The sequence below is a fragment of the Gopherus flavomarginatus genome, chromosome 3 (genome assembly GCF_025201925.1).
Source record: "Gopherus flavomarginatus isolate rGopFla2 chromosome 3, rGopFla2.mat.asm, whole genome shotgun sequence".
Lineage (NCBI taxonomy): Eukaryota > Metazoa > Chordata > Testudines > Testudinidae > Gopherus > Gopherus flavomarginatus.
Window position 1 is genome coordinate 99,948,398 of NC_066619.1, and position 962,590 is coordinate 100,910,987.

Below are 962,590 nucleotides of genomic sequence, written 5' to 3' on the forward strand. Positions count from 1 at the left end.
CTCATCACAATGAAGTTAGTCGATAGTGCTCTTCGCAGACCTACAGTTATAATTAATTCCTAAAAGTTTACATCTGATTTTAATGGGTTTTTCCTGTTCAACAGAAGTTAAAGCATCTAGTTCCACATGTTAGTAATTTAGCCTGGACTTGACAAGATTTTAATTTTATCATCTTGTATTATTTCTGAGCATAGATAAAAGGTATGGCACATCTCACAATCTGAAATTCATAGTAGTAGTTTTCTTCCTTCTCGGTCTACCAATTTTTAGACCTCTATGAAAGTTAATTGATTTTTGCTATAAAGGTATTTCAGTATTTTTATTTATTTACACTATTATTTTGCTAGGAAATCTTCCAGAGATCTGACATCCTTTTGTCAACAGGCTCCAGGGAAAACAAGAACAGTATCAAAGAAACAAAAATAAATTTCAGGATTACCCAGATCCTGAGAGGTCCTTAGGAGCCTAACTCACATTACTTTCAACAGCAGTCAGGCACCTAAATACCTTTCAGGATCTGGCCTTGTGTTACTACATGCACCAAGGGACAGTCTGGTAAAGATTTTGATAATGGAAGAGAAATTTCTTAAAGGATGTTGCAGAAGCTCACGCCTTGTCTATATAAGAAAGTTCCACTAGTTTAACTAAAAGTGTTGTTTTAAACCAATTTAATTAGACTGGTGCAAACCTAGCCATGAGCATTTATTTTGGTTTTATGGCTTGTCTACACATGGAAAGTGACTGGCATAACTATTCCACTATAGCTATGCTAGTATAAAACTCACTCCTGTGGACACAATATTCCAGAATAAAAATGACTATAGTTTAGATTACTCGATCTTCCAAATTTCCCTGTGTAGATGAACCCTCAGTGTCACAGCAATGAGATAAAGTGACACTCTTATTTGCAATAGAAGGGCTTTTAAAGTTTTTCAAACACAAGAGGACCAGATGTGAACCATTATCAGTCACATCAGTTGTTAGATTGTTTAACTGCTACTGTAAATGTGACAAGATTATTTTCAAACAGTTGCAGGAAAGTCATCTAGAGTAGTTAAATCATTTCCTTCCACTTCAATTGAGGAAGGTTGAGTGAAATACATTGATGATACCCACTGTTAGCAAAGAATCATTTTCCTTGTGGTGACTGACCCTAAGGCCTGGTCTACATGGTTGGGGGTGGGGGGAAATCGATCTAAGTTACACAGCTTCAGCTACATGAACAACACAGCTGAAGTCAACATACTTAGACCTACTTTACCATGGTGTCTTCACTGTGGTAAGTCAATTGCTGACACTCCCCTGTTGACACCACCTGCGCCTCTCACTCCAGTGGAATACCGAAGTCGACAGGAGAGCGCTCAGTGGTCGATTTAGCGCATCTTCATTAGATGTGATAATTTGACCCCTGCTGAATTGATCGCTCCGGAGGCAAGTGTAGCCATGCCCTAAGGGTGGAATCTTCAAAGGGATATAAGTGTTGCAATGCTGAACATCACGGTGCCCTGGAATCACAGGAACACCCCCCTCAAGATAGCCAATATGTGATGCTGATGCGCTAAACCCTGGTTCTTCCTCTGAGATAGATGCCTTAGTCCAGGCTGCAGGGAGGTGCCTAGCTCTCCTAGAGATCCACAAACAGCAGCCCCTTTCCTGGCTTAGCCACCTATGTTGTTTCTTGCAGGAACGAGTTAGGCATTTGCCTCACTCCACACAAGATAGGGGGGAGGAGATGGTGGTCATGTCCACCATATAACCTTTAGCCCAGCAGTTTGATTATTCACCTGAGAAGTGGGAGACCCCAGTTTAAAATCCTCTCACACGCTGCCAGTGAAGGAGGAAATTGAACCTGGATCTCCCACACACCCCTGAAGAGCACTGTTATTGGGCTAAAAGTTATAGTGGACACCACCCTCCTCCAGTTTGCCTTTGAATGGGGCTTGATCCATTGTAGGCACACTGAGCACACCTACCAGATCAGGATCCGCATGCAAGTTAGGCAGATGAATGCCTGTTTTCTTCTGGTTTGTGGATCGCTCTGGGGCTAGGTGGGAGACAGGCATCCAGATGCCTACTAGGAGGGAGCAGTTCACCTGCCCAGAGGCAGAAACATAGGTGCAGAAGAAGCTTTTACTCTGAAAATTTAGGTGTTCAGTGAGTTTAGAAGCCTACAGGGTTTGGTGGGAGTTGTGGAGCCAAAATAGGAAGTTAGGGATGGGATCCAAAGAAGTGCTTAGGTGCTTAACACTCATTTCAGTGCCTTATCCACTAGATCATGTTCAGCATTGGTAAAGCCCCAGCTCATAGAGTCATGTGACTACATGAGAATTTGAGCTTTCATTTTTTTACGTGAGTGTATATTTCTATCCCTCATGGTTGCAGAAGAGCTTGAAAATATGATTCAAGTTTATCCTAAAAGGTAAATAAATAACCCAAACTGCATTTAAAAAAACAACAAAAAAAAAAAGACAAAACAGTTTATTTAAACTGGTGTGATGATTTTTGAACACTCAGGGTTGGCAATAGTGATTGCTGCTTCTTTCAGGCACACAGATCAAAGGCAAAACTGGCTGCAGTGCAACATCTCTTCACACATATTCTAGAAGGGGTAGGTACTTAGCTCCAGCACAGCATCCATAATTTCATGTTAATCCCAGAAAATCTACTTTCAACTAATGTTACAGTTACAAAGAGCATGGAGTATCAAACATCTGGATGGAAATTTGCAGGGGACAAAAAAGTCTGACCGTCTCCCAGCTCCGCAGCAAGTTTTGATTGCAGGATACAGTAATGAGAGCTCATTTAAAAAACAAAAAGCCCTTCCCACTTTAAATGAATGTGTTTATATTAGAGAGACAAGATGGGTGAGGTAACAACTTTACAACTGAGTGTATTGATATACACTGCAGAAGTTAGAATTACAGAATTAGTATATTGTGAAGCATTGTTTTGTAAGCTACACTTCTGAAAAGTGAAGTACACTCTATGAATCTGTTTTATTGTGTTTGTTCATTTACAGAATAATTTTGCTCTCATTTGACGGGACTGCCAGGAGTGCCCCCTTTGAAGTCAGTTACATCAGTTTCAAAATAGCATAAGATCAGAATCTGGCCGTAACACACATACTAAAAAAAACCAGTAAATCACTGAGTTCATTGAGATTCTATTACAGTTAATTTATCCCCTATTGAAGTTCAAATATTGTTAAGTTTTGTGTAACTCAATGATACCAGCAGAGCAGATTTTGTAAGAATCATTGTTGCTCAACAGAGCTCTAAAACAAAGTTTAAGTGATTAAATCAGTTATTTAAAATGTGGTTCTACTCTGAAAATTGAATGTAAAAATGTCATTGTGAGGCTCCATGTTTGTCTCGTTGATTTCTATATCAAGTATGCTCTGCTTAAGTGTTTTATTTTCAACTGTCATCCTTGAAAAAATAACTTGGGCTTTGAAAGCTAAGCCATATTCTTCCCATCTCAGGCATCTGCAGCAAACAGAAGGTTCTGCAGGCCAAGGTGGGGTTTTATAGGTGTCAGAGGGCTATTACCTTTCATGTGTTTGCACAGGTGTAACTGACTGAAACCAAGTAAACAAACCTGTTGATGCACAATAGAATCCAGTGCATTTTTGACCATGCAGTTGCACATGTACAGGTAAGAAAACTGAAACCACAGAGTATGGCCAATGTCTGTCAATTTCTAGCTAGTTAACTGCACAGTACTGTCTAATGAAGTTGTTCACATTAGTGAATATTTACTTGATTGCACAACTCCCTTCAAAGTCAGTTGAAAGTTATACATATCTATCATGGAGCAAACTTTGGCACTTAGTAGAGAATGCTAAGTGTTTTGCAAAGATTGACTGAAACAAACAAGTTGGATTGCTAAAACAGGACAGAAGTTATCTAAACTAAGAAAAGCACATTGTTTAATGATTTAGAGTAGTCAATCTCATTGATGACTTTCCACTTGTCTCCAAAAAGCGCAAAAGCAGCACTCCCCTGCCCCGCACACACAAAAAATCCTTCGTCAGTTGATTGTTTCATTAGAAAAAACTAAACACATATTGGTTTTGTTGAGCTGTGCAGTAATTCTACAATGATCTGAATTAAACCTGCATTGTACTTGATGCAAAGTCGTCTGTTGATTAAGAAATTTAATTATCTGAGCATTGACAAGACTTCCATGTTCAAAATGGAAGCATGGGTACTGGCATGAAGTTAGGCTTGCATTTCCATCACCTTTATGAAAAGGAACTTTTTAGCCATTTTCCAATAAATATAATCTTGATGTCCAGTCGTGGAATTATGCCAGGACTGAGCCCCAAGTTGTTCAGGAAGCTCCTCTTGTGAAAGGAGAGGACTAGTTTGAATGAAGAGTGGCCTCGTTAGATCTGGAGATTAAATGCCAGATTTTGACAGAAAGGACAAATTCTGCTCCTGGGATGTGTGTATGTAGTTCCTACAGCCTTCAGTGTGGTTTCAATGCTCAAACATCTGACAGCAGAATTCACCCCTTAATATAGTATGTCTACACTGCAGTAAGATAGCCTGATCCTGAATATCTACACTGCAACTTTATAGTTCCACAGCCCAAGCCCCGTGAGTCCAAGTCAGCTGACGCAGGCCAGCCACGGGTGTTTTACTGCAGTGTAGACATATCCAGAGTGTTCATCACTGCTGAATATTTGCATCGGCTTTGAGCGGATAGACTGACTTAGTTTCATCTAGGATTTTTCCTCCCTTTAAATTGTGTTTAGGCTGAAGGGGACAAAAAAATCCAAGAATTGTTGCTTTATTTTTGCACTGTTCTATAGTGACTGGTTACCAGTTGCCCCCACCTTTCCCAATAAGGTTAGTAAATAGAATCTGCTTCTTTATTCTGTTTTCTCAACCTCTTTCTTGTAATTCCAGTAGCATTCCATCAACTGGAAGAGGATTTAACTTTCACTTTTATATTAAATAATGACTATGTAGGCAATACAATTCACTTTATCCTCGATAACCTTGTCTACATTACATGTATTTGTTGTTGCAAGCAGTCAGCCACATGAGCAGCTACCAAGAGAGGGTCTTTAACCATCCGAAGAAGATGACAAGCAATTGTCACCAAAGACTTCATACTAAGAAGAGTGGGCAGGGAATTCAGTAAGAAGACACATGGACAACAAGGTGGCGTGCTATCTCCCTGGAATAAATATACTTCCCAACTTATTAAAAATGGAAGTTAACAGCAAGCAGTAAGGTCTAGTGGAAAAAGGAGCAGCCCAAGAATGGCTGCTCTATGGTTTTCCCAGTGCAGCTAAACATGCCCCTAGATCCCACTGAGCCACAACAATGCTGTGTTTTCTAAGAGGAACTTCTGCCACCCCCTTCTTGCTCACCACAGAAGTACACTGCCTTACTTCTGGTCTCCACCCCCACCCCGCCCATCTCCCATTTTAATGGCTTTTCTAAATGTCATGATATAGGCAATCTCAGCCTCTCAAACAGGAGACATTATACAAAACGGGTGTTAGCTAGAGACACAAATAGGCCCACACAGCTCAAGTTCCAGCTTGATCTGCCTTTGTTTACTAGAGACCATATGATGTCTGGAACTCTATACAGCATAAAGAAGTGTCTAGTGGTAAGGGAGGATTTGATCTGAAGTGAGGGGATAGCAGTACAAAACTTGTACTGAAAAAGAGACAGAGCAGATGTACCAATATAAAAAGGTAGATGTGGGATAAAGCACAAACAGTGAGTTTTCCCATGAAGTATTGATTCTTTTTTTCCCCAAAAAAGCTTTCAGACCTACAGACATTCCACTCTCCTTAGTAGTATCAACTATTCATAAGAAGAAACTTAGTTATCCTAATTACACATCTAGAGAGAAATCCTCGCCCCATTTAAGTAAAAAAATCAGTGGTAGTTTTGATGTTAACAGGACCAGAATTTCACCGCTGAAAGATGTTATGTATTTTCTGAGGCTGTAGCAGAGCTAACCAAGCCCATCTAAGACCTCAGCAATATATTTTCTTTATCTTGCAAGTTCCCATTCAATGAATATAGCAAACTGATGTACATATTTACAAGTTATATTTCAAAACAAAAGTTAATGATAAAATATACTGGGGGAGAAAAGAAGTTACCTTCTCAAACCCAGTTTGTTCTGAAGCATAAGGGGAAGTAGGTAACATTGATGTTTCATCCTATAATAGCTAATGGAACTGCAGTTAGAATTCTTGGTTCTTTGAATGCTCTCTGTGATGGAGGAAAGAACTGAGGCAGTTGGGATTGTACTGCCTTATATACACTTGGACATCCAACACCAGGAGAGGGTGCATGTGCTCAGCCCCAGCTTTGCAACAAGGCACTGGTGGCGCCTTTCCCACAAATGGGAATCAACTATTCTTAGTCACCCCTATGCAAATTAGGTCTTGTGCTGGCTAAATGTACAGGGGTAAATTTCACCTAAGTTCTAAATGTCTTTTGAATCTAACGTCAAGAATTCTCAGAGGAAAACAAACCATTTATTCCCAATCTCACATCAAGCAGACACTTGGAGGAATGGCCTCCTTTCAGAAGATTGGCATAAAGTACATTTTATATAAAAGTATGGCCCTAATGTCAAACAAATGTTGATTTGTTCCAATACAAAGGGGCATGTAGGCAAGTAGATAGCATACCCCTATTAATGTCTCAGATGGGAGGTTATTACACGTGCAGGAGCTAACATATGCCATCACTTTCAGCACAATGTGTTTCAACAGGAAAAGTCCTAAGGCACTTAGAAGGAACACAGCAGGATTTGATGAAGCCATAAGCCTTATTTTGTCACTTCCCAATTAAAGCAAGCAGTTTTTATTAGCTGCAGCTGTGGGGTGTAAAAAATCTAACTTCCTTTGTGTTAAATGTAGACATCTTATGATTTACATAGTGTAATGTATTTAAATGCATAGTACTGCATCTGAACAACAAACATTGTCCCTGTAGCTTAAGATGGAACAGTAATTTTAGGGCTTATTCAACTGTATTTTGAAAATATCAGGCAAAATAGTTTAACCTTCTATTAGAGTTCTAAGGGTGAAATAACGTTAGTAAAAATAAATGTTTGGGGCTCTATTCACAGAAACACATGACTATGTCTTTGGAGGGAACCAACATATCATCAGCTGCAGCTTCAGTGCATGTTCCATCATGCTGCATGGATCAAGTGTCTGGACACGGAGATGGAATATTGTATTCCATATCTACAGTGTTTCTGTTTATCAAGAAGCTATAGGAGACCCTGGACCAAGGAAATGGTCTTTATCGCCTTCCAGAAATGTGGAATATTATAACTCAGAATTTAGGTAAAAACCAGCTTTCCCCCAACTAGTGTCCGAGTTCGCAATCCTTACACAAGCAGAGCCATTTAACTTGAACCCGTGTATGGTCCTTATACTTTTGGCAATGTGACATACAGCCATTTAGAGCTGGACAGAAAATAAAGACTGAGGTATAATTTTACACAGCCTGTGACATGTGCAGACAGCAAGATGGAGCTGCTTTTTGATTTGCTAGGTTTCCCCAATTAAGAATATTTGCTTAGAACTAGAGCAAGTGTTTTTAGGTTTGACCTTTTAATTGATTGGCAGCATGTTTGATGCTGTACAAACACCTGCTCCTGGTTGCAATCTAAGTTAGAACCAGTTTTGAAAAGCCACAAATGCTTAGAGGCTACCTGTCACCACATTGTACAAGAATTACACATGAAATACATCCTTAGCCAAGCACAATCCTTCATGTTCCTTGCTTTGCATTATGCATGCCTAAGCCTCGCATTTCTGCTGGTATGGAAGCAGTTTTTCTTAAAATAGATAAAAGACTCTGCACACCGACAATTTTATTTTCCCACACTACCTCCCATAGTCACCTATCCATCCCTAAAGTCATGAACTAACAGCGTCCCTCTCCTCCACAAAGCTGACTCACATGCCTGCACCAAAGGAATACATTGATTTGGAAAAATTAAACTAGCTTAATCTGAAGCCAAGGAATCTTTTGAGTTTATACTGTACATCTTCCTGTGGCTTCTGTCCCCTTCGCAATCTGTGGTCATCTCTCCACAGGTCACATCACAATTTGCAGCTACAACACTTAGAAAGATTCTTGGCCCAGAGACCTTGTCTTTAATTTGTCTGTAAAGCATAATGCACACGTGGGACTAGTCAAAAATAACACACTAAAGCAGGTTACTGATCTCTAAGGCCTTGTCTACACTAAAGAAATTTTTCAAAAGTTTCCACCTGTTACTTGTTCTAGTTCAGCTGAGGTAATGCACCCCAGAAGGATTCTCTTGAAGTGCTCTGAGATATTGCTAGGGTCTAAAGTAAACTGTGACTGCTCAGGAAAAAAGACCTCAGAGAGGGCACCTTCAAAAAAAGATTTAATAGAATTAGAGGAGGTCCAGACACAGCTAATTATTGCAATTAGAGACATGGAAAAGTAAAGGAGATTGAAGAGACTGGGACTATTTAGAGAAGGAATGAATCAGAGGGGAGATGTGATTGAGTGTCTTACCTCTCCACTATCCAGATGCATCACTCTCACCTGCTAGTCAGCAGGCCTTTTTGCTTTAGTCACAGGATTATCTACTCAGCCCCTCAAGGTAGCACCACTGAAATGTAGGGTATCCCAACACCTTCTTCTGCTTCAGGCTTCAACCTAACAACCTTTACCCAGGAAGCAGCTGTCCTCTTCGCTCAAAAGCCCACCCTGCTTCATTTTTTTTCCTGGGCTTCTTCTATACTGCCTGTTGCCTTCTTCCAGGCTCTTTAACTGAACATATGATGGGTTCTGTTCCCAGTCTGGAGGGAGCAACTCAGATCCTTCACAAGCTTCTTCAGCTTGCCTCTGTGTTAAGACAGGACACTCTCCAGCTCCTTCCTAATGAGAAACCACATTGGTACTGTTCTTCTCACTAGAGGAGCAGCAACAACACCTCCTACTCCTACAGTTTTACTCTATTACTGAGATAGATGGCCCGCCTTTTATCCCACTTCCTTCTTCCCAGTGGACATTGCTCCTGGTGCACAGTCATGTGAGTGGGCAGGAAGGAGGCAGAATCCAGGCATGTGTCATAAATGGGACTTGAACCTCTTAAAGGTTCAGCTCATCCAGGTATACATTGTAGGTATTTATACAATGGGTGCTCTCTAGAGAAGGTAAACCAAGCACTCTTATTTCCTTCTTTCTCATAATTCAAGAAGGAGATATACAATGAAGTTGAAAGGTAACCCATTTAAAATTGACAAAAGTAAACGTTTTCAGAGAACCCGTTGTGTTTAATTATATGGAGAAAGTTTACTGCCATATAATAATCACTGAGGCCAAAGGCTTCTTAGAAGGCCTTACAAAAGGATTAGCCCTTTATATTGATAATGATACAGGGAGCGTTCTGGGGAAGGCTGAAGGCATGCTGCATTTCAATGGTCCTGGAAAGGCAGAATGGTTCTAGCCCTCATTATTTATGTGATGGGCCCGTTTAGCTCACCTTAGGGTTGTCAGTTTTGATTGGATGTATTCCTGGAGATTTCATCACATGACACAATCTTTCATTAAAGATTAATCTTTAATTCCTAGAGACTCCAGGTCACTCCTGGAGGGTTGGCAACCCTAGCTCACTGCTGGCCCCAAGAGCAGGGAGGTGGTAAACTGTCTTGTTACCTTTGTTTCTCTATCTCAGCTGTATCAAGCTTGGTACAGCTGAGGATCAAAGCCCTAAACTCCTAAGCGAGAGCGTGTTGTGCTACTGCTAGAAAGTTAGGCTGACCTTCTGAACCTTTTTCTGCACCTATGATTTTCACTGCTGCACATTCCTTTTCTGTATATACATAACTGATTTAAAGTTGTTTGTTTTGCTCATGTGAGTAGATCAACAGAAATAATTACTGATGTTGCTAGGATTTGGTCCATTGTATCCTATTTACACCTAAGTAAGGAATCTGCTTCTCCACTGCCTCACCCATTGTGTATCATTTGCACCGGGGAAAGAAAGTGCAAAGTGTCACCACTCTGAAAGGAGGATTCTGATTTAGTAAGATTTTGTTACTAAATGATTTGTACTCCCTTTGCATAGATATAAATAACTAAGGGGCAAGGCAGTGCAGGATTAGGTCTCCTGGCTAAAGCCATCAAGAGAGCCGAGATATAAACCCCAGATAGATTTATAATGGAAATGCTGTCAGGACCTTAACAGTAACTATTTTTCATATTTGATATGAAGTATAGTTGTGCATATGACAAATCTTGCATTGAATTACACCTCATGCAACTCCAGTGACTTCGGTGTGGTTCCATAGACTGTAAATCAGTGCAGAATTTGTCCTTATGATTCTAGTTTGAGAAAAATGTTCTGATAGCAAGTGAAGGTGCCTGAAGTAATATTTCTTTTTGGACCAACTTCTACTGGTTAAAGACACTAACTTTCAAGCTTTCAGAAAAAGAGCTCCTTGTAGCTCGAATGTGTGTCTCTTGCACCAACAGAAGTTGGTCCAATAAAAGATATTACTTCACACACCTTGTCTCTCTTATGTCCTGGGGCCAACATGGCTACAATACGGCAAACTGATAGCAAGTGTTAATTATTTCAACCACTAGAGGTCACTCATAGCAACAGTAAAAGCTCACTTTTCCAAGCTGCAGTTTATTAGATCTATTGCTCCCCCTTTCTTGTGTGTTATCTGACTGATACTGTATTCTTAAAGTTTGTTCAAATACCATCTACAAAATAGTTTCATACAGAACATACAGAATCATAAACAGTAACAACTCATGCATAAATCTGCAAGGATACAGCCAAAAAGTAGACTAACAAATACTCACTCAAATTGAGGAAGGCACAGTGCTGCGTGTTAACACAATACAGTTAACCCAATGCCAAGGGCTAAATTCCTTTTGGTCTCAGTACATGTATTAAGTAATTCTATTGGCTTTGGTGGAGATATTTTGGATTGATACTAGATCAGACCAGAGGATGACAATTCAGTTTGGCTGTAACTTTAGAGGTTTTGACATTTGTTTTCGTTCCACACTGGAATGAAAACAAAACCTTTCAGACAATTTCACACAAATGGAATTGTGTTGACATGTCCATTTTCAGACTGAAATGTGCATGTGACTTGGGAATTGGGAGATCCAAATTCGAGCAGGGACCTGAACCTCCTTCAGTTCAGTCCCGTGTCATTACCACCAGACTAGGGAGTGTGAGAGTCTCTTTTTATTTCTCCCGTCTCTCTCTCCCCCATGAAAACTTTGTCACAATCAATACATTTCTGTAAAACATTTTGGCCTTGACAAAACTGCACAATTCAGCAAAATTTAATTTTGTCAAAAAAAATTCAACCAGCTCTAAATTACACTAAGATATTGGGATTTGACCCAATATATCTAAAGTAAGGTGGTAGGATGACTGGTTTGTTAGAAAGGCTTGTAACCTAGTACAGTTCAGTTACTTATGATAACTGGGTACAAGCTCTCTAACAAAGGTGCACAAACCTGGGTAATAACTTATTGTGAGATGACTTTGCTCACTGGGGTTGAAATATAAGTATCTGTTTGGTACCTCTGCTCTTAAGGACAATTGTAGACATTTGAGAGAGGACATTTTATTTTGAAGAGCAGTGAGTGATGACTTTGTTCATTAGGTCGTGTGGGAAAGGGTTTTTTGTTTTGAACACACTATGTTAGAAGCAGCGAAGGAGACAGGGAGCAGAGTTTCTGGGGAAAAGTTAAGTGAGTTGAGAAAGAAAAGAAATGAAATTTCCCAAAATAATTGTGCCTGGACCTCCCATTGAGATCCATGAGAGTGGATGGCGCTCAGCACAAAACAGGTAGCTCTCAGGAAGTTGCAGAAATGAGCCTTACATAGGGGAATGGAGGAGATTGCTGTATTGCACCAAATAGCAGCTCAAGGCTTCTGTGAAGATTTCAGTGTTTGGAAGCCAAGTTTAAGAGAAAAATAAAGAAGCTTTCTTGATGTTTAAGGTACAGTATTTCAAGCCATGTTACTTTTCAGTTATATTGACAGTCACCACTTATTTTGACAGGACTTAAAATGCTTGGCAGCTGTGTTGAACAAGGTATCATGTTTTTTCTGAGGAACTGAACATCTTAGGCTGTACTCAGAAGTACCCTTGGGCTGATTACATTTCTTGATGCCCCTAATACACTTCCCAAATAAAGTCTAAGATCTGCCCCAGCTCAGTTTTGCAAGATCTTTATTTAGCAGAACTGCTAGAAGATTTACTTAAACCAAGATGTTGATCTATTTTTCCCTCAGGTGTAATAAACGTGACCCCAATTCCCATCCAGTTTTGTTCCCAGTGTAAGAATTACTTTCTAGAAACACAAACCCCCAAATTCAGGTAACTCAGTTATCATTAGAAAAGGAACTAACAAGATGTTTAGATAACACAAGCATATCTCACAATCTTTCAGTTCTACCACTCCTCATAACTCCACCATCTTTGCTATGTCTGAATTAGATTGCAGGTGTCTTGAGTCAGAGACCCTTCTTTTATGCCACAGAGCAAGTCCATGGGCAGCCTAATAACTGCAGCTGTCCTGGAGTAGGCTGCATGATTGGCTACACCATCCAATTGGTGGGAAGAGTCAGCAGACCAGCTCTTAAGCCCAGTAGTAGCAGCAGTTTAGTGACTGCTCAAAGCCATTGTTGTCTATGGCTGTGAGTGCTCCAGTGCCTTCTTGCTCTCAGCTGTACTCCTATCTTGCCTCACTCTAGGTAACCTGGCTCAGTTCTGATTCCTGACTTCTGGCCCTGGGCTCCTAGTCCTGGCTACTGACTTCTGCTCCAACCATTGGGCATGACCCCCCCCATGTGTTTGACAGGTGTTAGCAAATAATGATTAAACGTATATTGCACTTATCTCAAACTCTAAATTCCTTAGAATTTTAGAAGTATAAAATAAAACAAACATCTGAAGAATGCGTCCTATTCCTAAAGATGCCAGAAGCAGGAGAATTTATGGCCAACTATAACTAATAAAACGGTACTGTGCATCTAATGTGGAGACTAAACTGTAGTACATGAACTTATTCATTGAATATCTGCGCTCTTAACCTAGTTGGCTATGCCCAACATCCCTTGGGTAACATCTAATCTACATACTTTTATAAAAAAAAAAACTATTCAAAATATAAAAGAAAAAACAAGAGCAATAGTACCTGAAGCTGATCCAACTGTATAACAAGAAATAAAAGCTTTTTGGATTTACTGCTTACCTAGGTTGCATCCAGGCTTCTCTTCTCAAGGAAATCAGCTCACCTCTCAGAGACAGAGAATGGAAAATCAATTCACTTTATGAGCGTTGGACTGTGCTGACAGAATTTATAGTAACACTACTGCATCCTTCTTGCACAAGATGGATACATTGTGTTAATATGCAGTATTTTCACTTGATCTGATGGAAAGAGGAACCCACAGGGAAAGCGGTGGAGGGAGGGGACTGCTAGATATCAGACAGATTGGCAGTCACTGCAGAAAGCTGAGTTTTGAACACCGCAGTCCATTTAGATAGAACCTTATTTTTTGTGAGGAAAATATCATTTCCCTGCTGGTAATTTTGTATATGAATGCCATTGTCTGAGTCCAGAAAGCACACCAAGCCAGATTCTGCTAAATTATATCAGTATAAATTCAGATTAACACCTTTGACCTTCAATGACTTTATATCTTCAATGTCAGTTTAAACCAATGTAAGTGACAGCAGATTCTAGCTCACTGTATTTATTCAGGTAACAAATGCCACGCTATCAGTTTTCAAATACAGAGTTGAAACTGTATAACTTTTAGCCAATTATTGATGGCTGCCAAGTCCATCTCTATTTTTGGGTTCTAGTGGTTGCCAGGATAACTTTACTTTCGGATTCACTTGTTTTGTATCACTTAACTTTCTGGCTCACCATGTTTTCCCATTGTTAATTGGTCCTTGCTGGACAATAAAGGTTGAGAGAAAGGTTCCCAGACCCCTACTTCTTTATGTGCAGTACTTCTATCAATTTTACACATAGTTACACATATGAAGAATGGGGGGCTATAAAGCTTTTACTGGCTAGAGGCACCAAGTCTATCAGAAGACTGGGGTTTCAGACCTGAGTTGTTAGGAAAAAGCATATTGATGAAGCGCCACCTTGTATCTTTACTCTGGTAGAGTATCTTTGGCTGCAATCCTCTGGCAGCAACATCTGTTAATAACCTATCCATCAAGCCCCTTGGGAGGGAGCTTTTCTATTCTTGCTCTTCAGTTCAAGTGTGTGTGCATGTCTGCACACACTCATTTTTCTAAGTGAGAGCTGTCTTCTGGTACACTGCAGTTATTAGCCCACTTGTAGAACGGTGTGATCTTGAGGCAGTCCATAGCCATGTTCATAGAAAATAGGTGATGTAAGATGCAATAAAGCTTTTGCTGGAGTTTTCATTTGTCAATATTGAATTTGATCTGTTTTGGTGCTGCCTACTCACTTAGCTTTGTTAGATTTCTTGAGTTTCTCAGAGACATCCTTAGTCCTGGCTATCCTAAATAACTGTTTCACCTGCAAAAATTTTGCCACCTCATTCTTCACCCCATTTTCCAGATCATTATTGAACACCCTAAACATTGGTCTTAATACAGGTCCTTGGGCACACTACTGTTTGCCTTTTGCTTTGTAAACAATTGGCCTTTTATTTCTTTGCTTTGATTTCTCTCCTAGCCAGTTTCTAAACTATGACACAGATTCACCTCTAATCCCAAGACATTTTTTCTTAGTAACCTCTATGGAAGGTCTTTGTCAAACAGTTTTTAAAAGTCCAAACACAAATTCAAGCTTCTAATTTTATAAGAAATAATTAAGTTCTTAGACTAGTAGCTAGTTAAGCTTTTTGTATCTGCCCTTAAGAACCAATATCTTTTCTACCAAATAATTTGCTATTTCAGGACCTAACCCATTACAAAGTTACTGCCAAATCAATCTAAATATGCTAAAACCTATGATCAGTTAATACCAAGATGGCTGGACAGAAATGCAGGTCTTCTAAAATTTGACAATTCTGAATTGAGCTGTTCTATCTTCCATGATTTCACTTCTACAGTTTTCCATGATTTTGATACAGTGAACTATGGCACAACCCTCTTTGCAAACAGATGTTAGGTACAAATCTAGATCTTCAAAATTAATGCTAGAAAAGAAGGAATGTATTTAGGATTATATTCCATCAATCATACTTCACTTTCTTCTTCCTCTCCAAGTAGGATAAGTAGTGGAAAAACTCCATAATTACTCTGAATGATTTTTGGATTTTGTCCATGGATGTTGTCAGTTCTTTGTTTATTAGATCAAGCTAGATTTTCCCCTGAGACTGTAACAATAGTGTCATTGCTCTGTAATCCATCCAGTCCCTCTGAAACCTCCTCTGATGGCTTTTGGAAGTTTTAGGCCTCTTTATCAGAGTGCCTCATTATGTAAAATGCAGGTAATGTTTTGATCAAAGTCCTCCTTTGTGATAGTTGGATGCTAACAGAGAAACACGATCTCCTTGAGAGCTTTACCAAGTGTAATTGGGAAGCTGAGGTACCAATCAACTGTGAAGCAGGTAGTGGTTGCTAAAGAACTTTGGAATTTCCAGTGTGCTTGAGGACTGTTCTAGGTATTTCAACAAGAGTTCAAATAATGTTCTCAACACAACACTCATATATCAGAATGAATTCTAACTTTGCATTTATAACAAAGATATTCATTGTCTACTCTGGGTACCTTTGATATTGTTGAACAAAACCCAAATTAGCAGTAATCCCCACCCCTACCCCCAGAAGAATTCCAGCAGAGCTCCACCCCCAAAGTGAGGATTTACCTCTTCCAACCCACTGTCCCTCACAAATAACTACCCCAACTGGTTCCCACCCTCTTCAAATGATCACAAAAGTGAGACATTTTCAATGCCGCTTTCATCATGTGCGATTAGGATCACTGTTTCAATAAATTGTCACTTTTTCTTTCCATTTCATTTTGATCAAAGATCCTTGCCATATTTTTATCTGCATGCTAGGATGCTATCGTCAGCATCTTGGACACAGTATTCTGTGGTTTTCTTTTAAGATGTAGAAAGAATAACATTATTTCCCCCCATATGGATGCTTGTAGCTATTTCAGTCAAATGATCAAACATGAATAATAAATCATTGGTATTAATGTCAATGCTAATTCTTTTAGTTGTTCTCTTATTTCTTCACTTGCATAATCTAGCAGTGAACATGTAAATGTAAGTCTGTCTGCAGGCCTATATTTAAAATAAAGTCAACTGATTTTAAATTGCACATTTTGTGCTACGTTTAAGGGGATGTTTGCCTGAGTGAATCCTGCAACTGTCTTATCAAATTTAAGTCTTTGCCTTTCAGTTGTTCTTATGACACAGTCACCATTTGAGTTTGCCATTTTTATGGGGTGGCAAATATGATCAGAGAGTGTTTCTGAATGAAGAGGACATTGAAGACCTGGAATAGGGACCTAAATCTACATCACTGCTGTATTTTGATGACAATGACACTAAAAATGTCTCATCTGTAAAATCATGCAACTCAAGCTCTTCGACTTGGAGATAAAATTCCATTTAATGTTAACTTGAATTACAGTAGCTCCTAGAGGCTCCAACTAAAATCAGAGTTCCAGTGTGCTAAATGCTATACATACATATAGTGAAGAACAGTCCCTGCCCCGAGTAGTTTACAATCCTTGGCTCAAATCCTGCAACTGGATCAAGATGGGCAGATCCCTACACCTGTGTAGAGTTCAAGGATTTCAAAGCAGAGCTAGCTACATGATGAGAGTCCAAATGGACAAAATGGGAGAAAGGAGTTGGTATTATCCCCATTTTACAGAGGAGGAAATTGAGACAGAAAGATTAGGTGATTTGCACAAGGTCACACAAGAAGTTTGGTGCAGAGCTAGGAATTTATCTCTGTTGTTCCAAGTCTCAGTCCAGTGCCTTAATCATAAGGCAGTCATTCTTCTCAAGGGAACAGTTCATCTGGAAAAATCTGAAGAAACCGATTCTCTGCACTTTTTGAGATTAGCACAAATCCTCACTATCTTGCTACCTAACTTTTGATAATGTTTCTTTGCTTTCTTTACTTCATGTCCATTCAGTTGCTTATTTCCTATTACTTCATTCAGCTCTAGGAATGTTTAGTGAGGTCAGTTCATACTCTGATGTGATCACTAAACCACCCATTTGCAGTACTGATCACCAACTTTCACATTTACTACAGTTAGAATGTGAAGATAATATCTAGTGAATTATACACCGTGAAGGCTGAAAAAAGTAATGAGTGTTTTTAATTAAAAATACCTGAAATCTTTCAAGATGAACAGGTTGGGAAACCAGGCAGGTTTTCTTATCAGAATTAAGAAACAGAATCAATTAACTTCCTATATGACCAAAGGACAAAAGTGCACAGAGTTTTCATCATTTTAAAATGTGTTTTGAGTTATTTTTGAGCAGCCTACAGCAAACAAAAGAAACTGTTTGCAGGACAGTGATTTTTTCATGATTCTACTTATACATTGTATATATTCCTCTTAAAATTGAACTAAATAAAATACATTCAGTTTTAATGTGGCACATACTGTACATTTGAGCTTATCATCTCCAATCTGCCTCATTTGAATGCATTTCATTAAAAAAGGAGAAAAGAGAATTTTTTGTAATTAGCTGGGTATTTCTTCCCTACTTCGTTGCTATTTTACTATCGTATTATTTATATTATTTTTAAATACAACACCATCTTGTAAACATTTGACCTGTTGCATGGCCCTATTTCTGCCCCTGCTAGTTCTTTGAGAGAGCTGGAATGCTGACCCAATCTTGATAGCCACTGAAGGGCTGTATAGGGCAGGCTTCATAGTTTTGTAGTGAGATGCACTTGGGGCCTGATCCAAATGGGAGACTCATCATTGACTTCAATGGGTTTTGGATTAAGCTGTTGCTCTACAACAAGACAGAGAAACCCTATAATCAGAGGACTTCATACCCTTAGGATGTAAATTGGATTGCTAATCTAGCATTCATCCCATCATTTTCTTGTTCATTAGGGAAAGATTCTGCACTGCTGCTTCAGAGGACTGTAGTCTTCCTCAGCCTCTATTAAGTAGAAGGCAAGATGTACCCCTGTCTGAACTATGCTTCCATTTCTCCTGAAATTCACCTAAATGCTTGTTCAATAAGCTAGAGGAGAATTAATAAAATTGTTAGTGGTTGATCCTGCAGCCTTACACAAGCACAACTCCACTTGACTTCAGTGGAAGTTACAGGGTACATAATGGTTGAAGACCAGCTTCTGACTTTCAACTCATCTCTCCCATATCTTCTATTTAGTCTGCTCCTTTCCTATGGATGAGGTCATTGAGCTCCTAGCTCTGCCCAATCGAGATTTCCATTTTTAATTGTACTGCTACTTTTGTAGTCTGTATTCATTGAAGCTGATGCCTGGGGGACAGCCTGCAGTGAAGGGGGAAAAAATTCAGAAAATTCTGATTGTTTTTAAGTACACAAATAAACAGTATGTTTATTCTCACTTATAACTAATTTATCTAAGTATTAGGCATAGCTATTAACAATTACTAATTAATATTTTGACTTTCTATTCACTTCTAAATTATCCTTTCAAGGATCTCAGAACACTTCACAGAAATGAACTCATTTAGGATATGTCTACGCTACACAGCTTTTAGCGACATGGCTGTGTTGCTACACCTGTGCCGCGAAAAGCTGAGCAGCATAGTCACTGTTTGTTGGCTCCTGCTGACAAAAATCTTCCACCCGCAACAAGCGGGTTTGCATTGTTGGTAGGAGAGCCCTCCTGCCGACAAAGTGCTGTTCACACTGACACTTGGCAGCGGCAAAACTTTTGACTTTCAGGTTTGTTTTTTTAAAAACACCTCTGAAAGACCAAAGTTTTGTCATTCAATTGTCAGTGTAGACATAGCCTTAGGCTCACAACATCCTTGTAACATAGAGAAGTGTTATCTTCCCCACTCAAAGATGAAGAAACTGATGCAGAGGGAAGTTAAGCGGTTTGCCTAGTGTCAGAGAATGAGTCAGTGTTAGGGCCAGAAACAAACCTAGGTCTTGGAGTGGAACTACAGCATACCTTAGGCATGCAGCTGTCTCAGAGTAACCATACTGCACTTTATCCTTGCATTCACAATTATATCATGCTGATGCTTTTTATTATGCGTATCTGGGGTAAGGCCCAATCTTGCCATCCTTAATCACATTCATAATCTTTCTTCATGCAAGTAGCCCTATTGAAGTCAATACAATCACTTGTATGAGTAAGCTTTGCGGGGTCAGACTTGTAAATTGTAAACTTAAGTGGGGTACTGAAACTTGCCTTCACTGCACATGAGCTTACTGACTAAAGACCCTTTTGAAAGTGTTTTGCTGTGACGGGAACTGTGCAGCAACTGTGAATGCTGTGGAGAATTTGGATGAAAGTAGATTTGTTTTACTTTCATTTCTCCTCCCAGAAGCCCTTCACTTTTCAGTATCACCAGCTGTCCCAACAGCAGAACTGCAATGAACTGCAAGTTCATTGGGGGGCGGGGAGGGCAGGATTTTGTCCTCTTACATGTTTTGTAAAATGTACATTTATTGTGACATTAACTACAACAATAATGCTCAATTAGCCAGTTTGAAAGGTCAGATACTTACAGAGATGAAGTGTAACTGTTGATTGTGTGTGTGGTGGGGGACACAACTGAAAGGTTCTAGTAGTATGCAGCAGGGTTCTGGGTAGAGCATATAAACCCTGGCAGAAATCTGGGGCTGGGGGGGGGATATGTGACCCCGCATGCCCCTCCACACGTTGCCTCTGAATATTTATGCAGGAGGAATTCAGTCTAGATTAAAATAATGATATGTTATTTTAAAATAGGTGGATACAATCATTAGTATAGGTTTTATATGCATTTTTTTCACCAATGGACAATTAAACAAATTGTTTCATATAGGCTTCTTCTTAGTAGTATGAAATAAAGGCACGTTTGTGCTAATGTGATGAATTTAAGCCTGTAAACATTACGGATAATCTCTTCTGTGCTAGCTGCTTTCCAGGCCCAATGACACATGAAAATGTGAATAATACAGCATAAAGTGTATAGTAATATTACAACATAAAGTTGTGTCAGCTGCAAATTCAAGCAACATATTTACTTGTCAGGAAGTTTTTTTTTCTGTTGAAAATAGTTTTGTTAGTCGGAAGCAAAAAACATTAAAATAATATTAATAATAATAGCCCCAATCCTTCAATGATGTCCTCACAGGCTCTGGGATCTGCCCCTGCTGATGTCATTATGGGACTGAGGCCGAGGTTTCTACATCTGCAATTAAAAAGAAATATTTGAATATAAATATTTTTGGATCTAGCAAGATTAATATCATAAACTCAAACACACTGATGTATCTCCAAGAACTTACTCAAATGTCAAAAAATCCCTAGAACATCCAGCCGGATCTAATTAAACAGAAGGATTGGGCAACACAACAGCAGATGAGTTTAAATCAAATGAAAAACAAGCTACTTTGGGGGATATAATCTGAACTCACATGCACTGATGAGATCTGAGCTAGCAGCATCTTTCCAAGAAAGAGTCCTAGGTAAGACTATGGATAAATGATTGTATAGCAAGTGTGAGGATCTGGGGATATGTCTGTACTAGGGCTGTCAATTAATTGCAGTTAACTCATGTGATTAACTCCAAAAATTAATCACAATTTAAAACAATAATTGCAGTTTTAATTGCACTGCTAAACAACAGAATACCAATTGAAATGTATTAAATATTTTGGATGTTTTTCTACATTTTCAAATATATTGATACCAATTGCAACACGGAATACAAAGTGTACAGTGCTCACTTTATATTATTATTTTTAATTCCAAATATTTGCATTGTAAAAGTGAAAAAAGAAATAGTATTTTTCAATTCACTTCATACAAGTACTGTAGTGCAGTCTCTTTATCATGTAAGTGCAACTTACTAATGTAGATTTTTTTTGTTACATAACTGCACTCAAAATGAAACAGTGTAACACTTTAGAGCCTACAAGTCCACTCAGTCCTACTTCTTGTTCAGCCAATTGCTAAGACAAACAAGTTTGTTTAAATTTACAGGAGATAATGCTGCTGCTTATTTACAATGTCACCTGAAAGTAAGAACAGGCTTTCGCATGGGACTTTTGTAGCAGGCATTGCAAGGTATTTATGTGCCAGATACACTAAACATTCATATGTCCCTTCATACGTCAGGCACCATTCCAGAGGACATGCTTCCATGCTGATAATACTTGTTAAAAAAACTCATGGGTCAATTAAATTTGTGACTGAACTCCCTCGTGGAGAATTGTATGTCTCGTGCTCTGTGTTACCAGCATTCTGCCACATATTTCATGTTATAGCAGTCTCAGATGATGAACCAGTACATGTTGTTTGTTTAAAGAACACTTTAAGTGCAGATTTGACAAAACGCAAAGAAGGCACCAATGTGAGATTTCTAAAGATAATTACAGGACTCAACCAACGTTTAAGAATCTGCATTGCCTTCCAAAATCTGAGAGGGACAAGGTGTGGAGCATGTTTTCAGAAGTCTTAAAAGAGCAACACTCTGATGCAGAAACTACAGAACTCAAACAACAACAACAAAAAATCAACCTTCTGTTGGTGGCATTTGACTCAGATGATGAAAATGAACATGTGTTGGTCCGCACTGCTTTGGATCATTGTCGAGCAGAACCCATCATCAGCATGCACGCATGTCCTCTGGAATTGTGGTTGACACATGTGTTGGACCATGGGTAGTGTGCTATATAATTGGTTATGTTTTGGCTATATACAGTGTATGATTTATAGTAAGAATTAAGGTATTAGAATAAATAAATAGGATAGTGGGTACAATTAGTACAAAAGTATTAATCATTTTTTTGAAATTTATACCTTGCAAGTAATAGACAGGATCCTGTCTGGGTCTATGTTAATTAAATTAGAGAAATTTAAAAGGCCTAGGCCCCAATGTAGGAAAAGATAGTTGCAAAATTTAGTAATTTACGATGCCTTTTTTGTTTAACATAAAACATGCTACTTGTTACCTTTTGAAGGTCTTTGTAAAAAGCTGTTTGTGTAAATAAGGAATGCACGCATTAAAAAAAAAAAGTGTAAAGGCCATTGTTGAAGCCACCTGGCCAAGGAAGTAGGAGTGAAAAGACTTAAAGCCACCAGAGAACCATCAACGCACATCCATGGTTGAGGAGGGGCAAACTGATGACCCAGAGGTAAAGGCTGGCACCCTTAAAACACAAAATAATTGATTAAATCAAAACCAGACACAATGACCCTCCCAGAGGTGTTTTGGGCCATCAAAAGATAACACCCACTGAAAAATAACCGATCATAAACTGACACAGAAAAATCCATAAACTTCAATGAAATAAAAGGACTATAAGAACAGGGTGCTTTGTCATGGAGCTTTGGGTTCATCTTGCTAACAACTCCAGGAGCATCAGATCACGACTGGCAGAGCCCGGCTCCCCTTTGTGATCAATCTGGCTGGCCACTAAATTGATCCAGACTCTGGACTGGCAACTATACACATTGACTGGCAGGACTGCGTGCAGTGTGTCTGTGTCTGTGTCTGTGTCTTTGTCTGTGAGAGAGAGAGAGAGAGAAAGGCATATGCTAAATTGCTTTATTCTCAATAAATGTGACATGTTGCCTTTTCTCCTATTAAATATCTCATGTGCTTTTTATATAAGCATAACACATGAAGGGACAAATAAATCTTTAGTACATCTGATATGTAAATATCTTGTGATGCCAGTTACAACAATGCTAAGTGAACACTTGTTTTCACTTTCAGGTGACATTGTAAACAAGAAGTAGGCAGCATTATCTCCCATAAATGTAAACAAACTTGTTTTTCTGAGCAATTGGATGAACAAGAAGTAGGACTGAGTGGACTTGTAGGCTCTAAAGTTTTATATTGTTTTATTTTTAGTGCAGTTATTTTTTGTACATAATTCTACATTTGTAAGTTCATCGTTCATGACAAGAGTTTGCACTACAGTACTCGTATTAGGTGAATTGAAAAATACAATTTCTTTTGTTTTTTAAAGTGCAAATATTTGTAATAAAAAATAAAGTGAGTACCCTTTACTTTGTATTCTGTGTTGTAACTGAAATTAATGTATTTGAAAATGTAGAAAACGTCAAAAATATTTAAATAAACGGTGTTCTAGTATTAACAGTGCGATTAATTGTGATTAATTTTTTTAATCATGGAATTAATCATGATTAATTTTTTAAAATCGCTAGCACAGCCCTAATCTGTACCCCTTATGAATTCTGACTGCATCCTCTACACCTATACCTATGGGGATCTACCATTGCTGACAGTCCCTGTAGCAGATATGCACCCTGACAGATACAAAGAAAGTGCTTAAGACTCTGTGATCCTATTCAGGTGCAAACATATATGAACAATGGGTAAACTCAGAGGTGAAAGTAAGCCAATACGGGAAGGTACGGAGGACCAGTAAGAAAAGGAGACTGGTTGAGGGGGGGGAGAAGCCTGCCTCCTGCATAAGAATTATTTAAACTCGGCTGTTCCCTGAGTGGTTCAGCCCTTGGGGTTAGAAGTGGTTTCTGGCATCCTTGTTAATTTCAATCACAGTAGCAGGGGAGAGTGGGGAGGTGTGTTTGACCATGGCAGGGGCAGTCCTTGTCTGCCCCTGGGGATGAGGGGATCTCTCTCCAATGCTAATATACCCAACAAATACAAGCATTGGGCTGCACAGCTTAAATCTGGAGCTAATAAAAGAAGGTGGAAGGGGAAAACTCACTGTCACATTGGTTTCTTGTCTCCTCTCTCCCCCTCCTCCAGCCAGGCTGCAGACAAGGCTCTGCATTCCTCCCCTACCCCAGCAGGGGTTCTCCTCTAGGCTCTAGCTTGCAGTAGGGACACTGGCTGAGATGCCTGCTGCTGCTGCCTGCATAAGAACAGTTTAAACTCAGCTGTTTCCTGCGCAGTTCAGCCCCCAGGGTTAGAACCCGTTTCTGGCATCCTTGTTAATTTCACTCCCAGTTGTTGTTGGTGGGGGGCGGGGTGGCCATGGCAGGGGCAGTTCTTTTCTGGCCCTGGGATGAGGGGATCTCCTATACACAAAAAACACAATCAAAATCAGGAACCATTTCCAAGTTCAAATCTATCCCATTCCCTCCCCAGCAGAGGATCATGGCTGTGATGTCCAAACTGCTTGCAGATCCTCTTTGAAATGTTACTGAACCGCACAGGGAACAGCTGAGTTTAAACTGTTCTTATGCAGGAGGCAGGCTTCTCCCTCCCTCAGCCAGTCTCCCTGCTCCCTGCTGCAAGCTAGAGGGAAGCCCTTGCAGCTGCTGCTTAGTGCCAGGCAGGGAGAAAGCATGGAGCCTGGCTGGAGGAGGAGGGAAGATACGGAGAAAAATGTGACAGTGAGTTTTCACTTTTTCAATCTTATTCCAATAGTAAAGTTTTATTATAGACGGTACTGTTAGTAGTAATAGCAGCTTTATTTCTCTATCTATGTCATGCAATGGGAGGGATCCATGAAGTACGTAGGAGAGGTGGGTTGCTTGAGATTGGACCATATGGGTAAGAAATGTAAATTACTTTCGCCCCTACCCAAACCCCAGGGCTCCCAGCCGCCTCTGCAGCTGGTAGCTCTGGGGATGATTTAAAGGGCCTAGTCCCTAGCTTCAGCTGAATCCCCGAGCTCTTTAAATCCTGATTTAAAAGCCCTGGGATTTAAAGGCCCCACCTCTTCCAATAGAGGCCACACCTCTTCCGGTTGAGGCCACTCCCCCTCCGCAGGACTCTGGAGTACTGGCAAGTCCTTTAAGTTACTTTCACTCCTGGGTAAACTGCATCCTTAGAAAACCAGTTTACCTGGCTCCACTGAAGAGAGGGGAGAAGGAAGGAGCAGTGGAAACTTACCAGGAGTAGAAAAGAGAGAAGGTGACCAGAAAGGGTTTAAATAAATAATCACATAGGACATGAGTGGGAACCAGACAGGAAAAGGAAACATGAGGCAGGGGAGAAAGCAAGGTCACAGAAGCTGTGTAAGGTGCTGCAGAAGGGACAGGAAATCAGCATGTAGCAGCCTTATGGGGTGGTGATGAGGGCTCTGCCTGCTTCCCTGAGCCCAGAAGGCTCCAAGGCCTCTGGAGAACCCAAACGAGTTTGACCACAAATCAAAGAATGCCCTGGAGTGGTGAGGAAACTGAGGCAGAGACATAAATTTAGGCCATGTCTACACTACCACTTATATCAGCAAAACTTATGTCACTCAGGGGTGTGAAAAAAAAAACACTACCAATGGCATGATACTGGGTTTAAGAGACCAAATTGTCTGATCTGGTATTTCAGTTCTCAAGTTCCCATGTTACGCACAACCCAGTGTTCTTCAGCATCCTTATGTGAAATTCAACCTCTCTGAAAAATAATTTGCAGAGCAGTAATCACTGATCTTTAGGATGTAAATAATCACATCCTTTATCTCTAACTTTACAAGCTAGAACAGCATACACAAATTGATATAATAAAAAGCAGATTGGATTTACATCCCCGCATACGTATAAAACACAAACTTACTGGGGAAAAAAGTCTGGGGAAAATAACCAGAGCAATGAGCATATTCATTTTCCAAAATACAATATTAAAGATATAAATCTAAATAAATGAGAAATGTACTTGATTTTTTGAAAGTAAAACTGACTTTCAAATATAGTCAATCTAGTATTATTCATAGGAAAACAAGCTTTGTTTATGTTCAATTAAGGTAGAACTAATCAAATTTAAAAAAAAATTATAATCTGAGAAATATGCTCCTAAGGAACCTTCAGGTAATTTCTCCTACGTAAACAAATATTTCAATCAATTTCAGGAATTATCCCCTTTGTTTTTTATATAATTACACTTCATTTAATGATACTAATGATTTACAATATATTTCCAACCAGAATTCTGGCTTACTGTTGTTTTTCTATTGCTTTTGATATTTAGTAAAATTTACATTTCTGTGTACTATCTACACAGATTAAAATACACTGTAGTTTAATTACAGTACTTACATTTCTCCAAAGACTTTAGATCGTTGGAAATTAAGTTCTTCATGTGTACCAGTGTTTTCTTAATGTATAGGCAGAGTTTTCTAAGAATTAAAATTCATTTTTTGTTTTACTAAAACTCACTCAAAGACACAGACATTCACCATTCTTTCCACGGTCAAACTGAAAGTGTTCAATACAACCTTAACCACAGTGCAGCTACTGCTGCCCCATAATATTTAGGTATGGTTTAGTTTTGGGTACATCTCCAAAGTGACCTGCCAGCCACACTGAATGTAACTAGGAAGGTAGTGAACAAGATCTTACAGAGACAGTCTCAGGCTCAGAAAGATTCTACCCACTCCTGACAGCTAACCAGATGCTGTTGGAAGGTGTAATGAATTTATATAGTAAATTTATAGTTTACTGGTTAAAATGAATGCAAAGTTTTTGATGTGGCTCCCAATCACCTGTTGCTTCATATACAGTGATAGCTCCTTCATCTCTATCACTCAAGCTGAATTTGACAGTACCCTTGATCTGGGTTTGGTTTATAGTTAGGTACAGTACTCTGTACAATCCAATTTAATTTCACAGTATTTAGTCACAGAACTCTTCCACAGTTCAAAACACAGAACATTTTCATTTAATCAAAGCAACATTTTTCAACATTTTTGTTCCCTGCTCAAAAATAATTTCAACTAGCTTTAATATTTGAAAGTCTTTTTGGACAGCAACCATGGCAGTTTTAAATTGCTGGCCTTCTGTGAGCAAACATTTAGTCAATAGAAAGATGGCACTTCATTCCCAAATTGTGATGCAGGCAGATCCCTGATTTCCCTCCAGGCTGAACAACCAGTTTCTTATCTTTGGAAACCAGCCAGTTGCTGTACAGTGTCTTGAGGTAGGTGCACTGAGGAATTTCAGCAACTTTGGCTATGTGGCTTCACATTACTCTTTTAATTATTCTGGGAGAGAGTCAATTTACACTTTTTTTCCAGATCTGATTTTTATTTGTCTGGGCAGAAATGAAGGATGGTAAGACATGGGGACACTGTTCATTTAAGTCTTTGTCCCAGTTGATTCTTCTTAAGCTAGGTTCAGATAAATCTCTGTCCTTATATTTCCAGGGTAGAAGTTCCAGTGTTTGAGGAAGTTCTACCTGAATATAATTAATCCAAAGTGACTTTTGAGACTTTTCTCTTTTATTTCCAAAACCAAATTCAGATCAATGGATACATTATCATTGGAATGTGATTTATGTTTAACTGTAAAATATACTTAAAAACAACACAGTACAAACACAAGAATACAGAATAACTATGTTTATACATATGCCATCAGCAGCAGCAAAAATTATAGAGTAGAGCAGCGGTTCTCAAACTTTTGTACTGGTGACTCGTTTCACATAGCAAGCCTCTGAGTGTGACCCCCCCTTATAAATTAAAGACACTTTTTAATATATTAACACCATTCTAAATGCTGGTGGCGAATCGGGGTTTGGGGTAGCAGCTGACAGCTCATGACCCCCCATGTAATAACCTCGTGACCCCCTGAGGGGTCCCGACCCCCAGTTTGAGAACCCCTGGAGTAGAGTTTGGAGAGGTAAGTAGTATGCAAAGCAAACTCCAAATAGTCAGTTAAAGCAGTTAACATCTAATCAGTCCATTATGCTCAATAAATAAGTGACCATGCAGCTTGACCTGGGTCAGAAAGCCAGAACAAAGTATTGAGCACCCATAAAATATTTAAGTGTCGAGGTCCTGTAGAGAGGCATAAGGATGGGACTGGGTCGGGCTGAAGTGCAGATGTGGAGATCTCACCGGAGCTGTGGAAAAATCAAAAAGCACAATCTGGGAGCTGTCTTGATGTCCTAGCCAGGCGATAAAGGACGGGGAGGGCTTTTCTCCTTCCCAGGAGGTATCAAGACTGCTGGGGTCTTTGTTAGCATGTGGAGAGTGTGGTGGCCAATGGTTGCCCACATCTGCCGTAATAGATACTGCAAAACTTCTTGTCCCAGTGCCATCCACTCTCTGGTAGTTCACTGCCTATTCTCTGTTTCGATTACTGAGCCACCGCTGGTATTTCAAATAAAATAGATGAATATTTGAGATCTCAGAAACTAGAAGAGAGAGCATAGGAATTGCTAAAGGCTGGCAGCTACAGCAGGTGTAAATTGTCATTTGACTTTAATTGAACTATGACAATTTGCATCAGCTGAGAATCTTGGCCCATGGGTCCAAAGTTACTATAACTGAACTCAAAAGATTTCAACAGGTGAAGGATTCAGCTCAACTGGTATGCCATCAAAATGGGGTTATATGTCTTGATGCAGCAAAGCACTAAAGTATGTGCATAGCTTTAAGCATGTAAGTAGTCTCACTGAACTCAGAAGGATTATGTACATGCTTTGTTGCAAAAAGTCCATCATGTCCATCTCTAGTAAAATATTGCGTATCAGTAGATAAAATAAGAATATTAGTCTTTGAAGAAGTGAAATTTGCATTATGGAAAAATTGTTTCTGTGGATAAGATTTTTATTGTGAAAACAACTCAGTGTGCTAACATCTTTCTAACACATATTTTTAAAAGATACGTCAGGGTGTTGTCTTTACAGACAAAATTAAACCAAATAATCTGCTCTCTCAGTATAATATGTTTCTAGGCATGACAGTATAGATGTGTAATATCAATGTAATATTAAACGTAATACAATTACATTTTTGGTAGTTGATAAGATTTTTACCTGATAACGATCAGGGTCAGGAGTTTAAAAGCTGCAGCAGAATATGCTTTGCACATAAAAACACCCTAAAGTTGTACACTGGAAGCCAGAGTTAGAAGATTTAAAGGATAATACAGTGTTGCCAGTTCTCACAATTTTATTGCAAGTCTCATGATATTTGGTGTTTTTCTTAAAGCCCCAGCTTCTGGAATCAAAACATTAAAGACATGAGAATCTCAGTTGTCTTAAAAACACACAGGTATCTAGCCCATATGGTTGTGGAGAAGAGCCTGAAAATGTAAAGGAAGTGCACCCAAGATACTCAGAAACCAAACAGTAAATAAATCAGTCCATAATTAATTACTGAACATCCCTCATGATTTTAAAGCCAATCTCATGGTTTTGGGGGGCTGATCTCTGAGTTTGGCTGGCTTGAGGTTGGCAGCACTGTGTTTATGAATTGTCTGAGTGGTTTGTGGTCTGTCACAATATTTAAAAGTCTATCTTATAGAGTAAGTGATAACTAATCCTATTACATGCATTTAAGGCAAAAATAAGGGCATACTTCCCAGCTTGAAAACTGGATTTCAGTAGGGAAATGTCAACATTTGGCTGCATGCTAACATTAGCATGCACAGATCCAAAACACTTGTCAAAATGTAAGTTTCTAGATTCCTGGCATCACATACATCAGTGATTTTCAAACTTTTTTTTCTGGCAACCCAGTTGAAGACAATGTTGATGCCCAATGGAACTGGGGATGAGGGGTTTGGAGTGTGGGAGAGGCTCAGGGCTGGAGCAGAGAGTTGAGGTGTGGGGGTGAGGGCTGCAGGGTGGGGCTGCTAATGAGAGGTTCAGGGTGCGGGAGGGGGTCAGGGATCTGGGTGCAGGCTCTGGGGTGGGGCTAGGGGGCTTGGGGTGCAGGAAGGGACTCTGGATTTGGGGGAGCTCAGGGCTGGGGCAGAGGATTAGGTTGTGGGTTTGGAGTATGTGCCTACCTTGGAGGCTCCCAGTCAGTGGCACAGCAGGGGTACTAAGGCAGGCTTCCTGCCTATCCTGGCACCGTGGACCGCACTGCACCCTGGACGTAACCAGCAGCAAATCCGACTCCTAGGCAGAGGCATGCAAGCAACTCCATGTAGCTCTCGCCCATAGGCACCATCCTCCCCAGCTCCCATTGGCCAGGAATTGGGCAACAGGAGTCTGGAGCCAGTGCTCAGGGTGGGGTCATTGTGTGGAGCCCCATGGCCCTCCTGCCTAGGAGCTGGACCTGCTGCTGGCTGCTTCTGGGGCGCAGAGCAGTATCAGAACAAGTAGGGACTAGCCTGCCTTAGCCGGGCAGCACCACCAACAGGACTTTTAACGGCCTTGTTGGCAGTGCTGACTAGAGCCACCACGATCCAGTGCCTTACATTCTGTGACCCAGTGCTGGGTCATGACCCACAGTTTGAAAACCACTGACATACATAATAGTACCTGCATGTTCATGCTATGGACATTTTCCCTTGTTCGTATATATTTCTGAATACATGATTGCAGTAACAATTGGAGCAAGAGTACCATCAGATTAGTGGGGTAATGAACAATTGAAAACCAAATTCCTGTCCTCCTTTTCCAGATGGAAGCTAGGAAATGACTAGGCACCTGGATACAATATGCACTTGTATAACTTCCCATTGCATTGCTTTAAAAAGCTGCTGTGTCCAATACTGAAAGAGCACAGACCACACTTATAGGATGTAGAAGGTAGAACTTTGCTTTGGCCTCCTCAGCCACCCAGAAGGTAGATCCAAATGGAAGTGACGATTCCTTAGTCTTTTAAAATTGAGGCATTTGAAGTTTGTGAACACTTTCACTGCTCCATTGTTCCTCCTCCAGCTTACTAAGAAACCTAAGCTATACAGCAACATGCATGTCCAAATTCAGCCCTAATATGAGTTCACCCATCTAAGGGTACATCCACACTACCTGCCAGATCGATGGGTAGCAATTGAGCTATCGGGGATCAATTTATCGTGTCTCGTCTAGACACGATAAATCAATCCCCGAATGCACTCCTGTCATAAACAGATAGTTAAGGGTTAATGTCTCTTTTACCTGTAAAGGGTTAACAAACAGGGAACCAAACACATGACCAGGGGACCAATCAGGAGACAAGATACTTTCAACCAGTGGATTCTGGGAAACTTTCACGAGAGAGTGCATCAGCTACTTTGTTAGAAGCTCCTGAAATGTGTTGAATTTTAAAATCAAAATCTTGGAGAGCTAAACTCCATTGAAGCAGTTTTTTGTTGTTCCCCTTGGCAGTATGAAGCCACTTTAGCGCAGCATGGTTGGTTTGTAGCTGGAACCGCCGTCCCCAAACGTATGGGCGTAGCTTTTCCAGGGCGTACACAATGGCATAGCATTCCTTTTCACTGACTGACCAGTGACTTTCCCTCTCAGACAGTTTTTTGCTGAGAAACACGACAGGATGGAAGTTGTGATCCGGTCCTTCCTGCATGAGAACTGCTCCTATACCATGCTCAGATGCATCTGTGGTTACTAGGAATGGTTTGTCAAAGTCCGGGGCCCTTAGCACAGGGTCAGACATGAGCGCCACCTTAAGTTGGGTAAAGGCCTTTTGACACTCATCAGTTTCCCACCTACAAGGCAGGTGATGACACTGAGGCCTTCTTGGAAAATTTTGAATGAGCCTGCATTGGGTACAACATCTCTGAAGACCAGTACATGATAGAACTGAGGCCACAGCTTAGTGGACCTTTAGCAGAGGTGGCGGCTGAAATGCCTAAGGAGAACATGAACGATCATAAACTTTTTCAAACCAAGGCCAGATACAGAATGGGAATAACACCTGAGCATGCCCGTCGGCGGTTCAGAGCCCTAAAATGGAAACCAGATGTGTCATTCCCCCAACATGCCTATCACATTGCAAAGAATTATGAGGCCTGGATATCAGGAACAAAGGTTAACAATATGGACAAGCTGCACCTCCTGATACAAATGGAGCAGTTCTTAGATGGTGTTCCTGAGGAAATAGAGAGGTATATCCTAGATGGGAAACCCAAAATGGTAACCGAGGCGGGGGAGATTGGAGCCAAATGGATAGAAGTGGCAGAAAAGGAAAAAGCTACTGTCAAGGGAAGCGAATACCCCAGGGGGCACACCGACAATAAACCCTAGAACCGAGGGCAGCCCAAGACCCCACCTACAACCCAAGGGAAGCCACAGACGCCCTATTCTCCCACCTCACCAGTCTCCAGTAACCAACCTCGGACCAGTGACCAGTCAGCTGGGCGATGCTTTAAATGTAATGAACTGGGACATATAAAGGCCAACTGCCCAAAGAACCCCAACCGAGTGCAGTTCATTACACCACCATCACACCAAAGATCTCCAGGGCCAGATGTCTCTCAAATATCCTTGGAGCGAAGGGAAATTTTGAGAGTGGGCGGAAAGAAGGTTACCGCATGGAGAGACATGGGGGCACAAGTGTCAGCTATCCACCAATCCTTCGTCGACCCCAAATTCATCAACCCAGAGGCCCAAGTGACAATTTACCCCTTCATGTCACAAGCTGTAGACTTGCCTACAGCTGAACTGCCTGTCCAGAACAAAGACTGGTCAGGAATGTGGACTTTTGCAGTCTATGACAATTATCCCATCCCCATGCTGCTGGGGGAAGACTTGGCCAACCAGGTGAAGAGGGCCAAGAGAGTGGGAATGGTTACACACAGCCAAACCAGGCAAGCTTCCAGACCCATTCCTGTTCCTGAGCCGTCCACAGAGGCCCCGTCTGTGTTACCAGAGACCCAGACCGAGGTAGTGGACCCGAATTCCCTGCCAACGACTGAAACAGCCACAGTGACTCCAGTCCCAGACCAGGAACTGGAAAAGCAACCAGCACCAGAACCGTTGCCAGCACTGACACCAGCGCTTGCAAACCCATCTTCAAACCCAATGCCAGAGGGCGCCAGCGAGCTTAAACCGGCTGAAGTAGCAGACAACCACACCCAAGAGGCTCAGCCAGAGACTGAAATACCACCTGGTGCACCAACGGAGAGCGGTTCACCAGCAACGAAAACAACCCCATCACCTACATCGCTTCCAGAGGGACCAAGCCCAAGTCCACAGTCTAGGGGGAACTGGTGTCTCCAGCTTCAAGGGAACAGTTCCAGACGGAGCAGGAAGCAGACGACAGCCTTCAGAAAGCTTGGGCGGCGGCATGGAGCACCCCACCGCCTCTCAGCTCTTCTAATCGATCCCGGTTTGTTGTAGAACAAGGACTTTTACACAAGGAGACTCTTTCTGGTGGACACCAGGAAGACTGGCATCCGCAAAAACAGTTGGTGGTTCCAGCTAAGTACCGGGAAAAGCTCTTAAACTTAGCCCATGATCATCCTAGTGGCCATGCTGGGGTGAACAGAACCAAAGACCGGTTGGGGAAGTCCTTCCACTGGGAGGGGATGGGCAAGGACGTTGCCAAATACGTCTGGTCTTGTGAGGTGTGCCAAAAAGTGGGAAAACCCCAAGACCAGGTCAAGGCCCCTCTCCAGCCACTCCCCATAATTTAGGTCCCATTTCAGCGAGTAGCTGTGTATATTCTGGGTCCTTTCCCAAAAAAGACACCCAGAGGAAAGCAGTACATACTGACTTTCATGGACTTTGCTATCCAATGGCCGGAAGCAGTAGCTCTAGGCAACACCAGGGCTAAAGCTGTGTACCTGGCCCTAACAGACATTTTTGCCAGGGTAGGTTGGCCCTCTGACATCCTTACAGATTCAGGATCTAATTTCCTGGCAGGAACCATGAAAGAACTGTGGGAAACTCATGGGGTGAATCACTTGATTGCCACCCCGTACCACCATCAAACCAATGGCCTGGTCGAAAGGTTTAATGGAACTTTGGGGGCCATGATACGTAAATTCGTCAATGAACACTCCAATGACTGGGACCTAGTGTTGCAGCAGTTACTTTTTGCCTATAGGGCTGTACCACATCCCAGTTTAGGGTTTTCACCGTTTGAACTTGTGTATGGTCACGAGGTTAAGGGGCCATTACAGTTGGTGAAGCAGCAATGGGAGGGGTTTACGCCTTCTCCAGGGACTAACATTCTGGACATACAAAACACCCTCTGACACTCTTTAGCCCTTGCTAAAGAAAACCTAAAGGATGCTCAAAAAGAACAAAAGGCCTGGTATGATAAACATATCAGAGAGCATTCCTTCAAGGTAGGAGACCAGGTTATGGTCTTGAAGGCGCAACAGGCCCATAAGATGGAAGCATCATGGGAAGGGCCATTCACGGTCCAAGAGCGCCTGGGAGCTGTTAACTACCTCATAGCCATTCCCAGTTCCTCCCTAAAGCCCAGAGAGTATCATGTTAATTCTCTCAAGCCCTTTTATTCCAGAGACTTACAGGTTTGTCAGTTTACAGTCCAGGGAGGAGATGACGCTGAGTGGCCTGAAGGTGTCTACTACAAAGGAAAAACTGACTGTGGGGTGGAAGAGGTGAACCTCTCCACCACCCTGGACCGTCTGCAGCGGCAACAAATCAAGAAGCTGTGCACTAGCTTCGCCCCATTGTTCTCAGCCACCCCAGGACGGACTGAACGGGCATACCACTCCATTGACACAGGTAATGCTCACCCAATTAGAACCCCACCCTACCGGGTGTCTCCTCATGCCCAAGCTGCATTAGAATGGGAGGTCCAAAACATGCTACAGATGGGTATAATCCGCTCATCTACCAGTGCATGGGCATCTCCAGTGGTTCTGGTACCCAAACCAGATGGGGAAATACTCTTTTGCGTGGACTACCGTAAGCTAAATGCGGTAACTCGTCCGGACAACTATCCAATGCCAAGCACCGATGAGCTATTGGAAAAGTTGGGACGTGCCCAATTCATATCTACAATAGACTTAACCAAGGGGTACTGACAAGTACCGCTAGATGAACCTGCCAAGGAAAGGTCAGCATTCATCACCCATGCGGGGGTGTATGAATTTAATGTACTTCCTTTCGGGCTGCGAAATGCACCCGCCACCTTCCAGAGGCTGGTAGATGGTCTACTAGCAGGACTGGGCGAATATGCAGTTGCCTACCTCGATGATGTGGCCATTTTTTCTGACTCCTGGCCTGAACACATAGAACATCTGAAAAAAGTCTTTGAGCGCATCAGGCAGGCAGGACTAACTGTTAAGGTCAAAAAGTGTCAAATAGGCCAAAACAGAGTGACTTACCTGGGACACCAGGTGGGTCGAGGAACCATAAACCGCCTACAGGCCAAGGTGGAGGCTATCCAAAAGTGGCCTGTCCCAAAGTAAAAAAAACAGGTCCAATCCTTCTTAGGCTTGGCCGGGTGTTAAGGCGATTTGTACCACACTACAGCCAAATCGCTGCCTCACTGACCGACCTGACCAAAAAGACCCAGCCAAATGCAGTTAAGTGGACTGATGAGTGTCAAAAGGCCTTTACCCAACTTAAGGTGGCGCTCATGTCTGACCCTATGCTAAGGGCCCCAGACTTTGACAAACCATTCCTAGTAACCACAGATGCATCTGAGCATGGTATAGGAGCAGTTCTCATGCAGGAAGGACCGGATCACAACTTCCATCCTGTCGTGTTTCTCAGCAAAAAACTGTCTGAGAGGGAAAGTCACTGGTCAGTCAGTAAAAAGGAATGCTACGCCATTGTGTACGCCCTGGAAAAGCTAAGCCCATACGTTTGGAGACGGCGGTTCCAGCTACAAACTGACCATGCTGGGCTAAAATGACTTCATACTGCCAAGGGGAACAACAAAAAACTGCTTCAATGGAGTTTAGCTCTCCAAGATTTTGATTTTAAAATTCAACACATTTCAGGAGCTTCTAACAAAGTAGCTGATGCACTCTCTCGTGAAAGTTTCCCAGAATCCACTGGTTGAAAGTATCTTGTCTCCTGATTGGTCCCCTGGTCATGTGTTTGGTTCCCTGTTTGTTAACCCTTTACAGGTAAAAAAGAGACATTAACCCTTAACTATCTGTTTATGACAACTCCTTGTCGACTCCAAAGCTCCACTAGGGCGAGAGGCGGAAGCGGAGTCAACGGGGGAGCCACGGAGGCGCGAGAGGTTAGTCGATCTAACACACGTCGACTTCAGTTACGCTATTCTTGTAGCTGAAGTTGCATATCTTAGATCGATCCCCGAAGTTATTTGGGATAGCACACAGACCTTTGAGATCAAGATTTGGCCAATATTATATAATCAGTTGCCACTGTTATCTCAAAGGCTATTGGTATGTTTTAATATATTTAGAAGTGTTTGTACTCTAGTACAAACATGACATTTGCTGGTATAAAAATTCAAATATATTTAATATATATATGTCTACTGACTTTTTGGTACATATGTATAATACTCAGGCCTGATCAAAACCAAACAATTTTCCCAGTCATTGCAGTGGGAAAATTGTGGGTTTCTGTTTCCATTTTAGAGCAGTATGCCACTTTTCACTGGATGATACTTTAACCCATATTTCACTCTGTATTCTCACCTCTATCTAGCTAACGATTCTAAACATTATTATTTCTATTTTCTGCCTGGCATTTACATTCTGCTTAACTGGGTGATTTCACCTTTCTTTTTGATAACTCTCGCACTCACGCAGAGTTTGAAAGAGACAATTTCCCTCTCTCCCTCTTATTAATTACATACATCTTGATGGCTAAAATCTTGTGCTAATTTATGCTACCTTTTTTCAGGCTTCAACTTTGCTATGTGTTAAACTACCTCCCATGATATATCAAAGATGACCCATCTGTGGGAGAATTATTCTTAAGCAAGAATCATGGAAAAAATTTTAATTTGGTTTCTATGGATTCTCAGTCCAGGAAGAGAGAAGAGACAATGATGCATCACACTGTGCTGTTGGAATTGAATCAGAAAGAAAATCTTCAAGATAATTTTCTTTATATATTGTATATTATTATGGTAATGTTGTAATAAAGTTACAGTGGCATGAGTCATGAATAGTACTGAGAGAGAACCTCTTAAATGCTGGAACAAAGTTATTTCCCACCACATCTGTTTAGCTCTGGGTTTTAATACCATATCCACCTCTGTAGTATCTGAACATGTCATTTATTTCTTGGCTGTCTGTAATGATATTGGGGATGTTCCAGTATAATCACATTATTCAAGAGCAAAGGAAGTGCCCTCAGGATAGCCGATGGTATATTCATTGGAAAACTTATGTAATCTTGACAAGAATAACTTTCTCTCCTAGGTTGGTTCTGTACCTTTTAACATCCTCTTTCAAGGTTGTCCACACAATTGGTCAAGCCTCAAGCTTCCATGAGGTATGGAAAAATCTAAACACTTTGAGGCAGGAACAATGGGTGAAATCTTGGCTCATTTAAGTCAACTGCAGGACTCCCAATGATTTCAATGGGGTCAGAATTCCGCCCCATGTCCTCATATTTGTTTGTACAGCACTTCCATGCAGGGTCAGTGCCTTAGTGTGCTAACTTCTGAGCACTGTCTAAGGCTAGGTCTACACTGAGGGAGGAGTTGACCTAAGATATGTAACTTCAGCTACGCAAATAGCAAAGCTGAAGTTGGCGTATCTTAGGTCGATTTACCTGGCCATGAGGACGGCGGCGAGTCGACCACTGCTGCTCCCCCATCAACTCCGGTTCCGCCTCTCATGTGATAAATCAATCTCCAATAGATCGATCACTACCCGCCAATCTGACGGGTAGTGTAGACATACCCTTAATATAAATATTGAGATGACAATGACAATGGCTAAGATCTTTTTTTCAATGGGTCAGTGCCGAACATTTGAAAAAAGGACTGAGAAGCCTACTTAGGAGTCCTACCTAGGCAGCCATTTTGGAAAAGTCTTTGCTATTATATATTTTATTTTGATTAACATGAATTTGCCTCCCTGTGTATGCACTCCCAGAAGACATTGGATTTACCATGTGTCATGGACTGAGTACAGAACCAAAGGGATCACAAAAAGTTGTGCCTGGTGCAGGTCTTGTTCTCCATCCTCAGATGAACACTCACACACCCATTGAATTTCTACAGATGCACATGTAATTCCAAGAGATTGTCTATTCAAGAAAATTTACCTGCATAACTATACTGGTATAACTCTCCATGTGGACACACTTATTTTGGTATGAGTGTCTGCACAAGAAGTTATACCAGTAAATTTCCTTACAGAGATAAGCTCTAAGAAGCAAGCTGATGATGAACCATTTAAATGCACTTTTAAAAATGAATTAGATCTTCCATAAATCTTATCTGTTCCAGGCCATATTATCCCTTTGCAGAGAATGGAGACTTTAGAACAGAGATGGACAAACTATGACCCATGAGCCGTTTTAAGCTGGCCCATGAGTTCCTACTGGGGAGCCGGGCCTGGGGCTTGCCCTGCTTCTGCACTCCAGCTGGGGCACTAAGTCAGGGGCCACACCATGTGGGTTTGCCCCACTCCAGTGCTCCAGCCTCTCCCCACACCCCAACCCCCTGCCCCAGCCCTGATTCTCCCCACCCTCCAAACCCCTCAGTCCCACCCCGGAGCACCCTCCTACACCCCAAACTCCTCATCCCCAGCCCCACCCGAGAGCCCGCACCCCCAACCCGAGCCCTCACCCCCTCCCACATCCTAACCCCAATTTTGTGAGCATTCATGGCCTACCATACAATTTCTATTCCCCAACATGGTTCTCAGGTAGGGTGACCAGATAGCAATTGTAAAAAACTGGGGCAGAGGGTGGGGAGTAATAGAAGCCCATATTAAAAAAGAGCCTCAAATATTGGGACTGTTCCTATGAAATCGGGACATCTGGTCACCCTATCCTCACGCCAAAAAGTTTGCCCATTCCTGCTTTAGAAGAGATGGTGAGTTAACCAAGCATTGAAATTTATGCTTCATTTCTTCCAGATGCCCTTTACAGTGATGCAATTTTCTATCGGTAGATGGTCATATCATCTTACAGCTTATTTCCCCCTTCTGGTTCCTTGAATCAAACTTTAAAAGGGCAAAAGCTCTGAACTCTGTGGTGTGCTCGTTTTAGGAGCAATTTATGAGAGGCAAGGGAGTTCTTCCATTGTAGAACATGAATACCACAGAGCTGGTCAAAGCCTTGTCAAATAAGCTTCATACTAAAATAGATGAAAAAAGTTCAAACTTCAGCCACTCCCCCCCCACACAAACACACAGAGGCTCCCACCTCTCTAACAACAGACCACCAGATGCAATTCTGGTTGTTTAAGCACAATCCTGCTGTATCAAAGTGTAAAACAAAAGACAGCGGAATCCTTATTAGTCATGAGGGTCTGTGCATTTGTCATAGTACTTCTGTAACAAGGTCATCCTGCTCTTAAATGCTTGTCAGATGAATTTATACACACCTTCAATATATATTCTATACAAAAAGCTACTTACTAGAGCATTAAGGTTGCAGTTAAGAACTCAAAAGGCAGATAATAGCAAAGCTCTAGTGCAATCAGGTCCTGATCCCTGACTGGGGCTCTTATGTACTGCCGTAATCCAAATAATTAATAAAATACATGTGTATATTTATGCATCCCCAATTCTGTGCTCCCATGTGTATGCATTACACTACCATCTTTAATTACATAATCAGGTGTTATGTCTCAAGTTACACAATATCAGGCAATTTCTTCAACAAGCAATACACATGGATAGTACTTTGTATTATTTCATCGTCAGTGGTTTAAAATTTTTCTTTGTTGACGTAGGGCCTGCTGCTCCACTCTATTATATTGGTGTCTTTCTATTGCAGTCAATGGAGCTACGCAAACTTAACACTGATGTAATGAAGTGGAGATTTAATACGGTAAGTTCTTCTCTAAGCTATATAATGTTATGATACTGTTGATGTCCATGCGGTACACATTTTCTGGGCAACCAACACCAAAGCCTTCAATAAGATGCAATTCAGGGACTAAAAATTCTTTTAAATCCCACTTTAGCTGCAAAATGTTGTAACCTATCACTACATTTTCAGTATTGCCATATAAGCTACGTAATATGTAGTGTGTTGTATAACTACAGTTTACTGTATCTATATCAGGGACTTTTCATTTCACTTCTTCACATATACAATATAACAAATAGTTCTACAGAATGCTACACATGCTGTAGCAAAAGGCTGCATGATATTCTAAAGTATTATTAGAGAAACAGTATGTGTTTATGTAATTAAAGACTATCACACTGCACATGCATAATGGAGCAGAGTTAAGATTGCACATGCAACCTTAACTTTGCCATTTCCAAATTTTGGAGAGCTTCACTGTGCAATTTTAAACACTCACTTAAAGTAGATTTTAAAAAAAGAAAACAGGAAAGGAGGAAAAAGTTCCATTTCCTTCAGTAGGATCTCTGAACTCTGCTACCTTGCAATAATTTGGCAATAGCATGTGTAATTTCCATCATATGGATCCATTTTGCTAGACACCACACACCTTGAGAAATCTCTGAGACACCATTCCTTGGGGATTTACGGAACTCTAAAGGTCCATCAGAACTCCCTCCTGCACATGTTACAAAGTGCACAGCTGCCCTCCCTACTTTACAAGATTTGCTGGGATTAAGGGATCCTTTGGAGGGGGACCGGGGGGTTGGGGGGGGCACAGGAAAGTCTAAGTTATAGCACATGAATACCATTGTGTGGTGAATTACAGGGTCCTTTACAGACAAATCTAAGATTAACTTAATTTTGTAATTACCACCTAGATCCTACATTGAGACTTGCATTAGAAACAGATACATGCAGGACACAGGAATGTCCTCTAAAAATGTCTGAAAAAATGTGCTGAAACTTTTTCAGAAAAATCGAAGCTGCAGATGAAAAGAAGATGTGAAGGGTGTCTTCAGGTCATGAAGCCCTCATTCACCCCCTTAAGAGGTGCAAGTTGTCAATATCTAGATACAATGGAATTAGCTTACCTACATTGAGGACTACATCCAGTTTGCAGCCACCAGCTATCTTAAAAAAACCTGATTGGATTCACCATTGTTATAAATTACACCTCCTAGCGCAGCCTGCACTTTAGGGGAGTTCACTTGAGGGAGGTCAGGCAATAGAACATCTGCCTCTTTCCACTGCCTGGAGCTTTAAATTTCCACTGGGGGCTCCACAGCTGGCAGTAGCAATATGCTAAGCAAGCAGTTTTCACCAGCACCACACACTTCTCAAGATGCACTGGTCTCCTATAGAGTCTCCAGCTGCTCTGTACGACCCCAGCCAATCCCTGCCGGACCAGCACCAAAGGTGTGGGTGAAACTCTTCAACCCAACTCTCGTTGCTAGATGACTTTTGATGGTGGTTGTTTAAAGCAGGTGTAATAATAGGGGCCCATATGAGGCTCCTCAATACTTTCTGAAAAAGCACCTCTTCCTGCCCCAGTTGTATTGTCAGTGCAGGAGATGCAGAAGAACTACCATAAATGTCAAAAATGCATGAATGAGGGATCAGGGCCAAGAAGTGGAAAAGTCATGAACAGATTCATTTCTGCTCTCTCAGTGACATACTACAGAGCTGTTAAATACAAAAGATTCATCAGTTATTTGAATGTCACCCTGCATTTAACATCTCAAGATAATCAGACTCATTTTGATGGTTGTTATTATAATCCATTTGGTACTAATGGACTGTCATTCAGTCCCATCTATGACAGGTGTGGTTGGCCACCACTGAGAATCGATGTGCTCACACTCACAGCAAGAGTTATGTACACAACAGGCGTCAGGATTTTAATTATGAGATGGTAACTGAGTCCACTGAAGTTTCCTCTGCTCAACTTCTGTAAAGGATGATTTGGAGAGTATTGTTCAATCTGGGCTCCTGAATGCCCAGAGAAGTGTGCAGATTCTTTTTATCCAAGACAGACATAAAAGCCCTTACAACTTATGCCCAAAGGGAAAGAAATATGGTTATAACTGCACCAGGCACCTGTACACACATGGCTTTGTCTCACCAAACACAGCTTCTCACATTATCAGGAAATTAGCAGAATGGTCACTGGGAAATAGTTTGACCTCTCTCCTCTCTGAAGACCACCCACAATCCTTCATTAACAAGTCACTCCTTCCAGCTCAGTGCCCCTTACAAAATACTGCTTATCTTCCTCTGGCTGAACACACCAATCAAGTATAAGTTCCACATGGCACTCTGTTACATTTTGTATTACACATACTATGGATTGCATTGTAGCTTCAGACTGTAAACTCAGAGTCCCTTGAACGACTTTCAAAAGTGCCTAAATTACATTTTCAAAAGTGATTTAGGAGTACTTAGGAGGCTAGGTCCATTTAACTTTCAATGAGACTTAGGCTCCTAAATCATATACATTTTAACAACAGTGTTGAGAATGGATTAGCTCTCAGGCTTTTATTTGCACCATATACATTAGTGTGTACCATATAGAGATAGGCAGGAGAGCTAGAAAATCCCAAATTCTAATTCTGACTCTACGTCACCCCGGGAAACTCTCCCAAACTTCCATGCTTCACGTTTCTTGTGTGTAACCTGGAGATACTTAAATACCACTGAGTGAGGACTGATTAATGTTTGTAAAGAGCTTTGAAGGTACTTAGTACTATAAGAACATAAGAACGGCTGTACTGGGTCAGACCAAAGGTCCATCTAGTCCAGTATCTGTCTACCGACAGTGGCCAATGCCAGGTGCCCCAGAGGGAGTAAACCTAACAGGCAATGATCAAGTGATCTCTCTCCTGCCATCCATCTCCACCCTCTGACAAACAGAGGCTAGGGACGCCAATCCTTATCCATCCTGGCTAATAGCCATTTATGGACTTCACCACCATGAATTTATCCAGTTCTCTTTTAAACATTGTTATAGTCCTAGCCTTCACAACCTCCTCAGGCAAGGAGTTCCAGAAGCTGACTGTGTGCTGCATGAAGAAGAACTTCCTTTTCTTTGTTTTAAACCTGCTACCTATTAATTTCATTTGGTGACCCCTAGTTTTTGTATTATGGGAATAAGTAAATAACTTTTCCTTATACACTTTCTCAACATCACTCATGATTTTATATACCTCTATCATATCCCTCCTTAGTCTCCTCTTTTCCAAGTTGAAAAGTCCTAGCCTCTTCAATCTTTCCTCATATGGAACCCTCTCCAACCCCCTAATCATTTTAGTTGCCCTTTTCTGAACCTTTTCTAGAGCCAGTATATCTTTTTTGAGGTGAGGAGACCACACCTGTACACAGTATTCGAGAGGTGGGCATATCATGGATTTATATAAGGGCAATAATGTATTCTCAGTGTTATTCTCTATCCCCTTTTCAATGATTCCTAACATTCTGTTTGCTTTTTTAACAGCCTCTGCTCACTGCGTGGACATCTTCAGAGAACTGTCCACGAGGACTCCAAGATCTTTTTCCTGACTTGTTGTAGCTAAATTAGCCCCCATCATATTGTATGTATAATTGGGGTTATTTTTTCCAATGTGCATTATTTTACATTTATCCACATTAAATTTAATTGCCATTTTGTTGCCCAATCACTTAGTTTTGTGAGATCTTTTTGAAGTTCTTCACAGTCTGCTTTGGTCTTAACTATCTATATATTATGTACTTGCCCATTTCGGTATTATACTGGGTAACAAACACCCACTTCCCTAAAAGGCAAAACAGCCTCTAGCATCTTAGGTCAAGAAACTACTGATTTACAAAATCTACTATAAATAATAATTTAAGCAACATCATGCAAAGCTATCATGCTATTTTCTGCTTTCTTTTTCCTTATTTTCTCGATGCTGTTTTTGGCACATCTGACAGACTTGTAATTTCTGGAATGTACATTTTGTTTTACAGTTGTGGCACTTCGTGAAGAAAGCAAGGCTGATGACCCACCAGCTCTGGGGCTGATTATTTCAACCAGTAAAACTCCAACATCTGTTTCTGTAATAAAAATCCAGGAAGAGCAATGTAAATCATTTTTTCACCTCCATTTCTCCAGCATTTTAAAAAGCTGATCACTTACAGTCCTGGTCCTGGTTGCAAATGAGGTTGCAGTGTCTGAAATGATGGCATTCAATAAGATCAATATCTAAAACAGTAAAAAGTCAATGAGGCATACATTTGAAGTGGAATCTGTTGGAGCTCTAGCCTCCAGAAGTCACATTAGTTGGTTTGGTTTATACGGCGGTGTTGCATGCAATTCCCTGAAAAAGGAAAACATCTTTCAACTTAAAGATAACAGTGTTGTTTGAAAGAATTATTTTATCTGCAGTCCTGTGTTATATTACTGTCCTGTACTGAAAATTCTCTGCCAGACTATTTTGGGGCACTAAATATTTTGTAAAAGCAGCAAAGAACCCTGTGGCAGCTTATAGACTAACAGACGTTTTGGAGCATGAGCTTTCGTGGGTGAATACCCACTTTGTCAGATGCAGACTAACATGGCTACCCCTCTGATACTAAATATTTTGTATCTTAAAACTAATAATGTCTGAGAGTCAAAGGCAATAGCACAATTAATTAAGAGGCCAATGGACATAAAGGCTGTTACACCAAATATTTGTATAAACAAAATGATTTATGAGAGGTTGAGAAACATGGATTTATATTCACTACTCAATCATTAGGAATGTTTAGAAGACCATTAATTTACTTTTCTAAAACTGCAGGCAAGTTTACAGTTATTTTGTGCAGTCTGTCTATTAAAGATAGTTCAGATGGGCAAATAATTTCAATATGAACCTTTCATCATTTGTGCTCTCTGTTAAATATACCACTAGTAGTTGTTGTTTTAAAGAAAGAACAACAAGGCACTCAGAGGAAAATGGTTACTACGATCTTCAGTGAGAGAGAAGCTTGTGTATTAAAAAGTGTAGACCTAGAAGTCTCATGACACTGTCTCATGTTTTAAAGTATAGATATTACACATGTATATAATCCAGAATATCCAAGGAATAAATACAGACAAAAAAAGCTAAGGAATAAAATAATCAGGAAATTCTGGACTTCTTAATCACTTAGGTGCCTATTTGCTCCCATTGGAGCCAATAGAAAAATTCTCATTAATTGGGGATAAGATCTGGCGCTAAGAATATAAATGGTGCATTTACAGGAGGAGGTAAATAATTCAGAGACAAAGGAGATGCATAAAGCCCAGGCCCAGAAGCACTGGAATGCTGTTCTGTGACTGATCTTTAAAATGTTCCAGTTACACTTACTTATCTCTTTTCCTTTGAATTGTCTCCTCCAACTCCATATACTTGTTCTTTGAGCTAGCCAATAGCATTATTCATTAATTTTAAACTATAACCTCATTATTATGATTCTACAACACATGAATGTGTTGACATACTTATAAAGTACTATTTCAATAAAGCAGTTGTTTTTACATTGTTTAAATGCTTTGTTAGTTATCTATTTAACCCCAATCACAATCCAATCTGAAACCAGTTTTTAACACAGCTCCCAAAACTACTCTAATCCTAACCTCCATAACCACAAATTTTAGATTCTTTTCATCCACTGTGCCGTTACTCAGTTCTGACCTCTTGCACCATTGGCCAGAACCTACTGGGCCTCAGTCCAGCTTATCTGTTCTGTTAAACTGCTGCAGGATTCCAACATATACGCATCTGGGGGAAAAGCTGAATATGGCACCACATCAGCAAATCAACTTAAGCACATGCTTAAATTCACCCTGTTCAGGAAAGCACTTACAGGTGTGCTTAAATGCTTTGCTGAACTGATGCCTGTCTCCCTACCATGTAGAAGTCTGGAGTGATTGTAGCTCACAGGAGACTACTGAACATGGGGCCAATACAGCGAAATAGCAAGTTATCTAATAGCCCAGCTTTTAAAAAAATATTTTACACTTCAAAAAGATGTCAGATTAACATCCCTAGAGACCGAACTCTTTGGAGGCAGTGTTGTCCAGTGGATAGTGCACTGGACTGGGACTCAGGAGCCCAGGCTTCTGCTCCTGAGTGAATTGCTGCATTACCTCAGGTAAGTTTCTTCATTTCTCTCTGCATTCATTTTTCGCTCCCACATTTTGTCTTGTCTAGTTATGTTGTAAAGCTCTTGGGGCCAGGATTGTCTCTTACCATGTACAATGCCTAGCATACTAGGGCCCCAATCTCACTCTAGGCACTACTATAATACAAATAATATATAATAATCTATTTATGCACAGACCAGTGCAAAATGAGCAGCAGCTCCTTAAGTTCCCTTATTTAATGGAATGCTAAACCAGATTATATTGTTCCATCAGTAGGTGGCACTGAAGCTAATCCATACCTAGTACAGAACCATGACACCCTGCACTGAGCCTACATTTTGATATGGAGAAACCATCTCTAGGGCATCATATTTGCAAGCACGGTAATTCTGAAGCACACAGAGAATGTTTGTGTACAATATTTATAAAACCTCAAATCTGAAAGTGATGTTTCCTTATACAAGGGATCTCTCCTCCACGTAAAAGGCTAAAATCTTGTTTAACATACCCAGGACAATCCTACTGATGTCAGTGGACTGCACAGCATGCAACTAAGAGCAGAATGTCTCCCTGAAGCTATTTGTACATGTATTTCTAGCGTGGCAGACAAGAATGGCATGTAGGATGGCTTGGCTGTTTTATTTTCATCTCTCCTTTTTAATTTTAATTTTTTTTAAAAGGAGGAACAACTTCTAGATCCTTGTGCACAGTGTGTATACATCAACAAAATGGTCTTTTAATCCTATCATAAATCAATCAGAAAACATACGTTATTCTGTAATTGCAAAATTGGCACTAAGAACATGAACAATTCCTCTTTCATCACTAACAATGTGTCAGTTCCAAGGAGGCCAGTCGTTTGAGAGAGACAAATCTGAGATGGTAAAGTTTAGCATTTGACAGTCACTGTATGAACAGTCTGCTAAGAGAAGATCTAGACATAGTATGTGCAATATCAGGGAGGGGACCTGGCTGTACCTCAGTCACAGAGATGCAGTAACATGTATCGGTTTCCTTTGTCCTTGTGAACAAATTAATTAATAAAGAGAAAACTTTGCATTGTAAGACCTCTAAGTGAGCAGATTTCAAGTGTCAAAAATCAAGAGAATCATGTAAGCTTCCTTTCTGTTCTTTGTAAGACTTGCAAGGTTGTCAATATTTTTCCTGTGGTAAAGTATAATACCTTGCTGAGATATATGCTTTAAGTACAGGAAATTCCTCAGAAGAGTGAAAATATTGGAGTGTAATAAATATTGACTTTTCCAGTTTATCCACCATACTGCGGGACAGAACAAGGGTCTACAGACTACTACTAAGGCTTGATATATTGTGCCACGTGTGCTACAGGACATAGGCAGCGAGTGGGTAAGGGAAGAGCGCCAGCATTTGCAATGAATCTTCACTGCTGCTTTAAGTAAGGCTCTTGGGGGTAAAATCTTAAAAGTGGTGCCAGGGATTTTGGCACATGACTTCATTGAGGTTAATGTGGTTCACACAGCCAAATCCCTTCACAGTGCTCTAAACATTTACTCCTTATGCTGGTTTCATATATTATTTTTGCAGTTATATTTTGTTATTAACAGTTTTACCTAGGGCCAGTTGCTTAGTCTTGCCGTGTCTCTATTCTCCATCTGAAAAAATAGGAACAACTTACCAGCTTCTAAAACACTTTGAAATCCTCCAGTAAAAAGCACTATATAATGAGTACAAAGTAGCATTAATATTTAGTGCATTAGTAATCCATAGGCAGTAAGAAGCCATTCAGTTGTCACTGAAGGAGGAAAGAAACTTCTAAACTAGCTAACATGAACATTATGAATGTTGCCAACTCTCACAATATTTGGAGTTTATCTTAAAGCCCAACTCTGGGAGTCCTATGAGAATCTCAGCTTTCAAATTTTTTATAAGTAAGCTTGAAAATGTGAACCAAGTATATCGTCAAGACTCAAAAAACAGAAGGCAAATAAAAAGAACCCCAAATTCACTATTTTAAAAAAGGAATCTCATGATTTTTAGCCCCTCTCATGATTTTTGAATCCTGGAGTTTGCAGTACAGCATTAGAGCCATGTAGAGTTATTCACCACAGTGTGACTGAAAGATGACTGCATAACAAAAACAAAAAAAATCCCAACGCATTAAAAAGCAACAAGCTAACAAGGTAATTTGAAAGAGAAATTTTTAAAATCTTTTCCATCAACATCTAAATAGTATGATCAAGTCCAATAGCAGTTATACTAAAATGATATGAGTGTATTAGGTCTAGAAAAACCATATCACAGCAGTAGTTAGGTCAGGGCAGATATTCATGAGAGTGGTAATAATGACTGAGCTCCGCCTCCACTAGGGGCTTACTCCACGGCTACCACCAATGCAGATACACTGTTGCTGGCAGTTGCTGTTAAGGAGACTTGTTTTTCTAACACAGATGATCTCTGTGCGGGTGTCACGTCGGGAAAGTGCCCACTGCGTACAGCTGGACCAAAAAAACCATGCATCCAGCTGGTGTTGGAAAATAAAAATCTTTACTTAAAAAGAAAGCAAGTTAATCAGAAATGTAACCCTGGCCCAAGCTGGGTGGGGGTTAGTATCAGGACCAGGGGTAAAGAACCATCTAGTGCCTTCCCTTCTCTCAGGGAGACTTGGGCACACTCTTCCACCCACCAAGTGGTTGAACAGTCTGTTGACTGAGTCTTCCCTTTTCCTTGGAAGTATCTTGTCTCATTGTCTGACTGTAGTCTCCAGGCCTGTGAACCAGCTCCATATAAGGAGATGTATCCCTGTGGTCAGGGCAGTCACTTTCGTATCTTTTCCCCACTTGTTATTAATTCAGTTGCAGGTGCTTCCTCCACACCTTGCACTTTTGGCAGATGTTGTGAGGCAGGACTACTTTAAATCTGTATTACCAAGATAAACCACTTACCCTTCCTGTCCTGACCTAGTGTGGGGTTTGCATACCCCATCACAAGGCTATATTGGCAGGGTCAACCTTTGGTCAAATAATTCCCTTGGCTAACCAGAAGTTGCCGCCTCCTAAAAGGCAGTCAACTAGGGAAGAAAACTCCGCTGTGAACAAGCTGAATCCCAACTTCACTCTCAACAGAGCAAACACAAACACTGAGATAGTCTCAAAACTCCACTCTCCTTCCTGGGATTCTCCGTTGGGATACACTTTAAATAGATAAAACAACAGAAAAAAAGCACGTTTGGCTTCCTGAAGAGCAGGGTGTTTCTCACATTATTCAAGGAAAGTTTCCTGTCTGACCTAGTACTTTTTGCCTCAGAGAAAACACACAAATCCTTTCATACTCACAGATTGGAGCTACCTTGTCTGACTGCCAGTCAAGTAACCTTGCCGCTCTGTGCAGAGCCCAGGAAACTGATATTCAGTCACATGCCCTCTATATTTTAGCTCCTTGGGTAGTCATGCCTGTCAGTCACTTCTAAAACAAGTCCATTTTCATACCAAATGCCATGTGAATTACCACTGACACATACATTTTCTGTATTTGTCCATCTTCAGAACTGTCACAATGGCAACAGGGCAAGTGCATAGTTTGAGGTTAACTTCTTGATTCTGTTATACATTTTAGTTGAGTATTTTTTTTTACTATATTCATTTTAAAATTAATTTTAAAGAAAAAATAGAAGATTGGTACAAGCGTCTATTACATTTTACAGTTTGACTTCAGGTCTCCTGTGCACTATATATGGAACAACATGCAATGTTTTCATGTCTGTCTAGCCTTTCAAACTGTGCCCTGTCCTGGCTGGAATGTTATTGGCAGTCCGGCTGAACGAGGCGTGTATGGGATTATTTGTTATCCTCTAATGGTTGCAACCTACAAAGGATAAAGTCCTAAGGAAAGGGGAGGAGAAGCTGAGAAAAGAGGCTACTTTTGCTGTTATAATTCCACCAAATCTCAATTCCACTTCTCTCCCACACTCCACCCCCATGAGTGCAAGTTAGTCTATATAACAACTTTTCCCTCTGTTTTCTCTTTCAAGGATTAGATTTTTTTCTCATGAAAGACACCCCTATAAAACAGCCTCATTTGTGGGAAAGTATACAAAACTTGGAGGCTAGTAGAGGTGGTCAGGAAACTTCAATGAATAGAAAAATGAGAAAAAGAGCTACTGGTGAAATTGTGTAGAGAAAATGAAAGCTATGTTTTTGATTTGATGGGGTTAGTGCTCTGTCGTGTAGTCTCATGGAAATTCAATTAAAAATACATTTCAGATTATTCCCAGCACCAGATTAAGCCATACTTGACAAAAATATCCCAGATTGATGTTGGCATGATCATGGAGGGAGGAGAAGCCTGGAACATGTCCCAAAACTGTTAAATATCTAGTCTCCGACCCAGAGATAATTAGAAATATAACGAATAAGCTATTTCACTGGAATAATATCTCAGCTACTTAAGGCTGATCTCCTCTCTAGTCATTGTCTGCTCTATTTATTACTGTTACTTATACAGTGTTATGGCACATTTAAAATATTCAAGAAACTTCTGTTCATTATTCATCAAACTATGTGATAGAAATTAATTTTAAAACTGAATAACTAAATAACACTGTTACAACCAAGCTATATTCCTAGTTTAAAACCATTGTTTTAGAAAACAAAAGACTTGGCCCAACACCTATTGAAGTCAATGGCAAAACTCTCAGTGACTTCTAAGACCCTGACCTTCCAATGGATTCAGTGCAGACATGTTTGTGATATGGGCAATTGCGTCTTTAACAGATGAGCATTTTGGATAGAGAACCTGGCCTGTGTTTTTGTTACGCACAGCCAATTGTCAGACACAAAATAAAGCAGAGCTGTTGTAAGCACTTCTAGCACTGAGGCCCCTATCACCAGGCGTATTAGATGACTAACTCCCATAGAAATCAGTTATTTCCAATGGAAGTTAGGCACCTAAGTCTCTTTTTGGATCTAGACTTGAGCTATCAGTGAGCACCACAATTTCCAAGTACCCATGAAGTATCCCTGAAGTCAACAGAACTCTGCACTGGTCCAGGTGTCTGCCTGTGTTGAATATGTTGCAGGGTCAGTGTCTTAGAACAGGATCAATACAAAATTTGCAGTTAGTTGGACAACGTGCAATTTAGATTTCAATCTTATGCAACTTCAAAATAGCTGCATAAAGCCCTTGCACTCCAAGTCCCTCTCTGTATGGGGTCCACAGTGTGAATGGCAATTCGAGGTCAGATTCAGGAAGAGTGGGCTCTTAATTCAGCAATTTTGGGGCCTGTAAACATCACAACATCACATACAATATTTGATGGGCCACACTTGTTCAACATTATGACATGTGAGGACTCCTGCAATTATAAAGAGGATGGTGAGCCTCCATGTCCGCAGAAGGTAGGAGAAGAAGTAATTGACTTCATCTGCACTAAGAGAGATTTTAGGTTACATATTGGGAAAAACTCTCTAACCATAAGGGTAGTTAAGTACTGGACAAGGTTACCAAAGGAGATTGTGGAGTCCCCACCATTGAAGGTTTTTAAGAATACGTTAGATATACAGCGGTCAGGAATGGTCTATGTGTACTTGGCACAGAGGGATGGATTAGATGACCTCCTGAGGTCCCTTCTAGCCCTACAGCTTTATGATTCTATGCAGCTCCATGCTATGGCCTGCATCAGCCTAGTCAGTAATCCAGCCCTGTACCAAGTGATCTCCAGCCTCAGCATGGACACAGTAATGCAGTGAAACGGTGGGCCAAATTCTATTCCCTGTATGAATCCAGTCAGACATCAAGCAAGAGTTTTGCCTCCCTTTCACCGGTTTTACATTGGTGCAACTTCTTCGACTTCAACAGAGTTATTGATTATTTACACCAATGTGAGTAAGGCAATAGGTGGATCAGGGCTGGTTAAGAGAGAGGAATTGTGTGTCCATTATGTGGGTGTAACTGACTTCATTTGAGTTACTCCAGATTTACCTCAGTGTCAATGACAGGAAAATCTGGCCCACTATCTAAAGATTATAAATGGAAACAGCGCATTTTAAACTGCTGAAGAAATGCCAGCAGTACAGTTTTTCCCTACCGCACTCATCTGTTTTGATTCACTCCCTGTATGCTGGATTTTCCATCACTATGCTCTTAAAAAACCTTTGTCTCCTTTATCTCTACATGTAATCTTTCTCGCCACATGATTTCCTACAAATGCTAACAGTAATAATAATAATAATTTTCAATATGAACTGAAAATCAAGCAGTAAAATGAAGTCCCAGGGTTCTTTCTTGCAATTTAATTTATAAAGCCTCTTGAGTTGTAGTCTCACAGCTGATGGTATTAACAAGAGGCACGTCTGGGATGAATTACAGTTTCTCATGTTCAGTCAAAGGCTATGTATTATCACAGTAATGCTTTTCATGTTACTATATATAAAGACTGTGACAAATTTGGGCTTTAGATCATATAGATACGTGTTTAAGATAGTGTTGTCCAAACTTTGCAACACTGGCCATCTCATTAGCAATTTACCAAGTCCCTGAGAGCCACACCCTGTTTGTGAATACATTGATAAATGTTCCTACTGTGTTGTATTGAAAAAGGGGTAAAAAGTATAAGTTATCAATTTAGGTTTGTAAGGGTTTCAGGGTCCTGCTTTCAGGTGAGGGGGCTCTGCTGGGATGTGTGCAATCTAGCAGCAGTCAGTCTGCATGGTCGGATGGGTTGTGCCCTTCTGCCTTAGAGAACAACCTGTTTTTTCTCTCTGTTTTTGGTTCTTGTGTGTAAAGGTTCTAGATTTTACAAAATAACAGTGTTATGTTGCAACCTTTCAGCAAGGGTACTGTATGTTTGTTTAATCTAGGGTGACCAGATGTCCCGATTTTATAGGGACAGTCCTGATTTTTGGGTCTTTTTCTTATAGGTTCCTATTACCCCCCCGCCTCCGTCCTGATTTTTCACACTTGCCCTCTGGTCACCCTAGTTTAAGCAAATTTCTCTGTATGCCATGAACATAACACATCACCTTTGTATATTAGAAACAAATACATGCAGTCACGGTGTCTATATGTACCTATGTCTTCCTTGATAGATACAGATAAATTGCTTATTTGAGCTCACTGGTGGCAACAAAACAACAACAAAATAAAACAAAAACAAAACAAACCACCCTGCAGCTGCACATCTTTGCCTCAGGCCTCATTTGGTCCTTGGAATGCCTTTTGTGCATTTAAAAACTACTATTAAATAAGCAAAATAAAGGAAATAAATGCACATGCATTCCCCCCACCCTGCAAAGCATCATATGACTTCTTAAGAAGTTGTGCAGCACCACTTTTGCTTTCTGACCATTACAATCTCCTTAATAGCATGCATGAGACAGACGCTGGAGATGTCAAAGTGAGCAAAATGCAAGACCCATTTCATTCCAAGTGAAGAGCTACCATCTAGCACCATTTTTAGCTCATTTGAGCTAGTTGAAATGCTTTTCTACAAACATTGTTTTTAATATTGAAAAGTGGATTTTGATAACAGCAACAATTGTGCAAAAATTGAATTTCTGTCAATTTTTTTTAAGGAAAATTTCTTCAAACTTTTTGAATTTTGCAAAATACCTTGTTCTGTAATTGTGGGGAGCTTCCCCTCCCTTTTTTCCACTGGAAAGAGATAGGAGGAAAAAGTACAAATGTTAAAGAAATTGAGGGAAAACTCCAGTGGAAAACAGAGGAGACTTCCATATCCAAATTTCAAAAATGAAATGAAATTTTTTGACAAAATCAAAAATTTTTCATCTCCCCCCCCAAAAAAAATCTTTAGTTTTCTTGTTTTTTGACCAGCTCTAGACATAAAATGCCAGCATAGAGATCAAATGAAGATATGTGATTATAGCTACAATCAAGCTATTTTAGAAAGCACAGATGTAACAGTTTCTAACAAACCAGTTTCAGAGTAGCAGCTGTGTTAGTCTGTATCCTCAAAAAGAACAGAAGTACTTGTGGCACCTTAGAGACTAACAAATTTATTTCAGCATGAGCTTTCGTGATGCATCCGAAGAAGTGAGCTGTAGCTCACAAAAGCTCATGCTGAAATAAATTTGTTAGTCTCTAAGGTGCCACAAGTACTCCTGTTCTTCTAACAGACCAGAAGTTTTAGTCAGAGGTGATGTGCAAAGGGCTATAGGAGGAAATCAGATAACTGACTCTTCTTTGTCCTTCTGCTTCTATACCAATCCCTTCCTTTTCCCAAATTCCCTCTTTGGTTCCCAGGCCCTGCAGCTCACTTTCACTGTGGCTCGCAACAGATCTTACAATTTCCCACCCACAATGCCTAATGTCCCCAAAAAGATTCTCAGCAATCACCAAAGCAATCTACATTTGGGGAGCCTGCTGTGAAGGGGGCCTAATATGCTGTTCCACCGAAACACCATCATCAAAGCAATCCCTGCATATAGTGTAGGCCTCTGACAATACAGCTCACAGGGTGTCCAGGGTTTGAACAATTGGCAGTTTCTAGCAGACAGCTTGCTAGACTTGATGAAGTCAACTAAATTTGGAAGTTTGTGAGGCAAGAAGGTCACACAGAGAAGGATGTACCCAGTTTTTGTCAGGAAAAGAATAAAAAAAGGCTCTACATGGCCCCAGCTAGGGTTTAAATTAATGAAAGGGGAGAGCAAGGGACCAATCAGCTCCTTTCCTTCCCTGGCTGGCCAATGAATAGATACAGCCGCCAGTTCCATCAACTTTTCCACATCTTAAGGTGGTTAGTTGGCGGGAGAGACGACTTGACTGAATCAATGTAAACATATTTCAAAACATTTGGCTTTGAGTTGAGAAGGGTCTGAAGAACAGCTTGAAATTTTTGGGAAAAGTTATGGAATGCTCCAAAAATGCCAAAATTTTAATTTAGCCTCTGTTCTCTTCATTCAACACTCTCTCCTCCATCTTTACTTTTCAAGCAGCAGTGAGAAGTTTAATATCTTAACAATACCTATACCTGGCCATTTTGAGCACTGGGGATGACAAAAATCTCAGAATTTAGGGTTTTTCCTGGAACTTTCATATTCAAGGTATCTTGGGTGTATTTTAAAAATAAAAGGTGATGAAAATACCAAATATTCTTGGAGGGATAGCTCAGTGGTTTGAGCATTGGCCTGCTAATCCCAGGGTTGTGAGTTCAATCCTTAAGGGGGCCACTTAGGGATCTGGGGCAAAAATCAGTACTTGGTCTTGCTAGTGAAGGCAGGGGGCTGGACTTGGTGACCTTTTCCTTCCAGTTCTAGGAGATAGGATATCTCCAGGTTTTTGTTTTTTTTTTAACACGTTGAGGACAGAAGGAGGTAATACAACTAGGTATTGTGGAGGCCAGTACTCTATAAATACAGAGACCAGCTAGATTAGACAGAGAGGGAATCAGAAGGCAATAATGGCATTCCAGAAAAGTATGACATTAGCAGACAAACTTATCATTCAAGTACTTATCAATCACATCCAATAGATAAAGTTACATATGCACAGATGTAACAGAATACAAGTTCCATGATGGTACTAAGATGCTTATGGTCTATTTACAAGCCACAAACCCACATAATGGTCAGCTAGCGCCTTTACTTAATCAAATGATTATATTATAAACAAACTCAAAACATTGACGAGTCAACTACAGATATTCTCTAACAAATGAACACTGTTTATATTAGCATAAGGTTTCACCTTGGTTAGCTAAAATAACTCTTAGCTGGTACCTGGTATACTCAGATGGCCTTCAGACTGCTTCATTCTAGCAATCAAGAATTAATTCCCTGGACTTGAACCCTAGATGACCAATTTTGCCCACAAACAGATGTGTGCTTAGCAGGGCTGATAGAGAAATGATGTTTCAGGAAATAGATAAAACACATTTAGATCATTTCCTCTGACCCACACAGTAGTGGCAAGTAGCAGATTATTGCCAAATATTGTGATAATTTGCTAATGGAAGGAGTGTTGAACTAACTGTCTTGTCCCTCAATTTACTCATTTTGCCAGTGTTTTAAGTGGCAGCATCTCACAGAAATTTTAGTCTGTTGACAGATATTCAGGAATATATTAGAGAGAGCTGGATTTTTTTTTTGTTTAACATAAGTCAGAATGATATATTTCAATCATTTCAAAACTTAGTTTTTTGAATCAAGCAATTTGTCAAAACCAAGCCTTTCCAATGAAAAGTGACAGTTTTGACAAACTGGTATTTTCCGGTGACAAAAAGTTGTGGCAAAAAAATTGCTGACCAGCTCTAACAGTAGGTAACTATTTTCTTCTAACATGTATTTTCACTCTATTTCCTTTCCATCTCAGAGTATCCCTCTTTGGTTTCTTAAAAGTGATGCCATTGGGAGACACTCAGGCTATAAAACAATTCCATTTCTCATCATATAATTGCCTGAGTACGAGCACAGTGGTTATCAACCTGGTGCATCAGGAGAACCACTCTCCTGAGTGACTGAAAAGACGTGGTCAATCATTAAAATAACAGTCTCACTGAGAATGTTATATTCATAGTGAGAACTGGGATTCACTGCACTCGTCTATCCAGTATCCATGTCAAAAGGTAAGAGCAAAGAGTATGTTGACTAGAAGTGAAAGAATCTCAAAAGATTCAGAGTTCAGGATCAGCTTGCATAAGCATGGTCTGAACCTCCAGAGGTTGCAGAATTGGTTGGAAGTCTTGCGAGAACAAGCCATCTCAGCAGAAACATCACAGTCAGTCTCTCACAGTATAATACTAGTTCTGCTCCAAAATAAAGCAGTGAAGAGGTGGGGAAATGATAAATAATAGGGAAAACAAAACAAAAACAAAAAACCCAACAACGTAGCATTCTTGAACTTAACCTGCCTTCTGTGATGAGAGTCTCTTTGGAACAGATTGTCTCCTGTTTAGCAGATGAGTCACTGACCTTTTATGTTCAAAGCCAGCAAAACTTGTTAAGTTTCATCAACTAGCTAGGAAAGAGGAAGCAAGAGAGCTTTTCATTACTCAAGTGAACTGACATGTACTTCCCTACAAAGTAAAGCACTAGAGTATTAATATACCGGAATGTCCCTACGCAAATGCAGAGTCATGAGAAAAATGCACAAAAAGTTGTTAGTGATGTTAAAATTTCATAAACTCATAAACATGAAGTTTTCCATGTTTCATACAAAGACTCAGTGCTGGTGTGTGGGGAAACACTGCCTATTAAGTTTGTTCAGATAAGTACTATTTAATGATCCCAGAAACTCTGGGTGGGATCTTGAGTTGGTAGTATTTGTTAGAGGGATCTCTAGCTATTTGAACCCAGTTTTTGTTGCTACTAACAGCATCTGACAGAGGGGTTACATAAAAAGAGAAAAAGAAGAGGTAGAGTGCTGTTGCTGTATGTTAAAATGAATTACATTGGCAATCTGTAGTAATTCAGGAAACGAGAGCACAGTGGTGAAAATCTTTATAAAAGGAGAAATGACAGGAGTACTGGAAGAGAAGAAGGATAAATGGGACAGTTTTTGAGGTGATCAAACCACAACACACCATAAGGGATTTTAACTACTCATGTGTCAATTGCCAAACATGACTCAGCAATTTCTAAGTCAGGAAGGCAGCAAGAACTAATGCAAAAATACCTGACAAGGTTAGAAAAACAAACAAACTATCAAGATTGCCCCTAACCAGAACTGAAGTATCTGCACTTAGAAGTTGGTCCAATAAAAGATATTATCTCATCTACCTTGTCCCTGTCAAAAAACTTGGATTCAGTTTGTAATAATAGGAGCTAATGCATTTGGGGGGAAGGAATGGTCTGAAACACACAAATACATAATGTGAGAAGTTAATTGGGAAGCAGTACATTGAGAAAGATCCCAGCATAATATGGATTGTGAGTGGTTTATGGTGCTTTACACCCATTCTAGGCCACTAAAGGGGCCCGAGTTCCAGGTGTGGAAGGGTAATTCTGGTTCAACGTGTTCAAAACTCTTCTATTTTTCCATTTCTTGATTTCAGACAATAGTTTTGAACAAACAGTGCCCTACATCTGTATTTTAAAAGGGGAAATCTTTGTTTTTTCTTTCTCTCTCTCTCAGCAATATGGTGGAATTAAAGGCTCATACTTTCTGAGATAATAACAAGAGAGCTGTGATTCATCCTTTTGCTTTCCTGTTGAATATTGTATGTACTGACATTTGTGAAACCATATTTCTCACCCTTACAATATATGAAACTATGGAATACATTTTTTGAGTGAGCTTCGGTTACGGTAGGCTGCTTATAAAAAAAAAAACAAAACAAAACAGAATTTGTGCCTTAAGACTTAACAACCGTCTCTTTGAAACAAGCAAGTAAATAAAATATATAATATTACTGCTCCAAAATTAGAGATAGAGTTCAGGTACACGCTCAGATGGATTAAAGAAGAATTATCAGTATATACGTTATGTAGGCAGCGTGAGGGAAAGAAGAATGTTCTTCTAGGTGCTGGTTTGGGACTCGGGAGATAAAAATTCTGTTCCTGGCTCTGCACAGACTTCTCATGTGACCTTGACCAAGACACTTGATCTCTCTCTGTCAGGGGCAGCTCTAGGCACCAGCAGGCCAAGCGCGCGCCTGGGACGGCAAGCCACAGGGGGCACTCTGCTCGTCGCCATGAGGGCAGCAGGCAGGCTGCCTTCGGCAGCATGCCTGCAGAGAGTCCGCTGGTCCACCGGCTTCAGCGGACCTCCCACAGGTGTGCCGCCAAATCCGCGGGACCAGGGACCTCCCGCAGGCAAGCCACTGAAGGCAGCCTGCCTGCCGTGCTTGGGGCAGCAAAATACTTAGAGCCACCCCTGCTGTCTGTGCCTCAGTTTTCAATATGTAAAATGGAGATAGTACTTCCTTTCCTCACGGGGGTATTGTGAAGATAAATTAGTGGGGCGCACAAATATTATAGTGGTGAAGGCCATGGAAATAGATAATATTACTGTATATTCCTGGGAATGCAATCCATTCTAAAAAAGGACACAGTATTTGACAAGAGCCAATATAACATCTAGTTTGTGGAACATTTCTATGGAATACTGCACTTTCAGTTTAAAGATTTTAAATTTCCAAGACAAACAATTGCATTACTGCCCTTATAAAAAAGTATTAACATAGTATTCTACAGTAGTGGTCCAAACCTCTGAAACTTTCAATAATGTTTTCAGCTCTTACTGTACTATTTTTAATAAGGGAGTATTTTTCTGGTTTTTATTTAGCTGTATTTAAGGGACCAAACTTTTCCAGCAGTCACTAAATATGTGAAATGCCATAGATATGAATTGAATTCCATTTGGTAGATGTAACTTAATTGGTTACATGGATGTAGCTAAGAAAAAAAATCTTATCTCACTTTGTTCAGTGTTACTATGGGCCCTATCCTGGATTACTTGCATGTCTAAAACTTCCACTGAAGTTAATGGAACATTGGAATATACATCGATAAGGCCTTAATTATTCAACTGTAACAAGTCTCAGCTCATGAGTTTTCTAACCTACCAGCCAGAAGAAGAATAGGCTATCGCTATTTGACAAGTGCTAACATAGTATCATATCTTGTTGCACTTGAAAAGTTTAATAAAAAGAGAATTATAAAAAAATCCATTAAAATGACACACACAGGATATTTAATAAAGCAGATTTAAAGCTGGTATTTGATATTCCAGTTCTACACAACCACCATTCATTTTTATTGTTATTAAAAATGATCGAGACGCAAACATTTCACATTTTTCCTCCACTTGAGATTCTTGTAAATGCCCTCCTCTTGAAAAGAGATAGCACAGAATGAAGCTGACTGGTAAGTAGAGACATCTAGTAACAAGAATGGCTTGTGACCATGACTGCAAAGTCAAGGCACCGATGAGGATTTACTATCCCAGCAATATATAGATGAACATAATCATTCATGCTATGCTTTCCTCATAGGAAGTTTCTCTTTCAGAGAAGGATGCTGCAGCAGTTTATGCTGCCATTGCTCTACAACAGGTCCAGCCACAGGAAAAAGCAATATGCAGATTGTTAGAGACAGGCCTGAGCCTTTAAATTCAGATCCATGTATGAACTTTCAAAGTATAAGGAAGTGTTTGGATCTGGGATTTTGATTAATTTCTTCAGAGAGAAGGGGACAGCTGCAAATCAAGCTTGCTCAAAGACCAGGGATGGTGAGGAAAGCTCGATCCAGAATGTGCCCATATTTATGTATTATCTAGATTTTGCCCAGTCCTGCATAGGTACAAAAAGAAAGAAAGAGGATGCAAGGAGCCTCCATCTCTTTTGCCCTGCACAGTCGCTGAGCACAGCAGCAGTCCTCGTGCTCTGATAATGCTGGAAGGAGTGAACTGGGAGGCTGAGTTCTGGGCCAGACCCCTTGCACTAGACAGCACCTCCTGCCACATGCAAAGGGAGCACACCCTTCAGCCAATCAAAGGTGTTGCAATGGCTGTGCTCCTGTTGTGCTCCAGGAAGCATGGAGCTTACCAGAGATACTGTGTCTCCAGGCATCTCACCATAGTGGTGAGCCTCCATAATGCCCCTGAGCATGGTCTGGGGCTTAAGAACCACTCTGCAGTTCCTTATGTTTCAGGTTTGAGGCTGTCCTTGTTTTCACTATAAGAAAAGTAATAATTTAACCCAGCAACAAACCTCCCCCCAAAAAACCACTCCAACCAACCACAGCCAAACCAGACCCTCTTATCACAACCTAATCCAGAGGGTTTAGAGCTGACCCAAATACACGTGCAGAGGTGAGCTTGTGGCTGTCTTTAGTTTAAAATAAATAAATGAAACCAAAACGTTCCCACTTCCAGCAGCTGAAGAATTTTAAAAGGAGGGTGGTGACTTGAGCAAAGAGTAGAGCCAAGCTTTGCATCTGGCCACACACAGTGCTCAAGTCTAGACTGATTGGCCCAGACATCGCTACAGCCACATGTTTTCAAATTAAATTAAACCTCCTGATCAAAGAACTAGGATCACTCAAAGCTTGCCATAACTTCTTAATTATATATCTTATTATTTGATCGGAGAAAGAAGTAAAGCAGTGATATTTAATAACTTCATCCCTAGGCTGAAAAGAGCTGCTTATGCTGGAGGAGCAATACAGAAAAGCAACATCCCATTAAGCACACATTTTATACAAACTTCTGAACAAAAAGGTGAGTAACAGCTGAGTGTGCTGCACTAGGCAAAGAAGTAGAGGCACACACATGAGCCAGCGTCCTGTTTAAAAAACACTCTGGTGGCCCACAAAGGGGAAAAATCCATTGTTGGATACAAATAAACACACACAGTAGTTGACCCACCATATGAAAAGTTTTGTTGTGACTCTGAGTAGTAACGTAGCCTTTCCCACCCAGTGTGTTAATACCAGTTGTTTCTGCTTTAATCAGGTCAGCAATGAACATTTCATTGTGAAAATATTTACGGTGTAGAAACTCTCATGTGAAGACTCATAGACTAAGTCAGAAGGGACCATCAAGATCATCTAGTCTGACCTCCTGCACATCACATGCCACAGAACCTCACCCACCCGCTCCTGCAATAGGCCCGTAACCTCTGGCTGGGTTACTGAAGTCCGCAAATCATGATTTATAGACTTCACATTACAGAGAATCCGCTGTTTACTCTAACCAGTCAGTAAGTGACCTGCGCCCGATGCTGCAAAGGAAGGTGAAAATACCCTGAGACATTAAAGTGTCGTAGTGTGTGTGTGGGGGGGAACAGCGAGAAGGAAAGTTGTCTTCATCCACACAAATCAAATCACCTCTTTGAGAATGGGTGCCCTGTCCCTGCCTATATAAAATCAGCACCGCTGATATGACCTGTGCAATTTGCTGAGGTCCAGAATTTAGCACAAAACAACCTCTACCCTTTTTAAACCTCACTCATAGGTCTAATTAGACCCAGTGATAGTGGGGTTCCTGATAATAGGCTTTTCTCCACCTACCTGGTCCAATCCAGAGAAGTCCCCACAGCCAAGTCCTGCTCTGATGTGTGCTTACTTGGTTCAGGTCTGCGACATCAGCTCTTCCACCACTGGTCTGGTCAGTCCTCACTAGCTTGGGAAGTGCTGTGAAGCCAGCACTGTCTTGCTACCAGTCTGATCAGTCCTCACTGCAAAGCCAGCTCTGTAAAAGCCGGTTCAGCTTAGTCCAGTCCTGTAGGATCATTCCACCCATGGTTCAAATCTCTAGATAGGGAACCCAGAGAAAATTGGACCCTTAGTGTCCCTGCTCTCTAAAATAGGGCTCCTAACCTCAAAAGCAAGTCCGTGTTGAACCTGAATCCTGTTCTCTCATCAGAGTCCACTGCCTGGGAAGGCATGGTGATCATTTACTCCAGACATTTCTGCACAATACCTATGTCCTTTCATCAATACAGGTACAGTAACAATCATTATATAATTCCCACTACAGTAAAACAGATTGTGGAACCATGGGTAAGCAATATTATATTTCATGTAAATGAGGCTGTCCAGAGCTTGCTTTTCCCCTGTAGAGGCAGCAGAAAGTTCCCTTCTTTTAAGCCTTCTAGCTCTAAGGCTAACACAAATGGAAAGCAATAAGGAAAATTATTTCCCCTTTCATCTCTGTACTCCTTTTTTGCTCTGTGCATGTATCTGCACAGGGGGTAAAGAGACATTAGACAAAGTCAGATCTTTATTAACCATATAGATGTACTTTGTAAATGTTTTACTGTTATAATGAAACCACAGAACTCAAAACACAATAAAAGTCAGTGCTAGCCTTTATTTAAACAATTCTCTGGGTGTGCCAGAATTTGGTGACCTGTCCCTCCCTACAAAACAATTGGGAACAAATATTCTCCTCCAACCCCAATGTCACCTCTAATTTTGTGGTCCCCTGGCCCTACAAAACAATTGGGAACAAATATTCTCCTTCAACCCCAATGTCACCTCTAATTTTGTGGTCCCCTGGGCAGCTATGCACTTCATCCACTCTGCCATCCAGCCTTAACAACTTCTAAAACAAGTGAACTTTTTAGTGTTTCATAAAATTACACATCAGGTCTTCATTTATGATGTGCGGCAGCTAAATTTTAAGGGATTGGCAAATTGACCATATATGGGTTAATCATTACATTCACTCTGAGGTTAAAATCTGTTCAGCCATGTCAGAACAACATGACTTGAAAATTAAGAGCCTGTGATAGGAAACACCATTGTGACAGACAGATGGAGCTAATCACAAAACAGTAGTTTAATGAGGTGATACCACATGACCATCATGTTCAGCTTTTGTCCCAAACATTTTACCCCAGCTATGCTTATAACACAATTAAGTTATGGCTCAGGGACAGTTCTGAGCTTTGTGTAAATGACAAACTGCACGGATATTATTTATCAGTAGGCTAGCAACTAATACAGTGAGGCCTGGCTTCATACCTCTGTACATCTGGATATGCCAAAGGCCTAAAAACAGTATTGTAGCATGTACTGGGTGTACTTTTGACTTGCTTACTGAAAACCTAAACATCTTCTCGAGTTTAATCAGGATTTAGCACTGCAGAAATAAAAGCCCACTCTGAGTTGGGAAAAGACTTGGATGCAGTTTCTGGTTCTGTTGCCTCTGCAATAAAACTGGATCATTCTGCCTCAGGCATCAGAGTAGGAATCAGGAGACTCGGGTTTTATCATCAGGTTTGCCACTGACGTGCTGGATGAATTACAGCTGGGTGAATTTTTTTTTTGCATTAATGCTTTATTTCCAAAATATGCAGGTTTTTGGTTTTTTTACTTTTTGATTTGCCAAACACTTTAGAAAAGTGTCATTTTTGGTTCAACCCAAAACATTTCTCCCCTGTCGATTTTTTGAAATTACCAGAAAACCAAAATACCCAGTATTTGCCCAGTGCTACTTGCAGTGTGACCTTGGGCAAGCCACTTATCCTCTCTGTGCTTCGTTTTCTCCATCTGTATAATCAGGATCGAAGTACCCACATTTATAAAGCACCAAACAGGTGTTAAATACTGTTGCCTCTCCTTCTGACACCTGTGTTCTATTTCTGACACTGCCATCACACTTCTGCTGAGCACTAGCAGATGTTTGGGGCTTTGCAGGTCAGCTTCCTAGTGGAGGAGAAATCTGTGACATTGGGCCTGGATATAGTCTATGTGCAAGTTGCTTTATTTCCACATATACATCAATCCTGGAAGAAAAGCAGTCACAAACAGCATGTAGGCAATCTCCTCTTTTGGAACTCTCAGCTCACACACCAGGAAGCTACACTGTCCCAAGTATTGCTTCCAAGTATGAATAAAGCAGAGAGCAAAGTATTTGCTCAAAAGGACACCTGCATAACAAAAACTAACAATACTGTTTCTTCAAAGCCTAAAAACTTGATCACATACTAAGAAAAAAAAAACCCAACTCAGTAAAGCTATGTGTGACAGCACCATCTGATGACTCCTGCCATAACAGTGCTTTGTTCATTCAGATAAGATTTTTGGAGTGTCTTAATTATACACCTGTGACCCAATTCACCACTCGTGTAGATGTGAGCCACTCCATTTGACTTCTTTGGGAAATATTTGTATCCCGTGAAGGGAGAACAGGATCCCAGAGTTTTAATATGGATATTAATATAGAAGGGACATTTTAAAGCAGATTGAACATACTCCTACAAAGTTTATGGCTATAAGGTATTTCTTTAATTTTACGGTGTGGATCTGACTGAACAGGAAAACGAGACTGTCCTGGAGTTCCTTTTTCCAGCTTGATTGAGACGTAATCAAACACATCTTTGGCATAAGAAATTAGTGGGAATTATGACCACTTATGCCAGAAGTGAATTTAGGCCATTGGATCTACTTTCATTTTGTTGATAAATCCCCAAACTATCCAATCTCCAAAGCCTTTCAAATAAACAGAATTCAGCGATCAGTAAAGCAAGCAATTCTCTGCAACAGGATATTTGATATAGCTCAATTCCTCCACCACCAGGGTAAAACACATCTACTAATTTACTATAAGGTTCAGGCAGAATTGTGAAAGAAGAGCTACACCATTTGAAAAATCTGAGCTTCCTAACTGGAAGTTTTGAGCTGTCACTATTTAATGACATCACAGTATAGCAAAAGGAGGAGGTGATGCAGAGATCCTCCCTTTTTCAGCTTCAGGCAACGGATTTTAAAATAAGATGATCTGAGTCTGGATATTACATTTTGGATGTTGGTCAAGTCTGTGTACTGCAACCTTTGCAGAGTATATAATCTTTGCAACCCTTGCTCAGATAATTGTCTGTTTGCGTCACTTGGAGCTCTAAGTTCAAAAACACAAGCCAGTGTTCTGGTTTTGCTTTACAGCATGTTCTTCGCATCACGTCAAATGATGTTTGTTTCCTTTCCACTGTGATCCCAATTTCTATAAAGTCATGTAATACACTGCAAAGAGGGGCAAATAAAACATTTTAAATATGCATTCCACTCTGAAATGCAACATGTCAAGTCTTTGGAAGGCTGAAACCAGTTTTTTTTTAAAATAAAAATAAAAATAAACAAACAGGCATTGCAGTTTAGTTTGAGTGAAGTGGTTCTGTTAAATTAAGAAGTCAAGTACTCCTGAACCTAAGCCCATCTTTTAGGCTGAACTGAGGTTCCAGGAATTTGTGATATGGACTCCATCTTCCTCCCAGTACAGCCCCTATATCTTCCAGTCCCACCTCTCCCCTTACTTGCTCAAAGAATATGATCCAGTAAGAAAGAGAGAGAGAGAGTGGAGGAGAGGGAAGCCCAGGTCTTACTAACCACTCTCTTACATTGGAGTTTCTTGTTTTGAGGCAGCTAGACAGACTGCTCTCCCATTATGACATTTGCTCTTAAGGGGAGAGTTTGGAGGTTTGCTTCCTTGGTCCATTCTAGTTTCATCCTGTTTGGATAACCAGGTTCCTAGCTTGTAGCCCAGAGCCAGGAAGCTTTCTGCTGGATCTCATTAATCTGAGTAGTGGTACTAGTCCCAGCGTCCAGACCAGATTTCAGTTTGGGTAACAAACTGTAGAGAGAATTTTGTCTGTGCAGAACATAGTTACATACAACACTGTTAACTCTTCTACCCGAGCAGCTAGTCAAAGTTCAGGGTTTACACATTGTTTCTGTTAGAACGAGGAATTAATGATAGCATCGGGTCTCTTTGTAAGTCTTTACAGAATTACATCAAAGTCTCATTTCCCTGAACACAGCAGGAATCAAGCTACAGGAAATAGTTGTTTTGCTCACAACTTCATGCCCCTTTCAGCCATCATTCAGCCAAAAAAGCTCTCTCTGAAGGCTGAGCTCTTGTTCAAGATGTGTCTGGAGCATCTCCCTCTCTCTCGCTTTCTTATACACACCCACGCCCCTCCCCACACTCACACCCAGGGCTGGCTCCAGGCACCAGCACAGTAAGCAAGTACTTGGGGCGGCCTATGGAAGGGGGTGGCCCATGGAAGGAGGCGGCACATTTGGCTCTTCTGCAGCAGGTCCCTCAGTGCCTCTCAGAGGGAAGGACTTGCTGCTGAAGAATGAAGCCCCAAGCAGCTTTTTTTTTTCCCCCCGCTTGGGGCAGCAAAAATGCTGGAGCCGGCCCTGCACACACCTTTCCACCAAACAATACCCAGAGAACCCTCCCTCCCACCACCACACAGTTCAAATTCCTGAGCAGACTCACATGTGCCTTTGTTTTGGGCAGCGACATTTGCCTTGATTTGGTTTGAGGTTCCTATTGTTTCTTACATTTATTCCAAGTGAAGAGCAGTTTCTACACTCACCAGTTTTAATGAGGTTTAACCCAGCCTATAACAATATTCTTCTTTGCTTATTGGCCTATAGTGTAGTGTTGTTACATGCTGTTAAATAGCTGTTGCACCTCATAACAGAGGTATTTCAGTGATGGCAGAGTAGCTTGCTGTTCACAATTTATAAAGGGCTTTGGGATCTTTTCAGCCACATAATACTACATAATTTAAGACTTAATTACATTTTAATATCAGGAATTATTTATTACAAATCAGAGCTGTGGTTAGAGAGTTAGGAGAAGCTCCTTTACTCTCCTGCAGTAATTGGGAAGAATAGATAATAGAATAATAATAATAATAATAATAATAATAATAAATAAAAGAGAAGAGAATAATAGAATCATAGGACTGGAAGGGACCTCCAGAGGTCATCTAGTCCAGTCCCCTGCACGCATGGCAGAATTAAGTATTACCTAGACCAGGGATTCTCAACCTTTTTGTTTCTGAGGCACCCACAACATGCTATAAAAACTGCATGGCCCACTTGTCACAACTGTTCTTCTGCATATAAAAACCAGGGCCAGCATTAGGGGACAGCAAGCACGGCAGTTGCCTAGGGCCCCGTCCCACAGGGATCCCTGCGAAGCTACATTGCTCAGGCGTCAGCTTCAGCCCTGGGTGTCGGGGCTAAGGGCTCTGGGCCTCTGCCCCATGCAGTTGGCTTTGGCTTTCTGCCCTGGGCCCCAGCTAGTCTAATGCTGGTCCTGCTTGGTGGACCCCCTGAAACCTGTTCACGGCCCCGGGTCTCTGGTTGAGGACCACTCATCTAGACTAGCTGTTCTAGATATTAGTTCCTTTTTGCTGTTAGAAGGAACTAGGTCACAACTTTAGAGAAGCACATTACAGTGGCACCGTCTTACTTTAGAGATATAGTATAAACAAAAATAAGCACACAGAAGCCTGCCTCAGTTTCCCCTCTTGCAGGCAGGGCAGTTCAGCCCGCTGTCGATCTGAAAACATTCCTCCCCTTTCAATGTAAAGGAGATTCCAACAGAAGTCCCCCAGATTTCCGTCTGTTGGTATAGGGGCTCACAAGCAGTCTTTTCCAAGTAGACTTCTTTGGAGGAGAAGCACAAATAGTCGGTGTTCCTGCTGTCTCTTTATTCCCCCAGTCCCTCTTTCAGTCTTTAGTTTTCTTATCTAAAACACCACTCCTTCCTCCAGGTGCCTTCCCTAGCTGTCCTTCTAGGTCTGTTCCTGAGCTCTTTGTCTGGAGAGACCCAACAGCAATTCCCATTCCCTTCTAGTAGAGAGACTCACAACTAATTTTCTCTCTTCCCTGGTTTCTGTTTTACTAAGGGAGCTCTTATATATCACATCCTTTTTCCCTGGTTGTATTACTTATTGACCAACCTATATTCTCCCTGCTCCGTAGGAGTTCAAGTGCCCAAACACCTTGGTTCTGAGTGGACTCTGAACAGGCTCAGAACTGGACCCAAAACTCCTTAAAGGGACAGCATGTTTATAACTGATATGTTTTGAGACCCTATTGTTACATTGCAGTATTAGAATTTTGTTAGTGTAAGCAAACCTAGAATTGTGGTATCCTAGAATCTAGAGATGGAGTGAATTATTAGGTCCTCTGATCTACGTCTCTGACAGTGCAGCATTGCTATCTACTGAATCCTCAAATGACCTGGAAGATTTTAGCACTCTGAATTAATGCTCACACTGGCTTTTTGCCAAATAATAAAACCATTTATGGGCAAGACTTATTACTTCCTCGCCATCCCCTTGGCCTCCTCCCTCCCATGCACTATGTTAATCAGTTAAATTCTGCTTACCCATCATTTTTAAACTGTATGATTCAAAAAACTGACAGTCTGGCCTGATCAAAACCAATATCAGCCATAATCTAGAAAGAAGAAAGGCAACACTGATAGTGACTGAATATGACATAACATTAATTATTATAACAAGGCATGGGGATAATGCGAGCAGGTTATTAAGTAGACTGTAATGTAATATGCAGTGCTGTATATCAAGGCAAAGATAAGTACAAATAAAACAAATAAAAGTTACCAGAAAACTGCTTGGATCATAGAAATAATGGGATTGGGGTATGTCAAAGCAAACTATAAAGTCCACACAGCTTTAGAGAACCGAGTTTTGCCATTGGCTGTGCTTTTTGAAATAGCCCCACCAGACTCAGCACTCTTCAATCAAAAGAAAGAGAGGGGAAAGTATTAAAATCCATATTCAGACCTGGAGCAGGAGGGTGCAGCTCCCATTAACAGCGTTTTGCCACCTGCTTAGTCCAAGGCTGAACTTGGGCCTTTATTTCCTGAGGAATTTTTTCATATGCAAGCAGAATCCTCAGTCAATGTAGCTTGAATAAAGATAGGGTTAAAATTGTGTGAAAACCTCTAGAGCTAACCGCTAATGATTTCTTTTCCCTGTATCTACATTCCATATAGATATCATAGCATGTTTTCTGGTGCATTAGATACATTCCCTGAGCACTTAACATAAGAATGGCCATACTTGGTCAGACCAAAGGTCCATCTAGCCCAGTATCCTGTCTTCTGACAGTGGCCAGGCCAGGTGCCCCAGAGAGAATGAACAGAACAGGTAATCATCAAGTGATCCATCCCCTGTCACCCATTCCCAGCTTCTGGCAAACAGAGGCTACAGATACCATCCCTGCCCATCCTGTCTAATAACCATTGATGGGCCAATCCTCCATGAATTTTCGTTCAATTTTTGTTCAAAATTTTCAATGTTATTTTAATGCATGAATTATTTCCTATTACTTATCTTTTTGTATTAATGTATCCTCTTTCATTAGATATTTATTTAAGATTTTATTCCTTTTCTGATTCTTATTTTAATTTTTTTTTCATTCTTATTAATAGTTCTTTTTGATAGCTTAGCTTTTTAAGCCTTCCACTTGCTACATGCACAATACAGGGAGACTGCTTTTAAAAAGCTTTAGTATATAATACATGGAGCTGGTTGAAATTTTTTCATTGAAAGATTTTTTGATGAAAGATGGTTTTTGATCAAAATTAAAACTGCCATGGAAAAATTTCGTTTGGATCGAAAATTTTCTCCTCCCTTCTTCTTGCTCCTCCCCCCAAAAGAGAAAACCCTAAACCAAAAACTATTTTTTTAAAATAAATATTTTGAGGTTTTTGTAAAATCTGAGGGGCTTTGGGTTTTGAAACCAAACTTTTTACCAAAAACTAAAAAAGTTTACTCAAAACAATTTTTGAAAACCAAAAAAGATTTTTGCTTGTTTTTTCATGGAAAAGCCAAAACATTCACAGGATTCCTTTTTTAAAAGATTTTTTAAAATTTCTGCCAAAGAATAATTGCCATTTTAAACTGGCTCTAATAATACATGCTAGGTGAGAAGGAACACAGTGTTCAAGCAAATAGATGGAAGATAAAATAAGCACCGTTTCTTTATGGGTGAGGTGAGGAAGTAGGGAAGGATGAGATTTAATATCCCACATAAAGAAATTATATGTATTATCCCCATAATGCAGCATATTGGCACTATAATAAATCTGAAATAAAACTGCGGAAAAAAGAAAAGACTGTATACAGCAACATTATTATACACTGACTGCCAGTCATGACTGAAATAACATTACTACTATGGGGAAAATCACAGAAAACCTCTCTCACACCCATATCACATCATCTGAAAAGAAAATTCCCACCTTCTTGTCATGTCCCCCTCTCACCCCCACCCATCCGATTTTGGATTTCCCACCAGCTGAAATGTTTGTTTCCTACCACAGTCTCACTTACATTCATTCCAACTTCTGTGAGCCTCATTCAAATGTGAATCAAAATCAAAACACCTCAGAATTTCAAATGCTCATGATTTCCCCATCATTTATCCTACTGTGGCGATTTTAAGTCATTCTTTTCGACTCAGTGAGCTCAGAATCTGTTATGAATGGAGAGTATTGGAGCATCAATAACATTTTAATACCATTTTATTAGCCTATGTATGGGTTTAGACTCAAGACTTAATGGAGTGCAGGAGTTGTGTACAGACCTCTTCATGCAATGTACTGAAAAATCAGTCCCAGGTATGGTTTACTGAATGGCTAACAATTCTGAAGATTCCTCCAAGGAGTCATGTTTTTCTCTTCCCTAAGTGGATATTGTATATAAAAAAGCTCCTTGCCAAGTATCTTTTCTCAGCCCAATTAGGTGTGAAAAGCTAAATATATCATATCAAAATGATTCCTTTTGGATCATGAATTCTACCAAGTGCTCATGAGCTCTTTCATTCTCAGAATATTGGTCAGTAAAACAACAAGAGCCAAGGATGCATATTAGTCACAGTGGGTACACTTGATAATGTCTGGATTTGCAATTCACAAGCTAAATATAATGCATTATAGCGTGTATATAGACTATAGATGGCATTTATGTGATTAATATGATTAAATGGAGAGGTATGTGATAAACTGCACTATCTGAGTCTATAAATCAACTTGCAGAGAAATTTCTGTTTTCCCCAAATATGGAATTTCCCTCAAAAACTATAATGACTCAAGATCCAAAAGTGGTAACGAAGGTGCAAACCATGGCCACTGATAATTTTTCTACAGGTAAAGATGTCATTGATTTAAAATCTGATACCTCACAGCTCTTCAGGGATCAAAATATGAGCTTTGATACCACTGAGACATACACCACTCACTTCTAGCCCTGGAATTTAAATCAGTGACATTCTTATGTATTCAAAATTATTTTTTGATGGGGTTTACATGTGTGTGTTTTCATTTTTCTTTCCCTCTGAAAGCTGCATAACTGGACACATGGTAACTAAGGCACTTGGATCTATAGGCCAAGGGATACAAGACATAGGCTGAATAAACATTTTTAAACTCTCTCAAAACTCCTGAAATAGTTGTTCATGTGACCTATCTGAAAAACATGGTGAATACAAAGGTTTGTATTATGCCTAATGAAAATATTTAGTAACTATTTTTTCCATTGGCTCAATTAGTTCATCATTTTTTTCATGTAACTGAGCATATTATTCACAAATGGCAAACCCACAAATAATGTATGCAGCACTTGTCTGCGCTGACTTGCATAAGTTGCGTGTGTGTTTGCCATTTGTGGGTAATGCACTCTCTCAAACATTTGTATATGTAAATATATACTTAATGTGCAGCTTTGAGTTAATATTTTTATTTACATGGTAAAAATATAATGTCACATGGGAACATAAGATTTGCCATTTGGTTCTGTGACAAGATAAGTTCACTGTGGTCTGTAAAGGTTAACAGGTTCCGCCACCTGCAGGTCATTCTGGCAGAGTACAAAAGGAAGAGTCTTCTCCTTTGGAAATTATTGCCCAGTGTTTTTTGATTGATTTACTTATTCAAGTTCTTATTCAATTGTGCAATGCTGTGAATGGAATAACTGACAACTGTGGCAAAGTCACAAAACATGAGATTTGATTACCCTCATGTAAGTGGACTAATGTGTATGCGTAATAAATGTTGGCTTGCCAACTCAGAACTCCTGTGGACTTCTGGGGGAATTCTGTGTGCACAAAAATACAGGCTGGACCCTAAACATGTATGTATTACTTTCAAAAAGTTTTATTTTCCAGTTATGCCCCAGTTATTTCATCTCACTATTACCGTGTGCTTCCTCCCTATCTGCGTTTTGTATGCACCTGTCACCTCTCATCTGCTACTAAGATTGCAGCATCTTCAGAGGCCATCACTATTATGTTTGTACAGAGCGTAGCACAGTGGGGAAGAGCATCCAGATACTACTGCAGTACAAATAATTAAAAATAATAATATAGAACACAATCTGTGTAAAAGATGGCGACACTTTGAATCAAAACCCTATGAATAATTTTAGCATATTGATCCTGGGATGGGTAGAACAATCATCCTTAGAAGTGATGAGAACGTTCCAAGCACCCCTCTGGATCATGTCTAAATTCTGCAATCTGAGGAATGCAAATCCAAATGACATAGTTAACATACTCTATTTTTGCCATGTGAATCTAGTGTAATTGAAATTACATTTTTCACTCTATCTCCTGTAAATACAGAAGAGAAGATTGCAACAAAATATTTGTAGGTTTTACCTAAATTGTCTGACTGATGAAAAAAATAGTTACTAAAGTTTTTAATTAGGTACCAGGGAAAAAAAACCCAATTATTAGAACAATTCACATAGGCATTAATATCTATATACAAAGAAGTAGGCCAAAGGAAGAAGGGGGAAAGAAGGTTTACTTGAATGCATTTAGAGCCTGATTTTCCACTCTGTTACACCACTTTTATTCCACTGAAACTCTACTGAAGTCATTGGGGTTACACGTGTGTAAAACTGGAGAATGAGATTCAAAATGCCTGAAAGAGGGCTCACCTCTGCAAGGGGCCATGGGCCACCTGTGCAGTTCTGAGCACCTTCAACTCCCACAGATTTCAGTGGGAGTTATGTGTGCTCAGCATGTCACAATAGACTTTCAGCAGCTTGCAGCATTGAGTTCAGAGACTGAAAAATGCTTTTCTTAAAGGTGTTCATTTAGGCAACTAATTTGCTAAAAATCTACACAGTTTGAGAATCTAGTGCTCAATAATCACTAATAGAAAAAAGAGGAGTTAGTAAAAAGTGGACCTGTTAGTCCAAAATAAGAGCATCCACCCATTGACTTGCACTGAAATAACTGAAGGCGTGAATTACAACTCATTTAGCTGTTGTGGCTCCAGTTACTGTGTTTACAAGCTCTGAACTACTCCGTTTCCCCTACAAGCTGTCTGCCTACACCAGGGTTGAGGCACTCGAATGATACATTGTGGGGAAGCTTGAATTGCTGCTGCTCATCTATACTAAGAAGAATTAGAGGATGTTGGTCTCCAGTGCTGTGAGTCCAGCAGTTTATCAAACCATTAGAACTTGCTTTTTAAAGGAAAAAGGATAAGGACCTCTGAATCAATTAGATAAAATACTAGGGCCAGCGCCTTCAGTCTGGCTGAGCTGTTCTCAGTGCGGGGCTTGTGAGAAGATTGGGGTAAACCATCTTTTGTACTCTCCTTATCCTGAGATTACAGGAGGTCACTTTGGCCTTCAGGGTTATTAGGTGCACCAGCACTAACAGTTCCCAGAAGCCATTCTGCTCAAGGCACTCTAGACTTGCTGCTTCTGACATGCCTCTTATGCTGAAAGATGGGAGGAGTAGGTTGCACAGAGCTGCCCATATCGGCTTTATTATACCCAGGGCTGCCAGGCGTATCCTCACTGCAGTGCAAAGCAGTCAGGAAGGCAGGGGAGGCTGTAAAAGGCCCTGAATACACTTAAACAAGCCTTCTCTTCTCCCTCATCTTATTTTTTTCCTCTCTCACTCTTCTTTTGCCCTACTTCTTTGCACACAAATACCAATACCTGTGTGAAGTGGTTTTGTCTGTTGTTGACTTCAGAAGAGTTGCATTTGCTTATGCCAGGGCTGAATTTGTCATGCTTTATGTAAACATTAGTGAGGATTAGTTATATAAAACAGAACTGGACCCTATAGGTAACTAATATTATCAGTCCCACCAGAAGGAATAGGATGAGGATTTTTTTTTAAAATGGAAAGGTGGCACTTGGGATTCACTATTGACCCTTGGGATTCACAAAGGGGAGGTCATCATACTGACAAGTAGAGGAAGTTAGTGGGGTGTTCTACTTTGGGACTGGCTGGCTTGCTGCTTTTCAGTGCACATACCGTGCCAGGTATGTGGGGCTAAGTGCCAAACATCTGTGAGAAATGCCAGCCAGAAAAATAAGAGACTTCTGGCTGTGGTTGCCTTCCACAGAAACCCAACATTTCAACAACTTAAAAACAGAAGACAAAACTTGCTGCTATGGCTCTGTAGCTCCTTCATAAGTAATCAAAATCTTGACACTTAAAAAAAAAAAAAGGAGCTAGAGAAAAAGAAGCAACAAAGAGTCCTGTGGCCCCTTATAGACTAACAGGCATATTGGAGCATGAGCTTTTGTGGGTGAATACTCACTTCATCAGATGCACGTACTTTTGATTTCACTACATTCATCTGACGAAGTGGATATTCACCCATGAAAGCTCATGGTCCAATACATCTGTTAGTCTATAAGGTGCCACAGGACTCTGTCACTTTTTACAGATACAAACTAACATGGATACCTCTCTGATACAGAGAGAGAGAAGTAATTAAATAGGTGGTCCCAGCACAGAGCAGTTTTAAATACTGTCTGTGTTTTAAATACTGTCTGTTTTAAATACATTTAAAAAATGCCTGTGAATACTGGCATGACCATATTAATCTCCCTTTTTTCACTGTTTGCACATAACAGCTTTGACACGGAGACAAAAAAATAATATTCTAACATCTGCTGCTGTGAGAAAACCTCAGGAAACAAAGGGCTGATCTTGCAAGGTGCTGAACATCTCATGTATTTCAGTGGGAGCTTAGGGTTCTTAGCACCTAACAGGGTCTGATCCCACTACCACTGAAGTCAGAGTCTCCTTGATTTCAGTGGTGTGGATCAGGTTCTAAGTACATGATAGTCATACAAAGCACCCTTCCGTGAAGAAGCCTATTTCAAACAGAAGACAGTTTCTTTGCAAGATTTCATATTACAGGACCTTGAAATGAAGGCAGACTGGACAGTGATTGGAATGCAGCACTATCTTGGAGATTAGGATCTTCCTTGTAATAAAACTGCTTTGTGCCTAGGTATTATCTGTTTTCTCTTCCGTCTTTATAAAATATACTTTTGATTTTCTGTATGAATGGCCACGTAGAGAACTATCCTCATACCCCTATCGTTGGTCAACAGCACTCTCTACATAAAAGTACTATCTTTTTTTGGACCAACTTCTGTCTCATCAAGTTAGTCCAATAAAATATATTACCTCACCCAAAATATTCTGAGACCAACAGAGCTACAACTCATGGATACATACACTATTATGTCCACTCTGAGTCATAATACCTTCTGTTAGGTCACCAAGTAACAATAGAATATAATTACTGTATTGTCAGTAGCACTTTTGTCTCTGGACCAGAAGGCAATGGATTCAAATGCTGTACTGGGATTTAAGGTCTTATCCAATGCTGACATCGCAGAACACTACAGCGGGCTAGAACCCAGGCCTCAGAGACAGGTCTTGGGTTCTATTCTGGACTCTGCCATGGCAAAGTGATGCCCCTGCTTTGTAAAATGCATTGAGAAGGATAGAAAAAAAGTGCTAGAAGATCTAAGTATTATTTTCAAGGCCCCTGGGAATGGTAAAGGAGTTCACAGCCATATTGCCTGGAAATGTTCAATTCAGAGTGCTTAACTTCTTAAATTTACTTAGGAAGGGATTCACAAGGGGGACTTAAGCCCCTAAAATAGCAGGAAGGTGCCCTAAGTCCAAAATGTAGCTTCCCAAAACCCCTGCTCAGCTGTGGCTTAACAAACAGGCACCTAAATTGCTGCTGGTGGAGTGTGCATGGCTGCTCTTGTCCTGACACCACCAAGCAGCTCAGTGGCTGATACAGTGGGATTCACAAATTAGGCACTCCCTCTAGCTTGCCTGTGGGACCTTGGAGCACATCTACCGGATTGGCCCTGCACAGAATATGACTGGAGTAGATTTCCTACTTCCCCACAATTAAGCACTGGATGTGAGAGACCCAGGTTTAAATTTCTTCTTTTCCTGAATATAAACCCAAGCTTCTCTCCTCCCAAGTGAGTGCCCTAACAGCTACTCTAAGTTATATCCAGCTCCAATAGCTCCTTTGGGCCATGCCAAATTGCATCCAGCTTCAACTCTGCTAAGTGGCCATTCCAGAGTACAGAAGCTTTTTGCTTAAGCCGCCTTTCCTGCAACTACCCTACCCCACCACCACCACCCCAATGATGGGCATGGAGAAAGGGCAGGTACAGAGCTGGCTGTATAACACCCTATGGCGGGACTCCCTGTGTAGCTGATTCAGCTGGCTTGAAGGCTGTTTTGTGTTGCTGGCACAGTGCAAAACATTGCTATCCGGTTTGAGGATGAGGCCTTCTGTCTCATTTTACCAATTCCACTAACGTGGCTGTGAAGCTTAGTGTTTGGACAGTGGTTTGAAATCCTTGGAAGAAAATACTTTGCATTGCCTTAGTTCCTATTTATTAAAACAAAGAGTCCTGTGGCACGTTATAGACTAACAGACGTATTGGAGCATAAGCTTCGTCAGATGAAGTGGGTATTCACCCACGAAAGCTCAAGCTCCAATACGTCTGTTAGTCTATAACAGGTCTCTTTGCTGCTTTTTACAGATCCAGACTAACATGGCTACCCCTCTGATACTTGGTTCCTATTTATTATTATTTTTAATCATACAGCTCTAAGTAACTCAAACTGGGCTTGAATAAGGAAATACACTTTCAAATACTCAGTCGTCACTGCCCTAGGCACGAAGCCCTTTTGCAAAATGCCATGTCACTCTGATGAACGACACAAATGGGTAGAAGACCAAAGAATGCCCACAAAGCACCAGAACAGTAGTGATTGTGGTAAATGGGGAATGAGCAGTTACAGAACGGGGGAACAAGTGCAGAGAGAGGAATGGTGCAGTCTGGGCTGACTAGGTCTAGGATTATGCCTATCCAATGGTCTCAAACACTCAGATAGCAAATGTACAGGGGTCATAGCTGCTATTCCCACCAGAGACTGCCAGAAATTCCCTGACTCTAGGCACAATGGAGCTTTCTACAATAAAGGGTAAACCTTGTTTGCACAGGAGACAGGGCTTTCTTGGGAGCTAGCCCAAGACTGTGGAATGAACAAGAGTCAAGGACTATCACAACCTCACTACAAGAGCAAAGCACATTTCTTTGATCTTACCTTCTCTAACGTAAGAGTGTAGCAAAATGTATGTGTGGACTACTGGATAGTATGCTAGACTGGGACAGGAGACCTAGGTTCTAGTCTGTGACCTTAGGGACTACACCTCAGTTTAGCCATCTGTTAATGATAATGACCTCCTTTATAAAGCACTTTGTGATCTATGGATGAAAAGTTCTGTCTAAGAGTTAGGTATTATTTATTTAAATATTTCAAATCAAAACATTCCACTGCACATAATTCTCTCCCCAGGGGGAGAATAAACACAACAGATGTTAGTCACATTAGTTAATGCAGTACTGCAAATCACTCAGATAATTTCATGATGCTGGTATAAGAACCTATATAGAATAGACGGGGGGTGGCGAGTGGATTCTAATTCACAGCCCTGGTTAGTTCCTCATACAATGCTCCTTTAATTATCTCTTCCCTATTTTCTCTGTAACCCATTTACTAAACAAAGTTAACTCTCTCTAGAGTGCTGTGCAAAACAAGCGGACTACAGCATAATCTCTGAACCTGGCAATTAGGTTTTCATCCTTTTGTTTAATATATTTCCAGTAGTTATCTGAGCCAAGGAGACTGAGTATTAATAAAGCAAGACGTGGTGGTGAAGTATGAAAAGACCAATCCTGCAGTGTATCATCTGTCTCCTGAGGTGTGATCAGAATTTTTACCTACTATTGAAATGAATGGGAGTTGAGTACTCAGTACACGCTTAGCAGAACGAACCTCTTGCAAGACTGGTCACTTGAACTGCTGTGGTGTGAAGTGTCAATAAGTTCTCAAGAGTGATTTTGGGGAATACATTTAGAGCTTGCCTGGAACCCAAACTCTTTGCTCCAATCCATATCTAAAATTGCATTAGGAGGAGTTTAACAGTCTGAGGCAGTATCGAGTACTCTGTCCAATTTTGCATTAATATAAATCAGGCTTGCATATTAATATGATCCTGGCAGGAATTCTGTACCTATTTCGGTATGGTACATTTTTAATAATGTCACTTTTTTTAGCTTTCAGTTTTGCCTTTCTTGCTTTATTTTTGATTTTTTTATACTATTATGTGAGTACATAACCTTCAGTTAACAGAACAAAAGAGAACCTGTGAGGGTATGTTATACACTATAAAAGATCTCCTGGCACTTTTCAAACAGTAGAGAAGACTATTCATGCCAGAGTCCCAGCCAACAAACCCTGTCTCACTAAAAGCAGATTCTTATTTGGCAAAAGGTTGTGTGTGAGCTTGTCACGAAGTGGGGTTTTATTCATCTTGTTATGTTGCATGTGAATCTTACTGTCTTATTTCCCTATGTACTGTACCAATATTGTGGGAATTGGGAAATCGTTGCTGAGGCCCTTGGGGCAGGTGAGGCTGCCCAGCTGTCTGCACATATGTAACCTGAGACTCAGAAAGGGGATGAGACCAAGTGACAACTTTTGCCAGGGAAGCGGGATAAAGAGGAGGAGCAATGGGGGTGTCAGAGGTTGGGGTCACTGGAAGCTGGGCAGTCTGCTTGGGATACTTGAAGAGGGGGAGTCCAGGACATCTGGCCCAGGACTCCCTAAGATGGACTTGGCTGAAAGTCACTGATTTCTGTGATAGCAAGCTCTGCTCTACACTGTGTTCCTGTCAGCTAATAGACCATTCTGTTCTACATGCTGGCTGAGAGTCACTGCTGACTGCAGGAGTTGCAGTGCAGGGCCCTCTGGCTTCCCCATGAGACTGGCCTGGGCAGACTCACTGCGGGAAGCACATGGGGAGGAAGGGGATGCTGAATACTCTGAGGTTAGATCCAGAAAGGTCAAAGCTGGGTAAGCTTCTTGTCCTGGTGACAATATGCTCATAGAGAGGAGGCATGCTACAACCAGAGTCCTGGCTGGCTTTGTACTGAGTAGTTCCAGAGCATTGCCTGGTGACTCCATGACAGAGCTACAGCCAAAAGCACAATGATTTAGATCTATTTGCCTACAGTCCCTGCATACCCTCACCAATATCTAATTATTACGTGGAACGATATAGGTTATCGTCAGTGTAAAGGCATTGTATAAAAACACATTCTATTCTATTCCAATAACAAAACAGTTCTCAACCTAAGGAGATCTCATTTGTATTGCACTTGCTAATATGTGTTTTATTTGCCTATCTATACTGAACACGAATAACCTTGTATTTGCCTTTCTCCTCTCATCTCTCTTTAATCTGTACCAAACAGCTGTAAGGCAAGTACAGTGCTGTGGACCTCTGTCTTCCTCCATAACTCCAATATGAAGCATGGCTCATTTTTTAAATGCTAGATCTACCCCAGTTTATAAATACTGTTTAAAGTAAATGTTAAAGGTACTGTCTATTTAGCTGTTTTCAGCATTGCTGGGGCACTTCCTAAGTTTTGGAACCACTAAGAAAAACATGTAGGAATGAGACTTTAAATTACTACAGACAACTGTATCTCAGAGGTGCAGCCTAAAAGGGATCTAGTAATAATAATCTGCTTTTTTTCAGTCCCTACATTTTCATTATTTGTTTAACATTTATTATTGTTGAAATATTGGAAAATACTCTCGATGCCTCACCAAATACACAAGACCCTCCATTGTGCTAGTTGCTGTGGAAACACACAAGAGCCAATCCCTGCCTTGAAATGCTTGCAGTCTAAGTAGACAAGACAGGCAAAGGGTGGCAGGGTAAATCACAAGCAGAAAGAAGTAAGTTACCCAAGGTCACAACGCAAGCCAATGGCTGAGTCTGGAATAGAAGCCTGGGCTCCCAACTCTCAGACCAGTTCCCAATCCACTTCCCCCAACCTGAATGGGTGCTATCTACATTCAATACTACACAAGCGAGTGTCAAACAGACCAAATTAAAATGGGAAGGAGGAAGAGGATGGACAAACATGTGGTTGCTCCGTGCAGTCTCAAGTCTTACAAACACTTCTGCATGGGCTTTATTTTAAAAAGCAAGCAGTCCTAGTGAAACCAACAGTATTATTCATGTGCTTAAATCTAAGCACATTCATAAGTGTCTGCAGTATTGAGGCCATTATTATGTACATCTCTTGATCTTTCTATTAAATATTTCCCCTTCCCCTAACTTCTTGTAGGGAAGCAACAGAAGTGAGTTATTAGGCTGGATTCTAATACAAGAAGAGGGAGCTGGCTTAGAAAAAGGCTCTAGTCAGGGCATTCCATGCACTGGGGGTAAGGCCTAGAAGGCAACCCCCAGACATGAGAGTGGGAGAAGAGAACAAAAGGAGCATCAAGGCAGGCACCATTGGTGGAATGGCATGGGTAGGGGGAGGGACACTGAAGGACACAAGGTCAAGGGTATAGTTTGGGGCATTGATCCCTTTTAGTTAGGAATAAAATCGATACATGATTAAGTAATAGTAGATTACTTGATTATAGTATTTGTTGCCCCAGAGAACAAAGCTGAAAAAGGACTAAAATGCTTTCTATGGGATTTGTAGACAATTTCAACTTTTATTAGACCCATAGGATTTACCATGCTGGTTCAGCTCACTGATCCACTTAATCTGGTATTTTACCTTTGGCAGTGGCCACTGCACAATGCCTCAGAAAGTCAAATTCCCACTGTAGAATGTACCTCGTTGGTTTTGCAATGCTGTCGGAAGGGAGGGAAATTCCATTCTTGCTCTGCCAGGTGTTCAGCTTACATCCTGAAAAGAAAATAATTACCTGTTATAGTGGTCTCTGAAGAGAGGAGTCAAAAAGCCTTTGTCTTCCTCAGTCTCCCTGGGGCGGGACGGGAACACACAAACACAGCCTTAGAGGAGCCTTTCAGCTCAGCTGTGTCCAGAAAAGACTCCTGAGAGTTTTCCTCTCACCAGTCCCTTTGATCCCAAATAGACTCACTGCATCAGTGTGAGAGGCAGCTGTGCTGATACAGGTGTTGAAATTGTCTACATTGAGATTACTGATGGCATTGACCATATTGGCAGGTTGGACACCTGCTGAAGAGCACAAAGAAATTAGGCTGAAGAAATGAGCTTCAATGCAGTGAATTTAGTGCAAACCTGAGCTTTGAGGAAACTCAAGCTTTGGTTGGCAGTTGGCAAATGCCTCATCAATACAGGTCAAGGTAGAACAAAAACAGGAAAGCTGCAGCAAGGGTTTTGTTGTGTCCTGCAGTCAGGGGCGGCTTTAGACATTTTGCCGCCCCAAGCACGGAGGCATGCTGCGGGGGGCGCTCTGCTGGTCGCCGGGAGGGCGGCAGGCGGCTCCAGTGGACCTCCCACAGGCGTGCCTGCGAGAGGTCTACCAGAGTAGCCTGCATCCCTCCCGGTGCCAGCAGAGCGCCCCCCGCGGCATGCCGCCCCAAGCATGCGCTTGGCGTGCTGGGGCCTGGAGCCGCCCCTGACTGCAGTCACAAGTGCTCAAAATCCCACAAGTGACCAAATCTGTGTCTGTCTAAGTTACTACTGGTGCTCATCACTATAGTAAGGACTGTAAAGATGTTGCTGTCTTCCTTCCCTGCTGGCATGAGGCAGGCTTCTTAGTGGCATCCTTTTTTTTTTTTTTTTTTTTTTTTAAAGAGCATATATTTAAAGTGTGATAGTTTTTCAGTGCTAGGAGAAGAGATGGATGTTGCATTTCTCTCCAAGTGTAGCAGGATTGCCAGTCACTCATTATTTTGTGTGGCATGCAATTGTTTAAAGAGTTGTGAATGGAATTATCTATGTATCTGTAAGGCATCCATCATGACTGCATGTTGGAATCAGAAGCAGAGGCAGTAAAAGGAACAGCGAGAGATATTCCCAAGAGACAAGGAGGATGTTGAAAAGAATCTGCACTGACCCAGCAATAGCTGGACTGCAGCAAGGAGCTGCTCTACTGTCATCCGGCAAGTAAAGAACTGATGGTTGGAGGATTTAGAGGTCACTATGGTTCAAGAACAGGGCCACCGTGCTACACTGCTTGTTGGGGCCCAGCTTTGGGATCTGAGTGAGAAGCCAATGTAAGTACATATCTGGCCTTCGTTTCCACAGTATCTGAGTGAATAAGGAGCTGATTGGGCCCTCAGTTACACTGCTGTGAGTCTTAAGTAATTCCATTGAAATTAAGAGTTGTACTGGTGTAAAACCTGCATAAGTGAGGCTAGAATCAGGCCATAAGAGTGGCAATCTATTGTGACTGCTTTTGGAAGAGCATGAGATTTGAGTATCCTTATCATATTACCTTGCATCATGTTTGACTCAATGACCTCCATGGTCCATTAGTTTAATTACAAATGGACAGTAGATTCCCTGGGTATTTGTCCTATATAAAGACGGCCGTTGGGATTAAATACCATCAGTTTGTCAAGTCTGGTACATAACTCTACTGGCTAGTATTTAAAACGTTTCACCAGGCTAACCACACCTGAAGGCATGGAGGATTTTCAATAATTCTTTCTGTTCTGTTCTCTTTTATTTCATCCTCCCTCCCCTTGTTTCTTGCTGTCTTTCTCCTACCACTTCCCTTCTCTCTCTGTAACTCCTCCCAACCTGTCGCAGATGGTTATTATATTATACACTGTCAGACTCTAAACTCTACTACAAACAAAAAAACAATGTAAAAAAGATATTAATGTTGCAAAGTCAAGTGCTCCTTTACGTGCATTATTATTTTCATGATATTGTGACAAAAAGGCCAATGTTGGTATGGTGGGTGTGTATGATGGGTGTACCCCATGAGGCTTTATGGAAATATACTTATGAATGTATATATGACATAACTGGAATATGTTTTATGCTACATATGCCATGTAACATCTCTGTAAAGGTTATGATCTACTGAATACATTCCTCCTATTTGTATGCATGTATCATTTTTGTACTTGACGTTATGAATATTGGCTGTATATTTGCTTGATTTCTAAGTAGCCTTAGTAAAACATTTGGTTAACTTCTTGAGAAAGGAATGTGCAAATTAAGCGCCCAGTCAAGAAACACTTAAAGGACAATGAATCTCACAAGGCTCCAATCCACATACATCTACCTGAGGATGTTCAAGGTAGCATAGAATCATAGAATATCAGGGTTGGAAGGGACCTCAGGAGGTCATCTAGTCCAACCTCCATGTAAGCAATGGCTGCTAGCTGTAAAAACTGAGTCATGCGTGGACATGTGACTTGCCCATGTGACTCCAAAACTCCATCTTGAAGCTGGACTTTGCATAGGAGAGAGGAGGGGGGGTCTCCACCCACAAGAGAAAGTCTATTTAAGCCCATGGAGACCTCTCCATTTTGTCTTCAGCTACCCGAAAGAAATGAGAACAAAGGACAGTAACTACAGGGGGTGTGAGTAATTGCTGCACCCAGACTAAAAGGAGACTAGTCTGTAAAAGGAAGCTTACTGAAATTCCTCTGAGGGTGAAATTTTTTATCTGCATTCAGTTTTCTTACTGTATTACACATAGACTTGCATGTTCTATTTTATTTTGCTTGGTAATTCACTTTGTTCTGCCTGCTATTACTTGGAACCACTTAAATCCTACTTTCTGTTCTTAATAAAATCACTTTGTATTCATTTACCCGGAGTATATATTAATACCTGGTGGGGGAGAGAACAGCTGTGCATATCTCTATCAGTGTTATGGAGGGTGAGCCATTTATGAGTTTACCCTGTATAAGCTTTCCACAGGGTTACAGATTTATTTGGGGTTTGGACCCCATTGGGAGTTGTGCATCTGAGGGTTAAAGCAGGAACACTTCTTAAGCTGCTTTCAGTTTAAGCCTACAGCTGTTAGGGGATGTGGTTCACAACTGGTCTGGGTTTGCAGCAGGCTAGCAGTTCTGGCTCAAACCAGGCAGGGCACTGAAGTCCCAAGCTGCAAGGGCAAGAAAGCAGGGACAGAAGTAGTCTTGGCACATCAGTTGACAGTCACAAAGGGGTTTCTGTGATCCACCCTATCAGAGTGGATCCAACACTTTTCTTGGCAGGGGGCTAAGACACCACACCTTGCCCCTGCTCTTGAGGCATGAAGGGCCCAGCTAGTGCCCAGGAACATGGTAGAGGAGGGAAACAGAGGAGAGGTCTGGGTTTGTTCCTCACTCTGAGCCTCAGCCTCTCTCAACCACCTGTGGGTTTCTTATCCTCTTCCCCTTTCTTATCCTCTTCAGTCCTTGGCACTGGGGCAGGGTCTCCCTTCCTTCAGTTCTCTGGTCTTTCAAGTCCTAGCAACACACCTCCAAACTCCAGTCCTCTCTCCTTCCTCACACACACCCTGACTGCCTGAAGCAGGGGGGTTCATTAGGTTCCTAACGGGGCCTTAATTGACTTAATTAACCTGTAGCAACCCTCCCTAGTCTACAGGGAACCACACCTTAATTAGCCTAGGGCTTATATATTTCCCTTCTCCCACTGCTCCCTGGCCCTCCTGTATCATAATATATATTACCACAGTGCCTAGGAACCCTAGTCATGGGTCAGGCTCCCATTGTGCTAGGCACTGAACATACCCAGAAGAAAAAACAATCTTTGCCCCATGGAGAGTGTATATTATGATATACTTCTAAATTACATGACCACATAATATTTTTTCCGCAGGATCCTGCCTCATTCAGTGTACTGGATAACCATGATTCATCCCCCAAAGATGGTCTAGGTAGGGAATGATGCTGTTTGTCTGTAGGATCATGCTTCATTCATTGCAGAAAATGGAAGGTGTGTAGTGAATGAGGCAGGGGATTGCAGGAAGAGAAGAGAGGGGCTCCTGGCTAAGACAGTTGAATGTTGCCCTGGATAACTGGATTTTATCCTTGCCTCTGCCACAGAGCTCTTGTGTAAGTCTGAGCAAATTACGTAAATCAGACTTTTCAGAGGTGGTTGAGAGAAACACCATTAAGTTTCTGGGTGCCCAGCTTGAGACCTGTGGCCTGATTTGCAGAAGTGCTGAATGCCAGGGCCGCCCAGAGGGGGGGCAAGTGGGGCAATTTTCCCCAGGCCCCGGGCTCCGTAATGGCTTCCAAGAGAACAGGCGAGGCTCCCGCCCTAGCCCGACCCCGCCTCTGCCCCTCACCCAGAGCCTCAACGGATCCAGCAGCGTCCCTGAACAGCAGTGCACTGTGGCTCCGGCGGGGCTCCTGCGCTCCCAGCCCTGCCCCCTTACCATGTGGTTCTGAGCGGGGCGGAGCTCAGGAGTCCTGCCAGAGCCATGCCACACCGCTGTTCAGGGACACTGCTGGATACGACACACTAAGGCTCTGGGTGAGCAGGGCGCCAGGGGTAAGAGGCCGGAGCCGGGGGGGGGGGTTGGCTAAGGGGCAGGAAGTCCTGGGGACAGTCAGGACACAGGGAGGGGGCAGAGGTGGGGGGGGGGCAGTCAGGGGACAGGGAATGGGGGGGTTGGATTGTGGGCATTCTGGGGGTTTGTCAGGACTTAGTGGGGGGGTGGATAGGGGTCAGGGCAGTCAGGGAACAGGGAGCAGGGGTGTGGTCCCAGGGTGATGGTGGTGAGTCTCTGGGGATGGTGAGGGGGCAAGGAACACGATAGGTCAGGGATTCTGAGGGGGGCGGGCAGTTGGGGGGCAGGAAGTAGGGGGGGTCAGAAAGGGGGCAGGTCCAGGCTGTTTGGGAGGCACACCCTTCCCTACCCTAAATCTCATTCAGCAGTTTGAGGCTTGCAGAAGAGCCAAGCTGTTAGCTTTTCCATTACTGCTACCATCTGTTTTACTTCTCAAATGCCAAATTATAGTCTATATTTAATTTCAGTGCTATAGGGATATTCATGTCAGGGGAGAGTAGCTTCATTTAAAATTAGCCACTGGGGGAGGGATCACATGAGAAGAGCAATATCCTGCACCACCTATCTCCTTCCCAACCCTACCAAGGGAGACACTTCCCTCTCCACCCCCCAGCATTCCCTGAGGCTTCAGAGGATTTAATTCAGTGGTTCTCAAACTTTTTTGTCCTGGTGACCCCATTCACATAGCAAACCTCTGAGTGCAACCCCCCCTCCATACATTGAAAACACTTTTTTATATATTTAACACTATTATAAATGCTGGAGGCAAAACGGGGTTTGAGGTGGAGGTTGACAGCTTGCGACCCCCAGTAATAACCTTGTGACCCCCTGAGGGGTCCTGACCCCCAGTTTGAGAACCCCTGGGTTAATTTAATTTTAGCACCCTGTGTCCATTCACATGCATGTGCTATTTTGAGCATGTCAGTTTTCACAACATAGGCTCATCCCAGATTCTGGAACAAGCTCAAATGCTCAAATGTTCGTGGAGTTTGTACATAAGCTATACTAAAGACCAACCCACAGTTACCATCTCTAGTTTGTGAGGGACCCCATGGAGCCAGTCTCTAGGAAACAGATAAATTCATGGAGGTTAAGTCCATTAATGGCTATTAGCCAGGATGAGTAACGAATGGTGTCCCTAGCCTCTGTTTGTCAGAGGGTGGAGATGGATGGCAGGGGAGAGATCACTTGATCATTACCTGTAGGTTCACTCTCTCTGGGGCACTTGGCATTGGCTATTGTCAGTGGACAGGATACTGGGCTGGATGGACCTTTGGTTTGACCCAGTATGGCTGTTCTTATGTTCTAAGCTAAAAGAACCCAAAGTTATGGAGACAGATATGAGTCCAGGAAGCCAGCAGAGTATCAGAAACCTGGAACAATCTCTGATCGGATGGGCTCAGGCGTTTGGTCACAAGCTGAGGTGGTTCAAAAGTTTTGGATTTTTCTAAGCAGATTTTTTTTTATTGTTTCTTTAAACAATCAAACACAGCAAGCAGCATATATTTGGCCACACATTTCTGAAACCCCAAACCATATTCAGGTTTTGGCAGACTAATTTCAGCTTTTTAATTAAAAAAAACCGCAACAAATTTTGAAGGAAAGCAGACATCGTCCGTGATTTTTTTCTGCTTTTTAAAAACCCCTAGTTTTCGAACCAAAAAAAAGTTTTGATGGAAAATATTTGTCCAGCCCTTTTAATGAGCTTTAGTGCCTTTTAGCACTAGTTGATGCTGAGAACCAGCGATACCTTGTAAAGAAGTTTTCTCAAAGCTGGATTTGTGCTGAGATGAGGAAGGTTTATTTTTCCCAGGGCTGCCCCTGGCAGGAAGCAAGTAGGGCAATTTGCCTGGGCCCTGCAGGGGCCCCCACGAGAATATAGTATTGCAATTTTTTTTATGGAAGGTGCCCCCAAAATTGTTTTGCCCAGGCCCCCTGAATCCTCTGGGCGGCCCTGCTGAATGCTCACTGCTGCAACTGAAGTCAATGGGAGTTCAGCTTTGAACAAATAAAGTGCTATCCAATGCACATAATCTGAAAAATCAGGTCCTAGGCATCTCAGATTGGACATTCTAAACTAGTGGATACTTTTGACCTTCTCTTGCTCTGTCTCAGTTCCCCATCTGTAAAATGGGGATAATCCTCTCTTATCTTAATGGGGCATTGGTAAAATTAATTCATGCATGTTTATAAGGCACTCAGTTATGATACTGATGAGTGCCACAGAAAAGCCCTTTAGGAAAGTAATAATTCAGTCTTCAAAGCAGGGTTTGAATAATGTGCAGTAATTAAAGTCTGGGGTCACACACTGAACAATGAAGAGACAACAAACTACTGAACAGCTGCTCATTTAGTGAGCACTGTCATTCTGTGTACTGAATGAAGCAGGGAGTCGTATGAAAAAAATAGTATGTGACCATGTAATTAAAGACCATATCATAATGCATACGCAAAAGGGGGGCACATTGGAGTTGCACAGGAAACCTTAATTTTGGTATTTCCTAACACTTGAATTCTTGACTTGCAACCTTAATGTTCTTTTAATGTTGATTTTGTGTAATTTCCTGGTTTTTAAAAAAACCCTGAACAAACAAATTACATCATGTGTCCTCATATTGACGCCAACATGGGACAGTAGCAGGACTGGAACTTTTGGATCCACCACAGAGTCAGTTGCCACTTGAACTAATGGAACAATTGGTAGCAGTAGTGGGTTGTCATCCTGTATATGAACCAGCACTAGAGGGGATAGGACACTTTGACAATGGGTTTCCCAGATACTTGCTGACATATGCAGTGGGATTTTCAGTGGTAGCAAGAAGCACATCCCTGATACAACTGTGCCAAAGCATGGAAGTGCCAAAGTTTTTCAAAGAAAAGTTTACTAGAATATTTTAACAAAGGCAAAACAACATTGTTTCTCTACACTTGACGTCAGAAACAGCTGAACTGTTTTAGCTGAAATATTAATACTACTACTAATAAAAATCAGCCTGTGGCAAATACCTGACATGGAAAATATTAGTATGAATGGTTAAAGTTTGGCAAAGTTATAAGCAACTGAAAACAAAGTCTTCTAATGGGAACTGTTGAGTAACTTTAATGATAGGTGATGCTACCAGCCGTACCTGTAATAACTCAGGAAACATACTGGTTTGAAAATCACTTTCTAAAATAATCATGTCATGTATAATGTTTACTGTCATTTTGTGTCACTGCTGGTTTGTTTGATGTTCAGATATAATTGTTTTTTTTAAACTGTTCTCTTCCTTTCTTTAAACAGCAAATTATTTCCTGGATTATGCAATAGGCAGTTACAAGATGGTAAACATTACATGCTTTTATTGTCACTATATGCTTGTCTTTCACAAATATAGATTGTAGAGTCTGAGACCATTCCCCTGTGTGTTTACTGAGTAAGTATGTTGTGCTGCTTTTATCATATCTAATAGCTATTCAATGTAACAGTACTATTGGAGGTTGTATTTTTGTGCAGAGCCATCTTTGAATTTATTTATAGTGTAATTATGTGCAGGATGGTACTGGGATAAAATAAGTGGTACACAAATAAATGATTATATATTATGAGTAATCATTAGGCTATAAAATCTGCTGGCAGCAAACACAGTTAAAGATGCCCATAAATAGATAAAATAGTCAACTGGCATAGTTGGAAATGAATGTGTTTTCTGCAAGTAAGCAAGGGGACTGATTCTGCTCCTACAGAGGATAATGACAAATGATCCTTTAACTTCAGTGGGAGCATAAAGGGTCTGTGATTCATATTTCTAGAATTGAATCCTCATGCAGTATAAAATGCCTCTGACGTCAGTGAGAGTATGGTCTGAGTAAGGCCTGAGCAAGTACTGGTGGGTTGAGCCTGTATGAGCAAATCTTTGCTATAATAAGAGGTGTAGTATCATGATTTTACCTAAGTCTCATATCACACAGGTCTACCCTGGGAAAGATATATTGTACATTTAAAGCCTAACTCAACACCCATTGAAAGTATGGAAAAACATCCAGTGGATCAAGTCCTTAAAAATAACGCTATAATTGTACTATGGAGCTTTGTAGAACTCAGTTTTAAAGCATCTGAAGTTTAAATGTTCAGAAGAAGCAGATATTTCCTTACTGCCAGTAGTTCAGGAGCATGACTTCTTTTGGGGAAACATGTAAGATTGTCCACAACTCTGTGTCAAAAAACCTTTCCTTGTGGACCTTATGGGCCAAATTCTACCTTGGGATACACCTGTGTGACTCCATTTGGAGTAGATTGCACATTCACATCCAAAAGGCAGAGTTTGGCCTCTCCTGTAGCTTTTTAACTGACATTAAGAGCCAAATTCTCAAAAACAGGGGCTTGAGGGTTCTCACAGCCAGTGAAAAAGTTGTTTCTGTACATGCAGAAAGATGACAGAAAAGATCTCACCAGCTTTCACCCCAAGGTGCATTTTTTTTACTTTGCCTTCTCCAAAATAAACACATAGAATATCAAGTTTGGAAGGGACCTCAGGAGGTCATCTAGTCCAACCCCTTACTCAAAGCAGGACCAACCCCCAGACAGATTTTTGTGCTAGATCCCTAAATGGCCCCCTCAAGGATTGAGTTCACCCTGGGTTTAGCAGGCCAATGCTCAAACCACTGAGTTATCCCTCCCCCCATTGCAATACATAGCAATATGTGTACTATGAAAACCCCTAAACCCAACCACAACAAGACCCTCCACTGCACAAGATTTTCCCCTGAGAAGAGAATGAGAGCAAACATGTGACAGATGTGTAGTCACAATGCTTAATGCACTACTGGAAGGCACTTGGATACTATGAGGATGAGCATAGTATAAGAATCCATCTAGAATAGAAAAAACCTGCTGTTTTGTCTCAAATTGTGGTAATTCTTGAATTACTCAATTGAAATACACTATTGAAGTACTGAAGAGTGATCTAATTGAGTAAACACTGAACTGGGTCTCAGGAAACATAGATTATATTCCTGGCTTGGCCACTAACCTGCTGTGTGATCTTGGGCAAGTCTCTTCATTTCCCTGTATCATCATCGATGAAATCTTGACCCTACTGAAGTCAGTTATAGCTTTGCCATTGACTTCAATGGGCCTGGGATTTTACCTGTTTCTCTAAGGCCTAGAACCATGGGACCCTGATGGTGCTACTATAATACTCCTAAAGACAAGTCCCGTTCCTGCATATGACAAGTCTTGTGTAAACTCTGTGGTGGATACTTTTAGGGTTGTGTCTCTTGATCATGAGCACAGATGAAATCTTCCCTGGACGTTGCATCTGCCATGTGCGTATATATTTAATTCAAGGTGAAGAATAGGAAATAAAAATCAAGTACTGAAGAACTATTCATGTCAATGAAAAAATGGAAGTCAAAACACTGGTGGTACCACCACCATTTATTTCTCAGTCAAAATAGCGAATATACATTTGCAGCTTCAAAGTGTCTGTTGAACTTTTTTGTTTTAACTTTCAATTTGTCCAGCTATGTTACTTACTGTACAGTGGTATTTTTATAATATACTTTATCAAAAACCTTTTCTACAGTTTGAAAAATACTACTGTACATACCGAACGATGACATTTCTCTAAACTATATTTGTCACTAAATCAGCTAATTGCACTGTGATCACTCATACAGTATTATGAGTTATTTAAGTGGCAATTTTAAAAGTCTGTTAAGAACAACAACAAATATTTTGATTTTTTCTCCTTTAAAGACAAAGTCACTGCCAGCATCACTGGGCAGCCATACAGCAACATCTGACCTTTATATGTGTGACAGAAGGGGAAAACTTCAACAAGGAATAAGGTTTCATTTACATGATCCCAAGGAGATATTAAGATAAAGAAAATGTGAGATACAAAGATTTTCAAAATGATGAAAAAAAATACCTTGACAGTGGCAGCGCCCTTTTAACATCTTACTTTTAATGAATAGCTGCAAGGAAGCATTTTTTTGTCCTGCATTAGCTAGTCTTCGAAGTCAAATTGGAGGGGGGGAGGTTCATCCCTCCCTCCCCCCATGCACAATATGAAGGCAATCTTGGAATGATCTGGAAAGTTTTATGAGATGAAAACAAAAACCCCACAGCTGAACTGATTACTTTCAGAAGAATGAGAGCTAAGAAGAGCCTGAAGTTAGTTTTTCTCCTTGTTAAATTCCTGCAAGGGAAGAATTGCAGCTTTTTTCCCAGCCAAGTGTAAACCACAGGGAGGGAAAGTGTGAAGAAAAGTCCCAATATGGAATCCATTAATAAAATCCTTTCATCTTGTTCCTGAGGAAACTGGAACTGAGAATTTTATTATTTTTGTTGTATTTATTTGTCTGGGCTGAACTGAAGAGGAATGGACATTGAAATGACCGATGAGTTTCAGAAAGGAACAGAGTTGCCAAAACTTTCATTCAACCTGTGAGGTGTGCAAGTTATTTTAAAAGGACCTTTCATGAAATTGCAATTTCCCCATTTTCTGGATACCCCAGAACTAACTTTTGGTCTTGTATATTGTCTACAAACTCTGATATTCCAGTGACAACATATGACATCATGCAATCTTATTGCATTAGCTAAATAAATGATTCTAGTAAAATGATATCAATTCCAGAAATATATTATTTCTTTTACTACATGGGAAAGATGTCACAGAAAATAGGAAACCCTCTCATTTGATGGGTCTTCCCCATGGGACATTATTCTCCAGTATAAACAGATCTCACTCTTAAGATGATTTTTCCTAAATTTTCTAGTATAAAATTTTCTTTTCTTAATTTGGTATTATAGCTCATATTTATAACATGGGGCTCACACAGTGGGAAACAGTTGGGGAAGGATGCATGGAAAGAGATTCAGCAGCCATGAAGGGAGAAAAGATGGAGGGGTTACTGAAGGGAGCAAATGACAAGCAAGGCATGAGTTTAATTCCACCTTTTTTTCCCACCAGTTCTAAACCTTTACCTACCTTCCCCTGATATAATGTACTGCACTACAGCGCCTTAAACTACTGAAGTCTGCTATAAACTATGCATAGGACTTATCTTCACTAGGAAATGTAAATGTGCCTGAACACAATTTTGAGCAAATAGGTGACAAGTTGCTCACTATGATCAGACAAAGAGAAATTGCGAAGTAGGGTTTGCTGACACCTATCTGACATGATGTGTAACATGACTTAACCTATCTACACTGACCAGTCAGCATCAAGTAACTCAACTGTTAAAAACAGAGATTAAACATGATCACATTTCCTAGAGAAGATGAGGCCTTACAGGATGCACCTTTAAGGCATATGTAGATTCCTTGGTTATGGGAAAAAAAAAAAAAAAAAAAAAAAAAAAGAGGAGGGGGAGAGAATGAGAGAGAGACAGACCTTGCTAATTTTCAACTTTCATCTTACTGTACATAGTATGCTATGAAATTACAACACTACTCTGCTGTACTTCCAAAGGCATTTATATGAGGTGATAGAACATTCTCATCTATTTTAAATGAGCTGCATAAGATTAGAATACCCTAGGGCTTTAAACTAGCAAACACAATCAACGAGGGGCAAAAAACACCTTGATTCAATAATGCACGAAGATAACAAGAAGAATTGAAATACATCATCATGATTACTTTGAAAGACCAACAGGTTAATCAGAAAGTGAATAGGAAAATCAAATGGTCGATCATACTGACTTCACTGATTGTCTTTTATTAAATTGCAAATTGGAGGCTTTCCTATTAACAGAGGCCCCAGGTTTTCTCTCAGGTCTCAGGTGAATAGATGATGGACTTCTCGAGCAGAAGAGGACTGCTTTTGTTTTCATAGATTCCAAGGCCAGAAGGGACCACCTAATCTGACCTCCTGTATAATATGTGATATAGAACTTCCCCAAAATAATTCCTAGAGTATAGCTTTTAGAAAAAACATCCAGTCTTGATTTTAAAATTATCAGTGATGGGGACTCCACTACAGCTCTTGGGGAATTGTTCCAATGGTTAATTACTTTCACTATTAAAAATGTACACATTATTTCCAGTCTGAATTTGTGTAGCTTCAGCTTCCAGGCATTACACTGTGTTATACCTTCTCAGTTTAATTGAAGATCCCATTATTAAATATTTGTTCCCCAGGTAGATATTTATAGACTGTGGTCAAGTCATCCCTTAACTGTCTCTTTGTTAAGTTAAATAGATGGAGCTCTTTAAGTCTATCACTGTAAGGCATGTTTTCTAATCCTTTAATCATTCTCATGGCTCTTCTCTGAACCCTCTACAATTGAACAACATCCTACTTGAATTGTGGGAATCAGGCCTGGACATAGTATGCCAGCAGCCATCACACAAGTGACAAATACAGAGGTAAAATAACCTCTCTACTCCAGATTCCTCTATTTATGTACCCTGGGATCACATTAGCTTTTTTAGCCACAGGGTCAGACTGGGAACTCATGTTCAGCTGATTAACCACAACGACCCCCACATCTTTTTCAGAGTCACTGCTTCCAAAGACAGAGTCCTCCGTCCTTTAAGTATGGCCTATGTTCTTTGTTCCTAGATGTACATATTTATATTTAGCAGTGTTAAAGCACATAGTTGGCTTGCATCCAGTTTACCAGGTGTTCCAGCTCACTATGAATCAGTGACCTGTCCTCTTCATTATTTACCAGTTCCCCAGTTTGTGTGTCATCGGCAAACTTTATCGGTGATGATTTTATGTCTTCTTAATAGTGATGAGATTTCCTCTTCTCTCATCCTCTAGTTGAATGTCATATTTCTCTGCTGCTTCAGGGGCTATTCTCATGACTATAGCATTGTTCTTTGTTATAACTAAACTTAAATATATATTCTACCACCATCTATTCACTCTTCACAATTTTTACTATGCTTTCTGTTTGAATTGCAGTAAGGTTGCAGACAACTCCATTTTCAGTTAGTGTGCAACACAGGTCATCAAAAAGCAGAGAAGTGAATGGGCCATGACTACTGGGCCATGACTACTGATATAACAGGAAAAGAATACATACTAGTCCAAATGTTAGATGAAAGATGCCTATGAATGGGCATCAAAAAGTATTCTCAAAAACCTGCTGCTTGTGAAAAAAATCAGAGTGTGCATGGTGCAGCTCTCATCAGCTGACAGGACCTGCAGGAATCTTTCACAGAGAGAGGGGGACTCAGACATTGCTATTAAACTTTCAATATCCAGGCATGTGTAAGCCCAAAATATTACATTAGTGGTTTTTCATTTATAGATAATTATATCCCTTCTCCCAACTTTAAACATGCGTAAGTCTGAAATGTTATTTCGGATGAAGTTCACAAGAGCCTCTACTTTTGCAGGAAATATTCCATACTGATAATGAACTTAGCTGTTGGTGCCTTAGGTGAATTTCAGCAATAGTCTGACTATCTCCTCAATAACATTGAAGACAATAAACAAGTGCACCAATTTATGTAGACTGGCCAGCACAGGAACAAAGATGATGTCACAATCTTTGCTTAATCAAAATTGGACTTCAGTCCAGCCTTTGTATGGGATTTGAGTTCCAATGGCAGCTTTAAGATAAAGGCCATCTTCTATTTCCAGTAACTTGACAAGCTTTCTAAAGCATGTTCTTGGGAGATTGCCTTTTACCTATTGACCTGAGACTTTGCGCAAATGTATTCCAGTAAGATTTTACTTTACTGACAAAAGAACACATCAGATACCTCTTTCCAACTAAGCTAGCTACTCTGACTTGCTGCTTTGGGGTTAGATGTAAATATGGGCCACTCCTGTTAAATTAGATGCAGTGCTCTCAGCTCTGTCTGTGCTTTCTTGTGATTTTCCTGCATGATATTGAGATTGACTTTGGAACTCTGAAGTTCTACCAGTTACTCCTGGTCTCATAGGGGGGCATCCTCCGCCTTTACCCTTCTGGCCAGTTTCCTGAGTGATCCTCTTTACATGGCATCCTGATTGGTAATGTTCTTTGCTCCCACTTCTGAAATAGTGGTCACAATTACTGCCATTGCCAGACTTTCCGAAGCTAACACACCCACTTCTCTGGGCTTGCATGTTTCCACTTATCACAACTGGGCTAAGTCTACATGACATACTACTTCTGGCAGCGTGGGTGGTATGTATGGCTACATACTGCAGTGAAAATCAGGCTGTACCCACTCTATGGCCAGTAGCTACACATCTCAGTGAAAGGCTCTAGTAGCTGGGAAGCAGCTGGGAAAGGCTTCAGCAGCTCCCTGCTGACAGGACCATTCCATGCAGCAAGGAAAGGTTCTGGAAGGAGGAAAGCAGCATGGAAAACTTGCTGCCTCCCCCTGCCACAGCCTTTCGCTCTAGTCCCAGTCTTTATCTGTGGCGGAGAAGGGTTTTTCTCCACCATCTCACCACTGCCAGAGCCCTTACCTGCAATCTTTCCCTGAGGTGGGGAAAGCGTCTAGCAGCAGAGAGTTGGCAGAGCCTTCCACTGCTTCAACAGCATTTCCCCACTGTCGGAGTTTTGTCCTGTGGAGCTGTGAAAAGCTCCAGCAGCTGGGAGGCAGTGGGACACAACACAGTTAAAAAAGCAGTGTAGACTGGAAGGCCTGGTTTGGACGAGTAGAGAGCTGTATTGGGTATATACTCAAGCGTGTCTATAATCCACTTGCCTAAGCCATGCCGCCTGCTCTACACTGCTACTTACATCTGTGCTAGACGGGCTACCCAAGTATGTATTTTACACACAGCCAGAAAAAGCAGGCAGCATAGATGTAGCTTTAGAGCTTTCATCACGTGTCTAGACGACTTGCTTTACTGAACCATCCTTCTCTTCTTAGTAATTCTCCATTCAGCTACATGATGAGCAACTACAAAGAAAACAGGTGATTATTTTTCTGTTTGAAACCTGTCAGTAGGTTACCTGACATCTGTGCTACTTGTGTTCTGTTTATACCTGCTACTAGTGTATTTATTAGCAAAGGCTCCACAGAAACATGTAATTACTGATTAATTATCTCTGTGCTTACATGCCACAAACAGTACCAACTGATATTTTGTAGTGTGCTTTTGTGGCTTGTAACTTAAAGCATCAGAGTATCCTGGCTGTCTAGGAATAATTCTACAGCTTCTGATACTATAACAGAGATGTGGTATTGTCTCTGAGGAACAGAATATTCTAGAACAGCGGTTCTCAAACTTTAGCAACCTGAGGACCTCCATTTTTATTTAAAATTTTTTGAGACCTCCAAGCTCTTGTGCTCAGCCCTTGCCCCATCCCCTTCCCTGAGGCCACGCTCCTACCCTGCCCCTCCCCACTCACTCTCCACTCTCCCTCCGTTGCTCACTCTCCCCCCACCCTCACTCAGTTTCATCAGACTGGGGCAGAGGGTTGGGGTGCAGGAGAGGGTGCCAGCTCTGGGAAGGAGTTTGGGTGTGTGAGGAGGTGGGGGCTCCAGCTGGGCAGCGCTTACCTTGGGCAGCTCCTGAAAGTGATCTGCACATCTCTCTGGCAGCAGTTCCTAGGCAGGGAGGCCCACAGACACCACCCTCACAGCTCCCATTGGCTGCAGCTCCCACCAATAGGAGCTGCGGAGTTGGCACTCGGGGCAGAACAGTGCGCAGAGACCACCTGCCCCTTCCTTGGGCCTCAAGGATGTGCCAGCCACTTCCAGGAGCAGTGCAGAGCTGGGGCAGGTAGAAAGCCTGCTTTCGCCCCACTGTACTGCCGGACTTTAAGCAGCAAAGAATCCTGTGGCACCTTATAGACTAACAGACGTTTTGGAGCATGAGCTTTCTTGGTGAATACCCACTTCGTTGGATGCATCAGCATGCAGGAAGAGCTGGAAGGAAGGGGGAGGAGTTGATTAGTGGGGCCTGCAGACACCTGGGGGTACTCTCAAGGATCCCCGGGGTCCACAGACCCCAGTTTGAGAAACGCTGTTCTAGAAGGACACAGGAGACCAAGAGGCAGGGAGAAAGCTCAAGAAAGGTTCAGACTGTGTAAATATTTCTTGCTCATTCATTAAAATAAATAACTTTTTTTGTTCTAGTTTAAATGTGTTCTGCCTCCCTACACAACATTACCAGTTCCTCCTCCTTGCTACAAAGCCTCTGGGAACAAACACACACAACTTCTGAGGCCAAAATGTGGAGCCCTTGGGAGTAAAGCATATGATGTCTCAATATCAGGTTGCTGGCTGAGCAATGAGGAATTTGTTTGTTTTGTAATGGTAAAGCCTAGCTATAAAACAGTGCGGTGAGGACTTGTTGTCATTAGAGCACCTGTTATGTTTAACATTCAATTTCTTCAAACACAGTTCTGGGAAAATCACATTGTTCAACATTTATTTTTCTGAACCTGTCAGACTTAGATGCCACACAAGACTGTCAGTCACACTTCTCTACAGAGACTTACAAGGAGTTACTGATCAAATAAAATTGTGTTGGGAAGGATGTGCATTCATGTAAGAGAGAGAGGGAGAAACAGGAAATAGAAGTTCAATACTATGGCCTGATCTACATTAGAAAATTAGGTCAGTTTAACTATGTCAGCCAGGTGTGTGAAAAATCCACACCCCTGAACTGTGTAGCTAAGCTGACCTAAGTTCTGTGTAGACAGCGCTAGGTTGAGGGAAGAATTCTTCTGTCTCTTCACCCACCTTTCATCCCTAAAATTTCCCTCCAGTGCTAATGTTGATTGAGCAAAGATAAGAGTGCTAGTTCATACAAGGTTACAGGTAGCCTGTGTTTTAAGCACTCTCTCACTTGACCCCGTTTATAGAGTTGCAAATATCTGAACATGGTAGGTATGATGATGAATTTCCACCTACTTTGCTGCTACATTATACTGAGGAGCTGCTCACTGAAGATTATAATTTGTGCTTTGGAAAAAAAATTGAGTTTTGAAGAGGGATTTGCATGAGATGTTGGTCATTTGGCACACAACAGAAAGTGCTGTTCCGGGCATAAAGGGGCTCCATGTAAGGTGTGAAGATGGGAGTGGGAGGAGATAAAGGGCTTGGTTCAACTCCTGTTACATCAATTGGAGCCTCTACATTGCCCAAAGGGAGCAGACTAGGTTGGACCACAATGAGCGAGACAGAGAATAGGAAGAAATGAGCCCAGGGATGATGAGCAGTGTGTTGATTAATAAATGAAAGAAACTCCCCCCAAAAGTATGGAACTTAGGCCAAAGGGTACACTAGTGTTGTTTTTCCTCCATAAGAAATATATGGTTCTGAGTTATTCTGTGCTCTCACATATGGGGATATGCAGTTGTTTTAAGATGTCCTGTTACTTTGGGGAGGCACTGAAGTTTCATAGCAACACTTGGTCTGCAAATCTATACATATAGGGGAAATAAATATTTAGAATGTCTGGTTGAAAACATCAAGTTCTCTTCAGAGTGCCTACCCCATACATAGCTGGCAATGCATGATAATAACTTCATGAATGCACTGTTATACAGGGAGATAAAATAAACAAAACATGAGGTAGAGAAAAGTAAAACATAAAAAGTTTAAGACCATGGAATCTAGTGAGCCAGTTGTTTCATTGTAATTGTAACTTTGGCTTTCATTTTTAGATATTTTGATTTGTTTTTAAAACATTTGTCATTGGCTCACATGATGATTATGTAATCTATAGTACATATTTAAAATATTGCTAATAACTTATAATGATACCAGTAACCTAAACTAATCCTATCTCGAAATGGCCACGCTGTAAGGTGCTGGCATATTGCCAGCCCACAAAGGATTAGTTCTAACACCCAGAATCCCTTTTCCAGGCAGTTCTATTTCTCAGACATAGACAAACCCCACTCATAACACAATTCCTCAGTTCATTCTGGGCTACAACTCCCAAGTGATTTTTCCCCTTTGCCTCTCTCTATTCCTTCTGCAGGATTCTCCCATGCTCTGTTAACTGAGCAATGTCTCCCAGGGCACTCTCCCTGGAGCTCCTTTTCTACTGCCTCTCTGCCCAGCGGACTTTGGCAGCCACTCCCACATAAGTCCCTGCTGCTGTTCCTGCTCCCACTACCCAGACCTCCTGGCTTCTGGCAGGCAACAAGAGCTCCATGTCTGCTTTCTCTACCCCTTTCCTAACTGACTAAGGTATGACTTATTCAGGCACCCCATGAAGTCTTCTCTTATAGAACAATCACAGGTGCACTGGCCTCTTCACTGTTAAAGGGCCTATGCTACCCTGTGACATAATCCTAGAACTGATGGATTGAATCCAATTTAGTGGCGGCAGCCAATTCACTCCCCAAATACTTTCTCTATATCCATGACTTACAGTGAGAAGTCAGGCCTTAAAGTATTCTTTCAAGAAAGCAGTACCTGTAGGAATGACTTGACCAGAGCTGGAACCAGTGTACTAAAAAAACAGGGAAGCTTGCTACCCACATAGCTCTTATGTTATGTGTCAGCACGTTACACATGGGGTCCCACAGGTGTCTGTCCTGGATGTGGTACAATTCAATATTTTCATTAATGACATAGATAATGGAGTGGAGTGTGAACTTATAAAATTTGCAGATGACTCCAAGCTCAGAGGGGTTTGAAGCTCTTTGAAGGACAGGTTTAGAATTCAAAATGGCCTTGACAAAATTGGAAGACTGGGCTGAAATCAACAAGATGAAATTCAATAAGGACAAAATGTACTACTCTTGTCTCTTAGAAAGGAAAAATCAAATGCACAGCTACAAAATGGGAATAACTGGCTAGGCAGTGGTACTACAGAAAAGGATGTGAGGGTTGCAATGAATCACTAACTGAATACAAGTTAACAATGTGAAGCAGTTGCAAAAAAAGCTAATATCATATAGGGGTGTATTAACAAAAGTATAGTATGAGAGGCATGGGAGGGAATTGTCCCACTCTACTTGGCACTGGTGGAGTACTGTGTCCAGTTCTGGGTGCCACATTTAGGAAAGATGTAGACAAATTGGAGAGAGCCCAGAGGAGAGCAACAAAAATGATAAAAATTTAGACAACCTGACTTATGAGGAAAGGTTTATAAAAACAGGCATGGTTAGTCTTGAGAAAAAAACACTGTGTGGGAGCCTGATAGTCTTCATATATGTTAAGAGCTATTATAAAGATGATGGTGATCAATTGTTTTCCAGGTCCACCAAGATATGACAAGAAGTAATTGGCTTAATCTGCAACAAGAGAGATTTAGGTTAGATATTAGGAAAAGCTTTCTAACTATATGGATAGTTAAGCCCTGGAATAGGCTGCCAAGGGAGGTTGTGGAATACCCATCACTGAAAGTTTTAAAGAATAGTTTAGACAAATGCCTGTCAGGGATTGTCTAGGTATAATTGGTCCTGCCTCAGTGCAGGGAGCTGGACTAGATAACCTCTCATAGTCTCTTCTAGGCCTTCATTTCTATGATACTTTGATACTATGTGATAAATTTATGAGTTCTTCTCATATGGATCATCCTTATAAATTAACAGCTAATTTACAAATAATTGTAATTTTGTTTGGTTTATAGTGCCCGCATGGAGTCAGAGATATTTTGAGACATTGAGATCATGGGTCAAATCAGAGAGTTTACTGCAAATCTAGGGGAAAGTACCTTTTGATTGACGTATGTCACAATCTTCAATTCTTAATAGTCTAGGAAGAATTCAAGGCTGAAAGTTCATACATTTAGAACAACCAGTTGTGTACACGATATATGATTGCAGGGATACTGTTCAATGAGTTCACATTAAAATCAATATTTCAAAAACAGAGACCTGGTTTTCCAGTTATATTTTATGGAACTCCAACTGTACTGATAAATCATCACCATGGCTTCTGTCAGAATAAATAATGGATTTCAAATGTCCTATGTGATGCAGAAAGGCTCAGTGCAATCAAGCCATTCCTGCACCTGGCTTTACTCAGTACCTAGGCAGTTCATTGCCTAACACAAAGCACGTTTACATATTGCCTGTCTGAGACAAAATAAATGCACTGCATGGATTCTGAAGTGGCTTAGTTCTAAAGTTGGCTTCTCACAGTACATCTGTCTGGCAAAAGAACAATAACTTGGATCAAAGAAAGCAGAGGCCTTTAGGCAGCTTATAAGTCTATTGTGTGATATTGCATGTGCTTATCCAGTGAACACGTGCTTTAAATTAAAAGCTAGGGAAACAGGATAAGTATGTGTACTGTGTACAATTCACTTTCTCTTCACTCCCATCAAACAGCTTTGCCTTAAACCTCCATGCCTAGATATTATATCAGCATCTTCATAAAATAATGCTTTTGTTACCAGTACATCAAGAATAAAATCTGCTCTTGTTGCGTCAGCAAACAAGAATGGAATGTCATGCTGGTAAGATACAATAGGAAGCATACAATGGGGAAAGCGTTAACAATAAGATGAGCCAAGGTATATGTTACTAACATATATGCTAACAGCTATACTAACAGACAGACACATCTCAGGGTCACTAGGCTGGTCCCTACTTTTAAAGACCAGGAACCTATGTAGAGTTATAATAATAATATACAGTAATAAACCACTGAAATACATTACAATGATTATAAATTTGGCAACACACACACACCCTATGATCCCTTTTACTGCGTTATAACCAAATTTCTGTTATATTGGGTGGTGTTATATTGAGGTAGCAGTGTATATGAGACATCTGATGCAATGGGAAACACAAAGAAACCATAGAAGTTGAGGGCACTTAGCACCTTGGTGAAGACACTTAGCACCTCACTAAATGAGTCTCTGTTGACATAACCTGTACTTTTAATTACTTTTAAGAAATATACCATGTTGGGGCCTGATCCTGCAAGCTACTGGGCACCATCAACTCTCATTACCTCATTAAGCGATAAGGAAAAGTACCTGAATGGATTGTACTCTTTTAGAATTCACAAATCTTTTGTAGTTCTGAATATGAACTCACCCAAGTTGGAAAAAACAGCCTAGTCCTCAATCCATTGGAGTTCTGAATGTAGAGTGCCAGTAAAGCTAATATAGTCCATAAATGCATTTACACTGTAGCCTTTACTCTCCACTGAGGGATTAATGGAAATGCTCCCCCTGGCTCTGGAGTCCGTCATCTGTGTTCTCTTTTCTTTGCTGTTGAAAACAAAAACACAACGCCCTGCTGTGAAGAGAATCCTCTGGCCATTCAAAGACAAATGGGACCACATCAGCTGCCCCAGGATTACAGCAATTTTAGGCTCTGCCCATTTCAGTGTGTCACATAGAAACACTTGAGGAACTCAAGAATGTGCATTTTATATGTGCTGAAGCCCCATTAAAATGCAGCCCCGCTCAATGTGGGTATTTTTTAAAATCATAATTCTGAAGAACTAAAGAAAACTGGTCTGTGACATTTCTGAGAGTCAGAAACAAGTAACTAATTTAAGGGAACTGTAGTGTATTTTGAAAACAATGCAGTCGTGAAAAATAAATGGCGAGGCAGAAGGTTTGCATATATTTGCCAGCTGTTAGGACCTACTGACTCATATTTACTATTGTTATCCAGATGGTCTTTTCAGAGCCTTAGAGGTTGCTAATTCACTATACCTAATGCTTTGGAAAATAAATCTGAAACCAAAACATGAGTGATAATAAAGAAAAGAAGAAAATACAGAAAGAAATGTAAACAGCCTAAAGTAAATGGGTTCCATTTTCCCCTTAAATGCAGTAAGAGAAGGAAAAACAGCTTGTCCAAAGCTTCCAACAGACTCCAGCTGTGTCTCTTTAGTTGTTTCTTTCATTTTCAGACACAGCAAACCATCTAGTTTTCTAGAGTAGTTTCATCAGTTTGGACAATGTGACCTTAAAGCTCAAATAAAGTTGAACTGATTACTAGAATGTTTTGTATGTGTTGCACCATTACATATTATTGAGCTGGTCAACAGTATAATTTATAACATACCTCTTACCAGTCTGCTATAAAAATCAGGGACACCATTTAAAAAAAATATATTCAGGGACAAAGAATCAAATTCAGGAATGGTCTTTGTAAAAAGAGTGATTAATGACTCCAAAACCTATTAATTCAAATAACATCAAAATAGAAAAGATCGTTTGAAAAGGAACAAAACCTTGACAGTACTTTTTTTTAAATTACATTCTTTCTGGTTCTCTAATAAAATAGCTAGGAAGAGAGACAGTCTATAGAAGGGCTATTATTATGTTTGCTAAAACATCATTAATGAAAGTAAGGAAGACGAGAGGTATGTTAATCATAAAGTTAAATGAATAATTCGCGATGAATTATTGGATAGATTTAACCTATATTTCTGTTCACAGATATTCCCACAAATCACAATTACCTTGGATTAATTCATTTTTGTAATATATTTTAATAACTCCATGTATTGATCACTAACAGTCATTTTCTGCTACCCTTCCTTATATTGAATAATACCATACACTTTAAGTAGTATCACTTGAGGACTATTTTAGGAGTGAGGATGTGTGTGAGGGTAGCAGAGCCTGGCCCTAACATTTCTTTGGAAGTATTTTATAGTCAATATTTGCTATTTGAGTTGAGCTGGTTAATTGTGATTAGTCAAGTAAACCACATGGTATTGTTTTGATAAGTATATTGACACTCTTCTATAGAAGAGATATGCAAAGAACAACAAACAACTCATCTATATGAAAAGATACATGCCTATGGACTCAGTAATGATGTCAAATCTCATATTTCTGGAGTAATTTGATCGGGGAAACCTGAAGGCACTGATTCAAATCACACTTATTCAAAATGGTGGAATTGTACAACGTGAGCAATTCTACCATGGATATGAAACGCTTTTTTCTTTTCTCCTCATAGCTCAATGTTCCTTGGCTTTTTGATGGCTAATGGACTGTGGGAAACTGGAGATATAGCAACAGATGTCATCATATCATCATGGTTCAAATTCCATTTGAATTGTCAGATTCCATTGCTAGTTTTGCAGTGGGTCAAGATTAATATTCCATTAACTGGTGGGTTAAAATAGGCCAAAATGAACAGCAGTGCTTGGAGAAAATAAAATCCCAAAATTAGACACCAGCACCTCACAAACAGAACTGCTAACTGAAGATCCTTCACGTTGGTAGTGGTGTGTTTCTATTAGAATGCCTGTCTATTACGGAGTGTTGTGCCAATGTTTCATAGTTAAGATTTATTTCTTATACTCTGGTAAGATACTAAGAAAAAATTGGGACATTCCAGTACATCACCCTTCTTTCCCTAACAAACATACTATTTTCTCTTTGGCCACCTCAACTCCTATTTATACATTTGAAAGGAACCATTAGCATGATCTGTGTAAACAATACTGATCAGCAATTGCTGTTCAGGAAGATCAAACTGGATACATTGATGTGCCTCCCCTCTTTTCAGCTGAATCCCGTCACAAATAAGACAGCTAACAAAATATTAGGTGATGTCCATAAAAGCGTTTTCTTGTAGTTCGCCCAGGTCACAAAACCTAAATTATCTCCCAGACCAAAAGAATGACACAAGGTTCTTCTGGCATCCCAAAGTGTACAGGGATAAGGTTGTGTGGCAGTTTTGTGTGAGAAGTGCCATCTTTAAATCCCAGTGTGCTAAGGTTTGCTTTTGTTTTTTTTACTGTTTTGCTAAAGTTCTTGTAAGGAATACATTGCTGAAACTTAACGCTGTGCTTCATGATTTATCATTGTTTTAGCCTGGGCATTTAAACTCAGATTTAGGAAGGAATCAACAACTAACTTTAACTTTAGCTCCACCGTTTTCTGTCTGATGAATATCTTCTGTGATTGGTGTCTCATTATCTGATATTGTCACTTCCCTGGGGGGAAAAAATGTATTTGCTGCTTAATTTTTGCTCTCCCATCCAACTAAATGGATAGCTTTAAAGGCAGATAAGATTGAAAAATCTGTGGGAGAAACTGAAAACAAGCAAACCAAGAAGTAAAAGAACATAAAACTAGATACTGACGCCCCCAGAGATAAAACACAATGAGATATTTAATGAACCAAACAATTTCAATAGGAAATTACTGGAAAACAAATTTTTCAACGAACACCTAAGGGTTTTTTATAGCCAGTAAATATACTACTGGGAAGGCTGCAGGCCACACGTGTACTACCCTAGCAAAGTAGAATAAGGAAGAGAAGGGTTGTGAAAAATGGGGCTGTCAGTGTCTCTAAATCTCACACCTTAGAGTGAAACTGGATCAATGCCCCTTGGGTCCCATGTACTTATATCCAATAATAATCTCACAGGTAATTAAATAACCTGTGTTAAAACTTCTCTCTTGCACCAATACAGAAGTGAGAAGGTTAGGTCCAGGAAAATGTACCACTGGCTCCAGAGAGGCAATCATAGTCACCACAGAAACAGAAATCTCATAAGAGACTGGGAAAAATTCCCCTACCTGGCACCCTTTCCTCACTGGAGACATGCTACATTATGAGTAGGGTCCAGGAACAAGTGAACACTGAAAAATAATTTCCATGATAATTCATTTGTATTTTGACAACAATTGGTTTCAGCTGTATTTGCTTTCTGTTGTGTTTGCTTCCTGCTAATACTCTATGAGTTTCCTGGGCAGGACTGTTTGTGGAAATAGAAAATTTCAAATGAATTTTTAATTCACAAAGGAAAGTTTTCAAACTGGAAATCTGATCCCAAGTCTATTGTCTACATTGGACTTTTTTCCCCTAAAAGTTCCTATGGTTGCTGTCACTGGTGCAATTCCTCCCATGGTAACAACAGAAAGAGCTCTAGTGTACACAAGGCTTGGTGGCTAGCAGCATTTAACAACTGTGGGTATGTCTGTACTGCAATCAGAGGTCTGACTGCTGCACAAGCCCACCGAAGACCTTGGATAGCTACTTAGCAGCCAACCCATGCTGATACCAGGACTGCCATGGCTTCTGTGCTATTGTTGTTTGAACTAGCTAGATCAAAGTAAGCCTGGGTATGTTTACATGTGCTGCAGTCACATTCTGATTGTCGTGTAGACAGACACTAGGCATCTAACCCATTTAGCAGGGTTAGATCACATGGTGGTTAAAAAAGTCTAATGTAGACAAAATGTAAGAGTTATAATGTGTCCAGTCAAGGAACTGAAACATACTATGGGCTTCTGAAATTACCACAGTATTCCAAGATTGATTAAAAGCTAACATCAGCAGGCCAGAGCGCTTTTAGGACTCTTGGGTGCAAGTTATCCTGGCCTGCTGATTTGAAAATGTTTTACCCTCTAGATGTTGTTTAGCATCCTCCTTAGTTAGTACTTGACTGGAAAGTATTTCATCATCCTTGTATGATACTAGGTACATCATCCTACTTTTTTCTGAATACAGAGAAAATATTTATTGAACACTTCTGCCTTTTCAGCATCAGTAATAATTTTAACGTTTCTGTCTCATAATGGGCCTATACAACTACTAGGATTTACTTGGTAACTCATATTTTAAATCCTCCTCCCCATTTTCTGTAGTCCTGCCAGGCATGGATTTTCACTGATGTCTTTAGCTTCCCTTAGCTACTTTCTATACTTCATAACACCTAATTTAAAATTATTGCTCATCATTTCCATTTGTTATATATTGCTTTTACATTTCTAATTGCTGCCTTTACTTTACCATGGAATCAGGGCAGGCTTTTAGCCAAAGTTATCCTCTTTCTTGATTGTGGCTTTTTGGCCACCTAATAAACTCTTCCTAAAGAACTCCCAATTTTTAGTCACATTTTTCTATCTATATTTTTTCTCCCAATCAATTTCACTCATAATTTTCCTCAGCTTTGGGAAACTAGCCCTTTTGAACCACCAAGTACTTATATTACTGGTTGGAACTGTCCTCTGTTTGCCTGTATTGAATGCAGTTCTTAGGAGATTCCCTGAAAGGGCAGAGGACCCTGGAACTAGTGAAGGAAGATATCCTAGGCAAGGAGGCATAGAGAGATTAGGACAGGCTAAAAAAATTGCCCACTCCTGAAGGCCACATCTGGGAATAAAAATTATATGGCTGGCTATGAATGCTCACATTGGGGTTGAGGTGCAGAAGGGAGTGAGGGCTCTGGTTGGGGTGCAGACTCCAGGGTGGGGCCAGAAATGAGTTCAGGGTGCAGGAAGGGACTCTGGGCTTGAGTGTGGGGGGGGGCTTCATCTTGGTGGGGCTGAGGTGGGGCTGGAGATGAGGAGTTTGGGGTGTAGGAGGGTGCTGCGGGCTGGGACCAAAGGGTTCAGAATGGGATCAGGGTTGGGACAGGGGGTTGGGGCACAGAGAGAGGCTCAGGGGTGCAGGCTCCGGGTGGTGCTTACCTCAAGCGGCTCCCAGAAGCAGCGGCATGTCATTCTCTGGCTCATATGTGGAGCTGCAGCCAGGCGGCTCTGCACACTGCCCCATCCGCAGGCATCACCTCTGCAGCTTCCACTGGCTATGGTTCCCAGCCAATGGGAGCTGCACTGGCAGTGCTTGGGGTGGTGCTTGATGGGGGCAGTGTGCGGAGCAGAGCCCTCTGGCTGCCCCTGCATGTAGGAGCTGGAGGAGGCCATGCTGCTGCTTCCGGGAGCTGCGTGGAGCAGCCCCCCACCCTGCTCCCTGGCTGGAGCACCGGAGCAGAGCAAGCCCCAGACCCCACTCACCAGCAGGAGCTGGAGGGCTGGATTAAAACAGCTGGTGGGCCATATCCAACCCACGGGATGTAGTTTGCCCACTACTGGCTTAGAAAGTGACCATGTAATTGCCTCTGTCTTCTTTTCAGAGTTTAACATTGCAGCTGCTGGTTGATGGTTGGAGGAGCTCCCCTGCGATCTTCTCTTTGAAAAGAGGGAAAGAGGAACTGTCCTACCCCAAAGAAAAGAGGAAACTGATAGATCTTTGGATAAGGCTGTGCCCCAGGGAAGGACACTGAATGAATGTTCTTAGATGAGGTGAAGTTTTATTTTATCTAGAGGGCTAATGCATCCAAACAGTGAGAAGGAAAGTGAGGGAGGGCTGCATTGCCACATGAAACAATGTGCATCACTGCTACAATAACGCAGATTTGTCAGTAGCATTTCCACTGATGGCTGTCTAATCGCCTATCTGAAACATGGTGGTGTTCTCTGTCCAGTTCTTAATGGTTTGGGACCAAACCTCAAACAAACCTCTCTAACATTCGGTTCTAGTTGACCTCTCTTGCCGGCAGCCTCTGTAGAGGCCAAGAACTGAATGTGCATGTAGACTGGACTACTCTCTCCCCCTCAGACCTAACACCTCTGGTTTAACATTAAAACAAAGTGGTGAAAGGAAGTTTGTGTTGCTGCCATCCATGCTGTATACACTGTCAATCTGGCTCCTCTCACAAGCACTGAATTAAACTTAACCTAAAAATAAAAATGAATGTGTCAAGTGGAAGAAACAGTTAAAGGGTTCTGTGTATTCTTCCTCCCCCACAGGCAGTCCCAAAGATTTAGCTGTGCACTGCTAATCGGCTCTAAAATTTATGTATCTCACCCAGCAGTGGGACTACAGAACAGCCACACAATTGGGTTTGACAAAAGCAATTGTTAAAATCTGCACAAACTAAAGCAATGTTTTTAGAGAAGCGTTTGGCCTCCACCCCTTCTTCAATGATTTTGTAAATCTTCTGGGTTAGCTTAGTGATGCATCCACAGGCTCCCATTGCTTTCATTAACTCTGACAAAGAGAGAGCAATTCCTTACAGAGATAAGAAAGTATTAAAATACAGGAAAACCACAGTATCTACTGAAACAGAAAAGAGAGTGTTCTTACAGAGATGGAAATTAACTTCCTCAGGGTTTTATTATCCTAGTGTTTGTTGCTGTTATTTTGACCTGCACTGGTGGATGGACAGAGCTTACACTGACCTCTTCCAAGTTTAAAAACACGCAAAATTCCCTCAGAAAGAGCACAACCCTTATGCCTTCATTTTCTTTTCTTTTCTTTTCTTAAATAATTTCAAATTATTTCAGCCAACTTTTGCTCTGTTAAATCAGCCCAAGCAAATGGGGGTCCTGCTTCTCTCTCGCTCCCTATCCAACCTTTAAATAAGCAACTATTTCAAGACCAAATACGCTCTTATATTTTCTTCTGTTAATTTGCAGTCTGTCCAGCATAGAATCCAAAGCTATTGAGAATGGGAGTTGTGCAACTATGTGCTGTTGACTGGTCAATCTGAGAATCTCTAGCAGTTCTATCATAATCCTCCCGAAGTTTCTTGGTTTTCATTGTAAATCAGCTTTTCTTTTAAATCCATAAAAATCCGATTTACAGATAGTTGGTTTTCTTTCATTATCTGTGTTGGAGAAATCACCATTTCGCAGGAGTAGAATGAATATATAAGATTTATCTATTGAGTTTGCTCTTAAATAGCAGCCCATGGCAAGAATTTGCATTGAAGATAAAGTGATATGAGGTTGCTCTTCGACTTACAGGCATTTTTGATAGAAATGAAAGTATCATACATCTCACTAAAATGGATTGAATGGTTCAGTGCACAGAGTGTTCTTTTCATCAGTAAACAGTTTGAAAAATCCAGCGTGTGAAAAATGAAACACTGATTTAGTCTAAAACTGAAACCTCTCATATAAATTTAATACTTGCTGCAACCACATCCAAGACACTCATGCTTAGAAATATATAGCCTTGGGCTAAAGTCAAAGGCATTAGCCATTTTCCCCCCTTAGAAATACAGTATATCATCATCAACATTAAGACCACATGTCCAACAACAATGACCAAAACAAAAACCACACAAACAAAACAAAAACAAATAACCAAAAATACACAGGAAAACTCAGGAAACCTACTAGTAAATAAACACAAAACACCAACCAGTCCTTTTAGACTTGTGGCACTCAAATTTTGCTCAGCTGGGGCCTGTGGCTGCAATTTACTGGGAACCAAAAGGCTACACATAAAATGAAATACACTGTGGCTATCCTTCATCTTTAAATTTGGAGATGTAACCCACAGAGGCTACATGTTCCAGAATGCCGGAGTCCATCTTTGTCCTAGCAGCAGCCATTCACAACAAGATTGAGCCTTACCTCCTGCTTCCTGTACTCTTTGTGAGTAGATGCAAGTATCATGAGCCGAGGGCAGCTGTTGACCCCATGGTAGAACTGTAAGTCCTTACATTGTTTTTTTCCCTTTTAAAATATTTTCTGCTTTTGCTATATATGTCTATGAAGAAGGAAATGCAATGAAAAACTGTTATGTGAGGCAGATCTTGCTCTCATTAAAGGCCCTGGCAAAGTTCTCATTGACCTCAATAGGAACAAGATCAATCTCTTTGTTAATAAAATGTTAAAGTTGCAACAGATACACATTCTAGTCAAGAAAATCAGAAAGAAAGCTTTAATGACAACTTAAACCCATCCTATTTTTAAAACACATTGTAACCCTTCTGCCAGGTGGCTAATAGCAGCAAAAAGAGCTGGGTTCTTCTATATATCTAGTGTCCCTCATGAAAAATAATTAAACTAACTTGAGTCCCCAGCCAGAAACCCGGGAAAACTAAATGCACCTTCCTTGGAAGCCTTTAATAAGCAAGCACTGTGAGACTGCGGAAAAACAAGGCAATCTTTATTAGGGAACGTAGCAACTTGAAAAATCATAGCAATAGAATATATATACATTCAGATAAACAGCCCTTTCTGTTAACTATGACAGTCTAAGTCCCTACCCACCCTCTGTGGAGACAGTCCCACAGATAATAGTCCTTTGGCCACATCACCTCATCCCTCCACCAAACCCCACTCACAGCTGAGATCAGCTAGTAGCAGTAGTCAAAGCATCTATGTGCAGGCCTGCCACCAGTTCCAAGGGAGCTGCTTGCCTAAGCCTGTTTGGAGGAACCACCACGTAAGTGACTCAGTTTTATTAAGGTGCTGGGTGGACACGAGTCCACTCAGCAATTCTGCTGTCCTCTACAAAAGTCCCCAAGGGACGGGAGCTAAGTGCTCTTAGGAACCTTGAGCTGATTCTGGCTTCTTGTAAAAGAGCTCTGTCCTGTCTTGAGCTTTCATGGGCGCCTACTGCTCTCCAAAATTCAAGTTCACACACACCTACGACAACTCCCCCAAGTTTCATTAGAGGAATTGTGCATAGGTAGCCAGCGCAATTGTAACTATGGCAACACTTTCCCCTTGCCACAGATAAAGGGAGTAGAGAGCTCTGTGTGTGTGTGTGTGTGTGTGTGTGTAGCTTTATCTACTCATCCATCAACTAATTGTGTTGGGCCAGCTTCTCAACTGTAATTTACACCAGGGGAAAATCTGTGTAGAAAGCTCTGGACATGCATATACTTCTACACAAAATGCAAGGTAGTGGAGAATCATGCCTATCATCTTTCTCTATGTGGAAGTATCATTTGGATCATAGCACTTTACAAAAGTCTGTTTGGACTTATTGTCAGGACTACTATTATCCTAAAAAATAAAAAAGTGTTGCTTCACAAGACTGCAAACTCTTTTGTTAGAAAATACATTTCTAATTATTATAGTATGTTACTTATGTATTTGGCACAGATACAACAACAGAAAAAGAAATGCAACACATGAACCTACAATATCCATAAAGATGCATCTAATGAAACAGGACTATTTATATTCCTTTTCCAAATGAAAAGCGCGTGCGGGGCAGAGAAACAACAAATGGTATTACAGTTATCAAAGTTAAATAAAGGGTTATAAACTTATAGTGAACTGACTTGCATCTTATGTTCTTTGTTCAGGAAATAATTTGATTGTCTAATCATAGACTCTGTCACTTCTTATAGCATTATTCATGCCATCGAACAAAGGCAGTCACAGTTTCCCAAAAATCACCAAGCACTGTTTTATAGCCTATATGTTGGCTTTTCTCTCTGGAGATTTATCGAGTTTATCCATTCCATTTTTAAGAGGAGATCCTTATCTTTCCTATGTTGAGAAATTATGCATTTAAAAGCAATCATTAATAGTATTTTGCCATTGTTTGACATTACTTGTTTTTCTACCCAATAAAGAGCAATTACTTAACTAATAAAATGCAAGATGGCTGGGCTCCCCAAAGAGATGCTGAAAGCAACAGCTGTCCAGAAAGAAAGTGACATAATGGTTAATACTTTAGGACAGGGGATGCATCTTATTATATGCTTGAAAAGCACCTAGCACATTGGGGGCACTGTCAACAATCGAAAATCAAATCAAAATCAATCAATCAATAATACTGCCTGCAAAATCCTTGGGCAGATCTGATGTGAGCAGGAGAACAGAAACGGATCCAGATCCTGCTCTACCTACAGCTTAAATCTCAAAGTGCAGTTCTGCTTGAAGACAGAAGTACAAGTTCTGCACTTCAGAAATATATGGCCATTATTCCACCAATCAATTTTATATTATGGTTAATCCTGGTATTACTTTAAGGGGTCTTGCTCCAGCTCCCAAACAGAATAAATTATGTATTTAGTCTCTAAACCGAGTGTCATCCTAAATGGGACAAATATCTGAAGTTTATTGATGACTGTGCTCAGGGATTGGAGTGTGCAGGTGTTGCTAATGTAATATAGAACCTCTCATTGCTAGAATTCACTGCTGTAAATCCAGCTCAGGCTGGTAATTATCATCATCAAGGGCTGTTCAAAGAATACTTTTTGCGGATACAGACTAACACGGCTTCTACTTTGAAGGGCTGTTCAGTGCTCTCTGTGTGAATCAGTGATCTCAATCCAGTTCTTAGTACAAGTGACCACATGAGAAACACCACCACCCAGCTAGCATTTATCAGTTTGGCGACTGGCAGATTTAGTAGAAAACTCCAGGATTATGTGGGCACTGAATGAGAAAGGTATGAAAGTGACCCCTGAAGATGTTTGAGGCTCATTGGTGGGGTGTTCTATTTTATTTTATTTTATTTTATTGTGTATAGGTTCTTATCCCACACTCACAGAGAAACTTTGGCTGCTGTTTTCTATGCCATACTTGATCTATGGTCTAGGACAGTGGTTCTCAATCGGGAGTCCAGGGGTTGCAAGTAGGTTTCAGGGGACCCACCAAGAAGGGCCAGTGTTAGACTCACAGGGGCCCAGGGAAGAAAGCCAAAGCCCCACCATATGGAGCTGAACTCCAGGGCCCTGATTCCCACCACCCAGGGCTGAAGCCGAACTTAGCTTTGTGGAGGTCCCTGTAGCATGAGGGCCCAGGAAATTGCCCTGCTTGCTACCCCCTAACACAGGCCTGGCTTTTATATGCAGAAAACTAGCTTTCGTGGCACAGGTGGACCGCAGAGCTTTTATAGCATGTTGTGGGGCCTTAGAAGAAAAAGGGTGAAAACCCCTGGTCTAGGACATCAGATTCTTGGGTTCCAGTCTGGCATCTTTCTCAAGTAGTACAGCCACCAAAAAAAGAGAGAAATTTCTACTGAAAGACCGGGGTCACAGAGAATCTGAACAATTCTTCCTCAATAGATTATCCCAGGCAATGATCTCCAAAAAAGTGTCGCATGTCTCAAAATGAACCAAGAACATATAGTGTGCTGTCAGACCTCTATCAAGACAAACTTCCTGTCTGAGACTTTAGACTCCAAAAACAATAGGGGATGCAAAATTCTGTGGCATGTTTCATGCATGATTCTATTTCTAGTGACTGGGTAAGTGATTTTCATCTCTATCATGTCACTGATGGCAAGAGAGTAGGAGTTATCCGGTGCTTAACACACTTAACTGGGACTTGGCCAAAATTTTCAGCAATATCTACTGGGTGCATCAATTTTGGATGCCCAGGTGGAGACGTCTTAACACAACGTGCTTTTGAGACTTTACTGAATACCCACTCTCTGAAAATTAGACCTGATTGCAACATGCCACATATTGCTGCAAACCCCTCTCACATATCAAATTGACAGTTTCCAGTTCTGTTTTATTCTGACATCAAGGCTATCACAAAACAACAAAAATAAAACTGTACAGTTGTTGTTAAGTAATTATTGTGGATCTATAAACAGTGACAATAACAACAAGTATCCAAAATATTAACGTGTCATGTAAACAGTACTTCAGAAAAAGAATAGCAAGATCACATACAATGATACTAAGGGCCTGATCTGCCACTTTGTGAAATCATTTCCACTCATGCACAGTGAGTGCAAAGCACTATCGGTTTGATCTGGTAGCATTTTTCACCTTCTTTGCTCTCATTCGTACAGGTGTAAATGACTACACAAGAGGCAAGGCAATTGAGAATCAGGCCCAAGATACTAAATGGTAGTGGTGGGCTAGTTTAAAGTATTTGAGCCTTGTGCTTTGAGATTGTCCCAATCATATAACAAAGCTCCATTTGGGTAGCACTGCTTGATGTGTGTACAGGCACAGTATCTGTGCACTTTGCTCTGCCCTTCCCTGGGAAACACTTAAGCTTGCAGTCCCAGAACTTGCTTTTCTGTTTCCAACTACTAGGGCTCCATTTACTTTTTCTTCCACTCTGATTTCCCTGGTGATTATCCACTAGAGTTAGCACACTTCTGAATCCTCTGAGTCTGAGAGATTGGCTCTAGAGTTTCAGGAGTATAATGCTTTCCAGAGCATAAATAGTGGGGGATGAGTAGGGGAAAGAAAATGGATTCCCAGCACAGGGCAATTAGGAGTACCTCTTCTCATAGTCCTGTTGGCACCATTGCTTAACTATTTACAGATAAGAGGCTCTGCTAGAAGGAGAGAGGAGAGGGAGTGTTGGGCCATCATCACATCACATTCACTACCAAGAGAAGATGCCAGAAAGGGGAGAAGGCTGAAGAGGCTTTGTCCACAAGTGACAGATTTTCAAAGAAAGGGAGGGAGGAGTATTGGGTAGAGAGTCTATGGGTACATCTACCCTGCAAAAAAAGACCTACAGCAGTTAATCACAGAGCTCAAATCAGCTGACTCGGGACCACAGGGCTCATGCCATAGGGCAAAAAATAACAATGTAGACATTCCTGCTTGGGCTGGAAACTGGAGTCTGAGACCCTCCCCCCAGGCTCCAGCCTGTGCAGGAATATCTATACAATACTGCTATTTTTATCCCCATAGAATAAGCCCAAATCAGTTGACTCAGGCTCTGAAACTTGCTGCTAAGGTTTTTTGTTTGTTTGTTTTCCAGCATAGACATCCCATATGTGGCCAGAGAGAGAACTGAGGCCTGGAACTGGAATGTGATTCAAAAGATTTGGATACATGGGAAAAAACATCAAAATGTCTGGATGCCTAGCAGAACCAAACTTCCCTCCCCTCACAAAAATGTGAGCTACTCCCTACAGCTCTCTCATAACAACTTAGGCCACTACACAGACACTGGGAATTCACAACCTACTCTCCCGGTACTCAGACTGTGGGGACTTGTGAGCATACATGTATGGGGAATGTACTTTTTTGTTGGACTGTTCTACATTTAGCTTTGATTCATCCTTGCTGCAAGCTTGGGAGATATCTAATGCTGTTTAGTAGGGATTTCCCCCCTCTCTCATACTTCAGAGAGGTTTACTAATCTCTCACTATCTATGCATCCATACATCTGATTATTAAATAAAACAAGATGAAAATATCTTTTAGAAAGCGCTCCGTTGTCAACTGTTGAGAAAATAAACAAATAGGGTACTTAACTCTTCCACTTTTGCTGTCTGTTTTGAGGACAACTATGCCCATTATCAATAGTTCTAAGAGTACTGCCATTTATTTTAAATGAGGAGGTTAATTTGTATTAAAAAGTTTTTTCTGTGTTACGTGAGAGGGAGCAAGACGGAAGAAATACCTGAAGGCAGATTGAATCTGAAACATTTTTAAATGCTTTGGTTCAGATTTATCCCCTTGAAAATGATCAAAATAATTTTAATCTATTGCAAACTTATAAATGCTTACATGTAAAACTGTTTTATACTCTAATCCTGGAATGATAAATAGCTAAGGGCTTGTCTACATAAGGACTCTCAGGAAAAAGAATCTGAATTAACTAAAGTATTTAAACTGCATTAAACCTCTGTGTGGACATTCTCATTCAGAAATAAAGTGGCTTTAATTTGGTTAAATTTAATTCTGAACACATTCTTTTAAACAATGTGAACACAGCCTTTCAGCCCAATGCCTGATATTTCAAATTCCAAAGTCATCTGCATGGCCAGGAAATTTCTCCTCAGGGAAAGTGGTTTAACCATCTTGAAGCTGCTAGTATGGGTAATACTTGCTGTCTTCGACAGGAAATGCTTATTTAATAATGGTGCTAATTCCAGAAACACACAGGCAAAACAGAAAGCCCAAGATCAACTTCATTATCCTTGACCCAAAATAAAGCAGGCAAACAAGACCACTGGTTAGTCTGAATTTAAAGCAGAAGTGTCTGTATTCAGCAGCAATAATCTAATCTACCCCCTCTGCTTCTCACCATTGCTATAGCCTCACACTGAGTACAATCACAAGTTTATTGTAATGTTTAAAAGTGTGATCATTTCATCAAAAAGTAAGAATCACTCTGAAACAGTTCCAGTTTACAGAGATGCTGATGACAGATACATCCAAGCTTGGAATGGACACAGTAATTCAGATAAAAATCAAAACTGATGTGAATCTTTGTCCAGGGTCAAACTAAGGCAGAATCCTTGTATTCTTAGGATTGAGATCCCATGTTTAGAAAGGGTACAACAGTAAGGAAGAGTGGCGCAAAGCTCATAGCAAACCCACCGGCTTCAAGGTTGGGATGCTTCATGTTGGGGAAAGCATAAAGACTCTAAAGTAGGAGTAAGTCAATAGAGCACCTTAGAAGGCATAGATGGCAAGGCCATAATTATCTTGTGGAACTCACTGCCACCATATATGACTGAATCCAAGAGTTCAGCAGGATTCAAAAAGGGATTAGACATTTACAGGAAAAACAGAAGCATATCCAGTTACATTAATCAGTATAAATATATATATGAGGAACATAAACCCTCATGTTTCAAAGCTTAATCCAGCCCCTTGCCTAGAATAAGGAAGAAACTTCCCTAATGGGCAGATTCTTACATAATTATCTATTACAGAGAGGCCTGGCCTTCATCTCTAGCATTTGATAGGAGCCACCATCAGAGATAGGATTTGGCTAGCACTGGTTGGGAATTTTCTGAGCAATCTGCATTTCTCAATGGAAAAAATGTTCCACTGAAATCAAAATATTTTGTGGAAATATATAGATTTTGATGAAATTTAATTCTGAAAAAAATGACAAATCATTTAGTTTTGATGTTTTCAGAGTGGAATACTTTGATTTTTTTTTTAAAAAAGGCTTTTTGTTATAAAAATTTCAAAATTATTACTTTTTAAATAGGAACAAAACTTTTTTTATTTCATTAAATTGGAACACTTCAACTGACCCAAAATGATTTTAGAGGGTAGGGAGAAGGCTGGGGAGGATTTTGTTTCCTGGAAAATTTCAGATTTTTTGTTTTCTTTCCATTCTGGAATAGGAACAAAATTTCAAATTTAAGGAATATCCCAAGAATGGGAAATCTGGTTCAGACCCAGCCCTAATCCTAGCATAGGCAGACTAAGATTTTAATCTGCTCTTCTAGTACTGCTGGCTTTAGGGGATTAGACTTTCCTATTCCCACATCCTTCTCCTTTCCTCATCCCCATCTACCCTATTCCAGAATGTGTGGACTCAGGAGAGAAAAGAGATGGGAAGTGGTAGAGTTGGCTCCCATTGCTTTTAACCATCAGCTCAATGCTTGTTCTGCACACAGTAAAAAAAATCCAATGAGAGAAGAGACAGATTCTAACCTTGGAGCCTCCAGAAAGATGGCTACTGTGGCAAACTCTAGATATTTATCCATTTTTAATTAATATATTTTTCAGTATTTTCCAGTCTCTTAATCCATCCGTGTAAATTTTTTTCCTATATCAAAGAGTCAGTTTGCAGTTTCATCCTCTTTGTGTCATAAAAAACATAATCTTTTTAAATTCTTTTTCTGTGTCCCTAGGCCAGATACTGTACAGAGGAGTGAATCAAACAGAACTTCTGATCCATCTTTAATAACTACTAACTAATTACTATAAAGGAACTTTTTCAGATTGGTCAGTCATTTAGGCTTGCTAAAATCTCTTAAATCTTTATCTAACAACTGCTTAGAAGTTATCGATCATATTTCTCCAGTAGCAGATAAGCTGAGTCTTGAAAAATGCCTGAGGTCTCACATTTATCATAGGGCTCTGCGGAGAAACTTTTGTCCCTGGACAAGCAAGGAAACATGTTTAGGCCTTTAAGAAACATTATGACCAGACCAACAAGAAAAATGAAAAAAACCCACTTAAGATGTGCATAATTACCAGCAGCAAATAAAACAAATCAAGGAGAAATGGAGTGATTATCTAAAATGGCTAATTCATCCAATTGTCAGCGTTTTCTAAAATCAGCCATGTGTGGGTGGATCCTTATGCCTATGGACATAGCTCCACTGACTTCAGTGGGGCTCCTCGTAGGCCCACCCACATGCATCAAGTTGGGTTCCAGATTTGGTGTAGTACCATGTAACTTACTGAGGCCTTGGCTACACTTGCCAGTTACAGTGCAATAAAGCCTCCCAGAGCACTGTACCTCACTCCCTGTCCACACTGGCAAGGCAAGTACAGCACTGTGTCTTCGCAGCTACAGCGCTGCTGGTACTCCACCTCCCCAAGAGGAATAACAGATGTTGCATATTGGCTGAGACGCTGCTGCTCCAGTGTAAATGGGGAGCAATGTTATTGCGCACTGATTGACCTCTGGAAACTCCCCGTAATCCTTTTAACTGAAGCGTCCTCTCTTGTTTTGTTGTGAACTCCAGAGGAGGAAGTGCCCTTTCAAAGCTCCGTTTTGGGGGCTGATTATCAAAAAAAAAACAACACAGCTACTGTTTGCTTTGAATGAGTGAGAGGCAGGCAGGGGGGCTCCGTCTGGAGTACCCACAGCTAATGTTTCCTTGAAGAGAGAGGCTGCGGGGGGTTGGGGTCCATTTTGGCGAGCAGCTGCAGCGCTTCCCCTACTCAGCTGTACAAAGACGGGTTTAACTCACAGTGCTGTACAACTGCAAGTGTAGCCATACCCTGAGACACACAATGAATTAAGGATCTATGCAACTAGGGATCCAGGGCCAGATTTTATAAAGGTATTTAAATGCCCCCAGTCACTAGTCCATAAATATCACCACAGAAAACAAACTGCATTCTACATATAGGTTAGAGACCGGACACTGCCATTCTTCTTTGGATTCAGTGGGAGTTTTCCCTGACTAAGAGCAGGATGATGCTCTTTATTACTCTTCAAAACAGAAAAAATAAAAGCTGCAAGGAAGGAAAAGTGATTGAGGTTTAAATGCTTTGTCACCCACCAATACACAAGTGTCCTTAATTTTTCCAGATGTTAAACAAAAGGTAAAATGTAGTCACCAACAATCATTTCTTTTCTATGAACACCAAGCTAAGATTTAATTTTCAATGACTGACTGCTGCTATATCAAACTCCAGACCTTTTGTAATCTCCTGCAACAAGGAAAAATTGTTCTCACCAGACATTGCTGGAAATGAATGTTTTCTCAAAGATTCTTATGTTGAGTAAAGAATAAACAATGGCAGCACAGGTCTCTGAGTTCAAATTTATTATTTCCTAAGTGTGGTAAAATAGCAAACTAGACAGGAGTGTACCAATTAGCATTATAATCTGCCAGAAGATGGATATGTGTCGAAATATAAAGAAAGCACAAGAAGTATTTGAGTGTGATGCCTGCCAAAGAGAGGACAAAGAAACCTGTGTATACATTTGGAGAACATACCTAATCCATTTACAGATTATCTGTATTACATGTAGTGCTTCCTTACTGGCATATGGCTCATAGACTCATAGACTCATAGACTCATAGGTCAGAAGGGACCAATATGATCATCTAGTCTGACCTCCTGCACAAGGCAGGTCACAGAACCCCACCCATCCAATTTTATAACAACCCCTAACCCAGGACCGAGTTATTGAAATCCTCAAAATTGGGTTGAAGACCTCAAGCTGCAGAGAATCCACCAGCAAGCGACCCGTGCCCCACGCTGCAGGGGAAGGCGAAAAACCTCCAGGGCCCCTGCCAATCCGCCCTGGAGGAAAATTCCTTCCCGACCCCAAATATGGCGATCAGCTAAACCCTGAGCATGTGGGCAAGACTCACCAGCCAGCACCCAAGAAGGAATTCTCTGCAGTAACTCAGTTCCCATCCCATCCAACATCTCCCCGCAGACCATTGAGCAGACCTATCTGGTGGTAATCCAAGATCAATTGCCCAAATTAACGATCCTATCATAACATCCCCTCCATATACTTATCAAGCTTTGTCTTAAAGCCAGAAAAGTCTTTTGCCCCTACACTTCCCTCGGAAGGCTGTTCCAGAACTTCACTCCCCTAATGGTTAGAAACCTTCGTCTAATTTCAAGTCTAAACTTCCTAATATCCAGTTTATATCCATTCGTCCTCGTGCCTACATTAGTACTAAACTTAAATAATTCCTCTCCCTCCCTAACGTTAACCCCCCTGATATATTTATATAGAGCAAGCATATCCCCCCGCAGCCTTCTTTTGGCCAGGCTAAACAAGCCAAGCTCTTTGAGTCTCCTTTCATAAGGCAGGTTTTCCATTCCTCGGATCATCCTTGTAGCCCGTCTCTGAACCTGTTCCAGTTTGAATTCATCCTTCTTGAACATGGGACACCAGAACTGCACACAGTATTCCAGATGGGGTCTCACCAACGCCTTATATAACGGTACTAACACCTCCTTATCCTTGCAAGAAATACCCCGCCTGATGCATCCCAAAATCGCATTTGCTTTTTTAACAGCTGTATCACATTGGCGACTCATAGTCATCCTGCTATCAACCAATACCCCAAGGTCCTTCTCCTCCTCCGTCGCTTCCAACTGATGCGCCCCCAACGTATATCCAAAATTCTTATTATTAATTCCTAAGTGCATGACCTTGCACTTTTCACTATTGTATTTCATCCTATTTCTATTACTCCAGTTTACAAGGTGGTTCAGATCTTCCTGAATAGTATCCCTGTCCTTCTCCGTGTTAGCAATACCCCCCAGCTTTGTGTCATCCGCAAACTTTATTAGCACATTCCCGCTCTTTGTGCCAAGGTCAGTAATAAAAAGGTTAAATAAGATCTGTCCCAAAACCGATCCTTGAGGGACTCCACTAGTGACCTCCATCCAGCCTGACAGTTCTCCTTTCAATACGACCCGCTGGAGTCTCCCCTTTAAGCAGTTCCTTATCCACCTTACAACTTTCATATTCATCCCCATCTTTTCCAATTTAACTAACAGTTCCCCATGCGGAACCGTGTCGAACGCCTTACTGAAATCTAGGTAAATTATATCTACCGCATTTCCTTTATCTAAGTAATCCGTCACCTTCTCAAAGAAGGAGATCAGATTGGTTTGACACGATCTACCTTTAGTAAATCCGTGTTGCAATTCGTCCCAATTACCATTGACCTCTATGTCCTTAACTACTTTCTCCCTTAAAATTTTTTCCAAGACCTTACATACTACAGACGTCAAGCTAACAGGCCTATAATTACCCGGATCACTTTTATTCCCTTTCTTAAAAATAGGAACTACATTAGCAATCCTCCAGTCATACGGCACAACCCCCGAGTTTATCGATTGCTTAAAAATTCTCGCTAACGGGCTCGCAATTTCACTCGCCAGTTCCTTTAATATCCTCGGATGGAGATTGTCCGGGCCCTCCGACTTCGTCCCATCGAGCTGTTCAAGTACGGCCTCTACCTCAGTTGCGGTAATATCCACTTCCATATCCTCATTCCCGTTTATCATCCCTCCATCATCACTAGATTCCTCACTAGTCTTATTAAAAACTGAGGCAAAGTACTTGTTTAGATGTTGGGCCATGCCTAGGTTATCCTTAACCTCCATTCCATCCTCAGTGTATAGCAGCCCCACTTCTTCTTTCTTTGTTTTCTTCTTATTTATGTGGCTGTAGAACCTTTTACTATTGGTTTTGATTCCCTTTGCAAGGTCCAGTTCAATGCGGCTTTTAGCCTTCCTCACTTTATCCCTACATGTTCTGACCTCACCAAGGTAGCTTTCCTTACTGATCCTGCCTTTCTTCCACTCCCTGTAAGCTTTCTGCTTTTGTCTAATCCCCTCTCTGAGTTGCTTGCTCATCCAGCTTGGCCTACAACTCCTGCCCATGGTTTTTTTCCCCTTTGTTGGGATGCAGGCTTCCGACAGTCTCCGCTCACAGAATATAGACAAAAAAACCTACCATAAAAAGATGGGCAGAGGATTCAGAAAGGGTTGTCCAGTCAAAGCTGGATTTAGTTCACTTTTATTGAAGCATTAAAGGCTTCCCCACCCCCAGACAGGCCTAAAAATCTCAAGCAATAATTATTTGTATGCAATTGCAGTTCAGTGTTTGCATGTTCATTTTACAGTGACTGCATGGATGTTTGTATTGAATATAGTAGAAGAGAGGAACAAAATTTGGAATTGAAATTCCATGAGAAATTGCAACACTTCAATGTTTATTTTCATCCCAAATCACAATGAAAAGTTTAATTCTTTCCACAGAACAGAAATTCTGATTCAGAAATATCAAGTCATATAACTCCCATGGGGCACCGCACTGTCAGAGGGAAATCTTTATTGCATTCTGAGATACTTTGTCTTCCAGGAAGCCCAGGTCATAGGAAAGAACGGGGGGCCCAAACTACAATTCCCATAAAGCAATGCTGATAGGAAACTGCAGTTTAATATTTTGTTGAACTGATTTGAAAAGAAACACATTGGGTCAGTTAAAGAAATGAAATATTCTGATTTGGGCAGAAGCAATCCCAAGTGAAATATTAAATTTTTACTTTCCTGACTGAAAATCAAAAACTACTGGCAAAATTAAAATATACCCAGGGAGAATTTTGATTTTGTGGAATCTTCATTTTCTATTGGAAAATAGTGTAGATGGAAAATCCACTTCTAGTGGGCATCTAAGTAGCTATTTCAACATGCAAACCCAAACACCTGTGTGCAATTGTGCACAAATCATGTGCCTCCTTTTTAAGAAAATATCCCTGAATTGAGTAAGGGTTGCAAGATCTTCATTCAAAGGTTAATTGTTTGCTATGGGGAAATTATAGAAGTACATTAATGGTGACCAGATGTCCAGATTTTATAGGGACAGTCCAGATATTCGGGGCTTTGTCTTATGTAGGCACCTATTACCACCTCCACCTTCCTAATTTTTTCACACTTGTTATCTAGTCACCGTAAGTACATTGCACATTTTTATGCACTTGTTATTGAAAAAATATTATTCACAATGGAACAAAATTGATAACTGACATTAAAAGCTATAAAATGAATTGTCCATGCTACAAATGTATAACAACATAAGCAATTGATAGTTTCTAGTAGTAAAATAGTAATTCATTCATTAAGGACCAAATCTTCAACCCAGCACACATCCCAACTACACTCAGGAGAGATTCACTGAGGTCTAAGGAGAAGGAATTTTCCACCCCATATTGCTCTGCAGCCATTAACTGAAGACTCTGGCCTGCAATAGTTTCCATAGCGATGCATATTCTCTGGAGGGTGAAGGGAGAGGGAAGAATAACCACCAGGTAAATGGCAAATTACCATAAGTAATAAGTGATTCAGATGAGAAACTAATTTTCTTTAATATTGAGATATCTTTTCTAGCCTTCATATAACTGAACAGTCATTATACTGAGAAGAAGGATCACCAGCAGCAGCGCAGTCTACACTTTGTGTGACTCTATTAAATATTCTCTGCCATACCCAACTCAACCTCAGGTTGTCAGGATGTTTAGCATACTTACTGCCAAAGAGCAGATTACTTCAATGGCTTGAGACATGCATCTAAGGAAAGTTTGGCCAACTAGATAGAAGATAACTGCCTCAGGAGCTAAGGAAAGCAATTTACTGTTCTGTACCATCCTGTGATCTGTGAACAAGGCAGCCTGAGATAGGGAAGAGACAACGGCAGTGGGCAAAAGTGAGGCAGAGACTTTATGCAGAGCTGATAGCACAGCATTTTTATTCAGCCCCTCATCTACAAAGGCCTTAGGAAAACATTAGGCTAAAAGGTTTCAGAGTGGTAGCAGTGTTAGTCTGTATCAACAAAAACTATGAGGCGTCCTTGTGGTACCTTAGAGACCAGGGGATAGGCCACCTATGGCACGTGTGCCAAAGGCGGCACGTGAGCTGATTTTCAGTGGCACTCATGCTGCCCTGGTCCTGGCCACCAGTCCGGGGGACTCTGCATTTTAGTTTAATTTTAAATGAAGCTTCTTAAATATTTTTAAAACCTTATTTATTTTACATACAACAATAGTTTAGTAATAGACTTATAGAAAGAGACCTTCTAAAAATGTTAACATGTATTACTGGCAGGTGAAACCTTAAATTAGAGTGAATAAATGAAGACTCGGCACACCACTTCTGAAAGGTTGCTGACCCCTGTTAGAGACTAATAAATTTATTTGAGCATAAGATGAAGTGAGTTCTAACCCATGAAAGCTTATGCCCAAATAAATTTGTTTGTCTCTAAGGTGCCACAAAGACTCCTCGTTGTTTTTGATTAGGCTAAAAGAAACAATGGAGCTGTGATAGCTGGACAGCTGAAATTAGTGACTATCATCTTTTATCTTCTCTTGTTCCAGATAAGCATTACAAAGGACAGACAGGTTCTTACAGAACTCTGCAAGCAGTAAGCAAGAGGTTCAACAACTAAGGAAGTCCCCTAGAAAAACTATCTGCAGACTGCCAGTTTATAAAGTTTTCATATAACAAAGTAACTGGAAGTATGCCTTAAGGGTGAAATTCTACCCTGTGCAGAGCACCCCACAGAAGGCCATGCGCATCATGTAAGTCCCACTGAGCCCTTAATGAAGATTTTAAGTAGGTCTTAAATGATAAGGCTTTATGCAGGCTTCCTGCACAAGGTTGACATTTACCCTAAATATCACACCCTCGGTATGAGATCTGCCACCAGCTGACCCCAGGTCTGGGAAAGCTTTAAAGACAACTTTCCCTATTCCTGCAGGGATCCTGCACTGAGCAAAGCTCAGTTGGAACAAGAAAATTGAAGCAAAAGAATTTTAAAATGAACTAGAGAAGCAAAAATTTAAAAATGCTGTATTTTGCATTAACTACAGCTAACAACAACACATATTAGTCAGGCATCAGAAAATTCAGGCAGAGATTTCACTAGTGGAATGTTTAAGTGCCTCGCTTATATCACCATGATCAATCGATCCTTCAACCCTCATATAGATTGTGCCAATCACAACACTTTTTCTATTAATACTGGACCCTTGGGGTAAGTGGCTGTCTGTAGTGTGTGTTCGTGTTTGGGGGTTACTTGCTGTGTGCCGAGCTTGTGTTTTCCTGTCTGTTTGTTTGTTTGAAGGACCATGTGCTGTGGCCAGCAGTTAGAAGCTATGAGCGTCTAACCAAGGTTTGAAATCTAGAAGCCTCTGTTCATTGGCTGAGCCTTAGTCAGAGGGCAGGGCTATCAGGGAGGCCAGGGCTTTATAAAGCAGCGAGTCAACGACTAGGGAGCTTTGCTAACAGGGGTCGCTAACAGGGAGTTTCGAGAGGGAAGGGGGCAAGGTACACTAAAAACCTTTAAACTAAACTATAATCAAAACTTCTTGATTTAAATAAAAACCCTTTCATTAGCCTAGGTAGCTGTAGGAGAGAACACAGGCAGAAGCCCAGCAGCAGAGGGGGGACTATCCTGTTTATTGTGCTCAGTGTAGCAAGTATGATTACCTGCTCTGTGGGTGAGTGGCGTATGTGTGCATTTGGTACAAGGAACTCCTGGCCTTCAGAGACTGCATATGGGCTTTGGAGGCCAGGGTGGTGGAACTGGAGGAGCTAAGAGAGGCAGAGAGGCTTGATGAGGCTTTCCAGGACACTGTAGATTTGTCCCACGTCCGGTCAGACAGCCCCTGCACTATTAAGGAGGATGAAAGGCTCAGGGAAGGAGAGAGGTCAACAGGAGCAGAGCGAAACCTTCCCATAGTTGGGACCCTCCTTCCAGATGGTGTTGGGTATCCTCTCACACTGAGGTTACCTCTCCTGGGGAGGGAACTTGTCATTAGCAAAAGGCAGGTGTTAGTAATGGAAGATTCGATCATTAGAAACATAGATAGCTGGGTTTGTGATGACTGGGAGAACCATATGGTGACTTGCCTGCCAGGTGCGAAGGTTGCGGATCTCTTGAGGCATCTGCATAGACTTATGTGTAGTGCTGGGGTGGAGCATGTAGGTACCAATGACATAGGGAAGGGTAGGAGAGATGTCCTGGAGGCCAAATTTAGGCTGCTAGGAAAGAGACTGAAACCCAGGACCTCTATGGTGGGATTCTCAGATATGCTTCTAGTTCCATGCACAGGGCCAGGTAGGCAGGCAGAGCATCAGAGTCTCAATGTGTGGATAAGACGATAGTATAGAGAGGAGGGGTTTAGATTTATTAGGAACTAGGGAAACTTTTGGGATGGAGGAGCCTATATAGGGAGGGTGGGCTCCACCTAAACCAAAGTGGAACCAGACTGCTGGCGCTTAACATTAAAAAGGTTGCAGAGCAGTTTTTAAACTAACAGATGGGGGAAAGCCAATTGCTGCAGAGGAGTAAGTGGATCAGACAGAGAGACTTCTCTTGGAGGAGAATCTATTGATAGAGATTTTCTAGGTTCTAGTCAGGAGGAAAGGATGGACAAGGATAAAGTATGGCCCAGATCAGATGAGAAACATTCACATAAAAAAGAATCTAACACATGAGAAAAGGGCAGACAACTGAACAGTGACAAGTTTTTAAAGTCTTGTACACAAATGCCAGAAGTCTAAATAATAAGATGGGTGAACTAGAGTGCCTCTTGTTAAAGGAGACTATTGATATAATAGGCATCACAGAAACCTGGTGAAGTAGGGACAAATCAATGGGACACAATCATTCCGGGGTACAAAATATATCAGAAGATCATACGGGGGCGGGAAAGGCAGCACTATATGTGAAAGAAAACATTGAATCAAATTAAGTAAAAATCTTAAATAAATCCACATGTTCTATAGAATCTCTGTGGATAGTAATTCCATGCTCTAATAAGAATATAACAGTAGGGATCTATTATCCACCACCTGACCAGGACAGAGATAGTGACAATGAAATGCTAAGGGAGATTAGGGAGGCTATCAAAATAAAAAACTTGATAATAGTGGGGGATTTCAATTATCCCCATATTGACGGGGTACATGTCACCTCAGGATGAAATTCAGAGACAAAATTTCTCAATACTTTAAATGACTGATTCTTGGAGCAGCTGGTACAGGAACCCACAAGGGGAGAGGCAATTCTTGATTTAGTCCTGAGTGGAGTGCAGGAGCTGGTCCAAGAGGTAACTATTTCCAAGCGATCCTGTTATAGTGACCATAATATAAATGGCATTTAACATTCCTGTGGTGGGAAGAACACCTCAGCAGCCCAACACTTTGACATTTAATTTCAGGAAAGGGAACTATGCAAAAATGAAGAGGTTAGTTAAACAGAAATTTAAAAATACAGTGACTAAGTGAAATCCCTGCAAGCTGCATGGACACTTTTCAAAGACACCATAATAGAGGCCCAACTTAAATGTATACCCCAAATTAAAAAAAGCACAGTTAAATAACTAAAAAAGAGCCACCATGGCTTACCAACCATGTAAAAGAACCAAGTATCAGAGGGGTAGCCGTGTTAGTCTGGATCTGTAAAAGCAGCAAAGAATCTTGTAGCACCTTACAGACTAACAGATGTTTTGGAGCATGAGCTTTCGTGGATGAATACCCACTTCGTCAGATGCATCTGAAGAAGTGGGTATTCATCCACGAAAGTTCATGCTCCAAAAAAGTCTGTTAGTCTATAAGGTGCCACAGGATTCTTTGCAGCTGTAAAAGAACCAGTGAGAGATAAAAAGGCATCTTTTAAAAAGTGGAGGTCAAATCCTAGTGAGGTAAATAGAAAGGAGCATAAACACTGACAAATTAAGTGTAAAAATATAATAAGAAATGCCAAAAAGGAGTCTGAAGAACAGCTAGCTAAAAACTCAAAAGGTAATAACAAAATGTTTTTTAAGTACATCAGAAGCAGGAAGCCTGCTAAACAACCAGTGGGGCCCCTGGACGACTGAGATACAAAAGGAGCACTTAAAGACGATAAAGTCATTGCGGAGAAACTAAATGAATTCTTTGCTTCAGTCTTCATGGCTGAGGATGTTAGGGAGATTCTCAAACCTGAGCTAGCTTTTGTAGGTGAAAAATCTGAGGAACTGTCACAGATTGAAGTGTCACCAGAGGACGTTTTGGAATTAATTGATAAACTTAACAGTAACAAGTCACCGGGACCAGATGGCATTCATCCAAGAGTTCTGAAAGAACTCAATAGTTCCACAATTTCACATTTAACTATGGTGTGTAACCTGTCCTTTAAATCAGCTTCTGTACCCAATGACTGGAAGATAGCTAATGTAACACCAGTATTTAAAAAGGACTCTAGAGGTGATCCCAGCAATTACAGATTGATAAGTCTAAAGTCAGTACCAGGCAAATTACTTGAAACAATAGTAAAGAATAAAATTGTCAGACACCTAGAAGAACATAACTAGTTGGGCAAAAGTCAACATGGTTTCTGTAAAGGGAAATTATGTCTTACTAGAGTTCTTTGAAGGGGTTAACAAACATGTGGACAAGGGGGATCCAATGGACATAGTGTACTTAGATTTCCAAAAAGCCTTTGACAAGGTCCTTCACCAAAGGCTCTTATGTAAATTAAGTTGTCATAGGATAAGAGGGAAGATCCTTTCTTGGTTAAAAGACAGGGAACAAAGGGTAGGAATAAATATTAAATTTTCAGAATGGAGGGGGTAACTAGTGGTGTTCCCCAAGGGTCGGTCCTAGGACCAATCCTATTAAACTCATTCATAAATGATCTGGAGAACAGGGAGGTGGCAAAGTTTGCAGATGAAACTTAACTGCTCAAGACAGTTAAGACCAAAGCAGACTGTGAAGAACTTCAAAAAGATCTCACAAAACTAAGTGATTGGGCAACAAAATGGCAAATGAAATTTAATGTGAAATTAAATGTAAAGTAATGCACATTGGAAAAAATAACCCCAACTATACATGCAATATGATGGGGGCTAATTTAGCTACAACTAAACAGGAAAGAGATCTTGGAGTCATCCTGGATAGTTCTCTGAAGACATCCATGCAGTGTGCAGCGGCAGTCAAAAAAGCAAAGAGGATGTTAGGAATTATTAAAAAAGAGATAGAGAATAAGACAGAGAATATCTTATTACCCTTATATAAATCCATGGTATGCCCACATCCTGAATACTGCGTACAGATGTGGTCTCCTCATCTCAAAAAAGATATACTGGCATTAGAAAAAGTTCAGAAAAGGGCAACTAAAATGATTAGGGGTTTGGAACGGGTCCCATATGAGGTGAGATTAAAGAGGCTAGGACTTTTCATCTTGGAAAAGAGGAGACTAAGGGGGGTGAGGGATATGATAGAGGTATATAAAATCATGAGTGGTGTGGAGAAAGTGAATAAGGAAAAAGTTATTTACTTGTCCCCATAATATAAGAACTAGGTGTCATCAAATGAAATTAATAGGCAGCAGGTTTAAAACAAATAAAAGGAAATTCTTCTTCACATAGCACACAGTCAACTTGTGGAACTACTTGCCTGGGGAGGTTGTGAAGATTAGGACTATTACAGGGTTTAAAAGAGAACTAGATACATTCATGGTGGTTAAGTCCATAAATGGCTATTAGCCAGGATGGGTAAGGAATGGTGTCCCTAGCCTCTGTTTGTCAGAGGCTGGAGATGGATGGCAGGAGAGAGATCACTGGACCATTGCCTGTTAGGTTCACTCCCTCTGGGGCACCTGACATTCTCCACTGTCGGTAGACAGGATACTGGGCTGGATGGACCTTTGGTCTGATCCAGTATGGCTGTTCTTATTTTTCTCTTATCCTGGCCTTCCTTCTCTCTGTGTGGCCATGCCTTTTCACAATAAATCTTCCCATCTCTTTGGAGATCAGCCAAGTGGTCGTTTCAGTTCCCATGGGTATCCTTGATGACAGCTGTAGTCCATCATTTGTCAGTGAGCCTAGCTATATGCCTGACCCATCGCATTTTTCTGTACCTGCTTTCAACAATGACATACTGCACTCCACTCTGTTGTCTCCATGATGGACAGTTGTTGCTCCTCTATCTTTGTTAGAGCCCATGTTTCACTGCCGTATAACATTGCCGGCAGTACTGCTGAGCTGAAGAGGTTGACGCATGCTGCCTTGTTGATTTTTCCTTTATGCATTGCCCTCATTGACTATGTAAAAACGTTTGACAGTGTAGAGATCAATGCAGTGTTGAAAGCTTTTGCAGAGCAGGGCATCGACACAAACTACATCAAACTACTAAAGGAAGCAAACTCTGACTGCACTATGGATATAACTGTTTGATACTCCCCTTCGCATCCCAGTTAAAAAAAAAAAGGTGTGAAGCAAGGAGACATAGTTTCACCAAAACTCTTCACAACCTGCCTCGAAATGATAATGAGGTGGATGAACTAGAAGGGTGGAATCAGTGTCAACGGAGAGCAGTTAAACCTTCTGAGATTCACAGACACTATTGTGTTGATTGCCGAAAACACTATCAAACTACAGAAAATGCTGTGAGAACTCAACACAAAAAGCAGTCAAGGTGGACTGAAAATGAACCATTCTAAAATGAAATTTATGCACTCTGATGCCTTACCAAAAGCTCAAGGGAGAACAAATAGAAGAAGTTGAACAATACATCTATTTGGGCCAAGAAATTAACATGCGCCATGATCCGGAAGGCGAACTCTCACAAAAAAAAGAAAGCTGGTTGGTGCGCATTCAATTCTGTGAAGGATGTCCTCCAAGGGAAAAAAAAAATTAAAAAAAAATCAACAAGACAATACACATTAGTTTATATATTCCAGTGAAATCCTCGCCCTATTAAAGTCAATGGGAGTTTTGTCATTGACTTCAGTGAAGCCAGCATTTCACCTGAGAAACGAGATCGCCCTATTTTATGACCTTGTAGAAGTTACAGATGATGATCTGTAAGTTAAACAATTTCAAAAGACTAAAAACTTAGAAAATTGTCCCAATATAACAAGGGTATTGAAAACCACCATGTTGCCCTGTTAAGCCAAACTCAATGTTATATTCTGCATAATTAAGCTGCTGAATACATTTCCCCTGGCCTCCCAAAAAAACCACTAAGGGTGACCTGTAGGTACAAAAGATCAGTACATATAAACTAACTACTTCAGAAATAGACTAGACAGCTGAGGGAATTTTTGTGGGGGGAATTCAGCTATTTCAGATTCAATCATACTATTTATTGATGAGTTCCTGAGAAATCTCCAGGTTTTTTCCCCTAAAACCACCACCATCTATTTTATTTTTCACTCGTACAATCCATAACCAAACTGGGGACTTTCAAATAAAATTAAGTTCTCCATTCATTTTCTAGGTATCATGTTCAATGTCAGTCTCTTATTGCTTATAATATGATGCAATATGACCTAATATTCATGTGTAATCTATAAATAAAATGTTTTTTAAAGTATATTGACATTTTTACTGTTAATCCTGAGATGCTAATTTGTGAAACAGCAGAGATAGTAAAAAGGAGAAATGTCAACAGGAAGGAGAGAAGCCTAAGGTATTAAGAGGGTTAGAAGTTAGATTTCTGCCCTGTGTATTTTAGTCACTGGTAAAAATGACTCAGAAAAGAGGTATAATTCAAATAGTTTCTAATATTTCATTTGCAGGCTGCTTACAGGTGAAAGTACAAGTCCTAAATAAGATTTACACTTCATACAGCAGGAGAGAAGGGATTCATTTTTTCTGTGATCTCTATGTAACCACACTTTGGTTCTGTGTCTGGCTTGCCAGCCAGTTAATTTGAGTAGAATCGATGTGATTATTTGAATGCCAAGGAGAAACTCACATGTTGCTGCAATGAACAAGCCAGTCAGTATGCCAGGAGTCAAAGCAACAACCAGTTGAAGTAAAGTTCAGGCAACAGGTTTCTCGAGTTGGCAATGCCAGACTACCTATATAAACTAGCTACACAGGAAACTAGTCAGTCAGACGCAAAATTCAATTGCTTCTATTGCCTGCCGGTTCCCCCACACATATCCCAAGCCCTCTATTGTGGTAGAAATAAATCACTTTTTTATAACAAATATATATTGTGATGGGGCACGGCCAGATGGCTACAGTAAAGTATTGAGAAACAGGTATGTTAGCCCCAGGCTAAACAAATCCCTAGTACCCTGGTAACCAAATGGCAGTTGCTCCAGGTTAATCAAGGCACCTGGGGCCAATTAAGATCTTTCTAGAAGGCAGTAGAGATAGCTACTTTAATTAGAACACCTGCAGCCAAACAAGGCAGGCTAATCAGGGCACCTGGGTTTAAAAAGGAGCTCACTCCAGTCAGGCAGGGAGGAGCTGGGAGCAAGAGGTCAAGGAGCTGAGAGTGAACTGCTGGAGGATTGAGGAGGACAAGCATTATCAGACACCAGGAAGAAGGTCCTGTGGTGACGATAAAGAAGGTGTTTGGAGGAGGCCATGGGGAAGTAGCCCAGGGAGTTGTAGCTGTCATGCAGCTGTTACAGGAGATACTATAGACAGCTGCAATCCACAGGGCCCTGGGCTGGAACCCCATGGCCTCCTCCAAACACCTTCTTTATCTTCACCACAGGACCTTCCTCCTGGTGTCTGATAATGCTTGTCCTCCTCAATCTTCCAGCAGTACACTCTCTCACTCTCAGCTCCTTGCCCTCTTGCTCCCAGCTCCTCACACATGCTCTTTCTCCTCTGGCTCCTCCCTGCCTTACTGGAGTGAGCTCCTTTTTAAACCCAGGTGCCCTGATTAGCCTGCCTTGATTGGCTGCAGGTGTTCTAATTAAAGTAGCTATCTCCACTGCCTTCTAGAAAGATCTTAATTGGCCCCAGGTGCCTTGATTAACCTGGAGCAACTGCCATTTGGTTACCAGAGTACTAGGGATTTGTTTAGCCTGGGGCTAACATACCTGTTTCTCAGTACTTTACTGTAGCCATCTGGCCTTGCCCCATCACAATATATTCTGTTGCCAGAGGCAAAATACTGTCCATTTGCTGTCCTCATCCATGCTATGTTTTCTTTCTTCCATGCCATTCATCCTGGATTGTGCAGTCTCAGGCTAGGGTGACCAGATGTCCTGATTTTATAGGGACAGTCCCGATTTTTGAGTCTTTCTTATATAGGCTCCTATTACCTGCTACTCCCGTCCCAATTTTTCACACTTGCTGTTTGGTCACCCTAGTCTCAGACAGACTAAGGAGTCAATACAGCCTATGTGGGGTCACATGCAGTCAGGAAGCCTTTGGGGAAAAGAGGTTACTCATGCTTAAAAGGATTTTAGACAGGGATCCAGAGAAAGACTCAAACAGCTTTCTTTGCCCTGAGGACTGCAGAACTGAGGGCCAGCTCTGTATCTGAATGGTCAAAGGACAGAGGTTCATATCCTGGGTATGAATCACTAAACATTACTACAAACTGCAGGATATGCAAGCTGGATAAATTCTCTGATCATTTTAAAGCAATTTAGGCCTATTTTTTTTTTGAAAATGTCCATTATTCTAAGTGCCTCCTTTTCTAGGTGCCCTGCCTGAGACTCTTAGAGTCTGCTTTAGAGAGGTGCTGGTGCAAATTCCATTGAAACGAAATGGAATTTGGGGCGCTCAACCTCAGGCCAGAGATGTCTCAGATTGGATATCCAAAAAAGCGAGGCTCCCAACTTGGTGGGCGCTTTTGAAAACGTAGGCTGAATTACTCACTTGAAGGCACGTATTTATATTGGTGTGAATATATTTGTATTTCCGTATAATTTGCTGGTGGTATGTGTTTGAACAGCAGACAGCCAATGAGCATGCAAACAAAATCAACAACGCATACTAAGACATTCATCTACTGAGGTGATAGACACACACACACAGACATGAATAGCCTTTTTGTGGTCATGCTTAGATTTATCATTTAAACTGCCACTGTGTTTCTGTTTTTCTTTGTCTCTATGTTTCCATCCCTTCGGATGAGGGCCTCAACTCCATTCAGGCAAACTGCAGAACAGTAAACCTGTTAAATCTGGCAAAGGAAGTTCTACTAAAAGAGAAATGGGGTTTGCTATTTTTTCTTAATAAAAGGAGGTCAACTAATTCGTGAAGCAGCATGGGTAGGGTGATTCTGCCAAGTACCAGCTATCCAGGCACGTAGGACAAAATCACTTGGATAATGTCAAATTTATGGACCTGATCTTGAGAGGCGACTTCAGTAGGAAATATAGTTGCTCAGATCCTCACAGGTTCAAGTCCTTTAACTCCATTCAAATGATGTTTTGAATCTGTCACTGGGTAGTTTAAATTGGCTTTGGTTCAGTGCATTAGAATTTCCAGGTAAATATAAAGGAATCCCGTTAAGAAAGTTAACTGTATAGCTTTATCTATCAGAGAGACCTGTCTTATGCATTGGTGGGATGTTCGTTACAGCTCCTTTGGCTGGAATATTTTTCCTGGATGGAAAGCTGTACTCACATCTTTCATGCCTACCCATCAGTTTGGTAGGATATTATTCCTGGCTGGAGACAGAGTTCAATGCTTCTGTCTCATAAAATGCTGGATTATGTGATGCTCTCTGGCTAAACTGGTATATATTATTCCCCAGGCAGAAAAGCTAGTGCTTATGCATGGCATGAAGTGGAACATCTGGTACCCTTCTTGCAGAATGGGATGTTATTCTTGGATCAAGAGGTGTGCCAGTTGGTGAAGTCAACATTATTATAAGCATGTATTCTGCATACTTGCTGCTAGTTATTCCAGAAAGTAGTTATGGAAATATTGGAAGTCTGGTTAAGAGAAAGGCTGTAGGACCTCACAAGCCTTAAAAGCCTGTCCTCAAATGCTTTAGAGAGAGAGAGGGGAAAAACAAAACATCATTAGTATTAAAACACTACTGCTTCTTTCTGGGAGCTGTTGTTCAGGCAGATAGAAAAGGATTTGGGAGAATGCTAATGTAAAGAGTCCAGTTTGAGTAGCAGCCAATACAAAAGTGAAGCCTGGAAATGGTATAAACACAGAAATCAACTCCACTACCCTCAGAAGTAAGTGTAGAAATACAATAATTTTAGTAATCTGTACTTTTCTAATCAGCACAAAAGGCTGTCTGTCTCTCCCCACTTCTCAGCAAAGGCTTAACAGCAATGGCTGCAAGGAGGTGTCACTAAGATTTATTTTTAAAAAAAAAACCACACACAAAATATACTCCAGAATGTTTACTAGTACATTATGAAGTATCATAACAAATTATTTAAACAGGACTAAAATGTGAAAAAAAAATGAACAAAGTACATTTTGTGATGCATTATCCCATTTCTTATCTCTTGCATTCACTTACTAGATAATTTGTAAAATTCACTCCTTTGCAAAGGGTGTCCCCTGTCATTAATGCACATGCAAGGTTCTACTAGGGTAACTAGATAGCAAGTGTGAAAAATTAGGACACTTTTTCAGGGGTGGGAGGGTGTATAATTGTGTAGATAAAACAAAGCCCCTAATATCAGGATGTCTGGTCACTTTACGGTCTGCTGTACTGTATTCGTATGGTATTCTTATAGGTTTGAGCTTTATTTGGTACTCTATAGAAAGTTTTGATATTGACGGATATAAAGAACCCCAGAGGCAACAAAAAGTATAAAGTACAAATGGAAATATTGACCTCTTCAGGTAAATGATGCCATAATGTAAGCAACATACAACTCCCATTAACTTAAATGGGAACTGTGCTTGCTTACATCATGGCTGAATTTGTTACATTGTCCTTTCTCCTTTTACAGAGATTGCTCAGTAGTAATGCATTATAAACCCCCTATGTCATTTCATTCACTTCACTTTAATTATACCAGCAATGAATTTTGTCCAGATGCTTAATAACTATGGTTTTGAGAGAAATAGTTTATCAGTAACCAACAAATTCATTTCACTTTTGGGCCTCCGCAGTCACTCTATCAGAATGATTTTCAGCAAGGAAGGAATTTAAATTGAGTCTCTCTCTCTTTCATGGATCAAACAGCAAGTAAGAAATCTATTGTGCCACTAGACCACCAATACTATAAATTGATTTGAAAGTAGATGTATTCTTCTCACGCACGTCTGGGCAGATGTCCAGAGACAGCAATAAAATAAGCAATTATCATTTTTGTAGCAGTTCTCTTACAGTAGAGGTTTGTTTTTCCAGTTCATATTTTAACTTTTTCCTTTTTTGGAGTATGCAGCTTGTACTTGGAAGCTTACTAGTCCTCAGATGCAAGAAATATATTGTCCTGGAAAAGTTTGCTCCAGTATATTCTTAGTAAAAGCATTATGCAACAGAAAAAAATTATCAAACACAGACACCTCCAAGGTACAGTTTCAATAAGGAGATGTTTTAGGACCATATTCTGCTCTCAGATTACACTAGCATAAATCCAGAGTAACTGTTCATGTATTTTCACTGGTGGAGCTAAGCACAGAATTTGCCTTTGGACTACATGCCTATAGCTGATGGTTCAAGTAGAGACATTAATGGTCAAGATTTTTTTTTAAAATTACTATTGATTTTGGATGCCTTGATTGCTGGGCTTAAAAGGAGTCTGATTTTCAGAGCTGAACATCCACCCTATGACAACCAGACCCAGTTATAGTGTCATGGAGGATAGGTCTATCAATGGTTATTAGCCAAGATGGTGAGAGACACAGCTCTGGATGTCCCTAAACGTCTAACTGCTAAAAGCTGGGACTAGATGAAGATGACAGTAAATTTCTCTGTCTTATCACTCCCTCTGAAGCATATGGCACCAGTCACTGTCAGAAGACAGGATAGTGGGCTAGATGAACCATTGGTTTGACACAGTCTGGCCATTTTTACGTCTCAAGTTGGGCACCTAAAAACTGCAGCACCTAAAATCACGAGGTACTTCTGAGAATCTTGGCACAAATAATAGTCTTTGAAGAAGAAGCATATATTTTCTAAAAGCCATTATGGGAATGATGTTTATTTGGAGGAAGGTGAAGGGTCTATCCAGAAGGAAAGAACAATAATTAACCCCACAGAAACCAGCCTAATGTCCAGTAATAAGCCAGGGAAAGAGTAGTTTGGTTTACACTTCTCGAACCTAGTTATCCCCTTCTGCATTTTATTTCACAAGGATCAAAATAGGGCAAAACATCCCAAGAGTTATCAGGGAGTAAGGAGCTGAACCTCACCTCAGCAGAATCATCCCTTTCTTCCTTCAACCCTGCAAAAGGCCTTCTGCAGGAACTCCATGAGTTTAGCGCTCAAAAGGAGAGGAGAGGAGTCACCAGGAGGTGAGAGAGCTGGGGGACAGGGCTATGGGATCATCCCCCAACAAATCTATGTGGAAGATACCTGTGGGGAATAAGTGCTCACAGTGTCAGCATTCATTCATATAGGTTGTCTCATCAACCTATATCAACCTATCAACTGGCTGGATAACCGTACTCAGAGAGTAGTTATTAATGGCTCCCAATCCTGCTGGAAAGGTATAACAAGTGGGGTTCCGCAGGGGTCTGTTTTGGGACCGGCTCTGTTCAATATCTTCATCAAAGACTTAGATGTTGGCATAGAAAGTACGCTTATTAAGTTTGCGGACGATACCAAACTGGGAGGGATTGCAACTGCTTTGGAGGACAGGGTCAAAATTCAAAATGATCTGGACAAATTGGAGAAATGGTCTGAGGTAAACCGGATGAAGTTCAATCAAGATAAATGCAAAGTGCTCCACTTAGGAAGGAACAATCAGTTTCACACATACAGAATGGGAAGAGACTGTCTAGGAAGGAGTATGGCAGAAAGAGATCTAGGGGTCACAGTGGACCACAAGCTTAATATGAGTCAACAGTGTGATACTGTTGCAAAAAAAGCAAACGTGATTCTGGGATGCATTAACAGGTGTGTTGTAAACAAGAAACGAGAAGTCATTCTTCCGCTTTACTCTGCGCTGGTTAGGCCTCAACTGGAGTATTGTGTCCAGTTCTGGGCACAGCATTTCAAGAAAGATGTGGAGAAATTGGAGAGGGTCCAGAGAAGAGCAACAAGAATGATGAAAGGTCTTGAGAACATGACCTATGAAGGAAGGCTGAAAGAATTGGGTTTATTTAGTTTGGAAAAGAGAAGACTGAGAGGGGACATGATAGCAGTTTTCAGGTATCTAAAAGGGTGTCATCAGGAGGAGGGAGAAAACTTGTTCACCTTAGCATCCAATGATAGAACAAGAAGCAATGGGCTTAAACTGCAGCAAGGGAGATTTAGGTTGGACATTAGGAAAAAGTTCCTAACTGTCAGGGTAGTTAAACACTGGAATAGATTGCCTAGGGAAGTTGTGGAATCTCCATCTCTGGAGATATTTAAGAGTAGGTTAGATAAATGTCTATTAGGGATGGTCTAGACAGTATTTGGTCCTGCCATGAGGGTAGGGGACTGGACTCGATGACCTCTCGAGGTCCCTTCCAGTCCTAGAGTCTATGAGTCTATCATCTGCCAGTGAAATGAGGTTTCATAGGTTAGATCAGTGGTCGGCAACTTTTCAAAAGTGGTGTGCTGAGTCTTCATTTATTCACTCTAATTTAAGGTTTTGCGTGCCGGTAATACATTTAAACATTTTTAGAAGGTCTCTTTCTGTAAGTCTATAATATATAACTAAACTATTGTTGTATGTAAAGTAAATAAGGTTTTTTAAATGTTTAAGAAGCTTCATTTAAAATTAAATTAAAATGCAGTGGCCCTCAGACCGGTGGCCAGGACGCCCGCAGTACAAGTGCCACTGAAAATCAGCTTGTGTGCCGCCTTCAGCACAAGTGCCATAGGTTGCCTACCCCTGGGTTAGATATTTTAAAAGTTTTTAATACTGTTTGGAAAAAGCTCAGCCTTATTTGTAAATTTTCCTTTTTTTTTCTTCCTTGTGGAGAAATCCAAATTTCAATTCAGAGGCTTTCCAAGTGGATTCTGGTTTCTATCTAGGCCTTTTTATGATCAGGTTGGAGTCTCAATTCCAGATAGATTGAGGGCATTCTATGAGACCTGTGGCTGCACTGGCTGCCTCTATTAGAAATATATCTATTCTTGAAATATGTTAGGCTGCCATGTGGAGTTCACACCTGCATGAAGTATTATTCTCTTGACTCTGAATATAGATCAGTTGCTCTGTTCAGTAGGGCAGCGCTTCAGTCTGTTTCTAAGTAAGCATTCCCTGGCCTCCTGTGATTGTGATTCTGCTGATTAGTCTCCTACACTGATCTGCTGAGATAATTCTTTAAAGCAAAATGAAGGTTGCCTAGCAATACTTGGAATTCTCAGAATATATAGGGCCAAATTCTATTCTCTTACCCCAGCGTAAATCAAGAATGACTCAGTTGAAGTCAGCAAAGCTGAATAGATGGATAATCAGTGTGAGATTGGGTGGAGGCCCATTGGCTCTGCTGAGACACATTCATCATCTTTTCTCCACTCCTCTTTGCAGTCCCTTAATGGATGCTTTGATGAGGAAAGAAATTCAGAACAATTATGGGATCTTGAACATTTGGATCCTAGATTGTCACAAGTGCTCCCAGCAGCTTTAACTACTAACAGTTCAGTGGCTTATATGCATGATGCAAGACTGCTACAGTGGAGATTTGCAGAGGCAACATCATTTGGAGAACTCCAGTTCTTGGTATATTATATTATTTTTCTCCCTCATCACACAGTTTTTGCCTCGTCTTTAAGGCCTCATGTTGCTGTTATTTTTCATTGACTGAGAATGGTTTAATGGCACTCCATTAGATAGAGTAAAGGGATCCACCTCCCTCAATCCTCCACTAAGATTAAACACACTGCTTTGTCAACTGTCCCTGACCAGGAAGCAAGAATCCAAACCAAATACTCTGGGTTCTTTTAAGCATTTATAATTCAGCTGCATGTGTACCTCATCCCTCTTCAAATTACCTGGATATTGGGACATTTGTGGGTTACTCCCCTGGCTACGCCACCATTTCCAGAAATTCCCTCCACCTCCACTCTGTTGCCTGATGTGAGGCAGCAGAGTTTTCCCCTCTAACTGTGGCCATAACCTAGGTCAGCAGTTCTCAAACTTTAGCAACCTGAGGACTCCCATTTTGATTTAAAATTTTTGGGGGACCCCCAAGCAATCCGCTCAGCCCCAGGCCCTGCCACCACTATACCCCTTCCCCCAAGGCCTCACCCTTGTTCCGCTCCCCCTCCCCTGAGCATGCCCAGTCCCCACTCCTCCCCCTCCCTCCCAGCTCCTCCTGCACACCACTGAACAGCTGTTCCCTGGCATGCAGGAGGCACTGGGAGGGAGGGAGATGAGCTGAACACTGGGGCACGCAGACCCCCTAGAGTGCCTTTGTGAACCCCCAGAAGTCCACAGACCTCAGTCTGAGAAACACTGTCCTAGTTTTTTCTGTCAGAAGGGAATGATGTGGCCTTAGTCAGGCTGATGCACTTGGCCTGTCCTACAAATTAAATGGATTCATGTAGGGAAAGTGAAGTGATGTGTTATGATTTTGAAGTTTGTGGGGCTTGCTTGTCTCTAGGTGAACTATGAAACTGTACTAAAAATAAAAAAGTTGGGTCTATTGGTGGGTCTCTTCACCATATGAATGTGAGAAGGAGAAAGGGTATTTTTATTTTCATTACAATTCAGGAAGCATCAAAGTTGCAAAATAGAACATCTTTCTTCATGGCTGCAAGCAAACAGAAACAGATGGTTTTTTTAGCATCCTGCAGTGTGTAGCAAAAAGCTAGTTATGGTAACACATTTTCCTAACAGACACAAGCACAAGTATATATAAAGATAGCTAATGTGATTGTAAGTAGGATCACTTGTGAAACAGCATCACTTAAAGGAAGACAATCAACATTTAAATGCAAATTTACAGGGAAGGAGACATTTTCAATGTCTCATGCAGTGAGTTCTGGACATAGTTTGGTTATGAGATTTGTGTCTGAATCTCTAGTTTGGAATATCTATCCCAGTTACAGATCTCATAACCAAATGTTTCTAAATAAATACAAAGGTGATTATTAAAAATGCTTTGGGTAGAGGAACAAATCCTGCTTGGATTAATTGGCTGAATTTTGCTCTCATTTGCCCTTGTGCAAACTGGAGTAATTCCATCTATGTCACCTGGGTCCATTAAGGTACTTATTGAACATCTGACTTTTATTCTAAGATGAAATATTTAGAGATCCCTTACTTTGTCATTAAGACCATTTTTCCTTGAAGGGCCAAATCCTGTGACCATGTTGTGTGAGTAATGTGAGCAAGGTTTGGCCCCAGTCTCTTATTCTGACACTGACAATTGCTAATAGTTTTGTGGATACAGACTAACATGGCTACCACTTTGATACTTGCTAATAGTTGATGCCAATATCCAGTTGCACAATGCAGTACATGGAGGAAACATTCCATCCTGACTCTATGTCTTATTAATTATATCATTTGGGGCAGAGGGTCTCCTTCAGATCTCACTAATATTGGTTTTACATCATTGTAAGTGCATTGACTTCAGGGATCCTACACCTTATTTACATCAGTGTGAGATAAGAATCAAGCACAGAAGGATGGATTCTGCTTACAGTTACACTGGTATAAATCCTGAGTAACTACACTGCACTAAATGCCATGACTCTGTATTTATACTGGTGTAAATGAGAACTGAAGTTAGCCCACGGGTCCTGATTCCTCTCTCACTTACATCAGTGCAATTCATAAGTAACTCAATGGAGTCGCACTAGTGTGCATCTAATGTAAGTGAGAGGAGAATTGAGCCCATTATCTGTATAGAAATGGACCAGTTGAGAAGTGGAGAAAGGAAGGCCCTAAGATAACATCTCACTTACATGCGTGCTTTCCTTAATATAATATTTTAAAGATCTCGACTTAAACACTAGCTACTGCCCTTTTTCTGCACTTCAGTGTATTTTACTGATACCTGTGAATTTGGATTCTAACTTAAACTGAGATTAGGCACTGGCCAGAACCTTATCAGAAGCACCAGTCTTCATGATTGTATTCTGTGAAGAAGATGTGCTCCCCTAAAATATCAAGGTCCTCCACTCTGTGCCTTCAGAAGAGTATTGACTTTTTCTCTTACTAGTGGATGAGGAAAATGAATGTGTTTTTCAGGATGCCATAGCCATTTGCAGATAAGCAATGTTTGATTAGAGCAAACTGTAGGAATGCAATGATAAAAACAGATAATTGAAAGGGAGGTATTTACATTTTTTTTTGAAAAAATATCTGGGGTTAAAAGGGCTGGTTATTATTTAGTGTCTGCACAGCAATGGTTTGCGGTACCTGCACAGATTTTGTCTTTTCTCAAAACCTTTACTGAAACAACCAACATACATGTATTTCTTGAATATAACAAAACTCCTCTCTAGTAAATAATGCTCTTGTTTTGTTTTTATAGATTACATCTAATTTTAAGGGATCAGTAAATATTTTCTTATGTAAGGGACAAGCTGTCTCACAGTATGCAAATAATATACTTGCTTGCTTTAAAAATGTGGGATTGACTTTGAACTGACCCTGTGCTTTATCCCTCTGTGGAGATCTATGAAGGGATATTTATAATACCTATGGACATCTCACATTATACCAGTGGGAATTTTCTTCATCAGTAGATGAATAGCAGAAACATGGCAGACTAAAACACGGCAGACATATGCAAAAAAAATGATTGGATATGATTTATTTAGCAGCGTATTACTTAGTGTAGCTCTCTGGTCTCTCCTGGGTACCTGAAATGGCATTGTTTCCTGTAACAGTAAAATATAAAACTGGAAAAAAAGAACACACAATAAAATACCACTTGAATAAAAGGAGTTTAAATCACAAATGTTATTTCCTGGTTCCTAATACAGTATATATTTCCAGGAAACCTTCAACGATTTCTGCTGCTGTCAATTCCCATATGAAGGAAAGTAACAAGATTATTCTTCTTATTTGTTGTTATTAATTTAGAGAACCCACAAGTGTGTTTGGCACGTCACAAAAACAGAAGGAAAGAGCAGGACTCTGTCTCAGAGAGGTTACAGGCCACATGACAGACAATTAACATCATCATCACACACACACACACACACACACACACACACACACACACACACGCGAAACAAAAAGAGGGACCTGGGTTGGTATCAGTTAGGCAGGGTTGTCCTTGGCAGTATGTGAAAGTCTGTGAAAAATTCCCCTCTCCTCACTCTGGCAAAAAATTAAATACTGACTCCTGGCCCCCGGAAGAGCCGGTGCCAGATCCTCCACTGGTGTAAAGCTTCATAGCTACACAGAAGTAAATGATAAAGGGATTAGAAAACATGCCTTATGGTGCTAAACACAAGGAGCTCAATCCATTTAGCTTAACAAAGCAAAGGATAAGTGGGGACTTGATTACCGTCTGTAAGTACTTCCATAGGGAACAAATAATTGGCTTGTCAATCTAGCAGAGAAAGGTATAATACGATCCAATGGCTAGAAGTTGAATCTAGATAAATTCAGATGGGAAATACAGGTGTAATTTTTTACTCTAAGAGTAATTAATCATTGGAACAATTTACCAAGGATTGTGGTGGATTCTCCATCACTAATTTTTAAATCAAGAATGGAGGTTTTTCTAAAAGCTCTGCTCTAGGAATCATTGTGGGGAAATCCTGTGGCCTGTGTTATTCAGGAGGTCAGAGGAGATGATCACAGGGGGCCCTTCTGGCCTTGGAATCTATACATTTGCAGCAGCTATGGTCTGGGCTCCCTGACCTTTGTTTGCCAGGACCACAATCCACTGTGCATTAATGTGAATGAACTGCACAATCCCCATTTTTATAATTAAATAGGGAACTGCATTTTCCCTGAAGAATGGGCATGTCCCTGTTCTCAGAGCCTGCCTCTCGGTTTACTGAAAATAGCTTTTTCTAACAAAACACAGAAGAGTGACCACCTGAAGGAGCTGCCAGCCAGCTGAGCTGGTGAGGTAGGAAAGTATTCTTTAGAGCTGGTCAAAATTTTTCATACAGACAATTTTCTGTTGGAAAATGCTGCTTTGACAAACATTGGTGTTTTTCATGAAATTGTATGAATTTTTACAAAATTTTATTTAGAAAAAAATTATAGTGAAGTTTTCAAAATGTTGAAATGTCCCATTTTGACATTTTCAGAGTGGAAATTTTTGGTTTTTTTTTGTTTCTAAACAACTTTACATTTAGATATTTGCTTTATTTTATATTAAAGAAATAAAAATGATTGAAGTCAAAATGAAACACTTTAAATTTGTTGAAACAAAACATTTCAAATGATCTGAAACAATTTTATGTCATGAAAATTTTGAAGATTTAGCTTTTAATCTCATTTTGAATGGAAAAAATTCCAAATTGCAAAATTTTTCACAAGTTGAAAAATCCATTTCCTGACCAGCTCTAGTATTATCTCCTTGCTACTTGTGGGAATACAAGTACGAAGCTATTAAGGACAACACTTTTAACATCGATTAAGTACTATGTCTGTACGTTTGCATTTAGGTTACTAATTTTAGGCACCCAAGTCTGAAAACGTTGTCCTCTGTGACTTGACAAAGCACAAAAAATTGACTAGTGGTAGAACTAGACTAGTTCCTTGCTTGACAATAATGTGGTATACAAAAGCACATTTGTATACACCGAGGAAAGAGCTAAAGAAGGGAAAAGGCTTAAGCAGAGTGAAAGGATGACAGCAGAGACAAGGGACATTAATAGTCAGGCGGGAATAGGGCCAAGGTAGCAGATGGAAAAGACAGAAGTGACAGTAGGCCAAAAATTTCACTCATGCTGGTCTGAATCCAGAGCAACTAAAGTAACCTCAATGAACTGTAACTGAGACCAGAGTCTGGTCTTCTAACACTAATATGCAATCGTATGGCTTCATGTGGTTATAATTATCTATCTTTTTTAAGGCATTGTCTAATTATTATCCAGTGTTTATCAGCTCATAAATGCTAGGGAACCCTGGAAATTAAAATACTTGTCATTCCATTTTTTCCCTTCTCCCATTGTCATACAGGTTACACCATTTCTTTTAGTTTTTAATGCCAAAGTCAAATCAGTGATTTTGAACCTTAAATATTCTGTTTATCCAGAGACAAAATACAATACGGGCAGTGGCAATGCAAGCTTCCCTACGCACAGCCTTGCCCATGTGTCTCCACTTTCTCCTGTACTTCGGCTCTTATATTCATCAGACCTTGGTCTGTTGAGGCTGCCAACAATAGTGCCATTCGTGATTATGCTTTTTGCTGTGTGTACATTATACATCAATCCACCAGAACTGGACTGAAAAAGCTAACTCATTTCTCGTACAATGTCTGGTCACTACCCACTTGTTTAGGATTTGAATAAGTGACCTTGCAGATGAAAGGGTTCATATGCTCTTTTACCAACACAATCCCTGGAAAGCTTAGTAAAGTTATCCTCATCTGTTGTACTCTTTATACAAACTTAATATAAGGGAACCATATAGGCAAAATGGGGGCCAAATAACCATGTTTACTGAATATACACAACATGCAAGGCCTAGCTACGTACAAACACTGCTGTGTTGGCTGGGTTCTGTCACTTTCCAGACATGAAACATGGCAGGCACCACTAAAGGGCCCAAAAATTATTTAAAGAGACATTATCCTATTCCTGTACATAGGCTTGGCAGAATTTGATTTTTAATTTCTTTATAATTGACAGATATCAATGCTTATTTAAACATTTTTATCAAATTTCCAGTTGCACAAAATTATTTTTAAGTATTTTTTTCAATTTTTATGGATGTAAATTTTCACAGTTGTAGGAAATTATGGGTTATCAGATAATTATTCAATGACAACAGACATTGAGATTCAAGAAGTTAAAGCGCAAACTTTTTATAAACAAAAATTATCAACATCACTTGTCAAATTATACAAAGTAAATATCCTTAAATCAAACTCTAATAGGTTCTTAGGTAGCATTTTTCTTTCTTACTTTGCCTATCTGCCAATATCGATCACCACCTATGGAAGTATTTTTTCCATCAGTTTGTGTATGTGTCTGGTTAAATCAACTGAATCCTTCCAAGCCTACTTATACACTACATCATTCATCAAGGCCTTGTCTCTGTTAGAAATTTTTCCTTTATTTAAACGTGACTTAACAATTGAGTTAGACAACATGATGTTCAATACAGCTTTGCAGTCATACAGACAAAAGCAAGCCATGTTCACCATCATGTCACGATTAAACCATAACTAGCTCACACTGTGCTGAGCACACCTTGTGTTTGTCCACATCAATCGCAAAGTCCTTGTCAGCATGGTTAAAAATCATATTTAAACACACAATACAATGTCCTAATATAGGAATGGCCTAAGGGATTCTTACACATTGTTAACTTACTCACAGCCTTGGTGATTTTTTTTTTTTTGGTCAAAGTAATTGAAATGGTAAAAAGAAGCAAGAAGAGATTTTATTTTCTAAAAGAGAAGGATGATATGACCTGCCTGTTGATTATTTTAAAAGGTGTCATTTGGAATTCAGTTTTAGATATCCAGGTATGTTTTTAAATAGTAGTTTTCCCAAATTTAACCAAATCATAAGAGAGGTAAAATGACTGAAACCAACCCTGAAGCTATAATATAATACTGGAAGGAATACTGCTGATTTCAACACCCTAAAATGCATGCTGCACTAAATGCAGTTTCCAAAACTAAAAAGGATTATGTGAAATGCTGAAGTTCTTCGAGACATGTAGCACTATGAACATAGCCTGTTTTCAGTAGTAAGTAAAAGATCCAAATGTAATGAATTACATTTGTTTCAATGCTCTTCTGTGGGTTTGATTTTTTTATTCTAGATTTTTCAAGGTCTCAGGCCCATTCATGCTTGGACAAGTTTCCTTTTAAAGTTTGTAAGCCATTCTGAAATATTGATAGTGAACCAGAGTTTGATGAGTCTAATTCTTCCACCTGATGATTAAACAAAAACAAAAAACCACAACATTTTATTGTGACATGGTACTGGCCTGAATAGAAGGAAGTTACCATATCAGCCATGCAGTCCTTATGCACCCTGAAAATGGAGAGGGCAGTTGCTGGGGCTGCCTCAGTAGGAGAAAAGCTTAAAGAGTGTGTAGTCTTTACAGTTTTGCAGTGGGCATGAGGTCCCTGTTTTGAGATTTGCAGAGGATATGTATGACCTCGGGTTGGCCCTACATCATCATCATGAAATCATGGACTGTAAGACTCTGGAGGAGAATCAGGAATTGAAGCCAACTGCTCTTGAGCTGCTGGCAAGGGATAATATGTAGAGAAAAACAGCAATATTTTGTTTTTATGTTGGTTGTAAAATCTTAACTTCTATGTAAACTGTTGTCTTCAAAGATCATAGTTTTCACACCAAAAAGAGTACATTTGGAAAAAACTGGGCAAGGAATAGATGACACGTAAGAAAACATATCCCTTGTTAGTGGATTTGGCTAAACATCTCTCTTGGGCAACATTTAGAAAATGATCCCCTTAGCATTTATTACCGATAACAAATACTGTGGAACTGTTGTGGGTTTGATAAACTTATCTTACTGTAATCCTTCTAATAAACCCCCATGTGCCTCTTGGATTCATTGCACTGTAGGAGACATTCCACTGAAATGCACAGCAAAAGCAGTATGGGATTATTACTTCACTGATAATTGCCATGCAGCATGATCACGCTACAAAGAACCATTTTCTCTGATGTTAAAAGTCTGCCTTCAGCCCATAAAAGCCAGGAAAAGTAGGGCTTTGGAGCAAAAATTTGTCTTTAAATTTACCATCAAAATCTGGGGTTTCCAAACAGTGCAGTAGGACAGATATATCATCCACCGTCTAGATGCAAGATGAATTAAATTTATTTTCTTCGGCATTTTTTTAAAAAGAAAATTAAAACAAAATCAAGAGAATGTACAAAAGCTAAGATGGAACAAACCAGTCCAGTATACAGTAGCACACATGCAAATTTAGGGTACCTTTACAGCACAAGTGAAGGTGTAATTGTAGCACAGCTAGGCAAAGTTGTGCTAACTTTAATCTAGTTGGCAAAGGTAACAGCAGTAGTAAAGACACAGGTTGCATCTACACTGAACTCTTCTTTTGGCAGTATATAGTGTACATACATGCATGGGTAAAAATAGCAGTGTAGATGACGAGGCACAGCTTAGGCAAGTAAAGGCACACATGAAGGGTTTGGGTACATACCCTACACGGCTTTCTAGTTGTCCAAGCTCTGCCTCTCTGTCTACACTAATATTTTTAGCATCCTCCTGTCTCTTAGCTGTTGGAGCCTTTCTGCACCCCAGGAAAAGACTCCAGCACTTAGAGGCAGTGGGGAAACACTCTGACAGCAGCCCCAGTATGGCTGTGCTACAATCACACCTTCAATTGCAGCATAAACATACCTACAGACACTTTCTCAAAATAGTTCGTTTGCCTGGAAGATGTAATTTCTTTTACAGAACCCCAAAGTGTGTGATTTGTTTCAGGTACAGAATTAGTTAATAGATTTCTGCCCTAAAAATCTTGCAATGTAAGTAGGAAAGAAATAGATGAGGGATAGAGAAAGGGATGCAAATATTTGACACAGATCATGTTGGGTCCGTTACATTGTGTTGCCTTCTTTTTCTCTCTTTTTATTCTCTCTCTCTTACCCTACCCCACTCCTTACCCTCGCATTTATCCCATTGCATGGTTTCCCACCAGCTGTCACGTGACCTCACTGCCTAGTTTCAACCCTCCATCCCTTGCAACTGATCTAATACAGCAAATAAGTATATGCTATATTCAGTCCCTGTCCCCTAGTTAATTCTCACCCACTTTCCTCTGACTCATCTCAGACAAGTCAGTTTTCCCATAAAACAGCACAGAAAATTACATAGAATCCAAAGCTACTGATTCCTGAGCCCCCATTACTCTTGGTTGCTGCAGCTTTTGTTACTAGAAGGAAGCACAGGTCTTGTTAAAGGGCCACTTCCCTAGGAAACATTGTGAGCTTCAGTCCTCATGGTGGTTTATGTACTGGCTAGGAGGACCAGGTGTTCTCCAAAATCCTGATTGCACAGGGGGGTAAAAACTCAAAAAATGGCCTTTTTTTTTTTTTTATTAAAGGAAAACTTGACCACACTATGGAAATTAGAAAACAATGGGCTCATTTCCTAGTGCAAATGGGCAGATTTTTTGAGCTAAACCAGGTTTTGTTTGAAAGTGAAAGCAGCATTTGCAATGACAACATCAAAAATACATGTTCTCAATGTGAAAATAACCATTTTGTCAAAGTGGGAGTAAAGCACAATTACACAAATGGAAATGATATCCACTTTTGGAGGTGTTTTTTAAAGTAATATGGACCCTATCATGCTGGTATGCAAGTGATATTTTTCATGCAAGACTCATCAAAAACAAAAATATATGAATTTCACATATTTCTAAGGGTATTTCTAAGACTTAAAACATACAGATTATAAGCAAAAACCAAAGGTACTTGCATTAATTCAATTTAAAAAAAAAAACAAAGAGTTTCTGCTCTCTCAGATATGGTTTGCCAGGTTCTAACACAGAGCCAATTTTTACTGACACTTCCCTCAAAGTCTGAATTTATAATTTAACTTATTAGTTGTATACTGAACAGGCTGATAGAGCTTTAGCCATAATAGTTATAATTTATGCTCAGATACTGATTCTAATTAAGTAATAGTAGAGATTCCCTTTGAATTTATGAGGCTCTAATCAGCTCCCTTGTGTTCAATAAGTGCCACAACTACAGCCTGTGGTGCTAATTTCACACTACAGTGGGAGCTCGTGATTGTTGCCAAGTATAATCATAAGTCACAGGCAGTTTGGATTATTACTGTAGTATACAGTGCACTGAGAAATGAGTTAGTTCATAATCACTTTTTAAAGTCATTACCGTACGTCTGAAAATGGTAACTCTGTGTCTGATAAAGCATAGCGTATCTGCTATTCTTTTCCTGTAAATGATCTACAGGTGTTGTAAATACCTGTATCTCTTACAAATAATACACAAGCTTCCCTGTCACATATTTTTGTTTGTCTCTAGGATCATTAGGTAGTTGAAGCCCAGTGTTCTCTTTGATCAACGCCAAATGGGAAGTTCCTGTTCCCAGGCAGAAAGTCTAAAGCTGAGTCAGTTCAGTCTGAGATTTCGCAATATGGAGAGGCTATTCGGAATTGAGAAAGATGTTTGTACTCTGCTGACTTTGGATTCCAAGCAGAATATTTTCTGTGCAGTTAAATGCTGAAGTCATATTAATAAAAGTGTCACAGAGAGAAAGATGATAATTGGATGAAGCAGCTCAAACGAGCATGGAAACTTTTATCCTATCTTGGAAGGCTTAATCTTGCTATTGGAGAAAAAAATGAAAACACTTCACCAGATTCTCTTCTGAGTCATATTAGAACAACCTCATTGACTTCAGTGGGGGTGCATCAGCAGAACTAAAAGGAGAATTTGGTCAGTACAAGCTATATTTTTCCTTGCATTGTATGTTAGAAGGTTTCCCCGGCCCGTCTACTTTGTCTTTTTTCATATAATTAGGTGAGAGAGAAGCTGAGATCTGGCAGGCAACCAGGTAATATTGTTGACTATTATTTTGAGGTCACCTCTGTTACTTCAGTGCAGTTTCTGACTGTTCTTTAACCTCCAAATTTTATCCAGCACATATGTGGCTTTTGGAAAGGACCTGTCATTTACCGGATATTTCGTTAATTTGACCAGTTATCCTGCACAGTCAGTGGTGTTCTTAGATAATATCAACCAACATGACTCCCCACAGCTGACTGACAGCAGTTATCCATCAATCTAACCCAATACAATGGGGAACTGCTCCAAACAGTGATTTCCCTTTCCCCATTTAGAATTAACAAATGCTATGTTGAACAAAACATGATCCCATATGGAAAAGGAGTTTAATTCAATCAGTGGGTTTGTATGTCATAATCCACAAGACAGTACTAGAGTAGTTGAAATTCAGCACTGATGAATGTATATTGCTTCTAATATTATTAGCAACGTTTCAAAGCCAATCTTGTGTTTAACATCTCTGAATACAGAGTATTTTATTACAATATAGAATATAAAGATTTCTAAACGCATTAAATATTTCAGTGCAAAACCATAGGATTTATTTTAAAGAAAGCACCAAAAGCCACCTAGCCAGAGTAGTCCAGGATTTTCCAATTAATAGTTTCCTTAATTACAAAAATGAACCCAAGATGGAAGAGGATATGTAGCCAACCAGGCAGTGGATGATCAGACCAAGTGGTTGAAATCAGAATTTGGCCCACCTGTTAGAGGCGGGTTCAGGGGGGACATAGTCCAGGAATGAGCAGAGGGTCAGTCCTGGAGGGACAGAAGCCAATGCCAGAGAGTAAACCAGCATTTGTAAGACAGGCAGAGCAGAGGACTGAAGCCAGAACTCAGAAGCTGGAGGAGAACAAGGGTTGGAGCCAGAGCAGATGGTAGGTGGAGGAGAAGCAGACTCAGAAACAAGGTCAGAGCAGGACAGGACAGGGCAGGGCAGGAGCAGGGACTAGAAGGAGCAGAGAAAGAGCAGGTTGGGACATAGTACATGCTGAGTAGCTGTTGATCTGCTTTGGGTTCCAGGCTTACTAAAGGGCTGCTAAACCGGCAGCCAGTCAGGGTCTGTGGCTACTCTGTCAGTTCCAAGGCAGTGCAGCTGGGCTCACTGGTGGCCTAGCAGTGAAATTAGTCACGGAGCAGGCCAGCAGCTGGTCCTAGCTGGACTGGCCATGACAAGATCCTACTTGGTGAAACTATATCTATTGCTCTTTATACTTTGTAATTTGCATATCAATTTAACTTTGGTCAGCATGGCAATATGTCCCTTTAGTGCTATATGGAACAGCTCTAGATAGCATTTTAAATGCAGTATGACTCAAAAGAAATCCACTAGATAGTAGATAATGGTGCCTAAATACAAGAGTCGTCTTTCTGACTGAAAGTGATTCACACGAAATATAAAACAAAAGAAGTGTACTGACACCAAAAAGGACCCTTTGGTGAGAGGGAGATGGGGCAGGGGGGAAAGACACCACACAAACACACACATGCAGCCTCCAAAATCCACACACTGGACCAAATTAACCTGTGATGTAGCTCCACTGACATCCATGGAGTGACAAGGACTCTATATTACTTTGTTTATATACAGACATGACGTCACTGAAATAGACTGACTGACCCCAGCATAACTTGTGTGCAACAGAATAAAAAGACAGGCCTTGAGGTTGAATCTGACCTTACTCTTATAGCCGTTTTGGGTTACATTCAGCAATTATGTACACTGGAGTGTAAGTTTTTCAGCTGTAAACCTGTTAGAAAATAGGTGTAACTGGTAAAATAGTGTAACTAGCACCAATATGACAATCAGTGAGCGTTTAAAAAGATACATGAGGAACACGTTATGAGGAAAAAGAGGAGTGTGTCCAGAAAAGCAACTAAGAGGTTTGTAATATTAAGCTGTCCACATAACCATAATAGACGTATGTGCAACGTTTGTTATTGATTGCAATAGACAGGTTTATCCTAGAGCAAAGATGAACTCCACAAAGCAAGCAAGCGATTTATTTGTGTATTCACTTAATAATGTCATATTGGACTTCTGCTTTGTGTCTAACCCAGGTAGTGTGAATTTAATTAATATGTATTTCTCTTATTTAGTCCAAAGGGTGAAATCTATCAACAACTTACTTGGGGGAGTTAAAAAAAAAAAAGTGACATATAGCAATACGAACAGAGCCAGTTTTCAGTAGCTAGTAAAAGATCAGAATGTATAGGGTTTAAAGCAGAATAAGGCCCACCTTGCTTATGCTGATACAAAGGAAAAGAGGGACACAAAGAACTCCTTAGTGATTCTGATGAGAAAAGGTGGGTGAGGTAATGTCTCACCAACAAAAGTTGTCTGATAAAAGATAAGCTTTTGAGCTTACACAAAGCTCTTCTTCAGGTGATTCTAATGTTATTTAGAAAGGCCACTGACTGCCCACACATACAGAGCAGCTTTTCTTTGCATTGCTGTGGGACATGATTATTATGGGTCTTCCCACTGAAGGAACAGAGTCACAATACTGGAAAGTATACAAGGAAGAGAGGCTATAGTGGTATTTCCCTTCCACTGAAGTCCCACAAGCATCTAGTGCAGCCCCAAAATGAGTGGAACTAGCTAAATAGAGGTGTGTACTTTGGGCAGCCGTGGAAGCATTGAATCAGTGCATCCCGGCTGCAGCCTCTGCCAGCAGGACACTTACTGGAGGTCCTAGCAGAACTTAAAATTAGCTTCCTCTACCTAATCCCTTCAAGCTGCAAAAACACAACTTTTCTTCCACCAATTGTGAATCACCCTGGACCACATCATCCTTTGATGGTGCAGAGAGGTGCCATTTTCACTTTCTGGCACCAGTGGGGTATATCTGGCCTGACTTTGCTATTGGATAAAACAGGGGCAAAGGTTTCTTTCAGTACCAGACCTATATTGTATCCTGCTCTAGGTCCCCTCAGAGGTCTAGAGATGCCCGGACCACTTCCAGCTTGTAAGGCCCCTAGCCATAATAAAAATAAAATGACAACACACGGTCTAATCTTGTGCCATCAGGACCGATATTTTTATTAATATTTATGAACATTTTTAACTCTTTAATATGACAAAAATCTATATCAGTTACCAAATCATGTCTCTTATTTGCTTAAATCTGCAGCTCTAAGCTGAGGAAGTGTGTCACATTTTGGTCTGATAGGGATGCGCATAAAAACAAGTTGCAAAACTTATCAAATGCCAAAAAAATTAACAAGTGTCTAAATCTGAGGCCCCTGTTGAGCTTGAGGCCCAGGCCAAACCTCTCCCCCACCCCACCTCACCCCCGATTGGCCCTGCGCTGCTCCAGTCAGATACCACAGAAATCCTCTGATGTCCATAGAGTGTTAGGGCAGAATCTGTCCCTAAATGTATATAAATCATAATAATTAGTTTATACCACAGGAGAGATAAAATGCCCAAGTTTTTTGAATTAAGCTTTGCCACAAACAAACATGCCTTTTACAGTACTACAGTAGCATTGGGAAGATGAATATAATTGTACCTCTGGCCTGGGGTAAATAGCAGACATGCATCATGTTGGCCTTGCTTTGCACTGCAAGTAAGATGAGCTTTACAATAGATCTTTCATTGTTACACTATTTATATAGGCGCTTTGCTTGAGGAGGTCTGCTCCTATAGCACAGAAATGAAGCATTAGCCAGCTTTTTTTGAGCCACTGATTCATCACAAGAGCTTTATTAAAAATGTATTCTCCATTCTTCAGAGAATAAATATGAAAATCTGGTCTCTGAAGACACCAGAATAATGTATTGTTAAGGTTAGCAGCACTGGCTATGAGCAGTGCTCCTAGAGGAGGAGGGAAAGATTTGCATATTTTTCAAAACAAGTATGTCTTTATGCACTGGAAATATTGAAATATTAAGCACGGTATAAAAAAATTAAAATGTTTTGAAGGAAAGAGAAAGCAAAGCATATTATCTGACTTGACTTCATCACAGGGCACCTCTCTGATACCAGTACAGAGGCATCAGAATATTCTTGAGACAGGGCCCTCTGGATTTGTACAACCTGAGGCTAGTTCTACCACCCAGCTCAAATGCTAAAGAATTTAGTGTTTCTAGGTAAGCAGCTTCTATGCCCTATGGGCATACTTCATGATACACTTCCAGGAGAGCATCCCCAAATGGTTATATGAGCAGTGGAAATTATATGTTCAGCAAAGCTTTGCCACCTAGGCAGTTATATGGAAACACATCACACCCCTCTTGAATAGATAATACATCTCAGCTCTAAGTGAACTCCACAAAATTTTGAGACATCTTTTCTCTTCAATATGCTTTTCCATAGAAGGGATCATCACCTCATTTAAATGGGCTTAGCATTTATTCCTACTCCCATTCAAGTCAGTGGAAAAATTCCCATTGACTTGAATGGTGGAGGATCAAGCCCTTAGTTTGTTGGTGGCCATTGTCATCTCTGTGCAGTGCATCCTTATGTCCTATGGGCAGTGCCAGAAACTCCCAAGGAGAAAATCCTTAGGAAGCCTGATATGTCTCATTTAAAACTTGTGATTTACTTGCTTCTGTAAGTTTTAAAGCCAAGATAAAGACTAGGCAACATTAGACAAAATGTTTAGCTGTTGTTCAGCCAGCTAGAAATATTACATTTCATTACAGCCAAGATTATAAACACTACACTAGCACAGACACCTCAGAGTGAAAAGTGAGATGCGAAGGGCGTGGAACACTCTGATTTTTGTCAATGAATCACAGTTACAGGAACAACTTGTTCAGATCCAGTGTAAAAGTCTACTGCATAATAGCCCTTGAAAGGTTTTATTTCTTATCAGCAGAGGTGTGGCGGGGGGAGGACTAGGTTCTAAGCACTAGGCTAAAATCTCTTACATATAAATATAGCAAAACTGATTTAAAACCCTATTAAAAATACTTAACTTACCTTGACACAAAAGTACCTGCAGCCTATATTTTTAAACAAGTACATGTATTCATTCCTAGATTTTTATTTAATAGGTCAGATTCTGATCTAATTAGCATAACTAAAGTCAGTGGCTTCAGTTGAGCTATTCTGGGTATACAGCAGCAGATAGAGATCACAGTGTGACCAATATGATAATGAAAACACATAGGACTAAATCCACAACATTATTTAGACATTGCAACACCTAATCCCTAGGTGTCCTGCCACTAGGAGAATCCTCAGCCGCAAGTTAGGCAGCTAGGCTCACTATGTAATATATGGAGAGAGTAAAGTGCCAAAGGAAGGGATCCTCAGAAGCCAGCAAGCTGAGCAAGGAGCTACCTAGGCTAGCCAAGAAAGAAATGCAGAGGAAAGGAGCGGAGCTTAGGCTTCACCCTTCAAAGATATTTAGGTGCCTAATGGATGGGCTGCAGGAGGCAACTAACTGCTCAGGGTTCTCAGCTGTGAATGCTCTCCTGGAGTTAGGAGCCTAAGGCAGGTCAGCACATACACTGTGCTAGGGGTGTTTCTCCATTACCAGGCCGTGGACCAGCGCCAGTCCCTGAGATCTCCCTGACACAGTTTAGGAAGGCAGCAAGCCTGTCCCTGGTATTAAAAAGGTTGAGAAACACACTGCTCTAGCAGATGAAACCTAGACCTTTCTTGTGAAAAACAAGAGCGAGAGTACCCTACCCATTCCTTTTTAGCTAATGGGCTAGTGGTTAAGGCAGTCACTGGGGATCTGAGGAACCCCTTTTCAAATCTCCACTCTGCTTAATTTGCAGCAAGGACCTGTACCCAGGTTCCCAAATCACAGGTGAGTGCCCTAACCACTAGTGAGATATTCCCGGGTAATGCTGGCCAGTGACCCACATCCACGTGCTTCAGAGGAAGGCAACCCCCCATGCCCAAGGTCACTGCCAAACCGATCCCACATATAGTGATCAGCTAGAGTCAGACCATGAGCAAGAACCAGCCAGCCAAGCACCAGACACACACAATTTTTGATGCCACCTCAGTGCACTGGTCTACCCTGTCCAATGTCCCATTTCCAGCTGTAGCCATCCCTGATTCTTTTGAGGAAGGAGATTGTAAATGGATCCACTCAATGCATGTGTGCTTCCTTGTGGCTAGGTTTAGGAATTAGCTTTTGCCCCTTTGGTGGCTTGCACTGTGATCCCGCTCCCTCTTTGTGACAAAATGCTCTGGCTAAGTCACTATATATTCCCCCTCAAAGCCCCAACCATCAAGCTGTCTGGATGCTGCCTCCATATCTGTTCCAGTTTATATTCAGCTTTTTTTAAAACACAGGGACCAAAACTATACACAGTATTCCAGATGAGGTCTTTCTAGTACCTTTACAATGGCATTCATATCTCTTGCTTTCTACAGGAAATGCCTTGCCTGATGCAGCCTGAGATCACATTTGCCTTTGTCACAGCCATCATGTTCTGTATTGAAAACCAAGGCAAAATATTGATTTCATTTTTGTGCCATATCTAGCTTATCTTTACTCTCCTTCCCTTCTACAATGCCTAGTGTCCCAAACTCATCCTTCCTTATCCTCTTTTTTTAGCTACATAAATAAAGAGTCTCTTATTTTCTTTGTCAAGAGCTAATTCAGCTTGACTTTTAGGCATTCTCATTTTATTCCTACTTTTTCTAACATCCACAGAATAGCTTTCTTTGCTGATGAACCCCTTTTCCCATTCCCTATAGGTTCTCTGCTTACTTCTAATAAACTTTTTGAGGTGGTTATTCATCCAGGTTGGTCTGGAACCTTTCCCTACATGTTTTTTCCCCATTGCTTGGGAGGAAAAGATCAAATAGTTTTTTGTATAGTTGATTGGACAAAATTCCAAGCCTCTCCTAAATTTAAATCATGGAGCTCTTCAGTCCAGTAGACTTTAATAAATTCCCTTAACTTCCCCAAATCTGCCCTTTTGAAACCAAAAACTATAGCTGATGGCCTGGTTTTGATTCTCCCTCCATTCAACTGGAACTGAACAGTCTTTATGATCACTCAATTATTTCCAATGATCTGATCTTCTATGAGGTCCTCACTGCTTAACAAAACTAATTAAGGAGTGGCTATGATTAGGGTTTCTGGATGGGGCCAGAAATGAGGGATTCAGGGTGTGGGACAGGGATCCAGGTTGGGGCAGGAGGTTGAGGTGCAGGGATGGGAGGTGTTGGCTCTGGGGTGAGGCCGGGATGAGAAGTTTGGGGTGCAGGAGGGGGCTCAGGGCTGGGCATTGGGGAGTGCAGTCTCTGGGAGGGAGTTTGGGTGTGTGGGGGGGTGAGGGCTCCAGCTAAGGGTGTGGGCTCTGGGGTGAGGCCAGGAATGAGGGGTTTGGGGTATAGGAGAAAGCTTAGGGCTAGGCATTGGGGAGTGCAGTCTATGGGAGGGAGTTTGGGTGTGGGAGGGGGTGAGGGCTCCAGCTAGGGGTATGGGCTCTGAGGTGGGGCCAGGGACGAGGGGTTTGGGGTATAGGAGGGAGCTCAGGGCTGGGGCAGGTGTTGGAAGGAGAGGGCTCCAAGAGGGAGTTCAGGGTGCAGTAGGGGGCTCAGGATCCCGGCGGTGCTTATCATGGCTCCCAGGAACTGGCTGCCAGGTTCCTACAACCCCTAGGCTCATGGGCAGCCAGGGAGACTTTGTGTGCTGCGCTCGTGACCATAGGTGCCACCCCCATGACTCCCCTTGGTCATGGTTCCCAGCTAATGGGAGCTGCAGAGCCAGCACTGAGGTGGGGGCAGCACACAGAGCTTCCCTGGCTGCCTGTGCACCTAGGGGCTGCAAGGACCTGGCAGCCACTTTCGTGAGCCACGCAGAGTTAGGGCAGGCAGGGAGCCTGCTTTACCCTGGGCCCCCGCTGTGCTGCCAACTGGATTGTTAACAGTTCTGCTGGCAGTGCTGACCAGAGCTACCAGTGTCCCTTTTTGACCAGCATTCTGGTAGAAAACCGAATGCCTGGCAACCCTAGTTATGATTCATGTGGCACCAAGTTACTATGATGAAAAGCTCAATAAAATATCTAGCAAGTAGGGGAGATACATGCATTGTTTGAACATAATGATGTCTGTCACTTTATTTGTAAAAATGTTTTCAAATCCTGAAAGTTTCACTAATTTTAGAACAAATGAGGATTCATCCAAGCACCCATGCTGGAACTGCATGATGCAATATTTGCTATTTCATTTTTCAGCATTCACTATTTGTTACTCATTCACCCATTATATCCTGTTTAACAAGAGAGACATGCATCAAGGCAGCCAAAAAAATACCATACAATAGATGACAACACATACATCACAGACAAACAGTGACAAAATCATAAATGAAGTGAATAGATTACAAAACCACCTATAGATGGAAATTTGTTCACATAAGTTCTTGTAAATTATGAATACGATTGTAGAAATCAGGATCAGTTTGCAAACAAATTCACAAAAAGGTTAAATTAGTTGGATAATTTATTCACAACAAAACGGACCTGTTCCACTAATTATATTAAGTTGTACAGTTTACCTGCATTTCCAGAGTACCAGTTATGAAAACAGACATGTTATGACAGCTATAACTTTAGGAACAAATACTGTATAGTTGTCATTCCAGAGTGTCCAGTACTGCAGTAATTGAAATGAATGGGAGAATTCCCACCAGACTTCAGATGACTCATGACTGAGCCCTTACTATGACTCAGAAATGAGCAGCCTCTAATTTATACTTAACCTCAGTCTGATGCCCATTTTCTTTTGGTGTATGAACAATAGTAGCTGTCAAAAATTTACAGGCTTATCTTATAGCAAGCCCATTCTGAAACTGGCATTGCTGTTACCTTACTGTCACATTTTAAATGGTATGGAGATGCATCTGAAATTGCAATTGAGCTGTAAAAGTGCAATACATAATCAGCACAGTGATGAGAAAAGCTTTTTTCACTCAGGGGTGAACTTGCATAGTCCTCAATGCTTTTATTTGCTTTTCTGTTTCTCGGTTGAGCTAATCTTTAACTTTTAAAATATTCCTATCAAACACCCCATCATTATGTATTCTATAGATGTGTACATATTTTCTGCCTCATTTTTCTCTCTTCTTTATTCCCAATCTACTTTATGTGGTTGTCTTATCTTATATATTTTTATAGAGTTTGTTCCATTGCATAAAGTATATAAAAACAAGTCACAAAAGTACAGCTTGTTATGATGTTACAAGAGGCAACTGTGAAGATATGAAGTCTTAAAAATGTGATAAAAAAGAAGGAACAAGAAAGGATATAGCATGACTATGATTGTGCATGACATATTTGCAGGTAAACTATAGTAAAAGTATCAGTTTATATTCCATTATCCTACAGGTCACGAACATATAGAAAAGCTGGCAATATCTCTTAAAAAGAAACAATTCTTTCTGATGGAAGTTTGGAAAGTGTTTTATCTAGCTTAAGCTGGTTAAGAGTAGTTCAGTAGATTATGTTTAGAGACATTGACAATTTCACTGAGACTACTCACAATAGTAAAGTTAAACATATACACAGTTGCTTGCAGGACTAGGGGTCTTAGTTATTGGTACAAATTACATGAAAAATGTAGCCTTTTCACTCCTTTGCAAATTATCAGCAACAGACTTTGATTTTTACTTTATTTTCTGACTTCATGATTAATACATTTCAGCCAATGGTTCATTCACAAACAATTGGTTTTAACGATGACTTTTCATTTTGACTGTGCTGTTTTGCATGAAATGACAGCCTGGTCATATAAAATTCTTCACCTGAAGCTATCGATCAATCAGTCCAAACTTGCTAAGATGGCATAAGTGAGGGTTTATAAACAAACAAAACAAATGAAACTGATGAAGTCTTCAGAATCCAAATGTATTATTGTAAAAGCCTTAACTTCTTAGCTCTCCATCCCCCCTATTTCTAGAGCATCTCTATTTCTATAGAAGTCAATATTCTTCACCATACATGTATCAGAGGGGTAGCCGTGTTAGTCTGGATCTGTAAAAGCAGCAAAGAATCCTGTGCATCTTATAAACTAACAGATGTTTTGGAGCATGAGCTTTCGTGGGTGAATACCCACTTCGTCGGATGCACCCACAAAAGCTCATGCTCCAAAATGTCTGTTAGTCTATAAGGTGCCACAAGATTCTTTGCTGCTTTCACCATACATTTCCACTTAATCTTCTTCACAGAAGTGGTATTACAGTAGGTGGCACTCTTTCCTTTGAGTCAGTATTGAGCCAGTACCCCAGCATGGTGTTAGAAACACGGTGAGCTGGAGATGTAGAGTCTTTTAGGATTTTAAATTCCCTCCGGAGATTCTGCGACATTTTTATAGGGGTGTTAACTCAAGTATCCTGATCAAATTCCCACTCTGGTAATTATAACCTCCCTATCTTAATTCACCCTGCAGTTTCAGGTGCATATGATATTCTTCTTCATCTGTGTACCCCTAACTGTACATTGTGACATGGTTGCTGTGTTCCCCTCAACTTGCTACATCCACCCAGTGACTGAAATTCAGTGGTTAGTGCAGGGGTCAGTAACCTTTCAGAAGTGGTGTGCCAAGTCTTCATTTATTCGCTCTAATTTAAGGTTTTGTGTGCCAGTCAGACATCTTAACATTTTTAGAAGGTCTCTTGCTATAAGTCTATAATACATAACTAAACTATTGTTGTATGTAAAGTAAATAAGGTTTTTAAAATGTTTAAGAAGCTTCAATTAAAATTAAATTAAAATGCAGAGCCCCCTGGACCAGTGGCCAGGACCCAGGCAGTGAGAGTACCACTGAAAAAATCAGCTTATGTGCCGCTTATGGCCCGCATGTCATAGGTTGCCTACCCCTGGGTTAGTGGCTCTCTCTATAGCCATTATTCATCTTATGGGGTAATAAGAGTTGAGGCTTAGCAAGCATGTTTGTAATTTTTAAAGCATTATCAGAGTGCTATAGAAATATGAAACATGTTATGTATTAGTAAATGTGTATAGGGAAACAATGAAGCTGATCCATAAGGGAAAAAGTTACATTCCAGGGGGTACAATCATCAACCTCAGTGACGATGTGGAAACCAAATTGTATTCATTTGGCTTTCCACAAAATACACCACAGGGGTAGTGATGACAGTAACGGCTGGGGATCAAGGCAAAGAATCCTAAGAAATGTAAATTAAGGGACAGGGCAATTTGATCAATAGTGAGAGAGAACATAACAGTTTGTCTGCCGAGGGCAGTAAGGAAGGATCATTAACTTCTCCTTGAAGTGACTTTTTTCCTGTGCTCAGGAAACCTGGTCAGGACATGTTGTTATTGGTGCCACCCACTATGTTTTCTTTCACTATTTATCTGTGAAACTCATTTTTACTGGCTGGAATTGCAGGCAGGCAGTCTCAGCTCAAGGAGACTCAGGACTAGCTTATTGTTTTGCATTAATTTTTCAGCTACAGTCAATGATCCTGTTGAAAATATATTGATGAAAGGGCTCTGCCGACATGCCCAACAAGAAAACTAGGCAGAATCTGCACAACAAATATCAGATTAAAACTGTGGCTAGAAAATAAAAGTGATCATTTTAAATAGTAAAATTACATTTTAGAGACAATACAATGCAAAGGAAAGAATTTAGTACAGTCCAAAAACTAATGCTTTTCATGTTCTTAAAGTCACCTAATTTTAATCTTGGCAAATATCTCCTGAAATGATTTGTTTAAGTGAGACAATGTTTAAAATTGCAATAGTGTGGTATAGTGATTGCAACAAAAACAGGAAAGGCAAAAAGATCATATTTATGTGATAACACTTTTCCACTTGTTATATGAGATTCTCATAAGAACTTTACAAACAGGCCCCACTAATGCCTGCACTAGAATAACCTACTGAGGAGAACAAAAAAGTTTTAGTTTATGGAGTTTTCTTGGAAATAATGCAACAAAAAGAGTGGGGTTTTCCCATCCCCATCCCCCCTTGCAAGAAGGCAGGAATTCCATTCCCCATATACATTCTTCCCTTGCAGAAGCCTCTTACCCTGCTGCTCAGCCTCTTGGCCACCACAGTGCCCTGGTTATTCTTGCTATTACAGAAAAAAGATAAAATAAATATATGGAGATATATCTATTTCATAGAACTGGAAAGGACCTTAAAAGGTCATTGAGTCCAGCCCGCTGCCTTAACTAGCAGGACCAAGTACTGATTTTGCCCCAGATCCCTAGGTGGCCCCCTCAAGGATTGAACTCACATCCCTAGATTTAGCAGGCCAATGCTCAAACTACTGAACTATCCCTCCTTACTTCCCTGAATTATTTTGGTCCTATAATAACTAACTCATAAAGGCGGTCTTTCCTGTGGGACACAAGCTGGGTGAGGTAATGTCTTTTACAGGACCAACCTAGTTTTTTCTTCTAAAATAGGAATAAAAGGGGTGTTTTGAGATTTACTCCACTGAGGTTTGTAAAATGATTTGAGATCTTTGGATGGAGAGTGCTACCCAAGTGCATAGTGCAGTGGTTCCCAGCGTGGTGCCCACGGGCACCATGGTGCCTGCCCGGGCATTTATGTGCTCCCTCCTAGTGCCCAGCAGGGGAGAGAAGCCACAGCCCTGCGCCTGCCAGGGACAGAGAACTCAGGCTGCAAGTGTGGTTTTCTCTGTTCCCAGCAGGCGCGGGGCCTGCCTAGTGCCCAGCAGGGGAGACAAGCCGCGGCCCCGTGCCTGACGGGGACAGAACTCCAGGGCTGCAGGCTGTGGGCGCCGGTGTTCTCAATCCCTGGCAGGTGTGGGGCTGCGGCTTAAGCCAGGGAGAAGCCACGGCCCCGCGCCTGCCGGGGACAGAGAACTCCGGGCTGCAAGCATCAGTATTATCTGTGCTCGCGGCTTCTCTCCGGCTTCTCTCTGGATTCATATATTATGTTATATTAAATATGATGTTTTTCATATTATTTAATGTACAAATACAAAATAAGCCTTGAAAAACTGTTGGCGCCTGCCACACTCTTCTGAAAATATGAACGTGCTACTGGGCACAAAAAGGTTGGGGACCACTGGCATAGTGTATATTACAGTAGGCATTCCAAGGATTCTGAATATACACATTCAGAATATACCTTCTAACATGTGCCCATTCATTAGATGGTTTTGTGTGGATTAGCAATGTATAGCTAGGGTTGCCTGGTATACATTGTACACTCCTAGCAACCTCATTCAGGGGCAGCTCTAGGCATTTTGCTGCCCCAAGCACGGCAGGCAGGCTGCCTTTGGCAGCGTGCCTGCGGAGGGTCCGCTGGTCCCGCAGCTTCGGCGGACTTTCCGCAGGCCCTCCGAAGCCGCGGGACCAGCAGACCCTCCACAGGCAAGCCTGTGGGAGGTCCTCCGAAGCCGCGGGACCAGCAGACCCTCTGCAGGCAAGCCGCCGAAGGCAGCCTGCCTGCCGCTCTTGCGGCAACCGGCAGAGCACCCCCCATGGCTTGCCGCCCCAAGCATGCTCTTGGCGTGCTGGGGCCTGGAGCCACCCCTGATCACAGTGTTCCAATAGGCTGTGACTGTTTGCATCTGTGCAGTCTTGGTGGGCAGATATCTTTAAGCTTTTTGAGAGGTGATCAAATTTGCAATATCTACATGTATCTTCTTGTCTTTAGAATAGCCTTAAGTTAATTTGAAAAACTATTCTATGTCCCAAGTCTCTTAGTTGGTACAGACATCTTATTACAGATATAAACTGACTCCTCTTGTAGGACACACAAGGGAGGACCATTTGGTGCAGAAATAGCCATCAGATTCCTAATTAGAAGACCAACTGTCCAAACAAAAGAATTTCTTGCATGCCTGGCTTTGTTGTGGTAGAGTGAAAGGGAGCATCAAATTGCATGATTCACAAAGAAAATGACACTTTCACAAGAGCCCTTAGAGTGGTAGCATGTAATTAGGGCTTGGTGAGGTCACTTTTTTTGCATAGTAATGAAAATTTAGACATGATGAGTCACCCTTTTTTGCCCTTGCAAAGATAAGTCATAGGCTAAATATCTGTGATTTCACATACATCTTGCTTTTTCAGTCTCCCAGAGCAGAGAAGAAAATTGCTTCATCTTACATACCCTTAGCACCAGCTTCTTCCTTTCTCCCTCAATTACAGTCAGACAATTGTTTCCACTTTTCCCCAGACTTCTTTAAATTAAAAAGTGAAAACATCTACACAAAAAGATTGGAGCCTACTCTAGTTAGGCGCCTTCAGTAAAGACTGAGAAACCTCATCACCTCTCAAGGAATGATTTGTCTGTCATGGGAACAGGTTCTTAATGTAATAAAAATAGTCATAAACCTTTTATTTTAATCACACATCTTAATCCGAAATGAAGATTTTTAACCAAAAGCTTAATATAAGTGCAGTCTTTTGATGCTAATCAAATATTTTTCTGTATTTCAATTAAAAAAGTAGCATGCAACTAAGAGCAATAACCTTTTTTTGTGGGGGACACATGCACACCTTGTGCACAATGTGTGTTACACATGCACAATGTGTGTTGCATTATTTTAAACAGAAAATTCCATATGATTTCATATGTACAGAGGCACCATTCTGTTTTTAGTGATTTTTGTGTGTCCAGAGGTGAATAAATCAAAAAATCTGTCAGCACAAAATGTTGCTGCTCCAGGCTACAATAAACAATACGTAAATTTCAAAATTTTGTATTTTTCCCCCCTAGAGAAAAGAGTGTGATTTGGTCTTAGTGCAGTGTTGGTCTAATCTCTCTGGGCTCAGTTCTGAATTCCTTGCTCAGGCAAAAATTCCATTAATTTCAATGGGAGTTTTGCCTGGGTACAGACTATGAGTCAGGATCTCGATCTTGCAAGATGCCAAGTACTCTGGACTTGATCCAGCAATGTATTTAAATTTAAGCACTTTTCTAGGGTAGGACTGGCATGCTCAGGCATCTTTATGATTGACCCCTATATCTTGTGCCCATGTAAACAGATACATTACAACCAAAAGCAGCCTGCAATCTGCAGGTTAGCCTTCCATGGGGGACAGCGAGAGCAAAGCTGTGGAGACCCCATGGGAGTTACAAAAATACAGTATGTACCATGGAGAAAAGTTACCAGTTTGGCCATAGACAGAGGAAAAGGAACGGAGGAGGTCTATATACCCAAAGCAGATCCACAAAACCACTTAAAGGGGAGTAAAGAGTAGAGGTGAGCAAATAAACTGATTTTTTGGTTTGTCATCTGAAATGAAAAATAGCTGAAGAGTTGGATTGAATTGTTTTAGTTCAACATGGAAATACTTTAATGGGGGTGTGTGGCAGGAAACAAACAAACAAACATCATTTTGAGTGAAATGAAATGATTTGTTTCATTTTTTTAATGAACTAAATTTTTATTTTGAAACAGTTCATTTTCAAAATTTCAAACCACAAATGTGACTTTTATGCCGTCAAACTATTTGCCAAATTCAACTGATATAAACTGTGTCAGAAAATGTTTGCATAACCCTACTAAACAGTTGTATCTGCCACTCCTCTGCACAGGCTGTAGGAGGAGCTGCAGCCTGCTTGTGCAAAAGCCTGCGATGAAAATTCCATTTTCTCTGTCCCTATTTGCAAAAATCTTTTACTCAAACTTTGCTCTTGAGTTCAGGATTAGAGCTACCTGCAAATCCTAATCTCCTGTGCAAACAGGCACCCATCCCCCACTACTTCACATCACTCACTTTCGTCTCAATACCCTGCTGCAATGCAAAACTGAGAAGTAATCAAGTTACATAGGGAAGGCAAGAAGCAGAATGACTACAACTAATTTTGAATTATTCAGAAAGAGAACACTCAGTTTTGCTTTTAAATTGGAGAAGGTTATGTATAATTCCAAGGAAATTCAGTTGCCTACACCCTGAATAATTATTAGTGCTTAACAGAAAGTTTAATAATTTATCTCTTGATACTACTTAATACATTCCTACTTATGAGTAACAAGAATATAAGTAACATGTAGTGACACATATTTTTAACTGATTTGGTTGAAAAAAAAATGCTTTTAAAAATTAGAAAGGGGTGTTTTCCCTTCTCAGGCAAGCTTTTTGGAGCTGGATGTGAGCAATACAGATTCTGAAAGCCTCATCTTGACTTTAATCTTACAAATTCAGGAAGAACTATCCAATTTGTGTTTCTATGAAAAGACTCCGCAGTTATCAAGAAGAAAAATAAACACATCATACAATCTTGTGCTTTCTGCATGTTCATAAATAAAGTCTACAAAGAGCAGGTTGCCATTGCCTATTGAATTCAGCTGTCCTTATGAAACTGAGCTAACAGGAATTGGTTAAAAGAATATAATTCTGCATTACAGTTTAGGTTCTAAAACAAATAATGGTTCTGGTATTATTGCATAACCTTTCATTCTAAAGACAAGGGGCCAGATCCTCAAATGTCATAAATCAGCATAATTCCATTGGCTTCAGTAGAGTGATGTCAACACACATACCAGCTAAGGATCTAGCCCGAGATCACTAAAAAGTTCTTAGCTGTTGTACTTGTGGCACCTTAGAGACTAACAAATTTATTTCAGCATAAGCTTTCGTGAAATAAATGTGTTAGTCTGTAGGGTGCCACAAGTACTCCTGTTCTTTTTGCGGATATAGACTAACACGGCTGCTACTCCGAAACTTAGCTGTTGTGTTTTCGTTTTTAAATTGAAGAACGTCTATTCCATTTTATCTGTCTGGTATGGCAAGTGACAGCCTTCCAAAAAGAATAAAGTCTGCTCATGGTGACTATCCCCAGTCTGCTTTAAAGGTTTTATTATATACCTTGAGGTGTGATTTTTCAGAAATGCCACTTTTTGTTGTTGTTGCAAAGCATCCACGAATAAGGCAACTTTAAAGTGTAAGAAAAAACATTCAGATGTTTTTACAAAAGATTATCAGAATCTGGATTTAAATTGCTAAGACTAATTTAACAGAAACAGCCCACCACTAAATGGCAAGGGAGAGAAAAGTCAGTTACAGAATTTTGGACTCATTCTTAATGGGCAGCTAATTACAGTATTCAAACAGCCTTGTCGTTTCAAGAAGGATAAATCAGTGACAATAAAAGTTATATTAGAACATGATCTCCTTTGTGAAATACACACGGCAGCCCCTTCTCACTTACTAGTAGGTAGCTATTATTTTCTTTAAAACACAGGGAAATTAAAATCCTAAAATGTACTTACATTGAAACATTAAGGATCAAGATAGCATATTAAAAATTCTAAGGACAGGAAATGGAAGAGTTAATGTTCTTGGAGTAATGAGAACTCACTTTGCACATATTCAATGCTTACTTTTGAAGAATCCGATTCCAGCCTGACTTACACCCTACTGGAACTTCCCCGTATTTCAAATCCAGGAAGGATTCTGGTTCTGCAGGGAATGTCCTTTCCTGTGTATTTATGGAGTGCCTAGCATGATGGGACCTGATCAGCTTGCAGCCTTTAGATACAACGACAATGTAAATGTTCAATAACTTCTAAAAAAAATCAGAGAAGCCATTCTCTTTTTTGATGTTGGAGGGGAACAGTGTTAACAAACATGGTATCCTTTAATATAGCTTATTCCTCAGTCAAAGGTTTGTTGTGGGATATCTATGGCCACGTCCAGACTAGGAATTAAAATCGATTTTAGATACGCAACTTCAGCTACGGGAATAACGTAGCTGAAGTCGAATTTCTAAAATCGAGGTACTCACCAGTCTGGACGGCGCGGCATCGATGTCTGCGGCTCTCCGCGTCGATTCCGGAACTCCGTTCGGATTGATGGAGTTCCGGAATCGATGTAAGCGCGCTCGGGGATCGATACACCGCGTCCAGACTAGACGCGATATATCGATCCCCGAGCAATTGATTTTAACCCGCCGATGCCGCGGGTTAGTCTGGACGAGGGCTATGTAGTATATTGAATGCTGTAACTAGCTGAAGGCAAAAAACAAATTCTGTAGACTTCCTGCTTATCAGTCCTGTGAAGTCCAACTCCAGTAACAACGTGTGTTGTTGAAAATACTGAGCACAAATATTTCTTCTAGTATTCCTTAGTTCCTGCTGCTGAATCCTGTTTGTTAGAATAAAGGTTACTCCACTATGAGCTGGAGAGGGTGATAGGAAACAAGTATAAAAGCCATCTGAGGATGAAAAAAAGAGAAATAGGATAAACTGACCAGGTTCTGGATTATGGGGAGAATTTAAATGTTGGGGAAAGAGAGAATCCTGGAACTCTCGAAATGTCGCCAACACTACTTTTAGACTAACAATGCAAGACATTCTCACAGCAACTTTAAACCCCAAACCTTTGTCCAAATATCCACATTTCAAATACTGTTATTGTAAATATTTAAATGAGAATATTTTACATTTCTATTGAGCTTTACAAATATAGCCAACCCCAAATGTACAAACTCATGATTGAGCCCTCCCTCGAAAAAATGAAACTTAAAAAAATATAGATAGATAAATAGATATTAAAACTTTTATTTACCTTGGGTTTCATGTTTCCAATTGTAAGAGCTAGAGACTTCTTTTTTTAAAAAAAAAAAATGTAAGCTGAGATTCTCATATAATCTTACTTGAGTTGAAGAGCTGAGGCTTTAGGAAAAACAGCAAATATTACAAGGCATGATAGCTCAGTGGTTTGAGCATTGGCCTGCTAAACCCAAGGTTGTGAATTCAATCATTGACGGGGCCATTTGGGGATTGGTCCTGCTTTGAGCAGGGGATTGGACTAGATCAGGCCTGCACAACTTGCAAAGCGGTGAGGGCCACATTACTCCAAAGAAAACAGCTGAGGGCTGAAACCCCCTGGCCCCAAGGAAACACACACCTCCAGCACCTCCAGGCCCCATGAAAACGCCCCAGCACTGCTCAACCCTGCAGAAACAAACAAACCCTCCTTCCCCAGTGCCACCCCACCAAAACAGCTGTGGGCCAAAAAGGAAGGTTGGGGGGTGGGGAGGTGATACTTGATTTTAAATAAACCAGGGACTCCCAGCTGAAGAAGTGGCTGGGAGCCCTCAGGGTCAAGTTAAAGGGCCCGGGGCTCCGGTAGCTGAGGGAACTTGGAACTTTGTGGGGCTGGGGCAGGGATTTAAAGGGTCCAGAGCTCCTGCTGCTGAGGGGAGCCCGAGCCCTTGAAATCCTAGCCCCAGCCCGTCCGCTGGAGCCACAGCCGGGATTCAAAGGGCTCTGGGCTGCCTGTAGCCGCAGGGAGCCCTGAGCCCTTTAAATCTCAGCCGCCCCCGGGATTCAAAGGGTTTTGGGCTGCCCTCAGCGGTGGGGAGCCCAGAGTCCTTTTAATCCCAGCCACGGCCGGGAATCTCTGCGGGCAGCCCAGAGCCCTTTGAATCTGGGACATGGCTGCGATTTAAAGGGCTCTGGGCTCCCTGCCGCTGCCAGCAGCCCAGATTCCTATGAATCCTGGCCGTGGCTGAGATTTAAAGAGCTCTGAGCTCCCTGCCACTACGGGCAGCCCAGAGGCTCTTGAACCCCAGCCGCGGCTAGGATTTAAAGAGCTCTGGGCTCCCCACGGCTGCGGGCAGCGCAGAGCCTTTGGAATCCCGGCCGCGGCTGGGATTTAAAGGGCTCTGGGCTCCCTGTGGCTGCTGGCAGCCCAGAGCCCTATGAATCCCGGCCGCGGTTGAGTTTTAAAGAGCTTTGAGCTCCCCGCCACTGCCGGCAGCCCAGAGCCCTATGAATTCCGGCTGCAGCTGAGATTTAAACAGCTCTGGGCTCCCCGCAGCTGTGGGCAGCTCAGAGCCTTTTGAATCCTGGCCTCGGGCCGCACAGTGAGCCTTCGCGGGCCGCATGTGGCCCGCGGGCTGTATGTTGTGCAGGCCTGGATTAGATGATCTCCTGAGGTCCCTTCCAACCCTGATAGTCTATGAAAATTGCAAAAGTTGACCATACTGAGAACTAATGTTCCTGTAAAGTAGGTGAATGTTAGCCCCGTGGTATACAGTAAGTTAAGGACCAGGTTTTCAGAGACATGCATGCTAAATTGCACTTTCTTCTGCACAGGCCCCACATGCTATTGCATACACTCTACTATGTAAAAACCCTTATTTCCATTCAAAAATATTTACTTTCATATGTGATGAGTGTTCCGATGAGTTATTTGAGGTAACTGCAAGTCTTACCTGTGGATTGGCTAGCCAGGCCAGGGCTAACCAGTTGACCACATAGTACATAAACTTCTAATGAAAGCAGCCATTCCAGTGTGCTCAACTTCGCTACATGGTTGGGGACAGTCTCAGCTGCCTGATAGATCTGAGAGGCTGAACCTGCTCTTGTTCCAGCCCTGGCCCCAGCGAGTCGCCTGATCGTCCTCACATCATGTGCAAATCAAAGTTTGCACGACCACACTAGCATTCATATGCCCACAGTTTAGGCATACTCAGAAGTTGTCATAAACAGATAGCTAAGGGCTAATGTCTCTTTCACCTATAAAGGGTTAACAAACAGTGACCTGCAAAGACCTGACCAGAGGACCAATCAGGAGACAAGATACTTTCAAATCTCGTGGAGGGAAGCCTTTGTTTGTGGGTTTTGGGTTTGGCTTTGTTCTCTCTGGGTCCTGGATGGGGCTAGAGGTGCAACCAGGTTTCTGCCAATCTCCCTGCTACAGTCTCTTATCTATTCAGAATTGTAAGTAAGAAAAGGCGGTCATAGTCTTTTAATTTGTTTTTTCCATTTGCATATGTGTACTTCTGGAAGTAGCTTAAATTGTGTTTCTGCTGGAGAAAGTTTCTTTCTATTGTTTATAAGTTGAAAGGCCCTGTAACTGTTTACCATCTAAAGTGCAGAGATAAACCTTTTACTTTTTTTTCTCTCTTTTTTATTAAAAGTTTTGCTTGTAAGACCTGTTGATTTTTCTCTCTTAATTAAGGCTCAAAGAAATTGAGTCTGTATATACCAGGGAATTGGTGGGAAGCAAGGAGGGAAAGGTAAATTTCCTCTTTGTGTTAGATTCAGGCAGCTTGAATCTGTATTGCCTCTGGGTGAGGGGGAGAGATAAACTTGATCTCTCTGTGTTGTGTTTCAAGGAACTGATTCACGGTATCTCCTAGTGTACCCAGGCAGGAAAGATCTGGGAGGAGGTAAAGAGGTGGGAGGGAATGGTTTATTTCCCTTTGTTGTGAGACTCAAGGAATCTGGGTCTTGGGGTCTCCTGGGAAGGTTTTGGGGGGAACCAGAGGGTATCAGGCCCTAAAAATTCCTGATTGGTGGCAGCGCTACAGAATCTAAGCTGATAATTAAGCTTAGAGGACTTTATGCTAGTACCCATATCCTGGACGCTAAGGTCCAGATTTGGGAATTATACTATGACATGGTGGCAGAGGTGGGATAGATAAGAATCCAAAAGCGAGTAAGATTATTAATTTGCTTCTCTGCTAGCTGGTTATAAGCAGAGGGAAGGGGTTTGTTTTTTTAAACTGCAACCAGAGAATTTTTTTTCCTTGCTTTGGTCTGTCTGTGCATAGATATGGCCTCAGGCAAGGGCCATTAAGTTTAACCGGGGTCTTTTGTTAGATAATACCCATATACTGGACGCTAAGGTCCAGATTTGGGAATTATACTATGACAGAAGTACACTCTTAAAAATATTTGGCCCAATGTGACTTGCCCAACGTCATACAGGAAGATGGGCAAATGCAGGAATTGAACTGAGCTCTTTAGACTTGTTCATAAAATCAAGCAATACACTGGGATGTCAGTGGAAAAAACAAACTGTTTCTGATCATGAGGACTCATTAATATTAAATATATTTTTTAAGTAATGAATATTTAAAGAAAAAATTGTGCCTCCTTTCATGTATTATCTCCTTTCTTTTTTGTAATGTGTTCAGGATAAGTCCTAAGAAATGCAATCTTTCATTTTCATTATTTCATGTCTGGTTAATAATAGCTCTAATATTACAAATTATAATACTGGTGATCATGAGAAACTGACATATTAAAGAGAACTGTAGTGGTAGTTTAAAAACATTCCTTAGTTTTTCTTACCAAAAAAAACACACTTGAAAGAAGAGTTTTGCCACAATTCTCAGTTAAGTTTTGAAATAGCTAAAGATCTTTATTCACTTCATTCCAGAGAGGGCAGGAATCAGACCCGTCCTGTTACACAGCAGACTGGGCAATAATTTTCCACATTAAAACTGCACTATGCTTCCACAAGCTCTGAGGTGCAGTGCTCAAATGGGACAAGCAGGACACTGTTACCAAAAGTGGAGTGGGAATTGTGGCCACTGAACACCCTTGGACTATCTGGAGCTAGGGTCAGGCTCATCTGTACAAGAGCCAGAGCTTTCTCAGGATTAGCCTAAGACTATAGAATGAATTCCCTAGGAACTAAGGATCCTCACAAACCTCACCACTTTCCACTCGAAGTGCAATGTGCATTTCTTTGACCTTGTCTTCTCTAACAAACACCAAGGAACTTGTGTGTCTGCGTATAAATTAAAAAAAAAAATCCATAACCAAACATTCCACTGCCCACACTTCTCCCAGTAGAGAGAAGATAAGAGAACACATGACAGAGAGCAGTCACCGCACTTAATGCACTCCAGGAAGGCACTTGTATATTACAGTGAGAGCACAGTGGAAGAACGTATATGGACAAGAATAGTTGAAATGTGCCCTATTATCCTCTGACTGGGGGAAGCCATGGCTGTGTTTTTGCCCCACCAATACCTGCTTTCTCTGAGGATTTCTCTACATGTCAAGCTAGAGGTGTAAATTCCAATTCGAGGAGACATACCTCTGATCTAGCTAGCTGCTAAAAATAGAGCATAGCTGTGGCAGTGCAAGCAGCGGAAGGGACTAGCAGCCCAAGTACGTAACTAAGGTCCCAGGTGGGCAGCTAGTCCCTTCTGACACTTGGGCTGCTGTGTTCTATTTCTAGCACACGATCGCTGATCAAGAAAGTCTCTTCGAGCTGAAATTTACACCTCCAGTGTAGATAGTGGAGTTCCTAAAGGATCAGTTTTGGGACCAATCTTATTTAACCTTTTTATTACTGACCTTGGCACAAAAAAGTGGGAATGTACTAATAAAGTTTGCGGATGACACAAAGCTGGGCGGTATTGCTAATACAGAGAAGGACGGGGATATCATATAGGAAGATCTGGATGACCTTGTAAACTGGAGTAATAGTAATAGGATGAAATTTAATAGTGAAAAGTGCAAGGTCATGCACTTAGGGATTAATAATAAGAATTTTAGATATACATTGGGGACACATCAGTTGGAAGCAACAGAGGAGGAGAAGGACTTTGGAGTATTGGTTGATCACAGGATGACTATGAGCCGCCAATGTGATTTGGCCGTTAAAAAAGCTAATGCGGTTTTAGGATGCATCAGGCAAGGTATTTCCAGCAAAGATAAGGAGGTGTTAGTACCGTTATATAAGGCACTGGTGAGACCTCATCTGGAATACTGTGTGCAGTTCTGGTCTCCCATGTTTAAGAAGGATGAATTCAAACTGGAACAGGTTCAGAGACGGGCTACTAGGATGATCCGAGGAATGGAAAACCTGCCTTATGAAAGGACACTCAAAGAGCTTGGTTTGTTTAGCCTGGCCAAAAGAAGGCTGAGGGGGGATATGCTTGCTCTTTATAAATATATCAGAGGGATTAATATTAGGGAGGGAGAGGAATTATTTAAGCTTAGTACCAATGTAGACACAAGAGCAAATGGGTATAAACTGGATACTAGGAAGTTTAGACTTGAAATTAGACTTAGGTTTCTAACCATTAAAGGAGTGAAGTTCTGGAACAGCCTTCCAAGGGGAGTAGTGGGGGCAAAAGACATATCTGGCTTTAAGACTAAGCTTGATAAGTTTATGGAAGGGATGCTATGATGGGATAGCTTAATTTTGGCAACTGAACTTTGATTACCAGCAGATAAGTATGCCCAGTGGTCTGTGATGGGATGTGGGATGGGATGGGATCTGAGTTACTGCAGAGAATTCTTTCCTGAGTGCTGGCTGGTGAGTCTTGCCCACATGCTCAGGGTTTAGCTGATCGCCATATTTGGGGTCGGGAAGGAATTTTCCTCCGAGGCAGATTGGCAGAAGCCCTGGAGGTTTTTTCGCCTTCCTCTGCAGCATGGGGCATGGGTCACTTGCTGGTGGATTCTCTGCAGCTTGAGGTCTTCAAACCACAATTTGAAGACTTCAATAACTCAGACGTAGGTTAGGGGTTTGTTATAGAAGTGGATGGGTAGGGTTCTGTGGCCCGCTTTGTGCAGGAGGTCAGACTAGATGATCATATTGGTCCCTTCTGACCCTAAAGTCTATGAGATATACCCTGAGGATGCTACTGACAGTAACGATAGCCTGAAAAAGTCTTTGAGCTTAGGAGATAAGGACTGACATTTTGCTTGGTCCTGCACAGGTGCAGATAGAAGGAAGGAAGGCTCCTTTCGCCCGTCTTCTTTTATGATTTTGCATACCAAAACGAAACAATTAAGTTGCTCTGCAGGCGCTGAAGAAAGCCAAGCAACCATCTCTTCCTCATGAGTTCCAAAGCCACAATTACACTCAAATCCAGTCATCTATTATACAAAACATCCTGTTCTTTAAGAAACAATTAATTGGTATTCCAGCACTTCAGAATAATGCCACTATAATAGGAGCCCCATTAGAATACAGATTAGGCCTTGGAGGCTCAGCACTGACAGTGGTCATTTGTAAAAGATGAAAGCAGCATGGAAAGACAGTGACCTAGCTTTTTGGGTCTCTCTCCAGGGTTATTCTAAAAGGTTCCAGCATCATCTGTCTCTCTCTGTACCCTCTGTGACAGAATGTAGTCTTATCCACACCCTATGGTAATACTTTTTGTACAAGGCATGTCTTGTAAGGTATCATTTGAAAACTCAGTTCTCTCATCAATATTGTTCTGATATGATATGTGTGGCAACATTGTATGTGAAGTTATAAGATTTTCCTCTATGATGTTATTAACACATGTTCCAAACCACAGCCCTCCCCAAGTTGGCAAGCAGGTCTGTCCTAAACAAAGGAATATGTGCTCTGCTTAATATGCATTTAAGTAGTAACCAGAGTAGTTAAGTAGCAAGGGAAACAAAGGAAGCTCAAACAGGTGAGAGGGGGAGAAAAAAGCAGCAGGGAACATCCTTCCCCATGGTCTCCTGGTATCCACCTGGAAATAGTTCCAATCCCCCTCTTGAAAACCATAGAAAGGAAGGACAAATACCCCAAGGCAATCCTTTCATTCTCCCTGCCCATCACATTCACAACACCTGAAGCGACAAAGGAAGTTTTGCTGGACTCAGATCAGGACTCCTTCTCCCAAAGAAGTTTGGTCAGTAAGATTGCTGAAAGCATGTGGTGAGAAAACTGCTTTGAATTTAAGAAGTTAACTTGGGACCAGTTGCATTTTATTTTATTTAAAATTTTATTTATTTATTGGTAACCATTTCTGACTTTTATGCCTCAATGTATATTGTCCAGGAGAGGGCTGGGCAGCACAGGACATACATTTTTGAGGGAAAAATCTAAGACTGGGGTGTGTGTCGGGGTCACCCTGCAGTATAACCAAGGCTAGTGAGAGCCAGAGTGTAATCCAAGTGTGGATGGCAGACTGCCGCTACACACAAATACTCACGGTGTGACTTACATGCTGGAAGGCTGTTTTTGAGCAGCCCAGGTGGGAACTCCTTCATTAAAACATCATAAGGCATCCAGGGCAAGGGTTGCACAGCTGCTCATTGGTCTAGATTGTACCCAAGTAGGTCACGCTCTCCTAAATCCCTCCTATCTCGGATTTATCTGCACAGACAATAGCATCCCTCACAGTCTCTCATGTTAAATGGACAATGGCAACTTGATGTTTTTTTTATTGGATCAGTTGTTCCAGTATCCAACAGAGCATCTTTCCAATATGATGGATGACTTGGATTCTGGGTTTTATAAGTATCTCCCCCCACACCCCCCCAAGAAAAGTTTTTTTTCTGCTCCCTAGTTGATCTTTATCAGGTTTTTCTTAGCAAAGGAAAAACTGAATTCACTGATTATAAAAGGCAAACAGTGAAACTCACTACAAACAAAGGACTGTCAAACAAAGAAAAAAAGAAAAGAAAAGAAAAGAAAATGAGGAAAGGGTTTTTTGCTAACTTCCTTCAGTTATAGTGATCTTTGGTGTTAGTTGTAATTATAAAAGGTACAACATTTTCAGACAAAATTCCACATTGACAGTATCCCTTCAAACTTGCAATGTTTCCACAAGAGAGACCAGGAGAACTATTTTGGACACTTCTTTGGTATGGAAGGGTAAAGATAGTGAATACAGACAAACTTTTGCTTCTGCTGAAAGCAGTGTGGAAAGTATCCCTTTCTTTCATCTCTTTCCTAAGTGATCTATCAGACCCTTCCTCTGGATGGAATGACTGTGTAGGTCATTGTTTAAGGGCAAGTGCATTCCCAAAGAAGCTGTCAGGTAGAGGGGCACCCCAGAGAATTAATGGCATATGTAATGTGATATTGCTACAATTGCTTCAAATAAAGCAAGGTTCTCAACATGAACAAAACAGCAACCAGCTGTCTATCAACAGTATCTCCACAGTCAGTGACTGGCAGGATAAAATGCTCTAAATTATTATGCTCTAAACACATTCTACATCCAGATGCTGCAACATTGCTGGATTAACGCTCTACTCTATTCCAGAGTTTGCCAATACACTTATGGGATAAGGCCTTTCCTTGCAGGCGCCATGCAGATCCAGGGGAAGAAGGGAATGCTGAAACACAGTGCAAGATATTTGGATGGATTTGTCTTTAGACATGACACCACTTGAAGTCTTCTGTAGTAGTGTGCAGTTCCTTTGATTTAACGGAGGACGGGAGAGGAAGAGAGAGGGAAGGCGGGGAGGGGGAAGAGAAAAGGTAAATGAACCTTTTAAATATTTATAGAAGACTAAAATCTTCAGTGCAAAGCATACTACAAGAGGAGAACCCTATTATTTTCAGGAGGGCCTCACAATAAAAAGTGGTTATGGAATTCATCTGGTACTGATATTAGCTAAAGTTATCAGGACCCTCCAATTTTCCCCTTTGTTGCTATAATCCTGCTTGAAGAGAGGGCATACCAGTTTAAGGATTTACAGAGAAATATGCTTGCATTTATCTCAGACTAATATCCAGTGTAATTTTGTGTGTATTTTAAATGCAAATTAGATGCGACTCTCAACCCCTTTCAAGTAGCCAGTGTGATCCTTGGTCCTGCAAAAACTGTATCTCACTGTGATAAACCAATGTTAAAGAAGACATTAATTTGCTTCTGTCTTTTCTATTTGCTGATATACAAATAAAGCCTGAAAGATTTTTTTTTGGCAGAGGGTGGGAGGGAGAGAATCATGCTTTTTTTAAATCTATCCTGGAAGGTTTTATATAGTATTTGTATTGCAATAGTGACCTAGAAGCCAGTAGACCCAGTCATGGACCAGAACCCCACTGTGCTAAGTGTTGTACGTAATGAACACTTCAAAATGGAGGCACTAGGAATATCAGGTTTGTTCCTCCTGTTTTTTCTGGTAGACTTCTGGGACGGGTCTGGGTGATTTATTGTGAGCTCTAACACTAGTTGAATGGGCACCGCTGTTGATTAATAAAGCTTTCTTGATCCAAATTGTTAGCCAGCCACTGAAGTTAAATAGGAATTAAGAAAACAAAAGTCCCCAAAAGTTTTAAGCAGTCTGATTAAAAATCTCTTCCCTTTTCAACATTCAGTATCTTGGGTGTTGTGAGGTCACCATTTCACTTGTTCTCCAGTCATCACAGAATCATCCAACTTAGACAAAAACAACCCTCCCTAAATTTCTACTCAAAACAAACAGAGCCACTTCTTTCTTTAAAAGCAAAAAACCCCACAAACCACACACTCAAAAGCCACCACCATAGCTTTCAGTCCTTCTCTGTGCATCATAAAGAAGTATAAAAGGGCACTAGCTCATTTTTCTCCTTTGCAGATTACCTTAAAGTCACAGCTAAAACAGATTGGTTTAAACAGAAGGTATAAGTATCAGGGCCAGTGTTACCATTAAGGCAAACTAGGTGGTTGCCTAAGGTGCCAAGATTTGGGGGAGCCAAAAAGCGGTGCGCCCACTGTTTTTTTTTTTTTACAGCAGTTCCTCCCCAAGCACGCGGTCGCTGCTCCACTTCTCCTGCCTCCCAGGCTTGCAGCACCAATCAGCTGTTTGGCACTGCAAGCTTGGGAGGAGAATTAGAGCAGGGCTGCGTGCTTGGGGAGGACGCGGAGCAGAGGTGAGCTGGGGTGGGGAGGTGCAGCACGGCCCCTGGGGGGTGGGGGGGGAGCCTCAGGGCAGGGGGGGAGCTGCTGTGGGGGTGGGGGTGCCTCAGGGTGAAGGGGGCGCTGGGAGCTGCTGAAGGGCTGGAGGGGGGGGGGGGCACAAGGTGGAAGTTTCGCCTAGGGTGCAAAACTTCCTTGCACCGACCCTGATCAGTATCAGCATATTTCCTGACACGGCTTTATTTGATACTTCAGGCAAGTTATTGAAAAGAAGAAAAAAGAGATATATTAGACTAAGACTCAACCTCTGCAGCATTTTGCACGTCACAGACAGACACCATGCAAACAATTACCCTACTGAGGCTCGCCATAGGTCAGATCAATGGTCCATTTAGCCCAGCATTCTCTCCTGATAGTGGCCAATGGGAAACCAACAGACAGCTGCTTAAGAAAGCTGCAAACTAGAAAGCTTCTGCAGTCACAAATCAGGATTAGTTAGATCAAAACCTTTCACAGAAAGAAAGTTCAGCGTTGGGTAAAAGCCCTGCAATGAATTTACTCGTTACTGGCATCCAAACAAAAAGCGGTGATTATTACATTATAAGGCAATTTTGTCAGGGTTATTCAACATGTTTAATCTGATGCTAATGTTTAGAGAGGAACAACTGGCCCAAACAAGCAGACCAGAGGCAGAATAAGAAAATAATAATAATAAAAAAAAGTGTTGGAAGAGGCAGGGCACTTACAGACATAAATGCAATGAGTCAGATTCTTATATTTCAAAAGGGGTGGGGGGGGAACCAGTGTCAGGAACTGTGCTGTAGATCTCTGTGAAGCCCTGTTTAGATTAGAGTACACACATTTCTGCCATGAAGAACAGGAACAGTATGTAATGTTTTGGCACAATGTAATGTCTGTTTGCTTGCGTGGATATAGCCAGTAGGCAGTAGCTACACTGAGACAAAAATGAGGCAGAATAGACTTTTACTGGTGATATGTTCAGAATCTAAAAGAAAACTGCACCACAGATGACAATAAGGGTTGCTTCAAGAGTTAAGTGCTTATACATTCACTTGAACAGAGCAAGCAAGACCATCTGCAATAATGATATCTGGCGATGCTCAATAACATTACGTTATGAGGAGTGTTTAGCTAAAATCATAATTGTAAAAAGAAGAAATTAAATGACAAATCTTATGAAGCACTGACATCCTGTTCTTGATCTCACAAAAATGATGCTGAGGTCCTGAAATCCTGCTCAGTAAGAGAGAGAGAGCACACTCAGCATCTCCTTGTAAGTGCTCAGCAGCTCTCATGTTCAGGTCTATTGGAGGTTAAGAGTGCTTAGCGGCTTAAAGGAGGAACTCCCCTCTCTGTGGGCCCATAGTTCCTCTGTGGACAGACTCAGTAAAGATAAGATAACATTTATCCTAATGGCCTTAAGTAGGATGACAGCACAAATGAAAACATATTCCCAGTTCATGGAACTGTAGCTGAAAGGGCCTGGGCCTATGAATCTTATTCACCAACTGCTGTAATGCTTTGAAACTGGTAAAACATGTCTTACATGGAACATGTTGAATACATCAACTATCTTGCTTTTAGTGCTATATATTTCTATATTAGGGTTACCAGATGTCCCAATTTTATAGGGACAGTCCCGATATTTGAAACTTTTTCTTATATAGGCTCCTATTACCAGGGCCGTCCTTAGGATTTATGGGGCCCTACGCAGTATTATTAAACTGGTGCCCCTATGCCGGATGGCAGCCCAAGCTCACAGCCTGGTGGGGAGGGGGAGGAGGGACTTGACAGCAAAGGATAATGAGATGCCCAGCCTGCCTCATGGTGGCGGAGAGTCACAGTTCCCCACAGAGACTTCCATGCACTCTCCCTCATGCAGAATGGACATGAAGAAAGTACCTAATTAAAAGCACTAAAATTTGGGAATAAAAAATGTCAGTCACAGGTTTTTTGATATGCCCTGAAGTTTGTCAGAGATTTATTTGCAAAAAACTTCATAGTAAGGGTGAGTCCAGCTGTCCTGCTGAATACAACATTACATATAATGGAATACATGATGCAGCTCTCTCTGTTTTACATTTTCTTCATCAGTATTTCTAAACTGAATTTATATTTTAAATGTACTCAAATCTTAAACCAGCATTCCAGATTACTACATATTTAACTCACTGAAACAAAGACATTCTTTTAAATTAATCAGAGAGGTTTAGTGTGCTCATAACAATGTTCATTGCTTTTAGAAAAAGGGAACAGTAATTTACTTTGTGTGATCTCCATAACAAGAGACATGGTTATGAAATTTCACCAATTTTAAAAAAAATATGTTTCCAAAGATTTAGGTATAACAAGGATTTTGTCTTACTAAGGTACTGATTTTTGCTGGAGGGTTCTTTTAAAACTAGTTTGTCGGATAGTCAGAAGTAAGAAAGGGAACTCTTTGTCCAGCTATCTGGAGGGAGGACTGTTGTCCCTTTAAGGGCTCTCTTCAAGTGGGAGTGGGGGGAGAGGTGATGAAGGGATGGACAGAAAGGACAGGAAGACTTGGAAGCACTTTTTTTTAACTATAGTAATTAAAATGTGTATTTTAGATAAGGGAGGTCTTTTGAAGGATTTATTTAAAAAAACTATGTGTGAAGATCCACACATTTAAGGCTAAAGATGATTGTGCATCTAAAACTCTATGCAAGCATTTTTTAGAAATGTGATTTTATAATCTTCACCAGCTCACTAATGAAATATTTTTAAAGCAAATTTTAAACTAAGGTCCCTGTAGACTGACATGTTCTGTGTAAATATTACATTAATGCACAACTGTTTTTGTCAGTAAAAGTCAGAAACTGACAGTATAAAAATGTATTTGGGCATAAGCTTTCGTGGACATTTGATGAAATGGGTTCTAGTCCACAAAAGCTTATGCCCAAATAATTTGTTAGTCTTTGAGGTGACACAAGGACTCGTCCTTGTTTTTGCTGATACAGACTAACAGGACTACCACTCTGAAACCTGTCAATATATACCTTGGGGTTGGCAAATGCCTGTTAAATGGCTTTATTACCCCTTGAATGTCTCTTTAACAGTTTCAATGTTGTGCTAATAGGTCTGGCAGGCGGGAGGTTTTTTCACTTTTAACTACTAGATTCCCTCCCAAGGAAGACTCACCAGGCTAGAGCAGCCATCTGTGGGAGCCTGCAGGAAGGGTCAGAAGAGGGATAGGAAAACAAGAGGGTGGACACTAAGACCCAGTGATGCCCCAAATTTTCAGGTGCCCTACGCAGCTGCCTATGTTGCCTATGCATAAGGACGGCCCTGCCTATTACCCACCACTCCTGTCCCAATTTTTCACACTTGCTGTCTGGTCAGCCTATTCTATATATAAACAGCAGAACATGTACTTTGGGTCCAAGTGACTTAATTTAGATAAATGACAACAAACTAGAAAGAGCAAAAGGAAAATCTGCAGGAGGAAGTGCATAGTGTGCATTTCTTCTGGTAGTCTGCACAGAATTGAACACAAAATGGCTCATCTTTCTCTCTAGACAGCATACAATCAAAGATTTAAAGGTGCAGGAGGCAGAAGACAAAAGTCCAACAGTTGCATAGCTAAATACTCACACCTAAGTAAAGTATCAAAAGGGTAGCCGTGTTAGTCTGGGTCTGTAAAAAGCGACAAAGGACAAAGAGTCCTGTGGCACCTTAGACTAACAGATGTATTGGAACATAAACTTTCGTGGGTGAATACCCACTTAATCAGATGCATGAAAGCTTATGCTCCAATATGTCTGTTAGTCTATAAGGTGCCACAGGACCTTCTGACACCTAAGTAAGTGGCACTATGTAGAAGTTCAGTGGTACAAAGTGGGTTATTGGCCAGTGGTGGCTCTATATTTTTTGCTGCCCCAAGCATGGCAGTCAGGCAGCCTTCGGCAGCGTTTCTGCAGGAGGTCCACTGGTCACATGGATTTGGCAGCGTTTCTGCAGGAGGTCCGCTGGTCATGTGGATTCGACAGCATTTCTGTGGGTGATCTGCCGGTCCCGCACCTTCGGCATACCCGCTGCCAATTTGCCACTGAAGCCGTGGGACCGGCGGAACTCCTGCAGGCATGCTGCCAAAGGCTGCCTGACTCCCGCCCTCACAGCAACCGGCAGGCCACCCTCGATGGCTTTCTGTCTCAGTCATGCACTTGCTGTGCCGGTGCCTGGAGGCGTCCCTGTTATTGGCTAGAGTTGGGATGAGGCAATTATGTTTATGTATTCAACTAAAAAGATGGGAAATTTTATGTAATATTGCCAAATTTAACAAAACAAAATAGTGAAAACAGCCCACAGAGATATACCTGTTCCAGTCTTCACATAGTCATATAAATTAACAAATGCTACATTGGCACAAAGTAACATTGAAGGGAAACTTGAACTATATTACAGGCTACATTTTCCAAGGCTCAAGTAATGGGTGACCCATATAAAATGCATGGATGTCTCTTGTATCTGCAAACCCTGCATTTATACATGCAGACATGTGTCTGTGCCCAGCATTAGTTTAATCCTCTTCCATTTGATTTTAATGGAAGCAGAAACAGGCCCAGTTTAAGTAATTCACATGTAGAGATATAGCTGCTCATACTATTTCCTGATATGCCCATATCAACATGGGCTTTCGTGTGTTAAGGTGGGCTCTATAAGTTAAACAGTAATTTAAAAGTACATACAAAGGAGTCAAATGGGCTACAGGTTTTTTTTATTAAATGAGTCATCATCCAGTTAGAAGATTGACTATTTTCTAATTATGCTTAACTTTCTAAATTTTCCTGAGTTTACAAAACATGTTTTTACACATTAGTGTTCAGACAATTACTCTAAGTTTCAGGATTTGTTTCAAAAATAGTAGTGGAAAAATATTATTTGTTTTTCGCATGTAATGTACTAGGCCTGCTTTATGCTGGTTCCATGGTGCTGGTGGGAGTGGGTGGGGAGGGGGAAGATGAACATAAATTAGTAACTAATATTTAGATACAATCATGTATTTAGATGCAATAAAGTATCCCCCCCCCTTATTTTTACTTTTGTAGATTTACTTTAAGTTCTAAACAAAAGTTATAGCAATAGCTTACAGACAACAGTTAAACCACAGAAAAACAGATAATTGATGTTTTCCTTAGTTAGCATTGGTACATCCTGACTGTGAACCATTCAGCCATGGTCAGTACTCAGGAAAACCTCCTTTCTATAAAGTTATGAAATCAAGTTTGTGAAATCTGGGGTAAACTAAGGGGCATTCTCCATCTGGGTTTAGTTAGGGCCGATGAGGACATGTAGGTGGAAGGAGGGGCTCCCTTGAGTCCCCATCGCTGACCCTGCTTTCAGTGGCTTGTAGTGACCTTCCCAACCCACAGTTAGTAGCATATGAGGAGTTCTCTGAATAAAACAGACAAAAGAAAGATCCTTTCTCCCTGCTTTCCCTGATGGGATAGGGGAATCCAATTGAAAAACAAAGAATGGAAAAGGTGGCCCATCTCCCAGGCAACCTTTCTGAATCCAGCTTTTGGACCTTGGTCTATCAGTTGTTCTATTGTCTTTCAAGGGTCTACCTCCAGCCCCTCACCTCTTGGGACATACTGCTTTGCAGTTACTCCATACAGCTTTGGGAGCAGTGAGGCCTGCAACTATCTCCCTCTCAGCCAACCTGTGTCTATCAGTAGCTCTGAGGGCGGGCAGCCCTCCTCCTGTTCACCATCCCTTCTCTTCAGGGAAACAAGCCTTGCAGGTGCACCTCGTTAGTGCAGAACTGACCCAGAAGAGCTTGTTAGTCTCCTCCCTGCCAGAGTAAAGTCACGTCCTTTCACAGTATGTCTATATTGCAGCTGGGAGCAAGTCTCCCAGCCAGGTAGGCAGATTTGTGTTAGCAGGGATTGAATTTGCATATTAAAAACAGTAATGTGGACACTCCAGCTTGGGCAGAAGCTCAAACCCTCAAATCTACCCAACCCCTTAGGCTTGAGAACCTGAGCTCCAGCCCAAGCAATAACATCCATATTGCTATTTTTAGTGCACTAGTTTGAGTCCCACTAGCATGAGTCTAGTTGGAAGGCTCACTCCCATGTAGTTCAACTCCCATGCAGCGTAGATCTACCCTGAGGCACAAGTCAATGTTACAGATAGTACTGAGCCACAATGTCCCAGATAGAACCGTGGTCTAGAGCTCTCCAGTGCTCAGGAGGAAAGCATGTGCTGTTCCTTCTCTTAGGATGTTGCATGCTCCCATTTTGCAGCCCATCCACTTTGCTGGACGTTAAAAAGGGGGCGTTAGACCAAGTCCCTGCCTTTAACCTGCCCCCTCTGGAATGGCCTTCACACCCAGGCTTGTTCTCAGAGACTACTCTGTATGCACCTCATAAAGCACAGGAGCTGCAGTTGTGCTTTGCTTTTGCCTGGGAGGTGCAAGGTGGTAAAAGTTTCTTGCACCTTTTCGCATCCTACACCCACATGCATGGGCCAAGCACAATCCAGCCCATGAGGAGTATCGAACAACGTGTTTTGTTTTCCATGTAAAATTGTTAGAAATATGCATAGTCACAGGCTACTAGACACAAGGATATAAATGTGGGAGGTCATTTAAATTAATGAGAGCTTTATGTGGATGAGGGCAAGGTTGACAGGATCTGACTTAGAGGCCAACTGGAAAAACAAAACAAGACAAGGAACCCATTTCAGAATTACTATTTGCACATGGCAATCATGGGTTGCTGAATTCCCATATTTATTGATTATATTGACTTTCTTGTGTGCAAAAACACCCACTCACCCTACAGCCTTTCATAGTATTAGCAGATCTGTCTGTCTGTCACACAACACATGAATGTCAGATGTGCATTGTTAATAGCTGCATTATTATGCAGTGAGATGTATTCATTCAATTTATGTAGTGACTCTGTAAGCTCTGCCTCTCTCACAATAGCACTCAGCTTTTCACCTTGATGTCAGACTCAAAATAGAAATAGACTATTTTCAAAATGCCAGGACCCAAAGAAACATCCCCAGTCTATCAGTGGAAACCAAAATGTGATTTTCTTTCCCCCTCAGCAATGCAAACAAACTAGCTTTATCTGTGTCATGTCTCTTCTGTTCTCATTTTTGTTATAATGACATTAAACTTGAAAAGCAAAGTCAAATGCAATGTAAACATGCTGTAGTACCTTGGAGGGTTGGATGGTACAATGGATTGATTGACCTGGGTTCAAGTCTAGATTTGGAGGCAGATGAAATGAGTTTTCTGGATTCACAGAAGGAGGGACATAAATTTTTACTATCTTATCTTGAAGTAATGGGGCAGTAAAAGCGGTTATCAAGAGCTACCGTGCATTAATCATTGTTTCCATTTTCAGCCGTTGTTGCAAAAAGATCAAGTCCTTTTTTCTGGTCTGAGTTTTGCAAAGATATTCATTATTCAAATCTATTTCTTCTTCTTCAGCAACAACGTGGCCCCTACACAGAACGGCAGATAACAGGCTTCTATGTGAGTCAGCTGACTTCTGTCAATCAGGGAGCAGTGTCATCCTTCCTGACCCTTCCCCAAAATAACAACTGCCCAGCATCAACAGGAGTTCTTCACAAGCAAGGAGAGCAAAATAGATCTGAGAACACTACTTTCCCCATAGTATTTCAGGCAATATAAGAATTGCTTTTACAGTCAGGAAATCCATCTCCTATTATTAACAGGAAGTTAGTATTATTAGATTGTGGTGGGTGCTTTCAAAACACAGAAATAGACAGTATCTGTATCTGAGAGCTTGTCATCTGAAAAAAAAATATTGTACTGTACCTACTTCTCATAATAACAACATTTCTCAGTATACAGGTTGACTCTCAATGAATCATGTACTATACCCCCTGCCACTCTGCAATAGAAAAAAATTAATTTGACATTTAAGAGTCATGGTCCTGGACACAGGACCTGATCCAAAGCCCTTTGCAGTTTATGGAAAGTGTCCTACTGTCCTCAATGGGCTTTGGATCAGCACCAATGAGAGATGAGGCAGAAATATTTTAATGTATTATCAGATTTAATATTTCACTTTCCCCACATTTGTGAAACTTTAAGACCTACTATGCAGATCTGAAAACTGAATCTTTCCTTTAATACATGGCAGCTTTAATTTTATAAAAACAGTTCCACAGCTGTGCAATACACTATTTTTCTTTTTGCTTCACCAGTGGAGTTTACACTTTTGGGCCCCAATCCTTCAGGGACTTATTTATATGTTTAATTTTAACTACATGTCCCACTGAAAACAAGGGCATTTTTCATACGCTTAAAGTTAACCACCAATGTAACTCTTTGTGGAATCAGGGATTCAGTCTGCGTAGCACTTAAAATGCTATAGGCAAAAATAAAAATTTACTATTAGTTGTTGTGCATCATTATTGTTCTTAGTTGTGGTCATTTTATAGCCTGATACACTGAGCATCATAGTAAAGGAACAGAAGCTATTATAAAAGAAACATATGATATATTTATGTTGAAAGAAAGGATTTAGTTCATTTGGAAAAATTTAATATTCTCAGGACAAAGAAAATTGTTTTGCAAAACCACACATCTAATATTGCCATTGCATAAATTGTCAAAATATATGACTCTTCCCCTCCCCCAACTTACTGAATGCTGTTCCAAAAAGAGAGTGTTTTAAAAGTGCAATGGAACAATAAAAGGGCTGGCTGGCATGTCACTATGAAAAAGCAAGTTAACTTGTCATGCAACAGGGACTTAGCCTACCTGAAAGTGAGTGGAGAAAACGTACAAAATTCAGAAATATAGGCCACCAAAAAAGCCATAAAAAGGAAAATTTTTACATATAGTAACTATTTTTGCCAATTCCATTAATAATAGGTAAAAAAGAAAGACTGTAATTTACCTTTAGTTTTGTTTGCCTCAAGGATGGAGTTATGAAGCAGAAATGAACAGCAAGCTGACAAAAGGCCAAATGCTACAAGATGCTGAGCAGATGTTTTGCATCTCTTGGGTACCGGAGGTAGGGAGCAGATCCTCAGCTGCTGTAAAGTGTCCTAGCTCCATTGGAGCTCCGACAATGTACACTAGATAAAGATCTGCCTCCAGTTGCTTTGCATCTTTTAGGATTTACAGGTGCTGTTCCTATTCTCTCAGGATTTGACTACAAAAGTATAGCCTATTTCTCTCTCCAAAAGAGTCAGTTAAAAGCAAGGAGTGAGAATAGCACCTGTGTGAAAGCAAGAAGTTCAAATGAATATATTAGCCAAATTGTTTCCTCTTTTAACCCAGTGAAAGCACCATTTCCTCAGGGTTCCTAATTAATTGTGACATGCTGGTATTAATACTTTAAAAATCAGCACAGAAAGGTATATTTTAAAGATCTCCTCTTGATACATAATACATAACAAATTACAGAGAAATGAATAGCAACTTCTGTTTTTCCTAAAAAGAGAAATGAAGATTAAAGATAATTGGAAAATTGCATACAGTGGGAAAGAATGGAGTCCTCACATTGTGGATAGAGAATCTTTATAGCCCAGAAACATGATCAGTGGGACAGCAGAATGCAGTTTCTGGAGATTAAGATTCTCTCTTGAGTAGTGTAAATATGCCTTTGAGGATTAAAATCTCCCTTCTCAAAATTGTTGCAAGGCAATTTACTAATTTAATTGTTGTGCATATTTATATTGTGATAGTGCTCAGAAGCCCTAATCAAAATCAGGGTCCCATTGTGTAAGGTGCAGTACAAACACCCCAGAGACCTTATCCTTTCAGCTTGTCCACCTTTTAAAACTGCATCATGCGTCTCCATGTTTTGATGGGATAACCAGCAATATATCAGAGTTTTTAAGCCATTTTAGGCCTATATTAAAAGAAGAGTGTGTGACCTTATTGATATGAACTGTGACCGTATAGATCATTGTTGCAACCAAGGTCCTATAGTTACACCAAATCTTATACAAAGGAGGTCAAGTAAGGTGTCTATGAAAAGGTTATGATTTGCTGGTTATGATTATGTTATCTGTATGCATGTATCATTTTTGTATTTAAAGTAATAAGCATTGGATCTATACCTGTTTCAACTGTTGGGTAACACCCTCGAAGTAACCAGCCAGCTATGCCATGTTAGCATGTTATAATTTGCCAGATGTGATAATCTTGTTTATATGTTTGTATCACCTTGGTGTTATGAGTTATAGATATGTATGTATGTCTGTATTTCAAACTTGTGCTATGCTTCTGGTAACACCCCAGACAGTTTGGCATCAGCACTGCCTAGCCTGCTAGATGGCCCATTAAGGACCATCAGCTATACAACTGACCCACTGAGAGAAACAGATACACCTTATGACTCAGCCAGGCATGCAGGGACATGCCTATGGAGAGACTTCCAAGCCATGTGCTGGGCAGCTTTGTGTTTGAAACAAAGCAAGCACAGGCTGCATGGCAAGAGACTGTAAAAGACAGCTGCAACTTCTCCATTTGATCTTCAGTCCTGCTTCTTACTTCTGGAGGAACTTTGCTACAAACTGAAACTCTGAACAATGGACTGAATGACCCATCCAAGCTGTGGATGTACTTTATTTGAGCCTGCAGTTTATTCCATCACTGCTACAAGCCTGAACCAAGAACTTTGCCAATATTGTATGTAATTAATTCAGTTTAACCAATTTTAACTCTCATCTATATTTCTTTCCTAGATTTTAAAGGATTGGCAACAGTGTGATTTGTGGGTAAGGTCTAACTGGTATATTGGTCTGGGGTTTGGCCCTTTGGGATCTAGAGAACCTTTTTTCTTTTACTGGGGTATTAGTTTTCATAACCATTCATTCCCATAATGAGTGGTGCTGTTGGTGATACTGAGAAACTGGAGTAACTGAGGGAATTGCTTGTATAACTTCTGGTTAGCCAATGGGGTGAAACCGAAGTCCTCTCTGTTTGGCTGGTTTGGTGTGCTTTAGTAAAGGACCTCTAGCCTTGGGCTGTGACTGCCCTGCTCTAAGCAATTTATCCAGAATTGATACTCTCCGTAGTGTCCCTTTAAACTAGGTTCGATGGGGACAGGTGAGCAAAGCCCGCAGGTAAGTGGGGAACATGAATACCTGGGAGATGGGTCGGAAACAAGAGGGAGCGTGGGCTATAATGGCAGAGAGAAAGGAGGGTCAGGGCAAAACTAGGAGGCAAGATCAAACCAGTATCTTAGATGCCTATATACAAATGCGAGAAGTATGGGTAATAAGCAGGAAGAACTGGAAGTGCTAATAAATAAATACAACTATGACGTTGGCACCACTGAAACTTGGTGGGATAATACACATGATTGGAATGTTGGTGTGGATTGATATAGTTTGCTCAGGAAGGATAGATGGGGAAAAAGGGAGGAGGTGTTGCCTTATGTATTAAAAATGTACACACTTGGACTGAGGTGGAGATGGACATAGGAGACGGAAGTGTTGAGAGTCTATGGGTTAGGATAAAAAGGGTAAAAAACAAGGGTGATGTCATACTAGGAGTCTACTACAGGCCACCTAACCAGGTGGAAGAGGTGGATGAGGCTTTTTTTAAATAACTAACAAAATCATCCAAAGCCCAAAGTTTGGTGGTGATGGGGGACTTCAACTATCCAGATACATGTTGGGAAAATAAAACCGCGGGGCACAGACTATCCAATAAGTTCCTGGACTGCATTGCAGACAACTTTTTATTTCAGAAGACTGAAAAAGCTACTAAGGGGGGAAGCTGTTCTAGACTTGATTTTAACAAATAGGGAGGAACTCGTTGAGAATTTGAAAGTAGAAGGAAGCTTGGGTGAAAGTGATCATGAAATCATAAAGTTTGCAATTCTAAGGAAGGGTAGAAGGGAGTACAGCAAAATAGAGACAATGGATTTCAGGAAGGCGGATTTGGTAAGCTCAGAGAGCTGATAGGTAAGGTCCCATGGGAATCAAGACTGAGGGGAAAAACAACTGAGGAGAGTTGGCAGTTTTTCAAAGGGACACTATTAAGGGCCCAAAAGCAAGCTATTCCGATGGGTAGGAAAGATAGAAAATGTGGCAAAAGACCACCTTGGCTTAACCACGAGATCTTGTATGACCTACAAAATAAAAAGGAGTCATATAAAAAATGGAAACTAGGTCAGATTACAAAGGATGAATATAGGCAAATAACACAGGAATGCAGGGGCAAGAGTAGAAAGGCAAAGGCATAAAATGAGCTCAAACTAGCTATGGGAATAAAGGGGAACAAGAAGACTTTTTATCAATACATTAGAAGCAAGAGGAAGACCAAGGACAGGGTAGGCCCACTGCTCAGTGAGGAGGGAGAAACAGTAACAGGAAACTTGGAAATGGAAGAGATGCTTAATGATTTCCTTGTTTCGGTCTTCACTGAGAAGTCTGAAGGAATGTCTAACATAGTGAATGCTTATGGGAAGGGGGTAGGTTTAGAAGATAAAATAAAAAAAAGAGCAAGTTAAAAATCACTTAGAAAGTTAGATGCCTGCAAGTCACCAGGGCCTGATGAAATGCATCCTAGAATACTCAAGGAGTTAATAGAGGAGGTATCTGAGCCTCTAGCTATTATCTTTGGAAAGTCATGGGAGACGGGAGAGATTCCAGAAGACTGGAAAAGGGCAAATATAGTGCCCAGCTATAAAAAGGGAAATAAAAACAACCCAGGAAACTACAGACCAGTTAGTTTAACTTCTGTGCCAGGGAAGATAATGGAGCAAGTAATTAAAGAAATCATCTGCAAACACTTGGAAGGTGGTAAGGTGATAGGGAATAGCCAGCATAGATTTGTAAAGAACAAATCATGTCAAACCAATCTGATAGCTTTCTTTGATAGGATAACGAGTCTTGTGGATAAGGGAGAAGCAGTGGATGTGGTATACCTAGACTTTAGTAAGACATTTGATATGGTCTCACATGATATCCTTATCGATAAACTAGGCAAATACAATTTAGATGGGGCTACTATAAGGTGGGTGCATAACTGGCTGGATAACCATACTCAGAGAGTAGTTATTTATGGCTCCCAATCCTGCTGGAAAGGCATAACAAGTGGGGTTCTGCAGGGGTCTGTTTTGGGACTCGCTCTGTTCAATATCTTCATCAAAGACTTAGATGTTGGCATAGAAAGTACGCTTATTAAGTTTGCGGATGATACCAAACTGGGAGGGATTGCAACTGCTTTGGAGGACAGGGTCAAAATTCAAAATGATCTGGACAAATTGGAGAAATGGTCTGAGGTAAACCGGACGAAGTTCAATCAAGACAAATGCAAAGTGCTCCACTTAGGAAGGAACAATCAGTTTCACACATACAGAATGGAAGAGACTGTCTAGGAAGGAGTATGGCAGAAAGAGATCTAGGGGTCATAGTGGACCACAAGCTAAATATGAGTCAACAGTGTGATACTGTTGCAGAAAAAGCAAACGTGATTCTGGGATGCATTAACAGGTGTGTTGTAAACAAGACACAAGAAGTCATTCTTCCGCTCTACTCTGCGCTGGTTAGGCCTTAACTGGAGTATTGTGTCCAGTTCTGGGAACCGCATTTCAAGAAAGATGTGGAGAAATTGGAGAGGGTCCAGAGAAGAGCAACAAGAATGATTAAAGGTCTTGAGAACATGACCTATGAAGGAAGGCTGAAAGAATTGGGTTTATTTAGTTTGGAAAAGAGAAGACTGAGAGGGGACATGATAGCAGTTTTCAGGTATCTAATAGGGTGTCATCAGGAGAAGGGAGAAAACTTGTTCACCTTAGCCTCTAATGATAGAACAAGAAGCAATGGGCTTAAACTGCAGCAAGGGAGATTTAGGTTGGATATTAGAAAAAAGTTCCTAACTGTCAGGGTAGTTAAACACTGGAATAAATTGCCGAGGGAGGTTGTGGAATCTTAATCTCTGGAGATATTGAAGAGTAGGTTAGATAAATGTCTATCAGGGATGGTCTAGACAGTATTTGGTCCTGCCATGAGGGCAGGGGACTGGACTCGATGACCTCTCGAGGTTCCTTCCAGTCCTAGAGTCTATGAGTCCCGCCAAAGGCCACATTGTTACAGAGTGACATGTAAATAAATGTAACTCCACCAGTTTCAATGGAGTTTTACTGATTTACATCCGCTGAGGTTATGATGGCCCACTTTTTTTTTCCCCCTCATATTACAAGCCATGAAATAGTCCATTATGTTTGGTGGGATGTCTTTAAGTTCATTTTTCCTTATAATAAATGTATGTTAAATCTTAACATGCATTTTTCTATATGGCCATTATCACATCCACCCAAATGAAGTGCAACTCTTATAGATAATTATGTGTTTGATATTCATTTCAGAGTTAGTAATTTTCCTTGTTAATAGAATATATCTTTTGTACCCAGGCTAGAACTGAATCAGGGACACAAGAAACAACCTGCATGTGTTAAAATACCTTATTTAGGGCTGCTAGTGTGTCTCTGCAAAATTTAAAGGGCCAGCCCTGCAAAGGCAGGCTGGGAAAAAGTTCTCATAAGAAGGTATCCTCACAATAAGGAAGCTACTCCCGCATAAATGAGTTCCCAACTCTCTGTCAGTAGTCACTACATCAAAGGTTCTCAAACGTTTGTACTGGTGATCCCTTTTACACAGCAAGCCTCTGAGTGTGACCCCCCTTATAAATTAAAAACACTGTTTTTATATTTAACATTATTATAAATGCTGGAGGTGAAGTGTGGTTTGGGGGCAGAGTCTGACTTCTCAGGACCCCCCATGCAATAACCTTGCAACCCCCTGAGGGCTCACAACCCCCAGTTTGAGAACCCCTGCCCTACATCCTTCAAGCCTTCATACCATTTATGTGCCATGGTAGAAATATTTTACTAACATCATTTTCTATGACAAATGCCATTTTATTTTGTAAAAAAGAGCCACCACAGAACATCTAACTAGGTAAATAGGCTGGGTGTGGTGACTGGAGCAAGGGATGAGATTGGTATTGGTTTACAAATATCCCACATGCTGTAGTTACAGCCAGTTTTAGTCATCCCTAGTTTAAATGAGCAATGACATCAGTAAAAGAACCTTGAGTTGCTAAATATCTCTAGAGCTACAAAATGCTTTAAGCTGTATTTTTTTGGTTATATCTCTACTGCACTACATGGTGTACTAGCAGAGGAATTTGTTAAGCAAAGAAATACAGTGTGCTGGCTCAGGATAGGTAATGTCAATTAACAACTCAATTAAATTTCTAATTTCATAAAGGAACACTGGCAAGTATAGCTTAGTGGTTTGATTATTGGCCTGTTAAACCCAGGGCTGTGAGTTCAGTCCTTTAGGGAGCCATTTAGAGATCTGGGGCAAAAATGTGTCTGGGGATTGGTCCTACTTTGACATGGGGGTTGGACTAGATGACCTCCTGAGGTCCCTTCCAACCCTCTCTTAAGGACTCTCTCCATGTTGTCAACATCTTTCTTAAAGTGTTGCACCCCAAACTGGACACAGTACTCAAGCTGAAGTCTCACCGGTGCTGAGTAGACTGGGACAATTACCTTCCATGTTCTATTGAGACACTGTGTTAATATACCCCAGAATTATATTAGCCTTTTTGGCAACTGCATCATATTGTTGACTCGTACTGAATTTGTGATCCACTATAATGTCTTAGATCCTTTTCTGCAGTATTGCTGCCTAGCCAGTTATTCCCAATTTTGTAGCTGTGTATTTGATTTTTCCTTCCAAAGTATAGTATTTTGCATTTGTCTTTATTGATTTTCATCTAGTTGATTTCATGCCAATTCTCCAATTTGTTTAGGTCATGTTGAATTCTAATTCTGTCCTCCACAGTGCTTGCAACCTCTTCTAGCTTGGTGTCATCCACAAATTTTACAGGCGTACTCTCTACTCCATTACCCAAATTATTAATGAAAATATTGACTAGTCCCAGACCCAGGACAGACCCCTGCAGGACCACTAGATATGTCCTCCCATTTTGACAGACCACCATTGATACTATTCTTTGAGTACAGTTTTTCAACCAGCAGTCCACTCACTTTGTAGTAATTTCATCTAAACCACAATTTTCCTAGTTTGCTCATTAGAGTGTCATCTGTGTCAAAAGCTTTGCTAAAATCCAGATAAATCATGTCTAGAGCTTGCCCCCTACCCACTAGGCCAGTAACCCTGTCGAGGGAGGAAATCAGGCTGGTTTGGCATAATTTGTTCTTGACAAAGGAGAAACCAGATAATTAAGTGAACTTACTGGAAACATTCAGCAAAATTTAAACAGCAAATGGCAGGTGGGCTGACTTTTTTTCTTTCTATTTTGAAATCATGTTCAACTCACCCACTTGAGTAGTCCCACTGAATTACATCCACCCATCTTATAACTCCACAGAAGTCAATGGATTTACATCCAATGATGACTTTAGCCTACTTGGGCTACTTGTGTAAGATGAGTAGAACTTGGCTCCTGAGCCTATACAATGGGTTTTCTTTTCTTTTTTCTGGTTTGGTTTTGTTTCTATTTGTTCCTTATTGTCTTATTTTTCTTCATACTGTCATATCTTGCCTGAGGAAGAAACATTTTCCCAAGGCTATTCATCCAGAATTGAAAGCTGAGTGATATCTGTGAGTTAGACAGCTTAATGGAGGAAACATTGCCCTTTCACCTCTGACAGTTGTAGAAATGGAAGGCCTTTGTTTATTCATATTACAGATACAGCAGAGGTAGCTGTGAAAGAGTCCTCCATAAAACTTCTCTACTAATGGCTTCAGTAGGTGACCTGGAAAGCCACATCTCTCATAGTTTGTGTATATTTGAGAGAGAGAGAGAGGCTTCTCCAGATTTGCTCATTCTTCAGCTTTTCTAAACAGATTGAGAAGTGTGCCAAAAGTGACTGAATTATTGCAGATATTTGTGTAGTTTTTAATAGATTCCCTTGTGGAACTCAAGATTTTTTCACTTAATTAACAGTAAGTAAAAAGAGAGGAAAAATCATGGGGTGAAATAGCTGAGAAAGTTAGATTGAGAAGTTGGAGAGAACAGTGTGTTATTACAAACTGATTTTAGTTCATGCTAAAAGGATCTTTATAGAGAAATACAGTGATTTAATATGCTAAAATACAGAAAAAGAGGGCTGCAACTTTTATTTTAATAAGTCATATTTCCCCTTTATGAAATCTATGATGCACCAGAAAAAGCCTTGAATTATTCAGCAGTGCTGAAGAATGCATAAAAATCCTCACCAAGAAACTATTGCAACCTTTTTTTAAATATCACTCACTATAAATGAATTCTCCCTGACAACTAGCTAGGGAGATAATTTAATCTATATAGACAAGATCATACTCTTCTATTTAGCCATTTTGACTCCTGTATTCCATTAATAAGAAAGATTTCATTAAGGTTGAGGAGTGATTTGCAAATTAATGATGCTTTGAATCCTTCTAATACAGAACATTGTTTTTTGGTTTATCTGTTGAATTAGTCCCCCTTGATGCACATTAAGTTGGAAGCAATCATGAGAAATGGCCAGGAAACTGAATCTAGGTTCAAGTTTTGATTACTTTTATCAATGTTATTATTAATTTCAGTTGAAAAACTTAAAAAAAATAACTCAATAATATTACATTGGGAAATGGCAGAGCACAACAAGAAGTATTATTTGGCTTTCCTGATATGTTATATGTAGTCGGAAGTAAAAGCAAATATTTCAAAGGAATTAAAGACAATGTAGTAAAGAGAAAAATATTTCTTGTTGTCAGAAGTCCATAGATTAGGCAAGTTAAAACAGAATAATACATATTTCAATCTAAGGGATGTTGCAAGAGGAATTATATTGAAAGAACATGGGGCATAAAACAGCAGCAAATGAGTTGTTTATTGTTGCTGAACACTTCATTTTCCACAAGCATTCTTGTGGTGTTGAATGACTGCTGGGCAGAGTGATGAAGGTGGTGAATGTCTATTTTGAATTAGTTCCTGTTGTGGTGCACTAGCTAATCTGGATTTGTTTCTTCATGACAAGCCTCATTTACCGCTCATCTTTTCTAAGGATCTATGCAAAATTGCTTGACATGCTGACACTCACAAGAATGATGTTCTCAAATAGTAAATAGCTAATGCAAGTTAGCGGAGTTAAGGCCACCCTTGCATGTTTGTTCTAACTCAGATACAAATTTGCCGTGGCCGTATAACCTCCTCACCCAAAAGTGGATTTTTTTGCATACAAAATTAAAAACCAGGTCAGTTTGGCCTGAATCAGTTTGATCCTATTCTCTGCAGCTCAAAATGATCTTTGCCACAAAGGGCTTTGTTTTTGTGGCCCCCTTTTTTTTTTTAAACTTCTGGGGAAAAAAGTAGCTATGACCACCAAGGTACTTCAGTAAAATGTAGCACAGGAACTTTTTCCAACTAATTGTTTCCTAGTGATTTTTAGTAGGTGACATAGGGTGTATGAGAGACAGCCATGACAGTGTCGATATATTTTAGTTCATGTATGCATAGATATGTCTATGGCTAAAAACAGCCATGGACCAAGTTTATTCTGCTACATGAAAAAATAGAGGGAGCAGGGTGGAGATTCTTTCCCTTTGTGGAGCTTTCTCAGCGCTGCTCTCTTGGGAGAAGAGAGGTTTCTCCTCCAAAAATTACTGAGCTCTTGTATTCTATGCAGTTTCTGAGCAACTGCAAGGTCTCCTAGCCCCTTGTGGGTTCCCAACATCTTTCTGCCAAAATGGCTCCAATGGAGCTGTTTTCCAGGGCCTTCCCTGCTATGTTGCCCCAGAGTCTCCCTGAAGATTTGATCGTGCTACAATTGACGTTAATAGCAAAGCTTCCACTTGGAGAAGAATCAGACACTTAAAGGGGAAGGGGAAAGAGGAACAGGGGCTCCACAGTATGCACAGGAGATTTTCTCAATCAGCCTGAGACTGCATTGATTCTTAAATGTATGCCTCAGTGGAAATAATGTGTGACATATGCCAAACTTCCCAGTCCTGGCCAGGGCCCCTATTCTCATCTACTCTCCATGTGCTGATAGTCCAGAGAGTTTTTTTGCTGGGAAGGTGCTGTGGGGGTATCTAACCACCTTCTTCACGAACAAGGAAAGGTGCAGTGATCTGGCCCAAAGTGACTGAGATGTCTCAGCATTCGAGTCAATAACCCATTTGCACAACTACACTGTCTTTAAGGAGGTTTTTACATCATAAGTATCTTTAATTACAGTCTGTCAAGCCGATGATTCACTTTTCAAAAGTACATAAACACAAAGGGCCAAAATCACATTCTATTGACCTAAGTAAAAGTTATTTGACATTTACCTCAGTGTAACTAGAAGTAGAACTTGGCCCTTGGAATATGTTACACTTGTTCTGCACACCCTCTAAATGTCAATGGCTAAATTCTCTGCTGCTTTAATGCTACAGATATCAATGGAATTTTGCCAGCAGCTAATTTAGCTCCAAATCAGTGCAAGTAACTATTTTACCAACCTGCATGTGCTTTCTTACCAAACATCCAACCTGTAGTTTACACTGCTGGTTACTTCAGTGCTGAATCTGCCCCATATACTGTATTTTCATGGGTCGCGCAACTACCCCCAGTGCTCAAAGTGAGAAGAAAAAAGGGTTGGTGCCACATACTGCTGTTGCTCAACTGGCAAATAGTGAGTACATTAGCAGAGGGAGTGACCATTGTAGAACAGGTTTGCTTAGACTCTTGCATTAATTTTCTATTGCTTTGTTTCTTCTTTCTCATTTCTCTTCTCCTGTTTCCTTTACTTTCTGCAACCTTCTAAGCTGTTATTGTCAACACCTATTCTTCTTGCTCAAGTGAAACATAAGGACTTTTCTGTTTCTTCTTTTGGGAGAGGAGGGAATGGTTATCACTCCACTCCAATATAAGCACAGAGCTAGTCTAATTCTGAAACAGATGCTATGTAGAGTGACCAAGGCAGTCACAGGTTTTCATATGGTCCCTCAGGAATTTGTAGGAGGACAATTGAAATGTCCTCATTTTTCATTTCATCAAGCACAATGTATTTGTAACTTAAAGATGTTTGTGAAAGGCATATTTCTATGCGAAGAATAATTTGCTCTGTGTTTACCAGGAAAACATTGTGATAAACAGTGTTTGTAGTGAAGGGAAAAATCACAGGAGCTTAGACACTATCAAAGCTGTTATTTTGTTCAAACTGAATGTTAATGATAGATGTTCACTATTTTATGATAAACTCATTCAAAACATTACAGTACTAGAAAGAAATTCTCCACTCTGAGAAATAAGCATTTATGTTGAATCAGAAGTTGACAGTAATGACATCACCACAAATGTTTTCAAAAGTGAACTTTTGTCTTTTTCTAGACCTAAAGAAGGTCACCACAAAATTGCTTCCATTTTTTATTTTGAAAATATGGTTGCATTAATGCTGTGATCTGTCAACTCTTGTTTTTCTTTTTTAAACCATCCTTAGGGAAATGTTTACAAGACTGGATACACTATTAGGCTCAGTCAGGCCAATAATCCACATTTTACAAGCTTCCTACAGATATATTTAGAAATTCAATGCACATGGCTTTGGACCTGCCTATTTAGGAGACTGCCTCTTTCCCAGTAGCATCCTGCTGTAGCTGTGGTCAAGAGAGGTGCTCAATCTGAATGTCCCTTGGTATAAAAAAGAGCTTCCAGCAGGGTATTTTACAGTGAGGGTCCCTTATCCTTAAAAAAATAAATTTAAAATACATGGAGACATACCTGTCTCATAGAACTGGAAGGGACCCTGAAAGGTCATCACATCTATCCCCCTGCCTTCATTAGCAGGACTAAGTACTGATTTTGCCCCAGATCCCTAACTGGCCCCCTCAAGGATTGAATTCACAACCCTGGTTTAGCACTCCGATGCTCAACCCACTGAGCTATTCCCATCTCCTTGGACAGTGCTCTCCTCTTTTTGGTCCAAAATAACTCAAGTCTGGTGCATTCAGGGCATGCTGCAAAGCCCATCTATTTACAAGTCTTTGGAGAAAGGAGGAATCTGGTAGGAGTTAATATTTGTTGGTTTGGTGGATGAGTTGGGTTTTCCATTCTGTTTTGAAAGGGGAGAGAGAAGCTGGATTGTTTTTATTCATGCGACTGCATTTTAATGTACATTACACACAGAAAACTACATTAAAACAACATTATTAAGGTTACAAAGTGAAGCAATGAAGGGTTAGAAAGTTCCAGAATTAAGGTTAGGGTGACCAGACAGCAAGTGTGAAAAATTGAGACAGGAGGAGGGGGGTAATATAAGAAGAAGACCCAAAAATCGGGACTGTCCCTATAAAACCAGGACATCTGGTCACCCTAATTAAGGTTATCCCCCTATGATGCAGCCTTTAATTACATGGTGTCAAGGGCCAGGACATTGGCAGATGGACTAGTGGTTAGCGTATGAGGGACAGGTCCACAAGCAAGCCCAGGTTGAAAACTAGACGGTTAGGAGCCATAGTCAGGAATTGAGTCAGATATCAGAAATCAGGTCAGGATCGGGAGACAAGAGCAGGTAGCACTGGGTGGGCAGTCCAGTGCAGGGTGGAGCTCAGTAGTATGGATGACTTCCTGTTCTTCCTTCCAGCTTTATTAGGGGGAACAGGCCAATCAGGTGCTCTGGTGTTCTATCAGTTGGGGCGTAGGGGTGGAGCACACTATCTAAGCGGGGCTTCAAGGAGTCCTGGTTCTAGCTGTTGATAAGGAAACATCAGGTGGAGGATTGGAGCAAGGTGCCTCTCCACTCCCAGGAATCCTGTGGACCCTAGTGTGAGACCTGTAGGTCATAACACATGGTCACCTACTATTTTTCCCCATAGACCACATGCCTCATTCTAGGCACAAAATGGACTGTGCTCACTGAATGCACAGTTACTTAATATTTTTTTTGGTTTTTTTTCTTCATTGTTCAATGTGTGACTCCAAGACTTAGTTACATCACACTAGTCAAACTCTGCTCTTCAGACAGAAAAATGTATTTCCCCATGGGATTTTCTGTGGCAGTCACCACTGTAGTATCTGACTTTCACAGCTGTTTACTGCCAGCAGTGGAATGATAAGTCAGGAATCTTGGGTTCAGTTCCAGCTTCCGGAAGGTAGCGGGCATATACCTATATTTCTGCTTCTGTTCCCCCCACTTCTGCCCTCATCCCCTCTGACCTGTCTCTTCTCCATTCCTGAGCTCAGTTCCAATCTCTTTGCCTAACTAATCCCAGCCTCCTACTTTAGGCCCCACACCCAGGTTCCATCTTTCCTTTACATAGCCCAGTGCCCAGTAGCAGCACTTTCAGGGAAAGTCTCTCAACCCCTGCAGCCCTGGTCTGGTGCATGATCAGTGCAGATGGAATCTTTGGAGTATATTTAACTGTCAAACTCTAATAGTCTCTATTGCGAATTTCTGAACTGAATTTTTCAAAGGCTCATAACTTGGCCAGATTTGGGCAGTTTTTCACATGACAGCAAAAGACACATTCTTGACACTAAGGCAACCTCCCTGCCTTAAGCTCAAGTTCCTCTTCCAACGCATGGCAGTGCTAGAGTTTCTCAATGAAAAGTTAGCAAGATTTTTTTAACCTGAGCAAAACAATGCATTTCTTTCTAATCTTGCTCTGAGGGAAGACAACCATTTTTACAACCAAAAAACCCTCAGCCTGAAGCAGATCCCCAGCTTGGAACATTTCAGCCCAAACGGTTAGTGTTTGGCAAAGTAATAAGCAACTGAAAATAGGACCTTTATTACTGGAAGTGTCAGGCAATCTTAATTACAGGCAGCACTATCAACTCTGCCTATAATCAAAAGGAACCTACAGCTTCAGATAGGCACTTTTTATTTTTGGATAGATAATAAGACCCATCTTTGAAGTAATTTAGTTGAGAGACTATAACTACTTCAATCATAACATTTTATTTAACTGCTGTTGAAAGAACACAGGCAATCACATAATAAATGATCCTAAAATCCTGGCATAGTTAAGAAAAAAGCACTAGAGGAGAAACAAAATGTAAAAGTAAGACTGATTTTCCATCTCCTATTCATGTCTAGGTACTGTTGGGTTAATTATTATATTTGTATTGCAGTAACATCTAGAGGTACCAGTCAAGGGTCAGAACCCCATTACGGTAAGTGCTATACAACACATGCCTTAAAAAAAAATCCCTGTTCCATAAAGCTCATAAACTAGGTTTCAACAAGATGTATTAGGTAAATGAGACAAACACAGAGGCAGAGGAGGAAGCAGCAGTAAAACAAGACAATAAGCAAAAGTCTCTGCTTGTTACTTGTCTAGACAGATCAGTGTGCATGTTTATGTCTAGTCCCAGAACAAAACTCTATCACTTTATATTGGTAAGGTGTCAAGATGGATTAAGAATAGATTCTTGTAATTTAGTCATCATGCTGGAACCTTTGGCCAGGTTTTTCATTACCTGGCACTATTTACTAATGTAAAATATGTGCAAATCATTACCAATCTGATTTGACAGTTTTGCACTCCCTTTGTTCTAGTACAGCTGCCTGTTAATGGGGAATCAAGCCCCTTAACAAAGTTTCCTGTTACTAGGAATTAGGAGTCTATGATGGATTCTAGTAATGCAGTATTGCCACCATCCACTAATGTGTATATGTGGGTACACTTCTGAAATATCAAAGCAGCCTAGTATTGCAAAAGTTGGAGGGAAATTTCCTGGTGGCGTCAAAAAAGATCCACTCCCACAGAAAAGATGGCATAGCCTGTCCCCTTCTCACGGGAAATATTATGCTGCTGCCTATCTCTCCCATGCAGGGACATGAACATTCTTTCACTGAAGGCCCACTCAAGGGTGTGTGTGTGGATATTCTGCAGATTGAAAAAGCCTACAGTAGTATCCATCCACACTCCTGTTATTTCTAGGGTGGCCCCTGGGAGAGACAAGGTGTGGTGTTTTAGACCAAGAATCAGGAAAGGAGAGGAGAGCAACTACTTCTTCCACAAACATAACTCTATGCAGCTTAGCACACAGGAGTGCCCACAGGAGGTATTATTCCATCCTGCCTTGCTCATGGAGACTTCAACTCCTTAAGTTTACAACAATAGGAAGCAGAGCAGATGTTGTCCCAGGATCGAGGTGGGGCATGTCACACCAGTCTTTCCAGCAGTACTCCTTAAGGGAGCTACAGAACTCCAGGGTAGAAGTCCAAGGACAAAGCCCAGGGGTGAAAAAATTGTCATCAGCTGCCACCCCGTAGTAGTGCTAAGGTGAAGATTCTGGCAGACAAGAACAAGTACTCAAAATCCTCTCAACATGATCATGAATTTAAAGTTAAATTTTATTTATTCCTCTGTATTACTTACTTGTCCATAGCTCTACATGCCATAGGTACTTTAATAAAAATACGTACGGAGTATCATACACTAACATCATCAAGACTTCCCTTTCCTGACAAAAAGTTACCCTCCATTTATAAGGAAAAATCTCCATGACAAACTCACAAATTTAGGGGCTGATTCCAAAGCCTACTGAAGTCACTAGAATGACTTTCATTGAGTTTGGTGGGCAGTAGATCAGGCCCCTAGTGAGCCTGTTATACTTTGAAAAATCATCTTTGCAATTAAAAGAAATTTCTTCTTTATAAATGGAAGTTTATAGTAGGGTGAAGCTGAACTTTCAGAATTCACCAATATCTTCACAGAAGTCCTATAACACCTATGTAGAGCATTCTGACGAGAAAAAAAGTGCATTACAACTTGGTAAATATAGCCTTGAAATATGCATTAGTTCTCACTGAGTGAATTTACAGGTTTACATAGGTCAGGAGTTGACAAAAATGCTAGAATTTTTTTTTTTAAAGTAAAAGGCTACTGCTTTTTCAGAGTCTCATGACAAAAAAAAATGGCTTGTCCAATTAACCCAAACTCACCCCCACCAAAAATCATCATAAATTGGGCAGGGACTATACGTGCAGTATGTTAAGTGGAAAGAAACTAGCTTCAGAAACCTGCATGCAGATAGAAGGTCAAAATATGGCTTACCGTCAGGGGAAGCTCTAGGGATTTTGCCGCCCCAGTGGTTTGCCTGTGGAGGGTTCGCTGGTCCCGCGGCTTCGGTGGATCTCCCACAGGCACGCCAGTGGGAAGTCCACCAAAGCCGCAGGACCAGTGGACCCTCCACAGGCAAACCGCCGGAGGCAGCCTGCCTGCCACCCTCTAGGCGTCAGCAGACCGCCCCCCGCGGCTTGCCACCCCACGCATGCTTTTGGGGTGCTGGGGCCTGGAGCCATTCCTGCTTACCATGCAAAAATGTCTTACCCTTAACTATGCAATCACTAAGCTATTACAGGGAGACAAGAGACAACTGGACAAGGAGGATGTGCCATATTGTGCCTTTCCGTTGTGGAGGTGAATAAGGTGGGGGATATTTCCCCCTCCCACTTGCACACATTCCAGCCACAATTACAGTCCCTGTACTTTCCTCAGTTCAGATACAGCTTTATTCCAGACACTCCAAATGAGGCAGGGAGCATGCTGAACTATAGTTCCACCTTTCTTCGTATCAGACATCAAAGCTGATGAGGGCAGAGGGAGTGTACCTTGTGCCTTCCAGCATGCTGGCTTGCTCTAGAAAACAATGCAGCTCCCTAAAGCATATTACCTCCAGGAGCTTCTTTTGGGACAGCACAGCACCAGCCCAATGTAGACTTGTGCCTTAACGGTACAATCTGGCCCCCTTGTTTTTGTTTGCAATGCAGACAATGTTACTCTCACATCTACGTGGGACAATGTATAAATAAATCAGTTAAAAACTAAATTGCAGTCTCTCAGTGTCCTTCTTTTTCCTTTTGGACTTTAAGAAAATATCTGTAAACACATGGTTTTGCTGGATTTGTTTTGTGGCATCCTCATTGTCAGCACAGAATGGTCGCAATTTCCCAGCCTGCATCCCTAGACTCTTGTTCCTAAGGCAGATATTTTCAAGCCACCAAAGGTATGTCTTTTCCTTGACATTTCAAATTATTCAGCTAGGGTAACAAACTAAAGTTCAAACTGGAAAACTAATAAAGCATTGCCTGTAATTTTTAAAGGCAAACATCCTGCCAGGGACATTTTGGACATTCCACTAGGACATATAGTGTAGGTAGCAATGCTGCATCGGTAGAGGAATGGACTGGATAACTTAACAGGTATTTTTCCTCTTTAGTTTCTGTGATCCCGCAACTCTATTCTCTCCCTCCTCCACTGTGATTTGGGTAGTTAGAACTATAATTAACATAAACTATGGGTCCCAACTGGCTTTTTTAAATACACAATTTTAATGGAATCACGAGTGGTGTGTTTTTCTGTCTCTGTGTGGTTACTAAAATTAGGTCTCTGGAAAGCCAAAGATGGGCATCAAGCAGCATTTTAGTTATAAATTAAAAAGCCTTCAAAATGATCCCTATTTTTGTTTATTTATGAATTCAACAACAAAAATCAGAATTCAGATGAAAATTGCTGACCACAAAGAGTTATTTCCAATTGGAACAGCTATTTAGGAAAGGTGAATATGTGACATGAGATTCTTCTCTGTTGCTGGAATTAAAAAAAAAAAAAAATCTTTAGAATGAACTCTGTCTTGTCCCAAAAGCCGAACTATGAATTCCCAGATAAACAAATACAATTTCCTTACTAAAGCAGAGCTTTAACTTTTTATTTTCATTGAATTTGACCCAGTGGAGGCTATATATGGGTTGTAATGTTAATTAGTAAAGTGAAATAAGAGTTTATTTTGGTGCCAAAAATTCTGCCCTTGGATATGCGGGCACAATTCCTGCAACAGGAGCTACAACCACCTACTGGAGATGAGAATTTGGTTATTCAGACTCTGTTTAGAATAAATTGTGATTCATGTCTGTCAAGCCATTTAAGCTACATAGATAAAAAAAATCAAAGCAGTTATGGAGTTTGGTTCTGATCCAGAGCCACTTGTGGTCTGCCTCCAGAAGTCCATTATGTTAGTTTCATCTTGTGCAATGCAAAAATCTCATCTCCTGTCTCTTGATGTGTATTTGTTTCCTGGAAGCAATATACACATTCTGAACAGTCAAAGATAAAAAATTCTTTACTTAGAGAGGAAACTGTCTTTTAAAGTTATTTCAACTTTGTGTAGGACAAGATTAAAGGAAAGGTGAATGTGATGAGGCAGATAGGCCCTGCACTGGCAATGAGAGGGTTAAGGAAAGCCGGTGGCATCAGTTAACCCTGCCTCACTACACCTGCAGCCAATGTCAACCATGGAGAGATAGTTAAAAGGAGACCTACCCCAGGTTAGGGCTGTTCAGGAAAGAAAGCAGAGTTCTGCTACTTCCTCAGGGCTGGCCTTACCATGAGGCGACCTGAGGAGCTGCCTCAGGTGCCAGACAGTGGGGCAGGTGGGTTCCAGTAGGACCCAGAATGTAGAAAATTGTGTCTGCTGCTGGTATATATGTATCCTATCTGTTCTAGATGCACAGAGATGGTGGAGTGCTGTGCTGGAGGAAGGAGGGCATAAGAGACATAGGCAGGCAGGAGAAAAGGTGAGAGGGAATAACAGAAAGCAGCAGGAGCTGCAGGGAGAGAGGAGGCAGAGCCTCTTATGTACCTCTCTAGCACCCCTAGGAGCCTGGACTGATTAACACCAGCTTCTCAGAGAGCTTCCTGTTTCCTGCTGCTTCCCTGAACCCACTTGAGGAGAACAGGCAGTTGACTGAAGTAGTAGGAGCCAGTGAGGATGTGAATGGTGAGGAGATGCCTGATCTTTCAGTTAGTCAGAGTGCAAGTGACCTGGCAGTTACTGCAGCATCCATATCTCCATCTCAAATGGATGTAACTGTGCACATTTCTGAAGAAAAGTGTAGATCAGAGAAGTGTGGTGGAGGCACAAGAAATAACTTCTGCTGAGTTTAATTCCTTAAGTCTAGATAATCCAGGACTGTGGACCCATTTGAGCAGTAGCCTGAGGGACTTCCTTGTACTGCATGGGCCACAGCAAGTGAAAAACTTCATGTTCCCCAAAGACAATGAAAATAGAAGTTTCCATTCAACACATTACTGGCATGAAATCCCCAGTGGTGACAAAGTGGATAGACCATGACTTATGTACTCGAACACCCAGAATGCTGCATACTGTTTTTGTTGCAAACTCTTCCAGTCTAATGTTCCAGCCACATTGGGTTCTACAAGAACAAAGGATTGGAAAAATCTGGCTAGAAATCTGGCATGCCATGAAAAGGCAGCAAATCACAAGAGAGCATTCCATAGGTGGAAAGAGCTTGAGATGAGACTACGGTTAAAGGCTACCATTGATGATCAACATCAAGAGAAGATTGCATCAGAATCTCTTTACTGGCAAAATGTTCTGAAAAGGCTCATTGCCATTGTGAGAATGCTTGCTACCCAAAACCTAGCACTGCATGGCACTTCAAATCAGCTGTGACAAACAATGGAAACTTCTTTAAAATTGTGGAGCTGATGGCTGAGTTTGATGCTGTACTCCAGGAGCATCTAAGAAGAGTCACCACCCAAGAAATGTACATACACCACTACCTTGGGAAAACAATTCAAAATGAGATTGTACAGTTACTGGCAACAAAAGTTAAACAGAAGATTGTGGCAGATGTGAAATCAGCAAGATATTACTCTGTTATTCTGGACTGACATCAGCCATAAGGAACAAATGACTTTAATGGTGTCTTTTGTAACAACAACAGAACCTAGTGAAAATGTTCCTGCAATGGTGACTGTCAGAAAGCATTTTCTAGAATTTATTGACATTGATGACACTACAGGAGCTGGTATGACAAATATGCTTCTTAAAAAGCTGGAAGATACGGAAATTGCGATAGCTGACATGAGAGGTCAGGGCTACAATAATGGTGCCAAAATCAGAGGAAAGAACAGAGAAGTGCAGACACGGATCTGAGAGTTAAACCCTCCAGCTTTTTTTGTCCCATGCAGTTCTCATTCATTGAACTTGGTGGTCAGTGATGCAGTATCAGCTTCTAGTGAGGCTGCTGAATTTTTTAATGTAATTCAAAGCATCTATCTATCTTTCTCTGCATGAACTCATTGATGGCAAATTTTGAAGCAACATCTGGAAACATCCTCTCTGACACTGAAACCACTGAGTGCGACACGATGGGAAAGTCGAGTGGAGGCGATAAAGCCTATCAAACACCAAATGGGGAAGATAGATGATGCCATAGTTGCCGCTATGGAGGATAATGCTATGACAGGAACTGTTCATGGGAGAACAGTGGCAGAGGGAAATGGAATCACCAGAAACATACATAACGTCAAATTTCTGTGTGACTTAATGTTGTGGCATGATATACTGTTTGAAATGTTGTAAGCAAGAGACTCCAAGATGTTGACCTTGATATATCTGGAGAAATGGAACAACTGGACAAAGCAAAGTCAGACCTACAGTCTTCCCAGTCAGATGAAGGATTTCAAAACGTTCTGAAGAGTGCAGAGGAACTTCACACTGAAGCTATTTTCCCACCCATTCAAGAATACAAGAGTCACCAAAGAAGACAACATTTTGATTATGAGGCACGGGAAAATCGCATAACAGACCCCAAACAACAATTCAAAGTTGAATTCTGTAACCAGGTGCTAGATTGTGCAATAGTCAGCTGAAGAACGTTTCAGGCAGCTCAAGGAACAGAGCAGTATATTTGGGATGTTGTATGATATTCCAAAACTCCTCACTATAGATTCATAGACTCTAGGACTGGAAGGGACCTCGAGAGGTCATCGAGTCCAGTCGCCTGCCCTCATGGCAGGACCAAATACTGTCTAGACCATCCCTGATAGACATTTATCTAACCTACTTTTCAATATCTCCAGAGATCGAGATTCCACAACCTCCCTAGGCAATTTATTCCAGTGTTTAACTACCCTGACAGTTAGGAACTTTTTCCTAGTGTCCAACCTAAACCTCCCTTGCTGCAGTTCAAGCCCATTGCTTCTTGTTCTATCATTAGAGGCTAAGGTGAACAAGTTTTCTCCCTCCTCCTCCTTTTAGATACCTGAAAACTGCTATCACGTCCCCTCTCAGTCTTCTCTTTTCCAAACTAAATAAACCCAATTCTTTCAGCCTTCCTTCATAGGTCATGTTTTCAAGACCTTTAATCATTCTTGTTGCTCTTCTCTGGACCCTCTCCAATTTCTCCACATCTTTCTTGAAATGCGGTGCCCAGAACTGGACACAATACTCCAGTTAAGGCCTAACCAGCGCAGAGTAAAGTGGAAGAATGACTTCTTGTGTCTTGTTTACAACACACCTGTTAATGCATCCCAGAATCACGTTTGCTTTTTTTGCAACAGTATCACACTGTTAACTCATATTTAGCTTGTGGTCCACTATGACCCCTAGATCTCTTTCTGCCATACTCCTTCCTAGACAGTCTCTTCCCATTCTGTATGTGTGAAACTGATTGTTTCTTCCTAAGTGGAGCACTTTGCATTTGTCTTGATTGAACTTCATCCGGTTTACCTCAGACCATTTCTCCAATATGTCCAGATCATTTTGAATTTTGACCCTGTCCTCCAAAGCAGTTGCAATCCCTCTCAGTTTGGTATCATCCGCAAACTTAATAAGCGTACTTTCTATGCCAACATCTAAGTCTTTGATGAAGATATTGAACAGAGCCGGTCCCAAAACAGACCCCTGCAGAACCCCACTTGTTATGCCTTTCCAGCAGGATTGGGAGCCATAAATAACTACTCTCTGAGTACGGTTATCCAGCCAGTTATGCACCCACCTTATAGTAGCCCCATCTAAATTGTATTTGCCTAGTTTATCGATAAGGATATCATGCAAGACCATATCAAATGCCTTACTAAAGTCTAGGTATACCACATCCACCTCTTCTCCCTTATCCACAAGATTCGTTATCCTATCAAAGAATGCCATCAGATTAGTTTGACACGATTTGTTCTTTACAAATCCATGCTGGCTATTCCCTATCACCTTACCACCTTCCAAGTGTTTGCAGATGTTTTCTTTAATTACTTGCTCCATTATCTTCCCTGGCACAGAAGTTAAACTAACTAGTCTGTAGTTTCCTGGGTTGTTTTTATTTCCCTTTTTATAGCTGGGCACTATATTTGCCCTTTTCCAGTCTTCTGGAATCTCTCCCATCTCCCATGACTTTCCAAAGATAATAGTTGAAGAAGACCTACACCAGCAATGCAGGGCACTAGAGACAGTGTTGACACGTGATGACATGCATGATATTGACGCGAATGATTTAGGTGATGAACTGAAAGCCCTTCAAGACACATTTCAGCAGGATCAACTCCAAAGTCTGTTCTGGAATATATGAATAAGAGGACCACTCTTTTTCCAAATGCTTTTGTTGCTCTGCGCATCCTTCTAACACTTCCTATAACAGCTGTCAGTGGAGAAGGTAGCTTCTCCAAGCTGAAGTTAATAAAAACACATCTACGCTGCACAATGACAGAGGAGAGGCCGATCGGCCTTGCAACCATCTCAACAGAGCATGAGCTGTCCCAGACTGTGGACCTTCAGGAAGCAGTTCAAATCTTTGCAACCAAGAAGGCACAGAAAGCACCACTTTGATTATTCAAACAGATAAAAATGCAGACAAGAAAAGTTCTTCTTCGAGTGATTGCTCACATCCATTCCAGTTAGGTGTGCGCGCCGCGCGTGCACGTTCGTCGGAAACTTTTTACCCTAGCAACTCCAGTGGGCCGGCAGGTCGCCCCCTGGAGTGGCGCCGCCATGGCGCCCAATATATATCCCTGCCGGCCCACCCGCTCCTCAGTTCCTTCTTACCGCCGTGTCGGTCGTTGGAACTGTGGAGCGCGGCATAGCTGTCCTCCACGTCCCTAGCTCTCCTTGTTCTCTATCGTTATCTCTAGCACTATTGTAGTTGTTAATTAGATTGTTAAGTGTAGATAGTAGTAGTTAAGTAGTTTGTAAATAGTTCTTCGCCGGGGGCTTAGCCCTTCCCGGCACCCGGCACCAGGCTCATGCCTGGTTCGCCGGGCTTCAACCAGTGTGCGGCCTGCAAGAAGCCCATGCCTACCAGCGATCCCCACGACGCGTGCCTGAAGTGCCTGGGGGAATCGCACAGATCCGACAAGTGCCGCATCTGCAAGGCTTTTAAGCCAAGGACAAAGAAGGAGAGGGATCAAAGGCTCCGGACTCTCCTTATGGAGGCGGCACTTGACCCGGCGGCTTCGCAGGCCGTGATCTCGGCGCCGGCACCGGATCGCACCGGCACCGAGAAGACTACCCGGCACCGACCTTCTCCGGCACCGGGGACAGAGCCTAGGCCGTCGAAGTCTATTACTCCGGCCAGGCAGACCCGACTGGAGCGCCCGGCCACAACATCGGCCGCGGCGCCGCCGGCACCGTCAACTCCGGGCCCGGCGGGTCCGTCGAGTCCGGTGCCGCCAAGCTCCCCCATGACATCTGGGGTTGAGATAGTGGTGCCATCCACACCAGAGACCTTCGCCTCGGCACGGGACCTCATAGCCATGACTGAGCCCACTCAGCTGCCACCCCCGGTACCTCCGGTGCGGGTCGTGTCCAGAGGCAAGCCTATGATGTCGGCACCGTCTCGGGACTCACGTTCTCGATCCAGGTCCCGACGCCACGGTCGCTCCAGATCCCGCCGCCGCTCGCAGTCCCGGCACTGCTCCCCTCAGCGGTACCGGTCGCACTCGCGGCGCCGGTCGACATCAAGACAATCGCGGTCGGTCTCCAGCCGCCGATACCGGCACCGTGATTCCAGGAGCCGATCCAGACATCATTCGCCGCACCGGTCGACCTCCCGGCACCGAGCTGGTGGCAGGTCCCGGTCCCGGTCGACCTCCCGGCACCGAGCTGGTGGCAGGTCCCGATCCCGGCACCGAAGCGGCGCCCGGTACCGGTCCAGATCCCGGCACCGTGACAGAACCCGGTCCCGGTCCCGGCACCGATATGACTCCCGGCACCGGTCCCCGGCACCGAGAAGATCGTCCGTGCCGGCCCGCGCAGACCCTTACCATCCAGGGTCCGCCCCGCCATGGCCCTCTAGACAGCCGTCCGTATCTTCGCTAACGGACAGTGGGTATGCGCTGGGCACCGACCGGCAGGCGGCGCTGTTCAGCGATCCGCCACAGCAGGACCAAGGCCCGCAACAATGGGGATTCTGGACACCTTGGGCATATCATCAGGCCCAGGGCCCCCAACAGCTCCCTGCTAGGCCGGCGACTGCGGAGCGCAGGGCACCTGAAGCCTCGTTGTCTCGCCCCCCTCCCTCCCCGGATGGGGAGGAAGGGTCCAAGCATCAAGACTCCGCTTTGGCTCCTGAGGTAGAGGCGAGGGCCGAAGGAGACCCGCCGTTAGACACTCTCTTGCCGGGGGTCTCCTCATCCTCCTCCCCCGGAATGAAGCGGTGGCTGGGACCTCCTCCAACAGCCCCCCCCCGCTGGACCTCAGGGCGCACCAGGACCTCCTCAGGCGAGTAGCTCAAAATCTGAGTCTGCAAGCCGAGGAGGTCTCGGAGATAGAGGATCCAATTGTGACCATCCTCTCGGCAGACGCTCCCACCAGAGTCGCCCTGCTGTTCGTACGAACCATCCAGGCCAACGCCAACACCATCTGGCAGTCTCCGGCCTCCATTCCTCCCACTGCGAAGGGCGTCGAGAGGAAGTACATGGCTCCTTCTAAGGGCTACGAGTACCTCCACGTGCACCCGACTCCGTGTTCCCTGGTGGTCCAATCAGTAAACGATAAAGAGCGTCACGGCCAGGAGGCTCCAGCCCCCAAATCGGGGAGGCCAGGCGGATGGACCTCCTCGGCCGTAAGGTGTACTCGGCTGGGGCGCTGCAGCTCAGGGTCTCCAACCAGCAGGCCCTGCTGAGCAGATACGCCTTCAACTCCTGGGTGGCAGCAGATAAATTCAAGGAGCTGCTGCCACAAGATGCTCGCCAAGAGTTTACGGCCATCTTGGAGGAAGGCAAGAAGGTCGCACGCACGTCCTTGCAAGCCTCTTTGGATGCTGCGGACTCGGCTGCCCGTACCCTCGCGTCGGGGGTAACAATGCGTCGCCTCTCCTGGCTGCAGGTTTCTGGCCTTCCGCCGGAGCTCCAGCACACTATACAGGACCTTCCTTTCGAAGGCCAAGGCTTATTCTCGGACAAGACAGACCCCAGACTCAAGAGTCTGAAAGACAACCGAGTTATCATGCGGTCACTCGGGATGCACACACCAGTGACGCAACGCAGACCCTTCCGGCCGCAGCAACAACAACAACAGCGCAGGCCGTATTCCCAGTTCCGCCAGCGGCAGGACCTTAACAGGCGCCGCGGCAGGAATGGAAGGCGCAGGCACTCGGGGAACCAAGGGGGGCAGAACCAAGGCTCCTCTAAGCCCCCGCCTGGACCTAAGCCTTCATTTTGAAGGTGCGCCCGAGGGCGCAGTAACAGTTTCCCCAATGGATCCTTCCCCCCCGTTTTCCAACCGCCTTTCGTTTTTCCTCCCAGCGTGGTCCCTAATAACATCAGACCGCTGGGTCTTACGCACGGTGCAGTCGGGATACCGCCTGCAGTTTGTTTCATTTCCTCCTCCCCGCCCCCCTTCCTCGTCCCTCTTCAGGGACCCCTCTCACGAGCAATTCCTTCGGCAGGAGGTGCAGACGCTCCTCGGCAAAGGAGCTATAGAGGCGGTGCCGGAGAACGAGAAAGGCAAGGGGTTTTATTCCCGCTACTTCCTGATCCCCAAGGCCAAGGGGGGCCTCAGGCCTATCCTCGACCTGCGAGAGCTCAACAAGTACCTGGTGAAGTTGAAGTTCCGCATGGTATCCTTGGGGACCATTATCCCATCCCTGGATCCGGGAGACTGGTACGCCGCCCTCGACATGCAGGACGCGTATTTTCACATTGCCATCTGGCCACGTCACAGACGTTTCCTTCGCTTCGTTGTGGGGTCTCTTCATTATCAATTTGCAGTCCTCCCATTTGGCTTGTCCACGGCCCCGAGGGTGTTTACGAAATGCATGGCAGTTGTGGTGGCGCAGCTTCGGCGCAGTCGTATCCACGTGTTTCCGTATCTGGACGATTGGTTGATTCGGGGCACGTCGGAACAACAAGTCTGCAGCCATGTCCGCGTGATCACCGACATGTTCACCACTCTGGGCCTCTTGGTAAACACAGACAAGTCCACCCTGGTTCCCACACAAAGGGTGGAATTCATCGGGGCCGTCCTGGACGCCACTGTGGGCAGGGCCTTGCTGCCATTGCAGCGGTTCCAGGCCTTGTCGGCGATCGGGCAACGGCTGCGGACAGCCCCCTTAACGTCAGTGAGGACATGTCTAACCCTGTTAGGCCACATGGCGGCTTGTACTTTTGTGACCGATTACGCTCGGCTCCGCATGAGGCCTCTCCAGTTGTGGCTCATCAGTCATTACAGGCCGACAAGACAGCCGCTAGATATGTTAATCACAATCCCCCAGAGGGTCTTAGATTCTCTCGGCTGGTGGCTAGACCAGGCAGTGTTATGTGCGGGTCTCCCCTTCCACCCATCTCAGCCCTCGGTGTCCCTAACAACGGATGCCTCAGATCTCGGCTGGGGGGCCCACCTAGTGACCCTGAGGACGCAGGGCCTGTGGTCCCAGGAGGAGGTGGGGCTACACATCAACATGCGGGAGTTGAGAGCGGTCCGTCTTGCTTGTCAAACGTTCTGTCATCAGCTTCAGGGTCGCTGTGTCGCGGTGTTCACCGACAACACGACGACCATGTATTATATCAACAAGCAGGGCGGCACCAGATCCTCCTCCCTGTGCCACGAGGCGATACGACTCTGGGACTTTTGTGTAGCCCACTCCATTCACCTCATGGCTTCCTTCCTCCCCGGAGTACGGAACACGCTGGCGGATCGATTGAGCAGATCCTTCCTGTCACACGAGTGGTCCCTTCGCCCAGACGTCGCCCTCTCCATCTTCCGGAGGTGGGGTTATCCCCGTGTGGACCTCTTCGCGTCCAAGGGAAACAGGAAGTGCCAAGCGTTCTGCTCCTTTCAGGGCAGGGAGCCCGGGTCGATAGCGGATGCCTTCCTCATCCAGTGGTCGACCCACCTGTACTATGCGTTTCCCCCATTCCCTTTGGTCCACAGGGTCCTTCTGAAGGTGCGCAGGGACAGGGCTCACGTGATCATGGTAGCCCCGGCATGGCCCAGACAGCACTGGTACTCCATGCTGCTGGACCTGACCATAGCCGACCCAGTTCCCCTGCCCCTTCATCCGGACCTGATTACCCAGGAGCACGGGACCCTCTGTCACCCGGACCTGCAGTCGCTGCACCTAGCGGCGTGGCTCCTGCGTGGCTGACTGGCTCTGAGCTGCGCTGTTCCACGCCGGTGAGGGAGGTGCTCTTGGGCAGCAGGAAGCCGTCCACAAGAGCGACATATTTGGCCAAATGGAAGCGCTTCTCCTGTTGGTGCGTGGAGAGAAATCTCCGCCCTATTGGAGTTTCGGTAGCCGACATCTTAGACTACATTTGGTCCCTCAAAGGGCAAGGTCTGGCCATATCGTCGTTGCGAGTCCACCTAGCAGCTATCTCCACCTTTCACCCGGGTGCGGATGGTCGCTCTGTTTTTTCTCACCCGACGGTGTCTAGATTCCTTAAGGGGCTGGAACGTTTATACCCTAACGTCCGTCCCCCTGCTCCAACCTGGGATCTTAACCTGGTGTTGTCCCGGCTCATGGGGCCCCCCTTTGAGCCGTTAGCTACTTGCTCCCTGCTTTACCTCTCTTGGAAGACGGCCTTTCTAGTAGCTATCACCTCAGCTAGACGGGTGTCGGAACTCCGGGCTCTTGTGGTAGACCCCCCATATACGGTCTTCCACAAGGACAAGGTGCAGCTGAGACCACACCCTGCTTTTCTCCCCAAGGTGGTCTCAGCCTTCCACGTCAACCAAGAGATATTCCTCCCGGTTTTTTTCCCGAAACCTCACTCCTCAGGCAGGGAGCAGCAGCTCCACTCGCTTGATGTCCGTAGGGCTCTCGCGTTCTACGTGGAGAGGACCAAGCCCTTCCGCAAATCCCCCCAGCTTTTCGTGGCAGTAGCGGACCGCATGAAAGGGCTTCCTATCTCCTCCCAGAGGTTGTCCTCTTGGGTAACGTCCTGCATCAGGACCTGCTATGACTTGGCCCATGTCCCTACGGGCCGTGTGACTGCGCATTCTACCAGGGCGCAGGTGTCGTCGCTGGCTTTCCTCGCCCGTGTGCCCATCCAGGAAATCTGTCGGGCAGCGACCTGGTCATCGGTCCACACCTTTGCTTCCCACTACGCCCTGGTCCAGCAGTCAAGAGAGGATGCGGCCTTCGGATCTGCAGTGCTCCATGCCGCGACTTCTCGCTCCGACCCCACCGCCTAGGTATGGCTTGGGATTCACCTAACTGGAATGGATGTGAGCAATCACTCGAAGAAGAAAAGACGGTTACTCACCTTTGTAACTGTTGTTCTTCGAGATGTGTTGCTCACATCCATTCCACACCCGCCCTCCTTCCCCACTGTCGGAGTAGCCGGCAAGAAGGAACCGAGGAGCGGGTGGGCCGGCAGGGATATATATTGGGCGCCATGGCGGCGCCACTCCAGGGGGCGACCTGCCGGCCCACTGGAGTTGCTAGGGTAAAAAGTTTCCGACGAACGTGCACGCACGGCGCGCACACCTAACTGGAATGGATGTGAGCAACACATCTCGAAGAACAACAGTTACAAAGGTGAGTAACCGTCTTTTACATTTGCTGTTCAGGCGTTTGAAAGTTGTTACTTAAAAGTTTTGAACAAAGGCATTTTAAGTTGTTAGTTCTCCTTTATTAGGGTAGATAGCAGAGTCTACCATGAGAAGAGTAGAACAGGAAGAAGGCAGAATTGAGACCTTTCAAAGTTTTGGCCCAAGTGAGGGGGCATGGGGGGCGTCATCTGAGCTCCCTGCCTCAGATGTCAAAATGTTGTGGACCGGCCCTGTACTTCCTTGATGAGGGAAGCCTAGGTCCAGCCAAGACACTGAGACGAGTAGCTCAGGAACACTCACAGAAAGACTAGCCACGCCCAGCCTGGCTTCCAAGTAATTGTGCCTGCAGTGCCCATGAAAACCCTAATATCCTTACTTGCCAGGCACTTGGGTAGTTAAGCTTCTAAAACAGTGCAGCTGCATCCAGAATTTTGCCCTCAAATTTTATAAGCATAAAACATTTTCAATAGTAGAGGCAAAGCACAAAATACATCTTCAAAGCACTTTTCAAATATATTAACTAACCCTCCAAATACAATTACCTCTATCTGAGCTAATCCTCACAATACAATACTATCTCTGTGATACAGATGGGTAAAAAAGGCACAGAGTACAATAACTTGCTGTGGGTCTCATAGAAAGGTAGTGGAAGAACCAAGGATAGAACCCACAAATCCTGGCTCCCAGTCCCCTATTCTAGCTGTTAATATTTCATGCTAAAAAGGAAGAAGAATTCACTTGAGCTATGTGCCCAATAGAAATGCTGCGACAAGACAACAGTGACTTATATCTATTTCTGGGTATTTTTCTTCCTTGTCATTCATTTCTCTCGGCAGTGAGGTGAACTCGTCATCCTTCAGACACCTTGCTAGATGGATTACACTCTTGGGAATAGTTCCTTCTGCCTGACCTAATGTGAGTCCCTGATTGCTATTTGTCATTAACATGTTTCCTAGACAGATGTTGGTATGTCATTAGTTATATAATCCCTCCCTGAAATGTCACCTTCTTGCAAGAGGATTATTTTGATCTATATAGGAAACACCATCACTATTTTCTATTTAAGGTATCCCACAAAATTACCTGCCACTACAGAAGAAGTGGCATGCTCATGTTTACAATTCTGCCTGTATATGTGTGTATTACTTTACATCAACCACCACATTGACTTCAATGGTTATTATAAAGTTAAAACAGGCAAGTTTCTGCACACAGAGTTGAGATATTAGTGTTTCCCTCCACTCTTAGAATAGGAAATAACCACATTAGCTAAGATATCACTGAAAGAAAGTCAGCGTTTGCCAACAGTTATCAAAGAGGCAAGTACTGTGCACTAAATTGTAAATTCATTTTTGCAGGCCTCAGTGAGATTATCCAAAATTGGAATTCTGCATCCTGGAAGCAGAACAAATGTGCAACAGATGACAGTGACAGAGAGAAGAGAGAAACACTGACAAAGGCAAATACTCAGTTTATTTTGTGTGCCTGCTTAAGTATCCAACTTTCATGATGGACCTAGGCTGTCCCTGGGATAAGTCACATAATAAAACATGAGCCTTTTACCTTGTATAGAAGATGCAGGCTGGTGCATATTCTTATATATAAAAAAGACAGAAAAAAGAGTGCCCACTTCTAATGAGAAAAGCTCTGTGTTTTTTCTTTCTCAAGCCTTTCTTTGGATTGAAAGGACCAGATCCTACTCTTGGTAATAGTGTAAACCCATTGACTTATATGGAATTGCAATGTTATAAACTGATAAACAGTAGACTATGGGCAAATTGTTCTATTTTTGGTCATTATTTCCTTTTATAAGGAGAACAAAGGGTTTGTCTTCACTGAAAAGTTAACTGAAATTATAATTAGAGCATTGGCCTTAACCTGACTCCCATCCACACACAAAATCCCTACCTTCAACATGATACATTAAAGTCAAGCTAGCTGGCCTGCTAGGGGGTATAGGTAGAAGCTTGATGATGGTTGCTGGTTAAGCTACTGCACACTATGTGGATGCAGCTAGAGTCCATTCTATTCCCCTAGTATCTTTCCAAAATTACCCCTGGGAGTTAATCTCCCTACTCGTTGGTTCCAGGCCAGAAGTTACTTCCAGTCAGCATAGTCTGCTTGGATGTTCAGCCCCCAACTTAACATGTGGCTTATTATACCTGTAACACTTATATAGCACTCTCATTACACTTGTTCAGATCAGATGGTGTCCAGGAGAGCATCCTCTCAGCATGAGGTTGACACCAAAGTTCTTGCAGACGTATAGTGTAAGGCCATCAACACATGTTTTATTTGGGACCAGAACCAACAATCAAAAGTCTTATGAAGTTACCATACTGGAGATAGCAGAGCAGTGGGAGTGGAATCTGCTGAACTAGACCTCAGTGCCAGCAGAAGAAAATTCTTGAAGAACCTGTTCTGTCAGGCAAAGGACCACAACTCCTGGTCCCATAACTCCTCTAAAATGTTAGAAGCAAGACTAGGTGCTCAGCAGCACCCCCAAGCTTGGAGCCTGTGTACACTTTAACACTTCAAGGGCTCAAGACAACGAAACACTGAGAATTTGGAGGAAGAGAAGGATCCAGGTCTGTGCTGACACTGGCCACAGCAGTCTCAGCTGAGGTGAAGCAGATGTTCCCCATTCTGGGCAAAGCCAATCTGAATGTGCTGAAGACTCCCATGTCCTGTTTAGGTGAAGATGGAGGAGCAGACTGGGGAAAAACAGACCAGGGAGAATGTGGTAGAAGAACCAGCATCATCTCAGCTGGGTAATAGAGTGATTTGCCATTGTTGACATGGTTAGTGGAGATATGACAACATAAAAGTGCCATCACTGCTGGTTTAGGACCAATCTACTACTGTCGTGCAGGATGCTGTGTGCTGGGAGGTGGGCTTTTTTTTGGTAATACTACATGTACCTTCACTTGAGGGCCGTAGCACTGCCATTTCCAACCCAACTCTTCTCCCTCCCTCTGTGGTCAACCAAGGTCTTTAGAATAAAGAAATAATCCCCTTTCTAATTTGCATAAAAATGTGCACCTGGAAGGGGCCAGAAATAGGCACAAGCATCATTGATGGCACTAGCCCAGTTCAGGAAGCCCATTTACTCAAAGCTGCTATTACTGTAGGGACACTACCAATCTTAACCATCCATGAGTCAAACAAAGCTATAACTTCAGTTGCTAACTTCATCACCACAGCACCATCGACTTCTGACACCAAACTGATTAGCCACCCACCTACAGCAGTTTGGGGTAGTCAGCTTTCAGATGGCAAGAGTAACCCATTTCTGGACTGTCTCTACTGCATAGCTTGGCACTGCAGGTCTGGGGCAAACTCTTAGCACAGCTCTAGGAAGGTAGAAGTTCTGGGTCCACTGATTGTCATGCCAGATCTGCCCGCTAATGTAGTTCCACCACTCTGTGCCTGTGATCCTGCTCCAGAACCACCAGTCAACACAGGAGGATTCCTCAGCTCAGAAAATCAGGATGAGTTTCTCCACTCTTCCATCATGGCTACAGGCAGCCTGAATGATCTCCTTAGCAAATCATATTGCTACCTTCTGAGAGCAACCAGCCATTGTGAAAAGCCCTTCCCTCCCTCTCATTCTCTGCATATGCCTCCCATTACTTAAGTCAGAACTCCATTAATTCACGGAAAGTATTCTATGCCTTCACATTGGAACACAGGCCATGAATACAAAATCAGAAGTGGTGTGCTGTAATGAGTTGCCAGCCTAGCCCACTTCTGCCCACGTGCCCAGAAAAGAGACAACTTCTACTGCAATTAGGGAGACCAGATAGCAAGTGTGAAAAATTGGGATGGAGTGGAGGGTAATAGATGTCTATATGAGAAAAAGCCCCAAAGATCGGGGCTGTCTCCATAAAATCAGGACATCTGGTCACCCTAACTGTAATATTGTACAAAAGATTTCAAAGAGTGGTTCACTAGTGCAGTGCTAAGAACCAGGGGCAGCTTCCAGGCACCAGCACAGCAAGCGCGTGCTGGGGCGGCCTGCCAGTCACTGTGAGGGCGGCAGTCAAGTAGCTTTGGCGGTGTTTCTGTGGGAGATCCGCTGGTCCCACAGATTCGTCGGTAATTCAGCAGCCGGTACATCAAAGGCGTGGGACCAGCAGAGCACCCGCAGAAACGCCACCGAATCCACGTGACAGGTGGACCTCCCACAGAAACACCACCAAAGGCTGCCTGACTGCCATGCTTAGGGCAGCAAAAAACAGAGCCACTCCTGCTAAGAACCCAAGGATAACACTTCATGGGGTTCAGTACAGTGTGCACACACTACCTTGAATATGACTTGAGTTACCCTCTGTGGTGTGGACACTCACTTTAGCTAAGTTAACCTGAGTGGAGAAACTCAGGTTAACTGCAGTGAAGACATTCTCTAGGAGACAAAACTACATGTGAGAATGTAAGGCTTTAAGAGAAAAGAACTCCCTATAGAGTCCAATATACACAAAGTATAGGAATGTGGAATTGAAGCTGAAAATCCCACTTTCCTAACTAGCTTCATGTCATCATAAAGTTAAACACTGAAAAACAAGAGGACCACCAGATGTGTACAATAAAGAAATGCAGATCAGTGATTTGTCTAAGAACTGTAAGGCAGTCACTCTTGTCTAGCTGTCTGCTGAAATCCTTTGCCCTGTTCACTGCCCTCAGTGCCTGGACTCGTCAAAAACAGGGAGCCTTCTGTGCCAGAGCTTTGAAAAAGATCATATGGCCTTGAACCTCCTACAAGAGCTAAAGATATTCGTAGCTGAAAGGCCATAGGAGAGTGAGTCATTCTCCATGATCTGTCCTGTCAAACAATGGAGCCAAGGTTGTGCATGCATTCAAGATGAGGACACTTGTACCTATACCATATTTTCCCCAGACTCTTGACCTGGTTTGACATGATATCCCCTTGTGAGGATAAGACTGTATACAATGTTGTGGTCTGCCACACAGAAATACAGCAAGTGGTGGGCTCCTCAGGCATGCATAAGAGGGATTTGTTGTTGCATTACATAAAGCAAGAAGTTGTCTCTCCAATCTCCATTCTTGTGCTATGAGCCAAAACTATGAGGTGCTATGTGACTCCTGTGGGCTGCTGAAGAAGAGCCATTGGCTCCCCAAAATGCTAGGGGAATTGAGAGCACATAGCCCCCCAGATATTTATTAAATCCAGCAGTGCCACAATCCAGTACATTTGGCATGGCAAAGCTGTGGCCACTATTCCACTGACTAGGCTGCACTGGTCGGGAGTCCTGGCTGTCAGGTTGACTTTTACCTCTGTCCCTTTGTATTCCATCCACTATATGGGTGGAGAGGATTTACCCACAGAAAATATTTGCAGAGATCTGATAAACAGATCTAAAAAAGTATCAGAAATATCAAATAGTTTACAATTCTCAAGAACGTATTTGTTGCAGTCTGTTGGAACAGTGTGTGCTGGAAAAGAGAGGCTACATTTGTCAGATGAATTAAGTATTGCAAGTAACGCTGGTCCAATAATATTTATCAAATCCTTTATTCAATAATGTTTGCTATATTTTGAATACTTGATTCAAAATAGATTTTCATTATTCAACAAGCTTTAAGAGCGGGGAAATTCATTAATGTTAATGATTTGAAAGCATTCAGATAGAGATAGAGAGAGAGAGAGAGAGAGAGAGAGGACCACCTAGCTCTAGCTGCAAATTACTGGAGAGGAACAGATTGTTTCAGTGGTAAGGTTTTGGATTGGGAGATGTGAGTTCAGGTTCCAGCTTTAGCACATTTCCTGCAGTTCCCCAGCTGTAAAATGGAGACATTTCTTTTCTTTCACCTGTCTGTCTGTCTTTTTTATTTATTGTGGGAAGTCTTTTGGGGGCAAGGACTGTCTCTCCTGTTTGTATAATGTCTAATGGATGTGTGGTGTGGATTGGGGCCAGTAGGTGCTACTGCAATACAAATAAATATTTGTTCAGTTCTAGTACAGCCACTTGAGGATACGTCTATTTCTCTATCTTCTCTAATTTTTTACTTTTTTTTTTTGATTAGCATATCCTGAGAATTATAGCTCTCTCCTCCCGAAAAGGTGCTAAAGAAGCACTCAATGAAATATTTAATGAAAAAGTTTGTGAACCTCTGCTGAACTAAGCCCACCGACTGCAAAAAAGTACTTCTATTACTTGCATACCTGGGGAAGCAAGTGCTAATGGGAGCAGAATCTGGCCCCATATCACTAGAAAGAAGCTGGAGGATTTCAGAACATTAGGCCTAGATTAGGAGTGGAGTTTGCAGACCCCAGGTCCTGAAACTCACAGAGGACCAGCCTGAACTGAGAGACCTGTGATGGTTATGCTAGCTGCCTTGACTAATAGGAGCAAAAATACACTCCAGCCATGCCCCCATATAGAGCTCAGGACGTGTAAAGCTATACTATTATAACAGCTGTACTGTATATTACTCAGCGATTACCCTCACATAAGGGAAATTCTCAGGTAGCTGGTTAAGGCAACTTTCTGGCTTCTTCATCCTGCTTCAGAATGCCTGGAGTAGGAACCGAATCTAACTTTCAAATTCTAGTTGCAATATTGAAGCTACATTTAAAATTAGAGTCTAGGGATTCTCACACTTCACTGCACTGCTACCCCCGTCTGACAACAAAAATTACTACATAACCCCAGGAGCCCACCTGAGCCCTGCTACCCCAGTGGGGTGGCGAAGCCCAAGCACCAGCTCCCTGGGCCAAAACCCTTTGGCTTTGGCCCCAGGTGGTGAGGCTTGACCTTCAGCTTCAGCCCTGAGGCTCCAGCAGGTCTAACACCAGCTCTGGAGACCCCATTGAAACACGGTCATGACCCACTTTGGGGTCCTGACCCACAGTTTGAAAACCGCTGGACTACACTAACAGCCTTTGTGTAGCTAGCACTCAGATTTTAATATTAACTTTAGAAAGCCATTAAGAAAAGGTATTGACTCATACTGTTTAAAAGGTATGGTAATCAGAAACAGGATAGTAGCACCATCCTGAAACAGAGTTTTACTGAGGAACACATGGACTTACAGTTTCTATTGCATTACTCATTTGTCTTTTTTAAATTAAAGTTCCTCACACTATTTTGTTACTCACAGTTATATATTTACTGTGTATATATATTATTGCTTCCTTTCCCTACATCTACTTAATCTTTCAAAGAAGTCATGATACTGAAATTGCAACAGTTATCTTTCCCATAATGGCAATTTGGTGCCATAAACATAGGATTGTGTGGTTTATTCTCTCACATTTGCATTATTTTACTTAAGTGAACAACCCAGCCATAACAAGCTTCCAAGTTTTGCCCTGTAAATTTTCCTTGTAATCAGTTGCAAGAGTAAGTTATCTGTGATTATAAAAATTCATTAGGTTTCTAGCTTCTAGTATTGGTACCCACAGACTGTGACGTCTACAAAACCTGATGGGCTAATTTAGAGCCCATTTGTGAAAAATCATGTATTCAATATTAAGCCAAAATATTTCTTTGAATATTTGAACAAAAAAATCCCATTAATCCTGGGTTGGTAGATATTTATGAACTTTGACCTTACTGGGGACTTATTTATCAGCAATAGGGCTACATAAGGGAAAATATGGCCCTCTCATTTGCAACTGTCTCCCTCCCGCAAGGAGAATCTATAGATCCTGAAACCACTACAGGCCAAGATGAGATAGCTAAATTCTATTGGCAATTTCCCGCTCTCCCCCTCCACCACCAGACACTCATACTACGGTATAAACTGTATGTTTTCACAGAACCAATTGGCCCTGCTATAACACGTCTTGTGATTAAGCATCTGGCTACAGTTCCAGATGTTTACATCACAAGAATAGTCTGATGAAGAAATCATGCCGGAAAACTAAAATTTAGAAGGAAAAATAATGTTTAAAAAAATATTCTGATGCAGACATAGAGATCAGATACAGAAGGAAACTAAATTTAAAGGGAAAGACTCTATATAGACTTACATAGACTTCAGTCTTACTAAGATGGCACACTAGAGGGCACTACTATTTAAAACAGATCAAGAGAAATGCTCATCAGCTCAGGATTGAACAAAGACTGTGAATGCCTTGCCAATTACAGAACCAGTTTCTCCTCTCTTGGTTTTCACACCTCAACTGCTAGAACAGGGCCTTATCCTCCCTGATTGAACTGACCTTGTTATCTCTAGCTTGCTTGCTAGCATATATATACCTGCCCCTGGAAATTTCCATTACATGCATCTGAGGAAGTGGGTATTCACTCACGAAAGCTCATGCTCCAAAACATCTGTTAGTCTATAAGGTGCCACAGGATTCTTTTCTTCTTTTCTGGAATCTGAAGAGCTCTGCATAGGCTTGAAAGCGAGTCTCTTTAACCAACAGAAGTCGGTCCAATAAAATATATTACCTCACCCACCTTGAATTCCTGGAATCTGCAAGAACAAGTTGTGAAACGTGTACCTATTAAATGCAATATGTATCCTCCAAGCTAGTTATGATCCTGTTTATACTGATGTTGGTATCAGACTCTACTAACCTGTTCCTTGCTTACAGTCAATTGCTAAGATTCATGTGTAAAACTGGTCAAAACATTGGACGCAAAGTGACTTTTCAACCAGAAAACTTCATGGAAAACTTTCATTCCAGTCAAAGAACAGGAATTACAAAAAGGATTCTTAAAGATATTTGATTTTTGGAAGCCACATTTTTATTTAGTAGAACCTGAAAATTTTTTACCAAGAACAGTTTTCAAAAACTGAAAATATTTCATATTTGGATTCAGTTTTTCCATTTAAAAAGTGAAATATTTTTCTCAGAAGCTTTTAAAAAGACAATTTCTGTTCAATTTCTCCTTGGTAATAATTGGCATTTTTGACAAGCTCTATCCACCGGTAAGATTTTCAGAAGCGCCTAAGTGGTTTAAGGAGCACAACGTAGTAGGACTTGTGCTCCTAAACCACTAAAAAAATTTTACCTCACATGAGATCAAGCACTTACAATAATAATTCTACCACTCAGCAGGAACGTGTAGAACCTGACACAATGGCAGAGGATTACTTAAGAGATCACAAATAGGGAAACTGTAGGAAGGTAGTGATCAACTCTTCGGTTCAAATACGCTGCAGCCACAGTAGGTTTGGTCTATAGCACTAAGCTCTTTATGCTAGTTTTTGGCATGTTAGGCATATACATCAGAGTATAGGAGAGGTGAGTCATTACTGAGGCATACCAGCAGAATGACATGCATAGTGCCTGGCTGGATTATGCCTGTTTTCAACCCAGCACTATTACTCTTTTGCTTTCACGAATAATCCAACAAAAGATCTGAAAATGACGTGGGGGGCGGGGAAATAAATGGAAGATCACAAGTTAAATGAGCAGAAAGATTTACGCCTTTCAAATATAGGCCTGAAATAAGAAATCTCTCATTGACATTCTACAAAGTGACTACTTGATAATCTTGAGAAATTATTTAGCACTCAGGATAACATTGCCACTGAATGACGGAGTTTGCTGGCAGAAATGTTGAAAGACTGACATCAATCAAAGTTAACTGTGGTGTCTTTGCTGATGCTGTGTACCCTGGCATGCTGCCAAAGCATATCTCAGATGCAACTGATGATGAGGCTGTGGGTGACTCTGATGATGACTGATGTGATAGCCCTGCCAACGCTCAGCATCTGATGGAAGGCTTGGTGTCTTTTTGATATAGAACAATTCATTCTTTTATTTACTTCATTATTTGGCTTTATGAAAGGTGCCAACAATACTGGACTCAAGTAAAAGAAAGAGGGGCTTCAGAGGAGGAGGAAGGCCAGAGTACTGGAGAGGCATCAGAGCCAACATTACAGAAATGTAGATAAGGAACATTTGACTTGAATAAAGCATAAATGTGTGTACAATGTTGTATGCACACATTTATGTGAAATGCTGCATGCCTCAGCTAGATTGACCTAAAATTCTACGGCATTCTACCCATACATTCTGTGATGGTCCACTCCAGCAGACTGGAGGTTCTGTGGTGATTGTCTATGATGATTTTCTAAATTAAATGTGAAAAATACAATCACTGAGGTGTGCTCTCTGCTAGTTAATAGGACAATACATTCATTTTATTTTACTGTCCCTATCATTTTGATTTCCAGTGTTGCAGAATTGTGTGTTGAAATTGCATAACTGCATTATAGAATTTGTCGGGGACAAGTTGAATTTTCTTGATCAGCACAAGTGCCAGCAAGGAAATTGTGATTTTCAAAAGTTTCTCAGCAAAACTTGAATGGGATTTCATGGGACATAAAAAGAAATTTTCTAGCCATAGGTCTTTCCCTCCTGCCCATTTTAGAGGCCTGCTACGAACAATGGAGGTATTATATACACACACCTCTACTTCAATATAACGCTGTTGTCGGGAGCCAAAAAATCTTACCATGTTATAGGTGAAACCGCGTTATATTGAACTTGCTTTGATCTGCCGGAGTGCGCAGCCCCACTCCCCTGGAGCACTGCTTTACCCTGTTATATCAGAATTCGTGTTATATTGGGTCACGTTATATCGGGGTAGAGGTGTATATTTTTTTTTAAAGTCACAAGAATCTTTTATAATGGTGACTTGAATATAGGTATCACTACCAGCTCCCCCTATAATAAAAATTATCTGAAAGTTAAAATAACCAGAAGGAAAATAATGTTGACATAGAAATTGGCATGATTCATTTTCAAAGTTGCTCCCTTATTGAAGATGCAGTTCCCAGCTTTCAGAGATTTTGTTCCAGGCTACCTGAAGGCTCAGTAATGATAATACTGAACTCTTACATTTCATTAGTAGATCTCAAAGATCTTTACAAAGGCGATAATGTCATCAGCCCCATGTTTTAGATAGAGAAACTGAGGCACACAGCAACTGAACCCAAGTCTCCTGAGTCCTAGCCTCGTTCTCTATCCAATAGGCGATACTGCCCCTCATATTACTCAGATGGACAGGACAGCATCAGTTTACACTTAGCTGACATTTTCTTTGCAAGACTAGAACTTAAGAGGTTTTTTAAATGAAAGTTTAAATCCTGCTGCACAGCTCTGTAGCAAGAGGTGGAATCTGCAGCAAATGAGTATATAGGGCCTGCTTATGTTTGTTGCCTGGTGCAATTTAGCTTCTTCCATGGCTGAATATATCAAATGGATGACAAGGAAATCTTTTCTGTTTTTCACATTGTATCAAACAACGTCACTCTACTTACTTGGAAAGATTTTTCTTTTCTTTTTTTTACTAAAGTAGTGAATTTAATGCTTGCAAAAGGTACTGAATTGTCAGCATTGAAAAATGCCTGAAGCTGGTTTATCATCAGAATAAATGAAGCATTACTGCAGACTAACCCCACCCTGCCTTGTTTGTGTGTTCCACCACTATATTGATAGGATCACCTCAGAACACCCAGGAGAGAATCTTTTTTTGCTCCACACCTGTCCCTGTGGATTTATAAAGAGCAACAGTTAAGAGCTCCAAAGACAGTTCCTCGTAGTCACAACCAGAATGACAGTGCCTGAGACATAAGGCCTAAATCAGGGGTTCTCAAACTGGGGATCGGGACTCCTCAGGGGGTCATGAGGTTATCACATGGGAGTCGTGAGCTGTCAGCCTCCACCCCAAACCCTGCTTTGCCTCCAGCATTTATAATGATGTTAAATATATAAAAAAGTGTTTTTAATTTATAAGGGAGGGGTTCGCACTCAGAGGCCTGCTATATGAAAAGGGTCACCAGAACAAAAGTTTGAGAACCACTGGCCTAAATGGTGATGTGCAGGGGTTAAGCTGGATAATGGGAGGATCATTTCCTTAGGGCTCCATTATGGATGAAAGAATCCTCGTGGGGGGGCAGGGGCAGGTTGTCTAAGATGACAGAAATGAATATGTAAAACCATTAGAGGCAGGATTTGAAAGAAGTGACAAATTGTTCCATTTTAGCACTACACCAGGTGATGGCTGCATGGAGCGGCCCTGTCCTATAGGGAGGGATTATGCCATAGGGAGATACAATCTGTCCCAAGTGGTATGGTGTGCAGGAACCTGCACTGGCAGGACTGTCCCTTAGCATGGTTATTTGTATTATCTATTTGTGTTCTGGTAGTACCAATCAGGGTAGCAGCTCTGTGTTCTGTTATGTGTTGGTGCAGTGGAGAAGTCAGGCCCTACATCAAAGAGATTTTTCAGTCTAAATAAGGAAGTCAGATTAAGGGTGGAGGGGAAAGGATGTAACATGCAAGCTGGCTAGTCAGGGTGATGGAGGGACAAATGTCATGATAAAGGGGCAGGGGGGGATTCCACTTTAAACATTTGTTTTGTTTTCCTTTTCCAAAATAGAAGTTCAAAAAATATGGGCAGGGGATAAGTGAGTAAGAAAGAGGAGGAAGAGCCGTGGAAATATTGTAAATGGAGAGACGGAAGAAGAAATAGGAGGAAAGGATAAATATGGATGGAGGGAAGTTGCTGTGGAAGATCTGTAAGAGTGAGAAGGGTTTGGAGTCAGGAAGGACAAAAAGTGCCCAAAATCAAAACAGTCACAAAAGGAGTCTGATGCCATCACCAATGCCTGACACTTCCAAAGGTTCTGAATGTTCTTGTGCACCAGCATGTTCTAGAGAGCAGAGTGGAGAAAGGTAGCTGGTCACTACTCCATTTCTCCCTCCTTTGGAGTGCTGTGCAACTCTGGGGGCTCATCAAGGGAGCTGGCTGTGGGTTCCCCAAAGAGCAGGCCCTGACATTGCATGGCTCACATAGGGGTCAGCTACATCGATCAGAGGGTTCCTTTCACCCTTCCACAGTGCATCTGCGTAAGGAGCAGCTACTATTTGGCCTTGTATTTGACTGACAAGGATCTGAGCTGAGCTCAGGCATAATAACACCAGATTTATGCTCCATGCTTACATTGGGATGTAACTGATCGGTTTTCTGCTGACATCTATCCATTCAATTATATAGAAATTCTATATTCTAGTAGGCGTAACTGGTCTGTAAGCCATATGCAGTTCTTCCAGTATTACATAACATTATTAAATTAGTTCATCTGACTTTAATGGTTTCTAGGAACTGTACAGACAAGCCTGAAAAATGAAAATGGACTGATACAAATCAGTACTCATGGAACATTTTTCATGTCACCATTGCTTTTTCATAACTCATACATGTAAGACCATGCTGTATTCCAAATATATGATTCTCACTTCATATCCAAACACCATAGCACATCCAGCTAGAGAAAAGCTCAAGCCACGATCCACCTGTAACAGATCTGAAGCACCTCAAAGTAGAGGGGGTTTTGGATCTGAAGTTCTTCTTCAGCCCTGTAGCTAGCAGCCTACTAAAAGAATGTACATTTCCAGCACCCCAGAATTCCTGAGCGTAGAGATCTGGGGTTTTTGTTCAGGTCCACCTGCATCTGATGGATAACAGAGTATGCTCTCCCCATGCTGACTACATTTACTTTCATAAAATGGCAGAACTGTAATAGGTCTTTTGGCTGGAAATAATATCAGACATACACCTATCTGTTCCTGGAATTATAAAAGTTGTTTTTCCTAGAAGAGCTTGATAAGAAACATTTTATAACTGACTCGGAGGCAAATGGTTACAGTTGACCTCCTTATTGCTCCAAAGCACAACAGCAAAGTAAACTTATAACCTGAATTAAATGTTAGAATACCCTGCAAACGCAATAGAAAATAAACCAAACAGAAAGCCGAAGTTCTTTTGTTACACAACCACTCTCCCACATTAAAGATCAGACAAGAAGCAGAATCCTTTCCTTCTTTGCTCCCGTTACTGAAACAATTCAAACTGCACTCAGGCTGGTCTACACTGTGATTTTAGGTCGAATTTAGCAGCGTTACCTCAATTTAATCCTGCACCTGTGCACACGATGAAGCCATTTTTGTCTACTTAAAGGGCTCTTAAAATAGATTTCTTTACTCCACCTCTGACGAGGAGATTAGTGCCAAAATTGGCCTTGCTGGGTCAAATTTGGGGTAGTGTGGATGCAATTCGATGGAATTAGCCTCCGGGAGCTATCCCAGAGTGCTTCACTGTGACCGTTCTGAACAGCAATCTCAACTCAGATGCACTGGCCAGGTAGACAGGAAAAATCCCGTGAACTTTTGAATTTCATTTCCTGTTTGGCCAGTGTTGCGAGCTGATCAGCACAGGTGACCATGCAGAGCTCATGAGCAGAGGTGACCATGGAGTCCCAGAATCACAAAAGAGCTCCAGTACGGACGCAACAGGAGGTACGGGATCTGGTCGCTGTATGGGGAGATGAATTCATGCTATCAGAACTCCATTCCAAAAGACGAAAGGCCAAAACATTTGAAAAAGTCTCCAAGGGCATGAAGAATAGAGGCTATAACAGGGATTTGTGGAAGTGCCATGTGAAAATTAAGGAGCTCAGGCAAGCCTACCAAAAAACTAGAGAGGCAAACGGCCGATCCGGGTCACAGCCCCAAACACGCCGCTTCTATGATGAGCTGCATGCCATTCTAGGGGGTGCAGCCACCATTACCCCAACCCTGTGCTTTGACTCCATCAATGGAGTAGGATGCAACACAGAAGTGGGTTTGGGGGACGAGGAAGATGATAAGGAGGAGGTTGAAGATAGCTCACAGCAAGGAAGTGGAGAAACCGGTTTCCCCAACAGGCAGGATCTGTTTCTTACCCTGGACCTGGAGCCAGTAACCCCCAAACCCACTCAAGGTGGGCTCCTGGACCCTGTAGGCGGAGAAGGGACCTCTAGTGAGTGTACCTTTGTAAATATTATACATGGTTTAAAAGCAAGCATGTTTAATGATTAATTTGCCCTGGCATTCGTGGCCAGTACAGTACAGCTACTGGAAAAGTCTGTTAACGTGTCTAGGGATGGAGCGAAAATCCTCCAGGGAATCTCCATAAAGCTGTCCTGGATGTACTCCCAAAGCTTTTGCAAAATGTTTCTGGGGAGGGCAGCCTGATTCCGTCCTCCATGGTAGGACACTTTACCACGCCAGGCCAGTAGCACATAGTCAAGAATCATTGCAGAACAAAGCATTGCAGCATATGGTCCTGGTGTTTGCTGGCATTCAAACCACAACCATTCTTTATTTCTCTGTGTTATCCTCAGGAGAGTGGTATCATTCATGGTCACCTGGTTGAAATAGGGTGGTTTTATTAAGCGGACATTCAGAGGTGCCCGTTCTTGCTGGGCTGTTTGCCTGTCGCTGAACAGAAATGTTCCCCACTGTTAGCCATGCGGTGGGGGGAGGGGTGAATCCATCTAAATGCAACCTTGTAACGAAAGCACATGTGCTATGTAATGTTAACAGCAAGGTTTACCGTGAAAAAGTGTACCCATTGTTCTATAAAATGTGTCTTTTTAACTACCAGTCTCCCTTTTGTTCCCTCCACCAGCTGCACATGTTTCTCCTTCCCAGAGGCTAGTGAAGATTAGAAGGCAAAAAAAATGCACTCGAGATGAAGTGTTCTCTGAACTCATGATGTCCTCCCACAGTGACAGAGCACAGCGGAATGCATGGAGGCAGACAATGTCAGAGTGCAGGAAAGCACAATATGAACACAAGGAAGGGTGGTGGGCTGAAGAAAGTAAGTGGCGGGCTGAAGATGATAGGTGGCATCAGCTTGCTGACAGAAGGCAAGAGTCAATGCTCAGGCTGCTGGAGCATCAAACTTCAGGAAAAGCAGCAGGAGCACAGACCACCGCTACAGCCCGTGTAACCAACCGCCCTTCTCCCCAAGTTCCAAAGCCTTCTCACTCAGACGCACAAGAACGCAGTGGGGGGGCCTCCGGCCACCCAGCCACTCCACCACAGAGGATTGCCCAAGCAACAGAAGGCTGGCATTCAATAAGTTTTAAAGTTCCCTCCTCTCCCACCCCTCCCAGGCTACCTTGGAAGTTATCCCTCTATTTGTGTGATGAATTGATAAGAATGCATGAATGTGAAGCAACAATGACTTTATTGCCTCTGCAAGTGGTGATCGAAGGGGGGAGGAGAGGGTGGTTAGCTTACAGGGAAGTAGAGTGAATCAAGGTGTGTGAAGGGGTTCTTTAAGGAGAAACAACAGAACTTCCACACCGTAGTCCGGCCAGTCATGAAACTGGTTTTCAAAGCTTCTCTGATGCGCACCGCACCCTCCTGTACTCTAACCATCCCAGTGTCTTGCGGTCAGGCGATTTGCCTCAACCTTCTACCCTGCCATAAACGTCTCCCCCTTACTCTCACAGATATTGTGGAGCACACAGCAAGCAGTAATAACAATGGGAATATTGGTTTCACTGAGGTCTATACGAGTCAGTAAATTGCACCAGCGGGCTTTTAGACATCCAAATGCATATTCTACCACCATTCTGCACTTGCTCAGCCTGTAGTTGAAAGGTTCCTGATTACTGTCCAGGCTACCTGTGTATGGCTTCATGAGCCATGGCATTAAGGGGTAGGCTGGGTCCCCAAGGATAATTATAGGCGTTTCAACATCCCCAACAGTTATTTTCTGGTCTGGGAAGAAAGTCCCTTCCTGCAGCTTTTGAAACATACCAGAGTTCCTGAAGATGCAAGCGTTATGTACCTTTCCCAGCCATTCCACATTGATGTTGGTGAAACGTCCCTTGCAACACCATTGAAAAATACCCCTTTTGGTTTATGTAGTTGCTGCCTTGATGTTCCAGTGCCAAGATAGACGGAACCCATATCCCTATCGCCCCACCACAGTTAGGGAATCCCATTGCAGCAATGCCATTCACTATGGCCTGCACGTTTCCCAGAGTCACTACCCTTGATATCAGCAGTTCTTTGATTGTGTTGGCTACTTGGATCACAGCAGCCCCCACAGTAGATTTGCCCACTCCAAATTGATGCACGACTGACTGGTAGCTGTCTGGAGTTGCAAGCTTCCACAGGGCTATTGCCACTCACTTCTCAACTGTGAGGGCTGCTCTCATCTCGGTATTCTGGTGCTTCAGGGCAGGGGAAAGCAAGTCAAAGTTCCATGAAAGTGCCCTTACACATGCAAAAGTTTCGCAACCACTGGGAATCATCCCAGACCTGCAACACTATGCGGTCCCATCAGTCTGTGCTTGTTTCCCAGGCCCAGAATTGGCATTCCACAGCATGAGCCTGCCCTATTAACACCATGACGTGCACATTGCCAGGGCCTATACTTTGTGAGAAGTCTACGTCCATGTCTATGTCCTCATCATTCTCGTCACCACACTACTGCTGCCTTCTTGCCTGGTTTTGCTTTTGCAGGTTCTGGTTCTGAATATACTGCAAGATAATGCATGTGGTGTTTACAGTGCTCATAATTGCCACGTTGATCTGAGAGGGCTCCCTGTTCCCAGTGTTATGGCGTCTGCACTGAGAAAAGGAGCGAAACGATTGTCTGCTGTTGCTCTGATGGAGGGAGGGGTGATTGATGTCATGGTTTACAGGGAATTAAAATCAACAAAGGGGATGGCTTTACATCAAGGAGAAACACAAACAACTGTTACACAGAATGGCCTCCCTCAAGGATTCAACTCAAAACCCTGGGTTTAGCAGACTGTTGATTTCACGGAGGGAGCAGGGAGCAAATGAATACAAAACAAATCTGGTCTATTTCTTGTTTTGATCCGCTCTATCTGTCTTATACATCTTAGACTGGCAGCAGATGGTGCAGTACGACTGCTAGCCATCGTCATCCCCTGGGTGCTCAGCAGAAGATGGTGCAGTACGACTGGGGAATTACCTGGCTGAGTGACTCCCATGTCTGCCCAGGCGCCCTGACCAACCTCACCAAGGTCGTCTAAAAGAGCACCCAGGAGTATGATGATGATAGCTATCAGTCGTAATGCACTGTCTGCTGCCAAAAGGCAATGAGCTGCTGCTGTGTAGCAATGCAGTCCCATGTCTGCCAGCACCCAGGAGACATACAGTGATGGTGAGATGGGCAGGATCTATGCTTGCCATGGTATGGTGTCTGCACAGGTAACCCAGGAAAAAAGGTGTGAAACGATTGTCTGCCATTGCTTTCACAGAGGGATGGAGGCAGGAAGAGGGGCAGGGGGCCTGACAACATGGACCCAGAACCACCTGCAACACTGTTTTTGCCCCATCAGGCACTGGGATCTTAACCCAGAATTCCAACAGGCGGCAGAGACTGCGGGAACTGTGAGATAGCTACCCACAGTGCAATGCTTCGGAAGTGGACGTTAGCCTCGGTACTGTGGACACAGTCCGACGACTTAATGCACTTAGAGCATTTTGTGTGGAGACACACACAATCGACTGTATAAAAACGATTTCTAAAAAACAACTTCTATAAATTCTACCTGATTTTGTAGTGTAGACATACCCTCTGATTCAGATTGCAAAGCCTGTTATCACTAGAGTGACCAGATGTCCCGATTTTATAGGGACAGTCCCGATATTTGGGGCTTTGTCTTATATAGGCTCCCATTACCCCCCACTCTCTGTCCCGATTTTTCACACTTGCTGTCTGGTCATCCTAGTTATCATGCACTCAGAAGGCCTTTCACATGCCCAGGAAAGAGCATCTATTTAAAAAAAAAAAAAAAAGTTTCCTCCCAGCTCTTTTGCCATCCAAAGAGCCATTTTATCACCACATGGAGTTTCATACCTTTAGACTATGACAATGCATACTTAGACTGCACAAGTTTATATTATGCGGTAAATGATATATATCTTTCTGTTAAATACAGGTTGCAATTTCAATAGTTTTAATACCTAGTAACAAAAACAAGCTATTTTGCACTTCTATAGCATCCTCTATCTGCTGATGTCAAATTGCTTTACATATATCAACAAACTAAGCTTTGCAACTTCCCCTTGAAGGAGGGTGTATTATCTAAGAAAACAGGGCTGGCCTTAAACCTATGCCACTTTTCTGGTCATATAGGACCCCATAGTTCAGGTGTGCCATACACCCACCCACTGCAGATCAGAACATTGCTCCAGAACAGTTTAACATGTGAGGTGGGAAGGCCAAGGAAGAAGGAGGATCACTGCTCCTCAAACTCAGGGTGAGTAAAGGGAGCTGTCCCTTTGTTCTTGGAAGAGGAGAGAATGTCTTCCTTAGATCAGTTCCTTCAGTTCAGCTCCACTCTGTGCAGGACACCAATGAGTCACTCCTGGTTTATACTTGATCAAGTGGAGAATCAGGCCCATTGTGCTCTGCATTCAACTGAATGCACAAAACTAAGATGAGTTTGCTGCTTCCCCCGCCCCCCACTTCAATCCTCTCTATGCTACCTGGGCAGGGAAAGAGACCAGCATCAGCTCAGTAAGAAAGTGTTGCACATGGACTGGACTTTGCATTGAATTCCTCTGTTCAAGAAAGATACTTGTTGGCCCTTGCAGTGATGTGTCACACTAGATGGGAGGCCTGCAAAGACTGCATTGTTACTGGCTTATAACATCATGCCAGAGACCTAGTTTTCTGGGATTCCAGGAAAGAATCCACAGGAGATACATGGTCCTCAAGCCCTGCTGGAACTGGCTGCAGCCAAACTAGAGATTGAAGGATATGCTCTTGGAAGCTACCATCCCTGATCACCGACGCCATGTACTCAAACACCTCAGACAGGGAACAAGAACCAGAGATAACTAAAAACAAATCTCATAAGGGACACTTCTAGCTCCACCAAGAGCCACAGAAGAATAAGCTCAAATCAGCATGGTAAAAGAAACTGGACTCAGAGGTCCAATGTAAAGAATCCCACCAGGATGCAGACACTTGCACTCAGGAAGATGAACTGGGTGTGGGATCTCTAGTCTCTTATTGTAACCAGAAAAGCCATCAGGCAGCAAGATCTCTTTAGAAAGGAGAACTCAAAAGCCAACTTTAGAATATATACCATGAAAAACTGATTTCTGCTGGGGAGAGGGAGGTTGTAGGGTGCAGAAGGGGGTGTCTCTGGGGCATTAGAGATTAAGTAATTAGGTGGCCCTCTGGTGACCTTCCTTGATTGACTGAAGGAAATTGTTTCTGACCTCCACGGAGACCATTAAACTATGGATGAAGAATAATGTCTGGCAACTAGACACTGGATAACTGGAAGTATTAGCTTCTCAGGCAAGTGTACCTCCTGGATTCAATTCCTTGGGTTCTGCAGTAACTAGCTGTGATGAAGGAACAGAATGACAGGCTCATTCACTTGTCCTACAGATTTATCCTCCCACCGCCACCAGCCCCCCACCCCTCACACCTCAACCAAGTACTACAAGGATGTAATAGTGGACCATCAGTTCCTACCCAAACAGAGGTCTAGCTACTTAGGAGGGAAGACAATTAGTATCACACGGATTGGGAGCCAGAGGACTTGAAAAGCCACCTGTTCTTGCAAACTCAAATGAGTTGTTTTTCCTCTTGACTTCTTTCCTTCCAACCTATCTTTCCTAGATGGTATAGAGCTGTACAGAAGGTGCATACCTTGTTTCAGTATTTTCCATCTCTTCACTTCTATCTATTTTTCTCCCCATTCCTTTTCTTTCTCTTGGTTAATTAAATGCACCTCTTTCTGGCTGCTCTGCTGCATTAGCAGCTGTGCTTATGTGGCTTCAGGCATTGAGAATGGAGGGCAGTGTATTTATAGACTCCCTCCCACATGAATGGTTATGCCACTTACGAGTTGGAGCTGCTCCCTGTTGCAGATAGTCCTGGTCCTGATGATAGGGAGCCTTGGTTAGGGCTGGAGGATAGAAAAGTTGGAAAGATTCAGGCTGCTTGTCAGTTTTTTTGGCTGTTCAAAGCTATTTATTACTTCATTGCCTATTCGTTGTTTTATTTTATATCACTTGCAGTATTTGCATTCAGTAACCACACTTTTGCAGTACAACCCACACAAGCATTTTGTGATGGAACCACAAATTTGTGTATATTAACCTCTCATTTTTTCACCACACTGAGCAGTATGACAGACTGTGTGGGGGTCTGTCTAGAAATGGGTGTATTTATAATCCTTTTCTAGAGATTGATTGCAAATTGCTTCCTACCCATTAGTTAGGCATATCGCAAATCTATATGTTAACAATCACAATTTGAAATGAAAGCAATTTCAAAAATCAAATAGTATACACTTACTCTTTTATGCTAAAAAGCCCACAAGGAATAAAATAAGCCACATTTACAGAACTGCATACATGCGTGCATTTGCACACATAGGAATGCAAACAATTTTAGTTTACATGTATACCACTGTAATTCCATGTGTAATCACAGGAAATTAATACAAAATAGAGGCAAACATAAATTTTAATTTTTTGCCTAAATAGTTCTAATAATCTGACCCTTTCACTTCCTTAGTTTGAACAGAAATATATCATGATACATTGATTATGTATATAGTTTTTTCTCAAATTGCTAACAGTGGGAATTCCAGAAAGGAATGCAAATAGAAAGTAAAATCTGGAAAAAAATAGAAGAGCTAACTAACAACTAAAAGGAACGGACAAGTGAGTGAGGAAACTTGCTTTGCTCTGGCTCTGATGTAACCTCACTAGTCATGCAGTGCTGTCTCCCTTCTATGGAGATTCACTTTCTCAGTTTAAAGAAAAAAAATCAGTTTGCTTTTGTTCCTATTTACCCCCTGGATGCTCACCACATTGTGTATTCATTTTTCATCTTCCATTTCTCTATTTTGAAAAATCTTATTTAAGGGAGACCTTGATGTAATTCTTTGGATATTTGAGGGTAATTCTGATTTCCTGTTATAATAACCCACAAACCTAGAGTGATTTTTGTTGTAATTATTTGTGTCTCTCATATATTCCTTTCCTCTATAGAGTCTACAATCCATTCCAGGTATGTAAAGTATAAATGGAACTAGTCACCCAAGTAAGGACTGTTCACGTGAAATTCAAACTAGAGGGTTAACTTCAGCAAACTCTTACTCATGTGATTAGTCTTTAGTCAAAGATTTCCATTATAGTTAATGCTGCTACTCACATGAGCAAAGGTTTACTACAGGTTCAGGTCTCTAGTTTGAACTTAATGTTTTTGCATACAAATAATTTGATTTGCATCCCTCTGTCTTGCTGACACTCTTGGCCCCATTTTTTATATAAAGGACAGAATTATTCTGAAAAAGATAGTCACTTCCCATGAAAGGTATCTGTCAATGCCCCATGGAGATTTATTTTAATTTACCAGATTTGAAGTTTCACTGAAACACTTATTTCCATGAAACTAGGGTATAACTCAATATGAACCTATTGGGGTGTCGTTCCAAATTTATATCTTCTGCAGTCACCATGGAGGAAAAGCGGTTGAATCAATGTCATCTATCCAACCAAACTGACAGAATTTAAGTTCTCATTTCTATGGAAAGGGAATACATGCATTTATTTTAAACATCAGTAAAAGCAAAGACAAGTTCAATGCTGGAATGGTGACAGCATTGGTATGTCATATACAATGCAATGTAACCTAGCAGGGGAAAATCCCAATGATCAGTTAATAGCTGATATTGCCAACTAAATATTTACTAAATTAAAATATATAGAAATATGCTGGTGATACCATTGTGATAAATTGTGAAATTATGTGTCAATTTACATGAATCAGTCACCTTAGACTGCTTCACCTGCATTCTGCCAGCTAATCCAACTTTGTCAGGACTATTTATAATATACAAAGCCTCTAAGCAGCTTTCAAAAAAGTCTTTCTTTTATAGACCTGAAAGATTCTAAGATACCAGACTTGAAATGGTGACTTTGATTTATAGGAAGCTATTTTCAATAATTTGTAGAGGCTGCTAAAATTTATGAGGACTCATTTGTCTTTCTACGCAAGGTACAGTTGGACTCCTGCTATTAAGACAATATTGCTTCATAGGTATATGGATATGAAAAATAGGATCAATAAAATTTGTAAAACTAATGAAATTACAAAATAGTTTCTGTAAAATGTTGCTTCTACAGAGGAGCGGGGAGAGACAGATGAACTCCTGAACAAAATGCTAATAGAGAAGCCAGTAAAGTAAAAAGAGAGCAGGAAAATATACAGCCCATGAAAGTACAGGGTCAAGAGATCACAGAGCAGGAAGGAGTGCTCAGCCATGTCAAAGGCAGCAGAATGTGAATACAGAAATGTCAGACTTGGCCAGGAGTTGGTAATTACTGAATTTGGTGAGAGCTATGTCAGCGGAGCATAGACAGTGAAATTCAAACTGCATGGGGTCAAAGAAAGAAGGTGGGAAGAAGCTAAAGGGAGCAGGAGCTAACCATTACCTCTGGAAGCTTAGAAATAAAGGACAGAGAGTGACAGGGCAGTAGAGAGGCAAGAAGGGATGAGGAAGTAGTTGTGCTATTTTTTGCTTCTCTGCTGGAAATTTTACAGAGGGAAAAGAAACTGAGGAGAAAGGTTGAAGATAAGGACATGCATGAGAAAGGAAGAGAAGGATCAGATAGAGAGGGCATATCTTAAGATGGGAGGATAGGAAAAAGAAGGGTGTGAAGGAGGAAACAGTTCAAGATGAAGGAGAGTTCCTGATAGTTACAATTGATTTTCCTTTGAGAAATATGACATCCTTTGGCAGAGAAAGTAGAGATGGGGGATAAGCAGAAAATAGTAGGATTAAGAGGCGAGACCAAGGAAGTGAAGAATTGCCATGGATAAAGGGCATGTGAGCTACTGAGAGAAGAAAAGTAGACCTGTCAAGCAAGGGAAGGAGCAGAATTGTGAAAGGAGAAAGTCCCTTAAGAACATTTCAATCCTCTGGAGACTCTCAGAAGAGCAAGGGGATGATCTGATCAACAAGACACAGCTATGATTAGTGGGGCAAAGAGAGTGGTGAGAGCGAGAGGAGCAGAGATTTTAAGTGATGAGGAGAGTGATGATGGGTTATAAATAGACAGGAAAGGGATTAGACAGAGTTGGAGTGTAAAGAGCAGCTGACAACTCAGAGTGGTCAGTAGACAGGAGTTCACAAAGTGTAAGAACAGGGAAAGAGCAAGAGCGGAAGGGGTGATTAAAGAGAACTCAGGCAGAAGAGTAAGAGAACTCGCATTTTAAGGTGAAGACCAAGGTGAGTGGCCAATAGTGTGACTACGAGTCAATACGCTGATTGAGATCAAAACAGGTGGTAAGGGAGAGCAGGTAAGAGACTCTTGAGTAACAAGTATCATTGGTGTGGAAGCTGAGGTTCCCCAAGACCATAATGGAGGGCTGAGGAGAGAGGAATGGAAGGAATCAAGAGTAGATGTCAAGGAAGGAACAGGAAGGAGAAATGGGAGAATGGCAGAGGATGGCCATACCTTGGAGAGAGAGGCAGGAAGTGTCAGATCGAGTGGATTTCATGTTACCCTGGAATTTTCCTGTTATCGTTTGGGCAATTACTATCATACTGTAAAATGTTGAAAGATACAAGTTAATGTTAGTATTCTACATTCCTCCTAAACTATTTCGAAAACATTGCAAAAACCTTCTAATAATCAAGGACTACTCTGTCTGTAAACCAGACTCAAATTACAGAATGTTATCTGGGATTATGTTCTGTTTATAAACTTGAAAATTTATGGATTACATAAAGCAGCTGTTTAAATATATAATGATTTGTTTCCTTTGCAATACTGCTGCTAGAAAAACATGAAACTATTTGATGAAGCTTGCAAGGTATTTATCATCATTGTTTGTTAACTTCATGCACACCCAGAAAATGAATTGTACAATAATTGAAAGTGATGGTCATTGCAAAGGCTTTGATACCACACACTTCTTAGCACTGAAGAAATTTAAAAACCAGGATTTTCAGAGCAAAGCTAAAAGCCAGACACTGCTGCACAGAAGGATATCACAAGTTTGCTTTCTATGTATACTAAACTATAAATTTAATTAAAATGTATAATTACATAGTTTTAGAATATCAAATACTATTGTTTAGAATATGTAATGAGCTGTGACAAATAAAGGGTGGTGTGTGTGTTATTACTCAATTGTTGAATCTTATTCTCATTAATTATGTTCCTACAGAGCAACTGTTATATAATTAATGCACAGCTAGTTAAATGTAGAGATCCATTTAGTTGAAGTCGTTAGTGAATGTTAGTTACAGACTAAGGACTGAATTGTGGCTTTGCCATAAGCCCTGTATATGGGTTTGCACATAGCACCTTCTGAGATGTACAGTTCATTTCTCTACTGTGCTCTTGGGAGATGAGGGCGCAAGATGCACCAACAACTAATTTGCTGTTGTCTGACACCTGCACCAAATTATAAAAACCTTATGTTAATCTCCATTGCCTGAAGCCTTGCTGCCCCATCTCACTCAAAGGTGAGGACTAGTATGTGACTATTCCTGAATGGTGAAAAATCAGGCTCTACAGGCTTTATTGGCTCTAGTGCTTGTTCTTTTCAGAATTTCCTAAAGACTAAGAGGAGGAAGAAAGCTAACTGGGCCTTCTGCATAGCTGCTGCTCAGTGCAATCACTACCTCCAAACCATCTGAGGATCCATTACAGAAACAGTATTTAAATGCTACTTTGAGATTCATTCTGTAACATACTCTGATGAAGGGGGAACACTGGCATGTGCAGTTTGACACAGCCAGGCAAGCACAGAACTCTGAAATGATGATTCACATGGAGTATACATGTTAAGTGAAGCTGGAGTGGACTTCTGTTTCCTTTCTCAGGGCTACTGAGAGCTTGGACTGAATTTAATAGAGGCAATCAGGGAAAGCATCACAGGATGCTACTTTATTGGCCTACATTTTAAATACCCCAATTTATCAAAATGAACATGACTGAAATAAAGACCAAACTCCAACTGCTGCTCTAAATAAACAGAATATTTTCAAAATTGTATTCTGCTGTTTCAGACTGTTCTTGACTTGCTCTCAATATACAGGAGTCTGTTTTCATCTCTACATCAATTGTGAAGGTAACTTCATGCCAATGGGGGCACCCCATGTGTAGAAAGCAGAACAGATTCATTATTCCATGTAATCATACATAACCTCCTTCCCACCAACCATTCCCTCCCCCCAATTTTATGTCCTGAGTTGCAGATTCAGTGCATGATTTGCATTAATCCCTCTCTAACGTGTTACTACCCCAGTTTCAGGTTCACTTTGTCTACCTGAATGCCCTACCTACCACCAAAAATGAGACCTTGAACTAGTGGTCTCACTATGACTGTTTTTTCTTAATATTTCTTCAAACAAATTCAGAAAGATGCTAGCCCGACAACCCCACAGTTCAGCATAGGCAATGACAGGCCAAACTATTTAAAACTGCCCCTCCAACATTCATCAGTGATGATCTTCAAAGACGATCTCTAGGAAGCACTGACATGATGAGCTAATGACGCCTCTCTGTCCAGGCCCCAGCAACCACCGCAACTCTTGGTCTTGGGAAGTTCTCTGAAGCCTCCAGATCTCTTAGAGTTCATAGACAAAGGGGGCAGAAAGAGAATAGCTTCACTTTCCCTCCCTCATTTCAGCCCACTAGCACCTCATTTCTCTCCAGTGCCTCCCCAAAAAACAAACCAAACATTACATAATTATAGATTTCTAAAGGACATTTGTAGTTTTATACATAACAAGTTAATACCAATCTGCAAGATGGAGATGCAGCAAAGTTTCAAAATGGCCACTTTAGGGCTGCAGCTGCTTGGCTCTGCCTTTTTTTTTTTTTCTAAATCGCCAAACCCAGAAAGACATACTGGAGAAAAAAAATTCCTATAAGAAGTTAAATTCAATGGGAAAGAATAGGGACCAGGCAAAAGAAGTGGTTGGTTGTTGTGACACTACTATTGGCCATATTTCAGTAAGTCTCTACTATTTGTTTGCTCACTTTCATGATCGTTGCCTTCATGTTAGACCATAAGCTCTCCAGGCAAAGACTATGTATTGTGTGTGCCTGGATGGCACTTAGCCCATTTTAAAACATTAAGACCAGAGACGCTGGATCAATAAGACTGGAGAAAGCCTGTGGAGAATTCTCCAGAGTTCTTTGCCAGTAAAAAGCTAGCAGAAGCAGTTCTACCATCCCCAACCACAAGAGGAAAGATGGGGCATGAATGGGACAAGGAGAAGAGGAAGTGTAGTAAAACAGCACTGCCCTGGCTTGATCCTGCACTGGTATAGAGTATGCTGGGACCAGACAGACCTGAGTCAGGGAGCTTCAGCTGGTTCCTTGCAGCCTCCCTCTTCACTGCATCTGAGAAGACCTCAAATATAGTGGAGAATCAAGGCCTTCTTCACTCCTAAATGATCTTTGGCCTCTATGTTCAGACTGCCAGTGGTGTTCAGGAAGTAGACCAGTGGTTCTCAAACTTTTGTACTGGTGAACCCTTTCAAATAGCAAGCCTCTGAGTGCGACCCCCCTTATAAATTAAAAACACTTTAATATATTTAACATTATATTATAAATTCTGGATTCAAAGCAGGGCTTGGAGTGGAGGCTAACAGCTCACAACTCCCCATGTAATAACCTAGTGACCCCCTGAGGGGTCCCGACCCCGAGTTTGAGAACCCCTGAAGTAGACAGACTTCTAGCATTTCACACATTACATGATACAAAACTATGCATTACTACCAGCTTGGTCTGTTTGAACCAATGACCTAGAGGAGAAAGGATCTTTGCCACTTCTATATACCAAAACCCAAAGCCATCATATACATTAAATTGTGTCCTTTCAGTTCCATTGAGAATTAGGGTATGGCTACACTTGAAATTTCAAAGCGCTACCGCGGCAGCGCTTTGAAGTGTGAGTGTGGTCGGAGCACCAGCGCTACACATAAACCACATCCCTCAAGGGTGTAGCTTGCAGCGCTGGGAGCCACGCTCCCAGCGCTGCAGCACTGATTACACTGAGGCTTTACAGCGCTGTATCTTGCAGCTCTCAGGGGGGTGTTTTTTCACACCCCTGAGCTGCGAAAGTTGCAGAGCTGTAAAGTGCCAGTGTAGCCAAGCCCTTACATTGCATGCATCTGTGGGAGAAGGAGACAGGGCATTATGATGGTCATTATGGCAGAACTGAGGTAGTGGATAATGGACATAATTAAGGGACAAAATCAGAGATGTAGGCTTGAGAAGAATAATGAGAGGCCATGAACATGCTGACAAGTTGACACTGTAGTCAGCAAAAATGGTCAGGAAATCTCATGAGAACAGCCTTTCCTTTGACATTTCTGTTACTTCCTGCTTCCAGTCAAGCCAGAAATAGCATGAGGACAGGCTCTCTCTCAGTATTTCAGCTGCTTGGCTTCCAATCGAATCATGGTCACAAGGAAGAGTAAAAATTCAAAAAACAGCATAATGTTTTAGAAATTAAAAAGGATTCAGAACCCCTAATATTTTGGGCCAAAATTTTGAGTTTATTTTATCCAGACTAGTTTATCCAGCCCTAATATGAGAGATAGGACCAAGTCAAAGTTTTAATCTGGAATTAAACTCTTCTAAATTTTGGACATGCTTGAATAAAGGGTTTTGGTTTGACCAATAGAGAAACAGCCACAAAGTCTGACTCTGTGACTTCCACAAAGCTTGGGGTGACTGGAACTGGATTTTGGGTTTGGACCCATCTCAATCCAATAAATACACAAAGTGAGTAAAAACATGACTGTGTTGTAGATTTGGCCAAAATTCAGGAGGGCAACACTTACGATTATGCAAACGTAAGACTTTCTGGGGCTTGCTTCAGCCCTGGGTAGTGGGCTCAGGCTTTGGCTTCAGCCCTGGGCGGTGGGGCTCAAGTTACAGCCCACCTGCCTAGAGCAGAAGCCCTTGAACTTTGGCTTCACCCCCTTCCCCAGGGCAGTGGGACTTAGGCTTGGGCTTTGGCCCTCCCACCTAGGGCATTGGGGCTCAGGCTTTGCTCCCCCTTCCTGGGGTCATGTAGTAATTTTTATTGTCTGAAGGGGGTCACAGTGCAATGAAGTTTGAGAAACGCTGCTCTAGTCATGGGCTTAGAGAAGCTACCCTGAAAAAACCCACAAAAACCCACTCATTAAACTAGAAATACGTGTGATCTGCATAATTGCTTTAATTGCAGCCAGTTCTGCAACGAATAGTCCTGCTGTCAAATTTAACAATGACTTGGGGGCAAAAATATCTCTGTCTTTTAATATAACATGAAAGAGATGAGGAAACTCTTCCGATCATTGCCTTTCAGTGTAAAGAACTGATGTTTAAGGGAGAGAAAAACCATGTCATTGCTGAATTCAGAAAAATTATGATTAAATTGGCAAGGATAAATAAATAAAATTAAACCGTATACTTTCCTGGCCTTCTGAGGCATGAAAACTGTAGTGATATTTATGGAAGAAGGAGTATAGTAATTCAGCACAGAACAGGGATTTTTTAATAATTTTAGTTAGTACAGTTTCAAAAATAGACTCTTCTAAATGTCCTGCTGTGTCAAGAATGCCAAAGAAATAAGAAAGTAAAACTGCTAAGACATTTATAGAGGCAGAGGCAATATGGTCTACAGAAATGAGTGCATGGATAAGAGGCTGGAGGACCTGAATGTTAACCCTGATTGTACCACTGACTCCTTCTTTGGCCTCAAGCAAATCATCTCCTCACTGTTCCTTGACTTCCCTATTTTTAAAATGGAATAATAAAACATACTTACTTCACTGTGGTTTGGTGAAGAATAGTTGACGTTTGCATGGCGATTTTACTATAGCAGGCACTATAGAAGGGCTAAGGATTATTTACAGGCATCTTTCAGTCCGACAGAGCTTACTCATACAAAATTTCCATTAACTTCAATTGGAGTTTTGTCTGAGCAAGGTCATCTGGATGAGTCACCTAATCCAGACATCTTGGAAGAAAAAATTAATGCTGGGTGCCAGATTCTGCTTTCAGTTACACTGGTATAACGCTTGGGTATATCTATTGACACTGGTGATAAGGTACTGTGGCTTAACAGTGTAAATAAAATCAGAAAATGACCTAGGATTAGAGCTGAACTAATAATTTACAAGCAATTTACTCAAATTCAGGCTCCAGCCTTACAACTTGCTCAATGGGGCTCCACAGCGGCATAGGAATCTGCCCACTGGAAAGGGAACTTGTTGCAAGATTGGGGATTTATCCTCTTTTCCGCTTGTGAAAAGTCCGTGAGCAGATTGTAATCTCTGCTAATACATGTGTGCATTGTTTGAATGTTCTCAATTATTATTTTTGCTTTGCTTTTGCTTACTCTGTGGATTGATCATGCATACTTCAACTATTCCACACTAGATATACAAAATTCAAGCTGTTTTAGCTAGTTATTACTGATCGTGTAAATCATATGGTTCTCTCTTCAGAAGAGCTAACATGAATTAGGACACTAACATTTTCCTTTCTGGGCCAAACAGGCCTCGCCTCAGGCATCATTCTTAGAAAAAAAAAAACAAGATTGATTGGATAGAATTGAAAATCTAATATTTTAATGTCACATTCACACTTTGTTGAGCACTCATGGTCCTAGCTGCCTTGGGACGAAGACTCTGCTGAGAAGCTCTTCGCTGGTGTGTCATACAGTATCCTGGCTATCCAGCAGATCCCAAAAGGACAAGATGAAAATGACAAAAGGAAATCCATTTTGAATTTGAGCAAAAATACTTGCAGAAATCTTTGGTGGTATTTTCCCAGTTTTACTCAGGATCTTAAAGGCCTCTTCGTACAGGTCAGGTTCCATGTTAATATATTTTTACCCAAGAAATAATTTTTCAAAATACCAAAAGGTTATAGTTTCCCAACGTATTAACTATACCGGCTATAATGTGGCTCTCCACAGATGTTCATTTTTTAAATAATGTCTTTGGCAGAAAGGAGAATTTTTATTTTTATTTTTTGGATCTACAGCCATCAGAAATATTGCACTGTGTATCTTAAACAGGTGCTCACACAATGCTTACCACAGGAAAGAATCCACAGCTTATTAACTTAAAGAGCAACATATAATAGTTAACTCCGGAGACCCACGAAGAAGTGAAATTGTTAATAGACACACAATATCATGTGATTTGTTACTACAAGTGTTCAGCCACTAATCACTAATTTTAAAAAAATGAAGTGTCTGTACTTCTATTATTTAACTCAGTGGTGGAATGAAGGAAAAACAGAGAGGGAGGGGAAAAAGAGGGCGTGAGGGGAAGAGTGTTAAAAATTCATAAATTTCATGATTTCAGCTATTTAAATCTGAAATTTCGTGGTGTTGTAATTATAGGGGTCCTGACCCAAAAACGAGTTGTGGAGGAGTCCCAAGGTTATTGTAGTTGCAGTACTGCTCCCCTTACTTCTACACTACTGCTGGCAGCACACTGCCTTCAGAACTGGACAGCTGGAGAGTGGCAGCTGCAGATCGGGAGTCCAGCAGTGAATGCAGAACAGTCACCAGCAGCAGCGCAGAAGTAAGGGTGGCATGGTATGGTATTGCCACCCTTACTTCTGTGCTGCAGCCTGCAGAGCCGCCACTCTCAGCCTCAGTCAGCAGCAGCCACTCTCTAGCCACCCAGCTCTGAAAGCAGCAGTGCAGAAGTAAGGGTGGCAACACCATTCCATGCCATCCTTACTTCTGCACTGCTGCTGCTGGTGGCTCTGCCTTCAGAGCTGGGCTCCTGGCCTGCAGCTGCCACTCTCTGGCCGCCCAGCTCTAAAGGCAGTGCAGAAGTAAGGGTAGCAATACCACAACCCCCCTAAAATAACCTTGTGACTCCCCCAGCAACTCCCTTTTGGGTTAAGATCCCCTAGTTGAGAAATGCTGGTCTCCCTTGTGAAATCTGTGCAGTATAGGGCAAAAGCACACAAAAGACCAGATTTCATGGTCCATGATGCGTTTTTCATGGCTGCAAATTTGGTAGGGCCCTACTCATTGCTTAGTTTCAGCCTCTAGAGCAGGGGTGGCCAAACTGTGGCTCGCGAGCCATATGCGGCTCTTTTACCATTAAAATGTGGCTCATAGAGCCCCTCATATCCCCCCCATTCTTCACCTATCAGGGGGAGCTCAGGACCTCAGCCCTGCAGCAGGGTGGTGGGGTAGGGCCTTCTGCCCAGTGGGGAGGGGGATCTCAGGGCTTCTGCCAACCTGCTGGGGCTTGGGGCTTCAGAATGAGCAGAGCTGAAGCCCCGAGCCCCATCAGGTGCCTCCCACAGGACTGAAGCCCCAAGCCCTGGCAGGTGTGCCTCAGCTCTCGAACTTCTGAAGATTGTCATATGCGGCTTGGCGGGTCAATACATTTGGTCACCCCTTCGCTAAAGGAATACTTTTTCAGACTCTCCATGCTCCTGAATGCCTTTCTGAGGGATAGGAGGCCAGAATCACCCTCCCAGCAAAAGGAGTGTGTGTTTCATTTCAGAATGTCCTTTGTTTTTAAGATAGCCCATTTTTTCATGAATCATAGAACTGGAAGGGACCTTGAGAGGTCATCTAGTCCAGTCCAGTACCCTGCACTCGTGGCAAGACCAATTATTTAGACCATGCCTGACAGGTGTTTGTCTAACCTGCTCTTAAAAATCTCCAATGATAGAGATTCCACAGCCTCCCTAGGCAATTTATTCCTTGACAGTTAGGAGGATTTTCCTAATGTCCAACCTAAACCTCCCTTGCTGCAATTAAGCCCATTGCTTCTTGTCCGAGCCTCAGAGGTTAAAAGGACAATTTTTCCTCTCCTCCTCCTTGTAACAACCTTTTATGTACTTGAAAACTGTGATGTCCTCTCTCAGTCTTCTCTTTTCCAGACTAAACAAACCCAATTTTTACAATCTTCCCTCATAGGTCATGTTTTCTAGACCTTTAATCATTTTTGTTGCTCTTCTCTGGACTTTCTCCAATTTGTTCACATTCTTCCTGAAATGTGTCACCCAGAACTGGACACAATGCTCCGGTTGAAGCCTGATTAGAGCGAAGTAGAGCTGAAAAATTACTTCTCGCTTCTTGCTTACAACACTCCTGTTAATACAATCCAGAATGATGTTCTCTTTTTTTTTACAACAAGGTTACACTGTTGACTCATTTAGCTTGTGGTCCATGACCCCCAGATCCCTTTCCTAGGCAGTCATTTCCCATTTTATGTGTGCAACTGATTGTTTCTTCCTAAGTGGAGTACTTTGCATTTGTCCTTATCACATTTCATTCTATTTACTTCAATTCATTTCTCCAGATCATTTTGAATTTTAATCCTATCCTCCAGAGCACTTGCAACCCCTCCCAGCTTGGTATCATCCACAAACTTTATAAATGTACTCTACATGCCATTATCCAAATCACTGATGAAGATATTGGACAGAACCAGACCCAGAACTGATCCCTGTGGGACCCCACCCTTTATGTCCTTCTAGAATGACGTGAACCACTGATAACTCTCTGGGAATGGTTTTCCAACCAGTTTTGCAGTCGCATTTTAGTAGCTCCATTTTGGTTGCTTTTCCCTAGTTTGTTTATGAGACTGTCCTACAAGAAGGTATCAAAAGCCTTACTAAAGTCAAGATATACCATGTCTACCACCTTCCTCCTCCCATCGCCCCTGCCCCATCCACAAGGATTGTTACCCTGTCAAAGAAAGCCATCAGGTTGGTTTAGCACGATTTGTTTTTGACAAATCCATGCTGACTGCTACTTATCACCTTATTGTTTTCTAGATGTTTGCAAACTGATTGCTTAATTATTTGCTCCATTATCTTGAAGTCTTTGTCTCTATTCTCATTGTGCTGTACTGTGCTCTGTTCTCATTGGCGGCAGCTGCTTTATTGTTGTTGCTCACTGCCACCATATTGACTTTCCTTTTGGAAAACCCCTTGAGTTTCTCATTTTCCAGGGTGAGAATGTTGGTGGATGGCATCTTAAGAGAAAGAAAGCTTCCTTACTTCTTATTCTGCTTCCCTGTAATAAAATCACTCATTCAATCATCTCCCCTCAGAGTGCAGAGATTATATCCTTTTAAGTACTTGTTTCTATTTTTCTTTGACGAGAGCATTTGGAGGACAATATTTATTCCTGCAGTGGATAGCATCCAGTGGTCAATAAGGGGATGCAGTGGGTGTGCGCATGCATGTATACCTGCTCTCTATATGTACACCCAAGTATACACAGAGAGAGCATACTTATACATAGCAGATGCCCCTCAAGTCCAAAATACACCCTAGAAGGAGGAATATCTTTGAGGGATCTGTTTTTCATTTTTGCATTTTATCATTGGATAATCTGTATTTATCTGTGCTTATTGTCAAGTCAGGCCTTTTAACATATAATCCATGCAGAGGCCACAGCAATCAGTGACAAACGATGATGATGAACACAGTATAGAGAGTGAGAGTACATAAGTATAAAATGATTCAGAACCCATGTCAGCCACTCAAACTCATGCTGCATAGTGTCATTATGCATGTAGTGCCACTGAAGAAGAAACAAGGTAAAGGATTATAATATGATTATGTGGTTACTTATTTATCAGGGCACTAATCAATGTGAGTATGCCTGGCTGAATTGTGCCCTAAATAAATAGAAAAGTATAGACATCAGCCAGATAGCATAGCTCTGTTTAATCACATTCCCCACACCAACAAAAGTCTACTATAGAGATACAGTAAGAGGAAAATGCACCAGTGGTTAGGGCACTTGCTTGGAACTTGACACCCAGATCTGTTCTGCCACAGATGTCCTATGTGACCGTGGTTAAGTCACTTAGGCTAGATTCACAAGAGTACTTAGGTATTGCTCTGTTCAGTGATGCTGTGCTAATCACTAGATGGCCTGCTGACCAATAGAAACCTCAGCCACAAGTTAGGTGCTCAGGGTCCCCATAGAATACACAGCAAGAGTTACAAGTCTAAGAAAGGGATCCTCATAAGTCATAGAGCTGAGTGGAGAATCACCTAAGATAGACAGGAATGAAATGCCCCGGAGACAGGTAGGGAGGGGAGAGGGCCTTAGGTGCCTATGCAACTGACTTGGGGCAAATTGGCTGATGGGTCAAAGACAGGCACCTCTCTCCCTCTGCCATGAACCCTCCTCTGGATGAAGACACCAAAGCCAGGTCAATTGCTTAGGTAGCACATGCCCTAGCAGCAGAAAAGGTGTCTTCTGATTAATACCTCTTTTATGCTCTCCCTGGGCCCCGTAACTGCCTTGGTAATGGGTGGCTTTCTGACCCCACTCCCAACAGTGACCTACATCTGTCTCTCCTGCTGTGGTATCTGAAAGGTATCAGGTCTTAGGCATGCTCAGAGTATGCCTAGAGAATTGGGCCTACTGATGAGGTAGGCACTCCCCTGCCTAGTTTGAGTATCTCACTTTGGGGCCTCTAGGTCTTCAGCTTGAGCTAGGGCTCCAAGCTGCTCATCCACGTGGGGTGGAATCAGGGCTTAAGTGATTTTGCAAATGCAGACTAGTAGAAATGTAGGTGCCTGAGGAACTTAGGTGACTATGGGGTTAGACAGCAGCTGAGTAGTGGCTCTGAAAGTATCAGTAGTGCCTAAAGAGGCAGCCAGGCCTTAAATACCTTTAAGAATCTGCACCCTAATCTCTCTATGCCTGAGTTCCTCATCTGTAAAATGGGGGTAATAGCACTGTCCTACCTCACAGGGACATGGTGAAGAAACATACATTAAATTGTAAAGCAGATACTGTAGTGATGAGAGCCATAAGTACCCATGAGATAGGATACAGAGGAGTCTGTCTTCTAGAAAGAATCATAGATGCCAGCAGTGACCCCTTCATTTACTAGAGAAAGACAGTGGATAGTCATAGTTAGCTCTGATTAACTTTAATTATACCTACAAATTAGGTGTACATTACGCTTACAGATATATTTTTCTGAACCTAGTTTTACAAGTGTCCATGATTCAGTAAGGAATTAAAAAGAGAAAACATCTTTACTACTTCAAAAAGCTGAACAATTTCCTGTCACCCAAATGAGGCCTAAGAGATTTCCACATTTGTATGAAAACAATGTTCAGGGGGCTAATACTAAGAGATTTAGAAGAAATATTGCAAAGATACTGAGACAACTGAGGAATAAAATTGTTATGTGTATTACAGTAATGTTTAGAGGACCCAGACAAATTTGGGGCCCCATTTGCTGGGGACTGCACATACACAGACAGTCCCAGTTCTCAATTGAGATGACAGACAAGAGGGAGGGGAAACAGAAGCACAGAGATTAAATGCATTGCTCAGAGTAACCCAGCAGGTCAATGGCAGTCACTGGAAAAGAATCAAGGTCTCATTGCTCCCAATCCAGTGCCCTATCCATTAGATTATGCCATCTCACTGTTATCAACTACATCTTTGCAATTTTCCATTATTATAGTTAGCAATTTTCACCCATCATCATGGACTCAAAGTGCTCTTCATCAACAATTAGAACCCCACTTTTCAGACAGGTTAAGTGAAGCACAGTGAGGTTAAAGTCAGTTGTAGTAACTACACCTTCCCTTAAGTCCTCTGGTTTTTATGATTTTACAATTACACTTCAAATAGACTGTTTTCCTCCTCTGTTGTGGAATTGGGGGTTTTCACCTTTCTCCATAGCATGATGTGAGACCTATCCTAGCCAGTGACTGGCACCCACATCTCACTTAATCATTTCCCTATTATTCCAGAGGCCTCAGACATTGGTGCACCTTGGTACCTTCTATTTTTTTCGCTGTGGCACACAATAGTTAGTCTCCTATGGGGTGTATTACTTTGGTCAAAGGTCAGTTGTTGGGTTTCATGTGGGGGTACTGATCTGTGATATATAGGAGATCAGAGCAGATGATCTAGTGGTCCCTTTGGCTTTGAACTCTATGACAGTAAGTTCTGAGGTCATGCTAAATCTTACCTAAACCTCTGAGCTAACACCCATGCTTTCAGAGTAACCACATTCTTTTCCTGGGTGGCTACTGTTTCACTCAGCATGCCCCAGGCCACCTATTCCAAAACTTGACTAACAAGTACTCCAAGTGACTTATGAAAGCCTTCCCTTCTTTGAAAGACTGTCAGGGCCCAACATATCTGGTTGCTACTTTGCAGGAATTGCACTTGCTGCTCACTTCAGGTGTAATGACACTCTGAGATTTCCTTCTTAATTACACCCTAGAGTGCAAAGCACATTTCTACAACTCCAGAACATGCAAAATTTGAATGGAGGAATCTTAAAGTGAACTACAGCCAGAGACCTACGAGAGGTGCTACCAGACATATTGAGTCCCAAGAATTCACAACTGAAGAAGGGAAATTAGAGCCTTAGGAAAGAATTTGGAGCAGGGAGTAGCAAGACTACAGAAGAGATTTAGATCAAATAGGAATAGCCATGGATGCATAGACAAAGGTCAGATAGTGGATTACTGTCCTGGGGTTCACACACCACTAGTGGCACCTCCTGCTAGCCATCTTGGAAATTATCTCCAGCATCCCCTGGCAGGGTCTCTTCCATTAGTCTCTTGCCCTGCAAGCTCCAAGAACTACAGCCTCTTCTTTCTGACTCAGTCCTCTGGCCAGGTCACCATACAGGTCTTCCCCACTCACTTCCTGAGCTCATTTGTCAAGAGGGACTGTGTTACCTCAGGAAGTCTTCCTATTCACTGCCCCACTAGTACCACTTAATCAGCAACTAGCAGGGGGCCCCAGGTCAGGGGCCATCTCATCAGCAGAGAAAGTTTGTCCTACTTCAAACCTTGCTGTTATTCCCCCAACCCTTACCCACCTCTCTGAGTTTACCAAGACACAGTCCTTCCTCCCACAGAGTAACTATAGGCTACTTTCCTCAAGCCATACCCACCCAGGAAGCAGTTAAAGACACCTTCTCTCCCACCCCTGTTGTTGCCAGCTTCCTGATATAGTCCCCATCTGTGTCTGCCCAGTTGAGCTTTGTGTCTAGATTAATCAATTTCTGCTCCGTCTCCTCCTCCAGGTGCTGCCTAGAGGTTAATTGGGTCTAATTTAACCTCTCAGGGCCAGTGTAGGTAGTACACCCTCATAATTATGATCAATGGAGAGTAACAATGCAAAGGGCTTTAGGTATTAATAACAATAAGGACAGAGCTAGATTCAGGTGGAAGTTTGCATTTAATATGGAGAAATGATCAGAATTGGTTGGATGGTAGAAGTAGTAGGAACAGGGAAGAGAACTGAGTAGAAAAGGCAAGTTGTGGTGGAATGGGTGATAGAGACTTACATGATCCTGAACCTTTAAACAGCCTTAGAATTTGTTTTCACTGCACAGTCAACTTGGACTCTTAGGTGCTGCCCTTAACCCAGCTTCTGTCCACACAAAAACACCTCTCCCCTGAGTGCCAGGGTGCTTTACACCTGGGCTACTTGCCCCATCCTGGAGTATCAAATAAAGCCCAAGTGCTGCTTACCCAGGGGATAGTAATCTGCCCATTTTGCAATGAGATTAGATGCTAAACAACCTGAGTACTGACAGTTCTTCAGTGCCTTCACACAGGTGTCCAGAAAGGCAGAAGAGTTCTCTCACAATAGAGTGGCTCAGCTTACTGAAGGTCTAAGAAACTTGGGATATGACCCTGGAAGTCCTAGCACTCCACAAGTGAAGATGCGCTAGAGTGGATCCACTCAAGTACGGCTTTGCAGTAAGGCTGTTCATATCCCAGCGAGGCTATCCTGGATGATCACTTCAGCCTGATCACCTGAGTTAACTCCGCAGTGAAGACATACCCTTAGATTTGTCTCTAGGGGCTGGTAATGATGTGTCATTTACCAAGAACTGGTTTTTAGAATATAGCCTTATATTCCTAACCCCTTTATGGTACTGTTGTCTATCTGTGGAAGAATGTTCTATTGCATCACCAACTTTTTTTTATTGATATAAGTACTAAACATTTTTGACCTGTTCCCCATTAATTTATAAATTCTCTTTTATGGTCAATACCTTGCATGTTATGTTTGTCAAAAAACAAACAAACAAAAAAAGAAACGTACATCTGGAAACAAATTAGTGAAGAAAAAAGTGAGTCCATTGAGAAATGATCAGTGAACAATTTCCCCATTCCTCCTAATTAAAAAAAACACATCAACAGCAAGAGAGCTAGGTTTTGCAAGTGCAGGACATTGATTGCTATACACTTCAGTAGGGAGATCATTTACGATGAAATATACTTTAAACATTCCAGATGTAGAATGCTGTGAAAGAGAGCTGACTTGTGTAACTTTCACTGAAGTAATCAATAAGGAGGGCTAATTGCTGGAGAAGATTTAATGTCATATTCAATTAATGTGGATTTATGAATATCAGCAACATGACAGCCCCTTCTTGGCCCAGTCCTGCTTCTTTTGAAGTCAGTGAGAGTTCTGCTATTGATTTCACTGGAACCAGGACTGGGCCCATGTTTGCCAAAGAGTGAATCATTATTTGTGACATTTCTAGAGGAGGTAAACCCATGGCAGTCTTGGAACTGAGGACAGAGGTAAACAGTGTGTTGTAATATGATTAGCAAATGATAATGTGAACTACAGAAAAACATACAGGGAAGAGAAATATTTCCTGGCAAGTGAAATTTTAGAGACAAGAAACATATAATTCATGGGGGAGTAGAGAGTGGATTTTCCCAATTTTCCCCCTTGAACTTAATGACATTATATGGTGGCAGGTTGGCCAGTAATAGAATATAACAAGATTATAGAAAAAATAAGTGAATTGGGTGCATAGACTATTTTAATAAAGATTGTATAATTTTTTGTTGTTGCTAATTTACTTTTAATTAGGGAAAAGGCATATTTAGTGTTTAGAGCAGAGAACTGGGATCAAGATACTGCCCACTTGCTATGTGACCCTTTGAAAAGCATTTAATTTTTCATGTCTGATTCCTGTAGGAATGGGAATATTAATGCCTGTTTCTGTAATGTTCTTTAGGGTCTCTGATAAAAAATAATACTTTGAATTTATATATAGTTTTTAATTTTCAATAGCTTTTCAAACACTAATGAATCCTCCCAACTCCCCTGGAGGTAGATACATTGATTTATGTATCCCCATTTTACAGATAAACCAAGGCTAAGTTAAGGGACTTGTTCAAGGTCACAACAAGGGAGCTATCATTGGCTGGTAGCAAATATGAGGATTTGCTTCAGGGAAAACACTTTAGCATATGCTTAATTTAAAGCATGTGAGTAATCCCATTGAAGACAACATTACTATTCATATACTTATTAAGAGCTACCATTAGAAGTCATTGGGTCCTCATACACAGTTCTAGGCTCAGACCACTACCCTATCTTTCTCTAAGACTAAGCCTCTTTGTATAATTGGTGATGATATAATGCAATATTAGATATTCTTAGATATTCTTCAAAGACATTACATATTTATTATATACATTTCAAAAGCATCTGTTGCCACAGTATCCAGTGCTCCTACATAAAATATCTAATATTTATACTATCATGTTTTAAAATATAGTTTATGTGTGTGGATTTTTATTTGTCAGTGTTATTATGCAATAATATTTTCAAGTTAATTAATATGTCAAAGACTACAAAGACAATCCTGCAACTCATCCCTAATGGGGTATTATGAGGTGTGGCATAATTAGAGCTATTTTTTTAGTTATGTCTAACATTTTATATTGCAATAACATCTCCATTTCAGTCAGGTTGGGTCCTCATTGTGCTAGGCATTGTACAAACATATATCTAGTGACAACTCCTGACCCAAAGAACTTATAATTGAAAAGAATTATGTTTATACGTAACTGACAGGTATTTGAAATGTTTTATCCTGGATGATAAAGAAATGAGAGGGTGGATTTTATTCAGGTGACAGGTTTTTTATGTGCAATTCTAGGTGTCTGTTTTTCTGTGCTGGTGTTGAGCTGACTTTCTTTTATTATTATTGCAATGTATAAAAATGTACACTATAAACTTCTGATGCATGGTTCTGGAGCTGGGTTTAGCATGTCTGTGCACGTCTACTGGATCGGTAGGATGTGGTTGCATGCCTGGTGATGATACCATGTACGTTACGAGGTTCTGTGCACTGAAATAAATAATGAATTGAATCAAATCCCCATCGTTGTTGGCTGTTTGTTTTCAGTTGTGGGATCACCTCGCGCGGTTTGTTTAAGGTTTTTGTATTTGTAATGGGTAAAGGAAGGCGCTAGGACCGGGCTGGCTCCTGGTATCAGCCGGGAGGGAACTGGAGGAGAGAAGGGGGGTGCACAGTGACTTATGCAGGGAAGGCGCTGCTGCCATTTCCACTCACACTCCGCACTCACTACTCCGAGGGAGGGAGGGAGGTTACACAGGCTGACTGAACTGAGAAGCTCAGCTGCCAACACTCAACACTGCCTGCTGCTGCTGCTGCTGCTGTACTCTGGGCAAGGGGAGGGAGGGAGAAAGAGAAGGAGAAGAAGAAAATAAAGAAAGAGAGAGCAGATAAGTAGAGGGGGGAAATCTGAGAAAGAAGGAAAAGCAAAGGACACCTCCCTCCCTACAGAGAGAAGACTTTCCATGTAGCAGGGGAAAGAGGGAGAAGCCTGAAGCTCAGAAACTGTGAGAGGAGCTTTCCTAGCAAGTTACTTAATCCCTGGAGGGCGATTAATAATAACAACAGTTGCTGATGATAATTATACATAATCTCTAATAATTTAAACCCAAAGAAAGTTCAATGCAATATTCTAAGCTATTTCTAGTTGCCTCTTCGGGGTAACTTTGGAAGACTTGCTGCTGCTGGTGGTGTCGCCTGGAGGTGAGAGAGGAGCCGGGGAAGAAGGAAGGAGAAGTTTCGTGGGGCTTGTTTGCACAGGAGGAGAAGATGGGCTGGAAGAGTCGCTGCTGCTGGAGAGGCGGAGGAGGAGGGGACCGTCTCTGCCTGCTCACCCTCTTGCTGGGGTTCCTGCTACCCGCCTGCAGGACTCGAATGTACACCAACCACTGGGCTGTGAGGATAACTGGGGGGCATCAGGAAGCCAGCAGGATAGCTAGCAAATACGGATACGTCAATATAGGACAGGTAACCCTCCTTCAAACTACATCCACTACTTTCTAACAGATGGTAACGTTGCAGATGCCGCAGGCAGGACCTTCTCCCAGATCTGCTGCTGTTGCTGTTCAGTCTGGGCAGGCACAAAAAGTTAAGCAAGGGAGCGCAGGGCAATGGAAGGGGCAGACAGAAGTTTGCCCTTCACGCCAGATTCCTCGGAGCCGTTCCCCGAGTGCAGAGTATATGGGGAGTCCTATTCAAGTCAGCAGGGATCTGTTTGTGGCTGAATCCTGCCGGTGGATTGTGGTGGCAGGGGGCTGTTTCTCCCCTTGTGTTTGTTTTGTGTGGCTGCGTGCATAGGCCAGGTGTAACACGCATGTTTTAATTGTATGTGTGTGTCCCGGGTGCCAGTGCTCTGGGGGATGACGCGAGTGTGCAATGCACAACAACTGCGGGAGACAGAAGTTTCTCTCTGCAGACACTTTCGGGGAAGGATTGTGCGAGTGAGGCGGGGGATGTTCTCTGTGCAGCTCCGTGGGCATTTCTCAGACAGCTGCTCACGAGGTGGGAGCGTGCAAAACACCCAGCCAGGAGACGTTTGAAACTTCCTGCGGTCAGACAGTGGCTCTAGCAGCAGGCTTGAGAGGGGAGGGGAAAACAAACACCCAGCTCCCCACTCCCCGATTCCTCGTCTTTGTCCTAGGGCTTAGGAGGGTTGGGAGAGATTACTGTCTAGGAGTGATCCAGCCAGGTAAAGGAACGGGGGCTGGAGTTTTAAAATGCAGTGGAAATCGGTGCTTAGAAAAGTTGCCCCGGTTATTTGTGATTGTTATGAATGCAGAATAAAGACCAGTTCATGGGGGTGAACTGATGGTAACATGGACACAGCGATAAAGCCAAAATCCGCGCTCGTCCAGCCAGGTAAATTTCCGGCTAAGTTTAGAATCCTGCCCGCCCCCGCAAGCTGTACTGGTGGTGGTGGTGGGGGGGCAGTTCAGGGGAACACGTTTGTCACGGAAATTAAATGCATCTAAGGAATTACCCTTGTCCTGCTGACGCTGGGTGGAAGTGGCTCTGCTGCGGACCGGAGCCTGCTGCCGCTAGGGACGTGTTTGTGAAGAAGGTGGGGGAGGAGATCGCTTGGAGGCAAGGAGTATCCGCTCTGTCTAAGATATCAGAGCATCTAGCCCTCCCACAGCTTTCCCCACCTCCAAGCTCCTCAGTCCATTTGTGCCGTTTCAGATTATGAACTTTGAGCTCAGTCCCTGAAAATCAGATCACTCTGAACAAGCAGATTGTGTGTCCCACGGGGCTAGGAGGACACAGCTGCTGTTATTGCCAAGGTGGGAGTGAGGGGAATTTCTAGCCCCCATTTTGGACACCTTCCGGAGGGACAGGTTACGAGGAAGGAGGAGGAGGTGGCAAAAGGGTCGCCCTTTGTGCCCCTAGATGCCTGCATGTCGTCTTGCTGCCGCTACGATTTGTAGCAGGCATCTTGGAGAGAGAAAAATAAACCAGACTAGTCCTGTTAAAAACCAGGTTGTGCATGGACAGGGGGAAATACTGAGGGCATTCGAGGGCTGATGTACGGAATCCGGCGGGACTTACTTGTGCTCAGAGATCTAGATTTTACATATCGCTGTAAAGAGAAGCAACCCTGTCAATGAACGGCCTATATTGGGGGGAAACACTGATTTCCTAAACTGAGTGTGTGTGTATCTATATATACACAATAAAATTACTTCCTCCTTTCTCCAGTGCATAATAAAATTAAAATTGGAAAAGGAGAGAAGTAAAATCTTGAATCCAAGCAAATTTAACACAAAATCGTACAAATCTTCCTTGATCTATGCCCAGTCAGTTAGAAAACATGGGGACTCTGTTGAATCCACAGATGTTTAGTTAGAAAACACCTGGAACTGTCTGGATCCAAAAACAGACCATGAGAAAATTATTGGATCCAGACACTTGGAGTGAGGAAACATCTGGTTCTTGCTGGATCCAGTCACATTTAGAAAATACTCTGCTGCTGCACAGATACTACAGTGAGAAAAAAGAGTTAAGATACTCTTTTTCTGATGTACCCCCAGCCATAGTATATCACACATTTCTTGGTATTTAGCTTTATAAAGTGTGAGTTGTTATCCAATGCATCACAAACTGAGTGCTTAAAAATAAACAATATTGTTTTGTAAGCAGTTTTTCTGGGTGCACTTTTAATGACACCAATTAAAAGTTTAGAACACAAGATTTAATGTATACTGAAGACCTCTTCATCTCATGCAAGAAATTCACAAAAATAGAGCTGCACTTCAGATCTTTTTCACCCCATCAGATCAAAGGACAGTAACACTCACCCAATTGTTAGTATAATAAAATCAGTTCACACATACTGTATCATTGTACTGAGAGTTTCAAACATACCTCTCAGTTGTTCCTTGTTAAGAGAGACAACCTTCATTTTATAACTTAATCTGGAACAGTGCACATTTATTATTAATTATTTACATCAAAAAATCTGGAACACAACACTGAAATTATATAAAATGTGAAATACAAATAATTAAATTTTCAAAAGGGCTGAGTCCCAGCTTCCCTTTTTGTTTCCACAGTCAGGTAATTAGAGGCACAAATAATCCTATTTAGGGGCACAAAATTACGGGGGCAAATAGATATGTGCAAATTGCACCTACTCTTTGGAAAATTTGGCTCCAAATTGCCATTTATATAAAATAAGTGAATCCAAAATTATGGCTTCCTGCTCTATTGTTTTTGTGTCCCTTATTCTGGATCTTTTCTTCTTTTTTGTATCTTCACATTTGGGCCTTAGTAATTTGAGCATTACCATATTGTTCAAGTACAGAAACAGGCAATATAGTAAGATGTCTGGAGAAGGATTCTCTTCTGCCCTTTGTCTTATTTGCCATGCCAGTAAATTAGGGCCGGATCCTGTATTACTTGCACACCCAAAACTTCCATTGAATAAATAAGGAAAGCTTTTGTAGCTTTTGTCTTCTTATATGTCTGTAAAGTGTCATGTGTACACCTATAGCCTTATGTTAATAATACATACATTGCTGATCAGGTGTGCAGATAGGGAAGGGACAAAATACAGAGCATATAAATAATGGACAATTGGAAAATGCATGAATAGATCTACAAATCAAAGGAGTGCATAATGCCAATTCCCTTCATTTAAGTATTATTTAGGTATGCAGATATGAAGTATGCAAATAAAAGGAAGAATATAGGAATATATTAACTGGGGAAAGTGTATTTGAGGGAACAAGTGAGCATTAGTGATAGCATGAACACAGGTCTGGTAGTTGATTCCTAGTCTCATTCTGCTTGCTACCAAGCTAAAACATTCATGTTTTGGCTACTAGATGTCATTTTGCTCTATCAAATAGAGATCCCAGAGCATGATTTATTACATATTTATGTGTTCTGAAGAGTGGTGTGCAAGAAGAGTTTCATGGCTGTGTGAAGTTCTCTTTAGGTCTGGCCCTTTTGAGTTTCTGGTTACTCCTAGCAAAATGTTCTCCAAATGGTTTTTTTGCATCAGAATGTTCATTAGAGTGTCCCCGGGCATTCATGTGAGTAATCTGTTCTGTTCTATTCCATACCCCACTCCTGCTCTGAAAATTTAGTACCATTTTCATCAGGTTCCCAGATCCCTGAGTCTACAGGTGTATGACTTTGATTCTACATCTCTTGTTACCTTCTGGATAGCACAGAACTATGCGATTCAGAGTGTACCTAATACAATTCAAAAGAATTATGGCACCATTCTTGAAAAGTATAACAGAATGTATGTAATCTCTACATGTGAAACAAAGCATACAGGTTATCTTGTAGGTAGCATATGTCGATTTTATAGAGCACGGGTGAAGAGAGATTTGAGGGTTAAGTTTTAAGGATAATGATTAAGGAAAGAAAAATTGGGAAGTCCAAGGAATAGGATTTGGCTGTCTTTTTATTAGGAAGATTTAGAAGTCACAGGCAAGGGAGAAGTGAGGGTTGTTAACGTGGATTTGAAGAATGAAGGAATCAATCCAACCAAAAAAAAGCATGGAAAGGGAGGGAGAAACATCTATGGCAAGGCCAGCAAGGGATGAGAATCTACTATTTATTGGGGAGAGCCAATGGGAAGTGGCTGAAAGAAATCTGATAGTATAGGATACAGGGAATAGACAGAAGAACGGGACAAGATAAATACAAAAGGATTGTGAGAAGTATTGTGGTCTGATATCTGGTTACACTATTAAGATACTTAAAGTAACCAGTTAGCAGATTCCTTTTCCAGTGGCAGAACTTGCTGCGTGTGCAACCTGTATATTATGGCAGCCAAGATAGTTAGGAGTTTGGTTTTGTAGACAGTGTTACTATAAAGTGAGCTGAAAGAGAGTCTTCTTCTGATTGGGTCAGTAGGAGCGGTGCTATGTTTATTTTGGCTCGAAGTTGCTCATTGCAAATCTTATGAAAGAACAGATCCATAAACAATCTGAAATGGACAAGAAACCATTAAAGGGTTCTGAATATGGGATATTACCACCTCCAGACAGAAGTAAAGGGACAAGGAGCTGCATTTTGGGGTAATTGAAGATTTGAGAGTTGGGCTTTAGAAAGAATGTACAGAAGGCTAAATCTTGGCTCTTTAAAATCAATGTTAGTCTTGCAATTTACTTCAACAGGCATTTTACCCAAAGGAACAGAAGAATTACAAGAGTCTAGATAAGACACAATAAGGTCATATGTAAGAACTGATGTCTAATATGGACTGTGTTTCAGAGGTTTTTGTGGGCAGATTTGCAAACCAGGAAAATCCTGACAATATTGTCAATTTACTGAGTTGAACTGAGGGGAGCAGTAGAGATGTGGGGATTTGCTTCAGGGTGCTTTTGTTACCGGTTGATCTATCCATTTTGAAAGTGTGGAGATGAAATAAGTTATGAGAAAAGGCAAACCAGAGGATGAGATTTAGGCAGGCTGCAAGTTAATTTAGAGATAAAAGAGGAAAGGTGGTATAAGTTTTGGATTTTATCTGCAGAGAAGTGATACTCAATGTTGACTTGAGAAAAGAGATGATCAGTGGAGATGAACCCTGGGGCAGGGGGTTGTGAAATGAAGTTCAGACAATACACTGGAAAGGGCTGTAGGACATATGTTTTATGGGTTGTTGATTTTTTGTGATTTAATGCTTCCTTGGGGGTGCATTGAAGTTAGCCATTGTGTCTTTTGCTTTGTTTGGGTGATTGGTAGTAGAATATAACAAGTGGTCCTTGAAATATCTGCTTATTTTCATTGTCCAACTGGTGTCTTAATCCTGGCCATGGCTAGAAAAACTAATCATACACCAGATGACCAGATCAATTAGTCAGGGGTAGATGTGATAGATGGATGAGGGAGGGGCCACTGAGGTTCAGAGGCAAAATATTGGAGGGAAGCCCAGCTCCCTGCTACTCCCAGTTCCTGGTCAGATGGAGGATGGAGAGATTTCGACCAGTGTGCTGTCTGTGAACCTTGCTTAGGGGTTTCATCTTTTATTTCAGACTCTGAGTAGTAGGTAGTTGATTAACTTGAAGCTCCAGTCTTCTTTACTTCACCGAAGGAAGAAGGAGTTTTCTGTCACTTATCTCACTGCAAGGCCTCCTGGCAGACATAAGGTGGGAGAGGAAGAGGTTTTTCCTAAGCAACCTCTTTCCTAGGCTCCATTTTTTCGTCCTTCTTTCCTGTTAATAACTCCAGTTTACTGCCTGTGCTGTTAGTGATATTTTTTTCTTACCTTTACAAGCATGAAATTGACATGAGTTTTGACAATTGTACTGTCACCCATAGTTATTTGCATAGCTACAGTGAAACTAACCAGAATGTTACTAATTTCATTCTTCTCTGGCTTGGGAAAGCAGTGAGCAGCAGCTGAGGTGTCAGTAAGGTGACACTACAGAACATTTGATTTGTATTTGGAAGACTGTCTTCCTAAACATAGCAAAGAGTCCTGTGGCACCTTATAGACTCACAGAGGTTTTGGAGCATGAGCTTTCATGGGTGAATACCCACTTTGTCAGATGCATGTATTCACCCATGAAAGCTCATGCTCCAAAACCTCTGTGAGTCTATAAGGTGCCACAGGACTCTTTGCTGCTTTTACAGATCCAGACTAACACGGCTACCTCTCTGGTTCCTAAACATAAGGGGTAGAAATTTTTGTTTTTAAAAGGAATGCCAAAATTCTGCAGAAATTGATGATGTAGGTCCCCTTATTGGTTCTGACAAGTGGGTAAATGGATTTTTCAAGCCTTGCTTATGGTTAGCCACAAAAAAAATTGTTCACTAAGTTTTTTGTTTTGGTAAGAACGTCTTACCGATGAAGGCTCATTTTGATAACTGTAGGTAGTGCTGTAGATTTTGAGCATATTAATTCACACTGTTGGACCTGATCTTGCCTATGCTTAAATCAGTGGGAGTGTTTCCATCTACTTTAATTGGAGCTGGATCAGGGCCATAGTGCTTGATTATTGACAGTAGGCCTAGTGTAAATCAATAATAACTCCATTAAAGCCAACAGAGTTACCTTAGTGTAAAGCCAGTGTAAGTGACAGTCCCAAAGCTTAGTTTGTTAGTTTGGGCTTTTGTATGACAGAAGTATCTTAAGTGATGACATCATATCCTGAATTTTGATTTGTAGTGATGACATTTTTGTTTGTGGTCTTAAGAATGGGGGATTCTGGCCCACTCTAAATGGGCAGTTGGTGATTCCTTTGTTGTGTGGGAATCTCTGGCTGGCATAAAGCTGTCTCTACACCATTCCCTCTCAACTGTGCCAAGAATGGGGATGGAATGCACTGGGGAGGCTGTTACAAGTTGGTATAATGTAGAGCATTCTAGGGGTTGCTTTAGGTTACACTGTGATTGAACCAGACCCTCAAATAGTTGCAGGGTTACAGAGCTCTAGCACTGAGCTGAGTATCTATTGCTAACTCTTGGAATAATTCCACCTTACATTGGCTGTCTACAGATAGAAGCTGTTGAACGATTTATTAAAATCATGTAGTGTGTTTTGCACTTTGTCCAATTGTCTGCAGTGTTGATATAGCCATGTTGGTCACAGGATAAGAGATGGACAAGGTAGGTGAGGTAATGTCTCTTTTGGACCTTCGACCAATAGAGATCGGTCCAATCAAAGATTCTACCTCACCTACTTTGACTTTGTCCAAGTGACAGATATGTTGTAACTCCATTGATGTAAAACAGCTTATCACTATTCAGTGAGAGAAAAGGAAGCTTGTTTTTGATACAGCCTTGAAAATTATAGTATACTGATATGTCATCTTAGTTCCCATAGTTTTCCTTGTTTCCTGAAGTACAGCTTCTCACTGGAAGTACATTTGTGGTTTAGTGCTCACATGTTCTCAATACTTTGCAGAAAGGGATGCTAGTTTAGTGAGACATGACCTGAGAAAAGGTTTAAAAGCCAGCCTCTCTAATTCTGGCTCTGACGCTAATGCCTTCCATGGTCTTGGGAAAATAAGTTAACCCAGTCTTCCTCCACTTCTCATTGTATAAAAAGGGAGCTGATAATTAGGGATGTGTGCATGAGTTTCCTCTAATTTCAAATATTGTGGCTTCAAAGTAAGGAATGGGCAGTGAACCTTTTGTTTCATATTGTTTGTGTTCATATTGTTTTGCCAGTTCCTGTCCGCTGCTGCCAGCAGCAGCCCTGAGCCTGGAGCACTGCTCCTAGCTCAGGCAGGACACTCTACCTCTTCCTAATTGTGCAAGAAGAGTGGGAGAGAGAAGAGGGAAGGGGTGAAGAGCTCCTTTCTGTGGAGAAGAGAAATGGAATAAAAAATAACCTGTTGCCTCCATCCTAAAGTGGAGTGGAGGTGAAGACTCTTTGCTCCTTTCCTTGATTCAAGGGAAGGGATGAGTATATGGGTACCCTCCCCATCCCCACAACTCCTCCCTTCACACCTTGATTGTCCCAACAGGTCATCCATTCCCGTCCACTGATTTTATCTGGGGAAAGGCGCCTAGTGACCTACCCTCACCTTCCCGTCATCCTCTGGAGGCAACAGGCTACCTCTTCCCCAGTATTCTGCCTTGAGCAAGGCAATAAGGACACTCAGTGTTACAAGGATAGTGTACTAAGCTCTAATATGAGAAGCCAACCTGTGGCCATTGCAGATTACAGTATTATGTTATGACTGTGCTTCGTAAAGATTTTATTTGAAAAGTCTCAGTTGAACCACAGGGTCGGGAGTGTTATGTGGGATTTTAGTGCTTTTAGACCAGTAAATCACATAAATAGTGAATAAATATTAATCAAATTCAAACCTGAAGATCTAGCAAAGGCACAGAGAAGCTGTTGTTGAAAGAAGAAGGACTGATTGTTCAGAAAGATTGAGTAGAATGGCTGTTAGCAACTTGCTGGTCCTATTGCCTATGGGTAAAAGGGAGATTGCTGTTAACTTGATAGTTTTCTTAAGTTAGAAGATTACAAAAAAATTGCAGCTGAACTAGAAAAGAAGGACCTTGAAATAAGGATAGCTTCTTTTCAGTGAGTGAGAGAAAAAGACTGCTGCCTGAGTTCCCAGCGTCTCACACTGACTGATGCAGAAAAGCAGGATGATAGCCCCCTGAAGTTCTGTAGAAGCATTTTCAGCCACTCAGGACTGTTATATTTAAAGATTTAATACAGAAGACAGGACACTTAGATTTCAGTTCAATAGGTCACGAAACTGAGACAGGGCACAGCCACAAGAGAATTTGGGACTTTGCATAAATAAGCTTCTATAGCCTGGGCGTCACAGATACAGGTACCAGAGCTAAGATGTTAAAAGATCTTAAACTAGATATGTTATGAGCTATGTACAGAATAGTGAAATTGCACAGATGCAGCCGACAGAATTAAATACAGGCGATACTGAGGTAAACTTTATAGGGAAAAAACTCAACTGAACAAGGAAGAAAGGCCGAGAATTATAAACAACTGCAACAATACAGAGTGAGCACAACATGCAGACTGTCTGCTGCTGCTATTGTGCTAGCAGGCATTCTGGGGCCAGCAAGAAGTGTCCATCTTCTGAAGACATCTGTAGAAAATAAAAGACAAAACATATTTTTGAAAAGCTTGCAGGCAGCAAAAGCAGCAAAATAAGACACATATGGCAGAATACAAAGAGGAGAGCATATCTGATGAATCCATATTCAGCATTAGATATCGTGTAGGGGCAGTTAAGGCTAAAGTAAAACAGCAATGTGAATGTGAGCACTGGGAAGGAGGTGGGTAACAAAATCATGTGCCAAATGTGCTGTGGGTCCACGTGCAAATTATTAATCTACATAGATTGTTGTAAATAAGACGAGAGGAATCTGGCTTTACGGTATAGTGGAGTCAAGATACCATTATATGATGATTCTAATATGAAGCCCTTAGATAAGGGTGGGAAAACTTTTTGGCCTGAGGGCCATACCGGGGAATAGAAATTGTATTGCGGGCCATGAATGCTCACAAAATTGGGGTTGGGGTGTTGGAGGGGGTGAGAGCTCTGGGGTGGAGCTGGGGATGAGAGGTTTGGGGTGCAAGAGAGTGCTCCATGCTGGAATTGAGGGGTTCGGAGGGCGGGAGGGGGATCAGGGCTGGGGCAGGGGGTTGGGACTTGGGGAGAGGCTCAGGGGTGCAGGCTCAAGTGGCTCCTGGAAGCAGTGGCATGTCCCCTCTCTGGCTCCTACGCGTGGAGCACCCCCAACCCTGCTAGAGCGCTGGAGTGGGGCCATGCAGCTGCTTCCAGGAGCTGTGTGGTGTGGCTCCCAACCCTGCGCCCCGGACCTGGACCATGCTGCCGCACCCTGGCAGGAGCGCCAGAGTGGGGCCAAGCCATGTGATGCTGTCCCCCACCTGGCTCTCCAGAGCGGGGCAAGTCCCAGACTACGCTCCTCAGCGGGAACTCGCAAGCCAGCTTAAAACAGCTTGGTCCACGAGCTGTAGTTTGCGGACCCCTGACTTAGGTAAATGTACCCTGAGCTACATTTATAAGAATTAATTATGATTTAAACTTTCAAGAAGTGAAAGGGGCGAAGGAGCCATTCCTCTTAGTGACCGTGGCAGAAGGCTCAGCATGAATCAATAAAAATGGACACTGTATCCAAAGATGATAGCTCCCACATACAAAAAAATAATGTCTGAAAATGGGGATCTGTTTCATGTACTTGGTTGCCTGCTAGGAAAGTACTATTTGAGGTGGACCCAAAGTCAATGGAGCAAAATTACCAGCACTGTTAAAAGCACAGCTCAGAGTGAAAAAAAAGTCTCAAACTGAAAATGAAATTAGGACTTTGGCTGTTCTCTAGATAGGGCATCTGCTCATAACTGAAGCTGTACCTCTAACTCCTGAGAAATTCTAGGAATACCCAAGAGAAAAAATGTCAAGCAATACAACACTTTATGGAATTTGTGAATACCTTTCTACCCCACCCCTCTGATGTGTATAAGTAACAGACAAGGGTCCTGTCTGGGAATGACAAAGCAATTAAACATGTAAAAGAAGTTGTCAGCGAGTACCCAATACTTAACTGCAAAGATGTGAATGGGAGTGCTCCAATTCAGTGCAATGCAAATGAAAAGGAACTAGGTGCAGCCTTACTAAGTAGCTTTTGCTCACAAAGCAACAGTATGCAGAGAGTGAAAAGAAGTGTCTTATTACAATATTTTCATGGGAGAAATTCATTCAGTACCTGCATGGTGGAGATGTGATCAGTGATGATGATGCAGACCATAAGCCTCCAGAAAACAGCTTTCATAAACCTTTTCTATTACCCCAAATGCCTTCAATGTAGATTGATAGAAGGAATATAATTTGAAGTTACACTGTAGAAAAGGATCAGAAATATACAAAGCAGATTTCCTATCTAGAGCAGCACTACCTCAAACTTACGTTATATTTGAAACTCTTGATCATAAGACTTTAAAAAAAGATAGCTTTTGCTATTGAACTCGAGGAAATTAACTATTGTGAATTGCTTTGTAACTGGATCAGCATGTATCTCAGATAGAACAGCCTGGACAGCAAGGTTAACTACTGTAGCCACTGAAAAAAACAGGTCTGTGTGGAAAATGTGGAACCTGAGCAATAGTGCATAGTGTACAAAACAGAATCATATACATATGAACCAGAGTTTCTATACCCAATGCTGTAAGACCTGAGACACACAGAAACATGTCTTCACAAAGCCAGAATTACTGTTAATTAGACATACGTTGTTATAATTATTTATATTACTGTAGCGCCCAGAGACCTGATTCAGGATTGGATTTCCATTGTGCTTCAATCCTCACTAGTGTGAGGATTAATTGGTTGACATTACTAACATGATGTGAAGATGAAAAGTGTTATAGAAATGCTCAACAAAATTAATAGTAGTTGTAACAGCAAGCTCTGATATCTTTCATGAACATACCACTGACCCAAATTTAACCTATGCTACTACATGAAAACGTATTTCCTAAATAGTTGTATGCATGATATTATATTTTGCATTTGAAAAGGACATCTAGAAAAAACTGCAGCCATTGACTATGGCTCTGATCCTGCAAACATCTGCCTGTAAAAGAAGTTATGCTCATGAGTAGGACTACTCATGAGTGTAAAGTTACTCATGTGTCCACATCTTTGAAGAACTGGATCTTAGAATCATTAGGTTATAGAAAGAGAAGGCTCATCATTCAACGGCAGGTGCACACTTTTGAACAGCTCATGAGCCTTTTCATGTTGCCTGCATCTTTTCATATATTTTTCCACTATGTAAGTTAATGGAATGTTTCTTATTTGTTTGGAGACTTTCAGATAACAAGTATCCTACATTTTAGGGCAAAATCCTTCTGTGACATGCCACACTGAATCATGTGTCATGTCAGTAATGTTGAATGTCAAGCTGAGATAACTATCAACCTGAGAAATTGGGAAAGTTCAGTTTTCTAACAGGAGATCTGAAAACATTGAGGTTCAAATTCTGGCCTCGTGTGCATAGATAACTCCACATGAAGACATTAGGACTTGTTTCCGTGCATAACTGGGGCAGAATTTGTCTCTTAAAACAGGAACCAGAGTGTTACCCCTCCCAGGATTGTACCACATTCACTATATGTTTCATCTGTGGTAAACAATTAGGAAAATTTGGTTTCCTATCAGCAGTCTAGCGTACTGTCAAATGTTACTAGACAAAAAAAGCATCTGTTATGGAGTCATTAGGTTTGTCTCATTTTTGGTTAAGTAAAAGCAACCTTGAACTTTGCTCTTTTTTGCCAAAAGCAAATAGGCCTTGCTCATGTTTGTTCTCCAGAGCCAAAATACAAATCTTAGATACATTGCTAGAACTCATGATTAAATCGGTTGCTACATTTGTACATGCATTCTTATTCAAATTGTGAAAAAAAAAAAAAGGCGCTGCATTTGTGGAGGTATGAGTGTTCATTGGGAAGTGAGGGCATTGTTGATATCTGTATGCTGTGTGCTAGAAATTTGAGACTAGACTCTGACGGTGGCCTACATTTTTGGCTGTTTAACTTAATTAAAAGTAGCAGATAGCCTTCACTTCTGGATAACAAGAAGCAAAGAACATTCTATTTATTAACATTGCTGGAATTTCTTGTGCCTATTGATATGACAACCAGCTTTAAGTACAAACAATACACGAACAAAACAAAACTAAAAACCCGCAGAAATTATATCTGCTACCCATAGCACATGGCTGCACTACCTGTCACCTGATCCTGCAAATCCTTACATGAAAAATTTTTACTCACAAAGGTAGTAGGTATGCCCCAAATATTAAACTTAGAGTAGCCTAAATTAATAGGCAAAATAAACTAAGCCAAAACCAAAAAGTCAACCAAATGCTGCCCTAAAAAAATTATCTGAAGTTCCTCAAAGCAAGTTGGTCTCTAGTGGGCCAACCAGGAAGAATGAATTCTAAAGGCAGGGCCTTAAACTGAGAATGGCCTGCCACCAACAACACAGGGTGAAAGGTTATAGAGTGAGCTGTGGTCCCTCGAATAGCGAGGTCCCAATCCATTCAGGGCTTTAAAGATTGCTACCAGATGGAAGTGAAAAGGGGCGTGAGTGCAGAGATCTGAGCATCAGCCTTACAAGCTCACAGTAGCTTTCCCCATTTAAGTAACAAGCAGGCAGCTACACTCTTTTGTCACTGAAATGTATGGATAGTATTCAAATGTAGCCTAACAGAATTTTCTAATTGTGTATTCCCGAGGAGACAAAGTGCCTAGATATGCATCATGTGAGCATTAAAGAGATGTGGTTGCAGCTATCTGGCGCACCACTGATTTTACCCAAGAATCCAGGAGCAACAATGCCTTCCTTCAGAGCCCCAGTGTAACAGGGTCTGACCCGTACTGGCATCAAGCCCTGACACTGTCTCAGATTTGTTTTCTTGAGCTTTTTAGCAACTGCCCCCAGACCCTTATGAGTCAAATACACTTCTGAGGATCTGGTTTATTGAAGCATAGAATGCATATCAGTTTATATGACAGGACATCTTTCCCCAACTCATCCTTAATTCAGTCCTTTGCTGAGCTCAACAGTTCTTTCCCAAAACACAGATCTTGCTCCCTGGAGTTTCCTCAAGCTTTTTAAGGCTTCTGCCCCTCATTGCACAACTCCACTCAAGTCATTCTGTCTGGCTACTGTAGAGAACCCTTTCCCCCAGTTCTCTCTGACCCTACAGCTCCTGAAAGGGCATTCCTACTCCCTGCAAGTCTCTTTCCTCTTTCCACTCATGGAACAGGCTTCTTCTTATAGGAAGTTCTGCCTCCAGCCTACTGTCAAGTAACCTGGTCACTTGAATCAGCCACCAGCCTCCATCATCTGGGGCTTGATAGCTTGACACAGGTGAGGTTGCTGAGCTCCCAAAATGGGCCAGCACACACTGGGGCACCTAGACTGTGGACAATTTTGGCGAAGTCAATCACATGTCATCAATGATTGGTGCTGACACCACAACTACCTACTCTTCTAGATGCTTCCCCTGCCAATGAGCCACATTTCCATCTTGTTAGAGTTGAGTCATTTCCCTTTCTTGGTCATGTGCTGGGAACATAGTGAAACTGTTGTATTTGGATAAGGAGACATAGAGTCAACTGTAGCCTGCTAATGACATTAAAGCCCCAAACACATAATAATCCCACTACTGTACATATATGCACAGTGAGCAGGGAGCGTGGTTTGTAGGATCTCTGATTTATCTCTTTACATTTCTGACACATTTAAGGTGATGCATTATTTTGAAGCTGTGTTTTCAAAATAATATGTGTCCGAAGATATTTTAAATATTAATCAATTAACCAGACCTTGTAATGCAGGAATTATATGGCATGAAAGTAAATGTTTTACATTTGAAATGCGGTCTGTGTATTTAAAATGCATCTTCTTTTATGCCTTTCATTATTTATTTCAAAGCTTCCTGTATTTAAATGTATGGAACCATGTATTAAATAAATGTACACTAGAGATCATAAAAACAACCTGCCATCTGTGAAGGCAAAATGTTTTTCTTTCCTTTGCACAAATAATTTTGGAGACACAGCTGTGTATGTGTTCATTGATCAGTAAAGTTCTAAACTTTAAGGATTTCTTTCCCAAAGAGGATGTCCCAAAAGAGTATTCTTTATAAACATGCTGTGGACATACCCCATGTATTATCCTGAATACTTTCAAAGGCTCTGGTAAATCTAGATACCTGATCACCAACTGTAGCTGGACCTCACAGCATTCACTTTTCTTCACATGCCGGAGTAATTTTAATGCTGTTGCCAAGTACTTTGAGAGGTGTCACTACTATAAAATGTAGATCCAGAACTTTTTTCCTGATTGAGCCTGGATTCATCAAGATATATGCTAGGTGTTGTCTCAGTAAGAGATCAATGCAGTTTCCATTAAAGACTGTGAAAAGATTCCCATTGATTTAAGTAAAAGTTGGATTGAGCTCTAGTTGTCCATCTGACACTACCGATGAGTGAGAGCAGGAGGGGGACCTTACTGTCTGAATTTGGAGGATGTAATTTTTTCCTGTTATTTCTAACTTGACATAACTAGATTAAATAGATAGTAGATTCCTACCTGACTATACCTAGAACCAGCAGATTTTGTTTTGCCAAACATCATTTAAACTGGTAGCATGTTCCTGACATTTCCTTTCTGATTAGGTGTGCATGCTACAGGATCTGATATTTTTCTTGAAGCTTGTCTCTAGGTCCTGCAAATACAAGTGTTTTCTTACTAACAAGTACTGAATTTCAGTATCTATCTCTAGGACTCTGTGCTGGAACGTGAGTAGTCCTTGCATAAGTAGTTCCATCAAAGTCAATGGGACTACTTGTATGAGTAAGGATTGCTCATGTGAATAAGGGTTGTGGGATTAGGCCTCAATTTTTCAACAGGATATAGTAGTGCCTTTGTAAGGATCTTGCATTGATCAAATTAGCTATGTGCATATTATCACTGAAATATCTGGCTCTGGGATGGTTTGACCTTTATTCATGCTCTGTTAAGCTTGTTGTGCAGAGTGGTAGATTTTTAGACTTTGATACAGGACAAAGTCAAAGAAATATGTTACAGTTTCACTGTTGTGGCAGTTTACACTGATAAAATGATTGATTGAACTAGAGTGATGGGTATTTAATACTGCCCCACATCATGTAGATGAACTAAACTCATTCTCAGTAATTATCACGAGTCACAGCTTTATTATTCTTCAAAAAATGTAGTGAGGATGGAGGGGGAAATTACTTAATAAATTCTGATGTGAAAGTCAATAAAATGAAAACGTAATTACTATAGCCAATAAGAACTGAGTTCTGATTTGTAAGACAAAGTGCAGTCTGAAAAGGTGTATTGCTGCAATTTTAGGTGTTTTGTGGAAATAGCATGACTACTGTGTGTTGATGTGTCAGTCATTTTGAATGTTATAAGATCTTCTGATATTAATGCAGTAGTGAGTTTTATGCTGAAATTAAAAAAATGAACAGAAACATAGCATCATGTCTGAGTTGGTGCCCAATCCTGCAAACTCTTACTCACAGATTCTTCTCTCACTTAAACTAGTTTAACCCAATTGACTTCAACAGAGTTACTTCTGATTTACTTTGGTGCAAATGAGAAGAGATTTGCGCCTGGTGGGACTGCTGAAGTGGGTGAGTGATGGTTTTCAGGATTGTCTGATATTAAACATTTTGTGATCAATTTTCAAAGGAAATTAATGCCCATTTTTGCCATGAATCTGTTTTATTAAAACATAAAACCTATTTAATAACTTATCTTTATACTATTGGCATGATTGAAATAACAGTGACTAAACCTTGTAAAGCCTCATTATTTTCCAGAATTATTTTAATATATTGATGAGAGTCCAAATTAATTCCTCCCATCAGTAATGCTTAGGATTTGGAATAGTCATAAAATATGGAATATGTCAGTGACGTAAAGTACTTAAATGAACATTCAAGGTACAGTATATATACTCATTTTCTTTTCTTTCATTCTCCTTTTGCATTTCTCCACTGACATAGAAGTCAATAAAAACAGCAATGAAGATTATTCTAAGTAAGACATATATCAGCTTTTAAATTACCAATTGGCGAGTTAGTAAAGAAAGAAAAGAGAAGAAGGTTAGAACAAAAGCTGCAGTTGTATGAACCTCTTGAAATGTTAAAGAGATTTGTTTCCTGCCCAACAGCTTTTTTTTAGAGAAACAAACATTATCATTTCCCCCCACAGCTTCTTTATAGGTACAAACAGCATTCATTATCACTTGAACTTGCATGGATAATGATTACAAAACTGTCTTTAAATCACTGCAGTCTATTTATTTTGTGGAAAAGGATTAAAGTATTTGCTGCACTTATTTTGTAGTTCCTATGGAAATACCATGAGGTAAATAGTCGGGTTCAGCAAAGAGAGGCATGAATAATCAGTTTAACATTACATTGTTTTATTTGACAGAGACATTAACTTACCTAAAGGTCAATCCCTCCCTTCATAAAACTCTCCATTAATGGGTCCATAATTGTGTTTCATTTTGTGGGATGATTAGGCTGGCTATGCTGCATGATAACATTAACTAGCTTTACATGAGAAATCTGAAAATTATCTTGTTTAATACTAAGACATCTGTTGAAGAACTGAAAGAAAAATCTTGTATCTGTTTCTTAATTTTTTAGTCACTTATTTTAACATATTAGTAAAAATCATAACCTCTCTTTCAATCCTTGAAAGGAAATGGATAGAGGAGGGGTGTTCTTTATGGACTTCAAAAGGCAGAATTCAACTTTCTTTTAATTTAGAGTATTTGAATGATCAACATGATGGCCAAATATCACTGTTAAATTCATTAGGAATTCTGTTGGCTTGGTTCTTTAAAATGCCAACAACTTGACATTTTTACTCACAGTTCATTAGATCCTTGACTCCAGTTAGGGCCAATTTTGAGGTCCTTACTCAGTTTTTACTTGGGCCTGTAATGTACAGCCCTGCACTGAAGTGGTGTGGTGTCACATTGCTTCTAGGGAAACATTATCAGGCATTCTTCCTTAGAAGTTCAGAAAGAGTCCCTTGGCTCTTCCTCCCCGTTCTTGAAGTGCAGCGCACCCCCATTTCCCATGGTGTGATAGAGGGAGGTGAGGCCATAAGCCCATCCTGTCCTATGCTTCATCTTCTTTTGGGGTGCTGAAGGGACTGCAGTTTTCCCTAGCTCTTATGTGAGTCACACTGGGAAGGCTCCTTGGTCCATTCTTTTCATTGCACATTCATGTAAAGGACAAATATATAAAGCTAACCCTCAGCTTTCATTTAGTTTTTAATCAGGCAATCTCCTATTACCGTTATTGGTAGTTTCCCTGTCTAAGGTATTCAAGATTTGGCTTAGTATGAATATTATTTTCTTCAAAGCAATCCAAGAGAAGTATCACTGGATACAGTTAACTGTAGTCAATTAAAATCTCTAAGTAGTTTTATTTAAAACCACCAGCTAACCGCACCCTCCTCTCCAACCTTATTTATAAGGAGAGAACAACTTCAGATTGAAATCCACAGGATTTAAATGAATATATAATCCAAAAAAGCTGCCACAATCCTCTTTTGAAGAATTGTTCATCCTGTTTAGAAGGGTGCTTTTAATGAATAATTCTTTGTGATTAAACACATATGAATATGAAACTATTGATACATTTCTGATCTTTTCAAAGGTCATCCTTCTTTTAAAAGATTACAGTGTTCCCTGAAAATTCTAACCTCTTTTATCATTGAATCTTTTCTCATTTTTGCAAAGAATGTTCACTTAAGACTAAGTTGTACTAGTGGGTAGTAAGACCTCACTCTTAAGTATCAAAACATTTTATTTCTTTTGATGATACAACAGCATTACATGTTGCTAAATGTTTCTCAGCACTTCTCCTTTCATCATGTAATTTCAGATGTTGAATATGGTTTCCATGGTAGCAGTGATGTACGAGAAACCCACTAGACAGAAGTTCATTTGCAATATTTCTTTCGGTGCATAACTGTACATTCTTTTTGTATTTGCATCATCTATTGATCCATAAAGTTTTGTCCTGTGTACCTTGAGCTTTTTCAAGGTAGTTAATCAATTATTAGTGTGCTGCATAGCCTAGAGGAAAGCTGACATATCTTTATATTGGTAAATATATTTTGGAATATGACCTGTACAGGGAACAGATTAGAGAAACTTTGATTATATAGGTGGTATACAAAATGCAGTATGTAATCTCATGTAAATAATTTCCATTATAAATTAATTTTTTTATTTTAGAAGTTCTTTAAAACTGTATATTCTCTAACGTCTCTATCCACACTCTAATTACATTTTTGGTCTGAAATTTTTAAAGCTTCTTAATGGATTTAAATGCTCAATTCCTATTAACCATAAAACAATGACTTTGAAAATCTCAGCCTTGATATTGAAATAGAACAGATGCAAAGAACTCAAATTGCAGTTGGGGTTATTGTTGCTCATTTTGTCCTGTTAATAAAGGCACATATAACAAGTTAAAAGTCTAGAGAGTTTATTTTGGATTTTCTATTGAAGCACTTAACATGCTAAGGTTTTTGTGGGATTTTTAAAGCAAAATGCAGCAGTATGTAAACCATAGTAATAACATTCCTCCGTGAAAGAACATAATGCAGAGCTATTTTATGTTAATAGCTCAGTTTTTCATTTTAGACATCCACTGATTGAAAAACAAAATTGTACCCTTCCAGTTCAATGTAAATGCCCAGGCAAAATTTCTACATGCAAATAGCTGAAATACAGTGGAAAATTGCCCAAGGCTGCAAAGGAAGTCAGCAGTGGCATACATTACTTCAGTAAGGTGTTATATTTTTCTCCGTTTGGAAAAAAAAAAAGGCGACAGGGAATATCAAGGATAAAGGACTTGTTATGTTTTGGGGATAAAGCTGATTTATTTAAAATAGAAATAGTGATCTTCCTATTGTAACAGCAGGATGCAGTAATTAATCTTCCTAGTGTTATTCATGCACAAGTAATTCAGAAGAGAATCACCAACCTGTCTGTGTTACTAGTTGGCTGAACTTCTTTGTCTTGAGGACCAGGTTCTTTTCAGAATCTGATCAAGAAAACTCATTCACAGCAAAGCTTTTTCTATCTGAGGGGAAGGCAATTAGCTTTTATTTTTGTCTGGAATTAGAGTTATGACCATCCCTAATTTCAACCTATGAGATCGAGAAAAAGTGTTTTAAGGGAACCCAAACCATTATAAATATCTAAATCACTGGTTCCCAACCTGCAGTACAAGCCCCCGTGGGGGAATTCAAGACTGCTCTGGGGGTTAAGGATGGGGAAAGTAACCACTATGCTGCTCAGCCTTGCCTTCGCTGAAAAAAAGTGTATTTGTTGCCTCTCATTAACTGATGTCTTGAGGTAAAAACACAGTGAAGACAAGACACTTTCATTTCACCATGAGGTAGACGAAGCAATGTCAACCCCAGGCAATGGTATAGCCCTACCCTTAATGCATTTCTCTCAGGATAAAACTAAAATGCCTTGTTTTCAACTGTGTTTTCACTTTGGGGTAGCTCACACTGAATAGTCACGCTAAGGTAAAAAAGCACACCTCTTTTAGCAGTGAAGACTACCTCAGACTACAGCACAAATGATGAAAAAACAGAGGCAGACTCTGCACTCGAAGAACTGCCACTCTCTCCACTCCTCTCTATGACAGGCCACCGCTAGATTTGGGGGGATGGGTTGAACAGCAGGAGAGGGTCAGATAGTGCTAAGCACCCATGCCTTGAAAATCAGATATCTTTAAGGTGTCTCAAATTGGGCACCTAAAAACTGAGGAACCCAAAATTACTAGCCACTTTTTAAAATCTTGGCCTTTATTTTTCTATATATTTTATTTTATTTTATATTGGCATTTTGTGAGGATGGAGGAAGGGCTCATTACCATAGTATCTGCATACTTCAGTAATGAGGTTTCCAGCAATGCCATTGATACTGAGCTATGCTAGGCCTTGGCTACACAGGCGCTTTACAGCGCTGCAACTTTCTCGCTCCGGTGTGAAAAATACACCCCCCTGAGCGCTGCAAGATACAGCGCTGTAAAGCGCCAGTGTAAACAGTGCCGCAGCGCTGGGAGCGCGGCTCCCAGCGCTGCAAGCTAATCCCCATGAGGAGGTGGAGTACGTAGCTCTCCCAGTGCTGGCGCCGTGACCACACTCGCACTTCAAAGCGCTGCCGCGACAGTGCTCCCGCAGCAGCGCTTTGAAGTTTCGAGTGTAGCCAAGCCCTTATTCTGAGGAATGTCATCATTCAGAGGCACAAATTTTGGCAATGTTGTGTAAACATATTTGTTCCCTACCAGACTGGAGTGCTAGCCTGAAGGGAAAAAAGGAATAGGGAAGATATATGCATTGGCACATGAGAATACTAGCTGAGCCCAACTATCAGGCCTGGGACTATACTACAAAGTTAGATAGACATAAGCCGTCATGTGTCGACCTAGTTGCACACGTTTATACTTAAATTTGTCTCCAGCTGATGTAAGTGCCCTGTTTCAGTAAGGCAGTAACACCACCTGTCCAAGCAGTGTGTAGCCATGGCCAATATACTGAGGGCAACATAGTAAGAGTGTAGACATTGCAGAGTGTAGACTGTGTAGAAGAGTGTAATTACTCAGATTGATCCTAACAGTCCTCAAACAGCTGTCCCACAATGCCCAACACTGACAATTGTGAACTTCACTTCCCTGGGGGTCCTGGAGACTGAAAGGCTCCCCTCCCCTTTAAAGCCCTGTGAATTTTTGAAATGCCTTTTCCCGATTGTCTAGCTTGGTGAGCACACCTCGCAGCTAGCTCTCTATTGTTGTGTGTTACTGCTCAGCTGACCATGCCAGCTACTCACTCCAGATATGTGCCGGCTTGGAATAAAGAGGAGATATTGGATCTCCTGGGCCTGAGGAGAGAAGAGGCTATGCAAGCATAGCTACAGACCAGTCAAAGAAACATGGACATCTATGAGCAGAGTGCATGGGGGATGCAGAAGAAGGGGTGTGACAGGGATCAGCAGCCATACCGCATGAAAACAAAGGAACTGTGTTAGGCATATCAGAAGGCGAAGGAGGCAAACAGTCAATCTGGTGCTGAGCAACAGACCTGCCATTTTTACAAAAAAAAGCTGCATGCCATACTTGGCAGAGACCACACTGCCACCCTGCAGACCACCATGGATACCTCTGAGGAGCTGGAGTCACAGGCCAATGCTGTGAACAGCGAGGAGGAGAATGAGGAAATACATGATCGGGGAATCCAGCTATGGCACAAGCCAGGACCTCTTTGGGGCTCCACTGCAAACCAGTCCCGGCAGTAGAGCATGGGCGAGCCTGATGCAGGGGAAGCATCCTCGGGTAAGCATATAAACTTATTTCCCATTATAGTGAGGGTGCCCCCAAGTTAACAGGACACAACTATCAACTTTTCATTAATTTACTCATACTAGAAGAAGTACAACAAAGAGAGGCAGCGTTGTTATCTACTTTTCATTCCCCTGTGGAGTTAGGCAAGGGGGAGCCATGCAGAGCAGTTCGTTTATGTACACAGCACTGTCTCTTGAATCCTCCTGAGAGATCTCAATGAAACTTTCATGGAGGTACTCAGCAATCCTTTCCTGAAGATTTCTAGGGATGGCAGCCTTATTTTTCCCTCCATTGTAGGACACTTTCCCATGCCAGTCAGCAATAACTTCAGCGTGCACCATTGCAGTAGACAAGCTAGCAGCATATGGGCCCTGGCAGCTTTGGGATGCCAGTAGCAGCTGTGCTCTCTCTGCCTTTGTTACCTTCCTGTGGAAAATGGTGCCAGTATTCAGTGTCTTTGCCCCATACTCATAGTTTTATGCAACTGAACAATTCCCTCCTCATTTCCCTCATCCCTGGTGGGCCACACTCACCATGGCTGGTGCCATGAGTGGCACAATGCACAAGCACGCTGAAGCAGAAGTGTCAATAGTCATGTTTTGTGTAAAACCTCAGGGGAGCAAGGGAAGGGAGTTCTGAATCTTCACTTTTGCTTTCCATTGTGACTATACTGGCAACAGTACCTCTCTGTGTTTTGTCTGCAGCTGCTGCCTTTGAAGCCTTGAAGGGTCCCCCGTCCACAGCCACGGAATGCCCGAGTCAGATAAGAAGGAGAAAGAAGAGGACTTGGGATGACATGTTCAATGAGATCTTGCAAGCCACTGCTGCATCAGACCGTGAACAAAGGGCCTGGAGGGTGAATACTGCAGACAGCCTGGAGAAGGAAAGAGTAGACAGGAGAAAGGCCCAGGAATCCTGGCAGGAAGAGAGAGAGATGGCAGCAAACACAGATGCTTCAGACTCTTGTGGACCTATGAGTGGACTCTTGTGGGCTCACCTCTCTTTGCAATCCATGGAGAACTTCATTACAGAAACCTCCCAACTTCCCCCCACCCAAACATTCCGTGCAGCATCCGAGGCTGCGTCCCTACCCCACCATTCCCCCTCGGGGGACATTAAGGACAATCACAGCTTCACATACACTGATCTGATAGAGCAACAGTTGCTGTATATGTAGGTGAAAGTAGACATGAATGTTCTTTCCCCTTGTTAAGGTCTGTTCCATTAATGTATTAAGTATTTACTGTATTTGCATTTAAATTTCACAGATTTTTCTTTGCATTGATTTTGTTACTGAATAAAATTCTGTTATTGGGGAAATAGTTTTTATTCACTCATAACATATGCTACAGAGGGCCTAGAAGTTTCTGAAAGCAACCAATTACTTGTTACTGTACAGTGTGGCACAACTCATAGGATCAGTGACAAACACCATGTGATAATCATAACTGTGCAGCAAAATTCCTAAAGGGCCCCAAAACAGCAGGTCCAGTTAAAGAACAGTACTCCACAATGCATTACTGTGGCTCATTGTTAATGTGCTCTTTCACAGCCTCCCTGAGCCGTATAGCTCCTCACTGAGTTCTTATAATAGCCTCTGTGACTAGCTGTTCAAACTCAGCAGGCAGCCCCCCTCTGCTCTCCACCCTCGCAACTACCGTTCACCCTCTGCCACACAGATTTTATGCAGGACAGAGCAGGGAGCTACAACCCTTGGGATGTTTTTTTCACTGAGATCCACTGTCATGAGTAAACAATGCCAGTGTTCCTTCAATCTACTAAAAGTGCATTCTACTGTCATTCTGCACCAGCTGAGCTGGTAGTTAAATCTTTCCTTGCTGCTCTCAAGGTGGCTGGTGTATGGCTTCATGAGCCACAGGAGCAAGGAATATGCTTGGCCCCTCAGGATCACTACTGGCATTTCAACATTGCCAATGGTAATCCACTAGTCAGGAAAAAATGTCCCTTCTTACAGTGTTCCGAACAGTTCTGTGTTCTTAAAGATGCAAGTGTTATGCATCTTCCCGGACCAGCCAACACTGTCAGTGAAGTGTCCCCAGTGATCCACCAGTGTTTGCATAACTGTAGAAAAATAGCTCTTTCTCTTGATGGACTCTGTTGCAAGATGGTCTGGATATACATACCATCTATCACTTCATCACAGTTTGGGAACCCCATTGCTGCAAATCCATCTACTGCATCCTGCACGTTGCCAAAAGTCACAGTCCTGTGCATGAGGAGATGATTAATGACCTTGCATATTTGCATGACAATGGTCCCCACATTGGGTTTTCCAGCTCCAAAATGATTTCCCCTGACCAGCAGCAATCCGGCATTGCAAGTTTCCACGGTGTGATCACCAATTGCTTCTCCATTGAGAGTGCAGCTCTTATTTTGGTGCCCCTGCACTGGAGGACTGGATGAGCTTGGCACACAGACCCAGGAATGTGACCTTGTGCATCCGTAAGTTCTGAAGCCACTGCTCATCATCGCAAGCCTGTATTACAATGCGATCCCACCAGTCGGTGCTTGTTTCTCAGGCCCAGAAGCAGTGCTTCATCATCTGCAGCTGCTCCTTGAATGCCACCAACAACTTTGAATTGGTTCTTGCTGTGTCCCACAGCAATCTGTCCTCCAAGAAATCATCATGTTCCCCACTCGTTCAGTTCTTCTTACAGCTCTGCAAATGCCGGAGGATCTTGCTTCCTGTGCTTGCAACACCTATGACAAGAGTGCAGAGCTGTTCAGGCTCCATGCTTTTGTCAGAGATGATGGACAGTGAGGAGGGCTGTGCAGGTTTGTGGGATTTTTTTAAAAAAGGCATGAAAATTATGGGATATAGATGACATTATGAGATGGAAACTGTTGCAAGCTATGAAGTTGACCTCTTGTTCTCAGTTACCCCTGCATGACTCGTTTTAGTTCCAACATGCATTGCCAAAACTTCCCAAAAGAATGTGCAGGATGGTGGCGGGTTGCACATGTACAAGCAATATGCTAACTGCAGTGGCTTTATGCCGATGTAACTTGTCGACCAAAGCTTGTAGTGTAGCCATAGCCTTAAGTATAAAGACAAAATAGCAGCCTGACTGCCACAATGGTTTTAATTTGCTGCTTCAGTGCAGAACAAGACCAGAGTACCCAGCAATGTCAGTAACAGGGTATTTTTTTTGTTGTTTTAATCATGGCTGATTGAAATAATCCAAAAAACTCATTTACTCCTCAGGAGCAGGAGATTGGGCTGCAAAACCAGTGGGAGTGGCAGGGAACTGACATATTTGGAAAAAGGCCTGCTTGTCATTGTTGGAATTTCAGCTTGATTAGTTTCCTGCAGCTGTGATCTTCTCTGTCTTTTCTATTTAAGTTCTTTACTAATTGGCCACCTTTTTAGTGGCTGAAACTGTATAAAACTGAAAGCAAGTCACTCTTTAAACTTACCGTGCTGAAGCATCTATGGGAAAATGACATGGGGCCTAATACCTTGCAGAATGTTTACTAAATAACACATCATGAGTGAGATTCCCCTTCTTCAACACAAAACTGGAGTAAATAGGCTTTGTTTGAAGAAGTAGGTGGCAGCTTTGGGTAATTAATACATATCTTATTCTACAGTCAGATTTCCTGGCATCTCCACAGCCCATCCAGGGCTGCTATTCCTGCCCTGGTCTAGTGGATCCACCACTGTGCAGAACTATCAGTAACATCCCACCAAGGTGATAGAAGGCAAGAAGCACAGAGCATACTTTTGGCACTGGAGAAGCAGCTACAGTGTGAGTCACTATTGAAGAGTGGTTTGTAGGAAAGAAACTCCCACTGCATGGTCTGCCTGCTTGGAATGTGAGCTGGAGACAGGATTTACGCCTTGGGCAGTTCATACCTCTCCATTGCTATGTGGCTGGATTGTGAAAATTGTACATGCTACTGAGTAAGTAGCACTGCAGAGCTTCACTTCCCGCTAGGAGAGCTAAGGACAAAGTCAGGACCTGCATGATATGCAACGCCTTCCCAGATTCCCCAGTGCACAGGGAGAGGGCAAAGATTGCACTGTTGTTTAGCATTGTGAAGCCTGTTTTCTCTTGGTGAGCTCAGCCTGTGGACGGGCCAGTGTGGGAGGGAACTCTTCCATGCTTCCTTATGTATAATTTATATAATATACAATTCTAATTAAAAATTACTACAAAATCTTTAAAAAGTTGAAATCCAAAGAATATGTTGTGAATGACCTGAAATCTTTTATCCAGAATGTTTCCTTCAAAGAATTTTTAAATTTTAAATTTTCGCTCCTATTTGGAACAAAGCCAAATTTCAAAATCCCCAAATCCATTGTAAAAGAGAACTTCCATCCTCTGCACAGCCCTAGTGATTTGTGTGACCAAGGCTGCACAGAGGGACAAGTTTCTGCACTCCCCTGGTTGCAGGGACTGGTTGCAGGGACTTCCAGTTGTCTCTGTTACTGAGGCAGAATTTGTACAGTGGAGAATCCTCTCTTCCCTCCCAATTCCCCTGCAACGGCCAGGGAAACTCTGGCCTAAGGATGTCTCTCTACAGATTCAGGCAGTCTACAGTGCGGCTCACGAGCAGAAGGTTATGTTTGCAACCAGAAGGAGTAGAAACTTCTAGTCTAAAACTTTAAATTCTATGGAAACTGATGGATAAGTCCCTTCCCACCAGGAAACGTTTCCTATTTCCCATTATCAAATGGGCAACTAACTTTGTCAGCCCTGCTGAGGTGCTGCTATACAGGATCAATGGAAATGTTCAGTTGTTGGTGAACCTAGTCATATAGAAGTCTGGTGAATGTATGTAATGCACTCAATACAGCGTTTGTCATTCATCACAAGCTTTCTGAGGACACTCCACGGTTCAATTAGGTAGAGGAACTGAGTGACTGTATCCTGAGTTATCCTTATGCTACTTTCAAAGTTAAAGATGCCTTAGGGAAAATATATTTCAAGAACTAAAGCAAAGGTTTTGTTGTTACACAGTAATGACAGTGTGTTGGTTAACTTCTTCAAAGTTCACTCATATTCTTATCTGTAATAAAGCAGGCAAGACATCCTAACCATAGCAGGGATGTATGTATTTGTTTACATGTACACGTGGTTCTCTATGGTCCAAGGATTTGGAGGGTCTAAGGAAATTCCCATTAAGGTAAAGGAGGATAATAAAATGTATAATACACTACTGCGTTACTATGAGAAGGCACTGGCTTTCACTGAATAGGAATAAAATTCCATTTTCAAGATTTGGGCTTTTTTGATCCCGCTAGTATTTATGAACCTAATCCAGTGTTTCTCAGATGCGACCACCATGGCCGCATGTGGCCACCAGGGGCTTTTCTTGCGGCCATAGCCTCCTGGGTGATGGGGGTGGGGGAAGGGAAGGAAGCAGTGGCCTCTCCTTCAAGGCCTCTAGCAGGAGTTGAGCCTTGCCCCCTCTGGAGACACACACACTGAGGAGCAAGCATCCAGTTACCCACCTTCCCAGGAGTGGTGGAGTCAGACTTCAGCCCTGGCGTGGCAGACAGCAGGCTCCAGCTGCAGGGCTTCGGGCTCTATCTCCAGGCTCTGGGGTCTGTCTCTGGGCTCAGGGCTTTGGCTCTGTCCCCCAGCCACACAGCAGTGGGCTCCAGCCCCAGGCCATGTAGCAGTGGGCTCTGGCCCCGGGCTAACCCTCTTCTCCCATCACCCCAGGCTCCCATCCATTCCCTCTATCACTCCGCTGCCTCCCTACCCACCTCACCATTCAGGACTTAATTTGTATCGTGGCATGCCCGGGTTGAGTAAGTCTGCTGTGAAAAGTGATATTTGTATTTCACAGCAGATTAAGGTTATATCTACATTAGCTCTTTTGTCAGGCAGGGTGTGAACAAAATACTCCCCGACCAACAAAAGTTTCACAGAAGTGCTAGTGTGAACAGCAGTATGTCAGCGGGAGACACTCTCCCGCCAGCATAGCCACTGCCACTCGTTAGGGATGGGTTAATTATGCTGATAAGAGAGCTCTCTCCTGTTGACATGGAGTGGCTACATGGGAGACCTTACAGCAGTGCAGCTATGCTGCTGTAAGGTCTGTAGTGTAGACATAGCCTTAGTAGCTAGCCGGGAGGCTGTGAAAAGTGGTATTAACATACAAATATCACTTTTCACAGCAGCAGACTTACTAGCCAGCAAGTCTTTAAAAACACAACCAAAAGAGCAAAAGAAAAAAAAAACAACAAAAAAGACCAGAATGTGCAAAGCACCTTATTTGTGTTTCTAGTCTGTTTAGATCCAGTAAAGAATAGAAACAGCTGTCCATTATTTTTATTATTGAGTCTGCAAAAATAAAACCCTACATAAATAAATTCCTATGATTTGGATATGTCTATGTGCATATTTATTTATTTTTAAAGTTAATTAAGTATTTTAGGAAAAATAGTGCGGGCACCAGCAAGAGTTGGTGGCCGCACTCTGAGGCTGCCAAAAATTTAGTTTTGAGAACCCCTGATCTAAGCTATGGATTTCTGACAACTGTAGTTATCATTATTTGAAAAGTGATGGTGCTTGGAGGACATGGGCCCAGCCTCACAGCACTTACTTCTAAGTTGGGGGTGGCCAACCTGTGGCTCTGGAGCCCCATGCGGCTCTTCAGAAGTTAATATGTGGCTCCTACGTAAGGCACTGACTCCGGGGTTAGAGCTACAGCCGCCAGCTTTCCACTGTGCCAGGGGGTGCTCACTGCTCAACACCTGGCTCTGCCACAGACCCTGCCCCCACTCCACCCCTTCCCGCCTGCTCCCCTGAGCCTGCCGTGCCCTCGCTCCTTCCTCCCCACTCCCCTGCAGAGCCTCCTGTACACCACAGAACAGCTGATGGGGAGGTACGGGACTGCTGGTGGGCGGGAGGCGCTGGGAGCAGGGAGATGATGTGGGGGCTACTGACGTATTACTGTGGCTTTTTGGCAATGTACATTGGTAAATTCTGACTCCTTCTCACCTGGCCGCCCCTGCTCTAAGGGCTCAGTTGTGCCTCATTAGCGCAAGCCTATCCTGGGAAGGATTCAGAGGCAGTATACACAATGCCTGGGGAGCACCCCAGCACACAAGGGGAGCAGCCCCACTGCTTCACCATTTCCAGTGGATGGAGCACGTGCTTCCCTGCTGGTTGGTGTGTATGTGTTGGGGACGATGTCCTCATCTCCACCTCGCCCCTTTGTGAGTGGCTAGTACTGCTAGCTCAGAAATTCAAGGAGTACAGTTGTGGCCAGCCTTCTGCTCTCTTGACCCACACAGTGGTCAGCCACAGCCTACCACTAAGCAGACAAATGCAATGCAGACACGTAGAGCACTGGGTAATCTGAAAATGTATGTATGTGGCATAAAACAGTCCAGATTTTCTCCCTGTCCCTTCCCCTCTCCTCCTCCCCCAAATAAATGACAGATTTTGTGTGTGCATTTCTGTGCAATGGGGAAATACAGACCTACTTGCTTTGTGACTGCATTTTGTGTGTGTGTGTGTAAACAAGGAGTTACAATAGAGGCTCATTAATCCACACGAATGAGAGGGAGGCCGTGGAAGATTAAAGTTGTGTTTAATGTTGTGGTTTAATGAATATGCAAAAAATGCAATTAAAGCAACAAACAAACAAGAAATCCCCAGGCTACTGCATCAAACAAACATACAGCGGAACCTCATAAATCTTCATAAATGGGCCGAGACCTTGCACAAACTGGTAAAGTTTGAATGCTGCCAATACTGGGGTCAGGATTAGATCTGGCACCACTGATTAGTTTAAAGCACCCTAGCCTTGTTTCTGGCATTGCGCGCATCAGGACAGAGGCTAGGAGATGATGAAGTGTTCTGCATTGTCTTGTAGGCAGCACACAGCCAGAGACTTTAGTCTTCATGAATCCTAAAAACAGATCCTTGGAGCGCTGTTGTGTTTTCCTGCCAGTTCTCCTAGAACCTTAGAGGTTGAACACTTGAGTTATTTCCTGTATACTTGTCTTTATTAAGGGCTATTAATTCAAAACACAGAATCCATGAGGTTAAATAACTATTCTTCCACCATCTTTTATGATTTCATTCAGACTTGTTTTCAAAACTACGCCAAATTTGCTTTCTAAGGTCACTTGAATGTTTACAATTTTAATAAATATTGTTAAAAATAAGCAAAATAAAGAAAAAAAGAGAGTGAGAGAGAGATCGATCTGAACACTGTTAATTCAAATAAAGGATCTTTCTATAAGATTTACAACTATTATGGCATTTTTTTGAAGGTCAAATTTTAAAATGCTTAGGGAAGGCATTTTCCCTAGGGTCAAAGATGTTGGGTGTGTGTGGATGTTTGTAAGTAATGTCTTAAAAGTCTGGCTATCCATTATAAAACAAGTGTTAATGATTTAAAATTTATTACAAAGATTGGTGCTGGGTAAAACTAACATCATTACCAGACTGTACTGAAGTGATGGATACAAAGTAATTTGAATTCTGTTATTTAGAAGTTGCCCATTTTGACTTCTCATAACTTGAATAAGCACTTCTAGTAACTGATTAAGAGTTCTGACGTTACTCCTCCCTTCCCCCCCAAAGTCATATATTTATATTCCTTCTGAATGGTATGATGCTTAGGATTTTTTGGGGGTAAGTTAATGACATAAATAACCTATTCTGCATTTTATAGTACATTTCCTTGAGCAAACTAGATGGAATGGTTTTTAATAACCATATAGCTATTTGATGATTTTTATACTTGCCATGTGAAGACAGTTTGGATATAGATTGGTCTAGAATTACTTAAAATGCTGCATATAAATTAAACATTTAAAAAGGTAGATACAGACAGGCTAAGCAGCTCAATTATAATAGTTGGGTTTGCAGTTGCTGCCTCAAGGACACTCCATGCATTTCATATCATATGTCCTTCTTTTGAAAGATGATCACTGGGGTTCAAGTAACATTTCAGCACAGCAGGAAATTGCATAATTTATAGTCCTTTAAAAAATGAAAAACAGAAAATTGCTTTTCATAAATTAAATCTCTCTCTTTCTCTTTCTCCTCTGTCTCTTCCTCCCAACAGATTGGAGCACTGAAGGATTATTACCACTTCTATCATAGTAAAACAATTAAAAGGTCAGTTCTCTCAAGTAGAGGTACCCACAGCTTCATTTCAATGGAACCAAAGGTAAGAAAATCCAGCTAGGCAAGCATCTGAGACAAAAGCTTCTGCATTTTTTATTTGAAATGTCGTACCAGGAAACATTTGCCTGGATGGCAGCTAACATTACAAGAGCTGATATACTATCTGTTCACCAAGGTACCTTAAGATGAAACAAAGACAAATACCATATTATTAACTGATGTGCTATCCTCAGAACATAATGTCCATTGTTGTTCTTGGGGGAGATGTACTGTAAGAATTTTGTTAATGTACTAATCTTTATGCTGTGCCTCGCTAGTTAAAACTCCCAAGAATAAACTTAATTGGCTGCTGTTTTCTTGTCAGCTGCCTTTGTGAATGAAAATGTGCAAAGTAGGATGATATCTCCATGGTTTGGTGGTATTTTTTGGCTTTTTATGATCATTTAATGCAGTAGGGGAATTAAGATTTGCACACTCTTTTCCATGGTCCTTTTAATTAACCCTTATGCCTTATTTTATATTAAAGGACCATTTTTTATTTGAAATGTGGCATCTCACCCTACATCATATATTCAGTCTTAGTAAATTTTAGATATTGGGTAACTGAGGGCATTGGGTAATACTGGACAGTCTGTTCTAGCATTGCATAATATTTTATCTTATAATTGTGGCTGAGAAAGCATTTTTATTGCAAGCCCCTAATTTCAGTTGTTTTGTAACTTCTCCCCAGACAACCTTAGAGATGGAATTTCTTTTGTGTTTCCTCAACCAAAAAATGAATATTTTTGAAAAAAGTGTGAGAAAAAATCATTAAGCTTTTTTATTTTATTCAAGTGTGAAAAAAACCTTAGTGTTTTTCAAGAGTTAAGAAATTTTCAGCTACTTTTTTAGCACTTGGATTATATAAACATGGCATGTTGATCCCCCTTATTGAGAAATTTGTGCTTTAGAAAGAAACTCAAGTATAAAAATGATCAACAAATAAAAGCAGAATGCTACGCATGAAAGATAAATGTCACCCAATGACAGTGAGTAGTGAATCCTGCCTTCCTAGTGGTGTGAAAGGCTATCTAGGAAGCATAAGTTGGGTAGTTTAGCGGTGCATTGAGGCAAGAACAGGATGTGGGACATCTACAAAGGAGGTCTCACACAGTGTATGGCTAAACTGTCTTCTCTAAGGGCTCCATCAATCTTACTGTTCAGATTGTTTCAGTGATAAACATGGAGAGGGTCAAGGGCAAGGCTGGAGGGTCCAGGAATACTCAGATTCACTGAACAAATACCAAGTGCTCTTCCCTTGCATAGGCAGTAGCGCAAATGGAGTGGAAACCATTTGCATCTTCTTAGCAACTCCCCGAGCACATGTGAGTCTTCTGTGGGCACAGAGCTAGCGTAGCTGACTTTGTTGCACATGGACACCACCTAGCACTCTGGCTATACCCACGGTCCCTTGTGGATCACTAGCAACATTCCTAGGTTAGAGCAGCCTTGAGTGAAGTATGGGGAAGGGCTAAGGCAGAGCTGAGCAGAGAATCAGGGAGACATAACCAGTTCCCTGATGGCCCCTTGCTGTGCCAAGTAGATTTTGGCCACATGAGAGAATCTACCCTATCAAAAACTACGAATGTACAGTTCATTGGTAATCATAACTATGAATTTCTTGATTTTATTTTTTAAATTATATTACTATAACACCCGAAAGCTCCAATCAGGGTTGAGGTCCCATTATGCAATGCACCGTACAAACAATGAAGACACATACTCTGTGATGGTGTTTTAGATTCTAACAGAAGTTTACAATCTAAATAGGTGAACACTAGCGTTTGTGGACTTTCCAAACTGTTTAAAAGTAGATTCCTTATAACTTAAAATCCTCTTCCAAGTGACAAAATAACACACATACTTAATTATACATTTGATTTGAAAACGATGACATTGTTTTAGTACACTAAGGGTACGGCCACACTACCCATCGGATCGGTGGGTAGCGATCAATCTATTGGGTATCGATTTATCGCGTCTCGTCTAGACGCAATACATCGATCCCCAAACGCACTCCCGTCGACTCTGGAACTCCACTAGGGCAAGAGCTGGAAGCAGAGTCGATGGGGGAGCCGCGGCCGTCGATCTTGCGCTGTGAGAACAGGAGGTAAGTCGAAATAAGATACGTCGACTTCAGCTACACTATCCCATAGCTGAAGTTGTGTATTTTACATCGACACCCGCCCCCAGTGTAAACCAGCCCAAAATGGATGTAGAACTGCATATGTGCCACTTACGATAGGCCCAGCCCTGAAAGCTTTCATTCTTCCTCTTTCTATGGGTATTTTGACTTCAGGATTAGACTTCAAAATTTTAAAAAATAAAAGAAAGATAAAATACAGGGCCCAATTTTAAAGGGGCATTTACTCAATCCCCAGCTTGGTGCTCAGAATTAATTTCAAATAAATTCCACATGTTAGTTGGCTAAATACCTGATTTGTGCTAATTCTGTAGCATGATCTCCACTTAGTGGGAATTCAGGAAGTTAATAGTAGTATTTTTGTAGTCTGGTATTTCTAAACTGTCTGTGTACATAGTGTTGTCATTGACTGTGTGAACACAAAGGGCCAGATTCCTCACTGGCATGACTTGGTGCAGCTTTATTGATTTCAATGGAACTATTACACTTTATGCCAGCTGATGTGTGAGTGTCTCTTTCTAGAAATTTGTGAATGTGATTATTAATGTCTTAGAAACATATTTTCTGATTTGGATTAGGAAGAAAGTTCCCTTATGGTCAATTAGAAGTGTATAGAGTACACATTTTGAAAATTTGGCCCAATGTTTACATGAATCCTACTCTATCTTTAAATGATTGAATAAACCATATTCAGCATAGTAGAATGTTGTCTGTATATTGAGAAATATATTCATTAGCATCTGCAGTGATCCCTTTGCTTCCCAGCTTAAGAACGTACATTGGCACCACCAAGAGAGAATATCAACTATATACTTTTAGAGGAGGAATGGTCAAAGTGAGCACCTGTGGTCATATGTAGACCTCCAGCACTCTCAGGGCTTGTCTACATCACAAAGTTGCAGCGCTGGTGAGGGGGTTACAGCGCTGCAACTTAGGAGGTGTACACATCTGCAGGGCATCACCAGTGCTGCAACTCCCTGTTTGCAGCGCTGGCCGTACTCCCGTTTTGTCTCGGGTGTAGAGGATCCAGCGCTGGTGATCCAGTGCTGGTAATCAAGTGTAGACACTTACCAGCGCTTTTCTTGACCTCCGTGGAATAAGCAGGTATCCCAGCATACCTGAGGAAGCCTCTGGTAATCAAGCAGGTCTCCTTCCCCGGTTTGCTCTCGCGTTCCCCGAACCCCCGAGCAAGCAGGTCTCCTTCCCTGCGGTTTGCTCTCGCGTTCCCCGAACACCGAGCAAGCAGGTCTCCTTCCCCGCGGTTTGCAGGGGGGTTCGGGGAACGCGAGAGCAAACCGCGGCGAAGCTGGTCTCCTTCCCCGGTTTGCTCTCGCGTTCCCCGAACCCCCGAGCAAGCAGGTCTCCTTCCCTGCGGTTTGCAGGGTGGTTCGGGGAACGCGAGAGCAAACCGCGGCGAAGCTGGTCTCCTTCCCCGGTTTGCTCTCGCGTTCCCCGAACCCCCGAGCAAGCAGGTCTCCTTCCCTGCGGTTTGCAAGGGGGTTCGGGGAACACGAGAGCAAACCGCGGCGAAGCTGGTCTCCTTCCCCGGTTTGCTCTCGCGTTCCCCGAACCCCCCCTTGAAGCCGCCCAACAGCGCTGCAGTGTGGCCACATCTAACACCACTTGCAGCGCTGGTTGCTGTAAGTGTGGCCACTCTGCAGCGCTGGCCCTATACAGCTGTACTAATACAGCTGTAACAACCAGCGCTGCAAAATTGTAGATGTAGACATACCCTCAATGTAGCCTAGCACACTACTCTGCAGGGTGGAGAGATTCACACATAGCTTTCTTCAAAACAGCACTGCTAGAGTGCGGTTTACTGAGCATGTCGTCACCTGTTGCAGCTTGCTGTAAAAATTGATAGAAAGATAAGCAGGAGAGAGGCCTAGACCCAAAGCAGGGATTAATATCATGCACCAAATTAAAGTATTGCCCCAAGTCTGTAGTGGACAGGCAAATGACGAGACAGAACAAAACTCCCTGGCCTTTCTAACAAGCTCCGCCTCCACCAACTAATTCTTTCAGGGTTCACTGTAACCCCCTCCTCAGCAGTTGTGGTCTCATCTGTCATTCCTACACAGACTGCTTTGAAAAGTCCTTTTGGGAGTGTTAGTGCTTATGTATGGGGGTGAAGAGTGATCAGAGTCAATCCATGACTAATGAAGGGTATGGGGAGCTGCCGAGGGTGTTGGGGAGCCTCTCTGTGCTCCCTTCTGTGCCTACATGACTTTCCTTTAGAATCAGGTTGGTGCAGAATTCCCCTTTTGAGGAATGAAGCAGGTAAGGCATCCCTCAGTATTTGCCCCAGGACTATTCATTATTTATAGCGTGCTAACAGAAAGGGATGCTAATGGGAAGGAGAACTAAAAAACAAGTGCGATCTCAGGCCATGTCTACACTACCATGCTACAGCCACGCTGCTGAAACCCTGTAGAGGTGATGCAGACTACGTCAATGGACGGAGTTTGTCCACTCCACTTCCCTGAGTGGTGATAGCTAGATCCACGAAAACATTCTTCTGTTGACTGAGCTGTGTCTATACTGGGGGTTAGGTTGACCTAACTATAATGCTAGGGTGTGTGGATTTCTCGCATCCCTGAGCACTGACGCTAGGTCAACCTAAGTTTTACATGTATACCCGGCCTCAGTTACACTAGTATCAAACAGGTGTAAGTAAGATTAGAATTGAGCTCTTCTTGCACCAATGAGATTACAGTTTAAAATAGATGTCAGTAATGAAGCCCACACAGGAAATTAACCACACATCACAATAACACATATGAAATACACAAGTCTGTCTGCAATGAGTGAATTCATTTTTGGTTATTTAAAAAAAAAAATAAACAAAAGGCCAGCATTGAAAGGCACAGGAAATCAGGATCATGGTCTATAATGTGTAACATGCCCTTAACATATCTGAAAAATCAAGATGGCTTACATGACTGCTGTGTAAGGCTCTGTAGTACAATACTTAACAAAAGAGCTACACAAAAATCATGTTTGCTTAATAATCTTCCATTAAGAATCTCATATCTGTGCTTTAATTTCAAATGATGTAAATACAAGCTAAAGAGCGTCCAATTTTGCCCATCAAGTCCCCAATGCCCTGCATGACAAGAGAAATGGAGATCTGAAAAATGAAATGTTGCTCAGAGCAATGCTCTTAAATATGAAATTAATAATTCAAGTACCATGCTGTAACTCCATCTGTGAAATCTTCAGTTTACAAATGACAAAGGCATTTACAGTACTAGTGTTTTGGGGCATTGTTTTTAGTCTAGAATCATCTCACCTTTTGATTTTGTTAAACTCCTTTTATATAGTAGTAGTTTGGTTTAATCCATATTCAAATTTTTTCATACTCTGGAAGATGACAGTGTTTGAGGCCCAGCCTTTTTTCTATTGAAATCAATAGCAAAGCTTGGATTGACTTCAGTGAAGATAGGATTTGTCTCATGTTGCTGACATTTCACACCGTCATGACCACCTGTTCAGTTCCTTTGGTGGCAGCAACATTGGGAGAGCTATTGTATGACATCTAACTCTATTAAGAGGATCTATGTGACCTGGTGCTTGAAATGCCACTTTTTGTCAGCACCACGTCTGCACTGGTTCTGCTACCAGAGCAGAACTGGTGGTAACAACAGTGACAACTCTTAGCCAAAATGTCTTAGTGTAGACAAGACCTATATGTGCAGAGCTATCCTCTAGGACAGGGTTCTCAAACTGGGGATTGGGACCCCTCAGGGGGTTGCGAGGTTATTACATGGGGTGGTCACGAGCTGTTAGTCTCCACCCCAAACCCTGCTTTGCCTCCAGCATTTATAATAGTGTTAAATATATTAAAAAGTGTTAAATATATTAAAAACTTTAATATATATTAAATATATTAAAAAGCCCCTCACTCAGAGGTCTCACTCACCAGTGCAAAAGTTTGAGAACTACTGCTCTAGGAGAGTCACACAGTGTGACAAAGGCTGGACCAGGGCCACCCAGAGGATTCAGGGGGCCTGGGGCAAAGCAATTTCGGGGGCCCCTTCCATAAAAAGAAGTTGCAATATTATAGAATACTATATTCTCGTGGGGGCCCCTGCGGGGTCTGGGGCCTAGGGCAAATTGCCTCACTTGCCCCCCCCCCTTTGGGCAGCCCTAGGCAGGACAGCTGTAAAAGAGTGATGGAAGGCAGATATACTAGCCATAGAATGATAAAGACCATTTCCCTTATAAGCTGAAAATGGGTTACCTCTGGTCAATTAGGGACACCCAAGTCCAATTAAGGCTGCTTGAGACCTTGAAAAACTTTTCCTCCCATGAGAGATGGGGAGGAGAGACAAGGTGCTGCAGGGCTAGTGGCAGCAGGGAGAAAGGCTTCTCCAGGGTGGATGGCTGCTCTCCTCTGTATGGGGGAAGCTATATAACAGACTGCCTGTTTAGGAAAAGGACTGGTACCCAAGGAACAATAACACGGCCACCACCGTCAGGGTGAGACTAGGGAAAGGTATTCCCCTTTGTTTTGTGTTGGAACTGGTTTCTTTTGTTTATTTGTTTGTTTGTTTGTTTTGTTTGTTTGTTTTTTTTGTCAGAGGGGCACTCTTGAGGCTTGCCTGGAAAATATTGGGAAATAACCACCCAAATGGGAGAATAAACACCAACCAGTGTGGGGCTGAATTACTCCAGCCCCTCACCATCAGAGATGGAAGCACTGAGCCTGTTAAGATGGAGGAGATGGGAGATGCCTTGCCACAACCCTATTCTTAACTCTGGCAAGACAGCAGGGTGGAAGTTTGTGAGAGGGTAAAGGAAGGAGAAACAGTAGTAGCCACAAATAAATCATCATGTTGCTATGTAGCAGTGTTTGTACCAGTTCAAACTGCTAAACAATAAATTAGGCTAACATGGGGTTTAGCTAGCTGAAAGGCTGGGAAAAAGGATGGATTTCACCACAGATTATGGTATTGCTTTGGCAAGGATTCCGGAGCAGAAGTTGAGAAACTACTCCTTGGGAATCTTGCCAGTAGGAAGAGAGAATGTACTCATCTCTTCTTGATCAGCATGCTTGTTATAGATAAAACGTGGGCTGGTCAGGAAGATGTTCAATTATTTTTGGATTTAATATGCCAGGAGCGAAGTCTTAGGTTGAGTTAAAGGGGAGGAGGAGGAGGAGAACATCCAACCCTGCCAATAAGTAAATTAGTATTTCACACAGTGACGGGTCAGCATGAGAATTTTATTATGGGGCTAAAGCCCCAGTCTTTTTAAAAGTAGTGGGTTGGACTTTCAGCTTAGAGCAATTCTGGAGAGGAGTTATTATGGGAAAGTTTGTGTTTAGCATTGACAATGCTAAGTGTAAGTTGTTAAATGTCATTAGTGAACAAAAAGATTTTATTAGCCAAACAGAATGACAAAGCTGTTCAACCATGAGGCCAGGTGAGTTACTGATGTCTGTGTGTGTAGCCATAAGCATATGAGCACTCAGAAGACAAAGAATCAATACCAGTGGGTAAATAATGGCTACTGTCCTGTTATTTTCCAAATTTAAAGCTTGATCAGTGAGTTGAAAAGGCACTATATATCAATGGAATATTATCCTCATGGATGCTGCATGTCATTGTGTCTCAAACTTGTTGTACCAGTCATGCTTCCCCCTTAACCTTAGTCAGGATCAAGAGGCAGTCTTGCTATTGCTACCCTGGCTAAAGGTCCTGCTGCTGGGTGAAATTAGATCATGAATTGGTTACTGACTTACAGTGTACAAGAGAGCATAGAAAGATTTCATGTTCATACCTGCCTCCTGAGTATTCAACAGTTTGATATGAACATGGACAAACTAATACATAATACTCGTTGCAAGTTAGATTCTGTTATAATTACTGTTGTTATAAACAAGGTGTTAGGATGTTATAAAGTGTGTAAGAAAAGTTTTTTCCCCTTTGTTTTAGTTTGTGAGTGAAATTGGTGCTTATGAAAAGTGATTGATCTTAGCACTAGTTTAAACCAGGTTCTGCATTCACCCAGCTTTGCCTTTGCAGCTTAATCCTGATCTTCAAACCTCCCTATGAGTCCCGGGCCCCTCAAGCAGAAACTAGCAATGATGGTGTGATTTTGTGTTGTGAATGAACGGAGTCTGTATGAGACCACCATGTGCACTTTTACTTGTGACACAATATGGGCTAGACTGTAATCTTCCAATCTGCCCAGAGTGAGGCAAAGCATAGTTGCACTGTCCAGAGCAGGAACTAAATTGTGAGTCATGACCCTTGTCCTGGAACAGCTTTCTTAAGGCTCTGCACCAGCTTAGTTGTGCCTGTCAATGTGTTGGAGAGGGTAAAGTGAACACACTATGTCTCTGCCTGCACATTCTCTTTCCACTTGATAGGACGGGGACCAGTGGCCCAGAGGCAGCTGCTCTTCCCCCCACAGAAACCCATGGATCGCCTGTGCAAAGGAGTCGAAAACCTTTCTGTTCACAGCAAAGAGGAGCGGACAGAGAGCTGTAGACAGGAATTTGAGACTTTGACAGAGGGAGGCTTAAAATGGTGAGGAGGACCCGTAACACCTGTGCCAGCACTGCTTCTGTCTCCTCCACCTGCGCCTGTAGCCAGACAGAGCACCAAAGCATGGATGCTTTTACCCAGATTCTGGTGTGGGCTTGCAAAGACTGTAATTTGCAATTTCCACTTACTGATATCCAGGCTGGGGGTGGCATCCAATGTGAAAGGTGCCTACTGGTGGAATCTCTCAGGCAGCAGGTGGGAGAGCTACAGGAGGAGGTGGCCTGGCTGAGGAACATCTATGTCCATGAGCAATTCCTGGACAGTATCCATGTGGAGACAGCTGATGGTGCTGTCCCAGTTGACGGGACTACTGACACTGCAGTGGAAGAGGAGATGCCTCAGGGTGTACCTGACACACCAATGGAGGAGGAGGCTCAGGGTGGACACGGCCAGCTGGTTACTTCTAGCAGCGGGCAGTGCTCCACCACTGCTGCGAACCCTCCTGTTGTGGTAAAAGATACAGCAGAGAAGAAATCACCCCCAACAGTTAAGGGGGTGAAGTCTCGTACCCCTAAGGCTGGGAGGTCTGCTGCCACCACTGATAAGAAACGTAGGGTAGTGGTGGTTGGAGACTCTCTGCTGAGGGGGACGGAGACACCCATCTGTCGCCCTGACCGTTCATCCCGGGAGGTATGCTGCCTGCCAGGGGCCCGTATCCGAGACGTTACAGAGGCTTTGTCGAGGATTATCCGGCCTTCTGACTACTATCCCATGCTACTCATCCATGTGGGCACAAATGATACTGCGAGGTGTGATGCTGAGCAGATCAAGAGTGACTACAGGGCTCTGGGAGTACGGGTTAAGGAGTTTGGAGCGCAGGTGGTATTCTCTTCGATTCTTCCTGTTGAAGGTAGGGGTCCGGGCAGAGACAGATGCATTGTGGAGGTGAATGCCTGGCTGCGAAGATGGTGTCGCCAGGAGGGCTTTGGCTTCCTTGACCACGGGATGCTACTTGAGGAAGGACTGCTAGGAACAGATGGCGTTCACCTTTCGAAGAGAGGAAAGGCCTTATTCGCGCACAGACTGGCTAACCTGGTAAGGAGGGCTTTAAACTAGGTTCGACGGGGACAGGTGAGCAAAGCCCACAGGAAAGTGGGGAACAAGACCTGGGAGATGGGTTGGAAGCAGGAGGGAGCACGGGCTATAATGGCAGAGAGGAAGGAGGGTCAGGGCAAAGCTGGGAGGCAAAATCAAACCAGTATCTTAGATGCCTTTATACAAATGCAAGAAGTATGGGTAATAAGCAGGAAGAACTGGAAGTGCTAATAAACAAATACAACTATGACATTATTGGCATTACTGAAACTTGGTGGGATAATACACACGACTGGAATGTTGGTGTGGATGGGTATAGTTTGCTCAGGAAGGATAGACAGGGGAAAAAGGGAGGAGGTGTTGCCTTATATATTAAAAATGTACACACTTGGACTGAGGTGGAGATGGACATAGGAGACGGAAGGGTGGAGAGTCTCTGGGTTAGGCTAAAAGGGGTAAAAAACACAGGTGATGTCGTGCTGGGAGTCTACTACAGGCCACCTAATCAGGCGGAAGAGGTGGATGAGGCTTTTTTCAAACAACTAACAAAATCATCCAAAGCCCAAGATTTGGTGGTGATGGGGGACTTCAACTATCCAGATATATGTTGGGACAATAACACCGCGGGGCACAGACTATCCAATAAGTTCCTGGACTGCATTGCAGAAAACTTTTTATTTCAGAAAGTTGAAAAAGCTACTAGGGGGGAAGCTGTTCTAGACTTGATTTTAACAAATAGGGAGGAACTTGTTGAGAATTTGAAAGTAGAAGGAAGCTTGGGTGAAAGTGATCATGAAATCATAGAATTTGCAATTCTAAGTAAGGGTAGAAGGGAGTACAGCAGAATAGAGACAATGGATTTTCAGGAAGGCGGATTTTGGTAAGCTCAGAGAGCTGATAGGCAAGGTCCCATGGGAATTAAGACTGAGGGGAAAAACAACTGAGGAAAGTTGGCAGTTTTTCAAAGGGACGCTATTAAGGGCCCAAAAGCAAGTTATTCCAATGGTTAGGAAAGATAGAAAATGTGGCAAAAGACCACCTTGGCTTACCCTTGAGATCTTGCGTGACCTACAAAATAAAAAGGCGTCATATAAAAAATGGAAACTAGGGCAGATCACGAAGGATGAATATAGGCAAATAACACAGGAATGCAGAGGCAAGATTAGAAAAGCAAAAGCACAAAATGAACTCAAACTAGCTATGGGAATAAAGGGAAACAAGAAGACTTTTTATCAATACATTCGAAGCAAGAGGAAGACTAAGGACAGGGTAGGCCCACTGCTCAATGAGGAGGGGGTAACAGTAACGGGAGACTTGGAAATGGCAGAGATGCTTAATGACTTCTTTGTTTCGGTCTTCACTGAGAAGTCTGAAGGAATGTCTAGTATAGTGAATGCTTACGGGAAGAGGGTTGATTTAGAAGAGAAAATAAGCAAAGAGCAAGTAAAAATTCACTTAGAAAAGTTAGATGCCTGCAAGTCACCAGGGCCTGATGAAATGCATCCTAGAATACTGAAGGAGTTAATAGAAGAGGTATCTGAGCCTCTAGCTATTATCTTTGGGAAATCATGGGAGACGGGGGAGATTCCAGAAGACTGGAAGGGGGCAAATATAGTGCCCATCTATAAAAAGGGAAATAAAAACAACCCAGGAAACTACAGACCAGTTAGTTTAACTTCTGTGCCAGGGAAGATAATGGAGCAGGTAATCAAAGAAATCATCTGCAAACACTTGGAAGGTGGTAAGGTGATAGGGAATAGCCAGCATGGATTTGTAAAGAACAAATCATGTCAAACTAATCTGATAACATTCTTTGATAGGATAACGAGCCTTGTGGATAAGGGAGAAGCGGTGGATGTGATATATCTAGACTTCAGTAAGGCATTTGATACAGTCTCGCATGATATTCTTATAGATAAGCTAGGAAAGTACAATTTAGATGGGGCTACTATAAGGTGGGTGCATAACTGGCTGGATAACCGTACTCAGAGAGTAGTTGTTAATGGCTCCCAATCCTGCTGGAAAGGTATAACAAGTGGGGTTCCGCAGGGTTCTGTTTTGGGACCGGTTCTGTTCAATATCTTCATCAACGATTTAGATGTTGGCATAGAAAGTACGCTTATTAAGTTTGCAGATGATACCAAACTGGGAGGGATTGCAACTGCTTTGGAGGACAGGGTCAAAATTCAAAATGATCTGGACAAGTTGGAGAAATGGTCTGAGGTAAACAGGATGAAGTTCAATAAAGATAAATGCAAAGTGCTCCACTTAGGAAGGAACAATCAGTTTCACACATACAGAATGGGAGGAGACTGTCTAGGAAGGAGTATGGCAGAAAGAGATCTAGGGGTCATAGTGGACCACAAGCTTAATATGAGTCAACAGTGTGATACTGTTGCAAAAAAAGCAAACGTGATTCTGGGATGCATTAACAGGTGTGTTGTAAACAAGACACGAGAAGTCATTCTTCCGCTTTACTCTGCGCTGGTTAGGCCCCAACTGGAGTATTGTGTCCAGTTCTGGGCACCGCATTTCAAGAAAGATGTGGAGAAATTGGAGAGGGTCCAGAGAAGAGCAACAAGAATGATTAAAGGTCTTGAGAACATGACCTATGAAGGAAGGCTGAAGGAATTGGGTTTGTTTAGTTTGGAAAAGAGAAGACTGAGAGGGGACATGATAGCAGTTTTCAGGTATCTAAAAGGGTGTCATCAGGAGGAGGGAGAAAACTTGTTCACCTTAGCCTCCAATGATAGAACAAGAAGCAATGGGCTTAAACTGCAGCAAGGGAGATTTAGGTTGGACATTAGGAAAAAGTTCCTAACTGTCAGGGTAGTTAAACACTGGAATAGATTGCCTAGGGACGTTGTGGAATCTCCATCTCTGGAGATATTTAAGAGTAGGTTAGATAAATGTCTATCAGGGATGGTCTAGACAGTATTTGGTCCTGCCATGAGGGCAGGGGACTGGACTCGATGACCTCTCGAGGTCCCTTCCAGTCCTAGAGTCTATGAGTCTATGAGTCTATGAGTCTATGAGTAGGGCAGCTCACAATTGAATCCTCTGGGATTGGAGCCTGAAGCACTCCAAAGGTGACAGGCTAGTGCTACTGCATCATCTAACCCTTGAATGCAAATATATTTTGAATTATCAGTGATACATCCTTTGTTCCAATAGTATGGGCCAAATTATAATATCAGTGGGGTAATGTAGCTATTTTTCATCAATAAAATTTTAATGCATAAATGGCAATTCCAATTTGTTTATCTATATTGCATAGACATCTTTAACAAATTTAATCATAATGTTAATTGGACTGTGGTTTACTAATAAAAATAAATACTTTGTTAATATCTAATTCCACTACTTGCAGAAAAATCCTCATTTTTTTCTGTTAATGCAAACAAGCAAAGAAACACAACCTCAGAAATAATCACTAGAGCTACTTGATGAAATTTTTTTTTGATGTTTCCTGCTAAAAAGTGGAGCTCAGTCAGCCCACCCTGCCATACCTGTAAGAGTTGTTAGACTTGGGTAGGAGCTTAAAAAGAGAAAACAAAACACATCACAGTTGGTGGCAGTTCAGAGAGGACAAAACTCCAATCCTCAGCTTCTGGGGAAAGGGAGGGCTAAAGGCAGGAACACCTCACACAGCCATTGCCAAAGAGCCTTTCCCTGAAGGAAGGGAGGGCCTGATCAGGGATTCTGATCACTTTCGATGGGACCATGTTAGCGTGTAAGCCTTGTTGGGACCACAGCTTAACAGAAGCATTCTGAAGGATGAGAGCCTTACTGCACTCGTGGGACAGTTCATTTGTGTTACTTTATTTTCATGTTCATTGAGAACCCCAGAAGGAGCAGACTGTCCCGGGCTCAGCTGGATGGTGGAGCCTCTTACAACTGGTCTGGCATGGTAGAAAACCTGGACATAGGAGTGCAGAGTGCTATGGCTGCAGGGGCCAGACTCAGGTCTGGTGGGCAAGGAACCCAGAGACACTGACACAGAGTTTATTTGCCCTCCCCTCCTTAATTACCTGGACCTTAAAAAGCAACATTGTATTTCAGAAAATTCCAATTATCTATTTGCCATATAATTTTTAGATCTCCTTTGCAAAGACAATCTCATTGATAATTGTTAGGGGGAAAAATGGAGATTAGTCTGAAGGTTTTAACTGGCTCACTTTGTAGTTAGTGTAACAAATGGCTTAGGAAATGGAGACACGTATTCAGTAGGATTGCCTTCCCTTGCTATTTCTTCACAGCAGTTTTTCTTTATTTTTAAGCTTGCTATGATACTGGCTGCAAGGATGGAGGATCACTTGGTGACAAGGTTGCCTAGAGACACTGTCCTGCACTATGGGGTGGAAAAAGTAATTATAGCCCGTTGTCCATTTTATCCAGTTATCACAGCATCTTGGAAACCCAAGGTCTGAACAACTGGCAGGTATCGCATTCCAGGAAGTAGCAGAGTTGCTGAAGCAGCTGAAGGCTGATTAAGTTCTTTGGGCTTTATGATGAATGAGAATTATGACAGCTTTTGGGGGGATCTTCAGGAGGCTGGTGATATGATCGACTGTGACTGTTGAGATCAGAACATTTAAAAACATCTAGATCATATACGGGTCTCTGTAGCATTATGGCGGGAGTTTGACATAAGTAGGTGTTCTTGAAAGTCATCGTTAGGCACCTCATTACTTTTGAAAATCTGGCTCTCTCTGACCTTGGGGGAGAATTCTCCCAGTGACTCTGCATCAAATGTGCCAGTGTACAGGAAAACTGATGCTGTTTCTAACTGCAAGCCAGTAGTCAAACCCACCTGGAATCTAGAAATAAAGCTGTTTTCTGTCTAGTTCCTGGATTACTGTCATCAGTGAGAAGGATCTCCAGCTGGGATTTTTTTTTAATTTGTTGAAAAGAATCCGGCTCATCTCCCAACAGGCGTGAAAATTCTTAGTTCTGTCACTAAAGTAAGACAATACTCCTAAGGCTGTGTTTGCACTGTATTGCCCTACAGAGGTGTGAATTGCAAAGTGCACCAAGATGTTCCACTTTAACTGCCCTGTGTGGATGCTCCTGGCGCAAAAAAAAAAAAGGTACCTAGATTGAGTTAGCACAGTCCTGTTTGACAGAGGACTACGTTAATGTGTGTTAGCAGGTACCTTCTAGTTTACACCAGCAACTTCCACGTGGGGCAGTTAGAGTGCAGCTCTCGTAGTCCGCACAGTGGTGCAGTGTAGATAAGCCCTGCGTATGCTCAATTTGCTCACGTCGTGAGTGAGGAGGCTCACATGTTACAGTCACCTTTTTTTTTTTTAACATACCTGCAATTTAAGGCTGGCTGGTACCAATAAGTGCACGTTGAAAATTATGTACTAAGGCCCTGTCTACATTAAGGCAATTTGCACCTGTGTAACTACATCAGTGGCACAAACCACTATGGTAGATGCACTGCACTACCACTGAAGTGGGGTTTACAATTAATGGTGCATGCTTAATAAGTGTACACTTAAAAAATCCTGCAGCCTTGCCCAGCTCAGCTCTCTAGATGTGAACACTCAGAGTTGACAGAATTGTATAGTGTGCATTGGCAGCAGCCCAAAAGGGGAAAGTGTTCTTTTCATTCTCACAGAACTTAATAAACTGCTGAAGGCTTTTGAGCAAACTTTTAACAACAATTAAAAGTCACTCTTAGGTAGAAATCATGTACGGAAAATTTCAAACCAAAAGATAAATATTTCACAAAGCTAACAATAAATGTGTAAAAGGAAAATGTTATAAAGGAAACTGTTTGGTGACCTTAGTTTTGTGGATGCTCCCAGGTATTAATAACATTTGAATTACTTTACAGTTCAGATAACACACTACAAGCTCTTGCAGGGAAGCACAATAAGTAACGTGAATTGTAACAAAGAGGGCAGCTGAATGATGTAAGAAGTTAGGGAGAACCAATGTTTTTCAATGTCCTCAGAGTGACCCTGAATAATCATTCTTTGCTCTAATAGCTCAACAAGAAACACAACAGCTTTGGCTTCTGCAGTAGTCTCCATGTGATGCTATGGGTCTTTACTCCATTTACATTGCCAGCAATGGAAGTATAGAAAATTGCTGTTTCAGCTGCTGGGGTGGGTATCATTTCAGAAAGATCCAGAAATGGAGGAGGTGGAGTGATCCTGGTTTTGAACTGGGGAAAGGGATGACAATCTGGAAAAAGCTGATCCTTCAGCGTCAAGTGCCAGAATATCAGCCAGCACTAGGGTTGCCACCTTTCCAATTGATGGCAACCAGCCTTTGAGGCACTGTCCCCTTCTCCACCTCTTCCCCCCAAAGCCCTGTTAATGTCACTCACTCCTCCTATCATTTACTTGATCATCTCCACCTCTCTCCCCCTGCCCAGCTGGGCTCCTTTTGCTCTGATGTTGGGACCAGAGCTGCTGCAGCCTGACAAGGAGCCTGACTGCAGGGCAGAGGGAGGTGCTGGGTCATTAACACTTTTGGTGTCCGGTCAGTACATCTGACCAGGTCCCATTTTTCGACCGGACTTTCCGGTTGAAAATCAGACACCTGGCAACCCTAGCCCAGCACATAGAGAGAGAAAAAACATTTAGGAAAGGAGCATCTCAGAGCAGACTATCTAGGAATGTGACAGAACGCCTCTTACACACCAGGGAAATATTTCCTAAGAGGAATCAGCTCCATCTAACATTGATTATATTGGTTACAATACAGGATACTCATAGAAAAATTGGCTGAAGGTTTTTGTTACATTTTGTTTTGGTCTTGCCTTTAGAAATCTTTCTAGTAGCAGTGTGCAGCCCTGATATAACGTGTTGCTTTGCGGTGCAACTCATTGCCAGGTGCTGATGGCAACTTTCTTACTCAGAGATTGTGGATCAGAGCAAAGAGCAGGTGTTCACAGTGTGCATAGATAATTTGGCACATCTCTGTTAATTAGCAAAGATAATGGAAGAGAGATGGAGCTGGCTAAAAAATTGCATCATGTCAGCCCCTGTTTTATTTTAGGATCATTTCCAGAAAACATGAGCATCACTCAAAATTGGAAAACCTCTCTCATTCCTTTTGACTCTTTAGTATATCAGATCCTCCCTTTACTATAATCAGCATGGTTCAGTGGCCAACCTTGGGTTCTGCTCTCACCTGGGCTATTCACTTTCTGTATGATCTTGTTCAAATCACTTCACCTCTTTGTGCTTCAAATTCCCAACCTGAAAAATGGGAACAATGATGTTTACTGAACGAGTTAAAAACTTTTGAGAGCTACAGATGAAAAATGCTTATTAAGTATTATTATTAAAGGCCTGGAAACCACACTTCACTGAGTGGATTTCATATATTTGTATTCCAGAGCATTTTATGAATTAACACAATTTTTAATGAAATAAAACATTCTGTCATTCTAAATCCTCTCATATAATCAACTTAGAACCAGTAGTCTAAACCATATTTAACCTTGATTCAAGATTTTACATTGTTTGAATTTTTTTCCTGTTCAAGTGACAATGCACTCCATCACTCAGACTGACACAGGGATGCCAAATACAATAACAGGGAAATATGTTGATTTGCCTTCATTTTTGCAAAGGATCCAAATCAAATACATCTTTGTAGGTACATTAAGCATACTTAAAAACAATCTGCTCTTTAACTGATCACCACTGTAATGAGTTCACAACTCACATAATAATCCAAACTCTATGTATGCAAAAGACCTCTTTCTCTTTTACAAGGATGAGGCTGGCATACTGTCTTGCTCCACTTGCCCACTTAGTAGGTAGATCAAGCAGTCCTGAGAAAGGCAGCTGTATAATCCTGTGTTCTCACAATCTTTGTGGGAAACATGGTTTTCTAGCTCTAACTCTGTGGGCTTTCAATTTGTGCTGGTAGAAAATAGAACCATCTAGGAATCTCTAGTATTTAGAGACAGTGTTCAGTACAATATTCTAAAAACCCTCTTTCCCGTTTCCTATATCCAGTTTAGAGTCCTAGCCACTCCAGTCACTAGGTCAGGCACTTCAGTGCACAAGCTACAAGAAGAGGGGAACTGGGTATAACAGTCACCAGAAGGAAAGGTGTGTGAAAGCCCTCATGTTTGCCTAAGGTCCTGAAGTCCTTGGCTTGGGGGGATGAGACGTCTTGTGTAATAAGTCCCAGATGGCATCAAACAAGCTCAGGACTGCATGCTTGAGAAGGCAAGCTCATGTTTGTATGCTTGGGGCCTGTCATAGCTGGAAAAAAACAAGTCTTTTATTGGAGCAGAGAATATTCAGAACCTCTTGTCAAATAAAGAATCATGTTTATAGTAGCCCACTTTCAAAACCTTTCATCACTACAGAATATGCAACAAACTTTCACACAAACATTACAATCTGAGCGACATAAATGTAGATAATAGTCATTTCAGGAAGCACCAATCAGAACACACTGTAACCTCACTTATGCAGTCTAATTGGAAATCTAAAACTCTGATGTTTTCCAATGAAAATTGTTCAATGAAATATCAGTGATGAAAATGGGTTCTTTATTTTCTTTTTTCTGTATTATTTATATTATGGAGGGCATCATGAATTATGAGGTCAGGGAAACTGAGCCATAGCAAAGTAACTGTTGTTGGCACTCTTCTTTTGTCAAAATGCACAGGATTGCCAGCAAGTTGCAAGCCATGGTACTGCCCTGATTTCACACATGCATTTAAAATGCACTAGCCAGCACATTCATTAATCAAGCATTGCTCCAGCTTTCATGTGGTCTGACCTGCAGAATCTGACAGATACCACATAACTGGAAGCACTGTCAGTGGTTTTCCAGGTGTGGGAATAATACTAGTTGAGAAAACATTTGGTTTGCATCTGGCCACTGGATCTAGGAAGGTAAACTCCAATCTTTTCCCATTTGCACTGGGAATTGGACTAAATTTTTCCCTGAGGCTGGATACATGCTTCTTTCATGGGTAGCAAAATGTTTCAGAAGGTGATGATGGTGTTTAAGAGCAGTAGCAATCTCAGCGTTTTAGTAGCAACAAACTGCACTGCCAGTTGGGAGACTAGAGTGCAGCAGCCCAGGTCAGAGGCCAAGAAAAAGGAGATGAAGTCATCAGTGTTTGTGATTTAAAGGAGATTGAACATTCCTCTTACTTTTCCTTCCTGCACCCTTGGCTTGAGGTAGCAATCAGGTTGGATCCACTCTCTTGATTGGTAGTCAGAGAACAGGGGCAAAAATATCAGTTGTCAATGAGATAGGGGTCATCATTAAGGTTGATGTCCTGGCTACAATGAGGTACATTCCCCAGAATCAATGAGGGGGTGTAATAGTAAAAGATGTTCCCGGCTTTTGCCTAAGTTGCAAAAGAAATAAAAAATGGCCACAGCACCAAGATTAAACCAGAAGATGCAGATTTTTGACCCAATTCTGGTCTCTAATAAACAGCCTGCTTATCTGATACAAGAATTCAGCCTTTTTTTTTTTTTTAAATAATCAGTGTTACACAGCAGCAATGGCACAAAGTGGAAAAATGTCACAAGGCAATGCAATCAACTTCCGTTTTTAGTTGCCAAAACCAAGTATTACAATAGAAAAACACTTGATTTGAGTAGAAAAGTTATATGTTTTGGTGAAGCTGTTGTAACTGAATTTTTCCATTATGTAGTTGTGGCAGGAATTCCACAGTGGCAAAGTACCATTAAACAAAAGTGCTGTCTACTAAAAAGTATGTTGAGTAGAGGGGGCATGATTTCTTTTAAAACAGAAACAATAAGATATGAGAACTACTTTCAGCTGAATCCAGGTCAGCAGAGAGCCTACTCAGGAATGGTTATATCAGTCTACCATTCTAGGTGCCTATGAATCATTAGGTTGTGGCTGCTCTGTATTGCCACCACAGCCCGCGGTGCATTTTCTACCACTACTGGCACTAGGATCTATGCAGGCAGAAGCCAATGAGTGAAGCGGCCATTATCTTTGAAAACTCATGGAGATCGGGGGAGATCCCAGATGACTGGAAAAAGGCAAATATAGTGCCCATCTTTTAAAAAGGAAAGAAGAATCATCTGGGGAACTATAGACCAGGTCAGTCTTACCTCAGTCCCTGGAAAAATCATGGAGCAGGTCTTCAAGGAATCCATTTTGAAGCAGTTGGAGAAGAAGAAGGTGATCAGCAGGGCCGACTCCAGGGGTTTTGCCGCCTCAAGGAGCAAAAAAAAAAAGTCACGATCGCGATCTACGGCATTTCAGCAGGAGGTCCTTCACTGTGACCAGGAGTGAGGGATCTGCCGCCGAATTGCCGCCGAATAGCTGGACCTGCCACCCCTCTCCGGAGTGGCCTCCCCAAGCACCTGCTTGCTAAGCTGGTGCCTGGAGCCAGCCCGGGTGATCAGGAACAGTCAACATGGATTTACCAAGGGCAAGCCATGCCTGACCAACCTAACTGCCTTCTATGATAAGATAACTGGCTCTGTGGATATGGGAAAAGTGGTGGACGTGATATATATTGACTTTAGCAAAGCTTTTAATACCGTCTTCCACAGTATTCTTGCCAGTAAGCTAGAAAAATATGGATTGGATGAATGGACGATAAGGCGAACAGAAAGCTGACTAGATCATCGAGCTCAACGGGTAGTGATCAACAGCTCGATATCTAGTTGGCAGCCAGTATCAAGTGTATTGCCTCAGGGGTCTGTTCTGGAGCCAGTTTTGTTCAACATCTTCAATAATGATCTGGACAGTGAGATAGATTGCACCCTCAGCAAGTTTGTGGATGACACTAAGCTGGGGGGAGAAGTAGGTACACTGGAGGGTAGGGATAGAGTCCAGAGTGACCTAGACAAATTGGAATATTGGGCCAAAAGAAATCTGATGAGGTTCAAGAAGGATAAGTGCAGAGTCCTGCACTTAGGATGGAAGAATCCCATGCACCACTACAGGCTAAGCAGCAGTTCCGCAGAAAAGGACCTGGGGATTAGAGTGGACGAGAAGCTGGAGATGAGTCAGCAGTGTGCCCTTGTTGCCAAGAAGGCTAATGGCATATTGGGCTGCATTAGTAGGAGCATTGTCAGCAGATCGAGGGATGTGATTATTCCCCTCTATTCGGCACTAGTGAGGCCACATCTGGAGTATTGTCTCCTGTTTTGGGTCCCCCACTACAGAAAGGATGTGGACAAATTGGAGAGAGTCCAGCGGAGGGCAACAAAAATTATTAGGGGCTGGGGCACATGACTTACAAGGAGAGGATGAGGAACTAGGCTTATTTAGTCTGCAGAAGAGAAGAGGGAGGGGGATTTGACAATACCCTTCAACTACCTGAAAGGAAGTTCCAAAGAGTCTGGAGCTAAGCTGTTCTCAGTGGTGGCAGATGACAGAACAAGAAGCAATGGTCTCAAGTTGCAGTGGGGAAGATCTAAGTTGGGTATTAAGAAAAACTATTTCACTTCAAGGGTGGTAAAGCACTGGAATGGGTTACCTAGAGAGGTGGTGGAGTCTCCATCCTTAGAGGTTTTTAAAGCCCATCTTGACAAAGCCCTGGCTGAGATGATTTGGTTGGTGTTGGTCCTGCTTTGAGCAGGGGATTGGACTAGATGACCTCCTGAGGTCTCTTCCAACCCTAATCTTCTATGATTCTATGAATCTAGACCATTGGAAATGCTCTGGATTTACACTGGTGTTATTGAGAGCAAAATTTGGCCCAGTGAGAGATCTGAATGCCTAGGAACTCATTTAGTAAATGATTTAAGGTTATCTGAAAATAGCAACTGCAAATTTCTCAAGGACTTAAATGATTCATGGCCAGAGTTAAAGGACTAGCCCAAGGAGAGCAAAAATCCATTAGACAGTTCAACAGAGCTTTTTTTAATATGATCATCACTCCAGTAATATAAACACAAAACCCCAAGACATTTCAAATATAACATGTTAGACTCCAAAGCTAATTAAAATACCGTGGTAAAGAGTTTTTAAAATTACAATCCCCTGCTGGATACTTGGTTCTGCATCTGATTTAAGAATTCCTAAGAAGGCACATTTAGACATATGTTAGCTAAAGACATGTCATATTATTTTGTGTTCAATGCAATATTAATACTAACCCTCATGGTACAATAAAACTGAACAGAATATATTATGGTATCCCCAAATCAGTCACATTAATATTATTTTTAATTAAATGGTGTGAACTTAGCCGTGAGTATCATGCAAAACAAAATAACTGGTTGTAGGTATTTCAGAGTTCTTTTTCCCTGTTATTTGTGAGCAATTACAAACTTGTGTGGCCAGGGAACTAGAATGGTTTATATTAACATAACAGTTGTCTAAGACAGGAGTGAAGATCATTTTGGACTTTGCAAAGGGTGAATTATCCCTGAAACTGATTCTGAAGCCTGTGAACTTGTTACTATAACCCCAAATTTTAAAGGTAAAAAGTCAAGAAGAAACATGACATTCTAAAACATTCTAAAAAGACTGGTATAATAATTGAGGATGGTATTGTGTTAAAACCACAAGACTGAGAACCAGAAGACCTTTGTCTAAGTCTCAGCTTTGCCCCAGACTTCCTGTGTGACTTTCAGCTGGTCACTTTGAGCCAGATTGTGACTTGTCCCTACTGCAATACACAGTGTAGGAGGCTCCCCCACCTCACACATGCACACACATAATTTCAGCCCGAAATGTAAGGGCTGTTGAGGGACTTTTCAAATGGGTGGAGATGAGTGGGGAGATTGGGACTACAGCTCACCATAGCCCACATACAGTCATATAGGTCACCCATCCTGCCCACCTGTGGAGGGGAAATCATGCTGCAATTCCCTGCAGCTGAAGTTCCCAAACTATTTTTGCTGAGCCTCTCTTCAGAAAGTGCATGCCTCTTCACAGGAACTGGGGAAGAGTGGCCTGTACTCATAGGTTGGCATGGAGGGTTGTCCAGTACTCATGGAGGGCCAGGGGTTGGGGAGAGAGGAGTTCCCAGTATCCACAGGGGCTGAGGTGAGGAAGGACTGCCCAGTGTCAATGAGGAGGCGGGTGGGTGGAGGGGTACCCCGAACCCGAGGGTTACTCATCATGTAGTAGCTGAGGAAGCCTTCTGCTCCCTACAGTGGTTAGTTGGTTTCAGCTGCTGGGACCCAGTTCCCTTCCCATCTCACTCCCCCACCTACAAGGAAGTGAAAGGGGGCTGCATTGAAGGCTTAAGGTCAGGAGGAAAGTGGAAGGCTGCACCTTGTGAGAACTGACCCCCACACACACACTAGACAGAGCCCCTTGCTGACCCTGGTCCTTCCGTATGGCCTTGACTGCTTCCCATCCTCAGGGTCTGTCCTGCAGGAGAAGTAGATGGCACTCTGGGGCTGTGCTGAGCAGAGGGCCCTGTCCGAGTAGTACTCCCAGGGTGTAGCCTTCTGCTCCCTGCTTGTGGAGTCCCCAGCAAAGGAAGGTAACTGCTGGTTGGTGTCTGCTGCAGCTGTGGCAGTGGAGGCATGTGATGGGCAGGGAGTCTGGCAGCTGAGACTGCCCACATGCAGCCTCATCCACTTACCCTGTGACACAGATCCCCTTGGTACAAAAGAACCTAGGCTTGGTCTACATTTAAAAGTTATCTTAACATAGCTACATCAGTCAGGTGTTTGAAAAATCCATACCCCTGACCAATATAGCTATGCTGACCTGATCCCCACTGTAGATGCAGTTACATCAACAGAAGAATGTTTCTGTAAGCATAGCTCTTAGGGATGCAAAATGCTATTAGGGATGTAACAAACCTTAACCGTTAACCCTGGCGGCCCTGCGCCAGCTGGAGGGACCCCATCCCTGGCTGTGCCAGGCCAGCGGGCCCCTGCCTTGGCCGCACCAGCCGACGGGACCTCAGCCCCTGTCAGACCCCCCCAGAGCTACTTTGGTTAATGATTAAATTATATAATTTTAACCATTTAACCAGTTAACTTTTTAAACCAATATTTACATCCCTAAAAGCTATCATCATTCATGGAAGTGGTTTTCCTGCACTGATGGAAAACCCCCTTTCGTCAGCACAGGTTGTGTCTACATTGTGGGGTTATGCTACGATTTACAGAGTTCTTTGTGAACACGTATATGTTAAGCTCTGATATCTGTATCACTATGATGGAAAGACAGATTACTTGCATATAGCAAAGTGGATAGATACATTCACAATAAATCTGATTGTCTTTTCTATGTCAGTGAGACTTGAAATAATATGAATTGAATTTCTGACAAGCCTTTCAGCTGCTTTGCTCCACAGGTCAAACTATTAAAGTTTGAGCTGCTGTTACATAGGATGTATTTATAGAGACACAGGTAGTAATTTCAAACATTTTCTGCCTCTTCCTTTTTTCCCTCTGCCCTCCACATTGGCTTGACCTGGTGTTTCTTTCTTGCTTTTATCATGCTTTTTCAGAATGCGTGTAGCATTATTATGTCAACTGTTTTGATTACGGATAGACATTGACCCTTATTGAAGACGCACTTTGTCAATCAATGAGAATGTATCACTTAGTGTTGTTGGATTCATTAACTTTTATCCAGCTTTAGACCCCGGCAGTTTATGGAGATATCAGAAATGGTAACTGCAAATCATTTCCCATGCTCTTGACTTGGGTCAACAGCTACTTTGTCTTACAGTCTTCAACTATTTTTACGTGCAGACTAGTTACTGTTACTGAGAGGCTTGAAGTGCTGGTACAGAGGTGGAGAAATTAAGCCTGTTGTTTGTTTATTTGTTAAAAAGATCAACTCTTTAAAGCATTTGTTTTTAAAATAACATGAAAAGCTCACCAATAATGGTTGGGTTTTTTTTCAAATTTTCAAACTCAAAATGGGTAAATGCTTTCCATACATCAAATGCCTAAAGTTACATGTGGCTTTTAGGGTATTGGAGTGTCATCCTAATGCAGATAGACATTTTAGTTCTAGATCTTCAACGTCATAAGTTTTGTACTGTTGAAATGTGAAATACAAATTGAGAATGCTGTTGTGCACTGGTGTACTTAGATATACTTTGTGATGTGGAAAGTATAGGGATATGAGAATACACTCTCTCTGTTTCCCTTTCTATATATCTTCTTCCATCTTTAGTCAGTATGAGACAATACCAACCTCACCTTCATCTTTAACTCAATGTAAGAGACAAGTCCTATAGTCATTACCCAAGACTTACTCAGGCAAAATTCCCATTGAAGTCAGAAGCAATTACAGAGTATGGGCTGAAAGTATTGACTGTAAGATAATATCAAAAACAAACACTATAAATTGTATCTTTAAAATTTCTAAATGTTTCCCACATTTTGTCCTGTTTCCACTGCTAAAAATCTTGTAATTCCATTGAACATGAAATCCCAAAATGTTTCTATTGAGAAAGGGAAGAAAAGTATTGTAGTGTCTTTACACTCCTTGCATATGTGTTAAGTACAGTCTTTTTTATATAAAAAGAGCTTGGTGACATTATAATCGGTTAGTGTACTAATTTTTATATCTGGAAACCTCATTTCAAATCATGTTAATGGTTTTGGTGGTCATATCCTACTCTATGGTGGGCATTTGCCAGAATCATCATACAGCTTGGCATGAGGAAGAACTCAGAAGAAGCCCCTAAGGAAATTGGGATGGTAGACTTTTTTTTTTCCAGATTATGAATGAGGTAGAGTGGTGTGAGGAAGATCACAAGGGCACCAATCCAGTTGGCAACACTGGAAGTGATTGGGGAAGGGGAACTCCCACAGTTCAGTGACTTGACATTCATGTATGCTACAGGCACCTATCTATGCATAGTTCTTACCAGCAGGGGTCTGGCTGTTCATCTGTTTTAGGGGGGTCAATAAGGTGTAATCCTTGAAGAGACAGAGATAACATTACATATATCTGTCCATGTGGTTTGTGGTTTTCATCATGCTGATCACATAAAATAGTCAATCACTAAATCTATTGAATTGTTAAGTTCATTGACTTCAAAAAGACAATGTCTATTATCAAAAGGTGATTCCTGGGCTACCCACACCAGTTAGTGAAAGTGTTGCCTGTTGGCCAGTTCCACCTTTCCCCACGACATCTCCCACTCACTCATCCAATACAGCAATCCAAGTTCATTGGTTATTTTGTGACATTTCCCAAGACTCTTGTCCAAGGTGGTTCTCTCTCTCTCTTTCTCTGTTTAATATGTTGTGTTTCTAAAGTCCCTGTTTCCTTGGTAGCTGAGCAGCTATTTCTATTTCCAATTTACAGACATAGTCTAGGCTTAGGTGAATCGTTGCCTGACTGTTGGACCTATGAGTGCATTGGGAGTGACATGCACATGCAGCTTGTCGTCCTAGACTCAGGGCCCACATATGCATGTTTCCAACGCTGCAAAGCTAAAAGGATAGATTCTAGTGTAAAATCCACTCGCTGTTCATAGTTGGCATCCACTGTTTTTTTCTTCCTGTGTACTCCTCCCTTCTCCCTACATAGGGCAGGATTTTGCCTTAAGTTTGTCTGTAGCTGTTGCTATTTACCTGTCACATTCACATGCACTGTATTTGCTCAGAGAAATAGAAAATGTACATGACACATCTCCAATGCCATTTGAAAACTAGAAAATATTTACTACAGCAAACCCACCAAAGTGATATTAAAAATAATTACAAAACTTTCAGTCCCCAAAAGATGTTGAATACAAATATAATAGTGCTGTTAAGATGCATGGCCCGTATTACAATTTCCAGTGTTTTGATAAACTTCTTAGAAAGCTACACTTGTGAAAAATTGGTGTGGTTAATTTTTTTCTGATTAAACATATTCAGTATTCTGTTAATTAACAATTCGTTTTTTCCTCTCTTGACAACTTCTTTTGTTCAATCACTTTCATTTTCACTGTTCCTACAAGTTTCACTGATTACACTGAATGAGTGAGAGAGCAAAGAGAGAGAAAAGTGTTTCGCCGTATGAAAGATAACATCTGATCATTTTGTTTGGCACCTCTTTTTTAAAAGGGCCATTTGCGTTAGCTCAGAGCAACTTGTATTCAGCAGCACTGTTTGCATGTCAGTAAAGAAGAGCAACACTGTGCACAGAACAACGCTGTAAATGCTGAGATGAGGAGACTGGAAATGATGATTTTTATTTGAAGTAGTTTAGTCTCCAATCTGGCTTGGCTTTGATTTCTAGACATTCAGGAAATGGAACTTTCGGAGCTGAAGTCTATCGGAAAATGTGCACTGTTCCCCCTCAGCTAAGTGTGACTTTATGGAAATGTTAGAATGCACCTCATTATTTGCATAGAATCTCCTTTTGGCAAGAAGTAGGAATCTGTATAATCACTTACTCCAGAGATTTTCCTTCAAGGACTAGGGGATAGGAAGTGTGGACTGGACACTTTTTAAAAGGAAACATTTTTAAACAAATAATTTTTCTTTCATACAGATCAGTCTAATCCATACTATACCAGCCATTGGGCAGTGAAGTGTGTGCATATATATGCATAAAATGCTAAATGGAAATATATGCCAGGACATTTAAATAACTGCTGAGTTTTGATCTATTCATCAGTATTTGAACCCAGGAATCAGACAGTTTAGACAAGGCCAACTGGCAAGCTTTCTGTTCACTAAGGAAAAAACTCTATTGCTCCATGGAGTGAGTACTATAGAAGTGATAGTTTCTGTAAATTAATGGCATGCCTATAATGCACCTGAACTCCTCTTCTGGGAAAATGAGTCTCCCGTGATGCTTGTAATTACACTCCAAATGAGTGTGTTGGTACATCCTCAATGCAATTATAAAAACAGCTATTAAAAACAGATCCCAACAGAGGGTGTTGATTAAAAAGATGCACAAACACCAATGGGAGGAGGACTGTGATTAGGCACGGTGTACTGGGTCGGATTTTCCTCCTCTTGGGCTCCTTGTGTTGTCATTTGTGTCTGTTCAAAGTGCACCAAATCAGAGTGGTAGCATTTTACATCCACTTTGGGATGTTATAAATGCCTACCCACGGAGCAAGAGAGGGACAAGATGGTGAGGTAATACTTTTCATTGAACCAGCCTCTGTTAGTGGAAAGTACAAGCTTTCAAGTGACACGAACTCTTCTTCAGGTCTGGGGAAGGAAAAAAGAGTTTCTGAGTTAAATACAAGTTGGAACAGATTGTTAAGAGTAAGGGGTAACACATTGTAGGAGACCACTATAGGATTACATTGTTATGTTAAAGAGGTTTGAAATGGGCCATTAATGATTAGCAGGTAGATATGTTACAAATTATTGTAATGAGCTATAAAGCCAGTGTTCCTGTTAAGTTCATAGTTTTTGGTGTCTAACAGCGTTATGGTGTCTAACAGCTGGGCCCAAAAGCAAGCTATTCCGATGGGTAGGAAAGACAGAAAATGTGGCAAAAGACCACCTTGGCTTAAGCACGAGATCTTGCATAACCTACAAAATAAAAAGGAGTCATATAAAAAATGGAAACTAGGTCAGATTACAAAGGATGAATATAGGCAAATAATACAAGAATGCAGGGGCAAGTTTAGAATGGCAAAGGCACAAAATGAGCTCAAACTAGCTATGAGAATAAAGGGAAACAAGAAGACTTTTTATCAATACATTAGAAGCAAGAGGAAGACCAAGGACAGGGTAGGCCCACTGCTCAGTGAGGAGGGAGAAACAGTAACAGGAAACTTGGAAATGGCAGAGATGCTTAATGACTTCTTTGTTTCGGTCTTCACTGAGAAGTCTGAAGGAATGTCTAACATAGTGAATGCTTATGGGAAGGGGGTAGGTTTAGAAGATAAAATAAAAAAAGAGCAAGTTAAAAATCACTTAGAAAAGTTAGATGCCTGCAAGTCACCAGGGCCTGATGAAATGCATCCTAGAATACTCAAGGAGTTAATAGAGGAAGTATCTGAGCCTCTAGCTATTATCTTTGGAAAGTCATGGGGGATGGGAGAGATTCCAGAAGACTGGAAAAGGGCAAATATAGTGCCCATCTATAAAAAGGGAAATAAAAGCAACCCAGGAAACTACAGACCAGTTAGTTTAACTTCTGTGCCAGGGAAGATAATGGAGCAAGTAATTAAAGAAATCATCTACAAACACTTGGAAGGTGGTAAGGTGATAGGGAATAGCCAGCATGGATTTGTAAAAACAAATCATGTCAAACCAATCTGATAGCTTTCTTTGATAGGATAACAAGTCTTGTGGATAAGGGAGAAGCAGTGGATGTGGTATACCTAGACTTTAGTAAAGCATTTGATACGGTCTCGCATGATATCCTTATCGATAAACTAGGCAAATACAATTTAGATGGGGCTACTATAAGGTGGGTGCATAACTGGCTGGATAACCGTACTCAGAGAGTAGTTATTAATGGCTTCCAATCCTGCTGGAAAGGTATAACAAGTGGGGTTCCGCAGGGGTCTGTTTTGGGACCGGCTCTGTTCGATATCTTCATCAACGACTTAGATGTTGGCATGGAAAGTACGCTTATTAAGTTTGCGGATGATACCAAACTGGGAGGGATTGCAACTGCTTTGGAGGACAGGGTCAAAATTCAAAATGATCTGGACAAATTGGAGAAATGGTCTGAGGTAAACCGGATGAAGTTCAATCAAGACAAATGCAAAGTGCTCCACTTAGGAAGGAACAATCAGTTTCACACATACAGAATGGGAAGAGACTGTCTAGGAAGGAGTATGTCAGAAAGAGGTCTAGGGGTCATAGGGGACCACAAGCTAAATATGAGTCAACAGTGTGATACTGTTGCAGAAAAAGCAACCGTGATTCTGGGATGCATTAACAGGTGTTTTGTAAACAAGACACGAGAAGTCATTCTTCCACTCTACTCTGTGCTGGTTAGGCCTCAACTGGAGTATTGTGTCCAGTTCTGGGCACCGCATTTCAAGAAAGATGTGGAGAAATTGGAGAGGGTCCAGAGAAGAGCAACAAGAATGATGAAAGGTCTTGAGAACATGACCTATGAAGGAAGGCTGAAAGAATTGGGTTTATTTAGTTTGGAAAAGAGAAGACTGAGAGGGGACATGATAGCAGTTTTCAGGTATCTAAAAGGGTGTCGTCAGGAAGAGGGAGAAAACTTGTTCACCTTAGCCTCTAATGATAGAACAAGAAACAGTGGGCTTAAACTGCATCAAGGGAGGTTTAGGTTGGACATTAGGAAAAAGTTCCTAACTGTCAGAGTAGTTAAACACTGGAATAAATTGCCTAGGGAGGTTGTGGAATCTTCATCTCTGGAGATATTTAAAAGTAGGTTAGATAAATGTCTATCAGGGATGGTCTAGACAGTATTTGGTCCTGCCATGAGAGCAGGGGATTGGACTCGATGACCTCTAGAGGTCCCTTTCAGTCCTAGAGTCTATTAGTCTATGAATCTATGAATTTAAGTACCCAGACTCACCCGTTGAAGGCCCTATGCAGGTTTCCTTTGTGAACAATTACTGAAAGATCAGATATGAAGTGATCACTTCATAAAAAGGGTTCACAAATGGGTGATAGAGTGTTTTTGTCTTTTATCATGTTTCTGTGTGAGTTCATTTGAGAGTGTAGTGATTGTCTGGTTTCACCCCCACATAATTTTCATTGGAGCATTTAGTGCACTGGGTTTGGTACACCACATGTTGTGATAGGCATGTGTAGGACCCATGGATCTTAAAAGGTGTGTTGTGGGATGATGATGTTGATCATCGTAGCATTGGAGATATGTCTGCAGGTTTTGCATCTGTTTTTTTTTAGTAGGATCTGGTACTGCTTTGAGTTGGTGTCCTGGTCTCTGGAGGGCTTTCTTCTTTTGATGAGCTTGGTGAGTTTGAGGGGTTATTTGAAGACCAGAAGATGGGGTTTGAGAAAGGTTTATTTCAGGATGTGGTTCTCATCAAATATGAGTTATAGTTTTTTGATGATACCCCAGATGGGTTCTATTGTGGGACGGTAGGTGACAGCTAGGGGGGGTTCAGGCTGTGGTTTTTCCCCCTATATTGAAGCTGGTTCTCTTGGAGTATTTGGGTGGCCCTTGACATGATGTGATCTTTTTCTCTGGTGGAGTGTTCTTGATTGATGAAGGTGGTTTTCAGTGTGTTTAGGTGTTTATCTTGGACTTTCTCTTCAGAGCAAATTCTACAACATCTGGATGCCTGGCTGTAGATAACAAATTTTGTGGTGCATCTGGAGTGGTTGCTGGATCTATGGAGGTAAGTGTGGTGATGTGTAGGTCTCTTGTATGTAGTCATTTGGATGGTTCTATTTTTGACGCTGATCACAGTGTCCAACAAGTTGATGCTGGTGTGAGAGTGTTCTAGCCAGTTTGGTGGATAGCTAGTGGTTGCTGATGATGTGGTGGAAATCCATTAGGGAGTTTAGGTCTTCTGTGCAGAGGATGAAAATATCATTAATATATTTAATGCATAGTATTGGTTCCATGGAGCATTTTTCCAGAAATTCTTCCTCAAGTTGGCGTATGAAGAGGTTGGCATGTTGGGGAGCCACTCTAGTTCCGATGGCTGTTCTCATGGTTTGGACAAAATGTTTGTAGTTAAAGATAAAGTCACTATGGGTGAGAATGAAAGCATTGTACATTATCTTGTAGGTAGCTGAGACAGGCAAAGATGCTGTCATGGTGAAGATATTGGGGTTTAAGGAGGTGACATCTATGGTGGCAAGGTTGGTGTTCTGGGGAAGTTGTTTATGTTACATAGTTTCTGGAGGAAGTTGATAGTGACTTGAAGAAATCTGGTCTTTTGTGTGGTGAGTGGTTTCAGGCTGAATTCTATGAGTCCTGGTATTTCTTTACTAAGAGTACCCTGGTCAGATATGGTTGGTCTGCCTGGTTCCCTTGTTTGTGTTGCTTGGGAAGCTTTTAGAAGGTCTCTGGAGTGGTTTAATGGAGGTGAAATTGTAGATTGTTTCTTTCAGTTGCTTGGGGAAGGATTTGATGGTATCTTTACATTTCTTTGTGAATTAGTAGTGTGGGGTCTTCTTTTAGTTCTTTATAGTAGGTGGTGTCAGAGAGTTGTCTGTTGGTCTCGTTCACATAGTCATCACGATTAAGGACTTCTTTAGCATCTCTTTTTTCTATTGGTTTGATCTCTGTCTGGTGGTTGGATTTTAGGGACTGCATAGCTATCCTTTTGGTGGTAGAGAGATTAGGGACTGCATAGCTATCCTTTTGGTGGTAGAGAGATTATAGTTGATGTAATGTTTATTGAGGATTTCACTGTCAGTTTTTTTCCTGGCACAATTATTGTAATGATCAGTGTGTGGTTTCATCCACTGGGGGGGATGTCCAGTCAGATGACTGTTTATTTGTGTGACTGTTGGTGAGGATGTAGTTGTTGTGGGTTGTGTCATCTTTACTGTGAAAGAATTCCTTGAGGTGGAACCAGTGGAAGAATTCTTTTAGTTTTTCACGTTAGTAGAGTGGCAGGTTCTGTCGTGCGGCAGAAGCTCAGTCCTTTGGAGAGTCCTTCAATTTTGTTTATGAGTAGTCTTGATAGGTAATGATATTGGGGTGCCTTGTAGTGTCCGTATGGTGGGTCACGGTGTCTTGGTTTCTCCCGGAGGTGGTGTTCTATTGGTTGTGGAGTTGTTGTAGTTGATTCCACTTTTTGTTTTTGTGTTGAATTGCTGTCATCAGGTTTTTGAGATTGATGTTTTTGGTTTCCTGCATGATATCCAGGTAGGTTTCCTGATTTTTTTTCCTTCCAGTGTGTGGGAGCATGTGATCATTTGATGTTTGCAGTGGTCCCTTTTGGAGTGTGTAAAGTGCAGGAGATGGCTCCTCAATTTTTCTGAGGTCCTTCTGTAGAGCTGGTCAGCATATTTGAAATACAAGGAGCAAGTCAGTGGAGAATCAGGCTCAATGTATCAGAATGCACTATTATGTTGCAATGATGGTGTATATATATATATATATCTGCTGTATATATGTATTTACAGTTTGGGTTTATGGTAGGACAGTGAGCTATGTCATTTGTCATTCCAGTATTTGGACCTGATCTTGCAAGCTTCAGAGCACCTTCTGCAAAGTGCTCACATCATCAGCTCCGACCTACTTCATTAGGAGTGAAGGGTGCTCATCTTGCAGGAGACATTTATATCTCTCAGGTCTGATCTTAGTGATAGACAAATAGGTTCTTTAAAACACAATTGCTAGCCTCTTTTGCCAAACACAGTGAATTGTTTTCTGAAACAAGCTCCGTCTTATAGTATATTGAAATGCAAAACCCTCTTGCTCCTAAATGTTGAGAACACTGCTTTACAAATGGGTTCAATTTTATACATAAAAATCTCTCTGTGTGCTAAGTAATTGCTCTGGGTCCCCGATGGATGGGAATGGTGCAGTGAGGGAGGGTTTATGATTGCTGCCACTAAGGAATTGTATGATAAGTGTTCTCAGTTATTTGATCTGAGACAAAATAAACTAATTGTACCTTTTGAGAGATCTACATGCAGATTAGTGTTGAGAGCACATTGCCGTATTTGTTAATAAAGCTTTCAGCCTTCACAAGCACTGTTATTTTGCATTCACTTTCAACGTTTTTATGGTCAGCAGCAGAGTGTAAACGTTTATGTAGTCTAGACATCAGAGATCCCTTGTTATACTGAAAATGTGACTGACTAGTCATAAGCAATAATGGCTAAATCAAAACAAGATTTGGAGGGTGGGGTTGCATAAGCCTTGAAAACCGTGATTGCTAATCTGGCGATATTGAAGTTTCACTTCTCCCTGACCTGAACAAGTCAGGGACAGATTAAGACAGGTTCATGGTCCAAGGGGACCTAGTTTGCCAGTGAGTCAGCTAAGGTGCAGCACATGCAGCCTTGTATGTGCTAGGGAGCGTTGGGTTGTTTTACACGGCAGGAAGAGTTGGAAAAAAACAAGGATCCATTATCAGGGTCTGGAAGAGAGAGTTCATGCCACCAATAGGGGGCTGAGAGGGAGCATCTGTTGAAGATCTATAGGACACCAACTTTTTTGATGAGACAGAGTTAAAAATAATGTGGCTCTGGGTCCCATTTAACCTTATTCTGTTTCTCTTCTGTGTTCAGTAATTGCCATCAGTAGAGACTCAGGTCTTTGGCCCTCTCTCTTGGCATCTGGCCAGCTACACTCTTTATGTCTTGGATGCTCCAGGAATTTTCTGCTTCAGAGGTGCCCAAGAATGATTGCCTGGCTTCCCTTTCTGAATGAAGCTCCTCAGTGTGTAATATTTGAAGGCAGCAGACAACCCAGTAAATATTCCCAGGCTTGCTGAGAAGTCCATGAGATGGATTTTAGCTGAGCTAGGCATCCTGTGGGAAGAGGAAAGAGGTGGCCAGAAGAGAAAGGGGACTTATTTATCAAAACTTCCTCAATTCCCTACCACCCAGAGATATCGGAGGGGTAGATTTTGGAGGATTTGACAGAGAAAAGGGACTTCAACCTGCTTACACAGCATCAACCAGTTCCCTCCTGTTCTGTGTCCGTTGACATCACAGCTCTTCCTGTAGAAATCATGCTACTGCCGCTGACCCTGAAGCAATTCTCGGTAGCAATGTTGCTTGGTGCAGAGGGAAAAACCATGATGTTATCACAGTCCCCACACTGTCCTCTACCACCCTATGGAAGTGGTACCCCATAGAACTGCCTCACAGAAGGGATTCCGCAGGTTCAGAGATGCCTCTTTCTCCTCTCACCATAATCAGAATCTGGAGGTTCTGCATTCCCTGTTTTCAGAAGCCAGGGAAACATGGGGACATCAATTCTCACTCATGAATAACTCTCCTTATTATCAGTTGGAGATTTGCCTGGCTTAAGATCTCAGGATGTGAACTAGAATTAAGAATGCATGGTTGGAGACATTTTTCTGTTATGGGAATACATTAATATTATCCCTAGCCAGTGACTCTGAGCTGGAACAAGAAAATAAAGATGTGTGAAAGTAAAGTTTATTTTTGTGCGTGTATAACTGTGCATGCCTGGGAATCAGGAGTGCAAGGTGCAGAGCAGGCTGTTGGCAGGTGACGGCTGCCTTTCTTTCTTTGGAAGATGTGAATTGAATTTTTATAATTTTATTCTGTACCAGCACTTCAGCAGCAATATGAGCTATCGGTAAGCCACAAGCATGCAAGTAAAACCTGGGTTTGACTGTGGACAGTTTACAATATTTACATTAATAGCAGTAAGTTCCCATTTAGAAAAGTTAATGGTGTTGGAGAGGAGGGAAAAGCATTACAAATTAATATCTGCTATGGACTGGATGTCACCTTTAGTATCACTTTACTGAATGTGTTCAGAATCTTTAATGAGGTGTCTGACAGGAAAGAAACTTAAATTTGGAATCCTGATTTTGACCTTGATCTCTTCTTTCATTTATATTTTGAGCTTCTTGTTGTAATTTAACCTATTACCCCTTACTCTGCTGCTTTTTCCTGGGAAGTACTTTAATTTTACAGAAAATACAGTTCCTGAAAACTGAGTGAATTGTGACAAATAATCTCATTGCAATGAATTATAACTTATTTTTTTGGTCTTTTCATGATGTTGATTCAAATACTGGTTAAATAGAGCTTTTGAATATATTTTAGTATTAACAGTTGACAACTTAAATAAAGGAAAAACAAAAACCCTTGGAAATCCCATTAATTTTTCTTTTGAGTAACTGTTAATCTTTGTGTCTATAAATACAAAATGGGGTCAGTTTATGAATTTTTTAAATTATTATTATTAATAATAAAGAATAATAAAATATGCAATGGCATTGTTCAATAGCTAATGAAGTCCTGTTAGCAGGGGGTTTAAATAGTTGTGCATGGCAACCTGTAGTACTAACTAAATCGATATATTTTCCTGCGAACTAAATGACAAGGTGAGTTTTGCATTACCTTTGCCAAAATGAACACTTTAACATGAAATAGACTTGGACTTCAGTAATGGGAAACTTCCCAAGATTGCTCACATTTCTTGATAATCTCCATGGAACTCTAACACTTACCAAATATTTTTCTTGTTGGCAGGTGGAATGGATACAACAACAGGTAGTTAAAAGAAGGATAAAGAGGGATTATAAACCTGGTGGTACCCAATCCACTTATTTCAATGATCCCAAATGGCCAAGCATGTGGTACATGGTAAGTATTAAGGCAGCCATTGGCTCTGATTCATGCTAATCATTTAGTTGCTCTGCTATGTTCTTCAGAAAAAGGCAAACTTTCTTTTCAGTTTTATAATTGAACTAAGGAAGGGTCTGTAAACTCCTTACAAGTATAATGAGAGCTTTCTGTTGCGGTGCTCTTGGGGAATGTTTTATTATAGAATAAAGTTTCATCAGTGGGGAGGCGAAGGGACATAACCATGGCCCATTTGAGGAAGGGAAAAAAAAATCCTCTGGTCTGGGTGCCCTCCTCCAAGACCCCATGTGATACAGATGATTCCCATTGACTCCAATGTCAGGTGTATCATGAAGCAAAGAGAATGGAGACCATAATTATGTCTTTCTGACAGTAGTAGGCACGCAGATATGTTAGATAATGAACTATTCCATCTGATCCTGTGTTGCTTTTTGTCCGACATAAGAAACACAAGCAAACTTTTTTTTTTTTAAACATGTAACAGTCACAGTTAAAGTTTGGACTGAAGATCTTGGCTACCCAAACAGATTTTAACTATGTCTTTAATTTGTGTTGCATGACCTAAATGAAGTATTTTAGTCATAGTATATCCAGGCTTTGGAAGAAGGGAGAGTCAAATTAGGTAAATGACTGCAATTTAATAATAGGATCGTCATATTTTCCAGTTCACTGAAAACTTTGCCTATGGTAAACCATCCTGTCTTCAAAAGCCACTTGTTTCTTAGGACATAAATCGCACATCCAAAGGCTTTAAAGAGGGATTTAACTAGTGTAGGACCAAATCTGACCCTGGTCAGCAAGTGAGAGGGAGCCAGGCCACTGCCTAGTCCTATTCTGCAGTAGGATGTTTGTGAGACAGAGTGGAGAAGGACTAGGGCAGTTTGGAGGGGACATTTACTGGGGACCATGCTTCTGCTCCTTTGAATAAGAACAGCATGGTCTTCAGGTGATCCTGTATGCTACCCTGTGTTGGCCATTTCCACAATCGTGAGACCAGCCTTTTGGGTTAGTGTTGTGCCAGCCACTACCGTCTTGATCTCCTTTGCTAGTGCTCTGTTGAACACTTGGTAGGACTTCTGGCCCTGCAACCCTCTTTCCACACAAGGTCACCCATATAGCTCAGATGAGAGCAGGGCCCTAAACTGAAGTAAGCGTTTTGAGACTTGATGCCTTGATTGTCATCAGACTTGAGGGGAAAATGTACATTTTTGAAACTCTTATGTTAGAAGATGTTTAATTTTAGGATAGATACGTTTTCAGTGGAATATCATCTCTCTGCTTTTAAAAATTGCAGTTGAAAAACAAAAAGGACACAGACCAAAGGTAATTTGCAAATAACAGTATATTCCAAGATTTTGAGATGCCTTGTCTTCAAACACAGATGAGAGTATGTGATGTATGGGTAGGTCGCCAATCAGGATAGGAAGTGACTTGGGTATTGGCCCATGGTTCCAGGGTTGTTGGGCTTTGATCAGAGACTATGCAATAACCAGACTTCCCAGAATTTTTGTGTATTTATCACTGAGCCTTATCACTGAACCTTTGAAAGGCACATTGTTGTCCCTGCCTCAAGCATGACTCCACTTACTGAATTTCTGGCATAATTTTAACATCTCCTCAATAAGTCTTGACATACAGTAGGGACATATTTATGTGTATATAATAGAGTATTTTCAGTTAAGGGCTCTTGACTTTGGAACTTTCTTCCCTTTTTGGTCCAGCAGACCTGAATCCTTTGATATTATGGGCATGATGCAAGGTCCCTGTTTTCCCAGGTTCTTGATGAGGAGGTGGGTTAAGGAATGCATAAGTGGGTTCAAAGGGGTGATATTTGTGACTCCTGATAGGCCATTAAGATCCTTTTTTATGTGTACACTCAGAGCACTCAAATCGGTGTAGTGTAAAACTACCAGTACATTAACTAAGTATTGAAAAAGAATGGTCAAGTCTCTCGGGCAAGGTGTATAGTATGTTTTGGTGGTGGCTGTCCCTGGGAATCTCCAGTTTAGTTGCAGGGAATCTTTCCTCCCTGGTTATATATAATTTCCTTTCTAAAGCCTCCTATTGTGTCAAACAGTACTTATCCTGGGAAGGCTGGATGTGATGATTGCCAGGCCCTGTCAATTCTGCGGCTTGGCACTGGAAAGGAAAAGGGTACTTATTAAATGATGGCTATTATACCAAACAGATTTTGATAGTAACCACTCACATTGCTCAATGATTGCGCTATACTTACTAATGAAAGCATTTTATTGTATATTTAGTAGTTCACAAAATCATATTCATTGAGTATAGGTGTAAGTATAACTGCAGGAACACGATTTCTGCTATTGGATATGGCATATTGCATAATTCTTCAGCTGCACCATAGCACTGCTGTCCATATGCCACATATGAGGGTTGTGTAATGGAAGTAAGGCAGCTTGGTCTTGCTGCCATGTGGTACATGTTTGTGGTTACCATGATACTGGCAGTGAAGGAATTCCCGACTCTCCTGGCCTCTGCATAGCAGTGCAAAGTAGTAGTACTATTTTATTTATTATGTTAACTCAGGTGGAGAGGAAGACCTCAGAAAAACCTCAAAGGCATTATTAGGGGTCCAAGACCCTGATCCTACAAAGACTTACTTATGAGCTTAACTTTAAGTAGGTGAGTTGTCCCATTGAGTTTCGTGGGACTACTCACCTGCTTAAAGTGAAGTATATGTATAATGTTTTGCAGGATTAGACCCAAGTTCAGAACCCACATTTTATGTACGGGCAGGGAAGAGGGGGGCTTGATCCACAATTTCAGGAAAAGATTTTAATTAAAATAAAAAGTTTAACAAACGGAATCTCTTCTCTGACATGGTGGGAAGGATCAAAGGTAGATATTCCGTACTCATGAAAGTCAAGATAGTGGGGCTAGGAGAACTTGGTTTTGGGAGACCCAAATTCAATTTCCTGCTCTACCACATGAAAGAGAATTCAGGGGAAAAAATATTTCAGATCAATCAAAACATTTTTTTTGGACAAAATCAAAATGTTTTATTTTTATTTGAACTTTTAAAAGTTGATATTATAATCCAAAGTATAATGCAATAACAATTGTATATGATATTATAAAATAAAATATTTCTAAAAAATGTGAAACATTTCATTGCTAAAATGTTAAAACAGGATGTTTCAACAGTGTCTGAACATCCCCCACTGTTTTTTCTATGAAATGAAATTTCAGCAAAATCAAGGTGATTTCGTGAAACATTTTAATTTTGATGGAACTGCATTTTCAGAACAGAAAATGGTTCTATCAAAGTTTTTCTGACTAGCTTTAGTTAAAACCCACTTGAGATCACATTTTCACTCCTTGAGGCTATAATTTTCTCTGTGCTTTCTAAATTTTATTGCAAGTACTGTACAGAAATGACATAGTTTATTTTAATGGTTCATTGTGCATTTTGAAAAAAGCATTTTTATCTGAAATGTAATACATTTTCAGTAACTCTTTGTTCATGCTGTTCTCTTTGGATCAGAGTCATGACAGGACCTTGTCCCAGCCTTTTAGAACATGTGTATTTGTCTTTATTTGATCTATCTAATTTGTATGTTGATTTAGTCCCTGTCCTATCAGGACACTCACAGTGATGTAGATAGATAGAGTTGAATAAATGGCAGTAATTTGTGATATTACTGGAGTGGTAACAAAATACCAATAGGCAGGAAATTTTGATTGCCATAAAGGTTCAGTTAAACCATTAACAAGTATTGAATAAATGAATAAATTCAGAGCTGTTTCAGGTCATTTCTAAAACATCCCCATAAGACTGCATTTGTGATTGTAACGTCATCTCTATATATTAAACTCACTTATCTTTTCTGGTTGTCAGAAACAAACCAAAAAGAAAGGGGAAGAAAACTCTGCATAGAGCTATCAGTCATTGCTACACCAGAGAGAAAGGATTCTAGGTTGCTAGCTACAAACTCCTTGTTATGAAAGCAATTAAGTACTATCATTTGCTGGTACAGATTTTGATTAATGAGTAACTTTCGTTACAGGTTGAGATTGATACCTTTGGCCCTTGAACTGGTCTAATCTCTAGCAGGGCTGTAAATTTCATTGAGATTTGTTGACACAAGATCTTTTATCTATATACTATGTCAAACAAACTGTTTGATTAATGTCTTTCTCTTCTCTCTCTCTCTCTTCCCCCTCCCTCCCCCCCAGTTTGCTTCACAACCACAAACATGGTCATTTTAATGAGTAGGAACTAAGAAAATGGTATGGGCTTATTTGAGTGACATCTATGCCCAGAAGTGATGGGGTGATGATGTGGTGGTGTGGGGCGCATGCCTGCTGTCCCCTTTGATTCATCACAACCTAAGATGTGTATCCCATGAGATATATTCCATCTCTGTATTCTTCAATGTTGATTCTAAAGATGTTCCTAGAAAGTGAAACTTAGAAACTGTTGTAATTCCTTTCACTCAGGGCCTGAGCCTCTAAAGCTGTGGTCCCCAAACTGTGAGGGAGGAATGTGGGGGGCATGGCAGGCCTGGGCCAGCCTCCACTGGGGGTGGGGAAGGGGCACCACTGTGCCTCCAGCTCTGCTCTGGCTCCAGCTCTGGCCCCAGCCCCAGCCCCAGCCCCAGCCGAGGCCCCAGCTTTGGCTTCCGGCCCCAGCTTTGGCTTCTAGCCCCAGCCACAGCTCCCCCCTTCTGGCCCTGGCTCTTGCACCAGCCTCAACCCCCAGTCCCTCTCCCAGCCCCAGGTCTCAGGGTGATGTGAACAGTTTACATTACAGGTAAGGTGGGGTGACAAGAGTTTGGGGACCACTAATCTAAAGTGCCAAGTATCCTAAACTTCCAGTGAGAGCAAGGAGAGCAGAAAGTGCATAGCACCTCACAGAAGGCACTCATTACCTGCAAGATCAAGTCCATTGTGTTTCATTATTTGAGAGCCCAGTTATCTGTGCATGCTCTTGTGTTATGCTTTCTAACAGTGAGGAAAAGAAAACATTAGATGCTACTTTTCTCCACCTCGAGATAATACTAGTTTAAACAATGCAATATGTTTTCCTTACCTGAACCTGTCAGTTCCGATGAATCTATAACTAACATGATGGAATATAATCTTTCTTGGATAAATGACACATAATATCTGATCTGATGGTCACAGCTCAAACATTGCTCAAGATTGACTTACACAGCTGGAAGTTGGTTTTGTCTCAATTTATACCAAGTACAGATCAGCGGGTAGTGTTCGATGTATTGGGGATCGATTTGCGTCTCGTCTAAACGCGATAAATTGATCCCCAAATTGACGCCCATACTCCACCTCGGCAGGAGGAGTAAGTGTAGTCGACAGGGGAGCCGCGGCAGTCGACTTGCTGCCATGAGGACGGCCAGGTAAGTCGAACTAAGATACTTTGACTTTAGCTATGCGAATAGTGTAGCTGAAGTTGCGTATCTTAGTTCAAACTCTACCCCCCACCCCCTCGCTAGTGTAGCCCAGGGCTCAATCTCTATATTCGTAACATGATCTTTAGGGTGTAGGCAATTGAAAGGTAATTCACACTGGAATTTGAGCTACACTGTACACATTGATGAGCTCTGAGATGCTTGTAACTAGGGCTGGCTGCACAAAACTCTTATAGTGAAACCCAAACTAGGTGAAACTCAGTTGGGTTTGGGTTCCAATGAGACCTCAAACTCAGAGTTTTGTGTGAAGGTTGGAGAAGAGTCTGAGTTGGGGGACTCTGTCCTCCCTCCAGAGAACTCCCCCACTAAAATAGACCCTGGAGCCACCAATAGTGGATTGGGTGGTGACTGGTTACATATACTCTCCTGATATCTTCAGGGATGTCCAAGTGAACCCTACCAAAATCCCCTTTAAGGGCTATCCTGTTACCATGCAATGCATTCTAAGGTGCATAAGAGCCTAGAATAAGATTAATTGGCCTTCAGTAACAGCAGTGGGTCAAAAGAAATGCCTTCAGGTAATGTAGCTATTCAGTGTGTGTTCAGGAGAAATGTTAGACAAAGAGTCTGCTTCCCTAAAGATGCCGATAAGAAGACTTGTGGGAATTGGGCTTAACTTGCTGGACCCCCCAAAAATGCAAGACAGAAAACTGAAAAAAGGAGTGTTACAGACTTCTGGGCTTCCTTAGATGATGGCACCAGCTAAGGGGAGAGTTGTCTCAGGCCATGGCTACACTGGTGCTTTACAGCGCTGCAACTTTCTTGTCAGGGGTGTGAAAAATACATCCCCCTGAGCTCTGCAAGATACAGTGCTGTAAAGCATCAGTGTAAACAGTGCCGCAGCGCTGGGAGCGCGGCTCCCAGCGCTGCAAGCTAAACCCCATGAGGATGTGGAGTACATGCAGCACTGGGAGAGCGCGCGACTGCACTCACACTTCAAAGCGCTGCCGTGGCAGCGCTCCCGCGGAAGCGCTTTGAAGTTTCGAGTGTAGCCATACCCTCAGGGTCTAGCAGGGTTGCGTGGGGGCAGAAGTGGAGAAACCAGTGAGCAGTGCCTCATGGAATAGGCTGGGAGGGAGAGAGAAGAGTCACTGTGGGGTCAGGAACAGTTGAGCAGACGATCAAGACAACCTAAAACAATGTGTGTCAGGGTACAGCACAGGTGAGTGACAGTTGACAGCTAAGTGTGAGCCTCACAATGTTCTTTTATTATCATCTACCTGTATTGAGGTACTCATCCTTTGGCCCAGAGTCTTCACTAGTCATCTCTAGACCTGTACAGTGGTTCTTCTTTCTACCATGAAGATACTGACATGCCAAGAAAGCAACATACTTTAAAACCGGTAGGGTATTTGTATATTACACTATCATGTATTTCCCTAACATTTGCCAAAAGGGATGCAATGCTGCTATGTCTCTGTACAGGATCCAGGAAGGGGAAGCCAAAACCAACTAACCAAAAGACACACGTCCACTTTAAGAAGGCCTCCAAACTGACCAGGGTCACAAGAGATCCTAGTTCTCTACTTGTTCTTGGAGACAGTCAGGCAGACAGGCTGGCTCTCTCCTTTCCCTTAGATGTCAAATCAGGGGAAGAACCGCTTAGTCCACTTCCATAGGAGGAGAGATTAAAAAGACTGGGACTGTTCATCTTAGAATAGAGTCAGCTAAGGGGGGATATGATAGAGGTCTATAAAATCATGAATTGTATGATGAAAGTGAGTAGGGAAATATTATTTACTCCTTCACATAACATAAGAACTAGGGATCACCTGATGAAATTAATAGGAAGCAGGCTTTAAAAAAACATAAGGAAGTACTTCTTCACACAACTCAAAGTCAACTTGTGGAACTCATTGCCAAGGGATGTTCTGAAGGCCAAAAGTATAACTGGGTTCAAAAAAGAATTATAAAAGTTCATGGAGGATAGGTCTAGCAATAACTATTAGCCAGGATGGGCAGGCATGCAACCCATGGATGGATCATTTGATTATTGCCCTGGTCTGGTCAGTCTCTCTGAAGCATATGGCACCAGCCACTGTCAGAAGACAGAAATCTGAACTAGATGAACCACTGGTTAGCCAATGTTATGTTTTTATCAGGAAATCAGGGAAGATTTCTTATAGCTCCTTGTCTGTTTACTGGTGGAAGCATACATCTTGTTCTCAGTGAGATATTATGATAACATAATCTATCATTAGTTAACACTAGATCATGCTGTCACTACCTGGCTCAATACTCACTTCCTGATGAGAAACAACAACAACTATTTGGTATTCCAGCAAATCAGGAGGAAAAGTGGATTAATCACATCTGTGCTGACCATAGATTATTGAAGTAACTAGTGTAGTGAGATTAACAAGTAGTTTAGTAAGATTAACGGAAAGACTAGACACAGACTGCTTGTCTGTTCCATGGTAGCTATTCTTATTTCCCTGAGCAGCTACTGTGTGTTTCCTACTGGGTCACATCTGGAAGTGCCCTGTGAATGCAAAGTGGATATCAAGCAGTACTCTGGCAATTATTTTCACTGAACCAAGAAGAGGTGATATTAAAGTCATCTGTGTAGTAGCTATCTGGATAGATTTTCCTGCTTGTCAAAAATGAGATGGTTTCATTTCTGCTGTAAACAGATTTTTTTCTTAATGATAAATGATGTAGTAATAACACACATTCTGCACTCTACCTACTGCTGCTGATCTTATCTTCGAAGAGAGAGAATCCACTTCTCTTTTATCTCTTAAAATTTATTTAAAATGCGATATTATGTGTTCTAAATGGCAGCAGTCTGGTCAAGAACTTCATTTTTCTCTCTGTATATATTGTATTTTCTGAGCTATCCGTATGTCTTTTTTGGTAGTAGTTTCTGTAATTAACAAGGAAAAGGCAGTTTCTTATAATGTATGTTGTACTTCTGTTAAGAGGGAATAAAAGTTTGACTGTTTAATTTTAGTCCAGAATAAAATGCTAGTAATAAGTGCTATGGAATATAAATAGATAGTACAGCAATTGCTAAATTTGATAATAATACATAGTATTCCAATGGAAAAAATGTTTGCATATTTAGACATATAGTTATTGAATGGCATAGTTTCCTTTTTAAGTAGAAGCAATTGCCAATTATTACTTTTCGAGAAACCTATTCAATAAGAATCCATCTTAATCTCTTTCCAGGTTGTTGACAATCACAGAGTAGAGATCTGTAGAATTATTTTCTTTTGTGGAACAATACTGCATGCTCTCCTATGATGATTGAAAAAGGAAAAGATCATTCCTAAAGTTCTGAGAAATAAAAATTTTTTGTTTAGAAACCTCATCTGCTATTCAGTTTAAACGCTTCCCCTGTGGCTTGCCTAGTAAAGGTGAGGTTAATGTAGAGCAGTGGCTGCTAATCAAGAGTGTCTACTAAATAAAGATATAATATAGCACTTTTCAGATTGACAATGCTTTACAAACTTTAAAGGTCAGATCGTGGCCAGGGTGCCAGAATGTTTACCCTGTCTCCACTTGAGCTAGCGTGCTAAAAATAGCAGTGTGGCCATGGTAGCGTGGGCAGTAGCACAGACAAGTACATGAGGGGTTAAGCTACCTGCACCACACTGCTATTTGTAGCACCCTAGATCGATCAAAGCTAGCATGTGTTTGTCTGTTCGAGCTGAGAATTACACCTCCAACAGCAGTATAGACATATACTCAGGCACAGCTACACAGGGTAAGTAAGAAGAGTAGAGCCACTGTGTAGCTTGCCTTACTGTGAGTCTGGATGCCTAAGGGTAAGCAGGTGCTGTGCAGGTGGGCAGGGAGTGGGGTGGGAATGAGCGGAGTCTTGGCTTTGCTCCTCAGTGTACTAACTAATAAAGATGAGCTGGTGCAGGGCAGCGGGAGAAAGTGATTAGAGCTGGGTGAATAACTGATTTTCAGTTTGCTGGAAGTTATGAAAAATCAGGAAAAAAATTGTGTTGTGTCAAACTAAATTTAGAATTTTCAGCAAATCAAAAAAATTCTTTCCAGTCAAATTAAACGTATACTTCAACCCGAAACATTTTGTTTCCAGGCTTTTTTAAAGGATTAGATTCACCAAATGGGGGACATGGGGAGAAGGAGACACAATTCCTTAACTGTTCTGCTCCTGGATCAGCAAAGCTATATGCTGCTCTTTACACTGGGCAGGATGGAGAAGCCCAGTCTAGCCATAACTAATTAAGCATTGTAATATTCCTTTAAGTTTTCACCAATTTTTCACCACAGCTGAGGGGTTAAGTGACTTGCCCGGAGCCTGGGGCACTCAGTTTGAGTGCTGGGATCAGAACTCCAGAAGTCCTGACTCCCTGCCCTTTCCTCTAACTGCTAAACTCCGCTTCCCTCTCATTTATCACGAATTATTGCCAAATACTGCAATTATCTGGCTGTGCTGGTGTAACTAAACCTAAATATGGGCATTTATTCTTGCAATCCCTATGGACCAATTTTTCACTGTGTAAAACTGGACAAATTTACAATAAACAGGCAGCCTTGCGTTGTAGTTTACTCCGCATCAATGAACTGGCTGGATTCTTCAAGCAAGAAGGGGCAAATTTGCTTCAGCATAATTTGCTCCTACTTTTAATGTCACAAAAGCTGTATTGCAACTACTACTACCTCCCAAGTGCTAAGGGAAATGGGTCGCATTCTGCATCTTCCTCTGCCCAGTTGAGAAAAAAGTTCTGCAAAGAAGTAATTATAGGTGAAAAGGTTACAAATAGAATCTACAGTTTTGCAATGGTGCTTTGGATGGAAATTCTCCAGAGGGGGAAAAAAAACAGATCCATGTAATCTCCAGTGACTCTTAGACACAGATTCAATAGAAATAACACAAAAACAGCCAAATCAGATCAGTATGCACAGAGAGAGAGCGCAAAATCAGAATGGAATTTTCTGCCCCTTCAGTTTAAGACCACAAAGTCTCTTCAGACAAGTATGCCAGGTAAGAAGAAATGTGTGTCAGTCCAGAGGAGAGAAGCAAGGAGTAAAGTTACTTTCTTTGGCATTATCAAAAAAAAAAAAAATCAGTGCTTTCCATTTGAAATTCCATCAAGAATGAATGTTGACAGTTTCAGCATTAAGTCCCACTCAGCACCCTGGTAGGCTGTAGGGTGCAAATGTCGGGGGAGGTCAACGGCAGCCTGGGCCCTGAGGCAAGGATGCTCTGAGACCCAAGGGATAACCCTGCAGATCTTGGTACAGATGCAGATGCCACACCTCCTGCCCTCTCTACTGTCCTGCAAACCCCTCCTACTGGAGGGAGAGATGGGTGACTTCAAAGGCAAGGATATTTCCCCCCCCTTTTACATGTGATTTTCTGCAGGAAAGGGTGAGACAGGTTTCCGGATGGTAAAAATCAAAACTGCATAAAATCCAAGGAGTGTAAGCCTGGGAACACAAGGAAGCTCAAACGTCAATGTACTGTGGGATTTTACAGCTGGCACTCTGTGCACAATAAATACAGACAAGATAATTGAATAATAATAAGAAATTACTTTACTACGTGAGGGAAGCGTGTATTGAACTGTTCAGCCTTTTATGAATATAAACACCTAATGGAGACAAGGTTTCTGAAGTTCAGAAGCAATCAGTTAGCTCTTCTTTTATTCAACTTCCATGTGTCTCTGCACCTCAGGTTTGGAGAGGGACAGAAAGAGGCTTTATTTTCCTCACAGAACTTGTGGTTTTGGCTCCAGCCAGGATGTACTGGAAATTTCACAAGGGATCCTGATGTGACCTTCTAAGGCTTTCACACTCAGTGTTTGAGCAAGCAACTCAACTTTTAGGCATCTGTCCAACCCAAATTGCTGGACCTATGGAAAGGAAAAATTGAATGAACAACTACAAAATAGGCTAGGTGTAATAATGCTGAAAAGAGTCTTGGGGTTATAGTAGATCACAAATTGAATGTGAGTCAACAAAGTGATGCAGTTGCAAAAATGGCTAATGTGATTGTGAGGTGTATTAACAGGAGTGTTGTATGGAAGACACAGGAGGTAATTATTTTGTTGTATGTGAGGTCTCAGCTGAAGTACTGGATGCAATTCTGGGTGCCACACTTCAAAAGTGATGTGGACAAATTAGAGAGAGAATCCAGAGGAAAGTGACAAAAATGATTAAACTGACCTATGAGGAAAGATTAAAAAACTTGGGGTTGTTTAATCTTCAGAAAAGAAGACTGAGAGGAGAACACACAATAGTCTTCAAATATGTTGAGTGGTGTAATAAAGTGAACAGTGATCAATTGTTCTTCATGTCCCCTGAAGGTGGGACAAGTAGCAATGAGCTTAATCTGTAGCAAGGGAGATTTAGGTTAGATATTAGGAAAAGCTTTCTAACACTAAGGGCAGTTAAGCTCCAGAATAGGCTTCCAAGAAAAGTTTTGGAAACCTCATCATTGGAGATTTTTAAAAACAGGTTGGAGAAACACCTGGCAGGGATAGTCTAGGTTTGCTTGGTCCTGCCTTAGCACTGGTGGCTGGACTTGATTTCTGAAGGTCCCTTCCAGCCCTACATTTCTATGATGCTATCATCATTCACATTTTTATATTTACATTTTTCCACCTACTCAGTTTTGCTCTATGATTGATTTCAGCTTTGGGAAGATGGTGCAGGGAGGTACATTTTAAATCTCCCTGTTCTACAGAATGCACTTGGCCCATTGTATTTAATGATTGCCAAGGTACTCAGATTTAAAACTTGAAACTGTGCATAATCAGGAACGTTTTCTTAACATTATGAATTTTACTTTCTGTGAGATCATCATGATAGCTTCAAAGTACAAACTGACATGGTGAACCCTCCATTAGCCTTGTTGTGAGTGGTTGCAGTATTGAGTAAATAATGTGCAATTTCCAAATTGTCTGCTTACAAATTTACAAGATGTCCTTAATAGCTCCAAAAATCTCATTACATTATATCAAGTAAATTGAAAATATCTTTAAAACACATGTCGCTTACTTACATGATACAATATAATAGCTTAAAAAAAAAGCTGAAATTCTCTCTATGGCACAGACTTGTTACATTTCCATGAGACTTTTCTCTTCCTTTTATTATGCTGCCACTTTACCTTGTACGGTATTTTTCATACAAATTCTATCCTACAACAATTTACACAGTTAAATAATATAGCCATAAAGCTGAAAATAACAACAAAGTGAAGGAGAAATGAAGAGGCATGAATAAGGGAGAAAAGATATGTTTTCAGCCAAGATTTGACAGGAGATAAGGCAAAGAGTTACAAGAAGTCAGTTCTATTTGACAGAAGCTGTGGAGGTGAAGGTTCTCCTCCCAACAGGGGCGAGACTGTGTGAATGAACACAGTGAATGATGACAAGTAAAGGGAACAAGGAGCCTCCAAGAGACAAGGTCATAACAGTAACACAAAGCAAAATACTATAGGAACGAGACAAGAATCAATGATTATGACATTAGTAATTTGTACTGTAGATTAATTTCTGGATGTGTATTGTGTTTCCCTGCTTCATTATGCTCTGATCTCTTTAACGCTGTTCAGGGCCTTCCTGTCACTCACCACCTCTCTTTTCTTTCCCTGGCATTGGTGATCTCTGAAAAGCGTAAAGACTCTTATTGATAAATAAAGCTGTTTGTATCTCCTTTCTTTCAAACAATAAGGCCTGGTCTACACATAGATTTTGTACCAGTATAACTATGTCAGTTAGGGATGTGAGCTTTTACCAAAATTATTATATTGGTATACTGTGAACGCAATTATACTGGTAAAGGTGCTTTATATTGGTATAGCTTTTCCCCCTTCCCTAGAGGAATAAGCTATCCTGGAATAAAGCACTGCTATAGTGGTATAGTTACAGCAATACAATTTTTGAGGACAAGGAAGTCCTAAGGAAATAAAATCAACTAAAACCCTCCATACTCTACTCCCCACTACTCTCTCAAAACAACTTGATGTAGCACTAAGGCTATGACTACAGTGAGGTTGGTATGTAGCTTGCAGACACTGCACACCCCTCAGCACAGGTATACATAGGAGTGAGACACTGTTTAGGTGAGTAAAGACATGTCCAGAACTTTACGGTATATACCCTACACATCTCTCTACATTCCAAGCACTGCCTCACACACCTACACTACACCGCTGCCTCCTCATTGCTTGAGATGTTTCCCACCACAGTGGAAGGCTTTGGCTGCTCTGAAAGCTGCTGGATCCTTTCCCTGCTGCCAAAGCCTTCACTGCTGCATGTAGCTACACATTGCATTGTGGATGAGGCCTGCTTTTCTCTGTGGCATGTAGCGACACATATTCTGCATGCCACCACAAGTGTAGATAAGGCTTAAGAGGGTATGTCTACACTGCAATTAGACATCCGCAGCTGGCCCATGCCAGCTGACTTGGGCTTGCGGGGCTCAGGCTAAGGGGCTGTTTAAGTGTGGTGCAGACATTCAGGCACAGGCTACAGCCCGAGCTCTGGGACACTCCCACCTAACAGGGTCCACTTCTGATTTCAGTAGTTTTCTGGTCATCATAGAGTCATTCAGGGCAAACAAGGCATGAATTTTAAAATGTGAAATATGAGTTTTGTGTAATCACATGACATGGCACTTTAAGAAAAGGACCATATGTCATGAGACTCTCGATAAAATCCTCTGATACTTCTTTCTTTTGTGGGAATTAATGGAGGTCACATAAAAGCACAATGCACAGGCCATAATGGAAAGAAGGATGTATTTGCGGAATAATTCCCACTTCTTGAATAACACCACTCTGGGTGAGGCTGCACAACTCAGGGCAGGGAGCAGTCACTCTGTGCATATGCTCTTTCCAACAGGATTTCCACAGTTTTTCTTAGACTGGAGTTAAAGCAGGTGAAAACAGCATTAACTTCTGATCCACTCTGATGTCCCCCCAGGCTAAAGGGAGTAGGGTATATGTATAATGGAAGCATCCTCAGGGCACGTGGCTACCAAGTAAAGGATGGTGCCACAGAGCCCCAAAGAAGGCTCTGAATCCATGGGTCTGGATGGATTCTTTCTTCATGAATTCCTAGGATCCACGGGATTAGTAAATTACATCTTCAACCCTCTCTGTGATCTCAAAACTCATCCCAGATGCAGGGAGCACTAGTAAATATTTTTTGCTAGGTTTACCTCCTGCATGTTTTACTGCAGAACAGTATCATATGATGCACCGTTTCCCTTTTTTCAAAAGGAATTTAGTGAACGTTGTTTCAGACCAAAGATTTTGCCTTAATAGTGACTTTTTTGTTTTGTTTTTGTTTTTATATTAGAACCATAATTAAATTAATTTAGTGGTATCTTGGAGCTGATGATACCATAAGTCAACATGCAGCAAATCCGTGTGTGTATAGTCACAAGGTTAGTTATCACCAAATAAATATGAATACTTGATAAACTAGTACATAAGTTTAGCGCCCAATAAAAGCTTTGAACCTAAAGTCCTTGGTAGAATAGATTCATAAATTATATGTCCAGAAGGAACCATTACAATTATTTAGTCTGACTTCCTGTATAACTGGCCAGAGGACTTCCTTCCCTAAATTAATTTCTGTTTGAACCAGAGCAGGTGTTTCAGAAAAATATCCAATCTTTATTTTAAAATTTCCAGTTATGAGAAATGATAAAATAGTCTCAGTGTATATGTGAGCTAACTATATTCTGAATTGTTCTCTTCTTGGGAAGACTAGAAGTTTAGTGGCAAGTCACAGAGTAACCTGAGTCATGAACTCATTTTTTTCATAGAGATAAATTAGGTTCTGTTGTCTTCTTCTTGTTTCCCTATAGCCAACAGATAGTTCTATAAATATAAGGAATCCATTTACATAGATTCCCTGTTCTGCTTCTCTGTTTAAACAAACGTATCAAATAACATATGTTTATGATTTGTTTCCTCCCACTGGCCTCTAAATATATTTTACTTGTTTACTTGAAAAATCAATAAAGGTCAAGAGCCAAATTCTTCTCTGGTGTAACTCAGTCAAATACATTGAAGTTATACCAGGGAGGAATTTGATGCTAAATATTTAATACTGTATATTTTTCAAATATTTCATTGGAAAGAGATCCAGATGGGAAAGAGTAGCAGTTCAGTAAAATGTGTTCTTTCAGACGTCAAATACTAGTTAATCCAAAGCATCTCAAGCATGAGATGAAACAGTCCCTATAATATCTCCAACATCTATAGGCCTTTAAAATGCGGTGATCCAAAACTGTTCAGGGGTGAAACTCAGAGGAAAAGAAGTTTCTATGCAGACAGTGTTTCCTATTTAACATGCAATAAATATTAGATTACATTTACGAAAACTAAAATATTTATTTCCTGCAAGAACTCCTCCTAATAATTAATATCCCCCTTTCATTTATTGCTAGCTCTGATGGAAGAGTTTCTACTCAACATTAAAAATGTGATAAACACTCTTTAAAAAAAGAATTATTTTAAAAAATATTATCTCTCAGTAAACACAATTTACTAACTGCCTAATTTGAGAAGATGAAGAAAAATGAATTCATTCGTTCCTGAGTTATACTGTTCCTGAAAACATGCTTTCTTTGTTTATATTGAATCATATAGGCCATTTTAACAGTGGATCTTGCTATCTATTTAGACTTTTAGAAGCTCATCCTTCACTGTGGTAACAGATGTTTCCTCCCCTTCATTCAACATGAAGCTTGTTTCATATCAAAAGTATCAAATGGACTTGAACCTGGCACCAGTAAGCCAACTCCACTAAAGCTAAGAGCAACTAAACTCTGCTGCTTGCATATATGTTGTACTGACCATCCTGGCAGCTAGTGGTTAACCAGATGTCCAACACTGAATTTCCTCTCACAGAAGAGGCAGAAAGTCTCTTCCCTTGACAACCCCTTGGTTAACCACCTTTTGGCTCCATGCAGACCCACCTCTTGGCTCCATGTAGTTCTGTTCCCTCTATGCATGGATTTTAGGGGTTGTTCAAGGCCAAATAATTTGCCCTTGACCAGTCTTACTGTTCTACCTGTTTGACCCTGTGCAACTTTACCACATCATATATTCTACCATGCTGTATAGTACAGTGGATGAAGCTCCTAGACTTAAAGAATGTGTACCATAAACTGCAAGGTCTACTGCCTGTGGCAAGACTCTTTTTACTATTGTTCTGTGTGAAAATCAGGAAGAGCCTGTCTTTTTACAAGGTTCTTTTTTCCCTGTTAATTTCTAGTTGGGGGGGTGGGGCTAATGGGTGGAAGATTTACTGGGCTTTAAAGTACTTGTACTGTTCTACCAAATTAGTTCTAAATCTGCCAGATCTTTGACATGATCTTTAACCACTGTTAACTCAAGAACTGCTGGAAACCAGTGTTTTGTACCGTGTGATAGCTTTCAGAGGGCATAGCATCAATAATTCATGAGAGATGGGCTGTTTAAAACTTGTCAAAGACAGAATAAAATGCCTTATATAGCTTTCCTCGAAATTCATTTTTGGCTCTGGAATGTCACAAGATATTGACTTTAAGATGATTACTGGTTCCTCAGTCTATCAATTCCATTTTGGTATTGATCCATAACTGGATATAGCCAGTATCAGACCTCTGAAATTAGCACACCAGGCAGAAAACGTTAAAATAATGATAATGACAATGAGCTACATTTGTAAACATCTACTCAATGTGCAGTGGCAATAAAAAAAGCTAACAGAATGTTGGGAAAATTAAGAAAGGGATACATAATAAGACAGAAAATATCGTATTGCCTCTATATAAATCTATGATCACCCACATCTTGAATATTGCATACAGATATGGTCGCCTCATCTCAAAGAAGATATATTGGAATTGGGAAAAGTTCAGAAAAGGGCAACAAAAATGATTAGGGGAATGGAACAGCTTCTGTATGAGGAGAGATTAATAAGACTGGGACTTTTCAACTTGGAAAAGAGACAGCTAAGGGTGGATATGATAGAGGTCTATAAAATCATGATGGGTGTAGAGAAAGTAATTAAGAAAATATTATTTACTCCTTATAACACAAGAACTAGGGGTCACCAATTAAATTAATAGCAGGTTTAAAACAAATCAAAAGGAAGTATTTCTTCATACAACACAGTCAACCTGTGGAACTCCTTGCCAGAGGATGTTGTGAAGGCCAAGACTATAACAGGGTTCAAAAAAGTACTAGATAAATTCATGGAGGATAGGTCCATCAGTGGCGAGGGATGGTATCCCTAGCCTCTTTGCCAGAAACTGGGAATGGGCGACAGGGGATGGATCACTTGACGATTACCTGTTCTGTTCATTCCCACTGAAGCACCTGGAATTGGTCACTGTCAGAAGACAGGATGCTGGGCTAAATGGACCTTTGATCTGACCCAGTATGGCCATTCTTATGAGAGAGGATGTAACACAATAACTACGAAACTCCAGGCAAGTCTGGCATTGAAAAAATGCAGCAGATAACAGAAAACCCCTTTAATAGCTGAACACTGTGTCTGTTTCTTAATTGCAGAAATAGCTTCCAAACTGTCCACATCCAAGTGATTCTTTTGGCATCTCACCTCTGTGAGACTTGAACTGCAAGTCTGAGGGCTTGGCTACACTGGAGAGTTGCAGCGCTGGTGATGGGGTTACAGCGCTGCAACTCACTCTGTGTCCACACTTGCAAAGCACAGCCAGTGCTGCAACTCCCTGGCTGCAGCGCTGGCTGTACACCTGGTCTGCTTGGGGTGTAGCGATTCCAGCGCTGGTGATGCTGCGCTGCTCATCAAGTGCGGCCCCCAAAAGCGCTGTTATTGGCCTCCACGGTATTAAGAGGTATCCCAGCATACCTTTTCAGCCACTCTGCTCATCATTTCGCACTCCACTGCCCTGGGCTCAGTGACCCACCCTTTAAATGCCCCAGGAATTTTAAAAATCCCCTTCCTGTTTGCTCAACCAGGTGTGGAGTGCAATCAATCAATCAATCAATCACTGACCATGCCTCCACGCCCCAAACAAGCCCCAGCGTGGAGCACTTGCGAGCTGCAGGACCTCATCAGTGTTTGGGGTGAGGAAGCTGTGCAGTCAGAGCTGCACTCCAGCCGTAGAAATTATGATGCCTATGGCCAGATATCAAAGTCCATGCTGCAAAGGGGCCATGAACGGGACGCATTGCAGCGCAGGGTTAAAGTAAAGGAGCTGCGGAGTGCCTGTTGCAAAGCCGTGAGGGAAACCGCCGCTCAGGAGCTGCCCCCACGACCTGCCGTTTTTACAAGGAGCTGGATGCTATACTTGGGTGTGACCCCACTGCCAATCCGAGGAGCACGATGGAGAGTTCAGAGCAGGGAGAGAAGGGGAAGGGTGTAGAGGAAACTGAGAGTGAGGCTACTGAGGTGGAGGGAGACACCCCGGAGTCCCAGTACACATGCAGCCAGGAGCTCTTCTCAAGCCAGGAGGAAGCTAGCCAGTCGCAGCAGCTGGAACTTGTTGATGAAGAAGAAGCAGAGGAGCGGGTTCCTGGTATGCAGCTTTTATTTTAAAGATGGAAATGTTTTGGGAGAGGAGGGGGGGGAGAGTTATGGCTGCATGCATGCATGCCTAGATGTGGAATAGCCCATTGATTTGGTCTATCACGTCGCGGTAATTGGCCTCGGTAATCTCTTCAAAAGTTTCTGCCAGAGTGTGGGCAATGCGCTTGTGCAAGTTTATAGGGAGAGCCACCGTGGTCCTTGTCCCAGTCAGGCTAAGGCGTCCACGCCACTGTGCCATGAGGGGTGGGGGGACCATTGCTGCACACAGGCAAGCTGCATAGGGACCAGGGCGGAATCCACATTGCTGTAGAAGACCCTCCCGCTCTTCCCAGGTAACCCGCAGCAGCAAGATGTCTTCCAGGATAAAATCCTGTGGAAAATGTAGGGATTGTGTTCAGTGCAGGTTCCCCAGCTGCTCTCTGCTTTCCCCAATGCACAGAAACCCCAGTGAGCCCTGACTCAAGCAGCTCCCCTTCCCAGGTGAGTCGCGGCAGAAACATTGATTCATTAATTACTCATTCCCCATTACTCACCATGTCTTCGCTGCTGTGGCCTCTCTGTGCTATGTTTGCTATGTGTAAATGATGCTACAAATAGTCTACAAACTCCTTCACTGTGATTATAAGCAATGCAGCCTCTGTATTAAATGTTTCTATTTCTGTTTTTTTTTGAGTGTCCTTGAATCCTCTGGCCCTATCACAGCCTGCTGAATGACTACAGAACTTGAGGAGGAAACCAAGGAAAAGCAAAGAAGATTTGGTGAAAGCAGTTGTGAATCAGTATGCCAGAGAGAATAAGAGGCTGCAGGACTGGAGAGAGAAAATGCATCAGTGGAGGGAAACACAAAGCAGGAGAAAGGAATTGGCTACCAAGAAAAGCACAAAGCAGCTGATAAGCCTCCTGGCGCACCAAACGGACTGTATGCAGTCACTCATAGCCATGCAGGCAGATCACTAACTCCCCCCCTTCCCCCCCGTTCACATAGCTCTCTCCCTTGTGCCCCAGTGTTTGCTCAAAACCCCCTTCTCCATCATCCTGGTTCTTACCACCACCAGCTGCCCCCAACACCTGTACGTTCACCTACCAGCCCTGAGAACTACGACCCTTACCCTATGTGCTCAACCCCCATCACCATGCAGCATATTAATCCTGAAGTGCAGCAGGCATTGCACAGCAATCCGGGCAGGACATATTCAAACCTCTGAATGTACAGTTCAGCACCCTACCCCCTGCCCTTTTATGTACTGTATTTTGAATAAATGATTTCTTGGCTTTTAAAACAGTTTTTATTATTGCAGAAAGTGAAACATACTGTACCCCAAGGGAAAAACAGGCACTGCAAATCGTTGTAACCACTGCACTTCACTCCTATGCAAGGCACCAAACATTACTGTTGGATTTCAGCCTCAAATTCCTCCCTCAAGGCATCCCTAATCCTTGTAGCCCTGTGCTGGGCCTCTCTAGTAGCCCTGCTCTCTGGCTGTGCAAATTCAGCCTCCAGGTGTTGAACCTCGGAGGTCCATTCCTCAGTGAATGTTTCACCCTTCCCTTAACAAATATTATGGAGGGTACAGCATGCAGATATAACCGCAGGGATGCTGCTTTCCCCCAAGTCTAGTTTCCCGTAAAGACATCTCCAGCGCCCTTTTAAACGGCCAAAAGCTCACTCCACAGTCATTCGGCCCCGGCTCAGCCTGTAGTTGAACCGGTCCTTGCTCCTGTCAAGCTTCCCTGTGTACGGTTTCATGAGCCATGGCATTAACGGGTAAGCGGGGTCTCCAAGGATCACAATGGGCATTTCGACGTCCCCTACTGTGATCTTGCGGTCTGGGAAAAAAGTCCCGGCCTGCAGCTTCCTGAACAGGCCACTGTTCCAAAAGATGCGTGCATCATGCACCTTTCCAGGCCATCCTGTGTAAATGTCAATGAAACGCCCATGGTGATCCACAAGTGCTTGGAGAACCACAGAGAAATACCCCTTCCGATTAATGTACTCGGATGCCAGGTGGGGTGGTGCCAGAATAGGAATATGCGTCCCATCTATCGCCCCTCCACAGTTAGGGAAACCCATTTGTGCAAAGCCATCCAGAATGTCCTGCACGTTCCCCAGAGTCATGGTTCTTCTTAGCAGGATGCGCTTAATGGCCCTGCAAACTTGCATCAACACTATTCCAACAGTCGACTTTCCCACTCCAAACTGGTTCACGACCGATCGGTAGCTGTCTGGAGTTGCCATCTTCCAGATTGCAATAGCCACCCGCTTCTCCACTGGCAGGGCAGCTCTCAATCTCGTGTCCTTGCGCCGCAGGGTTGGGGCGAGCTCCTCACACAGTCCCATGAAAGTGGCTTTTCTCATCCGAAAGTTCTGCAGCCACTGCTCATCATCCCAGACTTGCAGGACGATGTGATCCCACCACTCAGTGCTTGTTTCCCGAGCCCAAAGGCGGCGTTCCACGCTGCTGAGCACATCCGTTACTGCCACAAGCAATTGATTGTCACGCGCGTCAGGTGAATCGATATCATCGTCGGACTCCTCACTGTCACTTTGGAGCTGAAGGAATAGCTCAACTGCCGAACGTGATGTCCTGGCGACATTCATCAGCAAAGTCCTCAGCAGCTCGGGCTCCATTTCTAACAGAAATCGTGCTGCAGACTCACAATGGCGCCATACTGCTGGGATGTGTAGCGATGCACCATGGAGCGTTGGGACAGGAAGCGGAATGACCCGCACCCTTCCGTCCCCTTCCCACAACCCACAGCGCCAAAATGGGACGAGGTGCTCTGTGGGATAGCTGCCCACAATGCACCACTCCCAACAGCGTTGCAAATACTGCAAATGTGACCACACTGCAGCGCTTTCCCTACACAGCTGTACAAAGACAGCTATAACTGCCAGTGCTGTACAAATGTAAGTGTAGCCATACCCTGAGGGAAGCTCTAGATCAGTAATTTTCCTCAAAACAATCTTCTCACTTCCTAAGCATTTTTGGAACACAAGAATCTCTCTACCCCTGCAGAGGTTTCTGATTAACGTTAACTGTAGTGTCATAACGTTTTGCAGTTAAACAGTACAAAGAGAAACATCATCCTTTAACTGCTTTTTAAAAAACTCAGTCAAATTATATTGGTTGAGGGGTTGTTACTCCTTTCGATGATATTCTTCAGGCAGTGGGCAAAAGCTAAAACGATGCTCTTTTACTGTGACTAAACTAACTTGTCTGTGGGAAGGTAGGATTCCACATACTTACCTGTTCTCTGTGGCAGAGGTGGAGAAATCAATCAGCAATACTTACATGGATGAATCTGGTAAAAACCTGCTGCTCCCAAGGTTTTGTATGTTAACAAAGTTGGTTGCTGTGTTTTTTGTTTGTTTGTTTGTTTTTTGTCTGGTTACTGCTGGGATAGATTTGACCACTAATCAATATTTTAAAATAGCCAGCCAAAAATAAAAATGGTCCTTAGAATTTCACATCAATAGAGATTAAGATAAATTAAGCCTCAGTCCTGCAAATTTAACTTAGTGTATCTGACTATTCCCATTGATTGAAGTAAGATAACTCATGTGCTTATGTAAAGTTAAGCAGGACTAGGGGCAAAAACTACAACTGCATACACAAAAAAAATCATATTCCAAAAAGAGGGAACAGAGAAAATACACTGACATTATTGCGAATTAATAAGATGCTTCAGTACTTGCCCATTGACAGAAAGTCCAATTAATTTTAGGCACTTGCTTTCTTATTTTAATGACTATTCATTATTTAGGTAGCTCTGTAAATCTACACAATGCTTTCAAACATTTAAAACACAAAGTCTCTGTCCCAAGGATCTGACAATGTAATTGAGAGATGAATATGAAACACAAAATAAAGATTAGACACAATACAGTTAGGAAGAATGATAGAATGGAAGTCTGTACAGGAGATTTCTTGCTAGAAGTGATTTTGAAGAAGAGATTTAAAGAGGTGGCAGACAGAACTTGTAGTAGACAAGAAGTTGGAGGCTGTTTCTCATATTGCACTATGGGATGGTGCTTTACTGCACTGTAGTTGAGGTTGAAAGAGCATTTATGTTAAAAGCAAAATTTTCAAACTGCTTTAAAATCTACAGACCTAATCAGATTGGCCTGAAAAATGGTACACCAGTTCAAAGTGTGGGGTACAGTTTGTGGTGCAAATTTAGGGCGAGAAGAACTGATTGTGGGGCAGAGGATTTGTGGTGGAGAAAAGGTTGAATTTAATGTGGAAAAAAGAAATGGAGCCAGAGACGAGAGAGGAAGAAGGAGATGGGAGCATGGAGGCAGAGAACTGGTCAGAGCAGCAGGAGAGGAAGATGATTCTAATAGCAGCATTTTGCCTAGACTAGGAGGGAGAGGTGAGAAGAGGACGAAGAGGTTCCATAGGCATGGTGAGAGATGACAAAGATGTTGTACGTAGTCGGAGTTGAAAGAAAAGGATGGCACTTAACAAAGATGAACTGCATCTTCAGCTGTGGTTGATATGTGCTTGGCAGAGATGGGGATGGGAACGATGGTGGCTTTATACCACCTTTACATCCCTTATATGCCACCTATGGTATGGCTGAAGGATGGGCTGGGTGTAGAGATATGCCAGCTCTATATTGGCTGGAGATTCTCCTTTGCCGGGGGATTCTCCAACCACTCATTTAGTTTGGCTGTCTTCCCGGTGTTGGAGCATAAAGTGGGGGCCAGGATCTGTCCCAGTATATTAGAAGAATCAGTGAATCATTCACTAATGGGGTAGGGGTATCTTGTCTTGCTTTTTTGTACATATGTGCAGGAAAGAGACCAATGAGAACCTCTGCTGCTTCCCCAGAAGCAGATATTCAGGCATGGGCAGCCTGCTGACATCACTGAGAGAGAAAGGAGTCATCTTTTGGTAGAGGTCCAAGGGTCTTTCAGGGGAATAGGAATCAAAACCCCAAACACTTGCCCAGGGCAAGTGGTGAGACTAGACTAGTGGTTCTCAACCTATTTACCATTGTGGGCCGCATCCGATACTACCCGTATGGCCCTGAGGATGTCACATTGGCCACTGAGCTGTGCTGATTGGGCCGCAGGTTGAGAACCACTGGACTAGACCAAGAAGCAGAGCAGCCAGAACTGCTAGTTCTTCCCCAGAGGGAAAGGGTCAAGCCTAGGAACAATGAAAGGAACGAGAAGAGGAAAGATCTAGTGGTGGGTTGCATGTTGGTTATTGGGAGTCATTTTTCCCTTTCCTCATTCCCAGCAACCAGGAAGAAAGGAAGGGTGAAGTTTCTGCATTTTGTCAAACTGGAGGGATTATGTGCTGTGTTTCCTGTCAGGCGTTGCCACCCTCTTCCCCCCCACCTGCTAGAGACTACTTCACTTTTAGTATTGGCTTCTGGCTAATAAGTCTACTCCTCTAGCTAACAGGTGTCTGGTATGATCATCTTGGAATGGAGAGTCAGCAAGGTTCAGTAAATTGACCCTGGGGCAGGAAGGCTGGAACTCCCATCCCACTTCTGCCTCTGACTTGCTCTGTGACCTTGGGCAAATCACTTCACCCTTCATGTCTCCGTTTTCCCAGCTGTAAAATGGCAGTAGTCATATTTATCTACCTCACAGCTTTTTGTGAAGATTAATTTGTTGAAGTCTGTAGTGCACTTTGAAAAATACAAGGGAACTCTATGTGTGAAGCACCGTTATAATCTTTAGTATTGCAGTGATAACACCATCCCGGATGATGTCATTGAGAGAACCCACCAGACTTGATGTAGAATTATGTGAGTCTTTGCAGTAGTTCAGAATGCTGTTTTATTATTGTTGGTATATCACAAAGAGTCTTGAGCAGTCACTGCACAAAGTGTGCACAAAAGGAAGTATGGAGTGTTGCTAACCTTATAAAACAAGCTGTCTGCACATTTTTGAATGATATACATAACTCTACTTTAAAACCTCATCTAGACATTCTTTGGAGTTGATCCCTAAAGTTGTACAAATGCCTTGTTTATACAATGCTTAAGAGCAAACTTGCTCTAGTAGCCTCTAATAAACATGTGAAAGCCACTGGTTTGTAAATTATATCAAGGTGCATGGGGGGTGAATGGAAGGAGGCAGTGGTAAGAGCGGTCTCAGAAGTAATCTTGCATTCATTTACACCACATTCTGTGCTAACAAATTGTCTTCAATGGGGTTAACCCATTCCCCTCCCCCTGTGTGTAAGTCAGGGCAGAAGCTGTCCCTTTTTATTTACTTGAACTGTTTACAGTTTCCAAAATGCTAAAACATTACATTGAGATGCATGTGCAAGGAAATGGGGATGGGGGAATGAACGCTCAGAGCTTTCATGTGGCTACTGTTGCTATGATACTAGGTTCAAGCATTTCTTCCTTTCTTTCTTTCCCTCCTTGCTCTCACTGAGTTGGAGAAAAGCAACACTGATGAGGGTCTGAATGGTTCGGGCTTCATAGGGGACCACTTTGTGTATGGGTCAGAGAGTTGCTAGTGGGGGTGTATGAATACCCAAGTGTCATTTCTCATTTCCATAACAAGCCAGATTTTTTCACGTAAACGGGGGATGTATTCATGTCAGAGGAGAGTCATTCACTTTTTATGTACCCTAATTTCTCTCCACACCTATTCCTCAGCAAGCTGTACCCCAACACGTTGACTTGTAGCCATCTACAATTCATCAGGCACCTTAAGCTGCAAGTTTTTCAGAGGGTTGTTTTGGTTACAGGTTCTTAAGTGCTGCTCATCTCCTGCTGATATTGCACAAAACCTGCCAAAAGCATTCTTTTGTAGATAGAAATGAATCTGGATTAGTTTCCAGACACCCAGTAAAGAAATTATACAGCAAGTAAGCTCCAAAAAGCAGGTTTTGTTTCCAGGGCTGTTTCTCTACAGACATTTGTCTGCTTTTATCCAAATATGATTTGTTTTGCTGAAAAATTCAAATGCACATTTCCAATGAGCACATCGAATGGTCAGAAAAAAAATGTGTTTCATTTAATACAGGGCTTCTAATTGAGCATCATAACTAATAGCTGCCCTTTCCTACTGTTCAGTATTTAAAAAGAAATAAGCAGTTCTAGTGATTTCCATTTCATTTAGCGTTTCTTTTAAATTTTCCTGGTATTTGTTGATGAAGACACTGATCTTCCGTATCTGCTATTCAAATCAATACAGTCATCTGCTGATAATTTAATTGGTTATGATAATGAATAAGCTAATAATCCCAACCCTCCCTCCCCCCACTGTTCAATTATCTCCAACATCCAATGCATTTATCGCCTCTTCTCTCTTTAGCACTGCAGTGATAACACCCATCACTGTCAGTCAGATATGAACATAGTAGGTGCTTGGAAGAGAGGCTACACCGGAAAGAATGTCGTGATCACTATCCTGGATGATGGCATTGAGAGAACCCACCCAGACTTGATGCAGAATTATGTGAGTCTTTGTAGTAGTTCAGAATGCTGTTTTATTATTCAGAATTAAGATTGCTGCTTGTAGAAAGTTGACTGTGTTGTTCTGGTTGATGGAGCAAGAGAGAAATAACGAAAGAAAGATTTTCTATAACAGCAAGGAAGGAAATTACAAAAAGTTATATTTTTTCATATGGAAATAATCTGTAAGATAATATCTTGTATAATGTCAGTTTAATATCTGATATGTCTTCCATAAGGAATCTGTATCCTTATGGAATATAAGGAGGGGGTTGAATTCAATGAGCTCATCATTTTTCACCTCATATCTAAACACTTTGACCTGTGGTCCTCCCACCACCATCACTCTCAGAGCTTTTGAATATGCTACACATCTGTTAATTTCAAGAGTATATAGCTAAAGGGAGAGTATAAACATTGGTAGGCCAAAAATATTTATCTAGAGAGATAATAGCCCATTTTTGAAGGCCTTAACTTAATTATATCCTCCTGAGTATTTATTGAAGTTCAAGCTAACCATCCTATGGCTAGAAAAAATGTAAGGAAAAAAAGATATGTGACTTGCACTCATCTGCAACACTTTGAGGTCTCGCCAGTATAGCTCTGTTGATTCCAATGACATTAGCCCCAATTTACACTACTCTAAATGAGAGGGGAACTATGCCCTTTGGTTATTGTAAGTTTCCTATGGCCTTATAGGTTTTCTGTCTGCTTGTGTTTGTCACATTTAAACAATTGATTTAAAATAAATAGGAATATTTGCTTAATGTACATAGAGGCTTCTCTCTTGGTAGGTAAACCTTTTATCTTATCAAAGCTGACATTGTCCTTTCAAGCTATTTAGAATCTCAGGGCAGTGCATTGCTAGGGTGATTATTCTAGGCGACAAGCATAGTCATGATGCAGAAGTGCACGACCTTGGGTGTCTTGTTGTTTTTATGAAATGGAATGTGCATCCTGTACATGAATGCAGTGAAGAAAACAAATGAGTGCATTTGGGATGAAATTCTCATGTGTTCTAGCTGTAGAGGTGAATTTCGTCCTGACAGAGCATTCAAGACATAGGGCATGGTTACACTTGCAGATGTAGAGCGCTGTGAGTTAAACCCGCCTTTGTAGAGTGCAATAGGGAAAGTGCTGCCATCTGTCCACACTGGCATGGCCACATTTGTGGCATTTGCAGCGCCTCTGGGAGCAGTGCATTATGGGCAGCTATCCCAGCATGCAAGTGACTGCAACGTGCTTTTCAAATGGGGTGGAATGTGACAGGGAGTATGTTGTGTGTATGTGGGGGGAGAGAGGGTGGGTTTTTGAGGTGCTGAGAGTGTGCCAGCATCCTGTCTTGTAAGTTCAGCCCCCCCACCCCCACCCCTCTCTCACTCAGTCAAAGCAAACAGTAAATATTTGCTTTTTCTCCAAGCTGATAAGCAGCCAGCTTCTTGTAGCAGAGCTTTGAAAGGGCATTTCTGCATTCCTGCAGCTGATTTCACAACAATGACAAGAGCGGTCACTTGACTTAAGGGGATTATGGGACGTTTCTGGATGCTGATCATAGCACAGTAACGCAACAAACTCGTTCACACTGGTGCCGCGGTGCTCCAGCGGGGGCGCAGCAAACGTTATTCCACTCACCAAGGTGGAGTACAGCAGCACTCTAGCTGTGGAGTCAGCGCGTTCTACATGCCTTGCCAGTGTGGACGGGGAGCGAGCTAGGGTGCCCGGGGCTGCTTTATTGCGCTGTAACTCACAAGTGTAGCCAAGGCCATAGACATGACGCTGTCATTAACATCCAGTCCAAAAAGTTAGAGATGAGTCCGCAGTTCTAAAGCCATTGATTTTGAATTAGCCACACTTAGGGCCAAATCCTGCCATCCATCCTGTATATGAACTCTCTTTTGAAAACAGGAAGTTCTGCCTAAAAATCAATGACAGGATATAGCTTTGTCAATTTAAGATTCATCTGATCTTCACGTGCACTAAATCTTTCATGTTAATTCCCACATCATAGGTTATTTAAACAAGTTAGGTACAACTTTCCTCCCTCATAGAACAGCTGAGATTGTATCAGATGTCATTAAGTTTATCCCAGTCCTATACTTCCAGTGAATGTAAATGCAGCTATTTACTACCTCCCCTACTTTCTCCCCTGCCAGTGAGGAATTTCTCCAGGGCAATTCACTGGTTTGATGACAAATGCCTTCTATGTGGCAACAAAAAGGAAAATTTGAGGTGGATGTGGTAACTGGTTTTGAACAAAGAAGAGATTAAAAGGAACCACTTGCCATGTCAACACACCACGTGCTACCACATCAGTTAACAGAAGCCACAAAAACAAGCAATTGTTTGCACTATAAACTATTTTCAACAGGAAGAATCGTGGTAAATGCGGAAAATATGGCAAAAACACACATTTCACATACTTTACAAATAGTTATGCTCCCTGAAAAAAGAAGGTATATTCTTTTCCAGAGTGTATAGTTTGTGTTATGTATGTCAACACTATGTAGGAATATTTTCTTAAAGGAATATAAAGGATTTCTGCTTCCTAACATTTTGGGAATTTTTCTTTTCTTAAACTATATCCAATTGTTATTGAACCTAGATACATTTAATGCAAACCTAGTCTCTTTTTCAGGCGTTATATACAGAGGTCTCAGAGGAGGAGTATAGGGTTTTATGTAATAAATTTACATATGTGACAAACAGCTCTTCCTATTTTATAATGATTGTTCAAAAATACTTGTGTCTAATGTATTTGTTATCCTCCAGCCTTTCCAAAACAAAATTTTAAAAATGTAAATCCTGTAATTATTGACCATATGATCCTTTCCTAAAACATCACAAAACCTCAGGAATGTTAGTTAACCCAATTACTCTCTTGTAGAAACCTGCTGAAGAATGTATGTGGGCCACATGAGTCAATGGCTAATTAATGAGAAACTGGTTCTCTCTCTATTTTTTCTGTTGGTTACAGGATTCGAACGCCAGCTATGATGTCAATAGCAACGATATTGACCCCATGCCTCGGTATGATGCCAGCAATGAAAACAAGTAAGGCCTGTTCACTATGGCATGTTTGACATTTTAAATGCAATGCCTCAAGCAGAACATACCAAATCTGCCAGTGTAGTAGGGATGCACCCGAATGTCTCCATAAAGCATTGAGATTTGCATTTAACTCTGTGTTATGTATATATAATATAGGGTGTCTCCTCACACACTGTACAGCACTCACTCTGTGAATAGATGGGTGCACTTATCTGAGAATTTATAAGTAAATCCATTAATTAGAGTTCTAAGCATTTAAAAATGAACACATTTTGAGTTTGTTTTTTGGCAAGTCTAACCTTTTTTCAGAATTTTCTAAGCAAATTGTTGGAGTCTGGTACTTTGTTTTGTGTGGACTTTGCCTTAGCTTATGATTTCCTTGCACTTAGTTTTTGTGGTGTTGTGAGAAAATACACTTGAGCAACTTTAATTCAAAGTTAATGGAGTTTTGTATGTGTGTGATTTTACTAGAGGCAATTTAAAACTAACTAACAAATACATGAATGGTAATTCATTCTGATTGTAATTGTACGTCCTTTGCTGCTGATGGTTAGATATTTCTGTTTGAAAGATAGTTTTTTCCTTTGGAGATCAACTTCTTTTTCAATGTTATTCAGCAGTTATTTTTAATGATCCAAGAATCTCTCTGGGAGGCTCTTGGTCCCATTCCTGGGGCACCTGGAAGGGCCCAGCACTATCATTGGGGCCCCTGGCAGAGTTACTCATCTGTTAAATATCAGAGTGGTAGCCATGTTAGTCTGGATCTGTAAAAGCAGCAAAGAATCCTGTGGCACCTTATAGACTAACACATGTTTTGGAGCATGAGCTTTCGTGGGTGAATATCCACTTCGTCAGATGCAAGTCTGACCTCTTGCATCTGACGAAGTGGGTATTCACCCACGAAAGCTCATGCTCCAAAACGTGTGTTAGTCTATAAGGTGCCACAGGATTCTATGCTGCTCATCTGTTAAACATGGAGCTTCACACAGGGAAGTATAATCCTTTTTATAGAATCATAGACATTAGAAGCAATTATCTAGTCTCCCTGCCACTGCAGGATTGTTCCTACATTATATATACATGGAAAGTATTGTAATGTTACTTGTCTGAAAGATAGATTTGCATTAGAGAAGCTATGAGGGGTAAAGCCTTTTCCTTCGCACCACTCCAGTGTTTTAGGCTATTCTTCTCCCCTCTCAGCCCTACAGGGCTTGTGTTACAGAAGCCATCCATGATTAGTTTTTGTCTGAAACCAGTCAGTGCTGCAACCATTATGATCAGAGGGTTCTCTCCAGAAGGACATTGAGGATCCGTTCTTGATTAGAGTCAGTGGTGAAACATCCAGTAACTTACATGGACAAATCCTGCTCCTGCAGCAAAATGGTGGTGGGCTGTGCAGGGTTTGTGCATACCCTGTGCAGCAGAGAGCTCTGCCTTCAGGGACTCCTTGTGTAGTATGGCTGAGATACTGGTGGCAAGGGAAGTGGTGCAGCTAGGCCACTTGGATCTTCCTAGCGTCTAGAGGGGAATGACACAAGGAGCTGCAGTGTCTCTTCCAGTCTTTAGGTGGCAATAACTTACATGGCAAGGGTGGGCGGATTCTGCCAAGTGCCCAGTTTGGCTAATCAAGCTGAGTGCTGTGCTTTGGGATTTGCCCACTTGTCTGTTGTCTCCTCAATGACCCCAGCCCCTCTGGGTTTGGGAAGAAATGCTTCTTCAAACAAATATTTTGCAAAAATTTCAAGAAAATGTATGGAAAAACAATTGAAAGTGAATGCATACAAGATCATCTGCTACAATAATATTTTCTCTAGCATGAATGTACCGCTTAAAGCAGGGGTAGGCAACTTATGGCATGTGTGCCGAAGGTGGCACGCGAGCTAATTTTCAGTGGCACTCACACTGCCCACCTCTTGGCCACCGGTCCAGGGGGCTCTGCATTTTAATTTATTTTTAAATGAAGCATCTTAAACATTTTAAAAACCTTATTTACTTTACATACAACAATAGTTTAGTTATATATTATAGACTTATAGAAAGACTGGCACGCGAAACCTTACGTCAGAGTGAATAAATGAAGACTCGGCACACCACTTCTTAAAGGTTGCCAACCCCTGGCTTAAAGCTTACTAGCTGTGTTATTTAAGATATATATATATATATATATAAAGATATTATAGTAAGATCTGGATGAGAACTAATCAGGGATTTGGCTATTAAAACAGTGATATAGGAGGTTGTAAATAACTGGAAAATTCATTTCACACAGAAATCTATTATACTGAAATTGATTAGAATAGCATATCTAATAAATTATAATTAACTATTTTTTGTGGGATTGTAATTTTAGCATATGTTCTAATTCAGGTTCTCTCATTGGCTGTTGTTTACATACTCCAAACATTATTTTCTAGACACAAGTAGATGCATGAACTATTTTCTTCTCCCTATACCATCCTATATCATCTGCACATTTGTTATCCTTTTTTCATACTGTTGCTCACTACACTGAATGTCTGTCTTTTCTTTACTAGAAAAGTCCTCTAAAACAGAAGTGCAATTAGATAGTAATTGCCAATAAAACCATGTTGCTTTGAAATCTGTAAATATCCTGCAGATGTGGTTTACTGTAATGTTAAACAAAAAGACTCATCAGGAACAAGCTATGTAAAAATTGCTGCTATGCTAACTTGGCGAAGCAAGCAGCAAACCCAAGATCACAGACCACGTGTCAACAAGAAAAATGCTAATGATCAAATTGAATCTGTTAGGAGATGCTTCTAGGACATTTGTTAAATAAAACAGAGAAAAAAAGAAGCAGCAAAATAGACTGCAAAGAGTCTTGCTCTTTTGAAATGTACTACAGCACTTTTCAGCTGAGGTTCTTAAAGTGCTGTACACAGAGGCCTATTATCATCCTCATTTTAGAGATGAAAAATTCAGGTACCAAAAGGTCAAGGCCTAAATTGTAAGAAGTGTCTGTAAAGTTTAGGTTCCCAACATCAGGAATCTCTGGCTTAATTTTCAGAGGTGCTGAGTACCCTTAGTAATCAGGGCCAGATTTTTAAAGCTATTTAGGTGCCTAAAAATGCAGAGAGACACCTAGTGGGATTTTCAAAAGTGTGTCGGTGCCATTCCCAGTGGGTGTTAGGCACCTATGCATTTTTGAAAATCCCACTAGGTGCCTATCTTTAGGTGCCTAAATACCTTTAAAAACCTGGCCCCACTGATTTTCAGTTGGGATTCTGGTTGCTCAATATATCTGATAATCGGGTGCCAGGTGTCTCAGATTGGTCACGCAAAAATGAAGGCACCCAAAATCAGTTTTCACTTTTGAAAATGTAGGTCTTACTGACTTGCCCACGACCATAAATAGAAGTAGATATAGAACCCAAATCTCCTGACTCTCAGTTCCTGCTCGAACACTGCTCCAACACTCAATAGTGCATTATAATGTTCCAATTAAAAAGGATAGTGGGACATACAAGTACACATCAGCAGGCTAAGCAAATTTATTTTATAAAGCAATATAATTATGGGGGTGGAGTGATAAGAAGGAATAAAAAGAAATGTTGCAAAACTAAGCAGGTGTCTTATTGGCGCTTTGCTAGGACACAGCTGGGAAACTTCAGGGTACTGGTACTGTTTGCTAACTTTTCTCTTTTAATCAGTAATAAGGCTTATTAGGAATATAAAATTATGAGCAAGCATAAATTGGGGTTTGTGAAAAGACAGTAGATAAACTTGAATGACGTATTTTGAAATGATGTTTAAAAATAAAGTTCTCAAGTAAGTGTAGAGAACGTGAGGGGAAGGAAAAAAAAACTTAAATCAATCTCTTGAACTTTTCAGTCAAAACCACAGTGGGACGAAAGTGTCTTTAACTACTATGGTATGTAGGAGTCCTGCCAGAAGTTTACTTTGGTCTCTACAACTTGGCAGAGAATTGTGAAGCTTGTAAATGTATAGGTCTATGCTAGAACTTCTCTTTGCACAGCTAAAGACAGCAGTCAGCTGTGAATGAAGTCATTCTTGCTATGCAAGTCATCTTGTTTTGATTTAATGCTGAGTGCTGCTGCTTCATTCTATGTCTGTTATTTAGCTGTCACCTGTAAACATCATTTTAAAACAACTGTGTCACTTAGCCATCAGAACTCACTGGATAAAATGCAAACAGACTTACTGGGTTACAGCCCCATACCATTGGGTAAACTCAGAAATTAAAGAAATGAAAACAAACTTTAGCAACATTAAGACAAGTTTTCATTTTGGACCACACACAAAAAAAGGCATTTCTCTGTTTCAGGCTGAGATTTTCCTTTGATATTTCAGATCTTAGTAACCCATCTTTTTAAAAGGCAGGACTTCTGATCTGCTCCATATAAGAAAGAAGAAAATAAGGCCCGTAATTTCTGATTAGGAGATACATAGTTGCTCTGTTGGAATACAGTTCACAGTTTTGCAGCTTTATATTTAATTAAATTAACACATTTTATTTTAATAACCCTGTATATATACTTTCTTAAATGAACAAATTTCTATTTTTTACAAGAATGTGTTTGCATATTGACTGTAAAAGTCATGATATAAAAATGCTTGAGGTCTGGAATCTTTGCTGGTCTAAAATCATAAAAGGTAAAAAAATTGCTTTGGCTTTCTAATGCTAGAGTTCATAGTATCTACAAAGTTTTAGTTGCAAAGGTGGAGAGAGACTTAATAAGTCACAGTGAGTTTTTTGCTTCTACTTGGTCCAAAATAATGAGAATATTTTTTCCAGCAGAAGACCAATATACCCATTCCAAATCATTGCCATTTTTCTTCCTTTGTCAAATTAACACATTTTCCAAATAAAATGCCAAAAGGCAATTCGTTTTCTGACGGTTTATGGATGCTGTTTTGTAGTGGACAACAGAATCTATGTGTTAAGTCATTTAATCAGAATGGATATTAGATATCTGACAGGCAGAATAGGTTCTAATGCATCCTGGATGGCCAGAAAGTGATTTCAGTGAAATAAAAGGGTCTATTGACTTTATCCTATCATTATTCAGATATGGAACCCTGAAGAACTTAATGCAATCTAACACAGAGAATTTGAATTTGTTTGATTGCTCGCTCCAAAAATCAGTCCTAAGAAAATTCCCTTCTCGGTGCAAGACAAAATGGAGCTTTGGTAACACCAAACATGTTCCCTTTAAGAGAACATAACAGTTTAGAAAGGAAAACTAATTGATGGTATGTGTACTGGTAGACACTTGCAGACCAAACCTACAGTGGGACAGAGTTTCATCAGTTCCAGCTGAAGTCAATGTGAGTTTAGGTACTCAGCATCTCGTGCAGTTTCTCTGCAAGTTTAGTTGATGGCTGTGAGGTACTATTAGGAAACTGCAGATTTTGTTGTTGTTGTCGTCATGTAAATTTATGTCTGGATTTTTTGTTTATGAAAGTGAGGACCCAAAAAATATTGGCAAACCTGTTAACAAGCAGCCAAGTGCTATGAAAGCTTTTCCACTGGAGCCCAATCCTGATTTACAACACTGCTACTATCTAGTCTTGGGCCTCTCTTATGGGCCCATAGCTGGTATACTGATTTTGTGCTGTGATTTTTAGCAGAGGTTAGTAACTAAGCAGTTTCAGGCAGTATATGGCTAGATCTCCATAGAACAAGTATATTTTACAAGGAGCAGTATTGGTAATTTAGCAGCTAGCCTCAGAGTTAATGCTGATCTAGTTCCCCATCAGAGTGGTAAGAGACACCATTACTCTGGAGATAATGTTATCTTTCAGATTAGATATTAAATCAAAGATCTGACCATTTGTTGTAATTAAGGATCCATTGTACTGTTTGCAAGAGTAAAGGAGCTAAACCTTGTCTAAAGTCCAGCTTGGATAATCATGTTATGTTTAACTAGATTCCCCTTGCAATTTCATTTCAAGAGTATGCTTCCTAACTACCTGCCCTAAACAATTATGTGGAGTTGCTGTGCACCATTACCCAGCTGTTGTGTCTATTCATTAGATGGCTGCATTTCAGTAGTAATCTTTACATAATCTCTGTATGCCTTACAGGAGAGTTGAGGGGCTTAATTAACATTTGTAGAGTGTTTTGAGATCCTTGGAAGGAACATCCTATAGAAACCCAAAGCATGACTATTAATAATCACATCAGACTATGTAGTGTATTTGCTAGTATATGGCCATTAGAGAAATTTGACTTCTGTTCTAAAACAGGGTTGAACCTATGTCTAAAGGGTCTGTTTTCTACATTACATAATCCTCTCCAAAGTTCAGAGTTGGCTTGAATGCTTCTGTTTCTAAAATCAAAAAGTCATTGAAGTTAACAAATTTCTGGGGGGGAAGAGGGGAGAGAATGAAAAGAAAACAAATTTCCATTTGTTTACAGTAGTGCGGGGAAGAGTGGGGGAGAGAAATCCCTTTCAATACCTTGGTGTTGGTTACTGAGCAGTATAACTCACTTGAATAATAGATGCGCCGTGAGGAGCAGCAGCCTTTCCTTTCAGACTTTGTTAAAACATATCCTCATGCTTCACTTCCTGTATTTACCCAAGAAAATTTAATAAAAGCTGTCTCCAGAGTTCTAATTATTTAAGTTACCCAAAAAGTGGACTCACAGATAAAATACTATTCTGAAGTTCTGTGCCACTACTTCTCTTTTTTATATATGAATTATTGATGATGATGATGATGAGTCAGATCATCCCTTTAGATTCTAAGTCCCAGCTGGTCCATGGTGCTACAATATATTAGAGGGAAGATGAACCCTTGTATTGACCTGGGTTTGTGAGGGTTGTGGTAAAGACCTCTTATTTAAGGAAGACAGATTTTTTTTTTCTGGAAGGAATGGGTTTTCCATCCCAAAACTTATCTGTATTTTATAACTATTCATTTAAGTTGGGAAGACCACATCTGCAATAAGACTATTTTTGTTTTATGTAACAGGACAACTGGGTAGGAACTTGAGTAAGAAAATGCATTTCTTTGGGATTTCTCCTTATAGCAGACCTTATCTTAGAGGAAGCTAAAGAGAGTGATTATGATTCTTCATTCTATTGCACCTGTTTTGTGCCTGTGTAATTCCACAGCCTCAGGAATAACTCTTACATCATAATAAAAAAGGCTGACAAAGGAGGTGCTGTTGTCATCATAAATAGGTCAGAATATGAATGAGAGGCTGCTAGGCAGCTCTCTAACACCACATTCTACAAGCCATTACCCGCTGATCCCACTGAGGGTTACCAAAAGCAACTACGCCATCCACTCAAGAAACTCCCTGAAAAAGCACAAGAACAAATCTGCAAAGACACACCCCTAGAACCTCAACCACGGGTATTCTGTCTGCTATCCAAGATCCATAAACCTGGAAATCCTGGATGCCCCATCATCTCAGGCATTGGCACCCTGACAGCAGGATTGTCTGGTTATGTAGACTCTCTCCTCAGGCCCTATGCCACCAGCACCCCTAGCTATCTTTGAGACACCACTGACTTCCTGAGGAAACTACAATCCATTGGTGATCTTCCAGAAAACACCATGCTGGCCACTATGGATGTAAAAGCTCTCTACACCAACATTCCACACAAAGATGGACTGCAAGCCATCAGGAACAGCATCCCCAATAATGTCACAGCAAACCTGGTGGCTGAACTTTGTGACTTTGTCCTCACTCACAACTATTTCACATTTGGGGACAATGTATACCTTCAAGTCAGCGGCACTGCTATGGGTACCCGCATGGCCCCACAGTAGGCCAACATTTTTATGGCTGACTTAGAACAACGTTTCCTCAGCTCTCGTCCCCTAATGCCCCTACTCTACTTGCACTACATTGATGACATCTTCATCATCTGGATCCATGGAAAAGAAGCCCTTGAGGAATTCCACCATGATGTCAACAATTTCCATCCCACCATCAACCTCAGCCTGGACCAGTCCACACAAGACACTACAGTGCTAATAAGCGATGATCACATAAACAGCACCCTATACCAGAAACCTACTGACCACTACACTTACCTACATGCCTCCAGCTTTCATTCAGACCACACCACACGATCTGTTGTCTACAGCCAAGCTCTAAGATACCACCACATTTGCTCCAACCCCTCAGACAGACAAACACCTACAAGATCTCTGTTAAGTGTTCTTACAGCTAGAATACCCATCTGCTGAAGTGAAGAAACAGATTGACAGAGCCAGAAGAGTACCCAGAAGTCACCTACTACAGGACAGGCCCAACAAAGAAAGTAACAGAACGCGACTAGCCGTCACCTTTCGCCCTCAACTAAAACCTGTCCAGTACATCATCAAGGATCTACAACCTCTCCTGAAGAATGATCCTTCACCCTCACAGACCTTGGGAGACAGGCCAGTCCTCGCTTACAGACAACCCCCCAACCTAAGCAAATATTCACCAGCAACCACTCAACAAACTACAAAAACAGTAACTCAGGAACCTACCCTTGCAACAAAGCCCATCGCCAACTCTGTCCACATATCTATTCAGGGAACACCATCATAGGACCTAATCACATCAGCCACGCTATCAGAGGCTCATTCATTTGCACATCTACCAATGAGATATATGCCGTCATGTGCCAGCAACACCCCTCTGCCATATATATTGGCCAAACCAGACAGTCTCTATGCAAAAGAATAAATGGACACAAATCAGACGTTAAGAATTATAACATTCAAAAACCAGTCGGAGAACACTTCAGTCTCCCTGGTCACTCAATTACAGACCTAAAAGTAGCAATACTACAACAAAAAACCTTCAAAAACAGACTCCAATGAGAAACTGCTGAATTGGAATTAATTAGCAAACTAGACACCATTAAATTAGGCTTGAATAAAGACTGGGAGTGGATGAGTCATTACACAAAGTAGATCTATTCCCCCACTGTTACTCACACCTTCTTGTCAGTTGTTGGAAATGAGCCATCCTGATTATCACTACAAAAGTTTTTTTTTTCTTCTGCTGACAATAGTCCACCTTAACTGATTATTTTCTTATAGTTAGTATGGCAACACCCATTTTTTCATGTTCTTTGTATATACATATATATCTTCTTACTGTATTTTCCACTGCATGTATCTGATGAAGTGGGCTTTAGCCCACAAAAGCTTATGCTTAAATAAATTTGTTAGTCTCTAAGATGCCACAGGTACTCCGTGTTCTTTTTGCTGATACAGACTAACACAGCTACCACTCTGAAACCTGTCTAATAGGGTGGAAAATCTGGCCCACTGAATCTTCTATTTGTGTTGTGCAACTAAAGCACACATATCCGGATACACTATTGATTTCCTCTTGCTATACCATTAAAAATAACCTTTAACTACAAGTTGGATAGCGCACCCGCATAGTAACAGTCAAAAGCTGATGACTGAGGGTATGGCTACACTTACAGTTTTGCAGCGCTGGTAGTTACAGCTGTGTTCGTACAGCTGTGTAGGGCCAGCGCTGCAGTGTGACCACACTGACAGCTACCAGCGCTGCAGTGTGGCCACATTTACAGCACTTGCAGCGCTGTTGGGAGTGGTGCATTGTGGGAAGCTATCCCACAGAGCACCTCGTCCCATTTTGGCGCTGTGGCTTGTGGGAAGGGGAAGGAAGTGTGCGGGTCTTTCCGCTTCCTGTTCCAACGCCCCGTGGTGCTTTGCTACACATTCCGAGCAGTTTGGCGGCATTGTGATTCTGCAGCGCGATTTCTGAGATTTTTGTTATAAATGGAGCCTGGGCTGCTGAGGACCTTGCTGATGAATGTTGCCAGCACATCACGCATGGCAGTGGAGCTATTCCTTCAGCTGCAAAGTGACAGTCAGGAGTCAGACGATGATATTGAAACGCCTGACGCTGAAGACACTCAATTGCTTGTGGCAGTAACAGACGTGCTCAGCACCGTGGAACAGCGCCTTTGGGCTCGGGAAACCAGCACTCAGTGGTGGGATCACATCGTCCTGCAAGCCTGGGATGACGAGCAGTGGCTGCAGAACTTTAGGATGAGAAAAGCCACTTTCATGTCACTGTGTGCTGAGCTCGCCCCTACCCTGCGGCGCAGGGACACCAGATTGAGAGCTGCCCTGCCAGTGGAGAAGCGGGTGGCTATTGCAATCTGGAAGCTGGCAACTCCAGACAGCTACCGATCGGTGGCGAACCAGTTTGGAGTGGGAAAGTCCACCGTTGGAATGGTGCTGATGCAAGTTTGCACAGCCATTAATTGCACCCTGCTAAGAAGAACTGTGACTCTTGGGAATGTGCAGGACATTGTGGATGGCTTTGCAGAAATGGGGTTCCCTAACTGTGGAGGGGCAATAGATGGGACGCATATTCCTATTCTGTCACCACCCCACCTGGCATCAGAGTACGTTAATCGCAAGGGGTATTTCTCCGTGGTTCTGCAAGCGCTTGTGGATCACCGTGGGCGTTTCACTGACATTTACACAGGATGGCCTGGAAAGGTGCACGATGCACGCATCTTTCGGAACAGTGCCCTGTTCAGGAGGCTGAGGGCCAGGACTTTTTTCCCAGACCGCAAGATCACAGTAGGGGACGTGGAAATGCCCACTGTGACCCCGCTTGGAGACCCCGCTTACCCCTTAATGCCATGGCTCATGAAACCGTATACAGGGAAGCTTGACAGGAGCAATGACCGGTTCAACTACAGGCTGAGCCGGTGCAGAATAACTGTGGAGTGTGCTTTTGGCCGTTTGAAAGCCCGCTGGCGTTGTCTTTTTGGGAAGCTAGATTTGGGGGAAAGCAGCATCTCCGCTGTTATATCCACGTGCTGTACCCTCCATAATATTTGTGAAGGGAAGGGTGAAAGATTCAGTGAGGAATGGACCTCCGAGGTTCGACGCCTAGAGGATGAATTTGCACAGCCAGAGAGCAGGGCTACTAGGGAGGCCCAGGAAAGGGCTTCAAGGATTAGGGATGCTTTAAGGGAGCAATTTGATGCTGAGAGCCAACAGTAATGTTTGGTGCCTTTGCTGTGCTTTGTTCTACCTTGGGGTACAATATTTACCACTTCCTGCAATAATAAAACGTATTGTAAAAGCCATAAAATCTTTTATTCAAAATACAGTACATAAAAGGCCAGGGGGGTTAGGGTGGTGGACTGTACATTCAGAGGTTTGAATATGTCCTGTTTGGATTACTGTTCAATGTCTGCTGCACTTCAGGATTACTATGCTGCAGGGTAATGGGGGTGGAGTGCACAGGGTAAGAATTATAGTTATCAGGGCTGGTAGGTGATCGTACAGGTGTTGGGGGCAGCTGGGGGTAATAAGAAACTGGCTGCTGGAGAAAGGTGTTTTGTGCAAATACTGGGGAACAAGAAAGAGGGCTGTGGGTTACCACGGTACATATCTGCCTGCATGGCTACGAGAGACTCGAAAGACTCAGTTTGGCGAGCCAGGAGGCTTATCATCTGCTTTGAGGTTTTTTTGATAGCCAATTCCTTTCTCCTGCTTTCTGTTTGCCTCCAGTCATACATTTTCTCTCTCCATTCATACATTTTCTCTCTCCATTCCTGTGTCTTCCTACTTTCTCTGTTGTAGTGATTCATAACTGCTTTGATCAATTCTTCTTTTGATTTTCTGGGATTTCTTCTCAAGTTCTGCAAGCGACGTGAGGCCGGTGATCCGGCTGCATTAGTCAAGGTCATTAGAAAAAACAAAGATAGAACCATGTAATACACAGAAGCTACATTGTTTATTATCACACAGTGAAGGAGTTTTTAGACTTTTTGTAGCATCCTTCCCACATACCTCACATAACACAGAGAGGCCAGGGAAGCTAAGTCATGGCGAGCAATGGGGTGAGTGTTTCTGCCCCGAGTGCACCTGGGAGGGGGAATTGACCGATGGGTCACTGGGGTTTATCTGCACTGGGTACAGGAGGTAGCTGGTGTCCTGCACAGGGGACAGTAGTGAACAGGAAGGTGGCGAGCTGCTGGCGGGGGGTGGGGTCCGCGTTAATGCCGGCCTGCTGGTGAGGGGGGGGAAAACGCACAGCTGTGCTGGCTGCCTGCTGGGAAGGGTGGGGGGGGGGAAGACCGGAGCGCACCGCGGGGCTGGCTGCCTGCTGGGAAGGGGGTGGGGAGACCGGAGCGCACCGTGGGGCTGGATGCCTGCTGGGAAGGGTGGGGGAACACCGGAGCGCACCGCGGGGCTAGCTACGTGCTGAGAAGGGTGGGGGGGGGAAGACCAGAGCGCACCGCGGGGCTGGATGGCTGCTGGGAGGGGGGTGGGGGAACATCGGAGCGCACCGCGGGGCTGGATGCCTGCTGGGACTGGGGAGGGGAGACCGGAGCACACCGCGGGGCTGGCTACGTGCTGGGAACAGGGCGGAGGGGAGACTGGAGTGCACCGCGGGACTGGATGCCTGCTGGGAAGGGGGAGGGGAGACCGGAGGGCACCGCGGGGCTGGCTGCCTGCTGGGAAGCGGGTGGGGAGACCGGAACGCACCACGGGGCTGGGGGGGGGACCGCGAACCTGGCGCCCTGCACTCAAGTATCCCTAAATTCTCAACTGGGTTTCCTACTGCCAGATATATCACTGCTGCGTGTTACTTGGGAAGAGAGGGAGGGTCTTCTACAGCAATGTGGATTCTGCCCTGGCCCCTATGCAGCTTGCCTGTGTGCAGCCATGGTCCCCCCACCCCTCGCTGCACAGTGGATCGGACGAGTTAGCCTGACCGGGGCAAGGACCACGGTGGCTCTCCCTATAAACTTGAGAAAGCAAATTGCCCACGCTCTGGCTGAAACTTTTCAAGAGATTACCGAGGCAGATTACAGAGACGTGATAGAGCAAATCAATGGGCTATTCCACGTTTAGGCATGCATGCAGGCAGCCATAACCCAAACCCTCCTCTCCCAAAACATAAAAATCTGCTTACCCCGAGCACTCTCCTCAGTTTCTTCCTCACCAGCAACTTCCTGCTGCTGCGACTGACTAGCCTCCTCTTGGCTTGAGAAGAGCTCCTGGCTGCATGCCTCCTGGGTCTCCGGGGTGTCTCCCTCCACGCCAGTAGCCTCACTGTCGGCTTCCTCTACACCCTCCCCCACTTCTCCCTGCTCTGAACTCTCCATCGTGGTCCTCGGATTGGCAGTGGGGTCACACCCAAGTGTGGCATCCAGCTCCTTGTAAAAACGGCAGGTTGTGGGGGCAGCTCCTAAGCGGCGATTTCCCTCACGGGCTTTGCAGTAAGCACTCCTCAGCTCTTTTATTTTGACCCTGCACTGCAACGCATCCCATTCATGGCCCCTTCTCAGCAAGGACTGCGATATCTGCCCATAGGTATCATAATTTCTCCTTCTGGAGCGCTGCTGTGCTTGCACAGCCTCCTCACCCCGAACACTGATGAGGTCCTGCAGCTCTGAATTGTTCCATGCTGGGGCTTGTTTAGGGCGTGGAGGCATGGTCACTGATTGATTGAATGATTGATTTCACTCCACACCTGGCTGAGCAAACAGGAAGGGGATTTTTAAAATTCCCGGGGCATTTAAAGGAGGGGTCAGCTGAGCCCAGGGCAGTGGAGTGTGCATGATTACCAGAGAGGCATCTAAGGTATGCTGGGATACCTCCTTATACCACGGAGGTCAATAAAAGCGCTGGTGGGTGTCCACACTTGCTGATCAGCGCTGGATCACCAGCGCTGGATCCCCTACACCCGAGGCTCGACCGGGTGTACAGCCAGCGCTGCAACCAGGGAGTTGCAGCGCTGGCCGTGCTTTGCAAGTGTGGCCACATCCTAAGTTGCAGCGCTGTAACCCCCTCACCAGCGCTGCAACTCTGTAGTGTAGCCAAGCCCCGAAACTTGCAGCTAAACTATAAGCTGCTAACCAAAAGTAGAGCTGCATAACTCTAAACTAATGACTTAGGGTTTCATTAGCCATGGAATGTTTTTGTAAGATACTTTAAGGGCAGATCTTTAGGGGATCCCTTTCTCTCCCAAATGATAAAATGTGGTTGAACAAACTTAAACTTAAATACAAGCCAAGAGTTATGTACTCCCCCAGCTCCTTGGAATTGTGGCAGGCTAGGAAAGTTGCTAGCAGCAGGTCTGATATTAGAAAGTCCAAGGGTATGGCTACATTTGGAATTTCAAAGCGCTGCCCCGGCAGCGCTGCGGGAGCGCTGCCACGGCAGCGCTTTGAAGTGTGAGTGTAGTCACACTGGGTGTAGCGTGCAGCGCTGGGAGCCGCGCTCCCAGCGCTGCTGCCCTGATTACACTGACGCTTTACAGCGCTGTATCTTGCAGCGCTCAGGGGGGTGTTTTTTCACACCCCAGTTGCAGTGCTGTAAAGTGTGAGTGTAGCCAAGGCCCAAGATAGGTTGTCAAGGGAAACAAATTGTGGGGTATACCTCATTGCTTCTTCAACTTAAGTTTACTACCCCACTTACCCATGCACTGCACATAACAGCATAAGCATAGGATGCCTGGCCATGCACAATCCAGCACATCGTGCCTCATTCAGGCCATGTGGGATACCCAGTTTAGAGATCTTTTGAGAGTTATCCGCCATACTAGTTCAGTCTGGGGAAGACGCTCCCCAAACCCTTTTTTCTAGCAGAGGTGTAATCCAGCACCCTCTGAAGTCCATGCTAAAACTCCCTTAGAAAATGTAGTTGTGCAGGATTGATGCCTTATTGCATCAACACAAAGGAGGTTAGGGTTTGGCTGTATTTTGAGAGGCATTCACCTAACTTGAAATGCAGCCAGCTCGAGAGAAAAAACTGTCTGTTTAATAGCGCACAGCAGCATCACATAGAATTTAGGACAGAACACAATACCAGAGCCAGTTGAAATTGCAGTGGGAATTAAAGTAGGCAGAATGTAATTGCCTAAACTGGAATTTGGCCAGGACACCACGTTTTCAAAATAGCCTATTCCTTTCTTAACTGTTGTTCTGGGATTGAAATAATCACCACATATCCAAATGAGGTCTGCAACATGGATAAAATAGCAGGCTGTTAGCCAAGTGACCCACCAACACATCACTTTGCTGTTCCTCTGCTTTTCCTCACCTCTCCCTGCTTCCTCAGAGTAGTGTTCTTGTATATTTCAGTCATTTGCCTCACAGAAGACCAGAGAGAAAAGAGAGAGGAGGTGCCCCTTTCAAGGGAAAATCTCCCCTTTCCAAAAGCTTTTTCCCAACCTTTTCTTTAGCAACGAATGGGTGTCCTTTGCTGCCTGAGGATGATTGGGAATGAGTATTCCAGCTTGCCTTCTTATAATTTTTAGGAGCTTTTTCTGTCATACTTGATTTTATATTTTTATCTTTGTGTTTTTAGTACAACCAGCTCTACCCATTTGATGAGTTATTTTTATGTGTTTTGTTTTTACCCTGCTATACAGAAATGATAAGGCTCTAGTGTGGAGGTTTTGGAAGAAGGGGAATTGCTTGCATAATTTCTCTGTCAGTCTGGATTAGAAGTCTGAATCACAATCAATAGCGATTGATGATATATTGTAAAGCACCAGAGGAGGAAGTGGGTGGGGAGGAGAGGAAGTTAGAATTTCACTGGAAATTTATTCACAATGGGGAGGAGCCAGCACCATAAAATTAAGATGACAAGGGACAATAAAATTCGAAGTGAGGCTTGGGGATCATAGAAAGTATTACACAGCAAGATTTGGGCTGTCTGTGAAGCATGCGAATTCCATCCTGGCTCTTTCTGCACGCTCAGATTATAGTCTCTTTTCCTCCCACATTCATTTATTTTATTAAAGAGACACTGTGAACTTTTTAGTAAGTTACTAATCTTAAAAAATCTAGCATCTGAGAGAGATCATCTTTAAATAGTATTTCAGAGTGGTAGCCATGTTAGTCTGTATCAGCAAAAAGAATGAGTACTTGTGGCACCTTAGAGAATAACAAATTTATTTCAGCATAAGCTTTCGTGGGCTAAAACCCACTTCATCAGATGCATGGAGTGGAAAATACAGTAGATAATAGCCCACTTTAATTGATTTGTCTCGTTAGAGTTGGTATGGCAACGCCTTTTCATGTTCTCTGTATATAGATATATATATAGAGAGAGATACACACTAATATATATATATATATATATATATATATATATATATATATCTTCCTACTGTATTTTCCACTCCATGCATCTGATGAAGTGGGTTTTAGCCCACGAAAGCTTATGCCCAAATAAATTTGTTTGTCTCTAAGGTGCCACAAGTACTCCTCGTTCTTTTTAAATAGTGTGCCCTTGTTTGTTTAATCTCTTTAATATATTTCGTAAGGATTTTTCTGTTGTGCTGTTGATGTTCATAATGGTCTCTTCAAGACTTTAGCAAAAGGAGAAATGGACTATAGGCATAATCATGTAAACACGTACTGACACGTGAACAGTCCCATTAACTTCATTGAGATACTTTATGTGCATTGATGTTTGAAGGACTGGGGCCTTAGAGCTTATCTTTATGGGGAAATTAACCAGAATAGCTACTGTGGAATAAACTATTCTGCAATAGTTATTCCTCCCCAAGTGGACACTATTCCAGAGTGGAGAGTCCACTGGGGAGCTATTCTGGAATAGCTGTTCTGATCAATTTACCCATGCAGACAAGCCCTAATGGAAGGAAGAGTGAAACTCTCTAGACAGAGTGCAGTCAAATGCATGAAGGAAACAAATTGAAGAAAAAAAAACAGATACATTTTATTTGCTAACTTCTTAAAATCATCACAATAAATGTAACAACTGTAGGCACACAAGCTTCAGAGAAATGTGTTATTTTTGAAAGTAGAGTCCTTATCACCACGGCAGCTCAGTGACCTCCAGAAACATCACTATTCATGCTGCTAGCCATAAAGATAAACATGACAAAAAGAAAGAAATCCATCATATGGAACTCTGTTGGGTCCATTGTGGGTCATCAGCAACGTTGGAATGCAGGTCCTTTACATCCACAGCACAGACCTCTTCGCGCCTCCTTACTGGAAATAAAGGAGTAACTGATAGCAGTCTCTGTTCTCATCTATGTGGGCTGGCCACCGGAAGGGGACACAACACATACTTGGTCAGTGATTTACATGCTATTTTCTAAGCTTCAGAGGAAGGTTGGGAAGTGGGAATCAGCAGTTCTATTCTTGGCTCTGGAGAGGAAATTGGACTAGTGTTTATAGGCAGCAGAGACAAGCACATAAAATTGACACATTATTTCTGAATGTCAGTGTTGCTAACTAGATGAGCCTTTGATTGTCATCTTGAAGAAATGAGTTTTATTCTCAGCTTTGCTAGAAGTAACTTATGTAACCTCTCAATTAATACTTTTCTACCTGTTACCCTAATGATATAAATTTTAAGTAATAAGGGCTGTGAAATGAGCAGAATTATTAATACATGTCAGTGGAAAAGCAGACTCCTGGCACTTAACCAAACACTCCTTTTCCTACGCTAGAAGGGAAGCTGCTGCTGCTACTGATGCTTTGTCCCCGCTATCCAAAGTGTATCCTGTACCCACTATGTAGGTGGTTCTAATAAGCTTTGCTGGGCTGGAGCATGTTCATTGCAGATAGAAGGTTTGGAAATTTCAGCAACAGTTCTCTAAGAAGTTCTACAGGGCATGTGCAAATTACACTTTTCAGAGACATACAGTATAATTGAGCCAAATCTGGGCAGATTTTCATGGTGACAGCAAAAGGCACCTACGGCCCAAGGACTTTTACCCTGCCAAATTTCCAATTTCCTGCTCGAAAGCATTGAAGCATGTAAGCTTGTCAAAAAATGATTGGAAAAATTATTTTGTATTGGAAAAACTTCCATTTCCCCCTAATCTTGTTCTCAGAAACACTGAACCATTTTCATGCTGAAACTTTAAAAATAAAATTCTGCCTGAGGCAGAGAACAAATATGGACATTTTAGTGTGAGTGGTTAAGTTTGGCAAATTTAAAAACAACTGAAAACAGGAACTTACAATAGAAAGTACCAGGCAATCTCAACTTTAGGTATTGGTATAATGTCTGCCTATAATTCATCTTCTACAGTATTTTGTAATTTCCTGTGTTTCTTCATAGCATTATATTCTCCCTTCACAATGGTGCAACTCCATTGTTTAAATGTAATGGTCTTGATTCTCCAATGTATTGCATTGTATGTAAGCAGCTGCATCTGTATATCATCTAAAGTTTCCATAAAACGTACCTTAATAGTTAATTGCACCCACTTGTGTAAAGCAGATGTAGTTGCAGTGACAGTGACTTCTTTTGCGAGCTGAGGGTCTAAAATAGGTACCAAGCTAAGCTCAGTTGTCATCTCCAGAAGGAACAGGAGTACTTGTGGCACCTTAGAGACTAACAAATTTATTTCAGCATGAGCTTTCGTGAGCTACAACTCACTTCTTTGGATGCATAGAATGGAACACACAGACAGGAAATATTTATACATACAGAGAACATGAAAAGGTGGAAGTATGCATACTAACAGGAAGAGTAGTTGCTCTGTTTACCAAAGGGCGTGATGGTAAACCTTTTAAATTAATCCAGTGCAACTTTGTGTGTGGACACACTTAAAATCGTTTTTAAAAGGTTATACAGTACTGGTAAATTTACAGGGGCAAACTAAACTGGTACAAGCTACATTTAAAATGATATGAATGTCCACACACAAAGTTGTGCTGGTTAAACTAATACGTAGGTTTAACTTCACACCTTTAGTTAATTTAAACCAGTGGAACGTTGTGAGTAGACCAGGCTTAAGAGACTGATATCAATTAGGTAGCACATTTAAAAACACATCAAAACACCACATTTCGTATCTGTCCTTCTGCTGATGTTTCCTGTTGAGATAGATGTATATCTTTCGATCTCCCCTTCCCAGAATATATAACACCTTTTCTTTTTTTTTAATGGAATGCTGTCTGGCACATTGACGATGGAAATTACAATCTGATAGCCTCTGTGTAATACGGAACATGTTTGCATGGACGCTGAGCATGAAAGGCACTTGGGGGTAGACAGGAAATGTGGAAAAGAGAAGAAGTGGGAAAGCTGCTGAGAAGATTATCATCTGGTAAATTGTGGCCTGTCAACAACCAGCCAGCTCTTGTCAGGAGTGAGGAAGGGTCATTTCACAGGTTAATGGTTGAGTACTGCATTAATGCAGACTTTGAGGAAGAGAACAGTGGCTGCTGAAGGGGAGTGAGCTTTTTCAGAGCCAGTTTTCCTCTGCAGATGTATTCAGTATTTGTCTTGTGTGCATTTGCACATACAGACAACAGAGCCTTTCAAATTTACCTGGTAGCAGCAGAAGGACCAGCAGCTCAGATGTTACAGGATTCTTGTGAAGTGCTGCTGTATAGACAAAGGAATGAATAGCAGGGCTGTGGACACTGAACCCGTTATTCAAAGTTGCTCCAAAAGTTGATCACTTTACATGTGTAGCCCAGAGTCAAATGCAGCTCACTTGAATACACTGAGTTGCTTTGGTGTGAGAGTGTAACTTTTCCTTTCGTGCATCATGTCAAACCTGTTTTATTAATTCCCAAAGGGCATGTCTCCTCTTTAAGACTGTAAGTAACAGCAATTGAAACTGGAGGGAAGCAGCCAACCCTGACTTCCCACAAGCAATACTACTGTAAAGTGATGCTGCTATAGCATGTTCCAAGAGACAACCTTGAGCTCTGAGAATTTATACCCAAATAGGCATTATTTGGTGGCAGATTAATTCATTTTTAATGTGCTGTGCTCAGTCTGTAAATGGCTGATCCTGAAACAGGACTCTAAAGATTCTTACCAACATCTAGAACTTGCTCCTGGACGTGGCCTATTAACAGCTCTCTTCTTCTCTTTCCTTGGAGGAATGAACTTGGGTTAATACACTTGTCATAGTTTTGCATTGATACTGAATTGTATATTGACATGCACATGGGATGAATTTTACTGTGGTGCAGAGCAACATGTAAAAAGTGCACCAGCTTTCCATAGCCCAACACAGAATGCCACAGTGGGGACTAAGCCTGGGACAGGACCACAGATCTATGGTTATGTGGACACATTGGCCCCAGCACCCAATATAATTATGCAGAGAGGCAGTGGATATTATTTTTACAATAGCAGCAACCATGCATCTTGCCCCTGGTTTGGGGGTGGATTTTACCACCCTGACTGTTTCACCTTCACAGAGCTAGATTTCTTGGGCTTTATGTATGCAGAGTGGATTTCAACTGGAGGTATCTGAAGGAATAAATGAATAAATATATATATTATTCCAGAAGTTATTGTTCCTCCTATATTTTTCCCTTAAAAGAAAATATGGGAAAACATTTACATTTGTATGTATTGTATATATTTATACATTGATCGTTGCTTCTGTGTGTTGCTCACAGAATCTATATCTTTGTGTCAAAAAAATGGTGCTTCTGTGAATCAAACCTATACTACATGGAGCTTCTTCATGATTTGTTCAGGTGGAACTCGTAGCTTTCTTTATCTACCCAGCTCCAGTAGAGGTGTTATTGCATAACCATTAAATGCCACAACATCAAAATGTAGCAGGAACTATTTTCAAGGGTTATATTAATGATCTGTGCTTTTTATTACAAACTGGAGAGAACTAATTCCATTCTTCTCTTGAGCAATACAGATTCAAGAATGAGAAATTACTTAGATTGGCTGCTTTTAAACTATCATCACAATGATCTTTGTTGTGTAAATTTTTCACTAATCTTGGTCTGTCTCCCTCCCTCATTAAGTTGTTTAACAGAGTAGCTAATGTCAGCATTTTCCAATTTAAACCCTATTCAGAGAGTTAGAATTTGGGCCTCTGCTATGTGTTATGGAGTGAAGCAAAACTCTCTTGTCCCTGTAGATTTAGACGGGGGAAGGGGAAAATGTAGCAACACAAGGATTTCCCTTCCAGTGTCGATCTGCCATGACTTCACTGGGCTACACACAAAAAGGGTGGTTAAGAAGCAATATTTATAAGAATCCATAAGCAAAAACGATTGAATTACTTAATGCTGTTTAAAGCTCATCCTCAATATCCTATGACCCTCATTCTATCCAGAATCTCTCTGCTTGCGGTTAGCCTCTGCTTATGTGGCTGAGGAGCCAAGAATTGAGACCACAGGTTCTCATGGAGTCCCAGCCTCCAGTTGTTCAAGCCACACTCCCTGCTTCTACTATTTCTCTGGAACAGGGGAATGTCAGAGAAGAATTACTATTATCAAATATTTGTACGCAGCATTCTAGATGTGCATGGCATTGTGAATTGGGTTTGAGTCTGATCTGACTGAGACACTAGTTTATCTCCATTGAGTTTGTTGTAGTTACTCCTGTTTTGCACTAGCGTGAGCTAAGAATCAATAATGCATTTCCTCCCCTAAGGAGCTTGCAATCTAATTCATATAAAAAGTAATAAAAAAGAGAGACTTAGCAGCTTTTTTTAATTAATTTGTTCCCTCTCTTCTACCATCATTTTTTTCCCCAGAAAAGGCATGTACACACAGCCTTTTGATTTAAAAACTCACACTGGGATAAAATGTGGTATATATATACATACACACACATATAATTGGGACTAAAATTATGTGCTACATTTTTAGTTAACTTATTTCATATTCTTGGTAGTGTGTGTGAACATATATTACTCCATAAGTACTTGTTCATCTTATATTTTTCCCTTAGAATAAAACATGGGAAAACACTTACATTTGTATGTGTTTTATATATGTTTAGAGTTCACCATGTTTTTAAATTATAACTGCTGAGTTAATTGCACTGAGGATGAGACAACAAGAGTCAGATTTTTAAAGGCATTTAGTCATCTAAAAATGCAGATGGGCATTGCAGATAGTCAGATTTTCAAAAGCAAACATCTAACTCTGATAAAATTCCCAGTGACTTCGATTGGAGCAGGATTGGCCCCTACTAAGAAAAAAATGTTTTTGCTATAATTTCCCTTAAACAGAAATAATCAGGCTTCTATTTTGCAAACCCATTGTTGTAAACAATAGACAAAAAATATGATAGCTACTAAATACACAGGATGGTTTTGCAGTTTCCTTGGAAGCATGAATTCTCTCTTTGGACTCACAGAATGGATATTATTCAGTGGAAAGCTGATGGATGTGGACTTCATTACTATGGTACTATGTTGCCTTATTCAGCTCGACTGCTTGGAAAATCAGGGCCAGATTCTCCACTGCCTTGCTTCTTACATTATCATCTATGCCTGGGAAAAGTGAGTGCAAAACCCCTACCATTCTGATTTGAGAGACTGATCTTTAGGTGAATTACTTGAAAGAAAAGCATATACTGTCTTTCCCACTCAGAGAGTGTCATAGTCTCTAGTCACAAAGTGATGCTTCTTCTTTCCCCTTTGTGTATAGGACACTATTATGTCACTGCCCTGTATTATCAGAACATATTGTTCCCATGAGTGTCAATAGAGTACTAACAGTGATCAAGTGCTCAGCTCCAGAAAATGGATGCCCATCAATTTTTGGCTCTTGACCATTTCCCTGAAATGCATCCTCTCCCTATCTTTGGAGTCTTGCATGTATATAATAGCTCTTGGTGGGCCATACAGCAATGATGCTTGTACTGTGTTGCTGGTTCCTACTGAACATGGTAGTGACTATAACCTGTTTCTTTTGATTTGCTTTCCTCTGCTGATTTCCACTTTGTCAATAAAAGTTGACTCACACACAGTATTATTCATAATATAACTAATATATGAAGCTGTTAAGTCCTGCAGACTGAGAAGCATAGGTATGGGTATAATTCTCCTTCTCTGATCTCCTGGATTGTTATTATCTGGGACGTGGGGGGAATCTATTCAAGATGCCTAGTAATACTCCTTGATATCATACTCTGAGCAGATAGAGGTTGTTCTTTCTGCACTATAGCACAACATTTAGCAATTTATATGTAGGCTGACTTGTCCTTCCGATATTTGTAAAATTTAATGTATTGTCTATTAACTCCCTTTGCTACTTCCTGCAATTTCAACTCCAGTACAGCATGTCCAATCAGATACTGTATCATTAGATATGTAACACTGCATGGAAGCGGTTAAGCTGCTTCATTTATTCCTGTTACACTTCCATTGCAACTCCCAGGACTGGAATGGTTGGAATAGCTATTTATTTTGTTTTACATAACTGGCAATATTTACCAGATAAGTTTCTAACCTCCTCTTGCTCTGTTTTTCTGAATTCAGAGAGTTGTCTTTACTTTTTTATTCTCATTATCTAGAAATAATCAAGGGGAAACAGTGTGTCTTGAATCAAGCGCCAATGTCTGAATCCAGCAGCTCATCTTCCTAAAGGAACAAGGAGTCAGAAAAGGAATAAAATGAAATCTGATTTTCTGGATTTTTGTTTTTTACTTTGAGGTTTTTCCCCCTTGTATTTTTAAAGCATTCTCTGCCACTCTTTTTTCTTTTCCTCTTTTATTGAAATCCGAAGAGCAAATAGATCCTATGTAATTTTTCCAATATCTTCATTTATTTATTTGACATGGAGCTAACATTATAGAACAACAGACAAGCTCTTAAAAGATGTTTTCTTTATCTGAAGAAGTAGATTCCTGCAGGTTCTAAATCCATCCCAGATATAACTTGGGCAAAATGAATAGCAAGAATTATCCTTTATTCCTTTTCAAGTACTGTTACAACTTATCCGGCACATAACTTTAGGTGCCACATTGCTGATGCTTGCTTTAGAAACCAAAAATCTTTAAATGTTGGATGTAGGTTCAGCTACTCACCAGGTAATTCTTACCAGAATTCAGTTGTCACTATAGAAGCTTTGAACCATCATGCGAGGTTCTTAGGTGCGCTCCCTGAGAAGCCTCATCAGAGTCTGACAGATCATTGGGTTCTTCTTCGAGTGCTTGTTCACGTCCATTCCACATTAGGTGTGCGTGCACTGCATGCACAAGCATCAGAAATTTTTCCCTTAGTGGCTCCCATCGGGCCAGCGGGGCTTCCCCTGAGTGGCGCCACTGCGCTGTGCATATATAACCCCCTCCAGTTCCTTCTTACCGTCCTTGGCGGCATTGGAACAACCTCTTGCTCTCATAGGAGAAGCAATCTCTTAGCCTTAGAGTCACTGTTATCAGTTAGTTAGCATTCCCTTGTTGTGGACACTTAGTAGATTGGGTACTTGGAGGCTTCCAGCACCTGCTCCAGGCCACGGGGCATGCCACAGGCCCACGGGTTTAAGGCTTGCGCCACGTGCCGCAAGCCCATGCCGATTAGTGACCCGCACAACTCCTGTCTATGTTACCTGGGGAAGCACACCAAATGGAGCGGTATAAGATTTGCAAGGGACTTAAGCCAAGAACAAAGAAAAAGAGAGACTTTCGTTTGAAGCAGTTGTTGATGGAAACCGCACTGCAGCCACCGGGCTCGGAATGCCCAATGTCGGCTCCAGCTTCCTTGGTTCAGAGCACCCCAGAGTCGTCAAGAGACCCGGTACCAGCCAAGCACCGCAAGCCATTGGCCTCAGAGCGCCAAAGTAGGCCCCGGCACCATTCATCCTCCTCGGTGCGGCCCAAGGCAAAGCCTAAAGAAGGGCACGGACGTTCCCCGCAAAGAAGACCAGCACCTTCTAAGGCCCTAGACATCAGGAAGAGCAGGATGGGCACTGTACCGGTGCTGTCACCGGTGGCACCGATGCCACAAGTCCCACCAAGTCCAGCTCTAAGTGAACTCAGTGCAGACAACGGGCTTGAGGGAGTAGATCAACCCTTCATGCCTGATACCTTTGAGGTGGCGAAGGACCTCATCGAGTTTTCGGCAGCGAGCCCCCTCCCAACCAGGGAGAAGCCTCTGGCTCCCGAGCCCAGGGTACCGTCGAGGAGAAAGCTGGCAATGGTGTGCCATTCAAGGACACTGTCCCAACATCGCTTCTGGCAGTGGTCCCGGTTGAGCTCTGAGTCTGTGGACTCCGAGTTACCCCGACTCAAAGGGAAGTCTCAGTATCGGAGATGAATCAGCGCACAGGATTAGCGGAAGGGACACGATGCTCTCCAGCACCCCCCCCAGAGGCCAGCACCAGGAGGAGAGAAGCCGGTCATCGCTGAAGGCTCCCAGAAGACACTGGTCCCGTTCCCGGTCTCAAGAGCCAGATCCCAGTCCCAGTCCCAAGAGCAGCGGGACCCAAGAAGCCGCTCATTAACCTCCCACCAGCACAGATTGACAGTACTGCTGTGGCTGTCGTGTTTGGTGTTGCCAGAGTCTGGCGCCGACTTGGGCCAATACAGTTACCCACATCGGGCACTGGACAGCAGGGAACACCAGGCAACCCCAATGGGCACCACTAGGACACTGGCCCTTCTGGACCCCTTGTGCCTACCACCAGTGGCAGGGGGCTCCCTCCAGGGCCAGTTATTCAATGCAGCGGTCCCAGTCCTCACACCGATGCTCTTCCATGCGAGAAGTTACAGTGTCCAGACCACCTGCATCTTCGCCGGGCAAGAGACCAGAGAGACCGGCACTGATTCCGGTGCCGCCCCAAGGTCATCTGCTCCAGCCCGAGTCAGAAGCCCCTCCCTTGGAGGAGGGGGACCAGGGAGACCAGCAGGAGGAAGCTGAGCAGCGGCGGACCTCCTCATCATCCCCGAATGAAGCAGTGGCAGGCACAGCAGTATCAGGGCCTCCGCCGATAGACCACAGAGCCCACCATGAGCTGCTGCATAAAGTTGTCCATAATTTGGGGTTACAGGCTGAGGAGACAGTTGAGCAGGAGAACCCTATAGTGTACATCCTGAGCCCATTCAGTCGAACTATAAGACTATATAGCAGACTCCGGCCTTGAGCACACCGACAGCCAAAGGTGTGAAGTGCACACCCCAGCAACTCAGAGGAATTCCTTCAAGCCACAGCCTCCTTCTCAGTGTCAATACAAGCCTCATCCTAGGCACGAACCTTACCGCAGGCGAGGCGGAGATAACAGGAGGCAGCACAATAATAACTCCAATAGGCCGGGCCAGAGCTAAGGCCAGCACAAGTCCAAGCCAGGTCCCAAGCAAGGCTTTTGAAGGTGTACTCAAGGACAGCGTACCAGATCATTCACCGGATCCATCCCCTTGTTTCCTGAACCGCCTGTCCCGTTTCTCCCGTGCGTGGTCCAGCATTACGTCGGACCATTGGATGTTATGCACAGTGTGAAGTGGGTACATGCTACAGTGACAGCCCCATGAGACGTGCTGGAATCCTTGCTGTGGTTGCAGTCCCAGATCATGGTTTGTGAAGGCATCCCCTTTGTCACACAACAGCCGGACCTGACGCTTGTGACAGATGCATCAGACCTCAGATGGGGTGCTCACCTGGGGGGGACCTCAGGACTCAGGGCTTGTGGTTGGAAGCAGAATGGTCGCTCCATATCAACACGAAGGAGTTCGAGGCGGTTCGGTTAGCCTGCCAGACCTTTCACGCCATTCTGAGTGGTCACAGCATGACAGTTCTGATAAACAACACGACCGCCATGTTTTATATAAACAAGCAGGGTTCCCGTTCCTCGCTGTTCTGCCACGAGGCTCTCCTCCTCAGGAACTTTTGCGTAGCCCACGCCATTCACCTTGAGGTGTCATATCTCCCAGGAGAGTGGAACGAACTGGTGGACTACTTCAGCAGGTCGTACTGCATGCACAAGTGGACGCTCAGATCAGACGTTGTGGTTTTGCTGTTCCGCAAGTGGGAGTTTCCCCAACTAGACCTGTTCACCACCAGGGGCAACACCCAGTGCCCGCAGTTTTGCTCATTCCAGAGTCACAGCCCGGGCTCAATAGCCAATGGGTTCACAATCCCCTGGGGATGGGGATTGAAATACGCCTTTCCACAGCTCCCTCTGGTACACAAGGTCCTGCTCAAGGTGTGCAGGGACAGGGCAATTGTCATCCTCATCACCCCAGCCTGGCCCCGCCAGCACTGGTTCACTACGCTCCTGGAGCTGTCAGTGGAAGCCCCGGTAACTCTGCCCCTACACTGGGACCTCATCACGCAGGACGGAGGGTGGCTCCCCCACTCCAATCTGCAATCACTACATCTCACAGCATGGGAGCTCTGTGGCTAAATGCTTTGGAGAGCCAGTGCTTCCTTCCTGTGCAGCAGGTTCTACTTGGTAATAGGAAGCCCTCCACCAGGGCAACTTGCCTGGCCAAGTGGAAGAGGTTCTCGTGCTGGTGTGGGGCTCAACAGGTGCAGCCACACCAGGCCCCAGTGCCGGCCTTTCTAGAGTACTTACTGCATCTCAGGCAGCAAGGGCTGGCCCCGTCCTCAATCAGAGTGCACTTGGTGGCCATCTCCGCCTTCCACCCAGGATTTTCAGGGGGCTCAGTGTTGTCCCACCCAATGGTGGGGCGGTTCCTTAGAGGACTGGAAAGGGTGTTCCCTTACTCACACCCCCCAGTCCCTCCATGGAACCTCTCTAAGCTTATGGGGCCCCCATTCGAGCCCCTCACTACCTGCTCCCTCCTCCACCTTTCCTGGAAGGTGGCATTCCTGGTGGCCATCACCTCTGACAGAAGGATATCTGAGCTGAGGGCACTCACCTCAGAGCCACCATATACAGTGTTTCATAAAGACAAGGTGCAGCTCCACCCGCACCCCAAGTTCCTCCCTAAGGTGGTCTCACAATTCCATCTCAGCCAGGACATTTGTCTGCCGGTGTTTATTCCCAAACCCCATGCGGACCCGAGTCACTAGAGACAACGTCAGATCTGATATCTCAGGTGGTGTAAGTCAGATTCCTTAACACTCAGTTACACTGACACTCCCTTATGGCTGTTTACACTCACATGCCAATTTGTAAGAGCCCATGACTTTGTCCACACTGAGGTTCTGACCAGTGGTCTAGCTATAGGAATGTACCAGCATGGCGACAATCTATTCATGAAGCCAAGATAACTGTCATGGACCTTTCTGAGGGACCTATGATGAAGATACAGATTGGAGATGATGGTGCTCTTGTAACAGGCACCCAGCTGCTGCGTGCGTGGCCCATTGGCCTTATTTAGATAGTTCCAGCCTTAAACCACCAATAGATACATGATGAGGAAAGCTTTTAGGAATATGCTGCTTCAAGACAAGAGAGGGCTTTATTGTCTTGTAAACAGAAGGACTTCTGGAACTAGTGCCTGAGTTCTGAAAGTGCTGCTTCTGGCCTACCTTCTTCACTTTAGTCTTGTAATTTGGGCTAGTTAGCTATATAATTATCAGATTTGGATGATTACTAGGTCATCATAATAGATACACACTGTGGCCCTAAACTCTCTACTGTTGAAATCTGCCACTGACTTCAGTGAAAGCAGGATCAAGCTTTGTAAGAATAGTAAAGCTGTGTGTGACTAAGAAGAGGATGGCAAAAGAAAGAGCACTGTTATCCTCTCTTTCATATGTATTGTGTTCCTCATGGCACAGCCAGGCTTTCTGTATTTGCCATGCCTTCAATTCAGTATAGACCTGGAGAAGTTCCCTATCCCAGTGCCCAATTCCTGTTCACAAGGAGAAATGTAGCATGTGTAGGAGTGATGAATGCCCCTTCCCTTTTCTTATGAAGAAGCTTTATTGCAGTTCTCTCTGTTAGGTGGGAAGACTCCAGAAGGCAGTAAGTCCAGAAGCAGTAAGGTCTTCCCAAGTAGGTTTTGACAAATTTCTGGCTTGCCATTAATGACAGACAGACAGACTTTCTCCTCATAGAAAAGCAACAGAAAGAATGAGGAGAGGAGCAAATTGATTCTTGCTAGTAGGTTTTCTTTAAAAATCTGGGTTCTATCCATTTTAGACACAATATAGAGAGATAATTTTCAAAAAGAACTCAGCGAGGCACAGATACCTGGCATGGAAAATTTCAACCCAAGAACTTAAAAGTTGGCAGAGCATAAGCAATTCAAAACTGGGACTTATAATGGACTTTTACTTTAGGCATAGATGCCACCTCTGTCCAGAGCTGTCCCTGGGGTAGGGCAAATCGGGGCAACTACTTTGGGGGCAGGAGGGCCGCTGCCTGGTGCGAATGGCCAGTGAGGTCGGTTCCAGAGGAGAGGAATCCATCAATTCTGCCCCAGGCTCCACACCCCGTAGGGACGGCCCTGGCTCTGTAATAAATTGAAAGGGGTTTGGTTTAAAATATGACAGCTTCCTTCCTTTATCTGAAAGCTGTTGAGCTTGCACTATCTTTGAATGGGTTTTTCCACACACCTGTTTCTAAAATAACAACAACAAATAAAGCTCATTTTCTTATTTCTAGTTAGCATACCCGTCTTGTAGATTGGCAAGATATCATAACCAAGATTTCCTTCATTCTTTCATTCTACAGCACTACATCTTCTTGACATTAACACAAAGGACAAGTGCAAAGCCTTTTTTGCCAAGCATCTCTTTAAAGTGCCATTTAAAAGGCTGGGAACTTGTTTCTGTACATTATAAATATAAAAGAAGCCAAGGAAATGAAGCACAAACCCTTGAAAGTTTCTCAAGGCATGTCTCTGTAGGTTGTCAAGCATAAGTTTTTCTGGGACTGCACCAACATTCTAGTGGGATGGTGGCTAAATGTTTTGTGTCATGCAAACATTCAATAAAGGGGCCGTTTGTTGTCATGTAAGGTATATGCATTAATGTAGGCTTTGAGCTAGATGTCATTGTCTTCATTCAGTATGTGTAGTTTGAACTTGAGTTCCTATACAGTAGAAATTTGTGTAAACTTTCAAAACAATCTTAATCAAATTTTAGGTACCTGTTTCACTATTTTAAGTTTGTGTAAATAGTGCAGGCATTCGTTGAGGCAAAAAAATTGTTTCTAGGATACTCAAAAATACTGCTAGGGAAGTCTGAAAATTGAAAACAGGGAACTTTTAAAAAACTCCATACCTCTGCAAATCCTTGTCTGATTTTCTCCAGGCTTGGCGGGTGTGGGGGGGAAATCTACCCTGGGATGAGATGTGATATGAAATTTGAAGTAGTTTGGTTTTAGTGAAGTTGAAAACCAGGCTTCAAAAGAGAAAAAGAGCTTCAAAGTTGCAGGGGGAGGGATACTATGATCTAATTTGGTGAGTTATAAACAAGTTAATAAAGAAGTGACTTCATCAGAAGAATCTAATTCTAATATCTTGATCCATCATTAGAGTTACTCAGCATTTAGCTTATTACTGTGGTCTCCTGAGTAAAGATGATACTCATCTCATACAAATATAGTTTATCAGTTGCTTGAGAAATTAAAGATGCCCTTTGACATTTCTTAGAGGTTATTATTGTAATTTTATGCATCATTTTTTGTCGTTGACCACCACTGTTTTTGTTTCCTAGTCTCATCTCTTTGTTTATTAATCCTTTTCTATTTACGAAATATAATTTTGTATCTAACATATGCACTACAGGCTGGGGTCATATAGTAACATCTCACACAGACATCCGGATACGTTTTTCGCATCTGAGGATGAACAAAATCAAAACCTTTAAACATTGACAATCTGCATTTTAGTGAGTAATGTTACTTGCTTTAAAAAAATCTCTGTTCTGCCTGCAGGCATGGAACTCGTTGTGCTGGAGAAGTGGCAGCAATTGCAAACAACTCTCACTGCACAGTAGGAATTGCCTTTAATGCCAAGATCGGAGGTATGTAAAACAGACTCACCATTAACCCAAGTACAATTTGTGCAAAGTGGCACACAGGAACCTTTTTGAACAAGAGGAAATTTGTTTATTTAACAGTGTTAGCTGTGTTGACAGGTAAATGCTTCTGAAATGTATATAGTTACTGAAGGGAAGCCTTTTGTTGTGATACTTCAGAGCTGCTCTCTAGAACTCTTTAAATATGCATAGAAAGTTAAAAAGCAAGACTTGTGATTAAAATACAGAATGAGGACTCAGGAGATCTGTATTCTATTCCCAGTGCTCCCACAAACTTACTGCAAGTCACCTACTCTCTGTATGACTCAATTTCACAACCTGTGTTATTGGGATAATAGTTATTCACCTCACAGGCCTGTTGTGAAGATTGGGTTTTTAGTGTTTGTAAAGCACTTTAAGGGCTTGGCTACACTCGAAACTTCAAGCGCCAAAGTGTGAGTGTGGTCGCAGCGCCAGCGCTGCACATACTCCCAGCCCTGCACGTACTCCACCTCCCCATGGGGATTAGCTTGCAGCACTGGAAGCCCCTCTCCCAGTGCTGCAGCACTGTTTACACTGGCGTTTTACAGCACTGTATCTTGCAGCGCTCAGGGGGGTGTTTTTTCACACTCCTGAGTGAGAAAGTTGCAGCGCTGTAAAGCGCCAGTGTAGCCAAGGCCTGAGATTCTCCAATGAAAGGACTATATTAAAATGTTTAAATCCTTCATCAAGAAATCAGGTTTGAGACCGCATAAAAACTTAAATTTGTGACTTTGGTGCACCATATCACTTATATTCAAAAAGAGGCAGTGTGGTCTAATGGCTAAAGCACTGGACAAGGGCTTTGGAGATTTGATATCTATTCTCAGCTTTGCCATTGACCTGATGTGGGACAAATCACGTCACATCCCTAAGCCTCAGTTTCCCTGTCTGTAAAATGGGGATAATGACATTGCTCTCCTTTGTAAGGTGCTTTGAGATCTACTAATGAAAAATGCTATATAAGAGATGGGTATTATGATTATTATTAAAAATGCATGAATCTATCTATATCAAGAAATAACTTGCCACTCTTACATGTTAAAAATGTGCCATCTTCTCGTCTGTTTATTCCTCATAGAGGTCCAATATTAATAATTATTCATATTTTAGAGGGACACTGAAAAAATAATCACCAGTGTTATTAATATGGATGTGTAAAAATGTTTTTTTAGGTATTACGGAAGGGCAAGGACAACCTTGTTGGCATTTACTGTGACCTAAGAAATGCATCTCTTCATGTATAGCAGGAAACGGAAAGTCCCCAGTGTTTTTAGTGAAAGATGTTGAGTGAGTTTCCAGCCAGCTCACCAGGCTACTCTTCCAAACAAAAGAGTTTGTCAACTCACCTCTCCCTAATGACTTTTCTGGATGGGCTAGAATATGGTTATCCCCTACTGCTCAGCTTTTGTTCCACTGTAGGGAAGGTGCAGGTCAGACTCTTAGGGTATGGCTACACTTGAAATTTCAAAGCGCTGCCGCTGCAGCACTGCGGGAGCGCTGCCGCAGCAGCGCTTTGAAGTGTGAGCGTAGTCGGAGCGCCAGCGCTGGGAGAGAGCTCTCCCAGCACTGCACGTAAACCACATCCCTTGTGGGTGTAGCGTGCAGCGCTGGGAGCCGCGCTCCCAGCGCTGCAGCACTGATTACACTGAGGCTTTACAGCGCTGTATCTTGCAGCGCTCAGGGGGTGTTTTTTCATACCCCTGAGCACGAAAGTTGCAGCGCTGTAAAGTGCCAGTGTAGCCCTGGCCTTAGTTCCTCACTGATCAGGAGTGGGTTTGTTCTTCCAATTTCCAGAAGATTTATCTGAGGGTATGGCTACACTTGCACTTCAAAGCCCTGCCATGGCAGCGCTTTGAAGTTTCGAGTGTGGTCGCAGCGCCAGCACTGGGAGAGAGCTCTCCCAGCGCTGCACGTACTCCACATTCTCTGCAGGTGTAGCTTGCAGCGCTGGGAGCTGTGCTCCCAGCGCTGTGGCACTGATTACACTGAGGGTATGGCTACATTTGGAATTTCAAAGCGCTGCCGCGGCAGCGCTGCGGGAGCGCTGCCACGGCAGCGCTTTGAAGTGTGAGTGTAGTCAGAGCGGCAGAGCTGGGAGAGAGCTCTCCCAGCGCTGCATGTAAACCACATCCCTTACGGGTGTAGCGTGCAGTGCTGGGAGCCGCGCTCCCAGCGCTGTTGCCCTGATTACACTGACGCTTTACAGCGCTGTATCTTGCAGCGCTCAGGGGGGTGTTTTTTCACACCCCAGTTGCAGCGCTGTAAAGTGTGAGTGTAGCCAAGCCCTCAGGCTTTACAGCGCTATATCTTGCAGCGCTCAGGGAGATGTTTTTTCACACCCCTGAGCTGCGAAAGTTGCAGCACTGTAAAGCGCCAGTGTAGCCATGGCCTTATTTTAGCTTAGGGACAGAGGAAGAATCATGATACCTCCATCTAGAGAGAGAAAGAAATGAATTTGTTTGGGTCTGGCTGGTTTGATTGATGAAATGTGAGAAATGGGTAAGGGCAAGGGAAAAAGAGACTTGTCCCAAGGATATATTGGAGTTATGGTGAGTGAAGTGTGGGGAGAAATTGTATAAGTGACACACAGGATTAACTACGTGTGAGGGAGAAGGGACAGTGGGAACTGATGGTAGAAGTTACACCAGAATAATGTGATTATTTTTTAAAATGTATTATTATGGTTGATGAACTGAGCTTGAGCCCAGCTGTTTGTTTGGGTGGTTGGTTGGTTTGGGAGATAGCCATTTCTGAGGTTGGCCTGGGGGCAGGTGGGTGGGTGGATGGAATTTAGTATATGTAAATACAAAGAATAACAAAATTAGGAAACCTGTGGACTTCTAAAATCTTCCCCAGTAATATATAATACCTTAAATGATGTTACCGAAATTTTGTATCTGAAGACATAACAGAAATAAATTGTATCAAATATTGTTCCTTGAGTAAAGGGGAAAAAATGCCCTCACTGGATGTATTCCCCCTCTATGGGTTGAAAGAAAGGGACTGAGTTAATATTCTCACCCTGATTAGAGGAAAGACTACAGCTGCATACTCCTAAATGCACAAATTGTCAGGGTAACTGGACTTGACCAGCTGTGGTGAATGAAGTAACTCCTCAGCATACTGGCACAAATTTTCAAAGACACGCATTTCAGCGTGTGCACAATGCTGAACTTCTCTGACATCGGTGTGCAAATCAAGAATGCACATGTGCATATGGACTCCAATCCAGCAAAACCCTTAAGTACTTACTTAACTTTAAGCATGTGTATTAGTGCTTTGTTTGTTTGTCAATAGTTACTGAGAAAGCTCTTTCTTCCTTCCTAACCATGGCATGTGATCAGAGTATGCCCTGTAGTATAAGATTTTATTGCACTTCTTTATTCCATTCACTTGATCGTCCTGTAAGTAATTTCTATAGATTTTTAAACAGTGTCTGGTTAATTAAAATATGTTTCAGTTCTTGTAACATAGTATGGAGACACGATCTATGAAACGGTTAGTGAACAGACCTGTGGGCAGGAATACTGCTTAAATACAATTCAGCACTTTGCATTTGATGAAACCGCAGGGTCATCCCATCCCCTTTCTTTGTACATCCCCTTCTTTCTCAGGAAAACACTGTAATTCAGACTCATTAACTGATGATTCTCTGTCCTACAATAGAAGCCATCTGGGAACGCAGAAGTGTGAAATGGTAATAGTTAAGCCAACATGGAGATGGGCTCATCTCCATGAAAGACAGTAGGGAATACTAGAGGGGGAACTGAGAAAAGGTATTGCTGAAAGAAATAAAAGAAAATAAGAGCTTTGTTCTGAATAGCTGTGAGGAAGGAGAAAAAAGACATTACTCACTATCTTATGAAAGGACCAAGACAGTGTAAGGCTGCAGACACCTCCTGCAGACACTGTAAGGTTTTCCTCTGCATAGCAATGCTGGATTTTAAATGCATTATTATTTATTATGCATCATGAATGTGTTTAGTGCTGCAGGACAGCCCCAGTGGATTCAGCCATATTTGCTGAACCACAGCCAAAACTGATTCAGGCTAATGTTAGTTAAACATGGTTTACCTGGCCAGTGGGCAGGGAGTGTAACCACATCAAAATTAAATGTAATCACTTTGCTCTGGACTAGAAACCAAACTCATCCTTTGAGCAACTCCACTGGCAACTGGAGGAAGAACTTCATCCACATATTTACAATGTGTTGGGGGCTGTCACGAGTATGTTTCTTAAACACTGTTTGAAAAATGGTTATGTCCCATCCGCCCTAGTCAGACAAACTGTTATATTTGAAACCATATTAAACCAAACCAGTGTTCAGTTAACAGCTTAATTCCCAATGTAGGCGTGGATTTAAAAAGCCTCTTTAGGCCTGCTGATGGAGAGCACTTTACACCTTGCTCAGAGATGCACCTGCTTGCAGTGGTATGAATTTGGCCAGAGAGCAGTATTCCTCATCTCAGCCAGAATGTGCTCTCAGGGCCCAGGAGGGAAATAAAGGGAAGTGGAAGAAAATCCTTTCCATCAATATTTCATCAAATTCTATCATCAGAACCACCACAATTAATGATATTTGTGATGGAAAGTCATTTGCAATATATCCACCAGTAATGCTGACCTTTTTCTAAGTGCTTTAGCCTCTTCTTTGCTTTTCCATTCACGCCAGAAACACTGACCATAGAACAGATCAGGGAACAATTTCCTGAAAAGTCTGCTTCTCCTCTCACAGCAATGCGAATCAGGAGTAAATCTCCTGAGATCAGTGGACCTGTGCTGACAGGAGACAGTGAGAGTGAGATTAGAATGCACCCTCGATAACCTGTATGTTATTCCCTGATAACCAGAAACTTCTATGCTTAAACTCTGTACCGTTCACTTTTTCTTAACATCATCTTAATAATTTTTTTAAATCTGGACCTTAATTCTGTTGCTGTTTGGGAGATAACTCTTGTGAAGAAATCATACAATGTGCCCCCCAGCTCTTAACTCCTCTCTGCTATGGTTGAGCCTCCCTCAGCTGAGCCAAAGGAATGTGATTATTTGAATGTTTGCCAGTGGCTTTTTACAGCACTCATACATAGCAAGTTACCACCTACAGGGTTTTGGGCTTTCTTTGTTTGCTGTAAGAAGGGATGTCTAGCTTGTTGTTGTTGTTGTTATTTCTGCCTTTTTGTGGAAGTTGCAGAGAATCTGTGGGGATTTGATGCTTAGTTATTTGGCTGGGCTTGAGTCCTGATGGGAAAATGGTTATATTAAATTATGACAGAACAGATGTAGATTGTCTTTAACTGACAAGGAATTTGTTCAGCTGTTTCTTTAAGCTTAAATGAGGCGCCGATTAAAAACAAATATTTGAAAGGAAAACGTGCTTTCACTTAATTTTCACATGCTTCTTCATGATTTGTTAGAAGTTTGTGCTGACTAAAATTCCACTTAAGTTTTGACATTTATGGCAAATATTTGGAAAAGTTTAAAGAATTCTGAAGATTTAGTGGACAGTCTGGAAACTAAGTCTGCTAATTGCCTTCTGGATGGTTATAATTGTGCTATCGCCACATGGGAAAAACACTTTGTATGTTCTGTGAGGGGGCAAAATTAACAACTCATGCAATTGTTAAAAAAAGAAAGTAACTATTTAAAATAGCCAAGGATATGTCCTTTGATAAAAGTTGCACTTGAAGTCTGCTAACTGTTGGCAAAAAGAAAAAGTGGACAGGCTGCTTTTGGATTTTTTTTCCACTGTCACATTTGTTAACATTAAATTATTTCAGATGCCAGGGATAGAACTTGGTTTAATTATTCACTGTAGTGAATGTTACCTTCATAAAGCGTGTTACATTACATTACATTACATTAGTAACACAAATGAAATTCTCTCCCTCTGTTTTTTATCTTATTTGTTTAAATGTTTGTTTAAACGTTTGTCAAATACTACTGTTTACCGAGGGTTGGATCTTGAGATCCCTTATTTATGCATAACTGCCATTGACACTAATGGGAGTTCTGCATACACGACTGAATTTCAGAATCAGGTCTTACGCACTCTCTTACCTAGAGAGGGATGTTCACAGTTTTGCAACTGAGGTACAATAATGCTTTGCAAATAAAGCTATAGTTTGTCAGTAACGTTCTGTAACATCTTTGCTAGCACCCAAGAACTTTCTCCCTAGATTCTCCTTTTGCAGAATCCTGTATTGAAGACATAATCCTGTGTTTATCAGCATACATTCTGTGTTTTATGTCTATCAAATTAAGATTGCCATGTCTCAAATTGCACTGCGTCGCAGAGAAGGAAAGGAAATTATAATTATTTTTAAAAGAGAAATATAAATGTACTGAGGTAGAAATAATTTTTTAAATTTTCCCCAGAATCAAAATTTTTCTTTAACATTCAAGTGTTGTGCATTGGATGAAGGAATTTGAGCACAGATGTTTCCCAAAGCTTGAGAGAAACCAACTTTACAATTTGAGCGCCATAATCAATAAGAACATAAGAAATGTAATACGCAAAGACTAGATCTCTGTATTTTTCATATAGTTTTCCAAACATGCTTCATTAGTCTAGTTCTCACATTTACTGCCCTTTCTCTTTTTTGAAGGAGTGAGGATGCTGGATGGTGATGTTACAGACATGGTGGAAGCAAAGTCTCTCAGTCTGAATCCACAACATATCCATATCTACAGTGCCAGCTGGGGTCCTGATGATGATGGGAAGACTGTGGACGGACCTGCTTCACTAGCACGTCAGGCCTTTGAGAATGGCATCAGAACGGTAGGTTTCTTAAACACCATGTCATATCGTGGGCGCATGTGCACAAGCAGGGAAAACTAAAGCTCTGAAGACACATTGCTGATAAGGAGGAGGTTGGTTTTGTTTAAAGGGAAAATAGAACTCACGCCTCTTTCCCCTGTTTAGAGTTAGATAAGTGGCTTTCAGGGTACGTCTACACTACAGGATAAATTCGAATTAGCTTAAACTGATTTTATAAAACAGATATTATAAAGTCGATTTTGCGCGTCCACACTAGGCACATTAATTCGGTGGTGTGCATCTGTGGTCTGAGGCTAGCATCGATTTCTGGAGCAGTGCACTGTGGGTAGCTACTGTAAAAGAATGAGGCCAATAAGTCGATTTGCATCCATACTGTAAAAGAATGAGGCCAATAAGTCGATTTGCGTCCACACTAACCCTAAATTGATATAGTAATATCGATTTTAGCGTTAGTCCTCTCGTTTTGTAGAAGTACAGAAATCGATTTAAAGAGCCCTTTAAATCGATATAAAGAGCTGTGTAGTGTGGACAGGTGCAACGTTAAATCGATTTAATGCTGTTAAAATCGGTTTAACAGCGTAGTGTGGACCAGGCCTCAGTCTTTCCAGATTACTGGCCCCCTTTCAGGAGTGTAATTTGTCTTGCATACCCCTCACTTAACACCTACTTGCTTACAAAATCAGACATAAAAATACAAAAGTGTCACAGCTCATTATTACTGAACAATTTCTTACGTTCTCATTTTTACCGTATAATTATAAAATAAATCAATTAGAATATAAATATTGTACTTACATTTCAGTGTATAGTATAAAGAGCAATATAAACCAGTCATTTCTGTATGAAATTTTAGTTTGTTCTGACTTTGCCAGTGTTTTTTATGTAGCACTTTTGTAAAACTAGGCAAATATCTAGATGAGTTGATCTACACCCTGGAAGACCTCCACATACCCCTGGTTGAGAACCACTAGGTGAAAACCATTTTAAAATTGCACATTTGAAGGTTTGAGCACTGTTTTGAATGTCGTGAGAGACTTTCTAGCAAAAAGACGACGGCTCTAGGATTGTAAGAAGTGAGATCAGCACAAAATATTTCTTCAAAGTGATAAAAAGACCATTTCACTGTTCATTCCAATGTTGAAATTTAACAATTCTGGGGACCAAATTCAGGAGGTGCAACTACTATTTAAGTCAATGAGAGCTGTAACCACTTATACTAGGACTGAATTTTGCAAAATATAATTAGCAGTAGCTTTGGAGCATATGCAACAATAAAGACAGTCTTTGCTTTGAAGAGCTCACGTTAATTTATAATATGCCACAGCAGCTGATCATAGCAAAAACCAGGTGGAGTGGGTGAGAGAGGCTAATAGTAACAGTTATAAGAACATGTAAGTGCCCAGATTATCTGTATGCACTACTGGACAATTTCAAGTCATTCAAAGTTTGTTTAATTCTAAGATGTAAAACACAACATAAAATTGATATCAATAATCCCTCCTGGTCATTTTCCTAGTACTGAGCACAAGATGAGGAGCCAGGAATTCTTCAGTTCTAATCCCAGCTATGCCTCGGGCAAGTCACTTAAATTTTCTGTTTTGGCTTACCTTTGTGACAAATGGGGATATTTGCTTACTGCCTGACAGGACTGTTGTGATGATTTATTAGTTACTTACTAAGCTCTTTGTGGATGGAAAGCGCTATAGGCATACTGAGTATTAATAAAGTAAATGCCACTAACAAAACTCGTTTTAATTATCCCTGGGACCTGCTGCATGATTGATTTCTTTCCTCAACTGATACTTCCATTCAGTTCAGATCTGACAGGCACATGTGGCAGCATATCATGCTTTTGCTTAATACAGTATGTGCTGTATAAGGTCCCGCTACGACAAAGCTCTTAAGTACATACTTAACTTTAAGCATGGAAGTAGCTCCAGCGACTTCAGTGGCTTAATGTTAAGCACATGTTTAAATGTTTTGCTGGACCAGGGCCTTATCAAAGCACTTATGAAAGCTCCATCACATTCTACTACTATTTGACAATGATGGCAATGGACAACAGCAACAAAGCCTTTAAGGGAAGCTAGTGGAACTGCAGGAAGGGAAAGAAATAGCTGAATGAAATAAGAAATTGTGTGTGTGTGTACGTGTGTGTGAGCATCATTTCACTGAGATAATGCAATCACAAAATAGTTATTCCCACTCACATATTAGAAGAACACAGATATTCATTTGCTTTCTATAATTTCAAGGGCCTGATCTTCATCTGGTATAAATCGGAAGTGAAGTCAACAGACCACAGACTACTTTCATTATAGTACCAAATCATTTGATTTGTTTTACATAGATAACAGCACAAAAGATAAATTAAATTCTTCATTATATAGTTATAAATGGATTATTTTTTTCCATAAACAGTCTAGGGGGGATGTTTGTTCTTATTTCTTAGAACAATAAAAACAGTAATATTTGGAACAAGTTATATACCCTTTAATTTTTAATTTCTTTTATCTTTTTTTCCTTTTGAAGTGTTTTACAAAGGATTGCCATAGGTCTCACTATTCTGAACAGTTGTCTGGGTCCCACTGTGAGACCACATACATTTATGCTAAAGAAGTATTTTTTTTTATTTTAGAATTAATAATTAAAAGTTTAAAATATTTTTAAAGTACCTTATCACCAGACTAAAATCAGCAGATATGTCTGAATGGAAGAAACAGATGTGTTGAGTCAGAAGTTGCTGAAAGGGTGGGTGTATTGTCTCTTTAAAACTGTAGCAAGTCAGGATAGCATTATGGAATGCTCTCAGGCAGAAGCACTATAGTGAAACAGTGAAAGAGAGATGGTGTTTTCCTTATTCATTCTAATATAGTTACTTCTTTGGTCTTAAAATAAAGCTACTCTTTCTGCTTTTTGCACTGAAATATGACAAGTGCTGTTTTTATATGGGGATTTTTCAGATCACAGGTTTACACAAATTGCTGGTTACGAACTATGCCAAATCCTCTGATTTATAAAAGCTGTTATAAGAGTTGTGCAAACGAAGGTAGGCAGGCAACTCCATGCACAATTTTGCACACAGATCTTGGCCTTTCTTTTTAAAAATACTGGTCCTAAACAGTAACTACAGCAATAAATTTAGCTTCTTTGATCCCAGTTAAAGTAATAGATTGACAATTGGAAAGTTGGCAGGTTCATCTTTCAGATCGATGTAGTAGATCTGGACTTGATATTCTACTTTTGTCCTACAAGACACATTTCCCATTGATGCTAATGCAAGCAGGAATGTAGAGGCAAGATCCTTTAAGTGGATCTGAGAGGAAAAATTGTGCACAGTATGTTTAATTAAGAAAATTACAGGTGCTGCTGAATAATGACTTTGATTAAAATGTAATTAAACTGAACTAACAAAATAAAAGTGAAATGGATATATCTTTCACCACCTCTTCTTCAGGCCACTGAGAGACTGATTTTTGAAAACATATCCAAATTATCTTTAGGTTGTATCATTCCAATTAAAAGATTCATGCAGGGTGTCTGAGAATTTTTTGAAAAATCTACTGGGCTAAGATGCTTACCAGTCCTAAATCCTATACCAAATAGCAAAGATAAGTAAGTGTACATTTTCAGAGCTCCATAGAGACAGAATAACATGCCATAAATTGAAAAAAACAAATGTGTTTTTGTTTTAAATGACATGAAGTAATAGCAAAAGTTTAAAAAATGAAAAATCTCATGCAGAAATTAAATGTGCTATACAGCTGTTGTGCAAGATCAGGATAAAGAATGGAGAAGAGAAAATGTTGTAAACTAGTTTCAAGCACCATAATTTTACATCATCTTTAGCTTAGTTTGAGTAATTCTATTATATTTAATTAAGTTCTTGAATCTAATGAGTGCTTTTGCCCTTGGAGAGTTTATTTTCAAATAGTATTAATTTCAAATGGCAAAGTTGTCTTGGCATCATACTTTCAAATGGCAAGGGATTTTTTTTCTTGGAAATGTTATAGGTACAAGCATTGTATTAGCCAGTATGGAAAATGCATCCATTCAAAAGGTCTGTGTTTTAAACGCCAATGTATAACAAGTAGTAGATTTAATAACCTGGAAAATGAGTGTATTATAATTGCACAATTCAGTTTTAGATGAAAAATCAAGTTTAGAGCAATATGTCCAAGAGTAACATTTTTGAAGAAAAGAGTATATGAGTATATAAATAAAAAATAAAATATACAGGGTTATTTATTGTAGTCAAACAAGGTTCTGGACAAACCACGTAATAAGGTTTTCCTCTTCCTTGTATGGGAGGAAAAATCCAAATGTTTTAAAGACTCATAGATTTTAGGGACAGAAGGAGCCATTAGATCATTTAGTCTGACCTCCTGTATACCACAGGCCATTTGTTAAACCAGGTTGAAGATAGTTCTCTGATACAGGTTTGAACATGATGTTTTGTCCACACAAGCAAGCATATTTGTAATGTAGATATAAGAAAGCGTAAATCCGTTGATATGATCAGATAGTCATGACTTTAAATTGTTCTGCTTTTGTTTTTACATGTTCCTTTGCAAAGATACCATAACTATGTTTCTGGAGAGTTGTGGCTACTGTTGGCATTTTGTGTAGCAAGGTTTCAAAGGGCTGTGACAATGAGCAGCCAGCTTCACTTGTTTTCCATTATTGATTGTGCATCATCTGTTCTGCATACACATGAGCTGCACTAAAGCTGTGGCAGAGCAGGTCATCCTTAATGAAGGGGAGAAGGACAGGCAGGGAAATCTAAATCAGGATCTTTGGCTTTTTGCCTGCATGTCAGAACAGTGGCCTTCATTTCATTCCCACTACACTGTTCTGTTAGTAAGCTGGACATAAGCCAAAATGTTTGATGGACATTAATGATCTGATGTCGTGCTGCTGGACCTCTTGTGAGAACTTGGCTTGGTGCCTCCCCTTCCATCATCACTGCCCCTTTTCATCTCTCTCGCTTCACCAACTTTGGCTGCAGAGTGTGTGTTCAAGTGTATTTTAGAAGCAGAAGGCTCTCTTGCAGTCACTGAACAGCCCTCAAAACTCAAGTGCGAGCATTTGGGAGAGGGAATTACAGGTGGATTTATTTCTTTACAAAAATAATGCCAGGAGATTCCAGCAGTTGGACTATGATAAAAAGATGCCGATAAAGTTAAAAGGTAGAGTGTATAAAACTGTTATTCGACCCATCCTAATATATGGAGCAGAGACTCGGACAGCCACAAGAAGAGAAATCAGCACACTCTCCACCACCAAAATGAAGATGGTGAAGTGATTGGACACTCTGTGATAAGAAACAGAAGGAGGTTGTGAGGAGCCTAATGCAGGTTGCCCCAACTGAAAACAAGTTCAGGGAGGCTAGGCTACATTGGTATGGACATGACCAGTGGAGACCTCAGAGTTATATTGGTATGATGGTCCTTGCAATGATTGTGGAAGGAAAAGGACCAGGGAGGAAGACAAAGACTAGATATCCATGTGCCTTAGAGAGACCAATTTACCTGGCAGCCAGGCGTACAATCATGAGTTTTGGAAGAAGGCTATAAAAGTCGCCAACCCCAAATAGGGAAGTGGCCAGAAAGAATAAGATGATTCCAGTGGTGAAGGGCAAGGTGTATAATGCATAACTGTTTAGGCAGAGGGGTTGCTGCTTGTGTTGAGGCAAACAACAGACTGTTCTGAGATATATTTAAAAATGTTATTAATTTCCTCTGCCAGCATAATTTGCATGGGTTTAAGAGGAACACGTAACTGTTGTCTACACAAAATATTCACTTTGTTGCAGATTTGCACTGGGGCTATTATCTCATTGTACAGATGAAGAAACTGAGGCACATACAATTTGCAAATGCAAATCCCAAATTGTATGTCCATGTATGATTACTAAGCAGGCAAGATGGACATGTGCAGAAGTGTACACATACTTATAAAAAGTTGACCAAAAATGATTTTCCCAAGGTCACTCATCTAAGCACAGAAATGTTCTGTTGCAGGTACTGTGTAGCCCCCATGGCTGTGACTTGTGAGCAAATAACTATTTTTTTACTTCATGATTTTGAGTGAAAAATGTGGAGCTTCTGCTTTACAGTGAATTGTGTTGGTTATTAACACAACAGAGATGATATCTCTGATAGCTTATTCTGAAGGACAGAGTAATTGCACACAACGTAGTGATGTTTGTGTTTTAATATCACAACTATACTTCCTGATAATATAAGACAATATCATTGGCCTACATCATTTGTATATGTTCATAGATTTTAAGGCAAGGTGGCATTATTGCACAGCATAGCATGGGGCCTATAGATGATGGTATGGGTAGTGCTAGACTGACCACCACTTCACAGCATTACACGGATCTGTCATTGACCACCACACCACACCACTCTTCTAGGGTAAACAGAATAGATAGAGCTTCTTTACCCTTTCATAGTTGGGCAAGATTTTACAGACCTCGACTCATTCTTGTAGCTCTTTTCTGAAACCTTTCCAATTTGTCAATATCCTTTTTTAAAAGTTTAGACAACAGAACAGGACACAGTATTTCAGTAATGGTCTCATTAATGCTGAAATCTAACATAATATCACTTCCCTACTCCTACTAGGTATTTCCCAGTTTACACATCCAGAAATCAGATTTGCTCTCAGCCATTGAATTGCATGGGAGATCATGTTCAATTAGTTATTCAGTATGACCCCCTAAGTTCCTTTCAATGTCACTGATTTCCAGGATGCAGTTCTTGAAACAAATCTTTGTTTCTAAATGTATGTGGCTGTGTTAAAGCACATATTTTAGGACACTGAATGGTTTTGCAAGACTATCTGGTGCTGGGTGTGCTCTAGTCCATTCCAAATTAACGCTGCCCACCAAAACTCAGATTGGGTGAAAACCTCCATACATGTCATGGAACTAGCAGTTCTTTTTCAGTCTATGCTTTGCATGAAGCTGGCAACTCCCAGTGCTCTGCTCAAACACCCTAGATTACAAATACTGTCTTTCAATCATTAAAGTAGCAGAGTTTAGTTTTCATAATGCCTAGATGTACTGTCATACAATGCATTCTATTTTCTTTTGGAAATAACTAGAAGATTCCTTTACAGCAGTACTATTTGTTATATGCAGTTTTCCCATAGATGATCAGTATGTAGTGCAAAAAGAAAGTGTACAGAAAATAAAATATTGTAACAAATGTTCCTACATTAGATTCAATGTGATGTACACATACGAAAGGCAGAAAAACTGGGAAAGAAAGTTACAGGAAAGTATAGCTCAATATGTCCACAGTTTCCATACAATGTCACAAAGGGTATTGGAAACAGACTATATTAATTACAAATCCTCACACATTTGTGGAAACTGTTCTAACAAGCCAGAAGAGCAGTATGGCCTAAGGGCCAGCTTTTCAAAAGCGGCCTCTTATTTTGGATGCCCAACTTGAAATAGATTAACATGAAATACGTCAGGTCTCTGACTTAGGAAAAGACTTAAGTTGGGAAGCCAAAATTAACAGACCACTTTGGGAAAAAATTAGGCCTTTCCATATGTTTAAAATGTACTCATTTCAGTGAGGATGCATTTACACAATAAAGGAATCTGGTTAATTAATAGGGGTAAGAATTGTAGGGACCCGGACACAGCAGAGCTAATTAATAGGGTAAGTCTCTCATCCTCCTTCTCCACAGAACTGTAGGGACCTGGCACAGCCGAGTCTGTGTTTCTACTGCCTGTGGAGAGAGCTGGATTTCATGAAGCCGGTTCAAGGAGTGCCAGTTTGTACTCAAGGTTTGCTGCATTACAGAGTGAGGTTAGGGCAAGGAAGGTGAGGCCAATAATGTGACACTAAATCAGATCACATCCTTTCTCCCCAACCACGCCCATGTGGTGGGGACAGTCTGTACATGGGACTACTGCAGCCCTAAGTCTATAAAGGCAGCCATGGAGCAGCATCTCTGTTGCTGTGTCTGGGAAGAGGATTCCTTCCCCCAATTCCTGTGGAAATCCCTGTACCTATCTTTTGTACTTTTCTTAGACGTGTGGATTTATTTTTCATTCACTCATGGCACAGGGGCTACAGAAGTCACCTCTGAACGGTGTCGCTGCTGAGCAGGTTGGCAGCTGCAGAATCTGCACCCTAATGTGCCATGGAGCTGAGCTCTCCACTACTTGTGAATACCTGGTGGGAATAGGAGTTTAGTGATTACCACTAGGTCTATAATTACATGGATCTGTTGGTCACAGATCCGGGTCTAGGGGGATTCAACAGGTAACTGCACAAGGACAGTAAGACCTGACTGAATCCTCACTGTAAGTTAGGGAGGTGAATTCCATCCCTCACTCAAACCCTGCATGGCTCTCGCACAATGCCTCTTTACTTGGGCTTTGTGTGATGAGGGAACTTTACCTATTATTAACCAGAAAGTGTCTCATCCTAAATCTATTCTTGGTTTAACATGTATTTTGGAAAACCTGGATTTTTTTGTTCGTTTGTTTTTGTTGGACAATAATTCAGTATGCAACATGCTATTTCTTCATAGTAATAATGAATCATAATGAATAGATAACATGAACAGATAGGCAGAATCTGTGATGCATGCGGCAGCCCTGTAGCTGGCTTTATTTTATTTTGTTTAGGAAAATTGGAAATTCATTCCAGCATTCCACAGGTTCAGATTTCAGGTTTCAGCCAACACTTTTTTGGGGGGTGGGTGGGAAGGGGGTTGCACTTTAAGCGCTAATTATAGCGCTCTGCAGAATAGCTTGAAGCTATTGAACCTGTTGTTCTACTAAAGAAACAAATAAAAAATATACCAGATGCATGTTGAAATATTCTTCACATATTCTATCACCATCATTACCATGTTAATGCATAATCTGTTTTAATTCTTCAATACAGTATATATTACCTGTACATAGAATAGTTCCACAATGACTTATTAAAGACACTGTAAATATTAAGAAGGTATATAATCCTATGAAAAGGTGAAATGCGTTTGTACTTTTTTTCTTTTCTTGTTTAGATTTCTGTTTTGTTTTAAGATAAGAAATTGGTGCAATTCAGAACTAAATTAAGGAGACGAGGAAAATAAACTTTGAAATCATGCATATAGCTATGGTTCTTTTTCCTTGCTCTCTATTTTCTATCTGCATGACTTATTTCCTCTACCTGGTGTAGGATTTCAAATGTATTAGGACAAAATTGCCTCTCATTGCCTGTAGCTCCCACTGCTCTAATCTCTCCAGGTCACTGGTTCTGTCTTCCTGTGTGTTTCCTACTCCTTCACATGCGGCCCCTGTCTACTCCGCCCCAGAGACTGGTCCAGATTAGAAGGCGGAAAAAAGGAACTCTGGACGACATGTTACTGAGCTCATGCAGTCCTCCCACACTGATTGCCTCCACGCATTCAGCTGGGCCCTAACAATTGTGGAGTCCCGTAAAGCATTATAGGAACTTGAAGAGAGCAGGCAGGATGCTATGGCCCAGCTTATGGGGAGCAAACTGACATGCTCTGCTGTATGGTGGATCTAATGCGGCAAAAGCAGTAAGACCACAGACTGCCACTGCAACCCTTGTATAACTGTCCTCCCTCATCCCCAGGTTCCATAGCCTCCTCACTCAGACACCCAAGAACACGGGGGGGGGGAGGCTACGGGGACCCACACACTCAACCCCAGAGGATCGCCCAAGCAGCAGAAAGCTGGCATATATGAACTTTTGATTTGGTTTCTGGATCTGTCCTTCCATCCTCCTCCACCCCCCAACCCAATATCCGCCCCCACTCCACTCCTCGGTCTACCTTCTGATTTCTCTTAGTGTATTGTGCAACAAATAATAAAGAACAGTTTTTAAACAATTTTGACTTTATTTCCTTTCATATATATAGGGGGCAGGTAACTTCAAGTGAAACGAACACAACTGTCACAGTGTACCCTGCCCAGTCATGAAACTGGCTTTCAAAGCTTCTCTGATGCGCAGCGCATCCTGCTACATTCTTCTAATCATCCTATTGTCTAACTGTGCAAAATTGGCCACCAGGCAAGTTACCTCAACCTCCCACCCCGCCATAAACGTCTCACCTTTGCTCTCACAGATATTGTGGAGCACACAACAAGCAGCAATTACAGTTGGAATATTGGTTGTGCTGAGATCTAACCAGCGCACTTTCAAACATCCAAAAGCACACTCTACCACCATTCTGCACTTGCTCAGCCTATAGTTGAACTGCTCCTTACTGCTGTCCAGGGTGCCTGTGTACAGCTTCATGAGCCATGGCATTAAGGGGTAGGCTAGGTCCCCGAGGATAACATAAGCATTTCAACATCCCCAACAGTAATTTTCTGGCCTGGGAAGTAAGTCCCTTCCTGCAGCTGTTCAAACAGACCAGAGTTGCTGAAGATGCGAGCATCATGCACCTTTCCCAGCTATCCCACATTGATGTTGGTGAAACATCCCTTGTGATCCACCAGTGCTTGCAGCACCATGGAAAAGTACCCCTTGCGGTTTATGTACTGGTTGCCACGGTGTGCCAGGCCCAAGATGGGGATATGCATTCCGTCTATCGCCCCACTGCAGTTAGGGAACCCCAGCGCATTAAAGCCATCCACAGTGGTCTGCACATTTCCCAAAGTCACTACCCTTGATAGCAGCTGGTCAATGATTGTGCTGCCTACTTGCAGCGCAGCAGCCCCTACAGTAAATTTGCCCACTCCAAACTGATTCCCAACTGACCGTTAGCTGTCAGGCATTGCAAGCTTCCACAGTGCTATGGCCACTGGCTTCTTAACTGTGAGGGCTGCTCTCATTTTGGTGTCTTTGCACTTCAGGGCAGGGGACAGCAAGTCACAAAGTTCCATGAAAGTGGCCCTATGCATACGAAAGTTTTGCAGCCACTGGGAATCATCCCAGACCTGCAACACTATGCGGTCCCACCAGTCTATTCTTGTTTCCCAAGCCCAGAATTGGCATTCCACAGCATGAACCTGGCCCAATGCCACCATGATCTCCCAATCACCACATGCCGTGCTTCTAGGAATGTCTGTGTCCATGTCCTCATCAGTATACTAATTGCACTGTTGTCGCTTCCTCGCCCGGTTTTGCAGGTACTTGCACATACTGCTGGATAATGCACGAGGTATTTACAAAGGTCAAAACTGCAGTGGAGATCTGAGTGGGCTCCATGATTGCCACGCTATGGCGCCTGCATGGGTAATCCTGGAAAAAGGGCACGAAAAGTAGGAGAGCTGTTCGGTTCGAGATGGCCAATAAAAGGCAGTAAATGGTTGTCTTCTGTAGCTTTCACTGGGTCAAGGAGCTCGCTAGAGCTGCAAGAGTGGGAGAGCAGAGTTTGCGGCAGAAGCTGTGTGGCTCAGTTCACGATGGCCGAAAAATGGCGGGGAATTGTTGCCATCTGTAGCTTCCCTGGGAGCCCAGGACCGACAACATGGAAAAATTAGCTAGTGATGCAAGAGCAGGAAAGCAGTTTGTGGCGGAAGCTGTGCTGCTCTGTTCATGGTAGCCGAAAAAAAGGTGGGAAATGGTTAGATAAAAGAGTAGATAGAAAGATGAGACGACATGCGAGGTGGATTCATAGTACCAGGAGACAGGCGGTGCACCATCTGCTGGCAGTATAGTGTCTGCTGTAGTTTTCACGGAGGGAGGAGCAAGTAACGGCACACACACAGAAACACCCGCAAGAATATTTTTGTGCCATCATGTACTGGGAGCTTAACCCACAATTCCAGTGGGCAGTGGGGACTGTGGGAACTATGGGATAGCTTCCCACAGTGCACCGCTCTGACATTCAATACTAGCCTTAGTACTTTGGATGCACTCTGCCGAATTCACGCGCTTTAGTGGGGACACACAACACCGAATTTATAAAATCTCTTCCAAAAATTCGAATAGAATAAGTTCAAATTAATTTCATACTGTAGACGTACCAGTAGGCAAAAGAACACAAAGATGCACAAGCAAGAGTAAGGAAGCCTTGTTTGTAGAATAGTGAATGAATACATGATTTTAACTTTCGAGAATGGTGGGACTACCTCTTGCCTCACCTGCTCATGTTTCACATATTCAATGGAAGTTGTTTCAGAAACTACTTAGAAATGCCTTGTGGACCACTAGTGATCCATGGACCACAGTGTGTAGATAACCACTCTACAGTAAGGTATCAACTAATAAAGCTATAGCAATGTATAAACTTGGAGCAATGGAGGCTCCTTTAATATTGTTGAGGAAGTTTTCCATGTGTCTTTACAAAAATGTTCACATTGGCTCTGATTCCTGGCAGAATCTGGCCCTAAAACTGGATTAAGTGGCCCAGAAAGGATCACACCAGTGTAAGAGTGATCCTCGTGTGGTGTTGAGCTGCAGGAAAGCCTTTTACACCACTTGCCTTCCCTGCTGCTAGCAGTACAAGGAAAAGAGAATGGTCAGAAGAAAGTGGGCATGTTGTGAGCTCTTGTGCCACCACTGTTTTCCAGCCGTTTGTGGCCTTTTGCAGCTGGTATCAGTTAGAGCAGCTCTCATGCACAGTCTGTGCACATCAGTTATACCCAGAAAATATCTTAGTAAAATTCTTCACGTACCTAGACTGATGATACACTAAATGTCAGTGAAGCGTTTTTTCTTTTCTTGTCAGAATTGAAGGCTGAGGGTTTTTGTTGTGTGGTTTGATTTTTGTTTGTTTGGTTTTTTTTAATATTCAGACATTTTCTGAAAGCTAGTGACAAAAATAAAAATAGTAGGAGAACATCTCAAAAAGTACACTGACAACCACAAGTAGGGTTGTGGAATGCTTTACAGTAGTTGGAAGAGAGTCAGTAATACTATATTGCAAAGGCAAGACATGAGAAGACAGAGCTCTGTACCCAGAGGGGATGACTGTTGCATTTTTATCTGACATCGTTGGCATGAGCACTCTGAATGTTCTGCTGCACTCACATTCTAGCCCATGCCATTCCTCTACTATAATTCACATCACTGACTAGTGTTTTGCTTCTGTCTAAAAACGTGTGTCTATATGGTCTGTAAATAGAACTTTTGCTTTCAAGTAATAAAAGATACAAAGCCTCTTGGCAGCCCTGGAATAGACTTTTTGTCCTGACACCCTTGGGCATCTGGAGCATGACAGATGGCAGATTTAGCCAAATTGTAAAAACTACAGTATGTTACATGTGTGTTTATCTTAACTTTGTAACAGTCCAAATGTCTTTTGTTTAACTTCATATGTTGAAGAGAGACCAATTTTAAACTGGGTTCACATACAGTAGGACCACTAGTGCTGTTGTTTTGAGTAGGTTGTTTGGTACCTAGAGTTACTAGCAAGTTTATAATTTCCTGAGCACGAGTGGGTCCAATGAATTGAAGTGGGGTGTGAGGGTAGAGGAGAAAGGAGACAACCAAATAGTAATCAAACAATAGATAGTAAATGAAAACCAGAGCATGCTTACTTGACATGTTATTTTGGGCAGGTTGAATTCGGTTTTTTGTTTGGTTTTTTTTGTTTGGTTTTTAAAGACTGTCATTTGCTTTGCCAAATAGCTTTTAGGAACAAGATCTTAGCATATTGTCTAGACTGAAGGCTAAATTCCATTGTTTTCTGTGAAATGCTGAGTTGTTAAATATACCATATTGCAGTAAGTTAGAGGAACTGGAATTCTTTGCTTCATGTGGATTAGAGGGAGGATTTTTTTTCCCCATTAGTCTATGGTCCTGGTATTTATTTTTTATGGAAACAACATTAATTATGAACCTTTATTTTTTAAAGGCAACACTGATTTTGAAAAAAGAACCGGAGTACTTGTGGCACCTTAGAGACTAACAACTTTATTTCAGCATGAGCTTTCGTGAGCTACAGCTCACTTCTTCGGATGCTCATGCTGAAATAAAGTTGTTAGTCTCTAAGGTGCCACAAGTACTCCTGTTCTTTTTGCGGATACAGACTAACACGGCTGCTACTCTGAAAACTGATTTTGAAGAAATATATTTTTTATACATGTAATAAGTGTTTACCAAAAAAGTCACAACAGAAAGGTCACCTGGGATGTAAATAGTCATTATTCCTGTTCTTCAAAGCTTTATATGAATTAATAAAACTTAAGTTGGTTTTTATTATTTTTAAGTATTGCACTGCAGAATTTCTAACAGTCAGGGCCTCCTTTTTGGCAGCCCTCTATCTTGTTCAGGAGCAAAATTTGCTCATATATCTATTTCTACCTGCAAAAATCTCATTTCACATTGTTAGTATTATTTATTTATTTTATTATAGCACTATCAACGTACTAGTGCTTTACAGAAATAAGACACCTTTCCCTGGACAGAGGAACTAATAATTTGAGGCCTGTTCCTGCAACACTTTCCTCATGAGAGCAATCTTTGGTTTGCTGAGAAATTCCACTGGAGTAATTGTAGTAACAGGGTGAATCACATGCATAGGGGTTATGGGATCTGTGCCCAAATTAGCCAGATGCAGCCATTTGAGCTGACCAGAAAAATATTTTTTCCTGTGGATAATTTCTACAAAAATGGAAACAAAGTCATGTTTAACTTTTTGATGAAAAACAGAAAATGGAAATAGTTATATTCCAAAATGCACTTGTGGCACCTGATGGGAGTTGTAGTGTGTGTACCTCACGTTCTCATTCTCCTTTATAGCATGGCCTCTCTTATTGGACAACATCTCCCAGGACAGACCATGGCCTCACCTCTTGGTGAGCAGAGGCGGTGTATCATGGTGGTCCCTGCAGTGCTACATGGGAGATGAAGTCCAGCTGGAGAGTATGACTTGCAGGGAAGAAAGGGGATATGAGGCATGTGAACAATAACTCTCATGAGGCACTGCAACGATATATCCAAATTGATATATTTCATTTCTTGACCAAAATGCAGAAACTTTTGTTTTGGGGGGATTGGAGAGGTAGGGTTTAATATAAAATGAAAAAAATTCTGCAAAAGCCATCAGTTTTTGTTGAAAACCCAATTTTGTATTGCATACACGGCTTGTTCTGAAATATACAGTAGAGTGTGTGTGTGGTGGGGGTTGGGGGGGATACAGGAGTTATTTTCTCTTGCTTTTTGTTCATTTGATAAGTGTGGCAAATTGCCGGCACTATTATGATGGGTCTCATGCTTTCTCTTCTTTGAGGGGGGTTCAGGGCACCATTTCTTGCCCCTAAATTGGAATATTAATTGCCCCCCTAGTGTCCTAGAGGAGGGGAGTGGAGAGGGAGGGACCTGGACTCGCCCTCTACTCCAGGTCCCAGACCAGGGGCCCTGAGGATAGTGGGGAACCACTTGAACTGACGGTTCCTTCCCCTGGGCTACTTCCCTCTCCTGCCCTTCAGCTTGTGGGGGCTTCCTGCACAAGCTAGGTGCCCCTTCCCTAGGGTCTAGGACTTCTTAGCCCACCGCAGCACTTCTCCAACTGTCCTCTGCTTCCCTTCAAACTGTTCTCTGCTCCAAGACTTATCCTTTCTGCTCCAACTCTTCCAAACTGTTCTCTGCTCCAGCTCACACGCTGTCTGATTGAAGCATGGGTTTTGATCATGTGACTGACTACAGGTGCTCTAATTGGCTTCAGGTGCTCTAGTTAATCTGTAGCAAACTTTCTTCCCCTTACAGGGAATAAGGCTCCCTTCTAACCCTCTTCTGTTGCCCTCTGGCCATGCTGTATCACATAAGAATATTGTAGGGCCAGACAGAAGTGTGGACATCACTAGAGTGAAAATTAGCAGTGACAAAGTAGTCTAAAGTGAACTTTGAGGAAGGATTTAAAGGAGGAGAGTGAGGTAGCTTAGCACTGGAATAAAGAGGGTACCACTGGTTAGAGGCTAATGTAATCAGCAGACGTCAGCCAGGATCATAGTAAAAAGGAATGAACAGCAGCTCTTTGACATGATCTTCCAGTCCCCTCTCAATCCTAAAGAAGCTCCTGAACCTCAAATCCATGGGGATGATGGAGTGAGTTGAGGCAGTAGATGGATGCTCTCTGTGTCATCAACCTGCCTCAAACTTGCAGGTATTCTCAAGCATAAACTACTTTTCCCTCAGTCACTATTTCAGGAAGGGGGAGAGGGAGCAAGAACAAAATTAGGGAGAGAGGTGACTAGAGGACAGATGGACAGAATGAATGAGACAAGCAATAGTTCATAGGTCTGATATAAAGCCCATGGAATTCAGTGGAAAGACTGCCATTGACTTCTCTCAGCCTTGGGTCATGCCCTAAAAGATAAAAGGGTTGTGAAAAAGCAGAACACAAAACAGCAAGGTGATGTTGCTCTTTCTTGGGTTCACGCAGAGAGGGATGAGACCTGGAAGAGATGAACGGACGGAACCAGAGTCTACTGCTCTGATCCAGATGTAAAGACAGAGTGATGATGGAGCAGGGAACACAATGAACTGAACTTTCCTTGTTTAGGAGCGGCACTGTTATATGAATGGTCTGCTGGGGCATGGGTGCACTTGATAAGAGCAACCACAAAGTTTGCCCAGCATCATGTTGCTAGTACTGCCATTTGTGTATGTGTAAAAATAATATCAAAATCAGATGCTGTGGTGTTCGTTGCTTGAATTGAAGCCCTGCAAAAAGTCCAGTACTGCTCCAGCCTTTTAAACAACTATATTGTAATGTACCTTTTTATCACTGAAGCAGCTCAGATCAGCCAAAGAAAGAAAAAGAAATTGAAATAGTTATACTTCCTGGCTGGCTGGACTGGTCTTGTCAGGAGCATGTGGATTTCATAGTACATTTAACTTGGCACCTTGGGATATTTTTTCCTCTGTTTGAAATGTTTTTTAATGAAAAATTGCATTTTAAAGGCATAACCTTATGTAAACACTAGCAAGGAGAATTTGATATTTAAGTTATTGTGTTGAGAAGAATCTCTACAGGTACTGAACTTTTATTAAACTCACAAACTGAAACTCATCAATGTTTGTGAATTCAAGCACATATATCTGCCAGAATCATGAACCGTGTTTTTTTTTTCTTACATTGATTTAGGCTCTATTACGCTCAGCAAAAAATGCACTAATGAAAACCCCCTGTGCATCTGGATTAGATGAATCTTTGAATTGCTAATTGTTTAAGATTCTCTTGGTAGATATCCAACAGCTGTCTTTGTGTCATTTGCAGCACACAAATCCACTCTGTTTAAAAAAAACCAAAACATATGTACTAGTAATTTATTCATGATCACAGAAACCGAAGTGGCATGTGGCATAACATTAGTTCATCATACATAGGAATGACTCTATCACTTATACAAACCAGATATTGCATGATGTGCTGCAAACAAATAAGATATAAATTAGGCTATTAACTTAATTGTAACCCTTGGGCTTGTTCCTTTGCCCTCAAAAGAATTAATAAATAATAAAATGATGTCATTTTTCAGAACTAGAATTAAAGACATGTTTACTCCTTTGATTAAAATCTCTATCCTAATTAATATCATAGTGTTTGCTAACAGTCAGTGAATGTATTTAGATTATGTAAATTATGGGAACCTTATATGTTAACCTGTTTATCTGTCTGCATGAAGTGCCTGGAATATGGAAAACCACAGTTCCCTGCTAGACAGCAGGCATGCAGCATGTTGATCATCTTCACCCTTTACATCAACACCAAATCGAGAACACCAAAATAATTATGTATTCATTTTCACTCCCACTACATTTATTTAGACTCACCTATTAAATTTTCTTAATATGTATATCTGTTTTAGGTCCTCATTCAGCAGTTTACTTAAGCGTGTGCCTAACTTCAGTTAGACTACTGACGCGGGGCCATAGTGCTTAATGCTAATCTATTAACAAAGCGATCCTTGCCTGTCCATTTTTGTTTTACATTTACCATTTATAACATTTGTGCAACTGCTCCAGTGTAGTTCCTGGTACTTGATATTACTCAAACAGTACATGGCATCACTTGGTAATTCCAGAATGAGACATTTAGGAGAACCCTTATAAACAATTGGTTCTGTTTGTAGCTACAACATGCTTTTCTTTTGTTTGTTTGTTTGTTTACTGTTTAAATCTAGTATGATACATTTAATCCATGTTGTGTGTCTTCTGCATTTCTCTTTCTAAGGCTGGACAGAATAGACCCAGACCTACAAATAGAATCTGAATTTAATTTTTGTTTTTAAGGTCATGTTTATTCATCTCACTCATGGTTTGAATTTGTGAGGGTTAGCTCTTACCTCAGCTAAACTCTGTTTTTTTTTTTCACAATCTTCCACAGTGAGCTCTTTTGTCTTTTTAAGGGGGGCAGGATTTGGAGTAAGGGCCCACATGCTTACCAAGAAAAAAAACATTAATCAAATCTTTCCTATTGTTTGTAAACAGGGACGAAATAAGTTAGGTTCCATTTTTGTTTGGGCGTCTGGAAATGGTGGAAGAAGTAAGGACCATTGCTCCTGCGATGGCTACACCAATAGCATCTACACTATTTCCATAAGCAGCACAGCTGAAAGCGGAAAAAAACCTTGGTATCTGGAAGAATGTGCATCCACCCTAGCTACGACTTACAGCAGTGGGGAATCCTACGACAAGAAAATAGTATGTGTTTGCCTTTTTGTAATGCTATTTTAATTGTATGTGGTTTTGTATTTTCTATAATGATTTTTAGGGGAGGGCAAAATGACTACTAGGCTTTTGTGTCTACGTGTGGGCTTGTTTGAAAAATGTTAATACTTGGTCAATATGGTATATATTTGTATACAAGTTTTGGACCAAGAATTTGAATGTAAATTTCTGCCACTGTTTGTAGCTCCTTCAGCCTCCTTGTATTCTGACATCCATAATGCTACACAATACATCAGGTATGGTCTAACTAACCCTTGTGACAGAAACTGATTTCTCCTCTCACTTCCACTATGTGTCCTACATTCTTTCTGCTTTCCTAACTGCTTCCAAACTCTGAGCAGAGTCTCTCTGCTGTCAACCATAAAGATTATTTTCCTGACCAACACTTTGTAGCATATCACCAGACTTCAGAACAAATCTCCTTTTGGTATATTTTATCCAGTCCTTGTTATTTTTCATTTTTAAATGTGCAGTTATAGAAGCCATTTTCCAGTCCACTTCTCCGTTTATTTCAGATTTATTGGGACCCTTCATCCTTCATCTTTTGTATTCATTCTCCCTCAGTTGTCATTCGTATTGTGCCTAGTCCTGGTAGCTGATACACAGTAAGTAAAATTAGGTTCAATGCTTATCTCTCCTGCGCTATTTGCCATCTCATTCGTTCCCAAGCTATGGCTCTTTTCAATTAATTTCTGACCATGGCTGGTTTTTTATTCCGCAGAAGAATTCCACTATTCTTGCCATCATTACTGGTCTTTATTTTTTAGTTGGAGAGCTCTCCTGAAGTTCAGATAGTCTGTCAACTTCTGTTTTGCCCCTTACTCTTCTCAAACCATTATTGTCACTCCCTCAAAAATATTATCAGATTCATTAAGCACGACCTTTCTGCTGGCTTATCGTCGACCAATCTATACCTGTTCACTGTGCTCTTCATAATAAAAAATCACAAGGTGCTTTTCTAATACTGAATATAACTTATACTGGCTAGAATCCTTCCTTGCTCCCTCCTTAAGCATTGGTTTCATGATACCTTATTTCCAGTTCTTTTCTTATTGCTAATGAGGAGTTAAAAATTCCTGCTCTAGCTTTTTTAAAAAATTTAAATACGATCTGCTGTGTCTTTCAAGATTCTGGGATGCTGGCCATCTCTTACTGGAATCTTCCCTATTTTCAGATGATCTAATTTAAAAAAAAAAAAACTTGTTCTGAGGTAACTTTCGTTCCAGTAATTTTTCTGTTCTCTCTTTGCTTCTCTCCACAAAATCTTTATCTCCGTTTCTGGCATCTCTCCTTGTTCTCCCCGAGAGATAATAAAGCAAAGAAGTCATTCCATTTTCTAGCAATACTCACTTCTGTGATCAAATTTCCCATACGATCCTTTCAAAGACCTGTGCTAACCTTTTTTTCAGAGTTCAATAAAATTAATAGATTCATGAATTTTAAGTTCAGAAGGGATCATTGTGATCATCTAGTCAGTGCTCTTGCATGACTCGTACAACCGGACTTCCCTGAAATAATTCCTGCTTCAAGTCCAAGTTGTTAATAGTTCATTACCCTCCCTGTTAAAAATTGGTGCCTTATTTCTAGTCTGGATTTGTCTAGCATCAGTTTCCAGCGGTTGGATCTTGTTATACCTTTGTCTGTCAGACTGAAGAGCTCTCTATTATCCAATTTCCGTTCTTGGTGTAGGTGCTTATGGACTATGATCAAGTCATGCCTTAACTCTCTTTGATAAGCTGAATAGATTGAGCTCCTCTCTCAACCCTCTCCAGTCTTTCTACATGACGTGTGGACACCAGAACTGGACACAGTAGTCCAAAGCAGTCACCATTCACAGTACCAGATATGCAGATTCATATAACCTCCCTGTTCCCACTTGATATTCTCCTATTTATATTGCCACGCTCTCTGGGATGGCTCACAACTGTGAGTGCCTACCCCAGGGCAGACTGTCAGAAAACAGGGAAGACACCCAAAGCTGGTGATGTGTTCTATAATTCAGTGTCACCAAGCCAGTACCAACTGTGAGCTCCTGGATCACTATACCAGTCCTACCATGGAGTCACAGACAGTCCCTTAGATGCTCCACTCTGTCTTGCCGCCCAGACAAACCAGACTTAGTCATAAATGGTCACTTACACCAAAGATCACTTCACATTTAGGCTGCTCCCAGTCTCAGGTGACCAGTCACTTACCCCAGATCAACTGGTACTGTGGATCTTACACCCAAGACAATGCTGGCAGCCAATTCTATAGTAAACTCACTAAAGATTTATTAGCTACAAAAAGGAAATGAGAATTATTGAGAAGTTAAAATGGGTAAAATATATGTACAGGTGAGTCACCATCTATAATTCCAAATGGTAGCAGAAAGGTAGTAATCTGCCAATTTCCCCAAAGTCTGTAAGGGCTACCCAGAATAACTCTGGATCTCCATCTTCTCATTCAGTCATTCTGCCTTGTTAGAATCCAAACAGTCCAGAGGGGAATGATCTTTCATTAAATCCATTCTTATAGCTTCTTCTCACAGAAAACTGAGCTGAATGGGTCACTCCCCATGTGGGTTTTTCCTTTGATTGCAGAAAGTGAGGAAAGCAGTTAGAGTCTTTGACCTCCAATCATTACGCACAATGACGATTTGTTTTGAAATTAGCACTTTTCTGTTAGAGTTCTTCATTTGCATTCCACAAGGTCTCTTCTTGTTTGATGGGTTATTTAGTTACAGGGGTACACACAATGTAAATGTTTGCTATTACATTATAATAGGATATAGATAAGTGAAAACAATGCAACTAACATTCCATTAGTTTTCATAAAGTTTAAACATCATATACACTCTTATACATTTAACAGTTACTTTGATCTAAACTAATACACAAGTGAGTTGGCCTGGGACTCTGGCATGAGCTGGCATCTGGTCTGCTAGCGGCACAGATACGTCCAAGAATCTCATTAGCCTTTTTAGCCACAGCTCATGCAAGCTCATATTCATCTGATTATCCAGCATGAATGTCAAGTCTTTTTCAGAATCACATTTTGCATGATAATGTTCCCCGTTTTGTAAGTATGGCCTAAGTTACTGGTTGCTAGAGGCATGGCCTTACCGTTGGCTGTATAAAAACAGATTGTTTGCTTGCACCCGGTTTACCCAGCAATGCAGATCACTCTGTGTCAGTGTCCTGTCCTCTTCATTATTTCCACTTCCCCAATTTAGTGTCATCTGCAAACTTTATCAAGTAATGATTTTATGTTTTCTTCCAGATTATTGATAAATATTTAATAGTATGGGTCCAAAAATTGATCCTTGTGGGACCCCATTAGAAACATACCTGCCTAGTGATGATTTCCCATTTACTATTAAATTTTGAGATATCAGTTAGCAAGTCTTAATCTATTTAAGATAGTAATCCAGTTTATCCTTTTAAAATATTGATGCAACATTAGCTTTCTTCTGGTCCTCTGGAACTTCCTCAGTGTTTCAAGATTATTGAAAACCAATTTTCACAGCCCACTTAACAGTCCAGGAAGCTCCTTGGCCAGGGTAGCTGCTGTAGAACGTCCTCTTTAGTTACTGTTGGAATGGAAAGTATTTTATCATCACATGAGATGAATGCATCTTCTGTCTTTTTCCCAACTATAGAGATATTTATTGGATGCTTCTGCCTTTTCTGTGATATTATTTGTAATTCTGCCATTTCCATCAAGTAATGGATCAACATCATTTTTAGGGTTGCTTTTGTTCCAGATACACTTAAAATACTCCTTCTTCTTCTCCTTGCTATAGAATCTATAGCCTGACAATAGCTTTCCACTTGTGTCCTTTTACTTCCCTTGTCAAATTTCTAACTTCTAATTTATATTCATTGCTATTAACTTCCCTTTTTTACATTTGTTTTATATTATATATCAATGCTTTCATTTCCCCTCTTAGCCAGGCTGGTTTTTTAGCCAGTGTAACCTTCTTTCTTGATTGTGGAATTGTGACTTTGGGATCATCTAGCAAAACATTCTTAAACTCTTGGCAATATCATTCATGTTTTTCTGCTTAAATTCTTTCTCCAGCCTGACTTGTGTTACATCTTGTGCAATCCTCCCATTCTTCTTCAATCATAGTTTTCTCAAACATTTTCTTCCATTCTTTTAGATAAGACTTACTCCCTGTGTTTACACTTAAACAATCTCATTACATCAGGGCATTTATATTGCTTACTTCTGAGATGTCTCTCACTTCTGAACCAAAATTACCTCCACACATTTTTGTTATTATCACACTTCTATTATTGTAAATTTACTTGTAAGTTGAATCATGAGAATAAGGTTAAATAAAATGTTGTCTACAGATATTTAATCCTACATAGCTTTTAAAATTTATTGCATTATATTTCTAATAGTGATAATGCTTTGCACTCATATATTGCCCTACTTCCAAAAATCCCAAAGTGTTTTGCAAATGTAAATTTAGCCTGGTGAATTAGGGAAGTCTGATGCCCATTTTATATAAAGGCTTATATGGCAAAGATATTAAGGTCTACATTTTCAAAAGTGCCATTTTACTTAATTTAGAATGCCAATTTGAGACATCCAGAGCCTGCTTTTCAGTGGAGATGAAGAAATGCCACTTTTAGTTGAAGTCAATGAATTCTGTGAGCGCTCATTAGTTCTGAGAACTGGGTCTGGCAGCTGGTATCTCCAGTGATCCAATAACCGTGGGCTGATCCAGCTGCATACATGTTAATCATTTAAGGCATGTGCAGTGCCAGCTGCCATAGGAGATTACAGTACCCGCTCGATTCTTTGCTTATTATGGCCCAGTTCAGATCCTGGCTACTCTTGTTCAAACCACCATCTGTTTGCTTAATGGCCACACTGTAGGGGCCTGATTCTCCACAGAGTTATATCAGTTTTATACCAGTGTAACTCCACTGATTTCACACAGTGAAGAATCAGGCCCTAAATATTCCATCAAAGGCCTTTTCCTCTTCTTCTATGTTGCACTTTATTACCAGTTGACTCGTGAGGTCCATAACCTCTCCTCAGGATGTTTTACTGCTGGTAGCTGGCACCTCAAGCAAGCGTAATCCCCTCTGACACTTCCAATAACAAAGAAAAACATTGTTCACTGAGTGCAGGAAATAGCTTTCTCCCACAGTATTGTATACAAACCAGTCACTTTCCTTTGGACAACATTTGTGTTAGTTCTTATATTACTCTAAGGTCATCTCTAAAGAGAGATGAGGTGAATTTGCAGAACCAACCCTTTAACTGAAAGAATTTAAGAGTTACAAGTAACAGCTGTAACCTATCAATCAGTGTCCTCTGAGCGCACACATAGAATGATGACCCTCTCCCCCATCTTTCTCTCTCTTTCACATCTGTAGTAAACCATCATTATAGGGTTAAGGATAAGGATAATCTTAATATCACCTCTCTCTTCTCTGCTTGCTCGCTATAACACACCTTTTCCAAAAGACCTATTAACCTTAATGCCCCCGGTAGACATTTTGACTAATACACGCAAGTGAAAATCACCACCAGAAAACGTAGAAAATTTCTATACAAAGCCAAAAAATCATGGCGCTAAGATGATGCAAATTCAATTTCATTATGAAATCATACAGCTTTTTGCTGCCTCATGTCTCCCATCCTTAGTTTTTATATTGTCTGCTTAGATGGTCAGTCCTTTGAGGCAGAGACCTCATCTTCATTTTTTTCCACAAACTGACCAGGACTTGTTTGTGCTGTGTATAGATATAAAGAGCAAATAACAATGGAAAAAAATAAAGATTGAAATTTGTATATAATTCAATTTAATCTTGTCCTGAAGCCTGTACTTCATACCTACCCGCAAAAGGAAATTAGATAGAAAGGGCTTGATGGCTTCCTCGTGTGCAATAGCAGCAGCAGCTTTCTTAAGATTAGTGACTTTCCTATAGGTCTGTCTAATTAGATGTGATAGTTCAGCTTGCTATACTGTGTGTATGAGATTCTTGCTTTTAAGAAAGGAGAAGATATGTTATAAAACACAATCCACCATAAAAATCCACCCTAAATATCCTAGTGCCTGATTCTGATCTCACAGAAGATTTACATTAGGGTAACTGATTTAAATGACGATACTCCTCATTTATTTCATTGTAACTGAGTGTAGAGTTGAGCCCTCAGTATATTATGAGTTTTTAACAATATAGTAATACAGAAATATCGCTAAGTGACAGCACATTGTTCTTCTGTCTCATCTGCTTTATAGTGTCAGATTGTACAAATACAAAGCAGAATTAAGCAGGGACAGGAGTTTGAAAAATCTCAGTGAAATCAGCATATTAGTTTGTGCTGATTATGCTGTATTCCTATCCAGTTTGTATTATTGGCACCTTCTGAGTTGGACAAGTAAACAGTTCCCAATCAAGCAAAAATGCTAGTGGTATTGGGTGTTCTAAAAAGGCACTCGGTAGTACGGCGAGTAGGGAGAGGAGGTATGTAAAAGCTGATACAGATATCTCCTGGTTTCATCTTATCCTAAGAAAATATTCTTTGTGGATAACCGCACATTTTTTTCCCCTTTACATGTTTTTTTCATCCTCACAAACATGCCATGTGCTAGAATTGTTCTTTTTCAATCTGGTATAATCAGAGTTGCTTTAGTAACATAGGCAAGTCTCTGATCTCATTTACTATGATGAAGATATGGAATTTACATTTACATTAAAGTAAGTGACACAAGAATCTGCCTTGTACAGTTCTAGCCAGCAATTCTTACACAGTCAAAACTCTCACTTACATTAGTGTCCTGCACTAAGACTGCATTAAGGATGAGGCCAAGAATACATATTAGTTATTACTATATTGTACTGCACCTGTCAAAAATCTCTGTTGCATATTTTAGACTGGATTTTCAACTCTTGACTCCCACTGTGCATGCACAAAGTACACCTGCCTTTTCAGATGCAAAGACTGTGCATGTATTCCTTTTAAATAGTTCAGTGCTACAACTGTTATCAGATGTTTGCAGGAGCAGCTGCAAAGTGAAGGCATAAGTGTATAAAGCCACAATTTGGGACACAGATAAGTGGAAGCCAAGTACAGGCCTGTTGAAAAATGTACTCCTTTAAAACAATTATCATTTGAAACACATACTGAGCGTGAGACTCTAAGGATCTCAGCAGAAGTAGATCTCAGTAGAAATGTGCCTAGGACACTTAACTGTAGCAAATTCCTCCCCTTCTAACCTCAGTGTTACTGAAGAGCTCCAGAAGGCATCGTGCCCCCTTCCCCCCAGGCAGAAACACTTCTACGTATTGCCCCTAGAGCCCTGCATCTCTGCACCACCTCTTGGAATAGGCTGTATTTAAGGGCACAGTCTAGCTCTATATGTTAATATGGCCTTTATCTTAGAAAAGGTACTACACAAATTAATAATAACAATACTATCAGTGTACTGTGGATTTACTCAAATATTTTCTGTTAACAATACTGGTGAGTTATGCATGAAAATCCTCCACTCATTGATGAAATTTACAATCTATGGTATACACAGTTGCTTCTTTCAAAAATTAATTCAGTGCTCATCAATACCATCTCTTGTCAGTTATTAAAAAATACTCCCTGTGTTCAACTGCTCTTGTAAAGCAGATATAATACAACGTGGCACCTTCAATAGAAAGTGGTTTGGGCTCACATGACACTGGGGTGGGGGAGAATTGGCAACTACAGATTTTCATTAAACGCTTCTCATTTTAGAAGACAGGTCTGTTCAAGCTGACGTACCCGTAGGAATTACCTCAGCAGGTAAAAAGTGTTTCAACCACAGCTAAGGGCTCAAGACATGAATTATGAAATATCTGGAAATAAGAGGCTTAGGATGGGAGAAGTGATAATGTTCTCTGCAAAGGAAAATCCTATTTTTGACCTGAATAACTAGCTTTCCCTACAGCTATAACTAAGGGAAGATTGATAACATAACCTGAATAATAACTGTACAAAAATGACACTTCTTTAAATCTTCAGAGTAAGTCGATTGTACCAAGCCGTTACAGTAGGTATCTGGGTCTTCTTTTATAAAACTGCACTTAGTCTGAAAACCACCTGACTCTCATATACAGTAAAGGAGAAAATATACTGTGCTGATAATGATACCTTTAAACTGACCTTTGTCATGGTGCTCTAAGTTGTTAATTTCATTTTGATTAAACTGTATCTTTACCAGCCAGTATATAATTGTTTTAAGTCAAATCCAGTTGTTTTCTTCTGTTGTTGGAGGAAAGATGGGATGATTGTAGCACAGGCATTATAAAATATTACATAGCCTGAATTTAGACTTATCACTGTTTCCTTAGATCAGCAGTTGTTACAATGATATCTAAAACCTGTGAGTGCATTGTAGTTTAGGTAAAAGATCCAAAACTGGTGCCCACGTCCACTCACGCTGTTGAATAGAATGACAGCTTTCATACACTAATGTCAACTTCATGTCCCTGGCAGGCCTCATCTCCTTGTATTATGATTAATGATATTGCCCTCGTGTGGTCCTGGAATCTCGAACATTTTTTTCTTCTTGAAGCTTGACTGCTTGTTCGTGGTCCTGCCTCTTTGTTTCTAAAGATAGACACAAGGCTTCTCTGACAGTGCACCTTTAATGCTGAAAAACGTGCCTTAGATTTCTCCTGTAATTTACATCTAAACATCTCGGCTGCTATCAGTAACTTCCCTTTGAAATGGCTCAGGTAGGATTTCCACTTAGGGAGCTTTTGTTACACATTTTCTGCTGCAATATTTGCTGAGTGAAAGAGAGAGATAAGGGATTGTACAATGTCTGCTAGGAGATGGGACAAACAATGCAGCATAAGAGTGCAATGGTTTTATTGCACTTGTTATTCATGGGCACTGCACACGTAAAACTAAGGCTACATCTACACTATGAGCTAGTGGTGTGATGGACAGCTCGCATAGATGTACTCATGAGCTAACACTCTAAAAATAGTAGTGTAGCCCTGCTAACATGGGCAGTGACAGTGGGCGCACGTGCTCGCAGCCCCAAGTATGTACCTATAGGATGCAGGTGGGTTTGTACTCGGGGCGGCTAGCACAGTGCCATTCTGTCCATTCCACCACAGCTACACTACTATTTTTAGCTTGCTAGATCAATGAGCATGAGTATGTCTACACAAACTGGGAATTGCACTCCGAGCTTGTAGTGTAGATGTAGCCTCAGAAACACTCTCCTCTCTTTCTCCTGATAGATAGATATGTAGATAACATCAGACAATATGCTTTCCATGAGAGGGCTAAATAGTGTCTTTCAAGGCAAAACCATTGTCAAGGGAGATGAGAATGAGACTTTCCCCTGCATGAGCTCCTGAAGGTATCACTGTGCTGCAAGCAAACCCAGTGCTTCTTGGAGTGCAGGAAGAGTTCAGTGGCTGCACTGCTCTTTCGCAGGGTGCAGTAGTTCTGCTGGCCACTGTGTGTGAGAGAGTGAGCATGTACTATTCATTCCACTTTATTTTTTCCACTCTTTTGGGGCCGAATTTTCAGGAAAAGGTGCCTGAAGAAGCCCACAGAACTTTATTTCTGTACGTAGTTGTGTATGCCTTGGCCATTTAGATTTCACCTGCAAATGCTCTACCTGATTTGCATTTGCACAGTAGACACAGGGCTTCCGGAACCCTCTTGCTGTAAATTTGGCCCTTTAAGTTTCCCTTTGCCTACCCCCTTCTGAAGAATATAAAGGAAAGCATGTCATTGTGTTAGAAATTAGTTGCAGTACAAAATCAATTTACACCAGGGTGTGGAAATACAGGATTGTTTTCGGCACCCCTTTTACAATATAAACTAGTACACACACTTAGTGCTTCATTGATACTCTAAATATCCATTGACTAAATTGATGAACAATTGTTAAATGAGAGAGAGTCTGAAAATTTTATTTAAAGATTTTTACAGGTCATGGACAGAATAAAATGATTTATTAAGAATTCAAAAATAGACCAAAATGGTTCTTTCCAGACTTTTGAGAGTTTGGAAGTTGAGAGGTAAACTGGTTGGCAACTCAAGTAGTTTAGAAACATGATTTTCTAAATGCCTTAGTCAATTTTTTCCCCATCTTTCAGCATTATCTCTGAGTGAGTTCACCTGATGCCTACACCATGTCACCTCATTGACTCTGTGTTAACTTCTGCTCTTCTGAACAAATATATATATATCTACACACACACACACACATATATACACATACACATTAGTAACACCAAACTACCATCCACTTTTAATAAATGCTTTCTCATCTGCTCATGTGATATGTGACTTTTTGACAATGCATAATTCAGCTGGCTACTAGGTTAAAGCTAGCCAGGTATCTTTGTATTCTTTTGTAAGCGTTATTTGTGTTTATTTCCATGCTTTTCTCCTAGTCTTTTCTAGTGGTCTTATATGTAAAATATAATGCTAGTGAAAGTTGCTGAGTGGCGAGCCTGGGAGACCAAGAAATTTGTATAGTCAGGGAAGAGGTGCACTACCTGCAGCAAAACTGCAAGCTTCTCTCCACTACCCACATGCTTCCCCATTAATGACTTAACCTAAAGACACCTAAGGTGTTAGGAAAGCCAGTCCAGGTTTTAACCTATCTAGTGTTTTTTGTGATATAGGCCCTTGTTCACAAGGAGCTACTGTGACACCACCAACTCATTGCACATATCCTCTTGAAGAATTGTAGATAATAAAAACTTTCTGTTTCTAATGACATGAGCTAGATTTGAATTAGTGACCTAGAAGCATGTTTGTAGCACTGTGCTAATCTCCTGAACTGTGCTAACTAGTTTGAATACATGTTTACCTGTGATTTCAAACTTTGTAGAAATACATTTATCTTCCTATAATCACACTTCTTTCTGAGATACTTGTGTTCTAATGTTAAATGCAAGATTATTTTGTTAAATGCAATTGTGTTTTGTCTATTTAACTGGAAATGCCCATTATAGCTTTTGGAGCTGTATCTACGTAGGCCACATTTTAAAATGAGTTTTCTGTAAGCAATATATTACAATATAAGACTGTAAACAACTTATGAAGTTGATTGATCTGACAGATAAAAACTTCTTCAACATGACTGAGGCAGTTTCTTCGAACCTGCCAGGATATTCAGAGACACAGTGGGCGAGGTAATATCATTTATTGGACCAGCTTCTGTTGGTTAGAGAGAGAAGCTTTCAAGCTATACAGAGCTCTTCCCCAGGTCTGAGAAAGGTATTCTGAGTGTCACAGCTAAATACAGTAACTCCTCACTTAAAATTGTAGTTATGTTCCTGAAAAATGTGACTAAGTGAAACAATGTTAAGCTAATCCAATTTCCCCATAAAAATTAATGTAAATGAGGGGGTTAGGTTCTAGGGAAATTTTTTTCACCAGACAAAAGACTATATTATATATGTATAGACACATACACAGTATAAGTTTTAAACAAACAATACTGGTACACAGTGATGATGATTGTGAAGCTTGGTTGAGGTGGAGTAGTCAGAAGGTGGGATATTTCCCTTACTGCTAAATGATGAACTAGCAATTGGCTGAGCCCTCAAGGGTTAACTCTCTCACTCTACAAGGAGCAGAAATGGAGGGAGATATGCACATTTCCCATTTAAGTACACTGCCTTGTTAATTAGATCAGCTTGCTGAGATCGAAGCTGCTGCAAGCTCATTCCATCCTGAGACCTGGTGTGTCCCCCCTGCTCTATGGAAGATGGGGTAAGCAGGGTGCTGGACTAAGGGGAGGGGACAACACCCTGATATTAGCCGCTCTCTTCCTTCCCTCCTCCCGCACAGCAAGCAGGAGTCTCGGGGAGCAGCTCCAAGGCAGAGGGCAGGAGTAGCACATAGCAGTGGGAGGGAGGGACAGCTGCAATTGCGAGCCTGCTGGGCAGCTGCTGCACAAGGAACTTAGGGGAGCAGGGAGCTGATAGTAGGAGCTGGTGGGGGGCTGCCAGTCCACCCTGGTTCCAAGCCCCGACCAGCTAGCTGCAAGGGCTGCTCTTCCTGCAAGCAGTAGACAAAGTAGGCGGCTGCCAAATGGCGTTAGAAGGGAGCATTACACAACTTTAAACGAGCATGTTCCCTAATTGATCAGCAATGTAACAACAAAACAATGTTAACTGGGACAACTTTAAGTGAGGAGTTACTGTGCAAGGTTGAACAGAGAGTTTACCACATATTCTAAGGGACCATTCAAGGTGAAGTGGCCCATTAACACCCCTGTAGGGGTTAGTGATTGTTGTAATAACTCCTAAAAACAGTGTTTTTATTAAGAGCATGATTATGTCTAGCAAAACTATGAATTTAAGCTCCCAGGCTCATCTTTTGAAAGAGCTGTGCTGGTTTCCTTTGAGGATGAGAACTGATAGGTCAGATACGGAGTGATCGCTTTGTGAAAAGTGTTCACACATGAGTGATATGGTGTTTTTGTGTTTTATCGTGTTTCTGTGTGAGTTCATTGGAGAGTGTAGTGATTGTCTGATTCCACCCATGTAGTTGTTATTGGGGCATTTAGTGCACCGGATGAGGTACATCACATGTTGTGATAGGCATGTGTCGTGACAGGTGTGTAGGGGAAGATGATCATTGTAGCACTGGAGATATGTCTACAGATTTTGCATGTGTTGTGACAGGGTCTGGTGCCGCCTTGAGTCGGTGTGTCCTGGTCTGTGGAGAGCTTGCTTTTGATGATGAGCTTGGTGAGGTTGGGAAGTTGTTTGAAGTCCAGAAGAGGAGGTTCTGGAAAGCTTTCTTTCAGGGTGGCCTCTCCATACATTTAAGTTGTTTGATGATACTCCCTATGGGTTCCAATGTGGGATGTTAAGTAACAACTAGGAGTTATTTTCAGATGAATTATTGCTTAAAGGAGAAAGCATGGTGTTGTGGTTAAAACACAGCAGTTGGAGTCAGCAGATATGTATTCTGTTCCTAGCTCTGCCATACGTTCCCTATGTGACTTCAGGCAAATTAGTTAATCCCTTCACACCTGTTTTCTCATCTGTAAAACTGGGATAATGATACTTACCTGAATCACAAGAGCACTGAGAGATTTAATTACATTAATGTTTGTAAAGCATTTTGTGGTTCTTGGATAAAAAGTGCTGTATAAATGTGAAGTAATATGAGGGCGGACTTTTAACCCATTTTTGGTATGTGTGTTTTTCTGATGTCCAAATCTTTAGGTGATTTTGCCATGACAAACTGAGACTAACATACCTGTTCAGTACTATAGAATAGAGTGAACATTTCTCCAAGCTCACAAATACCTTCAACCTGTGAGTAGAATAGGAAAGTTTCAAATCAATGTATTCAAAAGCCTTTTTTATCCCTATTAAAGAAGAAAATTCTGTTTACCTGCATTTGACTCACGTAGGCAATAGAAACCTGTTCTGATTTCTGCAGTTGTGTTCTAAATTTCACACGTTCAATTTCTTCCAGATCACCACCGATCTGAGGCAGCGTTGTACAGACAGTCATACTGGAACCTCAGCCTCTGCACCTATGGCTGCAGGAATCATTGCATTGGCACTAGAAGCAAAGTAAGATTTGGTCTATACTTTGGTGAAAATAATAATAATGCATAAATAAATGCATATATTTTGTTAACATGACATCTTTCATCCAGCGACTTCAACATGCTATAGAAACATTAACTTGTGAAAATTCACAATAAACCTGTGAGTGAAGGAAATATTATCTCCCTCTCACACACACACACACACACACACACACACACACACACACACACACACACACACACACCACTCAATTTTTTTACACGTGGGAAAACTGAAACAGATAGAGACAAGGGAAAAAATGTTCTAACTTGGGTGCCTAAAGCTGTGATATACTTTGCAAAGGTGATGACCACATGCAGCTCCCATTGAATGGCTTGGGGGACCATCACAATGCAGCTCGAGCTTGAGTCTAGTATTTAGGCCATTGTATGTGGCATTGTGCATGGACCCAAGTCCCTTTCACTACCTCGGTTCCTAGGGATAGTGGAACTGAGGACAGTTTGCCAGCATGAGCAGATGTTAGCATTGTATAAAAAATAAAAATTCTCACCAGTATCATGTGTGATGAAACAATAAATCCAAGATTTCTATCATGTATATATCTATGCACTGGTTTTTAAAATATAGATTATATGGCAATGGACCAAATCATTTAACCCTTACTATAGCAAAATTCCCATTAGCTTTTATAAGAGTTTTCCTCAACTGCAGAATTTTGCACGTTGTAACCAGAATATATATTTTAACAGGCATTCTTGATCAGAAAAATCCATTGAGAGTTTATCATGTAAATTCATATTTCAAAACTTTTTCATTTTTGTGTATTTTGTCAGTATGAACTGGTCTGGTGTGCGCAATGTATATAGATTAATGATCTGCAAGATCTTGTTTAAAATCAGATTTTTAAAGTTAAAAGATTGATCCTATGAGCTTCAAATGACACAATTCAGCTCCCACTGAGATTGATAAAAGCTAGGGGCACTCAGAACCTCAAAAGGACCAGGTACGAAGGCGAGAGGAAGGAGAGGGAATGTGTATCATAATCAATTCAAATTGTATTATACTTTCGTAGTATATAATTTGTAATTGCAAACAGATTTTGGGTTGCCATTTTGTAAAAATGTAGCTTTTAGTGTAGAATCCCTGACCTAAAATTCAATCCAAAACACGCTTTTACTTCTGAGTTACATAGCCATGAAAATAAGAGATTGTAATTGAAAAGCTGATACAATCTTAAGCAGAGCAGAACTTGTGTCATTATAATTGGGTTTTCTCAATGCAATAGTTAGTGACAAAAATGGCTTTGAAAAGTTAATGTAATACTTTTATTTCAAAAGCCATTCTTTCAATCACTTTTTAATCTCAGTTGTAAAATACTTTCATTAGTTTTTAAACAGCCCACAGACACAGATAAAATTACATCTGTATGCACCAAAATGGTATACTGCTGGAGGTTTTCATAATTACTTTTTAATGAATTGCTGTTGCCTATAATTCTAATTGTATCTCTTTTCATGGTATTTTATATATATTTTCAAACACATCATTGTTATAACTGGAATTTTCAAATTATAGTAGCAGACACATAATATCTGCAGCCCTACCAGTCTGATCAGCCAAGGTACTGGATGCTGATGGTAATTCAGTAGGTAATACTCTTCTTCCAGATAAATAGCTGCCATTGTGGCTGACACTACAGACATAAGCAAAATATTGTACTACTATCTCAGGTGTGGTGATGGAACAATGTGCTGCTGCTGTACCGTAGATAAGATGAAAAAACCAAGAAACTGACTAATTTTTAAATATTCCGTGGTAATCCCTGAATATTGGCCAAATTCCCAGTGAGATAGTTATATTTTGCATTCCTAAATTCCCTGGGAGTTTTGGTAGATAAAGAATTCATCACCTCCTTTCCAGAAATGGATATGGGCTAAGTGTGTCTGTAGCTATATAGATATAAAATAATTTGTATTGCTATTAATATGCTAAAATGCAGAGCTACTTAATACAATATGCTTAACATGCATTTTTACCACCTCACCTGCATTATGCCCACTAATATTTCTCCAGTGGAAGTATGCATAACCGAACCTCAGATAGGCTTCACGCTACTGGCATTAAAAGAAAACAAACAAACAGCTGGCAAGAGAAATGTTTCCTGTTTTCCCCCAAAATTAAAATTTCCCTCCCAGAATTAGCCTGGCTTGAGACCCAAGACATTCAGTCCTGCAACAGTGGCATATTTATTATCTAATCCTTTTTTTATGAGAGCTAGAAATAGGAACTTTACACCATTAAAAGCCAGGAATGCCCCTTTATAGAGGGATACAGCTTTTTTAATAGCTCAAGAAGATCATAATATATTCAACTTTAATATCTTGACATTATTTTGTATGGATCAGCTATTTAAAATATTTGTAAGATGTTTCCAAATATTAAGAGGTATTTGTTATAATTTTCCTCTGCCTCTGATTCCTGTTGGGTTAGATGACACTAAAGCATCTACCTTTATAGGTGATCTGATAGGAAAAACATTACTAATAACACTATTTAAAACTCTCTTAACCATTTCTAAAATACTTTTATTTTGTAAAATACAGTATGTGGCATACAGAGAATACATGATAGTGTCGTGTAACACAAAGATTTTATTGGTGCCGGCAAATGGAGGTTGGGGGTTGCAGATTTAGCCTTAAATTTCATATTAATGCCTGTGCTAACAACCATCATATTTATATTAGATTTTTCAAAAGATTAGTGGGAAAGGAGTTTTCAAGGTTAATTATGTTCTTCACACCATGAACTGCCCACTAATCAGAGCCCTTTTTGAATATGTTTGAAAGAATGTGTGTTGTTCAATGATAAGGCACTGCCTAGTAGGAAAAATGTGGATCTACCATGTGTATTGAAGCTCTGGAAATGTTTAGATCCTAGGTGCGCAATTCTCTACAGCAGCCAAGCTATGTTCACTGCCTGGGAGGCATACTACTCCCTAATTAAGCATCAGCTTTACCTTGACATTTTTTAGAGCACCCAAGAGGCTGCTCTAACTCATACCACTAGTGTAAGGATCCTAAGAGACCTTGAACCAGTGGAGATTTGAAGTATTGGAGCTCTGTGTTCCACCTTGCCCTCCTCCTGACCTGTCCCAGTCTGCCATCTCCCTGCCTTGGCACCCCTCCCCCCAGCACAAATGGGTGGGACGGCTGGTATAGGACTCAGCTCTGGCATTTTGACCAGCATTACTCCAGTGGAGAGTTCCCCTCCATAAGGGGAATTCTCGGCTGATCTTTGGCCTGGGATTTTTTTGAAGAGCTGATAAATTCAATACTGCATTATAGTCTGTGATATTTACAAAACTTTCTTGTGAATGACAACTTCCATACAGTGTTTTTGTATCAAATAGCATATCCACATCATGTGACCAAAGGAACCTAATTTAGCTTCTAATATTCAGGTTTTTCAAATGCTCATTTGGTGAAATGTGAGCATAACTTAGAAGTGTAAATATGAGTCTGTTGCATTGAAACAACAAAGGAATAGTTAGCATACACACATGCACAAAACCAGTCTCCATGAGGGATTTCTGCATCTAGGGCTCAGCCTATAAAGACCCAATAGTATTTGGGCTTTCATGTCCTGTTTTTCAATTGCTTTCTTTTACATGATCAGGGCCCAGTGGAGTTAGTGTCCTGCTCCAGCTCTGTAATTGGGTGCTTAATTGTTTTCCATTCTTTTATGTTCATTATGCAATGCCAAATTTTCCTAACAGTAAACCATCTGTTAGAGGGTAAATTGTTATATTCTACTAATTCAGCATTGATGGCATCTTAACTCTAAATATAAAATGTTAAAGTTGCTTTTTGGCTGATGAAGAATTTGAATGCAGGATTTGCATGAATCAATGTGAAGAGAGAGAGAGAGTTTGTTTAAACAGCAGATTCTTTCCTTTAGGCATTGTGTCATGTTCTTAGGGAAAATTTAAATAAAGAGAATGTCTTTTACTTTGCTTGAGAGGAGGTACGTGAACTTGAGAAAAAATAATATGTATACTTCCAAGGTGAAACCTGCATGTTTCTCTATTAACAAGGCAATGCCTATGTTTTTCCATCCATAATTTGAGAAGCTATAGCTACATTACCAAGAAAAAGCCCATGAAATCAGGCAGAGTTAACCTGCTATTTTTTCTCAACTGCTGCAAAATACCTGTTGCATTGCCTGTCTTTCCTTCTTTCATACGAGTTATATACTTCCTTTGTCTTTGCTAATATAATGTCAGGGATAAAACAAATTACTGTTGGAAACAAACGAATAACTTTGGTGAATAGTAACATGCTGATATCCACCCAGAAAAGTGACAATAAAAGTACATCAAAAAGATCCTCCATTTTTTTTAAACAACATAACTGAATGTAAATCACTGAGAAGAGAGGAAGTCTGTGCATCCAAGCACTTACCCCCTAGCATATATACATTTGAAATCTCTCTCGTTTTCTTCGTCTGCAAATTGGTGCAGTTAAGGAAGGGACTCAGATTTCTGAAAACTAACCCAATAGCAGCAGTACTTCTCATACTGATTCATTTCCTGACAGAGCCTCTGTCAGTAATGCAGTAAAACAGACAACTGTCTGGTTGCTTACAAGTTTTTGGTTCAAGGAATCTATCTCATATCCCTTCAGTGTTAAGAGAGGCTTTCATCCCAGCTACTAGGAGCTTGATTACCAATGAATACAATAAAGGCCAAAGGTGATAAGAAAACTGAACTGTGGAAATGCTTTTGGAGTGTCATTATTTTACATATGATTCCAATGTGAGATGAGAATGACAGGTCTTCAGTTTAATCCTATGACACTCAGTTAACTCAAAGTTGTTCTGCTTACCTGACTGGCAGCATGTTATTAAAAGGAAATGTAAGAAGACTTTACATAAAACAGAAATATTAACATTTGGTTTAAATAGATTATGGTTATACCTTATGAATTGTATTTTCAGAAGAGATTTAGAAATAGAATTTTTAACAAGTTATGTATCTGAAATCATGGACTTATAGGGCTAGAAGGACCTTGAGTGGTCATCAAGTTCAGCCCCCTGCACTGAGGCAGGACCAAGTAAACCTAGATCATCCCTGACAGATCTTTATTCAAGCTGCTCTTAAAAACCTCCAGTGATGGGGATTCCACAACCTCCTTTGGAAGCCTATTCTGGAACTTAACTGTCCTTATAGTTAGAAAGTTTTTCCTAATGTAAATTTTCCTTGCTGCAGATTAAGCACATTACTTCTTGTCCTACTTTCAGTGGACATGGAGAGCAATTCATCACCATCCTCTTTATTACAGCCCTTAGTATCTTTGAGACTGTTATGAGTTCCCCTCTCAGTCTTCTTTTCTCAAGACTAAACATGCCCAGGTTTTTTAACCTTTCCTCTTAAGTCAAGTTTTCCTCTAAACTCTCTCCAGTTTATCCACATCCTCCCTCAGTATGGCACCCAGAATTGACCATAGTGTTTCACCTGAGTTCTCAACAGTGCCATGCGAGAGGGACAATTACCTCCTGTGTCTTACATATGACTCTTCTGTTAATACACCCCAGAATTACATTAGCCCTTTTCACAACTGCATCACATTGTTGGATCATTCCTAAAACCTTATAGGTAAAAATAAGTTGTTTGGCCCATGTTAAGAAAATGTGTACAGCCGTTTTGTTGAAACGCTCTAGTACCTCCATGCTTTTGAGGACGGACTTGAAATTTGGTGGATGAGTGAGGTATCACCTTGTCTTTTGCTGTTTCCATGAAAACACATCCTCATTTGGCCAAGTTATAAACCTTTAAAAAAATCTTAGTTCACACGTGCACAGTAGGTTTCTCATTGCTAAGCATTCTTTAGCTCACTGGTGCAGGAACTAAGAAGGACTTTCCCTGCAGTTGCTCCTCTTGGCTGCTGCTGCTGGCCTCTGGTGTCTCATGCATCAGCAGTGAGAGAACATGGAGATTTTCCCTTCTGTTCTGTGAGTACTCCTGCTACTGGCGCTCTGGCAGCCTGTAGGAGGAGCAGCCTAACTGAACTACGGAGGAGACAAGAACCAGATCCCAGCAGAAGGCCTTGTTTTTAGAGTACTTTAGAGTCTATATTTGAAGGCTTGATTTTGCAACCTTAGCATTTTTAAGGTAGTTTCTTGGATGTGATAACATAAATAGAACTGAATTCTAAGCACTGACAGATCTAGATCAAAATGATAGTAGCTGCCTGCAGGTTTGTTAATTGAGGGTTACGCAAGACTTCCACAAAGGTACCTCAGATGCTGAATTAAAGAGTATAATAAGCCTGAATTGATAATGGGGCATTGGTGCCGTAGCTCCTTGTCTGAGTGGACTATATATCTCTTGAGTAGTTCTGTTTCATTCTTTCCTGCTGAGAAGACACAGACAATAGTGTGAAGCCATAGCCTTGAGATCTCTCTGCAAGGTTCTCTTTTGTCCCCCTTCTTTTCTACATGTATGCGAAGCCACTGGAGGCTACAGCAAAATATAGGCAGCAGTGTCATCAACATGAAAATGGTCCTTTGTTTATTTCATTTTCATCAGAACTGATCTATATCTATGCATGGTGATATTCTGCCTGGCTGTGGATCTTGCCACTGTATCTATATTTTTGTGGTTCTATTGCAGTGTGGTCTATGTGGATCTACATTTAGGACTACTGAAGCTTGTGCAAAATGTGGCTGATTGTTCATCTGGTGATGTTGGCTGTAAGGAACATACACAACAAAACTTGCTCCCTATTTGCTTCCGGGTGAACTTAAGATCTTGGCTTTTGATCTATAAAGCCCTTAAAGAGCTAAAGGGCAAACTGTTTTTCTGAGCGCACGTCCAGACTAACCCGCGGCATCGGCGGGTTAAAATTGATTGCTCGGGGATCGATATATCGCGTCTAGTCTGGACGCGATGTATCGATCCCCGAGCGCGCTTACATCGATTCCGGAACTCCATCAATCCGAACGGAGTTCCGGAATCGACACGGAGAGCCGCGGACATCGATGCCGCGCCGTCCAGACAGGTGAGTACCTCGATTTTAGAAATTCGACTTCAGCTACGTTATTCCCGTAGCTGAAGTTGCGTATCTAAAATCGATTTTAATACCTAGTCTGGACGTGGCCTGAGAGTGACCATAGCAGCTGCCATAAAATAGAGTGCTCCAGATAGTACTCCCTGGATTTAATGATCAAGCAGAAATCCTAGGTGGTGAGAGACAAGATGGGTGAGGTAACATCTTTTATTGAACCAACTTATTTTGGTGAGAGAAACAAGCTTTTGAGCCACAAACAGCTTTTCTTCAGGTTTGGGAAGAAGAGCTCTGTATGTCTCAAAAGCCTGTCTCTCTCACCAACAGAAGTTGGTCCATTAAATGATTTTACCTCACCCATCTTGTGTCTCTAGTACCCTGGGACCGACTCGGCTACAAGTACGTTGCATTTCTAAGTGGTGGTCTGTCGATTACATATATGTGAATGATTAGTAATAAATAATTTATTTTGCACATTTACTTTGGGATGACTGTTTTTTCTTCCTTTAAAAGAAAATGTGCCATCTTTAATAATACACATGCAGCTTAAGGCAGGTGATTGAGCCCAATTTATAAAGCTAAAAACAAGAATGAATACATAAATGTTCATTTAATAATATTTCAAAATATACTCTTAGAAATATTTAGGTAGGGGCAGAAGGGAGTTAATTATCCAGTTTGGAATTTAGCCAAGATACTGGGGCAGAAACTGTTACCCTTGGAAAAGGTACATACGTAGTTTAAATAATCACACAGCTTTACTTCTCGCCCCCAGTTGGCTGGTCCAGATATGACTAGCTGCATAAGCATTACCTAAGCATAAAACAATGACAAACTCCTCATGTACCTGCCAGAGCAGTTAGAGTGCATCAAGCATCTGCCCAAATTAGGCACGGTTAAATAGAGCTTTACCCATGCCTGTGTTTCATTGTTATTGCCCATTTCTAATTAAATTCAGTTCCTTCCCCTTCCCCAGGAAAATGCTGGTAGTCTCACCCCAACATGGCGGGTGTCAACAAGAAAGGACCAGCTTTGCTAAGCCTGGAAGTAGTGTCCTGCTGCTACAGCACATGCACTGGAAAAGAGACAATAGTGAGGAAGAGTTAGGGGACAGTGCCTTCCAATACCAGCGCTATCAGTATCCTGGCAAAAAGGGTAAAACTGTTTGAAAGATCTGTGAGAGTTAGAAGTTAAAAGTTTGTTCATTTTCTTTGCAATGAACGACAGTGTGACCTAGTGTACTGGGATTTCACTGAGCCTGCCTGCCCCACTAGCCTGCGTTCCCTCTCCCTGTTTTGCTAGATTAGGTTCTCCGGCCTCTGGCAGCACATACACACAGGTAGGGACGCACCAGCTGTAGAATCACACAGACTGCAAACAGATCTCTATGAGACGACTTATCTAGGAAATCACCTAGCACTCAAGTGCAGCTCCCCTCTGGAAAGTACACCCAAAATAATATTGTCTTGCGTTGTACAGAAATCTATACAACATAAGCTCATAAATTTGCCCTATCCCTCAATGTGAAGGAAGATATGTACAACTTCTTGCCCCCACTCCATTATAAATTGCATAAACTGGGTTTAATAATAAACAAAAACAAGTTTATTAACTATAAACAGCAGATTTTAAATGATTGTAAGGGATAGCAAACAGAACAAAGCAGATTACAAAGCAGAAAAAACAAAACATGCATACTAAGCTTAAGATCTTAAAGAAACTGGGTACAAAATGTCACTCTAAATGTTGACTTAGGCTGGATGCAGAGTTTCTGTAGCTTAGTGTTCTAGTTATTTCTCTTTAGACTAGTGTCCTCTGTCTCAGTCTGAACTCAGCCCTTGCCTTTCCCTCAGCTTAGTTCCTTTGTTTCTTTAGGTACTTTTAGCAGTCTTTCTTCTTGGGTGGGAAGGCAGTGAAGGGAGAGTCCTGTTTGCCTTACTCCCCAGCCTTAAATAAGATTTACATAAGACAAGAATCTTTTGTTTCCCTGTCTTGACCTCCCGCTTCTTTTAGTGGAAAATTACTAGAAATCCAAGATGATGTTTAGTTCCAGGTGACAGGCCCACCTGACCTAGTAGTGTCACAGCTCCATCCTAGGAGGCCTCTCAGGAAGGAGAGAGATTAGTATCTGATGGCCTGTTGTCTGGCGGGTGTCTCCCAAAGACACATACAATTGTAATTGTTACACAGTCAATATTCCTAACTTTAGATATAGAAATGATTCATGCATACAAATTGGATAATTGCATTCAGTAAATTATAACCTTTCTGATGATACCTTACAAGACTCGTCTTGGGTAAAACATATCTCAGTTATGCTATTTCCATATCATAAGTATATTTCCATAAATAATAAATGGGTGTAACGTCACAGTCATAAAGAGACATTCATCATTCAGTAAATATGAATATGGATTTTGGATGAATCATTGGAACTGGATTTGTCTTATGTGGCTAGGCCAAGCAGCTGTGTTTTCTGCTTTGTTTATAAAGTTGTTGAATGGCCTCATGGGGCAGAGTCATGTGGACATCAGAATGCTGAAAATGCTGTTGTTGGAATAGGAATTGTATTTTAAAATGGATTAAACTTTATGTGTGATCTACTAGTAAATACTGTGTAACAGAATTCCAGGGAAGGATGCGGTGTCGGAAAATACCACTTGTTTTGATGAGATATAGCAGTAACAATCAAAGCCCGTCTCGTCATAGCCAGGATTTGCAAAGATGGCCCATTGACCCCTTCAGATTGCATGGCAATGTTTCTTCTTTTGTAAATCCTATGGTATTATGTTTTACTTCTGCTTGTATGGAGATCAGTTTTCTTCAACTAGACTTACAGATGCCTCTAACATTTTAGCAAAACATTTCAGATAGCTTGATCTGCATCAAACCACTGGTCATTATAACAATAATCATCCTTGTTGATGTTGACTGCTTTATCAGTTTGCTATGAAGGAAAACTTAATTTGCACTCTGATCCCTCTCTGTTTGATCCTGGTTGTATCATACAACTTCACACCGACTGAATTTTCCTCTAATTTTCTTTCACTGATGGCATTTTAGTTTCTTTTGAATCATTATTTTTGTTCTTTATTTTTACATACCAGGCCAGATTTTGATCCCTGTACTCATGTTTAAGGATATGATTCTGTCACGGATTCAGTGACTTTAACAGACCTAAGTGACTTCTTCAGCTTCAGCCCACTGCAGTGACGGAGTTGGAGTAGCTGTCAATGCCCACCCACAAGCAGTGGCAAAACTGCATTCAGTGCCCAGGGCTGGGTCAGCCCACAGCACAGAAGCGGTGGCCAGCAGTCAGCCCTCAGTGGGACTCCCGCTGTTAGTCCCTCCCGCCCTGTTTAGGAAAAGTCACAGACAGATCACAGTCTTCCATGAATTTTTGTTTATTGCCCACAGCATGTTTGTGACTTTACTTAAAATGACAAAATCTTAACCTTACTCATGTTGAATAGCACCTGCTTCAGGATTAGCTACATTGTCTTCAAAAGGACTACTTGTGGAGTAAAGTGCTACTCAGTGTAAGTAAAGGGATCAAAATTTGACCTGAAATTAAAGCTGCTCATTTCTAAGCAATTTGGATAATGCTATTCATTCTTGGTTAAGGATCCAGTTAAAAACCCAAACTAATATTGTTTTTGTGCACCATTATTGTACAGTTGTTCCATTTCCATATTTTCTCATTTTGCTTGCTTTATAAACATTTTGAAAAGGTTGAAAGAAGAGGGCCAGACCTTGGAGTATTGCTAGAGAGCTGGGGACTTAAAATTCATTATTTATTGGCTGCTGGTCATGCAATTTTTATTTAATTATTCTTATTTCTGCTCATTCTGGTGTGATTTTGAGTATTGACTGGTATGTATAATCCCCAGGCAATTTCAAATGAGACATTCAAGTTTTGTTTTTTTTCTTGGAAGGAAATGGTCCTGTTTTTGAAATTGATCCCATTATATAGCAGTGTTACTATTGCTCTTCTTAGTACATTTTTTCATTTCAAGATGTTTACCCATTAACTCTTTTGAGATTCATTAAGTGGTAAGTCAGTTAACATCAGTGACAGCCTATGTGGATCTGTGACTTACATGGCTAGTGAACAACTGTTTATTCACTTAGGTTCTAATTTTGACATATTTTACAAATACTTGACTGCTTCTGTGATTGTTTTAGATGCTTTAAAATTGGCTCCTATGACTCCCTAGTTAAAAAAAACCAAAAAACCCTAATTTTTCTCCAAATGAACTGCTAGTTTGATTCCTTTTCAATTTCTTATTTTTTGTCAAAGTTTCTCACAAAAGTTGGGGGTGAACAATTGCAGTCCTATTTGGTTTCCAATGAGGTGTCTACTTTAGAGAGGAAATTTCAATTTGGCAATAGTTCACTTCATAATACAGCAAAGGTTCTATCAGAGGCTGTAGAAATCAGCTGAAATGCTGTTATATCTCTTTGCTGCCTTTGATATAATACACCAAAAGCTTGTCTCTGTTTGAGACAACATAAATAAAAGAAAAATGTTATACTTCAATGGCTCTTGCAGTAAGCAAACTGGCATGCAGGCACTATGAGAGAGAGGTTGAGCTTACACACATCTGTTTACTGGTACCAGACATTTAGCTTTAGGTTTTCAGTTTGAGAAATTGTTGTCTCAGTTTGGTTTTGATATTAGGATGTAGCAGGCTGTAAGCGGGCGCAGACTCACCCGGCGTCACCTCCTGCTGGTTGTCTGTAGGAATTAGCTCACCAGCCCTCTGAAGCGCCCTCTGTTGGCCAGTGATCTGCTACCACAGGGCCCCCATGTCCCTCCTGGACCCCAGTGCCCCTTTCTCTGGGTTGCTGCACCCCCTGGCAGTACCTTTACACTCTCAGGTTCTGGGTCTCCCAACCCAGGGGAACCCCCACCCACTAACCTCACCAGTCTGGGCTACTGCCAGTCACCATCTAGCCCCTCTCCCTGGGGCACACTGCAGTATTAGTAACTCATCACAGGCAAGGGGGTTCAGACCTACTGCCTTCCTCTACCACCCAGTACCCTTTCTGGCCATAAACCGCGCCTTGCAGCCAGGGGAGTTGCCAGCCAGGAGCTCCCCTGCTCCTCTGGCTTTCCCCAGCCCTGCTTCACTCCTAGTACCCTTTCTGCTAGACAGCCAGGTGCTGCTCCCTCTCAGACCAGAGAGAGCCTTCTGAATGCCTGGCTGCCCTGACCTTTATAGGGCCAGCTGGGTCTGTTTGGGGCATGTCCTCCAGCTGAGGCTGCCTCCCAATCAGCCCAGCTTTTCTCTCAGCCCTCTCCCAGGGGCAGCTTTAAGCCCCTTAGAGCAGGAGCGGGGGTCTACCCCACTACACAGGCAAATACAACAGTGGCCTCTTACGCAGAACTTTAAAACTGAACCACTATCAGTGTAGCTCGCTTTTCAAGGTTCCCCAATCTGGAAGTTTTTCGGGGGTCTTCATTAAACCTTAACTGTGGGTTGTATTTTCATCTTGACACACTGTATAATTCCCAGTAATGAGAGCTCAGTGCTCATTGCAAGGGGAATGGACTCCCCGGTTTGTTTTTAATAATTAGCTGAATGTAGCTATTCTTGAATATTGCCTTTTAAAACTGATGTGAATATTTTAGTGCCTTTTCTTCCCAGTAGTTTTGACCACTATAACGCCTTGCTTTGTGGAATCACAGATTGTTCAGACTTCACCTAATAAAGAATGCAGCTCGTGGGATTCTCAGAGGTACTCTTGAAGGCTTGAGCCAGTGCTACATGTTTTCCTAAGACATTACATGGGCTCCTAGTGAAATTCCTGATCTGGTATAAAATTTTATTGATTTCTTTCTAAAGCATGTTACGTTCCTGCCCAAGCATACCATATCTTACAAGCCCTTAATGCCCATTACATTCCAAGACATTAACTTTTTGCAGTTCTGTTTTTTTACCAGCTCTCAGCTGGATAAATACTTACTATCTTACCAGTCCAATTGTCTAACTTGAAAAGAGACCCCTTCTCGGAAAACAAGCTATATTTATATTAATATTTTTAAATGTCCATCCACCACCAAAAGGCACTAGTGCACCTTAAAAATAATGCAGTAATTTTACCACAAGCTGCTCCAGTACCTCAGATGCACACAAGAAAAATGAAATGGTCGTGATTAAACTGATCCATCTAGGAAGGAATGCAACAAGTTCTGAAAACCAAAAGAGATTTCAGCACAGATGATCTTGCTTCTTCCGAGTGAGTGTTCCAGCTGATCTGCATACACCAGCATCTTCAGGGCTCCAGTGCAAGCAGGACTCTGTGCTGGCTTCACTAAAATACACAATACCTCCTTTGATGCTCCATTGGTAGCTAAAAAGGGGGATTTGATGCTAGGTCACATCAGAGTCTAGTTGACATTGGCCTCACACAACCTAGTAGGAAACTTGCTGCAAAGGAACAAGAGTCCATCCAAAAGTAAAATAGCAGTGTCAGCCACCAAAAAACAAAAACAAACAAACAAAAGAACAAATAGAGGGGAAGGGTATATAGTTAAATGATTCCACACCTGATTTTGAGATACCATTCATAATTCAGTTACAGCATATAAGACTTATTTTAAGCAATTCCTACTTGGTCAGTATATATAAAAATTCTGTTGACTATGGTCTCATTTCAACTATTTAGACTCTGTGGCCATTGGAGGAGCCCTCCGCTCCTACACACACTTCTGTTACTTTTGAGTGTATTTTCTACACTTCCCAGGTTTATTGCCATTATATGGTATTGTGACTTATGAAGCTCAAATGTAATTGGTTTTCATTTCCTTCCTTTAATCTCATTCAGACATATAAAATCTCTTTGATCACAAACCTGTTAATTTCCATCAGTCTATTTCTGTCGTTGCCCTGTGTGAAATAGAGGCATGTTTTACATAGAAGACTTGGATGTTTGCAGTAATTTCTGCATATCTGCTGCTTCCCTATGGAGTTCCAATTTACTGAAGCTAAAGTTTGTCATCTTAATTGTGTACAGCTCAGAAACTCGGCTCATGCAGCTCAGCAAGAAAATAAAACACTAATTTCTTCAGTCCAAGTCATATGTAGGAAATTTCATAGACCTGATTGATTTCAGCTGCTTACTTCAAAAGATAAACAAGATATTATTTCTATGTTTAAGTACGGTATAGCATCCACAAAACAAGCATTTCAAAAGTTTAAATTTACAAGAAAATAAATTCTGGGAGATGTGAGGACAGTATAAAAATAAAAAACACTGCACTGAGTTCTGCACACCAAACTCTCAGACTCTTGAGTTTCTCTTGTGACTTCCTGTATCAGGAAGAGGTCATAGTAAAATCAACCTGCTTGGATGATTTCTGTTATCCTGAAGATGTTCCACATAGAAATCTCTCACTGAATTTAGTAGGCATTCCATGCATGAAAAAACTGCAGGATCAATCCATCTATGGCCCTTGTTACCATGGTATTGGAGTACCTCACAATCTTTAATGTATTTATCTTCACAATACCCCTGTGAGGTAGGGAAGCATTATCCCCAACTTCCAGATGGGGAATTGAGGCAGGAAGACACTAAGTGACTTGCCCAAGGTCACCCAGGAACTTTATGATTGGAGCAGGGAATTGAACCTGCATCTTCCTGAGTCCCAGTTTAGTGCCCTAGCTACTAGACCAGAGATTTTTAAATTGCGGTTTGGGACCCCTTAGGGGGTTGTGAGGTTCTTAAATGGGGGATCACAAGCTGTTACCCTCCACCCCAAACCCTGCTTTGCCTCCAGCATTTATAATGGTGTTAAATATATTAAAAAATGTTTTTAATTTTAATTTATAAGGGAATGGGGGTTGCACTCAGAGGCTTGCTATGTGAAAGGTTTGAGTACAAAAGTTTGAGAACCACTGTACTAGACAGTATAGTTAACTAGCATTGGGCCTGATCCAGCACTGTCCAAGACAATGACAGTGTGTGGGAACAGGAGCAGGACTATTCAGAGGTTCGTGTTTGGTGAGTAATGGTATGAGCACAAATGCACATTTCCTATTTTTTATTTAATTTTTGTGAAGCCATACCATAGCTGCTCATTCTGTTGTTCATTTATCATTCTCACTATTAACAGCATTGTTGGAAGAACAGTCATATTCCCCATCTCATTGCTAACAGAACAAATGAGAAATTGCCAGTGAACACCACCATAATCCAAGACCTTTTAAGCAATGGTTTTAGAAAGGAAGTCCTCCTGAGAATATGTATCTGTGAAACAAAGGGCATCTGGAAGACTTCATTCTCTAAAGATTTCTTCTGTTCCTGAGAGAAAAAAATGGTAGTTCATTCCACAGTGGGAACCCAGATGGGATCCTCTTTTGTCATCCTTGAGGACAGAATCATTATTTACATATTGTAGAAACTCACTTATGTGTTGTCAGTCGCTTGCCCATTGTCACAGATCCACAGGATCATTGCTACTTTCCAGATTCTAAACAGTCCCCTGGAGGTACCTGTTCAGAATGCCACTCCCCAAGGGTTCTACTCTTCTTTAAGGGTAGGTCATGTTGCCTCTGTGCCTCCAAAACTGATTCTCTGGGCTCTTGCACTCCCGTTTCACACTGTGAGTTCTGTCCAGCAAGTCCAACTGAGATAGACCCCTCCTCAGAGACTTTTATACTCTTCAGGGACCAGTGCACCACAGCAATTATTTGCAGTGACACCAGGCAGCCTTTTCAAAATAAAACAGAATTTATTAGTCAACTGGAACACTACATCAGAAGCCCTTAGTTTAGCATAGAGAAGCAAAGGTTAAGATATAGTCCGTACTGACGAAGCCAGTGCAATCAGCCGTGCTGCTATGGAATCCATGTCTGGCTCTGACTGGCTGTCAGTCTCAGGTGAGAGCTGCTGAGTCTCTCCAACAGCCACCCCAAACCACCTGTCAAACCTGTGGAGTTCACATGTTCTGCCTGCTGGGTAAGCATCAGTTGCTCAATCCTTAAGGCTCCCAATGTCTTTGTGGATCAATCCTCCATTGATATGGCTCGGTTTCAACCAGTTCTTTAATGACCTAGTCATTCCCCCTCCCAACAGTTACTGTTACATGACAACACCTCATGTCTCCTGCTCTGCCCCAAGAGCAGCTTTTTTATTTTTAACTCCTTGGCACCCACAGGGTAGCAATGCAAAGTACAGGGGGAAACTGAGGCACACATAGGACTAATAAAATAGTACAGAAAATTCCCACTTCATCACAGCCATTAACTACCCAGATTCATTGCTGGGAGATTTGGGTACATAAATAATACAGGATTGATCTCTGCCTGCATCCCAAGAAAGGGGAAAAAAACCACAGGCAGGAGTTGTAGACCAAGCTGGATGAGCAAGCATCTCAGAGAGGTGATTAAGAAAAAGCAGAAAACCTACAAGGAGTGGAAGAAGGGTGGGATTAGCAAGGAAAGCTGCCTTAGTGAGGTCAGAACATGTAGGGATAAAGTGAGAAAGGCTAAAAGCCAAGTAGAGTTGGACCTTGCAAAAGGAATTAAAACCAATAGTAAAAGGTTCTATAGCCATATAAATAAGAAGAAAACGAAGAAAGAAGAAGTGGGACCGCTAAACACTGAGGATGGAAAGGAGGTTAAGGATAACCTAGGCATGGCCCAATATCTAAATAAGTACTTTGCCTCAGTCTTTAATAAGGCTAATGAGGAGCTTAGGGATAATGGAAGGATGACAAACAGGAATGAGGATATGGAGGTGGATATTACCACATCTGAGGTAGAAGCCAAACTTGAACAGCTTAATGGGACAAAATCGGAGGGCCCGGACAATCTTCATCCGAGAATATTAAAGGAACTGGCGCATGAAATTGCAAGCCCATTAGCGAGAATTTTTAATGAATCGGTAAACTCAGGGGTTGTACCATACGACTGGAGAATTGCTAACATAGTTCCTATCTTTAAGAAAGGGAGAAAGAGTGATCCGAGTAACCATAGGCCTGTTAGTTTGACATCTGTAGTATGTAAGGTCTTGGAAAAAATTTTGAAGGAGAAAGTAGTTAAGGACATTGAGGTCAATGGTAATTGGGACAAATTACAACATGGTTTTACTAAAGGTAGATCGTGCCAAACCAACCTGATCTCCTTCTTTGAGAAGGTGACAGATTATTTAGACAAAGGAAATGCAGTAGACCTAATTTACCTCGATTTCAGTAAGGCATTTGACATGGTTCCACATGGGGAATTATTAGTCAAATTGGAAAAGATGGGGATCAGTACGAAAATTGAAAGGTGGATAAGGAACTGGTTAAAGGGGAGACTACAACGGGTCGTACTGAAGGGTGAACTGTCAGGCTGGAAGGAGGTTACTAGTGGAGTTCCTCAAGGATCGGTTTTGGGACCAATCTTATTTAACCTTTTTATTACTGACCTTGGCACAAAAAGCAGGAATGCGCTAATAAAGTTTGCGGATGACACAAAGCTGGGGGGTATTGCTAACATGGAGAAGGACCGGGATATCTTACAGGAAGATCTGGATGACCTTGTAAACTGGAGTAATAGTAATAGGATGAAATTTAATAGTGAAAAGTGCAAGGTCATGCACTTAGGGATTAATAATAAGAATTTTAGATATACATTGGGGACACATCAGTTGGAAGCAACAGAGGAGGAAAAGGACCTTGGGGTATTGGTTGATCACAGGATGACTATGAGCCGCCAATGTGATATGGCCGTTAAAAAAGCTAATGCGGTTTCAGGATGCATCAGGCGAGGTATTTCCAGCAAAGATAAGGAGGTGTTAGTACCATTATATAAGGGGCTGGTGAGACCTCACCTGGAATACTGTGTACAGTTCTGGTCTCCCATGTTTAAGAAGCATTAATTCAAACTGGAACAGGTTCAGAGACGGGCTACTAGGATGATCCGAGGAATGGAAAACTTGTCATATGAAAGAAGACTCAAAGAGCTTGGCTTGTTTAGTCTAGCCAAAAGAAGGCTGAGGGGGGATATGCTTGTTCTTTATAAATATATCAGAGGGATTAATATTAGGGAGGGAGAGGAATTATTTAAGCTTAGTACCAATGTAGACACAAGAACGAATGGGTATAAACTGGACACTAGGAAGTTTAGACTTGAAATTAGACTTAGGTTTCTAACCATTAGAGGAGTGAAGTTCTGGAACAGCCTTCCAAGGGGAGTAGTGGGGGCAAAAGACATATCTGGCTTTAAGACTAAGCTTGATAAGTTTATGGAAGGGATGGTATGATGGGATAGCTTAATTTTGGCAATTGATCTTTGATTACCAGCAGATAAGTATGCCCAGTGGTTGGTGATGGGATGTGGGATGGGATGGGATCTGAGTTACTGCAGAGAATTCTTTCCTGAGTGCTGGCTGGTGAGTCTCGCCCACATGCTCAGGGTTTAGCTGATCGCCATATTTGGGGTCGGAAAGGAATTTTCCTCCAGGGCACATTGGCAGAGGCCCTGGAGGTTTTTCGCCTTCCTCTGCAGCGTGGGGCATGGGTCACTTGCTGGTGGATTCTCTGCAGCTTGAGGTCTTCAAACCACAATTTGAAGACTTCAATAACTCGGACATAGGTTAGGGGTTTGTTATAGAAGTGGAGGGTAGGGTTCTGTGGCCTGCTTTGTGCAGGAGGTCAGACTAGATGATCATATTGGTCCCTTCTGACCCTAAAGTCTATGAGTCTGTGATTACCAGTAGTGAATCTGGCTATAATGAGCAAGTCAATGACAACATAGACTCAGGCTTCCATAATGACCACAATGGAAGTTTAGAGTGTGAAAGAAATGGGGCCCTAATGAATATGAAATAGCTTGTGATCTGTTATGCTTTTCTTCTCTTCTGCATGTCTGAGGTAGGCAACCATGTACAGAGGCAACGTGAAGCACTTGGTGGTCATATTAGTTCTCTCTAGGTCAAATATACTTTTTTGTCCTTCCTTGTAAATTTCATGTGTGGAATACTGAGTGTGTGTATTTTAAAGGCTGCCTATTAATTAATGCATCTCTCATAATTGAAAAAGAACAGTAGAGGTAAAAATAATTTGATACATCAATCGTGTAAAGCTGGGTCATGTTACTTTGATCACCAGTCTTGTTCGTGGTTTTGATTTTTAACTCGTGACTTTTTTTTTTCTTTTTGGTAAGAAAATTCTGATTTTCACTTTGTCTTTGCCCTTTTCTTTAGTCCATCTCTGACCTGGAGAGACGTACAGCATATTATTGTAAGGACTTCTCGTGCAGGACATCTGAATTCTAATGACTGGAAAACCAATGCTGCTGGTTATAAGGGTGAGAGCTTCCTTTCTTATTCACCACGACAGGCAAAAAAAAATCGGACATTTAAAGGCAAAGCTGAGGGAAATAATCTCATATGGCTTGTCTGTCACTTGCAGTATGTGCAGCTTTTGGTCTTTTTCATTAACAAAAGAGACGTGTTCTTTCTCCTTCTCTAAAGACTGAGATTTGAAATTACTAGAAAAGTAAAAATTATGGACTGGATTTTGGTCAACCCTTTCTGCCTACTTTCTGGTAGCACAAAGCAGGCAGTAAAGTATCTTAACCAAGTGTTTGTGTCTTCCAGGCACAGGTGTACAGATGGTCTAGCTTGATGTTAAGATCACAGAATTTAATGTCAAGCAAACCTGAAATAAAACATTTCAATTCGGGAATATAAGGGATTCTGATTGAAAATGGAGAAATGGAACATTTTGACATTACTGAACAGAAATTTTTCAGAACTTTTCATTGTACACAAAGAAGGCTTTGATATTTCAGCTGTTTGCTCTGATTTGGGATGAAAACAAGTGCCAAATATCAGACTGTCTCAAGGAACATAAATCCCAGTTTTCAATCAGACATTTTTCAAAATTTAAAAAAACTCTAGACATATTTTAAAGTTCTCACTAAATGTTTTACTGGTTTTCACCAGCTGTTACAGATATATATACATACCATCATAGTCAATGACTAGCAATACCATATAATTCTGCTTATATTTTAGAGATGGGCTAAAAGTGGACCTTGAATCTAAACACCTCTGAATTTCAAGATGGTTTAAATTCTAGTTCCCATTTCTAAACCTTTTATTGGCTTTATTTCTGGGTTGGATGGAAAACTCAGAAGGTCTATTTCTGATTTCATTCTCATGAGAATTCCACCCAACTTTTAAGATAAGCCTATCTTGTAGGATTTATGCCATTTTGTGTGAAAAACTGAGAACAGTTCACAAAGTATCAGAGCCATCAAATTTTCACACAATTTCGCACTAAAATTTGGCCTTGAATCTAAGCCCTAGCTTTAACCTATTCCAGATCACAGAACATCCACCACAGAACATATTTAATATGTAATTCTGCCCCATGACATTTCTGCTGCATCTGAATTAGAAACAGAAAAAAGGCCCCTTTCATTTTTGGATCCAATCCAGAACCTAAACGATAGAGGATAGTTTTGGAAATGGGGATTCAACTCCAGACCACCTCAAAATTAAAATGTTTTCACATTCAAGGTGTGATCCATAGCCTGGCATTAAAAATGTATTGGAAGGAAATGTGTATTGATATCTTATTATTATGCTTGAAACTCTCTAGTCTATGGTCTTCAAGTGGTGTAAACTGTAGCATTTTGGTTACTATCTAATTTTCAGAATTCTCTCCCTTTGTATTTTTTCACCTGTTCCCGAGAAAGGCAATAACGTCATAATGCTCAGTATCATACTCTGATGTATCTTAGAGCAGTTGTCTCTCATTAGCAAACTGAAGAGTTGTATTAACACATGGTATATTAGCAGTAGCAGGAGCAACAAAGCCTTTATAGTTACAACAATTCTTTCTCTGGCTTAACCCCCCAACAACTGGAAGACACATATGTGCTGTGTTTGAATTGTGGTGGCAGATATTTATGAGGTAAAGGAGTTAAGGAGGCTTTCTCCCCCACTTGTCTAAAACTCATGAAAGTAGACGTGGATGAATGTGGAGAGGCAGGAAATACAACTTCACCTGGCAAAACTCGGCAGTAGACTTCATGGTGGAATTCAAAAGGAGCAAGACAAACTAAGTGCCTCGACCTCTGTGGAGCTAAGGATCAACTTTAACCCAAATAAAGCACCAGTTTTAACTAAATTATTTTGGCAACTTAGGCTAAGCAAATGGTTCCAATAAAAATCCAGCTCTCTTTAAACCTCTGTTGGTTTTGGATGGAAGAGAAGCAAAAGAGTTAGATTAAATCACAACATCCAAACCTGAGCTCGAAGGGGGAGTTGCACACCGCTGCTGGCAAGAATGAGACTGTATTTTACTAGTGCACGTGGCAATATTTAGTATAATATTTCACTATTATCCTTCACTGCTGCCAAGAGTAACAGTTAAAGTATGGGTTTTTCATAGATGAATTACTCTGATCCTTGTGGAATTGTAGCATAATTTTGTTGATGTCAAGACCCATATTTCTTCCAAAGCATGTTCATAACAAGGCCGAAAAGAGAATTTTTCTGAAATTGACTAAGGCAAAGTAAGGCACAAAAAACAAGCTGCCTTTCTTCCATGAATGCTAGAAGATAAAGGAGAAGGGGGCAGGGAGATTGGTTCTTTAGAAATGAGAAATCAAAGGGTGAAAACAACAAAAACTTGGAAGAACGTCTCACTCAAAGGGTCAGCAAAAGCTGGTACTTGAAAGTGGGTCAGCCTGCCTGTTCAGTGGGCTGGCTCACTGGGCTGCATGGCAACACCGTCCCTCAGCACAGTCACTCTCACTGTTTGTCATTGGGGAACAGAAAGGAGGAGCTCACAAATGTAGCTATTGGCTACAAGGTCTCCAGTTTTCTTTTTTTCTTTCTTTCTTTCTTTCTTACACTAATCAAAAAGATTAACAGATGAATAATACTTGAGCTGCCTTATCCTTTGCACTGCAGCGATACCATTTTTCCTCTCCCCCCTCCTCCTATTTCCAGTATACTTTTTCTGGAGAGTAAACAGCACTTATTAAATACCAGTCAACTGAATGAATCTCATGGTTAGAAATAGGTTTTCTTTCTAATTACTATTTCACTCAGAGTCAACAGGTGTCTTTACACAGTAGCTTAGGACAAGGCACTCAAAAAATAGTTTTGAACATTTATTTTACAAGCACTCTCAGTCACAGACCTTGGTCATATGGTTTGCAGTGCATCCTTGATCACTACAAAAAATTAGGCAAACTATAGAATGCTCAGCGTGGCTAGATTCTACCTGTTATGCCACCTCAAATAATTTTTTTTTATAACTAATGCAAACCTCTGGTCTAGCAAGAAGTTAAAGAGCATCCTTTTTACTTCCAGTCTTAGGGGTGTCAAAGTGGTTAATCTTTATCTACTACAGACATTGCTTTGGAAAGGTTACTTGCTTGTTCAAGTGTTCAATCAGCAGTGTAGGTTAATATTGAAATCATAAAAGAAGAATGCAGCATCAGTGCTCACTTGTCTATAGGTTGAAAGAAACAGAATGCAACAAAGTAATTTTAAGAAGCATAAGCATCTCTTCTGAATGGCATCACTGAGCAGGTAGTCACAGTTAGGATCTTAATTTAAAGAGCTTCCCGTTTCATACTTTTTTACTTGGTACTAAAGTTCCATGAGCAGTCCAGGACTGTGCATTCTACCAGCAAGTACACCATTAGGGGGTCAGGAATGAAAGAATTCTAATCCTGACTCTGCCAGTAACATACTGTGTGGTCTTGGGCAACTCACTTTCCCTCATCTGTAAAATGGAGATAATATTACTTATGAGTGAAAAATACAATTTTAGTGAAAAATATCAAAACTTTAACAGGTTGTTTCCATTTTCTGACCACCTCTATAGGCTTTTGCCCCACTGGAGACATTCCAGTAGCCTGCAAGAACTGCAAGTGATATGTACCTTTTTGCATCCCACCTCACCAGCAGCATAGCTCTGATTTGTAAAGCAATGACAGGGAATTTAAGACCTAATCCTGCACCATTGATGGCAACTGAATGTCACTGGAACTTCACTGGGAGCAGGAGAGAGCCCTTAATGTTTGAATAGGCCTTTGAAGGTGTAAACTGCTATATAACTGCTGAGTATTCTTATGATGTTCAGAGCTTGTATTGGATGGGGGCAACACTGGAGAAACACAGAAAGAGGAAAAGGAGACAACACCATTTTTATTCTGATAATAGATCAGGTTGAAACTGATGTCAGAGTTAAGTATTCAAACAAAATTCAGAGAACAACTGCAGTGTCTGCACAACATTGTGGGTTATTTCAAAAGAGCTGAATGAGCTCCTGTGCACATTCCGTCACACATTTTAAATCATGATTTAAGAATTAGATTCATTGCTAACAAATATAAGAATTCTGAATGTGACAGACTTACATTCTAATCTCTCTTGACTTATAGCAGCCACCTATGAGATCTTTTGTCAGCCAGAAATACTCAGAGTGCAGTTCTCTCTGGCCATACCCTGTTCCTCCCCCCTTAGGGGCTGCAGGTCAGTGTAGTAGTATAGAACCATTCCCATAGCTCTGCGCCACTTAAACCAACACCGTAAAAAAAGGTGCAGTAGCACACAGAGTCTAGACCATTGAATGTAGGGTAACTCAATAGAAGATTCTAGCATCCTTCATCAGGGCCCTAGCATCTGCCACTCTGCTATGGCATTCTAATACTTCATGCGTTATATTTATCAAGAAGCAGGAAAGATTATTACACCATTCACTTTCCAACAAAAGCCAGACCCTTCAGCAATCACCTTTAATTAACATATTAAGGGCAGGGGAGGGGAATGAAAAAAACACCTTCATTAATGAAATGTCATTGAAAACTGTCAAGTCGGTATGACCCCAGGAGTTAGTTTAGCAGGCCCTCAGCTTCCCAGTCCATATGGATTTAAAGTTTGAGAGATATCCCCAAGCTATTTCCTTGATCACAGTTGAACATATAGGTGCTATTATTAATTTATGGCCGTACCTGATTAATTTCATTTTAATTCTCATTTTGCTGCCCTTTGCTTACATCATGGGCTTTTGGTGGTGTTCTGAACACATGAGGGCAGCACTCGCCATAGCACCAAGGAAGCGGATGGAAGAAGTCCCTAAAATTAACTGGGATTCTGTCAGAAATGCAGTCCCCTACTTCTCCCAGTAAGGAACCACATTGGCAGAATACACACTATATGCGAGCAGCATGGGTCAGGGGTAGGAGGAGGAGTGCCCAGTGATAGTGGTGACCATTTAGAATTGTCAAACACATTTAAATATCACAGAAATCATAGGATTGATGCCAGCACCTTTATTATTTCATTTTTATAAAGTATCATTAAAGTTATTACTGTGGAAACTGAGGGGTAGGGGAGATAGAATGGATATGGTAGCGAAATAGGGCCATAAATCTTTAATTTTTCAATACAGGGTTTTAGATGATTAGGGGACCTAGAAATTATAGGGTTTTATTTGGCAGACGTTGCATCCCATTCTAGGTGGCTCTTGTTTCCTAGATCATTTCCTCCGTTCCATCAGCAAATGCTCAGATGGCAATTATCAGTAATGTTAAAATTACTTTGGGAGCTATTCGAAGCTCCAAATTTAAAACTAGGTTAAACAAATTGCCTGGTTTCTGAATTTTATCTGCCTTTGCAAGAATCACCAAATCTTTTTGGGACATAGGATTCTGCAACCTGAAAGCTTGTAGGATTCTTCTCAGGAATTTTTATTTTTGCATAATAGAAATTCATATACCTCCCAATTTTGCTTTTTAAATTAAAAGAGATATCTGAGAGCAGGAACAACAGCAACAGGGTCAGGTAGTTCCAGAGATGAGGAGTTCCAGAGAAAGGAAAAAGGATGCCTGGAGAGAGCCCAAAAAATCCTCATTTCGCCTCCCAACTTTAAACACATCAAAAGCTCCTCATTATGACAACTGTAATTCTAGCTGAGGCTGCTGTGTCTGCAGTGCTCTGTTCCCTGCTGGCTCTAGGAACCAAGGGATTGGTTGTAAAATCAAACTGGGAAGGTCTGAGCGGACACACCTCTTAAAGATCATTAAAAAAAAATAGACTGACCATAACATATTGTAATACACCCTAATTTGCTTTTCTGCATTTATAGTATTCATATATTGTGGGCCTGATTTACCACTACGTTGGTTCAGTTTGACAGTGGTGTGACTCCATGGTTTTCAGTGGACTTAATCTACCCTAAAACTGAAGTAACACAGTGATAAATCAAGCCATAGACATTTATATTACAGTAGCACCTACAAACTGTATTCAAGGATGAGATGGATTGTGGCTGGCACCTTACAAACAAGCAATAAAGAAGACAGTCCTTGCCCCAGAGAGCTTCCAGGCTTGGTATCCATTGCATAATCCAGGCTATGAACAAACAATTTTCAAGAAATGTATATTATAAAAATTACAGACTGAACTGACAGCACCAACACCAGCCAGCCCACAGATACAATACCATTTGACTTTTCCCCTTTAACACACCTTAATCCAACCCTTTCTCAAAGCCTGGGGGGAGAAAAATTAGCCTTGTAGCATGCGTGCCCTACAGGTCAACAGACTCAGGCTCTGCATGAAAAACGAAAATGATACCTTTCCGGTTTGCAGTAATAACTATTCCTAGTAAGACTAGAGTTACTGAATTAAACTCGAGTAAGAAATGGTTATGCTGGAAAGACAGAACATTTTGACTTTAGTCCTTAAAAATAAAAAGCCCAAGGAATATGTGCAATCACATAATTATGTTGATGTCACTGTTATAACAACCGTCCTTGGAAATTGGGAGATTTTGCAATCTAGCTGCCTAGTTTTACACATACATCCATGGGAATTCAATGCACAGATGTTAGGTGCAGAGTTTTGTGGGTGGAGCTCTCTCTTTTATTTTTTTTTAAATAAAATGCGTCCCTAAGGGTTCTCTCTCTCTTTTATTTTTTTTAAATAAAATGCGTCCCTAAGGGCCAATGGAGTTTGATTTTCATTGTGTTTTATTGGGTATTTTCACTAATTATATTCACAAATATTCTGCCACTGGGATGACTATATTGTTTAGTGGACAGAGCTTGGGACTGGGATTCAGGTTTCTTAAGGTGAAATCATGGTCCCATTGAAGTAAATGGGAATGTTGCCATTAACTTGTATGGGTCCAGGATGTCACCCTTAGTCTATTTTTTACATTGCCAATTACGCTGTGAGACTTTGGCCAATTATTTAACTTCTCTTTGTCTTAGTTCACATAACCGTACCTATTATAATACTTACTCACCTTACAGGGTTATTGAGATGGATATTTAATTATAAATACTTGTATTATTATTTATTAAACATGTATACCATAACCACAATGTATTTTTTGTTCATCCATCTGTTGCTGAAATCTGATACTGTCCCTGTGCTCAGTCGGGTGTTCTTTTAACTGTTGATAATTTACTGGAACATAAGCACTTCCAAAAAGATACAGAAATGACATAAGCTAACACAAGAGAGATGTTCTTCACTATGCACTTGATACTCTAAGCAGCACAGAAATGGTATTCGTGTGTCTATAGCTAAAAATCTCTCAGCGTTTCCACTTCTAGTTCACTCAACTAATCTGTCATAATTTACTCTGAGTTATTTGCTTATAAATTCTCAGTGAAAGGTTGTTTGTTTGTTTGTTTTCTGTAATCCAAATATGGTTAGATCCATCTGCTTTTAATATCTAGGGGAAACCTCAGATGCACATTCAAGGAGAAATTTGGCCTGAAGAGTCTTAAAAAGGGAAGTGAGTGGGTTTTTTAAATACATTTTGTGCTCCAGTCACAAATGGCTTGTTTTGTTTAAAGAAAATTTACAGACAGTTGGTTTTGCAATGGAGTTGTCTCTTTTGGAGAAATATACTGTAAAATGACCATCACTGAGTTTAAAAATTATATCTTACATTACCACACATGCATTATAGCCAACTTTCTTTCAACAAACCTTTTATAAAGCTAGTGCACCAGCATATAACCCTTAGATGTATTCCCTTCAAATAGAATGAGTCATTTTATAAAAGAGAGAAATGAATGGCCTCAGAGCGATCTTTATGGCCAAAATCCTATTATACAGTATGATACCCATACCAGAGGGTGGGGGGCAATCATAGAAAATGTAGGGGTACGGCAGGTTTTCTCATTCTATCACGACACTTTTCACAAGGTAACTTTTCTAGGGACAAAGGGAAGAGCAGGTTTCTTGATCACTCTGATAAGATTCTCAACAAATATGATAAATGCAATGGTGTTTTTCTGTGATGTGGATGACAATGCATCCATGGGTAGCGGACTTAACTAGTGACCTATTTCTCATAAGCTACCAAATGATCATTGAAGAGTAATGACTTTCATTACTGCCCAGGGCCTGATTTGCATTAGTGACCCAGAAGTGAAGAGCTCTGTCTCCTATTGCAAGTCCTTTTAGTCAACCAGTCTTCATCTAGTGAATAAGCTAATATGTAGGTGTATTTTAAATTTCTGAAATAGGCAGTTACTGTGAGAATATAATTATAAATGCAATCTACACGTTGATTTTCTGCATGCTAAGGTGGTCTTTGTTGTTTTTTAAGGTGGATTTAGGCCTCATAAAGGATGCAGGACAAAAGTGCAAACGGAATTTTTTTATCCACCAGACTGAACTGACAGTGGAAGTATAAACTTTCACATCCTGCTCTGCCAGAGTGCCACAGACCTCTTTATTTTATTTCTTATAGATCACAGAATAGTCAATAGTGACTTTCAGATAGTTCGATCTACCAATAAAATCTCTATGGTAGTCTTGAGTGTGGTGTTGGATAATATAGTGTTGGTATTGTCTGAAGAAATCAAGCTGTACTGATACAGTAATCAGTCACTGGGTTGATATCCAGTAACTCCTTGCTTAAAGTGGTCCCATTTAACCTTGTTTCATTGTTACATTGCTGATCAATTAGGGAACATGCTTGTTTAAAGTTGTGTAATGCTCCCTTCTAAGGTCATTTGGCAGCTGCCTGCTTTGTCCACTGCTTGCAGGAAGAGCAGCCCGGTGGAACTAGCTGGTGGGTGGTTGGAACCAGGGTGGACCAACAGCCACCCTATCAGCTCCCCACTCCCCTAAGTTCTCTGTGCAGCAGCTGCCCAGCAGGCTCGCAATTGCAGCTGTCCATCCCCCCACTGCCATGTGCTGCTCCTGCCCTGTGCCTTACAGCTGCTCCCCGAGACTCCTGCTTGCTGTGTGGAGGGGAAGAAGAGGGGGACTAATGTCCCCCTTCCCCCTGTGTCTGCACCCCGCTTACTCCATCTTCCATAGAGCAGGGGGGTCACACAACAAGGGAGGCATAGCTCAGTGGTTTGACTGGTTGTGAATGCAATCCTTGAAGGGGCCACTTAGGGATCTGGGGCAAAATCAGTACTTGGTCCTGCTAGTGAAGGCAGGGGGCTGGACTCAATGACCTTTCAGGGTCCTTCCAGTTCTATGAGATAGGTATATCTCCATATATAAACATATATATGAGGGAACTTCGAGGCAGCTGTGGTCTGGTCTCAGCTGGCTGATCTAATTAACAAGGCAGTGTACTTCTGACTCCACTTTTCATACTTAAAGGGGAAATGCGCATCTCTCTCACTCACACACACAGGATGTGTGTCTCTGTCTGCCCACCCTCCTTTCCTGGTGCCTTGTACAGTAGAGTGTGAGAGTTAACCCTTAAGGGCTCAGCCAATTGCTAGTTCATCATTTAGCAGTAAGGCATTCCCAGGAAATATCCCACCCACTGTAGAACCTAACCCCCTCATTTTCATTAATCCTTATGGGGGAATTGGATTCGCTTAACATCGTTTCACTCAAAGGTGCATTTTTCAAGAACATAACTACAACGTTAAGTAAAGAGTTAGTGTAATTACATGTAGAAGTTAAGCACAAGTTTTATTGAACAAATATACATTGTATCCTTTTTCTGATTATTTGCTATCACTTTTCTATCTACGGATCTGGCCCCCAAATTTTCAGTATATCCCATTATAATGTAATATAATAAAGAGGGTAGTACACAGTGCACTTTTCTGTCCTACAAACAGACCATTATGTTGTGTGATCCTTGGAACAGAAACTGAAAATTCCTTCTAATCCTGCCGAGTCCTTAGACTTATCTGTATTTTGCGGAAATATGTGGTTTTCTGTTGTCTTGGTTATAAGCAGAAACATTTATATTTTGGTTATAAGCAGAAACATAAAAATGCAAGGAATACAATTGCATTCTTTCCATGCCCTCCTTTGAGTTTCAAATACATTATGTGAATTTGAAAAGCTTGAGTGTTGGTTTTATCCACAAGAGTAAAAAGAACAGTATCAGATAATTTGTTGTTGGCTGTGCAGTACAGTTATGAGTTTCAAAGGTCAAATCTTATTATTTTAAATTACTGGTAGCTTTTGGCATAACACAAGTGAATTGAGATTTAAGGATGTGACTGCAAAACACAAGTTCTAATTCAAAATCTCAAAAATTCTTTTAGTTGAAATTTGACACAGGCAAAATAGGACAAAGTTTAAGCAGTGCTGCTTAAAAACAAATACATTTTCCTTGTAGCGTCCTTTACCATCACTGCATTTTTCCTTTAAATACATCTGCTTTATACTTGACATACCAAAATACTTCTAACATTTGCAGTAAAACTAATCAAATGACAGAAATTAATTAAAGCAATGTGGAATTAGAACTATATCTATTTAGTAAGTTATCCATCTTTAATAACCTGTCAAAAGTAGAAGTTTGGGAAGAAGATCTATTCTAAGATCATCTTGCAGAAAGATGAGGGATGGAAAAAGTTGTAGGATGAGTAAGAAGGGGAGAGTAGCTAATTTCAGGAGTCTTAAGAATCTCCTCATGTTTAAGATATTGTGAAATCCTTTTTATTAAAAAAAAAACAAATATTGACCAAATTCCTGTTAAATACAGACATCCTTGTAGATGAGAAGGACAATCTACAGGCAGGCAGGAGAATTGAAAAGGGGAAGCTTTTCACTGCCAATTAAACACAGATGTTTTGGAATCTCTGTTGTCAAGTACAGGGTTGCCAGCCCAATATCGGGCATCAGCATATCCAAAACAAAAAAAAAAACAAGATCTAAAACACAGTGTAACAGAGCAATCTTGTGTAAAGAGGAGTACTGCAAAATTTCCTAATCAGGTGTAATAATGTTCCTGTTTACTTTCACCACAGTGCTAGTTACACTTGCATCTCTGTCTGGTAAATATGCACAAAACCAATACAGCTGTGGAAACAAATTCAGATTCAGTTAAATATTTAACACAGTCTTGTATTTTAAAGCATTTCAGTGCAGATGATTCTGTCCTCATTTGATTTTCAGTGAGATTGATATAGATGTCTGGGTCTAGAATAACACAAAACAAATCCAGAGAAATTCTGTAATTTTATTTCGTCCAATCTAGCTGAGCAATATCTAAAAGCGCAGATACATGCCATATATAGTGGCATTTCAGGCAAGTAATTTTGCAGATTCCAGGTGGCTAGATGCATACCAGTAGCTTTAGATGAGATCAGGGGCCAGATCCCCAACCAGTGTAAATTCACTTCACTGGCAATTTACTTCAGTTGAGACTGTTCCCTCAGATGTATTTCTAAACTCTCATACTGCCAGCAGTGTCTTTTATTGATTCAATATTGGTAGTATAAAGCATGCACCACCATGAACATTAGACAATACTTTTACACTCTCAAAGCCGTTTTCAGGGATTGGAAAATTAGAGGGAATAGTGATAATTGCTGGATAAGATCAAATGAGGAGAAGACATTCTGCCTCCCATGTAGTTGTTTCATTTGTTTCTGTCAATCCAGTATCTGAAGAGGGATATAATAATCAGGCACTTTTATAGTGGCTAAACGGTCTGTGAGAAGAGGTGATCAGAAGAACTGAAGATCATTTCATTAAAATGGACAAGGACAAAATGTGGCAGCATAACTTACATTCTGTTTAGCTCTATTGACATTATAAGTACTATATTTTCAATGTGGCCCAATTCACCTAGAGACTGTGCGAGATTTTAAATTATGACTGAATTTATGAATAACAACCACTAATAGTTCTGCATATGACCAAATCTTGGGAATGGATTCTGTCCTTTAAAGGCTGCACTTCAGAGGGGGCAGCACATAATATATAGTTTACATCACCTTTATGTATAAACAAGAACAGTCTTTTCCTAAACATCCTACATCTTTTCCTATACATGAAAGTGTTGGCCCAAAATTAAGGGATTACGTACCTTTCCTAGAAAAACTGAGGAAGATCTGATAAACTTGCACAGTTAATCATTGCTAGATGGTCTCTGATTTTATAGTGGGGGTTGGAGGAGCTGCTCTGTGGATAAATAAATGGACATTAACCTCTAGAAATGTTAGTTATTCTTCTTTAATGATAAGAAGAGTAAAGAGATCAGCTACAATTCAATTTTTGCTTTGTGAGACTAGTTTTCCCTTAAATCTCTCCTGTTACATATATGTAAAGCTCTATGCACAACTGTGAAACTGTATAAACAATAGTGGGCCAAGTTATGTGTGCGTGCACGAGGAGAGACATGGCTCAAGGAACACCTTTGCCCTTTGCACCCCTGAGCAACCCATGGAGCACAGTTGCAGTCCCTCCTCTCAGAGAGTGCAGACGAACACACCCAACAGCTTTATTATGTCAAAGAGTGGAGAAGAGGCAGAACCATGGGCTTCCTATGCATTGACCAGCCAGCAGAGTTAAATGGGCCCTGAGGGGGAGTACACTGCTACTGAAATGGTACAGCAGCAGGCTTGCTCCCATTCCATATTCTTCTTCTCTGTTAATGAGGCAGAAATCCCCCTGAAGCCATCTCCACACCACCCCTAACATAGGCAGAGCCATAAAGTCACAGATGAACCCGATAATAATTCCTAGTGATTATGATGTGCAGCACATAATGTGTAGTGTGCCTGTGTCTTACACTGCACCTGTATCAGCCTTCACTAGACAGCAAACACAACATATCATGATTACCTTGCTAATGGTGTTTTCCTACCTGTGTCAGCAGAAGTGAGTCCGCATTCTTTTCCAATGGCAATCACATCTCTAGATGTTACCCCAATGGCACGCCTAGCCCCATATGTGCTGTCAAAGTAATTTTTTACCATTCCTGGAGGCATCAGAATTGGTTACTGTCAGACACAGTAGAAGCAGAGTTCATAAGCATCAACAGTTTGTGTACAAATGAAGGGGTGTGATTTGAAGACAGTGGGGAAGGAGATTAAACCCTCTATTCCCCTACGATGGGAGTGATCAGCAACTTTTGTTAACTCTGTAATGTTTTCCTAAATTATTTTTTATTGTCTGAAAATGATGGTCCTGTCTCAGTCCCGTCAGTCTCAGTCCCTGCAGCTGCCATCCAAACCCACTTGATCAAGGGCTTTGAAGTGTAGGCACTGCAGACAGCCAAATAGCAGCTGTCTGGAAGGTTACCACGTGGAGGTATTTAGTAGCACCACTGACTTGATTTGGACGGGAATATTTTTCAAGGAAGTGTGTACTTACGTTCAAAGTGTAAGTGTATGTGTGTGTATATATAAACAGGTGCCAAGCCTCTTTGTCCTACTTCTCCTCTTCCATACAAAAGAGTTTAAACATTAACTGTAATGATGGTGATGGACAATTAGCATAAGTACCATCACTCTTACTGTTAATCTCTTCTCATGAATGAAAAATGAGCACAACTTCATTTTAAAAAGAGGTGTTAAAGGTAGGAAAGATTGGGGGCGGGGGTTGTGTAAATATTTCAAACCAGCTATTTTTTAAAGTGTGAATATTCAGGCTCTGGTTCCACAGGAAACTCAGTGTGTAAGTAGGGTAGAGGAAACCACTTTGGGCTCAACCAGAGGCCTGCTTGACCAGGGGTGTCCTTGAACAGACTTCTGCCATCACCAAAGCCTGCTACTCACCCTCCCACTCAGCTGGCTCAGGAGTGGGAGGGTGGGGTGGGGAATGAGCAAAAGTTTGGCTCTTCCCTGTCCCCTGTCTCCCAACATATCAGCTGTGCCAACTGCTTCCCCTGGGAGCAAAAAACTGTATTTCCATGAGTTATCCCAAAGATTTCTCTATTGGGTAATATGGTGGCACTAATACCATTCCCTCCTGTTGAAATTAGTTGCTATACCAATGATGTCTGCACAGTTGATAGGCATGTTGGGAGCCACTTCCACCCATATAGCTGGTCCTAGTGTGGGTGAACGGTGTGACTTTCCTCAGTAAGATCTTGCATACCACAGTGATGGGCACAGTATAAAAACAGACAGATAAGTAGATAACTGTATGTTAATTAAAAGTCCCTCTTTTCCCAAGAAGACATCTCCACCCAAGAGCTTTTTCACTTAACCTCATTGACTCCAGTGGTCACATTTATGAAATGAGGAATTGCTCAGCCCCTGCTTTATTTGCCCTCATACAGTATTGATGAACCTTCTTCTTTGTCCATTTATTTTTGCAGTAGACATCTGCGGTATTTTTCAGTACAAAGAATTCAAAAGGCTGGGGGAAGGGCTTTGAGGTCTTAGGCTGCCAATACTGAAATATCCTTGGAATTTCATCACAGATGACATTTTCCTAGCTCAAGAAGTGTGCAACCAACATGAGGGAATTCTGTGTTAGACCTCATCTTCACAGATAAATAGGAACTGATTACAAAAATAAAAATTAATGGTCGCTTTGGTACAAGTATCGTGACTTGATCACATTTATAATATGCAACAGAATAAAGTCTAAATCAGTAATATATATACTTGGTGCTTTAAAAGGGCCAGTTTCACAAAGCTGAAAACAATTATGAGCCAAAATCAGCTGTGAGGAAAAATTTAATCAGAAAAATGTGAATTATAATTAGGAATTGTTTAAGAATACTTCACTAGATGCCCAGAATGCCACAATTGAGGAAGAAGGCTGAATTGTTTAAAATACTGATCTGGTTTAGAGGGGAAGTGAAGGCAGCTATAAAAAAAATGTATAACAAATAGAAGAAAGGGAAAGTATAGTAGTGAATATAGTTAGGAAGCTCGGAATTGTAGAAAATGTATAAGGGAAGCAAAGGGACACAAGGAGGAATCTATAGTCAGCAGATTTAAAGGACAATAAGAATGCAGTATATGAGGAACAAAGGAATCCTGACAATAATATTGCTCCATTATTAGATGTAAATGGTAGAATTATTATTAAATGTTTCTGTTCTATATTTGGGAAAAAACTGATGAGATTATAAATTTGGTTGATAAAGGTAATAGTGTTGATATAATATACTTAGATTTCTCTAAGGCATTTGACTTGGTACCACACAACATTTTGATTAAAAAACTAAAATGATATAAAATTAACATTGCACACATTAAATAGATTAAAAGCTGGCTAACTGATAAGTTCTCAAAATGTAATTGTAAAAGGGGAATCATTGTCAAGCGTGAGTGTTTCTAGTGGAGTCCCACGGGGATCTGTTTTTGGACCTGTGCTATTTAAAACTTTTATCAGTTGACCTGGAAAAAATCATAATATCATCACTGACACAAAACTTGGAGAAGTGATTAATAATGAAGTGGACAGGTCACTGAACAGAGTGACCTGGATCATTTGGTGAACTGGGCATAAGCAAACAATATGCGTTTTAATATGCCTAAATGTCAATGTGTATATCTGGAGCAAAGACTGTAGGCCATACTTCCACAATGGAGGCCTCTGTCCTGGGAACCAGTGACTCTGAAAAAGATTTGAGGGTGATGGTGGATAATCAGCTGAATATGTGCTCCCAGTGCAACAGCCCAAAGGTCTAATGCAATCCTTGGATGCATAAATGGGAGTCTCAAGTAGGAGTAAAGAGGTTATTTTACCTGTATTTGGCACTGCTAGAACCTGTGTCCAGTTCTCGTGCCCACAATTCAAGAAGGATATTGATAGATTAAAGATGGCTCAGAGAAGAGCCACTAGTATGATTAAAGGATTAGAAAACATGCCTTTTAGTCATAGACTCAAGGAGCTCAATCTGTTTAGTTTAACAAAGAGAAGGACTTGATTACAGTGTATAAGTAACTACATGGGGAGCAAATATTTAATAATGGTCTAGCAGAGGAAAGTATAACACAATCCGCTGGCTAGAAGTTGAAGCTAGATAAATTCAGACTGGAAATAATGTAAAAAAAATTTTATCAATGAGGGTAATTAGCCATTGGAACAGTGAACCAAGGGTTGTAGTGGATTCTCCATCACTGACAATCTTTGACTCAAGATTTGATGTTTTTCTAAAAGATCTGCTCTAGGAATTATTGTATGGAAGTTCTATGGCCTGTGTTACACAGGAAGTGTAACATCATAATGACAAGATCATAACAATGGTCCCTTCTGGCCTTGGAATACATGAATCTGTTATACACTGTGAAGTCTTTTTTGGTATGTTTTATTCTGAAAATGTTAGATGCCCAATCACTTAGAAGAGCCATGTTTTAGCTCTCTTAGAATGCACGTTTCTATTCTATGAGCACTTGCATTTGGGGCTAAAGGGAAAGGAAATTGTAAGAATAAGAGTTCATTGTACTTGCAGGATTTTCCTTTAAAGAATCTTCTTCAGTTGGCCGTTTCAGCCAGCCTTAGATTTGCCATATTTGGAATTTGTGATCTTTAAGTATAGGCCAGTTTTATACTTTGAACTGTCATTTGTTTAACAAGGGTTTGTGGGGGGTGGGGAATGTTAGATACAATCCTTTGAGTTCTAGTTTGGCATTGATTGGAGGCTGGTTTCATAAACTTCCAGCAAAGTGTAGCTAGAAAGACTTATACCATGTCTTGTCACATTAGAGATTAAAACAACATATATGTTTTTTTCTGAGGTTTTGTCTGTAGTACTGTCTGTGGTAGCAGTCTGATTTATCAATACAATGTTGTGATTTAAAAGTGCTCACTCCCATACTCTTCTCCTTCCACTGCCTCTACCCAAGAAATCTACCAAAGATATAGATTTGTAGCAGCTGTAACAGATGGTCACTGATGTTTGCAGTCCCTTCTAATTAATCAACATCCACTTGCAAGCTCCTGTTTTGATTAGAACTAAAAAAAATTCGCAAGTGATTAACAGGTCAGTGAGTGAAACTTTCAGTACAAGCCATGAAGCTGCTTATTACTAAGCCCTTTTAAGTACTAAACATTTTATGTTCTTTATTTTAAAAAAAGTAACTTTCTACCCTTCAAGAGCAGGTATGTGACATAATTGACATGCCTTAGACAACGGGATCAAGTTCATATTCACAGGACTATCACTTTAAAATGTCAAAAGTGAAAGCTTGCAGGGCAGGGGAGAAAATCTGTCACACATTTCATGGCCTCCATATCTTTTATGCATCTGGGTTCAATTACTGATTCACCTAAAATTAGGAAAGATAGCATTTTTAAGCTGCCTTCTGAGATGTTGAACTTAATTATTAGATATGACAGGAAATTGAATTTCTCCCAGAAAGGGAATTGTTTACTGTGAACAGTCTGCTGCATGATGGTTTTTCCACTTTAAAACTGCTAGTGTTAGAGATATGAGGCGTCCACAGTCATAACTGCTCTATTGACTTCATTGTCTCTGGTTCTGTGCGGGTGTGCAGAGGGAATGGAGCAAGGAGCTATCCCCCTCTTCTGCTTTGCACCCTGTTCAAGGGCCAGGGATGACTTTAGCCCCTGGGGTTGGAGAAGTATAGGGATTTCTCCCTCCTTGCACAAACTACCCCAAGAATGGAGGGAAGAGTTGGCCAGCTGCACAGGAGGAACATACTGCACCAACTGAGAGAGAATGAGACAACATCCACACTCCCACTGTGCACAAGGAAACAAGGAAGGGATTGTACCAGCATCTAAATGCCACAGTCTGGCCCTGTGTAAATTGCAAAAGCCCAGTGAGTCAGCCACCTTCAGAATGTGTCTGTAGTTGCGGTTGTGAGATATTTGAATAATCAGAGATATCACATTTCTGCCTCCTTCCACCTTCTAACATTTGTTTGCAGGTTCATGGTAAAGGACTGGGTTGAATTAAAGCAGGTGACCAAAAGGCAGTCTGTAAGGCAGTTGCATTCCATGGAGTTTTAGAGTGTCTGGGGTACAGTCCTTGATGAAGCAATGCATGCTGGGATCTGTAGTCTCCATTGGCCATGTCTGCAATGAAGATCTGAACAGCTGCTATATGTTCTATTTTGTGCAAAGTAGGTATAGCCCTTATTGCCAGAATAGCTCTTGGCTCCTGAGCAAAAGGAATGAAGCAGAGGAAATGAAGCAATAGCCTTTAGCTGATGACTGCAGTGACTAATGATGCCATTCTGTTAGCCAAACAGCAATGTGCTATGTTGTGATTGTAACCATTCTGTTTACATCTGACAGTGAGCCACTTATATGGATTTGGACTGATGGATGCTGAAGCTATGGTGATGGAAGCAGAAAAATGGACAACAGTCCCTCAACAGCATGTGTGTGTGGAAAGCACGGATCACCAAGCCAAGTAATACACATTAGAATCACTGGTTCCTATATTTACATGTAGAGGAATTGATACAATATACTTTTCCTTGTGCTCTCTTTGATTTGCCCATATGAAAGTTATCCTGCCCTTGATACATCATAGAACTGTAGGGCTGGAAGGGACATCGAGAGCTCATCTAGTCAAGCCCCGCAGCCTGGGGGAAGTTTGTTTTCTCACTGTATGTGCCCAGCCTGTTCTATGGCTACACAGAAAATATCAGTCTTCAGGTCTACTTCAAAAATGATAGATGTATTTCATGGGCTAGATCCTCAGCTGCCGAAAATTGGCACACTTCCGGGAAGCTATGCTAGTTTATACCAGATGAGGATCTGATCTACTGCTTGTTAATGATATTCACTATCTAATACATAGTAGCCAAAATTATTTAAGCAACAACCATGGAGCCAGGCATTTCTGTGAATTAACAAACTGTAATCCTGTGACATTCTCTGATGCCATCAGCAAATCTCAGCTGGCCACTAAGATTATGCTAACTGAGATGCCTGGTAAGTAACTAAGATAATGCTAAAGTTTTATTTTTTAAACTAAAAAATAGTAGTCTGACTGACCAATAAATGTCATACAAGGATGATTTGGTTCCATTCTCCAGAGAGCTAGCCTGAAACAACTTTGTTGTTGGTATATGTTTATGTTACAGAACAATACGGCCCGACAGCCAGGTCCACTCAGTATACAAAGCCACTGGCTGTTCAGATAATTCTAACCACCATGTGATCTACTTGGAGCATGTGGTTGTGCGCATCACTATCACCCATCCTCGGCGTGGAGACTTGGCAATTTTCCTAACCTCTCCTTCTGGAACAAAGTCACAGCTCTTGGCTAACAGGTACAGTAACCCTATGCAACTTTGCACTCCAGTCAGAGCTCAGAGCTGGGGTGAGATTGTAGCTTACATAGAGAGGAATCAAATAATTTTTGTCAGTGTGTTAACAGTCATAGGCACCTAATTACTTTGAGGAGGGAAGTTGGAGGGATGAGGGAAATGAAGTAGTAATTAACTGTGAGGACTGTAGTCATTACTGCATCAGTATAGGACTAGACTAGAGCAAAGCTGTTATAGAGTGACATCTTTACTGCAGGAAGCAGAGTTTTTTGACAGAACCCCTCCCAGCTGTGAGCTCAGCACAGAAGCAAAGGAAATGTTGATCGTCTGAGTGTTATAGGAGGGTAGCTGAATGGGGGAAAGTCTTCTATAGACAATTAATACATAATTGTTCATCCCTCCTTCCTTAACACTTCCTCCCAAATAATAAACATAGAACAAAATGGCCTAATTCCTCTGTAATTATTTTTCTCATCAATTCCCCTTCCATTTTTCCTTCTGCCAGAGTATATAGAAGTGGTCTCCTCCAGCCACAAAAGGCTCTTGACAGAATAAGAAAGAAAACATGGTTATTGTTATGAGTGGGCATGGCACTGTTGATCATAAAAAATTGTTGACACTCATATGAGATTTTTTAATGGGCATCTCTCAAGTGGACCCACATTCCTATCTCACTGTTTCCATAGAGTTGTGATGGACACCTGATTACTAGGCCTTTATCATGCAGCGATCCACAAGGCTCAGTCTCTCTCCCTTCCTCTTTCAGCTCTGCATGAAACTGCTTAGAGAAACTGGGAGACATCTTATCCAGATCCGACAGAGTGTCTCATTCTCTGAGGCAGCTCCTCCACCACCAGGATGCCCCAATGCCTAGAAGTGATGTGTATCACTATCACTTACCCTCAGCATCCATCAACAGATGGAAGAAGAGCAGTTGTCTTAAACCCAGCTCATGAATAATGTCAGTAGGAAGGAGACACTCTTTAGAGACCCTGCTAGTACCTTATCCTCACCAAAACTTTAACTACCAATCAATGGTCCAGGGAATCTCATCAGATCACAGATTTTCAAAATGGAGTAGCACCTCAGGGGCCTCCTCAAACTCCTTGCTAGTCCCAGCCATGAAAATAGCCACAGTGGCAAGGAATGCTTTCTTGCATCTCCAGCTGGCCAGAAAAATGTGCCCTTTCTTCTCATGCAAGGATAATCAACACTTTTGCCTGGTGACTCACCACATTAGTCTGCTGTAGTTCTTCATAGCGTTGAATGCAGCTATCGCACAAAGGCTGAATTTAGTGCAGCATGTTGCCTTAGCAACAACAACCAAAACTAGCACATCACACCTGTGCTTTGTGAACTCCATCAGGTCCTCATTCATTTCAGAAAAAAATGTGAAGTCCCAATCATTATCTGCAAAGCCTTTAACAAATTGGAACCTGGCTACTTCAGAGACGGCCTCAGAAGTCCTGGTCTTCCAAGACAGCTGAGGGACAACACAGCTATAAAGAACCAGGGGTCAACTCTTTGACCTGGGCAACAGAGCATTCGTAGTGGCAGAACAGATGCTGTGGAGTTCCTTGATAGAAGAGATAGATTAACTCCAAACATGGTTTTGTTCAGCTTGACGTGTAAGACCCATCTTCTCACTAAAATCTTTCCCCAGGAGTGATGCCCATAAATACTTTTTTAAAAATCCTTCAAGCATATAAGTTCACACATGGAATAGAGAAGGAAATCACCATTGGTTCTGAATTTTTAGCTTCTTCACAGTATTTCCAGTGTTGCGATACCATCATTATCAATGCCTTAGAAATAACATTGACAGGTACATGTGCCATACAGAACCTTCTTCTTTGTTGACCTGTACAGAGACAGATTCTATCCATCTAGACAATTGGTTTGATTTTCTGCTTGGAGGAGGCTCTCTTTACTCTTCTATCCTGTTTTTCTGCAGTGGTTCTTCCATGAAAGCTTCAAGATGAAAATTTTTAAAACAGTCCAAATAAATATATCCAAATAAAATAAGTTGATATAAATCCCTGGGTTTTACTAGAGCTCACTTTAGGATCCAGCCTTTCATGTGTTGCAGCTGACTCATTACCGGTGGGAGATAAAGACATTCCAGTGTTCACAGCTCACCTCTTGTGATGATTGGTATGTGGAAAAGGTACAGAATTTAATGCAATCATCCTATTTGTAGCCCTTGCTCCTTAAAAGGCAGTCATTTTCTGAGCTTGCAAGTGAAACAGAAATGATGCAAAAGATATATATATATATAAAGCATGGAAATGTGAGGCTGCTTCTCATCCTGCACTGTTATCTGAATGCTACCCTCAAAACAAAGATTGAAAGGCCTTTTATGTTCAGCCCTTTTCCAGAAACAAATTATTCATGAAAGAGCAAATATTATCACACACAGACACACCAAAAATCCCTTTCTCTGGCAGGCTTCTGAAATATATTAGCTTGCCAGTCAGATTCAGTTAACATCAGTTCACAGCTCTAGGATTCTAATAACAAATAATATGTGTATTTTGGGGAAGCCAGGACTGGCAAATGAACTACAGCCCCTAACAATCCTTTCCTTACAGTAGAGTTCAAAAGTGGGTGGATACAGTGTTTTCAGATTATGGGAAGGCTTGTTTATTTTCTTTTAATCGGCAAAGAATAAACCGTACAATTTAGGGACAGTGCATATTAGTGATTCAAATGTGTATTTTTAAATGTCATTTTGTCATACAGGAAAGAGTTGTTTTTGTTATTATTTAACAGCTTTAGTTAGGACAAAGAGAAGCAATGCTTGTTTTTCCCTAAGATAGTCATAGGTGTGCCAGAATAAATCCATGCAAGTTCACAGGTAATACAAGGATGCCTCAGCAGCAAATCATTTGGGGGGTTTTCTAGAGACAGAGGCTGCCATACATTGCTGCTACCTGACTGAGACACTTTTCTCAGACTTACAAGACCTTTACATGCACACAGACATGATTAATAGCAGCAATACCAGCTGTTTTACTGAACCCAGGAAAAATCTCATTGCTTCACCATTACTCATCTGGTTTTAATTTGAAACAGTTTACTGGTGAAATATCTTAGAAGTGCAGATGTACATTTTACATGTGTGCCACTCTTATCCACCAGATCTAGAAGAAGAGTCACTGCATAGTTTCTGTTGCACTAATGAGTAGATTCCCCAGACAATATCTGTTGTTTTTTTTCCCCTGAATATTTTGTTCTTAATGTTGGCATCCCCTAAAATGATGTCAGGAAAAAAACTTGTTAGTCAGAGGCGCTATGGATTCCTTCATAGGCATTTGGTGGATTACACTGTCACTGGCTTCAGCTTCTTGTGCATTCTTCAAAAACTGCATTACAGGGAACATCTGCTTTGCTGTTTGGAAAGTGCTAAACATGATTAAATTGGATGTACTGCAAAAGAAGAAAATATAGGCTCAGAGAGTGCAGGCTGGGGTGAGGCTGATGCTCAGCTAGTCATAATAACTACATTTGGACCAAAGCAGAACAGAATCCCCTTTTCAAAACAATTGTCCAGTGGATTTGGCAACTCACACAGAATAGTTTTGAGAGACCAAGGCTTGTCCCAATACACACTCAAATCAAGAGGCCACAGAGGACCATCTAGATGGAAAGAACACAGAGAGGGGCTAGTATGCCATGGGCTCACTTATCTCCCACCAAAGTCACCGCTTTGTTTACATTGCATCCTTTACATTTAAAACAGCTGCTGCCTGTTAGAACTACGTAGCTGAATGCCTTTTAACCATACGGTGGCAAAATTCCAGACCCTTATCTTCATCTGCTTACATCTCAATGACATTCATAGTACCACTTCCCAACAACAAGAGGATGTGCTTTCCATTGCTATCTTTTCCTCTAATGAAATCTTTGACGTCAGTAAATTTTGTTAATAAAATCCTCTGCCAAAAACTCCTCTCTGACTAAATATGAGATCCTGTAATCTGGTGTCAGGGCCAGCTCCAGGCCCCAGCACACCAAGTGCATGCTTGGGGCGGCATGCCACGGGGGGCGCTCTGCCAGTTGCCGGGAGGGTGGCAGGCGGCTCCGGTGGACCTCCCACAGGCGTCCCTGCGGAGGGTCCGCCGGTCCAGCGGCTCCGGTGGAGCATCCACAGGCACGCCTGCGGGAGGTCCACCGGAGCCGCGGGACCAGCGGACCCTCCGCAGGGATGCCTGCGGGAGATCCACCGGAGCCACGGGACCCTCGAGCAGCAGAGCACCCCCCGCGGCGTGCCACCATGCTTGGGGCGGCGAAATGGCTAGAGCCAGCCCTGTCTGGTGTCACTTGCAATATCACTTAATAAAAATTGTCGGTGATTAGAAATGGAAGAGGAAGCCCTCTCTTTATATAGGACTGTTTAGATTTCTGGACTGTCCCATCTGTCATTAACATATTAAAATCTATTCTGGAAATACTTCATAAAGTGTTACATTTTCGAGGTAAATTAAAAAGAAGTGGAGAGGACAACCCCACTTTTGATGTTGAGCCACAGCACCCAGAACCCCTATCCACTAACAACTAGGGATAGGCAATGCAGGGATAGGCAACCTATGGCACACGTGCCGAAGGCAACATGTGAGCTGATTTTCAGTGGCACTCACACTGCCTAGGTCCTGGCCACCGGTCCGGGGGCCTCTGCATTTTAATTTAATTTTAAATGAAGCGTCTTAAACATTTTTAAAACCTTATTTACTTTACATACAACAATAGTTCAGTTATATATTAAAGACTTATAGAAAGAGACCTTCTGAAAATGTTGAAATGTATTACTGGCATGTGGAACCTTAAATTAGAGTGAATAAATGAAGACTCGGCACACCACTTCTGAAAGGTTGCTCACCCCTGAACTAGAGTGACCCTACAGTACTGCCATCAAATACACGAGAAACAAAAGAATACAATCACCCAGCCCATGAGGATGAACCAGCATCTGGAATAATTATCTCCCATCCCCAGGCTGCTATTTTGCACTGCCTCCTTTAGCTTTGTCCCTGCCCTTCTCTCTTGCTGAATGGACATTGTGCCATTCCTTCTTCTCCATACAGTTGCCTCCCACCCCCAATTTCTTCGAAGTCCTGCACTTGCTGCTTTGCTGTGTCTGTCAGCACTGGCCTTGCTGCCCCCTCTCCACCCCTCCCCCTCCCCCCCAAAAAAAGACTTTGTGTGCTTCTCTTGCTGTAACTGACAGGAGAAAAAATCTTGTGCAATGCATTAGAATTGTTTCCAGCAGGCAGACAACAGATGGAAAATAAATAAGTTCAGGAGCACTGGGAATGTTAGTAATGCTAGAGACAGAAAAATAGCATCAGAAATAAATACATTTAAAATAGTGGGGGAAAGATTTTCTTTTGATCTTTCCACCGGACACTGGAGGGCCAAATTCAGTTCTTTGTGAGGAAGCAAGTGGCACCATCCTCCCTGTTATTCTAAACCCAGTCTTCGGAGATGCCAAAGATGAGCTTGTAAGAAGGATGAAATTCAATATATCCTACCTCTATAAAAATGCAGGCTTTTTAGATCAGGCCTGAGATTACTGCTGGATTAGTACAGGGAAATTTTGTGTTCCTCGCAGTACTAGTCTACCTGTAGCAATCTATCTCCTTTTAACACTCAATACTTCATTTAATTTTTGTTTCAAATTAATTTTAGTTGAAGCTGGATTCATCCTGAAAAGTGGAACAGGTGGGAATGGGGTCAAATTTATGATCTATCTGAATGCCCCAGTAAATGGTGTTTTCAATAAATTAGGAAGAAAGAAAGGAGCTGAATTAAACTTTGTGATATCAGGGGATAGTTCTGAAAGATTTTGCCCCCTCCACACAGACTTGTCTCATCTGCTTAAGATGAATGTAGCCTTGGGATCACTGGGCCCAGTTCGTTCCTGGTATAATAGCATTGACTTCAATGGAGATTCACCAGGGATGAATTTGACCTACTTGATGTACTGCCTTGTGCCTGTCTCCCCCACCAGCTTTCCTGTGCCTGAAACATGTCTGTATTATGGTGCTGTGTTCATTCATGGACCTGCACCAGGGGCTTCTGAAGATTTTCAGCAAATTAGATAAAAAAAGTGTGTTTTTTAAACAAACAACCTTTAGCACAAATAATACCTGGTGCAGCTAGTGGAACCTCAAGTCCTCACACGTCTGGTCCAATGAAGATGGACCACTGCATGCTGGTACCTCTAGAATCTGTGGGCAAGTTCTCTATATCAAGATGAGGGTGGCTGTAGTCAGGCCTTTTTCCTTCAATGTCGTTATATCTTTTCTGTTGTACATGCAACCATCCTATGAGCCGAGATGGCATGCTCACATTTCAGATCAAACTGTGCTTGAGTTCCATTTTGCCTCATAAATTAGCTTTAATGAATAAATGTAAGAGATGAACTTCTGGGGGTAAGAACTATAGAAAGCAATGCCTTTACAGAGGGAAGATATAATCACCTACTTTCTTATGGAAAATCCCTTTAACTTAACAGATATAGGCGAGAAGGCTTTCAGAGTGCCTATCTGCTGCCAGACCACTTCTTAGGAGGATTTGTTTTCTTCATACTGTAATGCAAATAGGTGGTAGGAACTGGTTGACTGCTTTGATTAAGTTGGTTTCGGCTGTCTGGAGTTCCTCAACAGTTACTTCTCCCAGCTGACAGGCAGTTGCGGGAGCCCCTGTGGAGAACTGCTGTTCAAAGGACTTTACCCAATCATCTGCAGGTGCAAAGCTCAAGAAGGCACTCTGCAATGTTAAAAATACTAGTTCAGCTTAAGTCTTGTGCCCCATTAGCCCAGCATGCAGGGATCACTTATTTGTCAAGTTGCTAATTTAGAAGGGCTGGAGTACATCATAAACAAAGAGCTCTGCAGTAGAGGACAAATTGTCCCCCATCTCCAACTGCCCTCAGCCCCACTCATCAATCGTTTGGGCGTGTGTACATTTCCTGACTCTTGAAACAGTGAATTCAGTATATAGTGTATTGTCGTCTATCACATGCACTGGAATTTCAAGGATAAAAAAGGACCAGAGTAATACAAACCTATATTTATAAATTTACCTTTTTTATTTGTCTTGTCTTGATGTCTGATTGTGATGGTACTCACCAAAGTCTAGCCCCCAGATCCGTCTTCTGTTATAGACAGGAGGGGGTTTCAGTTTGTAAACTCAAGTTAACTACGGCTTGCTGTTTTTCTCTTTGGGTTCTTGGGTTTTGTTGTTCTTATTGTTGCTTTTGGTTTTTGCATTTATCAGTTGTGAGCCGTTTACTAAAAATCTAAACTATTTTCATCTATGAAGATCTTGTAGATGTAACTGTGAGGGGCTAACCCTATGTTCCCAGTTGTGGAATGTGACTGAAAGTGGATACCCACCTGCCTCTATTTCTAAAATTTAAATTAGAGATGAATATTTCGGTTTCTCATTATGCTGTTAAATGGAGAGGAGATACAATTGTTAGTGGTGAGGGTTGTAGAAGGAGTGACCTGCACATTTCAACAAGATGATCTTGTTTTAAGGAAATAATTATTTGAGTGTACTTTCTACGTATGTACGTGTGTGTGTGTGAATATATATTCATGTACAGTACACACCTACACATATGTATATTATATAATTTCTCAAAGAGACCCATTATTTTTCAGTTTAAAAATAATTTAGTACTGGACATGTTCCTTTTCAGCACATAGATGCTCCATCTCTTAGTACAGAAAGTCAGGACTGCCGTATCCAACCTATCTTGGCCATATTGGTATCACCAAGGTTCACATGGGTACTTAGGCAACTGATCCCACTTTATATTACATTAGCAAATAGTTTATAGGTTCATGAGTGATTAGTTAATGTTAGATGTATGTTACAGGCATGAGTAGAGGTGTTATAGTGGTTATAAGCACATCTATTGTTGTTGTATGTGGCTATAAGCCACCCATTGAACTATTGGACTCTGCAATAATCCATAACAGTTGATTAGCCATTCATTAAAACACTTATTAATCATTTACTAATTCTTTGTAAACTATTCATAAATATACCCTTAGTATGAAGTATTGACCTAGTAACTGAATCCACCTGACACATGAAAAAGTATGAGCTGGGTTTTAATGACTCAATGCCCATAAAAAAAAATTCCACTCAGTTTTATGATTTCTTTTTGTGTGAGAGAAAAGTTCATCCTAACTTTCTGGTAAATGTTTCTGTCAATTTAGATATATGCTTCAGTGCTTACCACCCTTTTATGAGAAAGAAATGGACATCTTGGTATATCACCTACACTCTCCTTTATGTAAAATACCCTAGTAAATATGCAGATTAGCATAAAAATGCTCATACAGGAGAGCACATATAGCACATGCATCGCTGGGTCTATGAATGAATTCAGCCTTTTACAAACTCAAACTCACCATTTTACTCCTTGCAAACACTTTTTCTTCACTGGCCCACTTTTTCTTCAACATCTTGCGATGTTTTCCTGTGGCTCATTGACAGTGTGTTCATTTTTAAGAACAGGTAAGGATGAAATAGAAAAATACCATTTAAACCCCTATTTGATAAGTACTGTACTTTTCCAATAGGAGATTGGTAATCTGTTCATTCCAAAAACTAGCCCATGCCATAGAAACAGTACTAAACTATTCCCCAATAATGATCCAAAACTTGACTGCTTACAGCATTAATGCAGAATTCTGTAGTAAATTTTAATTAGAGATATTATTGCACATCTGGGACAAAGTGCCATTTTTGCACCCAAAAGTGACTGTAGTTTTAGATAAGAGTAAAAATCTAATGGCATTTTTAAATACCACATTTTGGATAGAATTTAAATAAGCAAACAATATGAAGACCAAACATCTGAGGTGACTGAAAACGTATCTCAGGACAAGGTTGAATCGTAGATTATAACCTTCTCTAAAACACAAATGCTATGGGAAATCTTGTACTAGTCCTTGTTAAAAATAGGCAGTAAATATCTGTGACATGTCTCTGTGAAATGTATGTGACTTAAATCCCAATAAATATAGAATTTTAAAAATAATTACATGGTATTTATATAATGCTATGTAATTTAGCTGCCATAACAGTAGAGAAGACTATTGCTGCCTTGACTGACTTACACACTGTTTAAAAATAATATACTGTGATAGTATGAGTTGTTTACTGAGTTACTGTAAAAATCAGCACAATATTGCTTGGCAACTATATTAAGTCTGTTGAAAACAACTTTTGCAATCATTTAAATTGAACCTATCCAGTATGTGTGTATGGAATGATGTCGGGATAGGTAATCTAGATCACTGCAGTACATGGTGTATGCTATACTAGCAAACATTTGTTTGCAAAATCTGCTGTACTCAGAAAACTAAACTGATAATCACACAGAATGGGCCAAATTCTCTGCTAGTACAAATTCTATGCATCAGTGGAATTGCACTAAAAAAAATCTGACCCAGTCAAGAATGAGAATGTAGTTTTATTTTAAAGTATATATTCTTCATTGAATGTTATCAGATATTCAGATACAAATAAGTATGACAGAAGGATGAAATTTACACAAACTGGAGAAGGAAAAGTTTTGGCCAAATCCTGCATGCTCCCTGCACACATTGTTTCTTTTAAACTCCAGGAAAGTTAGGGGAATGGAGGCCTTACAGGTTTAGGACCTATCTCTGTGAAATGAGTGAGGTTCTCAAGAGGAAAGAAAGCCTTCTTTTGTGTGCCTGGAACATCTTTTAACAGTACTTTGCACAAAGTAACAGTGCTAGAATTCACAGTTTTTGCACATTGTATTCACAACTTTTTAAAAAAAAAGAGGCTGAAAATACACTTAGAAACTACAAGAGTCAAGTGATTTAAAGGTTTGCTTGGTTTGTTTGGGTTTTTTTAGACATTTGTATGAATAGGTTTTTCTCTAAGAGAAAATTGTGGTAAATCCATTGAATCAACAATGGTGCTATGCCAGTAGTCAGCTAGTGTACAAATCTAATTTTATGAAATATACTTAAGCACAGATGTGAGCCATGGAATCTCCATACATAAAGAGTGTGAACAAAAATATATAGCTAAACACAGCATTTGTGAATCTGGCTGTATGTATGTGTTTCCGGGAAAGGGAGGGAGAGATCTGAAATTGTATATATTCTTCCAAAGCTGAACTGTACCATTTATAAGGCAGCAGTCTCTACTCCAATGAATCTCTCATCAACAGCTTTGGGGCACCAGGCAACATGCTGTTAACACTGAACAAAAAGGCATGCTCTCTTGTGTCTTTTCAAAATCTCATTAATAAATTCCAGTTTTAGGCAATAAAATCTTGGGCCAGACCTCCCCGCTGCTCAGCATCAGATTGCAGACTCTAAACTGGGTCCTCCCTACTAAAACACACTGTATTTCAGACCCAAGCTCTAACCTCTTCATCCAAGTCCTAAGTAATAAGATTACTGTAAAACTGTTAGTAAGACGAAATCATCATATGCCAATCAGTCTCTGCATTCAAGCAAAACTAGACTCTGTCAAACCTTTGAAAATAGCAATACTTAAATCATTTGAAGTTTGATATACCAATGTCTCAGTTACTTTTGTTTCATTCACAAGCATCATGAGTACTGAATCTCTCCTGGCCCCAGCTACTCATATTGTATTGCTCACCTAGTATTTCTTATTTTCTTAACCCCCTGTTCAGTATTTCAACCCAAAACTGGAAAAAAGAAAACTTTCCACTTAAAAAATGATGTTTGTATCTGGGTCACACTTTTAGAACAAAGGAAAGGTAGTTGTGTTCAGTGTGTACTTTTTCAGGATGTGAATTTTATTAAATTGCACTGGCAATTTTAATTTGCAGTAAATAAACTCTCATTCTCTCTTGCATTATATGAAGCAACAGCATATAGAAAAATTGTCCTCCCTCTCCCATTGACTTGTTATATACAGAATGGTCACATCAGATATGTTTGAAATAGGTGCAGCAAAACCATGGTGATAAATTCAGTATAAATGCTTAGATTACATACACTAATTAGTTTAAATATACTTCGTTTGTGAGTGGGCACACATGAGAACTGAGGATCACTGATGAAGGCAAGGGTTTATTTTCTAGTTCTTCTGTATATGTAGTAATACTTTATTGCTTTATCTTAGGTTATTTGATCATTCCACAGAAGGTTTTAAAAACTGGGAGTTCATGACTACTCATTGCTGGGGTGAAAAAGCAGCAGGTGACTGGAAGTTGGAGATTCATGACACCCCATCTCAGCTGAGGAGTTTCAAGTCTCCAGGTATGAATCCATTCTTTAGTTAGGCTCAGTAGTTCAGAAGAATATGGTGAATTGCATGCCGTACTTGGGCTAATTCCTGCCCTCATTTACACTAGAGCAGACACTCTGATTTCAGTGGGATTGCAGAGAATTGAGGGCAGAATTTGACTCCCATCTATTTGTTCTGCTTCACTTCCACACTTTTATTACCTATCTTCTGAGACCTGTAGCTCCTTCTTACCATGAACCTACTTCTGATTTGTGTGGAAAAGAATGGCAACAATGCAGTGTTCTTGGGGGCAAACTACCACCTCCTTTATCCCCACCATGTGAAAACTTGTCATCTCAAAGTATAAGTTGCACTCCACAGCTAGACCGCACCAGTCTTGTGAGTTTTGGGAGCCAAGAGTCAGTGTTTGAAAATACAAAGGGATTTAGAGACAATTTTTCAGAAGGAGAAGCCCAAGATTGGTATGTGCAGTTGCATGCCTGCATTTTTAAGGCAGTTAACACAATGGCATGTACAAACTGGTAAAGGCTCCCTTTTGAGCTCCCCAGATTCTGGCCCACCTTTGCATCAGGCTGATGAAGGTCACTCCCCTCATTGTAGCTGATAAAACTGCTAGCAATCTCTGTCCACACACTTTCTCCAATCCGTGATCACTGCGCCAGCTACAAGGAGGGAAGTGGCCTTGATCAGTTCTCCACCACCGGAGAATCTACACACACACACAGAGTACTGGGGTGAGCCTCCCATAGCCTCTACAACTGCTTTGAGGTTTCTTTGTGCTGTTATACACAAGACAAAGTGTCCCCGACCTTTTACTCTCCCTCTTTTGAATCCTATTCTTGTTTACATATGTTTTTAGCCTCAGAAGATCTCCTGCTTGTAATTCCTGTTGCACACATAGGTCCCAATATGTGGTACACTAGTATATGCAAATATCCAAAAATTTCAATACAGATAGGTCAAATAAATTAAGATTTAGGTTAGAATTTTCAGAGGGACCCAAGAGAGTTAGGTGCCAATCCCCATTGACTGCAATGTGAGATGAGTATCTTAAGTATTCTGAAAAAATCTCAGTCTTAAGCCTCATTTTCAAAAAGATATACTGCAAACAAAAAATACCACCACTATTAATGAATATAGAGTAGAATGCTTCCCTTGATATCTCACATCAAAATAAATGAGATACCCTCAGATCAGTTGCCTGAGGGCATTTAAGTTCTGTCAAGATTTATTTCAATAAAAATATTGAGGAAGAAGAATTACATCAGCAAGAAATCTATACTAAAAATGGTCACAAGAGTTGGAGTACAAAGAATGTATTGACAATTATGTAACAGTAAAGCTAAATTAACACTTATAGTACAATTGAAAACACTGAGAATCAACTCAGTAAACAACATTGCAATAAAGGTGGAAAAATCTGAGTGATGACTAGCCTGTGACATTTAAAAAATGTGTAAAAATTCAGGATTAACTATCTAAAATCTGATCAGAGTCACCAAAAAATTACCACTAGGCATGTTGGTTTAGAATTCTATAAAGACAACAAAATATATTACCCTTCAGAAAACTAAGTAAACTCACAAACCATTTAAGATTTTTTTAATTGATTTACCTAAAATCAACCCTAAATTTCTATATGACATGTCTGATACTCAAGATAAAATATATGAAGCCATACAAATTTATTCTTGATAGTTTAACATTAGAATTTTGTTTTTAAACAGTTAAAAATACACTTGTTTCTGAATTAGAAAATATATAATGACACTCAAAAATCTAAACTGCTTTCACCAAATATGATGACCACCTTCATATCACCAGTACACAGGAAAAGAATAAAGAATTTTTGGCTAAGTACTAGCTACCAGGCTTGAAAATTATATGTTTAAAGTTGATTTTGTAAAAAGTTTGTGGCTGATAACATAAGAAGCATATTAAATATCTCCAAATTCTGCCTGGTCAGAAAGTCCCATTAGTAGTTTTGTTGTCAGATGTAGAGATGGCCTTTTGTCCTGTGGACTGGAACAGTGTTTTTTTCTCTCTTCGCTGAAATTGGATTTGGCTTAAGATACTTAAATTGGAATAATACACCTTCTTCTTCGAGTGCTTGCTCATGTCAGTTCTAATTAGGTATGCGCGAACTGCGTGCACAGCAGCTGGAAGGTTTTTCCCATAGCAGCATCTGTTGGGTGGGCCTGGGTGCCCCCTAGGGTCCCACCTTCATGGCACTCAATTTAGGGCCCTGCCGACCCGCCACCCCCTCAGTTCCTTCTTGCCGGCTGGATTTATGGATTTAGAAGACTAACTTTAGGCTCCCAGTTTTGAAGGGCTTGTCTACAGCATTCTAGAGGTCTGAAGCGAAATACAGTCTGCTTCAGTTTTTCAGTCATCACTCAGCTATCACTGGTTCGATTATCTTCTCACGCCAGTTTTCACTGGCGTTGTTCCATTGGCTTCAATGGAGTTCCTCCTTTCATCAGGTTATTAAAACGGAAGCCCATAAAGTCAATGGTTGGCAACTTCATCAATATTTTAATGTTACCAAATTTAATCTTGGGTTAGCCAGAGGCCTGCCTGGCACCAAGGAATTGGTTAGAGCAGCTTGCAGTAGCACCCTAAGAGTCATCCCCGAGCCAAGTACAGCAAAGAGCAATGCATTCCAGCCACCTCCCTCCCTCTCTGCCATGGCACGCTCCCTATGCTAAAGCCTGAGCAAGGGCTGGCATAGAGCCACTTCGGTAGTTCTCCACCAACTCCTTATAGAGGGGCTATTCTCCAGAGTCCATTTATAGCCCCTTTATGCTACCAGGACAGTGAAAAGGGGAAAAGCTAAAGAGAGGATTGAGTTCCACCAAATTTTATATAGGACTAACATTAGTTCAAATACTCTTTAAGGACCTGTTCCTGCACACTCTTGCTTGAAAGAGTATTCCTGTTGATTTTAATACTTTACACTGCATGAACTGCAGCACAATTAGTGGCTTATCATATGGAGCTAGATCTTCAAGTGGTGTAAATTGGCAGAGCTCTACTGATTTCAATTAAGCAATGAGGATTTACAGCTGGTAAAGATCTAGCTCATGTTATGCAAAGAAGTGGTAAATGCAGTAGATCTGCCCAGCTGAGGATTTCTCTGGCAGCTGGCACAGAGCTGTCATAGCCATCTCCTCCAATACCCAGCTGTAGAAGTCCACAGTTGGTATATGAGCCCCTGGGGCCATAGTTAGCCAGCATAGTTTAAAGACGTCCTGAGGCTGCTCTAAACTGTCAGGAATCACGCCAATGGGAAATCATGTCCCATATCTTCAGATGCACCCAGTGGTTAGTGGGCATAGCTGAGAATCTGGACCTGGAGAAGGGATTCTTCACTGCCTTGAACCTTGTGTAGTCATTTACACTTCTGCAAGATGGGTGTAAAACACCACCAGACCCAAATATCAATGTTAGACACTCAATCTGCATTCGCACGCACACATGTAAGTGACAATACAGGATCCAGGACAGTGGAGAATTCAGGCCCTGGTTCTTTTTGTCCTCTTTAGCATCATTTATTCTCAGCATCCAGAGTAGTACTTGCCTCATAATGGAAACCGTCCAACAGCATTCCTGTTCAGAAGAGATGTGTTAATGCTTGGCATATGTTATCCAAGGAAAAACTCAGATGTTTGAATTTGTCCTGACAGTGATAGATCAGTGGGCAGAGTGTGAAGTAAGCAAAAGTGCATCAGTACAATCTATGGTAGTTACCCAGTTTATCACCAGAGTCTGCAATTGATCACACTGCTATCCCCACCATACGTGTTTTGTATTTCTGCATGTCTGTAAATACTTGTTTAGCTATCAAAAAGTTTTATAACTAATAACTACAGTTTTCCTGTCTCAAAATGTGAACAAATGACCAACCCATGTAATGTTTCTGATGTCATCAGACCCTAGCATTGGGCAAGGTATTGTCACATGTTAGCCATAAAGAAAAGCAGCATCTAGTTTATAAAAAACAATGCATGTTATTTCTGCATTTAATTCAGCAGAATTTATGGGGCAAAATGCAGACATATGCTGTCTATGAAACTCTGTGATATACTGTTTCTCCTACACATATAACTGGGGATCTCTTTGTTATGTACTAACTATAAGGAGGGGAAGGGACTGTGCTAGCCAGACTAAATGGTGAAATCAGCCAAAAAAAAATATTTTGGCTCAGATGTGTATGGTTTGTATCTTTGTTATAAAAGTGTGTGTCTGTGTGTGTGTGTATTTTCATTGTGCAAATTAAAACTGCCTTGAGACAGACTTCATTTATGTGCTGGCAAATTCCATGGATTTTCTCAATTTTATCGACTGAACTAGTCTTTAAAAGGAAACTACTCCCATGGTAACACCTGCATTACTCTCCCCTCCACTTGTTTAATTAAAAAGCACGTTCAAGGCCCAGATCCTGTAAATAGATGTGCTCGTGTAGACTACTGCATGCATGCAAAGTCCAAGAATTATAGCTTCAGTAGGACTCAAACTCAGACTTTAAGGCCAGAAGGGACCATCATGACCATCTAGTCTTACCTTCTGAAGATTACAGGCCACAGAGTCTGACCACCTACTCCTGTAACAGGCCCATAACCTCTGGCTGAGTTACTGAAGTCCTCAAATCTTGATTTAAAACTTCGAGTTACAGAGAAGTCACCATTTACTGTAGCTCAAACCAACAACTGATCTGTGCCTCATGTTGCAGATGAAGGTGAAAAAAACATAGGGTCTCTGCCAACCTGATCTCAGAGAAAAATCCTTCCAGATTCCATGCATGGGCAGCAAAAATAAGTGGAGTATTTCTAGTGGGGTCCTGCAGAAATTGGTTCTTGGACCAATATTTTTGTCAATGATCTGGAAAAATATATAAAATCATTGCTTATAAAGTTTGCAGGTGACATAAAGATTGGTGAAGAATTAAATGATGAGGGCAGGGCAGTCTAGATCTGTTAGTAAAACACATTATTTGACTGCATCCAGTTTATTACAGCCAAATGCAAGGTCATACATCTTAAAACATAGGCCATAATTGCAGGGTAGGGGACTGGAAACCTGTGGCTCTGACAAGGATTTAGGGATAAGCACCTAGAGACATGCTAGGGCTAAAAGGGGCAATGTGATCCGGGGGTGTATAACCAAAGATTAAAGGTGTTTGATCTAAAGAAGTTTCAGGGGCCACTTCAGCACAATCGTGTACAGGGAGATGTTGTCTGATACTACAGGGATCTTTAATCTAGCAGACAAAGACAAGTGGCTGGGAGGTGAAGCTAGAAAAATAAGGTGCACATTTTATCACTGGTAGGGTAATTAACCATCAGAACACCCTATCAAGAGATGTGGTAAGTTCTCCATCACTTGAAGTCTTTAAATCAAGGTTGAATGTCTTTCTAAAAGATATGCTCTACCTCAACCACAAGTTATTGGACTCAATGCAAGAATTAAGCTACTCTTGTGTGATGCAATAGGTTAGACTATAGGACCATGGCCTTTTCCAGCCTTATAATCTATCAAGAGAGGACAAATAACGTCAGATAAAGGGTAGGATTTCTATCAAATCAGGCTGAAAATTCGAACAATAGGCAATACTGGGTTGACTGAGACAGGTACTGTTTCACAACAGTCTTTAGTGTGGAAATATAACAGTTGACACGAAAATGGGTGATCACCTCCCATCAGCCAGTCACCTTAGGAAAACCTCTGTTCTTGTTGCATACATTTTAGGTGTTGAATGTAAAATCAGAGAGGTAATAGGGCATATAATTTGGGTACCTCACTAGAGGACAGCAACAAAATTGGGAGAATACAGAAAGATAACTAGGATTTGGTAAAAGTTAATGGAACTTAACTTCTATAGTTTAAAATTACACAGGCAAAGGAGAATATTAAAGCCCAAAACAAATTGTAGAGAGCAATTAATAGAAAGGAGGAAGTAAACTTATTTGAATTTTACCATAGGTGTAGTATGAGTGATCTCTTTAAAGAAAGGTTAATTTGGTTTAAACTTCTGAAAAAAGTTGCTCTGAGGGAAGAGCAATTAGACCAAAGAATAGGCCACCATGAAACGTAGCTGCAGGACTTTTTCAAATAATCACCGCTGACCTATTTCAGTCCCAAGCCTTTCATAATGAGAGACTGACAATTATGCTGACTTGGGCTAAATTGTATAGTGATTTTTAATGTGGGCAAATACAATCAAGGGAGCAGTGTGGCCAAATTTATTTTCCATATTTTAATCTTATAGTATGGGTTTTCACTGATGGTGGTGTTTTCAGAGGATGACATGGAAGTTTTACTACAGAGATTTTGATCAGTTAGAAGAGTATTTCTTCCCTCAGTGTGCATTAGTAGACCTCTATTAAAGCCAGTAGGAGTTACTCATTGGGTATTATAAGAAAATCAACCCCTTTAATAAACTGGAATCCCATCAACTGTGCAACTAATTAGTTGACAGATTATGAATAATAAAAAAGAAAAATTGGTTTAGTAGTGTTCTGAAGGAAAGTGAAATCTGGGATGAAAACTTGCCTCATTGAAGTCCATATGATTTCATCATCAGGATTTCACTCCTTATATGAAAACTATTTATGTTTTTTTATTGAAGCAAGCATGAATGTTTAAGTAAGGTTTTATTAGAATTGGAAGAGGTTGATGTGGTGGAAGATCTGATGTATGAAAAACTGATTTAGAAAGGTGAGCTGGTTTGGATTTATACTGAAGCTAAAACTGCATTATCTCTGTCTCACTATGTCCTGCACGAGGACACAGAGATAAAGCAAGGGCTCAAACTCACTTATAATCATTCACAATTTCACATGATCAATATCAAAATCCATGAGAGAGAGAAAGAGAGGATGTAAGTAATTTCTAAGATTATGCTTTAAATATTTGACTGCTAGGCAAATTGAAAGAATGGTCCTTAGTTCTTTATGGGACATCCATCCAGCCTTACTCACCAAGAAACGATTTTCCCAAAGTGGAACGAGTTCGCTCCAGTCCAGTCGAAGACCCTACAGAAGACTATGGGACAGATGACTATGCAGGTGAGTTGAACTCTACATCTCAAGGAATCATTCATTTACTGTACCTCATGTATAATAGGATTGAGGACTAATTTGGCACACTGTATGTGCCATTGTACTGTCAGAACGTCACTGCCTAGCCACCTTAATTGTCTGATGTTCATCATTTCCCTATACTCTACTCTTCCTTCTTCTGTCTACTTGCATTCCCTAATTAGAGGCTAAGATCATGGAATCAGGAACTGTGCCTTGTTTGTTTGTTTGTTTGTTAGCCACTTCGCACCATGTGAATGTTTCTGGAAACAAATAATAAACAACAAAAATAACCAAAGCAGTTGAATACAAAATAACTTGCACAGTTACTTTGATCTGCCTTTCCCTTTCTCTGGATTGAAGAGGAAGTTTGTATGTGTGTTTATAAAACTTCTTTTCATAAGGTAGAATTGTAACAAATATAAGCATGCAAGCTTTATAATAATTACATGCAGGAAAATGAACTTTCTAAGATCAAAAGCATGATGCCAACCAAAGCTCTAGTAAAAAGGCTTTGCACTGAGGCTTTTCCCATGAGAGGAATGGGAGAGGTGAGACTTCAGTTAACAGTTTTGATTAAGCCCCGAGTCATGTGACTTGTTATTTAAAGTTGCACATAAATCTTTATAATTCTGATTTTTTTTAAGCATGGCAAGTACATATGGTATATTCATGATGAATATGCACGGTGAAGAATTCCCCAGCAGTACATATGAACAGCTGTTTGGGATGGTATCATCTACATTGCATCAGGAGAGACAATCTCCTTCAACTGAGCTCTATGAGAAATTGTCCATTGTCTTCATTGAATCTTTTATTATAACTAGTCTTTCTGGCATCAGTCAGATAGCATCAGAGCAAAAAGCCAACAAGTCAGTGGGGCTGTCCTGTTTGGGTATGACATTATCTAGAGCGTTCTGAAAGCACTTGGGCCCATTATGTGTGAAAAGGAACTTTGAGGGCCATTAGCTGGGCAATATTTGATTGGCTGATTCTGTGATCAATATCTCCCTGTCTAAAGGTAGAGTGCCAGCCCCAAGATGACAGCATTATACTGAGAACTTTTCCATTCTCCACTCACTCTTGAACCTCTCTTTATTTTGGAAGGTGATTGAGCTACTCTGGAATCACCTGGACAGACTGAGATTTTACTTTTCATTTTATTTTTATTTTTGTATTCTTGCTTCAGACATCAACATGGCATAGAGATGGGATTGGCATATGATGGTTATTGAGCAGCTTTCCATAATGATAATGTTTAATCTGCAAAACACTTTTGATGGTATTAGTTATAAACACCAAACAACTGTATAACATTCACATTGCCACTGTGGACCACAAACCCTGCCTTCCCAAAATGTAAATACAGACCTACAAAATAAACACTATGTATGGGCAAAAGACTCAAAGAGACCCACTTCTGCTGCTAATTTAGAGAGAAAATACACTGAAATCTAGTTCACTATCTTGCCTACACATTCCAAAAATTACATCCAAAATTCCACCATAAGCCATACAGCCCAAGTGACCTCATCAGCTCTCTAACCTATGAAGCCTCTGGAAGAGCCCATTATTCATAAATATATCTCCTTTTTTCAACTCCCCCTGGTTCTAAGATACCACACCATTATATAGTCATCATCTACCCACATCCTCTCCTGGAATTATGAAGAAACTGCACCACAAGATAGTGGTCATTACTAGCATCTAGTTGCTATCCAGTAAGAGGCTGTTAGCAGGAAGATGAGGTCTGAGTTAAGGTTACTTGGATAATCTTAACTATCAATTCCCCAACTTTCAGAGTTAAAGTTCATATTAAAAATATTGTAATGATATTGTGAACAACAGGGCCCCAGTACACTTATTTAATTATTAACAACAATCTGCTAGTGATAGCCTACCAGATACTGTTTGCTCTCAATCTTAGATTTATGTGGGCACACAGAACTATTTATGATAAATGATGTTGTTAGTCTTTGTTAAGGGACTCAGGGACCTTGGGCATCAGTGACGAAAAATTTAAATGATTTATTTATAATAAAAGCATCTATTTGACTCCACAGACAATATCTGATAAGTCTGTGTTAGATGCTGTGCTAGCTTCACTGTAGCTAGTCAGAGTCCATATAGGGATCTGCGGTAATTATACTCTGCATTATAGTAATATTTTGTAAGAACCACAGAGTAGCAAATGCAGATGTGTCATTTCTCCCCTCCTTTGATTTTTGGATTTATTAAAGGTCCATGCAATGCAGAATGCAGTAAAGTAGGGTGTGATGGGCCAGGACCAGACCACTGTACTGATTGTCTACACTATTACTACAAATCTAAAAACAACACACGGTAAGAAAGAAAAAAACATCTTTATATATCATCCCTTGTTCTATTTTTATCTTCACATCTCCCTCCTTTTCCCCTTTCTACAGGATATGGAATAATTTCTCTTACCTTTAGTTTATTTTACAAATTTGCATAGGAGTTAGAGGAAAGTCCTACTAATTTGAATGTAATGTAGATCCTTCAAACACCATTTCCTGATTATTCAGCCATCATCTGACTATTTTTTAACAAAATGAACATAAAAACAGAATTAGAACCAGCATAACTAGTATTTAGCGTCAGTCACTGGGGTTGGGCAAGCTTGGGGCAGATGTAAATTATCCGCGTCCCTTGCCTCTGCCAGGGCTGGTGTGGATGGGAATGGGGTAAGGGGGCTGAGGCTGAGCGTTGGTCTGGGGCAGGGGCAGGGCTGGGAGATGGAGATGTGGCTGCACGCAGAACCAGAGCAGAGCTGGGGGTCGGGAGGGGCTGGGTGGTGCTCCCTCCCTGCCTTCTGTAGGGGCTGTCCCCCCCTCAAAAGGTTCCTCTGTGCCCCTTAGGTGGGGTGCGCCTCACAATATGGGGACCTCTGCTATAGGGTGGTGGGTTTACATCAGTGATGACTCTGCCTTTTCTTCACTGCACAATGCAGGATCTGTGTTCCAAACTGCCCACCTGGTCACTACAATGCAGACAAGAAACGCTGTAAAAAATGCTCCCCCAATTGTGAAACCTGTGTTGGAAGCCACAGTGACCAATGCCTGAGCTGTAAATCTGGTTACTATCTAAATGAAGAATCCAATAGCTGTATTACCAGCTGCCTAGATGGATTTTACCTTGACAAGAGTCAGTATTTTCTCCTGCTTATTTCTTTGGGTTTCCAGTATTTGGGCTGGGTTGTTTGGGGAGGTCAGAGGATAGTTTTTAAGATAAAAGTGTATTTTGATACATTTGTTTCTTTTCTAAATCTTATTTCTTTTATGAAATTGTTGAGAACCAATCCTGATCAAGAGTGTCTTCCAAAACTACACCTGGATTCTGCTTTGATTGTTAGTGCTTGAAAATCATGCTTAGCGGTACATGACAAAATCCTTCCCTTCCTCTTTCTGACTATGAAGTGGAGGTAGCAGAGCAATGCTTGTCCCACTACAATAGTAGATCCACTATGTGGTGGGGGAACATGTGGAAGAAAGCATCTTCTTGATGCATGTGCTCATCTCCAGCACATATTAAACATTACTTCCTACACTGGGATACTATGCTTCCCTGGTAAACCAATGGGCATGTGAGAGCCAGAAGGACGTGCTGCTCCACTGCTACATTGGTGTGCTAAGGAAGGTAGAGGCTCTGTCCTCAACTCTTAACACAGCTGCACAACGGTAGGCAAAATTTGGCAGATGTTTAATATCTGCAGTGATGCAATAGCAGTAACATACACTGCCATGTGGGAAACCTGGCTTTAATTCCCACCTATGGATGACCATGCAGTGTCCCCAGTCTTAATTCCCAGCCTAGGACCTGATCCTATAAAATATTTAATCCCAGAGATTTAGACATATCCTTAAAGATAATTACCGTATGTGCTTAAGAGCTTTGCTGAACTGGGGCCGGTGTCTCTTGCTTGCAGTACTGTGAAGCAATATACTCATAACCAGGGATAGCAGGGGCAGATATTAGCTTCATTTCTTTCTACCACAATGACTCCTCTGCCTGATCAAGGCACAGGATAAAAGAGAATGTGGAGCTGGATGGGATTCTCACACAGCCCTTTTCAGGTGGAAAGTTGGAGTCCATGATACAGAACCCCCAGAGTAAGAAGTGTAAATGTGTGGAGGAACATGGGCTCTTTAGGTCTTATGGCTGGGGTAAAGAGAACAGTAATATGTTGCTTAGGTTTGATATGATCAGAAAAGTGCAATCAGGCATATCCTTGAACCCCCAAAAAAATGAAATTAGGAAAGTCTGTTTGCTTAAATGAGCTAAAAGACAATTACACAAAGGTTACTAGGTCGCTTTGCATGAGCAATTTATGTAGAAACTCTTATTTGCATGAATTTAGTATTTTTCCTATTATTTGAAAAGACTGCATGAGTCAATAATAAAAACACAATCAATTTAAACAAGTGTTTTCATGTAAATGTTTTTACAATCTCAAAGCATATTATTTTTCAAAGGAATAGGATGTTATTTTAAATATTTAGAAATAACTGAAAGCATGTGATGTTCGATGGAGAAGGTCAATATATAAGTAGCATGTTAGCTATTTAACTTTATTCTTGCTTTCTACTTCCATTTCTTGTGCTCAGGTAAAAAAGCAATGAACAATCCATATAATTTTATTAAACATGATTGACCAGGGTTTTCTGGGCTGTTTTTCTTTTTTCCTTTTCAGATAAGATTGTTTGCCGGAAATGCAGTGAGAACTGTAAGACATGTGCTGAATCCCAAAGTTGCACAGAATGCAGACATGGCCTAAGGTAAGGATATGATGGATTTCACTGCACACAATAGCCAAAGAGACTTCCTGAGTCTATGGACATACATCAAAGAGACTTACATAATATTACTATTTAACCTTGCCTGGGCCTCCATTTATGTGTTCTATTGCTGTTTGTGCTGTAATTTAATACTTTCTTGTCCCATCATAAGCCATCTTGGCTAACAATGAATTTTAAAAAATGTTTAACTGCAGGCAAAATGAAAGTTGTAGCCATGTAAAAGCTACGTTCTTCACTTTGCTGACCTACAGTGTGGCAGTCAAGGATTATTTTAGAAGTGAAACTGGTGAATTGTATTAATCCATCTGATTCATTCCTGTGATAGTTAGAAACTGTTTCCTTATCTTTATTGTGTCTCTTCATACATCCAATCATTCACTTTTCTTAAGTACCTCAGGCTCAATTCCATTACGATATCGTGTGCCCATATATTAAACAACAGTGGTTATTTTTTCTTGGTAGAGGGACTTAATCATTTCTGAAACGGACAGGTAAAATCCATAAAGCAGCAGCAGCACACATTTTTACTTCCATGCGAATTAGTGACCTTTTGATCCAAGTGGAGAGGGTCAAAAATCCCTATAAAGTTTGTAAGGGATTGTATGCTGGATTTATGCCACAAAAAATTGAAGTCAAAATCTGTATCAGAGACTTGTTTAGAATAAGATGATCTTTAATTGTTTTAGTACTGGACCTGTACCTTGTATCAAAATAGATTACAGTCTTTTAGTTAGTGCAAGCTGACCGCTATAATTAGTTTCCTTGAATGTCTTTGCCTAATTTATTTTTCACATGGTAAAGCCACTTCTCACTCTCTATGTACCCATGGTGCATTTAGATTTTTCAGCCACCTGCATTGTTCTGTCTCCAGTGATGTGGTTTTATCACTCACTAAAAAATGACACTGCTTAGAGAGAAGGCTTGATCTGAGGGAAGGAAGGCATCAGATCAAGCCAAGGCCCCAGCACATTTAAACCCTGTGCAAAATGGAGGTGATATTTATTTTCCTCACAGGAGTGCTGTGAGGCTATTGGTAAATTCATGGCTGTAGTGTTGAGATCTTCTTATGAAAATGTATAATATTATTAATTCATGCAACTACACCCTCTTATTCCAGGCCTGTGAACAGTTGTGGGGGGAAATGTGGAAATCTTGAGGACAATTTCAGGAAATTTTCCCAAGTTTTGCCTTTTATGTTTTTGACTAATTTTAATAGCCACACTTATACCTCCTCAAGTTGCTCTGGTGCAAGTCTCTTTAAAATGAAAGACTGGTGAACTCAGGCAGACATCAGCTTAGCAAAGCAACAGTGTGGAGACTTTTCATAGCTATATCAGGCAGCCCAGTGGAAGAGCCAAGATTACAGGTTTCTAGGAGAGAGTATCCAAGAGGTTTCCTGGAGCATAAAAGGTAGGCTTATTGAACTCACAACACATACCCTGCCAGGAAATATGGACAGCAGCTTGTAACACCATGAAAGAAAGGAACCAAGTGGTCAAACTCAAAGAATGAAAGAGCCAAAAGAATGCCGGCCTCACTTAGCTTAGGCAATGTGACAGGAAAGACCCTCTCTTCAAAGGACCAAATAAAGCCCATCCTGAAATAAAGGAGGAAGAAATCTCAAGAGAAAATTTTTATAGAGTACCTGGACTACAGTTGTCTATTTGTTCTGCGGATAGCCATTCCAAAGACTAAAATTCAAATTAAACATAGAACACAAGCTGCAAATTCTGGATTCAAATCAAGATTTCAGGCCCTCCCAAAGTTAATTTGGATCCAGGGTTTTTGTTCAGCTGATTATAGGTTTAATCCTGCAAGGAACCAAAGTTCCCATTGATTTCAGTGGGATTTCAAAGCTCTTAGCACTCAAGGTATTGATCCTTTTAGTGGTAGGGAAGTTAAACTCAATAATTCCAACTACACTTTGAAATGAAGATTTAATTGATGTGAATGGAATAATGCAAAGTAGTGATTGCAAATGCTATTTGACTGGAGACAGCTTTCTGCAAGCCTAGGGGCATGTCGCATTGTCCAGCAGTTTGGACTAAGGGGGAGTGAATAGCAGTGCATACCATAGTACTAGGCTGTAATTCCCCTGTGTGGATGCAGCGGGGATGAACTGAAGGGTCCCAGTTCACATGCAAACTCAGGACCTTTACAAAGGAAAATCTTTGTGCTGCAGTAAGTGGCACGCTATACACCGAGTTGGTGCTTGTTAGTACTTTAACATGGTATTAGGGGACACCACTGGTCTTAATGCCTTTCAGGCAAAGGATAAATTCTTGGGAACAAATCCCTTTGCATGTTTTTAAGTGTAGTGGTACTGACCCCAGACCAAGTTCAATTTGGGTAATTACATTCTGCATACTTGAATTTTCTTTGCACTTTTCCTTAAATATGGTATTCTTCTTCACTTCCCGTCCTACAGTACTGTGAACTGTTTGCTACAGGTTGTGAAACTCCACCATAGATGTAGCTGCATGTGTGAAATGATTGCTATATTTAAGTTTGTAAAGAACTTGCAGTGAAAGAAGCTGTATAATTGTACAGTAGGAGACTATGATTTCAGTTCAACTTTTATTAACAGACCTTCATTGTAGAATACTTTAGAGGTTTGAGTGTGATCATTGTCCTTCCTCCTTACCTTGCTGTTAGCTGGTCAGTATTAAATAGTCTAATTTGTACTTTTGCACTAGTTTATATGGATCCAGATGTGCAGTCCGCTGTGAAGAAGGAAAATATCACAATGGCAAGGAATGTGAACCGTGTCACCGTTCCTGTGCAACATGTGCAGGTACCTCAGTGACATTTGACTTCACGTAACCATTTTGTCCTTTGGTCAATATTACATCATGTTTCCAAATACAGTATGATGATTGGCTTGTAAATGAAAAGCCTTGGAGGTTCTTTAATAGATCTCTGAGTAAAGTAGGTTTCTTCCTGTTACATAAAAATATAAACGTTCTAGCTGAAAAGTACACATATGCTCCCTAGCTATCTTTGCTTGTAATTCCTAGCTGTAGAAATAACAATTTTTTTCTCAGAAAAAAATATGTCAGGATTACCGCTATATTTATCTTTTGTTGCTAGCTGATATAGTTTGCAGTACATGCAGGCAAAGGTGTAAAGCAACGAGAATATATATGTCCAATAACCTATGATGAGCAGATGTTTTGTTACAGTTAGAGATGCTGTCTGTTATCCAGGCTGTACTGAGAATGTGTCAATGTGTTACAGTGTATTTCTCTTGGCTTTAAGGCTCAGGAGCAGATGCTTGCATAAACTGCACAGAAGGTTATTTTCTGGAGGATGGGAGATGTGTGCAGTCCTGTAGTGGTGGTTATTACCTTGATCACTCTCTTGAAAACGGATACAAAACCTGCAAAAGGTAAGATATAGTCTTCAAAGGCTACATTATATTTTAGGGTTTTTTTTATAGCAAGTGTCTAATATTTGATATCATGCGTCTATTACTGTGTAAGTCAGAGTAAATAATAGAATGTTGTGACATTGTAGAACATATTACTGACTGTTGAGAATAAGAGAATACACAATATGCTAAGCAAACTATGGGAAGAAAGCAAGAAATTTTAACATGATTGTAATTTCCATATAAGAGCTTTTAAAATGGATTTCAGTGCATGTCTGTGTGCGTTCTGCTCATTTAAATCAAGATTTTATTAAGCAATTTGAAATTATGGGCATAAAAATATGGTAAAAAATTAACGGATCTAGCAGAGGGGCTGTTCTTTTCCATTAAAAAAGCAATAGTAGCCATTTGCCGAGAGGTAAATTGCCGTTCATATGGACCATTCAGTTGCTCAGCTATACAAAACCAGCTACGGAGCAGAAATACTTGATGGACAAGGCTTGGTAACCTTTTGCTGAGTTTTATTTGACAGGGACAGAGTTTTTTGCAGATCTTTGTAAAGTACAATTCAGGCCCTTCTGAAGCTCTTATTTTTTGCCTTTGGACAAACTCTCTTTGACGGGGGCAGCACTGGGAATCACCTTTTGTTACAGCTTTCCACAGAAAACTAATAATACTCCTTTAATCTTCTATGGCATGCTTTACTTTTTGATGCTTGTCTCCCTGTGTAGTTTTGTCCAATCTATGGCTGCCTAATGTCTTTTATAAATGTGACTGGTTACTTCTACCTGCTGTACTTCGTTTCAAAATTTCAGAATCAAGTAGTTATCATTAAATAAAAGAATATGAATGATCTCAGTGACATGAACTTAACTGAGACAGTGTGATGGAAATTCTTGTTGTTGCTTAGTGGCGATTGTGATAACTTCTGGCTTTTTGTTTTTTGTTTTGTTTTGTTTAAAGATGTGATGCCAGCTGCTTGGAATGCAGTGGTCAAGGAGACAAAAACTGTACAACTTGTCCAAATGGCTATATCTTAGATACTGGCATCTGTGTAATTGGAACAGTCTGTAAGGATGGTGAGTATTATTATTTGTCTCAAAAATATTCCTTTTGTTGGCATCAAAGTTAACTTAATATTTCCACATTTTGTGTTGGCTTGGCTTCTTGAAGTATTTTGGATCTCCTAAATGATTCTTTTGTTATATTTTCAGATTTATAATTGGGGAAAATATATAATATGGATTATCTTTGTTTCATAGACCCCATTCTTTATCTGAGGTTTAGCCCATGACTTCCTCCTCATTTTTTTTGTAATGGGCATTTCCGTAGAAAGATTTTTCATGTGAATATTTTAATGCACTCTTAACTGAAAGATTCATCTGTGTCTGATTTGCCTTTCTAAACTATAAAGATGTTGACAACTAATGTGATGTTAACTGTGATTAACCTTAATTGAATTATGTGAATGAATAGCAAGAGGAAAATAGAGGCCATTTTGAAAATATTGTACCATCTTCATAATGGAAATTTTGGCATTCTCTAAGCTCTTTCTTGTATTTGATACAGGATTGCTCGGACTCCATATTATTGGCTTCATTATTATATTATTTAAAGCATGAAATTGTGTGTACAGTTAAAGAGATAACAGGGTCCTTTTCCTGAAGGTGTTACTACCTAAGGTCATTGCAGATACGATCCAATTCAACAAGTGAGAGCATTTCAGAACAGAAGCTTAGTGTTACACACAGTGGGACAAATATCTGGCAAAGCAAATATAGTAAGAACTAATGATGATTCTGGGGTCATTTATCTCCCATTTAAGTCAAATGAGCATTTTACCATTGATTCAATAGAAGCAGGATTGGGCCCATAGTGCTTCTTTGGACACTTATAGATCATGTTAGTCAGTTTACACTTTCAAGTCAGATGAAGCTAGTAGTAAAAGGAAAATTAAAGTCTCATACTCACAGTATCCTCTTGCATATCAGCAATATATTGCAATACCTGTTAGGTCTGAAACTCCTTCAGCTAAAATATGTTCTCATTTATACCTGTGCAACCTCAATGACTTCAATGAGTTTGCACAGATAGGCATAATTGAGGGCAGCATTTTGTTTCTTGTACTTTACATGGATTACAAACAAGGAGGAGTCCTTGTGGAACCTTAGAGACTAACAAATGTATTTGGGCATAAGCTTTCATGGGCTATAACCCACTTCATCAGATGCAACTTCATTAGATGCAGCTGATGAAGTGGGTTCTAGCCCACGATAGCTTATGCCTAAATACATTTGTTAGTCTCTAAGGTGCCACAAGGACTCCTCGTTGTTTTTACTGATACAGACTAACATGGCTACCCCTCTGAAATCTGTTTACATGGATTGTTATTGATGTTGAGTTGGAAAAAAAAGAGCTCAGGCAAAGTAAATTTGCATTAGAAATACTCTTCTGCATGAACATTATTATACCAGCTTCTCACTTTCCATGATTTTCACACCATCCTTTTTGTGAAAAATAATATGTATACACCCACAAGTTGCTTTCCTCTGCCCACTTGTACAAATTAGAGTAGCATCTGTGGATACAAAATCAAAATTGTACAAGGAGCAACATGCACAGAAATAACTAACTTATCATTTTATTGGCATATGGCTCAATCCTGCCAGAAGCTGAGAAGTCCGAGGAAGTACTGAGCACCCTCCACTCCTATTGAAGTCAGCAGGTGTTAAGAAGGTGCTCATGCAAATGGTGTTATTTTTATTACAGTAGCCTGGGAGGACAAACAACAGAAGTAATAATGTTGCTTATAATTTCCAAAGAAGGAGGATCTTATATTACTGGCTGGGGATCAAGAAGCATTGTTTACTTGTCAGACTTATGAAGTTTCAATTTCTGTTTAGAATGTTTTATTCTCTTTCTCTGATATGACTGTTATACCCTTTTGATTCATAATAACTCAGAAAAAATCCTTCACTGTATTTATCACTGTTTTCTAATTATTCTTTTTCTAATCTTTTTTTTTTCCTTTTCACAAATGGATACCAATCACTCCCTGTCGGACAACACAATATTTCTTCTTGAAAAAAAAAATGTTGTTGACTGAAATTCCTTTTGATGGACCAAATTTCCTACTTGCTACCTGCTCCTGAATGGTCTCTTCCATCAAATCTGCCTGTCTGACCAATTAAACCTTCCTCCGTTGTACACCATACTCTTCAAATCTTCAACTTGCCCCCTCCCTCTATCGCTGACCTCCGGAAGCAACGGAAGAATCTTGGGCCGAGGGAGGATTCTGTATGCTAGTGAAAAAGAACAATCTGTGTCAAAGGAAAGTACTTCAGCAACTTTGTTGCAGAACATGTACGCAAAAAGGGTGAACTGGTACCTTCCAGAATCCTCTTGCTCCTGTAGACTTATAGATTAATCCATATTATTAAAAAAAAGAAAAAAAGAAAAAAAAAAGGCAAGCCACCTCTTTCTCTCTCTCCCTCCTCTTTGTCAGGGGAGATGGTGAACTGTTTGTTGGAACTTTAATGGAAAAACTACAACAAGCCTACCTTTCATAACTGGGTGTTTAGAGCTAAGCATCCAGGATCACAGTCAGTATTGTGTGACCAAAGCATTGATGCCAAAATTAACATTAAAGTAATTATTTGATTTCCTGTCAACCTTAGGATTGTCCCCGTTTTTGATGGTCCTTTTTCTTCCTTTCCTTTTTTTTTTTTTCCTGCTTGTTTCCCCTTCAAGGTGTTTAAAGAGTGTTTCAAGAATTCGACACAAGTTTACATGGATTAAAACAAACAAAAACAAAAAAAAATACTTGCATCAGTCTTTTTTTGTGCTTATATAGTAATAATCAGGGGGAACTTAACAAAACCAGTCCCTGAGGGAATTAGAAACATCTTTATATGTGGGACTATGTTCTGCATCCTTTGTATCAGTATTAAAAATAAATTGAGAAGTGATCAATTCCACACATATTTCTTACATTGTTTTCTATGCTGTGTGCTTGTTTTTGCATCACGCAGTATTTACATACATTTTGCTTCTCACCCTCCACCCCAGTTATATAGATCTGGTCATTAGACAGTTAGCTTGTTAACCACTATTCTGGGATTTTAATTTCTTTCTTTAAATTGACAAAGCTATTTGGAATAAAATGTAAGCAGTTCATAACACCTAAGTTTTGACAAGGGCATTCTTCCTACCATGAACAGATTCTGAAAGGGCCTGTTCCTCTTATTTTTCATGAACAAAAGTATTTTGTAAACTCATGTCTGGAGCACACAGGTAACACTTAAGTAGTAGTTGTATAATCTTATCTTGTATTTTAGCAAACGGGGGCTGATCCTGCAAACATGTACTACTAGTCACAGTGCTAATACATAGATTTCAATGAGACTACATCCAGAAGTAAGTGTTTACAGGACTCGCCCCTACAACTGGGATTGATACACTGGGTCAAATTCAACCCTTGGAGTAACTACATTTAGATCAATAAATTTACATCAAGGGATGAAGTCTATCCAGTTTGGATTTTGTATAGTAATATCCCTCTTGTCAGTCTGGGCCTTATGCTGCTCTTAATCAACAATGGTATAAATTGGGAGTAACCCTAGTGAAGCCAGTTTAAGTGAGAGAAGAATAAGGCTCCCATGTTTCCTTTTCTAGTTACACGTCAGTCCCAGTCAGCATATTTTTATATGTTCCTATTAGCATATTGCTTGACACCCATTAATTAGGTACAACGTAGTAAATTAAATTTCAAAGATATTGTTTAACTAAGGGCTTGTCTTCACTACAGAGCTAAATTGGCATAACGGCATTGATTTAGCAGGTCTAGTGAAGATGCTCAATCGATGGGAGAGCGCTCTTCCATCAATTTCTGTACTCCACCTCAATGAGAAGTGAAAGCAATATCGGCGGGAGAGCGTCTCCTGTCGACATAGAGAAGTGTGGACCCTGCAGTAAGTAGCTATAAGCTACATCGACTTGAGCTACACTACTAACATAATTCAAATTGCATAGCTTAGGTTGACCGGCAGTGGTAGTGTAGACCTGGCCTTAAACAAGTCTTCCTTCTGTACAAACAATAATCTGGGTGCGACGATCACTGACACAGAAATGGAAAACATTTCTGTACAAATATAAATGGTAGAAATAGAACTTCTAGACTTCCCTTTTTTCAATATGAAATCAGTCCCTGAATTTTACAAATGAAAGCACCAGTGCCAGTAGAAACAATATGATCCTTTTCCCAGAGAACAGGTGAATTCTTACAGATGTCCCATTCTTTATGATAGTAAAAGAACTGTGACATTCCTTTGGTGCTCATTAAATTTTCTGCTTAACATTCAAAGTTATGAAAACTTTATTTGTGATAGTTTTACTACTAGTCTGTTACGTCCTCATTACTCTAATAACATTATTAACTAGAACATAATGCTTTCAAAGTTTAAGTTAATATTATATATTATATATAAATATATATATTCATAATTGAGATATAATTATGTAATGGATTGTAAAGAATTTGTTTGGATACTTACAAATGTCTCTAACACTATTATAGAGGAGAAATTAATATCTTTGTTTTCTTTTTAAAATACTGACACATTGTTAAATCCAAATTCATTTTTACTGAAAAATACTGTACATGTGTAAAATGTTCAGTTGTTATTTGTAAAATAGAGTAGTACTGTTGTAATTGATATTGGCCAAAATCACTGTTATTCCATATTTTATTTTTTCTATTAAATTAACCTAAGTTCCTGTTGCTTTGGTCTGGAAAAACATGTTGATAATTGATATGTAAAGTATCTTGCTTTAGGAGAGGAAGGTAATTTTTATGTTAAAAAGCAGTTTGATGTCACGTATAAGTCATTGTGACAAAGTGGGCGGGAGGGTGTTTGTGTTTTGTTTTTAATGAATGTATTGGCTTTTTGAAAAGCAGTGGTACTTGTCATGGCAGAACCTGTTTTTGATGCAGGTTACTTTTTGTGCTGTAGAAGCACAACTGAAGCTGAATCCTGATGCAGGATAGCTTCGACTTCTTCTAATCAATAACAGTAATTATCAGCCCAGTTTCTTTCCTATTTAGGATTAAAACCCGGATCCATACCTACCTAATGGCTGAGATGGTTAGGAATAGATTAGGGAGGCATTCACGTTTCCATTTAGGCAGCCAGAGGTGTCCATTGTGCAATAGATTGCTGATCTCCATTATTTCTGAATACACAGATGTCATTAAAGCACTGTTTTAGGCCCTGTTCTTATACATGACTGTTAACAGCCAGATTGCTGTGCCCATGAAGTCAACAGGCCCCCACATGGGCGCAGCCTTCCAACCATGCAGGTTTGGGGCCTTTATTGGTACTAATTGATATCTCTGTCTACCAGCTCAGCTGAGAGATGAAGAACTGAATGGGCTTGGAGGCTGAATTACCTTTCATCCATAGAGATAGTGTCATCAGATTAAGTGAGGGCAGTCTGAGGAAGCCTGCACTTCAGCTGCCCAATCAAAGTATGTTCTGTAGTAGTTTTCAATCCAGTACCTTTTGCTAGCTCTAAAATCACTTAAAAATAAAGGGCTAGATCATCGATCAGCGTCCCTCCCACTCGCCCCGCTCCTCCTGGGAGAGCGTGAATTTCAGCCTGCTGAAGCATACGCCCCCCAACATGCTGGTATAATCACTCTATAAACACACTGGGGAGACAGTCACAGGGACACCCACTGCCTGCCTTCTCCTGCTGCTTCCTGCCCACCTGTGCCAGGGTGGGACATAGTCACACTGCACAGGAAGTGGCAAAATGGCACAAGGAAGAATGTGTGTGCAGTATGCCCCACCACTCCCTTGCATGAGCATGCAAGACAGGCCACAATCTGGCCCAAAGAAAATCAATTGATACATTAGTTGCTTGTTGCATGAAGGACTTTTGCTCTATTGTTGATACTGTTGCTGGGCATTTCACCAATTTGGGTGTGTTGCATTCTCAACAGATTTTTACCCAGTTCCCCAAAAGGCCCCCCTCAAGGATTGAACTCCCAACCCTGGATTTAGCAGGCCAATGCTCAAACCACTGAGCTATCCCCGTCTCCCCCCCCCCCCCCGTTAATATTGGCCAAATAGTTTTTTTCCAGAATGCGTCTCTTTAAACACTGAGCTGTAGAGCCTCTCAGACAGGCAACTGCTGAACTGAGTCTTACTCCTGAATACAATACTTCGTAGCATGAAGTTGGAGCATTAGCCAGCCATCTTTCATTGATGCGTCTAGTAATGGAGTCCAGTGGTTTATAATCAAAAAAGGCAACTAAAATGATTAGGGATTTGGAGAGGGTCCCATACGAGGAAAGATTAAAGAGGCTAGGCCTCTTCAGCTTGGAAAAGAGGAGACTAAGGGGGGATATGATAGAGGTATATAAAATCCTGACTGATGTAGAGAACGTGGATAAGGAAAAGTTATTTACTTATTCCCATAATACAAGAACTAGGGGTCACCAAATGAAATTAATAGGTAGCAGGTTTAAAAACAAATAAAAGGAAGTTCTTCTTCACACAACACACAGTCAACTTGTGGAACTCCTTATCTGAGGAAGTTGTGAAGGCTAGGACTGTAACCATGTTTAAAAGGGAACTGGATAAATTCATGGTGGCCAAGTCCATAAATGGCTATTAGCCAGGAAGGGTAAAGAATGGTGTCCCTAGGCTCTGTTCATCAGAGGATGGAGATGGATGGCAGGAGAGAGATCACTTGATCATTGCCTGTTAGCTTCACTCCCTCTGGGGCACCTGGCATTGGTCACTGTCGGTAGACAGATACTGGGCTAGATGGACCTTTGGTCTGACCCAGTATGGCCGTTCTTATGTGCTTATGTTAAGCATTGCTGTTACAGAGCTTTAGAGGAGGCTGGCCAGCATTCTAGCCCAGCCCTAGTCACATGATAATCCATATACATTTAGTCCCGTTGTAGCCAATGAGATAACCACGAGCGAGTTCTTCAGAAATGGACCCTAAATTTGCCAACACGTATCTTCCTTTGCTATGTAATTTTTTCTCATTACAGGATCAATCTTCCTTCAGCTTCATTTGTGAGGAGTTTCTCTTCAATATTTGTGCTCCAGTACTAATAATGAATATATGATAGATACACACAAAACGCTTCATTGAAGTTCAGACACTTTGTTACATGGAGCAGTTTACCCATGTTCTCTATCCTGCCCACTAAAGAACATATCTGCCTTTATTTATATCACAGTTCAAAAAGTGGCAAGAAAGATTTTTTTAACAATAATACTTTACTACGATAAAACATATGTTTGTTTCCCTCCCTGTTCAAAAAGGCACATGTTGACTTCCCAATGGGGATTAAGTATGTGCTTAAGTGCCTCTCTAAACTGGAGCCTGGGAGATAATGAGGCCTATCTAACTGTGATCCAGAAAGATTCTCACAGCATAGCCAACATGTCTCAGGAGAATAGGAAGAATTTCAACTAGCTATTAAACTAGTAAGTACAACTGCCCATTAAGGAAAGGCACCTTTTTTTTAAATGAAAGATTTATTTTTTGTAACGGGCTTACAAGCTTGACCCATTTTCTTGCTCTACACCACCAACTCAAAAAATACACCCTTATTATTTATCTGAGCAACAAAGACTGCCTCCTGGTAAGTGGGAAACCCATTTGTAACAGGTATGTGGAGATAAGTCTGCATCCACAGTGCATTCATCCTCAGCAGCGCCAATGCACCTTGGTTTTGATCCAGCCTACTTACTCAGAGCTGACACTGGAGAGGTCTCCTTTTTTTTCTATGCAGTTTTGCAAGTTCCCTCTCTTTGCAGAACAATGTATTGTAACAAAAAACTATTTTGATGAACATGTTAATAAAAAAATCATGGAAAAATACCAGAAAATGTATCCATTCTGAACCCTGCAAAAGAGAAATAACTTGGAAGTTTCATCATTTTTCACAAAATTATTTTCCTGGGTTTTGACCAGTTTAGTTTACCACCCACAAAGAATACTGGTGTGGGAAGGGCTTTCTTTCATCCTCTACAGATGAAAGCATCATTCCATAGCAAATTGTTGTATGCTAGCAACTGATCCTTGTTAATCTGCCAACAGTCTGCTTACTAGGTCATATCCATCTATTTGGTGCATATGCTGCCATCACCAACAAATGTTATATGACAAATGTAACCACATCTCTATTCTCCATCTCTGCACTGGCCAACAGAGCAGGACTTGGACTACCGATGTCCTGGAATATTTTGGTTAAGTCCAGGGCACCTAGAGCACAGCAATACTGGGCCTCTCACATAGGTTTGAGTCAGGCCTATTATTTTTATAGGACCAATTTCTGAAACCCTCATACTGAGTATCTCAGCAAAGTCAATGGGATTGCTCATGAATGTGTTACTCTGTGTGAGTAAAGGTAGCAGAATCAGTTCCATACTCAGCTATACATGTACTGTAATTAGCAGATACTAGAAGGAGTTTGTCTCTGGATCACCAAAATGATTAAAAAAAAAAATCTATTCCCTAATAAGGAAGTGAAGTTTCACTTCTGCTATGTGAAATGCAGACAAGGGAGTGAATGCTGTAGAAAGAACTCCCAAGTAGTTAAAAGGAGGGCTCTTCAGTCAGCAGCAAATGCTGCACCTTCATGTAGTGCCAGGCGTTGTCTTTTTGTTTCATTTCTTCTTTGAGTAACTCTTGGACTCACTGCCAAATCTGGCAGTGGTTGGGTATGGATCAATGCCACATTCACTATTATTAATTAATTGCCATCTTTCCAGGATGTAAGGTGGATTTTGTGAAGGTTTTTTTTATGGAAAATCATCATCACATTTCAAGGCTGGCCTTTTCCCACCATGCACCATGGAACATTGCTTTTCTTTCATTTTGCAGATGTACAACACTGTTGTTGTAAAAGCAGTGTACATACTGAAAAGATCACACCAATTATGGATAACAATCCCTGTGTGCTGGGAACTCCTCGTGCAGCTAGATTACCCCCAGTTCCTATCCACTTGTTTGGAGAACCTTATTCACCCATTGGCCAAAATCACTCACAGTTCCTTTCCTTTTGGGAGGCAGTAATGTAACAGGGGCAATAACCAGGCCTGCCAACAGGGGGAGCAAAGGGAGCAATTGCCATGGGGCCTGGACAATTTAAAAGGACCAGCATGGGCCCCGCCCTCCCTATGGACATCCCTGGCCCTGGGGCCTGGAATTTCTGTCAGTGGGCGTGGCAATAACCAACACACGGATCCATTCCAAACCCTTTAGGCTTTGTCAACTACCCACTGGGCAGGGACAGGTCCACCTTAGCATTATAAGGAACAGCTAGTTGGAGCTGACAACGAAGGGATGTCCCAATACAATCTGTTAACCGAAACAATTATCGTCATCCATCACTATACTATCTGAGCAGCAAAAGATCTCAATACCTGACTGTGCTAACTCACATAATGAAGAGAAAGTCAGAACAATTCTTCCCCTCTTAGTTCCACAGGAGGAACCTCCTTCATTTGGTGGCAGTGGCGGGGGCCAATGCATTTGTGCTGTGTGAACTTATAACGTGAGTCTTGGTCTCCAGCACATCATAAGGGGTCTGTCCTCAGTGGAGAGTAACATGACTCCAACCCACTTCTCACTGGCTTTAGCAGTAGCTCAGAACTCCTCTCAAGCGACAGCTGGATGTGCTGACCCAATGGAGGAAAACACATTCTGGGTCGTTATTACCAATGGTAATTTAAAAACTGATTTTTTTGTTAAAGTATGGCAAATATCTGAGCTCTTTGGTGGAAGGACTCTTTTCACCTGTTAGCACTGTGCCTTACAGAATAGGGCACCAATCCCTGACTGAGGACTGTGGGCACTTAAACAGACAAATAATAAATAGCAGTGAGAATAAAAGGGACAGACACAGCAGGTATAGATGTTTTTATTCAGAGGAGATAAGAATTGAGGGTTATGCAGTTGATAAAGCCTTTCTCCTCTATGTCCTGCTTCAAGTCTAACCTGAAGCATTATGTGATCTCTGCTAATCCTGCAACAGAAAACCCTTACATCCTCTAATCACCATACCAAACTGCACAGAACATCTCTGCTGAGGGAATGGAATCCCTGGTCTGTTCTGACCCCCAAGCATGATTGGGTCAAATATTCAAAAGCGTCTTAGTGAATTAGGAGCTGAGGGTTTTTTCAGTCTTACTGAAAGTCAGTGGGACTTGGTGCCTAAATCGCTTTTGAGAACAAGACTGCCACGTAGGCACATTTGAAAATTTACCCCAAAGCTTAAACACTTAAGGATCCCTCACTCAGATTTGTGCACCCTCCTCCGTACACCCAGAGCGTTTTCCCAAATCCCAGTGCAACAGGTGCCATGCTTAGTTTCAGAGGCAACTTGACTACAGTGTACAAGTACCAGCCCAGGGAGAAAAATACTGGGTCTAACGGGCTCTGTTATCAAGCAAATAATAGCATAACAAGAACCAATGGCTGGAAGCTGAACTCAGCCAAATTCAGTTTAGAAATTAGGCACCCATTTTTAATAGTGAGGGCAATTAACCATTGGAACAGACGGCTAGGGGAAGTGCTGAATTCTCAGCTCTTGCTGTCTTAAGATCAAAATTGGATGCTTTAGCCAGACACAAGTTATTGATCTCACTACAGAGTAACTAGGTGAAAATTAATGGTATGTGATATACAAGAGGCCAAACCAGCTGATCTAATGGTCTTTTCTGGCCTGAAACTCTATGCTTCTTTCAAATTCATTCTCTGCCCCAAAACCCACAAATGCTGAACCCTGCCTCTAGCAATGAAGCTGCTGTCATCAAGCCCTCAGTAACTTTTTTTTTTAGTTTTTTAATAAAATTGCTCTAAGGACCCAATCCTTTAAAATGCCAGTCACCTCCTGGTGCTGCATTCTCTCAACTCCTAGTGATGGTAGGGGAAGATGGTTTGGTGGATATAACACTCAAGAGACACCAAAAGGGGTTGGTTCCGAGGTTAGCCACAGACTTCTTATATGACCATGGGCCATTCACTTAATCAATCCCGTTCCCCCATCTGTAATAGTGATCACAATATCTCCAAACCCCAAAAGGGGGTTGTGAGAATAAAAGTAATTAAAGAGTATCAGGTGCTGCAATACTTTGGTAAGGACGGAGGGCTGGGTAAGTGCTTAGCCAAGATGACTTTGGGGGCAGTATTCACCATCTTGCAGAATCAGACACTAAATTAGCATCAGACTTTGAGCCTCCCAGTGCATTTTGTGTTGTCTATCTGGGCAGGCCTATGGCCTACTGTGTACTTTACAACACCCCTGCACTGGTGGTAAATATTACTAAAAGAACAGCAATCAAAATAATTTATGCAACACAAACTAGAAAAAAGTAGTTTTTACATGCTGGCTAGTGCAGTGACCTGGGACTCGGGCGACCTGGGTTCTAATACCGAAATCTGCCACAGACCTGCTGGGTGACATTGAGCAAGATACTTCACTTCTCTGAGCCTCAGGTTTCCCATCTGTAGAAAGGGAATAATGGTGCTTATTCTCTTTTTTAAAGCACTTTAGATCTGCTGATGAAAGATGCTATATAAGAGCAAAATATTATTAATTATTTATTGTATATATTATTATAGTTCTTGTTATTAATAACAATAGTATGAACAATTAAAGCCATACTTTGCAACCTGCCAAAATCCAAATGTCAAATGCAGTATACGCCAAAGATCCCAAATGAAGGATACAAAGCATTATTCACAGCGGAAACTTAACTTGCAGTTAAGCTTATAACTAGTAAATTTTAAAATAATCTAGTGTTATTTCTCAGTTACATGTATGACATGGATACCTTGAAGAATAAAGTAAAAGAGTGCACCTTTGCAAGGGTCAGTTAGTTACCAATGTCTGAAGGGGGAGGATGTGTAGTTAAAAACTTCTTAGCCTTAAGCAAATATGTCAAGTTAACAAATAGTTCTGTACTATAGCTTAAAAATCTTCTTTCAAGTGGCGTTTCAGCATTAACTATTTTAATTTCCACAGGAAAAAATGCATTGTATTAATGTTTAATGACAGCTCTACAATCATAGCTGTGACTTGTGAAATCAGAGGCCCAGAACATAGGCAATTTCTGGTCTTCACTCTTATAATAGTGTGTTTTAAGAGGCTGCAAATTAAAGATTAAGCTAGCAAAGAACCAGCCGTCAACTGGCACTAATCCAGAGCAGCTGAAATGAATTACAGCATTTCAGCTGGAGGAAGTAACAAAAAAAAACAAAGGCCTTTTAAAACTCACCACATATGCCAAGTGGGGAGGGTTTGGAAGTGGGTATTCTGAGGTATATGAATTAGTGGCTCCAGACTCAGTGATCCTGTACAGGACACATAATCTAGCACTGTTGCCAAATAAAGTGAATTTAACAGAGATGAAGAAACAACAGAAAGCTTTCAGAATATAAATTACAACCAAAACAACAATAGCAGATAAAGAATGATTTAATACCAAGATAACAGTCTACTGAGGGATGCTACAACCATGAGAAATCATGAGCACACTCCCCAAGCAATGAGCCATCAGAGTCTTCAATGTGGAATTTGCATGTATTCTAGTGTTGCCTAGTTATTTTATAGCTTCAAACATTGTGCTTCCAAATGTCACATAAAATAGACAGAAGACAGAACCTGGCCCTGAGGAACATGGTTATTTTTTATATCAAGTTTCTATTGGGAAAAGTATTTGTTTATATGCCATATTCTGAAAAAGTCATTTGTACTGATGTGCTTCCATATCATAACACCTATACATGGAATAGTTCTATAGTAATCTAAAAATGGGGTTGTTAATTGTGGGAATACAGTGTTTATGGAGAGGAATGTAATCTAGTGAATACAGCACTATCCTGAAAGTCAGGAGATAAAGGTTTTCATTCCGGCTCTGTCATTATTTGACCTAGGGCAAATCATATAACCTATCTATGCCTCATTTTCCCTCTTTAAAAGCATAATAATACTTACAGGGTGCAGTGAGGACTAAGTAATGCAGGCCAAATTTTATCTCAGTTACACAAGTGTGACTGCACAAAGCTGTACTCAATTCAATATCAAATGGTTAGTTTATCACATCTTTATCATCACCCCATTATATGATATATATATTTACGGGCCAGATCCTCAACTGGTGTAAAGCAGCAGACCTCAGCTTACTTCAGTGGAGCTATGCCAATTTACATTAGCTGAAAATCTCATTTACACAGTCTAGAGAGATTATATAAACAGATTAGGGTGACCAGATGTCCTGATTTTATAGGGCCAGTCCCGATTTTTGGGTCTTTTTCTTATATAGGCTTCTATTACCCCTCACCCCCACCCCACTTGCTGTCTGGTCACCCTAAAACAGGTGGATACCCATACTCATACCCATACAAATAGGCACATATAAATGTGCTAAACGCCCTTTGAGATCTATGGCTGAAAAGCACTAAAGCAGTGTTAATATATAAATTCTATGTATGTATATATGTACGTACTCATACACACAGACACCTACATATATTGGTTACCTCTGAGATTTGCAAAGAAAAGGTGCTTAAAAGCAAAGGTGGGGGGGCTGTTGTTTTGCTGCTTTTTTTTTAATAACACACACACACACACACACACACAATAGAAAGCCTCAATATTTTCTTTCACTGCCAGAAAAAGGAAGAAAAATAGCCAAAAATATGCTAACAATTCCTGTAAATCCCAGATTATTTGCAAAAAGAATGTATTTTTAACAGAGAATTCAAAAGGATCCCGCAGACTTTGTAAAACCTGTCTGCAGAATTTCTCATGGCTAGAGATCTCACTATCTGGGCGATTTTATATATGTCTGCCACTCTTACTCATGATGAGAAGGAAGTTAGTTCATAAATCATCCCAGTTATTTCTCCTATATATAAAATTGAGTGGGTAAGGGTAAGTGAGAGGGAATAGATAGTTTTATATTAACATTATTTTATGGCTTGTCTACATGGTAATGCCCTACATTAACTGATCCGTGTAGACCCTGCTGGTGTGCACTAAAGGTTCCCTAGTGTGCCTTAACAGAATAGCTTTTCTGCCTCCCTTCCATTCACCCGACATTGCTCCTTCATACACACACACACGCCACTCTTCTGTGTCCTAAGTCCCACAATGCACATGCACAGCCCAAGTTTCAAGGCAGCAATGCAAATGGGAAGAATTCTCCACCTAGGGGTATCCACAGAATTTGCAGGCTTCATTTACCTCCCAGGGCTCACTGCCCAGATCATATCCTCAACTAAATCTATTGCTAAAGAATGAAGCAGCAGATAGTAAATTCAGTCAAATATCTACACTTGACTAGCATAGATTACCTGCTAACCAAATAACATAAGGCACACTTATTTAATCTAGGGCCTTATAAAACTGTTCAATGGATAGATTTACTGCCCCCATACGCTGCTTAATACACACACGGCTGGCAAGCCACTTGCCAAATGACTCTATCTACATTACAAGTTATGGGGAGCATAGATATGCAGCAGAGTAACCGTGGTTTAATGGGTACCCAATAAATAAAAGGACATGTCATGTATTACAACACCACAGCAGCAGCAGCAGCTATAGTCTCGCTGCCCATATAGGATGAGATTTTCAAAGTCACTGAGAGGACTGGGACACCTAGTTCTCTTTCATTTTAAAGATAATTGGTTGTCTACCTCCCTGCACAAGTGGCACAGCACCAAAGGAACAGTCCAAGAGGAGAGATAAGGGGGACAGAGAGGACCATTGTGCCCTCCTGATTTTGGGCTGGTCCAGGCTTTCTTATATAGAAACCCATCCCTGGCTGCCTATGAGTTGCAATGCAGTCTTCTAGAATCTCTGTGGTGGCACATGCTACAAATACGACCTCAGCTCATGCCTTACAGTGGGGCAGCGTAAGAATGCTGTATCGGCACCAGAGGGATTCATCCTGAGTTTGCTGCAGCCCATTAATAGCTCTTATATAGGTGACATCTTTCTGCAACCACTTTGAATGTGTTTCTGCTGAGAGATAAAATAGCACCAAATACACAACATGCCACATTTCTGAATGATCATAGTAAACATGGGAGACTGAAGAGGACTCAGTCTGATCTCACGCTGGTGAGAATCAGGAATGACTCCACTGAAATCTCCTGATGAAAAGCACTATAAGAGCTAGGTATTAAATCTATGGATTTACGCAGGGGCAAAATGACCTAAGTGAAATCAAAATCAAACCCCAACATTTTCAGAAGAAGTTACTTTATTTGTGGTTATGTCATCCACAGGAATGATAAGACATTCCCAATCAATTCTGGATGCATTTAGTTGCTTGAGGTTTGCCTTTTAGATTTGTCATCAAAATGTTTATGGAGATACTACAGTGGTTACATGTTAGAAATAGCAAAGGCAGACAGGCAGCTGAATGGTTGTGATGTATCTTGTATCTACCAGATAGTTGCCAAACAGTGCAGTGTACTGCACCTGAACTACTGTATTTCAAAATCCCATCTGATGTCTGGACTCACTCCTCATGAATCCCACACACAACTCAAACCGTTACCCTTCATGCAGTGTCCTTTATCTAGCTCTCCAAGGTGCACCAGAATAGAGCCCTCCTTGACGGCCCAGCTGAGCCAATAGGAGCTGGGCTAATTCAGCCACTTACAGGCACTATTTGTAAGACTCATGCAGACTCAAAGAAAACAAGTCATTGAGCTCATCATTCCGAAAGACACCGTGCTCCTGCACCCAGGGCACAAGCAGTTGGTTCCCTGTTAATACAACTGAGAACTGCCAGTTTCAGAAATTCAAAACAACTTTGGTGTCTACTTCTTTTCAATTAGCAACATATTGAGCAAAGTTTTTTATTTGATCTGTGGGTCTTAAGTAAACAATTGGGTTTTGTTTGCCAGGGGAATATGCCGAGCGTGTGGATCGGTGTCTGTTCTGTGAAGCATCCTGTTCTAAGTGCACAGGACCAACTCAGAATGATTGTATCGGCTGTGCAGCCACAAGGTAAATGATTGTTGTTGTTGTTTAGTTACATTGTGGTAGCAGGTAGAAGCCCCAGTCAGGATCAGGGCCCCACTGTACTAGGTAATATACAAACACACAAAAAGAGACTGTCATTAACCCGATGAGGCAAATGGAGTATGACAAACAAAATTAGATCAAGAAAGGAGAACAAAAGGGGCACAAATGAGACCAATTGCTTTTATAGGTAACTAGTGCATGCCCAGATGGATCCTGAGGGCAGAAAATCCTTTTTCCTTAAATAAATGAAATCAGCTAACCCTGACTGACATACAGGCAAACCATAACTGTTGGTCATAGGTAATGGCCTCTACATGCCACAAAGGACACAGGCTGACACTGATCAGTGACAGTCAGGGTATGTCTACACTGCAATTTAAAACCCGTGGCTGGCCAGTGCCAGCTGATGCAGGCTCATGAGGCTTGGGCTAAAAGCCTGTTTAATTGTGATGTAGATGTTTGGGCTTGGGATGGAGTCCAGGCTCTAGGATCCTAAACGGGGAGGAGAAGACTCCCATAGCCGAGCTCTAGCCAGAGCCCGAACATCCACACCACAATTAAACAGACCCTTAGCCTGATCCCCATGAGCCCATGTCAGCCGCAGGTGTCCAACTGCAATGTAGACATATCTTCAGACATTAGTAATCCAATTTTTGACTTGCCACATCTGCATTGATTTTTACTACACATATTTGATTTATATGGTAACCATGACATCAGTTACCATACAGGTCCTGAAAGGATTATTGTCTAACTAAGACATAATTATTTATTTAAAATATATCTAAATATTTCCTTACTAGGGCAGGTCCTGAACTAAATCCCAACCTGAACCACTGCTCAAACTTTGGGAAAGTTTGAAACTAATACGAATTCTGCAGCTCAGGGTCACCTCTGCTATTTATTCAAGGGAGCTATTATAGCCTCTTGTTTTAAATCCCATGTTCTTCTAACAGAGAAGGTGTAGTCTTGATTCTGTACTCACTTTAGTTTTGCTCTGGTGTAACTGCACTGATTTCAGTGCAGTTACTCCATTTTTACACTGGTGTGAGATCAGAATCAGCTCCTATAAGCTTTTTCCATGGCATAAGAACACACCAAAAAACAAGTAAACATACAATTTATAACACCAGTGTCTATGACAAGACTTCTGAAATAACAAGAAACACCTAGTGGTGTCAATTCATCCTTAAAGTAGGGTCAATTCATCCTTAAAGCAACTCTATTGCCTTTAGGTAGGTTATGCCATGGATTAATTTAGCCAAACGTGTCCGGCCAGAGTGTCAGGCTCAGAGCTGAAGTTCTATGCTTCTGGGTGGTAAATTGGAACCCCTGTGTTACTGTAACACAGATTTTTGTGTGAGAGGGGAGGTTTGTTTGTTTATTGTCCCATAACAAAAGGTACAAGGTGATCTAATTATAACAAATTACACAAAACTCCTCAGATGTTCCAGTCTGTAATGATCAAGCTCCTCCCTTTCTTGAGTACCCATGGCCTTTGGGAGGTTATGATCATAACCAGAGTTTTAGCTTCCTCCTATTTGGCTTCAAGCAGAATTTATCAGTCTTGTGTGGAGCTAGAAGGCTCGACATTGATAACACTTCTGTCACCAGTTTTGGGATTCTAGAATATACACATAGGTCATTTGCAGAGGTACTTTTCCTTACACAGGTTACGCTACATAATACAACTGGAAAAGAAGGGAGTTAAACTCCAAAGCTCTTATTTCACCGTAACAAGTCCCTCACCGGTTTTTGCTTTTTCTTTCTACATCTAGGGCTTCAAAAGAGAGTCGAGTTTTTATCCTTCTATCTGTTGTAAAAGATCTACTAAGAAAATACAAAAATGAAAAACAACAAACATAAAAATAGATAAGAGAAAAATCCAAATGGAAACTATAGGAGGAAAAATATCTACAGTGGATACTATTTGTAATATATTGGAAATAGACCTATTTAAGTCTCAGTCTCCAGGGTCCTATGGTTCTAAATGCTTCACACTGAAGAGAGTAATGAATGGTACTCTAATATAGACTAAAATTCAGGAGAGGGGATCTCCTACAGCGGGATTCTTTTTCTTTTCTACGAAGGATGAAAAGATTGGTTTTTTCCTTCTGAAATCCCATGAAAATGAGGATACTGAACATGCCCATTCTCTGTGGGAAATCTGTTCTAGGCACTATTCCCTTGTTCAGAAACCCAAGATTCTATTATCTGTTTTTAATGCAGCAGGGTAATTTGGTTTTTGCCAGCCAAACAATTTAGTTCTCAATTAAAAAAACCAACTTCTCCTTCATTTGTAAATCTATATCCCATGATCTATAGAGCTCAGGATCAGGATCTGAGCTGTCAGCTTCTATCAGGAGGACACATTTTGACCAGGGCAAAAGAGGGTCTCTCTTTACTGTACTAGCTTTGTTGAAAAAAATCAGTCTTAGCCTCCTGAACAGAGATGAAGTCTACTGAATGCCGTGTGTAGGTATGCGAAGTCTCTTTCTCTCCAACCATGTAGAGTTCTTAACTTTTCCCCGTCGATCCTGTATGTTTGTTCCTAAACTTTTTCAAAGGAAGCATCCTGGGAACTGCTTATTTATGGAGCACTCCTGGAGAACCATTTGCTACTGAGTGAGCAACACAGAGGCATAGCTAGGAGTGGAAATTTCGGTGAGCCCTGACTTTTGGGTGGATGGACAATGACAAACTGTGCTAGCTCAGTTTCACCTCCGATGCCACACCCTCTTCCTAACTATGGTAGCCCCAGACACAGGGCTTCACCTGCTGAGTGGGGCACACATGTAGGGTGGCTCAGAAAATGGCAAGGCAGAGCTGACGGAGAGTAGCTTTCTGAAGTGCAGGCGCATAGCTCCATCCTGGATTTCAGGTGCCAGAGTGATGCTCCAGGCTGCTGTGGACTACACCCCTGCGCAGATTTGGGTGGGCTTGGAGGCTAAGTGGGTGGGCCTCAGTGGAGCAATCTTGCTTCAGCAGAAGGCAAGAGGAAGGAAATGGGAGCAAACTTGCACTCTACCCTAAAATTCACTGTTCCTCCCCCAGGCATCAATGAGCCACAGAATGAGAACCTCTCATTAAGCAAAGACAGTTACATAGTCACTAGGGGCAGCACAGCTGTACAAAATGTTCACTAACTATATTCCAAGCCATGAAAAATTCCCTTGATTTCATCATCAATGCAATGCTTAGGTCATGTTCTTCAAAGTTTTGCTAAAGGCCTCTTCACATTTCACATTACTGAGATGTTGGAACAGGGGTGAAAGTAGAAAGTCCAACCCCACAATTATCAACATTGCAAATCAGGGTAATTTTGAGATGATTTGTAACTAAAAGACCATTTGACAAATTGTCCTCAAATTCTGCAGAAACAATCTCCCTTCAGAACAAATCTGGATGATTGTCACACCAAACCAAAATCACAGGGGCACAAAATAGGGCTCTCTAATGAAATGTGGTTGTTACCAGAATATGGAGAAACTACTGTCCTGAAATCAATGCTAAGAGAGTAAGGAGTCAAACCTTAACTGTCATGTTAAACATATTTGAAGATCGGGTTCCACATATATAAATGCCAGTCCAGCCAAAGACTTAAGCACAGAAGTGCATGAGGCAATACAGAGTCCTCTCCATTATTTTCCTTAGCTGTATTTAAGACATCTTGAGGTTCTAGCCCACTGCTTCAACTTTTTCTTTCATATATCTTTCTCCATAATTACTCAAAGGCCACATCATTATAATATGTATCTTTTCCTCCATTAAGATTAAAACCATTAAAAAAAAATAATGGCGAACCTGGGCCAGTTATGTTGCTACCACATTCACTCAGTTCCTTCAGACTCATCAAAAAACGTTTTGGAGAAGATGAGTCATTAGCCAGCATTAAAAAGTATTCAACAATAACCCTCATAGGATTCAACAATAATCCTCATATTGGGACAGCGTCTAACACCCCAATCCTGTGAAGATTTATACATTTATGTTTAACTTTATGCACTATGAATAGTCCCATGCGCAGTTCAAAGCAAATCTTTAAAGAAAACAAATAGAAAGTTTTGACAGAGGCCTAGATTTTTTCACAGATAACGTCTGTGGCAGAAACATGTTCTTGCTTTTTTTTAAACAGACATAAGGAACGTTTCAGAGTTTGTGGTACAGAGACATCAAGATAAGTGATTTTCTGCGGGGAAAAAAAGTCAAACTCAGATCTGAAGTATAAGATTGAAGTTAAAGGCTTAGCTGGCTTCCCACTTTATCTTTCCAAATGTTGTAAAGAAAATCAGTGGGAAATTAAAAGTTAGGTGCAAAAAATATAAGTAATAAATATAACTGGGTGAGAAGGGACGTTTTCTTTGTTTGTTTTAAAGATGAAAGAGACAGCTATAGACTCTAATTGTGGTATTTTGCCTACCACAGATTTTTTGATGATGGACGGTGTGTGTTGCAATGCCCCAAAGGGAAATTTGAATTTAACAACCAATGCCATTTGTGTCATCATACCTGCATGGATTGCAGTGGAAGTGAACCAAACAAATGTACTGCTTGTGGTACAGGTAAGTCAGATTTCTTCTTACAACTTTTTCCTTTGCCTCTTAATTACTCTTTGCCTCTGCTCTCAGGACTAATCCTGGCCATGTTGATGTCAGTGGAACTTCTGTCACTGTTTCGGGCTACCCTCATGATTTAATTTGGTATAATGTCCTGGAATTCAGTTTGTATGAAAAACACTCTTGAAAATACAGATGTATTCTGTTCTTGTTGGGTCAGTTCATTATTTATCCAACAAAGAGAGCCTAATGTATCTGGAATTATGCCTGCCTTTAGAGAGGCAAAAATAAAAAAAATTAAAGGAAATGTTTTTGGTTAAATAAAACAGAAAACCTAAGTTCGGAAATAGAAAAGCTGCACTAGGCGATCTAGTCAACCCTGGAAGCCTTTTAGTGCTAACCCAGACCAGAAAAAAGTCTGCTCTTTCATCACAATTCACTTAAATGAAACATGTATAATAGCCACAATAGCTTCATCTTCCATCTGCTTCTAACTGCCCCCCTGCTTGGAAGAAATATATTAAATTATATTCAAAGGTGAGCCATGTGTTAGAGTCATAAAGCTCAGATCCAGATTCTGACGCAAGTCTGAACTTTTCCATAGCTGGTGCGGGCTGTGTGTTCTAATTCAGTGTTCTAGCTTAGGCACATTACAGAGGTAGAGTCAAGCCTGACTCCAAAATCCAAACTTCAACCAACTTTGGTAGGAATACAAGTATGTTTCAGCTCCAGTACTCCTGTTTAGCAGTGAAAAATGTATGTTTCAAATAGTTATTATAGTAAGAATGTGTATGTCTCAGAAAATGCTGCTCTTTGGGAGCTAAGGACATAACAGTAACAGTCATTGCAGAACAAGGTAGATAATAGGAGATATGGGATCACCAGGATCCTGTCTAAAGCAGATTTAGGTCAGATGCAGATGTATAGTGAACCCACTTCCATATTCCTAAAGAGAATGCTACCATCCACACAAAAGAAATCTAATCTAATCTCTTAACAGATTATATTTAAACAGATAATACAGGGAATTCCATGATAGAAGGAATTCTTTTTTACTTTGCAATTACAGTAGAGCAGGGTAGATTTCCCCAAAGTACTGTACATGAACATGTGTTAGATTTGTGGGGGTATAAACTAAAAAGTTAATAAAAGTAAAGAGTATTCAGCTGCTGAAAAGACAGGAATGGATTATGTGGCTTTGTCACAATATTTTCTTGAATAATGTTTTCCTGACAATATTTATGTTACTTAAACCACAATTTTATGTTATCAGAGGTACTTAAACTCTATGTACCAATGGGCAAACAAGCAACTACAAGATTTATACATACAATTCTGTACACCTGTTGGTATTTCTAATTGTCACTTATGACTAAATGAGCAAGCAAAACTTATAACATCATAAATTCAGCAAGAGCTTGACTGTGCAATTAATACAGGCCATTGCCCTACCAAGTGGTAGCAACACAGCACAAGCTTGTTGTATGGACAAAGGCATCTGAATCACTTGCCTTGACAGGCTTAACATCTCTCAAATGTAGATCATCTTCCAAAGAACCTCTCTTTTCATTAGGTATTATTTTCCATTAAGATTCCCAAATACTAATCGAATAACATTTTTTATAAAATAATCGAGTTAAAGTTTGTTATTGATGAACTGACTCAGAGTATTGATAAGGGAATATGGAGCCTTTCACTTCTAAGAAGCCAGTTCAAATTCAGACCAGGTTGGTAGTGACCCAAAATCTTTCGCATCTGACTGACACTGACAACTCAAATGTGAAATACATGAATTGATGGTCTCAGTCCAGTTCTCAATTCATAGAAGTCTACATCACAGAAAACACTATTACAATATGTACTAATTGGTACCCACCTTGGCAATCTCATTCCAGAGGCTGAGACCAAATGGACACAGAGGCTAAGCCACACTTTTACCCCTATAAGCAGTATCTTCTTGTCAGGATTTCAACAGCGTGGGGAAAAGCTTGCACTGCTGCTGCCCATTCTGCCCCTATTCTGGCAGCAATACAGAACTTCCACCTCTATGGGCACCCAGAGAGGCAGATACCATGGTAACAGTCACAGTATCAGAACCTGAGTAGACTAGAATCCATTCTGCAACTTTCATGAATAACCAAAATTCACACTCAAAAAGTAAAAATAAAAGAGTATGAATAGCTCTTTTGATAGCAGAGCAACTACTCATTAATAATATTTAGGTTCTAACTGCAGCTTCAAAAATTGTCATGGGGAAAATATTGATGCAACGTAATACAGTTAGCACAGTAATAATAGTATTGTAAGGTGACTTGTAAAGAGCTCCCTACGCTGCAACGCAAGCGCCCTGAGTTATACCTGCTACATTGTTTCAGGCAGAAGGTGGGGTAGCCTGAGGGAAGAGGTTTCACTACTGAAATGACTCTGTGGAGTAGACATGGGAGGGGAATTTCATCTAGTGGACCTGCCAGTTTTTACCTTGAAACACTAGAGATCACTGGTGCTTCAGTATAAAATAGACAAGCTTACACTTCTAAATTCAATCCAAAATCCAAACTTTCAAGATTCAGAGTAATCAGGATGAAGATTCCAGTGAAGACTCAAGCTTCCCCAAAGTCTAAGTGAAAGATATCCAAGTTCAGGGAGAGGCCTCTTCTGTCACACCCAAATGTGTTAAGGAGAATTCAGGGTGAGAGTCCCAATCATGGAAGCATCTCTGTCCATATTTGAGGATTGTGGGTGTGTTTAAAGTTTTGTACACTTGAAATAACTGTTATGAAATTTTTAGTGCCATAATTTCCCAACACTATGGAAAGTGTTGGGTACAGATCCTCAGTTGGTGTAAACTGGTGAAATAATTTCTTTGACTTCAACTGAGCCTCACTAACTGACCATCAGCTGAAGCTCTGGTGTTCAATGTTAACACTACTTTTTCTGCCTTAGCTAAATGATATCTCTTTTACTGCTGATCTATTTCCCCCACTGTGTTTTTGCTGCACAGACAAGAGAGGGAAAAAACGTTTCCTGTACATGGGAGAGTGCAGAGAGAGCTGTCCACAAGGCTACTACCATTCAGAGGAGAACAGCGCCTGTCAGTCTTGCTTAGAGCAGTGTGAAATATGCCTCGATTCCACCCAGTGCAATAGATGTTTCAAGGGATATTACCTCGCTCATAACAGGTGTCTGAAACACGAGTGTAGAGAAGGTAAGCACCCGCCAGTAGGAATAATACCCCGGGCCAGATTCTCAGTTGAAAATCTGGCCCTTGTTTTCTGATACACAAAAAGACCAAATCCTAAGGGCCTTAATTCAAGTTCTGGTTCCCCTCTCACATGTATCCATGTAAATTGGGAGTCAGTCCCTTCAGGTGAATCGAGTTACACAAGTGTAAGTGGGAGAAGAATCACACTGAGTTAAAATGAATAATACCCTTAGGGTTTGGCCAGATTGATACATTTATTTTCAGTATCCCTGCTGAATGCTTTAAATATTGACCCTTCATTTTGCTAGAATTAACTCTAAACTTGGAATCTTCAATGCGCAGGTGAAGTGGAGGACCCTAACTCTGAAGATTGCGTGCCATGTGCAGATGGATGCCGGAGGTGTCAGCTGGGTATGTGTTGTTTTTATGTGCCATTTCCCTGGCAGTTTCAGTTGGGGATATATTATTCCTTTTCATCTCTGATCCTAAATCCTTGTGTGGGGTTAATGAGCACTGCTCATTCTGTCCCAGAGCAAGCTGCATTTCAGATGGTGTGATTCTTGAACACAGAGCTATATTTTAGCTACAGCATGCATTATACATTGAGAATGATGTTTACCTTATTCATCTTCATGACACTCTTCTGAGATATTTAAGTATTTGTACCCCCACTAAGAGGTTTTTTGAATTTTCCAAAGCTACAGAAAGAGTTTATGTCAGAACCAGAAATAGACCTCAGACATTCTAGGCCTGAGCACAGACCACTAGACTATTTCTCTTCTTTGAAGAAACTCTGTAAAGTCAGACTCCATTACAGGGCAATTTACTTCTGCTGAGCTTCAGTGTCTCAAAAATTGATTAATACTAGTATTTTTTCATGAGGATAAAGAAATGCGTCTCCTATTCACAATGTGGTTCTGTCAGAATGTTTGACATCCTCAAATAAATACCATCTACTCAGTCCAGAACAATTAATTCTAATCTGCCTTATATTAATTCAAATGGAGACAGACAACTCACCACTATTTTTGGCCCTTGGGCATTTCTTTTGGAGACTTAAATGTTGAAAAGATGTTGCAGTTAGTTTAATTTAGCTGGCTTTAATACATTTGTGTTAAGAAACATGACTTCATCATGGCTATGTTGACAGGAGTACAACAGACGAATCTATAACCCGGGGACTAAAGGAGAACGGGGTGACCCAACAGGAAGACAAAATAGTGTCCAAGTGGGGATTAATTATACATGATGAGGAAATTCACATCACAGAAAGGAACTTTTTGCTGTCAACCGATTTCCAAAAAGTTAAAGGAAAGGAAAGTACATGAGTCCAAATTTTACTCTAATTATCTTGTTATAAATTGCAGTAACTCTACTGCAATCAACAGAGTTATTCTGAATTTATAGTGGTATAAATAAGAGAGGAATTTGCCCTAGTGTCTTTCAACAGTCTGTATCCAAATGTGTTAAAATTAGAGATGGGCCTGAATCACAAACTCTAGATCCAGATGTCAACAAGTTTCCACAGTTCGGGGTTGTTCATATCTGGCACTTTGGTTTGGCCAAACCCCTAGTTAAAATTCTTGCTTTGTAACACTAGCTACAGCAGTAAATTGAATGGAGCCATCTAAAGCAAAGTGAATACTGAAAGAGGTATCTGCAAACATTTATTAAAAGAAAATTCATGAATGCACTCTCACCCGCAGTATTCACAGTCGCTTTGATTTACTGTTTTCAAGCATGCATGCATGTGATCATGATATTTTTACTTTTTTGTGAACAAATAAATACCCATACAAATTTGTATTCATACAGATGTTTTCACCACAAGTGACTTATTCAAGCCCTGCAGTTCTTAATTGTTCATTCAATAAATGAGCAAACATAATAGCATTTGACTTAGGTGACCAGTTACTCAGTATAAATACTATCAAGTTCAACACCTTCTTTCATGACTGTGGATGTTCCTTTGGCAATGGAATGTGGTTCTCAAACTTCATTGCACCGTGACCCCCTTGTGCCAACAAAAATTACTACATAACCCTCGGTGGACATGGGCTGGAGTTTGAGCCCTGCCCCGGGCTGAGGCCCTTGGACTTCGGCATCAGCCCAGGCTGGCAGGGCTCGGGCTTCATCTTCAGTCCCAGACCACAGTGAGACTAATGCTAGCCGCGACCCCATTAAAACGGAGTCTTGACCCACTTTGGGGTCTCAACCCACAGTTTGAGAACCACTGTAAAAATGGAGGCAGGAGGGAAGGATTCAATATGACTGTGTGGACCTTTCGTAAGCTTGCAGTCCTACCCCTCCCCAAACTCCCTACTTGCTGTAAGGTTGGCTAGAAGAGGAGAGAGGGTGGAGAATCTGCTGCTATGCAAATCTTCCTGTTCATGGACAACTGGGAAACAGGAAAAGGGGCTAAAGTAGTTGGCAAATGGGACATCCTATTCTAATGTCATTTATCTCCTAAATATAAACTCATCATGAGGTTTGCTTCTCAATTCCCTTCTGACCCTTATCTTTGAAGTTCTGATTTAAACTGGGTTTCCAAAAGCTCCACTCAAAGCTTGAGACAGTTGGCAAGAGTCAGGCAAAATAAGGATCAATTTTTAGCACAAACAAAAGGTCAGAAGTTTTCAGGGTGCAGAAAATTTGGTTGAAACTCTAGAAAATCTTTGTGATTTTTGGCTAAGACAGATGCACTGATAGAACAGCGGATATGGTTATTTTAAAATGCTGCCACTGGATTTTAAACTGAAGCACAAAAGCAGGCAGAAAGCAAGATCCTGAACAGATTTCAAAAGTCATCATGCGTCCCTACAGTAGAACATTATTGTTAAGTTCTAGATTTAATATGAACTGGAGAGAGCTTCTGGGAGGGCTGTTTGTATATTTTTTATTTTTTTTATTTTTTTGCTGTTATTAATTGGTTAGATTTTGACTGCATCATTAGCTTAGTTTGCAGCTAAGACAAACGAAGGAAGAGCGTTCTCATAGCTGATCAGAAATGGATAGATTACATATCTCTGAGAGCAAACAGCTGGGCTATGCTTCTCTGCCCAGGCAAAAGTGGTTTCTGATGACAAAGGCTGTAAAAACATCCTAGTGCCACAAAAGACACAAAATAGTGAAATGTTATGTCTGCTGGGAAAATACTGAATTTGATGCATTTGTATTCATCCAAAAATGCCAGATGTAACGTTTTCTTTCTGAAGCCTGATCCTGCAGTCTTTGCTTGTCTCAGACATATCTCCCCTCTGACAACACTAAGGAATTTTGTCTCGGATCAGGGCATAATGGTAATTGGGACACTCTCAATCAGCAGTGCACTAGGAGTTTCTGGGGATAAACAAATCTTTCTAGAAAATAGTGTAATAGCCCAACTAGAATTAAAGTTATGTCATTTTCTTCCCTAAAAAGATATGATTCTTAATATGTAGATAGATACATTTTATTTAGATATACAAAAAGATTCAGACTCTTCTGTGAAATGAGTAATGATACGCACCCTTTGTTTAGTGTTTTGAGATCTATGGATGACCAGCACTATCTAAGAACTAACTATTATTATCCTGCTGTCACCCTGGGTTGTGAGTGAACCACAGCTTTCACTGACTGCAGGATGACTTATAGGATGAATGAAATAAGAAAGCGAGATACATCACAAACACACTGCAATAAGCTTGTTGATTGATGGATTTATTACCTGCAGCAAATCACAAAGGTTTAACTGATTTTTTTCTTTTTATAAACTGTGATTCTTTGGTAATGCATGTAACTTCAAATATACTCTGTAGGGTCAGATTAATTAAGATAATTGAACTGAGTGTGTTGCTAGTAGTCTGCGGGCAGAAGAATTCTTGCTTGCCACAGCTTGGGTCTGCTGTAGCTAATTATTTATGTCTTGACTGACCTATATCAGCAATCTCTTAGTAAAAGTTGATGACAAGTGATCAACAAAGATAAATGTAATATTTCAGGATCAAACTTTACGCTCAGTTTCTGTTAGCTATTGTACTTCAGTAGTTTAGTTTTAGGACCCAGTGAAGGTAACACGGCAGGAGAGGGTAGGAAAGATCTTGAGGAAAGCCAAGGAAGCGATGAATGGATTAGCCAAAAAAAGGTGGTAAGCAGATGGAACTTGATGCCTCCTCAGACAGATGAAGATGGCAGATGCTTGCACATGACCCAATCCCCAGTGTTGGGATAAGGAGAAGAAGCAGTCTAGTTTTAGGAATAGATAAGTCACTTAACCTCTCTCTGCCTTAGTCTCCACATGTCGAAGGATGTATTGACACTTATTTCTCTCACAAAGGTATTCTGAAACATAATTAATGATAATAAGCCATTTTGAGATGAAAAGTATTGATGTTATTAAAACAAATACAGCAGTGATAAGGCAAAATACATTGTTACAGACCAGTCAGACCATTTATAGGAAAATGCTCAAAAAATAGACATTACTAATTATGTATTTAGGGTGCACTGGTGTGAGTCAGAGCTACAAATACTAGGTATCATGCAATGTATTGTGAAATCCATATTTTTAAATAGCCATTTTTACTGACACCTAGAAAGCAGACCCTAATTCTTATCCTAGTGCACAACACTAGTAACTAACCAAGCTGGGTGCTAGAGAATTCTGCAGGTGCAGTGGAGAAGGGCTCTTTCACCAGACCATGTCTTATGGTAACTACTGCAGCCTCACTGCTGTAGGAAGCCTACATTCATACTGAATCCTGATCTTCCCACCAAGGGGGGTTGGTCCTGTAACCAACACTGGAATAAGATGAGGGAGTTAAAGACTCCTCTTTTTTGCCATCATCATCTCTGCTGATTCCTGGCTGGCAAACATGAATCCTCTTGTTCTCTGCTTCACTACACTGAATGGTGGCAGCTCACACAACAATGCTTATTATTATGGCACCAAACACATAAATGAATTTTAGGACTGGTGAAAATGTGTATTGTGGCATTTCCAATTTCTGTGATTCAATCTTTGTTACTGCAAGTGGGTCTTACATGAGAACAGTTGCTGCTGCATGATGGCAGTGGTATAACAGACATGTTTGCTGATTTTAATGCTAAGAATATTATCTAGCTAATAAGCCTGCCTCTGTGGATGCTAGCTAAGAAGGCCCTAAAACACAGAACCTGAGGCACCTAATTGTGTGTCTCAAGTTCCCTGGCCCTAGCAATGTGGATCTTACAATTCATCCTAAATCTCTCCTGAAGCCAGAAATGAAGGAAACAAGATGTCAGATGTAGACAATAGCGTCAAATATGACATTAGAGAAATCGCTTGAGCATGATCCATGAGCTGCTGACAAGAATATACGTGTTATTACATTAGAAATGCAGCTGTGTCACAGAGGCAGATTTTAGAAGAGAGGAGAAGGTATTAAAAGATCTCTCTGCTTTGGCAAACAGGCACAGATAGCAAGCCACTCTTTCAGGCTGTGATTCAGGCTGGAGTTGGGCTATTCATAAAACATTTCACCTGTAGCTATGGAGCCTGCAATTTTTGCCTTTCAAAAGATCAAGTGGAGGGTTGTTTGGGAGAGAGAAGGGCAGAAAGGCAGAAGGGTGAAGTGAAAGAGGCCACAAGACAGGGTGGAGGGAGCCTCAGTCTGCAAAGATTTCAAGCTCCTCCCCCCACATGAGCACAAGGTCCAACTGTGCAATCCGAGGTGTCATTTACCTCAGGGAGCTGTCCCGTTTAGCCTTCACCTGCACTGGACACCAGTCACTGAGAACACCAACAAGTAGCATCACACACCTCGTGTGCCTAATACTCATCTCCTGCATGACTCTGTCCCTAAGATCAAAGAGTCAAATGTTGCTCCTCCCCTCAGCATCTGACAGATGCACTCTGTCCTCCCTAAAGAACTCAGGCCCATTTTATCAGCTATCACCATGCCCCACCCTTCAATTCCCAAAATTATCCTGGCTACCTCATTGTTCACATTTTTTTCATGTTCTGTCAATGTGGGCTGGCTCAATGCCCCTCTGCACCACACTCATCTTGCAAGCACCTCTGACCAAACCAATCAAGTGTGAGGCAATAACTGGATAAATCAGCTCTGCATCTCTGTGTGTCATAATCCTTAAATCTGATCCAGTGCAATTCCCCAAATCATTTTCACCAAGGTGAATATCTCCAAGGTGAATAATAAGGACATCAGGTGACAATAGCTGAGACATCAATTAGTGCAACTGAGGCGTGTGCTGGACCTTGCACCTGCCCTGTCTACCAAACTATCAAAGGTAACTGACTTTAGTCTTGAAGCTCAGTTGTGATCCATCTGCTGACCTGGCCACCCACATGTGGGTCCAATGCACAATACAATACAGATCCAGACCTCAAGCTTCCTCTTGATATCTCTTGCAATTGTAAATAAGGTTAATGCAAATCCTGGCACACTTAGAGATGAACAAATCTAGAAATGCACACTAGCCTGCAACAAGAAATTAAATCTGAGAGGCACCCCAAAATCACAGAGGAAATCAATCCCAGTGCATCAGGTATATTGCATATCCCATTGCTTGAAGGTCAGTGATGGACAGTATGCACTGAAGTCCTTGATCTCTGAATTCTGTTACTTTGACTAAACTAGCCATTAAACCAGAAAGTCAGTGGAGCAATAAACATTGGGAGAGTGTTTTGGTTTGTTTGTAATAATCCTAAAACTGTCACAAACCAAGGCTTCACAACTGTTCCTTGTATTCCTTTTGTTATTCTTGTAACTTGATCACATTTGATTCTTTGATGAGAGAGCATGTACCATCTACTCCCAGACTCAGAGCTTGCTTCGGTGTCTCAGTTTCTCCAGGTTCTTTTAAAAGCAATGAATTTTAAACTTTCTTCAGAGATCTACCATAGCTCTTTAGAAAGTGACTGTGCTACATCTCCTTTAAGGTCAACAGACCTACTCTGGTGGAACTGCAGAATCTGGCTCATTTTATTTCACTGTTTATAGAGTTTCTGAAATTGGTTAAAGTAAAGATGCTTCCAGAGCTGGAAGATATTTGTAGTTTTAGTTATATGCTATGTATGAAAATATAGCACATATGATACATACTTTTTTTTCAACCAGCCAGTGCACTCCATGGGAGAATGGCCAGTGGAGCCACATATTCACCAATCCAGCAGCCCCTCTGCTAAGTTACTTCCCTTCACTTCCATAAACCTCTTCCACAGCTATCGTATGAAGGATAAGTAGCAGTATTTACTAATTGGAGTGATTATCAAGCCAAAGAAAAAGAGTCAGATGAGCAACTACATTGTTCTCGTTCAAGCATTCTTTATAAGAATAAATACTGAAACATTCTGAGTGGCAGTATTCCTGGAAGAACGAATTCAGGAATAAGCATTTTGGACCAAATATGCCTCATTTACACCAGTATAAATCTGAGTAGCTGTCAAAGGTCATCCAAATCAATCTTGACTGCAAGGGAGCTAACAAACAGAGAAGGAAGACTGAATAACTTTCAAAATACTCTGCAAAGCCATTACACAGAATGAGTTGGAGAAAATGGAATATAATGGAGCTAGAGTGAGAGAGAATGTTTTTGGAGAAGATTTAAAGAACCCACGAGATGTCTAAAGGGTGACACTGTGAACAAAGATTCAAGCGTACAGGTACAAATTGGGACTCTGGCTGTTGCGTCCTTGATTAATGAATAGAAAGTGATCTAGTTCCCATAGCAACCTGAGAAACACAAAGGAAAACGTCATTTCTTAAAGATATCTCTGATGATGAATAGGCATAGACTTCCAAAATACAGAGAACTTTACTATAAAGATCCTCTTTTATCTTAGAGTAAATCTTCCTCCAGAGGTTAATCTCACAGGATGGGTTTTAGCTTTGCAGATAATAGGTCTTGTTTGCACTGGCTTCTTAAGTGGGAATTGCAATCTGTCTAAAAATAATACCCAGTAAATTTGGAACCGTTTTTTTTTATTATTATTTTTATTTTCAGCGGTGACATTTTGGTTTAGGCAGAACATGAGATTAAAGGACATTGTCTTTCCAACAGTATCTTCACATGAAGACTTTCCTTGGGTGCTTATAATATTAAACATATCTAATAAGAATCAGTAAATGAAAGGCTCTTTTTTTGTAGCATTTTCTTTCTTTGTGAAATAACGTTACTGGGTCAATTCATGCTTGAGAAAAGCCCATTAAGTCAATGGATTTATTCAAGGGATGAATATGACCTAGAATTTCAGCAGTTTTAGAACTTCAGCACCGCTCCTTTACTATTTCCAGCTTGGCATCTGCAGAGCTGAAATCATTTGTTACTATTCACAAAGCAGTTCAACTTTGACTCCTGGGAGTATTGGGTTTTGGCAAAATCTGACCCAAATTCTGCTTTCATTTCCATGGGTAAGATTCCATCAATTTCATTGAGCTAATCCAGATTCACAGTGTGACTGAGAGCAGAATTTTGCCTTCTCATTATTGGAGGTTTGAAGCCTGATCTTTAGGATCTCGTTAAACCATTTAACCATAGAATTAGTCTGGGAGTGGAATGGCAGTCATTATGTTATATGTTAGAAATCTGCTTGGCTTTGCAAGGTACAAATGCTCCACTTTAACAGTCTAAAATTATGATGTCAGCAGCCACTTCAAGTCAGAATTCTCTGTAGAAATAAACAATAAATAAGAGTTTGTGGCTGATCTGTTGCTGGTGTGTTCTGCTATTTATTTGATGTTTATCAAAGAACTAAAATGTATGTAAAATTTAACAATGAACCTCTCAGCAACTTCACCTCAACTATTAATCACAAGCATCTACTTTTTTAAACAGTTACAAACAGGTGTAAGCTTTGGGTTTGTGCCTTTACATAAGGAAGAGCATTTATAGAACCTCTTACTGACTGAAGCAAATGCAAATCTTCTGGGACTATCTGCATATGAAAGGGAAGTTAAATGTTTATTATATAAGCCTTGCCCTGGCTACACATTTTTGATAGCAGGGGACAGACTGATTCAGCTGCCATTCAAGTCAATGGCAAAACTCCGATGGACTTCTGAGGTACAAGATTAGGACTGTAGTGTTGCTCTCTGATACCCATACTCACACTAAGTAGTGCCTTACTCCACCACTAGTCCTATTGACTTCTGTGGAATCACTTGTGGAGTAATGTACTATTCAACATTAGTAAAAGTATCAGGTGTTAGCCCAGTGAGATATGTATTTCTGTACAATACAGTTTTTTCTCAAACATGAATGATAGCCCTAACGTCTCAATAAATGTGAAACTTACTTTAAAAATAATGCACCTATCAAACTGCTCAGATTCATCTCATTATGTTTCTGAAATACCAAAAACACACTATAGTTTATACTCTCACCCAAGTTAGACATTTTCCTTTTTATTCTATTTTTATGACTGATAACCTCCAGACAAACCCTTCATGCTGAATGATCTGATTTTCAGCTGGTTTATTTCAATGACCCCTGACTAAATACTGCTACCACAATTGTATTGATGGTGTACACTCTCTGCTTAACCTCTCACTTAGGGGCCTGCTCCTCCTCCTATTGATGGATTCTTGCCATTAACATCAACAGGAGTAAGACTGAGCCATTAATTCCTCTCTGTAAACCAGAGATCAGAAAGTTCTTATGTGTGGGATTCATCCCCTGACTGCTAGCAGAAGCACTTGACTGCAGACGACTAGATATACAGCTATCCCATTGCAGTTTTGGTGTATAACAGTTATATGCAGTTTTGGTTTATGAAACTGTGAAACTACTAACTGTGATATGTAAGACAACACTTAGGAAGACAAGATTCTGGGCTAGATGGACCATTGGTCTGACATAGTAGGGCCATTCTTATCTTCATGTATAACCTATCACATCAGGGGTTGGCACATTTTGGACCAGATTGTTATTTTACAAGCTAGTATAAATTAAATCCATTACATCAACTGACCTGTTCCACTTGATAGTACTTCCTCCCACTCAACCTCTTCTCATTTTAAATGCCTCCTAAAAATCCAGATCTCCCCTGGTGTTGAAGAAAATGAATTTATTATCACTCACTCCTGAGACCCACTGCTCTCTCAAGCTATGGAACCATTACATGGAACACACTGAGTAATCACATAATCTTTGACTTCTTATACCCTATCTCCTCTTTTGTTCATTACAACCTTTCCTTACATCATGAGTCAAATTAGACTGTATAATCTTTGGGGAAAAGACCATGTCTTTTTCTTTTTCTTTTTCTTTTGTAAATAAAGCCACAGTAATCAAAATTTAAGTTATTCCTGTGTTACAGCACCGTAATTGAGAGCAGAATCTGGCCTTCTCTCTTGCTGTTATACAGTGATGTACTTTCTCACCTGGCTGGCTCTCAGACGTTCAGGCCGCCCAAAGAAAGGTGTAATGGTGTCAAGAGAAAAAGGAAGAGAAAGGTGAAAAATGAAAACTGGGACAAAAATGGAAGGAAAAGAAAAACACATCTTTCACACAACCGGAGAAGACCCAAGCAACAGAGCTTGGGTCTGATATTTCCCAAAGTTTGGGGACTGCCTTGGTGCTGGGGTTTTGGTTTGAGCCAATCTCTAGTCAACATTCCCATTATGATAGCAGTGTATGTTTCAGTTGCTTTAACTGAGAGCCAATAAAGTGCAAGTAAAAAAAGTTGTAGTGATAAAATATAATTATACTCATCGGTGACACATTAAAACATAAAATACTTTTTTATATTATTTCATGTTATTGTTCAGAGAAACGTAAAAGGCAATACAATTAGCAATAACTTGAAATTAAGCAATTACAAAATCTTGATCCTTAAAGGAAGACCGTAGTGTAATATCAAATCATTTCTAGTCATTACCTTTAATTAAATTTAAAAAGGAGAGCAAGGGCTTGATAATGCCAGGCGCAGAATACCTCCATCTCCTCCTGACTGCAAGAGGAGCTGGGTGTACTTAGCACATTGCAGGCTCAAGGCTAAGTCAATTAATTTTTCCTCCAAGCAATTTAATTAGAAAGGTGATAGTTAATAAACAAACGGAAAGCTAAAACAAAGAGTACATGAAATTATACTCACAGTATATAAAGTTAAGTGTATGCTTGAGTCATTTCAGGATCTGGTTCTAATTTGATGGAACTACTTGTGTGAGTAAATTATACTCAATGGGAGAAATTCAGTACAGAAGGCCAGTAATGTAAGTAATGTTTCCAGAATCAGACCCTGGCTAAATACTGTGAACAGACATAATGAAACATCACCAGGATTTCCAAAACACCTTTGGAATTTATTTTTAATATGCATGAACTTATATAGTAAACATCTATTTAAGCCTCTATGGTAATATTACAAATCTCTTTCAGTTTTACTTTATCTGTTCAACCATAAATACTCCTGCAGCATAACGCCATTATGCTTGTAACATGAATGTCAATACTTCCCTTCGGGAATAGAAAACGCAGCAAACAATTTCCCAAACTAGAGAATTCCAACTGAAATTAGTCTTTGACTTTTGACCAACAGTCTTTGAATGTAATCTTTGAATGTACCTTTAATCTTTGAATGTACCTTTCTTATATCAAAACATGAACTATTTTTACACCACATATTATCTCCACTCCAGCTTTATTGTCCTGGAGAAAGTGTGGGGAGGTGTCAATTTGTTACAAAGTGGAAGAGAAACCAAATGACTTTCTCCATGAACTCCAGGTGATATATATTAGCTCATATCTCTGTAACAAGATCACAAAGCAAATGAAGTCAATTGGAGTTGTGCACACGTAACTGAGGGCACAATTTGGCCATAGATTTTTAAGGAGTAAAATCCTATGCCCACTGTAATCAACGGGTGCTTTGCATTTGGCTTCAAAAGAAGCAGAGGGAGGACCAGTAGAGTTGGAAATAACACTGATAATACCAGGATAATATGCAGATCAATCATGAGTAGTCACATGCCAAAAAGGATTCCTGACACCAGAGACCTCTACTGGTGTGCTTGCCCAGTCCTTTTATAGCTACCCACATGGAGACTGAGCTCTTACTGAATATGATGCGAACACATGGACAGCCATTCCAGCATCCTTTCATGTTTGTTTTAGCCAGGAATTGAGCTTGGTATTAGTCTGGCAAGTTTTCAGGGAGCCACGTTTGAGAAGAATTTAATTCAATACGTTCTTCCAGAATAGAGTCTCTCTCAAAGATGGTTTCAAACAACTTGGAAAATATAAGGTAGGATCTGTATTGAATGGCAAATTCAATATTATAGGATTATGTGTGAGCCATGTTTTATTTTTGCCTGCCATCAGACAAAATTATAATCTTTGGATTTTTTTCTTATCCAAGGTCAATTGGATATTAACAATTTTAACTCAGACACTTTAGCTGCCAAGTATAGGACAGTAAAGTATCCATTTTAATTGACATACTTTTCAGGGAACAAATAATGTTGTAGCAAGTTCTGACAAATGATTTAATGGAGTGACCAAATCAATAGACAACTGTACTCAGGTCACGCTGGTTTAACAAAGGCTGCAAATCTGAATATTCGATTGGGTTCTCCAATGGTTTTAACTAGAAAAAAGTGAAAGAACTGAGATGAGTATGACTTTACCCTTTACAGTATAACCCTATAATTTCCTCCAAATGACAAAAGAAATTAACAATTCAATGATTAGTGTGTTTTCAGAGGGGTCGTCATCACTAGCTAAAGTTCCAGACGTGCATTCCCTGTAATCATTTTCTTTTTTACAGCTGATAGATAATAGCTCAAGAGCCTGCTGTAGGAGTCCCTCTGACAGCTTGTTGTTCCCTGCTATACAGTTGCACAAGTAGGGGACACATAAGTGTTACATATGTATCTACTGACAGATGTGAACGGAAACGAAGTTCTCTGAACCTTCCATAGCAATAAGGATCAACATTGCCCCTTTCTATATCCATTTTTTTGTCATGTATAAAATTATTGGGCCTATTCCTCTGAGTTGCTGAGTAACTTTCCCTCCCACTGGAGTAAACAAGCATTGAGGGTGTGTAGCAAATTATGGTATCAGAGAGAAATGGCAAAAATACATAACTCTGTTTGCCAATCATTTCAAAGGAGAGACAAAACATTTGTAAGTTTTGCTTTGACCTCCATGAATATGATACATTCTTCTTCTGGCTTTAGCAATTTGAAAAGCTGTCAGCAGAACTTACTCTGGAGGCCTCCATATAGGAGTCAAACCCAATCACCTCCCAAATGAAACAATCTAAACTTAGCTTTTCCCAAAGATGGGTATAGCCTCTTGACAAGGTATTTGCTATCAGCACATCCACCTTCACAGGGATGTAAGCATCTGGAAACTAGCAGTGTACAAAGATTGCTTTTTAAAATGTTATACTGAGAATTTCCCTATATAGTAACTAGAATTAGGCCGAAACCACATTTTGAACAGTGACTAGTGATTATGAGTCTCTAAATTTTTTGGTGCCCAATTTAAGACCCCTTGAATGGTCCTGATTTTCAGAAGATGGGTGCTCAGCGCTTTATGAAAAGCTAACCCCTTTAAGGTGTTTTAATTTGGGCGCCCAGAATCACTGGTCACTTCAAAATTTAGGCCAGAATCTGGTTTTGGGAAGAAATTACTTCAAAACTGAAGGGGATTCAGATCTGAGATTCCAGTTCAGGCCCATCTCTAATAACTGCAATATCAGAAAATAGTTTATTTCTAAATTTTGCCATGTATAGCATTTTATGTTTCAAACTGGAGTATCATTTATATAATTTTGTTCTTTAATTCCAGATGATCCGAGAATATGCACAGCATGCATTCACAATTACTATATGTAAGTTCAACTCTTTTAGTGTCACTACATTTTCTGAACCAAAAACAATGCTCCCAAAGGTACTGGTGGTTATGCCATTTCAGTTAGCTTCATAGTTGCTGCTTGAACAAAGAGGGGTTGTGGAGGAACTTTAAAAAAGGGGGGGAGATAGGTGTGGCGGAGACCCCCTCAAACACTAAAGCAAAACATTATTCACTTGAAGATACTTAACACCATGGCCTTAACTCTCACTGACCATAATAAGCATTGAGAAAATTTATATCCAAGCAGAAACAGGTTGTTTTCATCTTTTCATGCTCCTACCTAAGTCAATGGCAAAATCCCCAAAGGGAGCAGGTTCATGCCTGACATCTGATATTCAGTGATGGCAATAAACATATCCAGCACTCTAACACTGTGAAGCTATTGAGATGAGCAGCCAGTGGCATAACAAACAATAGCCCACCTATTTACCTGCTTGAGGGAAAGCCTTACTTTACTGAAAATGGCAAGTATCCAGCCTCATATCAGTGTTCAGGAAGCTTTTGTCTTTCGGTACCTGATCCTGGAAATTTATCTGTTGGCAAATTCCAAGATTAGTCCCCATATATTCTACAGCTGATATCCACTATCTACAGGGCCTAGTGGTAAGTATTTGCAGTTGTAATTAATTTAATGATTGCAGTTAGAAAACACATATTACAATCTTCAACATTCATGCTGTAGATTAAGTAACATCTAAGATTAAAAACTGGCTGATAGATCTCAAAATGTAATTGTAAACAAGGAATCATCGAGTATGTATTTCTAGAGAGACTTCAGAAAAGATTAGTTCTTGAACCTACATTATTTAATATTTTTATCAATAACCTGGAAGAAAACAAAATCATCACTGATAAAGTTTGAAAGTGACACAAAAATTGGGATAAATGATGAAGAGGACAAGTCACTGATACATAGTGATCTGGATCACTTGTTAAACTGGGCGCAAACAATATGTGTTTCAATATGGCCAAATGTAAGGTCGTACATCTCGGAATAAAATATGTGTGCCATACCTACAGGAAGGGAGACTCTATCTGGGGAAGAAGTGACTCTGAAAAAAACTTGGGGGGCCATGGTGGATAAGGAGCTGAATATTAGCTCTCAGTGCAACACTGACATTAAAAGGGCTAATGTGATCTTTACATGTATTAATTGAGGAATATTGAGTAGGATTAAGGAGGTTATATTACCTATGTGTTTGGCACTGCTGAAATACTGTGTCCAGTTCTCGTGATCAAAATTCAAGAAGGAGGTTGAAAAATTGGAGAGGGTTAAGAGAAGACTCACAAAAATGATTAAAAGATTAAAATACATGTCTTATAGTGATAGACTCAAGGAGCTCAATTGACTTATTCTACCAAAGAGACGGTTAAGAATTTATTTGACCTCTGACTATATGTACCTACATAAGAAACAGAAATTTAATAATAGAAGGCTCTTCAATCTAGCAAAGGTATAACAAGATCCAATGGCTGGAAGTTGAAGCTAGACTTACTCAGATTAGAAATAAGGCGCCACTTTTTAACAATAAGGTTAATTAACCATTGAAACAACTTACCAAGGGTACTAGATCACTGGACATTTTAAAATCAAGATTGGACATTTTTCTAAAAGACACGCTCTAGTTCATTGGACTTAAAACAGGAATTAATTCAAGAAAGTCTTATGGCCTCTATTATGCAGGAATTCAGATTAGATGATCACAACTGTCTCTTCTGGCTTTCAAATTTGTGGATCTATGAGTCTATGTATACACATACATGACTGTGTGTACAAATATGGTGTTACACATGTTCAGATGGCCAGTTATTATCAAGCAATTGCAATAAATGTACAAATTAGACACACAATTGTGTGCATTAATTTTTTTAAATCAAACTTTACAAGTATATTTGAGAACCATAATATTAACAAACCTGGCTTGTAGAGTAGTGTTGAACTAGGTAGCTATTTAGTTTGTGAGTAATTGTATTACATCTGCTTAGGAATTATGTATGTTCACCACACTTACAAAAAATGAACTCCATGACCTCACACAGTTTTATTAAAATTACTAAGAATGTTCTGTCACTAGGTATAAGCAGCATTGTTATAAGAACTGCCCTGAGAACACCTACAATGATGAGAGTACTCTCCAGTGTACAGAATGTAGTGAAAACTGCAACAGCTGTGACAAGTACGAGTGCTACTGGTGTAAAAAAGGCTTTTATCTCTTAGGTAAGCAAAGTAACAGGTAATATACATATGCAGTCTCAAAAATTATTTGGAAGCCTTGCACTGAAAGCCAAAATTCGGACCTAATTCTCTGAGGTTCCTATAGAGCATCCTTTATAGACATCATTGTGAATCAAGGGCACCTTGTATAAGCAGGTCCTTTGTGTAAATACAAGGGATCTTTTGGTTCAAAAGTCCCAAAATATTTGACTATGAATTCCAACTGGGATTTTTATTTTTAACAAGTGTTTGGCTTCAATCCCCTCTCTTTGAGCACGTACAGGAAAAGATTTCTATTTGATAGAGCTATGTGAAACAAGGTGATTTTAGTTCGACAGAGAGTCAAGCAAACCTTTTCTTTGCTTTTAATTTGTGTGGCTTTGCACATTCTATTTTAACTTTGACTTTCAGGTCTGAACAAATAAACCTCAAATGTTCTGAGCAAAACCCAGTTAAAACCACTAAATTTCATATCAAACTCACACAAAACTAAGAATTCCTCATAAAACTATTAAGGAACCTCAGATTTGCTCAAACTAGCCCTGAATCTATTTTATCTATTTTAGTGTTTACATTGCCGAACATCACCATGATATCAGAGCATCTTCGCTGTGGTAGCTGAAGTTCTGAATCAACCCAGGTTCACTCAATATTGGCCCCACATTTGCTGGAATCTTAAAATTAATCAAACCTTGGGTCTAGATTTGGATCTTAGATTTTTGTTGTCCCATTTTAGAGGTAGGGTTCAATCATGAAATTCAGATCTAGATCTGAACTTTGATAAGATGGTGTCGCAGTGCTCTATAGGATGTTGATCAGGTGCCTTTGATAAGATGGTGAGTGTCAATATTTTGAGACAGACTTAGCTCTACTTAAACCTTGGTAGAGAATGGCTTGAAAGGTTTGTGAAGTTTTCTATAAGGACATGGGCTGAGTTTAAAAAGTTTGCAATAAAATTTAAAACCACGGGCCAGGATGACGGGGGGAGGCACAACAAAATATTCACACTGTTCTGTTTGTTTCTCTTAAATTATCTCAGAGAGAGATCAGGGATATATGCCTCCCCCAATCTCAAGTAGCCAGGATTATTCAAAATACACAGATCTAATCTTGGATGCTGAAACCTAAAGAATACAGTTTTGGAGCTGTGATGGGTCTCAGCTGCAGGATTCCCAATTTGACTTTAATTTGTTCATTTCCAACTGGCTTTAATAGGAATCATAATACTGAAACCACACACAATCTTTCAAAATGTGTCCTTGAATTTCCAACAGGGGTTGAAAGCGGTATAAAGAAGACTAGAGATTAAATTTCACTAATAATCCTCAAGTACACAGTATTGCTAGTGTTGCTGTTCCCCACAACACCCAGAATGGATAGGTCTATAAAGCATTTCTTCTTCTTGTGGTTCTCAACCTGTGTGAGTGATACTATGACTTAAAGGCTCTATCTATGTTGCAGATGAGAAATGTGTCAGTGACTGCGGGGCTGGTTTCTACAGTGATGAGGACTTTGCAGAATGTGAAGAATGCCATAGGACCTGTGCAACATGTGAAGGGCTCAACTTTGATGACTGCACCAGCTGCAAAGAGAATTTACAGCTACTGCACGGAAAGTGTGTGAATCCAAAAACTATGGTAGTGGAGGGGAAATTCTGGAATGGTATGTTGCTAGATCCTTTGATCCCTTTCATTTCACCCCCATAGACTATGATTAGAAATGTTTAGAAAGGCATCCAAACCCATGTTTCCAAGGTCCTATAGATTGGATAAAAATATCTTATATCTAAGTAGACTGAGAAGTAAAGGAATCCTGCTGACTATGAGTATAAATCTGGTTACAGGGGGTAGAATTCTCCCTCTGGCAGAGAACCTAAAGCTTATGCACAATTTAAATCCAGTTTAGGCCCTATTTTCGAGGCCTTGTGTTGACTCCTTGAACAGGGTTGAATTTCACTTTGAATGAAGTATAGAGCATATTCTAAGTAATTTAATGGATCCTCAAATTTAAGAATAACCATAATGAACTAATGGACTGAACACTGGATTTGGAGCAGGAGTTCTTGAAGTCTAGCCCTGGTTCTGCCAGAAGCTTAATCTGTGGCTGCGTAAGGTCACTTCAACTCTCTCTATCTCGGATTCCCCATCTATACAATGGAGATAATATTTTTACTTCCACAAGAGCATGGCAAGGTATTAATTAATGTCAGTGAAACATTCTGAAATGCAAAATGCTATTGCTGAGTATTATCATCATTACTGGAACAGAGCAAATGATTTGACGCAAATCTTCTTTGTTTTCATGAACTACCTGCAAACAGATCACAGTACTTTCACATATGTTCACTGTAAAAATTACTTACGTATTTCTTCAGCAAATAATTCTTAGCCGGTAAATGATTAAAGAACAACTCCTTGTGATTATTGGTAATTTGCACTATGTACTGTGTTGGGATTTTTTAATTCCCAGTTTGCATGATTTATGCATCAAATCAAAGCAGCGCTACGTGTGAATTTTATGAATTCACTTTTTGTGAATATTTGTATACAAACTTTAAAGTAAGCTTTTTAAAATGAAATTCACTGCCGTGCAGAGGCCCAGCAGAAGTCCTCTGCATGGCTTAAGTCCCACACTAGGGTCTAAATAGGACTTCAATGAAGCATAGGCCTGCTACTGGCCCTCTGAATGGGCGTGAATTTCACCCTGTGTGAACATTCAAATTAGTAAAGCTCAAGTGCTCAGACGACTCATTGAAAGTGAACATGAGAAATGTGGTCAAATCAAAATTTGCTTTTGATTCAAATGCATTTATATGGATTTAAAAGAGCAAATACAAGAACGGCTGTCCTGAGATCTAGATGGCTTTGCCATTAACTAACATCTATATAATCCTTCTGCCAGGTGGTGTTGGCAGCAACAAGAAAATGTTCGCACTAGTAGCTCATCTCTAATTATTGTCTAATGTTTCCAAACTAATGTACTTCCTATCCATTAAAAGGTGTTGTGCCCAACAGAAGCATATTTCTTATCTGCAAAAACAATATATGTAGAGGCCTTGAATTTGCTTTTATTTGGCATCTAGATGCTTTCTTCTAGTTACAATTATCTATAACTATGAATACATAATGATACATAGGAATTTTGTCTCATCTGAGAATCTCATTTTGTTCCACCAAGGCAAGTAAGTATTATTATTCCCATTTGATTCCCATTTATTCAGGACTGAGCCACAGGTAAAATGACATGTCCCAGGTCACACATTGAGTCAGTGGCAGAATAAAAACCTCAAGTCACTTCACTCCCACTCCCTGCTATAACCAAACAAAATACGCAGCTAGCTGTGTCATGTTCATTAAGGTGGCAATCTAGCCAAAATCCCCAAACCCGCATAGCTTAACTCAATAACTATCACAAGTGCCTTTGAATAAGCTTCTTAATCTTTTTCTATTAAAAAGTATGCTAAAGTGAACGCAGGCAGGTTTGTGGCTGAGGTGTGTTGGACCTTGATCTCAACTCACAAATAACAATGCCATTACCTTCATCTCTGCTGTACTATGTCTGAGCACTTGGATCCAGACAATGTAGCTGAAAATGTTACAATGGATTTAGTAACTGAACTGACCATTCATATTGGACAAGTTGGTTGTAACCAACCTATTGAGTCTCCATGAGACAAAAAACTGTTGTCTCAGTTTGGCTCCTAGACAAACAAGTTAAAGGGAAGCATACCAGAGCATGCTAAGAGATAAGTCAATGTGAAGGCAGAATTAATTCACATTCTGAGAGGTTAATGTAGCTAAGACAGGATTAAAATCACTTTCTGGGTGTACAGTATACATTTTTTGTATGTCTAACTTTCACTTCCATTTCTTGTGTGAGGATAAATAGAAGTCCAGAATCATGAATTTTCATGAGCACATAGACCAGAGACTAAGACAATGTGTATATAAAAGCTTCCTAAATTATACTTATTTTGTGGGTACTTTGGTGGGCTAACAACTCAATTCCAAACTGGGAATTTGTTAATAAATCATATCAAGGCCTGAAATAAGGAAACAGAGCTTGTCTGGCATCCAGACATTTAAAAGGAAAGGCAAGCCAAGAAAAAAAAATGGTTGAGCTCTGTGTTTGTAGCTCAAAACATCTGTATTTTATCTGGTGTACCAGATGATGAAATGACTTTGGGAGCCAGGAGACATACTAGTGTAGGCTTGATTCACCAAGTGATTACACACACCCTATCAACTGGACTAGACATTTTGCAAGCTGAAATCAGGTCTTAATTGTGCCAGTTCACTGGAAATACCACACCCTGAGCTTGTATGCGCCTCAGTCATACAGTGTAGCCTAGCGTGTTCTTTTGAGAGGTGCAAAGGACATGTTTCTGTTACAGATTCAACATGGGGTACGTGCCTCTTCACAGGCAAATCATTTCAAAATAAAATTTGTCATTAATTATGTACAGTAAGTATACAGCTAGTACAGCTCATATCACACATTGTAACACAGAATGGAAGTAGCATCCAAAAAGAAGCTATTGGGAAGTGTACTAGAAGCCTTACACCAAAAGCATGTGTCTGTGCACATTTTTCTTTCCCTAAATACCAAATTAGACAAGAATTAACAAATATAATAATATGTTAATAGAGGATTGGTGGGGAGAAGACAAAATATTCAGAAATCAGAGGATTACAGAAATTACAGGCCAGCTGATACAATTCTTTATAGGTCCACTAACTTCAATGTAGCTATGTTGATTTACACCAACTAAGGATCTGGCTGTAGGTGTGCATTTTGTAGTGTATCTGGAAAGAGATGTGAGACTTGTGATAGGGACTAATGGATAAGGCAGAGAGATGGGGAATATGGAATAAGGGGGAGAGGAGGAGAAAGAAATCTAGATGGAAAATTTTATGACATCTACAGAGGAGGATTTAGCACCATAGAAGGAGGTAAGGGACTTTTTAAATAGCATCCATATGTGAAATGTAACTCTGTCAGAGGCAGGCAACACTTATTCACTAACCTATACATTTTTTTCATCATCCTCATTGGAGTTGCATGCAGATTTTTTATTCGAGGCATTCATTCATTAAATTAATCTTGTGGCTGTTATGTGATAACCAGCTTGGGAATTAATGGTTACTGGGGGTTGTGACTTACTTCTCACCTAACCTACCAGTACCCTTGAATTTATAATTCTCATAAGTCGTTGAGATGGGATAGCTTCTAGTATTTTATTACCTCTGTATATTGTTTTCATTATGTTTTATCATGGCTATTTAATTGTAATTAGCTTTTTGAGATATGTGGTCTATTTTATGTATTTTTATTCAGGGCTGTATCATTTTTGCAAGGCCAGTGCCATAAGCAGAATAAAATCTAACAAACTAAACAGCATCCCCACTGGAAACAACTGGCTTTCATTCAAATCACATCCTTACTACACAGTATATAGACCAAACAGGTCACCTTCTAAAAGTAATGTACACATGGTTACAACCCTGGCAGTGCAGCTCCTTCTATGTTCCTCACTACAGCGATGTATTGCATGATTTTGACTTCGAGTTTACAAAAAAAAATTTCACAAAAAAAATAATCAGGTTTTCTTTAGTAGAAGCTGCTGTAATTTTCAATTAGGAAGCAAAGGAGAGTAATTACAAATGGGAGTGGGGGAGCCAGTTTGATATCATGAACTGAAACAAATTAACTTTTTAAATCCCTTCTCCCTTATATCTGAGCACAAATAAATGTGGTTTCTAAACAGAGAAAACAAATGTACTGAGTCCATAGGTGGTTTTTGTAAATGTGAATAAAATGGTTTGATCCTACACTGCACAGGTGTGAAGGATTGTTGTGTGCATAAGCACAAGGTAAAAACTAACACAGGCTGGCCAGCCAGGGATCACAGGGAAACTGACTGTGCATTAATGAGAACTCTGCTGTGGCTGCCTAGCAGCATGAGAAAGACCAAAGAATGGACTGCAGAGACCTGCATGGGACTATTGTAGAGCCCTGGAGAAGGACTGGGATCCCACAGGTCCCACTGCCATAATAGCAGGAGCAGAACTAAATATAGATCTCTACTGCACGGCTAAGTAGCTAATTTGAATGCTGAGGACTGCATGTAAACCAATGTCTCTTCAGACACACCCATTCATCCTGCATTCTTGAAAGCAAGTGAGTAGGCATTCAAGAAGCCTCAAATTTACTTTCACTCAATGTGAAAGATTACATTGGATATCTTTAAGGATGAGTGTACTGTTTCTTTAGATCTGTAACAGATGATTCTAAGGGAAATCTTAAGTAGAAGCACAAGAAAGATAAAAAGTAACTTTAGGGACCCTTGACTTCAGTATTCCAACATGGTCAGGATATTACCCACTGTTATCTTCCTTAGAACAAAGTTCCTTGTTCCATGTTAAAAGAAATCAATGCTTACTGTGATTGTTTATCACTGTCCCATGTCCTGTTGTTGGAGGTAGACTGACATTTTGAACTAGCATAAATAAGAAAGGAAGAAAACCAAAGTTCAGCCTTTCCTAAAACTTTCAGTTTGATAAGATCATGGAACGGCCTGAATGGATGGAATGCTACCACATATCCCAAACTGCCATAAAGCTTAACTCAGAAAGTGGCAAAAGTACAAGTCAGCTCCTTAGTTTCTGCAATGGGGGAGTGAAGCTGAAAATATTTATAAAATTGCTTGCCTTTACTGATGAAGGAAACAAGAATTAACATGGTATTGAGGCAAATTTTGGCCCCACTGGAAGCTTACGTGTGACATTTTAGTTTCTGCAAAATCATCCAAGCTCTGAAGGTCTGAAAAAGGTTTTTTTGCATTTTTTTAAACCAGCAGTGAAGCAGTAAACATTATCATCAATGAGCTTCAGAGTAAACATTCCATATATATGAATCAGGGCAGTCCACACTTCTCTCTGACTGATGTATTATTTCAGGCTGTCTGCTAAATTAGCAAATGTCATTGCAATAGTGGACATCAGGCTCACATATTTAGTCTTCTTCACAACCATAAAGATTAGAGATTTCAATTTTAAATGAAAGCTTAGATTTCAGAGCCCAAGAAGGAATCCTCCAGATACATGTAATGGCTGGCCAAACAGCCGTGATCTGGTCTCATTTAATGCTTGGTATAATATAACTATTAAGGGGTACAGTAGGTCAGAATGCAAGGCTAACTGCCAGAGCTGGCAATTCTTTTTTGTAGTCTCATCAATCTTTTTACTTCAGAGATACAATTCCTCCACTAAATATCTAACTAATTCTACCACTTCCTTACAGAAAAATTCTACTTGTCCACATGTCCAGAGTAAGTAATGGGTCAGTGACAAGTAAAATATTGTGTGGCAGAAACTGACCATCTGGTTTCTCATTATCATCAGAGCAAAGGCCAATAAATACATTTTGTCCCCAGGCTGGCAAATTTTTTTGACAACTTTTCAAGACTGTTCTATGTATAAAAACATTGGTCCCATCATGGCAGGTGCAGTGCACAGGGATCTATCACAAGATTTTTTGCAGTATATTACTCATTTAGAAGGATATTTAGGGCATCACCCTGACTACTTTGTTTTTTCAAAATGAGGGTCCAACTGCTACTATTAAAATAAATGACAGTTTTGAAGGAGGGAGAACTCAACAATTCAGAATTCAAAATAGGCCCAATTAATTGCAAGCTTTTCATATTGGTGCTAGGAAGAGAATCCTCAAGTTGAGGGTAAGTATTTATTTCTGACTGAAAAGTTATAAACTAGAGTAACTGGATTATAGAAGTGGGTATTCATCCACGAAAGCTTATGCTCCAATATATCTGTTAGTCTACAAGGGGCCACAGGACTTCGTTGCTTTTTACAGAAATTTTCTTGTGTTTCCCAGGTAAAATATCACAAAAGCTTAACTGCTTGTGCATATTCCCCTCTGGTGGAGACTGTAATGTATTGCAAAGACTGACTATCACAAATGTTGCCAAGAGAAACAAACATTAAACTATAATCTTGATCGCTGAATATGTCAATGTAAATGAAAGTTGATATTTCTTAATTGTAAACAGTTAGATGTTTTCAAGACAATTTCTCTATAAACATTTCTCAGCAGTTGTTAAGTGTCTCTGTCTTAGCCTTATCAAATTGCTATTTATTATTTATGTTGCCTTAAGTCTCAGTCAGGATCAGAGCCCCATAATCTTGGTAGGGCAACTACAGCTATATTTCTGTTTCCCTTTTTTATCTTCATAACTGGTATTAAATGACAACATTTAGAACAGTTTTCCCTGTCTACAGAGAGGATTTTAAGGGAAATAAAATATTCAAGGTATCAGTGTGACTGCTGAGAAATTACATAAAATAATTTTGTATTCCATCTTAATACAAGAAAATCTCAATTTTTGTGGGAATCACTGTATCCTTGAGAAATTTTGAAAGTGCTAAGAAAGGATAGAGTGACCTTAGAAATGCAAATGCAATAGATTCTAGGAACAAATGGTATTCAGTTCATGCGAGGTTTCAGAGGTAAATAAATAAAGTGAGAAACATTCTTAGTTAACAACATGACTATGGAATATATCAACAATTCTTCAAGAGAATCATAGTGTGGGGCTTACTTCAAAAAGAAGGAACGAAGACAGATGACTGGATTTGCAGACCAGTGGGTCTCACCTCAATATAAGAGAAAACGATACAATATATTTAAGGATAGAAGAATAAAAAACCTGAAAAAATATAACCCAATAGGATCAATTCATGTAAGAAAATGATACCTAACATTTTCAGAGTATTTTTTTAAAAAAATACTAAATAAACATGGCCCAATAAATACATTTTACTTGGTATTCTGCAAAGGGTTTGTTGAAGTCCACAATAAAACATTAAGTGAATAACTATGAACTGAATAGGCAAAGTCTTATCAAAAACCAGCTGTAGTGAATTCCTCAGAATGAAGAGAGATCAGCAGTGAGGTTCTTAGAGGTCTGTCAAGACTCCTGTAGTCTTAATGATTAGGGAAACTAGAGTGAAGTTTGCTGATTGCTCTAAGTTGTTTTGATTAGTAACATCCAGACAGTTGAGAGGGACTCCAGATGGCTTCTAAGTGCATTGGCAATCTGACAGTGGATGCAATCTAGCCTGAATAAGTGTACAGTAATATATACTGTTAAAAGTTAGAATTTCATAGACCATAATGGGTATTGAAATTGCAGGCCCCTCAGAGGAAAGGAATTATCATAAATAGCCTGGTGGAATATCATCTGCCCAGCGCATAGCACAAAACAAACACAGAAGCTGCTTGGGTGTGAGACAGGACCAAGGTAACCCTGTATAACTGCAAGATCAATAACCAAGGATCTTGAAGTCCTACTGACTGCTAAATCCAGCTTTTTAGAGCCTAGCTCAAAGAAACAAACATTGCCCTTCAAGGTTACATAGTAAGGCTTCCTGAATCCTAGACTCTATGAACTTAACTAAAATGAATAACTCTATAAAGCTAAAGTTTCAATCAAAAAGCTTTCTCCTATTCCCACCCTGCAAAAGTTTTACCTACCCCCTTACTGGCCAGTTTCAGTGTCCTACAGTCCAGTTCTCTTATAGTGTGTTGGGAGAGTGGCTTAATTAATCCCAGCTGGCCCAGCCCTACTACTCTGATAGTGCATACACTAAAGGCATGCAACTGTGGGCTTTCCTCTGCTCAGAGAGACATAATTACACTCTCCCTGCTAACCTGGAAGGAGAGCTAGGGATTGGGATAGAAAACAAATCAGTGTTTGCTGATGGTACATAGTGTAGGCCTGAGCTCTGTTTTGGGCACCATACCTTTGCTGTTGCTAAGAAGGAATAAATCTGGATAAGTACAATGAGGCTAATGAGAGGTATGATAAAAAAAACTAGGACTGTTAAAACTGGAAAGAAGAAGAGTTAGAAGGGGCTTAATCTAGTGTTTAAGATTGTAAAGGATATAAGAATTAATTGATCCATCTCTCCTTGTTTCCTTGTCTCATAATTAAGGTTAAGATTTTGTCACAATTATTCTTAGTAAAACTCAGAGAAATCATGGGCAATTTAAAAAAAAAAAATCACAGGAGCCCATGACCTGTTTCTAACTTCATTAAAAATAACCGGGGTGGGTAGGGCTGTGGGGGAGGGGGAACGATAGCTGAAGTCCCAGGGATGGGGACTGACTGGCCGAGCCCATCCACCATGGATGGGGAACAGACACAGCCCCAGCTCCAGTGACCACAGTCACAGGGAGGGTGTACAGCACCAGCTCCAGAGCTGGCTACAGCTTTAGGACAAGGGCACATAGTCCCAGATCTAACCACAGCCATGGGCTCACAGCCTCTACCACAGCCATGAGGGCATGTGCACAGCCCTGGGAAGCTGTGAGGGGGGTACCTGGGCCCAGCTGCATGGCAGGGGTGCACGGTCCCAGATCCAGCTGCTAACAGCTGAAGCCAAAGAAGTCACAGAGGTCTGGTAAGTATATGTGGGAGGCCTTGGGTTCAATCACCCTCTCTGCTTGATTTAAAGAAGGGAATTGCACTTGGATCTCCTACATTGCAAAAAGGTGCCCTAGTCACTCAGCTATAGGATACTCTGGGGTAGGACTTTCTCAATCTCTCCTCTTGAAAGTAAGTGTCTAAATAATGAATTAGTCCTCAGTAGAGGGAATTGAACTTGGGGGGCATCTACAGTAGTTAGAAGCTCACTAACCCCTGTGCTATATGAGAACCTGAAGTAAAGATTTCTCATTCTCTCCTGTTGAAGCTCTTCCACGTTGTATAAGCTATTTGACTAGTCATTGAGCCAGAAAGAGCCTGTGAGCACAACTGACTCTACAGCCTTCTGGTTACAGTACTCCAATAGGCAGTGGGAGAGCCAAGGTTGAGCCCTGGTGCCAATGACTACATCATTATTTATACCCATTTCTCTGTAAGTAAACTATGGGTCTGAAAAGCTTTGCCCAGAACTAGTCATGGATTAAAGAGAGTGATACCTATCAATGGTAAAATGCTGCTGGGATATATGTTAATAACTGGTAAATATATCCATCACAGAAGAGAGTACTATGTACATTCACAAAGGTCAAATGCATATTGATCCAAAACATGGGTAGCCAAAATACAGGTTGGTCAAACACAGCAGTGTCCACCCTCATCTTTAATAAGAAAGACTAACCTGAAGGGGTTTCAGAATCCAACGCTACATCTTCATTTGAGCAGCTTTTTGCCTGGATCAAAATGAAGAATTGCATGCTGGGACCTATGGCATTCACAGGCTACCCCTGTGCACATCATGAATGTACCTCAGGCTCCTGGAAATGTGGACATCAGCTGAGCAAAGTCTATGCAAACATTACCCCAAATTTCCTACTGAGAGTGTGAAGTGTAAATTTGCAGATAAAAAGATTCCATAAGAGGAACATGAAGGATTTTTCCTGATGGGGAGAACTGGGAGATGATTGATACATGGTGAATACATCTCTTTCCAGGCACTCCCTTCTTCCCCTTCATATTCTTAATTCACTTCCAAGGAACTCCTAAAATGTGTTAGGGAAATAATGTAATCAACTAGCATGAAAGCATAATACAAATTCTTCGTTCAGCAGCAGTCCCCTAACCATATATTCCTCCCCTCTGCCCTCTCCCCAGATAAAATGTGTCTGTGTTTACCTATTTGTGGTCTAAATTCTATGACCATCCATACCACTAACCTGAAATTACCAAGAATAAGCTAAAATATCCTCTGCACTTGCAATAAACACTCTAGAACAATGCCAAACTGGATTTGAGGGTGCCCTTTGTATCTTATTTTTCTACACTAACCCTTTACTGATCAGCCAAGAATATGTGATTGAATTAAACTGTAAATTGTCTAATTTCAAGGAATATAATATGAGACTTTTATGGCTGTAAATAGTTAGTTAGGTTTTTTAAAATAGCTCTGAGTGAATCTATGTAGAAAAAGCAAATAGGAAATTTCCCAGACTGAATGAAGGTGCCCTGCCTACTTGTCCTCCTAAAAGTGCCATTGGTGATCCAGTGTCCACCCTCATCTAGATTCTGATCTCAGTTATATCTTTCATGTCATTATTCCAGATTCACGCTGGTGTATCTGAGCTCAGAATCTGTCCCTTTGATGATCTGATTTATTTAATACAGTTAGCAGGTGTGCAAATGGTGGTAGGAAAATACAGCTAATAAACGGAGTAAACAGTAGTATTTTTCCCTCTTCCCTCCCAGACTCAAAAAAACAGTTCCAACAATGTGATTCTTCATGTTGGACCTGTGATAGAGCTGCTGAGGTGTGCACTTCATGTCCAGAAGGTAAGTGACATTCAGCTTCTTTGGGAAGAGTTTGTAGTTGGCTAGATGCTTAGGTACATTATATATTCCTAGGGAATATTTTGGTTAATGGATAGTAGAAGGTTGTTTAATCTAGCAGATAAAGGCATAGCAAGATCCAATGACTGGAAGCTGAAACTTGATACGTTCAGACTAGGAATAAACCATTTATTTTTAGCAGCAAAGGTAATTAGCCATTGGACAAACTTATCAAGGGATCTGATTCCCCACTGACTCAATCAGAAGTTATGGGCTTAATCCAGGAATTATTGGGTAAAATTCTATGTTATTCAAGATGTTAGCCTGGATAATCATCATGCTCCCTTCTGGCCTTAAAATCTCTGAGTGAGTTGGCTATAAGACTGGCCTTTTTGGCAAATGGTTTAAAAGAATGTTGCAGTTTTTAAAAAGATAGGAAAAAACCCTAAATTCTGGATTTCCAGGAAATGCAAAATTAAGGTTCCCTTTTTAAAAGAAGAAACCCACCAATATGCTACTGCAGGTTTGGCCACCACAAACAAGATCCTGGAGTTATTTTGGAGTTAAGCCTTCTCAACTGTGCCATTTCATTGGGGTGGGTGTATTGCTAGGGAGATTTCTTCTCGCTGAGACCTGTGTACATACATGCCCTCGAGGGACTTTTGGCGACTTGAAAAGTAGGAAGTGTGAGAATTGCACAGATGACTGTGAAAACTGCTCTGGCCCCAGGCACTGCCTAAAGTGCCAGTCTCAGCCACACCGGCCGCTCTATCTACATGAAGGCAGATGCTTTCAAGAGTGCCCCACGTAAGTTATTTTGTGTTTCTTCCTGCGTTTTGTTGATTTACACCAACTTTCAAGTTTGCTCACTAATTTTCAACTGTGCCACTTGTCTCCATAATTTAGGCCCTTCTAGATACATCATAAACTCCTGTTATGGAAATGTTAATGTACCATTTTGGCCATCAGAAATTATGATGTGCTGAAACAATGTATATTCATACAGTTGGATGAAGTAATTTACTTTGCTCTTGTTAGCAGAGGCTACATGTGAATGTAAGTAAGTTAAGTTAAGCACTAGGCGTGAAATCCTGAAGTCAATGGCAAAACTCTCATTGATTTCAATGGAGCCAGGATTTCACCCTCAGCATAGATCTCATTGACTGAAAGTAACCCTCAACAACCTTCTCTGCCCTCTCCCTTGCACCCAAGAATACAGGATAAAAAAGAGGTAGAGTATGGGCACAGAATGGGGTGTCTGAAGAGTTATGAACTGAAGCACAATCCTGAACATGCAGATGGGGAGCTTAATCATATACTTTCTTCTTTGGTTTTTCTCCTACTATGCATCAGTAACCTGGCAGTCATGCAGCACAAAGGTTCCCATTGACTCCAAAAAGCATTGATCAGACCCTAAAGCAGATCAGGTTCCACTGCACTCTATATCCTGCTTATCGCTAGTTACCAAGTGCATGTATACATAATGCTCTATGCTGTGTAGGATCCAGTCCTTAGTGGCCACCAGTCAGTTTCTTTCTTTTGGGAAAACACATCCAATCTTCTTTCTCTGTGATTTACACTAATTTATTAGCTGTATTTTCCTACCACCATTTGCACACCTGCTAACTGTATTAAATAAATCAGATCATCAAAGGGACAGATTCTGAGCTCAGATACACCAGCGTGAATCTGGAATAATGACATGAAAGATATAACTGAGATCAGAATCTAGGCCAGTGTGGGTTCTTTCAGCTTACCCATCCAAAAAATGAACTATAACCCACTGATCACAAAATAATGTTGTAGCATTATTACACTAACTTGTGTGTATTTCCAGAAGCCATTTCCCACATTTTTTCCATGGAATCATGCAATTTAATTCACCTTGTTCATCTATACCTCCTGCATTCCCCCCCCCCCCCCGCCCACACACACACACACACTTTTTACTGCCTTCCAGAGTATCTTGCAAGACCCATTCATAACAGGGTTTCAGATACTGGCCTTACTACAACAAAGTCAGCCAGAGTTAAGTCTCAAGTTTCAGCCCCTAGAATATTTTACATTACATTTATCACCTACTCCCATTTGCAGGATATCACAGAGAAACATAGGTGCTCTCATGCAGTTCTAAATCTCTTATTTTAGAACCAAAGAAAGTACTATAGTGTGCGGGGGAGGTGTTCTACATATCTTACTGATTCACTGCTCTCTTGTGACAGAGGCATTTAGAAAGAGTGAATCAGCAAAGCAAGGTGAGCTGTTGAGCTTGACAGGATAAGCTCCCATGATAGAAGAAGAAGGAGGAAGACAGGATTGGAAGGATTTGAGAGATGATAAGAGAAAAGAAAGGAAGAAGATAGAAACAGGAAAGATGGAGGTGGACTCTCTTCTCTTCTGTTTCCTTCTTTCCAGCTTTCCTCTTAATTGACCTCCTTGGCTTTCTTCGGAAAATACTGCCCCTTGCTCTTCTAAAGCATTCCGTGAAATGCCAGTAAAGCACTGGAATGCACTCCTCTTTGTGAAGGCTGCCGGGTGTATGTGTTAGTGCAAAGTAGATATCCTGCTGGCACTGCTTTCTATGCTTGTTCCTTCCTCAGTTTTAGAAGATGACTGCATAGTTTTGAATTAGTAATTCTCTCAAACAGCTTATTGGCCTCACTCCATATATTTCTTTTCAAGATCTTACACAGAATGAAATGTGCCTCCAGCCTGCACTTCCATCTCCTTTCATCTATGAGATATAGGCCAAGCCTAGCAAATATTTTATTATGATTAATCCTTCCAAACCTAGAATGACTCTGGTTGCCCACAGCTGCTCTATATCAGTCTGCTCAAAGTTGCTCTGCTTTCATAGTCCAGGGCACAATCTTTGTAGGATCAGATTATGTTGAAGTTCAGCCACAAATTGCATCACACACATCCATGCTGTCATCTGGTTATTAGAGGAGAGTTAGAGCTGCTTCTCAGAAAGGCTCCTCACCACTTACCCACAGGCTGTATAACACAGGTATCAGTGCGACACACTCCTGACAGCAGAATACACTCACGAAAATGTTTATAGCTTCTTGAGGGACACTTCTTTTGGATGTGATCATGTTTTTATAGCTCCTTCCTCTTCTCCCCCTTGCACCTCTGCAGAGTTGTTGACCTTCCATTGTAGTACCTTCTGCTAGTGCAGGAACAGCTTGTCCCTCCTGGTGCTGGGGGTGAGATCTTTCTCTTCCCTACTCCCCATCCCTCCCACTACTCAGGGGTGTATCTTCTTTCTCCTTGGCCTACCACCATTGGAATGATATCTTTCTTCCTTCTCCTGAACCACTGATATCACTGCTGCAGGCAATGGCTTCTTCCTTCCATATTCTGTGCCTCTCCCACCTGGGAATCAAAAGGAGGACAGGAAGAGTGGGCATCACAGTAACACCCTGGTAGGCACAAGGAAAGAAGTCATGGGAAACTTTGCTAATACCATGCAGCCTTCTGGATGCTGGCGATTTTGGTGCTGCTAAGGGATGATGCGGTGCAGTGAGCAAAATATATTGTATGAGATGTATGGCACATAACAGCTCTTTGTGAAATTTGCCCATTATGAAGCTCCTGAGCCACCCAATACATTTTTATTCCTCTATATTTGCAATAAACTGTGCCATCAAACTGTTCCAGAAATGTGCTCTGTCCTACCATTTGTTCTGTTTGTCCTGACTCTCTAGGGGGTATTTTGCTGAAACTGGTACGTGCATCAAGTGTAGCAGATCCTGCAAGACGTGTGAAGGAAATGCCACAAAATGTCAGTCCTGCGAAAATCCTTTGCTTCTGGAGCAATGGGAATGTAAAAGCTCCTGTTCTGAGAAGCACTTTGCCATCAATGGAATCTGTAAACACTGCCCTGAGATGTGTCAGGAATGCATTCATGAAAGTGCATGCAAAGGTACTGCAGGGAATCAGCAGTGGCATGTATCCACTTGGCTAAGATTAGACCTCACTGGAAATATATAGGCTGGCAAACATTTGTTGAAAGAGATAGTTCTGTAGTTAACAAAAATGAGAAAAGTAATTTTAATTTAATTGTTAAGCTACTCAGAATGGTGCTAATGAGCACTGTATTACGTGGTAGGATTTTTGACCAAATAGATCTAGGAATGACACATGTTCAGTATTCCTTTTTCTGCTCTTTTTTTGTGTTTCAAGATATTCCTGCTGGCTTAACTTCATCCCTGATTTAGCAGGTCCTGGCTTTCCACTGCCTGGCAACTCAGGTAGTCATTTACATTTGTACAAGGTGGATGCAGAATGCTACCATTCTAAACTAGTGGCATTTTACACTGACATTACACAGCTGCAAATGGCTGCACAAGATACAGATCAGTTGGGAATCAAGCCCACTGAGTGTTCATGCAATTAATGATGAGTGAACCACAAAAATTTTGGGGATTCTATTTAGTTGGGCTGCTCATCCCAAAGTTTGAATGGGTGTGTGAATTTCAAGGGCTGGTAAAACTGAACAACTATCTGTCAACCTGGAAGTGTAAAAGTGGGTGACAGTGAAATGTAATGAACAAAAAGGTTAAACTACAAAGTTAAAATAAACCCAAAAGTAGAGATCAGCTCAGCCCATAACTCCCTATCCTAACACATCCAGCCTTTGGGGAAATTCAGATCTGGATGCAAATATTCCAGACAGACCCTATTTCAGTAATGAGCTGAATAAAAGTTTAGATCCAAATATCCCTGAACTTTTGAGAAGTTTGGAATTAAATTCAGAGGTAACTCTGCATCATAAGCCCATCTCCATGCAGAGGTTCAATCTAGGTATAGCCTGAATTTTAGTAAAGGCTCTAGGACAATTTTTGTTTTTTATTATTTTTCTGAACTAGTTTGTTCATCCCTAGATGTAATGCAGCAGGTACTATATTCAGTTTTTGTTGGTTTTATCAGTAAAAGAAAATAAGCTGTTCTTTTGCTTAGACAGATGCTTTTCTTTTTCCTTAGTATGCATGGATCAGTTTTTCTTGCACAATGGGAAGTGCCTGCCGGATTGCCCTTCTGGCTTTTATGCCGATTCCAGGAGTTGCTCTCCTTGCCATGAGGACTGCAAAGAATGTGATGGGCCTGACTCGGATGACTGTAATGAGTGTGCCAGCAGGTCCTTTGTTTTGTACAATGGCGAGTGTTTTGAAGAATGCCCAGAAGGGACTTACTATGAAACAGAGACTGAAGATTGTCAAGGTATTACTTTTTTCCAAAAAATATGGAAACAGTCTTAAGTAGAACTGGTTGAATAGTATTAAAAGTGATCTGGAAGTGTCGTTTAATACATTTACCATTGATCCCGAAAAAGAGGAGAACAGCAAGGTGGCAAAATGTGCCAATGACACAACATTACTTAGTCTAGTCAAACAAGAGAAGACTGTGAGAAAGCCCAGAGGGACTCAACAAAGTTCGGTGAATGGGCAACATGGTTGGAAATGAAATTTATTGACAAGTGCAAGGAAATGCACATGGGAAGTAATAATTAGAACTACTCATACATATTACTGGTTTCTAAATTATATGTCACCATCCAGGAAAAAGACCAAGCATCACTGGAGATGGTTCAGGGAAAACCACTGCTCAGTATGTAGTGGCTGTCAATAAAGAATGCAAACTGTTAGGCTATAGAGAGAATGGGATAGGAAATAATATTTAAACAAACACACAAACCTTTCTCCAGTTCCCCAAATGAAAATATGCCCCTGGGTTTATGTTAGCTACTTGACAAATTAAAACTACTTAAAAAGAATCTGAAATGAAAAAAAAGTGGTGAAATACTTGCTGTTTGTACATTTCAGAGTGTGACAGGACATGTCAGATTTGCTCCTCTTCCAGTGCCTGCCTTACCTGTAAAGAGGGCATGGTGCTGAATAGCCAGGGTCACTGTGTGACATCCAAGCATTGTTCTCTCACTGAGTATCATGATGAGCAGACTCAGACCTGTAAGCCTTGTCACAAGAGGTGCTCTCGCTGTACGGGGCCTGCTGAACATCAGTGTCTTAGCTGTCCAAAAAATTGGCATCTTCTCAGTAAGTATCTTGCTCCTGCAGCCAGGTTTTATTTTGTCTTCTCCTTTGAAGATATGTGACATATGCAGATCCCCATTATTCTTGGTGCTTCAAGTTGCACTTCCATTGCTCCTTTTCATGAAATGTCAAGATGGTTGGTTATGGGATCCATATTTCAACAGGCTGAAGCCAGTCTGAACATTGCAAGTCCGGTATAGCAAATAGCTTTCAGGTGTTTGTGCCACAATGCAACCATGCCAGTTGATTCTTTGGAGCTAGTCAAGAAAATCTCTTGGCCATATGAGAGCAGCCCTGGAGTTTGGGCAGATATTTAGGTTTGGGCCTGACAAACTTTGAGGCCCAAAGCAGAACTTCTAACCATCATGACACTTTATGGCTAACAAAGAACTAAAACTTTTCTGTTACCTACTCTCTGCTTGCTTTCAACTGTCTGTTCCTACAGCTTTGATTACAAGTGGGTGACTTGAAAATCTCATTAAGAACCATCTGGGTTCTTTAGCCCTATTTGCATATTTTGCAAATGCATCTATTTTGTGCACATAAAACTCATGTATATATGCAAATGTGGATTTGTTCAAATGCCTTGGCAGGTTCTGAGTGTGAAATAGAGATATACTCACAAATATAGAGACATAGTTAAGGAGACTTGCTGAAAAATTGTCCCCAGATCAATGGCTCATTCTCTGTTGGACTGCATTTCAAGCAAACTAATGTTTGAAGTAAAGAACAGAAAACTGGTTTGCCTGAGTAAGGACTGGGTGAATACTGAAAGTCCATCAGGATTTAGTATTTAGTGAATAGCTGCACATAAAAAACGAACAAAAATGAACATTTACAAAGTTCATCAAAGGCCAGATTTCCTCCAGAGAAGTAAGCTCACTGTATCAAAACTAGAGAAACATTATTGTAAGATCAAATCCTGATATTTGTTTATTTATTTAGTGAATTTGTCTCAAGGCAAAAATAAATAATTTTGCAGAGAAATACCATTTTAATCACACATTTTTCTTGCTTGTAGTCAGCATAGTGTGAGAATATGATTGAGATGTAATAGAGTTGGGCATTAGCTAAAGCCTGTGATCCCAATCCTAGATCCAGACTTGAAGCCAAGTTCCCAGCCCTGGACCAAATTCAAACACTGAATCACAATTCTTTGAGCTTTGGAAAGTTCAGATGTTAATCCAGATTTTGAACCCGCAAGTTTGTGAGGGTACAGATTTGAGGGTTTGGTGCAGGCCCCTTTCCACTACTAATGAACAATATAATTTTGCTCATTACTGTTTCTCCCTTAGATTGAGATAGCTAGACAGACAACCTGTAGTCCAGAAAGTGGCAAACAAAATATCAAAGAAATAATATTAGTAAGGAAAAGATCTTCTCTTGCCTATCTGTAACCTGAGTATTGAAACACACAACACAAGAAAGATTATTTCACTTTGTGACTAGTCGTTCTCCTTCACCCTAATTAACACTGGGTAGGTTGAAGCCCATATGATTAACTGACTCAGTGCTAGCATTACATTCCAGAATTAGGTTCTGCAGATTTCCCTCTGAAATCTCAATGAAACATTGTGATATTCCTGGTACATTTGGCAGGACTGCAAGCGTGTTCTCCCATCACACAAAGCAGCAGCCAAGCTGCTCAATTATTCACTGGGATTAAAGCCTTTGAGTTATAAAGGCTCAAAATTCTAATAAATCCTATAGATGTGACCAAATATGCATCAAAACCGTGAGCTAGGTATTTAAAATCAAAAGCAGGGAAATCAAGAGATAAATGGCACTGCAGATGGAGGGATAAAATTTCCTGAAGATTATTGTTTCCTTTGTATATTCTGATATAAATTGCAGATGCTGTTGGTTATTAATTATTATTATATATGATAATCTCTTGATATCTTTCAGGAATTAAAAAAAGATGCAGTCCTTGCCCTGAAGAGTTTACAGTCTATATTAGGCAGAGAAAATGGAGACAGACAAATGAAGGGATAAGAGCTAAAAGGCATAAAAATAATTACTATATCAGGGCACTCCCTTTCTGGCTCTGCTATAGAATCTGAGATGGGATATGTCATCTAGTCTCAAAGGGGAAAAGAGGATATTGTATATAATCCTTGAGTCTGCATTTTTCCCTCTGCAGATACAACCTGTGTAAAAGTGTGTCCTGATGGATATTATGTTGACAGTGATGAGGGACGATGTTTCACATGCCACAGCACCTGTGAGACTTGCTATGGAAAACACAACACGCAGTGCCATACCTGCAGATCGGGCTGGTACAAACAAGAAAAGGGATGTGTACAAGTATGCACAGTTGGGTAAGGCTCCAGGATGGATAGCTAAAACCTACATTGGACAGAGAGCTTTACTAAACATGTAGCCTTCAATTCTGCTTTTTTTTAGATGAAAGTTTTTCATGTTATTTCTCTACATTAAGGTTGCTCTCTAGGGACAATTTAGGATTTCCCCAGTAAGGAAAGATGCTGGAGGAAGATATCCTGAGTCCTAGTCCACAGGCGCATCTGCTTACTTCATGACTGAATTTGCCCCACTGTTTTAGAAAGTGCTGCTCTTTAGCTAAACTCAGAGGCCAAATGGCACATGTGCATTAAAGGGAACACCGTACATCCATTAAGAGTGCAGTTTTGCAAAGAAAAGAGTAATCAAGAATCAAATCTTTGCAATAGCTAAGAAGAATGGATCTTTTCTGACCACGTAAACATTTTCATACCTTCACCTCTTCTAAAACGTCTTTCAGATATTATGCAAACCATTCCACTGGATTGTGCGAGAGATGCCACAAGAGCTGTAAAGAGTGTTTGGGATCTCAGCCCACAGACTGTCTGTCCTGTGATACATATGACTTCCTGCTTCGCTCCAAGAATGAATGTCTCCCCTCTTGCCCTGAATATTATTACGAGGATCGTGATACAAACATCTGTGAAAGATGCCACCCTACCTGCAGCTCCTGTGAAGGTAAGATCCTACATTATGTGCTTCTCTGCCACAAGAGCTTTAAAACATGATCTACATCTTCTCTCTCCAACTCTCTCTGCTCAGGTTTTTAGTAACGCTGTGCAGTAGGTAACTTACATGTTATGCAAACATATTCATTTATGAGAGTTGAACAGTTTTCTAATGATTCTGTACTTGCTTCGCCAAAAGTATCACTAGACAGATTTTAGAAGTCTGTTGGCTACTAATAATTGTGCTGTAAAACAAGCTCATTGCTGGACTCAGCACTTACTCCACTGTAGTCCCATTTAAATCAATGGAGCTACTCACAAAATGAGATACTACTCAAGCTCAGTAAGGGGATAAGAAACCCAGGGGCTAAATTCTGGTTCCCTTATTCACACTGAGTACTGCCTTACTTTGCGACTAGCGATAGTCCCATTGAATGCGCTACCCTGTGTGAGTCCGGGTTTCAGAATCTGGGTTCCAGGTTCTCAGAGATGAATGATTCTCAAAGGAAGGGGCAGAAAATCGACAGCGAATGAAATAAATCAAACTAAGAGCACAGAGTTTAGGGTTCAAGGGTAGTAGGACAAAATGTGTTTTGAAATACAGTCAAATATTTTTTGAAGTTCAACTTGAGGCACCATCTGTTTTGTACTAATGCCATTCTATTCCAACCCGGTGCTTGCTTATTTATTTTCAAAAAAAGTTATCCCGTAAGCAATTTTGAGCTGGGCAGCGTTATTCTCCTTGGACTTAGATGGTTTCCTTGTTTCTCTGAATGACATCAAATAATGGTTACCAGGTGCTATACTGTAGCTCAGAATGTACTATATAAAGGTTTGCACTGAAGAAAGCAGATGGTCAATTGCAACATAATAATAAGTGAAAGCAACCCTAGAATGAAACATCCCATTTGATATCTATTAAAATATAGTTGTACAGGCAAATTATTGCAATCAACAGAAATATGTTTTGCTTGGATTTGGAATCAGAAATGTTGTTATAATTTACAATCTGCCTCCTACACATTATTTTGTGTTTGTTTTGCCATTAATACTACTGGGCACATTTTCCACCGTAGTTACAAAACCGGAGAGATTGAATATGAGCGAGCCCACTGGTTAATAATAATCCTCCTAAACAAAAAGTATATGGCCTGTGAGTAACTGTTGTCACATTGCGGTGCTGCCCCAGCAGCACTGGGGAGGAACTATGGTTGGAGAATCATGGTTCTTCTCCTGCTCCCCACTTGCTAGAGGGGGGAAATAATTTATTCCAGCCTGGAAAACTGTGAAGCTCTGTTGATTGGCACTTTGAGGGGGAAGAGCCATGGCTCTACCCAGATCCCTCCCTACTTTCCCCTCCATTCACACACTTACTGAGCTGGAGCAACAGCATAGCCCCTTTCTTGCACATGGAACCCTAATCCAGCAGCACTGGGAGAGGGGGCTGTATGGCCATGTTAGGCCAAGTGACAATTTAGCCCTTACTAGTTGAGATAATGCTACTAATTTCACTCCTTTATCCACTTCTTCCATTTCTATTTTCTTCTTTTCTCACACGGCCATGGAAATGGGGGTGAGGGGAATGGTTTGAAGTCTGATTGGACAGCCCCATTTTCACGTTAATCTTGTCAAACCATCCACTTCAATATGCCACACAAGATGTACATGTAACGTTTGTATTTGCCTATGAAACTGTCTGTGGTACAAACCAAGCACACAAAGTGTTCTGTTACTGCTTGTCGAAGGAAGCAAAACATAACATCCATCAAATCATCTCAATCACTAATAGAAAAATGGCTCATGCTCTTTTTGCCATATCCGGTAATATTTTTTTGAGGTGTTGTTATAGCCATGTCAGTCCCAGGATATGAGAGAGACAAGATAAGTGAGGTAGTATCTGTTACTGGACCAACTTCTCTGTTGGTGAAAGAGACAAGCTTTCGAGTAACACAGAGCTCTTCGTCAATAAAAAATAGACCTTCACACACACACACCGCTTGTTTCTCTCAGGAATCTTTTAGCATTTAATGAACTTTAAAATATACATTGGAAATATTTTTGAGCACCCAAAATTCTAATAGCACAAGGATTTTTTTTCTCTTAATTTATGGCTCAGGCACTTTTCAAGCAGACTTCTTAATGCTAGGCATGTTCAGTACTGATACTTGATGACAACAAGTGCCCTGTGCCATTGGTGGGAGCAGATTAGCATAGTTTCCAAAGGAAGGTGATAACTTTTCATATTCCAATATTAAACTGTTGCTTTATTTTCCTTTAAAGGGAAGGGAGCTCTCAGCTGTACGTCTTGTGTGTGGAGTTACCATCTAGCAGGTGGAATCTGCTACTCTGAATGCTTTGCTGGAGAATACAAAGTCTCAGAGGTACTATCTATATACAAGCATCTTCTCTAGGAAATATTTACATAATAATGGACTCGAAAACCCAAAGGAGAAAAGCAGAGCAAACAGTCTTTGATGTTGCAGAATTCAGAAGTCACTTTTATTCCCCTCTTGGTAGAGAAGACATGGCTCCAAATGCTTCTCTGAAATGAATGGAATTCCATCCTTGTAAAACAGGATTAAGTCAGACTACAATCAGGGCCTGAGTATGTGCAAAACAGAGGGTATCAAATGAGAGATGACCCCTATAATGGCGGATAGTTGAGATGTGTGGGAATGGGTGCTGGGCATTAGAACAGGCATTTCCTTACCTTACTTCCAAAGGATTCCAGAGGTGACAGATTTAATTCACATTTTCTTTTTTGTTTTATCTTTTTCCAGTTGTTCTATCCACCTCAATTATCCTAGCAGTATTACTGAGCAGTTTCCTTCAAGGCTGTGTCATTATTAATAATAATAATTATTAACTATTTGCATTGTGGTAGAGACTAGGAGCCCCATAGACCCAGGTCCCATTGTGCTAGGCACTGTACAAGTACAGAACAAAGATGGTCCCTACCCCATTAAACTTACATTCTAAGTAAGTTTCAGAGCTATGCTGTGACTGAGTCTGATCTGTGTGTAACTGAGTGCCTCCGATGAGGTGCTGGCTAATGCCTTAGCTGCCAATGGCATTCAGCACTTCACAGGATCTGTCCCCCATGAGCTAGCAGATGGTAAGGAAGAGGGATAAAAGGGAAAATACTCATTTTCTCCAGTCATTGTAACACCAGCCATAGGGACCCAGCTCTGAATCATTTGCCATGTCAATGAAATGAGCTAGGCCATGTGGTTATTTGCTGATTGTCGCATTTAATGTAACTATTAAGGGAATTGAGCTGCATTAGGCTTCAAGAATGGAGGCTTACATTTTAAAAATACTCCAGAGTTTTACATTACTTTGAGGCCTCGTTTTCAGTGTCGTTTTTGTTACTGCTGATGACAGAAGAAATTACAGAGATGTGTGCCACTCTCCAAGAAACTATATGGAAGCCACTGTAGCTTCCATGTGTTACAGCTCCTGCTCTGTGTCAATTCACAGAGGATATGAGTTGTTACAGCTCCCACTTACAGTGCCTTGGCTCTTTAGCTCAAGATGCAGTAGCTCATGCTTTTAGTTCTGGAGGTTCCCCATTCATTCCTTGGTGTATCAGCCAAGATGGTGGCCATCACCTAAACCAGAGGTGGGCAAACTAAGGCCGGGGACGGCATCCAATCCTTCAGACATTTTAATCTGGCCCTCAAGGTCCCGCCAGGGAGCAGGGTCTGGTGCTTGCGCCACTCCAGCACTCCAGTTGGGGAGCAGGGTCGGGGATTTGCCCTGCTCCTTGCATGCTGTGGCTTCATGCGGCTCCCGGAAGCAGTGGGAACCACAGCCAATGGGAGCTTCAGGGGTGGCGTCTGTGGACAGGGCAGCCTGCAGGTGCCTGGTTGCACCTCAGTGTAGGAGGCGAAGGGGGGACATGCCGCTGCTTCTGGGAGCTGCTTGAGGTAAGCACTGCCTGGAGCCTGCACCTGTGACCCCCTCCCACACCCCAATACCCTGCCCCAGACCATATCCCCCACCTGCCCTCCAAACCCCTTGATCCCAGCCCAGAGCACCCTCCTGCACCCCAAACTCTCATCCCCAGCCCCACCCCCGAGCCTACACCCCCAGCCAGAGCCCTCACCACTCCACACACACCCCAACTGCCTGCTCCAGCCTGGAGCCCTCTCCCACCACTGAAATCCTCATTTCTGGACCCATCACAAAGCCTTCACTCCATCCTGAACCCAACCCCCAATTTCGTGAGCATTCATGGCCCACCCTACAATTTCCATACCCAGATGTGGCCCTCAGGCCAAAAAGTTTGCCCACCCAACCTAAACACTATGACTAAATCCTTGTCCCAACAAATTTTGCTGTTGATATCCAAGGGACCAGAGTCTGTCCCCTTAGAGTACAACAGCATAGGATTGTCATCTCCATGCTGAAATAGAAAAGGAAAGCAAATGTGGTTTGATTGTGTTCTGTGTCCCCAGAGAGACCAATCAGAATGTGAAAAATGCCATGATACCTGCGTAGAGTGTAAAGGGCCTGGACCTCTCAACTGCACTGTGTGTCCAGCTAACATGAAACTCTACCTAGATGAGGGACGCTGTGTGCAGTGCTGTGATGGCTCTAATCTCACAGAAACCCAGGAGTGCTGTGACTGCAGTGAAACACAAGGTAGGACTGAGATGAAGAGAAATGTTGGTATTTAATGACCTTGTGGTCTGTTGGGTGTTTGTTTTGTTTTTTAAACTGATTTTCTTCTGAGCTGCAGAATTATCATTGCAGGACTTTGCTGCATACAAATGCATTTCCAATACACCATAGCTAGATACTCTCACTCACTGCTGCTATTTTAAAGGGTCAGATCCCAGCAGACAGCTTCCAAGTCTTCTCATAGTGTTTCATGATCTGGTTGAATGGGAAATGCTTGTGCAAATAGGTAGCAAATTGAGGCATGCATTTTAAATTCAAGTCAAACTCACCCCTGGTGTAACTCCATTGTAGCTACTTTGAGTAGCTACAATGCTTTACCCCAGAGGTAAATTTGGTCCAACACATTTAAATTGTTAGTGGGTTTAAATGTTCTATTAGACAGAATACATAAACTTTCACTTAAAACAAAGTCTCCACTTTAAGTATGTCATGTTATTCACATTTTTTTTGGTTATCTTTAACTTGCAGATGAATGTGTATTACAGACCATTCTGAACCTACCAACTCAAAGCAAAGGGAAAACTGCTTTCTTTGTTGCTACCTCCATTTTGCTGATCCTCTGCATTGGAGCCATTGTATTCATCTGGAGAAGATCACAAGCCAAAGCCCAGACAGTACACAAAGGTGGGTACCAGAAGCTGACAGATCATTCAAAACCTTTCTCTTCTTACAAGAGCAACCACCATGAGAGCACCAGCTATCAAGATGATCAAGTGATTGAGTACAAAGACTGGGATAAAGAAGATGACGATGACGATGATGATATTGTATATATGAGCCAGGATGGCACAGTCTATCGTAAATTTAAATATGGACTTCTGGAGGATGAGGAGGAAGATGAACTGGAATATGATGATGAAAGTTATTCATTTAGATAATTTTTTATTAATTTGTGTATTTTTCCTCTTTGCTGCCTTTCTCATTACATTAAATCAATTTAGTTAGGTTATAGGGGATATAAAATATTTTTTTCTCTGCATGACTGGGCTCAAGCAGAAATTTATGTTCACGGTAATTCTGAGAAAAAGGGATTTTTAGCTATACATATTGTGAAAGCAGAGTTGTTTCTAAACTTTTGTTTCCAAAACATTTTATAAATCTTTGATGGGTCTTTCAAGAAGCAGCACTCAAGAAATGGGTTGGCTAAAAGATTCTTTTTCTGTATACTCATGTGTGGAAATAAAATATTTTCTAGTATTATCTGTAAGTGCATAGGTATATAAAACAGACACAGGTATCAAACTAGCACTTGCCAATCACTTTTAAAAATATACTGATATAAACAAGACAGACATATTTATCTACATGATAGATGTCCCTGGGATAGGATGTCACTTAATTGTTTATTTCTGTGTGATTAAAGTTTGTACTGTAGTTCACATTATAATGTGATTTTGCATATTTTACTCTTTTTTCCTTTCATGGTATTATCCAAAGCACTGGTATGCCCCAAAATATGACACATTTCTATAACCTTTAAGTGCATTTCCTCAAAGATTTAATATTTCTGACATTCAGTTTTAGATAAAATTTGAGGTCACTCTGACCCTATTCCAAGTAGAATGTATTATTGTAGCCACGGCTTGAACGAAAAAAAAAGATAAAATATATCTGAAATTAACTCCTGATTCATTTTTATCTTAGTGAGTACGCATTTTAAGCAATGTTTCATTTTGTACAGACTTATTTGGATTTAGTACAAAGGAGTGCTTAGTCTAGAAATACGTACGTGGAAAAATCTCGAGATTACAGAGAAGTGTCACAGAACAGACATGAAACAAAAGATTTATTAATCCCACTTTTCATATCTATCAAAAATGGCTTTGGATGTTCAGATAATACGAAAGGGAGTAATCAACACTGCACTGTAAAATGAAACAATGGACGATTTTTTTCATCATTTTAGATTGTATAATTTATTGCATTATCTGAGAAGATGCTAAACCTGGTTCCTTTGTTGTGAAAGAATAAACTGAATCTTTGTACAAAAGCATGCCGAGAAGGCTGTTATTCACTAGTAACATGGACTTTTGGCTAGAACTGTGGACATTAGACCTTAAGAGACCTGTGCTCAATGCTGCACTTTGCTACAAAGTTCCTATGTGATTGTGGGCAAATCACTTACTTTCTCAGGCTCAGGTCCCCATCTGTAAATCAGGGCTAATACTTCTGTATCACTTGGGATTGTTAATTCATTAATGTTTGTGAGGAACTCAGATACTATGGTAAGGGATGCCATATAAAAACCTAGGTAATGCATTTAAGAGTCCTTGTCTTCTTACAATACACAATTGGTGTTTACACTTAAGAGTATTTTTGGTTAACACTGAGCAGAGAGTTTTAGAAATACTTGTGATGACCTGAAGGAAGCTGACTTTCAGTATATTTCCAATATTCTTATTACTGTCATTTATTGGCTGGTTAAAGAAATGCCTCTACAGAGCCCATTTCGCTCCCTCAGGGTGCACTCATGTATTTTAAATTTTCTCTGGGCCACTAGGTGTGTAGTCCCAATGGATGACAATTACCATAGATCTTCCCTACAGGAGGAATTTAGATCCAAGTGAAATGTACCCACCTAACTCAGAATAGGGAACACCTGCCTTTCCCCTATTTATGCATGTCTGATGCTACATAAATGCTATATAAAATATGCCATGGAACACTTTACATAAGTACTATCACCTACATGTTATGCCTAGTAACCACAGTTAAACATTTGATTTAGGTAGTATATTAAATTCTGGCTGAAGTTATGATTGTCAAATCAACAGCCCATTCACTTTATTAAAGGGAAAAAATCATTAGTTCAGGTATCTTTCCTACTTCCACCATTTCCCACTCCCACAAAACCCAGTCCAATGCCTACTGAAGTCAACGGCAATCTTGTACTGGGTTCTAATTATTTAAATCCTCATTGTCAAAGTGGGGTGTTGGAGATGCACATGCTGATTAATTACACATCTGAATTTGTAACACAAAAGTGGGCTGTTGTCTATGTATTTATTGTCCCCTGCTTTGAAAATTTGGCCTTCAGCCCTTTTCATTACAAACCCTTACTTGCAGACAAGGGGAAGGGTTAAAACCATTTAACATATTGCCCAACATAAATCAGTGATCTATAATTATAGGAAAAGATGTAACAATAAGGTACTTTGAAGATAAAGATTTGACAAATCACTAACTAAAAGCTCATTGTTGGTAAAAGTTCTCAAAACAAAAAAGGCTAGAATAAGAAAAAACAGTGAAAACATAATATTTGAAAGGCCATACTGAGAAAAACAACTATTCAAACAGTTTCCTGTTCACACCCTCTCATTTAACAATACTCTTATTTTAGTAGTGGTTTGTATAAAATTGGCTGTAAGAATATGCTTTAACCTGAAACTGCCCTTATCAAATTTCAAAGGCTTATTTTAAGCAGTCCCTAGTACACTTAAAATTACTGTAAAAAAATGTATGAACTGAGCAGCCTATAGGCTTTCAGTTCCAGCATGAAGAAAGGCTGGTGTGTTCAAAACTACCCAAATGACCAACGAATGGAAACATCTTGCACAATATTCCTTTTTGAACTCCTGTAACTGAAAAAGGGCTTTGTTTTAAACTAAAAATGTGCAACGCACTGGTCCATTAGGTATGACCATATTTTTGAATAGATATCAAAATCACAGTAGTTTTAATACACCTCTGAGAACCAGAAACCTTTGAGTTCTACTTTTGGTTCTAGTCTGCACTGTTTCTGTGGCTTTGGGCATGTCACTTATCCCCAGAACCTCAAAGATATTTAAATGCCTAACTCCAATGGGATATATTTAGGCACCTAATTCTAAAGAGAGTCTGCACTGTAAACACAATGTAGAGGTTGAGGGCCAGATCTTCAAAGGTATTTAGGCACCTAACTCCCATTGGAGGTATAGATCTGCCTAATCTTTAGGTGCCTAAATATACCCCATTGGAATTAGGCACCTAAATACCTTTGAAAAATCTAGGCCTTAACCTCTACATCGTGCTTAGGGTACAGACCTGCCTAGTGTTTGGCTTTTGCCCTTCTGCATCCAGCTTGACTTGCCATCTATGGCTCTCTGGCTATTAAAGTTTTTAATCTGTATCTCTTGACTGCCATGGAGATCTATTCTTCCAGTTGCTGCAAGGCAGGAAAGAAGGCATAAAAAGCAGCATGAAGAGCTGCTTACAGTTACTATGAGACTGGAGCTGCAGAAGCAGAGCTGGGCCAGGCCTGGCCAGCAGAGAAGCAGCAAGAGGTGCCTTCCCCATTTCCACAAGAGCAGTGCTTTTGGTTGAGGTGGGACAGGCTGCTGTGAGGAGAAGGCTGAGTTCTAAGAGCTCGTGGAAGAAGATACTGATTTTGTGTTGAGTGAGTGAGATGGAAGAAATGAATTACGTTTTACAAGGTGGGAGAGAATTGATTTTGTGGAGGGGGACTGGTTTTGTTGAGGAGGGAACTGATTGTAGGGGTGAATACTTGATAAATGGTGTCAACAGGAGCTTGAGGGGAGGAAGTTTTGTAGTGGGGTGAGGGGGATGTTTTGCAACGGGGTGAGGGGGGTGTTTTGCAACAGGATGCTGATCACCACAGCCATGTTTTGTTTTATTAGTTCTAAATTTCAGATAGACGTCTTTGAACATTATTTAAAAAAAAAAATCAGAACTAGATGGTAAATGTGGCGGACACTAGAAAGCATCACTGAAAGTCAAGGATAGCCTCTGGTTTTAAAAGGGCTCTCTATCAATAGAATGTACAGTCCCCAGTCAGGGCACTATTGTAGTAGGCAATGATTTAAAAAAATAAAGGAAGGATTAACTATTGATATTATCTAGCAATCTGGAGAAAAAAATGTTGTAATTAAGTTTTCACTAGTGAAAGAGCCAGTGTTGTCATCCATTTAAAAAAGAAACAGCAAAAATCAATGTTGATTTACATCAATGTTGATTAACATCAATATGAAAAAGAGTAAGATTCGACCAAGTGAATTTTTACTAGGTTTTCATTAAAAATCTATCTTGTGGAAATACTATCCAGGAAGTAATAATAGCTTCAGGTGAGTAGTGTTAGGTATACAACTTGGCAATAAGTGCTCAACAGTAGAAATTCTGTGAATAAATAAAACCTAGTCCTAAGAATTTATGATGATAGGGATGGGTAGAAGGTGAAGATATATAATTTGCCAAATAGTAGGAAGACTTGCTAATAAAAGGTGACTTCACATGTTGTTGTGGAGTCTGCAGGGACTCTTGAAGAACAGCATGGAATTCTAATAAAACTTCTGGTACAAGATTCCAAAGCTCAGACACATGGGTCTACAGTTAGCAAGGTAGCTGTACCAATCTCCATATGTACAACTTCACTTTTAATCAGTGTGAATAGGATTTCTCTTCTTTTTGTACAATCTCATTGCCCTCAACACAAAAAGCAGGTAGGGCACTTTCATGACAAGAGTGAAGTCTGCTGTCCGCAAAGGAGTCAACTGAAGTAATACAAAACCCAACTTTAACTAGCTGATTTTATATATATCCATACTAGAAGTTACCAGTAACCAGTGGTTCTCAATGTCGAACATTCACTACATAAACAATTGTTAGTTATTAACTTAAGTCAGGCAGAAAGAATCAAGTAAAGTTATTGCACTTTATTCAACGTTTTCAACATCTGCCAAAAGTGTACACATTTTGCACTGAACTAACCATACCAATTTTATCCTACCTAAAAGCTACTGTTCAGTTTTTTTCCTTTTGAAAAAAATTTATATTGACTGGTCCCTAGACTAGACATACGTTTATTCAAAGATAGCAGTAGATTTCAAAAAGACCCTAACTTGTATTTGGCTCAAAATGTAAACTGTGAGAAAAAAGTATTTTGATGGTTCTTTTAAAATTCTAAAAAACAACATTTTTAAAAAGCCATTTCCCTTGCAATGTTTGTAACCCAACTATTTCAGCACTGGGAAATTGAAAGTGAAAACCAAACAAAGTTTTCATTGAAGAAGCTGAAAGGCAGGCAAGTAAACAAGCAGCATAAATAGTGAACAGTTGACAATGTTTTCAGAACATGCCGAACAATATTGTAAAAATTTATACCAAGCAAGACTTTTCATCCTAAAACATGAGACAAACAGGAATATCTGTTATCCAGCTACAGTTTTGTTTTTTTTTCCCCTCAAGTTAGCTCAGATGTAACAGCAGAATAAGCAAATACAAGATTTTACTTTTACATTAGTATATAGTACAAAAATATAACTGTTCATAAAGCTTCTGTTGTACTAAGTTGTAACAAACTTAAGTAACTGATATCCAGCAAGTACATAAGGGCAGAGAGAGATTCTGAGACACGTTTTTGCTCTCATACACCAACCTCAACACTACTCTGTATGAACCAGTTCACTATAACTATACTTCTGTCTCACTTCCAGTTGTCTTAAATTATTAGCAGTTCAAGTTCTCTCTGCTCAGTGCAATGGTTATACATTGTGAAATGACTCTTGGACATTAGTGTTCATTACTGATTATGAACAATTGTACTCAAATATCTTAAGGCACCTTTACTTCCTAAAATGGTATACAATTCCTCAACTGACACATGAAATCATTGGCAAAAAGTTTATAAATGTCACAATAGTTTTAAAACTCTAAATTAACAAATTTACTTTTCAATACGGCCCCTTTTTCTTAACAGTATATATAACTGCTACTTTGTTCCTCCAATAAAAGGGGGAATGTGAAGTATCAGAATTCACTGGACATCTTCATGTAAGAAAATCCTCCCTTCACTCCTTCATTTGAATTAAAATTTATCCCTAGCAGTTACCCTTCCTTCCAACTTACAACTCTGAATTGTTGTGCAGAGTATAAAAAGACATCTTACACCGAGTCATATAGCAAAATGCCACTCACATTAACGATTCTTTTTAAACAGTATTTTCTACCGCATATGACTGAGTTTTCTCCCAACTTTGAACAGAAGACAAACGAGAAATTCTGAAACTTCTTTCGAAAATCCCAGACAGCAGTTATGTCAAGAATTTTCAGTGTACACTCTGAAAAGATAACTAGGACCAGATCAAGTACTATTGCTCTTCTTCCTCAGCTGATTTAGATTCTTTTCTCTCTTTCATATCAACAACAGGACAGTTAAGTTCCAGTTGCAATCTCTCTAATCGGTGATATGCAAATCAAAGAATTCAACTTCATTCTCATGGCAAGATTCTCACAACTGCTCTGGTCTCTTTACACTGCATGAGAGAGCCAGAGTACGACAAAGGGAACCTAGAAGCCCGTATTCAGAGAAGTAAGGATTTTCATCACAGGAACTGAAGAAGACAGCTCTAAGTGACATCTGAGGACCGCATAAGCCCTGAAATGAAAGGCATGCTGGGGGTGGGGTGTGTCAAAGTAGGGTTGCAGCACACAGCATTGCAGAGATTCTGGACAACGTTGCGGTGCACAGGGCAGTGCTGGGTGACAGTTGTCTATTACAGGTCCTCAGCACACTAACGTGTGAAGCATCATTCTAGGCCCAAAGAGCAGCCCAGGATCAGGAACGCAAAACCGCCAGGTTGAGACTCCAGAATGAATTTGCGTGGCTAGTAGCTAGACGGGACAAAATCACATACTTGTAAGAGAAGCAGATTTGATCTGGAATGAGACCAGAAATACAGAATCCCATTTTTATAGAATCTGCTTGGAGTACAACCACAGTTTAGATAATATGGCATTTGTCTGCATGTTTATGTCTTGTATGGCAAGAGAAACCATAATTAAGTATTTACTTTTTACTGAAATGTTTATACTTTGAATTTATCCTTTTCACATAGTGTCCCAAAACTGGCTTTGGTTTCTTTTTCCATAGTGATTGATAGCGTGCTTCACCATCAGCGCCACGCAAGCTGCATTTGGTGCAGGACCCAAGGAAGGGGTAGGACATAAAAGTGGCTTAACTTCCCAGTCCTCAAGTCAACTGGGGTGGGTTTTGTCCACAGAGATAGCAGCCTCAGTGTTGCTCTCAGTTATGTCCAGCTGCAACAGCCCCTAAAGCACCATTGCAGCAGCTGTCAATAGCCAACACTCAGTTGCTCCGGTCCCCTCTCTCATCCTAGAGGCTACAAGGCCACAGGTCTTGCTATAGTGGCTCCACATCATTTGAGGATCTCTTGCACTAAGGACTGCTTTGAATTGGCTTTGCAATATCAGAGTTACACAAATTTAATTTAGTAACATAAAATCTAGTGTCTTTAAATTACTTTAGATCTAGTGAGCTGTTATTCCAAAATGAAATCAGTCAACCCGTAATTTGGCATAATGGGATTTGTGTGTACTGTTTTAAATAAACCGAAGCATCCATTTTTGGATTCAGGCAACCCTTAAAATAGGGAGCATGTCACTAAAATGGAAGACAGTGCAATTATTTTACTCTAGTGATAATCTCTTCAAATAAAATTATAATAAATAATTTCAGTTAATGCCAGTTTCAAGTGTAATATATGCCTAATAAAATATATCAAAAATATAATCTCTACAGTATGCTAATTCTTGCTACCGATGTTTTCCACATCACAGACAAACTTGTAGCATGATCACTATTGGTATTTTTTAAATTAGCAGCTGAAGTCCAGACAAGGAAAATACAAAAACTGAAAGCAGAAATGACTGTCCACTCTAATCTCATCACAAACAAATGTTTCCACATGGTCTTTTGTCTGTAACCAATATGTACACACCATTAACAGACAAAAAAAGACACTAGTAACTTTGGTTTTGTGTTTCATATGATCAGACCTGTGAACAATTTAACATACTGATTTTTAAGAAAAAAACATTAATTTCTACCTCCCTTGCACGACAGATTTAATAATACAGTAGTTAAAACAAAGAAGCCTAACACAGCTGTACTGTTTCACCGTGTTTTGTTCATCCACACATTTCACTTAACTAACCAGATAAAACAGCTAAATACTAATGAGAGCAGACCAAAGACAAGAGTATAATACAAATAACTGTACAAATGACCTTGTTTAATGGCCATTTACTAGTTTGCTTTCTAGCATGTGGAAGAAGTTGTCTTCTTTGAGTTTCAGGTGTTCTGGCAAGTCTAGTTTTCTATTAGCCTCTTCAATGTCATCTTGAATTGCTGAAATAAGTGCATCTGCAAAAGGAAAGTTGACAATTTATATTTAAAAAAAAATTCAGACTAAATACTAAACCATACAATATTGAGAGAGTGCACGTGACCCACAAAAACCACACTGCTACCAGTGAACAGCTCTGGTTCAGAGACAATGTTCTTTTTAGAGCTGCGCAGAGGATGGAAAGCCCATATCACAAAGGATTTTGAGATTTGGCCTTGTTACTATTCAGAAAACCCAACGTTTTCATAATTTCCCATGAAAGAGTTCCCAAAAGGGTCATTTCAGATCAAAACATTTTGATTTTGACTATTTTCTTCTAATAGAAAAAAAATGGGAAAGTTCTGAAACAAAAAATATTGAAAAGGAATGTTATCAGCATGGTTGGAACTCTTGCTTCTCCCACTTTTTCCTCAAATAAAATTTCCACAAAATGAACAGAGTTTTGTAAAATGTTTCATTTTCAGTGGAAATGCATTCTCAGATGAAAAATGATCCCACCTAAGTTTTTCCAACCACTGGTAAATATTCATTTCTTAGTTAGAATTTTAAACCTACTCTTTTTAAACTGAAAGAAAAGTATAGACTTACTGCATATTTCATTAGAAGTGTGTTACTGTAGATGTAAGATTCAGGGCCAATCCGGGGTGGGGGTGGGGTGCGCTATTTGGCCTGGGCCTCAAGCTCAATGGTTTTGGCATTTGATAAGTTTTGCACATTATTTTTATGCGCATCCCTATTGGACCAATACGTGATACACTCGCTCAGCTTAGAACTGCAACTTAAAGCAAATAAGAGATGTGATTTGGTAAAAAAAAAAATTTTTTTGTTAACTGATCTAGATTTTGTCATACAAGACTTATAAAATGTTCATAATATTAAATAAAAATATATCAATTCTGATGGCACAAGGTTAGACCGTGATGAACGTGTCCCCTCGGATCAGCTGATTATATAAACAAACCACTACTAGCGGCTGCTGCTAGATCAAGTGTTGAAAAGTAGAGAACTGTTACATTTAGTGTCTTTATAGTTTTACGTCTAGTTGACTAAGGAATTATTTGTGTGTGAGAATTCCTCTTTATCATCTTCTTATGGTAGCTAAAAGAGGTGACTGATTGGTTTAGCCCTAGTTTGGTAGCTTGGCCATCATCATAGGCTTTTGTAGTCTATAGGCCCAGATTCAGGGTGAAAATTTGTGAGGACAATCTTGTACAGCGAGTTTCATGAGGACACATGTTTGAAATTTTTTGACATTATCCCTGTCTGTATCCATGTGTGTTTGTGTGTGGTGTGTGTGTGTGTGTGTGAGAGAGAGAGAGATCTCTATCTTCAGCTCAGCCTGTTATATTATACCTTGCGTGCTTGAGATTTGATTCAGTGATAAGGATAATAACCTGTCTGTTTCATTTTATGTTCTTAATTAGTATTCCTCCATTTTAAGTCTTTTCACAGAATCATAGAGTATCAGGGTTGGAAGGGACCACAGGGGGTCATCTAGTCCAACCGCCTGCTCAAAGCAGGACCAAGCCCCAACTAAACCATCCCAGCAAGGACTTTGTCAAGCCTGACCTTAAAAACCTCTAGGGAAGGAGATTCCACCACCTCCCTAGGTAACTCAATCCAGCTCCTAGCGAAAGTTTTTCCTAATATCCAACCTGAACCTCCCCCACTGTAACTTGAGACCATTACTCCTTGTTCTGTCATCTGGTACCACTGAGAACAGTCTAGATCCACCCTCTTTGGAACCTCCTTTGAGCTAGTTGAAAGCAGCTATCAAATCCCCCCTTTCTTCTCTTCTGTATACTAAACAATCCCAGTTCCCTCAGCCTCTTCTCATAAGTCATGTGCTCCAGCCCCCTAATTTTTGTTGCCCTACGCTGAACTCTTACCAATTTTTCCTCATCCTCCTTGTAGTCTGGGGCCCAAAACTGGACACAGTACTCCAGATGAGGCTTCACCAATGCCGAATAGCGAGGAATGATCATGTCCCACGAGCTGCTGGCAATGCCCCTACTTATATAGCTCAACATGCCATTAGCCTTCTTGGCAACAAGGGCAACTGCTGATTCATATCCAGCTTCTTGTCCACCGTAACCCCTAGGTCCTTTTCTTTAGAACTGCTGTCTAGCCATTCGGTCCCTCGTCTGTAGCAGTGCATGGGATTCTTCTGTCCTAAGTGCAGGACTCTGCACTTGTCCTTGTTGAATCTCATCAGATTTCTTTTAGCCCAATCCTCTAATTTGTCTAGGTCCCTCTGTATCCTATCTCTACCCTCCAATGTATCTACCACTCCTCCTAGTTTAGTGTCATCTGCAAACTTGCTGAGGGTGCAGTCTACACCATCCTCCAGATAATTGATTTCAGCATTTGTGTACATGTTTACAGTAGAAGTTTTCAAGTGCAGATAAGCTACTTATTTACAGCAGAATATTTCAAGGTGTGGATAGGCTACATGTTGTCCAGATCACTATGAAGAGGAGATCTGAAAGTGGTGCAAGCAAGAGATGGCAAAAACAACTGAGTAAAGCGGCAGCTAAGAGCTTAAAGCCAATAACTTCGTTTCTCAAACCTCTGGAAAACACACCTTACCCAACAAACAGTACTACACATAATGAAAATTCTGCAACTGCAACAGGTGATATTTTCAATGCCAATACCTGATCATGAGGACAATAGTCAAGGACGAGATGTGCCAACAGTAACAGACGCAACAGAAGATCCTGCGTACGATTAAGAAACTCAACAAATGTAGATCTTACACAGCAAGAGCCATTCATGAGTACTACAGGTTTGATACTGACTGACACTGGAATTATTGACAAGAGCAATGCTGCCCAAATGCAATCTTTTCTTCAAATTAGTTGTTTTGAAATCACAAGTAATGTTCCATGAGATACTAATAAATCGTGCTTTCCCTACTCGTCTGCTGACAAAAACTCTTCCAAATGGTGAGACCTGCACAAGAGACTGGTTATGCTAGAGTATGGAAAAACAATCTTTATACTGTGCACCCTGCTTCATTTTGACCAAAAGTGCTGCAAATGCATCAGTTCTCTCTGATCAATCAGGACGGAGCATCAACAGAGGTTGGAGGACGTTGAAAGACTGAATACCATCACATGAGAATTCAACGTCACACGAAGAAATGTCGCATGGAAATCAGCCACTAGGGCAGCAACAGCTGAAAGTTCAGTTGAGAATTTACTCTTGACTGAACTCTCTACAGAAACTAATAACTGGAAAAAAACTTCTGAGTGCATCCTGAATGTCATCTTTTTTCTTTCTGAGAGGGGATAGGCTTTCTTTGGTTCCAGTCAATGTATTGGTGATCGCGCAAATAGAAACTTTCTAGGCATAGATGAGCTCCTCAGCAAATACAACCCACTTTTATCAGAGCATGTTAAACGTGTTCGAGAATCACAAGAAAGTCAAAAGAGCGCGCAAGTACATTAGCTCTACAAATGTATACAAACCAAGTTTATTGAGTTATGTGGGTCATTCATACAAACAACAATTCTTGATGAGATTCGAAATGCCAAGTATTTTTAAATCATTGTTGATGCCATTCCAAATCGTTCTCACAAGGAACTGACTACTATGGTTATTTGATATGTTAAGATTGTAGACAGCTCAAAATTTTCAACTGAAGAAAGGTTTATTTTGTTTGATAATTTCATGAGAAAATCTGGAAAAGAAATTGCAAGGAAGCAATTACTCACTTTGGAACTGTTCAGCAAATCTATAATCTCAATAGCAGTCCACAAAGGTGGGAAATTCTGAAGCAATATCTTCCTGTTTCACTTCATGGAATGTCCAAAACTAAGTGATAGTCTGCATGGATTGATGGTGTTCAGTCAGTTGTACAGCATTTGAATTCAGTGATAAAGGCTTTAAATGAGCTTGAATCTCTCAATTTCACTGCACAGGCTCGAACTGAACTTCAGTCTATTCAGAAGCACATGTCCAAATTTTAATGCATTCTGATGTCATCTTTGTTGATGAAGCTACTTATGATGATCCACCAAACTAATCTGGTAACTAAAGCAAACAATGCTACACTTGATGTTGAGAGGGATAACACTGAAAGTCTCAATGAACAATGGGATCCCGAATGAGTCCAAATCAGTAGCACAGAATATTGGCATTTCATCTGAGTTTTCCACCAATCACAACTTACCTACTGAATCCAGTGCCAAGCAGCATTATAGGGTCAAATGTCTTCCTTGTCATCATTGACTCTATTCAGTCAGGTCTTGTACATCCATTTGAGTCACTGCGACTAATCTGTACCCTTTTGGGGTTTCTTTGGCAGCTCAACAGGTTGAGTAATGAAGATCTACTTTCTACAGCTGAACAATTTCAGCAACAGTAAAACAAAGAAATCTCAAAAGATCTCAGTGATAAGGTCATCTTCCTCAACCAAATATATCCCATGAACTTTAAATTGGATCGCAAGCTAAAGGAATTGCTTCAAGCAATACTCTAACTTGGACTCTCTGAAGTGTTTCCTAATATCACAACTGCACTGCACATTTTTGTCAGTTTGCCTGCATCAGTGGCTTCAGGTCAATGCACCTTCAACATGTTGAAGCAGGTAAAGAAATATCACCGTTCAACTACGGAACAAGAACGTTTGAATGGGCTCACCATGCTTACTATCAACTGTTACACTGCACAAAAGCTAGATTTTTTCCTCAATAATTAGTGCATTTGCACAGAAAAACACTAGAAGAACATTTGTTAAATAAAAAAAAATATTCAAATTATGTCTCACTTTTTTTGGTGCCTTATTTTGTTTTCATATGATATTTTTTAATTTTATTATCGCTAAGGACCTCAAAAGCTGGAAGTGGCCCAGGCCTCTCTGGACCTCTGAGAGGGCCTGTTAAGATTAGTAGCATTCATCAAAGGAAATAATATTAATATTAACAAGCACTGATAGTTATTTTAAAAAGCTACTAAGTCTGAAAGGACAAAGTTGAAATTTAGTCAATTTCAGATGAGTAAAAGGTACTTTCAGACCCTCCATCTGTCCACAAATGACCTACCAGTTTCAGCTTTAAAGCCACTTTAACAAAAGCTTCTTCCTCCCCTTCAGCATGCATCCTTCACACCTTTTGGTGTGACTATAAAGGAAGACATTGAGACATACAGTGCTTATAAGTGCATAAAGTATAGTGAGAGAAGTATTTTCCCTCAACTCTCATAGTTATACTAATATAAGGTATTACTAAATAGGAAATTTAAATTAACTATTTAAATTTCAGAACGATTTAAATTAACTATGTTGCTAATGAGATGTTCACTTTCTAACCTAAGTTTACCAAAACAGGATGTACTTTTTGCTTCCATTAACAGAATACTTGGTTTTCTATGATGTAGTTTTATATAGCCTCATCCCACTTCTAAACAATCTGACGGAATATACAGAGTCTACTAAGTGAGCATCCAGTATTGCTACTGCATTTACCAGTAAGCTAATGGAAAGTACCATCTGATTTGTTTAACAATGAAAAAGTGTACATAATTACAAAAACATTTAAAGTTGCACATCAATAAAATATTGATGCAAAAAACATTTTTTAAAAGAAGGGGATTTACTGGCATAAAACTTATAAAGACTAGGAAAAATGTTTCAAGTAGCAGTTCTGTAAGAAAACTTGATGTTTTACTGTACCATTCATAGGCAAGTAAAGTTTCTTTCCTCCAAATGTCAGAGATTCCCACTGTTTGAGATTTAAAAAGGGTAGGTTGCTCTCTACAGAAGCTAAGATACAGACTGTAGTGAGAAACAGCCAGGTAGAAGTCACAAGAGGCAGATGTTGAGTGAGCATTAACAGTTACATTGTCAGAAGAAAGTGAATGCCAAAGACTAGCCAGCCAGGCATCCAGTCTCCCTTAACGTACATTGGAGCAGAGAGATTACAACTTTCCCTAACGAGAACATTAATTAAAACTTCAAGTATCTGGATGTAAATTAAAGATACCACTTTCCCCTTCTTACAGGGTGTGCCCTTTTCTTGTTTCATTATAATGAAAAAGGACTACATGAAGGTGCTCCCCCCCCCTTTTTGTTTTTCTTGTTTTTCCAGGGTTTTTCCTAGAAGTTTCTTTGGAGGCTCCAATGAAGTTGGGTGAGACCAGTCTCAGCTCTTAACTGAGCAGATGGTAGTACGAATCTTTAACAAAGATCTTGACTTCTCTTTGCAGAGCATTGGAGTCAAATGTGTGTTAAAAGAAACCGAATAAAAAAATCCTTTCCTCTGTCATTTTTAAAAATTTCATTTTGTTGGTACATGTAAAGGCTTAATCTGAAAACAACTGCATCTGGAAACGGTGCTGCATTATTGTCCTTAATGTAATTACCAAAACTAGGATCCTCTAAAGATTTCTGCACTAAAAGGAACATAGTTTTCCAGACCAGAAGGGACTAAAAAACAACAGTATAACATCCCATCACTCTGATTCATAAAGACAAACCCTACTATGTGCATAATCTGGACAGGTTTACACAATCTGGCACAAGACACATCTAATGAGTGTTGAGAATAATTACTTCCAAGGCTTTTCCTTTGGATACTGTGCAGCATCGATCACAGGAGGAACAATTAGTAAAAAGCCCCTGCTGAAAAGACACCAAAGTGAGAGATCACCATTACTTCCACTGCACTCTGAAGAGGAGTAAAACTGAAATGTGAAGCCTCTCCATTTGTTACAAGAAGCAATCACACAAAGGGTTGGAATCTACCACCTGATGATATATCAGATTTGTAACTCCCACAACATAGGAGGTTCCACGGCAAGTTCTATATTGAAGAGTCAGACCAAAGAATGAGGATTCTGTTTGGATTATCACTTTTGAATAATCAATTTAGATTGTGTGAAGGAGCTGTTCTTCAACAGCTCAGATCCAGAGAGAATTCAAGGTTCTGGGAGTGATATCACCATGGTAACCCAAAAAAGAATAATTCAGCCAGGAAACAGATGTGCAAGGTGATGCAGCTTGTAAGTATATCTGTTTTCTGTATTTCTTGATATTCTTTAATTTTTTTTTTTTTTTTAATAATCAGAATACTAAAGCCCTTTTTGTTGCATTCAACCTACCATGGCAAGCAAAGACCATATTTATGGTTTAAATGATCCACTTCCAAAAGCACATTTACTTAATTATCAAAAGTGAAAAGGAACACAGGAGGAAGGCAAATCTCTGGTGGCAGTAAACTGCACAAACCACCGTCAGGCTCAAAAATCTTCATAAACAAAAACTTTTAGGGAAACCTTGATACTTACCTAAGGAATCAAAATTTTTTTCTGGTCTGATGTACCCAATAATGACTATACTGAGAATTTCACCATAGAAGTCTTCTTTGAACGTGTGGATGATGTGCGTTTCCTAAAGAAAAAGAAAAATAACTATTATAACTGTTTTGTTTCTGTTTCTCAAGAAGTTTAGCCCAAGTTACTGTTACCAACTACAAAGAAGAAAAAAACCTGTTTTATCCCTGCCCCACATCTTAAAGTTCAGTAACTTAATTTAATATTTATTATGCACGTTTAAGAAACCTGACAGAAAACTGTTAAATACAGTAAACTGAGCATCTTTGAAACTTCAGTAAGCATGACAAGAGTCTCAACCATTAATTTCTTGGTACTATCTCCAAAGAACTACAGTATAGTCTACATGCTCATGTACACTTGAGCAATGCCCAGTTGTTTTTTTTTTTTAATATGAGAGTTTTGTACTCACTGTATCTGAGGGCGGAAAATGGCTGAAAATCACTTAAGATGTGAATATATAATTTAAAAAAAAAAATAATAAAAAACCCTCCTGTGGGTATAGTTTCTGAATCAATGGCTCCTAAATCAAATTTAGTCCCACAATCCTTCACCTTTATCCTAACATAGAATATCTTTAATACATATTAAATTTGAATTTGTTTCCATTTAGATGGTTTAACACAAACGAGAGGAAACAAAACATTTTTCTAGTCCTCTTAAATGTATAAGCAAAAACAACAAGGAGTCCTTGTGGCACCTTAGAGACTAACAATTTTATCTGGGCATAAGCTTTCATGGGCTAAAACCCACCTCATCAAATGCATGGAGTGGAAAATACTGTAGGCGGGTATAAATACACAGCACATGAAATGATGAGAGTCGCCTTACCAAGTTAGGGGACGGGAGGAATGCTAACGAGCCAATTTAATTAAGGTGAAAGTGGTCTATTCTCAACAGTTGACAAGAAGGAGTAAATATCAAGGGAGGGAAAAATCACTTTTGTAGTGCTAATGAGGCCAATGCAACCAAGGTGCCCAATTTCAAACAGTTGACAAGAATGTGTGAGTATCAGCAGAGGGAAATTATTTTTTGTAGTAACCCTTCCACTCTCAGTCTTTATTCAGGCCTAGTTTGATGGTGTCCAGTTTGCAAATTAATTCTAGTTCTGCAGTTTCTTGTTGGAGTCTGTTTTTGAAGATTTTTTGTTGAAGAATTGCCACTTTTAAGTCTGTTATTGAGTGTCCAGGGAAACTGAAATGTTCTCCTACTGGTTTTTGAATGTTATAGTTTTTGATCTGATTTGTGTCCATTTATTCTTTTGCTTAAGTACTGTCCAGTTGGGCCAATGTACATGGCAGAGGAGGGGGTTCTAGCCCACGAAAGCTTATGCCCAAATAAATTTGTTAAGTCTCTAAGGTGCCACAAGGACTCCTCACTGTTTTTGCTCATACAGACTAAGAGCCAACACTCTGAAATCTTAAATGCATGGAGTACCTCATGATACTGTTAGTATGTATGACTGAATTTAACGTTTCTTGACTCAAAGAAGCACATACAGTTAAATGAGGAGCTAGCTGAACTAGCTAACAAGCATGACAATTTGAACAAAGCACTTCATTTTTCAAGCAAAATCCTCATTTAGTTATGTCACTAATCAGCATTTAATCTACACACACTAAATCCATTGTCCAAATCTAATTAAAGGAAATGTATAGCTAAACGTCATCATAAGACGTCAGACACAAATGATCCATAAGCTCCTCGAGTACCTTCATGTACATGCTAATCAGAAGAGACAAAACTGAAATTACTGGGTCACAGACATTCTGCACAAATTCCATTCCTATTGAAGTTAATTTAGAAAAATATTATGGGTAAGAGCTTGAAATTTCACAAATTGCAGCAGCTACAGTGTTTTAGCGTGTGAAGCTATATGTACTAGCAACAGATGGATTCAACAATATTTGTCTTTGCTTACCAAATATGGTTTTATTTCAAGTTTTCCTATGCGCCTCATACTCCCGCAAGTGTACTATAGAGCTCTACTGTTTTATCTGCAAAAGCTTTTAAAATACCACTGTTCATACTGCTGCTTGAAGATTTTTATTTATTTATTTATTTTTTAATGGGTTAGTGTGAGAAATTTCTTAAGGTGTTTTGCTCTTCAAGAGCAGGAATCCTATGTTTATGAAATTTTTAAGAATAGGAAAACTACTTATGATTTTAATTTTTTACCATCGTCAGGATTCCTACTACTCACCCATTTCATATCAGGTTTCAGGATTCTAATGTAGTAAACTGCCATCTAGCTCTAGATTATTTCCATCTTTGAAATGGTTTCCTGAATTCTGAAGAAATCGTGTATTATTTGAGAAGCAGATTTTAGGGATGCTTTTGCTTCTTGCACATTTGGGAACTGAATGAAGACTCTAAAGAGAGATGAAAGCGTAGAAGCTGGAATAAAACTTGGGGCAGGGGCTCATGCCTAAATGTCTGTTATTTCAGAACGCCAAAAATCTAACTACTTTTGCTGGTTCAGGCTAAAGAGCCAGGACTCAAGAGAAAAAAATCCTACACAGATGATGGTATAATTAGAGGGCATGGGACTTTGTTCTTGATAATATTTGAATTCATTTTTAGTTTATTATACTGATTCTGCATAAGAGGCCATAATATAACATACACCTCTACCCCGTGGAGAGCAAAAAATCCCTACCGCGTTATAGGTGAAATGCCGTAACATGTGGTAGCAGTGGCAGGGCTGCCACAGTGATTTAAAGAGCCCAGGGCTCCGGCCATGGGGAGCCCCAGGCCCTTTAAATCGCTGACAGACCCCCGCTGCTGCAGTCCCGGGATAGCGGCAGCAGGGCTCCAGCAGTGATTTAAAGGGCCCTGGGCTCCCCGCAGCAGCCGGAGCCCAGCTGCTACCGCACTAAATGCGAACCCGTGTTATATCGGGTTGTGTTATAGTGGGGTGGAAGTGTATATGGATTCCATTACTGGTCAGAGAATATAATGGAAGAACACCATAAATTATGTAAAGAAATCTATTAAGCCATACTAATTTTTATTTTATTTTGAAGTGCAGTTATACTCTGAAAAATAACAGATGTCATTAGGTTCTTACTCATTTATCCTATTCCCGTGTCTTTTATAATCTAATGTGCTTAATTTACTATTTAAGCTTACGTTTGTTCTAACTGGCAGCATGACAAGGGGCATGTAATCAACATCAGAATTTAGCTAATTTAACTGATGATGCAAGAGGTAAATGGGAACATGTCTTATTCTTCTATGGCTGCATGGACTGTCTACTAAGAGACTCTCCTCTCAGTATGTAAATATAAGACAAGTGCCACTGTTATGACTGGAAATGTAGTATCTAAATCCCATTGATTCAGTTAATGGAGCAACTTCTGCTCCTCTTACTCAAGCCAGTATTCTAGTTAGTTTATTACTATGACTTTCAAATTTTTTTTTTTACTGGTGATCCCTTTCACATGGCAAGCCTCTGAGTGTGACACCCCCCCTTATAAATTAAAAACACTTTTTTATACATTTAACACCATTATAAATGCTGGAGGCAAAGAGGGGTTTGGGATAGAGGCTGACAGCTCACGACCCCCTCATATAATCACCTTGTGACCCTGAGAGGTCTTGACCCCCAGTTTGAGAACCCCTGGTTTGTTATAACCAAAATACCACATAAAGCAGAATTCTTACCACTGATTTCTTTACATTCTTGTAGTATGGGTTCCAACCTATGCTCAAAACCATTTTATGCACATCTCCATTTCCAACACTGGCCCACCCATAGTATATACCAGTGGAGATATCAGATGGAAAGCTTTCAACGACTTGCTCAGAGAAGTTAGCTGCAAATAAAAGTGTACAGTATATAAATTAAGTGCTCCATAGTACAGTAAATGCTTAAAATGTATTTTAAAAACTCTACTTATATCATTTGATATTAATGACACAATGCTCCACTTAATACAAGTATAAGCAAAGGGAAAAAACAACTTCATAGCAGATTAACACACTGGCTGCGTAAGATATCCAAGATACCACAGAGTTAGCAGATCTATGAAAAACATGGTTCCAAGTTATTGTGTAGAAATGACCTTGTATACATTAACCAACCAGGCTGATTTCAATGCTTTAGCACAATCAGGGAACATGGCTGTAGTCCTATTTGCACTATAAAGGGAAGCCAAACTGTAATGAGGTCAGGGTACTGCTGTGTTGAAAGTTACACACACAAAATAATCATTAAAGTGAAATTAAGACCACAGGTACCTATCAGTGGTTTGAGTGTATACTGCCTTTCAAAATGGTTAGTTTAAAAAAACAAACAAAAAAAAAAAAACCTCAGATGCTAGAAGACCAAGAAACAGCATTAAGACTGCACTTATAAAACAAATCACCCAAGCTACTTTAAAGGAATGCTCTCTGACCTCTACAAACAATCCTATTCTCTCCATCTTTTCCATCTCTGAAGAGCTCTTAATAAAGAGGTGTCAACACTCATTTAGGCTGAGCGTATTACAGTGTGCAGTGGTGCATTACTTAAGCCTGCCTCAGAGTCCACATCACACAGTTCACATAAGCCAGTATACACCACTTCCACACTGGTAAAGCAGTGACCTCTGTTTGGTGCTACGCTTTCTGGGGGCATATCCCAGGATTCTTAGCACCTCACCAAATGGAACGGCTTTAGGAATTGGTTTGTGGTATACGGCGGGAGAACTCATCTAGCCTTCCTAGACTCTTGTGCAGAAGTAGTTTAGCCTGCCACGTTTAGTTGAGGCACTTCCTCCTCTACACACACCTCACCTCTGTCCACTATAACCAGTGGAGAAGCCATGGATTCATTAGATGAGCTGCTCCTGTTTGCAGGAGAGTTATTTATGCAGTGGAGTGGTGAGTTACTGGATGGCCTTTTGGAAGCACTTTCTGAGATGCAGAATGTGGCAGGACTATGAAGCCAATTCATCCATCACAGAGTGGACAGACATGATGAATGCTGCAATTACTGAAGACTCCCCATGTGTAGACCAGCATTTCTGGTGCAAGAGAACTAGCACAGTGTGATGGGAAGGTTGTCCCAACCCTCCAGCACCAGACCACTCAGCTGAGGGAGTCCTTACCAATGGAAGCAAGTTGCAATAGTCCTTGGGAAGCTTTCTACCCCACATTGCTAAAGGTCATTGCAAAGCAGTTCAGTGTTGGCTGAAACCTGTTGGGTTTGTAGTCGTAGACATTTGAGCTTTAATTAACATTGTAATTTACCAATGAGCAGTGGACATTAAAAGTGTGTCTGAAATAAATATTGTGCTATCAAAGAATGTTGTTCCCAAACTGCACTGCAGCCATTGATGGCAAATCTGTGCCCATACTTTGTTTGCCAGAATAGAAAAAAAATGTCATCTGCAAAGAGTACCTCTCCCTAGTTTTGCAGGCCTTCATTAATCACAGACACAGGTCCATGAAAACCAACATGGGAAGTATGGGAAAAATGCATAGCACCAGGGTGCTTAGGAGACCTGGCATTTACATCTGTTGGGAGACGCAGGGCCCTGACTCTCTCCTAATTACATTGTCATCAACGGAGTGTCAATGCCCATTGTTATTTTGGAGGACCCCACCAACCTATTCCTGCCAATGCTTATGACACCACACCCTGACTTAAGAGAGCATGGTAAGAGAATTAAATTACACTCTTAGTGGTTGCAGGGTAGTGGAGTGCACATCTGGCAGACAGAAGGCAAGAGGTGCTGCCTACAAAATCACTGGATGCCAATGCCATCCATATGATTGTGATCCATACATCTGCAAAGCTAAAAAAGTATTTTTGAATGGAGTGGTATCAAGACTCTGCAGACCTGGTACAGGCAACCAGAAAGTGCACCTACCACTGGGGCTGGATCAAGGTGGACAAAAAATATAAGCATCCCATTTAGGAGTGAAGAAAAATTACCAGGACCCTGGGCTGGTATGATGAGGCTTGCGAGCAGCACAGTGGAATCCCCCGGCTCCCCTGCCCCAACTGTTCTATCTATTATTAGGATACAATCGGAAGCAATGAGGTCCAGTAGTGACTTATGAACATGCTTCCTGGAACAGTACTTTGCTAGTCAAGGTATAAGTCTATATCATATCAGTGTAACTGAGTTACTACAGAGCAGTGTTTGCTAAGGATACAGGCCTACCAAGCATGAGAATAAACTTTTAAATATTTTGCATGGAATATTTGCAAAGGTAGTTTGAAAGAGTCACTAGCAATGTGTTTTAATTTGTTCCCCTCCCCTTGACATCCATCTTGGATCACATATGGGTGGGGAGTAAGGAGTGGAGGAAGAAGTAACTGTCTAGAAGATCTCTTGGTTTCAGCCCTCAGTCAAAGCTGAGCACACCCCATTACATACACCATCCTCCACAGTGATAGTTTTATTGGTCATAACCCAGAAATCCTTCCCTCTTAGAACAAACATTCTCCCTTGCGACAACAAATATGGCAGGCAGCACTTACAATATTGCAGATTCAAACCTGGCCCTGCACATCTCCTTCAGGCTGTTCCCCAGGTCCAACCCCAAATAAGTCCTTGGACTATGGACCCAGGATATTCACCAGCCAAGTGAGCTGAACTAGAGTTTTCCATTTTGTGGTCTGTTCCTGGTATCCATCATGGCCCCATTCGCTGACGACCCTGCCTCCCTTCCCCCTGTCTAATAAGATGACCATCTGGATTCGGAAGGATGTCATAGGAAAAAATGGGCTCTTCAGTGGCAAATGCCTAGTCCAACTCCTCACAGAAGGAGTATTTAGATGCAGAGAGCGCATGCCTACCTACCGTTTCCATCTTTGCCCTCACAAATACAGCTGCTTCAGGTGCCTGATATGCTCCCTACACTGCACACCAGTGTGGCAGATACTCACTTCTGCCAGACTCTTCCACATAATCTTAATGGTGGATATTTCTGGAGCTCTTGTTAAAATGATGGTCCTGAGTGTACTCCCACCAGACATTAACTAGAACCTCAGTGTGCAACTCAGGCCAGCTAGTGGCATGCTGGAGGTAGGCCATCTTCTATGCTGTTTGGCAGAGCAGACCATGTGTAAAATGAGGATTAATACCATAGTGCAGCGATGTGAACTGCCAGTAGCTTCTCATGCATAGAGGGAAAGCAGTAGGAAGTAAGTAAGTAGAAGGGTCAGAATATACCGCTATAGAGAATTGTGAGAATGGCAGGGGAGGACTACCTAGACTCCAAGTCAGATACCTGTGCCTTTGCTACCTTCACAAGGCAAAGTGGGTAAATCACAGGTCAATGTGCAGCCTGACTCATACCCCAGTGGAGTAAGCCAACACCAGACAAGTCTAAAGGCTTTACGTGTGGATGAGAGAGGATTTGGGCCAATACAACACAGGACAAGATGCAGAAAAACTGCAGTGTAGATGTGCCATTAAAAAAGTTCAAATTATGTTTTATTACCTGGTCTGGGATATGAATTCAGGACTTCATAGACTTCTTTCACTACACTCCCTGATATCAGTGGGAGATTTGGATAGAAATCAAGATCAACTGTATTTATTCCTTACTTCATTGTCACAATCAATATCACTGAGGGCTCGTCCACATAAAGGAGTCGATTGGTTTAAATTAAATCAGTCCAGTTAAACCAGTGCAACATGAAACTGACATGAAAGTCAGTGCAAAAACTGGTAGCAGTTACTTTAGATTACATCTAATTTTTATAGACCCAAACTAAACTGATAAGCCAAGTTTCAACTGACATAAGAGTGGCCATATACTTGCACCAGTTTAGCTAAATTGGTTTAAAATCATTCTTATATTTATAGCAACACAACTTTGTTTAAAGACCAGGCCTTGGCAAAAAATATATACTCCCCTTTAGGCCAACCCTACTTCTGTCCTTTGTTTCTCTTCCTTCCTTTGTTATTTGCCCTCTTCCAGGTTCCTCCCTTTATGTTTCCTTTTCTGCAGCAACTCCCAATTCCTACTCCCTGTTCTAGACTAAGGGCTTGTCTATACTTATCGGGGGATCGACAAGTGGCAATTGATGCATAGGCGGTGGATTTAGACCCAGATTATTCTCCCGTTGACTCCTGTACTCCACTGGATCGAGAAGAGTAGGGGGGAGTCGACGAGAGAGCATCCTGTCGACATTGCATAATGTGGATTCTGCAGTAAGTAGATCTAAGCTACGTCAATTTGAGTTACACTATTCACGTAACTCAAGTTGCATAGCTTAGATAGAATTTCCCCTAAGATATGAAAGCTTTGTAAGGAAGCTTGAAAAAAGCCTATCCTCACTGCACGTAACCGAAATGCAAATGGCTACTCAAATTTCAGTATCTTGCTAATCTGATGACCAGAATATAAAAAGAGTTATTTTTGTTCCTAGTGAATTTCTATTTGCATTGTGTATTTCACTCCATTTGTTCAAAGTAAACAGCACAAATTAATGAACTGAATGATTTTAACCTGACAGGATAGTCAGTGTACAGCTTAATATTTTAAAGAGACAGGCTGAAACATTTACCAGAATGCTTCTGTGAAACTGCTTTTGGTATTTTTAGCATTACATCCTGAAGTCTGTGCTTTAGAAGTGACATGGATATACAGTAAAGCACAGTTGTTATTCTTGGCTAAATGAACTTGACTGATTTCTGTGATGCAAATTTTTTAGTTACTGATTGAGACTAAAACATCAATGTAATGTTTTCAAAACATGCAAGTATTGGTTTGTACAGGAGCAGCAGCTGAACACCGTGATAGCCTTTTAGTAAGTTTAGGAATTTGTTGGTGTCACTCTGGCATAATCCTAGGTAACTCGGAAAGGGGGTAGACCACAAGTGTCAATGAAGCCCTCCTGTGGTAGGCCTCAGTGAACTAATGTTCCTCCATGTTAAACACTTTGTGTAACCTAGTGTAACCTAATATGTTAAGAGCTGTAAAATGTAGTGTTAGCAGTTAGTTTTCGGTTGTAACAGCCAGTTCTCTGCTGTAATACATTGAAGCTAGGCTAAAGCCCGCTCAAGGCCATTTTAAGATACTGTACACATGTCTCAGCAGCGGAGAGGGGGAGGAAGAGGGGAGACAAAAGATTGAATGAGAAAAGATACTGCAGCTGGATGGGAAAGGAGGGGGGAGTTAGAAATCAGCTAGTCAGCATGAAAAAGTTTTGTAGTAAACAACTGGGATATAAAAGGAAGAAACTGCTTGTTTTAGGGGGACAGGATTTGAGATTCTTATTTCTCCCTTGCACCTTATTTGAGCTCAAATAAACTTGGTTTGATTCTCCACCCTGGTGTGTTTATTGGTGCGGCACACCAGGCGACGGACCCCCCCCCGCTGTTGCTTGGCCTCAGGCAGTTATCTGCCGGCAACAGTTCTTGGCGCCCAATGTGGGCATTGAGGCTAAAATTAGCCTTGCCTGGATCCCTTCTGGTGGTCGACGGATTGCGGCGACGACTGACGCCCAGCGCGCACCGGTGACTTCACCGGGGGCCTCGGCAGAGACGCGGTGTGAGCGAACCCAGAGGGCATAACGGTGCAAAGCGCTCGAGTAGTGGAGAAGCAGTTGTGGGCGACGGTGAGGAACCAGTCCCTTGGATAAGGTAGGAACAGTCCAGTAGTGTGGACTTAGGCCCAAGGCTGGGGACGCCCAGTCGTAATTCCCATTAGACGATAGAGTGTCATATAATGGGTCAAGGGCATGGTATGGGGCGCCAGGTAAGGTGTACATCCTTAGAATGCATTCTAGCGAATTGGAAGGTGTTTGGCTCGGATCCGATGACTAAGAATAAACTGAAAAAGTTCTGTACAGTAGACTGGCCTCAGTATCAACTAGAGGACCAGAAAAGGTAGCCACCGAAAGGATCACTTAATTATAACACGATCCGCCAATTACTCCTGTTTTGTCAGGGAAAGGGTAGCTTCTGAAGCTGTTTGTATGGAGAGCTCTTGTAAAAATCCCCCACCGTAGCTCCTGTTCTTCCTCTGTCTGGCAGAGTGCAAGGATTCAAAAGCAGGTTAGGGATAGTGCAGGGACAAAGGAGGGACCTGTCTAGAAAGGGGAGACCCTATGTCCTAGTGCACTCTCTCCCTGTTGTAGCTAAAAAGCAAGATCAGATGCAGAATGGTACTGGGGGCCACTGTGAGTGACTGTTACCGGAAGACGCCCAGAGTACCCTGTGAAGCAAAGCTCGTGACCAGGACTACTCTAACACAAGCCCGGTAACTAGTGGATCTTTAGGAGGTCCGACCCATGGTGGGCTGACTTGGCCTGGCATCGTCCGCTGAGGAAGCTGCCTGGGTCTAGGAGTGTGTGTACCCATCTTCCCGTCCCCTTTCCTTTCCGTGTGGGCTACTGACAGTCTGATCATCTCACTGGATGCAATCAGAGTAAGTGGCGCCGTCTCCCAGAGACTAGCTGACGCTCTTTGCTGAAAGGAGGTGTAGGAGGGTCGTGGTCATCCTCGTTAGCCTCTCCTGTGTGAGTACCCTGTAGGGAAAAATCCTTAGTTTATGAGCCGCTAGCGCGGACAGGGCACCCTCCCTGTGTGTGTAAGTGGAAAATGGGTAGGGGGACAGTCTAAACATTCCACCTCACCCCTAGGGTACCCCAGCATATTACATGTACCTACATTATGGTTCATCAACCTGCAGGTATTTAGAGAATTGGAATATTTACATGCGTGAAAATCCATCTAAACAATGCCCACTAGAAGGTACTTCAATCTAGATAAGATCATACATCTAAGAGGAGCGTTTAATCACCAAAAAGCCCTGACACAGGGTGAGCAAATTTGTCTATTGAGGAAAGGAACGGGTTAATTTAAAAATCATCTTGGCCCAGGGATGGAAGGGGGGGGGGCGTTGCTCTGCGTTCAGGGTCAGGAATCGGCGCGGACTGTGCTTGGTGCAGGGAGTGGCTGCTTTCAGCCCCAGCTGGCTGTGAAAAAATATAGACAGAGGCAAACCAAAGGCAATAAAAGTTACAGAACTAAGATTACACTTGCAAAGCTTAACTGTCCAGTAAGATCCAACAGTGTGCCTTTGTGACCCCGGAGCCGGTGTGGCTTGGTGACACCGAAGAAGCCACAGGCAGCTGACCTGGACTGGAATCTCTGAAAGAGACGCTGCAGAAGATTCCAGGGTGTAAGAGAAAAGCCCTCCCAAGAGCGGAAGCATGTTAGAAATTCTGGACAAGCTGTATACAGGATAATCTCCAGTCCACCTCTCCCCCCTTCTCTGAACGTTATACACAGAAGTGGCCAGTCTGGACGTACGTGTGGGGGTATGAAAGGGGCTTGGGGCATTAATGTTTTCCTGAGCAATGAGGGAGCGTTCCCAACACTCTCTGTTGTTGTTTTAATATTTTATTAATGAAGCTTTAAAATACAGTTATATGGTGTGTTTTCTTTATCTTCCCCCAACGATCCTGTAGTGTCAGCCTGATCACCTGACACGAGGGATAGATTGGTAACAGAAATTTGTCACAGTCTGGTGAGCAATTAAGAAGGGGGGAGTCCTGCAGAATTTACACCATCTATTTGTTTTACCCTTGTTATTTTATGTTAGCTCTGCTTGGTACTGTTGGTGTTATATGTTGAGAATTGCATGAGTAAAAGTGAGCCCTAATAGGATAAGGAAATGCTATCTGATTCTGGTTCTGTTCTGTTTAACCAGTTACTGTTGTTTTTCTGCTCTGTTCATTTGGACGTTAGGAGTGTGGGCGGAACTGAACCTCTCGTTCGTAATTCCTCGGAGTGGAAGCCATGCGTGCGAGGAAGCTCTGAGGTCGAATTGAGATCCTTCTGTCCCATCCCCTGTAGCGGTCAGTGTATAGAAGTGGGAAAACCTGGCTTAAACTGTAATTTCCTCTGCTCTCTGTGTAATTCTCTCTTCTGTTTAAGTGTCAGCAGACAGATGCATGGGTCTCTGGGTAAACTCTCTAAAGGGGTTTGGATTATATGTTAAGTAAATGGCCTTTGCCCAATGGGCCACACGTTTTTATCCAGGTGGCAAGCCTCATGAAGGAGGACTCGGGTAGTCTTGTAAGAATGTTTAAGGGAAGAGACCAGGAGGGGTGGGGGCTAGTTGAGAAGCCCATCCTCCTAGCTAAACTGGTAGTGGAACAAGTTGGTGCCCATGGAAGGGACGGTTCAGCAAGAAAAGCAGGATCGGGCCCAGGAGGGCAGGCAACAGACAGAGAGATTGGAAAATGGGTTGGAAAACTTTAAGGGTGTAGTGGAAGGAAGGAGTCAGCAAGTGTAAGCATGGCGATTTCAAATACCCAGGACTTACTTGGAATGGTGATTTAAGTTGATAAAAGTGGCTGTTGGGAGACAAGCGATTTAAGGGAGAGTGAGAAGTTAACTCTGTAGTTGCTGGAGGGAACAGCAGTTGAACTTTGTAAAAATGCTAAAGAAAAAAGTTCTTGATGTCTGTAAAATGTTGGTAAATAAATTCAGGCAAAGAAATTATTGGACTGCAATCATTTGGTTTGGCTATGAACAATTTAGTTAAATTAGCTAAAGAATGTATACAGTGTTATGTAATTGAAAACCTGGGCTGCCTATGAAACAAATACAAAAAACTATGGGGTAATTCCTCTGTTTTGCCTGAAGTCAACATGGATATTTGTATATTTTAGGCGATGATTGTCTGCCCAGATAGGGTAGACCTCTGTTTTTTTGTCTTTCAGATAATCAGAGAAAACTGATGCCAGCTGAACAGCATTCAACGTGCATTTACTGGCACAACAGGAATTATGTTTTGTGTTCTATGTTCTGTCTTGTGGTGTTTGTCCTGTGGCCGGAATTTTTGTGTTTAATATTTTTATAAAATAGTCTAGTTTAAAATCAAACAAAAAGGTTAAATTAAAATGCAGATACTTGTTTTGTTCAACTTGGAATACAAAGTGTTTGGAAAAATCAGGAGAATGTGATATACTAAAGTCTAATGCATTTCCTCAAGAAAAAGAAATTTCATTGGCCAAACTGTTAACTGCAAAAATTGTTGTTAAAATTTGCATACCAACAGTCTTTAAAATCAAGGACATAAAAGTTAACCCACTTCCCATATTGTATACGGGATCCTTCTGGCTACTTCAGATTTCTAGCCAGAGGGCTGGGGATGGTGGGAAGCTATTGGACTAGAGGCTGAATTGAATAAACTCCTCAAAGTGGGTGTGCTTGTCCTGGCTTGTTGCTCCAAAGTTCTATAATAAGGTTATTTTAGTAAAAGGGTGTGTGTAGCATATATTAAATAATAAGACTAATGTACTGTATAATGACAATGTTTATGTCTTCATTGTTGGAAAAAAGGTGTATAAGTAAAAAGTGGAAGTTTCCTTTGCAGGTTAAAAGAAGCCAAGAAAGGAAGGAGGACAAAGAACAGAATGAGTTAACTGGAAAAAAAGAATTAGCTAGCAAGCTCAGGCTATAGATAAGACACTGACTCCACTCAAGGACACTGCTCACAGTTAAGACTTGGCTAACAACTAGGAAAAGGAGGGCTTGAATTTGCCCACGCAGCTATGAGATCTGAAAAACACTGCCAGGCACTAATGATATGTGTTAAGTTTCTTTTCTCACAGGTAAAGAAGCGCTACCCAAAGACCCTAGCAGCCCTGCCACTCTTTGGAACTAGGAGACAGGATTGATGTAAAGGTCCACCGACGAAAGTCTCCTCTGGCTCCACCCTGGAAAGGCCCTTAAGTCCTGGTGACGACCAACATCGCTGTAAAATGTCAAAGACTGACTGCTTGGACCCAAGATTCTCACTGCAAAAAGACCCCTCCACATCGGGAGAATTCTCCTACTGATGATTAGCCTATTTCACCTTCTAGCTCCACTGTGACTTCTGGACAGAAGGGAAAAAGTACAGGGCGATGTGCTAGTAACCTCTCCCCTATAGGATGCTGCACCACGACTGTTTTAGGAAAAAAGAAGGAACACTCCCTCCACTGAAATTGCCAAAGTCCAGGAATTCCTGACTAGAAAGGACATTAAGAACTGACCCTGGTGAAGAAACAAAGAATTATACACTGGTGGGAGGACATTTGTGGGACCCATGTTTGGGAATGTGGTATTAATTGAATTTTGGGGTTTATTCTACAGGCTGCGCCCTGTGTTTTGGATACATCCTTCAGCATATATAGCTCTCTCTAATTGGATTTTAAATAACAACAAGTACCCAAAGAGTGTTCTGCTACTAGAAATTTTACCTGTATTGAAACCATTCCAGTGACTAATAATGTATGCTATTAATGGGAATGCCTTTTGACAGTACCTGAGAATAGTTAAATAACAGGTGTATTATAGTACTACACCAAGAAAAGATGGTATTGAATATAACTGAGGCTGGGAAGGCATTGCAGTGGGATCTAGTATGTTTAGGAATTCGGGATTTCCTGAATGACCAGCTGATGGCCATTCGGAGTGATCTTGAGTACCAGACTTGGCCCACTGCCCTTACAGATGCATCAGGAATACCATCTGATCTGTGATCATGGAGACATATGTGGACACTTCCTGGGTGGAAGTGTGGCTTCCCAGGGCGGGGTGTGCGCCCTTATAGGGGATGAATACTGTACTTATGTCCCAGAAAGCGCACAGGATATTAACAAGCACATCCTGTCAGCCAAACAGGCTTTTCAACAGTGGAAGGCCCAGGAAAGGAAACCTACTATTTCTGATTCCCTCTGGGGCTGGTTACTCAACCTGGGAGAACTAGGGGAAGGTATTGTTCACCTCCTGCTCACTGGTGTGGTGTTGTGTATTGTTATTCTTCTCTTGCTTGCTTGCTGTAAAGCACTCCAGCTCCCTAGAGCTTAATCACGTTATCCTTTAAATGTGAGAACACTCAGCCAAAAGTTTGTTGAGTATTCTCAAAGGAGGGAGTTGTTGGTGTCACTCTGGCATAATCCTAGGTACTCGGAAAGGGGGTAGACGACAAGTGTCAATGAAGCCCTCTTGTTGTAGGCCTCAATGAACCAATGTTCCTCCACGTTAAACACTTTGTGTAACCTAGTGTAACCTAATATGTTAAGAGCTGTAAAATGTAGTGTTAGCAGTTAGTTTTCGGTTGTAACAGCCAGTTCTCTGCTGTAATACATTGAAGCTAGGCTAAAGCCCGCTCAAGGCCATTTTAAGATACTGTACACATGTCTCAGCAGCGGAGAGGGGGGAGGAAGGGGGGAGACAAAAGACTGAATGAGAAAAGATACTGCAGCTGGATGGGAAAGGAGGGGGGAGTTAGAAATCAGCTAGTCAGCATGAAAAAGTTTTGTAGTAAACAACTGGGATATAAAAGGAAGAAACTGCTTGTTTTAGGGGGACAGGATTTGAGATTCTTATTTCTCCCTTGCACCTTATTTGAGCTCAAATAAACTTGGTTTGATTCTCCACCCTGGTGTGTTTATTGGCGCGGCACACCAGGCGACGGACCCCGCCCCCGCTGTTGCTTGGCCTCAGGCAGTTATCTGCCGGCAACAAATTCATAAAGCATTCTTTCAAGACCAATAAAAGTCACCAAATAAAATAAAAATGTTTACGGTGTTTAGCTTAAAGGACTTCCTAGTTTTATGTTACAAAACAAAATGACCTTTCCCCCCCACCGCCCCCAGTACAGGAAGATCTTACCAGCCCTAAAGCTCAGCAGTGGTACAGAGACCCAGAAACTAAGGGCATGTCTACACTATGGGCACAACACCAGCACAGCTGCAGCTATGTGAGTATACTGTAGATGTTTCCTAGATCAATGGAAAGTTTTTCCACTGAGGTAGGTAATCCATCATCCCAAGCAGCTGTAGCGAGGTCAATGGAAGAATTCTATGCCTGGGGCTAGGTCAACTTAACTGCAGCACTCAGGGTGTGAATTTTTCACACCGCTGAGCAACATAGCTAGGTTGATCTAAATTTTAAGTGCAGACCATGGCTAAATCAAACAAGCTATCACTGATTAACTGTAAAACTCCAACTCAAAGTGTTACAAATGAAGAGGCACTGTCCAGCGCTCTGCTTTATGTTTTCACATGAAAGAGATTAATCAGCTTCCTTTTACCTGTTTACAGTGATACACATAGTAGTGTTGCATTTCTCCAATTCTAGTTTTGCTTTCACAACACTATACATTTTTCTTCTTGACAAGCTAATTCTATTAGCTTGTTACTGGGAAGTTAACTTTTCTTTATCACAAAAAAAGGGAGGTAACCACAAAAGAAAAGAATCTCCCAAGTTGAAGAAATAGAACAGGGCCCCACAGAAGATGTCTATTTTTAATCCCTCACTATACATCTGAGTGTATGTGGGTTTTTTTGGTCTGAGGGTTTTTTTGGGGGGGAGGGGGGGTTAGAACACACCAGGAACCTTTGTTTAGGTAAGAAACTTTCCCTGCCCCCAGGAATCCTCTGTAACACAGTCCAAGTGATGGGTAGCTGGGGTGAATTCCAAGTTCCATTTAAATCAAATAGTGCCATGATTTCATCCCAGCTTTCTGAGCAAGCTATTTTGCAACTCCTCCTTATCTATACACATGCACTCATCTCAATCGCTAAAGAAAACTCCTTCCCTCCATCCCACAAATCCTGCAACTAGGACAACACTTCTTAAAAAGCAAGCTATCATACCCAGTAATTGCTACTAATTTGACATTTTAAAAGGGGGCATTTCGGATGCAAACCTGTCACCAATTTGTGCTGGTACCTAATCATTGCATTAAGCTAGCATGGTAGCAGGGATCACGGAAAGTAATCAGACTGTGCTCCTGAGCGAAGCACAGATCTTATACGGCAAACCCTAATCACAGGGCAAGTAGCAAGCGCGACCGGCGACCCGGTGCTGCAATATCAGTGACGTCAGAATGGGCGGGTCACTGACGTCAGGGTTACTGCCCCTCCGCAGCCGTCGCACACGGGTCCCCTCACCCCCAAGCGGGGTCTCAGCGCTCCCATGCCCCGCGGGGCGGAGGGGTCACCGCTCGGCGCGAGTCCCTAACGCCCGACTCACCGGTGGGGATGCCCAGTTCCTTGGAGCCTCTGCCGAAGCCCCTCACCACCTCCCCCCGGCAGAAATAGGGCAGGTGCCTCATGGCCGCGGCAGGAGCAGCCCAGCCGCCGGCGCAGGGTCGATGGGGGCGAGGGCGGCTAGCTCGCGAACCGACCCCAACAGCCACGAGCAGCGACGGTTCCCGCGCGGGCCCCTCCGGAGCGCTGCTGCTCTTTCCTCGCGCGAGGAGCGCTGCTGCCGAGCCGACCAGCCGGCTTTGAACTCCCAGACGCCGGTGCGGAAGGGATGGGCAGGGGGCGGGCGCGAGCCGCGACCTACTGGAAGGTTCTAGTTTCTCCGCCATCGAACCTTCCGGATTCCCCTGTGAATGGACTTGCCCAGCCGCGCGTGGGAGGGACGCCGCGCAGACTCGTGACGCCGCACGTAACCCTCCCGCCCCCGCCCCCGCCCCCGGTCGCTTCTGCCTCACTGTCAGCAAGGAGGGAAAGGGCCTCGCGCCAGCCTGGGGGAGGGGCCCCGCGCCAGCCCCGGAGCCTTTGTCCGCCTCCTGCTCTTCTCCCGCCGCCGGTCCCCTGAGCGGGCTGTGCAGCGCGCCTCTTCCCTTCTCCCCGGGAGCAGGCAGCGACCGCCCCGCGGGCTTCAGCCGGCTCCCGGGACAGCGGCGCCGAAGGGAAGGGGGAGCGGATAATTGCACCTCCCCGTAGGCGTGCGCACGGGGCGTGCCCAGGCACTCCCTGATCATGCCTCAGCTCCGTCCGGGAAGGCGGCTAAGGCTGCTTCCCACCCGGCTCGGAGCGGAGCGGGGAGGAGATGGCTACTCCTTAGTGCCCCCGGCCCGGCCCGGGGAGATCAGCTGTTGGCAAGTGCCCGTCAGCTGTTTAGCGTGCTGCAGCAACCCTCAGCAGCAGCGGGGGGCTCGCTGGTTTGAGCACTGGCCTAAACCCAGGGCTGCGAGGGGACCATTTAGGAAACTGCGGTGTTTAAAAAAACAAAACAACTGGGGATTTGTCCTGCTTTGAGCAGGGGGTTGGACTGGATGACCTCCTGAGGCCCCTTCCAACCCTGGTATTCTATGATCAGCTTTTTGGCTGGCTGCAGCCAATCAGCTGTTTGGCAGGAAGTCTCCGCCTATCAGCTGTTTCCCCTGCCGCTGCTGAAGCTCCCAGACTGCAGGCAGGGGTGAGTCATTCTGATTTTTCAGGGTAGAGGGAGCTTGACTAGAGGAGGACCAGCAGCCAAGGCATAGTAGCTTCTGGGCTAGCTGCAGAGGGGTTGGGCAGATGGGGTGGGCAGCCTCTCAGCTGGGGGGAGATGGGCAGGCAGCTTCTCAGCTGGCTGCTGGGGGGAGTATGGGGTGGGAGCTTTCTCAAAGTCTGAGCCAGCCAGTCTCAACCCATCCTGGTGTTTCCCCCAGGACCTGTGCTCCCCCTTCAGCCAGGAGAAACCAGCTGCAGACCCCCTTAGTGCTGGGCAGGGGAACAAACCAAAGGACATGGTTCCTTTAAGAAAAGTTCTCCCTTGTGTCTGATGAGTGAAATTGGGCTCTGGCCCGCAGCTTGCCCACTCCCCCTTCTTTACCCATACAGAGGGGCTTCACTCCAGCCCCAGCTGCAAATGAGCAGCCTCCCCAACTCTGGATGCTGCTCAGACCCCTCCCATGCAGGCTCTGGGAGCTTCCCGACCCCTACAGTTCTCTCATGCCTAAGAAAGTAATTGTTGCCCAGCTCAGAGCTCTCTCCCTCTCCCCCACACCCAGATCAAGCCTACCTGAAGGACTTTTTCTCTGAGAGGAAATTTATCCCCTCCCCCACCAATCAGCATCCCCTCCTCCCAGTGTAAGGAAGGATTGATTCCCTTCCCCAGGTCCCCCTTACCCCCTAGCTCCTGGAGAATTTCTTCCTTTGCATCCATCCCCCTGTATCTGCTTCAAGTCAGGAGATGCTGTCCTGCTTTACCTTGGGACACCTGAGCTCCTCTTGCTTCAGGGTGCTGGTCTGCTGCAGCCTGGTGGAGGAAGCAGCTGGTCTCCACTCCCCCACCTTTGGCCATGGTCCCACCAGGGGCTCCCCTCCCACAAAAGTTGTACAGTGTGTGAAGGAGTCAAAGCAGGGGTGGGCTGCAGTCCTGGGATTGGGAAGAGCTGGAGCGACACAGCACAATGAATGAATCGGCCATTTCTATACTGGGCTGTTGAATTAAATTTCTCTCTGTGTCAGGGCATGTGGTTTCTAGGCTGGCTGCAGGAGATGGTGTTCGCGGGAGACAGAGCGTAGGGGGAGCAGGCGCTAAACAAAGCCACCAGGAAGTGGGGAGCAAAGAGAAATGGGAAAAGGGACACAAGTAGAGAGCAAGAGCTGGAAAACATCAAGAAGGGGAGATACCAATGATAGATACACTTTCAGTAACTAGAATGTTGAAAATAGCCTCCCCTCAAAACTGACAGAGTACCCTCCAGCACCCACACATCGCCCTTAAGGCAGGAGGGGGCAGAAAGGAGTGAGCAGCTGGTGAGAGGCATTTAGGGGAGGGAGTTGGCAAGAAGGTGGTGTTGAGGGGGGTTTAGGGGATGAGGAAGGGGGATGTGGTGGTGGAGCCTTGGATAAGGGGGTGGAGCCAAGATGGGGCACCCACCACCAAAACCAAAAGTCAGCACCTATGAGTCGGGGTGACAGGATCCCCCCTGCCCACCTGCACGGGGTGTATTTGTTGCCTGTACAAACTTCCCCAGCAGCTGCACAAAGTTGTTGTAAATTGTGTCACAGTGAACCCCACGCTGCTTCAGTTACCCCCACTGCCGCCCTCCAGTTCAGGCTTGCCCAGCCAATCACTGCCTCCCAGCGCTACACATGACCTTTGACTTACATCAGTCATAGCGCTCTTCCACCCTAGCACACCAGCTTGGTTGGCGCTCTCTGTCATGACGTCATTGGTCATGGGGATGGCCAGGGGATGCGATTTGGTGGGGACTCTGTTCTGAGGGGCGGCAAGGTAAGGAGCCGGGCCAGGGGGCTTAGATGCGGGCCAGAGGGTCTCAGGGGCAGTCAGGGGATGGGGGATGTGGGCATTGGATAGGATGTGGAAGTCTCAGGGGGCCGGTGGGGGTGTGGCTAGGGGTTGGGGCAGTCGGGACGGGGGTTGGATAGTTGGTGGGGTCCTGAGGGGTTATTAGGGGGCAGGGGGGTCTCTGGAGGGGGCAGTCAGGGGACAAGGAGTGGAGGGGTTGGATGGTTCAGGAGTTCTGGGGATCCTGTCAGGGGACAGGGAGTGGTTGGATAGGTGTGGGAGTCCTGGGGGTCTGTCTGGAGGTGGCGGTGTGGCTAGAGGTCAGTGCAGTCAAGGGACAGGTAGTGAGTAAGGTCCTAGGGAGGCAGTTATTGGGTGGCGGGTGCCCTCAGGAGGGGGTAGTCAGGAGACAAGGAGCACAGAGGCTTGGATGGGGATGGGGTCCTGGGGGGCATTAGGGGGCAGGGTCCTAGGAGGGGGTAGTCAGGGGACAAGAAGCAGGGGGGGTTGAGAGTTCTGAGGGGAGCAGTCAGGGGATGGGAAGTGGGAGGGAGTGGATGAAGGCGGCGCTCCCTGGTTTCACACTCTGATGAAATGTGCCTCACATGCCTATGCACTTCACTCTGCATTTTCAACCAGCTGTTCCAGCCAGAATCCAAATTCTCCAGCTCCAAAATCCCAGTCCAGTAGTGCCTTAGTGCACTAGCAGGTACACATGCCCAGAGGCCAGTTTGCTATGGTACTTCGCACTTTCCAAGCCTCATCTAATGGTCTCCAGGCTAGATGCATTCACACCACCTCAGTGACACAAGGCTATATCACTAACACAGAGTGGGTATATCTAAGGCTAACATCATACAGCAAGACAGTGGCAAAACTGGGAAGAAAACTCAGATCTCCTGCCTCTGAGACCCATCCTTTAACCCAAAACTATTTTTATTATTAAATTGGGTGTTTGTTATTAGGATGGGTAGGATTATTCACAGAGGGGAAAACCAGGTATATCAAGATTGTGATTTGCCTATGGTCACCTGTATTACAATCTGTGATCAAGTCTTGTGCTTTATCTACAGGAGCATTTTTGTTGCCTAATAATTACTTTTAGAATCGTAGAGCTAGATCAGGGGTCTCAAACACGCGGCCCGTGGGGCTCTTCTGTGCAGCCCGTCAAGTGCCCCACGTCCTCCCACCCTTCTGCCCACCTCCAGGCCAGGAGTGGGCAAACTACAGTGACCCGTGAGATTGCCCCCCGTGGCGCTGCGAGCCCTGTGCCGCTCCCTTAAGCAGCTGGCAGTACGTCCCTACGGGCCAGAAAGGGAGGGGGAGGCATTGCCACCTTTCAAGGTACTGCCCCTCCTCCCGCAGCTCCCATTGGCCGGGAACAGGGAACCGCAGCCAATGGGAGCTTCGTGGGAGGTACCTGGAGAAGCAGCAGTTGAGCCCTGTGCCTACCCTCACTCCCCCAGGGGCTGTGGTTCCAGCTGCTTCCTGGAGGGGAACGGGGTCAGGAGCCTACATGGCCCCCATGTGTGCCGCTGCCACTCCGAAGCTGCTCTAGGTAAGCAGTGCCAAGCCAGAGCTTGCATGCCGCACCCCATCTCCCTGCCCTGAGCCCCCTGCCACACCCACACCCCTCCTGTACCCCAACTCCCTTCCCTGAGCCTCCTGCCGCATCCCACACCCCTCCTACACTCCCTGCCCTGAGCCCGCTGCCGCATCCCACACCTCTCCTGCACTCCCTGCCCTGAGCCCCCTGCCGCATCCCACACCTCTCCTGCACTCCCTGCCCTGAGCCACCTGCTGCACCCTCCACCCCGACCCCCTGCCACACCCCTCACCCCCTTGCACCCCACACACCAACTCCCTGCCCTGAGCCTGCTGCCGCACCCTGCACACCTCCTGCACCTCAGCTCCCTGCCCTGAGCCCGCTGCCGCACCCTGCACACCTCCTGCACCTCAGCTCCCTACCCTGAGCCCTTGCCACACCCTGCACACCTCCTGCACCTCAGCTCCCTGCCCTGAGCCCGCTGCCGCACCCTGCACACCTCCTGCACCTCAGCTCCCTGCCCTGAGCCCGCTGCCGCACCCTGCACACCTCCTGCACCTCAGCTCCCTGCCCTGAGCCCGGTGTCGCACCCTGCACACCTCCTGCACCTCAGCTTCCTGCCCTGAGCCCGCTGCCGCACCCTGCACACCTCCTGCACCCCCTGGTGACAGGGAAGGGGCAGCGTTGGGGTGGGGACTTTGGGGAAGGGGTTGGAAAGGGGCAGGGAAGGGGTGGAGTGGGAGCAGGGCCGGGGGCAGTGAGGGTGGGGGTGTCAGTGATGCGGCCCTCGGGCCAACGCACTAGACCTCATGTGGCCCTTGTGGTCATTCGAGTTTGAGACCCCTGAGCTATATCATATCTTCATGACATTCTCAGCTTGTATAGATCTTTGTTCATTTCTATGCAAGGGTCTCTAAATGATCGCGTATGTAGATGTGGGGAACTGTATTAAAATGAATTTGTTTCAGATGTCAGTAAAACACTAGGAAGGAGAGTCACTTATTAAAAGAAAACCATTCAAGCTCTCATTATAGTGATACAGCAGCACCACTGTAGTAAAGGGTTAGGTCATGACATTTGTTTAAAGATCAACCTTCCTGAGTAGTCAAAATGGCAAGCATAGTTGGATTTCTTTAATAGTCGGTGTGCCCCAGCACAGTAGGGTTAGTGACCCAAATTTGGAGTCATTTTTGCCTGGTGTAACCCCCACCCCCATAGCCATTTGTTAAAAAAGTTTCTAGTTGGGAACATTGAGAAGAGGTGGCCCGTGGGACCATCCTGGGACCATGAGCTTCTGGCCGGGGAGGCTAGCCCCCGGCTCCTCTCCCACAGCCACGCCGGCACATGGGCAGCGCTCTGGGCAGCGAGGTTGCGCACTCCTGCAGAGCAGCGCAGCATTGTGTCTTGCTCTGGCCAGGCAGTATGTCTGCCAGACATGCTGCTCTGAGCGGTATGGTAAGGGGGATGGGGGGTTGGATATGGGGCAGAGGTTCGGGGTGGGGCAGTCAAGGGGTGGGGGTGTTGGATAGGGGGAGGGATCCTGGGGGATGGTTAAGGGTGGGGAATCCTGGGAGGAGGCGGTTAGGGGATAAGGAGATGGGGGGGTTGGATGGATTGGAGGTTCTGATGGGGGCAGTCGGGGCAGGAGTCAGGTTGTTTGAGGAGGCACAGCCTTCCCTACCCAGCTCCCCATACAGTTTTGCAAACCCAATGTGGCCCCCAGGCCAAAAAGTTTGCCCACCCCTAGCATAGAGCTAGAGATCAAACTATTGATGAGCTATGGGTCAAAGTGGTTTCATTCTGACAAGTTTTGCCTAAGGTAGTGCATGGTCCCTACTAAATTTTTAGGGGACCCAACTGAGCATAGTATTCAAGAAAAATGTACACTTTTTACACTACACATTCTCCAGTACAGAAAAGTGAGTAGGGGTTTCCCTCACTACCATTTTCTATTCTTTAAAGCTTAACTCTTATATCTGAACAGTTAGATTATTTTCAGGGGGTAGCTGTGTTAGTCTGTATCAGTAAAAACAACAAGGAGTATGCCCAAACAAATTTGTCAGTCTCTTAAGTGCCACAAGGACTCCTTGTTGTTTTTAGATTATTTTGGAATTTGGTGTGCCTCATGAGGGCGCTGTGAGCTCACCTGTCAATTAACTTACAGCTAACTATACATTAATCACAAGCCCCACAAAGGAGTCATGGCTGGCAGTTTTATTTTTTCGGGGGCTGGAAAGGAAATGTAATCAAACTATTAAAGAAGGAAAAAATTGACATGCTTCCTGTAATATACTTGCCAAGTAGCTTTTAGGATCTCATTGCAGGACACTAGTTTTTATACTCCTACAATGTCATTTGCTGAAAATCTTAGGGTTCAAGTTCCATTGCATACAGTGTTCCAGATCCAACAATTGCAATTTTACCCAAAAAATTGCAATACAAAGTCCTAAAATGGTAGCAGTACAAATTAAAGTTAAGTTGCCTGGCTTTTCTGAAGACCACTATGAACACATTACCTGTGCTCAGATATGAGTGTAAACCAAGGTGCTGGTAATCAGTCTTTAAAACTCAATGATTAGGGACTTGTCTACTAGAGAGAGTGTATCACATCCACTCCTACCAACTGCTGAACGTGATAAGCTCATGGAAGCTGAGGACATCAGTACCCTTCCAGGGTCAGGTACAAAAATAAAATTTAACCTACCTTTATTACTTCCTCTTTCTTGCTTTCCACTTGTTTTTCCTCTGTCTCCATATTTTCCTTTCATTCTCCTTTTTCTTGGTGACTAACATTACTTGCATTCTTTCCTTCAGCCTGGGTAAACTAGGCTGATTTACTGAAACAAAGTACAGCATTGTGGTGCTGGGTGTTAGCTGAGCGGGGGGGGAAGGGCAGAGAAAGCAGTTAATCAGCCTAGACATAGCAGCATGAGTGCAGCATATTGACAGCATATCAGATGCATCACAGAAAGCCAAGGAGAGATGTTTTCTAATGGTATTAGTTTGGAAATGCTGACAAAAATCCCAGTGCCCATACTCCGTCTTTAATAAGGCAAAACGCCCACACTGATTCCAAAGGGAGTTTTGCCTGACAAGTGACAGAGCAGAGGACTGTCGGATTTGACCTATTAAACTAAGGGTTCCAGTATTCCATTTAGTTCAATAAAGTTGATTTTTAATGGGAATATATAGGACAATGGTTAGTTTCTATAGCCTAAAATGTTTCTCCAGCTCCCTTATAATAAATAACCCATCTTGTTAAAGTGTGTAAGGGAATTGCATACCTAGATGTTCCTGTTTTAAAGAAACTGTCTTCAAATTTTTTGTGAACAAATAAATTCTTTCAGAATAAAATTGTTGTATTCCTCTAGTATCCACAAGGTGGTGAGTAATCTCTTCTTTTCTGACATCTGGCTTTGGGCACAAGGATTCTGTGTAGCACTTGAAAGTTACTTTAGCGTAGAAGGAAAGATTTTGTTTTTAAGAACTGCAGATTTTATAATTACAGAAAGGATTCAGAAGTATCTAATGTCTCATTTTGTGCTTCTACAGAGTAGGTGTTACAGCTAATAAAAAGGAACCATGGTCAAGGATATCCCTAGAGGCCTTCTGCAAAATTTGAGTCTCCATTTAGCTCCTTCCCCACCTTACACCAAGCCCTCAAACTTTGCACATACCATTTTCTGATTTAATACCTGAAAGTTATGTTCATCTTTGTACAAATGAAAAATACACAACCAGAAAAACAATGCCCCCTCATTAGAGATCTCTATTACAAGTCAGTTACTCCTCAAATAAGACTACTAGAGTTGGGTGAAGAATTCACAGCAAATATTTTCAAATGAACAGGTTGATTCTGCCTTACTTATTTGCTCTTCAGAATTATTAACCAAATTTTAGTGCATACTTTTTGCTCTATAGGTTGTGGGAAAGTCTGTCTCAGACTATCAGAATACCAAAACAGGAACTCCATCTTTCTGCATGTAACCGGCATCAGCGGCAGACTGTTAGCACCCCAAAAATAGATCTAATTTAGAGTTGTATAGTGATCATCATCACAGTACTGTGGGAAGCATCTAGACATAGGTTGTGTGGGCATAGACAACTAAGTCTGGAAGGCTCCAGCACCTACTTAGGGATTGCATTAATAAATAAAAGAAATGCTGTATTTTGAACTGAAGCTCATCTCAGGGTATGGCTACACTTGAAATTTCAAAGCGCTGCCGCGGCAGCGCTTTGAAGTGCGAGTGCGGTCGGAGCACCAGCGCTGGGAGAGAGCTCTCCCAGTGCTGCACGTAAACCACATCCTCTACAGGTGTAGCTTGCAGCGCTGGGAGCCGCACTCCCAGCGCTGCGGCACTGATTACACTGAGGCTTTACAGCGCTGTATCTTGCAGCACTCGGGGGTGTTTTTTCACACCCGAGCGCGAAAGTTGCAGCGCTGTAAAGTGCCAGTGTAGCCAAGGCCTCACTTTATTAGAAGTGGATACATTTAGTTATGGTACAAAATTTCTCCTTAAAACTGATATTCAGTGGCTTTTTTAAAACTCTAGTGCCCCCCCCCACAGCCCCAATAAACAAAGTTGTGCCTGGATTAGCAGAATGAAGGTGGACTTCATGGAATCTTCTGTTCTCCCTTTCCTTGGGGGGTTTAATTTGAGGTAGGAGCACTGTTGTCTCATTTGGTTATGGTCAGAAAGGTATTGGCAAACAGGAAGATCATGCTGCATTTCCTAAAGGTGGCCAGACTGAATTAGTTGCACTGGATATTTGTTCTATAGCTAGATCCCCATGATCAAGAATGCTTGATCGCTGACTCTGTTTTGCTTTTACCTGAGCTTTGTGAAGTGCAACTGTCTTGGTAGCGTAGATACAGAGATACAGCAAGGACCAGAGCCATTAATGACTTTTAATATCAGGACCAATGCCTTGAAAATATTTCTTGTGAAACTGTATCCCAGTATCTGGAAAAATAGGAAGAGGTCTTTTATTTTTAATTTCCTTGAGAGAAATGATACTCCAGCTTGGCTTACTTAATACAGCCCCATGCAGAGCTCTTCTGACTCAGATAGTACAGGACTGTTGTTATACCTGTTATACCTGTCTCACTGTGGAGAAGTATATTAAATGTAATCAACTGTTTCAGAGGAGACAGATGGGGCTAAATTAAAGTAAACATACACCTGAGCAATTGTGGCATTTAGGTTATAGAATATTCTTTGTTGCAAAACGTTTCTGATTAATTTTGTCTGCTCAGTCACTTCAGGACACTAGCGTTTTTTATCAGTATTTCACTAATAGATTTCAGAGAGCTTGTAAAGTGATGTCCTCTGAAAAAGTCAGAAGCCTGATTCAGCATGGTGTGACTCCTGTTTTATACCAGTACAGCTCCATGGATTTCAGTGTTCAAGTGAACAGTTCTCCATTTTTTGTGGAAGTTTAGATAATGCCAAATCCACTTGTAAGATACAGGAACATAGAGCTTGCCATAATGAGTCACCCCATCCTTCATTCATGTCTCATGTGGTCTGTTTGGCTATTGCCAATCTCTAACACTTCATAGAGGAAACTCCTAACTATAATGCACTTACCCAATTCTGGAATGACAAACTGTGCATCTATGTGCTTTTTTGACTTCTGCTTGTGTTTTGCCATGCTATGTTGTACAAGCATACAGTAGACACTGCTAGTCTATATGCATTTGGCATGAGAGCACTATACTCCACCAAAGTGCAAACTAATTAATTTTGAGACAGCTCCCCGCAGCAGAAAGCTAAGTGTCACACTTCCATGAACTACCGTAGTTAAGCCATTTTGTTAGTCTAAAGTATTTTCAACAGAAAAACCTTGACATGTACATAGTACATGTACACAACTTACAGATTTACACTCTGGTAAGACAGTAACTATGTAACACTTTATATAAGAATTCTGGGCGGTCCTTATTCTAGTTCAGATATGATTGTTGTAATAGTAATCAGTCATGTCAGTAGAAACAGACCCCTCCTTTGCCAGGAACTCTGATACATAGATAATTGGGACTAGGAAATAAAGTTCTTTTGTCTTGTACCAGTTCTCTTGTAAGTCACTGTTATTAAACTCATCAGTTAAAAAAAAAAAGTGAGATGTGCAAGATCATTTGTTTCTGTATTTTGTCCCCCATCACTTTCACTCACTCCACAAGAACATGGTGTTTCTTTTTGTTTAATTATTACAGTTGTGTTACTACATAACTAAGTAAGCTATGGACAAAGTTAGTTTGTAACACTCAGTAAAATATCAACTAAATGTTGTTGTCATATAACTATATAAGTGTAGTGAGGCGGTGTGAGTCTGTGGTGCCCCAGAGAAAGATGAACCTCGCTGGACAGCAGAGGGTTAGGCATGGCACAGGAAGTCTAAAGGCCCAATCCCAGAGCTCACTGAGAGGGCAGCCGCTGGGGAGGCCAGATGTCTCTAGCTTACCTCCCAGTTGGGAAACCCCACCAATCTGCAGCGGACCCAAGGGCTGGCCGGGCCTGACCCGGGCTAGCTACCCGGAGGAGCTGCCAAGCCTGCTCTGCATCAGCTATATCAAGGAATCCATGGTGGTGGACACCCACCCCTCCCCCCAAGGACACCACCCTGACCCAGATACCTCAGGTCTGGCTGTGCCACTGCCAGAACCCATGTCAGTGTGTTGCAACCAGGATCACTGACACAGCAGCAGGTGCTCTGCCACTGCTAGGGCCCCAAGTTGGGAGGCAGTATAATGAGAGTGTCTGCGTCCTCCCTGCCACCCAACTCACAGGTGGCAGTCTCCCCCTCTCCCAGGCCTTCGGACCTAGGGCTTGGGCTCACTGTTCATATACTATTATTGCTCAGTCTCTGCCTGAGGGTGTGAGCACCTGACTAACAGTTGCCCTGCGCTGACCTAGGGCCTGGCCTCACTATTCATATACTATTGCTCAGCCCCTGCCTGAGGCCTGAGCACCTGACTCAACATTGCCCTGCCCTGACTTAGGGCCTGGGCCCACTATGTATATACTGTTATTGCTCAACCCCTGACTCACCATTGCCCCACTGTGACCTAGGACCTGGGCTTACGCCTGGGTTTATTTCTGCCCTCACAAGGGCCGTGGAGAAAGACTCCTGCGGCCAGACTAATTCCCTGTTAGGCCTCCTCCCAAACTTAGTGAGCCGGTTGGGGTCCCCGCCACCACAGAGAGAGACGAACCCCGGCTAACCTCTCTACAATAAGATTTATATAGTGCCTTTCCTCCTGAAGAATCCTAAAGTGTTCTAGAAAACTTATAAACAAACATTCTAAACATAAAGGGTTCACTTTGCTGCATTTCAGAGAGGAGTTCTGTTAAGCAGCTCACAGTAACCCAGCACAACTATTTTGAACAACAAATACTGTATTCAGTTGAAGTTGCAAAAGGGTTTAGGTAGGCAAAATATAAGTATCTGTAATTGAATTTGTCATAGGTATCAAAGTTAGCCACCTAGTCTTTTATGGAAGTACCATGGAAATTTTAGCCACCAACAACTTTGTCTCAACCAAAAGTACAGTGCTTCCTAAATTTAAGAAGGTGGATTTACAACAGGAAAGCTTATATACATTTCTTCCTCCACCAGTGCAGCTCCATCAGTGTTGGAAGCTGTAATGAGCATGGTGCAAAGATTTTTACCACTGGGTTGTCTGATGCCATGGAAAGAACACCTGCATCTTGTTTACACTACCCTTCAGCTACAGCAAAATGCTTGAGTTTTTCTAGCATACATGAGGCAGTGGTGGGGTTTTGGTAGCAGCTAGTGACTCAAAGGAAAGAAGAGTGCCACCTGTTGAATCACTGAGACCATCCCAGCTACATCTCCTATCCAAAGGGGAAATCTTGGCCTCATTAAAGTCAATGATGAAAGTCCCATTGACTTCAGGGGGGTCAGGATTTCATTCCAAGAGCTTACTTGACACTGCTTAATAGCTGCTTAAAAGTCAGATTATAAATGTGTACAACAAACACTCACAGGGTGTACATACACACACTGCTTGCATAGGCTAGACAGGGATGTAAACTATCACAAACACTGCTGCTTTTTCAAAGGTTTTATTTCATTTAAAAGTTTTTCGTTCAGCTAATGAAGTGACTACCAGGACCTTAAATTGAAAACCTTATTGTGACACTGTCCTGTTAGTCAATATTTGCTGTAGTTCTTCTAATGTTTAATTTCCCCACCTCCCTCAGAGGATGTGAGACTAATTCCAGGACTTTTCAGTTCCTGGCTGGTGGAGAGGGTCATAGGTTGTACCTCTTGAGCACCCCCTTGGGGTGAGGGTAAGTACCCTTCATCCCAGACATGCAGATGTCGCTGTAGAGGCAGTTTGGAGTGCGTGGTGCTGTCCTCTGCCTGTAAATCTTAGGGACACAGCTTCCCCCTTCTGGGTATAATATCAGCCCAAAACAAAGAGGCAAACAAAGTAATCCTGCAGCCTACAACCAATCAAGCTCATCCTACTATTCCTGGCAAGGAAAATGGTAAATGGCATCTGAGGAGGTCTGGATTCCCAGCCCTTTGAAAGGCCCGCATGAGTACCCTGTGTTGTCAAAGAGAGGAGCAAAGTAGATAATCCCTCTTCCAAGGGTACAGACAGCACAGACACTTCAGCAGCTTTCCTATTCAATAGCCCTCTCCCTCTACCCCTCAGTGAGGCTAGGGAAGCTCTGTGTTCCAACTCTGCTTCCTTCAAAGAGCACCCTCCATGACGTTTGGATCCTCCCTTTCAAGGAGCTGGCCCTCTCCAGGTTTGACAGGCCTTATGTGCACTGGGTGGGGGATGATAGTGCTCAAAGGAGCTCTTTAACCCCTTCCTGATTGGGATGGAAACTTATCCTGTCCCCACTCACTGACATGGAGAAAAACCCAGGTTGTTTGGGGGGTTTTAGGTTACAAGTTCTCTTACAGTGACTCCTGCAGAATGATGGGGGAGGGATGCACACAAATCTCATTGGCTATTTGTTAGCTTGATAGACGAACAGTCAGGAATTCCAACTTTACCCCACAAGTGAAGTGACTCTCACTGGCAGGCCACATGGCAACTCTTGCCCCCGGCTGCAGGCATTAGCTAAGAACTGACAATTTTGTAGCTGGAGACCAGACCAGGTCATGTGTATTAATTTTGTTCAAAATAGGTATTAGTTTTATAAGGATGTATTTACTGTTTAGACTCTATGAAAGGCTTGTAAGTTGCTGTGTGCATTAATCTCACATCTATAGCTTATGTTATAAGGTAATATTTAAGTGTTTGCTCTGTAACTAAACCCCTACATTACCAAATGTAAAATACTACTTTGCTACAGGCAATGTTCTCTCCTGTCTAACAAAAGAAGGTCCCTAGACATCAGGCAAACTATTGTGAAGCATCAGATAAAAGATTGTTGATTACTTCACTACATGTGAACTCATCCCATTATTTTGAACTTCAGAATAAGTGAATAAAAATCCCTGACAAGAATAAACTGCATTTGTTTTGCTGTTTAAATTCTGAAGGGCCAAAGACTCTAAACAAGCCAGAAATCCCCACCGGTTGCCTCCTGGGTCTGCCCTGAAAGACACTTTGAACTGACAGATCATTACAACAGTCACTGTTAGGATATTGATGATAACTCATTTGTGTGTATATGTCTGTTTAGGGCTGTCAAGCACTCAAAAAAATTAATCATGATTAATCATGCTGTAAAACAATAATAGAATATTTATGTAAATATTTTTGAATGTTTTGTACATTTTCACATATTGATTTCAATTACAACACAATACAAAGTGCTGTGCTCACTTTATATCCACTTTTTATTACAAATAGCACTCTAAAAACAATATTTTTCAATTCACTTTATACAAGTACTGTAGTGCAGTCTCTTTATTATGAAAATTGAACTTACAAATGTAGAATTATGTACAAAAAAAACTTGCATTAAAAAATGAAACGTAACACTTTAGAGCCTACAAGTCCACTTAGTCCTACTTCTTGTTCAGCCAAATGCTCAGATAAACAAGTTTGTTTACATTTGCAGACGATAATGCAAACTGGTGTGCGTGTATCCCTTTATAACCTTTACCTCAGTGGTTAAAGCTCTTACCTGGTTTGTGGGAGAGTCAGGCCTGAATCAGTCAGAAAGACGGTTTGAATCCATATCTCCAACCTCCCAAGTTCATCCCTTTATCAGGCTATAAAGGGATTGTCAAGCTCTCTCTAGGGCCCAATGAATACTTAAGTAATTATACCAGGCAGCTTCAACAGGAGGGATTGAAAGCAAAGCTTACAGCCTGGGGGTTAGGGAACTTGTGGGCTAGGGGGTAGGTCTATGTTCAAGTCCCTGCTCCACAGGCAGGATTCAAACATGGGTATTTTATCCCAGGCAATATTATAAAGCAGGGGTCTCAAACGTGCAGCCCGCAGAGTTATTTGCTGCGCTCGCCAAGCTCCCAACCCCCCTGGAGTTATTTCCTCTGGCCGCCAAGCTCCCCTCACCTGCTTCCCCTCCCCTCCCCGCCCCCAGCATGCCACGTCCCTGCTCCTCTGCCTATCTTCAGGTGCTTCCTGATGCCAGAAAGCCGTTTGTGGACCATGAAATGAACTTTTCCAATTTGCTGATTAATTCCAAACATGTTTGGAAAACTGAATATTTCCTGATTTTTTTATTTATTTGTTTGTTTGTTTTGTTTGCTGGTCAGCCTGAAAAAAAAAATTATTCACCCAGCTCTAGCCAGGGCCACCTGAATTCTGATTTCTGCAGTTGCGGAATTTGTTGCAGAATCCAGTCCTTCTCCCAGAATTGTGTCCCAGAATTTGAGTGTTTAAATTTAAAAAAAATATTTCCAGCCCTTATAGTTGCAAAGAATGTCTTCCAAGTCATTTAAGTCCATTCTACAGATTGCCTGAAATAATAACTGACTAGTGTCAATAGTTCTCATTGGGTATAAAATCTGAATCAATGATAATTTAAATATCAAAGTTAACTATTTCTCTGCCAGATATTCTAGAAGAAAAATCTAGCAAATACACAGCACACAATCCTAAATTGCCTGAGTTGCCTTTAGAGATCCCAAAAGCCCAAATATCTCCTGCCCAAGTGTGAAAACCTCCAGTTTCTGCAAGGTAGCTTTGTGTTTAAGAAGACAATCTCCAAAAAATTGAAGATTTATGAACAGAATAAAATTAAATTGAATTTAGTATCATAATCAAATTAACTAATGCAAGGAAAATGGCTCCGATGGCATTGTATATCTTCATATCAGCCATTAAAAAAACTCAATTTAAAAATTTATTTGAAGCTTTTGAGTCTTTAGATGGCTGATTTGCTACAAAAAGCAGAAAATACTGCAGCGGAATTTAGGGTGAGCTTACCATGGAATATATGGAGTCTTATCAATAGCTCAGTGAGAAAAGCTAAGCAGCTCTCTCCTCCACTCTGGTTGGATCAGTCTCTGGAGGCTTGGGCAGCAAGAAGAGACAGCCAGTCTGGCAAGGTCAGGAATCTCTGGTAACCTCCTACCAAGGCCCACTGAATTAAACTTCCACGTATTTTGGAGCTCTGTACCAGAATACACAAGATTTCAATCATCTATCAGGAGCCAACAAGTGTTGCTACCAGTGGTAATTAACCCCACAAAGAGATCTACAAGAGTGACAGGGAGCTTACTGGAGGGACCTGCTAGAGATAGACTGGGCTGAGGGGAGTGTTTCTTAGTTGCATAGTGTCTTGGAGAGGTGCCAAGGAAAGTGGTGGTGGGTGAAGGCTAGGAAACTTAAAGAAGATGAGATAGAATTTATTCCACACTGTTATGTGAAATAAGCACAGGTAGATCAGAAGTTCTTGCAGAAATGGCAGGTTAGCCTGAGTAAGGAGAATTTATGGTGGTGGGAGATAAACTGGAAAGTGGCTAGAAAAATTGCAGAGGCATGTGAAGAAGACATTGAGAGTAGAGGGGAGTCAAGGCAGAGATTCTTCTTTGTATAAAGGAAGTAGAATACAGTAATTCCTCACTTAAAGTTGTCCCGGTTAACGTTGTTTCATTGTTATGTTGCTGATCAATTAGGGAACATGCTCATTTAAAGTTGTGCAATGCTTCCTTACAACATTGTTTGGCAGCTGCCTGCTTTGTCCACTGCTTGCAGAAAGAGTAGCCTGTTGGAGCTAGCTGGTGGGGGCTTGGACCCAGTGTGGACTGGCAGCCCCCCATCAGCTCCCTGCTCCCCTAAGTTCCCTGTGTGGCAGCCACCCAGCAGACTATCAATTGCCAGCAGTTCAGCTGTCCCTCCCACCATTACCATGTGCTGCTCCTGCCCTCTGCTCCCTGGAGTCTCTTGCTTGCTGGGAGGAGGGAGAAGGGGGGGATAATATCAGGGTGTCCCCCTCCCCTGTGCTCCTGCCCCCTGCTTACTCTATCTGCATAGAGCATGGGAGGCGGGGGGTGGGGAACACACAACAGGGCTCAGGACAGAGGAAGTTTGCTGGCAGCAGCTGCTGTCTCAACTTCCTGGTCTACTTAAAAAGGCAATCTACTTAGAGTGTTTCAGCATACTTAAAGGGGCAATGCGCATCTCACACACACACAGGGTGTGTGTCTCTGTCTCTTGTCTACCATGCTGTCTCCCCTCCCTCCATTCGTGCTGCCTTGTAGAGTGTGAGGCTACATTAATAACAACGTGTTAACCCTTGACGGCTCAGCCCAGTTCTAGTTCATCATTTAGCAGCAAGGCATCCCTGAGAAATATTCCACCCTCTGACTCCACCACCTCAACCAATCATCATTGCTGTGTACAGTATTAAATTGTTTGTTTAAAACTTCTACTGTGTATACATATATACAATATAGTCTTTTGTCTGGTGAAAAACATTTCCCTGGAACCTAGCCCCCCCACCCCCGCACCCCTCTTTACATTAATTCTTATGGGGAAATTGGATTTGCTTAACATCGTTTTGCTTAAAGTCACATTTTTCAGAAACATAACTACAACATTAAGCGAGGAGTTACTGTAATAGGGGGCCTGGAATCATTCATGGAGTGGTTATTTGTGGGGTGTGGAAAGTAAATGTAGGTAAATGTAGGAGTTATTGATGAGGTAACCCAGAGCAAGGTTGTAGGAAGGGCTTGAATTCTGAGATTTTTTCAGTGGGGTAAGTCAGAATGAGGTCTTGATAACTTGCGAGGCTAACTGCTGCTGATTAGCCTAAGGAAGTGAACAGGGTAGCATATCTAGAAGTGTGACACCATTGGTGGCAGTGGCATTTTAAGCGTCATGTCAGTCGTATTCTGATCAGTGTTGAATGACATGCTTAAAATGCCAGCAGCAGCCTGCAGCCCATCTATGCTAGCAATATTGGGAGCCCTAACACTTTTGGAGCCAAACCACTGCTAGCAACAGTGAGAAATTTCCCTATTGTAGAGAAGAGATGCAGGGCTTTACATAGCAGTTGCCATACTAGATCCATGGTCCATCTTGTCCATTGTCCTGTCTCCAACAATAGCCAGCACTAGATACTGCAGAAGATGAATGAAGAAAAATGAAGGTTTCATCCTAATCCCTAATAGTTAAAGATTGATGTAAAACCTGAGGCATGAGGTTTTATATCCCTTCCAATATTGTGTTGGCATTAACTATAACAATTCTGGATATTCTTGTTATCAATGTAAGTATCCAGTCAGTCTTTGGATATTGGCTACAATGACATCTCGTGGTAATGAGCTCCATGATTTGATTACTTGTGTATGGGGACTGTTGTCCCCTTACTAGAACTCAGTGGGTTATTTTGGTTGTCTAGCTCCCAGTACCAAAAGAAAGGGGAGGGGTCGATAGGAAATCAGGACCCTGAGACTGACAGTATCCCGGAACAATGGGGATAGGCCAATGCTCCAGGTCAACTAGATTGACAGGGTGGGCAGGCTAATCAGGGAGTCGGGGTCCCATCCTCCGTGTGAACTGGAATTGACTGGGTCAAACAGAGTGGGGCCAAGCTAAGGAGAGAAAGGGGCCCAAGCTGAGCTGGATAGCACAGCCGTGCCAGCCAGAGGGGCCAGAAAAGCAGCCCAGGAAGCAGGTCAGTGCTGGAAGCAGAGTCACAGAAGCAGCCCAGGGAGGAGAGCTGCAGCAACCAGAGCCAGAGAAGCAGGCCAGGGAGCTGGAGGCAGAGCAGCAGCAGCACTGAGGCAGAGTGGAGCTGGAGCTGAGGCAGAATGGAGCTGGAGCAGTCCATAGCCGGGTACAGTGAGCAGCTGGGGAGAGCAAGGGGGGATCCTGGGCAGCAGGGCCAGCACAGGGAGATGCCCCCAGCCAAGAAACCTTGCAGGATAGACTTGGAGGGAGATCATAACCCCGATGGGGTGGGGGTGACGTTGGGAAGAAGGGTCCTGCCACCTAAAGGCTGAGCGCATGTGACCACCAAGTGTTTGACCCACAGCATCCCTGCAGCACAGCCAGGGCCTGAAGAAGAGGCCTGGGACTTGTGAGGAACAGACTTAACTTCACTTACATTCCAGAGACACTGCTTGTGGTTTCCCCATGCCACAGAGTGGGGTTATGAGTTTTCCTTTAACCTCTGTCATTTTTTCCTTATTTTTTAAAACTGATTGCTGTTTAATATATTTTATTTGCTTTGAACTGTATGTAATGATCAGTGGGTCAGGGAAGCATCCAGTGCAGAGGGAGCACCCCAGAGTGGGGACACCTTAGCCCCTGCCCTAAGTGACCACAACAAGATTGGGGGTCAAGCTCCCTAGGAATCCTGGGCCCAGCCTTGTTGGGGTTACGAGGACTCTGCCACACAGGAGAGTAGAAAGGGAGCCCTTGAGGTCAGGCAGGACTCTGGGTAAAGGAAGTGGGAGCGAGGACTCAGATCCTTTCACTAGCCCATTTCACTGGGGTAGTGTATAAGCCAGGAAAGTTCCCCACAATAGCGGGACAACTCCCATGCTTACACTTGTTTAGTTAAAAGTTTTGAATATCTCCTTCTCCATAGACACAGCCATCACCACCAGAAGGATACCACAGTGTCTAGAGGTGGTCAGCAACTGGAATAAAAACATTTGGTTCAGACTCAACCTGGGCAAAAATAAAGTGGTGGTTGAAAGAGGGAAAACTCTTTGAAGAACCAGTTGAGTCATTGTCCTCCCATTCCACTGAAAGCCTCTCCCCCAGTAGTGTTGTAGCTGGGTCCTCATTCACTGCATCATCTACAATGTACCAAGAAAGCTATGCTTCTCTGGGTCAATACAATTCAGAATGAAGCTCTGAGAGACCTGGAAACAAAGCATCATTGGTCCAAGGGGTTGGACTGTCAAACAAGTTTGCAGAGGAAATCAGGCTAATCCAGAATCTCAGTTTCAGGGCACATTCTAAAACCCTCTTTGATAATGCTTCTCCAATAAAACCAAATTAATGGGGTGCAATGGAGTAGGGAGAAAAAAGGATGGAGGAGAGGGAGAGTAACAAAGAAATAGAAAGTGTATATATCAAGCAGAGGAGCCTCCATCCTTTATATGGAAATGGAGAAGAACAAAATTGTATGACATCAACTTGGGTACCTTCCCCTGCAAATCAAATCTTAATGGGGAAGCAGTTAGCAGTTTTCTGCAGCAGTATCCATCACAATAATAACTAATAGGTAGGATGAACAGAAAGACAGGGGAATCGACACAGAAACTGACAGAAGAATCGAGATCTTAAAAATGTGTCAGAAGTTTATTAAGTGTTAAATGTCCCAGTGGATTTTGATTAACAGGAATGTACTTAAAATGTCAGGGGTAGATGAAGTTTGATGGGGGCCCCCCTTTTTGCATATTCTGTTCCTTCCCTTTATTGTTTTGCCACCATCCATGCCTGGTACCAAACACTCCACTGCTAAATTACCTTTATTTCAGTTCTGTTTTTTTAAAAAGTGATATACCAATTGTAAAGCTGAATTAAAGTTCAACAGACATTTTAATTTTGGCGCATAACTGATAGTAAAACATAATGGTGCTATGTCTTTAATTAGCTGAGTAAGTGATATATATGTTTGGGGGAGTGGGGGGCATCAAAATCAAAGGCCCTGGGCTGCAGCCCTTGTGTCCATCTAGTCCTGATTAACCAGATATATGTGCATATACATATACAGAAACTCCCAACCTCACACACTGTAAGGCTGATAAGAATTGACAAACAACTAAGTCAAGCAGCCAAAATATAGTTACAGAGCCAATGAATATATTTGTTTAGCTTCTTCTCTTGAAGGGTTATAGTTCACATTTCATTTTTGAAAGGACACTGCTAAATTGAAGACGATGCATTAAAGGTGACTTGTATACTTGGAAGTGCTAACTCACATGGAGGCTGAGTTGAATATCATGCAACTCTGATTTCCGTGAAGTTTTAGGCAAACAAGTGGGATGCAATTCCAGAAACTTCATTATCTTCAATATTGTGGGTTTTAGGGCCAAATCCCAAAGTTCTTATTCAAGCTGGTTTAATAATGCCAACAGTTGCAAAGCACAATCAGGTGTACAAGTTATTGTACCAGCTTTTGTTCTTATTCAATTGTAAATTATTTCTTCTTAGAATTAGAGCAAGAACCTAGTTGTTGAATTCAGGTCCATATTCAACTAATTGAGGACTAAGGTTATTTGGGACCAGGGTCTTAAGTAGGGCTGATCTCTATCATGAGCAGATCCAAACACTCCTATATTTAGCCATAGCATGGCTCTGCATCCAAGTTTGTGTGCAAAGGCTCATCTCTACGAACAATTTCTTCTATTTTAATGTATATAATAGGTAGGCAACCTATGGCACGCGTGCCACAGGTGGCATGTGAGCTGATTTTCATGTCCTGGCCACCCATCTGGGGGGGCTCTGCATTTTAATTTAATTTTAAATGAAGCTTCTTAAACATTTTAAAAACCGTATTTACTTTACATACAACAATAGTTTAGTTATATATTATAGACTTATAGAAAGAGACCTTCTAAAAATGTTAAAGTGCATTACCGGCACGCAAAACCTTAAATTAGAATGAACAAATGAAGATTCGGCACACCATTTCTGAAAGGTTGCTGATCCCTGGTATATAAGATTATGGGTCTGATCCTGCAAACACATTTAACTTATTAAAACCACAGAGAAAATGTCCTATATCGCCTTTGAACACAGGCTTTTGTCATAATATACCATCATATATTGACAAGCTCATGAGTAGCTGCATTGAAGTCAATGGAACTACTCTCATTTATGAAACTACTTGCATGTGTGGTTGCAGGATGAGTGAATGCTAATCAGCCAAGTAACTTTATCAGGAATGTTCTGAAGGACTTTCCCTGGTAGTGACCTATGTGTAACCCACACGCCTTCTGGGTGTGGTGTTCTGTCCCGTCTAGTGGCGAGATATATATATATCTGCTTGACAGCCAGTTGACTTTTAGCTTATGCGGTAGAGGCTCGTGCACTAAGCTCTAGAGGCCCCAGGTTCAATCCCGCGTACTGACAACCAGGGTGTGTCAGTGTTACATATGCACCCTATGTTCTCTATTTAAAAATATGACTGGTTACTCATACAGATATGGCATGCACTCAGCATGAACAGGCTGATATTAACTTGGCAATCGTTCAGAATGTTCAGGAAATCCATTCATTGTAATTTGCTCTAATTTAAAATATTTCATTTTGCTAATCTTCTGGCAGATGTTTATATGAAAGCTAAAGTGAAAAGGGTGAAGAATTGCTGTTTAAGTAGCCATGTGGAAGAAGAACTCAGAACTCACATATGTCTACATTTAAAACACGACAGCAACACAGCTGCAGAACTACATCTGTGCTGGGGTAGTGCTGCAGCATAGACCAATACTGGATTTACAATGGTGCCACTGGCTCTGGGCCCACGGTCAAAAGGGGCCCCAACCCGCTCTCCTCCGCCCCTGCCCCCCTGCTCTCTCCTGAGGAGTCAGAGAAGCTTGACTTTGTGGGCTGCTGGGGCTCTGTGGCAGCCTCTGCCAGCAGCAGCCTGGCTCCTCCCCCACCTCTTTCCCCTGCAGTGCTATGTTCCCTCCCCCACTCCCTGCTACCAATCACTTGGATCAGCTGTTTTCTGGCAGGATTGGGGAGGAAGAAAGAGCTGCAGCACACTCACAGCTCTGGGGAGGAGGAGAAGAGGCAGGGTTGAGGCCTTGGGGAAGGGGCTGGAATTGGGGCATACCCCCTGCAGTCCCCTGCATGAGCACCCCCACGACTTCAGCCCACACCCCCAGCCCCCTGCCCACCCTGACCGCTGCACTCCCTCACACACTCCCAGCCCCCTGCACTCGCCTCACATACCCTGAGCCCCCTGTCCTGACTCCTGCACCCTCCCCACACACACACAGCCCCCTGTCCCGACCCCTGAACTCCCCTCACACCTCCCCAGCCCTGACCCCTGCACCCCCCTCACACCTCCCCAGCCCTGACTCCTGCATCCCCTCTCATGCCCCCTCCTCCCCTTCCCTGAAACCTGCACCCCCTCACACACACCCAGCCTCCTGCCCTGACTCCTGCACCCCCCACATCCCCACCCCCATTCTGAGAACCAAACAGGAGCTGCCCCACGTAAGCGCTCCACACCCTAACAACCTGCCCCAACCCTGAGCCCCCTCCCTCGCCCTAGCTCCTGGCCAGACCCCTCACCCAAACATTTTTTTACAATATTTGGAAAGATCATTAAGTAATCTGTCGAGACCCTCCGTGATTTTCAAGTGGTCTGTGGAAAAATAAGACAACAAGAACAACCAAGGTACCTCACTTTATTTTTATTTACTTGCTATTACTTATAGGAGGATGAAGAAAAAAGGAATGAAAAACGGGGGCGGGGGAGATAAGAAAGAATGTTCTTTTTCTTGGCTGGGACCCAAGGAGGTGGCCCAAAAATTAAGCTGAGCACAGGGCTGGGGGGCTCCACTAACTCTAAATCCACCACTGGTTGTCATGTCACCTGGGCTAGGGATACTCTCTTGGCCAATGTAACCACTAGGCAAACTAGGCAACCTCCTAGGGCGCCAAGATTTGGGGGTGCCAAAAAGCGGTGCCCCCAAATTTTTTTTTACACTACAGTGGAGTCACATCTTACACGGGGGTTAGGTTCTAAAGTCACCATGTAAGAGGAAAATTGCATATAGTGAAAATTACCATAAAGTACAATATACACAGTATACACTAGAACAGGGGTCCTCAACCTACGGCATGCATGCCAAAGGTGGCACACAAGCCGATTTTTTTTTAATGGCAGGCTACAGGCCCTGGCTGCTGCTGAGCCTGCTGCTGACCTGGGGTTCTGTTTACTGAGCCGGCAGTGGGCTGAGCAGGGCCAGCAGTGGGCCGGCTCCTGCCAGTGGAGTCCCAGCCGCCAGCCCTGCTCAGCCCACTGACAATCTGGGGTTCCAGCTGCCAGCCCCTTGCCAGTCAAGGTCTCAGCCACCAGCCCCACTCAGCCTCCTGGCCTGGGTGAATGGCAGGAGGCTGAGCGGAGTCGCCAGCTGGCAGCTGGGTGAATGGAACCCCAGGCCAACAGCAGTAAGATGTGACTCCACTGTATTCATTTTTTAAAATTTATAATAAACAATGTCCTGGCGGGGGAAGGTGGAAGTTTCACCTAGGATGCAAAATATCCTTGCACCGGCCCTGGATACTGTGTCAGCTGATCCCCACAGTCTCTAACCTACCTGGGCAGTACAGCAGACATGGCCCTGCCCACTAGCTCCTCTCCACACCCTAGCCCACCCACCACTTGCCCCTCCCCTTAAGGCTTAGCCTTCTTACTTTAAAAAATGATTGCTTGCCCCTCTCCTTGCCTCAGGCTTTTCTGGCAGCCCTATTGCCAGGTATCCAGTTTTAGACGGGAAACTCCAGTAGAAAACCGGACCTGAGTGTCTGGTTAGCAGTGCTGACTGGAAATTAAATGTCCGGTTATAGGAGTAACCACATTAGCCTTCGCTCCTCCCACTCCCAACACCCACCCCAGAGAGGTGAAAGAGAACCTGTCCTGCTGCTGTGGGAGGAGGGGCAGCTCAGTGCAGAGAGAGACAAAGAGAATGGGCTAGAACCAGGTAGGTACCTGTTCTATGTGGGTGGGGAGGGATCCTGTTTACCCCCTCCCCAGCCCTACTGCCCTTGTAGTTTACCCCTGACCCCTCCCTTGCTCCAGAGACCAACCCTAGCTCCTGTCCCACTGTGATTTTACCCCCAGCCCCTTTTACAATCATTCCCCGGGAGGCCCACAAATATGTTTGATGCCGGGCCCACAAAAAGTCAATCCAGCCCTGGTGTAGACACCCACTACAGCAGCTGGAGGGAGTTCTCCAGTTGCTGTAGTTAATCCATCTCCCTTAGAGATGGTAGCTAGGTCAACAGAATTCTATCAACCTAGCACTGTCTATACAGGCCAGATTTTTCATACCCCTGAGTGATATAGTTGGGTTGACTTAACTTTTCAGCATAGACCTGCCCTAAGTAGCAGTTATTCTTGTGATGAGTCTCACTGAATTCAATGAGGCTACTCATAAGTAAATCTCACTGTAAGATTGCAGAACTGGGCCTTAAGTATGAAGTGACTCAGAAAGATCATATGATTATGCATTAAAGAAGTGAAACCAGACACTTGCAGTTTTACTGATAAGAAAGATCACAATAGCCCATAGGATGATCTTCTCTGTGAACTGGGCCTAGAAATGACTTTTAGTTTAATCTTATGAAGGATTCTAAGGCTAAACTGTATACCAATGATGGACAGGGACAGCAAACCACTAGAAAAATAGGAAAGCAATGAAGACTATAATAAGGTATTTGTATTTGTTGTTCATGGTTCTACTTGAATGACCCCTGCAGTGTACCGAACTGTTGAACCATACTGGAAATGAGTTCCTGTCAGAATCTAAACATTCAGCAAAAACGGAACAGCCTTCAGAAGCTTAAATTCTAATTAGCAAGGTCCGTAATGCAATTAGGACTTGAGAAGCCAGAATGAACATCTAGCTAACATAAAAACAGGAATATATTCAACAATAGTACAAGTATCGATTTTTTGTACAGTTCTGTAATGAAATAGGATATTAGTTTCTAGAGGTGTCATTTGAATCCCTTCATCGGGGAGAATAAACTGATTTTTTCAGTTCTTTACTTAATAATCTTTTAATGCCAGGCAAGGTAGCTCCAAGAGTCTTATGCTGTCTTCTTAAATTACTTACTCTTTATTCCAAGAGGCAGCATGAATGCTGGAGCTGCTTGTCTGATGTAACAAACTATCAATTAAAGAACTAAACAGACTGTTTTTTTCCTCTATGGGTGGAGGAAGTGAAAGCTTGCTGAAACTACATCGAAGAACCTATGCCTTATTTCACTTACGAACAAAGGCTTCTGCTATATATGAGGGCATCCTGTTTGTGGTAACTGGGTGTTCACTAATACCACCAGCCTGTTAGCCACTCAAACACTCTTCTGGGTTATGCAGCCCTGACTTTACGTTGGTGGTTAACAATAGGTGTACATCCATCCTCGAGTCCCCTAGAAGCAGTCGCCTGTGATATCCAGCCCTGACGCTGGCTTCTCACAGAAATCCCAGATCCTTTGCCCCCAAAGAAGCAGTGTATCCCACTTAACCAGTGTTACCTTAAATCACTGCTCTTGTATAAAACAACACTTATGAGCACTTATACTAAATCAAAAGAAACTTTATTTAAGAAAGATTCCACTAGAAGCAAGAGAGTTATAGAAACGGATGTTCGTGATTTATATTGTAACCAAGGGCCTACACTTATAGTTACCTTTATCATCTATGAAAGTATGTTTTCTCTCAAAGTTCAGTCTGCTGGAGAGCTAACTGACTTCACAGAAAGCAGAATCTAATCTTTCATGAAAAACACCCCCACTCAGAGGTGCTAGAACTGGAGGGGTGGCTACCACACCTCCTGGCTTAAAGTGGTTTCCATCACATACAAGGTTTACAGTTTGATTGAATGGCTCTCAGCACCCCAACCATACACATTGTTCCAGCACCCCTGCCCTGCTCAACAAAACATCTCAGTGAATGGATACAGAGTGCCTCTCCCCACTCTGTGCTATAATAAAACACAGCCTTTTGTCTTTATTCATATATAGGGCAATCCCCCATCTTATTATGATCCTTTTTTAAAAACAAAACAAAAAAACCTCTACATGGCTTGATTGTTTGCAGTTGTCTTGAATGGTTTTCCATTGGCTGTTCTGACCAAAAAGGTATGACAACTCCCTCCTACGTGAATAGGTTGTCACAGAGTAATATTATTCCTGGTGACTTCTTTTAACCTTATGGCCATAAAAACATAAAACTTCAATAGTTATATTATTCCTTAAATATTATCTGTACACACATCATGCTGTGATTATGATCAGTAAGTCACAAGTTTTCAATAGAGATCTTACGTTACCCTTTATAGATAAATTCCCTATAAGCAATGTCTGATGTGGTGAATTTGTCAGGTCTGAGACTAAAGAGCAGGGGACCTTTTGCCAAGAGGCCATTGTGTCAAGGGAGGATAAACCACAATTATTACAGCTTTGTTTGTTATGCCCCCCAAGTAGTCTCTTTTCTAAGCTAAAAATTCCCAGTCTTATTCATTGCTCCTATATGGAAGCCATTCCATACCCTTAGTCATTTTGTTGCCCTTTTCTGAATCTTTTCCAATTCCAATATATTTTTTTGAGATGGGGCATCCACATCTGCATACAGTATTCGAGGTGTGGGCATACCATGGAATTATATAGAGGCAATATGATATTTTCTGTCTCCTGGTATCTTCCCTGCCTATGGACTGTGTCTTCTTTCCTTTATGTAAGACAGAGGTGCTCCCACACACCATGAGAAGTTTTTACTGGTGGATTCAAACAGCATCTCTAGCCCCTGTACTTTCAGGTTGAGTTCATATTTGATCAATACAATATCCTGCAGCCCTGTTCAGTTCTGGATTTGTGATTCCCAAGGGCTTCTCACAGATGATTATTAAAAATAACTGGTCAAATAGCTTTAAGACTATTCAGAAAAAAAAATCAGATGTACTTTCCCTTCTTGGTTTAACATTGTTCACCAAGGAAGTTTGTTTGCAGCACTGTTATTTTTAGTTTAGCACTTCAGTCAAGTCTTTTAAGGTCATGTCACACTAAAGAAAAACAAGTCTTTCAGGACTGCAAATGTCTCACTTCCCATCAGAGTTAGGAAAGCTGATCACTTTGTGACTCGTTTCTATGCTGACATAAAAGCATGGCAGCAGCCTTTGTACATAAACCTCAAAATCCCAACCTTTTTAATTACAGTGGAAAACATTATTTTTGCTGCTGCTGCTGAACTGTTCACTATGCTCTTTCAAAAGTGTCATTCATTACTAGTGAATTTGTTAACCCTAGATACGCTTGTCTCCCAAAATGCAATCAGTAACTCATGGTTTTTAATGTAACAAAACAATCTAGTTGGCACAGTGAAAGTTCCTAGTTTACAACTGCATCTGTCCATTGTCAATTCTAGATGCAACAAAATCCACTCCATTTCTAGATCCAGCCTTTAACTTCAATTCTAGATGCACCTAATTGCCAGTCAGTCTTTCCGAACTCATTCCAAAAATTCTGGACCTGACTGCATGGTTAATACAGCATGTTTCCTATGTACTAAACTTGCTTTGAACATGAGGCAAGTTTGCCTTTTTATCAAATGTAATAATCAATCTGAATTACTTGGATTTTTTAATTTTGCTCATTGTATATTGTAGATTTTGTAAAAACTAGTTAAAGCCTAGCCACCATTAACATTAATTAAGATTCCCTCTGATTACATCCCTTAACTACATCATTTTAGGCCTTGGCTACACTTGAGAGTTACAGTGCAATAAAGCTGCCCACAGTGCTGTAACTCACTCCCCGTCCACACTGGCAAGGCACATACAGCGCTGTATCTCTGTGGCTACATCGCTGCAGGTACTCCACCTCCCCTAGAGGATTAACAGGTGCTGTGGAGTGGCTGAGACGCTGGTGCTCCAGTGTAAACAGGAAGTAACCTTATTATGCAGTGATTGACCTCAGGAAACTCCCCATAATCCTTTTAAGTGAAGGTTCCTCTCCTTGTTTTGTTGTGATGCCTCTCTTTGTTTTGTTGTGAACTCCGGGCTCCGGGAGCTGCTTATTGAAAAAACAAACACAGCTACTGTTTGCTGTGAATGAGTAGAGGCAGGTGGGGGGCTCCCTTTGGAATGCCCACATCTAATGTTTGCTGCACGTGAGTGGGAGAGTGGGGTCCGTTTCAGTGATCGACTGTTTATTTGGTCTGTGAAGAAAAACAAACAGCTGCTGTTTGCTTTCAGTGAGTGAGAGAGGGGTGGGAGACGGGCTCAGAACTTGCAAGGCAGGGTGCTGACACAGTGTCCGCTCCAAAAACACACTCTCTCTCCCTCCACGCTCCCTGTCACATTCCACCGCCCTTTTGAAAAGCACATTGCAACCACTTGACCGTTGGGATAGCTGCCTATAATGCACCGCTCCCAATGCTGCTGCAAATGTGGCCACGACAGTGTGCTGGTAGCTGTCAGTGTGGACAGAGTGCAGCGCTTTCCCTACTCAGCTGTACAAAGACAGTTTAACTCCCAACGCTGTACAGCTGCAAATGTAGCCATACCCTTAGGCCATGGCTACACTTACAGTTCTGCAGTGCTGGTAGTTACAGCTGTGTCCCAGCGCTGTTGGGAGTGGTGCATTGTGGGCAGCTATCCCAGCATTCAAGTGGCTGCAACGTGCTTTTCAAAAGAGGAGGGTGGGGTGGAGTGTGACAGGGAGCGTGGGGGAGACAGAGAGAGTGGATTTTTGGAGCTGACACTGTTCTCAGCTCCCTGCCTTGCAAGTTCTAAGGACTGGAAGATACACAGTGCCTACCTTCAATCATTTTAAAAGTTTTGACCTTTCCCCCACCTGTCTCTTATTCACTAAATGCGAATTATGCACTCCTAAATAGCCGTCAGACCACATAAACAGTTGCTCAACATTACCCCTCCCCCTCTCTCCTCAAGCAAACAGCTTTGAACATTCCAAAGCAATTCTCCTGCCTTCGCTGGCTCGCTCGCTGGAGCAAAGAGCAGCTGTGTTTGTTTTTTAGCAAGTAGCTATGGGGAGATCGGAGTTCAGCCATTCTTCTGGTTTGTTGTGGACAGGAATTCTGGGATACCTCCTTATACCCCGGAAGTCAATAAAAGCGCTGGTGGTGTCCACACTTGCTGACCAGCGCTGCATCACCAGCGCTGGAATCGCTACACCTGAGGCTCGACCGGGTGTACAGCCAGCGCTGCAACCAGGGAGTTGCAGCGCTGGCCGTGCTTTGCAAGTGTGGCCACATCCTGAGTTGCAGCGCTGTAACCCCCTCACCAGCGCTGCAACTCTCCAGTGTAGCCAAGCCCTTAGACTCTCACAGAGATTTTTAAGGGAGTATACCAGTATGCTGACTCAGGAGCCAACTCAGTACCCTGTCACTAAACCTCATTTACTCTGATTGAAAGACAGGCAGGAAAACAATTAACTGAATGGAGATTCATCTGAAGAGCTAATTTAGGGTGACCAAATAGCAAGTGGGAAAACCCCGGGGTGGGGGGAGAGAGAATAGTTGCCTGTATAAGACAAAGCCCCTAATCTCAGGCTGTCTGGTCACCTGGGCTCAAGGGATGAAAGTATCCTCAGCAGCCAAACACAGACAGGAAGGAAGTATAGGAAGGAGAGGTGGGAGCCTGAAGGAAAGCAGAAGTAGGCAGGACTGTAACCTTCCCCAGAAGCAAATGGGGAACTGGCAACTTACTGTAAATGTAAAGTACAATAAGACAGTGGTTATCGAGGAGCCCTGGAATGGTTGTGATCCGCAGTTAAGGCCTGAGGGAACTCAGAAGACCACTCTGAGATAGGGAGACTAAGCCGATCTAACATATGCCAAGGAACAGAATGGTAGTGGCGTACTTTAACTCACATCTTATTAAAGCCATGGTTAATTGCTTTTCATGCAAGTGTTACCGAAATGTCAGGTCCGCCTAGCTGAGAGCCAATGACAGCCAGACAGGGATAAGGAAAAGTTGCTTTATTCTGCAGAAGAAAGGAGAGTACTGTACCAAGGTACAAAAAACTCTACTCCATACAAAAACCAAGAATCTTTTATACACACTCACACACAGACTTTGGTCGTGTTAGCATTTGATTGGTGGTTAGCAAACCCTGCACTTCTGCAATCTGTTCAGCAAAAACCGGCTTAGGACAAGCTTCAACTGCCTCAAGACCTATAAGGAAAGACAGTTCAAAAGTTCAGGCTACTGTGTCCATGAGAGATCCAATTTCTCCTTATGGTTGCCAGCTATTATAAGGCTACTAGCTGTTAGGGGGTCGCTGCTGACTGTCACAGTCCCCCCTTCAGGCCTGATAATCCAAATTGTCAGGCCCGTTACGCAATTTGCGATCAAGCTGGAGGGTGAAATATTGTGTTCTCTATGGACAGTAGAGCCCTTAGTAACAGCACTACACAAACATTTTGCACGTTGCAACATTACCCAAACAACACATAGAAAGAAAAGAAAGAAAATAATCAATTTGATAATTTTACGGAAAAGGCCAGTAAACCATGACCAAAGGTCTGAGAGGAGGTCCTCAAAATTAAGGGTATGATCAAGAGATACAGTGTGGAAAACAACAGCTGCATCCTTGATGGCCTGCAAATCCTCCTCAATCAAACCAGAGCGATTAATATAAAAACAGCATTTTCCCCCAAAGCGAGCACAGGCCCCCCCTACTTCAGCATTCATGGCATCTAGCACACGCCTGTTTTGCAGTATTATTTCTGCTATGTCATCAATTTCTCATTGTAACTTTTGGAAAGCATCCAAGGAGGCATTATCTGCTTTTTCAAGTTCTGCAGAAACGTTTACCACTGCCCTTTCCAGCTCCATCAACGCCAGTCCAGGAATAAGTCCACGTATAAAGGAATGAAATCCCGTTTGCCTGATTACTAGGGGTTGTCGGCACATTTAACCCAAGCCCCTTTCAAGGGTGTGAAGAGCTTGTGAGAATAAGTCCCCAGATTGAGGATTTGGCATGAGTCCAGTGTGGTGTTTACTTGAACGTCTGATAATATTCTGGCCACACCACACCATGCCAACCCAACGGGAGAGCTTTATAAGCATTATAGCCACAAATAAAAAACAGACCGGGGCTCTGTAGATAAAGGGTGAGGGAGCTTCCTGCTACTCGGTGGCACCAATCTACCATAACATCTCGATGTTTGGAGTTGCCAAATACCCTGCCCTGGCACTGCCAATGGGATGCATTCAAATGTCCCATGGCGTGGGTGTTGTTTAAGATACCCCCACAGTGTGTAACCGCAAACAAGTGTGATGTAAAGCTTACTAGCACCCCCTGGCATTCAGAAATTTTTACAAGGGATGAGTGAGGTGATAAAATGCCAGAGGAGACATCCATATAATATGCATGGGTCTCATTTATTGGACCCAAGGGAAGAAATGAAGGAAACCACTCCCCTTGATAACGTTCACATGTCAATTTCACAATATAGGCCTTTTGAAACTGGCAGGGAGGTCTCTGGGTGTCTACACCAATTTTTAAGGGGTAAAAGGTTCCATTTCTAACACTAAACCTAAGGGTTTGATTGCAGGCTTCTAAGGGGATGTAACCCAGGTCCATCCCGATCCCATCAACAGCCTCAAAACATAGGGCCAACTTATACCCAAACCTGAGGATATCGAAGAGAGGGACCCCTTGGGCCTCCCAACTATGATGCCAAACCTCAGACGTTTTCCCATACTTATCAGACTGGTATTCTCCTTTCCACCACCATTCAGCTTTCCGCACCACTTGTAGGGAGAGAGTTTCAGAGAGGTTTAAAGGTATAGCCCACAGTCCTATTCCTTCCTCAGAACGAGTTCGGTGACACAACCAACAGTCAGACAAGTGTCCCAACGTGGCCAGTCGCTGAAGAGGTTTAGCCGCTGGGTGCGGGTTAGCTTGTACAACGAGCAGGCTCAGAAATAATAGCCACCGCAGCACCATCTGAGAACCCATAGTCACAAAGTCTCAGGACTTTGTTGGAACAAAAGCTTTAGTTCCTCAAGAGGTTCAGTTTTCCAGGTATCGTCTGCTTCTGACTCTTCCGGGTCGCAGTAGGAAGAGCTGGCAGTGCTCCCTCGAAGTCCGATGTCGTCTGCTTCTGGCCCCGGCCTAGGGGCTAGCTTGATTCGGGTGTGGTGGATCCAGGTATCCCGTTCCCTTACTCGAATTGCAGTGTGGGAGGTAAGAAGGACTTGAAAAGGGCCAGCCCACCGGGGTTGGAGAGGCTCGATTTTCCACTCTTTTACATAGACTCAGTCCCCTTGCTGGATCCGGTGAGCAGGTACATCAATGGGTAAGGACTGAAATTGGGCTGCATACCTGTGAAGAGACATGAGAGTATTTTGGAGGGAAACAAGTATCTGGTCAACTCCTCGTTCCCCCAAGTGGCTAAATCAGTCACAGGTCCTGGGTCAGCAAAGCTGGTGTATGGCCTGCCAAATAAAAGTTCAAAAGATGAGAGACCAAGCCAACCCTTAGGGGCAGTTCGAACTGCCAAGAGGGCCAAAGGCAGAGCCTGAAGCCATTTTAACCCAGTCTGTGCACATATTTTGGAGAGATTAAGCTTTAAAGTTTGGTTCATTCTTTCCACTTGCCCAGAAGATGGTGGTCTCCAAGGACTATGTAGAAGCCAGGTGATACCTAGGGCCTTTGCAATGTATTGAATAACCTGGGCAGTGAAATGAGTCCCTTGATCAGAGTCAATAGACCTAGGAGGAACAAACCTAGGAATAACATGGTTCAATAAGGTTTTCCCCACTTCCAAGGCAGTTGCTCGTCTAGTTGGGAATGCTTCAGTCCAGTCAGTCAGTTGGCATACAATTACAAGAAGATACCTGTAGCCTTGGCGCTTGGGCATCTCTGAGTAGTCGATCTGGAGCCGTTCAAAGGGCGTATATGCCCATAACCTTGCTTCAGGGGGGCCTTTTGGTTCCCCCCTTGGATTGAATTTTACACAAATGTCACAGGTGGAAAGGACTCTTTTGGCTTCCTGGAATACCCAGGGGCATACCAAAGTCTGTTCACAATAGCTGCCATGGCCTCTGCTCCGCCGTGTGTTTCTTGGTGTATTTTAAATAGGGCAGGCCGCAGAGCAGCCCGGGGCAAGGCTCTTCTCCCATCAGGTAGCTGCCACTCCCCACTTGGTGTCTTAGTGGCCCCTATGTCCTCCCAGTGACTAACCTCTGATGGTTCAGGGACAAATGGGACTGGTGTTGATGGGGGAGAGGGTGTGAGCACCATTTGATTGGTAATATAAGATTGTAGGGAGGCCGCTTTAGATGCTGCATCAGCCAATTGGTTCCCACGGACAGTGGGATCATCTCCCTTCTGGTGGGCATGAACATGAATAATTACAATCTCGGATGGCAGGTGCACGGCCTTTAATAGTTCCAGAATCAAGGGCCCATGTGCTACTTTAGTGCCACCGGAGGTAATAAAACGCCGCTCTGCCCAGAGTTGGCCCGGGGCATGGCAAATGCCAAAAGCATATTTTGAATCAGTATAGATGTTTACAGACTGACCTGCTGCCAGCTCACATGCTCGGGTGAGGGCTACCAATTCTGCCACCTGGGCTGAGGTAAAGGGTCCCAAGGGTGAGGACTGTAATACCTCAAACTGGGTAGATAATGCAAATCCAGATATTCGTTGGCCCTCCACGACTCATGCCGAGCCATCTGTATACAGTTCCAGGTCAGCATTTGGAATGGGCACATCTGAAAGATCTGGTCGAGGTTTTTCCTGATAATGCACTACTTGAAGACTATCATGTGAAGGCTTATGATCGTTGTCCAGAAAAGGTAAAAGGGTCGCAGGGTTCAAGGTATGGCATTGCTCAATCTTCAAATCGATTCTGGACAATAAAGAAACTTCCAAATGGGTCAGTCTCTGAGAGGTTAAATGCTGAGTGCCCTTTTGGACTAGCAATAGTTGGACCGCATGTGGGGTCCGTAGGACCATCAGATGGCCTAAAGTAACCTTCTCTGCTTGGGGTACCAGAAGGCCAGCAGCAACCACCACCTGAAGGCAACCAGGAAAGCCTTGTGCCACCGGATCCAATTTTTGGGAATAGTAGGCCACAGGTCTTTCCTTGGGCCCAAAAGTCTGGGTCAGGACACCCGAGGCCACCCCTAGTCGCTCATGCACATAGAAAACGAAGGGCTTCCAATAATCGGGGAGCCCAAGGGCTGGGGCTGAGGTCAAGGCTGTTCTAACCTCCTGAAAGGCTTTGATAGCCCCAGAATTCCAGTGCAGGGGCTCCTCGGCATCATGGGTTATCTACTCATAAAGGAGCTTTGCCATTTCTCCAAAACCTGGAATCCAAGAACAGCAAAATCCTGCAAGGCTTAAAAATCCCCACATTTCACGTTTAGTCTCTGGCTGTGGGATGTTAAGGATTGACTGGATACGGGCACTAGATAGAGCTCGATGTCCCGGGTTCAGTACATGACCGAGGTAGGTTACCTGGTCCTTTGCAAACTGAAGCTTAGAAGGGGACACTTTATGTCCCTTATCTGCCAAGCAATTTAGCAAGTAAATAGTGTCTGTTTCGCGTGTTACCTGATCAGGAGAACAAACCAGGACGTCATCCACATACAAGAGATAAGTGAACCCACCAGGTAGCTTAATATCAGCTAAATCGCATGTCAGGATAGAGGAGAAAATGGTTGATGATTCTACATATCCTTATGGTAGCCGAGTCCAGGTCAGCTGTTCTGCCCTCCCGGTCTCTGGATCCGTCCATGTAAATGCAAAGATATCCCAGCTGTCTTGATCTAGGGGAATACTGAAAAAGGCATTACACAAGTCTATTACCAAATAGCAAGCAGTACCTGCTGGAATGGCAGTCAGGATAGTGTGAGGATTAGGTATCACGTTGTGTCTAGCCTGAACAACTTTATTCACTGCACGCAAGTCCTGGACAAATCAGTATACTGGTTTTCCCTCTGGATCCATGTCAGGTTTTCTGACTGGCAGAATGAGGGTATTGAAAGGAGACTTGGTGCGAACTAGCACTCCCAACCACAGGAATGTGTTGATAAGGTTCCAGAGGCCTAGCAGAGCTTCTTAGGGGATGGGGTACTGACAAATTCGAGGAATTACAATGCCTGGCTTCAAGGTTATACACACTGGTTCTGTCCAGAGAGTGCCCAAATCTGTTTTTAAAGTGCCCCATAGAGAGGCTTTTACTTCCTGTCTGAGTCGCTCGGGTAGGATTGTGTCCGCAGGCAGGATCGAGTCCTCTGAAGCCTGAGCCAGAACAGCGCACAGCTGGGGAAGTTGGTTTTGAGGTAATGGGAGATCGATCCTGTCATCTGAAAAAGAGATCTGAGCATGCAATTTACACAACAGGTCTCTGCCTAAGAGGTTAACTGGGGAATCCGGAGCTAGCAAAAAGGCATGGGAGGCGGAGACTCCAGAGATTTCCACAGTAGCCTCTTGCAACACAGAACAGTCAAATGGCTTTCCGCCTATACCCATTACCAGAATACTTTTATTCATGAGGCTTCCCTTCTTCAGCTTGACAGTAACAGTGGAGAGGGCAGCCCCAGAGTCCAGAAGACAAGAATAAACGGTTCCTCCCAAAGTTAGACGGACCTGGGGATCATGGGAGGAACAAACATAAGTGGTAAAATCATTCGAATAGGTGACAGAAGAACCCCCTGGTCGCCATCATTCCTCACTGTCATTAACATCTATTCTCCCCACAGTCATCTGGTGTTGCGGTGGGTCTGGGCGGCGGGGCTGCTGCCCAGTGGGTTGGTGTAGGCACTCCATCTTCCAATGACCAAGCTGCTTACAATAGTTACACATATCTTTGGCATGTCCTGGGGCACCCCCCCCCCGTCCATTTTAGGTTGCCTCTTGGGGGGTCCCTTCCACCCACCTTGTTTTTCATTCCCAGCTTTTACAAGAGCCCCCAGCATTCTCACCTGCTTCATCTCTTGTACCTTCTCTCCTGTGTTATATACACGGGTGGCAATGCTTATCAGCTCCTCCAGGGATTTCCCTTCAGCGCCCTCAAGTCGCTGTAACCGCTTTTTGATGTCCGGGGCTGACTGAGCAATAAAGATAAGCTGGACCGTGGACTGTGCGTCCGCAGTCTTGGGGTCTAGGTTAGTATAGGTACAAAATGCTTTACAAAGTCTCTCATAAAAATTGGAAAAGTGATCCTCTTTCCCTTGCACAGTATTATGAACTTTTGACTAATCCAGAGTTCTCTCACCTGCCTGTTTGATACCTATTAAAATGCAGTCCTCTTTAGATTCGCCTGGTGGGCCGGATCATTCAGGTTCCATTGGACCGGATTAGCAAGGGATATAAGGTCACGGGAATGGCCGCCGGCTTTCACGGCAGCCCGCGCACCCCGAAGGACCCGCTCCTTCTCCTCTGTGCTTAACAAACAATCCAAAAGTTGGCTCACATCTTGCCAATCGGGATTATGAGACTGGAAAAAGGTACAGAATCGCCTATAGACCACATCCGGGTCATTCCTGAGGCGAGGCATAGTGGTTTGCCAATTCATAAGGTCCACTGTGGTAAGCGGAACATGAACGTGATGGTCCACGACATTCCCTTCTGTCGTTGGAACCGGGATTATCCGGAGGGGAGCTTGAATTAAATTGCCCATGGGTTTCTTTCCATAAACTGACCCCAATCTAGCGTGGGATGGACTACCCAAGAGGCTAAAAGACTCTGACCCACTATTCATCATTCCATCAGTGGCCGGTTCGTCTACTCGAGCTGTAGTGTCCTCAGTTTTCCCAGGCAGGGGTTTCTGTGGTAGGACTGCTATCTCTGAACCCACGGCTGCAGAGGAAGGTATTGAGCTCGTCCCACTTGGTAGTGCTGCTGCTACCAGTGGCCAAGGTCGAGGACAGTATATAGGAGGATTTTCTTCCCAAAAATCAGCCTCTTTAGGGGCAGAAGGTTTTGGGTATTGAGGGGCTGGAATCTGTATTTTCTTTAAGCGACAATGAGCTTCATCGTCCCAAAAGAACCAATAATCCATTTTTCCCGGTGCATGGTTTTCCAGCACAAGACGCAGAGGAGTTAAGTGAGTTGGAATGTCAAAAGACCCGAACTCAGGCCAATCGGTACCCAGCGCTGGCCAGTCCTGGGTACAAAGCTGCAATAAACGCCTCTTTGACATTCCTTTCTGAACACCGGGTAAAGGCCATTTATTTAACATGTATACAAAAACCAAGAATCTTTTATACACACTCACACACAGGCTTTGGTCGTGTTAGCATTTGATTGGTGGTTAGCAAATCCTGCACTTCTGCAATCTGTTCAGCAAAAACCAGCTTAGGACAAGCTTCAACTGCCTCAAGACTGATAAGGAAAGACAGTTCAAAAGTTCAGGCTACTGTGTCCATGAGATATCCACTGACTGTCACACAGGGATTCTCAAACTGGGGGTCTGGACTCCTCAGGGGGTTATGAGGTTATTACATGGGGGTGGGGTTGTGAGCTGTCAGCCTCCACCCCAATCCCTGCTTTGCCTCCAGCATTTATAATAGTGTTAAATATAAAAAAGTATTTTTAATGTATAAGGGAGGTCACACTCAGAGGCTTGCTATGTGAAAGGGGTCACCAGTACAAAAGTTTGAGAACCGTTGTGCTAAAGTCCTCTTCTGACTCCTTGTTGAGGGACAAGTTGCTTCACCAATGTAAGGAATTAAGGTCTGAAAGTCTCTCAGTACAGCAGAAAGGTGCTTTCTGTTCTGTCAGTGCCTCAATATATGTGAGAACAGCCTACAGGCCAAACACTTGCTGGAGATAGAGCAGGTGTGCTCCAGTTATTTTTCTTTCCCATGCAATACAGGTATATGCCAGGGCTATGTATGTGTGCAGGACTCTGTGCATTGGTTCTGTGCTACCTGAGAGCTCATTAAGACCAGGGGAAGTTCTTTTTTTAATAAGAAACATGATATATTTTAGGTACAAATAAAAGCCCTTAGGTGTTTCTGTGAAAGGGGAAGTGAGAAAAAAAAAAGCATCTGTTTAGTTTTTTAGCTATTCATCCTCATAGAGTTTAACTGGACCAGTTTATATATAAATTTAAAAATCTTTTAGCCAGAGCAGTATCACACTCTACTTAACCTTTAACACTAACATCTGATTTTAGGATTTGTCTACATGGGGTTTATTTTGCACTAATAGCGGATTTTTTAAATTAAAATGGCTTCTATCCACATGGCAATTTTTCTTCTGCGTTAATTGGCCATTTAGTGTGAATTAGATAATCACATTGAAACAATTGAAAATGGTTAAGTTCATTTCCAAAGAGTGGAGGGAGGGGGATGAGGGAGCTTGTGTGGCTGCATCTGTATTGATTAATTTTTCAATCCTCTTACTGCTATCCCACACTGTAATACTATACATTGGGACTGACCTGTCTGTTTACCTGTACACTCTCTATTGTTCTGGGGTTACACTGACCAGATGTCACTTCCCTGGTGTGCAGCCAGGAACACGCATTTGTAATTACTCACTATTGGAGCATTATAGCAGTGTTACAACAGCCATTTTTCATATATCTGCCACATGGCCACAATGAACAGTGCAGAGGTCTTGGATTTCTTTGCTGTGTGGGGATGGGAAACTGCTCAGTCTTGCCTTAACAGCAACCACTGCCGTGCATAAATATGAATATATAGCGAAGCAAATTACTAAAACAGAGTCACTCCCAGGACACCCCATAACAAAAAGACAGAGTTCTAGCAGGATTGTAAAATAAAAGGACAAATAGGACCACTGGCAATGCTCAAAGTACCTGGCCTTAGAGGAGATGCACTGAACTTTTGCTAGGGAGGATACCACTGAATCTCAAAATGCTGTGGACAATGCTGAAGGTATTAGGAGACCATAGTCCATGACCAGGACTTTGAGGAAGAGATTTGACCTGAAAGCCAAGATCTTTCCCACACAAATGCCTGAGACAACCCAGCAGGAACACAGGCAGACAGCCAGGACCGGCGCTAGGGTTTTGAGTGCCCTAGGCAGATGGCAATTTCACCGCCCCGCGCGCTGGTCCCGCGGCTCCGGTGGAGCTGCCGCAGTCATGTCTGCGGGAGGTCCACCGGAGCCGCGCGAGCAGCCGACCGTCCGCAGGTACGACTGCGACAGCTCCACGGGAGCTGCCTGCCGCCCCCTCCGGACACCCTGGACTGCTGGCTGCCGCAGCAGCGCCCTGACCCAGGGTCAGTGCACCTCCGTGGCAGCCGGTAGCCCGGGGTTTCCCTGGGCCAGGGGACCCCCGCTCCTGGGCTGCCGGCGCCCTGCCCCAGGGGACACCCTGGGCTGCCGGCTGCCGCGAAGGCGCCCTGACCTGGGGGACACCCTGGGCTGCGGGCTACCGCGGCGGCGCCCTGACCCGGGGGACACCCTGGGCTGCCGGCTGCCGCGGAGGCGCCCTGACCCAGGAGACCCCCTGGACTGCGGGCTGCCACGGAGGCGCCCTGACCCACGGGACACCCTGGACTGCGGGCTGCCGCGGCGGCGCCCTGACCCGGGGGACACCCTGTGCTGCCGGCTACCGCCGGCAGCTCAGACTCCCTCTCTGTCCCAGCAGCAGCGGCTGCTCAACCATTTAAAAAAAATTGGGGGGCACTTTTTGGTGCCCCTCAAATCTCGGCACCCTAGGCAACCGCCTAGTCCGCCTAAATGGTTGCACCGGCCCTGCAGACAGCCAATATTATAGCTCTGCCTGTGTTATGTCCTATGTTACAATAAGACTGATCATAGAGTAATTTCAACAAACTTTTTTTTTCTGGTGTCAAATGCTGCCATTTTAGGGGGTGGTAAGCTAGAAGCCATTCTGATCTTGCATAGCTTCTAGCCCCTCCCCTTTTCTCCAGGCTCAGAATGGCATCTACACCAGAACATTTTTGCTTTATGGGGATTATTACCTACAGCCATCTATCACAGTGGAACCCACCCCCAACTTCCTTTGTTCCATGCTCCTGACATGCCATCTCCCTCCCAGCTGACTGTCATCTGCATGCGCTCACATCAAGCTAGTGGCACTGCTGTGGTTTTAAATAAAGAAACCTTGAAGTGCAGACGTGTTTACTAAAATGTCAGTTAAAGGAAAAATAATGCAGTATAAAAAATACTTTGCTTCACGGTTTAACACTTTCACGCAGCTTAGCACTTTATTAAGTGCAGTTCCCAAAGTAAGACACTGAAAATGCATAGAGATTGTAAGGCCCTTGGCAAGCTGTAATTAGACTCGAAACATTGTTAACCCCCTAGGTTCAGAACAATTACAATAGAACTCTATGCACTTTGTGCATGCTTACAGGTGATAAGCAAGAATTTAAGGCAAAGATAATGCTCTATTTTGGCACATTGCATGGCAAAAGTCTACTTGGGGCTGTCTAAAATAGATAGGGTTGCCCTTCCAGTCCTGCAGCACTTCTTGGGGGGAGGGAAGGGGGAAGAGAGGCATTCTGGTGAATATCACTGCACAACTTTCTGGACTGCCCATAGCCTTTTTAACAAACCCCTTCTGTGCCTCTCGGGGACTTTTATCAGGGCAACATCCTCCAACATAAGAGAAACTTGAAGAGGTGCAGCAATTATTAATCTGCCCCATGGAAACACCCACTCCTAATGCCCAAACCTGTTGCCTACCCACCCAGCCATCTGACCATCACATCAACAGCCTAGGATTAGAACAGTGTTACTACACAAAGGGGAAAATGGAGGTGGGAGGTGTCCTACCATTTTCAAATTTTCCCAGACTGGCAAGAGGCTATGGATGCATATTCCAAAATTGAGGGGAAAGTAATATTTTATTTTTGTGGTCACGGAGACTTGAATTACTTCAATAAATATTGGTTCTTTTTCTCAGTTCCTATACCTGATGCCACAGAGTCTCCAAGGACTATTATTAGTTGCAGAATGCAGAGCAGGAAAGGAAGACCAAGGATGAAATGTATATGGAACTCTTGTTGGCATCCCAGAAGAAGGATTAAAAAAACAAACAAACCACACAGAGTGATGGAAGTTCTCCTTGCTGAAAGAGAGAAGGACAGAGACTTAGTCATGCAAAAACAGGATTGATGGAGAACATGTTGCCATAGTGTTCTGGCCAAGCAATCCAACCCAGCTAGGTCATGCAGCTCATAGAATCATAGAATATCAGGGTTGGAAGGGACTTCAGGAGGTCATCTAGTCCAACAACCTCCTCAAAGCAGGACCAATCCCCAACTAAATGGAGAACAATGTGTATGGGGAGCAGCATTATTCTTCCCTTCTCCTTTCCACAGAATACTCAAAACAGTTAATACTGAGACTCTCCTTCACTCCTACAACCACAAATGATGGCTTCTTCCCACACCATTCAACACTCTGCAGGCAGAAATCTCACATCTAGATGTGTGAGTGCCCAGTGCAGCACAAATGTGTGCACTCAGCACTTGTAAGCAAGTGTTTCACATCCTTATGGTACCATCTTGTGGTTTAGGATGCAATGGATAACGAGACTTGGCAGTTTTGTTATATTTATTATTTGCACTGCTTGATGTTCATTAAGGATTTTTGACAAAAGTTCACTGAAGTTTCACAATTTGCCATATATCCCACAAACCTAATAAAATGCCCTTCCCAAACACTGTTGTATAAATCACTTAAAAGCAAAATAAAACTTCTATTTCATTGAAGTCATGAACACAGAATAATGAAGCCATACAACAATACATAATAAAACTACATTTCAGCTCCTAACCTCAAATTAGAAGCACAGGGCATCACTGAGGATATGCTACAGTTTGCAGAGACAGCCTCTCTGGCTGTTCATAACACTGTGAAAGTCCCTTCCATCCCTTAGTGAGGCTTTTTCCTTTGTTCTCACAGCTGCTGGGCAGAATACAAGCAGTCATCACATGAGGCAGGTTGCTCAGCAGCTCTGTTAGTTAAAAATTGTTGGTGTTGTTTAATATGTTCAAGTAGATATTTTAATGATGTATTTTTGAAGTAATGTTAAGTAAATCACTGGCTTCAATAGAATTTAATATGGAGTATATGAACTATGACCGTTGGACTCTATCTTTGTAAGCAAACTTGTTTACAACTTAGACACTGGAGTCCACTGGCTCAAACCGAACTGAACCAGCTTTTCCCACCAGAGCCAACCCCCGACATTCTATTCCCTTCAAACTTTTCCCACCTGAGAGATTATATAAGATCTTGTTCCACCCCTGCTTAGGGCTGCCGATTCCAGCAGCAGCGAGTGCATGGTCAGGTCTGCCCAACTCTCCAGAGCTGGAGAGAAGAGTATTATCTATCCCACAGCAAGGTTGAGGAAGGAGAAGCCTGCCATCGCTATCCCCGCGACAGCGAACCGAATCCTTTTTACCTGTGGAGGTTCCTGCTTTCTTGGTGTCCATCATTCCAGAGAGTCTCCTCGCCTGCAACGAAATCCAGCAGTCATCGGGACTCCCCAGCGGTCCTCCTCAAAGGCTTCAAATTAGCCAGAAAGTAGAAGATCCTGGGCTTCGCATCCGTGCATAGTGTCCATTACGCCTAACTTGTAGGAAAGGTTTCTGTATTGGGGTTTCATTTATTTTATTTTTTTGAGTGCAAACGGAGGTTTTGTGGGTCTGAGCTTCAAGCTTCTAGAGCCAGTCACTGAATCACTGTACAATTAAGTTTATGTTTCTCCCTGCTGCATTTTCCCCAGTTTTCTGTACCTTTATCCTGAATACACCTACCTTTGTTTGCACCATATTACCTTGTCTTTTCTTCATTTTTATTACATCGCAGAGTGTGCGAGGATCACCCTTATTGTAAGCTAAATCCACTGGTGACAGACACAGAAGGGATCCGCGTCTGCCCTTCTGAGAAAAGGGACTTTCCTTTTCTATCTTTCCCCCTACCATTTCTCAAGTATTTTCTCTCCAAAGTGTTGCCTTACTCCCCTTGGGGTAACAGACCCCAGTCTTATCATGACAGTGCCGTCTCCTTCTCGCCCTTTCAAACAAACTCCAGTCATTCTGCAGTTGCTCAGGGTACAGTTGGACAGGTCCTTTCTCCTAACCAAGTACCCAGTAAATGGCTTCATAAGCCAGAAAAGCAGAGGGTCAGACAGGTCCCCACAATGAGAGTAGGTATCACAATATCATTAGTGTCCATAGTGGTGCTGGAAGCAAAAATTCCATTTTTCATTAATTACACAGGCACAGGTGTCAAATGATTCTAGCATTATGGACGTTTCCTGGACACCCCTCATTAATGTTGCTAAACCTGAGTGATCAGCCAGGTGATCAGCTTAGAAGCACAATGGCTGATGTTCAAAGCTCTTGGATGTGCACTTGCAAATAATACACAGACTCTGATGTGGATGCAAGTGCCAGGACAATGGTGCAAAGCAGTGTTTCCTCTATGCTGGCAGCAGTTTGAAAATGGCACTGGCTTGCAGGAAACAATCATGGGGATGCCAGAAGAACCACCATGAAAATATTAGTTTGACCCCAGTTCCCAGAATGCCAGTGGCTTCTGGTAGGTATTTCCACCAGTGGAAAAACCCTTAATACAGAGATACCAGCAGTAGGACAAAGCATTGAGGATACTTGCCCAGAATGTGGAGTGCTTTTTTTTTTTCCAGTAAGTGAGTACTATGTGTACACACTGATTCAGAGGGATTTAGGTAAAAAGCCAGCCATGTGATCAGTTATTTCCCCGTAATTATTCTACAACACTGTGTGCAAAAACCTTTGTTCATGAAAAAACCTGTGCAGAACAAAGCATGTGTAGGCAAGCCTATATGTAAGTAGATCATGATATTACATTTGTCAGTTACACAGAAAACAATGTTAGGGTTCAATCTGGGTCTCAGTCTTCTCATAGGAAGTCACTGACAAAACTTCCAGTGCTTTCAGGATAAAGCGCCTTGTCCCTCCCATTCCTTCTGCTGTCAAACTTACAGATAGTCTTGTTTTGATTAACAGATGGACTCTTTTAAGTTTTGTTTCTATAGAAACAGGTTTGAATAGAAGAAGTATCTTGGAATTACATAGGATACTGGTTTAGGTTTACAGAGAGCAGGCAAACTGGATATATGCCAAGCACCCACAAGTCTTCTGGCCCTCATCATTATTTTTGGAGGGAGGCCCAAATTCAGGCAATCCAGTACTCTAAGCACACCATAATATGAAATACCTGTAGTCCCATCCCACAGCTTTGCACACATGCTTGGGGGCTAGTTCTGACTTGGAGTGTCAGGATCCTCTCCACCTCTCCCAGAGATGCAAGGTCAGCAGCTTGGTACCTCCATCTCCCCCTCCCCACCCAGGAGCAGAGGGCAACTCTACCTCTTAGAGCAGAGGTGGGCAAACTATGGCCCATGGGACTCTTCTGCCCGGCTCTTGAGCTCCTTTCTGGGGAGGCTAGCCCCTGGCCCCTCCCCTGCTGTCCCCCCTCCCCTGCAGCCACTCTGGCAGCATGACTGGACTTTTAGCCAGAGCCACCCAGAGGATTCCGGGGGCCTGGGGCCATCGGCGGCAGGCGGCTCCGGTGGACCTCCTGCAGGCGTGCCTATGGAGGGTCCGCTGGTCCCGCGGCTCCGGTGGAGCATCCGCAGGCACGCCTGCGGGAGGTCCACCGGAGCCGCGGGACCAGCAGACCCTCCGCAGCCATGCCTGCAAGAGGCCCACCGGAGCCATGGGAGCGGCAAGCGGCAGGGGGCCCCCCGCGCGGCGAAATGTCTAGAACTGGCCCTGTTCGGCTGCGGGGGGCCCTTCCGTTCTGGGACCCGCCGCTGAAGTGCCCCAAAGACCCGCAGCGGGGCCCCCCGCCGGCGAATTACAGCCGAAGCAGGACCAGCCGCCGAAGTGCAGCCTGCTCTTCGGCGGTAATTCGGTGGCGGGGGGCCCTCGCTGCGTGTCTTCAGGGCACTTCGGCGGTGGGTCCCTGAACGGAAGGGCCCCCTGCCGCCGAATTAACGCCGAAGACTGGGTTGCTCTTCGGCGGCAGGTCCCACTTCGGCGGTAATGCAATGGCGGGAGGTCCTTCCGCCCTGGAGCGGAAGGATTCCCCTGCCAGCAAAGACGGGGAGCGGAAGAAGCTCCGGGGCCCGGCCCCGCAAGAGTTTTCTGGGGCCCCCGAGCGAGTGAAGGACCCTGCTCCATGGGCCCCGAAAAACTCTCGTGGGGGCCCCTGCGGAGCCCGGGGCCTGGGGCAAATTGCCCCTCTGGCCCCCCCTCTGGGCGGCCCTGCTTTTAGCAGCCTGGGCAGCAGTGCTGACTGGAGCCACCAGGGTCCCTTTTTGACCAGGCATTCTAGTAAAAAAAACCAGACACCTGGCAACCCTACTAGTAGTGCAGTGACCATGGAGACAAAGATAACAGTTTGGGCTAGATCCAAAGGCCAGTAAGTGAAGGCCATTTTTCCATTGACTTTCATAGACTCTAGGACTGGAAGGGACCTTGAGAGGTCATCGAGTCAAGTTCCCTGCCCTCATGGCAGGACCAAATACTATCTAGACCAGGGGTTGGCAACCTTTCAGAAGTGGTATGCCGAGTCTTCATTTATTCACTCTAATTTAAGGTTTCGCATGCCAGTAATACATTTTAACGTTTTTAGAAGGTCTCTTTCTATAAGTCTATAATATATAACTAAACTATTGTTGTATGTAAAGTAAATACGATTTTTTAAATGTTTAAGAAGCTTCATTTAAAATTAAATTAAAATGCAGATCTCCCCGGACTGGTGGCCAGGACCTGCTCAGTGTGAGTGCCACTGAAAATCAGGTTGCATGCCGCCTTCGGCACCCATGCCATAGGTTGCCTCCCCTGGTCTAGACCATTCCTGATAGACATTTATCTAACCTACTCTTAAATATCTCCAGAGATGGAGATTCTACAACCTCTTTAGGCAATTTATTCCAGTGTTTAACCACCCTGACAGTTAGGAACTTTTTCCTAATGTCCAACCTAAACCTCCCTTGCTGCAGTTTAAGCCCATTGCTTCTTGTTCTATTCTTAGAGGCTAAGATGAATAAGTTTTCTCCCTCCTTCTTATGACACCCTTTTAAATACCTGAAAACTGCTATCATGTCCCCTTTCAGTCTTCACCTTCCAAACTAAACAAACCCAATTCTTTCAGCCTTCCTTCATACATCTTGTTCTGTAGACCTTTAATCATTCTTATTGCTCTTCTCTGGACCTTCTCCAATTTCTCCATATCTTTCTTGAAATGCGGTGCCCAGAATTGGACACAATACTTCAGTTGAGGCCTAACCAGCGCAGAGTAGAGCAGAAGAATGACTTCTCGTGTCTTGCTCACAACACATCTGTTAATGCATCCCAGAATCATGCTTTCTTTTTTTGCAACAGCATCACACTGTTGACTCATATTTAGCTTGTGGTCCACTATAACCCCTAGATCCCTTTCTGCCATTCTTCTTCCTAGACAGTCTCTTCCCATTCTGTATGTGTGAAACAGATTGTTCCTTCCTAAGTGGAGCACTTTGCATTTGGCTTTATTAAACGTCATCCTGTTTACCTCAGGCCATTTCTCCAATTTGTCCAGATCATTTTGAATTATGACCCTATCCTCCAAAGCAGTTGTAATCCCTCCCAGTTTGGTATCATCTGCAAACTTAATAAGCGTACTTTCTATGCCAATATCTAAGTCGTTGATGAAGATATTGAACAGAGCTGGTCCCAAAACAGACCCCTGCAGAACCCCACTTGTTATACCTTTCCAGCAGGATTGGGAACCATTAATAACTGCTCTCTGAGTATGATTATCCAGCCAGTTATGCACCCACCTTATAGTAGCCCCATCTAAGTTGTATTTGCCTAGCTTATTGATAAGAATATCATACGAGACCATACCAAATACCTTACTAAAGCCTAGGTGTACCACATCCACCGCTTCTCCCTTATCCACAAGACTCATTATCCTATCAAAGAAAGCTATCAGATTGGTTTGACATGATTTGTTCTTTAATGGGCTTTGGATAAGGCCCAATGTTCGGGCAAGAGTTCGTATGGTGTTGTACATGTTTTTCATGGATAAGTCCATTATTACTGAAAGCAAATGTTGGCTAGGGGCACTAAATTACTCCATTATAAAAAAAGTAGATTTTCCCCTTCTCCTTATTTCTTTGATTAAAAAGTACTTTCATTTAACAACTCTGAAGAAGAGGCCCTTTAACAATTCTATAGGTTGTACTGCTTATCTCCCAATACTTCACAGCAGCATCAGGTTCTGATTTTTTACTTAAATCCACCACTTCTAGTCAACTTCCTAGCCTGTATATGTACCGCACAAGGTAAGGAACATTCAAAGCTACCACAAGAAACCATTGAGAGAGAGAGAGAGAGAAAATTATAGTCAAATTTAAAATCCTAAAATGAAAGATTACTGTTTTACAAATGGACCTCATGAACTTGGAAGGATTCATGGGGAACATGCATTCACCAAAATGGCAACATAACTAAATATACCTAAACTAGAATTAGATTGATTAGACAAAAATTGGTGAAAATAGTGATTTTAAAGGAGTGGTTCTCAAACTTTTGTACTGGTGACCCTTTTACACAGCACACCTCTGAGTGCAACCCCTCCCCCCTTATATATTAAAAATACTTTATATTTAACACTATTATAAATACTGGAGGTGAAGAAGGATTTGTGGTGGAGGCTGACAGCTCACGACACCCCCGCACACACACACACACACACACATGTAAAAACCTCACAACCCCCTGTTTGAAAACCCCTGTTTTAAAGGCTAAGCAGAAAGGCTCTTAACATTATGTTAAGAGGAAGATTATTGGCCTAGCTGCTTATCTCTTTCTTTGTTCTTGGTTACAGAGAGATCAATTCACCACCTCCAGGAGGCCTAGGTACTCTGTGTGCCCTAACTCTTCTACCAGTCTTGGAGCTAGAGCATGAAGCATTATAGCAGCTGTGCACAGCAGCCTCACATGTTTCACTGGACACTGAAGGATCAGTTTACCAAAATGGCGTAAAAGAAAAATACTTAACACCTTCATTGAAATTGCACAACATAGTAATAAATAAACAATTATGTTATGTCAGCATTGCCATTCAGGTGTCATGTCACACATTGTAACTGCACCTGTCCCAGAGCAACTGTGGAGATCTATTCTCAGCTCCCTTCAGCATTGCACCTGCAAGAATAAGGTGGTGTGGGGTCTTTGGACTTAAGCTGAAACAATTATTGGAATAAACCATTGGCTTTCAATAGTGATATTAGTGGAACTTGGACCCTGGAAACTCTGAGAATACCATTACAGTGCTGTGACTGAATCTATCCCTATGTTAACACCCTACACATTGTAATAATCTTTTACAAAATATGCCTTGTGAGATATCATTTGAAAACTAATAACTCACTGGTCAATAATATCATGGTGAAATGTGTGTAGCAACATTATATGTAAAATTATGAATTTCCCCCAAATGATGTTGGTAGCCCATGTTCAAACCCACATAGTCCAGCATAGGCAGGAATGGTTAAGTAGGTCTATCTTAAACAAAGGAATGTGTGTTTACCTCAATTTACATATAATTAGTAAACAAGGTTCTAGATATGGCAAAAGGGAGAAAAGGCAAATCTGCATGTTAGCATACACAGGGAATAAGAAAGAGCCTGGGGGCACTTTTAGCCCTAGATTCCCATTGTTTTCTTTACTGTTTGAATAAACTTTGCTTTGAGGGGTAATCCTTTAAAATCCACTTCAAAGGGTAACTGGTGTATAAAAATGAGGGGCCAAAAAAAAACCCAAAACCAAAAACAAGCAAACAAAAAACTCCACCAAGGTCTTTCTCTCTCACCTTCACCTAAAAGACAAAGGAATCAACCCTTTCACTTTGACAGGAGAGCCTGACCTAAGAATTTGGTCAGCCATGTTGCTGTGAACCTGTGGTAAGTATTTTACTTTGAACCAAGTCCAGTGTGTTACATTTTGGTTACTAGATAGTGTTTTATCTCCATTTCTCTTGTAACCATTTCTGACTTTAATGCCTTATACATGTATTCACTTAAGACATCTCTCTTTGTAGTTAAATAAATAATCTTGCTTTTTTTTGTAAAATCTGACCCAGTCCAGTGCTGAGTTTAAACTCAGCTGTTTGGTAACTCCAGTTAAAGTAGCTAACTGTTGAATATTGACCCCGTAAAGGGGCAATAGACCTTTAATATCTAAATTTGTCGGTGAGAGGGCTGTACAATGCAGAACACATTGACACTCAGGGTGTGACCTGCCCGTTAATAGGCTGTGAACAGCCCTTGTTGGGAGCAAACAGCATTGTGAAGTACCCAAGGATGAGGGACAGGCAGTGACAACCCCTCACTGGTCTGGATTGCACCTGGAAAGTGACAGGCAGTTGACAAGTAAATTTCCTTAAGGTTACAATGTGAAGACATTTTTTCAGCATGCTCCTTGTGTGTGTATTCTATCAGATATCCACTGTGCATTCCTTCAGCTCTTTGTATGTCACCAACACTTCGCTTTATCCAATCTGCCATTTTCAAGGGATTAACATCTCATATTTCATATCTTCTGTCGCTGATTTGATCGTTATAAAACGTTTACTTTTACCCTGTTTTTCACGTCTGCATTCCTTCTTCAGATCGTGATGTAGCTAGTCTTTTTTCCCCCCAACTGAGATGACTCCTCATCCCCTGCCTACTCTCCTTCATAGTCCAAGGCAACTTTCTGCCCTCCCCCTGCTGTCAGTGTCAATGTTCAGCCTCGTTTCAGCTGGGGTCATCCACAGTCTTCTACCTAGCCTGCTTCTACAGCACAACCTCACCAACTTCAGCCAGACACTAGCACTCAGCAGCCCCCAGCCTCACATCCTTTGCTCAGACCATCATACTCCAACCCAGACCAGCCATTAACTCGAGCCCCCTTCTTTCTTTCCAGTCATTTTATGGTGTAGCAGCTGCAGTATGAGAGTCTATGACTGCCACCTACCTCAGTTTTTTCATAAGCAAAAACCTACATTCTCTTTCCCAGTCCTGTATCCTTAAAAAGCAAAGTAATGTTTTTTTTTTAATGCTACCCTACTCTCACCAATCCTTTCAGCCTATTTTCTTTCACCTTGAGGAGTTTCTGTTCTTCATAAAGAATCTTTCTTTGTGTAATTCTCCTTGCATTGCCACAACAGATTCTCAACTGTTTCTTGGACTTTGCATGATCGCACAACCTGTCTTTGTGATTATTTAGTAAATATCAATTACTTCCGGTCACAGTGACCTGTTAGCACTCTAAATATAGGTAACTTTACATCTGTCATAGTGAGACTATACCATTATCCTCAGGTTTGACATATTTCGTAGAACCTTCATTCTTTTTTCTTTTTGATACAAAAATCAACTTTTTAAGTCCTGTTTACTCAGAAGGATCTCATTTTTAAGGGATTTTTCACTGCTTTATCTGCCATTTCATTGCCTGCTATCCCAACATGTGCTGGGATCCATACTATTACTGTATAATTAGGTATATAGTTAAGAACAATATTTCATTGATTAAGTCATTCCTGCTTTCTGAGGCTCCTTTTCTAATCACTATTATACCCAACAATCAGGTAAGATAACAGTCATAGTTTGGCATACATCCCTTATTCAGGTCAGTATGCCCATCAATTTAACTTTCAAAGGCCACAGACTTGGCTAATGTCACAAATCTCGTATTTCCAGATTCAGGGATAAAAAGGCCATTCCCACTCTATCTGTGTGGTCAGCTTTAGAGCAGTCAGTATAGATTTGGCAATGCTGATCCCATTTGCCATGTATAAATTTAGTAATCATATTTTGCAATCTTGCTCTTCCCTTTGTTTTATTGTATAACTCCAAATCCACAACTGGAGAGACAATCATCCAACAATTAGTTATGGGGAATCAAGCTAAGATTTTAATTTCTTCCAGGCCTTCCCTTTCAGTCAAGTCTTTTACCCACTCAGACAGCTGTGGATGGTTTGTTTTCTCCCTCCTCCTGCTAATCAGTCACATCGCAAACAGCACTTGGCCCTCACCTACACCCCATTTAATTTAATCTTCAGTCATGCCTGTTGGAACCTCGTCTTGCTTCTGTCATAAATTTAGGTAGCTGACAAATTACTTTTATTTTCCCTAAAAATGTGGTTTTAAGAAGTTACTTGCCCTGTCCCTTATAAATTTACTACTAAATCTCCATCCCACATTCTTTTGGCACTTAACATATCTCTGATAGTTTGCTGTGACATTAAGAACAGCCCAAGGGCAGAGGGCCAGGGCCATGCTCATATCTAGCTGGGCATTTCAGCAGGCCTGACCAGCCCAGTGTACCCCAAGTGATTATTGTTATAACCTGTATCTAAAAGGTGTAATGTACTGTGTTATTGGAAAGCTCATAACTCAGTAGTTAATATCATTGTGTAATGTAGGTGCTAGCAAAGCTATGGACCTACAGTGAAATTGTAATTTTTAAACTGTCTTTGCCAGTTAAACAGAAGTTACCCCACCTTAAACAAAGGAATGTGATTTCTCCACTAGGCACTTACTTCCAAAGTTCTTTGAAAGACAATGAGAATGGATACACATATTAGATAAAGCTAGTAAGCTAACAAGTGTATGCGGGGAAAAGTATACAGCATGACTAGACCCAAGCAGAGAAAATAAACTTTATCTAAGCTATAAAGAAATGAGGGAGGGTGTCTAATAACAAGCAATTGAATCAACTGGTTGAATATGATATTAGTGTGTCAAGTCCAGTCTTTTATGAGTGCCCATACCACGCTTGTGATTAATATTGTGAAATGTGTATGTTAACACTATATAGGAATTATGAATACTCATTGATATTATGTTTTAAAGTGTGAACAAAGGAATGAACAGTCCCACCCAGACAGTAAGTTGGGCAGCTATTTACCTGTCTCCTATGTAAATTATGCATGGTAGCATCAAAACAATTGAAGTCTTATTTACATTGAAATCATAAAGGAAATGGGAAACACATGAAGGGAAAACAGCATGAGGTCATCCTGCCTCTTGAAAAAAGGAATTGAACTTTGTTTGATATAAACAAGTACAGAAACCATCTTTAGCATGCAACACTGGACAGAAACAAGAGAACAGAACTCTAGCAAGCTGAGAAGGGGGTAGGCATTGAAGTCTCTGGAACTGAGTATTGGTGAGAAACCTTCTTTAGGCAAACATCTTTCACCTAAGGCAGCAGTTCTCAAACTTCATTGCACCGCGACCCCCTTCTGACAACAAAAATTACTATGTAACCCCAGGAGCGGGTACTGAAACCTGAGACCACCTAAGCTGGGTGTGGGGGGGGGGACCCAAGCCCCACCACCTTGGGCTTCAGCTTTGGCCCTGGGCGGTGAGGCTTGGGTTTTGGCCCCAGGCCCCAGCAAGTCTAATGCCAGCCTTGGGGACCCCATTAAAACAGGATCGTGACCCACTTTGGGGTACCAACCCCCGGTTTGAGAACCAGCACCACTGACCTAAAGAAAAAAGGGAAGCCCACGGCTGATATTTTCGTGGAAGGCACTGACTGAGGGAAAGTCAGCCAGGACTGGGATAAAGAATGACTGGTGAGAGAAACCATCTTAAACAAAACCTTGCTAAGTTAAGCTTTAGACCTTTAGAAACATATTTTGTTTTGTTTACTTATAACTTTGTCTTCATTCCTTATATTTGAATTCACTTAATCCTATACCTGTTTTGCTAATAAATTTATTTCATTTTTACCACAAACCATCTAAGTGTTGTGTTTAAAGAGTATATTTACCCCATTTAGGTTAATAAGGTGTGATGTGGTTTTGTCTCTTTACAGGAACAATGAACCTTGTTTCTCTGAGGCCTTGTCTACACCACAAAGTTGCAGCGCTGGTGAGGGGGTTACAGCGCTGCAACTTAGGAGGTGTACACATCTGCAGGGCATTACCAGCGCTGCAACTCCCTGTTTGCAGCGCTGGCCATACACCCGGTCGAACCTCAGGTGTAGAGGATCCAGCGCTGGTGATCCAGCGCTGGTCATCAGGTGTAGACACTCACCAGCGTTTTTCTTGACCTCCGTGGAATAAGCAGGTATCCCAGCATACCTGAGGAAGCCTCTCTGGTAATCAAGCAGGTCTCCTTCCCCGCGGTGTGCTCTCGCGTTCCCCGAACCTCCCCGCAAGCAGGTCTCCTTCCCCGCGGTTTGCTCTCGCGTTCCCCAAACCCCCCTGCAAGCAGGTCTCCTTCCCCCCCGGTGTGCTCTCGCGTTCCCCGAACCCCCCCCCCCCCCCCGCAAGCAGGTCTCCTTCCCCGCGGTTTGCTCTCGCGTTCCCCGAACCCCCCTGCAAACCGCGGGGAAAGAGACCTGCTTGCGGGGGGTTCGGGGAACACCGGAGCAAACCGCGGGGAAGGAGACCTGCTTGCGGGGGGGTTCGGGGAACACCAGAGCAAACCGCAGGGAAGGAGACCTGCTTGCAGGGGGGTTCGGGGAACGCGAGAGCAAACCGCGGGGAAGGAGACCTGCTTGCGGGGGGGGGGGGTTGGGGAACACCGGAGCAAACCGCGGAGAAGGAGACCTGCTTGCAGGGGGGTTCGGGGAACGCGAGAGCACACAGCGGGGAAGGAGACCTGCTTCCCCGCGGTTTGCTCTCACGTTCCCCGAACCCCCCCCGCAAGCAGGTCTCCTTCCCCGCGGTTTGCTCTCGCGTTCCCCGAACCCTCCTGCAAGCCGCCCAACAACGCTGCAGTGTGGCCACATCTAACACCACTTGCAGCGCTGGTTGCTGTAAGTGTGGCCACTCTGCCGCGCTGGCCCTATACAGCTGTACTAATACAGCTGTAACAACCAGCGCTGCAAAATTGTAGATGTAGACATACCCTGAGATGTCTAGGAGAGGGCTGGACACTTCAGGGCACATGGTTTTCATAGGATCATAGAACTGGAAGGGAACTTGAGGGATCATCTAGTCCAGTCCCCTGCACTCAAGGCAGGACTAAATATTATCTAGACCATCCCTGAGAGCTGTTTGTCCAACCTACTCTTAGAAATCCCCGATGATGGAGATTCCACAACCTCCCTAGGCAATTTATTCCAGTGCTTAACCACTTTGACAGTTAGGAAGTTTTTCCTAATGTCCAACCTAAACCGCCCTTGCTGCAATTTAAGCCCATTTCTTCTTGTCCTGTCCTCAGAGGTTAAGAACAACATTTTTTCTCCCTCTTCCTTGTAACAACCTTTTATGTACTTAAAAACTGTTATCATGTCCCCTCTCAGTCTTCTCTTCTTCAGACTAAACAAACCCAATTTTTTCAATCTTCCCTCACAGGTCATGTTTTCTAGACTTTTAATCATTTTTGTTGCTCTTCTGTGGACTTTCTCCAATTTGTCCGCATCTTTCCTGAAATGTGGTGCCCAGAACTGGACACAATACTTCAGTTGAGGCCTAATCAGCACCAAGTAAAACGGAAGAATTACTTCTCGTGTCTCAATTATAATACTCCTGCTAACATATCCCAGAATATTTGCTTTTTTTGCAACCGCGTTACACTGTTGACTCATATTTAGTTTATGATTCACTATGAGCCCAAAATCCCTTTCCGCAGTACTCCTTCCTAGGCAGTCTGCATGGAACTGATTGTTCTTTCCTAAGTGGAGTACTTTGCATTTGTCCTTATTGAATTTTATCCTATTTACTTTGGACCATTTCTCCAGTTTATCCAGATAAACTGCAACCCCTCCCAGCTTGGTATTGTCCATAAACTTTATAAGTGTACTCTCTATGCCATTACCTAAATCACTGATGAAGATATTGAACAGAACCAGACCCAGAACCGATGCCTGGGGACCCCACTTGTTATGCCTTTCCAGCATGACTGTGAGCTACTGATAACTACTCTTTGGGAATGGTTTTCCAACCAGTTATGCACCCACTTTGTAGTAGCTCCATCTATATTGTTTTGAGGAAGTCAGGACTGGGAGTATGTGGCTGTAACTAAGACTGGTAGATGGCAGAGTGTTACTACTGCTGCACAGATCAGAGCTGCTGGACCAGGGCTGTCTACCACACACAGATACTCATGATGTAAAAACCTGATAGTAGGGAGCAGTCCAGTCTGGGATCTACAGTAACAAAGCATTGTGGGGAACACAGAGCAGGCAGTGGCATCGTCCCTCCTTGACCTGGATTTTCACTCTAAGCCAATTTGTCACTTATTCCATTACTGCTGTTTTCAAGGAATTAATATCTCCTAACTTTACATCTTCATCTACTGATTTGAGAATTATAAAATAATAATCTGCTTTCTTTCTACTCATCTTCCCCTTTTAATGTTTCCAGCTCTAAGCCTGCCAATTTACCCCTTTCTACTTTCAATTTCTGGGCTTTATAGTGGGAATCTTAACCCTTTCCCAGCTGGGTTTCATTCTCATTATCCCTGGCCCTCCCTCTCTTGGTGATACCAGGTAAACCTAATTGGCCTCTTAAGGGCTAATGTGGCATGAACACCCCATAACACTGCCCTTTTGGTAATATGTTGGTGTAACTTTTTCCTTTGCTGTTGTAGTAGGGTCACCAGTAAAGGAACAAGACCTGGCAAACTTGTCCCAGCATCTGTCTATTTTGGGTATTGCTTTTAGCTTTCTCTTTGGTCACAGGCTTACAACAGTGTTGAAAAATACATAGTCTTGGCCACTAAAGCTAGATTCTTATTAAATAAGTACAAAAGGAGAGGGATAGTCAAAATTCCCCCAAGCCAATGACTCATTGGGCTGATGTGATTAAGGCATGTCAATTTCATAGACAAGGGTACACAAGGGAGTGATGTGATCTGCCCTAACCCAATGGATCAGGTACCCATTTGCAGGTAGATGAACAAGAGGTAGCCTTTTAGTGTGCAATCGAGCAAAACTCAAATCCACAACCTTTCAGTCCAGCATCTCAACCTCTCAGCCACTACAACTCTAGGAAAGAGAAGAAATAAGATGGAGAAGGAAAATGACACACAGGGGTGGCCATGGTGGAGGGGTTGACAAAGTCTCACACCCCAGGTGGTGATGGCATCTAGGTCCCCCTTGCTCTCTGGCCTGGGTTGGTCAGGACATTTCTCAGCATCAGGATGACAAAGGGCCAACAATGTTACAGTAGATCCTAAGGTCCCAGGAAATGGTGTCAGTGGTAGTCCCTTGATAGTAAATCTCAGTTCTTCCCATTTACTCATCTCCCAGCCAGTAGCTGTCAGACAGTTTTCACCCCCAAAGTAATTTCTTTTAAGGAGCCCTCCTCCTATTATTTTGTCCACCGACTAGGCCTGACTTTTGACATTCCAATTTTGGTCCATTGATTTTCGGTCCCACACTTCTCTTGTTTACCAGGCATGATCTTATCATAGTCTTTGAGTTCTATAACTAGACCATTTTATTTGAATTAATTTAATCTTTTTGTTTCCCTTTTGCACCTTTTCGTATTAACATTTATTGTCATCGATTTTTGGGACACTTTGTGAAATTTTACTTACTTTTTACAACCTATATCACAATTAAGGTAAATTTGTGGGCCCAATATTACAACACTAGGTAGTTACACTATAGGGAATTGCTACATGGACCAAGATTCTGATGCCCTTATACACACTTAACAGTAAGTTCTTGACAAATACTCTCCTTGAAGTTAATGGGACCATTTGTAATATAGTGCTGATCCATAAAGACTACTTGGCAGGTAATATTGTAAAGGTAGTTCAATTGTTAAAAGAGCTTACTTGTGTGTTTGGATGTTTTTTATTGGAATAGGTTGTGCTACATTTTCTTTGGAATTGAATGTAATAGTGTTTACTGATAGTTAATGAAGCGTTCTATTTGGTAATGATATAAACCCCTATCTTCAGAAGCTGTCTCTGCTTTTGCACCCACAAATAATTGTATTTATAAGTTGGAGGCATCCAGTAACAGTGGATGTGCTTCCTACTTTTATCTAAGTGCCTGACTGAACCTCCAAATCAGATATATAAATGTTACAGAATATGCCCACAATTGTTTGCTGGCACAAAGTTGAAGGTGGAGTTGAGGTCTTTTTAGAGAGAGAAGGTGAGTGAAGTAATATCTTTTATTAGACCAGCTTCTATTGGTGAAAGACATAAGCTTTCAAGATCTTCTTTGGATTAGGTCTTTTTGAAAGTCAGTGCCATCATATGGATTGATAGGCTTTTCTTTTGTATTTCATAGACCATTTTTAAAAATAATAAAATATAAAAGTTTACTACTACGCATCATAATTGTTTCTATTATTTGTCCCATTGTGAAAGATAACATAATAACATAGAATTTTGCACATCTTAACTACTCAGAACTGTGGTGGTTTGGTGTGACAGATTGGGGGATATATCAGTGTCAAATTGTGAATTCCATGTTGTTTAGTGAACTCCACTTTGTTTCAGATGTTCTACTCTGTATTGTAACCTTCATTTTGAAGTGTGACCTTCATGTTATATTGCAACCTCATTTGTGGATTTGGAGGATTCCTTTAATAGCAGGGGCTTAACACCTAGCGGAAAGACTATGGCCTTGGCTACACTGGCGCTTTACAGCACTGCAACTTTCTCACTCAGGGGTGTGAAAAAACACCTCTTTGAGCACAAGTTACAGCGCTGTAAAGCGCCAGTGTAAACAGTGCCCCAGTGCTGAGAGCGCGGCTCCCAGCGCTGTAAACTAATCCCCATGGGGAGGTGGAGTACCTGCAGCGCTGGGAGAGCTCTCTCCCAGCGCTGGCACCACCACCACACTCGCACTTCAAAGCGCTGCCGCGGGAGCAGCAGCTGCAAGTGTAGCCATACCCTATGGCTACACTAGAGAGCTTAAAGCAGCTCCCATTGGCTTAATTACTCCAGCCCCTGCCAGGGGTGGTAGCTATGTCGGCAGGAACTTTCCCACTGACATAGCACTGTCCACACCAGTGCTTAAATCGACATAAGTTATGTCGCTGGGGGGCGGGGAGTTTATTCACACCTCTGAGTGACATAACTTACGTTCATTTAAGCTGTAGTATAGCCATAGCCTTAGTCTGAGAAGCTATGAGAGAACCATCAAAAGCCATTAGTGTTCAATGAGTCTCCTCTACCAGAATAATGGGTTTTCTACCAGAAGGGCTATTTACTTTGAATGACTCTCTATAGAAGCTGAGGGGAGGAGGGAATTTTTCCATCTGAAGCATATGGTGAGAAGGAGAGCAGAGGCAGAGGCTGTTTTAAAAGATGGCTGAAAGGCCAAAAAGAGCTTGTAGCCTAAGGCCTTGTCTACACTACCGAGTTGCAGCGCTGGTGAGGGGGTTACAGCGCTGCAACCTAGGTGGTGTACACACTTGCACAGCACGGCCAGCGCTGCAACTCCCTGGTTGCAGCGCTGGCCGTACACCCGGTCAAGCCTCGGGTGTAGAGGATCCAGCGCTGGATCACCAGCGCTGGTCATCAAGTGTAGACACTCACCAGCGTTTTTACTGACCTCCGTGGCATAAGCAGGTATCCCAGCATACCTGAGAAGCCACTCTGGTAATCATGCAAACTCCACTGCCCTGGGCTCACCTGACCCCTCCTTTAAATGCCCAGGGAATTTTAAAAATCCCCTTCCTGTTTGCTCAGCCAGGCGTGGAGTGCAATCAATCAATCAATCACTCAGCGACCATGCCTCCACGCACCAAACGAGCCCCAGCATGGACCAATGCAGAGCTGCAGGACCTCATTAGTGTTTGGGGAGAGGAGGCTGTGCAAGCACAGCTGCGCTCCAGAAGGAGAAATTATGATACCTATGGGCAGATATTGCAGTCCTTGATGAGAAGGGGCCATGAACAGGACGCGTTGCAGTGCAGGGTAAAAATTAAAGAACTGAGGAGTGCTTACTGCAAAGCCCGTGAGGGAAATCGCCGCTCAGGAGCTGCCCCCACAACCTGCCGTTTTTACAAGGAGCTGGATGCCATACTTGGGTGTGACCCCACTGCCAATCCTAGGAGCACGATGGAGAGTTCACAGCAGGGAGAAGTGGGGGAGGGTGTAGAGGACGGCGACAGCGAGGCTACTGGCGTGGAGGGAGACACCCCGGAGTCCCAGTACACATGCAGCCAGGAGCTCTTCTCCAGCCTGGAGGAGGCTAGCCAGTCGCAGCAGCTGGAAGTTGATGTTGAGGAAGAAGCTGAGGATCGTGCTCGGGGTAAGTAGATGTTTATGTTTTGGGAGAGGAGGATTTTGGTTATGGCTGCCTGCATGTATGCCTAAACGTGGAATAGCCCATTGATTTGCTCTATCACGTCTCTGTAATCTGCCTCGGTAATCTCTTGAAAAGTTTCAGCAAGAGCGTTTGCAATTTGCTTTCTCAAATTGATCGGGAGAGCCACCGTGGTCCCTGTCCCGGTCAGGCTAACTCATCCGATACACTGTGCAGCGAGGGGTGGGGGGGACCATGGCTGCACACAGGCAAGCTGCATAGGGCCCAGGGCAGTATCCACATTCCTGTAGAAGACCCTCCCTCTCTTCCCAGGTAACACGCAGCAGTGATATGTCTGGCAGTAGGAAACCCTGTTGAGAGTTTAGGGATAATTGAGTTCAGGGCGCCAGGTTCGCATTTCCCCAGCCCATGGCGCTCTGTTTTTAACTCCCCCCCCCCAGCACTTAGGCAGCCACGCGGTGCGCTCCTGTGTTCCCCACTCCCCTCTCCAAGCAGGCATCCAGCACCGCGGTGTGCTCTAGTGTTCCCCACCCCCCTCTCCAAGCAGGCATCCAGCACCGCGGTGTGCTCCGGTGTTCCCCACCCCCCCCTCCAAGCAGGCATCCAGCACCGCGGTGTGCTCCGGTGTTCCCCACCCCCCCCCTCCAAGCAGGCATCCAGCACCGCGGTGTGCTCCGGTGTTCCCCACCCCACCCTCCAAGCAGGCATCCAGCACCGCGGTGTGCTCCGGTGTTCCCCACTCCCCCCTCCAAGCAGGAATCCAGCACCGCGGTGTGCTCCGGTGTTCCCCCCCCCCCCCCCCTCCAAGCAGGCATCCAGCACTGCGGTGTGCTCCGGTGTTCCCCACCCCCCCTCAAAGCAGGCATCCAGCACCGCGTTGATTCCCCCCCCCCCTCACCAGCAAGACAGCGTGAACGCGGACCATAGACCCCCGCCCCCAAGCAGCTAGCTCACCACCTTCCTGTTCACTACTGTCCCCTCTTCAGGACACCAGCTACCTCCTGTACCCATTGCTGATAAACCCCAGTGACCCACTGGTCAATTCCCACTCCCAAGGGGAAATCGGGGCAAAACCACTCACCCCATTGCTTGCCATGACTTAGCTTGCCTGCCCTCTCTGTGTTATGTGAGGTATGTGAGAAGGATGCTACCAAAAGTCTAAAAAGTCCTTCACCAAGTGATAATAAACAATGTAGCCTCTGTGTATTACATGTTTCTATTTCTCTTTTTTCTAGTGACCTTGACTACTGCAGCCGGATCACCGGCCTCACGTAGGTTGCAGAACTTGAGACAGAATCCTAGAAAATCAAAAGAGGAATCGATGAAATCTGTTATGAGCCACTACAACAGAGAAAGTAGGAAGACAGAGGAATGGAGAGAGAAGACCTATGAATGGAGAAAGACTGTACATGAATGGAGAAAGAGTGTACATGAATGGAGGCAAACAGAAAGCAGGAGAAAGGAATTGTCTTCCAAAAAAACCACAAAGCAGATGATAAGCCTCCTGGCTCGCCAAACTGAGTCTTTCGAGTCTATTGTAGCCATGCAGACAAATATGTACCATGGTAACCCACAGCCCTCCCAAAGCCCTCTTCCTTGTTCCCCAGTATTTCCACAAAACAGCTTTCTCCAGCAGCCAGTTCCTTATTATCCCCAGCTGCCCCCAACACCTGTAAGATCACCTACCGGCCCTGAGAACTATAATTCTTACCCTGTTCACTCCACCCCCATTATTCTGCAGCATAGTAATCCTGAATTGCAGCAGACATTGAATAGTGATCAAAATAGGACATATTAAAACCTGAGAATCTACAGTCCACCACCCCAACCCCCTTGCCTGTTATGTACTGTATGTTGAATAAAGTTCTTTTTTTCTATTTCACTACGTTATATTGTTGCTGGAAGTGGTAAATATTATACACCAAGGTAAAGCAAAGCACATCAAATGCATCAAACATTACTGTTGGCTCTCAGCATCAAATTGCTCCCTTAAAGCATCCGTAATCCTGGAAGCCCTTTCCTGGGCCTCCCTATTAGCCCTGCTCTCTGGCTGAGCAAACTCATCCTCTAGGCGTCGAACCTCGGAGGTCCATTCCTCACTGAATCTTTCACCCTTCCCTTCACAAATATTATGGAGGGTACAGCACGCGGATATAACAGCGGTGATGCTGCTTTCCACCAAATCTAGCTTCCCATAAAGACAGCGCCAGCGTGCTTTCAAACGGCCAAAGGCACACTCCACAGTCATTCTGCACCGGCTCAGCCTGTAGTTGAACCGGTCCTTGCTCCTGTCAAGCTTCCCTGTATATGGTTTCATGAGCCAGGGCATTAAGGGGTAAGCGGGGTCTCCAAGGATCACAGTGGGCATTTCGACGTCCCCTACTGTTATCTTGCGGTCTGGGAAAAAAGTCCTGGCCCGCCCTCAGCCTCCTGAACAGGGAACTGTTCCTAAAGATGCGTGCATCGTGCACCTTTCCAGGCCATCCTGAGTAAATGTCAGTGAAACGCCCACGGTGATCCACAAGCGCTTGCAGAACCACGGAGAAATACCCCTTGCGATTAACGTACTCTGATGCCAGGTGGGGTGGTGACAGAATAGGAATATGCGTCCCATCTATTGCACCTCCACAGTTAGGGAACCCCATTTCTGCAAAGCCATCCACAATGTCCTGCACATTCCCAAGAGTCACGGTTCTTCTTAGCACGGTGCGATTAATGGCTGTGCAAACTTGCATCAGCACCATTCCAATGGTAGACTTTCCCACTCCAAACTGGTTCGCCACTGATCTGAAGCAGTCTGGAGTTGCCAGCTTCCAGATTGCAATAGCCACCCGCTTCTCCACTGGCAGGGCAGCTCTCAATCTCGTGTCCCTGCGCCGCAGGGTAGGGGCGAGCTCAGCACACAGTGCCATGAAAGTGGCTTTTCTCATCTGAAAGTTCTGCAGCCACTGCTCGTCATCCCAGGATTGCAGGACGATTTGATCCCACCACTGAGTGCTGGTTTCCCGAGCCCAAACACGCCGGTCCACGGAGCTGAGCACATCTGTTACTGCTACAAGCAATTTACTGTCTTCACAGTGAGGCGATTCAATATCATCGTCTGACTCCTCACTGTCACTGGCACTGGCACTCTCACTGTCACTCTCACTCTCATTTTGCAGCTGAAGGAATAGCTCCACTGCCAAGCGCGATGTGCTGGCCACATTCATCAATAAGGTCGTCAGCTGCTCAGGATCCATTTATAACAAAAATCGCAGAAAAAGCGCTGTACAATCACAATGCCGCCAAACTGCTCGGAATGTGTAGCAAAGCACCACGGGGCGCTGGAACAGGAAGCGGAAAGACAATCACACTTCCTTCCCCTTCCCACAAGCCACAGCGCCGAAACGGGACGAGGTGCTCTGTGGGATAGCTGCCCACAATGCACCACTCCCAACAGCGCTGCAAGCGCTGTTAAATGTGGCCACTCTGCAGCGCTGGCCCTATACAGCTGTACTAACACAGCTGTAACTACCAGCACTGCAAAACCGTAAGTGTAGACATACCCTAAGAAGGACTCACAGGAGCTGTGAGGTAAGATTGGGGATTGTGTTATTTTTAATAAATCTATAACTCTCTAGTGAGCTTTGTTAAGAGAGCAAGTGTCTACCATTAAAGAAATTTCTTTGGTAAGTCTGTGTTCTTTGTCTTCCAGCCCCATTGTACCTGAAGGATGTAACTAGGAACCAGAGATCTCACAGTCAGGTACGCTGGGGGAATATGTTTAAGCAGCTGGCAGTTCTGGAGGGCTGTGACACTAGTTTCAGGGTCTAAGATGGCCAAAGTGCAGGGTCCCATGATCCAAGATGAGTGTCAGACACAGGGTCTGCCCCTAGAGTGTGCCAGAGCTAGGAACAATGACAAATCACTTCCCAGACTCAAGGAGCTTAGAAGCACATGGACCCCCGAGTTGGGTCCCTTTACAACAGACTTGGGCTTGCCCAGAAGAGAGGAGAGGGCAAGATTGTGACAGTTGAATTGGGGCACTGGATGGGACAGAAGCAGAAGCTAGCTAGCAGTGCCTGTGAGAGGACTGCGTGAGTGGGAGCAGCAGGGGCTGTGGGAGGACTGGGGTGTTTGGGGAGTGGAGGCAGCTCTTCGGAGGGCGGCGCTGGTGAAGGGGAACCTCGGAAGCGCCTTGATTGGCTGGTAGCTTGAGCAAGGCCATGCCCACCCTCCCCGCTTCCGCGCCGCTGGCGGTGTAGCGGGCAGGAGATATAACTAGGCGGGGCGCTCAGAAGCGCCTCTCGGCGCGGGAGGGAAAGTGCTTCCAGCCGCCTGCGAGGGGCGGCAGTTCTCACCCCCCCAGCGCTGGGAGGAGGCTGGAGGAAGTTTGTCTCCGCTGATACTAGCCCGGCTGGCTCAACTCGTAGCTAAGCAGCAGCAGCACCTCGCGTTGCTCCTGAGCCACTGGCCGCTCGCTCCAGGTAACTGCTTGGCCCCCTTTGCTCCGGCTCCCCGCGGGCCGGGCTGTACCAGTCGCGTCCGACGGAGTCTGGCAGCCTGAGCTCTGGCGGGGCTGCTGGCTGCCGCGCCTCCCCGGCTGCGCTGCGGTGGGAGGCGGGGTGACTTCTACTGCCCTGGCTTCTACTCCAGCCAGCCCCTCTTCGTTCCCTCCCCGCTCCCCTGACCCGGGCGCCTTGCTTGGGTCCGGCAGAAGTTGGTCCAGTTAAAGGTCTTCCCTCGCTCACCTGGGCTCTCCGTTGACGGGATCACAAGGGTGGTGGAGCCAGGGACCAAGCCCCATCCTGGGTAGCTGAGTCTGTTTGGCCGGGGCAGGCGGTAGGGAGTGTAATGGTCGATCTGTTTCGGTTTCCTCCTGTGGTGGAACTCGCATGTTGCAGAGTGCTGGTGGTTGCACGCCCACTTCATCTCCTGTTCGTTCGATAACACTTGTTGGTTCTTCGCTTGTCCTGGTAGAAACAAGAACCACTCCAATGTGAAAAAGTAGCAATATGGGAGATTTTTAATAACTGCCCCGGCTCCAGTTTCTGGGCCAACGAGCCGTGCTCTCTCTCCCTGGTATCAGTCTTACTTGGAAAGGTTTCAGAGTAGCAACCATGTTAGTCTGTATCCGCAAAAAGAACAGGAGTACTTGTGGCACCTTAGAGACTAACACATTTATTTCAGCATGAGCTTTCCTGAGCTACAGCTCACTTCTTCGGATACATAGAATGGAACACACAGACAGGAGATATTAGCATCCGAAGAAGTGAGCTGTAGCTCAGGAAAGCTCATGCTGAAATAAATGTGTTAGTCTCTAAGGTGCCACAAGTACTCCTGTTCTTCTTACTTGGAAAAACACTCTTTCTCCACAGTACTATGAAGTTGAAGCTATTTTAGTGCAGTTGAAATTTACCAAGTTATTCATCTGTTATTGAAAAAAAGATTTCTGGAAACTTTGTTCTGTTTCAAATAGGAGTGTTTTTTTAGCCGTTTAACTAATGGGTCTCCAGGTTTGTTGTTGTTGCTAACACTGTTGGCAACTTGAATGAATAAATAAATCTTCTCCACATATGAAACCTTGCAGAGGTATAACAGACTTTTTACATGAACCTTTTTTGATCTAAGGTTAAACAATAATAACCCCTTTATTTCTGGGATTTCTGCAAACATTGCTATCTACTTTGAGCCACATCTACATAATAGTATTTAATTGCTAAAACATCTTGGCCATGGGCATGGGTTAGAGAAGATCAGACTTCTTATTTTTAAGGAATAGCATTCCTGTTTTCTGTCAAGGTTGGTAAAACAGAGCAGCAGAGTCTGAAGAAAGATTTGAGGGCAGCAACAGTTTAGAAGGCTGTAAGTGGCTTTCTGTGATCTAAGTCTGGTGAGAGGCTTCAAACCTTAACAGGCAGCTCAGTATACCACTGGCATTTTGCCCCCTTTTCAAGGCTGTTCTGAAAAGTAAATCTTTTTGCTGGAAGGAGGTGAGGTCAATGACTTTTAAAGAGCCGTGTGAGTTACCTATTTGGAGTATTTGCAATTCCAAACAGGTTTCTTCAATAGGGGGTTTCAAGTAGCTGATTTCAAGTTTGGCAAGAAATAACACCGAGGCTCTGTGGAACCAGAAAAGAGTTTTTAGCACTGTAGCTGTTGGCTATTTTGTAATTGAGGAAACCTCTCTTATCTCTAGAAGATGATAGGCCCCTTCTGCCTCTGTGAAGTAGGGAAAAAACATACTTGTCATGGAAGTCAAGTTATGGTACAAAAATTTTTGTCGAAGGTAAATATTTTGGAAATATGTACATTACTCCTTAACTTTCTATCCTCTTTGGGAGTCTCCAGTGCCCTGTAAGGTTCACAACTCTTTCCTACTCTGAACTTTCTAGTGTCCTCAGATGTCAATCCTTAAGATAATGAGGTGGTATCAGAAAGGATCTGTACCATCAGTGATGGGCTTCAGTTGCTTGGGGCACTTCTACTTGAGTGATATGCAACACTCCTTTCCCTGAGGCTAAGCACATCTCAGAGAATTTTTCCATGCTCCATTAGCCTGTTTGAGGATAAGACAAAGATGAGAGGCCAAAAATCTGCTGTTTTTACACCAACCACTAACTTCAGTGAAGTGAACTGCTCAGTGGGACTAACTGCGTGAATAAAAATGTTCACCAGTTTGAGCAAAGGGCTTAGAATCTGCCCTGCTGAGTTTACACTGGTATGCTGGAGCAAAATTTAGTTCTTAAAATCTTTCATCACAGTGGAGAATTTCCTACCTGTCTTTTAGACAAAGCTTTTAAAAACTTTCTCTTGTCACCTTCCCTCCCCCCCCCAAAAAAAAGAAATCTAAAGGTTCTATTCCACTTGCAGCATGTTAAATTATTGAAATCTGACTTCTTAAAACTGCTGCTGCTACTGAGTTCTTGTCTACACTGTGATGTTGTCGACAAAACTTTTGTCTTTCATGAGTACTTAAAAAAGCTCTCAGTGCCTCTCCCCTCCAACAAAAGTTTTTTACCGATGCAAGTGGCAATGTGAATGTAGCTTTGTCGGCAGGGCGACAAACCTAACACCGCTCACAGGGCTGGAAGTATTTTGTCATCAAAAGTGCTGACAAAATAATGGATAGAGAACATTGACTTTTAGAGACAAAGCTATGTTGACACAGACTTGTTGCTAAAAGCTGCATTGTGTAGACAAGCCCATAGGAAAGGTAATTTCCCAGGAATTCAGCAGGCCAATTAGCAGCATTGATCTAATTTATCAGATACTAGTCAGCATTATTCAGTTCCAGGAAAACTTACTTTTAACCTTATCACTAAAAATAACATGATAAAGAAACTAATTGGGATCCTTAACTAAACAAAAGTAAAAGTGAGGGAGAGGAAAATTGAAAGCAGAAAAAAGTATCTCCATACCCTTCAACAAAATAGTCATTCAGAATGCCAATAGCATCCAATGAGCCAGAGCTTTACAAAACATGTGAATGCTATCCTGGAAAAGTCTGGTTTGCTGACAATAACATTTTCTAAAATTTCATTTAATCTATGATGATTGTTCACATCTTTCATAAGGTTTTAGGCATTCTTCACTTATGCATGTGTAAGTATGCTGCAAATGTCTGTTAGGAGGGCAAAAACAGTAAGGCAAGCACAGTTTTCAGGGGCGGCTGTACATATTTTGCCGCCCCAAGCATGGCAGTCGGGAGGCTTTTGGTGGCATGCCTGTGGGAGGTCCGCCAGTCCTGCGCCTTCAGCATACCCACTGCCGAATTGCCACGGAAACCATGGGACCGGTGGACCTCTCACAGGCATGCTGCCAAAGGCAGCCTGACTGCCACCCTCACAGCGACCGGCAGGCCACCCTCCATGGCTTGCCACCCCAGGCACGCACTTGGTGCGCTGGTGCTGGGAGCCGCCCCTGACAGTTTTCCATATAGAGAAAACTGAAAATTTTCAGGTAACTATGGTTTGCCTGTGGATATTAAGAATGGGCCAACACAAATTGGCATTATCATGTGCTCAAAGAAATACTTTGGGACAGGTGGGTTACATAAAATATCTAATTTCAAAGCAGTGTTTTCTTATTATGTTAATGAGACTTCTATTTCTTGCACTGTTTTTAACTGTCTTACATTGGTGTATAAGAGGATGATAGACTTTTGTGAATAACTGATTTCTTCAGTTTGCTGGCAATCTGAAAAGTCAAAAGGAAAAAGAAGTGGTTTGGGTTGAACTGAAAGGTTTGGGCATTTTCAATAAATCAAAAAAAGTCATTTCATTCAATCCAAAACAAAACATTTAGGTTTGGAGAATTTTAGGCTTTTTAAAAATAAAAGCAAACTAAATAAAGAGCTGGATAACGTGGTGGTGGTGCTGGTACCTTACCTCTCTCCAATGGGCCCTACAGAAAAGGGTGAAATTCTGACTCCATTGAAGTCAATGGCAAAAAGTTCCATTCATTTTAATGAAGCCAGGATTTCATCCCAGATATTTGGATAGGCACGATATAAAAATCTAGATTTTGAGAGTGAGGGGCAATGTTAATTTAAAGAAACTGTCATATTTGCAGCTTACCTCCCATGTGCAAGAAGTTTGGATTTGAATATGACAGTTATTTTTTAGCATTGCTGCAATTAAAGTTGGAGGTACCTACATTAGAAATTTTTTGGAAGGAAAAAAATCCCAACTGTTTCTACTGTTGGTGTAGCTCCACCAGTGAGTGCACTGGTGTAGAAAGGAGTCTTAAACACCATGCTAGAGTAGTCAGTGTTTTAAACGATGTCCTCTAACTAGGGTTAAAAAAAAAAAAGGCCTATCCAGCATTGTACTTAATATGTCTGAGGGCACTAGTGCCCTCAATCTGAACTAGCTCTCACTAGTGATATTTTAGCAATTATTCCTTTTATATAGATAAGGACATGATGTTGGTGTATATAATGGCCATGCCTGACAGAAAGGGTCAATATTTATTTTTTTAAAAGCTTAAGGCCTTTGTTGCTAAAAAACACATACCTTTGACCTTGTAGTAACTATAGTGTGAGAGATCCTGAAGCGAATACCACAGTGAAAATGAACCACTCTTCCTTATGATAAAACTAGGGCTGTCAAGCAATTAAAATTTTTTTCTTTAAATCATGTGATTAAACAATAATAGAATACTATTGAAATAAATATTCTGGATGTTTTCTACATTTCAAATATATTTTAATTGCAACACAGAATACAAAGTGTTCACTTTATATTTATTTTTATTACAAATATTTGTGCTGTAAAAAAAGTATTTTTCAGTTCTCATACAAGTATTGTAGTGCAATCTACAACAGCAAGTTCAACTTTCATGATATAGCCGGCATTGCAAGATACTTATGTGCCAGATGCGCTAAAGATTCAACCAACATTCCAGAGGGGACACATCCATGCTGATGATGGATTCTACTCACTAACGATCCAAAGCAGTGTAGACCAACGCATGTTCACGTTCACTATCTGAGTCATATGCCGCCAACAGAAAGATGATTTTCTTTTTTGATGGTTCAGGTTCTGTAGTTTCTGCATCGGAGTGTTGCTCTTTTAATACTTCTGAAAGCATGTTTCACACCTCGTCCCCCTCAGATTTTGGAATGCACTTTAGATTCTTAAACCTTGGGTTGAGTGCTGTAGCTATCTTTAGAAATCTCACATTGGTACCTTCCTTGTGTTTTGTCAAATCTGCACTGAAAGTGTTCTTAAAAAGGAACAACATGTGCTGGGTCATCATCTGAGACTGTTATAATATGAAATACACATCAGAATGCAGTAAAACAGAGCAGGGGAAATACCTCAAGGAGTTCAGTCAAAATTTAATTAACACATTTTTTTAATGAGCATCAGCATGGAAGCATGTCCTCTAGAATGGTAGTTGAAGCGTAAAGGGGTGTACAAATGTTTAGCATATCTGACATGTAAATACTTTGCAATGCCAGCTATAAAAGTGCCATGCAAACACTGTTCTCACTTGCAGGTGACATTGTAAATAAGAAGCCAGCAGCATTATCTCTATAAATATAAACAAACTTGTTTGTCTTAGTGATTGGCTGAATAAAAAGTAGGACTGAGTGGACTTGTAGGCTCTAAAGTTTTACATTATTTTGTTTTTGATTGCAGTTATGTAACCAAAAAAAAAATCTGCATTTGTAAGTTACACATTCATGATAAAGAGTGCTTTATGGGTGTTTGTATGAGGTGAATTGAAAAATATTTTTCAATCACTTTTACAGAGCAAATATTTGTAATTAAAATATAAAGTGAGCACTATACACTTTATATTCTGTTATAATTCAAATCAATATATTTGAAAATGTAGAAGAACATCCAAGAATAGTTGTTAAATTTCAACTGATATTGTTTAACAGTGCAATTAAAACTGATTAATCGTGATTAAGTTTTTTTAATCGTGATTCATTTTTTAGTTAATCTGTGATTAATCAGTAGCCCAAGAACGGAAGTGTCTTGTCTTCACTGTGGTTTTCACCTCAAAATAGCTCAGATATATTAGATACTGCAAGGTAAAGAAAAAACTTTTTTTAAGCAGTGAAGACAAGGGCATGTTCTTCAGGGCAGGCCCTGTTCTCTGTCACCTTGTCTTCACTAGTGTCTTGTTCTTAAATTTCCCACTGTTCTGGCAGGTGCAGCTCTACCAGCATGAATAGTAGTGTAGACAAGGCACTGGTAACTGCATTTTAACCTTGGTGTTGTCTAGACCCTGTTCTGAGCAGGATCAGATGATGCAATAGTTAAAATGCCCACTGTCAGTCTGTTATTACTTTTGGCATAGCTGCTATTGGTGGAGTTGCACTGATAGCTGCAGTAATGGAAAATTAAGAGGGAAAACATCTAGTGTAACTAGAAGTTGATCCAATAAAATATATTACCTCACACCCCCCTTGTCTCCTCCTTTGGATTGGACCAATTAGAGGCTGTTCTACATCTGCATCATAGAATACATTTTCCTGAACCAATCCTATAGTCTCAATTTTTAAAACATGAGCCATCTCCCTCCTCCCATTTAGCTGCCTTATTCGTATCTAAAAAAACAGACCCAAGCATCTTTCCTGCCATGTAGCACTTTATTAAGACACCTGTGTAAAAGATTAAAACAATAAACCCTTAGTAACAAACAGTTTTTAAATGTTTTTCCCTATGCTTTTGGTGAGGACAATTTGAAGCTGTAGCAAAAGCAGATGTGTTAGCCAGTGAATTAAAGTTAAAGAAGGCTGTTAGCTGTCCAGAACATAGAGATAAGAGGTTTGTTCTCTTCAGATTTTTGAACAAAAGCTTGTAAAAATTATATTGAGCTTTATTCCTTTACAAAACTGCATTTTATAATCACTTGAAAAGACAAGCCCTTTATTTCTTTTATAGGTGTTTTAATGAGCATGCAGAAACAGCCCAGGGTTAAAACCACACACAACTAGTTTATCAAAATAATTTATAGTAATAAAAATTTTCCCCTATACTTTTGCTAACATTTATTATTTTTTTAGTGAGGACAATTTGAAGAAGCCATTCTAAATTAGTGGATTAGGATTGTCTTTCAAAAAGGTTTTCTTTTTTATCTGAAGACACATCCCTTCATTTAGCACTTTTGCATATGTGTTTCAATAAAAAAAATAGCATACAGAAGACCTGAGAGTTAAAACCATGGACAAATCATTTCTAAAAATAATTTTGTAGTGATAAAGTGTGTATAATTCAGTGAGTAACCATGGACTTCCTTTTGTTTTGTTCTCAGTACATAGTAGGGGTAGGTGCTGAAGCTGTTTAACTTACTAAGTAACAGCAGCTTGAAACTGATATGATTGTTTCATTGTTACTACCCAGGAAGCTTTTGAGCAGTAATGGAAATTACCATTTTTTATAGCTTGTTAGACTTGGAAAATTCTGAAATAGCTATTCTAGAATAATTCCCCACATGGACACTTATTATCTCAGAATAGCTATTTTGGTAAATTTCCAAGTCTACTTATCCGTACCAATGCCACTGCTATTTCACTGAGACATAAGCAGGAGCACCACAGCATTCTGTCTGCAGACTCAGGAAGACAGGACTGCATTGGTTTATACTCTGTTTGTTTATATCTGGAAGACTATCCTGGTAAATAAGTAAATATGAATGATTCTAAGCACTCCTTTATGCCAGCTGGCAAAGGGCACGTGCTGTACACTGTTATCAGAATACTTAGCCAAATAGCGTCTGCTGAGTTATCGTATAATTAGTTACATATGGAACATTAACCATACATACATCACACAATACTAGTGTGTAAAGGGTTATGTAAGTATGCTGGAAACATGTTACTAAAATATGGCCAGACAAGGCAATCTGAGTGGATAAACAGGTTTATTCTAGACAAAGGAATGTGAATTTGCCGGTGTTTCTGGGGTACAAAGCTTGAACCTGGCAATGAAAGTATATTTGCATCTAAGGTAAACCAAGTAACCAAACCAATGGAAAGAACTAGTTCACAACAAGGTGAAGACAGCACGACATACCCACCAGCAGGGGAGAAGAACTTTTTTCTGGGGATACACTTCAAAAGAATACATTTCAAAAGTTTATGGGACTATAAGAAGGGGAGAGAACCCCTTAGTTATCCATCACTTGAGGGACAAAAGAAGCCAGTGTTCTTGGAAACTGTGGAAGGTGAATCTTTTAGCTCTGTGGGTTGAAGATGCTGAGAACTGACTTGTGAGAAATTGCCTGAGACCAGGATAGTAAACTGTTGCATTTTAAATGCTAGAAAGTATATTTTTTACTTTGTTTTGTAACTGTAGCTCTTTTTTCCCCTCTTGCTTATTATCACTTAAATCTGGTCTTTATTACTAAACTTATGTTTAGTTTTACTCTTAACTATGTCAGGGGTAGGCAACCTATGGCACATGTGCCAAAGGCAGCACACAAGCTGATTTTCAGTGGCACTCACACTGCCGGATCCTGGCCACCGGTCCAGGGGGTTCTGCAGTTTAGTTTAATTTTAAATTATGCTGCTTAAACATTTTAAAAACCTTATTTACTTTACATGCAATAGTTTAGTTATATATTATAGACTTCTAGAAAGAGACCTTCTAAAAATGTTAAAATGTATTAGTGGCACGCAAAACCTTAAATTAGAGTGAATAAATGAAGACTCGGCACACCACTTCTGAAAGGTTGCTGATCCCTGATCTATGTCAATGTCGTGTGTTAAATTGGAATGTGTCCTCAGTGAGCCATAAGCTGGTCCAGGTATAATGTCTCTTTGGAGACAGTGGACTTCATAGTTTATGTGAATGTTCAGTGAGAAGACGTGGACACTACAGAAAAACCTCTCTGGGAGAACTTGGGAAATGGAGTTCACTGAATGTAACCTGCAAGGTAAGATTTAGACTGGCAGAGTCTCAAGGAGTTTTCTGACAAGGCAGACTGTTGTGGCATAGATTATAAATTGGTCATCAAGTTTAAGCTGGAAATTAGGTGACAGTTTCTAACCATCACAGGAGTGAAGTTCTGGAACAGCCTTCCAAGGGGAGCAGTAGGGGCAAAAATCCTAACAGTATTCAAGACTGAGCTTGATAAGTTCATGGAGGGGATGGTAAATAAGACTGCCTACAATGGCATGTAGCTGATCTGTGACTGTTAATAACAAATATTTCCGACCATTGATGGCACACTAGAAGGGGAGAGTTACTACAGAGAATTCTTTTCCAGATGTCTGGCTGTTGGGTGTTGCTGACATGCTTGGGATCTAGCTGACTGCCATATTGGGGGCCAGAAAGGAATTTCCCCTGGGTCAGATTGGCAGAGACACCCTCAGGGCTGGCTCCAGGCACCAGCTGACCAAGCATGTACTTGGGGCAGCACCTTTTAAGGGGCAGCCAATCTTGGGGTGGTGAGGAAGTACTCAGGGGTAATTTTTTTTGGTTCAGAGGGGTGGCGCTCCAGGGGGGGCGGGGAGGGCGTTGTTTTTCGTTTGGCGGGGTGGTGCTCTGGGGTAGGGGGTTGGTTTGGTGGGATGGTGCTGGGAGGAGGGGGTGTTATGGCAGGCTGTGTTTTTTGGTGTTTGTTTGGGGCAGCAAAAAAGTTAGAGCCAGAGGGTTTTTTTTGCCTTTCTCTGCAACATCTGGCACAGTTGAAAGTAGAGTAAATGATGGATTATCTGTAACTCTAAGTCTTGAATTATGATTTGAGGACTTCAGTAACACAACCAGATATTATAGGGCTATTTCAGAAGAGGATCAGTGAGGCTCTGCGGCCTGCAATGTGCAGAGGATTAGACTAGATGATCATGATGGTACCTTCTAGCCTTTGAGTCTGAGTCTTTGAGAGCTGTCTTAGGTTATGTCTACACTATGCAACTTTTAGCGACACAATTGTGCTGCTAAAAAAGGTGCACTGTTCACACTGGTGCTTTTTGTCTGTAAAACTTTTGTCATTCAGGGGTGTGAAGGCCCCCCTCCCCCAAACAACAAAAGTTTTTAGTGATGAAAGTCCAGTGTAGACAAACATTAGTTTCAGCTCCAGCAAAGCTCTCTAAGGCAAAGAGGAAACACGACGGGTTACGGTTTTGGGCTCCCGGAGGAGAGCATCACAATATATGGACTAGAAATATAACTTTAATCCAAATTTAAGTTGTTGCTGTTTGTTTTAAAAACAAATGCTTAAATACCTTCCAAAATGGGAGTGTAAGTTCCCTTACTTACAAGGCACGCTTATCTGCAGTGGTGAATTGGTATTTCAGGCCTGCTCTACACTACAAAGTTATGTTGACATAAGCTGCCTTGTGTCAGCCTAGTTGTGCATCTGTCTCCACTTAAGATGGCTCATTACACCAACATAATAACACAACCCCAATGAGCAGTGCTGAGCCAAGATTGATATACGGAGTTTGACACTGCGTTACCTATGTCAACTCTAACAATCCTCCAGCAGCTTTACCATAATGCCCAACAACTGCTCTGATCTCCATTGTGAAGCCCTTCCTATTCCTGCCCCCTTTTTCAAGCCGTGTGAATTTTTTTGAAATTCCTTTTCCTGGTTACCTGGCTTGGGGAGAGAACCTAGCAGTTCTCCATTGTTACATGGAGCTGCGGGTGGTTGTGCAAATGTAAAAAAACTGACAGCCTGCCAGTGGATTACCTTGACAGGCTGCGAGTTGCCCACCACTGAAGTACATGCTCCAGCCTAGAGTAGACAAGAGAGAGATTATATCCTGGGCCTATGGGGAGAAGAGGCTGTGGAAGCACAGCTCTGAGCCAGCCATAGAAATGTATATCAAAGAGCAGATTGCTCAGGGATGCAGGAGGAGGGCTACAGCAGGGACCAGCAGCAGTGCCACGTTAAAGCCAAGGAGCTGTGGCAGGCATACCAGGCGGCCAGAGAGGACAATAGATCTAGTGCTGAGCCCCACACCTACTGTTTTTACAACATGCCACACTTGGCAGAGACTCCACCACCATCCCACACAATACCATCAATACCTCTGAGGACCCTGAGTCACAGGCCCCTGCTGTGAACAGCGAGGAAGAGGAGAAGGATTGGGAGAGGGAAGGGAGAGAAGGTGACCAAGGGATCCAGCTGTTCAGTGAGCCAGGATGTCTTTGACTCCACTGCAGTCCAGCCACATGGCATTAGGGGCCACAGTGCTCTCTCTACAACTCCACCCAACTTCATGTTAAAGAGATCACAACTTCACATCGCTGACCTGTGAAAGCTGTGATTGGTGTAGGTGTAGCTGAAGTGGACATGAATGTTCTTTTCCCTTCATAAATTCTGTTTTAAAACAAATATATTCCAAACTTACTGAAATGTCATGGTTTCTTGTAGGGCTGTCGAGCGATTTAAAAAAAAAATCATGCTAAATAATAGGACCCCATTTATTTAAATATTTTTGGATGTTTTCTACATTTTCAAATATATTGATTTGAATTACAACAGAATACAAAGTGTACAGTGCTCAGTTTATATTTTTTATAAATATTTGCACTGTAAACAACAATAGAAGTAGTATTTTTCAGTTCTCCTCCTACAAGTACTGTAGTGCAATCTCTTTATTGGGAAAGTGCAACTTACAAATGTAGATTTTTTTTTTTGTTATATAACTGCTCTCAAAAATTAAATTAAAATACAGAGCCCCCCGGGCCGGTGGCCAGGACCCGGGCAGTGCGAATGCCACTGAAAATCAGCGTGCATGCTGCCTTCAGCACCCGTGCCATAGGTTGCCTACCCCTGCTTTAATGCCTACAAGTCCACTCAGTCCTCCTACTTGTTCAGCCAATCACTAAGACAAACAAGTTTGTTTACACTTACAGGAGATGCTCCTGCCTGCTTCTTATTTATGTCACCTGAAAGTGAGCACAGGCATTCGCATGGCACTTTCATAGCCGGTGTTGCAAGGAATTTGTGCCAGATATGCTAAACATTCATGCTTCGGCCACTATTCCAGAGGATATGCTTCCATGCTGATGATGCTCGTTAAAAAATACTGTGTTAATTAAATTTGTGAGTGAACTCCTTGGGGGAGAACAATAGGTCTTCAGCTCTATTTTACCCATATTCTGCCATATATTTCATGTTATAGCAGTCTTAGTTGATGACCCAGCACGTTTGTTTTTTAAGAACAGTTTCACAGCAAATTTGACAAAACACACAGACAGGGACCTCTTCTCTCTTGTCCCCTGCAGAGGAATTCCAAAGAATTAAGGAACAGCTATGATGACTAATACTAAATGTATGTTTGTTTGTTTTTTTTATTTTAAAAATTACCCTGTGAAAACACGTCTTTTTGTTTAGATATACGTCTCCATAATAGTGTCAAGTGTGGTGGGTTTTCTTTAAATTATGAGACTGAAAACTCGTTAGATGCTAAAGCGTCAAAAAAAAAAAGTTTTTCTATTTGAATTGAACTTGTAAGTTTTGAGGAAAATCTGAGGCCCTTGGTCCTGCAATGGGATGCCAGGGGACACACCTCTGTGCCTATGTAGAGGCTAGTGACTTCCAAATGGTCTGCCCTCATATCATTAAAGGACTGGGGCCTAAATCTGTAACCTAATAGTAACTGGTATACTTCTGGTTATGACTAATATTTGTACTTCCCTAAAAGAGATTGAAACCTCTGTAACTGAATACATTCACATGTAATGAACTGCTTATCTCTCTCAAGTCATACCTAATTCATGGCCATTTACATCTGAGTTGTGTAATGGAAAATGCTGAGCTGTATTAACATATCTCCTCTCTGTGGCAACAAATATCCTGTCAGATATCATTGCTGCTGTGGTTCACCAATTAATCTCCCCCGCCTTCTGAAGAATAAGTATTCTACATAGCATGCTGCAACAAGCAGCAATGCAGGATTTCCACTGTATGTGCTGTGGTACCTCAGTGCCCTCGATGCAGTACGCATGCTAATGTGTAATGAGTTCAGAGGTGAGCTCTTAGAGCTCCAAATGCTGCGTTCAGTGGGTTCTAGTCTTTGGTGGGTTCCTGTAAACTCATTTTCCAATGAAATAAATAAATTATGCAAATACCAGAGGTACAACTTCTTCTGTGATTACAGTAAATGACATACAAATTCTAAGCCAGTCCAGTCCAGGGGTAATAAAACAAGAGTCTGACTGGAACACCTTCACATCAGTTTCTTGCCTGCATGTTGCAATCCTGTGTACTTCAGCTGCTGGCCTTCTTCCATCAACAGGCAAGTCTCTGCCAAGCTCAGAATCTCCCAGGTCTCAGCTCTCAGGCTATCCATTGTTTGGTCTTTCCTCAGGAGCTATCTTCCTGAGTGCTGTCTCCAGCCTGCTCTCCTGCAAGGTCTGGCTGTGTCCTGAGGCAGGTCTGTTCTGACTTCAGGATGTACTGACCTTTACTGCAATGAGCCAGCAGTTTCATTACAATACCTTTATATTTTTCTGCTGGTCTGAGAACACACATTTTTTGGCTCTTTAAAGGTATTAGCCTCTCACCTGTGCCAGTGCTCCATAATTCTTGCTATCCTCATTAAATGGTTTAAAAGTGACATGTAGAACAGAATGCTCCGTTTAATTGATTTTTCTAAGGAAGAATTTCCATATGTTTTAGCTCAGTTTGACTTAATCACTTATTTTTGTAACTACTGGCAACAAAGCACCAGGAATCTTGGAACATCGTGGAAATGTGGTGCCTTGTGCCTGGACTGTTATAGGGTAAATAGTGTGGTGTGAGTAGGGTGACCAGACGTCCTGACTTTATCGGGACTGTCCCGATATTTGCTTGTTTGTCCCGCTTCCCGACCAATATTAGGTAGGGTCACCGGACAAACATGCAAACGCTCCGGAGCCCAGAAGGGCTTGCGCCCTCCCCTGCCCCGACTCCGCCTTCACCTTCTCCCATTGGCTCCCTAACCAAATCCCTGCCCCCTCACTGCCCCATTGGCTCCCTCCCCAAATCCCCACCTCTTGCCAAGCCTGCTGTGCCCAGGAGACGCAGGGGAGCGAGGGGCCAGGGTGAGTGTGAGTCCGAGTCCGGCCTGGCCCAGAGCAGGCAGGACTCGGGCACGGTACCTGGAGGGACAGTAGGGGGTGGCCCACCCGGCGGGCCAGGCGGGGGCTGTTCTCCCCACTTGGGCAGCAGGACTCTGGAGCAGCCACTGCTGCAGCTCCCACTGCCACGGGGGGGGGGGAGGGAGTGGCCAAGCACGTGGGGCCTGGGCCCGAACCCTCTGAGCTCGGGCCTGCTGCGGGGACCCAGCAGCGCGCACGTTGCACCCAGCCCCTGGCCAGTCGCATCTGGGCTGGCTGCCCAGCTGATGCAATGCTGTGGCGGAGGCGTCGGCAGCCCAGCCCTGTTAGTTCCGCTGCGGGACCCGAGCGGGATGCGGGGGCTGGGGCCTGCTGACCCCACTCCGGGGCCACCCGTGGGATTGCACCAGCTGGGCAGCCAACCCAGATGCAACTGGCCAGGGGCTGGGCGCAGCGTGCACGCTGGGTCCCCGCAGCAGGGCCGGGCTTCGGGGGTTCGTGGGTGCCAGAGCCGCAGCCACTGAGCTTGACCAGTGGCCGCTTCCTCCCAGCGCGGCAGTGGGAGCTGCAGCAGCGGCTGCTCCAGAGTCCTGCTGCCCAGGTGGAGAGAACAGCCACCACCTGGCCCTGCAGGCTGCCCCCTACTCTCCCTCCAGATACTGTGCCCAAGTCCTGCCTGCTCGGGGCCAGGCTGGACTCACACTCACCCCAGCCCCGTCCTCCCCTGCGTGTCTCAGTCCTCCCTCCAGCACTTGCAGAGGGAGGAGGAATTGGGGATGAGGGGTTTTGTGTTTTGGATTTTTTTTGTTTTTTTGCTCTACCACCATTTTTTTTCTCCTCTGCCCCTGCCCTGCCCCCCTGCATCCCGATATTTGACCTAGGTGATCTGGTCACCCTAGGTGTGAGACTTGTCTGCGCAGATCAGCTACTGGCATCCTTTATTAGGTATTGGCAACCAGTATACAACGTATAGATGAAGTGTAATAAGTTAGTATTCTCTAAGGAGGGTAAATGAAGTGAAACATAACCATGATGGCATTCAGTCTGTCCAGGATAAACTGTTCTTGCTGTATAAATACTATATACTTAGGTAATTAACTTTTCAATCTTCTCAGACACAAAACACTTGCTTACCTTGCACTATGCTGCCTGCACAGGGTCTACTTTTATTTACATAATAAAGAAGTATTACTAAAGGGGATATTCAGAGTTGTTAACCTTGTGAAAGTACAGACCTTGGAAGGAAGTGGGACATTGCCATGGATTGAGAGAAAGTGGTAGTCCCAGAGAATATTAACGAACAGTTCTTTCTGTCCCCAGACGTAAATCAGGTGAAAGTAGTAAACGAAATAACTATTTTAGGGCTTGGCTACACTTGCAAGTTAGAGTGCATTAAAGCAGCTCCGGGTGCCCAAACTTCTGAGGTGTCCGCACTGGCAAGATACGTAGAGCGCCTGGGACTCTATAGCTGGAGCGCTCCTGGTAATCCACCTCCACGAGAAGCATAAAGCTTGCTGTGCCCCAGCTGACCCGGGCATCAGTGTGGATGAGGTGTTGTATTACTGCACTGTGACTGGCCTCCAGAAATGTCCCATAATCCCCTGAAGTCAAATGGCCACTCTTTTTTCATTGTTTTGAAATCAGCTGCAAGCATGCAAATATCCCCTTTCAAAGCTCCATTTCTGACAGCCGACATGCTTATCTCCGCTGGGACAAAGCAAACGATTAGTGTGGATTGCTGCTGGAGTGTCGATTGCTGCTGGAGTGTCGGTGAGGGGAGGAGAAGGAAAGGGGTCTGCTGCTGTCTGAACTTGCAAGACAGCATGCTGACACACTGTGGGCTTGTCTACATCAGAAAGTTGCAGCGCTGGTGAGGGAGTTACAGCGCTGCAACTTAGGAGGTGTACACATCTGCAGGGCACCACCAGCGCTGCAACTCCCTGTTTGCAGCGCTGGCCGTACTCCCGTTTTGTCTCGGGTGTAGAGGATCCAGCGCTGGTGATCCAGCGCTGGTAATCAAGTATAGACACTTACCAGCACTTTTCTTGACCTCCGTGGAATAAGCAGGTATCCCAGCATACCTGAGGAAGCCTCTGGTAATCAAGCTGGTCTCCTTCCCCGGCTTGCTCTCGCGTTCCCCGAACCCCGAGCAAGCAGGTCTCCGTCCCTGCGGTTTGCAGGGTGGTTCGCGGAACGCGAGAGCAAACCGGGGAAGGAGACCAGCTTCGCCGCGGTTTGCTCTCGCGTTCCGCGAACCACCCTGCAAACCGCAGGGAAGGAGACCTGCTTGCTCGGCGGTTCGGGGAACGCGAGAGCAAACCGGGGAAGGAGACCAGCTTCGCCGCGGTTTGCTCTCGCGTTCCCCGAACAAGCAGGTCTCCTTCCCTGCGGTTTGCAGGGTGGTTCGCGGAACGCGAGAGCAAACCGCGGCGAAGCTGGTCTCCTTTCCCGGTTTGCTCTCGCGTTCCCCGAACCCGAGCAAGCAGGTCTCCTTCCCTGCGGTTTGCAGGGTGGTTCGCGGAACGCGAGAGCAAACCGCGGCGAAGCTGGTCTCCTTCCCCGGTTTGCTCTCGCGTTCCCCGAAATCCCTTGAAGCCGCCCAACAGCGCTGCAGTGTGGCCACATCTAACACCACTTGCAGCGCTGGTTGCTGTAAGTGTGGCCACTCTGCAGCGCTGGCCCTATACAGCTGTACTAATACAGCTGTAACAACCAGCACTGCAAAATTTTAGATGTAGACATGGCCTGTCTTCCCCCCACATACACACTCCCCCCTCCTCATCACACTCCCCCCTCCCTCCTTTTGAAAAGTACTTTGCAGCCACTTGCACACTAAGATAGCTACCACTTGCACTGTTCTGTGGCATTGCATGAGCTGCTAATGTGATCATGTCAGTGCGCTTGCAGCTGACAGTGTAAACACACGGCAGCATTTTCCCTGCTGCAGTCTCGGAAGGCTGGTTTAACTCCCAGCACTCTACATCTGCAAGTGTAGCCAAGCCCATAGACTGGTTTACAGGATGAGGTAAGGCCACTTGCTAACTTTAACTTGATATTCAAAATGTGTTCAGCCACAACAGGATATAAGAAAAGGGAACTTGCGTCTGGGGCCTGGTCTACACTATGCATTTAAACCGATTTAATGCTGTACCCATCCACACAACGAGGCCCTTTATATCGATATAAAGGGCTCTTTAAATCAGTTTCTGTACTCCTCCCCAACGAGAGGAGTAGCGCTAAAATCAGTATTACCATATCGGATTAGGGTTAGTGTGGCTGCAAATCAACGGTATTGGCCTCCGGGCGGTATCCCACAGTGCACCGTTTTGTGACCACTCTGGACAGCAATGTCAGCTCAGATTCACTGGCCAGGTATACAGGAAAAGCCCCGCGAACTTTGGAATTTCGTTTCCTGTTTGGCCAGCGTGGAGCTCTGATCAGCACAGGTAACAATGCAGTCTCCTGAGAATTGAAAAAGAGCTCCAGCATGGATGGCACGGGAGGTACTGGATCTGATCACTATATGGGGAGAGGATTCTGTGCTAACAGAACTACGTTCCAAAGATGAAATGAAAAAATTTCCAAGGCTATGATGGAAAAAGGCCACACCAGGGACTCAGTGCAGTGCAGAGTGAAAGTTAAGGAGCTCAGACAAGCATACCAGAAAACCAAAGAAGCAAACGAAAGGTCCGGGGCAGGACCGAAAACATGCCACTTCTACACTGAGCTGCATGCAATTCTAGGGGGGGTCTGCCACCACTACCCCACCCCTGTCCCTGGATTCTGAGGTGGGGGTGGTAATCTCAGCCATGGCTGAGGATTCTGCAGATAGGGAAGATGAGGAGGAGGAGGAAGAGGAGGACGAGCTTGCAGAGAGCACACAGCACTCCATTCTCCCCAACAGCCAGGAGCTTTTTCTCACCCAGACGGAATTACCCTCCCAGCGCTCCCAAGCCACTAGCCCAGACAGTGAAGCCATGGAAGCGACCTCTGGTGAGTGCACCTTTGTAAATATAAAACATGGTTTAAAAGCAAGCGTTTTTTAATGATTGATTTGCCCTGAGGACTTGGGATGCATTCGCGGCCAGTACAGTTATTGGAAAAGTTTGTTAATGTGTCTGAGGATGGAGCGGAAATCCTCCAGGGACATCTCCATGAAACTCTCCTGGAGGTACTCCAAAAGCCTTTGCAGAAGGTTTCTGGGCAAGGCAGCCTTATTCCGTCCACCATGGTAGGACACTTGACCATGCCATGCATGTAGCAAGTAATCGGGTATCACTGCATGACAAAGCCTAGCTGCGTATGGTCTGGGTGATTGCTGGCATTCAAGCAACATCCGTTTCTTTATCTCGCTGTGTTAGCCTCAGGAGAGTGATATCGTTCATGGTAACCTGGTTGAAATTCAGGAATTTAATTAAGGGGACAGAGATGGCCATTCCTACTGGGCTGTTGCTTAAAAGAAATCCTTCCTTGCACGTAGCCCAGCGGGGGGAGGGGAATAGCACTGAGCTTTTTTGTGTTTGGCTATCAGGGATCTTCCCTGCTACCAGCCACGTGGTGGGAGGGGGGAGAAAGGGGGGTGATTAGCAGTGATCTCCCATGATACCAGCCATGCGACCTTGTAGTGAAATCACATGTGCCATGTAAGGTGAATAGTGTTGTTCACTGTGAAAGAGTATAACCATTGTTCTGTAAAATGTATCTTTTTTTTTTTTTAAATACTTCTCTCCCTTTTTTCCCTCCCTCATGCAGCTGCACATTTTTCAAGCCTCCCTACTCCATCCTGAAGGCCATCTCAGATAAGGCGGAGGAAAATGAAGGCACAAGACGAAACGTTCTTGGAAATTATGGAAGTGACCCGCAATGAAAGAGCTCATCTGAATGAGTGGAAGGACGTGGTATCAAATTACAGGAAAGATGCCAGTGAACGTGAGGACAGGAGGGACCAATGTGGGGATAGGAGAGACACTCGAGATGAGAGGTGGCGGCAGGAAGATCGGAGATGTAGGCAGGAAGATCAGCGGTGGCGGGATGCAACGCTGGGCTGCTGCATGATCAAACTGATATCCTCCGTCTGGTGGAGCTTCAGGAAGAGCAACGGGGTCACAGAGTGCCGCTGCAGCCCCTGTGTAACCACCCTCACCACTCACCATGTTCCATGTCTTCCTCACCCAGACGTGTAAGAACGCGTGGGGGAAGGCTTCGTGTACCTGCCTGCTCCACCCCCGTGGATAGTCCAACCAAAAGGCTGTCATTACATTGAAATGTTTTTAGTAGCCTTTTCCTTCCCTCCTATCCTCCTCACAAACCACACCCCGGATACCTTGTCATTTCTCTCCCTCTTTTTATAATGACTTTCTAATAAAGAATACATGATTTTTTTAAACAATAGTGACTTTATTTCCTTAAGCAAGCCGTAATCGAAGGGGGAGGGTGGGTTGCTTACAGGGAATGAGTCAATCAAGGGGGGAGGTCATCAAGGGGCAACAAACACAACAGTTACACCGTACCCTGGCCCGTAATGAAACTCGTTTTCAAAGCTTCTCTGATGCCCACCGCTTCCTGGTGTGCTCTTTTAATAGCCCTGGTGTCTGGCTGTGCGTAATCAGCGGCCAGGTGATTTGCCTCAGCCTCCCACCCCGCCATGAAGGTCTCCCCCTTACTCTCACAGAGATTGTGGAGCACACAGCAAGCAGCAATAAGAAAGGGGACATTGGTTTGGCTGAGGTCCAAGCGAGTCAGTAATGTGCACCAGCGTGCCTTTAAACGGCCAAGTGCACATTCTACCACCATTCTGCACTTGCTCAGCCTGTAGTTGAACAGCTCCTGACTACTGTCCAGGCTTCCTGTGGTATGGCTTCATGAGCCATGGCATCAAGGCCTAGGCTGGGTCCCCTAGGATAACTACAGGCATTTCAACTTCCCCAACTGTTGTTTTCTGGTCTGGGAGGTAATTCCCTTGCTGCAGCCATTTAAACAGAGTAGTGTTCCTGAAGATGTGAGTGTCATGACCCCTTCCTGGCCATCCTTCTTGGATGTTGGTGAAAAGTCCCTTGTGATCCACCAGTGCTTGCAGCACCATTGAAAAGTACCCCTTGCGGTTTACGTACTGGGTGCTCTGGTGCTCCGGTGCCAAGATAGGGATATGGGTTCCATCTACTGCCCCCTCACAGTTAGGGAATCCCATTGCAGCAAAGCCATCCACTATGACCTGCACGTTTCCCAGAGTCACAACCTTTCGTGGCAGCAGCTTAATGATTGCTTTGGCTACTTGCATCACAGCAGCTCCCACAGTAGTTCCATGAAAGTGCCCTTACGCATGCAAAAGTTTCGCAGCCACTGCGAACCGTCCCAGACCCACAAAACTATGCTGTCCCACCAGTCTGTGCTTGTTTCCCGGGCCCAAAATCGGCATTCAGTAGCTAGAACCTGCCCCATTACCAGCAGGATCTCCAAAGCACAGGGGCCCATGGTTTGAGACAGTTGTGTCCATGTCCTCATCACTCTCGTCGCCGTGCTGCCATAGCCGCCGCCTCTTCCTCACCTGGCTTCGCAGGTCCCGGTTCAGCATAGACTGCAGGAGAATGCGCAAAGTGTTTACAACGTCCACGATTGTGGTATTGATCTGAGCAGGGTCCATGCTTGCTGTGCTATGGCGTCTGCACAGTTCACCCAGGAAAAAAGGCGTAAAATGGTTGTCTGCTGCTTTCAGGGAGGGAGGAGTGAGGCTGTACCCAGAACCACCCGTTATAACGATTTTTGCCCCATCAGGCACTGGGATCTCAACCCAGAATTCCAAGGGCGGGGGAGACTGCAGGAAATATGGGATAGCTACAGGATAGCTACCCACAGTGCAACGCTCTGGAAATCGACGCTAGCCTTGGACTATGGACGCACACTGCCAAATTAACGTGCCTAGCGTGGCCGCATGCACTCGACTTTATACAATCTGTTTTACAAAACCGGTTTATGTAAAATCGGAATAATCCTGTAGTGTAGACGTACCCTGGGTCTGTATAATCAAAGCAAGATGTGCAGGGCCGGCCTTAGGATTTATGGTGCCCTAAGCGAGATTATTAAACTGGTGCCCCTGTGCCTGATCTGCTCTTAGCAACACAAACATAAGCTTATAGTATTGGAAAACTTGCCACATTCAAGTTATTAAAACCAGTTTAACTTAATTAAGCACACTGTAATGCTGATGGACTAGTACTAAAGAAGCAGCACTATACAAAAAATTCTGATATGACAGAATGATGCAAATAATGTATATTTTTTTAATTTATCAAAATTTTATTGGAAATTTATATGAAGAGGTATTGAAACAAGATTTGTTTTTAATTAAAAGCAATCTTTCTGGCTTTTTGGGCTGCAAAATCAGTAATAATGTCATCGTATGACAAAGACAAAGTCGTATCTTGTTCGATCGCAAGAATAGCAAGACCAGTCAAGCGTTCCTGACTCATTGTAGAGCGGAGATAGTTTTTAATGAGCTTTAGTTTTGAGAAACTCTGTTCTCCTGATGCTTCTGTTACAGGAATTGTCAGTAGAATACGAGTGGCAATGTACACATTACGATATATGTCAACAAGTTTGCGGGTATGAATAAACTGTACAATGTCCATCACCAATTTTGCATGTGGCAACATTGACCGTGTACTCAATTCTTCGTACAGTTCAAGTCCATTTAAATCAAAACTATCACCGTGCTTCAGGAGGCTCTCTAGGTTCTTGCACTTTGTCATTAGTTGCTCTTGTTTTCCTATTTCGTTGAATTTAGTTATGTCATACAAAAATCCAAACAGTTCATGGTGTACTTGCAAGGTATTAAACCTTTCATCAACAGCAGATACTGCTTTATCCATCACAACATTAAAAAATTCAACCTCAAATTTCTTTTCTGGATCATCTATGGGCATGATCTGCTGTACAGATTCTTCACAAAGAAGTGTCCCTGGCCTTTTTAACTCATATTGACTATGTATTTAGTTTATGAAAGTTGGAGAAAACATTGTGAAAACATAAAACATTGGCTGCCCAACTTCTGGGCTGGCAAAAGTTATACTGACTCACAGGGGAAAAAAAAAAAGCAGGAGAATCTTAGTACAACATATGGTCACTCTATACCAGGGGTCGGCAACCTTTCAGAAGTGGTGTGCCAAGTTCACTGTAATTTAAGATTTCTCGTGCCAGTGATACATTTTAATGTTTGTAGAAGGTTTCTCTCTATGTCTATATTATATAAATAAACTATTGTTATTATCTGAGGTCTTGGCCACCGGTCCTGCTCAGGCCACTGCCAGCTGAGTAAATGAAACTCCAAACCGGCAGCGGACTGGTGGCTGGAACCCTAGACAAGGATCCCAGGCCCTGCTCAGCCCGCTGCTGGTCTGGGGTTCTGACCACCAACTCCTGCCAGCCAGGATCCCGGCCGCCAACCCCCCCTCAGCCCGCTACCAGCCTGGGATTCTGCTCACCCAGGCTGGCAGGAGGCAGAGTGGGGCTGGCGGCTGAACTCCTGACTGGCAAGGGGCCGGCAGCCGGAACCCCGTAGTAGCAGTAGGCTGAGTGCTGCTGGCACCCCAGACTGGCAGCAGACTGAGCCACTCAACCCCACACCAGCCTTGCTCAGCCCGCCACCAGCCCACTCAGCCCGCTGCCGGCTGAGTGAATGGAACCCCAGGCTGACAGCAGGTTGAGTGGTACAACTGGCCTGCTCAGCCCACTGCCAGCCTGGGATTCCTTGGGGGTCCCCAGGCCAGCAGCAGGTGCTGAGTGGGGCCGATGGCTGGTATCCCAGCTGGCAATAGGGCAGCAGCCAGAACCCCCGAGCAGTGATGGGCTGAGCCGCTCAGCCTGCTGCTGCATACCATCAAAAATCAGCTCACCTGCCACCTTTGACAGGTGTGCCGTAGGTTGCCAAACCCTGCTTTATACACTAGTAAGGAGATGAGCATATTACAGTTGTTGGAGGGCTCGTATCAGGAGTAACAGGCTATAGGAAAGTCAGTCAACATTGTTTGTTTCTCTGATGAAAACTGACCCACTCCCTGCCTCAAACCAAACCTGTCACTAATAATTGTCAACAACTTAATTTTCTGTTTTTGGCTAAGATATTGATTTAAAAAAAAAAACATTGAAATTGGATTCAGGATTGTTATTTGGGGCTTTGTCTTTTATATAGGCACGAATTACCCCCACCTAGAGTGACCAGACAGAAAGTGTGTAAAATCAGGACAGGGATGGGGGGGGTGGGGGGGGGGGAAGGAGCCTATATAAGAAAGACCCCAAAATTGGGACTGTCCCTATAAAATAGGGATATCTGCTCACCCTACTCCAATCCCTTATCCTGATTTTTCACACATCTGGCTAACCCCAGCCAAGCCCTGTGTGACATTCCAATTCTGGCTGCCTGCCGAGGAAGTGAGTTACTTTCACTTTCATTCCTCAGCAGGCAGGCAGCCAGCCCTCCCCCCACCTATCCCCCAGCACCTCACCCAACCCAGCCCTGATGGAGGGGAGGGGGGAGGAGAGAGAGAGAGGGGTGCTCCTGGGGAGGAGGGAGAAAGGAGGGGGTGCTCCGTGGGGCAGGGGGGGAGAAGAATGGATGTTATGGGAGACAACAAAGGATACTGGTTCCAGAGCCACAGAGCCTGCCTCACCTGACCTCAGCCGGGGGGAAAGAGTCACACTCACAGGTGAGCTCCTTTCCCAACCCTACCCCCACCCCTTCCCAGAGACCCCAGCAGCTAATCCCATTTCTCAGACTGTGCTGCATTCGGCTCTCTCTAGGACCCAGCAGCCCTGCTTCTACACTGTCTGGGCTGCCTGGAGAGTGGTGCCCTCAGGGAGAGTGAGGCCCTACACGGCTGCCTATTCTGCCTATGCCTAAGGACGGCCCTGAAGATTTGAGTTGTCAGGAAAGAGAGTCAAACTAAAGTTTTTAGAACATTTTTGCCATCTTAAAATTTATGGCCCAGATTCAGTTCCAGCAGAATTCAGAGAAAAGGCTGGCACTGCAAAGTGATTTCACGTTGTGCCCCTCTATATTTGGAGTTTGAACCCTTTTTCAAGATAGAGCAATCCTTAGGCTGCTTGCTGTTGCATTAAGCTGCCTAGGTCCCAAAGGACTATTCCAGCAGCTGAGAACAGTTTGAGTCCAGCGGGGCTCCACCCATGTACCCTACCTTTGGGACTTCATGGGGGAGAGATGTAGTGCCATTTTACTAGTTTTACACCACGTATCTGGTAATCCCCAGTGTCTGGATCCAACACTTGAGAGCCCCTTAGTGCTATCATGATATAATTAGCAATTAGGCCCTGTAACTGTGACCTGAAACTGGTTTTGGTGAGATTATATTGGTCTTTTGAGTCTTTATTTTAAAACTACTAGTGAAGTATTTTATTGAATGTTAAACTTACCTGCTTTTGGTTTTTATAGTGGGACAAGGGATCTAATCCTGAGGCTGAAGTAGTTATGGTACATTAAGTGGCATGATACTAAATCTCACTACTTAAACTTTTTTTGTTTAACCTCACTTATGTTTGTTAGGATAACTTCATAACTTTTACTACAAAAATATTTGCAATACTTGGTGACCAGTCATGAACAGAGACCTCAAGCAGAAAAGAGTAAATGAGATGTCTATTAAGTAGTGGTCCCCTCCATAGCCCCACTTTCCAAGATTGTGGAGAGGCCCTTTAGGAAAAGATTTTGAGACCTATATGATAGGTGCAGAAGGAGGAGCACTGCTGGAAGCTAGACTAAAATGTAACTTTCAGTCTATGTATTTTTTCAGGTGTTAGGTACCAGCTATGCCCCACTGGAGTTGATGTATCTACATCTGGCTTTTTATTCTTTTTAAAAAAGAAAAAAGCCTAATCGGAACCGGGCTTCCATCTAAAGATCTTCACATTCCTCAGGCACTGTGTAAAATTATCATTACTCATTTTATAGATGAGTAAACTGAAGTGAATTGTCTTGGGGTGATGAACAAGTTCAGAGTTGGAAATTTAATCATGCTCTGAGTCCAAGTCCTTCCCACAAGTTCTGTTCAAGTACAGAACAATATTTAGTGAATGCTGTGCTCAAATACAGGGGCTTTGTACTTTGTCATGATTGTTAGTCTCTCACTTCAGTTTCATTTTCTCCAAATGCAGACTTTCCCTCTTAAGTTGATGGAGCAAATCTGCAGTTAAATCTTTGCCCATCCTCTCGAGAGGCAGTAGTTAGGTGTCTCTACTGGGGCTTAAGTTAATTTACCTGTGTTTCTCAGGGGTTGAGTTCACACCTCTGAAGTTGTAGCTAGGTCAACCTAAGTGAGTCTAGACCAGACATTAATGGCTACCACTGAAGGGATGAGTTTTAATTTGGAGAGTAGGCAGTACACAAGCCAGCAGAGTTTGGAAAGATGAAACCATTAAAATAAGTAGATGGATGATTATGGAGAGAACCAATTGCTGAAATAAAAGATGAACACATCTTCCTTGCCCTTTACAGAAAAGAGGAAATCTTTGATGAATAACATGAGGTTGCAAGTATTGTCAAATCACTGCTCACAATTAACTTATTGTCAGTATCATATTTAGCAAGATTGTGCTGTTGAAGAGGCAACATGCTGATGAGGGGAACGTGAGAGCTTGCGGAAAAGAATCTGTAATATTGGAGAACCTTTTAGACATAACTAGGAATTAGGGCTGTTGATCTTCGTTAACTCATGTAGTTAACTCAAAAAAAAAATTAATCACAATTCAAAAAAACTAATGCAATTAATTGCAGCTTTAATCTCACTGTTAAACAATAGAATACCAATTGAAATGTATTAAATATTTTGGTTGATTTCAATTACAACAGAATATATATATGAATGTAGCAAAACAAAGTGTGTTCTTGATTACAAATATTTGCACTGTAAAAATGATAAAAGAAATAGTATTTTTGAATTCACCTCATACAAGTACTGTAGTGCAATCTCTTTGTTGTGAAAGTGAAACTTAGAAATGTAGGGTTTTTTACACAACTGCACTCTCAAACAAAACAGTGTAAAACTTCAGCCAATTGCTAAGACAAACACAAATTTGTTTACATTTACAAGAGATAATGCTGCCCTCTTCTTATTTACAATGTCACCAGAAAGTGAGAACATGCATTTGCATGGCACTTTTGTAGCTGGCATTGTAAAGTATTTACGTGCCAGATATGCTAAACATTCGTATGCCCCCTTCATGCTTCAGCCACAATTCCAGAGGATTTGCTTCCATGCTGATGATGCTTGTTTTAAAAAAAAGTGTTAATTAAATTTTGTGATTGAACTCCTTGGGGGGAGAATTGTATGTACCCTGTTCTTTCACCTCTATTCTGCCATATATTTCATGTTATAGCCATCTCAGATGATGACCCAGCACGTTATTCATTTTAAGAACACTTTTTCAGTGCAGACTTGACAAAATGCAAAGACGGTACCAGTGTGAGATTTCTAAAGATAGCTAAAGCACTGGACCCAAGGTTTAAGAATCTGAAGTGCCTTCCCAAATTTGAGAGGGACGAGGTGTGGAGCGTGCTTTCATAAGTATTAAAAGAGCAACACTCCAATGCGGAAACTACAGAACCCGAACCATCAAAAAAGAAAACTAACCTTCTGCTGGTGGCATCTAACTCAGATAAAGAAAATGAACATGCGTCAGTCCACACTGCTTTGGATTGTTATCAAGCAGAACCCATCATCAGCCTGGACGCATGTCCCCTGGAATGTTGGTTGAAGCATGAAGGGACATATGAATCTTTAGCGCATCTGGCATGTAAATATCTTGCAACACTGGCTACAATAGTGCCATGCAAACATCTGCGCTCACTTTCAAATGACATTGTAAATAAGAAGTGAGCGGCATTATCTCCTGCAAATGTAAACAATCCTTTTTGTCTGAGCGATTGGCTGAAGTAGGACTGAGTGGACTTTGTTTTATTTTTGAATGCAGTTTTTTTTTTTGACATAATTCTACATATGTAAGTTCAACTTTCATGATAAGGAGATTGCACTACACCACTTGTATGAGGTGAATTCAAAAATGCTACCTTTTGTTACAGTGCAAATGCTTGTAATCAAAAATAAAGTGAGCACTGTACACTTTGTATTGTGTTGTAACTGAAATCAATATATTTGAAAATGTAGAATACATCCAAAAATATTTTAAAAATGGTATTCTGTTATTGTTTAACAGTGCAATTAATTCCATGATTAATTTTTTAATCGCTTGACAGCGCTACTTGGAATCTATTTTGAGTGGTGTGTGTGGATATGACTTAAAACTTTGAACTGGTATAAATGAAATGAAGGGTGCAATTCATGCCAGTTCTAAATACTAGAGTTTTTCCATGGAGCATTAGCCTGTATGCATAGTCACTGTGCAGAATGGCTATTGACAACTGAAGAGTTCTTAAAAAAAAAACAAAAAAAACAAAAAAAAAACAGCATCGTGTAAAGGTGACTAGAACTGTAAAAAGAGTCTTCCCAAACTGTGGGAAAGAAACTATTCAGCAAGCTACATTCTTCATAAACTGGAGAATATGTTGAGGATATTAATGGTAACATTTAATTTTAAGGCTTTTTGATTCTGGCCACCTGTCAGTATTCCATGATGAAAGGTGTTTACTGGGGTCTGTTTTTCATCTTTTTGAAGGGAAGGCAATCTATCAGTGAAATGAGAATTAACTTTCCTTTTAATCCCTAATTTACTCAGCAGTACTGAGTACGCTGGAGAAATAAACTCCAGCTTCTGAACCACTGTGATTGTTGGCTAAAAATGGCCCCTCCTTATTCCCCATGTTGGGCGTTTAATTTCTTGTGTGCTGGGTGAGTATCAAGCTCTGTAGAAAATTCTGTCATGACTGACTCATAGGCCATGGCTACACTCACACTTTACAGCGCTGCAACTTTTGCGCTCAGGGGTGTGAAAAAGCACCCCCCCTGAGCGCTGCAAGATATAGTGCTGTAAAGCGTCAGTGTAATCAGGGCGGCAGCGCTGGGAGCGCGGCTCCCAGTACTCCACGCTACACCCGTAAAGGATGTGGTTTACATGCAGCACTGGGAGAGCTCTCTCCCAGCGCTGCCGCTCCGACTACACTCACACTTCAAAGCGCTGCCGCGGCAGCGCTCCCGCAGCGCTGCCAGGGCAGCGCTTTGAAATTCCAAATGTAGCCATACCCATAGCAATGATTCCTAATGGCTGTGCCTAAACAGAGTTTTTTGTAAAGCTAATGCTCATGCAGCTCTATCAGTACTAGCCACACTGGGGGCTTGGCTACACTTGCAGTTGTGCAGTGCTAGGAGTTACAGCTGTCTTCATACAGCTGTGTAGGGAAAGTGCTGCAGTGTGGCCACACTGACAACTACCAGCACTGCAGTGTGGCCACATTTGCAGCATTCGCAGCACTATTGGGAGTGGTGCATTGTGGGCAGCTATCTCACAGAGGACCTCGTCCCATTTTGGCGCCGTGGGTTGTGGGAAGGGGATGGAAGGGTGCGGGTTATTCCGCTTCCTTTCCCAACGGCCCGTGGTGCATCGCTTCACATCCCAGCAGTCACTGTTTTTCCATCCATGTCTGGCCCCATTGTGAGTCTCCCAACGGTTTCTGTGCAGCGCGATTTCTGTGGGAAATGAAGCCCGAGCTGCTGAGGGCTTTGCTGATGAGTGTGACCAGCACATCACGGTTGGCAGTTGAGCTATTCCTTCAGCTCCAAAGTGACAGTGAGAAGTCCAATGATGATATCGATTCGCCTGATGCATGTGACACTAAAGTGCTTTTGGCATTAACGGAAATGCTCAGCACTGTGGAACGCCGCTTTTGGGCTCAGGAAACAAGCAGTGAGTGGTGGGATCACATCGTCATGGAAGTCTGGGATGATGAGCAGTGGCTGCAGAACTTTGGGATGAGAAAAGCCACTTTCATGGGACTGTGTGAGGAGCTTGCCCCCACCTTGCGGCAAAAGGACACGAGATTGAGAGCTGCCCTGTCAGTGGAGAAGCGGGTGGCTGTTGCAATCTGGAAGCTGGCAACTCCAGACAGCTACTGATTGGTCGCGAACCAGTTTGCAGTGGGAAAGTCAACCGTTGGAATCGTGTTGATGCAAGTTTGCACAGCCATTAATCGCATTCTGCTAAGAAGAACCGTGACTCTGGGGAACGTGCAGGACATTCTGGATGGCTTTGCACAAATGGGTTTCCCGAACTGTGGAGGGGCGATAGATGGGATGCATATTCCTATTCTGGCACCACTCCACCTAGCATCAGAGTACATTAATCGGAAGGGGTATTTCTCTATGGTTGTCCAGGCTCTTGTGGATCACCATGGGCATTTCATTGACATTTACACAGGCTGGCCTGGAAAGGTGCATGATGCACGCATCTTTCGGAACAGTGGCCTGTTCAGGAAGCTGCAGGCCGGGACTTTTTTCCCAGACCGGACGATCACAGTAGGGGACGTCGAAATGCCCATTGTGATCCTTAGAGATCCCGCTTACCCGTTAATACCTTGGCTCATGAAACCGTATACAGGGAAGCTTGACAGGAGCAAGGACCGGTTCAACTACAGGCTGAGCCGGTGCAGAATGACTGTGGAGTGTGCTTTTGGCCGTTTAAAAGGGCGCTGGCGTTCTCTTTATGGGAAGCTAGACTTGGGGGAAAGCAGCGTCCCTGCGGTTATATCCGCGTGCTGTACCCTCCATAATATTTGTGAAGGGAAGGGTGAAACATTCAGTGAGGAATGGACCTCCGAGGTTCAACGCCTGGAGGCTGAATTTGCACAGCCCGAGAGCAGGGCTACTAGAGAGGCCCAGCACAGGGCTACAAGGATTAGGGATGCCTTGAGGGAGGAATTTGAGGCTGAAGGCCAACAGTAATGTTTGGTGCCTTGCACGGGAGTGAAGTGCAGTGGTTACAGTGATTTGCAGTGCCTGTTTTTTTCCTGGGCTACGGTATCTTACACTTTCTGCAATAAAGAAAACTGTTTTGAAAGCCACAAATTCATTTATTGAGAAGAAAATAACTAAAAGGACAGGGGGGTGAGGTGGTGAACTATACAGTCAGAGGCTTGAATATGTCCTGTCTGGAGTGCTGTGCAATGACTGCTGCACTTCAGGATGAAAATGCTGCATGGTGATAGGGGTTGAGTGCAGAGGGTAAGGGCCATAGTTCTCAGGGCTGGTAGGTGAACGTACAGGTGTTGGGGGCAGCTGCTGGTGGTAATAACCTGGATGCTGGAGAAGGGGGTTTTGAGCTGACATTGGGGCACAACGGAAAGAGCTTTGGGACTGGTGGGGGGGCGCCGCACGGTAGTGCTCTGCCTGCATTGCTATGAGTGACTGGATACAGTCCATTTGGCGCACCAGGATGCTTATCAGCTGCTTCATGCTTTTCTTCTTAGCTACTGCCTTTCTCCTGCTTTCTCTTTCCCTCCACTGCTGCATTTTTCCCTCCAGTCCTGGAGTTTTTTACTCTCTCTGGCAGACTGATTCATAACTGCTTTCACCATATCTTTGCTTTTTCGTGGCTTCTTTCTCAGGTTTTGTAGCCTTTCAGCAGTCTCTGATCCAGCCAGTGGGGTATTCAAGGACACTGTTATTAGAAAGACAAAAATTGAAACATTTAACAGAGAGACGGCATTGTGTATAATCACAGTGAAGGAGTTTACAGTCTCACTTTAGCATACTTTCCACATACCAACCAGAGCACAGAGAACACACAGCAGCGAAGAAACAGTGAGTAATGGGGAATGAGTGCAGGAGTTAATTAATCCTGGAAGATATCTCGCTGCTGCGGGTCACCTGGGAAGGGGGACTGATTGGGTCAGGGCTGTACTGGGGTTTCATTGAGTTGGGGAAAGCAAACTGCTGCAGGGGGACCTACACTGAACACACTCCCAGAATTTTCCACTGGAGTTAATCCTGGAAGATATCTCGCTGCTGCGGGTCACCTGGGAAGAGCAGGAGGGTCTTCTGCAGCAATGCAGATTCCGCCCTGGCCCCTCTGCAGCTTGCCTGTGTGCAGCAATGGTCCCCCGCCCCACTCGCGGCACAGTGGCACGGACGCATTAGCCTGACTGGGACAAGGACCACAGTGGCTCTCACTATAAACTTGCGCAAGCGCATTGCCCACGCTCTGGCAGAAACTTTTGAAGAGATTACCAAGGCCGATTACCGCGACATGATAGACCACTTCAATGGGCTGTTCCACATCTAGGCATGCGTGCATGCAGCCATAACCCCCCTTCCTCTCCAGAAACATTTCCATCCTGAAAATAAAAGCTGCTTACCGGGAACCTGCTCCTCTGCTTCTCCTTCTCCAAGTTCTAGCTGCTGCGACTGGCTACCTTCCTCCTGGCTTGAGAAGAGCTCCTGGCTGCATGCCTCCTGGGACTCCGGGTTGTCTCCCCCCACCCCACTACCCTCACTCTGTTTCCTTCCCCCCTTCTACCTCCCCCCTCCTCTCCCCGCTCTGAAGTGTCCATCGTGGTTGTTGAATTGGCAGTGGGGTCACCCCCAAGTATCACGTCCAGCTCCTTGTAAAAACGGCAGGCTGTGGTGGGCAGCATCTGAGCGGCGGTTTCCCTCACGAGCTTTGCAATAGGCACTCCGCAGCTCTTTTACTTTAACCCTGCACTGCACTGTGTCCTGGTCATGGCCCCTTTCCATCATGGCCTTTGATATCTGCCCATAGGTATCGTAATTCCTACGGCTGGAGCGCAGCTGTGACAGCGCAGCTTCTTCCCCCCAAACACTGATGAGGTCCATCAACTCGCCATTACTCCATGCTGGGGCTCATTTGGCGCGTGGGGGCATGGTCACCTGGAAAGATTCACTGATTGATTGCACTCCACACCTGGCTGAGCAAACAGGAAGGGGATTTTTAAAATTCCCAGGGCACTTAAAGGGTGGGTCATCTGAGGCCAGGGCAGTAGAGTGTGAACCGATGAGCAGAGTGTCTGAACAGGCATTCTGCGATTCCTCCGAATACCTCGGAGGCCAATTACAGCGCTTTTGGTGGCCGCGCTTTTGGTGGCCACACTTAAGGAGCAGCGCTGCATCACCGGCGCTGCAATCCTTATACCCGAGGCAGAGTAGGAGTACAACCAGCGCTGCAGCCAGGGAGATGCAGCGCTGTATGTGCCTTCCAAGTGTGGACGGTGAGTAAGTTGCAGCGCTGGTGGTGGGTTTACAGCGCTGCGACTCTCCAGTGTAGCCAAGCCCTGGGAGACTGGGTATTGTAGACTGGCCACTGGCATTTTTATCATAGCATCCTAAAGTCCTGCTCTGAGTAGGTGTGAAGCTCTTGAGCAGATAAATCACTTTTTCTATCAACTGAAACTTGTCATATGCCACTGTACTTAAATCATGTTCTTCTAGTCATCTTGGAAGAACTGATAATTCTTCTCTTCAAACATGTTCTACATTTCTAAGCAGAAATGGTGATTTGAGGGTAATCTGTAACAGGCTTCAGCTATTGGTTTCTGTAGTAAATAAAAATAATCCATACTCAGTTGACTTTCTCTAGACCTTAAATTCACTTCTTACATAAGAGATACCATTATTGTTTTAATTAGACCACCCTGTAAGTCTACTAGATGTAGGTACCTGGATATTCTTCTGGTATATGTGAATTTGCCAAATTAAAAAAAAAAATAAAGCCAGATCAATATCACTGTCTTACTTTTGAATTAGTCATTTTTTTCTTTTTAATTACCGGATATTTCATCTACTACAAGTACTGTAATAGCTTATGAAGATAATGAAGTAATATGCCACCTCATTACAACAGCGCCTCATATGTAATAATTTTTTATTAAGTGGGGCCAAACTGTGCAGATGAGCTTCTGCAATTGAGACCATAAATTAGTAGTGTTGGTATACACTAAAGATCTATTTGGGTAACCCTCTTTTTAATCATGAAATGCTACCAAATGATTGTAACCAAATTTGTAAAACTTCAAAAAGCTACATTAAGGTACATGTGTTCAGTAAAGAAATTTATTTCAGTGTTTGACTGGATTTTGAGGTCTCAGTAGTAATCTGGAATTACTTGACTGGGGGCATCTGAACTATTTTAGAGATGATTATGACAAAACTGAAGAGCTTTGTGGGAAATGGGTGGAATGCTTTTTGCCTCCAGTGTTGTAATGATGGTAGTGTAATGTACACTTGCCCTAAGTGAGTAAGAGAAGGTGGTCCCCTGGCCCCACCTGCACTAAAGGAAACTACTGTCTTTTTTTTTTTTTTTTTTTCGAGTAGTTCTACTGAATATCTTAAGTACCAAGATTGACTTCAGTAGGGCTACTCAGTGAGCAAGTTGCTACTTAGTGAGGTGAGTGTCAGAACCTGAGCCAGTTGGGCAAAGGGTGGGTGGTGTGGTGAGTGCTAAATATTTCTAATGAAAATAGGAAGATTCTCTGGATAATCTAGCTGCATAATGTCTGAGGATTTAAGTAGGATAGCTGGTGAATATAATTTGGGACTTGTCTACAAAAATTCACTATATTCTGAAATTGTCTTTAAGAATCAGTTATAAGTTTGTCTTCAAATAACATGGCTGTATGCGCTAGTTGGGGTATGTCCTAATACAGCCAGAACTTTTTAAAAATGGTTGCTTAAAGCAAAGCTCTTATGTCCATATTCAGACATTAGAATCATAGAATATCAGGGTTGGAAGGGACCTCAGGAAATCATCTAGTCCAACCCCCTGCTCAAAGCAGGACCAATCCCCAGACTTTTACCCTAGTTCCCCAAATGACCCCGTCAAGGATTGAACTCACAACCCTGGGCTTAAGAGGCTAATGCTCAAACCACTGAGCTATTCCTCCACGCATGGAAATAGTTGGCCTGATTTCTCCCCCTTCTCCCTAAAAGTTAGATATTCAGCAGCTGCCACTGACAACATAAGTGTCAGAACTCTGCAGAAGGATCGTTTTGGAAATGGAGTGTAAGCAAAAAGGGTCACGGGATGGCCTCTCATGAAATACTGCAGCATCTGCTCTCTAAAAGAAAACGAGTTAAATAAGGAAGGTCCCAGAAAGGAGCAGGGGAGGGGCAGGGAGAAAAATGCTGATGTCAGTGGACAATGCTGTGTGTTCAGCACTCTGGAAAATGAGTCCACTTAGATGCTTAAATGTGGACTTATACTTAGGCTTTAAACAAAACAAAACAAAAAATCAAGGTTTCCACTGTTACACTACAACTGGTGTAGTCTAAGTGGACTAAGCAATAGTGGATTTGACCTATTGTTCTCAGTAGACAAGTTTTTATATGTGAGACGATTGCTAAAAACATCTTTAAAAAATAAAATAAAAACATGTTCCTTCCCTTCCTCCCCCTCCCCCCCCCCGCCCCTCTTCTTCCTCTCTTCCCATTGCCAACTTCCACACCAGACTCATAGTCTGTCTTTAGCTCGTTTTCCTTCTTGGTATCAGCTTCCTCAGTGTAATAGCAAACTACTTTTGTTTGTTGCGCAGCTAGATAGACACGCACGGTTGGCCCATAACCAGCTGACTTGGGCTCCGGGCTATTTCATTGCTGTGTGGACTTCTGGGCTTGCTCTGCTCCCCTTCCCCCCAGGGTCTTAGAGCCTAGGCTAGAGTGTAGGGTGGGGTGTCCCATACCTTGGGCTCTAGCCTGAGCCCAGAAATCTACACAGTCACCATGAATAAATTGCAAACCTGTATTAAGTCTTCAGTTACAGCTGACATTCTTGTGTCTTGTGCTGGAGGCGACAATCTTCTGAAAAGTGGTTACTAGCAGGAGAGAGACTTGAAGTGGGAGGCATTATGAAAGGCTCTAAACCAGGGCTGGGCAAACTTTTTGGCCCGAGGGCCACATCAGGGAATAGAAATTGTATGGCAGGCCATGAATGCTCACAAAATTGGAGTTGGTGTGGAATGGGGTGAGGGCTCTGGTTGGGGATGTGGGCTCTGGTGGGGGCTAGGCATGAGGATTTTGGGGTGTAAGAGGGTGCTCTTGGCTGAAACTGAAGGGTTTGGAGGGCAGGAAGGGGATCGGCTGGGGCAAGTGGTTGGGGTGTGCAGAGAGGCTCGGGTGCAGGCTCTGAGCCACACTTACCTCAGGTGGCTCCGGGAAACAGTGGCATGTCCCTTCTCTGGCTTCTACATGTGGAGCGGCCCCCAACCCACTAGAGCACCGGAGTGGGGCCATGCAGCTGCTTCCAGAAGCTGCGTGGTGCGGCCCCTGACCCAGTAACCACTTCAGTTTAGCCCCATTACCTTAAAGGCATTTGAGTATTTTATATGGGTTCTTACACAGTGTTCATCAACATAGGCTTTGGCTACACTGGCACTTTACAGCGCTGCAACTTTAGCGCTCAGGGGTGTGAAAAAACACCCCCCCGAGCGCTGCAAGATACAGCACTGTAAAGCCTCGGTGTAATCAGTGCTGGGCACACCCGTAGAGGATGTGGTTTACATGCAGCGCTGGGAGAGCTCTTCCACAATAAATGTAAGTGCAAGACATTTCTTTGACCTTGTCTTTGCTAAGATACAGCAACATGTGTTTTTAAATATATCTTAGCAAAGACAAGGTCAAAGAAATGTCTTGCACTTGCACTTATTGTGGAAGGTGGAAAGGTTTAGTGATGGTGGTTCTTTCCTATGAATCTTCATTCCAAAGTCTTGGGCCAGCCCCCAAAAGAGCTCCAAAATTCAATAGATTATGTCTGTAACTACTGAATTTTTCCATTTCTTACCAACACTTGATTGATTGAAATGGGTTAAGAACTTTAAATAGTTCTCCAAAAGGGGAGGAGGGGGGAAGCTCTCTACCACATCCTTTTCAATTTTAAACTATCATTGAAGACTTCAAACGTTATCTTGCATTTCCACTCTGTTGAAAGAAAATGCTTTCTAGAGAGTCAGACTCTTCTTGTCTTTTTGCTTTTATACTGTTTTGGTCTTCTTTTAAAGCAGTTATCAATGTAGATCTAATTTGCAAAATCTATTTAGGATTAACTGCCACAAACAGGTATTGTGAACAAACTTCATCATCCTTATGCTTATGCTACAATAAATTTTAGTCTCTAAGGTGCCACAAGTACTCCTATTCTTTTTGCAGATACAAACTAACACGGCTACTACTCTAAAAATTCATCGTCCTTGTATTTAGTGTTTTAATCCAAGCCACTGCCTTTTTTGTGGGGGTTATTAATTGCAATAACCAAGCTTATACATAAAGTCTAAGAAATTGTTGGGGGAAAAAGGTGGATTTAGATTTGGAGCTGCTCTGTAATTTATGTTCACCTGCCTATTTTTGTTGTATGAATATATTGGTTTACCTTGATAGTCTCAGGGCAGAAATCAAGCAGGAAGGGAAAGAACAGATCAAGAGAAACCACTTCTCAGTAAGCACTTGAGGGCTAAGAGACCATGCCAGGATAGGAAAAAATCCCAGGAATGCAAGAAAGAACTCTGGTAGGTTTAAAAAGCAACACTCTCTCAAGATGGGGGTGGTCATTCAGGAGAACCAGCCTGAAACACAGGCACCAATATGTTGCCAAAACACACAATGCTGCCAGACTGGGCAGCTGCTGAGTCAAATTGACATTCTTGTCAGTTTCGTGACTGCTGGTCAGTGGTGGGCTCCATAAAACTAAAAAGAATTATGTTAATTTCACTCCACAGTTGCCAGGTCTTCTATGTTGCCATGTGTGCTGCCCCAGGCCTGGGACCCGTGGACTCCTGAGCCAGATGGTTCACTGGGCTGCAGGATTTGGCCAGTCCCAGGAGCAAGCTGGCTGAAGAGTCTAGAAACCTTGATCTCTCTGGCCAGCCTGCGTGGTAGGGCTGCCCTGGAATTGTAGATTTGGGAAGTTTGGGGTGGGCTTTCCAAGGCTCCTGGCTCTGTGTCAGGTAGCTGAGAGGCTCTGAGAGCTCCCAGGACTTGCAGGCTCCCAGCCCTGCAGCAAGGAGCCTGAGGTTCCTGAGCTGCAGGGGTGCCCCGAAGCTAGATACCCTAACAGCCCTGGTCCCCAGCAGGCCACCTGAAAAAACAGAATAGGATCCATCAGAATTTTTTCTAACCTGGGATGTTTTCACAGACAGGGCCGGCTCCAGACACCAGCCTACCAAGCACGTGCTTGGGCAGCACCTTGGGGCAAGGCGGCACTCCGGGTTTGTTTTTGTTTTTTGGTTTTGGTTTGGCCGGGTGCCATGCTGGGGGGAGGCAGGGCTTGGGAGGCGTGGCGCCATGCTGGGGGAGGGGGGACTTGGGCAGCGCGGCAGTCAGTGGGGGCAGGCGACTTGGGTGGCGCGGTGTGACGTCAGAGGGGACGGGGCGATGTGACGCTCGGGGGGGCAGTGCTCTTTGTTTTCGCTTGGGGCAGCAAAAATGTTAGCGCCAGCCCTGTTCACAGAACACTTCAGGTTGGACAAAAGTAAGAGTGGCATGCTATGGTGTATTGCATCCTTCCTTCTGCACTGCTGGTGGTGGTGGTGCTACCTTCAGAGCTGGGCAGCCAGAGAGCAGTGGCTGCTGGCCAGGAGGCCAGAGTTGCTGGGGCTATGAACTGCCAAACCCCAGCACAAATTAAGCCCTGAATATTCATATTCTTAAGCTATATGAAAGAAGTATATGCACAAGGCTGGCTCCAGGCACGAGCTCAGCAAGCAGGTGCTTGGAGCGGCCAAGGGGAAGGGGCAGCACGTTGGTCTCTTCGGCAGCAATTCCACAGCGGGTCCCTCTCAGACAGAAGGACCTGCCACCGAAGAAGAAAGTGGCAGGGTGGAGCTGCCGCCGATCACGCCTTTTTTTTATTTTTATTTTGCTGCTTGGGGAGGCAAAAACCCTGGAACCGGCCTTCTATATGCATTGCTTAAGTTTTTGAGGACAACTTTAAATACTAAGTTGTTGATCCTGCCCACCAATGTACTAGCTCATGGTTTTTTAAAAAAAGAGAAAAATAAAAACGCTACCTTTTTTGTTGCCAAACTACAGTCGTGAGAGAAAGGCGGAGGCAGTAAGGCTCCTTGAAACCTATGAAAGTTGTGGAGTTGCTACAAAAACGTGCTGACACCAGGACCACAGTGTGGACATGCAACAGCACTTTAATTAATTAGTGGCATAATTTTTGTCATCAAATCTCTGTAGTTTAGCCATAGCCTTATATTCCTACTATGTAGTTGCCCTTGTCCTAATCCTGCAGTATAGTACATGTTCTCTCTTTGCCCTGAAATGTGTCCTGTTCCTCAACAAATGTCTTGATCCCTCTTCCCTAGTTAGTGTGGCAGAGATTCTGACCAGAATTTGTTCTCGCCTAAATATGAGAACTTCCTTGGTCACGCTTCAACCAGCTGGTACTAGATTGGTCCTTAGGGTCCTAGCAAAATCCTTTGCCAAAAGCTTTTATATTCCCCTGGCTGCTTCCAGAGTTCTCTCAGATTATTTGATAGAGTAGTCTCTCCCACACATACACCCCTGCTTTCAACAAGTTTATTTTTGGGGGGGATGAATAGAGGGGAGGGGGAATTGAATGCCCCAGCAACATTAACTTTCCACTTTCAATCTACAGTGTCCCCTTTCTGTTGCAATGAAATTCAGTAAGTGTTGCATCAGAATATTTCTCCCAGAATCAAATGAGTGGCTGTTAGTTTTTTTTTTTAGTAATCTGCTTCCTTTCGATGCTCTAGCACAGGGGTAGGCAACCTATGGCACGTATGCCGAAGGCGGCACGTGAGCCGTTTTTTCAGTGGCACTCTCACAGCCCTGGTCCTGGCCACCGGTCTGGGGCCTCTGCATTTTAATTTAATTTTAAATGAAGCTTCTTAAACATTTTTTAAAACCTTATTTACTTTACATACAACAATAGTTTAGTTATATATTATAGACTTATAGAAAGAGACCTTGTTAAAATGTATTACCGGCACGCGAAACCTTAAATTAGAGTGAATAAATGAAGACTCGGCACAGCACTTCTGAAAGGTTGCCGACTCCTGCTCTAGCACATTTGTAAACCAGGCCTGTGAAGTAATAGAACATGTTTCCTTCTCTGAATTTACTCTTCATAACATTCTGATCTTTACCTTAGAGCTAGTCTACACCGGCAACCTTAAAGCACTGCCGCTGCAGAGCGCTGGGAGAGAGACACCTCCATGAGGGGCGTAGCTTCCAGCGCTGAGAGCCTGGCTCCCAGCGCTGGTGCACTGTCTACACTGACACTTTACAACACTGAAACTTGCTGTGCTCAGGCAGTGGCGTAGCCAGGTTCTAAGTGCAAGGGAAGCAAACATTAATAAAAGGCACCCCCCCCCCCCACCCTTGGCTCCTACTCTGGCCATGCTGTGCCCCCCGTTCCAGACACCCTGCTCATTGTGTCCGCATTTACCTGGCTGACCAGGTGCCTCTGAGCTACCTCCTCCTTCCCCACAGCGCCAGGGCGCCCAGTTCCTGCTGGTTCCCGCTGAGTCAGGCGCAACTTAGGAGCCGGTTCCCCACAAGGAACAGAGACCAAGCCCTGCCCACTTGCCAGGGGCAGAATACAGCATCTCACATGCCATCCATTTACAAGGGCAGCAAACAACACCTAAGTGCATCTTTACCTTGAGGTGCCCGTGCTCTGGCCATCCAACGCTGGAGGGAGAGCGGGAATGGGGAGGAGAGGGAGGCAGCTGCAGCTAATCCCCTGTTTGCGGCCAGGCTTCCCACAGCAGTCGTGCAGGACGCGTTTGCCCCACATGGCAGCGGGCGGCTGCACTGGAGTCCTGCAACAGCGTGGCTCTGGCTGCGCCCGTGGAGAGGAGCTGGGAGGGAGGCTCACCGCTTGCACACCTCCACCCGTGTGCGCACATTAGTGCTGCTGGGGAGAGGGAGAGGAGGCTGGAGCCTGCGCTCCCTCACCCACCCACCACAGTGGTCGCTGCAGCCCTCACTACTGCTGGCCCCTGCACCTGCGAAGCAGCCGGTACATCCCCCTGCAGGTGGTGCTGCTCAGGAGGCACTTTGCACCCCACCACCCGGAGAGCTGGAGCAGCAGCAGCACCTGCGCCCGGGCAGCAGCAGTGCCTCCTCCCATCCCTCACTTTCTTCTCCCGCGCTCGGAGCTGGGTGCCCCGCTGCAGCCCCTCCATGCAGCGAAGCCGCCAGCACTCTGCCTAGTGCCGGAATGTCTTGAGCTGCCGCCACAGCAGCTTCCCCATTCCTGCTGCTGAGCTGAGCCGAGCCGCGCTGAGCTGAGCCGAGCCACACTGTGCAGGGACCCAGAGCTCTGGCAGCTCCCAGACATCCCGCTCAGGTGCCACTTTTGAAAAATGTGCTGAGGGAAAGCGGCTGCTTCCCCTGCACCCTGCTAGCTACGCTATTGCACTCGGGTGTTTTTTCACACCTCAGAGCAAGAAAGTTGTAGCACTGTAAAGTGCCAGTGTAGACAAGCCCTTAAGCTCTTCCTTTAAATATATTCCCCATAGGTTACATTTTAGCTATATTGCTGTTAGTTGGACCAGAGATGAGACTATATCAAAACCTATACTGCACTATGAGAATATTTGGGAAGAGCTGATCAGAAACAACAGGCTACATTGCTACAAACCCTATAGGGACACTTGACACTCTATATGTTAATTAGAATGATAGAGTTTCACACCTCTTTATACTCATGTGAATGACTGCACAAGTGCAAAGTAGTAGAGATTTGAGATCTTTGGGCTTCACTGGGTGGAGAAGGCAGTCTTATTTCTCTGATTGCCTTCATTCTATAAAGGGAACCATATAGAACCCTTGTGCAGAAACTTGTGATAAGCAGTAATGGATCCTGGGAAACATTCTGTAGAAAAGTACCTTGAACAAAAGAGGAAGAAAAGATGCCAGCTCTACACTATAAATTTATATCCGTATAACTAAGTCGCTCAGGCATGTAAAAAATCCATGTCCCTGAGTGAGGAAGTTACACTAGGGGCTAGGTAGCTGTAACTGCCCGTTGACATAGTGCTATCTTCTCTCGGAGCTACTGCCTCTCATAGAGGTAGGTTAATATGCCGATGGGAGAAGCTCTCCTGTCGGCAGAGTAGCATCTTCACTGAAGCACTACATCAGTGTAGCTGCACTGCTGCAGTATTTTAAGTGTAGATCTGCCCTAAGAAACTGATGTAAAGGGCTTTAATGTTATGGGAATGATTGATAGCAGTTTTGTGGGTTAAAACTACTACTTCCCTTCACCTTCCCTCCTCCCACCCTCTTTAGGAAGATGGGAAATCTCCTTTGTAATCTTACTTCACACAACTATGTACAAGTGTGGAGACCCTTGTGGATGAGTAGAACAGCTGTGTCACACCACCAGTGTAATGAAGAGCTGTAGACTTTATTTTTCCTGTTTTATAAATCCAGCCTTTTGCTTTATGAAAAGCTACTATAGATACTAGGTGGAAACTGAACAAAAGAGTCACCATCTTGTTTAATTTCCCTACTGCAGAATAGAGTTCATAGCTAGTTTTGTGAGTTTGCTGAAAACTATTTTAACTGTTATATAGATGGTTGCACATCTGAGGGCTTGGCTACACTCACACTTTACAGCGCTGCAACTGGGGTGTGAAAAAACCCCCCTGAGTGCTGCAAGATACAGCGCTGTAAAGCGTCAGTGTAATCAGGGCAGCTGCGCTGGGAGCGCGGCTCCCAGCGCTGCACGCTACACCCGTAACGGATGTGGTTTACATGCAGCGCTGGGAGAGCTCTCTCCCAGCTCTGCCGCTCTGACTACACTCACACTTCAAAGCGCTGCCGCGGCAGCGCTCCGAAATTCCAAATGTAGCCATACCCTGAGGAGGCACTGATGTGTGTCACATGAGTTACTGAAATAAGAGTATGAAACTACTGCTGTCTAACTTCAGAGGACACAGTATAAGTGTGTATATGTAGTTGGAGTGAGCTATTTCTAGTCCAATTCCATATCGTTCTACTACCATGAAGGAAGGTCTGATGCAGAGCACTTATTTCCTTTACAATTTTATATAAACACTCAAAACTGCAAATGTAGTGGGACTAATGAATTGTTGTACAATTCATTTAGTTTGGAGGATGATGGAATCCTAGTAGTCAGCATGGAGAATTGCATTGGTCCCTCAAACATTTTGTTTTTTGGCTACATAAAAGCGCTCTAATAAGAGCAAATTTTACTTGGTTATTCCTTCCACTCCAGTGCTCTACCTGACTGTTGTCTATTTCCTCTCTGTTGATGCAGAATGAAACTTCTCTTGCTGCCTGGAGCTACCACTACTTTAATTTCTCAGTGTCACTTGCAGTGTGAGTCTGCTGTCATGTAGATTTGCTAACTCTCTAGTTTTGTTGTCACATGCTGCTAATTTAACATTTTTGACTATACATTGAAGAAACTGCCCAGAATACATCTTTTTTGGGGGGGCGGGGGGCAAGGGAGAGGATCAAGACTGCTTCTGAGAATCATGATCTGGGCTGCAACTAGTAAGCATCCCCAAATGAAGACTGACAGGCATCAATCACCAAGTAAGCTTAGAAGCCACAGTTTGAGAATCATAAATTAGAAGTTAAAATTTTAGCAGACTTAGTAAAAATTTGTACTGGCAGGTTACAGAAAAACAGGCTTAATGCAGTTCTTGGGTTATGGAAATCTCAAGCCTTGATCATTGATCTGTTTTAAAATTCAAAACCAAATTGTTAGAAGGTAATTTGGAACTGGCAGTAATTGTTTTTCAAAAAACAGCTTGGCAATAAAATGGAAATTTTTAAAATTTGCATGAAAAGCTTTTGTTTTCTCTTTTCTTCCTCCTGCACTTTCCTTCCACTAAGAATTGGGGTGGCAGAGGGGAAGGAAGACAGATACCAACAAAACTCTTGGCCCTCTTTGCTTTATAGAAAAACTTTAATAAAAAATTTTTCATGGAACAAAAGTTGTTCTAATATTTTTTTTGCAGAATGTGTTTTTTTTAACCAGCTTTATTAGCAATACTTACATTTCTACTGATTTTGCAAGTGTAAACATGACTATGTATAAATTTGGTTGTCTTCCAGAATGCTCTCGAATAGTAGTTAGTAAAAAGTTTTAATGCTTTAGTTTCTAGATTGAAATATTGGCATGTATTCTCACTGAAAATTATGGACTCCCATCACCATCTCTCCATATACGTTGAGCATTTTTCTTCCTATTAAATAAAGCAGTGGTTCTGAAACTGTGGGTTGGGATCCCAAAGTGGGTCACAACCCCATTTTAATGGGGTCGCCAGGGCTGGTGGTAGAGTTGCTGGGGCCTGGGGCCAAAGTCTAAGCCCCACCCAGGGCCGAAGCTGAAGCCCATGTCCCACTGTGCAGGGCTGAAGCCCAGGAGTGCCACCAGCTTTTTTGGCGCCCTAGGCGGCGGAAGGTCCTGCCCCTGAAATGGCACCCCCAAAATACCACTGACAACCAGGACGGCTGAGGATCCGGTCACCGCCCCACAAATGTTAGCAATGGGTTGCATCGGCCCTGCCGAAGCCCGAAGTCATCAGCCCTGGGTGGTGGGGCTCAGGCTACAGTCCCCTGACCCTTGGGCTTTGGCTTGGGCTCCCGCACCTGAATGAAGTGCAGTGAAGTTTGAGAACCCCTGAAATAAGGTGCTCGAAGCTAAAACCTGAATGTTCTTTAGAGTTAATTAAATGATGTATTTAAAAGTAGAAGTGGCTATTTAGTACATTAGATGCAACATAATTGTTTATAGGCCTCCACTGTCTTATTTATTGATTTTTGCATTATTTTTCCCTTTCATGCTGTCTCAATATTGTTTACATGTAAGCTTGAAAGGGGAGGTAGAGAGAAAAGGAAAAACAAAGGTGTTTGGTTTTTTTTTTTGCCCAAATGTAATTTTAATTTTTTGCAAGCATATTTGTGAATACAAATAAAGTGCCACTCCTTAAACTATTACCTGCTTAGTTGATCCAGATTCCAGAGATTCTTGGCAAACTCTTCTGGGCAGTCATACATCTTCAGATGTCTCCAGACTCTGTTCATCTATATACAGGACTCTTCAGTAAAATTTTCTATAAAAATACATAATGGAGAATGTTCACATGGGTGGAGGTTAAGATATTTTAATTAAGGGCTAATGGACATTAAAATGTACTGTACATTGCAGGTGAATACATAAAGATATATACCATAGTGCTTTGAATTTATAACAAACTCAGATTTTCATTTATTCTTAGCATATTGATATTTCATATGAAATCCATGCAGTTGTATCAAGAGAAGTTAGGGCTATTCCTATATTTCTGACAACACTCTACTTCTCTCAACACTTTGTAGTCCTTGCTTATCCAGTAGCAAGCTCTCTAACAACTGAGTAAGCTGTCTTATGCATAGAGTGATCTGAGACAGCTTCAAAAGTGCAATTGAAAAACCTGTTCAGAAATAGACCACAAAAATAGCAATACCATGTCAACTAGAGAGCTGTCTTCAGGAACTCTCTGAAAGCTAGATGACTATGTAACACTAAATTATTTTTTTCCTCTTCTCTTTTTCAGATCTTTCCTGAAAGAAGCTCCAGGGTCCCATCACTACTCATTCTTCAGTATGTTTAAGGGTTTGTATCACAAGAGTAAAATACTGAATGTGCATGTGGGCTGCATTTCAAATGAGAATGAAGTGTGAATAGTTTCCCTAGTAAATGAGTTGTAAATTGAAATGCCAACAGATCTCTGGAGTGTGTGTAAAATGTCCCTGTTAAATTCAGGTTGGAATATTTACTAGAAGTACTTAAGCTACTAACACTTCACATTCTCTGTATTGCACAAAACCCCAATTAGATGAAATAATTTAGAGAACCAATATGGGTAAACCAGTTTTGTCTAGGGGAAAAAACAATTTTCTTCCTATTGCATTTTAAAATGCCAACATTTTAAAAAGGGATTCAGCGGGTCTAAGTAATCTATCTTAGACCAGCCATACCAGAATTAACACACTTCATCCAGTAATGCAGTAGAAAAGATGGTATGAGGGGAAAATTAACACTTTAATTTATAGCTTCAATACTAGTGCTGGTCATAAAATGAGAAAACAGTCCCATGAAAGCTCAGACTACATCTAAACTTTCAAAAGTCTAAACTTTAACTGCCCTATTCATTACATTTTCTAAATGTCAGGAAACTTTTAACTAAACCATTCACCATTAAAGCAAAGACTTTTTTAAATCAACTTTTGATTTTAAAAGCTACTGGTAAAATGTAGAATTGAATTGCAGAATAACTGTATTTCTTAGAAATGACTTCTATTTTGTTTTTGTTTTAGGGCTTTTCCTCCAGTGTCCAGTGCATATATGCACACTTTTGAGAAATGAGAACAGATGACTTTGAAGCTGTTGAAGTGGGTTGGAGACCATGAGTACAAAGAAACTTTTTTTTAGCCAAGTGAAGGTATCTGATGTCATCTGAAATGCTGAGAAGAAAATTTCGTTTTTGTCATATTTTACGCTTCAGGCACCTCCTTGTGCTACTTTTTACTTTAGTGGCCTTTTCGGTTCTAAAAAGTAACCAAAAGCCAGACTACTTGAATCAAAGACATCTAGAGCTGACTGGTGAAGATCCTACCAGTAATATTAATTGCTCTAAGATACTGCAGGGTGATATAGAGGAAATTCAAAAAGTAAAGCTTGAGTTGTTAACTGTGTCATTTAAGAAACGCCCTAAGCTAACAGCAAGTGATTATATTAATATGACAACAGATTGTGCCTCTTTTACCAAGATGCGGAAGTATATTACGGAACCTCTCAGTAAAGAAGAAGCTGAATTTCCAATTGCCTATTCAATAGTGGTATATCACAAAATTGACATGTTTGATAGACTTCTAAGATCAATCTATGCTCCTCAGAATTATTACTGCATTCATGTTGACAAAAAGTCTCCAGAATCTTTTCTGGCAGCAGTTAAGGGAATTGTGTCCTGTTTTGATAATGTCTTTATTGCCAGCCAATTGGAGAGTGTAGTGTACGCTTCGTGGAGCAGGGTACAGGCAGACCTCAACTGCATGAAAGATCTCTACAGGAGAAGTACAAACTGGAAATATTTGATAAATCTTTGTGGTATGGACTTTCCTATTAAGACCAACCAGGAAATGGTGGAGAAATTGAAAGCCCTAAAGGGTGAAAACAGCTTAGAAACTGAGAAAATGCCTTCCAACAAAGAAATACGATGGAAAAAACACTATGAAATTGTTGATGGTAAGCTAAAGAACATGGGAATAGACAAACAACCTCCACCTCTTAGTACACCTGTTTTCTCTGGCAGTGCCTATTTTGTTGCTAGTAGGAGATTTGTAGAGTACGTGCTAGAAAACAGCAAAATCCTTGAATTTATTGAATGGGCTAAAGACACTTATAGCCCTGATGAATACTTGTGGGCTACTATTCAAAGAATCCCTGAAGTTCCAGGGGCAGTTTCTTCCAGTGACAAATATGACGTTTCTGACATGAATGCTCTTGCCAGGTTTGTGAAGTGGCATTATTTTGAAGGGGATGTGTCAAAAGGTGCCCCCTATCCTCCGTGCAATGGAATTCATGTGCGCTCTGTGTGTGTGTTTGGCGTGGGAGACTTGAACTGGATGTTACAGAAACACCACTTATTTGCTAACAAGTTTGATACTGATATTGACCCCTTTGCAATTCAGTGCTTGGAAGAATATTTGAGAGGGAAAGCTTTGCATCAACACAAAAATTAAAATGCTATCTTGTGTATAGTATGACAGCTTCACACTGATAAGACTGTCATGCAGATAAAATATTACGTTTGTAGTGATGATTTACTAGTGTGTTGCACCTTATTCATCGCCTTTGTATAAGCATCAGAAACTCTACTTGCAGTATATATGAGATGTTCAGTTCAATTGAGTCTCACCTGACTACTTTTTCTCCACAAATTTCCATACCACATACTCTATTATTGGAACAGGTCCAAGCCTCAAAATGCATAGTTAGGGTCAAGAGAGCTATTCTGGTAGGTTCATCTATTCTTGTGTAACGTTTCAATATTAGCCTTTAAGAGTTTTTTGATCTCTGCTACTGTTCAATCCAAAGACTTAAAAAACAGAACCCCCTGATTTTGTGTGGCCATAACTCAATCCTTTTTTCATAATCTTAAATTACTGTTGGGCAAAGGGTTGAGAAAAAGCTAGACAGAGCGAACATGTAGAAGCAAAAGGATCTCAGGGAATGCACATCAGGAATTCTTTAAAAACCAGTTAAAAGGGAATTGATTAATATGCCAGAGCTAAGACATTTGCAGGGTTCCACATGTATGCTGGGATACATACTCCTGAATCCTCTTTTATGAAAACTTTGAATTTAAGTTGAAATATTCACCAACCACCTAGAAGGCCTTGTGTTTAAAGTACACTTCTTACAGTAATGTTTTGTGTGCTTGTTTTAGTTTGTTAAAACTATTTTAAAGTTTAACAATTAGATTTTAATTTCAGAGATGACATATATAGCTCTAATCTGCAATGTCCATCTTCTCAGGGGAATTTTTTTGCTGGGCCTGTTAGGATATAAATGCTGATAAGTTTATTTTTGTGCATAATGTCACTTTTTTCTACACTTGTAATTTTTTAATTAGTTGATGAGGATTGAATTGAAATTCTTTGATGTTGCAACTCTAACTGGCAGAGCAGAGCTGCTGGGCTCAACTTTCTGAAAGAGTTCTGTACATTAGTCTATACCCATTTGTATCCCAGAACATAAACATTTACTGAATATCCAGAAAAATAAATTTATTTTTCTAAATGAAACTGTTTTCTCTTGACACTTGAAAGTCCTCTCTGTTAAAGCACTGGCAAAATATAACTCACTGTGATAGGTAGATTTGTTAACTTGGGGCCAAATCATGCTGTGCCTGGCTCAGGGAGGTGGCCTCCAGTCAGAGTAATTTCAGTAGGGCTACTTCTGTGAGTAGAATGGAGGATGCATCTTCAATATGTATTGTAACAGGACTGACATAAAAGTAGTCAACCTTTTAGTCCTAACTCCTGAAACTATTTCCAGACTTCTTGGGATGAAGAAGAGATGGTAGCCTGGACTGAAGCTTAGTATGCAGTGGGTTGTACACCAATAGTAAGAGATTAAAGTTAAAAAATGTGTATATACTTTTTATGGTTTTGCTTCTTTAAATATGTGAAGATGAATAACATTACTTATGGGAGGAGTTCTACTGAAACCAGTGTTGCTGTTCATGTGTGTAACTATGGGTTTGGCTACACTTGCAGCAGATGTAGAGAGCTGGGAGTTAAACCAGCCTTCAGAGACCGCAGCGGAGAAAATGCTGCTGTTTGTTTACGGTTTACGCTGTCAGCTGCAAGCCCACCGGCATGGCCGCATTAGCAGCTCTTGCAATGCCACAAAGAGTAGTGCATTGTAGTAGCTATCCCAGTGTGCAAGTGGCTGCAGTGTGGTTTTCAAAGGGTGTGTGTGTGTGAGTGAGAGAGAGAGAGAGAGAGAGGGGCATGGAATGTGTTGTATGTATGTGGGGGAGAGACAGTGTGTTCTAGGGGGGCAGAGTGTGTCAGCATGCTGTCTTGTAAGTTCAGACAGTAGCAGATCCCCCTCCTCCCCGCCTCTCTCTCAGTATTCTATGGCTTGCCTTGTGTCCTGGAGGAGATAAGCATGCCGGCTGTCAGAAATGGGGATATCTTTGAAAGAGGATATCTGCATGCCTGCAGCAGAGTTCAAAACAATGAGAAGAGTGGTCACTTAATTTCAGGGGATTATGGGATGTTTCTGGAAGCCAATCACAGCACAGTAATGCAACATGTCATCCACACTGACACCCAGGCATTTCAGGCAGGGCGCAGCAAGCTTTATGCTTCTCATGGAGGTGGATTACCAGGAGCGCTCCAGCTGCAGAGTCCAGACCCTCTCAGTGCCTTGCCATTGTGGACACCTCAGGAGTTAGGGCACGCAGGGCTGATTTAATGCACTCTAACTTGCAAGTGTAGCCAAGCCATTAGCTGCATACTTGTTTGCAAAATTATACCCTATGACATCAGAACTAGGGCTGAGAAACCTGCTGTGGAGAAAGTGATTAAGGAAGATGGAACACAAGGTATAAATACAGCAAAAACTTTGAGATATAGGAATAGGAAGAAACACTTCAGGTGCCTTTTGGGGACATGTATCATTTTGATAAAGACAGTTAAATCTTAAGTACTGGATCTGTCTTCCAATGGGACCTGCAACAACTTTGAATGCTATCAGAGTAAAGTTCTAGCTGTCTTTTTAGGCCTTACTAGAGACAAACAGCTATTGGGGTAGACGTGACAAAAGCAAGACTGTAGTTTACACTCAAACTTCTTGAATGTAAGCACTACCTTGGTGTTAAAACTTAAACTATTCCTTAATGTTGCTTTTACTACAGTCTGATAAATTGGATAAAGACAGTTGTGAAACTTTCTCCATTCAGTACCTACCTATTATCTAAAAGGATCGTTTAATTCTTTGGAAACATCTTTATATATAGTTGCATTTTAACATAGGAATTCCACTTCCATGTCTGAATTAAAGATAAAGGCTACAGGGTTTTAGGCCTATATCCTGTAACCCACTTCAGATATTAATCTCTACTTCACATGAAAAGAGCAAAATATTTAATTTGATTTCTCTTCCCTTGCCCTTCCAAAAATAAACCTATTTCTAAGCGTCTGCAATCTGGTTACGTCTGCCAATTTTAATCAAACACAAGATTTAGCCTGTTGCCATACACAGTGAAAACTCCAATATCCTTCTTTTTTTAAAAAAAAAAAAAAAAGCACGGAAGCAACTGATGTTTCTTTTAGCACTAAAATAAGCTGCCCCTGGCTTTAAAACTTTGGGTTAACCACTGCTTCAGGTAGGGTTGCCAGGTTTCCAGTTCTCAAATGGAATGCCCAGTCAAAAAGGGACCCTGGCAGCTCCAGTCAGCACTGCTGACCAGGCTGTTAAAAGTCTGGTTGGCAGGGCTGGCCAGCTCCCTACCTGGCTCTGCACAGCTCCCCAGAATTGGCAATGTCCCTCGGCTCCTAGGTGGAGGCGTGGCCAGGGAGGGGTGACACCTGCATGTGGAGACACAGTGCAGAGCTACCTGGCCACACCTCCGTCTAGGAGCCAAGGGCCATGTCTCCGCTTCCAGTAAGCCACCTGAGGTAAGTGCCACCTGGAGCCCACACCTTCCAGAGCCTGCACTCCCTCTTGAGCCCCTTTCTGCACCCAAACTCCCTCCCTGATCCTGCACCCCAACTCCCTGCCCCAGTCCTGAGCCTCCCCCAACACCCGAACCCCTTATTTCTGGTGGCACCCTAGAGTCCGTACCCCCTCCCACACCACAACCCCCTGCCTCAGCCCAGAGGTGCCTCTCTCACCCAAAATCTCATCCCTGGCCCACCCAGAACCCCCTCCTGAACCCTGAACCTCTTATTTCTGGCTCCACCTCAGAGTCTACACACCCCGGCTGGAGCCCACATCCCCTCCCATACCCCTGCCCCAGCCCAGTGAAAGTGAGTGGGGGAGAATGAGTTACAGAGGGAGGAGGGATGGAGTGGGGAAGGGGCAGGGCAGGGGGTGGGGCAAGGGTGTCTTGGTTTTGTGTGATTAGAAAGTTGGCAACCCTAGCTTCAGGGACTGTTGTATGTTCCTGGGGAGGCTGGTACAGCTAGTCTATAAGTAGCTAGTCTTCCATTACAAATGTAAGCTGAAAACAAGCCAAAAGTGGCTCTAAAGTATACTGCAATGATCTCGGCCAGTTCCATGGAGGATTTAATCAAACAAAAAGCTACAAGAAAAAGGCAACAACTCGGAGTGGATCAGACTGGATTCTGTACTAATCTATATACAGTACAATACGAAATGACTGACATTTTACAGCTTTGTAAACTTTTTATTCTTCAGCAATTACTGTACGGTAGCAATCCCATTTAACACATGTGGGTCCTTAAGAGAGACTGAGTTTAAATATCCTATGTGAGCCAAAAAACACAACAAATAAAGCCAAAGCTTAATTATTTGCATTAGATGCATGTGTGGTGAAACTGCAGAGCTGTTTCTGATTGAATTCATGTGCATGCTTTCAACTTTTAGTTGCAAAAGCCAAGACCAGTGGTTGGGCAACCTGTGGCCCGTCAGGGTAATCCGCTGGCAGGCCCTGAGATAGTTTGTTTACATTGATCAGCATGTCCACACTGCTTCCCACAGCTCCTATTGGCTGGGAACAGCAAACCACAGTCACTGGAAGCTGCAGGTGGCCGTCCCCGCAGATGGTCAATGTAAACTAACTGTCTCATGGCCCACCATGATTGGCTGCATGCGGCCTGTTGGCCACATGTTGCTCCCCACTGGCCTAGATTCCCCCGTAGGCAGCATTTTCTAGAGGACTGAGTTACTTCCAGTAGCTGGGGCTTTAAGAAAAACACCAAACTCTGAGACAAAATTGCAAGAGTTGGCAACACTGAAATCTCTGTCCAGAAACCTGCCACCCTCACCAGCTACTGCTGCCATCCCCATCAAAAGAATCTTCAGTTTGTTCACGTTTGCTGCTTGTGTCTAATATCCATGAATATGAAAAATGCTCTTCCCTAGTGCTCCACTTGGAAAGTGGCAATTTCGATACTTCATCTTCAAACTTGGCTTGACTTTTGAGTTACTTTAAAGAAAATTGGCTTGGTCAACTTTAAAAGTAATGAATGGTTGGAGGTAGCAATTTTCATATCCTTGTACTAACGTTTTCACCAATAGACCTTGTAAGCAGGATAGCTTTAATTCTGGAACACTGAACGCTTCCTCTGACTCCAGGTTCTTTCCAGGCAAACAAAAATGCAAAAAAGAATTTCAATACTTAGAAATTAGCACTAAGGCAGAAGACTTGAGTACTCAGCTTGGGGTAACTAATTGGCTGTCTTAACTTTTTAATCTTTTAGAACAAGCTTTTTCAAAAGCACGTTGGTGAGTTAGGTGTGCATGTTCCATTTACTTTGACTGGGATGTGTACTCCTTAGGCACTTCTGAAAATCCCATTTATACTTCACCCACTGGTGTTAGATTAATATTGGGGGGGTGTCATTTAATTTATTTCTTTTGTAACTATAGAAATAGATAAATAACTATATTGTGACAAAGTGTAACAGTTGTCATAGTATCAGATACCATACAGAGTGCTATTTCAGTTGACCAAAGGCTGACGCTATTCCTGAAATGTTTAAACTCTTACATGCAACCTCTTTCCTACTTGAATTTTGTTTTTCAGTAAATCTGTATAATTAGCTGTCACAGACTCTGCCTTCTGTAATATAACACTTCATTTTTAAGTTTCCTGTCACCTTCTGAGCACTGCAGTTGTAACTAAGTTAGCTGTACAACTGTTCATTATGCTATCTTTCACTTCACTATTTTGTCCCACATACGAAACCCCATGAACATCAGGAAATCCAAGGGCAGGAGCAGCAAGAAGCTATTCCCTGGACCATGTGGTATTCACACTATCACTTAATTATTTTTCTTTGCTTTTCTTTCATTGCTTTTAACTTGAACAACTTTCAAATTTAAAAGGGGGAAGATGAAAGGAAAAGGTGCTGATTTTTAGGTACAGTATTTACTCAAATTTTTTTAAAATTATTTGAGGACTTAAGAAAAAAACAGCTTTCTTAACTCTGAAACTACCTAAAAATAGCTTCAACTGAGGTATATGCTGTTGTAAATTGCATTTATTAATGAGACTATCTAGCCAATGATAACAATTGTCCTGCAAATCATCTCCGGTTCTGTATGGTAACTGAAAAAGCTGCATTAAAGATTGGAGTCTAAGTTTGTCATCCACTCTATGGCTTCTGATTATGTGGAATGAATCAAAGCTGTCTTGCTGGAGAAGGATCTTAGAGGGCAGATGTTCACTAAGTAGTCCATGGTTTGTGTGTCCTCTAAATTCACACGTAGGGCTGTCCTTACTTTTCCACATTGTAGTAAGTAATTGTAACACCTGTGTATGTGTTCCTAATGCAGTTCGCTGTGATCCATATATTATACAGCATGGTGAAGCCAGGTAGCTGGTTTATAAGATCTGGTGTCAGTTTTGATTCTTGACCCTTATATTTTCCCACAGCCCATGCTAGTTGTCTATTGGGCACAGTCCTGCTGTTCTAAGAATTTTTGGTCACTCCCCCAAAGGCATTCCTCAATTTAAGGCAGGATTGGGGGGGAAGATCACAACCTTCTCAGAGTCCTCCCTGTGATGTGCTTTGGTGCAACCACAGCCATGACAAGGATAACAAATGTAGATTGATAGCCTCACAATCTAAAAAGCAAATCAAGTGATAGTTATTTGCCAGGACAAAAACTTTATTTACATCAGCTACTCTAGTAATTAAACAAATTGACTGCACTCTGTAAATATATTGATTCCTATTGAAAATATGGCATGCCAATGATTTAACACTTGCTTATTTAGAAATCGGTCTTATCTACTTAATATCTGACTGAAAAAAGTGTTCACAATTACAGCCTCTGAGCCATGTCCTCACTCCCTTCAGTGGGAGTTTAGGTGATCAGTACCATTCAGAATCAGGCCCTCTTACACTCAGAAAGCACAAGGAGCTAAGCATGTTGTATGAGAATGCTTTCATTAATAGTGTGACTTGCTGCACAAAAGCCACAGTTCTATCTTCAGTCAAAAGAAACTTCTGATCCACAGCTGCTCCTTGGTGCTATTTAGCAAGAGAGGTTGCTCCCTATACTAAAGGACTAGCAGTTGTGGAATGCTTCTGGGTGAAGCCTGTTACTCTGCCTAAACTCACTGCTGTTCGTATAATACATGCCCACCCAGCTCATGGGAATGATGCTGGGATCCTCAGTGTGTTCTCTGATGTCCAAATGTAGGAACCTCTTCTTCTCCAGCAGAGTGAATGCCAGTCAACTACAAAAGGATTTTTCGAAGGCTCTCTCCTGCTTAACAGCTCTGCTCTGTGAGATAAGGTGGGTGAGGTATCTTTTATTGGACCAAATTCTATTACATCACCCACCTTGTCACGCTGATATACTGGTACTGATGCAGCTACACCAACACTGCACACCAACACTGCATACACGGTCTGGTCTGTGTCAGCAAGATATTGAGAGAGGCGATATGACAAAGATTTAACTCCTCCATGCCTTTTTAAAAAAAATGGAACTTCAGGGAGCCCCCTCTGTTGTGTTTTGAATAAAAGGATGCAACTAGCCTGCACAAGGCTTCATGCATCTTTTAAAATCAGTGATATTAGTCATCAAAATGTGGATTAGGAAAATAACTTGATTAAATTTGACCTGATGGTGTCTTTTGGGCCGAAAATACAGGTCTTATATTAGCTGAGATTATTAGAAATATTCCTGCATTTTTAACATTTCAAAGAAAACATTTATTTTCATAGATAAACATTGCATCCCAACACCCACACTGTCACACAGTCCCCCAACACCCACACAGGCTCTCTCTCTCACACACACACACATTGTTGTTATTACTGCTGGTACTTCCTGTCACAATGCTCATGATGAGCCAGGAGTGGCAAGGGGCTGCAAGAGGGCTGTGGGCTCTGGCAAGATGCAGCCCCTAAGTGACAGCTCGAAGCCTGCCTTGAACCACTGCTGCAGCGTCTGCTGTTTATGAAGCTCGGTGTGTGTCAGCAATGGGGGCGGTGGGTGTTCTGGGGAGTCCATAGGTGGGGGTGGTGACTTTGCCATCTTGATACACAGGGACCGCCTTCAGTGGAGCATAAGGTCCCCATAAATCCTAAGGATGGCCCTGTCTAGGACCCAAGTCAGAATAGGGAGACAACGTTCTAATACACAAGGATATGGAACAGAATATTTCTCACTAAAGAGAGTGGGTCAAATTCTGCCCCTTACACTCAAAATCAATGAGGTGGCACAGGCCTAGATACACATTTGTTTCATTAAATGGAAAAATACCATGATCAGACTTTTCACTTTGAAAGCAAACAATTTTTTGGAGAGGTGGTTGGTTTAGAGAGTTTATATCGGTCTTATGTGTTTATATTGTGCCTGTCACCATAGAAATTAGATAAAAATTAATAAAGCGTGTTTCAGTCTGAAAGGTTTCTGCTCTTCCCTACTTCTCAGTGTCATTTTCTTAAATGGGATTATTCTGTTTATCTGCAGGGGAAGTTCTGTCTCTTCTACTAGCACTGTTTATGGAGGGAAGGCCTTTACACAAAGAAAATATTTACATTTTCCCCTGAAAGTAGAAAGATGGTTTCATCCTGATCTCTGATGGTAGGGAGTGCCACCGCTGGGGGTTTTATATATGTCAGAATGCAGCATAAGAATTATATCCCCTAACCTAATTGTGACCTCTTTCCCCAGGAGTGTCTAGCTAGATTTTCTGAAAGAGACAGATTGAAAATAATAAATTCAACACAGAAAATATCTATTGGATTATCCAGCACACCCCTCTGCTTGTGGAAAATTGTTCACTACAACATGTTAGCTAATCAATTTGTCTAATCTAATTTTAAATATGTGCAGGAATGAGTCACCCACCATTTGCTGCTCAAGACACCTACTCCCCAGTCTTATCCATCTTGCTATAAAGAAGTTTTGCTTTCATGTCTTTTCAAAGCTCATGAAAAGTGGGCTGGCCAGAACTTTGCAGAATAATATCAGCTATATCCTTGTATTTTAAAATGAATGGCTAATTAATAGAACTGGTTGAAATTGTTGAACTCTTCCCCACCTAAAAGTCCTTTCTAAAAAAAAAATTAAATTTTGCAGAAAAAAATGTTGATATTGACATTGGTTTTTGTAAAATTGTCTGCCATTTTTACTAAAAAAAATTATAAAATTCATCAATTATTGATTTATTTACTGAAAACATTTTGGTGAATGAAAAATGTCAAATAATTTTGATTAAAAGAATTTGGTAAAAGACATCACAGAAACTTTCACAGAAAACAGCAGACAAGTGCATCTTCAACCTTGGGATCTAGAAACAACTTTGGCAACTTTTGCAAATTATTTTTTCCATTTTTTATGGCAGTTCTGTCGTTAATAAACTAGCCTGCTACAACTGTGATCTCATTTCTCTGTTTAAAATAATCAAGAGCAGCACACAAGAGGCTTTGAGCTAATATAATTTCTCTCACATTTCTCACCACATTCTCCCCCAATTTATCTGAATGAAGCAGTTAAAATCAGCTTCTCGCTGCTGCTCTGACCTGTTCGTGTTTAAGTTTCTGTACAACTCCACCCTGTTCCTACCATTTGTTGCTCCACCCGATTTAATCTCGGCTCTCATTTCATATTGCTTCCTACTAGTCTCTTTGCTCCACTAATGAAGACACTTCACCCTTCCCTTTGTTCCCTTTTCTCACTTATCTGATGCCTCTTCTATGCTGGGAACAATTTCTTATCAGAATATACCAGACATCACCTTCCCCCCCCTTCATCCTAATTCTTCCTTAAACTTTTTTTCTTTCTGTCTTGCTGTCATTTGCCCCTTATTGTTTTTTAAATAGATCCTAAATTAACAGCATTTCCTGGATTTCTCCACTTCTATTTGCATCCTGTCTGTTTATGCATTTAGTAATCTTTTCTTTTCCTTTCTGTCTTATAGAGGGCAATGCATACTGTGTGCACTTAAATAATGAATATATTAAATAAATGAGGTAAGATGGTGGTGTTAAACACTACTTCACTCCTAAAATCTGACTGGAAAGTGAGGTGGTGGGGTGGGGGATGGGACATATTTATTCCAATGACAGCAATGCACCAGCAAAGAAACTTGCTCATTCTGAGCAGGACGGCTATCTAAAGCACTGGGGGACTTAAGACATTTAAAAATGTTGAGTAATGCTACAATGGTCCAAAATTTGGCCCCAGAGAAGAGTGACCAGATGTCCCGATTTTATAGGGACAGTCCCGATATTGGGAGTGTTTTTTCATAATGGGCTCCTATTACCCCCTCACCTCCCGATTTTTCTCATTTGCTATCTGGTCACCCTACCCCAGAGGTACTGGCCTCTGAACAACACATTTGGTAACCATAGAGATAGATAATCAAATTCTGAAGCAGAGAGTTTCTGCACCACATTTATTTGTAGAAAAAAATATACACTTGCCCATTACTCAGGTTGGCAAACCTTTCAAAGGACTTGGAACCTGGTCTTTCTTGCTCCCAGTGAGGTCAGTGGGAATCTTGCCACTTACATCAACTGGAGCAGAAAAGGGCCTCCAGTCCAAGCGCCGAGTTTGTAAAGAGACTAAGTGATTTCAGGTTCTGTTGTGAAACTAGCTCTCTACTTGTAACTGCTAAGTGAAATGTACAGACTAATCTATTGGGTGGTGTAGTGAGGCGGTGTGGTTCCCCACCACCCCGAAGAGAGATGAGTCCCTCTGGAAACCAGAGTGGGTGAAGCCAGGGAGCTCTGATGGTCAGGCGTGGCATTGGAAATATGTCAGGCCGAACCCCAGAGTTCACTGAGAGAGCAGCAGCTGGGGAGGCCAGACACTTCCAGCTTATCTCGCAATTGGGAAACCCCAGAGGCCTGCGGTAAATCCAAGGACTGGCCCGACCTGCACCATACCAGCTACCCAGAGGAGTTACCGAGTCTACCCCCTGCACCAGCTATCCCGTGGAACCCATGGTGCTGGACCCCCCTGAGGACACCACCTGAACCCAGGTACCTCAAGAGGGGGAGTCTGGAAGAAGCCCAGGGGCAGCCGACCCTAGTCTGGCTGCAGCTGTGCCATAGCCCATGTCAGTGTGTTGCGACCAGGATCCCCACTGACTCAGCAGGGGGTCTTCTGCTGCTGCTAGGGCCCCGGGCTGGGACGCAATGGAGTGGTAGGGCCTGCATCTCCCCTGCCACCCAACTCGCAGGTGGCAGTCTTTCCATCTCCCAGGCCCTTGGCTCCGAAGGGCCTGGGCTTACTGTTATATATGGTTACTGCTCAGCTCCTGCCTGAGGGCCTGACTCACCAGTGCCCCACCCTGACCTAGGGCCTGGGCTCACTGTGTTTATTTCTGCTCTCACAAAGGCCGCAGAGGAAGACTCCCGCAGCCAAACTATTTCCCCCACAAGACATCTTCCCGAATTTAGTGAGGTGGTGTGGTTTACCGCTGCCCTGGAGAGAGATGAGTGAGCCCCAGCTAACCTCTCTACAGGTGGCATAATCTTTTTGGGGGGTGGAGGGAGCATACATTTTTCTCCTTTTTAGAGAGCTCTCTTCATTCAGAGTCAAAGCAATGTCATTCCCTTCCAAGGAATAGGAAAATGTGTGCCACTATATTGAAAGGAGGCATAGTGCATAATAATTGCATAGATGGCTGGCATGCTACATTCAGAAGATAACTGCATAGTCATGTCTTTCAGCTGATTGCAGATGAATTGTGGGAGTTTTTTGAGCCATGTTAAAAAAAAAAAAAGTTGACGTGCATGGCTAGTTTTGTGAGCACTGCTTCTTACATCATTTTTACATACCGGGGACACACAGGAACAAGAAGAGAAAGGGACTTTTTCAGTGAATTAAAAATACTTGGCACATCAAACTTCTAGCACTTGAGAGTAGAAACACAAGTGTGTATGTAATTAAATGTATTTGGACATGTAAGTACCATACAAAAAGTTGACTGTCTAACCTTAACAATCCAACAGTAAGAATAACAACCTCAATTTTTCAATTCTGATGTTTAATGACTGACAGAGATGATTCTATCATTGTGTTTGTACATACAGATGGTTACAGGCAGTGTAAGTGCTTATTCTAACACATGACAAATTTTAAGAAAAGGCAGAAAACCTGGAACATTTATTTTTTAGGCTTGTTGATCTCCAAACATGTTATAGGTTTAAAAAAAATATGTATTCACAGCTAAAGGTGATTTCAGTTTCTGCTAAGTGCTTTGTGTCATTTTGTTGGCAATGGTAATGGAAATAAAAACAAAAAGTGGAGTTTTTCCAGCTAACTGGCCTTACTGCAGTTCTCTATCCAATATTTGTTTCTGGTATTCTTGCCTCCTCTACAACGACATGAAACTGACTTGAACTATTTAGCATTAGATGAAGTCACTTTATTATGGTATAAAGACCTAATTTGTTCTTTTAGAATAGTAGATCATAAGGCCTCTAAACAAAAACAAAAAATATTGTTTGAATAAAGGCAAAACCCATTTATTTATAATAACTTAATATATATTTTTAAAACATTAGCTCCCAATCAATGGCTAGGTCCCATTGTGGTAGGTGGTGTACAAGCACATAGTAAGAGACAGTTTCTGCCACAAGGAGCTTATGATCTTATGATGTGTAGAAAGAATAGTAAATATGGCAGGTGACCAGCTTGGCTTAACAGTGAAATCCTTGCTGATCTTAAATGCAAAAAAGAAGCTTACAAGAAGTGGAAGATTGGACAAATGACCAGGGAGGAGTATAAAAATATTGCTCAGACATGCAGGAGTGAAATCAGGAAGGCCAAATCACACTTGGAGTTGCAGCTAGCAATAGATGTTTAGAGTAACAAGAAGGGTTTCTTCAGGTATGTTAGCAACAAGAAGAAAGTCAAGGAAAGTGTGGGCCCCTTGCTGAATGAGGGAGGCAACCTAATGACAGAGGATGTGGAAAAAGCTAATGTACTCAATGATTTTTTTACCTCTACCTCTGTCTTCACAAACAAGGTCAGCTCCCAGACTGCTGCACTGGGCAGCACAGTATGGGGAGAAGGTGACCAGCCCTCTGTGGAGAAAGAAGTGGTTCGGGACTATTTAGAAAAACTGGACAAGCACAAGTCCATGGGGCCGGATGCGCTAAATCCGAGGGTGCTAAAGGAGTTGGTGATGTGATTGCAGAGCCATTGGCCATTATCTTTGAAAACTCATGGTGATCAGGGGAGGTCCCGGATGACTGGAAAAAGGCCAATGTAGTGCCCATCTTTAAAAAAGGGAAGGAGGAGGATCCAGAGAAGTACAGGCCAGTCAGCCTCACCTCAGTCCCTGGAAAAATCATGGAGCAGGTCCTCAAGGAATCAATTCTGAAGCACTGGAGGAGAGGAAATTGATCAGGAATAGTCAACATGGATTTAACAAGGGCAAGTCATGCCTGACAAACCTAATTGCCTTCTATGAGGAGATAACTGGGTCTGTGGATGAGGGGAAAGCAGTGGATGTGTTATTCCTTGACTTTAGCAAAGCTTTTGATACAGTCTCCCACAGTATTCTTGCAAGCAAGTTAAAGTAGTATGGGCTGGAAGAATGGACTATAAGGTGACTAGAAAGCTGGCTAGATCGTCAGGCTCAACGAGTAGTGATCAACGGCTCCATGTCTAGTTGGCAGCCGGTTTCAAGTGAAGTGCCACAAGGGTCGGTCCTGGGGCCGATTTTGTTCAATATCTTTAATGATCTGGAGGATGGCGTGGACTGCACTCTCAGCAAGTTTGCAGATGACACTAAACTGGGAGGAGTGATAGATACGCTGGAGGGTAGCGATAGGATACAGAGGGACCTAGACAAATTAGAGGACTGGGCCAAAAGAAATCTGATGAGGTTCAACAAGGACAAGTGCAGAGTTCTGCACTTAAGACAGAAGAATCCCATTCACTGTTACAGACTAGGGACTGAATGGCTAGGAAGTAGTTCTGAAGAAAAGGGCTACAGTGGACGAGAAGCTGGATATGAGTCAACAGTGTGCCCTTGTTGCCAAGAAGGCTAGTGGCATTTTGGGCTGTATAAGTAGAGGCACTGCCAGCAGATTGAGGGATATGATCATTCCCCTCTATTCGACATTGGTGAGGCCTCATCTGGAGTACTGTGCCCAGTTTTGGGCCCCACACTACAAGAAGGATGTGGAAAAATTGGAAAGAGTCCAGCAGAGGGCAACAAAAATGATTAGGGGGCTGGAGCACATGACTTATGAGGAGAGGCTGAGGGAACTGGGATTGTTTAGTCTGCAGAAGAGAAGAATGAGGGTGGATTTGATAGCTGCTTTCAACTACCTGAAAAGGGGTTCCAAAGAGGATGGATCTAGGCTGTTCTCAGTGATCCTTGATGTCAGAACAAGGAGTAATGGTCTCAAGTTGAAGTAGGGAAGGTTTAGGTTGGATATTAGGAAACACTATTTCACTAGAAGGGTGGTGAAGCACTGGAATGGGTTACCTAGGGAGGTGGTGGAATCTCCTTTCCTAGAGATTTTTAAGGTCAAGCTTGACAAATCCCTGGCTGGGATGATTTAGTAGGGGATTTGTCCTGCTTTGAGCAGGGGGTTGGACTAGATGACCTCCTGAGGTCCCTTCCAAACCTGATATTCTATGATCTTACATTTTATAGTGTGTGGGCTCAGAGTGCCATTGACACCAGTGGGCTCACACATTTGTAAACAGCTGGACTGGGGCCTAATTCAAGACAAAATCCCGTAAGTGTGATGTTCAGGTTGGTTCTAAGTCATTCGTCCCTCCCCCTTCATATAGCTTTTAGGAAAAAAGTGACGACACTGGCTCAGTCCCACTGCAAATCTGAAAGCAGATTATCTTGGGGTTCAGAGGTCTAGATGTTCCACTTAGCAGACATCTGAGGAAATGAGAACAGGATGACTGCAGGGCTCAAGATAAAAAAAGAATCAATTTCTACATGCTGTGAATTGAAGGACTTGCCAGATTTTGGCCATAGCATCTGAGCACTGGTCATAAATATTCCAAGTGAGTTACATTGAAATAGGCTTAATCTTAATAGGCATAACAACATGTACTTTGTATATTTAGAGCCAAATCTCATTAGTCTTCCCAATACTCCCCATGAGAGTAAGGCAGGATTTGGTCCATTATTAATTCTGTAAAACAGCCCTTGATAACAAAATAACCTGTCTTGACTAAGCAATCAAGCCAAAAGACCTTGCCCAAAATAATCTGAGGTAGAACATATGGTTTCAATCTGCTCGATGCTGACCCCCCTCAGCTTTGGGAGTCTTCAGTTTAGCTAATCACCTTGCAGGATTGAGCACAGAGCTGCCATCCCTGAAAATGAACTCAATACTAATTTTGTCCCTTTCCATTTTTCCTTCAATGCTTTCCTTTTCCTATGGATGATTTTTCTCTGCAGTAAGCCCAGCACACAAACATGCTATTGATTTGCACATGTGTAGAGTAATTTCTGTTCCAATTCCCTGCATCTGAACTGGTTAGTAGGAGCCAAGATCCAATTATGTTCTTTGGCTATAGATCAAGTTACTAGTTTAAAACATATAAAAGCAGAGTTGTTTGACTCACACGAGAGTACAGATCAGGTAATGAGTCAAACAATCATGGCATTTAACTGCCAAATAAACCACCTTTAATATATGTTGAGATTGTTATGCTGACTAGATTTTTTTTTTTTTTAAGAGAGAGAGAGAGAGAGAGAGAGAGAAATAAAGAATTCAGCTCAGCTATATTTCAGGTTGACACAAACCAACAGATGCCAGGAAATTCCAGTTAAAGCAAACATGCTGACCTTTTTTTCTGTTTAACCTTGAATTGCCTGCATTTGAAGGGTGTAATACTGTCTTTCACATTTGTATAAACTATTTACATTTAAATTTTTGAACATTTTTCAATTTTTGTTTAAAAGACAATAAAGAGCACTTCTACATTATTAGAGACTGATTATTTACATAGTACTTCATATTATTTTGGGGCAAATTCAGTCTAAGGTAAATGTGTTTTAAGCTGCAATGGCTTATAAATATTTATTTACATATGAGTCAGTTTTTTTGATAATCTCCATACCAACCAGCCATAATATGACTCATTTCATTCCACATTTAGTGGTGAGATTCTGTGGCCTGCATTGTGCAGGAGGTCAGACTAGATGATCATAATGGTCCCTTCTGACCTTAAGGTCTATGAGTCTATGAGACTTTTTGATTAAAATCTTTTTCTGAAAGCTACCAAGTGTGCTAACTCCATGGTTTGGTAAGATTTCAGACAATGTAGTCTACTGCAGCTGAAGTCACTTTCCAACAACACAAAACAAGGTGGCACTTGCTTCAACTGTATTCTTTATAATTAATTGCACAAATGACAAAATATAATTACAATGATTTCAATATGCTCACACTTAGAAGTGTCTGCAGAATGAGCATGTATGGCAGACATCTCAGCCAGACCTTTAGGTAAATGTATGGGCTGAATGTAAGCATTGTACTCTGTAGAGATGGTGTGTTTTTTTTTTCATACTCACAAACTATATCTATTTGTGGGTTCATTGGAGAAGCTCGGACATTCTGTGAAGTTCCCCAGAGAGTTGTTTTTTGTATCCAGACAAGGACAGTGCTCTTTAGATTTCATAAAATAGCCATATCCCGTGGCTACTTACACTTATTCTTGTAAGTTATATCTGTAAGCAAGAGTGGGTTCCAAATTGGCCCTGATTCTGCCAGCCTTGCTCACAATGAGATGTAACTTACGTTACACACAGCTAGACCACTCAATATGATTAAGGATATGTCTATGCTTGGAGCTGGGTGTGCAATTCCCATCTCAAGGAGACATTCTCTACACCAGCTCTGATCCAGTTGCAGGCTAAAAAGAGAGTGTAGCTAAGGCAGCTGCCCCATGTATATATCCCTCTCAGACTACAAGTGCATACATGGGACAGCTAGCTGCTCATGCTGCCACAGATATGCTGTATTCCTAGTATGCTTGCTCAGTCAGAGCTAGCGCAGGTATGTCTCCTCCAGCTGTGAATCATATCCTCTGATCTGAAGTATAGCCCAAGGATGGCAACTCAGGTTAAGCTAAAGAGAAACCCAAGAAAGAAACCAACAGGACTCCACTGGCCATCACATACAGCCCCCAGCTAAAACCCCTCCAACGCATCATCAAGGATCTACAACCCATCCTGGACAATGATCCCACACTTTCACAGGCCTTGGGTGGCAGGCCAGTCCTTACCCACAGACAACCTGCCAACCTGAAACATATTCTCACCAGTAACTGCACACCGCACCATAATAACTCTAGCTCAGGAACCAATCCATGCAACAAACCTCGATGCCAACTCTGCCCACATATCTACACCATATCTACACCAGCGACACCATCACAGGACCTAACCAGATCAGCCACACCATCACTGGTTCATTCACCTGCACATCCACCAATGTAATATACGCCCTCATAGGCCAGCAATGCCCCTCTGCTATGTACATCGGCCAAACTGGACAGTCTCTACGGAAAAGGATAAATGGACACAAATCAGACATTAGGAATGGCAATATACAAAAACCTGTAGGAGAGCACTTCAACCTCCCTGGCCACACTATAGCAGACCTTAAGGTGGCCATCCTGCAGCAAAAAAACTTCAGGACCAGACTTCAAAGAGAAACTGCTGAGCTTCAGTTCATCTGCAAATTTGACACCATCAGCTCAGGATTGAACAAAGACTGTGAATGGCTTGCCAACTACAGAACCAGTTTCTCCTCTCTTGGTTTTCACACCTCAACTACTAGAACAGGGCCTCATCCTCCCTGATTGAACTGATCTCGTTATCTCTAGCTTGCTTGCTAGCATATATATACCTGCCCCTGGATATTTCCACCACATGCATCTGAAGAAGTGGGTATTCACCCACGAAAGTTCATGCTCCAAAACGTCTGTTAGTCTATAAGGTGCCACAGGATTCTTTGCTGCTAAAGAGAACAGCAACTGAAGGCAGTTAGCACCCTGTGGGTAGGATCAGGCTATAAAAGGTTCAGGGTGTGACCCCCATACACGCATTCTCCACCCTCAGCTCATTCAGTAAAAGAATGGGAGGCCTATCCTTTTTCCCCTCATCAAGCACGTGGACATGATTAGTGGATTTCACCCGTTGAAAAATTGACAAGTAATACAAGAACATTCTGAGGGTACAAAGGCAATCCTTTGGTTTCAAAATTGCAATATGGGAAATTAATCTGTGTGAGGAAAATGAAAGTGATTTCTGCAATGACTTGGAGTCTTGCTGGAATTTAATGGCATGCATCATCAGGCTCCTCTTCAATGCCTGTTTCATCAGTGCTGCTTCCTTCTAATGTCTGCAGAGAGGGGAATGAGAACCTTCTACATCTGTGCTGCTTGTTTCAGGGGAGGGGGCAGGGAGAAAGCACAAGGACCCCCACCTTCTCTTTTACTAATGCAGAGCATCAAAGAGAATACAAAACACAGGTGTACCCCTAGGGTATGGCTACATTTGGAATTAAGTGTGAGTGTAGTCAGAGCGGCAGCGCTGGGAGAGAGCTCTCCCAGTGCTGCATGTAAACCACATCCCTTACGGGTGTAGCGTGCAGCGCTGGGAGCCGTGCTCCCAGCGCTGCTGCCCTGATTACACTGACGCTTTACAGCGCTGTATCTTGCAGCACTCAGGGGGTGTTTTTTCACACCCCAGTTGCAGCGCTGTAAAGTGTGAGTGTAGCCAAGGCCCTAGGATTTAATCATAGCACAGGAGAAGACACTGTAGTTTTCATGCAGACAAAACTCTCATTGACTTCCAGGTATGTCTTCACTAAATAACCCATCAAACAAGAAAGAAGCCTTGTATAATGCAAAGGAAGGGAAGTACCAATTTTTGCATATCTGAACGCAAATGGTCAGTGTGTGTGATAATGAATGTCTCTAATGCATTCCTCTTTCTTTGTCCTCAGAGAAAGAGCCCATGTAGGTAGTTATCCTGTCGGCTTGTTTTCTGTGAGAAGCCATACATATGGACAGAAGGAAAAATTCTTCATTTCTGGACTGTTTGGATTCTAACAGGGCAGAATAACTGAACAAGAAAAAGATCCCCAGACTTCTTCTGGTTAGCCCTGAGAGACTTCTGGAAAACTGGCAGATTACGACATCTCTGCTACCATTTGGAATTATAGGCTATGACTCACCTGAACATATACTTTTATCTGCTTTAACTGCTCAATAGCTCTCATATCTTTTTCTTCGCTAAAACCTTTAGTTTGTTTACTATAGAATTGGCTACCAGCTTCTTTGGTATGAGAGCTGAGTGAGTGACTAGTCTCTTGGGACAGGGTGTAACCGGGAATGTTTGTGATTACTGGTGTAAGTGATCATTTATCACATAGTTGGTCTTGCCTGGGTGGCAAGATAGACTACTGGGTTGGTGAAATCCAATTGTAGAACATACCACCAGTTTGAGGTGTCTATCCTGCCTTTGGCAGCCTGCCCAGAAATAGGCACTCGCAGTGGTGAGCCACTCCAGACAGCATGACACTTGTATGAAGGGAATCTATCAACTTTAAATGTCTCCTCATGTAAGTATTTTGGTCTCAAGTTAACCACCATCAAAGAGCACACATTATTTTTCAGAGAAGCTATAAATCACCTAAAATGGTGGTTGATACTGGATAACTAATAACAATATAAAAAACACTCCAATTTTGAATGATAGGTCAGGGTTTTGTATGTAGCAGAGCAGCTACTTCATCTGGCCACTACCCTATGCTACGCATCCATGTGGGCACTAATGATACTGTGAGGTATGACCATGAGCAAATCAGAAGTGACTACAGAGCTCTAGGAGTAAAGACAAAGGAGCTGCGGACACAGGTGGTGTTCTCGTGGATCCTTCCAGTCAAGGGCAGGGGCCTAAGCAGAGATTGATGCATCCTGGAGATGAATGCCTGGCTGCGAGTTGGTGTTGCCAAGAAGGTTTCAGCTTCCTTGACCATAAGATTCTGTTCTGGGAAGAGAGACTGCTAACCAGAGATGGGGTCCACAGTATTAAGAAAGGGGAAAAGCACATTTGGATACAGACTGGCTAACTTAGTGAGGAGGGCTTGAAACTAGGTTTGATGGGGGCAGGAGACAAAAGCCAACAGGTAAGTCAAAAACACAGAGACCTGGCAGGAGCGTTGGAATTGGGGAGCATGGGCCATTATAGCAGGGATAAGGGCGAGACAAGAGAATATAAGGGGGAAATCAAATCAGTGTCTTAGAGGGCTGTATACTAATGTGAGAAGTATGGGGAATAAGCAGGAAGAATTTGAAATGCTAGTTAAACACAACAAGACATAGTTAGCATCACAGAAATACAGAACAGGAATATTGGTATGGAAGGACACAGCTTGCTCAGGAAAGACCGGCAGGGAAAAAAGGGAGGATATGTTGCCATATATATAAAAATGTGTACACTTGGTCTGAGACTGAACTGGAAATAGGACACAGGCTTGAAATGAGATGAAAGTCTCTGGGTAAGGTATTAAAAACAAGGGTGATGTCATTGTAGGGGTCTACTACAGACCACCTACCTAGGAAGAAGAGGTGGATGAGGCTTTTTAAAAAAAAAAATTATAATATCATCCAAAGCGTAAGACTTGATTGTGATGGGGGATTTCAACTATCCAGACATGTGTTGGGAGAATAACAGCAGGGCACAGGTTATCCAGCAAGTTCTTGGATGAATTGGAGACAAGTTTTTATTTCAGAAGGTGGAGAAAGCTACTAGGGGAGAGGCTGTTCTAGATTTGATTTTTGACAAATAGGGAGAAACTGGTTGAGAATTTGAAAGTGGAAGGCAGCTGGGGTAAAAGTGATCATAAAATGGTAAAGTTCATGATTCTAAGGAATGCTAGGAGGGAAAACAGCACAATAAAGACAACGGATTCAAGAAGGCAGACTTAAGCAAGCTCAGGAAGGTGGCAGGTAAAATCCCATGGGAAGTATGTATAAGGGGAAAAACAGTTCAAGAGAGTTGGCACATTTTCAATGAGACATTAAGGGCACAAGAGCAAACTATCCCACTGCATAGGAAAGATAAGAAGTATGGCAAGAGACCATCTGGGTTAACCAGGAGATCTTCAATGATCTGAAAAGGTGAATATAAACAAAGAATGCAAGTACACCTCTACCCCACTATAATGCGGTCGTGGGGAGCCAAAAATCCCTACTGCATTATAGCTGAAACCCCGTTATATCGGGGTAGTGGCGGTGGGGCTCCAATGGTGATTTAAAGGGCCCGGGGCTCCCTGCAGCAGCCAGAGCCCTGGACCATTTAATGCTCTGCCGGAGCTCTGCTGCTACCACACTATACACGAATCCGTGTTCTATCAGGTTGCGTTATAGTGAAGTAGAAGTGTATGCAGGACAAAATCAGAAAGACCAAGGCACAAAATGAGATTAAACTAGTTAGAGGCAAAAAAAGTAATAAGAAAATATTCTACAAATACATTAGAAGCAAGAGAAAGACCAAGGACAGGGTAGGCCCATTACTCAGTGAGGGGAAACAACAACAGAAAATGTGGAAATGGCAGAAGTGCTAAATGACCTTTTTGTTCTGATTTTTCCCTAAAAAGATTAGTAGCAATTGGACATCTAACATAGCGAATGCCAGTGGAGATGTGGTAGGATCAGAGGCTAAAATAGGGAAAGAAAAAGTTAAAAATTACTTAGACAAGTTAAATGTCTTCAACTCACCAGGGCCTGATGAAATACATCCTAGAATACTCAAGGAGCTGACTGAAGAGATATCTGAGCCATTAGCGATTATCTTTGAGAAGTCATGGAAGAAGGGAGAGATTCAAGAGGACTGGAAAAGGGCAAACATTCCCCTTTTTATGGATGGACACTATAAGGATAACTGAGAAATTACAGACTAGTCAGCTTAACTTCAGTACCCGGAAAGATGATGGAGCAAATAATTAAGTCATCAGTTTGCAAAAACCTAGAAGATAATAATATGATAAGTAACAGTGAGCATGGATTTGTGAAGAACAAATTATGTCAAACCAACCTAATAGCTTTCTTTGCTACGGTAACAGGCCCTGTGGCTAGGGGAGAAACAGTAGATGTGACATATCTTGCCTTTAGTAAGGCTTTTGATATTATTTCATATGATCTATTCATAAACAATCCAGGGAAATATAACCTACATGGAGCTACTCTAAGGTGGGAAAATAACTGGTTGGAAAACCATTTCCAGAGAATAGTTATCAGTGGTTCACAGTTAAGCTAGAAGGGCATATTGAGTGGGGTCCTGCAGGGATCAGTTCTGGGTCTGGTTCTGTTCAATATCTTCATCAATTATTTAGATAATGGCATAGAGAGCACACTTATAAAGTTTGTGGATGACACCAAGCTGGGAGGGGTTGCAAGTGCTTTGGAGGATAGGATTAAAATTCAAAGTGATCTGGATAAACTGGAGAAATGGTCGAAGTAAATAGGATGAAATTCAATAAGGACAAATGCAAAGTATTCCACTTAGGAAGGAATAATCAATTGCACAAACACAAAATGGGAAATGACTTCCTAGGAAGGAGTACTGCAGGAAGGGATCTGGGGGTCATAATGGATCACAAGTAAAATATGAGTCAGCTGTGTAACACTGTTGCGGGAAAAAAAAGGCAAACATCTTTCTGGCATATATCAGCAGGAGTGTTGTAAGCAAGATATGAGAAATAATTCTTCTACTCTTCTCCACGCTAAGGAGACCTCAACTGGAGTATTGTATCCAGTTCTGGGTGCCACATTTCAGGAGATCGGGGAAAGTCCAAAGAAGAACAAAAATTATTAAAGGCTTAGAAAACATGACGTGTGAGGAAAGATTGGGGAAAAAATGGTTTGTTTAGACAAGAGAAGTCTGAGGAGAGTCATAACAGTTTCCAAGTACATAAAAGGTTGTTACAGGGAGGAGAGAGGTAAATTGTTCTCTTTAACCTCTAAGGATAGGATAAGAAGCAATGGACTTAAACTGCAGCCAGGACAGTTTAGGTTGGACGTTAGGGAAAACCTCCTGTCAGGGTGGTTAAGCACTGGAATAAATTGCCTAGGGAGGTTGTGGAATCTCTGTCATTGGAGATTTTTAAGAGCAGGTTAGACAAACACCTGTCAGGGATGGTCTAGATAATAATTGTTCCTGACCTGAGACAGGGGACTGGACTAGTTGACCTCTCAAGGTCTCTTCCAGTTCTATGATTCTATGATAACGTGAACAATAATAAGTATATGTGAGTAAATCATGAAGGACCAGATTATGATAGGACAAGACAGTCTGAGAGAACGCTAAAAGTTAGAAACCAAAATTGATGTTGGAGTCACGCCAAGCACTTGCCTTTTAGCTAAAAGATTTGGAGAGTTTTAAGATACCTTTATAAAATTTTTAGCTTAAAAGACATGGGGAAAAATACATTGACATGGGTAAGGAATAGGGGACTCCTAATGGTTGGTTAGGAGCAGTCTAGGGCTGGCAAGAGCGAGGGCTGCAGGGCGAACATAATTTTTACTCCCCACACTCTGGCACCACCCAGGGGTGAGCATGCATGCATCAAATAGTGGGACACAACTGATGTGCTTGGCCAAGGACTAACCGCAATACAGAGGTGCCATTAGTGAAATATGCATGTGGGACTTGCTTAAAAAAACATATTTGTTTTCAGTTTTTACATTTCTTTCAACTTCTTGGCCTCATTTTCCATTTGGAGTCCCCCATTTATCCATGTATGCATATTTAAAATATTAAATTAGTGAAGAGGACTTGTCATCTGGTGGCCTAAGTCTCAGACTTAGAAGATAGGACCCCCAATTTCTATTCCCAGTCCTGCTTTGTTGTTTGCTTGGGGCAACTCAGTTTCTGTGTCAAGTTTATCCTTCACTTAAAATCATTATAGTTATACTTTACTATCTCATGGGGGTTGTCATGGTATAATTCCCCACTCTGAACCTTAGCGTCCAAAAGATGGGGTACCAGCATGAATTCCTCTAAGCTTAATTACCAGCTTAGAACCTGTAGTGCTGCCACCAACCAGGAATTCCAGTGCCTGGTACACTCTGGTCCCCCCCAAAACCTTGCCCGGGGACCCCCAAGACCCAGACCCTCTGGATCTTAACACAAGGAAAGTAAACCGTTTCCCTCACCGTTGCCTCTCCCAGGCTTCCCCTCCCTGGGTTACATTGGAAGATTACTGTGATTCAAACTCCTTGAATCTTAAAAAAGAGAGGAAAATTCACCTTCCTCCTTCCTTCTCTCTTCCCCTCCCAGATTCTCCCTGAGAGAGACAGTAATCCTAACACAGAGAGAAATTAGCCTCTCTCTACCCTTTCCCTCCTTTCTCCCCACCAATTCCCTGATGAATCCAGACCCCGTCCCCTGGGGTCTCACACCAGAATAAAAAAGAAACAATCAGGTTCTTAAACAAGAAAAACTTTTAATTAAAGAAAGAACAAAGGTAAAAATTATCTTTGTAAATTTAAGAGGGAATAGGTACAGGGTCTTTCAGCTATAGGCACTGGGAATACCCTCCCAGCCTAAGTATTCAAGTACAAATTAAAATCCTTTCAGCAAAATATAAATTTGAACTCCTTCCAACCAAATACACATTTAAACTGCTTCCAACCAAATACACATTTGCAAATAAAGAAAACAACCATGAGCCTAACTCGCTTTCTCTACCTAGTACTCACTATTTTGACCTTATAAGAGCCTGTATCGGAGAGATTGGAGAGAAACCTGGTTGCACATCTGGTCCCTCTGAGCCCCCAGAGTGAACAACAACCAAAAAACTAACAGCACACACAAAACTTCCCTCCCTCAAGATTTGAAAGTATCCTGTCCTCTGATTGGTCCTCTGGTTAGGTGACAGCCAGGCTCACTGTTCTTGTTAACTCTTTCCAGGCAAAGAGATATGAAGCACTTTTGTTCTATTAACTCTTACTTATCTGTTTATGACAGGGGTATTGTGAGATTTTATATAAGTAATGTTTCTAAACCACTGTGAGATCTTCAATGAAAGGTACTGTCAAAGTGCAAACAACTGTTGTTTTTATAAAAATAGTTGAACAGAAAAATCTAGATCAGAAATCATTCTTTCCTTCCTATCCTTTTTCATTAATGACAACATATGGAATACTATTAAGCCAGGTAAGGGGCTCTGTACCTATTGGGTTCTGGGAAGTGGGTGGGCAGAAGGGCGCTGTACCTATTGGGTTCTGGGAAGTGGGTGGGTGGAAGGGCTCTGTACCTATTGGGTTTCTGGGAAGTGGGCGGGCTTCGCTAAAGGATCGTGCCCCCCCCGGAAAGGATCTGTAGCAGGGTGGTTACCTGCTCCTGCCCTTCAGGGCTTAACACAGTCCAGAAGAGAGCTGTGGCTGGGGCAAGAAGCCTGGGCTGATTGGGGGAAAGTAGGCTCAGCTGGGGCCATGCCCCAATCAGGCCCAGCTGGCCCCTATAAAAGGCTGTTTACAGCGGGCAGGGAGCTAGAGACTGGGTACCTGGGTGGAACAGGGCTGGGAAAAGATAGAGGGGCTGGGGAACTCCAGCTTGGAAAGCCCCAGGCTGCAGCCTAGCATAAGGCCAACAGGTACTGGGGGTTGCAGAGTGCAGCCCAGGGCTAGGCAAAGGTAGCAGGTCCAAACCCCTTTGCCTGTGATAAGTGGCTTATACTGCAGTCTGCCCCAGGGAACGGGGGCTATATGGAGACTGGGCAGTAGCCAAGACTGAGGCAAAGTGGGGACAGTGGGTGGAGGTTCCTTGGGGAGGGGAGACCCTGAGAGAAAGGGGCTACTGCAGGGGGGCAGCACCCCAGATAATGGGGCATCGGGTCCTGGGAGGGACACGGGGTGCCAGAGTGAGGTAAGGCAGATCACCGGCCTGCAAAGGGCATTCCAATGGCTGGAGAGCTAATTCCTGGAGATGACCAGCAGAAGGCACTGCAGGGGTGAGTCCTGCACCCTTACAGGCTCTTGCAAAAGAAACTATGAAACTAAAATAATGTCTTCACATTAAGCCAAAAAGAGTGTCACTGGGAAGCGGAACTTGCAAAATTACCCTTCCCTGTGGGTTTAATCCCTTCTGCCATGAAATTCTAAGTGCCCTTGGATTCAGCACAGTGATAACAGTGGTCAGACTTGTTACTTTCTGTATTTTTTCCCACCCCATTGTAATCAGTTTCCATCAATACTCAGGACAAAATTAAAGCTCTGCAAAATCACTAGTTGAGAGGGGAATTTGTTGTTTTTAGAGACAGTGATCCTGGAGCTAATGACATCGGGTAACATTAGGACAGCTCTGAGCCAAATGGATATGTTGAGCCTCATGATTATTTAGCAAAGACAAGCCATGATAAGACCAGAACAGTCCAGACTGATCTCAAGATTTTGTTTGTCTAAAAGTAACTTCCTCTTTAAGGTAGCACCACAGTAATTATATCCAACATTTATCCTACCTCCAGTTGTGGGAACAACAGATTTGGATAACAATGCAGTACAAAATTTAAGTAAAACAAAAAAATTGCCCACTAAACATAGTGACCTATCATAGTTTTTGTCCTATGCAAACTACACTCTCCTACATGTAATCTTAGGAGTGCAAAGACATAGTGGGAGGGAACTGTAGCTACCACAATGAGGCAACCTTGGTATGTTTAGGGAGGTTAAAGTGGAGGTCAGCAATTTGGAGAAGGAAAGAGGTCAGGCCAAGGCATCTGACAGATGTGAGAGGGTTTGGCAGGTGGAAAGGTGGGACATCAGGAATAATGGTACTGGAAAGACATGGCAGGTGGAGAATGGAGGTGCTGGACCTTCACAAGCAAAGAATTGTTGGCTTAAGTTGCTGCGCATTTGGGAGGGCGAGAGAGTCAAGTCATTTTATGAGGTTGCAAGAAAGTTAATTGTTTGAGGCAAGGAATGGTTAGTTGTTGGGAGGAGATCACGGTCAGATTCACTCAGAGTTTAAAGGATTAGCAAGTCACCATCTCTGTCACTGATAAGTATGTGGTTTACCAGTACTGGGACATGCAGGAATTACCAGACTGAATAAGACCCAAGGTCTATCAAGTCTAGTGTCCTGCTTCCAACAATGGCCAGCACCAGGTGCTTCAAGGGAAGGTGCAAGCAACCTCACATTAAAATAGATGAGGTATAACCTGCTTCCCAAATTGTTTCCTCTTCATCCTTAATAGTGAAATTGGTTTTAAACCCTGAAGCATGAGGTTTGATATCCTTGCCAAAATTTCTTTGCATTAACCATTGTAATTCTAGATATTAACCCATTCTGAATAATTAGACCCATTTTTGCCTAGGTCACATGCATTTTATATGATGGTTTCAAATTCCAAAAACAATGAATCCACAGGGAGAGGTTCAGCCCTTTGCCCCTTATACACCATGTGATTGTATATAGGGGCCGTAAACAGCCCACAAAAGGCCAGGGGAAAACACCCTGTATGCAGCCATTGCACTGGGTGTCATAGGCAGCCCTACACTGCCCCCACTACCTGAAGATGACAACCATTTCACTGCAAGTCATCAGCAGCACAAGGGAGGCTGTTATGACTTAGAAGAGCCCCCAGGCTGCCTAGATTACACCAGGAGCCTTTTGTGTCCTCTCAATTCTGGGCACTGAAAGATGGGGACTGAAACCTTTGTGCCCCTCCCGCTTAGTCTGCACCTTTATGCTGCACTTCCTGGAGCACATGATCTGACCTAGGATTCTTACACACATTTTCCATCTTTTGCTGAATCAGCTAGTAATTTTACTTTACCACTAGTGGGCATTTCACAGTTGTCCATTATATTAATCTCTCAATATTTCAAATCCACCATCCACAGCATATGATGGAGTACAGAAAACTAGGTTAAATCTAGTTAATAGGAATTAACTAAATTCCTTAAATTAGGAATAGAAGGAAAATGGCTTAATGACAGATGTGCCAACTTTCCCTTGAAAAAATAAATCCAGGTCTTTATGAAGCTGGTATCCCATCATATGGGTTAGGTTTCCCACCTTTGTTAAATACATTAAAAAGCATATCGCTGCTTTGAGAGCTCCATTGCGAACTGCAGGGACAGGTTTATGTGGCTTTTCCCCCCTTCCTGAGCTTGCTTAGAAAAAAAATTTCTGCTTTCTTAAAAGTACTTTCAGTGGTCCACCAGAGTCCCTTTAATCTTGGATATTATGAGATCATCAGACTTTTGAACATCTTTCATTTTCCATCCTACATCCCATCCTGCGCCCTCCTAGGGAGTATGGAAGGTTATACATGTATTGAGGCTTATTTATAATGCAACAGAAATTAAGAGATTGAAATGTTCTGTTTGATTACATGGTATCTACTGATAATAGTTTAACCACTCTTATATCTTAGATCTTATCCATGGAGGGGGAGATTCTGTGCTGAGCTTCTAAGAGGTGCATACAGAACAATCAGCTCAGTAGGTGTGGGGCCATGAAGGCTTTAAGCTACCTTCACACTCTCCTCATCCTGGACCACTTTGTGCACTTGTCATAACTGGACAGGCCTGGGAACCAGTCAAACTTATGGCAGCCTCTCTGCATTGCCCTATGGGTGGAAGCCCTGCTCTGAATCTCTTCAGTGCTACCTGCTGTAGTCCCATCCCAACCCTCCTTCCTCCAACATATCCACCATGCCAGAGCTTGTAATTGGGTCCTCAGAAGGCACCTTTACAGTGGTCTTCCTCAGTTCCAGCACCAGGGGAATGGTTTCCTATTTGGATCCAGGATTTTAGAGGCCTTTTATATCCCATGCCAGCCCCTTTAACCTGACACAGAGGCCAGAGAGAGAGAATCTCAGCCTGGTCCATAATTATTACAATCGGGTCTCGGAACCAACCAGCCCAGAGGTAAAAGCTTCAGAGAAGTGCTGGTATCTTGTTCTTCAGAGTCTCAACTAACTTTTTTTTTTTTTTTTTAAATTTAAGTTTATAGTGTCGTGAAGAAAACCACCAAAAAGGTGAACTGGGTATAACTGATGCAGAGATGTCCATGTGATTTTTACAGAGAGCCTGGACCAGTAGCTTTGTGGTACAACCTGCGCCATTCCTACAACTGAAGTGTTAACTCAGACCCCCAGTGACTGGCAATTTAAATGTCTATATTGTTGACTATTCCATTCCTCATGTAAGGAAAGAAAGGAAGGACCACAGAGCTGCAAACTTACTGTGAGAGACGACCACTTTTTCCCTGCAATCAAGAAAAAGGCCAGCAAGTTGCTCAGTAGAGCCCCTAGGTATATTCAAGCTCAAAGGAGGAGAAGCCCAGCTTGAGGAGCCCAGTGGAATGCAGAGAGGCACGTAGTCATATTTTGAACATCTGCACAATGTGGTGAGTGGAGTCTCTTTCTGGTGACTCACATGGGTGGAGCTTGAAAGACTACCATTTCCTCTGCCTGCCACCTTTAATAGTACAGTGTCATTGAGAAGCCACTTGCATTTTCAAATGAATACTTGAAAATGCAGTAGAGCCTCTCCCTGAACAACATTCTATGGAGCAATCAAACTGATCTAGTTCACATGAATACTTCAGATGCCAATCATATAAAGCTAAACTGACTGCATCATTCGCAGTTTCATCTTTGACAGCCTATTCTTATTTTAATGTATAATATGAGTCTGCTTCAGGCCTATGTTCTGTGTTCTCTTATATCATTCACAAGTCACAATATTAAAAAAAATACAGAATGTGTATCCTAGGGTAACAAATATCCACCAGTAGAGCCCTGCACGGGACTACTTTTTTTTAATCCTTCTCCTGTCCCGCCCCATAATACCTACTCCCACTCCCTCCTGCTCCTTCATTGTTTCTTGCATTCTTATCCCACTTCCACCCACAAAAACCTTAGATTCCCCCATGCTATGTAAAAAAAAAAAAAAAAAATCAGTTAATATATGAAAAACTGAATTCAGATACAATTTTTACCACTAAAAGAATAAAACAAATCTTGCTTAAAGCAAAGAAAAGTGAAAAGTGAAGAATGAAATGTTGTGTGCTTCTTATCCAATAATGAAACTACACGCTATGTGATAAAGCGAGAAAGCAAACTGGGCGTATGTGTGTCTAGGTAACAACATTTTAAAAAGTGAGTCGCAGCAGATTAGCCAGGCTGCAAGATGGAACACACCTTCAGCAAATCCAGAGGGGGGAGGGGGGAAGTATGTAAGATTGAAAACAAGGTGAAAAAGCTACATGGTGATACTTAGCTTAGTGCAGAAATGTTTGGTAACAAGCCAGTGGGGACCTACGAGCTGTGGTTTTTCCAGGTGGCATATAATCAATGAAATAGTCTTATAACACATACTTTGCTGTTTTGTAAGGAATGCTAAAAGCTCCTAATCAGCTTTACATCAAACTGAATGCTAGACAGAGTGAAATCTAAGGGTCCGTCTTAACTGCAGCACTGAATTATCTACACAAGGTGTTTCGCTCACATTAGCCGAGCTTGAGTAAGTACAAACACACAACACAATAACTCTCAAGTGGCTATATCCACACAGGCGCTGCACTTACTCATGTGAAGTGCCAAGACTTCTGGGGCATATCCAACAGGTCTTAACACTGCAACAAGTTGAGTCATTTTATTAATTCTTCTCGATGTACGGTGGGAGAATGCCCAGAAAGGACGGACTCATAGAGGGGAGAATTGTGGGAAGGCAGGCACTGGACAGTAGGTGCTGCTAATCTGCATCCACATTGCAGAATTAGCAGCTGATGAGTTGTGCTCACTCAAACCTTAGCACCCCCCCACCCCCAGGCCAGCCAATTCAAGTGAAAAGTACCACCACACTAGTAAGGGGCTTTATGAGTGAGCGAGAGGCTAGTTAGGGGCAACCCTTGAGCCATAAATTGAGTTAACTTTGCAGTGAAGACAGGACTTAAGAGGTTGAATCAGCGATTAGGAGTCAGAATGATCTGAAAGGTGTTTACGAGCTTGCCAGGGAGCAAAACATTGTCACATGCTGTCTAAAATGGCTTTCCTTTGGGCCAATGTGAATAGTGTTGTAGGTAACCCTAATTTGTCACCTATATCAATATAAGATTGCCCAGCATAGTCTTTCTTGATTCTCTGTTCTTACCCATGCTACTCTACACCTAGAATACAAACAGCATGTTCTGTGTTTCCATAAATATATATAATTTAAAAGCCAATGAGCAAAATACTACACTTGAAGAACTTAACTGACTTATCCCTCAAACAGCCACTTCATAGCAGTGTGAGCCCCTCACAGGAAGTGGGGACAACTTTGCCTACATGGACTTTACTAGCTGCTTTAAAATGACTCTGCTCATACCTCAGATCTGCCAATGCATTCTCAGTTGTCATCAGCCTCCACTCATAGACTCTAGGACTGGAAGGGACCTCGAGAGGTCATCGAGTCCAGTCCCCTGCCCTCATGGCAGGACCACTGTTTCACAATGAGTAAGCACAGGTGCCCCAGGTCATTAGCAGAACACTGAAGGAGCCTGAGACCTCAATGGTACTGCAGTCTCCCTCAATGACGAAGTAATTCAGAAAGTGTCTATTTGAGAACAGCAAATGACTTAAAGCTATAAAAAGACACGTTTATATCCAAGTTTGAGTAGAGTTTGCATTAAACTGTCAATAGAATCTTTAAAAGAACAGGAGTACTTGTGGTACCTTAGAGACTAACAAATTTATCTGAGCATAAGCTTTCATGGGTTACAACCCTCTTCATCGGATGCATGCAGTGGAAAATACAGTAGGAAGATATATATACACACAGAGAACATGAAACAATGGGTGTTACCATACACACTCTAACGAGAGTGATCAGTTAAGGTGAGCTATTATCAGCAGGAGAGAGAAAAACTTTTTGTAGAGGTAATCAAACTGGTCCATTTGCAGCCGTTGACAAGATGTTGTGAGGAACAGTGGTGAGCCGGGGTGGGGGGGAGATAAACATGGGGAAATAGTTTTACTTTCTGTAATGACCTATCCACTCCCAGTCTTTATTTAAGACTAATTTAATGGTGTCCATTTTGCAAATTAATTCCAATTCAGCAGCCTCTCGTTGGAGTCTGTTTTTGAAGTTTTTGAATCTTAGAGATTACAGCACGAAAAATGGCATAGAATGGTATTGTGGAGCTAGACTTGCTGGAAGAAAAACCAAAGAAGGATATGAAGTAGTATTTGGACTCCTGAATTGGGGATTTCATAGCAATATAAATGAATGTGGCATTTAAAGATAGGTCAAGGAGACATGGGTTTTATGAAAAGAGACATACACAAAACAAAGGGAGGACAGGACAGTGAATAGAAGGAATGTCAGCCAAAGACACAGTAGAGACCTGGATACAAAATTTGTATCTGCATCCGATTTGCGATTTGCGAACATGGTCCACAGATATCCACAGATCTGAAGAGCTCTAGATATAAAATTAGGATCCACATCCATCCACTATCTGCAAACATGGTCCGCAGCTATCCACAGATTCACAGGGCTCTACCTGTCTGGTCGTATGTTCTACGTTAGAACAAACAAGAGGTTGAGGGGAGGGTATGGTAGGTCAAAGATTGTAAAAGAGAGCATGAGCTTGCTCATCATTGCTCATTTGGAGATGGCTGGTCTGAGCCACTGATTTATGGAGCAAAGCTGAGGGATTCCTATACGTCCCAGATGTGCTATGAATCAGACAACTTATAATACAGATACTTTCAGGCTTACAAAGCACTGACATGGAACACATATACAAAGTTTTTAATTATTTCAGAGCGTCAAAGAAAATGATGTACCAGTCACCCTGGTAGTAATCTTTCAAACTTTTATGCTATTTATAGGATAAATAAATCTCTGAAGGTGCACAGTTGTTACAGCTACACAGCTGTGATGGCATGTGTGTGTAGGGGTGGTTTTCCAATGGAAAAACTTACTAGGTTGCACGGTATTGCTGTGAATGGGATTAATTAGGGCTAATGCATATTAAAAAAATTGTAGTCACATCACTGAGATGGATGTGGGAGTAATTTATAACCAGGGCTAGAATGAATCATCAGACAATCCTCATACTGTATCATAAAATAACTGACTCACAGTAATAAAAACATTTAATCAAAACTGAGACTATTTTTGGTGATTATAGCTAATGGATTATTGCAGTGCAACTCCCACTCAGACCAATGGGGTGACATGCTATTGTTCTTTATTAGGGCTGCAAGATATATCATGGGTGAAACAGTGACACATCACTGCCTTGAGGGGCTATAATCTGAAAGCCCAAGTCTACAAACTCTTTCTGGTAGATTTGTTTTCTTTCACAGGAGTAGTCTCCTTGCCTCCAGGCCCAAAGTGAGACCTGACACAATAGGGATGACAAATAGTCAGAGAGGAGGTGTGTGAGAAAGACAAGAGCTGCTGCTGCTGCTGCTGTGTAATATGAGGGCACAATATACAATCTTGTTGCTTCCTTTTTATAAGGACCGTGGAGTTGGAGAATTTGTTTTCAGCCACACAGATGCCAGCCTTGCAGGGTTCTGTGTGTACGGCATTTCAGTGTTCCTGTGACGGTATTTCCATTTATATAGTTCATTAACTATCTATGAGCATCATTATTAAAGAGCAACAGGACAGCAGCCTGAGCCCTTTGACCCAGGCAGGAAGAAGATGGGTTTTCTCTAGGGTGACCAGGTATCCAGTTTTCGACAGTTGGCGGCACTGCACAGCAGGGCAGGAAGGTTCCCTGCTATCCTCCACGCTGTATGGCTCCCGGGAAGCAGATGGCATGTCCCTGCTCCAGCTCCTATGTGTAGGGGCAGCCAGGGGGCTCCGCATGCTTCCCCCGCCCCAAGCGCCACTCCCATTACCTGGGAATCATGGCCAATGGGAGCTGTGGGGGCAGCACCTATGGACATTGCAGTGCACAGAGCTGCCTAGCTGTGCCTCCGTGTAGGAACCTGAAGGAGGACATGCCACTGCTTCTGGGAGCTGCTTGAGGTAAGTGCCGCCCAGAGCCTGCACCCCTGACCCTCTCCCACACCCCAGCCCTGATCCCCCTCCCATCAACCTCAAGCCCAGCCTGGAGCTCACTCCTGCACCCCAAACTCCTTGTCCTCAGACCCACCCCAGAGTCTGCACCCCCAGCCTGAGCCCTCCCACACACCCACGCCCCAAACCCCTGCCCCAGCCCCGATACCCCTCCCACATGCTGAACTCCTCAGTCCTAGTCTGGAGCACCCACCTACACCCTAAACCCCTCATCCCTAGACCCACCTCAGAGTCTGCACTCCCACCCAGAGTCCTCTCACACCTCAGTCCCCTGCCCCAACCCTGAGCCCCCTCCCACACACTGAACCCGTCGGTCCTAGGCTGGATCACCTTCCTCCAGCCCAAATCCCTAGTCTCTGGCCTTACATCAGAGCCCACACCCCCCAGCCAGAGCCCTCACCCCCTGCACACTCCAACCAGGCACCCCCTCCCTCACCCTGAACCCCTAATTTCTAGCCCCATCCTGGAACCCACACCCCACAGCCCATACCTCCTCCCACATCCCAACCCCCTGCCTCAGCCCAGAGACCCCTGTCATATTCCAACCCCCTTGGCTCCACCCCCTAGCCCAGAGCCCCATCCTGCACCCCAAAACCCCATCCCTTGCCCCACCCCACAGCCCACACCCCAGCCAGAGCCCTTATCCCCTCTCACATCCCAACCCATTCCCTCAGCCCAGAGCCCTCTCCTGCACTCTGAACTCCTCATTTCTGGCCCACCCTGGAGCCTGCCGCCTCAGCCAGAGCCCTCACTCCCTCCCGTAACGCAGCCCCCGAGCCAGCCCAGTGAAAATAAGCGAGTGAGAGTGGGGAGAGCGAGCAACAGAGGGTTGGAGTAAGCAGGGGGCAGGACCTCAGAGAAGGGACGGGGCCTGGGCAGGGTCTCAGAGGAGGAGTGGGGCAGGGGACAGGATAAAGGTGTTCGGTTTTGTGCAAGTAGAAAGCTGGCAACCCTAAGCATGACAGAGCAGTGAAGCACACCTCTTAATGCTAGATCAGTTTAAAAGGTGAATGGTATCAGGTGAGTTGCCTAAACTACATCTTGCTCATAAAGTTTCCCTGCCTGTTGATCATTTGTTAGTGGGAGGAAATATAGCCCAGAGCTATATATATAGCCCAGAGCACTCTCCTGACAAGAAAATGGAGGGACTTCCTCAAGAGATGGGGACCTCTCCTCTTCTCTCTTGGTTTTCACACCTCAACTGCTAGAACAGGGCCTCATCCTCCCTGATTGAACTGACCTCGTTATCTCTAGCTTGCTTGCTAGCATATATATACCTGCCCCTGGATATTTCCACCACATGCATCTGAGGAAGTGGGTATTCACCCACGAAAGCTCATGCTCCAAAACATCTGTTAGTCTATAAGGTGCCACCGGATTCTTTGCTGCTATCTCAGGCTTGTCCAGCAAAAGCCCCTATTGATTCAATATGTGCCAGAGGAAACTTAACTTTTTGTGCCAATTAGTGCTAAACATTCTCTTTGTTACTGTGCCTCTGAAGACACTCATTCTTTTCACTGTTCTCCCTTTGTTTTGTGTATCTCTCTTTTCATAAAACCATCTCTCTCATGCCCATCTCCATTTCTTCCTCGTGCATGTCTTGCATTTGCCCTTTCCGTTCTGTATTTAGTTCCCTGTTTTTTCTCTTCACTCTTTCTTCAGGATGTCTGCACTACAGCTGCAGCTACACTGTAGCATAGCTGCTTCCTATATTGATGGAAGGGTTTTCTCCCCCATCTGTGTAGGTAATCTCCAAGAGATAGTAGCTAGGTCAACAGGCACAACAGTTTTCACAAACCTGAGCACTAAAGCCAGGCTGATCTAAGTTTCAGGTGTAGACAGGACCTTATTAGGGTATGGCTACACTTGAAATTTCAAAGTGCTGCCGCGGCAGCGCTTTGAAATGTGAGTGTGGTTGGAGCGCCAGCGCTGGGAGACAGCTGTCCCAGCGCTGCACGTAAACCACATCCCTTACCGGTGTAGCTTGCAGCGCTGGGAGCCGCACTCCCAGCGCTGCAGCACTGATTACACTGAGGCTTTACAGCGCTGTATCTTGCAGCGCTCAGGGGGGTGTTTTTTCACCCCCCTGAGCGCAAAAGTTGCAGCGCTGTAAAGTGCCAGTGCAGCCAAAGCCTGTCGGTGTCTTCTTGATTTGTTTTGGCTCTCCCCCCACCCAACTTCTGTTCATCATCTTCCCAGTAGTCATTTATTTCTTGCCTTCTCTCCCTTCTTCTGTTTCTTGCTCTCTAGTTGCCTTCACCTCTTCTCCCATCCCAGTCTCTAAGTATAGGTTTCTTCCCTTTTATCCTCAAAGGCTAAATCCTTCATTAATAGTTTATAGTTCTCTCCATGTCCCCAAGGTTGATGGTTTAATGTAAACTCTACCAAAACCTCAAAAGAATAAAGGAGCAGATGAAGATCTTACAGGCTCTTGCTGGCTTTAATGCTGGTCTGTCTTAAGCCAATGCTTTTATATAGTCTCATTTTCTCTCTCATTTCTTCCTTGAGACATTTTTACATCTAGAGCCTCAGGAGCTGTATGGGAAGCGCTCTGTGGATTCTGAAATACCTAGCAGAGAGACAAGAAGTTTAGATTTTGACATTTCTAACATTCTGAATTGTTCAGGGATTTGTGTGTGGGAGGGGGGGGGTTGTTTATCTGACTAGACATCAGGAGGAGATTTTTGTAAAGTGATTTCTGCATGTGAATCTAATGCTACTGAAAAGTGCTCGCTGCACATCCCTGAAGAGTGTCATGATAAAATATAAGCAACAGTGCAAGCTCCACGGCATTATTCCACCAGTATGTCTCAACCTGAGCTGAAGGGACTGACTGTGAAAGAACCAACAGTTCATTCTTTACACCTCATCCTTCACCTTCAGAGTGGTAATAAGGATCCTCATTAGTGCCAGTTTTGCGATATGGACACCTGTGGCCACCAAACTCACACTTCTGCTGGAATAGGCAGTTCTCTGTGTGCAAACAGAAAGGAGGAATGAAGCTCAAGCATTTTAGAAAGCTGGGGTTAACTGGAAAAGTGACTTATGAGAGTAAGTACTTTTCCTGAGAGCTCTACTGCTCTATGTGAGCAGTAGCGTACAGAACCAGCCTGAGCCAAGCACAGTGCAAGAAGGAGCTGTGGAAACAAATGCTTTATCACTGAGCTCAGTGTTTCCTCTGCTTATTCTATTTCTGGTCACCTGTTGAGTACAGATAGCTGATCATGCAGCTCAGTAGTTTAAGTTCTATGTAATAACATTTCTTTATCAAAAGAAATATTTGACTTCTAAGTCACTTACATGCAGATCATCACATCTATCACTGCACATTTTTAAGGTGAAAACAAAATTAGTCTGGAAGTCTCCACTGCAAAAAATCTCATTGCTGAAAGGCACATATAACTTGCTGATTTTTTAATTACAAACCTGAGAAGTGAAAGGCTCCCCAAAGCCCGGCTTGCATTCACCTACAGAAAACCCCCAGAAGAAAAAGAGAACAGGTCATGTCCTTAGCATGAAGAAAGGGAAAACACAGCAAAAAGGGCAGTTAAAGCATTTACACTTAGAAGAGAAAAAGATACAGGAAATAGCAGCCTATTATAAAATAGCTACTTTAGGACTACAGCTGTTTGCCATTGCTCAATTTAAACAGCCAGCCCACAGGAAGGAAGGCATGCTGGGGGGCGGGATCCTATAAAAGGGCATCCCTACACACCAGGAAGGTTAATAGGAATTAGATAGTCTGGAAAGAAGGAGTTGCTAGGGAAAGGGTTGTTGTGCTTTATATACTTCTGTTCCATGAGCATGAGAGAGATAAATAAAGTGAAGTGTAAAACTGCTGTTTTACAGTTGTGGAGGTCTCCTACATCATGAGCCAGGTTTTCTTTGTTTTAAAGAGACAGTTTTCCAAATAAACCTGTTAGTCCTCTAGTCAGTGGAGGCATTTAGGTGCATGCTGATGGATTTAAGTCCCTATTGCTTCCTAAATGTTAATTAGACAATTGTCAATCACTCCCTTGCTCTCATACTAGGCTGCTTCTTATACTACCCACTCTGTGGCAAGAAGCCATGTTGGCTCCACAACTATACATAGTTGTCTGAGACGGAGATAGTGTCTTCAGTAGTGGACTGGGAAACCTTGTTCTCAGTGACCAGCTGAACTGGGTATGGAATTTGGAAAACTGGGCCATGCATTTTATAGGTGTGAAAGAGCACCCCTGCGCTAGTCAACTAGCTCATATTTTGAAAGTTGCAATATTGCAAACCTAGGCATTCAAAAATCATGAGTAGAGCCCAAAAAAATCACAAGTGTCTTAAAAATCATGATACTGTAATGTTTTGAGCTTTTGTTTGCCTTTGTTTTTTGAGAGTTTAGAGTTTGTTGTTGAGCTTTACTGTGTGACAAAAAGCTATCATGTGACTTGCACTAAAATCACAAGATTTGTCAGCTCTGAAGCTATCTCCACAATGAAGGGAGTTAGAAACTTACTTATTATTTTTAATGAAAACTGAGATCAGTCTTGGCACTTACATTAACTCTAACCGTATGCCTATAGGCCCCAAAAGCTGACTTGGTAATAGCAGGTTCTTGCCTTAGAAGGTATAGCATAACTCAGATTCTTTGTCCATCACAGAAAACAATTCACTTGTCAATATTTTCTATTATTGCATCAAAGAATGAATCAACCTGAATATAAATCATTGGGAAGCATGGAGGCAGAAAATTAATGCAGTCAGGAAAAATGCATAGCAGTGTTAAATCCACTGCACTCACCATGATATATTTCCCTTCAAGTTTGGACTACAAACTTAATTCACAAGAAACCGCCATTCAAAGCAAAGTTTGTGGTAAAGGAAAACATGCTTTTTCAGCTTCTGAAGAAGCAATAAAGGAATGAGAATAGATGGTGTTCACATTTTAACAGTGTAACAAAGTTCATGCTAGATTCACATCAGGCTTTAGGGGAAAAAAACAAAGAATCCCAAATATCTGAGCTGCTTGAGGATCACAAAATATGTTTGGATAACTGGGGATTAATAGAAAAGGGATACACTTTAGCAGTGAATTAGCGGGAGGCTTGGATAATCAGGATTCTACTCTACTTCTCTCTGGCATCCACATGTAAATAGACATTATCACTGCACTAATGTCCACAGATACTAAATCCATCAATTGGTGGCCTGACACTAGCAAAATTATTAGGAACAGTCAAATATCAGATATTGAAGAGAAGAAAAGAAAAGGGAAAGAAACAGTTTAGAGTTCTGATGCCTTTCTAGCCACCATATATACATGTACTATCAATTATTATAAACAGTCATCATGCATTTTGAAGTACTTGCAGAGTGTTTTATTACAGAAACTATATCTGGGTTCTCTCTACAACATTTAGTCTATAACTGGTCCATAATTACATCTCAATAACTAATTGCAAACAAAGTATTTAAACTACAACAGTAATACTAACAAGAGTTAAGATTCTTGAGAAGGCCCATCCAAAGCAAAGGAATCCTAACGCATAACTGTACATTCCCATGGTTTGCCATACTTTAGTTACATGTAAAAGGGAACCTTAATTGCCAATTTCTTTACCTTCTGTGCTCCTCTGTAAGTATCAAGGGGCGACAGCAATTGAAGACTTTGGCAGAGAGAGTCCTGTTTTCTTTCTGGGCCAAATCTTTGGAAATAAATGTTATTAGCTTCAGTGGAATGAGGATTTGGACACGTGGGAGGAGAGTTGGATGAGCACCTGAAATTTTATTTAACCTAAACATGAATATTTTGCAAGGAGTTTGTGGGGAAAGTGAGATGGCCAGAGAGAGAAAAGGAAGATAGGGGGAGAGAGGTAAGTTATTTGTAATGAGTTACAATAATATAATGAGTGAAGTGGCTAATTCTTTCATGGACTATAATGAATGATGGAGGGAAAGCATCAGAGCTATCAGAATAACCTGTAACATTGTGAGCTACAGAAAAATTTGGAGCAGAGCTGAAATGAGGCACTTTTAATGCTGGATTGCAGCTTTTTATTTCTGAATCATACATACATATTGTACATACAGTGATATTACATATCCTTGTATTGCTTAGTCTACAATTTAGTGAGCATAGTATTTTTTTTTTTTAACAAAACAAATCGTAAGTTAATTTATATCTTGCTCTGAGCACTGATACATGGTAGGGGAAAAAATCTGTGTATAAAAGAGTACACTTGTGCAATTCTAATACAATATTCCTCTTTGAACAAACCACTGATTTTTTGGTTAGATATTGTACATACTTGTTAGTATAATATATTGTTGCTATATCAGAACATTAATATATTTTAAAAATATATTTTTAATGAGCAAAGATAATCACACCTTTTCTTTAAGCCACAGTGATCTTTTTTACACCATCAAATTGGGACTCCTATTTTTCTAACATGACATTTGGTTTAAATGTGTCCTTTCCATCACCAAATGCCGTTATCAAATTAGTTTGCTCTGACTGATCAAATCCTTTTGCATGAAAGTGCCTCTAGAATGAAATTCACCTCCTATGCAGAGGGCCAGTGCGAGACTATGTGGCACTTAAGCCTCAATCAGGCTCTGAAAATAGATGCATCAGATTTTGGCTGAGGCCCTGCATAGGAGTAAATTTCACCCTCCATGAACATTTATGTCCCCTAGAGTGTAATATATGTGATCCAGCTCATTCTAGGTTGCTTTAACTGCAGGTTTACAGATGATATGAGTTCATGCTCTTATGCATTTTTAATTATTCATATCCAGATTAATCTTAATTAACATCTGGAAGTTAACACAAATATTAATTCCTAAATAAAGTGTCTGTCTCCAGTATTTTAAATAGTATTACTTCTGTAAGCCATATCAAAGCCAAGACTCAAATATCTGGCAGATTGGGCAAACAACCGGATACTAATTTTGGGCTCGTCACTGTGAAGTTAACAGAATTGATGATCAGCACCTCGCAGGATCAGGCCCTTTCCCTGTGAAAATTCACAGGACTAGATAGAAAGCAGAGATAAAATATATTATCTGGTATAGCTTATTAATGTGATGACATTTCAGGTTTGCTTGGTGGTATATAAGTAAGATTTTGGCAACTTCTTGTCCTTCTGACACTTAATCTGCGTTAGAGTAGTTGAACAAATGGGCACACAATGATATTTATTCTCTTGTTTGCAGTATGACTCATTATTGATACAAGAGAATAATGTACAGAGACCAAGATGTGCTCACTTTAAAAAAAAATGTAGATTTTATTTTGCTAAAATAAAACAAAACCAGCTCAGATTCTGTTCTCACTTTAAATTTTACTAAGAACAATTCTCACATCATTTCTGTCCTGACTAACCTGTTTGCTCTCTCTGTCTAGTGATTCTCTCATCTGTTAATTAGTAATACAGGATGCTGAGAATTAGTTCACATGTAAGCTGTGAGATGAACAAAGCATCTAGAATTGCTTCCTACAATGATCTGCTTATTTCAGCCAAATCAGTGCTGAATTTTGGGGCATAACAGTGACTCTTAGTGGTGAACCATGTTTATTCCAAACTGTGTGTTTGTATACATCTACTACCAGACTCACTTGTTTGAAAGAGACAAGTAGAATTAATTTGGTTATCAATTACATTCTGTCAGGCCCGCCCTCAGGCATATCAGCATACGCAGCTGCATAGGGCACCCAAAAATTTGGGGTACCCTGAGTCTTAGTGTCCACCCTCACACCTCTTCCTATCCCTGTTCTGACCCTTCCTGCTGGCTGTTGCAGCACTGGTGAGTTTTCCTCCAGAGGGGATCCAGTACTTAAAGGTGAAAAAGCCTTCCAGCCTGCCAGACCTATGAGCACAACACTGAAACTGTTAAAGAGCCATTCAAATGGTAATGAAGCCATTTAACAGGCATTTGCCAACCCCCAGGTATATACCATCAGTTTCTGAATTCACTGACAAACAGTTGTGCATTACTGTAATATTTACTTTACTCAGAACATGTTAGTCTACAGGTCCTTAGTTTAAAATTTGCTTTAAAAGTAGTTCATTAGTGTGTTGCTAAGGATTATAAAATCATATCTCTAAAAAATCCTTGCATAGATTTTTTTTAGATGCACAATCTGAGTATTCATCTTTAGCCTTAAATACCTGGATCTTCAGACAAACAGTTTTTTAAATAAATCCTTCAAAAGACCACCCTCATCTAAAATATACATGTGAGCCTGGGCTACCATCAGGCATAGGGGCACCAGTTTAATATTACCGAATAGGGCCCCATAAATCCTAAGGCTGGCCCTGCATTCTGTAATGCAAATACAGTGGTCACCATTAGAAAAAATCAACATTTACCCATAACCACCACAGCAAGTATTTCCCATGTTCAGCACACGGCCATGCTGTAATGTCTTACATATCAGAATTTGGTATAGCAGCTGTGAATAAATGCTATTTTTGGGGGGTGGGGGTTATTTTCTGGTGAGTTCTCTTGTTACATAACTCAAATTGCTTTTCAATCATTATTTTACTGATATAAAATATATTCTCAGACTATTCTGATATCAGCATTTAATGATCATGGCACCACGCTATAGATTTGTATATTTTATTTAGCACTTTGAGGATTTTCTGTGTTAATACTACAAACCTGGAATAATCAGCCTGTATTACTTGAGCTAAAGATGCCATTTTGAATTATCACAGTTTTAGATATACCGAGTTTGCTTTTTTTAATTTTTCCAACACTGTTAGATCATAAGATAATCATTTAGAATATTAATCACTTTTAAAAAAAGACTGACATTAAAAAATAAAAGCACTGAACTCAATCACTAAAATAAAACTTTCAATTAGTTATTTTCTCTCTGAGAAATCTCTTTAATAAGTCAAATATTTATTAAAAAATTAGGCTTCTTTCTGGCCAAGCAAACGATTATGTAATGTTATCAGTAGCACAACCTGAACAAGTAGCGTTTCACAGACAGCAAGAGCTATCAACAGTCAGAGAAAAATATGCAGCATCTCTAGAAGTATTTTAAACAGTAATGTTATAGCTACTCTGTGAAACAAACTAAGCTAAGTGTTTATTGTAATAATATCACTTTGTTAAGCTAGGCATAAGTGTTAAAATACTGAAGACAAAATATAACTACTCCCTTGTGAGGGTTCCACTGAATTACCCATGAGGCACGTTGTTGGTTAACTCTAATATTTTTAAATTAAAAATATACACAGTTACATAAAACAATGCTAAATCCATTTTCTTATTGCAAACGATACCTCTGAAGATAATCTGCAAAGCGAGAGCCAAAGCCTGCAGCCTCTATGGCAACAGGGTCGGGCCCTTAGCTTTCTTCAGAAATTCTGAACAGCACAGAGCTAATCATAAAACTAAAGGAAATGAACCAAACTGCCCCTTCCTCCATGGACTTCTGTGTTAGAGAGACAAATCATCTTCTTCGAGTGCCTGGAAGTTATGGTTTTTCTTTTTGCAGCGTCACATCAAGTCTTTAAAATAAACAAAACAATAAGTCAATGCTATGCAACACATTGCTACTTCTTTTCCCAGTCTTGAGGTTCCAGTCCTGCAGTATGCTGAGAACTTTCATTGACTTTCAATGCTCCAGTGTTAAATACTTCAGACAGTCCCTTTGGGCCCTATCTTGCTTCTACTTAATATGGAAAATTTAAAGGCCCGATGCTGCTCCCTTTGTTGTCAATTGCCAAATTCTCTTTGATTGAAGTAGGAGTAGAACTGGGCCCAAAGTATGTGTGGGGAGGGGAACTAGGCTACACAGTGGCTTCATTAAGGATGTATCCAGAAACACATTTTTGCCATCCATCTCAAAGAAGCCCTTGCAGCAATGTGGGCATATTTTCTGGAATTTAAAATAAACTTGCAATGCAGATACCCAATATCCTGCCAGCACAGATGAGCAACTCATCCATTTGCTCGAGCACGTTGATTACTGAAATCTGAGATATGCTTATAAATGGAAGTGAATGTAGATTTATATTTGCACTACATCATTTTAAAGCAGAGAGCTAGATTCCTTAAAGGAATAATATAAAAGAGACATTATTTATGGAACTTTCTGCCATGAAAATGAAGAAATGGCTAGACTAATGGTTATTCCTAAATGTCAATGTTTGTAGAAAGCCAGTGTTTTCTCCATGCTGAAATGCATTAATGTCTACTGTACCTCTATGTGCCATTTTCCATACATATATTTTAAAAAGGCTTTGATCTCTAAAAATACAGCAAGGTTCATTGCAAGGGTGGACTTCCCCCTGCCACGCTTTCTGCTGCAGCCTTTGGCTATTCCCTTTGCATACATTTCTTCCTTTGAAAGACAGGCACAGAAACCCCGGAATGGATGCTTCTACCACCATTAACTCCTGTATGGCAGATGAATGAGAATTCTCCTGGGTCTCTGAGGGACCTGCCATGGACAGCAGAACTTCCCCATATCCAAACCATCCTCTGACCCCCTGAATGTGGCCCCTGGCCAACCTCTGATTGTGCTCTGGCCCTGCAGTGTTCTTTAGGAAGGGAGCATCATAGATTTGGGATGTGAGAAGTATCCTGTGAAGCTCTTGTTCATTCCTTCCATGTCCCTGTTTCCATCCCACACAGCTTTGCTCCCCTCTATCTTTGCAAATGGAGAAGAGAATCAGGGCACCAGTAATCAGCAACACACCTGTCTGTAAGTGATGCTGTCTCTAACTGTAATAAGAGTAGCATTTATTAGTTAAAATTAAAAATCTGAAAAATATCTCCCCATTATGCCTTTGATGAATCCATCCCCCAGTTTCATTGGTATTCTTTAGAATAAGGAGCTACCACCACATTAGATCATTATTTTTCTTTGTAGAATACAGAGTGCTGTAAAGCTCTCCTGGAGGCATACTGCATATTTATGTTCCCACAAGATCAGTATTGTTTTTAAAACATGCAAAATGCTTCAGCGTACTGAATACTTTGTTTAAAGGAAAAAAAGAAAGTTGTCATTCAAACCACAAAACAGAAAACATGAAAGCACACCACCAGACAAAAGCCTTGTAAATGGATATAAATAAAAAACCACAATAAGCTAAGGGCTGGGCAGACTCCAGTGAGGTTTCAGCAGAAAGGATATTGAACAGATTTGTGCAAAGCTATCAATGTCAATGAGAGGGTATTTATGGGTGAAAACTGATTTTTGCAAGAATTTCTGATTATGAACAAGGGTGAATTTTTGCCATTTTGGAAAATGGGGACACATTTTTTTGGCATGAGAAATAGCAGTTCAGCTCGGAATTCATCCCAAATGTTCACACATTAGACTCAATGAAAATTTGATGTTCTCATTGATGAACTGTGTGATTTTTGCTGCAAAAATAGTCTTTTGCTTTTGTGGAAAACAGAAAAATTGGTGATGCCATAACATTTTTTTGCTTTTTTGTCAAGCCCCATGATTATTTTTAAAATCTGTTTTGATAGTGGTACACATTTTTTTCCCAGAGCTCCAAGACTGAGGCTATGTCTACACTACAGACCTTACAGTGGCACAGCTATAAGTTGTGTTGCTGTAAGATCTCCCGTGTAGCCGCTCTTTGCTGGCAGGAGAGAGCTCTCCTGCTGGCATAATTGAACCACATCCATTGAGCAGTGTTAGCTATGTCAGCAGGAGAACCTCTCCTGCCGACATAGCACTGTCCATACCAGCACTTTTGCCGGCAAAACGTATGTCAGTCAGGGAGGTGTTTTTTCACATCCGTGGCCGAAGAAAGTTTTACTGACAAAAGTGGTAGCATAGACAAAATCTAAGTCTTAACTAGGTATCCTATGCCTGGAGGGGAAAAAGATGTGCGTGTGTTTTAATAGGTGGACAGACCTCATGCCAGGGTTCTATTCTTGGTTCTGCCATAGATACCAGGTACAACCTTGAGACAGTTTAAAGTAGTTTTATTCTGAAAAGCGACTATATAAAAATGGTTCCTTCTCATTCCACATCTCAGTTCTCCATGGGAAGTCAGAGTCCTATCTGCTTGCTTATTTATAATTGTGCTACGAATAGAACTGAATTTTTCAGTGAATCAGTAATGCTATACTGCTTCCGGAATTAGGAACTAACACCTAGGGAGTGCTGTTTTGTACATTAGAAACCCATTTTTTGTTGATGTGATTTAGAATGAGTTTAATAGACTATTTTGATATGTATACTTAGTCCAAAGTGAAATAGTGAAAGCAATGTTAGGGTAAATGGTTCAACAGCTGATAGGTACTGGAAGTCAATGGAACTGTACAAAGTATTTATATCTACACTAAAATCTTTTTTTGTTTGTTTGTTTTTTAATTTTGGAAAATTTGTCCATTTTCTTGATTTTAATTTTTAAAATTGACATTTTGGGGGAAAACCCTTTAACATTTGGAATTTTCTTTCAATAAAGATTGGTTTTCACAATGAAACATTGTAAAACGTAATTGAAAAGCAACATTGAGGGACCATGAAGCTGCCCAAAATGAATCTGCAAAATTTTAAATGAAATTTCACACAAGTGGTAATTCTTGCATGGCCCCAGTGGCTATTTTAAGGATAGAATCTATATTTTCCCTTAATTATACAGCTGAATAAAAAAAAACAGTGACAATAATGAAAAGTCCCATTATTCCCTGTTTTGGCACATTTCCAACTCGTTATAGACAAGATTATTATGTTATAATTCACCCTAAGTACCAGGCAGCAGCTGTTGTGCTCCCCTGGAGCAGTCTGAGGGGACATTGTGACCCTGAGTGTCCCAACCTCCATCCTGGTCTTCCCAGTGCTCTGGGGAAGGTATTAAACTGTGCTGGGTCTATCCTTGGTGCAGTATTATAACACCCTGCTACACAGCCCAGTGCACTAGGTGGGTATAGCCAAGGGTCTACCTATAATGCACCCCTTCCTGTGCAGGTGAGGCACGTAGCAGCTCTGTGGAACCTGCTGCCCATCACTGGCTGCTACCAATGACAGGAATTGGCAGTGCATGAAAGAACCTTACATACCTTTGCAGCCATACAGGATGGGCCGCAGTCTTACCCTCTGCTCGCCTGCTTCGGTTATGAGGTGGCTTTAGGAGCCATGTGCCAATATACTGCCTCCATGTTAACAATTGTGACTGATTATTGAACTGCTCCCATTACCCAAAGTCCAATTTTGGGAAGATGGGGCATAAACACACTGGAAATGAAGTCAGGGATTGCTGTGAAGGACATCAAGAGAAGAAGGGAATTTAGAGCCTGATCCAAAGCCCATTACAATAAATGGAATGACTCCCATTTACTTCAATGAGCTTTGTAGCAGAAGCTTGGAATGTGCCATTGAAAAACAAACTTGTAACTAGTGAGACATGTGCCCTTCATCGCCCTGATGACTTTATACCTTTTCCAATTCCCCCCACCCCATCTGCCATAAGTCTTTGGTTTTAAACCTGTACAGTCATCAGGACAAGGACTGTGTTTGCCTCTGTTTGGAAAGCAGCTAGAACATTTTAAATTTCACTGCACTATAAATACATACAATTCAATCATCTTGAGTGTAGCAATGAAACACCATTTTTTCTGTTTGGACGCCCTGGATTAGGCTCTTGAAAAGAAAATTGAAAAGCATTTGGTTTTGCAACGAACGATATGGAGTTTACCTAGCCCTCAGAGTCAAACTGCATGGTCATAACATTACAATATAATTGTCATTAGTTGTGAATTCTTACTCCTGCTCCATAGAAGTCATTTCCGGCTCATTTGAGAGGCAGCTAGTTCTGGGTTCAAGAGAAAATAGGCAGCAGTAAACATTTTCTGTGCATTTCTCTCTCTTTTAAAATGTGAAATTATATTTTGGGATGTAACTGATTGTAGTGAATACTGGTGATTGGGCAATAACATAAAACAATGTTAACATGAATGTAACAGTTCAGTGTGTACATTACACTGATTAACGCAGAGGAATTTTTTTATGGATATTTCCTTAGAACATATTTGACTGTGGATGGGACATGTACTACAAACAGACTCTGTACACCTAACAATAATGTCCCCACGTGCCTCTCCAGTCCCCCCTGCACTTCCTTTGCTATAATTTGCAACCTACACAGGAAAGATTATTAACAAGATAGCAATTTTCTCCCATGCAGTTTTCCTTCTCAGGTCTCCTGATTTATTTGGCACATACAGAAAGCTGACAGCCCACAGAAGGATGTTTTGAATAGAATAGATGCAGCCCCACTTCTCACCGTGTTCTTCTTCTGTTCCTGTTTTAGGTATCTGGGTAAATCCCTGATGTCACATGCCCACAAATATCAGATATTTGCCATTTACAAGAGAGATTTAAATGTGAGTTTTTGCTACAGGCACTGAGTCAGTCAAGGTTCTCCAGGACTAACAGCTGGTGTGTATATAAAGTGAATAAAAGTGTTCTGGATTTTTTACATCACCTTTCTCTTCTGTGGCTATATAGGCTGAATTCTCAAAAGAATTCGATGGGAATGTCTGACCACAAATGAGGAGGCATCAGGAATCAATACAACAGACATACAACTGCATGGCTGAAAATGTAAACTGCATAAAGAAAAAGAGGGAGACTGAAGAGAATCTTCAAAAACAGTGGCTGGTTCCAAAAAAGTAGGGAAAGAAGTCAGATAGGACCTGCAGATGCAACCTCCTTCTTCAGAGACATTATGACTAATGTGCACAGAAAAAATATACTTTACCAAAAAAATACACTATAATCTATCTTTTGGTGTAGCACTGGAATAACAGTTTAATCATCAAAAGGGCAATTTGAATTAATGTTTTTGATAAATTTTAACTTCTTCAGAAATGGCAGTGTTGAGCCATCTATAGTTATGAATCTGAAATGGAAAACCAGGATTGTATTTTAAGGCTGTGCTGGCTAAAGATCATGCAGTTAATTCGAGACTCATTTGCCCCAGAATACTGCAAAATTGCTTTATCCCAGATAAAATCTGGAACTGGTCATATTTTAAAAGTTTTTGCAGAGCTGCCCAGCTGGGGGGGGGACAAGTGGAGCAATTTGCCCCAGGCCTTGGGCCCCGCAGGGGGCCCCACAAGAGTTTTTCGGGGCCCTTGGAGCGGGGTCCTTCATTTGCTCTGGGGGCCCTGGAAAACTCTCACTTCTTCTACTCTGGGTCTTCGGCGGCAGGGGGTCCTTCCGCCCTGACCCTCCGCCACTGAATTACTGCCGAAGCAGGGGCCCCCCGCCACCGAAGACCCCAGGCCCCCTGAATCCTCTGGGCAGCCCTGAGTTTTTTGTCATCATAGTATCCACTCTCATTACCCATAACTTGGTGAAAGTGAAGTGTTGTGTGTCTCTATCTAGGGATTTCTACAGTGCTCTTCTTCCATACTGTCTGAGTGTGTCTTAGGGTCAAGGCAAAGGCATGGGAGCTAGAAGGGCACTAGGGTCTGATCCCCAGCTGAACCATTGATTTACTGTGTACGCAGTTTAAGGTATGTCAGTCAACCCATCTGGCAATTTGAGTACATCATGGTCCAGCTTAACTGAGTAAATCAGTATAATTTTTTGTTTCTGAAAAGTGTCCACACTCCATACTATAAATGGAGTAAGTCATCTAATGAGTGGGGTAGGTGGATCCTTAGAAATCAGTTTGCCACAGAAAAATGTGGAATTTGCATTTTCACAGAGAATCTTTAGTTTTTACATTTTTGTGAAAAACTAAAAACATATACAGCAGAACCCTGTTTATCTGAGGCTCCATTATCTGGTTCTCTGTATTAATCAAACCGGGGCTGACAGTCTGAGCCCTGCAACCTGGGGCTGACCCTGGTCCCAATTAGACCAGATAAAAAGGGTTCAATAAACCATTGTGTTCAACTGATACCTATATATATTGTGTCTAGGGAAATTAAACTGCGGCGTTTCATTTTAATCACAGAAAAACGTGGGCGTTTATGTTTTATTGGAGAATTTGGGGGGGTTTACCACAGAAAACTAGGTCCCTGCTGGTCAGGGACTCGCTGACGTCAACAGCAAAACCTTTGTGAGAGAGGAGGAAATGGCTTCTCAAATGTGACATCCTTGTCCAGTAAGTCAGAAAATGATTTTCAGTGCTTAATTTGTAATGAAAGAGGTGCTGGGGCTCAAGTAAACAGATGCCAGGGCTCAAGCAATTGTTTTACATTCATAACTGATGCAGCAAGCCCAGAGGTGCTGGGGCTATCAACTGCCAAGCCCAGAGGTACCGGAGCTCAGCTCTGAAGCACTGATGATCTCATTGCAGTGGCAAACATAATGTGGTTTCACTCAATCCATTCCTGTAAATCAAGTAAATGTAATGCCAGCAGCTAGCTGAAAACTGTCTTACTTAGCTGTTTCTGATGCTTCCCTGAGCTCTTCATCCAGTCTGCATGAGTAAAAGTTTTTGATGTAGAGAAGAAACAAAGAAGAAGCAAGCAGAGCATAAGAGAGAAGCAGAGCAATAGCAAAGCAAAGAACAAGTAAGGTACATGCTTCTAAAATATTCACTCCATTTTCTGCACTGTCCCTAACGTTCTTATATTCAATATTGCGTCATTTCTGCCTGTTCAGTGTTACCCTCTTTTACTCTGTAACTCCTTGTTGAGCTCATCTGGCGGCAGACACATAAAAGTAGCAGGGGTTTGCAGCATGCTCGCTGTATGAAGCTGAAAACATTCCATTGCTCTACCAGATACAATTAAATTAGCTGCAGCCTCAAGTCAAGGATTTTTCCAGTTTAGCAGGTTTTAGTTGCAAAGGAGGCTGATCTCAACAGCTCGAAGGGGGAAGTAAGACAGGAAATTACATACAAGTAAATGAACAGGAAATCTCTCTCAATCAGCTGTTGAGGTCACCTATATGTGAAAGGCTGTTTCACACATGTTCACTCCATTATGGACAGTAGCATGAGCTGCAGAGCAAGAGTTTTACCTCATTCTTCTCTTAAAACACTTCTCTTCATCATACCTTACAAGATAAAAGTGAATGAAGGGGAAACATCTATAAATTCAAATAATATAGAAGCAGAAAAATGAGCAAACTTTATTTCACTGTTGTCCTCAATTAAAAACCAAACCAAACCCCAAAACAAAAACCTAATCTATTTTGAATACCTCCTGATTAAAAACAAAACAAGAAGAAAAACTGGCATGAATCCATCTTTTGTCTATGGTTCCAGCTGTCCCAAAATATCAGAATACATGGGGGTAGGGGGAGAGAAGGTCCAGCCAGTGGAGGGAGGGAAAAAAAAAACAGGAGTGCGAAATTATTGGGACAAATTGCATCCCGACCAGTATTTTGCACTCCTGTTGAGTTTTTTTTTTTCTCCACTGGCGGGACCTTTTCCCCCTCCCCCATGTGTCCCGATATTTTCTTGATCCCATCTGGTCATCCTAGGTCTAGCAGACTTGCTATTGGTTAAGAGGCAAACCCTGCACTAGTCAACAAAGGAACCAGGATGCTAACTGTTGCATTCTCTGCTATATTAATTCTTCTAATCAGAGCAGGATTACTCATGGCAGGCAGGGAAGAGGCAAACTGGAGCACAATATCCTGCTCTTCTTGCTGCTGGCAGCAGCATATGCCCTCACAGCCTGGGATGCAAGACACATCTCCTGGCCCCTCAGATCATACCCCTTGTACAGATACAGAAACGTGTACAGGAAAAGTAGGAAGGGGGAAAAAGAGACAAGGGGAATGACAATGACTTAAAAAAGAATCAAGAAGGGAGGGATGAGAAAGTTGCCATGAAGTACAGAAAGGAGAGAAAAAATAAAAGAGAAAGGGTTGAGGACATTTGTAGAGAGCATTTACACTTTTCTGGGACATCAGGGCCGGCGCTTCCATTTAGGCGACCGCGCCAGGATTTGGGAGGGCGGCAGACTGCTCTGGTGGATCTCCCGCAGGCGTGCCTGTGGAGGGTCTGCTGGTCCCGCGGCTGGGTGGAACATCCACAGGCACACTTGCGACAGGTCCACCGGAGCCGCGGGACCAGCGGACCGTCTGCAGGAAAGCCTGCGGGAGGTCCACTGGAGCTGCGGGACCGGTGAGGCGGCCCTGCGCCTAGGATGCCAAAAACCCTGGCGCCGCTCCTGTGGGACATTAATCCATTTCAACTTTTTCAGATCAAAAACTGCCAGCTGAGTATTATAACTACTCTTCATCAACACATTTATCCTGCTGGTAAAGTAGTTGCACAGACAATTAAATATCCTCGATCTGTGCATCATCTTACTCCCCAGAACATCCTTCCTCAATTGCACTGACTGTCTTTACCAGTATCACTATGCTTTCCAGAGCTATTGAACCTGAGGAGCTTACATGTCTCAAAACACCTCATTTCCTGCCCCTGCACCCATATGTTTTATAAATGCAATTGAAAGATGTTTGTTAAATCTATCGTATAGATCAGGGGTCGGCAATCTTTCAGCAGTGGTGTGCCGAGTCTTCATTTATTCACTCTAATTTAAGGTTTCACGTGCCAGTAATACATGTTAACGTTTTTAGACGGTCTCTTTCTATAAGTCTATAATATATAACTAAACTATTATTGTATGTAAAGTAAATAAGGTTTTAAAATGTTGAAGAAGCTTCATTTAAAACTAAATTAAAATGCAGAGGCCCTCGGACCAGTGGCCAGGACCTGGGCAGTGTGAGTGTCACTGAAAATGAGCTCACATGCCGCCTTTGGCATGTGTGCCACAGGTTGCCTACCCCTGGTATAGACTGAGGTATTTTTGTATGCATCTCTGACAGCTACAATGAATAGCTTGTGAAATATAGGACAGTATCCATACTCATCTCAGATTGTCATCTACTGCAGAACTGAAAATGAGGGAGAGGCTGAAATTATTTAGTAAGATTAAAAAACTTGGAAGACAATCATATTTTCTTTATGGATCATTATTGCAAAGTTACATTATCTCTGACATGCATTATTTTTTAATTCTGTGTGTCAGACATATCCAGTTTTGAACAAGACAAAGGAAGTGTGCTAAGACCCCTTCTTTGCAAAATAAATCTTCACAAAGGGAAGAGTATGTACACCCTAGTGTGAAGAACCTTTCTTTTAGAGCTGTCACAAGCACCTCCAACAAGGGCTGGTATTTCCTTGCTTGCCTCACTACTACTTATGGAAGCAATATGGTTTCCTCACCAGGCTAATATGATTTGACAAAAGATAATAGATGAGCCCCAGGACTCTCACTGTGCAAAATATAGTGATCTTATCAATTGGCTATCTTTGAATTGTTGCTTCCGTTCTAAGTGCAGTAAGATTAAAGACAAAAAGTACAGTAAGACTTAACTGCAGAGCAATCATTCGAAATGCAGTGTGATACTCATGAAAGGATTAAGCTTTCCTGTGCAGCCTTCAGGTTACGATTAGTGAATGAAGAGTTTTCTCTGATTAGATAATAACTCTTTCTTGTGTTTCATTGAATGAATGCTTTACTGCTTCAGAGTGGGATGGAGTTCTTGTGGAACCAGGCAAAACTGGAATTGGCTCACTCCTGCTCGTGCAGCTGAATTAGTGCTGACTCTTAATAATTCTTAATAAAATTAAAAGTTTTCTAACTCCCGTATAGACTCTTGAATACTAGCCCTTCAATCCAAACATTGTAAATAATCACGTCACTCCATGTGAAATGGGATTTAGAAGCAAAATCTGGTTACAGTGTTTATTGCAAATAACAATACCTTGCTTGGATGATGGTAACTTTTTTCACCAGTATAAGTACATTCTTTCTTATTATGCTTCACTTACTTGACAATACTCTCTGGTATGTGTACATATTCCATTGGAATCAGATCACTGAGTTCTGCCAATGTGCCAACATACTGGATTTTGCTGCTGAATTTCGAACTGAAACACAGAAATGCCACAGATGATTTCATCTCCCCCCTTCACAATCTCACACTTAAAGAAAACATAGGGAGTGGAGCCTTCCTTTTTGTTGTGGGTGCTCTCTGAGGGATTACCTGATTATAACATAAGAATAGCCATACAGGCTCAGACCAAAGGTCCATCTAGCCCAGTATCCTGTCTTCCAACAGTGGCCAATGCCAGGTGCCCCAGAGGGAATGAACAGAACAGGTAATCATCAAGTGATCCATCCCCCTTCACTCATTCCCAGCTTCTGGCAAACAGAGGCTAGGGATACCATCTCTACCCATCCTGGCTAATAGCCATTGATGGACCTATCCTCCATGAATTTATCTAGTTCTTTTTTGAACCCTGTTATACTCTTGGCCTTCACAAAATCCTTTGGCAAGGAGTTCCACAGGTTGAATGTACATTATGTGAAAAAAATACATCCTTTTGTTTGTTTTAAACCTGCTGCCTATTAATTTCATTGGGTAATCCCTATTTCTTGTGTTATGAGAAGAAATAAATAAAGCTTCCTTATTTACTTTCTCAACACCAATCATGATTTTATAGACTTCTATCATATCACCATCATCTCTTCCAAACTGAAAAGTTCCAGTCTTCTTAATCTCTCCTAATACGGCAGCCATTCCACACCCCTAATCATTTTCATTGCCCTTTTCTGAACCTTTTCCAATTCCAGTATATCTTTTTTGAGATGAGGCAACCCACATCTGCATGCAGTATTCAAGATGTGGGCGTACTGTACCATGGATTTATATAGAGGCAATATTATATTTTCTGTCTTATTATTTATCTTCCCAACATTCTGTTTGCTTATTTGACTGCCTCTGCATATTGATTGGATGTTTTTAGGGGACTATTCACAATGATGCCAAGATCGGTTTCTTGAGTGGCAAGAGCAAATTTAGACCCCATCATTTTATATGTGTAGTTGGGATTATGTTTTCTAATATGTATTACTTTGCATTTATCAACATTAAATTCATCTGTCATGTTGTTGCTCAGTCACCCAGTTTTGAGAGATCCTTTTGTAGCTCTTTGCAGTCTGCCTGGGACTTAACTAACTTAAGTAGTTTTGTATCATCTGTAAATTTTGCCACCTCACTGTTTACTCCTTTTTTCAGATCATTTATGAATATATTGAATAGGACTGGGCCCACTACAGTCTCCATCAGGACACCGCTATTTACCTCACTCCATTCTGAAAATTGACCATTTACTCCTACACTTTGTTTCCTATTTTTTAACCAGCTACCAATCCATGAGAGAACCTTCCCTCTTATCCCATGACAGCTTACTTTGCTTAGGAGCGTTTGAGGGACTTTGTCAAAGGCTTTCTGAAAATCTACATACACTATATCCACTGGATCCCCTTTGTCCATATGCTTGTTGACTCCCTCAAAGAATTCTAGTAGATTGGTGAAGCATGATTTCCCTTTACAAAAACCATGTTGACTCTTCCCCAACAAATTATGTTCTTCTATGTGTCTGACAAGGTTGTTCTTTACTATAGTTTCAACCAGTATTTACAAGGAAACTGAGGATAAAGGCCTATTTTAATTTTCATCTTCAGGCTGGATGTGCTGCTCAGTCATTGCTCTCTGGCTTTAAGTGCCAATCAGGAACTTGAGCACTGGACAATAAGTAATTAAGTAATCCACATCAGGAGTTTTCTTATTAAGAAATTTCAATAAAACACCCATTTGGGCTTTGTGCGGGGGTGATCCAAGATACCCTTATCATTTTTTGAAAAATGAGAGTCCCACTTGTGTATACAAATACAGATGTCCAATTGTGTGCCTCTGATGTATGCAATTTATTACTCCAGTTGTTCATGTGTATTAAGTTTTTGCAAATATCCAAATACATACTTCATCTTTCAGAACCTAGGAAGTGATGTGCAGAGACTTGTAAATTAAGCATGCATCTGTGGAAGGTAATCAGGAACAAGCAAGTCCTGTGCTAAAGCCATTTCTGACCGTTCATGGGCTTCTGTGTTCTGACCGTTCATGGGCTTCTGTGAGTGAAAATAAAACTGATGTGTATTACATACCTTATAAAAGGTCGCGTCACTGCTAGAATAGTTCTGATAAACCAAGAAGGGTGAACGATTATAAATGATTTCAAATTCTTCCTTAACCTAAATTGGAAAGAAAAATGCTTCAGCTTAAAAATAAAAATGTCACGTAGAAAGACTATATGCAATCAATAACATAAAAGCAGGCTCAATAATAAGAAGTGTTAAAGCATGGCATTTAAAATAGTGGGTGTGGTCAAGGAGGAAAATATACAGTGCTCACCGTCGATCAATCATCTGGTAACATTTTTTCATCCAGCCAAATCCAGGCATTTTTCTTCGTGGTGTTGCTCCATTCAAGTAAACAATCATATAGTCTTCAGCTACCATCAGTTCTAAGGTACTTATTACATATCTGATTGGAGAATAAAAGCCTGTGAGTGAACAATCTTTTATCCATTTATCCTTAATCAAAACCACATAATAAGGCATAAATTAATTAATACAAGCACACTTAGAATAAAACAGCATTTCATTTTGCTTTACATTAAAAGCAGACATTGACAACTGACTCAAAGCTAGTTTGTGGCACCTTATCCTGCAAGCTATACACACATCTTCAGCTTCAGAAAAATGTAGTTTCCTTAGGAAAACTTCCTTTCAGAAAGTGAGTCTGGAACACTTCCAACATTATAGGTGGGGACAGAGTCAACAAGAGAGACCATGGTAATTAAATTCCAAGTAGTGCCGAGATCTAACTGGTGCACTCAAAGAGAAACTTAGCTTCATTATTAATCATTGGCATGTTTACAAGGGAAAATAAGACCAAAAAAAGAGGAACATAAAGACACTTAGTTGTAATTCTTGTTCTGAGAAGATGCAACAGATCCCATCTCCTGAGTCTGTGAATGATGGATATTACCAAGCTTTTGAATTCCAAAACTATTAAACCAGTTAGGAGGCAGTGTGAAACTACCTGCTTCTGCTGAGGGGATAGAATACCCCTTAGTACTTCAAACCATAGGGTCCTTTTTTTAACATAAAAATCCCTGAGGCATACATAATACTAATATGAATTCCCAACCCTGCAATAATTTATAACAGGACTGCACTCTGTTGGCCAGATTCACCCCCATGGGAGTAGCCACTAATAGGGCAATTTAAATTCTAGTTTTGTCTCCACAGAAGCAGATGATCACCTCTCTTTCCCCCCCCGCCCCCAACCCCACTAGGTCTCATCCAGCTCTGCAACACTGATGCCACTGGTAGAAAAGTTGAGCACATTTTCAGAGTCTTTGCCTTTTGAGAGAGGAAAAAGTTGATGAACAACCTTCAGAAATGGGATGTGTGTTGTGCCTAAACGTAGCGTCTTCTATGTCTGTTATCACCAGAACAGCCTAAAGCCTGGGCAATCTGCTGAAATGTTTGTTAGAAGCCTGTAGATGTTAGTAGAACACAGCAACTTTGCTCTGAAATAGTTAGAAATTGGCTTATATCCTGAAGCATCAAGTTTAATATCCCTTCCAAAAATTTTTGGACTCCACCATCCAGCCCCAGGGCTGTGTCTGTACAAAAATGACAGGGGAACCTTTACCTGTATATTTAATAGGCCTCATCGCTATTGTTTTTGAGCACCTCACAGTCTACTCTCCTCCTTTAAATCCTTTCTTAAAATATTGTTCTTTCAAACAAGAATCTGAAACCCAGTTCTCACCTCCAGGAAGTGCTTGTAATCCCATTTTAAATAAATATAAGGTTACATTAATTAAATTCAATGCATGGAACTATCCAGACTAGTGTCACACTTCACTACTGATTCACAGTACTTTTTATTGCCTCTCTTCCCTTTTGCATTTGTATGTTGTCTATGTAGGCCTCAATCCTGCAAAGACTCATACATATGTTGAACTTTATGCACTGTGAGTAATCCTGTGGAATTTAAAGCTGCTCTCTCATTGCAGTGAATCATCAGCAGGATTACTCACAATGCAAAAGGTTAAGTATGCAAGTAAGTCTTTGTGGGACTGGGACCATGGAGAAGGGAGCAAGTCTTTTTATGTGTATAAAATGCAGAGGGTTGGTGGGTGCTGTACAAATAGTCAATCATAATAAACATCAGGAATAAAGAGAGAGTGATTTATAGATTTTTAAGACTAGAGATGACCATTATGATCATCTAGTCAGACCTTCTGCATAACACAAGCCATAGAATTTCACCTAGTAATTCCTGAAGTGGAGAGACTGATTCCTCCGTTTCCATAAGTGAACACTCTTGAGATCAATAACGTGGCTGAATTACAGCAACTGCCATTTTAGGAAAAAATAGCCACTCTTATGATGCCTGGCTCCTCATCTGCCTTGTGAGAATGAAAAGTTTGTTTGTCCTTTTTTTTTTCTTTTTAATAAAACAAATCGTGGGTGAAAGGAAATGTCTTAGTGACTGGAGAGATTCTTCTGCAATGCTCTACTTGAGTTTGAAAGCACAAACTCTCTTTTCAGACTTCAGCAAATAATTTTAGCAGGTTGTGGACTGATTCTTGCGTGGAACTTGTAATTGTTTGCCTCTAACATGCTGAGGATTAAGCAGCTGCAGTTGAGACAGCAGGCATTTCAGTCTGGGTCTGCAACATCCCAGGGAAGGGCATCAACAGCTGCTGTCTCCTGGGGTTTGGATGTCCGCCCAGACTCTCACTATCCAAAAGGATTAGTCAAGGTAACAAATTGATGACAGAAAGCTTTGATGACCCACAGGGCATCGTAAACGCAGTAGGTAAAATATGTAAACAACTAAATGCACAATTGCTGGTCATAGGTTGAAAAATCACTGATATGAAGCTGACATCTGGGGAATACAGCATTGCAGTTGTGGGATTATCTATGCAAAGTACTTTGCTTAAGGCCAAGGCTAGAAAATAAAATGAGGGAGCGCAGGACTCCTCGAGATTCCTCATATGATTAACTAGGAAGAATTTATGCACATATATTCGTAGCCTGATGTACTAGGGATCAGTATACTGACATCTCTTTAGTTCAATGCATATCCCCCTTCTGCCCCACAAACAAAATAAATGGGTGGCCATATACTTCCTCCTTAGTTTCACTACCCTGCACCTCTGTGTATAAAAGAAACAGGAGTCTGCCAGTTGCAAGACAAGTTGAAGACACAGGTCCAAATTCTGCTCTCATTTACACTGATACAAATCTGAAGTAATCCCAGGGAAGACAATGGAGTAAAAAAAAAAGGAGGGGGGGTGACCCTGCTGCTAGCCTTCAGTGGGGAAATCTTTTAAGTCCTGAGGACAATGAAATTACTTTGTATTTATTGTAGCATAACTGAGAGAAGAATCTGGCCCTTAACTCTTAAAGATTCCTCCTCTATAAGAGACTATCCTGATTAGACACAACTTTACTTAAAAATTGATGAGTTCAACTAAGTCACAGAATAATTGTTCAGTCTGAGTCATAATTATGCTCTCTTGTTTTTTGCCAGGTTTAGGACTATTGTGGTATTCCTCCCCCCCCTCTCATATCTTGAGGATGCTACTCTGATTGCTGGTGATGATAGGTAGGATTTAGATGCAGCATCTGCTTTCAGAAGAATAGTAGTAATGATCTGAACAGGGAGGAAATTAATTGCTGTTGTTTTTTCTGTTTATGGTGTTGTTGCAGGCAGGGGTGCTGGAACAATTCGTATAGCGGGGGTGTTGAGAAGCACTAAACCAAATGGTAAATACTGTATATAATGGAAACCACTTCAAGCCAGTGGGTGCGGCAGCACCCCTAATTCCAGCACCTGTGGTTGCAGGGTTTCTTTTTGCTGTATTGAGTTTTGCTTACCTTATTAGGGTATGCTTCAAATATGATCCACCATTAAGGAGAGGGATAGCTCAGTGGTTTGAGCATTGGTCTACTAAACCCAGGGTTGTGAGTTTAATCCTTGAAGGGGCCATTTAGGGATCTGGGGCAAAAATCTGTCAGCGGATTGGTCCTGCTTTGAGCAGGGGGTTGAACTAGATGACCTTCTGAGGTCCCTTCTAACCCTGATATTCTATGTCTGTATGGGCCATATTTTATCCAGAGCTGAGACAATCTTTCTTATGAATTAGGCATGAAGCCCCTATTGGGGTTCCAGGGGATGGAACTACAGGGAGTTGTGCTCTAATGGTCAGGTTCACCATTTCCTTATGCAGCAGCCTGTGCAAGGCCAGGCTTTGGTTGGCATTTGAATTGTGCATACCTACCAGGACTAGATAATACTTAGTCTTGCCATGAGTGCAGGAGACTGGACTAGAGGACCTTTCAAAGTCCCTTCCAGTCCTATGATTTTATGACTTTCATTTTAAACAGGCTTGTGGGCCTTGGAGGGTCAGTCAGATTAGGATTTCAGCAGCAAAGAGAGACAGGCTGGAGACGGCTCAGGGCAGCCATTGTCTTCTCCATCTATTTGCTGCCAGAACAAGTTGCCATTAGGAGTTACTTTTGTTGTTAAAAATTAAAACAAAGTTGGGTTCACTCGGTCAAATTCGTATGTCCTTCCTCACTGGCAATTGCCATTCGTAGTGACTGACACAGAAGCAGCTGGAGTCGGGAAATGTCCTAAACTCTTCGGGGCAGTGACTGCAGGGGTGCCATTTAGGGAAGGTGGGGGAGGGGAGTACCCGCCCCCTCCTCTGAGTTTTGTACCACATTTGGGTGAAGTTTGCAGTGGGAGGGAAGATGCTGCCCCTCCTTCCCCCTCTGCCTGCTCCACTGCAGTCTGCAGCTGCCACACTGCCCCCGCCTCCCCACCACAGAGCTCTCACTGGCCATGCCGCTTGGGACTGAGAGCCTGCCTCCTGCTCTGCTGTGCAGAGCTGGCCACAGGATGATGTTGCGGAGTTCCCCTTCTCCTGTCCATTGCGTACCTAGGTGGGCAGAGCATGCCCCTCACTCCAGCTCCTGCCCCGCGGATCTGCCCCCACTGTGCCAACTAGAGACTGAGTACACAGCTGGCCCAGCAACAGCAGCAGCAGCACTTTGGATATAGCCACTCCCTGCACCTGGAGCTCCACTCCTGCCTGCATTCCCCTAGCTACCTGTGTCCCTGCACCCTGAGTGGTTCTCTCCTCCCAGTACACAGCCCCTAGATATCGCCTGCCTTCACCCTGAGCGGTTTTCAAACTTTTTGAGCTGAGGCACTCTCTCCTTGAATTATAATTTTTGGTTGTGCCCCCCACTTCTATTTGCAAAAAACCTAGAGTTTCCAGGTTTCTAAGTAAACCTTGGAATCATGATTAAAGTTGCCCCTCCTCCCCCCATCTGAAATGGTGCTCCTGTGTAACAGTCTTTTTGTTCTGTGTTTATGCAGCACCTAGGACAACTAGGCCCTGGCCCAAGACTGGGACTCCTAGATGCTACGCAATACAACAAATAATATGTGAAAAATGAACTGAGGGTTAAAGGCAGGGAAGGCTGCTCTCCCCTACAGGTAGGACTGGCACTCACTGGTGAAGTGGTTTAAGGATTTTAGAGCCAAGGAGTGCTTCATTGAGCATTCTACCTAAGGCAGTTTTTCCCCATAGTATTCAAGTCACCCCCTTTAATATCCTGAATTATCTCTTAATTAAAGACAGTTTCTCTCAGTACGTAATTATACATATTAACACAAAAGACTGTCATATTGTTCACACATATCACTCACAGGAAAAGATTTTCCATGACATAGTTGTAATCAGCTCGACTGCTGTCTGGCAGGAAACATGCAGCAAACACAATGATGGCATTTAGACCATCACCATAGTATCCTGTGGAACAAACAAAAAGGCATTTGTCTCTCAGTAAAGGGCTCTTAACAAGATCATCTTAAAAAGAAAATAATTATGATAGGCCTGGAATATGGTGATTTTTTTAATCTAAATTTTTAAGCCTAATGGAGATAAAGTAAATCCTCCCCCCTTTTTTTTTAAGTCCAGTTTTTTTAAATCCCAGCTACCTCTGCCGCCAGCAGAGATGGAGACTTGGTATATTCACAAGGGGAGCATGCATGAGGCTACATCCAGACTACACGCCGTATCAGCGGGTTAAAATCGATTGCTCGGGGATCGCTATATCGCGTCTCATCTAGACGCGATATATCGATCCCTGAGCGCGCTTATATCGATTCCGGAACTCCATCAACCCCAACGGAGTTCCCGGAATCGAAGGGAGAGCCGCGAACATCGATCCCGCGCGGTGTGGATGGGTGAGTAATCCGATCTTAGATATTCGACTTCAGCTACGTTATTCACGTAAGCTGAAGTTGCGTATCTAAGATCTATTTCCTCCCCCGTAGTGTGGACCAGCCCTGAGTTGGCTCCCATAAAAGGGAACACTAGCTCAGGACAAACACTGATTGCTGTAGTTAATCTAAAGAAATGGAAATCACCAGAGCGTTTGACATATCAGCCTGGCAATGAGAAAGCTGAGAGAAATTTAGTTGTGGGAGAGAGGTGGTTAGAAGACGATCCTGGTAAGGGCAACCCTGACTGAACTTTTCCCTGGACAGGAGTCATGCAAAACCATTCCTATGGAAATGTAGAGGAGACCCTCCTGAATCTAGTAATGAACACCTGATAAACAGGTTGGGTGTAAGAGCAAAAGAGGAATTCTCTCTGTGCAGGAAGAGCAGCTGACAGGCTGATCAAGGAAGATCAGAGAGGACTAGGTTTTTAGACACGTAAGCCCACGTCCAGACTAACCCGCTGTATCGGCGGGTTAAAATCGATTGCTCGGGGATCGATATATCGCGTCTAGTCTGGACGCGATGTATCGATCCCCGAGCGCGCTTACATCGATTCCGGAACTCCATCAACCCGAACGGAGTTCCGGAATCGACACGGAGAGCCGCGGATATCGATCCCGCGCCGTCTGGACGGGTGAGTAACTCAATCTTAGAAATTCGACTTCAGCTACGTTATTCACGTAGCTGAAGTTGCGTATCTAAGATCGATTTTCCTCTCCTAGTCTGGACGTGGCCTAAGAGTAAGAGCATTCTTTTGTCTCTAGAACTAAGATGAAAATGCCTTTCATAATTTAGCTAGTAAGAAGGTAAGCGAGAGATAGCTGTATTAGTCAAACTGTTCCTTATGTGTTAATTCCCTTTCCTCTCTGTTTTCAATCTTGTTTTAAGAAAATCTGCTGCTGGGTGGGTATTTCAAGTAGACCACTCCTCAAGGGAGCAAAGTTTTCAACATCTAAAGAACAGGAGGCAAAAGGATTTCTGGAGATTAATTCCCACCCAGTTTCAGTCAAAAGGGCATGGGAAAAGGTGTCCTCTTCCAGAAAGGTGTGTGCCCAAGTGCTGAACAACCGAGATGATGGAAGGGCTGGTCACACATGCATACACCACCTCAAATTCAAATGTTTTATAAAGGACAGAAAATATAATTATCCTGACGTTACAAATGGGTACACTGATACAGAGAGAAGATCAGTGACTGAGAAGAAAAAGGTTCACATCAAGTCTGTGACCTGAGTCAGTCTTCTGTCTCTTAGTGCCACGGTTTATCCATTGAACCATATTGCTTCAATTCCTCACTTTGGAAAGTAGTCTGCAGAAGGAGTTCAGTTTTTACAATTGAAACATGTCATATTTGATAAAATATAATTGATCTGAATAAGACGATTGGAAGAATTAGCATATAATTACATTTGCAATTATCCAATTAACAATGTTAATCACAGAGAAGTTTTCAAAGTCACACAGCAGCTTGCATTATTTCAAACCAACAATTAAATGTGCTTTTTCCTGAACTTAGAGCAAGCGGGAGAAAAAAGGACAGCTGACTTTATGTTTGTAAGAGCTTCATACTCAGAGGCCTTCACATGAAGGAATAACCCAGTTTTCTAAACAGGAATTAGAGGAGGACATTGAACTCCCCTGTTTCATTCTTCCTTTTTTTCAGACTTAAGTACCAATCTCAAAAGGGAGAGCAGCAGCTGATACAGCCTTCAACTGAGACAAGGTGGGTGAGATAATATCTTCTCTTGGACCAGTTTCTGTTGGTGAAAGAGACAACATAGCCTTCAGCTAACCAATAACATGAGCTATATTAGCTGTCTTTAATAATGGGCTATATTAAGTCCATATATTCAAGAGTAAGGCAGTATTTTTCACCTCTTCTTTGAAAGCTGGGATGGGATTTCCTTGCTTATGTAAATTACGAAATCTCCAGGGATTCCCTATACAACTAACACAGTGAAATCAAGAGGCAATCCTTTCAGTTGGCCCAGGAACTTGGCATTACCAGGACACAGTGGCAGCTGTGTCCAGTATTTTATACAGTGCTGACAAGGGCCTTATCTTGCAGTTCCACATTAACCCAAAAAGATAATATGCACCTAACCACCTGGAAAAAAAGATTCCACAGATCAAACTAACACACTATTTTTATGCTCTCTTATTGACAAGCAATGTTCATGCACGACAGTGGTGCTTTTTAATCCTTCACCAGAAGACGCTAACAAGAGTTGGCACAAATTCCTTGCCCACAGTTCAGCGGAAGCAACCAGACTGATCACTGAGGTATTTCCCCAGGGGCTGGTGTGGAAGGAAACCTCCTCCCTAGGCTGTAGAGCTGTACCTACTATCCATTCCTCCTCACTCACAGTCTGGCCACCACTCAGATTCTGAACACCACCATCCCTCTCAGGAGTATGGCCAGTGAATCAATATAGTGGTGGATCTAGCTAAACTCTAGTTAATTTATTTCTCAAGCACCTTTCTTTGCTATCTAAGCAGACAGGCTCCACCAGCCCCACTCCTGCTCCTGAATATCTATACAAAGGACTCTGATGGAGGTGGACTTTGTAGTAATGCCATACCAATTGCTCAGGCTCTCCAAAATCCTGCCCCATGCATATGCAATGAAATTGCATCATTTCCACATCCACAGCCCGGGGAAGAAAGGATCTGATTCTTGATAAATAAAGGTTGTAATCTCATTGACTTCAGTGGGCTCAGGATTTCACTCAATGTTTCTAAGTTGGTCAATGTAGTGTCGGTGAGTATTGCTGATTCTTATGCTTCCTTTATGAGAATTAAATTCTAGTTGCAGTATTTTGAAAGCAAATCATGCAGATTCAAAGAGATGGGCTAGAAGACTTAGTAAAGGTTTCCAGCTCAGATTTGTGTGGTTCTTTACAAAACTTTGCATGGGAATGAGAACATCTGCCACACTTTTCTGTCTGAAGAATAAGAAGATGCCAGAAAAAATTCACCAAATAGCACACAGCTTGCTGTTGTGGGTGAACATGTCTTGCACATATTGCTGATAACACATCAGCCATGTCAATGACCAGCTGCTCACTATCTCTTAGCACACAACAGCCTGGAAAGATGGAAGACTGCAGAAGCAAAATAAGGGGTCAGTTTAACAAGTTATTATCCGAAGAAAATGGTCACCACTTCCAAAATGAGTGCTAGAGGTGAGTCAAGGCCAATTCTCTTGGAAACAATATTATTGTAAACTACTGTCACAGCAGACAGCTTCATTTCTACTTTTGGCAGCTTGCCAGATTCAGCTAGTGTCACCTAATTTAACTGGCTCTTTCAACTATATTGTTCATCCTGTTTTGCATGAAAGCATGTGTCAAACAGGTATGAGACAATTCACACTTGTTATAGAGCTGCACAATACTAATCTTTTTTCATTCAAGTTAAGTCATCAATTGTGTTACATTCATGTAAACCTGGTGTAATGCCATGAAGAATCAGACCCAGAGCACCTAAATGGTAGGGAATGGGTTAGACCATTTGGCTTTCACTCCTGGAGAACTGAATTTAAATCCTAACATACATAAACTGAATTGAGTGGTCTGGTCCCCAATGGGAAAACTGTCCATGTTTACAAACCCATCAGAGGATAATGCGGAGTTCAGCACAGAAGTAACTTTTAACAGTAATATTGTGTGACAAAGAGCCTGTTCCTGCTTCCACTGAAATCACATGACAGTCATATCACGGCCTCATTTTCATTTGAACAGAAACCATTGTAAATGCATATGTAAGGGCACGAATCTGGAAAGTTGTGTAAATGTTTTCATAGTATATGCATCTAGAGTGTTTATTCAGCACATACATTAAAACATAAATAAACACTACTAGCAATGTTGCAATTCTTTATTTTTCTTCTTTAATGATACTGTCCATTTATGAAATACCTCCAGGGTCTTTAATTGTGTTGTTATGGTTGAAAACTGTTTTTTTCTGGCTGTTAAAATGTTTTTATTAGCTTATAAGTAATCCTTTTGTGCACTCAGTGATGTGAGTCTCCGCAGGCTTTAACACAGGTCTGCAGGAGGTCACACTAGATGATCATGATGGCGCCTTCTGACCTTTAAGTCTATGTATCTATGAGTGATTGATGTACCTCTGTAACTCTATTAACTTCAAGGGAGCTATACTGCTTTATACTAGCTAAGGATCTGGCCCTGAAAATGTAGTGGAAATGATAGCTTAAATTTCAATAACATAACTAGTGAGCAACACTGCAACAGTGGAAAAACTCATAAGATCTCAGTGGTTATACTGTGTTAACAGCCATTCAAAGTTAATAAACAGCACTCCCATTAATCTTCTCATATGCACAGTGTATCCAAAGGGATCATGAACCTGATATGTCAATGGAAAGACATTTTTCTTTATTTTTAATTTTCTTATTTTAAGTTTCTATGGTAACAAGTCCAATGGGGTAAATAACTTGGGGTGGGCTTAGCTACTGTATCAACACTGGTGGTGCTTTTAGGTTGTTAGTGACCAGAAAGATTGAGGAAGACCTGACTGAAGTAGAGTCTGTATGGCTTGATAGCTTATCTCTCTCACCAACAGAAGTTGATCCAATAAGATATTATCTCACCCACTTTGCCTCTCCAATACTACAAGTACACAGCTTAAATGGGGTCACTCTCCTGGTTATATTTGATGGATTGTCTAATAATTACCAAGTATGCGAGGAACATAGAATAAAATATTTGCTCAGCTTGCTGGTGAAAGGCTGATTGATGCTCATGAAAATAACTTTAGCAATGTTCCAGGTTAATCAAGGGCACATATGCTGAAGCCCCAGGGAAGCACTGCATACATTATGGGCAGTTTTTCCTTTAACCGCATGTCCTACTTGGAACTGTACACCCTTGCTTTGGAAAATGGTTGCAGTCAGTCATGCACAGAATAAAAGTAGTTTAATGAATCACAGAACAGCATACTTCATGAGGCAAAAACTATTATATCTATAGCCTACAGAGTAGATTTTTCAGTCAGCTGGCTATAGAAAAACCAAAGCATTCACTCTTTACTGAAAGGGAATTTTATGCTATGAGTATCATGTTGCTAATAAGGCATCTATATTAGTATATTTGCTATTGTTTGAGATGCTCAGGTATTTAAAGTATCTATCATTGGAGATTTTTAAGAACAGTTAGATGTTTGTCTATCAGGAATGGTCTAGATAATACTTAGTCCTTCCATGAGTGCAGGGGACTGGATAGATGATCTCTTGAGGTCCCTTCCAGTCCTATGATTCTATGATCATCTCATTTCTACCTCTGCCAGGTTGAATCAAACATTAGGCCTGACTTAGGTAGATCTCCCTTTACACCAGTTTTACACTGGATGAAGTCAATTTACTTCATTGGAGTTACTTCTGATTTGCCCCATGTAAGTTAGAACAGAATCAGGCCCATTACCTCTCCCAGAAATAATTCAGCACAGCAAGGAATACTGCTGAGGGATGTAACCCATACCCCATGGTTGGAGGTAATCTAGTCTTCCCAAGTGAACTTCCAAACGCTGCAGGTTAAATTCACCCATGGAACAGAAACATGAAAATGATAGCTCCTTGAACCAGCTGATCTCCCTGTATCTCCAGAAAGACCAATTACCCTCCCTGTAGGGTGAATATTTCTATACAATTATTCTCTTATGCGGTTTCTGCCACAGATGAGTGGCTTTCAGTTCCACTAGGGGCACTATAAGATCCCAGCTGCTCAGGAAATGTGCTGAGTCAGGGCATGTCCCCTTGCTGAAAATATCACTCAATTTTGGGTATAAGCTAGTGGCCCACTGGCCTTTTGATGGACAGGCATTTGCAGCTGCTTTTTTGCCATCACAGTGGACTTTTGGCAAATGGGGCTCTGCACCTGGGTGTTCAGCAACAGCCCAGGCATGAATCTGGCCCCCTAGTATTTACTGTAATGTGAGAGTCTGAGGCCTGGTCTACACTATGCATTTAAACCGATTTTAGCAGCGTTAAACCAATTTAACGCTGTACCCGTCCACACTACGAGGCCCTTTATATCGATATAAAGGGCTCTTTATATCGGTTTCTGTACTTCTCCCCAACGAGAGGAGTAGCACTAAAATCGGTATTACCATATCGGATTAGGGTTAGTGTGGCCGTAAATTGATGGTATTGGCCTCTGGGCAGTATCCCACAGTGCATCACTGTGACCACTCTGGACAGCAATCTCAGCTCGGGTGCAGTGGCCAGGTAAACAGGAAAAGCCCCGCGAAATTTTGATTTTCATTTCCTGTTTGCCCAGCGTGGAGCTCTGATCAGCATGGGTGGCAATGCAGTCCCATATCCAAAAAGAGCTCCAGCATGGACCGTACGGGAGATACTGAATCTGATCGCTGTATGGGGAGACAAATCTGTTCTATCAGAGCTCCATTACAGAAGACAAAATGCCAAAGCATTTGAAAAAAAAATCTCCAGGCTACACAGTGCTGCGTGACAAGCGTAACGAGAAGCCAGAGACTCAAACGGATTCTCATGGAGGGAGGGAGGGGGGTACTGAGGACTCCAGCTATCCCACAGTCCTCGTCAATTTACTCCCTCCCCCCCCCACGTGAAAGAAAAGGGAAAGAAATCATTTCTTGACTTTTTTCAATGTCACCCTATGTCTACTGAATGCTGCTGGTAGAAGCGATGCTGCAGCAGTGAAGAGCAGTATCCGCTCCTCTCCCCTCCCTGGTGGCAGATGGTACATGCTTGATAACTGCTGAATACCCCTGGCTGGCCTCAGGGGCGCCTGGGTAAAAATAGGAATGATTCCTGGTCATTCCCAGTAGATGGTACAGAACGGCTGGTAACTGTCTTCATCATAGCCACGGGGGGCTGAGCTCCATCAGGCCCCTCCCTTTCTGGTGTAAAGAAAAGATTCTGTACTGCCTGGACTATCATAGCAGCGGGATGCTGGGCTCCTCTCCCCGGCATCGCTTAATGTCCTGCCTGGACTGTCATAGCACGGGGAGGCTGCCTCCCCCTCATTTTATCTCACTAACAAGTCACTGTTTCTTATTCCTGCATTCTTTATAACGTCATGACACAAATGGGGGGGACACTGCCACAGTAGCCCAGGAAGGTTGGGGGAGGAGGGAAGCAACGGGTAGGGTTGTTGCAGGGGCACCCTCCGTGAGGCATGTAGCTCATCATTTCTGCTGGATCTGACACGGAGCAGCTGTACTCTCTGATACACTGTATCTCTAGTACACTTGTCCCAAATTCTAGGCAGGACTATTTTTAGAAACCATAAAGCAGGGATTGACTTGGGGAGTCATTCCCAGTTTTGCTTTTGCGCCCCCGGCCGACCTCAGCCAGGGGCACCCCTGATAGCAGCAGACAGCACAGAAGGACAGATAACCGTCATCTCATTCCCAAATTACCCTGGCAGCAGACGGTACAGAACGACTGGTAACCATCTCTGCTATCATGGAAAAGCAAATGAATGCTGCTGTGTAGCGCTGGAGTATCGCCTGTCCGCGGCATCCAGTACACGTACGGTGACTGTAAAAATAAAAAGCTGAATGGGCTCCATGGTTGCCATGCTATGGCGTCTGCCAGGACAATCCAGGGAAAAAGGGCGCGAAATGATTGTCTGCCGTTGCTTTCCCGGAGGAAGGAATGACTGACGACATTTACCCAGAACCAACCGCGACAATGATTTTTGCCCCCATCAGCCACTGGGCTCTCAACCCAGAATTCTAAGGGCGGGGGAGACTGCGGGAACTATGGGATAGCTATGGAATAGCTACCCACAGTGCAACGCTCCGGAAATCAACGCTAGCCTCGGACCATGGACGCACACGGCCGAATTAATGTGCTTAGTGTGGCCGTGTGCCCTTGACTTTATACATTCTGTTTTATAAAACCGGTTTATGTAAAATCGGAATTATCCCGTAGTGTAGACGTACCTCGAGAGTTGTTTATATGGGTGGCTGAAAAATGAACTCAGTTTTCCCACTGGCTGATGAAGCATGTTTTTTCACATCACTGTAAAAATGCTTTTAGGAGTTCCCTACCTCCATGAGAAATAACTTTTTTGTAAGGCTCAATGACTTTCATATCAATCCTCTGTTCCTGTTCGCCAATCACTACTGTTCTCCATAACCTGTTGTCTTGTCGCTCTTCCTCAGCAGTATACTCTGGAATGGATTCAGACTCTTCTTGGAAAACATCCCTAACAGCTGCTTGGTCTTCTGAAAAAATAAAACAGCACATAATACTATAATATCTTCATAATTAGAGTGGTCCAAATTTGCGGTAACTCAGTGAACTCAACTGTCCCTTTAAAGCCATTAGAGTTAGTCTGGATTTACAGTGCTATAAATACGAACAGAATGTGACCCTGTAACAGCCACTTGGTCAGATCTGCCTCTCTTTTCACCATTTTGAACATGATAATAGTAAATAATCACAGTGCACAATTGCCTTTATGTTCTGCAGGTAACAAAATGGAATGTAACACTGATCAGCAACTTGCAGTGGCTATTGAACTGCAGCTCTTCAATGATATAGGTTGCTGGTGTGATAACTATACCACAAATGTAAAGTACAAAGTTAAAATAGAAAAAGTAAGCCCTTGGTCACACCAGCACTTGTTGAGGGAGGGGGCAGAGAAGGAAAACAATAGGGCTGCATTGTTCTCAACTTTTTCCCTTTTATCAAGTGTTCCTCCTCTTTTTTTATTTTTTTGGTGGACATCAAAGAGGTCTGAAATTGAGAAGTATCAGATTAAACCAAACAACATTCAGAGTACTACTTCACATCCAAAAACATCAGACTCCACATGGCTGGCTGCTCCAATATATTAAACAAAATTTTCAGGGTGCGAATTTTACTCCTTGTAATCCCTTTCATTTAAGGATGAAATCTTTGTCCCCTGCTAAAATGATCAAATAAACACATGGATGGAGGAACTACAAACTCTCTTCCTGGATGTAAAGTGTGGAGCAGGGATTGTGATGCACTGGTACATAAAATTCAGGCACTCCGCAGTCACACTCACATTCAAAGCCCACAGAGGACTATGGAGTCCCTCAGCACAGCCCCTCTGTTTCCCAGTCCCCCCAGCCCATGCAGGATGTCACTGTATTTCTGCTGCATTTTGGGAGTTGCACAGTCACAAAAGATGCTGCAGAATTTAGTTCTAAATTAGGAATAAATAGATTAACCGAGTAACAAGGGACCAGAGTTGGTTTCTGATACTCCTGCGACTATGTCAAGTAATTAGCAAAACACATATATCCATTCTGCATTGAAAAGCATGGCTGCTAATGTATGTCTAATTATATCCCCGGTTGTGAGATTTAGTGGCTGGCCACACAAAAATTAGCATATGGTACTAACTTCATTTGTAGTTGGAATTACTTAATTTCTTTTCCTAGCTATTGACTATAATATAGGATTTTTGAGTGAATCTGTTCCTCATTTCCATCCATTTTTTATTAATCTTCCTGGGGCATTTCAGCATTGTGAACACACACCATGAATAAACAGGCAGTCTGAGCAAACATCTCCTCCTCAGAAAGAGAGGAAACAGCCCTGAAGACAGATATGGCAGAGAAGCAGAGAATTTTTTTTCCGTGCATGACACACATAAATAGCAAGCTCAGTCTTAAGTGAAAAGACTAAATATAGATAGCAAGAAAATTTGGGGAAAAAATGGAAGCATTTTAAACCCTAACTAAAAACAACCAAGAATCTAATTAGTTTGGCTGAATTGCCAAATATATTTATATTTTGTGTTTATGTTGAGATATCTGTTCTGTTTAATGCAGCATTCCTAACTAAGCTGATGAAGAGTCACTATTTTAATACAAACAGTGTCCACATTAGCCATGCATACTCATGTACTGAACCACTGTAGTTTTGCCCTGTGTGCATGCTAGCATTGTCCCCTGGGTATTTGTCCTGCAGTTCTTGTCACAACTTCCCAGAAGCAGTGGTTTCTGGGCCTGAGGGTTTGAAAGGCCACAAGTGTCCTGTGGGGCAGTAAGGGGACCATTATCTGAAACACTTCAGTTTGAACTGTTTAGTGATGTCTGTACTGGTTCCAAACCAGTGCAAGCTGAAACAGCTCCAACTGAGCTAATACTGAGCCCTACTGAAAGCAGAGCTTTAGCCCACATGTAACTCGCATGGAGCACTTCTGTGTATGGACTAAAGGGGCCAGCTCCTCAGCTAATGTAAATCAGACTAGCTTCACTGTTTTCAAGGTGTTTTACAAGCATGCTAAGAGGCCCAGTTTCTTATAAAATTCTCCAGTGCAAACAAGGCCTTTAGCCTTCTAGGAGAAAAAGGCCAGTATTTCTTGAATTACTACTCAAAAAATATTCATGAATAAATCAGATTTATTTCTGTAATCTTTTGAATTAATGAACTGCTGAAACTTCTGGTACTTACCACCATGGGGGGAAAAGAAGTATGTATTAGTATTTTACATACAAGCTCTTTTGCAACAGTTCCCATTTCTGTGTTTAAATTACTTGTTTAAACTCATGGTCCAGAAAAAGAAGATGACTAGTTCTTCAGGATACAAAATCCAGGTCTAGTATCAGAGATGCTCAGAGACAGTAGATCCCACTCCAGTCATACCCTTACTTGATAAGTTGATAGCAATGAAAAACAAGACAGCTGGAGTTGTCATTAACCATCATTTACATAAACTGGGCTTGTCTGTCACTTGTGCTGTACCAGAATGATAATGGCTCTGTGCCTTCGTGAACTTCCAAGATTAAACTTCAGTTTTATTGAGAAGGATCTGGAGTCTTGCTCTTTGGATTTGGGTACTTGAGACAGAATTTGTTGACACTGTGATTGGCTATAGAGGTAGTTAGGGTTCCCCTTTCCCCACTCCGAACCCTGGGGTACAGATGTGGGGACCCATATGAAAGACCCCCCTAAGCTTATTTCTACCAGCTGAGGTTAAAAACTTCCCCAAGGCACAAATTCCGTTCCTTGTCCTTGTATGGTATTGCTGCCGCCACCAAGTGATTTACACAAAAATCACTTGGAGTCCCTATCCCCCCACACCCCTTCACCCCCTTTCCTGGGGAGGCTTGAAAATAATACACCAACCAATTGGTTAGCAATGTGAGCACAGACCAAGCCCTTTGTCTTTAGGACGCTGAAAATCAATCAGGTTCTTATAAGAAGAACTTTATTTATAAAGAAAAAGTAAAAGAATCACACCTGCAAAATCAGGATGGAAGGTAACTTTACAGGGTAAATAAAAAGATTTAAAACACAGAGGATTCCCTTCTGGCTCAGCTTCACAGTTACAAAACAGGAATGAAATTACCTCTTTAGCATAGGGAAAATTCACAAGCTAAAACAAAAGATAACCTAATGCATTTCCTTGCCTACTTACAATTTCTGTAATTTTAGATTCATCATTCTAGGTATATTTTCAGGAGATGTTTCTTGGTCTCTCTCCATCCGGAGAGGGAACAAGAAAGAGAGCCACAAACAACCCCACTTCCCCCAGATCTGAAAGTATCTTCTTTTCTCTTGGTCCTTCTGGTTACGTGCCAACTAGGTTATTTGCGCTTCTTAACCCCTTACAGGTAAAGCGATTTTGAGCAGCTGCCAAGGAGGGATTTTTATGCTACCTTTCTTTCTATGTTTATGACAGAGGTAAATCAAATAATTTGATTCAGACCCTATTTTCTCACTTTACATAGCTTTGTAAAGACACGAATCCCCAAGGAAGATTTTCTTCCTACTCAGCCAGTCTGTTTTCTGATTTTAAGGGGTTTTTTTCACATGAGGTACATGAAGCACTTAAATCAACTTGAAGCTGGTTGTTTTTTTTTATTTTTTTATTTTTGTTTTTTGCTAATCTGAGTAATGGAATAAATTCCTTGAGCAAAGTTCTGTCAGTTCACATAGACATTTCAGGTCCAATCCAGGACATAACCCTCCAAGTATAAGAAATAAAAGGAACGGACACCTTTAACTCTTTAAGTTAATGGTACTTGGCAAATGGCTCATATTTAGTGAGTAAATGATGAATTGTCTGATTTAGAAAGTGACATTAAAAACATGGGGCCAAATTCAGACTTGGGGTAAATGGGAACAATTCCCATTGAAATCACTGGTATTTGCATCCAGCTGATTTCTCCCCACCCCTTTTCTTATATTCAGAAATAATTAGCTTTCACCCAGTATTCAATATAGTCAAATTCTGAAAACTTCTCTGCAGAAACCAGGGATTTTTTAATTTTTTTTTTATTTTTTTTTACATTTCAACCATCTAGTCAGCTCATCATCACTTTCCACATCTGCCCATAACAAGCTCTTTCCTCTAACCAGAGGTGACATTAGAAATGCTTATGGATGGCTGAGTACACACAGTGATATCCTCTTTAGCAATAACAGCTTAAGCTGACATTACTGTTCCTTGCATGTTGAAATGATCATTCCAAGAACTTTTAATTTACAATGTCCTCTCTGGTAACAAAACATTTATATGCAAGGAAGAATTTAGTTTAAATGTATTAAAAAGTTGTCCTCTGTTGTTGGTTGTGAATGTGTGGTCCCCACATAGAAACAAATTATAAATATTATTCATTTACACAAATTGTATATAAGGCCAGTTATGTACCAAAAAAGAATTAGCACAATAACCAGATCCCTCGCACCATCAGAACAGTTGAATTAAGCAATGCTATAAATTGTTTTACATAAGTAGTATGAGAGAGACAATAGTATCTGGGTTAAGGCACTAGAATTAGATTCAGTTGATCATGGTTCAGTCACTTGGTTCTGCCATATGCAAGCTTATATGCCCTTTCATCTCTGTGTCCTTTAGCTCCCTATATATGAAACAGGGCTAATATTACTTCTTTCATCCAACACTTTGTCTTGTCTATTTAGACTGTATAGTCTTCATTGCAGGGACTGCTGTGCCTAGCATATCAGAGCACAAGAATTGGTTGCCGCTTCTAGGCAATACTGTAACACAAATAACAATAACACATTCATTGTGAAACATGTTAAGTTTCACTGCTGACTTTCAGAATACTGCTGATCAATGCAACATGCACAGTAGATTTGTTCTGGTAAATGTCAAAGTCTGAACTGACTTTTATTCAGATATAATATCTGTCTAGAACTATATGAGCAGAACAAAAAACTCTCTGTCTCCTTATCTGATGACTATCAAGATTTGGCCAGGTGTTCACAGAAATTTTGTAACAGGGAGACTTTTTTCTGCTGTAATATGTCCCATAAGGACTTTCATTGTACCGTGTTTTTTCTTTGCAGGACTGCGATTACAGGTGCACATGCTTCATTAACCGCATATAGTTTTGCAGCATTTTTTCTAAAATGGGAAGAGAGATTAATATTAACTGATATTTTATTATAAAAACTTGCAGTCCAAATACTGACTCCAAACAATGATGTCCATTTATTTGCTAGCAACACAAAATCTAACTTGCTTTAACTTAATCAAGGAAGAATGCTGAATTCACTAGAACTCTACAGTCTATTGTAGACACTACATCCAGCTGGAGAAGCATTTCATATACAGAATTAAGGCTTTGGTTAAGTAAACGCATAGCATGTGCTTACGTTTGTAGTCGTCCCATTGACTCCAAGGTCCTAAATGCATTGTTGGATTAGGGTCTAATGGGCAATAATTTAAATGGCAAATCAGCTTTCATCTTAATAACATGTACAGTACTCTATAACATAATTAGGGCCAGATTAATTTCCATTGATACAGGATGGGGTAGTAGTTTGGCCCACCGCACCAGATGGGGAAAACTGCTGTGGAGGGTTGGTGGTGTTTGCACTGACACCATCTCTCAGGGGAAAGACAGCTTTAATTTCTGCCTGGAGCTCAACAGGAGCCCTGCCAGCACAGGTGCTTAGTCAATGCACTGAATCAACACTTCCCCTTCTGTCCTGGGCCCTCCCTGTCAGGGACACTCTTTTGGAACTGCAATGGTGCTGTACATTCCATTGCTGGCACATACCAGAATATCCTTTACTGAAATTATCCCTTTATCTCTAAGAACACTGAGCTTTTCATATTTTTTTACGATGAGACCCATATTTTTAAAAAGGCATGGAAAAGTGGGCTCGTACCAAAAGTAATAAGGATGGTCTTGTCTAGTAAGGCACTGCACGGGGACTTGGGAGACGTGTATTCAATTCCCAGCTCAACTGCAGACTCTGTGTGTGACCTTGGGCAAGTTACATAATTCACTTTACTTCTCAGTTCCTTCTCTGTAAAATGGGGATAATTCCCTAACTCACAGAGAAATTGAGAGGATAAAATCCATTAATGATTGGTATCTCAGCTCCTCACATAGTGATGAGGACCAACTAAGTACCTAGAGAGAGTACTGCCCAAGAAATAAGTAAGCGTGATCCTGACAATAATTCTTTTGTAAGTCTCGCCTCTGTCTCCAGGAACACAATAAACAAATATGGAGAGAGAAAAAAATCACTAAACATGTAAAGGATAATGGAACCACGTGCAATAAGAAGCATTGCTTATTAAGAACTGATCTTGCCCAATAAATTCAAATGTTTTATTATTTAAAGATAATTACTAAATTAATAACTAGTAAATGAATGAAAAGGAGTAGATAGAATAATTAGGATTTTAGTAAACCATTTACTACAGTATATCATGAAATTTCTCTCAATATTACTTCAAACCGACTTGGATGTGAACAGTCCCACAGTATAAAAACTGGCTGAAGGTGCACAAAGGGTTATGACAAAATATTAACTTTTGGTTGAGGAAGTTGTCTACTAGGTATTGCCAGGAAGTGTGTTAGATTGAGTTTTATGTAATGATCTAGATTCTAGAAGAAGAGGTAAAGAGAACTTCTATGAACCACATAAATGTTGTTATCCCAGACACTGATGAGGACAAAGAGAACACAAAGAAACCTAGGGGGATTAGACTGATGGACAGAAAATAACAAAATAAGATTCATCTTGCTAAAATGCAAGCTATGATATCAGCAAAAATAATCTGAAACAAAGATATTAACTGGGAAGGAGAAATCTGGAAATGAATAATGTCAAGAGAGACTTAGGATCAAATTTTCTAAACTGTCAATGTACTTCCTAGTTATGCAATATAAACATACTGAAAACCCGAGTAGTAATACCTATAACTGTACCTAACCCAGTACTGACTATCAAAGAACTGGTAAATCCTAAAATATGCTCCTAACCAAAGAGGGATTTTTCTCAGGACAAGTCCCAAAGTAGTGCTGGGGAGTGAGAGGAGTCTGAACTTCTACATTTCTATGGCTAGCTGTTCTTACCTCCAGGATAATCAGCTAATCAATTAATCTAGTTCTCCGTGTGGCCCTAAAGAAGTAGACATGACTGATTATTTTCCATGGGGAAGAGACAGAAACGGAAAATGGAACTATTTGGAAATCTTGCCTCCAGTCTGAAGTATTAGATTTACTTACACTACCTAAACCTTGACACACAAGAGACAGACCTAAGCCCATCCAAAGCAATGAGGAAAAGCCTACTTTATTTCTGGATAATGTCTTCCAGTCTAGTTCATTACCATTTCCAGTGTATTCAAAAGAATCTGCTTCATCAGGTGTGTCAAGGTCATCTACATTGATGTCAATTTCATCTGGCGTATCCAGATTATCATCAGAAAGGACAGACCCTTCACTTCGGTCCAAAGAAAGGTTGATGTTTGGAGCAGTGAGCTTTATTCTTCTGGGATGGGAACCATTAAGATCCAGGGAATTAGGTGGCTCTAAATAAATATGAAGAAAAAGAAGAGCATCTGTATCAGATAAAACTGCCCTATTGAATGCTTTTGAACAACGTCAAACACATTTAACAAAGAGATTTTCTATCAACCAGTCGTTTAAAATTATATAATATATAAAATCAATTGTAAAAAAAAAAAGTTTATAAGAAACTAAAATAGAATTATGTCTTCAGAAATGTCAAATGTAGCTAGAAGCTCTACATTACATGAAGTCCCAGTGACCTCAGTGAGATACATATAGAAGCATCCAAGGACAGAATTTGACCCTGTAAATTTAGTAAAAATTATCATTATATTTAAATAACAGATGAAGGACTTGTATTGCCATGTTCCAAACTCAAATAGTAACACCATTATTAATCATAATCACTTTCTCTTAAATTGTTCAAAATGGGATTTAGCTGCTTTGAAGACAGGCCTGAGCAAGAAAGTTCAGATATGGTTCCCACCTTTTTCAAAATTCTGTAATATTTAGATACGGGTGCACTTTTTTCTTATTACAAAATTATGGGTCAAAAGCAAAGTTCAGATGTGCTTCTGAAAGTATATGTGGATCACACAGTTCATTTCAATGTTGACCCAAGGTACCTTTGACTCCAGAAAGAATGAATACACCTCTAGGTATCTATTGTAATTTGTGTTTGGTAACACTCCCATAGCATTATTTTGCAAATACGCTGCTCTGCGTTTTTTTCTGATTATATGTCAAATTCTCTACAGTAGTAGTTACAAATATGTAACATAACCTTGTTCCTCATAGCTGGGTGTAAATTAAGGTATTCTCAGTTAATGAAAATATAAATTGGCCATGGTTTCTTTCCTGCTATCGCATTTTACGCAATATTTTAAGTTCTTTTCTTTGGATTAGGTATTTTAACACCTGAACTTACTTACCCCATTTAGACTGAAGTCAAATTTAGCATACTTAAGGCAGAGTACTTAATGCATTTAGTTCTTGTAATAATTTTAACAGACAGATAACAACAGAGGACCAGGGAAAATATGTGGCACATTGCTAATTATTATCATTTGTCAAGTGAAGTACAGAATTAACCAAATAAAGCAAACTTAACACTTTTTTTCCTAACATTGAAATGATGCCTTATCAGCATAGAAACATCCTTCTCACTGAATAATTAAATGTCATGGAAATCAGACATGAATGAATGAATGAATGAATGAATAAATGTTTCTCTTACCAGGCCTGATCTCTGTAGCATCAGGACTTAGTACACCCTCCTCAAAGGGGATGTCCATTCCCACATCCTCTGGTGCCAATCTGCGGGGGGGGGGGGGGGGGGGGGGGAGGGAAAAGGAAACACCTCAAATTGGCATATTTTATGTGCAAGATGCCCAAGATCAAAAGATAATAATTTGATCTAATTTGGAGCACTCTCTTTCCTCAGACATGTCTAATTTTAATATTTGATTTGCAAACAGGCTACAGTAATAAAGAGGTGACCAAAATGTGGCTGATGGAACGTGTCTAGGTAGCTCTTAGTTACCCCTATTGTTGATATGGAGACGTGGCCCCTGGAGACTGTAAACTCCACCACATAATCACGCACTTGCGTTTGGATTAGGACACAGTATTGTGTAACCACACTTCAGCAGACTGCAGTTGTTTCCATTTTATGCAAATTAAGTGCAGCTCCTGTGCTTCTCGCAAGTTGCCAGTGCAGCATTAGGCAAGAAAGTTGTGGCTATCTTGAGCCACTGCCCCCAAATCACATATCACAGCAAGACTTCCATAATAATCTAATTACCGTAATCACATTTGCCGTATATCAACATTAAGACTAAAAGAATATTAAATTATAAATATAAATATAAATATTATATTGATTTTATTCATATTTTAGGGCTATTTTTAGAGAAGGTTGAATATGCATGCGACTCAGCTAAAGTGTCTCATTCTGTCATTGACTTTCAGAAAGGCATGTATAGGACTGAAAGAACTCAGAAGCACAAAAATAATATCCTGGAATTTTGTGACAGATTTTCTATGTTGCAAAAACTCCCTACCAAATGTTTAACTTTCAAATCAAGTAATATTAGAAAAATATTAGGGAACTATACTAATAAATATACCTAAAAATGAGTATTAATTGGGATAATGTATAGCAAATACTGGCGGGAAATTCATTTTTTTAAAATAAATCATTTCAGCTGTGTTCATTCCCCTTTTGTATTCACTTTCTATAAAAAATTTACAAATAAGTTTGCTAGTAGGAATGTTCACAGAAACAGCAAATTTGAAATGAATGTGACGATATTAATTGAAAGTGAATTTCAGTTTCATAACTGTGACTATTTATACCATAAACCTTATTCTGAAAAGTTACACTAAATCAGTCAGAATAAACATACTGCGTGACCTATGTGTCCTTTCCAAACAGCTCAGTTTTAAATTATGAGTACTGATTACGCAAAGCAATATTTGCAGGAAACCATTCATAGGAAATCCAGAATGAAATATCTTCACATTACAATTTAGTTGAATAACTTTAAAAAAGAAAAAAAATTGTGGAAAACATAATTTTGTTTGCAAATAGTGTGTGAACCAAAAAAAAGGCCATAATGCAATGACTAAATACCTTTTTGAGAATAGGCAACCAACTCTTTATAAACATCCAACTGGAATGTTGTAAATAACTACTAATTAATTATTGAAAATAAATACAAGATCAAAGATGTTAATATAACAAGGGAGTTTCTAATACCATCATCAGACCAGATCCTGCTTCCCTTGCTCACTCAAAAAAATGTCATTGATTACAGTGTGAAATATGCGTTCTTATGGAAGGCAAGAACACACAAAACACACAATATTCATGTAACTTTTAAACTTCATTATAGTGAATATGCAAATGTGTAGCCTCAGGCATATTCTTACAGTAGCAATTTAAATTAAAAAATAGTCTGACTTTTTTTGCTTTTTTTTAGCAGCAGAAAAATAATTTTGTTTTCACATCTGGATCACACAAAACTGGTTAAATGGATTTGTATGACGCTTCTCTCCTCCCCCCCAAAATCACACTCTGGATCTGATTTTTGGGCTGGGACTGGATATTCTAGTTATGGACATATCATCTGCATCATCGTGAGATTATGACCATATGTAGAATGATGTTATAGCTTGTCCTGTCCAGATGGGAAGACCTGTTTTGATGGAGCCAGTTTCCTTTCAGTTGTATCTATAAGAGGCTCTGCTTATCCACTGAACAGCTCTGCCAATGGTTTAGGACAGGGGTAGGCAACCTCTGTCACATGGCTCGCCAGAATAAGCACATCCCTTGGCCTGCACCGCTTCCCGCCGCCCCTATTGGCCTGGAGCAGCGAACCGCGGCTAGTGGGAGCTGCGATCGGCTGAACCTGCAGACACGGCAGGTAAACAAACCGGCTTGGCCCACCAGGGTGCTTACCCTGGTGAGCTGCGAGCCAAAGGTTGCCAATCCCTGGTTTAGGAGAATATTATAACAATTGACTGCCACCTAGATGTCTCCTGTACATATTATCATCATCATCACAGGGCACCAAGGGAAACAATCGTGGAATTAAGAATTGACAAAGAAGGAGGTTAAAATAATGGTTGTGGAAAAGAGAGTATGAGGCAGAACAGTTGCAGTATAGAAAATTTTAACATTCCTATGCTGGAGCTGTGATAAGGGCAAAGTACTAAGTATTTTTCTCTAATATATCTTCAGCAGAGTCTCATCCAGCAGACTCATGTGAACTGATGGGGAGCCTAATTAATCCAGCTTGCCTTAGTTCTTTGTTACAGCTTTCCTGGCTGTACATTCTTTCTATATACTTTGCTGGAAAAAAAAAAATCCTATCTGGCTGTTTGGCCAGCACCCTGTGAGCAGTGTCAGAGCATGACCTTCTTTGGTTATTTATTATTATTATGTGTTTAGTGTATGACGGTAGTGTATAGAGACCCCAACCAACATTTGGGCCCCATTGTGCTAAACACTATGCAAACACACAGTAAGAGACAGTCCCTGCCCTGAACAACTTACAATCTAAATAGACATGCCAGACAAAGGGTGAGAGAAGGGAACTATTACCTTCAGTTTACAGATAGGGAACTGAGACACAGAAAGTTTAAGGGCCCGATCCAAAGCTCAATGATGTCAATAGAAAAATTCCACTGATTTCAATGGGCCTTGGATCAGGCCTTAAGTGACTTGCACAAGGTCACAGAGGAAGACTGCGGCATAGGAAGGAATTGAGCCCCAAAGTCCTGATTCCAGTCCAATTATTTTACCATTAGACTAGCTTTCCTCTGACAGAGTGTCACCCAGCTCCCTTCAGTGAGCTCTTAGAATTGGTGGCCTGTACTATCTCCCTAGATATCAATCAGCTGGGCAAACCTATGCCCATGAAGGAACATCAGAGGAGGCACTTTATTATCTAGCCTCATGCAACAATGCTATGTCTAGATTCTGCATGGGCCGGAGCTAGGTGGGCAAGATTTCATTTTAGGATTCCATCTCTGCTTTGTGACTATGGAGCCTGGGAATTGTCTAGCGGACCAAAGGCTTGTACATTCTGGATTACGCTAGGGCAGGCTTTCTCCCTAAATGAAATGCTTTGTCATCGCTTCACTAGATTTACTGCACAATGAATTTCTCATGCAAAGTTGAATAACTTGAGTACTGAAAAAAGAATTGTTTTAATTACTTAATTTCATCTACAAAACACACCACTTTGGAACATGTCTGGTGGTTGTCAAAGAGGCTTTGTATTTTTCTTTCTTGTTTTGGACAACAGTAGAATAAATGAAAAAGTCACATCAAAGCATCCTGCTAATGGATAAAATAAATGGTATTAAATTGTCTGTAAGTGTTAACACTAAATAGTAGAATCAAAATAAATGTTATCTGCGCACAGAAGCTCTACAGAAAACTGACACTTTGAATGTCATCACTGTTTCCTTACAAGATGTAAATAACTGATTAAAGATTTAACTGCTTTGACCAATACATAGTAAAATTCTGTTATTAAAACTAACTCATCCTTTTAAACTAACATGAAATGAAGCCTGAGTTTTATAATGACATTTAGATATCCCAGTAAAACTAAATAAGATATTATATGCAGACATCAGAATGGGGGAGTGAACATATTTGTGAATATAGTCGCTTTAGTGTCCACATTCAGGTTTTATTTAAAATGTGTTTTATTAACATTTTAAAATATAGGTGCCTAAATCTAAGCATGAGAACTGCAGGAGTTCGGCACTTCTGAAAATCAGGCCACTTATTTAGGCGTCTAACTATAGGCACAAGTTTGAAAAAGTTGGCAATATGAACAGACGTGTTTTCTTGATATTGTAAAAATGTTGCTAAAATAGGGTTTGGTTTTAAATTTAAATTTTCCTTATTGTTCTGTGAAACAGAAAAATATTCTGTCATTGCATAAGTATCAGAAAGCAACAGTCAGCACAAAGTGATTACAAAGAGAAGTGAAACTGACTAGGTAATATTTATTCCTTATAATGCGCAAAAAGCAAAAATAAAACAGGCAACATAAATGGAGAACAGTAAATTTAAAAAATACTTTGTTTCATAATCTCAAGTGTAAAGATACATTTAAAATTAGTTTTATCCCAATTGTGTCCATTTTAATTACAAATTTTCTGTAGCAAAACAAAAGACCAACCTAAGATACTATTGTAAGCTCTTTGAGGGAGGGACCATCTTTTTTATCTGTGTTTGTTCCACGCTGAGAGCAATGGGGTCCTGGTCTCTGATTGGTTTCCTAGGCGCTACCACTATTAAAATAATATCTAAAAGAGCAATTTTCTGAAACGAATTAAACTGAGTTAATAATTTATTATTAATGGGCTGTTAAAGTTTTACACCCCAAGCGTGAATTGAATCTCCATTGCAGTGCAGCTTCCCTTACCCTTATAAACTACATCCTCTTCAGAGGTTGAACTAGCCCATTGATTTCAATAGCAGTGATATTCAAGTAATTGAGAACAGAATTTGGCCAAGAATCGCTAAGCTCAATTTGACGGAACAGCATTTTTTATGTAATTAATATACAATATTCAACATCAGATATTTGTTGTGTGACAGCTGTAGAAGCAAGAGGGGACCCTTCTCCAGATGGAAACTTGACAGATTTGGGACACTGCAGGTATGTAAAAAAATAATTTAAAATAAACAGCCTTGTTGACATAAGATCATCTCCTGGATTTCAAATCAAAGCGGGGCACACATTATGGCCTTACAGCAAAGCTGAATATAAATATCTAAGTGGTTTTTGCTGAGATAATGCTTATTTTTTCAGTGTCAAGTTCGAGTTTCTACGCAATAAACAATGAACAGCACTTGAGAAAAATATGTCCTGAGAATGGTAATATTTTTAGAGTCCTTGTATATGCCCTAGACCAGTGGTGGGCAAACTTTTTGGCCTGAGGACCACATCGGGGTTGCAAAACTGTATGGAGGGCCAGGTAGGGAAGGCTGTGCCTCCCCAAACAGCCTGGTCCCCACCCACTCCCACCTCCTGTCCCCTGACTACTCCCCTCAGAATCTCCAACCCATCCAACTGCCCCTTTCTGGGACCTCCTGACCCTAACCACTCCCCCAGGACCGATCCCCTATCCAACTCCCCCTGCTCCCTGTCCACTGGCTGCCCCAACCTGTATCCAGATCCCACCCCCCGACAGGCCCCCCGGGACGCCCATGCTTATCCAACTCCCCCTGCTCCCCATCCCGACCGCCCCCCCAGAATCTCCACTCCATCCAACCACACCACTCCCTGTCCCCTGACTGCCCCCCCGGGACCTCCTGCCCCTTATCCAATCCCCTGGCCCCGACCTCCTTACCATGTTGCTCAGAGCAGCATGTCTGGCAGCTGCACCGCACAGCTGGAGCCAGACATGCTGCCGCACTGCCCTACAGGAGCACGCAGCCCTGCTGCCCAGAGCACTGCCCGCAAGCGATGTAACTGCGGGGCAGGGTGAACAGCAAGAGAGGGGCCAGGGGACTAGCCTCCCTGGCCAGGAGCTCAAGGGCCGGGCAGGATGGTCCCGCCGGCCGGATGTGGCCCGTGGGCCATAGTTTGCCCACCTCTGCCCTAGACTGACTGTCCAAGCATGTCATGCTGGAAACATGAGCTCTAATATGGTCAGTAAAAATAAAGTTTTTACAAAATGAAGACATGATTAATATGTATTTACTTATAAATTAATATGCAAAGCAGACATTTAAAAAAAATAGACGGGAACTAGCCTTAGTTACTCTCAAATGACTATTGTTTTCACCTCCCCTTTCACAGCCAGAGTGGGTAAAAATCTGGTGGACTGGGGGAAGGGCATGGAATGGAGAAGTACTGCTTCTACTGTCTTGTACACGTCTTCCTCAAACTCCTCAGCAGGGCAGAAATGGGCACGGTGGGAACATGTTGGCTCTCTGCAGCACTATCACCCCAAATCTTGCAGGATTTTTGTAAAACCTGATGTTCTCTGAATTAACAGACTTGGGTTCCTCCTCCATGTTCTGAAGGGAATTCTGGACGCAGCAGATAATAGAAAAATCCTTGGCAGAGCGTAGGCTGGAAGCCCACTTACAGGCACTGGGCCTCCACAAATGTAAACAGAATACTCTGGTAATGCAGGAACTACAGTGGGCAAACCCTTGCCCCTCCTTCACCCACAGAGGGAAGCATTAGTACATCGGAAACCCCTTATGTCCATGCTTGAAGAATTTCCTAGTACACAAGATGATGGTGACCACAATATTAGGAAAAGAGAGAATACCTTTTCTTTCCAGTGAATGCTCCTTGCTGAAGGACTACTCAGTGGCATTAGAGGCTCCATTATAGTCATGCACAATTTAGTAGATTAATAAAAAGATGTTTTCTCCTGAAGCTGAGGTCAAAGTAAATTAAACTCTTTGTGTCCTAAATGACTTCTTTTGTGCGGTACACAGACCAGTCATTCAAGGATCAGCTGCATTAGGAGTCAGATTACAGGACACTAGCTTTGATACATAAGGCCTGCAGACTTGCACAAAAGTAAGTCCAAAAAAGTGTATTTCTTAAAGGTAGTTCAGAGCCAGATATCAGATTTGTATGAGAGGGGATGAGGGTGGGGAAAGCTGACTCGCAGCTGAACTCTTTTACATTCCCTTTTTATGGTTTAGTCAGCCACACATCTGATGAAACATCCTCTAGATCAGTGGTGGGCAACCTGCAGCCCATCAGGGTAATCTGCTGGCGGGCTACCAGGCAGTTTGTTTACATTTTCACAGCCACCCACAGGTCCCAGTGGCCACGGTTTCCCATTCCCAGCCAATGGGAGCTGCAGGAAGCAGTGTGGGCCTTTGACCCTCCTGTTTTCTGTGGCTACATCACGTTTAGGCTGGAGAAGGCCCCTAGGCCTTACATATCTTACGTATTTTCCCCATCTGTGCTCAGAAATTTTTTTTTTTTTTTAAACTCTACAGGCACTAAGTTCAGGGTTTTTATAAAGTGGTCAAAGAAAGGTAAATGCAAAGAATGTCACGCCCATAATCACATAAAAATTCTGCTTATCCATGTTTGTTTTAAAAAATAATAATGATAAGACTGGAGACAAAGTACAAAGAGAATGCCATTCAGAAAGGAGACTGGAAAATTAGGCATATTAAAAACAAACAAGCTTCTCAAATTTCATAGATAGCCCAGGTGCACCATGGCCTTGCAATTAACAACCGGTTTGGTTAGTGCTTGTTTTCTCACTGATTCTCAATGAAAGACGGAGCTTTCTGAGGGAGAATGAGTTCATTGTGAGATGGCTCAATAGATATAAAAATAATGTTAGGGGCTTTGAGATCCTCCCTCTATTGCCTCTGCCTGGTGGATTAAAAACAAAAACAAAACAAAACAAAACACAGTATAGAATTTATTCTCTATTTCTTCTTATCCCAATTTCAGATACAAGTCACATAAAAATCAGGGAAGGAAAAGTAGGAAAACATGGTATTGGACATCATAATGCAATATGGTTTTCATTCTTGTTTCTTCCTCCCTTATAAAAATCCTTCCTTGTGTCCCTTCTTCACAAAAAAATTATTTTCTCTCTGCAAGGAACCAAAGTAGCACTCCCTTTCTGCTCAACATGTGTTCTCTTTCCCCCTCCACTTGTAATCTGTTCTTTCTTGCCTACCCTTCTCTTTCCCTTCCTAGAGTTCGATTGTGCAGAGCTCATTTCTGCTGATCCAGCAAAAGCACTTACGCATGTTCTAAACTTGACTTCAGTTAAACTACTTTCATGCTTAAAGTTCAGCATGGATTTAGCATGCTCAGTACCATGTGGGATCCAGCCCTCAGCTCTTTCACCTTACCATTACCAGCACTAATCTACAGCCATGCCTGAACTATTCAATGCTAGCCCAAGGTCTTCTTCCCCTTCTTGAGTACTTACTCCGGACCAACTAAAATCTGGCCCTCTGTCTGAATGAGCCAAATTAATATGACAACAGAATGGAAGTTAATGGAATTACACTGGGGATGAATTTGGCAAAATACCTTTGCTTAATTGCTAATGATATTTCTCTTCCATTTACAATTCTATGCTACAAAATAAGACATCTTTTTCAGCTTAAGGCACATGGATCCAAAATAATCCCTTTAGATAACACACATGGGGTAACTCTCACTAGTTTCAATGGGGGGAGGGTCATATATCCCTTTCTAATGTTGTACCTGCTTTAACTCTCCCTTTAGCATTCAGGTAACACAACTGCAGAACCCATCATTACTGCAGATCAAACTCTTGTCAGACATATTTTTTAGAATTAGAAACTGTTTGGCAGTTTTGCTTTTATTCCAAAAAGAAAAGGCCTTTCTGCTTTCTTTTTATTAAAAAAAATGACTACATGTTTACGTGATTATATTGTGATGTCCTGTAACTAGAGTTCTTTCCCTATCTGGAAAGAAAACTGAATGCCAGGGCCTTTCTCTATCAATATTTCTCATGAGAAATATTACCATAAATATCAATGTTCTAGGGTCATCCACCATTCTTGGGCTACTTTCTCAAAATTACAACAGAAAAGATTAAAAATATAGTCAGTTGGTGGTGCATTCTGAATGGGAAACTGTTCTTCTGGTTACAGATGTGAACTAGATAACTGTGTTACAAATGAGATGGGTTATTTCAAGTGACATATTAAGCTACAAGAACTAATAGGAAAGTACATTAATTGTATGTGTGTGCTTTTGCCTTTTGAAGCTGATCATCTAACATGGGCAAGTGGAAGGGATTTGCAGGCTCAGCCAGAAACATGCTATGCAGACTATATCAAACAACCACAACAGAAAACACGAGATTCAGGAAATACAGTATCATTATACACAATTAGGAAGGGAGAAAATGATAGAGTATTTGGCCATAAGCTCCCACTCCAAAAAATATATATAAAAGTTGTCAGTAAGTACTCAGCTAGAAAGAGAAATATAAACCATAAGTAAGACCCATTAGCCCAAGCCAATCAAGGGAGAGAGAAAATATACTGACATGAAAATCTTCAAAATAACTTCCTAGAACCACTTCCTAACTACAACATTTCTGTAAGCAGGAAATTTCTACAGCTTGTTTTTAAAAGAGGCTTTAGGAAGGGATTCTTAGGTTGGTAAACTGAAGATCCCCAAAATACAGTACAATATTTAACAAATCAAAGTAACATGTGTTGCGCAGCTTGGATTCAATGGGGGAAGGACATTACAGTTCAAGTGGACTTTTTAGTGGTTCCCTATCTCAGCTATATCTTCATACCAAAAAAAAAAAAAAAAAAATGAACAGCCTAGAGAGAATTCATATCTGGACATCTGAGATTAAGAAAAAGAAGCCATTACTTTTACCCACAGTGATGTAACATATCCTGTAGTATAATCATATTACATGCAAGTGACTAGTGTAAGCTGATTAATTATTTCTAATTAAGATCTCCAAATTAAGAAGAAATAGGTCCACGGTTGATTTAGTCATGTACTACAGAATATGTCCACATGGTTACTAAATTTAATTCTTGGGAAGTAATAAAATTAAGGTAGAAAAATCTAAATCCTAAATGTTGGAATTTATTCATTGCTAAAAAACATTGACTCATCTTTCTAGTTACACCTATACAATATTGGACAATGGGTCTCTGAGCCATATATTTTAATAACCATATTATAATACACAGTGCAATGTGCTGTGCAAACATTAACTAATTGTTTTTCACAACACTGCTGCACAAAAAGTATGCAAGTGCCATTATTCCCATTTTATAGATGGAGATACTGAGATAGAGAAGTTAGGTGACTTACCAGAGCCCTTAGAGGTAAGTAGTCATTTTCAGAACTAGGATTCAAACTCCTGACTTCCTAGACCCCTGTCCTGTGTGCCTCACATCTAAAAGTTGTTTGACAGTGAACATTAAAGCTGGTTGAAATTTTCTGAATTTCAATTCTTTTAGTCAATTTTTCACGGACATTTCAAAGTTAGATCAGAAAAGTGATTGGTTTTGTTGTAAAAATTTTCCCCTAAAAATGCATCACATTGTTCAACTAGATATAAGCTAGATGGCTGAAATTTTCTGAATTTCAAAATTTCAGTGAAAAATTTTGTTGAAACTTTAATTTTGACAAAAAGAGATGGAATGTTCACAAAAGAAATCTTGAAGTAGTTTTCCTATTTTTCAATTAGCTTTAGCATTTGTACTGTTTATCTTATTTTTGTCTGTTTTTGCCATAATAGAAGAAGCTGAAAATTTTCAGGAAAGTGTATGTTGTGCTCCACACAAGGACTTTCAATATGCTTGGCACTATGAGAATTCCCCTTCACCTATTCCTATAAGACTAAAATTTCTTTAAATAGTTTTGATGAAGAAATTCACAATGGCCTTGACAATTTTAAAATGCAACTAGTGTTATTCCTGTACAACTGATCTGTTTGTCTCTGCAACTTTGTTGGCTTTCTCCAGTGTTATTTTTTGTTAATTAAATCTTTTTTTGTTTTTCATTGTCTACCTTTTGCACTGCTTAACACATTTGCCTCTCTCGGTAGTGATGTCTACCAGTGTCCTCTATTGGATGGAATCAGATCTGTCAACAGTGGGTCAAAGGTCCTATTCTACTAACAAATACACCGTCTTTTTTCTCAAAAAAGATTCCTCTTTAACACAAGTGATGGAGACTTTGGGGCCTGATTTTCAGAGGTGTTAAGCATCCACAACTCTAGCTGAAATCAATAGACACTGCAGATATTCAGCACTTCTGCAAATCAGTTTATCAGAACACTGGGATCTGAATTCAGTTCCTTTGTTGCTGCCAAGTTCAGAATTGGCACGATTTGCAGTATATTGATACTTTTAAAGGGGTATGTGCATACAAATTTCTTATGCTACAGATGCCTTCTGATTGTCACCATATCTGTCTCCCTGTGGCATTTGTTTTTACCTTTTTTCCTATGTATTATTTCTACACTGTGCAACTGCACCTCTAGTCTAACATATAATTTGCTTCATAACCCTGAACATGATTCTCTTACCCCTTTTCGCTCCTTTTATCTGTTGTATTGCTTTCTCTTTTATTCTCTTGCTACTGCTATACTTCTCCCTTATTTTTGCATTTTTACCTATTTTTCCTCTTTCCTACAATATTTACCTTTTTCCCCCCCTTTTGCATCGTTCTACCTAAAATTTTAGTCTTAATTTTGAATTTCTGTAATTTCATAGTTCAGGTTAGGACTTCAATATAAATGTATATCTTAAATTGCTGTAGTGAGCCTGCAGCTCATGCAGGTTAAGATATAAATTTATACTGAAGTTCTAACCTGAACTATGAAATTATAGAAATTCAAAGTTAAGACTAAAATTTCCCCATCTGGACTTGAAGGGCCAGCCACAGGTCAACTGACGAGAAAGGCAGGAACGCAGAGCAATACCACAGCTTTAGAAGAACAGGTGGGTGAATGGATACTTTGGGAACTTTTAAGAACTGGATCCCAGAAGACATCTGACATAAGAAGCAGGGAAGAGCTGCCCCCTCAGTCTCATCTGAAGGCCTCAGATTGTCTTACAGATGCAGTGTGTGTGTGTGTCACGGAGATGAGAGAACAGGAGAATGTGAGAGATGATGCCACTCACAAGCTGGTCCTGCAGGTGACTTTAACGGGAAGCAGCCCTATAGTTGTAGCAAGGAGCTGCTGAGGACAGGCAACGGCAAGCCATTGTAAGGTGCAGCTAGGAACAATGTGGGGCAGGTCCATACAGGAGCCAAAGGAGGTAGTCTGACCAAGACAAATGAGAGCTAGCTGAGGAGAAAACTGGCACCAAGCAGCCTACTCCTACAGCCTGTGGGAGGAGGGTGTTCAGTTGAGGGAGACTCTGAAGCATGGGAAGTGGCCAGGCCTGTAAATACATGTATGAGTGGGGGACAGGCTGGGCAGAGAATCACCATCAACTACCAGAAAAAGAAGACCGCTATGATAAATCAGTGGGGCCCTTGGAACCCGAAGAGGCTGCAGACCAGCCAAATCTGGACACAGAAGGAAACATTGGTCAGACAGGGGGATACTGTGAAAGTGCCAAAGCCAGTGTGTCAGGGAATCCATGGCTGATAACAGCTGGACTGGAACCAGGGAAGAAGGGAAGCAGGGGAGCCCTGAGACTGAAAGAGAAAGCCGTTGGCATGCAGCCAAAGAGCTGCATAGAGAGGGCTTGTGAGAATTGATCCAAGGATGTTTTATTCAAACTGTTCAAAATACCTTTCTATAGGCAAATGTTCCCAAGGCATTGTGGCCTAACCTCACGGCAGACAAGCATAAATAAACCATGCCACAGGCCCATGCTGGAGGGGCCTCAGCTGTGCTTAAAATGACAATGACCATATCAGGATGCATTGCCTAAAAGGGACAGGATCCCATATTATACCAGTTTCCAGCCCCAGGAGAAGAGGGAAAGAAAACTGAAAGGTTGGGAATAGAGCCAGTAGAAGTAGCATGCAGGAGACACTAGGTGTGGCAAACCCAAGGGGAGGATTTAGGCAAGGGGCTCATAATCCAGTGTCACAATTATCAGTGATACAATTATCCAGCAAGGGCACAATGCAGAATGGCCCCAGAAAGAGCATTAGTGATGTGCAGAGCATAGATATAGGGTGTGGAAGGTAAAACACCATGTCTGTGAGATCGAAGAAGAAAGGGTCAAGGTCAATTCTGGTGTAAGAGGACGCAGCTGACATCAGTGGAGTTACACCAGGATTGAATATGATACAAAGACTTTACAAAGGGAGATGGGTTTAAGTCCACAATTCAGGAAAACTTCAGCACGTGCTAGGTCCCGTTTAGTTAAAGTTCAACACATATGTGTTTTCCTCAATCAGATCTTAAATGTACATCTTGGAGAGTATGCTCTGTAGTCCTTTTCCATCCTGGGTGGATTGCCCTGTGGCACTTTAACTAAGAGTTTCATGGCTTTATTTATTTCATAATCAACAACAAAGTGTGTGCACCAATTGTGCTTGCGCCCTTTCCTTTCTGCCATTCTTAATAAAGACTCCTTTCCTGTCAGACATCTAATAGTGTCTCACATCATGTGCTACAGCATATAGCGTCTCCTGTTTGAAACACCTGCTGAGTCTGTGCCATACCCAGTACAATACCATGTACTACAGTCACATGTTTCACCATGAACCTCACAATGACTCTCATGGCAGTTGGTTAGGGAGCTACACTGTATCCATGTACTCCAAGCAACCACTTGTGCTATCTGTGCAGATGTGTGCAATATAATGTTCACTAATTGTGCCCCAGAGTTCTTTCCAACATTATCTCCTGTACTGAATATATGTTGAGAAGCTTCCCCTCCAGGAGTTGATATTTCTAGGAATGACATTTCATTGACATCTCACTGGCATTTCTGGAGCAGGAATATTATTTCCATAAGTAACACATTTCATGTGAACCTCCAGAAAGGACAATGTGGCACTCAGCACATGGGGAGTTGACAGCTGACTCTTTTTGAAGGGAATTTCACAATGTAATACTTATTCCTTATATTTCAGAACTGAAAGCACTAAAATTTCTAACACTAAGGACTAACTTCCGCTTTCACTGGGAACAAATACTGAAGAATTTGTTTTACTATTGAAAAGTAAATGTGCCTTTTGCCTCTAGATATTTGGATTGAATCTGTTCCACATCAGCAGTGTATGAAAGTCATTAGCATATGTGATAGCTATTTGATGTCTATTGTGAAATGAGAGTTGATGGAGTCAATCCACATCCTACTGGGCAGGTTTCCACATCAGAAAAAGCACCATCATAATTTTGGGCAGAAAGCACAGAGGCCTGGGATAGAATAGACACTGAGCTCCCCTGTTTTATCAGGACTTTATCCTTGTAGATCAAAGGTTGGTGCACTTTGGTGTTGGGTTGGCTATAGGTTCTGCTGCTTTAGGTAAGCTGGCAAATGTTTGATCCGTACTAGCCTGCAGTCACTCACACAAAGACCATTTCTATACATTTTGCTGCCTCTAATATTTTCCTGCTATAGGCAAACAGCCAGCTCTGTATTGGTGAGATGAAATAGGGAAGCTTGCACTCTTGCTGTCCAATTTGTATTTATCCCATAGGTAAAGGGCCTCTGTCTCCAGAATTATCAATCTTTTGCAGCACTAAATTTGCATAACAATATTTTAATCAGTTAATGTGCTGTCATAAAGTCCATTAACAAGTAAGCCATTTTTTTCAATATTCAAGAGAAAACAGTTGGTTCAACCACATGACATTATTATCATCACTCTTATTCTCCTCTGCTTCACTCTTCTTGTTTATTTTTGCATCATATTGCATGACCATGTCTTTCTATGTGTTTGCACAGCATCTAATACAATAGGGCCCCATTCCTGGGACCTTTGGGTGCTACTGTGATATAAATAATCCGAAACATATTTACTTGGGCTCACAGAATTGCATTCTTTACCACCTAGGACCCATATCTTACTGATTTTTTAAGCCGACACATTTATCTGAATACAGGAATTTGACTTAAACAGTGACTCTTCCTTACTGCTCAGATATGAATGCCAATATACCACAGGCTCTTAAAATGTATTTGCTCTGCACTGTAATTGCTTTTTCTAGCTCTTATCTGTCATTTTTCCCCAGTTTGTCTCTGCTGCTGGAGCTAGATGTTAAGGGCATGCTGTAAAACTACAAAGAACTCCTGTTATTAGGTTGGAGATGGACTAGCAGTAACCACTGGCTAACACTGTAAATCGATATAATTATATGGACTTTCTGCAGCTCGGCCCTGATGGCATGGAGAGGATGCAAAGGACATTTTTATCCTCAGTGTTCCCATGCAGGGAGAAACCACACTCTGGATGGCTGGACAGGAGAGTGCGGTCTGAAGAAATGAGTGAAGGTAGCTAGTACTATGGGGAACATTAGTGGCCTCGAAAGGATGTGTCTGGACAGGGTGAGGGAAGGGAACAGCTTCTCCCCGCATGTGGCTGGATGGCTGTTCTGGCTTGATGTGTGGAACTTTTCTTTTCACAGCCCAATGTTCTCCCCCAGGAGGCAGTATGACTGAGGCCTGGTCTACACTATGCATTTAAACCAATTTCAGCAGTGTTAAACCGATTTAACGCTGCACCTGTCCACACAACAAGGCCCTTTATATCGATATAAAGGGCTCTTTAAACCAGTTTCTGTACTCCTCCCCGACGACAGGAGTAGCACTGAAATCGGTATTACCATATCGGATTAGGGTTAGTGTGGCCATAAATCGACAGTATTGGCCTCTGGGCGGTATCCCACAGTGCACCATTGTGACCGCTCTGGACAGCAATCTGAACTCGGATGCACTGGCCAGGTAGACAGGAAAAGCCCCGCAAACTTTTGAATTTCATTTCCTGTTTGCCCAGTGTGGAGCTCTGATCAGCACGGGTGGCGATGCAGTCCCAAACCCAAAAAGAGCTCCAGCATGGACCGTACGGGAGATACTGGATCACTGTATGGGGAGGCAAATCTGTTCTATCAGAGCTCTGTTACAGAAGACGAAATGCCAAAGCGTTTGAAAAAAATCTCCAGACAGAGGCCACAGCAGGGACTCAGCACAGTGCTGCGTGACAAGCGTAACAGAAAGCCAAAGAATCAAACAGACGCTCATGGAGGGAGGGAGAGGGTACTGAGGACTCCAGGTATCCCACAGTCCCCGCAGTCTCCGAAAAGCATTTGCATTCTTGGCTGAGCTCCCAATGCCTGTAGGGTCAAACACATTGTCCGGGGTGGTTCAGGGTATAGCTTGTCAATTTACTCCCCCCCTCCCGCCCCCATGAAAGGAAAGGGAAAAAAATCATTTCTTGACTTTTTTCAATGTCACCCTATGTCTACTGAATGCTGCTGGTAGACGCGATGCTGCGGCAATGAACTGCAGCATCCCCTCCCCTCCCCTCCCCAGTGGCAGACGGTACAATATGACTGCTATCCATCGTCATCATCAGCCCGTGAGTGCTCCTGGCTGGCCTCTGGTGAGGTCGGCCAGGGGCGCCTTGGTAAAAATAGGAATGACTCCCGGTCATTCCCAGTAGATGGTACAGAACGGCTGGTAACCGTCTTCATCATAGCAACTGAGGGCTGAGCTCCATCAGCCCCACCCCCTTTCATGTCTAAAGAAAAGATTCTGTACTGCCTGGACTATCATAGCAGCGGGATGCTGGGCTCCTCTCCCCTGCACCGTTTAATGTCCTGCCTGGACTATCATAGCAGCTGGAGGCTGCCTCCCCTTCATTTTATCTCACTAACAAGTCAGTATTTCTTATTCCTGCATTCTTTATTACTTCATCACACAAATGGGGGGACACTTCCACGGTAGCCCAGAAGGGTTGGGGGATCAGGGAAGCAATGGGTGTGGCTGTTGCAGGGGCACCTCCTAGAATGGCATGTAGCTCATCATTTCTGCGGGATCTGACACGGAGCAGCTGTGCTGTCTGGTACACTGGTTCTCTAGCACACTTGCCCCATATTCTAGGCAGGACGGACTCTATTTTTAGATACAACATAAAGGAGGGAATGACCTGGTGAGTCATTCCTATTTTTGTCTTTGCGCCCCCGGCCAACCTCAGCCAGGAGCACCCATGACAGCAGCAGATGGTACAGAATGACTGATAACCATCATCTCATCGCCAATTTACAATGGCATGGCAGACGGTACAGAACAACTGATAACCATCTCTGCTATCTTGCAAAGGCAAATGAATGCTGCTGTGTAGCACTGCAGTACCGCCTCTGTCAGCGGCATCCAGTATACATACGGTGACAGTGACAAAAGGCAAAACAGGCTCCATGGTTGCCATGCTATGGAGTCTGCCAGGGCAATCCAAGGAAAAAGGGCGCTAAATGATTTTATGCCATTGCTTTCACGGAGGAAGGAATGAGTGACGACATTTACCCAGAATCACCCGCGACGCTGTTTTTGCACCATCATGCATTAGGGTCTCAACCCAGAATTCTAATGGGTGGGGGAGACTGCAGGAACTATGGGATAGCTACCCACAGTGCAACGCTCCAGAAATCGACGCTAGCCTCGGACCATGGACGCACACCACCGAATTAATGTGCTTAGTGTGGCCACGTGCACTCAACTTTATACAATCTGTTTTACAAACCGGTTTATGTAAAATCGGAATAATCCCGTAGTGTAGACATACCCTAAGAAAGGCATGATGCCTCCTGGCACTGCTGGGTGCCTTCTCCCCCTCCCCAGTACAGCTCTGCTTCTTAAGAGGTATAAATGAGTCCAAACTGTAACCTCTCATTTACTCAAAATGGTACTTAACTACACCTACCAACACAACACATTTCCTCCCCACGCTGTTTTAAGTATGTCATAGTTAGATATTCTATATATATGTTCTGCAAGTTCTGCACCACTGTCATTTCTCTGGACTAGATAAAAGTATTTGTTTACAAAAATGCCTCCACAAGAACAATTTCCATTCTCTCTTCACAGATAAAAAATGAAAATGAGCTAATGAAACTGGTAAGCTCCTGACACTAAAAAGGAATGAAAGTAATTCCTGTACAAAGCAACTTTTGCAATAGTTCTTCAGCACTCATATCGGTTGACATTCTTAACCTTGTAACCTTAAAATTCTTGTAACCTTGTGAGAGAGAGCAAAAGATCCCTTGCTCTCTCACAAGGTTACAAGACTCTTTATACTACAATAATTTAAAAGGGTGTTGCAAGGGTGGGCAGGAAATGTTACATGCTTCAGTTGATAGCAAAGGACCAAAAACAATAGACTGTCAAGTACTGCACTGTTAGTGCTGTCTCAAATTCTTGCTATGACAGTAGTTAAGCAATCGTTTAAAAACACAATGACAATGCCTCGGTTTTCTCTCCCCCCTTCCCATGCCCTGAAAGCTATGCAAATGAACTGAAAATACACTGTAATCAGAAGTGTTAGGTGATGGATTGTACACTGAAGTTTTGTTCCCTAATTAATACCAGTCTGCCCCGACAAAACAAGTCCATCGAATGGATGTAAGCGCCTCTCAGAAAGAGTTGCAGCATAATTAAAATACAGCTGCCTGATTTTCAGTAATGAGGAACTAGATGCTTTGCATCCTGCTAACAAACATTCCTCTCATCCCTTCTTTTTTCTCTGAATGAACTGCAACAATAGAACTGTTAACCAGAAAAGCACTTTGCATATCATTCTCATAATGCAAAGAGATGCTTACCTTCCAAAGACTTGAGGAGGGTTTTTTTTTTAAAGGGAAAATAATACAGATGCTTTATTGCTGCACTTCAGCATCCCTCTTCCTGTAGCAGTTTACTGGGAATACAGATCCTCCACCATTTTCTGGTCACATGACTAGTGGTACTTCTAAATAAGGATGATCACCTGCCTTCGGGTAGCCTGCTGTATGTACCAGAAACCACAGCCACTCTGGTTGGGTGAATGAGAGAGAGCTGAATGGAACTTTATCTCTGGGAAATATTTTTGTAATGGTCCTGTGGAGCTCTGTCACAGTATCCTCAAACTTTTATACGGGGAATCAGCTGTCTGTCGTGAAAAGCTGCTCCCTGTTTCATTTCAGAGCCTCAGGAAAGCTTGCAGTGAGAGATGAGACAAAAGTTCATGTGGATTCAGCTCATCCCAGCCCTCATTTTTGTTTGCCTCTTGTGGTTATATAACATATATAGATTCAAGAGTGCTTTAGATGACTTGTTTCAATTTAATAGTTTAGTTATGAAAATGTAAATATTATTAAAACCATCATATGGTGCAGGGTGTGCTCAATAAAACAATATCTCAGGGGCTTTACTAAAGGCTCTACGCTCTCCTCTGAGAGCACAGGAGATGTGGAACCTGCACTTGCGGGAAAGGGAATTTTTTTCCCCTGGAGCATGGTGATCCTGGTTCTGTGAAAGCCCCATTGGGGGCATGGTCTCCTTGTGCTTCCAGTATTACAGAGAAGGAGAAAAAGAGGGGAGTGGGCTGGGCTTTCCTGGATTTTTCCCTCATAGTCCTGGAGAGGGGGTACACTGGAAGTCAGTAGCCCCTGAGGCTGTATTAACTTCAGCTGGTTTGTGAAACTCCTCTTTTGGCCAGACTGTAAGTATATCAGGGGTGTTTGCACGATGAAGCCCCTAGACCACAACCATCTAGGGGGCATAGGTCTGCTATTTTTTTTAATTTGTCTATAAATTCCTTGAAAAAAGATTCAGACATTGTCATCTCGTGCTGCATTTGAATCAGTGTTCCAGCAGTGAAAGATCTTGGATTCCATTATCAATCTCCTGAGTAATCAGCCCTCCTCACTTACCTTTTAAAGATAACAGACAACTACTGAGCATTTAAAGAGCTATAAAACATGCTCCCTCTCAAAGATGTTGCTGTAGAAATGTGATTAGTAGTGCTGCAGCCAGTGTAACAGTTCTTTAAATCAAGTTCCTTTCTGATTGTTGGTGGGGTTGTTGGGTTTTGTATTGGTTTGGTTTGGTTTTGGTTTTACTAGCAGACTTCCAATGTGTCTGAAATTTTAATCTCATGTTATGCTGGGCACTTAGGGAAAAAAATATCCATAGTAAAAAATTATGCTTCTGCAATGATAGACAAGGTGAGTGAGGTAATTTATTTTATTGGACCAAACTTCTGTTGGTGAGAGACAAGCTTCTGAGCCACACAGAGCTCTTCAGGTCTGGGAAAGGTACTCTGAGATTACCTCACCCACACTGTCTCTCTAATATCCTGGGACCAACACGGCTACAACTACACTGCATACAACTTGTGCAATTATGTCATTATTAACCTGATAATCACATACCCCAATGAAATTAGAAATGTAATAAAAGCTAAGTCTCCAATACTACAATTAGATCTACTACCATTAAATTCCCTGTGCCGAGCCCCACTGACTTCACTGTGACTCGCTGCCAGAGTGAGGGTCAACCTGTGTGGATCAGACTGCAAGAATGTGGTTGGCATTGTTAATACTTTGAGCTGAAATTGAGTACAGCTGATCTACAGTGAACAGAACGTAGTACATTTATTCAGAAAAACTAGGGTTGGACAGGAGGGGGGAGTTTTTCGTACAACAGATGCGCTTTGGCAACAACCTACATTCAGAATAATTTTATTGTTTCTACTTTAGAAGGAGATCTATTATCTGTGTTTCCTGAATTAAATAAAAGGTACAATTCACAAAGTGAGTTAGTACTGGAATAGCTGTCCAGGTCGTATTAAAAGTTGGTTATAAAGCACTTGTTGTGTGGCATGCGGTAAATAATAACGGTGTTTTTTACAAAAATGGGATCATCACCATATTGGCTTCTGCTATTTTTAAAAATCTGGCTCTTCAATGCAAAACTAGCATAAAATGTTAATTATTTTCCAGCATCCCAATGGTAGTATCATCCCAAAACTGGCAACAAAAAGATAGTTGGCATGGCTTGCTGGGTCGCAGGAAGTGTGGGGGAATAAAGGATGTTAAGAAAGCTAAGCGTGAAAAGTAAGTTTCAATATTTCCATCATGTTAAAACTTCAATAATTTAATTCACTATTATTAAATTGGAGTGATGCAGAAAATATTGGAAAAAGGAAATGCTTGAATGAAGTCAATTATGTATTTACTAAAGTGCCCTAAAATGCATCCAGGCTGGGTATGCCTGTTTCATTCTTCTACTTTCATAGAAGTAACTTTGCAAATGATGATAGTATCTTTGCAAATGATGAAATATCATTAAAAAACATATAATAAGTAAATCTGGGTAGGAATAGTTTTCCCATCCTGGGAAAAATTGAGGTTTTGAAACATTTTCCTGTCTCAAATAAGGGTGAAATGTCCAAATCTCAAAAAAAATTGAGAACTAATCATCTGGGAAAAAAAAATCAGTTTGGGGCAGTTGAAATATTTCATTTTGATAATTCTGAAACATTTTAATTTTGATTTAAAAAACAGCAAATATTATAAATTAACTTACATTTCAAAACAAAAAGTTATTTTGAATCAAAACATTGACTTTTTTTTTTTAAATGTCCAGATGGGATGTTTTGACAAATTCAAAAGTTTGTCGTATTCAAAAGTTTTTCAACACAGGAATTGGTCAAACTTACCTTTTCCCATGCACGCTTTGTGTTTTGCTGAATTGGCATTTTTGAGACAACAATTCCAGACCAGTTTTTATGACACGTCCATTGTGGCATCCTAATGGCAATTAATATGGTAAAGTACAAGGGGCTGGGACCATGCCAGATTTAGTACTTGTAAAGGACCATGCACACCTACAGTGCTGTTTAAATAACAATGCAGTAGTAATAATGTGCTCTACCATGTGTCAGACCTGGGTTCAAATCTCCATTCAAGTCTCTAATCCTATATTTCAGCAGGGACTGGAAGTACTACTAAAGCAATATGTTCAGTCTCCAGAGTGCCTGGCATCGCTGTAGAGTGACACTGATCAATTAAGGAACAATTGTGGTAGGAATGAATAAAGTCCTGTCCACTTCTCCTCAGGTTTCAAGATGATGGCTTTGAGATCTCCCTAGGGGGAGGCTGGCCTATAAAGCAGCATGGAGGTAGAGGACTACTATGCAGAATACTGAAAAATCCAGCTGTTTATGATTACAAGAAATTTAAACAAATATTTTTTGCTTAATAAACATAATGGGATAGATTCTCTGTTGGGCCTAGATTGTGCTGACATAGCAGAGACAGGACACCATGGGTCCTGCTGGCCTTCCTGATTCTCTGCCCGACCCTGGCCTTGGATTCACACTAGAGCACGGTTTCGCAAACTGGTGCCGCCGCTTGTGTAGGGAAAGTCCCTGGCGGGCTGGGCCAGTTTGTTTACCTGCTGCATCTGCAGGTCCGGCCGATCGCGGCTCCCACTGGCCGCAGTTTGCTGCTTCAGGCCAATGGGGGCTGTGGGAAGTGGCGCGGGCCAAGGTATGTGCTGGGTGCCGCTTCCAGCAGCCCCCATTGGCCCGGAGCAGCAATCCGCAGCCAGTGGGAGCCACGATCGGCCAAACCTGTGGAAGGGGCAGGTAAACAAACCGGCCTGGCCCGCCAGGGGCTTTCCCTACACAAGCGGCGATCCCAGTGTGAGAAACCTTGCTCTAGAGCAGCCTGAAGAAAAATATCTACAGTGAAATCCTGAAGTCTCTTGGAGTTTTGCTATAGACTTCTTTGGGATCAGTGTTTCACCTTAATGTTGGATTTTGGTATCTGAACTTTAAAAAGGGTGGCCTAAGTCACTAATGGCTTTGACATTATATTATGTGCCTTTGACTAAATAACACAGCCTATTTTCAAAGTTTCTTGAATTTGTCTACACTAAAGGGCTCAGAAGGGCAGAACTGACCCAAAGCCCTATTATTCAGGAAATAGTCACAATTTTTTTCCTCCTCGGTATTTTACAATCTCTGATCTCTGCTAATATAAACACAGGCTCTCTCAGTCAAGATTTCCTGTACTGTTTACATGGCATAACAATTTGACCCTTTCTCTGAAGAGCGATGATGGTGACTGGAGGAGGCCAAAAAAACCTTTCCCCAGGAATCATGTTACAAATGAGAGAAGGGCCTGGAATCCTCCTCCCTGTAGAGTACTGTGGGTTGGGGTAGAAAAGGAACTGAAGCCTCCCCTGCAGAGAATGGAAAAAAACATTTCAGGGGAAAATGCAGATTCAGTAACACTGAAACGTTTTCCAAATTTGTATCAATTTTTCCAACTTCTCGTTTCTGGGGAAAAACACACCAAAACTCCCCCCAGAATTGAAATATTTTGTTTTCACATTTTCAGAATTAAACATTTTGATTTCTCAATTCAAAACAACTTTACATTTTGAAATTTCCTTTTAACTTTTTAAATTCTTTTTTAAACATTAAAAATGTTTTAAATCAAAACAAAGCATTTTGTTTTGGGCCAAACAAAATGTTTTATTTGACCCAGAACGGTTATTTTTCTTTTTCAGAATTGCTGAAGAACTAAAAAATCTATTATTTTGCCCAGCTCCCCTTCTGTCCTGCTCCCCTTCACCTGATTCTATTACTGCTCTCACCAATCGTGACTCCTCAAACAGGCCCTTCCTGGCATTCATGATCCCTTCTCCAGCTCATTCTACCCCTCTTTTCCACCACCCACAATTCATCTTCTTATCTGCCTGCTTCTCCAGCAGCCATTCTGCCTTCCTTACCTCTTACTCAATTCTCCTTGTTCCCTAGACTGAACCATGCTTTTATTCCTGCCCCTCCATCTCCTCCCCCTTCACCCTTCCATTCTGCTTCAGCCTTTTTGGTTTGTTTGTTTTGGGTTTTTTTTAAATCATCCCCATCCTTTAGCCTTTTTTTGCTATACCTCTTCTGTTCCAGCAGACAGCCCTCTTGAGGTTCATGGCTACCCTGACCTTTGAGCTGCAGAAATTATTTTACCCACTGGGTTCTTATTCTTAAATCTGCTTCTAATCCTCAACTATGCTGACCTGTGGTAAGGGGAGGAGGCGGATGCAAGGGGTTTATGACACAAAAACATGAAGGGGGAACAGAAACAATGTGAGGGCATGAGTCCACTGGCTGGGGACAAACAGGGGCAGGGCTATCACTGGGAGGGTGTCCATGCTTCCATATGTTGTTCCAGTATCTATAATTCCAGTGCTTGTGAGATGAAACCTCTTTCCTTGAGAAATACTCCTATCATTTCCCACCACCACTATCTACCATACATGCAAACACACCTGGGATGATGCCTATAGTAGAGCTGGGCAAATTTTTTGGGTTGAACAGTAAGTACATTTGCTGAAAAATGTAAATCAAATTAAGCACATAATTTTGTATGGATAAAAAATGAAAAAAATAAAAATAGAAAAAGGTGAAATGTTTTGATATTTTTAAATGAAACATTTTGATTTTTCATTTTGCAATTTAGCTAGATGTGTTTTTTAAAAGAGTAATAAACACCTGAAAACATAACAAAATAAAACAAAAAATTGAAAAATAATTGGTTTTGTTCAAAGAAAATGTTTTGTTTGATCCAAAATATTTTTTGTTTTGTTTTTTGTTTTGGCAAGAAAACATTTTTTTTTTCAGTTTCAGTTCACAACTAACAGGGTTGTTTTTTTAATTGTTTTTTAATTTTTCAGTTTAGCCACCAAACTGGAAAATCAATTTTTCTCTCAGCTCCAGCCTACAGAGCCTCTTCCAATGACTGCTGCTGCCTCCAGAGGAGAAGCGGGAAGGGAAGCGCCAACCCCAAAACACAGATAGGGCGTGTCATAAACAGATAGCTAAGGGTTAATGTCTCTTTCACCTGGAAAGGGGTAACAAAACACACCTGACCAGAGGACCAATCAGGAAACAAGACTTTTTCAAATCTGGGTGGAGGGAATTTTTGGGTGTGAGTTCTTTGTTCTTTGTCTTGTGTCTGACCCTCTCGGCTCTGAGAGTGATCTTTCTGTCTCCTGGCTTTCTAATCTTCTGTTTCCAAGTTGTAAGTACAAAGATAGGAAGACCATAGGTTTATATTGTTTTCTTTTGTATTTACATGGGTGTAGTTGCTGGAATGTGTTAAATTGTATTCTTTTTGGATAAGGCTGTTTACTCATTTTTTTCTTTTAAGCAAATGACCCTGTATTTGTTACCTTAATACAGAGAGACCATTTTTATGTCCTTTTCTTTCTTTTGTATATAAAGCTTTCTTTTTAAGACCTGTTGGAGTTTTTCTTTAGTAGGGACTCCAGGGAATTGAGTCTGCAGCTCACCAGGGAATTGGTGGGAGGAAGAAGTCAGGGGGAAAATCTCTTTGTGTTAGATTTACTAGCCTGACTTTGCATACCCTCTGGCTGAGGGAGGAAGAGAGATTAGCTCTCTCCGTACTTCTGTTTTCCAGGACTGGAAACAGGGAGGGTGGAGTCACTGTTTAGATTCACGGAGCTTGCTTCTGTATATCTCTCCAGGAACCCAGGGAGGGAACACCTGGAGGGGAAAGGGAAATGGTTTATTCTCCTTTGTTGTGAGACTCAAAGAATCTGAGTCTGGGGGTCCCCAGGGAAGGTTTTGGGGAGACCACAGTGAGCTAGGCACTGTAAATCCCTGGCTGGTGGCAGCTTTACCAGGTCCAAGCTGGTAACTAAGCTTGGAGGTTTTCATGCTAACACCCATATTTTGGACGCTAAGGTCCAGATCTGGGAAAAATGTTATGACAGGGGGCAAGAATATACTTCCAACAATATTTTACAGCCTTTCTAAAAATGACGTATTTTACAAATATTACTTTGAACATGCACAGAAAAGAGTGGTTATATGAGAGCTAATACCACCATCTATTGTGCCCCAGTCCTTAATTACTGTGGCACTATCCAGTTTCATATAGTTATGTAAGATGAGTTACTCTGCCACAAAAAAATGACCTTCAAACTCTGGAAATTTTACTGTTGGCATCATATCAGCGCTAGCAGAGAAAGATGTTATTCTAGACATCCTAGACCTGTACAGTACTCCATGAATTTTTTCTTTCTAAATTAGTCATTCTTGGCTGTTCACATAAGAAAAGCTATATAAAAAGCTATATTTTCTTTCCAATGAGAATGACATTAATAATGTGCTATCAGATCTTTTTGCATTTTACATGAGGCCAAATAAATGCCAGGACTTGGTATTTCTAGTGTTCAGCTCTTATTGACATTGGTTTATGGTCTTTCTTACCTATTTTAATGCAAGAAATAAATGTTTTAAAAGATTCTGTGAATGAGGTCAGTCTGCCCTGTGTTATTACATTTCTTATTGCTTCTGTTTTTCTGATATTGTTGTGGGTGACTCAAGGCTAGGCAGTAGGGAGAGGACCTTCATGGCCTACTACAGACCCTCTTGCAACCTGCTTGACCCCCTCTACCAACTCTTGTCAAGGAATTTCTTGATCTGCCACTAGGAAGTGACAGGACAGTGACTGATTCAAGGAAGGGGGGCTTCAAGTTTTTATGTCTTGTTTTTATTTATTGTCTCTCATTCATAATTTCTTCCCCAACAAAACAGTCAAACTGACTACATTGAATTTTCATAGCTGAACTGTCAGACAGTTACTGGAGGAGGGCCGACAATTATGTAACCTGCATTTTCTCCCTCCCCTTATTCTACCAATTGAAGGCCCTGATTCAGCAATCGACCAAAAAGAGAATATCCATAGGTTGTTCCTGTACATGAGTACATGGGTGTTCTTGTGGCAGTATCTTGTGCTAACCAGCCAGTAATTGGATTGAGAAATTTGTGCTTTTCTGCTGCTGTAAACTTTATCCTCTAAACAGGATATTTATTTCAGACAAAGGAGCAGCCCCCAGAGGGATTTCATCCTGGAGCAAATTAAAGAAATATTTTTTCTTTTTTAATGTGTCACTAAAATGCATATAAAAGAGTCCCTAATGACACACACCAAATCAGAGTAGTTCCCAAGTTGCTGATTGCTTCATTTATACAACAGGCTTAATAAAATGACTACAGGACCTTGTAAATAATTGTTCCTATATGTATTTTGCCCCTTTCATTCACAGCAGCAGCCTAACTGGCTCACTTTCCTTTAGTTCTTTGGGCCTCAACATTAATACAGAGAACAGAAATACCTGGAGCTGTGGGAAAGGCACTTGGTATTTAGCTGTCACTGCAAAGCCAGAGGGGGAGAGTAAACCCATATAATAGGGTGTGGCCACTCTAGAAAAATGTGATGATAGTCGTATTATATCAAGAGCTAGCATCAGTGTAGGTGCAAGCTGTTACTGTAGACAGAACTCAGGTAGTTTTACCACCGTGGGCAGTGGTGCTGGAACAATTTGTATAGTGGGGGTGCTGAGAGCCATTGAACCAAACTGTAAACCCTCTATATGTTGGAAACCACTTTGTCAGGCAGTGCGGCAGCACCTCTAGTTCCAGCACCTCTGGCTGTGGGTATGTCTAGCTAGACTGCAATCCCTAAGTGCGACTGCACTTTGAGCAGACATACCTGAGCTAACTAATACAGCTAGCTCGGGCCCCAGAATACTAAAGCCACTGCAGCATGAGCTTTAGCGTTGGCTCACCCCGTGACTAATTACCCAGGGCTCCAGACGGGCTAGTTCTCCCCACACTAAAGCACATGCTGCTACAACTTCACTGCTCCAGGACCCAAGATAACTAGATTAAAGCTAGCTCAAGTATGTCAGTTTAAGCTACAATCCCACCCTTTGATTGCTGTCTAGACATACCCTGCGCCACAAACATGCTCTGAAAAGCCTGAGGGTATGGCTACACTTGCAGCTGTACAGCGCTGGGAGTTAAACCTGTCTTCGTACAGCTGAGTAGGGAAAGCGCTGCAGTTTGTCCACACTGACAGCTGCCAGTGCACTGTCGTGGCCACATTTGCAGCATCTGCAGCGGCATTGGGAGTGGTGCATTATGGGCAGCTATCCCAGCGTTCAAGTGGCTGCAACGTGCTTTTCAAAAGAGGGGGGTAGGGTGGAGTGTGACAGGGAGCGTGGGGGGGAGAGAGAGTGGGTTTTTGGAGCCGACACTCTGTCAGCAGCTGCCTTGCAAGTTCTGACCCTCTGCCCCACCCCTCTCTCACTCACTGAAAGCAAATAGCCCTCTTTGTTTTTTTTCCTCACAGACCAGATAAGCAGCCGCTCCAAAACAGACCCCCCCCACCTGCCATGCTGCTTCTCTCCTCAAGCCCCTTCCTTCCCCCTCTCTTCAAGCAAACACTAGCTGTGGGCGTTCCAAAGGGAGCTCCCTGCCTCTGCTTTGTCACAGCAAACGGGAGCTGTGTTTGTTTTTTTTGACAAGCAGCTTCGGAAGCCCCGAGTTCACAACAAAACAAACAGAGGTATCACAACAAAACAAAGAGAGTTATCTTTACTTAAAAGGATTATGGGATGCTTCCGGAGGTCAGTTACAGCGTAGTAAGATTATTCCCTGTTTACACTGGCACCCCAGCGCTGCAGCAGCAGCGCTATACTCTTTATTCCTTTCGTAGAGGTGGAGTACAAGCAGCGCTGTAGCCATGGAGATACAGCACTGTATGTGCCTTGCCAGTGTGGACGGGGAGTGAGTTACAGCGCTATAAAGCCACCACCAGTGCTGCAACTCTCAAGTGTAACCAAGGCCTGAGCCTTGCCCCTACTAGCACTTACCCCATTGCTGCCACTGGTAGTAGTTGCTGTAACAGAGGGCCAGATTTTCAAATGCTCAGAACCCACAATTGGGCTAGACTTCCAAACGAGCTCAGTATCCAACATGCCGCATTCCTTTGGAAATCTGGCACACTTGGGCTCCCAGACAGGACTGAGACCTTCTGAAAATTGGGTTCCAGGAGAGGGTGCTGAGCACTTTGACAAATTCAGGCCTACAGGGACTCATTTTTCTAGTGTCTGTGTAAGACCAGAATCAGCCCCCATATTTTGAGGAATCACACCAAAAAGTTAGCTATTTAGTGTTTGCTTCTTCAAAACTTTTCTCAGACCCACAGCGGTGACATAAAAATAACAGTGAAAAATGGATATTTAGAATTATTCTCACTTCCTGTGTGAAGACATTAACACCACTGAGTAGTGAAGGCATGGCAGGTGAGAAGCCTAGGATGCTGTCTCCATGTAATTAATCAGGGTGACTTAAGCAGGGCCAGCATCTGGCAGCTTTTAATTGAAAATGCTTTTAGTGGGAGGCTAAAGAGCCTATAGCTGACTTGCGTTTGTGAGACTAACAAACCACACCTTTCTTAAGTAACCCTTCCGATTTGTTGTCCCATTTGGACATGTGTTATGAAAGTCTCAACGTCAAGCACTGGGACAGAGTTTCCATTGCATTACTTTTTTACTGTGCAGAAATTGATAAGCACTGACCGTCTCTGCCTTCAGACCCCTTCTGAAGATTTGCTTCTTCCTCTACGGCAATACATGTTAACCAGTACCAGTTAAGCTACCATCATCCTCAATGCATTCTTGTGCTGTCCATCTATTGACTATAAATAATTTGAGATAGGGACAGTATATTCTTCCTTTATGTTTTGTACAGCAACAATGTTAGTTTTTTGAACAACAAAGGCGCCAATCCTGCCAAAAATTTATGCAGGTGCTTAACTTTCAGCATGCAAGTAGTGCCATTGAAGTCAAATGTTTGCAGGATCAGGGCCTACGCTTAGAATGAAACCAAAGTTTATCTGAGATAAAAAACAAAATAGCTGAAGTATTCTACAGAAGGTTTTTTTAACCATGTGTGGATTGAAACAGAACAGGAGAAAGAGGTCTCTAACTTGTCTGGAGGAAAAAAATCAGTGAGGGAACTATTAAGGTTCAGAGATTGCCAACATTAATCTTATATGAGGTGGGGAGATTATACCTTTGATTGGACCAACTTCTGTTGGTGAGACAGACAAACTTTTGAGCTTACACAGAACCATACTCAAGAGTGGTGTCACAGCTATATACAAGCCTTGTCTCTCCAATAATTTGGGATCAACACGGCTACAAAAACACTGAGTACAACATTAATCTTATTCAAATGTGATTTGTTTTTGGCCAGCAAATTGTAGTTGTTTGGTATATTACATGCTGTCAGTACATGCAATTATCAGTGTATGCTGCCGCAGTAATGCATGCAGGGCTTCTTGAAAACAGGCTGACTGTCAGTACTGCTGCTTGTTAGTGAAATTTTCAGGACGCCTAAAACAATATGTAAACCAATTATAGCAGGGTAATGGAAGTTCTAAATGTCATCAAGCACTCTGTTTCCAATTAAGTCCCAATGCTGGTATGCAATAAGAAATATCCCTCACAGGGGCAGTATCTAGCATTTCATATGAATAACTTCCCCATTAAAAAAAATGCCACTAAACTGCAGCTGTAAAGGGGCAAAGCAAGAACAAGCCAATTAAATCCTTTTACTTGATTCCCAAAAAGAAGCTTCCTTCACATTTCCCAGGATCCTTACTTTGAAAAACAAAGTGAGGGTCAGGTTTAGTTATAGGACTATTGTTTTAAAATGATGGCGTAGGAAGGGGACCCTAACAGGAATAAGCCCGGCCTACTCCTGTAACATCAGAAAGGGAGCCACCTAGGATTCCATCATGGCAGGAGCAGGAGGAAAGCAGACTCTTCGGCAGCTGTGGGGTAGGGGAATAGGCACAAACACCCTAAAGATAGTTGTGGAGCAGACGGAAGACAGAGGAAGTACCTCCACTCCCAAAATACTGCAGTCCTTGGTGCAGAGGAGGGTAGTCACCAGCAACTCCCTCTCTTCCTAGAGATACTCAGCAGAGAAGGAGGAAGCACCAGTGGTAGACACAAAGAGCTGTGTACAATAAACATCATTTTCAGATTTCCTCAGCTATCACTTCAGTCAAAGTGGGAAGAGATGCAGGAAGGGAGCACTGCAGCTGCTTTCACTGGCTCTTGGAATCACCCACGTGAACTTTGAACTCCCTCACTCTCTTTCCTCTGCATGTAAGAAGGATTGTTTTTTCACTTCCTACAGGAGGGCAGTCCTTTGCTTACTGCCAGAAAAGCAGAAGAGATGAAGGGATTGTGTCTAACTAACCCCCATCTTTTCCTCCAGTCTCTCCTCCCTCTTGACAGAATTATGGAAATAATCCTTCCCTCCAAATCCCATCTTTATTGCAGCACCTTGGAGTCAGGTGGGGTTTGATGCTGTCCTCCCAGTTCTCTGCTGGCTGTAGCAGATCCTACTCTTGTTAACCCTCTTCTACCCTCCCCCATCACAGCTGCTTCAGATTCAGTCTACCCTGGGGGGACTTTCTCTGAGACATAGGGTATGTCTACACTGCGAAGTTGTCGACAAAACTTTTGTCTTTCACTGGTACTTAAAAAAGCCCCCCCCGCAAAAGACAAAAGTCTTGTCGATGCAAGTGGCAGTGTGAATGCTGCTTTGTGCTGCGGACAAAGCTAATACTGCTCACAGAGCTGGAAGTTTTTTGTCGGCAAAACTGCCGACAAAGTACTGACAAAGAGCATTTTCACAAGCTGACTTTTAGCGACAAGGCTGTGTTGCTAAAAGCTGCATGGTGTAGACAAGCCCACAGACTGGGATTGAAATTATTCCTGTGAGGGAAACGTAATCCCTGGGGTTCCTATAATCTCCTTCAAAATTATGAAACAATTTTAAATGGACTCACTTTGAGCTATCACTAACCTAGGCTCTGTTTGTTACAAAAGGAGAGAGAGAAATCCTATAAATACAACTAATACTTTATTTTTGAATGCTGTCACCTTTGTATGACCCCCATCTATTTAAATAACACTGACCATAGTTTCCTAGAAGATTCTCATAAAGAGAGTGTGTGGGCATTTCCTTACCCTGATATTCCATTTAGTTCTCTTTCACTGTTGAGAAACTCTGTTTCCTCCTCCATTTCTTGTTCAGTTACCATGCCATCTCCAGCATGCAGCTGTGAATGCACTTCCCATATACCATGACCACCAACAACCTGCAATAAAAGAGCATCTGTCCTTATGACGCTTGAATTCTTGTCCTCTTTCATCAGACTGTCTAAGGGAGAATATTCCTCTTGTTCAAATGATTTGTGAGGGTTCTCTTTTAGCTGAACTCCAGATTGTTTGTCATGGATCAATTCCTGGTCTAAAACTGTTTCTAGTTCTTTGACAGAATGTCCAGACCCTGAGTTCATTGTTTCTGTCCTGCTTGAAATTTCTTCAGGTGATATATCACTGGCTTCATTTTTGCCCAGCACTGTCCAACTGTGGTCTTGCACAGGGCTTTCAGGGGATCTCTTTTCATCGTCCAGTCTTTGAGGCAAAACAGAAGGACTTTTCTCTGCTAAATGAAAAGAACCCCATTCACTACTCAAAAAAGATTGCTGTTTACTTTCATTTATTATGGAGATTGACTGAAAGGTATCCGAGCAACCTGCTGAAAAGGCTTCATGAGACTCTGTTTGTTCAGCCACATTAGCTTCTCGAAATGCAAAATCACCTTCCTTTGTTTCAAGGATATCCTTCTTCACAGATCCATTTTCTTCAGCAGTAACAAGGATGTAATCCATCTCTAGTGCAGTCTGATCTTTGTTCACCTGTGTCCTCATATCTTCCTTACTCTCTGTACTTGTCAGTTCAGGGCTCTCAGTGGAATTTCTTCCATTCCCCTCATTATGAAAGGGGTCACTGGCAGCTTCTAAAATGAAAAACAAACAAAATTTTAGTTTTATCAGTTAGAAATTATTGTTTTTCAAATGAGTCCAGTAAAATAAACCCATTTTTATTTGATTTTGATAGCCTATGTTCTGTGTTAATTTATTCTTGAATTTTATATTAATTATTAATAATAAATATTATTATTTTATTTTTTATTTTGTGGTAGTGCCTAGAGGCCAGTGAGGCTGGGGTCCTTTATGCTAGGCATTATACAAATATGTGGTAAATGACTCTCCCTCCAGTTTTTGATCTAGCTACAATGAAGAGAATACAGGTCTTTCCAAGGTCCAGAGTTTCAGGAAGACACATATATTCCAAATGCCATTCAGTTAAAGTTTCACCATCCAGTAACTACACTGTATCTTACTGTTTAGTAGCAATACTCTTTCTCAGACATTTACTACTTTGTCCCATTACCTTATTTTATTAGACAGTGCATAATTTCTTACCATTGGGTGATCCTGTGACTCCACCTGCTGGTGAATCAGTATTACTTGTTTCTGCTTCATGTTCTAATCCTTTCGAGGTATCAGAGGATTCAGGCAACACTTCAGACTCTAATGGTAAAGATTCCAATGCATAGTCTTCCTGGTGGCACTCTGCAAATGTGTCAAATGACTGATCTTTGGTAATGCTGTCTTTGGGCTCCAAAAAGCCCATTTTATCTTTTTGAGGAGTAAGTGGAGATAATGGCACTTCCACTGAAACCTTGCCAGAAAACTGCTCCTTTAATGAAATCTCCTTTCCTCTGTCTCTGCTGTCAATGGCTTCTGTATTAAATGATACATCAGATGGAGAAGAGTACACCACTGGTGACTGTTCATTAGGTGATTCTTTAAACCAAGGATTATGACTCTCAAGCACATTTTCAGGTTCTTTTACTACATTGTCAGCATGCTGACTAACTGCAGCATCTCTATCATTATCATCCAGTGAGGTTTTTAAGAAGAGTGTCTGTTCGTCCGTTGCATCCCTTTCTACTGCTACTTTGTGTTTACTGTCTAATATTGTCAGTTTGCTCACTTCACCTAATGACTGGATGTTAGTGATTGAGGTATGGGAGCTATTTTCTATCCCAGTCTCATTCCCATCAACACACATGTCTGATATTTCTACTTTATCAATAGTCACTGCTGCATGGTCAATAGCAGGAATTTGGCCAGTTTCAGCTGAGACACTCAGATCTTTTATGCTTTCTTCCGAATTATCAAGGCGAAAGAAAGCAGTGGCAACTAAATGTCTCTGGGAGCAAACTGCATTGACAGAACCTGCAAGATTATTATTTTCATAGCAAGTATCTTTAAGATTTAAGGAAGCCATTCCTAAATCTTCAGCAGAGGAGCCTGCTGAATCCATTAGTTCAACAACTGGTTTCTTTTCTAAATCAGATTTTTTCAAGATATTTTCCTTTCTGAATTCAGAAGCTTCAAAAGCTTTAGGAGATATTAGTTGATCAGCCTGTGTTCCATCATTATTTTCTGGACTATTTCTATGAGGATATGTCTCTACTTCGTGAGTTACTAATTGCTGTTTAAAATCAAAGTCTGCTTCTTTGCTTATATTTGACATTGTGAGAACCAACTGACTAACTTTTCCTCCAGCCTCAGCCAAAGCATGAGTAGATTGTGAAGATGCATACTTAGCTTCATATTCTTGGCAAACATCAGGCCTTTTTGAGGCCTGTGAACTGCTGTCTTGGTCACAGTGACTTAATATATCAGGATTTTCACCATCAGCTTTCAAAATGAAAAGCTGTTCAGCATCAGTCCACAAATCAGGATCTACTGAGAATAGCTGATTACATTCCTGAGTCTTGTCCTGTAAAGTATATGGGGAACATGTAATTTGGGGAACTTCAGCTAACTCATTCCATCTCAGGCTTGACCTTTCTATCAATTTTTGGGATGAGTCATTTGCAATGAAAGCATTTTTGGGGGAGCTGCAAACTTCTAAAGTTCCAGTGGTATTCCATTGTTCTTGAACAAATAGATCTTTATTTGAAGTGTTGAGTATTACATCTACATTATCTCTTGAAAGATCAAGTATTAGATTTTCCTGGGCGAATGTGTTTGGCATATCTGGTTGCCACTTTTCTGAAAAAGGATTTTTAGAAGTATCTTGATCGCCATCAATTGTGACAAAAGGTTGCTCTTTTAAATCCCTTTCTTTCTTACCCAGTGCCAGTGGATCAGACAGTTTAAACTGTAGAATATCTGGATCAATTTGACTCTCGTGAATATTCCCGGAATGCACTATACTTTCATATTTCTCTTCATTAAAATACAAAGGGGGAGACTGATTTGTGTGGCTACCTGGATAAGCAGGATATGCATCTTTTAGTTCTTCACTTTGTACTGGTGCTCCCCAGGCATCAAGTTTATTGTTTGCTAATTGATTAGTTTCTAAACCATCATCTGAATTAGAATATTGCCCTTCTATTGGCTTGTATTTATGCGGTTGTGAATTCCACCATTCTGAATTGTCATCTGGAAATCCAAATGTTTCCATGGTGGACCTTTCATTTATTTCAGAATCAGCCTGCAATGATATATTCGATGTACCTGAATTATTTGAAGAATATTCTTTGTTATGTCCTGCTGCAGAAGTTGGGGCAATATAGTAATCCACTGTACATGAATTCCAAACATGTGGATGGTCTGGATTTTCATGGGAAGTATTCGCTTGAAATTCTCCCTGACTTGTTTCCCAACCACCTAAATATTCAAAAGCTTCACATGTACCATTGTTAGTTGTGTTCAAGTGTATAATATCCTGTTCCATTGATATATTCCAAGGTTTTACATTTTCAGAGTTTTTATTTAAGATGGCCATCTGAACCTCTTTCTCCAGTTCAGTTTCAGCATCTAAATTGTCTTCAGAACTCACTGCACTGGATTGTGCATAATCATGTTCTTTCGTTTCAGAAACTTTATGCTCATTTGCTTGATAGTTGGAATCTAACTCTATCACTGCCTGTGGGGCCTCTGAATTTTCAGAATCCTCAGTTGCTTCAGGACTTGATATAGAAGATGCTGTATCATCATCTATATGTGCATTCCAAAGATCTAAATTTTTAGGAACTCTGTGATCATTGTTCTCTTTAGATTCTTCCTTACTTTTATTCTCAAAGCCCCCTTTTTCAGGAACTTTTTCTAATTTATCATTGGTGATATTCCAAATGTCTTCACTTTCTCTATAATAGGTAGCTGGCAAGCTTCCCCAAACATGCACATTTGCAGAGGCATCACTTATATCAGGGCTTGTGGCACTGGACTGTGTATAATCATTTGTTGAACCACTCCATACATTATCCTCTTCACAATCACTTTTGATTTGTGTATCTCCTGGAAGGCTACTCATGGTGTTTGTCATTTCAAGAACCTCACTTATCTCAGGACTTCTTCTAGGAGACTGTGTATCTTCACACATGTGTGAATTGCAAACACCTAGAATTTGGGGAAAATCATGATGAGATGTGCTGTCAACATATTCCTCATCTGGAAGTTTGTTCCCAGATTCTAAACCTTCAGAAGCATCACTGCCCCAAGAATCCATTTCAGGTGATAATGAATTATCCACCATAGACATATTTGTAATGTCAGGCACTTCAGCAGATTCCGAAGAGGGACTCACTTGAATTTTAATCTGCAGAGTCTCGCTCATGAAAGGTGTTTCATGAGCATCACTTATATCTGGACTATGTTCAGAAAAACTTAATTCAAAACTGCAGATGTCTAAATTGCTACGAACTTCCTCACATAAACTCTCTTGAGCCTCTCTTAACACCTCTGGTGCTTCATTTATCAAAGGACTTGATGCAACTGATTGAGAGCTACTCTTCGCAGAGTCATTCCAGATATCTAGATTTTCAGGCACTATAGGAGAATAATTTTCTTGGCTATCCTCGCCTCTGTTATAACTTTTAGAGGCACTTCTCATCTTGGGACTTGTTGCACCCTCTGTAGCAGTACTTTCCTTATCAGTATTTGTAGGAAGTGATTGTGATATGTTACTTTGGCTGTAATTTTGTGGATGATAGAACTCTAAATGTCCAGAATGTCTTTCTTCCTCAGGACTTGTTGCAGAAGATTCTGCATTGTTCTGCAAAGGTCCTTTCCTCTGTTGCTGATTGGCAGGGTTAGATGGACAAGAAAAGGGCATATTTATTTCTGATTTCTCTGTTTCTAAAGCTTTGTAAATGTCACTGTTCCGTATTTTTTCTGGTGAGTTAGGAATTTCAGATGTTGATGTACTTTCTTCTGAATCTGTTATACATGATAGTTTAGATAACACTGATGGTGACACTTTGTTATCTTGCATGGTTGTGTTCCAAACATTGCTAATGGTTAGCTGTCCACTCATCTCATCCATTCTTTTATAGTCATCTATTCCTTGTTGAGAAGTACCAGAGATACCATTATTCTCCCATCCTGCCTGATGATTCTGTTGAAGGTGTACACTCCACAGATTCAACTGTGGCTCTGAAAGCTGAGTCCCCACCTCTGAATCTTTATTAATGCTTCCTTGTACTTGCCCATTAACCTCACTTTCTAAGTCACTTGCTTTCAAGTCCAAACCCATCTCTGAAGTTCTTGCAGATAACTGTGTATCCCCAAGGATGACCCTGTTCCATATTTCTACATTTTTTTCAGCTGCAGTTGGTTTGGTATTCAATCCACCATGTGGCTGAGATAAGTGGTTGACTGTTTGATTATACACCCGCATGACTCCAGTGTCCTCAGAACTAGAATAACTTTCACTGGTATTCTCATCACCTGAAAAATACTTAGTAGCTATTTGTTCTGAATTCAGTGAAACTGTACAAGTGTTTGGAAGAGCAGTAATCTCAGAGTTTTCTGCTTTTAACTGACTGACATTATTAAGAGACACATTCCACATTTCTGTGTTTCCTGAGCTTAGAAAAGGCATGCTTCTAGTGGATGGCTGTGGTAATGATTCCTTATCTGTTTCCTCCAATATTTTAGGTTCATCTGAATTTGAGTTAATCACTCCATCAAAAATTGTTTCTCTGTCAAAATGCTTGTCCTCATTTTCCCTTTCGTCCCCTATAAATGTAGGTGATATGTACGAATCAGATGTTGAATAATTGGTATCTGGTGGAGAAACAACTAAATCTTCACCTGCATTTGATGAACTGAAGTCTGAGCATCTATATGACAAGACAGAATCTTCCCATGGAACCAGAGTTTCCAGTACGTCTTTCTCTATGTCTTTTTCATACAGTTCCCAGATATCCATATTTTCAAATTGTTTTGGTCTACATTTAGTGTCACCTAATATATGTTGATTTTCTATGGCTAGATTTGAATTGTTCTGCACATTATCAATACTGGACTTTGTATTTTCAAATGTGCTGTATTCTTCACCTGGATAAGCTCTCCCTTTGTTCCAGGCTTCTAAAGATATTTCATTGTTTGGGTTTTCAGACTCATTTTCTGCAGCGATTTCTGAAGAATATGGAAGACTAGTTTTGGACATGGCCCAGGCTTCAAGACTCCTCACGGAAGTTTGATCAGTGTCCAGTTTCGGCATACTCCATACATTTTCTGAGGGCTTAGTGCCATCTTCTTGATCAAACTCTGTCCAAACATCATAAGATTCTGTATCGAGTTGTCCACTTTCACCTACAGTGTTACACCATGGAGCTGATGTCACTGGGGTCAGTTGACTGGACTTCCACAAATCAGTAAATGCTTCCATTTGTTGCTTTGTCTCCTCTAAAGATGCACTTTGCTCATTTGAGTGTTCAGTGGTTTTCTTCTGCAGCTCTAAGCTATGTTTATCTCGGACAGGGTTAAACTGATTCTCCCACAGACCTATTCTTGAATATTCCATCTGCCTTGGTAGTTTTTGCAGGAATACAGAATCTGAGGCTCTTCTATCAAAGTGCTCCCGAAGTAATGGACTTGCTTTACGATCTTTCCATGAATCAGGGCTTTGAAATACAGATTCCTGTTCACTTGAACTCCACGCATCAGCATTTTTAGAATCCAATTCAAAACCATCCCACCAGCTTCCGTACCTAGCACGTGACTGAGAATAGCTTGCACTATCTATTTCATTAATTTTTTTAATTACATCTTGTGGAAAAAACAAAGGTGGTCCATTATCTAATGGTGAGCTTTCTACAAGACTGTTCATAGGAGTTGGTGGAATTCTTGTTTCAACATTTTTCGACACCCCAGGCGAAAAAGAATCATCTTCTACTAAATCTGTCAAACTTGAAGTTTTTTCAGACAAATCTCCAGGATTTTCTTGCCTAAATCCATCATCAAATTCTACTAAATTGTCTTCTTCATTTGTAGTCATTAGTAAATTGGTTGAATAATTAGCCGTGTCATTTTCTGATAGATTTGTCTCATCAAGTTCTTTCTGCACAATAGGTGGTTGTCCTTCTGATGAATCACTATTCAGGAAGAAGTCATCTGCTGGGGAATAATCAACAGAATGAGAAGAAGATTCAGATCGAATTGTAACCATAGGTGCTAGATCAAAACTGAAAAGATCGAAGTTATCACTGTTGTTTCTAGACTGAGGTGGTTGTTCTTCTGGTATTGCCCCTTCAGGAATGGGGCTATAGGAATCAAAACCTGGAAGGAGACTGTGATGAGCACCTTCTGCAACGGGGCTATCATCACTGAGAAAAACTGAGCTCTCCTTGGAAGACCGGCTGCTTCTAATGGTAGCCAATCCACTGTCTGGACTCACAAGGTCTATATTAACATCAGCATGGGCTTGAATAGAGCCATTGAGATCTTGAGGATTTTCTATAAAGTTGACAGAACTGGGCTGTGGTTCTATGTCAGAACCATATAGCTCCATGATACCAGAAGATCCCTGTGAAAGCGGAGCACTCCCAGCAACAGCTTCAGTAGAAGAAGTTCTGCTGTTTGATACCATTTCTGGCTGTCTCCTGTTAATAACTTCTTTAATTATTAGAAAAATTTGATCACCAGTCACCAAAGTATTGTCTTGGTGATAAACGAGGAATTGGTCACATCCACATTCTAAAGGATCCAACTCCAGGCAAGGATTCTGACATTCTTCTAATTCACAGCAAATCTGTTGGAAAATACAGTAGTTTCAAAAAGTCATTGTAAGAATAGTTACAAATGTATACTAATAGTTTTACTGCCCACCTATTCTTGTCTGTTGATTTCTCAGCTGTCTTGCTTTACCTATCTTTTTAATGAACGTTGAACACACTAATCCCCTTAAACTCAAGGAGCAAAGAGTCCTGTGGCACCTTACAGACTAACAGACGTATTGGAGCATGAGTTTTTGTGGGCGAATACCCACTTCGTTGGATGCAAGAAGATCACTGCATAACATTTATTATTTAATTAACAAATAAACTAAGATTTTTGTTTGCTATTCTAGGAAAGCTGACAAAAATCTGTAAAAGGTGAAAAAGAAACTGAATACTCCCAGAAAGTGTTAAAGAAATGCATTTCTACACCAATGGAGGGAAGTACTTATTTAGGCCACTGTCCTGGAATCAGATCCATGTCTGTGAGCTCCTGGGACGGTACAAAGTCTCCTCAAAGTCAAGTGGGCTCCACCCTGGTACAAGGCTCTGCCCATGCAGATCCAGTTGTGGGATTAGCACCTCAGTGTGCACTGCACTTAAAATCATTTAAAAACAAGTCTAGAATACTAAAAATCATTTTCATTTAATAGTAACTACTATATGGTGCTCAAAGATCCAGTGAAGTATTTATACTATTCATAACATAAAATCAAAACCTTGAGTCAGAACCCTTTCACATTTTGAACAGGTAGCAGGAGTCTGATTTAAATCCCTGGATCTCAACCAATTCCAGTCGTCTGGTTTACAGGTTGGAACCAAAACTAGAAATTTGTTTCTTCCATTTCTGTTTTTGATGTGGCCAAAATTATCTTGTGGGATTTTCACCTAAGATGAAGAAAATCTTACAAGATGGGCTCAGAGTGGAGCTCAGAAGCACTTCCTCCATTTTCGACCAAAATTTTTGTTGCTATTAAAACCTAAATTCAAATCAGAATCTGAACTTTATCTTATATCTAATCCAAATCTAATCATGAAAACAATGGTTTTTCTCTCATTTATATTGTATGTGTGTTCACAACCGAGTGATCAGATTGCCATGAATTGGCCACAATGAAACACACAATCAAGTTAAATCAACACAAACATGTTCTGAACATTTTTTAATGAAAAGTCATCTGTACATCCCCCTTCTCTTTCTTTTGACCACTGGATCTTGCTGTATGAGTGCTCTGGAACAGTGACAAATACAGTAGTGCTTTGTTATGCAATGCATAAATAATCCAAGAGATGATGTGGTAATATCTTTTATTTGACCAATTTTTGCTGGAAGAAGGAACAAGCTGAAATCTGAGGAAGAGCTCTGTGAAGCTTAAAAGCATCTTTCTCCCGTCTTCCATAAACAGAAGATGGTCTAATAAAAGATACTGCATCACCCACTTTAACGCTCTCATATGCTGGGCCCAACATAGCTTCAGCAATACTCCAAACATAAATAATGCAAAAAGTGACAAAGAGTCCTGTGGCAGCTTATAGACTTTCAGATGTATTGGAGCATAAGCTTTCGAAAGCTCATGCTCCAATATGTCTGTTTGTCTATAAGGTGCTACAGGACTCTTTGTTGCTTTTTACAGATCCAGACTAACCCGGCTACCCCTCTGATACATAAATAATACAGTCATTCTATATCCATGACAATAAAATGTTGTAGCACCCACACCATCACATGTTGGGTTATTCAGCATTTAACCCATTTAATTATACAATAACTATTTTCAAGCACACTCAGTTAGGAAGGACAATGTTTCATTCTTTCTTTATAGTACTTACTTGATTGCATAGCTCTAAGTTTTCTGAGTACACCACTATCTGTCGCTTAGTCTGCTCGTCCTCTGATAAATAGTTGGCCAAAATCACAAGAACATCAAAACCATATTTATCTATAAATCCTTTCAGGTCACCAGTGATATTCCTATGAAATATGCAATCCTGGAATATGACAAGAAATTATATATTAAAGGATTTGATAGCTTTATTCCTAGAACTCATCATCAAAGATATACTGGTTTCTACAAAACTTCTGTTAAGAAGAGTCTGGGGTGAGAGACAGACACTCTATAGCTAGATGGTTAGGGAACTGACCTGGGATGTGGGACATTTTCTGTTCTTTCTCATTCAGAACTGAATTTTTCATCCTACAGCACTCAAAATCAAGAATAACAGAGACTTGACCCTGGGTCTCCCACATCAGTGCCTTAACCATCAGGATACCTGTGCACACATGCATGAGTCTTTTTTTTTGAAAATATTTGAGAGTTTTTGGTTTTGTTTGCATTGGAATGAAAACAAATTCTGAAACCTTGAAAATTTTCATAAAATGGAATTGTCATCCTCCGGGCAACTCTATTTATTTCCCTTGCTCTTCAGAGCTGAATGTTTGGGTGAGCCATCAATCATGTTAAAGTACAAGTCAGTGTGGTAGCATGGGTATAACTGAGAGCAGAAACATATCCTAATCGTTATAACCACTATCACCAACCTTAACAAAGTCTAATAACTGTTGTGATTTCAAGAACCATCCTCACAGCACAATTAAAAGACACATTACTTTTCATAATTTGTGTTCACCGTTTGCAGTATATCTACCCTCTTAGAAGTTTGCAATTATCCTTGCCTTACCTTATCTATTAATCTGATTTGTTATTGTAGGGCTGCTTATGAGCAATGGGCTGCTGCAATGTCCAGAATGGAAACAAATGTTTCCAAAACATTTAGATATAAAGGATTTATAGATTTTTGTCATAATATTACATTTAAAATAACGATGTTAACAGAATGTTATTAAGGTTGCAAAGAGATATGTTAACAGGTTCTATAAGAAACAGATGTGACACAATTTAGTTTTAAAATTTGTACACAAGAGTGGCTATCATAATTCATTGAATAGCAAATACACATAATTAAGAAGAAGAAAATTGCACCAAATACTATTGGGCTAGATTCTCATTTATTTAAGGCCCCTCTAAACCACTTTGACACTGTAAATGGGCTTTAAAGTAGGTCTAAATATACAAAATTAAACTACAAAATTATGTTGACCTAATTTACGGCACTGTAAAGCCACTGCAGTAATTAAACCACTTTTGCATGACTACACTACTCTCCTTCTGTCAGCAGTGAATGTTCTAACCAGGGTATTTGAGTGGATTTAGTTGCCTTATGTCAACTTAACTCCGTAGTGCAGACCAGGCCTTATATTTTCCAACACAAACCAGGTGTAGCTCTTTCAAGTGTTGGTAACAGAAACACATGCAGTACTTATGATCTCTGTCTTTCTTTAGTTCTCAGTTCTGACAGCCACTCAGTGAAATAATGAGCAAAGTCTGAGAAAACATTTGTATTCTTCCCTTATGCTTGTGCTATTTGTATTTGAGATAATTTATTGTTGTCTTCTAGCTAAGCACAATGTCGTATGCTGTGATGGTTCTTCTGTTGCTGCTAAGCTATGCTGTCGCTGAATAAACAGTTGTTCATCATCAGTACAGAACAACTGTATATACACGTTGGCATTTTATTCCCACTCCCAATTCCCCAGCCCCCATCTGACTTCTCCCTGATAAATTGCTATTTTGGTTACATGTATACAAATACTATTTATTAATCTGCCCAAACGTGTTCAAAAATGTGTTTCATCTTCCCTTAAGTTAAAATTAAAACAAAAAACTCTTTTTGTCAACTGTTGAATGTAGAAAAACAATATTTTTACTTTGTAAAGATGCATGTCCATCTTGCTATCTGTATGATACGTAACAATGAGATTCAATGAGTGTTAGGATTGCTACACAATGAACACTGAGTGTTAGAACAATGAGTGTTACTAGGATTGCTACACAAACTGATGGTAGCATCCTATTTTTGGGCATCCATACCAGGTTCCAAGACACTTACATCACAAATAGTGCACAATGGCAAAAAGCCATGAGAGACTGTGGTAAAATGGTCTGAATTTCCAAAATAAACAGATTGTACATCTATTATCCTTTCTGAGGGCCAACTTGTCAGATGTGCTGAAAAAGCCCAGCGTGCACCTATGGGGGGGGAGCATGACTTTCTACCACCTTTTTGCTCCTGGGGGCAGCCAGGGGCCATTGCAATCTCTAGTGCAACTTACAGCCTGAAGACCACATAAGTCACATGGGTTCATAAAAAATCTCCTAGAGGATTGTATACAGTCAATGATTGCAGTCATGCATCCTATGCCAAGGGGCAGCTGGAAGGTGCTGACAAAGAGCTGGCTATGCAGACTCAAAATCATCTAAGGATTCTCCCACAGTAGGAAAGAGTCCTGTGGCACCTTATAGACTAACAGACGTTTTGGAGCATGAGCTTTCGTGGGTGAATACCCACTTCGTCAGATGCATACATTCACCCACGAAAGCTCATGCTCCAAAACGTCTATAGTCTATAAGGTGTCACAGGACTCTTTGCTACTTTTACAGATCCAGACTAATACGGCTACCCCTCAGATACTTCCCACAGCAGGGACTTTTCAGTTTATAGTCCCGCCCCCTCCCTTTACGCTTCTGGAGCAGCATAAAGGGGACTTAACATGGGCCAGAATCTGGCCTGCAGCCTGTTTGTTGGCCATACAAAATAACATTAGTTAATTAGGGCACTAAATTATGTTTCAATCCTGGACCTCATACTAACATTCCTTTTTAGTTTTTATTATTGGATTTTTCTCACGGGAGTTGTAAAGGAGTTATTAAACATTCTTTAGAGAATAAAATGATCCAATTTAACAAGAAGCTAAACGAAGATGGATTTGATTGTCAGAATTCCTATCTCCATTGGAGCAGCAAGAGAAGACAGCAGAATTGTCAACAGGCTTTAGACTGAACCACATTACTACAAACTGTGAATGGTCAATATTATACATGTCATTACAGATGCTCTGACCAAAATTGGCCAGGTACTATATGTTAGATTCATGCTCTGAAGTCTGGAGTCAAGCATTCCTTGTTGACAGTGTCATCAGAGGTGCCAAGGATTGAAAGAAGCATGAGGATGAACTATAAAGATACTATCCCTAGACATTTTCCCTCTCCAGTTCAGGGATGAGCAACACCAGGAGGTCAGTGTGCCCACCATTTGCTCTCAACCTCTTGTGCAGATAAAGAGAGGATTGTATCAGCTGACTGGGATTCTTTCTGTCTTTCCAGTCATGATTTAGGAATATCAATATGGCAACTTTAATTATTTTAAATGGCACTAAATAAGTTTTAAAATACAGAAGCTGGATACCTTGATTCAGAAAATAATAGTCTAGTCATACTTTTTTTTTCTCATCACAGGAAAGGTTGTGGGGAGTGGAGTGCAACCAGACAGCTGGATTTAGCTCCTTGATTCCTGGGATTAGGTTTGGCCCTGATGCAACTTATTGTTATTATTATTTATTTGTATTACCATATGACTAGGAGCCCTAGTCATGCACCAGGACCCCAGTGTGCTAGGCACTGTACAAACACAGATCAAAAGACAGCCTCAGTCCCAAAGAGCTTACAATCTAAGTATAAAACAAGAGACAAGCAGATGGGGGAGTACAAGGATACTATGAGACAATATTGGCCAGCATGATAGGCTGTGATCTAAGCACAACCTACCCATTGTCAAGTTGTTTGTAGACACCAGTGCAACTGATTTAAAATAAATGAATGGATTTATATCAGTGATACTGAGGACAGAATTTGGCCAAAGGGTGCCAGATTGAACACAAGCTTCCAAGGTCAGGAGCATCTCTGGGAAGACTGAGATAAGGCTGTGTGAATAGCCTGAGCCTAGGTTTGGGAACCATTGCACATTTCTAATAGAACTGAACTCCAATCCCCTCTTGATTTCAAATGGGTTATGCAAACTGCTCACACAGCCCTAATATAAACACAAACATTCTAACTGAAACCATTCTGATTTATGCTAGCCAATTTCCATTATTATGTTTAAAAGATTCAGTATTAATAAATTATGGAAATGTTGACAGGAAAATGATTCATGAGAACATAAAATGCATAAATTATAAATGTTATTTATTCACTTTTTTGTCATTCACTCTATAACTGGTAAACAAAGATGTTTTTCCATTTTTGCCACAAATTGGTTTTCTATTTATTTTCATCAGGCATCCATAGAACTTGTGGGATTTAATATTTAGGGCCTGATTATCATTTACACTAGATCCTCTTTGCACCTACCTAGCAGTGTAAAGGAGGTCTTAAAGTGCATATAAATTTTAAAAAAAATTGCCTCAGTACGCTCCTATTCTGAATTCTACCATCCTAATACGGTCTGAAACTAAGATTCTCAATCACAAAAGACATTAATTCCATCTGAGAGGAAGACTAAAAGTTATGAAATCGTTACTGTAGGGGAGCAGCAAAAATGGAAATGGAAATACTCATTTTTGCAACTTCAAAGGTGTTTTAACTAAATGGATCTAGCTAATTACACTGCCCTCAGAGCTTTTTTGTGTCTGATTCTGTACTATAATAAACATATATTTCTTCAACTTTCATAAATTGTATGATATGGGTGTAGCCCACGGGTGGGCAAACTACTACATTTTAATCTGGCTCTCAAGCTCCTGCAGGGGAGCAGAGTCTGAGGTTTACCCTGCTCCACATGTGCCATGGCTCTGCGTGGCTATTGGAAGCAACAGCATGTCCCCCCTCTGGCTCCTATGTGTAGGGGCAGCCAGGGGGTTCTGCACGCTGTCCCCACTCCAAGCACTGCATCCATAGTTCCCATTGGCTGGCAACCATGGCCAATGGGAGCTACAGGGGTGGCGCCTGAGGACAAGGCAGTGTGCAGAGATGCCTGGCCGTGCCTCTGCATAGGACCCAGAGGCGGGACATGCCGTTGCTTCCAGGAGCTGCTTGAGGTAAGCGCCACCCAGAGCCTGCACCCCTGCCCCCCTCCAGTGCCTCACCTCACTGCCCCAGCCATGATCCCCCTCCTGCCCTCTGAATCCCTTGGTCCCTCCCTTCTGCACCCCAGAGCCTGCACTCCAGGCGGAGCCATCACACCCACACCCCAACCCCAGCCCAGAGCCCCCTCCCACATCATGAACTCCTCATTTCTGGCTCACAGTCCCAGCCAGAGCCCTCACCCCCTCCAACACCCCAACCCCCAATTTCATGAGCATTCATGGCCCACTATACAATTTCCCTACCCAGATATGGTCCTTGGGCCAAAAAGTTTGCCCGCCCCTGTTGTAGCCAGTTTGGTAATTTTGGGAAGTCTGACTGTACCATTTACGTATTCTGGTTCATACTATAAAATTGCTGTATAATGGAAGGCCTCTCTGTCGCTGAGGATCCACCTTTGCTGGTTAGCCTTTAGGCATATATCTCCCAGACCAGAGACAATACCTCATAGTTAAAGATTATCAGTGCCTGAATAGGCCTTCCTTGGGGAGAACAAAAGAATAATTGTCTCCTAGGGGGTAACCAATTCTCCTTCAACAGGTAGTTGGGAAGAACCTTACCAAGGACAGAACAAAGATACCAAGGTGGTGATACTATCTTGTAAAAATGACTCACAAGAGTAAGACCCAGGGAAACACACAGGAATTTTGGAGAAGAGGATGGTCTGACTAAGCTCAGGGAAAGCAAACTTGTGGGAGAAGGCCCAATGTTTCAGAATCCAAGCAGTGCACTAAAGCAGAAGGACCCTGGGTGACTACTCATTACTCTGTCTGGCCCAACCCCAAAGAATGCTCTAGAAGAGTGGTGAGGGAACAGAGGGAGGGAAATACATGTTGGGTTTATTATTTTTGTGTAGATGTGTGTATTTCTCTTGCTATTAAAGAAAGAGCAATAGGATTTTAGAATCCTGTGCAAAGTGCCTGTGTGTGTTAAGTGTTACACCTACCAAGTGCTCTCTTTAAAAGGTAAACCAGGAGGCGCTCACCTTCTAGTGGAGTTATAGGAGAGGGTGTGTTTAAGTAATGGGAGAACCTGAGTGGTCAACACTGGTTTTCAGGGCTGGGCAAGGAACCATGTGGTCACAGCTCCCAGGAGAGGCTGCCATATAGAAGATCTGTACCCCAAGAGTGTGCCCAGAGGCCCTAAGACAGCAGGAGGGCCTGGACTTTGTTCAGACTGTGGAGGCTTAACACATATGGCATCAAATGACTGGATCCTCTCACAGCAATCTAGTGAGTGGCTGAGAGGTGGCGCTTGGTGGAGTTGTGACAGCCAGGGATTCTTATCTTGGGACAAGATAGAAACAGTGGCTCATTTTACATGCCTTCATTTCATTCCATTCTCCACAATCTCCTAGAAGATATCAGGAGGAAATGTCTGAGTTGTGGCTGTGTTGTCTAGGGCTTACCCTTGATTTTTGTGTGTGTGAGACTGCATATTCGAAAGGTACTTCAATTCAGACAGCAGCATAGCATCTCTCTCTACCACAGCAATATATAATGAATAAGGAACAGCCAGCTCTGTAGTTAACATTTTGAATTACACACAGGGTGGACTGACAGCTAGTGTAGAGTACAGAGGAGTAATATGCTCACTTCTGACTGTCCCTCTGATGTGGTAAGCAGCCACAGTCTGTACTAGTTGAAGCTTTCAGGGGATTGGGGTAGTGGGTTACAGTAGTTTAGCCTGGAGATGATAAAGACATAGAAAACTCAGACAAAGTCTGCATTGGAGAAGAAAGGGCACAATCTCTGTGACAGCTGACCTGATAATAGGAAAAAGAATTTCTGGCTACAGATACTATTCGGAAATCTGAGAACACTGATGGATACAAGACCCTGAGATTTAAAACCCACTGAGACAAAGGGAAGGGACACCTACTCAATAGTGAACAGTCATAACCTCATTCATTTCCTCAGAATACTTTCCCCAACCACCAGTGTCATTCCCATCTCACAAAATAAAGAATTCCTCGCAAAGTAAACCTGCACCCCTCATTCCAATAGATTCCATGGTGATTGAGGCAAGACAAAAAGATTCCTGCCTCATGAAGAAAATTTGTCATGTAACAGCCAAATACAACTAGTACTCTGTATGGTAGCTCAGCATGATGCAGTTCTCTTATTTCTGAGTCAGAGGGCTTCAAGTTCAAATACCAGCTGAGGAACCCAGCCATGCTCCCTCAAATATTACCCAAGTATGTCTCTGAGATGCTGTGCTGCTGATAGCATCATTCTTCAGAGGAGACATGAAACCAATGTCTCCTTATTCACTCTGTGTTGTCAGGAAGATTTAAACCATATGGCCAACAAAATGACAACATCGCTCACATTAGTATTACCAGAGAGTAGCTACCATTATTTCAAATATTTAAGAATGGCTGCTTGCTAGTAAAAGTTTCTAAAGTTTCCTGAATAATGCTGGTATATCAATAATGATATATGTTTCATAAAGTGCTTTTGAATAGTCACTTCAGTGAAGTGTGTCCATAAAGTAGCTAAAACAACATGTTGTACTCTGAGATAGATTTCTGTAATTATTCCAGCTAACATAAAATATAGGCTTCATTTGTGACAAGCAAGATAAATATCCTCTTAAAATAAAGATTTTTCTATTACTCATCATCATAAGAGTCAGGTTCTTCCAAATGGCAGAGTATACAAAATGTAGACAATTCATGGCAGATTGGAACTGCGGAAACTTTAAGAACAAACTTTCTATAGCTGAGTAAATAATCATCAGTAGAATATTGCATTTATTGCAAATGTTAACTGGGAATATATTATTTCCTGCAGAAATGGAAGACTACCAATGATTTCACAAGATTAACTGCCACATTCAAAATTCATTATAAACACTGTAAAAAAAATGCTAATTGAGTCAATGAAATAGCATAATAAGAAATACAATGAGGGCCCAATGAAACAATGGTAAGGTCAATTACCTATTACTTTTTGGTAAGATTTTTTTACTTTAGTATTTTAGTTTTTGTTGGTTTAAAAATTGTTTGCACAGCACTCTGCAGCTTGTAAAGCACTATGTACATGTTTTATTAATTTTCATGCTTACCTTTATTTACTCCTGCAAGAAAGGCAAAACTATTGTGAACAGGTACAGTATAATTTTAAATAAGTGTCCCAAATTATGTGGTGTAGTGATTAGCTCTTTATAAGAAAAGCCAATATCTTAGCATTCCTACAACAAACTCCAAACCACTTCCTTCAAAGTGTGAGTTGTGAGTCAAAGCAGGTTGTATACATAATGTATATAGGAAGGCTCATATTAATGTAAACTTTAAAAAAGAATATTTTGTTTCCTTTTCCAGGTCATTTACCCAATTTATTCCCCAAAGTAAATTTGAGTTTAAGAAATCTGAATAATTTTCAAGCATTTCTAGGCTTGACAAATTCAATAATTCTGTGTCTTTATTTTAACTTACAGTAAGTAGATTACATATGTTTAATTGTATTGGTAAAAATGTATCTTTTCTCTGTGCAAGGTAATGTTTCAGCGGTTATAGGAATATTGTCTATTTATCAGTAGTCATGTTTGCAAATCTGAACAATTTTACTTGACAAGAAACCTCTGAACAATACTCAAAAGTGAATTGTAATTTCTTCCTCTCTAGTAACACCTTCTGATTTACGACATCCAACAGTCAATTACCCAAGTGATCACTGTAAATGTACATTACACACACTTCTGAGTCTTCTGAGCTAACTGTGTCAATATTAACCTGACAATATTAAGAACAAACTGTCTCTTTTGTTCTCCACACTTCTCACATGGAGAGCACAATATGGCTTTTGTCAGAGGTGCTCCATCATTTTGGCTCAAGGAAACTGTCAGTACAGTTTGGGATTCGTTATTCATAGGCAGATATCCTGATGGGTCTAATGAAGCCTTTCTGCTGACAACTCATTTGCTAAAATACCCAACCATCACGAAGTAAAAGTGAGGAATATAATTGTGTCTCTGTTATAATTTTCTCAATAAAAGCAATTATTTCTAACCATAATGATCCTCAAGTTGAAACATGCTTTATCTCATTAGACCCTCTTTGTATTTCATGGTCACTACTTCTGCTTTCCTGTTCCTTTTTGTGTGCTCACTGATAAACTTTATGACATACTTAAATTGCAATATAATAGGGTAAACACCAATGTTATAGCACACATGCAGAGTTAACAGTCTGTGTGACATTTGTTGTAAATTCAGACTAATTACCGGAAGCCCCCTCCTGAAAACAGACACAATCCACTTTTATACAAGTTTTCAGGTAAGGTCATGAAATTGAAAAAAAATTATAGAGAAATAATATAGATATTTCTCAGAATAGATCTAAAGCGCATAAATGCATTTATTGTTCTAACCCTCTTTGGTATCCACCACTGGTGCATCTGCTTAATACAAAATCCTTTGCTCTTTTGGAGACCATGAGAGAGGTTTATGTTCATCTGGCGTATGTACCAATCTATCTATATGCAGTTTTGCTGTTCCCACCACTAATATTCAAGCACCATGTATATGAATAAAAGTCATACGTCTGCCCCAAAAAGGATCTAAATTCTCGTCTTTTTATAGCTGCCATTCTAAGCTTCCAGGAAAAGGTCAAGTGAAGGTGCTAAAGCAAAGAAATAGGAAGAGGAGTGGTATCTGAGAAAGCTGCTTCTATTCTATTCTATTCTATTCTATTCTATATAAGTTCCGATAGCACATTCTTCACTATAGAATCTGAGCACCTTGTATCTTGAGCATAGCCAATTAAGGAATTTAAACTTTAGGTTCCATATCCTGAAGTAGAATTTGAATTGGATACAGAACAATTAAAAAGCACAATACTCCGGTGTCTCTGCTGAACATTAATTGTAACGATAAATTCTTGCTCTTCCTATTCAGAGCTGTGTTGCAAGAATAAAGTGGATTGGTGATGGTTACGTGGCTTAGCAAGAATCATCCTGCATATGCAAGGCAGAATAATTTTTCATAGAAGCATAGGGGAAATGAGACAACAAAAGTAAACCAAGAAATCAAGTATAACCAATGGAATTATCACATTGTGTTCAATGGAGGTGTGGCTGAATAGTTTCACTGATGCATTACATTCTCCACATCAGACATACATTTCCTGTTTGTTCACACAGAGTATAATAATCCATGCTTTTGAAGGAGTAATCCAAGATAAATAGCCTTTATCCATTGTTGATAACATTTCAGATGAGTACAGATTAAAACTCTGGTTTGTTTATTTCCATTTGTCTTTTTTAACAAATCATTGTAACTAATTTAAAATGGCTGTGCTTTATATGCATGTAGCACAAGCTGAGATGGGGTTCTGGGAGTGCATAAGCTGAAAAGTTTCAAAATTCTGAAAAAAAAAGTTATACAGGTAAACAACTAAATCTCAGTTATATCAACCAGCATTTTCAAAGCTGTGTGGGGCAGCCAGCATATTTTAGCAATGCTTTGGGTTTGGTAATAGCAGTATGTCCTTTCCATATGTTAGAAGAAAATAAGAACTGTTATATTGATTCAGGCCATTGATCCATCCAGTGGAACATCCTGCCTTCAGCAGTGGCAGGCGCCTGACAATTCAGAAGTGACTCATCCACCACCATAATAGACTTACATAAACTGTGCATTTTCCTCCATAGGTAAGAAGGAATCCTTCTGTTATGGGTAGGCAATATATACCCTAGACTAGAACATTGACTGATTACCCTTTTCAGAGTCCTAAAGCCCAATCTTTGAAACATTACAATACAGAAAGTTCACTAATACGAGTAGTTTCATAGCTTCCGATAACTTTGTTAAGTGCTTTTTGAAAGTCTACACAAATTAATTTAACATACTCAAAGAATTTTGCTAGAGTGGAAAGGAAGAAGCAGAAATAATTGGTTAACTCCTGTTGTTACTGCATGAGAGATAAGAAATGATTAAGAGAGACAAGGTGGGTGAGGTTATATATTTTACTGGACCAACTTCTGTTGGTGGAAGGGACAATCTTTTGGCCTTCACGGAACTCTTCCTCAGGATTGGGTGTTCTACAGAATGTTACCCTAGGTGTGAGGAAGAACACTGTGAAGGCCAAAAGCTTGTCCCTTCCATTACCTCACCCACCTTGTGTCCCTCAGATCCTGGGACCAACACTGTTACAACACCACTACAAACCAGAAATGATTACTCCATCTAATATTAAATAAACAGCAACTGACATTTGTCAATGGCGTACAGACTGAGATGGTGTGCACTGGTATAACATGATGGCACTTACTGACTGGAATCATTAAGTCCAGCAGAGGCAAAGTTGGGTACAAGTTTAGGAGTTAAGGTTGGGATGAGTATGATTCTGAACTGGTGAGCTAGAGGGGAAACTCTCTGTTTACCATATATTTGCTTGCCACATTTAAGAAAAAAAATTGATTTGCCCAAGAGCTGCTAAATCTTCCACTTGTTAATGACTTTAGGCTGCTCCTTTTTAATCAACATATTGTATCTATTCCTACAATAATAAATGAAACTGCCACTTTGACTACAAATGCTTTTGAAGCTTTTAGTTTTTAAGGTTTACACTTCCCCATAGGCAGAAGCCCTGCTTCCCTTTTTCAGGTGCATTTTGGGCCTGTACAATTTGCGTCTATAACTTTGTCGCTGAAAAATAAATTACAGGAGCAAACCAGAGACTCTGCATTGTTAACTGCCTGATTTGTGTCTATATCATGGAATTGCAATCACAAGTACTCAGATTTGCACCCACCATTCATACTGAGGGCACAAAAAATGGGTACAAATTGTATGGGGGCAAATTGAATATGGAAAAAAAGAAGTAACTCTTTTGAAAATCTAGCTCTATACATCCAGGACAGAAAGATATAACAGAAGAAAGTATATGTCAGGGATTTGCTAAAGCACTGTACTTTTAAATACAGGCCCACCTGCCATTGAAAAGAGCAATTATATCTGTTTACCTCCTTGTCAGTATTCTTTGTATTACATTTTTCTTGCTATGTAATATGCTAAGAACTTATATCCAATTTTCAGTTCTTTTATTACAGGAAATCCACTTAAAATATTATTGAGAAAACACAAATATGCCAGGTGCACTCATAAGATCAATGCTGAATCAACTGTAATATTTGATTTCATTGTTGACAGAGTAGCAAGAGATAATAGGCAATATTAGCATGGGCCATCCTATCGGGTGTGGTGTACTAAGCTGTACAGAGACCTCATTAGTATACGTACTGACCAGGAGCTGTACATTTTAGCCAGATAACTCTCAGATGTAAATGTATATGCAATAATTCATACCTTACAAAATAACTCGCATGCAAACATGGTAATAAAAAACCACATTTCTAGCTGTCAAGAAAATTTCTGGGAAAATTAATCAACCATTCATCCATTCAGGCTCTTTGCATACCCTTTGTCAAAGAGGGAATACTAAGACATTTCTTTCCTCTTCCACGCACTCATTGCAATGGTTTGTAGAATCCATCAAGCTTGAGTTGATTTATTGAACTGTCTCTTAGCTCAGCAGTATAACTACAGCAAATGAACTGGTAACTTTTCCAAAAACAGCCGTGATTCAACAATATCTGGTTTATTTTATTCCTTCTAAATTCAGATTAAAGATTTCTTAAAGGGCCTGACATGCATTCTTCCACAGCTCTATATGCAACCTAATCCTTAGTGATCCAATGGTTTTGATTTACAAATGGCTGAACCCAGTATCAGCCTAGTATCTTTACATTAAATAGTGCAGTTCTACAGTTAGTTTGTCTGCAGAGACATTACATTTTAATTCAATGTTTTATAAACAGGACAAATTAAAATTGTTTATTTCATTTAAGTGAGGTACTTTACATACTGCAGTTTCCCATGTTCATTATCACTCTAAATACTCGCAGTTCTTCAATCGCTTAGGGGGGTTGTTTTATTTTTTTTCCATTTAAGCAAATAAGTTGCATGCAAGCTAAAGTTATTTTCATATTTATTTCAGACATATCACCAGGTAAAGAGGATGATTATAAAGGGTACTTGAACTATAAAGAATACAGATATGCCAAACAGCCTGCAATACTGTTTAAACATGGATTTTATCCCTGAGCACCGTCCACTGAACCCCACAGAGCACATTCATCACTCACCAGCTTTGCATTTTTCTTCACAAAGATATATGACCTTTGCCTATTAGATTTCATTAGCAGGGCACCATACAAGGCTCCTCCGCAGATGACAAGATAGAGAGCTAAACATCCTCGCCTGAAGGATTTGTGGGAACAAGCCCATCTTCAATCTTTGTCCCTGGGAGGCACTTTTAACACCTGCCAACCACAGCACCATCATCAGAAAAACATTTAGAGATTTATCTTCAGGCTGGTGATTATAAGAGATAATTTGTTTGGAGTATGTATAAAGTTGGTCTAGCATAAACAAACTAGAGGCTCGAATTACATCATGAACCTCATTAACTATTGATTTAACCACTGCAAACCCGTGAAAGAACAGACATCTCAAAACATTAATTCTTCCTAAATATAATCAAGAAATGCAGGGCATGACTGTTTAAAAATGCTCTGTTTTAATACTGATTCTTACAGACACTTTTAATTTTCTCCCCTAGGCTGCAATTGGAGGGTAGTTACAAAAATGATAATGCAAATATCTGTAGTTTTCTTTTTTTTTAAAGTGCTATATCTCACAGGTCATCATCATCATACTAGGGATGCAGTTCCCCCTTAACTTCAGTGGGACATTTACCTGAGAACAGCAGGACTGGGCCACTGTAGAAATGGTTTTGGCAGGAGGAAGCTAGCTATACTACGGATGAAGTTCTTTGCACAATGGGTGCCAAGGGACATATGTTGCCAGAAAAATGATGTACACAGTGTGTGTCTTCAAATCTTTGAAAAACATGCTTATTCAAGTTAATAAAACATCCGTTCATTTCTGAGCAAAGAGCATATTTATAAAAATATGCAATTGGATTTACCTCTGAATATATTAATTCTGTAATATGATGGGGTGTTCACCCCAAACCAGTCCAGAAAGGATGAAGGAAGCTGAGAAAGGGGCCAATTATTGAGATGACCACACATGCGGGATTTACACTGGAGAAGCAACCCCTGATTGGAAGATGGAGCTCAGCTGAGCAGTAGCGGCTGAGCTAGTAAAAAACCAGGATGCAGGCAACAGAAATGGTTGCAGTGAGGCTGTCTGCAGCTACCCTCTGTGCATTAGAGAGGGAAGGAGGGAACCCAGGGAAAGAGAGCAGAAAGTTCAGCACATAAACCTCCAGGATATGAGAATTTCTGTATAGTTAAGTTGTAAGAATAAATGACATATAAATGTAAATGTACATCACTTCACTTACCATGAAGTGGTTGGATATCCAGAAAAAATGGAACAAAGGAAACAACTGTGGTTGAAAATATTTTCTTTATCAATGATGCTGTTTCCTATAGAGAAATGCAGCCACAGTGCCAAATGCAAAGCCAACTGTAAGGGTCCAGATTTACATACCTTTCACATTGTTTTGGCTCTCTCGGCATTTAAATTACATCAACTTAGAATTAACCTCAGAATGTGGCCCAAAGTGTCAACTTAAAATCCCTCTTAAAAGAGCCAAACTGTGGATTGTATCTAACAATGTCATATTTCCTTCACTAAATTATCAGCTGGCATTTACCCGAAAGAAGCTACTCAAGGCAATAATGGTAGGTGGGGAAGAGGTTCTGCCCTCAGGGTTCTTTGCTTAACAGGGTATTTTTGATAATTTTGCCACTAATGTTTCCAAATCTCAGCCCTTCACACTTTCTTACTTCTTCTGGCAACCTTCCTTCCAGTCCCTATCTTCAAGGAACTGCTGCTCCCTTCTCTCTCCTCACTCTATCTCACATTTTGTTTGACTCCTTCCCACAATCTTGCATTCCTCCAATCACACTCTCTCCTCCAGAACTGCATTGTAAACCTGGTCTGCAAGACCAGGTTAGTGGACTCAGTGTTTTCAAGCCCACACTTAAGTGTCCACACTGCATTGTAAACCTGGACGTACAATTGTTAGACCTGCATCTCTCAGTAATGCTAGCACATCCATACTGCACTACACAGACCTTCTGGCTCAGGTCTGTGGTTTTAGCTGCATCCACGCTGCAAACCAACAGGGCTTAGATCCTAGTCGAAGTGGGACTCTGGCTCTGACTCACCCTCCTCCACAGCAAGGTTCTACAACCCAGGTTCTGAGTTCTTGCTGACCTGAATGAGACCAGTTTGTGTGTGGATGGAACAGGGACTTAGACTCAAATCAGAGTCAGTGCCTGTGCTTAGTATCAAGTGTAGATATAGCCTTTCTTCTTCTACAGTCTCTTTCTCCACTCCAGTACTACTGCCACTTCCCAGTACATATTCTCTCCTTTGGACACCTGGTAATGCTCACAAGTTTCATGTCACCATTTCCAAATTTGTCACTCTCCCTGTTACTGGATGGCCAGTTGGAATTGCTGATACCCATTCTATTTATTTGGCTAGTTATATCTAATATTTAACCATTTGCAAGTCTCTCAATCCTCAGGTTGTGCATATAGCTAGTCTACACAACCATGTGGTCCTGTCACTGTTCTCTTTCTCCTATATTCCCTATTCTGTCCTTGTGTTTATACTGTCTTCTCTTAAATTATACTGTAAGATCTTGAGGACGGGGACCATGTCCTTCTACTTGTGTGCACAGTATTCAATAAAATGGCACCCAGATCACACTAGGGTCTCTGGCATTACTGCAATGCAAATAGTCATTACTTGCCCCATCTGTCTGAATCCCCCTGAATCCATTACTTACTCATGTTGCATTCCTAGGCAAATCCAAAGCTCATAGAAGTTAATGGAAAGACTCATTAGTATCAATTGGCTTTGGAGCAGGTCCGTATTACTATTTAAATACTTCTTGCCATGATCAGCTCACTCAGCTGAAAATTGTCAGTAGCCATACCATTTCTGGAGGCCTGTGACTAGCAAAATGTACCACTTTCATGGAACAGCAACCCCACAGACTTTTAGAAGGTGAGATCCCAAAAATAAATTCTTAATCCATGAAGCAGAATATTTACCTCAATATATTATCTCAGCCCTTAGTACCAGATAGTCCAAACAATGTTCTACTCACACTATCTAAAAGAGAGAGAAATATAATTACAGTATATATTCTTTTTTAGTACATTTGCTTCCCGTAAAATGAGCTGAACTGGGATCACTATTACAGATTCAGCATGGGCAGCAGCAAAATAGACCACCACATTTTCTTATCAATGTACAGGAACCTTGACCTGGAAAACTTCTGAGGTGAAAGAGTAGTTCATTCTCCATGCTCATTCAGTTCTTGACCTCTCTGCTGAGGCTATCCAAGGTTCTGATCCAGTTCTCCCTGAAGTTAAGGAGAATCTTTCCATTAACTTCAATGGAGTTGGATCTAGTCTAAAAGGGTGCCATTTATGATGACTGTTTCAGTGATGTGGACACCTGTCCATTAGGAACTGGACAGAGACTACCAAATATTTTGGATCAGCCACCAAAAAAGTTCCAATCTGTTTACAAAGATTATAGCAGTTCTTTGTAATTCACTGAAGTTTTGATAAGGATACTAATAAGCACTCATGGTTACGCGAGTTAAGAGATGCCTTCAGCAACTCATTTGTTAAACAGTCAGTTCCTTCAGATGAGATATAAGAGTCATTATCTACCCAAGCAAGAAAAAAAAAGTTCTTTGCAGATGCTTATCCTATGCCATGCACTCAGCTACACTTGGTGAAAGCTCAGCAACTACATATGGGTTTGTTTTATACTGAAAATGGCCAAGGCAGAAAGAGTAAATGTTGAAATAATCAAAGGTTCTACAAACAAAATATAAGTGGAATCACTTAATGAGTGGATTGCACAGGTATTAATAAGGAGAGAATCTGGATCAATCGTACTGAACTGAAAGCTATCAACAAGCAAGGCCTAATTCTCCACTGTTCTACAACTTATTCAACTGTATATTTTATAACAGTAAAGTTTTGCACTCATTATGCACAGGTATAAATGGATACACAATGTGCAAACAGTGGGTCTAAGTTCCAGAGTTTCTAAGATCACTATTTGAGATTCAGGACCAGATACACTGCTGTAGGGGCATTAAAGTGATAAACCTGGCTTACCTGACCAGCTAACGCAGTGGCACAAAGCAGCTGGAGTGTACTGGTGAATCTGGCACATATTCGCCACTTACTTCTTGTATGTAACACCCAATGGTTATAACTGAGAATGTGTATGTGGGTGGCTAGGGGAGAATATCCCTTTTTCTCTGCTAAAGAATGATAGTAGCCCAATGGGAGTTTAGTAAAGAAGTCAAATCTTGTGCTTGCTTGTAAGTTTCCATAAATAGCTAGAGTGGCTTACAAAATATTTACCTCCAAATAGACTCAACATCCAATCCATTCAGCTTCTAAGGATGATACTACATTGATCTTGGTAGATGTTGGGTCCACTTGGTATTTCCACAACTGTACAAAGCAGATCTAAAGCTGGCCTAGGTGGCTCACAGAAACATCCACCAGCATAAGGTGGGTGTTCATGTCAAGGATGACTGCTCCAACGATCATTAGATCATATAACAGCCTTTAGGGCCTGTGATGCTATTGACATAAGCTGTGACTGTATAGATCATTGTTGCAACCAGTGTTATAAATTTCCAGCAAATATTGTACAAAGGTTGTCGTGTGAGGTGTCTATAAAAAGGTTATGATTTGCTGATTATGATTATGCTAGCTGTATGTCTGTATCATTTTTGTAGTTGAAATTATGAATATTGGCTATGTACTTGTATCTCAATGTGTTTGATTCTAAGTAGCATTAGTGAAGCATTTGGTCAGCTTCTTGCAGATTAAGTGCCCAATCAAGAAATAACTAACAATGGACCTTGGAAGACTCCCATCCACATATGCAAAGTCTTCCTGAGACGTTCAAGGTAGCATGTGATCAATGGCTGCCGCCTGCAAACTGAGTCTGCTTGGACATGTGACTTGCGCAGGTGGCTACGAATTCCATCTTGTTGTTGTGATTTTGCACAGGAAAACAAAGGGGTTTTTGCCCACGAGAGAATATAAAAGGTCCTGGAAACCCCTCCTTTTTGTCTTCAATCCTGCTTCTTACCTCTGGAGGAACCTTGCTACACTGAAGTTCTGAACAAAGGACTGAATGACTCATCCAAGCTTGGATATACTCCAGAGACTTGATTTAAGCCTCCAGTTTATTCCATCACTGCTATAAGCCTGAACCAAGAACTTTGCCATTATTGTATGTAATTGATTCCATTTAACCAATTTTAACTCTCATCAATATTTCTTTCTTTTTATTAATAAACCCTTAGATTTTAGATTCTAAAGGATTGGCAACAGCGTGATTTGTGGGTAAGATCTGACTGTATATTGACCTGGGTCTGGGGCTTAGTCCTTTGGGATTGGGAGAACCTTTTCTCTTTTACTGGGGTATTGGTTTTCATAACCATTTGTCCCCATAACGAGTGGTACCGGTGGTGATACTGGGAAACTGGAGTGTCTAAGGGAATTGCTTGTATGACTTCTGGTTAGCCAGTGGGGTGAGACCAAAGTCCTCTCTGTTCGGCTGGTTTGATGTGTCTTAGTAATAAAGGACACCCAGCTCTGAGCTGTGACTGCCCTGCTCTAAGCAATTTGTCCTGAATTGATACTCACAGTAGTGTCCCACCAGATGCTGCATCGTTACAGGGACTCTTTACTAGCTGGCATAGGTTAGAACACCTTAAAGCAACCTCTCCTACCATTTAGGTCCTAAGTTAAGTGTTCTCTGGTTGGTCCCAAGGATCATTTTCTACATAAATAAAGGCGTATGCACACTATACAGAGAACATTTATAAAGTTCATTCCCATTCTATAGCTAGTATCATGTATAGCATCATTTCTCAGTTTAAACATAGGGAATACCACTCAAACCTGTAATATCTTTTAACACAGAGATTACCATATATACTCGTTCATAAGCCGATTTTTTTTTAGTAAAAAATGAAAGCACCAGAGATGGAGGTCGGCTTATGAACGGGTATAGAGAGGGAGAGGTGGCACACAGCCCATCCCCCCAACAGAGGGAGCAAGGAGAGGCAGCACAGCCAGCAGAGACAGAAGGGAAGAGTCAGGGCCAGAGTCTTTCCACTTTTGGACATGCTGCTCTCCTCTCAGCCTCCGAAGCAGCTGCAGCTCTGGGGCTCGTAGGCTGCAGTCGTGCCGCGCAGTCCCCCACCCCACCCCCAAGCAGGCTGTGACTGTGCTGCCCGGGCACCTGCTGCAGCCACATCACCCGGCCCAGCCTGCTGAAACATACTGCAGCCGCGCTGCCCGGTCTGGCCCGCTGGAACATGCTGTGGCCGCGCTGCCCAGCCTGCCGGAGCAGCTCCAGAGACATCCTCCCCTGGCCCTCCCCAGATAAGGTGGGAAGGGATGGGATGGGGAGAGTGTGAGGGTCCCAGGCTAGGGGTGGGGTTATGTGGAGGGTGGTCACAGGGGTTACTCTCCTGACTCCCAGCTTCCCCTGCCCCCCCAAAAAAATTTCCTCAGCAGTTGTTGTCCCGGCCCATCAGGGTAAGTAGCTGGCGCTTTGTTTACTTAGGTTTACCTCCATGCCTGCGGGTGCTCGAGGTAAACAAACCATCTCGGACCACCAGTGGCTTATCCTGATGGCCCGGGAGCCAAAGTTTGCTGATCCTTGAATTATAGGGTCAGCTTATGAACAGGTTATACAAAATTTACATTTTTACTTATCTATCTTGGGGAGGTCGGCTTATAAACGAACCGGCTTATGATCGAGTATATACGGTAACTTTTAAAGTACATCTGCAGTACATAGCCATACACAATACACTCTGCTGCTGTATATAAAGTTACCCTTCAAAACTTTTCTTGATCTAAGGAAAAGGCTAGAATATTCTGTGAATGAATCAAATGGAAAGTTTCACTAAACAAAGTAAAGAGCCAAATTCTCTTCTGATGGACCTCCATTGACCTCAATGGAGCCAGATGAGAATTAGACCCCAAATATTTAAAAATAATTTTTCAAATTCTAAAATTGTTTTCATACATAAATAGTAACAAGGATAAGCAAAAATAGAGGGATCAGTGCAGAAAGCAGGAATGTGTTCATAACAGGTAGCAACACTTGTAGCTCCTGATACAGCAAATAACTTCAACATGTACTTAAATCTCATTGAAGGCAATAGTGCTTAAATGCCGGCATAAAGTTATAAAGGTGTTTCAGTGTTTTCTAAATTAGGGCCATAGTACAGAGCATTCTATTGCTTTCTGCCAAAAAGTTACATGTGTGCAGGGGAATTTCTTTTATTTTTCATTTTTACTTCTTAAAAGATGCAGGAAATTCCATACCTGAAAGTTACACTGCTGCAAAGCAAAGCACTAAGAGGCCAGAAAATAAAAAAGTTAAGGCTGTACAACCTTAACTCTGCACCCTTCTATACATTAAGAGAGGTGGCCTAAATCACCATTGTGTTCCTCTGGTTTCACAGTCAGGCAATTCCACTGATTTATGCCAGCACAAAACTGGAGTAAAGCAATAGTGAATCAGACCCATAGCCTAACTACATAACTACATGCTACATTTGTCTCAAAACTCCTGCCTCATTCAGTGGACAACATGGATGATGTTCAGTGAATATTTTTGTGTTCTTGTCATTCAGTTTGTGGGTTTTTGTATTGTATACCACCTAACTTCTAAGGATTTTAAAATAAAAGATATGTGAAATCTTTGGTACTCCGTGGCTTCTGAATGCATCTTAACAGTCTTTAAGGTAACTTTTCTAAGTGGATATATTGTAATTACACTTATAGACAATAAGGTTGAAATTCAGGGTCTCATGCTAGAATTATAGCCATATTTTTATATATTAAAGGTGTACATTATTTAAGCAATTCATGAAAAAAAAATTACTGCTTATTTTCTTTAAAAGTGAATTGGCACAGCAAATAATTTCCAAGTAACTTCCTCCGTATTCTTGCCACCCCAACATCCTGAAAAATATTTAAATAACTTAACGTGAAGTACTTTCAAGCCCAACTCAAATGGCTGTTTGCTTCCAGCTTCAGGCAGCTCCACTGCGCTGTTTAGCAGAGCTGCCTCCTTATCACCCAGCTGGCCAAATTCAATGCTAACTAGAAGAGACCAAAAATACCAGCAATAGTATGGGACCTCTGCTAGGAGGGGAAATCACAAAGTATTGGCAGTTGCTTCAGCAGTGCTAAGATATTTAAGATGTTAAAACAATACTAATTTCTCTCCTACTCACTCCCACCCCCAGGAATGTGCTCTGTACTGTTGCCACTCTGGATTTTCTTTGCATGATAATAGGGGTACACAATAGTAAAGAACATTTGACAGCCCTACTGACAGGCAGGGGAAGGAAGATATATTAGTCTCCCTTTCATCTGGGCAACTGGGTGAGGATATATTGACACCTCACTGCCTCTCCAGAATGGACCATGGGAATGCAGGAGGAAGAGGACATAGTATTAATTATTATAATTTATTTGTATTATAGTAACTCCTCAGCCTTTTGTGCAAGACACTGTACATATATATAGTAGTAAGAGATAGTCCCTGCCCTGAGGAACTTACAGTCTGAATATTATGAAGTTCCCTCCTTCTCTTCCATGGAAGAATGAGCCACTACTGGGGCGGGAGGGAGACTCTTCTCCCTCATGACCATGGTATTCCGTTATTGTTGAGGGGAGTAATAGAGAAACGGGTTGAGAGTCAAGAAAAAGAGTTTTAGGGAAATGGAAGGGAGAGTTTGGTCAAAGACTGGGTTTGGGCCAGGAAACAGAAAGAGCTGGAGGTAGTTTAGAGCACAGACAGGGAGGAGAGTTACGTTGTTGCAGCACGGGGTACAAGGAGCAATTGAAGAAGTCTGAAATGGAAAGGAAGAAAAGAAGTAAATATAGGATACAGCAGGTGTAGGCAACAAAGGAAATAGGAAGGTAGCAGTGGAAAAGAGATGAAGAAAGGAAAGAGAAAGGAGAAAGAGCAAAGATAAAGACAGAAAATACTGAGGAGAGAAAATGAGTAAATAGAGAACTAAGAAAATGAAGCAGAATAAGAAAGCAACAACTATTCTGGAAAGAAGGATAGTGTTAGAGAAAAATGAACAGATGAGAAATATTGTGTGTGTGTCTATACATGCGACTGTCCATAAGTACAAACATTATTTATAAAGAACTCTCTGACAAGGTATTCAGAACACTGTAGAGCAGTAGAATAAACATTATAAAACTATCAAATAAAATTAAAATAAAACAAAACATCATGTACTCATAGAGACAGGAAGTAAATTAGATAATGTTTTCACCCCTCTTAGCCATGAGGCGGAGAAGCAAGAACACTCAGCAACAACTGATTATCCCATGTTCAAAATGTTGAAATTAAGGTTTAGGCTGCTACACTTTCTCATCCACCAGATGGCGGTCTTGAAGCATCAGTGAATGATAAACAATATATAACTGCTTCTGGAGAGTTAGCCTAGATTTAACTCTAATAATTGAATTGTTCCTGTAAGAGGAGAGTTCCTGTATTATATTTGACTGCACGTTTTTCAAAATCTCATTAGAAATCTGACTAATTCTGGCAGAAACATGAACTGTAGCCTGCCCCTCCCTGAAGGCAGTTGGCATCCTATATGTTATCTGATTCTGTAAGCAGGAATAGGTGACAGTTCCAAGTAAATTGCAATACTTTAAAAATAGTAGGATTGTTTGCTTTTTGTTTGTTTTTTTGTCCCTTAAATTACAAACTCCGTTTTAATATGGAAATATTTGATCTATGTAGAAAATATATTTTTGCCAGTAGCCCCACAGTGATGGAGGAAACCTTACACTTCTTAGAATCAATTTGTTTATATTTGCCCAGTGACATTTAAACTGGATAATATGTAGCATTCTTCAAAGTTTGATTGGCTGGTGCAAGCAAAGCACATAATCGGTACTAATCTCCTAGTCTGTTGCCACTGTTTTACTTAATCTAAAGATTTTTGGTAAAAAATATTTAGAAAGAAATGCTGTTCAGAGCAAATGATGCATCAAATTCAAAGAGGCCATCAAGATTGCTAATGGATTTTAATAGCAGCTATTACAGCATAATGGTATTTTCCCAACAGCTGTTTGTTTATAAAAATTTCAGTTTACAAGACCTTTATGTCCAATCCCAGGAGATACTTCTCAATTCATTTATAATCATTTGCTTCAACTTACAAATAAATGCTGTCTTATTCACATTGTATGTAAGAGACTTGACCAACTTCCACTTCAATTAAATTGACAGTGAACATTACAAGCTAAATTCATTAGTTATTATCTCTTGACTGACAAACGGAGGTTTTATTGGTTTTATCCTCCAGTTAGCCCTGAACACCCACCACAGGTAAAAGACAGCAGGCTGGATTCTATTGCATTTTTTGTCTCAGATATGATTATGTTCCAAATAGGTACATCTATCCAAGATTTTTGAAGATAATGAAATAACAAGTATCACAATGGCATAACTAGAAATCACTGAGGTCATCTGGCCTGCAGAACCTTTATCAATGGCAGGGAAGCATTAGATAGAAAGTATCCTGATTGCCTTTCAGAGCTTGAACTGAATTAGCAAGTCCAGCAGGTAAAGAAAAAAAATTAACTTAAAAACTGAACATATTTGACCTGAAATAACTGATAGGACAAACATGGAAGCCCACCTTGCTATTTTCATGGAATCACTTTTCAGAGTAGAACCACACTTTTAATATAAGTGATTTTTTTTTTTTTTTAGGTAGTAATTGAGTAGATAATTGGGAAAGGACATTAACTATTAATTAAGAGGGAGAAATTTGGTAATTACATTGAGGATTTTTAAGAATAGGAAACACTTCTTGAGGAAGGCCCAGAAAGAGCCATTGTTTTACCCAAACTTCTCCCTGCCTCTTAAGCATTGTGTGTATGGAACAAATTTGTAAATAAAAGTTAAGAGTGCACTCTGGCTAATGGTCTTTATTTTACTATATATGTTCATGGACAAGTTATTGCCAGAAACACTCAGATCCAATTAACTTGCATACAATTATTTATAACATTTGAGGGGTGCATTTTACTGCTTTAGATATTTTTTCTCTTAGACACTAGGTAGCTCTGACTTTCCAGAGAAAAGAAGACTTTCTAAAATTCTCAGCCATGACAATGACTTGGTTTTCTCAGGTCACAGGGAAATACCTGACACTTTAAAACAAGGATTCTCAAACTTTTCAGAGTGGAACAAACCTGTGTCAAGAGCTTGTCTGTGGGCCTGTCCTCTTCGTTTGATCGAGGCTCACCTCCTATTTCACTCCTAGCTTTGCAGATCACCTCTCCCATTCATGATCACAAAACAAAGTCTTTACTGCAATTGCTCAAATAACTTCAGCAATTTCTTACATGGAAAAATAACATTAGGAAAGTATGTAGGTATTTTTAATGGTCTTTAATGTAATTAGGGTTTTTTCTTACTATTGTATCTCTGTTTCACATCTGTCCTGTTCCTCTTGCACTCCTATATTGCTTGGGTCCTTACTCCCCTGAACATGCCACCCACCCTGCTAGTCTGCTTCTCCTCCTGCTCGCTCCAATGTTCTTCTCTCAGCAGCAGCTCCAATCTCAGAGAACAGATTATGTGTCTTATGAAGCAGCTGCCCTTAGTAAAGACAGCTAGTCTTGCTCTTTCACTTACAGTACAGGCCTCTGTGCTCTTCTTTGCCATGTACATGCTTAGAAGATTCTTGAATTAGGGAGGGCCAGCCACATGTGACCAGCCATCCTTCTGTGGACCACCAGCACTGGAGAACAAACACCCAGATTTGACACAGAAACGCAGACTTAAAAGTTTGCTGATGTTCTTTCCCACATGCACTCATAGTCAAGGATGTAGGGCTTTGAAGTGCTGCTAAATTTGCTTTTCTCCATCTATAGGCACAGAGACTGTATTTCATGATAATTGTACCATGGCTCACTTGTGGAGCTGGTTTCAAGGGTTTCCTCCTGGGAACTGCAGACAGTCTGAGGTTAGCCTGTGGAGATTCCAGAGCAACCCTCAGTGCTCATCTTTCATGTGAGACATCAACTCTCTTTCCCACTATCTTGTACTTGCCTTATTGCAATTTTTCATATAAGCATCATAGAAGTTAGACATTTTGAGGGGGTTTGCTTTGTATGAAGCAGGGCTAAAAAGATCAACAACACCCTTTCTTCCTGAACACTTGAATTAACTAAGAGCATTTGCCTCTTCCATTAAAAGTAATAGAGTCACACAAGTTTTACACCAGAAGCAGCCTCTGGTCCATGTAGATGATAACAGGAAAGAAATTGGAATGCAAAATCAAAATGTCATGTAAGTAAAGAATATATCACTTATATGCCCATCTTTAAAAAGGGGGGAAAGGAGGAGCTGGGGAAACTACAGACCAGTCAGCCTCACCTCGATACCTGGGAAGCTATTAGAGCAATGTATAAAACATTCAATTTGCAAATACCTGGAGGAAGAAGGGATGATAACAAGCAGCTGGCATGGATTTTCCAAGAACAAATCATGCCAAAGCAGTTTGATTTCCTTCCTTGATAACTGGTTTGGTGGTTGGGGAACGCAGTGGACATAATATACCTGGACTTTAGCAAGGCTTTTTACACAATCCCACATGACATTCTCAAAATTAAGCTGGAGAAATATGGGCTCGGTGGAAGTAGCATTAAGTGGATATGTAACTGGTTAAACAACTGCAAACAAAGCATAACTATTAATGGAATGACATCAGATTGAAAGGAGGTCTCATGTGAGGTTCCATAGGGATCTGTTCTAGGTCCTGTGTTATTTAACATCTTTATTAATGACCCGGATGTAGGAATAGAGAGCATACTGATCAAATTTTCAGACAACACAAAGTTAGAGGAGGTTGCAAACACTCTGAAGGAGAGAAATAAAATTCAAAGGGATCTTGGTAAATTGGAGAACTGGGCAATGGACAACAAAATGAAATGCAACAAAGACAAATGCACCAGTTAGATCAGATTGCAGGGCCTATAGTTGCCACCCTTAAAAGAGTGTCAATTTTTCCTACAATAAACAGATACTTCATTTCCTAAGGAAACTCTATTATCTAAACTTCATTCTCGATTAACACAGAGGCTTCACAGTCATGGGGCCAGGGCCCCAGCCCCTATGCTCATGTGTTTACATGAGAAGTTCAGCTTTCACTTACAAAAGATTGTTTCTAGCTGTCATCATTGTGAAGAACACCTTGAAAACATGGCTCATGAGCAACTGATGCAGTGATGTCAAGTCGCAAATGACATGAAACAAATGCTCTAACAGGTCTGATCTGCCCCATTCATCTTATTGGGCTGTTAAAGGGTTAAGTTACTAGAAGAGTACTTGGGATGACTGGGGCCTGAGTCATTTCTCCTCCAGAATAGACAGGGAGTGGTAGTCTGAGGTGCGTCTGTCCAAAGAAGTATGATGATGGGGCTCAACCAACCCTGCAAATTATTTGTGTATGGGTGGCTTCTTCCACTTCCACCCAGGAAGGGCAAGGTTTAGGGCAACCCCATGTGGGATGTTTCATGGGGCAGGCCTGACTTGCTTTAATGGAGCCCTGCTTACAGTATTCTACATACTGTAAATATGAAGGAAAAGTTACTGATTTATCTAAGGCACTACCAAAAGTCACTGGAAACCATATTAAGAGCATAGAACTTGGCTTTTACAAGCCACAGAAACTTCAAAATACGGGACCAGTTACCATGTATGTAGTAAAATAAAGAATATGTGAGGCTGCTCCCCCGTTTGATTAAAAAGCATTGTGTGTGGGAGTATGGGGTAGCCTTTATATAAGCACAATACTAACAGCATGACACTCAGATTTATTATTATACCTAATAAACAAAACCCATGTGTTGGATTCAAGATAATTCACAATTTTACAAGTGAACAAACTCAATGAAAATTAACTAAAAGTAGTTACACTTTACAATGTCTTTACATTTGAAGACACTTTAATTAAAAATATGATTTCATGAATAACATTTAGGTGAGCTGCTAGATAGACAGATTCCTCACAGACTGAGATAATAAATCTTACCACATATATCTTATTTGCCTTTTACTTGACAGTTTGTTCTAGTTCTCACTAGATGTGTGCTCAGGGACTTTTCAAGAAATTAGATAACATGATATGCTGATAACAAACAGAAGAAGGGAAGTGGCTGACTTCTAAACTGAGGTTAAGCTTCTCTTGGCTTCAGTGTTGGCCAGTCCATCGACTGAATCTCTGTCCTGCTATAATCATATTTTAATCAACCTGCCACAATACCCAGAGTAGAAGAACTGGAAGTTTGCATCCACAACGAAAAGGAAATTTCAAGCTCAAATGAATCAGAAGCAAGAACGCATAAAGAATGAAAAGGGAGGGTCTGGTGAGAGTGGAAAGCACTTTGCACTTCTCCCCACAGTAATAGTCATAAGCTACCTTCTAAGATGAGGAAACTGACAGAAATCAAAGCCAGGGGCTGAAAGGAAGAGCCTATAAACTTAGGAGCACAACATTCGGACTTGAGGGCAATACTTTTCCCTACAATTATGAGCCTTTTAGGGGAACCAGTCTAAACAAATCTATTTATATAAGGTCAACGCTCTAAAGTCCTATTCTTCAAGGTATCTCTAAGGGCTCTATGCTGTTAGGAATTGAGTTCTCCTTCGAGATGCTCAGCACCCTCAACTCCCATTTAAGTCAGTGGAATGAATGCCAAGCAACATGTAGGATCTTGCCCTGAATAAAAAATTCCAAGTCAATTAAAGAAAAAGTGCATCATATAAATGTGATAAGTTACAGCAGAATTGTTTTCTCTCCCATTTTTAATCATGATTTCAAAATGACCCATAAAATAACAGGCCATATCCTCAGATTTGGCTTTGCTCTGCTCAGTGCAGGACCCAAGGTGGCGGAAGAGCACCTTTAACCGCCTGGTACAAGGATTGTCTCTAACTTGTGCCTAGCTGCAATGGGCCCCAAGGGGCAGGAGCAGCACCAGGGTTTCTGACGCCATAGGCGGCCGGCCATTTTGCCACCCCCCGGGGCCCCAGTGGATCTACCACAGTAATGCCGGCAGACGGTCCGCTGCTGGAAAGGCTCCGGTGGAGCTGCCGCAGTGATACCGGCGGACGGTCCGCTGGTCTAAAGGCTCCGGTGGACCTGCCGCAGGCATGACTGCGGTAGGTCCGTCGGAGCCTTTAGACCAGGCAGCGTCCGCCGAAATGACTGTGGCAGCTCCACCAGAGCCTTTCCAGGAGCGGACCGTCTGCCAGCATAACTGCAGTAAGTCCACCGGACCCACGTGCCCCCCCCACCCCCGGCCAAATTGCGCCCCCCCGAAAATTCTGGAGCCCTAGGCCATTGCCTAGGTCGCCTAAATGGTAGCGCCGGCCCTGCCAAGGGGTAGTCTAGAAATTAATAACTGCTGGAGCACAGCAGTTCTCTGGCCATACACCTGACCACAGCAGGAATCAGGATCTAGCCCATGACTGACAGATCAAGCATTTCTTCTTCAAAACACAGTTTACTCAGACTATATTTGCTAAAACATATCATAGGGTCGGCTATCCAAAATAGCACAGCCAACAGAAAGGGGGAGGGATGGTCTTGAGATTACAGGAGGAGATTGGATTCATTTCCTGGATCTGTTAAAGACTTTTGGGGCGACCTTGAATAAGTGACTGGGGAGGGGGCTGCTTAAAGGCCCACTGTAGTCACGGGGAGTCTTTCCATTGACTTCAGCGTGCTTAGATGAGCCCCTTAATCTCTCTGTGCCTCAGTTTCCCATCTGTAAAATGGGGACATTAGTACTTCTCTATCTCACAGGGCTATTTGTGAGGATGAACACATCAGTGACTGCAATGTGGAGGGTGTCCAAACTAAGCAATTCTTATCTACTTGTAATGCCTAAAAGTACCAGCCCCATTGTGCTAGGGATACAACAAGCATATAACAAAGAGATGGCCCCTGCCCCTAAAGAGCTATCACTGTAAATATAGCACAAGAGACTACAGGTAGAAAGATGGAGAGGGCACTGTGTAACTGAGATGATACCGATCAGCGTGAAAAACTACAGTCACCAACAAAAGTCACATTTGTATAAGTCCTTTACAGTTTCCAACATTTTCATTTGGTCTTATTTATAAATTGAAAACAGTTTTCAATACAAAAGAAAGCCTATAAGGAAGCATAAGAAAAAAAGGAAAATTGGCTTCAGAAGCAGTCAATAGAAAGATAAAGTACTTTTACAGGTTTAGATCTAAAGAGACTTATCTCTCTCAGCCCTCTTTTCCCCACTTTTCCCATAGACTGCCTATGTACTCCTTGCATTTTCAGTTGTATTCCTCACTTTCTAGTCTGAAATATTGCATTGGGTCTTTTTGTATTGTTAAACAGCTGTCACCCTTCTACACAGAGAAACTGTTGATGAATGAAGTGAGAGTGACATAGATTAAATATAGACCTTGATGTGAGGGAAGGGTGTTTGAGTAATTACTAAGTAAGAACTTCAGGATTTGGTTTAGGATTCTAGGTGCTATATAAATATAAAGTTGATTGTTTATTATCATTATTTATTATTAATGTATTTCAAACAACTAGAATGAAGAGAATGTGGAGCATGGCTCTTCCTCAGAAGGACTATAAGAAATTAATATTCACCCATTCAAACACTTTGTCCAGATAATGAGAAATATGGCTACTACAGAATGGGAAAACTGTCCAAATAAACAAGTTGCAGTCCAACACAGATATAAAACATATGATATAGTATAGACAGTGTATAACTTTCCATGACAACATTAAACAGATAGCCTTTAAAGGAGATTAACTGATCTTCAATAATTTTGAGTCAAATATATTTTCTCTTTTCACCAATTTTATTTTAAATCAAGCGCATTTATGTAACTCATTGAAAAGAAAACTCACTCTAATTTTGGGTTCACAGGTCTCCATGTCCTTGTAGGCTATTTCTACTAAATATATCTATGCATTTCTTGGAATATTATTTATTGTATTGTGCCATTTATATACCGCCAAATGCAGCCCTGGTAAATAGGAATAGCAACACTGAAGAGGCACTCTCTTACCTCAGTACTGAATTTAGCGCATAGTTCCTAGTTGCTGTATAATATTTTAAAAGGCATTAATAAACTGTTAACTATTGCCAACTTTGGAAGGCAGTCACTCTCATCTTTATAGCATCTTAAATATATGATTCCACATAAGTTCTGTGCCTTCCATTGAACTAGCTTGCCTCCTGTGTGATTATTGAAAATTATTTTATGTGCAGTATATGTAACTTTTTTGAACATTTACAACACATCACACAATGGGTCAGATTCTGATCTCAGTTACACCACTGTAATATGAAATGACTTCAATTAAGTCAATTTAAGTCATTTGAGACAATTTACACTGCAGTAGTTGAGATCAGAATCTTTCCCAACAACTTTATATTGAAAATTGTCTAGACAATGCGAGCTTTAATGTCGCTCACATTTCTTCCTGTTCCACATTGTATTGCTTGCAGCATAGCTTAGGGTCTTGTGACTTTTCTGTAGAGTTACTCTAAACTAATGGATAAAATATTTCCATACAACAAGATATTTCATCAGGAAATTCAAAATACTGTCCAGGATACTCATAAATACTGTAATGTCTGAAATGACTTATCTCAGTAGTGACTTGGGCTCAGATTTATTGTACAGTTCATCAACTTCTCAGCATGTTAGATAATGAATGTTTCATTTACATTGCTAATTGCCAAGCCATGGTTCCTTCAACCTTTAACCCTTATGCTTTATCACATTATCACCATATGTCAATATAATTGCACTTAACATTCCAAATAAACAAACTTTCGCTAGCTGAAGAGAAACATTTTTACAAAATACAACCTCAGAAGTAGCTACAAAACTTAACAAGAGAGCAGGACTGAAGCAGCACTGCAGAGATATTGCATAACTACTATGATCTTTTCCTCACGAAAAAGTTACTCAAATCTTTTGACCAAAAGAGAGCATTTTCCAAAGATTTTTGTGTAGCTTCGCCTAATTAAACAGCAACAAGCAAAAAGTTCTCAGTTAAACTTTTATGAAGAGCTTCAACAGTACTTTCCGTGCTTATGTCTCAAATACTATCGGATACAGTTCAGATTCAGTATAAAACTCCCTTCTATATTTGGATAGTGGGTGTTTTCCTCCAGTTTTCTTTAATCTGTGGAATTGGCATTAATTTTACATATCATATGACCATGATAGACATCCCACTTTCTCCAGAAGACAAAATGTTTTGGTTTTGGGCACCTCTGGTTCTTTTAGTCCTTTCAAAACTCACTTGCAGCACGAAAACCATTCAGAGACTGAACCCATTTCTGAGAAAGCTCTAAACCACCACAGGAGAAGGCTCCCAAACAGACAAATGCATAGGGTTAATAAGTACCAACCTATTAGGTTTAAAAAGAAAAAAGGGGAGAGAGAGAATCGAAGATAAAAAGATAATGGAGCAAACACATCTGTACACGTCACATAGCAGAATGTCCTGTTTATCCAGATATGTAGGTGACGCTTAAGTGAGACAGTCCAACATTTCTCACGGAAACAAATCAAAGCACTGCGAGAAAAGACACTGCCTATACAAGGCATTACATATCCATCTATCTCTATCTATAAAGATGTCTCTTTACCTCACATACAGCATTCAGAACTAGTCAACCTATCTCTGAAGGTAGTGGTTTTCTACATTTTACTGTTCCTGTATCTTTTTTTATTTAGATCAAGTTCATTTACAGTACAAGGGATAGAGTTTCAAATCAAGATTTTAATCATGCATTGAGGGACATTTCAGGGGCACAGTTTGATGTGCAAATACCAATATTTTTGCAAGTGAAATTTAATATCTAATTATGTTGAGAAATTGTCGATGTAAAAATAGCACCTTCTTAGTCTATAAGTCTGCTCTTTGTGTCTATTCTGGGTCACACCTCATCTCTTGTTACCCCTCACTCTTCCCCTGGTGCTATGCTCTGCCATTTCAGCCTGCCTGGATACTCCTCTGCTTGCCTTTCTCACAAAGGACTCTGTCTCATGTTGACCCCTACCTCTAAAAAGGCCTCCCTGACCTGGTAGATGCTGCAAACTCACTCTCCTGCATCAAGCTCACTCCCGTCAGTTACCAGTCATCACTGACTTCCACCATGGACTCTTTTCCTGACTGTTGAAATATTAATATATTTTTAAAACACCAGACTAACATGCAGTGGATGGTGTGCAACAATCAGCTTATCTCATGCCCTGCACATGCCCTCCCTGGAGTTATTGTTAAATATATTTGGTTTTAAAAACCAACATATGTAACATTTTTAAAAAGAATAGTTGTTATACTAATTAAACTATGGGCTTCATGACACATCTTGTGGCAAGCACACACTGGGATGCAGTTTGAGACAGATTAAGATTTATTGGGGCCCTGGGCACAAAGAAAATTTGGACCCTCCACACCCCAGAAGCCCCAGGGGGCCAAGGCCTCCCCTTAAAAGTGTGAGAGCCATGTCTGCCCACTTTTTAACATGGGTGTAGTAGGCTCAGGTAGGCGCGGAGCGGCAGTGACAGGGGCTGTGCTTCGCGGCAGGACAGCTGATAAGGTGATATGCTCCCCTGCCATGAAGCACAGCCTGTTAGTGGTGCCAGCCTCTTCCCAGTAGGAGGCTGAGGTGTGCCTTAGCCCTCCCTCACCAGGGGGCCTTGACCCTTGCTCCTCCTCTTTCTCCCCAAGGCCCCATTCCCTGGCCAGGCCAGAAGCTGGAGCCAGGCAGTAGTAAGAGCCGCCCAGGGGGGGCCGAGCTGATGTGGGGAGCCCCAGACCCTCCACTTGTCCAGGTCAGAATGCCCTGGGGGCTGAGGACACAGGTTGAGGGCTGCTCTCTGGCACCCCGCCCAGGGCAGGTGGAGGGCAGGGGCTCCCCACGGTGGCCTGGCTCCCTGGGCTGCTCTTACTATGGCCCAGCTCTGGCTTCCAGCCTGGCCAGGGGGCAGGACCTCAGGGGGAAGAGGAGGAGCAGGGGGTGAGGTCACAGTTCTAGCACTGGTGACCCTCCATTTCTATACAAGTTTAAGTGCTCCCAGGGGGATCTCCAAATTGGGTGGGGCCCCTGGGCATGAACCTGCACATTAACTCACCACTGGGTGCAGTAGTGAGGCAAAGGGCATAGAAAGTTTCTCCCACTATGCAGCAACTGGATAGGTAGTGAGAGAGAGGAGAAACGTAATATCAGGGTGAGCTATACAGCATAGCTCCAAGTATGTGTAGTCTGATTGTCAGAGGATACGGACAGCTGCAAAGTTGGCTAATGTGCATGGTGGTGTCAGCAGCAGGCACTGGCCATGATGTCCGCTGTTCCTTTTCAGAGGAACAGTAATCCACATCCCAGTGTAGAACCCTTAACCAATCCCTTTGGAATCTTACCCAGGATGTCATGGTCCCTGTAGCATATTATGCACAGGGGAACTGTGTTCCTGTTCCCCATCACAGTAAAGGCTAGTGCAGGATTTGGCCTTTCATTACCAACAAAACACAAGGAAAGATTATGAAATCATTGGCATAAAAAGTTTTTGGACTTGATTATCACCTGAAATGTATGGTCCTTCTCACCAATATGTTCCAAAACCCGTTCAACATCTCAGAGAGATGAAAAAAAATACAAATTCTGAATTGCCACTAAAAAATGAATATTCCCAAACTTATTCATGTACCATAGCAACTGTGTTCCAGTGCAAGTATTTTGCTCAAAATGAATCCTAACTATGATGAACTTTTAACAATATATATCAGTGTGCATCTAATGGTAGGAATTAGATTTATGCATATTGTGGTTGTCCACTTCCAGCTGCTTTTGTGGAGTCAAACTTTTTTTTTATGTTAACACATCACATTACTATCACATTTAGAGAAGAATAATGGCATAGAATGTTGATACATCATTGGCAGCGCACAGTGTCATTTGAAAACATGCTTGTCTTTTGAATCTGTAATAATGGGTCGAAGATATATTCTGGATTTAGCATCTAGTACTCACTCACTGGTTCCAAATGAAATAAATAAGCGTCTATTACATGTGAGATGTCTTATCCCTTAATATATAAGAAACTCTAAGTCTTTTCCAGTTGGCAGATGAAGCTGTAAGTAGAGTTTTTAATAGGCTGAAATTAAACTACTATTGAATGTGTCTGTGGGATTTGATGAGACCATTGAGTCCAATTCATTTATGGATTTAGGATGAGATTTTTCTAAAACACGTAAACGTTAAGGGATACAAACCTCCATGCTTCTGGGTACAAGAAAACTCCTAACTTACCAAGATTCAAATTTTCTACAGTTGGCCAATACACGATTATCTTGCACCTTCTTCTTAAGCACATGGACACAAAGAGGCAAGATACCTGACTAGACGGACCACTGGTCTGATCTGGCATGGAGATGCCTAAGTTTCTAACCAGCATTAGTCAGAACACCTCTGGAAAGGGAGTTAGTAAACTGTTGTTGCTGCAGAACCAATAAAGAGGGAGCCCAAGCCATGCCTAGTTTTGTATTTTATTTTTGTAACTTTACAGGGCCATAGGTCTGTGATCATACTGTCAAATAGATGTGTCCATTTATGTAGCAAAACTGAAAGCACTCAAGTGAAAGCAAGTTTCTTTGTACAGTTGACTGTACATATATCTTAACTGTTCCCAGATTACTTTTTTTAAAAGCTTGAAACTTTAAGGCATGTTGCCAGCGCAGTGTGTAGTGATACTGTTTGATTTCCCATGTGGTTAACCCTAGGTCATTTCCTTCTCCCCTTCTCCTGCCTACTGCGCTGGGGACACTGAGGAAAAAACACACAGCCTTTTGGAGGAGGGAGTGCTTCCTGTTGGTCCACAGTAGTCTGCCCCATTGATAGACTGAAGAATGGTATTGACAAAGCTGCAATGGGACTCTGCTTCTCCTCTGTCTGAAGGACAGGAGCCCCAACAAGGGCCCCCAGTGCAGAGAGGTATACATATGGTGGGAATTTTTATAGAGAGACAGCACAGGATCTGCAGAAGGCAGCAGAATCTCAAAGAAAATAAGACCCTTTGAAAATGTCAATGATATAGCTTTTCTGTTTTAAAACATAGAGGAAAAAACCACCTGGGTTTTATTCTGGCTTCTGCTGTTGTAGATCCTGGCAGAGGATGACAGGATCAGCTCATCTGTTCAGCTGGTGGCACTCCAGTCAAAAAATAAAGCTCCCCTTTCCACAAGGAAAGTGGTACCATCTCCTAACACCTACTCTCCATCGTGTAAATATTCCCCTAGATGCAGGCCTAGCAGTGTGCCGAACTGGCACAGTGAAGTATAATTCACACACTGTCACACCAGCTTTAGTCAGTCCCATGGCAAGAAATATGTGTGAGACCTTAGTTTTTACAAACTCTATTTTATGGTGTATACCACAGCTGCATATCCCAACTGTATGGACTTAACCCGAATATATTTGGGACACTAAAACAAGAGAAAATATTAATTTTGTGGTATTTTCTTTGTATCATCTTTTCTTCTGTTCAGTCAATGTGAGGTTGCCATAAATTAGGCCTGCTGAGAGACTGATGCTGAGCCTTCCATATGGCAAATATTGAATTGAGAGATGTGAAAGAGAAATCACTTTTTTATTTTTGAATTCATTCTTTTGTCTTCATGTGGAATGTCAGGTTAAGCCACAAGTGCAGAGAAACAATACTGCTAGTGATGTTTCTAAATACAAAAGGAAATGGCTAATGAAAAAAAAATTAAGTAAAAAAAAAAACAAAGGCAAGTCCGTAGAGGGCATAATCAAACACCTAGAACGGATTTTGCATCAGGCTCAGTACTAGGATTTTTAGGCTATAAAGCACAGTTCTTTTGTTTCAAGGAACAGCAGTTCACTGTTACAATCAGAGTTTATTAAAACGCATAACTGCATTTTTTTATTAGATAAAGTAGTCCTCAGGTCAGGTAAATCAGCACAGAACCATTGAAATCAGTGATGCTATGCAAATGTATAGCAGCTGAGGATATGATATACTGATTCCCACTGCAGGTAATCTATTCTAACATCTTTTCTGCCTAGTACTCTACACTCAGTAGGGGAACAATTCAGAAAAAAAAATCTGAAAAAATCAACTTTTGTGCAAAGATGCCAAGCATATTTTTTGCAGGTTAGGGCCCTCTGTGAAGCTAGTAATAGAGTGGAGAGTGAATTTCCTGGTGCTGCTGGGTCATATGGAAACAAAAGATTAAGAATTTTATTGGTGGTTTTGTCATTTCTGAAGATTAATTGTGCAATCCCTTGGAAACCACTAAAAAAAAAACAAAGAAATTTTTAAATTGTAAAATGTGACCATAGTCAAAATTATTCAATGTATGTAAGCCTCTCTCTTTCTGAACACCAGGGTTTAAACTTCCAAAGGGCTTTTTCATTTTGTATTTGCAGTTTCATGCCTCCAATTAGTTATTTCTGTAATTTTGCACCCATAACAAATGTAAGCACAAATAGGAGCAAACAGACACCCAGTTACTGGTTTTTGGTGGCAAAATTAGAATTCAGGTTCCAATTTTCAAAAGTGCTCAGCATTGACCTTATTCTGTTCCTAATGAAGACAGTATAAACACACCCATAGCCTTCAGTGGGAGAAGAATTAGGCCAATACTGAGCACTGTGAAAATCCCATCCATTAAGGCCTGGCTAGAACCAAGCCCTAGAAGAGGAAACATGGTCTTGTGGTCAAGGCAAAAGACAGTCCCTCAGGGAACTGGGTTCCGTTTCCTGTTTTAGCACAGACTTCTTGTGTGATGCTGGACAAAGGGGCTGGACTGAAGGTGAGAGGTTTACAGACCCTATGCAAAACCAAGCAAGACATGGAGCAGTATTGGGCCAGGGAGGCCCCAATCCTCAATAGCTGCAAGGTATGCTCCAGATGATGGGACAATTTAAAAGGCAGTGGTAGGCCAGTGACAGGGGGAAGGTATTACAGGCTGCACCAGAGCTGTGAATCCACAAGAGGCCCTGAAGAACGGGATGTTGTACCCCGCAGGCGAAGCAAATATTACTAAAACTGTGACCACACCGTAAATGGAGGAGCCATACCTGATAGGAAGTGACCCTGGGGGAATGTAACTTGGGGTGGGCTAACAAGTGGTCCAGACAATGCAACATCCCTTTAGGGCCCTATGTTGGGATCTGGGGGAGTGGAACACCTGCGTCGTCCTCTCCTGCTCCCCTTCCCCTCTGTTGTGAAGGAACCTGAAGTGGGGAAGAAGGGACACACAGGAGAGACTGAGGCCTGCTGTATAGGAACTGACAGGGCTCTGTCCAGGATGGGCATACAGAAAAGTCACTGCCTGACCACTAGACCAGCTGGCTGTCAGACTGACCAGCTACACTGAGCAACTCTTATTCATGCTCCATGAGCACTTTTTCACACAACCTAGACTGAGCATTCACCCATGTGAGTAAAAGTTGCACAATCTCATCCCACGTCTCTCTGTGTCTCAATACCTCATCTGTAAAATGCAGATAAGATTTCCCTCCCTCACAGGAGTGTTTTAAGGATAAATTCATTGACTCCTATTCCCCTTTTACTCTGGCTTTACATGAGTGTCACTCCATTGACATCAATGGAGTTACTTCTGATTTATACCAGTGCAAATGAGAGGTGTTTAGGTATGAAGATGAAGGGGGCCATAAAAGTACCTAGAAAGAGAAATACCCTTGCAGTTGATTCCCATAAGTCATCAAATACACACATAAAACTCCATTTAAGTAAACAGGAACTGCACGTTTATATCTGAGGATGGCTCTGTGATTTTCACTTGTAAGTAAGAATTAAGAAGTAAGACACAACAGGGTCTGGTGGAAAGGTAGACAGTCTCTCCAATGTTAAGGATGCTTTTGATACCAACCAACTCCAGCAAAGAAGAAAACTAGGAGCATTCAAAATTTTCAGGTTAACCTTCAATGACAAGTATTTTTCATGAATGTTAAGGAATCAGAGCAATTAGTTTTCAGAAAAAGAAATATTCAGAGTCCTTGAAACTCTGAAAAGTGCCTATAGTTCCTTCATATCTCTAGATCTAGTGTACAGATCCAAACTGTACTACACAACTGACAAGGGATAATTACCTCATACACAGGATAATATTCAGGACCAAAAAGAAAAAAATATATCATTCATAAATAGCATTATTTATTGAAGAAACTATGTATGAGTCTCAATCACTGAAGCCAACACAGAAAAGATGCCATCAGAGAAAACTTTTACTGACTGGTGCTGCAGTGTTTTGGCTGAAAGCAGGAGGCTGCAGATGAGAAAAAAGGACAACATAAGATGTTGAGATAATTCTCCCTGCACCTTCTAAGAGATGCATGAGGGGAACCCTGAAATATATACAAGCATTATAAACTTTAAATAGACAGAAGTATCCTTACATTAGTGATGAAAGAATTGACAAGTATTTTCTGTAAATCAGAATTAAAGTTGTTGTTGCATTTTGGGAATACATCACTGACCTACATAGGACAATTGGTTTCAACAGTTTGGAAATTCCTATGTCTAAGGATAGACTATGGATTGCAGATTAGGCCCCTAAGATTTAGCAGAAGGTGTATAAGTAGTGTATCATCATTCAGGTTACTGAATATATTACAAGTGAACTGCCACGTATTTAAGCTCGGATTGAGCAAAGCACTTTCAAACATGCTTTTGTAAATAGGGATGGACTTAAGAACATGGTAAGAACATGTTTAATTGCTTTGCTGAATGCGGGGCCTTAATCCTCAACAAAATATCTCTATTGTAAATAAACATTGCATGTTGTAAGGGGATTTTTGTCAATTTTGTAAATTAATAAAAAGTTGGAAATCATGGATTAGAATTTTCAGTGACCAACCAGTTAGTTCCTTTTGATAATATTCTACTTCAGTTAGAGGTTCTGTAACTTTTTATAGCTAGAATAAATGGCATATATAGTTGTCTTCATTAGTAATTTTATATTATACCACATGCATATCCAAACATTTCAGCAAATTATAATAGAAGAAAGTGACTCTACTTTTTTATTTAAATTTAGTATTTGGTAACATTAGTGGTTTAACAGTTTAACATCTTGCCTAGATGATCTCCCACAAAAGAAACAAAATGAATACTACGTAGTACAAGATCAAATTTAAATCTACAACTTTTGTTAATAGGTTCTCAATCAATATGTTCAAGCAATGTGTTGTCACATATTAAAATTGCTTTTGTATTAAATATCCAGGCTATAGATTTCTATAGGGATTAAAAAAAGTGTATGATACATCATATGAACATATTTTTATGCTGAACATTTCTCAAAATAGCACCTCCCGCTGTCAGTGTCTATGCCCCATGAACAGCTGAGCTGAAGTGCTACTGACAAAAGCAAGAAGGGTATAAAAATGATAAATTAGTCAAATTTATACAAGTCAGGAATGAAGTCCAATAATGAGCCTTTTCTTTACCACCGAAATGAAACTGTAGATGTTCTGTTATATATATCTATATATATAGATACAGATATAGATATATATAATTTTCTTTACACCTAGAAACAAATATTCTTGTAAACTTCTAATGAAAGGAAAAACCTACTAACTTTCTTAAATGGCAGATATATTTAAAAACATAAAAAATATTTGCCTATTATAAAAAATTAGATTAGAACAAGCTAATATATGGAGTAAGCTAATGTATGCAGGGGTTTGGAACAGATCCCACATGAGGAGAGATTAAAGAGGCTAGGACTTTTCAGCATGGAAAAGAGGAGACTAAGGGGGGATATGACAGAGGTATAGAAAACATGAGTGATGTGGAGAAAGTGGATAAGGAAAAGTTATTTACTTATTCCCATAATACAAGAACTAGGGGTCACCAAATGAAATTAATGGGCAGCAGATTTAAAACAAAGAAAAGGAAGTTCTTCTTCACACAGCACACAGTCAACTTGTGGAACTCCTTACCTGAGGAGGTTGTGAAGGCTAGGACTATAACAGCGTTTAAAAGAGAACTGGATAAATTCATGGTGGTTAAGTCCATTAATGGCTATTAGACAGGATGGGTAAGGAATGGTGTCCCGAGCCTCTGTTTGCCAGAGGGTGGAGATGGATGGCAGGAGAGAGATCACTTGATCATTACCTGTTAGGTTCACTCCCTCTGGGGCACCTGGCATTGGCACTGTCGGTAGACAGGATACTGGGCTAGATGGACCTTTGGTCTGACCCAGTACAGCCGTTCTTATTGTCTTATGGGTACACTTATAAGGTTATATCTTTTTAAAATTTATTTATTTAGCCAATTCATACCAGCTGTCTGAATTTTAAACTGAGATTGACTAGCAAAGAAATATGGGCAAAACTCCCTTAATTACAGCATATGCCAGAAACAGATTTACATCAGATACCAAACAAAATATAGTACAGGTCACTGGAACTTCATTAAACATAAACTGCTACTGAAAGAAATGGGGAAAACAAATAAAATATTATTATGAATGACATTATAGTGTACCAAGTGCATTCTTAAATGACACCAGCAGTACAAATCTTGTTTTTGTTTTTCCAGCTTATACTGTGTATAATGGTGGTAGCTGTAGAATAAAATAAGCAAATATACCTTACAAAATATTATGCACAGTCTTCAAGCTTAACATGACTTGAATTTACTAGTACATTCCCTGAGACTGGTCATTGTTATTCATAGATTTTAAGGCTAGAAGGGAAAAATATGATCACCCAATCTGACCTCCTACCTAACGCAGGCCATAATATCTCACCCAGTAATTTCCACATCAAGCCCATAACTTCTGTCTTGGCTATCGTATGTTTTGTAGAAGGCTATCTAATCCTGAATTAAAGACTAGAAGGGATGGAAATAATCACTACAAACATTGCTGTTGACACTTTTTGCTTTCCTACAGTCAATAAATAAGCAGTTACGGTCATAAATAAACAATCTGGGATGACCCATACACATTCCCACCTGCTTCCCTTCTGCATTTGCAGAGCAGGATAAACAACCACAAAAGAAAATCCACATGCTTTGCCTAACTTGTCAGCATCTAGAACCAATCTGTATTCATTGCAAATGGGATTCTTCATCCAATCTGGGGCATCAATAGCACAGGTACCATCCTCCAGAATGGCAGAGTTGCGTAATTATGGTATTTTCATTAATGAATCTTTGACTGTTCTATTCATTCTTGTAATGTAATGACTTAACTCTCTGAATACTTCTGGAATAGAAAATGAAAGTACATTTAGCTCTGCATGTGTGTGTATGTGTGTGTGTATATATTATATATATATATATATATATATATATATAGACATACACCTATAGGCAGATCTCACACACTGACATTTAAAAAAAAAAATTAATTAAGGTTGATTTATTTACAAATGCAATGTTTTCAATACACACAAAAGATGTATTTAATGTTTTATTTTTAAACACAATTAAAAAATAATATATAAATATATACATACTGCAAATGTAATACAGATAACAAATTCATTTAAGCCCATTTATGCACATTAGTAACACACCATGTGGCAGAAAGACTATGACTACAAGAAGACCCCTTGGCGATTTATTTTATATTAAATCCCTAATGGCCTCTCCTCATCTTTATAAAAATATGCACAAAAGTCCAGACTATGCAGCCATTGAAATGAATGGTTATTTATTTGCTAAACGAGAACCCTATGTTTAATGTTCCTTAGACATAAGGTAGCCTGCAAAAGTCGCATTCCTACAGCTCCATACATCATTTATTTTACATACCCTAACTTCTCACAACAGGCATCAGAAAAATATCTCTGAACAGCATTGTAAGTTGCTGAGAATTTTGTTTCCAATTCCATTACTGGAAGATTAAATGTTAACATGTTTACTTGCTTTTTTAGCATCAAAAACAAATCCATGTACCAATCTGACACCATTTCAAAAACATAATGTGTATATTTATACTGGAAAATAAAAGTTTGCCACGTCTGTGATGTGATCATCAAAAACAGACAATGGAAGTTCAACTCTTCAAATAAAATTAAATTAGAATACATTATGATTTATGTAGTAAGGCAACTAGTTTAAAAGTTGTTTGAAAATGCCGGCCATGCTACAGCTGAGAGAGTTACTTGTTTTTATATAGGTATATTGTGTAATACTTAAATAAAAATCTGTTTTCATAATACACAAATCTGCCAGAAAAAAATTGCAAATGGACACATTGTGCTACTACTAATGCTATTTTGAAAAAATATTTTGAAATTTAACCAAGGAGTTTTCCTTCTCCTGGACACAAGTTGGGCTGGTTAGGAGATTAAAATCTAGGGTTAGATCCTTGGGTCTGGCCAACATTTGTCAGGATCAAAGGAGAGCAGGCACAGGTGATGTTATGCCACCTTTCTGTCCTTCCCCTATCCAATCCTTGAGATAGCTGAGGGCTGTTTCAAACCCAAGTGAAATTTATAAGAGCCTCCAGGCTGCTCTAAGTTATACTGGCTTTAACAGTCTCTTAAGGGAGTTGTTCCACCGGCCCAAGATCAGCAGAGCACAAAGTGCTGTGTCGACCCCCTCTTCCATTTCTGGGACATACCCCACCTTGACCAGGAGGGCCAGCAGCGGGAAGTATAGAGTCAGCTACACTATCATGTGGGGATTGCCCTATGTAAAGAACACTTTACAAAATTATAAAGTGTGCTCAGATATCAGGGTGAGGAATGTGATATAAGAACCTTGATAGAGCACTGTCTCATCAGTCAATCAGCATTCAGTTTCTCTCACATATGCTGATCAAGACCAGATACTCATATACCTGTTGGCCATATTTTTATATACATAAGTCTCTTCTAGGAATCTCTATTTATGTTATTTTTCTTCTCTTTAAAGATATTGCTCGTTGTGTTATCATTAAGTGGTCCAACTGACAGACTGTGGGCTGAACCTGGCCTGCAGGACAATTCCATCCAGCCCCAGAACTCCTGTGGCATCCACTCCCCCAGCAGCTTCCCAGAACACAGAGAGTATTGCTGTGAGTGAAATGCTGCACAAGCCACATGTGGAGAAAAATGGTGTCCTGCTTGTGAGGTCATGCCATGCCGAAGAGGCCATTTTATAGAGCCAGTCTCCCTCTGGCACATGCAGCACTTCTCTCCAGCAGCAGGAAGGTAAAGGTAGCTGATGAGGTAGCCAGCGCGCAATGGTGATCCTCAGAGTCATCTCTCTGGAATTCTGTTTTGGTAATGGACCTATGGGGGTGCCTCCAGTCCAAACTAGCATCTGGCCCACAGCACTGAAACAGTTGGACCACAGACTCCAGCAAAAATATCATCAAGCTTTCATAAGAAACTATAAAGAAAAGGGGGTTCCATGAAAGCTGCATGTCTTGTTCACTATATTGCATCTTGAGGAAAGAGGAGAAACGGAAATTTCAATTCACAAAGTATTATTCATCTCTCAGAAAAAAATGACTTTCCTGGAAAGTCACATTGAGAAAATGCTTCTCATTTCCAAGGGAATTCCAACAGAGAACAAGCAAAATATACTCTCGGGGTATAACATAATAAAACAGAAATTAACAGCAGTGCAAGCACTCAGTTTTGCTACAATACCCTATGAATAATCTCCATCATGACTTGGAGAAACTTCCCAGTAAAAGTAATGAAAACAACCGCCACTTGGGCCATGTTACTTCTTGAACAAATGCTGCCATGCATGTAAATAAGATGCAGTTTGTGTGTGATATGGCTCTGTTCATTTCTTGTTTTAACCTAGAACTTCACTGTAATTTAAATCTATAAAACCCCAAACAGAAAGAGCATTGCCTGAAAAATGCAAAGCTGTGTACATCCAGCTCCTCACAAAAATCCTGATTTGTATGCATGAAATGCCTTCCCTGAATTGATCAGTAAGGCCAAGTATTCCTTTAATGCTACCCTCTATTTCTTTAAACTTTCCTCAAGATCCATCTCTGCCAAGATGCCTCTAAGAGATCGGAAAATTGATGCTGGGCAGATGGGATACGTGATACTTTATTAATATAATAACAGCGGTAAATATACTCACATACAAATAAAATGTATATATTTGATTGTATTTCAACCCCTCACACCCCTCATATGTCCCTTGTCTTCCCAAATTGCAAACATGTTGGAGCAGGGATTGTACCTTCCTATGTGTTTGTATAGCACCAAGAACCATAGACCTTGATACTTTTCAGGCCTCTCAGTGTTACTGCAATGTAAATATCGACTAGTGATACTAATAGTGACTTAGTTGGTAACTGAAGGAATTATTGAATTATTGCCACTATTACCTTCTTCCTAAACCAAAGAACATTTTAGCAAACATTTTCTCTAACAAGGGATATTAGCATCTATATTTTTAATAGAAAAATCAGGGCTTAACTCCATAGTAACTGAACAGTTCACAAATATTGCGGAATTTATCTTCACAACTCATCTAGGAGGTAAAGAAGTATTATTATCCTCATTTTACTGAGGCAGAGTGGCTTATTCAGGATTGCACAGGATGTCAATGGCAGAGTTGGAATATGAACTCAAACATCCTGAGTTCCAGCCCAGTTCCTATCCATAAAACCATCTTCCCCATAGAAACACAGGAGATAAGACAGACTCTAATTTCATTATAGATCTGTAAAACCAATAATAAAAGAGAGCACACTTTTTATGGGTATATGAAAGACTATGTAAGGTATTTCATTTATTAGAATATTAACATCACTTGATATATTGATTTTAAAAAGACTTTATCATTCTTAAATACTCATTTAACCCATTCACAGCCTGAGTGTTTCAGGTGTGACATTTTCATTCTTCATGACACATGGCAACTATAGCAATAAACATGCATCTGTGAATGACACACTATTCCTGACGGGTTGCAGTAGATATAATCATGTTATTATCACTATTAGTAGCAGCAGCAGCAGCAGCTGTGCAACCATCAGAATCAGTAAATCCTAACAGATCAGGAGAGATCATGAAACCAAAGCAAATAATCAGGCTTAAGAAAATTCTTCATCAAAAGATGCTCTTACGTATCTGTTGGCTGGAAAAACAGTTTGACCCTGTTAGTTTTCTAAAGAAGCAAACACATTATAGATGCAACATCTGTGGCATTAAAGCAAAGCAAAACCTGTGTCTCATGTCCTCAATAATGTTTAATTAGTTAATGTCTGTGCAGCACTTAGAACACAGAAAGCACTGCATAAGTGCTAAGTAATATGAATTATTATCATTACTACTGAAGCAAATCCGGAAGTATTTATACAAGCAAAACTCACAGGAAGGTGAACATGAGTTTTATCTGAGTAAAGACTCATATCTTCAGGATTTTGCCTGAAGTAAAAGACTCAGGTTTTCCAGTTTTTGCCTATTGTTAATTATTAGTTCTATTATGTGACACAGAGTTCTGCTTGCTGGAGGTGTGACAGGCAGAGCAGTACACTATGATTTTGCAAATCCATCCCTGTCTCTACTGGTGCTGTTGCAGATTGCTCCATCCCTGACAAGGCTGTGAATCAGAACAAGCCAACAACTGTCCTCTTGTGTGCTTCTGTCAAGCACTGTGAGCCAGACAGAGTTCTGGAAGTGTTTGAACAGAGTGTAGTAACTCAGCATCACAAAAACTAACCTCCGGCCAGAGGGGCTGGAACAACGCCACGTCAGTTACAGCATGTTTCTTTTGCAAAGAGAAGAACTAGAAGGAATGACTTCTAGAACTTCTAGGAATCACTTCCAGGTAACTTCAGTCAAAAATGCTGGTAATATCAGTGACTTGATGGGTTCAGATTAAAGATCATTTAACTCATGGAAATCACTAAGAATTGATTGTTTTGTGCATATGCAGTTGAATCTCCTTCCCCTAGATAGTTCCATTTAGTTATGCCTCAAACAATGTTCTTGTGAACCACTTCACTGCTTGTGAATCAAATCTTGGTGTTCCCTGAACAACAGTATTCTAAAGTCAAATGTGATACAATATATTCACTGAGGCCAGTTCTGAAACTTGTCTGCTTTTAGAACTATAAAAACATTGCAGGGGTCAAATGTCTTTTGTAGGTAGTAGAAGAAAGGGATACAAATTATAGGCTAGAATGTGACTAGTTGTGCAAAGTGGAAGTAAAGGTCCTCTGTCTCCCAGCTGAGCTGTGTTAGTGCTACCTGGATGTTAGATCTGGCTCCTGTGTAGAGCACAGAAGCTGCATTCCACATACTCTCAGGAAGTAACAAAAGCATCTTAATTTAATACTGAAGCTAGCTCCTCATTATAAGCCTAATCTGTACCACACACCTAAATTAGCAAAATGATAGACAACGGTTAAAATAAATTATTAGAAGATTATAAAATCCCATTTCTTATTCAAAGAATGCATTTCCAACCATCTTGTTATTGGTTATTTTGACATTTGTATATTTTTGCAAATTTTAGGGACCAAAGTTAAAGTTGAATGGGCCATGCAAGTTTGTTGGAGTGATGGAGGATGACGGAGGACTGTATGGCACTGAGAACATGGCTGGACCCTTTAACTGTTCATTTCTTGACTTTCTAACATGTAGTTTTTTAAACCGATTGATTACTGTGCCAGCATGTAAATTACTGTCACTGACACTACTGACATTCTATCACTTGTTTAGTAAGCTAGACATTAACTTTTTGACATACTAGCCAGTACAATTAATATCTAGTATGATTCAAGGTATGTAGCTTTGAAATCCCTCCACAGAAGATATCTTGATAGAAAACATGCTCAAATACGCTTCTCTGGGCAATTAAAAAGTGTTTTGAATAAGTTAGGAAAGAAAATCCAAGTCTGACATTTTAAATACACCAGGATGATATTCAGCAGTACAAAGCTACAGACTAGATCCAGCAGACCTAAGCCTCTGGTACTGCTGTCCCTGGAATTTCCATAGGCCTTGCAGTGTTTGCAAAGATGAAGACTAATCCCTATTTTCAAGAGGAACTATCCCTCTCTTGTACCCCAAAATGCTGTGTTTCATGGACTCTCCCATTCTGTACTGCCCAACTGCCATAATTAGAGTAAATTAGGTTATTTGATATTATACCAAAATACTCTGTACCTGAGCATGCTTAATGCTCAACATGTCCTAACAGGTTCTTCTCCAACTGACTAAACATCACTCAATGAGGGACAAGTTTGAAGGGCTCACACCATTAAGACACTAGGCTCTCCCCTTGCTGACAGTGTCACTGCAGAAGGAAATCCAATGAAGAAGACCACAAAATTGAAAGGCCAAAAATTAATTCACACTTCAAGGCACCCAAGAAGCTTGGCAGCAGAAAGAAAGATGCCCAGCACCTCAGCTCCTATTGAGTTCAGTGGAGTTCTGGGTGCTCTTAAAATCAAGTCCTTGGTGATTAGGGATGGGGTAGAACCTCATCACCTTCTTGCAACATTCATCTACCAATAAGAGAGCCATGACGGCTACTGCCAGGCAGCCTATTTAAAATAACAAAGGAAGGGAGAAAGAATAAAACATGACCGAATCATAAAACATCTGTTCCCCACTTCCCTCCAGCTTAACTCTGCTTGTCTCATAGTCAGCGAGGCGTGAAATTTGCAGAGTTTGAGAGTCAATCTTTGTGGCACATAGGGGTCTCATTCACTGGTAGCCATAAAACTCATTTTTACTTGTTTGAGTTGGTGATGCAGCACAAATACAGTCTTGGGTGTTTGGCCAGATTGGCCCTCTGTATGCAGGGTGACCAGATGTCCCATTAGCGGGACGGTCCCGATATTAGCAGCTTTGTTTTATATAGGCAACTATCCTCCTGCGGAAAAAAGTTTCCTGATTTTTCACTCCTGCTACCTGGTCACCCTATCTGCATGTAAAGGATCATTTTGGATAACACAAGATAGAGGAGTCAGTAATACAAAACACAATGCTGTTAGATGAGGTGTGCTTTATATGTACCTGCTCAGTGTGTGAGGACTGGGCTGGGACTAAAAGCGAACACCTGCACTGATGGGGTATGTCAAGTGCCTACAATGTAGTAAAAGCCCTCAGGAGAAACAGGAGCAAATGTAACAGCTGCCTGAGGCTCGTGTCTTACTCCACTCCTTTTGAGGTGACTAATGCCACTTGCAGGACTAGTCACACTCAGTTGCTGCACTTCCCACCCATATAGTGGCTAGTCCCTGAACAGAGGCTTAAGGGGAAGGGGAAGGTTCCTCGCGTGTCCCTTTGCTCTCTCACACCTGTGAAGAGCCAGCCTCAACCTGGCCCTGAATGATTTTGATTTGTACTTCTACACATATAACAGCTAAATCAAAAGTGATATCAGCACAATATTAATTAAAAACAGTACACTAGAGGGGAAAGAACATTTGTAAAATATGCATAACACTGAACGGCTAATAGTTATGCACACATTTAACTAAGAGCACTCCAGCTTAAGCGAGGTCAGTTCAGAGGTGTGACACTGAAAACTAGCAATCAAAAACATGGCTTTCACTAGTACTGCTAACACAGGAAATGCCTGAGACAAGCAGCCATCTAATTAACACACTGGAAGGATTTCTTATCAATCCTGGAACTTCTATAATTTATGACCAACGTGACTGTTTTCACAACATTCAAAGCAGGTGTATAAAAGTAAAAAAACAAGGGGACACTTTTCTCAAGGAGTTGAGAGACTAGTAGCCCCACTGCATGGAAGGGTAGGTTATGATCCAAGCATTGCAATTTTCTGCAGCTGTCGCTCTAAAGCATCCTGGTAAATTACTTTTATTTGAAAGGATATTCAGATGCATAGTAATGAAAGTCAGACCACAAATAACTACAGCATTCATAAAAATGAATTTACATCATTGACAGAATCTGCTCATACTCTATCCTGAGAAAACAAGTAACTGAAAATCTATGTGAAAGAACAGGCCACCTTCTTCAGCTTGGTTGTTTGGCAGCTATATTCTATTTATGTTTCCTCTTACCTCAAGGGTCATGTACACTGTGCTAACTGCAACTTTAATTTCTCCATCTGACAGCTCCTTGAGATCCTTCAACATAGCTTCCTCAATATTTAAACCTGTTTGAGATAAAGAAAAACTGTTCAATACATATAAGTTTCAGAGCTAGTCAAATGCAACAGGATGAGTTAAGACCAGAATTTTAGCCTGAATGTTAACTCTTCTGGCTTTTATGGGTTCACATCAGAAAATTAACATTATTATTTTGTAATTTAAATTAATATTAATAGTATGGTACTACTACTTTAATATCAGAGTAAACAAAGTTCAAAAGAATTAAAAGACAAAGATACTCATATATTCAGTTTCTTTCGATAAAGTTGTAAAGGCTCTGATCTGGAAGCATATTGAATACTACTTGTCAACGAGTGCACATAATCTTTACTCTTCAGATCATGGATATAAGACTTTTGGCACTAATAGAATTGTTGTAACAAATCATTCAGAGCTGAAGCAATTAAGGTACATGCTGTAAATACAAACTTCAGATTGCATTCTACCATGGATCTTCCTTAAACTAACATTGTACCAATGGATGTTTGTGTGTGGGATTAAAGATGAATATAACCCTCAGGAACAGATTAACATGTATATTGTTGACACAGGAGATTTTATCATCATCATCTAGTTGGTGACTTTAATCGTGGGATCTGGATTCCTCTATATAGGAGCCAGGAATGTTGTGAATTTTCAAAATATTTCATTTAACCATATCGCTTTCATTTACTGTAATGGGAGATGTCTGGCTAAAAGGCTGCAACATTCTCTAAACTAAATTTAAATAACTCATGATGCACAGGAACATGGTCAGTTGATCCCTACTGATAACGCAGATAATATAGCCAAATAGCCACTCACGACTAAAACAGCCATATAAATCATAACTGCTCATCAATGAATGCAGTAGCTAACTTCTCTTTAATCAGCAAACTATTGACAAGATGAACTGGCAGTTTCTCATGTATATTCAAAATCTTTGATATTTTCACTTAAAAAATTACTATATATAGACAGAGTCTTTAATAAGCAAAATATCTATTCTCTTCATTGTGCCCAAAATAACCAGTACACCTATGAATTCAGGTTTATAAATGAGTGCTGCTTTTTAGATGAAACCTAGAACTGCTATTTTGTTGAATTGTTCCACTTCTGCCTAACAAACTAGACACTAATATATGGAGGTATACCTATCTCACAGAACTAGATGGGACCTTCAAAGGTCATTGGCTCTAGTCTCCTGCCTTCACTAGCAGGACCAACTACTGATTTTGCCCCAGATCCCTAAATGCCCCCCTCAAGGACTGAACTCACAACCCTGGGTTTAGCAGGCTAATGCTCAAACCACTGAGCTATCCATCCCCTTATCAGGGCTGGCTCCAGTGTTTTGGTCACCCAAGTGGTGGGGGGCGGGGGTAGCTGTGATCGACAGCACTTCGGCAGCAGCTCTACCACCGCCACTTCATTCTTTGGCAGCAATTCGGTGGCAGGTCCTTCCCTCCAAGAGGGACTGAGGGACCCGCCGCCGAATTGCTGCCAAAGAGCCAGACGTGCCCCTTTTCATTGGCCGCCCCAAGCACCTGCTTGCTGCGCTGGTGCCTGGAGCCGGCCCTCCCCCTATAAAAGCAAAACTTTCATCTGATTTGCAAAGGACCTCAGAATCTCATCCCCATCTATCTGCACATAGAGCACACGAACATATGCAATGTTAACTATGTAATTTGTAATAAAATCATAAACAATATTGAAAAAACACAGAACAATGTAGCTGGTATGCTATGTCTCTGTTCAGGGGCACTTAAAATTATGATGCATCCATGGCCATACTAAAGCTGCTTCCAAGAGAGATAGCTAATTTTTTTTTTTTTTTTTTTGCAGTGTAGTTTCATTAATAGCCAACTATGGTCTTATCTTTGTGCATGAAACTCCATGGATCCCAATCCTAAAAAGACACACACACAGACTTCATTTGACGCATTGTTAGTAATCCTGTTAGGTAAAATCCTGGCCTTACTGAAGTCAATGGGAGTTTTGCCACTGACTTCCGTACACTGAAGTCAATAGGCTTACACACAATGAGCAAAGTTATGCACATTTATTAGTCTTTGTAGAATCGGGGCCATGAATGTCATATATGAATAGTGCTCATGATCACAGGCAGTGTATGGCCTTTTAAATATAATTAAACATTTTCATTAATGATCTAAAAGAGGATCTAAGAGCATATTGGTGCAAACTGGCAACACCCATCAGGCACCTAAAGGGACCAGAAATATTAAAATAAAATTCAGTTCATTTCAACTGTGCACACAGAAAACTAACACATCTGGGAGGAATAATCCAAAAAAAATATAACTCAATCGGAGGGAGATGTCCTAGGGAAGCAGTGATGATTAAAGGGATTTCAGGGAAATAATGAAAAGCAAAGTGGACATGAGTTTGCAATGCAACATGGCAGCAAAAAAAGGCCACTGACATTCTTAATGTATATACAGAAAAAGTACATGGCAGAGCTGGGAAGCACTAGAACCATGTCAACTGCTTTATTCACCAGGGAGTGCTAGCCTGTACCCCGGCCAGGGTAGCTAGACCGGATTTAAAGCACCTTCAAACCCAGATTGTGAATGTTTTTGGAGGCATGGAGTAAAAATGGTTCAGCCCCATTTCTGAGTGACAATGAATTAGAAATATACTTTTCCATTATTAAAATAACTTCTTGCTATTTCAAGCTTTATTTAGGGTTAAAGTCACTTCACCAGCTTAGAGCCCAAGAAACTGAGCTCTGTGCAGGTGAAGTAGGTTCAGTAGGTAAAATCCACCCCCAAGATGGCATTGAGCTGTAGCTGAGTATCCTGCCTATGGCTGGAGCGTTGGCTGTAGCCCACCATGTTGTGTTGGGGCCCACTAGACAATATTACTAGACAATATTAATTATCTCGTTTAGAATTTCAGATAGCGCTTATAGTCCACAGAAACAAAACTTCTATGCTCCATTTTTTATTTTTTTATTTCAACTACTGTCATCTCACATAATGATCCATTCTGTCTAGATGTAGCCACATGACAAAAATGCCAAGCTGCCTGAGGAATGGAAGTAAACTGCATTACCTTGAGCCTTAAATGGGGTCTGCTGGAAAACAGAGATAATGTCTTCTCGAGGCGGCAGCTCTGGAAATTTTTCTTCTAGAATTGACAGTATTTCTTCCTGTTGTTCTGTAATTCTTTCGGGTTCCACAGACATACATTGGAAGAGAATGCTTCCTGAAATGTGAAACAGCAAAGTCAACCCCTCCTGTACAACAGTGAAAAGGTACTAGAGAAACTACAATTCTCACTGTACCCTTGTTCCCCTTTCCTCCTTTGGGCTTGTCTTCACTGTAGAGTTAACTCAAGTTATAACATGCCTTAACTGACATGTGTTGGTGCTTTTTTTTAATTTGAGTAGGCTGGCCTGTCAGGGGATATAGATTTGTAGGTTACAGCTAGACTTAGCATAACGCATCAGCTGCTAACAATCACCCCATAAAGTAATCCAGTCACTCTTGTGTAGCTCAAGTGTTATTTCCCAGTGTGGTCACTCTCACTAGAGCTAGGCTTACTCGAGATGCATTAATTCAAGTGTAGATAACTCAAGCTTACTCTGCAGTGAGGATATAACCTTCATATACTTGTTACAAGGACCAGTACAAACTGACATGCCAAATTTCCATTTTCTAAGCAGCCAAAATATCAAATTCTTTAAAAATCTACACTGCTAATTTGTTATTTTGATAAATCTAGCATATTAGGAAAAGCTACTTCAATTTATCATATACTTTCTATAGGGGTTTGTTATAGTTAAACATAACAATCCCAATCTTGCCCCAGGAAGCCAATGGCAACATTCCCATTGACTTCATGATAGGGCCCAAAAATTAGCATGAAGTTTTTTGAAGTGAATGTCTCTTTAAGTACAAGTAATTGCTTTTTCTGGGAGCCACCTGTTTACAAATCCATCCTGCCTGGTAGCTGATCTCCCTTCTTTTTTCTCACATGGGATATCAGTATCAATGGACATAGAGGGTGACTGCTAAAATACAGCCAGCAGAACCTTGAAATAAGAACACAAATACATACACAATATCACCCATACTACAATTAAGCAAAACTAGATTAAGCATTTCAAGCAAATGATTGATTTTATCATATTTATTGACTCCATTATTTCCATGCCTGAGGATTTCTAATTGCCCTTCTTATTACTAATACAACACAAAACTCTTCCCGAATACAGCACACAAGTAACAACTTCACAAAGGACTTTGAGGATAACCTTAAACTTATGATTTAAGTCAGTCACTAGTCATTCCAGTGTAATCGACTCTAGATGACTCCATGCCAATGTATTTCTAGATGAAAGCACAGTATGTTAAGCCAAATACGACACATTAATTTCAAAGTTAAAAAAAATGAGTCCATTAAATAATTGCAGAACAATTGGCACTCTGTTACAAGACCTAAATAGAGTTGATGTATTTTCAGAGGATTACATAGAGCATACCATCCTCCAAATTCCATCCTTGATGTGACAGATATTGCTGGTGGGGTAAGGATTCAAGGTCATCTTTTAACTCTCAGAAGGCTTTGTTCCCATTTGCTAATATGCCCAAAGAAAACATTCATTGCCAATTATTCATGCTAAATTAAAAAAAATACAATCTTATGCTTCAGCATTATTATTTATATTACAGTAGCTCACAGAGACTCCAACCAAGATCAGGGCTCCATTATACTAGGACATGTACAAACACATAGGAAGAGACAATTAGACCCAGATCCACAAAGATACGTAGGCACCTAACCCCAGACTTAGGCATCTAAGTCCCAGTTTTAGGCTCCACTGTGATTCACAAAACCCCTGCCTAACCCTGCAGCACCTGAAACCACTCGGCGCCTCAGCTTCTTCCTGGCATGCAAACTGCTGCCTCACTGTAGACATCTGGACACCTATCTCCCACCCAAGCCCCTGAGCAATCCACAAAACAGGGGAAGACATGCATTCACCTGCCTATCTTGTATGCAGGGCTCAATCAAGTAGATGTGATCCGAGTGCCCCTGTGTATAAATAATTAGTCATTAGAGTTGGGGGACTGGACTTTGGGTCTCCCACCTCCCAGGTGGGTGCCCTAACCAGGGGACTCACAGGGTCATTCTCACTCTCCCTCGGGCCCAATGACTCTTTAATTATTTATACATAGTGGAACAATTTCAACAGGAGAGACTGAGGGAGCTGACATCAGAGTGTCCCATAGCTCTGTGGTTAGGGCACCCTCCTGAGAGGTGAGTGTCCCTTATTCAAATCCATTCTTCCCATCAGGTAGAGTGGGGAATGGAACCTCATCCTAGATGAGTACTCTAAACACTGGGCTACCACCACCTCCTCTTTCTCTGGCTGTTGTGTGAGCAGCAAGGGCACCAGAATCTTTGTAGAAGTGGGGGGACAAGGCCAAAGTGCCCCCTCCCTCTCCACAGCTGGCTGCTCCAGTGGTGAGCCAGCTGCCCCCTCTTCTGGTGCCACAGCAGCCCTTGGTGGGCAAAAGGTGTAATTGCAGTGCCCCCCCACAGAATCTATTATTATGTGGGGGTGGGGGGGAGAATCTGCAGGGCACACAAATTCTGTGCTTGTGCTGTGGCACAGAATTCCCTCAGGAGTACATAGTGCATGTTGGCCTTTAGCAATACGATTACATTTTTCCCACAGCAAATATGTTTCTTTTGTTAAAAAGTGGGAGGTCTGATCCTCTCCAACCCCTCAGTTCCAGCGCTGGTAGTGTGCAGTGAAGCAGACACCTAACCCATTCTCATAAAAAGCCACGTAGGTATTTAAGCCATCTGATTCTGGGAAAGGAGTTCCTGATTGCGGATCGCTAGCAGCCCAGACTCTGGCACCTATCTCTGGGAAAGGCTCTCATCAGCATCTCCCATTGGCTAGCTTAGGGGGTCCCTGCCTAGCATTGCTGGCTCTGTGGATCACATTCTTAAGCGCCAACTTCTCTCCAGCCATTGCACAGGAAGCCTAAGCCCCTAACTCAGATTTGTGGATAGCTGTGCTGTTCCTGTGATTCTCTAGGTGCTTGAAATGCATTGCAATATTTAAGTCCCTTTGTGGATCCAGGCCTTAGTCCCTATCCCAAAGAGTTCATAATCTAACTAGGCAAAATGCACAGAGAGCTAAGTGACTTGCATAGCATCATAAAGCAGGTTAAAGGTTCCAGGTTGAACTGGAACAGGTTCAGAGAAGGGTTACTAGGACGATCCAAGGAATGGAAAACCTGTCATATGAAAGGAGACTCAAAGAGCTTGGCTTGTTTAGCCTAACCAAAAGAAACGCTGAGGGGAGATATGATTGCTCTCTATAAATATATCAGAGGGATAAATACCAGAGAGGGAGAGGAATTATTTAAGCTCAGTACCAATGTGGACACAAGAACAAATGGATATAAACTGGCCATCAGGAAGTTTAGACTTAAAATTAGACAAAGGTTTCTAACCATCAGAGGAATGAAGTTCTGGAACAGCCTACCAAGGGGAGTAGTGGGGGCAAAAGACATATTCGGCTTCAAGATTAAGCTTGATAAGTTTATGGAGGGGATGGTATGATGGGATAGCCTAATTTTGGCAATTAATTTGTCTTTGACTACTAGCGGTAAATATGCCCAATAGCTTGTGATGGGATGTTAGATGGGGTAGTATCTAAGTTACTATAGAGAATTCTTTCCTGGGCGTCTGGCTTGTGAGTCTTCCCCACATGCTCAGGGTTTAGCTGATCACCACATTTGGGATCAGGAAGGAATTTTCCTCCAGGGCAGATTGGCAGAAGCCCTGGGGGGTTTTCGCCTTCCTCTGCAGCATGGGGCATGGGTCACTTGTTGGAAGATTCTCTGCACCTTGAACTCTTTAAACCATGATTTGAGGACTTAAGTGGCTCAGATACAGGTCTGATACAGGAGTGGGTGTGTGAGAGATTCTGTGGCCTGCATTGTGCAGGAGGTCAGACTAGATGATCATAATGGCCTCTTCTGACCTTAGAGTCTATGATTTTATGATTCTAAAGGCAGAGCTAGGAACTGAATCCAGGTCTGCTGACTCCCACTCCAGTACTCTGTTCATTAGACCACAAGCCTGTAAAATGAGTGGAATCCCCCACTCTTTAAATGTAGAACACTGCATAGCTGGGTAAATGCCTTACTGGGAGGGGGGTCAACTCCCTGTGAACAGGGAAACCCAGAGGATACAGGGGGCCTCGGGTCTTCGGCGGTGGGGGGACCCCGCTTCGGCGGTAATTCGGTGGCATTGGGTCCTTTCACTCCGGGACCCGCCACCAAAGTGCCCCGAAGACCCACGGCGGGGACCCCCTGCCGCCGAATTACCGCCAAAGACCCGGCACTTAGACGGCGGGTCTCACTTCGGTGGTAATTCGCCGGCGGGGGTCCTTCTGCCCCGGAGCAGGACACCCCGCCGCCGAAGACCCGGAGCAGAAGAAGATCCAGGGCCCCGGGCCCCGCGAAAGTTTTCCAGGGCACCTGGAGCGGGTGAAGGACCCTGCTCCAGGGGCCCCGAAAAACTCTCGTGGGGGCCCCTGCAGGGCCCAGGACAAATTGCTCCACTTTCCCCCCTCCCTCTGGGCAGCCCTGCCTGTGAAGCAGCAAAGATTTTTCCAACCTAGCAAATACACTCCTCACCTCAAGGATTATTAGCATGTCAAATTCTTTTAAATTTCAAATTTTGGTTGTTTTTGGCATAGTCCTGTCAAAAAAGTATAGTTTAAACGTTTTAAAATTGGAAAAGTGGCGGGGGGGGGGTTTCCACCCTTTGATCACTGAAAGGATTTTCCTCAAACTTTACAACCATCACCTTTGGATAGATTAATGTTTTATTCTCAATAGTAACTTTCTTCAAAAAGTTACAAGTGCATGAAAGCACGATGATCTGCTACTGGAAACAATTTTGCAGCTAAAGTATAGGCCTCACTAGCAGGCAAATGCTGGTGTGGGAGTAGTACTCTGAAGTAGGGAGTGAATCTCTCTGAGAAACAGAGATTAGTTGACATATTAGTTCAAGGGATGAATTTGGCCTAACTTTAATATGGAGACATATAATCTGAAAATATGTAGAGCCATAAAAGACATTGTAACATACCACTCCCTGGAGAGACTGTAGACACTTTTAATATTCATTGTAGGGTGAATCCAGGATGGAATTTCTTTCTTATCTCAGAATTTCCAGAATTTCTCTCTTATGTCTTAATACCCTTACTTTTCTTGGGTTTATGGCAGTCCTATTATTTTAAATATCTCTCTCTGTGTGATAGTATTAAAAATCATATAAAAAACAGACTGTATAGAAAAATATATACTGTGGCCCACATTTTCACAAGTTACTAGTGATTTAGGCATCCCAATTTTTGGACACCTTAAGGGGTCTGATTTTCAGGTATGTAAAGTTGAGTATCCAAAAACTGAAGCACCCACAATCTTTATTCATTTTTCAAAATGTAGGCCTGTATTTTTAGTGGTGGTTCAGTTGATTGGGTTTTTTAAATATAAGAAATGGAATAGTTATTATTGTATGTGTCATTTGAAACATCAACCAATGGGTTTAAAAAATAATACCTTAAGAAGCAGAGGAAATCAGAGCACAAAGTACTGGAAAGTGCAATAAAGTAACAGGTATTAGATATAAAACCATACAAGCATATCAATTCAGAATTAAAGATTCCTAGAAAGTCAACCCAGATTTGTGTACCTAATTGTATAGAAAGAACTAAGATCAAGTAAGTCATGCTTCAGTACAATTACAATAATATTATTTTACAATTTTCTTTTAATATATCACATAGTCTAATTACAATTGATTACAGATTGAGCAATAATTACACTACAGCTTTTGTCTAATCAATCCAGGTTTTCAGTTAAGCTGTGAGATAAGTGCATGATTATGTAATTCTAAAAAAAATGATGAAGGCAAAGGCAATACAGGAACAGTAAATGGGAAATAAATTTTGATTCTTGCAATTTGAGCAAAATATTTTTTTCTGTGTTTCTCACACCATCAATTTCTATTTCTTTCAAATAAATAGTGGAGTTCAGGTAAATGAAAATCTAGGACCCAGAGTTTCAAGATAATTAGGCCCCTAACGCCCAGGGACATCACTGTGAGCTAGGGGTTTTTGAAGATCTGACTCCAAGACACTATGGCAGCTGGATTCTAATCTCACACCAGCCTTATACTGGCATAAATCCCTTGACTTTAACTAAGTTACTCCTGATATACATGTGTGAGGGAAAGGAGAATTAAGCCCCTTAAATCAGAACAAATCTTTATAATAAAAATTCTTACCAGTGACAATTCCATTTTTCAGTTCAAGAACAGTTTTATTATAGAGCAGGCCTGCACAACTCGTAAAGCGGCAAGGGCCACATTACTGCAAAGAAAACAGCTGATGGCCGAAACCCCCCAGCCCCGCGGAAACACCCCCCCCCCCAGCCAGGACCTCCTGGCCCACGGAAACACCCTGCCCCAGCACCGCTCAGCCCTGCAGAAACAAACCCTCCTTCCCCAGCGCCGCCCCACCAAAACAGCTGTGGGCCAAAAAGGAAGGTTGGAGGTGGAGAGGTGATACTTGATTTTAAATCAGTCAGGGGCTTCCAGCTGAAGAGGTGGCTGAGAGCTGTCAGGGCAAATTAAAGGGTTCAGGGCTCCGGCAGCTGGGGGAAACCGGAGCTTTGCGGGGCTGGGGCAGGGATTTAAAGGGACCAGAGCTCCTGCCACGGAGGGGAGCCCGAGCCCTTTAAATCCCAGCCCTAGCCCATCCGCTGGAGCCGCAGGCCAGGATTCAAAGGGCTCTGGGCTGCCTCCAGCTGCCGGGGAGTCCTGAGCCCTTTAAATCTCAGCCACGGCCGGGAATCTCTGTGGTTAGCCCAGAGCCCTTTGATTACCGGCCGTGGCTGGGAATCAAAGGGCTCTGGGCTCACCGCTGCAGGCATCTCAGAGCCCTTTGATTCCCGGCCGTGGCTGGGATTTAGAGGGCTCTGGGCTCGCTGCTGCAGGCATCTCAGAGCCCTTTGATTCCCGGCTGCGGCTGGGATTTAAAGGGCTCTGGGCTCGCCACTGCAGGCATCTCAGAGTCCTTTGATACCCAGCTGCGGCTGCGATTTAAAGAGCTCTGGGCTCCCCGCTGCTGCGGGCAGCTCAGAGCCCTATGAATCCCGGCTGCGGCTGAGATTTAAAGAGCTCTGGTCTCCCCACCACTGCGGGCGGCTCAGAGCCTTTTGAATCCCTGCCGCGGCTGGGATTTAAAGGGCTCTGGGCTCCCCGCGGCTGCTGGCAGCCCAGAGCCCTATGAATTCCGGCCACCGCTGGATTTAAAGGGCTCTGGGCTCCCCGCCACTGTGGGCAGCTCAGAACCTTTTGAATCCCGGCCACGGCTGGGATTTAAAGGGCTCTGGGCTCCCCGCCACTGCCGTTTGGCAGTGAGACTCCGCAGGCCGTTTGTTGTGCAGGCCTGTTATAGAGCATTGTAAAAATGATTTTCTGAACATTCATGAAGCTAGTTTAAATTAATCTGCCAATCCTCGTAAATATATTTTAAAATAGGGACTTCTAACATTTCTAAACGTTTTTACCTTTAGCTCCCAAATGAAAAGAGCTTGAAAGATTGTTTGAAGATAACGCTATACTGCTATGTCCCTGTATCTGGTTTTCACTGGCATGATATGTTCTTGTGAATTTCATTCTAAGAGAGCTTGGGAAAGCTCTCTTAGAATTTGATCAGACCCTCATTAGAATACACACGTGAGTTATTGCATATTTTTAAAATCAGAGTTTGAACATAGGTGCAAGAAAGAGTACAGATATGCATTTCAACTGGCTATTTGAAAGCAGCCTTGAACTCTTGATTGCTAGATTCCTCTCAATAGTTGCAACTTGAGATATTCTGGTTGTGTGCAAAACTTTCTGATCGGAAACCCACTTTCAGTTTTAAGAGGAATAAGCATTCTCATCCCAACATGAAATGTAGACCTTATAGCCTTAATGGAGTAATTGATCAAACAATTTTAAAAGCTTTTTTTGTCGTAGGCCTTCTGTTGTTTAATTCTTCTGCTAAGAAAAAAGGAAGAGAGAAAGAGTGTTCTCAAACTAATGCAGGAACATCTGCAATTCCCAATGTCAACACAGGGCTGTATTCTTCCTTCAATGTATACCATGTGCTTGTTAGCATTAATAGGACATATACACAAAATCCCTGCATACTAGTGGGATACGGACCCCTCAATTTCTTTATGGGGTTTAAGATGCCACATAGTTTAGAAAAACAACAAACTCAGTTTGTGTTCTAAGTAACATTGCATCACCTGATTTCTCTTCATCGTAGGCACGCTTTCATTACAACTTTCCCAGACTGAGTCAGGTCAGCAATCCATTTAAGTCATTTATTCTTTTAAGTATCTGTTGTAAAGGATATCCATCAGCTAAAAACACTGAGGCACTATGCCCCATATTCTTCATAGAGATATTTTGATGTGAATATGGTATAACTAAGATCAGGGCCGTCCTCAGGATTTATGGTGCCCTAGGCAGGATTATTAAACTGGTGTCCCTGTGCCTGACTTGCTCTGAGCAACACAAACATAAGCTTACAGTATTGGAAAACTTGCCACAGACATGTTATTAAAATCAGTTTAACTTAAATAAGCACACCGTAATGCTGATGGACTAGCACTAAAGAAGTAGCACTATAGAAAAAATTCTGATTTGATAGAATTATGCAAATCATATAATTTTTTTAATTTGTCAACATTTTATTAGAAATGTATATGGAGAGGTATTGAAACAAGGGTTTTTTTAATTAAAAGCAATCTTTCTGGCTTTTTTTGCTGCAAAATCAGTAATGTCATCGTATGACAAAGACAAAGCGATGTCTTGTTTGATTGCAAGAATAGCAAGACCAGTCAAGAGTTCCTGACTCATTGCAGAGCGGAGATAGTTTTTCATGAGTTTTAGTTTTGAGAAACTCCGTTCTCCTGATGTTACTATTACAGGAATTATCAGTAGAATACGAGTGGCAATGTACACATTAGGATATATATATATATATCTCAACAAGTTTGCTGGTATGAATAAACTGTACAATGCCCATCACTGATTTTGCATGTGGCAACATTGATGACAGTGTACTCAATTCTTCGTACAGTTTAAGTCCATTTAAATCAAGACTATCACTGTGCTTCAGGAGGCTCTCTAGGATCTTGCACTTTGTCATTAGTTGCTCTTGTTTTCCTATTTCATTGAATTTAGTCCTGCTCAGCCCACCTACAAGCTGAGTGAATGGAACCCCAGCCCAACAGTGGGTTGAGTGGCTCAGCCAGGGTCTCAGCCGCTAGCCTGCTTAGCTCGCTTCCAGCCTGGGGTTCCTTGGAGGTCCCCAGGCCAGCAGCGGGTGCTGAGTGGGGCCAGCGGCCAGGACCCCGGCTGGCAATGGGGCAGCAGCTGGAACCCCAGAGCAGCGTCGGGATGAGCTGCTCAGCCCGCCGCTGTGTGCCATCAAAAATCAGCTGGCATGCCACCTTTGGCACGTGTGCCATAGGTTTCCGACCCCTACTCTATACCAGTGGTTCCCAAACTGGGGTTCATGAACACTTGGGGGTTCGCAGAACGTTAGAGGGTGTTTGCCAGAAAAATTTCACTAATGGCGGCCAGAGGACCCCGGGCATTGGAGACAGCAGGTGGGACCCGGATGCAGGGCAGACACCCCGAGCCCCAGGGAGAGTGAGGCCGGGCACTTTGGGCTGGCAGCCCAAGTTCCGGCGGTCAGCGAGGGGGCCAGCAGTACAAACTGCAGCGCTCCGCTTGGGACTGGTAGCCCAAGCTCCAGGGAGAGGGGGGCCAGGCAGTTGGGGCTGGCAGCCCCAGTCCCAGCAGTCAGCAAGGGAGCCGGCAACCTAAACCCCAGTGCTCTGTGCAGGGCTGGCAGCCCGAGTAACAGGAAAAGTGGGACTGGGCAGTTGGGGCTGGAAGCCTGAGCCCTGCCCCCATCAGCAGGGGAGCTGGCAGCCAGAACCCCAGCCTGAACCCCAGGAAGAGCAGGGAGGGCAGTTGGGGCATCCATCACACTGAGGAAATTTAAATTTAAATCCCTGAAAATATTCATTTTTAGGAGGGGGTTCATGATATTTCACAATTTAGTGAAAGGGGTTCACGGGCTGTTAAAGTTTGGGAACCCCTGCTCTATACACTAGTAAGGAGATGAGCATACTACAGTTACTGGAGGGCTCTATTTAGCAGTAATAGGGCTACAGGAAAGTCAGTTAACATTTTTGTTTCTCTGATGAAAACTGGCCCACTACCTTCCCCATAACAAACTTGTCACAAATAACTGTCAACAACTTAGTTTTCCATTTTTGGCTAAGATACTGATTTTTTTTTTAAATTGAAATTGAATTAAGGATTGTTATCAAGCATTTTTGGCAAATAAATTTGTTAAATGACAATCTAAATGGCAACACAGCACTGCTTTCATGCTTGGCTCACCCCATAGCCTGCTGGTCCAACAGCTGCAGTAGAGGAGGAGATAGGTGGAAAACTGCAGGACCCCAAAATCCACCTCTTGGGGTGCAGAGTGGCAACAGCAGCAGCAAACCCTTGGGTCTGATCACATGCCAATGCGCACCACTGCCAGCCCAATGGACCATGGTGAAGTTAGCACAGCATCTGATCTCAGGGACAGGGCACTCATGGAGCCACAGCAGCTCATCCTGCCCTGTGCAGCTCCACCTAGGGGAGAGATGTGCTCCCCAGCTAGGGTGACCAGATCCAGATGTCCTGATTTTATAGACCCAGTCTCAATAATTGGGGCTTTGTCTTATATAGGCACCAGGAGCCTATATAAGAAAAAGACCCCAAAATTGGGACTGTCCCTATAAAAGTGGCAAAGAATCCTGTGGCACCCTTATAGACTAACAGACGTTTTGGAGCATGAGCTTTCATGGGTGAATACCCACTTCGTCAGATGCATGTAGTGGAAATTTCCAGAGGAGAAACTGGTTTTGTAGTTGGCAAGCCATTCACAGTCTTTGTTTAATCCTGAGCTGATGACGTCAAATTTGCAGATGAACTGAAGCTCAGCAGTTTCTCTTTGAAGTCTGGTCCTGAAGTTTTTCTGCTGCAGGATGGCCACCTTAAGGTCTGCTATAGTGTGGCCAGGGAGGTTGAAGTGTTCTCCTACAGGTTTTTGTATATTGCCATTCCTAATACCTGATTTGTGTCCGTTTATCCTTTTCCGTAGAGACTGTCCAGTTTGGCCGATGTACATAGCAGAGGGGCATTGCTGGCATATGATGGCGTATATTACATTGGTGGACGTGCAGGTGAATGAACCGGTGATGGTGTAGCTGATCTGGTTAGGTCCTGTGATGGTGTCGCTGGTGTAGGTATGTGGGTAGAGTTGGCATCGAGGTTTGTTGCATGGATTGGTTCCTGAGCTAGAGTTACTGTGGTGCGGTCTGCAGTTACTGGTGAGAATATGTTTCAGGTTGGCAGGTTGCTTGTGAGCGAGGACTGGCCTGCCACCCAAGGCCTGTGAAAGTGTGGGATCATTGTCCAGGATGGGTTGTAGATCCCTGATGATGCGTTGGAGGGGTTTTAGCTGGGGACTGTATGTGATGGCCAGTGGAGTCCTGTTGGTTTCTTTCCTGGGTTTGTCTTGCAGTAGGAGGCTTCTGGGTACACGTCTGGCTCTTTTGATCTGTTTCCTTATTTCCTCGTGCGGGTATTGTAGTTTTGAGAATGCTTGGTGGAGATTTTGTAGGTGTTGATCTCTGCCGGAAGAGTTAGAGCAGATGCGGTTGTACCTCAGTGCTTGGCTGTAGACAATGGATCGTGTGATGTGCTCGGGATGGAAGCTGGAGACATGAAGGTAGGCATAGCGGTCGGTAGGTTTTCTGTATAGGGTGGTGGTAATGTGACCATCACTTATTTGCACCGTGGTGTCTAGGAAGTGGACCTCCCGTGTAGATTGGTCCAGGCTGAGGCTGATGGTGGGGTGGAAGCTGTTGAAATCGTGGTGGAATTTTTCCAGAGTCTCCTTCCCATGGGTCCAGATGATGAAGATGTCATCAGTGTAGCGTAGGCAGAGAAGGGGCATGAGTGGATGAGAGCTGAGGAAGCATTGTTCCAGGTCGGCCATAAAAATATTGGCATATTGTGGGGCCATGCGGGTGCCCATAGCGGTGCCACTGATCTGGAGATATATATTGTCATCAAATTTGAAATAGTTGTGTGTGAGGATAACGGCACAGAGCTCAGCAGCCAGTTGTGCTGTGGCATCATCAAGGATACTGTTCCTGACAGCTTGTATTCCATCTGTGTGTGGGATGTTTGTGTAGAGAGCCTCTACATCCATGGTGGCTAGGATGGTATTTTCTGGAAGATCACCAATGCATTGTAGTTTCCTCAGGAAATCAGTGGTGTCACGGAGATAGCTGGGAGTGCTGGTGGCATAGGGTCTGAGTAGAGAGTCCACATATCCAGACAGTCCTTCAGTGAGAGTGCCAATGCCCGAGATGATGGGGCGTCCAGGATTTCTGGGTTTGTGGATCTTGGGTAGTAGATAGAATAACCCTGGTCAGGGCTCTAAGAGTATGTTGATTTGTTCTGGTGTTAGTGTGGGGAGTGTCCTGAGTAGATGTTGCAGTTTCTCAGTGTATTCCTCAGTGGGATCTGAGGGAAGTGGCCTGTAGAATTTGGCGTTGGAGAGTTGTCTGGCAGCCTCCTTTTGGTAGTCAGACCTGTTCATGATGACAACAGCACCTCCTTTATCAGCCTCTTTGATGATAATGTCTGGGTGGTTTCTGAGGCTGTGGATGGCATTGCGTTCTGCATGACTTAGGTTATGAGGCAAGCGATGTTGTTTTTCCACAATTTCTACCTGTGCACGTCGGCGGAAGCATTCAACGTAGAGGTCCAGACTGTCATTTCGACCCTCAGGAGGAGTCCATGTGGAGTTCTTCTTCTTGTGCTGTTGGTGGGAGGGTACCTGTGTATCAGTGCGCTGTTCAGTGTTGTCCTGAAAGTATTCTTTGAGTTGGATAAGGCGAAAGTAGGCTTCCAGATCACCGCAGAACTGTATCATGGTGGTGGTGGTGGCAGGGCAGAAACAGAGTCCCCGAGATAGGACAGACTCTTCTTCTGGGCTGAGTGTGTAGTTGGATAGATTGACGATATTGCTGGGTGGGTTGGGGGTACCATGGTTGTGGCCCCATGAGGCAGGTAGGAGTTTAGACAGCTTACAGTCCTTTTTCCTTTGTAGAGAGGTGAAGTGAGTAATGTAGATCTCCTGTCTTCAACCTCCCTGGCCACACTATAGCAGACCCTAAGGTGGCCATCCTGCAGCAAAAAAACTTCAGGACCAGACTTCAAAGAGAAACTGCTGAGCTTCAGTTCATCTGCAAATTTGACGTCATCAGCTCAGGATTAAACAAAGACTGTGAATGGCTTGCCAACTACAAAACCAGTTTCTCCTCCCTTGGTTTTCACACCTCAGCTGCTAGAACAGGGCCTCATCCTCCCTGATTGAACTAACCTCATTATCTCTAGCTTGCCTGCATATATATACCTGCCCCTGGAAATTTCCACTACATGCATCTGACAAAGTGGGTATTCACCCATGAAAGCTCATGCTCCAAAACATCTGTTAGTCTATAAGATGCCACAGGATTCTTTGCTGCTTTTACAGATCCAGACTAACATGGCTACCCCTCTGATCCTATAAAAGTGGGACATCTGCTCACCCTACTCCAACCCCCTGCCCTGGTTTTTTGCACATGCTGCTATCTGGCTATCCCCAGCGCAGTCCTGTGTGACCATTCCAATCCTGGCTGCCTGCGGAGGAAGTGAATTACTTTCACTTTCATTTCTTAGCAGGCAGCCAGGGAGGGGAGGGGGGAGAAAGGGGTGCACCGTGGGGGGAGGGAGAAAGGTGGGGTGCTCCGTGGGGCAGGGGGGCGAAGAATGGATGTTATGGGGGACAACAAAGGATACTGCCAGAGCCGCCGAGCCTCACGCCAGGGGAGACCCCAGCAGCCATCCCCTCCCTCAGACTGTGCTGCATTCGGCTCTCTCTAGGACCCAGCAGCCCTGCCCTTACATGCTCTACTGCTTCCCGTCTGTCCGGGCTCCCAGCAGAATGGTGCCCCCAGACCTAGTGGTGCCCTAGATGGCTGCCTATTCTGCCTATGGCTAAGGACGGCCCTGACTAAGATATGTTTTATGCAAGATGAGTCATGTGAGGTATCATTGGAAAGGTTATGATGAACTGACTATAATTATCCTATTGGTATGCATGTATCATTTCTGTATCTGAAGTTAGGAATATTGACTATGTATAAATTACTAAAGTGTTTGCACCTGGGGAATGCCCACCAGACAGTAGGCAATCTGGCTGGATGGGCCATTAGGACTTTGAAGATGCTAATTTCCCTCCTTCCTGAGAAGCTTTCTGGAATGCTGCTTTGCCACTGCCGAGTCAGGTGATTATGTCACCTGGTACTGGACCCCATCTTGGTCTGCGAGTATTTTTCCATAAAAGGGGTGGAGACCAAACCGGGAAACAAAGGATTCCCACCATATGTAAATCCTATTTCAGGCAGGGAAGCAAGAGTTAATCAGGGCTCCTTCTTCACTGAGTCCCTGCCCAGGATGACTGCTGAGAATATCTAAGAAACAAGGACTGAGAGGGGGGAGAAGAGCTTAGCCTGGAACTGAAAATGTGTCTGGCCTGTGAAAGAAATGCCTAAAACAACATTTAGAGTGAGAAATTATTACTTCTAACCCGTTTCTTTAGTGTATTGAGCTTAGTTTGCGTATTTATTTGCTCACTAATCTGCTTTGATCTGTTTGCTATCCCTTATAATCATTTAAAATCTAACCTTTGTAGTTAATAAACTTGCTTTGTTTTCTAAAACCCAGTTTATGCAATTCATGGGAGAGGGGGAAGCTGCGCATATCTTCCTCCACACTGAGGGAGGGGGCAATTTTCATGAGCTTACGCTGTATGGATTTCTGGGCAGCACAAGACAATACAATTTTGGGTTTATGCTCCAGAGGGAGTGTGCACTGGAATGCTGAGCAATCCCTGAGATGTCTTCCCATGCAGAGCTGATCTCAGTGTCTGTATCTTTTGCAGCTGGGTGTGACCCTACCTGTGTGTGTGCTGGAGGAGGCTTGAGGTCTTGGCACTGCAGGACACAGTGAGGGAGCCCAGGCTGGTGGAATGGGTGGGCTCAGTGGGACCCCAGTATATCATTTTCACTACCACTTTCCCAGACTGAATCAAGTCAGCAGTCCATTTAGTCATGTACTCTTTTAAGTATCTGTTTTAAAGGAGATCCATCAGCTAAGAACACCTCCTTCCAACAACTTGTTTTTACTGAGAGCTAGTGCAACTCTCACTGGATTCCTAAAAGGACTCCAGAAGCTCTTCTGTCCACAGACACATAAGCAAAAGAAAATACAATATATAATCCAAGGGTTGATATTACTTACCATGTGCATCACATTGCATTACTGGGTTTTGGGGGTGGGGTGAGGGGAGAGGACATTGGATAATATGCTATGCCACTTTAAAAAAATGATGGGCATTTTATTCTTTTTGCAAAGCAGTTCAGAAGTACCACTTTTGCCAAAAGCAATTGCTGTGCATTAATATTCAACATGATCTAATGAAGGCAGAAGTTGTTTTGGGAAAACATTAAAAACAGCACAGGCATCTTCTGCATAATAAGTTTGTGGCTGAAAAGAACAGTGCAGTGAAAATACAGACATCTCCCTTTTTCACTTAGGTTTTGATCATTAAGCTGAAAAAGAAAGAATGGTGGGGGGTGGGGAAAGAAGCAACCTTTCATGAAAACTGTACATAAAGCAAAAAAGCAGCTCTCATTGATGATCAGCAGTTAATAAAAAGATTCATAGCTGAAATGCTACACAATCTTGCTGGCAAAAATAGTTGCCTTCCAGAAAATGCTTTGTTTCTAGACACAGTAGGAAAAACATCTTATCAGGCCAAAAAATCATTGTTTGGTGGAGCTGAAAATGTTCCCCTTTCTCTTTCATATTATATGTATAATAAGGGATATAATTCACTTGGACTTCATGACCATTTAAGAAAAGTGTGAGTCATCCATCTGATAAATGCTGGCACCTTTCCCAAAATCCCAAAAAGAACCTTTTAAAAAAAATGTTACTGGTGTGAGTTGCTAAAATAACAAACTAATTTTGAAAGCCAAACTGCACCAGCACTGCACTGAAAGGTATTAATGCTTCAGCTCATATCCAGACAAATCAAATTCAGTATCCGTAAATATTGTTGTTCATCTTGGTAAAAAACGGCCAGTATTTACATGTAATCTGCATCTTGTGGCATCCTTCAAGGCCTTATACAAATAAACAGAAGGAGGCATTTTCAAGAAAGCACTGACTCAAGGTACCTGACAATCAGTGTTTTGAATCATTCCTTGCCAGCTGGCTATAACAGAAAATGTAATGATTCAGCAATTTAATGGATCTTGAGTTTGGCAATAGTCCCCTAGTAAACATCTCTGGGGAAATAAAGTAATACAGGCCCAAGACTCTGGCAGATTTTATAATTGTTTGCTTCTGGCACAAATCCAGAGTCAGAACAAGCACTGGCTTAAGGCAGACATGATTGTGCAGTACTTTGACTCTTGGAGCAGGTTCTGATTAAGGCCCAAGGGTAGAATGAACTTAGAGTGTGTCTGAAGAAGAGACAAAGATATCAGGAAAGCATACAGCTTAAAAAAGACCTTAAATATTAATACTGCCTACATTAATGATGTCAAGTATCAGAGGGGTAGCAGTGTTAGTCTGGATCTGTAAAAGCAGCAAAGAATCCTGTGGCACCTTATAGACTAACAGACGTTTGGAGCATGAGCTTTCGTGGGTGAAGTGGGTATTCACCCACGAAAGCTCATGCTCCAAAACCGTCTGTTAGTCTATAAGGTGCCACAGGATTCTTTGCTGCTTTTACATAATGATGTTAAATTTTGCATGAATATGCCTTTTCTTCCCTTCTCACTTTTTTCCATTCAAAAGCATGTCTAATTTGTTTGAACTTTAAAAATACTCTGACGTGTACTATTATAATACTTTCAGCTATTATTAAAATTAATAAATAGCGCTAACAGGCTGTGAACCAAAGTTTTAGAATTCCAAAGGAGTCTACTGAGATGGCACCTAATGAAATTGTCACAACTGGTACAGCACAACTGAAAAGATATCTCTAAACCTAGGCATTTGAATCATGTTACTAGCCTTGCAAAATCACCCCTCTATGCATTCTAAAGGCTGAATCAGTGCCCACGACAGTAAATGTCGAAGCTCCCATTGACTTCAGTGCTGATATCTCCACTCAGCAATTTTATGAAATCAAATCCAAATTCATAGCACTTTGACTTTCACGTTAGCTCTCTGAACCTAAACTCCAACAAAAATTGCTCCATGTAAATTATACAATTATTTTACGCTATAGTAGAAAAAGAGAGGAATAGGAGTGTTGGTACTTCTGTACTGGCTTTATGCCACTGGAATATCACCTATGCCCTGGGACAATCCTGCTAGACTGAGATATGTCAGCTTTACAGCATATATCCACTGGCGGTGCAGCACAAAACAGCCATTCCTCACCCCAGAATATGGTCCTTTGCTGGTAGCTACAAAGTCAGAATGGTCATGAAGAGCAAATCATTTTGGTATCTGTATATGACTGTGAATTCTTCTACATTTTCAATACTGTAATTGATTGGCTTGTTCTCCATGGCTGCTCCCAACAGTGAAGATCCCAAAATTTGACAGTCCTCTTGCAAAAGGCAAGATTCTCATAACAGTACAGCTGTATATGTAGGATTTGGGTCAGTTGTAAGGACAGAATTTGGTCTACTATCTGTAAATATTTATAGTCTTAACAGCTTGGACAATGTATTAAAAATTAAAATGAAGAGATGTCGGTATTTACTAATTTTTCCTGAATTTGTAAATGTAGTTTCCTAACTACTAAAAACTTTTTTTTAAAAAATCACATCAGAGCTTATTATACTGTTTAATTTGGTACCTTCAGATTTTTTATATCATTAGCTAGCAACAGAGTAACTAAATACCACTGTTGTTGAAGCTGTATTAATAATATAGATAACTGTAATTCTATTAGGCACGGGCTCAATTCCGCAAACACTTACTACCAAATAATAATGTTTACAATCATGACTAATCCTCCTAATTTCAACAGCACTTATTATGGTGCTAAGCACTACACACAGTAACAAGTATCTGCAGGATTGGACTCTTATGGTTGCATCAAAAGAAAAATCTTGTCTATGTTTAACTTTTATAGCAAATATATTTACAGTGTTTGAATAATAAGCTATAATTCTATCTCTAAATAATGAACTACATAAAAGCTTTATTATCTGTAATATCCTACTAGCTCCAGTCACTTTGCACTGTCACGGAGACTTCTTGACATAAATCCCCCAAATGCCTTTTTTTCTGGTTCTGTCACAAAGATAAATGATTATGCTTACTTGGTTAGTTGAGGGCACAGTTTCCTATAGAGCTATTCTACAGAGATCTGCAGACTGCGAAATATTTAATGGCAGCTTTACTGGGGACCATTAGTTATGAAACATGTAAAGAGATTTGGCCAAATTCTGTATTACTGGTAACACCCTCTCCTCATGAACACATGAAAATACCAACTTTTGCAGTCTCTCAGTATAAATTCAATAGCTCAGATACCATGGTGAAGGGCATGTTATGAGGTCCCAAACCAAACAGAGTAAAATAAACTTCTATCTTTTCTTAAACTTAGGTGTATGAGAAATTCAGCACTAGAGTTGTAACATTTGTCTAAGTTAATTTTTCAGAAAAAAATGTAGCAACTATGAGTTCACAATTTAAACTGGTTATTTTTTAAAGTATGTTCTGACGAGGGAATGATAAAATTACATAACTAACTTATGGGAAACAGTCAGTTCTTTTACAGCTTCAGCTTTCTATCTAACAGATATCACAAATTTAAATGCAGTGACTGCAAAAACTGAAGATATCGACACACGTAACATGCTACAAAGGAAAACTGAGAAACATTTGTGACTGAAGCCCCACTGCTTAATACTGTCGCGCACAAACGAGGCAAATTGAGAAGAAAGTGTCATGCTAATTTGATTATGGCATTCTTAGATCATGAAAATTACACATTATACCACCAAAACAAGATTAAATAAACATGGCTTTGATTAGGAGACGTTTTAACATGCAAGCATAGGATCTTGAGCCATATTCATTGTATACCACAGGGTAAGAGTATCTTTATTGCCAATACCACACAATCTCTGGAAACAAAGTTAGAACTATTAGAGCTATTCCATCTACCCAACTGATGTGCAGATAGCTCCATTTAATATTCCTCTCTAGTGATACAGTAAAGACCCCTCATGCCTGTTTTTAAATGCACATTTTTAATATTAAATATAATGTTACTCTTTAACAAACTCTTTACTCCCTGCTTCTTTTATGGAGCTTCCCGTGGTCTTTAAAGGGATTGTTAACCAAAGAATGGATCGCACTCTTTCTGCATGAGCAAGTTCTGCAACACTCCATTAAATCTTTCAGTATTTAATATAAAGAGTAATCTCTCACCTCTGAGGAGATGAGCCAGTTGCTGAGTGATTAACTCTGGCGCCTCTTGAAGAATCTCTTTTACTACCAAAGAGGAAGAAGACGCCTGTAACCCCAAGTTGACATCACATCGCTCATCTGGATTGATGACTTTGACAACCGCTGATTCCAAACTTTTATCAGCACTATCATACAAAATTAAAAAAAATACAAATTACAAACATTTTAATAATTTAATCTGTAAACACAGCAATGTAGCTTTTTCAGTTACTTTGCTATGGTTAACAGTATAAATTATTTTTTTTAAATAACAGCTGCTAGCGCAATGGTACATTCTAGTCATTCTTATTCAAATTCTACTGTACAAACAATACAAAAAAGTTAATTAACTCCTTGACCACAATGTCCTAAACTTAAGTCACCATTGTAGAGTGACAGATTCTTAGCTTCTTTAAAATAACTACTGTTTGATATTTAGTATGTAGTCAGGCTTTAATGCTTGTAAGAGACAAAGTGGGTGAGATCATATCTTTTATTGGACCAACTTCTGTTGGTGAGAGAGACAAGCAGTTGAGCTATACAGAGCTCTTCCTCATGTCTGGGAAAGGTACTTTTAGAATGTCACAGCTAAATACAAGGTCAAACAGATAATTTAGCATAAGTAGTTAGCACATATTCTAAGGGACTGTTCAAAGTGAACAGCCCCATTAACACCCCTGTAGTCATAGGAAAAAAAGGGGATGGGGTTTAGAGGGTTACAGATTGTTGTAATAACCCCTAAATCCAGTCTCTTTAGTAAGATCATGATTTTTATTGTCTAGCAAAGTTATGAATTTAAGCTCCCATGCTTGGCTTTTGAAAGTGCTGTGCAGGTTTCCTTTGAAGATGAGGACTGATAGGTCAGATATAGAGTGATTGCCTTGGGAAAATTTTCACCCAAGGATGATACAGTGTTTTTGTCTTTTATCATTTTCCTCTGTAAGTTCATTCAAAAGCATAGAGATTGTCTGGTTTCAACTACATAGTTATTACTGGGGCGTGTAGTGCACTGGATGAGGTACAAGACACATTGTGATAGGCATGTGTAGGACTCATGGATCTTGACAGGTGTGTTGTGGGGGGGCATTGATCATTGTAGCAGTGGACATATGTCTGCAGGTTTTGCATTTGTTATTCTGGCAGGGTCTGGTGCCGCTTTGAATTGGTGTGTCCTGGTCTATGGGGACCTTGCTTCTGATGACGACTTTGGAGAGGCTGGGGGGTTGTTTGAAGGCCAGAAGAGGAGGTTCAGGAAAGATTCTTCAGGATGGGGGTCCCCGTTGAGTAAGGGTTGTAGTTGTTTGATGATACCCTGCATGGGTTCCAGTTTGGGGTGGTAGGTGACAACGAGGGACATGTGGTTGGAGGGGATTTTATTTCCGTATTGAAGCAGGCTCTCTAGGGGTATTTGGGTGGCCCATTCATGACGTGAAGACTTGACAGACACGAAGTTAAAGAAGTTGAAGTTTTATGTAAAACTTTTAAGTCACATTTTAGTAGGGTTTCCACATTTCAAAGAATTGTTTTTTTCCTCTCACTAGTACAGATACAATGTTGTTTATCTTAAAGCAAAAAGAAAAATTCACTGGTGAAGGTGCAAAGAAGAGAGGCTGGTGACTCAGTAAGTGGCATTTTTCACTCTGAGAGCCTCACTCCAACTCCAGCCACTTTACAACAGCCAAAGCAATGCCAAGGAGCTCTAAAAGCTCCACTTTGGTCTGGGAGAGGATTTACCCGGAACAGGAATAATGCCATTTTCCAAGGAACCATTCTCACAAACCCTGGCATACAGGCTGCAGCATACAGGACTGCAGAGATTCTGGCTCATAGGCAGTCAGGGACAGGATGTTGTAAGAGACAGGCCTCATGGCTGTCTGCATTATGCTGGGGACACTAACCATCCCAGAACCGGGAGGATGCAAAAGTGGCCGAAAGTCACTATACCCTTCCCTGGGCATCCTCTGAGTTTATACTGGACCAAAGATACTAAGGGTCTGTGTGTTGCAGAGAGGCCATATTTTTGGATAAGACCTCAACCTGAGCTCCTAAGCACATCTAATCATTAAGGAGCCCATGGCACTTTTTTGCAACATGATGTGTTAATCCTTGTGTCCTGGCCAAACCCAACTTGGGTAATTCCCTCTACAGTTTTAACTAGACACAATAATCTTTTTCACTTCCTATCCCAAAGGATTGTGTAGTGCTTCTGTGTAGTGTTAAATAAATGCTGCATATAGATTTACTGTGCCTAACATTGGGGGTGGGAGGGGGATTAAATTTATATAAAATTAAACATGGGGAATTAAACTTATATAAAAACTATATATAGGGATAAGTTTGTACGGCAGTTTAGAATCCTTTGGGATGAAAGGCTTTGTGTACATGTACCTTATTGATATTATTAAAATTGATGGACAGTTTATCAGAGATGAAAGGGGAAGCCTTTATATTAGCCAGGTTGCTTTTCACATTACCCAACTCACTGACAACCAGTAGAGACTGTAGAGGTATGAAACTGCCAACCCTATCCATAAATAAGTGAGTATTCTATGTTCAGGAGGTACCAAGGGCCCACTGGTCACAAACCCTGTGTTCCAAACTGCATGCATCAGGCATCGCATGTGCTCCAGCCGTGTGCATACAAATCTGAAATTTTGATTCAATAACACAAGAGTCTACGTTCGTACACTTTAGAACTGATGTCTAATTCTCCTGATCTATAAAGGGCCAAGACAAAGGAGTTGCACTTTTCACAAGACATGTATTTACATATTAATTAAATCATTGTTCAGAAAAATTCCCACAAACATTTTTCATTTATCCTAGGAACTATGCAGTGTCCCATTTCCTAATTGTCCATAACCAAATGAACATCATTGTCAATAATCAACAATGAACATCATTGATAAGAACATTGTGGTTTCGCTTCATCAGAATGCATATGCCAAATGAATAACCAAACTGAGGGTACAATCTGTTACACCCATTTACTTCAGTGAGACTGTACTGGTGCAAGTGTGGGCAGAACTAAGCATGCTGTGTTTAATGCCCTATCTGTCTATGTGCTTATATGACCTCCTCACAATAGACTCTCAGTGCCGTACCGGGAAGTTTCTGTTTCTATGGATCTGTTCTTAATATATCCAGGATATGAAGTATTTCTGAAGCTTGGAGGGAATATAAGATGTTTTAATGAAAAGTCAATTAGCAAAAATAATTAAGAAGACTAGTGTTACAGCTTTTTTAGTCAACTACAATGAGAGGCTAAAGTCCCAAAAAAATGAAAATAGAGCTGGGAGCCTTACCAGACAAATCGGGTGAAAATCCTGACCCCACTGAAGTCAATGGCAACTCTGTTTGACTTCAGTAGGGCCAGAAAAATCCATCAGAGAGGTGGGGTAATCTGTTTTAGACCAAAAAAAAAAAAAAAGGCAAAAATGAGCTTTGTAACTGTGTTTTTTCCTCTACTGTCTTTATTATTGCATTTATAATGTAAGACTACTGAGCAAATTTCTGCCCTCAGATACTCACACACAAGTCAGTGGGGCTGCATTGATACTGAGGGGAGAATATGGCTTTTGTAACTTGCATTTAGAGCATGTATTGTGTTTAAAAGTAAGCCTGTTTTAGATAAATCATTTTCTAGACCGAAAATTCCCCTTGTACTTAAATTCTAATCTGTTCTTAGATAAATGTTAAAAGCAACTGAGCAAGTATTTGGCTATCTCTAAAGGAACGCGATAGTTAGCCCTTGCTAAAGGAAGAAGACTAACCGGCAATGAAAGCGTGACCTGCTGTTTACAGACCTTACATAAAACTCTGGGATTATAAATCTAATTAAGTAGTGTCTAAACTGAGATCTGTCAAGGTACATCAAGGGCTTTTAGCAAAATACATAAAATGGTCCATCAGAAAAGTGAAACAGACTAACACGTGTAGCATGTTGTATTCAATGGTCATAATGAAGGGGAAGTAATGCTGGGTCTTCTGTCTCTTCTGTGATTCCACATTGTGTCACAGATACAGAACAGAAAATGTTAAGACAGCATTTATAGTCATAAAACTACTTAAAATATAACCTTTAAAACAGCTCAATCTCACATGGCCACTTTATCGTACACAGAACACTATACCTTGCCAGCATGTTGCTGTTAACAAGCGTTAAAGACAGTTTCCCTTCATCATTCAGCTGATGCAAATTGATTTCATCTTGGAAGATATGGAATGATTCTGGGATATTCAGCTCTTCCAAAATAAACCTTGTTTCTGGGTAGTAGCTGAATTCTCTTCTTGGTATGTTCAGCACGGGCAAGCATAGAACATCCGGGGGACTGACCTGTAACAGGAGAATGTGCATATGTCAGAATGATGTAAAACAATAACTGACTTTCATTGGGACAATTTTGTCTGAATTTTTGCCCATCAATAAACCTTATTTGCCCCCAGATAATTCCTTTTTGCTGATTCCTCTTTATGTAGCTGTGGTAGAGATGTTGGAAAAATGCGTGGGGGGAATTGCTAAAAATTCTGTTTCTGTTTTTTCAGTATGTGCCTAAATCCCCATCACCTGCAGTCAATGTTTACCTTTCAAACTTGGTTTGGTCTCATGGTTAAACCGTTGCTCTAAAAATCAGGAGATCTTAGTTCAATTCCCAGCAACGCCACATATCTTGAATGACCATAGACAAGTTACTTAGTCACTCTTGGTGAAATTGTGATCCCACTAAAGTCAAGATAAAAAATTCTGACCCCATAAAATTCCATTGACTTCAGAGGGGTCAAGATTTCACTTTCTGTGGTGACTGATATGATAGAGGTATATAAAATCAGGAGTGATGTAGAGAAAGTGGATAAGGAAAAGTTATTTACTTATTCCCATAATACAAGAACTAGGGGTCACCAAATGAAATTAATAGGTAGCAGGTTTAAAACAAATAAAAGGAAGTTCTTCACACAGTGCACAGTCAACTTGTGGAACTCCTTGCCTGAGGAGGTTGTGAAGGCTAGGACTATAACAATGTTTAAAAGGGAACTGGATAAATTCATGGTGGCTAAGTCCATAAATGGCTATTAGCCAGGAAGGGTAAAGAATGGTGTCCCTAGCCTCTGGTCATCAGAGGATGGAGATGGATGGCAGGAGAGAGATCACTTGATCATTGCCTGTTAGCTTCACTCCCTCTGGGGCACCTGGCATTGGCCACTGTCGGTAGACAGCTACTGGGCTAGAAGGACCTTTGGTTTGACCCGGTACAGCGGTTCTTATGTTCTTATGTTATGTTCTTACTATGCATATGTACAATGCTTAGAGCAAAGGGGTCTTATAGGTGCAACTGTGACACAAGTAGTAAGTAAATAACAGTAGTCTGTCCTCTGTTTCCTGTGAATCAACAGTCTAATGAACCAAAAGGATAACAACGGATAAGTTATTTGTATCAAAGATTTTAGGATGAAACTCAACCCTGCGCAGAGGATTAGGATTTGCATGAGTTATATGCATCACTTAAATCAGATTTTAGCAATGAATAGGCCATGGGCTGGCAATGAATTTCACCTAAACTGCATTAAGATGTTCTTCAGGTTTTCACTATTGCCATTCGTCTCTTGTATGCAGATAATCTCTAGATCATTACTTCTGTATAACAAAGGGCTGCCATCTGCTCCCACTTAACTCAAAGGGAGTCTTGTCTTTGACTGCAAAGGGAGAAGACCCTAATTTTGTACATGCATGTCTTTATTTGCTGAACATTATTACATATATAACTAATAAGTCAGGATCTCATTTTTATTGTTACCTTGTCTAGGAAGTAGGCATATGTTAATGCAGAAATGAGAGAATCCAAATCACATGGTTTATTCCCAAGAACAACATGGACTCTCCCAAGTCGTTTGCTCCGGTTCTGAAACATATAAGACCATTTTAAAAGATGACTGTGAAAAACAGCAAGGAATGCAGACATTTAACTTACCAATTGAAATATCTAAATGTTTTGCATAATTGTAAAAATTTCTCAATCAGCATAATAAATGTGCTCATTATGGGGTCAGTCCAATCCCCATGCACCCATAATTTCCAATGAAGTCAATATGAGCTTGGAGTGCATAGGTGACCCAGGTTTAGACCCTATGGACTTAACTCACAAGGGTCAGTTCCCACTAAAATCAACGGTGTAGGTAGAATAATGGGAAAAGCAGCTTCTAGTGTGAATGGTGAGATGCTAAAAAACACTACACAGATCTAGTGAGAAAAGCAGCATCGGGGCAAGGGGTGAAGACCTACTTGACAAACACCTGAATCACAAAGCATAGTAAGTTCTTTTGGTTGTAGCTGTTTTCCTCTGCCACTTGGCCTGATATTTGCAATGTAAAAAATGTACCTAGCCTTAAGCAATGATCCTGCAAGAAGATGAGCACACCTCTGTGAGGTGCTGCATGTCTTTAATTCCCACTGACAGCAATAGGAATTAAGGGCATTCAATATCAGGTGAAATTGGGTCCCTTCCAAACAATAGACAGGGAAATGCCAAACATGCTGCGTAAATGCAAAGTATTTCAGAGAGGTTCATGCACAATTCATACACCCCTCCCCACACACACATCAGATGATTGTGAATTATGCTTTTCCTTGAACACATCATTAATGAGATGCCAACTGTACATAAAGAAATGTTTTAGCCTATTGCTTTTAATGAGCTTTGCATCTTAATTTGAGAAACAAATCTGACTGACACTAAGGTAGGTGTCTCACATCCAAAAATACACAATTAAACAGGTTCTTTTCCATGTCTGAAGGTTGAAGTGCATTTTGTTATTTTGAGTTAATTTTCTACACTTTCTCAAGTGAAATCTAATCTTCCTATAAAGGGCTATAATTAGCATACTTGCTTCAGTTACCTGTTAATAAAAAAATACAAATGTCTAATCTTCACTCTACCAGCACAGAAAAAAGAGGTACAACTCTTTTTTCATTATGTAGAACACAATGATTCAAAATACCCTTTGGTAATAAAACCAGGTCAATTGTTCCCAATCTCCTATGCACTTGGAAAGAAACTACTTAAGCAAGATACCTTTCTGAACAAGGCAGTTGTAAAAACTCTCTAGAACAGACACCTATGAATTAAATATACATCTTTTCTATCATCAATATTCCTCTACGTCTTTATTTCCCTATGTCAAGCTGTCTAGAGCGGCTCATGACCATGAGTGCCAACCTCAGGGCAGACTGTGAAGAAGCAGGACACAAACCCCAAACTGGCTGTGTGTTCTATACTTAGATTTCACCAACCAAGTATCAAGTGTGAACTCCTCAAGCACTACAACAGCCTTAATATGGAGTCACAGACAGTCCCCTTTGATACTCCGGTCTATCTTGTCCCCTATCTTTGTGACAGATGGTCTCTTACGCCAAAAAAATCAAAATATTCAGGTTACTTCCAGTCCCAAAGGACTAGTGACTTACCCTCAGCTCAATTGTACCTTAGATATCTCACCAAAGACAATGCTTGTAGCCCATCCTATAATAAACTAACTAAAGACTTACTAAGAAAAAGAAACGAGTTATTTACAAGGTTAAAGCAGGTAAACATACACACACAAATAAGTCACTGTCTTAGGGCATGTCTACACTACAAAACTGCATTAAACTAACTTATGGCATCAAACAGTAATTACATCACTTGTGCATGTCTACACTTGGCTCCTTGTGTTAGCAGTGCACTTCCTCATCAGGAGTGCTTATACCGATTATACTGTCTGTGCATCTTTAATACAAACTGAAATGTATTGAAATTCTTTTTCTTTAGCTCCTTGACATATGTGCTATACTGGCCTTTGGGTTCTTTTTGTGGCATTTGTATATTCTACAAAAACAATAAGAGACTGAATGGATCAGGGAGTTGATAATTGGATAGAGAGGACGTCACCTCTCAGAATCCAATCCAACCAGTAGTATCTGAAATTGCTACCATCTAATGGCAGTCATGGTGCCTCTATAAAATGAGTTTCTTGATCTTGTCTATTTTCCAGTGAACATACGAACACATCCTAAAAATGTGACACTAGCAAGCAAGCAACCACAGTGGCGGTCCCAGCAAAAGGCCTAGGCATGAATAGACACAGAGATTAAACTCCAGCTCCAACTTCAGCTCCATATGATTGCTCAGACCCCATCGTGTTTTCTTAAATAAAAATAAAACAAAGAGAGAGAACTTCAGTCCCCAGCATTGTTAATGTGGCACCTTTCCTATGCACTAAAATTCACACAAAAATAGCCATGTTACTAGTTAGCAGTGGCTTTGCTATAAAGATATGCTGCAGTTCCAAAGAGAAACAGATTGGGGAGGTGAGATAAAAACCTAAATATAGCAGCTTCCAATAATCCTTTGTCTTTGCAGTTGCTTTAAAGGACAAGGAGGGTTCAAATTTCTAAACCAACATTTGCCTTCTTCACACGCCCACATTTAGTCTGCTTTTATTTCCCCATCCCATTATTTACCTATCTTCTTCTCAACTGTCTTGTGACTGACATGGTATTACTATGTAATAGTCTAAGAATACTGAGATGTTATAATTTTGTGAACCCTATACATGTCTTAGGTAGGGAGATAAAATTATCGCACAACTATGGTGGGCTATCAGCAGTTCCTGTAGGAATGTATTGATATAACTCAGTAGTGGCCAGTGGGAAAAACAAGCAGGGAAGTGACACAATGACCCCAGATAAGCAACCTTGGAACAACACTTCAGAGGCAGTTACAAGACAATGAGAAAAGTATTAGCTTCAAACAGACTATATCCTGTCTCCAATTAAGTGACACAGCTGTTCTGCTGGGAAAAAAGAGATTGAAAGAACTTCAGACCTGAAGAAGAGCTCTGTGGAGTGCCAAAATGAGTCTCTTTCACCAACAGAGGTTGGTCCAATAAAAGATATTGCCTCACCCACCTTGTCTCTCTCGGACTTTAAACAGTTGTAAAATTCTCTTCTCAAGAAAGAAGGCGGGGAGTGGAGGCATGTCAACTGCTGTTAAGGGGGACATGCTGACACAGAGAGAGGCTCTGCAGAGGGAGAAAAGACCCTAGACTTTCCCTAGCTTCCAGGAATAGTATACCTTAGAGAAAAACAGGCAAGCATATAGACTGTTTATTGTTTTAAGATGTTTTCTCCTAAATGCTTTTGTTCTAAATAAATAATGCTTTGCTTTAAAAAGGCAATGTAGTCACTGGTTACCATTGTCATTGTCCTGGAGGGGATGCAACTGGAGGAGCTGAAGACAAACCAGGACAGCTAAGTAATCACAGTTGATCACAGGGAACTGCAGCCGAGTCTGAGAGTGGGAGAATTGCATGACTCCACCTTGAGGTGATGGCTACAGACCCGAGACGTGGGAGGGGGTGCACTTGAACAGACAAGGAGGGTTCAAACTCAAGCTGCAGTTAGCCTGGTAACTGTAACATCTCCTTCCTAAATTCCCATTCTCTAATCCTCTTCCACACTGCCACTTCTGTGGAAATTGCACTGCCCCTCAATGTGTGCCAGAAGAACCAAGAATGTAAAGGAATGTTCCTAATCAAACACTGGCACTGTCCTGAACATGCCTCCAGATTTTTAAAGAACAAAGTCCTATATTTAATAAATAAATACATTAAAATGTCCTTATCTATGTTTCTCATAACACCCAAAACTATTAAAAATGAAAGACTGTTTAAAAAATAACTTTCACTATTTTTGCTGCTTGTTCACCATTTGTTTCACCTTCATGAACCACAAAGAGCATAGACTAGTAGGTTTCACTTTAATTTTCAGGATCCCATACTTTAAAACAATGCTGCAGTGTCCAGAAATATGACAGTTGAATTTCAAAACCAGTTCAATTTTTTTATTTTTATTTTTTTATTTTATGAAAACATTCTAATTGCCATGGGAGTCTGCAAAAAAAGTTGTTTTCACAAAATCTATATTTTTATCACATTTGATCAGAAAACATTCCTTTACAAAATGTATATCCAAAAGATCTTCCAATGTTATTTCATAGATTTATAGCATTTAAGGCCAGAAGAAACCATTAGATCATCTAGTCTGACCTGGTGTATAACTCCCCATTCATAGTTTGAGCCTATTCTCAGTTATGGAGAGCCAATTATCATCTGTCTTCATATTTTCTAAAAGTGTAAAAAAACAATGACACTAAGAAGAAGGCTTGAGACCTCATCTTGTTTCTCCATCCCAAAGATTATTTATTGCAAAATAGTGTGTCTGCAGTAGTTTTAAAGAGGCACTCTGCATTAGCTGAATTATGCATGATCAAACTAATTATTAATGAAAAGTCCAGTAAATAGATATTAAAATGTTACTTTATAGGAATAAAAGTTCTGCCTGTCAATGTCCCCTATAAAAATCATTAAAAAACAAGTCATCTTTAATTATTATTAAAAGGTAGATCTTAACCTAAAGCTAAGTTAATTTTTATGTTCCTATATGAAATTCTCCATTATCAGAATAAATATCCTTATCCATTAAAGCATCCTGGTCTCATTAGGCCAAGATGCTCTTGGGAAAAAAGCAGCAGCATTGATTTGTAATAGTTTTTCCTGGCTACCTCCACAAGCTTGTATAAGTGCATTAGATACTGTGTATCAGACAATTGGTAGATAGCATATACCAGCTACGCTAAAAGTAACTATGAGAACTCACCCCTAATACCCACTCCACAGGTAACTTTCTGTATTTAAGGCCACTCATTTAAATACATCCAAGAGAAATGCAAAAGAATCGAATCTTTGGAAATGAAGCAAATACAAAGATTAGAAACTTTGGGTCAAATGATGCTCTTGTGGAGTGTGGAGCCCCACTCCCCAGACCAACGGTGGGTGCTGTGAAATTTGGCACTGGTCCCAGACCCCTGGCTGGCAGAAGAAGCTGGCCCCTCATCCGCACAGAGCTCTGACTGGCTAGAGAGCTGGCACAAGATCCCACCCCTATTCCCTGCTGCGATCTGAGCTTTCCTGCTCCTGGATTAAAAGAGGATGTGCAACTGCATCTGTATAGGCTGTAGTAGCAGCTGCTGTTAGGACCTAGCAGGCTGAGAGTCTGAGCTGGGGTCCAGACTGCAGCCTGAGTTTGTAGTCCTTCAGCCTGCACCTCACTGCATATGAGGATCAGGCAGAGCCCAGAGGAAAGGAGGCCCCAGCCAATGCTGCAAACTGAGAGGCAAGGATAGTCCACTGAAGAACCAAGAAAGGTTCCTATGTACATTTTTTTTTTTTTACATTTTTAAAAGGATTCAAGGGGAGAGAAAATAACAGTAAAATATAAGGAACCATCACAAGGCCATTTAAATCGTTTTTTATTAATCAAATCACAAATTAGCATAACACCTTATAGCTCGTATGGGGAGTCAGGTTTCTGCCTGTTCCCATGCTCGCTCCAGCAGCATCTAAATTCTAGCAAGTAAGGCTGCTTTGACAAAGGGTACGTCTACACTATGGAGTTATTCCGATTTTACATAAACTGGTTTTGTAAAACAGATTGTATAAAGTCAAGTGTACGCAGCCACACTAAGCACATTAATTCGGTGGTGTGCGTCCATGGTCTGAGGCTAGCGTCGATTTCCGGAGCGTTGCACTGTGGGTAGCTATTCTGTAGCTATCCCATAGTTCCCGCAGTCTCCCCCACTCCTTGGAATTCTGGGTTGAGATCCCAGTGCCTGACGGGGCAAAAATCATTGTCGCGGGTGGTTCTGGGTAAATGTCGTCACTCATTCCTTCCTCTGGGAAAACAACGGCAGACAATCATTTTACGCCCTTTTTCCCTGGATTACCCTGGCAGATGCCATAGCACGGCAACCATGGAGCCCGTTCAGCTTTTTTTTTACTGCCACCATATGTGTACTGGATGCCGCTAACAGAGGCGTTACTGCAGCGCTACACAGCTGCATTCGTTTGCTTTTGCATGATAGCAGAGATGGTTATCAGTCGTTCTGTACCATCTGCTGCCATTGTAAATTGGCAGTAAGATAACGGTTATCTGTCATTCTGTACTGTCTGCTGCTATCATGGGTGCCCTTGGCTGAGGTTGGCCGGGCGTGCAAAGGCAAAACTGGGAATGACTTCCCAAGTCAATCCCTCCTTTATGGTTTCTAAAAATAGAGTCAGTCCTGCCTAGAGTATGGGACAAGTGTACTAGAGAACCAGTGTATCAGAGAGCACAGCTGCTCCGTGTCAGATCCCGCAGAAATGATGAACTACATGCCATTCACGGGGGGTGCCCCTGCAACAACCTCAACCATTGCTTCCCTCCTCCCTCAACCTTCCTGGGTTACCGTGGCAGTGTCCCCCCCATTTGTGTCATGAAGTTACAAAGAATGCAGGAATAAGAAACAGTGACTTGTTACTGAGATAAAATGAGGGGGAGGCAGCTTCCCGGTGCTATGACAGTCAAAGCAGAACATTAAGCAGTGCGGGGGAGAGGAGCCCAGCATCCCACTGCTATAATAGTCCAGGCAGTACAGAATCTTTTCTTTACACATGAAAGGGAGGGGGCTGATGGAGCTCAGCCCCCAGTTGCTATGATGAGGACGGTTACCAGCCGTTCTGTACCATTTACTGGGAATGACCGGGAATCATTCCTATTTTTACCCAGGAGCCCCCAGCCAGCCTCACCTTAGGCCAGCCAGGAGCACTCACGGGCTCATGACAAGGACAGCTAGCAGTCCTACTGCACCATCTGCCACCAGGGAGGGGAGAGGAGCGGATATTGCTCTTCACTGCCGCAGCATCGCGTCTACCAGCAGCATTCAGTAGACAAAGGGTGACATTCAAAGAAGTCAAGAAACGATTTCTTTCCCTTTTCTTTCACGTGGGGAGGAGGGAGTAAATTGTCGAGCTATACCCTGAACCACGCCGGACAATGTGTTTGAACCTACAGGCATTGGGAGCTCAGCCAAGAATGTAAACATTTTTCGGAGACTGCTGTGGACTGTTGGATAGCTGGAGTCCTCAGTACCCCCCCGCTCCATGAGCGTCCGTTTGATTCTTTGGCTTTCCGTACGCTTGTCACGCAGCACTGTGTAGCCTGGAGATTTTTTTTCAAATGCTTTGGCATTTCGTCTTCTGTAACAGAGCTCTAATAGAACAGATTTGTCTCCCCATACAGCGATCAGATCCAGTATCTCCCATACGGTCCATGCTGGAGCTCTTTTTGGATTTGGGACTGCATCGCCACCCGTGCTGATCAGAGCTCCACACTAGGCAAACAGGAAATGAAATTCAAAAGTTCGCAGGGGCTTTTCCTGTTTACCTGGCCAGTGCATCCGAGTTCAGATTGCTGTCCAGAGCGGTCACAGTGGTGCACTGTGGGATACCGCCCGGAGACCAATACCATCGATTTGAGGCCACACTAACCCTAATCCGATATGGTAATACCGATTTTAGCGCTACTCCTCTCGTCGGGGAGGAGTAAAGAAACCGATTTAAAGAGCCCTTTATATCGCTATAAAGGGCTCGTAGTGTGGACGGGTACAGCGTTAAATCGGTTTAACGCTGCTAAAATCGGTTTAAACACATAGTGTAGACCAGGCCTTAGGGAGTTTATCCCTAATCCCTCCCCTAAAAAGTCAAATGCTGCTTCATTCCAAAACAAAACAAACATTACTCATACGTGATACAAACTGAGCAGGTAACACTGCACCATTTGCATATACAAAAATAATTCTTAGTAGCACATTCTCCAGTGTAACCAATAACTTTTGGCAACAGAAACACAATGACCCTTTGTTATTTCATTTGATTTCCAAGAACACAAAAGGCATGTGGTCAGGCTCACACCCTCTCTGTAAGTACATCTCCTCCAGGAAGTTCCTGCTGCAAGAACAAGTGGAGCAGAAAACCTTTTAGCTCTTGCTGCCCATCCTGTGTAGCACAATCAAGCACATGTTCAATTCTAACAACAAAATACATAGTTTGGGTCCCTCTATAAATATATCATTGACCTCCTAGATATTTAATTTTCTATCTATGTTATGTACTTATGATCCCCATTACCACAGTATGTGAGCACGTCTTTTAACATGTTTATTCTCACTCATCCCTGTGAGGTAGGAATGTACTATCCCCATTTTATGGATGGGGAACTGAGGTCCCGAGAGACTAAGTTGCTTGCCCTGGGTCACATAGGAAAACTTGTGGAGTAGGGAACTGAACCCCTGTCACCAGCTAGTGCCCTAACTTGCGAATCATCCTTCCTCTTTTTCCTAGCAATAACTACTTAAATAACTCAATTAATATCCAGCGATCCATATAAACCAACATCACACACATACTGGCAGTGATTTGTGTTTCCTGTCCCAAGCATCTCTAACACTTGATCCAGGCATTTACTGGACACCATAATTATAGTGAGTCTTATAGTATAAGTCTTTATATTCCAACATATATTACCCAGATAGCTAATTAGTGGCTGCTGTGCCTCACAGAAACATAGGAAACCTGTTTGTTCCAACAGTGCAAATACTTTACCCATCACAAGCATGTTATCAGTGTGATATATTAGTTAGAATTTGTTTCATACTGTCCTTTGGTGTATGGAATATCAGACCTGTTCACATGTTCGTGATCACCTAGACCTCTACCAGCAGCAGCTTGTAGATGGTACAGTATAAGCTTTAGTGCTACTCAGTGCTTATCAACTTACTATTTAGCTCAAGTGGGAAAAGTTTGTGAGTTTGGAGACAAAGATCCTGGGGTTTTTCTCCAATTCCGCATGTGTGCAATTTAGCTGGTGATCATTTAGTCAGCTGTTTTTAACCTTGGATCTGTTCTGCTGAGGATGCAGTGTTTGAAATACAATCTCCAAAAGGCAGTATTTCCTGGAATGACATCACTGACTCAGCTAATGATTATTGACAAATAATGCAACATCATCCATGGGTTACTTAGGGAAGTAACATGAATTCATGACAGATTATAACTTATCAAACATAGTTCCAGAAACAGCCAACATTTTCACTGTTTAAAGCTAAATTATCTTCTGATGGCTTCAAGAAAAGATGTTAATAGGCAATTAAGATCTGGCAAAGATAATAGCACAAATAGGTTTGAGATTATAGTAAGGAGAATACAGTATTTGAAAAAAATATTATAATGTTATTTTTTCTGATTGCAAAATTTAAAAATATAATTTTATCTTCAAAATTTAGCATTTAGGGCCTAATCTTGTAATGTGTCTGTGACAATATAATCAATGCACAAGGTACTGCTTCCCTAAAACAACTTCATACTGCATTTTAAGTTCATTATAAACAAAAAGATACTATCCCTTTTCAGCATCATGGTCAAATAGTAGTGGTCAAAATTTGTATTAATGCACTCAGAACCATACCATACCTGCGGTATTACGTGCCACTGGCGACACCTCAATCTGCTTCCAAAGATTTTTCTGAGAAATCCATTTTGTTAATTTGTCACAGCTTCTTCAGAAACTAGCAGATACTCCAAGTCAACAATCAACATGATGCAAAGTGTTCACTTTTGATGTGACTTAGCTAGCTTCTTGGCTTTGAGAGAATAACTCTTCATTAACAGGAAGACTCCACAAGGCCTATATTCCTTGGGGAGTTTAGCTACACAGTCCTGCCAACCTCTCCTCACATCTGCTGTTTTATTGGATAGGAATGATCATGCTCTCTTCTCTTATGATGCTCTAAGCAGTGCCTTTGCTCTTCCTGCAGAGCCCCAGTGCTTGCTTTCATCAGCATTTTCTCTCCTGAGCACAGCTCCTCTGAAATGCTGCTTCAGTGCTTCCTCTTTAGTCCCAGCCTCCCAGGAGTTGCTGAACTGCCGTTATATTCTCAATGAGAACATTCCTGACGTACTTTACAGTGCTGTAGGCCCAGGGTTAGTAGAACTGGAATGAGCAAACCTTGAGTTTGTTAACCTAGGGCGGGAGCATCTATGCTCATTTGTAACCCCAGGTTCGGAATTACTGAACGCTGTGTCCCAACCTGGGGCTCCAGAATCTACGCTGCATTATGTGGCCCTGAGTCCAACTGTCCATATTCCAGATTTCCTAGCACCCTCCCAAAACGTGACCACTCTAGCCCTTTGGACATGGTGCAGTGTGGGAAAACTTCATTGTTCACCAAACTTGACTGTCCAGAGGGCAAAGAAAGTCTGCCTGTGGAATTGTGGGATACTTTTGGTGGATACCAAGAGCATGAGTCTGGTGGGTGTGCATCTACACTGCAAAACAATAGGGCTTGAACCCTGGGTCCTGACTTGATTCAGGCTCTCAGACCCTCTACTCCTGTGCGGTCCTGGGATCCAGGGTCTGAGCCCTGGGTAGCACAATTTGTATGTAGATGGAAGAGGAGTTAGGCTCGAGCCTGAGTTTGAACCCTAGGCTTACATTGCAGTGGAGACATACTTTCAGAGAACAGTAGCTCTTCTCCCACATACAAACCTAGCCTGCATGTCCTGGGGCTAATTAATTAGCTAGAAGAAAAATACGGAGGTCAAATGTAAAGCTTCCTCTTCCAGCTCAGCAAAATTTGTAAAGGAATCCATTCTGCCTAGCAGAGCCCCCGTGTACTAATGCAGACCCATACTCAATTGTTAGTAATTCTGAGAACCTGAAAGCAGACTAGTTAGATGAGTGAGATTTGCGTTTCTAAACAAACCTCTGTCCCTCTGAGTGGAACCCACAGATTTCTGTTATAATTAATGAGTTTCTATACTGCTTTATAAAAGATATATTCTGTGCAATAGTCACACTATAACAATGTATTCACTTTTAAAAGACTGACTCTTGGTATTCCAGGTGTGAGGTATGAAATTAATTAGATACAGGGTCACATTCTCAGCTGCTGTAAATCAATATAGCTCAATTTAAGCCAACAGAGATACATCAATTTACATCAGCTGAGGATTAAGCCCATCTTGATAAAAAAGTACAACACAGTTTGAGATTTATGTATATTATTAAACAATAAACTGTCCCTGCAATCTGGTACCCAAATAGAAGATGGACTCTGGTAGTTTATTGTAACACTTCTTTTTCTACTCAGCTTTGTTCTCTGCAAATAAGACAACTGTGGTAAGAAACCCTTTTTATTCATTCTTATCTATAGCAAGCCACTGACTCATTCATATGTCTTACATATGCTTTGCAACAACTTCAGCTAATATCGTATATACTGCAACAGTGGCTAATCACATCATATCTCAATTACAATCAAGACATCATCTTCCTTTCCTCCTTACTGTATTAATACAAGGTTGAAATATTCCTACGTAGAAGGGCTGTGAGCTGACTTCCTCTTATACAAAAAGAAAATCACACATTATGTTCACAATCTCCTGTACTCCTGCCCAAGTTCCTCTCACTCTCTCCCCAACAAAAAAAATTACCATACCTTCGGATGCTGAATTAGGGGTTTTTCATTCTCATTGGCCCAAATCTTACTCTGTACTTTGTGCATGTGGGTGGACCCTGCCTGCAATAGAACCACTGCAACATATGCTCCCTGGGACGGGGGCAAGATTCAGGGCACTCCTGAAGAGAGTACAGAGGGCAGCCTTATGAGGATTCTCTGCATGTCTCTATGCAGTAGTTCTTTGGAAGAGGAAAGTGCATGGGATGATGGGAATATGGCTAGTAGGTGAGATACTGCACAGTCACTGCCCACTGGCAACCATGGGGTGGGTGATGTGTCTGTGAAGGCTACTCCAGTCCTGATGCTGGAGTAGCGCTCATGGAGCAGTTCTGCTGCCACAGTGTGGCCCAGAGAATTGAATTCTGCCCCAATGGGAGAATCCTCAGCACTAAACCTGGCTGCCTTTGCTGGGAGCTTGGAACAGGATTTGTCCCTTTGGGAACAAGGTATTAATACATACTGTGAACAAAATGTGACTTTAAACCATTCAACAGAGAATTTGTTCAATGGATATTAAGGGCTCAGTTCTACCTTCTGATCCATGAGCACAACCCTGAGCAGTAATTTCAGAATATTCTCTGAATTTGTCTCAGAATAGCAGTCAGCATGACTCCATTGGCCTGAGGACTCCATGAAAAGAGGACTTATGTTGGGCTTAAGTGATGAATATGTAACAAACACACATTCAGTGGGGAGTTCTGTCCCCCTTTAGTAGTGCCTGGACTACATGCAAAAAGTTGATGAGCCTGCTATAGGCTTTGTTAGCAGATCTGGGTCAGTTAGTTCAGGCCGTAAAGGCTCATACTTTAAAATCCAGAGTAGAACTGGCTGCAAAATTTCTGATGGAACAGTTTTCCATCTATTCTGTTGAATTTTCATTAATGAAACCAGGCTGGCTGGCTGGCTGAGCAGTTGGGGAGCCAGCCAACCCCCTGACTGCCTGGCTGGTGGAGCTGAACTAAATTGTTCCATTTTGCCAGAAATTCTGTGACGTCAACATTACATTCCAATGCAAATCAAAGCAAAACTCTGACAACCTGCAATTTCCTGAAAAATGGATATTCCTTTTCCTGGCCCGTCCTAATCCCCAGGTTCAGGTCCCACTGCCGACAGTGCATCCAGGGAATCAGCATTACACATAGGCCCTGTTCTGGCCCTCTGCACAAAAGTAAATTTCACTTCTATGCAAGAAATAGTTTCCAATGACTTAAAATATGCATTTGAAGTGATTGATGAGTTTGTTTACATGCTAATCAGCTCTTCCTATTTCTGGATTCTACCTTTATGCAGTCTAACTTATTCATCACAGAAACTACCCACACTGTGAAAAATAGATTTTAAAAAATGATCTCTGCATGCCATTCCCCCCCTAAAAAGGATGTTTGAAAGCACAAATAAAGCACAGAAACTATTTAAATATCAAGAGAATTGCCATAGAACTAACAACATTCCTCAAAAGCTTTGTCTGCTCCTTTAAAATCAGATCTATTCCATCAATTGGTTTGCCACAGATTCTCCTTGATATTTTCTAACCTTTAAATGTTCATTTGTCGATTGTTTCCATAATTTACTATTTGGGCCAGATTTTCAGACCTTGTGCTGCTTATGGACTTGGCATGTGTATACATCATGTGTCTAATACCACCTGACATTCAAAACTGCTCATTGCTCAAGAAAACAGGGACATACATATGCAACTGCATATTTTGATCACGTTGTAGGTGTGTGTACAAATTTTTTGGGCGCAACTTTGGCACCAGTGTCTGAAAAGTTGTCTTTTACAGTCCAATTCTGCACTTATCCCTGGGAACAACTCCCACTGAAGTCAGTCAGATATTAAACTAACTTGAACTTAGCCAAAAAATAATAATAATAATAAAACTTTTGTGACAACACAAGAGAAAAGAAAAATCCACTTAAATGATCTCAGGCCAAATAACGATATCTAACTGCTTTCCCTGGCAAGACAAAAGCAGGATATATTTTCTATGACTGAACAAAGAAACTGTTCTCAGTAGAACTATTATTTAAGCCTGAATCAGTAATACTTCAGAGTCAAGAGGACTCTATCAAAGAGGTACGAGTCTTGGATGCAGTAAGTACTAGTTCTCTTCCTGCCTGTGTCACAGATTCCCCACCTTGGGCAAGTTACTGTGTGTCTCAGTTCTCTAACTCTAAAATGGGGTTAGTCACTTAACATCTAAAAATAAAATATCAAGATATATAAATAATAAAATGATAAATGTATCAAGATTCAGACACTGCATGCCAGATGAGAGCCATAATAAAGCCTATAGCAAACAAACATTTCTTATTCAGTCATGGTTTGGATTGTATGTAGTACATGAAACGTGGTCACACACAGAACTGAGGCCGGGGTCCTCGGGAAAAAATAGTATGTAACCATGTAATTAGACTATATTATAATGTATTTGTACTGGAAAGCAAAGTTAAGATTGTACAGGCAGTATTAACATTGTCATTTTCTGACTTGAGTGCTTTACCTGGCAATCTTAAGATTTTTAAATTTTTTTATTTGAATATATGTTCTCTGTGTGTGTGTGTGTGTGTGTGTGTGTTGTCTGGAATATATATGTGTGTGAAATTGCATATATTTTGCATAAATGCGCACACACAATTATATAATATGCATGGTTACATTTTATTTTGCTACAGATCTTCTATGTGAGCTTCTGTTTCATAGTCATCATTAACAATATTCAAAATCATGTTGGATGCATAGTGGAGTGAAAAGGGATTAGCAGTAATTGCACTGACCCCATCTTGGGTTTCAGGTTTACTTCTCTACACCTGTGAATGAATTGAGGTGAAATATAATGAACCAAAACATATTACTTATAGATGAGGGCAAAAGTAATCTATAAGTGGCAAGAGCACATGACTGAGCTGCTGAAGTCAATTTTCAAATTTGTCTTTTTTTAAAAAGAACATTTTAACATAATTTAATTTTTTTAATTCCCTCCCTTTTTGGTCTGTAGCATGGATGGCTTTGGATATGTCCAATATTCTCTTATATTATTATTTTATTAATAATTTCTTTTTTTCTGGTTGAAAATGTAGAAATTAATTAGTATGTCTCCCCTAACTCCCTTTATGCCCGCTAGAAACCCCACTTCCTGGAAGGAGTTTCCCAAAAGACTCTCTTTACCATAGGCAACTTTTCTTTTTCACTAGGGAGATCTATTGTAATACTGTTGAGTGCAAGTGTCTTTGTGAGAGTTGTATGTCAAGGTGATAGCCCATGGAAACTGGGCATGTATGAAAGAGAAAATAGGCTTCCAACCTTGGCTACATTAATGAAATTATGGTACACTAGAAAATGCTGTACTGGAAAAGATAGATAATTACTGCCTTTCCAAAATTGCAGTCATGAATGCCATTATTTGAATATAATATGTTATATCATTTATCAATAACTAGAGAGTGCTTAGCCTCCATTTGCTGCCTCCACCTTTTGCACAGAAGAGTAACTGTTACTGTGAGAAAGAGGTTTCTTTTTTCCAACAAATTCCTAAACCAAATCAGATGTAGAACAGGTAATAATCTAATTCTCCAAATGAATTAATAAGATATGTATAAAATCACTGTTGTTAATATTAATAGGAAATATATTGGAACTGATAAACTAATCCCGAGTGCTCTGTTTTTTGTAACTCTGTCCACTTGTCTGTGTGTTTCATTCTTGTAATGAAATGTTCGTCCTCATAAATACAGGATGCACAAAACAGAAAGACAGAACATTCTGCATGTATATATTCATAACCCCTGGATACTTTATAACCATTTAAAAATGACAAATATATAAGCAATCCATATGGATGTAAAACCACTGCCCCTGAACACAAAAATATTATGTCTGTTTTTACATGCTCACACCCATCTGAAAATTTCTTCTTTTTGGATAAAGCTTTTCATGGTTGGTCTCCACTCAGAAGTTTTCTGGTAGTTCCCTCTATCCTTTGGAGAATTAGAGCTTTAACTGTGCAATACTGTTTTTGACTTAGGAATGTGTTGGAAAAAGGAAACACATTTTGCACCTGAAGACATCATTGATACTCTTTCCCTACCCACAAATAATGTGAATGACTAAAGCCTGAAACTGGAAATTTGGCATGTAAATAGTCCTGACTGAAGAGGACCTCCAGGATCAAGTTTGCGTGGAAAAAGAAGTATAAATTAAAAGCTATGAAGGTTTGCATATGATATGCTATTTTATATGGGGTTTTGTACTACCCTCATCACTGTAGTAATCAGAGAGCATATTGTGTATTGAGTATGGGCAGTGGAAAATATCACAGTTCTAGAGAGATGTCATGTTCATGTATCATCTTTTTCCCCATACGTACACTTTTCAACATATGTCAGTAGTCACCAGTAAGTCTTCAGTCTCCAAAGAAGCTCATCCCTGTAAGGATGATATAAGAAGAGGGAGAACTGGGGAGTTACTCTATAGTCATGGATAAAAACAAGCTTGATTATGTCCAGCCCTTCTGAGGTCAAAAGAGATGGGGGGAGGGAAAAATTAACCTTTTGTATCTATATGCGAGGGCTACACCCTTGCAATTTCCCGAGTGTAGGAATTACTCTGCATCCCTTCTGATCATGAGCTGTAGCTTATAACTTTTGCTGAGCCCATAAAATCCAAATAGACTATCAACAGAGTAACCCAGGCAGTATTATTCCTCACAGCAATCTGAAACCCACTTTTTCAGTCTGCCTCAGAGGGCAAAACAATTAAACTGTCCACACTGACAGGAGCACAGGTGAGCCCTAACTCAAACTCTAGAATGTAATGGTCTAACTGTTACAAGGCTGTAGCCCACACTCCTTCAGTCACCACTAATTTAGCTTACACTGCATCTGAAAGGGAGCTCTCTTTTTCAGTCAGCTCAGTTTTCTTTTGTACTAGAAGTCTCTTATCAGAACAGTGTTGGAGCTGGTGTATCAATATTGGGACACCACAGATTCAGGACCTGATACTCTGCTCCAGTGGTCCCCAACCTTTTTCATCTGGCAAGTGCCAGACAACGAGCCACAGAAGACCTTGACGGCAGACGTGCATCCGCCAAAATTCTGCCGACAAGCGGCAACGTCAATAGGCGTCACCGCCAAAATGCCGCCGACAAGCAGCGTCATCCAGGCAGTATTTCAGCAGCGATGCCTCTGGATGACGCAGCTTGTTGGCAGCATTTCGGCGGATGCTTGTCCGCCGGCCAGTACGCAGGCACACTTAGACACCCCGGCAGTAGACTCATGGACCGCGTTGGAGACCCCTGCTCTACTCCGTTACAGAGCATAACACCAGAATAACTCCTTTGAAGTCAATGGAGTTAATGCTGATAACATAACACTGGCATGAAGCATTAGGCACCATATATTTTGTCTTCTTTACTTTTCACATTTCCAGTGCTGTCCTTAGGCATACGCGGCTGCCTAAGGACAGCCCTGCATGTTCCCAGCAGTACACATTCCTCTTGTTGTAACTGCAAGCAAGCCTCTACAGTGCTTTCCAAACTGCTCCCAACTAACAAAATATATTTTATCACAGCACCGTAACCCATCACAGGGACACTACACAATACCACATCATCAATTTATGAAGACTAACCAACTGGACAACACAGCTGCAACAACACTGCATACGAAATATATTTCAACATAAACACTATGTAAAAGCTTTTAGGAACCAGACTCCCCCACCCCCCACCCAACATCCTTACACTATTAAAAATGGACCTTAATACCATTTGGCACACTATGAGGTGTTGTTTTTTAAGTTCACTATAATTGCATTAAATAATATCATCATCACATTTAGAGGCTAAGTGATCTATTGCCACCAATGTACTAAAATATAGGATAACAAATACAGTCAGCATTTTCCATACCGTATGCTGGTAAATGTTATTCTACAGGGAACTAATTAAAACTCTGGAAAACTTGGAACACAGACATATGGAACAAAACAAAGGAACTTACCTTGTCACTGCGGTGCTTGCTCAGTACAATGATTAGGGAATGATAATATTGTAGGACAAATGCACATTACTTTAATTAAATGCATTGAAAGGTAATATACAGTGGCAATCTAAAACTTTTGTCTGTGGAGATTTTAATATTAATGAGATGAAAAAGTAAAGCCATTACTGTAAAAACAGTAATATCAACACAAATTTTTACATATGCTCACAACAGGAACACAATATGGGAATTAATTTACTAGAGATTTTTCTATTGCAACACACAAAGGCAGAGGGGTGGGAGACTGAAACAGGGCAACTTCTGGTCAGAGTGAGTGCTTTGAAATGTGGCTAAGAGTATATGATGCTTCTGTCTAAAAAGATGTGTGTGTCTGGCATCTCAGCAGCCCATGTAGACCAAGAGGGTCTAGTAACGGTTATTGTAGTGCCATGGTGGAAAATCAGGACAATAGTTCTTACTGAAGATTAGATTTTTCCTAATGCAGTTGGCAGCCTGAGAGGAAAGAATTGCCATCCCTGCTCTCTAAGTACCCCCCAGCATGCCCAGAGACAGGTGTCCCAAGAGGAGCAGGGAGGAGAGAAAGTAAGCGGAGCCATCGCTGTCTCCTCTGCACTGGCCAGAGCTGGCCATATTCACAGAAAGAAGCATACTTAACCCTGCATACCTATGGTGGAGAAAGCAACTAGGAGAAAGGCTGTTCTAGATTTGATTTTGGCAAATAGGGAGGAACTGGTTGAGAATTTGAAAGTGGAAGACAGCTTGGGTAAACATGATCATGCAAGGATAGATGTCATGATTCTAAGGAATGGTAGGAGAGAAAACTGCAGAATAAAGATATTGGATTTCAGGAAGGCAAACTTCAACAAACTCAGGGAGTTGGTAGGTGAGATCCCATGGGAAGGAAGTCTACAGGGAAAACAGTTTGAGAGAACGGGTGTTTTTTCAAAGAGACATTATTAAGAGCACCAGTGCAAATTATCTCACTGCATAGGAAGACAGACCACCCTGAGTCCTATAAAAAGTGGAAAGTAGGTCAAATTACAAAGGATGAATATATATATATATATTTAAAAAAAAAAAAAGCCAACACAAGCATGTAGGGACAAAACTAGAAAGGCTAGGGACAAAATGAGATTCAATTAGCTAGAGACATAAAGGGTAACAAGAAAACATTCTACAAAATACATTAGAAGCAAGAAGAAGACCAAGGAGAGGGTAGGCCCATTACTCAATGAGGGGCAGAGACAATAACAGAAAATGTGAAAACAGCGGAAGTGCTAAATGCCTTTTCTGTTTCACTTTTCACCAAATAGGTTAGTAGTGATTGGATGTCTAACACAGTGAATGCCAGTGAAAATGAAGTAGGATCAGAGGCTAAAATAGGGAAGGAACAAGTAAAAAATTACTTACGGCTTGTCTCCGTGTAGAGTGCTGCAATGGCGTAGTTGTACTGATGCAGCTGCACCCCTGCAGCACGCCTGGTGAAGATGCTCTCCCACCAACATACCACTGTGCACATGAGCGCATATGTCAGTGTAACTTATATTGCTTGGGGGGGGGTTATTTACACCCCCTGAAAAACATAAATTATGCTGACATAAGATGTAGTGTAGACATAGCCTTAGACAAGTTAGATATCTTCAGGTCAGCTGATGAAATACATCCTAGAATATTCAAGGAGCTGACTGGGGAGATATCTGAGGCATTGCCAATTATCTTCGAAAACTCCTGGAATACAGCATGGAGAGCCAGGGGCCCAAGCAGGCCAGGCAGCTCCTACCAGCATCCAATCTACCGGCTCCTGGTAGGAGGTGACACATGGCCACCTCCTCCTTCTTCTTGACTTTTTTTTTTAATGGGGCCTGATCCGGTGGACAGCCTAGGTGGCTGAACACATCTCTTCCCATCCCCAGTTTGTGCATCATTCGGGGGCTTAGGAGATAGGTGCCTGGGTGCCTAGAGGGAGGCATAGAAATATAGGCACTGAGGGAACTTTTACTTTGAAAACGTAAGTGCCAAGTGAGTTCAGGTGGCTACAGGGGTTAGGCAGTTTTGTGCATCACAGTGGAGCCAAAACTAGCACTTAGATGCCTGAAGCAAGGATTTCAGCATCTAACTACTTTTGTCGATCCAGGCCATTGTTTTAATACATTTTTAAGAGCCCATCACACATGTATTATAGTACTTTTTGCCAATATTAGAGAGCTATGATACTAACTGTAGTGCTATACTAGCATTATAATATCTACATGGAAAGTTTCCAATTTAAAAAAAAATATCTAAAACACTATGTGTACATTAGCGTATTAAAGTTTCTGTTATTTAGTGTATATCTTGAAATATATGGGATGTGCAATCTGTGTGAGTTAACATTACCACAAGGAGCTTAAATTTTAATTTCCTGACTTCTGGATTGTGCAATCAATTAACATCAGAGATGCAAAGTGATACTTGTACTTAGCACCAAAATAAATCCTGGCTTTAAATGTCACTTTGAAATATTCAAGGACAGGGAGATCTCTGAATCATAGTTTAAACAGAATCAGGTGTAGATTCTTTTTTCCTGAATGTCACCTTTTCAATAATTCTCTACCAAAGAAACAGCATTTGAAGAATACAGTGGAGCCACTTAAATGTCAAATCTTCTTAATAGAGACATATCTCAGGAACAGATGCTAATCAGATTTAGTGATCTGAATAATAGGATGTCTAATAAAAATATCATTCAAGTCTAAACAACAGGTTCTTCACCAATTACTGCTATGTGTTAACTAAAACATGACAATGTCCAAGACTAATTAAACCATCAGAGGCTTCAGCTTAATTACTGTAAAAGACAAAAGTCTACAGGCCCTGCACAAATTTTCCCCACAGCAAAAAACCAAACCAAACAAAAAACAGTGCCAGTATAGAATCAGTTTATCAGGTGCTAGCTGCTTGTATTACTGTCCACAGATTTTCAAATTTCTCTTATGGTGACATATTAAGAGCAGTGGATTCTCAGCTTGCCACAATATTGATCTTAATACAAACTACAACTCATATTGAGCCCTGCATTAGAAAAATTCCTGACAAGAACACTGCAGAAATGTTGACAGCTTTTAGAAGTAGCAGGATTAGGTTTCCTCTAAGATATTTTCAGTCTTGCACGTTAGGGGGCTTATTCCTTTACCCTTTCACTTCCTTGGTCCTTCTCGCATGAACAGAGAGCAACAATACCCGAAGCCGAAGTCCAAAGGTGCAAACAATTTGATGTTTATTGGGGTGAACTTTCAGCAAGCATGATTCCAGTTTCCTTCCTTAGTGTCCCCCTTCCCAGCTCTGACACCACAGAGCCTTGCCTGTGTCACTGGTTTTTTTCCATCCCCTGTTCCCATTTCCCCCTTTAGCAAAACATGATCCCAATTCCCCCATCCCCAGTCCCTGTTCCCACCCACCCCCCTTACTTCCTGATTGACTGCAGACTATACAGTAAAAGTTGAGTTCTGCTTAGCTATACCTTAACCCAGGGGTCCCCAACGCGGTGCGTGCGGGTGCATCTAAATGCACCTGCGTCCTGCCCAGCGGTGGAGCATCCACCAAAATGCTGCCGAATTTCTGCAGCGTTTCGGCGGCAATGCCTTTCAATGACGTCACTTGTCGGCAGCAAGTGACGTCATCGAGAGGCGTCGCCGCCGAAACGCCACGGAAATTTGGTGGTGACGCCTCTCGATGATGTCACTTGTCGGAGACAAGCAACGTCATCGAGAGGCGTCGCCATTGAAATGTCGCAGAAATTTGGCGGTATTTTGGCGGGCGCTCCACCGCCGCCACAGTCCTTCGTCTGGCGCCTGCCAGACGAAAAGGTTGGGGACCACTGCCTTAACCAATCATTTTACTGAAATTTAACTAACCAATTCTAACATATTGTAACATGGTTATTTAACCAATTATATCCCACCATCTGAATTGGTTTACACCCAACTAAATTAATTATACAGCAGACAGAAACAATTACAGAACCAGACAGATACCTTGCAAATAAACATACAAAACAATACAGAAGTGAGGATTTTACAACTACATTTATATAGACATAAGGGTTTTTCAGCTGTGTCTATTGATAAATGAGTTCTTACCAGATAGGATGCTATCAAACTAAGTTTCCTTTTACATCTTCTGGGCTCTTCCCTTTTTCTGGAGGCGATAGATCGGATCACTTTCCTAACAGCCCCAGATTGCCTTATTTTAATATGACTAAACAGGGCCTCAGGCTGTCACAGTAAGAGAAGGCCATTACACAGACAGATAGTGATTTTTAATTCTTTCTTTTATATCTTTATAACTAGCTAAGTAATAAGAATACACCTAAATTCTTAAAGCATAGACCTTTGCAGACAGACCTGAATATCTATATCCTAACATTGTACCAGAACAGTGATTCGTGTTAGTGGAAATAACAGGACAAACATCCTATTTATTTATGCAACTCTTGTCTCTTCTCTGTTGGAAAAGATACTATGTCCTTTCCTCTCTTACCAGCTTTGTTGTTCAGGTGATTACTCCAGTGAACTCCATCTCTAAAGAATACTACAGAGGCTGCTTAACCAGTAAAAATCTCTAAGTTACAACAATTTTGTGCATGGCTAATGATAATCACCAAGCTATTTATCAGTACATGCAGGTGAATGAATGACAGACACATAGGATAAATTTAAGCAGCAGGCTGCAATTTTATTTATATATTAAATACTGGAAGGGGCATTATATGCCTTACCAAGCAGTCTCTCATGACAGGCATTTCACTGGGTCCAGTGCAATGTTCAGGAATCATTTTAGTGTAATTTCCCACATACTATTCTGCGATTTGCCACACTTCTCCTTCTTATTTATTTTCATACAATAGGCCTGATTCTGATCTCCCTCACATTCGTTTTGCACTAGAATAGCTCCATTGACTTTAAGTGAGCTGCTCTTTATTGTCACAGGTGTGAGATTGGAATCAGGCCCATCATTCTTAAGAAATATTTTGGATTATGGAGTATTTTTGGGATTATTTTGACAGAACAAGCCCCTTAGAGAAATAATCACTAACGAGACTGATTGTTTTCTTTCCCTTTTACTTATTTTTATTAACTAGTGATGTGAATATTTCTTGCCCACTTGTGTTAGGAGAAAAATTATGAGAAATAGGATCCTGCGCCCAGATTTTCGATGAAATTGTGCTATGTAATAGGAAGACTCAACCCCAACTCTAGGGATCTTAAAATCGATACATAGGGACTAATTAATCCTTGTGCAATTCCAATTGTCAGCTGAAGTATATCAGGATGAATCTGGTGCACTGAGTCAAATTCAGAGGTGACATACGTGTTATATGAGTAAGTATGAGTGTAACATTCATGCAGAATGCATGGAAAATAGGATTACATTCTTATGCCATGTTGATTGCTTTTACTGTTACAATCCCACCCTTCTACCCCTTTGGCACAAAAGTCACACTTACACTAACCTACCAACATGTATTACTGCTATTGTTATTTTTCAAGCACTCTGAAATGTGCTAGGCACCTCACAAGACAAGCAAGACCATGTGTCGCTTCAAAACAATATGCCACATAATCCGTCTGCGCCATGAAGTATTTCACTGTCTAGCTGTCTGACCTGCTTATCATGAGGGTTGACTTTTTTACTTCAAGATAAATGATCTTTCAGCTGTTGCTGTAAAAAGCACTGGTGACATCCAGTCTTCTGTTATATTAGTCACAGATGTGTACTCTTTATGGACCTCTGGGGGATGTAACCAGGCTCTACTTCCTGTTACGTGACAGTTAGTTGACTTTAAATGTGTTATCAAATACCTGTGATGCTCTGAATATCTCTACTAATGACATACTCATTAATCTCCAACTTTGAAAATACATATCAGAGCATGTCAAATGATGACTGCATAGAATATCAGACCTAATTTTGTTATGGGAGAAGAGCTGCAGAAATTTAACTGTTGAACACTTATTTCAACATTTAGCTCATTTTGAGGGTAAGCAATAAAAGGTTCTTCCAAACCAAATTAAAAAATAATGTAAAAGACTGTGTTTATTTCCTTGCCTGCCTTACCTCTCAATATACGGCCCTTTCTCTGAAATGCAAAGCCCGTGGTCTGAAAGGGCAGAGATGTAGGGTCTAGTTTATACTACTTTTTACTTTTGAGTGTGTGTTTAGTACTGATGAAAGATGCCATATTGACAGACCTGGAGATTGAAGTCTTCTCATCCACAGAATAGAAAGTGCAGAGGGCTTCCCTGCACTGCATGCCTCAACCTTTTCTTGGAGAATCCCCCTCTGAAAGCCAGGGCCACCCGGGGGGGGGCAATAAGGGCAATTTGCCCCAGGCCCCGGGCTCCGCAGGGGCCCCCACGAGAGTTTTTCAGGGCCCCTGGAGCGGGGTCCTTCACTCGCTCGGGGGCCCCAGAAAACTCTTGCGGGGCCGAGCCCCAGAGCTTCTTCCGCTCCCGGACTTCGCTGGCGGGGGAGTCCTTCTGCTCCAGGGGGAAGGACCCCCCGCCAGTGAATTACCGCCGAAGCGGGACCTGCCGCCGAAATTCAACCCAATCTTCGGCGTTAATTCGGCGGTGGGGGGCCCTTCCGTTCAGGGACCCGCCGCTGAAGTGCCCCGAAGACCCGTGGCAGGGGCCCCCCGCCACCGAATTACCGCCAAAGAGCGGGCTGCACTTCGGCAGCAGGTCCCACTTCGGTGGTAATTCGCTGGTGGGGGGCCCCCGCCGCGGGTCTTCGGGGCTTCAGCGGCGGGTCCCAGAATGGAAGGGCCCCTCGTCACCGAACAGGGCCGGCTCTAGACATTTTGCCGCGCGGGGGGCCCCCTGCCGCTTGCCGGTCCCATGGCTCCGGTGGACCTCCCGCAGGCATGCCTGCGGATGCTCCACCGGAGCCGCGGGACCAGCGGACCCTCCGCAGGCATGCCTGCGGGAGGTCCACCGGAGCCACCTGCTGTCGATGGCCCCAGGCCCCCGGAATCCTCTGGGCGGCCCTGCTGAAAGCAACAGAGGAGAAGAAAGACCCATGTATTGGTTGATTACAGGATGACTATGAGCCGCCAATACAATGCAACCGTGAAAAAGGCTGAGGCAGTCCTAAGATGCATCAGGAGAGGTATGTCCAGTAGACAGGGAAGTGTTAGTAACAATATGCAAGGCACTGGTGAGACCTCATCTGTGGGCAATTCTAGTCTCCCATATTTAAGGAAGATTAATTCAAACTGAAACAGGTGCACAGAAGGGCTACGAGGATGATCAGAGGAATGGAAAACCTATCTGATGAGCAGAAGTGGGCTTATTTAGTCTAACCAAAAGAAGGTGATTGCTCTCTATAAAAACATCAGAGGGATAAATATGGGGGAGGGGCATTATTTAAGTCAAGCACCAGTGTTGACACAAGAACAAATGGATATAAACTATCCATCAATAAATGTAGGTTTTACATTAGATGAAGGTTTCTAACCATCAGAGGACTGAAGTTCTGGAACAGCCTTCCAAGGGGAGTAGTGAGGGGCAAAAAATCTAACTGGCTTCAAGACTTGATAAGTTTATGGAGGGTATGATATGATGAGCTTAATAAGTTTGTGGAGGGGATGGTACGATGAGACTGCCTACAATGACATGTAATCAATCTGTGACTGCTAGTAGCAAAAATCTTCAACAGTCGGTGATGAGACACTAGAAGGGGAGGACTCTGCATTACTACAGAGAATTCTTTCTCAGGTGACTGACTTCTGGGTCTTGCCCACAAGCTCAGGGTCTAACTGATTGCCACATTTTGGGTCAGAAAGGAATTTTCCCCAGGTCAGTGTGATGGTGTGTCCACCTTACACTCACCCTGCAGGGGTTAATGGAGGCCACATGGGCTAATTAATCTACTAGGAATTAAGACTGAGAGAAGCCTTAATTAGAAGAAGCTCACCTGTGCAGGAATAAGCCAGGAAGCTGACAACAGAGAGGGCTATGTGAAAAGGCTGCAGTCATGCCCTCGGAAGAGGGAGGAGTATTTGGAGGCTGCAGAGCTATATACCCTGAAACGGCTCCTGGGAGGAAGGAGTGGTGAAGCTAGCAGACCCAGAGAAGGAAAGGAGAGCCAGATGGCTAGGAAAGGGCTCAGGGAAATGGAGCAAGGTACAGGGTGGAACACACTCTGACTGCTAGCTGGAGGGTCCCTGAGCAGGAAACCAAAGTAGAGGGTGGGCCCAGGTTCCCCAACCAACCACTGAGGAAGTGGCACCAGAAGGGCAGTGGGTAGAAAAATGGTCTGAGCCTGTGTGTAAAAAGAGCCTTTCCAATCCCCAGAAGGGGAAACCACAATAGTGACCTAGCCAGAATGCTCTCACTAAGAGGCCACAGCACCTCCTGAGATGTGAGAGGGGTACAGACAAAGAGACTGAGACTGGAAGGACAGCATGCAACTGCAGAAAGGGAAGTTGACATGTGATGAGCTATTCCCCGGAGTGGCCAGGAGGAGGCGCCATACCAGCAGTGAGTAGAGCACCCTGTAACAGACAAATTGGTAGAAACCCTGGGGTCGGGGGGTTTCCATCTTCTGCTGCAGCATGGACCATGGGTCACTTGCTAGTTGAACTAGTGTAAATGGTGAATTCTGTGTAACTTCTTTACAGTAAGCTACGAGGGTTTCAGTAACTCAGAGAGAGGTTATGGGCCTATTTATAGGAGTGGGTAGGTGTGGTTCTGTGGCCTACAATGCACAGGTGGTCAGACTAGATTATCATGATGATCCCTTCTGGCCTTAAAATCTGAGTCTATGAAGTTGAATAGGAAAGTCACTCTTCAAGTCCATTCAGCCCTTGGCTAAGTCTCAACAAAGGTGACAATTAGTGCCAATTGCCACTAAGGACAGAAACCAACAAACTCATTTACATAGGACACCAGGGGAAGCACCAGCTGGCAGTCCTTTTCAGTCACAAGCATATGGGGTGTAGAAAGACTTTATGTCCATTACTTGATCCATTTTCTACTTATGGCAGCATACTCTTTCTTTGGTTTATAATGGAACCCACCTATATCAGCAGGAGAATTAACTCGAAAGCATTAATCCAAAAGTCCACTGATGAAAATAAGGGGCAGGGGGAAGAGGAATTTGAAAAAAATTTAAAACAAAAATTTCAATATCTGAATATTCATGTTAGCAACAGAATACCTACAAAATGTCCATATGTTATACCAAACAAAACCTGCAGAGTGGGGCAAAAATGACTTGATGCTATGTGAGCAATTCCTGATCCTGGGGCCAGCTGAGGGCTGGCTTGAAACAATTTAGAGCAACCTCATGACCATATACTCTCCCAGCAGCCATGCTCCCCTTATATCCCTTACACTTGTGGCTGCAAGGGAAAGATAGCACAAAGCCTGCTATGCTGGTTCTACCCCAGGGCTTCTCCCATGCTGGGGAAATCTTCAGCTGTCCACTTAAGCTAGCTTTACAGCCCCTTTGTGCCAAGAGAAAGAGCTGCAGAGGTCAGAATCTCCGTTTCTAGATCAGTCTTGAGTCTGTGACCTTTTCATTAAATTGACAACAGTGGTGCAATTTTGCTAGTATCTGAGGAATGGTTTCTTGCCTACTAGGAACTGAAATGAAACCATTAAACTCAATTCATGTGCAAAACAGCCATTAGATGATAATGACACTTTACTTGTGTGGGCTGACCTGTGATCTGACCACATGTGTATAAAAGGATCTATACCCCAAGACCAATCCTTACAGCCACCAAATTCCTACTGGCCTCACAAAATAATCTTGTGAGCAAAGCCTAGTCACACAAGGATACACATTGTCTGTCTGAAGGAAGCTTAGGGCACTATTTATCCAATTTGGAGCTATTACAATCCATTAGTTCAATAATCTGCATTTAAAAAGAGCCCAGAGCTCTTACAGTATAATCAATCAATAACATACATTTAAAAATCTCCATGCAGGATGTTTTCACTTTAAAATGCCTTGAATGCAAACAATAGTCTATGATATCATCTTCAAAGATGAGACACAAACTATATAAAGCAAAGAAATCCATCCTTAATTTCTCTTGTTGCACTAGGAGGGCTCATGTGACTGATAGGTGCTGCTATGGCTTATTACTGTGGGTTGGGTTAAGGATGAAGGTTTAACCTCTCTGGTTTCTGCCATAACCCTAATATTTCTTTAAAAGAGTTTTGTTATAGGTTATCATGCACTTCTGTCACTATATAACTACTCCTGATTGAGGGGAAGCAAAGAGCACACATGCAGATTCTGTTCTTCCAGCTCCTTGTTAAATCCAGATTGGAAATTATTAGCTGGTCTTCAAAGAAGTACCTAGGTATTTATGACTACAGTAGCTCCTCACTTAACATCGTCCCGGTTAATGTTGTTTCATTGTTACGTTGCTTATTAATTAGAGAATATGTTTGTTTAAAGTTGAGCTATGCTCCCTTATAATGTTGTTTGGCAGCTGTCTGCTTTGTCCACTGCTTGCAGAAAGAGCAGCCCATTGGAGCTAGCTGGTGGACCAGCAGCCCCCCATCAGCTCTGCGCTCCCTTAAGTTCTCTGTGCGGCAGCCGCCCAGCAGGCTATCGATTGCCGAGCAGTTCAGCTGTCCCTCCTGCCACTGCCATGTGCTGCTCCTGCCCTCTGCCTTGGATCTGCTCCCGGGAGCGTCCTGCTTGCTGTGCGGGGGATGGGAGGAAGAGGGGGATTAATATTAAGGTGTCCCCCTGCTCCTGTCCCCTGCTTATCCCATCTCCACGGAACAGGGGGGACACAACAGGGCTCAGGACAGAGGAAGTTTGCTGGCAGAAGCTGCTGTCTCAACTTCCTGGTCTACTTAAAAAGGCAATGTACTTAGAGTGGTTCAGCGCACTTAAAAGAGGCAATGCACATCTCTCTCTCTCTAGCAAACACACACACAAGATGTGTGTCTCTGTCTGCCATGCTGTCTTCCCTCCCTCCATTCATGCTGCCTTGTAGAGTGTGAGGATACATTAACAACGTGTTAACCCTTGAGGGCTCAGCCAAGTTCTAGTTCACCATTTAGCAGTAAGGCATTCCCTGGGAAATATCCCACCCTCTGACTCCACCACCTCAACCAAACTTCACAATCATCATTGCTGTGTACAGTATTAAATTGATTGTTTAAAATGTATACTGTGTATACATATATATAATCTTTTGTCTGGTGAAAAAAATTTCGCTGGAACCTAACCCCCACTATTTACATTAATTCTTATGGGGAAATTGGATTTGCTTAACATCGTTTCACTTAAAGTCGCATTTTCCAGGAACATATCTACAACATTAAGCAAGGAGTTACTGTATTTGTTTAAGGAAGCAATGACTACGTTTGATTTTTAATGATATTTTTAGGGAAATGTGGGGATCCAGCCATCACCAAGTGGGTCTCAGTCTGAACACTGGAAATGGAGATTTTTGTACATTTAAAAATTGCAACTTAAATTTATGAATTTCAGTTGGAGGATACAGTGATTAATGTAGGTTTGAAAGGTCTAGAATGCCATTCTCTCTCCTTGATTGTATTTTGCTACACTCCTGGAATGCAATCAGGGACAACCTCATGGGAATATAGCATCCAAGTGCAGACAGGATGGGCTGGCTGTTCGCATAGGTAAGTAGCCAGCTATGTAACACTGTAAGAAGCGAAAATGGCAGCCTCATACTATTTTTTATTTGCTACAGATATGATAGATAAATGAGGGAGGTTTGTGGAGAGAGATAGGTAGGTAGGAAGTGGAGGTTATGGGGGAAGAGAGAGGAGGGGAATAGTGAGTAGAGTTTGCCTGGTTTGGGCATGCCTGAGGAATCCCAGATACTTTAATTCCTAAGGGGCAGAATGAAGAGGTTGTCTAGGTGGAAAGTGAGAAACTTCATCTTGAAAATTCTGCTCTGAGAGGGAATATTTGGGTAGAGAGTAAATGCCCCCACCTTTCCTTTTTCCCCCCAAACACTCCATGAGCATGCACACACATTAGTTTCTGGGTGGGGGGGTGGAACTATGGTTCTAAGTGGAACCACTGGGTGGATGTCTTTCAGACATATAAATCTATCTATGCCATTCTTTTTGGCATAGTAGCAATAATCTGCCTGGAAAAGCTGGCCCATTATATGAAGTTGCAGATGCCCACAAAATAATTGTTCTGTAGGGTCCTGAGATGGTGTTAAGAAGTTAGCATTGTGAGATTATCACACAAGATGAGAACACAACGCAATGTGATGTCATGTGTGATGCTGGCAAATGAGGTGCCAACACTTGACAAGGCTTTAGTTCTCAGCTGAGCATGGACAAATTCATTGCTGGAAAGCAGCCTGTTTCACCTGTGTGTTAGTATGGTTAAGATGAGTACTGAACTTATAACAATGTGCTTACAGTGTTTTAGACTTTAATGCATGTGGCGTTTCATAAGAAGTTCACAATCTCACTTATAATATCTTCATCACCTACTACAAGGTAATATTTAAGTTTTTGCTTTATAACTGTAAAAAAAGTTTGCTGTGAACCTGTTGGGGGGATATTTCCCTGTTCATCAAGAAGACTATCAAAACTACAGGGGCCGTTGTTGGACATCACAATAAAAAGACTTTAATTGCCCCTTCACATCCATAAAGAGGCTACATGCAAAAGGGCTTGTCCCATCAGCTTGAATTCTGGAAGAAGGAAATTATAGCTGAAAAGAAAAGTTTTCATTTCTCATTTGTTGTTTGGATTCTGTCAGGGCCGCAGCCATGAAGCAGAAGCAGAGATCCCCAGGGTCAATCTGGGGTTAGGCCTAAAGGACATTCAGAAATGACAGATTATGACAACTGTCACCTTTTAGACCCATATAACAACTCATTTGTGTATATGTGTTCACCTTGTAATAACTCTCATTTCTTTTTCTTAATTAATAAATCTTTAGTTGGTTTATTACAGGATTGACTGCAAGCATTCTCTCTGGTGAGAGATATAAGGTATAAATTGACCGGGGGCTAGTGATTGGTCTCTTGGGACTGGAAGCAACCTGAATATTTTGTGATTTTTGGTGTATAGCAACCAGCTATCACTAAATCCAGTTTGCCTGGGTGGCAAGGTAGATTGGAACACCCAAAGCCTATCTGTGGTTCCATGGTAAGGCAGTGCTTCAGGAGTTCACATTTGTTACTGCATTGGTGAAATCTAATTACAGAACATACAACCAGTTTGGGGTCTCTGCGCCGCTTTTTAACAGTCTGCTCTGAGGTTGGCGTTCACCGTCGGGAAACAGCATGACATCATGATTATTAAGTGGCTTTCTGTGACTTTCAACACACTACCTTCTCCCTCCTTCCCATCGTACTCTGGCTGCTTGGATGGCAGGGTGGGACGTTTCTCTTTCCTTTCCTCCCACTAACCTTGCTTACACTAGGAAATAGAAGATGTTTCAACTTTTCTCCTATCTCTCTACTTTCCATACCTTGCAAGCTGTATGATGAAGGGGAAAGGGGGCTTAAGAGTTCAGGTCCAGTTACTTAATGATGTGTTATGTATGTAAGAACATACAAGGAGTATTCTAATGAATAGTTCTCCGTTTGTTCGGCTGAAACCAGTCAAACAGTGGGGGCAAATTCTCTTGTTTTTGTAGTGTAAATACCTGTTGACATGTAGAAGGGAACTGTAATAACCTTAGTCCCAGATTTGGACCTTAGCGTCCAAAATATGGGGGTTAGCATGAAAACCTCCAAGCTTAGTTACTAGCTTGGACCTGGTACCTGCTGCCACCACCCAAAAAATTAGAGTGTTTTGGGGCACTCTGGTCCCCCTGAAAAACCTTCCCTGGGGACCCCAAGACCCAAATCCCTTGAGTCTCACAACAAAGGGAAATAATCCTTTTTCCCTTCCCCCCTCCAGGTGCTCCTGGAGAGATACACAGACACAAGCTCTGTGAATTCAAACAGAGTGAATCTCCCTCTCTGTTCCCAATCCTGGAAACAAAAAGTACTTTTCTATTTCCCCAGAGGGAATACAAAATCAGGCTAGCAATCCAACACACAGATCTCCCCTTATTTCTTCCTCCCACCAATTCCCTGGTGAGTACAGACTCAATTTCCCTGCAGTAAAGAAAAACTCCAACAGGTCTTAAAAGAAAGCTTTATATAAAAAAGAGAGAAAAAATACAAATAGTCTCTCTGTATTAAGATGACACAATACAGGGCAATTTCTTAAAAGAATAGTGAATAAACAGCCTTATTTAAAAAGAATACAAATCAAAGCACTCCAGCACTTATATTCATGCAAATACCAAAGAAAAGAAACCATAGAACTTACTATCTGATCTCTTTGTCCTTACACTTAGAAACAGAAGACTAGAAAGTAGAACTACTTCTCCAAAGCTCAGAGAAAGCAGGCAGGCGACAAAAGACTTAGACACTCAATTCCCTCCACCCAAAGTTGAAAAAATCCGGTTTCCTGATTGGTCCTCTGGTCAGGTGCTTCAGGTGAAAGAGACATTAACCCTTAGCTATCTGTTTATGACAGGAACACATTGCATCCTGCTAAGGGGTGGCAGAGAGTCTGCACTCCTCAGGACAATAGTAGACCACCCCCTACTCTAGATTGGGCCTGAATGGCACAATCTACATCATAATCCTTTTGTGAAGTAAACAGAACTTCTTCATTTTTAAAGTAAAACTTTATTTTTTTTTCTATAACTAATGTAAACTTTGAGAACTAATCACCATATTTTGGCTTAGCAAATGAACTGTCCATCATGACTACCATCTCCTCTGTTTTTCAGACCAAGTCAAGTGAAAGGACAGAAAAGTTAAACTTTACAGAAGAGGGAAATTTTGCTTATTTTCTCAACACCAAACGATCGAAGTCAGATGAAAATATTTTCTTTTCTGCTGCCTGAATTTAAAAAAAATCCAGAAAATAATAGTAAACCAGAATAATGAATCCAAATAACTTTGAGATGGGGGGATAAAATCTGGATTTGAATACTATTACTCAAATTTCTCTAGAAAAAAAATTCAACTGATTTCTATTGAACACAAAAGCGTAATAGTAACTAATCAGGTGACTCAGAAGATCCGTACAAAAAACCCAGTGCTTCTGAGGGTATTTTTTTTCCAACTGCTGCCTGGCAAAATTCAAGCATTTATTAAACTTCTCAGGTTGCTATACTTTCGTTGCTGTTGTTCAGTAATAAATCATTGTAAAATGAGATTAGCTATTAGAAAGAGACTTATTCCAGTGTGGTGGTCTACTGCCTAGTCAGAAAGGTAGCCAGCCTAGATTAGTTTTTTAGAGAGTGCCAATCACTGTAGGAAAAAAATACAGACTTTCCCACATAGGGATCAGAACTGTGCTGATTACAACAACATTTAAACACAGCTGTTTCTAGAAAGATCTAGCAGTATTTCTCTGATCATTATGGACAGGGAGGCTTAGCCTGAGAGCTGTGCTATAGAACTGCTCCAGATAAGGAGACCATATTTTCAAAATCAAGATCCCAGGATATTTTTGTGGCAACATTTTTATGGTTGCAAAATAATCTTTTTTTTAATGTATTATAGTTTTCTGAATGTGTTTGTCATGTAACACTGAACAAGACTCATAGAAATTCACTGTGAACACCTTAAATGAGTATAAATACTATCAAATCTTTCTCATCACACCAAAAATTTATTACATTGACTATTCATTCTACTGGACTGTTTTCTGTAAACACAGAGCAAATTCTATTTAGTATTGCAGTGTCTTGGAAAAAAAATTTGTAGTTATAAAAAACTCAAATGTTTGAATTGAAATTAAACACTAGGCCATTTCAGTTGTTCCAAAAGAAGTTCCCAGAAAAATGGACTATTACATGGAAACCCAGAGCTGTCCTGAAAGTCACTTTAGCTTTTGGAGATGGTCTATAGAATGGTTTGGCTAATGCAGTTCTCAGACAAAAATCACTGTGCATACTGCTGACGGGAAACAATTGATTGTAACAATTGAATTAAGGAACATTTCTAAGATAGCATTATGATTTCAATATGGACAGGAATTAAAATATATACACACGGAGGTGACATCCATGTAACAAATGGCAGATCCATGCAATGAATAAAATCTCTCCTCTCCTCTGCCCACCAATTCATCTGCCTCAAGACTTTCTACTTGTTCCTGGTCAGGAATTTTTCAACAAAATGCTTATGTCAAAAATGCCAATTTGTTGGACCTAAAACTTTTTGCAGAAATATACTATTTTTGACAAAACTTTTGTTAGGAAGGTTTTTGCAAGTCCAGAATGGAATTTTGAGGGAGACAGAGACTTGGTCCACCCTAAAGCAGTCAATAAACTACTGGCTACAGTACTTATTTGAGCTGTAGGAGACCCGAATTCAAGGCCTGGCTCTACCTGATTGTAGGAGGGACTAGAATGGGGGGTCTCCCACATCCTAGGTGAGTGCCCCAACCATTTAGCTATACAGCCACTTTCTCTGATGCTCAGTGTCTCTTGTTGAAGCTGTTCTACTTTATATAAATAATTCAGCATTCATTGGGCCAGAGAGAGCAAATTCAAATGACTGGATTTTTTTTTTATTTATACTACCAGAGAAATATTTCTTCTTTCCTCCCTCTCCCCAAAAATTAAAATCTTCTTCCCCAAAACTTCCTCTGCCCAAGACCCAGGATAGGGCAAGGTTCAGTTTCTTGTAGATTTTGCTAGAATTTTAAGCCCTGATTCAGCAAATGAAACATTTGCCACTGACTTCAAGGGGACTACTCATATGCTTGAGGTAAGGCACATGCTTAAGTACACTGCTGAACTGGAAACTTATTAATTTTACAGGATTAGAGTAAATTAATAGTATTTATTAACCTCTGAAAAATTACTTATTTCTGAGAAGGAACTGCACTATCAATAAACATTACATGGCACTATATAGTTGTTACATTTTGAAAACATTGTACAAATATTAATATGTTTAAAAGCATTGGTGTCCTGATTATGTGTATGTGACATTGCCCTATATTAGGAAGTACTGAAAATTAAAGCATTTGAACAAACAACGAACCAGCTCCACCGAACTCCAATATATTTCTTCAAACATTTATACTTTCTATTCAGAATAACCCAATCCATCAGCTTTGCATTAATCATTACAAATCTTTCATACCACAGCCACATTTCAGTGATTCCTGTAAAAAACTCTGAATGCTATCTCGTGGGTGGAACATAACAGCTCTTTAACAGCAGTTTAGAACAGGAAGTTTAAGAATATTGAACTAAAACTTCAGGGGAATTTATATAGCCAGGATGTAATTGCACAGACAGGAACAGGGCTAGCACAGTGGAGCTATTACATACTGTAGATTTATCATCAAATGACAAAGTAAACAAAACATGGTTATGAACAAAATGAAAAGAGAACATTGTTTGACAGCTTCCAGATGTAATTTTTTTTAAAGTCCTTAACCCTTTCACTGCCACTCTTTCCACTGCATGTATTGTGCTGCCATCTTACATTAAACTCTCATTAGGACATATGACATCATTCATATGCTTAACAATCATTCTAATATTATTGGCCCAAGACTCTGTATCTTTTTTGGAGGAAAAAAATACAGACACAATGTCATGTAGTTTAGACTTTGAATTTATCCTCCCACTTCAATATGTGTGTGCGTGTGTGCGCACACGTTTGCATATATATAAGTTGTGCTGCAAATCAAACTTCCTGCCACTAAGAAAAAATTTACTTTTGTGTGGCACACTCATGAACAATATGTGAGCAACCTCAGCTGTCTTCCAGCAGAAATGCCATACTGAACAGTATTCCTACAACCATACATGTTCTAACTGATAAAGGCCTCTGTGTTGCACGACAACTGCAGAAGCCTTACCAACAAATACAGGTCAAATGTGGCATATGAGCCCTGAAAGAAGGACCAGAGGCTACAAAAAAAGCCTGTACACAAATGCATCCTCTTAAGCCAGGAGCAACCCCTCTATGTCCTTTGTATCCTGGCTGGCAGTGGGGGCAGAACCAAGAATGAGCTGCAAGTGCTAGCATGTTCCCCGAGCAAACTGGGTTCTAATGCAGCTGAAATCCCTTTGGACCTCAGTGTTGCTCTTGCAAAATAATGATCAGTGACACAGGCAAACCATGCAGATGTCCCAATATCAAGAGGTTGGGAGGCTAGGATTTCTCGTGCATTCTCAGGCTCCAACTGTTCTGATGCACTTCACCCTTCCATTCAAAGGGAGAATGCACAAATATTTTTATAGTACCTTTTTCCTTTCCATTCATTTCTGTGTGAACAGACGAACGTTATTTATTTGAAAATGCCAGTGCAAGGAGTTGACAAGTGCAAGACATATTAGTTATAACAAGAAAGAAAACATTTATCTGTGTTACCTGCAAAGGAGGAAAGTCAATAGGGAAGTACTTTTTTATTTTTAACTTAGTGCTACATACTGGCATTCTGTGTGGCTTTGCATAGAAACACAGAAGGCTAATAGACTGCATAATCGATCTCCTAGCCAATGCAAAATTGTTCTCTACTCCACATTATAGCAGAGTACAGTTAAATGTATAGTGCTCTATCTAGTATAGTTTTAAAAAGCGTCAAAGGATAGGGCTTCCACCATTTCCTTAAGGAAACTATTCCACAGTCTCATCTTCCATCCCCTCACTCCTCTCTTGGTCTATTGAAATTCCACACCCCTGCTCCCCAGAATGGACTCCACAAAATGTGGACAACCCTCTATAGTGTCTGAATAAGGAAGAAATAGTTCCTCAGCAGCACTTTAGTCACTCTTTAGCATCTGGTAGGGGTGATCCACTTACAGAGAATCCCTCCACATGTAGGGGGATGGTTTGGCCTATTACCAATATCTGTGTTGCACTGGAGTTCAAACCCCCCCTAAGTTAAGTAGTGTGACTAGTTTTAACTTCTTCTCTAGTTGGAGACCTTCACTTGTGTATTTTGGAGGTTATTTTTTCCATAATATAATAATCCTTAAAGAGAAAGCAAAACTAGCAGTTCCAATTCAGTACTGCCCTTCCAGGAGCCAGAGCATAGAAGGACAGCCATGGGACACGAAGGGGTAAATTGTGGCTTTCTGCCACCTTTCTGCTCTCTGGATTCAAGACTGTTCGAGGGGCCAAAAGATCCTAACCTGCCTATGATGAAGCCCAGAACTACTGTAGCAGCATATGTCACTTATTTCCACCTCTGATCCTCTCCCCTCAGCCCCATCCCCAGAATTTGTCCTAGACCAGGGCCATTGACATACTCAGCACCTACTTAAGCAAAACGCTCATTGATTTCAAGTGGAATTTTGCCCGAGAAAGAATTGCAGGACTGGACCATAAATGTGGATCATTTCCGGATAATTACTGTTGCACCCCTTAATATTTTTGTCACTGGTATTTTTTTCCTTCAGCCTTAGAATAACAGATTGTCTTGTAATCATACTCAAACATATCCCTGGATTGCATTTTTGTAACTAAAAATTCTGCACTGAACATTACTGAGAATAATCTGACATTGCATATCAAATAACAACAGTAAAATTTATTTTTTTAAAAAGAATATATTACTGGAGATTTTAATATCATTAGATGCTGTGGAGATTTTAACTTTTCGCAGTTATAGAGTGCTACATAATACTGTATTATTTTAAAACATGAAATAGGACAGTCCTGTCCATGATTAAGATTAAGATTTTGTCATGATTATTTTTAGTAAAAGTCACCGACAGGTCGCAGACAATAAACAAAAATTCACAAATGCTTGTGACCTGTGTGTGACTTTACTAAAAATAACCGGGGAGTAGCGCTGGGGACGGGGAAGACAGCTGGAGCCTCACGGGGGGACTGACAGCCTGAGCTCCATTGCCATGGGGTTGGGGGCACAGCCCTAGCTCCAGCCCCAGCCACGGGAGGGGAGGGGACTCCAGCACTGGCCACAGCTGCAGGGCAGAGGCACACAATTCCAGCTCCAACTCCAGTCATAGGCTCGGGCAGGGGGGCGGAGGGGAGCGGGAGATACACAGTCCTGGCTCCAGCCCAGGGTAAGTGTGCACAGCCCCAGCTCCAGTGGAACCAGGGGTGGGGGGACACAGCCCCAGCTCCAGCCTCAAGGGGGGAGTGCACCCCCCTGGCTCCAGACCTAATGGCAGCCACTGACAGCTGAAGCTGAAGAAGTCACAGAGGTTTGGTAAAGTCACAAAATCCATGACTGCCATGACCTCTGTGACTAAATCGTATCATACAGGCTAGAACTTCTGCCACAAAAGAAAACCAGCATTGATTAACATTGTGGCTGGAGTCAGATACAAATGAATGACGAAGCACTCACAGTAATAAGCTTTCCTGTATAATCTGAAGAAATTGTTCATTTAAAGACAGATTCTGCCACCCTTACTCTAACTGAGTGGTACTCTGCAAGCCATTCTACTGTAATCACTTTAAACCAATGGGACTGTTATGGCCTAAGGTACCATTCACTGTAAGTAAGGGTTGCATAATCGAACCCTCAAAGTAAATATATAGAGCTTGAATCTCCACCGTATCTAAGCAAAACACAGGTGCACTGGATTGAGGAGCTCATAGACTCAGACTTTAAGGCAAGAAGGGGCCATCATGATGAGCTAGTCTGACCTCCTGCACATTGCAGGACACAGAACCTCACCCATCCAGTCCTCTAATAGGCCCATAGTCTCTGGCTGAGTTAGTGAAGTCCTCAAATCAATAAAGACTTCAGTTTACCCCACCATTTACTCTACTTTAAACCAGCAAGTGACCCATGCCCCATACTGCAGAGGAAGGTAAAAAAAAACAACAACCATCGTCTCCACCAATCTGACTTGCGGGAACATTCCTTCCTGACTCTAAATATGGCAATTAGTTAGACCCTAAGCATGTCAGCAAGACCCACCAGCCAGGCACCTGGGAAAGAATTCTTAGTAGTAACTCAGAGCCCTCCCCATCCAGTGTCCTATCTCTGGCAGCTGGAGATATTTGCTAATAGCAGTTGCAGATGAGCCATATGCCATGGCAGGGAATCTCATCATACCATCCCCTCCACGAACTAATCAAGTTCATTCTTGAAACCAGTTAGGTTTTTGCCCCCACAACTCCCCTTGGAAGGCTGTTCCAGAACTTCACTTCTCTGATGGTTAAAATGCATCCCAAAGCATAATAGGAGAACACTTAAACAACCTTTTAACAGGCAGGGTTACAATGATGCAACTGCACCTGTTCTGCCATGTGATCAAGCAGACACTCCCGATGTAGTTTAGTGCTTGCTTGCACACCGTGCTTAAGGTTAAGGGGATCAGCAGTTAAGAATTTCCTCTTGTGCTTTGCTACCCCTCCTAGAAGGTGCCTTCATTGTCAAATTAAAGCATTGTTTTTAACTAGATACACGACAGTGAAAGACAGTTTAATAACATCCAAGTTATTACAAATAGGGTGTGGTGGGCTTTCTCCAGTGTAGTGCCTCGCTCTCTGCAAAGCTTCAAAACAGTCTGGAAATCAGGAACTTACTGCTACTGGAAGTATCAACATTGAAGTTTATTGTTCTTTTACGATAACAGTCCAGGAAAACAAATGAAAGCATGCAGGGCCTGATTTCCATCAATTACTGAGGCAAAACTCCCATGACTTCAATGGGAATTTTGCCTGAACAAAGAGACACCAGTATTAGCAGCCCAATGGGTAACATTATCCTAAACTGCATGTGAACACATGAATAGCAGGCAGCCCACTAAAGGCAACTAATGTGGGACTGGTTCTTTAACTGATTATAGATCCTAATAGGTGGACATAAGGTAGCCTGAAATCATCACAAACTCCAAAACATTCTAGTTTTGCACTGCACCTATATGAAGAAAGGGATGCATATATGGTAAATATCTGGGGCCAGATCATCAACTGGTGCAGCTCCACTGCCTGATTTCAATAGAGTGACATCAGCTAACACGAGCTAAGGATCTGACCCTAGGTATAGGAACTCATGTATATACAGGATTAACAACCTCAGGTATCTAAAACACTATTACCCAAGGTGGTCCCACCCCCGACTACCTTGCAAATTCCTTTGATTATCTGAAAACTTGATTACCTAAACTTATTCTGTGTTCCAAATGACATTCAGATCATAGAGGTTGCACAGTAGATAGAAATATATCGAAAATAGAGGAGAAAACAGTCTATGTTTTGGTCATTTTTTACAGCGACTTGATGTACATGAAAGACACTTTACAAACTCATAAACAACCTCCTGAAGTGTCCCATTTACTGTTATTCCCCATATGCAAATCAAATATGGCTTAGAACACTCCATAAAATGATCAAAGAGTGCTAACCGCAGGGTTACAATTCGTTTATTTTAGGTAAGACAACAAAAGAAAAATAAACCATGTGATCCACTCAAAGATGTCTTGCCCCAGCTGATGATTAACTCTTATTAACAGATTATCCTTTTGCATAGACTAAAAAGATGCCCAGAGGGCTTTTGTGTACAGCGCACAAATGCAAACAGTCACCTAACGCTTTGCTGCCCCCTCCCTTTTTAACTCTTCTCCATAACTTACCAGCTTGGATTTGGTGCGCTGCAAAAATTCTTCCATGTTGTCAAAAGGAATCCGAGCAGGCAGGGCAAAGTTCCATGCACAGAGCCTCTGGGCTGACTGGGGCGGCTCCTTCCAGCTGCGATTGCCTGGGCTGCTTCTGCTGCTGTCTGCGTCCTCTCCCGCCCCCTCAGCGCAGCGAAGCGCAGCGCTGCCCGGCCAACTCCTCTCTCTGTTCTGGACAGTGGGAGGAAGCGACAGGGGTTCCGGGGACGGAGTGGGGCGGGAGGGGGTTGCGCGCACAATTCCAGAGGTCGGCCTGGCTCCTCTGCCAATAGCACGGGCGTCTCCGGCTGGCTGACGTCAAGCAGGCAAGTGCTGCAACCATGGACAGCGCCCAAAAGTGAGGACAAAGTGAAGGGATGCAGGGAACTCTGCAGCAAAGATGCACCGAGGAAGCACTGTGTGTGTGTGTGCGTGTGTCCAGCGCCTGGCTGGCACTGCAGTGGGTTTTACTGGCTGGATAAGGAATGGAAGCGCTGTCTGGACAAGGCAATGCACTCAGATAGCTCATAGTCGGAGGTGCCTGCTCCAGAGGACTGATTTAAAACAGAATTACACAGAAGTGTTGCTGTGTCCTCACACACATTGCCTCGTGGCCACTACATTACGATAAACTTACCTCAGTGAGGAGCAATAGATTAGAGCCTACAAGGATTTAGTCTGATAAGAGAGATGGGGATTTAAATGGGTAACCATCTGAGGACAAAGCAACAAAGAGTCCTGTGGCAACTTATAGACTAACAGACGTATTGGAGCATGAGCTTTCATGGGTGAATACCCACCTCGTCAGTGTGGTTGCTACTCCAAACTTCCAGTCCTGTGCTTTAAATACAAGAGCATCCTTTCTTTATAATAATTACTTATACAGCATCTGTCAGTTGGTGCCCTCAGTCAACGCACAAAAGTTAATTAATTCAGCCTAATTCACCTGTGTGGTAGTTTAACAGTTCTGCCCGGAGGTGCTGGAACAATTTATATAGTGAGGGTGCTGAGAGCCATTGAACCAAAGGGTAAACTCTGTATTGATGTAAACTACTTCAAGCTGGGCTGGGCCATAGCACCCCAAGCACCAGAATCTATGGTTCTGCCCCCATTTTACAAAGGGACAAACTGAAATGCAAAGGGATTGAAGGCCCTATCCAGGGCCCACTGAAGTCAATGGACATTGCTAACTCAAGGTTACACAGTGAGTCAATAGCAAAGATGAGAATAAAACCCAGAAGTCCTGGCTGACTCTACTTCTCTGATCACTAGTACCCCTTGGCCTATATCCCTTACTATAGATAACTAACCTGAATATGAAGTCACCAAAATTATTACTCCCAATCAATTGTGCTTCATCTGTGGAGTTAGTAACTGGTGATTATCAATAAATTTGGTACTCTGAGGTCTGGGAATTTTTCTCCCTTATATTATTTTACAGCCTATTGAAAATATTTCAGTAAAATCCAACAGCATCTGATTCCTCATTAACATGAACCTTTTCTGTGGGCTCTACTTCACTCCCACTTGGTTTAATAGTTCTTCCATATTTTGCAGATGATATTATTGATCTGTCTGTCACAAACTATATACCCTACATGGTAATATGCTCCTATTCTAATTTGTTGTGTGGAACAGAAAAACTGAAATGCACCCCAACCACTCAAATTTTAAAGATAAATCAATATTAAAATATTTAGTTGTTTGTAGTATAGGCCAAAGGGCATGGCTGTCAGAAACAATAACTGGAAAAGACATAGTATTCAGGAAAAAAACATATTTCATCCTACAAAAATTCACAGTAGAATAGGGGGATATTACTACATTTATTAGTGCTGTTTGGGTTTTTTTTTAATTTGAAACCCAATACTTTAATAACCCTGTCTTTGGCTCTAGATTTTCACTTGCCACTTAGAAAGTATAGCCCTTTTAAGTGATGATATATTTTGCAAAATATAATCTTACAATTACAGTTGTGTCTTACACCTCAAACAGATTTAACTGCAACATAGAGATGGCTGCATAATTTGAAACCTAGCACTTTGAGGTCTGTTTAAAACTTTGTCTCTATGTGTAATCAATACTGTCTTGTTATAACTGAGGCTGAGAGTAACACAAACATTTCCTTTCAACAAAACCAATGAAAATATTCAATGTAGTTTAGCAGGAAAACTGAAGTTTGTAGAATTAATGTTTAAAGTAGAAATCTATCTCATGAGTACCTCAAAAAATGAGATAGAATGCAGGTTTGGGGAGGCATATAGTACTTGGTTGAAGATTTACTGGACAACGAAGACTGAATTTTCTCAGAAGATGCAAAGCTGCATTTTTATATTGTCAGCAAACCCCTCATTTGCTTGCACTTTCAGATTAAGTAATTTTGCAGATATCTGTTTGCACGCATCATTAAGAGACTTGTTTGAATGTGAGGGGTTTGTGGGTATAGTAGGTGAACACATTTTTACTCCCTACTCTTTGTGTCTTCCTCTGGCTCCTTTAGTGGTCTCTCAAAAGGTACTGGCAAAACCATTCTTCATGTCCTCCTACTTGCAGACCACAGCTCTACCTGACACACTCTATGTTGCTTTATTCTAATGTATAGGTGTGTGAGTCCTGGCTTGCTAGTGAATAGCTGTAGATTGCCACCAAGGTAGAGTATTGACAAGACAGAGAACTGGAGGAAAATATTTGTAAAAATATACTCTGAAGATGTAAATCTCTTGAAACTGCATTTTAAAAGATGCATTTATGCAAATAATTCCATTAATTATTCATTGTTAATTGTAAAGAGTGTACTGAAGTGGTAGATAGTATTTGATGGAGATCCTAGACCTGATTCTCCTCTCATGTACACTAATATACCACCATTGGTGGCCATGGAGTTACTTCTGATTTATAGTGAAGTAAATGAGAGGAGAACCAGGCCTCTTATTATTTCTAGTTATTCATTCATCTTTCTGATGTACCTAAACAAAGTAAATTAGTAATCCTTTCAGAGGCCCATCCTAAGGGATATAGTCTCCCCTGGATATGTATGCATAATTCACATTGACATCAATGGGAATTATGTGCATGAATCAAAATGAGAATTTACCCCTGAATCTCATTCACTGATTTATTTAAATTATTATAACAGTCTCCTTTGTAATGCTGAGTTTCCATTCAAAGTATAGCAGATTTGTTCACAAAATATCCTGTAATCAAGCAGACAGAGAAACTAGGATCAATGGGTACACTTTTTTACGCTTTTGTGCTTCTGAATATGCAAATATAAATGATGACTTGCTTCCAAGTGAAAGCAAGTCAGAAGGGCATACCCTCTTTTCTCATAGGTCTTGGGAAAAGGTCCTGTTTTAAACTTTTGCTGTTACTAAAACAATGCAAGGATTTACAATGACTGCAATAACATTTACTGTCTGTGTCCTAGAGAATTATAGCCCTAGTGATTATGTAGAAATGGAATGCCTAGACATTATGATCTTGTAAAAAACTCTGTGGAGGAAAAATGGTCTAAGGCCTAAACTTTGGCCAAGTGAACTGTATGTATGGTCAGGTGAACTGTATGTGTGGCCTGAAGGAAGACAGAAAGGGTGGGGAGGGGGTAAAAGGAGAAGGGCAGGCAGAAACTACAAAAGCAGAACTAACTGTAGAAAGTATAAAAGTAGAATTAACCTTTTGTAACAGCTTAGATTAATAGCTGCTAGGTGACAGAGCAAGAAACTGCAAAGGGCAAAAGTAAGGAAAAACAGAGAAGGCTTCCTTTGCTTTATTCCTTATAGGGATGTAAAACTTTAAGGAAGTATATGTAATTTTTGTGGTTTTATCCTCGCATTTTATCTGTTGGGGGGGTTCGACTGCCTTGGCTGACTCCCCCATGCATGCATGTTTGATTGATCAATAAAGGAGCCCCAGGCTGTCTGATCCAAAATCAACTGTGTGGTCAGTTTTCCACAACAGCTCTTTGCATCACTGCTGTAATTTTCCAGTCAAAAGTATATCAAGTATATTTAGAATTATATTCCCAGATATACTACATGATACAGGATGTTATGAACACTTCATGTAGGTCTTTGTTACTTTCCATTGTTTCTGTAATGTAGCTCCACCTTATTTCTTACATAAGAAAATATTTGGGATGTTTTGATTCCTTATTAGAGAGGAGCAATAGAAACCCCATTTCTTAATTATTCAAACCTTGAGAAAGTTTAAATTCAGATATGAACTTTGTATTTGGGGCCTAACTCTTATAATTACTAATTCACAGGGGTGTTGAAGAGGTGGTAACATTCATGTGGAAATCCACTGGCTGGGCAATTACATTGTAAGCATATGTCAACACAAGTAAACATTTGAGTAGGAGTTTTAATTTGTATTGTGATAGTGTTTCAAGGCCCAGTCAGGACTGAGACCATATTTTAATGGTTGCTCCACAAATACATGGGACAGTACAGTGCCTGTGTAACCCATGTGCCTAATAGAGAGAGGTCTGTTTAAGCGATTTATTGAGGGGTAGGTAGGAGTGAGTTGTATCTGAGCCATTGTTGCTAAACTGATGCACAATTAGCAGTCCACATCCAGAAGTTTCTGGAATTGGGTGTGGTAGTTTTGGGTGTGCTCAATAGGTTCCCTCTAGCTGGACTCAGACTCCATGAGAGCAAGTAGTCAGGGCAGCTGCTTCACAAAGGGCCATGTGCCCTGTGTGGGTTGGGGGAAGCTGAGCCCAGGAGCAGAAAGGAGGCTGTTTTCCATTATGCATTTGCAGCAGGTTAGTGATATTGTTAACCCTGCAACAGGGAAACCCTGACAATGTTAATTATAGAAATGGGAAGGGAAAATAATTTTATTTTAATTGTATACTTCAAATGTTTGATTTTAGCAAAACTGATTTAGTTAAATTGTCTCAACTAATATGATTCACCAACTTCTTTTTAAATGTGATAATGGGGAAAGAGTTGTTTATATTTTGCTATTCTCAGTTTTGTATTTTCTTGTAATAGGATTTTTTAAAAAAATCTATTTATTTAACTGAGCTTGGTTAATCAGTTAGCTGACTGGCTAACAGTGATTTCAGCAGAGGAAGAATCTGCATGGATTCCAACTGAAGATTCCTACAAGCAAGTGGAGGAAAGATGCTGTTTTTGACTGTATAGATTTGGTGATCAAAGACTCCAACTCAGGTGAACTCAACCTAAAGCTTTTGGGAGCTCTGAGTTTCCTCTCACTGTGTTTTTGTGGGGACTGACCTATTTAGATTTAATTTGTTTTCTTTATTTATGCTCATGTATAATTGTGAAGATAATTAATGTAGATTATAAAATAGCCATGTTATGTTGTAAAATTAAGTATTATTGTTACGTTTCTTCATCATAAGATTTCTAAAGTTGGTACTTTTCATTCCTTTTAGGACTTGAATGTGGGGAGGTTGACCCTGTGCAATCCTTGCTGAAAATCCTTAGAGACTGAATTCTGGGTCTTCTAGTTCTTTCCTGTGGAAGTTGGGGGTGGGGGTTTAGGCACTGGAGAAGGGCAATGAAGTGAACTCTAGCCCACCCAAAGGTTACACCTGCCATATAGACTTTACACTCTTACTTAAGACAAGAGAGAATATGTGAATGTTTTTGTAACACAGCTTGCCCTATGGCCTGGACAGTCTGGGACAAAGCCAGTCCTGATTACAGGATGAGCCCCACCTGAGTAGAACCAGGTGATTCCAATACAAAAGGAGCAAGAAGTTGCAGTGAAGGGGGAAAACCCAGGAAACTTCAGCTATGTCTGGAGGGAATAAGAAGACTCCTACAGGACCCTGAGTTAGCAGGGGACAAGCTCAGGAAGCAGGAGCTAGTGAGGAAAGCTCTAGGCAAGGAGGTCTGTGAGAAAGCCTGTGCAAGTAGGGGAGAGACTTCATAAACTCATCTGGAAAGGCCTGTGGAGAAGGACAAACTGCTGGCAACAGGGGCTAGGGAAACAGGAAGTCCCTCAGAGAAGGTAGGGCTGTGCCTTGAAGAAATTAGGATGAAGACTGAGAGTTTGTGTTGTCTTTTTTGAAAGACTTTGTGTTATTTTGGACTATGGAGCGGTGGGGGGGTGAGAGAGAGAGAGAAACTAAACTAGGGTTGGGGCCTGAGGGGCCACTGTGCACCTGAGGATTCAGTAAATGGGACTCCCTGTGGGGATTCTTTGAACTGAGTGAATTCTTAAAGGGCTGGGGGTGGGAGACAGCAGGGCCGGAGGCAGGGTACCTCTGGGCCCAGGAGGGCAGTCAAGAGGTGGCTGCTCATCTTACAGCACTCTGGAATTATATTCAAGATTAATGGAGTGAATGGATCACTCTTATAGTACAAGTAATTAAAAAAGAATGAGGCTGCCTGTACCTATGGTGATTTCAAGGTTGCCATTAACCCAACTATTGTATATGGATCAGTAACATTCTCCTAGAATGGAGACTGTATTTGCTTCATTAGCTGGTGGTAGGCTTTTCTCTACTGATCTTCCTTAAATCTACCTATAAATGGAGATCGAAGACAGTGATAAGAAGTACCTTACTATTAACACCCACAAAGTCCTTTTAAAATAGAATAGAATAGTGTTTGGAATAGCATCCACATCTGCTGTTTGCCAGTGAGCTGTGAATCAGGTATGACATTATTCCTAGCATTCAGTGTTACTTGGGTGATATATTGGTCATGGGATCTAGTGATAAAGAGCACAGTGGGAACCTCACAAATGTACTTGTCAGACTGTGTGTCTCAGTATGGTCTTAGAGTAAACAAGGAAAATATGTAAACGAGTCTTTGAATTTTCACATTGTGGTCAAACTATTGACAAAGATGACTGGCATAAATCACAGTACAGAGCTGAAACTATCTTTAAGGCACCCCAACCACAAAGATTGTCACAGTTGCATGCCTTTCAGGCCATAATTGGTTATTTCTATAGACTTTTGCCTAACACAGCAACAGTGTTACAGCCTCTAAGAAAACTGTTACATAATGGAGGGTCCACCTAGTGTAGGAAGGCTTTTGATGAAGCAAAAGAAACTTATCAGGTGTAAAAGAGTTTTTTAGACGCAAGATTTTGCTATTAAGTTAGCATATGATGTTTCCCCCATATGGAATAGGAGTAGTAATTTCCCATGTGATTGAATATCCTACTGAAAGGCCTATTGTTTTGTCTTTTGCTTCTAGATTTCTTTTTTCTGGAAAAAACATAACTATGCTGAAATTGATAGAAGATCAGAGTTTTGTCTGGGGCATTAAAAAGTTTAACCAATATCTGTCTGGGAAATTACTTAGTGTGGTTACCAATAAGCAACCACTAGTTTCATTTATTTTTTAACCTGAAGGAAAGGATTACTACAAACGGCTGCAGTGCAGTTACAGAGATGGGTGATGCTTGTGGGCACACGCACTCAGGGTATGTCTACACTGCAGTTAAAAACCCCTGGCTGGCCCCTGCCAGCTGACTCAGGCTCATGGGCTGCAGAGATGTTTAATTGCAAGGTAGGTTTCCAGGCTTGGGCTGGAGCCTTGGCCCAAGGACCCTGAGAGGTGGGAGGGTCCCAGACCAAGCGTGGATGTCTACACTGCAGTGAAACCAGGGCCAGCTCCAGGCACCAACACAGCAAGCAGGCACTCGAGGCCACCAAGGGGAGGGGGCAGCACACCCGGCAATTCAGCAGTGGGTCCCTGAGTCCCTCTCAGAGGGAAGGACCTGCCACCGAAGAAGAAAGCGGCGCGGTAGAGCTGCCGCCGATCACAACTGCAGCCTTCCTCCCCCACCCCCACCCCCACCCCCCCACTTGGGACAGCAAACATCCTGGAGCCAGCCCTGAATGAAGCAGACCCACAACCTGAGCCCCATGAGCCCAAGTCAGTTGGCCTGGGCTAGCTGCAGTCTTTTAATTGCAATAAAGACGTAGCCATAGAGTTCAAATATGGCAACCAACAGGCAAATGCAGATTGCTTATCATGCTTGCCCTTAGAAGTGGCAGGTAAAGACATGGAAGTGGAACCAGGGATAGTAGATGTTCTATTTGGCACAAATTGCACTCTCTTCAGTGACAAATGCCATGATACAAAGTGAAACTAGTCAGCACTGGATCATTTTTGTGTGTGATATAATGAATAGATGGACTTCTGCACACAAACAACTGTGTCCAGCTCTCTTTGCTCAAAAAGAACAATTAGGTGTATAATAAAGTTGCCTAATGTGTGACACCAGAGAAGCTTTGTAGGAATAACTAAGGTGTCTCGCACTCCAAAAATTATTTGACAACCACTCAGGGATTGTAACAATGAAAGTTGCCAGGTGTTTTGTGTGGTGGCCAGGAATTGATGCACAAATAGAGGAAATAGCAAAACAACGTCAAGGTTGTCAGCAAATGCAACACATACCTAAACATACTCCTTATATCCTTGGGAATGGCCGACTACACTGGATCACTTATGAATCATGGGTTTTGATTGCAATAGGCCACCTCTGATCTATCTGTGGCTCCGGAGCCACATGCTGCTCTTCAGAAGTTATATGTGGCTCCTTGTATAGGCACTGACGCCAGGGCTAGAGCTATAGGTGCCAATGTGCCAGGGGGTGCTCGCTGCTCAACCCCTAGCTCTGCCACAGGCCCTGCCCCCACTCCACCCCTTCCTGCCTGCTCCCCTGAGCCTGTCGTGCCCTCACCCCAAGAGCCTCCTGCATGCCACAAAACAGCTGATTGGGAAGTGTTGGAAGGGACAGGGAGGTGCTGATTGGCAGGGCTGCCGGTGGGAGAGAGGTGCTGAGAGTAGGGTGTGGGGAGAAGCTGATGTGGGGGCTGATGACATATTACTCTGGCTCTTTGGCAATGTACACTGGTAAATTCTGGCTCCTTCTCAGGCTCAGGTTGGCCACCCCTGCAATAGATGCTCATTTTGCATGAATTCAGCATAGTGTTGAAAGTATTAAGACTTGTTTTCAAGGAACAGAGTTCCTGAACAGATTGTGACAATAGAACTCAGTTAACATCTGAAGATCTTCAAGTGTTTGTCAAGAGAAATGATGTCAGACATATTACATCTGTTAGCTATCAGCCTGCTGCAATTGGAATAGCGGAAAGATTTATCCAGACAGTCAATTAAGTAATTTGTGCTATGGCTCTGTGTAAAGGCAGCATAGAACACAAGATTGCAAACTTTCTATTGTCCTCTAGGAAATCCGTGTATGGTGTAATAAATTGGATAGCAGTGAGGATGATGATGATGATGATTCTAGGATGTAATTTAACGGGTTGCCTGGACCAGGACCAGGGCCAGCTCCAGGCCCCAGCACGCCAAGCACGTGCTTGGGGAAGCATGCTGCGGGAGGCGCTCTGCCGGTTGCTGAGAGGGCAGCAGGTGGCTCTGGTGGACCTCCCGCAGGCGTGCCTGTGGAGGGCCTGCTGGTCCCGTGGCTCCGGTGGACCTCCCGCAGCGTGCTGCCGTGCTTGGGGCGGCAAAATGGCTAGAGCCGGCCCTGGCCTGGACTTGGTAATCTCCAATCTACAGAGAGACATTAAGAAACAGTGTGATCAAATAGTCACACCCAGCTGTGCAGTTTTCACCTGGGAGAAAATGTCCATGCATATGTCTACACGTTGAGCTGGAAGTATAAATTCCAGCTTTAGGAGACATGACTGCATTAGCTTTTATTGAGCTATTAATCTAAATATAGAATGTAGCCACTGTGGCACAAGGAAGATGAGGAGCTAGCAGGCCAAGTACGCCTTGGGATGGCTATGTACTTAGTGTGGCTACCCGCTCCTACTGCTTGCATCACAGCAGCTACGCTCCCCTTTAGCATGATAGTTCAGTAAGAGCTAATGTAGATATATCTCCTCAAGCTGAAATTTTAACCTACAGAAGGTATGCATACACTTTGATCTGTAAGAGAGCAGTGAGACTGTGATGTAATCAGTCCCGGATTCCATAAACTGAGTAGCACCAAATGTCATGGCAAAGACATAAAATCAGCTTTTGAGCACAAGCTCCTCAGGATGTTCTACACCAGAGATGCTTGTTGAAACTAGTGAGCCTACAATATCACCACAGACAGTGATATGTGACAGTAACAGAGAGCCTCATGTCCCTGTTTCTACTACAAGTGACCCTAACACTACAAACAGGAAGATGTTCCTGATAGAGCTACCCCAGAAAATACAGATGCTGATCCAGATACTGCTGTGATGCCTACAAGATGTTCTCCAGAGAAGTCATAATCTACCTCTCAAACTTAATTTGGAGCATGTTATATAATTAATGATTAAAGCATTTGAGGCCCTTTTTCTGCAGCTATATTAGGAGAGCAGCAGTCATGAGCCAAAAAGCAGAAAGTCACATCCTCATTCAATCTAAATTACATTTAAAATAGTGTAATAGCAGTCTGTTTAAGAAGGAGATCCTGTCCTAATAGTACCCATTACCACCAGATAAAAAACGGCTCTTAAGATATTTAAAGCAAACTTTGTTTGATTGCAGTCTGTCTGTCTTGCAAGGAATCGCTTATCAACAGTTTTAGTTGTGAAATCTCTACTTTTTTGTTTTGCTTTATAGTCCCTACTAATTTATTGTTCATCTGTATGGTCTCTGTCTGGTTCTTTGATTAGTTATGCAACGGACAGAAACAACTTTGAAAGTGTAAATCAACTAAAGTGGTGGGGTCTGATAGGGTAAAGATTGTTTCACAATGTGCTAGGATTGGTGAAAAATACTGTCTTGTAGTACTTTAGTAAAATGATTGGTTAAGGTACAGCTAAGCAGGACTCAAATGTCACTATCTAACCCGGGATCCAAAAGGAAGTTCTTTGCCACCTTTTAAGTTCCAATCTTGCAACAGAAAAGCTTCAAAAACAGATTCCAACGAGAAACTGCTGAACTTGAATTAATATGCAAACTAGATACCATCAATTTAGGTTTGAATAGAGACTGGGAATGGCAAAGCCATTATACACATTGAATCTATTTCCCCATGTTAAGTATCCTCACACCTTCTTGTCAAACTATCTGAAATGGGCCATCTTGATTATCACTACGAAAGTTTTTTTTTCTCCTGCTGATAATAGTTCACCTTAATTAATTACTCTCTTAGAGTTGGTAGGGCAACTCCCACCATTTCATGTTCTCTGTGTGTGTGTATTCTGACTATATGTTCCATTCTATGCATCTGATGAAGTGGGCTGTAGCCCACGCAAGCTTATGCTCAAATACATTTGTTAGTCTCTAAGGTTTCACAAGTACTCCTTCAGAAAAAGGACACGGTCCCAAGATCAGAGCTGAATGACTTCAATACCCTGACAATTATACTGTTCAGAAGCTGGAGTCCCTGGATGACCTGATCCTGAATGGCCAACAGGAAAAGTTCATCTACCGTTTTGGGAGTGGTGAGTATTGTATGCTTAGTGTGTGTATTCTGTTTTGGTAACTGTTAATAAATAGAGGCTAAGGATATTACTGTGTCAGGCTCTTTCACTGGTAAAAGACCCTGCAAACCTGCAGAAGAGTATGCCCTGAGCCCTAGGAACTGAGTAAGGGAAGGTGCCCTTCACTCAGAGCCCTAAGAACTGGGAAAGAGTGGGGGTGCCTAAATCAGCTGGGTTATGCCTTGAGTCCTAGTAAAAGTGGGTGCAGGTAACACAAGTGACCATAACACTACAGAACAGAAAGATGTTCCTGATACAGCTACCCCGGAAAGTAGACTCTGATCCAGATACTGCTGTGATGCCTACAAGATGCTATCCAGAGAGAAGTCATAATCTACCCCTTAGAATTAATGTGGAGCATGTTGTATAATTAATTATAAAGCATTTGTAATATTTGTATGTTCTCTTACTTTAAACGGGGAGGTGTATGCCATCTATAAGAATTGGGTAGTTACCTTGATCAATCGGTCAATCAGCCCTCACAGAGAGAGTGCTAGTCACAACACATCTGTTATGGTGTTCTAGCCAGTCCTTCAGCCACTCCGCTGGCCAGGCTGTCAGTGGTACCAGACACCTGATCAGCATAGCACACTGCAGTCCAAAGCCCCTGAGCGATCTGCTAGCCTTAGTCTCCCAAGTAGCTGAGATTACAGGCATATGCAACCATACCAAGGAGTTATTTGGTAGTATCTCTTCAGAAAGTTGAGCCGTCTAATGGCACTCACTATTACTTGTTTTAGAAACTAGCCAGAGCTATAGTATATTGCTAGGCCTTGCAATGTCTGCATATAGAAAGTAAACATGGTTACGTGAAAGCCTACTTGCCCATGTGGTTTCTTCATATTATTGTTGTTTAAAGATCAAAGGAGACAATAGGTTTTTACATTTGATATAGATTTCAGGAGATTATTGCAGGATAATGAGTGTTGCTGATATTATTTTTTTTTCCATTTATTTTCTGCTTCAATAGCAGTGAATTCTGCAGTCATAAGGCTCTTCAGCGAAGAATGCATGGTGTAAAGCTAACAGTCTTGGCTATTAATGATCATTAGTGTCACTACTATGAAAAGATTCATGTTGGTATTACTTATTAAAGGCAATCAAAATGTGCTATTACATTCCTAATTGCAATATTTACTCAGATTCCCCTACTTACACACAGTACAAATACAGTGCAGGCAGCTGTTGTAGGAGCTTCCCCATGCAGCACTGGAAATGCCATCATCCTTCAGCTGAAGGCACTGCTATTTTTAAAGGGGGAGACTGGACTCCATCCAAATCTTTGTGTTTAAAGAGCCAATTCTCTACCTTTTGTATGTATTGAGTCACTGGTAGTTTTGCCTGGATAAGTGCGAAGCAATGGGGCAGAAGTCAATAGGAGCTGTGTCATATGCCTAACAGCAAAATTTGGGCTTCAAATTAAGCCTCTTGATTAGAAACCAATACACTTTTCTTAAATATATGTTGTACTTGTTATCCTTTATACTGTAACTCCTCGGTAGAGACAGACCCTCCAAAATACTAAAAAGTATTTTTGAGGGACTTTGAGGGACTTTGTTGTTGTTGTTACATGGAAGAATACCAACACAGGAAGCAGTTCTGAGGCTACAGCAACACTTTAGAGCTATGGGAGTGATTGCCAGCTTATGCAGACATATTAGCACGAGCTCTCATCAAGCAGGTACACTTAAAAATAGTGTAGCAGGGGCAGCGGTGAACAGTGGCATGGCCTAGCTGTCCTGAGTACAAACCCACCTGGGCCCTGTTTGTATGTACTTGAGACAGCTAGCTCATGTCAACATGCGCCACTGGCCATGTTACCACAGCTACACTACTGTTTTTAGCACACTCACTTATGACAGCTAGCGAGTGTCTGCATGAGCTGGGATTTGCATCCCTAGCTCCAGGTGTAGACCTAGCTCGAGAGCAGTCAAAATAGGCTCTCAGCAGGGCTTTAGTTTAACAAAAGCTCTTTTGTGCCATCTTACAAGAGAACCAGGAAGCAGCAGGAACAAATTAACTCTTACAAATGATCCAGATTTACAATCTGGCAATAACTAGATTAATATGAGAAGCACAGGGTATGGCATTTGATACCTTTTCTCATGCTATCCCAATATTCACAACAAACTCTTCATGATCTGGTCCTAATAACGCTCTATCTTTGTATATTTGTGCTCTATAAAACTTATATTTTAGCTGATGCTGTTTAGGTATTTCTAAAATTCAGATACCTCTTTAGTCTTTTTTTCTTTTTTTCCTCCCCCCGACTTTTGTAAGTAATCCCCATATGTCCATGCTGACCTCTGGAACCCTATCTCTCAGCTACACTCAATTGGTGTGATTCACCTGTGCTTTACTCCAATTTGGAACTAGACTAATTCTATTGATTTCAGTGATGAAGCTGGTCTAGTTGATGTAAGAAATAGTTACATTTAAAGGCTCATCTCTTCATCATGTTTATATTGGTGACCTCTGAGTTTAGGTAAAACCAGGCTTTTTTATTTTGCTAAAAGACAGCTAAAACCATCACAGAAGCCATTAAAAGCTGTCCGTCTTCTGTTTTGGTTAAGTCAATGTCCAAACCAATTTATGAGAATATTTTTTGTAAAATTTTATCAAAAGAATAATTTCCCTTGAAAACAGAGAATAATAGTGGAAGAACAGATTACCTGGATTGTGTTGTCACAGATAAACTGATTCTGTGCTCTACTCTACAGCACATTCTGTATGGGTGCAAGGTGGGTCCCTAGATCAGGATATTCAGGAAGGCTAGCTTTCACTGACTCCTCTGCCGCCTTTCTGATTTTCTTGTAGTTAATAAATCCTTGTGGAAATATATTTTTCTGTCATTTGAACCATTGTTAACTGAAAGTGAGACTAAAGGCTGGGAAAAGTAGAAATTAGAGCTGCCTGAAATGCTACAGCTGAATGAGGGATTTAACAAAACTTCCCCGCCCCCTTTAGCAATGGTACATGACTAGGGCAGGGGGGGAGGATCTAGTACTAGAAATTGCCAAACCACTCAGCTAATGTGTTTTTTTCCTTTCCAATGTAGTAGTAATATCTTCCATATAAAATATATAGTACCTCTTATCTGTGTACGGCACCACTCAGCTAATGGTTCCCTACCCCCATTTCTTTTTAGATACATTATCTAAGAAGGAAACATTTCTATAACACTTTTCATCTGAAGATTTCAAATTGTGGTAGAAATATTCCTTAAGCCTTACAAGACCATATGAGACAGGCAAGTATTCTATCCATTTTACACATGGTACAATACCAAAAAAATGCATTATTGAGTTTAATATTTTTTCTTCTCAGCAACCTCTTCAAGAAACCCAGAAGGAATTTGCTTGGCAATTAATCTATCTACTTCTGTGGTTAGACTGTATTTTCTTCTCCTCTCTCTCCTTCACATGGATGTGTCCAAGGTAGGGATGGAGGACATTGTGTTCAGGGATCTCCCTGTCAATGCTCATTTTCTACCTTGGAGAGCTAATTAAACAGAAATTGCCTAGAGCTTTAAGCTGTCCACAGAGCACTAGAGCTAACTTATTTTCTAGCAAAATGCTGTGTTCAAGTGTTTTACACAAAAAAACTTAATTCAAATAAAGGGGAGGTGTTATTTCTGTCAAAGGACAGAATTTTCTAATTTACCTGCCAATCAAAATTCTTTTACTTCTGTTCATGTAGTAATTTGCTTCTGCTTTTATTAGGTGATAACTTGCTTCCACTGTCATTGCACCACCAACATTATACATTCAAGATACAGAAAATATGGCTGTTAAAATCAGTCTGGTTTTCCTGAACTCACTTTGGAGACTTGCATCTTAGTTTCTTACATTACCTTGATTTATAGCATGATTACTGATGATGCCTCTTAAATCCTCATTAAGGCTCTGATCCTGCAAGCACATAAGCATGTGCCTACATCTACTCACATGTATAGCAATTATTCATTTGATTAAAGTGAAAAACATGCTTGCTGGATCAGGGCCTAAATTAGCAATACTCTGCATAATATTTACTTATAAAATTCTTCTCTATTTTTTTTAAAGGGCTGAGGGGGGGAGGATCTAGTACTAGAAATTGCCAAACCACTCAGCTAATGTGTTTTTTTTTCCTTTCCAATGTAGTAGTAATATCTTCCATATAAAATATATAGTACCTCTTATCTGTGTATGGCACCACTCAGCTAATGGTTCCCCACCCCCATTTCTTTTCAGATACATTATCTAAGAAGGAAACATTTCTATAACACCTTTCATCTGAAGATTTCAAATTGTGGTAGGAATATTCCTTAAGCCTCACAAGACCATATGAGACAGGCAAGTATTCTATCCATTTTACACATGGTTAAATTGATACACAGTGAAATGACTTGCTCAAAGATTACAGTGGCACTACAGAGTGGGGGGGAGGGTGATTTTTTTCCCTTGCTTGTGTACCCATACTCAAGCTACTGGAAGTAGATGTGTAGCCACAATAGGACAGGCAGTGGAGGTACTCCTTAGCTGGGCTGTGCACATAGCCAACAGCTTCAGGAAGGTTTGTACTCAACACAGCTAAGCCATGCCTCGGCTGCTGGTGGTGCTACCACAGCTACACTTCTGCTTCTACTTGCGCTAGCTCTGCCAGGGTTGGCGTGAGTATGTGTACATGAGCAGGGGCATCATACCCCTAGCTCGAAGTGTAGACGTAGCCACAATGAGTCAATGGATGAATCAGGAATAAAACCAAGGAGTTCTGCCCCCCAGTCTCTTGCTCTAACTGCTACACCACTATTTCTCATCCGTTTCATACTATACTCATGGGCAATGTAGGAGCTGAAGATATACAAATGATCTCATTGCATTCTGCTTGCGGCAACTATGGGGACTGAACAGCTTCGATAATTCTTTTTAATGGGCCTGCTGCCTCAGTCCTTATCCAAAGAGTTGAGTGAGTAATATATTTGAACTTTTAATTTTTTGCTGGCCACCTTCATGCCCAAATGTCTTCACTTTCTGTGAGTTTTCAAGTTGTTTAATTTTACTAGCCAAACAAAGCAACAACAAAATTGTGGAACGCCAACTTCAAAGCTTCATGTACAGTAACTGCTCACTTAGCGTTGTAGTTATGTTCCTGAAAAATGCTACTTAAGCAAAACAATGTTAAGTTAATCCAATTTCTCAATAAGAATTAATGTAAATGGGGAGGAGGGGAGGTTCCAGGGGATTTTTTTTACCCGATAAGACTACATTTTATTCACACACACATACATACACACAGAGTATAAGTTTTAAACTAACAATTTAATACTGTACACAGCAATGGTAATTGTAAAGCTTGGTTGAGATGGTGGAATCAGAGGGTGGGATATTTCCCAGGGAATGCCTTACTACTAAATGAAGAACTAACACTCGGCTGAGCCTTCAAGGGTTAACACGTTGTTAATATAGCCTCCCACTCTACAAGGCAGCAGGAATGGAGGGAGGAGACACAGCATGGCAGAGAGAGACATAGACACACACTGTATGTGTATGTGTGTGTGTGAGAGAGAGAGAGACACACGTGCTTTGCCCCTTTAAGTACTCTGACCCCTCTCTAAGTACACTGCCTCTTTAGTAGGTCAGCAAGTTGAGACAGTAGCTGCTGCCAGCACACTCCCTCCCTCTTGAGCCCTGTCATGACCCCTAATCACCCACCCCCCGGCTCTGTGGGGACAAGGTACAGGAGCAGGGAGAGGGAGACACCCTGACATTAGCACCCCCTTCCCCCTCTGTACATCAAGCAGGAGGCTCCTGGGAGCAGTTCCAAGGCAGAAGGCAGGAGCAGCACACAGCAATGTTGGGAGGGACAGCTGAACTGCCAAGCAATTGATAGCCTGCTGGGTGGCTGCTGCACAGGGAACTTAGGGGAGTTGATAGGGGGCTGCCGATCCACCCTGGTTCCAATGGTTGCTCTTCCTGCAAGCAGTGGACAAAGCAGGCGGCTGCCAAACAATGTTATAAGGGAGCATTGCACAACTTTAAACAAGCACGTTCTATAATTGATCAACAACATTAACCGGGACAACCTTAAGTGAGGAGTTACTGTACAAGTATGCAAACATTCTATTTTAAATCCGCATACATTCATTTTGGTACTCATGTAACTGGAGAGCAAAACAATAATTTGGACGCTACCAAGTGATAGCAGAAGTCAGGGCCTTACAGGTCAACTTCCCATTGAAGGAGACCTCAGTAATGTGGAGTCTAGCTATCTTACTGCAGCTTGTATGTCTTATACATTAATCCTGGAACAGAGGTAGTCACAAATGGCACACAAGCAATCCCATCTTTCAGGGATCTTAACCCAAACACCAGTTCCCAGGGAGCAACTCTGTCCCAAGAATTGACTCTTAATTATAGAGAGTAAGGCAGAGAGAACTCCCTGGTTGCTTGCCACAGCTCTCCCCAAACGATAGTACGTCAGAAAACTAACACACTTCCAAGACAAAAAAACAAACTAGCCCGCTAAGAGGGATCTGTAAGACTACGTATAGTAGCACTATGATGACTCTTGCCATAACAATATTTGACCAATCACAACTATCTCAAATATTCATAAAAAATCCTTAAATTAAAATTCACAAAGATTTTTCTTGAATAAATTCACATGAGATAATTTGAGGAAATCACAATTTACGTATGGATATTTTTTTGACAAGAGACTAAAATAATCTAACAAATTCCTTGTGAATTATTTGCTTAGTTTTACTAACAAGTTCCTTTCTTTTGTTCCAGTTCTGTTCTTCTATTGACATGCTCATTGACTTAATACTTGAAATGTACTGAAGATGTAACTGACTTATTTGATCTTGTAATGATACTGTATCCAGCTATTGATTTCTATTCAACATGTTAGCATCCACTTCAGCTGTAATCTGCATCTGCAAAGCATGGTCAGCCAAACCATTTCAATTGTAGGGAGGGCTTTAGTGGCATAACATCTTTCTTCACATATACTTAGTTGTGTCTGCATTAGAGAGGATAACTCTTAGCAGAGATGTTGCCCCTAGAGGGACAAAAAACAATGAAAAGAAGTAATAACTTTCTCACAGTCCCTACAAGCAAAGCACTAAACCAGATGAGAACACTGCCCATTTAATTACAGTAACATTTGTACAATTTTTCCAAAAGCAGATGTCTAAGGGTTTGGAAGGTTTTTTTTTTCTGTCTTTTCCTCTTTAAATTAAATTTAACTAATAGAGTCAAAAAATTCCCACTTTGTCTCATTTATATTGCAAGCTTTTCTGTGCAGGAACTTTGTCTTCCAACATGTCTGTAAAGTGCTAGACCCCTGTAATAAATGATGACATGGGATGAAAAAGTATTTAGATAATGGGAGATGAGCCTTCTGTATGTCCAGGGTTTTAATGATACCTAGACTCAGATGAATTCTAGAAGATCCAGTAAAATGATGAAGTTCAGAGAAAGGTGGCAGTCTAGGCAGGATTCAGGTGGCAAAATGGAACAGCTCATTCTCCCTGCTTTCTCAGAGCCATTGGGGGAGAGGGGGCACTCACAGCGTAAACAACACTCTCTAGTATCGTTTGCTACACTGGCTAACTTTATTAAAAAAAAAAAGTCATAGCTTTCAAAGATCCTTGTGCTCCTGTTGTGCACAACAGGAGATCTTGCTCCCTAAGTAATACTAGGTGCCCCTCAAGGGAAGACGTGTAATGACCATGAGATTATTGCCCCATCCTTCTTCTGTACTAGCGAGTAGAAATAGATGATGACAAGAAGTGGGGGAAGCACATGGCCATCTAGTCTACTATTGTCTCTGACAGTGGTAAGCAGCAGGTGCTTCAGAGGATGTTGTAAGAAATGCCACTGGAGATTAGATGATTACAGAATAACTAGTCCATAGAGGAGGCTTACTAGAGCTGCATGAAATTTTCAAGTTTCAAATTTTTTTAGATTAACGAATCCCACAGAATTTCACCAAAACTCCCATTTCCTAACCAGCTCTATTGCTAACCCATGTCATTTAGCAGCTGAGATGTGCCTTGAACCATGAGGGTTTATGTCCACTCTTTTGTTCCACATCTGATGTACATAGATATTTACATGTATAAGAACATCCAATTCTTTTTTAAAAACATGTCAACTTCTTGGTCTCAACAACATCTGGAGGCAGTTGGTTTCCAGGTTAATTATGTTGTGTAAATAAAATATATATATAAATTTTAAATGTGCTGCCTTTCCATTGTATTGAATATCTCCAGAAGTGAACTTCCAGATCTTTGCAGATTGAGTAGAGAATTGCATACTGATGACAACCTTATATTATAAAGTTATACAGAGTGGCCTAACACACTGTTAGAAACTACAGTCTGGAACAACATCTTTACAAAACTGTATCTGTAACAAGTCTCCTTTTGGAAAGTCACTTTATTTGGGAAAGCTAAATCTCTAATGTAGTAGATTTTTTTTTCTGTAATTCTCATCTTTTTTGCAAAAGACAAGCATCTAAGTCACAACACTTGTGATTGAGGATACAACCTCTCTGTGGCACTTCTTTGAGCATTTAAATGCTCAGAGCCATTTCGGAAATGGAGAGGTTTTAAATCATCTCTGGCTTCTGTTCTATAAAATGATATTCAGATTTAATTAGAAGCTCTTTTCTTTATTTTTGAGAGGCTCTGTTTCTGTTTTATAACATTAGCCTTTCTTTTCCTTGCCACTGACATCCTGGTTGCTGAATTCCTTGTTATCCTTACATTTGCACAGAAAGAAATGGTTTGTTAATTGGTTCATTAAAAATGGATGGTGCACTTTAAAATTTAATATTTAAACAAAACATGTAACGTTTACTAATGTCTACTGTGCTTTTTAAGTCACTGTACAAAACAGCGTGCCAGGTTGTTTCTGGGCAGTGGTGATATGAGCGCTGGGTGGTGGTTTAATATTTGGTGTAAATATATTATTCAAATATCACACATGCTTTTACAATGTCTGTGCAGTATTATGCATCACTCCACGTTTTTGGGCCTTAACGATGTTAGTCTACTGCTATTACAGCATAATAATGGGATCTGATTTTGAATCCCTTCAATCTCTCTTCACTACTTCTGGAGTCGCACCAATGATGTCACTATTCAACAGTGTCTGCCATTAGTAGCAGACTCAAATAAGCATTTTATTTAAAATTAAAACATTTTCAATTTCAGAGTTAATTCCTAGTGCTACATGCTTCCCACTCAGGGCTTCATCCTGTAAGGTGCTGAACACTCTCGCCCTGATCCACCAAATCACTTAAACAAGTGTTTTGGGTTCCCTACCTTTCAAAGAAGTTGGTGGCTTGCTGGGGGGGTCTTGGTGTTACTATGCCTCAGCCAGTCCTATCTGCTTGCCCTAGGAAGTGTTCTTCCACCTGATGGGCTCCATGCTATGGCCTGGTATGTGGGTGATCAGTCTAGATGATCTTAATGGTCCCTTTTGGCCTTGAAATCTATGAATCATTTCCATCACTGTTGCTTGTCTGTCAGACAAGGAGGCCCTTACTTCCCCCAATCCAGTTGTGATGGTAGGGAACGCTTCTCCCCTGATGTTATTCCCCCATATCTCTGTAAAGGACAGAGCACTTTGCAAAACAGGCAAATATTCCTTTTTAATTTCCTTAGGAAGACTGTTGCAGGGCTGTTAAAGCTCTTTCAACTCAACCAAACAAAATAAAACAGTGTCCCAAGTCAGGAGTTCTTGGTTAGTGAGATTTCTGTCCAGATCACACAGCAATAAGGTAACCGCTCTAAAGCTATCTTCCCAGTGCTGCATTTGCTTTTTAAGACTCAGAAGAATTTTTATTCTTTTACACATTAACTAAGTCTGGATATGCCTGAGCTTGTTTCCCTTCTTTCTGAGAATGAATATGAACAGAAAATGAGTGTATTTTGCTGATTCAGATTAATTTGCACTTCACAATTATGCAAACAAAACCTAAGTTATTATCAAAATCTAAGGTTTTTAATGTAGTTAGAATATCAATTCTGGGGAAGATGTTTTTGTTATCTCTTCCTTTTAGAAGCTATACTCAAGAGTTCTTCTACCAGTGGGAATATTAGCTGGAAGAAGAGACAAATTTACTTGCCCCTCTATTTACAAGTATCAGAGGGTAGCCATGTTAGTCTGGATCTGTAAAAGCAGCAAAGAATCCTGTGGCACCTTATAGAGTAACAGACGTATTGGAGCATGAGCTTTCGTGGGTGAATACCCACTTCGTCGGATGCATGACGACGAAGTGGGTATTCACCCATGAAAGCTCATTCTCCAATACATCTGTTACTCTATTTACAAGAAACTGATCAAAGATTTCCTCTCATTCACACTGATTTTACACTAGTTCAACTTGCTAGGGTTGCTAGTGTCCAGTTTTTGACCAGAATGCTCAGCTGAAAAGGGACCCTGGCAGCTTTGGTTAGCAC

The 962,590-nt window shown here is 41.6% G+C and overlaps 5 protein-coding genes and 2 long non-coding RNA genes across 17 annotated transcripts; 5 read left to right on the top strand and 2 right to left on the bottom strand.

Moving 5' to 3' along the window:
* Positions 1-258,793: 258,793 nt before the first annotated feature.
* Positions 258,794-559,311, top strand: PCSK5 (proprotein convertase subtilisin/kexin type 5). Of its 4 annotated transcripts, XM_050944093.1 has the most exons (37): positions 258,794-259,495; positions 290,490-290,594; positions 326,305-326,418; positions 352,668-352,811; positions 355,782-355,858; positions 386,368-386,456; positions 393,098-393,270; positions 411,651-411,863; positions 425,349-425,449; positions 444,688-444,791; positions 462,919-463,036; positions 463,716-463,904; positions 475,062-475,198; positions 482,111-482,254; positions 484,507-484,609; positions 485,238-485,431; positions 486,978-487,062; positions 489,780-489,877; positions 490,342-490,471; positions 491,417-491,532; positions 507,410-507,512; positions 511,956-512,092; positions 515,088-515,291; positions 515,631-515,699; positions 529,065-529,107; positions 531,206-531,348; positions 532,807-533,007; positions 543,596-543,679; positions 544,288-544,483; positions 547,387-547,604; positions 548,666-548,902; positions 549,505-549,735; positions 551,876-552,053; positions 552,494-552,711; positions 554,982-555,082; positions 557,162-557,348; positions 557,856-559,311. In XM_050944093.1, the coding sequence occupies exons 1-37, from the start codon at positions 259,298-259,300 to the stop codon at positions 558,263-558,265; spliced, it is 5,592 nt and encodes a 1,863-aa protein (XP_050800050.1). In that variant the 5' UTR covers positions 258,794-259,297; the 3' UTR covers positions 558,266-559,311. The 4 variants fall into 4 exon arrangements, with proteins under 4 accessions (XP_050800050.1, XP_050800052.1, XP_050800051.1 ...); XM_050944095.1 differs by lacking the exon at positions 549,505-549,735; XM_050944094.1 differs by lacking the exon at positions 411,651-411,863.
* On the bottom strand, positions 542,500-898,868 carry PRUNE2 (prune homolog 2 with BCH domain). 7 transcript variants are annotated; one of them, XM_050944080.1, is made up of 17 exons: positions 898,782-898,868; positions 894,631-894,794; positions 874,993-875,145; positions 871,852-871,946; positions 822,490-822,648; positions 814,061-820,694; positions 812,757-813,591; positions 781,128-781,207; positions 779,710-779,910; positions 772,178-772,354; positions 763,541-763,643; positions 758,144-758,275; positions 757,897-757,983; positions 755,718-755,816; positions 752,885-752,920; positions 752,301-752,339; positions 749,666-749,717 (listed from the first exon to the last, which is right to left on the bottom strand). In XM_050944080.1, the coding sequence occupies exons 1-17, from the start codon at positions 898,790-898,792 to the stop codon at positions 749,666-749,668; spliced, it is 9,057 nt and encodes a 3,018-aa protein (XP_050800037.1). In that variant the 5' UTR covers positions 898,793-898,868. The 7 variants fall into 7 exon arrangements, 5 of the variants coding, with proteins under 5 accessions (XP_050800038.1, XP_050800040.1, XP_050800041.1 ...); XR_007773157.1 differs by lacking the exons at positions 814,061-820,694; positions 822,490-822,648; positions 871,852-871,946; ... (1 more) ...; positions 894,631-894,794; positions 898,782-898,868 and adding exons at positions 542,500-542,511; positions 743,675-745,445 and having other exon boundaries at positions 749,670-749,717; positions 812,757-813,175; XR_007773158.1 differs by lacking the exons at positions 814,061-820,694; positions 822,490-822,648; positions 871,852-871,946; ... (1 more) ...; positions 894,631-894,794; positions 898,782-898,868 and adding exons at positions 543,397-543,408; positions 743,675-745,445 and having other exon boundaries at positions 749,670-749,717; positions 812,757-813,175.
* RFK (riboflavin kinase) lies at positions 563,016-591,468 on the bottom strand. Its single transcript, XM_050944226.1, has 4 exons — positions 590,851-591,468; positions 577,529-577,680; positions 573,818-573,920; positions 563,016-566,544 (listed from the first exon to the last, which is right to left on the bottom strand). The coding sequence occupies exons 1-4, from the start codon at positions 591,191-591,193 to the stop codon at positions 566,414-566,416; spliced, it is 729 nt and encodes a 242-aa protein (XP_050800183.1). The 5' UTR covers positions 591,194-591,468; the 3' UTR covers positions 563,016-566,413.
* Positions 582,041-583,137, top strand: LOC127046760 (uncharacterized). The gene is made up of 2 exons (XR_007773186.1): positions 582,041-582,815; positions 583,044-583,137. It is a non-coding gene; the product is annotated as an uncharacterized LOC127046760 (long non-coding RNA).
* LOC127046758 (uncharacterized) lies at positions 588,057-589,250 on the top strand. Its single transcript, XR_007773184.1, has 2 exons — positions 588,057-588,927; positions 589,157-589,250. It is a non-coding gene; the product is annotated as an uncharacterized LOC127046758 (long non-coding RNA).
* On the top strand, positions 649,795-652,607 carry LOC127046722 (zinc finger and SCAN domain-containing protein 20-like). Its single transcript, XM_050944210.1, has 2 exons — positions 649,795-650,710; positions 651,961-652,607. The coding sequence occupies exons 1-2, from the start codon at positions 650,062-650,064 to the stop codon at positions 652,521-652,523; spliced, it is 1,212 nt and encodes a 403-aa protein (XP_050800167.1). The 5' UTR covers positions 649,795-650,061; the 3' UTR covers positions 652,524-652,607.
* GCNT1 (glucosaminyl (N-acetyl) transferase 1) lies at positions 654,480-702,980 on the top strand. 2 transcript variants are annotated; one of them, XM_050944204.1, is made up of 3 exons: positions 654,480-655,191; positions 699,728-699,786; positions 700,491-702,980. In XM_050944204.1, the coding sequence occupies exon 3, from the start codon at positions 700,623-700,625 to the stop codon at positions 701,913-701,915; it is 1,293 nt and encodes a 430-aa protein (XP_050800161.1). In that variant the 5' UTR covers positions 654,480-655,191; positions 699,728-699,786; positions 700,491-700,622; the 3' UTR covers positions 701,916-702,980. The 2 variants fall into 2 exon arrangements, with proteins under 2 accessions (XP_050800161.1, XP_050800162.1); XM_050944205.1 differs by having other exon boundaries at positions 699,728-699,774.
* Positions 898,869-962,590: the final 63,722 nt, after the last annotated feature.

Excerpts from the sequence above, each read along its gene's own strand:
- PCSK5 (XM_050944093.1), top strand. The coding sequence starts at position 259,298 with ATGGGCTGGAAGAGTCGCTGCTGCTGGAGAGGCGGAGGAGGAGGGGAC. Across the intron at positions 507,513-511,955 it reads ATCGGCTGTGCAGCCACAAG|ATTTTTTGATGATGGACGGT; the intron begins GTAAATGATTGT and ends TGCCTACCACAG. Across the intron at positions 533,008-543,595 it reads GGAGGGGAAATTCTGGAATG|ACTCAAAAAAACAGTTCCAA; the intron begins GTATGTTGCTAG and ends CTTCCCTCCCAG.
- RFK (XM_050944226.1), bottom strand. The coding sequence starts at position 591,193 with ATGGCGGAGAAACTAGAACCTTCCAGTAGGTCGCGGCTCGCGCCCGCC. Across the intron at positions 573,921-577,528 it reads AGAATGTAAAGAAATCAGTG|GAAACGCACATCATCCACAC; the intron begins GTAAGAATTCTG and ends CTTTTTCTTTAG. Across the intron at positions 566,545-573,817 it reads AAAAAATTTTGATTCCTTAG|ATGCACTTATTTCAGCAATT; the intron begins GTAAGTATCAAG and ends TTCCTTTTGCAG.
- LOC127046722 (XM_050944210.1), top strand. The coding sequence starts at position 650,062 with ATGCAAACTCCACTGCCCTGGGCTCACCTGACCCCTCCTTTAAATGCC. Across the intron at positions 650,711-651,960 it reads AGCTGAGGATCGTGCTCGGG|TGACCTTGACTACTGCAGCC; the intron begins GTAAGTAGATGT and ends TCTTTTTTCTAG.
- GCNT1 (XM_050944204.1), top strand. The coding sequence starts at position 700,623 with ATGTCATCTGAAATGCTGAGAAGAAAATTTCGTTTTTGTCATATTTTA.
- PRUNE2 (XM_050944080.1), bottom strand. Across the intron at positions 875,146-894,630 it reads ACTGGCTCATCTCCTCAGAG|GAAGCATTCTCTTCCAATGT; the intron begins GTGAGAGATTAC and ends TTCACATTTCAG. Across the intron at positions 749,718-752,300 it reads GAAGCATCAGAAACAGCTAA|AACTAGCTGCCTCTCAAATG; the intron begins GTAAGACAGTTT and ends TCTTGAACCCAG.